We start from the raw sequence: 1,153,433 nt of genomic DNA, 5'->3' as shown, positions 1-1,153,433 counted from the left end.
CCCACCGCCACATTAGGATGGCTGGTGGGTCATGGTTTAGGTCCGCAGCTTTTCCGCCGCGGCAGGCTTACAACCGCGGCGGAAAAGCACTAAAATGGTGAAGGTGTCTCTTAGACACCGTCAGCCAGATTAGGATGCGCTTGGGAACATGCTTTTCCGCGGCGGCTTTTCCGCCGTGGAAAAGCATGTGTAACTGCACTGCAGGGGCCCGTTGCGGGCCCCTAGGTGTAGTGGGGGTGGGGGGTGCACATGGGGGGTACCTATGGTACCCCCCTGCATTTGCGTGCACAATGCAGCAGGCACCGCGCGGTGCCTGCCGCTTTGTGCACGCAAATGCTGTGCGTGCATTTTTAACATTGCTGCGGGTGCAGCTTGAAGCTCCACCAGCAGCAATGTTAAAAATAGAGGATGTGACCGCCACCCTGGCGGTCACATCCAAATCTGCACAGAGGGAACACCGCAGCCCATGCGGACGTTCCCTCATGCTCTGGGGTCGCAGACGGACTCAAGTCCGTCCGCGATCCTAATGACCCCCTAAGTCTGTATCTGCCCAGCCATGTATCACGGCTGGCGGCACTGGCTCAAGGACCATCTCAACGAGCTAGGAGTCCGTTCCTGCCGATCCGCGATAGTCCAGGCCTTACGTTCAGTGGACGCCCAACTGATCTGTAGATTAGTAAAATTCCTGGACTTGAGGCTTAAGATCATTGTTGATAGATAAACCTGTATCGCAGCAATTCTTGCTATGACCGGTTGGACTCTTTGTAGCGCAAATTTTCCTTTTAACTCCTTTCCCCCTCCTTCCTATTTATTTCCTCGCCAATATTTTAAGAGTTCTGTTTTAAATGTTGTAGTATGCTACAAATTGTAATGGTTTTAATTAACCGAACAATAAAGAATTTACTTACTTACTTACTTTGTGGCATTCGATGCAAATGATTTGCAATTAAGGACATTGTTTTAGAAGATTGTAAGCTTTGCAACAAAAAAAAGAAGCAGCTTTTGCAGTCCCACATGACTAAAGAAACCAATTTCACTGCTGAGGCATAGTCAGTTGTCTTGCACTGCTTGGCAGCAGTGCCCAGGTTGTTTAAGACTTCTACACTGATTAATATTAATTATGAGTCGGCCTGGCCACACCCTCTCATCAAACTGTCTCCTGCCCCTTCAGCCTGTCCCCACCGCTTCCAGGCTAGTACAATCACTGTTCCCTGATCAGTAGTCTTAGGCCCTGTGGTCGAGAGCTGTGTTCACCATCTCCTGTGCCTGTAGCAGGCTGCCAGTGACCAATATAATTGCTTGTAGATGGATGTTTTGCCAAAGGGAGTGCAGAACATTGTGTATAACTGTGCCAGAGCTAACTTGGACAAAGTAAGGAAACTTCACCTGATTTCATTAAGTGCAAACTTCCTAACATTGCCCAACTTAGCTGGTAAAATTTAAACTGCGCCACCCCTACTGTTCACCACTGAATAAAATGGAGCTACCCATCCTGTCAATGAATTGAATTGAATTTTATAAAGTGCGCAATACTGGAAGGTATCAAGGCACTAAAAAGCCTAAAAATGAAGAACAGATGCCAGGGGGAAAAAGAGTTAGAAAAGAAAATTAACCCTACCCCGAATCTCTGGAAAATAGCCACGTTTTTAACAGCCTTCTTAAGAGATAGTGATCTTCAAGTCCTACAATATGGTGGGCAATGTATTCCATAGTCGAGCTGTGGCATATGAAAAAGATCTGCCACCCATCAAGCTTTTTGAATATTGTGCACCACCACTGACTTATTATGGACAGATCGCAGCAACCTTCGAGGTACATAGCAATGCAATTTAGTACTAAGAAAGCAGGGACCTCGCTTGAAGAGAGCCATATGGGTTATGCAAAGGCATTTTTCCCTGATGGAGATCAATGTAGGCCCCTCAGTACCTGAGCTACAGGCTGAAATTTAGAGATATCCAAAATTAGACGAGCCACTGCATTCTCTGTAACCTGTAATCTATTTAGGTAAGCCCTGTTGATGCTAAGATACAGTGGGTTTCAATAGTCTAGGTGTGAGGATACCAATGCAAGAACGATCACTTTATGCAGTGAAGGAGAGTATGGTCTGCTTCCTATGGTCACCCCCACTTTTTGCTGTGATTCTCTGGTTTTTCGACTTTAGTGTGGCTGTGGGCCTGCTAATCAGACCCACAGCCCAGCTATTCTCTCTCTAAATTGATACCATGTACTTTAGGTACATACCAGAATAGTTACTGGGTCGCCCTCGTGAGCCCCTGTATAACCATAGGTACCCAGGGCATAGGTGCACCTTAGGCCTACCAGGGGCTGCAGTATGTATTATGCCACCCCTGGTTTGCCTTCCAAACTGACACCACAGGTCTGTTCACACAGCCTGGGTAAGGTGGTGTAATCACCCCTTACTTAGATATAGTATCCCTATATCTACCTTTATATATAGACACATATACACCTATATGCCACTCCTATGGTAGGCCTCGACAATCCTGGAGGAAGAGTGCTTGGTTTTATGTGAGAGGGTGCCCTAGCATGAGCTGAGCCCCTCTGCAGCTTTCAGAACCATCTCCTTATAGGTGTTCGATGATTTAGCCATACCATATACTCTTAAGTGCATTATAATCCTCGCGGTTAAGGCTAACTTTGGTTTGGCTTTATCAAAACATGTTGTGTAAGGTGTCAAACACTTTGGAATACTACTCCCCGCCAGTCCTGGCGGCGGGGGTAGCATTCCACCCTTCTAGAGGGAGAAGACATGAAGTTACTGCTTTACCCGGTTAAAGTTAAACAGAGCCTCAGCATCACAAAATGGATGCTGCTGCCACAGACACGAGTCTGACCTCCTGCTGCTGGACGAAACTCTGGCAGGGGAGTCTGGACAATAAATTTCCTGTCCAGGGAGGTGCCAGCACCTCCCCAGTCAGGTTTTTGTGTATTTGGGCAGGGAGGGCTACATCAGCAGATGCTTTTTCAGACACTGCCTGGGGCACACAAGGTGCTCCATGCATAGCCCGGTTCAAACCAGTTGCTGGGGCACTCCAGCCCTGCTCTGGTGCAAAACTATCACTATTTGCACCGAAGCCCAGGCCCCCACACTCCGCGAGTGTCCAGTGGGCCCTGCCTTTGCATTTGAGCTTGACGCATCTTTCCAGTTCCTTGTCCGTTGGCTAGTGGGCCCCCTGAAGATACCATCTTGAATCTAACTTGCTTTCCTGGTTGCTCCAGGCTTGCTCCAGCTTCCCTGAAAAGGAGACACACCACAGACCTTGCTGGTCTGCAACAGAGCCAATCTCGACATCCTGCGTGGGTTGCGGTTGCCAAGGCTTGTTGGGTCCAATTCGGATACCGACACCGCAGTCATCTAGATCCATTGTGGGACAGCTCGAACCCAGTGCCTGTTCATTCGTCAATGCCTCCTGGACCTCATGGCTGAAGAGACAAACTCACCTTCTTCACCTTCAAGCACCCGACATCGCTTGGTAGCTTCCTGGTCACTGGCTAGTAACCCAGACCCTGTCCCCTCTGCTTTTCTTCACATCACCAATCCACCCTTGGATCCACCCGGACACTTTTCCTCTGGTCGCCTGCAGCACTTCTTTGCAGCTCTCCATAGAAAACGACAAAGGTATCCAACACGAAAAGACACCTATGCACACAGCTTCCCTGGGTGAGGTAACACAAGTACTCCGGTGCTCCCATGGGTCTTGACTCTCAAAGTGTCCTAGTTTAAAAGGGTTCCAGCCTAGTCCTTCCGGAAGTGTCCTTAAATTGCATATTTGTAACTTCTTCGTTTCCCATAGAAAGTCAATGGTAACCCGCGCCTGTGTTTAGACACTGCACGCGTCTCCTGTGGGCCTCCTCCTTCCTATCCTTTGGTCGAGTAGATAAGCCCCAGCGATTCCACAGGCCCCATGCCTGCTTTCTAACTCTAACGTGGTACTTATACCACTTTCTTAGTATATGGTTTGTGAGGCCACTAGGGCATAACGTATACTGTGCAACTTATCGTATACTAACTGTGTGACTTGTATTGTATTTTGACCTCTGACCTCATAAAGAGTGCAGAGGGGTTGTGTTTAGATTAAATACATATATATTTGATATATACCTTGTTTGGTGTCCTTTCATTTGGTATTCAAGCGATTATATATGGTAAACAACTTGCTTAACTCGCCTACTGAAGTCTTAGCCTGAAGACTACTTGTTCATGCTACCACTAGGATAGCTTTCTATAAGGTTGTCTTTACAACCACCATCAATAAGGGTTGATTAGACTGGTGCAAGGTTCCCACTAGAAGTAGTGGACATCATTTGCCAGGCTAACTTCTCACACGTAGATCAACCGGAATAAAAGGAAACACCTTTTTTATTTATCTAAACATATGAAAAGAAGAGCTGGTGGTTTGACTAACTTGTTCATCAAAGATGAGCTGATCATCTGGGATCACGTCGAAATTCCTGGCTGGGCTGACTGGAGATGGACGCTCGTCTAGCTCCTCCGGCTCCAAAACATGGACCAGCTGAGTGATGAATGCCAAAAACCAAAACCTCAGTTTTATCCACATTCAGCCTCAGGCAGTCTTTCTTCACTCAGCTGCTAATTTCAAGCAGTTAGGACCTGAAAATGGTGGCGATTGATGAGATGGCATCTGTGATGTTAACAATCATCTTGGTGTTATTAGCATAAGTGCTGGAAAGCCAAACAATTGGATCAAATTGGCTAAAAATGACCCATACAAGTTAAAAAGGGTGGGACTTCATGAGGAGTCCTGTGGAAGAAGAAGAACAGATTCTGCAGTTAAGTGTCCACACGTGACTTTCTGACGTCCATCAACTAGGAAGGCTTCGAGAACACTGGGCGCTTTAGCCTTGATACCCATCTGGGCAAGCCGAGATGTCAGGAGAGAAGGGGAGACAGGGTCAAAGAAGCCAAACAGGTCAAGCATGTGGCTGCTTTCTCACCATCCACCACCGATCTGATAACGTCCACTACTGCTACCAGGGTGAATCGGGGCTGTGCTCAGTTACGTCATAGCCTGGGATGGATCCAAGAGCTTCTAACTCTCATTGAACTCCATAAGATGATGCTCTAGATGTTTTTTTAAGATCTTGACCGGAGCAGACGAGACGAAATGGGCCCTCAGTTTTTTAGATATTTTGGGACCAGATTTGGCTTCTTCAAAATAGGAATGACAATCGCTTCTTTCCATGAATTGGGGGAACAGCCCACTTCAATACCGATATTAGATGTCTGTGTGAGCCAATCCAGCATCACTTAAAATCCCATTTGTGAGATTTTCAGGGAACAAGAGTCCAAAGGTGAACCAGATTTACCCCTGAAAGGAGTTCACCCACCTGAGACATTGACTAAGAAGTTAAGGAAGAGAAATCAAAAGCATTGTCTCATGAAATAGTATAAGGAGTGAACTGCAAAAGTCTAGATTTGGAAGAACTGGAGGATTCAGAATAGGTATTAAGAACCTTGGACTGAAGAAAGGCTGCAATGTCATTGCAAAAAGATTGAGTATTGTCCATATACGAGTGCAATGGACTCAACAGGTGCTTGACCACTTCAAAAAGAGTTGTAGCAGAATCATCAGCAGTTTTAATCTGAAAAGGGAGGTATTCCAGTTTTGCTTTCAAGATAACTCGTCCTGCATTAACATCTTATGTCTACTTTTCAGTGGGATCCAGCATTGAATGCCATTTGCACTTCTGTCGGTGACACTTCTTTTCCAATAACCTAAGATTTTCGGAGAAGCAAGGGGCCATAGAGTTGTTTCTATAAGCCCTAACAGGTTTTTAAGGAGCAACACTATCAAGGACAGTCACGAGCCACTTGGAGTATTGAGAGGCCGCAAGGTAAGGATCTGCTGTAACAGTAAAAGGAGTCATCTCTAGGGACCCTTTAAAAGCCTCATTCAATATTTTTCTCTAATTTTCGCCTTAACATGGTGACCTTAGTGGTCCCTTGTTAAGAGCTGGACATTCTGGTCCAGAGGATTTGGAAAAGATCCCATTTACTGGGTGGCCAGCTACATGAGTAGGTACTGAGCAATTTGAGTAAAACCCTAGCTGGCCATAGATCCAAGAAATGTGGATGCGTTCCGACGGGAGGAATCCTCCAAATGAAAGTTAAAATCTCCAAGAATAAAAGGTTCAAACAGAAGGCCACAACCAGCCAAAAAGTTAGCCCCAGACTGGGAGGGCGAGACAGATAAGCACTCTCATAAGAGTTAGTGAGGCATGGATTTTCAGCTTAAACAGAGCCGCCTCACAAAACAACTGCAAGCTGAGAGGTTCAAGCCTGCAGTGAAAAGAATCTTTAAAAATTATTGCCAGGCCACGGCCTGGTCTGTTAAGGTAGAGCTGCCCGACAATAGTGTAACCAGCTGGGGCAGTTTCCATGAGGTCGGACCGGAGTATTCAGGCACCCAAGTTTCAGTAAAAAAGACGGTCTAAATTCTGTGGTTGAATAAAATCCATGGCTTTAATTTAATTTTCAATTAACAAGCGGCCATTAATAAGTGCACAATTTAGCATAATTTCCTCCTTCCCAACCTCCTCCTCCGCAGAAAACCCAATACTAGGTGAACTAATAGACCTAACAGGTGCCACCTACTTGAGTGCTTTGTCTTTAAATCTAAACTTCCACTTTTTTACTGGAGGCCTCGGAAAAATACATCAGACCAAGCGTGGGACATTCCAATCCCTTACCTGAGCCATGAAGGTTAAGAAGCTGGTACCGATTGTAAGAGATGCGAGAGGGGGCGCTAAGGTAAAACTGCCAGGGTTTCTGGTGCAGGGCGGAGTCAAGGCATGGACTGCTACAGATGGGTGTGCCATTGGAGTGCCAGTGGCACGTATGCTAAATGGACGTGCTAATATCTGGTTGAAATAGACCGCCCTCAGACAGGGTGTGTCCAGTAGATCAAAGGGGCAATAAATAAAAAAAAATGACTGGAGTCTATCCACTCACACCTGTGTCAGAAGGCTCCCCTTAGTCACAGGAATACTGAAAACCAAACACAAACTAACAACAAAGTGAGAAACTAAGAACACACAAACCAAGTACTGCTATGTACTTTGAAGGTGGCACATTGAGCAGAGCCAGGCACCTCTGTAAAGTCGGAAACTCTGTCACCTTGTATACAGTGAACACCAGGACAGATGCACTGCTACTGTATGATCCACAATTGTGATAAACACACTAGTACAAGGGTATATACAAGCAGTCGGTATATTTTGTGACTCAAAGCTTAACCTCTACCACAATATATAATTATTGATCAAAGTTGCCAAACTCCTAAAAGCACTGCAAAGCAATAAACTAATTCCTCATTGGAGGTCATTAAATCCCTGGGTCCCTGGACATTGCATGAATCGTAAAATGCAATGTAACGTATATTATCTTCCTCACAGAACTCAGTTTACTGGTACAAAATCAGACAATCTGACAGACTGATGTAAAATCATACACAAAGGTAACCCCGGCTGGGTAACTAAGCTCCGCCAGCCGAGTTTACGTAGTTTTGCCTACTCGTGTTCCGTTGCAAATGCGGAGTTCAGGCAAAACTACGACTCCGTGGCGGAGCGTAGTTAGCCGGCCCCTCCAAGACTCCTCCAAGCCACCCTCACAAGATGTACAATGTAGGGATTATCAGTGAAGCAGGATGGTGAGGAGGTAGGAGAGCGGCGATGTCGAGGAGTAGGCAACCATAGGGCAGGTAAGTGCCTTTTACTTTTAATTCTTTTGGGAGGGGGAGAGGGAGGGCGCAGAGCGCAGTGTAGTGAAGTTCCGCAGAGTGGCTTTCCAACTCTGTGGAACTACGCCTGCTCCGCTCAGGGTTACACAAAGGTAAAAGAAGCGTTTGAGGCCAAGTTCAATTGAATGCCGAATGTCGACTATGAAAGGTATATATTGGGTGAGTTTGTTGAAACATTTGACACACTCATTAAACATTGCAAGTTCTGTAATTTCACTGATGAAGAAGCCATGCGCCTCAGAGTCATTGATGGCTTTTTTTCAGATTCTTTTAAAAGGCGCATACTGAAAGAAACACACAGTCTACAAAAAGTGCTGATGGCTGCGAGAGCAGAAAAACAAGCAGACCGACAAGCTGCTGACAAGAAAGCAGGAATAGCACAAAATGAATCAGCATTGATCATGAAAAGCAAGCACAAGCATAAACAAGAAAGTTGTTGTCTTTAAGGAAACAAAGCTATGCTTCCAATGTGGATTTTTGTTTCCCAGTAATTCCAGTCATAGGACAAGTCTGCAAAGGTTGTGGTAAAGAGACCCATTTCATAACTGCGTGCCAAGCTAAAAAAAAAATCAAGTGCTTCACAACATCAAGAAAAGATGGACACAAGAATGGTCCAGAAGCATTCTCGCCATGCCCTAAAACCAAAAAGCAACATCAGCTACAAATAGAAACCAGTCAAAATCAATCGCCGTCAAGCTCATCGGACAAGGGCTCTTCGCATCACTAGCAAATACCAGCAAAGAAATGGGTGTGCGCTGATGTTATCTACTTGAGTACATCATGCACATGTGGGGTTAGCTGCCTGTTAAGATAATTACAGTTCAAAGGCAGCTTACCAAATAAAGCAACAAACTTCATTTGGACACTGTCCGAAAATCACATTGAAAGTGAACTATCTGCCAAAATCTTTCATCATACACAGTGGTACATCAATTAACATCATGCCAGTGTAAAAGTTTAACAGCCTATCCTCTGTGCCTCGCCTCACTCCACCTGGCACGAAGGCATATACCTGGGCCACTTCTGAGCCACTCCAAAGCTTGTAGTTCACAGTGACAATGAGACACAAATGAGACACAAAAAGACATTGGTGCGAGCCATCATTCATGTTTGACAAGGGACTTCCTCAAGTGCCTTCTACCTCAGTTTTGCCCCCGCTGCTTATATAGTGTTGATATCCTTCAACTATAACCTCTGGGATCAGTCAGAGATTACGAGGCAATTTCCATCATTGTTCCATGGCCTGGGAAAAGTCAAGAAAATTAAAGTACAGCTTCACATTAATGAAAACATTTGCCATGTTGCTCAGCAACGCCGTAGATTTGAAAGCACACTTAAAACACTGCATCATTGAGCGCTCCACCAAACAAAGCCATTGAGAGGTAGAGAAGCCCTGATCCACACATCGCTGACATGATCATGCAATTGAATAGAGCCAAAGTGTTTTCCCGTCTTGACCTGAATAAAGGATATCATCAACTGGAGCTGGAAGAGAGCTAGAGGTACATTACTACCTTTGTGACTCATTTTGGGTTTTTTCAGATATAAGAGACTGAGTTTTGGAGTTTCTTCAGATGCTGAATTATTTCAGGACCTTATTCACCGAGTAATCCAACCCATTGCTTTCAAATACAGTGATCAGCAAAACACACAAGATGATGGACGGAATGTTGCACAATGGCAAAACATTCACCCCCAGTCACAGATCTGGGTTTAATCCATCGTTATTTTGCTCACCAAGCCACCCCAGTTCAGACATGACCATATGCAAATCAATCTTGACCCTGTGCCTCATGTGAACCGTCCAGACCGAACTGCCAAGCCATGTCTTCCCTGGACTGGAATCAAGCATCCTAGGACCGGTTTCTGGCTCTCAGCCGTCTTCAGCCAGGATAGCTTGACTCCAGTGGCGTAGTGAGCACAGGACCCAAGTCTGGGCATACCCTTCCCACATAGGGTGAAGAGCAAAACACACAAGATGATGGACGGAATGTTGCACAATGGCAAAACATTCACCCCCAGTCTCAGATCTGGGTTTAATCCACTGTTATTTTGCTCACCAAAACACCCCAGTTCAGACATGACCATATGCAAATCAGCCTTGACCCTGTGCCTCATGGGAACAGTCCAGACCGAACTGCCAAGTCATGTCTTCCCTGGACCGGAATCAAGCATCCTAGGACCAGTTTCTGGCTATCAGCCGTCATCAGCCAGGATAGCTTGACTCCAGTGGCGTAGTGAGCACGGGACCCATGTCTGGGCATACCCTTCCCACATAGGGTGAACAGCAAAACACACAAGATGATGGATGGAATGTTGCACAATGGCAAAACATTCACCCCCAGTCACAAATCTGAGTTTAATCCATCGTTATTGGCAAACTGGTTTTTGGGAGAACACAAGAAGAACATGACATAGCTCTTACATGTCTGTCAATTATTCGCTGATGCCGGTCTCACTTTAAACGCCGCAAAGTGTGAGTTTCACAAAACCAAACTCTAGTTTTTGGGGCACATATTCTCTGATGGTGAATGACTCCAGGCCCAGACAAGTGTAAGCACTATCATTCACTTGCACCCCCTCACCCCAAGATGTTACCATGCTGTGATCCTTTCTAAGCATGGGCAGTTATTGTTCAAGATACAGTCGCAACGTTGCTACAGTGAGTGCCCCATTGAAAGACTTGACAAAGCAAAATGTACCATTTAGTTGATCTCCGGAATGAGACCAGAGTTTCAAAGACAATAAATATGCGATTTGAGAATACAACTGAAATGGCCTACTTTGACTGCAAAGTACATACCAAACTAATAACCTGCACCGTGTGTGATCCTCGTGTTTCGGTTCAAACTGAAACACGAGGATCAAACATGGTGCGGGTTATTATGTAATTGCTGATATTTTACAATTTAAGAAGTCTTCTGAATATTGGATTTTTTGTAACTCTTGAACTGTACAAACATCGTATGAATGTCCGTAATATCACACTGTGAAGCCCAGAAGAAGTCTCTTTGGGAGACGAAACGCGTTGGCTATGGCTATGTCTCTTTGCTTTTGGAAAAATAAAGAAAATTCCTTTCAAGAAAAATAAAGAGAGATCACCTCAAGAAACACACACCTTGGTTTTGGATGTCTTTTGTGCGCTATCTTGAAATTTGATGTGATATATTTATATTCTGCTGTATAGTGCTGAACCTTTTTGTATTTAATGTCATTGTAGGATTTGTTCCTAATTAAGGAGTATAGAGGGGAGTGCTCCTTGGTTCCTTGCACTACTCGATAACTTGAGACACTATTCATTTGTTGGGTGCGGTTTCTAATAGCCTCTACCCTCTTCCTTTTTGGCATACATACCGAACTAACGGTTGATGCGAGCCCGGTAGAGCTAGGGGCCATCCTTGCTCAACACAATGGCCATCTGAATGCTCAAAGAAACATTGTGGTATATGGCAGCTGACGCCTATCTGAAACAGAACGGGCCTACTCTCAGTCGTAGCAGGAGACTCTGGCTGTGGTGTGGGCCTGCAAACATTTTCATTTGTTTGATTATGGAAAATGATTCACCATCATCACGGCTCTCCAGGCGTGGCTTGCAATTTTTGCAAACCCGAAGGCTAAGATGCCCCCTCGCACCAAGAAGTAGAGATTAAGACTGCGAGAGTACCACTGTAAGATCGCACATAAACTGGGAAGGATCAAAACCCAGCAGCTTATTTTTCATGCGTCCCGTTATCTCATTACAGTTGGACCTCAAGGACAGTTGAAACATATCTCAAATGTATTGTGAAATCCAGCAGACCAGTGGCTCTGTATTTGGAACAAGTCATTACTGCCACCAATGTAGATAAAGACATGACCATCAATAAAGAACTTATTGCCACACACTCATGGATTAGAAGTAACTGGCTCCTTGCTCAAAATGTTGAGTATGCGTTAGCAGTCATCCAAGAAGGCATAATACAGCATAATACTGCAAGGCTCGAGAATCATTATACCTGGAAGCCTAAGACAGCGAGTCATCGAGATTGTCCATGAAGGACTCCGTGGTATCATAGCCACCAAAAGAGCTTTACAATATCAAGTGTGGTTCTCTCAGTTAGCTGAGCGAGCCAAGAATGAGTTGAAGGCATGCCATATTTGCAACTGCTTGTCTCTCAAAGGGGACTTAGCACCCAGTGATAATGTCTGACCTTCATGCCCATGCTTGGGTTTTTCTATTTGACTTGTTTGACCGTTAGGTAGTCATAGACGAATATTCAGGGATGTAGCATTATGATGCAAAGCACTCTAGGACCCTCATGGTTCTGAGCAGACTCTGAAGAGCACGCATATAATATGCGTGGAGGTGTTAGGGGGTGGTTAATATGAAGGATGTTGTAATGCGCAGTGTGTGAGTTCATGCTGAAGAATTAAGTAATGCTTGATAGATGCTCCTGTGTGGAGTAATTCATCTGCATGCTCCTAGGCTGGGGAAGAAACCATAGCTGTAAAAGCTGGACCTTTGCTCATAACTGAAATGTTGCCCGGGTAACAGTCTAGTAATGGAGGAGAAGACAGTATTTTAAATTTTTTTTAATAATATAGGGTTTAAACTGGAAAGGCCATTGACCAAGTTGAGTATTGGGACAGAACATTGATGATTAACACTCTGATAACTGTGGGGGCATGGTCAAATGAATCGGTTTTGATGGTAATTGTGGGAATAATGTGATTTTCTTTTTAGCATGAAATTTGTTATCCTAAATTATGGCCAGTGCTTCAGGCCTGTATGAATCTTACTAAAAATACCAGAGCATGTGCCTTAGTCTTTTTAGAAGTGATCTCTGTCTTTATTAGCTCTGCTGAAATAGAAATAATCCATTAATATAAACCTCAATTAGAATGCTTATTACTAGTAGGACACTTGTTTTCTTTCTGTCATAACTTATTTCGAAATATTTTGTCTTGAATTCCAGTAGTCTTTTAATAGCTGCTTTTGATATGCGACCAGCCATATTTCCAGAACCATTTATGAGTGCTATTCACAGGGCTTTTGGAACACATACCTGTATTATAATAATCCACACCACAGTTATATTTGTTCTTTTTGACTTTATCTCTCTGTAGGTCCCTCTTTTGCCTTTCCTACCTGTGTTCAGCGTCCTCGTGAATGTCTACTTGATGGTGCAGTTAAGTGGGGATACATGGATTCGATTTAGCATCTGGATGGCACTGGGTATGACTTATTTTCATAAAGTAATCCTCCTGTAGATATACTATCTCTTCCTCTCTGGTAATAGGGACCACTCCTGGAAATATCAGTGTATTTCACAGTTTATTTTTTTATTCTTTTCTTTACAAAATGGCCAGTTTTTAGGCTTGTGAATACAGGGTGTCATGCATCTACTACTGTTGTTGGATGTGGAATATGTACTGGAATGCATATGTTAAAACCCAGTGTAACACATTATATGGATGTTTAATTAGCAATGGATTATGTGGCAGTATAAGGAAGAACTCGTCATAGGTCCTCAGTAGTCTCAGGCCATATAAAAATCCTTCAGCTAATCATCCAGGGTACAGTAACGTCACTATAGCCCACTGGTGTCCCTAAAAGAGTGTTTCTTGATTTTTGCATTCAAAACCTATGAATTAAAGTCCAAAGTGACCTGGGACCCAGATGAAAACGAAGAATTCCTTAAGATATACAACAATTGAATACAACATGAAGAAATCCTATATTTTATTTTAATCTGGCATAGGTTGCCAATAATGGCAAACCCATAATAGAAAATGCCATTATAACCAATATATAGGGTAAATCCTAATCCTTAGAAGTAATCTACTATTACCACAAAACTAACCCATATGCTATAATTGACCCTTGAGCCTTATCCTAACCATTGTCCTAACCCTCACTCCAACTCTTTGAGAAATTCTTACTCTCAACATAGTTCTTCTTCCACCTCTAGCCATAAATCCAACCTCATTTATAACCCTTACCCTAAACTTAAAACCAACTCATAGCCCCTTCAATTAAAAGCCAAATTGCATTTGAATACAAAATTGCAATTATATACAGTTTCAGTGTTCTATATTTGTTGCATTATTACAAAGAAAATTAGCTTTTCTACCTTTTGGAATTGCCTCTATGATATTTCTTTTTATGGTCACCACTTAGATAATGCAGCTTTAGAAATGCATTCCTTTGTGGGGACACTAGGATACAAGTCATACAGAGCCAACCTCAGCTTTTAAAATTGTTCCTGGAGCATTAATTTATAGAATAAAAATGTATTTGCATGGAGTTTCTCCCCAAGGTTTAAGACCTGTGTTTAGAAAACCTATAAGAAGGACTTGTGCGATGTTAAGCGAGTGGTGTTACTATTAATTAAAATGGTTGCTTGAGGTTCACTACTCTACTGTTAGCATACTTACACCTTGCTTTCTTTTACAAAGGTTTCATCATATACTTTGCATATGGAATCCGGCATAGTGTTGAAGGTAACCCTGACCGCAGCGAAGAGGATGATGTTGAGGATGAACACATGAACAGTCATTCAGAAGTAAAGAATAGTGCAAAAGGAGCAGATGAAGAAGACCTTTCAAAAGAAACTGATCACTTCATTTCAAACGAAGGGACGAGTGAATGCTAGTATCTTCAAGGTGCAGGAGGGCCCGCTGAGCCGTGAAGAGCCTGTCATTGTTAGGTGGTGGACTAATGCACAGTTCTTGTCATGTGTTTACTACCGATTGAGAACATGTTGTACTTTTGAATGCTAATAAGATGTTCCTAATATTGAGTTGGGGTTTGGCCAACTGTCTACTAACTGGCTTCTTAACAGACATTTCTGGATCGGTCTTCGTAACGACTTTTATTAGTCAGTAGTTTTATTATACTTTTCCCCCGAACAATAACATTAGTGGACAAGAAAGTTACTTTCTTGTGAATGCTGATATTGTTTTGTTTACAACACCTAAAGAAGATTTAATTTATGTCTTTAGGATGAGGTTAGACAGAACAACTTGACCTTGCAGTAAACCAGTTAGCACATATGAAATATTAGCGTTGGACTTATGGCGATAGTTCCAATTCTCAGGTATAAAAAATCTGACTTTTTCCCATATGTTAAATAGATTTTTTTGCATATTTGTTTAATTGGAAATATTTCACAGCAACAAATGCTGACTTAAATTTAGCATGTCATACCTTTCCTCCTCAATGTCAGAGAATCATTGGTTTCTTACTAGAAATGTTGACTGTGGAGCAAAGCCATTAGATGCTTTCCTAACTCTATTATGTTGTAAGCTCTAGCCAGTTCGAGGAGTCTACCACCGAGCTGAAGATTCAATTTAAAGGCAATGAATATATATAATATATTTTACTTAATATGAAATTAGGAATCATTAATTATCAATTGGTTAAAAACATAGTTGAATTATACGTTTTGAGAACTGTGATTGGGCACTGAATGTGTCTCCTAAATCATGGTAGTGCCAGCTTCCAGAGTTCATCAGGAGATGTGTGCAGCTAGTTGTCCCAAGTCAACCATTGGTGTATCTAGCAAGAGTTCTGAATGTTTTGAATAAAGCCCACAAGGAAGGGCTTTGTTGGAATTTAAAAATACCTGCTTCTTGTCATCACTAAAAAGTGTTTTGTGGAAAGTTGTTGCTTCCACCAAATTGCAGTTACATCATATATAAACAAAGCATCCTTAGTTTCATACAATAATCTAAGAGATAAGTTACTTAATGTGCAATTATTACTGAAAACTTTACTGTACAGCAACATGATTACAACTGTGAATGTGCACCTAAGCAATTGTGCCCCACTGAGTCAAACTATGGGATAATTTATTTTGCTCAAATATTGCATATGTACCTCTTATGCACCTTGTCAAAATCTCAAGGACTTCAAGAATCCCCAGAAAGCTTTGTTTTTATTTTTATAATTTAATGTCTCTGGAGAAATATTTTAACCGTGGGAAATTAATACAGATAGTCACCCTTAAATATTTCTCTGGGAGCTGTTTAACAGTGATTTGGTGTATACACTGCTTAACGCTCCAATACATCACCTCTGATGCAATAATAAGACTACATTGTTACTTTTGACCATGGTAGGCAATTGGAAAAACAATTAACCACGTTTGTGGTCAACCTAAAGAAACAAAAATATTGAAGGACACCTTGGCTGAAGTAACGTGCTCTATTCGATTGAAGAATGATAAACTAAGTTTGAGTCCTGCATGAATCTTTGTTAGGTTAAGTACCCACATCCCTTTTTCAAGAAAGTCCAGAGTGTTCTAAAGTTGAAAGGCACAAAGTGGCGACAAACACTCTACTATCAATAGTGTTCTAAACAGGGATAGCTCGAGGTTTTTGTTTCTCCAGATGATGATATATCATATCTTCCTGGCAAACCATAATATCTTTTATCTGTCATTAAAAAACAGTGATGGATGTTCCATGTGTCCTTGTAGGACATCATATATGACCACTGCTCGTAGAGACAGGACTTGTCAGCACCACCTGTGCGTAGACAACAGCAGGTCCCTTTTAGAGTACAATGATGTGCTTCAACATTTTCATAAGGCATGATGGTTTGATAATGTGCAGAGCCAGAAGTAGAATATGAATTAAGTATTTGCTATATCTTTCATGAAGTAAGTGTCCGCCAGTCATGGTTAAAGACGTTTGTCGGCCGGATAGTTAAGTAGAGACCGAAGCTCCGTACTTTCAAGAACTATGCTGGCCTTCAGAAAGGTAATGAAATTTCACATGTGCAGTAGATGGGTGCAATATAAAAATTTTAGGCAATAATAATGTTACTTGAAAATAATTACATATTGATAGCAAACATATATTATAAAAACTAGCAAGTTAGGTCATCTCCATTCACCAAAACGAAGTATCTATCTTAACCATTTGACTGTATTCCCGTTGTATTAAATACACAGCAGAGTCACAAAAGAATTAACCAATAAACCATGGAGATACACTGTAGCCTTGCGGGCACCAGTCAACATTTTCTGTCCTAAACCCCCTGATGATGCTATTGGTACAGCTGTAGGTGTTCTGCTGTTGGTACAATGAAGCATATACCTCTAGTCTGAATTACCTTTTTAAGTTGAAAACAATTAAAAACTTTTATGTTTTCTGGTCAATAACTGTTGCTTCCCTTGTTTTCCAAATGTGTCAGTTCAGGGAATGTTATGGTTGCTAGGTTAAATCAATGCATTTTGCCTTTCCTATTACCTAGTACCTATTATTTTACTTATGACTAATTGGCAGGGTATATGGGAGTTATGAGTGGGTGCAAACTTAATGCAGTTCAGTGGCACAAGTATTGCACTGGCACCAATCAAAATTATATTGTATTGACAATGGCTTGCATATCAGAATTTATTTAAAAGCTTGTAAATTTGCATTACATTATTGCACATTATAAGCTAATGTAACCATTGCCTCCAAGATAAAATGATAAAATAGGTTATATTATTAATTTACTGCAATAGTGCCTTTGTGCTGTTAACTGCTAAACTTCTCCTCTGACAAGGAAGATGTATGTTCAGAGTCAATTAGAAAACAGTTTGTGCGGAAACACCTTTGAAAATGTGTGGCCTTGGTTGTGACAGACCTCAGCGGTAGCATCCCACGAGGATTGCTGTCCCAAATACCTCGCAGAGGGCAAGTGTGCCCTCATCCTAATGCCACTATAAACAACAAGGGAACCCGCTAGGTAGGCAAGGACCTGGGGTATCAATTTTACAAAAACAATGGCCCTTGACACAAAAATAGAGGGGTGAAATAATTATAGGCCACAATGTGCACTATAATGACAAAAAAAGTCCAGCCGGACTTACAAAATTTATTCAATAATTCAAATAACCAATTAGAGAGAAGCAATAAAACAGTGGGACACAGTCCTGTATCCTCAAAGCTTACACAAACTAAAGGACAATACAAACATATACAGATACATCAGGCATGTAAACAGAAAATGGAGCAAGAAGGGGACTCCGTAATACACTTGCTTCACATATGTGGGGAACAAAACATATTATGCACATAATAGTGAACTAGTGTTAAGCCCACATCTCATGTCGACGGCGTTTCGATCCTTTCATAGATAGTGGATCATCATCAGGACTACCATTGTTTGCCTGATAAAAGCATCAAGGCGGTGAATTGGATAATTCCACGGTACTTGGGCGGACTGGGTCACGGCTAATTAGTCGGGGTGCGCCAGGGCACTGGGACCTGAGGCAAGAGATGGAGCAGCTGTGCATTTAACATAGAATTGCTGCAACTGGAGACGAAGTATTTCGAGGGTTGCTGCGTGTAACTTGAACTGAGATATCAGGGGGCTTACGTAGGAACCGGGATGTCCTACGGTCTGCAGCATGGATATCATGGATACCAAGGAGGTAGCGCTAGAAGGGTTAATGCCTGGTTACTTCAAGGTAGTTGAAGAGTAGCGCTGTTAGGAGTTAGGTGTAGGGTCGTGATTAGGTATCCAGAATAAACCAGTACAAAACCAGACGATGAAAGGCATAACAGATGCATCTCACTGACAGAAAGAGCTGGGCGGACAGTGCTCATGTTACAATAAAAAAACGCTGAGTATCAACGTAAATATTGGGGTTTGGAGTAATCTTGTTTATTATCTACCCGGCACATCTCTGGCACTATTTAGGTCATTTGGACTGAATGTTAGCCCGTAGGCATGTGACTTAGACTCTGGAGCTGATGGATCATTCAAATCACAAACATATCTGATAATATAGGTTAATGACTGGATGGCTGAGAACTACCAATGTGTAAACAGACCTGAAATCCTGCTCTTAGATCAATCTCTAGAAGTGCTGGTACCAAGCCCTTGGCCAACATCCATGAGACCCCCTTTAAGATAATAAATTGGTTTACACTAATTCCAGGCCTGTTTAACAAAACGTTGTCTTATACACTGCTGATAAGTAAAAGAGCTAATCGCAAGTATACAGATCACCTTCCAGCCAATCCACTGTGCCAGGGCTGGTAATTGTTGGCTCGAGGCTAAAGGATCGAGCATCATTACATTTGGAGCTACATGATATTACCATCACACTTCTCCTGTAAGCACATAACTGAAAGGCAAGTCTTCTTACTAATAGGAAGGAAGCAGTGACGCCTGCTATTTATGGCATAGAGGAGTCATTCATGTCCTAGAGACCAAACTTTATAGGTAAAAGGCCCGAATAAAAGTTGTACCATGCAAAGAGGCATGGGTTACCACTACTAGAATTACTACATTTGATTGGAACTTCTACCCCTGTACCAGGTTTTTTGCGCCCTGAATAGGGACTAACATTTGGGTCTCAGAATTACCAGGACCTTTCTCACATATGTTGCCCTGATTCCAAGCCCACTTATGTGCAACCAAACCTTCTTCTTTCAACAGGAGGACCTATGTGGAATAAGTAGATCTACTGGGTGCAATTCACACCCAGTCAACTTGGAATCGAAAGTTGGTATTCCTTGTGAAAATACATCTCCGTCCGACTAATAATAGTGGTGGGAAGACTGCGCATACAAAGCTGTTCCATCACATAACATTAGCACCTCAGACATATTGTGCTACTTTTCTTTATCTTTAGATAACCACATTTTGCCTGTTGTCCTCATTCATAGACATGAATTGTCTGCATTGTGTACCCACATGTGTACTATGTAAAGTTCCTTTTTACCACGATATCATATATGTGAATTCAATCTCAGATTGTTTGGTTTGACCATGTGGAGGATTTTCCTGACCTATTGTCTCTCTTTCCTTCTTTACACCTATCGTTTGCTTTAGCCTGTCTGAGTAGCTTTTATATTTGCTGTAAGGCTATGACTTGTCCTCAGGTCACCACCTGCTAAGTCATAAGTGCAAATAAAAACAATGTCAAGTGCCTGTTATTTTATTCTATGAATATTCTTAGGTATCATGAATTACTAATTTTAACCTACAGTATTTACTATTATATTTGTAATAGTTGGTGTGTGTGTGTGGTAACATAGGTTCCTAATTAATGCATTGACAATTGTTGGGTACAAAATGTTCATTCACGCAATTTAAATAGTTCAACTGTAATTGTGTAATTGTTAAGGGTTCTCAATGTTACCTGCTACCGTTGAATAGCTATGTACATAGTATACATAATAGAAAATATAGGACTGGTGCCATAGGGTTAATTAATTTTCTTTTTGCTTTACCTACTACTTAGAGTATTGCAATCTCACTGTTTTAACGTAACGTTTTACTGTAAATAGAAATTACACCAGCTTTCATTCATGTAAGGAACTTTGGTCTAGTACATGATTGTTTTATATGTTTTACTTACACTGTGAATGTCATCACATCTTGAAGGCAGACCCAAAATGATAAATGGTGCAGTAGGCGGAGAATTGGATGTCATCAAATTAGAGTCGTTTATATGTGCTTCATAAGTGTTTACTGGTACAGTTTAAATCAATGGCTTGCTAGAATATTATTGGCTGAGAGACGAAACAGGGTGAGCGGTAGACAAAATAAACCCAGTAGTTAAATGAAGGACCCTACCCTTGACTTGAAGTTTATGGGTCTTCAATTCGTGCATTCACGAATGATGTGCCTGGTGCTTTGCTTCTCGTGAGAATGGTGGAAGCCAAACATCTCTTAAGTAGTTGTTCTCCTGAACTGTGTAGGCTAGAGAATTTGACCATCCATTTCTGCCATTTTCATATCAGAAGACCTATGTTTAATTGTTGAATCATTGCACGGTCACCAATCTAAATAAATACACCCCTCGCCCCTCTCCGAGCATGCCTGTAAGTGCCTCATGGCTGTCAACAAAAATGCTAAATTAGGAGAAGAGCATATGCCAGGTCAATTAATGTGAAGGTTCATCATTCAGCATCTTGTGAAATTTTGTATGTCTTACTCACCATTTAGTGCTGTTTCATTTTAACTGAACAGCTAGCACCAGGGATTCTCATCCACTTAGTAAGTATCATCATTTGATTCCCCTGCATACCTCCCAGCCAATCCCAGCGTGCCTCCAACACTGATAAAAACAAGGGTGATGCAAGATGTGAAGCAAGTTGTATCCATAGGACTTTACCAACATATCTGCACACAGTGATGCAATGTTGTGTGACTTGAACATTGTTTAATACATGTACATTTTTGATACTCGTCTGTTACTCGATTTACTTTTAAGTCTCAACACCTTCTTGTACCAAGGTTAGTTTCTCAGAGAATGTTAATATTTACTAGTGAACCTTCCCTCCGTTCAGTGGTGTTTCCATCCACAGGGAACCATTTTGGTTTCTCTATATCTAGTCTTAAGTGTATTCTAGGGCTTTGCCTTTTGGGAGCCAGATTAGACCCATCTTGTACAGTCTGGAAACAAAGCTGCTCAGGTGTATAGTTGTTTTATGTGTGTAACTTCTTTGAGGCCTACTACTTTCTTAGGTCAGTAGGTTGCCAAAAACTCAAATTGCTTTTTGTAAAAAAAATTGTCTGGCTTTCAGTTTTTGGGTTTGTAAAACAGTTAAGTATGTTTTCGTGTTTCAGTTTCACGTCAATTTATATGTTGATTGTCTTAATTACGAAAAGCGTGTTTTATTCCACACTGTATAATACATTGATGGGTGGTAATGTGACAAAGTGTTGACTGCTCACATAGCCAAGTCTGCAGTATGACACAGATTAACACAGATCTTTCAATCTCGTGTTTGAATGTACATTTATGTATTAAGTGCATACATCCGACTTGCAGATTCAATAAATGCTCCCAACACTGTAATTTTTTTGTTGTTCCGAATCTGTAATCGATGATTTTTGCTGTTTCTTTGCTCATTGTAAAATATGCTTCTTTGTGGTGCAATCATGAACCATTCTGTATTTTTTAAATAAAGTAAGAAATTCTGTAGGATACAAGTTTTGATTTTTAACCATATCATTTTGTAATCGTATCTAAAGATCTTGAGGGCACTTCACAAAGCAATTATTAATGTCAAAGACCTGCGAAAGACACATTTCCTTCCATGGTTTGCACATATTTCTGATTTAAGTTGGATTCACAAAAATTCCCAGGAGCAAACATGGAGGGGAACACAATTATAGACTTATATGTGCATGTCTACTTCATAACAACAGATAATCTGAAGAATCGCATGCAACTTTTTTGTAATTCAGTCGCTGCCCTGCATCACAGGGAAATGGCTGTATTGCACCATTTTGTATCCAATACTGAGTATTCCTGTCTTTTTCCCTTGCACCGTTTTGGCAGCCGCTAGCACCAGTGCAGGCACCCTTGCACCACAGTGTAGGGGTACCTTCCTATACACAAACAATCCTGGGAATCTTTTTCCTCTTTCTATGTGTGCTGCAGAATACAGTACACATAGAAAGAGTAAGTAACATGGAGAAATAAATATATTTCTCCTTGTTGGTCTTCACCTGGGGAGGCATATTTTTTGGCGCAGTCCCAGAATAACAAGGTCTTGTAAATCTAGGAATACGTCAAATACCATGGGAGTTGTGTGGGAACACCCATGCAATTCTCATGGAACACCTACCCAGGGCAGAGTAACTCAACACAGTAAGTTGTTTTACTCCAGATTTTTTTAACCACTCAAAAAAAGTGGCTTTGCGTCTCAAATATCTGACTTACGGTTTGCGTCACTCTTGCACCACGTCACAAAGAGCGACGCAATTCGGGTCATAAATATGGCCCTTAGTTTACATACTTACTTCAGGTTTTTGGCATTAACAGCCTCATTTAGAATTGTGCATTCCATGTAAAAGCCTTCAATTTCTGGATGCAATGTTAAATGTGGAAGATAATTCACTGGTTGAATTTGCTCTATACAGGGATACTGTAGTGAAAGAATTCCAGTGATGTATTCAACTCCAAATGTAGTTTTTAGTCAATAAATTAATGATTTTCAGTTACCATGCAAATCTAGATCATGCCATAAAAATATGTGATGTGAAATATCCACAAACAAAATTATGAGTCGGCAAATCAGAAATTACATTATTTAATGATTTGCATTTTCTGAAATACAAAGCATCGACATTAACAAATAATAATTTCCTAATATATGCTATTTCTAAAAAAGTTCTCCCATTTTCAATTTGTTGTTCTTTGCAAATTGTCACAAATTGAGAAGTTCACAATGGCAGTGAATGATGACATCAGAGACCCAGGAAGTTTGTCTGAGACATTCATTTAAAGTCTGAGAGAGGAGCATATGTTTCTATTTCTTCTCTGTGTTCTGTGCAACAGAATGACAAGCCAGGAGCTGCAGGAGGGAATAAAAGAAAATATCTGTGATAAATAATTCGAAATTTGGGGGAAGAACATTTTTTGCCAAAAATGAGAAATGATTTGAAAGGCCTCACTAACAATATCAATGTCATTAAAAAAATGTAGGGTATTATACGAGGTAAAATAATGCTATGGGGTCACCACCAGGAGTAAGGAAACATTGGTATGATCTAAGAACCAGGGCAAAGGGAAGACTTTCCAGCAGGAGGATGCAGCAACAGGTGGGAGACCCAGCATAGAAGTACCACCACCTGAAATTAACCAATTAATTGAATACAATATACAACCAGAGGCAGTATCGGAAGTATCTTATTGACACATAATTTTCAACACACTAATCAAAAGGTATGTGTAATCAACATATTTATTGTTCCCAAATATAATTTATATTTCAAAAATGTGCACATAAATAATTATGTCTATGGTAATCACATTTTGTGTTCAATGTTACTTAGTGCACGACCATTCATTATGGTAAACTTAATCTAATTGGTAATATAGAAGAAATCTCCACAATTGAAAGAAAAACCTTAGTTTCTCATAGGAAAAAAAATATATATATATATGTGTATATATATATATATATCGCACGCACTTCCAAGCAATTGCGTTCGGAAAAGACGGCAAGCACTCCGGTGTCGTGATTATGCAAATGAATTTATTTCCAAACCCCCTACACCCCCGACAGACGCGTTTCGCTCACAGGCTTCGTCAGTGTCAGTATTGTGCAAACTTTCTCGCCATTTTAAACTATCCGCCCTTCTTAGTCATCGAAATAGAAGATGGTACTTTACTCATTTCGTGGCGGCCATCTTGTAGTATGTTAATACAAAGTAATCCACATTGTTCAAAAAATGGCGACAGATAAAGTGCTTAGTGCAATAATTAAAAATTGTTTGACAATAACAAATATAATCATGACTTGCACATATATACATATTTCTCAGAATGGATACCCATTATTTATATTTTGAACACATTTGGTTACTCTTATGTTATGTAGGGGTGTATCCCCGATTTAGTGCTTCATGTATCTGTGTGGACTTTCTCTGTACACTTGATATATTACATTATAGAGCCCTATAAGTTCTATATACATATCTACAGTTTTTATATACACAGAGCCTGGCAAGTTCTTTCATGGCACTTTCCTTTTTGTGTAGCCCTGTATGGGCTTGTAACCAAAAGTACATTAGTATCACTATCTATAGGTATCTATACGTCTATTCATCTATTGTTCTAATATTTACATGGCAATATGGGGAGTGACAGTCATATTTACAAGGCTTCAGTTTGTTTCTGTTTTGATCTGATCCAGGAGTTTTATCATAGCTAACTGACAGAGTCTTATTATCAGTGCTAGAGAACAGGAAAACTTCAAAGGTGTACCCACATTTCTGCATCGTTATTAAGACCCCACGGTGTCATGGTCTTGAGGTCCATGATGTATCTGGATTCCAAGACGCGGAGGGCTTTTTCCCTATTCCCCCCCGCTCTGATTTCGGAATCTGATCTATGCAGTAATACATGAGTAAATCTCTGTTGCTTTGATGGTGTTCAGCAAAAAGACGGGCTATCGGATAGGTCTTTTCATTATTCACGATAGCCCTCATATGTTCTAGGATTCTCATTTTGGTTGGTTTAATGGTACATCCTATGTATCGTTTTTTACATGGACAGACCAATCAGTATACTGTATATTCCGAATTACAGTTGAGGTGTTTGGTCATCATTCTGTTTGGTCTACCCTCCCCTGTTCTCCCTGGATATTCCTTGATTTTTTTTACTGTACTTACATGCCTTACAACGTAGGCAAATAAAAAAGCCAACAATCCTGTTGGTAGTTGGGTTTACTATTTCAGGGGAATAATGGCTGTGGACTAGATGGTCCGAGAGTGACTGGCATCTCCTGTAGGTTACCATAGGTCTATCAGATAGGTATTTCTTCAGGACATTATCAGTATGTAATATATGCCAGTTTTTCTTAAATGTCTGGACCAGTTCCCCAGATTTGCTGTTGAATGTGGTTATCATTCTGACCTGATCATTATCTTTCCTCCTTTACCACCAGGAGATCCCTCCTGTCGATGGTATCTGCTTTGAGGGTTGCTTGTTCTAAGATGTTACGAGAATATCCCCTCGCCTGAAACCTATTACTGGCTTCTTCCTGGGCAACCTTAAAAAAAAAAATATATATATATATGTGTATATATATATATATATATATGCATATGTAAATAATACATTTATTATAAAACATCGTATTATTAAGAACCAAATAACGTGTCCCCAAACAGAGCCACCTAACAGGTGAAAGAGACAGACATTTGAGGAACCATCAGAGGTTGAAGGGCTTGCTAAGCTATTTCTGTGCCAATTTCAACTGAAAGTTTATGAACCACAAGCGTAGAGGACATTATTAAAGAACTTGAATTATTATTATTTTTATTAATAATTTTTGAAACACACAAAATCACGGAATAGAGACCGGAAACAACTAAGATTACATGTCCTAAACTAAGTATACACCCAGAGGAGCAGAAAAACTGATCCGCAACCCAAATAAGGATTCTTTGTATATAATGCAAAAATAAAATACACATATATGCAGAAGGGAGCAAAGTGGTGAGAAAACCCCCTGTAATTAGGCACCTGTGTCCTGGGTAGCAGCCACACCTGCTAGCCATAGTCGGAATGTCCCCCAGCTCTAGATCAGTCACCACCTCTGTGGATCGTTCTTGATTAACACCATTTCCAACATGCCAATGTTCAGAAAATCCCTTCACCAGATTCACAAATCGAGAGGCTCACTAGAGATCCTAAAACGTGCCAGCACCAGTCTGGCCAGAGAAATTGAGACGAAAAATAGACCCGCTAAAGGGGGAATGTTAGAAATGGGGTCTCTATTTGGCAATGGTTTGCAACTTTTTCCAAGTAGGGACCCTTCTTCCTAGTCAGGGTAAGGGGGATACACTTCTAAAATAACCCCTGCTCAGCCCATTGATAGCTTGGCATGAGTTGATAGGCTTATCTCAGAGGTAGGTGTTTAAAGCATTTGTGCACACATACAGTAATACAGTGAAAACATTACAAATGGACCACATACCAGTTTAGAAAAATATGTAATCTTTATCCAACCAAAACAACAACAGAAATCCACAATACAAGATATCCTCAAAAATAGGTTGTTCACACAAATAAAGCTTGTTGTAACAAATAACTCCACCTGGAGCTATTATGATGTTATGACAGCTGAAAATCCAAAGCACTGCGCTGGCTGCGAGATGCGCTTCAGAAAAGGGGGTGGTGATGAACAGAGTGTCTGAATTAAGCAGACCACTCTTACCCAGTCCAAAGATCAGGGCTTGATCCATCACCGTTTTTAAGCTCACTGCACCATCCCAGCTCAGAACCTGGCTACATGCAAATTAGTCTGTTCCTGTCCCAGTGCATGATGGGAACAGGGCAAACCAAACTACCAAGCCAATTCTTATACTGGGAAGGAAACAAGCTTCCGGGGACCGGTTTCTGGCATTTCAGCCGTCGTCGGCCCGGCTTGCTTGAATCCTGATGGTGCAGTGAGCAAGGGACTCATGTCTGAGTATACCCTGCCACACCTATAGTGGTCAAAAACGATTCAGAAAAAGGGGTGGTGATGAACAGAGTGTCTGAATTAAGCAGACCACTCTTACCCAGTCCAAAGATCAGGGCTTGATCCATCACCGTTTTTAAGTTCACTGCACCATCCCAGCTCAGAACCTGGCTACATGCAAATTAGTCTGTTCCTGTCCCAGTGCATGATGGGAACAGGGCAAACCAAACTACCAAGCCAATTCTTATACTGGGAAGGAAACAAGCTTCCGGGGACCGGTTTCCCGCATTTCAGCCGTCGTCGGCCCGGCTTGCTTGAATCCTGATGGTGCAGTGAGCAAGGGACTCATGTCTGAGTATACCCTGCCACACCTATAGTGGCCAAAAACGATTCAGAAAAGGGGGTGGTGATGAACAGAGTGCCTGAATTAAGCAGGCCACTCTTACCCAGTCCAAAGATCAGGGCTTGATCCATCACCGTTTTTAAGCTCACTGCACCATCCCAGCTCAGAACCTGGCTACATGCAAATTAGTCTGTTCCTGTCCCAGTGCATGATGGGAACAGGGCAAACCAAACTACCAAGCCAATTCTTATACTGGGAAGGAAACAAGCTTCCGGGGACCGGTTTCTGGCATTTCAGCCGTCGTTGGCCCGGCTTGCTTGACTCCTGATGGTGCAGTGAGCAAGGGACTCATGTCTGAGTATACCCTGCCACACCTATAGTGGCCAAAAACGATTCAAAAAAGGGGGTGGTGATGAACAGAGTGTCTGAATTAAGCAGACCACTCTTACCCAGTCCAAAGATTAGGGCTTGATCCATCACCGTTTTAAGCTCACTGCACCATCCTAGCTCAGAACCTGGCTACATGCGCGGCATCAGGCACGGAGTCACACAGACCCCCAAAGAACAGTATCTTTCTAAGCGATGAAAGCAAAGACGATGCATGGCATTGGGGAGGTGAGGCTTCATTGGCGCCGGGTGGCGTCAGTTCCTTACGACCACAGGGGAGGTGAGGTGTTGGTTCCTTAATGCAATGCAGGGAAGGTGAGGCGTCAATGGATTCGGGAGGCCACCCATGTCAGGTATCGGCTCCGTGATAATGAAGCACCAGCGTCGGTGAAGTCGGGCTGCGGTGTGAGTTGGGGTGGTGCGTTGAGCACATCATGAGCGGTGCCCTCGGCTCCAGTGCAGGTAGAGGTCTCTGTGACATCTTCGGAGTAGGTATGGTGCAACGTCAGCAAGCATCGGGCTGCAGTGCAAGTCGAGGAGGTGCTTTGTGCAAATCAAGAGCAGTGCCCATGGCTTTGTTGAAGGTAACGGAGTCGCTCGCTGGCATCGGTGTTGCAGTTTCCCTCTGTGGTATCCGAAATAGCAGTTCCAGGTGCAGGATAACAGAAGGGATGAAGTCTCTGTGTCACTGGGACTTCGGAACAGGAGGCACGCTCTACTTCCAGCCCTTGGGAGATCTTCTTCAAGCAGGATACACAGCACACAGCAAAGGCTTCATCCTCTCCTTAGCAGAAACAGCCACTGCAGGCCAACCCCAGACAGCACACAGTAAAGGGGCAGTACTTTTCCTTAAGCTTTCCCAGCTCTTCTCCTTGGCAGAGGTTCCTCTTGAGTCCTCAAGTATTCTAAAGTTCTGGGGTCTGGGCAACACTATTTATATTCCATTTCTCTTTATTCCCTTGTGGCAGGGAGGCTCTGTGCTCAGTCTGAACCAGTTTGTCCTCTCTGGTTCAGCTTATTGGCAGGAGATGGAGGCAGCATTGTGTAAGGCAGACCAAGCCCATTCAGGTACAAGAAAATGCCCTCCCCCCATTCTAAATGCAGCCCAGTCTATGCAGCCCAGCCCTGAATCATCCAGGAAAGGCAGGACACAACTCAACCCCCCCCTCCCAATTGGCTGTCTACAGTAAATGCACCTCCCCAGCCACTTTAACTCCAAAGCCAGAAGGTGAATCTCCAAACCAGTAGAGACACACAGGATGGCCATTTTCTAAAAGTAGTATTTTCAAACACACAATATAAAAATCATCTTTATTAAAAGATGCATGTTTATATTCTGAGTTCAGGCATCCTAAACTCCATCTTTCTATCTTGCCCCAATCAAAGTTATATTTATAAGATGTCATAAATAAATTCCCATTCTACCCTATGGGACAGATAGCCATTCAATGATGAAAAACAAAATACACTGTAGTTGACTATCAGGACATGTCACACACATCAAGACATGTCCAAACCGTTCACATACACTACACCCATCCTAAAGGGGTATCTTGGACCTACCTTAGGGGTGAATTGCGTGTAAGAAAAGGGAAGGTTAGGGCCTAGCAAATGGGTGCACTTGCCAGGTTGACTTGGCAGTACCAAACAGAGCACAGACACTGCAGTGGCAGGTCTGAGAACCTTTTGCAAGGCTGCTTGTGTGGGTGGCACAATCAGTGCTGCAGGCCTACTAGCAACATTTGACATACAGGCCCATACAGGCCCAGGGCGCAATTAGTTTACTGTTCTAGGGACGTACCAGTAAGTCAAACAAGCCAATCATGGAAACATCAATCCATATTCACAATTTACATAGGGAGTTTTTCCACTTTTGGTGGCACTGGTGGTGTGGGGTGATGAACTGCAGAATAGGATGGCGCTGTTCCTTGTGGACAACATGACTGGTGGAACTGGTGAACAGTCAGAAAGCGAGGAACTTGAGGGTCTTGCGGCTTTTAAAAGGTTCATGCTGAAGTGCTTGAGGATGAATGTGGTTTTCATGCAAAACACGTCCCAGGGGCAAGTAATGACATTGCGGATTCTTTGTCTGATTCGCAGTGGCGGCGATTCTGAGGACTGCCACCTGGTGCAGACGAATGCAAGACAGAGCTGCCGGGCAGCATCTGGGCCTGGGGGAGTGAGAGTGATAGGCCTGGTTAAGAAGTCTTTGGCAGAATCCACAAGACGGAGTTACAGGCTGGTGTGGTCTGAATTTGGAGATTTTATGGGACAGCTTGTAGCCGCATGGAGCATGGCGAGGCAGCACACTGATCAGGGAGTTTTGCATTTTGTTCTACGTTGTATTGACAAGGCTTTGTCCCAAATGACTATAGCAGGGAAACTGGCAGGGATATCGTTCTATAACAAATTATATCTAGCCGAATGTTGAAAAGCTGGGGGTGTGAACAGGGGTGGGAGAGGGAGCTCTGAGGAACGCCATAAAATTTTAATTGTTGCAAGGATTGTTGGGGGTGTTGCCAGATTGTTGTTACGATACGTTTGAGGTATTGGTGTTTAGGTTATGTACGATTGGGATATTATTTGGGGCTTTCCAGGTCTCAGAGTTATTGGGAGCAGTATGGCAGGCAGGAAGATCCTATGAGGAGGTGAGATTGGATCAGGCCGATTTGGGATTTGGCTAGGTCATTCCAAGACGAATCAGGTTGGCAGGGGTAGATGGTCCTGGTTGAATGAGAGCGGTTGCAGTGGTGTGTCCAGTACAGGAATGGTGGGATTATCTAGCAAGACCAGGACGGCCTTCAATAGGTTTTTTTTACCATGCGTCAGGAGATCGGGTGACAGCTTTTCAGCTGCTGGCTGTCCTACGCATGGCTCTAAGATGTTTTGCAAGGGACCCAGCCAGGTATGGAACACATTCCTTCTGCATTGTTGCAGCTACAGCGGTGGCGCGTTTAGGCTGGTTTTGGGACAGAATCCGCTAGATTGAGAGATGGAGGTCTAGGTGCTGCAAGAGATACGTACGCAAATAGGGGAGCCAGGACCAAGGAAGGGCAGGAACAGGAAACACTTACGCAGGGGAGGGGAGGGAATTGTGCAGTTTGTACACTAATGTATTCCTTTATGTCGCAGGTTGTGTGAGCGGCCCAGGAACCAAGACGGTTACCTGGATCGTGGGACATTCTTTCGTGCATTGGGCAGCCAAATATGCAGTTCTGTAGGTTTATGGTCATGACTTGGGTTTGAGGAATAGCCACCATGAAGTGTGTTGGTGGGGTATAAGAGGGATGCAATGGAGGGAGTTATTACCGTGGTTGAAAAAATTAGTACCACAAAGAGGCTGTCCAGACATATTGGTTCTACACTTGGGTGAAAACAATTTGATATGACTATCTTGACTGGCAATCTTGCAACACATGCAGAGGGATTTAAAGGGGATAAAATGGGATTTGGCTGGAACATGCTTAGTATGGACTGAGTTTGTGCTCCACAGAGTGTGGAAGGAGTCTGTCAAGCATGCAGCAGTGGAGAAAGCCCGCAGGAAATTGAAAAGGGCAATGAGGGTTTTCTGCCAAGCGAGAGTCATACAGGTGATTGCTCATATGGGGCTGAAATTGGAAGAGCTGTTATTGTTCAGGTACGATGTGGTGCACCTTTCACAACTAGGAAATGTCTACTACATGATGGAGCTGTGTGATGTGATTAGTAGGTTGTGGAATGAATCCATCTGGTACCGCATGAGATATTGAGAGCGGGGTGAAAGGTGCACAGGATTCTGGGGCAGGTAACCGCCCTATGGTGAGTCACATATGGGCGCATCCACCCCTCGGGTGGGAAACAGGTGACTGATGGTGGCATGCGGGATGCAAAAGAGCAACAGAGGAAATTTAAGAGAGGATGTTGGAGGGAAAGTAAAGCAGAGAATGGGGAGCTGGAAGTGGTCGCAGAGTGAAAGGGGAGGAGTGAAACAGGTGTGATGGTTTGAGGATGAATGGGGTGAATGAGGGAGATGATGATGGAAAGTGTTATATTTGCATAGATTTTTTGGTTAATAATGTTAACTGTTGCAACCTTGTCCTAATAAAATGACCTTTTACGCTTCAAGTAACAGAGTGGAGTGGAGTTATTGGCCAATGTCAGGCCCCGGGGGAAGTGTGGTCGCAGACCAGTCTTCCATCGGGGATATTCGCACATAGGCCGAAAGGACATGGTGGGAGGGGGTGAAGGGGTTGGGTAAAAGGAGGGATTAGGGTGGGCTAGAAAGGTGCAGGAGAGGAGGTTTCAGCCTCTGCATGCACCTGGCACCACCGGGGAAGGTCACCTGAAGTTAGTCCACCCACCCACCCTACAAGTTATAGGGGAATGGGTGCCGGTGATGTTATCGTGTCAGTTTAAGACAAGTTGCAGGTGATTGGGGCAACAGTACTTTGTTGGGGTAGTGAGTCAAATACGGGTGCATCCACCCCTTGGGGGTGGAACAGGTAACTGATGGTGGGGTGCGGGATGCAAAAGAGCAACAGAGGAAATTCAAGAGAGGATTTTGGAGGGAAAGTGAAGCGGGGAATGGGGAGATGGAGGAGGTTGCAGAGTGAAAGGGGATGTTTCAAACAGGTGTGATTGCTTGAGGAAGGATGGGGTGAATGAGGGGGATTATGATGGAAAGTGTTATATTTTTATTGATGTTTTGGTTGTTAATGTTAACTGTTACAACATTGTCCTAATAAAATGGCCTTTTACGCTTCAAGTAACAGCGTGAAGTGTAGTTATTGGGCTACAATGCTAGTGAGCACTTCTCAATGCATAGACGAAATTGAATTATGTTTATCCATTGCCACACAACATATTTCTATTTCCAGTGTGACACCTAATGTAAAAATATAATCAACACCACAAACGAGTGGCAACAGGACCAGACATCAGTCTATAGGCTGACAAGTAGGGCCTCTAGGCAAATGTTAGTGATTTATTATGGGATAGACTAGTGGTAGGAAGGCTGAGGAGGTTAGCACAACAATGTCTGACTCTAATTCAGTATTAAGAATAACCATGTCAGATGTAACAAAAGCAGTGAAAGATATGTGCCAAGTTATTGCTGCTGACTCGGGTAAAGGCACACAAAAACCCACCTTCAGGCTATAGGTCATTTTGTTGAAAGGATGGCTTCTGCTGCTACAACAATGTGTAGATGCTTAGTAAATATCAAAGTAGAGATGGCTCACCAAAGTGGCGATGTAGCCTGTTAGCTAGTACCAATGTCACAAGCAGATAGTTCAAGTAGCTAATAGGTTTTATAATATTTCAATAGAAAGTGAAAAAGCATCAATTGTTAGTAGTGTGTAACACTTAAGCTATGCCGTACTTAATACAAATTATGTTGGTTTAGTGTAAATCAGTGTTCCAGAATTTAATATTACTTATTTCTAAAATGTCTTATAAAGCAAAGCCAATTGCATACCTTTTGTTGTATTTGTTTTACAATCTAATGTTATCTATGAAGACATGATTAAGAATAATATCAACAGAACAATACATCTTTATCAAAATATGTACCTCTGATATAATTGTAACCACGGACCTGCATGCACTTCTTTCATCAGCTTTTGCAGTATCCTGTTCTGATGTGGAGGTCAAGAAGTGTGTTCTTCATTGTGAGAGTCATCGGAGAGAGATTCAGCTGGCATGCTTTTTCTAATTAATATATTGTGCAACATATTTCTCCTTTGCTGCACTACTAGGATGCTGGTCCTCCTCACCATAGCATAGTATTGTAAAACATTTGATTGCATTTCGGAATAGCTTTTATACTTTGTACCTAACCATCTGCTACACATTGGGGCATATTCTCAATGAGCTATCGCCAAGTTATCAGCACTTTATTGCAGCCAAAGTTGCGATAAATCTAACTCCCCATTCACAAGCAGGTGTTAACAGCCCATATCACCATTTTACCTGCGAGAGCAGATGCAAAAAACAAAGCCACAGATGACCCCGGCAACTATGGCTAATGAGATGCAGAATAGGCATTCCTGTGCAAAAAGCAGCGGCAAAACCACGTCACAACATTCTCAACGACCAGCCAGATCTGTGATAAGATCACAAAACAGGAGATAAGGCGTGTTAGCTTCAGGAAATTAACACCTGCCCTGACCTGGTGTAAAGTTGGACTACAACCTGCACAGAAAAGGGAGCCCAGCCCAGAGCCACACCTGAAGAACAACAGATGCAATGGAGCCACTGATTATGCAGCGCAGACACCCAAGAGGGCCACAACACCCACTGCCACCACCCCCCGGATTCCCCTAACCTCCCCGGGCCCTACCCCGAGTACCCCCCCACTTCCCCCGACCAAGATATTGCACATCAACTTCACGAATTCATGAACAAAAGCATTCTCCTGATGTCGCACCTTTACCACAATTTACATACGTGTGAGTACAGAAAATCTGATTCATTCATTCACCATTGAAAGTCCCAAAAAAATATCACAACCAAATTGGTCTCCAAACAACTATTGAGAAGAGTTATGGCGGGGCAATCTGTAAGTCACAGCCTGCAAGACAACATCCAAGATAAGAAGGTTTGTCAGGCACTCATCAAAGGAGAGAGAGAGAGAGAGAAAGAGAGAGACTGAACAAGGATCGCAAGGCCAATCGGGCCCTTGGCTCATTCGTAGATGCCAACTGGTGCGTGTGTGTCGCCATTGGTGTACCCCAAATCTAAGGTCTGGCATCAATGTCAGCGCGAAGGCCACATCACCTTCAAGAAATGCAAGTAGTAGTCAGACTAAAATTAGGTATGCAAGCTCCTTTGTCTCAATACACAAGGTGGAAGGACAACCGAACCCCCGACCTTGTACTTGAATGCGGCTGGCACACCCTACAGGAAATACCATACCAGACTCCAACAACTCCCACACCACGAACTGCGCTAATGAAATGACGTGTCCACACCCCACACACTTGTCCCTGCTGAGCTAAACCTGCAAGGGCTGCCCTTGACACATTGGTTAAAAACTACCCATACATCCAAACGTTGCACACACATACGGCTCACTGCCCAGAGCTGTGGCATATCATCCACAGAACTGCCGCTGTTCTGAGGATGGTCTGTGCTACGAGACTAACAAACGTAATGGCAGACCCTCCTGGGAACATGCACAACCCATGTCACGTGGAACTGTACGGTGCACGAATGCTGCATCTGTTGGGATCACTGCCAATGCCTGTGTTGCGAATCAGTTTCCATCTGAGTTTTCGTCTTGCCTACCTCACATGCGTCCAGCCCTGGTTCCACTGTCGATCATGCACATTTGAGTGGCCCACGGAGGTCTGCCTATCCAACGCATTGGTAGCTAAACTGGATTATGACTTGTGTGTGCGCCCCCTGTTGGCCCACGAACAGGAGTGTAACAGGTATACCCATGCATGGGATATCTTGATTTTTGGCGTATGTGCTGGCAGTTGTGCATGGGAGATTGCACAACTCCTCGTGTACAGTGACCACATCGAGGCACTCTCCTATTAGTCTGTGTTGTGGATAGGTGAAACAACATGGACGGAGCACATCTGCCCGGACCAGTTAATGGATTGACTCTACCTTGTGTTCCTTGAACTCGACAATGACATACTGTTGGAACAGATTGCTCATGAAGCTGCGCTTGCATTCATGGATGAGTAACTAGGTTTCTGAAGCCACATCTTATTGCCACACACAGCACAGGTCCCCACACCTTGTTGCGTCTTGGGAATGTGCACATAACCCACAATAACAGTGGACTTGTCTGCCTTCGCCTGGACTCAGAATGTATGTGCGCGGAACTATGCGTGTGTACACACACCTGTGCAAAGTGATGCAGTCCCATGGGCGGAGCTGCACAGAGTCACTTGGCAACATTCCCAATTCGGACATACTGCTGGGGGGAGAGTACACACATGGAAATGTAGTACGACATGTGACCTTGTAGGACCCTTCGACCTGCTCACTGTCAGCAGAGCAGACATTCGGCGCATTCCGGTGGTACAGCAACATGCAGATCCCATGGGCTGTGAGTTTTGTCCCCTGACATGCGGCACTGAGCATATGCCAAACTGCACATGACTCATCCAGCGAGGCAAAGTGGGCTGAGACCGTTGCCATCCGTAATGATTTGTGTTCATTTTTGCCTCCCCATTTCTTGCACCTTGACATGTTCCTATGCTGCCTGTAAGTGTCTTAAGCATGTCTCTGCATGTTGTGGCCCTTGCCTTGCCCGTACTGACATGCACATGCTAATAAAGTCTATGCAACTTCACTACTACTCCCTTCCTCACACAGTCATTACCATCCACATCTTACTCCTGTGATACATCTTCTGTGTTCGGGGTGTCTGGTGTGGGTGGTGGTGTTATGGCTGCATCACTGTATGCCACTGACACATCAGGGTGGGAAGGTGATAGGGATGCATCACTGTGTGCTACTGACACATCAGGGGTTGGAGATGTGTGTGTCGAAATTCCCGCAGCAGCTATCTGGGACAGGCTCAGTGGCAGCAATGGCAAGATGAGGGACTGCAAAGCATGGAAGATCCCAGCTACATCTCGCTGGTGTTCTGCCGTGGCAGCCATACTTCCAGCCTACGTCGGCTCCATGGTCTCCATTGTCCTGTGCATCTGTGTCAATTCTGTGCCATCATCGCTGGTGCCTGTCTGACTAGACACTTCTTGTGTCCGAGTTATGGCCCCAGCGATGTCAGCCAAGGATTGTCAGAGAACATGGTGCGGACAGTGGGTGTCTTTAATGGACTGTAAGTGGTCCCTGATGGGACTCAGACACCCACGTATGGCATCGAGTTTGGCTGCCACGAGGTCGAAACCCACCCGCAGCTGATCAGCCATCTCCTCCTGGCAACCCAACACACAGCGTTGGAATTCCATGTGTTGGTTGTGGGGGTCCTGGGAGACAGCTGTGGTGCTGTGTCCTTCCTGCTGTGTGGTCTGTGCAGGGGGTGGGGTCACCTCGAGGCAGCTGGGCTGCGCTGCTCCTGGGGGTGCGGTGCGGAGGCTGTTGGTGCATATGTGCAGGGTGTCCTCTTCATCATCACTGATGAGATGTGTGGTCTGCTCTGCTCTGCAGGAGGTGTTGCTTGTCCCTCTGCAATGTAAAGGGGAGATGCAGGTTAACAGAGTGACCCGTGTATGTTGACGCTTTGTAGATGTTTACATACAGACTGGGTGACAAAGTACATTGTGACTGTTTTGGTGGAGCTGCCTATTTGATAGGAGACAGTGGACATTTTGACTACATAACGGATGTGTGGTTGTACTCGTGGATTTTCATCTCACAGTGTCATGCAATGCCAGATGTGAGTCGCCAGTTACTACACACAAGCGGCACCAGTTCTGTCCTCTGTCCTGTGGTGTAAGTGTTGCACTGTGTACCACATTGCCGTCAATGTTGAGGTGCTGTGATTGCTGTGTGTGTGTGATGCATTGTGGGAGAGTCGCCCCTGCAGCTCTGATTTTGCTGCCCCTTTTCCCTTTGAGGCAGTGTGCGTTTTTTCTTGTGTGTTTTTCGGGTGCTGGGATGTTTGCGACTTGGGTCATTTGTGCTCTTGGACAGATATTGTACTCTTGTGCATTGTTTGTCCGCAGATGTGTTATTGACATCATGGGTTGTAGGTGCACGTGGATATGTCAGAGTGTGACCTGCTCCTTTACGGATGTGATCCACACTGGGCCACCTCAATGTCGACTCATGCACCATGTCAAATATTTTGACTGCAGCCATGCTATCGGTCATGCAGTGTCACTTACATTTTCTGTGTGGCTCATGGAGCTGCTGCTTTTCTGGATTCCGCACATGTGCATGGGTAGGTTGTGGCATTGTTGATATTTTCAGGGGGCCCATTTGTGAACATTGTGGATGTGGGCCTACTTGGAGTTTCTATGTGTGCTGCAGTGTGACATGGGCATCAGAGACATGTTACACTATCATTGTGCGTGTGCAGTGTGCTACACATGATTGTGCATGTGTGGTATTGTGCCCATCTCCCTCCGACCACCCAGTCCCTGGTGGTTACTCACCCTGTTGCTGTTGGGTCAGGTAATTTCGAGCTGTGTCCAGGCCCCCAAATCCTTGCACCGTCTCCACACTGATGACTGTGGCCACCATTTTCTCCAGCTCATACACCTCCTCCTGTGGCGCAGGACTACCACCTCCAGTCGCCTTTGCTGCCTTCCTGTTGGCAGTGAGTTTCTATTTGGTCTGGCTTTGCACATCATGCCAGCGCCTCTTGACCTTCTTTGTTGACCTCCTCAACACTCCGACTGCATTGACGTTGTTGAGGATGGACTGCCATATTTATGTATGTATTCAAAATGACGCAGTGGAGGTAACGTACAGTTGTTGGTAGTGTTCTATCACCTCCGTGACGATGATCCGGTCTTCCTGCGGACTGAACCCTGTCTTCCTCTTCTCCTTGTCCTTCCCCATACACGGGGTTCCTGGCTGGTCCTCCGTGGGGCTTGAGGAGTTTGAGTTGTCCTCTGCATTCGGTCCGGGTGCATCCATGGTGCTAAACAGTTTGCTTTAGTTTTGGGTGGTTTTTTGTTGCTTTTATGGTGCCTTTTCCCGCATGATGCTTGGGAATTGCAGGCCTGTCGCTGGTTGTTGCTGATTTTGGTATCGCAATTTGGGGCATCACATCTTTTTTCACATTAGAATATCACATTTTTTCGGGGTTGTGTTACTTTTTGGGCAGTCATTTGGCACTTTATCCTTCTACTATCGCATAGTGCCGCCGGGCTGCGAATACAAAGTTAACACAGTGTTATTTTGTCACGATAGACTGCAATGTGATGAGTTGCGTTAAGTTAATTTAGCACTGGTTATCACACGTTCTTGAGAATATCCCCCTTTGATGCTAATTGATGCTAATTTGCACATGCTCTATGCAGTTTTTGTGACTACTTGTGAATGGTCTGTACATATAAATTGGGGTTTGGTAATTGGAAGTTGTAATGTAGGAAAGGCTAGTAAAAAAAAAAGCAAAAACAGAAATTTTTAAATATTCGGTACACTGTGTGATTTTATGAAACCTAAGTTTAGCAGCACATGATACATCACACTGGCCCATTTTTAACAGTCCAAAACCATTTTGTGAATAGTTTACAATTTGCAACACTTTGTACATCAGCCCCACTGTTCTAAATTAGAGTGTTTACAGCCTTACCCATATGAACTCTCCTGCCCTCCTCACGGAAACCTGGAAACTTGTATTTCCAATTTCCATCACTACTTCTGATCATAGGACATTGGGACATATGTCAAATTTCTAGACTTGACACAGACATAACTAATATATGAAAGTGTAAATGCGCCAGATCCATCATCTTGGAATCAGTGTCTATTTACAGAAAGCATGTTTTGCATACATGTGTAATGTAGGTGCACATACATTTTATGTACATCAGGTTGCTTATTAAGATCTGCCAAGTAGAGCCATCTTACATTTTACTTGAGATACACAGAGATGAAAGAAAATGCATTACACTTTTTAGGTTGAAAGGAACCGCTCTCCTTAGCTCCCGACTAGACTGTTTACTCTGGGTACTAAAGTACCTGTGCCGGAATTTGAGGTGATATGCCCAGCCTCATCATAAATCCTGCTAAAAAAGCAGCTATCTTTTTAGTCTTCACATTTCTTCATAATACATACTGTCAGTGATATCTGTCTTAAAGCTGCTCTGATAATCCATCTACAAAATCCAATATGGTACCCACTCCAGAGTTGGCAACATAAAAAGCTCACCGGGCCAATTGTCAGGTTTAGCATATTAAATATCCGCTTAAGAAAAATAGTATTTCTTATGTGCCAAGATAGTTTTGTCATCCCAAATCTTTGTTAAGGGTTTCTCTGAGGTAATATTTGGCACCTCATTATTGATAACCATCTTATTAGGAAATTGTTTCTGCTCTCTTATAACAAATCAAAAACCATCTTCCAAAAGGATGAAGCTTTTGTACAAGTACATTATATATGCATATAATGGGCTGCATCATTCTTCTTTTCCAACAGTTGTCAGAGTAAGTTAATTTTCATTTATTTTCTCATATAACCACTGTCTATAAACAAAGATGTTGCTGAGTTAAACTCCTTGACATGTCTGTCTGAGTTTCAAGATTCGCTGACAATGCTGTACTCCACTCTTGAACACAATGTGCCTCTTCAAACTCATTCGTCCCTTTTGACAAGTGTCCAAATTTCCCACAGAAAAAGACCCTGATCATAGCACCTTTAAAATGTCTTCTGATTCTAAACCAAGTTCATCTTCTCTCAGATCCAGTCATCGTAGCATTAAGAACTCGTCGTGAACATTCCTGATCTCCCTGAGTCACCGACACTATTTTTGGGGAGTTCCTCTCCTTTGCATCGGGGTCTACTTAAATCTATTTGTACATTAGATACACAAGTCATGGACAGCGGCGGCCCATGGAGGGAATTCCGTGGAGCAGGCAGGCGGGGGAGGGGCAGGGTGGGGGGTGGTAAACACCAGAATTAACGAAAAACGAATTTCGTTGCACGCCCTGCATCGCAAAATGTGATGCAGAGCGCGCTATGCAATTCGTTTTATTAATTTAATTGTTTACTTACCTCCAATCATCCATATTCCGGTGTTTACCACCCCCCATCCTGTCCCTCCCCCGCTCCGCCTGCCTGCCCCAGGGAACTCCCTCCACAGGCCGCGGCTGGCCATGGAGGCCATATCACTAGCTGGCCAAGATATTGGGAACTCAATGCCATCTCATGAAGAAGCAGGAAACCCAAATTCTAATTTGGAAGGGTTAACCATGGCCACATGGAACATCGCAGATGCCCACCAATAATTAGCAAATCCAGATTGGATAAAACTGGTTTCATCCTTCAGCATTTTCTGTGACCAAGAAACCTGGATGACCAAACCATTCTATATAGACGGTTTCTCCCCGTTTTGCCAACCTGCAGTTGCATCCACAGCAGGAAGGGCACAAGGAGGCCTTGCACCTTCTGTCTCCATTCAAATTCCAAAGGTTAAAGCTGTGGTTAAACGGCCCTCACCCCAAGTCCTGATGTCCTTGATTTTATTAACAAGGGATCACGATATCCTGCTGATACATTATTATAATGGTATTGTTGAGTATTTACTGCAGTCACGGGTGGATGTCCTAAAGATAGGAGACCTTTCTGTGCCCATTCCTTTGTACACAGACAATGCGGTTTTACTTGGCCGCACCCTAAAAGCATTCCAAAAGCTGTTAGATCATTTCACATATTATATTGAGGGCTTGGATCTGAAAGTGATTTACACAAAATCATATACTATGACAAGTGGGCCACTATGCACAAAACCTAAGCATTTTAGAATGGGTGGTACTCTTAAAAGGAACAAATGATTTTAGCTATTTAGTAATTGTTTTTAATTTACCATTAACATTGAAAACCCATCTACTTTCAAAATCACAGCAAATAGCAAGGAACGAAGAGACTATTTTCCATTTTGCAAGGAACCTAAAACCTAAAGCCCTTGCAGAGATGATAGTTTTGTATGAATCTACATGCATCTCCACCACTCTATAGGGGGCAGGGGTATGGGAACCAGAAAGCAGATGTGCTCCGGTATATAGAAAATGACTTCACAAGCAGGATGCTCGCAGTTTCAAAAAATCTGCAAGCTTCATATGCCACCAGGAGTTTTGCCTGGCCTATATAGGGGACCAAATAACAATTGCACTACTTTTGTTATGGATGAAGTGTTTGCAAATCCCGGAAGCAAATGTGGTGAGAGTATGCATGTTAGAATGCTTATCATTGGAAAATACAAACAAGATACCTTGGCTCATGTACGTAAAATGTATACATTGGGCGTTAAAGAGAGGTTTGCATCCCAAAATTATATGCAGCCTAATGCTAAGTCTATTGTTAAATCCCTTCATGTGGATTATTGCTGGAGGAGAGACAAAGGGGTGCCTTAAACAGCAAAACAGTCGAGCATTACCTGCACATTTCAACTGTTAAATGTATCAACCCATATTTGGGTTGGATTGAAAATTTACAATATTGTGATTTTTTTTCATATTTTAAAGTATCTTTCCATAGAACAATTTGCAGCGGAACTTACCACCATGTCATTGGAATAATGTCACAAAACAGAGCACAAGTCACTTTATATTATTTTGCCATTTATTCTCAGGAACAAGGACCATCTTTTTGGTTGCTTTGCTGCGTAAAGCAGGGGGTAATCGTTTCCAGGTAGCTAAATAATTTTTACGAAGCTTAAGCTCGACAGATATATGTTTTTCAGTTTTACATTTTATTAGAAAAGCAATTCAGATTAGAAATAATTAAAAGCCGGTATATATTTTATTGAATGCTTCAATTTTATTGCCTTTTCTGCTTTTTAAACATCATTTCAAATTCAAAGCTTTTTAACGAATACAATTGCCTTTTACTCTTAAATGTATACACTGTGATGTTTCCAGGATTTTTATGGCACATTTGCCAAAATAAAGATGCTGGCTGACTAACATTAGAAATACTCTTTTATTACTATTCCTTGTTCTCCATAGTTCTCTTTCTCCTAACAAACACAGCTCAAATGTATTTCTAAAAAGGATTATAGTTTAATCCCTGTATGGTTCTGTATCATTCTGCTCAGACTCTTTTTCACACTGTTTTGCAAAAATAATCGTTATGCTCTTATTGTAATGACTCATACACTTGAAGAAAAGCAGATAGTTCAAGAAGCTAAAATATTCCAAATAGAAGAAAGATTCTGTCTTCTCAAAATTCCACTGCAGTTAGCATTTTAATGGTAAAGCACTGTTCCATTTAACAATAAACTTGATATGTCTACACTCGTTAATCTCTCTTATTGTCCTTGTGAAGTTTACTAATATATTTTTTCTATTACAAATCATGTTGGAACGCCGACTTCTTTCTTCTTAAACAGTGTGCTAGCTTTTTATAAGACAAAATGCTGATAATATTTCTCAAACATAGGTAGCTCAAATCTAACTCCTTTGGCTCGTGTTTGCAGACACAATATGGAAATTGGCGGTTGTATTCATCTCCTTAGTGGATTCAACATGATCTTTTCAGAAACCATAAAGTACTTTGGAAGACACCTAATCCATATGTTACTGCAAGCAGAAGTACCAGGGCATTGCTGTTGAACGTCACTAGGTATCCTTTCATTGATTACTCATGTATGTCTATTTAATTCATAACTGTGTTAGGGCACGACCTCCAAAAGACCAATTGTCTACATCTGTGGCCATGATTATTATATATTGTCAGTGGTTTCCCCACAGTGAGGCTCAGACAAAATTGGGTCTAATTGATGGCACTACTGTTGGACCTGGCCCTTTCTGAATGGTTAATCCCAAGCATTTTGCCTTCCTCCACCTATTTTTCTGACCAACTTTTTGTTGCCTTTAGGACTTTGGGCACTTCACCACTGCTAACCGGTGCTAAAGTGCATTTTCTCTCTCCCCTATCATGGTATGTTTAGCATATTTGATTTACTCTTAAGTACCTTGTAAAGTGGTACCATATACCCAGGGACTGTAAATTAAATGCTACTAGTGGGCCTGCAGCACTGATTGTACCACCCACAGAAGTAGCCTTTCAAACCTGTCTCAGACCTGCCACTGCAGGGCCTTTGTGCCCAGTTTACTGACACTGTGTCTGCCATTTAAAGTTACTTGCCAAGCCTTAAACTTCCATTTTATTACACATTGGTCAACCCTAAGGTAGGTCCTAGGCAGCATTTTATGTATCAACAGCTTCAGCTCTGGGCAGTCATAAAACATATGGATGCTATCAGCTTGCTCTATTCCACATTGCGTGCATCTGCCCCCATTTAAACCCCCCCCCACGTGCTATTTTAGCGGGCGTATAATACAAATTAAATTTGGTCTTGAAATATTGTGATTTAAGGCTGGTGGATATCAGAAGTTTGTTAGCCACCACCAATTGATTCCTGCAGGATATCCCCTTCCTGCTTCAATTCATTATTCCATTTAGAATTCTGTACTTTGAGGTCATCCCTTTGTAGTTCAATAAGGCTTTGATATAGGTTACCAATCCTACCGTGCTTTTTCAATATCTCCAGCAAATCACTTTTCCTAGCCAAATTCATTACATCTACTCTTCTTGTTAGGTAGTCCCGTATTTGTAAATATTTAAAAAATCAGCTTGAGGGAGATTATATTCAGACACCTGCGAGGAATAGACCTGGATAGCACCTTTACTAATTAAATCCCCCTAGGTCACCAGACCCTTTCTCCGCCATCTAGCCATGACGACGTTGGATAAAATTGAGGGAGGTAAAGCTATAGAGGATGTAGGTGTATAGAAATTAAGTTTACCAATCTTCAGCATCATACGGATCTGAGACCATGTTATGTAAGCAGCTTGGAGCAACTTAAATCGAGTTTTTTTGTAGTAATTGGACTCTAAGTTCTGAATGAAGTTCCTCTCTGTTTTTGCACCCAACAGAATCTTATAAATATTTGGGGACTCTTCTACCTTTTCCACCTTTTCTCCAGTCAACACTATGTCCATTTGTTGTAATACACACACCCAATAATAAAGCAACAAATTTGGAACAGCCCACCTCCTTCGATGTCGTGGTAAAACCATGTACCTCATTGCACTGCAGGGCTTTGCTTGTGCCCACAGGAAGCTACTACAAATAGATTGTAATTTCTGCAATGGCTTCCAAGTAAATTCCAGGGGATCACATCTAAAATAATACAATACTTTAGGCAGAACATCCATTTTTAACACATTACACCTGCCTACTAAGGATAAGTGCAGGCCATCTTGTCTATCCAAATTCTTCCTTATTTTGGATAACAGTGGTTCCTAGTTAGATATTACCATCTTTTCTAAACTTGCCTTGATACGAATGCCCAAATATGTAGCCTCTTCTGTAACCCTGGCATCATTAATACATGCTTGCTCTGTACAGATTATTTGTGTTTTTGCAATATGTAGCTTAAATCCAGATTCTTCCCCAAAGACAGCTGCTAGTTGTTCAATCTCTTGTATGGATTTAGCTGAATCTGGTGAGATCACAGTAATGTCATCTGCATATGCTAATTTAGTAACTTCCATCCCGGGCCGAGCTCCTAGCACATTTAGCTGAATTTCCAGTAAATTTAAAAAGGGGTTTATATATAGAGCAAATAGTAGAGGAGAGCAGGGGCACCCTTGCCGTTTGCCTCTTGATATTACAACTGAATCGGACTCAAGACCCTTTGCACATATTTTGGCTCTATGTGCTTTATGCATAGTTCGCAAAGCTTGAATATACCCGCGTCCACAGCCTTGACACCTCATAGTAGCCCAGAGGAACTGAGAGGTCTTAATGATATGAATACTCATACATGATAAATCCTTACACTCACATGAAAACATGCAGCTTTCACTTTAAGAGTCACTTCACACAGCTATTGACCTGACATTCATGATTGACAACATTTAGAATCACTCTAAAACAACATCATTTCCATTTCTATCCCTATTTAAAAATAAATACAAAATTTAGTGTGCGAAAATGTTTTGCTTTATGGTAAGTGTAACTCAAAAAAGTTGTATTCTGGGCAAAGAAAAATTGTTGTGCCCCATGGTGGGCACAGAAATAGTACAGTACAGACTGAGGGGTATAACACAGCCACAGGTACGATGAGGCGGTGAAGAGGGGAAGCAATGGGAATTAATCATAGCCCAGAAACCCTGTTGGAATATTCCTTAATGCAATCATATTATAAGACATCTATACTTGTGATAGTCAAGTTACTCCAATCTGTCGGGAAAGGAGTTGCAGCCTTACAGTTGTTAGTTTACTGTTTTACAATGGAGTAATTATGCAATTATGTATTGTGGAGCTACATTAGTGTGGTACATTGTCATTAAACAAGAGATTGAAGCTGTTGCCTGTCCCTTCGCACGTGGAAAGACCAAATTAATGCGTTTAAATGGATCTTAATTGTATGCTTTATTTATGAACCTCTTGATGGATGTATTGAGTGATTCCTGAAAAGAGCAGGTCCACAGCCATATCAAAATGAAAAGACACAAGAGAGGACCTGATGAGATTAAAAGACCTTCAGGGGCGACTCCCCTTTTCACTATACAGAAACACCAAAAGCCCCCCCTCTCTCCACAGCCATATCAAGCAAGCAGCCTCCCTTTACCTCTAACATCCAGAGTGGCTGATGCAATGTAGGTCCTCACTGAGCTTAAATGAATGACCCAGTTTACCTCTCTTAGCCGGGGCACCAATCTCTAACAAATCATGGCAAAGGGGCTCGCTGTGAAGAGGACACCAAAAATAGTGATGAAAATGAATCATTCCTCATATGTCCTCTGATTGAGGCGGTAGGCAATTCATTGAGACATCTAGGTCAGGAAAGCATATATGTTCACCAATAGTGAGCAGTTGCTGCTTTGGCTGGTGGATAGGCTAAGAAATAATGAACATGGGGAAAGGAGAGGGAAATCTTTAGTGGGCAAGTCCTCCTAGGACTAGGGAAAAGGACTGTAGGAAGAGGATTGCAGGGAAAATGTTGAGAAATGCCATTTTGGAAGCTAGTTTGGGAGCCATGATTAAATTACCACTACCACCATTCTCCCAGTGGCCTCCAAGGCAGTGGGGAAGAGTCTACACACAAGAGGCAGGTAATTCTATTTCAAAGGGATGGGGCATACAATGTGCATCTCAGCTGTGAGCAGGGAAGACGTAACTTAACAGAGGCCAGGCTGATAGTGGGCAAATGGATGGAGCAATAAATCATAATTTGGGGGATTTGAAAGTGAGAGACCTGGAGGGAATGGCTGACAGTAGCCAAAATGATGGGCACAGCACTTAAGGTTTTCAGAAGGTTGTCAGGGTAGGAGATGAAAATTGACACCAGAGAGGCAGGCAGGTAACGGGCAACGGGATGAGTTTGAATTCAATGTGTCATGAATGGGTAGCTGTCAGGGACTGATAAGTGGCAGGAAATTGCTTAGGGGGGCAACACAATATGATCAAGGGAGAGTGAAACCTCAGCAGGCAGGTTCTTCTCGGTCAAAGACATGGAAGACATAAATGATGGTCCCTGGTAGTAAGATTAAGGAAATTCATTTGGAAGGCTGACCCAGGCCATGATAGCGCCCCATGCTACCAATCCCCTGGTGATCCCATAGAAAGAGCAGGAAAACCTGCAGACAGGGTGTTTGACCTGGCCCTTATTGCAGGGTTGTTCCAAAACGTTTTGCCTTCCTCCTGTATTTTTCATGACCTGTTTCTGTTGGGTTTAGGACTCTGGGCACTTTACCACTGCTATACAGTACTAAAGAGTATGTGCTCTCTCCTTTAAACTTGGTATGACTGGCCTACACCTGTTTGGCATGTTTAACTTACCTGTAAGTCCCTTGTACAGTGGTATTCCATATAGCCAGGGCTTGTAAATTAAATGCTACTAGTGGACCTGCAGCTCTGCTGGTGCTACCCACAGAAGCGGCCTTTCAAACCTGTCTCAGGCCTCTGCCACTTCAGGACCTGGTGCACAGTTCACTGCCTCAGTGAATTGGCATTTAAAGTTACTTGCCCAGTCTGGTAGGCTCAAGGTAGCCCTATAAGCAGGGTTCTGTGTAGGTGAAAGGTAGGACATGTGCTTTCGTTGTGTGGCATGTCCTGGTAATGGCAAACAGCCTATTTGGTTACTCACTGCTGTGAGGCCTGCTCCTCTCATAGGTTTGCATTGGGAATTCCCTAATATGTTTTTAAGTGGCCATATCTGATCTGAAAGGAGTAGCATTGCTATGTTTGGTATGTTTGGAATAGTGGTGAAGGTGAAATTGTCATTACTATGTGCTCATGACTCTTTGTGCTTTGCAGCCTGACTCCAATCAACACCTGGTTTCGACTGACAGGGACAGGGACTGTGCATGCATTCACTCCTCTGGACAGTCAAACAAAGGGAGCTGAGGTGTGCCCTGCATATCCTGATGGCCCATCACCAGGCTGATGGGTCTTTCGGAGCTCAAGTGGTGGAAGGAGTTGTCACAGACACCTGAATAGGGCTGTGCCTGTCCCCTTACAAATTGTTGTCTCCTCCCCTCTGTAGTGTGTCTGGAGTCAGGCCTGGGGATTGAATGGAGGTGCTGTGCACTTCTAAAGTTTGTTTTATATTACCCCCACATCAAAGACATTTTTAGTATAAGTACAGGGGTTCTAAACCCATGAGTTTAGACACTGCATAGAACTTGTTACCAGACACCGCTGGCTCTACATGCTGCACTTTGCCAAGAGGAACTGTTATGCTGCCAGGAGGAACTACAGTGGGACTTTGCTTTGTTGTGCTGTCCTGCTAAAAAGACTGCCTCTTCACCTACAAAGGACCCTGTGTCCTGGCCTGCTGCCTACATGCCTGCTTGTGTGTCAAAGTGATCCCCCAGGGTGTGGTGGCTTGCCCTGTGTTTCTGATGACTTAGCATGTGGTGAGCACTGTGTGCCTCTTGTGCTGAAGCCGGGTGTGAAAAAGTTTCCTCTTCAACGAGGAGCCTTCTAAGACTAGCATATGGAGAGAGCTTCATGGGGATTTGACTTTAGCCCCAAAAGATAGCACATGTTGAGTGCTTCTTTCTGACCCTAAAAAGGTGAAGTGCGTAGTGAATGCTTTGTGCTGCATCAATATTTCGCTAGGGGGAATGCCCTGCATGCTGGCACTGTAGCCGCTGAGGAAAAAGCAGTGCAGCATGTACTCAATCATTGTTGGTCCCGCCCTCCCCAATGAAGCCAGGGGACGGGCGCTGCGGGCAGAAGGAAGGCTGTGTCTGGGCAGCTGCTACACTGCATGCTCACGGGCAGCTGCTGTGTACTCCACCGTGCATGAGAGACCAAGAGAGGTCTCCCCACCGAAACCAGCATGGTGGGGGCCTCCACCACTGTTGACATACCTTGGGGTCCTATATCGCCGGAGTATACTTTTTGAGTCTAACGACCCTCGGGGGATCCAACGAGGTCGTCCTGCAATTTGGTGTGTTTGTGTCACTTTCTCCCCTTCGTTTAGCATACCTTTGGGGGCATTTGGACTTAGCTCTCAGAACAGGAAGGAATCCTTGATGGAGGCCCATTCCTTCCAAAGCTGTCAGTTCCCATAGTACCACAAATATAAGTGCAGGAGCTTCTGTACCCTGCATAGGGGTTGCTCAACAGAAGGACAGTATATCATGTATTAGAAGGGCAGGTGGCTGTTCCTTGTATTTTTATGGCATGGATTCGTGATTTCTGTGCTATGGGGGACTTATGGAGACTTAAGTGTTTTCATTCTAAAAAGTCTGCTTAATATTCATGCTCTGATGTCATGATAGGTGTCAGTTTATGCCGTGCAGTGACAGGATAATGAGTCCTATGTCAGAGACAGTATACTATGCGCAGAGATGGTGTTTCTATGACGTGTGCCACATATAGTTCTTTATATTATGGAATTAATTGTGATGTTATGGCAATTGCCTGCTTGGCAAAGTGATGTTTATATACAATACAGAAGCGTATTTTTATATACTTCTGTGTGGTGTCTCTTTTGTGGTGTATTTATTGTGTCACTGATGTGTGTTTTGCGCAAACGCTTTACACGTTGCCAATGGGATAAGCTTGCAAAAAACACAGTTGATGGACATAATGCAGAACAATGTCTTACATTCACCCCAGTACAAAGATCTGGGCCTAAATCCATCGTTTTTTTGCACTCCACACCACCCTAGGTCAGACAATGGCCATATGCAAATCAGCCTTGACCCTGTGCCTCATGGGAACAGTCCAGCCCGAACTACCAAGCCATGTCTTTCCTAGACCAGAATCAAGCATCCAAGGACCAACCCCTTTTGTACCACTGGGATAAGCTTGACAGCTTAGGCTAAGCTACCAAGGGGGTGAGCAGGGGCAGGGGCATAACAAACGCCCCTGCAGTGTGAGGGGGCCTGAGCTCCAGGGGCTCCCTGCAGGGCGCAGTATACCAAGAGTCGGTCGCTATTATACGGTGCATTCTGCGCACGCGCTTCAGTACTGTCTTCAGCCTCAGAACTGGGCTGCGGTATAGGAAGCAATCACTCTGCCAAACCAGAAGTACAATGAAGGCCGAACAGCGAGTCTGGAACAAACAGATCCACTAAAGAACTTTCCTGAAGGTAAAGGGGCTATTGTCAGGAGGGCTTTTAGGGAAGATCAGCCATGAGAGCGGGGCAGCGCGAGTAGAGCACAGGACACCTAAATAACAGGGGTGTAACCAGGGCCGGACTGGGAACCAGAACCGGCCCTGGCAAAGTGCTCGGCCGGCACCCCTCCCCCCTCCGGGAGGAGAGGGGAGGGGGATAGAGGTGCGACCGCACTCTGTGACAGGGCCGGTTTTCGGCCGTTTTTGTTACAGGGCCGTTTTTGCAGCCTAACGGCCCTGTAACACAAACGGCCCCAGGGGCCCAAAACCGGCCCCCAACCATGCGGCCCACCGGGGAATTGCCCGGTGCCCTCAACGGCCAGTCCGGGCCTGGGTGTAACAGAGGCCAACCCAGCCCCCGGGGCCCAGCGCTCCATGGGCGCCTCTCTCTCTCGGAGGAGCCAGCAAGCCTAAATGGTGCGCACACGACCTCCTCATTGATTAAATGGTGATGCGCGGCATGCCAAGGCATCTTCTCTTCATTAACTAAGGTGCTGGTACGCACGCCTGGGCTCCCTTCTTAATTAATCATTGGTGCAGCCTCGGCCGGCAGCCCGGCCTCCTTTATTTCACCTGTCTTCCCTCCTAAAATTGCTTCTGCTTCAGTAGTAGTCAGAGGACAAAATCGGTTACCATGACTTTATTTTCCAAATCTTCCATTGTCCTGTTCGAAAATGTTGGCATACATCTAAACACTGTGTGTGTGTACATGCTTTCTCTGTAAGCATGTGTGTGCAAATGTGCTTATGACTGTAACTGCACTCTGTGCAAGAGTGTGTGGGTAAATGTACAGTGTGGGGGTGAATTTACAGTGTGGGGTGAATGCACAGAGGGGGGAATTGTGCATCATGAGATGGATGGCTTAGAGTAGGGGATGTGCAGCTAGAGAAGAGTGACTGGGAAGAAAGAGAGGGGTGACTATGCAGCCAGAGGAGAGAGGAGTGACTGTGCAGCTAGAGAAGGGTAAATGCACAGGAAGGGAAGGGTGACTGGGAAGAAAGAAGGGGGGGCTGTGAAGAAATAGAAGTGTGATTGTGCCGTAAGAGATGGATGACTGTGCAGCAGTGGGGGTGACTGAGCAGCTAGAGCGGTGCCTGCAGCAAGAGAAGGGAGACTGAAGAAGGAGAGAGGTGATTGTAAGATAAAATATGGGGGAAACAGAAAGAGATGGGGTGAATGTACAGCAAAAGAGGGTGATTGAACTATGTGTGGAGTGACTGTGCAGCTAGAGGGTGACTGTATCTAAAGGGCAGTGAGTGCATAGCTGGAGATGGATGGCTGTGCAGCTAGAGAGGGGTGACCGTACAGATGGAGTGGGTGGGTGTGAGGCAAGTGAGCTCAAGGTACTTTAGAAGTGGCGTTAAGAAGAGTAATGCTATACTTACCTATATGCACTTACACTTATGTATTTGCTACAATATTTTGGTGACACAATATTTAAAACTCGAAATTCAGACGTACCACCCTTTGAAAGTCCTAACACAGCCCCCAGTCATGTCTGTGAGAGGCCTAATGCACAGCCTGGTTTCATGTCTGTGAGAGGCAGGACACATAGGCTTGGGTCATCCTTCTAAAAAAAGTCTTGAAGTACAACCTCAAGCCTTCCTTCCGAGTAGTGATTGTTTGACAGAGGAGAGAGAGAAAAACACACTCACTTGCAAAAGCCATTAGTTAGGGCTTACCTGAGCTAATGAAAGCACATATAAGCATGCACAAATGCTCCTGCATGCTTTGCATGCACAAATTCTGTTGACCTAGTGGGTTTACCAATGGTGGGGGAAACAGCCAAAAATAGTTGCTTTCTGTACAGAACACATATAGAAGATAAAGAACTAAATGTGACAAATAGAGAGACGTTGAAGTATACTTTTTAGATGTAAAATTGCCCCTCATACATTCCAATGGAAGGAGTTCCTGGAAGGCGGAATAATACACCAAATGGTCAATTGCATGCTGTTGTGTGTGAATGATGAAGGCCTGACACACAATGTCAGGTGTTGTATGGGGATGAGGGTCTGAAAGCCTGTTATAACGTCTGTGACAGGCCTGACACACACCTTTATGGCATGTCCATGAGAGTTCTTGTGTGTGTGGGGTGTGTGTGTGTCTGGGTCTGTATCTCCGTCCCCACCCTGTTTGGGTTCCTGGGTAGCGGGTTACTCACAGAAAAGCGCTCCAACACTTCATGAGAGGCAGCAAGCACTATATAAATGCAAACCTTTTCCCCCTTCTTACCCTCCACTATCTTTCTCTTTCCAAATAACTGACTAACACATTAAGCACTCATATTACTCTCATATTTCACCATACTAATTCACCACTAATTCATTATAAGTTCCTAAGTAGCATCATACTCGCCGATAAATAGCTTTGACGCTTCATCAGGTGTAGATAGCGCTATATAAATGCAAATACAATTCAATATCACAGAGCAGAGGTCTGGCCTCTCATCAGTACATACTCTCAGTAAGGTAGGGGCTGTTTGGGGTATGATCAGTGCTTCAATGTGCCAGTACTGAGTACTGGCACTTTTTTATTTTTTAATAGCTTTAATTGGAGAGTACTGGTACTTCTCTGAAACAAACAGGTACTCTGGTAAAGGGTACCTGCACTTCTATTTTTCCATTTCAAGCACTGGGTACAATGCTCTCATTGGCTAGGTAAAGAAGGGGCTTGGGTGTTTCACTGGAGGATGGGTATGGTCCTTGTATCTCACACCAGGTTGGGAAACAGGATCTGAAGTCTGTTAACTGGAAGTCAATGGTGGTTCCTATCACAAAAAATCTGTCTGTCACTTTTGAAAGTGGTTTTTCACTACTTAAGGAATCAATTTCTGTCACTGAAGGTGAAGGAAGGAGAGGCACTATTAACGAAGAAGCTGGTGGTCCTGAAATTGAAGGAATTGGACTGTGTTATTCAAGGGATTTGTTTGTTTGTGAAGGAGATTGGTTATGTTGACACCGCTACAGGGTGATGTTTATGTCAGTGAAGGCGAGTGTAATTTTCATTGAATTAAGTGTGGCTCAACGGGTATGTTACTGGAGATGGGTGTTTGCTTCGGTAACCGGATAAGGTGCTTGGTCTCTGTTGGCTGGCAAATTGTGATTCCTGCTGGTACCCTGAGAGCCCATGTGTGGCAAAAGAAATCATAAGATAATACTTGTGGTTTAGAATGTGGTTGAAGAAAGCTTTGTTTTTTCTCGTCACAGTTTTGCCTCATTATAAAATAGCGCAGAGGGTCAATGTGGTGGCTGTAAAGACTGTAATGGCAGCCACATATGGCAGATCTCTTCACGCATTAGGCACATGCCCTCTTTGGTATTGTGTGGTTTGGTTCCGGTGGATTGGTGGTGGTTTCCAGACAGTGTCTAATTGCAGTTCCGTTCTGTTATGGTAATACTTAGCTGGATTACAAGTGATTTATCACCATGTGCAATCCGTATACTTGCAATTCAGCCTGCATCTGGCAGTGCAATGGTTATGGTCTTGTGACATTTTGGCACCACTGTGAGGGTATAATTTGCCTCCAGCCTGCAATTATTACACTCAGCAGTGATAGAATCAAATTGTATTGACTCCAGTGCTAGCTGGGCACTATTCTCAGGTACCCTGCGTGGTGTGCAGCCAACCCTCTTGCAATCTAATGGTGGTGTTGTTGTGACTTTCGGAATGCTTGACTGAAGTGTTCTCTTCTGTTCTGTTAATGTTTTTTTAAGTCATGGGACCCATTTATTGAGGTTTTTATCTTTGGAAGAAACCGTTTTTTACTTCTTTCCTGAAATTACGGTGGACTTGTAGATTTCGTATCTTTTCTGGCAAGGAGATCAAGTGTTTTCCACCTGTACTGAGAACGTAGCTCCACCAGTGGTCTTTTTTTAATTAGCAGATGCGATGATTTGAGGTGCTATTTTCGACAGTGTGTCCTTTTCTGTATCATTGGAATTTCACATGTAGCTATTGTGTGCGTTCCCCTTGAAGGTCTCTATGGAACTGTAAAGTGCTTTAAAGACCGAACATCTGACTATTGACGCTTGTAGGGTCTCCTAGTTTTAGAATGATCTACATGTCATCTGCATAGTTGCAGCAAGTGAGGTTGATTGATGTGATCAGGTAAGTTAGAGGTTGAACAAGACTGGTGAAACGAGTGACGCTTGTGGGATGCCGCAGGATGTGAGCAGCTGAGGTAAATATTGATTTAGATACAAAGCTTTATCTGTTGCTAGGGTGGGAGGTGATCATTTATTTATAGGTCCAGTTTCTCAAGTCACAGTAGTAGTGTCTGATGATAGACACTATCAAAGGCTGTTGATTAGTGTAAAGGTACCAGGCCCAGAAGCAAGGGGGTTGAAGGCAACTGCCTCGAGGCCATTCATATATTTACATACTTTTGTAAACTGGTTACCTAGACGTATTTTTGTTTTCTGATTCCAGTACTGGCGGGGGCCCCCACTCTGCCTATTCCTTACATTTGAAATTTACATTTACTGCTGTAGTGTGAGACTGCATTACATGAAATGGAATATAAAGTAGGGTTGCCAAAACAAAAATGCCAGCCATATGTTGTGCTGATGACAAAGCCAGCTCGTCATGGGTGTTACCTGCCCTGTGCTTATGACGAGCTGACTTTTTCATGAACAATGGAAATTTTCCATATTCAGCACCCATCGGGAAAACCCCTAGCCCCCAAGGTGTTAAAGACCCTGAAAGACCTCGTCTTGACACTAAATAAGGTTATAAATGAAAATGTATGTATTCATTTGTAATGTGACTTTTCTCTCTTAGTTCCCTTTAATTATTAGTCATGGATTATTCAGGCATCCCTAGAACACAATTAAAAGTGTTTTCTGTTTATATTTGCTGTTCGAAGTATGCACAGATAAGTGCTGAAAATATGGCTTTAGGTGATGCTTATTTTTGTCCTGTAGGGGCATCATAATAATGAGCTGGCAACCCTAATCATAAGACTGGAAGTGTGTTGCATGATCAGCACATTATTTCCTACACCCTCTATCCCTATTAATGCCAGAATAACAATAGTTTAACTTATACCGGAAACCCTACGCCGCCGTCAATAACATGCTGAGTTACTTCAAGTGCACCCTGCATTCAGACAACTCACTCCTCATTCTCGCCCTTCACTTTTACGCTCACCCTGCACTCACAGCAATCACAATACACTGACCACCATGCACTCTCACCATTCACCCGCTCACCCTGCACTCAGTCATCACTCTGCACTCACAGTGCACTTGTGACTTGCGCTGTTCACCCTGTACCTCACCCTGCATTCATGTCACACTTCACTCACCTGTCCCCCTCACTACTCAATCTGCAATCTCACTCAAATAAGCCGATCACTAACAATGCATTCTTTCGTCCAACTCTGCACTTACATATGGTCACCTCACTCCCCCTGCAATTGCTCCTCTTACCCTACTCTCACACTGTTGCATCACTCACTGTGCACTTTTTAATCTATGCCTACTCCGGCCCATTACCTTTAAACAGTAGGCACAGTATTTTCAGAATGGACGACTCTGTGCAGTAATCACCAAGGTGGGATTTGAACAATATAAATACTATAAAGGGACCTGCATAGAGATGAAAAACAAAATGGTGTGCATATCTCTCACCCCGTAATCCATTGCTAAGCGCTCCATCCTATTGCACAATAACCAGCATGCACCCCAATCAGTGGTCCTCATGCATAACATGGAATGGAAACACTGACAACATAGCATCGAAATAAATACAATGCCCTTCCAACCACACACTTTACACATATTGGAGCTTGCTACTCATGTACGCAAGCGCTTCAGTGCTCCACATAGGGGTAGTACGCCCTCTATAAATACAAAACAGAACAATAAATTCAAGACCGCTCCATCCCTGGTCTTCTTGGTTCTGTCCGTTAGCTCCTGCCTCCTTGCCTAGATTTCTTGGTGGTAGGGCACAGTGGTAGGTGGTGATCCGAGCTGCGGGGGCCCCCTCCATGTGCTTTGCAGGGGGGCCCCCTCAAGTTTTGTTACGCCACTGAGCAGGGGTTATCTTGGGTGTGTAACTCCCTTAGACTAGAGTGGTGAGTTCTGCCTGGCTACCCTAGCCAACCAGAAACCCTATTTCTAACAGAAAAAGGATGGCCATATGGATATCATTTAGGAGTTGCCAGAGCTCGTAGTTGCGTTGCGATCTCTTGATTGCCCACTGCAAGCCCATTCACTTCCTTTGCAACCCCTGGCCTCAGAGGAGTGAAAAGGGATCCCAAGAAGGAAGATAAACAGTCTCCAGATGAGCGCTGCTCCTATTTTATCTCCAAAATATTAGTAAGTTCAGTTGAGCAATGGCACTCTTCTGAATAAACATAAAAGTTAAATTAAATCACACACTATTGTACAACATATCATGTTTATTTTTTTGAGAGAAAACATTATCTATTTAAACAAATATTCATCTTTGCACTTAGTAAGAGTGAAAGTGACTTTTAACTGATTATAAATCCAAACAATGATAAGAGCAGTGTAAACCAATAAAATAATTTATATTCAATATATGGTCCATATTAATAGTGGACATAAATGTAAATGTAAATGTGGGTGTACTTGTAAAGCGCACTCCGACTCCATGGAGTATAACAACCTTTGTGTTGCAATTTATGTAAAGCATTTTCCTGCTTTGTACCAATATATTTTCCCTTTCTTTTTATGAACGAGGAGAACCATTGCTTCATTTCTCTTTGAGGTAGAAATCATTTTGATTCTTAGGGGTCAATTAGAATGTCGGACAGATCGCCACCGCCCACATGGCGGTGGTGATCCGCCCGACATTCTCTCTCGCCTGCATGCCATTTCCCCCTGCCATACTACTAATTACAATGCACTCTACCCCATGAGCTGTTTAGGGCCTACCTTAGGAGTTACTTATATGTATTTAAAAGGAAGATTTAGGCCTGAAACAAGTTTAGTTTGCCAAATTTAATTGGCAGTTTCAAAGCAACAGGCTGCAATGGCAATCCTGAGACATGTTTAAAAGGCTACTTAAATGAGTGGCACAATAAGTGCTGCAGGCCCACTAGTAGCATGTAATTGTCCAGCCCTGGGTATATGGGTGACCACTTAAATAGGGAGTTGTAAGTGAATTAAATATACCACTTGGTTATAAGCCACATTTACCATGTTTTAGAGAGTGAGTACACTCACTTTAGTACTGGTTAGCAGTGGTAAAGTGCTCAAAATCCCAAGGCCAACAAAAATGAATTCAGAAAAATTGGAAGATGAAGGTAAAAGGTTAGAGGGTGACCCTGCAGAGAGGGCCACATTAAACACTCCCATATAAAAATATAGACTCTATTGCTAATCTGGTAACCCCAGGAACAGCGTACTGCAACCAAGATTCACAACACTTCTGGGTCCTTCATTACCAAGCACCAAGAACTCGGACAGTGGCATTGGTCTGAAGTAGGTGGCATTTGTTTTGTCACATGGCCTAGAGGGACGTTGTCGTCTTCCCTAACTTAGCATGAGGACGATACAGACTACCTGCTGCTTTGCACACAGTATTACACAAGTTTATTTTGCATAAGCCTCTTTCGATACTTTCACATGAGAACCAACTACTGTTTTCATACTTTGCAGATTCCTGGGACTTAGTCTGAACATTGTGAACAAGGTTGAACAACAATGCCCCTTGTTATTCTGCTCTGGTCAGGCCCTAGCACTTGGACAAAACATACAGATGCAGCTGTTGTTTGGGAACACATACTTTGGTCTTATTGGAATACACGGATAGGTCGCACACACTTGAGAGGGACCTTTCCAGGGAGAAGAGCATGACAGCACCTGTGATTTAGATCTACCATCTATAGACTGAGGTACAGGGTCTGCAGATCATGCCCAGAGACCTTTTAATATAGATAAATCCTGCTTTTAGACAAGGGGTGGTAGGCTAGGTTATGCTGTCCTTCACAACGACAGCTCCTATTATGGTTTACGGATTCCTTGCTATGCTGACCGTATTTGTGTTATGCATTTTTCTGCTTATTGTGGCACGTATATTACCTACTAGAGCATGTTAATTAAAATAAATATTTTAAACTTCTTAGAGTCTCTGTCAGATATTATTGTGGACGAGTATAAGAGTGTGAGCGAAAGGGTGTGTCTTTCAACCGCAATTCCTGATAGAGTCGGAAGTGCTATGTTCTGTGGTATCTATACACTTGTTACTCTGTGATTTAGTAGGAGGGCAAGTGAGACACTATAGCTAGTCGTACCCTGGCTCATCGGTACTAAGGTGGTAGGATGACTCAGTCCCTATATACTAAGGTCCCATAATCATATGCATAATTCTGTGTTTGTGCAGAACCCCTGCAACATGGCACCACCAACATTTGTTCTGGTGCTTATTTCCGACACCCCTGAGTAGCGTTTGTGCTTGTCCACAATACCCTCTCACCGGTTCCCAAGGACGTCTGTGGTGGGAGGGCTTAGCCTCCCACAGCTTTTGGGTACCCCTGCCTCTGTAGGTTTTTCAAGCTTGAATTTTAAAATGTTAGAATTTTTGTTTAATATTGATGTATAATATGGCACAACTGGTCGCTATTCTGGCTCATAACCGAATGGCGGTTACACAACATTTGACACAGTATGGAGTCCCCAATGCGGGGGCTGCCATTATTTTTGTGGTTGAGGCGGATTCTGCATACCACTTTGAGAAGTTTTATTCCTTGCTTACATTTCCCGCAGTGAATGCCAATGATATTTTTTTCCTGCTTACACAGTCACTGCTCCTCCTGATGCGTATTGATCTTACAAAATGATTGAAGTTTCGCTGTTGTCCTGGGAGCATATTATCTGGTTTAATGGTGCCCTTTCTCAGCCTGTTCTTTTGGTTCGTATGGGCCCCTTATGTATTGATGTTGCTTCTTGGCCAGTTTTAGCTGGTTCCACACTGCAGTCAAACTGTCTTCATGTTAATATAGCTGAACTGCGTCGGCTATATGGACAAGCAATTCAACTCTATAGAAGAGTCATTCAATATATTTTGCTTACTTTTTTGTGGTTCCTGCCGGGGCCACACATCCAGCGCCAGCACCCGGCGGAGTTCTTGTGATGAGTCCCGTCAGTATTAAGTCAGTGGATAGCTGAGAAAATGTAACACCTTAATAAACACAGGATCCTTACTATGAGCCAGATGTAGGAAGCCTAATTCCGGTCGGTAACAGCCGAAATTACTGAATTTCGGCCGTTACCGACCAGAATTAGGTTTTTCATATGTAGGTGGCATCATTTCAGATTTGGTAATTTACCGAATCGGTATTTAAGAATTCGGTAAATTACCGATTCTTAAAAATAACGAATCGGTAAATTACCGAATCTGAAATGTAGGGAGCACTCAAATGAGTGCTTTTCCCATCTTAGGATTCGTTATTTACCACTAACTAGAAGTTGGTGGTAAATAATAAAAACCTTTAAAAAAGCATTTTTTTGCTTTTCCAACAGTGACATGTTGCAGACATACATGCCCTTAGGGCATGTATGTCTGCAACATGTGCACCCATACACAATTGAGGGATGCAACAGGGTGTCAAAGTGACACCCTGCCACACTTCAATATTTCTCCCTTTTACCGAATCGGTATTTACCGATTCGGTTATTGACATTCATTCCTATGGGCCTCCAGGCCCATAGTAATGAATGGCAATTACCAATTCGGTAAATACCGATTCGGTAATTACTGAAACTTACCGATTCGGTAATTTTTTACCTACATCCCATTTGCCTGTTCTTAAATACCGAATCGGTATGATTCGGTATTTAAGAATCGGTAATCTGGGATCACCTACATCTGGCCCTGGGTGTTTGCAGAGTGGTCTAATTCCTCCTTTAGCGGACTGAAACACCTGGGGGGTGGTGTTTGCCTCAGTGTATACACTGTGCTTTGGCACCCCCTCCATGAGTGTTCTGGCGAGCGTTCTAAAACATGTTCAGGATGAACATGGGCTGGTCCAGCCCTGGATTTGGGAATGAAATTAGTGGGCATACAGCCTGACTCATGAAGCAAAATTGCGAGCGCAATAGCTGCGAAAATGCTATTGCAAGCTCAATTTCATAAATCGGTATTCTCCAATAAAATTGCGAAATCGCAAACACAGAATAGCGAAATCGCTAAAAGAATCGCAGAATCCCGGCAGTAGACCATTAGCGAATCGGAATTTGCGATAAACCACGGATTCTGCGAATAAAATAGCGAATTCGCGATACAATCGCAATCGGTAATCATGAAAAATCGCAAATAGCGAAAAAGCCCTAAATCGCTGTTTGCGAGGCGGAATTTAAGGACAACCCAAAGCAGGTGGTAACCATCAAAGTCATTGTAAAAAAAAAATTGAAAATCCGTTGCCCAATCAGTAACAGGTGCAGGCCTGACCAAACACACTTAAGGAGATGCAGCAACAGCATAAGGAGTCTCAGAATGCCAGGACTCTACATGGTGGTCAGGCGGCGAAGGCTACAGCGAGCAGCACGGAGGAGACGCAGAATCCAGGACAGGATATTCCGCCAGCGGGCCACCCTGCTGGGCCAAACCAGAGAGCAAATATACGCAAAGTACCGCCTGAATGGGCCAATAATCATCAAGCTAATTCAGGACCTTGACCCCCTGATGCAGCACCCAACAAGGCGGACCAATGCCGTGCCCACACATGTCCAGGTATTGTGTAGCCTGCAACTCCTGGCCTCTGGGAGCTTCCAGGGGATAGTTGCGGCCGCTGGGGGATATCCCAGCCCACCATGTCCCGCTGCCTAGGGAGTTTCCTTGACGCAATGCTGACCCAGCTACACCACCACATCAAATTTTCCACCAGCCAACAGGATTTGGATGAGACCAAGCATCAATTCTACAATGTTGCGCATTTCCCACATGTGATAGGATGCATAGACTGTACCCACATCCACATCTGCCCACCAGCTGCAACGGAGTACATGTACCGCAATTGCAAGTCCTACCACTCCCTCAACATCCAGATGGTCTGCAATGCTAAGACATATATCACGGACATAGTGGCACAGTACCCGGGGAGTACACATGACTCCTTCATATTCCGGCACTGCGGCCTCCACACACGACTTGCCAGGGGAGACTTCGGTGAAGGACACCTACTTGGTAAGTACACTTGGCCCACAATGTTACACTGCGATGAAGTAGCTGCGCTGCACAGGCACTCACCCTCTGCTCCTCTCATTCAGGTGACAGTGGCTACGCCCTCCGTGAATACCTCCTCACCCCATACCTCCACCCTGCTACACCACAGCAACGGCGTTACAATGTAGCACACATACGCACAAGGAATTGCATTGAGAGGACATTTGGGCTACTGAAGAGCAGATTCCGCATACTGCACAAGACTGGTGGGGTCATGTACTACAGTCCTGATGTGTGCTGCCGCATTGTGGCTGTGTGTGCAATACTACACAACATTGCTACCAAGCGCCGGATACCTGTAGAGATCTCTGCCTTTGAGTCGGAAGGGGACGACCGGCCACCTGCACATGTGCGTCATGCACGCGGGGAGAACCCAGCTGAAGGACACAGACGCCGCAACCACATCACAATGAACAGTTTCTAGTGCACCCACTCCCCTCACCCAACAAATCACAATTGCATGCCAAGGGAAATAATGACAGGAGGCCGATGTATGATGCTAGAATAAATATTATTGTTTAAGGCACAATAATGTAATGTTTCTATTCTTTACCTGCAAGCAGTATTGCGCCATACTGCTCCAAACAATACACAGGACATGCTTGTATCATCAGCATGTCCCAGCCAATGTACATTAAAGTCAAGTGCGCCTCCGGCGCGCAGCACCCAATCGCCTCTCCGGCTTTTCCTCTGGGACGGCACGTGACCCTGCAGTGGGCCTGGTGCTGCGGCGCAACACGCCAACCTGTGAGGCAGACAGGCTGCTGACACTGGAGGTGCCCTCACTGGTGTCGTCCCCACCGACATTGCCTGGCCCAGTAGGATGGAGTGCCAGTACGGCACTGGTGACCTGCTCCAAGACTCGTGCCACATCCTCGCAGCATTGCACCATCTGCTGCTGCATAGCCAGGGACCGTCGTGAGAGCTGGGAGGTGGCATTCCCAATTAATTAGTTTGAGCGGGTGTAGGCTGATAGCCGCGTAAGTAGTTGACGGTGGCGGCGGCGGGCGATGTTGCGCTGTGATATGAGGGCTGCAGTGTTAGCCTCCATGGCTGTTGTCATGCGCTCCATCCTGTCGGAGACATTTGCGACATTGCGGCCAATGTTGTGGAGCTGGAGTTGTATTGCCCCTTGCCGTCGTCCCTGCAAATGATGGATGCGCAGCGTCCGGCGCTCTATGCTGAGGCCTCACACGCGCACAGCCATCCCCCTCCTGCCGCTGCGTGCTGTGTTCTGCTGGCGAGCCCTGCCATGCCTTCTGTGCTGGCTGGCCACAGTGGGTGTGTGCACTGCCACCGCACTAGCAGCAACAGATGTAGAGGGTCCCGCTGGTGGTGGAGTTGTGGTTGTCAATGGTGCTGCGCCTGATGGTGCTGGCGCAGATGGTGGTGCCCTGGCTGCGGGGATAGGTGCAGCGCCTGATGGTGCTGGCGCAGATGGTAGTGCCCTGGCTGCGGGGATAGGTGCAGCGCCTGATGGTGCTGGCGCAGATGGTGGTGCCCTGGCTGCGGGGATAGGTGCAGCGCCTGATGGTGCTGGCACAGATTGTGGTGCCCTGGCTGCGGGGATAGGTGCAGCGCCTGATGGTGCAGGATGTCTGGCTGTTGGCACCTCCTCTGCATCCTCTGGTGCATCTTCAATGAGCAGCCTGTCGCTGTCGCTGCTGTTGTCAGCGCTACCTGTGGGGGAAGTGGATGTAGATTAATTGCATGTATCTGTCACACGTGCAGTTGCTACATGCATGCTGGCTGACATTCCCTGACTGGCTGTGGCAATGCGTACTTTGGGACATGTCTGGCTGCATTGGGGTTCTTGTACGTTGTGGGCAGACTACATGTCCCACAATGCTTTTGGGCATAACCTAATGTGCATAGATTGCATGACTTGGGATGATTATGGGAGGCTATAGGGTCATGGCCATTGTTAGGGCACAGGGTCGCAGTCGCATTCCACTTACCTTGGCTGTCTTGGGTGGGTCGGGATGAGTCCAGATTGATTACCCCTATGCACACCTCTCGCTCAAGTGTGTCCTCCACGCGCTCCTCCATGGGGGTGTTGGGAGGGACTGTAGGTTCTCCACCTCCAGTAGCCAGGGTCTCGCCCAGCCTCTCTGCCACCCTCTCCTTGGCACGACCTCGGAGGTCGTACCACCTCTTTTTCAGCTCCTCCAGCAACCTGTGTGCCACGCCCACAGCGTTCACTTTTGCGGCTATCCCAAGCCAGAGTCGGCGTTTCTCTGCCTCAGGCACCCTCCTGGAGTCCTTTCCAAAAAGTTTTGGGTGGTTATCAACCACTCCGTCAATCAGGTGCTCCAACTCCTGCTCAGAGAATTTGAGCTTCCGCTTGCGCCCGGTGTCGCTGGGCCCTGGTGCTGCATCCTCTGCCATTGCTGCAGTCACAGAAGTAAAGGATTTGGAAGTTTGGAGGTGTCCTGGAAGGAGCTCTGTGAGATGCAGCCTCGAGATCAGCCTCACTGTTCTGAATGGGGGTGGGAACTGCCTGCTTCCTGGTTGCGATGTCATCACTGTGCTCGAAATGCGACTTCCCTTTTTTCGCGATCTCGCTAAATGAGAGATCGCATTTAGCGATCTCGCAATTTGCGATATCGCAATTCCTACACGGATGTTGACGGAAATTGCGATTTATCTGCGATTTTTGAAAATCGCTAACGCTTTTTGCGGCCGCATGCGATTCGCTTTATTTTCTCGCTAATATTGATGAATGCCGGTCTGCGATTGAATCGCAATTTAAAAATCGCAGAATTCGGTTTTCATGAATCAGGCTGTAAATCCCTATTGTCTCCGATATGATTCTGGCTAACATTAAGGGTGAAGCGGTTTGCTTGTAGGTGCGCCAATGGCTAGCGTTGGTGGCGGACATTGATCGGGAACGACAGTTGCCAATTAAAATTGCGGATGTCTATACATCGCTAGGACACAATCATTTAGGAGTAAGACCAATTATAGAGGTACAGAGTAAACCCCCTCCGGACACGGAGAGTCATCCAGTCTTTCTGAAAAAAGCATGGAATAAAAATATGCAGCAGCAGAAGCCTAGGTGTCGTGCAGGTTCGCCTCCACCTGACACTTCTACGTGATTGCTCTAAAATTAAAACACCTGAGAGTTTCCAGGTTCCAGGTTCCTGATCCCTGTTCTCCTCATTCCTTTCAGGAATTCTCAGATCAACAATTTGGTGGAGGGGGATGACAGGATCGCAGACCGGGTGAGTCAACGCAACAAAGGCGAGACCTGCGGCACCAATTTGATGTAAAAGTCAAACAGGAGGAACCACCTCAATATCAACCCCAGTTTCAGAAAAAGAGAGTTGCCACTTAGAAGGCAAAGTACGCCCCAGATGGTAAGAATCCTCCTCCTGGACAGGAGTTAGGAGGTGACTCTCCTCGACACCACAGCAGAAGTTACCATAGTGTGGCAGACACTCCACCAGCGTCTGGAGGCGAAAGCAACTGACACTTTTCTAACTGTTGAAACCGCAGAAACCCACGTAGTTCCTCCGATAGACTCTATCAAGTGAATCTCCAAATTGATGGTGATATTAAATGCACAGTAAATGCTGTGTTTTGGGACAATTTGACAGCTTCATACGACATTTTGCTTGCGGAGGTTGATTGGCCTCCCCCATTCATCCTCGCTTCCTCCAAGGGCGAGGACGTAGTTCTACCAGCTTTCTCACAATATGTCCCAGAGGAGACTAAACAAGCTTATTCTTCAGAGTGGGCTATAGCCTTAGCTCCTACTTTATATCGCAATCAGGCGGATTGGGATAAGGATTCACCATTGCATGTTATTCCTTTGCGATCTACACCTCAGCCCCAACCACAATATCCATTAAACGTGATGCTAAAGCGTCCCTTTTTTTTTTTTTTGGAAGACCTTTATGACATTCATTGCAGATACACAGCTTCGGGCCTACAACCCAATGGGCCGGCTGCAATTGTTGAATCAGAAGCACACATGGTTCTCAGCACACAGCCAGATTACCGACAGCACAAGGCCCGGCGGCGTATCAAGCAGCATCAAGCAGTACAAAAAATGGAACCGAACTTGGAGTAGCAAGGACGAATCTTCGTGCGGTCTTATTTTTGCTTTTTTTGTAAACAATAATCAAAGTTTAGGAACAAACATAACCCCCCCCCCCCCCAACCCCCCTGCCGGCCGTAATACATTAGCTGTGCGGATATCTTAGGGGACAACAGTCTCGATGAGGGGGATCCCTCACTTCACAGGTGAGATTCACTGCAGGGCAACCTCCAAGGCATGCATTAAGAGCAACCAGGAACTGCAATGGTATTAAGGGTCAGCTACAGGTAGGAACTCCACAGGCAATGGCATGTCACCGGTCAGACGACCGGCATATATCAAAGGCAGCAGCACACAGAGTCAATCAAGGGAACAGGAAAGACCAACAGCATGCCTCATCTGAACTGGCAACCCCCCAGACAGGACATCCCGCATTCAGAGACATGGGCTAGTCATCATCAGAGAATTGCGGCAACATATAAGTGGTGTACGGTTCCCAAATATCGCGGGGGCGTGAGCCTGCAGGCAGTTCCTCATAATAGCATGTCAACTGATCTCGACAGTATGCCATTTCTTGCAGCCAAGTCTTTACATCCGGGGCCCTCTTCCCCGCCAGCAGGTCTCCACTCTACGCTTGGCCAGCTGCAGCGCCAGCGCCACCAACCGCCTCATACTCAACGAACACCAGACACCATGCCCAGCAAACATACACGTGGTGTCGCCTCAATTGTCACCGATGTCATAGCAGACAATGCCTCAGTCACATCTATCCAGAACCTAGACACACACGGGCACGTCCAAGCCAGATGCAAAAAATTGGCCACGGCAGCCCCGCAGTGCACGCACGCAGGTGTGTCACACAAGGCCAATTTTAAAAAGTTGCTCCGGGGAATAATACCACTGTTACAGGAATTTATAATGCAAGAGCCTAAAGTTCCCATTAGCAGCAAATTTCCCAGTCATAGCACAGCACTCCGTCCATTCGTCATCCAAGAGTGGCTCCTGCAGACATGCATCCCACCTAGCCTTCGCAACCACATCCACACCACACTCCTCGTCCTGTGAAAGTTTGTACAACCTCGAAACCATTTTGACGCGAGAGGTCGCTGTATACATCAACTGCAGCGCAGCCAGCGCAGGCGGCTCATCAGGAAGGTCGGATAGTGAGCACGCACCGCAGCGCGCAATCTGACATAAGTGAAGGTGGCCATAGTGCCATTGTTCGTTTGGTCCAATATCGTTGGCAAAGCTAGAAATCGGCCCGCCGGGAAGATATCCCCCATGGTGTGTATACCAACATCCTGTAACAGGTGGAGGGCCCCTATCTCACTCAAAACCGATATATGCTCATGATAGAGCAAGGGCATGGCTGGTGCATAGAGTGGCAGAGAACCCCCGCGCCTGCCTAACTTCCGCCACGTCTTCACCGTACTCTGCACCGTGTCCACCTCGTCCCTCCCGTACACAGAGTGTGAGTTCACAAACATCTTCTTTAAGGGCAATGGATGCGTCGCTGCCGCCTCAATCGCCACATGTGGCGTATACGGCGGCGCCGAGATCCAGTATGAGGCAAAATGCGCCTGTGCACATAGATAGTATAATTTCATGTCAGGCACCGCAAATCCACCTCGCTCATATGGTTTGGTCAGAGTATCCCATTTAACTCGTGGTTTCTTTCCTCCCCAGGCCAAGGTAATTAGCAAGGACTGCAACGTTGTAAAAAAATTACACGTCAAGTGAAGTGGAATATTCACAAAATAATATTGAAATTTGGGAAGCACTACCATTTTAATCAGGGCCACGCGGTCCGCAAACGACAGGGGAAATCGAATCCAGCACGCGACCTGGTCTTCTAATTTTGAAATGGCCACACCGTAGTTAGCCCAAATGATTTCCTGGATATCTCTGTGTATCCATATCCCCAAAAATCGGACAGGCTCCTCAGCCCATTCCAAAGGAAATTCTAACGGAAATGGGCGCGTAATATCAGTCAATGGCAGCACGATGGACTTCCCCCAGTTTATCGACAGGCCGTAGAAGCGTTCAAACCTAACGTATCCCCTGAGTACCCCATCTAGGTATCTGTCTGGTTCCCGAATATAAAGCACCATGTCATGCGCGTACATGGATACTGCGAAGGAGCGGAGGCGGAAACACAGAGCCGAGGGTGCGTGCCTTTGTCGCAAAATACAGGCTAGGGGTTCTAAAATGATAGCGAACAGTAAGGGCGATAGCGGACACCCTTGCCTCATGCCCCTCTGTATTGCAAACGGCGCCAACACACGCCCATTTACTCGCACACGAGCCATGGGTTTAGTGTACAATAAAGCGACCAGAGACGTGAAAAAGAACGGCACACCCATGCGATGCAATACTGCCATCATGTATTTCCAGGCCACAGAGTCGTATGCCTTGGCAGCGTCTAAAAGGACCGCCACCGCAGCTAAGTCGGGTTTGAGCAGGTGAAGGACAGCAAAAAGTGCCCTTAGGTTATGTGTGGTGGAGCGCATCGGCACAAATCCAGGTTGGTCCGGCAATACCATTACCGGTAATAGCAGTTGTAATCGTGTGGCTAGCACCTTGGCAATAATCTTAACATCAGTGTTCATTAGGGACAAAGGCCGATATGACTCACAACAGTCTAGTGGTTTACCCGGTTTCGAGAGTACCACCAGCAGAGCCTCCCTCATCGCTGCGGGTAGTTGCCCTTGTTCAAAGGCCTTCTCCAGCACCATCGCCAAATGTGGCAATAGTAAATCTACATATTATTTATAGAATTTAGGCGGGAGGCCATCAGTACCAGCAGCCCTGCCATTAGACAACGCCGCAATCGCATCTCTCAGTTCCCCCTCCGTGATGTGGTGCATTAGAAATTCCTGCTGTCCCTTCGAGAGCCAGACCAATGCGATATCTTCTTGGTATTCCGCAATTTCCCCCTCGTCTGCCGTGTCTTTATATTCATACATGCTGGTATAGTACTGAGTGAAACAGTCTAAAATACCTTCCTCATCGGTCACCCTCTTATCGCCATCCCTAATCTCCTGCACTGCACAATGTTTAGCCCAGGGGTCCTTCAGCCTATCTGCCAGTCCCCGCCCGGGTCTACCACCTTCTTTTCATAGTATCGCGCTCTAGTGCGTTTAGATAGATATTGAACTTCCTGATCCGCCAGTTCATTGTACTCAGAAACCTTCAAGCGTATGTCAGCCAGCAGGCAATCAGAGGGCTGTTGCTCACATTGTCGCTCCATACTCAACAATTCACGCTCCCTAGAGTCCCTGAGCGATTTAAGTACCTCAGCCTGCATACCAATACATGCACCCCGCACTGTCACTTTGAACGCCTCCCAAACCACACCTGCACTTGACACTGACCCAACATTCTTATCGAAAAACGATTCAATCGATTCACGCAAACTCTCCCGCAGTACCTGATCCTTCAAAACCCCAGGAGGCAACTGCCATGTGAACGGGACATGCACATGCGTCGGGAGCTTAACTTCCATCAGCACAGGAGCATGATCAGATAATGTGCGAGCCAAGTGTGCCGTCTTTGCCACCCAACCACTCACATCTTTCATTACCAGCCAGTAATCTAAGCGCGACCAAGTATCATGAGCAGACGTATAGCAGGTGCCCTCTTTCCCTCCTGGATGCCCCAGACGCCACATATCCACCAGCCCCAGCACCTCCATCCCATCTCGAACAGTCCCACATGCACGCTTCATAGATGTCTGACGCACCTCCTTCTTATCCAACCCTTGATCCAGCGTCACATTCAGATCCCCCCCAAATAATCGCAGACGGAGGCAACTGATAAACCTTATTCCACAACGTGACATAGAAGTCCGGATCATCAATGTTGGGTCCATATACATTAACCATTGTGATCAGCGTACCACACAGTTTTCCATGCATTTCATTTCATTTCATAAAGCTTTATTCGGAACATTTAAAAAACATGTCCATAAAAGCACATATAGTTACAAATACAGACAATTCATACATATTTCACTAAAGAAAACACATGATATAAAAATATGCAATTATTAATTACAGACAATACATTAAACAATACATATCTCCATGGAATAACACATAATACAAAATATCCAGAGGGGGATGGAATAAATATTTAAAAATGTACAAATATTTAAAAACACATACTTTTCCTGGCGCTAATAGCTTTAAGCAGAAAAGAAGCAGTAAAAAAGCAGATGTCCGGGTGATTCAGATTAAAAAGCAGTCTCATAGCATCCGAGGTATTTCTCACTCCAAATCTGTTTAACAAAGGCTTCAAATAGAATTTCCGTAACTCCCTATACAATTCGCATGTTAATAAAAAGTGCTTAGTGCTTTGTTCTGTTTTATTATCACATTCACATGGGCCAATAGGGCGCATTTTAATGTTAGGGCACGCAACCAGATAATGTACAATACCCATCCTCATTCTGGTTAGTACAAACTGGTGCGAGGCTCTTGTTACCTTTGACAAATATGGACTAAAACCAGTAAATTCATTCATGCTATTGTACAGTACACATGTGGTTAACTTAGAATCCTCTAGAAGGTGCCTTTCATTACAGTGATTTAGAAAGATTGTTTTCACATTAGATTTGGGGATGTCCGAGAGACTGTAAGGGTCCATCAGCACGTTGATCCCGAATAATTTTTGTGAACATTCAATAATATATTTGATCCAGGGGATCTTTAAGTGCTGGTCCAATAAAAGACAGTCCTTGATAATTGCTCTATTCAATGAGGTACCATCACTAAGCCAGATAGAGCGCCACAGTAATAGGGGCCTTAACATAATCAGATCACTTAGGGCTTGAATCCCTGTTTCCCTATGAACCAAGGAGTTGGAAGTAGACTTGGGTAAACACAAGAGCTTTTTCAGGAAGAGATTCTCCTCTACCTGAAGGCTCTTAGCAGATGACACACCCCAGACACCGGCCCCATAAAGGGCCGCAGAGAGACATTTGGCTTGGTAAATTTTTAACATGTCTTTAATACGTCTATTCCCCAGCTTCTTGGCAAACAAGAAGACCCCATTGGAACTCCTAATCATCTTGGTTCTGACTACTTTATGTTCAGTGGCCCAGCTCCCATTATTAGAAAAGGTAATTCCCAAATAGCAAAAATGTTCAACTTTTTTAACCGGTTCACCATCAATTAAATAGTGGGTTTTACCTTTGATTTTTGCTTTTCCCGACCTGCACTCCATTACATATGTCTTAGACTTATTGATCACCAGTTTCCTATTCTTGATAAAAGATACAAAACAATCCATCAGACGTTGGAGACCCAAGGGTGTCCTAGACAGTAACACTGCGTCATCCGCATAGAGTAGTACAGGTATATTAAAATTATTAACTCTAGGGGCATCCGCAGCGACTGCCTGCAGGGCAGATTCGACCTCATTAATAAAGAGAGTAAAAAGCAGGGGTGCTAAAACGCACCCCTGTCTAATACCTCTACCAATCCCGAACTTAGTCGTACATTCCCCATTGGGTCCATAACGGACACTGGTGTGGAGCTTTTCATACAGGCGGGCTAGGAAATATATAATGCCTTCAGGTGCTCCCATTTCTAATAATTTGACCCATAATATTGCGTGATCTACCAAATCAAAAGCGCTACTAAGGTCAGCGAAGCATAAATAAAGCGACCCTTTTTTTGCCTGGATATATTTCCCTACCAGTAGCTCTAAGTTCAGGCACTGTTCAATAGTACCGCAGCCTTTCCTAAAGCCAAACTGACAGTTACTTAGGATCTCGTTGGTTTCTGCCCACTCCTCTAGTCTTACAAGGAGGACCCTACTCATGATTTTAACAGATGAGTCCAGTAAGGATATAGGTCGGTAATTTTTAGCATCCCCCCGGTCACCTTTCTTATAAATGGGGATGATTATTGACTCTTCCCAAGTAGACGGTATTTTACAACAGATAGCTGTATTGAAGATTTTGGTGAGCAATGGACCCCAAATCTCTGGTGCAGTCTTATACACGTCTATGGGAACGCCATCCGGCCCCTGGGCCTTACCTCCTTTACTGGTTCTTATACTAGCCATGGTTTCTCCAATAGTAATATCTAAGGCTAAGATGGGCCAGCCTTCTCCGTGGGAAACTGTTAAATTACTTGAGTCAAAGATGTTAGAAAAATGCTGTATCCACGATTCCATACTCACATTAGATGTGAGTTCTGGGACCTTGTCATCTTTTAGGAATGGGCTATTCACCGTGGACCAGAACAAGGTACAATTATTCGTATCCGCAGCTTGGGTAAGGTTATCCCAGGCTTCCTGCTGTAATTCAGCTTTTCTACGTTTGAGGGTCATATTATATCCCTGTCTAAGTTGGACCACCAACTTCTTATCCCTTGGTTTCGCTGCAAGAGCCTCTTTAAGGTCATTCCGGGCAGTAGAGCAAGCATGATCAAACCAGCCCCTTTTACACCTAACCTTAGACCCAGCCTCTTTAGTAAACTTCTTATTGATGATTGAATTGATCCTGTTAAAGTGGTCGATACTATCGGACGAGGTGTCATCCTGTTCTAAAATTGCCATGATCTCCATCAGACAACTAGAAATAATGGAATCTGATGTTATGTCCGCTTTTTCCCCTTTCCACCTCAGTCTATAACCATTCTGTCTATGAGGTTCAATATTGGCAATGATACCCTGTTCACAGACATGATCATTTTTCCAGAAAGTTAATTCAGTGGTCAAACAGTTATGGTCACTCAACATAATATCAATCACCTTGGGCATTGGGCATAGCGGAGCAATGGTTGCAGACATGCACATAAAATCGATAGTAGTATTAGCGCCCCTTCCTTTAAAAGTTGGTATATTTTCACCCATATCGTTTTTCGCGTTGTCCATAATTTCCATGTCATATTGAATCAGAAAATTATTCAAGGTTTCCCCATAGGTGTGATGAGGAAAATGGACTTCAGCTTCCCCCAGTCTGTTGTACACACCGCAAACCTTCTGGGAGGATAGTGGGCACACAGAAACATTAAAATCCCCCACAAAAATAAATACAAATACACCATTAAAATTCTTCACGAAATTGTTCAATGCTGTATCTAATTCATTAATTGCAACATGTCTAGTGCTATCAAAAATATTGTTATAGAAGTTAATCAGAAGAATATTTCTGCCAGTTTCTTGTGTAAGCCATAGAATTTGTGAATGCGCCCCCACAGTAACACACTTTTTCACTGAGATGGGTAATTTAACTGAAATTAGCACCATCAACCCTCCTTTAGCTCTACCATGGGTTGAGGGCAGTGCTGGAAGCTCATAAGACACACACCCATCAATGCCTTTAAAATTTTTGCACCAGGTTTCCTGTAAGCACAGAATATTAAATAGATGCACAAAATCCTTCCATCCTAATGCATCCTCCTTGGCCGCAATTCCAGCAATATTCCAGCTAGCAATGTAACAAGTTACCTTCACTCTCTCTTGGCTAACATTAGGCTGTTCAACACTAGATATGGACATGTTATTCTCTATGATAAAAGGCTCTATGTTAGGTATAAAATTTGACACGTCACCCCCTGTCAACGTACAGTTCAAGCACACATCATTGCCCGTTTCATCTATAGACAAAATTACTTCTTCATTAAGGGTACTATTTCCTACATCCCTTGATGGGTCAATCTCATGTCAGTCATTCTGATCTAGGTAACTCAGGGACTGAAACCTGTTCTGGGTTGGGACCTGGTAAACCATTCCATTATCGAACAAAGGGGTGCTACCAAAAGGTACAAATGGGTTGGGGGTATGCATTAAGGGAACATTCCCCCCTAACATAGTATTCCCCATATGCATCGGTGGGGTGAATAGACCATTTTGTGGACCAGAGAAGAAGTTAGGCATCACTGGTCTATTTACCATAGATGGATAGGTAAAATTACTCAATACCCTCTCCTTACAATTAACGGGAGGTTGCCTACTAAGATGATTATAAAAGTAGCCCAGTGGTATAGCAACTACTTCTGTCTCCAACTGTGTGATTGCGGCCGCTCTAAGCAAGACAGTCGCTACGTGTTGCGGGTGCTGAAAATTAATTATCACACAATCCCCCCCACAAACTTTTTTGGTATTACCTATCCAGTTGACTCTTCTGATGGAGATAATTTGGTCGGAGTAGCCGACTGGATAACCACAATGACGGTTTAACCAGGAGATAGTTTTATTCCTCAAAGAATCAGCTGTCTCATGATCATTTGAGGGCTGGGTAAGGATCGGGACGTTAGTTAATACCACAACGTAAGGTACACAGTCGGGTGGAAGATCAACTGGGCATCTGCATATCCTAGTGGACACCCCATTAGATCCCCCTGTCGTATCAGGTGGGACTGACACCACTAGTGCCGATACTTGCATGGGGGCTGATGATATGGCACCCGACAATGTACTTGTTACCCCACCGTTAGATTGCTTTGAGGATCTACCTGCCTCCTGAGTCAATGTGGGTAGTGGTTTCAGTGGTTCTTTAGAAGGGTGTTTCCTGGTGGTAATAGGGGGGGCACTAGTTGAAGCTTAAAGCTGCTCCTTATCTTTAGTGGGGGCAGTGGCTAAGCAAGTTGTCTTATTAATATCGACTAAAGACTTTTCTAGGTTGTCAGCATGCTTGTCCACCACACCCCTTAGCCTAACTACTTCCTCCTGAAGATCTCCTATTTTGGTTAGCAAAGGCTCTACCACCATACTAAGTTTACTAAGAATGGTACTCATTAGTAAATCAATTTGGTCAGGCTTAATGGAAACATATTTATCTTGGCTCGGGATTCCTATGTCCTCGGTATACTCCAAATGTATGGTGTCTTTTTTCTTTCGTGTGATATGACTACCTCGCTTGGGGGCCGTTTTTCTACAGGCTCGCATAAATTTGGAGGCCCTACCAGATTGCTGAGGAGTTCCCCCAGCATTATCACATGGGTCATCATCCTCCCTTATCGACTTGTCTGGAACCATAGTCAGATCAACATTAATACTATTATCAAGCTCTACTGGAGCGTCCATCTCATTAACAATATTGTCTGAATTAATATAGTTGTTTACATCTGCAGACGAGATCAATGGGGGGTCTGAAACAGTACTTTTTCCGAGTGATTTCCTTCTATCACTATTGATTCTGGAGACCACTTTCAATAAGTAGTTGTCCGGTAATGTACTTTGGACTGACATTTCAGGGCTTGGTCGAAAGTCTTAAATGATTCTTATTTAAAACAAGGGGGACAAATGAAATTTCCACGGTGTGTCGTTAGATAGTACTCACAGTTCGAGCCAAGGGAGGTGGCCCTGCCCGGCCTCTTCTGGACCCTGACGGCCACAGACGGCCCGCCCTTGTCCCGGGCTTCTCCCGGTCGCTCCCGCGCGCGACTCGCGGGGCGAGTGGGGGTGTCAGCCTTTTACAGGCGCCTCCGGGCGCTCCTTGGACGTCACCGGTGTGCACCCGCCCCAGGGGCAGCTGGGGATTGTAGTGCGCTGGTTGCGCTGCCTCCCGGTGTTCTTCAGCGCGTTCCGCTGCGCCGCCGTTCCCCTCACGGCTCTGGTTACACAGGTGAGTGTTTGGTGTTCCCCCACTGGGCTCCCGGGGGGTCAGCCTTTTACAGGCGCCTCCGGGCGCTCCTTGGACGTCACCGGCGTGCACCCGCCCCAGGGGCTGCTGGGGATTGTAGTGCGCTGGTCGCGCTGCCTCCCGGTGTTCTTCAGCGCGTTCCGCTGCGCCGCCGTTCCCCTCACGGCTCTGGTTACACAGGTGAGTGTTTGGTGTTCCCCCACTGGGCTCCCGGGGGGTCAGCCTTTTACAGGCGCCTCCGGGCGCTCCTTGGACGTCACCGGCGTGCACCCGCCCCAGGGGCTGCTGGGGATTGTAGTGCGCTGGTCGCGCTGCCTCCCGGTGTTCTTCAGCGCGTTCCGCTGCGCCGCCGTTCCCCTCACGGCTCTGGTTACACAGGTGAGTGTTTGGTGTTCCCCCCAATGCAAAATGATGTAGCGACCTTCCTTATCGACCTCCTCATGCAAACTCACAAATGGGACATCTTTTTTAATGAGTATCATAACGCCCCTGGCATAGGAAGAGTATGAGGTTGCCACTCTGGTACCAGCCCAACGGCGAGCAACCGCGCCAGCCGCCTGCCCGCTAAGATGCTTCTCCTGCAAGAAGAGCTGATTTGCATAAAGCCATTATCTGACCCAGGGTGGTGTGGAGTGCAAAAAACGGTGGATTTAGGCCCAGATCCTTGTACTGGGGTGAATGTAAGACATTGATCTACATTCTGTCCATCAAATTGTTTTTTGTAAATTTCTTCCTGCAAGAAGACCACCTGCACCTTATGCCTATTCAAGTATGCAAGCATCTGCCTGGTCTTTTGTGGTCTATTAAGCCCCCGCACATTCCACGTTATCCAATTCAGTGTTCCCTCCCTAGACAGAATGACAGTTAAAGCATATACCCAACCATCTGGTCTCTAATGTACTTTCCGGACAATTAACAGTGACAATTGCGTTCACTCCCATGCCCCACCAGAAGCAGTCCCCTGCATAGTGTATCAAGACCCTTTTGTGTTCTCCCCTATGAGTCAACCTCCCTACCCAGACCTGAAACCCCTGGTAACCAGTTGCCCTCCCCCCACCCACTTCAGCACCCCCAACCTGCCAAAGCCTTCCCCAACCCCCCAGTTTCCCAACCCCGAACTTTGCTCCAAACAGTTTGTGGGGAACTCCCATATGTGGGGGCGTAGAGGTGCTCAACTCCCGCTAGTGAACTAAGCAGGAAAGGATCGAGCAATTTATCTGAACGTCCATCCCCATCCTCCCCAGCGCTGCGACCTATATCATAACATTCCGGCAGTGCACAATGGAAGAGGCAATATTTCACCTATCGTCTAGCGCCGTGCCAGCATGCAATTAGTGACATTCCATTAAACAGTGCATCAGAAACATTCCCAGCAAATAGCCAGCCCCTAGACCACATCTTCGTGACCGGTTCGTCCCTTCCACATAATATAGTCCCAAAAGTCTAGTAGCCGAACCCTAACAGTTAATAAATCAAACAGCGCTATAGCCATGAAGCCTTAGCCATGGCACTGGTGTCACCGTTGAATTTGCAAAGTCGCACAGGCCCACCACCCACCAGCAGTAGTGAGATACAACTAAATCGCCAAGTATAAGAGCGGATTGTTAACGCATAGCAACATCCCAGCATGTATGTGCAAGATTGAAGATTGTGCTGGAGAAGTACGTAGACTCATGCAGCCTCATCCTGCAACTCCTCCTCCCTGTCCTGCGCTGCATTTGAGTCTCGCTTTATTTTTTTCTGCTTCTTTGCATAGTCCATGGCTGCCTTAGGGGAAGTAAAGATTTTATTATCTGACGGTGCCCCAATCCGGAGGCGGGCCGGGTATAGCATGGCATATGGAATATCCTCCGTCCTGAGAAGTTGCTTTACCACATTAAATTCTCGCTGTTTGCACCGCTACCGTAAAGTCAGGGTAAAATTCAAGTTTGCTGCCCTGATAGTCTATGGTGCCCTTCACCCGTGCTAGGTGCAGAATCGCATCCCTGTCTTTATAGTTAAGTATGCAGGCAATGATGGGACGGGGCGGTGCTCCAGGCACTGGCCGTTTCGCTAATGAGCGATGCGCCCGCTCCACAATGAACACACGAGATAACTGATCCGCTCCAAAAATGTCAATCAACAAGCGTTCCATGAAATCCTCCATTCGGCCCACATTGGTAGATTCCGGCAGTCCCGTGACGCGGATGTTGTTGCGTCGGGACCGCCCTTCCAACTCCTCATTTTTAGCCTGGATAACCGCCAAAACCCGCTCCATGTTAAAAACCTTAGTGTTCACGGTAGCCAGACCATCCTCAGTGGCAGACACTCTCTGCTCTACCTCTCCCATCCATTCATTATGCCTGTCAAATTGCGTGGCCATATGATCAAGTCTGTGATTCACTGTCTCCATGGCGCCTTCAATGGACTGCAATGTCTTTTGCATAGCCACGAGCACGGCCTCTAAATTCGGCGTCCCCCTAGTGTCAAAGTTTAATTTGGGCTGATTTCTCTCAGGCCTGCCCATACTGCCGGCAGTCCGGCACACCCAACACGCAAATTCACAGAGAGCAGGCAATATCAGCAGTTCGGACCAGTATCCGCAAGCAACAAGGGCAAAACAGTCCCAACACCCAGGGAGAGGGAGCTCCAGAATCCAAACAGGCAGCGCCTCAAGGCCGGGAGTTACAGTCAAGCTAGGCTCTGTTTGCGCCCCCCAGTTTTCCGATCGCACTCCCGCAGGCCTCCATCAAACCCACCATCCAGATCAAAATGCAGTTGCTTAAGCAGCCCCAGGCGCCACAGATCTTCCAGGAGGCCGTACCAGATATCACTGCCGGCAGTGCGCGATTACATGGCAGTTCAGTAGTTGAAACAGACCAGATCCGCGGTCCGATGCAGCGCACAATCCGCCCCAATGTTCAGGGAGGAAAAGCTGCAGGCGCCCCTCAGGCCCCCCTCCAGTCAGCAAATGGTGTGGCAACTAGGCCCAAGCCACTCTCCCGCAGTGCAGTGGGAAGCACAGCCGCAGTCCCAGGCCTTAGGCAAGTCTCCCATCACCACGGAATCACCACCATGCCGCCCGGTCCTCGCTGTCGCCCCCAAGCGCACCCCGCCCCCACCGCCGCAGTTTGCGTGGAGCGGCCCAGTGCGGCCTAGCGCCACCTCCGCAGCCCCAGGCTTTCTTAGGCCGCTACCCCCCTCACCGCAGCCAGCAGAGATCGGGACCGGCCCAGGCGACGACCGCTCGCCTCCGCCGCCGTGCAGAGCCTCCTCGGTAGCCTCGATGGTATGTCCAGCCGCTCGAGCCGCACCCTTCCGCAATGCCAGGCGTCGCAGGAGTCCTCCGCGGCAGGCAGGCCTCAGACGCGGGACCGTCCCGGAGCACCACGATGCCTGGTCCCAGCCGATAGGCCAATCAGCAGCAATCGCCTCCGGAGATGAGTTAGACAGCCAGAAACGACTCCAAACAATCCCGCCTTGCTGTCTTCATGCACTGCCACAACGTTGTTGAGTCACGAAGGCAGGACGTGCAGGATGTTAGAAGGATTTTAGCCCAATCTGGCGGAGCCTCACATACGTGCGTCCATCTTGCCTGGCGCCCTCTAGCGCCCCCCTCTGCTAAAGCGTCCCTTAGTGACATTCTGACTCAATTGGAATATCAAGGTGTGATTGAACCCTGTGTCTCTTCTATGAATTAACCTCTTTTTCCGATATTGAAACCGGATGGTTCATATTGGATAATTTTGGACTACAGGCATTTGAAAAGTCATGTTCATATCTTCGCGGCACAAAATACGCATAGCTCTGCTTTAGTAAATAATATTGTTTGAAAGAAGTTAAAAACAATGTTAGATATTTCAAATGGATTTTTCAGTCACACTTTGGCTCCAAAAAGCCATGACTTCACAGCATTCAGCGCTCTTGGTAATCAGAGACTCTATGCGAGATTGCCTATGGGGTATAAGAATAGCCTGGGGTTTTTGCGGCAACCATTGTGTCGATTTTACCTGACCTTTACCCTGATGCTTTTTCATATGTTGATGACATTTACTTGACGAAAGATGAACTAAATCATCATCTACAATGTGTGGATCGCATTATCACACATTTTTCTTCTTTGGGTTACAAATTCAATTTTGCTAAATTGCATATAGCTTTTTTGGCAGTTATTTTCCTTGGTTATGAATTGAATAATGAAGGGAAGGGGTTAGTACCCCACTTTTGGAGAAGTGTGCTCAATTGCAACCTCTGACTACTCTAAAAAAGCTACAGTCTTTGCTGGGTTTCTTTGAATTTTGGCAGAACCTATATTCCAGATTATGCCCAGTGTATCAAGCCGCTATATGCATTAATACATCCTTCTTTTTTGTCTTCCAGTTGGCTTCCAGAACACACGAGGTCCTGCGGTCTTTGCAGTCGGATCTTCTTGCGATATATTTCTCATTAATTAGAGACAATACCACAAATTTGGTCATACAGATTGTACCAGGTACTTTAGGATTCACTTACGTGACTTTTAATGAAGGGGAACAGTTCCCATAGCTTATATATTGCATTCATATACTCCTGCTGAAATGTGTTTCTCTTCCACTGAGAAAATCTTCACTGCCATGCAGATGGCAATTCTAAAGGAACACGCTCCGGCTCAGGTCAAACTTTTTTTATGGTTTCGCCTGTGCCCACTTTGAAGGCTGTCTTGAAGGCTAGTGTATCCAATTCTAAAGCTCTGCATCCTCTTTGGATACAATGGGCTAGTTTGTTGGCACCGGCTGATGTCAGTTACATCTTTGATCCTTCTCTGCAGACACAAGAGTTTTTACAATATGAACAGGTTCATCCTCTTCCATTGACTCTACTACCTCTTGATCAGTTCAAATGTATAATTTACACTGATGGGTCTTCACAGCCAGCCATGGGCTCTAAACATGCTTATTCTGTGGCCTGCGATATAGTGGCAGGCACGATAGTTGATGGTGACTTTTAATCGGCCTTGGTTCACACACAGTGCCTTGGGGATTGTACGGCATAATTAGCTGAATTATGTTCTTTGCTTTCGGCTCTTGGGATTTCTGATCCTGAAGTGCCTACACTTGTAGTATGTGACTCCTTTTACTGTGTACAGTCCTTTAATGACATCAGTGCATGAGAGCACACACTGTCGGTAACTCAATGGTTGATGAGGCAGCCAAGTCTGCAGTAGCCACATGCTCCGTAGCAGCTGTTAAAAGGTCCATGACTAAAATTGATGATGATATTTTAGCAGCTATTGCTGCTATGAATGAGGGGACAGTGTTTCCCCAAGGTTGTCCCTCACATTATTCTTATCACTTACCTACTGATCAGGCACCATTTGTGACTATCCCCTCAGTTGGTGATCGATTGATTCCCAACTTGGCCCGCAGACTTTCTTGAACTGTGGCTGCCCATGAAGGAATGGCTTCCAAGCAAGCGGAGTTACAGCCACAATATCTCTTATGCAACAACATTATTGGTGGTGTGGCTTATACCAGCAAACGTGCAAATATGTTCTTTCCTGTGACATTTGTCAGCAGATTAAGCCTTCTACTGTTTCATGACCACCTCATACTCAACTTTTTATTTCAAATCAGTCCTTTGGTTGTATTTATCTTGATCATTTTAGCCCAATCTGGCGGAGCCTCACATACGTGCGGCCATCTTGCCTGGCGCCCTCTGGCGCCCCCCTCTGCTAAAGCGTCCCTTAGTGACATTCTGACTCAATTGGAATATCAAGGTGTGATTGAAGCCTGTGTCTCTTCTATGAATTAACCTCTTTTTCCGATATTGAAACCGGATGGTTCATATTGGATAATTTTGGACTACAGGCATTTGAACAGTCATGTTCATATCTTCGCGGCACAAAATACGCATAGCTCTGCTTTAGTAAATAATATTGTTTGAAAGAAGTTAAAAACAATGTTAGATATTTCAAATGGATTTTTCAGTCACACTTTGGCTCCAAAAAGCCATGACTTCACAGCATTCAGCGCTCTTGGTAATCAGAGACTCTATGCGAGATTGCCTATGGGGTATAAGAATAGCCTGGGGTTTTTGCGGCAACCATTGTGTCGATTTTACCTGACCTTTACCCTGATGCTTTTTCATATGTTGATGACATTTACTTGACGAAAGATGAACTAAATCATCATCTACAATGTGTGGATCGCATTATCACACATTTTTCTTCTTTGGGTTACAAATTCAATTTTGCTAAATTTCATATAGCTTTTTTGGCAGTTATTTTCCTTGGTTATGAATTGAATAATGAAGGGAAGGGGTTAGTACCCCACTTTTGGAGAAGTGTGCTCAATTGCAACCTCTGACTACTCTAAAAAAGCTACAGTCTTTGCTGGGTTTCTTTGAATTTTGGCAGAACCTATATTCCAGATTATGCCCAGTGTATCAAGCCGCTATATGCATTAATACAACCTTCTTTTTCGTCTTCCAGTTGGCTTCCAGAACACACGAGGTCCTGCGGTCTTTGCAGTCGGATCTTCTTGCGATATATTTCTCATTAATTAGAGACAATACCACAAATTTGGTCATACAGATTGTACCAGGTACTTTAGGATTCACTTACGTGACTTTTAATGAAGGGGAACAGTTCCCATAGCTTATATATTGCATTCATATACTCCTGCTGAAATGTGTTTCTCTTCCACTGAGAAAATCTTCACTGCCATGCAGATGGCAATTCTAAAGGAACACGCTCCGGCTCAGGTCAAACTTTTTTTATGGTTTCGCCTGTGCCCACTTTGAAGGCTGTCTTGAAGGCTAGTGTATCCAATTCTAAAGCTCTGCATCCTCTTTGGATACAATGGGCTAGTTTGTTGGCACCGGCTGATGTCAGTTACATCTTTGATCCTTCTCTGCAGACACAAGAGTTTTTACAATATGAACAGGTTCATCCTCTTCCATTGACTCTACTACCTCTTGATCAGTTCAAATGTATAATTTACACTGATGGGTCTTGACAGCCAGCCATGGGCTCTAAACATGCTTATTCTGTGGCCTGCGATATAGTGGCAGGCACGATAGTTGATGGTGACTTTTAATCGGCCTTGGTTCACACACAGTGCCTTGGGGATTGTACGGCATAATTAGCTGAATTATGTTCTTTGCTTTCGGCTCTTGGGATTTCTGATCCTGAAGTGCCTACACTTGTAGTATGTGACTCCTTTTACTGTGTACAGTCCTTTAATGACATCAGTGCATGAGAGCACACACTGTCGATAACACAATGGTTGATGAGGCAGCCAAGTCTGCAGTAGCCACATGCTCCGTAGCAGCTGTTAAAAGGTCCATGACTAAAATTGATGATGATATTTTAGCAGCTATTGCTGCTATGAATGAGGGGACAGTGTTTCCCCAAGGTTGTCCCTCACATTATTCTTTTCACTTACCTACTGATCAGGCACCATTTGTGACTATCCCCTCAGTTGGTGATCGATTGATTCCCAACTTGGCCCGCAGACTTTCTTGAACTGTGGCTGCCCATGAAGGAATGGCTTCCAAGCATGCGGAGTTACAGCCACAATATCTCTTATGCAACAACATTATTGGTGGTGTGGCTTATACCAGCAAACGTGCAAATATGTTCTTTCCTGTGACATTTGTCAGCAGATTAAGCCTTCTACTGTTTCATGACCACCTCATACTCAACTTTTTATTTCAAATCAGTCCTTTGGTTGTATTTATCTTGATCACTGCGGTCTGTTAACACCTGATCCTGATTTCAAATATATTTTGGTTGCAGTGGATTCATGCACTAGGTTCCTCTGGGTTTGGCTTCAGCGTTGTGCTGACGCTCGTACTGTTATAAAATATTTGCATGTCTTTGTAGGAATTTATGCCTGTGACACCTTCCATTCTGACAAAGGTTGGCTTTTGCCACTAAGGCTCACCATGATTCAATGAAGTCATTGAGGGTGCAGGTGCATTTCTCATCTCCATATAGGCTTGGGGGCAATTCTGTTGTAGAGCGGACAAACCGTGACTTAAAGCAATCTTTAACAGCAAGGGTATTAGGTACGGGCTGGAACAAGTTGACTCATCTCTATGGGGTTCAGCCTGCATTAAGTAATCTCCCTAGAAGATCTCTGGGTGGGCCGCTCCTATACGAAATGCTCTTTGGCATTAAGATGTTTGTGACGGCAGCTGTAACATTTGATGTAGATAATCATTCTGCTGTGTTACAGGACCTACAAAAGTATTGTGATGTTCTCGCAAACACCCATTTGCCCTCGCCATTGGATGCCGCAGTGCTGGTCCCAGTTTCTGTCTGGCTTCCTAAAGTTGGGGATGCTGTTTTACCAGGTGTGCATTCTGATGATTGGGATGTCAGTGCTGTAAATTCATTGTTTTCTGATTTGCAATATCATACTGTTTTTGATACTGTAGATCTATATTTAAATTCAGCAAATTATGCAGATTTATTTTGTTACCAACATTATGGGCATCCCTGTCTTCACAAAATAAGTACTTCAAGACCCCCTTTTAATTATACACAATGGGAACATTGCCCAAAACTACCTAAAGGGCGTTCCAGTATACATCAGAAGAAATGTACGTATTTTTCTGGTTACAATCTATCTGACCCAGCTTCCTATTTTTGTCAAATTGAATAGCCCCTCTTTGAACAAATATATGGTCACACATACTGAAGTGATTTATTCCCCATCCTTCATAGCAAATTTGTCCCTAAAAGGTTACGATTATTGGAAGGACACTATTGACTTAAATTCTATTTGGGGCACCAAATTTTGGCAAGTGCAGGGTAGGGAATCCCTTCACGTGTATGCATAATACCGTCTCAACTTATATTTTTAAATCACACGGTTTAACAAACTACCTGTTTCGGTTTAGCCACAGCTTAAAATGGGAATTCTCCCTCCATTCCGTCTCTCGCTCAATATGAGCAGTACAAACTCATTCAAACTATACTATTGCTGAATTGACTATTATGATACAAAATGGCACATTCAATACTTCTATGATGAATTCAGAGGGTTGGGTGCTATGGCAGTTACAAAACAATGCTTGTCGTTTATGTTTTATAGGTGCTGCTGATGGATTTACCCAAAATTGACCCGATCCCCGTTACCCCCACACACATACAGTTACTACTTATTCAGTAGGTAAATTATGTCAACAATGGTTGGCACATTCCACACTTTTGTCTGTGAAACACCACCTTTCACTTTTGTCTGCTGACCTTGATCTTTCTGATTTTCTTTTAGGTCCGAAATCCCCCTGCACTAAACATTTTGTTTATGCAGCCTATAATGAATTTTGGAAACTGTCACAAATGAAAGCAGCATTACGCTTACGCCAAATTCAGTTATGCAATTTGGCTGGACTTTGCAGACACTTAAAAATTCAAGAGTACCATGAGATTGCCTTTATGCTTCTGCACTGTACAATTTAATTTGACTGATAAACAGAAGATGATGTCTCTGGAGGATGCAATGTGTACCATGTTACAAATAGATAAACTGGAACTGTTGGTATTTACTGTGGCCGAAACAGATTCTGCAGTCTGGTTTATACATGGGGTTATTTCATTGCCCGTCTCACTTTTTCAATTCACAGCTTGCATGAAACACATTCCTGTAGGTAGATAAGAACCACTTGGCAGCAGTTTCAAATATGAATTGTGGCCCTTGCCATTCGCATTCCATTGTTAGCGTGCGGGAAAAGAAGTTTTCCTTTCAGGGGAAGATTGTGACGCCACTGTCGGTCACTCCCTTGTGTGTAGGCAAGTAAAACATCACAGTGTCTGCAACATTCCAGCTCCCAATTTGGCTAGTTTTTTAAAAAGGACACCCCTCCCGGCTATTATTCCAACTCTCACTTTGATTTCCAATGGGAGTTATCTCATTCTAAACAATCAGAATTGCTGTGCTTTACGGACAGGCATCCCGTACATAAGGACTGTTTCATAAAGAGTTACTTGTTGCAGTAATTTCCTGTTTCCCTCTCCACGCGGGAGTGTAGATAGTTCACTGTGGCCATCCATTAAGACTTTGAAAACAGATTTCAATAAGCTAAGCAGACTCAAAGCACTATTGTTTCAACAAGAAGTAGCTCTCACATCAGCTTGTGAGACCTTCAAATTGCGTGTGGCAAGGTCATCAAGTGAGATTAAGTCTTACTAAACACAAATCTCCCCCTACACTAAAGGGAATTCATTCACCAAATATTTAATGCGTCTGATTTGGTGGGCCTAGCCCACTTTTGTAAAGTTGTGGGATCTGGCCTTGTGACACTATTTCCGACTATTTTTGGAGTAATCTCTGCTTTTATTAATTCTATTTTTTCCTGCTTATTTGGAGGGTTTCACGTGCTGCTCCTCCTGGTTTGTGGCGTTCTTGTACTTCTAATGCTGTTCCGCAATGGCTGCTTGATCTGTACTACTGGCAGGCCAGAAAGTGTTGCAGCTGTACCGTGATCGGATGCAGCACCTGTTTGGCTTGACGCCATTGGATGCTCTTGACATCTACTAATGGCTCACCTTCCGCTATCTAGTGAGATGTGGTTATAGTGAATATTGATAGTCCTTGTGGATGACAAGGAAAAAGCACTATGTGTTTTTAAAATACCCCTCACACACTATGATTCCCACAGTGTCATGCTTCAACATGGGGGTCTACCCGTCCCTCTACGGGGCGGTGCGTGCTACTACCTACAAACTACGCTGGAGCACTTTGTTGTTACGAAGATAGGCTATGTGTTGTTAAACTAATGGTATATAGATATGCCTACTTTCCTAGAAAAAATGACCCAATCTGGTCTTCTCCGTGGGAACCCAAGGAGCAGCATGGAGGAACAATGGCGAGATAAATCCAGCGGACATTTACAGCTCGAACATTTCCTCTGATGCTCAGCTCATGGGGCGCGATTACTATTAAGAAATAGACCAGATTGGGTCATTTTTTCTACAGAAGGGCGTACTCAGCCTTTGAATAAATAGACTAGCCGATTTTTGCTTGTCTATTTTAGGAAAGTAGGCATATCTATATACCATTAGTTTAACGAGTGCAGTAGGGATCAATAGAGGTCCTGATGAGTTAAGCAGAGGGGTCTGCCTAACGAAACATGTCGACCAAGTAGGTTATAACTAATAACCCTACCACAACCCCCTTTTTAACATTTCCAGCTAGAGAAGTGAATAAATTGTTTTTTCTACTAGCCAGGGAATTTTTTACATTTTTTTACTTTCCACAAACTTCACAAAATTCCTTCACTCCCTAGCACTCACATTGTTTCACCCACCACACATAAGCTATCTTCATAACAACAAAGTGCTCCCGCGTAGTCCGTAGGTAGTAGCACGCCTAGAGGGATGGGAAGACCCCCATGATGAAGCATGATACTGTGGGAATCATAGTGTGTGAGGGGTATTTTAAAAACATATAGTGCTTTTTCCTTGTCATCCACAAGGACCAGCAATATTCACTATAACCACATCTCTCTAGAACTATGATTACAATAAAAAACGATTTGATAGAATCTCATTGATTGTAGAACATATGTACTGGAGGTTGATTCTATCAGACTACCTCTACCCTCCCTTTTTTGATTAATTTGGTGGTACCTTCCGATATGTCTACTTTATTTGTGTGCACCCTGTGTTGTACTGCAGCCCTTTTCAATGGGCTCTGGACGTCTACCTCACAACAACGTCACACACTTCCCTAGATCATTAACAGTTGATGGGTCCCTTAATGTCCTATAACCAGGTCTGTTCTATGGGTACATGGTTAGTGTACAACCCTACACTGGGGCCATCGGCCGAAGCGAGTCCCTGTGCCCGTGCACAGCGCCTCTTGGATCGGAGTTTCATCGAATTCAACACAGGTTGCCCCAGGATGCTCCTGACAGCCTCTGGATAGGAGGGCCATGTCTGCTCATTTGATCTGCCTAATTGGATAGCATCCCTTTTTACTTTGGAAGGTTCTGAAGCCTTGATGGAGCTTATGGCATTCTACTTGTCCTGTGAAGTTTTTGGCCCTGAAGATACGCTGTAACTGGATATATTATTGCATAAAACATTCTTTTTCTTCTACTCCATGTCTCTGACCATTGAAGTTCTACTTTCATTTTGAATTGCCATTTGACCTTTGACTAAGACGCTTTGGCTCTACTTACCTCTGACTTCTGCATTCTTCCAGGACTAATGTCCTTACCAAGGGAAGGGTATCACATGGCCTATGGGGACATTGTCGTCTTCCCTAAGTTAGCATGAGCACGATACAGACTGTCCGCTGATTTGCACATGTTATTACACAATTTTATTTTGCATAAGCCTCTTTCGATACTTTCTCATGAGAATCTTCTGCTGTTTTTACACTTTGCAGGTTCCTGGGATTTTGTCTGAACATTGTGAACAAGGTCGAACAACAATGCCCCTTGTTATTCTGTTCTGATCAAGCCCCTGGAGCTAGACAAAACATACAGATGCAGCTGTTGATTGGGAACACGCACTTTGGTTGAAATACATGGATAGGTAGCACACACTTGGAGAGGGACCTTTCCAGGGAGAAGAGCATGAAAGCACTTATAATGTAGATGTAGATCTACCATGTATAGACTGAGGTACGGAGTCTGCAGATAACGCCCAGGGATCTTCTAATATATAATCATTCTGCTTTTAGACAAGGGGTGAGAGGTTAGGTTACGCTGTCCTTCACTATAACAGCTCCTTTTATGATATACGGATTACTTGCTATTCTGACCTGTTGGACTTGGCCCTTTTTGCAGGGTCATCCCTGAACTTTTTGCCTTCCACCTGTATTTTGTCTGACCTGTTCGTGTTGGTTTTATGACTCTGGGCCCTTTACCACTGCTGTTCAGTGCTACAGTGCATATGCTCTACCTATTATAAATGAATGTATGAGTTAGTGATTCCATGATTGGCTAATTTGGTACCTGTCAGACCCTAGTACAGTGCACCAGGAGTTCCCAGGGCTGGTAATCCAAATGCTGCTAGTGGGCTTGCAGCACTGGTTGTGCCACCCACAGAAGCAGCCTGTAAAAGTGTGTCTAAGGCCTGCCATTGCAGAGCCTGTGTGCAGTCTGGTAATGCCATGCTGACTGGGCAAGTTCACCCACTTGCCAGTCCCTAAACCTTCCCTTTTCTTCATATCAGACACCCCTGTGGTAGGCCCAAGGGCAGGGTGCATTGTAAGTATAAGGTAAGACAAGCCCTAGTGTGTGTGGCATGTACTAATAGTGAATTACAGCCATTTTCATGTTTCACTATTGCAAGGCTGACTGTTCTTCTTAGGCCAGAATGGGCAGTTAGAATATTACATTTTATAATCCTAACTGACTCAGGGAACATGGTAGAAATTCGAGTTTAGTGTGCCTGAACTCAGAGTGATGAAATACATCTTTTAGTGAAGTTGATTTTAACATTCTGTGTTTGAAAATACCACTTTTAGAAAGTAGGTATTTTCTTGTTTAACTATCCAAGCCTGCCTCTGCTAGGTTGTGTATTCCTTGTCTGGAGTTTGAGTGACAGGGGCTGGGGGATTCCAGGAGACAGGGTGAGTCCGCCCAGTGGTGAATAGAGAGATCTGCATCTAGATGGGAGGAAGGAGTTGCACCTGGGACCTGAATAGGGCTGTGCCTTCCCTCCACAATGCTGGCTCTACAGCCTGTGGTGCGTCTGATGTCTCTGCCCTGCACTGTGAAAGGAGAGAAGGAGTCATGTCAACAGAGTGCTCCAGGGCTGTGTCTTCCCGCCACAATGCTGGCTCCACCTCCTGTGGGGTGTCTGATGTTTCAGCCCTGTGAAAGGAAAGAAGGAGTCATGTAAACAGAGTGCTCCAGGGCTGACCAAAACTGGTTTGGATTAGGCAAAGGCCCCTCTGCCCTCAGAGGACAAAGGATTTTGGGGTATAAATAGTAGGAGCCTGATCCCAAGAATTTATATCACTTTTGGACAAACAAGAAGAAACCTTTGCTGGGGAGAGGAGCCTGAAGAAACTGAGGAGAGACTATCCCTAAGCTGAAGTGCTGCTTGGGGGATTGGCATGCAGTGGTCACCTGACTGCCAAAGAAAGGAGAGAGGACCTTTGTGTGTACTTTCATCAACGTGTGTAAGGATCTCCTAGGGCTTGAAACAGAGCTTGCCTCCTGCTGAAATCTCAGGGACAACAGACTTCACCCACCAGCTCCTCAAGAGTTCTCCTGAAGTGCATGCAGTTGTGTCGGACTTTTTGGGGACTTGCGTGTCGCAAGGAGCTGGAAGCGCGACTCAAGATCGAGAAGCGTGTCGCAGAACTGCTGCATCACAACACGAAGCACCTTGCATCGCCGGAGGAGAGGATCAACGTCGCAGCAGATGCTGCCGCATCACCGGGAAGCATGTCGCAGGGCCTGTTGCGGCTCATCGCCGGAGAAGAGGATCGACGTTGCAACAGACACCGCCACATCACCGGGAAGAGTGTCGCAGGGCCTGTCGCGGCTCGCATCATTGTTGAAGAAACTCTCATAGCCAGGAGAGAGAATCGTCTTCGCAGCAGACGCCGCTGCATCACTAGAAAGCATGTCGCAGGGCCTGTTGTGGCTCGCATCGTGTCAAGCATCTTGCATCGCCGGGGAAGAGGATTGGCGGTGCAGCAGATGCCGCTGCATCACCGGGAAGTGTGTCGCCTCAAGGAGAAAGCGCCATCTTTATTTCTTTGCACCAGATCTTGAATGCATCACAGTACTAGCATGACAGGGACTACCGCATCACCTTTCCTGCAACACTTTTGTTGCCCTGCGTGTCACATCTTAAGGTACATTGACATAAAGTGTCGGATTTTAAGATCTCAAGAGAACTAAGCTAATTCTACCATTTTAAGTACAGTATTGTGGATTTATTTCTTTTGTGGTCTTGTGTTAAATCTATATAAAGAATACTTATTTTTAATATACAACTGTGTGGTGTCCATCTGTAGTGTTGTCACTTGGTTACTGTATGTGTTCCCAAATGCTTTACACACTGCTTCTGAGATAAGCCTGTCTGCTCGTGCCAAGCTACCAATGGGGTGAGCAGGGGTTATTTTAGGAGTGTACCCCCTTACCCTGACTAGAGGCAAGGGTCCCTATTTGTCACAAGTACCTACCTGTGCCAACTAGTGAACCCCAAATCTAACATGCCCCTATTTGTGTTATGCATTTTTCTGCTTATTGTGGCACTTATACTGCATACCAAGCACTTTAGTTAAAATAAATATTTTAAACTTCTTAGTGTCTCTGTCAGATCTTATTGTGGACGAGTACAAGAGTGTGAGAGAAAGGGTATGTCTTGCAACCGTAATTCCTAAGGGAGTCTGGAGGGTTATGTTCTGTGGTGTCTAATCTCTTGTTCCTCTGTGAGTGTGTAGGAGGGTAAGTGAGACACTATAGCTAGTCTGTCCCGGTCTCATGAGTACTAAGGTGCTCGGATGACTTAGTCCCTATATACTAAGGTCTCATAATCCAACGCATAGTTCTGTGTTTGTGCATAACCCCTGCAACAGTTTCTACCGATAGAAGGCAGAGTTTGTGCAATTCAGTTTTGTGCAATTTCACATAAAGGTCTCGAAAAGAAAGCAAGGCAGAATCCATGTTGGTTTGCCCAGACTAAAGATGTTACATACACAGTGATAACCTTGTTGGTTGAAAATAACCCTGGGCAAAGCACTACGCTACGCTCACGTAGTTTGCGAAGTTTCAGCTACTTTGCACTACATGAACTGCACGTAGCACAGTACAAACACACGTAGCATAGAGTAGTGCAGCAGTAATTTTTTGCTTGCTCGCAGTCCTCAACGTCAAGTTGGCGACCGCGAGCAAGCAAAATGATATCCTGGCGAGACTTTTTCCTCGTTTGCGATCAGCAACATCAAGTTGCCAATCACTAGCGTGGAAAATAAACCTCCCGGCGAGATTCTCAACGTGGGGAGGTCAGGTTTCTCATTGCGAGTGGTCGCGTATGCTTGTGATTGCTTGCGATGAGCAATTACCAGTCCGCGTTAAGAAAGCTGGCGCTCAAGTAAAAATCTACTTGAGCGGCAGAAAACTACAGCTCGCACTGTGCAAGATGCAGTTTTCAATGATTGCACAGTGCCGGATGCTTGTCTGCACTGTGCAATCATTGAAAACGGCCTGCGAACAGGGTACTACGCAGTTCGCGTAGTGCTACGCGTAGCACGCGTAATGCGAAGTGCACTTCGCGTAGCTACACGTAACGCTACTTCGCGAACTACGCCCAGGGTTAGTTGAAAATATGGCGTTCTTAATGCTGGTTCTCCCATGTTTTGAGCAATGTTATGCAATACTGTTCACATGGGCCTAAATCCGGGAGCATGCTTGGTGGTCTTTTTTACTATATTTTCAATATAAGAAAATGAAGCAAAGAGCAAGTTTCTTTCCTTAGCAAACTGTTTTGTTTAATAGTTTCAGTAAATTTCTTAAGAACTAAACCAATGTACCAAAACGTAGGTGTAGGGATATGGGGCCACGTGTAGTATGCATTTTACTGGTCGCAAACAGCTGGATTTGCATAATCTTCCCGCTTGTGACTGGTAAAATTCTTTTTGGTATGTCTGAATTCCAATATGCAATTCGGTAACATGTTACCGAATCACTGTTTGGAATTGCGAATACATACCGATTCGGTATTAGGAAGGCGTGTGTTCATGACTGACGTCCCTTCCTGATACCGAATCGCAGTGGCATATAAGAATATTTCGCTAACATTCACATTTTACTACCTACTACAAAAAAATGAAAAGAAAACTTTACATTTTTCTTATTTAAATGCTAACCATTTTCCTTTAAGGAAAACGGGCAGCATTTTAAAAAAATGATTGCTTTATTTAAAGGCAATTACAGACATGGTGGTCTGCTGACCCCAGCAGGCCACTATCCCCATGATTTTAGCGATTCCTAGTGGGTCACAAATTGTGACCAGCCTCATTAATATTAATGAGGTAGGTTGAATTGCGACCCATTAGGAAATGTAAATGAAACTCAATGAGTTTCATACATTCAAATAGCGATTACCTAATTTCAATTAGCAGATAATCACAATTAGGTAATAACTACTTGAAATAATGATACATGTGGCCCATTTACTGGGATTTAGCTATATTAATTTTGATGGAAATTAAAGTGCTGCTTTCTTTGGACATGCTTAGCATTTATTTTATTGCAGGTAATGTGCAATCAAAAACTTGAGAAACCCTTTTCAGACTGACATTTCGAAAATGTAGAAATTTTTCTTGTTAAACTGCAAGGCCAATCCCAGAGGTATGCATGTAAAAAGGATTGCTGTTATCCTTGGAAGCAGGAACCACATACTATGGCAAGCTCATTAAATTGCCACGTTCCTACTCAATGAGGTTCACTGATTAATCTTGAATGGTTTCCTGGGTAGTAGAATGGTGACAATTATATCTCAAATAAATCCATTGGCAAAGAAGTGTTATTTCTTTCTTGAAGAAAAGTGAATGAATTGTATTCGTATACAAAATAGAAGCGTAGCAACGTTAAGGATGGCACAGTTGTGATTCCGGTAAGCATTGCAGTTATTCTGTAAGGTTGTGTTTCTCAGGATCTGCATGTGTGTATAGTTGTAAGGGTTAGACTACACTACAGCCAAAGTAAACATAAAGGTTGTGGTAACACTGCGCATGACTACACAGTCAAATAGAAAACGCAGGGGCTTATTTACAAGCCTCTTGCGCCGCCAGTACGTCACTTTTCCACATTTTAAAAGTGATGCACCAGCAGCGCAGGGAGCTTGTAAACAATCCCAACAGTTTGTTTCGGAACCTTCTCACATTTCTCTGTGGATGCTACGGTGGACTCTCTGAGCCTGCAGCAGTTATTCTTTTTGTTTCTTACACAGGGGCATATTTGCAGGCCCCTATCGCCACCACAGCATCACTTTTTCTTTCGTTATGGTGGCGGTAGGGGCTTTGCCTTATTTACAAGGCAGCGCTGCCTTGTGAACATGGCACCCTGTCACGCTATACTTGGCGTAAAAGGGGAGTGCAATGGGTGCAGTGGGCGTTCCACCGCCACACCCACTGATTTTGGCGCTGCTCCATATTTACAAGGGTGGCGTAAATATCGGGCAGTGCCAAAATTAAGACCCGGGAAAACCTGGTCTTACCCTGGTACAACAAGGAGAAATTTTTAATTTCTCCTCATTTTTGCTGTTTCCATGTGTGCTGCATTGTGCAGTACACATAGAAACAGCAAAAGGCTATTGATTGTTTATTTACAGGAAGGTGTCCGTTCCTGAACATAAACAATCACTAAAAAAATATGACGTCTTGCAACTTCTCTGTGTGCTGCATTACACAAATTAAGCAGCACATTGAGCAGCACCTTAAGCAGAGCACATAGAAGTTCCAAAATGCCATTTCAGATTGTTTATATGCTGGAAGGGACACCTTCCTTCACATAAACAGTGATGGCACTGGGGTAAATGCAGGGCTGCACGGTATCCTTGTAAATATGGTGCAGCCCTGCATTTCAGAAGTGGTGGTGCGCAGCATTAAGCCAAAGAGGCCAACACCACGCTCTGCCACTACCTAGTGAATATGAACCCACAGTTTCTTAAAAATTGAAAGACTGTAGACTAAGGAACACAAGCAGTAGCTGTAAGTGAGGCACACAGCCTTCTCATCATGTCAGAGGTGCTGGAATCGAGCCGGTCCAATGTCAGGAGGAGAGACACTCGCTGCACAGCACCACTCGCAAGTGGCAATCGGAGACACCAATCATTTCACTAGCTTTGTTGTCCCATAATAGCTCCATCTTAGGAAACAATGAGTTTATAGGGACCATATGGGCTCATCTTCACAATGTCATAGTAGCTCACAGTGACTTCTCTGAGACAGCTGCTGGGGTGGGGGCATGTGTGCCCTCTGACAAGAGGTGCATTTTAGTTTTAGAGGCATCACAGGTGTATGATGGGTACAGCAGCACTTGGGCCTTAACTGTAGGGTTGCAGTCACTCACACACATTGCAGTGATAGCAAATATAGTGATGTGTGGGGCTACACATGGGCCCCCAATGTGAGAGTTGTAGTCATGTGCATACTTCTTCTGGCCTGGCAGTAGCGCCGTCCTCAGGGCCTGGTAGGCTCAATCTTTCAGAATGTCTCCCGACATTGGGCTGGGTTGTTGCGCAGACTCTCACTCTTGAACTGTGCCAAGGGCTATACTCACAGGGGAAGCTCCTCTATTATGGTGGAGGAGCGTCGGCCCACTGCTGGAACCAGCATACACATGTAAATAAAATGATAATAAAGCATTTAATAAAGCTGCTTTATTATCATCTTATTTTACTCCTGAGCCACCGCGGAGTCTTGAGCGTGGAGCCATCAGGGGCCGGAGGAGTGGTGGGCTCGGGCACTGCCAGTGCGCATAAAGGTTTGGCCAGTCAGCTTAGGTTGGCCCAACTGACATGCGTACTTCGATATCTCCAGGCCATTGCTTGGAGATATCGGTAGGCTCAGAAACAAAGACTCTCAGTCCCTTCTGGAGCGTGGACCAGCCCAATCCACCCAATCCTGCGCTTCTCTTATGCTAGGCAACACCAGCATGAGAGTAGCATCTGGATTGGCGTAGGGGACTCTGGGTGCAGGTACGTTTTGATTTTTTTGTATACTCCCCCCACCCCTCCACGCTGCCCCCACTGATTTACCCTGCTAGCAGCCACCACTGAATACTCACTAGACAGTCTTCCACCACTCCCTCAAATAGCAGTGCTGTCTTCTTCACCAGTTCTGGAATATGTTCACTAGTTTTCCACAGCAGACAGCCAATTATTCTGCCTCTAGTCTCTGTGTTCCTCTTCACAACTGTTGGCGAACTTCTTCAAGTTAAATGTAAATACTGGATAAATGAAAGCATTCAAACTACATTCACCACAGTTGCAATTGGCCTCCAACAAACTGAACATTCAATTTGCAAGCTGCCTACCAATGATTAGAAGGAGCCAATCTCAGCAAAGTTAATTTCAATCAGATATTGCATATCTTCAGAGCAGCCAGACTCAGGAGAACTGTCACTCTCAGGTGTGAATTGTGGTCCAAATGGCCTCTGGCCAATCAGCTCCTGTTGCTAGGTACTTGAATCTCTGGCAGAGCCAAACACCGGATGTAAGATGAAAGGAATTGGCTTGTAGCTCTTGTTTATATATCGGGTGTAGGTCTGGACACTTGAACGAGTGTTACTTTTCTGGGAGCACAAATGGAACTTAGTACTTGATTGTGTTCGGTCCATTGAGCACAAAAAATACTTCCTGCTCCATTCAATGATTGTGAAACTAAACTTAGAATCATGCATTTAGCTTTAGAAACTCTCAATTAGGAAAGGAAAAGACAGCGCAGGTGAACAGTAGAAGAGGAGAGAAGAGAAATGAATACCACTAAACCCGGTGAAACAGCCTGCAACTTTATTCACTTCTCATGTACCCACATATAATCAGTGCATAGATGCACGCAGGGAGAGCCAGTGGACAGTCTTTCAACTTGGAGGCAATTAAATAGGCCAATGCCCCACTACTATTAATCAGCTGCCACCAAAAGTTAGTAGAGCCATTGCCTGGTCTTGGGGAAGCAAGTGATCCTTAATATTAGGAGAGACACTTCGGGTGCACCCCGCCGACCTCAAAAACATTTCACAATAACGTAGAGTGCTTACCAGGAGGCTTGTGACCTTGTTCTCCTGCACAGAAAACAGATAGGATCAAGATTGTCCAGAATGACAAAATAAATAGAAGGTTGTCACATTAACGCTTCTCGACGGAATCTACTCTGTTGGGGGTTTCTGAAACCATCCGATGCCGAGTGGATAGGGGGGAAACCGTGGCACTCATTTTGCTTGATTTGAGTGCCGCATTTGATACGGTTTCCCACCCCATCCTCATTAATGCCCTTAAATCATCTGGCATTACCGGCTCAGCCCTCAACTGGCTTGCTAATTTTCTTTCTGATCGCACTTTTCAAGTCTTTTCCTCTTCATCAGTTTCTCAAACCTATAAATCGGCTTATGGTGTCCCGCAGGGCTCCATTTTGAGCCCCTTGCTTTTTAATCTGTATGTCAGATCTTTGGCTACTATTGCAAAGCAAGCTGGGCTCACTATTTATTCGTATGCCGGTGATACCCAGATCATCTATTCTCTCTCGATGGGTCCTCACTCTTCCTCTTCTTCCCTCTGTGTAGAACTTAGTAACATCGCTGCGTGGATACACGATAATGAATTGAAATTGAACGGTGGGAAAACAGAGCTTCTTCTGTTTGGCCATAACACTACTCTGTGGGGGCCTCAACATTGGCCCTCGAAATGGGCACTCTCCCCGTTCCCTCTAGAACAGCCCGTAACCTTGGCGTCATTTGTGACGACCAGCTATCCATGAAGCACCATGTAGTTAAAACTTCCTCTACTTGTATTAACATCATCAAATGGTTGAGAAAGATCATTTGGATGCTCCCCCAGGAAACACAGAAAACCGTAGTCCAGGCCTTAATCACCTCTAGACTAGACTACGGTAATATTCTTCTCCTGGGGGCCTGCAAAGAGGTGATCCGTAAATTACAGACAGTCCAGAACATGGCGGTTCGGCTGCTCTGTAAACTTCCCAATACATGCTCTACCTCTAATTCCCTACGTAATCTGCATTGGCTTCGTATTGAAAGCCGTACGAAATTCAAGGCACTCTGCTTTATGCATAGAATTAATGCTGGCCGGCCCCCACCCTATCTTAATACCTTGATTCAGCATTACCGTCCTCCCCGTACTCTTCGCTCATCTAATCAGCATAGGTTCCTGGTACCCAGAGTTAAGAGAGCTAGAATGGGTGGCCGCTCTTTCTCCTGGCTAGCTCCCTCCCTTTGGAACTCCCTTCCCCTATTGTTGCGCATCGAACCTTGCTACCTTAAGTTCCGTAGAGAGGTGAAAACTTGGTTATTTAACCTGTAACTTCCTGGCCTCTATTCAGTCTGCTCTCTCTCATTTGGTTCTAGCGCCGGGAAACCTCCGGGTAGCTGCGCGCTTTATAAACTTAAATATAATAATATTAATATGATAATACTGCACCAGGGACTTCCAACCCTACACTTACCAAGTGTTACAGGAGAATATTACTTTTCATTTGATGCACTTTCATTACATTGAAATTCTGACATCAGAAGAGGAAAAAAATGAATTAGAAATTGTCCCTTTCAGTAACATTATAAAGTTACACATAATGTTATTCGAGTAGATAGAAGGACGTTTGGAAAGCCACTTGTGTGTGTGTCTGTGTTTGTACATGCTTTTTGTAGATTTTACTGCAAACTTTACCATGATGCTCTTGCAGCTTTTGATTTTAGGGCACAATTCTGTTTGGAGGCTGTCAGGAATCAAAATCTAAAAGGTTGCTTACCCTAACTCTCCACCTCCAGGCTTCTCTAGCACACATACAGAGGTACACACACTTTGGGGCCTATTACGATGTCAGACGGATTTGCGTCCCCCCGAGACCGTCTTGGTGTGAGAACTGACCGACCATAGGTCGACGGTTCTGCACACCTAATCATGATGCCTCCCGCAGAACTAGCTCCCATAGAGAAATTGTAGTTTTCGAAAATTCCTGCACTGTGTGGCAGGCACCTTGCGGTTTTTGCGACACAGTGCAGGGGTTTTCAGGGGGGCACCATAGGTGCCCGACAGGCCCACAACCAGAGGTTGTGAAGGCATGGGGGCCCCCAAAGTAGCTTTGCAACAGGCTTTCCATGTTGGAAAGTCCACCCCGAAAAGCCAGTTGGAAACTGACAACATAATCCCAATGGCAGAAACGCAGTCCATAAGAGATTATGTGCGGCCTCCGACTGGCCGAGGGGCTTCATCAGAAGCCAGCCGGAATGATCCGGTTTATTCTCCAACAGCCTTCATTGTAATAAGACGGTTGGCATTTAAAGCTTTGATGTCGGTCGGAGAGCCATCGACCAGTGGTCAGAGGCTTTCTGACCGACATCTAAATCAGCCCCTTTGTTTTCTTCAATGATGTCTCTCTTCTTCAAGGGGTCATCCATCCCCTCATGCGCTTGAGCGTATGAACATTGGCTATGACTTCAACCAAGTGGTTTCTCGTGTTCTGATTTCTTAGTCGTTCCCATTCCTTTGACACTGTGAAAGACTGTATTTTTGGGAACTGATTTCCCATTGCTAGCATTGTGCCATACATAAAGACAATTCTCAGGCCCTATTCACATTAACCATTAACAAATTTTAACACATTTTTTACCTGCATTGGCTGTTCTCACATTTTTATTCTTTTTTTTTTAAACAGTCAAATATGTCACTGCAAAATAAACATAAGTTGACTACAATACAAACGTAAGAGTCGTATAACCATTATTTTTTTCTTTTTCTCATTTCACCCCTCACCCACCCTCTTCCCGGAGCCATAGGAGATCTTTAAATTACATTTTTACATTTCAACAAAAACTATCCTGTGGCCGATATGCTTTCTACACGGTAGTTAATTTCGATCACATAAGGCAAAAAAAAGAAAAAAAAGAAAAACTCCCCAAACCACAAACTTAAAACACAGATTCATTAATCCACGTGCTAATTGGAGACCAGATGTCGCCCCCTTTTTTCCTAGCTCTTAGGCCTCTACGCTTATATATCTCCTTCTCCCAGGGATATGTATCTAACAGTTTTCCCAGCCAACAATGTACTGAGGGAGGTTCTTTATCTAGCCAGACCCTGGCAAGGGAAAGCCTAAATACGGCATCATGATAAAAAGCAAGGTCTTCTTAGGAACTGTCAGAGCCTGATTGCTTACCCCCAGCAATATAACTTGTGGTGACAATTCGATTTCGCAACCCAAAATATGTTTAACATAAAACCCCATTTTACCAATCAATCCAGTTAATCGGGGGCATGTTGCAAACATATGTACATTGTCTGCGGCAAGGCCGCCACAGCAAGAGCAATGAATACCTGCTGAGCCCCCCCACTTAAAAATTCGAACAGGAGTAATATACAAGTTTACCCACGTCTTAAAACATTGAACCTGTATGTTAGCAGAGATGGCTGCTGTTGAGCTCAACAATAAAGAGTCCTCACAGACCTCTGGGTCTGCTTGGACCTGGTCCTGCCACCAGTCCGTGTGTTTCGCAAGATCATCCTCCATTATATCGCTTAGGAATATGTACAGCTTGGAAATTGATGGCCCTTGTATTCCCAAGGCCGCCTCCATTAGGGGGATTTTGTGACCCTGAATCATCTTTTTAGAAAGAAAATCCCTAATTTGTAAGAATTTGAAAAAGAAGTTATTTCCAACCACAAAATTTTCCTTAATTAACTCAAACGTTAGTATAGTATTATCCCTTATTAGGTCCCCAATGTGTCTGGTCCCTTTCTCCCTCCAATATTCCATATAGCCATCGTGAAAGATTTCTGGAAGGCGTTGATTGTTATGCAGAGGCGTACACCTGTGTATCCTATTCAATTTAGGTTTTTTCCTGATCGAAGTCCAAATTTTAAACGCACCCAGCAAAACCTTGAACTTAACTCTTTTAAAGTAGGTGTAATCGATATGGCGCAACAAGCACCCAATGGCCTTGCCCCCAAGGAGTAAGATGTAAATGGAGGGGTAGACTCCATCTAGAGCATTGGGTTGTCCTTTCCCCAACAGATCTGTCATCTGCTGAAGGCTTGCAGCCCAATAAAAGATCTGAATATCAGGGACCGACCATCCACCCTGATCCTTGGGAAGGATCATGTACTTCAAAGCTCTACGCGGGCGCCTCCCAGCCCATAAAAATTTAGAAATAACTTGGTTTAAAGCAGAGAGGCAAGTTGTATTAACTTCCAATGGGATGGATCTGAAAAAGTATAAAATTCTAGGCAGAAGCAACATCTTAATAACATTACACCTGCCCAGCAACGTCAAGTGTAAACTATTCATTCTGTTGAAGTCGGATTCGGTCTTAAGTAACAAGGGCGCTAGTTTGGCATGCACAATGTCATCTACGTTAGCAGAGATTTCCACTCCTAGATATTTAGCCTTTTCTGTGACCCTACTATCTACAAAATCTGCCCGAGTGCTTTTAACGCTTATTGTCTTGTCCCTGTTCAAAGAGTAGCCTGAAACTATACCAAATCTTTTGGCCTCTCTTTCCAATACCCTCATTGCATCCACAGGATTAGTTGTTGTTATGGAAAGGTCATCTGCGTATGCTAAGTTCTTTGACTCCCCCCCAAGGTTTGAACTGCCCGAATGTCGTTGTTCTCCACAATTATCCTGATAAAAGGGTCTATATATAATGCAAATAATAGTGGAGAACAAGGACACACAAGGACACCCAAATTTTTATGGAATCCGAAGAGGCGTCCATCACAGTGATTCTAGCCTCTGGGTTTTGATACATGCAGCCTATTGCATTAATATAATTTCTACCCAGTCCCTGCCTTTCCATGATAGCCCAGAGAAAGGGCCAGGAGACCCTATCAAAAGCCTTCTCTGCGTCACTCACATTTTTATTCAATGTAACACGGTATAGAAAGTCCACAATTTAGCTTGAAGCTAGAGAAGATAAACGCTATGCTGGGGGACATTCTGAACAACTGCTGGTTCTTATGGCTCAGTTACCTAATGCATTCCCTCAAGTGATCAGTATTTGACCTTACAATCACAGGTTTGAATCCGGGTGGCTCCTCTACTCCTTTCATCCCTCCAAGATTGATAATATCACTAACATTCAGTTGGTTAACAATAAACATCTGTTACTTTAGGGTTAAGATATGAGGAATTAGAACAATCTTCATTCTCAGGGGTCTTACTAATATCAATAAAGAACTTGGCACAGAAGTTGAAATATGAAAAGACATCTTTATTAAACATTCAATAAGTGAGGCTACGTCACCCAGCTGCCTTAGCAACTGAATGAGGCAGTCTGAGGAATACAGAGGACAGAGGCCTTTTATATTTTTTAGGGGTACATGACTCAGCACAAAAGTAAGGGGCAGTCCTAGCTTTTGCAAGCATGTAAAAAACCCAACATTCCTTCTTACACAAGATGAAAAACCCCATAATAAAAGACCACAACCCATATCGTAAACAAGTCATAAAGAGAAGGAACAGAAACAGATGAGAGGTAGGATAATTGGTGTGTATGTGCATACCAAACTTTACAATCTCCTGTGCTCTGATCCTTAATCTTGATCAGCTACTGGGCAAGGAACTGGTCTAACAAGGTCAGCTTCAGGGAACAGGGTCAGTTCACTCAGGTCATTCAAAAGTCAGCTAAAGTCATCAGCCTATGTGAGGGCAACTACAAAATGGCTGCCATGCACAAAATGGAACCCAAGGATTCAGAACGAAATCTTCAAATACACAGTGAATCCATCGGTGTAACATGATGAAAACACTCATACTTGCTGAGCTCACTGTTTACGGTTCGCTGTTACCAAAATCGTAACAGAACCACGACCTTTATGACCCAGGTTCAGAATTCACGGAACCTCAGATACTCGTTAGGGTGAAAGTCTGCTTTAAAAATATACATGTTATGTTAAGGACCAGCTCTAGACATGATTCCTCTGCCCATGTACTTGTGAAAATGGAAGGCAGCATAGGAAAGGAATGAAATAACTGGGTACATTTTTCATCCAGCTGCAGAAAATAAGACATGATAATGGTACATTGTTGTAGATGTTAACCCTTTTCCCTTATATCATATATTTGTTACAATGCGTCTTTTATCATTAAAGTAATTGCTTGCCATTTTACTACACTACAGTAGTGAATAGTGTTTTACTTCTCAGGCCCAAAGATGAGGGTTCACCTAAAATATTGCTGCTAGTGTTTATGGCAAGCTTTTACAATCTCCAGACTGACTCATCCTTCTGAGCCTGTGAGAGCCCTGAGATTGGCCTGGGAATCCATACATTCCCAGGCCAATCTCGACATATCACATGCCCAAAAAAGATCTAAGTGAAGGGCTGAATTCCTTGGCTCACCTCAATATACTGAACTTGGTACCTAGTGTAACTATGGGTTTCCATGTACAAGTGAACAGAGGCCCAACATCCTCCCAGGCCAAGAGGAAATTATCTGTTATCCATTCCTCCACAGATCATAGAAAATATATGTTTCCTTGCTTCTCAGATCTAACTGTTAATCAATAGTGGGTCACATTGTCAGTAATGTTTATTTTAAATACTAAACCAGATGAGCAGACCATGATGGCTAATGTTACTAGGTATATTGCAAAACGTCTAGTAATTAATGATCTTTGACTTATCTTCAAAATGAGTACCAGCTAAAAGTCGTAGATCTACACTGAAATGGGCTTTCACCAGCTTGACTCTCCCGGAGATTCCATGAAGGTCCAAATCAGTGCCCTGATTCTATTTATTGAGAATTTCTTCTTAATACTTTATCTTTTTGAACATTCTCACACATTCTGAAGCTCATTTAAAACCTTATACTAATTGCACTTTATTAGCCTCAGACCAAACATCGATATAGGAGTTTGAATAGTTGTACATTTCGTAAGAGTATGCCAATATCATAATGCACCAGACCCACCTGGAGAAAGTGAAATAAGGAATCTTGTGTACACAACTAAAATTATGTTACGTACTAATGCAACATCTATTTCAATTCATTGCCTATGGAAATTTGTATAACGGTTAGTAAACATGTAAAGTATACATATAACAAAAGAAGCACTATAAATTAAATACAAAGTAATATGCTTTCTTGATAGTACTTAGACTTTACTGCAACAAATTATTATATGATGAGTTCATTATGCATAGTTCTTTAATATACATTTAATTGATGAAAGCCCTTCAAGATTATTTGAAAGATTTTATATTTATTTAGGAGTTTCAGAAAGACCAACACATACATTGGCCACTTGGCAATACTTTGTAAAGTCTGCATTTTTACCTCCATTTAAGGAAAGGAAACGCTCCTTCATCTTGCAATGGATGTGCTAAGGACACTCAGTAATGCTACCATGTTTTAAAGAGCTGTTCTCCAGACAGAAGTGCAGTTGGGCGATGTTGGTGTGCATTTGAAAGTGCAGCTCACACTTGTGTAGTATTTGTGCTGGGGGAGTATGAGAATATTTAAGAGCAAAGGAGAGGGGGTCGACGACTGTGGTACTTCCTATTGCAGATTGTAGAAAGATGAGGTTAATTGACATTATAGGGAAAAATACATCTGACTAATGAGGCAAAGAAGTAAAACATTCATGAAGACTTGGCCAAAAATGTATAACTCGAAGAAGCATTAAGAGACTATGGGCCAGAATACAAGTTTGCCGGTCCTTAGGACCACCAAACCTGTGGTGGCGGTCCATTCGCCACCACACTGCAGACCTGCCCACAGTATTTTGAGTGTGGCGGTCAGACCGCCACAGGACCACTGCAAATGCTGGGGATCCAGTATCCCACTGCATTCTTGCAGCGGTCAGACACAATAATATGCTAGTAGTGCCGTAGCGGTACCGAGCATATTACGAGTTGCCTCAGCCTACCCTTTTCATGGCGGTGAGACCGCCCTAAAAAGGGTGGTAGTGAGGCAACAAAGGGAGCCCTAACAAGCCCCCTTGTGTTTCTAGACATAAAGGTGCATGCAGGGGGTCGCATGTTGTCTCCCACTGTAAATATGCAACCCCAGTTCCTGCACGATGTAGCATGTATGCCACATCGTGCAGGAAGGTGCAGTCAGCGCTCTGAGAGCAGCAGTCTGCCTTTTAGGCTCTTTTATAAGCCTGACAGACTGCCCCTCTCAGACCACAGCAGGACCGCCCACCAGACAAGGAAAAAACTTCTTGATCTGGCAGACGGTGGCACCACGGATTTGGTGGTCCCACAGCGGACAGCGCATTGCACCATCCACTGTGGGCCACCAAACTTGTAATCCGGCCCTTAAATAACGTAATTCAAAGTTCACACATTCTTAACCCACATATATATATTTTATGGGGTGTTTGAACAGAATATTTAAAAAATCATGTGATACATAAATATCATTTCAAGAATATCTTGACATCAGAGATATCCTCAAAAGGAAAAATATTGTTTTAGTTTTGTTTTTAATATCGTAGTAAAAAATATGGATAAAGAAAATATCACTGTATGTAATATCATTTGTAAGTGTTAATTAGTATTTAATGTATTGTAGTGTGTTCAATTGTATTTTTGTTAAGTAATTATAGTTTTTTTAATTAAAATTCCAAAGTCTGTCTAGGTGTTTTTTAGTACGGGGATATTGAGTTTATAGGGGACAACGGTGTGGAGATTTTTATATAATTTATATTTAAATCTTAGTATATAAGGTTACTATATTATTGATATGCAAATTAATAATTTAGAATGTTTACATTTATTTTATGATATTTTTATACATTTTAATTTGAAGTTAATTAAGATATATGTTAATGGTATGATATATTGAAGTAGGAAAAGTAAATGTTACCCTTTTAGGCCCTCATGTTGATGAGAGTCGGAAAGCCTCTGACCACAGGTCCATTCTGTTTTCAGTTTTGACTGCCACATTACGATGCGGGCAGTCGAAAGTGAAACCAGCCGATCATTATGTGCCAGGCAGAGACTGGCATATAATCCCAATGGACGGCGTTTCGGCCATAGGGATAACACTGTTGGCTTCCGACAGGCTTTCTATGTCAGGATTTCAGACATAGAAAGCCTGTCAGAAAGTGACATTGGGGGACCCTAGCAGGTCTCCCTTCGCCCTGTGGCCTCCAGTTGTGGGCTGAGGGATGTAGGGGAGTAAGAGTTCACTGCACAGCTGGGCATACACAGTTATTAATAAGGACACCACACACTATGAATGGTACTCTGGACCGGAAGCCTCGAGCGACCTCCGTCCCTTTATTTATAGCCTTTTGGCCACGCCTGGCCAGAAGGTGCTACAAAGTATGTGGTTGCTTCCGGGTCTCCCCCGAGACCCGCGAAACACTAGAACGTTACATCCCTTCCGAACTTGGTATTTTGTCCTGAACCTTTGACACAGTCAACATGCAAACTCGGCCAGTCTCTGGCTCGGCCTAGGATTTGGCCAGAGGTTGTGGTGACTTTGACCCCGGGTTGTTGGGGGGTCACGTGATCTCATCCCCAGAGAGTGTGGGGTGATGGCAGCTCCTCCATCTGCATTAGGATCACCGGCATCCTCCGACTGGCCAGCTACTTCAGGTGTTGACCTGTCTTCAGCCACCACAGTTTCAGGCATTGATGGGATGCGTTTGAACCATGACTCATTTCTGGTCACATCTTCCCCATCTCTCTGTGCCATCACAGCAGTGCCTTTCGTTGCTTTGATGGTCCACGGCTCTGCTTCATATGGGGTACAGAATTTTCCTCCAGGCCTACGTGTTCGTATTAACACGGCGTCTCCGGGGACTAGTTCTATTTCTCGTGCTCGCCTCCTTCGTTGGTCGGTCTTCCTCCTTCGCTCCTTCGCTCTTGGGTGGCCGCTGGCACATATGGTTCGGAGGCCCAATCGTCAACCATCGGCAGTAGGTCTCGTCGTGGTCCTGCGAACATTAGCGACCACGGGGATCTTTGCGTGGTGCTGTGTGGAGTGCTCCGGTACTCCCTCAGGAAGTGCTGGAGTGCTTTCTCCGGGTCCGTCCCTTCAACAACGGCTATCCTCAAGGTCTTGTTAACAGTCCTCATAAACCTTTCCGCTTCACCGTTCGCCTGGGGCCTCTGAGGCGTAACTCGATGGTGTTTTACCCCTAGGTTCTGCAGAAAGTCTTTAAATTCACTGCCTTGAAATGGCGGCCCATTGTCTGTTTTGATCACTTGGGGAACATTGCAAAGATCTTGCTGAGTATCGGCTGTACATTTGCGAAACTGGTGGACGACATCACCTCGACCACCGGGTATTTGGTATAACTGTCTATCAACACTACTTTCACTCTGCCATCAGGAAAACTGCCAAAATCCAAACTAAGCCAGGTCCATGGTGCCGGAGACGGTTCCTCCGTGATGACGGGCGCAGGTGTATCCGGTAAGCTGGTGAGCTGGCATGCTCTGCAGTTTTGTACGACATTTTCGACCTTCTCCTCCATGTTGGGAAACCACACTTTTTCCCTTATTCAGGCCTTCATCCTTCGCGTTCCTTGATGACCTTCATGGGCTAGCAAAGTCGCCTGGTCCTGAAGAGTGGTGGGGATTACTACTCGTGATCCTCGAAGTATGAGTTCATTGTTTGCTCTGCTGAGCTCATTGTGCACTTTCCAAAACTGTGACAAACGTGTGCGATCTGTCTCATTCCAACCACTGACATTGCGCAAAAAGTTCTCCCATGACCCAGTTTCTATCGCTTCCTTGACTCTTGTCAGTACTGCATCATTGTCGTACTGGGCTACGATGACGTCAGCTGCTAGTGCCTGGGGGCATGACAGTTGAGAAACCATATCCACAAATTCCTCAGTCAGCATTTCATGATCTACTGCTACGTTTGCATCTACGGGGGGTGCCTTGACAGGAAATCTGCGGGGTTCTTTGCCCCCTGTCTGTAGACTAAGTCCATTTGATAGTGTTGGACCTGGATGGCCCATCTCTCAATACGAGGTGGGGGTGTGGGGCTGTCCCTTTAAACAATGGTATCAGCGGTTGATGATCTGTGATCATCCGAAATGGATGACCTGTTATGTACAAGTGAAAATGATTGCAGGCCCATTTCACTGCCAACGCCTCTCTCTCAATTTGTGAATACCTGGCCTCCGTTGCTGTCAGAGCTTTGCTTGCAAACGCTAGTGGAACCCACACTCCTGGTTCTGCTTCCTGTGTCAGGAGCGCGTCCAAACCTACCGGGCTGGCATCCACTAGTATCTCTGTCTGTCTAGCTGTGTCGAATTACGCCATCGTTGTACTGTTCAGTAGCGCTGCTTTCACCTTGTCAAATGCTTCGGCTTCCAACTTAGACCATCGCCAGGGATTTTCCTTTTTCGTCAGGTTCCTCAGTGGTTCTGCTATAGTGGCTAGCTGGGGGATGAAACGGGCACAATACTGTGCCATGCCCATGAAACTTCTCACCTCCGACGCTGTTGTTGGGGCTGGAGCACACTTTATGGCAGACGACTTCCGGGATCTACCCGGACTCCCTCTGAGTCAAAGACATATCCGAAGAATTCTATTGATTGCTTAAAGAGTTGGCACTTCTCTTTGTTTAATGTGACTCCAAATTCCGCTAATCTCCGCAGCGTGGACTTCAACCTCCGATGGTGTTCTTCGCTAGTCTTGGCGTGGATGAGTATGTCATCACTGACGTTTAGTACTCCAGGAAGCCCTGACAAGATCTCCTTGATAGCGTTTTGAAAGATTTCTGCGGCTGAGGTTATACCAAAATTTAGTCTCTTATACCTTCTTAGGCCTAAGTGCGTTGAGAACATCGTGATATATTGACTTTCCTCAGCCAGCTTCAACTGATGGTAGCCCGCATTCAGATCGAGCTTGGAGAACCACTGGGCTCCATTCAGGTCTGTTAGTATGTCATCTACCGTGGGCGTGAGATGCCTCTCCCTTTTTATCGCCTTGTTGGGCAACCTCATGTCAATGCATATCCGTATTTGGCCTGGCTGTCGGGGTTTCTCCGCAATCACCATCGGTGACACCCATGGCCTCGACCCCGTTACCTTCTCTATTACTCCTTGCTCCTCCAGCTTCCTCAGCTCCTGCTCAACTGCCGCACAGAGATGGAATGGGACTCTCCGATGTCTCAATGCTATGGGTTGTATCGCCTTGTCGATGTGTAACTTGACTGGTAGTCTTTTAATAGTTCCCAGACCTTGAAACAACGATGGAAACATCTGAAGGACTTCTTTCGTGTGTAGTGCTTTGACCGCATTAGCGAACGCAATTAACTTGAGATCTTCCGCTGTGTGACTTCCTACTAGCAAGTCTGCCTCCTTGTCAATCACGTGAAACGTGGTTGTCTGTTCCTGATCCTCTGCTCTTACTCGTACGGTCATCTTTCCTCGCACCGGTAGTGGTGTCTTGCTGCCATATATTAGGATCCGAGCCTTCGTTGGTACCAGCTGTGGTCTCAGTTTTAGTGCCTTATAGTGCTGAACACCCATCACATTAATCGTGGCTCCCGTGTCTATGACTCTAGTGACCTTTGATCCATTAATTTGAATCTGACACTTCGGCTGTGGTCTCCTCCTTCTCTTGAGCTTATTCACAATCGAGACGTAGTAGCACTCGTCTTCATCCTCGGTCGATGAATCATCCAACCGCTGTGGATAGCGGGGCTGTGTTCTGGTTCCTTTCGAGTGGTGTGCCTCCTCCAGGGCAAGTTGTCTGACAGCTTTGGTTGGAGTGTTTTTTCTTGTGTTTCCTTGTCCTCGAAAACTTCCTCTCGCACCATCCCTGCAGACGCTGGCGAAATGGTTTAGTACTCCGCACTTGGCGCACGCCTGGCCACGTGCTGGGCAGCCATCTTGGTTGTGTTCTTCATACCCCCAGAAGCCACATGGCGTGCGATGCGGCGTCCTGGTCGGCCATCTTCCTCGTCCTCCTCAGCCACTGTTCCGCACTGCATCTACTCTCTCTGTTTTTACAGTGACCTCAGTGTTTGCCGTGAGGTTTATGGCAGCCTCCATCGCTGTGGCTCGCGCATCGGGCAATTCATGTGACCTGGCCAACATTAATAGTTCATCCAGTGTTATTCGGGGTTGTCTCAGTATCAGTGTCCTGAGATGTTTATTCTTGCAGCCTTGAATTAATTGCGCCGTCACCTCCTTTGTTTGGTCATCGTCTGGACATGTGCTTTTTAGTTCCCTCAACCGCGCATGGAAGGCGTCCATTGTTTCTCCTTCGTGCTGCCTTGGCTTTCTGAACTCGAAACGCTCATAATGGGGATTCAATTGTGGGTCAAAGTGTGCATTTAGCGCTTGTACTGCAGCATCATAGTCCGTTGCTACTCCAGTGTTTGGCAAGTGTGTGAATAACTTATATAACTCATCCTATCCAAAGTGCAGAAGCAGGGATCTTTTCTCCTCATTGTCTTTTTCTCTTGTTGCCATGAAATAGTTGTTCAATCGGCTCAGCCACACAGTCCATCTTGGTGCTGCCGTTCCTGGGTCAATCAGCACACTAAACGGCGGTATCGGGTTAATTTGTGAGTGTGGTGACTGCTGGACTACTGGTCCCACTGCCTGCTGTCCTGCCGGCCCTGCCACCTGCGCTGGGGCCACTGCCTGCTGCGTCCCCCCCTTGCGCTGCATTGTCTACGACAACTGACATTGCTGCAGTCGCTAGTTGAAGCCTTTCTTCCACACCTCACTTGCCAACACCACTTCTAGTTCCACTTCTAGTTGAACTTCTCACTCTGCGTTCTGGCACACTATTTCCACCCCCAATGTCTTGCTCACTGTGTTTCCATGCTGGTGCTTCTCATTTCATGTGCCAATGCTTATCTTCTTTATCCTTTTCTTTTTTCTTTTAGTCTACTGTAGCGTCATCATGAATTATTCATTTACTTGTACCAATGCTTGTTTGCACGCCCTCTAGGCCACCTCGACTTCTCCGGCTCAACCCCTGCTCTCTGCCCACTGCCTCGGGGCACCCCCGTGCTCCTTCGCAGGAGCCGCCGCTGCACAGTGAGGCCTCTTCACGCGTCTCCGACGCTGGCCTCGCGCACACCGCGCATGCGCGCACTACGCGGCTTTCCGGCCGGGCCTCTGTTTCACTCGGCTTGCTCTTCGCCACGTCTCCCTCCGTCCTGGGGCTCTGCCCACCGGTCCCTCAGGCACCCCTCCTCACGCTGCTTACCGGGATTGCTGGCCCCACGGCGTCTTCGGGTGGCGGCTCACTTCCGTTCTCGGCCCACGTGCAGACCGGCGACCGCGCTTTACAGCGGCACCGGTAAGGCTTCTTCAGTCTCACTCTTCGGGTTCTTACGAAGAACGATCCCACCCTTGTCGCCAGTGTAGGGGAGTAACAGTTCACTGCACTACTGGGCATACACAGTTATTAATAAGGACACCACACACTATGAATGGTACTCTGGACCAGAAGCCTCGAGCGACCTCCGTCCCTTTATATATAGCCTTCTGGCCACGCCTGGCCAGAAGGTGCTACAAAGTATGTGGGTGCTTCCGGGTCTCCCCAGAGACCCGCGAAACACTAGAACGTTACAAGGGGGTACCTGTGGTGCCCCCTGCTCATCCTTGCACTGTGTGGCAGGCATCCTGAGGTGCCTGCCACACAGTGCAGGGATGAACAGATTCTCCCATTTGTATATGGGAGCATGTGCTACGGTCAGTTTACAGCTGCAGCACAAGCCCCCATAGATGAATGGAGTATGTGACTGCACCATGTGCGGTCACATTGTAATAACGGTGTTGGGACCGCCAACCGGAGGTCAGTCGGTCCAGAGACCACTACTGTACATCTGCCCGACATCGTAATTAGGACTTGATTCCATTTGAGTTCAATGGGAGTCTGTTTTCCGACGACAACACAGGCTCCCATTGAAACAAGGGATGGTTGCGGAAAAACTTGCACCCTGTCGCATGCACCCCATGAGGCCTGCCACACTGTGCCTGGTTTTAAAGAGGGGTCCCTTGGTTACCTGTACGGGCCCTAACCGGAGGCCTAATGGTGATGGGGGCCTTCTACGGATCCCCAAAGTCAGTTAACGACAGCCGTTCTGTGTCAAACAAACCGATTCCGAAAGGCTGTCCGAATCTGACATCGTAATACGTCAGTAGGAAACGCGGTCGTAGAACTGTACGATTCAGCTCCGACTGACTCAGATTCTCTGAATGCTGGGCGCAACCGATTCGGACTTACCGAATGGTTACCTTTCCATCGTAATCGGTCAGTCGGAAATGTTTCCAAGTTTTTTTACTTTATTTACCAGTTTCATAAGAGATGCATTCAATACATGGTTATTCACTGAGATTTTGCAATTTAACAAAGCACAATGCAGAATAGAAGACCATTACATTTCTAGTGAAACCTGCCCACCCCCGACTCCCCGCCAATCCACAAAGCCCTTACCCCTGACGTTTATCTGTACCTAACATCTGCCCTTTCTCAAATGAGGCCGCCTCACCATTTGCGTGCTCATTCTCCTCCCCACTTGGACAAAGAAGAAAGATGAAACACCTGGATGCATTGCATGGAACAATTACCCCACTCCAGTGGGAACAATCCCGTCCGGTTGTTGCACAGCGGGTGTTGCGCTTGACGCAAGCAGATAGCTTCTGAGGGGCCCCCAGATATCTCTCAGATGGGATGCCTGTGGCTGAGTGCCAGCATACAATTTACTATTTGTATTGCAATATGTTAAACTGTTGAGCCACCCTATTACTGTTGGGGAGGCTTTGCAGTCCCATTAAAGAGCTCAGATTTTTGGAGTTGTTTGAATCATGGATTGTTTAAAGTCTATGGTTACTTTTTGGTGATAGTAGTTATTTGTTGCATGTTTTATATGATTTAAGAGCTCACAATAAGTGCTGCTTTGTTTATTTGGTAGTAGGGCGTATATATTAAACCACTTGGATGCTAATGACAAGGGTAACATGCATTATATGAGCTGCATTCACTTAGCGTCCAAGTGGGGATATTTGTGTTTTGATATTCATCAAGTGTGGTGTATATATGAGTAAATGGTTTGAGACACATTTTAAAGGTCCCATCTATGATCCAGGTTTGACATTGAAATTAGTTTTATTAAGTTGTTTGCTGTAGAGAATAATAGAATGTGTTTCTTATTATTTAGGTTGTCGTGTATATGGAACGGTTCCTCACTATTACGATGGCGGTCAGACAAGCGACCAACCGACATCATTTTGGGAATGTGACAGTTTGTCACTGTGTTGCCGGTTCCAAATGCCCAAATATGATAGGACCCCCAGGAAGGTGGTCCTAAAAAGCCTTTTTCGACAGCTGTGTGTTGAAAAAGGCACTTTGTGCACATTAATGGATGTGTGTGGGGGTATAACAGGTACCCCCTGAGTGACTGTACAGTGGTACACAGGGGAAGGGGGCCCCCAAAGTCTTTTCCCGATAGCCTGTACATGGAGGTCAGATCGCCATAAACATGCTGGCAGAAAGGGACATCCTAATCCCTACGGCGGTGCCTGTGCAGGCACTGCCCTCTTTGTAGGGATAGGAGTCCCACTGCTGCCCCAATGGGATCCTTGTTTCTTCCAGACAAAGTCGGTCTTTTCCCCTGACAGCCAAGCTCCAACTACCTGCAGCCTAATGCACTGCTTGGACCGATGGGCTGGCTGTCAGTGGGACCACCACCGGCAACCTGTCGGTGACGGTCCCACTGCCATCATAATCAGGCCCTATGTGTAATTGTTAATTGTTCAGGTATTTCTATGTCTTGGTATGTTCTAGGGACTGTCTTGTGCTGTTGGACTCTAGGTAAAATATTCTTCAAGATGTTGCTTGTGGGTTCCTTGGAGCTGGTGCTTGCCTCGCTTATATCTTGCAATGTTTCACAGACTTCTATTTCTGTCATATTTGGAAAGAGGCTGTGCTCTCTTACATAAATTACCACATTATTATTTGTAGCTGCCCACCCGTAGCATGCTTTAGAATAATATTTAGTACATTCCCAGTTTGTAGCTTTTGATGATGCACTTTCTTGGCTGTAGGTGTAGCCCACGTGATTTAGTAATTGCTTTACTTTCTGTGAAGTGATAGATTTGGCAGCCTCTGCTATTGTATCTGTAAGTATTGTAATAGTATAAATATATAACTTCTTTAAACTTTTGCACATTTGTAATTAACATGCTTAAAAGTTCATTTACTTCTATTTTGTATACTTGCATGTATGTTCTAGTGAAATGTTTCACCCGGTTTTGCAGTTTTTTCCTTAGAGGTGTTTTAATGTGCAGCAGGTGCTTTTCTTTCTGTTCATTGAAAAAGAAAAACATAAGTTACATTTTAAATGATACTTTGTTGATAGTTTGTCGGTGTGTTTGTTATGTGGGTGAGTTTATCATTAGTTATTTATTTATGTACACTTACTTTCTTATTTCTTTTGCAGGTTTGTGATAGTTGACATTTTGTGGTAATTTATTGCTTTTCAACTTGTAAATATTTTCTTTTAGGAGATCTGTGTAAAAAAGCAAAAAATTGAAAAGTGTGTTAACATTTATTTGCTATTTTATATTTTTGAGTTTGTTAACAGTTACGTTTTAGTTTAAATATAAGTGGTACTTTCTTGGTTATGAAGTTTTGGGATATATATTTTTCTTCTTTAATGGTTTGTAGAAAGAGTTTCCCCAACCTGCAGCGTTTGTCTTTTCTGAATTATTTAGTTGTTCTAATGTGCCATTGATTTAATTGTTTGTTTGATTTCATTGGTTAAAGTTGTTTACAGTTTAATTGTATTGGTTGGTTTGAATTTTGTTTATCAGTTGAATCCTTCTATGGTAAACATTAATTTGTGTTTGACTATTTATGTAGAATATATAGCTCCATATTTTTGTTTATAAGATTAATTATATGCTCTCAAGCATACAAACAATGATTCATAAACCACGCTCTCAGGATACAACGAGGAGGACACCAATATCAACCAGTGCTGGTTGATATTGGTGTCCTCCTCGTTGTATCCTGAGAGCGTGGTTTATGAATCATTGTTTGGATGCATGAGAGCATACTACTGTCGGAAGTACTCCGCCGACGTCCACGCCACCTTTCATGGGTCAGGGGATCCAGAAGGAGTTTTGTTTGGGAAGATTAATTATATATATAAATCTAGTAACATTTATGGGGGTGTTTACCTTTTTGTAGTAAATGCTAATTTTTGAAGGGTTTATCATATGTATTTTTGATTTGTAACTTTTAGGGGAGAATGGTAAATATTTTGTAGCTAAATATATATTTATTTAAATTAAACGTGTATAACAAGTTTTACATTCATTTGAAGTAATTGTTTCATGTGAAAGGTGTTTTTAGTGTTTTATTACTGATAATGTAATATACTTGATATTGTGCAGATCGATGTTTTTGACATATTCTATGCTTATATTTTTAACAATGATATTTGTGTTCTCAATATTTATGATTTTTATAGTTAAATATACAGTGTCAATATTTTTGTTATCGATGTTTAATATCTGATATTTTTATATTTTGATATTTGTTGAATCGACATTATGTTGGTGATCCATTTTCAGAATTGAGATCAAATGCAAATAAGATAACCAGTGATCAATATTTAGCTTCTTTGTGCTTTTCCAATATTAAATAATATTTCAAAGAAGCAAATCCTGCACATAACCTTTTCTCTTTATGTTAATGTTGGAACACTCTAATTTAATTAATGTCCCAACCAAACACCAACAGTCCTTTTACAGTCATTAATCAAGTTTGGCAATGTTGCTCCTTGCAAATTTCATACCAGACATGTATCCTTTTATCCTAATTTATGGAGATGATCTTTGCTGGTTATTGGTCTAACGAAGAGCAAATATTTATTTAAAAAGTGTCCTATTTTACATTTTAATAAATCATAATGTATCAGGTATGGCTTCAGGTGAGAGCATTGATATGTTAGAGTTGAACATGTTGTTGTTATTTAAAAACAAAATAATGGGAGGCAGCTGTGACATCTGTAATATTTCTCAGAGCAAATATCAGTTCCAGTTAGAATACCATGCAATATATTGTATTTACCTTTCCCGACCCATTTAGTGACTTGATTTTAAGATATTCAAAAGCTGTAAGTGGGCCATCAGGTCATATTTGATGTACTGTCAAGCTCCTGCCTAAGTCCACCTTTGACCAAATAATTTCCCCTAAAGATCTATATCTAGACAACACAGATAATTCCTCTACATTTTAGTGTGCAATATAGCCCCTGTACAATCAAGCTCCTCTAATTCTTATTCATTAAAATTGCAGATTTAGTGGCAGATTTACAAGGAACAGATGCATCTGCATAGATGGGTTGAATTCCTTGCACCAGTGCCAAATGTCCTTGTGCCACCATGGATGCGCCGTATTTACAATACAGTGCTCCATCGAGCAAGGAATACCAGATGCGTCAGAAATACTGACAAATCTGTTGGCACAAAAGTGACGCATTGCTGGAGTTGCTCATGAAAGTGACGCTACCCCAGCAATGTGCCCCAACAAATAGGTGAGTCCCATACAAAAAGCCCTGCATCATTCCTTACTCCTGGTCTGAGCAGGCATAGGGATTTTGACGCAGTGAAGGCATAGAATAACGCAGTGAAATGTAAATTTCACTGTGTTAGTTCTACATGACTTTTTTGTGTGGGAACGCCCAACCTGCATACATTATACCTGGCGCAGGTACAGTGTGATGCAGGCCTTTACAATGTGATGCATCTCTCTAGATGTGTCACGTTGTAAATTGGCTGCATTGAATGTGATGCCGTTGCATCAAAAAAAGAGACGCAATGGCGGCGCAAGGAGCCGCAAGGGGCTTGTAAATCTGCCCCATAGTATCTAAATATTTCCAGTATCCCCTGTGTAATCTCCAAGCCAGCTCAGCAGTTAGTGAAAAAATAAATGGTGCTCTTCATGCAGAGGCAATATGTTCAAATATGATCAAAATCTAAAGTGGAGTATCCCATATGGAGAAATTTGGTAAAGCAATGTAAAAATGGCAAAAACAACAGTTGATGGACAGAATGCAGAAAAATGTCATACATTCACCCCAGTACAGAAATCTGGGCCTAAATCCATCGTTTTTTGCACTCCACACCACCCCAGTTCAGAGATGGCCATATGCAAATCAGCCTTGACCCTGTGCCTCATGAGAAAAGTCTAGTCCGAACTGCCAAGCCAAGTCTTACCTGGACCGGAATCAACTATCCTAGGACCGGTTTCTGGCTATCAGCCGTCATCAGCTAGGATAGCTTGACTCCAGTGGTGTGGAGAGCACAGGACTCACGTCTGAGCAAACCTGTCGCACTCGGGGTGACAAATGCAAAAACAATAATTGATGGATAGAATGCAGAACAATGTCATACATTTACCCCAGTACAGAGATCTGGGCCTAAATCCATTGTTTTTTGCACTCCACACCACCCCAGTTCAGACATAGCTATATGCAAATCAGCCTTGACCCTTTGCCTCATGGGAACAGTCCAGCCCGAACTGCCAAGCCATGTCTTCCCTGGACCGGAATCAAGAATCCTAGGACCTTTTTCTGGCTATCAGCCGTCTTCAGCCAGGATAGCTTGACTCCAGTGGTGTGGAGAGCATGGGACTTTGCTTGGTGAGCAAAATAACGATGGATTAAACCCAGATCTGTGGCTGGGGGTGAATGTTTTGCCATTGTGCAACATTCCGCCCATCATCTTGTGTGTTTTGCTGGTCACCCTATGTGGGAAGGGTATACCCAGATGTGGGTCTTTTGCTCACTAAGGCACTGGAGTCAAGCTATCCTGGCTGAAGACCGCTGATAGCCAGAAACCGGTCTTAGGATGCTTGATTCCGGTCCAGGAAAGACATGGCTTGGCAGTTCGGGCTGGACTGTTCCCATGAGGCACAGGGTCAAGACTGATTTGCATTTGGCCACGTCTAAACTGGGGTGACTTGGTGAGCAAAATAATGATGGATTAAACCCAGATCTGGGACTGTGGGTGAATTTTTTCCCATTGTGCAACATTCCGTCCATCATCTTGTGTGTTTTGCTGTTCACCCTATGTGGGAAGGGTATGCCCAGATGTGGGTCCCTTGCTCACTAAGCCACTGGAGTCATGCTATCCTGGCTGAAGACGGCTGATAGCCAGAAACCGGTCTTAGGATGCTTGATTCCTGTCCAGGAAAGACATGGCTTGGCTGTTCGGGATGGACTGTTCCCATGAGGCAGAGGGTCAAGACTGATTTGCATATGCATATGTCTGAACTGGGTGGCTTGGTGAGCAAAATAACTATGGATTAAACCCAGATCTGTGAGTGGGGGTGAATGTTTTGCCATTGTGCAACATTCCGTCCAACATCTTGTGTGTTTTAATGTAAAAATGGCAGCAGGATGATTTGCAAATGAAAGCGACTAGTCATAAAAAATAATAAAGAATGTGATAGCAAGAGGAGAGAAAAAGACTTATTTATTTATTTATTTATTTATTTTGCATTTATACAGTGCGCTGTTACCCGAGGTTGTCCTGGCGCTAATTGAATACTCCTAAAGGTGCAGGCCAAAAATAGGAATTACTGTGTGAACAGCCAGGTTTTAATGCCTCTCCTGAAAGCCATCAAATCTGTCATGTTCCTCAAGACAAGGGGCAGGGCATTCCAGGCCTTCGTTGCCCCCAACACAAAGCTCCTGCATCCCCACCTACCTTTCTTTATGCAAGGGACTTTGACCAACCGCAGCCCAGATGACCTTAAATGTCTCGGAGGGATGTACCATTGAAAGTACTCCTTCAGGCAGGCCGCCCCCTGACCTTGTAAGGCCTTAAAGACCAAACACAAGGCCTTAAAAGAAATCCGCTTTGGCACTGGCAACCAGTGTAATTTTTTGATTTCAGACGGGATGGAGGCATACTTCGATGTGCCCGTCAAAAGTCTAGCTGCCGCATTTTGCAACACCTGCATTTTATTGAGAAGCCCCTGTTGGGCATTCAAAAGCAGGCTGTTGCAATAATCTAGACAGGATAACACTAAGGGGCCGATTCCGATCTGGTGTAATAACCGTCCGTACGATTTGCATCCGGAGCCGTCTCCGTACGACTCGTACACACGGCGTACGACCCGACGAGTACAATCCGGACCGGGGAATCAGGACGCGATTCCTACGGTCCACGTCAGGTAAGGGCGATTCGTACGGAAATGCGCACAATCACATACACACCGTATGGCGCGTACACCCCATGATCACAGGGGTATGCACCGTACCCCTGCGATCATGGGGGGTATGCGCCGTACACCCAGCGTACATGGGGTTCGCACCTTACACCCAGCGTACATGGGGTACGGTGCATACCCCATGTACGCTGGGTGTATGGTGCATACCCCCCATGATCGCAGGGGTACGCGTCATACTCCTGCGATCATGGGGGGTATGCGCCGTACCCGGGGGGGGGCGTTCTGTAACTGTTTCGGCGCGAACTCTGCTTTTATGTCTGTTTTCAGCTCCCGTAGAAAAAGGGTCGTACGGTGCGTACCCGACACGTATCGTACTTGCTGGGTCATATAAACCAGCCGCGAACCGTACATATGTCGCGCACAGAGGGTTCAGAAAGAGAATCGTACGAAGATTAGAGTCGTACGGTCTCTGTACGATTCGTACGGAGTCCATCTGCTGGTACGAATCGTACTTCGTCGTACGTACGGGGGACGTTGCAGGGTACAAATCGTACAGGAAAAATGCTCCGAATGGCTATTCGGAGCGGTTTTTACCGGATCGGAATCGACCCTTAAGGCAGTAATAACTGTTTTTTACAGCTCTCCAGGAGGAAAGGGAGTATCTTCCAAATCATTTTAAGTATAAAATATATTGACGATGCTACGGCGTTGACCTGGGGCCTGAAGGTAAGTTTATCATCGATTAGGACACCCGGGTTCTTCACCTTGGCGACCGGTAAGGGAGGGGTACCCATCTCCTCTGGCCACCAGCGGGGACTCCAGAAGTCCTCCCTTGCGCCAAATATAATGACTTCCGTTTTGCTGTATTTAATTTGAGGCAGTTATCAGCCATCCACCTACCCACTGCCAACATGCAATCCTGAAATTGCATGGCTATTCCTTCTTCCTTACCAGGTAGCAGAGACACCACAATTTGTGTGTCACCAGCATTGGATGTTAAATCGAAGCCAAATGACCTGACAATTAGGGCCAACGAGGTAGCATATATAATGAACAGTGTGGGGCATAGGGAAGAGCCCTGCGGCACACCGCAGGGCAACACGAAAGGTTTTGATACGTAGTCACCCATTGCCACAAACTGTTCCCTGTTGGTTAAGAAAGCTTTCAAGGTGTCCCATGCTTTCCCTTGTACCCCACATTCCTATAACCGGTCCATCAAAATCCTGTGATGAACCGTATCAAAGGTCGGGGATAGGTCCAATAAGACCAGGGCCGCTCTACCTCCGAGGTCCAGCACTCCTCTGATTTCCTCTGTTGTTTTAATCAGAGCGGACTCCGTATTGTGGCCAACTCTGAACCCATGTTGAGAGGGGTCTAGGGCCCGAGCAGCCCCTAAAAACGCAGTGAGTTGAGAATTCATAATTTTTTCAATTAATTTGGCTGGTAGTGGAAGCCTAAAGATAGGACAATAGTTATTGGGGTCCGAGATGTCCAAGTTTGCTTTTTTTTAACAGCGGAAGGACAGAGGCTTGTTTCCAGCAAGAGGGAAATTGTCCAGTCACAAACATATTGTTGAAAATAACTGTAATGCTGCGGCAATAGGTACAAGTGCCATCTTGGCTACCGTTGCCGGACACGGGTCATAGGGAGAACCTGATTTCACTGCTAGAAGCAATTAGTCTCCTCCATGCTCACCAGTGTAAACTGGTCTAGCCTAGGTCCCTGGAACTCTCCCATTTCGACATTCTGGCTGAAGCTAAGTGGGCTACTCCTATTTGCGTCCAAGAAGACCTTAAAAATAGTGTCTACTTTGGCCAAGAAAAACTTGGCCAGGACCTCACACAATTCTTGACTCAGTTGGGGTCCCGACAATTTCGGTGTTGCGAGGCAAGAGACTGTTCTGAATAGTTCCTTTGACGAATTACTGGCCAAATTAATACGGCTTGTAAAGTACTCTTGTTTCGTCCGCCTAATCATTTTCTTATATTCACGGAGGCTGCAATTTAAATTTATCTTATCTGTTTCCTTGTAGCCTTTCCGCCAGTCCCTCTCCAACCTTTTACAGCCTATTTTCAACCTTCTAAGGTCATCCGTGTACCAGGGGGCCAAAGGGAAAACCCTATGAGAACGACCCCTTTTTAAAGGCACTAAGTTAACACATGCTTGCTTTATCCAACTCGTATAGGCCAAGGCGGCTTTTTCCACCTCTAGTGGGAGCTCCTCCATGGAAGCCAATAAGAGCTTCTCCAAACTTGACCCTTCCAACTTATTCCAGGCTCGCCCAACCTTTACTCCTGTACGGCCTTGCTCTACATAAGGGTGTTTCATAAGTGTTATTTCAAACCTCACCGCCACGTGGTCAGACCAAACAACTGGCCATGTCCCTGTGAACACTAATGATGGATGGTTAGAGAATATACCATCCAACAGATGGTCCACGCTATGAGTGGGTCCCACCACTAGTTGTTTCAGGTCAACTCCCTCCATCAAGTCTAAAAGAGCAATAGTCTCGGAATCACTAGCATCTTCCAAATTAAAATTAAAATCCCCTACCATGGTAAAGGTCTCCTCACATAGACCTACCTCTAAAATAGTTCCCACCGAGGTTAAAAAAGCGTTTTTTTGCCCCTGGAGGTCTGTACAATAAGCATCCTTTAAACGAATGGTAGTTGGAAAAAGTAAAATTAAAAGGTAGGGCTTCACAGGTCTCGATCTGGATGGGCTGAAATATAGCCTTTAGGGAGTTATGTAGGTGCTGATTACGTGGTTGTGTGGAAACTTGTAGCCCAACACCCTCTCAAATTCGGATCCGACCAACTCACATTCGGTGGTTCCACTCGACCGATTACGATGTGACCAAACACTGTTCGGTTGGATTCCCATTGATTCTTATGAGAGCCTGTGTTCCACATGGCAACATAGGCTCCTATGGGGAATGGGGTGTTTGCAGAAAACCCTGAACCATGTCCTGGGTACCCCATGGTGCCTGACACACAGTGCAGAGTTTTACAGGGGGTCCCTTTGGTACCCCCTTGGCCCCCAACCGGAGGCCGCAGGGTAAAGGGGGCCCTGCTAGGGGCCCCCAAAGTCACTTTATGACAGGCTTTTCATGTCGAACAGGCCAACTCGGAAAGGCTGTTGGAAACCGACATAATCTATAAAGCTGTATGATGCAGATCCCACCAACACGGATGCTCCGAGAGCTGGTTGGAACCGCTTCGGAAATGTTGTGTAGTTCCTTGAAATTGCGATTCTCCTATTAACATGACCAGAGAATCTGGATTTCATTACAAGACAGGAGGCTAACATTATGCATTAATCTTTTAATGCAGCTCACACACAGCCGCTTACATCACAAAGGTAAGAATAAGAATTAGGTGACATCAAGGTATCCATAAAGGCCAGGTGCCAAGGGAGATCAGCCTCTTTTAAATGCGGCTCTCAAACAGATAAGTTGTCTTGCTTACTATCACTTCCTTTTGACTTGTTTTTAACTATTGTTGCTTAGACTTATCGATAAGCTAACCTTCATTATAGATGTAAACATGTTAATGTGGCATATGTAGATGTTAAGCTGGATAATGTACAATTACTTTAGAGATTGTCTGAACGCTCTTTATCCTTCCTGGTTTTTCATGCCCCATGGTTACCCTCGCCGTAACCCCCTCCCTTAAAGACTTCCAATCTATGGTTGTCTCCCCTCACCTCGTGTTCAAGAAACCATGTCCGACTTTAGACATTCTCCCATTGTCCTCACAGATGCACGATCTATTTAATGCCATTTGCGCTGAATTTCGTTTGATTTTAGCCCCCTTTCGTGAAAAATGCCCGTTATGTTGACTCGCTCGCGCTCAGGCACCCGCTCTGAAGCGACGAGCGCATGGATTCTTTCATGCTGAGGAATGACCCTCGGCAGCGGCAGCGCTGCGCGCCCCGCCTCCTAAGGGCCATTCCTCTTTCCTCCGAGCCTTCTGTAGCTCGAGCGCGTCGGTTTCCCTGTTTCCACAACGCAGAGATCAGCGCTTTGCTTTCTCGATCAGCTGTTCCTCATTCTACCCGACGCTTAACGCTATTTAGTGGCAAACCGGCTTTACTCTTATTTGGAATCCTGTATTATTAGAAAATATATTAAAAAAAATTTAAAAAAGAAGGGGAAAAAGACAATTTAAGCTTTTCTGTGGTCTATATTACCAGTTTGTTTTACCCTCATGTCAGATATGGAGAGTGAAGACGCTACAGCTTCCTCTCCCTCTCATAATAGTGACACTTTAAAAAACTTTTTAAAAAAAGAAATGAGAGCATGCATGCTCGATACTTTTAACGAGGTAATATCTCGTAAGAGGACTCTCAGTGATCCTGGGCAACACTCTAACAACCCTACAAACCATAAAGCACCTAGGAAAACCAAGCACACTATGGATAGTTGTGCGGGGAACTCTGGAGGTCCAAGCACCTCTCTGGATTTGGGAAGCCTTAGCGCTCCAAGAGGCATTGGTGCCCCTCGCGGCACAACTAGGTTGGGTACCCCTGGCGGTACAACTCTGGAAGGTGTCCTAAGCGGCACAAGTGGTGATGGTGCTAGTGCTCATTCTGACATTTACTCTGACGTAGAGGAGACTTTCGAGGAACCCTACGACGAGTTCGTTTTCGACCCTAATGATTACTTTTTCAATGACTCTGACCCCAACTCCTTTTCGGAGTTAGACCCTCCTCCCTCCTCTAAGGATGCCATCCTTGACCCCTTAGGGGGAGAGATGTTTTCTCCTGAGAATATCTCACGCCCTAATAGCTCCAAATGGTCCCCCCAGGAACATGTCGGCAAGTTTATAACCAAATGGTTAAGAAACTCCTTGGAAACCTATACAAGGAACATTATGCGAGCTGAGTGCCCGAGACCATGGATTGGGGATAAGGTCTGCCAGACCCCCAACCTTGACCCAGACCTTATTAAATTTCTTTTTAAACTGGGAAAGGACCCAAGAAAAGGGCTTGAAAGAGCATTTAAATCCTGCCAGGACCGTCTTCTAGACATGCTAGGTCCTCTCACCAAAATCCTTGACCTTGCTGAGGAATCCTATACTTCTGATACTCCCCTTGACACTGCGCTCATTAGGGGTTGGAGCCAGAGAGCTATTGTGCTCTTAGGGAACGCTAATTCGAGCCTGAACATGGAAAGGAGAAAAACTGTTCTAAACAGAATTAACCCCAAACTTGGGGACCTTGCCGACAAGGAGCCTTCGTCCGAGCCCCAGGGCTTACTTTTCGGGCAGGACATGATTAAGTCAATTGGCAGATATGTTGCGACCTTTACGGCACTTGATAGAGCTCAAAGCAACTTGAATAAAGTCTTCCCTTCTAATGTTTTTGGTCAGGCCGGAAGAAGGGGCCGTTCTTCCGGCCGTGCCAACTTCCGGCCCTATAACTCCGGCAGAGGAAGAGGTGGTGCAGGAAGGGGATTCTACCCCTCGAACAAACAGTTTTACCCCCAACGAGGAGGTTGTGGTTCCCGAGGCAGAGGCTTCTCCTCCCGTGGAGCACCTAATACCAACACCCCAAGTAAGTGCCCTCTTTTCTCTTTCCCCTCCAAAGGTCGGGGGAAGGCTCAAATTGTTTTACCATGTTTGGGAAAGTTATACTCAGGACCCATGGGTCCTACAAACTGTCCGCGGGTTCAAGATAGATTTCGTGGACATCCCTTACCAATCCACGACTCCAAGACCCTTGGACCTCCCCCCGGAACATCTAGCTATCGCCAAGGAGGAGGTCTCCTCTATGCTAAAAAAGGGAGCTATTATCGAGGTTCCTTGGTCACAAAAGAATTTTGTAAGTACCCTCTTCTTGGTAGAGAAAAAGGACAAAGGTTGGAGGCCAGTGATAAATTTACGGGAAGTAAACAAATACCTAGTTTATCGCCACTTCAAGATGGAGGGCATCCATCTTCACAGGGACCTTCTCCTTCAAGGAGATTGGCTAGTCAAGCTAGACCTAAAGGATGCCTACTTCACGATCCCCATGGCCAAGGAACATCAATCCTTCCTCCAATTTATTTGGGACGGACACCTCTACCAATTTCAAGCTCTCCCCTTCGGTCTCTCATCCGCCCCCTGGTGTTTCACCAAGGTCATGAGAGCCATTGTTTCGATTCTGAGAGCAAGAGGGGTTCGTCTAATTATCTACTTAGACGACATCCTCATCATGTCTCAAACCCAGGAACAAATTTTAGAAGACCTCAGGATCTCCATGGAGCTGATAGAGGATCTTGGCTTCATTATAAACAGAGAAAAATCCATCCTGATGCCCTCAAAATCCCTCGAGTTCTTAGGTTTCACTGTGAACACCTCAACCTGTCTTCTTTCACTGCCGAAAAAGAAGATTGCGAAAATTCGAAAAGAAATCAGGTTTGTCCTGAAACATCAATCTCTCTCCCTATGAGAATTAGCCAGACTCTTGGGTCTTCTTTCTTCTTCGATCCAAGCTATCTTTCCAGGCCCCCTAAACTACCGTGGTCTCCAGAGGGTGAAAGCCCAAGCCCTCCGGTCCGGTCTCTGGTATGGGGACAAGGTCTCTCTGGACCAACCAGCGAGACTGGAACTCTCTTGGTGGCTGGACAATTTGGATGCATGGAATGGAAGGGCTATCTTCGGTTCCTCCCCAGACTTTGTCTTGGAGTCAGACGCCAGTCTCCACGGCTGGGGCGCTCATCTCCTCGACCAAGACACCGGTGGAGTTTGGACCCTTTTGGAGTCCTCCCACCATATCAATTTTTTAGAGCTGACCGCTGGACTCTATGCCTTGATGAGTTTCAGACACTCACTTCAAGGCAGATCTGTCCTACTAAAAATGGACAATGTTTCTGCGGTCTCTTACATCAACCGTCTCGGTGGCACGAGGTCCGCTGACCTATCGGATCTGGCCAAGAAATTATGGATGTTCTGTCTAGAACACAAAATTTCCTTGAGAGCAGAATACCTTCCAGGGAAATCCAATATTTCAGTGGATTGAAACTCAAGGTTCCAAGCGAAGAGGAAGAGTTCTCCCAGTTAATTTAAGGTCCAGAGGGGGGAGATAAAGGTAAACTGTACAAAGGGGTACCTCTAGAGACCTATATTTCTTTTACAAGGAATGAATCCTAATAATGTTCACAGTAGGAGGATGCCAAAGAGCGAAACCAGAACCTTAAAGTATTATCAAAACATATTTTTATTTATTTTTTTATATAGAAATTAATTTGAAAATATTTGTGCATTTATACATTTCATTTGGTCATATAACGTAATTAACAGAAGTTCATCAACATTCATAATACAGTTTGTATAATAAGAAAAAGTGCAGGTTAAGAAAATGAGAAAAAAGATACCCCTAACAATCTAGTGTGTTCCTACCATACATACATCCATTCTTACATACCAGTCATACCTTTGCAATAGTATAAAAACATACCTAACAACATAGATACAAGAACTAAACACAATAAGACAAAAACCCAAAGGTGTACTTGATGGTTTACAGTTAGAACCTAGATTTAACAGCTCTGCCAATTGATCATTGGTCTGTGTTTCATTGACCAATCTATATCCAGATTGTGGATGTACGGCCGACGTACGTTTCGGTGATGATGTCACCTTCCTCAGGGCCAGAAAAAAACATATAATAGACTAACATATACACATAATCTGTACACGAGTTAAAAGAGCAGGGGCATTGCAAAGAATTTTTTCTGAAAATAAAGAAAACATCTGTAAGTATTTAATCATTTAGTGAAATTTACATCAACATTAATAAGCTTTGGCATCCTATACATACAGGGCCTACATTAGATCAGTATATTTTCACAAACTTTACACAGACTGCTCTGGAGTGGCACCTATGACCCTTTTCTATAGGGTCTTAGTAAGGGAAGACTTGAAGGCAGAGCAGAGAAAATAGGAGGTTTAGCCAAGAAGAAAAGACATCAAGATTTCACCCTGTGAGGTCATTCTACTAATACTAAGTAGTGCTCTGTTACCCAACGGTATAGAACAAGGGTCTTACGTAGTAGGAACAAGAGGGCATTTTTACCTATTTGGGGTTTTTTAGAGACACATAGTTTGGATATATGTAGAGAGCCGGTCATTGGATACTGCTACTAGCTGCTGGCAGCAGTGAGATTTTCTGAAAAGAATAATGGGACTGTAAGTAGATGTAAGGGATAAGACTGGAACTGTGAGTAAAGGAAATGATGCAGAGTGTTACCTTGGTAGCACATAGTGCTTTGTATGACATGATCCACAGGATGATAGCAAATAGTTTGCTCCCGTATATGATGATAAAAGATATAAGGCGCTTGTATATGGATAATATGTAGCGTATAATAAATCTGCATAGATGAAAAAGGGATTCAAATAAGGACTCATATACCATCAACAAATGAGAATTAATACAGAAGAGCCGAAAGTTAAAGGAGTAGGATATACCTGGTTATTTGAATTTATAATTCCTGAATTGTAAGAATTTCGTGGGTGGCAGCCACTACATCTGCAATACAATAATGAGGTGTAATAAATTATCTGTATTACGTAGTACGCATTTGCTATCATCCTGTGGATCATGTCATACAAAGCACTACCAGCGGTGTTGTCGTCGTGGAGCGTCGTCAAGAGGGCCACAAGCCAGCAGCCAAGTAGCCGGACAACCCGAATATTCTTTGGGGTCCCTTCGACGTGGACCTTTTCGCAAGCAGGTTGACCTTCCAACTTCCCCAGTATTTCAGCTGGATGCCAGACCCGGGTGCTCTAGCTGTGAACGCCTTCCTCCAGCCTTGGGCTCCCCTTCGCCCTTACGCCTTTCCCCCTTTTGCAATGATTCAGAGGGTTCTTCAGAAAGTGAGACAAGAACAATGCTCCCTTGTCCTGATAACTCCTTTCTGGCCGTCTCAAGCCTGGTTCCCCACAGCTCTGGAACTTTCTTGCGACGTTCCCTTCCTGATTCCCGCAATTCAGGGCCTCCTCCTAAACGCAGACCGAGAGGATCATCACCTGGTTCTTTCCGGGAGTTTGAACCTTCTTGCCTGGAAAGTGTCAGGCAATCTCACCAACTGTCTGGACTTTCGTCGTCTGCTCTCACTCTCCTCGGAGAGTCATGGGCACCTGGAACCCATTACAGATACAATAACATCTGGAAGAAATGGTCTAGTTGGTGCTTGGAGAGGAACTTGGATCCCGTGGAGGCTCCTATAGTCTGTATTGTTAATTTCCTTGTTGAAATCTATGATAATGGCCTCTCCTATAGATCAATTAATTGTTTTAGATCTGCAATTTCAGCCGGTCACGCTCTTGTCAATGGTAAAACGGTAGGTAAGAACGTTATTATCTGTAGAGTTCTTAAAAGTATTCACCTTAAGAGACCCCCTCGTCCTAGATATCAATCCGTTTGGGATGTTAAACTTTTGATTGATCTCTTTTGTTCATGGCCTAACAATTCTCTCCTTAACAGGAAATGTCTCTCAATTAAGCTTGCCTCTCTTTTATGTCTAGTTTCTTGTCGCAGAGTTTCTGATGTCAAAGCTCTGGACATCTCTAACAGATGTTATGACATGTTTGGTGTTAAATTCGAAATATTTAGAAGAACTAAAACCATGTCTGACTCTATCTTCTACCCTCATTTTGATTCTCATCCAAAACTATGTGTTGTCGATTGCATGAAGTAATACGATTCCAGAATGTCTAACCTTCGTCCTCCTGGTGCAAATCAACTTTTAGTTTCTTACGTTAGTCCCTTTAAACCCATCTCATCCTGCTCTATCGCTAGGTGGGTTAAAATTGCTATGAACCTTGCTGGTATTAACCTGTCTAAGTTCCAAGCTCACTCTCTCAGGAGTGCTATGGCCAGCAAGTCATTCTGGTCTGGTGGTAAGCTGGATGCTATCCTTAAGTCCGCTGATTGGTCTAATGCCTATACCTTCGCACATCATTATTGTAAACCAATTGAACATGTTTCTGATGCAGTTATTCAAGGCTACCAACATGCATAATGTAGCCTCCTGTCTTGTAATGAAATTGCGATTCTCCTATTAACATGACCAGAGAATCTGGATTTCATTAAAGACACGGAGGCTAACATTATCGTCCCCCTCCCCCCCCCGTCCCTCCCTGAGGGTAATTGTGATTTGTTATTTAATCTGGTTTACAATTTTTCATGCTCTCTTACTCTGATGTTTCTATTCATGCTTCTCATGAAGACCTTTTCTCTCCTTCTTGCTGATTTACTTCTTTTCCTTTTCAGACAATTCTAATTGATGAATCCATATGGAATTCAAGATGGTCTCCAATTCTTCATTCAAGTTCAAGTTTTATTCATCCGTTTCAACTTCTCCTGTCACTCGAGGCATTTAAAAGAGGCTGATCTCCCTTGGCACCTGGCCTTTATGGATACCATGATGTCACCTAATTCTTATTCTTACCTTTGTGATGTAAGCGGCTGTGTGTGAGCTGCATTAAAAGATTAATGCATAATGTTAGCCTCCAACATCATCTATAAAGCTGTATGATGCAGATCCCACCAACACGGATGCTCCGAGAGCTGGTTGGAACCGCTTCGGGAACGTTGTGTAGTTCCTTGAAATCCCCAGGACCTCCATGTTTTGGATTACCTAAACTGGGGGTTTGGTGTCCAAATCGATTTCGGACACCCCCACAGGATATATCAGCTGTTAGACCAGCTAGCTCTACAGTGCCACTATCCCCCCCTGTATCCTACAGTGGTGTAGGTAGTTTCTGGCAACCACTGAACATGACAACCCTGATTCCTCAGAGATCATGGAAAAAAGTACAGTACTTTTCGCTCTGTCACTCGTGCTTACTTAGTCTCAGAAAATACACAGGATGGCGTTCAGGACATTTCAATAAGTATTTATTGGTCCAGCATCAGCATTATGTAAAACATATTTGCTGCAACAATTATAGATAGAAGGGTACGAAAGAAATCGCAAGTACTAATATAGTAAACAGTAGATATATTTCTACCACAGTGCTAAGAAGATGAACATATCAGTTCAAAGAAGACAGTAGCACGTGCATACTCCTAAAACATGTGCCTTACTTAATTTGCTTAAATGTACCTAGCCTAGATATGTAGGTGTAGCATGTTTATGTGTATAGGTATGTATGTTTACATAGCCAAGAATACCCTAGGGAAGAACCAACCCTCTCACCTGGTGGTAGAGAATAAAGGACCCCGTCTCTGCTCCAAGGATGAAATCCCACGAGGGATGTCAGACCCGCTGCATGTCGAAGATTCAGCATGCAGGACCCTGTGTCAACGTGGTAGGAATTCTCCTCTAATTTGTAGGGGGGAATATGGGTTATATATACTGGAATGGTCACTCCAGGGTTTCTTCTAGAAACGTTATGTTTTAAAAACAATCATAAATGTTTTGAAAACAATCATAAATGTTTTCTACAACAAGGCGATCATCCACAACGGGCGTGTTGACCAAGGATGAAGAAAAAGTGGTGACCCTTATACAGAATAATTATGCAGTGCCTGAGAACATGTTTTTGTACGTCAGGTGCAGGGATTATGATAAAAATACTAAGAGCTTTCTATCGGAAAGACAGGAGGAAACTACAAGGTAAAAGGTTACCTATTCAGAACCATTATAGTCGTGTTGATGGGACAATGTATATGAAAAGGGGTATACACGACAGGACTATCCTAAAAGACATGACAGAAAGACCGTGCAGATTGCAATGCGACCGAGAACATCGTAATCAGTCAGGTGGATAGTAAACTGACCGAGTCGTTTGGAAGGGCTCGGACACAGTCGAGGAGATTCCGAATGTCGGAAGGAGGCTTTCCGACCAACATCTTAATTGGGGCCATTAGTAGTAATTAAGAAAAGCAAGCTACAAATCGCTAATGAAAGAAATTAAAAATCATAGTGATGACCATCTCTAATAAAGATTCAAAACAAATAGGAAGATCCCCAACGCCACTTGCATGAGATTGGGGATGACCCTAATATTGGTGAAATCTAAATCAATGAAGGACATGCTCACAAAGAGGCATATAGGTAAAGAAATGATAGAGAACTGGCGAAGTAAAGCATTTAGCAGGTTTTGGGAAATGCAACAATTGTAAGGCATATAAAGGAGTAGATAATACAAAACATTGAGAAAACAGCACATCATACATAAACGACTATCATGCAAATGCAAATATGTTGTGTACCTACTGAAACACCCATGAACTTTGAAATCTATTGAGAGCATAAACTGCAATCTACAAAAATGCATTCATGAACATTTGAAAACAAAATAAAGAATGACACAACATTATCAAAAGAAACATAAAAGTAACTCTGAATTATTGCACTTATATGGAATCGATTTGGCGCATAATGAAAAGAAAGGAAACTATTGAACCAGAAAAGTTTGACAGCTTGAACATGTTAAGAAACATGGGGGCACATGCATCAATCTAGGATTTTGTATTTCCTAAATAGCGAAAATTAAGGAATCGCTATTTAGGAATTGCAAAATCCTATGCATCAATAAATCCAAAATTTTTTGGGGATTTCTTAAATTTCGGAATTTGCGATTCCTTAATTGCAAATCGCAATTAAGGAATGGCATTACATTGATTCCTATGGGCCTAGAGGGCCGTAGGAATCAATGCCGTTTTGCATTTCTTTTTTTAGGAAATCGCAATTTGTTGATGCATTGCAAGGGTGCAGAGGGGGGTCCAAAGGACCCCCCCCTGCACCCCTGAAATGTATTTTAAAGTGCATGTTTCACACACACATGTCCTAAGGACATGTGTGTCTGTAACATGACACTTTCAAAAATGCATTTTTGTGCTTTTTTAAAGAATTTCGCAAATTAACACGAGGGTCAACCTCATGTTAATTTGCACTTCATATTTCAAAATTCGCATTTTTTCAAAAAATGATGCATTGCATTTAAGGAATCGCACACATGCGATTCCTTAATTGCATTTGCATTTTTAGGAAATGGAAAAAAAATGTGAATTTTGAAACATTGTTTCATGCATCCTAAAAACGTATTTAGGAACTGCAAACGGCCGAATTTACCGATTCGCACCGTTTGCACTTCCTAAATAGGTTGATGCATGTGCCCCACAGTCCCTGATGGTAAATGCACAAACAGAATTGTTTATATATTATTGCAAAGTCATCCTGTATGCCCTGTTCACCCCTATTTTTTGCTGACTGGTACTGATGGTAACTGACTCTGACTGTCCCTGAGTTCTGTCTAACCAGGCCCAGGGCTAATGCTAAGTTGATAACACAGTTGAAAACACACACATGCATTAGGGTACACTTGCAATTGGCATGACCTACCCTAAGAGTCCCTAGTAGATAATAGGGAAGGGGAGTCAAAACTACCTATAAGTCGCTAGCATATCATAAGGTATAGCAGTTTAAAGGTCAGCAGCCCTTTCTGCACTGGCATGTGTAAACTGCTGAGCACTCGAGGTAATTTTAAAAGCAGCCCTGCCTTGCAGCACAGATTTTAATAGTAAATTAACGGCCAACTCGACTTTGGTGGTAGGGGCACTTAAAAAGTAATAATCTACAATACCCCCTGGGTCTCCACTAGGTGCACTAGGGGTTGGGATCGGATTAAGTATGGGCGAATTTTGCGAATCTCGCGTTCGTGAATTTTGCGGATTTGCGAACTCGCAATCCGCAAAATCCGCGAATTTTTGCGAATTTTCGGATTTTTTTTTTTGTGTTCGCAAGGATTTCTGCCAGTTCGCGAGGGTTTCGTACCAGTTCGCAATTGCGAACTTACATTTCGGCGCGCAACGGTCGCGATTATGTTGTTTCTACGTCTGGTTCATCATCACAGGTTCCGAGCACCCTCTGTTTCACCACTGCAACCCTCTGTTACATCAATGCCACCCTCTGGTTCATCATTACTGTAGATTATGGGGGGGGAAAGCAAGCACACCAGCCCTGTTTCAACTGAGATGAATTAATTTGAGGTTAGTTTATTAATGTGTCACTGTTTTAAAATTCCAGTCTGGCACCTGCTTCCTTATCTGTAATTTTGCTTTCTGTTGCAGTGCATTTTTTTCCCGAGGACCTGTGTGGCCTACTTGTAGCTATTCTATGAGCCTGCTGTGAGGGTCAGAGCAGGGTCATACAATTGTTGCAACTAGCAACTGAATTCTGGAGGGGCCCCAGTCAGGAAGCACTACAGGGAATTGTTACTAATGATGAGTTTGAACTCTTGCCCCTGCCGAGTGCTTTCAGTTTTGAAAAACTCGTTTTTCTGCAATTTCGCGGGGTTCGCGGGGCGCGAACACGCGCGAGATCGGATTCGGAAGCCGCAAATTCGTGCGAATATGCAATTTGGTTTTTTTGCGGCGTGTTAGTTGGCAAGGTTTTGTGCGTTTTTGGGAGCCGCTCGTAGCGCAAGGCGCAAAGTTACCCTCGCGGTCGTTCAAGGGCGCAGCCATCTTGTTTGCCTGACGTATTTCCGTTTCCGGGCGCGAAGTGTAATCTCGCAAAGTCTGCGGCTTGCCAGTACAGTTTCGCGCGTGTTCGCAAGGAAAATCTCGCGCGAACTTACCCGCGCGGTCGTGAACGGGCGCGGCCATCTTGTTTCTCATTCATTGCTATGGTTCTGGGCATGGTCTTTGTATCCTCTGTCAATCTCTGCCATCCTTTGCTTGTTTGAAGTTTTTTTTGATCTATTTTACTTATTATCTATCCCTCTATTTTTCTAGCCCTATATTTTTGTGTTTACTGCTACTTTTGGTTAATTTTAAACTACTTTTGTAAACTCTTTTCTTTTCTTCTCTTCCCTATTCTATTTTCTTTATTCCTTTCCGCCCAGACCATGGTGAAGGGAGCCCGGAAGCATCCCGAGAAGGGGAAGGGTCCCGCACCCCGTGTCCGGCTCCCGTGCGGGCGTTTGAGGGGGGAGGAGGTCGTACCCAGGGAGATATTTACCCCGGAGGAGGTGGGCCAACTCATTTTTTATGTTCAGCGCCGCCTCCCCAGGACCATCATGGAAGGCGGCAAGATCAGTGCCGGGTACGAGGCCCGGGAGCGCCGGGAGCGGTGGGAGAAGGTGTGCCAGGCCATTTACCACCACTCTCGGGTCTGGCGCACCTACAACAAGGCCACCCACCGCTGGACGGATGTCCTGACCCGTGAGCGAGATCTGCTCGACCTCCTTGGCCTTGAGATCCCCGGGCTTGGTGAGTAGTAGTAGCTATGTCTTTACTACTTGTTTTCTCCTGCTGTGTTATTATATTGCAAATTTTTGTTTTTTACCAAGAGCAATAATGCTGCTCATTACATTGTAGGTAAATTATATTTCAAAATCTTCTGTGCATTTCAGGTACACTGCTCTCCTTCTTCTCAGTAGTGTTGCTACTATGCTTATTTGTTTTAGATTTTGTGTTCATTTCATTGGCCTGTGAAATTATGTATGAGTGTAGTTTAAAGAACTGCGTAATGCTACACACTAAGGTTCAGATTTTTAATTACCGGCGCATCCCTGCAAAGTAGCAGGGATGCGCCAGTAATTGTGCGTCACGCCACCATCACCCATGGTTCGCCGTATTTACAATGCGGCGCACCATGGGCCCAAAATGTCACCAAAGCGTTACGCATCTGTGCCGTAAAGGCGGCGCATTGCTGGAGTTGCGTCGCAACGATGGTGCAGCTCCATCAATGCTCTGGGGTGCCCTATCTCCCCAATGCTGCGTCAAGCCGTACGTGTGCTTCAAGCAGGCGCAGGGTTTGAGTCACGCATCATTGTCCTCAAAGTGACTGATTGAAATCTTGTAGATTTCCCTCAGCCACTTTTAGGATGCGTTCCTGCGCAGGAACGCCCTCCCTTGCGCCGGAACGCCCCCTATTGGCGCAGGGCTTTACAACGTGATGCATCTCCCATATGCGTCACGTTGTTAATATACGCCGCACCATTGCGCCTCTTTTGTGCTGTCTCTGCGTCACAAAAGTCACGCAACAATGGAGCAAAAGAGCCGCAAGGGCCTTCTAAATCAGCCCCTACAGACTCAAGTCCAGTCCTTCCTTTGTACACATGGCGATAAGAAGAAATAGTGGTGGTGGATTAATAGTTTGAGTATTTTAATGACTGGTTAATGTAGTAGGAAACTTTAGTGTTGTCGCTGAACTTCAATCACGATGGACTTTGGCTGTCACTTTGCGTGCTGCGGACTGCTGCCTGCCAATCCTAGGCAAACCTTTTTAGTACTTTGTTTAGTGAGTTACATAGGGTAGTTTCCAATTCGACGGTCCGCAAATCAAGCAATACTAAAGTAATGACGTAGTCGACCACATGAGATTGGTCAATAATATATCCCGTGGAGTCGTTCCCTATTTGCTATTTCGCAAAAATATTTTGTTACTTTGTTAGTTCTTTTGAAATGTTTGATTTGGTTGAGAAATATCATCCATGTTTTCTGTTTTTCTTTCTTTCATGTTGTACATCAGCTTCCCCCAGGGGCAAGAGGAGGACACAGGAGGAGGAGGAGGGTGCTGTTGACGATGCAGGCCAGGACCGGGCAGGCGAGGGCTCCTTTGCTGGCCCCAGTAAGTTTTAATTTTAATATAGAGTACTTATTTTTTCCTAGCGTTCCTCATTCGATTTTTTCAAAATCGTCTTTGATCTTCTTGTAGACAGGATCTAAATTCTTATCCTGCCTCGACTATGACTCCGTGTGGTATTACTAGATTATTCTTATTAGTCTGTCTGTGTAGCTAACTAAGATTGCACATTTGGCATTTCCATTGGACTCCCATTCTAGTCAGCAATAGCTCTATGCACTGAGTGCAGTCCTCTGGGATTGTCCATAATGTCTTTTCAAGTATTCTAAATGTTTATGCTTTGACCATTGCCAACAATAAAAAGGTGAATGACCACCAAGAAAGAATAAGATACTACTTTACTTTTGGTTTGGATAGGAGGACAATCCATTCTACTACTGTTGCAGGGACAAATCTGCACAAACAGAACTATGGACACTAAATAATGCATCGCTTCTTAGCTTATCAATTATAATAGGTGCTGTAACTGTTAGACTTTCCACATACCTCAGTGATAACAGACTTTGTAGTTGAACCCCCAATCTCCTTACTGACTAGATAGTGTGGCAGAGTCATTTAGCTCCCAAAGTCACCGATGGCAGAGGCACGGACTCATGCTTGCAAAAATTCGAAAACCTTTAGCTCATCCACTCTAGTCTGGAGGACCAAAAACCACAGAGTCTATTTAAGTTTAAAAGCTTTATTAAAAGTAAACACATTTATTAAATTCAAGTTTGTCATAAAAGTGAACGTGTAACTGAAAATGGAAAAGTGCTTAGTGCTGACGATTAATTGGACACATTTCTTGTGGTCGAGCCGAGCTCTCACCTGGTTTGAACTTGATCCTGCTCGTGTTCTTAGAAGTCAAGCTTCTGTCTGTTAGGAGAAAAAGTGGTGCTTGTTAAAAAGTAAAAAGCAAACATTCATCAGTTGTGCCAAAAAGTGCAGCAAGACAGCAGCCTTCGCTGGAAAAAGGGACATTTTTACTCTAGAGTACACAGTCATAAATTATTAAATTGTATACTGTTTTTTCACATTTCTTTCTTCCTCCTAGACCATTCTAACATTATTAAATGCATTTTGTAGGTGGAACATCTGGAGACGGGGCCAGCGCGGAGGTGGTGGTGGCATTGGACGAGGAGGACAACTCTGGGGAGGAGGCGGTGCAAGTGCCGGACAAGGACACGCCTGTGAGGGTTCACACGGTGGTGGCGGGCAGAGGTAAGCTATACATTCCTTAGTCATTGAGATTGAAGACTGCAGAGTGTGCTTTCTGCACGGGTGTATTATAAAAAAAGCAGGTAGTAGCCTCCTCTAAATGTACTTCGACTTAGCTGTGAAGTTTTTGGCGAGAAGAATCCCAATCAGATCTGAGGTGAACTTGATGGATGGGATGAACGAAAAGCGAAAGAAGGGTGTAAGTAAGTGTGGAAGCACGAGAAATGTAATGACGACTGGCAAAGAAGAATGATATGTGTTTGCTTGGTCCCCGAGGTGGCTGGGAAGGTAAGAAAATGGTATGGTGCATGGCTGGGTGAATGATGAAGCAAGGATGGGTGGAAGGAGAACAGCCTGGGTGGGGGAGACAGAAACTGTATGTGTGCATATACTTTGAATGGATGGATGCCTGGATCATTCATGGTACTATCTGACTCTTAGATAGCATATGTGTATCTAGAGAGAGTAGACGGTCACTGGATGAACTAAGTGTTACTTTGAAGAGCATGTAACACCGCACCCGCACGTCCGTTCCAGTGAAGGAAAGGCAAGGAAAAGAAGTTGTAACGTTGTCCAAATACTACCATGAATAGTAGCAGTAGTTTGTATTGCAACTGCAAGCACAGCATATATCCGGTTATTACGGTGGACACTCCCTACCTCTCTTAATAACTTTAGTTTAGTAGTAGTACGTCATTCATGTGTGGTGGTATCACTGTTCACTCAATAATAAGCAAAGCACCTAAAGTCATCCCATATGTCATCAAATACATCCCATGTGAAGTGATAGATAATCAGATAATTTAGCTTCTTCATTTTCCTTTTCTAATACTCATTTGCACTGTAGGGTGAAAGCTAAATTAATTAAGCAGTAGCCCTTTTAACAGAGTATTCTCAGTGCCACCCGTAATAGAAAAGTAAGAGCTTCACCACCTGCATGTACTGGACCGGTACAGTAACGCAAGTCTGTCTCACTCACCATGGTGTGCGTCTGTTTTTCTCGGGTGCAAGTTCACTGCGCTGGCATTATGCCGGCTTGCATAAGATAACGTACCAATTTTCCTAAACAAGAGAGAAGAAGAAGAATAAGAGTGGTGTACTGTCATAGTCGACTGTAATGAAGTGGAGAAGTGTGGCTCAGGGGTTAGAGGCGGCAGACCCGGAAGCTGAGATCGGCCCTGGACCAGGGTTCAATTCCCCGCCCCGACGGGGGTTGGGCTCAATAATTCCACAGACTCGATAATTCTCGCTCCGGTGCCTACTCGACTCATGGGTTCACACTCTGCGACTCTGGGCAATAGCTTGCTTAATCTCCACAACGGCCCCTCGCGGCGGGATACCTGGCTTTCACCTTGTGGATACCCTGCCGGAGTATCTCACAGGGGAATACCAGGACGGGTTCCCTAAGCAAGCGCATAGATGCCTGCGATGTGGGCGATTTGCGCTATATAAATACATGTACATTTACATTTACATTTACATAATGGAAGTCCATAGTGCTCGTAGAATTTGTTCCTGAAACTCCCACTAATGTTAGAGCAAGGATGAAGAAGTCGGAGGTTACATAGATACTGTCCTCAATAGTTATGTACTGTGCTTTCAATTTGCTACTTGTACTGTGACAACTTTCTGCTCAATCATTTTGTGTTAATCTTAAGGAGCATTGGTTACAGACTATGTCTTTCTTTTTTCATGTAGTTGCTCCTTCCAAATCCAAGACACCATCAAGGAGGAAGGAGCTGGCTCGAATGGCCCGGCAACGGAGGCTGGATGCCACTGTCGCTGAATATCGGCGGCTGGTGGCCCTGGAGGAGGAGGAGACGCAGTCTGGTACAACAACAACGTCCACTGGGACAGCTGCATCCTCCTCCGTGCGGGCTGCCAGCCAGCGCAGTGCTCCAGCGGTACGGAGCCGGGCTACCAAAGCCAAACGCCACCGCCGAGCAGCAAAGAAAGCAGCTGCCCCTCACAGGATTTGCAAGGCACACCGGCGCCGCTTATCCCTCAGACTGTCCTACCTGGAGCAGGAGGTCCATAACTATAAGAACGTGGTGGAGGGCCTCCGCTTCGAACTTGCCACCCTCCGCAAGGAGTATGATGCCATGGCTGCTAATTCCAACAGCACCCTGCCATAGTGTCCCTTGCCCCTTTTTTAGAGACTTTTGGGGGGTGGGAATTGGGAGTTGGGATTTTTGGGGACTTTTGAAGGACAATCGTTGGGGTTAGGGAGGGTCTTGCGGGAGATTCTTTTGTTAGGGCTATAAAAATATACGTTTTGAAACTTTATCTGACCATACCTGTTTTTTACTGCTTTTCAGTCTGGTGGGTGGGGGTTTAACAGTAAGTTTGTTTTCCTGAATAGTCCTAGGACTTTAGTAGTACTACCGTCAATCCAATCTCTCGTCTCTCCTAATACTCCATTATACTACCTCCAACCAAACGCCTATCTTACCTGTAATTTCTGTTTGCAAGTAGGGCTAGGCCCAGGGCTGGCTCCACGGGAAACAGCGAATAAGGTTGGCAATCCTGGGCGGATAAAATTTCCTCATAGCGGTGGTACTAGTGGTGTGACACAGTGGCAGTTGCATGCCTATGAAAAAAAAGAAAATGAAATCTGGTTTGTCCTCCTAAGCAATACAACGGTACAATAGAGAATATAGCAGGTGACAGAAGTACACTAGAACAGTGCCACATTGTAGCCTAACAAATGTTAAAGTATAACTAATTCGGTTGAAGTTCTTTGACATTAGCCATGGGTCTTTGTCAATCAGAGTAAGAATATATCCTCGGATTTCTTCACCAGCCTGTTGCTATCACCTTATCCTCCCCAGCAAGTGTGTGGATTTATTGCTGTAATTTAGTCACACATCAATGAAAACCACACAGCCCGGGGGAAGAGGGTTAGGGTTTGAAAAATGGATGGGTACGGGGGTTTTTGGGAAAGGTTTTGGGAGACAAGAAAAAATAGCACAGCATGGACAAACAATTGTGAACATAAAGAAATCTTTGGGTACAAACCTATCCATCAATCTTTGAAAGTGCATGCACTACTGGATGCATGTCAGTGAAAAGTAAGTAGTACTTTCGACAACTGTGGAAGAAAGAATGCGACAGTACAGGGCGTGTGTGGAATTATTGATAACTATCTTCAACATAAGGTTTCTGTTGCCAGATACCTGAGAGAGCCTTGCTGGTCACTATAAATCCATTCACAACACTCAATGGGGTTGGTCTGGAAGGTATAGTAGATAGAAAAGGAGAAATTGCTCTTTTTCTAGGTGTCCCCTCACTCACCAGGGTTGCCCCTTGGTGACATGCTTCATCATTGGGGCCATCCCAGTCCTCTACGGGCTGGGGCGTGCTGCGACTTGCCAATTACGTAGGAGCACTTACAAATGACTATGTGTGGTGCAGAAGTGATAGTGGAGTGGACTAAGTGATGTGTTAAGGGATCAATTTAGAAGCAGAGAGAGATCCAAGAAATGCAGTCACAGTCAGAGAAAAAGACAAAGGATACTGTATCTGTATGTGTTGTTGTAGTTGTCCTGTTGAATTTGGTAAGTAAGTTGCCTGCAGAAAAAAAATCCTCTTATTAGCGGCACTCCTCCATTGCAGCCGACGCTTCGTCCATCGATGTTGGTCACCACCAGAAGACACCCTGTAAAAAAAGCACAGCATGGACAAACAATTGAACATAAAGAAATCTTTGGGTACAAACCTATCCATCAATCTTTGAAAGTGCATGCACTACTGGATGTATGTCAGTGAAAAGTAAGTAGTACTTTCGACAACTGTGGACGAAAGAATGCGACAGTACAGGGCGTGTGTGGAATTATTGATAACTATCTTCAACATAAGGTCTCTGTTGCCAGATACCTGAGAGAGCCTTGCTGGTCACTATAAATCCATTCACAACACTCAATGGGGTTGGTCTGGAAGGTATAGTAGATAGAAAAGGAGAAATTGCTCTTTTTCTAGGTGTCCCCTCACTCACCAGGGTTGCCCCTTGGTGACATGCTTCATCATTGGGGCCATCCCAGTCCTCTACGGGCTGGGGCATGCTGCGACTTGCGAATTACGTAGGAGCACTTACAAATGACTATGTGTGGTGCAGATGTGATAGTGGAGTGGACTAAGTGATGTGTTAAGGGATCAATTTAGAAGCAGAGAGAGATCCAAGAAATGCAGTCACAGTCAGAGAAAAAGACAAAGGATACTGTATCTGTATGTTGTTGTAGTTGTCCTGTTGAATTTGGTAAGTAAGTTGCCTGCAGAAAAAAAATCCTCTTATTAGCGGCACTCCTCCATTGCAGCTGACGCTTCGTCCATCGATGTTGGTCACCACCAGAAGACACCCTGTCCACTGCCTGCCTGATGCTGAATTGTGGCTCGCTAATGTGAAGCCTGACTCCATCCTTTTTTCCCCATTGCACAGACTGAAACCCGGCCTGTAATTATTCAACGAAAAACAGGAAGTGATATAATATTACAACACCACTGATAAATAAATATAAGGTATGTAGGCTGTGGAGTGCAAAAAGTCACACTTTGATTTTCCATAGTAGACAGTACAATATTTTTGAAAGTGCGTACTCTGTCAGAGTCACCTTTTGAAGGATAAATAAGTATGGGCAAATTAATGTAGCGGATCTTTCCCCTCAAGCTAGGTGTCCTGTAAACTGTGTTTTAGAACAAAATTAGATCTTCCCAGCAGTGCTCCCACCCAGACCCTTACTAAAGCCAGTCGCAAAAATGTAGAAGACCCCCAATCAAATCTCAAAAAACTAGGCCTAGCAGAAAACTGGTGACAAAACGTACTTTGAAAGTAAAAGTAGGCCCAAGTACCCCCTTACCCACCGTGGATTGCATTCAAACCACTTGCAAGCAACCAAGCAAAAGTATCCATAGCCAGCATCGCTCCAAGACTCGAAAACCCCCCCACCCAAACACATGCAATAGAAATACTGCTAACCCTAACGAAAGCTAAGTTAAGAATAGTGGCAAAGGCTTTCTTTAACTATGCCAAATCCCCCCTTTCCCACCATGGATTTTCTTCAAATGACTTGCAACCAAAATTACACATTCTCACGAGTGCTCTAAGACCCCAGAACTCAGTTGCAAAAATCTAGAACACCCCGAAACACATGCAATCCTGCTGCTAGGGCTAACCCTAACGAACCCTAAGTTACAAAAAGTGCCAAAAGGCTTTTCCGCGAGGATTTTGTCCCAACCACTTCTACCCGGTATTAGACCTTCCCAGGAATGACCCAAGACCCGCCAACCCACCCGCCAAGAAGCATAACACCCCCAAACAGGCCAAAAGCAAAATCTCATACTTGCAATATTTCTCGGCCTTCGGTCCAAACGCGCTGCGTAGCTAGGCCATAAGTTGGGGTTGCCACCACGGATTTCCTGAAAAGCAAATGCAATCAAGATTAGAGTGTCCCAGCAGTGCTCCCAGACCCCGAAACTCACCCACAAACACCAGGAAGCCCCACAAACAGGCCCCCGAAAACGCTACATTGAGCAAAATGTCAGAAATAGCAACAAAAAAAATCTGCCTGGATTTTGTCCCAACCACTTCTACCCGGTATGAGACCTTCCCAGGAATGCCCCAAGACCCGCCAACCCACCCGCCAAGAAGCATAACACCCCCAAACAGGCCAAAAGCAAAATCTCATACTTGCAATATTTCTCGGCCTTCGGTCCAAACGCGCTGCGTAGCTAGGCCATAAGTCGGGGTTGCCACCACGGATTTCCTGAAAAGCAAATGCAATCAAGATTAGAGTGTCCCAGCAGTGCTCCCAGACCCCGAAACTCACCCACAAACACCAGGAAGCCCCACAAACAGGCCCCCGAAAACGCTACATTGAGCAAAATGTCAGAAATAGCAACAAAAAAAATCGGCCTGGATTTTGTCCCAACCACTTCTACCCGGGATTAGACCTTCCCAGGAATGCCCCAAGACCCGCCAACCCACCCGCCAAGAAGCATAACACCCCCAAACAGGCCAAAAGCAAAATCTCATACTTGCAATATTTCTCGGCCTTCGGTCCAAACGCGCTGCGTAGCTAGGCCATAAGTCGGGGTTGCCACCACGGATTTCCTGAAAAGCAAATGCAATCAAGATTAGAGTGTCCCAGCAGTGCTCCCAGACCCTGAAACTCACCCACAAACAGACGGAACCCCCCCTAAGAGCACCTCAAAGGCAAGCAAGTCAGCAAAAATACTAAAAAATTTGCGCCTCGGATTTGGTCCAAACCACTTTTATCCGGTATTAGAGCTTCCCAACAATGGTCCCAGAGCCGTCAACTCACCTGCAAAGAGGTAGAACAACACCCCCACAAGTGCTGAGTCTTTCTTCATTGGGCGTAAACCAGCCCTCTGGTTTGATGGAAATAGGAGTCTGAAGGAGGAGGATAGAGGAGCATGTTCTTCTGAACTTGTGAACCTGAGGAATGCAGACTGCGGCTACTTCAAATCAATTAGCAAACCAGTGAAGACAGTTCTGCTGATGAGCTTGTTTTTGTGATTATCTGATTAAAATTTGAAATATATTAACTGTGCACAACAAAGAAAGACAGACACACAGGAATAAAAGTGAATAAGTACGAAAAAGAAAGTTATTGATTCGTTGTCTCATTTTCAGGGCTCGGTATCACGGTCCAGGAATGAGAATAAGGCTTCGTCATCATACTCTGCGAATTCAGGCAGGGTGAGCTCAGTGTCACCTGACAGAGTAGAAATTCCCTCATCTATGTTGCTGGCCACCTCGTCTTCATCCGGCGCGCTTTCTCGTACTCTGAAATCTGGTGGTATGAGGTGCTGATTCATCTTGATCATTGTTAACCTCTCCACATTTTTGGGCGAGAGGCGGCTCCGTTTGGGAGTTACAATGCCACCAGCAGCACTGAAAACACGTTCAGAAGACACGCTTGCGAGTGGGCAAGACAAGCAGTTTAAAGCCAGGTTGGTGAGCTGTGGCCACAATTCTTTTTTCCCATGCCAATACGCCAATGGGTCAGAATTAACATAGACCTCTGTTGAGTCATTCAGATAGTCCTTCACCATCGACTCAAGGTCCTCATCCAAGGTTCCTCCACTTTGCTTAGCTCTTGCTGTGCCTCTGACCTTTTGAGAACCAAACCCACGCAGAGCTAGCCAATCCTCTTCAGCCTCCAAAGTTTCTGTTGTGTCTGGTGCAGATGATCCGGTTGCCGGTGTCTTTAACGGCTGAGAGGTCACTTGTGCCACAGCCACAGGTGCAGAAGTGGATTGTTTTGACTGGGGATGGCCTGCTGATGTACTGCCATTTCCTTCAATTTTCAGCCGTTCTCTTTCAAACCTCTTGGCTGACAAGGCTAGCCAATGTTTGTACTTTGGAACATGGTTATCATCAAAAGGAAAGAATGCTTGGCCTGCCAGCGCCTTTTTGTAGCGTGGATCCAGAATAGTAGCACAAATGTAATGCTCTTCTGAGTGGATCGCTTTAAGACGTTCATCACCTTGTAGGAGCTCTAATAATTTCTCAGCCAGAACAAAAGAGTCTTGGTTTTTTACATCTTTTTCAAACACAGAACACACCTCCTTCAGTTGGTCCTCCAGCATGTACAACAATGGGATAGCTTTTCCCAAATTACAGTCCTCCTTGCTGACTGCACGCGTGAAGAACTCAAAAGGACGAAGCATGCGTGTCAGGCTTTGAACTATGTTCCATTGCGCCGCACCCATCCTCAGGTCCTCTGTACCCTCTGTTAAGAAATATTGATCGAGTACCGTATACTGCTCATACAGACGCTCAAGCATGTAGAAGGTTGAGTTCCAACGTGTTACCACCTCCTGGATGAGTGCTTTCACTGGCATTTTACGTTGATATAGCAGGCTCCTCAGTTTCTTCCGGCCCTTAAAAGAATGGCTGAAATGGTTGCACATTTTTCGGCAGGTGTCCAATACTCTGTACGCTGCACTGCCTTTATTACCCAAGAATTTTTGGACAACCAGGTTTATACAGTGCGCCAAACACGGCACTCTGAAATAGTTACCCTCCCTCATGGCCTTAACTATATTGGCGCCATGGTCCGTGGAAACATAACCAACCTGGCGTTTTAGTGGGGACAGCCAGTTAAGGACCTTTGTGTTAAAGACATCCAAAATGTTTTCTGCTGTGTGACGTTTCTCCAAACCAAACATGGCTAGTGTTGCATGTTTCCGAGCAGCTTTAAAAACAATATCCGTGTCAACACCTGTGTTTAGCTTTGCTTTAGCCCCTGAAAAAGAGACCCAGTGTGCAGTGATGCACATGTAATCAGCGCCTGCGCCACTGGTCCACATGTCTGTTGTCATATGTATAGTGTGAACAGCACTCTTCTGCAAAGCTGCCCCAATCACCTTCAGAACATCTTCATGTAGTGCTGGAACCGCAACTCGGGCAAAATAGAACCGGCTAGGAACCTTCCATTTAGGGCAGAGCACTGCCACTAATTCTAGAAAACCAACCCCTTCTACAAAAGAAAAAGGGAGAAGGTCCAGAGCTAGCATTTTAGCCAGCTTAGTGTTATACAGACGCGTCAGTGGGTGGTTGCGTTCATATTGCGCTTCTGCAAACAACATCTTTTTAATGTTGCCCTGGACCAAGGATTTACGGGATGATGATGATATCTTCGACCCAGTTACGCTCGCTGATGAACTTTTCCGCATTGATGTCTCACTCTCTCCCACACTCTTAGTGTGCCTCACATGGGGTGTGCTGCTGACAGGGGTACTGGGTGTAAGTGAAGTGTTTGAATCGTCTTCTTCCTCCTCGTCATCATCAGATGAAAAATCAACGTTTTCATTACGTGCAATTCGGGCTTCCTTGACCGCCTCTAGGTGCGGAAACCATTGGACAGGGTGCGCTCTCCTAAGATGACCTCTCTGGCCTCCGGTACCATAGTTGGTACCAAACTTACCACGACTAACTCAAAGCTTACAAATGCTACAAATGGCTACGTTTTCCATTCTTGGGCAAACACTAAAGAAGTCCCAAACTGGAGACTTGAAATGTCTTTGGGGGCCGGAGGAGGCGGCGATACTGGTGGTGGTGGTCCTGCTGCTAATGCCAGATGAAGTGGAGGATGTGGATTGCCGAACTTCAGTACGTTTTGAACTTTCACCACCACGAATTGAGGTCGAGGTGGATGGAGGTCCCTTCTTGCGAGGAAGAAATATGGAAGCGGTAGGTGTTGGTGTACTAGTTAACTCCAAATCTAATGATTGTTGTGTTTCCATTTCCATTGCCTCCTCGTCGACATCATCATCATGCTCAGCAGCTTCTCGGGATAGGGTCAAAATGTCTCTTTGCTGCATGCCCGCTGGGGCTGCAGTGACATTTATGATGACTGGATCGTCGTCGTGAAGGGCTTCATCAGCAGCAGTATGCGTCACTTCTTGTTGAGCCTCATCACACTCCATAGGTATGAGTTTTTCGACGACCTTCCTTTTATGCTTAGGTATCTTTGTCAGATCATGGTGTGCCTCACTCTCAGGCTGCCGTGGTGGTACCCATTCGTCATCCAGATCATCAGTAGGAGGTGAGCTTGAAGAAGATGTAGACACCCCCCTTGATCTTTTCCTTGCTAGGGATGTGGAAGACAATGAATGATCATCAGGAGGAGTGGCTTCCTCAAATGATACCTCGGTCTGATTGTCAATTTCCTGATGTGCCCCTACTTCGGGAGGAACAACTATTGTGGGCACTTGTGACCCTCCATGCACCTCTGCTTGCGCATCTCCTTGCGCTGCCTCTCCTTCCACATGTACTTGGGCTTGTAGTACTTGCACATGTTGTTGTTGCGGCTGTGGTTGTTCAACACTTGTCAGATGAGTTACAACAACCTGTGTTGATTCAGGGTCATTGCTGCTACTTTCTTGCGATGAGCCAACATCACTGGTCGATGGTGATTGGAGAAGTACACTGACTACCTCTGAAGCACTCAAGGGCTTTGACTTAAGTTGGCGTGGTGGTGGAGGCACTGAACCCAATGGAGCGGGGGTGCTGCTCCCAGCTTGGTCCCCAGCAGATCCTGCTGCTGCAGGCGTACTTTTTTTTTGCTCCCAAAAAACGTGGCGGTTGGCACACCAGCCTCCTTGGTAACTTGCTTCTTCTGCTCCTTACTTGCAACTTTCTTGCTAGAGGAGCTACGGACACCTTTTTTTGGGGCCATCTTCTTCAGAGCAGGTCAGACAGCAGGCCGCAGTTGCACGAATTGTAGAGTTGTCTGAGGCCAGACGTGACGTCACGTGACGTTATGCTGCACACACACACCGCTGCAGGACTTCTTCCTGGCACTGGTGGTTCTCTTGAGTCTTGTGCACCTAAAAACAATGGAAGACAGAGGAACATCAGTTTAGTTATACACCCCAAAAAAATCGAAAAAAAACCCAGAAAAATAAGCACAATCCCATTCCATCCATGCCCTCCATGATGTTTAAGTTCAAGACAGCCCACAGAAAGACTAGGCCCATGCTAGACTCAAATACCCCTGGTGAAAAGGCCACAAGTACAGCCCCAAAAAACGAAAATCACTGGAAAATCAGCACAATCCCATTCCATCCATGCCCTCCATGATGTTTAAGTTCAAGACAGCCCACAGAAAGACTAGGCCCATGCTAGACTCAAATACCCCTGGTGAAAAGGCCACAAGTACAGCCCCAAAAAACGAAAATCACTGAAAAATCAGCACAATCCCATTCCATCCATGCCCTCCATGATGTTTAAATTCAAGACAGCCCACAGAAAGACTAGGCCCATGCAAGACTCACTACCCCTGGGCATAAAGGTTGAAAAGTAGGCAAAATGGTTGCAGGCCTAACAACAATGCCTGCATTCAAAATAGCCACTTGCCTCCCAGCACATGGCCAGGGCCTGTAGCAGCACTCAAAATGGCTCCAGCCACATGGCCTGTCCCTCCCCATGAACACCCCCAAAAATCGAAAAACACTGCAAAATCAGCACAATCCCATTCCATCCATGCCCTCCATGATGTTTAAGTTCAAGACAGCCCACAGAAAGACTAGGCCCATGCTAGACTCAAATACCCCTGGTGAAAAGGCCACAGGTACAGCCCCAAAAAACGAAAATCACTGGAAAATCAGCACAATCCCATTCCATCCATGCCCTCCATGATGTTTAAGTTCAAGACAGCCCACAGAAAGACTAGGCCCATGCTAGACTCAAATACCCCTGGTGAAAAGGCCACAAGTACAGCCCCAAAAAACGAAAATCACTGAAAAATCAGCACAATCCCATTCCATCAATGCCCTCCATGATGTTTAAATTCAAGACAACCCACAGAAAGAATAGGCCCATGCAAGACTCACTACCCCTGGGCATAAAGGATGAAAAGTAGGCAAAATGGTTGCAGGCCTAACAACAATGCCTGCATTCAAAATGGCCACTTGCCTCCCAGCACATGGCCAGGGCCTGTAGCAGCACTCAAAATGGCCCCCAGCCACATGGCCTGTCCCTCCCCATGAACACCCCCAAAAATCGAAAAACACTGCAAAATCAGCACAATCCCATTCCATCCATGCCCTCCATGATGTTTAAGTTCAAGACAGCCCACAGAAAGACTAGGCCCATGCTAGACTCAAATACCCCTGGTGAAAAGGCCACAAGTACAGCCCCAAAAAACGAAAATCACTGGAAAATCAGCACAGTCCCATTCCATCCATGCCCTCCATGATGTTTAAGTTCAAGACAGCCCACATAAAGACTAGGCCCATGCTAGACTCAAATACCCCTGGTGAAAAGGCCACAAGTACAGCCCCAAAAAACGAAAAGCACTGAAAAATCAGCACAATCCCATTCCATCCATGCCCTCCATGATGTTTAAATTCAAGACAACCCACAGAAAGACTAGGCCCATGCAAGACTCACTACTCCTGGGCATAAAGGTTGAAAAGTAGGCAAAATGGTTGCAGGCCTAACAACAATGCCTGCATTCAAAATGGCCACTTGCCTCCCAGCACATGGCCAGGGCCTGTAGGAGCACTCAAAATGGCCCCCAGCCACATGGCCTGTCCCTCCCCATGAACACCCCCAAAAATCGAAAAACACTGCAAAATCAGCACAATCCCATTCCATCCATGCCCTCCATGATGTTTAAGTTCAAGACAGCCTACAGAAAGACTAGGCCCATGCTAGACTCAAATACCCCTGGTGAAAAGGCCACAAGTACAGCCCCAAAAAACGAAAATCACTGGAAAATCAGCTCAATCCCATTCCATCCATGCCCTCCATGATGTTTAAGTTCAAGACAGCCCACAGAAAGACTAGGCCCATGCTAGACTCAATTACCCCTAGTGAAAAGGCCACAAGTACAGCCCCAAAAAACGAAAATCACTGAAAAATCAGCACAATCCCATTCCATCCATGCCCTCCATGATGTTTAAATTCAAGACAACCCACAGAAAGACTAGGCCCATGCAAGACTCACTACCCCTGGGCATAAAGGTTGAAAAGTAGGCAAAATGGTTGCAGGCCTAACAACAATGCCTGCATTCAAAATGGCCACTTGCCTCCCAGCACATGGCCAGGGCCTGTAGCAGCACTCAAAATGGCCCCCAGCCACATGGCCTGTCCCTCCCCACAAACACCCCCAAAAATCGAAAAACACTGCAAAATCAGCACAATCCTATTCCACCCATGCCCTCCATGATGTTTAAGTTCAAGACACCCCACAGAAAGACTAGGCCCATGTTAGACTCAAATACCCCTGATGAAAAGGCCACAAGTACAGCCCCAAAAAACGAAAATCACTGAAAAATCAGCACAATCCCATTCCATCCATGCCCTCCATGATGTTTAAATTCAAGACAACCCACAGAAAGACTAGGCCCATGCAAGACTCACTACCCCTGGGCATAAAGGTTGAAAAGTAGGCAAAATGGTTGCAGGCCTAACAACAATGCCTGCATTCAAAATGGCCACTTGCCTCCCAGCACATGGCCAGGGCCTGTAGCAGCACTCAAAATGGCCCCCAGCCACATGGCCTGTCCCTCCCCACAAACACCCCCAAAAATCGAAAAACACTGCAAAATCAGCACAATCCTATTCCATCCATGCCCTCCATGATGTTTAAGTTCAAGACACCCCACAGAAAGACTAGGCCCATGCTAGACTCAAATACCCCTGGTGAAAAGGCCACAAGTACAGCCCCAAAAAACAAAAATCACTGAAAAATCAGCACAATCCCATTCCATCCATGCCCTCCATGATGTTTAAGTTCAAGACACCCCACAGAAAGACTAGGCCCATGCTAGACTCAAATACCCCTGGTGAAAAGGCCACAAGTACAGCCCCAAAAAACGAAAATCACTGAAAAATCAGCACAATCCCATTCCATCCATGCCCTCCACGATGTTTAAGTTCAAGACAACCCACAGAAAGCCTAGGCCCATGCTAGACTCAAATACCCCTGGTGAAAAGGCCACAAGTACATCCCCAAAAAACGAAAATCACTGAAAAATCAGCACAATCCCAATCCATCCATGCCCTCCATGATGTTTAAGTTCAAGACAACCCACAGAAAGACTCAGTCCACCCACCACTGAGTACCCCTGGGCAAAAGGCCCCAAAACAGCCCAAAAATCGAAAATTCCAAAATTTTAGTTGCAGCAACTGTAATGCCCCAAACAAACTTACTTGTAAAATTTCTAATCCAACAGTGATCCAAAGAAAGTCAAAAAGGCCTCAAATCCAAATATCCAGCAGCATCCACAAAAAGTAATCCTTCCAGCTCCAGATCCAAATGAAAAGTGACCAGGAGATGGACAAAGCACTGGGAGGAGCCTGCTGGACAGGAACAGGAAGTTGAAGACTGTGGGGCACTTCCTTCCTCCCACCCCCCTCCCCCCCTCCCCAAAATGGACTCCTCGCTAAAAAAGTGCAGGCAAATGTCAACCTAAGGAGTTATTCAGATAAAAATCATCATTTCAAGAAGGTTTATGCTGCTTGCTGGTGGATTTCTTGTGCAGAATTGCAAATTTTATATTTTCGCTTGTGCGAGATTGTTGCTGCTCGCCGCATCTCAAATCTCGCAATTGCGAAGTACCGCGAGACGTGATCTCGCCGTACTCGCGTTGACAAACTCTTGCTGTGCAAGTTGGCAAGCCGCGATGACGTAATCGCTCGCCAAATTCCCGCGGGATCACACAGCAAGATCCAAAATGGCGCAGCACTCGCAAAATATCAAGAAAAACAACTCGGCAAACGATGATAAACGCCGCGCGCCGCAAAAATTGTATCACCAACGGCGCGTGCCGCAAAAAAAATCCGCTGCGTGCGAATTTGCGGATTTTGCGGGAAATTCGCAAATCTCGCGGATTGCGAATTTACCGAAAATCCGCAAAATTCACGAGCGTAACGGATTTTCCGCCCATACTTAGATCGGATCCATGTTAAAATATTGATATAAAAAATATTGATGAAAAAAATATTGATATAAAAACTATCGATAACAAAAATATCGCCTCCCTATACTTAAAAAGGTAAGTACAGTAATATTGACTCAAAAATATCGATGTAAAAAATATAGATGTAAAAAATATCGACTTTAAAAAAATAACATACCTTAAATCAAATTAATTAAATATTATTATTATTAACAAAGTAAATTAATTTTACTATATTTATTTTAAGTAATTATAACAAATAAACTAAATTGATTAATATAAACACAAAAAAGTGTAAATATACATATATTTACTTAAATACATTTTATTAACTATTATATTTATTTAATTTATAAATTTATTTATTATATAAAAATAAAATAAAAACATATATAAATAATTTAAAATGAATACAAATAGGTAATATATTCTACATTTATTTAACACATTAAACTATCTAACAAATAATACATACATTTAATAACAAAATAAAAACATTAGTAGTTAAAACATTAGATAGCGGGAGCGTAAAAATTACTATTACCATGCGAGTGAGTGCAACAGTAGGGAAAGCGCTGGATAGAGTAGTGGTAAAAATTACTATTCCCACTCCAGTGAGTACAACAGTAGGGAAAGCGCTGGATAGCGTAGGGGTAAAATGTACTATTCCCACTCCAGAGAGTGCAACAGTAGGGAAAGCGCTGGATAGCATAGGGGTAATAATTACTATTCCCACTCCAAAGAGTGCAACAGTAGGGAAAGCGCTGGATAGCGTAGGGGTAAAATGTACTATTCCCACTCCAGAGAGTGCAACAGTAGGGAAAGGGCAGGATCCCAAAACGATAAAAAATAAAAAATATCAACATTTTCAATAAATGTAACTTCTAATTTTAACATAATTAATATATAAATATAATTATTTTATTATTAACAAAGATAAACACAATAATTATTGAGCACTATAAAATCCACAACAAATACCTAAAATTAATTACACAATTACATTTAATATTTACTAATTAATTAATTAAAATACATTTTTTATTATTTATTAATTAAACTATTAATTACTTACCAGCTTTCACACCATTTACACATATAAACACCACAACACACACCTAAAATTAATTACACAATTACAATGAATAATTACTAATTCATTATTTAAAATTAATGTTGTATTACTTATTAATTAAACAATTAATTACTTAACCTCTTTCACACCATTTACACATATATACATCACATCACACACCTAAAATGAATTACACAATTGCAATTAATAATGACTAATTCATTAATTAAAATATTTTTTATTATTTATTAATGAAACAATTAATTACTCACCAGCTTTCACATTATTTACACATATATACACCACAACACAGACCTAAAATGAATTACACAATCGCAGTTAATAATTACTAAAAAAATAATAGAAATTAATGTTAAACTATTTAATAATTAATCAATAAAAATATTAATTACTTACCACCCTTCACACCATTTACACATATAAACACCACAACCCCCACACCTAAAATAAATTAAAAAATTAACATACCTAATTATTAATTAACTAATTAAAATTAATTAACAACTAATTATTAAACTATAATTAATTAATAAATTAACAAATTAATTAATCAATAAATTTTACATAATTGCATTACTTCCCACCCTATTCCCCTATAATCCCAGAACCCGCTACGGAACTAATAACGCAAAATTAAACTTAAAATACATTAAGAAGTATAACAATTCTAAAACATATAATAAAATGACAAACATTTTTTATTAAAACACTAAAATACATAACATTATTAAAAAATCGATATTTTAGTTAACTATATTTTTGTAAACGATATTTAATACAACAATATTTTTGTAATCGATTTTACTTACCTGTCAGTCAATATTCTTGTCATCTATATTTTTGTGGTCGATATTTCTTCCAAACGATATTTCTGCGGCGATATATTTATTCCAAGATATTTCCCCATCGATATTCCTGCTCTGCACTCTTACACTGCATGTAACTAAAATAAGGGTCTTATAAAAGATGCTTTATATGCCCTGGGAATAGAGAAATTGCAAATTCCACTTCCCCCATTGTAGTAAAGTGCCTGCCAAAATCCACGTTGGTGCTGTGAGCACTGTAAAGTGAGAATCTACACTAGTTTTGCATATCCAGGACCCCAAGGTGTGGTGTGGGATGGGGTGTAGGGTGGGGGCTCATGTAACTATAAGACGGGCCATTATAAAAGTTGTTTTAAATGACCTGATGATGGAGAAATTGCACATTGCAGTTTCCCCATTGTAGATGCCTAGCCCCATAGGATATATTTGTAATAGTTTATGAATGCATAAATATTGCTAGGAATTGAATGAACTGTCATTCAAATATTTAGGAGAATGGTATTGATGAATCCAACAATATGCCATAGTTGAATTTATCCTAAAATATACAGAAAAGAAGTTATAAGACGTTTTCGTCTGGAAGCCAAAATGTTGCAGTCCTGCTGTCTTCCCTGATTGGTCAGAGTTAACAGGATCAGCCCGGCTGCTTTGATGAAGTGATAAGTGGCTCAGCAGTAGAGAGGATTCTTCTATACAGGAATGCCAAAGCAGGGGGGGAGGGGTTTTTAAGAAGGAAGCTTCAAAGGAGGAATTGGGCAGGTAGGGAAGGACAGAACTACCTTCCCCTAATCCCTTTGACCCAGCCAGATGGGGGCTTAAGGAAGGAGTCTGAAGATGTTAGGGGGTAGATAGCTATGGAAATGAGCCATACTGAGAGTTTTTTTAGTTAGCTCATTATGGTCTTCTGAGATTTCAGCCATGATGAATTTTGGAGGAGTAGTGCCTTCTGAGAGAAGGTTATTGTCATAAGCCACCTACCTGGAGCCCAGATGATTCCTATGGGGTTGCGATGCTAGTTCCCGAATCCTCCAGATACTTGCCCACAGTTCACAGTAGGTGACACTGCTCTGGTGGCAAATCCCAAGAGGAAAGTTGTTGGGATGGAGAGATCATGTAAATTAAAAATGCTGTGGTCTTCTACTCAACAGGAACACTGCAGCAGGCATTCACACCAGTCTGATAAATGGTACCAGCAGATATGGTATCTATAAACAAATAATTAATAAGGCTTTAGTATAGTATTAACTCTATTTCTTAAGGTATCACCTCACAAAAGCTTTTCAATTCGCAACCAACCTTTAGTTTTATTGTTGATTTGTTTTCATTTAGATTGGCGGTAGAAGCCCCTTCATCAAATTTCTCGAAACTGTAGTAAGTAAGATTTCAGCATCAAACCCACAAGCAAATTTGAACGGGGTTAGCTTCGCCAACTCTTCTCTAGCAGAGCCCTGCCAACAGTATGTACAAGTTGAAAAAAACATCTTGTTACCTTTGTTTGCAGCACAATATTGCGACTGAGCTCAGCGCATAGTAAAATCAAGTGTGTTAATGCACCTCTCCTTTTCTTCTTGTTCTCTTTTCCATCCAGGTGCAAGACTAATGCAGGAAGTTCTTTGCGGTGAGATCAAAGCGAGAGGATCAAGAGAGCTGGCAAAACGGAGTCATTGAAGCCGGGAAGCAGGTAAGTGGCATGCAAAGAGACTAAGCAAAGGGGAGGAGTGTGGACGGTCTTTAAATAAGACTGCTTTAGAACGTTCATAAAGTTCACATTCTAATTGTTTATAACAAGGAACAGATGAGGATAATTAACTTGATGAGGCTGTCTCCTAGAAGGAGCTTTAGAATGTTCACAAAAGTAGCGTTCTAATTGCTTTCATCAAGGAACAGGTGCAGATGATTAATTTGATGAGGCTGTTTTCTAGAAGGTGTTTTAGAATGTTCACAAAGGTCGCGTTCTAATTGCTTATAGCAAGGAACAGGTGCAGATGATTAATTTGATGAGGCTGTCTTCTATAATGTATTTTAGAATGTTCACAAAGGTCGAGTTCTAGTTGCTTATAACAAGGAACGCGTGCAGGGTATTCATTTGATAAGGGCCACCTTCCGGAAGGTTCACGTTGAGGTAATACAGGCCAGTTTCTTGGATGTTTCCATGGTGCCTGAAACCTGACTTTGCATATGCATGGTAAAACATTTGTGAAAGCTATTAATAAGCCTTTTCAAACAAACCGGGGACACCAGCTAGATATTACCAACATCATGTAATATTGTCAAACATTAGGGTACAAGATGTTTCTTCATTCATAAGTGTTTGGGAAGAATGATATGAGTCATGCCGGTATATTGTGATAGTCAAGGGAGGTGAGCTGTGGCAGGAATCCTGACAATTAGTCCACACTTTGAAGTAAGTGGTCATGCTCTGGGGGTTGTCTTGTACCTCATTGGACAGGAGTACTCTGCTGCTTGGCCCCAGAAAACACTTTATAAATATGTGGGAAGTGCAGAGCCTCTCAGATCTGCTGCTTGAAAGTAACAGAAGAAGAATTGCCATCTTGAAAACTTGATTTGCACCACCAGGCTCTGCATTCTAACTGAAAGCGCCTGCTGCATTATCTGGAAGTTGAGCCCATTGGATGTACCTTGCTTCTAACGGATTGAAGAATGGACTTACGGACTTCCACAAGTTACAGATTAACCGTAGCTCACCTGCATCATTACTACCAAGAGTCCACTGCTTGGAGTGCGTCCAGTGCACTTTTAAGGGTTTTGGCCAAGTGAATTGTGGGAATTGTGGTCCCAAAATATAAAGGACCATCTTGGAGCTTCCAGAACCTTGGATTGTGTTTTGCCCCCTTTGTATTCTCATGAGGAAATTCAGGTTGAAGTTCCAGAAGTTTGGAAATGTTTGGAACAACTTTGGAAAAAAGCTCCACAAGGTGACCGACTCAACTGCGAGAGCCAAGCTGTCTACCTTCAACTTCTAACCAACCTGAATTTCAGGTCCATCCTGCTGCAGAGCTCTGGAGGACCGCCTTCCAGAGTTTGACCAGCAGCTTCCTGAAAGTCAGGCCGGGGAACACTAACCAAATCCAGACTGGTGGAGAGCAGTGAGGAACCCCTTCAGAAGAAACTCCAGGAAAGTTTTTAAGTCAGAAGGTAAACTTGTGACTAGGGCCTCCCGCTCAGTGTATCCCTGTAGGGCTCCATCGCCGTTGGTATGAAACTTTAACCTTGTCCTGGTCAAGCACGGCCAGATGTCCCAGAGTGGCGCTATATGTTTCTAAGAGCTACAAAGTATTTATTCTTTAAACATTCATATCTCCAGCTCCCATTTTGGTGTCAATTTAAAGATAAAAATATGTCCTATTTTTATAAATTGGTGTGGGATTTTTATTGTTTGTTGTGTCTTACTTATTTACAGAATTAGTATTTTTTTTTTAATTTTTGGAAAACCTTTATTAGAGGTAAAACCAGTTACAATCGATACAAAGCAGAACATCATAATCAGCCATCAGAACAGGTTTAAACAAAGCAAGCAATTAGACCATGGCAGTGCAAGTCTCCATCCCACAGATGTTCGGTTGCAACCCAGGAGAGCAAGTTTGTCGGAAAACAACAGGATTAATGAAGGTTTAATTTTAAATTAAGTATAAAGGGCAGGATCTGTGGCAGTATATGTAGATCAAAGCAAATCAGGGGAAGCTCAAGAGGCAGGATGATCGTAGTCCAGGAGAGCTGCCAGTGGGGCGTAGTGATGTCACTCAGTACCAGGATAGCCATAAAGCAGCAGTCCGCCCCCCAAGCAAGATCCCGATCGCCTTAGCAAAGCAGTCTAAATCCCCCTTACTAATCGAAAGAAGGCAAGTGTGCAGAGAACTACCACCACAAAGATCTCGAATAAAGAAAAAGGAGAAAATAGAAGTAGCCAGAGGCAAAAGAATAAGAAGGCCATAGAAACACTGAAAAATAAGAAAACAACAACACCCTTTCCCCATCCCCCCACCCTGCACCCCTGCATGTGGCCATGGCCTACCCCCCAGCAGCGTGCCTGTCGCCCATTGTGAACCCGAAATATAGACAAGAGAATAAGAGAAATAAGGAGATAAAAAAGGAAAAGAAAGAAAAGTAACCAACAGCCCACGATAGGGAAGGAAACATGGGGGAGACTCCCGGTGCGGGAACCCCAACCTCCCCCCCCTTCACCCACCTTTAAATCGATCAGGGAGCAAATTCACAATATTGAGAGCACCAACTTAAACAGGATGTATCAATCGTTACGTAGTCCAAGTCCCACGGGGGGCATAATGCACCCCCAGCCGCAGAAACGGCGCCCTTGGCACAGCCGACTCTCACAGGTCAACAGGATCAATGATGCAGGTCCCACCCGCCCCAAAATGCCGGACCGGGGTAGACATCACAAAGTGAAACAGTCACTGCAGTCCAGGAGCAACCAAAACCTCTCCAAAGTCTCGTAGAGCAATCAGCCACCAACGATCGTAGTCCACGGAGTTCGCCATCCTGTAGCCGATCCGCCTTGAGACACCAGAAGTCTCCCCAGGGAGCAAGTACGAAGTGTCGCCAACAGTAAAGCATCTTCACGTCGTGTCACAGCCCCGCAAAAACCCTTACCACAATGAAGGTGACGAGCAAAGCTGGTGACGGCCACAGCGAACCATCGGTTCAATAATAATCCGAACTACATCCCACCATCACCAGAATGTAGGTCCGAGGCCCCTCAGAGAGATACAGTCTCCATCCAGACTTCCAGTACATCCAGCCGTCTCCACAAGGTATAATCCATTGAATCGCCAATTATCCAACAAGCAGCGCCACTGCGCAATACAGGCAGGCTTAAGAGTCTTCGGTCCCTTCCCAGTCAAGATGGCGAATTGCCTGTGTATCAGCAATAGGCAACACAAAATGTCTGTCTCCCCGCCACTGAGTGTTGATTGCGGGGCCCCCCAGCACAAGAAGGCACATTGGAATCGTGCTCTTGCCAGTGCCCATGAGCTAGAGATAGAGTGGCAGTTCAATTTGCAGGCATGTGAAATGCTCCGGGTAAACAGGGAGCTATTCTCAAAGTCCGTCAGCAGTCAAAAATTCTCTGGTGGGAGGGGGGAGTACAGGGGGGGGGGAAAGCAAGCCGCACAGTAGAAATTGTTCAATGCACCTGGAAAGGGCTTCGGCGGTGTCGAGGGTATTTTCAGGTTCCCCGGCGGGAGACCGGCGCCCCACTGGTCGATGCAGCCGTTGTTGTTGAATTGGCGGGTGGGCGCAGCAGAACGCAAGGTCCCGGTCTCCGGCATCTGGCAGGCCGCCCTGCTCCGGGAAGCATATCTCCGTCCCCGGAGTCAGGAATTACGCCGGAGTCAGACGCCTCACCTCGGCGTCCCTTTCGACGGACAAAAGCTCCGCGTTTTCTCGGATCAGGCAAGCGGATCAGGCGACGAGGAGAGAAGGTCGGCGGAGCCGGGACTCGGTGGGGCCATCTTGGCCGCCGGCCCGGCTCCGCCCCCAGAATTAGTATTTTTAAATGTTTTACATTCCTATCTGTTAAGTCAAACTGCCTGTTTGCAGCCAAGCTACCAAGAGTTGAGCATTAGAAGAATATTTTGAGACCTATACTGGACCTTAGACTGGATTGGTGGCCTTATTTCTAGTGGTCCGGGTTTATTTTCCACTAATAATAACCCACCTTCCAACATAAATTTAAATTAACAAAATGTTCATGTTGGACAAATAATGACTGAAGGATAAAAAAAACTGTAAAACAATTTGGAAAACCTTCAAATCTAAAAGTCCACTTGGGGGAAAAGTAAACATAAAACAAATAGTAAAAAGTTAAGTGTTGGGTTCCTACATGGGAAATGTATGATGTTATGACATGTAGAATCAGAGTGTGCTAGAAAATGGGGTGTTGCTGTATGAAGTGTAAGTCAGTTGGTGTGTACCTTAATGCTCAAATAAATAAGATTACCTACCTCTAATGTTATATCCTGGGATATTTTCAATGACAACAAGGGACTGACAGTGGTGTCTTGAACTCGAAGTACATCAACCTTGCCTCGAATACCAATTATTCTTGCATATCATCCTGCCTGCACTTCTACTTGCATTCCTAGGAGCTACTACCTCGTTGCCACAGTGGTCACAGCCTTCCAAAAAAGTTATGTTCCATGGTGGGTCCCAAGTGGCTGGTTTTGGGAGAGACAGGTCGAGATTGCTGCTGTTCTTGGCAGAAGCTATTTTCCTGGTGGGGTGCTTGGTGTGGCATGCATATTGTTGCCCTCATTGCTGCTCTTGTAGCCCATTCTTCTGAGGTTCACCTTTTTCTTCTCTGTGTAGCAATGTCAAAGTATCTGGAGTTTTGAGCAGGTTGAGGGTGTGGCAGTGCTGACTTACACTTACAGGGCATAACGCGTAGGTCAGGCAGCTAGTTCATAAGACACAGGGTAACCCTGGTAATTCTCAAAATCTAGGTTAACAGCAGGTATATGTAATACAATTCTTTCAGAGATTTTTATGGAAACAATTTGGTAGTGTTTGAGGAGTCTACACGTATCCTTCTCATATACAATGTGTTAGACTAGTCAGCCTTACGGTGGTCTTCCCCAAAACCTTTGCCTTCAATACTCCTATTTTTGCCTGATACATTTTTGCTGGCCTTAGGACTCTGTGCACTTTACCACTGCTAACGTGCTTGTGCTCTCTCCTTTAAACAATATACAATTAACTTACACTTGATTGGCATATTTAATGTATGTATACATCCCTTGTACAGTGTTATACCACATACCCATGGATTGTAAATTAAATCCTACTTATAGGCCTGCAGCACTGATTGTGCAATCACTCATGAAGCCACTTAAACATGTCCCAGGCCTGGCATTATAGCCTGAATGCAGTTTTAAACTGCCAATTCGACTTGGCTATACAATCCCCTTGCCAAGCCTTAAACTCCCTTTTTATTGTATATATGTCACCCATAAGGTAGGCCCTAAGTAGTCCATAGGGCAGTGTGCATTATTATTAAAAGGTTAAACATGTGTTTTTAAGTTTTATATGTCCTGGTAGTGAAAATCTCCTAAATTAATTGTTCACCTCTGTGAGACCTACCTGTCCAATAGATAGCATTGGGTTGCCTTATTATATGTAATAAACACAAGGAACTATGAAAAGTCATTGAAACATTACTATACAGGAGAATATATTTATTACCGATCCTACCTCAGTTCTTTGTATATCCACTATGTTTCTTGTATTGTACATTACCTTTTTTACTCCTCGTTACCCTCCTTTCATCTGGCTTGAGAGGAAGGACACCTATAGAACTTCTCTTCTGTAGCTTCATTTTCTATTGTCATGAGAAGCGCTCTGATACCCAAGGGTCTTGTGCGGGCTATACAAAACTTTAAATAAATAAATAAATAAAATAAATACGTGATAACATTTGATTGTTAATAGGTAAGCACTTCATGTTTGGTGTCTGAGAATTTGTAGTAAGAAATCCTCTTTAAATTTTTTTGTTTAAATCTGTTTTTATTACTTTCAAAAGAGTTTACATATACATGAAAGACAACATCCATCTTATAAATCTGGCCACATTTAGAACCTTCCATCAATACCGCTTAGACATTACGGATGAGTCGAGAGTGTTAAACTGTACATGTTGGTGACATTATTGCCTCAGTCCCTTATTGAAGCACAATGGGTGAGTAATGTCAGCGAAGAGAAAGGCCACTGTGCATTAGTAATGTGGTTCTAGTGGTACATTGTACAGAATGTTACTGGTCATTCATCGTGGGCAAGTGCAGAGATGTTATAGAGAAAACAAACAATCACTCAAAAACCAATAACAGCAGCTTAGTCCGACTTCTAGTTGTACGCTCCTCACTTAGTTCCTCATACCTCCCTCCCCTTTTTTCCTATCCCCCGTCCCTCTCACCACATCCCGTAGCGCTCCATAGGTCTGCAACTCCACCTTCCGCACACCTTGATGTCCATCCTGAGTGTTAGTTAGTGTATGTGTATCTACGTGGTGTGGCTGGGGTTCACTGTCAGACCACCTATCTCCTATTATAGGGATGTCTCTCTCGCCGTTGGGTCATCGCTCGAGGCTGTCCGCCTCAGTGTGTATCAAGGACTGAAGCAAACCCTCCCACTGTGCTGCTATAGGTGTCTTCCGTAGGCCCATCGTTTTCTCCTGCTGGATGGCGATTCCCTCTGCTTTGGCCCATGCGAGGAGTGAATACCTCCATGCCCGTATGTGCAGCGGATCTTGCGCCTTCCATCTTTTCAATAGGAGCCGCTTAGCAACCGCCAAACCCAAGTCAAGAAAACGAGAGGTGACTTTTGTGGCCGGGGTTCTGCGGAAGTGATGTAACAAGTAAGTAGGCCATTCAAAGGGTATGTTACGGCCTGGGAATGTGTATAGCTCCTCACTGGCAGCCTGCCAATAGGTGAGAAGTTTGTGACAGCTCCACAGCAGGTGCACCAGTCCAGCCCCTAGCTCCGCACAGCGGGGACATATCGCATCCGCACTGTGGAAATACCTATTGATCTTCTCGGGTGTGAGGTATGCTCTGTGGACTATGAACAATTGTATTTGTCGGAACCACATTTTTCTGGGAATGTGTGTTGGACTCTTCAATGTCTTTTCCCACTCCCTGTCCTCCAGCTGCCGCTCCAAGTCTGCCTCCCATCTGCAGCGAAGTGAGTCCAGACTTATCGCCGCGTGTATGCGAAGGGATGCCACAAACCATCGGATCAAGTGCCTGCCGTGGCCCATAACATGAAGGTACTGTATGGTGAGATCTTCTTTCATGTCTCCCCATCTAGAGGCCAGTGTTGTGATCAGTGAACATTGTCGTAAAAACTGGCCTGTTGGGAGCCCCATGTCTTTGACTAGGGATTCATATGGTATGAGTGTGCTATCTGGATACAGTTCTCCCAGGGTCTGTATGTTAGCTTCGTGCCACTCCATGAGTTCCAGCGGTGTAAGCACCCCAGGCCCGCTGGGGGAGCCACTAGTGGTATGGCCAGTGCGTAGGGGACTAGTCCTCTAGTAAGGTATAGACAGCAGCGGTAGCATTTGTGAGCCACTGCTAGAAGGAGTGGTCCAGTGTTGGCGCCTTAGTAGCCGGGTGAAAGTGTCTGGTAATATATTCCAGAGAGGGGAGGACTATGGTCGCCGTGTCATCGCGACTTCAGTCCACGAGTCAGCAGGCCATCTACTGCAATTGTGCATCCAATTAGTAGTGTTTGAAACAGGGTGCGGCTAGGCCCCCCCTGGTCTTTGGGCAAGTATAACTTTGCCAGCGCTATCCTGTGACGTGCATTACCCAATAAGGAAGTCTCTAAGCAGTTTAGCGAGTGTGTTAAAGAAGGCCACCGGGACATGCAGTGGAAGGTTAGTGAAGTAGTACAGGAGACGAGGAAGGATCACCATCTTGGATAGTGCAACCCTGCCAGTGACTGTAAGTGGGAGCGTCTTCCAAAAATTAATTTGTGACTTGATGGCTGTCACCGCATGTCCCAGGTTGCCATCTAAGAGGTCAGCCGGCTGGCGGTATATCTGGATTCCAAGGTAGCGGAACGTATCAGTCTTTCACTGCACTCTTGTACCTTCCTGAACATAGCCCGGGTCTTGAGTGTCCCCCCAAACGCGTAAAGGCAGGATTTATTGGCATTAGTCCAGAAAGAGCAGCAAAGTCAAGCAATATGTGCGCTAGTTGAGCTGGAATATTTTCTACATCTCTCACGAAGACTAGGAGACCTGATGCGTTACATCCCCTAGGGGTATTCCATCTCCTAGCAATGCTTGCAGAGCCGCTGCCAGGGGTCCGATTGCCAGCGCGAACAGGAGGGGTGACAGTGGCATCCCTGCCTGGTTCCCCTGCGTATTGGAATGGCGTCAGAGATGTATGGCCCTAGCTGTACCCGGACTGTGGGATTTTTGTTTAATAGGTCAACCATCGGGAGAAACCCCCAACCCAGCTCAAAACCCAGCAACACCACCGTAAGGTAACTCCACTCCAACCAGTCAAAAGACTTCTCGAGGTCCATCACCAGGCATCCCGCCTTAGGCCATTCTCTCCCACTGTTTTCCACCACCCGAAAGAACTACCGCAAATTCAGCAATGTACTGCGCTTGGGTACAAATTAATTTTGGTCATTATGGACCAATTCAGGGACCACCGGTGCCAGGCGCTGGCAAATATTGGGTAATCTACATTAAGGAGTGCCAGAGGTCTATATGACCTGCAGTTTTCGGGGGCCCTATCCGGCTTGAGGCGGGACACCAGGTGGGTCTTGCACATTGACGGGCAGTGTGTGGGCTGTGGAGTAGAGAGTATGTAGGTGCTGCATCAGAGATTCCCAGTAGGCCTTGTAATATTGAGCAGGTAGGCCATCCGGTCCCGACCTTTTCCCGGACGCCATGGACCCAATCGCCTCCCCGATTTCTTTTAGAGTGAGGGGATCATTGACTGCCTCCTAGTGTGCTCTAGAGGTCGTGGGTAGCTGAATAGGTGCTAAAAATCTCTCTAGGTTGGGTTCAGAGCAACACCCCTTGGATTGGTACAGTTGTGCATAATGGTCTGACATCACTTTATGTATCTCTCATTGTGTGTATACCAGGGACCCCTCTGATGTGCGTATGGCTCCGATTGGGGTGTGTTTACTCTCTTGCTTCAGCAGCCAGGCCAGTAGTCAGCCCGTTCTGTCTGCTTTAGCGTGTGTGCGAGCTGTGTGGGCAGCATAGCTGTGGCATCTCAATCGTTCCATGAGGTCCCCATGTTGTGTCCTGAGGCTCTCTAGTTGGCCTGATTGTCCACCCCGCCCTCCCCTTCTCGTTCCTACTGGAGTACTTGCGATTCTAGGCAAGTGAGTGCCAAGGTCAGTTGTTTGCATATATTCCACATGGCCCTGTGACAGTGCCCCCTGATAGCTATTTTGTGGGCATCCCATTCCAAAAGTGCGGAGCTCGCTGTCCCCTCGTTATGCTCAAAATACTCCAGAACAGCCAACCCCAGGGATGCAAGGAATTCTGGCTCTTCTAGTGCTGGAGGCTGGAGGCGCCAGGTAGGGTATGGGAGGGCGATCAGGTTCCCAATTCAGTTTTAGCCTCAAGGGATTATGGTTGGAGTGTGTCCGTCCCAGGTATTCTACCACCATTACCAGGGGGATTAGTGACTGTGAGCCTAACACCCTATCCAATCGCACATGGAAGTCATGTACTGCAGAGTAATAGGAGTAAATACGGTCTGTAGGGTGTAGAACATGCCATATGCTCAGTGTGACAGCCAGTTCACGAGCGCCTGGCCATTCAACACTGCTGTCGTTGTCCGGAGGGGCGGAAAGGATCTGTCTGTGTGCTCATTGTGTATGGAATCCCCACCCAGTAGCCAGGGGAGCCCAACGTAGGGGGTCAGCATTACGGACAAGCGCGCCAGAAACGAGGGTTGATCTGTGTTTGGGGCATAGATGGAGCCTAGTAATATTTGCTGGCCATTAAGTGTTCCCCTCACTAAAGTGTATTTGCCTTCAGGGTCTGTCACTGTGTCCTCACAAATGAATGGGGTACCCACTCTCACCCAGATTAATGTGCCCCTCACGTGTGCTGAGTAAGTTGTGCTGTATATATGTCCCCTCCAGCGCCTGCGCAGTCTGTCTAGCTCCGGCTGGGTCATGCGTGTTTCCTGTAATAGGGCAATTGTAACAGAGTGTCTCTGGAGATATGCAAAAATAGAGTAACGACTCGCAGGTGTGTACATGCCATGTATGTTCCATGTGATTATGTCAGCTTGTGTCATTTCTGATGATGTTGATCATCAGGGGCGCCAAGGATGGGGCGTCTCATAGGGCGTGAAGTCCAGGGACCTGTATGAGGGTGTTGGAGTGCTGCATCGGATACAACAACATTAAACGAACTGTGAACATCATAACAACTGGGGCGGGCATTACGCAATGGCCGTCCAAACTTCTGTAACATTGGATTATTACGAACTAGGTCAATGTGTTGCCTATGGGGAGTGTGCTTGCTAGTGGTGTTGTATTATAGCCATCCATTTATTTCCAGTGTGCCATCAATCTAATCTCCAAAAGTGTCCCGTGGGGTCTGCAGTGCGCGGTTCCGGATGCCTAAGCAGGTGTGTATGTGTCCTCTGATTATATCCATATTGTGGCCAGTGGCGGGCACATAACTATTGTATTGTCTCAGTGTGAGGTGCGTATGATGTTTGGTGGGGTGATCACTGGCAGACCGAGATCTTCTGAGATTTCTGTGGATGGTGACGAAGAGCCACTGGTCACCAGCATGCCTCGTGTGTAATAGTTTGATCATTCATTGAGATGTGGAGATCCAAGGGTCGTAACTGCTTCCAGAGCATCCTTTCTTTCCTTCCTCTTGTTTTCCGGGGTCGGTGCTGAAGTCCCCAGGTTCAAGGTCCTCATGGAGCCCCGTTTCCGTCGTCGTCTGGTTCTCCTGCTCGGTGCTTTGTTGCCGGAGGGTCACATGCCTGTCCACAACCCGACTCCTCCAGCCAGTCCCATGCCTCCTCAGGAGAATCAAAGAAGCGGGCCCCGTCTTTTGTGACCACTAGTATTCGGGCAGGAAACAGCGTGAATATGGTAGTTCCAGGGTTCGTAGTTGACGCTTCACAGCTGTATAGTTGCTACTGCGTCTCTGCACCAGAGAGGTGTAGTCTGGGAAGAGCATAACTTGGCTGCTGCTCACTTTGAGGGAGTCCATCTCACATGTTTCTGTCCCTGTAGTTGAGTAATTTAAATAAGAACAGGCGTGGTCTGGCACCTGGCTGGGGTTTCTGTGCCCGTATGCGGTGAGCCCGCTCAACCACAAACTGCATGGACAATGTTTCCTGGGGTAAAAGATCGCGCAGCCATCGTTCTGTGAATTGTTCCGGGTTTCTACCTTCCTCGCCTCCCGGCAGGCCCATCACCCGGATGTTTTTGTGGTGTGAGCATCCTTCTGCATCTTCTGCTCAGTCTTCCAGGCTGTGGACGGGGTCTATCAAATCTTGTAGGGCAGCTGTATGACTTTGCGTCACAGGTTGGAGCTCCTTCAGCCTTTGGCCGTGTGTAGTGACTTTGTCTGCTAGCTTCGGTGGTCGGTTTGAAGCAAGTTAAAGTCCAAGGTGACTTTGTCATTCCTGGTCTCCAGGGAGGTCCTGGTGTGGTCCAGTGCAGCACCGATCCGCTCCACTGCTGCGAGGACGGAGTCCATTTTGTCCACCAGGGCTGTGGTGGTTGGTTCCGACATCCCCCCGTAGTCACTTGTATAGGGTCGAGGCTGGTTGCTCGCAGGGGTCCTTGCTGTACCTTGGCCCTCATCCGGCCCATTACAAGCTGCTGCGCCGTGGGCATTCTCAAGAAGAAGGGACGACGTGCCAGCAGTGATATCACTATTAAAAAGGTCCGCTTCCGAGGGGGTCGCCGATGAGGTGTGTTCAGGCATGCACTGTATGCAGCAGGTTCACCGCTCTGCGTCCACTGCGTGTAGTATCACTGGCACCGAACTGCGGGGTCCGTGGACTGTCTCTGCTTGAACTGTTCATCGGTGGGAGGATACGCCCCGTCTTTCAGTGGTATTGACGCACCCGAACCCAGCAGTGTACGTATGGCAGAGTGAGGGTGTCTCAGCCAGTATCGAGCCTTCCGTGGGCAATTACTCATCAGCGGCGGTGTCCTGTGGGGGTAGGGAATTACAGCAGAGTCTCACCGTCAGTGTCTGTACCATGCACCCATCTAGTGGTGCAATTTTTGTTTGTCCCTCAGGTTCCGGTTGGGGGTTTTTGGGGACCCTATAAGTATCCTGGCTTCCTGCCAGCACCAGCCTTGTTCCCTTCAGGCCTTCGGCAGTGAGCTCCGCCTGTACATCCACTATTGCCTCCTCACCGGTGTAACATATGCTGCCTTCTCCGGTGTCACCGGGTCCAGTTGCCGGTTCACCACGGGCCACTCCAGCGCCCCAGTAGTACTCTGGGCCCAGGCTCTGCTCACCGGGACCCCCTGGTGTCTCTACCTTGCCCCCTGGTGCACTCTTGGAGTCCCCCACACCTCTGTGCACCTCAGGGGTCCCCCGTGATGTTCCTGACTGCCCTTCGCAACGCTCACCCAGTTTTAGGCGGCTGCTCTTTGATCGGTCACCCTCACCATGCAACCCCCAGTTCCCGGGCTCCCACGTAGGGCCTTTTGGTGCGGTCTGCTGTGCTTCTCAGTACCTTGGGTGGCCTGCAACAGTTCTGGCGGCGTGTCCGCTGCACTTTCTGTCTCGGGCGGCAGGGGAGTATGAGTGGAGGTGCTCAGCAGTCACTGCAGTGTGTGTATGTGCTGGCACTCTTAGCTCCGGCACGGGGGTTCGTCACTGCTCTCTTCCGCCTCCACCCAGCATGGGCGAGCTCTCCTTACACATGGTTGGTTCCGTCTGTCACATCGCGCCTGCACGGTTCCAGTCCTTTGGTTATGTAGGGACGTTTCCACTGTCCGGTCCCGCCAACTTATGAAACTCAGCTGCAGTTACAAGGCAGACGCTCAACTGCGGGTGACCATCTTCTAGTAAAAAATGACCGCGAGCGACCTCACCGCAAGTAGGGCCGCACGCTTGTCATTCGCACCACCGCGGTCCCAGTAGGTCAAACGACTCAGCTCAAGGTTCCTCAAGTTGACTGGGCATACCCTGTCAACTTACAGCGAACAAAGCAAACACAAGGAGATGATGGACGGAGCGCTGAAACTTTTCAGACACTCGCCCCCAGTCACAGATCTGGGTTAAATCCATTGTCATTCTTAAGCTCACTTCATCACCTCAGTTTAGACCCAGCTATATGCAAATCAGTCTTGACCCTCTCCTTGTATTTGCACAATTTTTAAAGACATTATCAACTTTCTACGGAGCCAATAAAAAGTTTTGTTGGGGCATTGAGAACCTTAATCTCTATTTGGAAGTTTAAAGATTCTGAATATGAACTAATTAGGGACCTGATTGTTAAACATACTAATAATAAGATTCAGGAAATGTTGTTAACTACACCTAATTTAACATCGAATAAGGCTGTAGAATTAGGTGCAAATATTGAAATACAGTTTCCTAAATAACTAAAATGTCTATTGCTCAAAATGTCTTTTTAACTAAAGAATTAGTAGCAGAACTTTTCAAATGGAAGAAACAAACTGGTAGTGCAGGCAAATCCTAAAGTCTTGACATGTTATAGATATGGAAATACCTGTGATCTTGGAAATCAAACAATCAGCATTTGAATAGCACAACACTGTCAGACCTAGGCTTATCTGGGCGCTGGGGTGCCATGTCTCCATTGAAAATCCAGGTCTTGAGTTTCTTTCTGAAGTCCGCCATGGAGGGTGCTGTTCGAGGTGAAAGGGCAGGTCGTTCAAGGTCTTGGTGATAATTTAGGAGAAGGAGCGGCCCCCACTTTGGCTGCAATAAATGCGGGGTGTGTGTGCAAGGGTGAGTAAGGCGGGTGGCTTGCGGGCAGATGGAAGTTCAGTTGATGGTTGATGTAGGATGGTCCGTGATCGTGTAGTGCTTTGTATGCATGTGTGAGAATCTTGAACTGGCAAATTCATCATCAAGTCTTTAAAAGTTATACGCAAACTGTAAAAAGAAGGATAATTTTGCTAAATTGTGGAAATCCAAGAGATAAGAGAAGGTAAAAGTGGTTAGTGTCATCAGTGAACAAGAAAACAGTTCCAAGTTCTCGGATTCGAGCAATGAGAGTATTGTGTTATGTTTTGAGACATTTTTACATGAATCAGACTTTAATGAGAATGGTATGATTCAAATAGATATGACCACTTTTATGAGACCCTATTGTCAAGTATGTGTGGGATGAGTGAGTGTAATTACATATTTGGGGTCACCGTTTCCATTAATTGATTTGAATGATTGAAAACGTTTTCAAACCATCGAATTAATAAGGACTGTGATCAAACCTGTAGCACAGGGGTCTCTAGCCTTTTCTGGAATAAGAGATACTTATGTTGAATTAAAATCATCCAGCGCTACTAATAATATTAGAGTTTTAATAGTGACCACGTCAGAAAGGTTACAAAGTGACTGTATGCAAGATTGCTAGCTGTAATAACCTTAGTACATCAGGTAGGGATGCTGCCAGTAATGTAAAAAATGCTTTCTCAATGTGAAATGCCTCTACATGTGTAATACATAACAAATATTTGGAAGAGTTTGATACCACTGTGTTCTGTAAAAGGAAGTTTAAACCTGCTAAAGTGTACATGGCCAAATATAGTTCTTCATTATTAGGGTGGTTGAGAGAATGAAATTTGCAGATAATTTTGGACTCAAATAATGCGAAATAAGTTTTGTTGAAGAAAGAGCGTTTGGTTGCTTGGGCATTACAAATTTCCAAGTGGAAAATAAGGTTTTCTAAGGTTTTTACAGATAACTTTAGAATACTGAAAGGGTTCACAAATGAAATTTAAATTAAGTCGAAGGTGGAACCAGATCGTTCTTAAGGTTAGAAGGGTTCCGTTAGTGGTTAGAGCAGAATTACGAAAGGTACTAGACAAGTTATTTGAGCAAGAAATTATAGAACCATCGAAGGATCAGAATGGTTGTTCCCTGTAGCTCTGACGCGTAAACTCAACGGAAGTTTGGGTATGTGTGTTGACCTCAAAGACCTTAATTCTAGAATTTGTGTGGCTTTGATCAGAAAGAGGAAATGTTTTAAAAATGAATTTTATCTACCATTGTATTGCACTATCGCTGGCTAGAATTGAACGTATAAGTTAGGTGCAGAAGTATAATGAACTGGCTAGCTTAACATGATATTGGTCGCCAAATGATAAAGTGTTGTTGTTTTTAGTGATCCTGGGACTGTTTTATATAGAAAATATTTTATTGTTTTATTCTGTATACTTATTAAGTGATCTCGTTAGATGAGGCAAGCCGACTATGATGAATTGTCTTCCAACCAAAAAAACCTTCAGGGAAATGTAATTACATACTCTGTATTATTTGATACAAGAAAATGTGCTGCTAATTGTACCCAAATTTTATTGTGACTTTGTATCCGCTTGTATTTATTAGTCATATGTATTGTATCTTACAAGGTTTTTTTTAACCGAATAAAGATTGAATTGAATCAGAATTTGTGTGGATAGGCATCCACTGCCCAACTTTATACAAATGCTATCACTAATTAAGGGTTCCAAAATATTTTCTACCCTAGACATGGCCTCCACATACAATCAGATTGTTCTACATGACAAATCCTCCTGACACTTAACCTCTTTTGTCACTCCAGAGGATGCTTTGTGTTTTAAAAGAAGTCCGTTTGGTTTAACATTATCATCTGCTGCTTTTCAGTGCCAAATGGATATGTTGTTTAAAGATGTGGACGGAGTTACGTGTTCCCAATGTGACTTGTTGGTATACATGGAAGACTAACCCAGCCATGATAGAAGATTGGCACATGTGTTAATGGTGTTGGAGGGAAAGTGTGTGACTCTGAAGGCAGACAAAAGTACATTTAGAGTGGCATGTGCGGTTTATTTAGGTTACAGATTATCTGCACATGTTGTGGAACCCAAAGAGAATCTGGTGAAGGTCATTGTCAATGCTCCGGTATCAAAAGGGAAGGCTCAGTTATAATCATTCATGGGATTGATGGAGTTCTACTCTCAGTTTATTCCCAATTTTCCTAAAAGAGCACTTTCATTATGTTTCTTACTCAAAAAAGGCAAAAGGTTTCTTTCGAGCAAAGAGTGTCAACAATAATTCAGTGGCATTGTAGTTGTAGCATTTATAGACCGCATAAAACCAGGATGCATCAAACCACTAAATCAAAAGAGAGCCATGTGAAAGGCGAGGATCCAACCAGAGAAAACCTCAACTGTCAGGCAACTCTTTAAGGGATGAATAATTAAAAAATAACCACGTTTTCACCTGCCTACGAAAGATCAGGTTCGAGTTTAATCACCCAATGTGTTCTGGGATGAAGTTCCACAACCTGGCAGTCACCACTGTGAAGGCCTGTTCTGCCCTCCTGGCTTTCTTACACCTAGGTACCACCATCTTACTGCATCAAGCTGATCACAGAGTCCTAGTAGGGTGATACCAATTAAAGGCCGTCCTAAGATAAGTCGACCCCACTGGCGTCGACTTATCCTTATGAGCCAAGCAAAGAACTTTAAAAGACACCTGCTTCAGCACTGGCAACCACTGTAGGGGTATACATCTCTCTTTGACTCAGAAGTGTTTAGGCAGTCCCAGAACCAAATGTGGTGCCGCATTTTGGATAATTTAGGGCTTATTTAGTGTGTACTGGTTGACATTTAGATAAAAGGCACTGCAATAGTCCAAGAGTTAGTTCTGATCAAGCTATTTATTCCAAAAACACTATCTCTGTTTTCTCCCCATTCATTTTGAGCCAGTTCTCCCTCATCCACCTGCTGATTTCCATAATGCAAGCACTAAACCTGTCAACCACCTCTTCCCAGATACTGGAGATGGAAACAATGTTTTGGGTGTCATCCACATTGGACGACATCTGGAAACCAAAATAAAACCCACCAGGCTCTCCAGAGGGGCTTTATACAAATTAAATAGGGTACGAGTGAGGACCCTTGTGGAACCCCACAGGGGAGCTGGAAAGGTTTGGCACTGAAATGCCCACAGCTTACTGTAAGAGTCCTATCCAGAAAGTAAGGACCTCAAAAAATTAAGCACCAGGTCCTTCAGCACGGTCTGATGCAGCCTTTGAACCAACAAAGATGGATATATGGTTTGAAAGGCTGTGGACAGATCTAACTGTACCAGAATAGCCCCACCTCCCTGGTTGACTTGCCTATCAATTGAATCAGCAGCCCCTATGAGAACAGATGTGGTGCTGTGATTCACCCTGAACACGTTTTGAGCAGGGTCACTTGATCCGCGAAATACTGGGCCAATTCCTGGTTGATACTTTATCCAGGATTTTAGCTGGAGCAGGTAACAGAGAGATCGGGCACACATTTTTTTAAATCGCCAGAAACCCCATCAGGCTTTTTCTTCAGAGGAATGACAACTGCCTTCTTTCAGGCCAGCAGGTACACACCCGACTCCAAGACCTGAAAATAGACCTTCTCCAAGGCATCCGCAATAAGGTCAGGGAAGGATCTTCTGGTAAGCCCAAAGTGGTTCCTCCAAACAGAGTCCTAATTTTAGTCACAGGCAATGGAGAGAACCTGGCTAAGCATCTGAGATGAGGCAGTTCTGGAGTAGTACCTTCCCCACCAGATGTAATAGACCTCTCCTTCCACTCTGCCATCCCGAGACCACAACGGCTATCAGTATGCATAGCAAATACTGTGAAGATCTTCATGATCTTGTCTCTGAAGAACTCTGCCACCTTACTGCAGAAAACTTGGAAGTTTTCTACGGCTTGATGTATAGGAGGTGACAGGAGGGTGTGTATCGTTTTGAAGAATTCTTTAGGAATGTTAATAGCAGATCTAATCCTCTGGGAGAAGAAAATTGATTTAGCCTCCTTTATTGTACTTTTGTATTTAAGAATAAGCACCCTATAAGTGTGTTCTCTTCCAATTTAGGAGCCAATCTCCATCTCTGTTCCTGCATCCCACACTGTCTTTGAAGGTCCTTGAGCTCCTTGAAAAACTACAGGGTGGATGGTTTCCTCCTGCCCTTATGTCTAGCTCTAACCAGAGAGGCAACCTACTCAATGACCGACCTAACGCAATTGTTGAAATTCTCTGTGGCTGAACCCGGACCCCTTAGGTCCTTCTCTTTAAATTTCACAAGGTTATTCACAAACGTGTCAACTGATTTTTCTCCATTTGTTATCGCTGTTAGCAAGCCCGATGTGCTTTCTACTACATAAACCTTGTGCACACTAAACATTACCAAACTGTGGTTAGACCAAACTTAGCAGAAAATAATCGCCTACCGCCCGGGTCTCTTGATTGGAAAAAATCCCATTCAGCATGTGTCTGGCTCTGTGGGTAGAAACATTAAACCATTGTCTAAAGCTGAAACTGTGCATAAGATCCATGAAAGCCCTGGTGTCGTGGTCACCCTCTTCTTCCAAAATGGTGAGATTATCACAAGAGATAAAGGGTTCGAGCACTTAGCGCCAGTTCAAAATGAACAGCTCTTTGGGGCTATGCCGATGGCAGGTCATCAGACCCGCAAAGATAAAAGAATGTTCCCTGCTTTGGAATGCTGTTTTTGCTCCAGCAACTTGTAACTATGCTCTACAACTGTGTAACTTGTAACAATATAACCGGTAACTATGCTCTGACACAATACTTGTCCTCATGTAACGCGCTCTGATACCTCTGGGTCTAGGCAGCGCTATATAAAACTTTTCAAATAAATAAATGTTTGTTATTGATTTTAAAGTGCCCCACCTCGCAACCTTCGACTGCGGTGTTAACGGGCACTAATGTACAGCTCAGCTGCTCCCTAAAAATAAGGGCAAGTCCTCCCCCATCCATATGCTCCTATCAAGTCTCACCACTGCATACCCCCATGGCATAGCAACCGTTAAGGCCGGGCCTGAAACCTCCGTCGCCCAAGTCTCTGTGATAAACAAACAGTCTAACTGAGCTGTTCAAATCATCTCACTAATTTTTAAACTATGTTGTAAAAGAGAGCAGGAGTTGACTAATGCACAGTGTAGGGTCTCCTCTGTGGAAAGCACCCCCCATTGCGCTCTTTCCTGATGTTCCTAGGTGGCACAATTTCTCCGGAGACAGCAGTTCCCAGGACTCTGAACGCCTGGTAATCTGGTGCACGAAGAGCAAAACCACCGTCTCAGTATCCCGACCCCGGGTCCATCACTTCTCATCTCCCCCACCTCATCTTCTGCTCAAGGTTCTTGAGTGCCAGACTGGGGTAGCTCAAATTATGTTTGGGTGTACCCAAACCTTCAGCGTCCCTGGCCCTTGTCCTGTCCAGGGACAGATGGACGCAGATGCGCTTGCCTGAGGCATGCCAGCATCGTGTCCGCGCATCGTCGCGTTTATATCCAGAGGGCACGCCCATACTGCACGCAGGAGCGCTAAACTCTAGAACTCTTCCCTCTATAGAGGTGGCCCTACAATAATGGCCACCAATAAAAGGAATGGGCTATATTAGGCCCTAACATTTAGTACCGTGCACAGATTAAGAAGCAAAATTAAAATCTTAACAGTCGGATATAATTCAAGCATGCAATCAATTAAAAAGAATAATGAATAGAGCATTCGCTTGCAAAGGCCAACCCCAATACAGCAGTCTCACATTAAAAAGGGGTGAAGCAAAAATCATTCTGCTCAAACCATTCGATATGGAAGACCCTAGTAATGTGGTTACTGACTCCAGCCAGTCTGGATTAGGGGCTGTGTTGTAGGAGAGGACGAATGGCAAACATGAAGTCATTGCATTTGGTAGTTGCAGTCTCAGAGGTGCTGAGTTCTCCTATTCAGTATCTGAGTGGGAACTTTTGGCTTGCTGGTGGGGCATGAATGATTTCCCCATAGATTTATAGGGTTATGAATTTGTTGTGCGAGTTGATCATAAGCCTTGGTGGATTTTATGCCATTAAAGAAGCAGGTACAGCCACACTCAGAATTGGCAAGTGATAGTACAGATTACAGGAAATTAATTATTGTATGATTACAGAACAACATAATGGCTGATTGTCTTTCAAGATTGCCACTGTTGCTTAATCAAGAATAAGATATTGCCTCTAAGGATAAGGAGATCATTGTCAAAGAATTGCAGTGTGTGACTTAAAACAGTATCTCAAAATCTGATTGGTTGCTGGCTTTGGAAAGGGATATTGATCTTGGGGTTGCAATAGACCACATAAATAAAGGTTGGCCAAGGTCCAAGATTTCAGATGCCGTTTTGGATGCTTACCGGCATGTATGTCCTGAATGATCAATAGTCAAGGGATTTCTCCTTAGAGCAGATTTCTTTGGATGGCACAATCAGTACTGCAGCACACTAATAACATTTACATTACAGGCCCTGGGTACATGGGATACATCTTTACAAGGACTTATAAGTAAGTTAAATAGAGCTCAGAGTCCTACGGTCAACACAAAGATACATTAAGAGTTTGCAGTGTCCCAGGAGAGAGTGAATAAATGCCACTGCATGATAGCTGATCTGGCAGGCCTTGGCAGGACCGGAGAGACCTATACTTAGATAGGCCCGTGGCACTACACATAACATGCCTCCCACTGAAACAAAAATAAATAAAAGATAGATCTATTTGACTCTTTCTCTCCCACATTGCTCTTGGGGCAGAGGGACAGTGATAGGGAGATGATGGACTCAGTCATTGAGTCTGATGCTTGAAAGTCCAGAAGTGAATCACTAATCCTGTCAGTCATAAGAGAGCTGCAAAGAACTACATCATATATCAAGATGATCACCACTGTGACCTCATTGATCAGCAGTTGTGCTAAACAGAGGGGGCAGTACAGGACTACAAGATGAGTATTCACTAACAGTGCTGAAAGATGGAAACAAAAAGCTCAGGGACTGCACCATTCCAGTTCTAGCTTGCATTGAGTCACAAAGTCAATTCCAAGAAGATCAGATCTTTGTAGCCAATGTCCGCCTTCTGGGAGTTCCGAGAAATACATCTGGTGAGCAAACCATAATGACTAGAATTGAGAGGATTTTGAATTCAGAGTAATTTTCTGCGGAGGATGGTATCAAGTCACAAGATAACTCCCATGGATGGTGACCCAATGTTGATTTTTCTGGATAACACCCGCACACATAAGAGGCGAGAGAGATTACAGGTTATTAGGAGGGAGCTGTTTAAGTTAGGCCTGGAGACATCACTTTGGCATTTTGCCTTACTGAAGGTAATCCCCGAGAGTAAATTCTATGTTTTCACACAGATTGATGCAGCTGTGTACTTCCCACAAGTGAAGAAAAAGGAGAGTAAATAGCTTTGGCAAGGCATGAACTAGGCGTGGTCAGACTAGACTCGACTCGAGCTGCCGCTGGGATTGGCATGTTTGTCTTGTGCCAGTGGGAACAGGGGTGGCTCTAGGCTCATGGCGGCCCTGGGCAGGAAGTGTAGGTAGGGGGCCCCGGAAGAGGGGGTCCTGGCGGGCAGTGCGCGGAGGCCAGTGAAGAGGGTGGGGGGTCAGAGTGTTTGGAAGTGGAACAGAACCGGAGGCCGCCAAATCCCTGCCAAGGGCCGCCACGCAAATATGTATCCATCCTCAGAGGATTATTATATTAAGGATATATATTGGCGTGGTGGCCCCTGTGGTTTGGTGGCCCTGTGCAGGTGCACAGCTTGCACATGCCTAAGGCCACCCCTGGTGGGAAGAAATTGAGGGACTCATTTCAGTTGGAGACTGAGTGTGCTCCCTACTGGGAATGGGGGGTTGGTTTTCTCTTGCCTGCCCCACCTCTCCCCTGCACTCCCACAACTTCTTAATCGCTATAGGAGGTGAGGCACAGTGGGAATACAGTGGAAGAACTCAGAGATAACACATACTGTAATGCTTTACCTGGGGTATGTTCATATCTCTGTGTTTTTTTTAATCCTTAGGTTACGTTTACAGGTTGTTATGATAATAAAAAATTATTTAATCCTATAGCTAATACATTTTGTAATTGTTGTTAGTAAAACTACAGCCCTGCCTCATAATGCGAAGAGACTGTGAAATGCTGTGGCAAATCGATACAGGCTTTAGTGGTGTTAGCGCCTGGTGTAACAATCTTTGTCAGCGTCCCTAGTGACCTTCTTCTCCAAGGATTCCCTCACTACCACAATCCAATGCTGCCTCTAATCTCTCCATATATTTAATTTCTTTCATATTGCTACTCATACCAATGTAGGGAGTCAGGGTGCTTTACATCATGCACATGTTATTGAAAGACAATGAATCATACATGTGGAAATCAGTGTATAGGAAATTTTACATATGTCAATGAGGACTATAAAGTGTAGGAGTCACATGTCTTTCACACTGGTAGGCATTATAATTTAAGAGCGCTTGTGTAGGAAGAAAGAATGAACAGCTGGGAACAGGTTGGTGAGTGACGAGGTTTATTGGTCACATCTTCATATGTCGAGCTCCAGTCAGGGAATGTCCAAGAACATAACAACATTACCAACCGCAAAACTCCCCCATTTTAAAAGACAACATTCTTCCAACAACACGAGAACGTCACGAGCTGTGACAGGCAATCACAGCTCGTGACAGCTCGTGTCACAGAACAGTACCCAACACACCTTCGCCCCATAAAACAAAAACAAAAAACAAAAAAACAAAAAAAAACAACTATCTCTAAACCTAGAAGGCAGACGATGTGAATGAACACATCTAGAGTTACCAGAACTGCCATCAGCTCTTGTATTGTTAGTCTGTTCAGAATGTTCTCCAACATCCCAAAACACATTACTGTCACAATCATCTTGAACCGAGATAGGCCCAGAAAAAAATGAAACCCTATTGAAATTCCAAACGGAACCACCATCAATCCTAACGGCATTCTTGAAAACTTCAATCACTTTTTTAGGATTTGACCACACAGGAAAGCCTTTACTAACACCTTCTTTTTTTTAATCCGAACGTAGTCACCCACTTTTATCAACTGGATGCAGAGCCAATCTTCTTTCACATGAAAAGTTTCATTTTATTTTTATATAACTCAACTCTACGGTGAACAGCCTCAAGATCAACCTTCAAAAACTCATCGGATCCACTCAAATTCTTTTTCAACCACCAAGGCGCTAATCTGGTACTAGGCTTACGTCCTCTTAAAAGCTCAAAAGGGCTAACTAAAGTTACAGAATTAGGAGAAGTCCAATATGCCAAAAGCATGGATTGTAATGCATTCTTCCAATTCAACCCCCCTTTGATGAAGAGTTGGATGGCTTCTTTGATGACACTTTTGAAGCGTTCAACCTGGCCATTGGCTTCAGGATGGAAAAACTGCAATTCTCCTATGAGTGATACCACACTTAACCATAAAGCTTTCCATTTCCTTACTTACAAATTGAGGGCCATTGTCAGTCACAACCTCTTGGGGAATCCCTTCACTGCAAAAAACCTCATCCAGGAATTCAATCACTTTCTGAGAAGTAACATCCTTAACCATTTTGACCTCCGGCCATTTAGAATAGTAATCAATCAGGACAATTCCAAAAGACTCTTGCTTAGACAAACAACTAAAAGGACCAATGATGTCTAAGCCCAGTTTACGCCACGTTTAGGTTTAATTCCGATGCCACTAATGGTATGCCCTAAATACTCAACTTCTTTTTGCCCAAACTTGCACTTATCAAGACGCAAGGTAAGTCCTTTCCTTGACAAAGCAGCAATCACACCTTCAACATTTTTATCATGCTCTTCATTGTCCTTGCCAAAAACAAGAATGTCATCCTGAAATGCCACAGCGCCATTTAACCCTTTTAAAGTGTCCCTCATAAGCCTTTGAAACACTGAGGCGGCACTCGCCAAACCAAACGGCTTGCAACAAAATCTGTAAAGACCCTCTGGTGTAATAAAAGCGGTAATGTTTTTTGATTGCTCAGCCAAAACTACTTGATGGTACGCGCTGGCCAAATCAATACACGAAAAGACTTGTGCCCCCGCTAGAGTGGAAACCATCTCATGAAGGTTGGGTAGGGGATGAGAATCAACCCAAATTGCCTCATTGACACTACGAAGGTCCACACACAGCCTAAGTTCGCCAGAAGATTTGATGGAAATTACAATGGGAGAAACCCAAGAAGATGATTCAATTGGTTCAATGATGTTCATTTGGCATAAATCTTTAAGCATATCTTTCAATTTGCTTCTAAAAGATAGGGGCACATTCCTCACTCTATGTCGAACAGGAATAACATTATCATGTAGCTTGATAACATGCTCAAAACCTTGATACCGTCCCAAAGTACCACTGCAAAACATTAGGAAATGATTTCCTCAAGTCATCAACTAATTGGGAATTAACCACAGTAATACTAGATACACTGTATGGTTCTTCAACAAAAACAGGGGGATTGGCTCTGGGATCAATTTTCATTCCCAATTGATATTGGTGGGGCCACCCCAAAAGTGACAAACCAGATTTTGCTACATAAATTTTCCCATCAGTGTTATGGCCAAAAATTGCAAATTAGCTTCAAAATAACCAATTAAATCAATGTTGTGACCTGTGTAGCCACCAGGTGATACATCAGGAGAAATAAAGGTTTTGCCCGGAAATTTTTTATGAAAAACATCCAATGAAATAATGGTATACCAGGCACATGAATCAACAAAAAATTCCATACCAACACTGTCAACCCTTACTATACAGGAAGGAAATTTAGTGCACTCCCCCTCCCCACAGACATTAATAACAGTGTTGACTTGAAATTCTCCTTCATCATCAAAAGTATCACTGTCACAATAATCATGTACACAGTTTACTTTCCTTGGTAAAGATTGACATAATCTAGTGAAATGGCCTTTTTTTCCACATTAATAACAAGTTTTCCCCAAAGCTGGACAATTTCTACAATCAGCTAAATGACCATCACTTCCACATCTGAAACAAAGTAGTCTTGAGAATTTTTTTTCTTGCTTTTGATTCTTGAACCTGCTATCCATTCTAGACGGAAAATCATTCCTTGGTGAATAATTTTTTTAAAATTTTTCAGAATCTTTAGAAACATTAAAGACATCATTCTTATCATTGCCTCTAATCTCCTTCACAAATTTTTCAGAATGTTCAATAGATTTGGCAATATCTATAGCATTGTTTAAGGACAAATCAGATGTGGTCCAGAGTCGTTCTTGTACTTTTTTGTTATTAGTTCTCATCAGAATTTGGTCTCTTAACACTTGCTCATAAGAAATGTGTTCAAAATCACATGTAAAAGCTAATGACCGTAGAGCTGAAACAAAATCTTCCACAGGTGTATCTGCACGTTGTTTCCGTGAATAAAAAATAAACCTCTTGATTACAACATTTTTCTTTTTACCATAACGCAAATTCAATTGTGACGCAGCATACTCACAAACATTTAAATTCCCTGGGTTGACTAAAGGTGGTAGAGTTTTATATTCCTTCAAGGCAATACCACCCAAACAATGTTTTAATAAAGATAACTTCCTCTCAGCTTCACATTCTCCCTCCTCTAGTACGTCTACATATGCTAGAAAAACAGGCTCCCATATTTCCCAAGCCATAGGTGGTTCACCTGGAGATGAAAGAAAGGAAGGAGGGGAAACAATACCAGACATTTCAGAAATAAAACAGAATAAACAAAACACTTTTTTTTTTTTTAGTCAGTGTTCACTGCAGGAAAAAAAATATTGGAAAAGAAATGTTATATGGTTGCCATGGAAACCGGGAAAAAAAAAATCTGCCATAAAATAACATCCAAACGTTGAAGTTCCACAGAACTGTTGACACAGTAAAATTGGAAAACGAAATCAAGATAAGTTAATACCATCCGGTGTCCACTTAACATAAGGTACTTCACAAGAAAGTCAGTCTTAAAACGGATCGATAATATTCACTTCATCGGAGTTTAATTCTTTTTTTTTTTTTTAAATGGCCGCTATGTCATTTGTACGCTTTTTTTTAAAGAATTTGACCTTGTTGTGGTAGCGTATCAAACGTGGTTTGCATGACGTTTTCTACAGGAGATCGAGCACCGCAGCAACGTGTAAGCTCAAGATCTCCCTACGTAACTGTGACTTGCTTGTGCTTGTGTTGAATTCCGACAACAAAAGCCAGTTTTCCACGCACCTCAACTTCCTGAACGGCTCATGTTAACTCCAGAACGAAACTTCTCCAGAACGAAACTCTTCCGAAAAGTAACATTTTAAAAATCTTAGCTCCCAGCGATGCAATCTTCCCTTAAATCCTTAATTTCCTTATTTTTTTTTTTTTAACGCGGTAATCGAAGATCCCGCCCGTCGCCAGTGTAAGAAGAAAGAATGAACAGCTGGAAACAGGTTGGTGAGTGACGAGGTTTATTGGTCACATCTTCATATGTCGAGCTCCAGTCAGGGAATGCCCAAGAACATAACAACATTACCAACCGCAAACCTCCCCCATTTTAAAAGACAACATTCTTCCAACAACACGAGACCGCCACGAGCTGTGACAGGCAATCACAGCTCGTGGCAGCTCGTGTCACAGAACAGTACCCAACAGTTTGGTCCGTAGAAGAACAAACTCAAGATTTAGAACATAGCAAAATGGTTGGGGTCGGCTTTACTAATAAGAATTGATTTCTACCTAAACTGGCATTCTTTAGGACCCTTAGGATACTGAAAGACTGAGAAAACAACCTAGCCTTTGCCTTGCAGTTTGCATGCAGCTCTGTGATGCTAGTGATGGAGCAGGGTTTTCGCGAAACAAAACCTGCTTGGATTGAACTCCTTACTTTGTGGATTATTACCAAAATGGTGTGAAAATTAACAGCGCAAAACTAAAAGGGGAAAGATGATAACTGCGCAAGCCCATTCTGGGGAAAGTTAGTGTAGGCCGCCATGCTGCTCAAAGTTCTGACGGTGATCCTTTTCCAAAAGGTTTTAGTAAAGAGGCCCTGCTTCTTCTTTGGGGCTCTCCCCCACACTTGTGTAATGTGGCTGACTTAGGCTCAGAGGCTGAATTCTGTTGCAAAAAGTGTGACTGGCAGCTTCCTTTGGTTGGGGGCCCGCACCCAGGACCCCCTACGGTCAAATTCAGCGCCATTCTAGGAAGAAGACTCAAAATATCAAAGCTATTCTTGTGAATTGCCGCTCCATGCAAAAGCATACGCCTTTTATCCATAACTTATTACTAGATGAAGAGCCTGATCTTCTATTTCTTACATAGACATAGCTGTATGATGCTTCAAATCCCATGACTGCCAAGGCCATTCCCATTAGCTACAATATCCTTATGAAGAATTGTACTGATGGAAAGGGAGAGGGGGTTGCTATAATTCATATTCACACTCTAGCTTGTGCCCTCATCCTGAGAGAAACCATAGAGAACACAGAGTTCTTGGCTTTCGGCTGTATTTTATCAGCTCATCAAAGAATTGCGGGCTTTCTGATTTACAGACCCCCCAGGTCCTATCAAAAATTGTATTACTTCATTAAATTCTGCTATCTCCACTTTGGTTCTAAAATACAAAGATTGCCTTATCTTGGGAGATTTTAATTTACACGTGGAGAACAGGGATGATCCCCAAGCTACTTTTTTGCTGGAGACGCTGCTGACCTTTAAAGATGGTTACATCTATCGATTCAGCTACCCATGAGACAGGTCATACCCTTGACTACATTTTTAATAATTTTGATATATCAGCCAGTCCTCCTCTGCCACGTGGTGAGATCCCTTCCTTCTCAAATTTGACATGCCTTACTTGGCCTCAACCCCTCGGACGTTTGTAGGGCCAAAGGCCTCCAGCTATTAAGCCTTCCATAGAATTCCTCAACCCTGTTATGTTATGTTATGTTAAATGATTCTTATTAAGCGCACTAACACCCGGAGGTTTCATGGCGCTGGCTGAAGGGACATGTAAATGAGCAGAAAAAAAGTTTATTCAGAAAGGGTAAATAAAAAAGTCTTATGAAGTTTCCTGAACTGAAGAAGGGATTTACTGGATTTGATAATCAGAGGAAGGGAGTTCCAAAATTTGGGGGCAAGGAGAGCAAAGAGACGGCCGCCAAATTTATGGAGTTTAAACTTGGGGGTAACAACCAAGTGATGGGAAGCTGAGCGAAGAGAGCGGGCAGGTTGATACAGAGTAATCAGAAATTTCAAAAAAGCAGGGCAGGAACAATGAAGGGATTTGAATACCAAGCAGCCCATCTTAAAGGCTGCTCTCTCCTTCACTGGTAGCCAATGAAGCCTGCGGAGCAGAGGCCTCGCCGATTGCCACTTAGGGATCTTAAATATGAGGCGGGCTGCCTGGTTTTGTACAACCTGGAGGCGGTGTGAAAGAAATCGCGGGAGTGCATGATAGAGGGAATTAGAAAAATCAAGGCGCGAAATGACAAGGGACATGACGACCTGACACAAGGCCACATGTGGAAGTAGGTGCCTGATCTTCCGGATTTTTCGGAGTTGGAACATACACGAAGAAATCGTGGCACCCACTTGGGCCTTGAGTGACAATTCAGCGTCGATCGTCACCCCCAGGCTCCTGACGGCCTTGAGTGGTGTCCGAGGGGAGCCCAGGTCGGGAGGCCAAAACTGCGGACCCCAAAAAGCGACACTGGAACCAGGAAGAAGTAGCTCAGTCTTTCCAGGATTGAGTTTTAATTGATTCTGATTCATCCATTGATGGATATGGGTCATAACGGCGTGAAAGTTGTTAGTCGCCTGAGGAGAATCAAGTGGAAAGACGAGCTGCAAATCGTCAGCATAATTGAAGACGCTGACGTCCCAGTTGCGAAGGGAAAGAATTAGAGGGCGCAGGTAAAGATTAAATAATAACGGGGAAAGTGAAGAACCCTGGGGAACACCACAAGTGATAGGGGATTTAGATGCGGTGAAGGGGCCAAGACGCACGGCTTGTGATCTTCCCGTCAGGAACGACTCCACCCACTTGAGGGCTGTGCCCCGGATGCCGGCTTGTTCGACACGGCGGAGAAGGATGTCGTGATCCACCGTGTCGAACGCGGCAGACAGATCCAAAAGAGCCAGAGCCTGTGGTCTCTTGGCGTCTGCGTTCTTTCTCAGGGTATCCATGACTGCCAAGATGACTGCTTCCGTGGAGTGGGCCGGCCTAAAGCCGGCCTGGTTGGACTCAAGGAAGCACGAGCTCTCGATGAAATTAGAGAGGCACCAGGTGACATGGGCTTCAAGGAGTTTTGACAAATAAGGCAGCAAGGATATTGGGCGATAGTTGGAAAGTTCAGCCACATCAGCCCCTGGCTTCTTCAGGAGGGGCAAGAGAATGGCCTCCTTGAAGGTTCCAGGGACTGTGCCAGAGGTGAGGGAAGCATTCAGAAAGGGAAGTATACACTCCGGTAGTTTAAGACAGACCTCCCGCAATACCGCGGGAGGGCAATGGTCCTCCGGCGAGCCCGATTTTATACGATTGGCTAATTTCGCCAGAGAAGGAGGATCCAGAATGGGAAATAGAGTAAAAGAAGATAGATTGCCAGAAAGAGTGTCCAGAGATGGTGATGGCTGAGGAGTAGAGGTGATAGAATTTTTTATTTTAATGATTTTTTCCATAAAGAAGAGATTAAGAGCCTCGCAGGTCTCTTTGGACGGAGTTTGAGCTGGGAGAGTCCTGTCGTCCGTGGTCAGTTCATTCATAATCCTGAACACCTTGCGAGATTTGTTAGTGGCAGAGAGGATTCTATCAGAGAAGTGCTCCGATTTGGCTGATAGAATAGCCAATTTGTATTCCCTCCGAGCAGTAACAAATTTCTGTCTGGATGTCAGGGAGTAGTCCCGCCTCCAGATACGTTCCAATTGACGTACCTTAAGTTTTCTTTGCTTGAGGTTGTCAGAGAACCACCGGTTGGCATTGGGGTGTCTGGTACAAGGGAACTTAACTACTGGGGCAAATTGGTCACTAGCCCCTTTCAGCCAGCTGCAGATGTTAGTGTCGATCCTATTAACATCCTCATAAGGAAGGGTGTTCGGACAGGTAGAAGCCAGGGTGGCTATAAAACCCTTGGAATCATAATTCTTCCAATTGCGTGCAGAGCCACCTGCCATTAGTGGGGCCTTAGTTTGCCCACTAAGTGTGATGGCCGTGTCGACTATGAAATGGTCTGACCATACGCATGGAAGAGTAGAAGGGGTTGAGAGGGTTATATTCGAGGTCCAAACCTGATCTAATATGTGGCCTTTTGCATGCGTCGGTGAGGTGAATTGCTGACTCAAATTCAGACTTGTCAACATCTCAGATAATGCTGAGGCATGCGCCCCCGCGTTGGCGTCATCAAACCAATAATTAAAATCCCCAAATAGGGCGAAACTGGGTAATGAAGGCAAGAGGGCAGTCAGCTGTTCGCAGAGTTTCTCCGCAAAGTCTGGCATGGGGCGGGGCGGACGATATAGAAGGGCAAAAGAAAAGGCCCCAGCTGGCGTCCGCAGGTTAACAACTAGATTCTCTGTTTGTGGAAGTGCCAGGGAAGAAGAGGAAATGAGGTGAAAACATTTCGAGATAATGGCAGCCACCCCACCACCGGGGTGATCGGCAATGCGATCAGCATGGAGAATGAAATAGTCTGGGGGAAGGGCTGCCAAGATGTCAGGGAGAGAATTCTCCGTGAGCCAGGACTCAGTGAGCAAAAGGAGGTCAGGGCTTTCTTGTAGCAGCAGGGTGAAAATATCAGCCTGATGTCTGACCATTGAGCGGGTGTTTAAAAGTAGAACCCGAATGTAGATATGAGTCAGTGCAGGGACAGACCGAGGAGCCGGGGGGTCAGGCAAAAGGGGGGGGTTACAGGAAATACCGAGTGCAGTGAGTCTCCCTATGATGACTGGAGGGGGAGCCAAACCAGGTAGGTTGTAATGTCTCAATTGCATAGCGGTAAATGAGATGTTATGACTAGCAGCCCCTACCCCTAGCCCCAGCCGGCCGCGGACGGGCGCAGACGGGCTTGACTCTGGTGAGACTCCGGCGCGCCTACGGCGCGCCCGCTGCGCTCGTCCGCTGCGCTGACACATAGTGGCCGTCTAAATAGGGAGTAGACGGGGGGTGTGGCGAGGATCGCCGTCCAACCCAGCCCAAGATGGCGCCCACGAGCGCTGAGGAGCACCGGCAAGCGGTCTCACTACAGCAACTACACTACTAAGTTATCAGACACCTTAGACCGCTCCCGGCCTGAGCTGTGTAGTATAGGGTAGTGTTTTAGGGTTTAGGGTAGTGTTGTAGTGTATGTGCAGTGTAGGGTAGTGTTTTAGGGTTTAAGGTAGTGTTGTAATGTATGTGTATTGTAGGGTAGTGAGTGTTGTAGTGTATGTGTAGTGTAGGGTAGTGTTTTAGGGTTTAGGGTAGTGTTGTAGTATGTGTAGTGTAGGGTAGTGTTGTAGGGTTTAGGGTAGTGTTGCAGTGTATGTGTAGTGCATTGTAGTGTTTTAGGGTTTAGGGTAGTGTTATAGTGTATGTGTAGTGCAAGGTAGTGTTTTAGGGTTTAGGGTAGTGTTGAAGTGTGTGTGTAGTATAGGGTAGTGTTTTAGGGTTTAGGATAGTGCTGTGGTGTATGTGTAGTGTAGGGGGTAGTGTTTTAGGGTTCAGGGTAGTGTTGTGTTGTATGTGTAGTGTAGGGTAGTTTTTTAGGGTTTAGGGTAGTGTTGTAGTGTATGTGTAGTGTAGGGTAGTGTTTTTGGGTTTAGGGTAGTGTTGTAGTGTATGTGTAGTCTAGGGTAGTGTATTAGGGTTTAGGGTAGTGTTGTAGTGTATGTGTAGTGTAGGGGGTAGTGTTATAGGGTGTAGGGTAGTGTTGTAGTGTATGTGTAGTGTAGGGTGTAGTGTTTTAGGCTTTAGGGTAGTGTTGGGGGGGTCGTACAGAGTAGTGTTAGAGTGAAGTTCAGGGACTGCGGGAAGGGGGACTGTTGTGTAGGGGTAGAGTTTTAAGGTTTAGGGTAGTGTAGTTTTGTTAGAGTAGTGTAGGGTAGAGTAGTGTTTGAGGGTTACTGTATGATCAGAAATGTAATTCTTATCCTAAAGCTATTCAAAAATAAAAATAGAGTCTGTATGCCTGGTAAAACGCTGCGAAGTAATGTACTGCTAAGTAATGCCACTTCAATGGTTTTCAATGTTTATGCAAAGTAATGGCATGCGTTATAAAATGCTGCTAAATAAAGGCACTTGCGAAGTAAAAAAGCATTCTAAGTAACATCATACATTCGTATAAAGATATCCTAAAAACCCATTACTCTATGGTAAAAGCAGCCAAATTTAATTTCTTCCAATCCAAGTTTGGTATGCCCAAAAATAAAAGCAAATACATTTTCGGCATAGTTAGATCCTTCACTTTTCCAAAGGTGGGCTTAAATGAAGGGCCACACAGAGAAGCATGGTCTAAGCAGGTTGCAGAATTCTTCCATTAAACAATCTTTGTGTTTCAACAAGTTTTCACTAACATCTTGGACGAAGAGTTGTCTTTCTATCATAATGTCTACAGTAAATTCCATAATTTGGATCCTTCATCCTTACATGCCTTCACTGAGCTCCAGCCGGAGCAGTCTATGGCTCTTCTCCATAGCATTACGTCGGGCTCTCCACCGATCCTTTCCCAGCTAACATCTTGACCTTGGCTCCCACTAGTCACACTTTAGTTCTTCAGCTTTTTAATGCCTCCCTTTCCACAGACATTATGCCAAAATTATGGAAGCACGCAAAGATTCTTCCTCTGATATAAAAGGCCAAAGCTAACCCAACGGATCCAGCAAATTGTAGGCCAATCTCTCTGCTACCGGCTTTCTTAAAGACATTGGAGGAGCATGTACATAAAGCCTTGCATAAACATATTGAATGGGTGGGGGTACTTCTCCATGAATACCAATCCGGATTTTGGGCAAATTTCAGCACGGCATCCGCCATGCTGGAAGTGACAGACTTCATCAGGGGCATACTGGACCAGGGAGGACAGGCCGTTCTGATACTGCTTGATCTTTCTGCAGCCTTTGATACGGTCCCACATGAAAGGCTCTTAACTAGTTTCAAAGATATCCGCCAATATGGGACCGCCCTAACTTGGATATCCTCTTTTTTGGGAAACAGATCTCAGGATATCTGGCTTCCTCGATTTGCATCTCCGGTGCTTGCCTCTGATGTGGGTGTCCCCCAGGGCTCCGTTCTCAGCCCTACCCTTTTCAATATTTATCTATCCCCTCTTGCATCCATGGTAGAGGATGAGGGCGCAAAAAATATTTTTTATGCTGATGACACTCAGTTGATCTTTTCCTGTGATAAAAACATCAACCTTGATGGGTTAGGATCTAGGCCAGTCGCGCGAAGGTGTTCAACTGGTTTAAGATTAACCAGCTAAAGTGCAATCTGGACAAAACAGAAGTGGTTTTCCTTGGAAATCCGGTAATTTCTGATTGGCGCTCCTGGTGGCCTGCAGATTTGCCACCTCCACCCGCAGAAAAGGAGAAAGCAAAAAACATAGGACTCATGATAGACAGAATTCTCTCCATGGGGCCCCAGATTAAAAATCTTACTGGCACATGTTTCGGCATCTTACGAATGCTAGCAAAATTCCTGCCACTGCTTCCGCTTGAAAGTAGGAAGATCGTTTTGTAGGCTATGGTGACTTCAAAGCTGGACTACTCGGTCTGCCCAAATCTTTGATCTAACACCTACAAGTGTTTCAAAACACAGCAGCCAGTGCCATTTGTAAACCTAAACTCAGATCTAACACAACTCTGACTCTTACATCATTACACTGGCTCCGCATCAAAGACTGGATAGTCTTTAAAGTCCTGACCATCTTCTTTAAAGCATTCCACAATGTAGGAGCTGACTACTTAATGAAACAGGTTAATCATTACACTACTTTGAGACCACTATGCTCCTCCAATGCCAACCTGGCCAGCATGCCTAAGATACCTCTGGTCTGTACTGGTGGCAGATCCTTTGGTTTCCTTGGCGCGAAATTGAAGCTTAATTTTGACCTACTCTACTTCATAAAAAATGTGAACACTTGTCTGTTTAATCACTAGGCTGGGGATTTCTTGCTCCTTCCTTCTGCTGGCTAGGTTCTAAGACACTCTAGCATGAGTAGCTGTGCGCCCTAACAAATACCCTATTTCATTTGATTTCATTCCATTTCAAAACTCAATATTGCAGTGTGAAGAGCTGGAGTGAGGCGCCGGTGGGGAGCCGCAAACTGGGCCTACAGTGAGTCTAACTGCTGGGGTCTCTCACTGAGGGGGCATAGTTGATGAGCGGAGGTGCAGCCTTGCCACTACTCATACTACACTGGATAATACTGGCATTAATGTATATCCCCAAAGAGGGATCTTGACTCTTCTGATAAAAAGGTGGCAGTGCTGGTTGGGACTTGTTGCCCTGGCGCCACCCGTGCTGACTGAGGGATCGGAGGCTGACACTGTGGGGAGCTAGAGGAAGGCGGTGAATTGGGAGGCTGCTGGACTCCCGAGGATGATAAACCGGCCCACCCCCATAATTGATGGACTGGACAGCTGTAGGAATTTTGGTGGGCAGAACCTCCTCAGCAGGGGGATCCGTGAAGCTAGACAGGACAACCGGCCGAGGGAGGCTGGACAGAAGTGAAGGGAGACTTCACTACTGGTGGAGCTAAGGACCGGCCTCATTGTCATTGGAGGGCCGATAAGACGATGACAACTGCTCAGGCGGAGGGTCCGGGGCCAAGTGACTGTGAAGGGCTGGGTGCAGGGGTGGTTTTGGTTGCTGGGGAGTAACCCCAGTGGGAACCAACAGGAGTAATAACGTCACCATACTCTGGGGCTGGAGGAAATGGCTGGATAAGCACTCATGTAGCTAGCGGCTACTAGTGGCTGAGCTGTGAGCCTGGTAGGAGAGTGTGTTGCAGTGGTGAGGGGCTTCACGACGGCAGGGACGGACTCCAGGGCCGGAGCCAGCTGGCCTGGAACACGCCCCTGAGACGGACGACAGCCCCGGCTATCCTGCTAGGGAGTGATCCTTTTGAAGGACTAAGATCACGGTGTGGTGCGGTCTGACCGGGCCTGGCCGACGGAGAGCGTGGAGCGGCACAGAGGGGGCAGCTGGAAAGCTCGAGGCATGAGCACACAGAGGGCAGTGGCAGGAAGGAGGGGTAGCAGAACGAGAGACCGACAATCAGACGGAACTCGAGACCTGAGGGACTATGGGGAAGCCATGAGGAAAAACAGGAAGATGGCACAGCGACCACACGGGCGCGAGAGGGATCACAACAACAACTGGAGGGGATGCTAAAATAACAGGTCAATCAAATAATCCAAGCCATAACAGATACTAGGGAAGCTTTGCAAAAGGACATTGGGCATTTGACACAAGGCTTTGGGCTACGCCGGGTGGACCATGCAAAATTGTCTGACAGGGTGAAACAAATGGAAACAGCCATAGAGGTCCTGGAAGGAACAAGCTCAAAAGGCAATGGCGGTGCAGATGACTGACTTTCAATGTAGGCTACGGACCCTGGAGAAGCGAGCAGAGGATGCAGAAGGGAGGAATTGGAGGAACAACGTCCGGGTGGTGGGACTTCCGGAAGGCGTGGAAGGATCCAACATGATGGAATATCTGGAAGGATGGCTGCGGGAGACCGTCGCTCCGGCAGGACTGACACCCTTTTTTACATTGGAGAGAGCCCACAGAGTGCCGGCCAAACCATTGGCCCCCGGGAGGCCGCCGAGGCCGGTGGTGGTCAAGATTCTTCACTACAAGGATAGAGATCTTCTGCTAAGCCAAGCAAGGGTGGCTGGCCCGTACACAGTAGACAACAGCAGGGTAACATTGTTTCCGGACTATACGCTTGAGGTTCAGCGCCACAGGGTGTCGTTTGTGGCCATCAAAAGAGCACTGCGGGATGAGGGTATTCAATACTCGCTGTTGTTCCCGGCGCGCCTGAAGATAACGATGGATGGCAAGGCGTCGTTTCATGATACTCCTGAGGAGGCCCGGGACTGGCTGGAGATGTACAAGGCAGGAATCGGAGAGGCTGGGAGGGGCGAAACGGAAGATACGCTGAGACCTCGGCAGCGAGGATTGCGCGCAACAGGCGACTGGAAGGCCAACGGAGACACAAACAGAGCAGAAGCGCAGGAGCGCACGCCCGCTTTGCAGGCTGTCACGGCTATCTCACAAGAAGGAGGGGGATCACATTCGGCAGGGACGGAATCCAAAAAGGGGTCCCAGGAAGAGGATGATGAACAATCAGATGCCGATAGCCTGAAACTGCCCCATGTGACGGATAGGACGGCAGACGAGATCGTCGATGGGTGAAGTAGACTTTGGCTGGACATGTACAAAGCGCTGGGGGGTGGGCAGGAGGTTACAAATTTGGCTGGCTGGCAAATGACTAAGCAGAACTAAGGAGTAGTTGGGGGATGTGGTAGGCATTAACCCTGGGCGTAGTGGGCGTAGTGGGCGTAGTGGGGCTTCGCGGAGCTACGTGAAGTGGGCGAGAAACTACGCCCACCTCCGCACTCCGCGTAGCCCCACTACGCACCACAGGCCTCCCTCCCGCCCTCCCTAAATACTTTAAATTAAAAGTGTAAAATAATTAAAAGGCACTTACCTTCCCCGCCGCTGCCCGCCGCTGCCCGCCGCGTCCCCGTGGCTCGCTATCTTCATTGCTGCCGTCTTGTTTACTAATGCGAATGCGCGGGCGGGCGCGCATGAGCATTTTTTCGTGAGAAATGCGCATGCGCGGCCGCCCGCACATGCGCATTAGTACACAAGACGGCAGAATGAAGATAGCGAGCCCCGGGGACGCGGCGGGCAGCGGCGGGCAAGGTAAGTGCTTTTTAATTATTTTACACTTTTAATTTAAAGTATTTAGGGAGGGCGGGAGGGAGGCGGGTGGCGGCCAGCTACGCTCCGTCTGCGGAGCGTGCGTAGTGCCGGATTCTACGCCTGCTACGCAAAATGCGTAGAAGCCGGCACTACGCACACTCCGTGCACGGAGCGTAGCCGCCCGCCCACCCTTAGTAGGCATGTGGGGCTGGGTCAGTTCTGAGGGAGTCGGCTGTGGGAAGTTGGATGACTAGGGGTCCTTCTCACTGAAGCTCCAGGCTTACCTCCGGTAAGGTTGTGTGGGTGTAGCTCCTTAGGGGCTTAGTGGTTTTTTTTTGAGTAATAGTTTGGACGGGTTCTAATGTTGTAGCGCCTGTTCTGGGGTGGGGAGTTGGGGAAGGTTTGGGTGGGAGTTTTGGGAAGTTACTTATACTGGTATGCTCTTTGATATGGGGAAGGTGCGAAAGAGGGAATGTTCGATCAATGAGGACGTTACATGATCTGAAGTGTATAACTTGGAACGTGCGAGGGCTTTACACAATGCAAAGGCGGCATAGGGTGCATGCTTTCTTAGTACACTAAGGGGTGCATATAGCGTTCCTTCAGGAAACACACCTTAACCGAACTGAGGGACTAGCCTTGAAAAAGAGATGGAGCGGGCAACTATTTTAAACGACCTATTCGGCATTTGCCAGGGGCACTTTGATGTGGATCAGGGCGGGAGTCCCTTTTCAGCGAAGTCAGCACTTGGTTGACCCAGAGGGGAGATTTGTAGCGGTAATGGGGCAGCTTAATGGGATAGATGTCATTCTGTGCAGTGTGTATGCCCCTAATGTAGATCAAGCTTCCTTCTTTGAGAAATTGTCTGGGAGTCTAGAGTCATATTTAAAAACTGCACCAATATTAGGGGGAGACTTAATGGGATAGATGTCATTCTGTGCAGTGTGTATGCCCTAATGTAGATCAAGCTTCCTTCTTTGAGAAATTGTCTGGGAGTCTAGAGTCATATTTAAAAACTGCACCAATATTAGGGGGAGACTTTAACTCGATAACGAACGTGGAGAGAGATAGGTCCCACCCCCTGCTCCCTGGAGCCCCAGTGCATAGGATCTCAAAGGCGAGAAGAACCTGGCAGACCAATTGGGATCTGATTGACACATGGCGCGCCCAGCACTTGGAAGATAGGGACTACTCGTACTATACTGGCCTACATGATTTACATGTGAGGGTATACGCAATGTTAAGTGCCCCTGAGGTTCACTCCAAAGTGACGGGTAGCGAATACCTAGCGAGAACGATATCCGACCACAATCCGCTACTAGTGCAGATTCAATGGAGTCGGTAGAGGGCAGCCATACCGACCTGGCAGCTCAGACCAGAAGCACTGGAAGATCCGGTCTTTAGTGAGGAGCTGGGAACGGGCATGGTACAATATTTTGAGGAGAATGAAGGGACAGCGACATCAGCAGCAATTGAGTGGGATGCGTTAAAGTTTGTGACCAGGGGCATGTGTATTAGTAAGGCGGCTGGAGTTAGGAAAACAATCTTGACTGACCTGGAGACAGCGGAAAATAGACTGCGGGCTGCAGAGAGAGACCAACCAGGACATCGGGGAATGCAGGCTGAGGTCTCGGAAGCTAGAGAGGCACTGGCAGTTCAGATGGAGAGGTTACGTTCCTTCAATTATAAAAGCTACAGGGCAAGGATGCAGGCAGAGGGGGACAACTCGAGCGCACTGCTGGCGTGGTTAGCTAATCCAGTTCCCAGGGGGGTGCCGATACTGGGCCTGGTAGCCCCATCAGGGGAGATGGTGAACACGTAAGCGGGGATCAATAGACTGTTCATAGAGTATTACGCTGAGTTATATAGTAGCCAATTGACACAGGGTCCCGATGCTAAATGGGAATATTTGGAGGAGGTGGCCCTGCCTAGTCTGAGTGCAGAGCAAGGGACTCTGCTGGGAATCGAGATTACGATGGGGGAGATACGGGGCTCGATCAAGCACATGGCCCGTAATAAAACACCTGGGTTAGACGACCTCCCCGTGGAATTCTACTCCAAGTACGCAGGCTGTTTGGTTCCGCGTTTGCACATGATCTATAGGGAGGCGCACAAAACAGGGAAGCTGCCTGCAACTAGTAGAGAAGCCAATTATTATCCCCCTATTAAAACCTGGAAGGGAAGCTATGGATATGAAGGCATACCACCCGCTGTCGATGCTGACAACTGATTACAAAATCTTGAGTAAGATATTAGCGTCCCCACTGCTCCCATATATGTCCCACTTAATACACCAAGATCAGTCGGGTTTCATACCTAGGCCTAACACATCTATCAATGTGAGACGGCAATTGCGAATACTGGAGCACTGCCTTGGTATGGCGCCATCCGCCTTTATTCTCTCGGTGGACATTGAGAAGGCATTCGATAGCCTGGAATGGCCATTCCTCTTTCAGGTTATGCGCAAAATGGGACTGGGGGAGGAATTCTTGAAGTGTATAACTCAGTAACGGCCCTGGTGCAAACCGGGGGAGAGTGTCTACACCTTGCACGGTAGGGAGAGGGACACGACAGGGATGCTCGCTTTCCCCGCTGCTATTTGCACTGGTGATTGAGCCGTTGGCGGTGCAGGCTAGGTCGGGGAGGCATTACACTGGGCTTGAGATGCGGGGAGAAATGCACTATATATTGTTATATGCGGATGACCTGTTGATGTTTCTGGCAGCCCCTTGCGAGGACTTAGGGAGAATGACGCTCTTGTTGAGGGCGTTTGGGGTGGCATCAGGGCTGAGCGTGAACTGGGAGAAGACTAGTGTGTGTCCTGTGCATCGAGCAATGCAAGCTACTGAGGGATTGAGGGGAATACGGTGGAAGTCCTGTTGCCTGCCATACCTGGGAACTAATATTTACCATGAACAGGCGGACTTACTGGAAGTTAATGTGAATAGAGCAGTGCGGGGGATCAGAGGGAGCATGGTGTTCTGGAGTACGCTGCCACTATCAGTGGCAGGAAGGGTAGCACTTCTGAAGATGGTGGCGCTGCCAAGACTACTGTACTATTTCAGGACACTACCACTCTGGATACCAGGTCGGATGTTCAGGTTGCTCAAAACTATGGTAGGGGGATTTCTGTGGGGGAGCGGTAGGGGGCGGGTGGCCCTGAACACTATGATGAGGCCTAGAGTGGGAGGTGGTTGGGCAGTTCCGGACTTCGAACTGTACTACCTAGCGGCCCAGCTGCAATGGATCACGCAGGCAACTGCTAAGGAGTTCAGGGACCGGACGGCCCAGAAGCCCGATGGTTTCCGCGACACGTTCTGTCCTTTATAATACTGGGCCACCGGCTCCGGGCCGACTCGATGACCTCTGAGGAGAAAGTGCTCAGATTGTGTGGAATAGAAGCAGGAATAGGGTGGGCGGCATCCACCCATTTGCACCAGAGATACCGCTAGGGATGTGTACGGCCCTCCCGCATGGAGGCGACTGGTCGGCACTAGCAGGATGGGAAGAATTGGGGTTACAGATGGTCGGCAAACTGTATGAGGAGGGGGCTCGACTGCCTTACCAGGCACTGCAGGATATATATGGATTGCCCAGGGGTGACTTCTTGCTGCATACCGCCCTGGTGTCTGCAATACAGAAATACTGGGGCGAAGGGTTGATGGAGCCGCAAACGTCTCTGACATGCTAGTATGTAGTAATGACGGCGGGGACAGTGAAAGCAATAACGTATCTATATAGGTGAATTATTGAAGAGGGGCTTCAACCGCTGACTCGGCTGCATGGAAAATGGAAGGGGGACCTGGGCAAAGATATACCTGAGTCGACATGGGACAAGTTGGTAGAAAGGGCGTGGAAGAGCACGCGTAACTCTTGATTCCAGCTTATTCACTTCTATGTCATACACAGGTCGTACTTAACCCCGGGGCAGATAAATAAATACTTTAATGTGGAGTCAGCATGCTGCCCCAGATGCCTCTTGCAAGCAGCGGACTTTCGGCACATGATGTGGAGTTGCCTGCAGCTAGGAACGTATTGGGAGGAGGTGGTTGAAGCCCTGTGAGCAGTGGCAGACCGGCATATAGAACCCGATTTAGGAGCACGTATCCTGCACTGGTTCCCTCACACGGCGAGAAATAAGGTTATGAGCAAGTTCATTGACCTGGGGTGGCTGTTGGCCAAGCGGGAACTGACGAGAAAATGGAAATCCAAGCAGGGCCCTAGCATGGAGCGTTGGAAGGCAGAATTCACAACCTGGGCAACTAGCGAGAGTATGATCAGGCTCCAACAGGCCAGAAGAGCGAATAATGAGAAGGCGATTGAAACGGCACAGGCATGGGAAGCCCTAGTGGCGCGGCTGATGGTGCCAGAATCGGTCTCGGACTCTGATTCCTCAGATACTTCTTCAGGGATTGGTGAGGAAGGCGGTGTCTAGGCAGGTTGAGGGTGACTATTGGAGCATGGAAGCGAAGCTGAACATAGCAGGAACTGGGTAGCGACCGTAGCGCAACAGGATTGATGGGATGGGAGGGAGATCCTGGCTTAACGTCCTAAGAGCACACCGGCGGGAGGGAATGGATGGAAGGTGGGAGAGAGAGGCAAATGACTAAGGAAGCCCCTAGGTGGGTCTCCAGAGAAATGGGAGCTGCACTGGATGCTTACACTGATATAGATACTGATGTAAAGAGAGGAAATTGAGAAGAATAATGTGGCATTGATCATGGTATGGATACGACTCAACTGGAAAACTGATTTTATGCTATCTATCTTGTATTGGGCTCCAGTTGATAAAGAGCTTGTATGGGGGGGTTTTGTTTGTGTTGAAAAACCCAATAATTTTTTTTTTTTTTTTTTAAATCAATGCTGAAAATAACAGCCAAACAATCACGAGTTTCTTTTCACTAAATGATTGAAAATAGTGTGCAGAGCATACAAAAATGCCAGCAAAAGCATTCATAGAGTGTTTAACAGTGGAGGTTTATAAAATAACAATGATATTCACACTTGTATTTGTTTTTCTTAGAGCTCATTTTACTGCTCTACAGAGAAGGCCTCAAGAGTCATTTTTATTAGGTTATATTTGCTTATTAGAATGTAAAAATTAGAAATATGTAATCTCTCCTTCGTGAGTTCCTATTGATGGCCAAGGTTACGTGGAGGAAACAATGAACATTATGAATGAAACTTCCTTGCTGAGTGGAGTATGTGGACACTTGCATTGCAAGATTGATACATTAGCAAGATGGGGAAATGTGCAAGCCGCAGAACAAGTTTATCTGAGATTCCTCTGTTGAAGGATAATTAAATGAGCTGTATAAAAACAAAAGAACTGTTGAAAAGTTAGGCACATCAAGAGTGGTGTGATTAGATAGCCCTTGTTCTGAACCAATGAGAAGTTAAGAATTCTATGTGTGATAATACATGAGGGGTTGGACCTTTAGTGAATTTAGGATATAACTATTAGTAGTAAGAGGGTGGAGGCTAGGGTGCGTTTAATCTTTACTTTGCGAGAGGAGAGAGCTGTGTTGTTGTTTCCTAACCTTATTTGCTGGCTGTTGTTCTGCTGATCCTGACTCTTTGACTTTGCTCCTTAATTCTTCTTGGGGATGCGCAGCTTACTCTCATGGCCAGAGGGTAGCTTTCCAGATTTCTAGTATTTTGCGTGATAGGTTAGTATGATATTTTGAATTTGCATAAATCTTATTTGCAAATTAGCTTATCGTTTTGACTCAATGTCTATCCAGTCTCTCATTGTGATGATATTTGAGTTGGGTTTTTGTATAACTCTTTTTATTAGGAATAAACATAAATCAAATAAAAACAAACCTGGTGCAGTTTTAAAACAAAATACAATTCCTGAGGACAACAGGAAGAATAAGTGAAACAAAAGAATACATTGGGTCAAAAGATAAAGCAAATATATCATCAATCCTTGCGACAACCAGCTTATGGTGCTTCATTGTAAACAGTATGAAAAGACGCATCATTAAACGGGGTGCACATAAAACCTCTATTTTCGTTTCAGGGGCCCCATACCTTTGTCCATTTACCCCGGCAAACCCTGCTTTCATATACCGCCCTCTCTGCTTGCATACACCAGTCAATATCCGATTCCCAATCATCGTGTCTGAGTGCAACCCCAAAGTTCCAGGTTCTAGCAATATTGTGCTTAGCAATCATATAACCCAGAGTGACCCACAGACATTCAAACCTGGTTCGATCAGTAGCTTCCCGATTATTTAAAAGACAGAGACGAGGGGATAAGACAATTGTTTTATGACATATTTGGGACATGGCTGGAACAACTCTTCTCCAGTAAATGTGAAGGGGCATTCCCACCATTGGTGTAAGAAAGTTCCCGGCTGCCCACAGCTCCGGGGACAACCAGAAGGGGATAAAAGACCCATCTTGACAAGAGCCAAACTGGTGTACTACACTCTATGAAGTAGTTTAAGCTGTATCAATTTAAAACGAGAATGGATTGCCACCTACTGAGGTGATGCCAAGGCCTCCTTCCACTCTTCGTCATCAAGCTCTCCCCCCTCGTCATTCCATTTTGCCCATAATTTACCCAGTGATTCAGGCATGTTATTAGGAATCTTACTGTACGTCAGGGAAATCGCTCGTTCTGGGAGGTAATCATCCAATAATCTATCCTCTAAAGGCGAGGAAACAGGAAGGTCAGCGTCTCCAGGTATCGCTTATTGCAATACACTACGTACCTGTGGGGATCACAAAGTTTCCCCCACCTGAAGATGGTATTGCTGTTGTAAGTCACTAAACGGGACAACCCGCCCCCCCAGTCCAAAGGTCACCCACTCTCGAAAGGCCAATTAAATCCCATTTGTCAAACCCTGGGTACCGTGAGTACATGCCAAGCTGACTGGACTCAAGCAGCGGAGTGGCCTTAGTAATCTTACCCCTCCAACCCAAAGCGGCCGTTGCCATGTACCCCAAAGAAACCGTAGTGGAGGTAAGAGTATATTTAGGTTCATATTTTTTCTCGCCATATAGAGCCCTGTGGTAGTTACCCAAAGACATATTATACCTGTCCAATAAATCATACTACTTGTATAGCGCACTACTCACCCGGAAAGGTCTGAAGGCGCTTGGGGGAAAGGGTCCCCTACTGCTCGAACAGCCAGGTCTTGAGTTGTTTCCTGAAGGCGAGGTGGTCCTGGGTCAGCCGAAGGTGGATGGGAAGGGAGTTCGATGTCTTGGCTGCCAGGTAGGAGAAGGATCTTCCTCCGTCGGTGGCTTTCCGGATGCGTGGTACGGCGGCGAGGGCGAGGCTGGCAGACCGTATTTGGCGGGTGGGCGTGTAGAAGGTTAGGCGGTCGTTGAGGTACTTGGGGCCCAGGTCGTGGAGAGACTTGTGTGCATGGGTGAGGAGCCGGAACGTGATCCTCTTGTTGACGAGGAGCCAGTGCAGGTCTCTCAGGTGGCCGGAGATGTGGCTGCGTCGGGGGATGTCCAGGATGAGTCGGGCGGAGGCGTTCTGGATGCGTTGGAGTCTTTTCTGTAGCTTGGCTGTGGTTCCGGCTTAGAGGGTGTTACCGTAGTCCAGTCGGCTGGTGACGAGTGCTTGGGTGACCGTCTTCCTGGTTTCGGTCGGGATCGATCGGAAGATCTTGCGAAACATGCGCAGTGTGTGAAAGCACGATGAGGAGACTGCGTTGACTTGTCTGGTCATCGAGAGTGAGGAGCCCAGGATGAAGCCTGGTTGCATGCGTGGTCTGTTGGCTTGGGTGTGGTGCCCAGGGCGGGGGGCCACCAGGAGTCATCGCAGGTGGAGGGCGATGGTCCCAGGATGAGGACTTCCGTCTTGTCTGAGTTCAGTTTCAGGCGGCTGTTCTTCATCCAGTCTGCGACGTCTTTCATCCCTTCGTGCAGGTTGGCTCTGGCGGTGTCGGGGTCTCTGGTGAGGGAGAGGATCTGCTGGGTGTCGTCGGCGTAGAGATGATGTTGAGGTTGTGTTGGCGTGCGATGGCTGCAAGAGGTCTCATGTAGACGTTGAAGAGGGTGGGGCTGAGTGATGATCCTTGCGGGACGCCGCAGATGACTTCGGTGGCCTCGGACCGAAATGGGGGGAGGCGGACTCTCTGAGTTCTTCCAGCGAGGAGTGAGATGATCCACTCCAGTGCCTTCTCTTGGATGCCGATGTTGCTGAGGCGCTGAACTAGTGTGCAGTGGCAGACAGTATCCAACGCTGCAGAGAGGTCCAGGAGGATGAGTGCCGTTGTTTCCCCGTTGTCGAGCAGGGCTCGGATGTCGTCGGTGGCTGCGATGAGGGCGTTCTCGGTGCTGTGGTTGGCTCTGAAACCGGACTGCGAGGGGTCGAGGGATCCGTTCGTCTCGAGGAAGGCGGCAAGCTGTCTGTTGACCATTTTCTCGATGACTTTAGCAGGAAAAGGGAGGAGCGAGATGGGGCGGAAGTTCTTGAGATCTGTGGGGCATGCTTCCAGCTCTCCGGGAAGGTGGCGGTGTTGAAGGAGGTGTTGATGATGTTCCGGAGTTGGGGTGCGATGGTGGAGTCGGCCTTGTTGAAGACGTGGTGGGGACAGGGGTTGGTTGGAGATCGGGAGTGGATGGTGTTCATCGTGCGGGCTGTGTCTTCGGTGGTCACCGTGGTCCAGGTGCGGAGGGTGGCGGTGGGGGGCGTTGGTTCGACGGTCGGGTGCGTGGATGGTGCGTGGAAGCTGTTGTGGATGTCGGCGATCTTGGGGTGGAAGAACGAGGCAAGGGAGTCGCAGAGATCTTGTGATGGAGTGATGTCGTTGTGGCCGGTGCTGGGGTTGGAGAACTCCTTGACGATGGTGAAGAGTTCCTTGCTGTCGTGGGCGTTGTTGTCCAGTCGTTCCTTCAGTGATTTCTTCTTGGTGGTGCAGATGAGCTGGTGGTGCTTGCGGGTGGCGTGTTTGAGGACGGTCATGTTGTCTGTGGTCTGGTCGAGGAGCCAGGCTTTCTCGAGGGTGCGGCAGGTCTTCTTGGAGTCCTTGAGTTCGTCGGTGAACCAGGATGCCTTCTTGCTTCTGGGTCTGCTGGGAGGGTTCTTCAGTGGTGCGAGGTCATCAGCGCAGGCGGTCAGCCAATGTGTGAAGTTGCGGGCTGCTTCGTTGGGGTCCGTTGTGCTGGCGGGAGGGTTCTGGCTGAGGGAGGTGGTGAGCTGCTCGGCGGTGATCTTGCTCCAGCCTCTGTGGTGAACCTGTGGCTGGTAGTGGTGGGTCGTGGTTCTTCTAAAGCTGAAATGGACGCAGCTGTGGTCGGTCCAGTGGAGTCCAGTGGAGTGGCTGAAGGTGATGTGCTTGCTGGATGAGAAGACGGGATCAAGCGTGTGGCCGGTGTAGTGGGTGGGGGTGTTGACCAGTTGCTTGAGTCCGAGGTTTGCGAGGTTGTCCAACAGGGCGGCGGTGTTGCGGTCCTTGTTGTTCTCCAGGTGGAAGTTGAGGTCCCCTAGGAGGATGTAGTCCGCGGAGGGGAGGGTGTGCGGGCTGATGAAGTCCGTAATGGCTTCGCTGAATTGTGTGCGTGGTCCCGGGAGTCTGTAGACGAGGGTGCCTCTGAGGGTCGTCTTTGGGTCGGTGTGTATCTGGAAGTGGAGGTGCTCGGCGGCGGTGAAGGTGTCGTCGGAGTCAGTCGTGATGCGGATGGTGCTCCTGTGGACGATGGCGATGCCTCCTCCGGTCTGGTTGACGCGGTCCCTCCTGATGACCTTGTACCCGTCCGAGATGGCGATGTCGGGGGCTGAGGAGGCGGTCATCCAGGTTTCCGTCAGGAAGGCGAAGTCTGGTGCTGTTGCGTCGAGGAGGTTCCAGAGTTCCACGGCGTGACTGTGGACGGAGTGGGTGTTGAGCAGGATGCACTTGAGGTCGCTGCTGGTACATGGCTTGGCGGGTATGCTGCAGGTTCAGAGGGAGGTGAACTTGCAGGTCTTGCAGGTGAAGGGTCGGTGGATGCGTCTTGGGGTGGCTCGGCAGCAGGCGGGGTTCCGGCCGGCATTGAGTGCGTTGAGGGCAGCGGCATCGTAGGTCTGTCGGGTCGTCTTGCATCGGCGAGGGCCAGGGGTCCTGGCGCTAGGCGCGGTCCAGGCGCGGACGGGCGCAGACGGGCTTGCCTTTGGCGCGCCTTCGGCGCACAATTAGCGCGCCCGCTCGCGTCAACGCTGCGCGTGGGTGGGGACGTCATAAGAAGGAATCCGGGTGGCGGGAGCGACGAATGGGCTGGCGGGGGGCGGGGCCGCAGGGAGGCAGCGGCGGGAAAAGAACCAGGCAAGCGGGCGGCTCAGCGGCGGCTGGGTCGCTCGAGGTAGGCAGAGCAGGAGGCAGGCAGCAGCGGTGAAGCGTGGGGGGGTGACCTCGCCTGGAGCAGGCTCAGCGGTCACTCCCTCTTGGTCAGCGCTGCTTCCTTAAGAAGGAATCCGGGTGTCGGGAGCGGCGAATGGGCTGGCGGGGGCGGGGCCGCAGGGAGGCAGCGGCGGGAAAAGAACCAGGCAAGCGGGCGGCTCAGCGACGGCTGGGTCGCTCTAGGAAGGCAGAGCAGGAGGCAGGCAGCGGCAGCAGCAGTGACACGTGGGGGGTGACCTCGCCTGGAGCAGGCTCAGCGGTCAACATTGTATACGCCGGATCTGTGGTGAGTCGGTGCATCCAGTGGTTGAGTACCACCAGTTGCAAGGACCAATAATAATATTTAATGGCAGGCAAGGCTATTCCCCCATCATACCAGCTTTTAGTAAGCTTGGTGAGGGCGATTCTGGGTGCACCATTATTCCCTAATAGGGAGCGTATCTCGGAATCTATAGAAAGAAACTACTGAGATGAAACCAAAAATGTCCAATTGTTGTCCCAGGGAGTAAAACAAGGTGGAGGGAACCACAATGGAAGCCATCTTGGGGTCAGGCAGGGGACTGTACTGTACACTCGTGGCCATCTTAAGGTCAGGCATCTGGCAGTTGGAGTCAATTTCTAGGACAGTGGCTGCCAGAGAATAACAAATCCAGCGTGCACACACCATCACACGCACAGACATGCACAAGCACATACAAATGTGGACACACACTCTCATATGCACACACACAAGCACATAGGCAGAGACATCCAAAAACACAACTACACATAAAATCCCATGCTCTAGTACAAAAACACCCAAGTACATGCACACACAAACACCATCACATGCACAAGCACACACAAATGCGCTCACACTCTCATACATGCACAGATGCCCACACACACAAGCACACATACAGAAACTACCAAAAACACAAGCACACATACAATCACAAGCTCCAGAACAAAAATACCCAAGGATGTACACACAGGTACATGCACACACACGGCATCACACGCACAGAGATGCTCCAGCACATACAAATGTGTGCACACACTCATACGCGAACAGAGGACGCACACAAGCACGCATACAGAAGCATCCACAAACACACATACAATCCTATGCTCTAGTACAAAAACACTCAAGTACATGCACACACCATCACACGCACAGACATAAGCACACATACAGAAACATCTGCACGCACCATCACACGCACAGCCATGCACAAGCACACAATCCCCGTGGGTCACTTGTGCACGTCGCTGGCCTGACTCTGGGCCTACTCGCAAGCGTGATGGCGCCAGGGTAGCGCTACCCCCCTGCGGGTGTCAATGTCGGTTCCAGGGACGTTTGTGTTGGGCCCCTCAATCAGTACATCCTTTGCTCAGGAGCCAGTCTGTTTATGGACAGTGTCTATATATTGGTGCTGAAAAATTATGAATGACTGTGGGCAGTTACCACACCGGTACTATGGGTTCTTCCCGTCTCACACTTCTCAGTCACTAATACAGTGGACTTTGTACGTTTGGCCTCCCAAACGGTACACCCAGCGGGGGCCCCGCAGGATATCACTTTAAGGCAGCCCTGTGTATGTGCCTCTTGGGTAGGAAGCCCTGATGTCAGCAGATTCGGCCCATCCAATCCAGCCTGAAAAATTAAGGATCTGCGACTCTCCCGCTGCTGTCTTATTATTATTTATTATTTATAATTCTTATAAAGCGCACTGTCCCCTTGCAGGCATCCTGGCACTGAGGCTCCATGAGAAGTGAGGGAGAGGGGAGTAAGGAAGATACCAAGGAACTCAGACCATTCACATATTTTGTAAACGGGAGAAGTTTGTCAACTTGTCTAATCTCCCATGGTAGACTGTTCCAGAGTTTCGCCTTGGCCACCCTAAAATATCTTCCTCCTGTCCTGACTTTCTTGAATCTAGGAACTCTCACCAGCCCGGCCGAGGAAGAACGAAGCGCCCTGGTGAGAGTGTACCAGGCAAATTTAGATTGCAATGCTCTAGGGCCTAGGCCATGAAGGGCTTTAAACACAAGGCAGAGAGACTTATATTGTACTCTCTGCCTGAGGGGAAGCCAGTGGAGTTCGGCCAGAGCTGCCAATGCAGACGCTCTTCTAGACCATCCCAAGGTCATTTTATCAGCCGCTGATTGAATTCTTTGCAGTCTATCTAACAGAAAGCAGGGGGACTCAAGTAGGAGGGCCTTCCAATAGTCGAGTCTACTCAAGATTGTACATCTGGCCACCAAAGCACGAGCGTGGGTCGGTAATAGTGGCATAATCTTGTGAAGGGACCTAATCAGGGAAAAGCAGCAAGACACGGTTTTCGCAACCTGAGCCCCCATGGTCAGCTTGTTGTCTAACATAATGGCAAGGCTACTCACAGTTTTAACTGGCAAAACCTTAGTCGGTGTTTCAGGATGCCAGAAATTGTCAGGAAAAGGACACAGGACCCTGTTCCCGGCATAGAAAAGCACCTCAGTTTTGCCAGCGTTAAATTGGAGGTAGTTGTCCTGTAGCCAGCCGGCAAAATCCCGCAGACACTCATGAAACACCTCCATCTGTGTCTCTAGGCGCACTGTCTTCCCGGGGCAGCCTTTCACGCCAGCTGCTCTCCCCCACACTTTCTCTCCCCCAGGCACCGGCCCCCCACCGCATGGGCCAGTCTGTGGGTGCCCTTCTCTGCACACACACACCATCACACGCACAGAGATGCACCAGCACACACAAAGTTGCACACACACTCATATGCGAACAGGGGGCGCACACAAGCACGCATACAGAAGCATCCTGAGATCTTGTGACCCGATATCTCAGGGCCCGAAGTTCAGATCTCCGTCGGAAAAAGATTAGGAGTGTCCTCAGGTAAGCAGCACCCAGGTCCAGGCTATATAGCAGGCTGGTTGGATATTTGGACAGATTTTGGGGATTTATGTTTTTTCAGTGGCTCAGAGCCTTAGTTCTTAGCGGCCATCTGGGGTGTTGGCAAGCTAACCCCCCCCCCCACCATATTTGAGATGTTTAATGGTAAATTATTTACTATTGTTTTCTTGTGTGATGATCTGTGATTCGAGCGGTATTGTACTTGATGAGCAATCATATTATTTTAGATAAAACACATTGACTTATAAACAGAGTTTATCTTTATTAGTGTCATTTATTTGGTTAAATTGAATGATTATTCTTTATGATACTTCTTTAGAATTCTGATATTATCTTGCCAATCCCTGACCACTAACAAAGATTCATTGAAGAAGGAAGAGGATAAATAAATAATGAACAAATTGGTAAGATCGGTTTAAACTCATGCAGCATGGAAAGTACTGTTAGGTAGTAAATTAGGTCCAGATGATAGACATTGTCAGTTCTGAAATGCTGGATCACTAATTCCTAGCTGAGTGTGCTTAATTCGGATTATGAACTGTAATTAACAAAAGGATCTCTGTGACAAAAGCAGTGAATCACTGAGCTAACTACTTAAAAAACTGTCTAGTAATCTACATGGTACACGTGCTTTGCAGCACGCGCATTAATCCTCTGCGCTATTTTATGATGAGATAAAAATGCGACTAGACAAAACTGTGTTCTCTCTCAAGCACATACATTAATTATTAGAGTGATCTTGAAGTATTTATTATGGTACACAGTCAAAATATCGAGTTATAAATTTCGAACTACTAAAATATCGTGTTTAAAATTTCGAAGGTGTCGATGTCAAGAATATCGTTGGACAGAATAACGACCCTAAGGTAAGTAATATCGAAATTCTTAATATCAATGTAAGTATTATCGAAGTTAGTAATATCGATAGCATATATATATCGATGTAACTAATTTCGATGACACTAATATCGATATTTGTATTATTTTTTTGTATTTTATTATGTATGTGTTATATGTTTTATTTAAGTATTTAAAATAATTTATATTATATGTGTATTAATTGTATATATATTAATAAATTTATTTATAAGTAAATTATATGTTTTAGTACCGGAGCGGGTTGTGGGTTTATAGGGGAATAGGGTGGGAAGTAATTTAATTGTAATCAATAAAATATATCTTTATGTATAATTTATTTTGTAATTAATTATTAATTGGCAATTAATTATTGTAATTGATAAAATAATTATATAATAGGTAATTAATGTCAATTTTAATTAAATGTTATGTTTGCGTACTGGGGCGGGTTGTGGGTTTATAGGGGAATAGGGTGGGAAGTAATTTAATTGTAATTAATAAAATATTTATTTATGTATAATTTATTTTCTAATTAATTATTAATTGGCAATTAATTATTTTAATTGATAAATTAATTACATAATTGGAAATTAATGGTAATTTTATTTAAATGTTATGTTTTAGTACCAGTGCGGGTTGTGGATTTATAGGGGAATAGGGTGGTAAGTAATTTAATTGTAATTAATAAAACATTTTTGTATGTATAATTTATTTTATATTTAATTATTAATTGGCAAATAATTATTTTAATTGATAAAATAATTATTTCATTGGTAATTAATTTTAATTTTAATTAAATGATATGTTTTAGTACCTGAACGTGTTGTGGGTTTTTTGTGGTATTGGTTGGAAAGTAATTTTATAGTAAATATTTAATTATTTATACATTTTTAGTAATGGATAATTAATGTATTAAATATTTATTAATTGGTAATTAATCATTTTAATAGATAGTTATTTTTCAACTTCTCAATTAATATGTTTAATTTGTAAATATTTTTTAATACTTAGAAAAATTAATTTATTCATTGTTAAACCTATTTTTTTAATATTAATTTGTATAATGTATTTTAATTTTTAATTTTGATTTAAATACAATTTTTTTTTTATTGTTATGATAAATAAATTATTTTTTAATATTTCTTATTTGGCGAGTAATATTTAATAAATATTATTTATTGGTGTTTGTTGTTAATTTATTGTCAATTAATTTTTCAAATTTAATTCGTTTTATTTATTATTAATAGTTTTTTATTGAAGTTGATGTATTTGAAAAATTAATAATACATTATTTCAATTATAAACATTATTTAGAAGTATGTTAAAATAAAAATCTATGTTATTAAGCTCTTTCCCGACTGTTGTACCCTTTGGAGATGGAATAGTAATTTTTCCCCCTACGCTATCCAAAGCTTTCCCTACTGTTGCACTCTCTAGAGTGGGAATAGTAATTTTACCCCCTACACTATCCAACGCATTCCCTACTGTTGTACTCATTGGAGTGGGAATACTCATTTTTACCTACCTACTATCCAACACTTTCCCTACTGTTGCACCCACTGGAGTGGGAATAGTAATTTTTACCCGTACGCTATCCAATGTTTTCCCTACTGTTGCACTCACTGGAGTGGGAATAGTAATTTTTACCCACCCGCTATCCAACGCTTTCCCTACTGTAGCACTCTCAGGAGTGGGAATAGAAATGTTACCCCCTACACTATCCAACGCATTCCCTACTGTTGCACTCATTGGATTGGGAATAGTCATTTTTACCTACCCGCTATCCAACGCTTTCCCTACTGTTGCACCCACTGGAGTGGGAATAGTAATTTTACCCCCTACACTATCTAACACTTTTCCTACTGTTGCACCCATTGGAGTGGGAATAGTAATTTTGACCCATACGCTATCCAACGCTTTCCCTACTGTTGCACTCACTGGAGTGGGAATAGTAATTTTTACCCACCCGCTATCCAACGCTTTACCTACTGCTGCACTCTCTGGAGTGGGAATAGTAATTTTACTCCCTACACTATCTAACGCTTTCCCTACTGTTGCACCCTTTGGAGTTGGAATAGTAATTTTTACCCTTACGCTATCCAACGCTTTCCCTACTGTTGCACTCATTGGAGTTGGAATAGTAATTTATACTCTTACGCTATCCAATGCTTTCCCTACTGTGGCACTCACTGGAGTGGGAATAGTCAATTTGGATATCTTTATTCGGCAAATTGATCACCATAAAAGAATACATATACATATACATTTCCAATTTACCAGTAAAAAGATTATAAAATACAATAAAAATCATGGGCACCTCATTCATAGTTTGGTAACGGTGAATTCATCATCAGCCTGTAGGACCCCCCGGGTGCAGTTTCAGTAAGCGGGAGCGTGTCAACCACGCATTTCCCAAAAATTTAGCCACCCCACAAATCATAATGGCAGATGAAGAATCTGTAGAGAGGACGCGTAGTGCCTGGCTATGGCACCTCAACCCTAATTCCCTGCAGACGGGTTTCAACCAGAATTTCCGCGCCCCTTTGTAGGCTGGACAGGCGAAGAACAAGTGAGCCACCGATTCCTTTGGTGCCGCACAGCCAGGGCATGCGCGCAAGAGGGCATCTGAATTCGACCACCTCACCGTGAAGTCATGCACCGGGAGCGTCCCATATCGCAGTTTTAGGTACAATGCTCGATCCAACGGTTTGGTTATCAAGTCGAGAAAGGGTTCCAATTTTCTCACACATTTAATTGACAAAAATTGATCAGTAAGTGAGCCCACATTTGTAACCCTCGCAGCGTTACTCTGTACCCAGTCCCAGTATAGTTTTTTAATCACATCTTTGGGTGGCGGTGATTGCGACTCCCATGCCTCTTTTAGACCCAAATTGAAGGCCAGTTCTTTCAGTTTGTTTAGCCGTCCTATTTTTTTACCCGTGTCCAGTAAAAGTAGATCGTCCAACCCTTCTGCGTACTTTGCGAGCTCCTCAGTTCTTCTTAAACGGGACCAGAAGAGCAACGGGCGTAGCCTCACCAAGTCCTTTAGTGTTCTTCTGCCCAGATCTAATCTTAGTGGGGTCATTGGGGTGGAAGCGGGAAGAGCAACCACCTTCCTAAAGAAATTATTTTCCGCTGTCATCAGATCTGAAACCCCTTCGAACCCCCAAAGTTCGGAGCCATAAAGTGCCGCAGGAAGAATCTGTCCCTCATAGATGGCCATAGCTGGGGAGACCGGTTTACTACTTGATTCACGGAGCTCCTTCAGCGTCACCCCGGATACTCTTCGGTGACTAAGTAACATTTTGGAAAGATGGTCCTTCCAGGTCATGCGGCTGTTTATCCGGACACCAAGATAGTCAAAAGATTCGACCAGCTCGAGGGGAGCACTATTGAGCACAAAATTATTTTTAAATCTTTTTGAGGGGGCGAAAGCCATCAATTTAGTTTTCGATGTGTTGATGGTTAAGCCTCGGATAGTGCAGAAGGAGCTAAAACAATTCAAGAGTTTTTGTAAGCCCACCGGGGATTTGGAAATTAATAGGGTGTCATCAGCGAAGAGGAGTGTGGGGATTCTCTCCCCCGCCAGGGATGGGGCATCCGTCTCCACCCCCTTCAGGTGGTCCACCACTCCATTTACGAATAAGGAGAAGAGGGTCGGAGCCATGACACAGCCCTGACGTACTCCTCTCCGCACTGGGATCCTATCTGTTAGTTGTCCCTGGGATCCCCATCTAACCCTCGCATAATTCCCCTCGTGCAGCTTTACGATTAGGTTCAGAAGTCCACTGGGAAAACCCATCTCACCAAGTATTTCCCAAAGTTTTGCACGAGGGACCAGGTCGAACGCAGTCTTGAGATCTATGAAGGCCATATACAAACTGCCCTTCTTGATGGTAACCGCCTTCCAATAGATGGCAAAAAGACGAAAGACCTGGTCCATCGTGCCTACCTTCCTTCTGAAACCCGCTTGTAAGTGGGAGAGGATACTGGCCTCCTCAATCCAGTCGCCTACTCTTGAGATGATGACCCTGCCGACCACTTTCTGGATTATGTCTATCAAACTGATAGGTCTGTAGTTCGCAGGGTCATCTCTTGCCCCCTTCTTAAACACAGTAACTACCTCGGCCCCTTTCCAGGAGTCTGGTACCTGGTGTCCCCTCATGATCAGATTCATTATTATAGCAATTAATTTGGCCCAGGCCTCTGGCTCCGCCATCAACAGATCTCCAGGAATCCCATCCTGCCCGGCTGCTTTCTTAGGGGTTAAATGTCTAATCGCCAACACTACTTCTGAGGTCGAAAATAAAAAGGCGTTATCCCCTAGGTGGTCCCCTTCACCCAGACTATTCACCCCAGGGCTAGTTGGTTCCTCCAAGTCTCCATAAAGGGATGAAAAATGAGTAAACCATTGCTGACTAGTTATATGAGCAGCCAATGGTTGCGATTTTCTCTGCCTTGTCCTATTAATCAAATCCCAAAAAAGGTTCGGGTTCCTACTGCTCACAGCATTGGAGAGATCCTGCCAATGCTGTTCCTCCCACTCCCGTTTGGCCAATGATAATGTTTTCAGATGATCCTTCCTGGCCGCTCTAACCAGTAAAGGGTCCCCTGAAAGCAGAGCTTTTGTCAGATTTTTCCTTTTGCTCTTACAGTGATCTGTATACCATGGTTTACAAAGAGTAGAGGGTATAACGGGACCCCTGTTACTTTTCCCTTTCGAGATAAAAAATTGGCCAACTTGATCTATTGTGGCTTTATAGGCAGAGTCAAGGGAGGGGTGTTGGGGACTGTTAATCCGGTTTTCGCCCTCCCAGACCTCTAAATTAGAAGACAAACCCTCCACCAGGGATTTAATGATTCCTATATCATCCTCCTTAAGGTTAGCCTTATCCCATTTCAGTCTACGGTTATTGTTGTATGGGATAACCTCTTTAGTTATTTTTAAGGTGTCATTTGCCCGCCTGTCATTAAAAACACCCCAGTTGAACTTACAACACAGGGGATTGTGGTCACTATCCTGACTTGGAAAGACCTCCATATCAATAAGGTCTGCCCAGAATCCAACATCCATTAGGATGTAATCGATTCGGGACGGACCCGAGAGTCTATTAAAGGTCAGTGCCCCTGTCTGATCGGATATAGTCCTGCCATTAAGGGCGCTTAGTTTGTGGTCCCTTGTCAGTGCATTAATTTGAATGGCCCTAGGTGACCATTTCCTGATAGGGGGCAGGGATAGAGATGGGATAGACCATTTTGAATCCTCCTCTTCAATTCCTAAGGGGTCATCTCCGAGGAGGGGTTCAAACGTACAATTAAAATCACCCCCCACAAGGATTTTAGCTGAACAGGGGCAATTGGCTAAGGCCGAGTCCAGAGCTGTTAAAGTCAAAGAGGAAGAGTCACCCGGTGTCCCTCTAGCATAGACATTAAAAAGTTCAAGCCTAACGATGTCCTCCCGTCCTCTTGCCGTAAGGTGGAGTATATCATTACACTCCACATTATTGCATTTGACCACCCAGTCCAGTTCTATTTTTATCCAAACCGTGAGACCACCCGCTGGTCTACCCTTTCCCTTGCTTACAGCGGGCACAGAGTGGGTGGTGTACCCCGATTTGTGTAGCGGTAATAGACTCCATGTTTCCTGAAACAGGCAAACATCAAACTGCTCAATGAATGTATGCCACTCCAGGATTTCTAACTTCCTCTTTAGCCCAGCAATATTCCAAGAAAGGAGGTTTATTACCCGCCGTTCTCTGGGCATAGAAGTGTAACCCACCTCAGTCGCACTCTCGTTATCCACCCTGGTCATAGGGCTCGCCCCCACCTGAACCAATGGAATGGTGGTTGCAAGGCAACCAGCCATACTAGTCAAGGGCCCAGCTAGCCTAGAATCCTCAATAATGTTGTTGGTGGTGGTCATGTGGGCTGTAAGTAGACTAACATCTCCCGTATCTATATTACCACAGAGTAATCGAGGGTCCTCCTCCACAGGGAGTTCATTTAACCCCCCCCCCCGGGCCCCAAACTTCAATCACAGTCTTCCAGCCCTGATAGCTGAGCAAACCGATTGTAAGTATCCAACGGGGTAAAGGGTCTCAGGTGATTCATCCTAGAGCCCTGGTTCATCATATATCTATAAGGAACCATGGACCAAGCGGCGTGTAGGTCAGGCACCCTGGTGAACTGATGCCCATACTGGGGATAATTGTTAATATAGGGTAGTGTAAGGGGCGGCCTATAAGACTGTGGTCTGTTTGAATGTTTAGAGGTAGTAGCTTCTGACCTGGGGTAAAAGTATGTTAAAGCTCGTGGGGTGATACAGGTTTCCCCATTCCCAGGTGGCCAGTTTAAGATATAATCAACAGCCCGAGGATCTCTAAAATTGACCACCACAAGGTCCCCCTCTATATTTTTAGTTCTACTCCCCAGCCAGTTGATCCGTCTAACATGGACTATGTCCCCATCTATATTAGGCGCTATTGGCCTGTGCAACCTCAACCAGTGGATGATTTTATTCTTGAGATCAGCATATCCCTCCTTCTTATTTTCTGTTAACTGGGGGACCCCCGTTAAAATCACCACATAGGGCACTGCTTCTGGAGGAATCTCTACTTGTGGGACCCTTTTATGAGGTGTTCTGCTATTTCCACCATCCCCGTGTACATTCTGGTTGCTGCTCGTCGAGGCCTTTAAGGTCGATTTGTTGGAAGCAGCACCCGATTCAATTGCTGGTGCCTTTAGTTGTTTAAGCGACGGTGTATTGTGAGGTGGGGGATCAGTTCTACCCTGAGGCTGGCAAGTTTGCTTAATCAGAGCTGGGGCAGATGAAATTTTAGATTTCTTTTGAAGTGTGGTGGGAGGGGGCCCTGTCAAGGGTGTGGGATGCACCACCCCACTTCCTTTGGTTTTGGTGAGAGTAGACATACTAGTTATGGCAGCTTCCAATATGGTCAGTCTAATTTCCACCTTTTTAATGGACTCATTGATAGGTAGAAGGAGAGATCTCAACAAAAATTCCAAGTTCCCTGTCACTGTGGGAGGAAGTAGGGGTGTAGTAACGGTTGGGGTGCCTCTATCGTTGTTATCTGGAGCCACATCTTGTGTGGCTGCTACAGATGGACAATGAACCGGTAGAGCCACTACCTGTGGTGTATAATCCTGCTCCACTACTGGGGGAATCTCAGTTATAATGGGGTTTTTTTTCCCTTTACCAAAATCAGTGTGCGGGGTTTTGGCTATACCCAGTACCACCCTTTGTTTCTTCCTTTTTTTACTAGGGGGAGGGCGGTGGGTCTGGGCTACAGGTAAAAACTTAGCTTTCTGCTTCCTAGATTTAGATGTGACAATGGCGCGGCTACAACTAGGGGTGGGCGAAACAATTATAATATTATCCAAGGGCAAACTGGGAGTGGCTACAAAATCACGAAACAATAAGGGGACTCCGTCTTGGCTTACGTTATCCTCACTCAAGTCAGTCGGATCTCCCTCCCGGTTCAGTACAAGCAGACTATCAGTGAGGGGTCTATGTTTCATACTCTCAACTGAGCGACGCCGCTCTGCCCTGCGCTCTGCTAAAATAGAGTCCTTTTCTCCCTCACTCTTCTTAGGAAAATAATTCTCCAGTGAGCCATTGCGTATTCTGGATTTTTTACCCGGAGTTACATCTTCTGTTGCCATATCCATCTTGTGGCGAGAGCACTAACCTCCGAACTGCAAGTGGAAAGAGGTCAGGCCCAGCCCGGCCTCCTCCGGCCCCGGACGGCCACAGACGGTCCCGCCCTTGTCCCGGGCTTCTCCCGGTCGCTCCCGCTCGCTCCCGCGAGGCGGGGATACTGCACTCCTAGTAATACTACTGCTGTGCTGTCATTCGGTGATAGGCGGGGGGGGCGTGGCCAGCGGGGAGAGCAGCCCAGGTGTTGCTGGTTGGGCGCGCAGGGGCTCCTGGTCACTGGAGTCCCCTGCCTTGCTCGCTGCCCCGCTGGAACACTTGCCTGACCCCGCGCTCCTCCTTTGATCCTGGTGCAGCCCTCTGCCGGCCGACGCGCTGCGGGACCCGCGAAGCGGGTCCGGCGAGTCGTGGGTGGTGGTGAAGAGGGGAAGGTCCGCTGAACAGCAGGTCCGCTGCGCTCCACAAGGTAGGCAGAAACAATCCGATAAGGTGTCCCACAGGCGCTGGGGAGAAGGCTACTTTTCACTCCGTGTGCGGGGGGGCGTGGCCAGCGGGGAGAGCAGCCCAGGTGTTGCTGGTTGGGCGCGCAGGGGCTCCTGGTCACTGGAGTCCCCTGCCTTGCTCGCAGCCCCGCTGGAACACTTGCCTGACCCCGTGCTCCTCCTTTGATCCTGGTGCAGCCCTCTGCCGGCCGACGCGCTGTGGGACCCGCGAAGCGGGTCCGGCGAGTCGTGGGTGGTGGTGAAGAGGGGAAGGTCCGCTGAACAGCAGGTCCGCTGCGCTCCACAAGGTAGGCAGAAACAATCCGATAAGGTGTCCCACAGGCGCTGGGGAGAAGGCTACTTTTCACTCCGTGTGCGGGGGGGCGTGGCCAGCGGGGAGAGCAGCCCAGGTGTTGCTGGTTGGGCGCGCAGGGGCTCCTGGTCACTGGAGTCCCCTGCCTTGCTCGCAGCCCCGCTGGAACACTTGCCTGACCCCGTGCTCCTCCTTTGATCCTGGTGCAGCCCTCTGCCGGCCGACGCGCTGTGGGACCCGCGAAGCGGGTCCGGCGAGTCGTGGGTGGTGGTGAAGAGGGGAAGGTCCGCTAAACAGCAGGTCCGCTGCGCTCCACAAGGTAGGCAGAAACAATCCGATAAGTGGGAATAGTAATTTTTACCCACCCGCTATCCAACACTTTCCCTACTGTTGCAACCACTGGAGTGGGAATAGTAATTTTTACCCGTACGCTATCCAACGCTTTCCCTACTGTTGCACTCACTGGAGTGGGAATAGTAAGTTTTTACCCACCCGCTATCCAACGCTTTCCCTACTGTTGCACTCTCTGGAGTGGGAATAGTAATTTTACCCCCTACACTATCCAACGCTTTCCCTACTGTTGCACCCTTTGGAGTTGGAATAGTAATTTTTACCCTTACGCTGTACAACGCTTTCCCTATTGTTGCACTCAATGGAGTGGGAATAGTAATTTTTACCTATCCGCTATCCAACACTTTCCCTACTGTTGCACCCTATGGAGTTTGAATAGTAATTTTTAGTCTTACGCTATCCAATATAATTTATATTTATTTAAGTATTTAATAATATTTTTATTATGTTACATAATGTTGTGTTTAATTAATGTTTTAAATATTGAAAGTATATTTCTTTGTTTTCATGTATAAATATTTATTATTATTTATGTTATTATTTTATGAGTGTTGATGTATTTGTAAGTTATAGTATTTGTTAATAATTTTAAAATATTTTAAAAAATAATAAATAATATAGTTAATTAAATATGTATTACATATTGTATGTTTAATTTTAATTAAATGTTTAACATTAAATATGTATTATTTATTCATTTTAAACATTCTAAAATATTTTAACAAAACTTTAAATTATATACAAGTATTATTTACTTTATATTTCTTTTTTTAATAACCAAAAAAACGATATTTTTAATTTCTATATTTTTAACATCGATATTTTAGTTTTGATATTTTTTTACTTACCATGTTGTAGATAGGGTGTCGATATACTTGCCTTCGATATTCCAGTGTTGATATTTTGTCTGTCGATATCCTGTCTCTCGATATTCTGTCAGAGATTAATTTATTATTGCCTGATATGTGCTGGGTGCACAAGGAACTCTGCAACAGATGTTTTTAACTCTTTCAGACAATCAGACAATTCAAAATAAAGCGTCTCCTGAGCTCGGCCCCACCAGTGTGCTGGCACTGGTCACACTGCACTCAAACAAGCCTTGAATCATGCACTGTATTTAATCACTTCCAATTGTGCTAAGGTCTGGGATTACTAGGTGGGGTCATCCTAGGTTCTATCACTTATTATGAAGCACCCAGGAAGAGTTGGCAGGGTTGTATACCAATTACAAATATTAGGGTATTAAGATCATGTCCTCCTTAGAGGTTTTTCGAACAAAATTAGATTTTATTGATGATTTTGATCAAATGACTTTTACAAATTACAGTTTTTACACTAATTCTCCTACATTTTTATTGACCAGGATTTCTAAGCTCTAACAACCCTGTGCTCATGGCCTGCAGTTTGGTCCAACATGTATTGCAGCTCCGCCAGTGCACTTCACCGCTGACATGCAACACCCTTGAGCATATACATCTCTGTCAGTCTATCTCAGCACATATCCTGTGTACTTCAACACTGACCTGTCCATTCCATGTATTCATCCAGCTCTACCTTTGGATCTCATCCTTGATATACATGTAGAAGATGCATGCACAACTCCGCCAATGGGCCTCAACCCTGATCTCCAAATACAGGTGCTCAAACTCTATTGTTGCACCTCAAATTTAAAAGGCATGTATTCACAGCTCTACCAGCACACCTCAATTATGACCTGTTTGTACCATATGTGTGTTCACCTCTGTTAGTGTACCTCGTCCCTAACCTGCACATCTTGCACTACCAGTGCACCTCACTCACAAACAGCTTTACCATTTCTAGTCAGTCTTTAAAACACAGCTATGGCTTTGTATGAGTATGAGCCCTGGTGACCTAGCAGGAAAGACAGGAAACTGAGGGTCAGCAGGAGCCCCAAGGACCAGGATTTGAGCAGGATCCTCAAAGACTTGGATTTGAGCAGGATCCTGAAGGACTTGGATTTGAGCATGAGCCTTGTGGACTTAAATTGAGCATGGCCCTTGCTGGGGACCATGTGCTTGAGGGTTAATAGAAGGTACATGAAGCCACATGGCAAACATTGTTCTAAATGACCTAGCAATGTACATGAGCTTCCCGGTCTGAGAGATCAAGAACTGGGTGGCCTAAGATTGAACAGTGACCTCCTGTAAGAACCACGATTGCCAAGAAGATTGCAGTAAGCCTTTATTAGAGAGCAAGCTGGTGACATCCGTCTGCCACTGTTACCTACTTGCACTGTCATTCCCCGGGCCCTCAAACTTCCACTGTTCCAGAACTTGTGGTATACTGTTACCTAGATACAGGTAACCAGGATACCACACCTTCGGGTGAGAATTATTCAAAGGTTGCCTGAGAGAGCAGTAGCCTCTGGGGCTTCACTGTGGGCAGGGGCCCCATGGATCAGAGTGTGAGTTAGACCCACCAGTGGAAATAAAATTAAGGGTTTTGAGGGTAACTAGGTATTCTGGGAACTAACTGATGATGAGCAAGAGCCTTGAGGCATTAGTGAGTGATAGCATTATAATTTTGCCCATGTGGTGTTGCTGCATTCCACCTTTGGAATGCATCTTGCATCTCTATGAGGTAATGTTAGAATTAAGGGTTGTGGGTGTTCTGTACAAGGTTGTATTCAAGGAGGGTGCAGTTCCTGTAAATGTTAAAGTAAGGAATGTTCCATTTGTTGTAAGGGGTGAGTTGGAGAAAGAGTTGAACAGGTTGGAGTTGGCTGGAGTGATTGAACAAAATAGAATCATCGGAATGGATGTCCCCGATTGTAGTGACACGCAAGTCCAACGGAAAAATTAGACTACGTGTGGACTTGAGGGGTGTAAATAGAAAGATTCAAGTGGACAGGTTTCTTTTGCCAAAGATTAATGAACTTTTGAGCAAAACAAAAGGAATGAACTGGCTTTCGACAGTGAATTTGATTTCAGCCTATTATCAGGTTCCATTGCATGAGCAAAGCAGGAAAATAATGTCATTCATAACTCCTTTTGAATTTTATCGATATTTCACAATGCCGTTTGGACTGGCTTCAGCGGCCTTGGTTTTCCAAAGACTGATGAGTGAAGTTCTGAAAGGTATCACTGGAGTTCTGTACTTTCAAAACGATGTTTTGATAATGGGTGAGAACAGAAAAGTACATGATCAGAGGCTGAAGGAAGTCATGGAAGTATTAAAAGCAAGAGGGTTATTGGCAGAATATGAAAAATGTCGATTTTCACAGAACAAAGTAACATATGTGGGCCATGTGATTGGGAAGGATGGCGTTTCTCCAAAGAAAGAACTCATTGAAGTTGTGAGGGAGGCTCCGGAGCCGAAGAATAAGGAGGAACTTCATTTGTTTTTAGGCCTTGCAGAGTTTTACTCAAAATTAAAAGTCTTATGATGTTAGACAATTGCTTAAACAGAGGTGCAAATTTGTTTGGGGAGAAAAATGTGTGGAACCTTTTGGGCAGTTGAAGAGTGAAGTATGTAATGTAGCTCCTATCAAGTGTTTTGGTCCTGATGTACGTAGTGTGCTTACTGTGGATGTGCGTGGGAAAGGATTGGGAGCAGTACTTACACAGATTGAGAGTGGTTCAAAAGAAGTTGTGATTGGTTTTGCATCAAGAAGTCTTACCCCTGCTGAATAAGTTTATTTGGTGATTGAAAGGGAAACTCTTGGGTGTGTATGGGGCATGGAACATTTCAGAGTTTTCTTGTGGAGAATTGAGTTTGAGGTTAGAACTGATCACAAGCCTTTGGCGACTTTTCTTACAACAGGTGGGATGGTGTAAGCTTCAGCAAGAATTGTCAGACTTTCAATGAGATTTCAGGGTTACAATTACGGGATTAAGTATGTACCTAGTGTACAGAACAAGGTTGCTGATTGCTTAAGTTAAATTCCCTTACCGGTTAAGGAAGTGCCCGGTAGTATTTGGGATGATTATCAAATTTCATTGGTGGAAGAAGAAGGGATGGATTTTATTGAGAGGAAAGAGTGGATAGTTGAGTATGATCTGTTAAAAAAGTGAAGGAGTGGATTTTGGAAGGTTGGGGGAGAAGATGACCAACGAGCTGAAGTGAGAAGTGTTTGGGAGGTAAGAAATGAGTTGAGTGTGGAGTCTGGATTTGTGATGAGGGATGAAAATATTGTACCACCACTTGGTCTCAGGAATATAATTTTTAATTTGTGTCATGAGAGACATTTGGGAATAATGAGCACCAAGAAAAGAGTTAAAGCGTCATATTTGTGGCCAGAGATTGATCTTGAAGTGGAGAGAAGTGTAAGGGATTGTGTACAGTGTAGTGATTCAGATAAAAGTTTACATACTTTGAGACCAAAATTAAGGCCTATGGAGTGTCCAGAGATTGGTTGGGATATGTTGGCAGTGGATTTTGTGGGTCCTGTGCAGTCCAGATTTGGTGAGACTAAATTTATCATTGTATTAGTGGACTATTTCAGTAAGTGGTGGAGTTGGATATTGTTGAAAAGGCTGATGCGGACACTGTTGTGAAGTTTCTATGAGAGGTGTTTTTGAAAAAGGGATTACCTAAGAGGCTTCTAAGTGACAATGAAAGACATTTAAGGCATCCAAAGTTGAGCAATTTTTGCAGAGGAATGGTATACAGCGTGTTAGAACTTTGGTGTATCATCCGGCCGGAAATGGTGCTGTTGAGCATTTTAATCAGGTGTTTAAAGGTACTATACAAATTGTTTGTGAGAATAAGAGGAATTGGGAAGTAGAAGTAAAACAAATGTTGTGGGGTTACAGGTTGACGCCATCTCTCACAGGGTTCAGTCATTTTGTCCTAATGCATTCAAGGGAGCCTTTTACAAAAGATAACATAGGATGGATGGACAATACAAGACATGTGGAATGGTTACCTGACGAGCCCAGCTCGTCATGAGCCTGGAAGGGGTTAAGTTGTCATGGGCAACATCATTAAAGCACGGCGAGTTTACAAAAGGAATTATGATAAGAGCAATGCTACTAGGGAGGAGACGTTAAGAGTAGGAGATTTGATGAAAACAAAAAATGGGGGAAGGTGCCCATAGGGGAGAGAGTATTTTCAGAACCATTAAAAGTTGTGGGATGTTCGAGGAATTCCGCAAGATTGAGTGATAATAAGGTGTGGCACATGAGTCGTATTGCTAAATGCAGAGGTTAAGGAAAAGGAAAAAGAGGAGATGTGGGTGGTTCTCTTGATTTGAGAGATTGGTTGTGGGAAGATGAAGTGGATGACGAGATTGAGCAGGTTCAAGGTGAAGCGTCATGTGCACAGGAGGAGTTAAATGCTTTCCAGGATGAACAGGAGTGTGTTGATATTGGTACTATGAGGTTGGGTAGAATAGGAAGAGTAATTTGTACTCCTTACAAGAATAAGGATTTTGTACTGTGTTAGCTTTATTTGTAGGCATAATTCTGTACATTTTATTAGTTGTATTGTTTGTAGTCGTTTTGTATTTTTATTTATTTTGTTGCTAATTGTATACAGGAGGAGTGTGTGTGGTTTTGCTGCATTCCACGTTTGGAATGCATCCTGCATCTTTATGAGGTAATGTTAAAATTCAGGGTTGGGGGTGTTCTGGGGAACGACAGTTGAATCTGGTCTTTTGCTGTGTTAAGTTGTACTTGCTGTTATGTACTGGCGGAGTTGCCAATAAAGCTTATCTACATTATTACTGGAGTCGTACTTTACAGCCCACCACCCTAAAAGGTCTCTTGGTGCTGATTTAGTGACAGCGTGGCCACTGGTCCCTGAGGGTGCACAGAAGTCCTAAGAGTGAATATGATCCTCTGGACACCTGCTGGTCACTAGGAAGTGAGGTTCCTCAAGGATGACCAGAGAGACTGACGGCAGACAGGACAATCAGGGATCTGAGATTGAGCACGAGATAAGGAATATGAAGTTGTGCCGCATATTCAGCGACCTCACGTGGAGAACAAGATAAATTACAGGTGACCATATCACCGTTCCCACAGGAGCATCCCCAAGCACATCTTCTTGGTATCTAAGATCCCGATAAAGATGTGAAGTACGAGTGCAGTAAGCATAGTACGAAAACAGACAAGCATATAGCAGATCAACTCAAAATGTCTGATTCTTAGCCATGGAATCCCAGTGACTAGTATTCCCGTTTTCAGTGAGTTGTACACAATTTCATGTTAGAATAAAATGTAAATGCAGTCCCTGTACACTTGTGTGCAGATAGCAAACATAACCTCTGTACTCTGTGAGACGCAGCGGTATTTTAGGTTGTTTGGAGAAGCATGCGCTTGACTTGAGTGGTGAAAGCAAACACTGCGGCGCTCTGTACCCCGGGACACAGAGGCCATTCAGCTTCAAGTTTATTTTCTGAATTCAGCCTTGATGGTATTCTAGGTACTGGGAATATTTCATGCAGGAATTTGGATGAGCCAGGTGTTAGTCACTGAACGGTGCGAAGAGTGCTTTTATTCATCTTTGCTTGAAAAAATTATGCGTTTTTTCTACCTTTGTGGAATTTCATCCCGATTCATATCTTTTGGGGGTGAGGCACTTTGTAATAAAAAATAAATAAATAAAATCTACATTCCCGCCAGGTATGAGAGCAGAGAGCCAGAAACCAGGGCATACGAGTGCAAAGCTCATGAGACACATTTGTTTTGCAGTTTTATATAGCACGAACACGACCCGAAGGTATTTGGAGTGCTTTACATGAGCACTGATAGCATTACATAAGGACACATTCATTTTCAGTAGACAGGGGGGGATCAGGCGATTTGGCCAGAATCACTGGATGTTGAGCCGACGCCCAGACTGCAATTGGGGTCGTCCCCGTTCTAAAGTCGGCAGCTCTGGCCGTTATGCCACCTCCACGTTGAAGTTAGGATTCGATGGGCTCTGCGACAGAAGAAGCACTGAAAAGTAACCTTGTGCCGAAGTTCGTCATTCACAAATTGAAAATGCGGGCGTTTTCTGGGGCCACATGGAAACATTTTAAGAATAGATTTGCCATGAACAGAAACCATGTGCGTCACTTTGAGACGATCACTGGTGAGGCAGATATGTGTGTGGCTTAATGCATCCACTTCCCGCCAGCACCTCTGCACGTTTGTTGTACGTTATTGCTCTATAACGTTTTGTCATGTTGTTTTTAGATGTTGTCAAATCTCTCTATTGTTAATTGGAGTAAGACTGGCACACGTTTGTGGGTTGCCTAAAACAGTAGCATTTTTGATAATTCAGGAACAGCAAATTGTGACCTAAAATTTCAGCAAATTAGGTTGTTGTTTGGCGCTATATTAGTTATATAGGGGCAGATTTATGTCGGACATGTGCCACGTTTGAGCCGCCGTTGCGTCACGTAACGGCGGCGTAAACGTGGCGCATCCCTGCGACCCATTTACAATGTGACGCATCTAGGCAGATGCGTCTTTACGTTGTAAAGCCCTGCACCACATGTGGGCGTTCCGGCGCAGGGTGAGCGTTCCGGGGCAGGTGCGGCTCGCAAAAATGCCTGCGTAAATCTACAAGATTTCATGCAGGCACTTTTAGGCCAATGCTGCGTCTAAAACCCTGCGCCTGCTTGAAGCAGGCGTAAGGCTTTATGCAGCATTGGACAGATATGCCCCCCCCCCAGAGCATTGCTGGAGCTGCGTCGTGCTTGCGACGCAACTCCAGCAATGCGCCGCCTTTACGGCACAGATGCGTCACGCATCTGTGCCGTTTTTGCCCCATGGTGCGCCACATTGTAAATGTGACGCACAATAACTGGCGCATCCCTGGGGATGCTCCAGTTATTGTAAATCTGCCCCTAAGTTCGGTTCATTTTCGTCTCCTATGTATGTTCGTGGTGCTTTCCGAAGAAATGTTTACCTAGAATGAATTTGCCCCCTTTTCTGAAAATGTTGTCCAGATTCATAAATGGCATGTTATTTATCTGGAATTGGAAGGAGGAGTAGTCTAATTCCTCAGGTACCTTAACACATCTAATGTAATTCCGAGGCTCACTACCAAGAGGAGTAAGTGTTGAAGTGAATTTATGGACATGCTGATATGCGATAATTATAACAGCCTCAGGATGAATCTTTATAAGAACCCAACAGCTTACAATAATTTATTCAGGTACATCAATTAGGGGTCGCACAACGGCCCCTGGTTGTTTGTCAGCCTTGGCAAGCATTCTGGTGGCTAAATATCAGCCGCAGTGTGAGCAGCGCTTGATTGCACTGCTGTGCTGCAGTTCTCCCTGCAGAGACATCATGATGGCCTGCACGCTGGGCCTGGGTGGGGGTAAGAACTTGTCTCACTCGTTGCTATGGGCACCCCGGGCACAGTCCTTGATTTGATACATTGTATCCGCTGCGGCCCCAGACAGGAAGCTGAGCTTATGAGCACAAAGTGTGGGCAGCATGGCTAGACATGATTGGACAGTGACTAACTACACGTGCTGCAGCTAAAATCATGTGTAAGTGCCAGCCTGCACCTGCTGCACCCTACGCTAGCTGAGGATGTGGTGCCTAGTGCAGTATGTGTACCACTGTGTTTTAGGCCTCGGGCCGGGTCCCACGGTCATCAATCTGGTAGAGCGAAAGCACTACCAATGATGACAGCCCTGGCAAAAATGATTGGCTTGTCCCAACGCGGTATTAAAAGCTACACTGAGGTGGCGCGGCCTCGGAGTAGAGTCGTACTTGTGCCAGCTGTGTGGGTGCTGGGTGTCAAGACTCTACAGTGACTAAAAGAAACCCAAGTTCGGGACTGTCAGTGAGTGGCTTGTTTCAATTAATTGTCACTCTCTGACTGAGGCAGACGTCGGGCAGGCCACAGGGCAGGTGAGGTCATGTGAGAGTGAGACTGACTGAGTTGTCACATCGACTCAACTAGAGTCTTGACTCTACAGCTCCTCTTGTGGTGATGCCGGTTGTTGTGACTCATTGTGAGGTACAGGCCCTAGGCAAACCTCTAACAGAAGCAACAAGTAAAGTAAGGTAATATTATCTGTTTTTTGGAGTTTACACAAGATTTTCAAATGCCCTGTAAAACTTCAGAAATGATTGCTAAAGAGCACACATTTCAGGTTCAACCCTTCTAGCGGTCTAGCCATCGTTCAGGTAATGTGAATAACACATTAATTGCCATTGTGTTATGTCGAACACTGCATCTGTGAAGCCATAGCATGTGCACGCCGGTCAGTGAGTGGTGGTGGACTGGCCAACAAGATATTGTCTGTTTTGAACACCGCAAGGCCGGAATGGCTGTACCAGGCATCAGCCGACGGTTGGACATTTCCCTGGGAGGATGGAATAGAGTGTCGGGCAGGTTTTGTAAGTCAGGCTAGTTTTCTAGCAGTGCAGCACTTTTAAAAGAACTGCAAAGTTCCTTTTATATTTAGCAGTTTTCAGGCAACAATAAAAGTGTCAAGTTAACTCTGGTGATATAATAATGTACCTCCTGGAGAGACAGGGTAAATTTGTCTAGTGGCAGTTTTCTCTTATGTAAGGTAGCGCAGGGGGTTAATATGCCTCTGTGTGTGATGTAAGTAGCCAAAAGTTAGAAGCATCCCATCTTGTGATAGCACCAAGCCAAAGGTCATTGTTAGCAATGGGGGTGTCCAGTTGGTAGAGGTAGGTACCTTTGACCAAATAGAGACCCTTGCTTCCAGTCAGGATGAGGGGGAAACACACTGTAGATAACCCCTGCCCACCCCCTTGGTAGCTTGGCACAAGCAGACAGGCTTATCCCCAAGGCAATGTGCAAAGTATTTGCACCAACACCCACAGTAACACAGTGAAACACCACAAATGGACACCACACAGGTTGTTTATAAAAATAAAGTTGTTTGTATAAAAATTTAGGCAAGACGAAAACGACAGAAATCCAACATATGCGTATACTTGTAATTGACTTTTCAAGATGGTGCGGAAATCACTTGTAGGTTCTTGTTTCTCTGGGTAATTACTTAATAAACGATCAAGAGTACAGTTCAACACCGGTTCACGGTGCTTGTTACGGACTCCCCGCCATGTGCGGCTGACTCGCGGATAGCGATTGCTAAAATATGCCCCAATTGCTTTTAGAGTGAAAAAGAAGCTCAGACTCCAGCCCGGTAACACGCTCCTCTTGTGGTAGGTACGGGCCACGGCGATTGCTCGAGTGGAGGCTTGCGCTGCGAAGGGGGAAGAGGCTGAGAGCAGTCTCTCACAATCTCCCCCTCCCCAGGTGGCGACACATGCACGCTCACTGGGCTTGGTCTGAGCGTTACCTGGGGGGTGCAGTCTCTCTCTCCTCTCCTCGCGGCTTGGCGTCCTGCTGGGCGGCTTCTCGTTGATGGCGGCTGTTCCTCGAAGGGGGAATCGGGTTGCTAGGCGATGCCTCGCAGCTGACTGGCTCCCGGCGTAGCTCCTTGATCTTGGGCAGATAAACTCGCAGATATCTCTTTGGAAATAAAAGGCTTGGCCAGCGGCGGTGAATACTCGCAGTTCATTGTGAATGACAGCCCGGGCCAGTGGCAGTGATGATCGCAGCACTTAGTTGGTTACGCTGCTGATCGTAGAAGGGCGCAAGCCGACACACAGTCACAGCACAGGTCCCACGAAGGTCTCAGGCTGCAGAAAGCACACGCACACAGCGTCGCTGAGACGGTGGGGGAACTTTGATGTTTCTGAGTTCCCACAACAGGAGGTTAGCTCTTCTTAGGCCCTTAGAGACTTTCTCTTCAGGACACAGCACGCAGCAAAGTCCTTTTGCAAGCAAGGGGGGGACACAGCACACCGCAAAGTCCCTTGTGCTCTCCATAGTTGAATCAGAAAACTTCTGGCCAGTCCCAGACACACAGCAAGGGCAGCACTTCTCCTCAGTCTCTTCAGCTGATCTTCTTTGGCAGAGGTTCTTCTTGATCATAAAGTAGTCTAATCTTACAAGGGTTTCAGCTCTTACTTTTATACCCCAAAAGTCTTTGTTCTCTATGTGTTAGGGGTCTTAGACCCAGTTCAAACCAGTTCTGGATGCACTCTGCCAGTGCACAACTTCTTCCTTTGTGAATGTGGGACAAGGTCTTCAGACGCCCCGCAGGAGGTGGAGCAAGCATTGTGGAAGGCAGGCACAGCCCTATTCAGGCCCAAGTGCTACTCCTCCGGATCCCTGTCAAAATATCGATCACAAAAACACCGACCAGCAAAAACATTGACACAAAAATATTGTTTACAAAAATATTATCATCCTATACATAAACACGTTTTTACAAAAATATTGATATGTAATTATTGCCTCAAAATAAATCGATAACAATTATATCGACTACAAACATATCGACCACAAAAATATAAAAAATCCTAAAATAACAAGAAACATTACAAAAATATCGATATCACTATTATCGACTTACAAATAGCCTTATAACTTATACAAAAAATATAGACAATACTATTCAGCATTAAATAAAAACTCCTTTCACCTATCTAACAATTTAATTTATTAAAAAATGTAAAAAAAATGGTATGCAAACATATACATATAGTATATACTTAAAATAAATATAAAACAATCAATAAAACGCAAATAAATGTAAACATACTTAATAATTAAAATATACTCACTAACACATATTTATTGACATACATTTAATATACAAACATTTTTTTAATTATTAAACAAAATTATAAACTAGAACACTGACCTTACCAGCGAGGACGTTTGGCAATCCCTTTTCAAGGATCAAGGCAACAGCTTGCCGGACCCACTGCGTGGGTTCTGCCTCGCCGGGGAGGCCCTCTGTATCCACGGACCTGCTCCTGACATTGAAGTTTGCTGGGGGTGTGTGTGGGCCAAAGACAGGGCTGCGAGTGGCGCTACAGGGACTCCAACTCCCAGGAGTCCCTGCTCAGCTGACCGGCACCACCTGGACCGCTCTCCCTGCTTGCCCCGCCCCTAGCGCACCTGAAGCAACAAAAACCATCCCGCTTTAGCCACCTGCAGGAATCACTAGAACACTGACCTTACCAGCGAGGACGTTTGGGAATCCCTTTTCAAGGATCAACGCAACAGCTTGCTGGACCCGCTGCGTGGGTCCCGCTTCGCCGGGGAGGCCCTCTGTATCCACGGACCTGCTCCTGACATTGAGGTTTGCTGGGGGTGTGTGTGGGCCAAAGACAGGGCTGCGAGTGGCGCTACCGGGACTCCAACTCCCAGGAGTCCCTGCTCAGCTGACCGGCACCACCTAGACCGCTCTCCCTGCTTGCCCCGCCCCCAGCGCACCTGAAGCAACAAAAACCATCCCGCTTTAGCCCCCTGCGGGAATCACTAGAACACTGACCTTACCAGCGAGGACGTTTGGGAATCCCCTTTTAAGGATCATACGCAACAGCTTGCCGGACCCGCTGCGCGGGTCCCGCTTCGCCGGGGAGGCCCTCTGTATCCACGGACCTGCTCCTGACATTGAGGTTTGCTGGGGGTGTGAGTGGGCCAAAGACAGGGCTGCGAGTGGCGCTACAGGGACTCCAACTCCCAGGAGTCTGTGCTCAGCTGACCGGCACCACCTGGACCGCTCTCCCTGCTTGCCCCGCCCCTAGCGCACCTGAAGCAACAAAAACCATCCCGCTTTAGCCCCCTGCGGGAATCACTAGAACACTGACCTTACCAGCGAGGACGTTTGGGAATCCCTTTTCAAGGATCAACGCAACCGCTTGCCGGATCCCGCTGCGCGGGTCCCGCTTCGCCGGGGAGGCCCCCTGTATCCATGGACCTGCTCCTGACATTGAGGTTTGCTGGGGGTGTGTGTGGGCCAAAGACAGGGCTGCGAGTGGCGCTACAGGGACTCCAACTCCCAGGAGTCCCTGCTCAGCTGACCGGCACCACCTGGACCGCTCTCCCTGCTTGCCCTGCCCCTAGCGCACCTGAAGCAACAAAAACCATCCCGCTTTAGCCCCCTGCGGGAATCACTAGAACACTGCCCTTACCAGCGAGGATGTTTGGGAATCCCTTTTCAAGGATCAACGCAACAGCTTGCCGGACCCGCTGCGCAGGTCCCGCTTCGCCGGGGAGGCCCTCTGTATCCACGGACCCGCTCCTGACATTGCGGTTTGCTGGGGTTGTGTGTGGGCCAAAGACAGGGCTGCGAGTGGTGCTACAGGGACTCCAACTCCCAGGAGTGCCTGCTCAGTTGACCGGCACCACCTGGACTGCTCTCCCTGCTTGCCCCGCCCCTAGCGCACCTGAAACAACAAAAAACATCCCGCTTTAGCCCCCTGCGGGAATCACTAGAACACTGACCTTACCAGCGAGGACGTTTGGGAATCCCTTTTCAAGGATCAACGCAACAGCTTGCCGGACCCTCTGCCCGGGTCCCGCTTTGCCGGGGAAGCCCTCTGTATCCACGGACCTGCTCCTGACATTGAGGTTTGCTGGGGGGGTGTGTGGGCCAAAGACAGGGCTGCGAGTGGCGCTACAGGGACTCCAACTCCCAGGAGTCCCTGCTCAGCTGACCGGCACCACCTGGACCGCTCTCCCTGCTTGCCCCGCTCCCAGCGTGTTTTTATTGGTTCCAGTTCGCCGCTGCGCGGGAGTGACCGGGCAAAGACCGGGCCAAGAGCGAGCCCGTTGTAGCCCATTAGAGACCGTGTAAGACCGGACCGGGCCATCCCTCTTAGTTTTCTGTATTATTTCAGTATTACTGTTTTGTCCCTATAACTCCTTGCAAGGGAATCTAGGAATAATGTCCATGCGAGAAAGTAGAAGCAGGGCTGCCAAAGGGGGGAAACAGTTAACCGGGACCCTTGACGACTTTATAACTAGGACCAATACTGCCCTAGACATAGAAATCAACAAAATGCAACAGAGAGTATCTATGGATTTAGAAGCAGCAAGAAGATTGTCCCAGGATTCTGCAATGGCCAAGAAATCATCTCTAGGTCACATACCAACTGTGAAAAGCCCTGAGCGCTCGTCTGGTCCAGTACCAATTATAACATTGGCGGATGTGCATCACACTTCAGATATAACCCCCCTTGCGTCAGCCCCTAGTCCACCCACCAACCAGAGTTTATCTTTGGACGTGGTGGATCTGGTACCGGGGGTACCCACAGAGACAATTCCCAAGGGAAATGGGGCGTGTGTGAATAATTTGAGTGAAACTAAAGAGGGTGCAAACCAAAAAAGGAAACGTAACATTACATCTGCCTATACTAGGAAAAAGGCTAAAGTAGCAAAGGCACAGTATTTTAATGATGGGAAGTCTAGCGTAGGGGGTGGGGGTGGTATGTTCCAACAGGCGTCCCCCAATGTTCTAAAAAAATTGTTCGAATGTTGATGAGGTTAATTTGGATGTAGTAGATGAGGAGCAAGATCCCCTAATAGGAGCCGAGAATGGTGGGGAATCGTCTGTGAGGAGGAGGTAAGAAATGAGGAATTTCTAAAAACTGTAGGGGAAACGCTAAAAAAACTCCTAACACCTCTGGAAGTTAGATTATCACGTATAGAAAACCAGTTGATTGAGGTGGAAAAGAGCATTATAACTTTGTCAAGCCTTAGCATAGTGGGAAGTAAAGCAAATAGTACAACTGTTGCTGCTAAAACTATACCGGCACCTACTGTTATTTCTCCAGTATTACCACTAGCAACACACACAACCAAACCCCGATCGGAGGTTCATGTAACTAATGTTAGCAACCAAAAAATGAATGTATCTAAGCAAATGCCTGCACAACCTGCACCAGCTTACAAAGATACCGCAGTCTTGAGGGCCAAAGAAACTAAGGCCCATCAATCTAATCAACAGGGGATCCAAACAACAGAGAAACATCGGAGGGGTTTTATAGACCTTCCACCAGATGCCAGGCCGTATGTAGTAGTGTTAACCGGGATACCGGAAATAGGCAATCACTATCAAGAAACCTTTTGGCCACTGAAGAACAAAGTAACACATTGGCTGAATGTAAACAGGCCTTTACCCAACCATATTAAAAGCAAAATCCTAATGGTACGAAGGGTGCCATGGATAGGCCCCTCATATAAATCCATCCCAGGTGACTGTATTGTTGTTTCATTTGAAGAGCCAAACACGGTACACCATATATGCTTATGGAACACCTATGGTGGAAATTTAATCGAAGCTAGACCACTCACTTTTTTTTATTCCCTGCAGACGCATTCTAATCACGAAGGGAACTGGTCAATGGCTAGACACTATGTCCGGGAGGGACAGTAATTGGCAGGCAAGGCAATCACAGTTGGTGGAATGGGGCCCCAACTTACAACAGGTTCAGTTGTCTAGAAGAAGTTGATTGACTTATCCCAAAGATAGGTTTCACAATTAGCCCCAATGGTACACCCACTACACCCTGCACTCTGCCTATGAGGATTATATCTAACCCAGAAGAAAGTAACCTAGAAGAAAGTATAGGAATAACTATGGGGGAGGGAGCTGCCCATTGTATAGGTATTGATGAAGTCCCTAAGTTCCCACAAGATGAGAGATGCTTGGTAGTACCAGCTGAACAGAGAGTGAGGGGACATGCCCTTCAAAAATTGTCCCAAGACGTGCTGACCCCTCCGGTTGCCACCACTACTGGATGCAGTTATCTTAAATGCAGGACTTTCTAGTAGCAGTGGCAATTCGCCATTGACGTTAATCTCATGGAACATAGCGGGAGTAACTAAGAATTTAAGGGATCGCGAGTGGGCGGAGTACATTGATTCAAGTGACCTTTGTTTATTACAGGAATCATGGGCAATTGGTACATCACACAGGGTTGGTTACAAATCATATGACATTGGAGCTGTTCCTTCAGTTAGGGGTAGACCCTCTGGGGGCCTAATCATCTGGGTTAAGGTAACCCTGAAGATTAGGATAGAAGTTATGGATACTAGCTCGCCAGACATCTTGGCCCTTAAAATAAAACTGTGGATGGGAGACTGAGTTATTAACTTAATGTTTATAATAGGCCACTACCCCACACCAAGGAATCGGCTATCCTAGCTAAACTAGACTCATTCATGGGGAGGGTGGTTGGTTAAGAAGCAGTCATAATAGGTGGTGATTTAAACTGCAATTGTGAACCTGTCCCAGGACTTATTGATGTCTTTGAGGACGAAGATGTTGTAAATAACATCCCGCGGTTGGACAACATTAAGTTTGTGAAATGTTCCACCTTGGCAGTACAAATAGTGAAGTTGATGGCTGACCACGGTCCTAGGGCATGTAACGTCTGCCTACCCTCAGATGTTTTAAAAAAGCCTACCTTTTCAAGATCTGCCACTAAAAGCAACCTAGATTTTGTAGTTGTCTCATTATCCATTTGGCAGTATATAGTTGACTTTGAGGTGAAGGATAGATCAGAGAGTGACCACTTCCCTATGGAACTAACAGTCAACGCACTTTTGTTTAATCAGTCTAGTGATGCTTTGTCTCTAGAGGCACATAATACTGTCCCATGTGATGAAACACTGGTCAGCAACAATAGACGAGCCTTAAAGTGGCCCTATGTGCTAGAACATGGTGACACTCTCTCGGCAATATATTCACTGTTTGAGACGACTTTTGCACCCCTGTTAGGGCATGATACCACCACAGAACAATTTATGGTATTGCACAAGGAGTTTTTTACGACATTGAAAACACTATTAACAAAAATGCCATAGAAGAGGCAGCAAAATGTATGGAACTTGTCCCATGGCAAAGCATGGTACGACAAGTCCTGTAGGCTAGCCAAGGGGGAGCTTATGATCGCCATAAAAAACAAAAGCCAAAATTATGTTAAACTAGCAAGGGAGGCGTATAAGCGCATTCAGATGACCTCAAAGAAGGCATGGGAGGAGGCAAGCTGGGCAGAATTGTTGGTTGCCGCCAAAGCGAAGGACACTGTAGGGTTTTGGAGGTTAGTTGCCAACGGGAGCCATGTAGGCAGAATAGTGAAAGATGTATATCTTGATGAATCCACGTGGGTGAATCACTTCACGACTCTATATCAAAAATTTGATAGGGGAATAGATAAATGTAGCAACATAGCACCATGGGCCCCACCCAGGTATAGTGCCTAGACTTCTCTATTGATGAAACAGAAATGGCAATTAGTGCATTGAAAAATGGCAAAGCCCCGGGTCTTGATAAAATACCCGGGGACTTGTATAAACACGACATAAAGGTCTGGGCACCCTACGTAAACTACTTATTTAATGTCTTATCTAGTATGTGTAACTTCCCAGATAGCTGGCGGGGTGCCGAGATTGTTTTAATTTTTAAAAAGGGCAATCGGTCTGAACCCTCTAATTATAGACAGATTAGCCTAATGGACATCCTGCAGAAATTATATTCAAGGCACATATTAACCCGTATAAATTACTGGCTAGAGGAGAAAAGGGTACTTACAAAATTGCATGCTGGGTTCAGGAGTAAGGTCAGTACCATCGACCAGGTTTTTAGGTTTTGCTGCCTATACTGGAAATATGTTTTAATTAGGAAAGGGCTCCTATATGTCGCTTTCGTAGATTTGAGAGCGGCATTTGATTTGGTGCCACGGGATCTCCTTTGGAGGTCCCTTGATGAGGCTGGGATGCCAGGATGCCTTCTGGCTCAAATAATTGAGCTGCACGCCAGGAATTTCGCTAAAGTGAGATGGGGTCCTAATGGTGAACTGACCCAAAATATACCAATAGAGCGGGCGTTCGCCAAGGATGCGTCCTGGCTCCAACCCTATTCTCACTATTTGTGAATGACATCCCTGCTCATCTGGAGGGCTGCACGAATGATTTGCCCCGACTTAATGGAGAAAGGGTGCCTGCGTTACTTTTCGCGGACGATACCATCTTGATTTCGCAAACCAAGAAAGGTCTCCAGGCGCTACTTAACTCCTTCAGTGAATACAGCGAGAAGAAAGGGCTGGAAATTAATGTAAATAAAACAAAATGCATGGCCCTAAATCCAAGTAGGCCGGATAAAGGGTGCTTAACTTTAGATGGTCAGGATCTGGAATTAGTGGAACACTTTTCTTATTTGGGGGTTGAGATAGACTTGAAATTTACTTGGAAACCCCAAATTCAGAAAAGTAAGGTGATTTTTGCCCAAAACATCACACCAATCATTAGTAAGCTCAACGCAAGCACAAGTAAGGCAGTGACACCTGTTATGGAACTTTTTAAATTCAAAGTTCAACCTGCAGCTCTTTATGGGGCTGAGATCTGGGGGCCAGCTGCGAAGGACACCTTTTCCACAATGGATAATACATTTATGCGAAGTACTGTAAGGGTACCTGCAAGCACCCCTCTAGTTCCTCTTCAATTGGATCTGAACTTCAAGAGGACAGATCATTATACCACTCTCAGGCCTTTAATGTTCTGGGTAAGATTGTGGCTGACACCAGAATTGGATGATTATAGAAAAGGGTTGCAAGAAATATTGGGCTTAGACTCACTGAACTCTATTCTCTGGCTCAAACATATTAAAACATGGTTTTCCATCTTAGGCCTCCCACAGTTATGGGAGCACCCTGAAAGGTTACCACATAACACAAAAACGATGGTGAAAAATGTCTTTTGGTCTTTTATAAACAACCAATTAGTCAATGGGAACAGATGTGGGACTCTAGTGAATAACTTTGTATTTTTCAAGGATGAACCCCTTTTTGAGGTCTTCCTCGATGAAGTTGAGCCCCCCCTTGCAAATACCTTTTTTATGAAGTTTAGGTATGGAAACCTCATGACCAATTATATAAAGGAATACTGGTCTAGGAAAAATAAAGATGAAACCCATGTAGTTAGTGGAAATTGCTTAATGTGTTAAGGAAATTACAAGGAGGGTGAGGTTCATATATTGTTTTTCTGTCAAGCATATTCCAAAGCCAGGAAAAAATGGATCAAACCCTCGTGCAACATTTTGGGAATTAGGTCATGTAATCTGGCATATAGATTAATTAAGTCCGATACCTCTCAGATCATTGTTTTTAGTGTTAGCAGATTCCTTCATTCTGTTTATATTGCCAGGAGCAAAAAAGGTTTAAAACTGTAACTAAAATTGCATTTTCATTTACTTGCACGATCCAACGGTAGCATATCCAACCATGCAGGCATGTGTTGTTATTTATCTTATCCACTGTGTCAAATTTTAAATGATTGTATATAAGTAAAACTGGTATGTTTTTCTTTTTATTTATATGCATGTATATGTATTTGTACAATCTTTTATGGCAATTTGCCCAAATAAAGAAATAATGAATGAAATTATAAACTTTATTTTTAAAACATTTACAATAATAAATTAATTATAAACCACTAACAAACAACAAATAGAATACTCTAATTAAAAAGTAACTGCTACCAAATTCAAAATAATTTTCTCAACCAATAAATTTAAAGTACAAAACCACAAACCAAAAATGTGTAAATTATTTAACATACTAAATGTTATTGAAATTAAATAAAATGTAATATGCTATCTAATAAAACATTATGTTAAAAAGTGCAATGTATATATATTACAACTACTGCAATTTTATACATCATTGAATACAAATGTAAGAAAAGTTCATGAAAAATGTTGAACTGTTTTCATTAATAAATATTAAACAACACAATAAATACTGTAAATAGCCTTTCAATAGTGAAAAAGGAAATTGGCAGTACTTCACTATCAGGACATGGTACTCACACCAGTATGTGTCCTACCTTTTGCATACACAGCACCCTGCCCCGGGGGTGGGGGGGGGGGTACCATGGGTCTACCATATGAGTGTTCTATGTGTAAGAGAAGGGAAGGGTAAGGCCTGGAAAGTGGGTAAACTGACCAGGTCAACATGGCAGTTAACAAACTGCTCATAGGCACTGCAGTGGAAGGCATCAGACCTCTTTTTAGTGCTACTCGTGTGGGTGGCACAATCAGTGCTGCAAGCCCACTAGTAGCATTTGAGTTACCAGCCCTGCCCCACTTAGTGCACTTTATTAGGGACCTACTGGTAAGACAAATATGGCAATCATGGATAACCAATCACCATAACAATTTACACAGAGAGCATATGCAATTTTGCACTGATAAGCAGTGGTTAAATGTCCAGAGTTCTATAGCCAACAACCATAGGTCAGGAAAAACAAAGGAGGAAGAAGCAAAAGTTTAGGGATAACCCTGCAAAAAAGGGCCATTTCCAGCAGTCATGCAATGTCACTTCCTTTGATTTCATGGGGTCCAAAGCTCACATGATGTCAGTTTCTGTGATGTCATCAGGTCAAATTCCTTGCGATGTCACTTCCTGTGGCATCATCGGGGTGGGTCACAGGGCAGGTGATGTCTTCCTCTGGTGTTTCTAGGTCAAAGTTCATGTGTTGTCACTTCCTCTGATATCAGACGGGGTCATGTGGTATGCGATGCCACTTCCACTACCCCAGGCATTTTGTTGAATCGACATCCATGAATGTATTGCACTTTTTGAATCTCCACCCTAAAACTCACGAACAGGCCCTCCCGTTTGGCCAGTTTTACTGTGTCCAGACAAATTGCTTACATGTGAAGAAATATTTTAAACATTGAAAGTGTTGAAAATAAAATTGATCATGATGGGTTACCAATGACAGCTTGGTAGACATTCCTGCATAAGAGCAAGATTCTATGATAGAGAATCAGTGTTTTAGAATTACAGAACTAAGGGGGTCATTAGGATGGTGGGAAGTCCGCCACCGCTGGGCCGGGGAAAGGTACCTCGGCGGACAGAAAGACAGTCCGCCGTGGTCCCGCAAGGTGGGCCTTTTGCGGCCGCCTTGCGGGACCAGAGACAATGGGGCTATGTTGGCGGTGCTGTGCAGGCACCGCAGTGGGTATTTGGATGCCTGTCTTTTTCGGCGGCACTGCCGCCACAAAAAGACAGGCAGTAAAGGCCTTTTGGGGTCCATTGCGGGCCCCCGGGGGGTGGAGGGGGTGGGGTGTTGTACATGGGGGGTACCTATGGTACGCCCCTACTTATGCATGTACCAGGTGGCAGGCACAGCGCAGTACCTGTCACACTGTACATGCATATGAGATACATGTTTTTTAACACTCTGGCGGGTGCTGCCACCTGCTGCAATGTTAAAATACAGGATGTGCCCGCCAGTTTGGCGGGCACATCCTAATCCGTTTGGCGGGACCGCCGCACCTACGGCGTGTGGTCCCTATTGCAACTGCAATGGCGGGCAGGCTTTGTCCCCCAGCCATCGTAATTGGCCCCTAAGAGCCTGATTTTGTGTTTTGTGCACAGTACTCCATCCGTCTGCGTGGCAAAGGACATAACCTCTGCCATCCTAATGAACACCTATCCATCGCATTTAGAGGTGATTACCTGCCCAGAGTTCATCTCTGTAAATTGAAAGGTGCTGTTGTCACAATGGTTCCTTTTAGTGTTCAAAATCTTGGTGAACAGCCACCGTTAGTTTAGATGGCCATTCGCCAGACTTTAAATTCATTTTTATTTTTCATACTCAAAATGTGAGTTTGTTTCCGAAAAATAAAAAACTAATTACATCCTCACCCTGTTATTTTTCTTCTAGGGTGTGTGGGTCAATCTTCTTTTTTTTCTGCCCCTCAATACCAAGTTCATGGTGGTGACAAATAGGAAAAAAAAAACATTGCACGATCCACCATAAATATAGTGGGCAGTGTCAATTCCTTACTCCAATGGCCCCTACTCTGATGATGGTTCTCTTGATGGAAAACCTGAGGTATTTCAGTCTCTAAAGGAGGGGGTGGACTAATGTTTTGGTGGAAAGGGTACTCCATCACATTTGTGATGGAGTACCCTGCTCACCAAGCTCTAAATTAGGCAGACTTGTCTGTGTTAAACAATTTTCGAATTTGAGCAATAATATCAACAATTTGATCATTCAGATTTACCTATTTGGAACACTAGTTTAGGCAAGAATTTAATAGCTCTATACCTTCCAAAGAATTTCTAACGTAAGGGTAATTTGGTCCCTATGTCCCTGAAAAAAAAAGAAAATCAGGGGACACTACAGGAGCTCCTCCGGACACTACAGGAGCTCCTGCCAGTGACAGACCAACATAGTAGCGGAACTTGCCAAGCATGCAATGAAGCATTAGTCACCAATAAACTGGAATTCAATAGTAAAATCAGATATTTGAGACAGAGGACCAAAGTGACCAAAAATATGGTCTATTTGACTATCTGCCCTTGTGGTAGGGGAAATATTGGAGAGATTTGCAGAACAATAAGATGAGATTTCTTGAGCATAAGTCAGCAGTGCTTGCAAGACAACTTATATTTTTAAAGCAACATGGGAACCCATTATTGGTGAACAGGGACCTTGGGTATCAGTAAGTTGCAAAGACAGTAGTCCCTGAAAGGGAAATACACAAAAGAGAGAATAAATATAGACTCTGAATTAGTACTATAATAATGCTGTCCAGCTAGACAGTAAACATTTAATTTTTCTCTCTTTTCTGCATTTCCCTTTCAGGGACTACTGTCTTTGTAACTTGCAAGACAACTTATCACACCCATTGTCTTGCATTATCCTCAACATGGACATCTGGAGAATGGATCATAATTAAAAAGGTTTGGATCCATAAATGAGCTGAGTATTTAAATAGGAAGAACCTACTCAGAGAACAATTGTGGATCCTAACATAGAGTACATATAAGATAGGGTAACTGAGAAGATATTGTTAGAGATGGTGATACATTTTTGATAAAGTTATCAGGCTTCCTAGACTTATTTTTTTAATTCAAAGTCATGTACAGATTTTAAGTAACTGTCATATATTTAGGAACAGGTTCTGGCACACATACAAGCATTGTTCTAAGTTAATCACTTATAGCAGAGAGACAAGCATAATGTATATGGACAATTTTAATGTTTTCTTGTTGTTGCTCCAGCCAACACGTGTTTCGTCGATCAGGACAAGAGACCCGCAACTTCCTTCGGGCTGTAAAACATATATAAAACAGAATATCAGCCCATACATATGGGCCCAAATGATGCATACTGTAAACGTGATTGTATAAGTGGTCCCAACTGTGTATATTTATATCATTTATATGCATAGAAACCAGCAAAAGCATAAATAAGTGAGCCAATCATTTCACCGTACAAGTGCCTATTTGAGCATTAAAACATATTATAGTGTCTGATATATTACTTCACGCTATTCGAAATTATCTAACGCGGTGATCAAGACAGTACCCAGGAAGCAATTGAAAACGTGGTGAGATAGTTTACACCTGCTACAACAGAGGGAATAGGGAAATATACAGGGATATAAGGGACTTGTGCGCATACCAGTTATGTTAATGGTGTGAGTTAGTAGGTTATGAGTACTGGGTATGGGCCCAGGCCTACCTTAATGTGTACTGGATATTGTTTTGAGCCTAAAATAATGTAGAGTGTTATCGTCATGTACACATAACTTGTATTTATCTAAGTATGAAGATGCGAAGCCACAATATGGCCATACACTATCTGGGAGACATATCTTCTAGGTGGGGATAATTCCGTCCCAGCCTTAGTACGACCGGGAAAATTTCAAAGGAAATTGGTTGCTTCTGTCCTACATATACCTTTAAGTTGAAAATTGAGGATAATCTGAATTATTAGGGTCAGATATCACTTTACAGAAGCCCGCACCATAGTGAGAGTGCACTTGTGAATAAGTGAGAGGCGTGGATTATAACGGCAGTGACGCGCTTCAACATGGCAATCAGGGCAATGTGAGTGGACTGAACCAAGTTATCACGCTATGGCCATATTAGAGAAGGCATAATTTATTGTGCCAGAGTCTTTAAAATGGCAGAGTAAGCTTGATAAGTATCATCAAGTACATCATGTCAGAAAACTTGAATTATCGTGGTACTGGTGATAAGAGTACTGGGCCATCCAATAAGTGGCTCAGATGCGCTACACAAGTGTGATTTAGTGATATAGACCTCGGTAAATATGTTCCAGTTCGAGATTCCATGCATCTGAAAATTATCAAATTACTCAGTAGGGAGTCCATGAGGATGCGCCATCTTGGGTGATATAAAATCGAGCTAGCTGCGGCTGAATATTTCAAAGTGAGATTGATAAGTGTCATCAAGTATATCATGTCAGATAACTCGGTGAGCCGGCGGAATTGTCATGCGGGGCAGTAATAAAAGAATTGAGCCAACCATTAGGTGGCTACAATGTTCTACATAAGTATGTATGGTGATAAGAGATAGGCGGATAAACTATAGTTCGTGATTCCATGCCTCTGAGATGATCAAATTACTCAGTAGCGAGTCCATGTAGGCACACCATCGTATATGATAAGAGCAAGCAAGCTGCAGCTATCGATATGGTGAGCGAACGGAAGCAAGCAAGAGTGCTGACGGACATATGCCACTTACTCGATATACACGGATCAGTGTTGTGTCATTATGCTCGTATGTAAATGGCGTGAACTGTCAATTAGCGATGCGCTGCAAATAATAAAAAGTACAATTGGTGCTGTAATCTAGCTACCGGTGGTAAACTGCAAAATCTGTGGTTGGATAAGTAATTAGATTACTCGGTTCGTCTTAGTAAATACTTGTGTGTGGCAGCATCTTCGCAAAGTCCGTCTGCGGCACCTCAGTATGGCCGTGTGGGTGTCCGACCCGCAAGTGCAAGCATTTAAATAGCCCAACCCACTAGAGCGGGAGCTGTATTACGAATGGTCGCCATGTTGGGTGTGTGGTTATGCCCGTTATACGATTAATATATGTTGGGAAGAGTATGTGGTAGCTCTCACAGTTTGTGCGTGTCCACATATTATCCGAAGGGAGTCCCTAGATTGAGAATAATAATATTTTATAGGTCACTATTCTGTCTAATTTCATACGGTCTTTGTGTTCAGGACTTATGTAAAGAGAGATCAATAATTCACAGAGTTTGATAGAATCTGTGCGATATTATAGAGTAATTATACAATGGTATTAGTTTGTTCACTATTCTCCCTCAAATGTTAATATCACATTCTAAATCGGAACCCCAGTGTTTAAGGGGAGAAAAAGAAACGCGTAGGTATGTCAGTATTGACTATCAATCTGCAACGAGAGGTGGGGGGGATAATCAAGAAAGGCTAAGGTAGTGAAGGGAAGGGAACACAACTAGCAAAGTTTCATATACATTGAATCAGAGCATTATTAGAGTGTTATCAAGCTGCATGTAACACAAACAGGTCATCAGTCATTAAGATAAGGATTTCACATACATGATGCATCTCCCAAGGGGTAGAGATTACTCATTCGTTCGGTAGTACTTTGTTGGATAGTCTGATCATGTACAAAATCTATTCCAATCACATGTCTTGGATGTTCAGTGCCAATACATAATCATTCTCATGCCTATACAGTAATTGGCACTCCACAATGACATCTCATCAATTAGTCATTACAGATTATACTGTGTTACTCAGATCAATTTGTAAACTCATTACATTATATTGTACTTTGATAAGATCGACATGTGAATGCTATGGTACATTTCACAACAGTCTTTTGGTGAATAAGTATATATATGGTATCACTATTCTACGTCATTATTAGATAGATTAAGCCTAGTTGTGGTCAGAAGTTTAGTCACCCAGGAAGTAATGTAGGTCGTAGTCTGTGTTCATACCATGTTCTACCGCCTGGAGCTTCATGATCCATAGTGCCTTCCTACGCCTAAGGTGTAGTTCTTTGTTACCACCCCTGGGGTCCAAATCAATCTGATCAATCCCACAGAAGGACAGTGTCTTGTGTGACCCTTGTGCTGTACATTCATTAACATGTGTTGCCGTCAAGTATCTGGAGTTGTGGTGCTTGATGGCCCTTAGGTGCTCATTGGTTCTCTCTTTGAGTGGCCTAATTGTACTTCCAATGTAAAAACAGCTGCATTTACATTTGAGCCTGTATACCACTTATCGACTATTACAGTTGATCATTTGTCTAATCTCATATTGTTTCCCTTAATGACTCTGGAATGTTTTAGTGTTATTCATTGCTAGAGGCCAGATTTTGCAGCTGCTACATTTGTGAAAGCCATTACATCTCTGTGTCAGCTAGTTAGATTTCGTTGAAGGTTTCGGGTAGCTTGAACTTATCAATGATCTGATGTTCTTCCCCGTCTATATGTAATGAGAGGTTGATTGGAAATGTGTTCTTTCAGTGATCTGTCTGTACTCAGTACCCGCCAGTGATTTTTCATGTTGTTCCTAAGGGCTATTGATACCTCATTACAGTCAGTTACTAGTCTCACCTTGGTGGAGGTCTTATTCTTGTGTGGTCCATCTTTGAGAGTATCTGTTCTCTTAGTTTGCGTGATCTTTTTTCTGCTATATCAATGGTATGTGTGTTATATCCTCTTGCTTGAAAGCGATGCTTCATGTCCTCCTTACATGTAATGAAATCCTTATCTTTACTGCAGTTTTTCCTTGCCCTGTCATATTCACCAAATGGTATGGATTCTATCTAGTGTTTAGGATGTGAGCTATTTGCATGCAGTACTGCATTGCAAGAAGTAGGTTTGCGATAAAGTTTACTTTGAATCTGGTTGTCTTCTATAAATAGAGTCACATCCAGAAATTCAATTTCTGTGGTGCTCAGATTATATGTGAGGTGGATCCCCATATCGTTAGAGTTCAGATATTCACAAAATCTTGTCAGATTACCGATGGAGCCTGACCATATCAGGACCCAGTCGTCGATGTAACACCCCCATTATATGATAGATTCATTCCATGTGGTTCCCCTAGAGCCCCAGATCCACTCCTCCTCAAACCAACCCATGAAAAGGTTAGCATACAAACGAGAGAACCTGGAGCCCATGGTGACTCCTGGTATCTGTTTGTACCATTGTGTTTCAAATAGAAAGACATTGTTCTTCAGAATGATCACAGTCATGGTAATGATCCTCTCTACGTGTGCCCACTGTGTGGCAGGTCTTTTATTCAGAAAGTTTCTTGCTGCCTTGAATCCCAACTCTGTTCTAATGTTGGTGTACAAGGAGGTGACATCTAGTGTCCCTAGAATCATTCCTTCCTACCATGTAACATCTGATAAAATACTGAGGATACGTTTGGTATCCTTAATGTATGTAGGTAGGTTTTTTGCCATTGGTTGTAGGAATGTGTCTACGTATCAGTGAATTGTGGCATGCGGTTTGGTAACGAGTTAAAGAGAGATGTAGAAATCACAAGGGGATCAACTCACTCCATTGGAGGGTGATTAAGTCGAATATTTGCAATCTTGAGTGGCAATGCTAACTAGTGATCTTGGCTATACTAAAGGAAACACATAGTTGTGTCAGTGTAATATGGTAATAACATGGCTGGGCCAAGAGCTGGTCAGAACGTTGCACAGATAAAGATATAAAAGATGCCTTTTTGCCTTTGTATTCATAGTACGAATACGTATTTGCAGCATTTGAAGATATGTAGATATTAACGTTTGTTTGATTTTTTAAATAGAGTCGGAGCAACACAAGTGCCTTGCAAATAAAAGATCTCACGGTAGAATTGAGTACCTGTTTGAAGAGGTGGATAGCTGGTACCAGGGGCCTTGGCTACTACCCGATAAATATTAATTAATAACACAGGCGCACATGATGTGCATATTTGAAGAGGTAAGATGGAGATTTGATTGTTTGGACGTGCTTTTACTGAACCTTCTTTTTATGTTTAAAAGTCGCTGTGTTTACAAAACAAGGGTCCAGAAAGGTGGATTTAGACCTAATGCCCTGACGAAATCGACACTAAGTTATACAGGCAATGAATAATGTCGGCCCATCATTAAATGGTCTTCAAGCATGCAGTTTGTTTTTATCTTGAATAGGCCAACGAGTTGGGAATAAAGTTGACACTTGGTGGATGTGTGGCCTATCTCAATTTTAATTTCACAGGGTCTTTTTTTGTTATTCGTGAAATACACAATATTTTTCACTGGTTTTCTGGACACCAATTTTTCAAGCAAGGTAGCTACCGATAATGATAAACATGGGCAAAGCTGGTGAGAACCAGCCAGCAAACTTCTATGGTGTTGTGCACATGAGGTGCTATCTCGGTTTTTCACAAATTTTATATACACATGTTTAAGTGGAGGGTATTAGTTTACAACACAGTGACTTATAATTTGAAGGTTGTGTTTTTTAAAATAGCTAGGGCCAGAATGAGTTGGCACAATACCTGTGAAACATGAAGGGTTGTTGGTGGGGTATATAAAATGAATTCCAATTCCCACTCATAAAGTTGACAGAATTAAGGGGCCCATTATGATGTCGGGCGGATTGCCCCGCCAGGATGACGGTGGCCACCGCCGGCCTAGCGGGGGCAATCCGCCCAACATCATCTCCTGAATTCCCCCGCCATATTAGTATGGCGGGGGGGACTCGGCGAACGGAAAGACCGTCCACCGCTTTTCTGCCCGGTCGCCTTGCGGCCGGGGCGGAAAAGGAATAATATGGTGGCGGTGTCTATCAGACACCGCCAGCCATATTATGATGGACATTTTACAATGGCCACGGAAAGGCATGCGGTCTATTTGATTACCTGCGGGCCCCCAAAGTGAAGGGGGGGTGCACACGGGGGTACCTGTGGTACCCCCCTGCATTTGCATATACAATGCGGTAGGCAACGCGCGGTGCCTGCCGCATTGTGTATGCAAATGCATACATACATGCATTTATGGCATTTTGGCAGAGAGCACCGCCCGCCACAATGTTATAAATGCAGGATGTGGCTGCCACTGTGGCGGTCGCATCCTGATACCACTCACGGGACCCCCGCCCTTATGTTGGGTGGTCCGAGTCCCGGTAGGATGGCGGGCGGACTAAGTCCGCCCGTCTTCATAATGACCCCCTATGTGCCTGTTTTGATCAGGTTTGATTGTTATTGATGGTTGCTTTGAGTGGAGGGTGACCTGATCATTTTTCCCTCTACACTCCTCATTGTGAGAGATCCTTTTAGGATGCACAGGCCCTCAACCACTGAAGTATCATGCTTCATCATCGGGCCGTGTTCCTCGTTAAGCAGGTGCTGCAATGCTCAGTTTGCCCCTGCAAGGGAGCTCTTTGCCAAAGATTTATCAAACTGTTTAGTTGCACTGAACATGGCTTGGAGAGGTAAGTGGCAGATTGGGATGTGAGATTAAAAGTGGCTATGGGTTAATAGCTGCCAATCTTTATTATTCTGAGAAAACCTATGTCAATATTAATGTCAGATTTGGAGATATGGGTTTTTTTCAAATTGAAAATAGTTTTCTTTAAATGCTAATGTTGCTCATTCATAATGAAGTCACATGTGTGATCGATATCCAAGTAGAAGCCCTCAATATTTCATGAGTCACAGCTAGAGTTCCATCTTGACGAATGCATGTCTAGGGAGCCTCTACATTTAGAGAAATCAGCAAATTCTATTCCTCTGCTATTTAGAAGGTTGAACACATCTTTGGAGTCCTTCAAGAAGGAGGGTGTGTTTGCCACAAAAGTTGAAGGAATGAATAACAAAAACCAGACTGGGGTTATAGAACAGAAATCCCTTAGGTTTTGGGTCATCCTGGAGGTGGGATTTTATGAAAGGTGTAAAAATGTGGATATTTGGGATTTGACTTCTTCAAAAAGTGAGCATCTCAGTTGGCAATCCAACCCATTGTTTCAGCCTCATGAACCATTGTGTTAATCTTTTTCTCGGGAGAAGTGGTGGGATCCCTGTTGATTCTCTTGTAACTCCTCTAGTCTAATAGGAGTCATAGGCACTCTTTCCTGTAGGCTTCAGAGGACATAATCACTATAGTGCCTCCTTTGTCAGCTTGTTTGATGGTAATCCTCCTGCCATTTGATAGAGTCTGTGTCACTTCACGTTCTTCTCAAGAGATGTTCTGGAAAATGTGTTTGGAACCAAGGGGCATATTACCAACAACTAGCGATAATTATCTCTAAATAGTCTTAGCGACAATTTTTCTATCGCCAAGCTTTGCCGGATTTTATCGCTGAGATAACATGCTATTAGCAACGTTTATCTCAAAAGCGATAAAATTCCTGGTGTGTCAGACTTAAGAATACCTGGTTATTATACTACATAGGAACAGAGATGCTTGATCCCAAATCCACCTAGGCAGCAACCCAGAGCTTGGTAAAACAAGACTCTCGATATGCTACCTTTGGGGGAAGGGGGATATTGGATAAAATAACAAAAGAGAGAAGAAAAAAGTTCTGGTCGGTTCTTCGTGAAGTAGTCCGTCCCGCAGACTTCTATCTTATGACAACCTGAAGGAAAGACAAATATTTAATAATCTATAATCCTACACTTGACCTTAACTAACTTTAACTGAGTCTTACTTTCCTACCTTATTATTTTCCAAAACTCTGCTTCTCTTCTATTCCTCACTAGATGTTTTGGATTTCTTCTAGCTCCAACTAGCTCCGTATTACCTACAATTTACAAGACAATTCTTAATGCTGTTATAATCTCTAATCTTAGTTTCCCCTCTAAGGTATTCTACTTACTTCACTACTATCCTATTCTTACCATCTGTAATTCCTGCTCTCTCTCCTTAGCAGTTTTCTGTCACTGCTTGTGCGTCTCCTTTTCTTCCTATTAACATAAATTGCCTTTGATTAATCCGATTTTACTCTTCTTACCCTCTAACTATCTAATACCCTTTTCTCGTCTTATAACTTACTTGTTTGTCTGCCTTGTGTGTCTTATAACTTCTTTTTCTTTTGGTTTCCTTCTTTTTCCTATTCGTTTCTAATCTTTACATTTCTATTTACAGATTCAGCACTGGATTGAGCATGTTGCAGTTCTTCAATTTAACTCTTGCCGACTACTTCTTGGTAAGTACTTGTTTCTTTTCCTCATAAACTATTTACAATCATTTAACAACAAAAGCCTTCAAAGAAAAACATTTCATGAATGGAAATGACACTTAGCTTCTGTTGTTTTCTTCATCTTCCTTTAGGTGCACCTGTGGTGGCTCTCCAAATTCGCGCCTGAGACGAATCCTGTATCTAAGCCTTTTCGGACTTCTGTCCTACCGCTCTGTTGAAGTCACTCTGTTGTCCCTGGACTGAGTGGATATATATGAACTCCTTCTCAACAGTTTTTTCGGTGAGTTTGACAGTTAATTTCTCAACGAAATATGCAATAGCTGCTCAGATAAATTACAAAACCTTGTTAACGATAACTAGGGGTGAGGTTGCTTGAACTTCATCGTTAATTGAGATTCTCTACGATTTCTCTGGAGACGCTCCTCCTCAGGTCGAAACTCTGGTGAAGTGCGCGTTTCCTCACGCTCGCGCGCTTCACCTGGACTCCACTGTGATTACTGCTGGAAAACTAGACCGCTAACCTCCATTTGGAGTTGGCGGCTTTCCTAAGGTGCCATCTTTGAATTAATTCTGTCCACATACTCCTCCGTGCTTGTACCACGTTGTGACTCCCTCCAATCGATGTAATTACTCCTACTTGGAATTTTGGGGTCCTGACATTACCCTCCAACAAGGTAGATGCTCTTCCTCTTGGTTTGGTAGGAAATCGCTGGTAAAAAGACTTAACTAATCTTGGAGCATGGACATCATCTTCATGCTCCCAACACCTCTCCTCAGGACCATAACCTTTCCAGTCCACTAGATAGTATAACTGTCCATTTTGTTCCTTCGAGTCCAATATCTCCTTAACTTCAAATTCTGCACCAGTCTCCAATTGAAGTGGTCTTGGAGGTAATTCAACTCGCAAATTTACTGGAGCCTTCTTCAACAAGGAGACGTGAAAGACTGGGTGGATTTTCAATTTGGGAGGCAATTTGATTCGCTAGGTTACTGGATTTATCCTTTCTTCTACCAGATAAGGACCAATAAATCTTGGTTGGAACTTCTGGTTCCCTTTTAGTCTTAGGTTCTTAGTACTTAACCAAACATGATCTCCTATTTCTAGATGGGGTGCTTTTCTCCTTCTTTTGTCTGCGTAACTCTTGTATTTCCTCTTGGCCTGTTCTAAATTCTCTATAGCACTTTGATGTACCTGCTCTAGGTGAGACACTATTTCCTCAACTGCTGGGACTGGGATTTCTGTTTGTCTGATGGTTGAATTTGGATGTCTTCCATAATTCATATAGAAAGGGGAAAAACCTGTGGAAACGTTCCTGGCATTATTGTGGGAACATTCTGCTGCCCACAGATAATCTGACCAGTTTCCTTCTTGTTTTAAAAGGAACAATCTTAAATACTGCTCTAGTTCCTGGTTCACCCTGTCAGTTTGGCCATCTGTCTCTGGGTGGTAGCTGGTGGAATACCGAACTTCAGTTCCCAAACCTTCCATAAAGGATTTCCAGAATGGGAAATGAACTGTGAGCCTCTATCAGAAATCACTATTTTGGGAATCCCATGTATTTTCACTATTTGTGTGCTAAAATGAGCAGCCAACTGTTTTGCCCTTGGTACTCCTTTTAGTGCCGTAAAGTGTGCCATTTTCGATAGGGAGTCCACAACTACTAGAATGGTGTTGTAACCTTGACTGAGTGGTAGATCAGTGATGAGATCTAATGTAACTGTGTGCCATGGATAAGATGGAGTGGGCAAGGGGATACGTCAGCCTTTCGGAGCCTGCCATTCAGATTTTCCCTGAGCGCAAACCTCACAAGTTTTCACATATCCTTCAATATCCTTAGCCATTTCTGGCCACCAATAGGGTCGTTTGATCAGTTCCTTGGTCTTTGCCTCTCCCTTATGTCCTGTTAATTTCGTGTCATGACAATCTTTCATAATCTGTTGTTGTAATTCTTGAGTGGGTATATACAAGGCTTCTTGAAAATAGGGCAGTTGATGAAATATTCTCCTCCCTTCTTTCTCTTCCACCCATTTTTGCATGGTCTCGGGATCCATAGCTTCCAAAATACTATGTTCTAGATTGATTGAAGTTATAGCTCCGATTATTTTTTCTCTTGGAATGATTGATTGATTTTCCAAAGGATTTTTCTGATTTTCCGTGTCTATCCGAGATAAGGCATCAGCTTTTCCATTTTGTGCTCCAGGCCGATAAGTAATAACAAAATCATAATCGGCGAAGTACAATGACCAACGCAATTGTCTGGGAGTAAGAGTTCTGGCCGTCTTTAAAAATTTCAAGTTACGATGGTCTGTGAATACTGTCACTTGGTGTCGTGCCCCCATCAGGTGATTCCGCCACTCCTTGAAGGCGTCTTTTATAGCCAATAGTTCTTTTTCTGTGATGGTACAATTGATTTCTGCCGAGGTTAACTTTCTTGATCTATAAGCTACTGGGTGCAGCTGGCCAGTTAACTCATTCCGTTGAGATAAGGCTCCTCCCACAACCAGATCCGAAGCATCTGTTTCCACATAGAAAGGTTCAGTTGGATCAGCTTGCTGTAAAATCGGGGCGGTGGTAAAGTTTTTCTTTAAGGATTGGAATGCCTCCTCAGCGTCTTCTGACCACTAAAACTTGAGTCCTTTCTTCAGTAGTTTGGTGAGTGGTAGGATCTTGAGTGAGAATTTGCTGATAAATCTCTGGTAAAAATATGCAAATCCAATAAAACTTTGGAATTCTTTGACACTCTCAGGGGATTTCCAATCAACCACTGCTTCAATCTTTTTCTTGTCCATGAGAATGCCCATTGGGGAGATGACGTAGCCTAAGAACTCCACCAGGGAGACGTTGAAAGCACATTTTTCTAGTTTTACGAAGAGTTTATTTTCTCTCAATTTCTGTAAAACTCCTCTAACTTGATCCTGATGTCTATCTTCATCCACAGAGTAAATAAGTATATCGTCAATATACACTATTGCACACTGGTCGATGAACTCCTTCAGGACGTCATTAATAAAGTGGTGAAAGGCAGCGGGGCGTTGCAGAGGCCGTAGGGCATTACTCAATATTCGAATAGCCCAAATCTGGTCCTGAAGGCCGTTTTCCATTCATCGCCTTCCTTCATTCTCACCAGATGGTATGCTCCTCTCAAATCTAATTTCGTATACATTTTGGCTCCTTTCACTTGATCTAACAAGACTGATATAAGTGGTAGCGGATAACGGTTCTTCTTTGTGATCTTATTGATGGCTCTGTAGTCGATACTGTTTCTTAAATCCCCTTCCTTCTTAGGCACGAAATACAAGGGCGAAGATACTGGGGATTGTGAAGGCCGAATGAAACCGTTGGCTAAATACTTGTCTAGATATTCTCTTAAATGATGATGCTCTTTCTCAGTTAGGGCATAAACTCGACTGCAAGGCGAATTTGATCCAGGTTCTATCTCGATTTTGCAGACGTAGACGCGGTGTGGTGGTAGTTGTTCCGCTTCCACCTCATTAAAAACATCTTTGAAATCCTGGTACTCTTCCGGTATTTCCTGAACGTGGATGACACATTTTGATCCTCCTGTTTGACACATGGAATGCGCAAGAGTATGTTCTTGATTCTTTTCTTAAACTCCATAGCAATTTTCTCGACAATAACCAGATTCCATTTGAATGGTTCTAGCACTCCAGTTGATCGTTGGATTATGTTCAGTAAGCCAGGGGAGCCCAAGTATCAGCTGGAATTAGGGGCATCAATCAAGTTAAATTGGATCTTTTCCTCATGCCCATCATTTGAGATCAGATGTATTAACTCAGTAAGTCTCACAATAGGACCCGAAGACAAATTGGTTCCATCCACGGCTCTAACAGGTTCTCTTTTAGATTTTTTGATGGCCTGGATTCCCACCTTGCTTGCAAATTTCAAATCACATAAGTTTCCGGTAGCCCCTGAGTCTATCATTACCGTTACTTCACTCAACGTTACATGTCTAAATTTTACTTCCATCAATGGAATTAAATGAGGTGCTGCAGACTGTAACGTATTAGCCACTCTATGTTCCTCAGGAGTCTTTTCTCGTATCGCATCCACCCGTTCAACTCCTCCTACAGGTGGTGTTGTCAGTTTTCCTTCGGCTTGAAGGTTGTCTTGGGCTTCTTAGGACAATTCCTCACAAAATGGCCTCCAGATCCACAATACATACACAGATTGCTGGTTCTTCTTTTTTCCTTCTCTTCCTTGGAGAGGGGGCCACGTATAGTTCCAATCTGCATAGGTTCCGTACCCTGTTGACTTTCATAACTTCGTCCTCCTTCCGATCTAACCCGATCAAATCTGGGAACGACCGCCTTGAATTCTTTTCTTCTTTGGCCTTTCCTTTCTCCTTGTCAGAAATCTATTTGCAACACTAAATCCACCAACGCTGAGATATCCGTGGGTCTGTTTGATATTACAGACAACACATCTTTTAGTTCATCCTTCAGCCCACGGTAGAACACTGCCGCTCTCTTGCTCTCTGGCCAGTTCGTTTCTACCACAAGCTTATTAAACTGGGCCAAATAAGAGACCACATCTCGATTTCCTTGTTTCAGGTCAAGTAACTCATTATCAACCGCTTGTGATATTCGTCGTCTGTCAAAAATCCGAAGAAACTCTTCTTTAAAACTTTCGTAATTTCGTAAGATTGGATCATCTTTTGTGATCAAAGGCAAAGACCAAGACGCAGCATCCCCACTTAAGTACGACAGCACAAAGGCGACTCTAGATTGCGCATCTGGGAAAATTGAAGGGCGGCACATGAAATGTAGTGAACATTGCGTGATGAATATTTGCGCCTTTTGTGGGTCTCCACTAAATCGTTCTGGTGCTGCCAATGGAATTACTGGAGACAAAGAATGAATCACCTGAGTAGTCATTCTATTGGTACCCTCAGATAATGGGTTTTGTGTATCTTGCCCAGGACTAAATTGTTGTCTAATTCTTTGTGCTAACTCAGCGGTCTCTTTTCTTGAGTTCACTACTTCTACTCTAAGGTTTTGATTCTCCTCTCTAACTGCACTTAACTCCTTTTGTATGGTGTCTAAAATTGTTCCTAACCCTTGTAAATCTATTCCTTCTGCCATCTCTGTTCGGGTGTAAAATGCAACTTGGGCACTTCACTCTGTCAGACTTAAGAATACCTGGTTATTATACTACACAGGAACAGAGATGCTTGATCCCACATCCACCTAGGCAGCAACCCAGAGCTTGGTAAAACAAGACTCTCTATATGCTACCTTTGGGGGAAGGGGGAAATTGGATAAAATAACAAAAGAGAGAAGAGAAAAGTTCTTCTTGTAGTAGTCCGTCCCGCAGACTTCTATCTTATGACAACCTGAAGGAAAGACAAATCTTTAATAATCTATAATCCTACACTTGACCTTAATTAACTTTAACTGAGTCTTACTTTCCTACCGTATTATTTTCCAGAACTCTGCTTCTCTTCTATTCCTCACTAGGTGTTTTGGATTTCTTCTAGCTCCAATTAGCTCCCTATTACCTACAATTTTCAAGACAATTCTCAATGCTGTTATAATCTCTAATCTTAGTTTCCCCTCTAAGGTACTCTACTTACTTCACTACTCTCCTATTCTTAACTTCTGTAATCCCTGCTCTCTCTCCTTTGCAGTTTTCTGTCACTGCTTGTGCGTCTCCTTTTCTTCCTATTAACATAAATTGCCTTTGATTAATCCGCTTTTACTCTTCTTACCCTCTAACTATCTAATACCCTATTCTCGTTTTATAACTTACTTGTTTGTCTGCCTTGTGTGTCTTATAACTTATTTTTCTTTTGGTTTCTTTCTTTTTCCAATTCATTTCTAATCTTTAAATTTCTATTTACAGATTCAGTACTGGATTGCGCATGTTGCAGTTCTTCAATTTAACTCTTGCCGACTGCTTCTTGGTAAGTACTTGTTTCTTTTCCTCATAAACTATTTACAATCATTTAACAACAAAAGCCTTCAAAGAAAAACATTTCATGAATGGAAATGACACTTAGCTTCTGTCGTTTTCTTCATCTTCCTTTAGGTGCACCTGTGGCGGCTCTCCGAATTCGCGCCTGAGACGAATCCTGCATCTAAGCCTTTTCCGACTTCTGTCCTGCTGCTCTGTGGAATGTCACTCGGTTTTCCCTGGACTGAGTGGATATATATGAACTCCTTCTCAACAGTTTTTTCGGTGAGTTTGACAGTTAATTCCTCAACGAAATATACAATAGCTGCTCAGATAAATTACAAAACCTCGTTAATGATAACTAGGGGTGAGGTTGCTTGAACTTCATCGTTAATTGAGATTCTCTACGATTTCTCTGGAAAAACTCCTCCTCGGGTTGAAACTCTGGTGAAGTGCGCGTTTCCTCATGCTCGCGTGCTTCACCTAGACTCCACTGTGATGACTGCTGAAAAACTAGACCGCTAACCTCCGTTTGGAGTTGGCGGCTTTCCTAAGGTACCATCTTTGAATAAATTCTGTCCACGCACTCCTCCGTGCTTGTACCGCGCTGTGACTCCCTCCAATCGATGTAATTACTCCTACTTGGAGTTTCGGGGTCCTGACACAGTGATTGCAGAGAAATACGTGAACATCGCTGAGAATACAGAGATATTCATGCATTATCGCTAACAGGGTCTTAGCCATTATACCCACCTCCCATTGGATATAATGGCTAAGAACTGGTCTGAGCAGGCGTTAGTTTTTGGAGATATTCGCGCTTAGTGTGTGTGTGTAAATGTAAATGTGTTTCGATTTATATAGCGCACTATAACCCAGGGGTCTCTAGGTGCTTGCTTAGGGAACCCGTCCTGGTATTCCCCTGTGAGATACCCCGGCCGGGTATCCACAAGGTGAAAGCCAGGCATCCCGCCGCGAGGGGCCGTAGTGGAGATTAAGCAAGCTATTGCCCAGAGTCGCAGAGTGTGCTCCCGTGAGTCGAGTAGGCACCAGAGCGAGAATTGTCGACTCTGTGGAATTTTTGAGCCCGAGACCCGCCGAGGCGGGGAATCGAACCCTGGCCCACGGCCGATCTCAGCTTCCGGGTCTGCCGCCTCTAACCACTGAGCCACACTTCTCCACAACAGCAACTTTTTCAGTCGCTAACAGTTTGGGTACTCCCACTTTGCATGTCATTAGCGATAAATATCGCCGGCATGCAAAGCGGGCCCCAAACCGATCGCTATTGCCTCAAAGCTGTCGCTAACATCGATAATCTTATATTGCCAAGCTTGGTAATATGCCCCCGAGTTTTAAAACCTGTTTTAGAACTGTCTGTTCAAATGTGTTAATTTTGCTTGGTAATGTCCTGTCAGGGGGTTAAAGGTAGAAGGATTCCTTAATTCTATGTTCTGAAAGTCTTCTCGGTCTGGTTGAATAGGAAAGAAGGATTGTAATCGAATTTTTCAAAAGAATCTTGACAGTTTGCATTGTAATTGGAAGGAGTAATCCTTTGGTGTAGGGACAAAGCCAATGCCTTAAATTAATACCTTTATTTCTGTATTTATAAGGGATATTTCTGATAAATCCACAATCAGGCTGTTTTCATCAGGGATATTTCTTCCTTCTTGCTCCTCGTTTGTATTTGTGGTGCCCACTGAATTTGGGTGGGGGTACCTTTCTGTTGCACTCTGCCTCTTCACCTTGCCCCGCCTCTTAATAAAAAGCTGAGGTGGTGCAAATTTTAGTTGGAATCCTCCTACCCGAGGTTGCCAAAATTGTGGTGTTGAATAGTATTGGGGACACTGAGATAATAGTAATTTGTAGGGCCTTTAAAGTGTTCTTTGCCACTGCTCCAGTCTTTTGAACTTGATGTCCATTCATTGTTTCGGGTTTTGGGTTTCTGTGTTTTACTCTTGGCTGTGGTTGGTTCAAAGATTGGGTATTCCTCACTGGTGTATGGGTATACCTTTTCAATGCTATTTTCTTAATATCTTTCTGTTGTTTCGTTAAACTTTTCCTGGGTAAGGTATTCTTTAATTTCATTCAATTCAGTATTAACTTCTTCCAGTTTTTTTTGTAAAGAGGTAACTGGTCTGTGGTTCTGAATGTGTTTTCTGATATTTGAATCTATGCTATAAGTGCATCTGACAAATGTATGGCCATGTTGATTATTCATATCAGCCAGTCAATATTGCATTTTATGGCGATCTTCACCCAATCCTTTCGAGAGCTCATATCTTTTAAGAAAATTCTCAGCTCATTTGTAATCAACAAGCCCATGGGGCAGTGTTGGCTTAAAGGTATTCTGTGATAATGGCTCATTGGAGAGCCATTTTGGCTTGGTGATTCTTCAATAAGGAGAGGGCTTCCCACTCACCTTGAAAACTGCTGGATGGAATGCTGTTATTATCTCCCACTGTATGTAAAATTGCAATGATATTTTCACTGTCATAACTTAAGAAAAACCACCACAGCTGAGCCGCGGTACATTCATCAAAAAACAAAAAGAGGGGTTACGAGAGTAATTGGGAGATCCAACACACATCCCTCCTTACTACCTGCATTATCCGAAAATAGTTAGCTGCTTCCTATATAAGTCAACACAACACAGCTGTTTGTACTGCAGGTCTGACACTAAAGACAAAAGAGGTTAGGATATAAATAGGAACATGTTACTCAGAGAACAATTGTGGATCCTCACATAGATGCGGTTTATTGAGAAAATCTTGTTGATGGTGATACATTTTTGATAAAATAATGAAGCTCCGCAGACCAAATTATTTTGAGTCTATCCTTGCTAACTGTGGACATGGACGTTTTACACCTCATGATATGTCTTTTTCCTTGTAAATATCAAATATAGGGGTCCATTAGGATGGCGGGCGGACTTTGCCCGCCTGCCATCCTGTCTTTGAAAGGGACCGCTAGCCATAAGGGTGGGGGTCCCGGGGGCAGCATTAGGATGCGCCCGCCACAGTGGCGGGCGCATCTTGCATTCCTACCATTGTGGCGGGCGGTGCACACAGCACCGCCCGCCACAATCGCAGGAAGGCATGCTGTGCACTTCCATGCGCAACATGGCAGGCACCGCGCGGTGCCTTCCATGCTGTGCATGGAACTGCTGGGCGGTACCATGGGTACCACCATGTGCACCCCCCACCCCCTGGAGTCCCTCGGGGCCCACAACAGGCCCCTGCAGGGAGTCTCTGCGTGCCTTTCCGTGGCAGCAATGCCGCCACAGAAAGGCATTGTTTAAAGTCCATGCTAATATGGCCGGCGGTGTCTGATAGACACCGCCACCAGATAACCCCTTTTCCGCCCCGGTCGAAAAGCGACCGGGGCGGAAAAGCGGCAGACGGTCTTTCCGTCCGCCGCATACTAATATGGCGGGGGGTCATTCCGGAGCGGATGGCAGGCGGATTGCCCCCGCCAGGCCGGCAGTGACTACCGCTGGCCTGGTGGGGGCAATCTGCCCGCCATCCTAATGGGCCCCATAGTGTGTAGGTTCTCACATTGTTATTCCTATGATTGTATTGGTAACCTCTAATTATGAATTTTTCATTTGACCATTTCCTTGTTTGAGAACATATTTATTTAACGTATGTTTTATCAGAAAATGCAATGTCTTTTTAAAAATGAATAAACAAGTGTTTGGCTTTTATGGAACTATTGTTGTATTGCTTAGTTCCCTTCAGTATGGCCATGGTTTTCAATATGGGCAACATATAGCTCTGACCTACAGCTCTCATGTATAGTGTGTGGTCCTTTTGTTTGTGTACTCCCTTCGAATGGAATGTTTTGTCTTGAACTCATTGGTGGGGACTTTAGATCTGGAACGTTCCCTGGTATTTGGTGTTGCATTATCAATGGACGGGTGATCAAATATGTTCACTAATGCTGAGATGCTAAGCTGAGACAATATGAAGAATCCTTGTTTTTACCTTTTGCATTTCATATTTATTTTGGAAGTTTCGATCATGTATTTAAGTTAGTTTAGGCCACAATATTTGGAGAATAAAATGTTGGTTGGGGGACAAATGTTACCAAAACTAACCTGCACAGATGGGAAAGTTGCTACAGGAAGAGAATCTGTCTGAAACACTTTATGTAAGTAGTCAATAGACGTCAACAAGTATCATTCTATCTGTAAAATCTTTGGAACTAGGGTCTGTGACTGAATGAAGTGGTAGGTATAAACCTGTAGGTCTGGAATGAGATGTGACCTGTGGGGATTGCATACAAATATTCTGTGTGTATCTTTAGATTGGAGAGATATAAAGGTTGAATGTGAGTAAGTGCAATATCTTTATTCTACCACATTTTCAACTTGTCTTTCTAGGGTTTTTCTACATTGTTAACTGAGTGTAGCTCTGACTTGTTTCCCCTCTGTAATGTAAGAGACCCGAGAGCTATAGATTGGGTCCTTTTGATTTTAGTAATACTTTTATTGAACACACCAATGTGGACACAATTCTTGAAGTTTACCTGTAATGAAATGAAGGCATTTTTAATTTGCCATGATTAGACGAGAAAAGGATCTGAAAAATACAGCAATCAATCAATCAATCAGAGGTTTGTATAGTGCAGCTACTCCCCTATGAGGGTCTCGAAGTGCTGGTTGGGGGGGGCTGCTGATCCGTCTGCATGTGGAGGTTCAGTCGACGTATTTTGATTGAAACGATCAGGAGCTAGTTACCGAAAAGATAAGACTGTACAAACAGATATTGGAAATTATGACAATGCCAAGGTTTATTACAACAGTTACCCTCAAATACATTATTCAGTGGTACCAGACCAAAATGGTTGCTGGAATGAGGGGTTAAACATGTTTTCTTTTTTTTTTGTGGTTCACATTCAAAAGGTTCCTATCACATTTTCTGAAAATACAGTTGATCAAACAAGTGCCAGCTGTATAGAAATCTCACCTGTCCAAGAAACTTTGCCTTTAGACCTTCTGGGGTTAATTTACCTCTGCTAATGAGCTGGGTAAAGTATTTTTATTCTCCTTCAGTGCAGCCCCTGACATTATGCAAATGGTTTGGTGATTACTGTGTGGTGTGCCATCCTATTAACCAGTGCAGTATACGCTGACTCTGTATGCAGAGGGTAACCTTCTGCCTGATTATACATGCACCTGGGCTCAAAGTCTTAGGAGTTTATAAATCTTTGTCTCCATAGCCTAGCAGTATTTTGTGACTTTTGGCAAGCTGACTTGCTGACAAATCCATTGTTTTAAATAACTGTATGTGGTTTCTATTCATCTCTTACAAAGTGTCTCCTAAACTGATGCTCCTGTAGTTCTCTATCATTTTGTTACTAGCAGATTTGGGGCTCACTTTAGAAGCTTTATAGATTTGGAGCGATATTTATCAATTTTTCACACAATGCAATGCAGCAAGACACCTTGCTGCGCTGAGTGAAAGGGAGAAGGCAGAAATGCACCATAACTATCAAGATGTGGTGCATTCCTGCTCTTTCTCTGCAATGGTGCACTTTTGGCTGCCTAGCGCCAATGCAGGCAACCTTGCACCATAGAGCAAGCTAACCTGCGTTGCAGTTAGGATTATTTTTACGCCAGAAGGGACACTTTCCTGCACATAACCAATCCTTTGTGGGTTTTTTCCTCGTGTGCTGCAGAATGTTCCAGATTTACTAAGTACCATAGGCCCACACAAGTAGGCCCTGAGTGGATTGGTAAATCTCATCTAGGTTTTGGTTTGCCCTTACGTTACCTTGCATGGTGCAAAGGTGACACAAAACTTTGAAAAATATGGCCCTTAGTACATATGAATATGAAATCATTGAGTAATTAAGGCAATGCACAAAAGTGACAGGAACAAGAATCTAACTGAGGAATGCAGAAGACCGTCTCTGAACACATGCAGCTTTCACATTGATGGCTTTAAATGACTTCCATTCTCAGGGGAAGGATAAGGTGTAGGTGATCTGAGCCTTGGCCACTACGTGGAAATGAGCAAAAAATCAAGCTCCAGTCTTTACAGATTAGGATCCTGACTGAATCAATGACCCTGCTAGTTTTGTGAGAGGTAAGAGGTTCATCCTTTTGCTGTAATAGGACCTGTGGAATGATTATGAAGATTTACGTTTGGTATGATAACCCTGGGAGAGGTTTTACTCTCCAAGGGTGATCTCAGCCACCATTGGTGAAACAGAAAATGCCACATGAGAGTTCCTTGACAAATGGTCAAGGCAGATCACAGGCTTGGGCTCCTTTGATAACAGTGGTAAAAGAGGGCCTGGCACACATTCAGGATACTCTGACAATAACCATCTCATTCTCTCACGCACCGATGACCCCATCACTAGAACCAACTTCCACAGATTCATGACAAGCATTGCAGACTAGAGGAAGAACAACTGCCTGCAGCTGAACACAGATAAGATGGAAGTACTGATCTTCGGCAACACCAGCAACTCCTGGAATGACTCCTGGTGGTCATTACACCTAGGGTCCGCACCAGCTCCCTCTGACCACGCCAGATACCTCGAAATCATTATTGGCAACAAGTTCACCATGAAATCACAGATCAATGCAGTCTCCTCCGTCTGCTTCCTCGCTTTGCATATGCTACGTATGATCTTCAAATGACTATCCCTACACACTAGATGCACCGTGATACAGGTCCTCATCACGAGCCAATTGGACTACGGCAATGTCCTCAATGTAGGAATGCCTTCACACCTCCTACAGAGACTTCAGACCATACAGAATGCTGCAGCCTGATTCATCTTCGGCCTTCTCCAACAAACCACATAGCACCCCACCTCAGACAACTCCACTGGCTTTACGTTCAAAAGAGATGCAAATTCAAGCTACTGACTAATGAACATAAGGCTCTAAACAACCAAGGACCTACCTACATGAACCACAGCCTGAACTTCCAACAACCTTCTTCTCTACTTGCCCATACTCCCCACATCTACTGAAACAGAAGTGGAGGATGATCCTTTTCTCACATTGCAGCAAAGACCAGGAACAGCGTATCTATTAAACTCCGGACCATCACCACACTTCCGGAATTCCAAATAGCTCTCAAGACCTGGCTGTTTGAATAAGGATATGGGACTTGCAAGCAGCTGGATACCCTATCGGGTGATTAGCTGCACTTTATAAATCCTGATTGACTTATAGATTGATTGATTTGCAGTGGTGTCTGACAACTTCTTTTGGAGTCAGTCTTCAAATGATCTTTGAAAGATTTTGACTCCGCAATGTCTTGCTTTACTGAGAGTTCCCATCTACCAAACTCAGAGGTACAAAAAACTTACATTCTCAGCCTGCTGGACAGGTTTTTGCTCCATTATGAAGACTCCTGGTCTGAATTAAAGTTGATTAGAAACACAAAATCAAGCAATTTCTAAAAGAAGTGCTAAATTCGGAGGAGACTCGACTTGCAGAATTTCTTCCATTTTAGTGCTGACATGTTTCAGTGAATTCTTCTTAGTTTTTGTACTTCCTCTAGAACTCAGATGGGAATATTCTCAAGGACTTATTGCTGAGTTATTGGCACTTTAGCGCAGCAAAAGAATTATCGCCCCATTCTCAAGCTGGTGCAAACTGTTGATATCGCCAGTTTTCCAGCGATAGCTTCCGCAAAGAACATCGCCACGGATGAGAGCGACAACTAACGCTAATGATATGCAGAGTAGGCATTCCTGTGCAAAAAAAAACCACCAACGACCAGCCAGATCTGCATTGCGATCCAAAAACAGGCGATAAGGCGCGTTAGCAGCAGGGATTTAACACCTGCCTTTTACTGGTGTTAAGTAGGGCAGCTACCTGCAGTATGAAAGGGCGCCCAGCCCAGAGCCACATCTGAAGACCAACGCATGGAGACACTGATCATGAAGTCCGGCGACTCAAGAGGGCCACAACACCCACCGCCACCACTCACCCCCATGCCCCCAGGACCATGCCCCCGACTACCACGAGGCAACGCAGAACAGGATAGCGGACGTTCCAAAAACGGCATGGCCCATCAGCCACACAATAGCAGAATGTGAGGATAGGTGGGAACCAAGTATGTGTGAAGGAGGCAAGTCACCCATGAATGAGAATGCACACAATGCCAAGTGTGACGGTGATGTGCTCGACAGACCTCAGTATGTAGAGCACAGACCTGTCCATGTGGACATCTACTGCTGGTGCTTGTAGTGTTGTGGACAATGGACGCAACCATGTTACCTCAGGCAATGGGGAAGACCTTGGTCATGTAGCTGTGTCGTAGTCCCCCTGTAAGCTTAAGCGGAGTTGGCTGGTTCGACGTACGTCAGTCCAGCGCAGGAGTGTGAATACATAGGCCAGGGCTCTGGGCGTGGTTTACTTCCAGGAAGGCCAACGCATCTGCCAGGGCAGCGGCCCTCACCCTACCTTGAGGCCGCCTCCGTGACTGCCGGCCTCCTCTACACAGGCCCCCAGCAGCACAGCACCGCAAAATTATGTCTGTGCTGACAACTGCATTCGACCTACAGTGCGGTCAGCAGGGCTCACAATTCAGATCGAGTCGCGATTGCAGATGACGTAGTCCAGTAGACAACAGACAATGCTACCAGTGCGGCCCGCCCGGACCACGCATCATCGCAGGCTGCGCACCTACTGAGCGCTTTAGGTGCCACTAACTCTGTGCACCACAAGTCAATGCCATGTGGCTGTGAGCCCCTGCTGACCTCTGCCTCCGGCCTACACTATGGTCAGCAGGGCTCACACACATCCAATCCATTCCTGACCTTTACGGATGACGCATCATCACTGGCTGCGCACCCCCTGAGCGCTTCAGGTGCCACTAACTCTGTGCACCACAAGCCAACTCCACATGGCTGTGGAACCCTGCTGACCTCTGCCTCCGGCCTACACAGAGGTCAGCAGGGCTCACACACATCCAATCCATTCCTGACCTTCATGGATGACGCATCTTTGCAGGCTGCGCAACCGCTGAGCGCTACAGGTGCCACTAACTCTGTGCACCACACCCAAGGACTCTTAATGATTGAGTTACATACTGCGTACACAACAACGTCACCTTAGGTAGTATGGAAGACCTGGGATGATGATGATAAAGATGAGGCAGGTGTACCACACCCCACTGCAGCTGCAGCAGGAATATCCTGAAGGGACAGAATCATTGACTATTTCTTCACATGAGCAGGTTCAGCTCTGGTGCCCTTACCTCAGTGCACCGCAAGTCATGGCCTCTTCTGATTGAATATTGGGTGACCTCTGTACTTGCTCTGGTTACCTCCATGATGCTTCGCAGTTGTTTGTGTTATGTTGGTATTTTCTGTTTCTGCTTTAATAGTGATCACTGTTCAAGTTGTAGCCAGAAACAAACACTCCCTGAGGGCTGGCTCACACTCACCCCACACCCATCCAGCACAGGCGTCACTGGATATGCAATCCTAGTAATAAAAAGGGGCCAGGGGCACGTGCCCGTAGCCAGTTCCACTACCTGTCCAAGTGTGTCCGTGTAGTTATTATGTATGAGTGATGGACCCGGGCCCTACCACATTGCCTTGTGCTGTGGACAGGTAAGTTATCTCTCCCTGTAAGCGACAATGTTGCATTGTAGCATGCACCCATAGGGCGGGCTCGTAAATGCCAAGTTTTGTGCGTATCTGTATTGCCGCAGCATGAGCCAAATGCCTAGCCACATTAGCAGCGCAGGTTCAGCCAGGCATGTACTCTACATCTGTGTCCACCCTATCCTTACCATAGACCTACACTCACGTGACCCACCACCTTCAACGGCCACCATCACAGTGTATTTGTCAGGCACATGTGCAGACATGCATGACACTACCGTGCCATAGGAGTGCAAGTGATGCAATCGCGCAGCGCACATAAGTGAATGGGTTCGGGGGAAGGAGGAGCAGCTGTGAGGCAACGTAACACACAGTGATGCTGCCCATATGCCACATGCAAGACATGTCAAACATGAATCCCAAAGTCGCACATATCCCAAACCCCACCCCCAACAAGCCACATTACATTTCCCGAATTCAAGCAGATGACAAACTAACATTAGGGATGAAAGCACCTTTGTTTGAACTATACGGCGGGAGCACATCTGCACCTCCGACTTCAGAATTGCATGTGCTCTTCACCCCCTGACAGATACCATAGCAGCTGATGATGACTCCCACACTACTCACAGTCCGACAAAGGAAAAAGTATACTCTTCCCACAGACAGAAGTCCTTGCTCAAAGTTATCTTGCATGGAATGGCCTTCACACTTACTCCCACACCATACCAGGCGTACAACTGTTGCACACTAAAACATCTCATTGATCCGAGCTGTGCAATTTCATCCACAGAACTGGCGCAGGTCAGAATAGTGCCGCTTTAACCACAGCCACTGACGCAATGGCAGAACATCCCGTAAACATGCACAACCCCTGTCACGTGGAACTGTACCGTGCACGTATGCTGCATTTTCTTGGGGCACTAACATTGGAAGTGATGCAGATCAGTTACCAGCTCAGCTTCCACCTTGCCAACATCACCTGAATTCAGCCTGTGTTGCATTGTCGATCGTTCATATTCAAGTGGTGCATGGATGTCTACCTATCCAACAGGATGGTAGATGAACTGGATTTTGACATGGCACACAATCAGGAGTGTCAAAGTGATACCCGTTTATGGGATGCCTTGATACTAGGCAGGCATGCTGGCAGCTGGACCTGGGAGATTGCACAAATCCTCGTGTGTAGTGACCACATTGAACTGCTCCCCTATTGGGCTGTAGTGCAAGTTGGTGAAAGGGGGTGGACGCAGCACATCTGTCCGGACCTCCTAATGGATGGACTCGCCGTCCTGTTTGATAAAGTCGACAACTACCTCATGTTGGAAATATTAGCCTACGAAGCTGCAACCGCTTTCATGGACGAGTAACTACCTCCCTTCAGCCACAACAGATTGGTACACATTGCACATGTCCAGACACCTTGTTGCATCTTGGGGTTCTGGTCACATATCCCACGACAACAGTGGATATGGCTGCATTCACCTGGACTCCGAATACATGAGCGTAAAATAACGGGGCTTAACACACACCTGTGAAAGGTGAGGCACTCCCCCGGAGTGGATATCGGTGCTTGGCAACGTTCCTCATTCTGACATACTGCTGCATTGGTCTGCATGTTGTGGCACTTATCCTGCCCGTACTGACATGCATATGCAACTAAAATCTACGCACCTTCACTTGTATTCAACTGTGATGAGTGTTGATTTGAATGACAATGTGTATCTCAATGCCTAGCTGGATCACTGCCATTCCTGTGCATTGATAGCATTACCCAGGGAGTACCTTTTTGTGGAATTCCTGTCCCTACATTCATCCATACATTCATTCTTGATTGATCATGGCCATGACACACCTGTGTGAATTGGAATGTTTTATTCACATTCGGTGGAGTGTTGGCCAGAGTCCTTTTGGGATTGACAATTTCATAGTGAGTCGAAGATTACAGTCTGCAGTGTGATTGCTGTGTCATTGGTACCCAAACCAAATATGGCCATCCATGTCGAGATTCAAGGTGAGTGACGCTCAGTGTATCTGTGGAAAGTGGGAGGTGTTATTGCAGGGCATCATGCAGAGGGAATAACCAAGCTGAAGCAGGCGTTATGGTGGAGATGAATGCTAACACTTCATTCTTACCACAAAGCCAGATTCATTATCATCTTCGTCCTCTGATGTGTCAGGTGCCTCACATGCGGGTGGTGGTGTTTTGTCTGAATCACTGTGTGGCAGTGGCACATCAAGAGCCAGAGGTGGAATATCTGCTGCACTGTGTGGCACTAACACTTCAGGGGGAGGAGATGTGGATGGAGTGTTAGCACCAGCCTCCATCAGCACCAGGCCTTGAGGTGGCAATTCCATGATGAGGATCTGCAAGGAATGGAAGATCACAGCTACATCTTAATGGTGTGCAGCCGTGGCAGTCATTTGTGAGGTTTGCATCCTCTCCATGTTCTCCGTGATCATTCGCATGTGACGCAACTCCTTGCTGACATCACTGGGGTCACTCTGACTAGACAGTTGTTCTTGGCTCAGAGTCATGACTCCAGCAATTTCAACCATGGCTTGTTGTAGAGCAAGGAGCGGAGAGTGGGTGTCCATTGGGGACTCTGAGTGGTCCCTGATGGGACTTAAACATCCATGTATGGCAGCTAATTTGGCTGACATGAGGTCGTACCCAACCCCCAGCTAGTCCGACATCTCCTCCTGGTACCCTAACACACGGTGTTGGAAAGCCATGTGTTGGTCGTGGTGGTCCTGGGAGACAGCCGTGGTGGTAGGTGCTTCCTGCTGTGTGGTCTGTGCAGGTGGTGGGGTCTCATGGATGCAGGTGGGCTGCCCTGCTCCTAGAGGTGTGGTGCTGGAGCTGTCCCTGAGCTTTTGGAGTGTGTCTGTGTAGATGTTGGGGAAGTCCTCTTCATCATCAGTGCTGAGTTGTTGGGTCTGCTCTGCAGGAAGTGTTGATTCTCCCTCTGCAATGTGAAGGGGAAATGCAGATTGACATTGTGTACGCATGTATGTTCATGCATTGTACACATTTACTGTCAGACTGCATGGCAATGTACATTGTGACTGTTTATGAGGAGATACCTATTTGAAGCGGGACACTTGGCATTTCTACGACATCAGGGATGTGAGAGTTGTACATTGTCATCTCACAATTTTCTTCTATGTCAAATGCGAATGGCCATGTTCTAAACACATGTGGCAGCAATTTTGTCCTCTGTTCTGTTGTGAAAGTGTTGCTGTTTGTACCACATTGTTGTCAATATTGGGGTGCTCTGAGTCTTAGGTGTGTGCTGCATTGTGGGTGAGTTGTCCCTTGGCTATGATTTGGCTGGCCCTTATCCCTTTCAGGCGGTGTGCCTTTCACTTCTGTGCTCATACAGTGCTGAGATGTTGCAGACTTGCTTAAGTTGTGACTCTTGGGCATGGTTTGTCCACAAATGTGCTATACTTACTTGTGCATGTGTGCCATTGTGCCCATCTCCCCCGTCCCTCAGTCCCTCGTCATTACTCATCCTGTTGCTGTTGGCTCAGGTCATGTTGTTCAGTGTCCGTTCACCTAACTCCTGCCATTGTCTCCTCAATGATGGTCCCAACTGGTCCATCCGTGGGGGTTGTGGGGTTCTGGTTGCCCTCTGTACTTGTTCCGGCTACCTTAATGGTGCTTCGCAGTTATATGTGTTTTGCTTGTGTTTTTTGTTGCTGCTTTTATAGTGATTTCCTCCCCCTGACTTGTGGGACTTGCAGGCGTGGCGCTGCTTATCGCTACTTTTTTTATCGCAGTTGGGCCCATCACAAATTTTTTCACATTCGGGTTTTTGATTTTTATCGCCGTCTTGGTGATTTTATCACAGACATTTGACGCGTTATCGAGAAACTATCGCATGTTACCGCAGAGTTGTGAATAGGACGTTAACACTGCGTTATTTTTCCACAATAGATGGTGATATGAAAGATTGTGTTAACAGATTTTGGTGATGATTATCGCACGTTCTTGAGAATATCCCCCAGAGAATGTTCTGATAAAACACAACGATGAATGAAGTCAAGGTCAGAAAGTAAAACCCTTCAACAGGCATGGACCTAACTCACTCAGATCTGCAATCAACCAGAATATGCACTCCCAGATAATCCAATTCTCAGCAGTGTGTCCCAAAGACCCTGAAATTGGTATTTAAAAAATTTAGTTTCAATGTTTCTTTAGTCACATTACGTTTGTTTTGGTTGTAAAACAAACAATAAGACCACACAAACAACATATTTTTGAAGACATAGGTGCCAAAATGTATATTTCCATATGTAGTAATAACCTAATCTAAAAGATCATCATCAGTAATTAATACATTTGATTAAAAAAAGATTTGTTGGCTATTGCCAGGTCACAAAGGCGGGCAACAATATCACTTGTCATAAATACTTTTAAACAGATTCAGTCAGCATATTTTATATTTAGCCAAATAAAACAAATAGCCATACCGCAACATTCTTCACACATAACCTCAAACATAATTCCCATTAAGGTCCAGCACTCACTCTTGAATACAAGATACAGCTGCATATGAAAGTGTATTTCACGTCTCACTGAGACCAAGAATTTACCCACAGTAAACACTGACAGAGGAGTTGCAAATGATAAAGGTACAACAAAGCAGGCCTTCGGCTACTAAACTGGCCATCTCTCAGAAGTAGAGCAAGTACATTTTGTGCATGTGTGAATACATATCTCTTTGAAGTGTAATCACACTTCTGCACCCCCATTACCTTACCGTAGCAAATTGCTGTGGGTAAGCACTTTTTTTCTTTTGAATTGTCAACATTTGTCCAACTGGCTTCACCCAAATGTTCCTGTAAAGCTAGTTGTAGTCTCCTTGAAATCCATAAAATGTTACCTTCTAGTTACAAGCAACTATCAGCCTGATTCATCAAGCCGAAATCGGCTCGCAAAGGGTCAGATTCTGAGAATCTGGCCCTTTGCGAGCGCTATTTTTGCATTTGGGATTCATCATCCCAAATGCAAAAATCGGTAATTGCTAATTCGCTAAATTGCGAGGAATTACATTTAAGGAATCTCTATTTGAGATTCCTTAAATGCAATTCATCAACCATTTTTAAATTGCTAATTCGCAATTTCGGGCCGCTATTTACCGAGAGGTCAGACCTCTCGGTAAATAGCAAAAACTTAGAAAAATGCTTTTAAAAGCATTTTTCTAAGTTGCGTGTTGCACACACACATGTCCTTTGGACATGTGTGTGTGCAACACCTGTTTCAATTTGCATTTAAGGGGTGTTACAGGGTGTCCTTTGGACACCCCTGGCACCCTTTAAATCGCTATCTTATTTGCGAGTAGCAAATTGCTAATCGCAAATAAGGAATACTCCTCATTCATTCCTATGGGCCTTTTGGCCCATAGGAATGAATGGGAAGTTATTCCTTATTTGCGATTAGCAATTTGCTACTCGCAAATAAGGATTGTGTAGGAATCGCTATTTATTTAGCAATTCCTACATGAATCCCGTTTTGCAAGTCCTTAATAGCGATTCCTTATGAATCGCTATTAGGGGCTCGCAAAACGGGAGATTGATGAATCAGGCTGTATGCCCTGTTTAAATTGGTATCAAATCTAATCTTCTAGTACAAGAAATCATTCACATGCAGTAATGATGTTTCGTTATTAAACATCTTCCCACAGTTGAAATTTCATGGGCCTGATACAAATATGTGAGATTTACCTAAGTTTGGTCCACATGTACAAACCTTAAGGTTGCAGATCCTTTTGAGATCGCAAACCAGTTTGCAAACACAATAAGACATTTTGACATGTACCAGACCCAAATAGCAATTCATAAACCTGTTACTGAATCGCAATTTGGGTTTGCGATTTGGTATTAGGGAGTGGCATGTTGAGGGTGTCCCTTCCTAATACTGAATCACAGTATGTATACATTTTTGCAACCGAAATGTGGTTGCAAAACATTCGCATTTTACCACCAAATTCAATTCAGTGGTAACCTGTTCACAAAGGGGATGGGGTCTTCAAGGGACCCATTCCCCCTTTGGGAATGTTTGCAAAAGTATTTTTTAGGAGCAGGCAGTGGTCCTAAAGACCACTTCCTGCTCTTAAAACAATTGAAAGAAAACTTCATTTTTGTTTTGAAACACTTTAACTCGGTGACCGAGGCACAAATTCTGCCGCGGGTGATTTATGACTAGGCGTGGTTCGGACGGCCCCAGCTGTCCTCCACACATGCCCAGAGGCCGTCCGATGCACGCACAGGGTTAAGGAAAACGGGCTGCATTTAAAAAACAGATTTCTTTACTCAAAAGAAATCACAGACATGGTGATGTGCTGACCCCAGCAGGCCACCATCCCTATAATTTTACGGAATTCCTAAGGATCGCAAACCAAGACCTACCTCATTAATATTCATGAGGTGGGTCTATTTGCGATCCACTGGAAATTACAAATGAAACTCAAAAGAGTTTTACACATTTGAAACAGCAATTTTCTAATTGTGATTTGCAGGTAACCGCAATAAGGAAGGCGCTATTTCAATTTTTCGGACATGTGGCCCTGTGTGAGGTTAAACCTTTGCATAAAGGTAACAAAGTGTGAAATCAATCTATGTAAATCAATTGCCTGCTTAGGCATTAAAAGAGCATCTTCGACATATAATGTACTATTGTCAAATTAGGTCCAACTTTAGTTGCGTACTAAGACCCTCCCTCAACACTACTTCAAAATGCTTAGATAAACCATAAAGCGTAAAGAGGAAGGCAGTCAAGAAACTTGTCTTACACCTGTAAAAGAATCGAATGCAGCAGGGCACTCACCCAGGCCAAATCTCTCTCTACAACTGTTTTTTACTATTGTTTCCTATGCCAAAGGGTCATTTCCGTAAATATTTTTTACCTGAATATGCAATTTACTTTTTCACCATTTAATCTGTAATCCTAAGATTTTATGATTGGGATCTTTAGGTGCTTGTTTTGTTTCATGCGTTCCTACACCACAGCTTTCACGAGTTGTCCTTGTTTATGATAAAGCAATAAAAAAAAAGCCAGAGTATAATCTTAAAGGATCACGTTCTATGTATGGAATCTCAGCCACTACTCGCATCAAAAGGGCGACCACTCTGGCAGAGGTATTCGCCCCTCAGTATATCAAAGGAGGGCTTTGGTGTTAAATGTATGAAGGAAAAGAGCTTAATTGTTGAGGATGTAAGATACAATGGGAGTACGTATATATTAAACAATTATATTGAAAGGGAAGAACGCTGACCCAATCAGCCACCCTATAGCGAACTGAGCAAGATGAATAGCGGCAGACAGACTATAAGCTGAACGAGAAATTGATTGACTATGCATCGTAGAACAGATAAAATAGATGAAAATGAACCTCAGTACTTTAGACAGTGTAAAACATTTGGGGGCTTTTTGTAATTTTGTAACTGAATATTATTGTGCGACTATCAATCCTGTGACCCTAGAACTGCTCTACTCGACGACACACATTCAGAAGTCTGGGTAAATTAGATTCAGTTCATGAGAGACTGTTAGTAAAGAGTTAACAAAAACTTATTTTTTCATCTGACCTGTATAATAGACACATTTTATACAAAAGCCTGGGCCCAGTTTAACCACATTTCATTAGATGTGGGAATGAATACCAGTCAGAGCTCAAGATCCAGAGATGTATAGAATGTAGGAATGGTTGAGACTAAACAACTGATTATAAAGCATAGGTTAGGCTAAATTCTCATTGAGTTATTGTGGGAAGCTGTGCTTCTAATGATGGAGATATTTTTATTTTATCAGCCATATATAAATATATGTTTGCTTTCTGCTATCCTTCAAGAAGGGTGGTGGTTTGCTGAATGCAGCGGAGAGTGATATTTTCAAACTTAATTTGAGGGTTTGTAATGCTGTGGTATCCTGTATCCTCTATTTCTCCTGTTAGCTAGTGCTCTAGAACTGTATTAGGTAATAGCATAAGTATAGATTATCTTTCAGAATTCTTATGTGTTGGGTTTAATTGTTTGTCAGTTGAGGAAAGGTCCTGGTGCCTTGTGTACCTAGGATGTTGTGCCAAAGTTTATGTTTAATAAACTACTTCAAGACTTCCTGGATTTGAGTGTATTTCAACAGTACAAAATTGGCGACGAGGATGAGATAACCTCTTTGAGGCTTACTTGACTTTAAGGTACTATTGGGCAGATTTACAAGCCCCTTGTGCCACTTTTGCGTCCATTTTCATATGTTAAAAGTGACGCAAAAGTGGCGCAAGGGGCTTGGAAATCCTCCCCCATGTTTTTTTGTGTTTCCTAAGGCCGCAAGAAGTACCAGCGTTTTCCCTCTTACATGGACAGCAGCTGTAAGGCTTTCTATCCCGTGAATTTATTACTAATTTGCTTCCCTCTGCATGTTTTATTTTTAGCTGTTTTGGGTGCATTTGCTTTATTAACGAAGTACGCGCTGCCCCAGCGTTTGTCAAGTCTTCACAGTATCCTGGCAGTGCACATGGCACAGCTGTACTGTTATTGCCAAAGATTTGGAATATACTTGGAGCCGGAAAGACTGTATTGGCACAATGATATATTTCAGTTCAGCTTGTGTCACAGGGGATTGCTGGAACTCTCTTAATGTGGAAGGCGTCCTGATATTTTTTTCTTTCTATTGCTGAACGTCATGAGCATGGCTCTAAACGCTGAGGATTACGTATAGCCAGGGGGTTATTAGTAAGAGAAGAGAGCTTGGTAACCCCGTAAATGTTTTGTCAGAGGATTTGGGAAACAGCTCATGTTGGTCATTCAAGGACGACCACTACCAAACGTAGAGTGAGGAATGATTTCTGGTGGCCTTGGTAAAAACTTGTGTAGACATTTTATTATTGCCATCGCAGACATGATTCCGGTTTGTCTCCTGAAAAAGTGTGCCAAAAAATGGCTGTTGATATTCTGGGACCGTTTCATACATTACCGCACAATATGAAATATTTTGTGGTGATGATCGATCATCTCTCCAGGTGGGTGGATGTACGCAGAGTGGCAGAACCCAATACTGAGGCTTTTTATATGATTTTTCAATGATGTTTTTACCAAAGAGGGTGTGCCTGAAGAAATGTTGATCGTGCAATTTACTTCTTATGCCATGGGTGAATTTTGGAAGATGTGTGGTATTAAACATCTACGTAAGCCACTCTATCATTCGCAAGCGAATAGCAAAGCAGAAAAAATGCAATAGGATGTTAGTGGAATGTGGGCAAAGTGCCATGAAATCTAGACAGGATTTGAAGAAGCGGTCAGAGATTTGGTGTGGATCTAAAGATCTACTTCTCATTCAGTCACATGAAAAGTTCCACTTGAACTTATGAGTGGGAGACAGGTCACTTCTTTATGTCCATTTTGGAAAATGGTAATGACAGACCAGAGTTTTAATGTCAATGAGGCTTGTGGAGAAGTTAAAAGAAAGAGTGATGACTTCAGTATTGCAAGATTTCAAAGAAGTTTGCCATAGGTGCTCGGGTATGCATCAAAGAGCCTATTCTGCCCAAAAAAGGCTCTGCAACGTTTAGAGATCCTGTCAGCATTATTGACATTAGAGGTAATGCTATACGTGTTTCTGATGGTCAATGGTGGAACGTGGCTAAAATTAGAAAAACTGAGGTGATGGGGTTGGATTCTGGTTCTGAAAGTCGAGGAGTAACAGTCAAAATGATCACAAATCTGCACAATGAAGAAGCACCGCAGTGTGCAGATTAACCAGAAAGTATGTGTATTGAATTAAAGATACGCTAAGTGTGTCTCTATCATGTACATAGAATTCTTTTTATTGAACATTCAATGGTTGTTACTTCATTTGTTTTTATGGAAAATTATTTATTGAATTCCCTTGCTTCTTTTTATTGGTGTTTTTCTTCTCATTTTTTTGGTTTCTCTCTCTCTCTCTTCTTTGGTTTTTTTTAAGAAGGGAAAAGAAGAAGATATGTGGTATCCTCTGTCCTCTATTTCTCTTGTTAACTAGTGCTCTAGAACTGTATTAGTTAATGGCAAAAGCATAGATTCTCTTTCAGAATTCTTATGTGTTGTGGATTCATTGTATGTCAGTTGGGGGAAGGTCCTGGGCCCTTGTTTACTTAGGATGTTGCGCAAAAATTTATGTTTAATGAACTACTTCAAGATTTCCTGGATTTGAGTCTGTTTTGACACTACAAATGCTAAGTTCTAAATGTGTCCAAAAAACATTGTTGGTACCTTTTGTTCTGCCCCCTCATCAAGGGGAAGAGAAGTCTGCTGTACCATTCAACAAGGGAAAATGACTGTTACCATCCTGCACACTGGAAAAAGACCGGAAGTGCTTTGTGCTGTGCTGTATGACCATGGTGATCATCAGTCACTGACATACACGTAAGAGACAGATACAACCAAAAGAGAATCTGCAAGATAAAGCACATCATATGGGTTGCTGGCATTGTAATTTTATGTATTTATGTATAGTAACATTTCCTTTGAATTCTTTTGAAAATGTCTTTATTAACATAGTAAGCAACAGAGTATTTGACAGTAATTAGTACAGTTGTGCATTCAAAGACAACAACAAGAGTCTATACACGTGCTGAGTGGTTTCAAAATGAACACTGAAGAACAGAGTATACATTCATGTATTCAAACTGTTGCGTTATCAATAATGAGCACAAAAAAATAACACAAAACTCTTATTTTTGTTAAATAATTTTTATTAAGAGAATGAACACAGAGTTAAAACATTACATAACTCAGAGGATATATAGCAGGAGGTAAACAGAGGCTAATACAACGTAGTTGAATAATAATAATAATACAAATATTATAATAAAACACAATATTATATGAAGAAAGAAGAGTAATGAGGATAATAAATCATAACATCATAATGAAATAATGTGTTCTAGAAGAAAAAAGAAAAAGGTATATTACATGTTGTTTATAGAAAAAAGAGAGAGGAAAGAAGGGGAGAAAGAGGAGAAGAAGAGAGAGAGGGTAAAGATGGAAAAATGAATGGATTAAAAATGAGTGTTATAGGAAAGATGAGTGTGAGGACAGGAATGTAGTAAAAGGTAACAATAGTAAGTCCGATTTAATCTGTAGATGAATAGAAGAGTGAGAGACAGAAGCAATTCTATGTTCATCACAAATTAAATTCCACCAAAGTAAAAAAGGATAATTTAGAATTGTCTTTCCAACATGTTAATATAACTTTAAAAGCAACAGCAATGAAAAGGTCAAATAAATAGTTTTTGAAGGAAGTTGGTTAAAATCAGGAGATGAAGTACCTAAAAATATATTGTGAATAGGAAATGGAACATCACAAGAAAAAATCAAAATTCATTTCGACCAAATAGCTTTTCAAAAGTCATGGACCTTGGGACAATAGTAAAGTAAATGTATCAATGTACTTTCAGAGGAAAGACAGGACCAAAATAATGGTGAAATACAATGATTAATTTTCTGTAAAAATAGGGAAATGATTACAACTCTATTATAAATAAAATATGATGATTGTGTAAAGTTGGCAGCTTTAGAAGTTTCGAAAATCTTTTGTCACGATCGATCCCATTGAGAAACAGAAAGCAATTGAAATAAATCCTGTTCCCAGGCTTATTCGATAGGAGAGGAGGTGCTAGTAGATGAGGATACGGTATAGATAAAAGAGGCATTGGGAATTGGGTCATAAGGAATTTGAAACAGGGGTGTAACAGGTGTAAATGAAATAGGAGTGGGATTGGAATTAAACTTTTGTAAAATGGTTAGAAGAACAGGTGATAACGTATATTATTGTTGAATATAAGAGACAGGGAGGCTAAATTTGGCTTGTAGTTGGGGTAAAAGGCAAAATTTAATTGTTAACTATCAATTGATGTACATAAAAAATACCCTTTTCCTTCCAGGGCTTGTAGTAAAAGGATTTGTGGCGGAATTTGATGGGTCTATTAAACCATAATGAAGAAGATAAAAAAGAATGATATGGGTGAAAACTTTTGAAAAAAAGTGTGTGTATTAAATGATGGGAATATTTTAAGATAGGATATTTGGAAATGAAAGTACAATTGGTGGGGGCGTGGCTACGGCGGCAAGCGTAATGGCCGCTGCGCTGTGAAGCTCCTCCGAGCGGGTGCCCGAAATCGGCGAGAAGAGATGTAATCCGCCATCCCTGTTTACTCCGGACACCGGGATCTGCCTCCTGATGACCGCAGGCTGCCGTGGAGACATTTCCGACCCGCGGGGGCGGTTGAACGTGGAGAACGCGGCAGAGGGAATCTGAGGCCTCCGAACTTCGACGCCATCTTCCTTCTGCGATGGAGCGCCGGGTGAGTGCCGCTCGGCCGTTGGCGGCCGCGACCCCGTCCCCTTCATTTTTCCCCACCGCCGGAGTGGTGTGCTCGCCTCCACTGCCACGCGGCTCCCGTTTTTTTCTGGTTCGCCCGGTTCTTGACTGCAGCTGGGGCCTACGGCCCGGCTGCACGTGGGGAGCCGGGGACTGGATTACAGGCCTGTGCGGATCTGAGGGGGTGGCTGCGGACCCGGCGGGGGGCGGGGGAGCGGGACACGCGGCTGCAGGGCGAACCGAGAGCATTCCCTGGTATAGCACAGCGGCCCCACCGCGCAATCATGTTCCACTCCCTGTGCTCCCCCACACTGTTGCCACGCGGTCCCTCCATGCTATGCCACGATTGAGGTGGCGACAGCCTTAGCTCGGAGAGGCCTCGGCGACACCCCATTGCGCTGACTGAGTCCAGCTAAAATATCCTTGATCTGGCTCCTTTGGTCTGAGACCTGCTCGCTTACCTGCCACTCTTTCCACACCACACTGGCTCTTGTGGCTGCTTACCATTGATCCCTGCTCTCCGCCACTGTCGCTGCGACTGCGACCCCGCTGCACGCCCTCCACGATGGGGAAAAGGGATCCAGCCCAGAGGACGCTCAGCTTCGACAAACCACTGCTCCCTGCTGCCGCCCCCCCCCCCGGGGGCGGCCTCGGGCGCCCAGGCTCCACAAGACAATGGCGATGCTACGGCCATGATGGCCGCCATGTTGGGAGAGATGCGTGCAGGCTTCAAGGCCCTTGACACTCGCTTCGATAGTCTGGAGAAGAAACTATCGGACATAGGTTCCACGGTGCAAGCCCACGACCATCGTCTTGGCTTAGCTGAGTCTAGAATATCTGATTTGGAAGACGGGTCCTCCAAGTCTTTGAAACGGCTTGAATGGGTTGAAAAGATTCTCAAAGATGTTGCCATCAAAAATGAGGATTTGGAAGCACGTAGCCGGCGGAACAACATCAGAATCCTTGGCGTGGCGGAGACTACCGCCACTGGCTGGTTTGACACCTTTGTTGAAAATCTCCTAATTGAACTGTTCGGCAAGGACACTTTCACGGCTGGCTTCGTTGTGGAACGTGCTCACCGGTCCTTGGGTCCCAAACCGCGCACCGGACAACTGCCCGACCCATTATTGCCAGAATCATGAACTTTCGAGACCGGGACGCCGCACTGCGGGCTGCACGAGAGATGGGGGAAGTGCAGTGGCAAGGGAGCAAGCTGTCTTTTTTCCCGGACTACACCTTGATGGTGCAAGAGGCACGGAGGAAATACAACAGTGTTAAGGCGGCTCTTCGCAATCTTGGCCTCAAATATAGCATGCTATGCCCAGCCCGTCTGAAAGTGGACGTTCATGGCAGATTTCGTATATTTGATTCTCCGGCTGAGGCTCAAGACTTCTGCCATACGTACAAAAAGGGGCCGGGCTCGGCCTCTGGGTCCAGACCTACCTCTCCGCAACAACCTGAAACACAAGCTAGCGCTGACTTGTTTGTGGACGCTGGCCTGGGCTGAGGGTCCATACCTCTCTGAATTTGGTTGCTCATCAATCTGGACTGCAGACCCGGCATAACCGGGTTTTTCCTTTCTAACTGACCTCTCTTTTTTCGCACTACTGGGTTGCCCGCTCGGGGGTCTGCGTTGCTTCCCCCCATGGCGCGGGCCTGCATGTTTTGCTCTGTTTTTTGGGTTTTGTTCCATTTTCATCTGCAGATATGTTTCAACGATGTGTATACTTGGCTACTATCTTTCTGCGTTGTTGTTCAGGAATTAGTGGGGTTCTGCCTCTCTTGGGGTGAGGGGAGGCTGGGTGGCGGACGGGGGTGGGGATGTTTGTATTTTTTGTGGCTTCCTTTTTTTTTGTGGTTTGATTGCGAGACTCATGATATCAGCTTGTTGTACGACCACCTCTTGCTCACAGTCTTTGATCTGATGATATGGCCCGGATAGGTTTACAAACGGGTCCTTCTGGTCTAACATTAATGACGTGGAATGTCCGGGGACTGAATACCAGTAAGCGGAAACAAGTTCTGTAATATGCTGAGAGACACAAGGTTGATGTTCTAGTCCTCCAGGAGACTCATATGGTTCAAACGGACACGGCATCCTTTGCAAGGGGCTGGGGTGCACACAGAGTGTTTTCATGTTACAGTAGATATGCGCGCGGGGTGGCGATTCTGATACACAAACGGATTCCTTTTGTTTTAACGAGCAGTAAAACCGATGGGGAGGGTAGATATGCGATACTCACTGGTCTGCTATTTGGTCATAAGGTTGCATTTGTGGGGGTCTACGGTCCCAACATCGACTCTCCTGCCTGCTTGGAGGATCTATACCTGTCGCTATTGCACTCCGACATAGACCTATTGGCGCTAGGGAGCGATTTTTACCTGCTAATGAACGCCAATAGAGACAGTACATCCCCCTCCCCTGACCGTAAGCCGCTGGCTCATGCGGCGGTGGCGGCTATATGCTCCCACTTCGCACTCCTAGACATAGAGGCCACACGACACACTGCCACCCCTGCCTTTACTCATCACTCCAGCTATCACAACACGAGCACCAGAATTGACTACTGGCTCCTCTCTCCGGGCTTGGTGGGATGGGTCACTGATCATCGCACTCTCCCCCGCACCCTCTCTGATCATTCCCCGGTGGTCTTGGCACTTGCAATCCCCAGGCTAGGCGGCTATGAACGGCAGTGGCGGTTTCCTGGGAGGGCACTAGCGGACCCTGTCTTCACTGAGGAGATACGGTCTGCAATAGAGGAGTATTTTGAGATCAGCACTGGCTCTGTGACCACCTGGGCCACCTTGTGGGAGGGGTTTAAGGCCACTATCAGGGGGGTATGCATTACCAAACATGTGGGAGCGCCTAGAAAATGACTTGTTGGCTGTCGAATCCATTCTCCTTACTCACCCTTCCCCGATTCATGAGGCACGTCGCCTTGCGCTTCTGCTAGAGTTCAGGGACGCGGTAGACAAAGAACTGAAATTCCTGGGCAAGTACCATACGGCGCGACAATACGGGGAGGGTGACAGGCCGGGAAGGCTCCTGGCACAGATGTTGCGTCCACCTCGGCAGGCCGCATACGTCACGGAGGTGGCGGACTCACAGGGAACACATCACTTTTCCACTTCTGACATCTGCAGCACTTTTTTGACTTACTACCGGCAACTCTACACATCTGCCCTTCCGGATGAGTGTCGGGATACGGGTCCGTACATCAACGAAATAGCAATGGTGTTTTTGGAGAAATATATGCAGGACTATCTGGCCCATCCCATCACCCCGGAATTGATTGCGGAGGCTATTGACTCCCTAAAGGGGTCTTCGGCGCCCGGCCTGGATGGCTTTACGGCCGATTGCGGGCATGCTGGCCAAGAGAGAAGCTGCGTTGCTATGGTGCTCGCGACGCGCTCCCACGGTCGCGGCATGGCTCAGGAGTGTAGCATATTGTAATGTGAATAGTGTGAAGTACTCCGAGCAGTTTCCGGCCGCTTCCCACTCTACAGATATCTGGGGGCCGTATCGCCAATATATTGCAGGGAAGACAAAGGAGACAAAGGAGGCGCCCTCTCAGTCCCTGCATCCTAACACACCGACCGGGGTGGGTTAGACCGTGGGGTGCCCACTCCTGCTCCTGCTATAGCGATGGTTCTACTGGGGCAAATCTCCACCCCTTGGATGTTGGGGTCGGGTTTTTGGATAGTCGGTAAGCATTGGCGCTCCTAGCACGGGGGACACCCACTTGTACTTGCTTGTGTCTAGTGCACTGTTCGGTTCATTCCTTGGACCTTTTCCGTCATCATTTGTATACGTAGGCTCCTACACGTCGTTCACGCCCTTGCTGGGTTACACTGAGGATTATCCGATTTTGCTATTGGGTGGTTGTCGTCAACAGAAATGCTTGTCATCGCATTAGCTGAATTGCTATACTAGTCTTGCAATTTAATATTTATGATTTCTGTCTCCTTTATCTTGCTTTCACCTTTGTACTATTTGTTCACTTGCTTTCCATATGTGTTGCCTTATCAGAAAATGTTATTACTGTATCATTCACGATGCACTGTTGTTCAATCCTACTTTACACTTACATGTTCCGCTTGTTATGCTGCTTGTACTACTCGATATTCCTGTGTACATGTCATTTATTCGTTTTCTATTAATGTGGATTGATTCATCAGCCTTAATAAAGTGTTTTAAAAACAAAACAAAAAAAAAGTACAATTGGTCATAAACATAACATCCTGAAAAGAAAAGTTATTTAACAATGAATGTTCAACAACAACCCATGTTGGCATAGGTAAATCTTGGTAATCTTTAGACATGGCATAAAATTAACGAATCAAAAAAGCATTGTGATATAGTTTGAAATCAGGGAATCAAACCCACCCTCTGTTTTTGGGCGAATCAATTTAGGAAGGACAATATGAGCACGTTTATTGTTCCATAAACATTTGGTACATAAGGAATCTGTGAAAAATAATAATTAGGAATTTTAAAAGGTAACATTGAAAGTATAAATAGCCCCTGGGAACCAATCATCATTTTGATCGTATCCAATCAGCCCCACCAAGATAAAAATAATGGGGACCAGGAAGACAATAAATTAGTGAGTTTGAGTTTTAAGACAGCAAAATTATGGGATAAAGTGTCTGGAATATATGAGGAAAACCATGTTCCTAATTATTTAATATTTTGAGGGCACCAAGTAAAATTGGTTGAGTCAAACATGTAGCGGTAGCATATTGAATTTAAAGGTAAAATCTCAGTTTTGGAAAAATTAAGTTTGTATCCAGAGACAGTGGAAAACAAAGCAATCTCTTGTAAAAAAAAAGAAAGGGGGGAAGGGAATTGCAAGTACATGTAAATAAGGCTATCGTCTGCATAGGCAGAAAGTTTAATTTGGTGGGAGTTAAGTTTAAAAACAGTAATATTAGGGTTATGTCTAATTTGATCGAGAAAGGGTTCTAAACAGAGGAGTAAAAGTAATGGAGAAAGGGGGCAGCCCTGACGGGTACCTCTTTGCAGATGGAAATATGAGGACAAAAGGCCAATAACAAATACAAAAGCATGTGGGGTAGTATAAAACTATTTAATATATGACATACATTTTTGACCAAAACTAAACCAATGAAGAGTGTGCAGCATGTATAGCTAATTTGTTCAGTCAAAAGCCTAGACCTAGACCACGCACATTCCACGAGACAACGTTAAACATGTTGATGGGTGAAGGGGAACATATGGAAACAGGAACAATAAGCTGCAACACCAACTAAAAAGAAACAACATTTATCAAATGATGAAAGAAAGACACTGAAAGAAGTAAAACGATGATATTGAGAAAAAAACGTGGGGGGGGGGGGAAACAGAGAGTGAAAGGAGAAAAAAAGAGAAAAGGGGGAAGAGATAGAGAAATGGATAGAAAAACCATAAGTGAAAATAGCCAAAGAACCAAAAGAAACAGGGGAAGAGAAGAGGAAAAAGATAGAAAAGTAGAATAAGTAAACATATCAAGGAAAAGAGTCCGGATCTGAAGAGAGACAAGCAACCAATATGAGGGAAGCATGGTGACACCAGAGACAATGGACGGAGGTATGAGTAAATAGGCATCAATAGGCCTCTGAAAAATAAAGAGATAAAGCGTATAATAGGGGACAAGAATTGAAAGAAGAAAATAAGAAAATAGAAGTATTTAAGTAATATAAGATATAAAAAGAGTAAATGTATTGCTGGAAAAAATAAAGAACAATAAGGAGTAGGAAGAAATGAATAATAGAAATAACTAGATAGGTGTAATTTAGAAGAACAATATCAACCAGTTAACTAAATATAGTTAAAAAAAATCAAGAAAGATAAACTTTTAGAACGAACAGTAGCAATTCTTTATCTAAGAGCAAATTAAAAATTAGTATCCATAATACGAGAGGAGATGTTGTTGAGAAAGATTTTGAATTCCTCAGGATCATCAAAAGAATGTGAGTTTCCTTCATGAGTAATTTTGCAAAGGCAAGGATGAAGAATGCCATACTGGATGTTCAAATGTCTCACCTGAGGACGAAGTGCCAGAAATTCTTTACGACAAGCACTCACTTCATTGGAAACATCTTGAGAGATGCAGATATTATGTCCCAACCAAGTGAGCCGTTGTTTGAGTTTGACAGCCTTCAGAACATGCGTAAGTTCAGTAAATTCCAGGAATAGCATTATGATACCAATTGGCTTGTTTGAATTAGGATGAAGATGACCAAGACGATGTGCCCATTGAATATTGAGAGGTGAAGAGGATTAAAGATCTAAGAGATCTGAAAGGAACTTCTGCATAAAGGATAACATGTATGGACCCTCAATATTTCCGGAAGACCGTAAAGGCAAAGGTTGTTCCTCCGATTACGATTTTCAAGGTCTTCAGTGTGGAGTTTCAGCTTGTGGATCTCTTCTCTAATAAAGGAATTTTCGTAGAAATATCATGAAGATCACCCACCCGTTGTTCAAGATCCATCACCTTTCCCTCCATGACAATCCATTGTTCTTCTATTTGCTTTAATTTTTCATTGGTAGTGGACATAAACGGTTTAAGACCACGTACCAAATCTAAAATAGAGTCTAGAACTGGATTTTGTGTGGAGAGAATAGGAAAAGGTGGATCATTTTTGTGTCTCTTTGGCTTTGTACCAGTCGAGGATTGTTTAGTTGTGCTGTGGGAATCGCTGGCCATCTTAGAATGCTGGTTAGGGTGATGAATAGTAGGTAAAATAGGGCACATTCGGCCCATACACTAACAAAAAAGAAGGCAGGAGCAATGTCAAAAAAGCAGACTGGTAGTGGTAAGGTATAATAGTCCCTGGACGGTGACTGACAATATTTACCCCAATGTAGAAGAGGAGTGTCACCTCATAAAGAAATCTGTACCAGCAAAAACATGAAAAATTTCACCATCCATGCCAAAAAGAATAAGCCCTATTCAATGTGCAATAGGGAGGTGAGAGTACACAATAATATAGATAGTCCAGGGAATTTCAAGTAACCAGAGTGAGTTATCAAAGCATTTTCCAGCCCCACATATCATAAGATGTAGAATGAATAAAGGACCACTGAAAACAGAAGTTCTTGAAGTCAGGGAGAAGGGGTATCACATTTAGGCTATTCAGAAAATGCAACTCTGAGGAAAAAATCAGAGCACGAGCGCCACGATTCAAAATGGCGGCACCCGCGTTTCATGAAGAGATAATTACTGCTGTGGCTCCCGAGCGCAAAAATTATGTTGGGCTAGCCATACGCAGTAAAAACACTCACCGCTACATCACATGCAGCGGGACCACACTTGGAGCTGCGAGATTCCACGACGAGAGGTACCTTTGCGGAAGATAAGCTTCATGTCCGAGCGGAGCTCACGTTAGGAACGCCATGTTCCTTCGGCGTCCAAGCCACGCCCCCCATAAAACATAACTCTAAACCACTTGAAAACAGTTTCAATTGTGCAGATTTAATTGTGTGACTACCTTAGGCCTCAATGTGGCATGTCTGGTGGGATGCAAAGGGTCCCGTAAGGTAGTGATTCCCATTGGCCGTCGTCATTAGGTAAACTCCCACCTCCAGCTTCTCAGGTCAGAAACCTTGGGGTCATCATAGACGACAGCCTATCTATGACACAGCAAGCCAATAAAGTGGCAGGCATATGCTTCACCATTCTTAGATGGCTTCGCAAAATTGTCTGGATGCTACCATCTACTACCCAGAAGACCGTAGTCAATGCCTTAGTGACATCTCGGCTTGATTACGGTAACATCTTGTACCTGGGCTCAAACAAAGCAGTAATAAGACGTTTGCAACTGGTGCAAAACGCTGCTGCCAGACTGCTTTAAAAAGAATCCCTAGATCCGCCAGGATCACTAAACATCTTAGGGACCTGCATTGGCTCAAGGTGGAAAATCGGATTCGCTTTAAAACCTTGAATTACCTGTTTAAAATCAAAGCTGGCACTGCCCCCAAGTACTTACAAGACCTTGCTAAGCCCTACTTCCCCAATCGCAGCCTCCGTTCATGCACTGCAGCGATTTTCGCAGTGCCGAGGTTCAAACGGGCTAGAATGGGCGGGAAATCTTTTGCCTTTTTGAGTCCAACTCTTTGGAACACATTGCCTATTCATATACGCAAGGAAGAAAACTACATGAAATTCAGAAAAAATGTAAAAACCTGGTTGTTCGACAAATAAGTGTCTTTGACTGTTCTCTATTCAGTTGTGTTCTGTGTTTTGCTAGTCCGGCGCCGGGAAACCCTTTGTGGGTAGCTGTGCGCATTATAAATGTTATAAAATGAATAAATAAATAAATAGCCTCTTAGGCACCGCCACTGCAAGCAGAAAGGAAGTGGTGGGCGGGGGGTGGAGCACTCTGATCTTAGAGACCTGAACTGAATCAGCGCAGCAGAGATGTTCAGTGAAAAGCACCAGCAAACTTGTCTCCACCACCTCCAAGTATCTCTGCCTTTGAAGGGGATGAGATGGGGCAAAGCATCCCATCCCCCACTGCTTCCTGCTCTGCCACTATGTCAGCTCCTTAATTGGATATCCACAGTCTAATGGGATGTGTGGCAGTTGTCTTCCAGCACATGGCTATTCTGCACTCAGATAAGACCAACGCCAGATCAAATAATTTATTGATGGGTTTATGCTCTGCAGAACGGGAAGTAAACCTCAAGAGATAATAAAGGCTGTCTTTAAGGAGTGGGGTGCCCAAGGCCTCGGAGATAATGTTGAACATCTCGCCCCTGTAGGGAATGAGCTGGGGACATGTCCATTAAGTTGGCTGAAGTATCTCAGCAGCGGGGGTTGTAGTCGGTAATCCCTGGGTACATGCGTGCCAGTCTCTCAGGAATGAGATAAGTATTGCGGAGTAGGTTGAATTGTGTATATTTGAGTTGTGTGTTCATGGAAGCACACTTCCAGACCCCAAGATACTTTACCCACTATTTTTCTGTACGTGTAGTGGCCAGAACCTCGCCCAGAAGGCATGAAGATGCTATAACTGTGTCCCCCATCCACATGTAGACAATTGCAGGACCATGTCAGCATCCCCCAAGTGTTAGCATCAACTGGAAGAATTTTGAAGGTTCTGGTCCTTCGTGCATTCTATGCCACACTGTAGGCAAATGCCTAGTGAGTGAGATATAAAGAAGAAGAGATCATGGTGGGGAAGCTGGGATTTTAATCTAGATTTTCTTACCCATCTCTAGAATCCCAAACCCGGTAGACTGAACTTTTTCCCTGTCCTAGAAGTATAAAGAAAGATCTTGCATTGATAACATGAAACCACTTCCAAATAAATCCAATTGAACTCAAAGGACCACTGAAATTTTTAAAGATTTATTACAAAGCCAAAAATAGTTGAACATACAAACATCGCAATAAAAGGTTCAGAAAATAAACTGGCACTAATACAAACATAATTCTACGCAAGATCCTTAAACAACTCAGGATAAAAAGCAAAGTTAGTTTGAGTAACATCAAGCAACCAAGAACAGTCCCAGCTTGAAGTCTGGACTGCGTTTACAAAAAGGAAAGGAAATGGTTAGTCTGTCCCTACACTACCCTAAAGTGGCATCCCTACATAACATTCCCATCAGACAAGAGTGAGGGGTCAGCAGTGAAGACTTGCAAAGAAGTACCGTCACTTCCGGCTAAGCAAATAATCTACCATTGAGCTTGTTCTAAGATGCTCCTTCTACACCTCACTCTACCTAAGTTCCCAAGACGCTCTCTACAGCTTACTACATCCTGCTCTGTCAATCCCCTCTCAAAATCTGCCCTCCTCCCTCGGGTGCTGTCCCTAATACAAAATCCCAAAATCAGTCGACACGCCCTGGGGTACGTCCCTCTGGCAGGTGAAGATCTTCGGAGTTTTCCAGCATGGCACCTTTCCATCCAGCGTCCGTTGGTGTGTCCTTGGGTCCCAGTCACCTTCTCGCTAAATGTTGCACTCGCAAATTCCTTGGCAGCTTTTCCTCCATCCGTGCCTACTATCCTAACTCCTAAACAATGGACACTTCTACCAAACGAGCATTGTGGCCTTGCACCTGCAAGGTGAAATACATGGGAACATCTCTGCAACCATTCGAAGCTACAATTTCATATCTTACTGAGGACAGCTTTTCCCAAGGAGAAAATCATTTATTCTCGACTAAGGCTAACAAAAAGAAAATATAGTTAGGCCTCTTCGGCTTCAGCATGCCTCAGGCCTCTGCACTTTTAAATGCATTTCTAACACAGCACAACATTGCATTCTACTATTATAACACGTTAATTCTACTTTCAATCTGAGCACTAGCTCCCATTTTAAAAGTCTGTATTAATTCATTCAGTATTAAACACATATTCAAAGCATTTCATTAGCAATACGACATTTCTCATGTGGTTACATTCCTGCATTAGACAACACTGCATTTCAATTAAGCCTCATTAGTCTCTGATTAATAAACACATATATATCATGCTGCTTCTCAGCCTAATGTTACATGTATATACTACATCAGTAGGTCTTCTAAATATGTGGGTGCTGACTACTTGGGACTATAGTGCACTCCTACGAATTTCAAAATAACATGGCCCTCTCTTAACTGTTATATACCGTAATCGTCCACTAAATTCTCAAACATGTAAAGGATTTCATCATTAACTATGTTGGCGCACATCGTGAGGCTGTATTCTGTTCATGCGGCTGCTTCTGGCTTGAACCCAGGGTGGTACAGCCCAGCGTCACCCAGAGAGATCATTCAGAGGCATACAGGGGTGAGGACAATGCTTAACCATGTAGACATTCCAGCCTGACCGAGCCGTAGGCACAAGAATGTTACCTGCCCACAAGTGGACCACACCTCCCAAACACAGCAACCATTGCAGTACCTTAGGTGGGAGCATTCTGTTGGACCATTGGCCCAATTGCGATATGTGTGTCCAGCAAACCAATGAGTAGGCCATTGCAAGTGTGCGGCTGCATTATAATATTCGTAGTTCGGAGCGCCCAGGCCCCCATCCCCAGTAGGGCACGCTGCTTATGAAACACCACTCGCCTCCTGCCATTGCCCTAGATTAACGCGGTCAAGAGTGTTAGTAATTCTGTAAAGAACTTTCAGGGAAGTATAACAGGGTGGACAGAGAAAAAATACAAAAGCCTAGGCAAAAGGAGCTTCTTCGAGATGGATATGCGTACCATAGGTGAGAGCAGTAATGCAGCGTAGAATGGAAAGTAAGATCTCGCACCAGTAAGGACCATCTACAAGGTCACTGTCTGAATGATAGACACGGACCCCCAAATATTTAATCATATCACAAACCCAAGCGAGTAAGGTGGTCGGGAGCGCTTGTCGTTGATCTGGGGAAAGTGGTGTAATTGGGATCATTTGGGATTCATCCCAGTTCACCTTTAGTCCAGAGGCAGCGCCAAACTGCTGCAGCAATGCCATAAGACATGGTAGCACTGTGCTATCCTCATGGAGATATAGTAGGGCATTATCCTTGTACATTGAGATTGTAGGCCAATGATTGTCGGTGTGAATGCCCCAACTCATGGTGTGATACGGGAGAGCACACGTAAGCAGATCCATTGCTAATGCAAAAGAAATGGGGGTGTAACCCTGGTGCCACGTCCAATGCTAAAAGAGTCGAAGAAGGGAGATCCAGTTATCACAAGGACCAGAGGTGAGTTATGTAATAAAGGCATCCACTTGAGGAATTTGGGGCCAATTCCAAACCTACCAAGGACCTCTATCAGGTAGCCCCATCCCAGGGTGTCAAATGCCTCTTCAATGTCAAGTGCTGCTACCCCAGGATGCGTACCAGTCTTGTAAGCCCAGTCCATCAACATGAAAAGACTGCGTAGGTTTAGGAATATGTTCCTGATGGATAGCCACCCATTTTGATTGGGGTTTGCCACTTGTTTCGCAATGGGGGCAGCCGGTTGGACAGCACCTTGCCAAGAATTTTATAGTCAGAAAGTAGCAGTGAAAATGGGCAGTATGACCCTAGGACCATTTGGTATTTGTCAGGCTTGGGTAGTACTACCAACACAGCTTCCTGGAGGTTAGAGGCGGCGTATGCCCTCTGCATAAGCTGCAACAGAGACCTTAAGCTGGCGAGGGATAAGTTATGACTGGAAAGTGGAGTTAAACTCCAGCGAGCATTTATCCATGCCAGTAGTCTTACCATGCACCATCTGTTAAATTGCATCACAGATTTCAGCTTCTGTAAGGGGAGCCTCCAAATCTGCACGCTGGGGTGCATGTATGCACGGGAGAGGTATGCAATCCAGGAAGGATGGAATCGATGCCGGGTCCACTCCTTGTGGAGTCCTATATAAGTTTTTTTTTTTTTTTAACTTTATTTATCAGTTTCTCGTGCATGAAAATAGATGAGTCCTATATCAGTTATTAGAACAGTGGAATGTTGGGAGCTCCATTGTGGACAATGGAGTGCTCCATGCTTCTACGGACCGGCAAAAGGCCCGCAGAGTAAGCATGAGCGTGAAATCCGTTACGCTCGCGGATTTTGCGGATTTTCGGGAAATCCGCAATCTGCAAATTTTGCGGATTTCCCGCAAAATCCGCAAAAATAAATCTGCGAACGTAACGGGTTCAAAAGTTGAACCCACACTCATTTAACTATTTTACAATGGCGCCAGCAAGCTGCCAGCGCCGTTGTAAAATAGTTACAAAGTTAGCTTGCACAGGAACCACTAGATAAAACGAAGCAGGTGCTTCCTGTGCAAGCTAACTTTGTAACTATTTTACAACGGCGCTGGCAGCTTGCTGGCGCCATTGTAAAATAGTTACAGGGCAGCACAGCCTTACAGGTCACTCAAGGGACCCCTGCGCCCTTCAGGGCGATTGCATAGTAACACACACATGGTCGCTCAAACTAGTTAATGCTCAAATTCAGTGACTCATTCATTAGCCCAAAAACAATCATGTGCCTCTTCCCAAATGTACCGCGGAAAATCAGCTGTGATGCTGGATAGAGGCCTTTGCATCCTTGACTTTCACGAGCGCAATACCCGTGCTGTTCCTGTGACCAGGAGCTTCTTTTTCTTCATCTGCTGAACCGATCTTTCTCTGACCTTTTATACATACAAGAGGCATGTGAACTCGCATGGAAGCACCCCCCCCCCACCACAAAATCCGCAAATCATGGTCGCTTGAACTAGTTAATGCTCAAATTCAGTGACTCATTCATTACCCCAAAAACAATCATGAGCGTCTTCGAGGCTGGACAGGTGTGCCTCTTCCCAAATCTACCGTGGAAAATCAGCTGTGATGCTGGGTAGAGGCCTTTGCATCCTTGACTTTCATGAGCGCAATCCCCGTGCTGTTCCTGTGACCAGGAGCTTCTTTCTCTTTGTGTTCGCACGGGTTGCTGCAAGTTCGCACGCGTTTTGTACAATTTCGCAATTCGCCAAATTGTACAAAACCCTCGCGAACTTGCAGAAACCCGTGCGAACATAAAAAAAAAAAATCCGCAAATTCGCGAGAATTTGCGGATTTTGCGGATTGCGAGTTCGCAAATCCGCAAAATCCGCGAACGCGAGATCCGCAAAATTCGCCCATGCTTACCGCAGAGCAACCTTCCAATGTTTTACAAACGCCTCTCAGGCTCGAGTGGATTTAAATCCCCTTGAGCTTCGAGAGGTCTTTGTTTTATTTTTTCAGAACATTCTGCCCTCTAGTGGCAGAATGTTCTAATAGCCTTGTGATGGATCAAGCCCTGATCTTTGGACTGGGTAAGAGTGGTCTGCTTAATTCAGACACTCTGTTCATCACCACCCCCTTTTCTGAATCGTTTTTGTCCACCATAAGCGTGGAAGGGTATACTCAGATGTGAGTCCCTTGCTCATTGCACCATCAGGATTCAAGCAAGCCGGGCCGAAGACGGCTGAAATGCCAGAAACCGGTCCCCGGAAGCTTGTTTCCTTCCCAGTATAAGAATTGGCTTGGTAGTTTGGTCTGCCCTGTTCCCATGATGCACTGGGCCAGGGTCAGACTAATTTGCATGTAGCCAGGTTCTGAGCTGGGATGGTGCAGTGAGCTAAAAAACGGTGATGGATCAAGCCCTGATCTTTGGACTGGGTAATAGTGGTCTGCTTAATTCAGACACTCTGTTCATCATCATTCCCTTTTCTGAATCGCTAATAGCCTTGTAGCACTTCATAGCAGGGCTATGCCGGCTAGTAAAGTCCCGGTCCCTTGTCAAAGTCCCTCGCCTTCGGCTCTGGCCTTTAACGCAGGAGTGGGCCTTTAATAGCCGGTATAGCCCGCTACAGCGGGATATAAGGCTATAGTATAGTATGCACAGAAAGTGGCAGTTATGTCATCCTGAGAATTAAAGGATAAGACCTGTTCCGTTTCTAACAGTGATCGGGATCCTAGGTGAGTCTGAGTGGAGAAGCCATGCCAAAATCCTACCCGCTCTGTCGCTCTCTGTATGCTTTCTTGCCAAGTATTCCCTTTAGTCTAGTGCACCCAGCTTCTCTAGTGTGGATCTATGCGTGAGTCTGACCAGGGTCAGCGGAGCTAGAACCGAGAGGTCCCTGGGTGATAACTGTAAGTAACGCCGTATATCAGTTTCTAGAGTGTGTAGTTCTCTACAGAGGGCCGCTTTGATGGTGTGGCCACAAGAGCACAGTCTTGAATGTGTCCCAATCAATACCAGTACTCGAGGACGAACCTTTGCTGTCCTGGGAATACAATGTTATGTTACCCTAGAGGTCGGACCAAAATGCAGATACTTGATGAGCGTCTGAGGGAAGGCACCAGGTGGGAATAAATGATCAACTTCTACCCCAGCACAACTAGAGCTGCAGGGCCAGTGATCTGAAAGGGTGTGTCTGAGGCATTCAGTGCAAATTACCTTAGACAATTCTTCAGGAGTACAGAAAAAGAGATCAATCCTGGTATGCAGGTCATGAAGACCTGAGTAGAAGGACCATTCACTGGACATGGGATCCAGACTGCGCCAGGCGTCCAGCATCTGTGTGTTAGTGGCCCATCACACCAAGTGGTGAGTATGGGAGATTGAATGCACCCCTTGTAGTGGCGGATAGGAGTGGGTACTAAGGCATCTTGTAAGAGTACCGGAGTTAGGGAATGTAGGAAAGGGGCCTGGTTGGAGTTGGGTGCCTAAAGAGACACAAGAGACAGGGGAGGCCATCCAACAAGCCCCCCAAAACCATGTATCTTTCCCCTGTGACAATTTTGGTGTATGATACCCCTAGAGGTACTCACGTTGCCACCGATATAAGGGCTCCCCTGACACATCTAGAATATGTGGTTCCTACCAGTATGCTCCTCCAGCATTTGCACATAGTCACTACATTGGGAGCAGTCATATGTATCTCTTGGAGGAGCGCTATTTGAATTTTGCATCTTCAAAGCTATTGATACACACTGTACCGTTTCATGTCGCCAGCCAACCCATGTACATTCCAGGTCATGAGCAGGATATGTATTGTATTGTATATTTGTATAGCGCTTTACTGTCACCCCAAGGGCATCCTGGCGCTTGAGATCACTGTCAGCAACACTGAGTGTCCCAGTCAGTGCAATATTGGTACCCGTCTTAACATATGTAAAATGCCAACCCAAGAGATACCACCCAAAGACAACCACCTATTCCCTCTCCCCTGCCCCCGAGCCCCATTGCAGGTCACACTCTACACACAAACAAAATGAAAATCTTTTGAAAAAACAAATAAAATAATCAAGAAACACCTAATCCCGTTCCCAGGCCAGTGCACCAATGGGCAACCAGCCATTTGCATTGTAATGCAAAACTGAACAATGAGAAATATCAGTCTACCTCAGTGGTACTATACAAGTGTGGGTAATGGTTATAAGTTATCAGCAGTAAACTGAAGAAGGTGTGTCCATAACCCTTAGCCGTCTCATCACCATGACATCCAGTCGGCCCTTTCTAGGGCCGTACACAAGTGATGACACTCAGTGCAGATAATGCACCAACACTAGAAATACATGCTCTGGCAATTGCTTCTCTGTTTTTAATTTCTGAATTTTGTGCCATAGTAAACTTTGTTGTGGATGGTGACCACTTTCCATCTTATTTATTATTGTGAAATCCTGAAGTTTGACGAATTCAGTAATGCGTAAAAAGGTGATCACTTACGTGCCTACCATAGGTGAAAAAAGTCTAATTCTTGGAGCAGGGCTGGCCTTTGCGCTCTTATTCGTTGGGTGCAAAAATCTTTTTTTGACGATCCCCCCATGACTTCCAAGAATTCCCTCAATACCACACTGTGCCCCTCATCTCTCCATAGCCCCTCTCTGACATACATTTAATATTTTATAGCACCACTCATAGTTCACTCATACTCAGTGCTGTGATCTACATAGTACTTGTTCTTTGTAGCATGCGCTTTAATCCCCTGCGCTACTTTGTGATGAGTCAAAACTGCCACGAGACAAAATTTCAATATCTCTCCAGCAGGAATATTGTGGAGTGGTGTGGCTTACTGGTTAGAGGCGGCAGAACCGGAAGCAGAGAGCGGCCCGGGACCAGGGTTCAATTCCCGACGCGGCAGGGTCGTGGACCAGGGTCAGTGGACTCAACAATTCTCGCCTCGGTGCCTACTCTAACCAGGGATCACACTCGGCAACTCTGGGCATTAGCTTGCCTCATCTCTACAACGGCCTCCCACATTCGCCGGAGATGCCTGGTTTCACCTTGGAGATACCCAGTAGGGACCATCTCACAGGGATAGCCAGGACGAGTTCCCCAGCGCTCTACAGCGCCACGACGCCTCAGGACAGCAGTGCGCTTTACAAGACACATACATTTACATTTACATTTACATTTACAATATTAATTACTAGAGTTATGTTAACATTTATGATTGCCTGAAAGCTGCTGGACACACAAGGAATCGGCAGCTGGTGATTTCAAACCCACAGGATATTTTTTAAACACAGCCCTCTGCCCAATTCAGCGCCAAGTACGACTGCACCGGCTGCACTGCCCTAAAGCAGGGGGATCTATCATGGAGTATCGTGCTCATCAACTCACCATCCCAGTTTAACAGTTTTGCATTTTTTCTTCTCGAATCTTGAATCGAATAGATATAGTCTGCTGAATCTTTATCACAGTCAGCTTCATTTGAGAGAAATACACAGCTATTAAATTCTACCGTTATGATTACAGTAGTGTTAATTATTGGTACAGTAGTGTTAATCATTGAGGAACATAGGGGCATATTATCAAGAAACGGCGTTAAAATTATCGCCATTGAGCCTCTTGAGAACACGAAAGACCGGCCACCGTGCCGGCTCAACAATTCTTGAGTAAACCACAGGATTACTTGCAACTTTCTGGATTAGCTATTTGCACCCGCAATCGATTCCTCCTCCGACCATTAATACCAAACTTCTCCTTGAGCTACCCTTATCTCTATCGGCACCTTGAATTACTCCTCCTCCAAGCCCAGCGGCAATTGAGGCTTTTTAAGTATTAGGCATAATATCCATGTTCTGATGATGATCCGCAAATTTTAAGTTGGATCGAAACGCCGTCGACACTTTGAAACACCTTATACACAAACCTTGTGTGTACTTAATTGTAAAGGTGTCTAATGTGATTTGTTGGCTTTTGACATTGCTTATTTTCCAAGTGTAACAAACCGTGAAGCTGTGCCTAAAGCCGTTTGTATGTTGTTTTCCCCTGCTTGTAATTGTTTTCCATGTGATAATTGGGGCACAGGCTTGTGTCCCACTTTTTGTATTGTTCTGTAAAAATTTCTTTCTATTGCCAAAAGTAAATATTAGACCTCTGTCCGGCTGGACATGTCAATCCAATATAGTTACAATTGAGTCTATATTCATTGCTCTAAATACTCTCCCTTCTCCAGGGGCCACTGTTGCTTAAAAGGTTTATCAAATGAGGCATTTACGTATGCATATGAGACGTCAAATACTATTTTAATGTCTCCCAGATTACAGGCAAAAAAATGTAAAACATGCTTCCTTTTGGATTATACCCCAGATAAAATTGCCAAGTGGTAAGGGAACATTCTGCCCGAGATGCACAATGTTTAATGCAGACAGTGTTCATATCTTTGCATCATGTAATGAGTTAAAAAGATTGAAGAAAGATATTGAAACATTTTTAACTGAAGTGTTAAAAACCAAAATAGTATTGACCAATGATGTTATTTTATTAGGGGTCAAAACTTAGACTGGTGGCTCCGTCGCACTCGTGGTATATCTAGTTGATTTTGCAACTTTGTATTCTCAGTGGTGAATCCTGATTCAAATATATATTTTATGAAGGTGTGGGTCTACGGGTTATTCGCCTCCTGTCCTTGGGCGAAATTTGCATGAACTACTACACGTTGTTGCCCTTCCCTCGCGAAAGGGTCTATCCCGTAGGTTCCCTCAAGCTATGCATACGCTTTTAGACAATGTATTTCAAAAACGTACTTTTATTTCATTAATAAAGCTGTATTTCTTTTAATGTTTCTCAATGTAATTTTTTTTTATTCTTCAAAATTCCACAAATAATTCATATGTAATCATCCAAACATACGTATTTTAAGTTTGCTCAATTCGACATGGTGTTTCTCACAGGGTTATTCGTCACCCCTATGTATTTTGGGACGGGCCCTTCATCAGGGGGTTATCTCTAAGCATGGGCGGAAAATCCGTTTCGCTCGCGGATTTTGCGGATTTTCGGTAAATTCGCAATCCGCGAGATTCGCGAATCTCCCGCAAAATCCGCAAATCGCGAGCAGCGGATTTTGCTCGCACTGTTCGCGTGAGTTCGCGGCTTCCCAGTACAACTTCGCGCCCCGCGAATAAGTGCAAAATTGCAGAAATACAATTTTAGCAAAACTGAAACTACTTACCAGGTTCAAAAGTTCAGGCTCATCATTAGTAGCCATTTCCTGTAGTGCTTCCTGAGGGGCCCCTCCAGAGTTCAGTTGCCAGTTGCAACTATTATGTGACCCTGCTCTGAACCTCAGAATAGTTACACATATGCCACAAAGGTCCTGAATTACAGCTAAGGGAGACAAGCAGGAGCCAGGCTGGAAGTTCAAATCCATTAATCAGCCCCTAATTAATTATTGTCAGTTGGGGCAGGGCAGGTGTTGTAACTAATTTTGCAACAATGAAAGCACTTAGCAAGTGCAAAAGATCACTAATCAGGAAGCACTAAGGAAGCAGGTGCCAGCTAAAAAAATATTCTGTGACACATTAATCAGCCCCAAATTAATTCAGGTCACTTGAGGCAGGGAAGGTGTGCTTGCGTTGCCACAATAATGTACACTGACTGGACAACCAGAGGGTGCTGTGATGAAACAGAGGGTGGCATGGGTGGGCCAGGGGGTGGCATGAGTAGTCAGAGAGTGGCAGTGGTGACAGAGAGTGGCAGTGATGAAGAAGAGTGTCCCAAACAGGCTGGACACGTAGAAACAACAAGTTCGCGAAACTTGCGACCCGACAGGTAAGTTCGCAATTTGCGAAATTGTACAAAACCCTCGCGAACTGGCAAAAACCCGCGCAAACACAAAAAAAATAAAAATCCGCAAATTCGCGAGAATTCGCAGATTTTGCGGATTGCGAGTTCGCAAATCCGCAAAATTCGCGAACGCGAGATTGGCAAAATTCGCCCATGCTTAGTTATCTCTAAAACATAATAATAATGATATCTCACCTAGGCTAAAACACAGAATGGATAACACTTATATTTGCATCATTATGTGCAACATTAATAACCTGTTCATTTGAGTGCATGCATTTCTAAAAAAATTAATTCATTATTCAAAAGGTCTCTGTGTGTGAATCATGCGTATTGGTTGTATGATATGTTCTCTTAGTGACTGACAATCATACAAACATGCTCTGTGTCCTATTAAAAAAGAAAGAAAAGAACAGTGACGAGCTAACTTGGTGTCGCTGTGCTTACAAAAAAAGTGCATCGGCGGAGTGGCGGGCTTAGTAGTTTGGTGTCGGTCTATCGTTTTTTAGGAAACTGTTATGCGTGCATATTTAGCCGGGGTGACGGACCAGGTGATATAGTGCCATGCTTTACTTCTGTTATAAAAATCGTAACGCGCAAAAACTCAAACAGGTATATATCCTCATATCACGAAGAGAGTGCTCAGCGGTCTATAAACATAGGACATGCATAATGAGTGATTTTATCCGCATGGTAGTTGAAAAACCTCCGTGGCTCGTCCAGTGTAATGTAGAAAATGATTTATTTAACCTCAACCGAGCCTTTTTGTTGATTCCGGTTTGTGAGTGTATACTTCCGGTTTAACGCAGTCATGTGACACGTTTGTAGTTTTTATAGTGTAAACCATTAGGTGATAAGGAAACCCGTAGTTCTACCGGGAAATGGTAGTTTTACCCGGCTATTGATGTGTGTTTGTTTGTCGATTGTCACTTAATAAAGATCAAGGATTGTGTGAACAAATTGATTACAGTATGAACATGGGGAAAACATCCCTTGTCTGGGAAACTAGCCTGATCATGTAAATACAAAGAAACACATTTTTGTGTGTATTATTTCTCGAAAAACATATCGAAAGGACTAAAACAATATCAGTTTTCATATGTAGCACTATTTGTAACAGCAATAAATGGAGTGTTATTAATTAATGCAAATAAAATGATTATTTATAAATAACAACTAAATTCCAATCTCTCTTTGAGTCCTTTTGGTTGTAAGGCATTAAGTCTGTGAATCCAGTATAGTTCACGTTGGAGTAGGAACTTTTTATTATCGTGTCCTTCCTTTTCTACTATTTGTCCCAATATCATGAACCAAAGTTGGCTGGTGTTGTGATTTTTCTCGACAAAATGTGATGCTAATGTCGATTTGATGGTTTTGTTCCTTATATTACTTTTATGTTCGATGAGCCATGTTTTTATCTTTCGTTCCATCTTTCCCACATATGGTATGCCGCATGGGCATTTAAGAAGATATACAACCCAACTGGTATCACAAGTGGCGTTAACTTTCAATTTGAAAGGCGTTCCTTGTATGGGATGTGTCAGTGTGTTTCCTCGTATGATGCTGTTACAATTTCCACAATTGTGACAAGGTAAAGTTCCTTTATATGATGGTTTGGTAGATGGTGGAACCAAGCTCAACATTTGTTTAAGGTTCATGGTACGTTGGTATGCAAAAATTGGTGTTGTTTGAAAAAGATTACTGAAATCAGATTCTAATTGGAGAAGTGGCCAATGTTTCAGACTAATTCGTTTGATTCCAATATTTTGAGTCGAAAATTTTGAAACAAAAACTGGTCATTCAGAGGTTGAAATGGTAAGTGTATTCACTTCTAATAGCTGGTTTCATTCTTTTGTGTCCACTCGTGTTTGAGCTTCATATATGATGTGCGGTGTATACGCTCGTTGTAGAAAATTCTCTTTGATTATTTCACTATTTGTTCTGTAAATGTCATCAGTTGACGATATGCGTTTCATACGGAGCAGTTGTGAGTGTGGTAAGTGTCTTTTAAGACTCATCTGATGAAAACTGTAGAAATTAAGGTAGTTGTTACGATCTGTTTTTTTGGTGTATACTGAGATGACCACGTTGTTTTGTACCAACGTTATTTCCACGTCCAGGAATGCTATTTTTTGTTTAGCGATAAAGTGTGTAAATTGAATCATTTCATCTATTGTATTCAGTTGGTTTAGGTTCTTCACTAGTGAGCTCTCTTCTCCTTTCCAAATTAGGAAAATGTCATCGATATATTGATAATACGCTAATAGATGTTGTTGCCATACTGATTTAGATAGAATGTTGTCCAATTCAAACCGATGCATGTATAAATTAGCGTATGCCGGGCTGCACAATTTCCCATGGCTACACCTGCAGTTGTGCAAAAAAACTTTTTTTCCAGGTGAAGTAGCTATGATGTAATGAAAATTGCATCAGTTCCATCAAAAATACTTCTAAGTTTAAGTCTTTGCCACTACTTACCAAAAAAGATTCCATCGCTTGGAAACCTTGATCATGGGGAATAGACGTATATAGGGAACTAGCAGCCCGTCCCGACGTTGTCCGGGCATGAAAAGAGAACTTGTTAAATGCTTACGTAACTTACTTTTCGAGTTTTAAGTTAATGCTGAATCCCAAACCTGTGTTTCCTTTGCAGCGATCGCAGCGAAGGCTAATCTCAGTGGGCATGATGCAGGCAGCATGTGATGTTGTCAGGGTGCGTCAAACGCTATTCTTTGGGTGCGTGATGCAGGCGGGGTGTGACGTTGTCAGGGTGCTTCGAACGCTATTCTCAGGGGACGTGATGCAGGCGGCTAACGCTATTGTCATACGGCTATATGATTGACGGCCACATTGATTGATTGTATCCCGCGGCAATGGTCCACCATAATGCCCCACGCCCACAACACGCCCACTATAGTGAAGGTTAAGCTCGATAAGACGGCACACGCCACGCCACGCCCCCAATGACGCCCATGACACACCCACTGTAGTTTCCAACATAACGCCACGACACGGCCACTGTAGTGAAGGTGGCGAACTTTCAGCTCGATGAGACGGCACACGCCACGCCCCCCAATGATGCCCACGACACGCCCACTCACAGAAGGGACTACTTTCGAGAACTACTTTACCCCCCTATTTGATGTTACCTTTCTAATGTATATGGTGGCCAGATGTATAGCCTATGTCCATCTCCTGGAACTCCCCTTTACAACGCTGTATTGGGTGTTATGATTGATGCTGTACTTCTGGAGTTTACCCGCCTCAAAGGTTCACAGTTCTCTCTTTATAATAGTAGTATAGATTAACATCCACTGCACATGGAATCACTTTCATTTGTTTGTCTATTGTTATTTTATCCAGTTTTCTTAGAAAGTCTGTGGTGTCTTGTAAAAAGGTTGTCATATTTTGCACGCTTGGTTGTAGGTGTCGATCTATGTACCTTCCTATGGGTTTATGAATCAAATTCCTTGTGTTGACTATTGGTCTGAATGGGGGTTTTTGTAGATCTTTGTGGATCTTTGGAACCATTTGAAGAGTCGGCGTGCTGGGATTTTCTTTAATTAGAAACTTTTTGTCTCGGTCAGTAATGGTGCCCACTGACACTCCATGGTCAATGATTGTGTTTATTATTTTCTTGTATTCTTTGGTAGGATTGTTATTTAGTTCCATGTAAAGGGAATTGTCATTCACATGTGCTTCAACATTTTTGGTGTAGTATTCAGTGTCTAAAATAACAAGTGCACCTCTTTTATCAGCCTTACAAACTGTTGTCTTTGCGTCGTTAGCTATTTGGCGAATCACATTTCTTTCTTGTATTGTCAAATTGTTCTTCTGCAATTTATTTGTTGAAACATTTCAAGTATGTCTTTCTGCACCATGGTCTCAAACGTATCGATTATTTTATGGCTCAAAGGAGCTATAAAACTACTCTTAGGTGATAGCCCGATTAATGTGTCGTAGTTTTGTTGAGTTTGTGAGTTCAATATGTTGTTAAAAAAATGTTTCAATTTTAGAGATCTCATGAATTTTTAAGTACTCACCAAATTTTAAAGCTCGTAGGATTTGTATGTCAGGACATATGACATTCCCTTTTCTAATGTTTTAGTTTGTTGAGGTGATAGTTGTGTTTGGGATATTTAATCACTAGGTTCTGTGACTCCTTGTTGCTTTCTCTATAGGTGTTGAGTCTTCTCCTCTTTGCCCTCTGGGTTCTGTGGTGATATCCTGGCCTTTCTCTAAAAAAGGTGTTCTTCCAGTATTATCAGTGCCTGACGTTGAAGGTCTGTTGTCCTGATTCTCCTGTGTAGGCTGTCTTTTTTTATAATGTTTCCGTTGGGAGTCATCTGAGGAAGATGAATCTCCTTCTGTTGATCGATTTGTATAAGCACATTGCTGTCTTCTTGTTGCATATATTTTGGCCCAATTATAGACCTCTCCCAGCTTATAATCGACTGCATCTCTTTTGAATTTACAGAGTTTTCTTTCATTAATGTCTTTTGTGTATTTATCAGTCTGTATGTTGATGTCTTCCAAAGATTTTTGCCATTCATCCGTTGTTAGCTTCTCACTCAATTCTTGTTTTAGTTGCGCTACTTCTTTTTCTAACTCTTCTAGTAGTTTAGACAGTTCTTCGACTAGTAAAAGGATAAGGTCTAACAAACATTTGTTCAGAATACCGTACCAACGTTCTGTAAAAAGTGCTTTATTTTTAAATAGGGTCGATTTGAGTGATATTCTTAAACCCCTGGAGATCCTTTGGACTTTATGGGACCTAATCAGGGTATTCGCGTACAGCAGCTGGTTAATTTCCATTTTAGCTGCAAACAGCAGTTGTCGAATATTTGATTGGACTGTTCCAGTGCTGGTAATTACACATTCTGCTTCCTGGATTAGTGAGTATATCCAATTGGTGTCATCTTGTGAAAAAACAAACGTCTCGCTTTGTTGCTAGTAAAATTAGCTATATCTTCATACATCATGATGCTGTATGTTGGTGCGACCGGATTGGACAGGATGAGCTGAATCAAAACTTAGACGGGTGGCTTCGTTGCACTCGTTATATATCTAGTTGATTTTGCACCTTTTTTATTCTCAGTGGTGAATCCTGATTCTAATCAATATTTTATGAAGGTATGTGTTATATTCTTTGTTTCCCTTTTAATTGTGTATTTCCCTTTTAACCTCACTGTATACTTTCAATCCATGGCTCATGCCTTACTGTTGTGTTACATCACTTAGAATGGAGCTTTGGTCATTATGCTGGAGTTTCATCTGATGACAGCTGAACTGTGCTCTACTGAATAAATTCCTATTTCATGGACCTTGGATTTTAATCTTATTTGTTATGACCTTTACAATTTTGGCAACAAGGACTATGTACCTGCTACTTATTTGAGCACAGGCGCGGTACAATGTTGGGATCTATCAAAGATTACAAGGATTTAATGGTTTACTGAATTTTTCACTTAATTTTCATACTTGGCTTTCCTAGAGGAGAAGAATCTAAGGATATTTCAACATTTTTCAAGGAAATTACTTCTTTTTCAAGCAACTTGCGGAATGTTATTCAGAGTAAATTGAAAGTTTATCGTTGTGACTTCTACAACTACCTTCGAGGAAAATACGTGCTCATTCTGCACCTACAATTTTGAAAAATAAGTTTGGCATTTTTTATTATTTTTCTGTCAAGTTACAGTGATGAGATATACAATTTTGAGCATTTATCATTTTGGGGATTATCATTACCTTCTCATGGTCTTCGCATATTTGTAAGTCGCGTTTCTGCTGTTGCACGCGCAGAATACACGAGCTTTGCTGTAAGGTAAAGCAACAACAACTGACAAAGGACTACAAGCTTCGTGATCACGTCATCACGCTCCCACTCCAACGTGATCACGTCCGGCAACCATTTTGGATCACCTTGGAAACGCTTTGGAAACTTTATTGCCGATTCACACGGAGGTGCATTTCCATAAGTAGTTTGGAGCGACGAGGGATGTAAGAAAACGTCTGCTTCAACATTTAATTAGGATTTCTCGCTGATGCACACGGTAGCGCATTTGAAAGTACATTTTCAATTCTTAATTTTTTGACAATTTAAAAAAAAAATGTACTTCTGAGACATTGGATTCCACAATAGAGTTGTAATCCCGTCATATTAGAGTTAGCTTTTAAGCTACCGGTGCAAACAGTGTGATACGTTCTATTTTAACTATACTTACTTTGAGTGTTACTTTATCATTTTGTTTTAAAGCGGTAATTTAAATATTACTGTATCTAGATCTATAGTGTTACTGTGTCTAGATCTATAGTGTCAATGTGCAATTTGACCCACCCACTAAATTTTTACAAGCTAAAGGAGACCCTCCTATTCCATGGTCTTGCTGGAAGGATGAATTTTTGACCTATTTAAAAGCCATTGATGGAGAAAGGATGGGTAATGAAAGAAAGAAAAGCATTTTATTACATTGTCTGGGTTCTGAGGGACAAGCGATTTTTAGAACTTTGCCAGTAGCTAGTGGAGATTATGGTACATTTGATGAAGCTCTTATGCGTATGGAAAGGAAACCCGTTGGATTAAGGTGTTATTGAAGAGGTGGAGTCATCGGAATGGGTTTCTCCGATTGTTTTGGTGCGGAAAGCTGATAATTCTTTAAGACTCTGTGTTGACCTTCGAGCACTTAATGCTAATATTTTAATCGACTGTCATCTGTTGCCTAATAATAATGAGGTGGTGAGTTTGTTGGGTGGTGCTACTGTTTTTTCGACCTTGAACCTCAGGTCGGCTTATCATCAAATAGAATTAGCTGAAGAGTCTTGTCATTTAACTGCATTTATAACACCACAAGGTTTGTTCCAATTCAAGAGGCTGCCTTTTGGACTGGCATCTGCAGCGTCCGTTTTTCAAAGGTCTATGTGTCATTTTTTCAAACAAATGGAGTTTTGTGTAAAATATTTTCAACATGATATATTAATTTATTCGCCTGATGAAACTAAACATGCAGAACATCTTAGTAATGTTTCTAAAAATTCTTAAAGACCATGGGCTCACTTTGAAAAAAAACAAGTGTCAATTTTTTCAGAATCTGTGGAATATTTAAGGCATACAGTATCTAAAGATGGGGTTATGCCTAAAAAATCACTTGTAGATGCTATACTCAAAACATTCGGCTCCAGATTGCAAAGAGAAGTTGCTATCCTTTAAAGGACTGTGTGAATATTATAGTAAGTTCATAAAGAATTTTGCGTCGAAAATGGAGCCGTTAAGGTAACTCACAAGGAAAAATGTTGAGTTTGTGTGGGGAAAAGGTCAACAGGAAGCGTTTGAAAATATTAAGGCAGAAATGGTATCTGCCTGTCTCTCAAACCAGTTTGTGTTGGAAAAATGTGTGTTCTTACCGTAGATGCAATTCTTTATGGATTAGGATGTGTTTTGTCGCAATGCTCTGGGAGAGATGAGTGGAATGTGGCATTCGCCTCATGTACTTTGAATCTGACAGAAAGGCGTTATGCCGTGATAGAAAGAGAGTTAGTAGCATGTGTGTGGGGTGTTGAACACTTCAGGAATTATATTTGGGGTGCACGTTTTGTTCTGAAAACAGATCACAAGCCTTTGACTACCATTTTAGATCCTGGTGGCGGGTTGAATGCTACAGCTAGAATTGCAAGAATAATGGAAAGGGGCGACCATTCGGTCCCCCCGAACGTATGGTGGAGTACCACGATCCCCCCGGGAAGCCATCTTGGGCGGGAGGCGAGTCTCGGCTGGTATGCCCGAAGCGGCGTAGCCGGGGCGCGCCTTTTTCCCGCCCTGGAGTGGGCTGGCCTAGACACTGACGCGGCCGGCCACGCCCTTGGGGCAGGCAGGGGCGGGTTTACGCCCGCCCTGAAGACGGATAAAAGGAGCAACAAGCCAAGGAAGCATCCTCTTGTTCCTGTGCTCTGAAGCTGCACCACCTCGCTGCACGTGAGCTCGAGACGGAACGAAGAGCCAATTTTGAGCGTTGTAATCTTTCTTGTTTGTTTTGCAGATACTCTGTCGGAGAATGCCCAAGAAGGCGGGAAAGCGAATGACTACCGACCAGATGCTGCGTGTTCTTATGAAAGAGGTGACCAACCTAAAGAGGCGAATGGCGGATAAAGACGAGGAAGGGGGGCCGAAACGTCCTTTGGCAGGAGCAGCTCCAGGAGGAAAAGGCAAGAGGCCCAGAAGGGGAGCAGCTGGGGGAGACATCCCGGTTCCCTGTACCCCACTCGAGGCACCAACCCCCGTGCCGGAGGAAGGGAATCCGATTCCCGTGGTGGTCACCCCCGTGTCCGGGGAGGATATGCCGCCCGAGCTGGCAGCACAATTAGCAGCGTGGTTGGGTAAAGGTAGCAAGGGCGCCACGGCTGACGACGCGCAGGTGTTAATGAAGCAACTGCGTGAAACGAGGGAAGCGACGAAGGCAACATCGCCGGCTGCGGCAGTAGAGAAACCAACTGGGACAGGTCCAGTCGCAGATACAGCTTCCGGTTCAGGTAAGCGGCCATTGCCGATTGCGAGGGATGAGTCGGCACCCTCTCGGAGGGAAAAGTTGGGTCAACATGTCCCTTTGGCTATCAAAGAGAAGATATGGTCAGAGGAGTATATAAACATCTTCTCGTTGCTTACCGATCATTATGAGATGGAGCATGTTAAGGGCCAGAAGGAGCTCATGCATCCGAGTGTTTGGCGCGCAAAGATGGCCGCCTTTAAGGTAAATGAAAATATTGGCAATTGGGGCAAAGCATGGGGGATTTTTACATCCATCATGGGTGAACGTAGGCCCGATTTGCTGTCCGAATTGCCGATTTATCAGTCACGGATCATGGGGTATTCTGTATCACACGAGGGCAATCAATGGTTCTGTTACGATAATATTTTCAGAAAAGCGAAGGAACATGATAAAAACTTAACTTGGGATTGTTATGATTCTGTGTCTTGGTCCAAAATGGAAGATACTGGTATGTTGAAGTTGCCATTGGTAGGGAGTAGCATGGGTGAATCCTCCCGCCAATATGCTGGGACGCCCTTTCGGTCAGGTACGAGTAACGACAACCACTCGAGGCCAATCGGCAACGCAGGAAAAAGGGGGATTTGTTGGAATTTTAACAGGGGTAAATGTACCAGGCCCCAGGGGTCATGCAAATTCAGGCACGAATGTGGTGGGTGTGGGCAATCATCCCATCCTGAGTCCATGTGCAGAGCCAAAACGGGTGATAACGGGGGTAGAGGAGGCGCCAAACAGGTCTGACATAGTCCGAGGGGCGCCTTTACCTACTCCGATTGATACCATGGCAATGATTCCTTGGCTCAGCGATTACCCGGATCACGCTTCCGCTGGGGTGCTGCGGAACGGGTTTTCATATGGTTTCCGCATCCCAGTGGGGGAGTTTCAGGGTATAGCGAAATGTAAAAACCAGATATCGGTCTTGCAGCATACGACCGTGGTACAGGAAAAGATCGGGAAAGAGGTTGCTCGAGGTCGAGTCCCCGGTCCATTTAATGTGCCACCAGTTGCTAACTTTGTTTGTTCCCCTTTAGGGGTGGTCCCCAAGAAGGACCCGGGGGAGTTTCGGCTGATACATAATTTATCAGCCCCACGTGGTCTTTCCGTAAACGATGCGATAGACCCGGAAGTGTGTTCGGTGCGGTACGCATCCTTCGATGAGGCCGTAGCCATATTGAATCGCCTGGGGCCCGGTGCGCTGATGGCAAAATCAGATATTGAGTCAGCGTTCCGGTTGCTCCCGGTACATCCAGACGACCAGCGTCTCCTTGGTTTCATGTTTCAGGGTCACTATTACATGGATAGGTGTATGCCGATGGGGTGCTCTATATCTTGTGCCTATTTTGAAAAGTTCAGTTGTTTCCTGCAATGGGTCTTCACAAGGAAGACGGGGTTTCAACATGTTATGCATTATCTTGATGACTTTTTGTTTCTGGGGGCAGCCGGGGATCCGGAATGTGGACAGGCTTTGAATGAATTTTGTGTCTTGATGAATCATTTTGGCGTGCCATTGGCACCAGGTAAGACTGTGGGCCCCTCGACTTGCCTCGAGTTTCTGGGGATCGAGCTCGACTCCGAGGAAGGTTGTTTTCGTTTACCAGGTGACAAAGTGTTAAGATTCAGGGCTTCCCTGCACATGTGTATAAATGAGTCTAAGGTTAAACTACATCAATTACAACAATTGGTGGGACAGTTGAATTTTGCCCTAAGAGTAATGCCGATGGCCCGCCCCTTTTCCCGCTCGATCGCTCAAGCCATGGTCGGCCTGAAGGAGGGTCATCATCGCACAAGGCTCTCGGCAGAGGTTCGCCAGGACATGCGCATTTGGTTGGCATTTCTGGCGGATTTCAATGGTCGAATTGTCTGGAACAAACCGGCGGTGTCCTCTGAGGAGCTGGGGCTGTGGACGGATTCGGCAGGGAGCATTGGTTTTGGTGCCATATTTGGCACTCAGTGGTCGGCACAAAAATGGCCGTCATGGTGGCATGAGAGTGGACTGACAAGTAACATTGCTTTTCTGGAACTTTTCCCCATTCTGGTGGCCCTGAGAACTTGGCCCGAGGGGTTCAGAGATCACTCTGTGGTATTCTGGTCTGATAACATGACCGTGGTTGAGTGTATCAATAGCCAGGCAGCACGATGCAAATGGATTCTGAGATTGCTCAAGGGAATTGTATTACTGTGTATGCAATTGAATGTGCTATTTAAGGCAAGACATGTGCCGGGGGTGATGAACCAGGCGGCTGATGCGCTTTCTCGTTTCCGTATGCAGGCCTTCTGGGGTTTTCTGCCCACAGCGGACCCGGTGGCGGCACCCTTTCCCGAAGCTCTCTGGTCTCTCGGTGCCCCGAACTTCGTAACCTCGTGGGAGAGAGTTTAGCACCCAGGACGAGGAAGTCATATGAAGGGGCGTTCCGTTCCTATTGGGCCTTTTTGGGGGCGGCTAGGGGGGAGCTGTGGGGCCAGGAGGAGTTGGTAGTGAAATTCCTGCTGTCTTTACATCAGGCAGGCAAATCAGTGGCTACGGCCCAGAGGCACCGGGCCGCCATTTCCTTTGTGGCTAGGGCTCATGGGATCCAGGACCCGACAGCGTCTTTCGTTGTGCAAAAAGCGCTACGTGGGTGGCAACGCCTTGAGGGTCGCAGAGTAGATGAAAGGCGCCCGATAGGTTTGGATAGGTTGGCCCTGTTGTTATCCGTACTCCCTGCAACGTGTTCATACCAGTATGAAACAGTGTTATTCCGAGCCGCTTTTACGCTGGCATTCCATGGGGCTATGCGGGTAAGCGAACTAGTGGCAAGGAACAAGCTGGACGTGATGGGGGGACTGTGCCGAGAGCACGTCCAGGTCAAAGGGGGGACAATGACTGTCTCGTTTGTCAGGTCCAAGACCGATCAGGGTGCGATGGGTGATTGCATAATCATACAAAGGATTCCCGGGTCCTCCATGTGCCCGGTGAGTTGTGTAGAGGAATATTTAGCACAAAGGGTGGCATCATGGGGGGGGACCTTGTTGAGACACGCTGACGCCACCCCACTGACGAGGTTTCAGTTTCAGCGGGTGCTTGCGAGGTCGATTACCGCTGCGGGCTTGAACCCGGGCGAGTTTGGGACCCATTCCTTTCGGATAGGGGCTGCTACAGAGGCTACAGCCAGGGGTCTGAATGTCGAGCAGGTTAAACGTGTGGGGCGTTGGTCCTCCAATTGTTATAAAAGGTATGTGCGGTTGCACATGTTGTGAAGCTGTAATGTTGTACTCACGCTTCTTGTTTTTGTTTGGTTTCAGTTGCGCAAGCCTACAAGGCGGGGCGGACTATGCAGTCGACCCAACACCGGGCCAGCGGTCAGACTTCACCGGCTGTGAAAAAGGAGGTGTGGGTCGTGGGCCACTCATACGTGAGGCGTGCCGCGGACGTATTCAAAGCAGGTGACATGATTCACGTGGCTGGGGAATACGGGTACAGTGTGTCCTTCTACGGAAGGGGCGGACTCTGTATTGACCAGTTTCAGTCATTTTTCGAGGGTTTGCTAGGGCGGACGAGGTCACCGCCGTCTATAGTCATAGTACATCTTGGGGGCAATGACTTGGTCACCACTGGTAGACGACTTCTTCTTGAGGCGATGCTTTCCACTGTAAGTTGGTTAGCGAGGAGAGTTCCAGGGTGCACAATTGCATGGTCCCATATGATCCCACGAAAAGTATGGCGGGGGGCTATTTCTGTTTCTGCTCTGAATCATTCAGTAAGGAAAATTAATAACAAAGTGAGTAGATTGTTCCGTTCCAATACACTGCATTCTATTTCGCATGGTTGTATTACTGGTGACAGTATGTATGTGGGGGATGGTGTTCATTTGTCCCGGGTGGGGAACGAGTTACTCATAGGAGACTTGATAGCTTGGCTAAGGACTTTAAGACATGACCTTTTAGGTAGGAGTGTTGTGGGGGGTCCGGATAGCCGGTCAACTATCCGGCCTGTGGCGGTAAGGTCATGATCGGTGAGCACTAATTGGAAGATCCCTATGAGTGGGCGTCACCCATTACGGATGGGAGCGCTCGGGGGAGGTGGCCATTGGCCCCTCAACGGGGAGGCGGTCCCTTCTAAGGATGGGCCGCCGAAAGGAAAGGAAAGGCGGTCAAGGCCCCTTCCTGGGTAGGAGGGGCTACAGCCCCCTCCTGGAGAATTTCCCGGGGCCAGGACATCTGCGACGGCAGATGTGGTAAGTTGTGTGGGGTTTGGGGGGGGTCTACGCTACCTTCTAGATACCTCACACGAGTCCTCGGACGACCTTTAAGTGGCGTCGAGTTTATCGGGGCCCCCGTCAAGTCAAGGGAAATTGGTAGTTGCACTTGAGGTACACCTCTGTGCGGTCGCCCCTCACAAGTGAGGGGGATATTTCGGGTTTAGGGATCTTGACACCGGTTACGACCTTGCCGTTGGCCCTTAAACGTTAGGATGTACAATTTCAAAATTTCAAGTTAAATGTTTTGTAGGATGTTAGTTCGGCTAGGAGAACCTTTGTATTAGAGAATATGTTAAGGTTAGCCAAACATCGCAATGTCGTAATGAAATTGTACATAATATGAAACTGTTATTTTAATGTTTTAATTTTGTTTCATATTTTAATAAATACGGCCGGGAGGGTCACTCCCTCCCGTCTTCCAAAAGTTCAGAACTGTTTCCGGTTTCCCATCCTTGGGGATTGTGTTGAGAGGGGGTGGCGGGTATCTCAGCCATATGGAAAGGGGCGACCATTCGGTCCCCCCGAACGTATGGTGGAGTACCACGATCCCCCCGGGAAGCCATCTTGGGCGGGAGGCGAGTCTCGGCTGGTATGCCCGAAGCGGCGTAGCCGGGGCGCGCCTTTTTCCCGCCCTGGAGTGGGCTGGCCTAGACACTGACGCGGCCGGCCACGCCCTTGGGGCAGGCAGGGGCGGGTTTACGCCCGCCCTGAAGACGGATAAAAGGAGCAACAAGCCAAGGAAGCATCCTCTTGTTCCTGTGCTCTGAAGCTGCACCACCTCGCTGCACGTGAGCTCGAGACGGAACGAAGAGCCAATTTTGACCCACCCACCAGCCCCTGAGGACAGCAAGTGGTTTTGAATAAAGTTTGATGTGGTAACTCTAATTTTGTTTGCAGGTTCGGATAATTATCGTGATAACTTTGAATATGCAATAAAGAATGGTCAATTTGTGGTATGTTTTGCAAATAAAGTATTCCTGCTCTAGTGTTGATCAGTAAGCATGCTTTTAATAAAGTTGTTGTTGTTACTGTCTTTTAAGTAAATTAGTCATTTAGTTTAGAATTGTCGTATTTATTTTTGGTCGGGCGGTAAGGTCATGATCAGTGAGCACTAATTGGAAGATCCCTATGAGTGGGCGTCACCCATTACGGATGGGAGCGCTCGGGGGAGGTGGCCATTGGCCCCTCAACGGGGAGGCGGTCCCTTCTAAGGATGGGCCGCCGAAAGGAAAGGAAAGGCGGTCAAGGCCCCTTCCTGGGTAGGAGGGGCTACAGCCCCCTCCTGGAGAATTTCCCGGGGCCAGGACATCTGCGACGGCAGATGTGGTAAGTTGTGTGGGGTTTGGGGGGGGGTCTACGCTACCTTCTAGATACCTCACACGAGTCCTCGGACGACCTTTAAGTGGTGTCGAGTTTATCGGGGCCCCCGTCAAGTCAAGGGAAATTGGTAGTTGCACTTGAGGTACACCTCTGTGCGGTCGCCCCTCACAAGTGAGGGGGATATTTCGGGTTTAGGGATCTTGACACCGGTTACGACCTTGCCGTTGGCCCTTAAACGATAGGATGTACAATTTCAAAATTTCAAGTTAAATGTTTTGTAGGATGTTAGTTCGGCTAGGAGAACCTTTGTATTAGAGAATATGTTAAGGTTAGCCAAACATCGCAATGTCGTAATGAAATTGTACATAATATGAAACTGTTATTTTAATGTTTTAATTTTGTTTCATATTTTAATAAATACGGCCGGGAGGGTCACTCCCTCCCGTCTTCCAAAAGTTCAGAACTGTTTCCGGTTTCCCATCCTTGGGGATTGTGTTGAGAGGGGGTGGCGGGTATCTCAGCCATATGTCACCATTGCAAGAATATACTTTTACTGTGGAATATGTTCCAAGAAAAGTGAATGTTGTGGCAGATTGTTTATCACACCTTTCTTGTGATGAAAGTGATGTCTCTTGTAAACAGGAAGTTTTAGCTACTTTCTCTGAAATAATATCTGATAAATATGCTGCTATTTCTGAGGAGTTATGGAGAAAATGTATTGCAGGCGAAAAAATCTTGCAAGATGTTATTAAATTTGCTTGTGTTGGTTGGCCTTCCAGGAAGGATATTTCAGACGAATTGTTTCCATTTTGGAAAGTGTCAGAAGAAATTTTTGTGGAAGGTGATTTCATTTATAGGCAGGGTAAATGTATTCTACCTGTGTCTTTACGTGAAACTATTTTAAATCTAAGTCATGAAAATCATCTAGGTATGTCTTCCATGAAGAGGCTTATTAGATCTTTCTTTTGGTGGCCCGGTTTGGACAGATTTGTGGATGGAATCGTTAGGGAGTGTCCGGAATGTGTGAGCAGTGAGAAGTCTCTCAGATGTTATCCTGCTCCACTTATCTCTGTAAAGTGGCCTGATCACCCTTGGCAGAAGGTTGGATTAGATACCTCTGGACCATTTTAATTTTTTACCTCAAGATTGCAGATTTGCCATTGTTATGGCGGATTACCACTCCAAATGGCCAGAAGTGAAATTGGTTCCGCATGTCACCACTAATAGTGTTATTTTGTTTTTGAAGGAAGTTTTCGCCAGAGAGGGTTGTCCGGAAGTTATTACTTCAGACAATGGTGTTCAGTTGAAGTCTTGTGAAATGAGTGAATTTTTAAAAGTACATAACATTCGACAAACATGTTACAACTTCGCTCTATGATCCTCAAGGTAATGGTCAAGTGGAAAGATACAACAGAGTTCTCAAACAAGATATTTTATGGGCAAAAACTTTTGGTGCTGATTGGAAGGATAAATTGAGGGAAAAATTGTGGTTGTACCGTATAACTCCTCATACCACCACTGAAGTTTCACCTTTTCGGTTGCTGAAAGGTAGAGATCCGGTTTCTAAGTTGTGTCCCTGGTGGTTTAAAAAAATGGTTAATAGCAAGTTTCCTCAGTTAAACAAGAAAGATGTAGCAAAGAGAGTGGAAGAGTTAAAAGCAAAAACAGTTATGATGTTCGTATGAAAGTTACAGTTCCTGATTTTGTGGTGGGGAATTTTGTCAGAATTCGTAAACCAGGGATTCTTCATAAGCATGAAACTAAATTTAGTAGACCTGTGAAAATCGTAAAGGTTAACAAAAACAGTGTAGTAACTCCAGATGGACAAGTCTGGAATATGAGACGAGTTTCTAAATGTAAAATGAATGGTTTCTAAATGTAAAATGAATAGCTCCTATTTTTTGTAAGAGAAGAGATGTGTTATATTCTTTGTTTCCGTTTTAATTGTGTATTTCCCTTTTAACCTCACTGTATACTTTCAATCCATGGCTCATGCCTTACTGTTGTGTTACATCACTTAGAATGGAGCTTTGGTCATCATGCTGGAGTTTCATCTGATGACAGCTATACTGTGCTCTACTGAATAAATTCCTATTTCATGGACCTTGGATTTGAATCTTATTTCTTATGAACTTTACAGTATGGGTCTACAGGTTATTCACCTCCAGTCCTTGGGCGAAATTGGCATGAACTACTACACGTTGTTGCCCTTCCCTTGGGAAAGGGTCTATCCCGTAGGCTCTCTCAAGCAATGCATACTCTTTTAGACAATGTATTTCAAAAACGTACTTTTTATTTCATTGATAAAGCTGTATTTCTTTCAATGTTTCTCAATGTAATTTTCTTTAAATTCTTCAATATTCCACAAATAATTCATATGTAATCATCCAAACATATGTATTTTTACTAGTTTGTTCAATTCAACATGGTGTTTCGCAAAGGGTTATTTGTCACCCCTATGCATTTCCGGACCTGCCCTTTATCAGGGGGTCATCCCTGAAATTTTATAATAATGATATCTCACTTAGGCCAAAACACAGAATGTATAACACTTGTATTTGCATCATTATGTGCAACATTAATAACCTGTTCATTTGAGTGCATGTATTTCTAAAAAAAATTAAGTCATTATTCAAAAGGTCTCTGTGTGTGAATCATGCGTATTGGTTGTGTGATGTGTGCTCTCAGTGACTGGCAATCGTACAAACATGCTCTGTGTCCTATTAAAAAACAAAGAAAAGAACAGTGACAAGCTAACATGGTGTCGCTGTACTTACAGAAAAAGTGCTTCGGAGGAGTGGCGGGCTTAGTAGTTTGATGCCGGTCTATCGTTTTTTAGTATATCGTTATGCGTGCATATTTGGCCGGGGTGACGGACCAGGTGATATAGTGCCATGCTTTACTTCTGTTATAAAAATCGTAACACCCAAAAGCTCAAACGAGTATATATCCTCATATCACGAAGAGAGTGCTCAGCGGTATATAAATGTAGGACGTGCATAATGCGAGTAAATCGCAAAAAGGAATTTGCACGAGGTGCAATATTCCTTGTCATACCTGTGTGATATTAACCGCATGGTAGTTGAAAAATGTTTCTGTGTACAGTGGATGTTAATTCCTTATATACGTCTATTCCCAATGATCAAGGTTTACAAGCGATGGAACCTTTTTTGGTAAATAGTGGCAGAGACTTAAACTTACAAGTATTTTTGAAAGAACTGATGCAATTTCCATTACATCATAGCAACTTCACCTGGAATAAAAGTTTTTTTGCACAACTGTCAGGTGTAGCCATGGGAAATTGTGCAGCCCCAGCATACTCTAATTTATACATCTGTTGGTTTGAATTGGACAACATTCTATCTAAATCAGTATGGCAACAACATCTATTAGCGTATTATCTATATATCGATGACATTTTCCTAATTTGGAAAGGAGAAGAGAGCTCACTAGTTAAGAACTTAAACCAACTGAATACAATAGATGAAAGGATTCAATTTACACACTCTATATTTCCTGGACTTGGAACTAACGTTGGTACAAAACAACGTGGTCACCTCAGTATACACCAAAAAAACTGTTTGCAACAACTACCTTAATTTTTACAGTTTTCTTCAGATGAGTCTTAAAAGACACTAACCATACTCACAACTGCTCCGTATAAAAGGTATATCGTCAATGGATGAAATTTACAGAACAAATAGTGAAATAATCAAAGAGAAATTTCTACAATGAGCGTATTCATCGCACATCATATATGAAGCTTAAACACGAGTGGACACAAAAGAACAAAACCAGCTATTAGAAGTGAAGACACATTTCAACCTCAGAACGACCAGTTTTTTTTTCTAAATTTTCGACTCAAAGTATTGGAACCAAAAGCATTATCCTGAAACATTGGCCACTTCTCCCATCAGAATCTGATTTCAATAATCTTTTTCAAACAACACCAATTTTTGCATACCAACGTACAATGAACCTAAAACAAATGTTGAGCTTGGTTCCACCATCTACCAAACCATCATATAAAGGAACTTAGCCTTGTCACAATTGTGGAAATTGTAATAGCATCATACGAGGAAACACACTGACAAATCCCACACAAGGGACGCCTATCAAATTGAAAGTTAACGCCACTTGTGATACCAGTTGGGTTGCATATCTTCTTAAATGCACATGCGGCATACCATATGTGGGGAAGATGGAGCGAAAGATAAAAACACGGCTCATCAAACATAAAAGTAATATAAGGAACAAAACCATCAAATCAGCAGTAGCAACAGATTTTGTCGAGAAAAATCACAATACCAGTCAACTTTGGTACATGATATTGGGACAAATAGTAGAAAAGGAAGGATGCGATAATAAAAAGTTCCTACTCCAACGTGAACTATACTGGATTCACAGACTTAATGCCATACAACCGAAGGGGCTCAATGTGAGATTGGAATTTAGTTGTTATTTATAAATAATCATTTTATTTGCATTAATTAATAACACTCCATTCATTGCTGTTACAAAGAGTGCTACATATGAAAACTGATATTGTTTTATTCCTTTCGATATATGTTTTTCGAGACATAATACGCACAAAAATGTGTTTCTTTGTATTTACATGATCAGGCTAGTTTCCCAGAAAAGGGATGTTTTCACTATGTTCATACTTTTATTCATTTTTTCACACAATCCTTGATCTTTATTAAGTGACAATCCACAAACAAACACACACACATAAATAGGTGGGTAAAACTACCATTTCCGGGTAGAACTACAGGTTTCCTTATCACCTATTGGATGACACTATAAAAACTACAAACATATAACATGACCGCGTTAAAACGAAGTATACGTTCACAAACCGGAACCAAACAAAAAAGACTCAGTTCATCTTAAATAAATCATTCTTTACATTACACCAGACGAGCCACAGAGGTTTTTCAAATACCATGGGGTTAATATCACACAGGTATGACAAGGAATATTGCACTTCTTGCAAATTCCTTTTTTTCGATTTACTCACATTATGCACGTCCTACGTTTATAGACCGCCGAGCACTCTCTTTGTGATATGAGGATGTATACCCGTTTGAACTTTTGCGAGTAACGATTTTTATAAAGGAAGTAAAGCATGGCACTATATCACCTGGTCCGTCACCCCAGCCAAATATGCATGCATAACGGGTTCCTAAAAAACGATAGACCGGCATCAAACTACTAAGCTCGCTACGCCACCAAAGCACTTTTTCTGTAAGTACAGCGACATCATGTTAGCATGTCACTGTTCTTTTCTTTCTTTTTTAATAGGACACAGAGCATGTTTGTATGATTGTCAGTCACTGAGAGCACACATCACACACCAATACGCATGATTCACACACAGAGACCTTTTGAATAACGAATTAATTTTTTTAGAAATGCATGAACTCAAATGAACAGGTTAATAATGTTGCACATAATGATGCTAATATAAGTGTTATACATTCAGTGTTTTGGCCTAAGTGAATATCATTATTATTATGTTTTAGGGATAACCCCCTGATGAAGGGCAGGTCCCGAAATGTATAGAGGTGACGAATAACCCTGTGAGAAACACCATGTTGAATTGAACAAACTTAAAATACATACGTTAGGATGATTACATATGAATTATTTGTGGAATATTGAAGAATTGAAAGAAAAATACATTGTCTAAAAGCATATGCATCGCTTGAGAGAGCCTACGTGATAGACCTCCTGAGGGAAGGGCAACAACGTGTAGTATTTTAATAGGGGTGGCAGAGTCCAATAATGTAGAACGGGCATGAATTGATTTCTAATCCTTTGGCAGCTTTAACAATGTGTATTGCATCAGCCTGGTTCAATCCTAACGCACCATCGTTTCAGCAATTACTTGCCAGGCTGTTAGCAATGTCTAACCTAGAAATGGGCATTTATAAATGAAACAGTGGTAAGTTGCGTAGGAGAGGTTTGAAAATTTGGTCTCCCTTACTGGTGTGGATTCAAACCAAGAGAGAGGCGAATAGGTGAGGGGGGATATCATCCCCATTGAGGAGATAGTAAGAATGGTCATGATGGATTGAACAGTAGCATATTGTAAGATAAAGATATTGCACGTATCACTTTGATCTGTAGCTAACATATGGTATTTTATGTAAGAACGTAATGAACTTGATTGATTATACCTGTCGGATGGGGGCAGGGTGGTGGGGAAAGTGGGGTTTATATTTGGAAAATGAAAAAAGATTGTTTAAAAAATAAACTTTGCGTGTACAGATGTTTTAGGAAATGGGGACCGCTTTGAGAATAATGTCCCAATCTGATATGATTTTTAGGTCACTCCAGTATTTTGGAGTAACAATGTAATTGAATATAGCCGACCCTATCTTTTTAATGTGAGTCTTGTGTTCAGTGACAATTTTAGGAACTATGAGGCGCATGCACCAAGCTAAGCAATTGCGATTCCTTAAAAACGCTTATTAAGGAATCGCTATTAAGGAATCGCAATTGCCTATGCATGTAGGTTTTGCTAAAAAAAATAGCACTTCCTACACATTTCCTAACAGCAAATCACAGATTGAAATTCACTATTCGGGAATGTTTTCCCATTCATTCCTAATGGCCTACAGGCCTATAGGAATGAATGGCAAACCTTTCGCAATTTGCAATTACCAAATAGGTAATCGCAAATTGCGAATGCAATTTCAAGGGTGTGAGGGGGCCAAAAGGCCACCCAGATACACCCCAAAAATTGACATCTGTGCACATGTGGCGCGCACATATTCCCTAACAGCATATGTGTGCGCCACATGGCACTTAACAAAAATGCGATTTTGTCCATTTTTCTAAAGAATTGCAAATTACCATCAACTTGAAGTTGATGGTAATTTGCGAATCCTTAATGAAAAGTCGCATTCTGAGAATGCTTCTTGCATTGCATTTTGGAAGCGCAAATTTCGATTCCCTAACTGCATTCACAAAATAGGTAATCGCAAATTTTGCGATTACCTATTTTGCAAATGGCTTTAGACTTGATGCATCTAAAAAGACTAATTACCGGCCGCAAAGGGGCTGATTCTGCAAATTGGCCTGTTTGCGACCAGTAATTAGCTTGATGTATGTGCCCCTATATTGTTATTCATTGTTGTAGTGATTTTTTGAGTTAAGGCATAGTAATGGTTATAACTTCCTGAGTACTTAGCGGCACTGGTGGGTTCTCTATGATTTTGTAAACACTCTCGTGGGTGTAGGCTATTGATTTTCCTATTCCTCAAGGGGTGGCCCCCATTGCGTTATCCCTCCCATTCATTTAAGGACCTTATTATAGCATCAATACTAGCCGAGATTTGCATTACTATGTCATTATTGACTGGCTAAAGATGTGGAGTCTAAGAGGCAGATGTATCAAGGTAATTTTTAGTGGCAAACGCTGCATTTATAAAAAAGCAGCATTTGTGACTAAAAATTAGCTATTTGGAATGTATGAAGCAAAATGTATAGCAAAAGTAAGGAATCTAAAAATTTGCGATTCCTTAATTTTGCGTAAGCATTTAAGGAATCACAAATTGCGATTCCTTAAATGCTATGCATCAAGCATTTCAATTTAGCGATTTTTCCTTAAGAAATCGCAAATTACCACCAACTTTAAGTTGGTGGTAATTTGCGAATTCTTAAGGAAAACGCATTTGTGAAGGTGCCTTGTGGCGCATATACATGCCTCCTGGCCCACAGAAATGAATGGGAAATTATTCCTTAATTGCGAATTCGCAATTTGCGATTTGCAATTAAGGAATAATAAGAAATAGCTAAAAAATTGTGATTTTTTTTAGATACATACAATTTTGCAATTCTCATATAGCGATTCTCAAAAAATCGCTATTTGAGAATCGCAAATAGGTATTTTGATACATCTGCCCCCAAGATCTTTGCGGTACAAAAGGGGGTGGTGATGGACGGAGCATCTGAACCAATCAAACATTCACACCCAGTCAAGAGATCTGGGTTTAATCCATCACCGTTCTTTAGCCCACTCTGCCACCCCAGTTCAGACATGACCATATGCAAATCAGTCTGACCCTGGGCCTCATGGGAACAGTCCAGCCCGAACTGCCGAGCCATGCCTTCCCTGGACCGGAAACAAGCTTCTAGGACCGGTTTCTGGCATTTCAGCCGTCTTCAGCCAGGCTTGCTTGAATCCAGTGGCAAAGTGAGCAAGGGACTCACGTCTGAGCATACCCTGCCAATTTATGGCGAACAAAGCGATTCAAAAGGGGGTGGTGATGGACGGAGCATCTGAACCAATCAAACACTCACACCCAGTCAAGAGATCTGGGTTTAATCCATCACCGTTCTTTGGCCCACTCTGCCACCCCAGTTCAGACATGACCATTCAGACGACTGGATTCAAGCTATCCTGGTTGAAGACAGCTGATAGCCAGAAACCAGTCCTAGGCTGCTTGATTCTGGTCCAGGAAAGACATGGCTTGGCAGTTCGGGCTGGACTGTTCCCATGAGGCACAGAGTCAAGGCTTATTTGCATATGGCCATGACTGAACTGGGGTGATGTAGAGTGCAAAATAATGATGGATTTAGGCCCAGATCTCTGTACTGGGGTGAATGTATGACATTGTTCTGCATTCTGTCCATCAACTGTTGTTTTTGCAATTGTCACCCCAAGATCTTTGTGCCTAAGTCTGTAACAGTGACTGACTGGACTTATAAGCGATGACTTGCAGGTGCTTTTACTGTAGCACATGTTGTAATCTGCTTACAAATGTTCCCGCATCAGGTAAGCTCACCATTTCTGATGCAATTGTCTGAAGATTACAAAACCTATGCTGATTATCCTGGCAGTTATTTTGACAAGATTCCAGTTTCCAATCAGATGTTGAGTTGTGTTCTGTTTTTTAAAAAGACTTTTGTATCCGCTACAATGAAATACAATTAGTTCATACATTTTGTTGTGTAAAATACTATTCAGTTAATGTTATTTTTGTATTTTACATGCTAAAATTAGCTTACACCTGATTGCCATATGTAATTCACTTATACGTCCATTGTAGAGTGGTATGTCATATACCCAGGGCCTGTAATTTAAATGTTACTAGTGGGCCTATAGCCCTTATTGTACCACCCACTTAAGTAGCCCCTTCTAACATGTCCCAGGCCTGCCATTGTGGCCTGAATGCAGTTTTAAACTGCCAAATCGACTTGGCAATACAACCCCCTTGTCAAGTCTCAAACTATCCTTTTATTGCATATGTCACCCCTAAGGTAGACCATAGACAGCCCATATGGCAGGGTGCATTGTAAGTAAAAGGTTGGACATGTACTTTTTAGTTTTACATGTGTTGGAAGTGAAAAACTCATACATTTGTTTTACACTGCTGTGAGGCCTACCTCTTCCATAGTATAACATTGGGTTGCCTTATTACACTTGATAAGTGCTATCCTTTGGTTGGAAATAGGTAAAATTTCATGTTTGGTGTCTCAGAAATTGTAAGTTAAAATCCTATGTAATGGTAAAGTCGGATTTAAGTTACAATTTTGAAAATGCCACTTTTGTAGTTGGCACTTGGGCTTTGTTAATTCCTCCCAGACTTGTGGGATGGGGGCAGAGCTGGGCACAACCCCACTTGCATGTGAATAGGCTATGCTCTGCCTTCCCACAAGGGACTTGTCAATCCTGCATTGTTCATGCATCCAGCTTGAAACCATGGGCAGTGGAAAAAGGAAACTTCAAGCACTTCAACAGAAATCCTCTAGAAACTTATCCTATTTCAAAGACGGCACAAGGTATAAAATAGGACCCTCAGACTCCCTCTTCAGTTTACTTTCTGGACCTGTAGTAGGGCTCCCAGAGGACTGCCTGCTGCTGTGACCAGCTATGTAGTCCACAAGACTGTTGTACTGCATGAAGAAGGACAGCTTTGCTGGCTGGAGACTGCCTTGAACCCTCAGAGGCCAGCCCTGGTGCTTGAGCTCTGTTTCATCACTTGAACCCAGGACTACCAGTGCAACTCCAAGGTCTAGTGGGCTGGCCTCCTGATCAAACCCTCAGGGACATAGAAGGCTCCAACCATCTTGAACCCACACCTGTACCTAGCCTGAGTGAGTCCTAACCTCTTAGATGGTGCTCCTCCAGTCCTGGAACCTTGATGGTATGTACACGAGAGTTCGTAATTTACCATGCAATTGTATTGCATGGTAAATACCGAATTCTAAAGGCCCTGTAGCACTGTTAGAAGTGCTACCTACATCCCAAAATAAATTTTTGGTATTTTTACCGAATGGTAAATTCACTGAATCGGTAAAATGTACAGAATCGGTAAATTTACCGGTTCTGTAATTTTACCGATTCTGTAAAATTACTGAAAATGTACGTTTTTTTGCCCCTACATCTCCATAGCCCTTTACCGGTCGGAAACAGCCGAAAATCGTTATTTTCGGCCGTTTCAGACCGGTTAAAGGCTACCTACATCTGGCCCCAAGTCTTTAAGTAAGGAGAAAAGGACAGACCCATGTAGGGAGCTGGTTGCGGTTTTGTATACGAATGCAGTACCATCCATGCATAGGCTTGCTTGCTTACCCTGGTTTGTCCTCCGTTCGTGAATGCTTTTTTGCCACCTTCTTTAGTATTTGTTGAAAAGAAGTAAATGGTAGGTTTCGCTGCCAAAGGCCTACCATGTTGGTAAGTGTTACAGATGATTGTAGGTACTCGGTTTAGACAGACTGAGGGTCACCTTGTAATGCATTCCAGAGTGCATTATTAATCTCATTTCTTCAGTAGCTCCAGATTTTCCACCAGGTTTTTATTGTTGCATATCTTCTGTATGTTAATTGCTGTTGCATCCCAAATTCCAACCGGATCTGCAAAGGAGAGGAGTTGCGTGGTAAAAAAAATACTGTTTTGTACACCCGCGATTGGAGACTGTCCACGATTGCTGCATCTTACCCGTGCTGTACTTCACTTCCATATGCTACAGTTGGTGAAAGTTTTGCTTTAATGATCGCTAATAATGGAGTCAAAAATGGGCCTTTTAAACTCTTTGACATTGTACAGACGGCAAATGTTAGGGCGCTTCCCTTTTTTAGTATTCCATCAATTGTGTGTCCTTTCCCTTTTTTAGTATGGCTTTGTTCTGCTTTTGAAAAGTTAATTTTTTATCCAAATGTATCCCTAGATATTTATAACTACTAAACACTTCCAGTTTTGTGTTGGTGATTGTGAATGGTGATTGATTATGTATGGTACAGCTTATATTCATGGTTTTTGTTTTTGTGACGTTTATCTCTAACAACTTACTGCACTCATCTCCGCTAGGACTGGATAGGTAGGTGGAACATCATCATCCATTTGCTGTGGTATAGTGGAATGTACATTCATTTTAGTCTGTCTATTTATGTATAGTTCCTGTGAGGGTAGTTGTGTCTGGGGTGAGATGATAGTTCTGTGTTCTCCTACTGTAGATGGTTATGGGTCTGAGACTGAGATGGAACCCGAAGAGTCTAATTCGTTAGTTAGATCTAGGTTATCGAAGGCGTTGCCCGGTTTTGAATTCAAAGTAGTTAAAGCTAAATTAGTTCCTGAGATTTCCTCCTTGCCATAAAGTGATTTGTGATCTTCTCTTCAGGAATCAACATCTGAAATACCATAGAAGTGCTAATTTGAGCTGTAAAGACCAAGAAAACCTTTTTTTACAAGGGGGCCTTTGTGGTATTTTTAGGAGAGTTAGTGGTAGGGACAGGTGAGGAACTTGATGAATGATAGGAGCAAAAATAGAATTAATCATTTTTTGCTTGGTCACAGAGTCTCTAGAAGTAGATGAGATTGACATAACAAGTAACTGTACCCCCTCCCGCTGGTCTCCATGCCTGCCTTTTGATTTCCCTATTTCAATAGAGTTATCTTCTTCTGCTCTCTGATCTTCTCAATATTATTTCTAAATTCGTTCACAGATCTTTTATGAGATTTTAGACAATAAGATAATTTGCACACTACTATTGGTAGGTGGCCGATATACGAAATCAGGGACCCACCACGTTGACTCTAAAATACTCTTTCACTAAAGATTATTGTGATAGAGACTAATTGAAATTAATCGATTATGCCTCCAAAAAAAGGTTAATCAGATGTCTATTCTTTAAGCTGGGCCATGCACTGACCAAAACGTGCAATGAGGGATTCAGTCTGAATACAAAATTTTTAGTCATCTTGAGAGCCACAGCCAAACAATTCGATCACAAATGACCTACCTCCTCCCCACAAACCACTCACAGGTAATTGTGATTCAGTTTGTTGAAACTAGGTTGGCAGTTAACTGAGAGAAGCTAGACATCTCTCTCTGCTGCATGCTTTTCCTGTGAAGGATGTCCATAGCAATGCATTAGCAGGGGTGACTGGTCTTATTAGTTGGATGTGATGTGCCGGGCCCCAGGGTATGACCATGCACAGAATTGCTGCAAAGGACTAAAGATCAGGATCCAGCATTACTCTCAATGTTATCAATGTTCCAGTGTCAGTTTATGACACAGGCAGAGGAAACTAAAGCAGAAGTGTTGGAAAATTGACCTTTCTGAAGGATCACCCCAAACGTTTTGCCTCCTCCTCATTTTCTGACCTTTTTTTGTTGGCTATATGATTCTAAACACTTTGCCACCATTGACCAGTGCTAAAGTGCTTGTGCTTCGCACCTAAATATGGTTACATTTGGTATATCTACAATTGAGATATTTAATTCATCTGTAAGTCCCTTGTAAAGTGCATTACCTGTACCACAGGCCTGCAATTTAAATGATGCTAGTGGGACTACAACACTGATTGTGTCACTTACACAAGTAGCCCTTTAAACATGTATCAGGTCTGCCACTACAGAGCCTCTGGATGCAGTTTTACCAATTCGACTTGGCATTTAAAACCCTTCGCCAAGTCTTAATCTCCTCTTTTATTACACACAAGTCCCCCGTAACACAGGGCCAAGGTGAACCCATAGGGCAGGGTGTTGTGTATGTAAAAGGTAGACCAAGTAGTTTCAAGTTTTGCCTGTCCTGGTCGTGAAAAATACCTAAATTCATGTTTCACTACGGTGAGCCCTACTCCTCTCATAGGTTAACATTGAGAATTCCTTATTACAATTTTAATCTGTAATTCCTTATTGAAAAGTAGTAGTTCTGTTATGTTTTATATCCTTGGCATGGTAATGAGAAATCCACTTTACTGATAAAGTTGGATTTAACATTACGATTTTAGAAATTAAACTTTTAGAAAGTTGACATTTCTCTGCTTTTAAAGCTCTGTGTGCCTGCAGCCTGTTTCAAATACACGTCTGGGATGGGTGACAGCTTGACCTTATGCATTCCCTCTAGAGAGCCACACAAAGGAAGGTTAGGTATGTCTGAGTGCCCATTTTTATCCTGATAGCTCACCCAGGGCAGGATGGATGGGAGGAGCTGACACACCTGAATAGGAAATGTCATATCCCCACACAAAGGATTGATTACCCCCTGTAGTGAGCCTGGAGCCAGGCCTGAAAAGAAAGGATCTCCGTGCACTTCAAAGACCCTTTGTTGAAGTCACCCTTACTTCAAAAGCACAACTGGGTATAAGTACTGGGTCTCTGACCCCACCAAATCGACACTTCTGAACCTATAAAGAGGCTCTGTTAGAAGGACTGCTGTATTGCTTCAGGGACTGTCACTCTCTCGGACTGCTGCTCTTGAAGAACTGCTTTTCTGTTCTACTGCCCTGCTGCCTGCTGTTCTCTGACCATGCCAAAGTAGAACTTGAGTCTGGCTTGAACCCATAGTGATCTCCAAGGGCCTGTTGGCTTACCTCCTGTTTTCTGAGACTCTGGGATGTCAAAGTCTCATTACCTGCTCTTGTGCCTGGTCCATTGGAAGTGGACCCAGGTGGTTGCTCTAGTGGAACCAACGCATCCTCTGCTTGCATGAAGCAGAATTTATGCATCACCCCTGATGCGGGAGTGGACTCGGAGCATCGTACTCGGAACCAGCACATCGTCTCAAGAAACTGATGTTTCAGAACCATGCGTTGATACTGCTGCAGTGTGGAAGATAGACGCATCCTTTTCGACTACGTGGAGAAACCCAGCACATCGTTCTCGGAGGCCTTCACATCCCGGTGCTTCGTCTTCGGAACCGATGCATCGCCACCACTGTGTGAAGAAAATCAACCCATCACCTCGATTGCAGGAACTGACACCAACGCATAGCTCAGCTGTGCCCCACATCTCACTGCTGTGACCAGGACAAAGGTATTTTTTTAGTGGACCCTGCGTTGCACCAGTGCCCGGCCCGTGCTCCATCATTGTCAGCCTGAACTCTTGACTTTGCCCTGGTCCAGCGTGACCGTATAACCCCCATAGGCCCTTATGGCTTCTACGTGCAACACATCTTTAAAATTCATGTCTCAACCTCTAGTTAATGGATTTTTTTACATTTTGGTCTTGATTTATCTATAAAAATATTGTCTATGTCTCTAACCTGGTGAGGAGTCTCTTGTGGTGTTTTCAGTGTGGGTTGTGTTGCAGAAATAGTCTACACATTGCCTCTTAAGTTGAGCCTACCTGCTCTGTGCCAAACTAGCAGAGGGTGAGCACAGGTTAATTTATGGTGTGCATTTGACTTACCCTGACTAGGAGTGTGGTTCCTGCTTGGACATGGTACGTACCTCTGCCAACAAGAAACCCAATTTCTAAAAGGAAGTCAGAAGTGGGCAGCCGCCCTGTAAGACCTATGGGTAGGCATAGAGCAACGGGAGAGGAGCATACAATCTCAGAGAGTGCCATGGAATTAACCCGCTGTGATGATAAGACACCTCTCTCAATCCTGCTAAAGTTTCTTAGGGCCATCTTCTGCCTCTCATATGCACACTAATCCTGTTTTGCTTCCCCTTTTGGTATATATCTCTCTATTGAACTTGAAACAGGCATGTGTTCTTCTTGCTTTTGGAGGAGAAGCAGAACAGATGAGAAGCATAGTGCCAACAAAAGGCAGGATCATTTCCTCCTATAAGTTGATGACCTGACTGCCCACAAAATCCCTCATATTGGCTATACCACTCCACCAAAGGCTGCTGAGGGACAGTTCTATCTGGAGGAAGTGGGTTACAGCTCATCTTCCTCAATGTCCTCCTACAAAATAATACAAGGGTGCAGGAGTACCCTCTTCACTATCTCACTGTCACTAGGATATCCTAGTTCCCACTTTTACGGGAGCTTTACTTACCCTCTTCCAATTACGCACAAAGCACATTACAAAAATATATATGCCTTAGCATATACATGGATACCAGTATGTTAGTTTGGTCTTTGTGTCAACTTTATTTTTCAAGCAATCCTACTTACTCTACATCTACACAGTATAACAAGCAAAGAACCAAGGGGCATCTGGAGAGTACATTGACTATGTAACTCTCTAAAAGAAGATGATTGTAAAAGAACCAATGTAATGACAGGAAAATGTCAGCATAACCCTTCCAACACAGTAATGATTTCCAGATTCTGTAATACTTGTGAACTTCACACTGGGCTTGAGTTCAAAACATTACGCATTAGAGATGGGTCAATCCAGCTGCTCTGACTGTCAATCATTCCTTTAAAGAGCACAATGTTATTGTACCGAGCCTGCGCCAGGTGCTTATCCCAGGGGAACCCCTAGCTGGAAAAAGCTGGCTTCGGTAATGGAGAACTTGACTTGGCTCTGCATCCTGAGAGTTGCAGCGGTCAGTTCCACAATATTTGTGTCACTATATATAGGATTTCATAGCTGTCTACTGGCCACATCTCATGTTTAATATTTTTATGGCCTATTACCCAGCAACCCTTAGCATGCTGGGAATTATTAGCCCTTAAGTGCAATGTTAAAAGTGAAGTTACACGTTCTAGAAGGAACTGCTTTTATAAAAAAAAAATGTAAGGACTTGAAAAGCTCTCACACTTCACATGGTAACACCTGGCACCCATGCCTCATTAAAAAAAAATGCTGATATGTAGTTTTTCTTAAATAAATATAAAGTCATTGCAATTGGAATAGCTTTTATCATAGTTCTTTCTTTGTGCCGGTTGTTGCCGGTGGTGGGCTCCTGCACTTATTTTTGCTGACCGGTATATATTCACTACAGTTTCGTACCTCTCGCCTTGGTGACTCACTCAGTGAGTCCCCTGTGCCTCCAATTACAACCCTTTCCCACAGATAAAAATCCCTCCCCAGCCCTACTTCCTGTTCCTTTTTAGGTCTCGGACTAGGCAGCGCATGCGCTGTTTGGTCGAGAGATGCTGTATACAGTATTGTGGGGGAAGCTCCGCCCACTTTCCAATCTATGTTTTAATTGGCTTTAATTGTAAATGCTGCATTTTCATTGGTTTTTAGGCTGGTAGTCCCTCCTTCTGACAGCCATGTTGTCATGTATATCCTTCCCCGGCTATTGGCCCATTTACTTCAAAATTATTTTTGCCCTGTGTTCCCCCCACCCCCTCCCTCAGTCCAGTGACTTTTTGGCCCCCCCTCTCGCATCCCCCAATCCCGTTTGTGCCTTTCTGTACCTCCATCCTCCAGTTTCCAATGTAATAGGACTCTCTTAAATACGAGTCCTATTGCATTAAGAAATGCTTGTTTGTTGTGGGATTGGCTGGTTGCTTGCTCTCCTTTTCCATGTCGTGCTTTTGAGGTATTTTTTTGACTGACTCTATAACACATGCGCAATGCAAGCATGCCTCTAGTCTCTCACCGCTCTCCCTCCCTTTGGTAACCTGCCCTGCCCTCCTTCACCCTCTCCCTCTCCCCAGTGCGCATGCGAGCGCCAGGCTCGTATTCCAGGCTGCTGCCGGTCGTCCTTACCCAGCCTCCCTCCCACAAAGGATCTGCTTCACAGGCCTATGTGTGGGAGGGAGACAGCTGCGCTCGGAGCGGAAAATCCCAATGTGAGCTTGAGATACTCCTTTCATTTTCATCTCCTTGATCGGACAGAGCATAACAAGAAGAACAAATACACAAAAGATGGTGTCTGTCTTCTATTTTTTACCACTGTCCATGCCTCTTGATGCATCATCAGCAATGCACGGATTCCTAAAATACTATATACTTACGGAACAGCCCATTATACAGTGCGCAAATGATGAGTATGAATCTTCCTCTATGTATATACAGATATACTTCAATGCAATATATTCCACTCTCTGACATATTTTATTGTAATAAAGCAAAGACGCAGTCGCCATCCTCCTACAATAACTTATTGCGCATAAATAATCCCCCCATGACTGGTGACTAGTTTCACTCACATCGCTCGTGTAATATACCATCCAGTATTTGAAAAATAAAAACCCACGTAAGGACCCCAAATAACAGTTTCACACTCCTTGTAGGTCACTTAAACACTCCATGAGCCTCCCATTCCCGAAAAGCCCCCTTGCCCGGAGTAGGAAATAACCTTGCAGTATGCTTGTTTCAATGCTTGTTTGGCACTGAAAAACATATATGTGTGTGCCTATTCGTGTGTGTGTGCGGTGTACTGTGTGTGCTGGTGTTTGCATAAATGTAATTATTTCTATGTGTGTTTGTGTGTGTGTTGTTAGACCTTGCTGCTGGATCTTTTTGGACATTACCGCTACTTCTTGCGGAACCCGCTTCGCGGGTCCCGCTGTGGCGTGCCAGCCGCCTGTGCTCAGAGTCTTGGGCCACACCTGTGAGGATTGGGTGAGTGCAGGGCTGCGAGCGGCGGGACAGGACTACGTTTCCCAGGAGTCCTGTTAACCCGTGCCACCTGCCACCTGGCCGCTCTCCCTGCTCGCCCCGCCCCACCTACAGCCTGATAAGCCTTTGTGTGCAACGCTGCTCTGGGACACCTTGTTAGACCTTGCTGCTGGATCTTTTTGGACATTACCGCTACTTCTTGCGGAACCCACTTCGCGGGTCTCGCTGCGGCGTGCCTGCCACCTGTGCGCAGAGTCTTGGGCCACACCTGTGAGGATTGGGTGAGTGCAGGGCTGCGAGCGGCGGGACAGGACTACGTTTCCCAGGAGTCCTGTTAACCCACGCCACCTGCCACCTGGCCGCTCTCCCTGCTCGCCCCGCCCTACCTACAGCCTGATTAGCCTTCGTGTGCAACGCTGCTCTGGGACACCTTGTTAGACCTTGCTGCTGGATCTTTTCGGACATTACCGCTACTTCTTGTGGAACCCGCTTCGCGGGTCCCGCTGCGGTGTGCCAGCCGCCTGTGCACAGAGTCTTGGGCCACAAATGTGAGGATTGGGTGAGTGCAGGGCTGCGAGCGGCGGGACAGGACTACGTTTCCCAGGAGTCCAGTTAACCCGCGCCACCTGCCACCTGGCCGCTCTCCCTGCTCGCCCCGCCCCACCTACAGCCTGATAAGCCTTCGTGTGCAACGCTGCTCTGGGACACCTTGTTAGACCTTGCTGCTGGATCTTTTCGGACATTACGCTACTTCTTGCAGAACCCGCTTCGCGGGTCCCACAGCGGCGTGCCAGCCGCCTGTGCGCAGAGTCTTGGGCCACACCTGTGAGGATTGGGTGAATGCAGGGCTGCGAGCGGCGGGACAGGACTTCGTTTCCCAGGAGTCCTGTTAACCCGCGCCACCTGCCACCTGGCCGCTCTCCCTGCTCGCCCGCCCCACCTACAGCCTAACTCTCCTCCTATAAAATCAAGCACCGGGGCGTGGCCAAGATGGCGGAGTGAGGAGACGCTTTCGCCCAGAGCTCCCGACCCAGCCCGGGCCCTGAGCCTTCTGCATAGCTTGTTCTCCCCCCCATCGGCATAAACCCGAGTGGGGACGGTGCGGGAACAGATTGGGCTGTGTTAGAGCCGAAATCCAGCTTTGGAGTGGCCGGGGGCCCGTAGTCCGGACCGTGGCACTGAGCGACGCCGAGACCGGATGCGAGGAGAAATGGCGTCCTAGCCGAGGCTGAGCAGAGCTCTTTCCCCGAAACACGCAGACGTCAGAGCTGGTGCAGCGGAAGGAAGTAGGAGCCACGCCTGGGTACCGCGACGGGGCTGGGAAGCCCGGAGAAGTGCCTGCTGCCCGTGGAGACGACCCACCCCTGGTTGTCGATCCCGACAGAAATTGAGGCCGCAGTCTGCAGCCTAGTTGATCTGAGGCCTGCAGGCCGGAAGGGCGCATAGGCGGAAGAAGAGTCGCAGTGACAAGGATAGGAACCGGGACCCTCCAGAAGGCTGCTGCGGAGGAGTCGGCTCCTGGCCGGCTGGCGACTGATCCCGGGGCCGGGCGGAGAGCCATCCGAAGACGGTGCCATCACCGGAAAGGGTGCAACAACTTGCAGAGGCGTGCAGAGCTGCCATAGTTGCTTTCGGAGGTGGTGAAGAAACCGGTGGACGGCGGTGGTACGTGGTGCCCTTGAGAGCTACGCCGCGGATGGTCGGCTTGCTGTAAACAACAGCAGCGGTCGCCGACGGACAAGCTAGGCGAGAGGATCCGGTTTGCGCAGGCCGCGGACGGCTCCCTACCCTTGATCGTAGCGTGGCCGGGAGCGGATAGCGGTGCCCGGGCCGCTGAGGTCGTCCCCAGACTCGGAGGGTCCCGGAGGTGCACCCCGCGGCAGAGGACAGAGTCATCCTAGCGAGAGGAGGCGGGTGGGGCCGCAGCCCGGGTGTCTGGCCGGTGCGGTGCCCGTACTTGGCAGGCCGGCCTCGAGGACAAGATGGCGAGTCAGAAGGGCAATAAACGGAACGACCGCACGCTCCCCGAGATGCTTGGCAGGTCTCAGACCAGGGGAGATAGGAATCAACCGTCACCGAACGCAGCGAGTGGCTCTCGCGCAACAGGAGGCAGTGAACCCCCGGTCACTCGATCCTTCTTGGAGTCGCTTTTTGGCACGCTGAGAGACGATTTTCAAACGCTGAAACAGGAGGTGGCCGGGGAGGTCCGCGAGATCCGGAGAGAAGTAGACGGTCTTGGTGAGAGAGTGGCCACGGTGGAAAGCTCCACACAGAGACAAGATGAGGAACTCACGCAGTTACAACAGGAGGTGCTGCGTTTGAGGGATCAACAGATGGACTTCCAGGCCCACAACGAAGACTTGGAAAATCAGGGTCCGGGGAGTGCCATCCACTGAAGAGGGGACGGATGTGGCGGGATACCTGAGGGAGCTCTTCAGGGACATATTGGGTGAAGCGGCGGACTTTCCAGTACGGATTGATAGAGCTCATCGTGTGGGCCCTCAGAGGCGTGCGTCAGCCCCGCCTCCGGACATTTTGGCATTCCTTCCTGACTTTCCACTGAAAGAACGGATCATGGTGGAGGGCCGGAAAAAACCCTTGTTGACTTTTCGAGGACACCCCGTGGCCTTGTATCAGGACCTGTCTGTAATCACCCTCCAAAAGCGGAAAGTGTTCAAAATCGCAACAGACTTCTTGAAACAGCATGAAACGCCTTATTCCTGGGGTCATCCTTTCCGACTTATTTTCAGGTGGAACGGTGTGCTACATCAACTGAGGTCCCTTCAGGACACGACTTTGCATTACTGTTCCTGCCGGCTTAGGGCCATGAGGGGTTGGGGAGGGAGCAGAGGGAGAAAGGGTGTGGCTGGACGTCCACTACGATAAGTTACCACGGACTTGTCCGGACAGGACATGGATGGGACAATCTCTCGGAGGGTGTTGGGGGTTTGTGGGGTTTGAGGGGGGGAAGGGGTGGAGGGGAGTTGGGGTGCCGTGAAGGGTGTGGGAGGAGGGGGAGTTGGGGAGTTGGGGGACAAGGGGGTTGGGAGTTGGGTAGGGAGGCGGAGGGTACAGTCCGTTCAGTGTTCTTGAGCTTTCCATGATGCCCCGACGGGGAGTTATGGGCAGTTGAGGCCCACAGGCCCCCCATTGCACAGGATTCAATGCATGTTTCATTCTGTCTTGACTCTCTATGGCAACCCTTAAGGTAGTTACCCTTAATGTTAAGGGGCTTAATAACCCTGTCAAGAGGAGAGCAGTCCTGTCCTTGCTAGAGAACACACAGGCTGACATTTGTCTTTTACAAGAGACTCACTTGCTTGCGCGGGACTGCCATAGATTACGATCCCGTACATTTCCCACCCAGTTCTTTTCCTCGTCCAACACCAAGACGGCGGGGGTGGCGATTTTAGTGTCAAACTCTTTCAGAGGGGAGGTCCTACACAAGTTTGCAGAACAAAAGGGGAGACTCTTAGCGCATAGATTCAAATTGGGGGTCCTGACATTTACCATCGGGACGATTTACTGTCCGAATGAACATCAGGATAGCTTCTTTCAGTCAGCATTGGTGGACATAACAGCATCCCCGGACAGGCACATAATTTTGGGTGGAGATTTAAATATGGTGGTAGACTCGGCTATAGATAGGTCGGCTCAGCACTCCCCACAGACAGGGGAAATATCACAAGCAGTTAAATCCCAACTGGTGGACCTGGACCTTCATGATCTTTGGCGCCACTTGCACCCCACGGATCGATACTACTCCTTTTACTCTCACGGGCACAAAACATACGCGAGGCTGGATCACCTCATAGTTACCGGCCCAGTCCGTGATCTAGCTACGACATCGGAGGTGGGGGTCATATCTTTATCTGATCACGCACCGGTCTCGGGGAGCTTCTCTCTGGTGGCTGACCGGGCCACCCGGGGGGTCTGGCGCCTCAGAGACGCTCTGTTACATAAGAAAACTGTAGTGCAAAAGGTTACAGCGGCGATCAGGGACTTCCAAACACATAATGATAACGCAGATACCTCGGTGGCGAGGCAGTGGGCCGCACTTAAGGCGGTGGTCAGAGGGGAATTTATTGTGGTTTCTTCGGCGGAGAACAGGGAACGGAGGCAGAAGCGGGACGAGCTCACGCAAAAGTTAAGGAATTGGAAGAGGTGCACCGCCGTACGGGGGCCCCCAGGATCTGGAAACAGCTGAAGGCAGCGAGGATGCTCCTGTCATCCCTGGACATGGATAGGGCAGAATACGCAGCACTTCGACTAAAACATGCTTACTACACGGGGGGACAGGTGTGGCCGCCTTTTGGCGAACAAACTCAGGGTGGCCAATGAACGTCATCGGGTGAAGTAGATTGCGGCGGGAAATGGCGGACTGGTCACAGAGGATGATCAGATAGCTGAGGCCTTCCGCCGATTCTATGCGGACTTATACACCGGGGAGAGTCTGATGGCGCAGGAGTCGGAGGACTACCTGAACTCAGTCACACTCCCGTCCCTAGAAACATCTCAAACGGAGTATCTCGAAAGGGAGATACGGGTCGAGGAAGTGATTGCTGCCATCTCCAGGCTTAAACATGGTAAGGCCCCTGGCCCGGACGGCTGCACAGCGCTCTTCTATAGGACGTTCAGCGCCACGTTGGCCCCTATACTAGCTAAATTGTTTAACTCCTTCTCCGAACCGGGGGCAATCCCTCCGGATCTCCTACAGGCCACGATCTCGGTTATACCTAAACCAGGGAAGGACCGGTCCCGATGCAGCTCGTACCGCCCGATCTCCCTTTTGAACGTGGATTTAAAACTTTACACAGGAATTCTGGCGGCACGCCTAACACTTCACTTACCGGGCCTGGTGGAGTCGGACCAGGCTGGCTTTGTTCCTGGGAGACAGACGGTGGATAACACCAAGAGGGTAGTACATATTCTTAAGAAGGCCTCCCGGATTCCTGGAGAAAGAATGCTCCTTTCGGTGGATGCTGAAAAGGCGTTCGATCGGGTGCACTGGCCCTATTTGGAACGGGTTATGACAAGGATGGGCATAGGTGGAACATTTCGTACCCTGGTTTTTAACTGTTACCAGTTCCCATCGGCAGTGGTGCCGGTGAATGGCTGTGGCTCTCAAAGGTTTGGCATTGAACGAGGCACCAGACAGGGCTTCCCCTTGTCCCCACTCCTTTTCGATATATATATGGAGCCACTCGCCCAGAGACTCCGGCAGAATCCGGACGCAACTGGAGTGAGGATGGGGGGATATCTTCATATGGTCAGCCTCTATGCGGACGTTGTGATTCTGACCTTGGAGGAGCCGAGGCGTGCACTGCCTGCGTGTATTGGCGAATTGGAGGCTTTCTCACGGGTGGCTGGATTAAAAATTAATATGGGTAAATCGACAGCACTGGACATCTCCCTGACTCCTGCAACACGGCGGGAGTTGCAGGGTCTCTTCCCCATGCATTGGTCGGCCCACCAGGTCCAGTACCTGGGTATCCTGTTGGCATCTACATTGCAGGCCATGGTGACAGCCAATTATACGGCTTTGACTGGAAAGATTAAGGAGGAACTGGGGAGGTGGAGCAAAGGATTGATATCGTGGCTCGGGAGAGTGGCAGCGGTTAAAATGACGGTCCTCCCTCAGATATTATATCTATTTCGGGCCCTGCCGTTGCAACCGCCTAAGGGCTGGTTTCAGCAGACACAGTCGACCCTATCCCGTTTTATTTGGCAAGGCAGCAAGCCTAGGATGAGGAGAGTTCTCTCCACGTTGGCACCGGAATCCGGGGGACTGGGGGTCCCAGACTTACGCAAATATTTTCAAGCGGCGCAGCTTCGATACCTGGTTAAATGGAGCCGATGGGAGTCGGACAAGCATTGGTTATTCCAAGATCAGGCGGTGGCGGCCGTCCTTTACAAGAGGTGCCCTTTCTGCGTAGGGCTCATCGCCCTCCGAATCTCTACGCGTCTTTTGTAACGCGGGTTCCGCTGAGGGTGTGGGACACTACTAGCAATGCACACAAGCTTACCACGTTCCCCTCTCCGTTCACACCTATTGCAGACAACCCGGATTTCACACCGGGGATTACCCAGGGAGCTTTCGCACACTGGCGTGCTGCTGGTTGTAGGACACTTTTCCATGTGTACGGAGTTCTCCCTTTCCAGACTCTTAAGGAAGAGTATGGTTTAGCTGAGACAGATAGGATGCGCTACTGGCAGGTACGACACTGGGCTTTGCAACCACAGGTGCGTGAGCTGGCAGACAGGAAATTATTGCCGTACGAGAGGTGGTTAGTGACGCGAGCTTCGGACGCTAAGCTCATCACGGATCTTTATAAAATGTTACAGCCTCCCCCCACACACTTTCATAACCCAGGTAGGGAACGCTGGAACAGAGAGCTGGGAAGAAAGCTGAGCCATAAAGAGTGGGACCAGATTTCATACCGCGCACAGCACTCTGCATACTATGTAGGGCTAACTGAAACTTTCACTAAGGTGTCTACATACTGGTATTAGACTCCGGAGCGGTTGCATGAGATGGATAGGCATATCGATAATACCTGTTGGCGAGAGTGTGGGCATCCTGGTACACTGACACATGTCCTGTGGGAGTGCCCGTTGTTGAGCCTTTACTGGAAGGAGGTGCTAGATGAGATCGACACCCGCTTTGAGATAGAGTTGCCCCGCTTCCCAGCATACGTCCTGTTGGGCCTGCCTAACGGACTGATGTATCCACTGAAATCTCGCAGGGGTAGACAAATTGCTATAGCACTGGGCTCCGCCGTTCAGAACATTCTAATACATTGGCGGTCCACCACGGTTCCATCCATCACGGGTTGGCTACATAGATTGTGGCATGTCCTGGGCATGGAGAAATGATCACTGATGATGGCCGGGGAAGTAGAGCAATTTGAGGAGTTGTGGCAGCCCTTTCACGCATTACTGGCCACCGAGTTTAGGGAGCTGACCTGTCCGAGGTACTTGAGGCTCTTGAGATTGACACCACCGCTGGACTTCACTGCTCAATAACCACAGGCTAGATAGAGATAGGGGATAGTGGGGTGGGCTGAGCTCAGAAGGTTTAGCTAGACAGGACACTGGACGGGGGAACTGGGAGGAGGGGAGGGGGGCAAAGGTGGGTGGGGGAGTTGGGGAGGAACTGTTTCTTTAAAAGGGGAAGGGCACGGAGACTTTATTTCTGCCTCAGGGTGTTATTTAATGTGATGTTGATGGAAACGGAGCCCCCGCAGCCTCTACTGCACTTGCGGGACACGTAGCATTATCTTGAAGATGGGCGCCCGGGGTTGCAGCACAATGTCATTGCTTGAATGTCTTTTTTATCTGTGTACCCTTTCAATAAAATACTATAAACATAAAATCAAGCACCATCCCCCTCGTCGCGGGAGCGCGCGGGAGAGCCCGGGGCTAAGCCCGGGCAAAGGGCGGGCCCTCTGAGGCCCTCGTAGGCCAGTGTAGGCTGGGCTGGGCCTGCCCTCTTTTGCCTGCTTTGTACTGGATTTTGGACCTTGATTTAGGTGTCGGACATGGCATCAGCGGCTATGGAGGGAATTACTGTGAAGGTGGTGGGAGACAGAAATGGGACTCTGGACAATTATTTTTCTCGGGCACCCGGTGATGGGGATAAGGAAACCTCTCTGGCTGAGCGCAGGGCTGAGCATCGTTGCTCTATTGAGAACTTGAAAAATAGGCCCTTTACGGACATCATCCCTCATCCTGTCACCCAAGAGGGAGGATCATTTAACATTAGTGAGGAGCTATTATCCCAGGAAGGCGTCCCTCTTTTACTGCGGGATTGTATTCCCAACCCCCGTTTGCCTACTGATCAGGAATCTAGTGCAGCTCCCCTCCACAGTCTCAGTTGTACGGCTGTTGACCTAATCACTCAGGTCCCCACTGCAGTAAAGCCAAGGAAAACAAAGCTGAAGCAAGTAGTTGTGGCAGAGATGCATGGCCCACCTCCAAACAAGAGAAGAAGGAAGCTGAGGGGAGGGCAGGGTAAAACCAAAATCCCACACTCCGATTTCGGGAAAGCTTCTAAGCCCCCTCCCATCACTGATGGGGTACTAGTGGAGGTGCATGAAACTCCTTCTGTTAAGGGTACTAACATCACTGACCATGTCAATGCCCCTGGGGATATTCCATCTAATGCATCACCCCCGTTACCTCTTTAGGTAACCTGGAATTTTTACTTAGGTCACTGCTCCTGCCCATCAGTGAGAGCATAAAGAAAGTGGAGATTAGACTCACTATCTTGGAGGCAGCCATAAGCAGTATGAAAACCTCGGCTATTATCCGAGGTAGACCCTCTGAGTCTAACCCTCCCCCTAATCCTCCTCCTAACTCTCAAACCCTTCCAGCTAACTTAGGACCTCCCTTGGTGATTACTGCTGCTCCCCCTCCGCAACCTCTTATGGCCAACTTAGCCCCGACACAATATAGCAAACCTATTATTCCATCTTTGCAACCAGTAGGCCCAGTCCACCCCACGACAACTTCCAATGGGGCTATATACAATGACTATATTGCTCCCGCACCCCCTGAGAAGCCTGCCCCTGGACCACATAGACCCGATCTGCCCCCTGAGGCTAACCGCTTCATGGTAGTTATGGCTGGTGTCCCCCCTCTTGAGGCGGGCGAAGGTGAGAACTTTCACTCTTTTAAAAGTAAAGTCATTAAATGGTTGAACTGGAATAGACCCCTCCCGGCCCATTTTGACAATGAAATTATCATGGTGAGAAGGGTACCCTGGCTGGGTAAAACCAGAAAATCTATAACTGGGGATTGCATTACGGTGAGCTTTCGAGATCCTAGGACTGTTCTACACATATGTGCCGGGTCTAATAGATCTCTCGATTCCACCATTCAGACTCTGTCAGTGTCTTTTTTCTTCCCCCCTACCCATATGCACCATGACCAAGTCCAAGGTAATTGGACGAGGGTTGAGTGGAGGGGTAAATATCGTGGGTATGTAGCAAGACCGGTTTTTCGGCCCCCGGAGACCCCGTTCTATGATTATAACCGATTCAACTGTCTTAACGGGCTGGATGGTGTTGACTGACTGCCCCCAGCTTTAGATCCCACCCCTTTCATTCCTGGCAATGGTCTAGTTGTAACATCAGGTACCAGTTCTTCTTTTATTCCCCCACCTGTAATGCCTCCTACTATTGTCCCGGTGTACTCACCCTTTCAGGGAATAGGAACCATCGATAATAATTTAGTTGCAGATATGGGTCAATGCTTAGTAGCCGTAACATCTCCCATCTCTACACTGGTGCACATACACTCACAGGGAGCTAATTCACCTGTCCCTGCTGTTTTTCCTGCTATGATGGTTCCCCTAGTCGCCAACAAGCCCTCAATTTCCAATGTACCTGTGACTATTGAACCTTCCCCCTGTTTCCCTGGTTTTAAATTTGCCAGTTGGAATGTTGCAGGTTGGAGTCGGCAAACGTCGTCCTTGGGCTGGAGCGAAATCCTTTCTGATTTTGATGTTTTATGTCTACAAGAGACTTGGGTAACCACTGATATTAACCTTGATGGATTTGTGTCATATAACAACCCGGCACAAAGGTCTAATATGGGTAGGGCTAAAGGGGGGCTAGTAATTTTACTTTCTGTGAATTTCCCTGTTTGTATGAAATCACATCAGTCTGTGGGTCACCATTCTCAAATGTTAATCTTAGAACATGTAAGGGGCCATGTAATTATGCTGATAATCCACTACAACAACTTGTTTGATGATTCTAATACTACTGTGGTGGAGGAGTTGGGTTTAGCCGTGAGTAACATCCGCAAGGGCATTCACAAATCTATGGATATCATCTGGGGAGGGGATTTTAATATTCGTACCTGTCCTCATTCATTTACCAGAATTTGTGGATACGATGGGGATAATGGGGAAAACCGGGCACATTTTATTCATTCACCCTATGGTGATTCTCTTAATTCTTTTATGTTAAATATGGACCTTATGATTCACCCTCCGGCTGCAGATGCTGATGGTAACTCTGTCCCAACCTTTGTAGGATTGAATTCGGCCTCTGTTATCGACCATTTATTGGTTTCTACACATCTTGTCCCTTTTTGTACAGTACCCATTGTTGCCGACCTTGGAAGTAGCGACCATAATGCTATTACCATGTCGATTTCTGTCTGGGGGCTACCAGTTAACACCCACCGTTTGATAATTGAAGATGTTACCCCCTGTAGACAGAATGGAATCTGTATTAAGTGGTGTATGGGTAACTCTGAGAAGTTGCAGCTTAAAATCATAGAAGCAGGGTTTGCTGCAGGGTTTAGGCGAGCCAGGCTGGGTGGCCAGTCCATTGCCGTTGTGGCGGCCCGAGCCTGGAACGCTCTCCCATTACATCTGCGCTCCAGTCAAGGTGTTACTCAGTTCAAGAAAAATCTCAAAATCTACCTGTTTAGAAATGTGACATAAGTTGATCTCTGTTGTTCTCCCCCCGTTTTTTCTCCTTCTCGCCAGGATACTCTCCAGTAAGAGAGCCCGCTATAAAACAATTTATACATACATACATACATATAAATGTTTGGATCCAGAGGCACCCCTTGAGTGCATTATAGTTGATTTTGTGGAGTTAGGCACAGTTATAAAAAGATGTCTTACCATCACCAAAGCCCAAATCAAGAAGGAAAATGTGGGTTGGTTTGATAGTATGTGCACCAAATCTCTGCGGGAACTTAAGCAGGCACTCACTAAACAACCCAGAGACAGGGAGGCTATTATATCCCTTAGATTGACATACAAAAACCATCTTATACGCAGGAAACAAGAGCTAAGGGAACAAGCTTGGGATGCTCTTAATCAAGCATCCATATTGCATGATAGTCGGCTCTTTTGGACCATGGTTAATAGCCCCTTTCTTGTAAAAGAAGACTTCCCCATATATTCAGCCCAGGTTAGTGAAGCGAACTGGGTTGCACACTTTTCTGGAATTTTTAATCCGACTAGGGAGGATTGCGCCAGTTTTTCCCCTCCAATGTTTGAAACGAAGATATCCTTGGACATCACACTACATGAAGTTGATACTGCTATTAGTCAGAGTAAAGGGGGAAAGGCACCGGGACCTGATAGGGTCCCGGTCGACCTGTATAAATCCAACCCGACACTTTGGAGCCCACTCCTAACACAGGTGTTTAACGCCTCAGTCTTGGAGAGTACACCACCTACCTGGAGTGAATCCATAATCCTACCCATCTACAAGAAGGGAGATAGAGGAGAGGCCAAGAACTACCGCCCTATCTCCCTTCTGGATTCCTCCCTTAAGATTATGAGTAGGGTTCTCCTGATGCGGTTGATGGAATGGGCGGAGGAAAACAAAATTCTGGCGAGTCCCAATACGGCTTCCGCAAAGGCCTTGGGACAACAGAGCAGTGTATCAATCTCGACCTCCTTATTGGAAAATACACGAAAGTGAAACAGGGCTCTCTATTTCTCTGTTTCGCTGATCTTTCGAGTGCCTTTGATTTAGTGGACCATAATTTGTTATGGTCCACTTTATTGGGCATGGGAGCTCCCCCAGCAATTATATACTTCCTGGCCAGACTCTACAATAAGTTATCGGCTCAGATCCGTTATGGCCAGGCAGGTGAATGCACTGGGAAAATTAGGGTTAAGTCAGGCATAAGACAAGGCTGTGTGCTGACCCCCCTGCTTTTTTCCCTTTTTATAAATTCTATAGAGTCCGAATTGAAGAGGGTACAGGCTGACTCTCCGCAGGTTGGTGGCCACCCTGTGCCAGTCCTGCTATATGCCGACAACACGGTTTTACTCTCGCGTACTCCGAACGGGCTCCAAAATTTAATGAACTATTTTTATGACTTCATTAAGGGGAGAAAACTGAAAATTAACAACTCCAAGACCTACATTATGACCTGTGGCAAACGGATGAAACTTTCCAAGCGGTTCCATTTTAATAATCATAAAATTGAGGTGGTGGACAGATTTTGTTACCTTGGAGTAACTTTTAATAACAGAGGGACTTGGGCACCTGAGATTTTAAACGTGAATGCTAGGATGGGCAAAAGCTCCTCCGGAGTTTTTCGCTTTGCATCTAAGCTAGGTAGTCGCCGTATACCAGACATGTTAAATATCTATAGGCATAGATGTGTATCTATTGCTCTATATGGTTCTGGTATATGGGGCTATTGTAAGCACAGGGATCTACAAGTCACCGAGAATCGGTTCCTTAAAAGATTCCTTTGTTTACCCTCCTCGGCATCCAATGAATTGTGCCATAGCGAGGTGGGCATGAACCATCTTACAGACCTAATGGGAATGAGACCTTTAATGGTCTGGAGGTCAATCTGGGTTAAAGATGAGACTGATTTCACCAGGCGGATTATTTTAGATTGTCTCAATTTGGACAACGCCCGTAAGATTCCCTGGTTAAACTACGTTTCATCTTCCTATAGTGAAATCTTTAACCTGGACATTGTTAATGACCCCCATAGTGCTGTTATTGTACCAAAAAAGGAACTTAAAAAATTATTGGGACCAAATCTAACTTGCGCAGGGCGAAATGCAGCCTCATGTCAACTCATGTTTTTTATTATTCTAATATGTTGGAAGACAGTGGCATGCCTATGTACCTTAAAACTATTACCAAGCAATCGCACCAGTTTGTTCTCAGGAGGTTGAGACTTGGTATTGTACATAATCTAGTGGCCTTTCCAGTGATGACAATTCATAGCCAATCCCCCTGCCCCGGTGATGGCCTATCCAGGCAAAGCACTTTGCACTTTATGCTTATTTGCCCTCTTTATATGCACCTTCATGGTTATTATCTCAGACCTGTTTTTAAGAAATACTCTGTGTATACTATAGCCCAAGCATTGAAACTGTTATTTGCACTTGATTCCATAGATATCTGTTTTTTTACTGCTACCTTTTTACTTAAAGCTGTTTCACATAGGAAAAGTCTGGTGTTTTAACACCTTTTAAATCCCATTATTGATGAGTTGTTCTCTCCACTGAAATGTTTGTAGCCTGTGTTTTACATATTGTATGCTTTTGTGATTGTTTTTAATAATCGAATAAAGCTTTGAAATTGAATTGTGTTCGGTGTGTGCCGGTGTTTGTATTGCTGTACCTATTGCTGTCTGTGTGTAAGTGTGTGTCTGTTTGTTCGGTGCGTACCGGCGTTGAATAAGTGTATGTATTTCTGGATGTGTGTCTGTGTCTGCCAGTGGTTGTATAATTGGTCCATCCTGTGTGTGTGTGTGTGTGCGCGTGTGTTGGTGTTGATGTTTTGAAGCGTGTGCTTGCTTGTGTTCTCCGATGGTGTGTATGTGCTTATGTGTCTGTGCCGGTGCTTGAAGACGTACACGTCTGTCTCTGTTTGTGTGTGATCTTTTACCAATTTTACCATCACCTTTACCATGTGATACCAATGTGCAGTATGATTTCCTCCTCTGTCATGTTTTCTGAGAGAAATCTAGAATTAAAAAAGTAAAGACAATACAAAGTGAATATATTTCCTTTAACCTCGAGTCAAACATGATGGGTCTCTCTGCTAGCAATTTTTAATGTGTTATTTATTTAAATGTTACAGTCAATCTAAGTAAGAAAGTAGTCTCACTAATTTTTATGAACACTTTTACTTCCTGTGGCTCTTCCTCTGGTAGTTTTAATTTTGGTTACGAAGACCAAGCTGATGCTACAGCCATGCTACCGACATGTCACGCGCGGAGCTGAGCACAGCGCTACTGTTTTTCAAGATCTCTAGGAAAGGCGGGGCCAACATTAGCCCGCCGCAGTTTTGGCAGGGCACACCCGCCCCCACCCACCCCTGGTCCCCTGGTGACCCGGAAGTGATTGAGTCACTTCCGGGTCACAAAGGGAACAAAGGCCTGGCCGACGAAGGGTTAAAAGGCTGCGGGATTCGGCCTCTTTGACTCCTACGCGCCACGTCCTGCCCTTCCAGCCTCTAGTAGGTTGTAATAATTTTTTTCTTGATCTTTCAGGTGCCGACATTGTGCGGTGTTTGTTGGACATCCGGAGCAGCGAAGTAATTTCGGATTACATCAGAATCGGGTTATGGTTTCATAGAGCGGCGTTGGTGCATCGATATCCCTGCAATGGAATACAGGGACAGAGCGGCGTTGGTGCGCGCAGTAGAGGGCCCCTCCCCATCACAGCGCAATGGGTATGTCCTCACAGTCCTTAATTGCTAAGTGCTGCCGTGGATGCTAATGTTCGTGGAGTTGGGCAGTATTTTAGCCCTGGCTAAAATCCCAGGGTGCAAGCAAATACACTGCACGCTTAACAGGGTGGTTGAGGGAGTATGGTGGCAGCGATACTGTTTAGCATGTCTCGGTAGACTGGGGTTCAAAGCCGACCCAATGGAAATATTGGGATTTTGTCCAGTGGTTCTGGAAAACCAGGTTTACATTTAAGTACGCAGGTGCTCATTTTGAACAGTTGCCGTTAAGGGAACCCCTTGCAAATGCAACGCGAGGTCTTTGGGCTTTAAAACAGCTGTGGTGAGGTGCGCGATCAGCTGAAGGAAGCAAGCGCTCTTTTTAAGAGGCGGTGGGGGGATTGTTTTTAAACTTGGCAGTTCGGGCTGGACTGTTCCCATGAGGCACAGGGTCAGACTGATTTGCATATGCCCATGTCTGAACTGGGGTGGCGGAGTGAGCTAAAGAACGGTGATGGATTAAACCCAGATCAGTTGACTGGGGGTGAGTGTTTTTATTGTCAACGCTCCGTCCATCATCCCCTTTGGTTTTTCCTTGCTTCACATAGTATGGCAGTATGTTCCTTATCAGGAAACAGTATTTCTACAGTAATGGCGCCTGTGCTTGCAGGGCCACCGTGGTCATGATAGTATATTCGTTGGTTACCAATTTGTGGTGCCAGCCGTAGTAATGTGGCAGTACACAGGGGTGTGCCTTGCCAGCTTGGACAAACCCAGGAGTAATAGGGGTTTGCAACACCTCAGCACCCCTTGTCGGGAAGCAGGACTCTGCCTTTACTGGGCCCGAGCTCCCAGTTGTCATTTTAGCAGACACAGCGCATTTGGGGACTTCCACAGTTAGGAGGTAGACACACACTGAACATTTCCCAGAGGTAGGTGTGGGTGGTTCACTGACTTCACGATACGCCAGTGGGAGCCTTGTGGGGCCTATGGTTCCCCGGGAAGCCTTTTCAGTTGCACCAACAGTGGGTGTCTTATCGGGCGCAGCGTAATGCCATCAATTAAGCCCATCTGGTGGCCTTATGGCGGCAGGTCTAATTTCCCTGGAGCAGACAGCCCTAGCATATTTAGCACGCATTTGGGGGGGGGGGCATGAAAGGGCAGGTACACCGGGACGTCTGGGTAGAAGTGAGGTCGACATGTCCGTACCAGAAGTACACCCTGGCGCAGGCATTCCAGATCTCCAGATAGGGGAAGCAAGTCTGTGAGGCCATTGGGCCACTGGAAGCAAATACCTGGTACGAACAATAGTGAGGCTTGCTAATTACAGACCACCATAGCCCAGGGGTGCATCTGGGGGGAGTTGTGCTTCTTAATAGATGGCGTCCATTTGTCCACAGCTGGGGATGAAACCATTGCAGAGAATGTTCTTGCCTAGTTAAGGGCATAAAGGGACAAGGTATGATCTTGCAGGGAGTTGGTAGGTCCCGATAGTCGGACTAAAAAATATAACGGCTAGGTTTATAAATTTTAGGTTAGGGCATGACCTTTCAGTGTAGGAGGGTGGGGGGGGGGGGCAGATAGTCGGTCAACTATGCTGGCCTGTGGCGGTAAGGTCATGATTGGTGAGCAGTTAATTTAAGGTCCTTAGGGGGCGGCGCTATTCGCAAATGGGGTCGCCCAAAGGGAGAGACAAGTGGTCTCTCCTAGAACTCCAGGGGCAGGTACAGGTTGGGTACATGGGTGCGGGGTAGGGGAGAGTCACGCTTTCTCTAGGCTGGTTGGCCACCCCCCACGTGCACAATGACGCCAGTAAACGGCGCAGAGATGCAAGGGCCCCCTTTTATTGGCGTTAATAGGGCATACAGGGTTAACCGGGGGGCGGAAGTACCCTCACTGTAAGCAGGCCATCTGCGCATGCGCACTTCCACAGAAGGGTGTGGTTAATCCGGTGTATGGGGGTAACCGGGGGGAGAAGTACCCTCCCTGTAAATGGGCCCCCTGCACATGCGCACTTCTATGGAAGGGCGTGGTTAGTCGGACGTATGGGGGTAACCGGGGGTAGAAGTACCCTCCCGATAAACGGGCCCTCTGCACATGCGCACTCATTCAGGAGGGGTGATTTAGTAAGGATCTGACACCAGTTATTGACCTTGCCGTAGGCCCAAATAGGTACGCAGAAAATAATTATTGTATGTGATTGATATGCTAGTCTCGGATTGGAAATACCTTGTACTAGAAGTATGTTAAGGTTAGCCAGCTGATATCTGTATATATCAATTGTAAACGTTTTCTGCGTAATTGTGTAAATATTGTTTATTTCAATTTTTTATTTATTTTGTATGTTTTAATAAATACGGCCGGGGGGTCGAAAGATCCCCCGCCTTCCAAAGAAATGCCTCTCATGTCCTGTTATTAATGTTTGTTAACGGAAGGGTGGGGGTCCTCCGGCAGTCCCTGGCCACACTGAGTGTCCGTGGAGCCCCGGTCACAAGGTGAGCGAGAGACACACGCATTGGGCAGCTGCAGCGCTGACCCTGTGAGTCTGACTGGCTTGGGGCTCCTTGGTTCATTTGTTGCACTAAACCCTTGAAATCCGTAGCATTCTCCAGATTACTGAACGTTTAATAAGCTAAATGCCTCGCCAGCTCCTAATCTGAAAATGTTCCAGCACCGCTGCCCTCTTTCTTGCCATTTGGAATCCCAGATGCTTTGTGACTTTAAACATGCGCAAAGCGCAGTTCTCATGTGCTCATGAACTCTGTACAATCCATGCATTCAAACGGAAGGGGGACTTGGGGGGGCAGCCGACCGCAGGGAGGTCCCCCCCACCGGGCGATTGGGAGGGTTGCGTGGGGGGCAGGGGTTGAAGCCCAGAACATTCGAGATTGTTTTGGGCTATTTTTGGTAGCCTTTGGTAGCCTGGCTATTTAGGTCCCTGACTCTGCCTCCCAGCCACCATTTTAGGTTTGGTGACCTGGTGGCTGGGAGGTTAGATAGTTAAAAGTTTTTTCATTGTATTAATATCGTGGTATTTAGTGAATTTTTGTTTTTAAGCCTAGCGTTTTATAATTGGCTTTATTATGGAAGACTTTCGTGTCCTCGAGACAATGCGCCTGTTATCGGAGGCTGGACGACTTGATTTGTTGGTCGGTGGGGGCCGGCCCGTCTTCTTCCCCGAAAAGACGTTGGGTGGGTCAGGTGAGTGAGAGGGGCTGGTCTCGCACTAGGAAGCCGGCCCCTCCTGAGTCAGCGCGCGCTGTCGCGGGAAGCGGGGAGGTTTTTGTACTGCCTGGCATTCTGCCTTGTGTTTCTGCGGCAGTGGGGGGGCCGGCTGAAGTGCCGGTTGAGGAGCAGGCGGGGTTGGTGCCTCGCGCACAGGCGAGGCATGTGGAAGCGCTTCCGTTGAAGCCTGTGGCCAAACGGGGGGGCGGAGAGGGAGCAAGAAGCGCTCCGCCTCTGACCCTGTGCTGGAGCGTTTTTCTGGGCCGGTTTTAGGCGTTCTAAAGCGTGGTGCACAGAGAGGTTCTCTGCAGCTGGGTGTTGGGCAGGGTGTAGGTCGAGGGTTTTTGCATCCATCTGAGCCTTTATTAAATCCTGTGAGGCAATTGGTAGCTGAGACACAGCTCATGGGAGCGAGTGACACTGTCACTCAAGGGGCAGGTGGGGCAGGGGGGCATGGAGAGTTTGATTTTCAAAGAGGTCAAGTGTATTCTGATAATGATGCCAGGATTGCGCTTTATGATGAGCAAGGTAATGTGGGTAGTCCTTTGTTGTTCTCTACCCCTGCTTCCCAGACAGTTGCATTATCTGTGGTGGGGAGTTCTAGGGGCGAAGGGGAGTGGGCACAAATAGATGAAGGGGGTTTTAGTCCTGGAGTCATTTTGGATGCTGAGGGCACGTCATTTGGGGCTGGTGGGTCATTAATAGCAGCCCAGAGTAGTTTGCGGGGTGTTCATGGTGGTGCACATCAATTGGTTCCTGATGTTTTTCCCTCTCATGGCAGCGTTGTGGGCCAGTTTGGTGGTTTTCAAGATTTAGAACTGCACACTTCTAGTGGGGGTGGGTGTAGTAAGGAGGACTACACGATGAGTAGGTTCAAGCAGGTTTATTAGAAGGAAGAACAGCTTAACAACCACAGCAGGAAACAGGTATCCTCATCATCGGTTCAGCAGACCAGTACATCTTCAAGGAGAAACGTTCCAAGAAGCAAACACTCTACTGAGTGACATAGGAAAGTTCCAGATGACATAATGTAATGGAATACCACACACCTCCCCCCCTTTAAAAAAAAACAACAAAAAAATTAAAAAAACAACAAAATAAAAAAAAACAAGATAGTGCAAAAAGAAATCAAGTTCTAATAAAATCTTTAAACTTTGAAGGAGCAAACTTAACACGCTCACTACGTCTTAATGAGATATCTTCACACACTACATCTGATTGGTTGTCTATAGCAACATACGGAACAGGTCGAACATCAGAATTGATCACAACATCAGAATTACTTACAATCTCCTTTTCTAAATTGTCATAAACTTCATGCATACCAGAGAAACCATCTGAGCTATGATCTGAGACAGGTTTCTCATGCATACCGGAGGAACTATCTGAAACAAGTTTCTCTGGAAGAGTAGTCTTTTGAGAAGGGGTAACAAAGGGTTTGCATAAGGAAATCCTTCTCAAATTCCATATTTTCCCCCCTTCAACTCTGACAGCTTTGCTAAAAATGTCAATTACTTTGATGGGATCAGACCATCTAGAGACATTCTTGTGAAACAAACCACCCATTTTTACACGAACTCGATCACCCACTTTTACACTGCAAGTGCTATACTTCTTTTTGGCAGAGTGCTGGGTCATAATTTCTTGGTATTTCCCAATTTTATTCCTTAGTGTCTTAAAGTCTACCTCGTAGGGAGTATCACTTTTTAACCACCAGGGAAAGAGCCGAGAACCTGGTTTCCTCCCTCGCAATAATTCAAAAGGGGATAGGCCAGTGACTGAATTGGGAGACAATCGATAAGTTAATAAGGTAGCCTGAAGTGCTTTCTTCCACTTCAAACCACTTTTAATGGCCAATTGGCAAGATTCTTTGATGACTCTGTTGAACCTCTCAACTTGGCCGTTGGCTTGTGGAAAATAATTAGAGGTCCTTTTGTGAATAATACCACAATTTCTGAGAAAACACTCAAACTCGTTGCTGATGAACTGTGGGCCATTGTCTGAAATAAGTTCCTCTGGCAAACCTTCTCTAGCAAAAATCTCGTCAAGGAAATCAATTACATGCTCTGAGGAGATCTTCTCAACAATTTTTAATTCAGGCCACTTAGAGAAGTAGTCAATTAAAACTAATGCAAACATTTCCTTACCGGACTGGTAACTAAAAGGTCCAATAATGTCAATTGCTAACCTTCGCCAAGGACCATTAGCATACTCAATGGGAGTAGTGTCAACAGCCAAACTCTTCACAGATTTGTCACTCAAAGAGCAAGGGGAACAATTCCTGACCCAACTATCTACCATGGCATCAATACCAGGCCACCAGTAGTGTTCCCTGATCCTTCTTTTGGTGGTCGACATTCCCATGTGCCCTTCATGAGCCAATTTGCAAATCTTTTCTCTCAAACTTGTGGGAGGTATGATTTTATCTGATCTGAGGATGATGTCTTGACATAACATTAAATCATCCTTAACTTTGTAAAACGATCCTAACTCACCAGAAAGCTTCCTTTCTTCAGGCCAACCTTTAATCAAATACTGCTTAACTAGATTCAAGACAACGTCATTCTCCATAGCTTCTGACCAATTCTTTTCTGAAAGAATTAAAGAATTTTCTTGATCTGAAATTATATTGACATCCGCAAACGAGTACGCAACATCACAATCTATGCTGTCACCAACTTCTACACTGGCTGGAAAATGCGACATGCAGTCCGCGTGAACATTTAAACGACCTGGAATATATACAACCTCACAACGGTATTCCTGTAATTTGGCCGCTAGTCTCGCTAAGCGAGCAATAGGAACTCTTCCACCACCAGCGGCTAACATGGTGATCAGAGGCTTATGATCAGTTCTTAAAGAAAATTTTGTCCCCCACAAAAACTGTCTGAAATGCTGAGAAGCCCAAGTACAAGCAAGTAATTCTCTCTCTATAGTTGAGTAATTCTTCTCGGCATCACGTAGAGCTCGAGAAGCGTAAGAAACAACAAACTCACCAGATTTATCCTTTTGCATTAGAACAGCCCCTAAACCGACATTGCTTGCATCAACATAAACGATACATTCTTTACCCACAGAGTAAGGTTTCAAAAATGGGGCTTTAACAATTTTTCGTTTCAAAATTTCAAAGGAATTCTCTTGTTCTTTCCCCCAAACAAATTTTGCATTTTTCTTTAGAAGAATTCTTAAGGGATGCACAATATCAGAATAATTTTTAACAAATTTGCCGTAGAATTCAGTCAATCCTAAAAAAGAAAGTAACTGTTCCTTTGAACTGGGAGAAGGAGCATTGACAATATTTTGGACATGATTAACCTTAGGTTTGATTCCATGACTTGATATTTCATGTCCAAGGTACTCAACTATTTCTTGTCTGAATTTGCACTTATTATATTTCAGAGTGAGACCCTTAGAACGGACTTTCCCCAAAACACAAGAAAGATTCTGTTCAGTATGGTCTTTCCCAAAAATCAAAATGTCGTCTTGGAAAGCTATGGCCCCTTTGCAGTCTGCCAATAATTCTTTCATGAGACGCTGGAAGACGGAGGCCGCACTTGCCAACCCGAAAGGCATGCGTAAATACTGAAACATGCCCTCTGGGGTAACAAAAACAGTCAATTTCCTTGAGTCTTCATCTAATTCTACTTGGTGATATGCACTAGCCAAATCAATTGAAGAAAACACAGTAGCGCCTGACAGTGCGGAAATTAACTCGTGAATATTTGGCAAAGGATGTTTATCAATCCATATCTCTTTATTGAGGCTGCGCAAATCCGCACATAAGCGAAGTTCGCCAGAACTCTTAAGAGAAATCACAATAGGCGAAACCCAAGGGGAAGATTCAATTGGTTCTATTATATTCCTGTTTACTAAGTCATCTAGGATTTCTTTTAATTTGGGTCTATAGGCTAAAGGGACATTCCTTACCCTATGCCTGACAGGAACAGCATTATCATTTAAGACAATTTTATGCTTGAAACCAATATATTTTCCCAGTTTGTCATTAAAAATTTCAGGAAAATTCTTGAGTACACTCTTAGTGAAATCAGTGTTGCTAAATGTGTTCAAAGTTAAGTTAACTAACGAGTCAGTAACGTGCTTTTCAAGCCGGGGCTCATCAACATAAACTGGTGGAACAGAATTTGGATGGAGCTTGATCCCTAAGGCACGTTAGTGAGGCCAACCAAGGATAGAAACACCCTTGGTAGCGACATAAACCTTAGCTTTGATATCCCAGTTCTTAAAAAACAATTTAGCCCAACAGAAACCCTCTAAAGCTATCTTTCGTCCTGTGTACCCACCGGGATATATATCTGGACATAAGAGTTCTCTCTTATTCCAAAGTTGTTCAAAAATATCCTTACCAATAATGGTGTACCATGCACAGGAATCAACAAAAATTTCAATGGGTTTGTCATCAATGCAAATTGTACAAGAAGGAAGATTATTTTGAATACATTCATCAACAGAAAGTATGCAGTTTAGACTATTTAGGACTTCTTCTTCTTCAGGAGAGATATAATTAATTCTAAGACCAGATCTGCACACGTTGACAAAATGTCCCTTCTTTTTACATTTGATGCAGATTTTATCCCAGGCAGGGCAACCTTTGTAATTGCCAACATGGTTGGTGCTACCACATCTGTTACAAACTATTGTACTCTTCTTAGTAAAACTCTTATTATCACTAGCATTCCTTACATATTCCTTCTTAAAGGTAGGTCTAGCATTGAAAGTGTTCGAAGTGGGATTACCGGTATGAGTTTTAACAATGGCCACTTCAACTTCAGGAACATTTCCTTTCAGATTTTTACCTCTTATTTCAGATACAAACATTTCAGAATGTTCTGTACCCTTAGCTATGTTCACTACTGCAGCAAGAGTAGTCTCAGTACCCAACCAAAGCCTTTCTTGGATCTTTTTGCTTTTTGTTTTCATCATGATTTGGTCCCTGAGAACTTGCTCGTATGATATAGTTTCGAAAGAACAAGTGCAAGCAAGTGAACGTAAAGCTGCAACGTAATCCTCAATTGTCTCATCCGGTTTCTGTTAACGAGAGTAAAATTTGAACCTTTCCATCACAGTATTTATTCGTCTACCAAAACGAATTTTCATTTGCTTAGAAGCTTTTCTAAACACATCCATATCACCGGCATCTTCCAAGGGTGGTAAATTATCGAATTCTTTTATTCCTGCACCACCAAGACAATGTCTTAGAAGAGCGAGTTTTCTTTTTGCTGAACAATCCTCTTTTTCTAAGACATCAACGTAAGCAATAAACATTGAAAACCAAAGATCCCATTCTATAGGAGGATCGCCTGCAACCTGAAGAAAATGAGGAGGTGCTGCAATGTTAGACATTTGTAAATAAAAATCAAAATGAACAATATAAGCAATTAAATGAGCATGAAACTTGAATAATAAGAATATTAATGTAATTCAACCTGAAAAGTAAAAAATATTAATATAATTGGTGTGCAAATCACCGTAGTAAAAGATTTGCTGAAATGAATTTTTACAATCTTTAAATGTCGTTTTTCTCTCTTTAAGTCACTGTTAATCTTTCTTAAAATAAGCGTTTATCTGTCTTTAAATCGCTTTAAATCGCCATGTGAATTGTAAGTAATAGGAGGCTGAAATGAGCTTTTGCAGAAACGTTCAGACGAATACGAAAATTCCGCTTCAGCCTTTACTAAGATGGCCGCCAAGAACATCTGCAATGCGCGATGACGTGCGCAATGACGCGTGAAACCCAGAGTGCAACTCGTGTAAACAAAGACGATGAAGCGCGACTCGAGCAATGCCTCGTGAGGAGTTTAGAAGATAAACAAACTCTAATGCGCTCGAGGTGAGTCTTTTCAAACAACACAGGAAATACGCTCTCATTGAAGAGCGTATTTAAGTATTTAATTTGAAATTCGTAATGCCTTGAAAAACACCGCTCGATAATGCGGTCGGAAAGTAGAAGCACAGAGCAGGCAATAAAATCCAGAAAAGTGACTCACGTTTGAGGTGAACTGTAGATAAACTGGATGACGATAGTAACAAATTAGTTCTGGTAGACGAGGCTGATAACAGAAGCTCCTCACTTCACAGAAACAGAGAAAACGTTACTTTAAGTAGGCAAAATCCAATTTTGCATGAAACAGGAAACACAGTAAACGAGTGAACGCTGTCTTCCAAACTGCACTGCTCCCAACGTCGCCAATAATTGTGTAGTAAGGAGGACTACACGATGAGTAGGTTCAAGCAGGTTTATTAGCAGGAAGAACAGCTTAACAACCACAGCAGGAAACAGGTATCCTCATCATCGGTTCAGCAGACCAGTACATCTTCAAGGAGCAGGAAACAGGTATCCTCATCATCGGTTCAGCAGACCAGTACATCTTCAAGGAGAAACGTTCCAAGAAGCAAACACTCTACTGAGTGATATAGGAAAGTTCCAGATGACATAATGTAATGGAATACCACAGTGGGGTTGGTGAATTTTTGGATACAAGGGCTGCCAGCAAGTCATGTTTTTCTCTTCAAGATGAGGGTAGGGTAGGGATGGGAGGGCCAGTGACTACTAGATCTGTGGGGGATTGGCAGAAATTGAATGAGGTTGCTTTTGATGATGTGATGCCTGGTCCACTTCCTCAATATGGTAGGGGTTTGGGGCAGGCAGTTAGTTTTTCATTACATGGGTCTTCTAGGTCTGTTCCTCATTGGTCAGAGGGTACAGGTGGCCCACATTTGGAGGCACATCACTCTGGTTTCGACAGTTTTGGTCATGGGCTTGCGGGCCATGATGGCGCACACAGGGAGGTGGAGAAACAGGCAATGCCGGAAGGTTTCTTGCATAGAGGTGATTCTGCGGCGGTTTCCGATACTAGATTGGATTGGAGTGATGAGGAGGATGTGGTAGGTGCTTCTCCGGTGAGGGAGGTGCCACTGAGAAATTTTGGTAGGGGTTTGTCACTTGATAGGTTGCAGGGGAGGTCAGTGAGTACTGTGGTATTCCAGCGGCCAGAGCTTGGGGCAGGTGTTGTTGTTAGGGAACTCAGCACACTAGTCCAAACTTTTTCTTTACAGGAGAGGGATAGGTACGGCGGTCCAGACTCGGTAGGGCGTGGCCCAGCCCAGCTTCGCCGAGGTGAAGTGAGGAGAGCGCCTTAGCGCGGCCCTTTCTGTTCCACCGAGGGAGCCCGTCGCGGTCAGCACATGTAGGTCTAGCGCGATCTCGCTGGCCCCGCCGAAAAGCAGGTCTAGGTGGTCTACCTTACCATCGGCTATGGAGCTACAGAGTCAACGCACGGGGAGGTACAGGCGAGTACAGTCTGCTCCCCCGCCTGGAGGATCTCCTCATCACCTAAAGACTAATGTTGTTGATAAAGGGTTAGGTAAGACCCAGAGTGTTGCTTTCCCTCCTGATATGGAGGCAGTGGTTTTGGATTATGACGAAGATACTCCTGAAGAAGGTGAATTGCGTGAGGTAGATGGGGGGGAGCCCTCTAATGTATCTCGTAGTGTTTTTCAGAACCAGAAAGTATAAAGGCCAGTTCAGGAGAGACGAGAGCGCGGCCCGCCAATCAGGGCTCCTCAAGGGCGACATACACTTGATGTTTCAGCAACACGAACGGAATCTGTACGAGCTGTTTCTCTGTTACCAGGTGAGAACCCAGTGACACAGGCCAAACCTACGATGGTGTCTGTGGGACGGCGGTGGTGGGGGTTCTTGGGGTTGGTGAAGAGAGGTTGTTTAAAGGGAGGTATGTGAAGGAGACTGCTGTGGGCACGGATGAAGGTCTTGGGTCTGCAGGGGGAAAGGTAGAAAGTAGTACAAATACTGAGGCTGCTGGAGGAGTTAAGGAGCCCCTTGACAGTAAAGAGTTGAAGATTAAAAAATTGCCCTACATGGGTGTTACCAAACCTTTGGGCGCTCATTTAATGTTGTCCACAAAGGAGCGCATTTGGAAGGGTGAGTATGTGGAAATACTGAAACTCCTTCATCGTGAGGTACGATCTAAAGAGGGTTCTAAGGAGGAAGAATATGAGCTTCCAAAGCGTCCAAGGGTTCCCTTGACTATTGAAAACTGGACAGCAGCATTTCTTATACATGCAAATGTTTACTGTGAAAAGTTTCCAGAGCGCAGCGTATCTATTTTTAAATACATGGATGTAATTCGGAAGGCACAAATAACTGGAGGGGGATATGCTTGGGCCCAGTATGATGAGGAGTTTAGGGCTAGGATGGCATGGGATTGAGAGGCAAAATGGGGGGAGCTGGATACAGATTTGTGGCAGCATACGATGGGGGCTGCCTCAGGGGGTAAGACAATTTTTACAGCCAGCGGTCTACCCTTGATTTATCGGCCCTTTCAAGGCAAGCCCACCCGTGGTGGGGTGGGGAGCACGTCCAATACACAGTCTGGTACTGGCACCTGCTGGGAATTTAATAAGGGGACGTGTAGTAGAGAATATTGCAGATATAGGTATGAATGTTCCAGCTGTGGTAAGCGACACCCCTTGGTTAAATGTTGGAATAACAAGCCAGCAGGTGGCCAGCAAGGGCAGCAGTCAGGTGCGGAAGGTTCTGGGACGTCCCGGCAGTTTCAAGGGGGTCGGGTGGTAGAGGTGCACAGGGTACTGGGCCCAAGGGCTCATACGCCAGTTAAGCTGGAACAGCTTGAACTTGCCCTTCAGGATTATGAGGATGTAAGTGTTAAACAGAGACTGCTGGAGGGTTTTCAAGTTTGTTTTCATTTGGGCTATTTGGGACCACAACAGAAACGTTGGGCTGACAATTTGAAGTTGGCATCTGAGCATAGTGCAGTTGTGCAAGAAAAATTGGATAAAGAGGTACATGAAGGAAGGATGGCAGGCCCTTTTCATGACTGGCCGATCCGTGATTTGATTATTTCACCTATTGGAGTGGTCCCCAAGAAGGAGGTGGGGCAATTCAGACTTATTCAACACTTATCATGGCCGGAGGGGTCATCTGTAAATGATTTTAGTGACGCAGATGCTGCTTCAGTTTCATATCCCTCAGTTGGGCGTGGCCATGTCACTTGTTGTGACTGCTGGCGCAGCTGCTGAGATGGCTAAGTGTGATATTAAGTCTGCTTTCCGGCTGCTACCAGTCCAACCAGATGATTGGAGTCTTCTGGGTATCCATTTTGACGGGAAATGGTACGTGGACAAAGCATTGCCGATGGGTTGCTCCATATCATGTGCTCTTTTTGAATGTTTCAGCTCCTTTTTACAGTGTCATTTTACACACCAGTCTGGTCATTCTCTGGTAACGCACTATCTAGATGACTTTTTCTTTGTTGGGTCCCCGGGCTCCGCGGAGTGCCAGACAGCTTTGGACACCTTCCAAGGGCTCATGGGGGATATGGGGGTACCATTGGCTCCTGAGAAAACAATGGGCCCGGCCACAATCTTGTCTTTTTTGGGGATTGAAATCGATTCAGTGGCAATGCAAGCTCGTTTGCCAGATGACAAAAAAGTGAAGATGTTGGAGTTGTTGAGTGTTATGTTGACAAAACGGAAGGTGTTTGTGAAAGACATTCAAGTGCTATTGGGACACCTCAATTTTGCGTGCAGGGTGGTGAGAGCAGGGAGGACTTTTTGTCGCAGATTAGGCAGGGCTCTGGCAGGACAGCATTTGCCTCACCACCATGTACGTCTGTCAGCGGGTGTCAAGGAAGATTTGCCCATGTTATAATTTTTTCTCACTTCCTTTAATGGTGTGCCTTTGGTGAGAGAGGTTGATTTTCAATGGGATGTGCAAATGTTTTCTGACGCTGCAGGCAGTGAGGGTTTTGGATTGTACTGGAATGGTAAATGGTGTGCGGAACATTGGCCTGAGGATTGGTTGAATGGTGGTCGGAGTATAACTTTTTTGGAGCTTTTTTCTTTGCTGGTTGCCCTGTCTCTTTGGGGGGAGGATTTGGCACACAAAAAAGTTATTTTCCGTGTTGTCAACATGGCTGTGGTGGAGATTGTGAATCAGCAATCTGCCAGAGATGAACAGGTATTGAAACTCATGAGAGTCTTTGTGCTGGGCTGCTTGAAACATGATATTAACTTTCGAGCTTTGCACATCCCTGGTGTGGACAATGACATAGCGGATGCTTTGTCTCGTTCGCAGAGGGAGAGATTCCGTGGATTGGCCAGGGATGCGGTTACATCACCGACTCCGATGCCGCTACATCTGTGGCACGCAGGCAACGTCGGGTCTTTCAACTGGTGGTAGGTTCTTTTTCTGCGTCTACGCGTTCTGCTTATTCTTTGGCCTGGAAGGAGTTTTGGGAATCTGGAGCTTCTAGACGTGAAGAGGTTTGGCGTCGTTCGGAGGATGTAGTTAAGTTCATCTTGGACCTCATGGACAAGGGTCTGTCTAGAGTTACTTTTGCAGGAAAGTTGGCTGGCATTTCCTTTATGGGTAAATTGTTTTGGGGTTATTCCCCTTCTGCTGGTGAGATTGGCAGGAGAATGCTTGAGGGTTGGGCCAGGGAACAGGGGAATAACAGAAGGTTTAGGGCTCCACTATCTTGGCAGACTTTGGTGCGTCTATTAGCAATTTTGCCCTCTGTTTGTACTGATGACTTCGAGGCTTGTTTGTTGGCCATGTTAATGGCCTTTATGTTTTTGGTGCTTTTCGGGTTTCTGAGTTGTTGGGTTCTAAATCCAAGGGAGGGATTTGTTGGCGAGATGTTTTTTGCTCAGAGGAGGGTGTTCATGTGTGGCTGGCTAGCTCTAAAACTGATCAGAAGAAGTTGGGTAAAGGAGTGTGGTTGGAGGCGAGCTTCCCTAGAGTTATATGCCATTTGCTGTTGGCTCGCCGTTGGCGATCTTTATCAGGGGGTGGTGATGATGATCTTGTGTTCCAGCATATTAATAAATCTCCTGTTACAGCCTATCAATTTCGCATGGTTTTGCGTAAGGCTTTACAGCGCATTGGTCTGGATGGGGAGCATTATGGTACGCACTCTTTTAGGATTGGCGCTGCGACTAAAGCGTTTAATAGAGGTTGGTCACAGGGGGACATCATGAAGTTGGGGCGATGGTCATCAAAGTGCTTTCAGCGATACGTGAGAGGTGACGCGGAGGAGGCACATGCGTCATCTTCCCTTACATGAGTATTTACTGTTTTTTCTTTTCCAGCTTCAGTTGCTGGGTCCCGATCTCAAGCGGTGACTGTTTGGATTGTGGGGCACTCGTTCGTGAAATGGGCCCGGGTTCAAGCGGCCTAGAGTTATTTCAGAGAATCATTGGGTTTTAATGTCAGAATGTTTAATATTGTTTGGAAAGGTAAAGGTGGGATGCTCTGGAGGGAACTGATTACTTGCCTTAATAACGGTTTGGTGGGGAATTGTTGCCCGGACATTTTAGTGAATCATTTGGGTGAAAACGATCTTTGTGCAACTAAGGGTGTGGTGTTGTTGCGGGCCATCAAAAATGATTTGGCGCCTATTAAGGAGCATTGGGCTGGTTGCCATGTTTTTTGGACGGAATTGATTCCTCATAGGATTTGGAGAGGAGCAGTGAATCCTAGAGCGGTTGATCGAGCTAGGAAGAAGGTGAATGCTGAAGTCTCTAGATTTTGCCGTCAGCTTGGTTTTGGGAGGATTTCTCATAGAGAGATTCGTTTTGAGTCAGTGGAGTTCTTCAGGGATGATGGGGTCCACCTTTCCAGAGTTGGTATGGATTTGTATTTATTGGAGTTACGAGAAGTTTTAGCAGCAGTGAATTTTTGCAGGTTTTCTCTTTTCCTTTCCTACTTGGGGGGCAGAAAGGAGGGGGGGGTAGTTTCTTCCCTCCCCCCACCTTCCTGGGTGGTGGGGTCTAGTTGTTTAAGGGCTGTTGGTGTTAGATTTTGGTGATTAATGGTCAGGTTTGTTTATCATCAGGGAACAATGAGTTGGTCATTGGTTGACCGTTTAGACGTTTTGTGGGGGTTTGACAGGGGTGAAGGGTCAGGCAGGTGATTGGTTTATGGAGGGCCTGGTATTCATAATGTTATTGGGTTTGTTGATGACGTAAGTTTTATAATGATGACGTATGTTTTATAATGATGATGACATGTTTTATAATGATGACGACTGCTGAGCCTGCACTCCAGGCGAGGTCGCCCCCTCGCACCACTGCCCCTTGCCTGTTTTTGGCTTTGCTTCCTGTTTCTGCCGTTTTGCTTCCTGCCTGCACTGCCGGACGACCCAGCCGCCGCTGAGCCGCCCGACCAGCCACTTTTCCCGCTGCTGCCTCCCTGCGGCCCGCCCCCCTCCTGCCCATTCGCAGCCCCGCTCCCGCCACCCAGCTGACCCTCCCTCCTGGCTCCTCCTTTATGACGTTCCCTAGCACGCGCAGCAGGCGCGCCGATTGTGCGCCGAAGGCGCGCCAAAAGCAAGCCTGTCTGCGCCCGTCCGCGCCTGGACCGCGCCCAGCACCAGGACACCTGGCCTCTGCCGATGCAAGACTACCCAACGGACCTACGACGCCGCCACCCTCTACGCACTCAATGCCGGCCGGAACCCTGCCTGCTACCGAGCAACCCCGAGACGCACCCACGGACCCTTCGCCTGCCAAGCCTGCAGATTCACCTGCTCCCGGACCTGCACAACCCCCGCCAAGTCGAGCACCAGCAGCAACAACCTGAAGTGCATCCTACTCAACACCCGCTCCGTCCACAGGCACGCCGTGGAACTCTGGGACCTGCTTGACACAACAGCACCGGACGTCGCCTTCCTCACCGAAACCTGGATGAACGCCTCCTCAGCGCCAGACATCGCCATAGCCATCCCGGACGGATACAAGATCACCCGGAAGGACCGCATCAACCAGACGTGAGGAGGCATCGCCATCGTACACAAGAACACCATCCGCATCTCGACTAACTCCGATGAAACCTTCACCACCGCCGAACACCTGCACTTCCAGATACACACTGACCCCAAGACCATCCTCCGCGGCACCCTTATCTACAGACCACCTGGACCACGCACACAATTTAGCGAAGACATCGCAGACTTCATCAGCCCGCACGCCCTGCCCTCCGCCGACTACATCCTCATAGGGGACCTCAACTTTCACCTGGAGAACAACAACAACAGGAACACCACCACCCTGCTGGACAACCTCGCCAACCTCGGACTCAAGCAACTGGTGACCACCCCCACCCACTACGCCGGCCACACGCTTGACCCCGTCTTCTTGTCCAGCAAGCACATCTCCTTCAGCCACGGCACCGGACTCCACTGGACCGACCACAGCTGCGTCCACTTCAGCTTCAGAAGAACTACGACCCACCACCACCCGCAACAGGTCCCCCGCCGAAGCTGGAGAAAGATCACCTCCGAGCAGCTCACCGCCTCCCTCAGCCAGAACACTCCGACCAGCACAACGGACCCCAACGAAGCAGCCAGCAACCTCACCAAGTGGCTGACCGCCTGCGCCGATGACCTCGCTCCACTAAAGAACCCTCCCAGCAGACCCGGCAGCAAGAAAACCCCCTGGTTCACCGACAAACTCAAGGAGTCCAAGAAGAACTGCCGCACTCTTGAGAAAGCCTGGCGACTTGACCACACCACAGACAACAGGGCCTCCCTCAAGCACGCCATCCGCAAACACCATCAGCTGATCCGCGCCACCAAGAAGACGGCACTCAAAGAACGACTGGACAACAACACCCACAACAGCAAGGAACTCTTCCGCATCGTCAAAGAGTTCTCCAACCCCAGCGCCGGAAACAACGACATCACTCCCTCGCAAGACCTCTGCAACTCTCTCGCCTCATTTTTCCACCGCAAGATCGCCGACATACACAACAGCTTCGACGCACAGACCACACACCCCACCACCGAACCAGCGCCCACCACCACCACCCTCTGCAACTGGACCCCGATCAGCACCGAAGACACCACCCGCACGATGAACTCCATCCACTCCGGATCACCAACCGACCCATGCCCTCACCACGTCTTCAACAAAGCCGACGCCACCATCGCATCCCATCTCCGAGACACCATCAACTCCTCCTTCCTCTCCGCCACCTTCCCTGAGAGCTGGAAGCACGCCGAGCTGACCGCCCTCCTGAAGAAACCGACGGTGGACCCAACCGACCTCAAGAACTACTGTCCCATCTCTCTCCTTCCTTTTCCGGCCAAAGTCATCGAGAAGACCGTCAACAAACAGCTTGCCGCCTTCCTCGAGATGAACGGATCCCTCGACTCCTCGCAGTCCGGGTTTCGGGCCAACCACCGAGACCGCCCTAATCGCAGCCACCGACGACATCAGAACCCTGATCGACAACGGGGAAACAGCGGCCCTCATCCTCCTGGACCTCTCTGCAGCATTCGACACCGTCTGCCACCGCACCCTAGTGAAGCGCCTCAGCAACGTCGGAATCCGAGAGAAAGCGCTGGAGTGGATCATCTCGTTCCTCACCGGAAGAACCCAGAGAGTCCGCCTCCCTCCGTTCAGATCCGAGGCCACCGAAGTCATCTGCGGCGTACCACAAGGATCATCACTCAGCCCCACCGTCTTCAACGTCTACATGAGCCCCCTCGCTGCCATGGCACGCCAGCACAACCTCAACATCATCTCCTACGCCGACGACACCCAGCTCATCCTGTCCCTCACCAACGACCCCACCACCGCCAGAGCCAACCTACACGAAGGTATGAAAGACTTCGCCGAATGGATGAGAAACAGCCACCTTAAACTGAACTCAGACAAGACAGAAGTCCTCATCCTGGGATCATCACCCTCCACCTGGGACGACTCCTGGTGGCCCCCGGCCCTGGGCACCGCTCCCAAACCAACGGACCACGCACGAAACCTGGGCTTCATCCTGGACTCCTCCCTGTCAATGACCAGATAAGTCAACGCCGTCTCAGCTTCGTGCTTCAACACCCTGCGCATGCTCCGCAAGATCTTCAGATGGATCCCCACGGAAACCAGGAAGACCGTCACCAAGGCACTCGTCACCAGCCGACTAGACTACGGGAACACCCTCTACGCCGGAACCACAACCAAACTTCAAAAAAGACTCCAACGCATCCAGAACGCCTCCGCACGACTCATCCTCGACATCCCCCGACACAGCCACATCTCCGGACACCTGAGAGACCTGCACTGGCTCCCCGTCAGCAAGAGAATCACGTTCAGACTCCTCACCCACGCACACAAGGCTCTCCACAACCTAGGCCCCAAGTACCTCAATGACCGCATGACCTTCTACACGCCCACCCGCCAGCTACGATCGATCTGCCACGCACTCATCACCGCTCCACGCATCCGCAGAGCCCCCGCCGGAGAAAGATCCTTCTCCTACCTGGCAGCCAAGACTTGGAACTCCCTCCCCACCCACCTTCGGCGAACCCAAGACCATCTCTCCTTCAGGAAGCAGCTCAAGACCTGGCTGTTCGAGCAGTAACTTACCCCTCCCCCAGCGCCTTGAGACCCTCTCGGGTGAGTAGAGCGCTTTACAAATGCTGTGATTGATTGATTGATTCATTCATTCATTTAAATGATGATGTAATGTTTTATAATGTTGTTGCAATGTTTGAATTGATGTATTGTATGGGTGGGGGGGGGGGCCATAAAACTTTTGGGGAGGGGGTGGGGGGTGGGGTTTAGGTTTATTTATTTATTTAGTGAGGATTCGTTTTGGAAGGCTTTGCCAAGGTTTATTATTTGTGATGTGCACCTGTTCCTAATAAAGCAGCCTTTTCCACACTCAAACTTTTTGGTCTGCTTTAACCCCCCCCCCCCCACCTCGCCCTCCCTCCCAATGCACTTGTTTCTAGATTGTGAACCCATTTGACATAGATTCTCGCTGGTGTTTGGAACTAACCACTTCATGCATATGTATGAAGAAAGTGAGGGTGCTTAGTGATTACAAGGGGTGGCAGTGAAGTGTCCACATAGACGGCAGCATTATAGACGATGAAGTGAAGATCCTTTAAGGGGCACCTCGGTGCGCAGAGAGACAAGCTTCTGCTGTGTCCAAACTGTTTTTCAAGTGACACAAAGGGCTCACATGGTGCGAGCGTGCCAGTGAGGGGTAGACAGAGGGGGCACACCAGGGAGGGGGCTCCACTCTTTCCAAACGGGCTCCGATTTCAACAAGTGACTCTTTCCTGAGAAGGCGACTATTTGAATTTACTTTTTAAGGGGTTCACTGCCCCTCCCCAGAGGCCGATACCTGCGGGTCATTACAAAAAAGGGGGGTTGAACCCATGCAGTCGCGGGGACCTGGGCGTTGTCTGGTAAATGTAAAGAAGGGGTCCCCGCAAGGAGAACGTGTTGAGTGAAAACACACTAACACAATTGCCAAACAATTAAAAAATTAATCAAACTGTTACTCTTAAATAAATGTTGTCATTTATTTAACAACACTACGTATGAATCAGTGAAGCAATTACAATCACATTAGAAAGGTGAAAAGCCCCATGTTGGGAGAGGGAAAAGGGGAGGAGAGGAGGTGGTGCTCAAAAGCGGTGAAAAAGTTAGGGAAAGTACACAGACTCAGAAGAAGTAAATATTTACAATCTTCGAAACGTAATTGGAAATATTCCAAAAACAAAAAGCCAACACAGATTATGGCAAGTATTGAAAACACAATTCAACTGGGGACATTCTACGGTCACATATATAGTTTAATACAATCCAGGGGATGTGCCGGAAGTCCCAAAAGGAGGAAGTCGTCGACGTTTCGACCCCTACATGTAGGCTAAATTAAGTCCTTTACCGGGGTCTTCATCAGGACAAGTACAGTGGGGGAGGGGACGAAGTGGGGCCGTCCTATCTGTAAAATTAAAAAACCAGTGTCAAAACAATGAATTGGCTGGACACAACAGTCATCGTCCTGTTAACCATAGTGGTTGGGTAATAAAGACAAAATAAACCATGGAGTCCGGGCCACTGCGGGCCTCAGGACATGGGCAATAAGAGCAGAGTACGCAATTAATCATGCTCTAGCTCAATGGTATGGGTCATAGTTACAGAGGGGAACACTAACCAACAGGGAGTTTAAAAAGCCATAGTAAAAGACACTCTATATGGTGGACACTCACTTTGGGATAGAAACAGATCACTGCAGTAGAGAATCCAATTAATATACTGCTCCTGGTAGGACTAGCTGCTCCAAGAAACTACCAACTATAAATAGAATAACAGTAACAATGATGTTAGTCTATTACTGAGAGTAATGTATAGTGGTATATAATTCAATTGTTAACTTATATTGGCTACACAAACATAGAGACACCAGAAGTTGAGTAAACTATGATGCCAAAAATCGAGTACCCTTACGGATTGGGATGGGGAAATATATTCTAATTAACAATGGGCACGTATGGTCAACCGGAATGGAAAGCCGCAATAATTAGCCCAAGAGTCATACCTTTAATTATGCCGACGTGGCGCCATATGAATATGTAGGCGAGGTCTGGGTGAAGTTAATTACGGTACTGTCACGTATTCAAGCGCTGTAACAGAATGAGAACAATCCTATTGGTGACATAATCGAATGGGGTACAGACAGCTCCAAGTCAAAAAAGGGGGCCGTGACATACCTCATAAGAGTGACCTTTTCTTGAATGGGTCCACGTTGGTCTTAGGTGGAAAAAACTAGGCGAGTCCCGGCGGAAATCGCCATTTTTCAAAAATGCAAAGTAAGTGTTGTAGTGAATGAATCCTAAAAGAGGAAACAGATTGTGGTCAGGAAAAATCATCGGGCATTTACTCCCGTTTCCGCAAAGGCCACTTGGTTGGGAGGAGGCGCAGGGAATAATAACTTACATACAACCCACAGAACGAGGCGAAGTCGCTACAGTCCGACTCGTCTCCACAAAACTCCGCCAGCAACTACGCGGAGTTAGGGGCGGAGCCACTAAAGGACCGAGGTCATGGATATAGAAGAATTACTTAAGGAATACAGGCGTCTCGCTGTGAAAGACCGACTCAAAACCAATAGCGCTCTTCAATCAAGATCTATCTAAGGGGAAAGTGTATTGGCACAATTAGAAAGCGGTTGTTAAATAGCGAATATTAGAGCTATACAATAGTCACCAAGGATATATATCAAAAAATACGAGATGTGGTGGTAAAACTCGTGCACTTCTCAAACATGAGTGTGTAGACGAGCACACGTATCGTGAGCATAAAGCGGTACATATAGATTCGATATTACATGAAAAAACTCGTGCACCTTTAAAATATATCGGGTATAACAAAGATGTGCATTCAGAAGTCAGAGTACATAGAACTCGCGCACTTCTCGAGCATGAGAGTGTAAACGAGCCCGCACATTGTTAACCACAAGGATTATATGAAAAAGGTTCATTTAAATTAAATGTACATGGGATATCTCGTGCACCTCTCAAGCATGAGGGTGTAAACGAGTGCAAATTAGGAACATCGAGTGCATGAGAAACATCATCTTAATGCTGCCAATTGTGCAAAACTGCTATCCTGCTCGTTCAGCCCATTTTTAATCGAGTCCAGGAGGGACATCCATTTACATTCACGTAAATTCAAGACAGATGCTAGATTACCCCCTCTCCTACCCAGGGACACCTTCTCAATGACTAACCATTTTAGGTCCGACACTATATGTCTGGCACTTTGCCAATGGTCCACCAGAGGGGCACCTAACACCTTGCATCGTAGTCTGCTACAGTGTGAAGTGATGCGGGACTTGATTTTTTGCTGGGTTTGTCCAACATAAACTTGATTGCATGGGCATCTTGAGCACACATTTCTTTCTAACATTGCTTAGTATCTCTGCCTGTTTATCAAGATAAACCGTGCTCGCAGGAGGCATCAGCGTAAGCCAACACGAGCTCTTTTTATTTTAGCTGATAATAAATAGTTTTTATATAGTGCTTCATAGCACACATTGTAGCATTTGTACGCGCTGTAAATAACGTGCTGCCAACATCCCCGTTGATTGTGCTTAATTCATCAGCCCCAGAAGGAGGGAAGGCTGAAATGATTCGAATTTGTGACCTTCCAATCTACAGCGTCTTAATAGTTATTGAAATTCTTACTGTGTTTTCCCATTGGATCGAAGTGATTATCAGCTTGTCAGGAATATTTTTGAATAGAGTTCTGTATGCCCATGAGGCTGCTTTACTGGGAATTTCCTCCTGTATTAGTCTACCCTCTAGGGTGCTAATTCGGGGATATAAGTGGTATCTATTCTATCCTCTCCGCCCTCCAGGCATGTTTTTAGTTGAAGATATTTATATCTTTGGGTGTCACTCGGTAAGTACTCAGATTAGAGCACAAAAGAAATCAGTACTCCTTCTTTTAAAATATCACCCTGTCTAGAAATCTTGTGCCCCAGTGCCTAAAACCTTGGAGCCTACTTATTTCTGGCGTTCTCGTGCCTTCCCAGAGAGGAATCTCCCTCGTTAGTTTCTTGTTCCATTGCATTTGTCATTCTACCCCCTTCCAGGCCTCTATTTTTAGGTCTCAGACTAGGCAGCACCATCTCTGCCCGCAAATGATTTCCTCAGAGGTACGGAATATTGGCTCCTGCAGTGCTTGAGAGATTTATTGGTTGAGTAAATAGACATCTTTGTTTTAAATAGACATCATTGTTTTAAATAGACATCTTTGTTTTAAATAGACATCTTTGTTTTTATGGATTATTTAGGCACAGTGAAGTAGGTGTGTGTGTTGTGTACATTTTGGTCGAAAAAAAAATGTCAGGAAGCAGGTAAAAACTTTTGTTTCAGGAGAGTACCTGCTTCATTGCATTGGCGAGTGGTGCTGCGGAGGGTCATTAATTGAGCTGCGGTGGTAAGGCTCGTTGAGCTGTGGAGTTGTGGGTTTTATTCGCTAGAGGTGGTTCATAGATGAGTAAGATGCTATAGGCTTCAATGGCACGGGGTGTTTTTTGAACTGTATATATAGGATTCAGTAATATGTTGGGTGATACTTTGAGCTGTTTGCTCATCAGCAAAGAAGAGCGGTCATTGAGCTGTGGACCATCAACGAACTGTGGGCAATTTAAATTAGCTGTGAGTTGTGTCTTTAGACTGGGGGGGGGTATATGGAGTTGTATTTGAGCTCATTGGAGCAGTGAGTTGTTGAGCTGTGGAGTGGCTCCTTGCCCTGACGGGTCCTTAAGTTGATTGGGGATGTGGGGGTCATTGTGGTGTAGGTAGTTCAGTTCTCCGGGTAAAGAATTCCTTCTGTCGCGGTGCCCTACATTGTGCTGCGCGTGAGGAGTTCATTGAGTTGAGCTGTAATGTGATGCGATTGGTTGAGCTGCAGCAGGTCCTTGTGACTTGATGTAGTTTGTTAATTTGCCGGTTGGTCACTGAGTCTATGGGCGTTTCATTGACCCGTGTAGTGATTCTTTGTACTGTGGGATCCTTGAGTTGATGGGGGAGGGTTTGATTGAGATGTAAGTAGTTATCTGATCTCAGTATTATGCTGTACATTGAGCTGTGTGTGAGTAGCTTATCGAGTTGAGCTATGGGGAGGTTGGTTGAGCTGTAACAAACACCTTGTAAAGTGACAAAGTCGGCTGAGTTGCTTGGAAGGGTCACTGGATTATGGGTTGGGCTTACGTGCTGTGGTGTTAAGCTCATGCAGGTGGGGTTCAATGAGTATTGGAGGGTTCAATGAATTGTGGAGGTTCAATGAGATGTGACTGAGTTGTGGAAGATCAGTGAGAAGCGGAACAGATTGTGGAGTTACTTTATGGCCAGTTGGTCGTCTGTGAACTAGTTAGTGGAGCTGTTGCTTAGTCTGTTGAGCTTTGGGCGGTTATTGACTTTTTAGATTGGACTGAGCTGCTGTGTGGTTCAGTGAGTTGTGTGACTGGCTCTTTGACATAGGTGTTTGCTCGTTGCATTGCATCGGGGGGAGGGGGTGGTTGGGGTTCATTGAGCTGTTGCGCATTTCATTCAGCTGCGAGTAGTTGGCAGTGGCTGGTTCTTTGAGCTGTGTGTGACTATTGAAGTGTGTGTTATTTACTTTTTTTGCAGAATCGCATGCTGAAATGAGTAACTGAGCTGACATGAGGCCGATAGAGGCCAATAGAGCTATGAATTGGTTTGATGAGATAACAGAATGGTTTAATTTACATGCGCGGTGAGGGTCACTGGGCGGATCGTTTGTGTGCAGGTTAGCAATGACTTCGGAAGTCATTGCTAACCTGCTAACTTACTCATCCGATACTAAACACAGTATATTAATACATTTATAATAGCAACTACACCACTAAGCTCATTAATATGCCGAGACCAATTAGCATTGCCAATGCTTGTTTGTGCTTCCTATGTATGGGCACCTGTGGTGGGCGCACTCCAGCATTTCACTGCAGCTCTGTTCCTGGCTACGCAGTGCTGGGAGGGCTGGGTAGATCTCATGGTCTGGATTGCCCAGCTCATCCGGTTTCAGAAGTAACCATGCGGCGTGCAGAGCGAAGGTGAATATTGAAAAAAGGACTCTGCATGAACGCCGTAGCAATACGCCATGGCGATGGAACGTATTATGGCTCCATATACTGTGCAATAACCGGTTCATTACGTTCAACTCATGGTGCATAAAATAAAAGGCCTAAAGGATCAATGCCCAACAGGCTATAGAATATTTTGAACTCAGCTAATATATTTCGCTCACCAAACTACATTCTTGCCTTGAAAAAGCCCGCTGAGGGCGAAACGCGCGTCGGCTGTGACGGTGTGGCAAAAGAAAGAAATTATTAATAAATGGACATTGAATAATAACGAACATTGTACATGTCTTTTTGAGGATCATAAGGAGAGGAAAGAAACAAAAGTGTTTTTTGGATTGTCGTGGCTAGATGCCATTTGGATTATAGCAACGAGAAGGGATGTGCATTGGTACTTATATAATTTGTGTATGATATTCCGTCTCACCCTGAGTGAGTAGGATATCGTGGACTGTTGCTTTCAGGTGGATAAGCTAGATACCAGGATAGCACTCCCACAGAGTATATTTAGTTTACACCATTTTGAACTACTAACAAGGGGAATATTTGTTTGTAGATGTGCTGGTCAAACAAAGCAAATCCACCGTTTGTTCGCAGCTGTTTAAACATAGAGTGATATAAAGAGACAGGACATGAAGCAAAGTGGGAGAAAGAGGCAAGAGGAGGAAATAAGAAAAGGCCGCCATGGAATCCGGCGGCCCTACTACTTGCAAGCATCGGTGGGTCCCTATACAGAAAAACTGTGGACCCCTTCCCTTGTTTTATTACAAATAAATCGCTGTTCATTGGTGCTTGAGGTGGAGGCACTTAGGGCCTCATTTATGAGGCTGTGCATCACTTTTACGCCCCCAGTGAGTCACATTTTGTGATGCACCAGTGGCGTAAAAAATGTGCCTTGTTGCGCCATATTTACAAAGTGACGCATCTATTTAGATGCGTCACTTTGTAAACCTCTGCGCCACATTATACCTGTGCCAGGTATAATGTATGCAAGGGGGGCGTTTTGGCGCAAGAAAAGGTCATGGAAGTGACGCAGTGAAATCTATAAGATTTCACTGCGCCATTTCTTGGCCGCTAATGCGTCAAAATCTTACGTCTGCTTCATTACAGGCGTAAGACTGACAAAGGCACTAACAACATGGGACTTGCCCATGTGAAAGTACACATTGCTGGAGTTGCGTCACTTTTGCGCCTACAGACAAGTCAGAAATAGACGTATCTGTAACTCCTTGCCACATGATGCGTCAATTATAAATATGACGCATCAATCATGACGCAAGGAGTGCGCACTGAGAAGTGACGCATCGCTGCTTTCACGCAGCGATGCGTCATTTCTCATAAATGAGGCCCTTAGTCTATCAGATGATACCATCACTGAGTGAGATTTCCTTGGAGCGGGTCCACTGGTTTCCTGTTAGACTCTTTTCAAGTCAGATCCTTATGTATTCAAACGTGCAGCTGAGGGAATCTCCCCTGTGCTGCCGTGGAGAGGCTACAACTCTACATGCTAAAAGGAGCCTCAAACAAAAACCGGTTTTATTGCAGAATCCCAGTGGTGTACAGCGCGACTAACAAACTGAGCCGAGAAAATAACGCTGTCTGCTGAAAGAAAGTTTGAGCACAGCCAGAAATATCCAGGGCCAGGAATCTATGAGTCATCTTGTCAGCGGGACGCTCGCTCTTCGGTGATTCCAGCCTTAGCTGCATGACTGCCCGGCTGGCTCAGGTCAGACGTAATGCCCACTTCACTTTTACATCATGTTGAAATTATTTTCATAAACAGGAATGTAATTAAACCTCCATCTTGAAATCTCGCCCAGATTTTGTATTTAGCTTCAAGACAACATGTCCCATTTCTAAGTGCTTACTGTTTGCGACAGATGTAAGGTAAACACTGGGGTATATGACTGTCAGTGTCAAAAATCGCACACTACAACAGTGGAGAACTAGGATTTAGCCATTGGGGAATGGATGGCTAGCAATAACTTAGAGCTTAACTTAAAACATGAAGATATGAAACTCAGCTTGGTTGCCTTCTTATCTGGGGGTCCACTCGTATTCCACTCTGCAAGGTAGTGATGTAGGGATTACGTTTGCCTTCACTGTGACTTTTTCCCTTTTACTTTTACATACTTTCTGATTTGAAAGACGAAGGGGAAAATAACGCCCTACCATCACTTGAAGGCCTTTTTCTTGGTCAATCGAGCAGTGCATCATTGAGACTAAGATGGCAATGCCCTCTGCCTTGCGATAGGTACCAAGTTATCTTATTAACAAGCTCCAAATGTTAAAAAAATATGCAACTAAGATACTCCCTAGGACAAAAACACTTGGTCCTATTTCCGAGTCTCTCGCTAAAGGCCACGGGTTACCATTAAATAAGTGAATTTCCTTGAAGGTTTTGTATCTTATGCACCACTCGTTTAACATCACAGGCCCCAAGTACCTAGGAGACAAATGCATTCCTTAAGGCTTGTTAGGTTGCTGGAATCTGTATCTAAACCATCCTTATGGCCCCACATTTGACATAATCTAGCATAGGAAACCATTCTTTGCTGCAGAGATGCGGTTCTATGCATTATCTTTGAAATGTATGTAACTGCAAAGCATTGATCAAGTACAGATATATATAGCAAACTGGATCCCAATACAGCAAAATTCAATTGCGGCCCTAGTGAATAAAAAATAAAATGATGCCTCCCTAGATGTTCCTGCGGAGTTATAAATAAAGAACAAAATATGCAAATCAATTGTCCCAAAGAAAAGTAGTTTATTACAAGCAACATTATACCAAGGTACATCATCAATAATTTGTAATTGACATTTTGTGCGACACAAGAGGACACAGTATTCAACTTATACAAATTGCAAATATGAAAGAGAAAAAACTGAGCATCAGCTGAGAAACAAATGTTTAAGTATGGTTGTATCAATAAAGAATACTAATAAAAACTAATTTGGAAAGTCGTTTGGTAAAACACTACTCCAAATATATTTAGGAGGTATCAAAGCCATTCCAATTTGATTCTCTGTGCAGCAGGGGGTGTAAGCCAAAACATCAGTGGGTGGCTCTTAGCAAATTCATTCACTGTGTTTATTTATAAGGAACAACTGGCCCGTAGCTTTGATTCTTTATAACTGTGTAGTGACTTCCAAGAAGGCATATTTTCTTAATTGCCTTGTGTTTTAGGCCCACCTTTTCCTAGAACGGAACAACCCAACCCCTTGGTGCAGCTAATAAATAAAAGTTACAACATTAAATTCAAATATGAATTAGGGATTTACATTGACATTTTTAAAACAAATGGAAGATTTGATACTCAGCACATAATTATAGAAAAATACCACATACAAACACACACCGGACACATACAGCGTAGGTGGAAATTAGAAAGGCAGAAAAAATTCAGCACCTTTCCTGATAATGGCTACATTATATATGGTGATAAAATTCAAATGTCCATGCTCTGTTAATAAAGAGAATAGATAGGCAATACATGAGAAAATATATATTTATGGGAAATATCTTTAATTGGACAGTCTAAAAGTGTCACAGTCAAGCATATTATATACAACGTTGTAAATGCACTAGACCCACTAGTGAACCATGAGACAGCGAGCACATACACAACGATGTGCAAATGCTTCACTATAATTCTTCTACTGTTCTCTGGTAGCCATCAGTTTCACAAGGGGCATGCCATGTGGTATTTCGCACAGTGGCGGCTGGTGCATTATGATGAGGCACAAAAGCACTATCGAGCACTCTCCCTCAGGCCTTGCCGACCCCCGGGCCAGACTTTCACATTGCACACAAGCTGAAATGCATACATACACACAAGGTTTCAGGCACCCACAAACAAAATATAAACAAAAGTAAATGCTACCTATACCAAGGGCCTGTAAATTAAATGCTACTGGTGGACTGCAGCACTCATTGAGCCACCACACTAATGCAGACTGCAGTGCAATTTTTAATTGGCATTTTGACCTGGCAAAAAAACCTTTTGCTAGGCCTAAACCTTCCTTTTTAATAGATATAAGTCACCCCTAAGCTAGGCCCTAAATACTCATAAGGTTGGGTGCAAGGTATTCAAAAAGTAGACCATGTGGGGTCAAGGTTTCCATGTCCTGGTAGTGAAAAAGTTCGAAAGTCATTTCCCACAACTGTAAGGTTTATATTTCTTTTCTGGCACTCAAAAACCTCCGAAGTCATTGTTCAACGCAGCAAGGCTAGTCTTCATGGACTAACAGTGATTTACCTTATTACATTTAATAAGTGATACATTCAGTTTAGGAGCAACTAGATAAATATTACTTCAACACATTACTATTGTAATTTAAAATACTCTTTAATGGTAAAGCTGGACTTTACATTAATATTTTGGAAATACCAGTTTTGGAAAGTTTACGAAACAGTGATAGAGCGAATGCTTGAATTAATCTCAGCCACTGATAATGATAGCGTGGAAATCTCACAGTAATCTCTCTTTGTATTTTGAACAAAAGAGCTCCTTCATTTACATAGGCAAGTAATTAAATGGAAATAAATATTGTTGTCAATAATGAGAGTTGTGAGTAGTTTTAAAGGGATTTATTTCCTAATTAAAGTTATGATTCTCTGGCTCGCCAGTCATTAGTCAGGTATTCATAAGGTTACAGAATTGATAATAGAAAAATAAAGTGAGTACAGAGCATATCATAAATTACATACAGTGCATTCCATAAGTAAAATAATTCCTATTCTTAGAAAGTGAGGTACAAATGATGTCAGCCCGAACTCATGAAGAGTTAAAAATAAAGCAAGAGTAAAATAGCATGAAGCTAAATCAGTAATTCTAATTGCAGAATCTCCCATTAAGAGAAATAAAGCATAGAACAAATAAGCCTTAGCAAAGCCACTTAGTGAAAGCATAAAGCTTGGGGATTTAGTAAAAGTCAGAATGGAACAAAGCCTGTATCTTTTCTGCCTTTGTATGCATCTATTCTCCTCGCCATCAAAGTCTGCCATCTCCTACTCTGCATCTGCAAATCACATCTGCTCTGCTCTCTTCAGTTCTTCATTGAAGTTTGAAACTTCTCTGCAGGCCTCCATCTTTAGATCTATTTGAGTCTGTCTCTCGGTAAAGGTCCGAAATGCCTAACTAGGGACGCATTTATAAGTCAGAAAAATTTTGCAAGCATATGGCATGTTCCTCATTCTGCATTCAATTGGAATTCAATAACCTCCACCTCTCTGCTGTCTGCCGACGTCATCCGTCAGGCAGGTGAAACTCTTACTACAACATATTCTGTGTCTTATTTAATATATCTTCATCGCCTAACCTTTTTTGAAAGAAACATTTTATTTTAATTAAACACATAACACTAGCTCCAAATAACTATGTCATTTAAGCAAGAATAATTAAAACATAACATGGAATTGCATTTTTTAAGTAAGTGTGTTTTTTCGATTCTCTCTAAAGCAAAGAATTAACTGAGGCTTTCTTTAAACATTCCCAGCAACTAAATAGATAAGGCAGGTTACATGCTGTAAATTATGAGAGGCGTTCTTCTTTCACATGAGAAGAACATTCCTGTTATGTGATGGTCAAACTCAAGTTGCCATAGCATGCTAAATCTTGATCTGCTTTCTGTGTTCTATACTTTAAAATGTTGTATTAATTCAGAACAAATTATATTCTACTACTGCACACATTTAACATTTTTGCTAATTAAAATCACATTCCATAGTGAGGATAAAATCCAAACTAGCCACATTAAATCAAACTATGAATTAATTGTGCAATGTTTTACATGATTTATTAAGTAAACAGCGTCTGAATTAAGCCTGTCAAAATCAAATCCATCAGCCCGGGCTGGACATGTCCTTCCCACTTAGGGCAACACAATAAGTATATAAAACAGTGATGGAGGGAATGCTTGAATTCATCTCAGTCACTGGTAATCACTTTGGGCCACAACCCAATCCATCGTTATTTTGCATGCCATACCACCTTAGTTTGGATCTAGCTATATGCAAATCAGTCTTGACCCTGTTCCAATAGAATCAATCCAAACTGAGCTGCCAAGCCAGGTCATGCCTGAACCAGAACACAAGCAACTCAAGACTGGTTTCGACCTAGTTATGGGCTAATCAGCCAGGTACAGCTTGATTCCAGAGACACAGTGTGCACAGTACCTATGTCTGGGCATAACCGTCCCACTTAGGCTGACGCAATAAGTATACAAAAAGGGAATATTTGAATTAATCTCAGCGACTGGTAATCACTCGAGGCCAAATCCCAATCAATCATTATTTTGCACACCATGTCACCTCAGTTTGAAACATGCTACATGCAAGTCATCCTTGACCCTGCTCCAATAGGAACAGTCCAAGCCTGAACTGCCAAGCAAGGTCGTCCCTGGACCGGAACACAAGCAACCCAGGAGCAGTTTTGCCCTCGTTATGGTCACTAAAACCAAGCTGTACCTGGCTGATGAGCCTACACAATATAAGAAAAATCACACACCAGTCTAGAAAAAGAAAGTAAAATATTTGAGACCAAAATGTCAAAAATCCACTCAGTAGAACCAGACTTATTCATTTTTTAAATTGAAAGTGAATGCCAGCACCTAAAAGATCAAAGTGCCAACCACAGGCATCTAGGTGTGCGAGACCCAGGGCCGTTTCTACCATTAGGCAAGCCTAGGCGGCTGCCTAGGGTGGCAAAAGAGGGGAGGGCGCCAAAAACAAGTTTGGGAAACCCCTTAATAACAATCAATAGCTAAGGATTCGGAAGGAATAACTCCGGAGTAATGTACGAAAAAAAGACCAAAACAGTGTCTGTCATCCTCCGTGAAAAAACGATTGGAATGTACACCTTTCATTTCCGGCTGCTCGCTTTCTTCCGATAGCCTCACATTTCAAGACAGTTTACTGACAATTTGAAGGCTTTCTGTCTGTGCCACACAGACAGTTTTTAAATCAAAATATCGGATTCACCAAGAAATAACACCTAAATAGAGTCACTAATTAGAAAACAAAATGAAGAGATGAGGCGATGTGAGGCCTACACAAATGTCCGCTCCGATTTATTCAGCTCTAAGTTCCAGGGGATCTTCGTCCATCCCGCTCACTGCAATTTCAAGTGCTGACCCACTAGTGTTGATAGTGGAGTCAAGTCAAGGCAAGTCAAGTCAACATTTGTATAGCGCACTACTCACCCAGAGTGTCTCAAGGCGCTTGAGGGAGGGGGGATCGCTACCTATCAAATTGCCAAGTTTTGAGTTGTTTTCTGAAGGAATCAATGTCAATTACCGAATCGGTAAATACCGATTCGGTAAAATTACCGAATTTACAAGGGGGACAGGGTGTCACTTTGACACCCTGTTGCACCCTTGATTCTGGCTTGTGTGCAATGTGACACACATAATGCCCTTAGGGCATGTATGTGTGCCACATGGCACAGGTGTACATGCACAGATGTGCATGTACACAGGAATTCGTTACTTACCATGAGATAGTATTTCATGGTAAATAACGAATTCTTAAGGGCCTGTGGCACTATTTTAAGTTCCACCTACATCTTGAATTACCGATTCGGTAAATATACTGAGTCGGTATTTTACTGAATCTGTAAATTTACCGAATAGGTTAATTTACAGATTCGGTAAAATTCGGGTCCCCTACATCCCAAAAACCAATTACCGGTCGGTAACGGCCGATATCGGCCGTTACCGACCGGTAATTGGCGACCTACATCTGGCCCTTAGGTGCTTAAACAGCTGAGAATCTAAGGCATTCTATCACTATCCGTTTCATAAATGAAATCACCTGCTCTCACCTTGCACCTGTCACATGTTTCGTCTTCTCAGGAGATGCCATAATTTTACATCGGACATTCTCCTTATCACCCCTCAGTTGTAATGTCCAAAACATGATAACATCCTTGAACCGAAAGACAATGTGAGCCTTTAAAATATCGGCTGTCCCCAGTGAAATTAATTTGTGGTCCCAGCGTGACCCCGTGGGTACACATTCACATGCCACAGCCATACTGGAGTTTGTCACAATGTGGCCCCACTTTTAGACTCTGCTCTCAGAAGCCAAGCAACTAGGGAAATGAAGGGCTGCGTCAAGCTGAAGCCGTGGAATTTATACAGAGCTTGACTAGGTCTGAAGAAAAAAATCCCATTCTACATATGTAAACCTGTTCTACTTCAATACTATTGTTGATGTGTTTTATTGATTAATGTTGAATACAAGTTCTTTTTATATCTAATGCATTCATTCTTCTAGCCTGGATGACAGAGGGAGGGGAGCATTTTTTCTATTGTTGCCTAGGGTGGCAAAACACCTAGAAACAGCCCTGGTGAGACTGGGGCAAAGTCAAAAGTTATGGCCAAATACGATGGAGAGTGGGTCAGATACACAAAGTGGATTAGGCCCGTCTCTGCTTGCCTTCGGACCTACAAGAAAGTTTGAAGTAACCTGAGAAGGCAAAGGTCAGCAGGGCAAGGCAGCTGGTGGTGTATGAGGAGGAGGCATCATCGCCGGGGAGCCACTGACTGAAGTGGCAGTGAATAATCCTTCATTCAGACTTAGTCTCTTTTTTTGAGGAAAAAGATCTTCAGCAGGATGAAGCTGCAGGCTGGATCCAAAGAAGCCGCAACAAGGCCGGATACCCATTCTGTTAAGAGTTGCTGAACAGAATTTGCTGCTACAGAGAAGAACGTAGCAGTAACTGCCGCTAAGTCAAGCATACCAGCAATGCACATTGAGCGGATCGATGAGCAGGTAGGTTCTGATCTACTCTCGGTTCTCAGACCACAATTTGGTTGAAAAAATGTAAGTCCCAGGTTTTGGATTTGGGGACATTTAGCACCACCTCCAAGGGTCCCAAACTGGAGGGGAGCCACTTGGAGGGTCAGGACTCAAAAGGGCTGGGTCCAGTTGTGGGTTCAAATGGTTGGATCCTTTTATATCCCTGGGGCTCTGAGAAGGAGGTCAGCCAACTTGCCCTTGGAGTCACTCTGGTAGTCCTGGGTTCAAGCAGTAGAGCAGGGCTTAAATAGCGAGGCAGACCTCTGAGTGGCTCAGGGCAGGCTACATGCAGCAGATCAGCCCTACTTGGTACAGCAAAGCAGTCTTCTGAACTTCAAAGCAAGCAGTTTTTCTGGGAGTCCTTCCGATGGTCCAAAAAGTTAAATAATGAGTGGGTCTAAGGGTCCTATTTTTATACTTTGTGCTTCCTTTGAAGTACTAGAAGTTTCTAGAGGTTTCCCTTTCAAACGTATTTGGAATTTCCTGCGTCCTTACCCTGATCCCAGTCTGTCTGCAGTCATAATAGGCTACTGTGAAGTTCTTTGTGTAAGGGCAGGATCCAGCCTATTGATTCGCAAGTGGGGCTGAGCTAAGACCGGCCCTCCCCCAATCCTGCTGGAGAGGGCAAATCCGGGCACACTGAATACCTCTATTATGTTTCTGTATGGGAGGAATATACTAAAGCAACTGCCAACTATCCCCTGTCATTTGGCCCTGGCTGCAGGCACCAAATGATTAGGACATAAAAATGAAAACTTTCTAGAAGTGGCATTTTCAAAATAGTGACTTAAAATCTGAGATCACCATTAAAGAGGATTGTACATTGCAATTTCTAAAACACCAAACATGGCATTCCTACCTGCTCCCAATCAAAAGTTAACAAGTATTAAATGTAATAAGGTACCCAATGTTATGATTTGGGAGAGACAGGCCTCACAGTAGTGAAAAACGTATTTGTGATTTTCTTTCACTATTAGGAAATGTAAAATCTAAAAGTACACGTCTAGATGTTTAATGACAACGCACCCTGCCCTATGGGCTGTCAATGGCCTACCTCAGAGGAGACATATAGGTAATAAAAATGGAGTTTAAGGCTTGGCCACAGAGTTATTTTGGCAGGTCAATTTGGCATTTTAAAACTGCCAATAGGCGACAGTGGCAGGCCTACTTAAGTGGGTGGCACAAAGGAGCCACGGTCCCCTGGTAGCATTTAATTTATCCGACCTTGGTCATGGTATACCTTTTTACTAAGGACTTATAGTAAACTAAACATGGCAATTGGGTGAAAGCCAATTTTACCATGTTTAAGGGTGTGAGCACAAGCACATTAGCACTGGTTAGCAGTGGTAAAGCGTAAAGAGTCATAAGGACAACAACAAAAAAATCAAAAAATAGGAGGGGTGAAGACAAACAGTTTGGGGGTGACCTTGCAAACAGGGTCAAATACAAAACCTAACCTAATTTTACTTCAAAGGAACCTGCTACAGCTCACACAAAGGAACCTGACACCAGGCCTGTCCCTGCCTTAAATCACAAGCCAGCTGGAGCCAGACTCAGGGAAGAGGGAAGAACTGACCAGAACTAGTTTTAGGAGTTAACTAAGGTTTGTATCCCACCCACAGGCAGGCACTGCATATAAAGGTGGCACCCTCAGAACATAAAATCAGAACACTCCTGAACCTGAAAAGATTCAGAAGAAGGATTGCCCTTCTGTCTGAGGAAGGAAGATTGGACCTCCTTGCTTTGAACCCAGGACCTTAGAAGGGACTCTAAGGTCAGCTGGTTGCTCTCTGTTAAAGCTACTGGGACACAACAAGCTGCAAAAAGCCTTTTTCTACAACTGCCCAGCTGATCAGTACAGGAACCTGTAGTGGCCTCTACCTTGCACCATGTGTGTCTCTAAGGGGCTCTCATGTAAATTGCAATCCTATGGTGGATTGGGACTTAAAGGACTAACGTCAGAAGGTAAAATCTTTGACCGATTCTAACCTAGTTGGTATATCTCGCCAGTGCTACCTCACAGTCGGCGCCAAATTGCATCTAGGTCCTGTTCTACCATGACCATTGACTGTTATTGGCACTTTGTAACTTTTGGCTTTATTATTACTTAAATCTTTAAAAATGTATAAGTCTGGTTCCTCTTATTAGATTTTTGTAATTTCAGTGTCATTTTGTTTAATAAAGTATACTCTGTTTTTTAATTGGTTGCCGCAAAGTTAAGCCTGACTTCTTTGTGCCAAGCTACCGCAGAGTTAAGCACAGGTTTATTTGGTGACTTTTGTGGTTCACCCTGAAAAGCACTGTGATTATTATTTGAGGTAGTTTCTCACCTCACACAATCAACATTGGAGGTAAGAGGATATAGCTAGATTACAATATTTTGCACCACACATAGGTTCAGCCAATTGTGTACAAACATTCAGCATAATATATGAGCACTTCATCAGTGTGACATAAATGCCTAATATGTGACTTTAAGAGTCACAATATCCAGTGTTGTATATTTTCTCAACTGTGCCTCTGCTGAGATAGTGTAGGGTTGTGTGTCGATTTGATACCGTATATAGGTTTCCCGACTTATGCCATTATTTGGCACAATTCACGTTGCCCTTATTTAGGCATAGAAATCCAATCCTTATTTAGGCATTATCCATGCTAACCAAATACAGGCATGGCCACCTTCATCCGTCCATCCACGTCACAATGAGTTCTTGGAAAACCAGACTCTTAAACCTTTAGGACTTCCCCTTGCTTGGATTAATGATTTCTTCAGGAACTCATTTATTATGCATAAACATCTATTCCTTAGGGGTTCATTCATGATGTTCCTCTGCCCAACTTTTACGTCAATACTGGCATTCCTAAACACCTTCAAGGTATAAATATACCTTCACTTGCCATGGCAAGTCACAGTTGCATACTTGCATGGTTCGCCACGGCAAGTTCGGAAGGAAGTCGAGTCCCCGCCTGACGCACTGACCAGACGCTGTCATCCTCCTCGCAGAGAATCCAGCTCCAGTGTTTCTGACTGACCTTGCGGGGTGTTAGAGATTGAGACCCGGAAAGAGATTCCAACTGCTCTCATTCTAAGGTATGGAGCAGACTAGAACCTAAAGGGACTTTTGGCAACACCAATCCTAACTATAGCTAAACTAGACTATAGAAAAACAACACCTACTTCTTCCCTCGTACTACACTTAGGTTAGGTACACTGGGGTAGAACTAGCTAGAAGCATCAGATGAGTATTCACATTTTAACCTGTTATTTATGTTTGTATTTTTATGAATACATGTCATAGCTACAAACCATGCTATTGCATTATTATTTTATCTTACTGCTAACGCTGTACGTATTATACTTCACATTCTGTCTTACGATTGTAGCAGTTCATATCTCTTGCACGAGAAATAAGACTGTTCAATAAACCCTTTTTATTCAATTCAATTTTAAAAAAAAATTATTTTGGTCAATATGACCTCAAAAGTACTGACACAATACACAAAGATACATAAAAAATATACATCAAAGATAAGATACATTAAAAATGAGTATGAAAAACAATTTGTACACACTGTTGGCGCACATGTAAAGTAAATGAATTCCATGCTCAATTAAAACAATGCCTACAGTTCTTGATTGTTTGCAAGGAGAAAACAAGGAGGAACAGAAATCTCAGAGGGTTGTTTTATGGCAAGGAACAAGGATTTACCTGTGGAAAGTACATATTGCAAATATATAAATAAATTACTTAAAAAAGAATTTCTAAAAAGAATGACCATGTTTTGTTATCGTACTACAGATAATAGGTCCTAACACTAGGAACCCCCTACAATACAGGCTACATCCACACCTAATTCATTTTTACAATAATTGTAGTAGTAGACTGATAAATTTCCCTGGAACATGATTAGGGGGCAAATAAACATCTTCGCTATAATCTGATTATATAAAAAAAACTTATTTTAAAACTGATGGGAAAACCACAAATCGGTATTTATCCTGGTTATTTAATGCTAAAATTAATACATGTAAACCGGTAAACACATCCTGGCTCTGGTTCAAGGGTGTTTTTAGAAATATCCTCCGTGTATACCACATGGAAAATAGGAAACCTGCCACTTAGTAAACAATCGGGGTACTGCAATCGTTTTTCAGTATCCTGAAAGCCTCAAAGCAACGTCTAGTACCATGGTTCCTACAAGTCTGCACTAGCCATCGTTTTCTTGCCTTACAGCAGCCGGGGCAGCTGAAGAACACGTAGAGTACTGATCTTCAGGACAATCACATGCCAGACACCATAAAACTTGCAGACTCCCCCATTTATGTGTAAAGCAACGGAGAGGCAAAACCCCATGCCTGAATTGGAGGTAAAGCTTTCTCGCAGCTGTCGGCTTAATATCATCTAAACCCTTTTTTATTGAAACACCCATCTACCTATTTCTATGTAAACTCAGTAGAAACGAAGCATGCACGATTGACTGAGTGAAACTGTTATCTATTGTCTCCACGATTTTGAGACTGTTCCCATTCTAAAGGGAAATAAAGTTGTCATGTTTATGCGGTTTTCAGAAACTAATCCCTTCATGTTTATTCGAGAAGTTTCTAGTGACCTCTGAGTTAGCTGGCACACACAAGTAATTAGATTTAATGTACTTGATAGAGGCATACTGACCTCAGTCCTATGCCACAACTATAGTGTATATTATTCCAATGCGCAGAACCTATCAGGGATATAGGAACTACACTACAATATATTGAGGGCTTCTACTTGGACATCAATCGCACCTGTGAACTTCATTATGAATGCGCAACATTAGCGTTTAAAGAAAACTATTTTCAATTTGAAAACAATCCACATCTCCAAACCCAAGGCACTTCATAGGAAGCACATTTCCTCCAAATTTAGCATGTCTTTATATGCACCACTTTGAGGAAATACACTACAGCAGGGTCTGATAGGGCAGGAAGTGTTCAGAAAATAAAGACTAAGATATGAGGCAGAGCTACTGGTTGGAAAAGGACACTTTTCTATAGGGTTATTAAAAAATGTACGTCACAGTCATATTTAGGCTATACTGATTTAGTTTTAAACCTATAATAACTGATAGAACCCCATCGAAAGGGAAATAGTCCTCACCAGTGTAAACCTATAAACACTGATAAACACCGGCACAACCACAAATTAAATGCCATTGAAAGAAAGGAAAAGAAGCGTGAGTCATTTTTATTTTTTCCAGAAGGGGCCAATAGAATGTAACTTTGTTGTACAAGGTAGCAGCAAGAACGACTGGGCTAACATTATTCTGCTTGAGTTTTGTTGTTGAGGGATGTCCCTAAAATATTTTTTCTTCTTTATTTTGCTTTTTTCAGTTTTTTGGACTTTAGTCTAAATATTTAGGGTTTCGAAACATGTTTACGATCCTATTTAATTATTTTATAAACTGTAGTGAATCAAAAAAAATATATATACATATTTTTTACACAAATCCAAAACAGAATTTGTTGAAAAGGCTGGCCATGTCCATGACCAAATCCACCATGAAACTGGAACTCTATAGCAGCTCCGGCACCAGTTTCTGCTTTTTGTCAGCACCAGGAGGAGCAGCACTGCGCCTGTAATTGTCTCTATCAGCCTCACCATGGTTGAGACATGCAGGGCGCTCACCTTCAAGACCTTTGGTCCTTGACCTGCCAGTCTCTGGGTGGCTGCTGTGCAGACTAGCTGTTACAATTTCAGGGGACAGAAGTAGGAAGTCTCTCAGGTACTAGATGCCCTCATTGGTCAGATATCAGTAGAAATGCCTCCAGGCAAACTGCTCCTTCACAGAACCACGCGATTTTAGAGACAGCATGGCCGTCATGACATGTAGGTTGGAGGCATTCTTGTCAGCCAGCTCCAGATGCTTGGCCATATGGACATGTTTCCTATTAAGCATCACTCCTTTCTTGAACAGGAGCTCATAGATAGAGATTCAGTTGTTCTTCTTGCACAACAACATCTCAGTGGCTGCTTGTAAGCCTGGAGCCGAGCAGGAAAGATAGAGAATCAGGAAATATCAAAATCCTATTTGATATTTTGACTATGTTTGATTTTTTTCACTGATGAGCTAAATGTTTGGTTTCATAAGAATCAATCAATGAATCAATCAGAGATTTATAGAGCGCACTACTCACCCCTGAGGGTCTCAAGGCGCTCAGGCGGTGTATGGGCAGCTCTGAGTTCATCCGAAGAGCCAGGTCTTGAGGTCCTTCCTGAATAGGTGCAGTGTCAGGCTTCATCTGATGCTGAGGGGAAGTTTGTTCCATGTCTTAGCCATGATATAGAAGGATCTGCCACTTGTTCTTGTCCTTTGGATTCGAGGGACAGTGGCTAAGGCAAGGTCGGCGGAGCGGACGTTTCTCTTGGGGTCGTAGAAGGAGATTCTTTCAATGAGGTATTGGGTACGGTGTTATGGAGGGCCTTATTGGCGTGTATAAGTAGTTTGAAGGTTATTCTTTGGGGAGCCAGTGGAGGTCGCAGAGGTACTGGGTGATGTAGTCGTGTTGTGGAATGCAGAGGACGAGTCTGCCTGCAGCGTTCCGGATGGTCTGGAGTTTACAGAGGAGTGCTTTATTGACTCTGGCGTAGAGTGCGTTTCCATAGTCCAGTCTGCTAGTGGTGAGTGCGTAGATGATAGTCTTCCTGGTGTCCGGGGGATCCATTTACAGGTCTTGCTGAGTATGCAGAGGGTGTTGAAGCATGTGGAGGACACAGTTGATCTGGTGATTCATGGTGAGTGAGGAGTCGAGTATGATGGTGAGGTTGGGGGCATGGTCCGCACAGATTGGTGGGTTTCCGAGGGCAGGGGGGATACCAGGTGTTGTCCCATGCGGAGAGGTCAGGGTAACTGAAAAATAATCTTTCTCAATATGTACCATCACATTTACCCACAGACAGAGAATGGGTGAAACCCTTTGATATATCAGCCCCCTTTTCTAGGGAGTCAATATTGACAGTAGGTGAATTGCCAAACATCCCATGCTTTAAACATTCAATGCAAGGTGTAGTTACAGGTGTATGTGAAAAGAGTGCTGTCACCAAGTATCTGGGATAATGGTGAAAACATGGCACCAGACTTTTGGAAAACATGGAATGCAGTGTCACTTGGAATGCTGCTGCAAAAAGTTCTTACCATGTTCAACAAATATTGGAGTGATAGTGTTTGCATTTGCAGTTATTCAGTTATGTATATGAAAAAGTTATGTGATTACCTTTAAAAGTCCATACCGGAGCTGAAGTGCTTTCCTGTAAGAGATCCTTGCCACTTGGTAGATGGTATGCTGAAAGCATCTGAACAATCTTGAGAATTAATGAAGAATGCTATTGACTTTGTAGTCCATTCTCAGCCTGAGTTTGAGTCTTATGAGGATTACTTTTTGATTAAATTGAGCATCATTCTGGCTCCTGTGACTATTTTCTCAAGCCACTGAATTCAAGATCTTCACGCAGCGCGCATCACACTTAATTGTTTATAAGCGACATGTTCCACTCTTGAATGCCCTTCACATTACGTGTGACTATCATTCGTGCCATGGTTTGCCACTGAGGAAGGGACTCTTTTGTCCCGAAATGCATCGGGCTGCACACTAAACACGGATGAAGAGTTGAATATTTACGTTTTTGAACAATTTAAGACTGTATATGGAGTTTTTTGCATCATTAAGAGTAATTAATGTTATACAGTACTAAGCACAGAAATATTGTTTCTGTATTATAATGTTATTATTTGACATGTACTGAGTAACCTGTGTACAAATTGAATACAATGACAGTTCATTTATTTGTTTAGTCTTGTTTATTTCCATTTACAAATAGGGTTTTTGGAAAAAAAAACAATTGAACATGCATGGTACCAGCAGGTCTTCCTGCTACATTTAATATCACTAATATTCAGTCATCCTGTTTGACAGCAGTTGAAGTACCGTAGCACCAAATATTTAAGACCTACAGGTTGACGATGGTTAGATTTATTTTGGAGTGCACCTTCAAACTTTCTATTTTTCATGAAAAGAAGCAAGATACCATGAGCCTTATTTATTAAGGATTGTGTGGGGAGTCTTATGGCACCGTTCAATGTCACACTGTACCTACAGGCGTTTATAATGATATATACATCTATGCGATTTTTTGTGATGCTTTGCACCACGTGAACACCCGAGCAAAACCTTAAAGAACGCCACATGTTTGATAGGTTATTTACCATCTAATATAATAAATAAAACAAAGTAAATAAATAAAAGTTGATTTGGTCCCCCATAACCTCAATAATGCATTCTGCCTTTAGTGTCATGCCAGGAAGTATCCTATCACATATGTTAAAGTATTTTGAAAGTCTATCTTTTGATCTGGGGAGTGGTAGCAGCTTATGAGATATTTTTCACTCTTGTAATGTTCTCATGAGTGTTGGGAATGGTTAGACCTGGCCCTTTTGACAAGTTTTACCCCTAAACGTTTTGCTTTTTGCCTCCTATTTTTCTGACACTATTTTTGTTGGCTATAGGATTCTGGGCACTTTACCACTGCTGATCAGTGCTAAAGTGCATATGCTCTCTCTGTAAATTGGGACAATGATTGGTTATCTCTTATTTACTGCTAAGTCCCTAGTAAAGTTCAGGGTGTGTGCTAGGGCCTGTAAATCAAATGCTACTAGTGGGCCTGCATCACTGGTTATGTCACCAACATGAGTAGCTGTGAAAATGTATCTCAAAACTACCACTGTAGTGTCTGCGCAGTTTGTGAACTACCATGTTGTCCTGGCAAGTGCACCCACTTGCCAGGCCCATCCCTCCCCTTTCCTTATATGTAAGGCACCCCTAAAGTAGGCACAAGAAACCCTCATGGGCAGGGTGCAGTGTTAGTGTAAGTAAGCCCCTATGATTTGCATTCAGAGACGCAGAAAGGATGGTGTTGGCAACAGTGCAAGCAATGAAAATGCCTTCCCCACTGTTGGTCTGGTAGTAAAATAAAGCATTACTCACGGGTAAATGGGCACCTGAAGCCTCTGAGCATCAGTGCCACTGTTCCTACCGCTTCACTGATTGTCTATTCTCTAACATCCTGGCTGCACCCCCTTTTACTCTGTGATTACCCCTTTTTGGTGATATAACCTTTGGAGATTTTAAATTTCTACCTCAAGTGTTAATGTATGACTGTGGAATTTCCGCATTCGGACAGGGAGATTCCAAAGGCATATATAGACATTTTTTAAATCATTGACGTCTGCCGCATGTCCACCTGGCACATGTAAGCGCACGCCCCTTCTGCCTTCTGGGACTGGGTTCTATTTTAGGCAACCGTAGGTCCAATCTATCAAACTATTACTCTTCCGAATTTGATAGACGCAACAGAGATAGAGAGTCACGCAACATACCATCCCCAAGGCAATGTCGTAAACTGTTTTTTATTTTAGAAAACATACAAAAAAGTGCAAAAATACAGTTTACCAGAACACATATAGCCAAATGAACAGATTGCTGTTTCATAATGCAGATATTAATGTGTGCACGACGAAGGAATTAAGCAGGGCAATAGAAAGAGACAATCCTATCTCAGGATTGAAAAGGCTGAAACACATGTATTTGTTATGGTTTTGTTCGAGTTGGTCGGCATAATTTCTAGAGATTTATAATAAGTAATGTCTGCTAAGCCACTTAAGCCTCGAGGCCTGCTTACCTTTTTTCACTCATATTTATTATGTTAGCAGAGCGTCTGCATTGCCAAGCAACCTCCGACCACAGGACCACATTCTTCTGTGGAAAACTGCCGTCTTAACTCAATGAATGTGAGATGAAAAGGCAATGGAGGAATTAGGAGAAAATTCACTCCACTTGCACATTCTCCTCACACGCTTTCCCAACTATTAGCAGCTAGAGAAATATTCTGTGCGTGGACCTGTTGGGAGGAAGGAATTTAATTTGACCAGGCTTCAACGCCTGCATGTGTTGTCATGTGCTGTGGATGTATGTGAAAACAGAATCACTGCCTCAGCATTTCAAGACAACTTGCCCTGTGGTCTTGAAGTCTCTGTATGCCACAGACAACCCTGTATCTTTATTAATCGGCTAGTAAAATCTAGCCACATTTTCAGGCGATCCACAATTAGTAAGCGTGAGACGAAATTACATATAAGTAACTTGAGTATTTTTTTATTATTTTTATTATTTTTTATTATTTGGTGGGTCGACAAGTCCACGCATAATATCGTCTATTGCTCAGTTTAAATAATCTATATACTATGACAGAGTTACTATCACACGATTCAAAATTATCATTGCATATAAAATATGTAAACCTCTATTGCACAAGTCAGAAAGGATTCATGAGCCATGCCGTTCAAGAGGCCAAAGGCTGAGGTCGACATTTTTGCGCAGGCGGTCACGCATCGCAATACAATTTAGAGGTGCTGATAGAGGACTCCACAGTGGTAAGTAAACATACGCTGTCTGTTGCATAACGTTGCGTCATGCTATTGCCGATGCAAAGCTTTAGTAAATATTGGCTTGATTGTTTTATGTAGTCACAGAGTTGATGAGGTAAATTATTCTATGTAATACTAAATACCAATTGTTTTCTGCTTGTCAGGCACTTAGTTGATGCCTTTAAGTTAGCAATAATTTTACACTCTTAAGAACGATTTAGAGGGCCTGTCTATAATTTTTGGTGACTTGAAGCTGTGTCTTAAGGTACAGACAGTTTGTGTGTTTTTACAGTCCTATATGTGGAGAAACGGCTCAAGAGGAATCCCACACCAAATTAGAAACGTAGAGAAAATGAAAATAAATGAAATAAGACCAAAACTACAAATATCCAATTAGTAGAATCGGAAATATACAAGTTTAAAGATTTCAGGGATAATATTGCCAAAAGGCACAAAGTGCCAACTGTGAATATCTGGTCCTCCTGGACCGGGTCAAAGTCAAAAGTTCAGTCCAACAATGATGGAGTGAGGGCTGGCTTCGGAGACCCAGTTAGGCCTGCTGAACAAGATACCTTAAATCCTTGTTGCTGAGGGTTGTGAGATCCCTCTTTGAGTATGCATCAAACAGCCGAAGCGATGCGAGGTCCAGGTCGGAGATGCATTGCACAGGCTGCATGAGAGGTCCTGTGTCGTCATTGTGAAGGCTGTTAACAAGAGGGCATGTGATGCAAAGTTCTATATAAAGGATGCATCGCGCACCGGTTAGTTCCGAAGATGTTGCGGGGCTTGCGATGCAAAGTCCTGCGTTGTTGTCTAAGATGCAGTCGAGGAGGGGCTTACGATGCGAAGTCCTGAGTCGGGGATGCGTTGCACAGTGGCGGTTCTGAGGAGGGCTGCAATGTGAAGTCCTTGAAACGGGAAGTCCATGCAACAGTGCAATACATGGGTTCGCTCGGGTTGCACAGCAGAAGAGATGCACCGGTTCTGCTGGGTCCACAGATGTCCTGGCAGGGCACCTTTAGGCCCACTTCCAAGGGTCCAGGGCTAGGGTGGCACCACTTGGCAGAGTAGGACACACAGTTACAGAGTCCAGATGCTGGCTACAGGAGAGTAGCCCTTGGAGTCACTATGGTGGTCCTGGGTACAGGTTGCAGGTCAAGTTCTTCTCCCCCAGGCAAGAAGGCAGCAGGTCAGCACAGCAGGGCAGCAGACTACCAAGGCAACAGTCAAGCAGAGTAGCAGTCCTTTCAGCAGCACAGTAGTCCTTCTTCCTAGAAGAGTCTTCCACTGGTCCAGAAGTCTTCTGAAGATTTGTTGCCTGAGGTTCAATATTGCCTTCTTTGAAGTGGGAGAAGCTTCTACAGGATTTCCTTTGAAGAGCACAGGTTTCCTGCTGCCCCTGCCCTGGCTCCAGACTATTAAATCAATGGGGTTAACCCACAGAAACAAAGGACCTGGGTATGAATAATATGAAAAACAATGGTCCTTGATTTTGATTTGAACAAACACTAAAATGAATATCATTTGTTTTTTGGTTATGCGTTTAAATCTGCATACATTGATTCAAGCAAAATGAAGGGAGAGATGTATTCAATGGTGGACAATACCCAAAAATTTGACACGATTAACAATTGAGAAAGAATGAGATTGGAAAAACAATTGAAATGTAACCACACTATGGATACTTGTTATATCAAAAAATTCACTTATTTATTTACAATTTAATAAAACAGTTGTATGAACGGCGCAGAAGACTATAAAGAATATAGTCGGTGAGAAAGGAAAGGGGTGCTCAGGTGATTTGGAAAGAAGGAGAATAGGCAATAATAGTAAATATTTACACAACACAAAGCAGGATAGCCTCCGCTATAGTATGAGCCTGTCCCTTATAAAGGTCAATTGGGGGGGGGAAAAGGCACAGAAAGGGGTACAAGCAAAACAATTTGTAAGCGTCGACGTTTCGACCCTGATGCTCTTGGGTTATTGGAGACCTCGGCTGCGGGTCTTCTTCAGGACTATGGCAGTAGATAGAGGGGGGGGGCAGGGTAACTGTGGCCGTTATCCAACAATGGTCTGGATAAAACACCGGTGATATGTTATGAACCTCTGTCCACGCATCAAGGGGGTTGGTCACCTGGTATCTTGTAGGTGGTCAAATGATACAGGTTGATTTTTTATCAGGCTGGTGATTTCAGAGAGGCCGCTAATGAGGAACGATAGCGTGGTCCTACCGGTGCCCCTTTGGGCATACCGGTGGTGTAGGTATCTTGAAATGACAGCGGTGCCTCTGTCGCTAGGGTTAGCCGCTGGTTCAAAATATTTGTCTCAAACAGGTACTTGAGTTACCTCGGATGTTATTGAATCGGGCCAGGTACTGCATACGGGCTTGTGTAGCAGGGCAGCTCCTATCGGCGTTTGTTTGAGACTAAGCACAGGGGGATGCAGCCCTTTCTGCGAAGGCAGGGCACAGCTTATTAAGGTGTAAGTGGAGCTGTGCCCAGCTCTGCCCTCATCCAGCGATTAATGGGCCATTGTGGGTGGCAGTCTGGGAGGAATACACAAAGGCCAACTGCCACCTACACCTACTCATGTGACCCAGAGACAGGCTAAAGTACTGAATAGTTCAGGCAGGAAAATGCCAACTTTCTAAAACGTTACCATAAAAGAAGATTTAGCATTGCAATTCCAAAGATACCAAACATGAACAGTTTACCTCTTACCATTTGGAAGTTGTCTTTATTAAATGTGATAAGGTAACCCAAATGGTACCCTATTGGTACCCTATTGGAGAGGTAGGCTTTACAATAGTCAAAAATGAAAATAAAAGTACATGTCCATGACGGTGTGGTGTGAGACTTGACAATGTTTATCATGCATCAATCTCTAACTGTTTTTTATTTTGCCTTGTTATCAATGAACAGATTACATGTCCAGGGCCTACCCTATGGGTCACTTACGTTTATTAAAATGGGCAGTTTGAGCGATGCACCTGTGTGCCTCTGAGTGGTACTGTGACCTGAGATCCAGAAACACGTGTCTAGAGATATACAGCCATGTTTGCACCAACTTTGGTGAAAAACTCCAGCTAACTTTGAAGTAAGTTTGAACTGTGTACTGCATTTCCCAGGATGCAAAGGGGTGAACTGTGCTTGGAATGTGAGGCAGTGTGCTCCCAACCCCCATTCTGTTTAAAAGGCTCTCTTGAGCCAGCAAGCTGACGAGCTTTGGAGATGCACCTCTGTGCCTGTGAGTGGTACTGTGACCTGAGAGGAACTTGGCAACATTTCCAGCAACCCCAGATGATTTTCCTTTGCTCTCTGATGCTACTGCTCTCTACTGATGACGGGCTCAACCCAGAAACACGTGTCTAGAGATATACAGCAATGCTCTGCACCAACTTTGGTGAAAAACTCCAGCTAATTTTGAAGTACGTTTGAACTGTGCACTGCATTTACCAGGATGCAAAGGGGCGAACTGTGCTGGGACTGTGATGCAGTGTGCTCCCAACCCCCATTCAGTTTGAGCCTGACTAAAGATTTATTTTGTCAGTTAGAAATGGCAGTTTAAATACTGCACAGACAGGCTGCAATGGCAGGCATGAAACAGGTTTGCAAGGCTACTTCAGTGGGTGGCACAAGAAGTGGTGTTGGCCCACTAGTAGCATATAATTTACAGACCCTGCATATTGGGGAAAAGCAAATGTTACCACATACACACTTTACCACTGGTTACCAGTGGTAAAGTACACAAAGTGACCTACACCCTACAAGAGCGCCATAAACCTGAGACATAACCTCAGCCTAGTGCCTTATATCCTTTGTTTTTACTTAGGGTAGGAGACCACCCTGATTAAAGTTGTTGTGGCAGGTACTCCCAACCCTACTTTAGATTCACCCGAAAAACACATTCATCTACACACCACCCCCACTTCACCAAACGACTGTTGGAAAAAGATCTCAGCTAAAGTGCCCCTACTATAGCGAGCTTGTCGGGTATTGCACCGCCGACCCGACGAGGAGCAGCCAGATGATGAAGCATGACACCTGACAGGGTGTATGAGGGCATTATAATCCAATAAAATGGATTCCCAACTTTGAACCACTCTGGTCAGTTTGGTTTATATTCCCTGTATCTGACTCTCAATTCAGAGGAACAGCATAATTCTTTTGTCATAGACTTCCCCGGGGCCTTTATGCTGGACCTGTCCAAAAGCCCTTTGTCCCCCCTTTGAGTACTGAAAGTACACAAAGGTCAACAAAAATGATAGAAAATTATGGAGAAATAAGGAAAAATGTTTGGTGGAAGACTACTCTATGGCTTATGAGTCTAACAATGAGTATTAACGGCCTATTTATTACAGATAAAGGTAGACTTACAAGTCTCTTAAGTGTGAGAAAGCTCTCAGATTACATTATTTTCCATGGTGCACTAATAATAAAAACTTGTAAGAGCTTTTCTTAAATTGTCCTAAGAAAATGCATAACTTGCACATGGTTCTTAAGTAACTCCACCTTAAATTGTTTTAGAAGAGTTCAAATATATATATTTTTAATTCTTTAAAAGAATACAAAACATGCATGTGTTGAAATCCCTTTGTTTTTGTTACACTTTGTTGTACGTTATAGTTAGCATGTGATGACTTACCCGTATATATTATTTTACATTTACTTTGCAGGCAATATGTCATTTTAAGTTAGTATCAATGTTATGATTGTCTTTTTAGGTTATATTTATTTTAAAAAGCGTTATTTTCAATTTTATTGAATCAGTTTGTTCTGCTTGTCTGCATGCATGGGCATTTTACCTCATTATATAGCTTGTAATGGTGTATTTTGCATACATAAGTTATTCCTGTATTCGTAAGTTAGTCTTGAATGTGTAACTTGCACTTTTGTAAGTTACACATCCACGTGACTCTGGGCAATAGCTTGCTTAATCTTCCCGACGGCCCCCAGCGCCGGGAAACCTACTATGGTAGCTGTGCACTTTACAAATGCAGGATTATTATTTATGCATAGGTTACACTAACAAATATTATTCGCAACTGCAAGCTCTGTAAAAATGAGGCATAACAAGCAGGTTACAATTTTTTTTAATTTTGACCCACTAGATACATCTACTGTTCATGAGTAATGCTGGGCAGAATAATGCATATGTCAAGGATGTGCATTTTTTTGTGATGTTAGATTTTAATTAACTAACCTAGGCCCTTGTGTATTAGGCTATTTTATGGTTGCTAAGGCTCAGGTTCATAAAAATAGAGGGTTTCCAACTGCAAAATTGCTTTTGTAATTCTCCAAACCCAAATAGCAATTTGGTACCAGCTTACTGAATCTTACCGAATCGCTAATTGGCTTTGGAAATAATAAAGATTTGGTATTTGAAAGGGACGTATTAAAGGTTTCCCTTCCAGATACTCTGGGCCCGATTCACAGAATGAACTTACTACTTTTGGCATTCACAGAATGCACTTACTACTTTTGGTATTCACAGAATGAACTTACTCATTTCGGTATTCACAGAAGTTAGGACTACTAACTTTAAGACTCCTAAATTCCTTCTGTGAATACCGAAAGTCTTAAAATTAGGATTTTTCTCAATTTAGTAGTAGTAAAGTTAGGACTCCTAACTTTAGGATGCCTAAATGCCTTCTGTGAATACCGAAAGTCTTAAAATTAGGATTTTTCTCTATTTAGTAGTAGTAAAGTTAGGACTACTAACTTTACTACTACTAAATTGAGAAAAATCCTAATTTTAAGACTTTCGGTATTCACAGAAGGCATTTAGGCATCCTAAAGTTAGTAGTCCTAACTTTACTACTACTAAATTGAGAAAAATCGTAATTTTAAGACTTTCGGTATTCACAGAAGGCATTTAGGCGTCCTAAAATTAGTAGTCCTAACTTTACTACTACTAAATAGAGGAAAATCCTAATTTTAAGACTTTCGGTATTCACAGAAGGCATTTAGGCATCCTAAAGTTAGGAGTCCTAACTTTACTACTACTAAATAGAGAAAAATCCTAATTTTAAGACTTTCGGTATTCACAGAAGGCATTTAGGAGTCCTAAAGTTAGTAGTCCTAACTTCTGTGAATACCAAAATGAGTAAGTTCATTCTGTGAATACCAAAAGTAGTAAGTGCATTCTGTGAATGCCAAAAGTAGTAAGTTCATTCTGTGAATCGGGCCCTCTATCCTTAAGGTATGTATTAACGTTTTGCAACTGAAATCCAGTAATAAAACCTTAATATGTTACCACCGCCTCAAAGGAGTTGTTAATCCATTTGCAAATGAGAAGGGGCACTTATGAATCGGTATTTTGAGAACCAACCTATTAATACATTTGTCGGTTCTAAAAATACAAATGGATTTGTTAGAAGTTGATGCACAAATTGTGACAACTTATAATAAATCTATTGTGTACATTCCTTTTAATGAATCGCAAATCGCTGTTTGTTGCAAAGTACAATTTGTTAAATCAAATCTTTGTACATGAGACCCCTACTCTCTTAAAGTTAAGAAAATTTGCAAAACTTTTAAAGGAATTTCTTATTTCTTTTGTCAGCCATAGGATGTAGAAAATGATGGAGTAACTGTGGGCTACCATGTGTACAATAACCAAAAGCACCCCATGTTTCACTGGGTGCAAGGAGTAAACAGCGATATGTCATAGAAAATATTTCTGTGTGATAGAAAAAAGTATTCTTGTTTTTTTATTTTTTATATTATAATTTAAAAAAACTGGAGTTAGTGATGCAGGTGGAGTCACTCACTTCAGTTGCCATGGACAACCATTGACTAGATTTGCGAATTGCAATATGAGTCATAAGCGAAGAATGCTATTAAACCTAATTTAAAATGATCTTACAACACTTTTGTTAATCATCCCCATAGCTTTTTTCACAGTAATATCAATGTTTTAAATATTGATGACTAAAATGTAGCTTCATATACCATAGCTTTTTGGTATCATTTTTAGTTAGATTTTCTTTTAAAGGTATATTTTTTTAAGTGACATAGGTAATAAAAATATTACATATTTATGAACATTTTTTAATTACATTTTTTAGGTTGATGGTTTTTTTATGGGGTATTGGACCAAAGTGTATTATGAAATATATGTATTATTTTGTGTGTTTTTGATGTTTGACCTAATTATTGTAGTATTTAATTATCTGTTAATATGTTAATGTACTGATTAATATAATAATGTTATGGAGTAGTAGGGTTTATGAGAGAATAGTTGGGCAGTATTTTAACTAAAAAGGAGATAATATACATTTATTCGATTGTTTAAAAAATACATTTTAATATTTGTTATCAAATTGTTTAAAGAAAATCCAACCCAAATACTTTTTGGGGGGTTCACATTATTAATAAATAATTTTTTCATAAACTAAATAATTGCTAAACTTTAAAAACTAGTTGCACATTTATAATATTAATAGTAGTATTATTATACTAATAATCATAATAGCAGTAAAACTATATGTTTAACTTTTGTTTAGAAAAACATTTATTTAAAAACAAGTTTAGATATATTATCAACATTTGATATATTATAATTAGAAGAACTCTGTTTATTTAGACCATAGTCTTTAAACTTCAAGAACATATCAAATTCAAACACTGTACAAAAACCAATCAGTAACAAGATAATACAATCATATATAAAATCACACAATTACTTTCTGGGCAGCTCCACATAAATACTTCTATGCTAAAATCAATTTCCTCAATATTCTAATTTGTAAAAACAATAAAAGTATAAAACCCTCCACACATAATAAAAGTGGGCGTTACAAATCGCCTAAAGATAGAGGCAAGTTAATTACATTCATCATTATTCATTTACAGTAAAATATTAGAACCGTTTGAGCTAGTTTCACCTCGGTCTTTAGCCTTTAACTTCTGCAAGAGAGGTTGTAAAAGTAGATTCATCTCTGTACTTGCTTGAGCTTTTCCCTCACCAGTTGGTTTACCCCTCTCAAATAGTTACCAAGTGCAATTGCTATGTCCAAGTTTTTCATTCCTATCAGTAAATTAATGGCTTGGGCTCGTAATCTTATGCCATATTTCATAAATAAGGGCCGTAAGAACCGTTTTCTCACTTCTACACACGTAAGACAATCTAGCAGTATGTGCAACATTTCACACTTGGTCCCCAGTCCACACTTGCATAGACCATCGGAATTTAACATTTATGTCTTAAGTCTGCCCTCCAATAGTCAAGGGATGGATGGTACCAATTCAGTTATTCAAAATATCCCACCAAAATCCATAGTTCGGCAGGGTTTCTAAATAAGGATACCATGCATCATTTTCCATGCTTCTATCATGTATTGGACCAATTTTTTCTTTCTCAGGTATCCTATTTCCTGGATTCTTGAATGCTCCCTTCCTTGTGCTCTGAGTGAACTCTTCGTGAAATCTATGTCTAAGGAATTTTGATTTACTCCCTTGGGATTGGCATTTCCAGAATCTTGCCACAGCCATTTTGGCCTGGGTATTCCATGCTATCATTCCTGTCTCTAATCTAATTGCCTGTATCATTGCTGACTTAGGCAGGGGCAGTAGCATTTTTAAAGCCTTACCTTCTTCCCGATGCCACACCCCTTTGCCATTGAAATGGAGCACCTCTACCCCATATATATATAACTAATAACTAAGAAAAAGTGTCAAAATAATGTAAACATTTAATTGAACTGCATATAAGTTTGCAGAATATAAACTATATTAAAGACAATTAAAGATTATGTTGGTTTCAATATTGTTTGAGAGACACCAAGATGTATGCTCTTAATCCCATTGCTTATATGATTTAGTGATGGACTAGCATATAGGTTCTTCCCTTCCCCCATTATATGAACTTTCATTAATGGTTAATAAACTGGAGTTAGAATAGTGAGTATGCTTCCCTCCAATTATAATCCTTAGCACATAGTTTGTAGGCTCTGGAGTAAGAATAGTACATATATCCTCTCGCCCACTGATATGCACTTTCAACTATGTTTGTAGGACTGGAGGCAGCAAAGTAAATTTGACCCACCTTGTAAATGAATCCACTTGCTCTAATGTCTGTAGGCCTTGGAGTTCGAGTAGCAAATATGCCCCTCAAATATGTAATAATACATTGCATACAATATATAATAAAATACATAATTATCGCTCTCCATCTCTTTCTTTCTTTCTCTCTCTCTCTCTCTCTCTCTCTCTCTCTCTCTATATATATATATATATATATATATATATATATATATATATATATATATATATATATATATATTTATTCACTGAAAAAACCATAGGTTATAGACTATATATAGTTAGGGATTAGCATTTACAAAACCTTAATTTACTCGCACAAAACCATAGAAATTCGCATGTATAGTTAGTTGCAATAACTATATATCGCGCACCCGCAATCCACTGCTGATGATGTCACATATTACATCATTCATGACATGGTCAGTGACATCACTGATGACATCCTGCATCCCCTCAGCTGCACCCCTAACGCTCCACTCACCCAACAAAAGGTCTCGTCCACTATTGCGAGGCAATGATACTCGGCTCACCCAGCGGGGGTCTCGTCCACTGTTGCGGTGCAACGGCGCTTCTGAGTTCAGCTTGAAAATGAGTCCTGCGTCCAGAAACGTTCTCCTCAACTTTGAAGATTCTATAAGAGCCACGGGGGCCCCCGACCCCCGCAGACACCCCCGATGGGGAATGACTGCCATGATCACCCACGGAACGACCACGACGTAGCCGCGGGACGTCGGCGCGCTCATGCCGGCGCCGACCTCAGTCTTGAAAAGAGCAAAATCCTGCAAGACTACCAACTTGATCAGTTCCGGTGGGACACCAGTATGACCCGGTAGGAGAGATTGTTGCCTCCCACCCCACTTTGACTGATGGTTCATGTCGCCAGTCCCCTCTGCTACCCTTCAACGAAAACTTTTGGACTGCCGAAAGAGGTACCAGTCCAACCACGAGTTGGTGGAGACATTTTGACTATACTTGGACCTTCCTGACCTCACCCAAAATGGCGCCGGTACAAATGAAACTCTCAACTCCTTGTTGTGCCCCGATTGCTCAGCCTTGATATCATGAGATATGTATGCAGTTTTTAGCACATGAATTGATATGGGATAAGACTGATTATATGTTCGGACAATGAATTGATCCAGGATGGGTATTGATTATACGTTCGAACAATGAATTGACATGGGACGGGTACTGATTACACGTTCGGACAATGAATTGATATTAAGTTCTAATGCATCATTGATTACTGTATTTATTGAAGGTTCGAATTGTTGACACTTTTGGTACTTGCTCACAATGAATTATCGATATGATTTTGTTGCACTTGTCGCACTTTTTACTATGAAATCAACGACCACTGACTCTGTTATGTTTTCCACAAATAAATACCCCCCCCCCATTTACAGTTCCAGCCTGCTCCGTGGCTGGCCCACGGGGTTGTAGGCCCGTGTTTGTGCACCAACATTTTTATTAAAGGTTTTTGAAAAAGCAAACGTAGTTGTAACGCGTAGGTTTTTTCAGTGAATTTCAATGGTTTTTTAATAGCAAATATGAAAAGCTGTAAAATGTCAAGTACGTGGTAGGTAAAAACATTTTCGTATTTATGCACGTTGATGTGCTTTGAACGCTGCCCCCCCTCCTCTTTTCTTTTAGGAGTATTCTCTCTTTGCAGATAGTGAAGGGTAGGTAACGTAAGCCTTTGCCCCCATTGTAACCCGTCGTGCCTGCTTCCCTCTACATTTGATTGATTGTTATCCAAGCATTTACTGTTTTAGAATTGGGTGCTCTCATGCTGACGCCAGCTTCAATCTGAAACATCCAGAAACACTGTAGACTACCAATTCAATCAGTTCCGGTGGAGCCCCAACGTGACCCGGTAGAGAAGAACTTGCCCTCCCCTCTTTGACTGATTGTTCTTGTTGCCTGTCCCTTCTGTTGTCATTTAACAGAACTTTTTGGACTGCTGAAAGGGGTTGTATTCCGACCGCTGGTTGGTGGAGACATTTTGACTATATTCTGGACCTGCGTTGTCGCGTAATGCGTCATATGATGCGCCGCATTAGCGCACCCGGAAGTGCTCCGGTGCGCAAGGCGCAGCTTCCCGGAAACGATCCAGAGCGCGGCGCGCAGCGCGTAACGTAAGCATAACAGGTCATGTGACTTGTTAATAAAACTTTTCATTGGTTCATTTTACTTTTGGTTTCCTAATGATGGAAGGCTTGATCATATGACCTAAAAATAACACTTTTCATTGGATTAAAACATTTTTTTTTCCCAAACGATGAAAGTCGCACCTTTTTTTTCTCACTCGGCAATCAAAAAAGGTTCCGTTAGATGACAACAGAGGGGACAGGCAACAAGAACCATCACTCAAAAAAGGGGAGGGCAAGTTCTTCCCTACCGGGTCACGTTGGGGCTCCACCGGAATTCATCGAATTGATAGTCTACAGTGTTTCTGGAAGTTTCAGACTAAAGCTGGCGTCAGCATGAGAGCACCACCATCTCGTAGCTCCGTCGTGGCCATTCCGCAAGCAATCATGGCAACCGCTCCCCCCCCCGCAAGCCTGCGGGAGCCGGGGGCCCCCAAGACTTTTGTAGAATCTTCAAGGCTGAGGGGACGCTTTCGAGAATGGAGCCCAAGCCCTAGCAGACAAGCGTCCGAGTTCCAAGGTGTCCCAGGGCCATTTTAGTGGACCAGGCCCAAATCCGAAGAGCCGGCCGCCATTTTAAGAGTCCTGTTGCAGCCGCCTATCGCTGCACCGCAAGAGTGGGAGCAACTCAACTACATGGTGAGTGAGACGCTGTAGCCGGAAGAGCGGGCGGTAAACAGCTGAATGGCGGAAAAGGCACAGTGTAGCAAAAGCGGGCGGAATGGCAACTGAAACGGTAAAGGGGCACCCCACTACAGCAGACGAGCCTCCACCTGGGGAGGGCCATTCACGCTGCCTCCCCCCCCCCCCCCCGGGGCCCCCCACGCCATTTTTCGGAGCAGCATTGTAGGATACCAAAACCAGTGCGGCAACTTACTGGACATCACCTGGGTGCCGTCCAGATCTCAGCGCGTTCTGCTGCCTTGGGACTATTCGCAAAGCAGACCGCTACTGACGAGGCACAGTGCAGCAAAAGCAGGCAAGTACCATGAGTGACGTTAATTCGATCTTTCAATAGTACAGTAATCAATAACACATCAGAACTTAATATCAATAGGGATGTCAAAATGTTCAATCAATTCTCGTCCCTGCTCGCCATGTGCTTCAAACCTGAATACGTATCTCGTGATATCAAAGTTGTGCAACCAGTACACAACAAGGAGTTACGAGTCCCATTTATACCGGCGCCATTTTGGGTGCTGCCGGGCAGGTCCAGGATATAGTCAAACATAACAAATGAGGCTGACGTCTCTGAAGCAGTTGACGCACAGCAGGACATAGCAAATAAACATGAAGTCTCTGAAGCTGTTAACTCACTGTAGGACAAAACAAGTGAACCTGAAACCTCTGGAATAATTGTCGCTCAGAAGAACAACACACAAAACTCTGTAGTGTCTGAGGAAAGTAAAACAGAAGGGTACTGTAGTTTCAGACACACTTAACACTAATGACTTAACAAAGATATCGTCTGTCTATGAAGCAGCTGTCATGTTCACAGAATTGACAAAGAAGTATGCAGACACCAATGCTATTAAGAAACACAAGGAAATCCCTAACGCATCAGCATTCTCGGAAGAGGTTGACACAGATGACATCTTAAGGAACAAAGAAAGACAAATTAAGGATGAGGAAGTTATCACTTTAGTTTTTTCATCAGCTAGCGACAGCAACAAACACATTGTAATGGAGATTAGAGAGGCTACGGATGGGTGAATAAATTATCAAAAGAAATGGCGACTCCCCCCTTTAGCAGATTAGCTAAATCTTTGCGTAATTTGGGCATAAAAGTTATATTATTGTTGTTGTTGTGGTTATAGTTCTGGTTAATTTCCATTCAGAGTGTCCTACACAGCACCACTCTAGGTAAACACTACTTTATGTAAACCTGGGACATAGCACTCATTGAAATGTTTGTGATCTTTCCTGTTAAGTTGCATCATAAGTTATTTTAACCATTCCATATAAAGTCATGCATAAAAATGAATACACAGACACAAATAACATGTGTATCCAAAAACAAAATACAGATTTCGGCCTTATTTATTGCCTCTAGTTTTCAAAGGAAAATTTCTGTGGAAAACATGCACATTAAGGGTTGCCTTTCCTTAAACCTTTGTTTTTTTGAAAAAATTGGAAGAAACAAAAAGTCTTCCCTTCCATAAATAACCCAAGACTTTTATTTTGTTATGGCAAGGGAACGAAATAGAGAATAAACTATAGTTGGTCACCATGGGGTTTAAAGAAGGGATGGTTCTTCACCTGGGTGCCGTCCACAACTCAGCACGTTGTGCTGCCTTGGAACTATTCGCACAACAGACCGCTACTGACCATTGTTGCTTCTGCTTTAATAAAAAAAATTTAAGGTGTTTACTGTTTTTGTTGCGATGTATATATTTATAAGTTATTAAAGTGTTATAAACCTACTACTTTGTTGGAGTTCTATATATTTTTAATGTGACACATAATTGTGAAGACTTTGATGTACAAAAAGGCATCCCTGGAATCTTCCGCTTCAGGCTCGGTCCCACACACCCTCACAGTGAGAATTCCCTCCCCAATCACAATACAGGATGGTTATCAGATAGTAGGAACGCGTGTGGTGTGATGGATCTCATCGGGTGGGGGCCATGAACAACTGTAACTCCTTTGAAGAGGGGTGATTCTTTACAGTTGGGGCCATAAACTACATCCGCAGGGCTAGGTGATAGCCTGGGACCGGCCTGGACAATCGGACACAAAGGAAGAGGAGTGTCAGAGGGTGCGGTAGTGAATAGGGTGAAAGGGTGGTGCCGGGCGGGCTCAGGGTGTGATTCTCAGGGAAGAGCAGCGCAGATGGGGGGAGGTTTATGGCCCATGCATATGACAGAGAGCGGGGGTGACCAGTGCGTGGGGGAGATGCTTGCGAGGGTGGGGAGCCATGCTAAGGATCGGCGGCGTGCAGAGAGTGGGTCTGGTCAAGGCATCTAAAATGGCTGCCGTGCACGACAAAAGTGTGGCATTGGAAAAAAAGCAAGATGGCGCAGACAATGTTTCTCAATACGAATTAATTTATAACAATTATTTTAACAATATATTTACTCGCAGTGTCAAAATGGCGGTCAACACTTCCTGATTTCCTTCGAATCGAACGTTAACAGACGTCACGATCGGCGTCGGGCAGAGAGTGGGTCTGGTCAAGGCATCTAAAATGACTGCCGTGCACGACAAAAGTGTGGCATTGCAAAAAAAGCAAGATGGCGCAGACAAGGTTTATCTATACGGATTAATTTATAACAATTATTTTTAACAATATATTTACTCGCAGCGTCAAAATGGCGGTCAACACTTCCTGATTTCCTTCGAATCGAACGTTAACAGACGTCACGCAGCAAAAAAAAAAAAGAAAACGCTCACGCGCAGCCGCTGGAAGACAAGTATCAACATATATGAGCATCCTCAGCCACCCTCAGAAAATAAGGGGGTCAGGATACGTCTCCCGTACCCCCTTATACCCATTTCCCACATTGTTTTTCCTCCATCCTGTAATTTAATTAAAACGAAACACAATTTTTTTTTGGTTTTTTTGGCCCCGCGGGGCACTTTAATATCCCCCTCATCAATCCTAGGGGGTCAGAAGGGGTCTACCTTGCCCCCTTTCCTTCATTTCCCCCATCGTTTTGGCCCTTTTTTCTCGGCCCCCCCTTGACGAAACCCCCCAAATTTTCAGGGGCTGCTCGGGAACAAAATGTGCCATTTTCCTGAAAATTTCAGCCGATTCCGTCCACAAACGTTAAAGTTATTAGACATAGAATTTTCAAAAGTTCCATAGAGAAAAAATCCTAACTATATATACCTACTGGCGACCGCCAGTAGGTAATATATATATATATATATATATATATATATATATATATATATATATATATATATATATATATATATATATATATATATATATATATATATATATATATATATATATATCAAAGCTCCAAGGGGTGACCAAGTCGAGCAGCACTCACAACACGACACGCTTTTCCCCAAACAAGCGATTTTATTCAGGTTGCACAGCTTAGTTCCTCAGTTCTTAAAAGCATACGTCTGCCGCCTGACGCGTTTCGTTATTCTTTTCTTCAGAGGCGTTGCAGTCGAAGGACGCACAGGGCCACACCCACCTTCTTAAGTCCCATCGCACGCTGATATGCAGCTGCTATGAATTAGATTATGCGTGTGACTGCTGGGAGATGTAGTCCATCTTGCTTCCTTGAATATTTGCCCCAAGGGTTTGGACTGCGCTTATCCTTATGTCGTGTGCCACTACAAGCCCCGCATCTTCCAGGCTAGTGGCCCCCTACGCTTGGGGTGGTGCCCGCTCAGCGGCTGGCCTGCCGCTTAAACATCAAAGCTCCAAGGGGTGACCAAGTCGAGCAGCACTCACAACACGACACGCTTTTCCCCAAACAAGCAATTTTATTCAGGTTGCACAGCTTAGTTCCTCAGTTCTTAAAAGCATACGTCTGCCGCCTGACGCGTTTCGTTATTCACTTCTTCAGAGGCGTTGCAGTCGAAGGACGCACAGGGCCACACCCACCTTCTTAAGTCCCATTGCACGCTGATATGCAGCTGCTATGAATTAGACTATGCGTGTGACTGCTGGGAGATGTAGTCCATCTTGCTTCCTTGAATATTTGCCCCAAGGGTTTGGGCTGCGCTTATCCTTATGTCGTGTGCCACTACAAGCCCCGCATCTTCCAGGCTAGTGGCGCCCTACGCTTGTGGTGGTGCCCGCTCAGCGGCTGGCCTGCCGCTTAAACATCAAAGCTCCAAGGGGTGACCAAGTCGAGCAGCACTCACAACACGACACGCTTTTCCCCAAACAAGCGATTTTATTCAGGTTGCACAGCTTAGTTCCTCAGTTCTTAAAAGCATACGTCTGCCGCCTGACGCGTTTCGTTATTCACTTCTTCAGAGGCGTTGCAGTCGAAGGACGCACAGGGCCACACCCACCTTCTTAAGTCCCATCGCACGCTGATATGCAGCTGCTGTGAATTAGACTATGCGTGTGACTGCTGGGAGATGTAGTCCATCTTGCTTCCTTGAATATTTGCCCCAAGGGTTTGGGCTGCGCTTATCCTTATGTCGTGTGCCACTACAAGCCCCGCATCTTCCAGGCTAGTGGCCCCCTACGCTTGGGGTGGTGCCCGCTCAGCGGCTGGCCTGCCGCTTAAACATCAAAGCTCCAAGGGGTGACCAAGTCGAGCAGCACTCACAACACGACACGCTTTTCCCCAAACAAGCGATTTTATTCAGGTTGCACAGCTTGGTTCCTCAGTTCTTAAAAGCATACGTCTGCCGCCTGACGCGTTTCGTTATTCACTTCTTCAGAGGCGTTGCAGTCGAAGGACGCACAGGGCCACACCCACCTTCTTAAGTCCCATCGCACGCTGATATGCAGCTGCTATGAATTAGATTATGCGTGTGACTGCTGGGAGATGTAGTCCATCTTGCTTCCTTGAATATTTGCCCCAAGGGTTTGGGCTGCGCTTATCCTTATGTCGTGTGCCACTACAAGCCCCGCATCTTCTAGGCTAGTGGCCCCCTACGCTTGGCGTGGTGCCCGCTCAGCGGCTGGCCTGCCGCTTAAACATCAAAGCTCCAAGGGGTGACCAAGTCGAGCAGCACTCACAACACGACACGCTTTTCCCCAAACAAGCGATTTTATTCGGGTTGCACAGCTTAGTTCCTCAGTTCTTAAAAGCATACGTCTGCCGCCTGACGCGTTTCGTTATTTACTTCTTCAGAGGCGTTGCAGTCGAAGGACGCACAGGGCCACACCCACCTTCTTAAGTCCCATCGCACGCTGATATGCAGCTGCTATGAATTAGACTATGCATGTGACTGCTGGGAGATGTAGTCCATCTTGCTTCCTTGAATATTTGCCCCAAGGGTTTGGGCTGCGCTTATCCTTATGTCGTGTGCCACTACAAGCCTCGCATCTTCCAGGCTAGTGGCCCCCTACGCTTGGGGTGGTGCCCGCTTAGCGGCTGGCCTGCCGCTTAAACATCAAAGCTCCAAGGGGTGACCAAGTCGAGCAGCACTCACAACACGACACGCTTTTCCCCAAACAAGCGATTTTATTCAGGTTGCACAGCTTAGTTCCTCAGTTCTTAAAAGCATACGTCTGCCGCCTGACGCGTTTCGTTATTCACTTCTTCAGAGGCGTTGCATTCGAAGGACGCACAGGGCCACACCCACCTTCTTAAGTACCATCGCACGCTGATATGCATAATTCACTGAAAAACCATAGGTTTCACACATGTTATAGTTAGGAATTAGCATTTAAAAAACCTTAGAAATTCATTGAAAAAACCATAGGTTTCACACATGTTATAGTTAGCTGGACATTTCACTCATACAAAACCAGTGAAATTCCCCCGTAATAGTTAGTTCAGCTAACTATAACTCGCGCGCCCGCAATGCACTGCTGATGACGTCACATATTACATCACTGATGACATGGTCAGTGACATCACTCTCGACATCACTGATGACATCTCAAATGACATCACTGATGACATCATCCTTGTGAAAGAGTGGCAGACCTCCTCTCACCCTTATATAACCTTTGATACACACCTTCAAAAATAGAAACTAAAATTTTCCAAAAAATGGAGATACCAATACCAGTTACAACAACCTATTCAGTAATTCCAACATCTACATACACATCCACTCATTCACCAACAGTTCTATATAGTCACTCATACATGTACTCATACACCTATACATCCTTACACATCAACACTCATCCATAGAGTTACTCACACACATACCCACATATGCAAATAAACTATCAAACATCCATTTATTTGCATATACAGCCATACACACACCACTACACTTACTTCTACAGAAACGTACACATACTTACGCTCTTAAACAATCACTTATAGAAACACATACTTATTTATACAGGAACTCTTCCAATCTCTCACTCTCACATAGACTCACTTATATACATCAATACTCACATATACTAGTTTAAAACATATGAAGTTACTCATAAAGATACGATTGAGACAGTCATTCACTCACTAACACACCCATACACACACTCATCCAGCCAAACAGTCCTGCACACATTCTGTCTTCAAAACACATACAAACAGTGAGTCACTCATTCGTGCGCTAATACCCCCCACCAAACCATACAGACACTTATTCTGATGCTCAAAAAACCAACTAATAACCCATATGCACACTCATGTAGCTACTCACCAACCCATGCAGCCATTAATACACAAAGTGAGACACTGATACAGATATTTAAAAGTTAAACATTACTCGCTAATACATGTATTCAGTAAGATACACTTAATAATAAGTCAGTTATACAATCAATTTTACAAAAAAAACATCCATTTAGACACTCATTTAACCGTTTCTTCTTCCATCGACGTTTAGGTATACATATATAAAAAATATTTATTTTTCAGAAAGACACACATTCACTGGATGATGTCATCAGTGATGTCATTTGAGATGTCATCAGTGATGTTATGAGTGATGTCACTGACCATGTCATGAGTGATGTAATATGTGACATCATCAACAGTGCATTTCGGGGGGTGCAAGTTACAGTTAGCTGAACTAACTATAACGGGGGAATTTCAATGGTTTTGTATGAGTGAAATGTCCAGCTAACTAAAAAAGTAGTTTTTTTAAATGCTAATTCCTAACTATAACATGTGTGAAACCTATGGTTTTTTCAGTGAATTTCTAAGGTTTTTTAAATGTTAATTCCTAACTATGACGTGGCTGAGACCTATGGTTTTTTTCAATGAATTTCAAAGGTTTTGTAAATGATAATTTTTAAATGTATTGTTATATTTTTTATACTGATATACTACATTGTTTTAAACTATTTATTTGTAGATATTTTTTTTAAATTACTTTACATATTTTTAATATAAATTGAAAATAATTTGTTTTTAAAAATATTAAAATTGTAATATATATTTTTTTATTTTTATTTTTTTAAATTTATTTATATTTTATATAGCAGGCAATGATATCCTATGAAACAAGTGAGTAAATCGGAATTCGTAGTCCGGCTGATTTTAGAGGAATTTTTTAAAGTTCCAAAACTCCACACTTAGAAGAACTTCCAAGTGAGACCAGTCAATGTTAGCCTATGGAAGGAAATTCAAGTTACTGTAAATATGGTTAGAATTACTTTTCGAGATTAGTAGTGGGCTGAAAGATGCAGCACCGAGGTCTCTCCTGATAACAGGTGAGTAAATCGCAATTCGAAGTTCGGCTGATTTTAGAGGAATTTTTCAAAGTTCCAAAACTCCACACTTAGAAGAACTTCCAAGTGAGACCAGTCAATGTTAGCCTGTGGAAGGAAATTCAAGTTACTGTAAGTATGGTTAGAATTGCTTTTCCAGATCAGTAGTAGGCTGAAAGATGCAGCACTGAGGTCTCTCCTGATAACAGGTGAGTAAATTTGAATTCTTAGTTCCCCTGATTTTAGAGTAATATTTTGCTCAATAGTGAAGGAAGGGGGGCGGGGCCTGAGGTGACAAGAGTGCAAACATGCCCTGTGTCGGGTTTTAAGTTGGGGAATTCATTCCTCTTCAATCCTGAAGTCCCCTGTGGGCCAACTAGCCCACCAGGTACCTCCAGTATGCGCCAGGGAGCTGTGTTGCAGAGAGGTGTTCAGAGGCCACGCCCCCTTTTTACAACACTCTGCAATGCCCCCTGGTGCATATTGGAGGTTCCTGGTGGGCTACATGGCCCCCAGTGACCCCCAGTATTCAAGGAGAATTATTTCCCCCTCTGCAAACATGCCAGGGGGCACGTTTGCAGAGTGGTGCCTTCATTTTTAGGAGGGGATCGGCAGGGTACGCGTACCCTACGCGTATCCCGCTATCTAAAAAAAAAAATGTGGGACCCCGTGATCAGGCGTCTTTTGCGAGGCACAAGATGGCTGCCACCACTTTCTGGTTTGGAGTGTTGACAGCCAATTAGCATTCAGCTTGTGCACGGGAGGGTACGCGTACCATACGCGTACCGTACTTCGTCTATAGATATATCTATGACTTTACTTTTGATTTTCTCAGGAACTACTCAACGGATTTACATAATTTAACAAAAAGCGTAATCTGTGAACCAAACTCTACTTTTTTGCCAAATTTGGTGTAATTCCGTTCAGCAATTCGGGCTGTAGCCTCACTTAAAAGGTCCCTTTGGAAAATTGCATGGGGAAAACATGTTTTGGGACCCCCTTTTTTCTAGACCCCCACATCACAAATCACCCCAAACTTTCAGGGAAGGAGCGGAGCAGGCCATCTTCTTAGAGAATTTCGCGTGTATTCGTCGACCGGCGCAAAAGTTATTCCAAATAGAATGTTGCGGATTTCCTAACTAGGTCCTAACTATAACTACCCACTGGCGACTGCCAGTAGGTAATATATATATATATGTATATATATATATATATATATATATATATATATGTGTATACAGTCGCCAGTAGGTAGTTATAGTTAGGATTTTTTTCAATGCAAAATCTCAAAATTCTATTTGGAATAACTTTGGCGCCGGTTGATGAATCTGCCTGAAAATTTCCTCAAAGTTGCCTCGCGGACGTCCGGTCCTTCCTTTAAAGTTTCGGGGGGATTCGTCAAGCGGGGACCAAGATAAAAGGGGGGTCCCAAAACGTGTTTTCCCCATGTTAATTTCCATAGGGCGGTCAAACTCACTTTTAGCCCGAACGGCTGAATGGTTTTCCACCAAACTTGGCAAAATTGTAGGGACTGGTAGCCCGATGTGCCTTTGCTATGTCTCAAGATATGTGCTCCAGTGGATTTTGAGTAATTTAGGTTAAAAAAAATATATATATCTATAGGCGCGACACGCGACTTGCGCGTGGAAAGCTGATTGGCTCACGGGTGTCTGTAAACATTCGAAACAGTCCGGAGCGGCCACCATCTTGTGTCTCGATAGGATCGAGACACAAGAGGTGGCCAAAAGCGTAGCATGGGGAAAACCCAGTTTATTCACTGTGTCACCTCTACGACCCTTTCTTGCGTCAATACGTCCCTTTTGCATACATTACACCTGACGTAGGTATAATGTGGCGCAAGGGCTTACAAAGTGATGCATCTACCTAGATGCGTCACTTTGTAAATATGACTGAATAAGGTGCATTATTTACAGCACTGGTGCGTCACAAAAAGTGACGCACCAGTGGCGTTAAAGTGACGCATGGCCTCATAAATGAGGCCTTCAGTCTTCTACTCATGCGTCATATTAAATATATGACGTATTATGTCGGAAGTTCTTACAGATACGTCAGTATTTCAGACGTATCTGTAAGCGCAAAAGTGATGCATTGCTGGAGTGTGTCTCAAAAATTATGCAACTCCAGCAATGCATCCTTTCACATGGGGCCAGGCCCCATGTGAAAGGGCCTGCACGCCTGCTGTGAAACAGGCGTAAGATTTGGACGCAACAGCGTCATAAAAGTGACGCAGTGATATCTCATAGATTTCACTACGTCACCTCTACGACCCTTTCTTGCGTCAATACGTCCCTTTTGCATACATTACACCTGACGTAGGTATAATGTGGCGCAGGGGCTTACAAAGTGACGCATCTACCTAGATGCGTCAATTTGTAAATATGACTGAATAAGGTGCATTATTTACAGCACTGGTGCGTCACAAAAAGTGACGCACCGGGGCGTTAAAGTGACGCATGGCCTCATAAATGAGGCCTTCAGTCTTCTACTCATGCGTCATATTAAATATATGACATATTATGCCGGAAGTTCTTACAGATACGTCAGTATTTCAGACGTATCTGTAAGCGCAAAAGTGATGCATTGCTGGAGTGTGTCTCAAAAATGATGCAACTCCAGCAATGCATCCATTCACATGGGACCAGGCCCCATGTGAAAGGGCCTGCACACCTGCTGTGAAACAGGCGTAAGATTTGGACGCAACAGCGTCATAAAAGTGATGCAGTGATATCTCATAGATTTCACTGCGTCACCTCTACGACCCTTTCTTGCATCAATACGTCCCTTTTGCATACATTACACCTGACGTAGGTATAATGTGGCACAGGGGCTAACAAAGTGACACATCTACCTAGATGCGTCACTTTGTAAATATTACTGAATAAGGTGCATTATTTACAGCACTGGTGCGTCATAAAAAGTGGCGCACCGGTGACGTTAAAGTGACGCATGGCCTCATAAATGAGGCCTTCAGTCTTCTACTCATGGGTCATATTAAATATATGACATATTATGTCGGAAGTACTTACAGATACGTCAGTATTTCAGACGTATCTGTAAGCGCAAAAGTGATGCATTGCTGGAGTGTGTCACAAAAATGATGCAACTCCAGCAATGCATCTTTTCTTACCCTTCCACACCCCCGTTCCTTTTCAACATTTTCTTTGAATATCCACATTCCCCATATTCACTCTCCTTCTCCTTACTTTCCTTCCCAACACTCACCTTCTTTCAGTCCCCCTACTTCACTTCCTTTCTCCTCTCATACCTTTCTGTTCTTTCTTACTCATTTTCCTTTCCATTATCAATGCACTCCACTTCACTTACTCTTTTTCATTTTTTTAAGAATATAGCTCTTTGATGCGAATTGGAGGTAGTTCTGAAAAGAACTTTTTTTTTTCTTCTTTTTTCTTTTTAAAAAACAGAAACAAAAACAGGGAATGGAAACTGCTCAACAGGAGCAAAAAAATAAAGAAAATTAGGGCTGGGAACGGCAGCGATGGTTCTCCGAACCATGAGCAGGACACTTTGCTCCCCAAAGGTAAGGAGTTGATCGCAGTATCTGCATTTCAGGACACCTTTGTTGAATGCAGGTTTAATATTTGGAACCAGCTCCTGCGATCGCCCCCTCATAGAAGTAGTTGCTCCTCCGGTGGATGTAGAGGCCCCATCACTGGGAACCTCTTGTGCCAGAGCCCTGACACTTTCCCGGGCAAAATTCTGGGGGTGCCTCCTCTCCACATGGCGTATCATTGTGAAATTCCCAAAAGAATATTTCTTTTTGGGGTCACCCTGTGACAGGACATTTTTGCAGATCCTGCACTCCACTTTTGGAGCATTCACCTTTTTCAGTCCTTCTGGTATAGACATTTTTTTCCAGATGAAATGCTCTTTCACCTTTGGTTGAGGAGGCTCTTCATTGATGAATTCAGGCTCATCTTCACTGCTGGAGGGTCTGGCAGCCATGATTAACCAAGAAATATGCAAGAGCAAAAAGGCAGGTCTTTCAGTCACAAAAGTGAAAGAAGAAGTGAAGGAAATGGGTGGGGATTTCATTCTTTGTAAAAAAAAACTGTTAGCAACCAATGAAAAGTGTTATTTTAAGGTCACATGACTTGACGCGCTGACGCTGATGCTGCGCGCACCGGAGCGCTTCCGGGGGCGCATACGCGGCGCGAACGTAGGCGCTTCCAGGGCGCATACGCGGCGCGAACGTAGGCGCATACGCGGCGCGAATGTAGGCGCTTCCGGGGGCGCTAACGTGGCCCGCCGAAGTGACGTTTTGATAGTTTCACGGAAATGCAAAATTATTTTCATTTTCTTATTAAAAAAAACTGCTTTTATATGTATGGTACTAAATGTCTTGCGTTATTATTTACTTTTCATTCATATTTTTTTACACGAACGCAAGTAGCGCTCTGGGTGCGCTTTCCGGAGAGCTTACCGGTGCACGGACCCAGAGCGCCCCCCAAAAAAATGATTAAAAAAAAATTTAAAAAAATATTATTATAAAAAAAATAATACTAATTAATACTCACACAAATCAGCAAATTCAAAAAAATCGTAGGTTACAAACTCGATATAGAAAGGAATTAGCATTTAAAAAACCTATGAAATTCACTGAAAAAACCATAGGTTTCACACCAGTTATAGTTAAAATGAGCATTTAAAAAACCCTTTAAATTCACTGAAAAAAACATAGGTTTCACACTAGTTATAGTTACCTGGAAATTTTACTGACATAAAACCATTGAAATCCCCACGTTATAGTTAGTTGGACTCACTATAACTTGCGCGCCTGCAATGCACTGCTGATGATGTCACATATTACATCACTCATGACATGGTTAGTGACATCACTCATGACATCACTGATGACACCATCCTTGTGACAGAGTGACAGACCTCCTTTCAGTGTAATGTAACCCTTAAAACACATATTCAAAAATAGAAATTAACATTTTCAAAAAAATGGAGATACCCATACCAGTTACAACAACCAATTCAGTAATTCCACCATCTATATACACATCCACTCATTCACCAACAGTTCTATATAGTCACTCATACATATACTCACTCATCATATGTAGTGATACACCTATACATCCTGTTACACACCAACAGTCATCCAAAAGTTACTCACACACATACTCACACATGCAAATAAACTATTGAACATCCATTTATTTGCATATAGAACTATACAAACACTACCACTTTACTTCAATGGAAATTTACACATACTTACTCTCTTAAACAATCACTTATAGAAACACATACTTATTTAAACAGGAACTCTTACAATCTCTCGCTCTGACATATATCCACTTATATACATCAATACTCACATATAATAGATTAAAACATATGTAGTTACTGATAAAGACACTAGTGAGACAGTCATTCACTCACTAACACACACATATACACACTCATCCACCCATACAGTCCTGCACATATGCTGTCTTCAAAACACATACAAACAGTGAGTCAGTCACCAACCCATGCAGCCACTTATACACAAAGTGAAACACTGATACATATATTTCAATATTTAAAAGTTACTCGCTAATATATGTATTCACTAAGATACACTTAATAAGGTAGTTAACAAATCATTTTTCTTTAAAAAAAAACATCCAATTACACACTTATTTATCCATTCATTCTTCCATCGACCTTTACAAATACATGTATAAAACAAATGTATTTTTCAGAAAGACACACATTCACTGGATGGTGTCATCAGTGATGTTATGAGTGAAATCACTGACCATGTCATGAGTGATGTAATATGTGACATCATCAGCAGTGCATTGCAGGCGCGCAAGTTATAGTGAGTCCTACTAACTATAACGTGGGAATTTCAATGGCTTTATGTCAGTAAAATGTCCAGGTAACTATAACTGGTGTGAAACCTATGGTTTTTTTCAGTGAATATATATATATATATATATATATATATATATATATATATATATATATATATATATATATATATATATATATATATATAATTATTTTTAAAATTTGTAAAGCGCATCATATGCCCTTGGGCGTCTTGGCGCTAAGACTCACTGGTAACCTCAAAAAGCTCAACTTACAGTTTTAGTCATGCAGATAATACATGTGGAGAAGAACTTATTGGTCAAAGAGCCACGTCTTCAACAATTTTCTAAATTGTAGCAATGTGGGAGTGGATCTAATTTCCAGTGAAAGCATATTCCAAAGTCTGGCTGCAGCATTGGTGAAGGATCTGTCTCCCCAAGTGACTGTCTTTGTTCTTGGTACAATAAGACGGAATGCATTTATTGACCTTAATTGTCGAGTGGGGCAATATAACATGAGCTTCTGCTTAAGAAACTTCGGCCCTAGCTGATGGATGGCTTTAAAGGTGATACACAGTGTTTTAAATTTAATCCTGTTTTTCACCGTCAGCCAGTGATAGCTCCTGATTGCTTGTTTAATTGGTTTATATTTGGGGGTACCAGACAGCAGCCTTGCTGCCTCATTCTGGACCAGTTGTAACTTGGCAACCACCCGAGATTGGGCGTTCAAAAAGAAACCATTGCAGTAGTCCAAGGCGGACAGTACCAGTGAGCTCACCACCGTTTTCCCTCCATTGTCTGAGAGGAATGGAGTTATTTTTCTAAGACGTTTGAGCTTGGAAAATGCTGTGGAAGCTACTTGATTAGCATGGTTAACGAAGTTGAGTCTCTCATCGAAGATAACTCCAAGATTTCTAACCTTCTGCACCGGGGACGGCAGTACTCCGAGCAACGGAGGCCACCAGATTGATGACCAGATGGGAGAAAGTTTACCAAAAATGATCACCTCTGTTTTCTCGGAATTCAACCTTAAACAGTTGCAGGCCTTCCACTCCTTAATTGCCAGCATGCCTTCCTGAAACCGAGCTGCCACCTCTTCTCCATCATTATTGACGGCTAGCACCAGCTGCGTATCATCAGCATAGGTGGTGAGGCTCATCCGGTAGATCTTAATAACCCTAGCTAAGTCCGACACATAAATGTTAAAAATGGGTCGGACTTAGGGATGAGCCTTGCGGCACTCCACATGGAAGAGCCAGGTCCGCCGATCTAAATAGCCCCAGAGTTACTGCCTCTGTTCTTCCCACCAAAAAGGAGACAAGCGAAGCTCTGGCCGTGGACTGGATACCCAGCTCTTCGACACGGTCAATCAAGATGGAATGATTGACCGTGTCGAAGGCCGCTGATAGATCTAGCATAATCAACACCGCCGTGCCACCCTGGTCTTTAATGGTCCTGATATCATCCGCGGCCTTGATGAGCGCAGTCTCAGTTCCATGCAATTTCCGAAAACCAAACTGTGACTCATAAAGCAGGTCATTCTGTTCAATATATTCAGAAAGCTGACTATTCATGACCTTCTCCACCACTTTAGCTAAGAAAGGTAAACTAGCAATAGGCCTGTAATTTTTCAGTAACTCTTTATCCAAGCCTGGTTTTTTCAAGAGAGGTTTTAATAGCGTGTTCTTTAGCCTATCCGGAAAAACACCTGATGTGAACATCGCATTACAGATTTGTATTGTAAAAGCACTTATTAAGTCCATTATGGGACGAAAAATCTTAGGGGGACAGGAGTCAAGAGCAGAACCTGATTTAATTAGCTTAATAATGTCTGTGATTTGATCCTCCTTTGACTCTTTAAATTGAGTGAATGAGCACGTAATTTGTTTGTTGGATAGTATAGTTGCCAAATTAATTGGTGTATTAGTCATAGAGAACTCGGCATAAATGTCATTCACTTTTGAGAAGAAAAAATTTGCCAAGGCATCGCAAAGAGTCTGCGAGAGAGGCGGAGCCAAATCGGGCAGTTTTCCAGATAATGACTTCACTACCTCATACAATTGTCTGCTAGAGTTTTTAGCGCTTTCGATTTGTTCCTCATAAAAGTTCTTTTTGGCCTCAAAAATATTTTTTTTGTATTTGGCCAATGTCTGTTTATATACTATTTTAGTTTCACTATCATAGGCTTTACGCGATCTTCTCTCATAATTCCTGCAGATCTGTTTTTGCTTTCTCAATGATTCCGTAAACCAAGGTTCTGAGGGCGTCCTCCTGTTTTTAGAGATAGTTTTTAGTGGAACAGATATCTCTACAGCCGAACTTAACCAGTCTGAAAATTGCTGCACGGCTACATTAGATTCTTCAGAAATGGTTGGCCAGGTGCCAATTAGAGATGTTCTTAAGATCATTGTGTCAATATCTTTCCAAACTCTAAATGGTTCTTGCATTGCGGGATTCTGATTAGATTTAATGGCCTGACTAATACTAATGCTACTCATGATAGCAAAATGATCAGACCAGGTGAGGGGTAATATTTCCTTTATTGTTATCTCGTTTATATTAGTGAAAATGGCGTCCAGTGTGTGACCAGCCTCATGTGTAGGTGCTGTCACCAACTGGGTTAAACCTAAGGTGGCAAAATCAGCCACAAGCGATGAAGTTTCGGTATCGTTAAGTTTTACCAAATGGAAATTTAGATCCCCAGTACCATAAAGGTATCTTCAATTGCCAAAGGTTCCATTATAGAGAGCAAGGAGGACAGAAATTCAGCCCGTGCTCCTGGAGGTCTATAAATAAGTACTCCTTTAAGATTGTATGATGGAGTTAGCTTCATGGTAAAATGTAGGGCTTCGCCTGTTTTAGAAGATATTGGCGAAAGTCTGACCGAAAAGTTGTTTCGGGTAATAATTGCCAATCCCCCACCTTTTTCCCCCTGTCTATCTTGTCGGTATATGGAAAAACCATTAGGCACAGCCACCACTAAATCCAGACCAGATGTATCGTCCATCCAGGTTTCTGTGATAAAAAGCAGATCTATTTTTTTATCCAGAATTAAGTCGGTGATTTCCTGCCTATGCCTTCCCAAGGAACGTGCGTTTATGAGTGAGATAGTAATGTCGCTAGACTTACTTTTATGTGATTTGGATGGTGTGACTTTCAGATTAACAAACGGTACATTGTTTTTACAACCTGGACAACAGGTACTCACTCCGTTAATATTATCCAGGTTGTATTGGGAGCATACAGGTCCCCCAGCAGGTCTCAGCAGATGTAAATCGGCAGCGGAGTAACTAATCCCATCCCACCTTGCTAAACCAGGGGTCGTGGCGCTGGGCGCGGGTCCGGCACGGACGGGCGCAGGCGGGCTTGCCTTTGGCACGCCTCCGGCGCGCCGCCGGCACGCCCGCTGCGCCCGACCGCTGAGCGGATGAGCTACCGTTCTCTTTTTATCCAGTGCTGAGGAGGGTGGGAGGGTCCAGCTACTGGGACGCCACCCTTCCTTCTCTCAATATGGCGGCTTTAATCCCCGGCATCAGCACATAGTCTGCTGCGCTGGGAACAGCGTGGGGAGGCGGCGATTTCCTTCCAATGAGGCTCGCAAGTTAAAAAAGGGACAAAGTTTTAAATGAAATGCCACTAAATCATACAGAATGCACACTTTAAAAATTGCAAATTGAGCCCCCGGCTTCCGCCTCAGGGGTAGACCACAGATGAAGTCAGCGCACTTCGCGCATGCGCTCTTTAAATCGTCTGGGAGGGCGGGAGGGTCCAGCTACTGGGACGCCACCCTTCGTTCTCTCAATATGACGGCTGTAGTCCCCGGCGTCAGCACGTAGTCTGCTGCGCTGGGAACAGCGTGGGGAGGCGGCGATTTCCTTCCAATGAGGCTCGCAAATTAAAAAACGGGAGTAGCCAGTAGGTAATATATATATATACATATTCAATTAAAAAACCATAGGTTATAGATCATATATAGTTAGGGATTAGCATTTACAAAACCTTATTTTACTCACACAAAACCATTGAAATTCGCATATATAGTTAGTTGCACTAACTATATATCGCGCACCCGCAATCCACTGCTGATGATGTCACATATTACATCATTCATGACATGGTCAGTGACATCACTGATGACATCACTGATGACAACTCAAATGACATCACTGATGACAACATCCAGTGACTGTATATTTCTGTAAAGTTAAAATATGTCTTACATATTGAAGAATGAGTGGATGTATAAATGTCTGGATGAAGGATTTAGTAGGTGCATGACTGATTGTATGAGAGAGTGATTAAATGTGTCTCACTGAGTGCATGGGTTAGTGATTAAACTGTCTTAATTTGTGCATCATTATATGTGTTGTTCTGTAAACTGCTGCATGTGTTGATCAGTAGCTATATGAGTAACTATATGGGTTATTGATTGGTTGCCCAAGTATTTGTATGGGAGAGTGAGTGTGTGTGTGGGGGTGGCTGGGAGGTGTGTGACTCTGTGCATAGATGTGTGAACAGTTGATTCACTAGATGTATGGGTTCAAAACTGCATGTGGAAACAGCTGTATAGGTGGTTGACTGTGTGCATTAGTGTATTGGTGAGTGAATGGATATGTCAATGCTACATGTCAAAGTAAGTACATATGTAAAACACAGTACATGTGAGAGTTGACATATATAAATTACTGTGTTTAAGAGCCAGTGAATGTGTGAGTGGCTGCACGGATCATTGAAAACTTGTATCAGTGATTGTATAAGAGAGTAAATATGTGTTAGAATATGTTTCAATAAGTAAGGTGTATAACTGTATAGTTGAGGAAATGGAGGTGTGATTAATTCTTTGCATGACTGTCTAGGTGTATGAGTAACTCCATGGATGAGTGACAATCTGTGAGTGTCTGTTTTCACTGAGTGTATCTAAGGTTATATCAGAGTCTGTAGAGGTTCATCGTATTAACACATGAATGATGTCATCTGTGATGTTGTCATTGATGTCATTTGAGTTGTCATCAGTGATGTCATCAGTGATGTCACTGACCATGTCATGAATGATGTAATATGTGACATCATCAGCAGTGGATTGCGGGTGCGCGATATATAGTTAGTGCAACTACCTATATATGCGAATTTCAATGGTTTTGTGTGAGTAAAATAAGGTTTTGTAAATGCTAATCCCTAACTATATATGGTCTATAACCATTGGTTTTTTAATTGAATTTTCAAGGTTTTGTAAATGCTAATTCCTAACTATATATGGTCTATAACCTATGGTTTTTTCAGTGAATTTCAATGGTTTTTTAATAGCAAATATCAAAAGCTGTAAAATGTATTATTCTTTTAAATGAAAAATATATTTTATATGTTTTTAATATAATTTTTTTATGCATCTGCCAAACACTGACCTCTTAATAGTGCACTGTGGTGGAAATGATTTGGGCACTATGACTGGGGTTGGTCTGGAAATGCTTTTAAAGGACACCTTTCATCAATTGACGACACTTTTTCCCCAAACTGCCTTGGTATATTCCAATATATGCCAAAGACAGAAATGGAAGTGGTCCAACCAATTTTTTCCACAATTTGAGAAAGCACGGAAACATGTGAATAAATCTGTTTCTGCTTACATGAGAGACTATGGAATGGGTTTAATATACAACAATAACTTGCGTTACAACATTCAAGACATCTACAGAAGAGATGGTGTGCACTTCTCCGATGAGGGGAATAGAATATTCCTCCTTTATTTAAAACTGTGCATTGGAACCTACTTGTAGGTACCTAAATTAGCCACAGAACCCAATAGCTCTTTTCAGAGCTACCCTACCTCTGATCATTCAAAACGTTTATCTTTTTCTAACTTTTTTTTTTCACCAAAGTACGCACCCCGGTTCGCTTAGCGGTGCGCGTACCGGGCGCTCCCCCCGCGAAATTTTCCAATTTTTATTATTTTATTTTTGCATATATCAGCGTCCTAAGCCCCCCTCAGAAAACCTAAAGGGTCACAAAGTGTCTACCGTGCCCCCTTCTACCCATTCCGAACATTGTTTGTCCTCCATCTTGTGTCTCAATTCTACCGATACACAAAATGGAGGACTCCCGTAACGCTGCCGGTTCGCGTACCGGGGAGCTCACCGGTGAGCGCTCGATAAAAAAAGGTGGGAAAGTAATTTACAGAAAAACCACTACAGACACTTTCATCAAATATAGAATAGGCCCTACTACATAGCAGTCCCTACCATTTACCCAAATTTGATGGAATTCCATTGAGAAACTTATGCTGTAAGCCTGACTAAATATCCTGAGGTAAATTACCTAACAAAAACACTTATGAAGTGTTAGAATTGACAACCAATTAAAATGCTACTTTCAATATCTTATATTATTTCATGACATTTGATTGGTTATGTACCTGAATAAAGAAAGAGAGAGAAACACAGCCATTTTGACTACTACTTCCTGAAGTACATATCAAGTGCATTTCAACTGAGAACTTAAACTTCTTTTTGAAAGGTAAGATGTTATTTTAAAAACTGAAGTATGTTCTGCACTTTAAGTTAATTAGGAAAACATTTTCTGATAGTTATATACTATCCCTCTGTAATAGTTATAGAATAAGATAGACTTCTCTGTTTTAGTTATGGATGGAGTTAGGCTTGTCTTGTATAATTAAGAATTTACTTAGGCTTTATCACATACATTTTTTATATTTCTACTTCCAGTCTGATACCATACACTGCCCAAAGATAAAATCACTGTTTAAAAAACCAAACTACCTGTCTGTACTTAAACCCAACAGTGCCCTATCTGTACTGATATATTTTTTTTTAATTCAATTTACAGCATAAAAATGGAAGGAGAGCAAAAAAATACCATCGAAATTGTTCTGGAAAGCAACAAAGATACGGAAATTGAACCCAATGACTCTGAATTCTTTGATGAATCACGGGACTTTGAACTTCTGCCATGTGTAGAATCAGTAGATTACCTGATTGAAAATGAGAACATTTCTGACAATCAATTATTAGAAGTTCTTTTAAATTTTGAAAACGAATCAGAGAAATAAATTTATATTTAATAATTCAAAAATTGTTTGAGACATTATTCATTTTTATATGTATTTTTTAAACTAGTACCAAATTGATTATAATGTAAAATCAGACTTTAAATATACTGTGCAACTTTTTTGTGTTACATAGTAAGTTTGCTCATAGTTACTTCCTATCTCCCACTATATTATCTCCAATGTGTATTTAACATCTCTTTATCATCTCCTGCCTCCATGGTGTTTCTGCTTTCCTGACAGACTACGCTATGAATTCCATATACCACAATAACTTCTGAAACAACATGCAAGATATCTACAAAGGAAACGGTGTATTTTTATTTTTAGACTCTGCATTGGTACCTACATGTTGGTACTTAAATAAAAAAAATAAAAAAATACAACAAAAAGAACAATCAATATACATACATTATTTGAACATTCTTTCATCCTATTTTCCCTATATTACGCTTCCCGGACCGCTTTCCGGTGCGCGTACCGAGCGCTCACCCCGCAAAAAAAACAATAATAAAAATTATTTATTTTTCCCCCGCGGGGCCCTTTTAAAGCCCCCTCATCAAACCTAGGGGGTCAGGGAGGATGTACTCTGCCCCCTTATGCTCATTTCCCCCTTTGTTTTTGCCACATCTTGTGTCTCGATCCTACCAAGACACAAGATGGCGGCCGCTCCGTACTGTATAGAATGTTCACAGTCACCGGGGAGCCAATCCGCTTCTCCTAGCGAAGTTCCGTTACGCGTCAGGTACGCGAACCGGGGCGCTAACCGGGACGCTGTCACAGATATATCTGTTTTTTAAAACGTTAATTTCTCAAAATCCACTGGAGCACATATTTTAAGACATAGCAAAGGCACGTCGGGCAAACCATATCTACAATTTTGCCAAGTTTTGTGTAAATCCATTCAGCCATTCGAGCTAAAAGTGATTCCAACCGCCCTATGGAAAATGAATGGGAAAAACGCGTTTTGGGACCCCCCTTTTTTCTCGGGCCCCCCTTGACGAAACCCCCCCAAATTTTCAAGGGCTGCTCAGAAACATAATGTGCCATTTTCCTGAAAATTTCAGCCAATTCCGTCCACAAACGCCAAAGTTATTCGACATAGAATTTTCAAAAATCCCATTGGAAAAAAATCCTAACTATATATACCTACTGGCGACCGCCAGTAGGTAATGTATATATATATATATATATATATATATATATATATATATATATACACATATATATATTTCGACCTAATTGGTTGGACCGTGTGGCTGTATATATATATATATATATATATATATAGTCACTGGATAAAAACAAAGGTTTATGAAATATTACATGGTAATAAATACATGACAAAAGCATAACCCAACCTGAGAGCGGACCTGTGCATTACTATCTTCAAGACTAGGATAGTGATGATCCAAGCATCTAACAACGACCTGGAAAAATTCGACAACTTTTTCGCAACCTTAAGAAAAAACATAGAGACCACGATGCATCTAACACACTGAAGAAACCCTGAAGACAACCTTGGCACACCCAACCACACCATTATAATAAGCACCACATCTAGGGAACCTGTTCAAGTCGCGCAATCAAGAGTCATTAGGCCTTTACAACCTCAGAGTCCGTCAGAAGACAACACAACCTCATCCGACGCTATCTCCACAATTAGTACCGCAACCAGAGACCAACAGGATCCTGAACAAATCAGCACTCCATATAGAGACCTCCGGGAACAGGACATTCATCCAGGAGCCATATGCGTAACAGAAAGTACGTTGACCAAGAACGAAGATGAGAGAACGCGTAATACATACAACTTCAACAACAGTGGATTGCCAAGCCGAGACAGAACAGCCAACACAGCAATTAAGGTCCGAGAAGAAAACGGACCAAAGGAGAGAAATAAGAAGAAAATGAGACAGGGGTCTGAACGGAAACGCAAGAACAGAAAATGGGATGATCGAATCATACGAAGGAAAAATGACATTACGTCAACTAAGGTCATGACAAAAATTCTCGAGATTCAAACAGAAATCAGTACCATGTCGCAGGAAGTATCAAACACCTTGAAAGGTATAGAAAGACTATGTGATATTACAGAAAACACTCACACGGAAGTAGAACACATCAAACAGCTATTAAATACAACCAAAGACAAAATCAAGAAGAGAGTGATGCCATTGTCAAACAGACAAAACAGACCAAATAGGTCTCAAATCTCTTTGTCGGAAGGAGAGATACTAGCACTACTCAGGGAGTACGAGCAACCGGACCCTACCAGAGTTCAGGAAATAAAAAGAGTATCAATAGACGCAAACAGAACATCCACGAGAAATGGAAGGAAACCCAATCTCAACAACTTACAACAAATCCAACTAACCACCGACACGTCTTACAAGATCACAGATAGAGCAGAAAAATCAATAAAATGCCTATTGCTCAACTGCAGATTGGCAACAAAACATGCTTCGGACATAGCTGATATCATTATCAATCAGGAAATAGATGCAACAATCCTTACTGAAACATGGCTGTCTGAATCCTCGTCCCCAATCTTAGACTTGTTGGTGCCCCCGCACTATAACATAACGAGACTTGACAGACAAAAAAGCACAGGAGGTGGTATTGCCTGTATCCACAGATCAAACTTAGAAATTGGCCATTTTCAATCAGATCCTCTAGAATCTTGCGAATACCTTGGACTCCACATAAGATCAGATAACAAACAGATTTGCAATCTACATGCCATATATCACCCTCCGGGCAATAACATGAACTTCATTGACCAAATAATGGAGATCATCACTGCCAACTCCATCAATGACAGTAATATTATATTTCTCGGTGTTTTCAATGTTCACTGGATGACAACAACGACAAACAGGTCAATGCTTTTAACGATTTTCTGACTGAGCTAAATTTATCACAAACCTGTCTACAACCTACTTACAAGAAAGGAGCAACTTTAGACTGGATCATCTCTTAGAATAACATCATCTCAATCCTCTCAATAGAACCATGCGACTGGTCAGATCACCACGCCATAACCTTCCTAATATCACAGGAGAAGATAAAAACCACTCAATCGAACAAAAGGAAGAGATGGATACGAGAAACCAGAGAATCGAATATGGATCTTCTGTTAGAAAGCTGCAAAAGAGATCTAATCCTACCAGACAACACGCCGAATGTGACGGATCTAACGAGCAATTACACGACCACAATATCGCAAATAGTCAACTCCACCTTACTACTCAAATTAAAAAGAATCACGGAAAAGATTAAAAACCCTTAGTTCAATGGAATATTGAAGGAAGATAGGCGAAAATTGAGACGTGCAGAAAGAAAATGGAAACAACACCCATCATCCCCTGAGCTGAAATCCCTCAGAAAGATCAGAAAGGAATATAACAAAAAGATCATCAACTCGAAAAAGTAATTTATTAGATCTGAACTGGACAACGCCAAAAACAGACCAAGGAAACTGTTTGAGATTTTAAAATCACAATCAAATAAGCTGGCAAAATCGGCCCAAGAAGTTACGAAAACACAACCTAGTTGCGAAGAATTCTCAACCTTTTTCTATAACAAAGCCAACGATCTGGAAAAATAACTCAGGATCGCAGCAGATAACCCCAGCGACAACACTCCTGCATCTCAATCTGCAACGAACTATACGAACAATGCGACTAAAAACAAGGCAAACTGGGACTCTTTCAAACTTCTAGACCAGACTGAGATCACTAAAACGCTCGCTACCACTAAACCTAACAATCACTTTAACAACACTCTCCCATCAAAATGCCTGGAAAAAATCTGCCATATTGTGATTCCAATATGGACGGAAATTATAAACGCCTCACTCTCCCAGGGGGTCCTCCCAGAATGCCTCAAGACAGGTCAAGTAGTCCCGAACCTCAAAAAACCCACAGCAGACCCGGCAGATCCAAATAATTATCGCCCAGTGACCAATATCCCTCTTCTTGCCAAATTAATAGAGAGATGTGTACAAAATCAGTTAAGCCGACACATCGACAACTTCTCTCTACTGGATGATTGTCAATCGGGATTCAGAGCTGGCCACAGCACGGAAACAGCAATCCTCCACATAGTCGATGATGCACTTCAAGCTCTAGATCATAACCAAGCTTGTCTACCCATCCTCCTAGACTTGTCATCAGCTTTTGATACAGTCAACCATGAAAAACTTCTAAACAGACTGCGTGACAGGATGGGAATTTCCGGCACTGTATTGGATTGGTTCAAATCATTCTTAAAGAACAGAACTCAGAAATTCCTGGTAAATCAATCTCTTTCTCCTTCTTGCCCTAACTCAATTGGAGTACCACAAGGATAAACTCTATCTCCGTCTCTGTTTAATTTATATATCGAACCCCTCACAGAAATCCTGCGAAATTCTAAAATATCTTACCATATGTACGCAGACGACACGCAACTTTACATCAAGATTGCATCAATGGAAGACACAACCATCGTGAATGAGGCCCTCAAAAGGACCCTAAATTGGCTAACTAGCAATCATCTCAAGCTAAACGCAAATAAAACGGAATTCTTACTCATCGCACCACAAAAGAAACAAGCAGTAGCGAAGGAATGGTCCAAATTGATCACAGCACTAAACTGCAACCCCGACTCTAGTTGAGTCAGCGAAGTCTCTTGGAATCACACTGGATGAACACCTTGATATGAAAACCCACATTAAAGTAATGGCAAAAAACGCACGCTTCCACCTGAACTACTTAAGAAAAATGAAGTCATTTCTATCGGAGAATGACCTAAAACTAGCTGTGCAATCACTGATTATCTCAAGAATTGAATATGGGTGCACAACACTAGCAGGTCTCCCAAAAATTTCCATAGCTCCTCTAAAAGCATGACTCAATGCTGCGGCAAGACTTGTCACAGGGACCAGGAAATTTGACCAAATATCCCCTCACTGGAAAGCTCTAAATTGGCTACCCTACGAAGCTAGAATACAGCTAAAATTGGCATGTATCACCCATAAAGCGATTCATCACAACACACCCAGATATCTTGCCAAGAAAATGGAAATATCAGGAAGAATCAGACCTGCCCGGAGTGCCAATCTTCTGCTGGTGAGACCACCTATTTTCAGGAAGAAAAAAACCTAGAATCTGGAATTCTCTCCCTACGAACATCAGAAACATTTCGAAACACAGCATCATTTAAGAAAGAAAGTAAGATTTTTCTCATGAGCAAATTCCTCCCATAGGTAGGCAAATTGCCATCTGTAACCAGACAGGGTAGATATATTAGATAACAAATTGGGACATTTATAGAAGAAATGACACACGATAAGAGAATCACTGGACTGAAGGCAAGAGACAATCAAGGAGACAAGAGAAATCATTTCAACTACTACCTCAAAACAGTATTATTCATGTCTCGGAATTTTGTAGCAGTCCTGCACCTTTTCGTCTTTTATTATCTAAATTCATGATGTTTTGTCCTATGCCACGTGATGTTAAGCGCTCTGATACCCAAGGGTCTAGTTCGCGCTATAGAAAACTGTTTATAAATAAATAAATAAATAAATAAATAAATTAGGTGAAATGTTCAGCAACTGCGTAACTATTAAACTCTAAAAACCACAGAAATTCACCAGTTATAGTTAACTTAAGTAACTATAACTCATGCCCTAAGGTAACTATAACCCATGCAACAACCAAGCAGTTTTCTCATGCAATAATTTAATTGCAGTGATATTATAAATGATGTCATAGAAAATGTCATGAATGACATAATATGTGCAGTAATTAGCAGAGCATGGAGAGGGTGTCTCCAATAATGTAGAAGAAGAATCTTGCACTGAGGAGCGTGAAGTCGTAGACCAGGAAGGGGATCTTCTCCTATGCCTGGGCTGTGAGGTATTACATCTCGTAGATTGTGATCAGGTTGTAGATGTCGTCTTAGTTCTACACTGATGATGTAGAGGACTATTTGAGGAGACTTATGTAGGTGCTGACTCATACACAGGCCTTTAAAACATAATGTTTCAAGCCTGGTAGCATCCCTAGAAAGGGCAGACGCAACACCAAGCATTGTTTTGTTGTGGGAGGCTGCAGATAGTGCATCATTCCCCCAACAACTTTAACAAAAACCATTAGGGGTCGATTATGATATCCGTGGGACAAACACTGACGTCGCGACAGTTCCACGACATCTCAAACCAGGGTATTATCACCGCTTTAGGATGCGGTCTGTCTAGCCACATTGTCCAAGGGACGGAGCAGTCGGTCTGATCTCATTCCCCACAATGGAGGTGGTGCCTTCGCCGTGGAAATTGAAATCCATCTTTCCGCCAGCCATTTCACAGCAGTTCTTCCGATGGGAAAAGGCTGATAGAAAGACTTTTTGGGGCCCCTAGTAGAGCCCCTGTCCCCCGTGGCCCACCGTTATGGGCCATGGTAAACATCCCTGCATTGTTTGGCAGGCGCAACATGATGTCTGCCACAGGGTACAGGGAGGTTTGAAAACATGCCTCTTTGCATTGGGGTTTGTGCTGAGGTCCTTTCCTGGGCTGTAGCACAAGCCTCAATACAAAAAGCCATGTTTTCCACTGCCTCCATGGCGGTCGGATCCTAATTTGGTGGGCAGGACCACTGACTGCATGTTGTCTGTACCGTTCCCGCAACGATTACAGTCGGACACTAATCAGACCCCCATCATAATTTACCCCTTAGTCTCCAGGATGAATAAATCGATGACCCCAGGAGGGCTTGCCATTATTTTTTAAAGCACTCCTAGCTTGAGCGTAGCCCGTCGGGCTGTCGGTCTGATCTCATTCCCCACAATGGAGGTGGTGCCTTCTCAGGGCAGGGTATGCCCAGACGTGAGTCCCTTGCTCACTTTGCCACTGGATTTTAAGCAAGCCTGGCTGAAGACGGCTGTAATGCCAGAAACCGGTCCTAGGAAGCTTGAATCCGGTCCAGGGAAGGCATGGCTTGGCAGTTCGCGCTGGACTGTTCCCATGAGGCACATGGTCAGACTGATTTGCATATGGCCATGTCTGAACTGGGGTGGCAGAGTGAGCTAAAGAACGGTGATGGATTAAACCCAGATCTGTGACTGGGTGTGAGTGTTTGATTGGTTCAGATGCTCCGTCCATCACCACCCCCTTTTGTACCGCTTTGTTTGCCATAAGTTGGCATGGTATGCTCAGACGTGAGTCCCTTGCTCACTTTGTCACTGGATTCAAGCAAGCCTGGCTGAAGACGGCTGTAATGCCAGAAACCGGTCCTAGGAAGCTTTAATCCGGTCCAGGGAAGGCATGGCTTGGCAGTTCGGGCTGGACTGATCCCATGCGGCACAGGGTCAGACTGATGTGCATATGGCCATGTCTGAACTCTGGTGGCAGAGTGGGCTAAAGAACGGTGATGGATTAAACCCAGATCTGTGACTGGGTGTGAGCATTTGATTGGTTCAGATGCTCCGTCCATCACCACCCCCTTTTGTACCGCTTTGTTTGCCATAAGTTGGCAGGGTATGCTTAGACGTGAGTCCCTTGCTCACTTTGCCACTGGATTCAAGCTAGCCTGACTGAAGACGGCTCTAATGCCAGAAACCGGTCCTAGGAAGCTTGAATCCGGTCCAGGGAAGGCATGGCTTAGCAGTTCGGGCTGGGCTGTTCCCTTGAGGCACAGGGTCAGACTGATTTGCATATGGCCATGTCTGAACTGGGGTGGCAGAGTGGGCTAAAGAACAGTGATGGATTAAACCCAGATCTGTGACTGGGTGTGAGTGTTTGATTGGTTCAGATGCTCCGTCCATCACCACCCCCTTTTGTACCGCTTTGTTTGCCATAAGTTGGCAGGGTATGCTCAGACGTGAGTCCCTTGCTCACTTTGCCACTGGATTCAAGCAAGCCTGGCTGAAGATGGCTGTAATGCCAGAAACCGGTCCTAGGAAGCTTGAATCCGGTCCAGGGAAGGTATGGCTTGGCAGTTTGGGCTGGACTGTTCCCATGCGGCACAGGGTCAGACTGATTTGCATATGACCATGTCTGAACTCTGGTGGCAGAGTGGGCTAAAGAACTGTGATGGATTAAACCCAGATCTGTTACTGGGTGTGAGTGTTTGATTGGTTCAGATGCTCCGTCCATCACCACCCCCTTTTGTACCACCATCGTGGGAATTACAGTCCACCTTTCAGCCAGCCATTTCACAGCAGTTCTACCAGTGTGAAAAGGCTGGCAGAAAGGCTGTTTGGGGACCTAGTAGAGCCCCTGCCCCCGTGACCTATCACAATCGGATGTACCTATACTACAAGTGATGCAAGTTTTATGTGATGACAATTATGGTCAGGCCAGTCGAAACAACATGGCAGCCATTAGTAATGTTTCCAGGGATGTGCAAAATCCAAGACAACCAACCCCGTTTAAACCCAGGTCTTCATATAATCCTATCGCTGTGCCGGACTCCATCGACATTTTTCACAAGACAATACTCTTGCAAATTAAAACATTGAATGGGACTTTACAAATGAAAGATAAACACTTTAACAGAATCAATCAGCAGTACAGGAATTTGGTCACCAAATTGCATTAAGATAAAAATATTGTCATCCACAACAGCGACAAGGGTGGAAATATAGTGATTTGGCCACTAGCAGACTACAACAAGGAAGCCTTCAATCAGTTAAATGATCGATCTTGCTACAATAGCACCAATACAACCAATTTGAAAATCACGTACAAAGAGTTCAATGCTAAACTATCTAGATGGAAAAGTGCAAATCTAATAAGCATTGATGAGTATACATTTTTGAGAAATGACAATCCTACTACACAGACTATGTATTTCATCCCAAAAGTCCACAAGGATACTATAAACCCTCCAGGGTGACCTATCATCTCATCCAGGGGGGGAGTATTGGAGCATACTACAAAATATATTGATTATTTTTTGCAAAGTTTTGTCCAGGACCTCAAATAGAATGTTAAAGATACTAGTTACTTTTTAAGAAAGATTTCCAAGTTTGTTTGGCAGGATGATTTGTTTTTAATTGCTTTTGATGTAACTGCATTGTACACAAGTATTGAACACACTGACGGAATTGCAGTGATTGAATATTATTTGTCTTGTAGGTCAGTGCAATACAAAGAGCACAGTAACATGTTGATTGAAATGATTAGATTTTGTTTATTCAACAGCATTTGCATGTTCAATAGTCAATTGTATCAGCAAACCAGAGGTGTAGACATGGGGGCCAGCTTCCCACCCAGTGATGCCTGCCTACACATGGGCATGTGGGAGGAGCTGGTCCTCATGGAAAACCATTCCCAAAGCATTAAAAACAATGTTAAAATGTGGCTGCGCTACAATGATGACCCGTTCGTGGTGAGGCAGGGAACCTTGGAACAGGCCAACAATTTTGTAGATAGCATCAATGCCAACAGCATCAATTTGCATTTCACTGCAACAATCAGCCAAATTAGTGTCAAGGTTTTAGACACTCAGATAAACATCAACAACAATAAAATCGAAACGTGTCTATTCAGACAGAAAACAGCAGGCAATTCTACTCTCCATGCGAGTAGTTCGCACCCGAAACACCTCATCAACAGCATCCCCTATGGGGAAATGGTGCGTCTACGACTCATATGTAGAAACAGTGATGATTTGAGGGTAGTACAACTGGAGAGTAGATGACGATTCAAACAGAGAGGCTACTCGGTCAAAATGATAGAGAAGGCCATTGCTAAATCATTGATGATGACAAGAGAGGAAGCATTACAAGAGAAAACTAAAGACTCGAATATCTGTACTAATAGTAATGGCACTGCAAGAAATGAAGGCAGTGAGGATTTTAGATTGATCATGAAATACAGTAAACAGCAGAAGTCATTGAAGAAAATTATCCAGCAGAATTGGCCTCTGGTGCTAAATGACCCAGTGATAGGACCCCTGCTACTGCAGGATGTCCATCACCTATAGTAAAGCGCCATCTATGAGGGACATTTTGGTGAAAACAAGCCCGGAGGTCATAAAGAACACCAGCTGGATACAATCAAACAAAGGGTTCTATAGATGTAAAACATGCAAAGCATGTTCCTATGGCATCAATAAAAGTACAAATAATATACTGTTCAGTGAAAGGGTCTGCAAAATTTCCAAACTGTTAACATGTAAAACGGAATTCACTGTCTATGTGCTGTTGTGTCCATGTGGCCTGCAGTACACAGGCAGCACAAAATTACCGGTACACAAGCGAGTGCTGCAACATCTTAGAGCTATCACAAACCAGGACAATACCTATCCTGTGGCGTGTCACTTTAGGGAAACACATGAATCTAACATTATGTACCTAAAGTATTATGTAATAGACGCAGTCCCCCCCAGCAGGAGAGGGGGTGATAGAGAGAATAATTTAAGAAAGCTGGAAACCAGATATATATTACAGCTAGATTCCAAACATCCTGGGGGGCTGTTGAATACCACAGAGGATTTGCACACTTGTTTAACATGAGGCAGTGTATTACAGATCTATGGGGAATAAGGGAATAGTATACAGCAACTTTGAAGTTTTAACTTATTGACACACTGTTTTTTATGAACCTATTTATTCTATGGCAAATTTAGATAAGATATACTAGGGTAATAAAATTAGGAATTTATGTGGATATATTTATATATATTATATATTTATTTATATATTGATTAACAGATAGTAAATGATTTTAATAGCTTTTTTTAATCTCTTTTAAGATATTAGGTATTTATACCCATCAGCGTATTTTTGCGCAATATTCCTACCCCTAAAATAGAGTTATCAATTTGCTATGGAATATGATTCTCCAAATGATGGTAATAAATTGAAAACGTCAATAACCCTTACAGTATAGCATAGCATTTTTAATCAATATTTGATTTAACTCTGGAAGGTCGTTATTTCAATGATCTGAAATGAGACCAAGACATTCTGAACCACCATCTATGGCATTTACAACAGTACATAAATATTTTCTGAAGTTTTTTAATACACACAACACATATGCACTTTATTATTAATAATAATAATAATAATAATAATAATAAAACACTTATTAAGCGCCTGGCTACACAAAACTGTGTGTCCCCGCGCTAACTGCTAATACATAATAGATCCAGAGGAGAAGTATCGTGGAGCTCAGCAGAAGACTTACTTTCTAGGAAACAGGTGAGTTTTTAATTTTGCCCTGAATCTCTTTTCGGAAGGCTCCATCCGCAAATGAAGCGGAAGTGCGTTGCAGTGTTTTGTGGCCAGGTATCGGAAGGATTTTCCTCCCATTTTGGCTCTTATGATACGGGGAATTTTGAATAACATCGTACCTGACAATCTTAGATCTCTCGTCGGGCGGTGAATAGTGATAAGACTTTTCAGGTAGTCGGGGCCTCTATTCTGGGCGATACGGTGGGCATAACAGAGAGTTTTAAATTTAATTCTTTCTTTAATTGGGAGCCAGTGGAGTTTGGATAAAGCGGCTTTGGTAGAAGTTTTTCTAGGGAGACCAAGCACCAAACGGGCAGCTGTGTTCTGAACACATTGTAGTTGGTGCAGACCCTTCTGGCTAAGGCCTAACAGGAGGGCATTACCATAGTCCAGATGAGGTGTTATTAAAGCATGGACTATGGTTTTCCTGGCTTCGGTGGGAAGAAGGTCGAGTACCTTGTGAAGAACTTTTAATATGCCAAAGCATTTGCCTGTCACTTTATTTAAATGGGTTTTACCAGAGAGGTCAGAATCCAGCATGACGCCTAGATTTCTCACCGTCTCAACGGGAGTAGGCAACTCACCCAATTCACTGGGCCACCATGCATAAGACCATGCAGAGACATCTCTTCCCACTACCAGAACCTCTGTCTTGTCTCCATTCAGACGGAGACAGTTGTTGTTCATCCAGGTAGCTACCGCCGACATACAGTTCGAAAAATTGGTGGCAAGTTCTCTACTCTCTGGAGTCAGTTTGAACACCAACTGGGTGTCGTCAGCGTAGCTGACAATGCCCACCCCAAAATCCTCTGCAATGTGTGCCAGGGGCTCCATATAGATGTTGAATAATGTAGGGCTCAAACTGGAGCCCTGTGGAACCCATGGCTCACCCTGCGAGGCGATGATCTAAAGGGTGGGCAATGTAGTTGGAATGTTCTGTCAGTCAGGAAGGATTGAAACCAGGCAAGTGCTGAGCCCTTTACTCCCATGTCCGAGAGACGAGACAGCAGCGTTGAGTGCAGCACGGTGTCAAATGCTGCACTGAGGTCCAATAGGACCAACGCTGCCGTCTCTCCCTCGTCCACCATCTTCCGAATACATTCAGTCGAGTATAGGACTGCCGATTCGGTTGAGTAGCCTGATCTAAATCCTGATTGGGAGGGATGGTGGAGGGCTTCTTTCTCCAGAAACTCCATTAGTTGTTTATTTGCCACCTTTTCTATAATTTTGGCACAGAACGGGAGAAGTGAAATTGGCCTTAAATTTTGAAATTGGGAAATAGGAATGTTCGGTTTCTTTTTTAAAGGTATTACTTGAGCAGATTTCCAAATTTTCGGAACGTGGCATTCCTGGAACGATAAGGTTATCATGTTACTGATGTGATCTATTAGTGTGTTTTCCATAACTACCTTACATTGTTCCGGAGGGCAGGCATCGATGGGGGAGCCAGAGTGTATTCCATTAATAATTTTCTTTAGGTCCTGTTTATTCGGGGTAGTGAACCTGGTGAATAGGGATTTGTGCATTTGGGTGTTTTTATTATCCACATTACTATTAACTATATTTGTACTGCTTGTAAAAGTGGCGTGAATTTTTTCTACAAAGAAATCAGCTATCTGATCACATATCTCTGTGGAGTATGTATCTTTAGTATCCAGACGTGTGGGAATAGTGAGTTCTCTATAGATACAAAACTACTCTTTCGTTGGGTTATTGGCTTCCTCAATTCTGCTTTTGTAGTAGTGACTTTTTTCTGTTCTTACCAATTTCTGGTATTTTTTCAGTTCAGTTCTGTAGCTTTCTTTAAGTTCCGGAGTATAATTTTTCCTCCATTTACGCTCTATAGATTTGTATAGGGCTTTTGCAGTTTTGAGTTTCTCTGAAAACCAAGGGGCGGTTTTGGATTGTCTGGCCGGAGGTTTGGTGGTCCAGGGAGCGATTTTATCTAGTGCTTTTACTAACTAAAGTTCGTAGTTATCCCATACCTCTTGCAGGGAGTGACCTGTTATAGGGGGCTGTTCGGCTAGCATGTTTTTAAAGAGTTCAGGGGTGAATTTTTTTGAATTCCGGCGTTTGTAGGGCGGATGCTTTGTGAGAATGTTTTTAGTGAGTTTTCTAGTTATCTCAAACGGCACCATACTGTGGTCAGACCAAATTAATGGAATCAGGGGAGAGGTTTTAATGCCATCCCAATTTGAAAAAATAGGGTCTAGAAGATGTCCCTGTTGATGGGTGGGAGTTGTAGAAAGAAGTTTTATGTCTACAGAATTGAGTGCGGTTGCTAGAAGTTTCACTGGAATTTATATCTTCGAAATGAAGATTGAGGTCGCCTAAAATGATTACATTTTTATGTCTAATAGCAAGCTGAGTGGCTAATTCAATAAGTTGGCTACAGAAAGGCACCGCAGTTCCAGGGGGTCTGTAAATAAGTAGACCAGTGATCGTAGTTGTAGGATCTAATTTTATTGTAAAAATACCACACTCACTATTGATTATAGTTGATTTAGTAAGAGTGCATTCTAGTTCTGCCTTACAGATGATTGCTAGTCCTCCCCCACGTTGCTTTTGTCTGTCAATTCTCAGAAGACTGTAATTGGAGGGTATGGCTTCTAGGATATCTGGGGAAGATGCTTCTTCTAGCCATGTTTCAGTGAGAAACATGGCGTCCAGATCTCTATTTATCAATAGGTTGTGGATTTCCATTTTGTGTTTTGTCGTGGACCTACAGTTTAGTAATATCATATTCATATTCAGATTAGTGCACCAAGCACTTTGAAAAGTCAAATAACATTAACTGATGATTAAAAAGAACAAGGTTGAGGATTGATCCGTGAATTTCAAAATAATGTTGAGAATACTGTACGCTCGATAGTTAGACAGTACATGGTATTTTAACGGTATTTTGAGGTATGCAAATGTAAAATGAGAGTAATAATACTATCTTTTGCAAATGAGTTTAAGAGCAACACGATATTGGACAATATGAGTTGCAACATTTGGAAAATATTAGATCAATTGTTAAGGGTCAAAATATTTGGAAGTATCTTTGTATATTTGAATGTATTTTGTCTATGTTCGTGAAGAAGAAATCACGTGGTACAAATGATACAAATGATAATCAAGCACTGTCACTTTAAAAACTGCACATTTTTAACTTGCACTGTCATGTGATCAAGGCTCGGATGAGCCGAAATGCCTAATGGCGACAAGAAAAGAATAAAAATCATTTTGCACTGAACCTGGGTCTGTGTTGGTCTGTGGATGTAACCGATTTTCCAACAGAGTAACCTGTGATCTGTATATATATATATATATATATATATATATATATATATATATATATATATATAAAAGCTTCCAAACAGAACTCCTTCTGGGTCCCTTGACCCATGAAAAGTGGCGTGGACGTCGGCGGAGTACTTCCGACAGAAAATGCGCTCAAAGGAAAACAAACATCAAGTTCATATCCCACGCTCTCAGGAAGCAACGAGGAGACACCAAAGTGTAAACAGCACTGGCTACACTTTGGTGTCTCCTCGTTGCTTCCTGAGAGCGTGGGATATGAACTTGATGTTTGTTTTCCTTTGAGCATGTATATATATATATATATATATATATATATATGAACAGAACAATCTTCAAATAAACCACACTCCTGTTGTGGAAACGAAGACACGGACCCAATGGTTTGCAGTCAAGGAGATCTTTAATAAAAACCTCGCTGGTTACGCGTTTCGAGCAACTAGTGCCCTTGGTCACACACCGCGCACCAGGTCAGCTACAAATTTAAACATTTTTTTACCAGTGATGCTCCACCCATTAACGTGAGTCACAAGGTGTAGAAATAGAAAAAACACGTGTTCCTTTGTAAACTACGTGCACACCTCTATTTACAATCGAAACAAATACCAGTGTTGATGGCATTAAGAAAAATTATATCTGCATGAATGCATTTATACTGACACGTTATACCATAGCCATGTACAAAAAAATATATATATATAATATATACAAATATCAGTCCCGTACAAAAATGTGTCCTTTAGGTTTGAATCAATCTATATACACCTAGAAAAATATATATATACTATCTATATACAATATCACAAAGATGTGCCAAAAATATATACATACACATATACATATATACATATCTATATCTTACAAAAATACATACTATATTCTTATATACAAATCCACATCCATTACAAACCCAATTTAGAGCTTCCATGGCATTAAGATGGACAAATGGACACATATCAATGTATAATTTATAACAATAATTTGAATAATGTACAGCTTCAATATGTACATGTACTTATAGCGTGCCAACACTGATATTAGACAACCCACTAGTGATAAATCTTAATATGATCTATATTAGAAATTTAGTGAAAGTGCAAAATTGTGAGCTAAAAACAAGTTATTGGTTGACTTAAGATTCATTAGTCACCAAATTATTCTTAGAATGGCTAGAGAGATAATATATACAAGAAGGCAATGTACATCAAGATCAGTATGATAAAAGAATCCTTGCTGGACTCCCATATGGTGCCCGGTCGGCGCCATCTGGTATCAGTTGTTGTTGTCAGAAAGACCTTGAGGAGAAAAATATGGAAAAAGCCACATGTGAATATTGAGATTAATAAGACTACAACAGATGATGTAAGTCTTCAGTGGTGTTTAGCCCATTGGGGTACTTGCTGTCTAGTTCAATGATGTATTCGGTTTCCTTTTTACGTAGCAGTCTTTCTCTGTCGCCTCCTCGAACGAGGGGCGCAACCACATCAATAACATAATATGATAAGTTGGATAAATCATTGTTATGTGTGGACTTGAAATGACGTGCTACCGGGTACGTATTGTCACTGTTAACAATGGCACGTAAGTGTTGCAAGATTCTGGCGTGCACCTGTAGCTTGGTACTGCCCACATATCGTAGGCCACAGGTACACGTCAGGACATATATTGCAAACTCACTGTGGCAGTTAAAGTATCCCCGGATGGCTTTCCTCCTAGAGCTGAAAGGTGTAAAGTAATGTGATGTGTTTACACCAAATTTACAAGCCCTACAGGAGGAACATTTAAAGAAACCTTTTTGTTTAAGCCAAGCGCTACCATTACCTAGTTCAGGGCTATTTTTGACTAGACAGTTGTGCATACTAGGTGCTTTCTTGTACGTTATAATGGGGGCACTGGGGATAATATCACACAAGACACTGTCAGTTCGAAGGACAGACCAGTGCTTCTTCACAATGGACCTTATTTGTTTTTCTTGTTTACTGAATGCCAGTATGAGTCGAGGGGCAGGGTTATCTGACTCCAGTTCAACAGTTTCAGATGTCAGAAGAGATTCCCTAGGCTTTGCTCGGCATCGCCTAAGTGCGCTGTTTAGGACCTTGTTATTATATCCCCTGGCTCTCAGTCTGTTCATCGTGATCTGTGCCTCTTGTTCAAAGGTTTCAAGAGTGCTGCTGATTCTCTTAACTCTGAGCAGCTCCCCATACGGAATATTGGTGATTACGTGTTGGGGATGCTTACTGCTAGCGTGTAATATACTGTTGCCAGCCGTCGGTTTTCGATATAACGATGTGGCAACAGTATTGTTAGCAATGGTGACATGTACATATATATATATGCTCCTTCGGGCCAAAGTCCCCCCTGAAGGAGTGTGGAGCGTATTTGATTTGCGGGAGCACCCCCGCATGAACGGCACCCGTTCGTGAGCGCACCAGGCTGGTGCATGGTGGAGGGGATATATATATATATTTGCGGGCTTTCTGGGTTTTACTTTGTAAAATGGATTAAAATCACTGCACTTTACTCTTGGGTCTGACTTATTCGTTTGGTGAACAGTCTGGATTTGACTGTTTGATGCTGCGCTAGTGGTATCGAACGGATTGCAAGTAATATATATATATATATATATAGATAGATATATATTTCAATACACCAAGTCTCCATCACAGAAACAACGCTGCGTACTCCAGCTCGATAATGTAATGCAAATTCCTTTATTCCGTTTCCAAGAGGGTCGCTAACACATGTGTTCGGGCACCCTGGCCTTCGTCAGTGTTAGTTTACTTAGCATTTCATGGCCTTTAAAGGTTCACTGATTCGTCAACAAGTAATCATCTATTAACATGGACAAAGCACTTCACGGTACATTGTCCTGGCTCGCGTTCACAAGGCGGCCATCGTAACCTGTACATGATCTACTGGGTTACTGCCTAACAGGTTCTCATAATATGCAATTGCATCAATTCAGATTTAGACATATGGCAGAAAAATCATGATACAAGATATAAATCTTTTTTTTTTTTTTTTTTTTTGAAACCTTTATTGTGCATCAGAAAAATACAGTTACGGGCCCACAACCACATGGGCCGGCCTCGAAGCAATCAAGAGCACAAAAAGTGAGGATAGGTCAGTCCAGTAGTCCCAAACAACAAAATGGCAGGAATGTCCAGGGCATGGCATATGGAAAGAGGGACCGCCAGGTAAAGGAGGAATTAGGTTAATTTTATATTTTGCAGAGAAGAAGGATCAGACGCAAACAATTTATCAAAGCAGATGGCAGGTAACAAACCAGCAGATCAGCGACAGTACGAGAGAGAATAACTGAAAAAGCAGCAAAAAATAATATGTTCCAGGATAATACAACAAACTAACAGTACATGCTGGCAGGCGCCCGCCCCACGGACTCGGTACTCCCACAACCACCATAAGAGAAGAAAAGAAGCAAAAAGAATAGTCCGCGCTACCTCTAAGCACCCGTCTGACCCACAGAGAAAGGAAAAAGAAAAAGAAAACAAGAAGAGAAAAAATTAAGGCCCATAGAAACTGAAACTAAACAAAATCCCCACCCCCAACCCCCCACCCTGCACGCATGCGGAGGCTACGGCCTACCCCCCCCCCTAGCAGTGTGCCTGTCGCCCAGAAAGAGAACCCGAAATTTAGAACAGAAAAGAGAAGGAAGAAAAGAAGGGAAAAGTAATGTAATTCACAGAAGACCGGAGGAGGGCCACAGAGATAAGACAAAACTACCATTACACATCACTCCGGCCGCCCGATCCCAGTCCCCGCCGCCAACACTATACCTATATTCAATGACCCCGGCAGTCCATCAAGATCCCAGCAGTACCAGAAAAACAGTCCGAATATAAGAGGAGACAACCTCAGCCTTGCCCCCTGCGATGTGAGGCGGCGACATAGTCCAGCCGCATGGTAAACATCCTGAGAGAGGCGAACGAGCAAAATGACCACAGCAGAAAGGGGGGGTGTCCATCAAAGTCCATTCGAATCACAGCCATGTAGATGACAATAGCACAGGAACGATCCGGCCAGGGCAGTGGCAGCAGCTGCTGAATAACGTAGGAGACGTCTCCTATCGACAACAAAGGAGCATCCAAACATGGCGTCCGTAGATAAGACCCCCTCCTCTGAAGCAGCACACAGATATCAGACCGCTGCGCTTCCATCACAGACAGCGTCTCAAGGGTATCAGGACCATATACCTCCAACTCCTCGGGGCACACCTGGGCAAGTAGTCCACAGAGGTTAGAGACAAGATGTGGCGTAACGTCCCGCACTCGTGAATGCGTCCGATCTGATGTAGGCACTACTGAGAGGACAGCATCCAGACGGTGTCCTAGGTCAAAGGCGCCGTTACGCAAAGCAGTTCGAAAGGTATACAGGGCTTCCAAAATTTCAGCAGTCCGCACTGGTGCCTCAGGAGAGAATGATGCAGCAATTCCCTGTTGACGGGGCTCGGAAACTCGTGGCAGCCCACCAGACTGAATGCTCACGTCTCCATGGCAAAGCTGAGCACCTCGCCGGTGCCCTGCATGGCCTCGCCGGGCCGGGGGCATGAAGGGAGCATAGACCATCGTACACTGTGCAGGTTGAAACAGAGCGTCAGCAGCGGCCGTGTCACTAGGGGCAATCCGGGATCCTGGGGAAGAAGATGCGATCGCTCGGTCGTCAAGATGGCCCCCACCGCCTCACACCGCGAGGCAAGAGTTGAACAAAGGCATCCGCAAGTCTGGGCGGTGATACAATGTTGCGATCACAGCCGGCATGTCCCTCGCGTAAAGAGGAGCAAAGCGGAGCAGGATAGAAAGTGGCAGAGGAAAGTCCCAATTTAGCCGCTGCACTCCGTAGGTCAGCTCTGTCCAGTCTGTTGCGTTGTTGCTGGTGAAGGCAGCCGATCCCGGGGAACAAAGACCCCTCAGCGCCGGGCAGCGTCCGGGAGAAGGCGAGACCGTTACACCGCTTCCACTGCAGGGAGCGCAGAAGGAGACACACCATCGGAGTCGGGGTCCTCTCCCATTCCCGAAAATTCGCCTCAGAAGCAGGATAAATGAAAGGATAGGCGACGGGATGGGAGGAAAGCGGCAGGGTCGGCGGAGCCGAAGGATCAGGCGGCCATCATGGCTGCAGGCTAAGCTCCTCCGCCAAGATATAAATCTTAATACATTTAACCCATTTTCTTTTTAAGATCATTCTAAACGTTTCTACAAAAATGTATATTTCATACAAATGATCAAGACTTCATGACTGCTTCCAATTGATTCCTGTATGCAGTCAAATGATTGCTGATCACAGAATTGAGCCCTCCAATGGGCTATGAATCTCTTATCAAAATTGAAAAATGTCTGATTCAAACTATTTCAGATATAAACAATGTACTGTCTGTCCTAATAGTTTTTAAGTGTATCTAGGGATGTTAAATCGTTATCCAACAGTGTTACTAATAAGAAAAAAATTAAAGAAAAACTATATATATTATAAAAAGATAATTTTTTCAGAAAAGTTTCTTAGAAAAATTTAGTGTGACTGAGCAAAATTAGAACTTCAACTTCAATTAGAAGGGGAAGGCAAAAAGTTACATGCATCTCTATATAGGGTGTGAGGGGAACCTGTTGCTTACGCAATATTAATTACAGCTCTGGAGCTTAGGCTATCATGCTTCACCTTTGAACAAGTTTAACCGATGGAGGACCACAGATCCTCTTCCATATTTAAAACCCAAGGAGTACTGGTTTGCAGCTCAATGATGTATCTAGCTTCAAGCCGACACAACAACTTCACCCTATCTCCTCCCCTTTCAGTCACTGGGACATGATCTAGACAAAAATAACGTAGCCTATCACTACGTGATTCATGTACTTCCGCAAAGTGGCTAGCCATTGGATAGGCACTATCACGGTTCGTTATTGCCCGTGTGTACTCCAATACCCGCTTCTTGGCTGGATGAATTGTACTTCCAACGTATTGGAGACCACACGGGCATACCAAAAAATAGACAACAAATCTCGTTTTACAGGTAATCAATTTGTCGATACTGCCCTTCCACTTTCTTCCTGTGATTGGATACTCTTTTACCTTGAAACAGTTTTTACCGACCTTACAGGAAGTACATGGATAAAAACCTACCACTGTAGTTTTGTGGGCCGTCTCTGTAAAATGGCTACGCACTAGTAGATCTTTTAAAGATTTACTCTTCCGATACGTGATTTCAGGTCTACTTGGTACCATTTTGCCAACTATACTGTCTGTCTGTAGTACTTTCCAATTTCTCTCAACCAGCCTTCTGATGGTACCTGACTCAGAGGAAACCCCCAAATCAGTCTCACACTTTCTGCATTATTGCTCTCTTGGGTTTCCATTGTTTCTTTATATACCAAGAGTGTTTGCCTTTCTGTAGTCTGTACCCTCAAGGCCGTCTCATGTAGCAGATGGTCATGATATCCCCTCTGTCTGAATCTCCCTAAAGACTCATTTGCTGCTTGTGTGTAGTCTGTGGAGAGTGTGCAGTTTCTTTTAAGTTGCATCAACTCTCCTTTGGGGATGCTGTGGATTAAACTTCGAGGGTGTTGACTCCTTCATGCACTTTCAACAAAAGGCTTGGGTCCTGTCACTACCTGGCATGGACCACTCTAGTATCAAAAACAAACAAGGGACCAGATAGGATCTTGCAAAATTACTACTAACATTTCATCATGGCATAGAGTGACACATCGAATTTTCAGTGTAACCTAAATGCATACAGAAAACATGAATTACATACAAATTCCAAAAACATAAAAAGGTGAGAAAACTTCAATATATCGAAATATGTACAAAATAAACACCATTATATTCTGATTGTCCTCCTAAAATTCAGAGGGCACCAGTCCGTGTATAAAGCACAAAATACAGGCGGACTCTACACAGTTCAAAGGGTCCTGCCTGTATCCTAGGCTAAAGACAACAACATAATCACATGGGTCGTATCACTGATGGGGGTTAATTTCTTTGACCAATTCCCTATGATGCCCAAAAACATAGTTAACTTCAGCCGTAATGCTAACGCGTTTCAAACCCTGCTAGGTTCTATGGTTATCCTCAGAGCGTGGACTGGAGATGTCCTAACAGGGTTTAACAGAAGGGATCCCATGTAATGCAATGAAATTCATCGGTCAGCCGGTCTGTGACGTTAATCGGGATTCATTTAAAGGTTTCTTGCTGGCTTCGCTGATTTATGTACACACGTTCTCATTGTGAGGCTGTGAAGATTCAATGATCCTTATTTTGATTTGTTCCTGATGTGCTTCAACTTGGCAGCAGCTCTAGTTAGTCTTCGCCAACTAACTACAGCGGCTGCCAAGTTGAAGCACATCGGGAACAATTCATGATAAGGATCATTGAATCTTCACAGCCTCATGATGAGAACGTGTGATGAATAAATTGATGACCCCAGGGAGGGCATACCATTATATTTTTAAAGCACTCCTAGCTTGTACTCTATGCTCTTCAGCTGGAGTGCACAGCCCCCTTGTGGTGGGTTCTATGGCTGCACTTTGCACCTTAATAAATTAGCGTCATTGTATTTCATGGCAGTCACTTTTAGTGAAGATTGAACTGTGAGAATATTGAAATATACTTTTCATTATAATTATACATCATTTTTGGGCAAAAACAATACATTTGCTTTATATATGTTGAAATCCTGATCACTTCCTAAAGCCAATATGCCCACTCTTTAGGTCTAGCGTTAGTCAAGACCTTTTGATTTTACTGAATTGTATAATATACTTACTTTTAGGGGCTTTCAGCAAGTCTTGCTCATCCATTGATCTGTTCATTCATCATTTACACTTTGCTTCACCCACTCCAGAGGGTCAACCTTTGTCAGCCACTGGCTCTGTTCACTGTGAGGGACTAAATTTTCCCCAATTATTATAAGCTTCTGCACTTGGCTAGGACTACACAGATGTGAAGCAGCTCATTTGCGAGCACAACTCACATACGGCAAAGCAGCCTTCCAGGGAGCATCAAATGCGTGAGCAGTGAGGATGGGAGCAGATAGCATTTTCCCCCAAGAAATGTATTTACAGCTTTTATTGTGGCTTTCGCACGAACAGCAGGGCCGGCGCTAGGCATGGGCAGTGTGTGCAGCTGCCCAGGGCCTCGCGCTCGGCTGCAAGACAGGGGGCCACCACCGCTTCACTGTGAAAGGCCACACTTTCACAGATTGCCCATCTGCTCCTGCTGGGCCCCCTTCCCGCACAATCACAATACAATACACATGGTCTGGAGTCGACCTTGCTGATCACGGCGTGTTGGCATTCCTGGGGGTGCAGGGGTGGGGGGAAGGCAGAGCATTCAGCCAGCATCACAGTGTCAGGGGCGGAGCAGCACCTCTGTTAAGTACCGGCCATTCCCTGTCTGCATTTTGTTGCCAGGTTACAGAAGGCCCCCTTTGTTTTCAGGACCAGCCGGACTCAGGTAAGGGAGGTGGGTGAGGGGAGGAGGGAGCAGCCAGATCAACTGGCTTTTGTTAAATTAATGTATGTAGAACTGCCAGTGCTAGGGCAATGTTTTACGAATTGACTCACAGCTTCAAAGGCCCAGGGGAGGGGGGGCCCTTTCCCTGTGCCTCTAAGCACCATAGAAAGCTGCAAGGTACAGATGTGGGGGCCCCCTTTCTCTGGGCCTCTAAGCACTATAGAAAGCTGCAAGGTCCAGGTGTGGGGCCCCCTTTCCCTGGGCCTCTAAGCACTATAGAAAGCTGCAAGGTCCAGATGTGGGGGCCCCCTTTCCCTGGGCCTCTAAGCACTATAGAAAGCTGCAAGGTCCAGGTGTGGGGGCCCCCTTTCCCTGGGCCTCTAAGCACTATAGAAAGCTGCAAGGTCCAGATGTGGGGGCCCCCTTTCCCTGGGCCTCTAAGCACTATAGAAAGCTGCAAGGTCCAGGTGTGTGGGCCCCTTTCCCTGGGCCTTGTTGCCAGTACTACTTTATTTGTTCTCAAGTGAAATGAATCCAAAAAATAAAAACAGTTGCTGGAAAGGTCGTCTTTTTTCTGACATTTTTCTCTTCCAACCTGCAGCATTGGGATGGAGAGAAATAAAAGGTATAAAATGTAAGTTTCTCCCAGTGGGGCAGTATGGTGTTCAGTGAGGGAGAGGATGTGGCACTATGGTCAGAGCGGCCAAATTTGGAACTGGGGAACCAGGTTCAACCTTCATGACCAGTCCACCAGACCACTCTCCCAAGAGAGCACATTTAGTAGGCCCCGAAAGACTTTAGAAGAATGGTGTCTGAGCACCAGCAGGTGGACCATAGCGGTGGCAAGTGTGGGTTAAACTTGAAGGCCTGTCCATTACAACCCTTATTGAAGCTCAACTTGAGTCTTTTGGGCAGGCCTTCGAAGCAGCACACCCTAGTGACTGGCATTGAGGTCATAGGACCCTTGAGCAGGAAGGCTCTAGGGCGGTTCGACCTATGAGATCGCACTGAGTGCTGACTTCGGGTGGGGGAGTCATGTTTGTGAGTATATTATGTTTCTAAAAGCACTTGTTGCCTTCTTCCTGGCCTCCAACAATTTTGGCCACAATAAAATTGTCATGAATACTCCGATGATTAATGTTCTTCCTAGAGAGAGATGGAGTTTTGTCAAGTGGAAGTTTTGACTTCTTTAAAAGGTAGCGCAGAGGGTTAATGTGCCTGCTGCAAAGAAAATGTACCATGCAGATCACTAAATCCACATAATTTAAATAGGCCAATGGGTTACTGCTTTTGTCAGAGAGATGCTATTGTTACTTGCAGTTTATAAGTCAAAATCCTAACATTGAACAATGAGCTATTAACTGTCATAAGAGCTGCATGCAAACTACAAGGTATAAATTACAGCGTTATGGTTTTTTCCCCAGTCTTTGAGTATCCCAATGTTGCAAAAAGACAGAAATCAATTCTAGTTATTAAATAGAACCCTGAACCATGGTATTACATTCTAAATTCAGAGTTTGTGTTTTTCCTGATCAATCACTAATGCACCATACTGCCTACTAGTATGATTGTAATGTGACTCCTAGTCCTTTGTCTTATGTAACATTACCTATTGTGATTTACACACGTAGGATTGATTGTCTCCATGTAATGTGTGATATAAAGTTCTCTGAAACCCTACACTGGTATCAGCGGCTCTGTAAATTAAATTAAATGTATCTGAGAGAGAGTGCGGTTATGGAGACTTGAGTGGCACTGTTAAAGGGTGGCACTGTTATAGGGTGGTAGTGAGGCAATCCATGGCAGAGTCATTGAGGGTCACCAACATTGTCGCACACGGCTCCACCAGCGCTAAAGGCGGCCACTTCTACTTCCTACAGTTCTACCACCAAATCAAAAACGTTGATTTGACAACCCCTTGAATCTGAAGTTTACCTTCAAGTCAATGTATGATTTAGCAGTGGTCTTGGTTGTTTCAAGTCTTTTTTTATTTATGTACAATCATTATTTGTTTGCAATGGTGTCTTGTAATTTTGTACTAGGCGTTGTGTTTTTGCACTTAACACAATTCTGGCGAGTAAAGATCCCACACACAAAAAAGATTGTCCTACATCTCTTAGCATGTGTATGCGGGATACTGGTGAGAGGATTTATGTTAAAACAAATTAAGAAGTATTAATGTCATCCTAAGGTAGCACAATAATGGCACAGAAAGATAAGGGAGCCTTTTCAAATTTGCAATTATTTCCATGGTGTGAGAGATTTTCTATTGTGTCATTTTATATTTTGAATGATCCCGCCCCTCATTACCTCAACAGGATCTCCCCCCTTTATGAGGCAGAACTGGAAATTGAATCTTGCACTCATCTGGAAACAATCAGTTAACGAGGAGTAAATAATATACATTTTTGTGAGAACTGCAACTAGCTTTTCCATCCAATGTGACAAATGTAATCCATTTAATACAGTTTTAAAATATATGGACTTATTTTATATGTATATTGATCTTTTTGTCCATGTTACTGGTATCCAAGTTAGGTCTCTTCGGGATGCCAAATAAGATCAATTGTGCTGAGATGCCAATTTCAGTGATGTCACTTCTTGTGATGTTACCAAGGGCAGCTCCTCCACTCGGGCGGAGGAGTGTCGCCCTACTGCTTTCTCACAGTGCGAGAAGCAGAAACACAAAATTCTAAAACTCCCATTTTATGTTTCTGCTTGTCGCACTGCAAGAAAGCAGAAGTGTTTGGTTGGGGGTGGGCAGGTCTGCTTTAGGGCAGGGGAGGAGTCCCTTGCCCACTGCTAAGGGCACTGACTGTTTGGTCGGCCCTCTGGGCCGACCAAACCAGTCATGGGCACTGCACCCTACATGGAGATAACGGCCTCCCCATAGGCGCCTGGCTGGTCGGCGTATCGACCAATCACAATGCTGCCATTGCAGCCTTGTGATTGGCTTAGGGAAAGGAGGCTGCCTGCTTCCTGTTCCTGCCAGAGGCAGGAAAGCAGGAGAGCAGAACAGGAGCTGAGACGACTACGAGACCTGGGAAGGTAAGTTTATTTATTTTTTTAATTACCCCCCGCGCCGAACCCCTATGAGACCCCCCACCCGTGCATCATGCCGTCCGCGACTGGATGTTACATAGAAATTAAGGGGGCCTCACATCTTCCCTTTCGCCCGGGGCCCCAGAAGTTCTAGGACCGGCCCTGACGAACAGTTAGCTCTCTGAGGTGCGCTGATTTCCGACAGCCATCAAGACATGTAGCATCACGTTTAACACATGAGCAGAACACTGCCACTGTAGATTAGAGACTGCAATGACCAACAGCTTTACCTTGTTTCTTCTTTTGAAGTCGCTCATCCGTTGTTTGCCCACTGTCCGCTGATGAATGACGTAGCGCCAGCCGCCTCCTATCTCTTCTTCCTTGCTCTTAAGAGAAAGAGTGAAAAATGGTCAGCTGTGTGTGGCTTGATCTCCTACCACTGTCTGCCCTAATGTTTATTCACCCCTAACAGCTCAACTTCAGAAACCATATGCTTCACACCTTATTGCTTTCTCTTCTACAGTGATCATTTAATGGGCTGATGCTCTGGGGTGGGACAGTACCTAAAGGGCTGTCTGCATTATAAATATTTCCAATAAGCATCGCTGGAAAAGCACATAATAATAAGAATAATAATCCACATTTGTAAAGCGCACAATCACCCGTAAGGGTCTCTAGGCGCTGGGGGCCGTCGGGAAGATTAAGCAAGCTATTGCCCAGAGTCACATGGTGCTGGGCTAATCTGCCGCCGGTGCCAGGGATCGAACCGTGATCCCCAGATTCCGGAGTCAGTCGCCCTGGCCGCGGCGCCACACCTCTTCCCTCTATTATTTATTTGTATTGTCTCGCAGCGCCATTGGTAAATCGTTTGGAGTGTCTGCAGCTGGAACCTCAGAAGTAAGCCCTTGCTGATATGTCCTGTTTAAGATTTTCCCATCAGAAGCCTCTTTTAAATAGATTAACTCCCTTCCTCATATCTTTCTTTATTTCCTGAAAGATAATATAACACATTACAGATTAAAACAAAGAAAGTAGCACACACTACATTGATATTATGTAAGCTTTAGTCAAAGCCAAACACACATCTAATAATGCTTGGCTTTGGGAACCTTCTAGTTGGATTACATTATGCAACACTCACTATTTCACCTATCACCAACAGCAAACAATTTAGGAGAATGACATATTTAATCAGCAGCTTCAGTTAAAAAACTAAGTAGTAGGACCAAGCTGTCATTTGAATGAGAGTCACAAATACGTTGACAGGCTTGTCACGCAACTTGAGAATGTGTACTTGTCTTGGTGTACTTTTAGGGTTCCCATCTGGCTGTGTACATGTCATATGTGTACAAGGTGCCAAAGTGACTCCTCATGTGTGTATGTGTGTGTGTTTGTACAACCACCAATGTGAAAATTCCTGTATTCATGAGCTTGTGTATGTAGTTTTGCTAGTGTGAAAATGATTGTTTGAGAGCAGTGTACAGGTGGTACTGCAAGATTGTATGGTGCCACTGTCTGTGTATAGGTCAGAGGTGTGAGACCCTCATGACCCAGTATGGTAAATAGGCTGTTGATCCTGTTCGTGTACATGGTCACGTCTGTGTGCTTGCATATGTGCATGTAGGTGTGTCTATATGCAAAAAGTTTCAAATAGACTTTTGGGATGTCATGTTCAACAAGGCCTTTTGATTTACTAAATCTACTTTACTAAATATGTAATATAACTACTCACAGGAACTTTTAGCCAGCCATCTTTATTCATTGGTCTGTTGTTGTTTTAGTCACTTTTGTCTTCCGCCCAGTATAGAATACAGCATGGTGCAGCGGATCAGCCCACTTCCATCATTGACTAACTTCACTGTGAGTGAAAGCATTCTGCTCTTTCACAAGGTGCGCACCATCACACAAAGTCATTCCCTTTAGTAAATGGAGGTACTTTGACAATGTGTGCATTTTGAGATGAAAAGAAATGTCAACTTTTATCTAATGTTTATTTTACATTGGCGAGGGTCAACATTATCATTTTACAAAAACAAATTCAATAAGACAAAAGAATGACAGGCCGAGCCAGACCAATTGGCTTTGTCAATGCGGGTTATATTTTGATGTTCTGACCCTTCCACTAAGTCATTAGCTCTGCCTTACTTAAAATGACACTTATTAAACAGGGAGAAAAGTGACATTTTAATTAATTTAACTTATTAAAAGTATCAGCATGCTGTTTTAGTGAATATTTATTTACTATCAAAATAAAAATACATTAATATACTCACACAAGAGGTTTCAGTTGTTATAGCTTTTTCATAATTATTAAACAAAATTTAGACTCTGTGAAAAATCTTTCGTTCATTAAAACAACTTTTCATACAGTACGAAAATAGACATTTAAATCTTTAAGGTGTAACATACTTTTAATATAAATAAATATATATCGTAATATATAACATATTATTTGCAATGTACAAGATAATAGTAATGTTTTTTAATTAGCTAAGCATTTTATAATGTATAAATATGGATTTATAACATGTACATTCATAGAACTATTTATTGCAAGACTTTTTTCTCATTTCATTGTTCCTTTAACATTTTGCTTGTCCATTAAACAAATATAGCAATCTTTTCTTTTTTCATTCATTGTATGGTGGTTGTTGAGGCAAATGAATGCATGATCTTGGCTTATCATAAAAGGTAAGTTTACTTACAACCTGTTTCTTAATAGAGAGTGAAGGTTTAGGGATGGGAGTCAGTATTAGGTAAGGTGTTTTAATCAGTCGTGGCTCGCATGACTCGCGGGTGGGGGGGGTTTGGGTAGCGCGGGGGTTCACGCACGGGGGTTAGAAAAAGAAAATTAAATACGTACCTGACCGGGTCCCGCGCCGCCTCCACTGGTGGCTGGGTCCCGCGTTTGGCGTTTTCCTGCTGGTTTCCAGGAGAAAGCATCCTCCCTCCTCTCCCCTAAGCCAATCACAATGCTGCAATGGCAATAATGTGATTGGTCAGACAGCACCCAGCCGGGCACCTGTAGGGCTGCCATTTTCTCTATGTAGGCTGCATGCAGCCTACATAGAGAAAATGTAGAGTGTGTATGACTGGTTTGGTCGTCACCAGAGGTATGACAAACAGTCAGGGCCCACAACAGTCGGCAAGCCACTCCTCCTCGACCCATCAACCCACCCGCGCACCCACTTTCCCCCAACCAGGCATATCCTTCCACCCGCCCCCAACAAGGCATACCCTGCCTTCTGCTTTCTCGCAGCATGAGAAGCAGAAACATAAAATGGCGTTTAGGATACCATTTTATGCTTCTGCTACCTGCACGGCGAGAAAGCAGTGGAGCGACGCTCCACCACCCTAATGGAGGAGTCACCCCTGGTTTTAGTATATAATTAGGTCATAGTAGGCTTGTGTGATGAATTTAGATTATTATGTGGTGACACTCAATTGTTAGTGTTTTCTAAGGATGTTGGTAGTTTATGCACTTGTTTAAATATATACTTAATATAATTTTTATAATTTGTTCTGTAATTTATGGGGTTTACTGAAACTGTTTAGGTTTGTTTGGTGGTATGAGAATTGTGTTGTTGGTTTATTTGCACGAGTGAAGAAGACATCTTTCACAGTCATTTCTTTGGTTTCTTGTGTCCTTTTTGAGATCTTAGAATGTAAGCATTGGAGGAATACAAGTCAACCAATGAAAAGCATGGTAAAACAGTCATGCTCCGAGGAAGGGACAAACTCAAGAGGAGGAAGAAAAGTCATGAAATAAGAAGCAAGCAAATGACTAGAAGGCCAACCAAAGCCAAGCAATGGGATAACCCAAATTCCATTGTAACTTTTGGTATGATCCACAATTGATCTTTCAACAACAGACAGCTAAAAGATGTTGGTAGGTGAGACCTAATAAAGGGGATGTTGTTATTTTAGTATTATCCATGAATGATGCACAACTATAAGAATGGTGTAGTACAGATTTTAAAAGTACCATCCATGTGTCATGTAGTTCCCATAAAACCTACATAGGATCTGTGTGTTTAAACAACATACACTGTAGGATTGGTGTCAGACTGATTCCAGACACCCCCACGGGTATGATGGCCTGTGTACAAGCTAGCTCACAGTGCCACTAGAAACTCTTCTTACCTTCGAGAGAATAGTTCTTGGCAACTGTCTAACATGACAACCCTGATCCCTGAGGACCGTGGAAACAGTGTACTACTTTTCGTTCAGTCACTCATGCTCACTTAGGGCCCCATTATGATGGCGGGCGGACTTCAGTCTGCCTGCCACCCTAGCAGTGCTGGGACCAGCCTGCAGCGGTGTGGCGGTCCAGCCCTGCCAATTAGGTTGCTACTGCCACCCTGGTGGTCGAATTCCAAATCTACAGCATTGAGGCCGCCCCAATGCCACAGAGGCATGCTGTGCATTGGCATGCACAACGTGGCAGGCACAGTGTGGTACCTGCCACCTTGTGCATGGCAATGAAGGGGGGTATCATAGGTACCCCCCAAGTGCAGCCCCCCACACCCCAACCCCCCAGGGCCCGCAACGGGCTGCTAAAGCAATTCTCGCCAGTCTTTTCATGGCGTCATCACCGCCATCGAAAGGCCTTTACCACCAGGCATCAGAATATGGATGGTGGTGCCTTCCAGGCACCGCCTCCATAATATGCCCGAGTTCCAGCAGAAAAGCGGCGGGCGGACTTTCCGTCCGCCGCGGTACACCCCGCCATGGTAATATGATGGGGGGTAAATGTGGTTGTGATGGCGGGCGGATCGCCACCACCGGCGGCGATTCGCCCACCATCATAATTACCCCCTTAGTCTCAGAGGGGTACACAGAATAAAGGGTGTGAATGTTTTTCAATAAGCATTTATTGAACAGTTGTTATTATTGTGCAAAATAGGTGTGCTGAAACAACCGTTAGACAGTAACAGACATAAATGATTAGAAGCACTAGGAAAGTAAAAGGATGGTATATTTGTACCATTTTGCTATAACCATGAATACAGGCAAGTATATAAAATACATGACAATAAAATGCGAACTCCTACGATGCTACCCTAACTAGATGTGGTACAAAAGGGGGTGGTGATGGACGGAGCATCTGAATCAATCAAACACTCACACCCAGTCAAAAGATCTGGGTTTAATCCTTCACCGATCTTTAGCCCACTCTGCCACCCCAGTTCAGACATGGCTATATGCAAATCAGTTTGACCCTGTGCCTCATGGGAACAGTCCAGCCTGAACTGCCAAGCCATGTCTTCCCTGGACCGGAAACAAGCTTCCGAAGACCGGTTTCTGGCATTCCAGCCATCTTCAGCCCGCCTTGCTTGAATCCAGTGGCAAAGTGAGCAAGGGACTCACGTCTGAGCATACCCTGCCACACTTATGGTGGCCAAAAGCGGTACAAAAGGGGGTGATGATGGACGGAGCATCTGTATCAATCAAACACTCACACCCCGTCAAAAGATCTGGGTTTAATCCATCACCGTTCTTTAGCCCACTCTGCCACCCCAGTTCAGACATGGCTATATGCAAATCAGTCTGACCCTGTGCCTCATGGGAACAGTCCAGCCCGAACTGCCAAGCCATGTCTTCCCTGGACCGGAAACAAGCTTCAGAGGACCGGTTTCTGGCATTCCAGCCGTCTTCAGCCCAGCTTGCTTGAGTCCAGTGGCAAAGTGAGCAAAGGACTCACGTCTGAGCATACCCTGCCACACTTATGGTGGCCAAAAGCGGTACAAAAGGCGGTGGTGATGGACGGAGCATCGGAACCAATCAAACACTCACACCCATTCAAAAGATCTGGGTTTAATCCATCACCGTTCTTATGCCCACTCTGCCACCCCAGTTCAAACATGGCTATATGCAAATCAGTCTGACCCTGTGCCTCATGGGAACAGTCCAGCCCGAACTGCCAAGCCATGTCTTCCCTGGACCGGAAACAAGCTTCCGAGGACCGGTTTCTGGCATTCCAGCCGTCTTCAGCCCGGCTTGCTTGAATCCAGTGGCAAAGTGAGCAAGGAACTCACGTCTGAGCATACCCTGCCACACTTATGGTGGCCTAAAGCGGTACAAAAGGGGGTGGTGATGGACGGAGCATCTGAATCAATCAAACACTCACACCCAGTCAAAAGATCTGGGTTTAATCCATCACCGTCCGCCCCCAAGAACGTTATGTGTATAATGTAGGGGAGAGTATAGGTGAAAGGTTACGATGTTACTTGCGCCTATTTTGGGGTACCTATCTGGAATTTAACACGCACTCCTCATCTGACTGAACAACATCATTAAATTCTAAGGTACTACTAGGTTGTCTAGGCACTGGCACGCAAACAACTATAGTAAAACAATAGTTTTGGTTAAAAATGTAAAAAAATTCTAAAATATGTTTAAAAGGGAAAATTGTCACACAAGCAATAGCTCTAATGTGTCCGTATGTATAGTTCGAACAACTACAAGCATCGGAAAACCATGCAGGTTATAAAAAGTGTCAATTGTTTTGGAGTTCCAGTTTTAGGTTGTTTCAAAAAGGCCAAATTTCTCCCAGCACACAAAGACCCAAATGTTTATGTGTCTTGGCTGGTAGACGCAACATTGCTGTTGCCTGCTTTCGCAGACGACGACCCTTGTAACACTTCGCACGGATCACACCTGTGCGCCATCTATGGCCTGGGTGTCAGTGGAGGATCCGGGATCCATTCCAACAGAAGCAGAGATTTCCAATGGAGGCTCTAGTAATGCCGCCATCAACCTAGCAATATGCTCTAAATATTGCAGAACATGGGTCGTTATTGGGTCCAGTAAAGCATCAAAGTATAGTTGAGCAGCTGATGGAAGTGTCAGACAGAGATCCAACAAGCATTCTTCTCCGCAGAACAGGCATCGGAGAACAGGTAGGATGCAGTCTATCCAGACTGGCCTAATGATGGGAATCAAGAGGCACTTAGTTCCTGTAGGCGAGGTGTGCCCAGATGTTGTGCCATGCAATCACGGTATTTATGCTCTAGGAGTGCTTTCTCCATCTCCTTGGTGACTGGGACAGCCATCGTGTAGCAAAAAAATTAAAATCAGGATACCTGCTATTAGAAACAGAATCAGCAGAAGTCCTTCAAAAATGCTTCTGAATACGGAGTGTATAAAGTTTGGTATAACTTCGAGGACTGTCTGAAAGGTGCTTAACAGTCGTGAACCTATGGTCTGAAATAGGTGGTCTATACCCGTCGTATCAGACATGTTAAAGATACGATTTACCATTTCGGTGAAATGAAAGGGGCAGTTTGTATGTATGAGTGCCTGTATTTCAGCTGATGACCTTGCGATCTGGAGATCAAAAGTCTCCCGGGCAGAGGTTAAGGGCGCGATTTCCTGTAGAAGCATGGCTTTCATTCTGCTCAGAGTATCAAATCGTATAAAGATAACATTTAATGAAGGCCATAGCAGTGCCTCCCTGACTGTATGTGTTGGTGGTAACAATACTTGCATACAGCAAGTAACCCTGGAGCTCACTGTGACAAGATATGCGATGCCTGGAAGCATCTCACAACAACCTTGATCGTTCTGCATCAAGTAACTCCCATTTGAAAGTAGCTTGAATACCGGGGTAATCATAGCTGCTGGGGTACCCCTCAAGTGACATGATAGGTGCACTACTGAACCATTGTAGGCCCCGTGCAGCATAATATCCTGGCATATGAGAGATCCACTTAAAGCATTCTTGCAATTTGTACTGCTTAGAAACACTTCCAGATCCCGACTCCTGCAACCAAATCTGTACAGCAATTCCCAAGATTCCTTCATGAATTCCCTACCCATTTCTTCATATCTGCCTGCCTGTTGTCGTTCTAGGCAGTACTGAAAATGGAAAGATGTGACCGGTAATGTTATATGGACAAGGAAACACAACAAAAGAAGCTATTACAGCATATCCATACCACCTAGATACATTAAATGTCCAAAAACAATACTGGTCATGAGTTAAATAACTTCCATAGTCAAGTTAGCCTCTACAAGATGAGGACGATGAAAATGAACCAATAATGTATGTGGCATTCAAAATAATCAAATAAGATCATCAGTAGTAATTCCTTGTCTCCTTTATTAATGTCCAAAGATAAAAATTCCCAGCACATGATTAGTCAACACTGTTTCATCTGTACTCAGGCTTCTTTAATGCAAAAATGGGAATGTTGGCAGACTGTAATCAGAGAACAAGTCCGTCCCCTTACCACATCTAGTAGTAAATTCCAGAGTCAAAATGAGGATGTTGTGGTATGTAATAGTCAATACAGAGAAATATGCTAAGGTGCGGCACCTGACTTCCCACGAAATCACAGGATCCCAAAAGCGGAGAAAAGAAAAGCTCTGGTGTTAACCCGTCAGCTATGTACCTAACGCCTTAAATATAATGAACGGAATACGTATGATCTTTAATACTCCAAGTGTGACAAACAGAATAGGTATAGTCTTTAGCGTGACAAGAATAACGAGTCTCCCCTGGACAGCATGAGGCACAGCCCTGGTAAGTATGTGACCTCCAAATTGGAGTGACCCACTAGCAAACGCGCATGTAGACATTTGTGATGTAAGTGACAAGTGATTACAGTCTGCCAACATTCCCATTTTTGCCTTGAAAAAGTGAGTACAGACGAAACACGTGTCGGCTAATCGTGTGCCTGGGAATTTTTATCTTTGGACATTAATAAAGGAGACAAGGAATTACAACCAATGATGTTATTTGATTATTTTGAATGCCACATACATTATTGGTTCATTTGCACTGTCTGAGTACAGATGAAAAAGTGTCGGCTAATTATGTGCTGGGAGTTTTTATCTTTGGACATTAATAAAGGAGACAAGGAATTACTACTGATGATCTTATTTGATTATTTTGAATGCCACATACATTATTGGTTCATTTTCATAGTCCTCATCTTGTAGAGACTAACTTGACATCACCTAGAGAACTGTTTGGCTTGTTATTCAAGGCCCGCTGTACCCCATATAAGTGATTGACCCAACTGCCACCTGCGTCTAATACTCTAGCCGTTAATGATTGCTATAAGTCCCAGTTTTTCCTCTACACAACCTAATTTCCCTCAGGATGGTACGGAGAAGAGTACTACAGTGCAACACCCAAACTTCCCATGCCTTCCTTGTAAGCCCTAGAGCTAAACGCAGGGCCACGGTCAGAATGTAATGTGCCAACTGCGTATGTCCCTATAAAGACTCACAAATCTTTGATAACAGTTCGAGCATCAGCAGAGCACTGAGGCCATACCCATAGGAATCTTGAGCGGGAATCCACTGCAACCATAATGTATTTGTAAGCCCCATCAGATTGTAAGGGGCCGCAGTGGTCAAAATAGATACACACGAGTGGTCTGTCTGATATTAGCAATGCTGTCTGTGCTGGACGTGTTATGGTGGAGCCCTTCATATGTTGACAGATGTTGTACTTTGAGACATAATCTTTGGTCCGCTTTATTCGCCCGGGTCACCAATGGCGTTGTTTCAGTAAAGAAACTGTTGCTGTAAATCTCGCGTGTTCAGAGCCCAGACCCTCGTGTGCAGCTAATATTAAGCCCAGTCTGCGATCCATATTTGAAATTACTCCATTCCCCACTGCGGGAATTTGAGCAAAAGGAACGTTATTTGCATCTAACTTGTAGGAGTACTTGCTTGGAAAACCTTTCGGCAATGCCTTATTGTCTTTGTGTGAAGCAATTACAGCTACAATTATCTGTCTTTTATCGTTTTTTGAATGAGTGATTGCAGCTACGACGCAGTTTGTACTTTCCCCTATGCTGCTTTATCAGCCAATGAATTCCCTTCAATGGGAATGCAATCACTTTGATGACTCAGCATGTGTATCACATGAACTCTCGGTAGTTCGTTTTTCAACTCCACTACCTGTTCCCATAGCATTTTATGCTAAATCGTGCCACCTTTTGAGTCTTTAAAACTAGTTTGTCCCCAATGGTGTAGGTATGCATTGTATGACTGTACACAGTAAAAAGAATCACACACAATTAGTGTGGGGAATTCTCAATCCAAATTTATCAGTGCCAGTAGTAGAGATTTTAGTTCTGCCAGCTGAGCCATACAGACTCCTAGAGACTCTGCCTTTGTACAGCTTGGATGCAACTTTCCGTCCTGCACACAACCTTTTACAATCGCACATGCAGCACTGTATTGCTGTTTACTTCCCACGGTCGGCTGAGCAGACCCGTCAGTGTAAATTATATATTCATACTGATCTAGAGGCATTATTTCATTAGGGAGAGGATATTCCTGTTCATCTTGCAAAAATGCTTGTGTTTTTAGACTTCGGTCGTATCTATTTTCTATTTCTGATGCAGTGGGAGAATGTGTTAATTGTGTCCATCTCGGATGCAGAGCTTTTGTATTTGTAACTCTAGCCTTCGTAGCAGCCTCTATCCAGTAGTGGAGTCACTGCAAATATTTGTTTCCCTTGAGCCAGTGCTCTTCCTCTCACTACAGCAGTCTGTACTGCTGTCAGAATTGTTCCACTGGATGCAAAAAGCATCTAATGTTCGTAAATAAGTGTGATTTGTATGCTATGGGTACTGTTTCGCCTTCATTGTGTGTTAGGTAGGTGCACCCAGATTGACCTGCAACTATACGGATCACTAGGTTTCGGACATTTACGCGTGTTTGTACGTTTTTAGACGCTACCATGTCAGCTTGTAGGGAACAAAGGATATCTGTATATTCCTATGTCCATAGTCTAACTGAAAAATCAGGTGCGTAATCCAAAATGTATGTTCTACCAAAATTCAGGAATCCCAGTAGGAATTGTACATTTTTTTAATGATTTTAGATGTTGGAGCAGCATGCACTTTTCTGAAAAGTTTGGCTGCCAAGCTTTTCCTTCACTTGAAAGCTTATATCCCAAACATTGGACATTTAGGTGGGCTATTTTTGATTATTTGAAGTTGAATTTGTAGCTCTCAGAGGCGAATCCCAAAATTATGGTGCTCACCCTGGTCAAGTGTTCTACTAGGTCATCATCCATCAGATAAATGCTGTCTACATAGTACAATGCCTCTTCATCCAGATTCCGAAGTAGCTCATTTACCCTGGATGAAAACAACCCTGGGCTGTTCTTATACCCCTGAGGAAGTCGACAAAATTGACACTTGGATCCCAGCGCTGAGAAGGCTGTCAAATATTTGCTGTCAGGTGCTATATTTTGGCAGAAGAATCCATTTGAGATATCTAGTGTTGTTTTATATTTTTTCCGCACTATGTTATTCATCAATGCATTACTGTGTGTGTTTTGTATGGCAAATGTTTTTGTGAATGAGTTTAGATGTCTATAGTCTAAAACTAGACGATAGGAGTTGTCAGGTTTCATTATGAGAAACAAAGGATTATTCATTGAAGGGGTGGAGGTTTCAATCACACCATGGTATTCAAGTTGATCTAAGATCTCCCTGACCTGTTTTTTTGCTTCCTGTTTTATTGGATAATGTCTCTGTGGAGTTGGAGTAGAATGGGTTGAATCTTCATCCTACCCAACATAGTTGCGATATAGTGCAAGGGCAAGGGCTACCGCCCACTGCTACGCGTATGTGTGTTTTAAGTGGTTAGGAACGATGTCTGAAAAAGCTGAAAAAATGACCCTGTCTCCCTTTGGGCAATCCATAACAATCGTAGGCGGCCTATCTCTTTCCGCTTAGAGAATGTAATAGCCAAAAGTCAGGTTCTCACAAAGGAGACATTTAATTTTTCTGGGCTTGTCCCCCTCCTTTTGGAGTGTTATTTTATGTAACCTATGTGGGACACTTACCCTAGTATCAGGCATCTCCACTGTGATATGTTCACTCAACTCTACTGTCACCGGAAATGCCATCAGGTTCTGGCAAGCTATTGTTACTTCTGCTGTACTGTCCAGCATCATCAGAGCCCATTCCCCATTCAGTAGTTGAGTCCTCAGAATTCTGAACATCTCTAACTTTGAGACCTGCTACTTTCTTCTTTTTGAATTGAGGTTTTGCTTTAGGCTTGTCTTCTTTTTTGGAAGCATAGTCTGAAGTATGTTGTGCGTCTCTGGACTTTGTATGCTCTTCTTGTCTGTGTTCTGACCATCCTGCCCTCACTGAGTTTTTCGATGAACCCTGAAAGTAACAACAGGAATGTGTATCAGTGTTAGGTTTTCTAATGTTGTCCTTATTCCTAAGGGTATACCTCCTTTCTGAGGGCTCCTGTTGAGGAGACCTACCTCTTGGTTGAGATCTATTCTCTTTATACTTTTGTTGTTTGTTATTATCCCGTTTCTTCTTTGAAGAGGCAGGTGCTTGCTTAAAGGTATCCTTTTCGAGGACTACCCATCAGTTGAGGTTGTATTGCTCTAGCCCCCAAACTGTCTCTGCTTAATTCTGCATAAGCAGTTTTAATTATTTTAGGCAATTCATGTTCCTGCTGTAGAGGCGTGAAATCCCGTAGGGGTTGGCGTATTGCCACCAATGCTGCCTCCCCTTTTATATTTGCTAATATTATACCTAATACCTGGTCAAAATTACCTAGTAACTTCATCCCTAAGTTCAAAACAGGTTCTGCTCCATACTCTTTCTGTATTTGTCTTAATACATCTGGCATTACTGCTAATGATGGGGATACCATGAGTCCTGGTGTATATGGCAGCAAAAACTGTACCCCAAGAGGTAAAATCCTCTATCTGGGGTGTTATCCCCATGGGCAAGCAAATTGTTAACATTCTGTGTTTTTCATGTGGGCTGGTGTTTGGAAATACCGCATCTAGCTGTGTTATTTTTTTAGCCACCCAGAATGGCATTTGTTCACGTTTAGTGGGCATTTTGTGGTGTAATTTTAGTTGTTGATGTTTGAATCTGACCTGTTGGTGTAGCCGTTTCTGGCTGAACTGCGAGTGTTCTCATCACAAACTGTGTCATGTTTCTGTAAAGTTTTATTAATTCTTTATGAAGTGTAAGTAAGTCTCCTGCTGGCATTGTCTCAATGTCAGGATGTGGTGTGTAGGCTACCAGTACTGGCCATGTTGCTCCATCTCTTCCGAGCAGAATGAGTCTAACTTTATTTCTTGTATGGTGTAGGGCGCCTTTAAACCAGTATAAATGTTCCTGGTAAGTGACTGGAACTTTAATATCCTCATACGGACAATATTCTTTGGGTATGAAATATTCTGTGTAGTAATTAAATGTCTTTGATCGTGCATTTGCCTGTGGGAATGTAACCCATGAATAGAATACCTCTGTTCTAAATGATGTGTGTGCCTCAATAACAAAGGTTACTGGCCCACCCCTAGCTGTTAAATCATATGAAGCTAGTTTTAGGGTGATGGCATTTCTAACATTTTCTGTAAATTCTATTACGTCTGCATCTTCCTCTTCAGCCGAGAGATTTAGCTCATGTACAGCATTATCCACTTGCTTAGTCATTGTGGTTAGTAAGAAGAGTTTTCCAACGGAACCAAGATAAGGTGTTATACACAAACAATGTGTCCTTCAAGCTTGATTAATGTTCTACTTTTCGTTCAGTCACTTGTGCTCACTTAGTCTCAGAGGAATACACAGAATAAACGCTATGGAGGTTTTTCAATAAGCATTTATTGAACAGTTGTTATTCTGGTGTAATATAGGTGTGCTGATACAACAATTAGACAGTAACAGATATAAATGATTAGAAGCACTAGGAAAGTAAAAGGATGGTAGATTTCTATCATTTTGCTATAACCATGAATACAGGCAACTATATAAAAGAAATGAATAAAATGTGTACTCCTACAATGCTACCCTAACTTGATGTACCTTAGTGTATCTAGCATGTGTGGAGGTGGTAAGCCAAGAATCCCTCTAGGATGAAGTCAACCCTATTACCTGAAGTGAGAGACTGTGGGGTCCAGTCTTGGTCTCAATTTGGACACCCCACAAGGGATGTTAGACCACGGCGTGATGGAGTATCTGCATGCAGGAACCTCAGCGTCTCACGTCAGTGTGTTGGCAGGGGAATCTTGATCTCCTCTGTTTGTTCCGGCAAGATGTGATGTGTATATACCTAAAGGTCTCCCCGGGGGTTCTACCTTGCTGTACCACATATCGGACTTAGGATTAAATTGGAAATTAACTTTATACCTAGTTATTATACAGGAGATGGTAGTCCTGCTGAGTTTCCAAGAATCCTCATGCATAATGTATGAGGCTTTTACCAGGGAAAATCCCGCGTTCTGTGTGCAGTGTTGCATCTAGGTAAAAGATCAGTCCCCAAGAAGAGTTATGTGTGTAATGTAGGGGAGAGTATAAGTGGAAGGTTACGATATTACCTGAGCCTATATTGGGGTACCTATATCGAATATAACACATGAACCAGATGAGTGATTATGTGGGCATTACTAGATTTTGGATAGTTGCGGAAACAGTACTCCTTTTTTTATTATATAAATTACCAAATCATTTGTTTTATGGCTGTGTTTAGCAGTCGAAGATGTTTATCTCAGCAAATCTTTTTGGTGCAGGGTTAGCAATTATTTCTGTTCTTACTTTCTTAAATAGTGTCCTTTTCTAATTGGTTATAGGTGGACTGTGGTTGGTAATTTATAAGCATAGCATCTTAAGACAATCCGACTTGGAACAGTGTGAAAATGTTAAGGTTTCTTTTAAGCCATCTCCATATTTGGTGGGTAGTTGTAGTCAGTTACTTTTTTTCTTCAGTATTTAGTTTTGTGATCATTGTGGAGCAAACATTTGAATAGTATTTTGCACATATCCAGTGGCTAAGTGCGTTATTACTGTGTTCTTTAATCTAAGAATAACCATGTTACATTAAAAGGGGTTTCCCTTTTTGAGAGGTAGTCAAAGTGGGTTTACTAGACATACTGCGATCTTTATGTGATTTTAACATTAGTAAAACTATGTTTCATTTTATCGGTTATGTATGTAATTAACTTTATATTATGCTACTGTACGAAAGCACAGTTTAATTACAGTTGTTTTCTTGTACAGGTGTAGAAGTTCTAATACTTGGTTTATATTTGTTTTGTTCATAGGTTTTCAGGGGCTAATCTGTTGGAGTTTCTAATGTGTAGTTTCGAAACAGGAGAGAGGACAATTGATTAGATCTAAAATATCTTTCAGATATTAAAATAGAAAGTTTAGGTAGTGCACAAAGAAGGGGTCATTATGGAAACAAATAAATGTAGGATCCAATCAGTCAACACGATTGGAATACTGAACAAAAGGAAATATGGCGCTCTTATTAGCTTGTTATCTTCTTTAAATCCCCAAGTTTTGTTTTTACAGGAGATGCACTTGAAATCTAATTCTCCAAATCTTTTTATACCTATGATTTTTTCAAAAGTTTTTTTTGCATCCTCAGGTTTTGCGGTTAGAGGGGTCGCAAACTACTTTTCTAATAAACTTCACAGGGAATTTAAACAAGTACACAGGGATATATATTGAGATGGTTATGGGTAGTAGCCAAGCTACAGGGGAAAACGCTACATTTTATAAATTATTATGGTGCAGTCCCAGATGATATTGTACCCCTGACTCACATTAATGATTTTTTGATAGGATCTCCCGGGCACGTGGTATTTGGCGGAGACTTTAATTATATTCAAGATATAAGGAAAGATACTTTGAATAAAAATAAAAAAACAACTAAAACCAAATACAAAAAAAATAATGGGAACCATTATACAAGAATATCAATTGATGGACCCATGGCGTGAAACCAATTTAGAAAAGGAATTTTGTACCCGCTACTCGCACCGTTTTCGGACGGCATCTCGAATAGATTATTTTCTTACTTCCGGATCCCTTTGGATTCAAGATGCCGGCATAGGCTGTAACCTTTTTTCGGATCATGCTCATGTTGGGATAGATTTGGTACTTGGGGGAAGAGATAGGGAACATCCCAGGTCGAGGCTGGATAGTCTCCTATTGCAAAATGAAGATTGGGTTCAGAGATTTAGAAAGTGGATTCTGGAACATTTTCTGAATAATGAGAATACGGCTGCCCCTTTTTCCGTGTGGTGGGGGGGTAAGGCTGCAGCCCATAGACAGATAATAGCTTACACTGCTGCCCAATCCAGTACCCGGAGGATCAAGATAGCTCAATTGCAAACCAAAGTGGACCGAGAATACGCTCTCCAAATTCAGCTTCTCCCAAACCTATATGAGCAGGCAAGAACAGCGCTGAGGGACTTTTTTTATTTTAGAAGAGGTCTGCAACTCACACATTTTCCAACAGAGGGTCTATGAAGAAAGCCAGTTAATTGGTAAATTTCAGTCAAACTCCACAAGGAAAAAACAAGAATCAGCTACAATAACTAAAATTATGGACCCTCGGACTGGGGAAGAAAAAATTGATAGCAGGAATTTTTCACAGATTTTTGTGGACCACTTTCGCCAGCTATACTCCACTGAGTATTTAGTGGAGGAGGAGCAAATACAGGAATACTTTATAAATATGTCCTCCAAACTATCAGATAATCGGATTGGCAAATTGGGAAGGGAAGTAGAAGCAAACGAGATTTTAGCAGCTTTAAATCAACATCCAGGGCAAAAGCTTGTGGGCAGGACGGCTTTCCTATTGAGTTTTATAAAATACTTTTAAAAGAACTCACCACCCCGTTGAAAAAATTATTTTACTTTGTTGAGGAGGGTGGTGAAGTCCCAGAGGTTTTTAAAGTAGCAATAATTATTTTTTTCGTTAAAAAAGATAAAACCCGGAAGATGTGAATTCATATAGGCCCATTAGTCTGTTGGATTCTGACTATAACATTTTGATGAAGGTATGGGCAGAACGTTTTTTATTTGCCGCCCAAGAAATATTTCATAGAGGTCAAACCGGCTTTATATCCGGGAGATCAATGGCAGCTAACACCCAGTTTTTAAAACATGCACTGGATTATTTTAACACAAATTCCATCCCGGCTAGTATTGTAATGGCTGATGCGGAAAAAGCCTTCGATCTTGTGAATTGGAAAACTTTGTTTTTTACCCTGGGCCGGTTCGAGTTTCCTGCACAGGTAGTTAATATGTTACGTAACATCTGCCATGGGGCCACTGCCCAGGTTATAAATAACTCTAACTGTGCAGGAGCCATAAATATAAATCGAGGAACTCTGCAGGGCTGTCCGCTTTTGCCATTACTTTTTACTTATTTTATAGAACCTCTGGTTTTAAAGATTTGAAATAACGCTGCTATACAACCCCCGATACCTGGTATGGCTAAATAAAAACTTTTCGCTGGTCATATTATTTTATACCTGATTCCCGACAGAGAGAACCTCGAAACAGCTCTGAGGGAATTCTCGGAGTTTGAGCAAATAGGTGGATATAAAATAAATGCCAATAAAACCGAAGTTCTAGCTCTTAATGCTGATTTGAATTCTTTTCCATCCTGCTTAAAGACACAAGCAAAAAAAAAACTGATCCTATAAGATACCTCGGGATATATGTGTCTGATCAGTATCATCAGCTATTTGAGTTGAATTATCTAAAAATGAAGGGTAAGATTAAGCAGCTGCTAGAACAATGGACATTACTCCCCCTTTCGATTGTGGGTGGAGTTTCAATGATTAAAATGTCTATACTCCCGTTGCTTATTTTTTAATTTTCTAACGTCCTGATTAAAATAAATCAGTCATACATAATGAAATTGAAGGAATTCATTCGGGGTAAGAAAGCTCTGAGGGTTAAATTAAATGTGGTTCAATTACCCATAGCACAAGGGGGTTTAGCGCTACCTCATTTGAGAACTTACTATGAGGCTGCCTTTTTAGATTTAGTGTCTGGCTTGATAGGATCTAATTTTATTAGTGACAGTTTTTTATAGATAAAATGTCACAAGAAATTGGATCTCTAACCTGAGTGTTTTTAAAAACTTCTAAACTTCCTAAAAAGACACGTTATAAGACTTTAACAGATTATTTTTTTAAACTCCAGTCTTTTCTTAAGAAGATGGGCTTATCTGGTTTCCAGTACTTAAAATTAAGAGAATATACAAGTCTCGGCCTCCAGTTGCAATCGGGACATATAAGTATTTGGGAAGACTGTGGTCTCTCCGAGTTAAGGCATTTTATAGTGCAAAATAGGCCGATCTCCTGGCAAGAAATTATGGCAAGGGCAAAAGGTCACCGGAAGCCAACTTTTCTCGAATATTTACGCATTGTTCATCTGCTAACAAATACCAGTAGTATTCTGGACACCCCGAGTCAATTCATGGTAGCTCTTTATGGGGCCAATATTAAAGGGGTGGGAAACTGGTATAGGCTGTTACATAAGCAGGGACAGGCTTCTGTGATAGAGACTTATCTGGGCAAAATAACTTAGGAGACCGGTTGTAGAACAATTTATAGTGACGATTGACATCGAGTCACTATACACGAACATACCCCAGGAGGCGACGCTGGTGGCAGCAGCCCGCTCCTTGGGGGAATGTGAGTGGTTTTATGACACTGCACCTACATTTGTGCTGCAATTCATAGAGATTGCATTGACACGCAATTTCTTTGCGTACAAAGATCAGTTATACCTCCAAACCTCGGGGACCTCGATGGGGCAACTTTTGCCCCAAGCCTGGCCTGCATCTATGTCTGCCGGTTCGAGACCAACAACATCTACCATGCATCTAATCTCTTCCAGGGGAACATTGTCCTCTGGAAGAGATATATAGATGACATCCTATGTATCTAGAAGGGTTCTGCAGCTGTACTGGACCAGTTCCTGGCATGGCTAAACAGCCTTGACAGATGTCTTAGATTCACTTGGAATGTGGACCGCCATAAAGCTACGTACCTAGATTTGGTTATACAGGCCTCAAATAATATGCGCACAACGACAGTCCACCAAAAGCCGACGGACAAGAATTCCTTGCTGCATTACAGGTCCTTTCACCCCAGAGCCCTGCGGGATAACCTCCCGGTGGGACAATTTCTGAGGATTCGCAGGAATTGCACGACAACAGGAAGCTTTTTGGAACAAACTAAGGAACTAGCCAGTAAACTCACTGCAAGAGCTTATCCACAGAAGGTAGTGAAACAAGCACGCAAGCGGGGACTCAACACTCCGAGGGAAGCTCTACTTGAAAGGCAGACCAAAGAACAGAGGGAATGCATCCCGGTGGTCACTACTTTTGGCCCTCATTCCACCAAAATTCGCAAGATAATTAGGAAGCACTGGCATCTGCTGAGCACCAACACTATGCAAATGCCACAACCTTGATTTGCTTTTAAACGGTCTTCTAGCCTCAGGGACCGTCTGGTCCACACACGACCGATACCACCGGGGAAAGACTCTAGCATCCCTCGGGACACTATCCGGGTGGGGGTTGCACGGTGTATGCACTCACTATTAAATCCAAAGGGATTACACGATCCAATGGAAAGACCTGGTATCTGAATAGTCTCAGTAACTGTAACTCAATGAATGTGATCTACAGGCTTTCATGTCCGTGCAGGATACATTATATAGGTCTCACAACAATAAAGATCAAAGTCAGAATTCAAGAACATCTGAGCACATTAAAAGCAGCCAAACTGACAACTAAACTGGTGCAATACTTCACCACTCAAAAACACCAACCCAGGGACCTGCGGTGGCTCGTAATTGAGAGGGTAGTGGGAGACCAGTTTAACATGGAGAATAGACTCCTCAGGAAGGAGGCACGCTGGATTTTTGAAGAGGCCACAGCCCGTCAAGGCCTCAATGATGTTATTGAATGGAACAGAATAGCTGCCATCTAGTTCACGTGAGTGCACCGTGCATGTAAAGAGAAGCACAGAATGTAATAAACCCCCTCCTGAGGCCTGGGGGTACATAGCGGGCTGAGCAGTGATACAGGCACTGACTAGGTATACACAAGTTTGTAAGGTGTCCCTGGTAAATGTGTAATGAACTATGTGATGAGGGTAGCCAGCTATATATGAGTTAAGCGCCAACTCAACGAAGATGCTAAAGTTACCATGCCGGCATTAGTATCAACTGATGTCACACATAAATCCTCTGTTTTCAATAAATTCTTCTTGCAACAATATGGTTCCTTCATGAAAAACAAGTTTTTGACTTTGTCAAAACGGGTGAATTGGACCATTTAAGAACATGACTGGATGACATATACAGATTCAGCCTTTTTTAGAATTTTAGAAATTAAATCATTGTTGGCACCACAAAATGCACCATGTTGCAATTGTAAACGGGCTAACTAAAGATACAAATTGAACGCTCTTTCCTAGCATCACCCCGTTTCAAGATGGCCGCCACGCGGAAAGCCAGCGTCGGTGTCCGTCAACCACATCTAATGGGTATGATCGGTGTGACTACTGAGGCGACTATCACGTGACCGGGTTCCCATGCTCAAAATACACACACCGGTGCAACTCTTGGTATCGGAGGGTGAGCGGAGGCCAGTCTTACACGCAATACCGGTAAGGAGATCAACTCCTAAACTAGCAGGGCTTTTGGACTCGGTGCCTAAGGCTTTGGTACTCATAAAATTGACACGGAGGCAGAGAGGTGACCTAGACGGCGGGTTAGCTCTCCTGTGATACGTGCCACGCTGCACGATGGGGCGTTGTCCTCGTGACATACTTGAACATATTATGGCGCTTTCTCCCTATCAGTTACAAATTCTGTAAACTAGATAACGGGACACTATAATTGATGAATGAATGAATGAATTGAGTTTTCTAGAGCGCACATAGCTTCCCTGAGGCGTCCAAGCGCTAAGAATACCAACTGAAGAAGAGGTAGGGAGAGGGAGTATCAGCTCACTATTTAATTGATGAAAAGGAGCGTTTTCAGCTGTTTACGAAAAGAGAGGATGTTGGGGTTAGATCGTAAATGCTGGGGAAGAGCATTCCACAGCCTGGCCACATTATAAGAAACGGAGCGGCCTCCAGATCTTGATTTCTTTATTTGCGGCACAATGGCCAGGTTGGCAGAGGACGAGCACAGCTGTCTGGTAGGATGATAGGGTGTAATATGGGGGAGATTGATTGCCGGGCCTAACGACCAGAAGGCCTGGTGTGCAATGCATAATGATTTAAAATTGACTCTTTCCCTAACGGGAAGCCAGTGCAGTCTCTTTAGTCCTGACTTTACTGAAGATCTGAGGTGGATTTGTAAGAGAGTACCGGCCATAGTACCGGTTGGGCCATAGGAGTCGGGTACAGATATACAGATGCTCACAGCAAACCACGACATGAGCAGAGTCGCTGCAGCATCATACGAGCATGGTGAATGAGGGGGATATGTAAACGCCAAACTTACTATGCTCTTTCATTTTTTTAGATACCGACTGAAGGGTGGTTCATGGAACCCATTATAAGTTAAAGGGTCCAACCATCCCAGATTCTTCTATGGGAGCCTGATAGGCTCGATCTCATAAGGCCACCTGGTAATGTATGAATGATAGATGAAAAACAATGCGTACAGTTGCTATTTTGATTTGCCAGCGAGACACAGTGAGTAAATGTGTGTGTGTGTGAGATTTTATCCCATGTGCAACCACAGGTACAATAAAGGGAGAATCTAGACGTGCAGTATTCACGCTGACCCAAAACCCTGACGAAATTACCGGTAAAGAAAATTCGGCGATGAAACATGTTGCTTGTTTTTAACTAGAGAGGGCACACAGCACAGAATAAAGTTGGATTTGCCAGTGTAGCTCATCTCTTTTTATGGTGGTGGGACCAGATCTCGAGCACAGGAGTTTTGGCATACCACAGTGGGTCACTAACACATAGAACACATACAGGTTTTTTCTTTTCTCTGCACCGGTTGGCAGATGCTGATGATGAGAACGTGAGGGTACAGGCGAGTACCAGCCTGTCATATCCTCCCCGGGTGTTGCTCCCGTGAGGCTCTGCCAACTTTCCTCCCCCTTTTTTCCTTAGAGAAAGGTTTAGTGAGGTGTGGGATTAGCACGTGGGGTTCACGCACACGCACTACTTGTTTTAGAGTTTTATCTTTTTGCTTGTAAAATGGTGACTTTATTTAGCACATGTAGATAGAAGGTTGTACTATAACCTCTGTCCACCTGATTAACATACAAACAAGTAAGGGTCTCCGACCCCATAGTGTGTAAGGGCAGACCACTAATTATCTAAGATGTATTGAGTGGGGGCGGCCAGTATCAACCCTCTTTCTTTCCCCCTGAGGCTCCTTGTAGTTCAGAGACCGGTTGTAGACTCAATATGAAGATATGGGAGTCGATGTGCCTCCTAGGAAGTAAATCCCTGCTTGCCACAAATTTTAAAAGGATGGCCTTACTGTCACCATGGCTATCTTATTTAACTCCGGCAGCTTTAAATAAATGATTTGAAGGTGTAGAAAATAGGTGCTTTCGTTACCAAATAGTTGGGGAGAGAGGGTGGCACCATACTTTTTTTACATGTTCAGGACTCGGGCTTTTTTGGAAGGAGGTTTTTTCGGATACTGGGCAAACAATCGGTAAGAGTATTTCGCTCAAGCCGAAGCTGTCTTCTTTGGCATCAGTAGAGATGAAAAGATACTATCCGAACCCGAAGAGGCCTTCATATTCATTTCAAGTATGGTGACCCGCTCCCTAATTTTGCAGAATTGGAAATCTAGGGAAATGCCTTCTCATCTGAAATGGTTCAATAAAATGAAAAGAACTTACACTACGCTAGGAGGGTAGGAGCTACTAAAAAATTTGAAAAAAATAGGACATTTTTTAGTGAAATGGAAGAATTCAAAGAGAGATCATAGCACCCGGGTTGGTAAAATTATGTAGCAGCTGTTTATTAAATTGCACTAGCACTTTTTTCTTATGGCACCTAAGCAGCATTAGCACTTTTGTTAGCACTCTATAGAATGTATTTTGCACTTTGGTCAATGATGTGAGAAATCGCTATAGCCACAACGGGTGGGGGGGAAATGTGTTGTATTCATTTTGGCTTTAGGCGATAAGATGGCACTAGCACTTTAATAGCATTTTAATTTGAATGTATTAGGAATGTTTCTTAATGCTGCTACTCTGTTCTAGGATGAATTTGTGCTTACTTTATGAATGAGAAAATAATTAACTGCTCTAGTTTTAGCTCTTTGTCATTTTTGTTTTATGTATTGTGAGGACTGTCTTTTTGATTATTGAAACTGGTTTTAATGTTTAGAGAAAATATTTTTTAGTATACCTTGAACCTAAGGCTCTGCTCAATAAAAACTATTTATAAAATATATATATATAAAAATATTTTTTGTTCCATTTTAATATTTTTACCTACATTTTGAAGCAGGGGTGTTTTTATTGTTTAACAGCATGACAGGCTAATTAGGGTGTTGGCACACAGACGGGTTGTAATTTCTAAAATATATAGTACTTTACTAATTGATAGTTTGCCTGATTTAATAACCATTTTTACTTAGAATTTTATTGGGTTTTTGGTTCTTCTTCTGTAATATTTTATTTGGTGTTTTTGTTTATATGGGAATATCAATGAGTATTTTTGAGAGTGAAATATAGTTTTAAAATCAGCGTAATATTTTGAATTGCGTTTTCTTTAAGAAATGCATCAATGGGGGAGGAGCTACGACACCAACCAAGATGGCCGCATAGTCTCCCGGCTCCGCTGACCTCCGTCCTACGCTCGCTTATCCTGTTGAATATCCTGATCTCCTGCCCCGGATTAGTGTGGGTGAACTAGTCGACATCCCGATGGTGTGACCACAGAATTTTTCTGATGTTCTGGGGTGAAGTGGCACCGAAAATGTTTTGAGGCCTAACCTAGACTGGAAGCCGGGGTCTCGATTGCTGGTCTGCCCGGGTCCAAAGTGAACAACAACGGACTGAGGAGAGTGGCTTGGTCCGGTCCTTGGAACTTTTGAAAATTTCTCTGGACTACATTGCAACCATCTGCTGCCTGGTGTTGTACCTGAGGTGGGGTGACGGGTGGCGCGCGGTGCTGCGTCGTGGGGGGCCCCGGCCCGGAGGCCCGGCACTAGCACCGCTGGTGCCCCGGGGCGGGGGTCCCGCCGCGCGTTGCTGCGTGCTGCTGTCCCGTCCCCCACGGATTGCTTCTGCTCCGGCGTATCCTGCCCCGGTGCTTCCCCGTGGGGATCGCTATGCCTGCAGACGTACAGAACTTGGCGGAACGGACTCAATGTGGCCCTTCCTTGCGGATGGTAATGGCGGAACTTGCGGCGCTTCGCGCGACGATGAGGGCCCAGGTCAATCGTTTGCTGTCGGCAGCGGATGGGATCATAGGACCGGAAGCAAGCCCTGATTTGATTTTTGGGACCCGGCAGCCGACTTGCCTCCTGCTGGGCGCCCTAGTGGCGCGTTAGGACCCGGTGCTGGAAGCTGTGCCTGCCCCCGAGGCAATGGAACTCATCGTGTGTGCTGAGACTGGTGACTCTCTTACGTTCTCGGACACATCTGTCCTACAGTCATCGGAACATTCTACTGCTTCCCCCATCCTGGAAACTGTTGGCCCACACTATATCTTGTATCGGAACGAGTCGCACCCCCTTCCCAATCGGTCTCCCAACATGGCGGACGTAAAGATGCTTGGCCTTGGAGACGGGGAGGGACATTGTTTGTGCAAGCCGTGTGCTTTGAGTTCTGCTTTTCCTCTCCCATTTGCTGGCCCAATCTTCGGCTGCTACGATGTGACTTTTGACTTTCCGGGGATGGGGCTTTACATATCCGAGGGACTCGGCAACTTTGATAGACGGGTAGACGGGGCCAAGGCAGAGATTGTGGGTTGAATTGTTCACGATGGGTCCATTGGTAACCGGACTGCTTCATTAACAGACGGATTCTGGGGCGGGGGTTTGTGGTTCCCCCTGGGGTATTTTTGGTATGGTGGATAACTTTATTTGTCCTGGCTTAGGGGGCCCCCTTTGTTAGGGCAGGGGGGAGAGACCGGGAGCGCAGAGACTATCGCCCTCCTCCAATTCCCCGTTGGGTGGGGTTTCCTTTCTTTCTCCTTTTTCTCTGTTCTTCTATATTTCGGGTTTGGTTCTCGGGCGACAGGCACACTGCTGGGGGGGGCCATAGTCATTTGCAGGGGTGCAGGGTGGAGGGTTGGGGGAGGGAATTTTTCGTTTTTATTTTGTTTTTATGGCCTTTGTTCTCTTCTTTTATCTTCCTTTGTCTTTTTCTTTCTCTGGGTCAGGGCAGTGGGTTTCCTTTGGTATCAATCACTGCTTTCTCATCTGTGCCTCAATTTTCGTGGTGCTCTCTGGTTCTTAGGGCAGGTGACTAGTAGGCGCGAATTGATCGTAATATTTCCTCATATCCTGGACCGCCTGTTTTAGCGCCATTGATTTGACCGATTACTGTTTACCGTTGACACGTTTTTTATTCTGCCTGCCATTATAGCTGCTGGGAAATTGTTTGGCACCTGATCCTTCCATCTTCTATTATAAAATGAGAACCTTTTATATCCTGTTTTTCTAATTGTGCTATTCAGTGACTAAGAGTACGCTAGCATGGTGATTCTGCTCCCCGAGGTGCTGCATGTGATTTAAAAATTGCTTTCTGCTCATCTAACTGCTTAGCGGCCAGTCCCGAGGGTTGTAGGCCCATACTTGTATTTGGTTGAAATGTCAATAAAGGTTTAAAAAAGAAATGCATCAATTTTGTAGTATTTTAAAAATATTAAAGTTGTGGTCATTTTAAGTTTCAGTTTTTTTATGATTCTATTACTCAATATTTTGGTAGTTGATATTTTTAAGATCAAATGTTTGAATACTGATATTTTTGTAGTGGATATTCCATAGTACAAGTCTGAGGTGGCATAAACAATGGAGTGGGATGCGACCCAAAGCAATTAGCAGTGGCTGGGATTAGTTCAAGCATTCCACCCATCACTTTACAGTCTTCCTCAGCACTTAAATACAACAAAAAGCACTTAAAAAGAAAATCAGAGAACCCAAAAAAGGTGAAATGTCTAAAAAGGAACCGCTTTGGATATCTGATAAACCATATGAATGAAAAAAAAATATCCATTTATGTTAAATATGAGCTTCTTCTAAAGGTAGCTTTGTGTCTCTTCAAAAATCGATTGCCATCTATTCAAATTGAAAACCTTAAAAAAACCTTCTTTGTCTACCAAATGTTAACATTTTAAAATCAAGATGGTATTAGGAATGAAATGATGACAGATAGTCTGAGGACACAACTGTGGAAAGGAGATGCCATATGTTTGTAGGGATCATTCTCATTAACTATGTTGAGTGCTTTGCAGATATATTATCCCATATATATATTTTAAACTACTGTTCCCCCTTCAGTTATCAAAAACTAGTTTAATTTGTGCATTAACAGTAAACAGTGAAATTTACCCACTGATATTGTTAATTAAATCTAGTCCTTTCCATAGGTCATGTTTTAAATTCAACAGCTAGCACCCCCAAAGTATAGCGCTTGGCATGCCTCACTTTTATCATAAAAATAGCAGTTAGCATTGTTTATTAGATCTCTGTGGTGAAGATACATTAGAAAACTGGAGCATAAATGACAGACTGGAAACATATGTTTCACTCAGCAAGTCATAAATTCTGCTTACATAGTTAAGAAAGGTATTTGTGAATTTACAAAATATGTGTTATGTTAGCACTACTCACTGTAGACTCCAAGATAACATTATAAGAAAAAAGGTTTCTCTCAAAATCTAATGCCAGCAGGGAGGCTGCCATTTTTCACATGGTGAAACCACATAAATATATGACACTTTTTTGTGACCCTCAAAACAGGTATTCACTCCTGGCATTGCAATATAACAAATGGGGATCCTTATCAGCAAAAGCAATGCATGTTATCCTTGATGTAGCCTTCACCGATGTAATACCAACAAGTCATCTAACAAATACTTTCAGAAATACACTCCACGGGTCCCCTGATTCCACCTAGATCAATACCTAATGGGAGTGTGCTCCTTCTTGAATAATATTGCTTAAATATAAAGAATATATTTTTTATTTTCCAAATTTGTGCTGCATCTCCAACGATTAGGCTCATATATTCTTGCACTTCAAGAGTAAAAAGACTCATCTTGGGACATCTCAACCTGGATCTTGTGGTAAAGGGATCTCAATTGCTGTGTTAGCTGAACCGTATGGGTTTCAGGCCAGTGGCTGTATCACACCAAGTTCCATCCCCAGGTTTCCACCAAAATATCTCCCAGAGCTGCCTTTAGGGCCAATATGTAAGGTAGTGTCACTCCAACAGGGCAGCAGGAGTATCCAGAGCAGAGGGCAGGGGAAAAGGGGTGTAAACAATGCACAGCCACCCTCCCTATCCCAGTCTGTACCACTGTATCCACCTGCTCCATAGTGGCAAATGTGCCCTCAGGTGCCAGAACCTATTGTACTACCTCCTCATGATATCAAAGAGGCTTGTTAAGGCTGGTCAATGCCATGCAGATCCATGGAAATAGACTCTGCAAATGCACTACAATCAGTTGAGGAGTGGGCTGAACAGCCCTGGAGATAGGGTGTTTCCTCTGAAAAAAGAAGTTGAGATTTTACAATCCAACAATCACAGAAGTCATTGTATATGTAACTGATGAAAGAAACAATGAAATACAAGCAAGAAAGAGTCAATAATAAAGGACGTCCTAACATAGCCATAATATGGCTGAAAAGACAGAAAGAACACATTAAATGAAAAAAGAAACAAACAAGCAAAGTGTAGTAACGAGCCTCTACACATATGGGTTTCAAAGTACGACTTTATTCAGTCAAGTGTAACAGGTGCTCCCAGCTTGGCGGCAGTCTTGACTCATGAACATTCTAACACACACTCCGGGAAGCAGAGTGGGCTGTACCAAGAGGGGAGAGAAGGGAGGGGTGGATAGGGGAAGAGAGGGAGAGGTCACAACACACCTTCCCCCCTAAGGAAGACGGAGGAGAGGGAAATGGGAAGCTCCGGACAGGGGAAGGAGAATAACAACGAGTGTAAGCGTTGAGAGGGGGGGGTAGAAGGAGAAGTGAAAGAAGAGTGGGGAGGAGGAAAAAGAAAACAGGAGTTATATCACAGCAACCAATAAACAGCAAACTGTGAAACCAACACGTAAACTTTGGTGTGGAACTGACAGGGAGTAGTCTAGAACATTAGGTTCCTTTGGTCCACTTGGACCCGCAACGGGTCCTGACCTTTCTCCCTAAGGATGAACACCGTAATACTACAATAGGTGTAGCTGGTAGGGCCGATCCCTAGAAGTCCGCTCCTGCCACCCCGCCACTGCGCCTCTATCAACAGCGGGATGAGTCTCAAGGCAGGGGTGGAAAGCAGGGAAGAGTGCAACCTACTTTTATTTCCCTTGGCTCCTCTGAGTGTGAACAAGCTGTAAGGTTTATTCCAACCTGGAATTAGGTGCTCCTCTACGAGTCTTCATGTACCCCTCAGGGAGGGTGTCTAGGCGGTGACGCTGTTTTCTTCCTTGGCAGTAACTGGGGCCCAGACACACCCCGCCTGATCCCTCTGACATGGTAAGACTCTCTCTCAACGTCATCCTCGTAGACTGGTCTGGTCCCTCTCCTACCCTCCTTACCTTTGCCGTGGGCAGAGTCCAGACCTTTACGAACTCCGTTTCAAATAACAACTCCGGATCATTGTCATCAGTCTCGGCTGACCTAAGTCTGTCATCCTGCTCACTTTCTTTACTCCCCTGGAAGAACTCCGTGGTATTTCCTGGGCCACGGCATTCCCGCTTGCTAAGATAATTATCAGGTGGACCCTTCTTCCCTGACATGCCTCTTAGTGAGATACCTTTTAGCATTTTCTGCATTTCCCCACTCTCTCTCTCCATCTCTCCGCTGTGATGCCATAGAAAGTGTTTAGCTTTATTCTCATCCTTTTCCTCCAGCAAACTTAAATCCATTACTCTTTTCTGTCCACCATAGTCCACAAATTCTTCCCTTGTTTCAGTACTGAACTCAACCAATGTGGTACTTTGCTTCCTCTCACTGCAACTAAAGTGGTTACTCCTACATTTTATTTTCCCTCGCTCAATGGTTGCATTTTCTATGCACTCTCCTTTACTCTCGAATTCTCCGTTTTTCGCAACTTCACTTCCTCCACCTTTCCTCTCGCATTTCTTTCGTATTTCTCTTTCGTCCACCCAGCTTTGGCACGTCTCTATTTTTATTTTTAGTTTGTCCTTTGCTACTTCTTTTCTACATCCTTTATTGCTTGCCGTGTGAGCGATCCATGTTTCACCCTCGGTTGTAACCATGTTGGCCATTCTCCCTATAACTGTTTTCTCTCGCCTCAGTCTGTGGAGATCAATATCTCTTTCTAGTTCATATTTGTCTTTATATTCCTCCATCATTTTGTTCCTGGACTCAGACGATGTGGTTCTTAGCCACGTCCCTTTGTGATTGAATTGGTTACCCTTGCATTCTATTCTTTGCCGTTCATTTGTTGTAGTAATAATGCATTCTCCTTTTCTTTCGGATTCTCCTTTTTCCCCACCTATTCCTTCACTGCCATTTCTCTCATGTTTCTCAACTTCTTTTCCATACTCTTTATTACATGTAGCTTCTTCCATAACACACGAACCCTTTGATGTCGGCGCATGAGTCTTCTGTGCTTCACTATTAGTTCCCTGCACGCTTTGGATAAGCGCCCGTTCACCCTCGTGTTCTTTTCTTCTTCCATTACCTTTTATTTTCAATTTCTTTAGATCACCCTTGTGCATTAAATCCATTACTTCGTAACCTATTACGTTGAAGTTCTCCCCGGTGTATGTTTTTAGGGATAAGTTGGCCTCTTTAAATTCATCCCCATCTTTTTTAGCTAATTCTCTATTCCATTCCCTCTTGTTTACCAACTTATAATGCCTTCCTGAAACTAAGACCATATCTGTCTTTACTCCACCTTGGAAGATGGCACACTCCGGGTTTATTTTTCTAGTATTAACTTCCTCTTGGCTATCCATTTTATCCTTGATCACTTCAACCCTTCGAGCCTTTACCCACGAGACTTGTTTTCCATATTCATTCCATGTACACACGATGTCTTCATAAACATTCCTGTCTGACCCTTTCGTGAGTATATTTCTCGTTTTGTGGTACTTTTTCCGTCCTTCAGTTCCTAGACTGTGAAATGCTGTTTCGGCCTTTTCCTCTGATATAAGAGCTACATCCTCTTCCTCAACAACTGATATGTGCATCTCAACATATTCTTTCCTCTCACCCCATTCTGCCGTGTTTCTTTTATACCCCTCCATAAACTGCACTGGTGGCGGAAAATTATACCTTAGGGCTCTCTCCATGTTGTTTTCAAAACTCTATCTAGGAATTCACGAGAAGATATAATGTCCACCTCGAGCAGACAGATAGCGGTAGGAGTGCACTATTGTAGAGTTCTCTGTCGCCCTGATCTGATTCAAAGTACTGCACAGGCTGTGGGCGCTGGGGTTTTAAATGTGAAGGTCACGTTACCTAATCCACCTACTATTGTCCTTCTTGCCTCCCCCCCTTGAAATCACTGAATATGTATTGCTTGCGCCGTCTGTAGGTTTATGGCCCTTGTAAATTCTCTGTCACAGGACGTGCTGCCTCAAATCAGTATAGATTCCGCCACAGGGGTTCCTTGCACAATACTCACACCTCTCAATGCACTGCTGCCGTCCGGCTTCATATGATTACCCCACACTGTGTAACGTTCCCCTCTCCTCACAATGTTTCAAAGGCCAAACGCGACTGTGAAGTCCAGCTAGGGTCCAGTGTCGATCCCTTTCCTCCAAGGTTCCACACACGGATACTCTCCACGTTACGCAGTTAATTACCAGAATACCTTCGTAATCTTATATTTCCAGGAAGAGGGGACTAACTCACTCAGATTTCATCTTCATAACACCTTTCTATTCTTATCTGAATTTTTTTTTTTTTTTTCACAAAGTCATACCTCAACTCTTTCAAGGGTGAGTAATCCAACCGACTGGCTCACTACTTGGAACAGATTCTTTCTGAGAACGCTTCTCGGAGAAGTGCCGTACACACCGTCTCCTCAGCGCAGCTCACGGCAGGGGCCGTGTTTCAACCTTTCATCATTCCTCTGTTGAATTCCCCCGCCTTTTCTTCTCCCAGAATCTCAGCTCCCTCAGTGCCCACTCGGCTGGGAACTGCCACAGCAAGACCTACACGCCTCTACGCATGTCACCTCTCACCTCATAATAGAGCCTTCTCCCACGATGGCGTGCCTCCTTTGTAAGAGGTTCGGTTCACCCACCGGATACTCCGCCACCTTCCACAGCTTAGACTCCGTCTGCTACACACTCAGGGGCGTTTACAGTTGTCCTCTTTCTTTGTCTCTGTCCTGCTTCGTGCTGCATGGGAGTGACGCGATGCCAGGAAGAATGGCGGCGATGTAATCGGGCAGAGGTTTCTTTCCTCAGGTAAGGATTTTGCGTTTTCCACAGCTCAATATTCTTCTTTGCCACTAACACCAATGTCGTCCTCCGCTCAGCCCAGCTCTTCTCATGCGCTTCAGCAGCTCACTTCACGAGCTTTCGCCGCGTACTTGGGTCTCACTCCTTCCCATTACACACAGACTTTCACCTTATCCTGAGCTCCGCTCAGCTCTTACATTTAGTTTCAACTGCTCTCCTCACGACATTTCGACAATTACAATGTTCTTCCACTCGGGTCTTACTCCTCTTCACCACCTCAAGTTCATTGGAACGCCCGACATAGATCCTCACTTCATATGCCTCAGTTGCTCATTTAACGGACTTTCTCCTACAGAGCTCTTTTATCAACTTCATCACCAAGGCTCATATTTACACTTCAAAACGCGGTGGGAACGATAAACAGCAATTTCGTCTCCCGCTCCGCTCAGCTTTCCACATTAGCTTCAGCTGCTCACCTGACGAACTTTCTCTCCGTTCAAAGTTCATCCACTCGGGTCTTACTCCTCTTCAGCTTCTCACTCTCCTTGGGACGCCCGACGCAGCTTATCTACTCATTTCTTCATCTTTTTTTTTTTCCAGACACTGGTTACACAATCCACAACTCCAGCAGACCTCAAGTCAGGAAGAAACGTTTTTCTTCTCCACACGGCACCAGTTCATTCACCGAAACTTCACACCCGACTTCCAGAAAATTTCCGGAATCGAGAATTTTACGTCCCCAGAAGGGAACACATCGGTGAGTACAGCCTGGTTTACCGGTCTGCTTTCCAGTGAACTTCCAATTCAACTGATGAGTCCTTCATTTCAAATAACAACTCCGCACAAGCTTCAAATTTATCCAGGGGGGAGAAACACCAAGCTGACCCTGGCTCAGCTCCTCGTCCTCGTCGCCAGAAATGTAGTAACGAGCCTCTACACATATGGGTTTCAAAGTACGACTTTATTCAGTCAAGTGTAACAGGTGCTCCCAGCTTGGCGGCAGTCTTGACTCATGAACATTCTAACACACACTCCGGGAAGCAGAGTGGGCTGTACCAAGAGGGGAGAGAAGGGAGGGGTGGATAGGGGAAGAGAGGGAGAGGTCACAACACAAAGAATGTGGGATATGGAAGGGATGATAACCATACAGTTAGGGGCACATTTATTAAAAGTGTGGCGCTGGGCAGCAAGTCACCTTGCTGCGCTGCATCAGAGGGAAAGGGCAGGAATGTACAATATTTATCCAATATGGTACATTCCTATCCTATTTCCTTGCGCTGACACAGTTTTGGCAACCTAGTTCAAACACAGGCACCCTTGCACCATGGTGCAAAGGGTGCCTGTGTTGTAGGCAGGATTGTTTTTTGTGCAGGAAGGGGCACGTGTAAAGCACACAATGTGTTGTTTCGTTGTATTGCAGCAACATTCGACATTTCCATCAGAGGCCAAATCTGATTTTGTTTGGAAAGTGCTATCAGTAGATTTAAAGGGTATGTTCCATTGTTAGGTTAGCTTCTTCTTATTTTTTGTGTTTTGTTATGCTATGCTATGTTGTGTTGTGTTTTGCTATGCTATGTTATGCTATGCTATATTTTGTTATGCTATGTTTTGTTGTGTTTTGTTATGCTATGCTATGTTTTGTTATTCTATGCTATGTTTTGTTTTGTTATGCTATGCTATGTTTTGTTGTGTTTTGTTATGCTATGCTATGTATTATGTTGTCCTATGTTTTGTTTTGATATGCTGTGCTTTGTTAGGCTATGCTATGTTTTGTATTGTTATGCTATGTTTTCTTATGCTATGTTTCGTTGTGTTTGGTTATGCTTTGCTATGTTTTGTTATGCTATGCTATGTTTTGTTGTGTTATGCTATGCTTTGCTTTATGTTTTTATGCTATGCTGTTTTGTTATGCTATGCTATGTTTTGTTGTGTTTTGCTATGTTTTGTTATGCTATGTTTTATTGTGTTTTGCTATGCTATGCTTTGTTTTGTTATGTTATGCTATGTTTTGTTATGCTATGTTTTGTTGTGCTTTGTTATGCTATGCTATGTTTTGTTATGCTATGCTGTTTTGTTATGCTATGCTAAGTTTTGTTGTGTTTTGTTATGCTATGCTATGCTTTGTTATGCTGTTCTGTTTTTGTTGTGTTTTGTTATGCTATGCTGTTTTTATGCTATGCTATGCTGTGATGTTTGTGTTTTGTTATGCTATGCTAAGCTTTGTTGTGTTTTGTTATGCTATGCTATGCTGTGTTATGCTGTTCTGTTTTGTTGTGTTTTGTTATGCTATGCTGTTTTTTATGCTATGTATGCTGTGATGTTTGTGTTTTGTTATGCAAAGCTATGTTTTGTTGTGTTTTGTTATGATATGCTATGTATTATGTTATGCTATGTTTTGTTGTGTTATGCTGTGCTTTGTTATGCTATGCTATGCTATGTTTTGTGACGCGGTTCTATGTCTTGTTGTGTTTTGTTATGCTCTGCTATGTTTTGTTATACTATGCTATTTTTTCGTTTTGCTATGCTTTGTTATGTTATGCTATGCTTTTTTTGTTATGTTATGCTATATATTGTTGTGTTTTGTTATGCTATGCTATGCTTTGTTGTGTTTTGCTATGCTATGTTTTGTTTTGTTATGCTATCCTATGCTTTGTTTTGTTATGATATGCTATGTCAAGCTCTATCATCGGGCCATATGTCGTGCTCGAGCGGCCTTCTATGCCGAAGAATTCCGGAACAGCACCAACCCGTCGAAGGCCATCTTCAAGGCGGTTAAAGATCTTATGGCAAAGCGGACTACCTCTACGGCAGGGAGTTCTGTCTCCCATTGCGAATCCCTTGCTTCCTACTTCTTGGGAAAAGTCCAAGCTATCTATCGGACATTCCCTAGCATTGGGGTCGCGTTGGGAAGCCCCAATGTGACACCTCGTCAGATCACCCTGCTCTCATTCCCCCCTCTTACCTCGGATGGGTTTGATAAACTTGCTTTGCAAGTTAAATCTGGATCCCCGTCTGATCCAGTGAGACCTGCTGTCTTTCGAGATCAGACCTTTATGGGACGCCTTGTTGTACGTTCCCTTGTCAACCTCTCCCTGGAGTCGGGGGTAGTTCCAACTAAATGGAAGCAGGCGGTGGTGTCCCCGATTATCAAAAAACCCTCCTTGGACCCGTCTAAGCCTGAAAGTTTTCGTCCCATCTCGCTGCTACCCTGGCCGGCTAAACTGACAGAGGCCCATGTCAATCTGGCCCTGTCAGAACATCTAGCTCGGACCAATGCCCTCGATCCCACACAGAATGGCTTCCGTGCTGGCCACAGCACGGAGACCGCTCTTCTCGTGATGGTGGAACACCTGCGTGCGAGGTTGGATGCTGGTCAGACGGCGGCGCTGATATTGTTAGACCTCAGCGCCGCCTTCGACACGGTATCTCACAGCATCCTCCTGCATCGGCTCGAGGAGATTGGTATCGGTGGCCAGGCGCTGCAATGGTTCCGCTCCTTCCTAGACAACCGCTCCTTCTGTGTTGCCATCCCTCCCTTCAAGTCCAGTTCCCAGCCTCTGGCCATGGGGGTTCCGCAGGGGTCCTCGCTGAGTCCCACGTTGTTCAACCTTTACGTGAGACCGCTGGCTGATGTCGCGAGGCAGTGGGGCCTAACTTTGGTCTCATACGCCGACGACACACAGCTGGCGGTTACTCTCAGCGGGGATGCGGAACAAGATGCCCCCAGGTTTCAGTCTGGACTGAAGGCGGTGGCTAGCTGGTTGACAGGAAACTGTCTCCAGCTTAATGCCACAAAAACGGAGGTAATGGTTGTCGGGAAGGGAGTAGAGCTATGGGGCGATCAGTGGTGGCCTTCTGAGCTGGGCCCCACTCCGACCCCGGTGTCGGAGGTGAAAAATCTGGGGGTCTGGTTGGACGCTGGCCTTACCTTTGTAGGGCACACCAAAAAAACTGCAGCCTGTTGTTTTGGTCTGTTAAGAGGTTTAAGACCAGTTCTTAAATTCTTCGACGCCCCAACCAGACAGCTTGTAGTCCAGGCAACTATCATCTCTCGCCTGGACTACGCTAGCTCTCTTCTGGCTGGGGCCAATCAGGCTGAGTTAACTCGCCTGCAGCGGGTTCAAAATGCTGCGGCTAGAGCCATTGTTGGCCTACCCAGATTTTGCCCGGTGGCGATTGTCCTCCGCTCCCTGCATTGGCTCCCTGTAAGGAAGCGTATTCTTTTTAAGGTCCTTTGTCTGACCTTTAAAATCTTAAGAGGTATAGGCCCTGAAATTCTGTCCAACTGTATCTCTTTCTATGTCCCCACCCGCAATCTCCGATCCCAGGGTCAAGCCCTTGCTGTGGTCCCCAGATTCAGACTCAGCCGGATGGGGGGTCGTTCTTTCAGCGTGAAAGCTGCACTAATTTGGAACACCCTCCCAGTTGAAATCCGTCTGCTTGAGGACCTGTTGTCTTTTCGGAGAGCTATTAAAACATTCTTGTTTTAGCTGTCCCTCTTAGGTTTTATCTTTTCCTGTTGTGTTATGTTTCTCCTTGTCTCTGCGCCGGGACGCTCCTTGGCTGGAGTAGCTGTGCGCACAATAAATTAATATAACATAACATAACATATGTTTTGCTATCCTATGCTTTGCTTTGGTTTGCTATGCTATATTTTGTTATGCTATGTTTTGTTATGCTATGCTATGTTTTGCTGTGTTTTGCTATGCTATGCTTTGTTATGCTATGCTGTTTTGTTGTGTTTTATTATGCTATGCTTTGTTTTTCTATCCTTTGCTTTGTTTTGTTAAGCTATGCTATGTTTTGTTTTGCTATCCTATGCTTTGTTTTATTATGCTCTGCTATGTTTTGTTGTGGTTTGCTGTGCTATGTTATGTGTTGTTGTGTTTTGCTATGCTATGCTATGTTTTGTTATGCTACGCTTTGTTATGCTATGTTTTGTTATGATATGCTATGTTTTGTTATGTTTTGTTGTGTTTTGCTATGCTATGCTATGTTTTGTTATGCTATGCTGTTTTGTTTTGTTTTATTATGCTATGCTTTGTTTTGCTATGCTATGTTTTGTTATGCTCTGCTTTGTTATGGTATGTTTAGTTTTGCTATGCTATTTTTGTTGTGTTTTGTTCTACTATGCTATGCTATTTTTTGCTATGCTATGCTATGTTTTGTTGTATTTTGTTATGATATGCTATGTTTTGTTGTGTTTTGCTATGTTTTGTTTTATTGTGTTTTATTATGCTATGTTTTGTTTTTTATGTTATGTTAGGTTTTGTTGTTTTGTTATGCTATGCTATGTTTTGTTATGCTATGCTATGTTGTGTTATGCTATGCTAAGTTTTGTTGGGTTTTGTTATGCTATGCTATGTTTTGTTATGCTGTGCTATGCTTTGTTATACTGTTCCGTTTTGTTGTGTTTTGTTATGCTATGCTTTGTTGTGTTTTGTTATGCTATGCTATGTTTTGTTATGCTATGCTATGCTGTGTTTTTTGTGTTTTATTATGCTATGCTACATTTTGTTGTGTTTTGCTATGCTATGTTTTGCTTTGTTGGGTTTTGTTATGCTATGCTATGTTTTGTTATGCTGTGCTACGCTTTGTTATGCTGTTCTGCTTTGTTGTGTTTTGTTATGCTATGCTTTGTTGTGTTTTGTTATACTATGCTATGTTTTGTTATGCTGTGTATTTTGTGTTTTATTATGCTATGCTATGTTTTGTTGTGTTTTGTTATGCTATGCTATGTTTTGTTTTGTTATGCTGTTCTGTTTTGTTGTGTTTTGTTATGCTATGCTATGTATTATGTTGTCCTATGTTTTGTTGTGTTATGCTGTGCTTTGTTATGCTATTCTATTTTTTGTTTTGTTATGCTATGTTTCGTTGGGTTTGGTTATGCTATGCTATGTTTTGTTGTGTTATGCTATGCTTTGCTTTATGTTGTTATGCTATGCTACGTTTTGTTATGTTATGCTATGTTTTGTTGTATTTTGTTATGCTGTGCTTTTTTTTGTTGTGTTTTGCTATGTTTTGTTATGCTATGTTTTATTGTGTTTTGTTACGCTATGCTTTGTTTTGTTATGTCATGCTATGTTTTGGTATACTATGTTTTGTTGTGTGTTGTTATGCTATGCCTTGTTTTGTTATACTATGCTATGTTTTGTAATGCTATGCTATGTTATGTTTTGCTATGCTATGCTAAGCTTTGTTGTGTTTTGTTATGCCTTGTTATGCTGTTCTGTGTACTGTGTTCTGTTATGTTATGTTGTGTTTTGTTATGCCATGCTATGTTTTGTTATACTATACTGTAAATGTAAATGTAAATGTACAGGAATTTATACAGCGCAAATCACCAACCGGTCTCTAAGATCTTGCTTAGGGAACCCGTCCTGGTATTCTCCTGTGAGATAACCCCGGCAGGGTATCTGCAAGGTGAAATCCAGGCATCCGCTGCGAGGGGCCGTTGTGGAGATTAAGCAAGCTATTGCCCAGAGTCGCAGAGTGTGAACCTGTGAATCGAGTAGGCACCGGAGTGAGAATTGTCGAGTCCATGGACATTTTAGGACTCAAGACCCCGCAGAGCCGGGAATTATACCCTGGTCCCGGGCTGACCTCTGCTTCCAGGTCTGCCTCCTCTAACCAGTGAGCCACACTTCTCCACTGTGTTTTATGTGTTTTGTTATGCTATGCTATGCTATGTTTTGTTGTGTTTTTCTAGGCTATACTATGTTATGCTATGCTATGCTATGTTTTGTTATGCTATGCTAAGCTGTGTTGTGTTTTGTTATGCTATGCTATGCTTTGTTATGCTGTTCTGTTTTGTTGTGTTTTGTTATGCTATGCTTTGTTGTGTTTTGTAATGCTATGCTATGTTTTGTTATTCTATGCTATGCTGTGTTTTTTGTGTTTTGTTATGCTATGCTATGTTTTGTTGTGTTTTTCTATGTTATGCTATGTTATGCTATGCTATATTTTGGTATGCTATGTTTTGGTGTGTTTTGTTATGCTATGCTATGTTTTGTTATGCTATGCTGTGCTATGTTTTGGTACGCTATGCTATGTATTATGTTATGCTAAGTTTTGTTTAGTTATGCGAAGCTTTGTTTTGTTATGCTATGCTGTATTTTGTGTGTTTTGTTTTGCTATGCTATGTTTTGTTATGCTATGCTATGTTTTGTTATGCTATGCTATGTTTTGGTATGCTATGCGAAGCTTTGTTGTGTTTTGTTATGCTATGCTATGCCTTGTTATGCTGTTCTGTTTTGTTGTGTTCTGTTGTTATGCTTTGTTGTGTTTTGTTATGCTATGCTATGTTTTGTTATACTATGCTGTGTTTTATGTGTTTTGTTTTGCTATGCTATGTTTTGTTGTGCTATGCTATGTTTTGTTATGCTATGCTATGTTTTGGTATGCTATGCGAAGCTTTGTTGTGTTTTGTTATGCTATGCTATGCCTTGTTATGCTGTTCTGTTTTGTTGTATTCTGTTATGTTATGCTTTGTTGTGTTATGCTATGCTATGCTATGTTTTGTTGTGTTTTTCTAGCCTATGCTATGTTATGCTATGATTTGTTATGCTATGCTATGTTTTGTTATGCTATGCTAAGCTGTGTTGTGTTTTGTTATGCTATGCTATGCTATGCTTTGTTATGCTGTTCTGTTTTGTTGTGTTTTGTTATGCTATGCTTTGTTGTGTTATTGTATGCTATGCTGTGTTTTTGTGTTTTGTTATGCTATGCTATGTTTTGTTGTGTTTTTCTATGCTATGCTATGTTATGCTATATTTTGGTATGCTATGTTTTGGTGTGTTTTGTTATGCTATGCTATGTTTTGTTATGCTATGCTATGCTATGTTTTGTTACGCTATGCTATGTATTATGTTATGCTATGTTCTGTTATGCTATGCTGTGTTTTTTGTGTTTTGTTTTGCTATGCTATGGTTTGTTATGCGATGCTATGTTTTGTTATGCTATGCTATGTTTTGTTATGCTATGCGAAGCTTTGTTGTGTTTTGTTATGCTGTGCTACGCTTTGTTATGCTGTTCTGTTCTGTTGTATTTTGTTATGCTATGCTTTGTTGTGTTTTGTTATGCTGTGCTATGTTTTGGTGTGTTTTGCTATGTTATGCTATATTCTGGTATGCTATGTTTTGTTATGTTATGCTATGCTTTGTATTATGTTATGCTATGTTTTGTTGTGGTATGCTGTGCTTTGTTATGCTATGCTATGTTTTGTGATGATATGCTATGTTTTGTTGTGTTTTGTTATTCTATGCTATGTTTTGCTATGCTATGTTTTGTTATGCTATGCTATGTTTTTTGTGTTTTGTTATGCTATGTTTTGTTGTGTTTTGCTATTTTTTGTTATGCTATGTTTTGTTATGTTATGCTTTGTTTTGTTATGTTATGCTATGTGTTGTTATGGTATGCTATGTTTTGTTATGTTATTCTATGTTTTGTTGTGTTTTGTGGAGTGGTGTGGCTCACTGGTTAGAGGCGGCAGACCCGGAAGCAGCGACCGGCCTGGGAACAGGGTTCGATTCCCGACGCGGCAGGGTCATGGACCAAGGTCAGCAGACTCGATAATTCTCGCCTTGGTGCCTACTCTAACTAGGGATCACACTCGGCAACTCTAGGCATTAGCTTGCCTCATCTCTACAACGGACCCCCACATTCGCCGGGGATGCCTGGTTTCACCTTGGAGATACCCAGTAGGGACCATCTCACAGGGATAGCCAGGACGGGTTCCCCAGCGGTCTACAGCGCCACGACGCCTCAGGGCAGCAGTGCGCTTTAAAAGACCACATACATTACATTACATTTTGTTATGCTATGCTATGTTTTGTTATACTTTGCTATGTTTTGTTTTGTTATGCTTTGTTATGTTATGCCATGTTTTGTTTTGTTATGCTATGTTTTGTTGTTTTGATATGCTATGCTTTGTTGTGTTTTGCTAGCTATGCTATGTTTTGTTTTGTTATGCTATGCTATGTTTTGGTTTTGCTATCCTATGCTTTGTTTTGTTTTGTTATGCTATGCTATGTTTTGCTGTGTTGTGCTATGCTATGCTATGCTTTGTTATGATATGCTATGTTTTGGTATGCTATGCTGTTTTGTTGTGTTTTATTATGCTATGCTTGTTTTGCTATCCTATGCTTTGTTTTGTTATGCTATGCTATGTTTTGTTTGGTTGTGCTATGTTTTGGTATGTTATGCTATGCTTTGCTTTATGTTTTTATGCTATGCTATGCTTTGTTATGCTATGCTATGTTTTGTTGTATTTTGTTATGCTATGCTTTGTTGTGTTTTGTTGTGTTTTGCTATGTTTTGCTATGCTATGTTTTATTGTGTTTTGTTACGCTATGCTTTGTTTTGTTATGTTACGCTATGTTTTGTTATGCTATGTTTTGTTGTGTGTTGTTATGCTATGCTATGTTTTGTTATACTATGCTATGTTTTGTAATGCTATGCTATGTTTTCCTATGCTATGGTAAGCTTTGTTGTGTTTTGTTATGCTATGCTATGCCTTGTTATGCTGTTCTGTTTTGTTGTGTTCTGTTAGGTTATGCTTTGTTGTGTTTTGTTATGCTATGCTTTGTTTTGTTATACTATGCTGTGTTTTAGGTGTTTTGTTATGCTATGCTATGTTTTGTTGTGTTTTTCTAGGCTATGCTATGTTATGCTATGCTGTGATTTGTTATGCTATGCTATGTTTTGTTCTGCTATGCTAGGCTGTGTTGTGTTTTGTTATGCTATGATATGCTTTGTTATGCTGTTCTGTTTTGTTGAGTTTTGTTATGCTATGCTTTGTTGTGTTTTGTTATGCTATGCTATGTTTTGTTATTCTATGCTATGCTGTGTTTTTGTGTTTTGTTATGCTGTGCTATGTTTTGTTGTGTTTTTCTATGCTATGCTATGGTATGCTATGCTATATTTTGGTATGCTATGTTTTGGTGTGTTTTGTTATGGTATGCTATGTTTTGTTATGCTATGCTATGCTATGCTATGTTTTGTTACGCTATGCTATGTATTATGTTATGCTAAGTTTTGTTTTGTTATGCTATGCTATGTTTTGTTATGCTATGCTGTTTTTTTTGTGTTTTGTTTTGCTATGCTATGTTTTGTTATGCTATGCTAAGTTTTGTTATGCTATGCGAAGCTTTGTTGTGTTTTGTTATGCTGTGCTACGCTTTGTTATGCTGTTCTGTTCTGTTGTATTTTGTCATGCTTTGCTTTGTTGTGTTTTGATATGCTGTGCTATGTTTTTTATGCTATGCTATGCTGTGTTTTTTGTGTTTTGTTATGCTATGCTATGTTTTGGTGTGTTTTTCTATGTTATGCTATATTTTGGTATGCTATGTTTTGTTGTGTTTTGTTATGCTATGTTTTCTAGTATGTTATGCTATGTTTTGTTGTGTTATGCTGTGCTTTGTTATGCTATGCTATGTTTTGTGATGATATGCTATGTTTTGTTGTGTTTTGTTAATCTATGCTATGTTTTGTTATGCTATGTTTTGTTATGCTATGCTATGTTTTTTGTGTTTTGTTATGCTATGTTTTGTTGTGTTTTGCTATTTTTTGTTATGCTATGTTTTGTTATGTTATGCTTTGTTTTGTTATGTTATGCTATGTGTTGTTATGGTATGCTATGTTTTGTTATGTTATTCTATGTTTTGTTGTGTTTTGTTATGCTATGCTATGTTTTGTTATACTTTGCTATGTTTTGTTTTGTTATGCTTTGTTATGTTATGCTATGCTTTGTTTTGTTATGTTATGCTATGTTTTGTTGTTTTGATATGCTATGCTTTGTTTTGTATCCTATGCTTTGTTTTGTTATGCTATGCTATGTTTTGCTGTGTTTTTCTATGCTATGCTCTGCTTTGTTATGCTATGCTATGTTTTGTTATGCTATGCTGTTTTGTTGTGTTTTATTATGCTATGCTTTGTTTTGCTATCCTATGCTTTGTTTTGTTATGCTATGCTATGTTTTGTTTGGTTGTGCTATGTTTTGTTATGTTATGCTATGCTTTGGTTTATGTTTTTATGCTATGCTATATTTTGTTATGCTATGCTATGTTTTGTTGTATTTTGTTATGCTATGCTATGTTTTGTTGTGTTTTGCTATGTTATGTTTTATTGTGTTTTGTTATGCTCTGCTATGTTTTGTTGTGCTTAAATATGCTATGATATGTTTCGTTATGCTATGCTTTGTTATGCTATGTTTTGTTATGATATGCTATGTTTTGTTATGCTTTGCAATGTTTTGTTGTGTTTTGATATGCTATGCTATGTTTTGTTATGCCATGCTGTTTTGTTGTGTTTTATTATGCTATGCTTTGTTTTTATATGCTATGTTTTGTTATGCTATGTTTAGTTATGCTATGCTATGTTTTTCTACTATGCTATGCTATGTTTTGCTATGCTATGATATGTTTTGTTTTGTTATACCATGCTTTGCTATGCTGTTTTGTTATGCTATGCTATGTCTTGTTGTATTTTGTTATGCTATGCTATGTTTTGTTGTGTTTTGCTATGTTTTATTATGCTATGTTTTATTGTGTTTTGTTCGTCTTCCCAGGCGCTAGCGGAACCCCGAAAGCCCGCATGAGCAGGCAAAATTCCTGCAATGCCCAGGCACACTCCTGAGTCCCTGCCGCTCCCAGAAAAAGGAAGTCGTCCAAATAATGCATGACCTGTTTGTGGCCCGTGGGCTGTCTCATGACCCACTCTAAAAAAGAGCTAAAAGTCGCAAAGTATGCACATGAAATGGAACAACCCATAGGCACGCATTTATCCATGTAAAATTTGTCTTCAAAGGCGAAACCAAGGAGGTGGTGGTCCAAAGGATGCACCGGTAGAAGACGAAAAGCAGATTCAATGTCCGATTTAGCCATTAGTGTGCCCCGCCCCAACCCCCGCAATAGTTCCTTTGCCTGGTCAAATGAAGCCTACTTCACACTACAGATAGCCTCATCTATAGCATCATTCAAGGATGCCCCTCTTGGTGCCGATAAGTTGTGAATCAGTCTAAACTCGCCCTTTTCTTTCTTGGGTACTACACCCAATGGTGAACACACAAATTCGGGCACTGGCACTTCCAGGAATGGCCCAGCTATCCTGCCCATGGACAGCTCCTTTTCAATCTTAGCAATCACTACTGCAGGGTTATGCTGTACCGATAACTGATTCCTACAATGAGCGCTGCCTGTGTATCCCCCTGCCGGGTTCCGGAAACCTTGGGAGAAACCTTCTTGTAGTAGAGCAGCCGCTGCGTGGTCTGGGTATCTGTTCAACCATGGGATCATTGCCAAGACATCAATGGGAGAGAGATTACCATTTCTCGACCTGCATGTTGTTTCGGAATGGGAGGTGTGACTGCAAATGGCGCAGGCATGTCTGAATTTACATGTGCCGTCCGGCCTCGCACAGCAGCGCTTATTAAAGTCCCAGCACACACCCTTCCTTTCCCCGCCACCCCCCCTGTTCTTTCCCGGGAACTCATTCCCCTGTGCTGCCCGAAAGGGCTGCTGGGGTTTTGCGGAGAACACATTTGCTACACTAGGGGGCTGGGCCGGGGCCGTGTTCCCTGAGAACTGCTTATGCCACGACAGCGAGTCAACCTTGTCCCATGTCAACGACAAGTCAAATTCTTTAGATTTCCTGAAATTTACATCATATTCCTTCCATGCCTCCCCAGGGTACTGCTCGCTCCACCCTACAATCCTGCTCTGGTAGCAAGCCATTGCTGCCTGTACATTAGGAACAGTGATAGCCGTAAGGATGGAGAAGGCCCTGATCCAATTAACCAGAGTCTCCTCCACCCTAAATTTAGCACACTGTATTCTCCATTCACTAGGGTGCATCCATTCTTTAAGTACTTTGGCATTCTCCATTTCCCTATTGTCCAATAACAGAGAGAAAATATAAATATACTTTCCCGCCCAAATCATTTCCTTTACAGCCCGAGAAACATGTTGCGCTAAATCCTCGCTCCTAGACGGGATCGAACCGTCCCCCAAGAGAGGCAAAGCCACCTCCTTACCATTACCGGACACTGGAGCCGGTCCACCGTCGATTCCAATCGGTTGGGCGGTATTCGTACCTGCAGAAGAAGGAGAAGAGGAGCCCGCAGCCCCCGCAACTGTTGCCGCCCTAATCTTTTCCACCATCTTGACGCCTCAGCGGTGTGATCTAACGTTGAGGGCAACATATCCCCCTTCTGCAGCCAAGGAAGTATAGCCGCTATCTGCACCGTTAGCTCTGGCGGGATTGGAGCTTCAGAATGCGGGGGGGACCTATGGGTGCTAGCAAGGGAGGCAATGGAAGCGGCCAAACAGGAGCCGGCGGGTCCGGTGCCGCGGAAGCCGGGACTACCGGCTCGGGGGTAGTGGGAACAGCCATAGGGGCAGGAGCGGGTGCGCTGCGCCTCGTTCTCTTTGTCTTGCTCCTTTTAGGTGAGGAGTCGGAATCCCCATCTGGCAAAGGCGCAGTAATCTGCCGTTTGGGCCTACCTTGTGGGCCTGCAATATCATCAAGCACCTCCATCACGCGAGCCTCAAGGCTATCAACCTTACCCAAACTCTTATCAATGGCATTCATTCTGCGCATCATGGCTTGCATCATCATCTCCATTTTCGTCTCCTTAGCCCCCTTAGCTCCCGGCATTTTGCTGTCCGCTGACCGACACTCTTATTGCTCGGATTCGCAACCCATGCACCTTGTACCTTCACCAGACGGAGGATACGCAGGGGGCTGTGGGCACCACGCAACCGCGACTGCGACCGCAACACACCGGCTATTTCGATTGTTAGAGGTGGCCAAACTCTATCGTAGACCCGCCCGGCGGCCACAAGAAGCAATGAAATGCGAGCCCCCCGCTCTCCTCTTACCGTCGATGTCCTGCGTGTTCTACGTCCCGTACTCCAATTATCCACTGTAAACTGGTATATCAGATGAACGCTCCGGCACATACGATCCACGCTCCGACTGTCTGCTTCTAATGTCGCGCTCACATACACTCCAGCGGCAATCCTCGACCTGTCAGATAAGAACAGAAAATTAGGAGGCCCCGAGCGCGGGACACGACCAGTGTGGGGGAGCGTCAGGCGACAAGAAGGGCCACCTGAGTGCTCCCCCCTCCTTTATTCCCGGGGACGCAGGGAAAGGGCCGCCCTCTCCCCCCGCCCCTAGCCGCCCGCCCCTCTGACCCGGAAGTCTGCACAATGCCTTCCGGGTCAGGGATCGGGCGCTGGCCAACCGGTGGTGTGGCGCACATCTCCCGCAAAATCATTGGACGCCGGGAGATCACGCACCACCCACCACCGGGGGGAGAGGGGATCGCCGCAGCGCCATGCGGGCGGGGGGCCGAAGGCCCCCCATTTTATATGCTATGCCATGTTTTGTTGTATTTTGTAATGCTAAGCTATGTTTTGCTGTGTATTGCTATGTTTTGTTATGCTATGTTTTATTGTTTTGTTATGCTATGCTTTGTTTTGTTATGTTATGCTATGTTTTGTTATGCTATGTTTTGTTGTGTTTTGTTATGCTATGCTATGTTTTGTTATGCTATGCTATGTTTTGTTATGCTATGCTAAGCTTTGTTGTGTTTTGTTATGCTATGCTATGCTTTGTTATGCTGTTCTGTTCTGTTGTGTTTTGTTATGCTATACTTTGTTGTGTTTTGTTATGCTATGCTATGTTTTATTATGCTATGCTATGCTGTTTTCTGTGTTTTGTTATGCTATGCTATGATTTGTGGTGTTTTGCTATGCTTTGCTATGTTATGCTATGCTATATTTTGTTATGCTATGTTTTGTTGTGTTTTGTTATGCTATGCTATGTATTATGTTATGCTATGTTTTGTCATGCAATGCTGTTTTTTTGTGTTTTGTTATGCCATGTTTTGTTGTGTTTTGTTATGCTATGCTATGTTTTGTCATGCTATGCTATATTTTATTTTGCTATGCTATGTTTTGCTATCCTCGTGTGTGGTTGTGTGTGTGTGTGTGTGGTTGTGTGTGTGAGAGTGGTTGTGTGTGTGTGGTTGTGTGTGTGGGGTTGTGTGTGTGGTGTTGTGTGTGTGGGGGGGGTTGTGTGTGTGGGGGGTTGTGTGTGTGTGGTTGTGTGTGTGGGAGTGTGTATGGGTGTGCTTGTGTGTGTGTGGGGTTGTGTGTTTGTGTGGGACTGTATGTGTGTGTGGGTGTTCTGTGTGTGTGGGGGGTTTTGCGTGTGTGTGGTTGTGTTTGTGTGTATGTGGGGAGGTTGTGTGGACCAGGGGTGTCTGGGGGGTTGTGTGTGTGTGGGGTTGTGTGTGTGTGTGTGGGTTGTGTTTGTTTGTGGGGGGTTGTGTGGTGTGGGGTTGTGTGTGTGTGGAGTTGTGTATGTGTGTGGGATTGTGCTTGTGTGTGGGGGTTGTGTGGTGTGGGGTTGTGTGTGTGTGTGGAGTTGTGGTTGTGTGGGATTGTGTGTGGGGGAGTTGTGTATTGTGAGGTTGTGTGTGGGGTTGTGTGTGTGGGGTTGTGTGGTTGTGTGTGTGGGGTTGTGTATGTTTGTCTAGGGCTGTGTGGTTGTGGGGTTGTGTGTAGGGGGTTATGTGTGTGTGTTTGTTTGGGGTTGTGTGTGTGTGGTGTTGTGTGTGTGTGTGTGGGGGATTGTGCATATGGGTGGGGTTGTGTGTGTTGTGGTGTGTGTGTGTGAGGTTGTGTGTGTGGGGTTGTGTGTGTGGGGTTGTGTATGGGGTTGCATGTGTGGAGTTGTGTGTGTGGGGGGGTTTGTGTGTTGGGGGGTTGTGTGTGTGGGGTTGTGTAGTTGTGGGTGTGTGTGTGGGGGGTTTGTGTGTGTGGGGTTGTGTGTGGGGGGCTGTGTGTGGGGGGTTGTGTGTGTGGGGGGGTTGTGTGTGTGGGGAGACTGACAAGGGGTAATAATGAAAATGCAGCAGCTACGCATCACACCTCCTGCAAGTTCCTTGGGAAGGCTGCAGTAGAATAATTCACAATGCCATCACAACCACTCCCCCCACAAAAAAATTACCTTTGGAAATCGTTGGAATGCATATTTTGTAAAATATGCACCCAACCACAATGGTTCTATCAATTCTCAGATAATTCCTTCGACACAAGGGCATATTTAATATATTGACATAAATATTCATGCAATGCAAATGGGAAACCGCCCAGAGGGGAAGAAGTGAACAAAGAGACAGAGGGCAAACACTAGCCAGGTTCTGAGCTGGGATGGTGCAGTGAGCTAAAAAACGGCGATGGATCAAGCCCTGATCTCTTGAATGGGTAGGAGTATTCTGCATCATTCAGAAACTCTGTCCATCACCTTTTCCAAAATTGATTTTATCCACACTAAGTGTGGGAGGGTATACTCAGACGTGAGTCCCTAGCTCATTGCACCATCAGGATTCAAGCAAGCCGGGCCGACGACGGCTGAAATGCCAGAAACCGGTCCCCGGAAGCTTGTCTCCTTCCCAGTATAAGAATTGGCTTGGTAGTTTGGTTTGCCCTGTTCCCATCATGCACTGGGACAGGAACAGGCTAATTTGCATATAGCCAGGTTCTGAGCTGGGATGGTGCAGTGAGCTAAAAAACGGTGATGGATCAAGCCCTGATCTCTTGAATGGGTAGGAGTATTCTGCATCATTCAGAAACTCTGTCCATCACCTTTTCCAAAATTGATTTTATCCACACTAAGTGTGGGAGGGTATACTCAGACGTGAGTCCCTAGCTCATTGCACCATCAGGATTCAAGCAAGCCGGGCCGACGACGGCTGAAATGCCAGAAACCGGTCCCCGGAAGCTTGTCTCCTTCCCAGTATAAGAATTGGCTTGGTAGTTTGGTTTGCCCTGTTCCCATCATGCACTGGGACAGGAACAGACTAATTTGCATATAGCCAGGTTCTGAGCTGGGATGGTGCAGTGAGCTAAAAAACGGTGATGGATCAAGCCCTGATCTCTTGAATGGGTAGGAGTATTCTGCATCATTCAGAAACTCTGTCCATCACCTTTTCCAAAATTGATTTTATCCACACTAAGTGTGGGAGGGTATACTCAGACAGGAGTCCCTAGCTCATTGCACCATCAGGATTCAAGCAAGCCGGGCCGACGACGGCTGAAATGCCAGAAACCGGTCCCCGGAAGCTTGTCTCCTTCCCAGTATAAGAATTGGCTTGGTAGTTTGGTTTGCCCTGTTCCCATCATACACTGGGACAGGAACAGACTAATTTGCATATAGCCAGGTTCTGAGCTGGGATGGTGCAGTGAGCTAAAAAACGGTGATGGATCAAGCCCTGATCTCTTGAATGGGTAGGAGTATTCTGCATCATTCAGAAACTCTGTCCATCACCTTTTCCAAAATTGATTTTATCCACACTAAGTGTGGGAGGGTATACTCAGACGTGAGTCCCTAGCTCATTGCACCATCAGGATTCAAGCAAGCCGGGCCGACGACGGCTGAAATGCCAGAAACCGGTCCCCGGAAGCTTGTCTCCTTCCCAGTATAAGAATTGGCTTGGTAGTTTGGTTTGCCCTGTTCCCATCATGCACTGGGACAGGAACAGACTAATTTGCATATAGCCAGGTTCTGAGCTGGGATGGTGCAGTGAGCTAAAAAACGGTGATGGATCAAGCCCTGATCTCTTGAATGGGTAGGAGTATTCTGCATCATTCAGAAACTCTGTCCATCACCTTTTCCAAAATTGATTTTATCCACACTAAGTGTGGGAGGGTATACTCAGACGTGAGTCCCTAGCTCATTGCACCATCAGGATTCAAGCAAGCCGGGCCGACGACGGCTGAAATGCCAGAAACCGGTCCCCGGAAGCTTGTCTCCTTCCCAGTATAAGAATTGGCTTGGTAGTTTGGTTTGCCCTGTTCCCATCATACACTGGGACAGGAACAGACTAATTTGCATATAGCCAGGTTCTGAGCTGGGATGGTGCAGTGAGCTAAAAAACGGTGATGGATCAAGCCCTGATCTCTTGAATGGGTAGGAGTATTCTGCATCATTCAGAAACTCTGTCCATCACCTTTTCCAAAATTGATTTTATCCACACTAAGTGTGGGAGGGTATACTCAGACGTGAGTCCCTAGCTCATTGCACCATCAGGATTCAAGCAAGCCGGGCCGACGACGGCTGAAATGCCAGAAACCGGTCCCCGGAAGCTTGTCTCCTTCCCAGTATAAGAATTGGCTTGGTAGTTTGGTTTGCCCTGTTCCCATCATGCACTGGGACAGGAACAGACTAATTTGCATATAGCCAGGTTCTGAGCTGGGATGGTGCAGTGAGCTAAAAAACGGTGATGGATCAAGCCCTGATCTCTTGAATGGGTAGGAGTATTCTGCATCATTCAGAAACTCTGTCCATCACCTTTTCCAAAATTGATTTTATCCACACTAAGTGTGGGAGGGTATACTCAGACATGAGCCCCTAGCTCCTTGCACCATCAGGATTCAAGCAAGACGGGCCGACGACGGCTGAAATGCCAGAAACCGGTCCCCGGAAGCTTGTCTCCTTCCCAGTATAAGAATTGGCTTGGTAGTTTGGTTTTCCCTGTTCCCATCATGCACTGGGACAGGAACAGACTAATTTACATATAGCCAGGTTCTGAGCTGGGATGGTGCAGTGAGCTAAAAAACGGTGATGGATCAAGCCCTGATCTCTTGAATGGGTAGGAGTATTCTGCATCATTCAGAAACTCTGTCCATCACCTTTTCCAAAATTGATTTTATCCACACTAAGTGTGGGAGGGTATACTCATACGTGAGTCCCTAGCTCATTGCACCATCAGGATTCAAGCAAGCCGGGCCGACGACGGCTGAAATACCAGAAACCGGTCCCCGGAAGCTTGTCTCCTTCCCAGTATAAGAATTGGCTTGGTAGTTTGGTTAGCCCTGTTCCCATCATGCACTGGGACAGGAACAGACTAATTTGCATATAGCCAGGTTCTGAGCTGGGATGGTGCAGTGAGCTAAAAAACGGTGATGGATCAAGCCCTGATCTCTTGAATGGGTAGGAGTATTCTGCATCATTCAGAAACTCTGTTCATCACCTTTTCCAAAATTGATTTTATCCACACTAAGTGTGGGAGGGTATACTCAGACGTGAGTCCCTAGCTCATTCCACCATCAGGATTCAAGCAAGCCGGGCCGACGACGGCTGAAATGCCAGAAACCGGTCCCCGGAAGCTTGTCTCCTTCCCAGTATAAGAATTGGCTTGGTAGTTTGGTTTGCCCTGTTCCCATCATGCACTGGGACAGGAACAGACTAATTTGCATATAGCCAGGTTCTGAGCTGGGATGGTGCAGTGAGCTAAAACACGGTGATGGATCTAGCCCTGATCTCTTGAATGGGTAGGAGTATTCTGCATCATTCAGAAACTCTGTCCATCACCTTTTCCAAAATTGATTTTATCCACACTAAGTGTGGGAGGGTATACTCAGACGTGAGTCCCTAGCTCATTGCACCATCAGGATTCAAGCAAGCCGGGCCGACGACGGCTGAAATGCCAGAAACCGGTCCCCGGAAGCTTGTCTCCTTCCCAGTATAAGAATTGGCTTGGTAGTTTGGTTTGCCCTGTTCCCATCATACACTGGGACAGGAACAGACTAATTTGCATATAGCCAGGTTCTGATCTGGGATGGTGCAGTGAGCTAAAAAACGGTGATGGATCAAGCCCTGATCTCTTGAATGGGTAGGAGTATTCTGCATCATTCAGAAACTCTGTCCATCACCTTTTCCAAAATTGATTTTATCCACACTAAGTGTGGGAGGGTATACTCAGACGTGAGTCCCTAGCTCATTGCACCATCAGGATTCAAGCAAGCCGGGCCGACGACGGCTGAAATGCCAGAAACCGGTCCCCGGAAGCTTGTCTCCTTCCCAGTATAAGAATTGGCTTGGTAGTTTGGTTTGCCCTGTTCCCATCATGCACTGGGACAGGAACAGACTAATTTGCATATAGCCAGGTTCTGAGCTGGGATGGTGCAGTGAGCTAAAAAACGGTGATGGATCAAGCCCTGATCTCTTGAATGGGTAGGAGTATTCTGCATCATTCAGAAACTCTGTCCATCACCTTTTCAAAAATTGATTTTATCCACACTAAGTGTGGGAGGGTATACTCAGACATGAGTCCCTAGCTCATTGCACCATCAGGATTCAAGCAAGCCGGGCCGACGACGGCTGAAATGCCAGAAACCGGTCCCCGGAAGCTTGTCTCCTTCCCAGTATAAGAATTGGCTTGGTAGTTTGGTTTGCCCTGTTCCCATCATGCACTGGGACAAGAACAGACTAATTTGCATATAGCCAGGTTCTGAGCTGGGATGGTGCAGTGAGCTAAAAAACGGTGATGGATCAAGCCCTGATCTCTTGAATGGGTAGGAGTATTCTGCATCATTCAGAAACTCTGTCCATCACCTTTTCCAAAATTGATTTTATCCACACTAAGTGTGGGAGGGTATACTCAGACGTGAGTCCCTAGCTCATTGCACCATCAGGATTCAAGCAAGCCGGGCCGACGACGGCTGAAATGCCAGAAACCGGTCCCCGGAAGCTTGTCTCCTTCCCAGTATAAGAATTGGCTTGGTAGTTTGGTTTGCCCTGTTCCCATCATGCACTGGGACAGGAACAGACTAATTTGCATATAGCCAGGTTCTGAGCTGGGATGGTGCAGTGAGCTAAAAAACGGTGATGGATCAAGCCCTGATCTCTTGAATGGGTAGGAGTATTCTGCATCATTCAGAAACTCTGTCCATCACCTTTTCCAAAATTGATTTTATCCACACTAAGTGTGGGAGGGTATACTCAGACATGAGCCCCTAGCTCCTTGCACCATCAGGATTCAAGCAAGACGGGCCGACGACGGCTGAAATGCCAGAAACCGGTCCCCGGAAGCTTGTCTCCTTCCCAGTATAAGAATTGGCTTGGTAGTTTGGTTTTCCCTGTTCCCATCATGCACTGGGACAGGAACAGACTAATTTACATATAGCCAGGTTCTGAGCTGGGATGGTGCAGTGAGCTAAAAAACGGTGATGGATCAAGCCCTGATCTCTTGAATGGGTAGGAGTATTCTGCATCATTCAGAAACTCTGTCCATCACCTTTTCCAAAATTGATTTTATCCACACTAAGTGTGGGAGGGTATACTCATACGTGAGTCCCTAGCTCATTGCACCATCAGGATTCAAGCAAGCCGGGCCGACGACGGCTGAAATACCAGAAACCGGTCCCCGGAAGCTTGTCTCCTTCCCAGTATAAGAATTGGCTTGGTAGTTTGGTTAGCCCTGTTCCCATCATGCACTGGGACAGGAACAGACTAATTTGCATATAGCCAGGTTCTGAGCTGGGATGGTGCAGTGAGCTAAAAAACGGTGATGGATCAAGCCCTGATCTCTTGAATGGGTAGGAGTATTCTGCATCATTCAGAAACTCTGTCCATCACCTTTTCCAAAATTGATTTTATCCACACTAAGTGTGGGAGGGTATACTCAGACGTGAGTCCCTAGCTCATTCCACCATCAGGATTCAAGCAAGCCGGGCCGACGACGGCTGAAATGCCAGAAACCGGTCCCCGGAAGCTTGTCTCCTTCCCAGTATAAGAATTGGCTTGGTAGTTTGGTTTGCCCTGTTCCCATCATGCACTGGGACAGGAACAGACTAATTTGCATATAGCCAGGTTCTGAGCTGGGATGGTGCAGTGAGCTAAAACACGGTGATGGATCTAGCCCTGATCTCTTGAATGGGTAGGAGTATTCTGCATCATTCAGAAACTCTGTCCATCACCTTTTCCAAAATTGATTTTATCCACACTAAGTGTGGGAGGGTATACTCAGACGTGAGTCCCTAGCTCATTGCACCATCAGGATTCAAGCAAGCCGGGCCGACGACGGCTGAAATGCCAGAAACCGGTCCCCGGAAGCTTGTCTCCTTCCCAGTATAAGAATTGGCTTGGTAGTTTGGTTTGCCCTGTTCCCATCATACACTGGGACAGGAACAGACTAATTTGCATATAGCCAGGTTCTGATCTGGGATGGTGCAGTGAGCTAAAAAACGGTGATGGATCAAGCCCTGATCTCTTGAATGGGTAGGAGTATTCTGCATCATTCAGAAACTCTGTCCATCACCTTTTCCAAAATTGATTTTATCCACACTAAGTGTGGGAGGGTATACTCAGACGTGAGTCCCTAGCTCATTGCACCATCAGGATTCAAGCAAGCCGGGCCGACGACGGCTGAAATGCCAGAAACCGGTCCCCGGAAGCTTGTCTCCTTCCCAGTATAAGAATTGGCTTGGTAGTTTGGTTTGCCCTGTTCCCATCATGCACTGGGACAGGAACAGACTAATTTGCATATAGCCAGGTTCTGAGCTGGGATGGTGCAGTGAGCTAAAAAACGGTGATGGATCAAGCCCTGATCTCTTGAATGGGTAGGAGTATTCTGCATCATTCAGAAACTCTGTCCATCACCTTTTCAAAAATTGATTTTATCCACACTAAGTGTGGGAGGGTATACTCAGACATGAGTCCCTAGCTCATTGCACCATCAGGATTCAAGCAAGCCGGGCCGACGACGGCTGAAATGCCAGAAACCGGTCCCCGGAAGCTTGTCTCCTTCCCAGTATAAGAATTGGCTTGGTAGTTTGGTTTGCCCTGTTCCCATCATGCACTGGGACAAGAACAGACTAATTTGCATATAGCCAGGTTCTGAGCTGGGATGGTGCAGTGAGCTAAAAAACGGTGATGGATCAAGCCCTGATCTCTTGAATGGGTAGGAGTATTCTGCATCATTCAGAAACTCTGTCCATCACCTTTTCCAAAATTGATTTTATCCACACTAAGTGTGGGAGGGTATACTCAGACGTGAGTCCCTAGCTCATTGCACCATCAGGATTCAAGCAAGCCGGGCCGACGACGGCTGAAATGCCAGAAACCGGTCCCCGGAAGCTTGTTTCCTTCCCAGTATAAGAATTGGCTTGGTAGTTTGGTTTGCCCTGTTCCCATCATGCACTGGGACAGGAACAGACTAATTTGCATATAGCCAGGTTCTGAGCTGGGATGGTGCAGTGAGCTAAAAAACGGTGATGGATCAAGCCCTGATCTCTTGAATGGGTGGGAGTATTCTGCATCATTCAGAAACTCTGTCCATCACCTTTTCCAAAATTCATATTTAATATATTGACATAAATATTCATGCAATGCAAATGGGAAACCGCCCAGAGGGGAAGAAGTGAACAAAGAGACAGAGGGCAAAGACAACACTCTTGACAGGATGATAGGAGAGAAGCAGAGAGCAGTGACATGCATCCAAGAAAGGAAAGATCGGGAGATTACACAATGGAGAAGGAGACAGCAGGAGATGAACAACACAGGACAAAAGTGAAAATATAGAAAGAGAGCAAGGGGTGAGAAAAGGTGGCGGCAAAATAGGATAAAGTAAGGGATTTCAGATAGACATGAGAAGGCAGAAATGTGAAGCAAAGAAGATGGCACGGCACAAAGGCGCAGTAGGTGAGAGGTGACGAACACAGGTCAAGAAATGCGAGGTGGCACAGAGGCAGCAGGAGGGGAGATGGAGGAGAAAGAAGAAATGAGCAAGTAAGGCATCGGGAAATCAGAGACGAGCAGTTAGTGGAAACAGAAGGACTGCAAAGGTGTGTGACTCAGTGTGGACAGAGAGAGATGAGAAGGAGAAAGGTATCAAGGAAGGAGAGAGAAAGTAAAGCTAACAAACTCTCGGCATTGCGTGGTGGGGAAGATCGGGAGATTACACAACGGAGGATGAGACAGAGATGGCAGGAGATGAACGACACAGGACAAAAGTGAAAATATAGAAATAGAGCAAGGGGTGAGAAAAGGTGGCGGCAAAATAGGGTAAAGTAAGGGATTTTAGATAGACATGAGAAGGCAGAAATGTGAAGCAAAAAAGATGGCACAGCACAAAGGCGCAGTACGTGAGAGGTGACGAACACAGGTCAAGAAATGCGAGGTGGCACAGAGGCAGCAGGAGGGGAGATGGAGGAGAAAGAAGAAATTAGCAAGTAAGGCATAGGGAAATCAGGGACGAGCAGTCGGTGGAAACAGAAGGACTGCAAGGTTTGTGACTCAGTGTGGATGGAGAGAGATGAGAAGGAGAAAGGGATCAAGGAAGGAGAGAGAAAGTAAAGCTAAAAAGCTCTCGGCATTGCGTGGTGGGGCGGGGGAGCAGCTTCCTTTGAAGTCTGATCAGGAGCGGCGGGGGAGCGGATTTCTTTGAAGTCTGATGCCGAGGCTCAGACAAATGGTGTATGATGTGGCTGGCGATGTGCACGTGCCTGGCTCACATGAACTGTACATAATACGCAGTTTGGGTACACTTTTGAAAGCCTTACTATAATCTTGCCAAACAAGCATTGCTAAAGCAATGCTGTAGGCGCGACCTAAAAATCCAAGAAGGGGAACTGAGGATTTGAAATGTTAGCGTTTTTAGCAAAAATAGTGCCAAAAAGCACTGAGCTCCAACAATAGTTTATGGAAATGGTAGGCAGGGGTCAAGGTGCAATTTCAAGTCGACCGTGATGCAGCCTAGGTCAGTTACACCAAGTGGATTAGTCCTGGTGACATTCTGGAAGCTAAAAAGTTAGAAAATGTTTCTAAATCCCACTTCAGAAAGGGCCTTTGTCACTTTCTTGAACAAAAATGTCAAGTCCTAATGCAAAAAGGGGCCTTTCCACTTTTTGAGAAGAAAATTCTCCCTTAGCAGGATGCTGCTGAAACTCTAGGTACTGCCATGGAACTAAAGGCCGGATACTTTAAGCAGGTTAATCCTCCTGGCACTCTGCAACTTTGGAGATTTCTCACTGAAAAGGTTCTGAGTCCCAGCTCAGAATGGGACTTTGTTGTTTTTCGAACATGCAGAAATCTCCGTCCAAGATGAGCCTGAAATTCCAGCGTTGTGGGTTTGATAATCAGATACTTTTTCCAGCTGGCCCACTAAAGCTCTCGAGAAAAAGTTTTTAACAGTTCCCAGACTTCCTTCTGGTGCCCAAATAACCACAGGTGTACATTTCTAAGGACAACAGCGGAAGGCACCAAGAGAATCTCAGGGTGTCAGGCAGAGGCTGACAGCAAAGTCCAGTCCAGGGTCAGTTGCCACTAATCAGCTGGGCCACTTCATGGTAAAATGCCTCTTTCAGCTTGTTTTATTGCTGTAGCCACACGGAAAGTCAGCCAACTGACCTTTTCAGTCCACGTATTTGCCTTCAGTACAAGAGGGAGCAGGTCCAGTCCTTTAGGGCTCCTCTCAGGTCAAAGGCCATGGGTCTAGTCCCCTCCTGATCTTTGGCAGATCCAGGAGGTGTTATGGGGAGGGTGAATTGTGGTGCCACATTTATGGTTGGCACTAGCTAGTGACTGTGGGTGGTTCTTGGGCACTCCCTAACCAATGGGGTAAAAGTTCCCAGGCCCTGACCTGCTTACTTTTCCAATAGCTCCTGGTTTCCCTTACTGCAAACAGGCATTAAAATGCAATTTGTCAGGAGCCAAAGTCATCATCCTCGCTAAACTTGGGCTCTGAGAGCTGGGAGTGTACAGGCATAGTGTACTATGTAAACTACTACACTCCTCTCACATCTAACACTAAAATCCAGTTTCAAGAATGCCCTTGACCCACTATAAAAAACGAGAGAGAGCAGGTTTTTTCAGCAACCAGACAGAGGATACACAAGAATGGTGTTTTGGTCCAGGTTGATCTCTTTTAAGGGTGCAAACATTTTACATGTGCCTTAGGCAGCTCTATGAGGTATGATTTGGAGCTGTTGTGCAACAGGTGGGGCAACTGCCCCACCCTGTATATACAACTGAGCCCCGAGGAGTTATACCTGTAAATTCAGGTCGACCTTTCAATCAAAGTGGTCTATTGTGTGGTTCCTGGAAGAAATTTCACAGCTCATTAAAGGCTACGTGTAGGCTGGGCAGCTGCTTAAGGGCTAATGTGAACTAGCTTCCGGGAATTTCAGGCAGCTTAAAGAAACATCTAAAAGTTACTTTTCCTTAATGCTTAATAAAACTCTAGCTTCACATTACTGAGTTGGGTTTTTAATAACTAATTAAAATAGTGGTTTAATTATGTTCCTAGCTGGTCTCAAATCTGAGATAATGATGTTAATATTTTAATCTTAACTCTGATTTTCTGTATATGACAGCCTGGTCTACCACAGTGAAAATTGGTTTTAGTGCCTTGTCACTGGCAGGACTTTGTGACATTAATTGTCTACATGTCTTGTCTGTTATAAGGCATACATAGGGATGACTTGTTACTTTTTAAAAGGAAGGTCTTGCCGGATAGAAAAGTTTATTTTGACAAGTCACACTGTGGATGGCACAATAAGTACTGCAGTCCTCAGTTGGCATTTAACTTCCAGGCCCTGTGTGCATTTTCTACTCCTTATAGTAGAGACATATTGGGAAGATAAAATTGCCATTTAGGAATAAGCCAATTTAACCTTGTTTAATGGATGAGCACAGGCACTTAAGTCCTGGTTAGTAGGAGTAAAGTGCACACAATTCTAAAGCCAGCAAAGTAGATAGGGCAACATTTAGGGGGACATCACACAAAAGATGATCATTTCCTACACCAACAATCTACATCAGTTGAATGGTGGATAAATCCAGGGCGGAACTAGCCACATGTTCTTATTTAACAAATGCAGCTTATTTAACAAAAGGACTTTTGATAGACTCTGTGCAGTAAAAACGTCATTAGCAGCCATTACTTCAGATCAGCATCACATTTGGCTACATCCATAAAGATGGATGAGTCCCAAAATTGCCTCCCTCCGCTATCAATTTTGTAAGTGAGGTAAAAAGGCATCTCTGCCACAACCAGAAGAGCTGCTGAAAGAGATAACTAAAAAAAAGAGCTTCTCAACCCACTCAGAGGTCAAGTAGTAAATTTTGTTATATCTTGCCACAGACTTGACACCCAGCCACAGACGTCAGCCAACATTCCCCAAGAGCATGAATGTACTATAACTTCATCTGCCACAATGGGTGGTCAATAGTATTTTGTTGCTCACCTTTTAAGTATGAGCATCCAGAAACATTTCAATACAAGTATCCAGAACATTTGTCTAGGATGTGAACTTGGATGAGAAGTTTCCGCATAAAATTGAAGGAGGGACCTCTAAAACTTCTGTTCATGTAGGTTTCTCCGGCAAAAGGGGGGGCAAATGAAACAAGAGTTTATATCCTACTGAACAGATGGAGTTCCACAGCATCAAAATGGATAAGCAGTGTTCGTCATTTGGTTCTTAGTACAAAAGTCCTCAGAAGGTTTTGGATAAGTCACATATATAAAAAGGTGAACAGAACAGATTAGTCTAGGATAACCTGAAATGGTGTCTCTTCAGAAACCATTCCGCTCATCAGACTCACACAGATCTTGCCATCTCTGGATTTACAAGACGCGTACTAGGACATTCCAATTGATCCTTCATCGCAAAGGTTTCTCCAGTTTGTTGAGGGACCACACCATTGCCAATGATCCATCCTCCAATTAGCATTATCTTCCACCTGAGTCATTAAAACATTTTTTTATTTCTTCAACAACAAAAGAGAATATAAATGGCTCCATATTTATACAACTGGTGTCAGAACCCCTTTCAGAGGGCCAAAGGGCTGACAGGGTTATCCAACCACAGTGGTTGTGGCTTTGTACTCCTGATGTCCCGGGACCTGACCTACTAGAGTTCTTACCAAAAGGCCAAGTGCTACCCCTTCAGCACTTGACTCTCAATGGCAGCCTGGGTCAAGCTGTCCAAGGAATCTCAGTGGGGAGGTAGATGCAACGAATGCATAGGCACAAAACTCAGAGTACGAATAGTAACCCCCGATAAGCTGATTGACCAGTCAAACACTCACTTTTGTGATAAAAGTTGTATTTTAAACAAGCACACAAAATATATCAGCAGCACACTAAATATTCCTCCCTTCCCTTCTAATGAGGCTAGGTATTCTGCATTTGATTATTTGTGTTCTTTTAAATATTTTTATTAGTTTTCATCTCAAACAACATCCCCCCCTACAAGATCTTCACCAGCAAGAGCAACATGTAGAATACAATTCGTATAGTCAGTGTCCACGGATAGGCTTATACACATATCAATAGCAAAATTAGAATAATCGTTCCTGCCTCACCTCCACTCAACGTACCCCGCATACAGACTGTTAATGCAATGGAGGACCAACACAGTGCCCCCGCTGGATCAGGTCTCGCTCGCCCCCCTCCCACCTTACCGCTTTTAATGGTGTGTTCTATGTACTCTAGATCAGGATATCCAATCAACTTCAACACATTAGGGTGCGTTCACGGCCTATCTCATTCAGGCTGTCCTTCAATCCCTATCATACCCAATCTTGTTTCCGTATTCTCACTGGTCACCCATGTCCCGGCTATGTGCAGTGTGGCCCATCCGGCCTTCGTGGAGTCCCCAAGGAACCAGCATCCGAATCAGGCTCCGGTCATGCTAACAACGCCACCAATGCTTCCCATGCTTGTGCAATTTGCATTGCCTTTTCATTATCCGCTCTCCTGGCTTGCTGGAGCCTAACCATGCCCTCACTAGTCGCCCAGCTCATGAATTCCATTTTCCATCTCACTACACTAGGGCCCTGCGTAGATTTCCAGTTTTTTGTTAATTCTCGTTTAGCCAACAGCAACTCCAAATCAATGAATTTACTTGTTACCTTGGTGCGCGCTGTATGAGGGTACCAGTGTAGTATGCATGTTCCCACAGTGGGCTCTATTTGCCTATCTGTCACTCCATATAAAACCTCGACCACCTCTTCCCAATAGTTACCGAGCTGTGGGAAACTCCACATCATGTGCATTAAGTCTGCAGCATTCAGACGGCATCTAGGGCAACAGGTGGATTCCACACCAAAATATTTATTTATCTGTTCCGGGGTTAGGTACACTATATCTATGACATAGAAATGTATAAGTTGGAATCTAGCATTCCGCGTACCTTTCCACGTCCTCTCCACTAGTGTAGACCAAGTTGATTCAGGTATATCCTTGCCCAGATCCACCTCCTACTTTTCTCGCAATCGAGTCAATGGCTGAAGCCCCTCTCCCACCATTTGCCGCTACAGGCAGGTCACCGCCTTCACTGTCCCCGCCGCCATTACTCGTATTGACACGTTAGAGATGTCTGCGGTTCCAATATCCCTTCCCCTCAATATTCCTGAATTGCTGCCACCAAGGCAGCATACAATAAGAAATCACCCCTTGGCAATCCATATTCATCCTGCAGTGATTGGAAGGGAAAAAGGCACCATCCTCATACAAGTCCCCAACCATCTGCAATCCCAGTTCTTCTCACTTAGCCAGCGTCGACCAGTCCCCTCCATGCCGAAGGGCTGTACACATTCCAAGAGGGATTTCTGGTGCATACGGTCAAATCACTCATATTCTATGCCTACTTCTATTCCAACATGCCCTAATCGCTTTCTCTTCAGAAGTCAGCGACAACCCGTAATCGCTGGCCCAATACCACAAAGGCCAACACATGCCGTGGAATGCAATGGTCCTCAGGTCCATCCGGACCCCTATATTTTCTGGCAACTGCCTGCGTGAGCCACTGCAGTTGGGCCGCTAGGTAATATTATTCGAAGTCCGGGACTGCCCATCCCCCCTCTGCTCTGGGTCTCATCATTGTGGTCAAGGCCTTCTGCCGCTCCCCCATAGAAAGCCCCCTACCATAGATCTAAGGGTCCTAAACACCTGTCCCGGAATCCAAATCGGCAGCGTCCTAATGTAATACAGCAGCCTAGGGAGCGCCACAATTTTCAAGAGCGCCACTCTTCCCGCCACTGAGAGCGGCAGAGTACCCCAGAACGCCATACTGCCCTTAACTCCTCTCACTGCCCTATTCACATTCCCCTCCAGCAGATCCGCTTGCTCATGGTAAATTTTAGTTCCCAGGTACGGTAGGCAGCAAGGCTCCCAGCGTATTCCAAGCAATATGTCGGGGATTTCCATTGTCCGACGCACCAGGAACACAGTAGTCTTCTGCCAGTTCACGCACAGCCCCGACGCCGCACCAAACGCCCGCAACAGCTCCGCCGCTCCCCCTAAATCCCTGCCAGGACCCGCCATGAACATCAACATGTCATCTGCGTAAAGTGATATATAATGCACGTCTCCACTCATCTCCAATCCAGCATAGTGATTTCCCGACCTAGCTTGCACTGCCAGGGGCTCAATCGTGAGCGCAAAGAACAGTGGAGAGAGCGGGCACCCCTCTTGCGTGCCTTATCCCACCATGCAGGAAGCTGATACCGTTCCGACCGTCAGCATCCGCGCCGTCGCCGATGTATATAGTATTTGCATCCACCGCACTAAATTCTTCCCCAACCCCATCTTACGCATAACCTGAAAAAGAAAGGGCCACTCCAGGCTATGAAATGCCTTTTCTATGTCCACCAATAAGATCAGAGCACATGGTAACTGATTCGGACAGTTCTCCAGGATGCGCAACAACCGTTGCACATTGAGAGCTGTATTATGCCTATGGATAAAACCGGACTGATCTCGGTGTATTAGCTGTGACATATGAGGAAGGAGGGGTGATGCCAGTATTCGGCTCAAGATTTTATAGTCAGTCGTCAACATTGACAGTGGGCAGTAGGCCTTCACATTTGTGGCTTCTCTCCCAGGCTTCAGAAGAGGGATAATAATAGCCTCCCTGGTGGTCTTGGGTAACCTCCCTGCCTTGAATGCCTCTCGATAGAGCAACTGCAACCGGGGAGCCAAGCAATCGACATATTTAGAGTGAAACTCTATGGGGAGACCGTCCACTCCAGGAGTTTTATTACGAGCCATATGCTTAATCGCACTCCTTATCTCTCCCACCATTATCTCGCTGCCTAGTAGGTCCCCCTCCTCCTTAGTCAAACTCGGTAGAGCCACCTCTTCCAAATATTCCTGCATAGTGTCTGGGCCCCGAGCCAACTGACTACTGTATAAATCAGCATAATATTCCAGGAATAGGCCATTTATCCCCGACTGCTTGTATATCATCTCTCCAGACGGGGCCAGCAGGCCCAAAATCGACATTCCCGGGGGGGTCGGATTTCCAACCATGCCAGCAGCGCGCTCGATTTATCTCCCTCAGCATGCATCCTTCCCCTATAACTCTTATAGTCAAAGGAGCGCAGTCTCTCCACCTGCACCGCCACTGCCTCTCTAGCTTCCAAGACTCCAGCCTGCCCCCCTGGGTTTCCAGGGCGGTCCTTCTCCGCATCTCGTAGCCGGTCCTCCGCCCCATCTGAGTCTGCTAAAAGCAACTTCCTTACTCCCACCACTTTACTAATACAAATCTCCTTAGTCATAACCTTAAACGCATCCCACTCAATCGCCAGAGACGTTGCGGTCCCTGCATTTTCCTCGAAGTATTGCTCAATACCTATCCTCAGTTCCTCCCCAAAGATCGGATCTTCCAATATTAATGGTCTGAGCTGCCAGGTCGGTATGACTGCCTTCTCCCGACTCCACCGGAAGTGCACTAACAACGGGTTATGGTCGGATAACGTTCTCGCCAGGTACTCACTACCTGTCACCTTAGCCTCAATCGCAGGGGTGCATAATATCGCATCCAACCGCACATGCAAGTCGTGGAGGCCTGAATAATACAAGTAATCCCTCTCTTCTGAATGCTGGGCCCAATTAGCCTGCCAGGTGCCCCTTGCCTTGGAGATCCTACAGACCGAGGTCCCGGGTAGCGGGGGTTGAGATCTTTCGCTTTCCACATCAGTTATTGAATTAAACTCTCCCCCCCACTATTGCTGCTGTAGTTGAATATTACACTCGGCACCCCGACAATTTCTCAAAAAAGGAGGGTTGGCCAACATTCGGGGCATAGACACTACATAACGCAATGTCCTCTCCATCTAGTTGACCCATTACCGCCACAAACCGCCCTTCTGGATCAACCAATTGATGTAAAGGCTGAAAGGGGACCCCGGCCCTAATCCACACCAAAGTACCCCTTGCCAACGCAGAATAAGTCGTGTAAAATAGCTGCCCCTCCATCTCTTTTTTAAAGCTGCCCCCTCAATTAGGTTAAGATGCGTTTCCTGAAGGAAAGCTATGTGTATCCCCCGCCGCACTAAGTAGGCATGGACCTTGTGTCGCCTCTGCATCGTATGAAGCCCTCGCACATTCCAAGTAATACATTTCAATCATGCAGTGCACCCATTAATCATACCATTCTCGCTGCGCACCCCCCTCACATCTAAGAGCACACCGGTGTCATCAATATTTCCAACCCCCCTCCCCATCCTTCTCCCTTGCCCACCCCCCAGAACAGGCACTACAACATTAGAACCTATCCAAACTATTCCTCAAACACACAACTAAGCTCCTAAGGATGTTAACCCACACAAACTTACGGGAGGTAAGCCCCAGGCTTCAGAGAACCAGACACCTAAGCGTCCATCTTCCCTCACTCAACCCCCTTATCACAGAGCCCTCCCCTTCCGGGTCAAGCATATACAAGGCATCTTCTGCTTACATCCCGCAGATCTACCACATTCCCCCAATTCCTAAACAATCAGGAACCCTCCAACCAAAGCTGCAGGAAGCCCCAACCCCCCCCGGCCTCCCCAACTCCCCAACCACAACACCGCTTTCAGGATCAGCCAATGTCTACATCACCCATCAATGATCTCGTCCGCAGTCCCACCCAGCTGTTACATGTGGAAGTCTCTGGCTCCCACTCTCCGATTGTTCCTCATCCTCTTCCAGGGACCCTTCATCTGAGTTCAATCCCATGGGGTGCAGCTCCACCCCCTCGTGTGAAATAGCTATGACAGCCTGCAAGGCGGCCGTGTGCTCCACCCCAGTTTGCGTCGTCATCGGTCTCTGGGCCGGCGGTTTGGTACCGGTGGTTGCGCCTCATCCTTCGGGCTGAGGTTTCATCCCATCCTTCGGCTCACCACCTACCGCCTCCCCGCATCCAGCCTTGTACATTTCCAACCAGTCCCCCGCTTCCTCTGGGCCTTCATGGAATGTCGATCTGTCATCAATCGTGATTTTCAGTTGCGCCGGGAACATCAGCGAGTACTGGATGCCCTTTTCTCTCAGAGCTCTCTTAACTGCCACAAACGATACACTGCGGCGCTGGACCTCAAACGTATAATCCGGAAACAATGTGACCCTGCTGTTGTGCACCGTGTATGGGCCCGTTCTCCTGGCCTGGTTCAACAAAAGATCTCTATCCATGTAGTGAAGGAGCCTGGCCATCACCGGCCTCGGCGGCCTCCCGGGGGCCAGCAGTCTGGCAGGCACTCTGTGAGCTCTTTCCAGAGTGAAGAAGGACGTAAGTCCCGCCGGCGCAACGGTGGCTTTCAACCAGTTTGCCAAGTAGACCACCATGTCTGACCCTTCCACTCCCTCCGGCAGCCCCACCACTCGGATGTTTCTGCGATTTCTCCCATCCGCATCCTCCGCGCGCTTTTCAAGGGTTCAAAGCCTATGTTGAAAGTCGGCCATTTGCACTGTCATTGATTTCTGAGCCAGTTCCAGGACCGCTATGGATGCCTCTGCTTGTTTCACCCTATCGGTCAATTTGGCATGATACACCCAAAGCAATCCCAGCCCTTGCGTCACATGTCCAATGTCCTTTTGCAAGGCTTCCCTAGTGTCTGCGATGGCTTGTAGTATTTGATCAACTTGCTGCTGGGACAGCCCCTCTGGACGTTGTTGTGGTCCCTCGCTTGCCTTCGTGACCGTCGTGTCATCTCCCTGTTCCGGCGGTGCTCCCACCTGCTTTCCTCTCGGCTTCCCCATGCCCCCACTGGATTGCGGAATCGATTGGTCGCCGGGCCGTCGCTATGGCGCAATACCCCACCTCTGTTGCTCTCCCTATATGCGTGGTCCGGCAATGTTACAATTTCTATAGGTTCGATCGCCGCCCTCTTGTAGGTTCATCAGTGCATTCAGGGTAATCCACCAAGCCCATCCAGACTGCTCCACTCTGCACTACCGGTTCTCCAGCAGGGTCACTCTTGTGCAGTGATCGTCTGTGACCTAGGATGTAGGGAGATAACATTATGTGGTTCCCGTTCTTCCTATTGTGATGGTCCTGCGCACGCAGGAGCACTCCCACAGACTCCTGTGTCCAGTGAGTGCTTTGATCCCCTTTGCTGGCCGCAGGCAGGCGGCCACCGGGGACCCCGTGTCGTGGACTGTTCTCTCTCCAGATCACTGCAGCTCAGCCTTAAAGAAGGGGGAGCAACCCCCGTTGGTGCTTTAAGTGCCCCGCGGGACAGGCAACCTCCGCCGGTGGTCGCCATCCACGCCTGCAATTATGCGCCCAATTCCTACCCGGGAAAGTCACAGCCAGTTATTCAATGCGCACCGGTAGTGGGCGGCGAGGTCCATTGCCCGGTCAAGGGCCACAGCGCAGATCACCTGGGGAGCGGCCATGAGAGGGCACTGCTCCGTGTTCCCGTTCACTCTAGGAGCCTCTGCAAGCTCATGGGTACTAATAACGGGCCACAAGGAACTGGTGCATCAACTGCGCCTTCCTTGGCGCTACTTGAGCCCTTGCCACGGCACAAAGCTCATCGCAGCACCCACCACAACGCGGCAAGAGGAAGCAGGCGGGGCCTCGAGCGCCACCCCACTGCAGTCCTCCCCGTTTCTCCGGTCCGTCGGGGTCACAGAGGTGGTCGCTTCTGCGCAGGGGCAGGTACCCGCCGACACAGTGGAATTAATCGCTCCCCTGGGGTGTGGGCGACTGCCGTGAGCCGTCTCACTTCTCCTCTCCCCCGGTGCAGGTCCAGCAAGCGGGGCAGCCCACGGGCTCTTCAAGGCCCGCAGTAAATGCGACGACCTCAGTTATGTAGCAATCCACAGCCTCTGCAGTGCGTGGGTGTCAATGGGCACCCGCCCAGGCCCTCCTCCGCGATGCCAGCCGAGGGAGAAAGTGCCCATTAGGTATGTAAGTCTCTGCAGATCTGACTGTCTCGAGCTCCGATGGTCAGCTCAGCAGGCTCCGCAATCCAGGACCGGAGCTCCCTCAGGCCAACACCGTTTTTCAATGGGGCCGCACCCATCCTGCGAGCCCAGCACCTCTTCTGCACCGACTGGTCACCGATAACCCCCCACAGCAGACAAAGGGAAGAGGGGAAGGGACCACCGCCTCCGGTCCGGGTAATGCCGCAGCAATTCTCCACCACCTACATCAAGGACCTCAGCCTCCCAGCGGCCACGTCTTGCCTCCCAGGCCACCCCTCGCTGCAAGCCACCGCCATCACTGCTCCTCGCCAGGCAGAGCCAGCACCGTCTTACGCCTCCATAGTTGGCCAGCTTCACTGGGCATCGGGCATCCAGGCGCCGGAGCCCCTTCGCCAGGACCCCCTACTCCAGGCAGAGCCCCGGCATGGAATCCGACCTCATCAGCAGCCCCGGCCGGGGAGCCCAGTCTGCGCTCCCCCTCGCAGTCCCAGCAAGCCACTATGCCGCCATCTTAGGGTCACGACCCAGTCCTCTTTTCGACAGCCGTTTACCGCAATTCGCCGGCGCCAGAGTCCATTTCCAGAACCCCAAGGCATCCAGACGCTTTCCCCTATCATCCAGGGAATTGGGGGGTCCAGTTCTCGCCTCTTGATCAGGATAATCGGCGGGGTCGGCACTGAGCCCTGTGCTCACACGTCCGATCTCATCCGCCTCGTTGCCAAGCCCCCCAGGTATTCTGCACTTTCAGTAGTGCCCTACGCTAGTCACCACATGACAACGTATGCTCTGGCCTTAAATATTAAGGAGAGCATCAATACAAGGTAAATTTGTGCAAGTCCCATCAAGTCCTGAATGCCTGTAACTCTCTTACCAGATCCAGGGCATCTTAGGCCTCAACTTTGTGATGCAGGAGGGCCGAGGCATCTTGTAGTCTCATCTGGATTACATGTCGGCCCACCACAGTCTCCAGATGTACATCTCGTCCACTGTTTCCTCAGCTTTTGGTAAGTTTTACCATGGGCAGTGGTCTGTAGGCCAGGCCTCTCTTGGTTGATCCTTCATTAGGGATCCCCTTGGCATGGTGGCATTGTGGCATATGGAAGTAACCAATGTGCTCCACCACAAGGGTAACAGCCCTAATCTTCATGGTGGCTCCCAACTAGGATACAGGGGTCATCAACTTCCAACAGCAAAGGCAACTGCCATAAACTTCAGGGTGGCCCCCACCAGGCATACGGCAGTCACTCACTATCACCAGCAACGCCAATGGCTCCAGTCTTCATGGTGGCCCCCAACCGGCATGCAGAGGTTAACAATTTCTGCAAGCGGGGCGGATGGCCCCTCTTGCAATCGTCCCAACCAGACTGAATGTCTCACACTTTCACCGGGACCCACTCGGGACCCACTCGTCGGGATGCCCACTGGGACTCACTCTCTCCAAGCACTCTCCTCCTCATCACAGCGCTGTCTTGGAAGGGAGGCAGAGGACTGGTGCTCCATGCACATAACAAGTGGTATTGACTTCCATGGTGATGGCTCCTCACTCAGTAGAGAGACTAGCCCACATCATGGTTGCAGCAGCTCGAGGTATTGGTGATCTTCTTTCCATGCTGATGATCAGCATGCGGAACTCATCCTCCCACTTTTATTGTCCATATCCAGACACAGATGGATAGTGTCTGGTTCTTTGAAATTTGTGTTGTGGGTTTTGACTCCTTTGAAGTGACCTCCCCTCTGCTCTTTCCTGTGCCAAAGAGAAAGTCTGCCACAGCAGGAGCATCTGCAATTCGAGTTTAGCAATAACATAGGCTGAGGGAGGTACCAGGGAACATACTTAGATGTCAGTCTCCACTGACATATGCCTCACAAAGTTGAAAGGCTAAGCATTATTCTATATTATGAATCCCTGGTCCTACAGTGCAACCTAATCAGACCTGGCATCTCTCCTGACAATGAATCAATGCCACACTGAAAAGTAACTCTTCCTTGAATCCAAGATACTTTTGATGCACATAGAGGATGCTCTGCTTCTCTTCCTTCAGTATGGGTTTTGCTACTCCAGCCCTTAGAAATGTTTGCAGTATATGTGGTTGTAGTCCTGATCTCCAATTAGCCTTCCCAAGCCCTGGCTTAAAAATGTAACCCTCAGGCCTCTATGTTTCATATCAATTTCAGGCACACACATACAATACAGCAGTGATGCATTCAGTCATCATGTATGCCAAGGGTGAGTTAAATACACAGCCCTGTAACTTACAGCAGTGGGCCCGTAGGTGCCACTCCAGTACACAGGTAAAAAGGCCTGTTCACAGTAATGACTCTTATAAAATGCAAAATGGGTATGCTGACAGCACCATGTTTGTGCCAATTAACTCTATCACTATGAGGGTAGAATTTACTATACCCCTGCTGGTCTAACAAGACCGCATTACTATGAGACATGGCTAGGTCATAGCACACCCGCTTAATCAGTGTTAGCCAATGACCAAAATCAATGCCAGATATCCATGCAACCTGGGCACCCAGGATAGGGATATATATCCATTAACAAAGAGGGGATTTTTCCATCCCAACAACAGGTCAAGTTATTTCCCTTTTTCAAGACTCAGAAATATAAGAAGGTGGTGTGCTGGGCACTTGTGACTTTCAGCTTCCTCTCAAACTGGAAGAAATTCCAACTGACACCAGCCGGGGACCAGCTCTTTATTGTGGTCAGGCTGCAAACAGACCAGAGTGTGTGTGTTTTCCCCTTCATCAACTGGCCTTACTGCAACAAAAATGAGCAACTTTATAAATAAAATAAATAAATAAACCATTGAGCTGTACTCTATAAAACCTCATGCATTGCAGGGCAGCAACCAAAGTTGCTGTGCTGTGTTACATGATAGGGAGAGAGAAGAAAAGAATCTACTAAGTTATGGCACGGTCCTGTTCTCTCCCTAGTGCTGGTACACAATTACGCTGCCTAGCGCTACTCACATATATTTGCACCATAGTGCAAGGCTGTATGTTGGATATATAGCATAGGGTTTGTACTAGAAAGGTATGCCTTCAGTACAAAATACTACGCCTAGACAAACTTTTAAACTTTTCCTGCTCAAGATGTGTACTGTGCAGTGCAGCACACATGCAAAGTTTGAAACGTTTGGAGAAATAAAAGATTGGATTTGCATCAAAACCCATGATTAGCTGCATGGGAACAACCATGTACCACCCATGGAATGCCCTTCTGACACAAAATAAGCAATTAGAGCAAAGTGTAGCTTTACATTATTTTCAGGTAATTTTCCAGCGCAAAACAAGTTGCACGCTGGAAAGTAAATGCAGAAGAATCATTCTGCACTGGTTTGTGTAATTTTTCTAAAACACAGAGCACAAAATGTTAATAAATCTGTCCTCTCTTGTCTATGCTGAGTCACGTCTATTGACTTCACCAAGAACTAAAGTGACACTACATTCCGAATGGAACTGTGATAGTATGTGATAATGACAGAAACAACTATTCCCATGGGTTACTTATATATTATGTGTCAGGATTTTTTAAACATCCAGCCAATTGATCTTCTTCCATTGTAAAGAATTGCTGCAAAGAAAACATCAACGAATAGACCAGAGATATGGTAAGTACAACAATAACTTATTTTGAAAACATATTTGACTAAAACATGGGTCCAGAAATTGTGAGACTCGTCGTGAAGTGCTGCAGTTAATGAGAAGGCAAAATACATGAAGAGTAAAAAGCCATTGATCCTTAGCGAGGGCAAGTGGTGAGAAAGTAATGTCATAGGTCAGGAAAGAATTTAGTACCTTGCCACCAGTTCTCAGTAGCCACTTGACAGCAGTCAATGTTTTGATCTGGGTGACTTTATCAAGCGATCATCATCAGAATAGAAAAACACTTTCTTTGGGGCATCTGTGTTAAAAATTGAAGCATATAAAATTGAAAGCGACACCACTAAAAACAATCATTGGCATAACCAATAAGTCTTGCTTTTGTTGACCTTATAAGTATTTAGCCATGCAGCACATTATCCTGGGCACTACAACATCTTTTGTTACTTCACGTACTACTGGTGAAAGACCAGACCCACACAAGGATGGGCGTCCATGCTGTTTAATAAAAATATGATGAAGTGTTGTCAAAATTCAAAACAGTGCATCTCTTTAAAAAAGAAGCTTTGACACTAATAGGCATATTATAGTAGGTTCAACCTAAAAAGAAGGGCACCCAACCAAACGCACATGCCCCAGAAATTACTTCCGCCCCCCCAGACTTCTTGGGGAGGAAGGTGCAAATGCAGCCTTCACTTGCCACCTGACAAGAACTGAAGCACCAGAGAAAACAACACATATGGTAAGGAAAGCATAAACAACCAACCCTTCTAAGCACCAACATTTTATATTATAAAATTATACTTTCCAGTCCTAGTAAGCAGGAGTGCCAGAATGTGATTTCAAAATAAAATGCGTGGTGTCCAAACCGCAGAAGAAGCAACTCTTTGCTTTGGAAACAATTTGTAAGTGGCCAGGTGAAATTCCCATCACATTTCTGTGGTTAATGATCCAATGCTAGTCTCTGTATCTTAATGTGCCTCAGTTAAACCTTCTAAACATATCCCCTACCAAACACACCGAGGCACACTATTTTGCAGTTTTATACAGCACAAACTCTACCCGAAAGCATTGGAGCGCTTTACATGAGCACCAGCTAAAGTGTATAATGTCAGTTTTTTGTTGTTTTTAGGCACGGGGAGACCAAGCGTGCCCAGAATCGGAGGATGTTGAGCCAACGCAGAGGCTGGAGCCAGGTTTTCCAGTTCCAGAGTGGCAGCTCTTGCTCTAAGTAATTGGTGTCTGTACAGTGGCACTCTGGCTTTTGGTTTGTCTTGAAATTTAGTGGAAAATAACATCCTGCCTGTGGCAATTCAGTGCCCATTTGAAATAGTTCCCACTTTGAACAACAGCAATAATATATGTCCTCCTGATGCCTTGCAGTACCTGGATGTAGGGATCCATTTTCGCCACAACATACATGATGCAGATGCACACAACGTTTAGTCACGGGGCCAACAATTCAAACCTGTTACATCACACCTTCTTCATGTTTTTGAGCTAGAGTATATGGTAACATATTCAAACAATAAACCAAAAGTATTAAAACGTGAAACGTGAAGGAAGCAGAGGAATGTTTTGTCACCTAATGAGGTGAGATGTTACATATTACTCTGTGCTCCTCCATCCTCCATTTGTCTCATACACCCCTCCCTCTTTTATGAGAAAACACAACACCCACAGTGCTAGCACGAAGGCCAGTTTCCACCGGCGTCTTTCCTCCCGTGTTATTGTTGGGAGCCCAATAGGGATGGAAGAGGGGCAGCCTTGTTGGTACCACTTGTGTGTAATAGAGGAAGGAGCACTTCTGCCCAGCCTGGGAAACTACCCAGAAGTGTGCTGCTCCTTTGCTATTATTAATGCAGAAGAACCCGCTCCCAGGCTTCTGTGGCAGCTGATGATGGAACTTCAGCTGCTAGACCACCAGAGGCTGCGGGCCAGACATAGTCTATTTTTACTACACCTTCACATTGTGGGAACCCCTGGAAATTACTTCACGTAACGATAACCATTATGGCATGCAACGCTGAGTCAAAAGCTTGGCCTGAGATGACAAACTCAAGACCTTACCGGTGTGCTTGAATACCATGGGGCGATATTGGGGATTTTTTTATGTCCTAAAAACACATAAATTAAAAATGTGTTAACATGGACAAAGGGGCGCAGCATCTCCCGTTGTGAGAACGTATGGAGTTGTAAAAACGTATGTTTAGGCCAGAATCCAACAGCGATTCAAAACATAAGCACTCATGTTACCACCAAAAACAAATGGTAAAAAAGAGTACACCAAAAGTATGAGAAATGGCTTGAAGCAAAATGACCAATGTACCAGGCCAGTCATCATGGGCATGACAAACACACCAAAAGGAGGGACAAATAGCACCAATTCACCACACAAAACAAAGGCAGATCGAAAGGCACAGGAAGGAACTAATGAAAAGAGGTGGGCGTGGCCAATACCCACAGATGGACTACATCATGCCTCGCAGAGCACCGCATGTGCACTTACTCTAGGCTTGACCAAAAAATAATGATGTACAGATAATGGTATATCTGGGTGAACAAATCAAGGGATTCAATAATAAAGAGTGAAAAGGGACCAATGTGGGGCATAAGAAGTCACAGAGAAGAACGATCAATCTAGAGTCAAATCAAATCAAATCAAAACCAACTTTATTCGGTTTTCCATAATTGCAGAAATACCATAAAAGTTCATAAGATACATTTTATACAATTTTCTCAGTTAAAAGATCAGTTAAAATTTTTAAAAATGAGTTAATACTATACAATAAAAGAAGCTATTTGTATAAAAATCACAATTCATAAAGTTATGACCATAACATACGGTTTTTACAATGACTTCATCAGACCTTTGTTATACAAACAGGAAGACTTATCTTAGTCAAAGATTTAAACGATGGCGAATACAAAATTTAAGGAAGCGCACCATCGCTTTTGCTATTACTTCCTCTTCGAGGTACTGAAGCGCCAAATTTGCTGGACGGCATTGGCGCAGGCCCCAGTTTTTCAGTATGAGCAATAACCAGCGCTTCCGTGGTATTGTGTAAAATTTACAAAAAAGAGTTGTATGTATGGTCGATTGCATCGAAATAGTATCACAAGGGCATGGGATTGATTTTGATGACCATTCATTTTGAGAGGGAAAGGAGGCCATTAAATGAAACATATTAAGTCTAAAGCGTGTCAGCAGCAATTTTTCGAATTGAGTTAATCTGTACATCAAAAAAGGTTCAATGGAAAACACAGTCTGAGCTAATAAGCCCTGTTGAACAGAGGGTTTTCCTATCTCTCTTAGCAGGCGTACTTGGCCCAAGTGTGTCATGCAGGCTTTTTTTAAATCCGCCTTGGAGATTTCAGTTATTGTTAGAGGTTCTGTAAAACAAATGTCATACCCTAGATCTGTTAATAATGCTTTGACATATGCTAACCATTTTATCTTTCCATGGTGATCAAGTGTCTGAATGTCTTGTACAATTGATCTTGTTAGATGGCATTGTTCAGTTACCCAAATTCGGCGCCACAACATTACTGGTTGGGTTTTGATGGTATCCGATATATAGTCCATGCCCAGCTCTAAAAGACAGGCATATGTGGAGGAGCTCTTCGGTACTCCGAGTAAATATCTTACAAAAGAATATTCTATTTTCTGGAATTCATCCACATTCGCAAAACCCCATATACCAGCCCCGTACGTGGCAGTGCTAACACATTTTGCTTTATATATTTTTAATAGTTCTAATGGTGGTCTCTGACCCAGTCTTTGAGCAAACGATTTTAATGCTGTAGTTGCTCTAAGGAAGGCCAATTCCCTTGCATTAATCGCTGCCTTCCACTTAAATTTGTCATCAATTACAATCCCCAAATATGGGTATGTTACAGTTCTGTCCAATACATCGCCTTTTACAAACAGGCTTCTAGTCTTTACAGTTTGTTTCCCCGCGTGCATAGTGTAAGTTTCTTTTACATTCAGGGTCAGGTTTAGACTTGACATGAAGGCGCAGTATCTATCGAGTGCTCGCTGAAGCTCAACAGGGGTTCTAGCAAGGATAACCGTGTCGACGGCATATAACAAGGCAGGTATATGCCGACGACCAATTGAGGGGAGATCTTTACTTCCTTCTAACATAGCGGCCTCTAGACCATTTGTGTACAGGGTGAATAAAAAGGGGGCCAGCAGGCATCCCTGTCTGACCCCCTTTTCCACCCTAAAACTTTCTGTAAGTTGTCTTTTGGTCCCAAATCTTACTCTTCCTGTTGTGCCAGTGTATAATTCCCGGAGGAAATCTACAACCGGGGGGTCAACACCCATTGTTAAAATGATTTTCCACAGCCTCGAGTGTACTACACAGTCGAACGCTGCGGATAGATCAACATACACCATGTGCAGCGCAGTCCCCTTGGCCTCCACATATTTACCTGTCAATAAGGACAGGTTTAATGCGTGGTCTACTGTACCTAGCCCCTCTCTGAACCCATATTGTATTGCCGAGATGATGTTCTGACTAGTTGTCCACTCCTGGAGTCGGTCGAGAAGATTCCGACCTGCCATCTTCCCGAGCGAATTCAGGAGCGAAATAGGTCTATAACAAGATGGGCTATTTCGATCCCCTTTTTTAAATATAGGGACCAATATCGAGGTTTTCCAGATTTCTATTAGACCCTCTTCTATGGTGGCATTTAGGACATTTGTCAGTAGCGGGGACCAAAGATCTACTTCATGTTTCAAAATGTCCACTGGAACCCCGTCTGGGCCTATGGCTTTACCTGTTTTCGAGGATTTTAGTGCTTTTTGTACCTCGTCGTGTGAGAAATGCAATGTTATTGGGTAAGTAACCTGGGTCAGGGGATCTTTATGGTCCATGCCCCGTATATTACTATCACTGAAAACTTTAGAAAAGTGGTTCACCCATTCACGGTCGCTAATCGCGACATCGATAGATGGTAAGTCCTCACTATCTATTAAAAAAGGAGATCTAACTATTTGCCAGAAAGTTGCACTGTCTTTTAGCTCTGAACTTCTACTAAGATGCTCCATTAGGTCAGCTTTTAGCTCTTGTTTTCTAGTTTTTAAAGCTAAAGCGTATTCTTTTCTTAATCTGATAACCTCCCCTCTGTCTCTCTTTCCCCTACTTAGGGCTTCCTTTAATTTCGAGTATGCTTTTGTACAAGCCGGACTAAACCAGCCTTTTTTTGTCTGGCTTTTTTGTTTGTGTGATCTAGTGAGTGCTTTCTTTATATTTTGAGAGATGATATTAAAGCTAGCCAGAACTTCTCTAGATTTTATCCTAGAGTCGAGACAGTTTATTATGTCTGTCCGACTTTGGCTGACTATTTTTGCGGTTACGGCTTCTTTATCGATGTTTCCCCATTTTAATGTATAACCGTTCAAGGATCCTAGTTCGAGCTCTTGCTGATCTAAGATGTTCATTATGTCGGGTTTTTTTTTTAGATTTTGAGTCGCATAAGGCGATGGTAATTGGGAAGTGATCGCTCAATGGATTTTTACTTACTTCAAAGACTTCAATATTTGGGCCTTTGCATGATGAGATCAAGACATAATCTATTAGACTCATTAGACCCCTGCCATTGAATGTTGGCGAAAAGGCTACTGGGGAAGTCTTGAACTCATTGGCGAAACCCAGTTCCAGTTCTGTCATAATCTCATTCATTTTTTCACCCTCAATCGAGTGTAAAAAGCGTGTTATACTGCTACCATCATCCTCTTTAATTCCACACTTGTCAATATTGTTATTTCTACATAGATGAAGGTTGAAGTCACCACCCCACACTATTGTACATGACTTCTTAATGTACTGTGCTCGGAGATCTTGGAGGGCTAGGGAAATCTCTGAAAGAAGGTTGGTCAGGTCATCTACATTCAGATTGTTATAAAAATTTACTATTACATATATCTTTTGTTTAGACCGCTTTACAACTATTAGCTGATAGTTCTCTTTCAATGTTAGGGGGAGAATATCCTCGCTATGTAAAGTATTTGCAATGTAGGTGACTAGACCACCACTACTCCTTCCAGAAGATGTTTTTTTTGCTGCCGAAAAGAAAGTCTTATACCCTATTATATGTATTGGATCAATAGCCCAGGTTTCCTGGAGGCAGATGATGTTACTTAAATTAACCTCATTCAGGAAATTAAGGTTTGTCTGTTTGGAAAACAACCCGGCTATGTTCCAAAAAGTAAAATGTACTTGGAAAGTAGGTAGGTTAAGACTGGGAGGGGTTGCTATGTTCATAGAGTTATCCAGTGACATAGGATTGGGAGGGGCTAGTGGTGAATTAGCCAGATCACCCGGCAGGCTTTGCAAGAGAACAATAGAAGTATGTTTACCAGAAATAAGTGGCATGTTTTTCTCCTCTATGTCTGGGGTTTTAAATGTTGGGGGCCCCCTATAGTCGATATATGCACATTAACCCATTCGGACTGATCATAGTTCAGTCAGTCATTAAAGTCCAAACCGGACAGTGCACTAAATCTATTATAGGTCGGATACTGTAAGAATTGCCTGGTGCCGCAGCAACTTGTTGCCATCCAGCGTCTCTATGCTGATAATATGGTTTAGTGAACAAGTAAGGATGAGTTATTGGATGTGAGTGAATTTGGCCTTGATGCCATTGTGCAGGGCCTTTCGAATAAGTGAATTTGGGGTTCTGGTGCAAGAAAGGGGAATCACTTTCAAATGTCGAATATTGATCATAAAAAGGAGTAGTCGGATTGGTTACAATGATGGGATGGGTATTAATCAAATGTCTGTAAAAATAACCCAAAGGAAGAAGGGTGGTATTGAATTCCCAGGTAGAGGGGGGGGGGGGGCCTAGCCAAAGTTTTTTCGGCCCATTGCGGGTTTTTTTTTTTTTTTTTAGTATTTTATTTTTGTTGTTGCTGTCACATGGTATACAGTAACGTACAGTAATTCTTCAGTGCAGCGTCAACATTCAGCTGCCACATTTATTAAAGCAACTTTTTAATATTTTATCCCCCCAACTTAAACTTGCTACTTTCAGGGTTAAGTCCACGTTTTCTAGCAATGGTCAATATCAGCATTAGAGTGCCCAAATGCAACTATCTGGTCTCGGTTCAGATACACATTTCGGTAAGGTCCTCTGCGGGCATGTTCCCATGGTCCTGTAGCTTTTATTGTCTCCACATTTCACTCCCCCCTCCCTCCCATCAATCCAGACCTTCGTCGTCCTCTGAGCTATCCCCATCTCCCTCCTCGGGCAGGGGCTCACAGAGGTCTCCCCTATACTTGTTCCAGGGTGACCAAATCCCGTTCCATTTCCGAGGATTATGTCTCTGCTGATACACCGCCCGCTCGGTTAGCATAGTCACATCCATATTTCTGCACCATTGCGCTAGTGTCGGTGTTTCCTGTGCCCCCCAGTTTTTCGCGATGTCACGTTTCGCCATCATTACACCTATGACCACCCACCTCTTCGCATGCAGTGAAAGGTCTGTTGGGCCCCAAACATTAAGGAGACAGATCCTGGGGTCTGGTGCAAATGGGTTCTGTAGGGTCTGACCGATCGTGCGCGTGACACGCCGCCAGTAATCCTGTATATGTGGACATGTCCATAAAGTGTGGTATAGTGTACCCTCCTCCCCGCAGCTTCTCAGGCAGTGTGGGTGTTCCGCTCTATGTATTTTATACAGTGTCGTGCGGGTGTAGTAGACCCTGTGTAGCACTTTGAACTGGATCAGTCTGAATCGAGTGGAAATACCCGCCTCCCTGGGCGAGGCCAGGGCTGCGTTCCAGTCTGCCTCATCTAGGTCCCCTATCTCGTCCTCCCAGTACTCCTTTAGTTTCCCCAGGGGGTCCGGCAGGTTATTCATGAGTTTTCGATAAGTGAGGGAGGTTGCCCCGGCCTCCATGTAGTCTGTAAGCAATCGGTCCTCTAACGGAGCCGACTCCGGAAGTGCCGCACCAGTTTCTAGCACCGACAGGAGTGCGTGCCTGATTTGTATGTACCTGTATGTTTCGGTCTCCGCCAGGTTGTATTGTTCCCTGAGTGCCGTGAAGGAGAGCACACCCTCCCTGGTCCACAGATCGCCCACCGTGGAGATCCCGATGGTGTCCCATTGGTCGAACCCCTTGGAGCTGCGCAGGTTACCGAGGGCTTTGGCGTCCCATAGTGGCGTGAGCCTGGTGATCACTCCCTCCCATCCCAGCCGTCTCTGAGCTCTGTGCCATAAGGCTACAGTGTGTTTGGTAGGCCCCTCTAGTTTCTTCACCATCCCTTTATTATAGAGTGAGGCTAGCAGAGTGGACAAGCCCAGTTGGTGTCTATCTGCCCTGTACGCTGGGTCGTCTTGCGGTGCGTGGATCCACTGGTTAATCACCTTAAGGTGAGCCGCCCAGTAATAAAGTTCAAGGTTGGGGAGGGCTATCCCACCGCTATACCAGTCTCTGGTCAATTTCAACTGCGCGACCCGGGCCGGTTTGTCTCCCCACAGGAGAGTGGACAGTTGGGCTGAGACGTGACGGAAGAACGACACGGGAACCACTGCCGGCGTGTTTTCCAGAACATAAAGGAAGCGAGGGAGCGCCAGCATCTTAAAGAGTGCCGCTCTACCTAGCAGTGTTAGGGGGAGATTTTTCCAAAGGCGCACATCAGTCTTCAATTTGTCCAGCTGGGGCTTAAGATTCAGGTCAAGGAAGGTCGAGTGCTCCCTTGTAATCCGTATCCCTAGGTATTTGAAGGCGACGCGTTCTACGAGTAAATGGCAATCTGTAGGTAGTATTGGAAGGTCGCCCTTTATCATATATATCACGGACTTGGCCCAATTGAGTTTATAGCCCGAGGCCGTTCCGTGTCTTTCACATAGTGCCAGCAGGACCGGGATACCGGTCGTGAGGTCCGTGAGGTAAACGAGCATGTCGTCGGCGTATAGGGATACCCTATCCTCGCCTCCATCTTTCCATTGTATACCTTTCAGCAGCTGGGTGGTCCTGAGGATCGTGGCCAGGGGTTCTAGCACTAAGGCAAATAGTAGTGGCGAGAGTGGGCACCCCTGTCTCGTGCCCCTTGCCAACGGGAACTCCCTCGATATGTGTCCGTTTGCGGTTACTCTAGCCATGGGTTCGGTGTAAAGCAGTCTGACCCACGATATGAACGTTGGGCCGATACCAATGTGTTCCAGGACTGCAAAGAGATAGCGCCACTCCACCATATCAAATGCCATTTTGGCATCAAGCGATAGTACCGCTGCCGCTTCCTCCAACTGCGGGGCTCGGGCCAATACCCCATGCAGCCGTCGCAGGTTCAGCGCCGTACTGCGGTGTGGCATAAAGCCCGATTGGTCCGGGTGTATAAGGTGCGCCAGATGGGGCAGTAGCCTGGTGGCCAACAGTTTCGCCAGGATCTTACTCTCGGCGTTAAGGAGGGAGATCGGGCGATAGGATTCGCACTCCTCAGGGGGTTTGCCGGGCTTAGGTATTGCGACTATTGTGGCCGTGCGCTGGTCAGGGGGGAGTCGTCCCCGTCCCCGGCACTCCTGAAACATATCGCGCAGTGGTGCGGACAGTGTCTCGGACATGAGTTTGTACCATTCTATTGGCACACCATTGGGGCCCAGTGCTTTCCCGGGGTGTATCGCTGCTATAGCTGCCTGTAGTTCTTCCTCCGTCAGGTCGGTGTCGAGCTCGTCCCGTTGGTCTGGGGAGAGAGTGCGGGTCGGCACTCCCACAAGGGAGCTTTCTGCCATTTCCCGTGTGACCTCATAGTCAGGGGAGTATACGGAGTAGAAATGGTCAGCTAGGAGTTCCACTATTTGTGCCGGACTAGTTTGCACCTCACCCTGCGAGTCCCTCAGTTGTAATATCGCCCGCTGGCCACCCCGCGCTCTTTCCAACCATGCCAGAAGCTTCCCCGCCTTATCGCCTATGTCGTATATCCTGCTCGCTGTTGCGGACATATTGTCTCGCACTCGGCGACGCAGAAAGTCGGTGTGACCCTGCTGGGCTAGTCGGAGTGTGTGCTGGGTGTCTCCAGTCGGGTTCCCCTCGTGGTCTCGTGTAGCCTTATCTAGTTGTTCCTCTAGGTCCGTCAGTTCCTGACGTTGTGTGCGTCTGTGCTGTGCGATCACCGATATCGCCTGTCCTCGGAGGACTGTCTTGTAGGCCTCCCATAGAACAGTGGGCGACTCCACCGATCCCACGTTTTCTGCAAAGTAGGACCGAGTGCTTTTCCTCAAGGCCCTGGTGACGCCCGGTTCTTTAAGGTAACCCGGGTAAATAGGATAAAGTCGTCTGCGGGATTTTCTCTGACTGGACAGAGTCAGTGTAAGCGGGGAGTGGTCAGAGATCCCTCTCGGCCTAATTTGGGAGTCAGTGAAAGTGAGGAGGCCCCCCCCCAACGTCAGGAAGTAGTCTATCCGCGACAGGCTGTCGTGGACTGTTGAATGATATGTATATTGCCTATCATCTGGGTGTAGCCGCCTCCACACATCCACTAAACCCTGCGCTTCCATGAAGTCATGCAGTTTGGAGGGCCCTGGTGTACGCATGCGCGTCGGGTGGCGGTCTAGGGAGTCTTGTGCCACTGCATTGAAATCCCCCCCCATAACAAGATCCCCTTCAGGAAGATCTAACAAGAATTTCCCTAGTTCCGGAAAAGCTATGTTGTGTAGTGCCGGTGGGATGTAGACCGAGACCACATTCAGTGGCTTCCCCTCCCATTGCCCGTGTATCGCTGCAAAGCGCCCCTGTGCGTCTGTCGCCGTTGATTGGGCTATGAACCTGGATGAGCGATGAATTAATATCCCGGATCCCCGGGACCCCTTTGTAAATCCAGAGTGTACTATCATGCTATAGCCTTTTCTGTCTAGCGCCTTCGTAGCTGTGCCGGTGAGGTGTGTTTCTTGTAGTAGGACCAGGGCGGGGTGCAGCCTCTTTATACTCTGCAGGACCAGCCCCCGTTTAATCTTGTCGCCCAGGCCCCTTACATTCCAGGACATGAGGAGTAGCGGGGACGTCTGCCCTACATTAGTGTCCTCCCCCATTCTGTGTTGGTGTACGGCCTGTGAATTTACGCTCGGGGACGACCAGGAGGTCCGTGTAGTGCCTCTGTGTGTTGCATTGTGACAATACCATCCTATACTCGTGTGCCCCATCGTAGCTAACCTGCCCCTGTATAGAAACTGAAAACCAAAACCCCCCTCTACCCCCAACTCCCCCCCTCCCTGCCCCCCTGCTCAACGGACTCAGAACTGCCCGCCCCCCCAACTCAGCAGAGTGCCCGATCCCTCCCCATAACATCGTACTTGCTCGCTGGGGTGAAGGTCCTCCGTGGTCAGCGGCCCCCTCTTCAGCTGCGGAGGCCTTTCCGCCCAGTGTCCAAGGCGGCGTTGCCTGTCCATCTCATGTTCCGGTCAGTCGGACCATGGCTGTGACTTACTGATCCCCATCTGCCTTGTCCTCCTGATGGTCGGATAAAGGGGAATGTATCTCTAGATCCTCGTCGTTGGCCTGTGAGCCCTGTCGGGAGCCAGCTGTACGGTGTTTGTTCTGTCTATTTGAGCGACGAGGGCCCGCTGCCCTCCAGCCCTCCAGCCAATCCTGCGCCACCTCCGGTGATTCAAAAAACCAAGTCTTGGTGTCCGCTACGACCCGAAGCTTGGCCGGGAAGAGCATCGAGTATGGGATTTCCCTGGCTCTGAGTTCTTTTTTGACTTCAAAAAAGGTCCGCCTCCTCCGCGCCACCTCGGCCGTGTAATCAGGAAAGAATGCCAGCGTCGCGTTCTGGATCTTAATCGGGGGCGAGTTCCTTGCCGCCTGTAGGATGGCGTCCCGATCCCTGAAATTGAAGAGCCTCGCTATGATCGGTCTGGGGTTAGCTCCTGTCTTGTGGCGTCCCCCCGGTACCCGATGCGCCCTTTCTACTGTGAAAAAGGCGGAGAGTCCTTTGGGCTTCAGAGTGTCTTTGATCAATCTCTCCACGTATAGGTCCATCGCCCTCGTGTCTTCCGATTCTGGCACACCAATAATACGGATGTTGTTCCGTCTCGAGCGCCCTTCTTGATCATCGAGCTTGTCGCGTAGTTCTTTGTTCTCCCTCGAGATGCGTTCCACACTAATCTGGAGTTCCGAGACGTCCTCGACCAGGGACTTGGTCACAACCTCCATATTGTTCACTTTCTCTGCCATTTTATGGAAGTCCGCCCTTATAAGTGTGATCTCGGCCGAGATCGACCCCACCGTGGCCTGTACCTGCGTGAGGGCCCGCATGACGTCATCAATGGTCGCTTTCTTGCCCCCGGTCACTTCGGCTGTCTTGCTCGCCTGTGTTTTGGCGTCCTGTGAGGGAGAGGGAGAGCCGGGCTTGTCATAAGCAAAGCGTTCCAGGCGTGATTGCGTCGCTCCGCCTTTATGCCCCTTGCCAGCCATCCTGGATTCGCCTGGGCCAAGCTATCTTCCTCTGCCAGCTACTGGGGTTCTTCCCTGGGCCCACGCTGTGGTTACGAGGGTAAGTGTGGCCCCCGTGAGGTGTCTCAGCGAGTTTGTGGATCTGGACGGGCCTCTGTTATGTGGTGGCCGGCCTGGTCACGGATTTATTGACGGGGCGCGCAACCGAATGTCGCCGCCCTGCAGGATTCTCTTTGTCCCCTTCTTGCACCGCTTACAGCGACCCTGACTCGTGCTCGGCCCCCTGACGGTGACGGGGGGGGCCCCGGGCCGTCCCCAGATAGGTCCTTCCGCTGCGAGGACGGGAGCCCCGCGCCGATGCTCTGTTGGGTCCTGGGCGGGGATGCCCTCGGGTCCGTTGCACTCTGCCAGGCTCTCCGATCGGCCAGGGGGGGGGCCGCCGTGCAGACACTAAGGCAGCGCGGTTCCGCCGCTGCCGGACTTTGCGCTCTGGCCGCCGCTGCTAAAGATGGCGGCGTCAGCTCCCCCCGTCGTCGCTCCGGGCGCCGGAGCCCGTCCTCGACGAGCGTTCCCCTCACCTCAGCTGAGCCACCCGACGGCAGATCGACTCTCCTCTGTCCGATGACGGATGCTGGAAGGCTCGGCCTCTGTTTACCCCGGCGTTCTCCGTGGTCGGGTGTTTCCGGCGGATGGCTGCCTGGCTCAAGTCACTTCCTGTCGGCGAGCCGCGCACTGTGCCTCCCGGTCCGGAGGTCGCCCACAGGCCCGCTCGGAGCACCGGCACTGACTGGTGTTCCTGACCTCGGATTGAGGTCCGGCGAATTCGAGCTGCCGCCGCCTGGTCCTAGGCTTCGCTGCCTTCCCGCCTGGGTAGTTTTATTGCCGGATAGATGTGCGGATTGACCTGGGAGCCGCCTTAATCACGGAGCTCTCCTTTTAGGCTGCCGCCATCATCGGCTGCTAGCCACGCCCCCCATTGCGGGTTTTTAAAGTTAACAGTTATGCAATCCCCCTCAAACTTTTTCTTCAAAGGATCTATCCACCCTACTCTCTGGATATGAATAATTTCTCCAGAACATTCCATTGGGAAATTTCAATTTGCTATTAACCAATGTAAGGTCTTGTTTTTCAGTGAGGAGGAGGTTTCGTCTTGATCATACATGAGTTTCGGGACATTAACCAAAACCAACACGTAGGCCCCACACTCAGGTGGTAGATTAATGCGTGGTGGTATCTGGCTTGAGTTGTAAGGTGGATCGTGTGGCATCCGTGGCCTTTGGAAAGTTGGGGTCGTGTCACTAGTTTGGTTAGGTGTCTTTTTTCCACTTTGGGATGTTGTGTGCGTCTTCTCTGTCTGTGTATTTATGATCTGGGTGTTCATGTCAGTATTAATAATAGAGCTGCTGGTTGGTACAAGTTTGTTTGTGGTAATTTCTTTAGTTAAAGAGATAGCAGGTTTTGATTTTGCCACAGTATCTGGAACTGGGATAACCTTCAATTTAGAGGGTATAGATTTACTAGTACTTGTCTTCAAGCCTGTATTAGTTTTTGGAGCGGCAGTAAGAACTTTTTTGTTATGTGCAATTAGTTCTTCTAGCTGTTTTTCAATGCGGGCAAGCCTGGATTCGATTGGCGACATAAAGATGCTTAAAAGGTCGCCAAATCTTTCAACTAGTAGGTCGTTTACTATGCTTGCATCAGGTTTGTCTACATGCGCATAGGGAATCCCCTGGGTGTCTTCGCTTACTGTCTCTATAGTTGGGGTTATTCCATTAGCGTTTAAATGTTTGTTTGTGCCTTTCTTATATTGTCCTTTTGTGACATTGCGTTTTCTAGCAGCAGGGGGAATAGATTGAACCCTTTGTTTTGTTTGCTTTCAAATTGCACCCTGTTGCCTGACTCTTGGATGTGTCTCATTGTTTTCCACTATTATTTCTGGTGTGGAGTCTATGTTTAAATCTGGAGTCCTTTCTAGTTCACTGCTTAAATCAAGATCGGAGTCGATTAGGGGGTTTGTTGCCGATAAGTTAACCTCATTAGGTAGGGTGTGAAGGTCAGCTCGAGTTTGGCAAGCACTGCCTGTGTGTGAATTTTTGGAGCTAACTGGGGTTCTAGCTGATATAATACTCCCAAGGGAAGAACGTTTAGCAATTTCTAGATCTTGCGAGACCCTGCGCTCAAGGAGCGAGATGCTAAGTTCGATTGCATCATTGGTCCTTGTTATGAAATTGTCTATTGGTCCAATCACAGCTGCCCCTCCGGCGGCTGTCTTGCTTCGACTACCTCTGGTAGACATAGTGGGAATGATAATATTGTCTTAGTTAGAACAAATATGACAAAAACGCAGTAGCCAGCGGGCAGTATAGTGCAGGGCCAGTAACCTTCTGATAAGAAACCAAACAAGTAGAATGATAACTAAGATGAAAGTCACAAACCCTATATGAAATAGAAAAGATGTCGTTATGGGGGTGCCCCTGACCCGACCTCCTTGACCTCTGAGGGCCTCAGAGGGCCCGCCCTTTGCCTGGGCTTAGCCCGGCGTCGCCCCGCGCGCTCCCGCGAGGCCGGAAATGAGGCTCTGATTAAATGCCTCCTGGCGCTGTGCGGCGGTATGCGACTTCCGGTCGCAGGGGCTGATGGGCAGTGTAGTTTCCTAGTCCCCCCACGCTCTCCCCCACTCTGCGGCTGCACTCGCGATGTCCAGAGTGCGGCGGCGGGGGGAGAGCGGGAACAGAAGGGCAGCGGCAAGCAATGGCACCAAACAGCAAGGGTCCACACAACAAGTAAGTCGAGTCCCCGCTCAGCCGCAAATGAGGCTCTGATTAAATGCCTCCTGGCGCTGTGCGGCGGTATGCGACTTCCGGTCGCAGGGGCTGATGGGCAGTGTAGTTTTCTAGTCCCCCCACGCTCTCCCCCGCTCTGTGGCTGCACTCGTGATGTCCAAAGTGCGGCGGCGGGGGGAGAGCGGGAACAGAAGGGCAGCGGCAAGCAATGGCACCAAACAGGTCCACACAACAAGTAAGTCGAGTCCCCGCTCTGCCGCAAATGAGGCTCTGATTAAATGCCTCCTGGCGCTGTGCGGCGGTATGCGACTTCCGGTCGCAGGGGCTGATGGGCAGTGTAGTTTCCTAGTCCCCCCACGTTCTCCCCCACTCTGCGGCTGCACTCGCGATGTCCAAAGTGCGGCGGCGGGGGGAGAGCGGGAACAGAAGGGCAGTGGCAAGCAATGGCACCAAACAGCAAGGGTCCACACAACAAGTAAGTCGAGTCCCCGCTCTGCTGCAAATGAGGCTCTGATTAAATGCCTCCTGGTGCTGTGCGGCGGTATGCGACTTCCGGTCGCAGGGGCTGATGAGCAGTGTAGTTTCCTAGTCCCCCCACGCTGACCCCCGCTCTGCGGCTGCACTCGCGATGTCCAAAGTGCGGCAGCGGGGGGAGAGCGGGAACAGAAGGGCAGCGGCAAGCAATGGCACCAAACAGCAAGGGTCCACACAACAAGTAAGTCGAGTCCCCAAAATCTGCTGCCAAAATCTGGCTTTAAGCGGGTTTTATATTGCTTTGCTGAAAACACACGTAACACACTTGATGGTGCTTTGCATGCAGAGAGCTGGTGGAAGATGATGTGATGAAGTAGTGTGGCTCACTGGTTAGAGGCGGCAGACCCGAGAGCAGAGGACGGCCCGGGACCAGGGTTCGATTCCCGGCGCGGCAGGTTTCTGGACCAGGGTCAGCGGACTCGATAATTCTCTCGCCTCGGTGCCCACTCTGATCAGCGATCACACTCGGCAACTCTGGGCATTAGCTTGCCTCATCTTCACTAACGGCCCCACCAGACCGCCGGGGATGCCTGGTCTCACCCTGGAGATACACATTAAGGGACCATCTCTCAGGGAAGCCAGGAAGGGTTTCGCAGCGGTCGAAGCGCCTTGGGACCCTACGGGTAAGTAGTGCGCTATATAAATGCCTATACATACATACATACATACATACATCCTCTGCCACTGAGATTTTGAGGTATGGGCCCGCCCTGCTAAAACCCAAATGAGACCTTCATAGATATAAATATACTATGCTAAATAGGGAGGGTGAGAATTAGGTGTTGTTAATTTCTATTTATTTCAGCATCTTAGTATGCTGTCACCATTCGCCTTTTATGGACTAGTAACTATGCTGATAACTTTGTTGCTTATAATATGTTTGCTTGTATTATATAAGATACTGGGTTTGAGAACCCTGCATTAGTAAATAAATATTTCAAATATGCACGTGTCCTCATTCACTCCACGTTCTGGTTTGAAATGATGATATAGCGAAAGAGTGTTCATGTGTTCCACGATACCTGAGGTAATCTAAGTTCATGTTCTGGTTTGTCTAAACATTGGGAGTTTGTTATGACCAATGAGACACTGTAGCTAGCTCGGTAAGGGGATTTTGGGTACTGAGGTGAGTTTTGGGCCATCCTAATTCACTGAGGTTCCAGGTCTCTATGCACAGTTCTGTAGGAGAACGGAATTCCAGCTACAGTATATATGGGTGAACAAATCAAGGGATTCAATAATGAAGCGTGAAAAGGGACCAATGTGGGGCATAAGAAGTCACAGAGAAGAACAATCAATCTAGAGTCAAAGAAACAGGTTCATAAAAATTGACACAAATCTAAAAATTACAATAACACAATTATAGAGCAGGAGTAGCAAGTACTACATTTACCCCAAGTATTCTCAAATGATGAAGAAAAATGAGAAGGAAAGTTTGAAGTAACGTCCGTTTACACCACCTTAAAAAAAGAGAAAATGCTGGTCTGGAGATAAAAATAAACAAGGGACTTAATAATTATAAAACCACTGAATTCATGATGCGAGAAATGGAACATGTGCCAAGTTTAAAAGAAACATTTACTCATGACCGCCTGTGGCCAGCTACACGGAACACTGGTGAGAGAGAATGAATCAGCAGACACATGTCGGTGGGTAGGAATGCCCTTCAACCAAATGTGCACCAACAGGTCACACGTCATCAGCAAGCATAAGTCGAGAAATTACATTTGGAGACCCGCAAAATAATTAAATGTTGTCTCTGAAATATAATCACCACTTCTGGATGTAGTAAAAAGTGTAATGAAAGTCTAAAATGTAACTTCATTTAAAACGCAAATTAATTTAAAATGTAATTTTAATTAAAATGTAATTTAAAGACTGTTTTCTAAAAAACAAACATTATAGAGACTCTAACTTATCAGTATGTGAACGAGGTAAGGGTTTACCAACCGTTATGTCTGGCAATGTCTTTGACTATCAAAAGGGATAGGACACTTGTGACCACTTATTCCAAGAGATAAATTGAAAAGCCCTCATAAACGCTGTGTATCTCGAGAAGCGGTATATCTTGTTCTCCGCCCCACACAAGCGTTATGGCAACAGTCATTGGGCTTATTCAATCAGTATCTTGCCAGCCTCACCCGAGGCAATCTCTGGTTTTTTCGTGGCAGTATCCAGAGAAAAGGGTTACCCCACTGAAGCTGAATAATGAGTAAAATAGTTTTCAGGCGATTACATGTTTTATTCAGATCGCTTGACTACTAATTAAAAAGTAATAGGTATGCTCTGGGGATAATTAGGAATCCTTAGCATAAGTCATTTGGACAGAAAACGTCAACATGTTTCTGCTCTATCGGCCCGAGGGTCTAAGAGCATTCGTCAGGACATATAAACAAGAATACACACAATGAATAAAAGCTATTGTCACTATTTGTGACATAGATGGGTCTATATTACTTAATAGTCTTACCCATGAAGGTTCTCAATTTTCACCTAAGAAATTAGAAAGGAAATGAATAGGGGTAACTTGTGGCATTTTTAAAAATTTCATATTAGAAACGTGGTCTAAAAAACATGCATTGTGTTTGTCAGCAATTGCGCGCTTTTATAGAAGCATTTTGTGCAAATTTTTAAAGAAACACACAACAATAGTGACATCATGGTGAGTTAAAACAGGGGGGGGGCGATATTGGTAATATGCAGTGCACAAAGGGCTATGTAGTATGTAAATCATACCACTATGTGTGGTTTTCACATAAAAGGAACCTCGGTGGAAAGAGGGGAGGTGGGAATGTAATATTGCTCTTTACGTAATGTTTTCCAATACCTCGTGAAGAGGTCTTACCTTAGGTAGTATTTTACCGGGTTCCAGCAGGAGGTATGGACAATGGTCCCAGGCTAAAGAGACATCGAAACGAAATTGTAAGCACCATGTCTGCCGGTAACTAATACACGGCGTGCGGTGAGGGAAACACTCACCCACTCTGGAAGCGTGTTCCGCGTCTTGTGCTGGCTCTGCCTCCTGGACGCTCGGAGCACGCTTCCGATGGCGTTTTCATCATTCTCGGTCATAGAAATAGAAAGGGGACATATGTTTTCTACAATCGAGGCACACTGAAAACTTGAAGATATGGTTTAAACTCCCTTTCAGAGTAATGATAACTAATTTAGCGTGATTGGCATAGCTTACATATAATTATCAGAACGTTAGTAATGAGATCTTGTATTTAGAAAAATTGAGTAATTTCTGAAAAATCGACAAGAGAAATGCCGAGCTAGGTGGCTCCGTGCTTTTTGACTATCACTGTGGTTTTATTAGTGATCTATTTATTAAAAAGTAGGCACGTTATCATATTTGACTTCCACTTAGTTTGCAAGAACTCATATGTATTGGGAGACTCAAGTTCTATAGGTTTTTAAAAGGTCAGCGTGCAAAGTGATGCCATGAGATTTCGTCATTTAAACCGAACTTATTGGTTTTAAGACGGTCCACCCAACGTTGTTCTTTTTCGTATAGTACTTTTTCTGCGTTGGGTGTCACTTCCGATATTTTTTCTATTACAGTCCATCTCAGATCTTCAATGCTGTGTTTTAGTTCAGTAAAATGGGAACAAAGTTTTGTTGTATTCTTTTTGAGGCGGATATTACTTTTGTGTTCCCCTATACGTAGTTTCACCTTCCTGCAAGTCATCCCAATGTATTTCTTTTCACATGGGCAGTTGACCATATAGATCACATGGGATGAATTGCAGTTACTATGTTGTCTCTGTGTCCATTTGAGTGTAGGGGATACAAGTTTGTTTGTGGTAATTTCTTTAGTTAAAGAGATAGCAGGTTTTGATTTTGCCACAGTATCTGGAACTGGGATAACCTTCAATTTAGAGGGTATAGATTTACTAGTACTTGTCTTCAAGCCTGTATTAGTTTTTGGAGCGGCAGTAAGAACTTTTTTGTTATGTGCAATTAGTTCTTCTAGCTGTTTTTCAATGCGGGCAAGCCTGGATTCGATTGGCGACATAAAGATGCTTAAAAGGTCGCCAAATCTTTCAACTAGTAGGTCGTTTACTATGCTTGCATCAGGTTTGTCTACATGCGCATAGGGAATCCCCTGGGTGTCTTCGCTTACTGTCTCTATAGTTGGGGTTATTCCATTAGCGTTTAAATGTTTGTTTGTGCCTTTCTTATATTGTCCTTTTGTGACATTGCGTTTTCTAGCAGGAGGGGGAATAGATTGAACCCTTTGTTTTGTTTGCTTTCAAATTGCACCCTGTTGCCTGACTCTTGGATGTGTCTCATTGTTTTCCACTACTATTTCTGGTGTGGAGTCTATGTTTAAATCTGGAGTCCTTTCTAGTTCACTGCTTAAATCAAGATCGGAGTCGATTAGGGGGTTTGTTGCCGATAAGTTAACCTCATTAGGTAGGGTGTGAAGGTCAGCTCGAGTTTGGCAAGCACTGCCTGTGTGTGAATTTTTGGAGCTAACTGGGGTTTTAGCTGATATAATACTCCCAAGGGAAGAAGGTTTAGCAATTTCTAGATCTTGCGAGACCCTGCGCTCAAGGAGCGAGATGCTAAGTTCGATTGCATCATTGGTCCTTGTTATGAAATTGTCTATTGGTCCAATCACAGCTGCCCCTCCGGCGGCTGTCTTGCTTCGACTACCTCTGGTAGACATAGTGGGAATGATAATATTGTCTTAGTTAGAACAAATATGACAAAAACGCAGTAGCCAGCGGGCAGTATAGTGCAGGGCCAGTAACCTTCTGATAAGAAACCAAACAAGTAGAATGATAACTAAGATGAAAGTCACAAACCCTATATGAAATAGAAAAGATGTCGTTATGGGGGTGCCCCTGACCCGACCTCCTTGACCTCTGAGGGCCTCAGAGGGCCCGCCCTTTGCCTGGGCTTAGCCCGGCGTCGCCCCGCGCGCTCCCGCGAGGCCGGAAATGAGGCTCTGATTAAATGCCTCCTGGCGCTGTGCGGCGGTATGCGACTTCCGGTCGCAGGGGCTGATGGGCAGTGTAGTTTCCTAGTCCCCCCACGCTCTCCGCCACTCTGCGGCTGCACTCGCGATATCCAGAGTGCCGCGGCAGGGGGAGAGCGGGAACAGAAGGGCAGCGGCAAGCAATGGCACCAAACAGCAAGGGTCCACACAACAAGTAAGTCGAGTCCCCGCTCAGCCGCAAATGAGGCTCTGATTAAATGCCTCCTGGCGCTGTGCGGCGGTATGCGACTTCCGGTCGCAGGGGCTGATGGGCAGTGTAGTTTTCTAGTCCCCCCACGCTCTCCCCCGCTCTGTGGCTGCACTCGTGATGTCCAAAGTGCGGCGGCGGGGGGAGAGCGGGAACAGAAGGGCAGCGGCAAGCAATGGCACCAAACAGGTCCACACAACAAGTAAGTCGAGTCCCCGCTCTGCCGCAAATGAGGCTCTGATTAAATGCCTCCTGGCGCTGTGCGGCGGTATGCGACTTCCGGTCGCAGGGGCTGATGGGCAGTGTAGTTTCCTAGTCCCCCCACGTTCTCCCCCACTCTGCGGCTGCACTCGCGATGTCCAAAGTGCGGCGGCGGGGGGAGAGCGGGAACAGAAGGGCAGTGGCAAGCAATGGCACCAAACAGCAAGGGTCCACACAACAAGTAAGTCGAGTCCCCGCTCTGCTGCAAATGAGGCTCTGATTAAATGCCTCCTGGTGCTGTGCGGCGGTATGCGACTTCCGGTCGCAGGGGCTGATGAGCAGTGTAGTTTCCTAGTCCCTCCACGCTGACCCCCGCTCTGCGGCTGCACTTGCGATGTCCAAAGTGCGGCGGCGGGGGGAGAGCGGGAACAGAAGGGCAGCGGCAAGCAATGGCACCAAACAGCAAGGGTCCACACAACAAGTAAGTCGAGTCCCCAAAATCTGCTGACAAAATCTGGCTTTAAGCGGGTTTTATATTGCTTTGCTGAAAACACACGTAACACACTTGATGGTGCTTTGCATGCAGAGAGCTGGTGGAAGATGATGTGATGAAGTAGTGTGGCTCACTGGTTAGAGGCGGCAGACCCGAGAGCAGAGGACGGCCCGGGACCAGGGTTCGATTCCCGGCGCGGCAGGTTTCTGGACCAGGGTCAGCGGACTCGATAATTCTCTCGCCTTGGTGCCCACTCTGATCAGCGATCACACTCGGCAACTCTGGGCATTAGCTTGCCTCATCTTCACTAACGGCCCCACCAGACCGCCGGGGATGCCTGGTCTCACCCTGGAGATACCCATTAAGGGACCATCTCTCAGGGAAGCCAGGAAGGGTTTCGCAGCGGTCGAAGCGCCTTGGGACCCTATGGGTAAGTAGTGCGCTATATAAATGCCTATACATACATGCATACATACATCCTCTGCCACTGAGATTTTGAGGTATGGGCCCGCCCTGCTAAAACCCAAATGAGACCTTCATAGATATAAATATACTATGCTAAATAGGGAGGGTGAGAATTAGGTGTTGTTAATTTCTATTTATTTCAGCATCTTAGTATGCTGTCACCATTCGCCTTTTATGGACTGGTAACTATGCTGATAACTTTGTTGCTTATAATATGTTTGCTTGTATTATATAAGATACTGGGTTTGAGAACCCTGCATTAGTAAATAAATATTTCAAATATGCACGTGTCCTCATTCACTCCACGTTCTGGTTTGAAATGATGATATAGCGAAAGAGTGTTCATGTGTTCCACGATACCTGAGGTAATCTAAGTTCATGTTCTGGTTTGTCTAAACATTGGGAGTTTGTTATGACCAATGAGACACTGTAGCTAGCTCGGTAAGGGGATTTTGGGTACTGAGGTGAGTTTTGGGCCATCCTAATTCACTGAGGTTCCAGGTCTCTATGCACAGTTCTGTAGGAGAACGGAATTCCAGCTACAGTATATCTGTGTGAACAAATCAAGGGATTCAATAATGAAGCGTGAAAAGGGACCAATGTGGGGCATAAGAAGTCACAGAGAAGAACAATCAATCTAGAGTCAAAGAAACAGGTTCATAAAAATTGACACAAATCTAAGAACCAAATCTAAAAATTACAATAACACAATTATAGAGCAGGAGTAGCAAGTACTACATTTACCCCAAGTATTCTCAAATGATGAAGAAAAATGAGAAGGAAAGTTTGAAGTAACGTCCGTTTACACCACCTTAAAAAAAGAGAAAATGCTGGTCTGGAGATAAAAATAAACAAGGGACTTAATAATTATAAAACCACTGAATTCATGATGCGAGAAATGGAACATGTGCCAAGTTTAAAAGAAACATTTACTCATGACCGCCTGTGGCCAGCTACACGGAACACTGGTGAGAGAGAATGAATCAGCAGACACATGTCGGTGGGTAGGAATGCCCTTCAACCAAATGTGCACCAACAGGTCACACGTCATCAGCAAGCATAAGTCGAGAAATTACATTTGGAGACCCGCAAAATAATTAAATGTTGTCTCTGAAATATAATCACCACTTCTGGATGTAGTAAAAAGTGTAATGAAAGTCTAAAATGTAACTTCATTTAAAACGCAAATTAATTTAAAATGTAATTTTAATTAAAATGTAATTTAAAGACTGTTTTCTAAAAAACAAACATTATAGAGACTCTAACTTATCAGTATGTGAACGAGGTAAGGGTTTACCAACCGTTATGTCTGGCAATGTCTTTGACTATCAAAAGGGATAGGACACTTGTGACCACTTATTCCAAGAGATAAATTCAAAAGCCCTCATAAACGCTGCGTATCTCGAGAAGCGGTATATCTTGTTCTCCGCCCCACACAAGCGTTATGGCAACAGTCATTGGGCTTATTCAATCAGTATCTTGCCAGCCTCACCCGAGGCAATCTCTGGTTTTTTCGTGGCAGTATCCAGAGAAAAGGGTTACCCCACTGAAGCTGAATAATGAGTAAAATAGTTTTCAGGCGATTACATGTTTTATTCAGATCGCTTGACTACTAATTAAAAAGTAATAGGTATGCTCTGGGGATAATTAGGAATCCTTAGCATAAGTCATTTGGACAGAAAACGTCAACATGTTTCTGCTCTATCGGCCCGAGGGTCTAAGAGCATTTGTCAGGACATATAAACAGGAATACACACAATGAATAAAAGCTATTGTCACTATTTGTGACATAGATGGGTCTATATTACTTAATAGTCTTACCCATGAAGGTTCTCAATTTTCACCTAAGAAATTAGAAAGGAAATGAATAGGGGTAACTTGTGGCATTTTTAACAATTTCATATTAGAAACGTGGTCTAAAAAACATGCATTGTGTTTGTCAGCAATTGCGCGCTTTTATAGAAGCATTTTGTGCAAATTTTTAAAGAAACACACAACAATAGTGACATCATGGTGAGTTAAAACAGTGGGGGGCAATATTGGTAATATGCAGTGCACAAAGGGCTATGTAGTATTTCTATTTCTATTTCTATTTAAAAATATTTATACAGCGCACGTACACCAGCGGTTTCATGGCGCTAGACTGACAGAGAGCTAAACATGGGGGGAGAAGCTGGGAGAGTTAGTTAAGAAATTTTGCAAAAAGATGTGCCTTAAGCTGTTTCCGGAACAGTAGGTACGAGGTAGAGGCTCTGAGCTCCAAAGGCAGTGAGTTCCAGAAGATCGGGGCGAGGGTCGCGAACTTAGAGCCTCCCCATTTCTTCCTCCGGTACCGTGGGACCGTGAGAAGTGATAGGGTAGAGGACCGCAGCTCCCTGGTGGGAACATAGGGAATAATTTCAGATGAAATGAAAGCCGGGGCCGTGCCCAGTCGAGCCTGAAAAGTGATAGAGGCAAGCTTGAACTGGACACGGGCACAGACCGGGAGCCAGTGTAGGGATTTCAGAAGGGGAGTGACATGATGGGATTTAGGGAGTTTGAACACCAGGCGCGCCGCCTGGTTTTGGATCTGCTGCAACCGCCGAAGACTATATGCAGGAATACCTGCATATAGGGCGTTGCCATAATCCAGGCGGGACACGACCATGGCAAGGGTAATCAGTTTAAGTGCATCAAATGAAAAAAAACGGGACACCTTGCGTATGGTACGCAGTGCCAGAAAGGAAGAGGAAACCACAGAGCTGACCTGGGAGTGAAGGGTGAGTTGGGAGTTAAGCTTAATGCCGAGAGTTTTTACTGAGGTCGAGGGGACAGGCGGGGGACCAAGGGAAGGGGGCCAAAAGAAGGGGGACCAGGGGCTGGATGAACCACCCGTCAACACCAGCTCTGTTTTGTCTGGGTTGAGTTTGAGATGATTGTGGTTCATCCAGTCCCGGATGTGGATCATGATGGTTTGAAAGTTGAGAGCAGAGTCAGGGGAAGAAGAGAGGTTAAAGACAAGCTGGAGGTCGTCCGCATAATTGAATACGGCGACCTCCATTTGTTGCAGTGAAAAAATAAGAGGGGAAATGTATAGGTTGAATAGGAGGGGGGAAAGGGAGGAGCCTTGGGGGACCCCGCACTGAACATCACGGAAGTCCGCAGTGAAGTCACCCAGGCGGACAGCCTGGGTGCGGTCCCTCAGGAAGGAGGACAGCCAGACCAGAGCCGTACCCCCGATCCCCGCCGCCCTGACACGGGAGAGCAGGATGGAATGATCCACCGTGTCAAAAGCGGCTGAGAGATCGAGGAGGACTAAGGCCTGAGGTTGATTGGTGTCCATACCCTCCCTGAGGTTGTCAAGGACCGAAAGTACTACGGACTCCGTAGAGTGTGCGGGGCGAAACCCAGCCTGGCGGGGGGCAAGGACCCCGTTCTTCTCCACGAAAGAGCTCAAGGCAGAAGTAACATGGCGCTCGAGAACTTTCGCCAGAAACGGCAGGAGAGAGATGGGACGGAAATTGGCTGGAACTGAGGGATCAGCGCCCGGTTTTTTCAATATGGGGACGATGACGGCGGTTTTAAGTGATTCAGGTACCACGCCCTGAGAGAGAGAACTATTAAGAGCGTGGAGAGGGGGGTCAGGACAGCTAAGGAAGATGTGACGAAGAATATGGGCCGGGCAGGGATCCAGAGGGGAACCAGATTTGACAAGTGGGATTATGGCAGTCAGAGATTCTTGAGTAAGAGGTGGAAAGGCAGTGAGATGTGCCTATGTAAATCATACCACTATGTATGGTTTTCACATAAAAGGAACCTCGGTGGAAAGAGGGGCAAATGTGCCCACAGGTGCCAGAACTTATTGTACTACCTCCTCATGATATCAAAGAGGCTTTTCAAGGCTGGTCAATGCCATGCAGATCCATGGAAATAGACTCTGCAAATGCACTACAATCAGGTGAGGAGTGGGCTGAACAGCCCTGGAGATAGGGTGTTTCCTCTGAAAAAAGAAGTTGAGGTTTTACAATCCAACAATCACAGAAGTCATTGTATATGTAACTGATGAAAGAAACAATGAAATACAATCAAGAAAGAGACAATAATAAAGGACGTCCTAACATAGCCATAATATGGCTGAAAAGACAGAAGAACACATTAAATGAAAAAAGAAAGAAGCAAGCAAAGAATGTGGGATATGGAAGGGATGATAACCATACACTTAGGCGCACATTTATTAAAAGTGTGGCGCTGGGCAGCAAGTCACCTTGCTGCGCTGCATCAGAGGGAAAGGGCAGGAATGTACTATATTTATCCAATATGGTGCATTCCTATCCTATTTCCCTGCGCTGACACAGTTTTGGCAACCTAGTGCAAACACAGGCACCCTTGCACCATGGTGCAAAGGGTGCCAGTGTTGTAGGCAGGATTGTTTTTGTGCAGGAAGGGGCACCTGTAAAGCACACACTGAGTTGTTTTGTTGTATTGCAGCAACATTCGACATTTCCATCAGAGGCCGAATCTGATTTTGTTTGGAAAATGCTATCAGTAGATTGAAAAGGTATGTTCCATTGTTAGGTTAGCTTCTTATTTTTTGTGTTTTGTTATGCTATGCTATGTTTTGTTGTGTTTTGCTATGCTATGTTATGCTATGCTATATTTTGTTATGCCATGTTTTGTTGTGTTTTGTTATGCTATGCTATGTTTTGTTTTGTTATGCTATGCTATGTTTTGTTGTGTTTTGTTATGCTATGCTATGTATTATGTTGTCCTATGTTTTGTTTTGTTATGATGTGCTTTGATATGCTATGCTATGTTTTGTTTTGTTATGCTATGTTTTGCTATGTTTCGTTGTGTTTGGTTATGCTATGCTATGTTTTGTTATGCTATGCTATGTTTTGTTGTGTTATGCTATGCTTTGCTTTATGTTGTTATGCTATGCTATGTTATGTTTTGCTGTGCTATGTTTTGTTGTATTTTGTTATGCTAAGCTATGTTTTGTTGTGTTTTGCTATGTTTTGTTACGCTATGTTTTATTGTGTTTTGTTATTCTATGCTTTGTTTTGTTATGTTATGCTATGTATTGTTATGCTATGTTTTGTTCTACTATGCTATGCTATGTTTTGCTATGCTATGATATGTTTTGTTTTGTTATACTATGCTATGTTTTGTTATGCTATGTTTTATTGTGTTTTGTTATGCTATGCTTTGTTATGTTGTATTGCTATGTTTTGTTGTTTTGTTATTCTATGCTATGTTTTGTTATGCTATGCTAAGCCTTGTTGTGTTTTGTTATGCTATTCTATGTTTTGTTAAGCTGTGCTATGCTTTGTAATGCTGTTGTGTTTTGTTGTGTTTTGCTATGCTATGCTTTGTTGTGTTTTGTTATGCTATGTTTTGTTATGCTATGCTATGCTGTGTTTTTTTGTGTTTTGTTATGCTATGCTATCTTTTGTTGTGTTTTGCTATGCTATGTTATGCTATGCTATATTTTGTTATGCTATGTTTTGTTGTCTTCTGTTATGCTATGCTATGTTTTGTTATGCTATGCTATGTTTTGTTTTGTTATGCTATGCTATGTTATGCTGTGATTTGTTATGCTATGCTATGTTTTGTTTTGGTATGCTATGTTTTGTTATGCTATGTTTCGTTAAGTTTGTTTATGCTATGCTATGTTTTGTTATGCTATGCTATGTTTTGTTGTGTTATGCTATGCTTTGCTTTATGTTGTTATGCTATGATATGTTTTGTTATGCTATGCTATTTTTTGTTGTATTTTGTTATGCTAAGCTATGTTTTGTTGTGTTTTGCTATGTTTTGTTACGCTATGCTATGTTTTGTTATGCTATGCTAAGCTTTATTGTGTTTTGTTATGCTGTTCTATGTTTTGTTATGCTGTGCTATACTTTGTAATGCTGTTGTGTTTTGTTATGCTATGCTTTGTTGTGTTTTGTTATGCTATGTTTTGTTATGCTATGCTACGCTGTATCTTTTTTTTTGTTATGCTATGCTATGTTTTGTTGGGTTTTGCTATGCTATGTTATGCTATGCTATATTTTGTTATGCTATGTTTTGTTGTCTTTTGTTATGCTATGCTATGTTTTGTTTTGTTATGCTATGCTATGTTTTGTTGTGTTTTGTTATGCTATGCTATGTATTATGTTGTCCTATGTTTTGTTTTGTTATGCTGTGCTTTGTTATGCTTTGCTATGTTTTGTTTTGTTATGCTATGTTTTGGTATGCTATGTTTCGTTGTGTTTGGTTATGCTATGCTATGTTTTGGTATGCTATGCTATGTTTTGTTGTGTTATGCTATGCTTTGCTATATGTTGTTATGCTATGCTATTTTTTGTTATGCTATGCTATGTTTTGTTGTATTTTGTTATGCTAAGCTATGTTTTGTTGTGTTTTGCTATGTTTTGTTATGCTATGTTTTATTGTGTTTTGTTATGCTAAGCTTTGTTTTGTTATGTTATGCTATGTTTTGTTATGCTATGTTTTGTTGTGTTTTGTTATGCTATGCTATGTTTTGTTATGCTATGCTGTGTTTTGTTATGCTATGCTAAGCTTTGTTGTGTTTTGTTATTCTATGCTATGCTTTATTATGCTGTTCTGTTTTGTTTGTTTTGTTATGCTATGCTTTGTTGTGTTTTGTTATGTTATGCTATGTTTTGTTAGCTATGCTAGGCTGTGTTTTCTGTGTTTTGTTATGCTATGCTATGCTTTGTTGTGTTTTGCTATGCTATGTTATGCTATGCTATATTTTGTTATACTATGTTTTGTTACGCTATGCTATGTTTTTATGCTATGCTATGCTATGTTTTGTTGTGTTTTGTTATGCTGTGCTATGTATTATGTTATGCTTTGTTTTGTTTTGTTATGCTATACTTTGTTATGCTATGCTATGTTTTGTGAGGCTATGCTATGTTTTGTTGTGTTTTGTTATGCTATGCTATGTTTTCTTATGCTATGTTTTGTCATGCCATGCTATGTTTTTTTGTGTTTTGTTATGCCATGTTTTGTTGTGCTTTGTTATGCTATACTATATTTTGTCATGCTATGCTATGTTTTGTTCTGCTATGCTATGTTTTGCTATCCTCATGTGTGGTAATGTGTGTGTGTGGTTGTGTGTGTGTGGGGTTGTGTGTGTGTGAGTGGTTGTGTGTGTGTGGTTGTGTGTGTGGGGTTGTGTGTGTGGGGGGGGGGTTTGTGTGTGTGGGGGTTGTGTGTGTGTGGTTGTGGTTGTGTGTGTGTGGGTGTGTGTATGTGTGTGGTTGGGTGTGTGTGGGGTTGTGTGTGTGTTTGTTTGGGGTTGTATGTGTTTGTGGAGGGTTCTGTGTGTGGGGGGGGTTTGCGTGTGTGTGGTTGTGTTTGTGTGTGTGTGGGGAGGTTGTGTGGACCAGGGGTGTCTGGGGGGTTGTGTGTGTGTAGGGTTGTGTGTGTGTGTGTGGGGTTGTGCTTGTGTGTGGGGGGTTGTGTGTGTGTGGAGGTGTGTATGTGTGTGGGGTTGTGCTTGTGTGGGGGGTTGTGTGGTGTGGGGTTGTTTGTGTGTGGAATTGTGGTTGTGTGGTGTGGGGTTGTGTGTGTGGGGGGGTTGTGTGTTGTGACACAACCACATCTCCGGCCACCTGAGAGACCTACACTGGCTCCCCATCAGCAAGAGGATCACGTTCAGGCTCCTCACCCACGCACACAAGGCGCTCCACGACCTGGGCCCCAAGTACCTCAACGACCGCCTGACCTTCTACAAGCCCACCCGCCAGCTACGATCGACCAGCCTCGCCCTCGCCGCCGTACCACGCATCCGCAGAACTACCGCCGGAGGAAGATCCTTCTCCTACCTGGCAGCCAAGACCTGGAACTCCCTCCCCATCCACCTTCGATTGACCCAGGACCATCTCTCCTTCAGGAAACAACTCAAGACCTGGCTGTTCGAGCAGTAACGCACCCCTCTCCCCCAGCGCCTTGAGACCCTTCCGGGTGAGTGGCGCGCTATACAAATGCCATGATTGATTGATTGATTGATTGTGGGGTTATGTGTGGGGTTGTGTGTGTGGGGTTGTGTGTGTGGGGTTGTGTGGTTGTGTGTGTGGGGTTGTGTGTGTTTGTCTGGGGTTGTGTGGTTGTGTGTGTGGGGGGTTATGTGTATGTGTGTGTTTGGGGTTGTGTGTGTGGAGGGTTGTGTGTGTGTGGTGTTGTGTGTGTGTGTGTGTGGGGTTGTGCATGTGTGTGTGGTTGTGTGTGTGGTTTTGTGTGTGTGGTTTTGTGTGTGTGTGAGGTTGTGTGTGGGGTTGTGTGTGTGGGGTTGTGTGTGGGGTTGCGTGTGTGGGGTTGTGTGTGTGTGGGGTTGTGTGTGTTGGGGGGTTGTGTGTTTAGGGTTGTGTAGTTGTGGGTGTGTATGTGGGGGGGTTGTGTGTGTGGGGTTGTGTGTGTGGGGGTTGTGTGTGTGGGGGGTTGTGTGTGTGGGGGGGTTGTGTGGTGTGGGAAGACTGACAAGGAGGTAATAATGAAAATGCAGCAGCTGTAGCGCATCAAACCTCCGGCAAATTCCTTGTGAAGGCTGCAGTAGAATAATTCACAATGCCATCACAACCCCTCCCCCTACAAATAAATTACCTTTGGAAATCGTTGGAATGCACATTTTGTAAAATTTGCACCCCACCACAATGGTTCTATCAATTCTCAGAGAATTCCTTCGACACAAGGGCATATTTAATATATTGTCATAAATATTCATGCACTGCAAATGGGAAACTGCCCAGAGGGGAAGAAGTGAACAAAGAGACAGAGGGCAAACACAACACTCTTGACAGGATGATAGGAGAGAAGCAGAGAGCAGTGACATGCATCCAAGAAAGGAAAGAGGAAAGATCGGGAGATTACACAACGGAGGAGCAGATAGAGACAGCAGGAGATGAACGACACAGGACAAAAGTGAAAATATAGAAAGAGAGAAAGGGGTGAGAAAAGGTGGCGGCAAAATAGGGTAAAGTAAGGGATTTCAGACAGACATGAGAAGGCAGAAATGTGAAGCAAAGAAGATGGCACGGTACAAAGGCGCAGTACGTGAGAGGTGACGAACACAGGTCAAGAAATGCGAGGTGGCACAGAGGCAGCAGGAGGGGAGATGGAGGAGAAAGAAGAAATGAGCAAGTAAGGCATCGGGAAATCAAAGACGAGCAGTCAGTGGAAACAGAAGGACTGCAAAGGTGTGTGACTCAGTGTGGACAGAGAGAGATGAGAAGGAGAAAGGGATCAAGGAAGGAGAGAGAAATTAAAGCTAACAAACTCTCGGCATTGCGTGGTGGGAGAAGATCGGGGGATTACACAACGGACGAGGAGACAGAGACGGCAGGAGATGGACGACACAGGACAAAAGTGAAAATATAGAAATAGAGCAAGGGGTGAGAAAAGGTGGTGGCAAAATAGGGTAAAGTAAGGGATTTTAGATAGACATGGGAAGGCAGAAATGCGAAGCAAAGAAGATGGCACAGCACAAAGGCGCAGTACGTGAGAGGTGACGAACACTGGTCAAGAAATGCGAGGTGGCACAGAGGCAGCAGGAGGGGAGATGGAGGAGAAAGAAGAAATGAGCAAGTAAGGCATAGGGAAATCAGGGACAAGCAGTCGGTGGAAACAGAAGGACTGCAAAGGTGTGTGACTCAGTGTGGACGGAGAGAGTTGAGAAGGAGAAAGGGATCAAGGAAGGAGAGAGAAAGTAAAGCTAACAAGCTCTCGGCATTGTGTGGTAGGGCGGGGGAGCGGCTTCCTTTGAAGTCTGATGGGGGGGCGGGGAAGCGGATTCCTTTGAAGTCTGATGCCGAGGCTCAGACAAATGGTGTATGATGTGGCTGGCGATGTGCACGTGCCTGGCTCACATGAACTGTACCTAATCCGCAGTTTGGGTACACTTTTGAAAGCCGTACTATAATCTTGCCAAACAAGCATTGCTAAAGCAATGCTGTAGGCTTGACCTAAAAATCCAAAAAGGGGAACTGGGGATTTGAAATGTTAGCGTTTTTAGCAAAAATAGTGCCAAAAAGCACTGAGCGCCAATGATAGTCTATGGAAACGGTAGGCAGGGGTCAAGGTGCAATTTCAAGTCGACCGTGATGCAGCCTAGGTCAGTTACACCAAGTGGATTGGTCCTGGTGACATTCTGGAAGCTAAAAAGTTAGAAAATCTTTCTAAATCCCACTCAGAAAGGGCCTTTGTCACTTTCTTGAACAAAAATTTCAAGTCCTAATGTAAAAAGGGGCCTTTCCACTTTTTGAGAAGAAAATTCTCCTTTAGCAGGATGCTGCTGAAACTCTAGGTACTGCCATGGAACTAAAGGCCGGATACTTTAAGCATGTTAGTCCTCCTGGCACTCTGCAACTTTTTTTTTTTGTCCTCATACATGCCACCAGCAGATGTAACCTCTAAGTGAGATCACTCCGTGCCACTTGCACACTTAGTTTTCTTGGATTCCGCCCTTGATGCAATGTGCAACGCATACAGAGATCGCCCAGAGGCAGGCTATTTCTTAGTCCAACTCCCCTTCGACACGTTACCTGCGAGGACCAGGCCTATAACCTCTGGCATAATCATTGGACTTCGATTATTTTTCAACCCAAGTACTTAAAGCAGACCACACTTTGCTAGCACTTACGCCGCCACACGCCATGTCAAACTGACTTATCATCATGACATTCCTCAGGCATTCTGCAAATTTTGGAGTAGCCTCCGGCTTCTACTCTCTACATATTTCTCTCCTTGCAATCATGATTACATAGAAGATAAATTGGGTGACTGGGTTGTTAAGCAAGTACCCAGGTGGGAGACCAAAAAAGATTAATCTGGGGGAACAGGTGATCGATATTAGCAAAACCTCTTCCAAAAAACCACACACCTGTCTCCAGTAGCTGGTGATTTGTGGGCACTCAAAAAACATATGCAGGTCATCAGCTGCTCTCAGCTTACACTTTGGGCAACAGTATCTCTCTGCTGATAACCTGGAGAGCTTGGCCGGAGTCCAATATACCCTGTAAGTTGTAAATAGGTGATTCCTTCTGAGGTTAGCTGGTTTAATTGTCTTTTGTGATATTACAAATGCATCTGTCCAAATTTTCCTGATTACCTCCGGATTTTCTACTAGATCTCCACTCCAAAGGTCGGATATTTCGGAAGTTAAAGTGTCTTTTGCCCCAATCAGAGTATTATACCAAAAGGCAACCTCACGTCTCCAGACACTGCCTCTATCAATAAGATCTAGAAATTGGGGCCCCTCCTGCATCCCCCAATCTTGTCCCCCCCACCATGAGGACAACTGATAAAACTTAAATCTTGTTAGAGACCCCCCAGTTAGATTTACTAATGGTTCCCAGTCAAGCAGTTGAGAGTTAATACTAAGGTCTTCCCACTTTACAACACCCGCCTCTCTCAAAGGGGTTGCCAGTCTGTCTAACAACAATCGGGGGTACCGGGTGAGTCCCAAATGGGAGCATGCATATTATAGTAGGGGATTTGCAAGACTTTCCGGAGGTACAGCCAGGTTCTTAATGCAGCCTGCAGAATTTTCAGGCAGACCTTTTTATAGAATTTTTGATGGCCTAATTTGTAAAGAAAAAATTCCGAGCTAAGTGACTTGTCTGTTAACATTGCCTGAAATAGGCGACCATGCGAGGAGTCAAGCCTGTTCGCCAAAATTCTAAAGTTCTTAAGCTGGAAGGCTTAGCAGTACATCAAAAGATCTGGTAGTGCAAGGCAACCCAACTTCAGTCCCCTTCTCAACTTCCTCCAAGCGATTCTGGGAGATTTTGTGGCCCAGATGAATGAACCTATTTTGCCTTGTAGGTTAGCGATGTCTTTGTGGTCAAATTGTAATGGTATGTTGTTAAACAAAAAGGTTATTTTGGGGAGGATGGTGATTTTTATAAGGTTCACTCTTCCATAAATGTTCAAAGGGAGAGTCACCCACCTTGATAATAGCTTACTGACTTCCTTTACTACCATCTGCCAGCTGGTTTTGGCTGTGTCTGCTAGTTTCTGTGTAAGCTGTATTCCTAAATACCTCATTTTTTGTTTAGCGCCCTGTACTGGGGGGGTACTATTCCAACTCATAATTTCAGCCTTCTCCTTATTTATTTTGTAACCCGACACCCTCCCAAATTCTTCAGACAATTTAAATAATAAGGGGATCGATTCTGTGGGGTTGGTAGTATAAAGGAGAAGATCATCTGCATATAATGCGGTTTTAAGTTCAACTTCCCCCATTTTGAAGGGCAGGATATTAGGATCTGATCTCAAGGAACATACAAAGGGCTCGATGTAGACATCAAACAGTAGGGGAGACAGGGGACAACCCTGCCTTCTGCCTCTGGAGATGTTGAACCAATCCGTCATGCCACCATTGATCAAGACTCTTGCACAGGGGTTCTTATATAAGGATTTATTTCCCTCGACAAACATGGGTGGGAACCCCAGCCTAGCCATTGTCTCCCAGAGAAAAACCCAGTTTACCTGGTCGAACGCCTTAGCGGCATCTATCGCTACTATTGTAAGAGGGAGGCATCTTTCTTCTGCGACATCTATTGCCCCCAACACCTGAAAGGTAAGTTCGTTGAGCTGTCGACCCGGTATGAAGCCTCTCTGATCTTGATGGATTATTAACTTAATAACTTTTGCTAACCTGGAAGCTAGTAACCCAGAGAAGATTTTCAGATCAGAATTCAAAAGAGAAATTGGCCTATAAGATTCTATCCTCTGGGGGTCCTTATATGGTTTTGCTATTAATACGATAGTGGCTTCAAGCCATGAGGTAGGTGTACTTTCCCCTTGAAGAAGAATTCTGTTAAAAAGTGATACGAGGATGGGCAGAATTACATCTAGGTTATCTTCAGAAACTTCTGTTGGAAGGCCATCTGGGCCTGCCGCTTTCCCCCGACTCATCTTCTTCACTTGCGCCCTCACTTCCCCTTCCGTGATCTCTCTGGCAAATAAGCTCTTTGCCTTCTCGGGTAGTTGGGGCAGGTCTATCTGGCCCAGCCAAGAATCCACCGCCTCTAATTCGATGCCACCATCCTCTTGGTATAGGTCCTTAAAGAAACCCCTCGCTTCCTCCCTGATCAGATCCTCTCCTGTTAACATGATCCCAGATGTTCGATGGATTAGCGAGTCTATGTTGTTCCTACCCTTCTCTGCCCTCGCTTTCCAAGCGAGAAGGGCTCCACATTTCTCCCCATACTCAAAGTTCTTCATTTTACTGACCTCCCATCTGTCCTTGATGATTTTATTGCTTCTTGCTTGGAATTGAGATTGGAGATCCAGAAGGTTTTTTTCTAGCCTTGGAATGCTTTCCCTATCTGTCCGGACCGCTAACTGCAACTTCAGTTCCTTATTTTTAATCCCTTCAAGATCCTGAAGTTCTCTTCTCTTTAATGACTTTCTTTTAAAAGACATAAGGGAGCTCAAAATACCCCTTAAGTAGTCCTTGAAGGAATCCCAAACGAGTTGTTCTGTGCCTGAGCCTCTGTTAAAAAGAAAGAACTCAGATATACTTTCTTTGACCTTGGACTTAGTCTGATTCTCCAGCATGAGGGTTCTGTCCAAGGTCCATCTGACCACAGTAGGCTCAATCCTGAAGTTTAATATGAGCTCTATCACTGAATGATCAGAAAGGCCTACCGGTAAATGGGTTACCGACACTAAGTCAGGGATTAAAGTACGGTCTATCAAGAAATAATCAATTCTTGAGTAGTGTTTATATTTCTTACTATAGAAGGTATACTCTTTAACAGCACCATACTTAACTCTCCATGCATCTTGAATATTGAAATCTTTCATGATGTTTCTTAAAACTAGGATAGAGTTTTTTGGGCTAGAATATTTCGCTCTAGAAGTACGATCAAGCAGGTTATCGAAAACCAAATTAAAATCCCCTCCTATTATTACTGGCCCATTATACTGTAGTAGACTTCCCTCCAGCTTCAAAAGGAAGTTGGAGTTATCCTCGTTGGGACCATAATACACCGCACAGGTATAGGGGGCATTATCTATTTACATAGCCGCCACTAACCATCTGCCGGACTGGTCTGTGTCCCATTTCCGGACTTTTATCTCCTTGTTAGCTCTTGTAATAATAGCTACCCCCTCTTGTTACACCTATCTGCCTTGAACAGAGTACCTCTTCTACCCAGCCTAGTTTGCTAAAGACTTGTTTACACAGCTTTGCCTCGAAATGGGGTTCCTGTAGTAAACAGACTGATGCTTCTGAGTTTTTTAGAAATTCGCACACCCTTGTTTGTTTCTTCACACTCCCAATGCCATTGAGATTCCAAGAAATAATTTTTTTACCATTCAGCCTACTATCAGCCATGATAGTCTTTAAAAAATAACATTCCCACCACCCAATATGCTTGCTGATTTGCTGGTTTTACATTATATGACGACTTTTTATTTTTTCCCTTCCCCCCTCTGCAACTTTGGAGATTTCTCACTGAAAAGGTTCTGAGTCCCAGCTCAGAATGGGACTTTTGTTGTTTTTCAAACGTGCAGAAATCTCCGTCCAGGATGAGCCTGAAATTCCAGCGTTGTGGGTTTGATAATCAGATACTTTTTCCAGCTGGCCCACTAAAGCTCTCGAGAAAAAGTTTTTAACAGTTCCCAGACTTCCTTCTGGTGCCCAAATAACCACAGGTGTACATTTCTAAGGACAACAGGGGAAGGCACCAAGAGAGCCTCAGGGTGTCAGGCAGAGGCTGACAGCAAAGTCCAGTCCAGGGTCAGTTGCCAGTAATCAGCTGGGCCACTTCATGGAAAATGCCTCTATCAGCTTGTTTTATTGCTGTAGCCACACAGAAAGTCAGCCAACTGACCTTTTCAGTCCACGTATTTGCCCTGCGTACAAGAGGGAGCAGGTCCAGTCCTTAAGAGATCCTCTCAGGTCAAAGGCCATGGGTCTAGTCCCCTCCTGATATTTGGCAGATCCAGGAAGTGTTATGGGGAGGGTGAATTGCGGTGCCACATTTATGGTTGGCACTAGCTATTGACTGTGGGTGGGTCCTGGGTACTCCCTAACCAATGGGGTAAAAGTTCCCAGGCCCTGACCTGCTTACTTTTCCAATAGCCCCTGGTTTCCCTTACTGCAAACAGGCACTAAAATGCAATTTGTCAGGAGCCAAAGTCATCATCCTCACTAAACTTGGGCTCTGAGAGCTGGGAGTGTACAGGCATAGTGTACTATGTAAACTACTATGCTCCTCTCAAATCTAACACTAAAATCCAGTTTCAAGAATGCCCTTGACCCACTATAAAAAACGAGAGAGAGCAGGTTTTTTCAGCAACCAGACAGAGGATACACAAGAATGGTGTTTTGGTCCAGGTTGATCTCTTTTAAGGGTGCAAACATTTTACATGTGCCTTAGGCAGCTCTATGAGGCACGATTTGGAGCTGTTGTGCAACAGGTGGGGCAACTGCCCCACCCTGTATATACAACTGAACCCAGAGGAGTTATACCTGTAAATTCAGGTCGACCTTTCAATCAAAGTGGTCTATTGTGTGGTTCCTGGAAGAAATGTCACAGCTCATTAAAGGCTACGTGTAGGCTGGGCAGCTGCTTAAGGGCTAATGTGAACTAGCTTCCGGGAATTTCAGGCAGCTTAAAGAAACATACTAAAAGTTACTTTTCCTTAATGCTTAATAAAACTCTAGCTTCACATTATTGAGTTGGGTTTTTAATAACTAATTAAAATAGTGGTTTAATTATGTTCCTAGCTGGTCTCAAATCTGAGATAATGATGATATTTTAATCTTAACTCTGATTTTCTGTATATGACAGCCAGGCCTACCACAGTGAAAATTGGTTTTAGTGCCTTGTCACTGGCAGGACTTTGTGACATTAATTGTCTACATGTTTTGTCTGTTATAAGGCATACATAGGGATGACTTGTTACTTTTTAAAAGGAAGGTCTTGCCTGATAGAAAAGTTTATTTTGACAAGTCACACTGTGGATGGCACAATAAGTACTGTAGTCCTCAGTTGGCATTTAACTTCCAGGCCCTGTGTGCATTTTCTACTCCTTATAGTAGAGACATATTGGGAAGATAAAATTGCCATTTAGCAATAAGCCAATTTAACCTTGTTTAATGGATGAGCACAGGCACTTAAGTCCTGGTTAGTAGGAGTAAAGTGCACACAATTCTAAAGCCAGCAAAGTAGATAGGGCAACATTTAGGGGGACATCACACAAAAGATGATCATTTCCTACACCAACAATCTACATCAGTTGAATGGTGGATAAATCCAGGGCGGAACTAGCCACATGTTCTTATTTAACAAATGCAGCTTATATAACAAAAGGACTTTTGATAGCCTCTGTGCAGTAAAAACGTCATTAGCAGCCATTACTTCAGATCAGCATCACATTTGGCTACGTCCATAAAGATGGATGAGTCCCAAAATTGCCTCCCTCCGCTATCAATTTTGTAAGTGAGGTAAAAAGGCATCTCTGCCAGAACCAGAAGAGCTGCTGAAAGAGATAACTAAGAAAAAAGAGCTTCTCGACCCACTCAGAGGTCAAGTAGTAAATTTTGTTATATCTTGCCACAGACTTGACACCCAGCCACAGACGTCAGCCAACATTCCCCAAGAGCATGAATGTACTATAACTTCCTCTGCCACAATGGGTGGTCAATAGTCTTTTGTTGCTCACCTTTTAAGTATAAGTATCCAGAAACATTTCAATACAAGTATCCAGAACATTTGTCTAGGATGTGAACTTGGATGAGAAGTTTCAGCATAAAATTGAAGGAGGGACCTCTAAAACGTCTGTTTATGTAGGTTTCTCCGGCAAAAGGGGGGGGCAAATGAAACAAGAGTTTATATCCTACTGAACAGATGGTGTTCCACAGCATCAAAATGGATAAGCAGTGTTCGTCATTTGGTTCTTAGTACAAAAGTCCTCAGAAGGTTTTGGATAAGTCACATATATAAAAAGGTGAACAGAACAGATTAGTCTAGGATAACCTGAAATTGTGTCTTTTCAGAAACCATTCCGCTCATCAGACTCACACAGATCTTGCCATCTCTGGATTTACAAGACGCGTACTAGGACATTCCAATTGATCCTTCATCGCAAAGGTTTCTCCAGTTTGTTGAGGGACCACACCATTGCCAATGATCCATCCTCCAATTAGCATTATCTTCCACCTGAGTCATTAAAACATTTTTTTATTTCTTCAACAACAAAAGAGAATATAAGTGGCTCCATATTTATACAACTGGTGTCAGAACCCCTTTCAGAGGACCTAAGGGCTGGCAGGGTTATCCAACCACAGTGGTTGTGGCTTTGTACTCCTGATGTCCCGGGACCTGACCTCCCAGAGTTCTTAACAAAAGGCCAAGTGCTACCCATTCAGCACTTGACTCTCAATGGCAGCCTGGGTCAAGCTGTCCAAGGAATCTCAGTGGGGAGGTAGATGCAACGAATGCATAGGCACAAAACTCAAAGTACGAATAGTAACCCCCGATAAGCTGATTGACCAGTCGAACACTCACTTTTGTGATAAAAGTTGTATTTTATACAAGCACACAAAGTATATCCGCAGCACACTAAATATTCCTCCCTTCCCTTCTAATGAGGCTAGGTATTCTGCATTTGATTATTTTTGTTCTTTTTAAATATTTTTATTAGTTTTCATCTCAAACGACATCCCCCCTACAAGATCTTCACCAGCAAGAGCAACATGTAGAATACAATTCGTATAGTCAGTGTCCACGGATAGGCTTATACACATATCAATAGCAACATTAGAATAATCGTTCCTGCCTCACCTCCGCTCAATGTACCCCGCATACAGACTGTTAATGCAATGGAGGACCAACACAGTGCCCCCGCTGGATCAGGTCTTGCTCGCCCCCTCCCACCTTACCCCTTTTAATGGTGTGTTCTATGTACTCAAGATCAGGATAGCCAATCAACTTCAACACATTAGGGTGCGTTCGCGGCCTATCTCATTCAGGCTGTCCTTCAATCCCTATCATACCCAATCTCGTTTCCATATTCTCACTGGTCACCCATGTCCCGGCTATGTGCAGTGTGGCCCTTCCGGCCCCCATGGAGTCCCCAAGGAACCAGCGTCCAAATCAGGCTCCGGTCATGCTAACAACGTCACCAATGCTTCCCTTGCTTGTGCAATTTGCATCACCTTTTTATTATTCGCTCTCCTGTCTTGCTGGAGCCTAACCATGCCCTCACTAGTTGCCTAGCTCCTCAATTCCATTGTCCATCTCTCTACACTAGGGCCCTGCGTAGATTTCCACTTTTTTGTTAATTCTCGTTTAGCCAACAGCAACCCCACATCAATGAATGTACTTGTTACCTTGGTGCGCGCTGTATGAGGGTACCAGTGTAGTATGTATGTTCCCATGGTGGGCTCTATTTGTCTATCTGTCACTCCACATAAAACCTCGACCACCTCTTCCCAGTAGTTACCGAGCTGCGGGCAACTCCACATCATGTGCATTAAGTCTGCAGCATTCAGACGGCATCTAGGGCAACAGGCGGATTCCACACCAAAATATTTATTTATCTGTTCCGGGGTTAGTTACGCTCTATGTATGACATAGAAATGTATAAGTTGGAATCTAGCATTCCTCGTACCTTTCCACGTCCTCTCCACTAGTGTAGACCAAGTTGATTCAGGTATATCTTTGCCCAGATCCACCTCCCACTTTTCTCTCAATCGAGTCAATGGCTGAAGCCCCTCTCCCAGCATTCGCCGCTACAGGCAGGTCACCGCCTTTACTGTCCCCGCCGCCATTACTCGTATTGGCACGTTGGAGATGTCTGCGGATCCAATATCCCTTCCCCTCACTATTCCTGAATTTCTGCCACCAAAGCGGCATGCACTAAGAAATCGCCCCTTGGCAATCCGTATTTGTCCTGCAGTGATTGGAAGGGCAAAAAGGCACCATCCTCATACAAGTCCCAAACCATCTGCAATCCCAGTTCTTCTTACTCAGCCAGCGTCGACCAGTCCCCTCCATGCCGAAGGGCAGTACACATTCCAAGAGAGATTTCTGGTTCATACGGTCAAATCACTCCTATTCTATGCCTACTTTTATTCCAACATGCCCTCATCGCTTTCTCTTCAGAAGTCAGCGATGCAACCCGTAATCGCTGGCCCAATACCACAAGGGCCAACACATGCCGTGGAACGCAACGGTCCTCAGCTCCATCTGGACCCCTATATTCTCTGGCAACTGCCTGCGTGAGCCACTGTAGTTGGGCCGCTAGGTAATATAGTTCGAAGTCCGGGACTGCCCATCCCCCCTCTGCTCTGGGTCTCATCATTGTGGTCAAGGCCACCCCTTCTTCTGCCGCTCCCCCATAGAAAGCCCCCTACCATAGATCTAAGGGTCCTAAACACCTGCCCCAGAATCCAAATCGGCAGAGTCCTAATGTAATACAGCAGCCTAGGGAGCGCTACCATTTTCAAGAACGCCACTCTTCCCGCCACTGAGAGCAGTAGGGTACCCCAGAACGCCATACTGCCCTTAACTTCTCTCACTGCCCTATTCACATTCCCCTCCAGCAGATCCGCTTGCTCGTGGTAAATGTTAGTTCCCAGGTACGGTAGGCAGCAAGGCTCCCAGCGTATTCCAAGCAATATGTCGGGGATTTCTATTGTCCGACGCACCGGGAACAGACTAGTCTTCTCCCAGTTCACGCACAGCCCCGACGCCGCACCAAACGTCCGCAACAGCTCCGCCGCTCCCCCTAAATCCCTGCCAGGACCCGCCAGGAACATCAACATGTCATCTGCGTAAAGTGATATATAATGCACGTCTCCACTCATCTCCTATCCAGCATAGTGATTTCCTGACCTAGCTTTGACTGCCAGGAGCTCAATCGCGAGTGCAAAGAACAGTGGACAGAGCGGGCACCCCTGTTGCGTGCCTCGTCCCACCATGCAGGAAGCCGATACCGTTGCCACCGTCTGCATCCGCGCCGTCGCCGATGTATATAGTATTTGCATCCACCGCACGAAATTCTCCCCGACCCCATCTTACGCATAACCTGAAAAAGAAAGGGCCACTCCAGGCTATCAAATGCCTTTTCTATGTCCACCGATAAGATCAGAGCACATGGTAACTGATTTGGACAGTTCTCCAGGATGCGCAACAACCGTCGCACATTGAGAGCTGTATTATGCCTAGGGATAAAATCAGACTGATCTCGGTGTATTAGCTGTGACATATAAGGAAGGAGGGGCGATGCCAGTATTCGGCTCAAGATTTTATAGTCAGTCGTCAACATTGACAGCGGGCGGTAGGCCTTCACATTTGTGGCTTCTCTCCCAGGCTTCAGAAGAGGGATAATAATAGCCTCCCTGGTGGTCTTGGGTAACCTCCTTGCCTCGAATGCCTCTCGATAGAGCAACTGCAACCGGGGAGCCAAGCAATCGACATATTTAGAGTAAAACTCTATGGGTAGACCGTCCACTCCAGGAGTTTTATTACGAGCCACATGCTTAATCGCACTCCTTATCTCTCCCACCATTATCTCGCTGCCTAGTAGGTCCCCCTCCTCCTTAGTAAAACTCGGTAGAGCCACCTCTTCCAAATATTCCTGCATAGCGTCTGGGCCTGCGCCAACTGACTACTGTATAAATCAGCATAATATTCCAGGAACAGGCCATTTATCCCCGACTGCGTGTATATCATCTCTCCAGACGGGGCCAGCAGGCCCAAAATCGGCATTCCCCGGGTGGTCGGATTTGCCAACCACGCCAGCAGCGAGCTCGATTTATCTCCCTCAGCATGCATTCTTCCCCTATAACTCTTATAGTCAAAGGAGCGCAGTCTTTCCACCTGCACCGCCACTGCCACTCTAGCTTCCAAGACCCCATCCTGCCCCCCTGGGTTTCCAGGGCGGTCCTTCTCTGCATCTCGTTGCTGGTCCTCCGCCCCATTTAAATCTGCCAAAAGCGACTTCCTTACTCCCACCACTTTACTAATACAAATCCCCCTAGTCATAACCTTAAACGCATCCCACTCAATCACCAGAGACGTTGCGGTCCCTGCATTTTCCTCGAAGTATTGCTCAATACCTATCCTCAGTTCTCCCCAAAGATCGGATCTTCCAATATTTCCGGTCCGAGCTGCCAGGTCGGTATGACTGCCTTCTCCCGACTCCACCGGAAGTGCACTAACAACCGGTTATGGTCGGATAACGTTCTCGCCAGGTACTCACTAACTGTCACCTTAGCCTGAATCGCAGGGGTGCATAATATTGCATCCAACCACACATGCAAGTCGTGGAGGCCCGAATAATACAAGTAATCCCTCTCTTCTGAATGCTGGGCCCAATTAGCCTGCCAGGTGCCCCTTGCCTTGGAGATCCTACGGACCGAGGTCCCGGGTAGCGGGGGTTGAGATCTTTCGCTTTCCACATCAGTTATTGAATTAAACTCTCCTCCACTATTGCTGCAGTAGTTAAATATTACGCTAGGCACCCAGACAATTTCTCAAAAAAAGGAGGGTTGGTCAACATTCGGGGCATAGGCACTACATAACGCAACGTCCTCTCCATATAGTTGACCCATTACCGCCACAAATCGCCCTTCTGATTCAACCAATTGATGTAAAGGCTGAAAGGGGACCCCGGCCCTAATCCACACCAATGTACCCCTTGCCAACGCAGAATAAGTTGTGTAAAATAACTGCCCCCTCCATCTCTTTTTTTACGCTGCGCTCCCAATTAGGTTAAGATGCGTTTCCTGAAGGAAAGCTATATGTATCCCCCACCGCAATAAGTAGGCATGGACTTTATGTCGCCTCTGCATCGTATGAAGCCCCCGCACATTCCAAGTAATACATTTCAAATCATGCAGTGTACCCATTAATCATACCGTTCTCGCTACGCACCCCCCTCACATCTAAGAGCACACCGGTGTCATAAATATTTCCAACCCCCTCCCCATCCTTCTCCCTTGCCCACCCCCAGAACAGGCACTACAACATTAGAACCCATCCAAACTATTCCTCAAACACACAGCTAAGCTCCTAAGGAGTTAACCCACACAAACTTACGGGAGGTAGGCCCCAGGCTTCAGAGAACCAGTCACCTAAGCGTCCATCTTCCCGCACTCAACCCCCTTATCACAGAGCCCTCCCCTTCCAGGGTCAAGCATATACGAGGCATCTTCTGCTTACATCCCGCAGATCTACCACATTCCCCCAATTCCTAAACAATCAGGTACCCTCCAGCCAAAGCTGCAGGAAGGCCCAACCCCCCCGGCCCCCTCTAGCCCCCCCGACCCCAACACCCCTTTCAGGATCAGCCAATGTCTACATCACCCATCAACAATCTCGTCCCCAGTCCCAGCTGTTACATGTGGAAGTCTCTGGCTCCGACTCTCCGATTGTTACTCATCCTCTTCCAGGGACCCTTCATCTGAGTTCAATCCCATGGGGTGCAGCCCACCCCCTCTTTTAAAATAGCCATGACAGCCTGCAAGACGGCCGTGTGCTCCACCCCAGTTTGCGTCGTCGTCGGTCTCTGGGACGGCGGTTGGCGCCGGTGGTTGCGCCACGTCCTTCGGGCTGAGGTTTCGTCCCATCCTTCGGCTCACCACCTCCCGCCTCCCCGCATCCAGCCTTGTACATTTCCAACCAGTCCCACGCTTCCTCTGGGCCTTCATGGAATGTCGACTTGTCATCAATCGTGATTTTTAGTCGCGCCGGGAACATCAGCGAGTACTGGATGCCCTTGTCTCTCAGAGCTCTCTTAACCGCCACAAATGATACACTGCGGCGCTGGACCTCAAACGTATAATCCGGAAACAATGTGACCCTGCTGTTGTCCCCCGTGTATGGGCCCGTTCTCCTAGCCTGGTTCAACAAAAAATCTCTATCCCTGTAGTGAAGGAGCCTGGCCACCACCGGCCTCGGCGGCCACCCGGGGTACACCAGTCTGGCAGGCACTCTGTGAGCTCTTTCCAGAGTGAAGAAGGACGTCAGTTCCGCCGGCGCATGGCTTTCAACCAGTTTTCCAAGTAGACCACCATGTCTGACCCTTCCACTCCCTCTGGCAGCCCCACCACTCGGATGTTGTTTCTGCGATTTCTCCCGTCCGCATCCTCCACGCGCTTTTCAAGGATTCGAAGCCTATGTTGAAAGTCGGCCATTTACACTGTCATTGATTTCTGAGCCAGTTCCAGGACCGCTATGGATGCCTCTGCTTGTTTCACCCTATCGGTCAATTTGGCATGATCCGCCCGAAGCAATCCCAGCCCACAGCGCCAGGATACCCTTTTGGATGACAGTTGCGCTCAATAAATACGTATTACATTACATTTACATTACATTACATGTGCAATGCCTTTTTTCAAGGCTACCCTAGTGTCCACGATGGATTGTAGTATTTGATCAAATTGCTGCTGAGGCAGCCCCTCTGGACGTTGTTGTGGTCCCTCGCTTGCCTTCGTGACCGTCGTGTCATCTCCCTTTTCCGCCGGTGCTCCCACCTGCTTTCCTCTCGGCTTCCCCATGCCCCCACTGGATTGTGGAATCGCTTGGTCGCCGGGCCGTCGCTATGGTATAAAACCCCACCTCTGTTGCTCTTCCTATATGCGTGGTCAGGCAATGTTACAATTTCTATAGGGTTTGATCGCCGCCCTCTTGTAGGTTCATCAGTGCATTCAGGGTAAGCCACCAAGCCCATCCAGACTGCTCCACTCTGCACTACCGGTTCTCCAGCAGGGTCACTCTTGGAGTGGTGTGGCTCACTGGTTAGAGGCGGCAGACCCGGAAGCAGAGAACTACCCGGGACCAGGGTTCAATTCTTGACGCGGCAGGGTCATGGACCGGGGTCAGCGGACTCGATCATTCTCGCCACGGTGCCTACTCTTACCAGGGATCACACTCTGCAACTCAGGGCATTAGCTTGCCTCATCTCTACAACGGCCCCCCACATTTACCGGGGATGGGTGGTTTCACCTTGGAGATACCCAGTAGGGACCATCTCACAGGGATAGCCAGGACAGGTTCCCCAGCGGTCGACAGCACCACGACGCCTCAGGGCAGCAGTGCACTTTACAAGACACATACATTACATACATTACATTGTGCAGTGATCGTCTGTGACCTGGGGTGTGGGGAGATAACACTATGTGGTTCCTGTTCTTCCTATTGTGATGGCCCTGCGCACGCGGGAGCTCTCCCACAGAGTCCTGTGTCCAGTGAGTGCTTTGATCCCCTTTGATGGCCGCAAGCGGGCGGCCACCGGGGACCCCGTGTCGTGGAACGTTCTCTCTCCAGATCCCTGCAGCTCAGCCTTAAAGAAGGGGGAGGCAAACCCCGTTGGTGCTTTAAGTGCCCCGCGGGACGGGCAACCTCCACCGGCGGTCGTCAGCCACGCCTGCAATGATGCGCCCAATTCCAACCCGGGAAAGTCACAGCCAGTTATTCAATGCACGCCGGTAGTGGGCGGCGAGGTCCATTGCCCGGTCAAGGGCGACAGGGCAGATCACCTGCAGGGCAGCCACAAGAGGGCACTGCCCACAGGCTCCGTGTTCCCGTTCACTCTAGGAGCCTCTGCAAGCTCATGGGTAATAATAAAGCGCCACAAGGAACTGGCGCATGGCCCCTCACCGCCTGAACTGCGCCTTCCTTGGCGCTATTTGAGCCCTCGCCACGGCGCAAAGCCCATCGCAGCGCCCACCAGAACGTGGCAAGAGGAAGCGGGCGGGGCCTCAAGCGCTACCCCGCTGCAGTCCTCCCCGGGTCTCCGGTCCGTCAGGGTCACGGAGGTGGTCGCCTCTGCGCGGGGGCAGGTACCCTGCGGCACGGTGGAATTAATCGCTCCCCTGGGGTGTGGGCGACTGCCGAGAGCAGTCTCCCTTCTCCTCTCCCCCGGTGCAGGTCAAGCAAGCGGGGCAGCCCACGGGCTCTTCAAGGTCCGCAGTAAATGCAACGATCTCAGTTATGTAGCAGTCCAGTCCCGGGGGTACAGCCTCGGCAGTGCGTGGGTGTCAATGGGCACCCGCCCAGGCCCTCCTCCACGATGCCAGCCGAGGGAGAAAGTGCCCATTAGGTATGTAAGTCTCAGCAGATCTGACTGTCTCGAGCTCCGATGGTCAGCTCAGCAGGCTCCGCAATCCAGGACCGGAGCTCCCTCAGGCCGACACCGTTTTTCAATGGGGCCACACCCGTCCTGCGAGCCCAGCACCAGAGTGCATCACCACTCGCACCTCTTCCGCGCTGACTGGCTGCCGATACCCCCCCCCCACAGCAGACAAAGGGAAGGGGGAAGGGACCACCACCTCTGGGTCCGGGTAATGCCGCAGCAATTCTCCGCCACCTACATCAAGGACCTCAGCCTCCCAGCGGCCACGTCGTGCCTCCCAAGCAGCCCCTCACTGCAAGCCACAGCCATCACTGCTCCTCGCCAAGCAGAGACAGCACCGTCTTACACCTCCATAGTTCGCCAGCTTCACTGGGCATCGGGCATCCAGGCGCCGGAGCCCCTTCGCCAGGTCCCCCTACTCCCGGCAGAGCCCCAGCGTGGAATTCGACCTCATCAGCAGCCCCAGCCGGGGAGCCCAGTCTGCGCTCCCCCTCGCAGTCCTAGCAAGCCACTATGCCGCCATCTTAGGGTCACGACCCAATCCTCTTTTCGACAGCCGTTTACTGCAATTCGCTGGCGCCAGAGTCAATTTCCAGAACCCCAAGGCATCCAGACGCTTTCCCCTATCATCCAGGGAATTGGGGGCTCCAGTTCTCGCCTCTTAATCAGGATAATCGGCGGGGTCAGCGCTGAGCCCTGTGCTCACACGTTCGATCTCATCTGCCTCGTGGCCACGCCCCCCAGGTATTCTGCACTTTCAGAAGTACCTTACGCTAGTCACCACATGGCAACGACTTGCTCTGGCCTTAAATATCAAGGAGAGCATCAATACAAGGTAAATTTGTGCAAGTCCCATCAAGTCCTCAACTTTGTGATGCAGGAGGGCCGAGGCATCTTGTAGTCTCATCTGGATTACATGTCGGGCCACTACAGTCTCCAGATGGACATCTCGTCCACTGTTTCCTCAGCTTTTGGTAAGTTTTACCATGGGCAGTGGTCTGTAGGTCAGGCCTCTCTTGGTTGATCCTTCATTAGGGATCCCCTTGGCAAGGTGGCATAGTGGCATATGGAAGTAACCAATGTACTCCACCACAAGGGTAACAGCCCTAATCTTCATGGTGGCCCCCAACTAGGATACAGTGGTCATCAACTTCCAACAGCAAAGGCAACTGCCCTAAACTTCATGGTGGCCCCCACCAGGCATACGGCAGTCACTCACTATCACCAGCAAGGCCAATGGCTCCAGTCTTCATGGTGGCCCCCAACTGGCATGCAGAGGTTAACAATTTCTGCAAGCGGGGCGGATGGTCCCTCTTGCAATGGTCCCAACTAGACTGAATGTCTCACACTTTCACCGGGACCCACTCGACAGGATGCCCACTGGGACTCACTCTCTCCAAGCACTCTCCTCCTCATCACAGCGCTGTCTTGGAAGGGAGGCAGAGGACTGGTGCTCCATGCACATAACAAGTGGTATTGACTTCCATGGTGATGGCTCCTCACTCAGTAGAGAGACTAGCCCACATCATGGTTGCAGCAGCTCGAGGTATTGGTGATCTTCTTTCCATGCTGATGATCAGCTTGCGGAACTCATCCTCCCACTTTTATAGTCTATATCCAGACACAGATTTGATTTAGTGTCTGGTTCTTTGAAATTTGTGCTGTGGGTTTTGACTCCTTTGAAGTGACCTCCCCTCTGCCCTTTCCTGTGCCAAAGAGAAAGTCTGCCACAGCCGGAGCATCTGCAATTTGAGTTTATCAATAACATAGGCTGAGGGAGGTACCAGGGAACATACTTAGATGTCAGTCTCCATTGACATATGCCTCACAAAGTTCAAAGGCTAAGCATTATTCTATAATATGAATCCCTGGTCCTACAGTGCAACCTAATCAGACCTGCCATCTTTCCTGACAATGCGTCCATGCCCCACTGAAAAGTAACTCTTCCTTGAATCCAAGATACTTTTGATGCACATAGAGGATGCTCTGCTTCTCTTCCTTCAGTATGGGTGTTGCTACTCCAGCCCTCAGAAATGTTTGCAGTACATATCCTGTCTGTGGTTGTAGTCCTGATCTCCAATTAACCTTTCCAAGCCCTGGCTTGAAAATGTAACCCTCAGGCCTCTTTGTTTCATATCACGTTCAGGCACACACATACAATACAGCAGTGATACATTCAGTCATCATGTATGCCAAGGGTAAGTTGAATACACAGCCGTGTAACTTACAGCAGTGGGCCCGTAGGTGCCACTCCAGTACACAGGTAAAATCGCCTGTTCACATTAATGACTCTTATAAAATGCAAAATGGGTATGCTGACAGCACCATGTTTGTGCCAATTAACTCTATCACGATGAGGGTAGAGTTTACTGCACCCCTGCTGGTCTAACAAGACCGCATTAGTATGAGACATGGCTAGGTCATGGCACACCCGCTTAATCAGTGTTAGCCAATGACCAAAATCAATGCCAGATATCCATGCAACCTGGGCACCCAGGATAGGGATATATGTCCATTATCAAAGAGGTTTTTTTTTCCATCCCAACAACAGGTCAAGTTATTTCCCTTTTTTCAAGACTCAGAAATATAAGAAGGTAGTGTGCTCGGCACTAGTGAATTTCAGCTTCCTCTCAAACTGGAAGAAATTCCAACTGACACCAGCCGGGGACCAGCTCTTTATTGTGGTCAGGCTGCAAACAGACCAGAGTGTGTGTGTTTTCCCCTTCATCAAATGGCTTTACTGCAACAAAAATGAGCAACTTTATAAATAAAATAAATAAATAAACCATTGAGGTGTATTCTATAAAACCTCATGCATTGCAGGGCAGCAACCAAAGTTGCTGTGCTGTGTTACATGATAGGGAGAGAGAAGAAAAGAATCTACTAAGTTATGGCACGGTCCTGTTCTCTCCCTAGTGCTGGTGCACAATTACGCTGCCTAGCGCTACTCACATATATTTGCACCATAGTGCAAGGCTGTATGGGGGATATATAGTATAGGTTTTGTACTAGAAAGGTATGCCTTCAGTGCAAAATACTACGCCTAGACAAACTTTTAAACTTTTCCTGCTCAAGATGTGTACTGTACAGTGCAGCACACATGCAAAGTTTGGAAACGTTTGGAGAAATAAAAGCATTTTCCAAGTTTCTCTTTGGGATTTGCATCAAAACCCAGAATTATACAGGAAGCCCATGGCCAGAAATTCCTTATTGAACTATGGAAGCTGTCACCCTAAAGCATTGCGGGACAACTTGCCCTATGGGCAATTTTTGCGAATACAGCGCAATTGCTCCACTAAATCTGCTTTTGAGAACCATGCCAAAACTTTGGAAATAAATCTGGCTGAGAAAGGATATCCAAGACAGTTGATCCACAGGTCTAAGGAAAGGGCTTCCAATAACAACAGGGAGAGCCTGCTCGAACTCTTGCCCCCCAAGCCAAAGCAAGAGCGTATTACCTGTGTGAACACGTTTTGTACACAGTCTAATCAGATACAGAAAATCATTAGGAAGCACTGGAGAATTTTAAATACCGGAACAGACACATTACCACCACCACTGTTCGCATTCAAACGGGGACAAAACTTCAAAGACTAATTGGTCCATACAAGACCGAAGGCTAGCATCCCCGAGCAGTAGGGGCACTTTGGGATATGCCAGCCGTCACAGGCCACCATCCCTGTGGCAATTGTGCAGCCTGCCCCCAAACATCAAAAACATCCAGTATTGACATTGGCACCAATCGTCCGTGGGAACAACGACGGTTCACTAATTGCAATAGTCAGAACCTCATATATCTTATCACTTGTCCCTGCAATATGAAATATGTAGGGATGACCACGCGTAAGATAAAAGTGCGCATCTCTGAGCACAAAAGTTCCATTAGATGCTGCAAACAAGCGACCAGACTGACGAGTCATTTTTTAGAGACAAGACATCAGCCCACCAATTTAAGGTGGACGGTTATTGAACAGCCGCTAATTCCACCTCATGTGACTGACGTCAGTAAATTTCTGTTCAAAAGGGAGCAGAAATGGGTTTATAGATTAAACTCAGATAATAATGGGCTCAACGAGGAGATCCAATGGATGTCGCTGTGAAATAACATGAAGCAAGCCTTCACAGTGCACGCTTCGACATCCCTGGATATATATCTCAATTGTCTGAACCCAGTCCTTTGCTCTATCTAATCCTATGAAATTATGATGTCCACTAACGTGTCGGCATTTTAGAAAGTCCTACAAAGAAAATAATCCCTGTTTACACTTATGCACTCTTTCCTCCAACAACTTCCTATTCGCAAACAGTTGGACAGGGGTTTCATGTATAAGTGCCCCTATATTTATCCATATCAAATATTTATCCATACAAATTATTGTGGATGGATGGTAAATACAATGGTAAGCAGACCAGTGTGGACGTGATCTAGATAGCCTGACACCAGGATAATATACGTACTCCGCTACTTTCCGATTACATCATCTGAGTAGCCTGATGTTGCCGATGAGAAACTATTTAATATGTATAAATAGCCACATATTTTCAATTTTTGTGTACTGTTTAATGTAAGAATTTGTACACTCGCACCTATTAAATACTGTATTATATGGCCCTGCATTGTAGACCATAATAATGTTTGAATTTTGAGAACACTCAATAAAGTTTGCAGCTTTTAAAAAACCAGCATTGACTTGGCTGCACGATCTCAGGTAATGCTAGTGGAGCGTAATAGATACTCGCCCCCCCTTCTTTTGTCTTACGCTAGTGGCAGAGGGCAGGAAGTAATCCAATGAGGTATGTCACCAAGCATTGGCTTTACATTAAAATCAGCATTACAGACTACTGGTATGCGGTCACGGGACTATAACCGCAGAGGACTACATTACCCAGAAGTCCTGCTACGGCGCAGGCTAATGCCGCATCACACGCGACCCGGTCCTGACGCCCACACTGGAAAAGACTTCAAAATGCCTGGGACTCCACCGCGTCGGTACCTCACCAAGACAGCCCAGAGGGACGTCTGGAGTACCGACGGGAAGATGAGTGCGGGCAAGAGCAGAGTTGTGGAAGGATTGTTTCTTAGCATGTTGAGTGAATATAATCAAACAGAGCTGCGCTACGAGCCAGAGAAGCGCATACAATCAGAACAAGCATGAATCAGACTAGGCTCGAATGATTGGTGTTGTAGCAGGCGAGCAGGTTACTAGTACGGGCCATTTTGTTCTATTAGAAGAAACAACGCTTAAAGTTTCAGCATAGGATATGCTGTCGAAACCGGGGACACCGACTTAAAATGCACATCAGTGTGAGGGAGCGGTGTATGCCGATATTTATATCTATGGAGACAGTATTCCTTACAAGTGTACCTACACATGCACGGTTCACAAGCTGCTACGTACTGCAGGAAAAAGATGAATTACGTGCATGGACCACGTGTCCTTTTTAAAGGGTACCGTCTGAAAATGAGGACATGAGATATTGGGCAATGGGCAGACGAAGATCTCTACCTATGGTCTGACAGATCTGTACATATGAGTACTTATGAATCTAATGACAAGAATAATAGAGATTGAGACTAGTTCTCCGCACTAATTTGTTGCCAGAGCAGTTATGTGGATTTAGTAATTCCTTGGTCCCTCATCTAAAGTCTTCCTTTCTATATTTGTTTATTAGAGCGGTGCTCCTATTACCTGTGCTGTAGCCAGGTGAAGTGGAGTAGTTCTCTCCTGCCACAGAGGTGAGTGAGATGGTACACAGGTGTATATTTGAGTGTACGTGTGCCTATCAAGTGAAGGTACACATACCATTGATGTATGCTTCTATTGGGAGCATTGCTTCTTAAGGTGTGCCTATCAAGTGAAGGTACACACATTATTGATGTATGCTCTTAATGGGAGCATTGCCTCTTGAGGCGTATGAGGCCACAAACAGACTATGACTAACTGTTGTGTGTTTCCTTTCTTTGATTCTGTTCGTGTGTGTTGTCCTGGGTAATTTGACGCACTGTTTGGACCATGAAGTCAGGAGAAAGGTGATTCAAATCACAATCAGGTGACAAAATACCTTTTTATATTTGTATTATATAGCAGTAGCGCTAATGGTCCTGATGAAGCAGCAGGATACCTTTGGCTCCGCTTAGTCTGCAGAAACATGTTGACCTAACATACTCCGTAGTAGTCATTTGTTTATACTACTATTCTCGCACTCTTTTTATAATTTGGGAGTGAAGAGGTGCACATTAAAAGTTTTTCACCCCTTCACTATCCAATTTTACTTGTTGATACACATCTTTTTACTTATTGATTTTTTCACAATTCTTGCACTGCTATTCAGTTGAAACCTTAGACCCTTAGATACCATTGAAATCACTGGGATTCACAGTTTAGGTTAGGCTTATACATCTGCCAATCTGCTGTGGGTATACAGTCTTACCTTCATGGAGTGAAGGATCCCAGATCATAATGGGCGTTCTCGGTCGATGACTGATGGGAATTCTTTCACAAAGAATGAATACCCTGGGTGTGATTGCATTGGTCCAACTGATAAGTTGAGTTGATTCCATCTTCTTTCACACAGATACTTAGTTTGTAGTTCTCTTTTGTTTGACCCACTGCTACTTTTTTGTTGGTATATCAAGGGATCATCATCAGAATAGAAAAACACTTTCTTTGGGGCACCTGTGATAAAAAGTGAAGCATATAAAATAGAAAGCGACACCACTAAAAACAATCGTTGGCATAACCAAAAAGTCTTGCTTTTGTTGACCTTATAAGTATTTAGCCATGCAGCACATTATCCTGGGCACTCCAACATCTATTGTTACTTCACGTACTACTGGTGAAAGACCAGACCCACACAAGGATGGACTTCCATGCTGTTTAATAAAAATATTATGAAGTGTTTTCAAAATTCAAAACAGAGTATTTCTTTAAAAAAGAAGCTTTGACACTAATAGGCATATTATAGTAGGTTCAACCTAAAAAGAAGGGCACCCAACCAAACGCACATGCCCCAGAAATTACTCCCGCCCCCCCCCAGACTTCTTGGGGAAGAAGGTGCAATTGCAGCCTTCACTTGCCACCTGACAAGAACTGAAGCACCAGAGAAAACCACACATATGGTAAGGAAAGCATAAACAACAAACCCTTCTAAGCACCAACATTTTATATTGTAACATTATACTTTCCAGTCCTAGTAAGCAGGAGTGCCAGAATGTTATTTCAAAATAAAATGTGTGGTGGCCAAACCGCAGAAGAAACAACTCTTTGCTTTGGAAACAATTTGTAAGTGGCCAGGTGAAATTCCCATCACATTTCTGTGGTTAATGATCCAATGCTAGTCTCTGTATCTTAATGTGCCTCAGTTAAACCTTCTAAACATATCCCCTACCAAACACACAAAGGCACACTATTTTGCAGTTTTATACAGCACAAACTCTACCTGAAAGCATTGGAACGCTTTACATGAGCACCAGTTAAAGTGTATAATGTCAGTTTTTTGTTGTTTTTAAGCACGGGGAGACCAAGCGTGCCCAGAATCGGAGGATGTTGTGCCAACGCAGAGACTGGAGCCAGGTTTCCCAGTTCCATAGTGGCAGCTCTTGCTCTAATTAATTGATGTCTGTACAGTGGCACTCTGGCTTTTGGTTTGTCTTGAAATTTAGTGGAAAATAACATCCTGCCTGTGTCAATTCAGTGCCCATTTGAAATAGTTCCCACTTTGAACAACAGCAATAATATATGTCCTCCTGATGCCTTGCGGTACCTGGATGTAGGGTTCCATTTTCGCCACAACGTACATGATGCAGATGCACACAACGTTTAGTCAATGGGCCAACAATTCAAACCTGTTCCATCACACCATCTTCATGTTTTTGAGATAGAGTATATGGTAACATATTCAAACAATAAACCAAAAGTATTAAAACGTGAAACGTGAAGGAAGCAGAGGAATGTTTTGTCACCTGAAGAGGTGAGGTGTTACATTACTCTGTGCTCCTCCATCCGCCATTTGTCTCATACACCCCTCTCTCTTTTATGGGACAACACAACACCCACAGTGCTAGCACGATGGCCAGTTTCCACTGGCGTCTTTCCTCCCGTGTTATTGTTGGGAGCCCAATAGGGAAGAGGGGCAGCCTTGTTGGTACCACTTGTGTGTAATAGAGGAAGGAGCACTTCTGCCCAGCCTGGGAAACTACCCTGAATTGTGCTACTCCTGTGTTATTAGGCTTCTGTGGCAGCTGATGATGGAACTTGAGCTACTAGACTACCAGAGGCTGCGGGCGAGACATAGTCTATTTTTACTACACCTTCACATTGTGGGAACCCCAGGAAATTACTTCACATAACGATAACCATTATGGCATGCAACGCTGAGTCAAAAGCATGGCCTGAGATGACAAACTCAGGACCTTACCGGTGTGCTTGAATACCATAGGGCGATATTGTGGATTTTTTTATGTCCTAAAAATACATAAATTAAAAATGTGGTAATATGGATGAAGAGGCGCAGCGTCTCCCGTTGTGAGGACGTATGGCGGCAAGTTGTAAAAATTATGTTTAGGCCAGAAACCAACAGTGATTCAAAACATAGGCATTCATGTTACCGCCAAAGACAAATGGTAAACAAGCATTTATAATGCAATGGTTTCGCCTTTGGAAAAGTTAGAGCTATTGGCATTGTAAATGACAAAATTTGTATTTATGTGTTGGTTTTGAAAACAGATAAATAAATGGCATTGTCATTTACATTGCCATTAGCCTCTGCAGTCACTCAGCAGTCCCTAACAATCCATAGCACTCCCTAGTCACTCTGCACTCCCTAGTCACTCTGCAGTCACTCTGCACTCCCTAGCACTCTGCAGTCACCCTGCACTCCCTAGCACTCTGCAGTCATTCTGCACTCCCTAGCACTCTGCAGTCACTCTGCACTCCCTAGCACTCTGCAGTCACTCTGCATTCCCTAGCACTCTGCAGTCACTCTGCACTCCCTAGCACACCCTAGCACTCTGCACTCCCTAGTCACTCTGCACCCCCTAGCTCTCCCTAGCACTCCCTAGTCACTCTGCACTCCCTAGCACTGCCTAGTCACTCTCACTCCCTAGCACTCATTATTTGCATATTGTGGGCTTCAATATAAAAGATGGTTCCCACTCCTGGCAAAATATTGTCCCGGCATATTGATTGGAATTCTTAGCGTATTGATGGTTCCCACCTTTGGTATGGGTGGCCATGGCATACAGGTGGAAATGCTTTGCATAATGTGAGAATCAATTTCATGATGGCAACCGCTGGCAAATGCCACCTCTGACATATTGATGTCAATTTTTGAAATATTGGTTTCCACCACTGAATGATATTGCTCAACCTAGTATAGTGGTGGCCAAGGTATAACCGTGGCAATTACTTGCTTCTTGTTGTTGGCACACATGGCATCAGGATTCCCACCCTTGGTCTAATGTTGATCCAAGCATGATGATTCTTGGCATATTGTAGACCTCCATGGCATGAGATAGTGATACATGGCATTCATGTGTGGCAGTGATGCATGTGAGTATGTGATGAAAATTACAAATTGAAGTTTGATTGTCAAATGTGTATTTACGAAAAATGAAAAGATATTTGTGGCAAAGCAGGTTTTATTTTATTTTATTTTTTCTTAATAAGCTTTTGTCATTTTGTTTGCTCTTTTCAAAAAGAAAATGTGTATTTGATAGCAACATATGGCTATTTTCAAAAATTGATCAGCTGATGTTTGGGGATAACATGTCTGTTAGCCAGCTAGTTGAGTAAGAATCAGTAACACTCTCTGTATTGCTTGGGCCAGGGAGACACCCAATTTGGATCCCGCACACTCCAACTCAGCTGAGTCACTGACAATACTGAATATCTATAATTTGGATTCATCACTCAGGTTGTGTTTATTCAAAACATTATTATCGAAAATCAGCTCTTAGCAAGCAATACAATATCTGTACAAGATTTAAACCAAAAAAAATAATATTGCATCTTAAATCCTATACCAAACACAACACTGCAGTATTTACACCTAAAGCGCCTCTACAGGAACAGAAAGTCACTAGCTCGCTGTCATTGCTGTATGCCTAAGTCTGTTTACAGTATTCTAGCCCAGCTGTGTGCAGCGCCCACGTGCACAGCTGTCTCGTGTCACGGGATGCACTCCTGTCTCAGGTCCATAGGCCTTTTCTACCACAGCTGCACCTCTCCTCCCACACAGGGCCCGCCTTTTAAAACAACACACTGGTTGCATGCATCACTTTGTGGATGTTTGCACTGCCTGCACAACTGCATGGATTGGTTCCTGCACCTCTACTTCCTCGCAGGGCCTCAATTTAAAACAAAACACTGGTTGCATCACTTTATGGCGGCTTGCATTACCTGCACAACTGCATGCAGTGATTCCTGCATCTCTCCTGCTTCGAAGGACTGCCTTCTGAAAACAATGCCTTGGTTGCATCACTTTGTGGTGGCTTGCACTGCCTGCACAACTGCATGGATTGGTTCCTGCAGAATACCCCCCCTTACTTTTCTTTCATGCGCACGTGCATCCCGCCCTCCACCCAGGTGGTGCTGTTTGTATGTAGGGTGGAGACGTGTCCTGCAGAGAGGACACTGAGGCAGGAAGTGTTCCTGTAAGGAAAGAAGTCCTGGGGGAGGCATGCTGAGGAGGGGAGGCATGCTGGGGAGGGGAGGCATGCTGGGGACAGGAGGCATGCTGGGGACGGGAGGCATGGTGGGGACGGGAGGAATGCTGGGGACGGGAGGAATGCTGGGGACGGGAGGCATGCTGGGGAGAGGGGGCATGCTGGGGAGGGGGGGTGTACAGGGGAGAAGGGGAAACACAGCGTCCGAATGTGTGCATGGATAGGGGGGAAGTGTGTCCTGAGGGAGAGGAGGGGCGAGGGAGAGAAGGCAGAGGGGGTGTAAGAGACAAGGGGCGACACAGTGTCTGGGTGCGTGCATGGATAGCGAGGTGCGCCCCGAGGGGGTGTAAGGGAGGGGGTGTCACACCGCCTGAATGTTTACATTCATGGGAAGCAGTACCTGGAGGGAGAGGGGACAGAGGGGGTGATGTGCTGTCTGAATGCGTGCGTGATGTGGGGGGTGGGGTACCCGGAGGGGCTGGGGAGATGAAAGGAGGAGGGCGAGGGCAGAGCTGCGGACAATGTGTGTGCCTCGACAGTGTGCCCCCCAAAAGAATGTGCACATAGCACATAGGCGTGTTGTGCGAGTACTGGGGGGGGGGTAGGACTGCGCAGGAAGGTCTCCACCGGCATAGTACTTGGGGTCAGAGGGGGGCTTTATTAGGATGTAGTAAGGGGCTGTGACGACAGAATGTGAAGGATGCACGTGCACTAACACTAACCGCACCGTGCTACCGGCGCAGACACGAGGATCGAGGGGGGGGGTAGACGGGACGTAGTCAACGAAAGGGCTGCACTGGTGGCGAATGGAAGGTGCACAGGACTGCGTAAAGTTGTGCCGGGCCAGGCTCCGCAGACAGGGTACAGAGGACAGACAGTGTGCGGGGGGGTGCTGTGGGTGTGCTCAGGAGGGTGCTGCTGAGTCTGTGCAGACCGTGCATTGAAGTGCTGTGTCTGTCTCTGCAGACAGGGCTCGGGAGGGTGCAGTATCTGTGCACGGGAGGGGGCTGTCTGTCTACAAGACGTGTACTGGGGTGCTGTGTCTATGCAGACCTGAAATGCTTTAGTTCTGAAATGGTGAGACTGTGGGAGTCCCATGTCGAGTCTCTGTGAAGTTACATCAAAGGAAGTTAAGGGAAATACGTTTGCAGAGTTCAGATTCAAATTTTTTCATCCTGAGGGTGAGGGGAAATATTGGGAGCCCGATAAGGACCCATCTCAGCGCCTTCTTTATGGAACTGTCCGTGCTGCTCGAGACCCGGCCCACTTAAAGCCCTGATTGTACCCTCTGGGGAGGCGAGGGGGGGGGGGGTAGGGTCACATCCTTGACTCCAGTGCAACGGCTAACCAACGGAATGAGGCCAGGCTCGACCCAATACCACGATAATACCTGCAAATCCTGCAGCGCCCTGAAACAGAAGCCTTTCAGAACAGTATAGCGCCGGGGTGAACTACCCGCGGCAGGCACTGACCTGCTGCCACGCGCCACTCAACAGAAACGCACGCATTCTTAAAGCAGCCAACGGCCTCACACACCTACGAAGGGACGTCATCGCAGGACGTGTGAGCCCACAAAGTGTCACCTGGAAGCATGCGCCTCTAATGGCGAGGGACTCAAGGGGAATCAAAAAACCCGGGGATCTTTATATGCAATGCGATTCCCCTCACCCAGTTCCTGCCGCCCAAACAGGTTCCTTTTTGGAGAACTTTCATGGAAGCCGAGGCTTCCCAGAGGTGGGATTTCACGGGCCGGCGGAGTGTAAGGTCAGTATGAAGAGTGTACGGTCGGTGCACGCGGGGTGTGGCCACGGCGGATCCCATAAACCAACTGTTGACTTTTTTTTGGGGGGGGGACGGGAACGGACAGCGGGAGGGGGGTCGGGAAGGCTTCCTCCGTTGGCGGTCGGGGGGGGATGAAAACAAAAGCAAACAGCAAAACGTCAAAATACGTAAACTTACAAAGTGAAAACACATTTATAAACAAAATGCTCCTTACCTGATCGCCTCGTGGGAACTCGAATCTTGCAGCCAACTCCAACAACAAACACTTGTAAAAAGACGAAAACAGACCGACTCAAAAAAAAAATAACACACTCCCACCGCCGCGATGACGATCAGAAGTGGGTGCAGAGGGAAAAAATCACGGGAATGCCCCCGAATCTGGTCCGGCCTTGACGGACAGATCTGGCTCCCAATGGTTAGCCTCCATTTATGGAGCTAGCCAATGGGAGCCAGGGGACGTTCCTGAAGCACATATAGTAAACAATAGATTTCACCTGCGCCGAAAAGCTGCGCACAAGTGCGCAGCCTTCGGCCAGGCGAAACCTAAAAAGAGTACACCAAAAGTATGAGAAATGGCTTGAAGCAAAATGACCAATGTAACAGGGCAGTCGTAATGGGCGTGACAAACACACCATAAGGAGGGACAATTAGCACCAATTCACCACACAAAACAAAGGCAGATTGAAAGGCACAGGAAGGAACTAATAAAAAGAGGTGGGCGTGGCCAATGCCCACAGATGGACTACATCATGCCTCACAGAGCACCGCATGTGCACTTGCTCTAGGCTCGACCAAAAAAAGAATGATGCACAAATAATGGTATATCTGGGTGAACAAATCATGGGATTCAATAATAAAGAGTGAAAAGGGACCAATGTGGGGCATAAGAAGTCACAGAGAAGAACGATCAATCTAGAGTCAAAGAAACAGGTTCATAAAAATTGACCCATATCTAAAAATCAAGTCTAAAAATTACAATAACACAATTATAGATAGGGAGTAGCAAGTACTACATTTACCCCAAGTATTCTCAAATGATAAAGAAAAATGAGAAGGAAAGTTTAAAGTAACGTCCGTTTACACCACCTTAAAAAAAGAGAAAATGCTGGTCTGGAGATAAAAATAAACAAGGGACTTAATAATTATAAAACCACTGAATTCATGATGCGAGAAATGGAACATGGGCCAAGGTTAAAAGAAACATTTACTCATGACCGCCTGTGGCCAGCTACACGGAACACTGGTGAGAGAGAATGAATCAGCAGACACATGTCGGTGGGTAGGAATGCACTTCAACTAAATGTGCACCAACAGGTCACACGTCATCAGCAAGCATAACTCGAGAAATTACATTTGGAGACCCGGAAAATAATTAATTGTTGTCTCTGAAATATAATCACCACTTCTGGGTGTAGTAAAAAATGTAATAAAAGTCAAAAATGTAACTTCATTTAAAACGCAAATTAAGTTAAAATGTAGTTTTCATTCAAATGTAATTTAAAGGCTGTTTTCTAAAAAATAAACATTATAGGGAATCTAACTTATCAGTATGTGAACCAGGTAAGGGTTAACCAACCGTTATGTCGGGCAATGTCTTTGACTAGTCTACCGAGTCAGATGTTCTTATACATTGACGTTTCAGGATCCTTTGGTAAATGCTACAGATTACCTACCCCTCTACCCCTTTGATGTCAGTATGCTCTCCGCTTTGCCTATGACCCAACTTCCCTCTTTCCGATTAACCTTGGGAAAGACTCAGAAATGAGAAGTTGGAGGTCCTTCTGGAACAACCTTATTGGAATCACAATACAAATAGATGAATGGAATTATGATACCAAAGATTCTCCAGAAGTAATTAGTAAATTGTGCCAAGTTCCTCGGTAATGGTACCTAAACAGGTAGAAAAAGTAGATTAGCAAGCATTGCAAAGCCAATGGGTCTAGCCTTGCAAACCCGGTGCAATCATTATGTTTTAAAGTTATTTTATTGCAAGCATATGCCACACAAATTAAAAGTATTTTTAAAAAAACAGAGGCCATATGCTTGCATTATGCATGAAATAAAAAATGTGGATTAAAAAATTAACCATCACATATCATTTAAACAGAACAATATGGTTGCTTCCTAGCAGGCAGGTGTTCTTAGATGAGGTACAGAAATCCTGTTTATCTTTAATGCACTTCACAAGAAAATGCAATTCTTAATACTGTAAAGAAAAGTTACTATTGGTTGTGAAATATTGCACTCTGAAAACATAGTTAAAACACAATAAGGATTACTAAACAAATTAAAACAGACAGAAAATGGACAGGAAAATGTATTAGGGAAGTAAAGTCTCCAGGCCAGATTTATAAATGAGGGAATTCTGAATTATTTATCCAACAAAAAGGTTGGAGAATTCATGTTTTTATGAAATATCTCGACCTTACTGGGACTCTGTAAATACTGGGCTGTCTACCCCAGAGGGATGGAACTAATCAAGGTAAATGCCTTGTTGGGTGGGAAAGTAAGGCACAAACCATGGGGCAAGGTTACTAAAATATATGTATTTTAACTTGCATATTTCTTACATAATACCAAAACCTGTTCATAAATGTTGCCCTTTGGATTACTTATGAAACTTTCCTTGCCAAACAGACCTAATGTAGAACTGTCATAAGGAACAGTCAAGTGTCTGGGGTTCAGTAAAACGCTCACCACAGTTTTCTCACCTCTTAGTTTATGCTTGACATACCTTCATTAAAATAAAGCCATTTAGGGTTTCGAAATTTAAATGAATATTTAACTAACTACTGAGAACTATTATTTTCTTCCTTAATACTATATTTCTCTGTTAAAATCCCTGGAATATTTGGGGTCCTTCAAACTTACTGCAGCAAGTGTAGCTGGACAATCTAGTTGTAACTACAGAGAGTAGGTAACTTGAAAATTGATGCTTGTAAGCGCTTAAAAATGTGTCCACTGAGAGGGTGTGAATCATATTTTTACGGGATTTCCCTTTATGACTTCCCTAGCCCACCACTGGAGATACCCACAAGAAAAAATAATGTGGACCAAATGTTCTAATTTGTCTTGTAACGCAGATCAGCAGCAAAATATGCTGCGCTATGATGTGCTGCGCAAGGGGCAAAAAAAAGCACAAAGCTCTGTCTTCGAAGACTGGCCTATTACTGTTGTTATCCCTTGTGCTTGTGATCCAACAAAGCTGCCTTGTACAGTGCACAGTCTTTCACCATGGTGCAGAGAGGAATGTGCACTGCCTATCTTAGGATCTGTACTGTAAGCATACACTTCCAGTACATATAGCTGTGCCTATACAAATGCAGACAAATTTCAGACATATGGGTGTATGAACTGATCCACCCCAGTAATACTCCCTTGACACAAAGTGGCAGAGCAGTGAAAATTATTTTTGCCCTGAGAAAAAGGCACATTTACACTTTTACACAGGATAGTAATACCTTTATTGATGTGCACCATTTTGGATCACTTTTTGCCGCTGTAAAGCCTTAGTAAAACTGGTCTAAAGAATGCATTAGTTAAGTGTACATAGACGTGTTAAGCACTCTTTTTTCACTAACACTAGTTCTTGAACTTTTGGAACTGGGGTGTAACTTGTCAAGCATGTGTATTTTATAACAACAGGTGTGAGTCAAAGTTAAGTCAGAAAATGTCCTTTGTGATACAGGCTCATTGTCCTTTAGTATAGGTGGGGAGTAGAAATATAAGAATGATCATGACTGTCAAAATAATAGAGGAATGATCACCTTGTCAAAATAGACTTTTGGGCATCACTGAGCCGAAACCCACTATGATACCAATCATCATCTGACACATACAGCACCTAACCTGGCCAGTCAACTGACACCCACTGAAGAACAGTACCACTCCTTCAAAGGTCTTTTCATTGATTCTCACAAACAAGTTCTTAACAGCCAGGCAGCCACAAATGCACCCATAACCACAATAAATGTCCATCCGGAACAGCTGCAACACTGAAAAATAAAACTCCAATATCCACACCTCCTTTCAGCTATGATCCATGAAACAAAGCCCTATTCCCTCATCACCATTGTACCATTGGACCCCATGGTAGAACCAAAATCTCATTACTAACAAATTAATAACAAATACATTGTCTACTTACAAAAAAAGAAACAGTGAAAAAATAAATGGGTAAGTCCTCACGAATCTCATCAGCATTACCAAAGCCACCCATTATACCTCAAACAACAGCATTACACTCTTCAAGGTGACCAAACAACAAGTAAACCCATGAGGCCCATACCTCATTCAGCTGGCAAGAGTTATGACATCAGTCAATCTGTCATCGAGAAAAATTGTGAAATTCAGGCAATAGATCAACAATACCAAGCAAACTTTGTCTCTCTATCCCCTTTACTCAATATACTCCAAAGAACCACATTCAAGCCATACACACTCACTAACTTCACTGACAGTCTTAACATCCTTAACTTTTCCATTTCAGGATTATATCCTCCCTGCTACAATTGTAAAAAAGCTTGCCAGAAAATCGCTCCAACTCCCTTCAAAATACTCAAGCATTGATAAACATCTTGTCAACATACATGGGATTCGATAAAAAAGTAATACATTGGTTTCCTCAATACCTCTACAACAGGGATCGGTAAATCCAGATTGTAGAGGCTACATGAAATGTGGAATACTTTAAGGGAACAATTCACTTTTCATTATGTCCAATCTTTAAAGGGCTGCTCAGAGAAGAACCCTGGTCATTCACAGCCTCTACATTCACCAGAAAGCCAATGACACCTAACGGTGAAGTCTCCATTAACAAGAATATCAATTGACACACAGTATGTTTAGCCCCTGCTGATACTGATATGCCACTCGCATACATGAGCGAAATCGCATCGCTTTTGTCAAATTTACCCCTCATGGACTCTCCATCCACCCAACTTGAAAATACTTGATCAGTCAGGCTCTTCAACCCAGGACCGTGGTAACTGATTGACAGGTCACAGTTGGGGGTGGGGGGGCACATAACCGGGCAACAAATGCGCAAACAGGAAATTCAGGTCCATCCCCTGGATAAGCGCAGTCACACCACAATGTTCCAGGGAAACTGGCACCAATGAAGCACACATGGCCAGAGGGGTGCGCACATTCCCAAAACATCATAAAATCAGATGCTACGGCGTGGCCAAGATGGCGTCGGAGTAAGACGTGCTTTCGAGTCGCTCCGGCGCCCAACCTGCTAAGCATTGTATAGCATCGCCTACGGGGTGCCGATTGACTCTGAGATACTCGCAGAAGCCACCGGCATCGAGTGGAGAGGTCCGGAGCCCCCGGCGAGGCCATAGGAGACCGGAGAGCGCCATTGCGGGAGGGTCATCGCCCGGCCTACTAAGCATCGGTCTTGCGTGAGGGGGAGGCCGGCCTGTGAGTGCAGAGGAGCCGGCACCGGCTGGGCGTGGCATCGCGGAGCAGCGGATCACTCCTGCCCCCTTATCGCCGCCAGTGTTGCTCCGCACTATTGAAGCACTGAGGTGGTATTGGGCGCTCTGTTGCAGCAGACCCGAGGACCTCAACAGACGATCGGCCACGAGGAGGGTGTACCTCGGACTATCAGCAGAGCTGTGCGAGCCCGGGAGCGGCTATTACTGGACGGCGCAGAGACGGCTACTTGCGTGCACTGATGAGGCGGGGTGTCCTCTTCGCCCCCGCGAGCAGCCTAACACTCTGAGGTGGTGCCCGTGGCGTGAAACGACTACGAACCGAAGGCACTGGGCCTGCGCTGTGGGCCCCGGCCCGGCATGTGAGCGGAACTAGAGGCCTATTCTACTCTGTGAGCTGACTGTTTGGCCCGCGCTGTCCCCTCATCGGCGGCCGCAGCATAATTTGGAGGACCGGCGGGGGCACGTGGCTGGAGCAGGGGGTCTGCCTTTGTGGCCCCGATAGACAGAGACGGGGGACCCGGGACTGATTGCCGGACGATACTGTCCCTGCATTGACTCTTGGACTTTGGCGGGAAGCTTCTGAGCCGCCATCTTGATCAGGTGGCCACCGCCCGTGGCGCAGTTACGCGGCAGCGGGGAGGCCTGCATTCCTAGTGCATCCTTACGCTACGCCTGAGCACTCCTCATCCACGGGGAAGGTACGATAGCCTTGGTCCCACGGCACGGCCGGCCCTTCGAGGTGTCCAATGTACCACGCAAAGGAAGGACGGTTAAGGACGGGGCCTCCAAATTGTCGCAGCAGCCATCTTCCCCAGGGGCTAGTGGTTCGTCTAGGCAGTCGGACGAGGAAGCGCCCGCCACCAAGGCCTTCATGACGGAGCTGTTCGCCTCTATCAAGGAGGATATTTCTGAGCTTCGCGCCCAGCTGGCGTCGGATCTCCGGGAGGTGCGGAGGGATGTTGATGGCATTGGTGAACGAGTGGCAACCCTGGAAGACCACGACTTGAGTGTGGCGAATGATGTGCACCAACTACAACAGGATATTATTCGCCTTACGGAACAGAATTTGGACCTGCAGGCCCACGCGGAGGACTTGGAGAATCGCTCCAGGAGAAACAATATTCGTATTAGGGCGGTCCCTTGGGACGGTGAGGCTGGAGACTTGCGAGAGTATGTCCAGGCCCTGTTCTTGCAGATCTTGGACGAGGAGGACGTGCAGGAAATTAAAATGGATAGGGTGCACAGAGTCGGCCTGCCTAGGAAAGGGGGTGCCCCCCCCCCCCCCGGACATCCTCGTATGTGTGCATGACTTTCAAACGAAGGAACGTATCCTACGGAAAGCTAGAGCCATCACCTCCTTACAATTTAGAGACCACCGTCCGCAACTCTACCAGGACTTAGCGGCATCTACGCTTCAAAAGAGGAGAGAATTCCGCCCAGTGACTGCTTTCTTGCGGGAGCGTAACATCTCGTACTCCTGGGGGCACCCCTTCCGTATAATATTCCGGTGGCAGAACAGGCTGGCGCAAATCCGCTCCCTGCAGGCCGCGAAGGATCTTCTGGAGGACGTTCCTTCCTCTCAGGCGGCGCATCCCTCCCCATCGAGGCGACGGCATCGATCTTCCTCATGGCATCGAATTGGTTCTTCCCCGGACCGGGGGCGTCCGGACCGCACTGCTAGCTTGCAAGAGAGGGGAGCTGCGGTGGCATCGGTGGCTTCGGCCACGCTAGCAGATACTCAGCAGAGCTCTGGAGCAGCATGATCCCCGGCTTCCTTGATGGTTGGGCGCCGGAGGGTCTCTGGCCCTAAGGTTTCGGGGTACTATGGTACTTTTGGAGAAGACACCCCGGGCCGTGGCCCTGGGGGCCCCCGAACTGGTGCCCCCACCCCGATTCCAGTCTGATGTGGACCTTGTGACCCGTGGCCCATTGGAACTGCTGAGTGCTTGGTTCAGGTTTAGTGCCTTGAGCTCTGTCTTCTTGTTTTTTGGGTTGCTGGAGGGGGATGGGAAGGGGGGAAATCTGGGGGTTGGTACTGCAGGGGGTTTGTTGGGGTTGGGGTTGGTGGGGAGGGGGGGTGTGGTGGCAACCGAAGATGGTGTGTATGTGATGTTGTTGGCACTAGTGGTGTTCTTCTTTGCACTTCTTACCTTGCACTACAATGTGACCATTCCATTTCTTGTGATTTGCAGGGGAGAGGCCTCTCTGGGAAACTGGGGAGGGGTGAATGCGGTTCCCCATGAACGGAAGGTACTTGGGGCTTCACCCTTGCTATCTTTGTACAATTACTTTCAGTATACAGAACTTAACATGTCGCCCTGCCAGGGAGGTTCGGCGATGGGGTACGCTGGAGTCACTGAAATGGGAGGGATGGCCCGGAATATGGGGGGATTGTTGGGAGGGGGGCCTGATCCAGGGGGGTGTGGACTGGTGAATGGCGGGGGTCGGGGGTTGGACTCTGGGTGCCTTAGCAAATGCATAGAACGGAGTCTCATGTCGTCATCATGCCAGTTAGTATAGGTACCTGGAACGTGAAGGGTCTCAATTCCCCGCAGAAACGACAGAAGCTCTGGAAGTATCTCTCAGACCACCATCTAGATGTAGTTGCCCTCCAGGAGACCCACTTGGCTAGGAGAGATGAACTGAGACTCCGTCATAGGAATTTCCCCCTTATCTACAGGGCGTCTGCGCCCACGAAGCATAGAGGGGTGGCCCTCCTCTTTCGGGCCTCTCTCCACTTTCAACCCCTGGGTGTGAGCGGTGATAAGGAGGGCCGTTGGCTAATGGTGAAGGGGTCATTATATGGCCGCCAGTGTACCTTTGTTGTGGTTTATGCTCCGAATGCGGGCCAAAATGTTTTTTTGCAATGCTTGATGGATAAGATGGGGGACTTTGTGGATGGGCACTTGATACTGCTGGGGGACTTCAACATGGTGTGGGACAGGGATTTAGATAGCTCGGGGGCACGCAGGGCAGATACTGGTATCTTCTCGGAGGAAACGCAACGTCAGGTAGGCGAATTGGGACTGGTGGATAGCTGGCGTTTCGTACACGCTCAGGCCAAGGATTATACTTTCTTTTCTCACGTCCATCGCTCATACTCCCGCATAGATCACATTTTTGTTAGCCAGGCCCTCAGGGGAGATATTCGGATGGCTGATATCTTCCCGCTCTCATTGTCGGACTATAGTTTAGTGGTGCTTGGGTTGCATTGGTCTGTAGGGGGGGACGGCTGGCGGAAGTGGTACTTCCCGGCTGCGTTGGTACGGGATGAGGTGTCCTGTAAGGCGCTGCAAAAGGCCATAGGAGACTTTTTTGCTCTTAACCCATCTTCTGACACGTCAGTGTATACCACATGGGATGCGTGCAAGGCCTCAATACGGGGTACGTGCCTCGCCCTTAACGCGAATCTTAACAAACTTCGGCGGAAGGAGAGGGAGGCTCTGGAGTCGGAGCTTGCGATCCTGAAGCAGGCGCACAAGTCGAACCCCTCTAGGGTGACCCTCCGCCCGCTTACGGCGGTACGAGGGAAGTTGAAAGCCCACTACAACAACCGGGCTGAATTTACCCTCCTGCATCTCAGACGTGTCTCCTACTCCCAGGGGAATAAGGTTGGGCGCCACCTTGCCCGGCAGCTTCGAGATAAGCGCGAGAGGGATTACATCGGGGGCATACAGGACCATACAGGTTCTATTCGACATAAGGATGTAGACAAGGCGGCCATTTTTGGTCGCTTCTACGCGGATCTCTACTCGAGCGACGCACTAGATCCAGAGGCCCAATCTGCGTTTTTGGGTGGTCTTCCTATCCCACAGGTCTCCAGGGAATGGAACGAGTTGCTGTCTTCCCCCATCTCTAGAGAGGAGGTACTGGACGCCATTAAGGCTCTAAAACTACACAAGGCCCCGGGTCCTGACGGTTACACGGCCCTGTTTTACAAAACATTCGCATCAGACATCTGCGACTACCTGGTTTCCCTTTTCAACGCGATGGCTTCTGAGGGTAGAACCTCGGACACCAGGGCTGAGGCCCTGATCACTATTATCCCCAAACCAGGGAAGGATCTTACCAACTGCGCATCTTATCGCCCGATAGCGCTCCTTAACCTGGACGCTAAGTTGTACTCGTCTATTCTTGCTAGCAGGCTGCAGGACTTGATGCCGGCTCTGATCCACCCAGACCAGTCCGGGTTTATAAAAGGTCGACAGACTCACGACAACTTGCGGCGCGTAATCCATTTGATAGAGAAGGCTGAGCGGTTTCACATACCGGCGGTGTTAGTAGGGCTTGACGCGGAAAAAGCCTTTGATCGCGTTGATTGGGGTTTTTTACATCGCACGTTGGTAGCCTTCGGGTTCTCACCCCGATTCATAAAAATGCTTGAGGCCAATTACAACAGTCCCACCTCTCGGGTGCTGGTTAACGGTCACAGGTCCGGGAGTTTCCACCACTCCCGCGGAACACGTCAGGGCTGTCCGCTCTCGCCACTTCTCTTTGCGCTTAGCATAGAACCGTTGGCATTAGCGATTCGGGAGAACGAGCGGATCTTGGGCCTCCCCTTTATGGGTGAGCAACATAAGATTTCACTCTTCGCTGATGACGTACTATTGTCAATTCGGGATCCGGCGTTGTCGTTACCCCATATCCATGCAGTGCTCTCTGAGTTTGAAACGGTGGCGGGGTTCAAAATTAACTTTAATAAATCGTACATTTTTAACTTAAACCTACCGCCTGGTGAGGTGCACCGGATCCGGTCGCTTACCCCACTCTCGTGGTCAACCACCTCCCTGTTATATCTGAGCGTACGGCTGACCCCTACCATAGGCGCACTATTTCAGGCCAACTTCCCTCCGATGCTGGCGTCGATACGTGCGGAATTGGACCGGTGAAAACCGAAATATATCTCGTGGTTGGGTAGGATTCATGCGCTTAAAATGGTCCTCCTGCCTAAATTCCTATACCTCTTCCAAGCCCTACCCATTCCGATAGGAGTGGATTACTTCCGTCGGCTTAAGACCTTGATGTTGAAATACGTCTGGCAAGGTGGTCGGGCTCGACTCTCGTATGCGGTTCTCCGACGCCTACGAATGGAGGGGGGGGTGGGGTTCCCGGACATGCACTTGTATTATAAGGCTGCCCAATTGAGAGTCCTGGTGGAATGGTCCCAGCAGCTTTCGGAGAAGCACTGGCTCCATATGGATCAGAGCGTTGCGGGGCGATCCATCTGGGATCTAGCTTGGAAACCTAAGGTGGACCGGCCCAGAAACGCGTACATTAGCACCCCCACCAGCACGGTGTTAAAGGTCTGGGACACGGTCAGTGGCGATGATCGGTGGACCACGTTCCCGTCCCCGTTCACCCCTATCCATTTCAACCCGGCTTTCCCTCCGGCGTTGACGGAGGGACCCTTTGGTGTCTGGAGGGAGGGTGGCTGTAGGGCCCTCACCCACCTGTTTCACGGTGCCGCACCCCTTACTTTCCATAATTGTATGAGGGACTACGGTGTTCTGCCAACCAAACGCTTTCGTCATCTTCAGCTCCTTCATTGGGCGATGTCCCCTGGAGTGGTGGATGCAGCTACTAGACCTTTGACGAAATTTGAAACCTATATTCTTCGCACATCCACCATGAAGGGGGCGATTTCTTTTTTGTATGGGATGCTATTAGACACCGCGATGTCCCCTCGGCCTCGATAAATGGATCACTGGGAGAGTACACTTGGGAGGGACATTTCCGACAGCGAATGGAGGAGCTTATGGCGGGATGTGACGGCACATAATCACTCCACTGATCTCAGAGAGGCTCATATGAAGCTTTTATTCGATTGGTATTTGTAGCCGTCCAAGTTGCACCGAATATTCCCGACTACCTCAGATAGGTGTTGGCGAGGCTGCAGGATGTTGGGTGACTTCAGCCACATCTGGTGGGACTGCCCCACCATCCGGCCATTTTGGTCCGAGATCCTCTCCCACATCAAAGATGTGCTGGGATACCCGCTCCCGGACTCAATGGACTTTGTCTTGTTGGGCCTCAGGGATCCGCAGCTTGAACACCAAACTAGAGCTGATAAGCGCATTATGTGGCTGTGTCTGGGGGCGGCCAAGCTGACTTTGGCAGCCGCTTGGAAAAGCCCGACTGCTCCTGCCATTTCTTTATGGCATGCACGGCTATGGCGACTACTGAGTATGGAGCGACTTTCAGATATCTTCCTGGGGAACTTTAAAAATGTCATGTGCAATTGGGGCCCCTTGGTGAGGTTTTTGTCACTTGGTTTGCCTTCAGCAGTTTGCCCTTCGGCGCTACGTGCGCTTCACCTCTTTCAAATTTAATCACCTGTGTGTATGATGCTGTTCTGAATGCGTGATGGTCGCCACCACTGGGGGGGGGGGGGTGGGGGGGGGGGAAGAAGGGGGGGTAGGGTGTTGGTTGGGGTTGTTGTTCTTCTTTTATTTGCGACCCGATGCGCCTTTACAGGCGAACGGCCTGGCCCTATTTTCCTCTATGATTATGATCGAGATTGGAACACCCTTCTTCTTCTGAGAACTTTGCACTAGCCGCTGGGACATGGGTGCGCACTTCGGACAATGTAGACTGGAGTTCCATATCATTAGCACTCCTATTGACTCTGCTCGCTGCCGTCCCTTTTGATGTACTTTTTGGGTTTCCTTTTATCTCTTTTGCAATAATGTTCTTCAGCACCCCCTGTGTGGGGTATATGGCAGAATGTCACCTGTTCCTTTTTTCTCCTTCTCCTTCTTCTTGTCCCTTTTTTCTACTCCTCTCTTTTTCTACTTTCAACTTTGCAAAATACAAATAAAAATTTACAAAAAAAAAATCAGATGCTACATGGAGTTAGGAACATGCAGCCAGTCAGGACACAGCACACACAGTACACATACTGATCAAGTGCACCTCATGCCGGACATCTGGACACACTACCCACTGGTCCACATTGTGTCCACGTAACAGCGAGGCGCACCTGCATTTGGTATCAGGAGTTAGCAGCAGTCTTCACGGTGCATTCTCAGTTCCCAAAGCAAAGTCCAACAAAGTCCAAAGTGCCCAGAAGGTTGAAGATGATGTGGTTCCGGATCTGTATCTTGTCCCACAATGAATATAGAGAATAACCCCTAAAGTACCCTATAGAAAGGGTTGGGACGATTAAGGGTTCACTCCCAGATGAGGGGCTGGACAGTGGGGAGTGTACTCCCATGTCCTTTGTCTAGTTTGATGCCAGAGTGCGAGCCAACAGCTCCCAGAACTAGTTCCAACTGGAGTATGCAAGGAGGGCACCAAATGTGCCCTTCAAAGCAGTCTAGTGGTGCAGGCAAGCACCCCCACCCTGGCCCAATACACTAAGTCCTGTCTGTGAGGTGGTCACACCTCCCTGTGACAGAAAACCAATGTCCTACCTTCATCTGCTTGAGCTTGGCTCAGCAGCAGAGGGGCTGAATCGTGTCTGTGGTCGGCAGTAGCCATAGCCTGCTGTCAGACTCTGGACTTTGGAAGACTACCACGGGGAGCATGGAGGGCTTCTCAGAGGAGCCCTACAGTGCATGGAATCACACCTCCAACATCTTTTACAGTGTTGGGGTACGGTGTAGGAGGTGTGATTCCAATATGTCTTATTCCAAAAATGCGAGGGTTTGTTACAGTCAGTTTAGAGTTAGCCATTGTGTAATGATGCATGACCACTCTATGTATCGTAATAGGTGATGCACTTGGAATGCCTAGAGAATGGACTCCAGTGTTTGTAGGGGTGTCATGCTCAAGCAGGGGCATCCTCACACTGATCAAAAAGCACCCTTTCTTCAGAGTTGATAGGCCTTGTGTAGGGGTGACTTATAGGTTTTAAGTGTAGTGACCTCAGATATAAGAAAGCGTATATCTGTCATAAGTGGTGCTAGTCGCAAGTTGAGTGGTCTCCCATGGGTGGCATAGTACATGGTTCAGCCCACGGGGGACCCCTGGTGTACCTATGTCCTGGGTACCTTTGTACCATATAGTAGGGACTTACAATGGTACACCTGCAGCCAATCTGGGGGGTAGTAGCTAAGTACTCACCATGGTCCAATTTGGGGAGGAAGCACAGAGACTGGGGTCCTGATTAGCAGAATCCCAGTCAGACTAGTTAAAAAATAGAATGGCATTGACAAAAAGTGGGGGTAACAATGAAAGCAGATCCTACTTTCCTACACCCACCAAGATTGATTTCATCCTCATCACTATAAGCTCTAAATAGGGCCAGCTCTAGACCTGGCTAATAACATGAAACTGGGCAGGTTCACTTCCTAACGTGTCTAAAACCACAAAAACATTTGGATTACTTACTGACAGCAACCACTTCTTCAGACACAACATCACCAAAACAAAGAAGCTTAATGCCAGTTATCCTTCCTTTCAAAAGAAACATTTTCACCTTGACTTGAACTTTGGAGACACCATACAAACCTTAGCATTCACAGTAGTCCTTACCTCTGCATTGTGGTAATCCCAGCTCACTGGAATCCCTCATTCTGAACTGGCACCACTGAAGGATGTCTTGTCTGAATCATTAAAGGACAATAGAAGTGTGGCCACATCGCAAAAACAGACAGAACTTCATTGGCAGATCCTAGGTACAAGGCTTAAGAAGGTTTGTCTTTTCTTTATTTAAAGTGTGGCAGTGTCAAGTCATTGTATAGCCCTCCTTAGATGGTTATATTTTAGGCAGGTATGGTAGCATGTTGATAGGTAATGCATTGCATATCCCACTAATGGTTAAAAACTTTCTGACAAGGGTGATCTTTCCTATATTTCAACTCTTCAAATATACTAAAGGACGTTGAACCGGAATCACATAGGATATTTTCTGACTTAGCGTTGACTCACATCTGTTGTAAGAGAGATACTCATGCTTGGCAAGGTACACTCCTGTTTCAAAAGTTCAAGAACTAGTGTTAGTGAAAGAAGAGTTTTACTAAGGCTTTGCTTTGGCACAAGGTGATCCAAAATGGCGCAATAAAGGTATTACTGTCCTTCTCAGTGCAAAAACCTACAGGCTGCATAATCTCAATCATTTGTGCGATATGCATGGCATTACCTATCAACATTATACCATACATAGATAGATAGATAGATAGATAGATAGATAGATAGATAGATAGATAGATAGATAGATAGATAGATAGATAGATAGATAGATAGAAAGAAATTTGATTTCTATAGCTCGCAGCTACCCTGAGGCCTCCTAGCGCTTGTGGAGCAAACAGAAAGATAGGCATGATATGCTAATATGAAGTACTGAAAAGATGGGTTTTGAGAAGTTTATGGAAGGCCAGGTGGTTTGGTTCCCCTCGGAGGTTTGCAGGGAGAGATTTCCAAAGATTGGAGTCATTCAGTGAGAAAGAGCATCCACCCCATCTGGATCTTCGTACTTTCCTTGGGGTGGCAAGAAAAGGGGAGCTAGAACGAAGACTCCTGGGGGGGTTGATAGGGGTGACCAGAGACTGGATGATGGCTGGGCCTGATTTCCACATAGCTCTATGGGCCAGGCACATGGCCTTGAAATGTATTCTAGCCTGAATTGGGAGCCAGTGAAGATTTCTCAGTGCAGGTTTCGCTGATTGTCTCTGAGGAATCTGGAGAAGTTGGCAAGCCTCACAATTCTGGATCACTTGTAATTTCTGGGTTGTGGACTGAGGGGCTTCCAGATACAATGCATTCCCATAATCCAGGCGGGACAATACGAGGGCTTGCACCATAATCCTCCTCGCCTGGAAAGGGAGCAGCGGAAGGATCTTTCTTAGAATTCTCATTAGGCCAAAACACGTAGCAGAGAGCTTATTGGCTTGATGATTAAAACAGAGGGAGCTGTCACGCCACATGCCCAAGCTCTTAATCTGCTGCTTTAGGGTTGGAATGGAGCCAAGACAGGTCGGCCATATAAGTGCAGAGGAGGGTGATGGAGGTTTGCCCAGAAACATCAATTCGGTCTTGTCCCCATTTTGCTTGAGGTGGGAGAGTTCCATCCATTCGGCTACCGCCTCTAGGCAAGTACCTAGAGCGCAAGATGATCCCTCAGGGTGGTTTAATGCCACAACCAATTAAGTATCATCTGCGTAGGTGATGATATTTATGCCGAATGGAAGGAACATCTCTTCCAATGGAGCCCTATGGGTGTTAAAAAGTGTGGGGCTCACGGAGGAACGCTGGGGAACCCCATAGCTAAGAGGCCACCAGTTTGATGTGGTAGTTTTCGCAAAGACTTGAAAGAACCGATCCTTTAGGAAGGACTGGAACCAGGTAAGTGCCAAGTTTGTCACTCCAAGATCTTTTAGAGGTTCAAGCAGGATGTTATGCAGGATGTTTGACAGTGTCGAAGGCGGCACTGACATCTAGAAGGATGATTGCTGCTGAGCCTCCCTGGTCCAGAAGTCTCCTTGCCTCCTCTGTTACAGCCAGAAGGGCCGTCTCTGTCCAGAGCTGAGGACGGAATCCTGTTTGAGAGACATGGAGCAGGTTGTTGGATTCCAAGTACTGTACCAGCGTGGAATTTATGTGTCTCTCAATCAACTTGCTCAGCAAGGGAAGGAGAGAGATGGGTCAGTAGTTGGCCATGTTGGATTGATCTAAATTGGGATTTTTCAGAAGGGCTCTAACCTGAGCACATCTCCATGCCAAGGGTACCGTGTCAGAGTCAATGGAGGAGTTTAAAGCATCTAAGATGACTGGACGAATAGCATTAGTGACTAGTGAGAGATACTGCGAAGGAGAGGGGTGCATGGGAGAGCCCAAGGTTACCCTAGAAATAAGTGTATCCAGGGAATCAGCGTCTAACAGAGGAAACTCTCCTAGAGACCACTGTAGTTGGGGAATCAAACGTCTGGCGCTGAGAGCTGTAGACTCAGTCTGATGGAGAGGAAAAGGCAGGCATATCAAATGAATTTTTTGATGAAAGTATTCTGACAGGTTGTTACAACGATCTGGGGCTTCCTCCGTTTTGGGAGGTTTATGTGGCATGGTGGAGAGGGATTCGCGATACGAAAGATCTCTTTAGGTGAGTTGTCAGCTGCATTGATCCTCTCCTCATAGAAGGTGGTTTGGGCGGTTTTGATTTCTGCCTTATAGCTCCTAATTGCCTCTCTGTAATCATTTTCCCCTCCTCTTCAAAATTCTGTCTCCATCTCCTTTCAAATTTTCTGCAGGTTTGCTTAAGCTCCCTTAATTTAGGGGAAAACCATGGTGCAGATTTTTGTTTGAATCTCTTGTGAGAAGGTTTTTTGGGAAGTATAGTATCCAATGAGCTTTGGATCCCTAGATTGAAATTATTATTTGCCATCTCAGGGTTAGGATCACTATGAGGGCTGGTGGCATCAAGAGTCCATTGGCTGATGGAGAGATTCAACAATTTCCTTTCTAGTGTCAAAGTAGGGCTCTGGGGAGGAGTGGGAGCCAAAGTCTCCCAGACCAGGGGAATTAGCGAGTGATCAGTCCAAGGGAGGGAGATGGGAGTGCCAACCAAGAGGTTCTGCTCATTACTAAACACATGATCAAGGAGATGGCCTTTGACATGCGTGGGGGCAAAGCCTTTCTGATTAGTTTGAAGTGCAGAGAGGCTTGTTGATAGCTCATTGGCCCGATGATTGGAGGGGTCATCCAAGTGGATATTAGGATCCCCCAGTATTGTTAAGTTAGCTGGGGTTAGTGCTAAGTTGGCAACAAGTGTAGGAAGTGCACTGAGAAATTGACCTATGGGTCCTGGGGGTCGGTAGAGCAGTAAACCGGAGAAGGTGCTGGTAGGTGAAAATTCTAGGGAGAAATTCATGCTTTCACAGTCTGGAAGCCCGTCCGTAGAAGACCGGCAACTGAAGTTGTCTTTAAATATTATAGCTAGTCCCCCACCTCTTCCAGTCTTATGGTCCACTCTGTGTATTAGATACCCAGGTGGCAGGGTTTGAGTGATGACTGGGTCAACTTCGTCTTGTAACCAGGTCTACGTCAGGAATAAAGCATCTGGTTTGAGGTCATCTAGTAGGAGTGCAAGTTCAACTGAGTGCCAAGGAAGAGAGTGGCAGTTTAGGAGGAAGAGTTTTAAGGGAGGGCCAAGTGAAGGTGCTTCCTTGCTGTGGGGTTGAAACTTAAAGTTACAGTAGGAGCAGCAGGAGGGGCTGGTAGCAATGTTCATTGAGGATAGACAGTTGATGCCAGTGGCCCCTCTCAGATCAGTCAATGACTGAGCACTATAAATGAGAATATTTTGGAAACTGCCAGGGGTCGTGTCCCCTGGTCCCAGCTGGGCGTGGCCAGGCTCGAGCGGGCTTGCCTTTGGTGCACCCACTGCACGCCTCCACTGCGTTTGCGTTTGGGCATCCGGTTAAGTAGCAGTGCAGCGCGAAGACTAGTGCGCTAACTGCATCCGGAAGTGTCCGACCCTGAAAGTAACTCCCGAGAACGCCCTCCACTCAACAGCACTTGCCGAGTCTGACTGGGACGTGGCAGCAGTCAGATGCGTGTAAGACTGTGCAAAATGCAATTTCAAAATATGGGCATAGGAAAGTGCAAAGCAGAACAGTACATATTTTTGTTAAAACAGGCTAAAAAGATTGAGCAACAGATAAAACGTCTTTCACAGCTAGCAGCACTACCTCTGATCAGGTTTCTGCCGCATAGATAGATGGATGGATAGATAGATGGATGGATGGATGGATGGATGGATGGATGGATGGATGGATGGCTGGACGGATAGATAGATAGATAGATAGATAGATAGATAGATAGATAGATAGATAGATAGATAGATAGATAGATAGATAGATAGATAGATAGATAGATAGATAGATAGATAGATAGATAGATAGATAGATAGATAGATAGATAGATAGATAGATAGATAGATAGATAGATAGATAGATAGATAGATAGATAGATTGGCTGAAAAAACAAGAAAGAGGTGAGTATGTACCCCATATCCTTCGTCACAGCTGACTTGAAGCTGGCGGTCGGCTCATCAGAAAGCCAACTCATAATACGGAAGGCAGTGGAGCTCCTCAGTACCAGCTACCATTCCGCAACCGTGAGCCTGATGGCTGACGGTGTGCTGGCTGAGTCGGCAGTTCAGCTGCAGTCTTCAGAAACGCAATCTACCCAAATCGTAATATGGCGGTCGGGCCACCGAGCACACCACGTTCATACCACCACTGTTGGTACAGTGGTTCATTTACCGACAAACACGCACTAATGTTTTCCTAAACTAGCCTACTCCCACTTTTACTACAGTGTGACATACACAATTGTCAGGAGATTTTCTTACAGGATGCCACACTCAAATATTGTATTTCTTCCATAACCTACATTACTGGATGTGTGATTGTCATAAGAGCTCTCTTTTGTTTGTCCCTTTCACTTTGTATTTAAATGCCCATTCGGAGTGGGTTGCAGTCCAACCTATCTCATAAATAATAATGAGATAGGTTGCAAATTACAACTCACTACAATAGGCGGTAAGCATAGGGGAAGTGGTGTGGTAGAATCAGCAGACTACCATGTCTGTGAACGCCTTTTAATAAACTAAACTTTTTTTTTAAATGCAGTCTGTTTTCATTAACCCCTTAGCTGTAAGCCCCCACAAGCCATGTGTTACATTCTCATTTATTATATGTGTGTGTTTCTCTTTAAGTATCAAACCTGTCGCATGCACCTGCATGAGCTCCTGCGTGAGCCATGGCATGAGACATGTTATTACTTAAACAGGTTCCACATTCCAGTGGAGTTAGTTAGGCTATGTACAGTGCTAATTGATTCAGTTGAACTCTTGCCACTGCTCTGCCTGGACTTGTATATCATGCTGCATTAAAATCCTACATAAACTACTTCAGCCTTCATTGAATTTATCCTACAAATTGCTCTCAGATCACTTAGTGTTCACTGTAACTTTGGAACTATTTCTGATGAAATGATACGTGATCAAATCATTGTCCATGTAAAGTGCAAAAAGATTCAGGATAAATTATGGGTCATGGGAAATCCAAATCTTAATGAGACTATTGCTACTGCTAAGGCTCAAAAACAGTCAGATTTGTGGATGTACACTGTCAGAAAAGATTCTGTAAAAAAAGCTCAAGGAGAGGAAGTTTGTGTACTTAAGAACAAGTTTGATGCTAAGAAACTTTCAACAAATTACTCATCAAAGTCTAATTTTAGTGGCCCAAGATATTTCCAACAACAACGTTCTAATTTTCAATCTATGTGCTTTAGGTGTGGTAATAAATCACACTATGCATCTTTTCCTGGTTGTCCGGCGTTAAAAAAAGAATGCAAAAACTGTGGTAGAATTGGACACTTTAGTAACATGTCTAGAGATAAACGTCCCTTTTCACAAAGTAGAGGTGCAGTTGCATCCATGTCTGAAGAAAATGTAAATACTTTCTCTGATATTGACGTTGGGGAGGGAGAAGGTTTTGTAGTATCAATTATTAATGACCATGCAAATTTAGTGCTCACATCCCCAAAATGTGTTTTTCAAGTTCTTGAAATTGATTTATGTTGAATGGTGGACTCAGGTTCACCATGGACCATCATTTCTCTTGACTATTTTAATGTAACTTTTTCTAATAGTCTTTCTATGTTAGATCTCAAACAGCCTGATATTGATGCTAAAAGTTTCAGTGGTAATAGAATTGATTTCATTGGTTTTTTCCACATTATTTTGCATTTCAGACACAGAAAAACTAACATAAAATTATATATTTCACAAAAGGGTGTGAATGTTTTAGGATGGCTAGACCAATGGAAATTGGGTATTACCTTAAATCCTCGCGCAAAGGAACAAGTTTCCTTATGTGATGAAAATTTAATGGAATCAACTTCATTTGTTGGAAACATTGCTGAATGTAACTCAGGTAATTCGGAAAAGGCATGCAAGTTAATTAATCATTTTAAAGGAGTATTTTGTGATAAATTAGGCGCATTAAAACATTTCTCACACACAATTGTTTTAAAAGATAACCACACACCTGTAGTGCAGAAGCTTAGAGGTGTTCCTATTAACATTAGAGAGGAACTTAAAGGTATGTTGGATGAACTTTTAAAAGATGATATCATAGAGCCAATTGAGTCCTCAAATGGGTTTCTCTCATAGTTTTGGTGAGAAAACCTGATCAGAAGTTGAGAGTGTGTGTGGATTTAAGAGCTTTGAACACTAACATTGTCATTGATTGTCATCCTTTACCGAATATTAACGAATTGGTCTCTCTATTTGATGGTGCACACATTTTCTCAACTCTAGATCTTCGATCTGCATACCATCAGATCAGGTTGACAGAAGATTCCAGGAAACTCACAGAGTTTATAACTCCACAAGGTTTATTTCAATATAAACGTATGCCATTCGGACTCGCTTCCGCTGCCTCTGTTTTTCAGAGAGTTATGTTTCAAATTTTCAGAGATGTTGACAGTTTTGTCAAATGTTTCCAGGATGACATTTTAGTGTTCTCAAAAAATATAGTTGAGCATGAGCAACACTTACACATTGTATGTACTAGGTTAGAACAAAGCGGATTAACTCTAAAAGCACACAAGTGTAATCTCTTCAAAGAATCAGTGGAGTATCTAGGACATACCCTTTCTGGTGAAGTCGAATGTTGAAGCTATCATTAAAGCCCCAGCACTTGAAAACTAAGACCAGTTGATATCGTTTGCTGGCCTATGTGAATATTATAGTAAGTTTGTTACCAATTTTGCTACTAAGATGGAGCCATTAAGAAAATTACTTAGGCAGGGTGAGAAGTATGAGTGGTTAGATGTGCAACAACGTGCTTTTGAGGAGATCAAACATGACATTGTAAATTCTCCCACACTTAAGCCATTTCGCATAAACAAAGAGTGTATAATAACAGTTGATGCTAGTCTCTACGGTTTAGGTAGTGTTCTTTCTCAAAGAGAAGTTAAATGATGAGTGGAATGTTGCTTTTGCTTCAAGGACTCTTAGTGAATGTGAACGGAAATACGCTGTCATCGAAAGAGAGCTGCTTGCTTGTGTTTGGGCAATAGAGCATTTTAGGTTATATGTGTGGGGTTCCCAGTTTACGCTTAGGACTGACCATAAACCTCTGGTAAACATTTTGTCGGTAGGGGGAGGATGGAATTCTACAGCTAGAATTGCAAGGTTAACATCTAAACTACAAGAGTACAATTTTGTTACAACGTACGTGCCTGGGAAGAAAAATGTCACAGCGGATTGTTTATCGAGGTTACCTTGTAAACAAGATGAAGTCAGTGCAGTGTGTGATTTGGATTTTGTTTTAACTATTAGAGATGTTGTTAGTGAAAAATTTCGAGAGATTTCTGAATCATTTTGGGAAGAATGTGTACAGAAAGATGATTGTTGGAAAATGGTGAGAGAATTAGTTGATAAAGGTTGGCCCAGGAAGGATAGAATAAGTCCTGAAATGCTTCCCTTTTACAATATTCAAGAAGAATTAGAGTTGGATAGTGGTTTTATCTTCAAGTCTGGAAAATGTATCCCTCCTGAGGGCATGTATGAGGTTATCTTGAACATTGCACATAGAACTCATCCTGGTATTTCTTCAATGAAAAGATTGGTTAGAGACTATTTTTGGTGACCAGGTGTTGATAGGTTCATCGATAAAACTGTTAGAGAATGTACAGAGTGTTGTTCGAGTGAGAGAATGCTTAAAGTTTACACTCCACCTTTGAAAGTAGTGAAATGGCCATCTCAACCTTGGGAGAAGATAGCGTTTGACATATCAGGTCCCTTTCACATGTTGCCTGAGGCATCACGCTATGCTTTGGTTATTATCGATTACCACTCCAAGTGGCCTGAAGTCAAGTTTGTTTCTAAAGCTACCACTGAGGCTGTTATACATTTTTTCAAGGACATATTTTCAAGAGAAGGTTGTCCATTGTGTCTAGTAACTGATAATGGAGTGCAGTTGACCTCGGTAGAGATGAAAGATTTTCTTAAAGAATGCAATATTGTTCACAGGCTTACTTCTGTGTATGAACCTAACGAGAATGGACAGGTGGAGAGATTCAATCGAGTGCTGAAAAACTTAATTGTGGACTCAGTTAAATACGGTGGGAGTTGGGTAAGTGCGTTGAGAGAACGGTTATGGAATTATCGTATTACGCCACATTCAACTACCCAAGTAAGTCCTTTCAAGTTGTTCAAAGGAAGAAATCCTGCGTCTAAAGTTTTACCATGGTGGTTAAAAGTAAAGTCCTCTCACTTTACAGGTGATAGAGTGTGTGTGGATGATGTGGTTAAATGTGTTGAAAATAAACAACTCAAAACCAAGAGGTGGTATGACAATAAATGGAAGGTCAAGACACAAATTTTCCATATAGGAGATTGGGTTAGAGTTCTAAAACCTGGGTTGATGAGAAAAGGTTTTGATAGGTACAGTGAGCCTATACAATTAAAAAAAGTGTTTGATAACAGTGCCATGACACAAGATGGTAGAATATGGAATTTTTGTAGATTGGCGAAATGCCATCAACCTCATGATGTGGACAGAGAGGTAGAAGGAAGATATGTACGAAATGTCCCAAATGATTCCATTGCGCATAGACTCAAGGTCGCTAAAAGAGTTATTAAAGTTCCTCCAAGGTTTACAAATGATATGTAACTAACAGCTGTTTAAATGTATGCATTACATTTGTATCTACGTTATCTGTATATGTTGTTTATCCATGCTTCTTTTTATCCCATTTATTTCTATTTCGTTAAAAAGGGAGATGTGTTACATTCTCATTTATTATATGTGTGTGTTTCTCTTTAAGTATCAAACCTGTCGCATGCACCTGCATGAGCTCCTGCGTGAGCCATGGCATGAGACATGTTATTACTTAAACAGGTTCCACATACCAGTGGAGTTAGTTAGGCTATGTACAGTACTAATTGATTCAGTTGAACTCTTGCCACTGCTCTGCCTGGACTTGTATATTGTGCTGCATTAAAATCCTACATAAACTACTTCAGCCTTCATTGAATTTATCCTACACCATGTCTGAATGAATGAATGAATAAAGCTTTATTCAATTTTGTTTTTTAAAATCATAAAAGCATACAAAAAATAACAGTAATTAAAAATAAATATATACATTCAACAAAAAACATAACTTCACATTCAAAAGACATAACCCCCGCCTCTGGATTCGGCGGTGAGACATATTTTCAAGGGGTATATCCCTATCTTGAATGAAGATACACGGATTTGTCCTTTAAAGTAGGTGAGCTCAAAAGTTGCGGCAATTGTGCAATGATACAAATCTGTTGGCAACAGAGAAACTAATACCACTGGGTACCTGGACTCCCCCACCCAGCGGATGGTGGTAAGCTATTGTTGTTCCTAATCGGGGGATGTTTGGCATACAGGGATAGAAATCATGTAAGTCCCAAGTCTGTATTGGGCCATCCCCTTCTTGGGCTGGACAAGATCTTAAATATGATGCGATGTTCCGATTCCTGAATCGAACCAGTACCAAGTCCCCTGAAATGTTTTTTGGTAGTAAGCCCAACCAGCCCACCCTTCTCACGCTCAGGATTCCGCCATCTTTGTCCGGTGGTAGGGGTCTGTTCCTTCCCATCCAGAATATAACTTTGTTCATTAGGTCCCGCTGACTTTCAGCTTTTCCCAACGCAAGTGGTGGCACTCCTGTGAGGATGGACACATATGGCGCTGCTTGTGGCGGAGGTGAATGTATGGTGCATTGCGTACTGTCTTGGCCTCTGAAGGCCTTGATATCGCAGGTTTGCAGGGAGCTTTGAAAGTAGTTGAACTTGGAATTATAGGAGATTGTGGAATGACTTGCTTGCTTTTAAGGATGGCAGATAGATTAGCTGGTGGCAGAGTGGTGGTTGGCTGGGGTCGGTTCGATGTTACAGGATTATCAATGCGTTTCAGGATGGTCGTGATTTTGTTCTCGAGACCCAAGAGCCTTTCCCCTATGGCGTTGATTTTTTCTGTTAGTGGGGAAATGGTATTTTTGACAAGTTGTTCAATCTGAGTCAGAAGAAAGGTCTGGGAATAAGATATCGGTTCAACCAGTTTGACATCAGTCTCCATGGTGGTAGGGAGATTATGGACGGGCATTATGGGGGTAACAGTTGGTATATGGGAATTGCATTGAGACCTTTCGGCATAGTCCTCATCATGCTCTCTATTGACGGGTAGTAACCATGAAAGTACAGAGGCTTGTGTGTTGACTTTATTCAATGAAGAGGGGGTTCCCTGTATACTGCCTTTAGTATTTGTAGTGCGGATGCCTTTGGCGAAGAAGGGTGAGTCCACACTGACATATTTAGTTTTGCATAATCTGTTTAGCTCACCCCACGGGGACAGGTTCTGCGTTCTTGGGGAGTTTAGTGGAGGAGATAGTGTACTAGATGGGGAGTAACAGGGGCAGATTATGTCTGTAACATGCACAGTAGACCGGGAGCTTGTGGTAAGCGTTTGGTGCATTTGCACCGCATGACCCCCCTGTGCAGCTGGACTAATTCCTCCCTTACAGGGCATGATCACAGTGGAAATGATAATGTTACAATTAAATGTTTAAATGAAGTGTGGACACGATACCTCCTTTAGCAGTAGTTACAAGGGGGGTGGCCAGTCCCGTCCTGGTCGGTCCTCTGAGGGCCACAGAGGGCCCGCCCTTTGCCCGGGCTTAGCCCGGCGCTCCCGCGCGCGACTCGCGGTGTGAGAGGTTCTCCCGCCTTTGTTCCCGCGCCTCCGGGCGCTCCGCTGACGTCACCCGACCGCCGGGGCACCTGGGGGATGTAGTCCCTTGCCCTCACGACGGTCGGGTTGCTGGCAAAGTGAAGTTTTCCGCCGTTCCCCTCACGGCACCGGGATCTTGTGATTAGGACCTCCCCTGTGGTGGCAGCTTTCCCCCAGAGCGCGCACAACAGCGCTCGGCTCTCCCGCCTTTGTTCCCGCGCCTCCGGGCGCTCCGCTGACGTCACCCGACCGCCGGGGCACCTGGGGGATGTAGTCCCTTGCCCTCACGACGGTCGGGTTGCTGGCAAAGTGAAGTTTTCCGCCGTTCCCCTCACGGCACCGGGATCTTGTGATTAGGACCTCCCCTGTGGTGGCAGCTTTCCCCCAGAGCGCGCACAACAGCGCTCGGCTCTCCCGCCTTTGTTCCCGCGCCTCCGGGCGCTCCGCTGACGTCACCCGACCGCCGGGGCACCTGGGGGATGTAGTCCCTTGCCCTCACGACGGTCGGGTTGCTGGCAAAGTGAAGTTTTCCGCCGTTCCCCTCATGGCACCGGGATCTTGTGATTAGGACCTCCCCTGTGGTGGCAGCTTTCCCCCATGTCTTTTTTTTTCACTATTTAGGGTAGTACCAACTGAGGCCCTCATACCTTTTTGTCAACATAATGTATCCACAATAGATTTGCGTCCCAGGGTATGTGAATTCCCCTGGAGGGGACCAAGAAATTAGCCGAAATACAGCTACATTTTGTTTTTTTGGTTAGAAAAAGTAATGCAGAAGAAAGCATTTTTTTATTCCCTGTAAATTCTATCAACAAAGAGTTTCTGGGACTAAAGTCACCATCTTCCCAGCTTTCAGGAACAGGCAGACTTTTGTCAGAAAAGCAACATTTTTAAACAGTTTTGACATTTTACTGGGACATAGCCTATTTTTCCTATTTTTTATGCTTTCAACCTCCTTCCAGTTAGTGGTAGAAATGGGTGTCAAACCAAAAATGTATCCTGTAAAGCTATACATTTCTGGAAATTAGGCAAACTTGTAAATTCAGCAAGGGGTCATTTGTGTAGATCATGCAAGGTTTTCCTACCGAATGTAACAGTTGAAATAAACAAATATTGAAATTGAGTTGAAAAAAACAGCAATTTATGCCTACATTTTCACCTTTAACTTCTTCTAACTATGGCATATTTTTTAAAGCAATATACAGTTATATCCATTGGACCCTTTTGGTTGCGGGGATATGTAGAGCTAGTAGGTTCAGCAAGAACCCAAAGTACCCAAAGCCAATAACTGAGCTGCACCTTGCAAAGGTTTTTCATTGTGTACCTGGTATACAGCAATTCAATTGGTAAAATATAATGAGTCAAAAATAGGTTATTAAGGAAACCTATGCATTTCCGAAATGGGAACAAACATGGAGTTTAGAAGCTGTGGTTATTTGCACATCTCTGAATTTGTGATTACCCATACTTGCATGTGAATTAGAGGGCATTTTTCAAAGTGACTACTTTTTTACGCATTGTGTTATGTTTGGAAGACAGAAATACATAGAAAGTCAATTGGTAATAACCCTTGTCCTACCATTCTGTGTCCCCCTAAGTCTTCTTATAAAAATGGTACCTCACTTGTGTGGGTAGGCCTAGTGCCCCCGACAGGAAACGGCCCAAAAGGCAACATAGACACATCCCATTTTTCCACTGAAAACTGACCCTTTTCTGCAATATGCCTTTATGTGGATTTTGGGCCATAGCTCAACCGGCACCCGGGGAAACCTGTCAAACCTATACAAGACACCCACGGAAAACTAGGATGAGGTGACAAGCCCAAGCTCTTAATCTACTGCTTTAGGGTTGGAATGGGACCAAGACAGGTCGGCCATAAAAGTGCCGAGGAGGGTGATGGAGGTTTGCCCAGAAACATCAATTCGGTCTTGTCCCCATTTTGCTTGAGGTGGGAGAGTTCCATCCATTCGGCTACCGCCTCTAGGCAAGTACCTAGGGCCTCATTTATGAGGCCCCATGCGCCATCGGAACTTCACTTTTCATGAAGTTCCGTTGCGCAGAAGCCTGCGTGGTATTTATCAGGCAGCAGTACGCCAGTTTTTGTGGCGTACTGCTGCCTGATAAATATCAGTCCCTTTAACGCAGTGTTCTGCGTCAAAGGGGCGTGCAATGGGTGTTGCTGGGGGCGTTCCCAGCAACATCCATGGCCTTTTGACACTGCCCCAGATTTACCAGAATTCGTAACTCTGAAGCAGTGCCAAAAGCTTACGCCTCCCCCGGGGAGGCGTAAGTGAGGCGCAACAGGAAGAAATGTCTTTCTTTCTCCTCGTATTTCCTTTTTCTATGTGTGCTGCATTCTGCAGCACACATAGAAAGAGGAAAAGCCTCTTGTGATTATTTTTGTACAGAAAGGTTTCCCTTCCTGTACAAAAATAATCTTCCCCGCAACACAGGCACCCTTGCACCATTGTGCAAGGGTGCCTGCGCTGGCGCAGGCAGCCCATTGTGCGCCGGCGCAGGGAAAAAGGACAGGAATGCGCCGTATCTTATAGATACGGCGCATTTCTGCCCTTTTCTTTTGCCGTAGGGAAGCGCAGCAGGAAGGCCTGCTGCGCTTCCCTACGGCAAAAAGTCATAAATGAGGCCCCTAGAGCGCAAGATGATCCCTCAGGGTGGTTTAATGCCACAACCAATTAAGTATCATCTGCGTAGGTGATGATATTTATGCCGAATGGAAGGAACATCTCTTCCAATGGAGCCCTATGGGTGTTAAAAAGTGTGGGGCTCACGGAGGAACCCTGGGGAACCCCACAGCTAAGAGGCCACCAGTTTGATGTGGTAGTTTTCTCAAAGACTTGAAAGAACCGATCCTTTAGAAAGGACTGGAACCAGGTAAGTGCCAAGTTTGTCACTCCAAGATCTTTTAGACGCTCAAGCAGGATGTTATGCAGGATGTTTGCCAGTGTCGAAGGCGGCACTGACATCTAGAAGGATGATTGCTGCTGAGCCTCCCTGGTCCAGAAGTCTCCTTGCCTCCTCTGTTACAGCCAGAAGGGCCGTCTCTGTCCAGAGCTGAGGACGGAATCCTGTTTGAGAGACATGGAGCAGGTTGTTGGATTCCAAGTACTGTACCAGCGTGGAATTTATGTGTCTCTCAATCAACTTGCTCAGCCAGGGAAGGAGAGAGATGGGTCTGTAGTTGGCCATGTTGGAGTGATCTAAATTGGGATTTTTCAGAAGGGCTCTAACCTGAGCACATCTCCATGCCAAGGGTACCGTGTCAGAGTCAATGGAGGAGTTTAAAGCATCTAAGATGACTGGGCGAATAGCATTAGTGACTAGTGAGAGATACTGCGAAGGAGAGGGGTGCATGGGAGAGCCCAAGGTTACCCTAGAAATAAGTGTATCCAGGGAATCAGCGTCTAACAGAGGAAACTCTCCTAGAGACCACTGTATTTCGGGGTGCAAACGTCTGGTGCTGAGAGCTGTAGACTCAGTCTGATGGAGAGGAAAAGGCAGGCATATCAGATGAATTTTTTGATGAAAGTATTCTGCCAGGTTGTTACCAATGATCTGGGGCTTCCTCCGTTTTGGGAGGTTTATGTGGCATGGTGGAGAGGGATTCGCGATACGAAAGATCTCTTTAGGTGAGTTGTCAGCTGCATTGATCCTCTCCTCATAGAAGGTGGTTTGGGCGGTTTTGATTTCTGCCTTATAGCTCCTAATTGCCTCTCTGTAATCATTTTCCCCTCCTCGTCAAAATTCTGTCTCCATCTCCTTTCAAATTTTCTGCAGGTTTGCTTAAGCTCCCTTAATTTAGGGGAAAACCATGGTGCAGATTTTTGTTTGAATCTCTTGTGAGAAGGTTTTTTGGGAAGTATAGTATCCAATGAGCTTTGGATCCCTAGATTGAAATTATTATTTGCCATCTCAGGGTTAGGATCACTATGAGGGCTGGTGGCATCAAGAGTCCATTGGCTGATGGAGAGATTCAACAATTTCCTTTCTAGTGTCAAAGTAGGGCTCTGGGGAGGAGTGGGAGCCAAAGTCTCCCAGATCAGGGGAATTAGCGAGTGATCAGTCCAAGGGAGGGGGATGGGAGTGCCAACCAAGAGGTTCTGCTCATTACTAAACACATGATCAAGGAGATGGCCTTTGACATGCGTGGGGGCAAAGCCTTTCTGATTAGTTTGAAGTGCAGAGAGGCTTGTTGATAGCTCATTGGCCAGATGATTGGAGTGGTCATCCAAGTGGATATTAGGATCCCCCAGTATTGTTAAGTTAGCTGGGGTTAGTGCTAAGTTGGCAACAAGTGTAGGAAGTGCACTGAGAAATTGACCTATGGGTCCTGGGGGTCGGTAGAGCAGTAAACCGGAGAAGGTGCTGGTAGGTGAAAATTCTAGGGAGAAATTCTTGCTTTCACAGTCTGGAAGCCCGTCCGTAGAAGACCGGCAACTGAAGTTGTCTTTAAATATTATAGCTAGTCCCCCACCTCTTCCAGTCTTATGGTCCACTCTGTGTATTAGATACCCAGGTGGCAGGGTTTGAGTGATGACTGGGTCAACTTCGTCTTGTAACCAGGTCTCCGTCAGGAATAAAGCATCTGGTTTGAGGTCATCTAGTAGGAGTGCAAGTTCAACTGAGTGCCTAGGAAGAGAGTGGCAGTTTAGGAGGAAGATTTTTAAGGGAGGGCCAAGTGAAGGTGCTTCCTTGCTGTGGGGTTGAAACTTAAAGTTACAGTAGGAGCAGCAGGAGGGGCTGGTAGCAATAATCATTGAGGGTAGACAGTTGATGCCAGTGGCCCCTCTCAGATCAGTCAATGACTGAGCACTATAAATGAGAATATTTTGGAAACTGCCAGGGGTCGTGTCCCCTGGTCCCAGCTGGGCGTGGCCAGGCTCGAGCGGGCTTGCCTATGGTGCACCCACTGCACGCCTCCACTGCGTTTGCGTTCGGGCATCCGGTTAAGTAGCAGTGAAGCACGAAAACTAGTGCGCTAACTGCAGCCCTAAGTGTCCCACCCTGAAAGTAACTCCCGAGGACGCCCTCCACTCAACAGCACTTGCCGAGTCTGACTGGGACGTGGCAGCAGTCAGATGCGTGTAAGACTGTGCAAAATGCAATTTCAAATTATGGGCATAGGAAAGTGCAAAGCAGAACAGACAATATTTTTGTTAAAACAGGCTAAAAAGATTGAGCAACAGATAAAACGTCTTTCACAGCTAGCAGCACTACCTCTGATCAGGTTTCTGCCGCATGGATAGATGGATGGATGGATAGATGGATGGCTGGCTGGACGGATAGATAGATAGATAGATAGATAGATAGATAGATAGATAGATAGATAGATAGATAGATAGATAGATAGATAGATAGATAGATAGATAGATAGATAGATAGATAGATAGATAGATAGATAGATAGATAGATAGATAGATAGATAGATAGATAGATAGATAGATAGATAGATAGATAGATAGAGAGGCAGGCAGGCAGGCAGACAGACAGACAGACAGACAGACAGACAGACAGACAGACAGACAGACAGACAGACAGACAGACAGACAGACAGACAGACAGACAGACAGACAGATAGATAGATAGATAGATAGATAGATAGATAGATAGATAGATAGATAGATAGATAGATAGATAGATAGATAGATAGATAGATAGATAGATAGATAGATAGATAGATAGATAGATAGATAGATAGATAGATAGATACATTGGAGATGCACAATTGGTACAAAATCAGTAGATTACAGCTCGACACCATATAAAGAAAAAATAATCTTATTGATGAATGTGTAGCAAACAAAGGGACTTATTAAGAGTTTGGCGGTCTGACCGCCCAAAAATCACATCCGCAGCCCCCAGTAGCCCACAGTGCTGGTGGCCTTATACCATATTACAAGCTGACCACAGTGCCGATGATGTGACTGCACAGATCTTGCTGCAGTGGTTATTAATTTCCCATATGTATTGATTTCGGCTGCATATGTGTCAAATGGACACAGATGCATGATACATGTGGAATAATACCATCAACCCATTGCTGGAGTAAGGCATATATGTCAGCAGTCCAGGCAATAGGTATATGGTACAAAAAGGACTAACCTGTAGATCGCCTCAAGCAGGGTCATAATCCTCGGGTGAAGAAGGAGGGACCTGATGAAAGGAATCCACCTTGAACTCTGGCTGAAAGAACAAGAAAGAGGTGAGTATGTACCCCATATCCTTCGTCACAGCTGACTTGAAGCTGGCGGTCGGCTCATCAGAAAGCCAACTCATAATACGGAAGGCAGTGGAGCTCCTCAGTACCAGCTACCATTCCGCAACCGTGAGCCTGATGGCTGACGGTGTGCTGGCTGAGTCGGCAGTTCTGCTGCAGTCTTCAGAAACGCAATCTACCCAAATCGTAATACGGCGGTCGGGCCACCGAGCACACCACGTTCATACCACCACTGTTGGTACAGTGGTTCATTTACCGACAAACTTGCACTAATCTTTTCCTAAACTAGCCTACTCCCACTTTTACTACAGTGTGACATACACAATTGTCAGGAGATTTTCTTACAGGATGCCACACTCAAATATTGTATTTCTTCCATAACCTACATTACTGGACGTGTGATTGTCATAAGAGCTCTCTTTTGTTTGTCCCTTTCACTTTGTATTTAGAAGGGGAGTACACTGATGAGTAAAATAGGTTGGTCCCCATCTGCCACTCTTGAAGTCAATATGCTGCTCTGCTCGCTTTCAGAGCAAAGGGGTTGCGGATCAAATGTACTAATACTGGATTTTGAAAAAACACACGCACATGGTAAGCAATGTTTTTACGAATCAAATCTAATTTTGCGAATCAACCTATGTACAGATACTAGGTTTGTTTGCAAAATGCCCATTCGGAGTGGGTTGCAGTCCAACCTATCTCATAAATAATAATGAGATAGGTTGCAAATTACAACTCACTACAATAGGCGGTAAAAATAGGGGAAGTGGTGTGCTAGAATCAGCAGACTACCATGTCTATGAACGCCTTTTAATAAACTAAACTTTTTTTAAATGCAGCCTGTTTTCATTAACCCCTTAGCTGTAAGCACCCCCAAGCCATGTCTTTTTTTTTACTATTTGTGGTAGTACCAACTGAGGCCCTCATACCTTTTTGTCAACATAATGTATCCACAATAGATTTACGTCCCAGGGTATGTGAATTCGCCTGGAGGGGACCAAGAAATTAGCCGAAATACAGCTACATTTTGTTTTTTTGGTTAGAAAAAGTAATGCAGAAGAAAGCATTTTTTTATTCCCTGTAAATTCTATCAACGAAGAGTTTCTGGGACTAAAGTCACCATCTTCCCATCTTTCAGGAACAGGCAGACTTTTGTCAGAAAACCAACATTTTTAAACAGCTTTGACATTTTACTGGGACATAGCCTATTTTTCCTATTTTTTATGCTTTCAACCTCCTTCCAGTTAGTGGTAGAAATGGGTGTCAAACCAAAAATGTATCCTGTAAAGCTATACATTTCTGGAAATTAGGCAAACTTGTAAATTCAGCAAGGGGTCATTTGTGCAGATCATGCAAGGTTTTCCTACCGAATGTAACAGTTGAAATAAACAAAAATTTAAATTGAGTTGAAAAAAACAGCAATTTGTGCCTACATTTTCACCTTTAACTTCTTCTAACTATGGCATATTTTTTAAAGCAATATACAGTTATATCCATTGGACCCTTTTGGTTGCGGGGATATGTAGAGCTAGTAGGTTCAGCAAGAACTCAAAGTACCCAAAGCGAATAACTGAGCTGCACCTTGCAAAGGTTTTTCATTGTGTACCTGGTATACAGCAATTCAATTGGTAAAATATAATGAGTCAAAAATAGGTTATTAAGGAAACTTATGCATTTCCGAAATGGGAACAAACATGATGTTTAGAAGCTGTGGTTATTTGCACATCTCTGAATTTGTGGTTACCCATACTTGCATGTGAATTAGAGGGCATTTTTCAAAGTGACTACTTTTTTACGCATTGTGTTATGTTTGGAAGACATAAATAAATAGAAAGTCAATTGGTAATAACCCTTGTCCTACTATTCTGTGTCCCCCTAAGTCTTCTGATAAAAATGGTACCTCACTTGTGTGGGTAGGCCTAGTGCCCCCGACAGGAAAAGGCCCAAAAGGCAACATAGACACATCCCATTTTTCCACTGAAAACTGACCCTTTTCTGCAATATGCCTTTATGTGGATTTTGGGCCATACCTCAACCGGCACCCCGGGGAAACCTGTCAAACCTATAAATTTTTTTAAATTAGACACCCAGGTAAAACTAGGATGGGGTGACTTGTGTAGCTCTCACAGGTTATGTTACCCAGAATCACTTGTAAACCTCAATATATGTTTAAAATACACAATTTACTCACATTTATGTGGTGGAAAGCTCTGGAATCTGAGGGGAGCCAAAAAAGTCCTTCGGCCCAGCATTCCCACAAGTCTCTCAATAAAAATGGTACCCCGCTTGTGTGGGTAGGCCAAGTGCTTTTGCCCGCATCAGCCCCCCAGGGGAGGCAGAGAGGCTGTGGCTATTTTCTTTGGGGGTGGGGTTATTGGCATGCCCATTCTGAGCAGCCCCAACCCCTGCACTGCTAATAAAAATAGTCCTGGACTTCCCAGTGGTCTTTCTGCCCCAGCTATTGCCCATCTGTCCCCTGGGGGTGGGGGGGGAGAAAGACTACATTTTACTAAAAACATTGTCCATGGGGCCGCTCCCCCCTTCCTGTTGTCTAGTGGTGCATCACCCTCCTGCGGCGATACCCAAGCAGGGATCCACTACGAAAGTGTACCATTGGAAAGGGAAGATTCTCACCTTTCCAATAATACTTCTGCCACGCGTTTCTGTGAGCGGAGGGCTCAGAGAGTAGCACAAGCACTGAAGCAGTGATACTGAAATGAGCCCATTGCCTCTTTTCAGTTTTACTTTCAATATAATGACGTCAGCGCGCCCTGTGCGCGATCGTCATTACATTGATAACAAGCATTTACAATGCAATGGTCTCGGCATCATTAAAGGAAGAGCTATTGGCATTGCTCATGACATTTCTTTTTTTTTCTTTAAATCATAAACAAATGACATTGTCATTTACATTGCCAATACACAGCGCTCTGCACTCAACAGCACACACCGCTCTGCACACTCACTCTGCATTCTGCGCTCACTCCTCTGCACACTCACTCTGCATTCTGCGCTCACTCCTCTGCGCTCGCAACTCTGCATTCTGCGCTCACTCCTCTGCACACTCAACTCTGCATTCTGCGCTCACTCCTCTGCGCTCGCAACTCTGCATTCTGCGCTCACTCCTCTGCGCTCGCAACTCTGCATTCTGCGCTCACTCCTCTGCGCTCGCAACTCTGCATTCTGCGCTCACTCCTCTGCGCTCGCAACTCTGCATTCTGCGCTCACTCCTCTGCGCTCGCAACTCTGCATTCTGCGCTCACTCCTCTGCGCTCGCAACTCTGCATTCTGCGCTCTCTGCATTCTGCGCTCTCTGCATTCTGCGCTCACAACTCTGCGCTCACAACTCTGCGCTCACAACTCTGCGCTCACAACTCTGCGCTCACAACTCTGCGCTCACAACTCTGCGCTCACAACTCTGCGCTCACTACTCTGCACTCACTACTCTGCACTCACTACTCTGCACTCACTACTCTGCACTCTGCACTCACTACTCTGCACTCTGCACTCACTACTCTGCACTCTGCACTCACTACTCTGCACTCTGCACTCACTACTCTGCACTCTGCACTCACTACTCTGCACTCACTACTCTGCACTCACTACTCTGCACTCACTACTCTGCACTCACTACTCTGCACTCACTATTCTGCACTCTGCACTCACTATTCTGCACTCTGCACTCACTATTCTGCACTCTGCACTCACTACTCTGCACTCTGCACTCACTACTCTGCACTCTGCACTCACTACTCTGCACTCACTACTTTGCACTCTGCACTCACTACTTTGCACTCTGCACTCACTACTTTGCACTCTGCACTCACTACTCTGTACTCTGCACTCACTACTCTGCACTCACTACTCTGCACTCACTACTCTGCACTCACTACTCTGCACTCACTACTCTGCACTCACTACTCTGCACTCTGCACTCACTACTCTGCACTCTGCACTCACTACTCTGCACTCTGCACTCACTACTTTGCACTCTGCACTCACTACTTTGCACTCTGCACTCACTACTTTGCACTCTGCACTCACTACTTTGCACTCTGCACTCACTACTTTGCACTCTGCACTCACTACTCTGCACTCACTACTCTGCACTCACTACTCTGCACTCTGCACTCACTACTCTGCACTCTGCACTCACTACTCTGCACTCTGCACTCACTACTCTGCACCCTGCACTCACTACTCTGCACTTTCTGCACTCACTACTCTGCACTCACTACTCTGCACTCACTACTCTGCACTCACTACTCTGCACTCACTACTCTGCACTCTGCACTCACTACTCTGCACTCTGCACTCACTACTCTGCACTCTGCACTCACTACTCTGCACTTTGCACTCACTACTCTGCACTCTGCACTCACTACTCTGCACTCTGCACTCTGCACTCACTACTCTGCACTCTGCACTCTGCACTCACTACTCTGCACTCTGCACTCTGCACTCACTACTCTGCACTCTGCACTCACTACTCTGCACTCACTACTCTGCACTCTGCACTCACTACTCTGCACCCTGCACTCACTACTCTGCACTCTCTGCACTCACTACTCTGCACTCTCTGCACTCACTACTCTGCACTCACTACTCTGCACTCACTACTCTGCACTCACTACTCTGCACTCCCTACTCTGCACTCACTACTCTGCACTCACTACTCTGCACTCACTACTTTGCACTCACTACTTTGCACTCTGCACTCACTACTCTGCACTCTCTGCACTCACTACTCTGCACTCTGCACTCACTACTCTGCACTCACTACTCTGCACTCTGCACTCACTACTCTGCACTCACTACTCTGCACTCACTACTCTGCACTCACTACTCTGCACTCTGCACTCACTACTCTGCACTCTGCACTCACTACTCTGCACGCTGCACTCACTACTCTGCACTCACTACTCTGCACTCACTACTCTGCACTCACTACTCTGCACTCACTACTCTGCACTCACTACTTTGCACTCTGCACTCACTACTCTGCACTCTGCACTCACTACTCTGCACTCACTACTCTGCACTCACTACTCTGCACTCTGCACTCACTACTCTGCACTCACTACTCTCCACTCACTACTCACTACTCTTCACTCACTACTCACTACTCTTCACTTTGCACTCACTACTCTGCACTCTGCACTCACTACTCTGCACTCTGCACTCACTACTCTGCACTCTGCACTCTGCACTCACTACTCTGCACTCTGCACTCACTACTCTGCACTCACTACTCTGCACTCTGCACTCACTACTTTGCACTCACTACTCTGCACTCACTACTCTGCACTCACTACTCTGCACTCACTACTCTGCACTCACTACTCTGCACTCACTACTCTGCACTCACTACTCTGCACTCTGCACTCACTACTCTGCACTCTGCACTCACTACTCTGCACTCTGCACTCACTACTCTGCACTCACTACTCTGCACTCACTACTCTGCACTCACTACTCTGCACTCACTACTCTGCACTCACTACTCTGCACTCACTACTCTGCACTCTGCACTCACTACTCTGCACTCTCTGCACTCACTACTCTGCACTCTGCACTCACTACTCTGCACTCACTACTCTGCACTCTGCACTCACTACTCTGCACTCACTACTCTGCACTCACTACTCTGCACTCACTACTCTGCACTCTGCACTCACTACTCTGCACTCTGCACTCACTACTCTGCACGCTGCACTCACTACTCTGCACTCACTACTCTGCACTCACTACTCTGCACTCACTACTCTGCACTCACTACTCTGCACTCACTACTTTGCACTCTGCACTCACTACTCTGCACTCTGCACTCACTACTCTGCACTCACTACTCTGCACTCACTACTCTGCACTCTGCACTCACTACTCTGCACTCACTACTCTCCACTCACTACTCACTACTCTTCACTCACTACTCACTACTCTTCACTTTGCACTCACTACTCTGCACTCTGCACTCACTACTCTGCACTCTGCACTCACTACTCTGCACTCTGCACTCTGCACTCACTACTCTGCACTCTGCACTCACTACTCTGCACTCACTACTCTGCACTCTGCACTCACTACTTTGCACTCACTACTCTGCACTCACTACTCTGCACTCACTACTCTGCACTCACTACTCTGCACTCACTACTCTGCACTCACTACTCTGCACTCACTACTCTGCACTCTGCACTCACTACTCTGCACTCTGCACTCACTACTCTGCACTCTGCACTCACTACTCTGCACTCACTACTCTGCACTCACTACTCTGCACTCACTACTCTGCACTCACTACTCTGCACTCACTACTCTGCACTCTGCACTCACTATTCTGCACTCTGCACTCACTATTCTGCACTCTGCACTCACTACTCTGCACTCTGCACTCACTACTCTGCACTCTGCACTCACTACTCTGCACTCTGCACTCACTACTCTGCACTCTGCACTCACTACTCTGCACTCTGCACTCACTACTCTGCACTCTGCACTCACTACTCTGCACTCACTACTTTGCACTCTGCACTCACTACTTTGCACTCTGCACTCACTACTTTGCACTCTGCACTCACTACTCTGTACTCTGCACTCACTACTCTGCACTCACTACTCTGCACTCACTACTCTGCACTCACTACTCTGCACTCACTACTCTGCACTCTGCACTCACTACTCTGCACTCTGCACTCACTACTTTGCACTCTGCACTCACTACTTTGCACTCTGCACTCACTACTTTGCACTCTGCACTCACTACTTTGCACTCTGCACTCACTACTTTGCACTCTGCACTCACTACTCTGCACTCACTACTCTGCACTCACTACTCTGCACTCTGCACTCACTACTCTGCACTCTGCACTCACTACTCTGCACTCTGCACTCACTACTCTGCACCCTGCACTCACTACTCTGCACTTTCTGCACTCACTACTCTGCACTCACTACTCTGCACTCACTACTCTGCACTCACTACTCTGCACTCACTACTCTGCACTCTGCACTCACTACTCTGCACTCTGCACTCACTACTCTGCACTCACTACTCTGCACTCTGCACTCACTACTCTGCACTCTGCACTCACTACTCTGCACTCTGCACTCACTACTCTGCACTCTGCACTCTGCACTCACTACTCTGCACTCTGCACTCACTACTCTGCACTCTGCACTCTGCACTCACTACTCTGCACTCTGCACTCTGCACTCACTACTCTGCACTCTGCACTCACTACTCTGCACTCACTACTCTGCACTCTGCACTCACTACTCTGCACCCTGCACTCACTACTCTGCACTCTCTGCACTCACTACTCTGCACTCTCTGCACTCACTACTCTGCACTCACTACTCTGCACTCACTACTCTGCACTCACTACTCTGCACTCACTACTCTGCACTCACTACTCTGCACTCACTACTTTGCACTCACTACTTTGCACTCTGCACTCACTACTCTGCACTCTCTGCACTCACTACTCTGCACTCTGCACTCACTACTCTGCACTCACTACTCTGCACTCTGCACTCACTACTCTGCACTCACTACTCTGCACTCACTACTCTGCACTCACTACTCTGCACTCTGCACTCACTACTCTGCACTCTGCACTCACTACTCTGCACTCTGCACTCACTACTCTGCACGCTGCACTCACTACTCTGCACTCACTACTCTGCACTCACTACTCTGCACTCACTACTCTGCACTCACTACTCTGCACTCACTACTCTGCACTCACTACTTTGCACTCTGCACTCACTACTCTGCACTCTGCACTCACTACTCTGCACTCTGCACTCACTACTCTGCACTCACTACTCTGCACTCTGCACTTACTACTCTGCACTCACTACTCTTCACTCACTACTCACTACTCTTCACTCACTACTCACTACTCTTCACTTTGCACTCACTACTCTGCACTCTGCACTCACTACTCTGCACTCTGCACTCACTACTCTGCACTCTGCACTCTGCACTCACTACTCTGCACTCTGCACTCACTACTCTGCACTCACTACTCTGCACTCTGCACTCACTACTTTGCACTCACTACTCTGCACTCACTACTCTGCACTCACTACTCTGCACTCACTACTCACTACTCTTCACTCACTACTCACTACTCTTCACTTTGCACTCACTACTCTGCACTCACTACTCTGCACTCTGCACTCACTACTCTGCACTCACTACTCTGCACTCTGCACTCTGCACTCACTACTCTGCACTCACTACTCTGCACTCACTACTCTGCACTCACTACTCTGCACTCACTACTCTGCACTCTGCACTCACTACTCTGCACTCTGCACTCACTACTCTGCACCCTGCACTCACTACTCTGCACTCTCTGCACTCACTACTCTGCACTCACTACTCTGCACTCACTACTCTGCACTCACTACTCTGCACTCACTACTCTGCACTCTCTGCACTCACTACCCTGCACTCTGCACTCACTACTCTGCACTCTGCACTCACTACTCTGCACTCTGCACTCACTACTCTGCACTCTGCACTCACTACTCTGCACTCTGCACTCACTACTCTGCACTCACTACTCTGCACTCACTACTCTGCACTCACTACTCTGCACTCACTACTTTGCACTCACTACTTTGCACTCTGCACTCACTACTCTGCACTCTCTGCACTCACTACTCTGCACTCACTACTCTGCACTCACTACTCTGCACTCACTACTCTGCACTCACTACTCTGCACTCACTACTCTGCACTCTGCACTCACTACTCTGCACCCTGCACTCACTACTCTGCACTCTCTGCACTCACTACTCTGCACTCACTACTCTGCACTCACTACTCTGCACTCACTACTCTGCACTCACTACTCTGCACTCTCTGCACTCACTACCCTGCACTCTGCACTCACTACTCTGCACTCTGCACTCACTACTCTGCACTCTGCACTCACTACTCTGCACTCACTACTCTGCACTCTGCACTCTGCACTCACTACTCTGCACTCTGCACTCACTACTCTGCACTCACTACTCTGCACTCACTACTCTGCACTCACTACTTTGCACTCACTACTTTGCACTCTGCACTCACTACTCTGCACTCTCTGCACTCACTACTCTGCACTCACTACTCTGCACTCACTACTCTGCACTCACTACTCTGCACTCTGCACTCACTACTCTGCACTCACTACTCTGCACTCACTACTCTGCACTCACTACTCTGCACTCACTACTCTGCACTCCGCACTCACTACTCTGCACTCTGCACTCACTACTCTGCACTCTGCACTCACTACTCTGCACTCAGCACTCACTACTCTGCACTCTGCACTCACTACTCTCCACTCTGCACTCACTACTCTGCACTCTGCACTCACTACTCTGCACTCACTACTCTGCACTCACTACTCTGCACTCACTACTCTGCACTCACTACTCTGCACTCTGCACTCACTACTCTGCACTCTGCACTCACTACTCTGCACTCTGCACTCACTACTCTGCACTCTGCACTCACTACTCTGCACTCTGCACTCACTACTCTGCACTCACTACTCTGCACTCACTACTCTGCACTCACTACTCTGCACTCACTACCCTGCACTCACTACCCTGCACTCACTACTCTACACACTCACTACTCTGCACACTCACTACTCTGCACACTCACTACTCTGCACACTCACTACTCTGCACTCACTACTCTGCACTCTGCACACTCACTCTGCACACTCACTCTGCACTCACTACTTCGCACTCTGCGCACTCTGCACTCACACTCACCTTCTGCCTCACAGAGGGATGAAGTGAGCGCCGTTCTACTGGGCAGACCTGGGGTCGGGCGGGAGGGTCACCAGGGGCGCGCACGGCTTATAGAGCTATACCGATCAACACAATATTCTCCGGAGTGCCATCCATCTACCGCAGTAGCAGAAATTAGTTTGAAAGCATTGTCGAAGAATGCCAAAAAGCGCCTCATTTAGAAGCGATGAACAGAATTCAATTTTTAGAACTCCCATGATGTGAAAACAATTTACAATGTACTGTGAACAAACTATTTACGAAGATAAAATATTAGTGAGATAGGTAGTAATCCTTATGCATATTGCCAGATAAGCAGGTGCACCAATGGTCCTCTACACTGGAAAGTCATTTTGAGGATGTAAACACTTCTCAGAAGACAATCTCCTTGACTACAGCGGACCTGCAACAGTGTGCAAAATGTCATGACATTTTGTGTTTACGTACTCTGCTGTATAGATATTTATTGCCCTAATTTTTTTTCAGTATTAGAGGATATCTTTGAAAATACAAGCCTATTATGAAAGTGGATAGAAATGATTATGATCATCGTGGCTAACACAAAGGTGCAGTGAGGAAAGTGAGTGGCAGATATCGCCACCTCATGGTAACTGAGTATAGTGGGTCCAGTGGTAGCTTGCACAGCCACGTTCTTTCACTCCGTGTCCAGACTTTGACACTGTGGAATGGGGTTCAAGTCCCAGCGTCGGCTCTCCCAGAGATTACAAAAAAACATGCTGATCGAAAGAAATAAAATTAAACAATACCGATTGGCGTGACGAGGATAAATCCATGTGCAGTGCACTGCCCCCTTGCCTTGTAGACACCGCAGCCCAAGAAAACATGATTGACGGAGCAAAACGGTGGTCTAATTGTCCATAGCCAAAGTATATAACAAGCTGAGGATCAACAAACGTGAAAACAGCGTGGTGGGCGCGCACGTGACGCAGCGTGGGCGTGCACATCAGCTGAAGGATCGCCGGAGAAGACACGAGTTTGCCTGCTGCCATGACTGACCAACTGCAGAGGGAAAGAGCCCGGTGAGTGTGGGTAGAGGGGGGGCGGCAGAGAGGGAGTGGGCAGAGAGGGATGGGGTGTGTGTGTGCGTGCGTGTGTGTGTCTGTTTCTGTGTGTGTCTGTGTGTGCACGGCCATGCCTGCCTGTGTGTGTGCGCGTTCACGGACCCTGGTCGGCGTGTTCACAGCTCTAGGTCCCTTCAGAGCGAACTCCATAACAATAGGTCTCGATGCCGAGACCTAAAAATGCCTTGGAAGGCTGGGGAAGCTCTTCCTCAGCCCCTGAGGCTAAAAAACTGAAAAGGAAATCCCTCTACTGTGGTGCGATGATGACGCAATTGTTATGGCTTTGACACAACAGCGCCACAGACGAGGGAGTAATCGTTACGTCCTCGGCATAGAATGGGTTAAAGGAAACAATGCTCCATTTAAAATATATGTCCACCTTTTTGAAAAGTAAGTTTGAAAGTTGTCACAGGTCCTCTGTACCACTGCCGACTCCCCAACATTTCTTTTTTTATATTCACTAAGGGGAAGGCGTTCCTTTTGTGAATGGGTCCTTCTCCGGAGTCGGTAATTGTTCAATGTTTTCTGACCAGATTACCCCTGAAAAACATAGATACATCTCATATCGATTTGCAGTTCTGAAGTGATGCCTATAACACTTCCCTTACAATTTTTTAATCTGTATCCATTTGCAAACGTTTTCTGACTTCTAAAATGGGATTAGTACATATAGAGAACCTACTTTGTGGTTGCAAGCATGCTATTTTGAAATTCACAGTGCTTGTAAATACACAATAGGTTAGTACATCTGGCTTTGGGGTAATCTAAACATGCTCATGGTACTTCCCGGGCCAGGCTAACAGTGCAAAACCATGCAGACCTTTTCCAACCAGCTTTCTATGCACATGCATTGCTTCTTGCAGAAAATCTGATGCATGCTCTTGTAAATTGGTAGTGCTTAGGTTAAAATCATTCTTTATTAGTTATTCTATGGCTACCTTTTCTTGAACAATAAATAAATAACATTTTATAACTTTTTCTGAAAGTATAACCTATGCCAGCTCAGTGAGTTAAACATTCAGTGCTGAAACATGCTGTGATATGGCATACTCTACCTTTAATGGAAGGGACACTTCTCCCCAGCCCACATTAAAGATAGCATACATTTGACTGATAAACACAGGAAACATTTACCAGGTACACCTCATGTGTCACTGTAGCTTGTATATGATTTAGGCGCTAATCTATTTAACAGAAACACGTGAGTGTTGAGGCAGCTACGAAAGACGTAGTCAAAAGGAAAATCAAAATTGAATTCCAAAAGATTGACGTGTAGGCAGAAGGGGGCATATTACCAAGGGCTTGTATCGCCGCTTTCTCCGCGAATTGTGCCGAGAAAGCGGCGATACAGCTAGAGCCCTATTACCAAGGGCACTTTAGGTTTAACTCTTTATTTGAAAACTGCACCTGGAAGGCAAATCATACAGGGTAGATAAAACAACATCAGCAGCGATAGTATACATAAGAAAGGTACAGGTAGTGCACGAGAAGGCTTCCTGAAAGTCCAGTACTCATTAGATCTGTTGCTGCTTTGCTCTGTAAGGAAAAAGTGCAACATGCCTTCCAGGTGGAAAACTCCCTTACTCCCTCCCCCCAACCTCCCAACACCCCCTCCCCGCCCCTCCCTGTCCAGTGCTCAGGTCATTCTACTCCTATGACGCCCCAGCATGCCTCAATTCGGGGCCCCATTGTTTCCTTTCCATCAGTGGCCCTTGTCCTCCGGTTTCGAGAGGCGCAATAGGCGGAGGTATCGCGGGCATGTAAGTTTCCTGAATTCTGTGATCAATAGAGTGTGAAACGGCTGCCATATCTCCTCAAATTGGTCTATGTCTCCGGCTAGTGTAATGGACATCTTCTCCATCCCCAACACCCCCCATAGCCGATGTAGCCAACCGGTAGTGGAAGGGACAGTGGCTGTGCGCCAGTGTATCAAAATGTTTTGGATCGCCGAGCCTAGGGCAATGGCCATTTGGCGTCCTCTTCAAGAGCGTAGGGGGTATGTTAGGGGATTGGGGAGCCCAAGTATGATGTAGGCAGGAAAGCGGGGTAGTTCGGTGAGGAAGTGTGCATCTATGTCGTCAATCACTTGTGTCCAGTATGGTTGTATCAGGGGGCAGTCCCATAGAATGTGTAGTAGAGTGCCCGTGTGCCCGCAACCCCTCCAGCAGTTCTTGTCTTTACTATGATCCATTTTGCTAATGCGTTCCGGGGTATAGTACCAATATGTGGTTACCTCAGTTAGTGTCTCAGTCAGCCCTGAATGGTATGCCGAGTGTCGCGCTCTGTAGGAAATTTGGCTCCATTCTTTATGACTCAGTGTCCTGCCTAGTTCTCTCTCCCACCGCTCCCTTCCCGGATTATAAAGATGGGTTGAATGTGGTTGAAGGAATTTGTAAATGTCAGATATGAGTTTGGCGTCCGAAGTGCGAGTCAGTAGCCATCTCTCGTATGGTCAAAAGAGGCGGTCGGCAGTCTCCCTCACCTGTGGCTGTAGAGCCCAGTGGCGAACCTGAAGGTAACGCATGCATTCTGTTTCCGGGAAGTTATATTCCTGTCGGAAGAGGGGGAAGGGGAGCACTCCCTCCGGACCATATACGTGACAGAGGGAGCGGCATCCCGCTGAACGCCAATGGGTGTAGGCTCCCTTCGCCATACCAGGGGTGAAGTCCGGGTTATCGACTAGTGTTGTTAGAGGCTAGGGGAAGGTAGTGAGATCGTGTACTACGTTAGTGGCGTCCCACGCTCGTAATGGAACCCCTGTGACAAACGAAGCATAAAGATTAGCCGGTCGGGCTGTTTTGGGAAGGAATGGAATTTCCTGAAGCAGACGTCCCGCTATTGCTTGATCCTGGAATAACCAGGGTTTTTCGGACTCCCACCTGCTCCATTCCACCAAGTAACGCAATTGTGCCGCTCGGAAATATTTGTGTAGGTCCGTCACTTCTAACCCCCTCTCTTCTGGGGCAAGCATGGTCAGGGCCCTTCGCATTCTCGGCTTCCGGCCCTGCCAGATGAAGCGGGCGAGATCTGCCTGTGTGTGTCGGAGCCATCCCGTGGGCGGCTGGAGCGGCAGTGCCCGAAAGAGGTACAGAATTTGTGGCAAAACTGTCATCTTGACAGCAGCGATCCTGCCCAGCAACGAGAGAGGAAGGTTTTTCCACCGGTCCAATTCCCCGCGGACCTTCTGCTGGAGCGCGGTGTAATTAACCGTTGTCATAGCTGGGAGTGTGGAGGCCAGTTTGATCCCTAGGTAGGGCACCGTCCCCGATGCCCACTGGATAGGAAGGGAGGTCTGCAGGTATTCCCTGGTGGAGGGATTCAGGGAAAGATCGAGGGCCAGTGATTTATCAGCGTTCATTTTAAAGCCAGCCACCGTCACAAATTCCTCCAGTTCCGCCAGGCTCGCGGGGAGGGCCGTTCGCGGGTTGTCCAGTGTGAGCAAGACGTCGTCTGCGTAAAGGCTAATGGTATGTGTGTAGCCCCCAAATTTTATCCCCGTCACCGCGGTATTTTGGCGGATCTTTTGGGCCAGTGGCTCCATATAAAGGACAAAGAGCAGGGGCGACAGAGGGCAGCCCTGTCTCGTGCCCCTCTCAATAAGAAAGCTTTGGGAATTGTAGCCGTTGGCCCGGATTACTGCTGTGGGAAATGTGTAGCAATTGAATATGAAGGTGCTGAATTTCTCACTGATGCCCATTTTCCGCAAGACCATCTCCAGATACAGTTAATGGACTCGGTTGAATGCTTTTTTGGCATCAACCGCCAAAAGCATACGTTCCCCGGGGGTTCGGGAGGTCTTCTCTATAAGGTGAGTGACTCGTTTGGTGTGATCGACCGTCTGGCGGTCCGGTATGAATCCCGCCTAGTCGGGGTCAACGAGGCCCGGCAGGTGGGGGCCCAGACGGGCTGCTAAGATGCTCGTGTACAGTTTGAGGTCGATGTTTAACAGTGAGATGGGACGGTATGAGCTGCATTTAGACTTGTCTTTCCCTGGTTTGGGGATGACTGAGAGAGACGCCTGTAGGAGATCTCGTGGGATCGCCCCTGGGTCTGAGAAGGTGTTAAACAGACGGTTCAGGATCGGGGCTAAAATAGTGCAGAAGGACTTGTAGAAGAGACCCATGAAACTGTCCGGTCCCGGGGCCTTCCCGGGTTTGATTTTGGCTATGGCGGATATCACCTCTTCTATACGGATGTCTCTGTCGAGGTATTCCGCCTGCGAGGGCTCCAGGGAAGGGAGCGCCACTGAGTCTAGGTACTCGGCCACCGCCGTACCGTCGAGGCGGTCCCCGGCATAGAGAGAGGCGTAGAATTCTCGAAACGTGTCGGCAATCTCTACGTCTTCCGTGACCGTCACTCCATCGGGCGGGAAAGTTCTTTCACCGTCTGTTGGTGTTGTAAGATGCGGAGTCTGCTTGCCAGCAGCCTACCACACCTGTCTCCTCCCGTGTAATAGGCATGTCTCAGCCGTAAGGCTGCATATTCCGCCTGGTCTGTGTCTAGTGCGGACAGGAGGTGTCTGGCTGTGTTAAGTTGTTTCCAGATCCTGGGGGCTCCTGTTCGCTGGTGGATTCGTTCTAACTCCCGCACCTGGAGGGTCAGTTCGTCACGCTTGAGCTGTGTATCTTTATTCTCTGCTGCGGAGATGGCTATGAATTCTCCCCGTAGCACTGCCTTCATGGCTGCCCACTGTGTCGCCTGTGTTATGTTGTTGTTAGCATTGTGTAGCTGGTAGTCACGGATTGTGTCCTGGATGTGTTTTATTACCTCTTTTCTATGTAGTAAAGTGTCTCGGAGATGCCACACCCTGGGGGGTCCTGAGATAGGTGGCAACGTGAGTGTGGTGGAAACCGGTACGTGGTCCGAAAGTGAAATCACTCCTATCTCTGTCGAGGTGGCTAGTGTACAGACCGGGCCAGAGGCCAAGAGGTGGTCCAATCTAGCGTAGGTCTTATGTGTGTTGGAATAGTATGAGTATTCCCTGTCGTTTGGGTGAGTTCTTTGAGTCGGTCTGTGCAGGTGGTGGAGAAAGACCCGGTCTGGGGGGAGCGTTGCGCCGATCTATCCAGCACCGTGTCAAACACCATATTGAAGTCCCCCCCTAGTATGACGTTTATGTCTGGGGTGGCGGTGACGTCAGTCAGGGCGGAGTGGAGGAAGCGTTCTTGGCCCTTGTTGGGGCTGTAAACGGACCCGATGGTGAACAGCAGGCCGCCCAAAGCATAGCGATATGCTAACAGCCTCCCCTTCTGCTCAGCGCATTTATGTAAGACTTTATCTTTAAAAGCTTGTGCTATCAGAATCGCCACTCCACCAGTCTTGTTGGGGCCTGAGGAAAAGAGTTGAGTGGGGAATTTTCGGGATCGTAGTCGGTGGCAATCGTGCGCCAACAGATGTGTTTCTTGTAGGAGACAGATGTCTGCCTGGGAGTTTTCTAGCAAGGATAAAACAGCGCGCCTTTTAACAGGATTGTTGAGACCCCGCACATTCAGGGTGAGAATTTTAAGTGTAGTAGGTGGCATGAAGTCTATGGGAAGTGAACTGGCTAATCAGTATGCCCGACGAGGCATGAGACGTCAGGGTCGGGTTACGACCATTGTATGTGGAACAGAGCACTGGACCCCCCCTCCCTTCGCCCCCCCTCCCTCCCCTGGAACCCATCTCTCCCCCCTTCCCAACCATCCCCGAAGAACTTCCCCAACCTCAACAGAGCCCCCCCCAAACCCTTGTCTGCCCCCCCAACCTCCCCAAAACAAACCCCAAAACTAGAACTACTCATAGTCTCGGGCCTCCTTGTGCATAACACAGGTCCGTAGGAAGTCAGTGTAGAAGGTAACGTGGCAGCGGCCGAATCGGCGGCTCCCCGACCCGTCACCCCAGGCAACTATAGTGTGAAATTGAACCCCTGGGTGATATTGTCTTGCAGTTTGGTCGCTGTGTTATCCGCTACCTCCTGCACAGCCGCCTCTTGTTCTTGAGCGACTGTGGCTGGGTCTGGTTTTGGGATGGACCTCGGGGATCGCCTACGTCTGCCATCCTTCCCCAGATCGCCGTGAGGGACCGTCCTGCGATCTGCTTGGAGATGCATCTCTAGATCCTGTTCCCTTCGGCATATCAATGTCCAGTAAGGCACAAGTGTCGCGGAGTGACTTGAGCTGGTGCAGCGATCCTTTCCACCTAAAGATCAAGCGAAACGGGTGTCCCCAGGAGTAGGGTATTCCATTGTCTCTCAAAAAGTTTGTCGCTATCCGGAAGGACTTACGTTTCTGTAGGGTGATGGTGGAAAGGTCTTGAAAAAGAGCTATGGGCTCGTCCCGGAAGAGAATAGGTTGTTTCGCTCGGGCTTCTCATAAAATACGTTCCTTCAAGGGTCAAGGGGAAGTCCGGGAGGAAGGCCAGTATGTCCGGGGGTGGAGCCGGTGCCCTTCGTGCCATGCCGACCCTATGTGCCCGGTCGATCCGTATCACAAATTCCTCCGACTCCCCCAGGATTTCCCGGAATAGGTCCTGCAGATACTCGACCATGTTGTTCTTTTCGGACTTCAACGGGACTCCTAGGACCCTTATGTTGTTCCGCCGAGAGAGGTTCTCAAGGTCTTCTGAATGCGATTGTAAATCCACTTGCTGGTCGTGGAGACGAAGAATCTCCTGTTGCAGCCTTTCTACCTCCATGCTGCGGGATTGATCTGCCTCTTCCACCGACGCCACTCGCTCGCCCAGGCCATCTAGGTCTCGACGCAGCTCCCGCTGTTCTCCCGCCAACTCCTGTTTCAGGGTTTGAAAGTCATCCCTCAGAGTGTTAAAGAGGGAAGCCAGGAAGGCTTTGGTGATGGGGGCGGACTCATCATCCTGTCCTTGGGGGCTTGCCGGCGTCTTCGGGGACACCCTGGTCTGGGCCTTCTCCCCTTTCGGCGCATTTTTGTGTAGAAGGTCTACGATATTCTGGGTTCCCTTGCGGCTAGAGTGTGCCATGTCGCCAGTGTGAGGGCCCTTGGAGTCCCGGCTTGTGAGTTCAAAAGGGGGCGCAGTTTGCGCGCTGGTGTTGTTGGGCGTAGCTCCTGTTGGGGCTGGTGAGCTATCCGAGGCCTTTGTGCGGTTGGTGCTGGGCCTTACACTGTCGGTGTGCTTGGTGGTCGTCTGGTGGCAAGCCGAGACCGGGCCGACTAGCAGGGCCTGGTGTGGTAGCCAAGGGGGGGCCCTGTGGGGCACCTGGAGCTGGTGTTATGGAGGCGGACGTTTCTGTGTCCGGGCCTGTGTCACCGCTGGGCTGTGGGATATGCGGGCCGGTCGGGGTCCACAGCGATGTCGCTCGCGTGTATGGGGGGTCCCACCTCAAGGCCTGAAACCCCAGCAGACGATCTTTGGTGGCGGATACTGGTTCCGAGGCAGACTGCCCCGATCAGGACCCTTCTCAGGGGTCCCTGCGTGGACCGGGGGCGTGGGCCGTCGGTGCTGCTAAGGTGACTGGGGGGGCAGTTCCGCATTACCTCCGGGCCGATTATTGCGCTCCAAGCCCCGCCACTGTCGTCCTCCCAATGTGGCCCCAGATCAGTGTTGGTGAGTTCTGGCTCCCCGCCCGGGAGCAGGCGGCTCTGTTAGGCTCCAGGGCGTGCAGCGTCGCCCCACCTCAGTCCACCCCGGTGCGGCCGCGGCCTACCCAGGCCTGGAGTCGGTCCGGCTCCCTCGTTACAGCCCGTCCTGCTTACTTCAGTGTAGGCTCTCTGTTCCAGCGGTGGGGGGGGGCTTCCGCTCTCGTCCCTGGGGTTCCGGTGGTCTCTCAGGGGTCCCACCAGTGCCAAGCTCGCGGGAACAGTCCTCCGTCTCTGTCCTCCTCCCGGACTAGGCCCAAAGCCGGGGGCTCGAGTGATCCGGCCGGCCGCGCAGCGGCAGGTCGATGTTTCTGCCTCCGTATCAGCCGGAAGGCCGCCTCACGGTCGCCGCGTTTACCTCTGCGGTCTCGGCAGAGTCCGCGCCAGTCTTCTCCGACTGCTCCAGTCTAGGGTGTAAGGCTCTGGGCTCACTCCCGGTGGCCAATGGCCGCAGCCGCCATTTCCCTCGTCGGTTCGTGCCGGGAGCTCCCGGCTTGTATAGTTAGGCACAGGGGGGCTACAAAGTCCGTATCTTCAGCGGGAGGGCATCCGGAGCAAGCGTTACAACCACGATTGCAATACCAGCGGTTTTTGGGGGGTTTCTCGTTGTTATTGAAGGGCTTTGGGGATCAGGGCCGGAGAGCCTCGCCGAGTCATGTCCGATCAGGCCGCCATCTAGGCCACGCCCCCCCCCCAAGGGCACTTTAAAGCCTGGCCTGAGCCTACTTTGCATGTCGGCGATAAACATCGCTAATGACATGCAAAGTGGGCGTTCCCACGTCCAACCACATGTAAAATGTGGTTGGAGGTGTGCACACCCTATTACCAAGGCAGGCGTTAGGAGACAAAAACCTGCGATAAACTCATTTATCGCAGGTCTCCCAATGCCTGCTCCGACCAGGCGTTAGGCATTGTTAACATGGGGGTGTGGATCATAAGCTGTATCCACTCCCCCATATTAACAAGGCCCACATTAGCCCATGAAAACAACGTTTGTTTTCATGCGCTAATGTGCCATATCGCCGACTATCGCCGGATTTCTGATCGCCTGCCTGATGCGCATTGATAATTGTGCGCTAATTAGGCAATGAAATCCGGCGATAGCCGGCGATACGGAGATGTGCGTTGTGCATTTTGCAACGCACATCTCGGTAATATGCCCCACGGTTCCTTAGTTGAGCGCTCTGTCTTCCTGTTTCCTCTTTCAGCAGTAAATAATGCTGTATTTTTGCTGACAGGGACAGGTGAACAAGCCTTCTATAATATGCTTAAATACTGCTGGTGTGTTTTCTGTAGCACATATACATTTTGCTGTGTAAGGCCGCTGTTCATCAGTTAGTACAAGGAGGCTGACACAGCACCTTGTGAGCCACCACATAGCTTGTTAATGTGGGAAAGAATTTAAAAAATTGCAAATTGATTGAGTTTAACTAAGATGGATGGATCTAAAATAATGTAAATATACTGTATTTGACATAATACATATTTTAAAGTTGACATAACTAGGCCACACATTCATTTGCATGTGTTGCACTGTACGCAGATGACATATGGTTTCTCATTTATCTGTCTGTGCTTCTCAAGTTAAAATATGTCCTTCAGAATTTTTTAATACATTTTCTTAATTCAGTCAGTTTTACAATCGTGTTCTGGTGTAACATAAATTGCATTCTTGTTCTTGTTCTTGATGTTCCTGGAGGAAGGAGCAGAACTCAACTGTATCTTTATAAAGTCACTTCCTCATGCAAAGAGAGATTAGATATGAAATTTCAAAGGACTTTTTTTCCTACTTACTAGTTTTAATGTAAGGTCATTCTTTATTATTCATGCAGGATGGTGTTCTTATTTTCAATGTGATGTGTTTTCTGTTTTACCATTGGATGTTTAAATGCATCTTTTGTTTGACACCACAGTGGCAGTATGATATCTCTATTTGAAAAGGTATATAACACACTGTTTGTGAGTTGTGAACCAGACATTCTTGGCTTTCCTTAGATAGCAGGCTCTACTTTAGTCTATCCTTTGACTTTGAATTTAGAATATTTTTTATGATTCTCTCTTGCCTTTAAAACTGAGCAGTCGCTTTGACAATTTGCTCTTTGGCTCACTATTTGATTTGTGCTAAACCGTTTTTGATTCTGGCTATTAATTGAATAGGGCTTGTGTCTACTGCTTATGATAATTCAAAATTGTTTGCATTTTGAGTATTTTGAATTGAACTGACTAAACATTTGCCTTTTTCTTTCAATAATACTTCTTTAATTATAAATAAACCTTCATGCCCTGTATTTGAACTTTGTCCGGTATACATTTTCCACTGTGGATGTTCGTGTGTGGATATATCCTACATGAGTACTCTGGGATTTCTTGTAATTTTATGCCCATGGCTCTAGGTCTTCTGTACTCACATAGCCCTGATGTATCCAATCGCCCTTTTAATGATAAAAAGCTGCAACACCCAGTATAGATTTGTAGCTACCTTGCACCAGCTGCTTTGTTGAGTGGCTGGTGGCACTAAACTTCATGCTTTTGGCCACAGAACCTGATAAGGTCATACATGATTTTCTGTGTTAACTCTATAGCACAAAGGACATCATTTGAAGGTCTGAAGGTGCAACTGCTTTGTCTCTGGGGCCCTTCGTACTGTCTTCACTACAGCAGGCCAGAGGGGTTATAAAAACGGCAGCAACAAAATCAGAAATTAATCAGGAATCTAAGAGTTGTATTTACTTTCTGTAGTTTCCATTCTGTGCTCTTTTTTCAGCCCCTCACCTGCAAATATTAGGTTAAGGATGCCGAGGCACTAAGAGAGAATCAAGGAGTTAACTCTATGGTACTACCAGTGTTTAAAGGGCCTATGATATCACTTCAGCTACCCTGGTCATACTGGTCAATCGATGTCCATGTCTGCCTTCGGTGCACTTCTTCCTTTGCCCTGTGTATTCATTCTCTCCTCCTTCACCTCCTGTTTTGCCTGTTCCCATTCAATGCTGTAAAGAAGCACATCCATATACTGTGACACGGATCAGTGTCCCTGTGAAACGTTTTTGGTGCATTCTGAGACTGCTTATACACTTTAAACTTAATAGCAGGTGGATGTAAGATGTCATGTTTTCTGTTTTGCAAAGCTTTCCATCATTTGTAAACCAAAGCTCAAATTGTGGTTGGTTAACTTTTTTATGTGAATTATTTGGTCCGAGGCTGCAACTGTTGAAGAGCAAAGCTACCTTTTCCCATTGTTTCAATCTGAACATTACAGTGTTGTGTTTTTTAAATAAATAAAACAAACTTGAAAGGTGAATTTGCAGCAGTGGAGTGGTGTGGCTCACTGGTTAGAGGCGGCAGACCCGGAAGCAGAGGACGGCCCGGGACCAGGGTTCAATCCCCGACGTGGCAGTTGTGAACCAGGGTCAGCGGACTCGATAATTCTCGCCTTGGTGCCTACTCTAACCAGGGATCACACTCGGCAACTCTGGGCATTAGCTTGCCTTATCTCCACAACGGCCCCCCACAAATGCCGGGGATGCCTGGTTTCACCCTGGAGATCCCCAGGAGGGAACATCTCACAGAGAAAGCCAGGACGGGTTCCCCAGCGGTGTATAGCGCCAGGACACCTCTGGGTAGCAGTGCGCTTTACAAGCCACATACATTTACATACATTTACATCTGTTCGCGCATTTTTTACTTTGCCAACTCTCATTTGTGATCTGTGGCATAGCAGTGCTGCCCCAGGCTTTAATGCCAACAAGGAAAATGGACGCCTCCCATCACGTTGATGGCTAATATCACTACAATATATGTGCTGCACGGCATTTCTTGGCATTTCACCCTTCGTAGGTACAAATTGAGCTTATGTAAATCCAGGAAGATCTTTGAACTGCATTGAACTTTTGCAGACTTTCGTAAACGTGGAAATTAGGAAAATTATGCCAATTTCAGCTAGAAACGTAATACATCACAAATTATGTCACTGGGTGTGTTTCTCCCAGAACAGCTTGGCAGGAAATCTGCCTCTTTGCCAGCTCAGCAGGGTGGTGCTGGAACTTAAATAGTTTGGCAGGTGCCCTCCCTCTTGAAAGGAACAGCAGGAAAGGACTAAAGCAAAAAGAATGTGGAAAAGTGCAGATCTGCGCACTGAAATACTTAGACTACAACGGATATAAAGATCCCATACGTCCAACCATCTTAGAAAAAAAGAAATATATTGTAAGAGATATAACAATGAAGAAACGTGACCAAATGAAGGCCTCTTGCTAGACAGACATTCTCAATTTGACCTCCCTTAATAAAATCCCTGTGTTATACTGTGTTGTGCTGCTGCCCATAGAAAACACTACAAAAGCATCTTTAAAAATGTGGTAAAGAGAAGTAAACACTGCACTGATATAGAGCACTGTAAAATTTAGCATATAGCAGCCAAGTTGCACGTTTCAAAGACATCATAAGACAACTATGGCGTGACAAAATTCCAATGAGGCCAAATGCCAACTGCACACCTGAACTGGCAGCAATAAAGTCAGTGGTTTTTAGAGAATGATGTTCGCAATATAGACCGAAAGACGATAGTGCACTTTCCTATGCAAATATTAAAGATGACAGCGATTTGCCCTGTAAACATGTTGTATATTAGCTGTTATACGTATTTTATTATGCAAGATTGCACTTAGGCAGCTACATCGCCCGAATATTCCCCTGATTGGAACGGAATCAAACCTCCAGAGTGTAAGAAAACCGAGATGGTTCGAAGGAAATCGCGAAGTAATAGAAGCGAAAGTGGATAATCTTTTGTCCGAACAGCCTCTGGATGGTATTAAATATTTGTCAGCACCCTCTTGGGAAACCACACTGATCAAATTCAGAGACCAATTAGCATTAAAACTAACAAATACCCTTCCGAAGGACCTCCAGCTTCAACTAGTCTGTTAGAGCAAAAACAACTTATAATTACCACAAAAAGTAAATGAAATAAGTTGCAACTTACCAATGCGAATAACGAAAGCGAATATAAATCTCTGAAGCTGCCAGAAAAGATTATAGGAAGGCCAGATTCGCCCTAATGAGACTGGAAGAAGAGCACCACTGGGCGACAGTCTTTGAGATAATAAAAACAAAAGGCCAAAGAAAATTTTGGAACTGGGTAAATAAGGCCACCAAAGCCATTAAACCACCCACCGCAACTAACATTTCTCCTGCCGATTGGGAGAATTATGTCAAAATACTGTTTACAGCACCGCACGCTTTAAATAGCATCAGCAGTAGCCTGTCTCTGCCTGATCAATTAATCCCTCAGGATGACACAATCTCCCTCATCAAGATAACAACAGATGAAATAGCAGGAATTATAAAGAAAATGCGCTCAGGCGCCGCCCCCGGACCCAACGGAATCCGTACTCAAGTTTTCAAAGCTTCCGCACAGAAATGGGACTCGATACTGACCCCTCTCTTCGAGGACGCAATACTGGAAAGCACCATCCCGGCCTCTTGGCAAGGATCACTCCTCGTCCCCTTCCATAAAAAAGGCTCGCACTCCAATCCCGACAATTATCGGAGGATAGCCTTACTTGATGTGGACGGGAAGGCATAGGCTAGCATCCTTCTAAAAGAACTTACAAAATGGGTGGAAAAAAAACAACCTAATCCCTTTCACCCAAACTGGCTTCCAAAGAGGCAGCCATATCGAGGACAATTTGATTTGTATAGCCTACCTGATGGAAACCACCCTAGCGGCAAAAGGCAAATCGATGTACCTGGGATTCATCGACTTACGTAAAGCCTTCGATAGTGTGAGCCGGCCTAAACTGTGGAAAAACTGGCAGGATGGGGCATCCCACGGTCGCTACTAAATGCACTAATAGCCCTACACAAAGACACCTCAGTTAAAGTAAGAGTAACATCAAAATGGTCTACTTCTAACAAAATCTATACTAGCAGAGGCGTAAAACAAGGGTGCACTCTTGCACCATTACTCTTCAACCTGTACCTCGCAGACCTCCCTGAATGGTTGTCCTGTTCCAGAGCCTTTCCTCCTGGAATTGATCAAAGAAAAATCCAAATTCTGCAATACGCAGACAACACCATTCTCCTAGACCAAACTCAGGTGGGCCTTCACAAGACTGTTCGACTCCCTCGCCCAGTGCTGTAACATCAATATGCTAGAGATAAATGTTACTAAAACCAAAGCAATGACAATATCTCGCGCGAAATTAAAAAAGACCACGTGGTTTATTGAAGGGAAACCACTGGAGACTGTCACCACATATAAGTATCTGGGCATCTGGATTAATCACAAAGGGAGATCTTCTGTGCATACAACTGAGATGCAGGCAGTGGTTCGTAGCCTAGAGGGGGCTTTCATAAGAACGAAGAACGCTTTGCACTCTCAGGACTTTGTCCCATTGATAAAACGCACAGGGGTATGCATCCAAAAACTGCAAGATGCATTTGGGACTTTCATGGACCGGCTTGATCTAAGGGTTAATGCCTCTAAATCGCACACCATGGTCGTCGGTGCACAAGGGAAAAGGGCTAAGATAAAAACCAAAACCTTTTTCTGCAAAGGAGAGGCAGTCTCGGGAGTCCCTGTGTTCCCCTATCTGGGAGTTCTTTTTGATAGTAGGGGTACCTGGGGACCACAGATACGTGCCAAAAGCCTAGCGGTCACAAGAACATCCATGGCCATCCTAGGTTTCGCCAAAAGGTTGGGTCATAGACCTATGAAGGCCATTATCCAGGTTTATAATAGTAAATCCCTCCCCGTGGCTTTGTATGGCACTTCTCTATGGGGTTATGTGCGCCTAGATAAAATCCAGGTAGCTGAGAACAGATTTTTACGTTCCGTCCTGTCCCTCCCCCAATCCTCCCCGGTCTTTTCTATTCACACGGAACTTGGCTTGGATCATATTCAGGATAAACTGAGACTGGCACCACTAACATACTGGCTTAAGACTTGGCTAAATCCTGAATTAACGTTAAATCATATGATCATGAGGGATGTGATGAGCTTGGAATACAGTCACAGGATACCATGGCTGGCGTACTTGTACAAATCTTTTAATGACCTTGGACGCCCAGACTTATTCACTTCCCCCTCTGGTATTACAAAGCAGGATGTGATCTCTACAAAAAAACAGTTTATGTCTAGGGCAGGCCTGTTGCGAGAAGAATTAGAATTATCAAAGCCGTCTGTTCGAATGCATTATTTGTCACTTCAGTCACTCGCAATTGAGCCTTATTTATGTTTTGTCACAAATCCCTTTCATAGACTTTTGTTAACAAGATTTAGATTTAACCTTATTCATTTTTATTTGGGTAATTTTAACACCTGGAAGAAACCTGAGTTAGCACCCCCTTGCACTTGTGACAATTTTTCAGTTCAGGACACATTACACTTTGTTATGTTTTGTGATTTCTTCTCTGCACAAAGGAAAAAATACCTGCTACCAGTCTTAAGAGAAGCTGGCTTCTCCCAGGTGAGACCAGCCATGCTATATTTAAAATCACTAGGTAATATTTGTATTACTTTCGCTATGGCCAATTTCCTTGTGGCAGCAACCAGAGCCAGAAGGAGTATGAACTTGGAAAACCGGTGTACATAACTTGTTTTAAAATATTTTAATGTATACATTATGCCAAATTAACTTGTCTACAAAGAAACTGTTTAATTCCTTTTTAATTGTAAATAGTACTGTTTTAATGCACTTTGTATGATTTTATCAAATCGAATAAAGTTAATTTGACTGACTGATAAAACGGATTACTGCAAAATTCCTTCCTACAATCTCTTTTGGTGCAATAATTCTTAAAGACAAAATGAATAACTGGCTAGATAGAGGACAATCATCATGCTACCGCAGGGTTTTCCAATTGCCAAACTCGACTTCCCATGCCCAAATTCGGAAAGAATTTTCTCTATCCTCTATGCGATGGATTATGAGCGCAAGATATATCACCTATTGCCTAAAAGTGAAACAAGCTAGCCCTTACACTTTAAAGAGCTGCATATGGTCACTGCTTAGAAACCCCATAACATCATGGAATAAATATTTGACATTCTGCCTCGAATCCCTCAAAGCAAAGGATATATGGTCAATTCCCTTGTCCATCGAGGCGAAATCGAAGCTTTTAACCAAGCAAGCAAAAATCCTATCAAATCACTTTGACGCGCAACAGATACTCCAGCTCTTCCTTGACAGTTGGGCCTCCAAACTATATGCCCCGAAAACTCTACAGTCTTATCTTGCATCCTCCATGAAACCACATATTAAACTTCAATTAATGAGATTTCGTTTCGGCTTAATTCCGCTGAAGGCATATAAGTTTGGCCAAGGATATAAGAAAGAAGCCTCTTCTCAATGCTATTTTTGTAATCAGGAAGAGGAAAACCTCATCCATATCTTGTGTATTTATCACCACCTACGAGCCCAAAGAATATTCTGGCTGAGACCAATTTGGCTTCTACTTGGAATCAGGACATGTCAAGAAGCACTCGATGCCTGCATGAGGGGGGACTCACCTCAGATGGCGACACATTTTGTAAAATTTATTACAGAAATTAACTCATTGACCCTACCATCTGACCAAGTCTGAACTTTATCCTCTCTAAGTGACATTTCACTCGCTTTTTTAACCAACAAACCTATTGACTTTTTAATAGACTTGAATATTTTTTTATCACAACACTCAATCTTGAATGTCTATATTGCAATGATTTTAAATAATTGTGCAAATACATTTTTACTTGCTTACTTACTTACTGTTATACGTAAAGGATTTGTGTAATTCCTTTATTTTTTGCAGTAGGCAAGTGAATGATGCACACCATTTGGTGGTGCTAAGTCCATAGGGTACCTCGGCCGAATTTAGGTTTAGCTAGCGCACGTTAGATTTAATTGAAATAAACAAAGGAAGTAGTATAGCACAGAGAGTAATTCCACAGGTAGGGTAATGCTAATTCGTATATGTTTCGAAATTAAAAATATACGGTATATGATGATGTTAGCCCTTTTAGAACCATTGTTTATTTTGCTAGGTGGCAATCTGAATCTACCCCAAAGTTGCCATTGACTTTCTGTATGTTCTGTAATGTAATTTATAATTGTTGGTGGATATAAATAAATGTGCAAGAGTTGCTATGCTAATTCTTGTATAAGAATCCAGTTCAAAGAGAGCACACTCTTGGGGGTCTATTAGGATGGCGGTCGGAAGACCATCCCGACGCCATTGAAGCAGAAATCAACCGCCCGCCTGCACTGTGGATAAACGGGCGGACAAATTAGGACCAACCGCCCAAAAAATCCGACAGCGGTGGTAAGGAGCCAAGAAAAACAGCCTGTAACGGACGGAGATGGCCAAAAAACATCCGCGGCGGTCGGATTCACGGCAGAAAAAAACAACCTGCAACAAGTATAGTAGAGACACCGCACAGAAAATTACGATATCTCCGATGGTCCCGCGGTACGTTCCGCTGTTTCCGACCGCGGCGGTCGCTAACAGTGAAGAATGGGAGAGCCGGCGGAAGAGCTGCTGCATAGCCACCGTTGCAGACGCTCTGTGGTAAATATGGCGAATGTGAGAAGTTAGCCTGGCATATGATGTCCACTATTCTAGTGGGCACCTTGCACCAGTCTAATCGACCCTTATTGATAGTGGTTGTAAAGTCAACCTTATAGACAAGCTATCCTAGTGGTAGCATGGACCTGCAGTCATAGGGTAAGACTTCAGAAAGCATGTGAAGCAAGCTGTTTTATCAATTATAATCCCTGACGAGTCAAGCTGAAATGCAAGAGCAGGCCCCACGCGGCACTTGTGGAGTGTGGAGGGCTGAGCTTCGGAGCAAATGGCGCTCGGGCCTGGAGCCTCTTGTAACCCAATGCATAAATGCGAGGGTACCTTGGTAGTTGAGCAGTTAGCAAAATGCAGGATGTCCAGGGTGTCTGGTACCACGTCTCTCATGTCTGCCACAGGTCTCAGTTTTGCTGTGGATGTAAGTCAGAGTCAAAGAAGTCTGAGAGTCTAGTTCTTGTGTCGCTGAGTCTTTGGGTTATGGCGGTAGCATCGACAAAGCAGACCTGCAAGTTACTGGTGGTGCCTTTTTGCACAGGGTGGTCACTCCTTGACCACAAGGGAGATGTCTTCCGTCTTCCAGTCAGAATAGAATGTCGAAGGTCCAAGAGTTCTGTATCAAAGTTTCTTTCCAGGATAATCTAAAGTCCTGGGGACACAGCTCCTATACATATACTAAGCTAAGGGGCTGGATTACCTACCTAGGTCCCTCCTGTGGTACAAAAGGGGGTGGTGATGGACGGAGCATCTGAACCAATCAAACACTCACACCCAGTCAACAGATCTGGGTTTAATCCATCATCGTTCTTTAGCCCATTCTGCCACCCCAGTTCAGACATGGCCATGTGCAAATCAGTCTGACCCTGTGCCTCATGGGAACAGTCCAGCCCGAACTGCCAAGCCATGCCTTCCCTGGACTGGAAACAAGCTTCCTAGGACTGGTATCTGGCATTACAGCCGTCTTCAGCCAGGCTTGCTTAAATCCAGTGGCAAAGTGAGCAAGGGACTCACGTCTGAGCATACCCTGTCAACTTATGGCAAACAAAGCGGTTCAAAAGGGGGTGGTGATGGACGGAGCATCTGAACCAATCAAACACTCACACCCAGTCAACAGATCTGGGTTTAATCCATCACCGTTCTTTAGCCCACTCTGCCACCCCAGTTCAGACATGGCCATATGCAAATCAGTCTGACCCTGTGCCTGATGGGAACAGTCCAGCCCGAACTGCCAAGCCATGCCTTCCCTGGACCGGAAACAAGCTTCCTAGGACCGGTTTCTGGCATTACAGCCGTCTTCAGCCAGACTTGCTTGAATCCAGTGGCAAAGTGAGCAAGGGACTCACGTCTGAGCATACCCTGCCAACTTATGGCGAACAAAGTGGTACAAAAGGGGGTGGTGATGGACAGAGCATCTGAACCAATCAAACACTCACACCCAGTCAACAGATCTGGGTTTAATCCATCACCGTTCTTTAGCCCACTCTGCCACCCCAGTTCAGAGATGGCCATATGCAAATCAGTCTGACCCTGTGCCTCTTACGGAACAGTCCAGCCCAAACTGCCAAGCAATGCCTTCCATGGACCGGAAATAAGGTTCCTAGGACCGGTTTCTGGCATTACAGCCGTCTTCAGCCAGGCTTGCTTGAATCCAGTGGCAAAGTGAGCAAGGGACTCACGTCTGAGCATACCCTGCCAACTTATGGTGAACAAAGCGGTACAAAAGGGGGTGGTGATGGACGGAGCATCTGAACCAATCAAACACTCACACCCAGTCAGCAGATCTGGGTTTAATCCATCACTATTCTTTAGCCCACTCTGCCACCCCAGTTCAGACATGGCCATATGCAGATCAGTCTGACCCTGTGCCTCATGGGCACAGTCCAGCCCAAACTGCCAAGCCATGCCTTCCCTGGACCGGAAACAAGCTTCCTAGGACTGGTTTATGGCATTACAGCCGTCTTCAATTGCAAAAAGAAGGGGACCCCTGAAAAACTAGTATGAAGTACACCTAGACAGGGAAATACAGTAATGTAAGCTTTCTAGGGCTACTTCAACTTAAAACACTCCTTTACAGTTAATTAAAGGAAAAAATTAAAGTGACACTCTACAAAGATGCTGATGGTTTCAAAAAATACATTTACTTTATTCATATGAAATTCTGATTATAAATGTGTAAAACACAATACATTTACATACAGAGACAATCACAATAACCACACAATAATGATAGAGACTTTTACAAGCGCACAACATACATACCACATTCATACTATCCCATATAGAACTCAATTCATACACAAAAAATCACAAAATTGTAACAAAATATGCATATATTAATGATATACAATCTATATAGATGGATTGATGAAAGTTTTTTGGGGGAAACGGTACAAGTCTAACTCAACGCGTGTTTCGACTGAAACACAGTCTTCATCAGGAGTTTCAAATTATAGATGTTGTGCAAGAAGTCTCAAGGAATTGTCTCCAATGTTTAGAGGAAGACAGCAGATGAGTAATTTTCCATTGAGAACGTATGCTCTAGAGAACAAGAAGAATTCTTTGGAATTAGCTGGTACCAGAAAACCGCAGTGTCTTACAAATAGATGAAGGATATAGATGTTAAATAGACTCTGAAGAATCAAATGCCCATGTAAAATGACCTTATGCATCCCAGCCTTAATAAAGGTGAACCTAACTCGGGCCCGAGGAAGGCGCACAGCAGTACACTTTTAGTGGATAAGTAGACGGGATTAAATACGACTGGGCAGTTCAGTTGAACATGGTAAAAACGAGCCTGGGAAGAACACAGAGCGGCAGGCGATATTGAGGCAAGCAAAGATAGTGTCTGGAACCAGGATGCAAAGCAGCACGGACGGAACAGCTGCCCCGTGGAGTATACCCTGCCATCTTATGGCGAACAAAGCAGTACAAAAGGGGGTGGTGATGGACGGAGCATCTGAACCAATCAAACACTCACACCCAGTCAACAGATCTGGGTTTAATCCATCACCGTTCTTTAGCCCACTCTGCCACCCCAGTTCAGACATGGCCATATGCCATATGCAAATCAATCTGACCCTGTGCCTCATGGGAACAGTCCAGCCCGAATTGCCAAGCCATGCCTTCCCTGGTCTGGTGATGGATTAAACCCAAAACTGTTGACTGGGTGTGAGTGTTTGATTGGTTCAGATGCTCCGTCCATCACCACCCCCTTTTGTACCGCTTAGGTCCCTCCTGTGGGTGGACTTGAGAGGGGGGTGGTTACACCCCTTTCCCTTTGTCCAGTTTCGCGCCAGAGCTGGGGCTGGAGTGCCCCAGCAACTGGTTTGAACCGGGATATGCATGGAGCACCTTGTGTTCCCCAGGCAGTATCTCAAAAAGCATCTGCTGATGCAGCCCTCCCTGTCCCAATACACATATGCCTGTCTGGGGAGGTGCTGGCACCTCCCTTGACAGGAAACCTATTGTCCTGGCCTCCCCTGCCGGAGTTTCGTCCCGCTTCAGGAGATCAGACTTGTGTCTGTGGCAGCAGCATCCATTTTGTGATGCTGGGGCTCTGTTTAACTTTAACCGGATAAAGCAGTAACATTCATGCCTTTTCCCTCTAGAAGGGTGGAATACTACCCCCGCCACCAGAATTGGTGGGGGGGGGTAGTATTCCAAAGTCTTTGACACCTTACACAACATGTTTTGTTAAAGCCAAACCAAAGTTAGCATTAACCGCTAGGATTATAATGCAGTTGAGAGTATATGGTATGGCTATATCATAGAACAGCTATAAGGAAATGGTTCTGAAAGCTGCAGAGGGGCTCAGCTCATGCTAGGGCACCCTCTCACATAAAACCAAGCACTCTGCCTCCAGGATTGTTGAGGCCTACCATAGGAGTGACTTATAGGTACATATGTGTCTATATATAAGGTAGATGTAGAGATACTATATCTAAGTAAGGGGTGATTACACCACCTTACCCAAGCTTAGGGATCAGCCTGTGGTATCAGTTTGGAAGGCCAGCCAGGGGTGGCATAATACATGCTGCAGCCCCTGGTAGGCCTTGGATGCACCTATGCCCTGGGTACCTATTGTACACTCTACAGGGGCTCACCAAGGTGACCCAATACCCAATCTGGTATGTACCTAAAGTACATGGTATCAATTTAGAGAGAGAACAGCTGGGCTGTGGGTATGATGAGCACGTCCACAGCCACACTAAAGTCGAAAAACCAGAAAATCACAGCAAAAAGTGGGGGTGACCATAGGAAGCAGACTCTACTCTCCTACAGTGGCCGAATGCAAAAAGCCACAAAAAGGCCACAAAGTGCACACAGCTAACTATCCATGCCTCCCAAAAACACAAAACACACACCAATTACACAAGCACATGGCAAAAAGAAAAATACAAATCCCCGGGTAACACACCTGACAGCATTCCCCCATTTGGACACACCCACATTGCTGAGTATAAAACCAGCCCCTCACTGAATAGAATACCTTGCAACACCTCAGAAGTGAAGATGACATACACCACAGCTGAAAGGAGAGGCAAAGAACACAACATCACTAGTCACACCACACACAGCACCACCAACACTTCCACACCTACACTACTAACCCCCTGCACATCACACACCATACACATCACTACCACGCCCACCACTCACATCCCTGCACCCACAGCCACTTTGCACACCACACACCATGGCATCACATAAAATGCCAAAATTCACAGAGAGTGAGTTGACAGTCATGGTAGATGAGATAGTCAGAGTAGAAGAAATGGGTCGAGGTAACAACCCACTCTGGACGCACAGCATTCCTTAGTGCATAACAAAGATGCCACCATTAATCCAATGTTGTCAAAAATGTATTTCCTTTTCATCCACTTCTTGTGATACATTTTTCCTCTTAATCCAGTCACATGAAGGACATGAAGGAAGCCATTGCAGTACACCAAAGAAACTTACAGGTAGGTAGCCAGCTGCACAGTGACGGTGTTTGTGGGTGGGAGGCCTGCACTACTACTCCCACCATGTCCCCTGTCCCACACCCTAGCAGGATGGAGCGCCCCCCAGCCAGAAGCAATTGGAAGCCATTGTATTGTTCCCCTTCACCTAACAGGTAGGTAGCCATCTTCCCTGGGAGGGCTGTTTGGGGGTGGAAGCCCTGTACCACTACTCCCGCCATGCACCCTTGTCCCCCAGTACAGCAAGATGGAGCTCTCGATCCCTCCCAGATGCATGTAGCATCTAATGGATCACTACAAACAAACTAACAGGTAGGCAGACATATTATTCTTTCTTGTGCCACCACTGAGCAGGATGTAAGCCTGCACCACGCACACACAGATGTGTCACATAACAAAGCCAAATGTAAAAACATAACAGGTAAGTTGCCAGTACGTGCGCCTAGCCATTCATATAATAAAATGGTGCCATATGACAATACCAGCCCTCTCATTGCACAGTTATGCACACCAATCCCATTGCCACGCACATTGTGCACACAGCTAAGCATAGAAACTGTCACAGCAACCAAAGTGTGACACACCAATGCAAAAGTAGAAGAAATTCTGTGCACAATCATGCACAGCACCAATTGACATGTGCAGTGCCATGGGGCCAGAGCAACAAGGACCATTAGAAAAATAAGAAAGCATGGTTGTTGGTACAAATCCAGATATGCACATGACAAGACAAAGGTATGCAGGAGATGACAAAGGCCAGATGTGACATCTGCCAGGTCATAGAAATCAACCTCACTGAAATTATATGTTGCGCTAGTCCCTAGATGTCAACATTTCCCTGTAATCACAACTTATGCACATGGCGCATGGTATGTATTCACACCATGGACAAGTAATGTATGCACCACAGTATCATGTAAGGAGGCACAGTAGTGCACATACAATACAATGTGATGATCAGTGAACTGTGTAGAGTACAAACATTGAATGACACACAGCTAACACAAAGCTTGCGGGGTGCACTACAATGACCATTTCCCATTTGACCCACAGTTGACCAAGAACTGACTACACAGGACAACACCAGCATCCTGCAGAGCCAGTGTCCCCCGTGGAACTTCGACTCTCGGATGGTGATTCCCAGGATTCTTTGGATGAGGAGCCTGATGCCGGCCCATCTGGTGTTCCAGGGCACAATGGGTCCCAGGACCCCATCGTCACCCCCACCACATCTGTGGCAATAACAACGTCTCTGCAGAACCCTGCTGTTATGGCTGGTGCCTCCTCCACCACCCCCACCACTACCGGAGATGCCTTAAATACTCTCCCTGTCCCACAGGATGACTGCCCCACACCACCGACTGTGGAGGGCAGGGAGAGGATGCGGGTGCCAACAGTGGAGAGGCATGAGGTCCGTGGCAGCAGGGCAGGTGGGAGGGGCAGGGTCACGCAGAGACAATGGGGCATATGAACAGGCCCAGGGATGAACGGGCAGTCCAGAAGAAGATTCCCGTGAGCTCCTCCTGCAGATGAGGTCCATGGACACCTGCATGGGACAACTTGTGGACCTCATGGGCCAGCTAGTGGTCATTCTGAGGGATAAGTTTGCACCACTACCAACACCTCCCCCTCCCAATGGTGGTCCACAGGATGACAATTCACCATCCTCCCCTATGGCCACAGAGTCCTCAGACACCACTAGCTCCCAGCAAAGGCCCTGCCTGCCAAGCGGCGAAGGGGCCATCCAAGGAAATCCCTGGGAGTATCTGTTGGCAAAGCACCTGCCAAACGTCAGTCACAAAGCCAGCCATGATGGCAAACCTCTTCCCCACTGCATTGACTTTTTGGGCTGTCCTTCCCCACACTGCCTTGTGAATGGCATCTGTTGGTTGGACTGGGTCACCACATCCATGTGGTGACTACTCGATTATATCATGTACCACAATTGTCAGCTCACTGCCTCACCAATCAACTTATTCTAAATAGTCACCCCTGTCACATGTCCCCATTGTAAATAAATACGCCTTACATACACATGTTGTTGTGTCAGCTCCGTGTGTATTCCTGGATGTACAGTCTTCACCATGATTACAATGTACCACAAGCTTGGAGTGTATGTAGGCAAGGACAGGCTGAAGGCACCTAGGAAAATACAACAGAACAACATTCACTAGTCTGGGTGTAGCATCACAGACATCACACAATACTTTACCACAAGAGAGTACCACATGCAAACATAACAATGGGCAACAAGTGTCAACATACACAACCTGTAGATGCTCCTAAATGAGCTGTCCGAGAAACATTGTCACCCGCCACTGAGTCCACAACCGGCTGCTGTCACAAATCCCACACACGCCTTCACAACAACAGCAACATCAGCAGACAATGGGTATGTTGTACATTGTCACACACCTTCAAGTGAAGTAGCGGGCGATGAACTGTTGGTGCACGTCAACACCTTCCTCCTCTCCACTGTCCTCATCACTGGAGACGGGTTGGTTTGCAGGTGGAGGCCTTGGGTCCTCATCATCATCCACGATCAGGGGAATCTCCTTGGGATGGCTAGGTTGTGGAGCATTTAGCTTGCCACAACAATCTGACACACCTTCCCAGGCGAGTACATCAGTGCACCTCCGGTCTTGTCCAAACAGCGGAAACGTGACTTCAGTAGACCAAAAGTACGCTCCACCACACAACGTGTCCTCCCATGGGCATCATTGTAGCGGACGTCAGCTGGTGTCCTGGGATTCCGCAGTGGGCTCAGCAATCAGGGACAGTTGGGATACACAGAGTCACCTAGGTGTGACAAACACAAATAAATATTGCCATGTCGCTGAGGCAGAAGTCAGCAGGTCACACACCCAGCACGCCATAGGACTAGGCATACTTACCCACAATCCATGGACGGTCGGGAAGCAGATTAGCCATCAGCTGGGGTACAATGTTGTTACGCAGGATGTAGGAGTCATGGGCTGAGCCTGGGAATTTGGCACACACGTGTGAGATGATCATATCTGCCTGGCACACCACTTGCACATTTTTCGAGTGGTAATGTTCACGATTCCTATAGATGTGCTCACGTGCCTCTGGTGGCACAAGCCCAACATAGGTGCAATCAATGGCACCAGCTACATGGGGGATGTGTCCGAGGGGATAGAAATCTCCCTTCACAGCTGCTAATTCAGGCCCCCTGGGGAAATGGATATATCTGTCCTTATAGATCATCACGGCGGACAGTACATCATGCAGCACCATGCTGAACATAGGTTGTGACATCCCATCTGCCCTGTACACTGTGTGCTGGAAAGATCCAGTAGCAAAAAAATGCAGGGCCGGCATCACCTTATACATTGGGGTGAAAGCTGGAGGAGAACAACGTCCTGGACTCCTCCCAATCCAGCTTCTGCAGAAATCACAGCACCGAAGCCACCCTCAATTCCGCCACTGATGACATCAGGACCATACTGGACAAAGGCGAAACTGTGGCCCACATCCTCCTGGACCTTTCGGCTGCCTTCGACACCATCTGCCACCACAACCTGCGCACACACCTCCATGACGCAGGGATCCGAGGCAAAGCCCTGGACTGGATCACCTCCTTCCTCAATGGCAGAATGCAGAGAGTCCGCCCCCCCCCTTCAGGTCAGAAGATACCACATTCACCTGCGGCATACCCCAAGGATCATCCCTCAGCCCGACCCTTTTTAACATCTACATGGCACCGCTCGCCAACATCGTCCGAGCACACCACCTCAACATCATCTCATACGCCGCCGACATCCAGCTGATCCTATGCCATACCAAGGATCCGGCCACTGTGGAATCCAACATCCAGGAGGGAATGAAGGCCGTCGCAGAATGGATGAAGACAAGCCGGCTGAAGCTGAACTCAGATATGACGGAGGTCCTCATCCTCAGCTCCACCCCCTCCGCATGGGACGACTCCTGGTGGCTGGCCATGCTGGGAGCTGCCTCGACGCCCACCAAACATGCACGCAACCTGTGAGTCATCCTGGGTCTCAATGGTCTCTATGTCCCAGAAAGTCAACTCTGTTGCCTCCTTCTGCTTCAACACTTTCCGCATGCTCCGCATGATCTACAGATGGATCCCCACCAATACCCGAAGAACGGTCACCCAAGCAGTCGTCAGCAGCAGTCTGGACTACGGCAACGCCCTATATGCAGGAACCATGGCCCCACTCCAAAAGAGACTCCAACGCATACAAAACGCATCTGCACGCCTCATCCTCTGACTCCCTCGCCACAGCCACATCACCACCCACCTGAGAGACCAACACTGGCTCCCAGTCAACAAGATGATCACCTTCAAGCTCCTCACCCACGCTCACAAAGCACTCCACAATGCCGGACCTGCATACCTGAATGAACGACTGTCCTTCTACACCCTGAACCGCCAGCTTTGCTCTGACGACCTCGCACTCGCCACCATCCCACTCATCCGCCGAACGACCACTGGCGGTAGATCTTTCTCCCACCTCGCCACCAAGACATGGAACACCCTTCCCATCCACCTGCGTCAGACCCAGGACCTGCTTAACTTCAGTAATAGTCTCAAGACCAGGTTGTTCGACCAGTAGCTGCCCCCACTCCCCTCAGCGCCTGGAGACCCTCACGGGTGAGTAGCACACTTTACAAATGATTGATTGATTGATTGGTTGATTGATAAGTCCTGCGAGGCTGCAGGTGGGGCTCCAACATATCACAAAGTGTTTTTAGGGTGGCTCTATTCAGGTGGCATTACCGGATGATCGCCTCATCCTCCATGTCTGCCAGCACTGTCAAGTGACGAAGCAGATTTGTTCTCCTCGTAGGTGAGATGAAAGTGAACACATGCAACACATCATAAGATAAGCACAGCATCTCAAGTTCTGGATGACACAACGCCAACAATGACTGACATAAAAATTGAGTTACAGACCAGCGGTCATGTAGGAACACCTTAAGCTACACAAATGGCACACTTGTCAACTTACACAAAGCAAGTACCTCAAACACCACCTCCGTCAATGTTATTGCACATAGGGATATGGCCACATTTACCATGGGCACGTCTGGGAGTATAGCATCCAGCATATGTGCAACAAATCAACCCCACTTTCTCATTCCTAGCTGCTGTACCTGACACACCTTCATGTGTAATTTTAACCTGGCACACATCAACAACACAATGACCACAGTCTGAGCAGAAATGACAATTGTGTGCATTACCAAACATAAGAGGACATGCAAATAATAACATCATTCATTGAGACAAACATTGCCGTGATTGTCACCGCACCTCAACACATTTGCATGGGTACACATTGTAGAGTCCACAACAACACTGTTCCGTGTACAGGACCATCAATATCACAAGTGACATGTGAGGGAGTACATGCCAATCTGCAAAATCACATACACATTCATGGCATGTGTAGTCACCAGTGGAGTAAATGGAACATTGGCATTCTGTGCACAATGATGCCATTGACCATGTGACCACTGTGCACTGTTTATGTTTGCCAGATGGCCATTGTGATTGTATGGCACCAAAATTCCGGTAGCTACCGCATGGCCCCAGCGGTGTGTCACCAGAAATCCTCATTACACAAGGGCTGTAGTGATACATATCTATGTATTGCCAAATGGCGGTTGGCATGCTCCACCACCCAAGTTGCGGTGCCTCATGTGATTGTTTATTCCCGACCACAATGGCGGCCCCGTGTGTTGTAGATTAGAGGATCCACACGTACAGCGGAGTGACCCTTGGAAAGTTGACAGCGTGTAGAAGAGACTAACTTGGATGTAAATGAAGACGCACCCCTACCAGGGAGTCATAAGAAATAGTGATTGTACCTCAAATGATTGTTCTCCCGCTGCTATCGGATTGATCTTGCTTGTTGTTTATCGCCCTGTCCTGAAGAGGCCATACCTATTGGAGGCCGAAACGCGACCGCGTGGACAGTTTCCATACGGAGGAGTCTTTGAATGAAAATTAATTTTGGAAATGAATGCCTTGTGACACACTTTTGGATTTAGGTTCTGCAAATCTGTGCATTGAACCAGTAGTGTCGGACTACCTCCTAGTGCACCTCCTAGAGTTAATAGGAGGGCACTTAGCTGTTGCTACATATGTTCTTTGAGGGTGAAAAACTATTTAGTTTTTTTGTTGTTTTTTGCTTTTCATTCTTGTCAAAATTGTTTTGTGTTGTTTACTGTTGTATATAGGTGTGTCTATAGATATGTATATAGTGTTGTATGATGTATTAAGCGTTGGCTAAACACTTCTTGTTTGGTAAGAGAAAAAAGAGAATAAGAAATAAGAGAAAAATAATTTATGTTGATTACAAAAAATAAAAATGTGTAATCATGTCCCCGTGTATGAGTGTTGAAGTACAGAATGTTTGATTTATTTCATAATGCACATTTTGCATAAAATAGGTGAATTAGTGGTCTCCTATTTCTGAAGAGCGTAGTATTTGTTCCTCCTTTCTCCATTGTTCTTGTTTTTTGCTCATGTGATTGTATGACACCCAAATCGCGGTAGTTACCGCCTGGCCCCTGCGGTATATCACCGCTATGGAGCATGCCCTTACAGCCAATGGGAACCTTAAACGCGGTAGCATGATGCAATTTTGAAAATCGCGCTAGGCGCGCTCGGCCACCGCGGAGCCGGTCATTGGATGCAATTGAAAGATGCACCATCGCGGTAGTGCCTGCATGGACCCTGCGGTGTATCATTGCCATGGAGAATGCCCTTACAGCCAATGGGAACCTTATTCGCGGTAGCATTATGCAATTTTGAAAATCGCGGTAGGCGTGCTCCGTCACCGCGGAGGCGGTCATTGGATGCATTTGAAAAAGGCAGACCTGGAAAACCAATTGCTGCAGCTCGGCATCTTTGAAACGACCCCAGTCGGCTATATATGTGTGGGAGGGAGCCTCACATTTCCACTGCTCTCAGAGCCTGCTGCCAGAGACCCCTCATCTGCTGCTGCCTCCAGGGACTGCTGTCAAAGTCCCCTCATCTGCTGCTGCATCCAGGGACTGCTGCCACAGACCCTCATCTGCTGCTGCCTCCAGGGGCTGCTGCCAGGGTCCCCTCACCTCCCAATTCCTCCGCTGCTGTCCCATGTCCACAGAGATGGCAAGGAAAGAGAAGTTCTGTGCCAGTCCCTTCACAAGCAAGGAGCTGGAGGTCCTGGTGGACGAGGTGCTCACTCAGTACCCAAGGCTATATGGTGCCCCAAATGTCGTGGTAAGTCATCAACATTGGGGGGGAGTGCGGGGTGGGTTCATATGTAGTTTGACTGATGCAGTATGCGCCTGAGAGTGTGAGGTTGTGTCATGCACTGCCTAACATGCTGTCTCCAGGGGGAAGGTGTGTGTACCCTATGCCACACATTTCCCTGCCTGCACATGTATGTGTGAGTGACCTGTGTTGCCTTGTTAGCCATACAGTGACGCAGCAAGTTGTTCATGCAGGAGTCAGGACAGTGATTGCTTGGTTGAATGGCTGTGTGTGCCCCTGTTGTCCATCTCAGTGTGAGCCCACCTGGCCTGCCCAGTCCCCGCCCAAAAAGACAAGGACACATCACTTCACTTACAGAGTATTACATCTGTCTTTACTCATTGCACTCCAGCCATGAGCCATCTCAGCCCTGTAGATTACAAATAACCGGGCTCGTGAAAATGATTTTGTAGATGTGAGATCATGTCCCTCAATGTGACCTCCATGACACAGTTATCCATTCACAGGGCAGGGACATTGAGTGCTGTGCAGTCTTAGAACAGTCAGTCTAACCCCAGACACATGTTGATATGTGATGTATGTCTTGCTCAACCTGTAAATGGACAGGAGATGTGGGCAGCCTACACATGGGTTTCAGTGCTGGCATCATGCATGTGTGTGAGATGTTGCAAGGACTGTGTTCCCCCTCACACCTGCATGCATTTACATGAGCTTTTCCAATGCAGATTTTCCATGTGAGATGTATTCTTGACTCTGTTAGACATATCTGTTGATATGGGATTAATGTGTATCATACTACTGTACTGAGAGATGTAGGTACATAACACTGTGTCACTGAATATTTCCCCCTCTTGTCTCCCATGCCTGCAGCTTAAGGTACACCAGTGGAAGGCCATGTGGAGGGTCATTGCGGCCAAGGTGCGGGCTCTGGGTGTCTCAAACTGATGGCGCACCCACTGCCACAAGAGGTGGGACAACATCGGCCGGCTGGCAAAGAACATGGCGGAGATGACCTTGGGACTGCTTCCTCCCACTGGGCGGTTGGCACGGTGCAGCATATTTATTTATTATACTTATAAAACGCACTACCACCTTGAGAGGCATCCTGGCGCTGGAGAACCCAAGGGAGAGGTGTGATTAGTTGCAGACTACAGATTAAGCCCGGGTGGGAAAGAGCAAAGTTTTTAACTGTCTTCTGAAAGTGAGAAAGCAGTTAAGCTTCCTCAAATCCATAGGCAGCGAGTTCCAGAGATTGGCTGCAGCCACGCTAAACGACCTGGCACCTGCTCTGGATCTTCTAAATCTTGGTACAGTCACCATCCTAGCCCAAGCGGAGCGTAGATTGCGGACCGGCACATGCCATGAGAATTTCCTTTGAAAACAAGCCGGGCCTAACCCATGTAGGGCTTTAAAGGTCAAACAGAGCAACTTAAACATCACCCGTTGTCTCAGACGGAGCCAGTGCAAGTGAGCCAGGGCCCCCGAAGAGGAGGATCTGGTTGGCCAATCTAAGGCGAGTTTGGCAGCTGCCGACTGGAGTCTCTGGAGTCTGTCCAGGAGATAGCTGGGAGACTCCAGCAGCAGGGCGTTACAGTAGTCTATCCTACTGAGCACGGTGCAACGCACTACCTCTATCTTTGCCAGGGACGGTAGCAGGGGTAAGTTTTTTTTCAAGAGGCGAAGGATAGCCATACAACTGGCTACCACCTTAGAAACCTGAGCCTCCAGGGAAAGGTCACTATTAAACATCACACCCAGATTCCGGACTACCTTTACAGGCTGTATCTGGGGTGAGAAATCCTTCGGCCAAAAAGTACTAGGTAGAGGAGAATGTATCCTAGGCCTAGGGCAATAAAGCACTTCAGTCTCCCCTGTATTGAATTTCAGGGAATTGGCTTTCAGCCATTCCGCAATGGCTCTCATACAGTTGTGGAATTCCTCCCAGGAGGTGGAGTCATTCCCCTCCCATGACAGGATCAGCTGTGTGTCATCAGCATAGTTAACAGTTTTGATCGTAAACTGCTTGATGACCACTATTAGGGGCTTTATATAAACATTAAAGAGTATTGGACTGACAGACGATCCTTGAGGGACACCATGCGAGATGGTAGAGAAGGCGGATTGAAAGGGAGGGAGAGGCACAGCCTGTTCCCTACCCTGGAGGAAGGACCCGAGCCATCCAAGGGCTTTCCCTGCAACTCCCACCTCTCTCAGCCTGTCCAGCAGAATGTCAAAGGCGGCAGACAGGTCAAGCAGGATCGGAAACCCCCGCCTGTCCCCTGTCTGCCTGCCAGCGTAGTTCATCCAACACGGCCAAATTGAACGTCCTCCAAGAGCTTATGATGTTCAAGATGCCTGGTAAGGGTGCCTGCCACCACCCGTTCTACAATTTTTTAAGGATATGGTAGAAGCGAGATTGGCCTAAAATTCTTTAGGCAATCTGGATCATGGGAGGGCTTTTTTAATAGGGGGTAACCATCGCTTGTTTCCACTGAGGTGGAACCGCTCCCGTAGCAAGCGACTGGTTGCACACCCGCCGCAGCACAGGGAAGAGCTCAGACTCATACTCCTTCCAGATTTTTAAAGGTAGCGGGTCAAGCGGGGACCCGGATGTAATGCCAAAGGCCGCTTCCCTGAACTCCTCTACAGACAGCTGAGGGAAGACTGTAAGAGGTTCAACTCCTTCCAGTGCATAGACAGCGCCGGGGGTCGGCAGGCTATCACAATCAACTTGTTCCAAAGATTGTTGCTGCTCCATCCCCAGGTCATCAATAATCAACCTGATTTTCTCCTGGAAAAACCTTGCTAGGTTGTCACAGAGTTCCTGAGAGGGGGGGAAGTCGTCCTTGACACACTCTGGGCTAGTGAGACTATTCAGGATGTTAAATATACTATGAGAACTGTTTGGGGCGTCGAGAATCACCCGTGCGAAGTGTTCTACCTTTGCTGTGTGAATCTCCTTCTTATAGGCCCCTCGCTTGGCTTTCCAAGCAAGCTTGTCCCTGTCCAGATATGCATGCCTCCACCTTCTTTCTGCTTTTTTACATTCCAGTCTTAGATTTTTGAGACTGTCTAAGAACCAGAGTGTGGAGGGCCTCCCCCTTCTCATATGGTGTTTAAGAGGAGCAGAGGTGTCCAGCACCGAGATAATCTTTGAGCAGAGGGCAGCGTAATTCCCCTCAGTGTCTGAGGCCGAGGTGAAACATTGCTCAACCATAAATGTAGGTGACGCACCTTTTTTCTGGGCCAGTGACTTCCAGTCCCTGCTAACATATTCCCTTACTGGCCCAGATGTCTCTACTGCGGGTAGGCCTGTCTTTACAAAAAGTTTAATTAGCGAGGGATCCGTCCATGCCATGGGAAGCACATCTCCAACAGTAAGAAGATTAGCGTCCGAAAAGATCAAATCCAGCCGATGACCTCCCGTGTGAGTAGCCTGGGAAATTCGTTGGGAAAGACCAAGAGCCTCACACGAGTAAATCATGTTAAGGAAGCCTGTATTCAAAGTGCCATTCATCCACAAGTTAAAGTCCCCAAGGATCATCAGGTGGCTATGCATGACTGCCATATTGGAAAATAACTCCAGTAATTCCTGCTGCTGGGCATACGTAAAGGCCCCCGGAGGTCTATAGCAGATGATACACGTTAAGACAGGCCGCTGTGCGTTCTTGATAGAGAAAGCGAGTAATTCGCAGCCATTACACTCTTCCATACTAATGACATTCAGGTCAATGGTGTCTTTAAAAATTACCCCGAACCCCCCCCACTCGATCTGGGCTTACGACGCATTTTGAACCCCGGTGGACATGCGGTCCCAGCAGGTCCCAGCATGCGGTCCCATCCACATCACATCCTGGCACAGTCCAGGTTTCGGTCGAACAAAGAAAGTTGAGTTTGTGAGTTTCCAACACCAGTTGGATATCCACACTATGTTTAGGGAGAGACCTCACATTCAAAAGCCCACTGGCTAAAATGTCACCCTTCAGATTGTCCACCAAAGGGAAGGCCATCATGGACAACGTTAGGGTCCCTCTCTCCCGCCCCCTCTCGCCTATGCTAAGAAGTTCCTTACTGGTGTACCGTCTAGGCTCTCCAGCCGCCGCGGGCCCCTGTTCCTGCCCTACAGAAGCCGCATACCGGGCGCATCCTTGGCGCGGACGGGCGCAGACGGGCTTGCCTTTGGCGCGCCCGCTACGCGCGTCCGCTGCGCGTCCTAGACCTAGTGTACATTTCAGGCCTCGGGAGACAACGAGCTCCGCCGGGGCTGTGCGCTGATTGGCTAGTAGTCCGCCAATCAGCGAAGGTTACTGCGGCAGAGGCCTAATGGTGGCCTCCACGCGAGCAAACAGTGTGTGAGCCGAGGGGCAGGAACGGAAGGTGAAGTGTGAGCAAAGCGAGTCAAATGTGCAATTTTAAAAGTATAAAAAGATGTTTTCTAGGCTCTTTACCACCCAACAAATTCCCAGAATGTTCTCAAACAAACAGCAGCACTAACTAACCGGCGCCCTTTTCAGGCCTCGGGAGACAACGAGCTCCGCCGGGGCTGTGTGCTGATTGGCTAGTAGTCAGCCAATCAGCGAAGGTTACTGCAGCAGATGCCCAATGGTGGCCTCCACGCGAGCAAACAGCGTGTGAGCCGAGGGGCAGGATCGGAAGGTGAAGTGTGAGCAAAGCGAGTCAAATGTGCAATTTTAAAAGTATAAAAAGATGTTTTCTGGGCTCTTTATCACCCAACAAATTCCCAGAATGTTCTGAAACAAACAGCAGCACTAACTAACCGGCGCCCTTTTCAGGCCTCGGGAGACAACGAGCTCCGCCGGGGCTGTGCGCTGATTGGCTAGTAGTCAGCCAATCAGCGAAGGTTACTGCGGCAGATACCCAATGGTGGCCTCCACGCGAGCAAACAGCATGTGAGACGAGGGGCAGGATCGGAAGGTGGTGTGAGCAACGCGAGTCAAATGTGCAATTTTAAAAGTATAAAAAGAGGTTTTCTAGGCTCTTTACCACCCAACACATTCCCATAACACCACTCATGGGCCTGAGCTGGATGCACGTTTGAAGGAGCATCAGCAGCAAGTCAGGGGTGAGTATTCTGGGATGGGTGACTTTGGCTGGGAGTGGCTGCATGTGTACCGAGTCTGTGGCAGCACTGGCCTATGTGATGTTGGTAGTGTGATACAGTGTCTTATAAGTGGCTTCTGGGCTGGGTGCAGGTGTGATGCATTTTCCCCACCTCTACTTACTAAGGTAATTTGAGTACTGTGCATTCCCACTGCATTGTGAATTGTGGTCTTCAGGTATGGTCTGCATTGGGATAGTCTGGAGAATTCCATGGGAGGGAACGGCAGTGTGCCCAATCTGAGTGTGCCTTCATCAATGCGTCCATTGCCTGAACTCAGGTTTGGGAGGCTTAGACATCTGACTCCAATGTGCACCAGTCGTTGGGCCCCAAAGTACAACATGGTGGGTGGCATGGGCTCATGGCCATTGTGGAATGTCATGTTGTAGTCTGTGTCTGTGTTGTCCACTCCTGCTCCATCCAGATCTGTCAGTGGCAACAAGTGGTGTGCCCCCATCATGGCCCTAGGTGTGCTCGGAGCTCTTTGTGTGTCTGATTGAACGGAGCCACTAGGAGGGTGTTGTGCTGTATGTTCATCACATGGCTCACTTATGCCAGATTTTCCAGTTTCCACACACTGTTTGTGTCAATATAGTGAGTTAGCACAATGTGATTACACAGGGTGGTGTGCAACATGTAGATTTAGTCATCTTCTGTGATTCTTCGCTTGCATATGTTTGTTATGTTGCTGCCAGTAAACTGACTCTACATCTCTCTCTCATGCAGCATCTCCTGTGGTCACAGAGGGACAGGAGACAGACACCAGTAGGGGAGAAACAAGCACAACAGCTGCACAGCAGCCCAGTGACACAGATGTGACCAGGTGCCATTGCCAAGGAAATGTGAGTTAAGGCAGTCCAAACAGTTGATGCAGTAGGGAAGAGGGTTGTCATCACGGCTGGCTCCATGACTGGCGTATGGCAGGTGCTTTGCCCCTAGAGACTCCCAGGCTCTTCTTTGGATGCCCCCTAGATCTTTTTGGCGGTGGGGGGCCTGCTGAATGGCCAGCGGCGTGAGGGGACTCGTCCCTCTCTGTTGGCGCAGGGGAGGATGGTGCACTGTCATCCTGCGGCACAACAGGAGGGGATGGAGGTGGTGGTTGAGACACAGGCCTGTCCCTCTGCAACTCCACTTGCTGGCACATGAGGTCCACCATCTGTCCAAGGCAGTTGTCGATGGACCTCATCTGCAGGATGAGCTCCCTTAAAAGTTCATCCGACCGGCCACTTTGTCCCTGGACCTCTTGGTATGCCTCCACTACTCTGGTGAATTGGTCCAGGGATGGTGTCCACTCCTCCCGAGGTCTGGTAGTGACCCTGGCCCTCCCACCTGCTCTGCTGCCACAGACCTCTTGGCTCGCCACTGTCGGTCCACGCACTCTCTCCCTGCCCTCCACAGTAGTTGCTGTGGGATGCTCATCCCCTTGGACAGGGATTGTGCTGCAGGTGGTACTGGTGGTATGGCGATAGCGGTGGTGACGGTGGTGGCTGCGGTGGAGGCAGAGGCCGTGACAGCAGGGGTCTGCTGCGCTGTTGTTGCAGCAGGGGATGTGGTGGGGAGGATGGGAGCCTGGGACCTCTGGGTCTGTGGCACACCGGATGGGCCGGCCTGGAGCTCATCGTCCAAATTGTCCAGGGTCTCCGCATCTGAGAGTCCATGTGCCGGGGTGGAGATTGGCTCTGCTGGTCGTTGGTGTGGTCCTCAGCAATGAGTTCTTCATCACCTGTGGAGAAGATGGGGAATGGTCAGTGTTGGGTTCTGTGCAAGTATTGTCTCAACTGCGTGTAATGGACTGTCTGTACACTACACACATATGAAGTCAGCAGTAGTACAATTCATGGCAACACTGTGTGTAATTTCATACTGCAGAGGAACATCATTTACTCATACATGTTGGATGTCAATGCATTGCATGAAATTGTTGCTGCGTTTCGGGATGCAGGTCTCCCACACACACATCAGGAAGAGTTAAGATAGCTACCTACCTGTTAAATGAGGGTGAACAGTGCAATGGCTGACACTTGCTCCTGGGTGGGGGAGGCCTCCATGCTGCTGGAGTGTGGGCCAGGGGGCATGCTGGGAGTGGTGATACAGGGCCTCCCACCCCCAAACATTGCTTCAATGCAAGATGGATACCGACCTGTTAGATGAGGGTGAACAGTGCAATGGCTGACACTTGCTCCTGGGTGGGGGAGGCCTCCATGCTGCTGGAGTGTGGGCCAGGGGGCATGCTGGGAGTAGTGATACAGGACCTCCCACCCCCAAACATTGCTCCAATACAAGATGGATACCGACCTGTTAGGTGAGGGTGAATAGTGCAATGGCTGACACTTGCTCCTGGGTAGGGGAGGCCTCCATGCTGCTGGAGTGTGGGCCAGGGGGCATGCTGGGAGTAGTGATACAGGACCTCCCACCCCCAAACATTGCTCCAATACAAGATGGATACCGACCTGTTAGGTGAGGGTGAATAGTGCAATGGCTGACACTTGCTCCTGGGTAGGGGAGGCCTCCATGCTGCTGGAGTGTGGGCCAGGGGACATGCTGGGAGTGGTGATACAGGGCCTCCCACCCGAAAACAGTGCTCCAATACAAGATGGATACCGATCTGTAAGTCTGTTTGGTGAACAGTGCAATGGCTGACACATGCTCCTGGGTGGGGGAGGCCTCCATGCTGCTGGAGTGTGGGACAGGGGACATGCTGGGAGTGGTGATACAGGGCCTCCCACCCTAAAACAGTGCTCCAATATAAGATGGATACCGACCTGTAAGTCTGTTTGGTGAACAGTGCAATGGCTGACACATGCTCCTGGGTGGGGGAGGCCTCCATGCTGCTGGAGTGTGGGCCAGGGGGCATGCTGGGAGTAGTGATACAGGACCTCCCACCCCCAAACATTGCTCCAATACAAGATGGATACCGACCTGTTAGGTGAGGGTGAATAGTGCAATGGCTGATACATGCTCCTGGGTGGAGGAGGCCTCCATGCTGCTGGAGTGTGGGCCAGGGGACATGCTGGGAGTAGTGATGCAGGGCCTCCCACCCCCCAAACAGTGCTCCAATACAAGATGGATACCGACCTGTAAGTCTGTTTGTTGAACAGTACTATGGCTGACACATGCTCCTGGGTAGGGGAGGCCTGTATCCTGCTCAGCTGTGGGACAGGGGGCATGCTGGGAGTGGTAGTGCAGGACTCCCTCCCTCATACAGGCCTCCTAAGCAAGATGGCTAGCTACCTGTCGTGTGAGGGTGGACAGTGTAATGGTGTTTTGGTATTGCAAGGAAGTACTTCTCAGTGTGTTGTTTGGCATTTGTTTGTACTTACCAGCCTCCGCTCTCCCGGCTACTCCTGTGAGACTCTCAGGAAGCAGTATGGCAATCACTTTCTCCTCCCATATTGTGAATGTTTTCTGTGGGAGGGGAGGGCCACTGCCAGTCACGCTCGCCAGCGTCCAGTTCTTACTCCTCCTCTCCTTGACAACCCTCTTGAGATCATGCCACCGCTTTATGATCTCCTTCTTGGATCTCGGGGGGGTCCCTACTGCATTCACCCTTTGGACTATCCTTTCCCACATTTGTGTCCTTGTGGCTAATGGTGTCTGTTGGACCAGGCTACCAAACAGTTGTGGCTCTACTCTCCCAATCTCATTGACCATGACTGTCAACTCACTCTCGGTGAATTTGGGCATTTTTTCTGTTGTCATGGTGTGTGGTGGTTGAGGTGTTTGTGGTTGCAGGGGTGTGAGTGCAGGGGTATGGTGTTTAGGTGTGAGGTGTGTTGTGTGCTGTGGGATTATTTGTGCTGGTGTGAAGGTGGTGGTGGTAGTGGTGGTGGATGTGTGTGTGCTGTGCTCTTTTTCCTCTCCTGTTAGATGTGGGGTATGGCCTTCTATTCTGGAGTGTTGCGAAGGATTGTGGTTAGTGATGGGGTGGCTTTATACTCAGCTGTGTGGGTGTGTCCAAGTGGATTTTGGGTGTCAGGTGTGTTGTGGGAGTTGTCCTGGTCTTTTTTTGCTTTATTTGTTTTATTTGTATGTGTGTTATGTATTTGGGGGGGGCATGGCTGATTTTTTTTTGCACTGTTTGGCATCACTGCAGTGTTTTTGCATCATCCGCCATGTTTTTCATGTCCCGTCCGCTGCGGTGTCTATGATGCAGCTCTTCCGCTATTTTTCCCATTAACTCCTGTGTTCGACCGCGGCGGTCGGTAACAGCGGTTCCGACCACGACACCCTCGGGGTTATCCTAATTTCCCGTGCGGTGTGTCCGCTGTCCTTGCGGCGGGTTGTTGCTTTTCCGCAGCTTTTCTGACCGCCGCGGTCAGTTTTTGGCCACCGGCCGCGTCAGACGGCTTTGCCTGGCCCGCTACCACTGCGGTTGGTCTTTAGTGGCGGTTGATCCTAATGTGGCCGCCGGTGTATCCGCGGTGTAGGCGGGCATTTGGTTTCCGCCTCCATGGCGGTCGGGGTGGTTTTCCGCCCGCCATCCTAATGACCCCCTCAGTACGGACCTTTAATGACTATAAGGGGGTAATATCGTGGACTTAACATGATTTGCAACACCCCCCCATTTGTTGCCCTTCATCCATATCAGCATCAATGGCAATCCGCTGCCCTTTCTGAAATCGCCTGCGCCCAATGGAACCACCAGTGGTGAGACATCCCGAAAGTCTATTGTTGCATCTCCCAACGGGAAACTGTATACAAGATCAGGACTCATTGGTATTATACCCCCCTTAGACTGTATAGGATGTTTCCCGCTACCTGCCCTATGTGTTGGAGATGTTCGAACTATCCGGGTGTCTTTCTTCATATCTGGTGAACTTGTCCACTCTTGACCCTATACTGGAAAAAATGGTTGCATATTGTCTCATAAATGCGGCTTGATCATTCGTTTTTTATACAGAGCTTTCAAGTACTCTGACCTTAATTTGGTACATTCACGATTCTCTATTTCCTATGTGTTGGCCTGGCCCTTTTACAGGGTTATCCTCAAACTTTCTGCCTTACTCCTATTTTTCCTTACCTTCTTTTGTTGGTGTTAGGACTCTCAGCACTACCGGTTACCACTGCTAACCAGTTCTAAAGTGCATGTGCTCTCCCCCTAAGTATGGTATGGTTGGTTTACATCTGTTTGGCACATTTGATTTACTTGGAAGACCCTTGACAAGTGATATACCATATACCTAGGACCTGTAAATTAATTGCTATCAGTTGGCCTGTAGCGCTGCTTGTGCCACCCACAAAAGCAGCTTTTCAAACCTGTCTAAGGACTTCACTGCAGGGCCTGTGTGTGCAGTTTACTGCCACTTTCACTTGGCATTTAAAACTACTTGTCAAACCTTAAACTCCCCTTTGATGACACATAGATTTGCATTTACGTCTAAATAGGTTTCGTCCTGCCCTCCCACAAAGGGCTGATTTAACCCTTACCGATCATCAGGAGCCAGGGCTGGGCTGAAAAGGATCTGTGTGCACTTCTAAGGGTTCTTTGAAAGTCACCCCCTATATCAAAGGCATTTCAGAGTATAAGTACTGGGGCTCTGGTCCCATCTAATAAGACACTGCGTGGGATAGGTAACCAGATGCTGCTGGCTCTACATATGCACAGTGCCAGAGGATGGGCTGAAGGAGGGACCTTTATTTTAGTGATTGCTTTTATAACTTGGCCTGCTGTCTGCTGTGTGCTGGGCTTCAGGAGGGGTTGCCACTTTGTAACCTGCTTTAATGTGCTGGCCTGCTGCCCGCTACCTTTCTTTGTGCCCCCAAAGTGATCTCCAAGGGCTTGTTAGCTTGTCTCCTGTTGCTGATACCACTGTTCACAGCTGTCTGTGAGTCTTGCCCTTGCCTGAGGTGCCCTCTCCAGTTTTGGGCCTCAGAAGTGGGTGCTACTACTGTTTTTGCTACAAAAATGTACGCAGTGATGTGTTTTCACCGATTGAAACCAATGCATTGCCATTCGACGCTGACGCAAGAACCAATCGTCAACATCACCTCAACGGACTGCATGGCTCAACCATGTAGGACGTCGACATAGAAGCCAATTGTTAATATCGCCTTGATAGACTGCGTGGCTCTACCTCGATGTACAGTGAGGTCCAACTTCGACACAGCACCTGCATCGAAAAGGGATTTGACATCAAAGCTATTATCAACTGCGTTGTTTGGCTCTGACGCTCTCCTCCATCCACGGATCGACTATGCGCCTCCTCAACTCAATCAATTAATCAATCACGCCATTTGTGAAGCGTGCTACTCACCCGGGAGGGTCTCAAGGCGCTGGGGAGAGGGGTCCGCTACTGCTCGAACAGCCAGGTCTTGAGCTGCTTCCTGAAGGAGAGATGGTCTTGGGTTCGCCGAAGGTGGGTGGGGAGGGAGTTCCAAGTCTTGGCTGCCAGGTAGGAGAAGGATCTTTCTCCGGCGATGGCTCTGCGGATGCGTGGTACGGTGGCGAGTGTGTGGCTGGTCGATCATAACTGGCGGGTGGGCGTGTAGAAGGTCATGCAGTCATTGAGGTACTTGGGGCCCAGGTCGTGGAGAGCCTTGTGTGCGTGTGTGAGGAGTCTGAATGTCATTCTCTTGCTGACGGGGAGCCAGTGCAGGTCTCTCAGGTGTCCGGTGATGTGGCTGTGTCTGGGGATGTCCAGGATGAGTCGTGCGGAGGCGTTCTGGATGCGTTGGAGTCTTTTTTGAAGTTTGGCTGTGGTTCCGGCATAGAGGGTGTTCCCGTAGTCCAGTCGGCTGGTGACGAGTGCCTGGGTGACGGTCTTCCTGGTTTCGGTGGGGATCCATCTGAAGATCTTGCGGAGCATGCGCAGGGTGTTGAAGCACGAGGATGAGACGGCGTTGACATGTCTAGTCATTGACAGGGAGGAGTCCAGGATGAAGCCCAGGTTGCGTGCGTGGTCCGTTGGTTTGGGAGCGGTGCCCAGGGCCGGGGGCCACCAGGAGACGTCCCAGGCGGAGGGTGATGATCCCAGGATGAGGACTTCCGTCTTGTCTGAGTTCAGTTTAAGGCGGCTGTTCCTCATCCAGTCGGCGACGTCTTTCATCGCTTCGTATAGGTTGGCTCTGGCGGTGGTGGGGTCATTGGTGAGGGAGAGGATGAGCTGGGTGTCGTCGGCGTAGGAGATGATGTTGAGGTTGTGTTGGCGTGCGATGGCTGCGAGGGGGCTCATGTAGACATTGAAGAGGGTGGGGCTGAGTGAGGATCCTTGTGGTACGCCGCAGATGACTTCGGTGGCCTCGGATCTGAACGGAGGGAGGCGGACTCTCTGGGTTCTTCCGGTGAGGAACGAGATGATCCACTCCAGCGCTTTCTCTCGGATTCCGATGTTGCTGAGGCGCTTCACTAGGGTGCGGTGGCAGACAGTGTCGAATCCCGCAGAGAGGTCCAGGAGGATGAGGGCCGCTGTTTCCCCGTTGTCGATCAGGATTCTGATGTCGTCGGTGGCTGCGATTAGGGCGGTCTCAGTGCTGTGGTTGGCCCGAAACCCAGACTGCGAGGGGTCGAGGGATCCGTTCGTCTCAAGGAAGGCGGCAAGCTGTTTGTTGACGGTCTTCTTGATGACTTTGGCCGGAAAAGGAAGGAGCGAGATGGGACAGTAGTTCTTGAGGTCGGTGGGGTCCGCCGTTGGTTTCTTCAGGAGGGTGGTCAGGTCGGCGTGCTTCCAGCTCTCCGGGAAGGTGGCGGTGTGGAGGGAGGGGTTGATGGTGTCTCGGAGATGGGGTGCGATGATGGTGTCGGCTTTGTTGAAGACGTGGTGTGGGCACGGGTCGGTTGGTGATCCGGAGTGGATGGAGATCATCGTGCGGGTGGTGTCTTCGGTGCTGATCGGGGTCCAGTTGCAGAGGGTGGTGGTGGTGGGCGTTGGTTCGGTGGTAGGGTGCGTGGTCTGTGCGTCGAAGCTGTTGTGTATGTCGGCGATCTTGCGGTGGAAGAACGAGGCGAGTGAGTTGCAACGCCCCCGAATCCAGTTGGTATGACAACCGACAACCAGGCGGAGAACTGCTTTTTCAGCTGGTACGAGGGAGCATAGCTGAATAAGGCTTCCTGTTTAAAAGATGTTGGAAGTGGGTGCAGCAACAGAGTATTAACCCTGATGAATCTGCCATAAAAGTTATTGGGCAGTGAAACATGTTGGTTGCAGGTAGTGGTATGCGACATTAAGCTACCAGCCTTTTTACTTCAACTGTGCACACCCCAGTCAGTAATAAAAGTAGTTTCAGAGGTGTGACTGTTGATTTTATTTTTCACTCTGTTTTGTTTGTTTAAGGAGTTACGCTCTAAGCTCCTTGCCATGCACCGCCTCTTTACTATTTCCTTTTTTTCACTTATTCACCAACTTCTGGAATAGGAACGGTCACCTAGGATGAGAAAGGGGCCTAGTCTCTGGTAAACATCTGACCAGATCGCCCCGAGGGTGTTCGCCCGTGAGGTGCCTTCCTCTCCGCCACACATTTTTTCTTGATTAGTTTGGTGTATGTGTGGGTATATGTATGGTCCTATGTAGGGCTGACATTTTTTAGGTTGCGCCAAGTTGAAAATATATGGAACCCCCCACAATCAGTAGTATTGACAGACTAGATTGTTTGTTTAGGGACAGTAGGGCATTAGAGACAATGAACACCTAAATACAGAAATAATATCAGGTGTGCTCCGTAATTCTACGATTGAGAATTCAGGCGGACAAGGGTCTCATGCCCGCTAGATAATTACTAACTAGAGTCCTGGGTACTGGGAATTCTTTTGGATTGATTTCATTGAGTGGAGGGCTTTTCCCTATGAGTACCCATGATTTTCCCCTCTAAGCTCCTCTTGTTATTGAATCCAATCAGAAGTATGCCAATGTCATCATGTTGAAAGGGGTAGCACAGGCACTTTACCACTGGTTAGCAGGGGTAAAATGCACAGTGTTTTACATCCAGAAAAATACAGTCAAACCAAATATATGGGAGTACACTATGGAAGAGATTATCATTTCCAACACAATGCATTGACTCTCTTATAAATTTAAAACCACTTACTCAGAAAATAATTCTAACATTTTTCGAAATGAGGACAGCTCCACAGAATATGACGAGCATCATAATCCATTTGTTAAAATCTCCAACATTGAGAATCTGATTGAAGGCGCATTTTGAATGAGTGGTTAGATGAGAAATTCTTGTTATGCCGTGTTTTAAAATAACTGCATTTTAATTTAGCTTCTCCAAGATTTACAGTGGGTCATATTTGTAATCATTTGCCATAGGTACTGCGTAAAAGGCTCACTATCTCATGTCAAAACTGTCCCCCAACTAAAGATTGGTATGTAGCGACCTGGATGCTCTCTGGTTTGGATTTGAAGGAAAGATAGAAGCAATAAAGCAAGGGAGAGGGAGGAAGAAAGAAAGGAAGGAGGGAATTAAGGTACAGAGGGGTGTAGGGAGGAAAGAATTGGCGATCAGACCAGCTATGAAGAAAAAACGTGTCAGGAGGGTAGAAAGAATGAAAGTCGTGAGTTTTAAAAAGCAGCGGACAAAAGAGAGAAGATGTAAATGGTAGAAGAAGGTGAAAAAAACTAATATAGACACACAAAAATAAATTAAGAATTTTAACAAATATTAATTGAAATGCAAAGCTTCTTTGAAATGTCTGAATAAAGCGCACTTTTCGCATGTGGGTGCTAAAAGTGGCTGTGGTGTGCGGGCCCGTGTCTTCCCCTGCCAGGAATTCCCTGGGAAAGCTACGGCACATTTTTTGCAGGCAGCCAGCAGAGAGCAGACAGCTCTCGCTAACTTATGAAAAATGTTTTTCTTTCAAGGCTTTCCCAGTTTTCACTGAAACTTGATCTTGGCAACAGTCTCCCTCCATTCCACGGAAAATAAAAACCAGCCAACCACATTCCTTGCAGCCCTCCTTTGCGGCATCCTTTGGAAGCGGGCAGGGGAATCTTTCCCGCATCGATCGTGTCGGCTTCCGAGGAGTGGAGTTTGCAGCCGGGAGCGGGCATTAAAGCTTGTGGGCTGACAGATTCCTCCCACCATGAAGATCTGGCTCCTTCTCAGCCTCTTCCTGCTGCACGAAGCCCTTCAAAATGGTGAGTGACGGGGGAGCTGTCAGTGGGTTAGGAGAGGGCGGGAGAGACCGTCTCGGACACGGTGCAGTTTGTCTGAAGTTACCGAGGGCCGCTTCCGGTACGTCCGTTACTTTGCAGAACGCATTATATGCAATTACCAGTTGATCAATCTTCTAAATCAAAGTGGAAGTATGTAGTCTACATCCTGTCAGCATATGTGCAAGCGATGCACTGTGTGGAGCATTCAGTATATTAGTATGTTTTTTTTCACCAACCATGTCTTGCATTTTGCACGAGGTCATGATTTATATAATTCTAATTTATGTTATGATATTCTGTAATAATACAGTACTTGATCGCTAAGATGCATCATCGTTTTTATTTCCATAGGCGTGATTCACGTTCGATGGTAATAGGGAACGTGTGCCCAATGGTGTGTTAAATGCAGTAAATGATACACTTCAGTGCGGTTAGTATTGGAGAGTGGTGTAAAAGTTCACACCCCGTATTGACAACGACAGCTCATGGTAGGTGATTGTGACTTGCTGTACACAGAAGGGTAGTGCACAAGTGGAGCTGCATAAGATCACTTCTTCCTGGGTGACACTTCTCTGGACCGTTTTCCAGAAGTGATGCTACATGATATCCAACTGTCATTATGCACATGTAAAGCCACAAGGTAATCGCCTATAAGTGACAATCCAATGTGGTAATGTACAGAAGATCGCTTTTCCATACGTCGTAATGTAGAAATGATGCTGCACCGAACACCGATGGATGCACAAGGGTCCTTACAAGTGCTGTGCAATACACCGTGGGCCTCATTTACTACAAAATAACGCAGTGCTGCAAGCCATTTTGCTGCGCCGAGCTGCATCATTTTAACCCTTTCGCTGCGGCGGCTATTTCGCCGCAGCGCTTACGGGGCGGGGCGGCCGCGCGGCGGCCGCATGCTGGTGACAGAGCCGCTCCGTCACCAGCCGCGGTTGAGCCGTGCTGGTGACGGAGCGGTTCCGTCATGACCCGCCTCGCTCAATACAACTGCCGCGCAGGTGCGAAATCAGCGCCGCGCAGGCGCAGCGGCCGGGCCATGACGGAACCGCTCCGTCATCAGCACAGCCCAACCGTAGCTGATGACGGAGCGGTTCCGTCATCAGCAGGGGAGGGGTTAAAAGCACAGGGATGCGCCCTATAAACAACAATACGACACATCCATGTGTTTACCCTGCGCTGGCGCACAATTGGCTGCCATGCTCCAGCGCAATCTTGTGAAAACTACAGGAGTATAAACCCTTCAACCACGTTGGGATTGGGGTAGGAAATTAGAAAAAGCATTACCTTATCACTGTATATATTGAACACCTATCACTTATACGCCGTTCACACTGACCACCTTGTCACTTGCGTCGCCACTGTGCACACCACATGCACCTTTATTGCACCAAGTACAACTAGGGTTGAAGTATTGTTTACCTACAGTGTTGATATTACTGTTTATCTTCTTTCCCAATTTTACTTGCAAAAATATGATGGCAATGGCACAAACAAATAGATGTATTAAGTCTCTTCCTTGCTTTGCTGATAATGTTTTTGCATATCTTATCCAACTGTCTAATGAATTACACCTGTTGGGATATTGTTTGCTTTTTCTATGCTCCAGCGCAGGCACCCTTGCATCATGTCAACACTGCAACACTGAGGCTGTGTGTGTCCTTTTTGACCTTCAGAAAGGCTGAGAAAATTACTCATATCAGTTTGCATGTGTGGCACGGATGATTGAGTGAATTACACTCCCATATTTTCTACACAAACGGTGTGTCGTATATACAACCACAACTGGGTTTGTGTTGGGATCTTAGTCCGGACCTGAATAAATCCTGTGGATCAGGTTGGCTAAATATTTGGCTGAAGCATTTAGCCCATCAGATGCTGGAGTCGATTCGTTTCTCACTGAGCATCCTCTTTTGTTTTTAATCATGACAGTGGACCCTGAAATAAATCGTTTGGCAACTATTAGGGTACCCATAAGCAATTTTACATCTAGATCCCTTCGCTTAGTAACACCTTGATGGTCAAGGTTGAGCCCGCATACATATAGAAAGTATGTGGGTTAGAACTTGATGATGAAGAATTCCATAAGGAATCCTAGTGGATGAGAGCCCTTCTAAAACAACAAAGATAGGGTAGGGTAGAGCTTTCTAAACTGTGTGTCCCGACACATTACTGTGTCGCCTGCAAATGGTGAGTGTGTCGCGGGCACTTAGCACATAACTGCTGCTAATTAAAAAGCATTCCTAGACACTCTGCTCTATGGTCTTTTTTAGACCTGTGAAGTGCTCGGGTGTGGATGTGTGTGTGCGCGGGAAACTGGGGGAGGTGACAGATGGTGACAGACAGAGAGAGACGGAGGGAGGAAGACAGAGGGGGGGAGGCAGAGGGCGACAGACAGAGGGAGACAGACAGAGGGAGGAGGATGACAGAGGGAGGGAGACAGACAGAGGGAGGAGGGCGACAGAGGGAGGGAAACAGTGGGAGGAAGACAGAGGGAGGGAAACAGAGACAGACAGATGGAGGGAGACAGAGAGAGGGAGACAGAGAGAGGGAGACAGAGGGAGGGAGACAGAGAGGGAGACAGAGAGCGACACAAAGGGCGACAGACAGAGGGAGGAGGGCGACAGAGGGAGGGAGACAGTGGATGACAGACAAAGGGAGACAGACAGAGGCAGGGAGACAGAGAGAGAGGGAAACCATGGGAGACAGAAAGGGAGACCGAGGGAAGGAGTACTTGATAGACAGAGGGAGGGAGAGAGACAGAGGGAGGGAGACAGAGAGAGAGGGAGAATGAGAGAGAGGGAGACAGAGGTGGGACAAACAGAGGGAGACAGACAGAGGGAGAGAGACAGAGGGACAGAGACAGAGGGACGGAGACAGAGGGAGGGTGACAGACAGAGGGAGGGAGACAGATAGAGGGAGACAGATGGAGGGAGACAGATGGAGGGAGACAGATGGAGGGAGACAAAGGGAGGGAGACAGCTGGAAGGAGACAGAGGGTGGGAGATAGGCAAGAGGGAGACAGGCAAGAGGGAGACAGACAAGAGGGAGACAGAGAGAGAGGGAAACCATGGGAGACAGAGATGAAGACAGAGGGAGGGAGGGAGTACGAGATAGACAGAGGGAGGGAGACAGAGGGAGGGAGACAGAGAGAGAGGGAGACAGAGAGAGAGGGAGACAGAGAGAGAGGGAGACAACGAGAGGGCGACAGAGAGAGAGAGACAGAGAGAGAGCAAGACAGAGGGAGACAGACAGAGGGAGACAGAGGGAGAGAGGGAGACAGATAGAGTGAGTTAGACAGAGGGAGAAAGAGAGAGAGGGAGAGAGGAGAGAGAGGGAGGGTGACAGAGAGAGAGAGGGAGGGAGACAGAGAGAGAGAGAAAGCGAGATGGAGGGAGACAGAGATAGAGACAGAGAGAGGGAGGGAGGGAGAGTGAGACAGAGGGAGGGAGTCAGGGGGAGACAGAGGGAAGGAGGGGGAGACAGAGGGAAGGAGAGGTAGACAGCGGGAGGGAGACAGAGGGAGAGAGAGAGAGAGAGAGAGAGAGAGAGAGAGAGGGAGACAGAGGAAGGGAGACAGAGGGAGGGAGACAGAGTGACAGAGACACGGAGACAGAGAGATGGAGACACGGAGACAGAGGGCAACAGATAGAGGGCAACAGACAGAGGGCGACAGACAGAGAGAGGGAGACAGAGGGAGGGACACAAAGGGAGGGAGACAGAGGAAGGATTGCGACAGAGGGATGGAGAAAGAGGGAGGGAGACAGACAGAGGGAGACCATTTGGCCACTTTTATTTCAAAATTTTCTTCTGGGGGTAGAATCCCCCCCCCCCCCCCCCTCCCGAGCCTTCCTTGGGTGGTTCGGGCTTGCTACACTACCTTACTGTGTCACAAAATGATGCATCTCCAAAAAGTGTGTCACCAACATGAAATGTTTGGAAAGCTGTGGGGTAGGGAGACAACTGATATCAGTCAGAATGGGTGCCTTCTCCTCACTGATGATTCTAGCATACAATTTTGGGAGTGGAGTGATTCCACTTAAAATCCTCTTTCTCCCCTGAATAATTGTTGACACAGAAACCTCAAAAACAGCGAGTGCTTGGTTGAAAGTTATAGGGAAGTAGGGATGGTTTTAAAATAGCACAAGATGACATTATTTGCCCTAAAAGAATAACACATTTTTTTATAGAGATTTATATAGCCCGAACTAGACCCGAATTGGGTCTCAGAGCGTTTTTCATGAGCACCAGGTTCGTTACAGAAGGACACATTCATTTTTGTTAGGCACGGGGAGATTGAGTGATTTGCCCAGAATCACAGGATGTTGAGCGTCATTGACGAGACTCAAACCCGGTTCCCTAGCTTCAAGGTCGACCGCTCTAACCGTAAGGTTACATCCTCTCCCCAAATGCATGTTTAAATACAATATTTATATTTATGCCTCAAATTGGTCCAAATATTTTATCAAATTAAAAGTCAACTAATCACAGTCCCCTTTCAAAAACACCAAATACATACAGCCAGATTCATGAAGCTTAATTGCGCTCGCAAAGGGCCAGATTCTGAGAATCTGGCCCTTTGCGAGTGCAATTTTTGCATTTGGGATTCATCATCCCAAATGCAAAATTCGCTAATAAAGAATTCTCACATTTGCGAGGAATTGCATTTAAGGAATCTCTATTAGAGATTCCTTAAATGCAATTCATTAACCAATTTTAAATAGCGAATTCGCAATTTTTGGCCGCTATTTACCACGAAGTCTGACTGAGATTTATGAAACTGATTTTATGAAAAGCTATGTCGCCCTTGAGTCTTGTCCATTCTATACAAAACTCCAAAATAAATAGCCTGCAAAAGCAATCTCTTTAAAGTAGCTTTTTCAAAGCCCCTTCCACAGCTGTAACTTGGACTTGTTTCAGCTTAAATTTTTGTGAATTACAGCGATGCCAGAAAAGTGAAGTAATCCCCCCATACAGAGGGGACCATCCTGTATCCAACAACTGTCAGTTTTCATAAAGAGATTTGTCTTGTTTTCATTGCCCAACATTACCTTCCACACTTCCTGCGATTTGCTTTTCGGAAATAGCTCTTAAAGACAAAGACCCAAATTTACTATGATTTTTTGTTGGAGTTGCGTCACTCTTTTGGTGCAACCCGAAGCAAAACCATTTCTGGCATTTACTAAGCCACTTTGTATGGCTTTTTCTGATTTAGTAAATACAAAGTAACACAACACAGTGCATAGAACTGCCTTGCATTGTATTGTCTCAGATAGGTGTTACATAGGTGGAGCATGGACATTCCCATACATCTAATGTTATGGATAAATTGAAATCAATAGTTCCTACATGGACCATATATAACTCATTATTAAATGGCCCAAAGGGAATCCCAGCGAGAATTGTAAGATTTGAGGTGCTGCTGTGGTGATGGCTGGACTTTTCTAAAGCAAGATCCATATTGTTGCAGGCAAATCATGGAGGGCATGACCAATAAGAGTATGCTAAATATCATCCCCAAAATAAAGAGCTGACATTATTGATAAAAATATGCTGGTTAATGCCATATACAGATGTAATTGGAGCATAGATTATTTTGTTTCAGCAGGAAAAGGATCTAGGAGCAATGTGACAGTGAGAAGGGACTTGACTAATTATAATTATTGAAATGATAAAAAGTAGGTCTCAAAGGAGCTGCAGGACCACACCTCACTACTCTATATGTCCAAATTAAACCTGATATTAAAAGGAATGATATCTTCCTCCGTGTTGATAGTGTTTTGGGGCAACATGACGAGGCTGGGCTTATGATATAAAAATTAATCAAGTTTGTTAGAGCTCCAAAGAAGCAACTAATCTAGTTACTTAGGGGGAGATTTATGTTGAACTTGCGCCACTTTTACGCTGCTGTTGCGTCACTTCTGTGATGCAGCGACAGTGTAAACCCTGAGCCACATTGCGACATACTTACATCGTGATGCATCTATGAAGATGCGTCACTGTGTAAGGCCCTGCGCCACATGAAACCTGCGTCAGGTTTCATGTGGGCGTTACCACACAGAAGGGGCGTTCTGCCGCAGGAACGCCCCGGAAAAGTGAGTCACTTTACCAACGCTGATGCGTCAAAACCCTGCGCCTGCTTGAAGCAGGCGTTAGGATTGATGCACCACGTTACAGATAGGGCAAGTTGGAAAAGTGCTGGAGTTGCGTGCCGCACGCAACACAACTTCAGCACTGAGCCAACTTCACGCCCTAGATACGACACGCATCTGTTTATTCCTGGGCCATGGTGCGCCCCATCGTAAATGCGGCGCATCATGGGTGACGCAAGGATAAACTTGCGTGCCGCATCGTTCCTGGCGCATCTCTGCTGATTTGCAGAGATGCGTCAGGCAACATAAATCTGCCCCTTAGTGATCAAGTCCTCTGATAAGGGGCAACATGTTGTAATTTCTATAAAGAAATTCACTGAAGAGGCATATACACAGCTAAGATAGTCTCTGCTATATCAGATTCAATCTTGATCCAACTTTGACTTTACAGAACAAAATTAATTATTTAGTTGATAAATGGATAGAACTGGATATCCTCAATCAGGGATGTATGTCGTTACTACGCATCCTTATATAACACATGTCTTTACCACACAGGTTTTATAACACAAGTCGTTACAACGACTTGCGTTACAGGGCGCTGGATAGTGAATAGTTTAATTTACTATTCTAAATCCAGTCCCCGTGGATAGTAGGGAAGGTTTTGGATAGTAAATTAAACTATTCCCTATCCTACAGCGCCCCCCAGCGCAAGTCATTGTAACGACTTGTGTTGTAAAAGTTGCTTGGTAAAGGTACTGTGTGGTAAAAGTTGTGTTGTTAACGCTTTTCCCTCTCAAACATGATGTCACCATGACACCCATGTTAAAAGTGGGTATGGCTAGAGTTTTTTTTGTAAAAAAGGATGAAGGCCTTCACCTAAGTAGGTGGAATGCTTCATCATTGTCCCGCTCCTCGCCACAAACCATACACTTGGTTAATGCCATGGGCGCACCTGGTGCTCGTTAAGAGGTTGTATTACCTTTTTTGTTTGAACATCTTCCTAAAGGTCAGGTGGACTGCACCATGCAATGTTAAAAATGTGTTCAGAGATGCTAATTAATTAGTACTATTCGTACTTCCTAGTCGCATCATTAAAACCTGGATACACAAGGGTCTTGCATAATGTAGATCCTTGTTTTTTTTTTTTATAGCGTCAACATGTTTCTGCTAATGTGCCCATCCCGTATGGGTCCCCGGCATTCATGAGGATCCCGAATAATAAGCAATCTACTTATTCTTATTATTTTCTATAAAGTTCGTAGCCAGGTTAACTGTCACATTCAGGGAAAGGATAGAAAACGTATTTCTACTTTAGTGTTTTCGCATCATTGGTAGAAGAACTAAGGAAAATTCACAGAATCAGCTAAAGTTGAACACCATTGGGGGCGTGTCTTGCGCGCCGCACTGTGATGGCGGCTTGTGCTTGAGCTCCGGGGTGAAGCCGGCTGTCGGGACGATTCTGGGATTCCTACGGACAGCGTCTTGTCTCCGTAATCGGCACATCGATGCAGGATGATGCCGTGAGCGTTGTTTGTGGAGTTTACTTGCTGGAGACGTCTGGAAACTGTTTTGGTTGTAGTTAGGAGTCCGGCTCCCGGTTTTTTAGCGAGCGACCGCCATTTTGTATTACTGGCGTCGCTCGCGTTTTTTCTTCAACGCATTTGTGTCAGCTGGCTTGGCTTGATGCCGGACACTACAGGAAGGTGACATTTATCAATTTATTATTCATGTGGGCTCATTGTTGCTTATGGCTATTCCCTTTCATCTTTATGAGGCTTTTTGCTTTGAATGATGCAGCTCCTCTCATCTTTCACCTCTAAGTGGGGTCTCTGGATTCAGCATGGATGAGGGACTCCTTTTATTATTATGGGGTGCTTTGAGGTCTGAGCAGGCTCTTTTTTCACCGCTCCTGCTGATTTTGGAATGGTTCTTTTTCTTCTTCATTGGTCATTCCCCACCATTTAGTGATATACTTCTACCCTGAGAGACATTGGTTGCCTAACACATATTGCCTATTGATTCTATTGGGGCCTAGTGAGCTTCTATTTTCTTCTGTACCACTTTGTGATCCTGTGTTGCTCTGAATATACCTGTATTGTCTCCTGGTGTGCCTGTTCAGACCTTTTGGGCTCTTCCTTATGGCTGACAATATGGGTCCTTCCACCAATGCTAAAGACGCTAAGGGTGCGTTAAAAAGGGCCAAACAGATGTCTCCTATCCCGGAGTCGTCTCAGAAGGAGTCTACGACCACATTGGATACTATTCTATCACGTTTAAATGCAGTACATGATATATCTCAATCTACCAAGACTAATACTGATTTATTACAGGTTGAGGTGGCTGCTATTAGGAATGATTTCAAAGCCCTATCTATTTGTGTTACGAATGCGGAGTCATGTATTAGTGGGGTGGAGGACTCCGCGCAACAGCATGCTAAGTCTCTTCAACAAATGGAGCTTTCCATGGTGGCTTTGCGGAGAGACCTCACGGATCAAGAAGATCGCAATCGTCGGAGTAATCTGCAAATTTTTGGCCTTCCTGAAGATACGGAAAAAGCGGCTCCCTCGATGATAGATTTTCTATACCAATGGCTTCCTACTACCTTACGACTGTCGTTTCAGAAGGACTTTGAAATCGAAAGGGCTCATCGAGTTCCTACTTTTAAGCCCAAGTCTGCTACATATCCCAGAGCGATAATTTTTAAACCGCTGCGTCATCAGCATTCAGAGCAAATTTTAGCTCACATGAGGAAGATTAAGGCGGTGTCTTGGGAAGGTCATCGAATTTCTATTTCGCAAGACTTTGCCAGAGATACTGTCATTCAACGGAAAGGTTTTCTACAACTGCGGAAACGTCTTTTGGACATGCACATTCCCTTCTCCTTTGCTGGTCCCTCAAAATTTTGCATTACCTATAAGGGTCGCTCTCGAGTTTTTGATGAACCTTCCGAGCTTTCCTCCTTTCTTGACAACCAGTCTGATTCCCAGATGGATTCTTCTCCTTCTTTTGCTCCCTCTGGAACCTGATGTCTAGTTCTCGCTTTATTTTCATGGCATTTTACTTCTTTAGCTTTTGCTTATGTACTGGTTTCTTGATATAATTTTTGGATTCTTCATGTTATTAGATCTTGCATGATGTTTTTTCCTTCCTGTTTTGTTCTTTCTTCTTTTCTTTTGTATTGTCGTATTCGTTCATGTTGTTACCCCTTGTGAGTCCTTCCTAGACAGTTGGTCTGACTCTTACATGGATTCTTGCCCTGTTTCCTGATCCCTCTGTTCCTGTTGTTGGTTGTGCTTCTTTTCTTGCCTCGGTACCTTTTTCCTGTTTCGCTTAGGAAAATGCCTCTAGTTATATATACTAGATCTTTCTCTTTTCACGTTGTTTTGTTTGTACCCTGTCTTTTACTTTTGTCTCTCATACTTTGGTTTTAGGCTCTGTTTTGGTATCCATACTTTTCCTTCCTTTGCTGTTGTTTTTTTAGGTCGCTGTTTTGTACTTTGTAGTGTTCATGATGTTTTTTGTATTGTGATCATTGCTCGTCTGCTGGTCTTCCTCAGCTTACAGGTTGGATGTACTTATGTGTTGACAGTCTTTCTCTCCTTGTAGCTCATATGTTTTTTTCTGTTCCTTTCTGGATGTCTCTACGGCTCATACGTGTAATTTTATATATTTGCCTTGTGGTTCGGGTATACGTTTCATTTATACTTGATTCACATGCTTGCATGCTTTATGTTCTTTGGATGAGATATTCTGTTTTACTATTTCTTCTTGTTCTTGTTTCTGGTGTTTTTTACCAGTACAACATTTGTTCAGAATTATTTTTATCTATAAAGTATGTTTCTCTAATTTTATAGGCGCATTGCATACCTTATTCAATTATTGCACTGTATTTTTCTTGTTTGCTTTTTTGATGAATTTATATTTATATTTATTATTACTTTTCGTTTCTGTTTACTACTGTTGCTTGTTATTATAGTATTTATTGAGAATTAATTCTGACTAGTTCATACGCTCGATTAGTTCAATGATCGTTTCTACTCATTTTTTATAGCTTTTGTCTTTCTTTTTCTTTGATGAATTTGATTGTTGGTTTATGGCTCATTGCTATTCATGTCGCCTTTTACTATGGTATTTCTTAAACACTAGCTTTGTTGCATGTTTAGTACATATGTCCCATATATAAGGTTTAAGTTCTACTCTTTATATCTAGCTGTCTGGTTCACCTTTAGATTGCTTTTATATTCATTATTATTGCGTGTTTCACAGATAGTCATATGGTTTTTTATCTTAAAGTATATTGAATCTTTGTATTCCCGTTTCTATTTAGCTCAGAGGCCTTTTCGGCCTCTTTCCATTCTTTCCAACTCTACACCCCGCATTCTTCTGCCTCTTTTATTGCCTGGTGTGCCTATCACTTACTTTTCTGTCTACTATGATGCTGTTATTTCAACTATTGTCTGTTTCCTGACGGACCCCCTGTTTGCCCCTTCCATGTCCCCCCTGGTATGATTCTGGTCCTCTATAGACCTCCCCTGGTGGGTCTTTTTCTTTTTCTTTTTCTATCCTTTTTTTCTGCCTCTCTCTCTCTCGTTTTCTTTTCCTTTTCTCTTTCTTGCCTTTCTTCTTCTTTCTGCTCTTGGATCCTCGGGTAGTGCTTTTCATTTGTGTTGGTGGCTGTTGGACTTTGGTGGGTGTTTGGTTCGGTGTCTTACCTCCTCTATCATATTTGTTGCTCGGATTTTCTTTTTGTATTAGCCTATGTCTGGTTTGAATGTAGTCTCCCTTAATGTTATGGGGTTAAACCATCCGGTTAAGAGGGCTAAAGTTCTTGACTACTGTAAATCCTTATCTTCGGATTTGGTGGTCTTACAAGAGACAAAGGTTTCCTATAAAGAAGCTTTGTTATTAAGGAAAGAGTTGGTTCTTGATGTTGTGTGTTCGGATGCACTTGGTAAAAAGAATGGGGTCATAACACTTATCTCTAAGAAATCTGGGCTATCAGTGATTTCTGCTGAGCATGATTCTGAGGGATGTTGGTTGTTATCTAGATTGACTGATGGTACTGCTGATCTTTATGTTCTAAACATTTATGCTCCAAATGCTGATGATCCTTCTTTTTGGCAAAAGATCATTAAACAACTAGCTCTTACACCGCATAACGGCAACTTGATCGTTGGTGGTGATTTTAATTTACCATTAGATCCGGTCCTGGATAGGAACTCGGCTTTCTCTTTCCATCCTCCTAGAGCACAGAAGCAGTTGTTAAATATGTGTTCTTCTGCGAATCTTCAAGATATTTCGCGTCTTCATAATCCTACGGGTAGTGATTTCTCCTTTTTTTCCTCTCCTCATTCCAGCTTTTCTCGTATTGATTATCTCTTAGTTCATTCGTCTTTAGTGCAACACTCAGGTTCTCCGTATATTCATCCTATTCTTATCTCAGACCACGCAGCTGTTTCTTTCTCTCTCCTTAATCTGGCCCCTAAGAGGAAGCCTTCCTCCTGGAGACTTAATACGGAAATTCTCCATGACGATGATCAGGTTCAGAGTATACATGGTGAGATTGAACATTATTTTTCGGATAATGAAGGCTCAGATAGCTCTCCGGTGGTTCTATGGGACGCTTATAAGTGTACACTCAGGGGTCATATTATTAAAGTTATGGCGAAAAAAAATGCTGACATCAAGAGGGAACTTGCAGAATTAGAGGATGGTATCAAACGACAGGAGCTTCTCTTTCGACGTAGGAATGATAAACACTTGTTGCAATCCATCAAAACTCTGAAATATTCCTATAACACTATCGTTACTAAGAGGGCTCATATTGGGGTTCAGGCCCAGAAGTCAAAACGATTACTTTTGAAGAATCGTGCTGGTAAGATTCTGGCCGCCACTTTGAAATTTCAAGAGTCTAACTTTAAATCCTCTCATATCTCCTCTATTACTGACAGATCTGGGACTAAAAGGTTCCAGACTAAGAAGATTCTTGAGGTGTTTCGAGATTTTTATAGTTCTCTCTACACTCCCACTAACCAGGTGTCGTTAGAGGATTGCCATTTTTTATTTAAAACTATCCCTCTTCAGTCGGTATCTATGGCGGATGGTGGGCAATTGGGTGGCCCGATTACTTCTGAGGAATATTATTCATGCAATTAAATCCCCTCGGTCTGGTAAGGCCCCTGGACCGGATGGCTTTCCCATCTTGTTTTATAAAACTTTTCTTCCTTCTATGGTTCCTCGTCTGTTTTTGACGTGTTTGTTCAGGATAATGCGGTTTCAGGTACTGCGGCGGATGCTACTATTGTAGTACTGCCAAAGGAAGGAAAAGATATCTCTGATCCTAAACATTTTCGCCCGATTTCCCTCCTTAATATGGAAGCCAAAATCTTTGCGAAGATTCTTGCTAAATGCTTAGAATCTTATATTCCTTCTTTAGTCCACTCATCTCAGACGGGGTTTGTGAAGGGTAGACTGGCTAGGGATAACATCCGTACCTTCTGCCATATTTTGGGTACAGCTAAGCAGTCTACGCTTCCTGCTGCTGCTTTAGCCTTAGATGCTGAGAAGGCTTTTGATAAGGTATTGTGACCTTTTCTCCAGGCTGTTCTTCATGCACATAATCTTGGTGACTCTTTTGTTAACATGGTCATGTCCTTATATGCTCAACCGAAAGCGAATATTAGGGGTAATGGGGCTACTTCCGAGTTTTTCAGTCTTCGTCAAGGTACCCGTCAAGGATGTCCATTATCCCCGCTTTTATTTTTATTAGCTATTGATCCCCTTCTTACATTACTTAATCTCCATCCAGATATTAAAGGGTTTACTTTTGGTCCACATTGCATAAAGACAGCAGCTTATGCGGATGATGTCCTTATTTTCTCGGATGACATTGTTTCCGCTATTCTCGCGCTTATGGATATTATTGCTCTTTTTTCTAAGGTCTCTGGTTATACTCTTAACAAGGACAAAAATGAGATGTTCCCCCTGAATGCTTATTGTTTCCCAGCGCATATGGGTACCGCTGGTTTTAAGTGGCAATCTAAACGTCTCAAGTATTTAGGGATTTGGTTCTGTGGTACCCTATATGATACGGTGGCTTATAATGAGGCGCAAACTCTACTCAAAGTTTGTCAGCTTTTAGATACTTGGTCTCCGAAATATATTTCTTGGTGGGGTTGTATTCAAACTCTCAAAATGATGATTACTCCTATTATTAACTTTGTTTCTTCTATGCTTCCAGTGAAATTGTCCTCTTCCTTTTTCCGCTACATTGACTCCATTACGTCTAAGTTTCTTTGGAGTGATAAGAGGGCTAGAATTGCGTATAAGTCATTGAGAAAACCTTACGAGATGGGTGGTTGTAATTTTCCTGATTGGGAAAAATACCAGGTGGCTTTTTTAGCTTCCCAAGGTGCTTTGTGGTTTTCCTCGACTCCTGTTCTCACGCCTTCCTGGTTACCTATTGAGCAACACCTTTCATTTCCTTTACCAACTTCTTCTTTCTTAACTTCTTCGACCTTATCCATTCCTTTCTCCCGTTCAATTATCATTGATACTATGGCAGCAGTTCGGGCCGTGGATAAGAAAGTTGCTACCCCGATTCATAAATCGAGATGGGCTTCGTTGTGGCATAATCCTAGAATAAAATTTGTTATTGATCCCACGCTGATCCCTTACTGGACTTCTAAAGGAGTGACGTTAGTTCGTCATTTATATGACTCCAATAATGATCCGTTGCCCTTTTCCTCCTAAGCCCAACAGTTTTCGCTATCTAATTTAGACTTTTATACCTTTCTGAAAATTAAAGTAGCTCTTTCTAAATTACGCTTGGAGCCCAATTCTCCCACTAATATGTTATTTTCATTGTGGCTTCGATCTGGTCATGTGGCTTCACAAATTTATAAATTGCTGTCTTCTAATTCACCTGCTTTACATACTGTTACCCAACAGACATGGTTGCACCACTTTGATAAGGATTTTACTGGGCATATTTCACCGGAGACGTGGCAGTTGATTGGGAAATTTTCTCTCCGTGATAAGATCGCTCCTTCTTTAACTCAGTCTAAATTTTTCTCTATTAACCTTCTCCATTGGACTCCTGTGCATTTACATTCACTACATTTGATCTCTGTTGGAGTTGTTGTGTGGCTACTGGTGATTATCCGCATATGTTTTTCAACTGTTCTCTTCTATAACCCTTTTGGGATCTCATACATAAACATCTTACATTGATTTTTAATATTAAGTTTCAGCTTTCCTTTCCCATGGTTCTGCTGGGCACATTAGCTTCCAGAGTACCTTTGCCATTAGATACCTTAGATTTGCAATTGATGGATCTTTTATTGACAGTTGCTGTCAAGGTAATTCTTATGGAATGGAAGTCTTTTGCTTCCATATCCTATCATACATGGTGGGCACGGGTTTTTTTTTTACGTAGTGCACACATTTCAGTTGAGGCGGCCCATCTTACCCCTACTATTTCGGGTAATGTTTGGAAAGCCTTAGACACATATATGGATTTAACTTCGAAGGGTTTGGTTGACCAGTATCCTTTTGTGCCCTCTGATTGATTGCTGTTTGTGTTTTTTGTGTTTTTTGTGTGTTGTGTTTTTGTAGCACTGCAGTTGATCCTTTTTCCTCCCCTTCCTCTTGCTCCCTTCTTTCCTTTCCCCCTTGTTCTTTTTCTTTTTCTCACTCTTCTCTTTTTCCTCCTTTTTGCTCTCTTCCTTTCTATATTCCTTCCATTCATAGTAGTGATACCTTCTTAGGGGTACTCTGGTGCATTATTATTTCCCTTATGGGTTTTACATATTTCATCAATGTATTACCTGCGGAGCTTGTTCTAACCTGATATGTATGCAGTAATGTACCTATGAATTGTTTTAATTGAGTGTATCACTTTCTATTATATTTTATATATGTATTATGGTTCTTAAAATTTAATTAAAATTTCTTGAACTAAAAAAAAAAAAAAAGGGTTGAACACCATTGCAATGACGACTTGGGAGACAGTTCAACGTCAGTATTATGAGTAAAGATTATTGGAGAGCAGATAGCAACCCAGCACATCTCATCACTACAAAGACACACAAGTGCTACCATCACACAGCATACAGCACAAAGTCTGAGCTTTAAAACAGTAATTACGTCACAGGCTGCATAGGTATGCCATTTAAGATCAGCGTACCTACACCGGTTCATGAGAACCATGTTGCTTACTGGATTGAGTCACATGTCTAGTACCTCAGTAAAGTATGGAGGTTAGAGAAAAATTTACCTTTAGTAGAATTATGTTGGTGCAAGACCACCAAGTATTGCTCCATACTCTCCGGAGAAACATCACTCGGTGTTCTGCTAGGATGCATCACTCGATGCTCCCCTGACACAGCCTGTGCCCCCCCTGCTACTTATCAACCTTCCCCAATATAATTCATATCATTTCCTTCCCACTTTTGTATAAGGTACTGTATGCTTCTTGGTTGCTTTGCATTGATTCTTATAGGGCTGTTTGTGTGCATGTGTGTAGCCTATTGTAATTTGTGAAAATGTGAGTATTTAGGTGTGTTTATTGGTGTGAATGTGTTCATGCTCTTTGCATATACCTGTGCCTGTATGATCATTCACAGTACAAAAGCCAAATGTAAACCCTTAGTCATTGCACAATGTTTGCTGGGCATCATGGTTTTTTGTGAAGCAAAATGTGTTTGTGGTGCTACAATAGTGCCCTTAGCTGTCACATACGAGCCTAGTGGTGACCATATGACAGTCATCATCAAGCACTTCCCTACTTTCAAATATTAATGGCCTTCAGATTTCTGCAGAACATGTATTTTATATTTTTTTCTTGTCCCTTGTTTTAAAAGTAGATAGCTTCCTGATTCATACAGCTGAAGGTTTAAGGTATATATGGCGCCATGATTGAACTATAGTAATGTAAGGGGTCTAAGGTTTGAGCTAGAGGTTCCTTTTTATCATGCTCCATCACGCGTTTATCTGTCTGAGCATACTGAAAAGGTAATGAGTTGGGTCAGTGCAAGATTGTCGTGGATGTCGTCAAGTCTTTAGTTTCTGCCGTGGTTTATAACCTGATGATTCGCTAGTAGAGGCCACTGTCTATTCCAGTACTTATATACACAAGAGCTTCTATTGGATGTTTCATGGGTCTTGGACTTCCATTTTGCATCAGGACATGCTTTATACAGGCATCATCACCCTTCCAGAACATGTCCAGGAAGGGATTATTTGATAGGCCTGGTGCACTGCACCTGGGTAAGCAAGACCGAACAAGGAAAAAGTAGGGAACAAAAAAAATATCTGTAATAGACATTAAATGGTAGGAACATTTGTAGCGTGGACCTGGCAGTGCAGCTGAACAATGGAGGCCCACAAGCAACCCCTCACACCGACGGAGCTGGAACTGGATCGCGGGGGGAAAAGCCCGCAAAAAAATGCCACGCTAGGATTGGGCGCGTCTTTTAAAATTTGGAGGCCGCCCAATGGGAACTGGTGGGGCAGCTAGGGATAGAGGATAAAAGGGGGGACAGGGCTTCCTTCCAAATTATACTTGCTTGGGAGTGCACTGATCTCATCGTCGATTCCCACCCACCCACACCAGATTACGGTAGTCGCAGACATAAGGCATGGGGGGAAGGGCTGAGGCAGCATAGAAAGGTACCCACAAAAAGAGTAAGTGCTCAAACAGTGCCCTTGGGATGCTTCACGGCAAGGGCATGGAGGAGCAGGCAAGGGGTCAGCAAAAATACTGGCCAGGCAGAATGGCACTGGCAACCCGGGCCAGGCCTAACTGCCGCCCACGAGGTCAGTAGCAAGAGAAGCTTAGAATCCAGAAACACTGGAATACCTGTGGAACTGACCACTGCTCATAACGTGTGCTGTCGGCTAGAAAGAAACAGAATGAGTGGATCTTTATCACCAAGAAATGCAAATAATGACAAAACATGGGTCGCGAATGTCCAACCATGAACGTTATGAAATGTTGATCCATGCTTTATGTACTATGCAATAAAACTGCAGCCTTTTTACACTATAACCTTGTGTCCTTCGAGATGTGTGAGGAAAAAGGGGTGTGACAAATGGGAGCCATGAAATAGTAAGGGAGAACAAACTCGCAGGCCTGGGAGGGGTTACTATCGGATAAAAAATCTGTTAGTAATAGTGGAAATTGTAATGCATAACATCGCATGAACTCTCTTTCTCATTCAACAACTCAGAGTTCCGACCATAATCTAGTACCTATTGTAAAGAGTAACATGCAACTACACTTTAGTTCACGTTTGTCAGCTACTAAACATTTCCTGTTAATTTATCTACAATTGATATTGTTTCCAAAACCCGACATAGCATCCCTTATTGCAAATTATTTATTTATTGAGGAGTGTTTTTAAACCGATGAATCATTTATTTCGGGTACATTCGAATGAAAAATAGAGCTTGACATTGAAGTTACAGATCAGATACAGTAAGTAACCGAGTTGAATATGTTTCAATGACGACCCTTGTTAACTAAAAGGTAAACTTAATATTCAGACTCTTACAATAATTGTACAGTAGAGTACACTAATGTGTTCATCTGTACATTATACAAATATAGCAAGTCAGTGAGGAGTTCCATGACATAATAGAGGAAGAAAGCCAACAGGCCAGGTTTCTTTATAAAGTCATGGAACTCTAAAGTGACTTGCAATTTCCTTATCATGTAGGATATGATAATTTGATTGTTTTAAAACTGCCCACACCATCATCTTTCCCACAAACCACTTAAATCCTGGGTACCTGGCTCTTCCATATGAAAGAGATAGCATGTTTGCAAACATGAATAACACAAGTAGAATCTCTACTGCAAAATGAAACACTCCAAAGAAGCAGTTATATATTTGTTACAAAAAGATATTAGAATCAGTTTAATACGTCAACATTTTTTATGCTTTATTTAGCTGGGAATGTATAGAAACCCACAGAGAGATTCTATATTTTCTATAATTACCTAATGTGTGCAACAGATAAAAATTGCAATGCATATCTCCTTTTGCTTATCTACCCTGCAGAAGAAGGAAACGTTGTCTTTCCGTTTCGATTGTTTTTTAATTGTAGCTTTAATTATGTCCTGCCCTTCACTTTGTCTTCTTGCTCTTGGAGCTGGTATTTTAACATCAGAGGTCAGTTATGCTAAGTTATTCAAGTGAGCAATTACGTCAGTCCTTTAAACAGGCAACTAGGTGTCACAAGCCGCCTCTAATATGGAATATAAACAGGAGTTATGCAGAATTTCAAGCTCCAATGCATTATATATCCTAACACAATTTGAAGTAATAGTATATAGGCAGCTCTTTCCTGTCATATACAACAATGGACCTGTTCCCACGGCGAGTCACCACCTCAGATCATCGCCTAGATTCAGTGATATCTACAGGGACAGCGGTTAAGAATGGACCATCTATATTTAACGGATCTGGATCACCACTTATAAAATTCAGTCTTCAATTTAAAATATTGCATTGCCTCCAACTAGTATGTCCCCCACACTCTCCCTCCCCTGATGTGAGAAAGAATATTTCTAATAAGTGAGAAGGAAATGAGTAGAAAAATGTGTGAAAAGGCTGGTGGTGCCTCACGGAAGTAACACCATGGGGGTAAGTAGGCTGGTACTCGTCTACTACCTCAGGTTCTCATCATCAGCAACCACCAACCTGAGCATAAATGATAAAGGTGAAAAAGGAAACAAAAAGTGAACACAGGTGCTAGGGTGTAATATACTACCAGTACATCAGTGGAACATCCAATGTACCGCAGGATCAACCCCACTATATTAAAACCGGGCTAGATCACACAGGCTGTTGGACATTTATTCAGTGCTGTGTGTCCGCCCTCTTAAAAGCAGGGATGAAGCCCATTGTGGGCATTCCTGTAACGCGACACTCCGGCCAGAACACGACTGACGGTGGTAGTTCACGTGAGTACCGGTGAGGTAAAGACGCCGCACAGACTCTCACATTGGTACAGGTATGCCCAAAATGGGCTTCATCCCGGAACACTAATACTAAAGTCAATTGGTGCAGGGTGGAGTGACAGAACCCACGTCCTGATGAAATTCCTGTGAGTTTTTCCAGGGGCAATGAAACATGTCAGCTTTTAAGAGGGCGGAGGCTCGCCCTGCAAGAGATCTTGTAAACAGCTAAGGGAATCTAAGCCCCGTCCCTCCTTTCCATTGGGTAGCGTCAGCGTTCATGGTAAACGCTGGCTTCCCATTGGAAAAGAGGGGTTTTGGGTGCCACCCTGTCCGCTTTTCGCACTGCCCTTCCGGACACCGTGGCCTGATTTGGGGCTTGTCGTGAAGAGTATTATTATCTGCTTGTTTATTTAACAAGTAGATAAGAATATTCTTCTCTGTCAGCTGCGAAGCAGGCACTAAGCACAGAGGCACACGGGTCACGGAGAGGGCAGGGGGACCCCGGCAGATTCTGTGATTTACGCAGGCAGCCTCCCCTCCGTTGAGCCCCCCACCCTCCTTGTTTGTTGATGAACTTAATTATACGTTTTAAACCAAGAGAGGGCAAAGATAGTGCACGTGCGCTCTGTATAAATCACATCACGGAATGCAATACAAGTTACACTGTACCCCATGGTTGCTGTCACTTCCACCTTTTTTCCTACCCCGAAATGATGAAGTGCTGAACAATTTCTTCAGGGAAGCGAATGCCCGTGGGCTGAACCTGCCCACAGCCTCTCAAGAGATGCTTATTTTTAATAGTATTCCGTCGTCCTTGCATGCTGCCTATACACTGTCGTGGTTGAGCGCGGCTTGATTTTTTTGTATCCATTTCACGGGGAAGGCGTGTTTTGTTCGGTGTTCTCTGCACCTTTCTCGGTTTATTTTCTGGACGAAAGTGAAAGCCTACCTTGCTTGTTTACAGTAGCCTTGCTCCTCAAATGCCGTTGCTGTGTTGCCATCTCTCTAGGGACACTCCGCTTGAAAACACTCAAATTGCTAGCTGCAATGCTACATCCGCTATGCTTTGCCTTTAGACACATTGATCCCTCGCAGACTGTGCTGACTCTGCCCCTCCTGATTCTGAAACTGACCAACTCAGTCACCACTCAGTCTCTTCTCTCTGTCTTATGATGTCTGCTCTGCCACCATTTACTTTGGACCCTCACTCTCACACACCCTCACACTCTCTCACCCTCACACACCCTCACTCACCCTCACTCCCTCACCCACCCTCACACACCCTCAATTACCCTAACACCCTCACCCTCCCCCCTCACCCTCACAACCCTCTCACCCTCACTCACCCTCACACCCCCACACACCCTCACCCTCACATGCCCTCACCCTCACACCCCTTCACCCTCACACCCCATCACCCTCACACACCTCCTCACCCTCACTCACCCTCTCAGCCACCTTCACCCACCCTCTCACCCTCACACACCCTTTCACCCTCACACACCCTCTCACCCTCACCCTCACACACCCTCACTCACCCTCACACCCCCTCATCCTCACACACCCTCACCCTCACACACCCTCACACACCTCATCACCCTCACAACCCCTCACCCCTTCCCACCCCCACACCCTCTCACACCCCCACACCCCTCACCCTCACACCCTCACCCACACACACCCTCACTCTCACACACCCTCACCCTCACCCTCACCCTCACACACCCTCATCCTCACACACCCTCCCCCTCACACACCCTCTCACCCTCACACATCCTTTCACCCTCACACGCCCTCACCCTTACTCACCCTCTCACCCTCACACATCCTTTCACCCTCACACACCCTCTCACCCTCACACACCCTCACACCCCCTCACCCTCACCCTCACACCCCCACACCCTCACCCTCCCCCTCACACACCCTCACACACCCTCTCACCCTCACACACCCTCTCACCCTCACACACCCTCTCACCCTCCCATCCCCTCACCCTCACACCCCCTCACCCTCTCACCCCCACACCCTCACCCTCACACCCCTATACCCTCACCCTCACACACCCTCACTCACCCTCTCACCCTCACACACCCTCTCACCCTCACACACCCTCTCACCCTCACACCCTCACACCCCCTCATCCTCATACCCCTCACCCTCACACCCCATCACCCTCACACCCTCAACCTCACATACCCTCACCCTCACACACCCTCACCCTAACATCCTCTCACCCTCACACACCCTTACCCTCACACACCCTCACCCTCACACACCCTCACCACCATCACCCTCATCCTCCCTCACCCTCACACGCCCTCACCCTCACAACCCAACACCCTCACCACCCCACACCTTCCCCCTCACACACCCTCACACCCCCTTACCACCTCACTCTCACACCCCCACACCCCCGCAACTGTCACACACCCCCTTACTCTCACACACCTTCACTCTCACACCCCCTCACTCCCCCTCACATCCCCTCACACTCACACCCCTCACCCTCAAACACCCCCTCACCCTCACACACCCTCACCATCACACACCCTCACCCTCACTCCCCTTCACCCTCACACACCTTCACCCTCACACCCTCACACCCCCTCACCCTCACACACCCTCACCCTCACACACCCTCACCCTCACACCCCCCAACACCCCCTCACCCTCACACACCCTCACCCTCTCACCCTCACACACCCTCACTTACCCTCACGCACCCTCACGCACCCTCACACACCCTCACCCTCACGCACCCTCACCCACACACCCCCTCACCCTCACTAACCCTCACACCCCCTCACCCTCTCACCCTCACACACCCTCACTTACCCTCACACCCCCTCACCCTCACACACCCTCACCCTCACACACCCTCACACACACCCTCACCCTCACACACCCTCACCTTCACACACCCTCACCCCCGTCACCCTCACCCTCCCTCACCCTCACACCCTCAATCCCTTGCCCTCACAAACCCCATCACCCTCACACCCCCTCCCCCTCACACCCTTACACCCCCACACCCCCTCACACCCCCACACCCCCTCACCCTCACACACCCCCTCACTCTCACACACCCTCAACCTCACACACCCTCACCCTCACACCCCCTCACACACCCTCCCCCTCACACACCCTCACCCTAACACACCCTCACCCTCTCACCCTCACACATCCTTTCACTTAGCATAGCATAACAAAACAAAGCATACCATAGCATAACAAAACAAAGCATACCATAGCATAACAAAACATAGCATAGAATAACAAAACAAAGCATAGGACAGCAAAACTAAACATACCATAGCATAACAAAACAAAGCATAGGATTGCAAAACATAGCATAGCATAACAAAACATAGCATAACATAACAAAACATAGCATAACAAAACACAACACATAACATAACAAAACATAGCAAAACACAACAAAACATAGCATAGCTTAACAAAACACAACAAAACATAGCATAGCAAAACAAAACATATAATAGCATAGCAAAACAAACACAACAAAATATAGCATAGCATAGCATAACAAAATATAGCGTAGCAAAACAAAGCATAGCATAATACAACACAACAAAACATAGAAAAGCATAACAAAACGTTGCATAGCATAACAAAGCATAGCATACCAAAACATAGCATAGCATAACAAAACACAGCATAGCATAACAAATCAAAGCATAGGATAGCAAAGCATAGCATAGCATAACAAAACAAAACATAGGATAGCAAATCAAAACATAGCATAGCATACAGCATCACTCCGCACCACCACAGCATCACTCAGGGGCACCAGAACATCACTATGCGCTACCACAGCATCACTGAACGCCACAGCATCACTTGTTCGCCATCACAACAGCACTCAGCGCCACCACAGCATCAATCTGTGCAACCGTTCAGCGACACCTGGTTCAAATATGTTCTCTCAACGTTTCAAGCTTTATTACAAATGTAACAAAAAGATGTTAATATTTCACTTCTTTTCTTGGATTTTCGTCACAATAAAATACACTGAACATAATCTTCCCTTAAAGTTATTTACAAAATTTTAAGCTATTGCCATTATAAATTAAATTACAATAACTTTTATTTAAGTATTAATTATTGAAAAAAAATTAAAAGCCATTGTTATTTGTAATATCAATACATGTAAGTCACGTTAATACAACACATATTGCATTACAAATGCTATAGGTGTCACATTTGCAAAAGTTATAACTATTGGCATTGTAAATGACAAAGCTATTAATTTCGCTATTTTCAAAAACAAAAAATAATTACAAAATTTGACATTTACAATACCAATAGCTAAACTTTCCTAATGTGAGACCAACTGCATTGCAAATGCTTGTTTGTATAGGAGCTCTTTCCTGTCCACTGTGGCCTCTCTGTCTAGTCGTGCTTCGCATAAGGAGAGGGCTGCAGCAAGCATTGGTACATTTCATTGTTTTTTTTAGTTTTTGCAGTTACAGGGCATGTCTGCGTCATTATGAGCAAATATTTCCGTTGAGCTGATTTTAACCTAAAACCATCAGCCTTAGATTCCGGCAGTGCTCCATGTGGTGGTACATGTGCTAACTCTTAAACCGTGAAGCATCTGCTTCCAAATGTCCCGGATCATAGAACATCGGAAAATTACACAGATTAAAGCTCCATAACCATGAATCTTTCAATTCAAAGTGCTAGTCAAATAAAAAGTGCACCAACCGCCTATAAAAGTGTCATCTCTGTCCACAATTACCAGATCTTGAATCACAGAATCGGAATCTGCGGACTTTATCAGTGGCATTTCCCACGCTAAACGCAAATGCCTTGGTTTCAAGTACAGGCTATTCACAAAAGGTGAAAGAGTGCCTGTAATTCAGTTTGCCCCTGTATAATATCACCGTATGAAGGTGTATAATTGTGCAAGAATAAATCATGTGACAGGCGCTGGAAGTTGGCAATTGAAGGTGAAACTATTTTTGAAAGATAAAAAATCCACAACCCAGGAGGTGTGATATTCACAAGCTTTTTTCTATGATCTAGTTCGTTTCCAGACTAGGAATAGGAAAGAAACATTTCCAATTGTAGTGGGTGTCTAGGGGAAAGGGTAACAAAATGTTTTCTTGCACGCTTGTTTTGACATTTCCCTAAACAAATGCAGAAAGCACTTTGCATAGTTGAAAATATTAATTTACAAAGGTTTTTCACGATAAACACTCCTGGGTACGGGAAATTGTAATCCACCTCCCAATATGCCTGTTGAAATTTTTGTGATTTCCTCAAACGTGCAAATCTTCACGCATGCAAATTCGTACATCTTGGTACAAATGTCCAACTTTTTCTGTAAACGTGGCACATAGTTTTGGAACGGTCACCCAAACCCTACAGATGTAGAGGGCATCAAGGATGGGATTTCTCCTTGTGGATCACAAATAAAAATATCAAATTGCACATCTTTTACTCACTCTCAGCCTGCACATTGTTCCCTTGAACACAATCAGTGAACATAGGACTAGGCCTGCAAATAAAAGTTTTTCGTAATTAACATATGTACTTTTTGACATTTTGCCAACACCATCAAGTGTATAAATATATACAATTCACTCATGTACGTCACAGTGATTAGATTTATAAAAATTAATTTAGACTAGAATAGGATGTACATTTGAAATTGGGATTCAAAATGTCTTTCCAGCTATATATAATTTGAAGATATTGAATGAGTTTTAAATAACAATCATTGGTAAAGAAAATGTTTTGGGCCTTTGATAAGTGAAAACATGTTTAACCTGACTTCACTTACAGACAACTTGGTTGCAGCATAGAGCATGAGCAGTGGAAATGTCTCTAACAAAGAACAGCCGCAGGGCAGGTATCAGCAGTAGCGCCAGGTTCAATCAGGCACAACATAGGTACAAAGAATAGGTGCAGGACAGGTAGCAGTAGCACCAGTTTAAGGTTCACTTACAGGGGGAACCAAGGTACAGGGCAGGCAGTACCAACAGTGCAAGGTTCTGTCAGAAACAAAATAGGTACAAAGAACAGCTCCATGGCAGGCAGCAGTATCAGTACCAGGTACAAGAAGCAGGTACATTACAAGCTAGGGAGCAGCAGTGGTGCAAGGTTCCCTCACAGACACAAATAGGTACTATGAACGAATATATGTCGAAATTCCGCATACAATCATCCCGCATACCATCATCCCGCATTTTTCATCTTGCATATACTATAAGACCGCAAACTAAAAGAACTAAAACTTTTAGAACGAATATGCCTTTAGCACGCATGCCTTTACAACGTAAAAGCATGCATGTTAAAGGTATACTCATTGTAAAAGTTTTAAAGGGAAGTGAAAGTACACTACCCTACCATACACTACCAAACACTACCCTACACTACCCTACACTACAGTCCTTTTACTACATTTACACTACCCAGCACGACCCCCCAACACTACCATTAAGCACTTTACTTCCCTACACAAACACTACAACAGTACCTTAATACACTACCCCCAGCATGACCCTACACTATGCAAACACTACAACACTACCCTAAACCCTAAAACACTACCCCCAGCATGACCCTACACTATGCAAACACTACAACGCTACCTTAAACCCTAAAACACTACCCCCAGCATGACCCTACACTACGCAAACACTACAACACTACCCTAAACCCTAAAACACTACCCCCAGCATGACCCTACGCTACGCAAACACTACAACACTACCCTAAACCCTAAAACACTACACCCAGCATGACTCTACATTACGCAAACACTACAACACAACCCTAAACCCTAAAACACTACCCCCAGCATGACCCTACACTACGCAAACACTACAACACTACCCTAAACCCTAAAACACTACCCCAGCATGACCCTACACTACGCAAACACTACAACACTACCCAAAACCCTAAAACACTACCCCCAGCATGACCCTACATTACGCAAACACTACAACACTACCCTAAACCCTAAAACACGACCCCCAGCATGACCCTACACTACGCAAACACTGCAACACTACCCTAAACCCTAAAACACTACCCCCAGCATGACCCTACACTACGCAAACACTACAACACTACCCTAAACCCTAAAACACTACCCCCAGCATGACCCTACATTACGCAAACACTACAACACTACCCTAAACCCTAAAACACTACCTCCAGCATGACCCTACACTACTCAAACACTACAACACTACCCTAAACCCTAAAACACTACCCCCAGCATGACCCTACATTACGCAAACACTACAACACTACCCTAAACCCTAAAACACTACCCCCAGCATGACCCTACACTATGCAAACACTACAACACTACCCTAAACCCTAAAACACTACCTCCAGCATGACCCTACACTATGCAAACACTACAACGCTACCTTAAACCCTAAAACACTACCCCCAGCATGACCCTACACTACGCAAACACTACAACACAACCCTAAACCCTAAAACACTACCCCCAGCATGACCCTACGCTACGCAAACACTACAACACTACCTTAAACCCTAAAACACTACCCCCAGCATGACCCTACATTACGCAAACACTACAACACAACCCTAAACCTTAAAACACTACCCCCAGCATGACCCTACACTACGCAAACACTACAACACTACCCTAAACCCTAAAACACTACCCCAGCATGACCATGCACTACGCAAACACTACAACACTACCCAAAACCCTAAAACACTACCCCCAGCATGACCCTACACTACGCAAACACTGCAACACTACCCTAAACCCTAAAACACTACCCCCAGCATGACCCTACACTACGCAAACACTACAACACTACCCTAAACCCTAAAACACTACCCCCAGCATGACCCTACATTACGCAAACACTACAACACTACCCTACCCCCTAAAACACTACCCCCAACCCCTATTACACTTTCCCCAGCACGACCCTACACTAAACAACCACCACAACTCAACACTACACTAACACAACACTACACTACACAATCACTACCCCAGCACGACCCCCACCCTAAAAAATTAACCCAAACCCACTTACCTCTCTCATCGTCGTGGTTTACAACGCAAATACATTTACCATACATGCCTTTACAACGTAATTCGTTGTAAAGGCATGCGTGATAAAAGCACATGCGTTATAAAAAAATGCGGTATAATGGTATGCGGGCTGAAAGCAATTGCGGGATTATAGTATGCGGGCTTATGGTATGCAGGATAAAAAATGCGGGATAAGAGTTGATTACCACTAAGAACCGGTACATGGTAGATAACGGCCGCAATAGCAGCAACTGAAGTTTCCCTCGAAGACACAAAATATGGACAACTAACAGGTACTGAGCAGGTGGCAGCATCAGCAGTGCAAGCTTTCCTCACAGACACAAAATATGTATTACAAAGAGGCACACAGTGGGTAGCAGCAGTGCACGATTTCTCACAGACACATAATAGGTGCAAAGAACACGTACAAAGCAGGTAGCATTAGCAGCATTTCAACCACAAAACACAAAATAGGTGCAAAGAGCAAGTAGAGGACAGGTAGCAGTAGAAGCAGATCAAACACAAAATAGGCACAACGAGCAGGTACAGGACAGGTAGCAGATGTTATGTTATGTTATGTTATTTGTATTTTTATAGCGCACAGCTGCCCCAGCAAAGGGGCGTCCTGGCGCTTTGACAGATGCTGTAACATAACACACAATAAAAGAGAAAAGAAATTAACTAGACACCGGAAACAGGAAGGTTTTAATCGCCTGCCTGAAGGCGAGCAGATCTTCAAGAGCTCGAATGTGTACTGGGAGCGAATTCCACAAACCTGCCGCTAGCACCCTAAAGGAGCGGCCACCCATTCTGCACAGCTTGAAGCGTGGACAGACGGCCAAATGAAGCCCCTCCGATCTCAAGGATCTCGAAGGCGTATAGGGCGTAAGAAGAGGGGCAAGTGCCGGCGGCGAAGAAGATTTCAAAATTTTAAAGGCCAGACACAGCGCCTTGAACTTAATTCGCTGTCTGACCGGGAGCCAGTGCAAGGCCGAGATGGTACCAGACACTGAACAATGTCTGGGGAGGCCCACAATGGCTCGTGCCGCGGCATTTTGTACTCTTTGGAGCCTAGAGGCCTCCGCTTGATTCACCCCTAGCAGCAATGAGCTGCCGTAGTCCAGTCGAGAAAGTATTGAGGCCTGGACTACAAGCTGTCTGGTGGGGGGATCAAAGTACTTTAGGACCGGCCTAGTACCACGCAAGATTCCATAGCACGTGGCAGCCACCTTCTTGGTGTGGTCTCTAAAGGTCAGCGCAGAGTCAACCCAGACTCCTAGATTTCTCACTCCAGCAGCTGGAATAGGAGTGACACCAAGCTCTGATGGCCACCACTGGTTGCCCCATAACTCCGCGTGCTTCCCTAGAACCAACACCTCCGTTTTGGTGGCATTCAACTGAAGGCAGTTGGTGCGAAGCCAGCCAGCTACTGCCAAGAGACCCGCACGGAATCTGGGGGCCTCCGCCTCAGGGTCTTCACTAAGTGTCACCGCTAGCTGTGTGTCATCCGCGTATGAGGCCATCGTAAGACCCCACTGTTTGACGACACCAGCCAACGGTTTCACATAGAGGTTGAACATTGTCGGGCTCAACGAAGATCCCTGTGGTACCCCGAGCTCCAGGGGATAGGTGGCGGATTGGCCAGGTGGTATAGCCACTTTAAAGGAGCGGTCTGCCAGAAAAGACCGAAACTGTCACTCCCGCCTCCTGTAAGCGTTGGATAAGTATAGGGTGGGACACAGTATCGAAGGCAGCGCTTAGATCTAATAATATAAGCGCTGCAGTATGACCTGAGTCAAGTACCTGGCGAAGATGTTCCGTGATGTAAAGTAATGCCGTCTCGGTACTGTGTCCTGACCGGAAGCCGTTCTGACTGGGATCCAAAATCTGGTTGCGAACCAGATGCTCGGACAGAACAGAGTTGACATGGGCTTCTGTTACTTTGGCGATCCAAGGCAGCAGGGAGATAGGTCGATAATTTTCTGGCAATCGGGGGTCAGAGTTGGCTTTTTTTAATATCGGAGTGACCACTGCCTGTTTCCATGCCGCAGGTACCGTTCCACAAGACAGTGACATATTGATAAGATTCAATATGGGGTCACGGCACAGCGGGGAAAGTGTGTTAATGAAGGCTGGCTTTAACGGGTCCGCAGGAGAACCTGACTTGACCTTAAGGCTGAACCTATCAAAGGTCTCAGTAGACAGTTCAGGTAAAATGGCCAGAGGCTCATGATCTGTCGTGCCAGGGATAGTAGCCTGTCGATCCTGGTGGAGTGTGTCGAACCCATGATAGATTTTTTCCACTTTCTCCACAAAAAAGGAGGCCAATTTATCACAGTGCGAATCTGTGCAAATCACCTCTGATGAGGATCTGTTTTTCATAAGGTCCTTCAATACCTTGAAAATCAGTTTTGAAGGATTGGGGCTGGTCGCAAATTCATGAGCGTAAAATGCAGCTCTTGCTCTACAGATAGCTCTATGATAGAGCTTCAACTCAGTAAAATACCGAGTTTTCAGAGCGGGGTCATAGGAACGTCTCCATTCCCTCTCTGTATTTCGGCAGGATTTTTTCAATTCTGCGAGAGACTCATTATACCAGGGACTGGGTGTTTTTGTCCGGCCTTTCGACCACCGTAGAGGTATAAGAGAATCTAGGGCATCGGTGATCCAAGCGCAGAACTGTTGATATCCTTGTTCCACATTAGTAAAGGTGCTCAAAGGTTTTTGCTCTAGTATACTGTAGAACTCTTCCAACGTAAGCTTATGCCAAGGCCTTTTAAGGATAGGCCTGTCTGTAGGTATAAAAGGCTTATCATAGACCGGACATAGAGCTTCTACTAACAAGTGATCAGTCCACCCCATCAACCTCGGTTCTGACAGCCTTAACCCCTCTAGTGTGGAAAAGAAGGGGTCAAGAATATGGCCTCCCGAGTGGGTTGGAAGGGTAACGAGCTGAGTCAGTTGGAGAGCTTCCAGATCCGCCAACAAAGAGCTCACGGTAGTGGAAGACCCATTATCAAAATGGATGTTGAGGTCACCCAAAATATTAAAATTGGCACAGCCGAGTGCAATAGGACTGACCATATCGGCCAGCGCGGACCTAAAGACCGAGTCATTGCCGGGGGGACGGTATACAAGTAACCCACTGAAAGTAAATTGATGGGAAAAGGCGACTTTGAAAATAGCGCTTTCACATGCGGGTAGTCCTGACGGCTTCCATTCCGCCGGAAAGCAGGATTTGACTGCCATAGCAATACCACCACCTCTTGTGGTCCTATTAGAAGTGAAGATGGTATAATTCTGGGGGAATGCAAGATTCAATATGGCAGAGTCAGAGTCCTGAAGCCAGGTTTCTGTCAATAAGAAAACATCGGGATCCTCTTTCTCTATCAGGTCGTAAATAGATAAATGATGCTTTACAAGTGATCTAACATTAAGGCACCAAATACGAAGATCTTGCGATGCAACACGAAATCGTGTGACTGGGGCGGCATTTTCCAAGGAGCGTATTTTAGTAGGGCTCTTAAGAGACCAGCCTTTACAGGCGCAGCTATATGGGCCAATTAAAGGGTCCACAGGCTTACACGCACATCCTTTGGACATTTGCCCTATGGCCAGCAACTCTGACCGTGTGTAGGACAACATACCTGCCAAGAGCGGCTAAGCAACGCTGTGATGAGATACAGAGCCTGCCCCGCCTCGTGCTGCCTCGACGCGGACGAGCGCAGACGGGCAGGACTCTGGCACGACTCCGGCTAAGCGACGGCGTCCTCCCCTGCGCGTCCCGCTGCGCGGGAGAGGGGAGCTTTAAATAGGCTCGCCAATTCAAGCGCGAGCGTGAGGACGCTCCAAGATGGCGCCCGAAGCTATCTTTCCATCCCTACCCAAAATGGCGCCCACAATGAGCCACCCCCGGGATCCAGGCCCTCCAAAACGGCGGTGAGGGAGCCGATTATGTGCGGTAAGAGGAGGGGGCCAAGACCCTGCTAAAATCAGGGAATAAGTGCAGAAAGTAAAATTTAAACAAAATACAAAATGAGGAGAGTTAAAAGCGCGGCGAAGCGCCTGCAGCAGCGCCAGCAACAGCGAGTGTTCAATCCAATGAGCATCTGTCAAGGCCTGCCCTGAGACTAAGTTCGCCTTAAATAGGCTCGCCAATTCAAGCGCGAGCGTGAGGACGCTCCAAGATGGCGCCCGAAGCTATCTTTCCATCCCTACCCAAAATGGCGCCCACAATGAGCCACCCCCGGGATCCAGGCCCGCCAAAACGGCGGTGAGGGAGCCGATTATGTGCGGTAAGAGGAGGGGGCCAAGACCCTGCTAAAATCAGGGAATAAGTGCAGAAAGTAAAATTTAAACAAAATACAAAATGAGGAGAGTTAAAAGCGCGGCGAAGCGCCTGCAGCAGCGCCAGCAACAGCGAGTGTTCAATCCAATGAGCATCTGTCATGCAGTAGCAGCAGTTCGAACACAAAACAGGTACAGAATAAGTAGCAACTGTAGTAGCAACAAAGCAAGATTCCCTCAGAGCTACAGTTAGGCTTGATTTAGAGGCAATGTGTAAAGTACTTGTGCAGCATATAAACAGGAATAAAGTGAAAACACATCATATGAAAAACCCTACACCAATTTAGAAAAATAGAGTACATTTTAATAAATTATAAACTATTTGACACCAAAATGACAAAAATCTAATAAATAGAACCAGAGTTATGATTTAAAAAAATGCAAGGTAAAAATTAGTGACAGAGGGCCCAATTCACAGAATGAATTTAAGACTCAATCCTAAACTTAGTACTATTTTGGTATTCACAGAATGCACCTACTCATTTCGGTATTCACAGAATGCACTTACTCATTTCGGTATTCACAGAAGTTAGTAGTCCTAACTTTAGGACTCCTAAATGCCTTCTGTGAATACCGAAAGTCTTAAAATTAGGATTTTTCTCAGTTTAGTAGTAGTAAAGTTAGGAGTCCTAAGGCCCGATTTAGGTAATCCCAGATTACCGATTCTTAAATACTTAATCATACCGATTCGGTATTTAAGAACAGGCAAATGGGATGTAGGTATTTTTACCGAAAAAATTACCGAATCGGTAAGTTTCGGTAATTACCGAATCGGTAAATACCGATTCGGTAATTGCCATTCATTCCTATGGGCCTGAAGGCCCATAGGAATGAATGCCAATTACCGAATCGGTATTTACCGATTCGGTAAAAGGGGGAAACATTGAAGGGTGGCAGGGTGTCAATTTGACACCCTGTTGCACCCCTCAATTGTGTAAGGGTGCACATGGCATGTATGTCTGCAACATGGCACTGTTGGAAAAGCAAAAAAATGCTTTTTCCAAGGTTTTCATTATTTATCACCAACTTGTAGTTGGTGGTAAATAATGAATCCTAAAAGGGGAAAAACACTCATTTGAATGCTCCCTACATAGCAAAATTGGTAATTTACCGATTCTTTATTTTAAGGAATCGGTAATTTACCGATTCCTTAAAATACCGATTCGGTAAATTACCGATTCAGTAAAATGCCCACCTACATCTCATTTTCCAAATACCGGTCGGTAACGGACGAAATTACTGAATTTGCCTACCTACAATCTGGCCCTAAATGATCAAAGCCACAACCACAGATATCTAGTCACACAAGACTGGGTCATATTCGGAAAATATGTCCAACCACAAATGAGTGTATGTCGGATACAAAAAGTGGATTAGGCCCGGTCACTACTTACCCTAGGACTCAAAATCAATTTCAGCAAAAAGTTGTCTGAGAAGGTAAAGTTCAGCGGGGAAAGGCTGCAGCTGGTGTCCGAGGAGAAAGTGTCATCATCTGGGAGCTTCTGGCTAAAGTTGTGGTGAAGATTTCCACATTTAGAGTGAGTCTCTTTTTTGAAAGTCAAAAATCTCCAATGAGACAAAACTGGAGGCTGTAGCTGACGAGAGTTCCACGAGCCTGAATACCCCTTTGGCAAAGCACCGCTTAACAGGATATGCTGCTGCAGTTAAGAACATAATAGGAGCTGCCACAAAGTCAGGCCGATCAGCGATACACCTTGGGAGGATAGACTAGCAGGTTGGTCCTGGTCTCCTTTGGGTTCTCAGAGCAGTTTTAGCCAAAACGTTTTTAAGTCCCAAGTTTTTGATTTTAGCTATCTTGGCACCTTCACTACCACAAAGAGTCCGGGACTGGAGTGGCACCACTTGGGGGTTAAGACTAACTCAAGCTGGATCCAGGTGTGAGTTCAAGATGGTTGGAGTCTTTTCTTTGCATGAGGCTCAGATCAGGAGGCCAGCTAACTACCCCTTGGAGTCAATCTGGTAGTCCTGGATTCATGGAGTGGAACAGGGCTCTAGCGGCAGGGCAGGCCTCTGAGGGTTCAAGGCAGACTTCAGGCAGAAAAGCAGTCCTTCCAGGTGCAGCAAATCAGTCTTCTGCCGTACACAGCAGGCCACAGCAGCAGGCAGTCCTCTGAGAGACCTTCCACAGGTTCATAAAGTGAACTGAAGAGTGGATCTCATGGTCCTATTTTGTATACCTGGTGCATTTTTCAAAGTAGGATAAGTCTCTAGATATGTCCCTTTGTCGTGCATGAAATTTCTTTCTCCCCTGCCCTGGCTCGAAACTAACTGCATGAACAATGCATTGGTAGAAAGTCCTTTCTGTGAAGACATGGCACAGCCTAATTAGTTGCAAGTGGGGCTGTGCCCAGCTCCTCCCACAAACATGCCTGTGATGGTCCGTCCAGCACACCTAAACAGTCTATTATGTGGCTATATGGGAGGAATAAACAAAGTCCAACTATCAACTACAACCAGTCATGTGACCTAGGAACAGGCCGCAGGCACAAAACAGGGTGGGAAAATGTCAACTTTCCAAGAGTGGTATTTTCAAAAATTGTAACTTAAAATATGATTTTAACATTGAAGAGGATTTTAAATTACAATTATTACAATTTCTCAGGTAACAATAATGAAGTGTTCGCCTGTTCCCAATCAAATGTTAGCACTTATTAAATGTGATTATCCTATGGGAGAGGTAGGCCTCACAGTATTGGAAAACACATTTAGGAGCTTTTCACTACCAGGACATATAAACTCAAAAGTGCATGCCCAACCTCTTAATTACAATGAACTCTGCCCTATTGGCTACCCAAGGCCTCCCTTAGGGGTGACCTGTATGCAATAAAAGGGGAGTTTAAGGTTTGGCAAAAGGGATGTTATGCCTAGTCAAATTAGCCATTTAAAACTGCATTCAAGCTCCAATGACAAGCCTGGACCATGATTCAAGGGGCTACCCAAGTGGGTGGCACAACAAGTGCTGCAAGCCCACCAGTAGCATTTAATTTACAGGCCCTGGTATATCACTGTACTAGAAACTTTTAAGAAATTAAATATGCCAATTAGGTGTTATCCAAATGTACCACGTTTTGGAAGTGAGCACAAACAGTGTAGCACGGGTTAGCAGTGGAAAAGTGCACTGAGCCCTAATGCACCAAAAATAAATTCAGCAAAAAAAGAACAGTGAAATCAAAAAGTTAGGAGGAAGACCCCGATAAGGCTAACTGGTCACAACAATGCAATGTGACCTCTCTGTAAATCAAATATTCACAAGCGACATAACAAACCACAAACTGCAGGCAAGACAAGCCCTATTTAGATTCACTTCATGGAACTTCCAACAACTTCATCAGGACTGGTCAATCCACACAATTCCAGGACCTGAGGCTAAGGAATCCTAACTCTAACCATTTAAGAAATGCAATGTGCAATTAGGAATTGCATTACAATTTACACCATATTTTCCCACACCTGTAAAACAATGTCATTTGCCTGTAAACATCCTCTGCTACCAAAAAACGTGAAGACTTTTTTACCTTTAAAAGGGGCAATTAGATGGATCATAGGTATGTGTATGTCCTAAAGGATGAGAGCCTTAGACATAAGATTACAGCGAACCCAGAGAACGATATAAGGAAATTCATATGAAAATCCACATAGGATAAGGTTCAAATACAAACCATGAATGTTTATTTAAAATTCAGAAATCACTACAGAAGGCAAGACGGCAAATGGTTACTCAATTCAATATTCAATACTTAAAATGCAAACAAATGTGACTCAGTATAGGCACTGGAAGCTGAGCCCCATTTTAGCTAATAACCAATAACAAATAAGGTCTAGCTCAAGGTAAATAATAAATCAAAGAACAAATAGTCATAAAGGCTACTTAGTTTCAAGGCAGAAGAGAATAATGAAAAAAATCTCTAAGTATTGGTTCAAGAAAATGACTGACATGGAGTCTGCCTTCATGGTCAGTAAGGGAAAGACCTGGCTCACATCCCAAAACCACCATTTGTTTAGTATTTCAGTAGCAGAGATCAGGCACTGAGCATGGTGTGAAGTGGCACCATGGGTTGTACTCCTAATGTTATGTTAGTAACAGCAAATCATTAGTCAAAGGTTTCGCTACATACAACAAGCTCACACATTAGTAGTCAATTCGGACTTCCATACATGTGGAAATGCCATTACATTACTTAACAATTGCTGCTTGAAAATATGAATAAGGCACATTTCTGATAGCAAAGTAATACACCTTGTACATCGAAACATTATATGTGTGTTCCTCTGGCAGCCCCTGGGTTCTTCTGATAGCTTATAAATTGTTCCAGTGAAAAATAAACATCACCTCAGAAGAGGGCACATTTCTTCTATTGATGAAGAAAGGAAAAAGGCTACATAAACGAAAACATGAATATACTGCACAGTGCAATCTTTTTAAATCCACTTGTTCAGGGCAATCAAGCTATGGTTCAAAATATCAGTATTGCAACCTGCATATGCTAACTTAAACTCACTATTAAATATTGAGGGATATTTTAACTCTCAGACAGGGAGAAATGAGGAAGCACATTTAAAATGTGCATAGCATAACATAGGAAAATGGATTTGAGGTTTTTTTATGTCAACTTTAAAACTTTATTATGAAAAACTCAATGCATTTACTCTGTTTTTGACTCATCTATGTAAATTAAACAAATATTTATTTGTATTCCAATTTTGCACTCTCAGCAGCAATGAAACGTTTTCAGGAGTGCAAGAGATGATGATATAATTTGCTTGTGTCTTGAGACCACAGCAATGATTGCTGCAAAATGTATTCAACATCTAGTTGCTCAACCACTAGACATCAAAACATTTAAAAAAACAAGGATCTGGCAAGAGTCAGCTACTGCAATTTGCTTATGATACAACATACTGCAAGTTAAATGGAATATAATCTGACAGGAGACAGAGCTTATGTAAAAGAAAACTTGGAAATTCATTGAATAAGCACTATTCTTTTTTTTTAAAACAGGAAGGTTTGCTAGTTACATGGAACTGACATACGTATAACGTGCACTGCCACAGATTTCAGATGTTGTTGATGATGTAATATGTGAAGTGCCCTTTTTTGTTTTTTAAATGGTGGTGCTTTTTCAGTAAGTTAAATTCTTTCTACCTTCTACCTCACCTGCAACTCATCTTTAACCTTTGTTTTTTTCAGTGAATTTCTATGTTTTTAATTAAAAGTAATATTGTGTTATGATACATTTGCACCCAACCCCTCACCACTCCTTTAGCTGTGTGCAGTGAGGGGCAGGGTTGGGCACAGTGCATAACTCCTCTGTGTGCACAGCCTTCATCGAGGGGGTGGGCTTCCCCAACTCTCATCAAGTGTCCAACTCGTCTTGTGCACAGCCTTCAGCAATTCAGCTTCAGGCCTCAATCCATTTTGTCTGTGTCTCATAGGACCCTTGCGGGACTCCTGCAGGGGTACCCCACGAGTACACAAGGGCAGTCACACTTTTTTTTTTTAACCCTACTACCTTACAATTTCTACATTTTAAGGGCACAGGACTGAGCCCCGTGTCTTGCAATGACTGATGCAGCTTTTCTTACATGTTGCTGGCAACCAATTAGATCACTCGCTAATGCAGGACCGCAAGCTGCCGGTGACAAAAAAGAAATCACAACCACCAACTGTAAATATGTTGATACATTTTTAACCTTAGATTCTCAAAAATTACTGAACAGATTTTTAAAATAATAACAAAAAAGATTCTTTTTGCGTAAAGATCCAGCTTTCGGTTAACTTTAATGTCATTCTGTTCAGCCGTTTTCAATGTATCCTTGTATAATTTTACTTAGGGGCAATGCATGGGGAAAAAGTGTCTTGGGACCCCACTGTTTTTGGGCTCCAACTTGACAGATCACCCCAAAACTCTCCAGGAAGGAGCTGAGGTGAATGAACTTTTTTGGGAAAGTTTTGTGAAGATTCATTAAATGGCGCCAAAATAGAAGCAAAGCTGAAAATGCTCTTGCTATGGTAACTCTTACTCAAGGTTAACTACTCAGTGGTGCTGCCACTGTGTGAAATAAGTATGCGTATATATACACACACGCGAACGCACGCACACATATACACACACACACATATATATATATATATATATACATGTTTACCTTCTGGCGTCCTCCCCACGAATGTCAGTTACAGCGGCGCATGGTTTCAAGTAACAACACAGCTTTCTTGGTGAGTCAAATTGTTTTATTGTTCGTTATACATATTCAAGGCATATTCTCTCACAAAGTCCTCATTTGACTTTTTGTAAGGACCGATGCGTTTGGCCGAGTTGCCTTCCACTGGGTCACTTTGGGCATGGCATTGTGTATTTTTAAATGCTTTTGTCCTTCTTTAGTGGGATTGACCCTCAACCCACCACTAGAGCGATACAAGTGATTCATTTTCACTGGCATATTTTCTCTGCCTTCTTGTTAAATTTACTTGTATTCATCTCATGATACATAATGTCATAAAAAACAATCATGATAGCTGATAGACCCATAGTACACTTATTGATTCCTAAAATATTAATCGATTTTTTTCATATAACTTTTACTTTTCCTTTCTGCACCAATATGGTCCTCTGTTTTTATATTTTATATTTTTATATTTTTTTATATAGTTCTTTTTGTTTTCTGTTTGTTGTTGAGCCTATCCATTCGTTCTCCCTTTATTTGTTTATTTCCCTTTTTACTTCTTTCCTTTCCCTTTTAAAACTTTTTATGTTAGCTTCATGAGCATGCCTCCTTCCCCCCCCTTCTTTTGAATGTTACACAGGTCTCCTCAGTAATATATCTATATCTATATAGGGAGAACCCTTCTCATCTGCCCCTTTACTTATTTCTTCAAGATTATAAATAGTCACACAATGGTAATTAAAATATTTTTTGTGTATATATTAAAGTGCTAATGCATGGCAGCAGCATAATGTTTAATGGAAATAAAAAAAAAGTGCAAAGTGCATAAAAGTGCAATGTGCTTGGGGGTTATTATTGCATCCCCTGGAAGGGCAGCATTTGATGGAGAAGTCCTGGTTTTGGAGAGTCCTATTTTTGGCATCTTATTATTTTTTTAATAATGTGTATATAATATTTTTTTTGAACGAGAGAATGGTGTAAACATTATTTTTTTACCTAGTTAAGTAAAATATGTATATGAGGTGATTGTTCTCTCCTAAAGCCAATTTTTCCATCTGTGCATTATTCTCCTCTGCCCAGGCCACTTGATTCTCCCACCACCACATGAAAAGATTCGCATAGGTGGGGCAAAAGACGTGCCCATTGCGGTCCCTTGTTCCTGACGGTAAAACTTTCTATCAAACGTGAAGATGTTATGTGTTAGGCAGTACTGTAGCATGTACATCAACATATGTGTATGTTCCAGTCATTCCACTGGCCTGTCCCTCATGAAATTCGTACAAGCCAGTATTCCCTTATCATGTTCAATTGAAGTGTACAAAGACACAACATCCATTGTGACCATAATATATTCAGTTCTCCATGGAATATTTTCTAGTTTCTTCAGGAAATCAGTGCTATCTTTTAAGTAAGAGGGCAGGCTGGTCACATATTCTTGTAGGAACAAGTCTAGGACTCTGGAGCTATTTTCCAATAGAGATCCAATTGAGCTCACTAGCGGCCTTCCAGGTGGGTTATGTTTGCACTTATGAATTTTTGGCAACAGATAAAAGGTGGCTATTCTTATATTTTCTGTATGGAGGTACTGTCGTTCTTCCCAATCAAACAAGCCCAATTCAAACCACCCTTGTATTTTCTGATGGTACTCTTTTTCCATTTGATTCAGAGGGTTTGTTTTTAGGTGAGTATAATGTTGAGTATTGTTCAGTTGCCTTCGTACTTCTGCTACATATGTGCCTTGGTCCTTTAGGACTATGTTACCTCCCTTGTCGGAGGGTTTTATAATGAGCAAGGTGTTATCTTTTGGCATGCAGACAAAATATTGAGTTTTAAATATCAATATACCATTACATCAATTTTTAAATATCAATATGACAGATAGAGACCATCAAGTATATAGTCGACCAGAATATCGACATGCAAGTAAGAAATATCGTTTTAATAAATATCGACGTTAGTAATATCGTCAGTCAAAATATTGTTGTTAATAATATACATTTATATAGTGTTTTGTATGTTAGTATATGTGTTAAAAGTATAGGTTATTTTTGTAATGTATGTTTGAATTATTTACAAGTAATTAATTTATGTTAGTTAATTTTTGCGTACTTTAATTCCGCAGTGGGTTGTGGGTTTAAGGGGAATAGGGTGGGAAGTAATTTAATTATAAAGTATTTAATATTAATTTTGTAGAAGTTATTAATTAAAAAAAAAAAAATTATTGCATTTTATTTCCGTAGTGGGTTGTGGGTTTATAAGGAAATAGGGTGCGAAGTAATTTAATTATAAATAATTAATAATTGTAGCAATTAGTATTTAATAATTTATATGGTCAATTGGGCTAATTAATTTGTTATTAATTGATTAATAGTTGGTTATTAATAATCAATAATTGATTGGTAAATATGTTAATTGTGTAATTTTTTGAGTGGCGGGTTGTGGTTTTATAGGGGATTAGGGTGGAAAGTAATTTCATTGTAATTAATTAATTCATAATTGTATAATATTTATTTTTTTATTTACCATTTAATATTGTCAATTGTGCTAATTAATGTGTTAATAATTAATTATTAATAGGTAATTAATAATTAATTGGTGAATATGTTAATTGTGTAATTTTTTGAGGGGCAGGTTGTGGTTTTATAGGGGAGTAGGGTGGGAAATAATTTAATGATAATTAATAAATAATTTAATTAATTCATACTTATGTAATTAATAATTAATATTGTTAACTGTTAGAAGATGTTAATAATTAGTTATTAATTGGATATTACTTATTTTTTTTCAGTTCAAAATCAAGTTTATTAAAGAAAAGCATGGTAATAATACAAATCAGGGACAGAACTAATAAGGGAGCAATGGTGAAGAAATAATAAGAAGGGAATGGGGGGGAGGGAAATAAAAACTTACAATGATGGAACAATAAAAAGGAGAGCAATGCAATGCAACAAAATCAATACAACATACAAAATATAAAGGTGAATGATTTTGGAGAAAGCATAAAAAATAAAGGGCACAATAAATAGGTAATGTAATAGAATGCAAATATGGCTATGCAGTAAAATAGAATGATTAAATAGAAAGTAATGTGAAGGGTATCAAGGAGGTTTAGGTACTTCCTGCTGCGCAGGTCGAGGGCGGAAAGAACGAAGTGCACATTTATCTAAATACAATGTAATAGGAAGCCATAAGTCAGCACGTTTCGTTGCCAGCTGTGGAGGAAAAACAAAAGCAGTATCGAGTCTGTGGTTGTGAAGTACATTATACCACCAAGCTTTAAAAGTGATACTGGATGCAGACTTCCAATTGATAGTGATCTGTTGAAAGGCAACCGCTAATAATAAATCAACAATTCGAACATTAAGGTCATGACAGTCCCAACAAGAAGACAGGCTACCCAGGAAAACATGAGCATGTGAAAATGGAATAGTAGTAGAAAAAATGACATTAATTTGTGCCCAAACTTGTAACCAAAAGGTATGAACATCCTTGCAAAGGAACAACATGTGAAACAAGGTAGCATGTGGGGAAGTACATGACCAACAAGTGTCGGGTGTGTTAGGGAAACGTTGGTGAAGGGTGTAAGGAGTGTGTAATAGACGGTTATAAATGAAGAATAGAGATTGCGTTAAGGAAGCAGCCCTGGAGGATTTACGAATCTTTAACCAGATCCTATCCCAAAGAGGAGTCGGCCAAGAAAGGGAAAGATCAGTCTCCCACTGCTCCTCAACTTCGCTCTTAAGTCTGGGAATAGCGTGTACATGAAGCTGTTTGTAAAGAACAGAAGCTTTTGGAAGGGTGAGTAGAGTGGAATGAAGGTGAGCTATAGGGTCTGGAGTAGGTGTAGGAGGAGGAGTGGCAGGAAGTGTAACATACACGTCCATGACTGACGCCTTGAGGAGAAGATATTGGGGAAGACAAGTGAGGGGTAAGTGAAAGGAGAGACGAAGAGTGGAAAAGGGTAAGAAGGTGGAACGTGAAAACAATTGGGAAACCCAAAGCAGTCCTTTGGATCTCCAAGACTTCCATAGAATGGGTTTGCCCCGGATCAGAAGGTATTTATTATGCCATATAGTAGAGGAGAGAAAGTCAGCAATGCAAGTAGGGGCCGGAGGGTGAGAGGAAAGGAGGAGTTTGAGGGCGAACTTATGAATAGGGGTAAGAAGTGAGGCAGGCTTGAGAGAAAAGGAGATGCATTCAGCAAAAGAAAAAGGTGAAAGAAAGAGGCGCTCTACCTTTGTCCATAAAGGGCAGGGAGAATCAGGGTCTTGTAACCAGAAGGAAGACTGACGAAGCAAAAAGGCCTTATGATAAGCGGAGAAATTTGGAAAGTTGACCCCACCCTCGGAGGGAGGACGACTGAGTCTAGCTAAAGACATTCTAGGTTTGCTTTTATGCCAAAGAAAAGAAGATAAAACTGAATTTATTTTTGTGAGGAATTTAGCCGGAATGGGGACAGGAATATTGGATAAGGTGTAAAGAATAATAGGGGAGATCATCATCTTGATTGTATCAAGGCGGCCCCACCAGGATAAATAAAGGGGATGCCACCTAGCTGTGAGATCAGAAATTTTCTGGATGCACTTGGTTAAACAAAGGGAGACAGTGTCACGAATTGAGGGGGTAATATGTAAACCTAGGTATTTAATATTGGAAGGACTCCAGGTGAAGTTTGAGGCAGTAAAATCAGTCTTAAAAGTAAACTTTGTTAAAGGTAAAATTTCGCATTTATCGTTATTAAGTTTATAACCAGAGACTGAGGAAAAATGTTGTACTTCCGCTAAAAAGGCAGGTATGGAAACAGTAGGATTCGAGATAAATAATAAAATGTCGTTCGCGTAAGCAGCTAGTTTGACGGAAAGCTCTGTAGTACTAAAACCAGTAATGTTAGGGTTTTGACGGAGTTTGGATAAAAAAGGTTCGAGGGCCAGGTTGAAAAGGAAGGGTGAGAGGGGACAACCTTGACGGACACCTCTACCGAGGTCAAAATAAGGAGAAATTTGGCCATTAGCGAAAACTGCAGCTCGGGGATGAGAGTATAACAAGGAGACTAGGGAGATAAATTTAGGACCAAATCCAAACCAATTAAGGGTGTGAAAAAGGTACGACCATTCGACTCTGTCGAATGCCTTTTCAGCATCTAAAGCTATGGCTGCAAGGGGAGATTGGAGATGAGAAGATTTTGTTAAGATGTTAAATAGGAGCCTCGTGTTATCTGTAATGTAACGGCCTTTAACAAAGCCTGATTGTTCATCTCCAAGCAGGTCAGGGAGCAGATGATCTAATCTCATTGCCAACATTTTAGCGAAGATTTTGTAATCTATATTGACTAGTGAAATAGGTCTGTAATTTTTACAATATTGGACATCTTTTCCAGGTTTGGGAATTAGACAAATATGGGCGTCCGAAAAAGTACCAGAAGAAGTGCCTAATTCAGTAAAAGAGGATATAAGGGAGTGGAGTTTTGGAATAAGAAGCTTCGAAAAGTGGAGATAAAACTCAACAGTGAAACCGTCAGGGCCGGGGGCTTTGTTCAATTTCAAACGATGAAGAGCAGCAACCAATTCTGGCTGCGAGGCATCGGATTCTAAGGAGGACAAGTCAAGAGGGAAGGAAGGGGGGGTCTGAATGGTAGAGAAAAAGTGAGTAAGAGACTGAGGAGTAGTGGGTGTATCTGAAGTGTAGAGGGACTCATAAAAATGTGAGAAGGTAGCAAGAATGTCAGCATCTTTATGGTGTAACTGGGCAGTATCATCATAGATTGATTCAATAGTGACTTTATTTTGTTTGAGTTTTAAGTAATTTGCAAGAATCTTCCCGGCCTTGTTCCTACCACCATAAAACTTGGCACTAGATTTAAGCAAGTACAGAGAAGCATCTTCAGTCGACTGTTCATTAAATTTAAGTTTGGCAGCATCCAGAGATGTCAGACTATCTGAGGAATGGGAAGTGAAGTAGGCGTGTTCCAATCTTTTAATGTCATGAAGAAGGGTTTTGGTAAATTGGCGTGCAGATTTACGTTTTTTAGCAACAAAAGTAATAATAAAATCACGAGCAGCTGCTTTAAAGGTATCCCACAGGGTATGTTTCGAAATAGGTGGGATATCATTAAAGAGGAAAAACTCATCAAAAAAGGCAGAAAAAGAAGCAGAAAAGTTGGGATCCAAAAGAAGGGCATTGTTGAAACGCCACCGTTTAGGACCATCAGTTTTGGGTAAAATTTCGAGACTGACCAGTACAGGGGCATGGTCAGAAAGTAAAATCGGGCCAATTTCTGCAGCATGAAGAGTTTGAGTAAGTGCGTGGGAAACAAAAATGTAATCAAGCCGTGATTGGGATCGATGATGAGGGGAGTAAAAAGTGAATTCTCGTAAAGTTGGATTACATAAACGCCAGGAGTCCACAAGCTTATGTTGCGAAATAGCTTGGGTGAACAATTTGTGCGATTTCGTAGGAATATAATTGGCATCGGACTTCCTGTCCAGGAAAGGATCAAAGGGGTGATTACAATCTCCCGCAAGGATGAAGTTAGGATATTACTGATTAATAAATAATTGGTAAATAGGTGAATTGTGTAATTTTTTAAGTAGTTTCTTGTGTGTTGGTGGGGGAGTAGGGTGGGAAGTAATTTAATTGTAATACGTTTTTTGATATTTTTTTATCTACAATATTTATTTTAAGTTATTTTATAGTGTTAACTGTGTGAACTAACTTATCTTTCATTGTTTTGTTAAATGTTATCACTAAATTCATTAATTATGTTAATTGTGTAATATTTTACAATATTGGTGGTGACCTTTATAGGGGAATATAGTGGGAGGTAAATTATTTTTGAAAAATCATTATTTGTTCATTAATGTTAATTATTTTGCAGGAGTGGGAATGATAAATTATTCTCCTCCTCTATCCAACACTTTCCCTACTGTTACACTTAGTGGAGTGGGAATAGTAAAATATTCCCACCCGCTATCCAACACTTTCCCTACTGTTGCACTCCCTGGAGTGGGAATAGTAATTTTTACCCACCCACTATCTAACACTTTCCCTACTGTTACACTTGTTGAAGTGGGAATAGTAATTTTTACCCTCCCGCTATCCAATACTTTACCTACTATTGCACTCGCTGGATTGGGAATAGTAAATTTGACCCCCCGCTTTCCAACACTTTCCCTACTGTTACACTTTTTCAAGTAGGAATGATAATTTTTACCCGCCCGATATCCAACATTTTCATACTTTTATAGTTAATGTACTGTAAAATATTTTTTTCAATAAATAATTGTAATATATTATTTTATTGTATATATATTTTATTTTTACATTTATATCACAGGTTTATGTATATAGATACATAGATAGATAGATAGATGGATAGATAGATAAATAGATAGATAGATGTACATATGTATTTATAACTTTTCTTATGTTTCTAACATTTTATAATTACAAAAAAGTTTTCTATTAATAATAATGTTAATATATATTAAAAAATATATATGTATGTTAATGTTTTGTATATATTATATTTATCATGTATCAGTTTTTATTTTTTTGGATAAATTTAACTATGTTTTTATTCATTATATTTATTATTTACTTTTTAATATTATTTTTACGACTTTTAAAAAACGATATTTTTTCACAACGAAATTTAAAACAACGATATTTTTGTTTCGATATTTTTGTACTTAACATTGTAGAGATAGCCTGTCGATATTCTGTCCATCGATATTCTAGACTCGATATTCCTATAGCTCGTTATTCTGCTCGTCGATATTGTGTCAGCGATGCTTATCTTTTAGCTCATTAATATCATTTCTGTCTTGTTATGAGAAATTGCTTCTTCGAGGATCTGTCCGCCAGTTTCTCTGGATGTTAGTTAACACGTCTACTACCAACTCCTGAAAGAGGTCTAATCGATTCCCAGGTGGAAGTTGCAGACAGAATTTGCTCCCTGGTTAAAGTCCACTCCCAACGTGTTCGCCTGTTGTGAAGTCCATTTTCTGTAAGATGTTGGTTGGTACTTCAACAATTTGTTCTCCTGATTCTGTGTCAGCTATCTGATTTGAGTTGTCCAAATCCTGGATGCTTAGTAATTCTGGAATATCAGCAATCTGAAATGAAAAAAACCTACAGGTTTCTCTTCGTTCTTTTGATGTTTTAGATTTTATTTGGTGAAATGTAAGTAGTTTTAATTTTTGTACATATTTATCTACTTAAGTTCTCGTATCCACAAAATCGGGGCGTGATATGGGGCAAAATGGTAACCCAAATTGAGTAGTCGTCTCTGATTGGTATTCAATGCCACTGATGAGATATTGACTACTAGGGGTTTTCTGTTGTCAATGGATGTTTGTGAGTCTATTTGCGGTTCCGATTCCTTCCTTGACCCCTTACTTTTGCCCCTTCTGGTTCTTTGTTTTCTTTTGGTTGACCTTGCATTGTTCTGCCTCTTCCAACTTGCCTTGTGGTCATTATTAGTAGCCGAAGTTCCTGTAAAAATCCAGTTTTTCTTTTGGGGTTTCATCTGGTTGGATCGACATCCGAGCTCATGTCACTCTCACTCTGTGGTGCCCTTGTAAAGGGGATGAATATTTCCTTTGCTCTCAGGCTATCAAACTTTTTGGCAAATGTATAGACTCTTCTGTATTGGTAATCTGGTCTATCCCTTGTGAATTTTCCAGCTTTGTGTTCCATGATTTCCTCATCATATTTCTGTAAGGATTTCCCATGTTGCTCATCTGGTCTTTTGTGTTGGCTTCCTCCTTAAACTTTTCAAGTTCCTTGTTAATTATTTCAATCTTTTCTGATTGCAATTTCATTTTCCTTCTTGCATGTTCAATGAGGGTATTCAATAGTCTTACTGACCATTCTTCTGTATCTCCCCAGCACTCATTAATCAAGTCCTCATCCGTGTCTTCATATGTCGGTAGCAGCATGATCCTCAGCCCCTCTGTATTCTTTTGCACTCCAGATATTTAGTGAGTCATGTCATTTCCCACCATTGTTTGGCCTCCACACGTCATGCGCGTTCTAGATCGCTCACCAGTTGTATCCGTGTTTTATTATCATTGTCTGTTCCATTCAATCCTCTTGCACCCTCTTGGAAGGTACGTTCTGCTGCAGCCTCCATTTGGCCTGTCTTTCCTCCATTCTCAAATTGTTTGTTTCCTTGTTAATTATCCTTCCTCCTTTTGTCAATTTAATTTCGAAAGCAACAGTGTTCAAATATTTCATGCTAGTTTGTTTAAATTAGTTTATAATGGTGAAATAAATGTTCCCGACATATATGCATACATACATACATACATACATAGATACATACATACATATTCTGCCCTCTGGAAGGATCAGGTTTTTAAACAGTAGTCCTCTGCAAGAGGGGGTATTGATGAAGTGCGATGACATTAAAAGTGGATTGATGTCACCCCTCCCTTGGGACATGTTTCAAGATTGCTGGATTTAAGACCGGTGACATAGAAAACCCAAGCACATTTTTCCAGGACTTGGTAAATGTGATATGAGAACATCTCTTGGAGGTGTATGCAAGGCATGACTACCCAGCTTGTGCAGGAACTCTCACCAAGGGATCCATATGAAGCTGCAGGTCAAGGAAACGAGATCAACGTGAAAGGTCAAACCCCCAACCACAAGCCCAACAAATAACGTATCTGGACCCCCACAAAGCTGCTTGCTCCCACTCTACATCCAGATCAATAACCCAATTTGGGCCCACTATTGTTTAGCCAGGGAACATCATGACATTCCCTCCCCCATAGGCATGGACAGAAATCATCTCACCCATTAATCATTCACCCACCATTCATTGACCTATCATCACACAACACACCCAGAAATGTATATATTCACCCATTCCACACTGACTATGTTTATGAAAATCATCATCTGTCGACCCTTTTGAATAAACACCAGCTGCACCGAGCATTCACTTGTGTGTCATCTCATGGGTGTCTTGCCATGAAAATGGGTATGTGTGAATAATGCAATGGATTGTTTTACAGCATCTGGGCCATTTACTATTTACCCCTAGATCTACACACTAACATCATTCTACAAATATGCCCACACACTCAGAAAAAAATAACAAGACATCCAAGTTAGTTTTGAAATCGAAAGGTGTTAATATAAAATCTTGAAAATGAAATCAAAAATAGAAATTGGGCAATGGGGTTTGGAGATAAGTCAATTTTTTGTGTTTGAAGGGCAAAAGAACAAGATTAGATCCTGAATCCTGGAAGACAGAATCAATTTACAGTGCTTTTGTTTTTTGCACTTTTTGTAGCATAAAATGCATTTAAAAATATACCTGCGAATGCATTTCACCTTGTTATGTAGCACTAATCGAGAGATTTGCACTTTGTGTAGTTACTCGTAATTTCACATAATTTCTCCGAATTTGCCCACAATTACATTAATTTTGCACACCCCCTAGTTATAATGCAGTTTCCTTGATAATGCTGCAGATATTCCGTGTATGCATGCAATCAATGTTAGTCTCATGGGTGTATATTGTGTTGGGGTAAAGCTGTGAGTGACTCTGTGATAATCTTTTTTAGAAGTTTGATGTAATTTCTTACTATGTACTTTTTATGATTGTAAAAACTCAATCGAAATAAAGACTTCTGATGATGATGATGACTCTGTGATGCTTTTCCCCAATCCAACTATTAGTTAGATAAACTTACCTAGTAGCCACATGTTACTAAAATCCCCAGCAGTTAACCAGCACTCACGAGCTAACTGTCCAAAAAAGTAGCTGTTGTGGGTGCAACTGGGAAAGGCAGCAAATGCATCGTGCAGCACACCCTTGCATTGAAGGCAATTTGCACGTTGAATTAATGGCAGTGGTGTCTGTTGCAAAAATGAAGTGTTTCCTGTGATAGGGTGGGTGAAGTGCCAAGTAGGAGCCATCAATAGCTCCTAATACCCAAGTGAAGTAGACAATGACAGTGGCATGGCGATAAACTGCTGTACACAGCACTGATGCATCTCAATACATGGTGCATTACTTGGTGGAGGCACCAGGACTGACTTGCCTGTGAGAAAATAGGCGCTTGAAGTATGGGATGCTGCACCACCAAAAATAACCATGTTAGTGTTGTTGATGTTTTGAAGGTGAATGAGCAATAAATATGACTTACATTGTTTTTATCTTGTCACAATTGCTGTGTGTGTAATAGAAAGAGGTAAAAAGTCAGGCTGTGTCTTCTGACAAGTTGCTGCTTATTCTTTTAACAATGATGCATAAATATGAGAGGATTTGGTAAAGTGAACTATATGACAAACTTGCTGGGGTACAGGGAATTTGTTTTCTACCACACAAAGGGGCCCATTATGATAACGGCGGATCGCCACCACCTGTGTGGCGGTGGCGATCCGCCTGCCAAAAACCACCTCCCATCTCTAATTTCCCCCCCACCACATTACCATGGTGGGGGGGACCCCGGCGGATGGAAAGACCGTCCGCCGATTTTCCGCCGGTAGGCAATCCGCCCGATTGCCTACCGGGCGGAAAGGCAGTTTATATGGTGGCGGTGTCTGGTAGACACCGCCATCAATATTACTATGCAGGCTGGGATGTGCCTTTCCGTGGCGGCGTTTGCAAGCGGTTCTTAACATCGGGGGCCCATAGCGGGCCCCTAGGGATTCTGGGGGTGAGGGGTGCACATGGGGGGGACCTATGGTACCCCCCAGCAGTTCCATGCACAACATAGCAAGTACCGTGGGGTGCCTGCCATGTTGTGCATGGAATTGCACAACCTAATTAATAATGTAAATTAACTGCAACCATTTCTGAATATGTCAGCCGTTCGGAAAGTGAAAATAAAGCACATTTATTTAAAGTCTGAAGTATGATGGAAACAAAGATTTTAATGGGATCAAAACAAATCAAGACATTTTATTTGATGATGTGGAATTGATAAATATTTGCTGAAACTCTTTTTCCACACATTTATCATTTGTAAACCGTATTCTTTGTTCGGTAAAACTGTACATCTGTGCAAATCTAGTGGCCAATCGAGCCTTCTCCCACATTGCTCCTAAAGCATGGAACAACATGCTGCTACACATAGGAGACCTCTCCTCACTTCTTGAGTTCCGAAAGAGGGTGATGCTGGCTTTTTGGGTAGTCCCACTAGGTCAAAGGTTTGGCTAGACTCACACCTGCTCAGCGCCAGGATACTCTCCTGGGCGATAGTGTGCTCTACTAATCTGCATAACATTTCAATGGAAAGTGTACTGCTGCAATTGATGGTGCACTACCACATCTTGGTTTAGCAATATATTTGTGACAGTGAGCTAAAAAATGCACCAACTACTTACTACATAATTTCCACTCTCTCATTGAATACACTTGCTACATTTGTTCTTTATGTGATGCTTGGGTTTTTCACAATACTTATGACTTCAGTGATGTAACATTGATGGCAGCACCCTCATTCTGAAATTTGTTCCAGCACCACTGTGTGAGAGGCTCACTGTGTCCCTAGAAACCTTCTGAAAATAGCCAGTGGCCAGGAAGTGAAGTGCAGTCAGCATTTTGACCAGAGCAGGCAAAAGATGAGGTGAGCTCTACTCCCAGTCTGCAACCATGTCAAGCGTCATATCTGAAGAGAAGCTGTATTTGGAAATGACTGCTTCTATTGGATATACCAAATTTTTTGATCTTCTGGCCATATATACTCTCTGTCGTCCCCAAATACTACATTCTCAACTTTAGAGACAAAGATATTTACCATAATGGTAAATAAAATTGCTTTGGCCTGTGGATTGCTTTCATATGTGACCAAGAAGTGTGTGAATGTTTGATGGTTTGGTGAAATTTTTCCTGGAGTTGGGTGTGGTGCAGTGCTTAATTTGAGCCAGTGGTTTCCATTGCTCGGCACTGGTTAGGGACACATTAATTTTTTGTAGGCACAGGGAGATTTGCCCAGAAACACAGGATGTTGAGCCTCCGTTGAGACTCGAACCTGGTTCCCCAGAGCTAAAATTGACCACTATGGCCGTTATGCCACATACTTTCTCTATTTGTAGGGATCTATGATTAGTGGTTAGTTTTGTTATAGGCAGCGCTACTAGGAGCAATGGGCTGGTGCAAGCTGCCTCCTAACGAGAGCCCCAGCATTTTTTTCACAAATGAACCACTGGTGTGATGGGACTGTGACTGTGGAATCCCCCACCCTCTTGCATTATGAGCTATGTTGAATGTAACTAAAGTTCCTCTAAGTGTTCTCTATTATTTCTATCTATGTTTAATATTATGTTCACGCATTTTCATTTTTAAAGATTTTTTATTGAAATTACTAAAAGATTTTACATTTTTAAAACATATTTCAACCTATTTTATCTATATGATGTTAGTGTAATTTCCTGCATCCATTTTGTTTCTTTGTGATAGCCTTATAGTACCTGTGAGTGGCAATGTGTGACTTCTACGAGGCCTGTTTTAAGCAGGTTTGATCCTGTTTGTGATGCAGTACTATTCGAGTAGATGTGGGGTAAAATTGGTGGAGAGCAACAGTTTTACCCATTTGTAGGTGTGTTTTGTTGTATTTACATGCGTCTCGCTGAGCCCTTTTTTATTTTCCTTTGCTCCTCCCATATTATAGTATATATTGCCAGTTTTCCTGCCAGTTCCCCTTGCCCTTCCGCTTGTGCATCAAAAACGAATACCGGTGTGCCCAGAGTGCATCACACTCATTGAGGCACTCTCCACCCTATGGTGGAGAACCCCACATGAGATATTAGGCAGGCTCGGGTGGAAGGCTCCGCCTATATACTTGTGAATAGCATTTGAGAGTACATTATGGGCCTAATAGAAGCTAGCTGAAGTTTTCAGTGGAGATATCAATTGGCTGGATTAAGTTTACCAAACAGTACGTCCCATGCAGAGTCCGGTCATTATGAGGTTTTTCCTAAAACGGGGAATAACTGCTCACATTTGGATTTACTGGTGCTTTTCTGAGCAGCTTTTCATTATTTTGCCGAAGTAAACACTTATGTCAGCATAAGTGCTGAAGTGAGAGTGTGAATTGGGGGATAGGGATTATGGGCACGCTTGTCCTTTTTCGGGCGGAACAATAACTGCTCGCCCTGACTGCAGCACGCAGCGGTCGTTGAAGTGCATTGCTGTTTGCCGCAGCCTAGTAGATTTGCTGAAAGGCTTGGTGTCTCTGGGCCCAGAATTATCAGACCCAATAATTCTAGATCCCTAAATATTTCTAATGGTGAATTGCATTATTACACCCTGAGTTACCATTCCAACTTCTAATTAACTGCTAAGCACTGCTACAGGTATACCTTATAATACTCGAAGATGTTTTGTTGAATAGAAGAGTGAAGAGAAAACAATCTGAAGGCAGTACCCTCTAGGCTACTTCAAGAAACACGGATACTTTCACTGTTCTGATATACATCTGCATTAGACAAACTGTTGATCGGGTGCATGTTTATTGCATAAAAAGCTTGTCGAAGTCCAAACGCTTACAACAACCAAAATAGGCAAACACTTAACCGCTTAACCGTGGCGCAAATTCCGCCATGGTGTGGCGGTTTAAATGAGTGGGGGGCCGCGTCGGCCAACGGACGTGCGCAGCATTACGGAGGTAGTGCTCACGACGGCCGTTGGCTGACGGGAGCACTTAAAGGATTAACAGCTTCCTATTAGACTGGATCAGTGCAGCAAGCTAATGATGTGCACAATACTGTCAAGACAGACGGGAGGGAACAGTTCGCTGCTGTGAACGTACATGTGACAACAGGTGCAGGGTTATAATGAGAGACACTTCACAAACATTTAAGAGACTTACCAGCAAGTCCCGACAACACACTAAATTGAAAAGGTCACCGGGTAACCTCAACAGGATAGAGAAAATCCATAACACACCATACAAATTAAGACACCAGCTGTGCCTTTAACAACTTTGAATAATTAAAATGAACACACTATACTCAGTGAATTAAGCAAGTGATGGGACAAAAAGTAACAGGTTTAACTGAGCTTATAAAGTGCAGCAAATCACCCACGAGGGTCTCAAGGCACTGGAGTTGCTAGATGCTGCCTGGTGTTCTGTTCATTCAAACAGCTAGGTCTTGAGTTCTTTCCTGAATTGGTGGAGTGATGAGGGGGTCCTGAGGTGCAGAGGAAGTTTGTTGTAAGCTTTGACCACCAGGTGTGAGAAAGAACATCCTCTGCTGGTAGATCTGGAGGGAGTCTGCGAGGAAGAGGGAGGCAGATTGTAGTGTCTGGTCGGTAGGTGGAAGGCCATACATTTGTTGATTTATTCTTTTCGGTTGTATGGTGGAACAGCACATGCAATTACAACACATGCCTTTACAACGCGGTCATTACCATGACCGTGCCGTTACCACGCATATGCCTGTACAACACATGACTTTACAACGAAAATGTAAGTATTTAGCAGGTAAGTATTATTCCTTTACATATATGCAAACCTAGTTTCCATAGGAAAGGCAGTTTTTGACTTGCCTATATCTTTGGCACAAGTTGATGAATCTTCACAAAACTTTCCCGAACAAAGCCCCTGTAATTCCTGTTGTGCATGGTAAGTTTTGTGGCAATCCGTCAAGAGGGGGCCGAGAAAAATGGGGGGTCAAAAAAGTGTGTTTCTCATGTTAATTCCCATAGGAATTTTAGACACGACTGCAGCCTGAACCTCTGAACAGAATTACACCAAATATGTCAGAAATGTAGCTGTTGGTCCAGAAAGCGATCTTTTGGTAAATTGGTGTAAATCCATTCAGTAGTTCTGGAGATATTAAGGAAAAATCAACTCTGTACATATTGGGACGTGAAGGCGCCGCAAACCCTCCCGATCTCGCGCTGAGATCTGATTGGCTACCAACACTTCAACCAGGAAGTGTTGGCAGCCACCTTTGGACTCAGCTTCAGTTGAGTCCCAGAAAAAAGCTTTTCAAAAAAGAAGAAGGGGCAGGGTGGGAATACTGTGACCCCCTAGATCTGGTCTTGGGGACCCTGACAGGGCCACATATTTGGCTAAAATGAAAATTAAATTAAAAAAATAAAACAAGTTCGGGCTCATGCTCTTGTTCTAAAATGAGCTCCCAGGTAGGCCCGGTCCTTGGGGCATTAGTTAAAAGAAGGAGGGGGTTTCCGGGCCTCCCCCCTAAGGCTCTTCGAGCCCTGGGGACCACAACCTCCCCTGGCTTAATTTACATATTGAGGAGGGGCCGCACAAGTCCCAGGGGCATTAGTAAAAAGAAGGGGGGAGTTCACGGGCCTCCCTCCTAAGTCTCTTCGAGCCCTGGGATCCACCACCTCCCCACGGCTTTTGTTAAAATAGTGGAGGAGGGCCATGCAGATCCACCTCTATAGCCCTGGGGACCATCACCTTCCAGGGGCTTTACAGCAAAAAATAGCAGGGGCCATGCAGACCCCCGTACCCAAGGTACCACCACCCCCACAGGCCAGCTAATAAAAAACATGTGGGAGGGGGCCTTGAGGCCCCACCCGTGCGCCAAGCAAAAAGAGGAGAAAGAGGCAAAATAAAGGTCAGAAAGAGGCTGAATAAAGTCAGAAACGAGCAGCAAGAGGCAAAACAAAGATCAGCAATGAGCAGAAAAGGGATAAATAAATGTCAGAAATTAGCAGAAAGAGTCAGAATAATAGTCAGGAGTGAGCAGAAAGACCCATAATAAAGTTGAGAAACGAGCAGAAAGAGGCAGAATTAGGGTCAGAAACAAGCAGAAAGAGGCAGCATAAAGGTCAGCAATGAGCAGAAAGACACAAAATAAAGGTTAGGTAGGAGCATCAAGAGGTAAAATAAAGGTCAGCAATGAACAGAAAGAGGCAAGAAAAGGTTAGAAATGAGCAGAAAGAGGCAAAATAAAGGTCAGCCATGAGCAGAAAGAGGCATAAAAAGGTCAGAAATGAGCAGAAAAGGGCAAAATAAAGATGAGAATCTAGTGGAAAGAGGCAAAATAAAGGTGAGAAACAAGCAGAAAAAGGCAAAATGGAAGTCAGAAAGCAGAAGCAAGAAACAAAATAAAGGTGAAAAACTAGCAGAAAGAACCAAAATTAAGGTCATCAATGAGCAGAAAGGGGCAGTAAAGGTGAGAAATTAGCAGAAAAAGGCAGAATAAAGGTCAGTAGGGAGCAGAAAGGAGAAGAATAGAGGTCAGAAATTAGCAGAAAGAAGCAAAATAAAGCTGAGAAACGAGCAGAAGATGCAAAATAAAGGTCAGCAAAAAGCAGAAAGAGGCAAAATAATGGTGAGAAAGGTGCAGAAAGAGGCAAAATAAATTTCAGCAATGAGCAGAAAGAGGAAAATAAAGGTGATAAACAAGCAAAAAGAGGCAAAATACAGGTTAGCAACAAGAAGAAAGAGGCCAAGTAAAGGTCAGGAGTGAACAGAAAGAGAGAAAATTGAGCAGAAAGAGGCAAAATAGAGATCAGAAACGAGCAGCAAGAGGCAAAATAGGGGTCAGAAATGGGCAGCAAGAGGCAAAATAAAGGTCAGGAGCGAGCAGAAAAAAGCAAAATAATGGGCAGAATGAACACATAGAGGCAAAATAGAGGGCAGGAGCGAGCAGAGTAGAGGCAGAAAAATGAGTTGAGATGAGCAGAAGAGGCACAAAACTGAAGGCAGCAGAGGGTAGCGGACTGCGGGAAAGCTGAATAGGAGGATCTTCACAGCTGGAGCTTGCAAAAGGATATGCTCCTGTGTCCCCAAACTTTTTTTACCCTGTATCCACTGACGGATCCAAACAGACACTCACACACCCACTCAGAGAATCATCCATCCTCTCACAGACCTTTAAAGACACTCATGCACCCACTCAGAAATTCACACATCTAGTATCAGTCCCACTCAGACACTCATGCACCCACTCACAGATCCACACAGGCACTTTTACATATACTTACACAGCCATGTGCACACCAATACAGTCACTCACAAACCCACTCACAGACCCATACAGCCACTCACACACCCACAAACCCATTCACACACACACACTTAGAGACCCATACAGCCACTCGCACAGCCCCTCACCTACATATATTGCCACTCACACACCCACTCTCAAAGGTTATGGGTAACAGTTAGGAAATATAATTTAAAAAACTGTTGAAGTTCACTGAAGAAATGAAAGGTTACAAGGAAATTATAGTTAGAAAATAGAATGTAAAAAAACGTTGAATTTCACTGAATAAAACAAAGATTACAGGGATGTTCTAGCTAGGCTCAGATTTCACTTACACAAAACCAGTGAAATTCAGGATTCATTCTTACCTGAGCTAACTATAACTTACACACCAGAAATGCACTGCTTATGACCTCACATATCACATCACTCATAACATGGTCAGTGACATCACTGATTACATCATTGAAAACATCTCAAATGACATCACTGATCACATCATCCAGTGAGTGTGTTCCATAAAATGTTCTGAGAGTTAAAGATATATGCTAATCTACGGCATAAGTTAAATTACTATTCTTTTTGTACTACTAATGAGTAATACTTTTTCTAATATATGTAATCTCAGTGGCACTGTGACTGTCTGTATCAGCATGGGAGGGAGTGTCTGAGCAGATATATGGGTGTGTGAGTGGCTGTATTAGTGAATAAGTTGGTGTGTGAGTACCTGTATGCATGAGTGAGAGACAGTGAGAGTGGCTGCATGGGCGTATATGTATATATAACAGCTTTGGACTTAGCTGCCAAATACTTATATTTTTTATGTAAAAGTATGTGTGGTAAAGACATATGCGTGGTAAAGACGTGAGTGGTAATGTATTTGTTGTAATGGCATACGTGGTTTATGCTGTATTGTAAATGCTGTTTTCCATTCTGGTCCTTCATTGTGCCAGGTTTTGTATGTGTGGGTCAACATCTTGAATTGGCATCTCTTCTAGATCGGGAGCCAGTGTAACATCTTGAGGTGGGGTGTGATGTGGTCCACCTGGGGAGGTCGAGGATGAGTCTTGCTGCTGAGTTTCGGATTGTCTGTAGTCTCTTCAGGAGGCCCTTGTGTTTATATTTACATGTGTAATTGTTCTCGCTCGCATGGTGCGCACTCCGAATTCCAGTTTGGAGTGATGGAGCGGTCATCGTGACAGTTGCATGGAAAAAGCAATAGAAAGAAGACGTGTTTGCAGGTGGTGCTCTTTATCAGAATAAATACCTACTCAAGGAATCCCTTGGTATTCGTGATTACTTAACAAAGTTGCGCAGTGATTCTTATGTAGAGTGTGCTCCCATAGTCCAGCCTGCTAGTGAAAAGAGCCTGCGTGGCAGTCCTTCTGGTGTTGACTGGGAGTCACTTGAAGATCTTGCGGAGAATGTGTATGGTGTGGAAGAAGGTGGATGAGACTGCATATACCTGTTTATTCATAGATAGCTTGCTGTCTAAGATGATGTTGAGGTTGCAGGCGTCAACTGTCAGGGCGGGGTACAGGCAGAGTTCAGCTGGCCACCATGCATCATTCCATGATGAGGTGTTGGTTCCAAAGATGAGGACCACTGTCTTGTCCGTGTTGAGCTTGAGACAGTTGTCCTTCATCCAGTCAGGAACGTTCATCATACTTCTCTGAAAGTTGTCTCTGGTGGTGGAGGGGTCTTCTGACAGTGAGACGATGAGCTGGGTGTTCTCAGCGTAGGAGATGATGTTGAGTCTGTGCGATCTGACGGTGTTGGCCAGGGAAGTCATGTACGCGTTTAAGAGGGTGGGGCTTGGCAGACACCACAGATAATCTTCTTGGGATCTGAGGTGAACAGTGGGAGTCTTGCGGTGAGGTATGAGGCAATCCATTTGAGGGTGTCTCCCTAGATTCCGATGTGGTGGAGTCTGTTGATCAATATGTGATGGGAGATAGTGTCAAAGGCGGATGACAGGTCCAGGAGGATGAGTGCTGCCTTTTTACCATGGTCATGAGGGCCCTGAAGTCATCGTAGGCTGCAATCAGGGCTGTCTTTATGCTGTGGTTGGCTGTGAATCCGGATTGAGGGGTCCAGGAGGTTGTCGTGTTTTGTGAGTTGCCGGTTGATTGCCTTCTTGAGAAAGGGGGGCTGGGAGATGGGCCGGTAGATCTTTGGTTAAGCTGGGTCGGCATATGCTTTCTTCAGGAGAGGCCGTACTTCAGAGATTTTCCAGTCCTCAGGGAAGGAATGCGAGGTGATGGAGGTGTTCAGGACTTTCTTGAGCTCGTTGGCAGTCGTCCTGCTCATGAGGTTGAAAAAGTGGGGACAGGGGTCGGTGGGTGCTCCCGAGTGGGCGAAGTTCATGATGGAGATTGTGGTTTGGTTTGTGAGAGGGTCCCAGTGGGTGAACAGGTGTTTGGGTTTTGTGTTTGTGGATGTGAGCAGGCGGATGCTGTGGGTGGCGGAAGAAGTCCAGCAAGTTATCACATAATTCTTGGGAGAGGGTGATGTTGTTCTCTGTGGCTGCTGGGTTGGAGCACTCCTTCATTATGGCAAAGAACTCCTTGCTGCCGTTTACACAGGCTTCTATGCTGTCTGCTTGTACGTTCTTCTTTGTTTCTTTCATGAAGCAGTGATACTGGTTGAGTGCTGCATTGAACGTGGTATTATCTCCTGTCTTTTTTCTTTTGCACCACTTCTTTTCTAGTTACCAGCAGTTGCTTTGGGTGGATTTCAGCTTCATAGTGAACCAGTTGGCTCTTTTGGAAGGTCCTATGTATTTGGCTTGTTTGGTGGGGCGGTTATGTCAGCGCATATTCTGGGATCCACTAGGAGAAATTCTTCACAGGCTGTTCTTGGTTTGATGTTGTGTCTGGTAAGTAAGAGTTTAGAGTGTAGTTCCTTTTTTAAAAAAAATTTTATTGAATCTTTTATGTTTTTAAACAAGCAAGTACAAGAGACAAAGCAGTACACTATGTTACATTATACAATGAGAAAAGAAAAAGAAATAATAAAACATTCAGGCATTGGCGGATAAAACAGCCTATAGAATTCATACATTGATATTATCTGGAATCATAACTAAATATCTAAATATTTTTACTCTTTACACCAATCCAACAGAGGTGTCCATATTTCCAGCCCCATACTCTTTTTCCTCCGCCCCTTAGTCCTCAAGATTAAATTTAGCTAGTAAACCCGCTCGCCAAGTCTCAAAGGCAGGGGGGGGCAGTGCTAATCCATTCTCGCGTGATGCAAGACCTGGTAACCGCCATGCATATAAATAAGAATTGTTTTCTTTCTAGAGGTATTACTTCGGATGTTACTCCCAAAAAAACTAATTCCCCCGTGATAGATACTACCGAATGCAGAACTGTAGTCAAGAATTTTTCAATGGAAGAAAGCAGTCCCTTCAGTTTTGAACATAAGAAAAACATATGTGTTGCATCTGCAGCAACCTCCCCACATCTGCTACACGAAGTCTGCCATTTCGATATCTGACTGGGAGTGTAATAGAGATCAAAAATTGCCATGTAATGTTGTGCTCTGGAGCGCCCTGTAGTTAAGACTTCATTGGCTAATTTGATTGATTCCTCTAGATGGACTAATTCCAATTCTAATTTTACAGCCCATTTTCCTTGAATTGACTCCAAATCGTTGGGGCAGGTTTCTAACAGCAATTTATAATACACGCCGATTGGCGTTTTCTTCTGTAGGCTGTCCATAATAGGTATTCTATCTAGAGGTGATTTTAGCTTAGTAATATAGCTGTGAATTTGCAGGTACTTAAAATAATCAGAGCCAGATAGGTTACATGTATCCTGTAGAGCCATAAAGGATAAAAGAGACCCATTAAAAATGATATCACCAAGCCAGCAAATGCCCTTCAACCGCCATCTAAACATCACATTATCTTGCCAAATTGATGGCAGGATGTGCGAAGCATCAAGAGGAGTATATAGTGTTATATTCGATATCCCGCTTTGACGCTTGATTAGTATCCATGCCTTGTGAGTAGTTCTCAGAACCTTGAATCTCGTCTTTTTAAAATAGCTTGGCTCAATTATTTTTGTTAGAGCTCCTCTGTACTCCTTTCCATAGCAAATTCATAGATGGATGGGGAATGACACAGAGCTAATCTAGCTTTATCGCCAATCACCAATGGACCTATATACTGTAGAACAGCAGCCAAATAATAATACAAGAAGTGAGGAATACCCCACCCTCCTCTTTCTTTATGTAGAATCATTCTTTTATATGCTCGTCTATGTCGTTTATAACTCCATAAGGAACTGGTTGACATTCTCTCTATCTCTTTAAAACAGCTAGGAGGGAATTCTAAGGGTACAGCATGAAACATGTATAAAACCTTTGGAAGGACCACCATTTTTAAGATGTTGGCCCGACCGGTTAATGAAAAATGAAGATGATCTATTCTTTCCAGCATTGAATTAATTTTTTTTAAGACTGCCTCAAAATTTGTACGCGGGATATCAGACAATGGGGTGCCAATTTTGATGCCTAAATAGGTAGCCTCTGACACAGTTTTGAAATGCGTAGGAGGCAACGGATCTTCTGCTAGATATAATATTTGGGTTTTAGAAATGTTCAATTTATAACCAGAAAAGGAGCCGAATTGACATGCCAAATTTTCTATAGCTGGAGTTGTTTTTTGAATGTTTGTTGTGATTACTACGATGTCGTCTCCATATGCTAATGCTCTATAATTCATCCTAGAAATTTTAACAGATTCTATATCTTTAGCGGAATTCAGTTTATTTAAAAAAACATCAATATAAAGGGCAAATAAAAGCGGGGAACATGGGCACCCTTGTCGGGTTCCTCTAGATATCGGAAGAGGAACAGATTCATTTCCTGCTATTTTAATGGAGGCAGTTAGCATAATATATAAAGCTTTCAAAGCCTGCAACATTCTAGGTCCAAAGCCCTTCTGGCTCACCACATCCCACAAATAAGACCATGTTACCCTGTTGAATGCCTTTTCGGCATCCAACAGGGTAATTCCTATGGGTGTCTTTGTCGCCTGAGCCCAGTCCATAACAGCAATAAGACATCGAATATGGTCTGTGGTATCCCTATTAGGGATAAAACCATGTTGGAAGTTTGAGACTATAGGAGATATTATCTTGGAGATTCTGGTAGCCAGAATCTTCGAGTAGATCTTGCTATCGGCATTTATTAAAGAAATCGGCCTATAGGAGGACGGTAAGATAGATGGTTTATCTTTTTTCAAGAAGGCCATAATAATTGAATATCTTCATGACTCTGGTGGTCTGCCATTCTGTGCCTCTATAAAAGTCAAGATTATATCTTCTTTAAGTATATGTCGGAACATCCTATAAAATTCCAAGGGAATTCCATCAGGCCCTGTGGCCTTACCTGATGCCAGAGAGAGAATAGCCGCTTCCGTTTCCTCCCACGTAATATCTCTTTCTAGGATTGAAGACTGCTCTGTTGTTAATATAGTCATAGATCCAGCTTTGTTATGGTCCAAAAAGCTTTCTACTGTGTACATGAGATTCTCCTCCGTATATAGATCTGAATAGTATTGTCTAAACACTTCAAGAATCTCATCTAGTTTTTCCACACTTTGGCCAGAGTGATCCTGAATGCTTTTTATTAAATTATTAGCCTCGTTTTGGTGAATTTTCTTAGCTAAGATTCGTCCAGTATTTTCTCCTACTTAATAAATTTTAGCCTGGTTAACAGCTCTTTGTTCAGCTAGTTTCTGAGCAAAATTCTCATACACTCTTGATTTTTGGATTGCTAATTCAGATTTTATATCTTCAGTATCTAATGAAAACCTTGTTGCTGTTATGAGCTTAGATTCGCAGTCTTGTAGCTTTTTAAATTGCAAAGCCATATTAACTCAAGATTGTTTTTGTTTATTTTGTGGAATATGAGTGTTTCGCCCCGTATCCCTGATTTCAATGCATCCCAAACCATTTGTGGAGAGGCAGAACAACGATTAAATCCCATAAAATCGTTTATCCATTTCCCCATATGCTCTATATAGGAAGTGTCTGCTAATAATTTACGTTCAAATGTCCACTGATTGCGTGAGGACCTTGCTAGTCCTTCTGTGGGGAATTCTATCAAGATGGGGTTATGATCCGAGATTATTTTAGGGAAGATAACATAATCAAGATCGGTAATTATTCTAGATGTTACAAAAAAGTAGTCTAAGCATACAAACTTCTGGTGAGGGGCTGAAAAGAAAGTATATCCCAGAGCACCCATATTTTTTACAAATCCTACATCACCCAGACCAAATTCATTCACTAGACCTCTTAAGGCCTTATAAACTTTAACTTTTTTACCAGGATATCCTTCATCATGAATAATATCAAATTGTGCCTCAAGAAGAATGTTAAAATCCCCGCACAGTATAAGTAGAGCGGGCCATTCTGCGAGTTCTAAGCTGAGAAAATTTAACAATTCTGGTTCGTCGACATTTGAGCCATATATGGCACAAATTGTCCAGGATTTATCCCCTAACCAGAAATCGGTAATCACCCACCTCCCCCAAGCATCAGTTTTTACTCGTTTACAGATACCACTTCCCCTCTTTTTTAAAATTGCCACTCCTCTAGTTGTTGAACCTTGTCTAGAGACTCCTACAATCGCCATCCCCAAATCTGAGAGCAAATGTCTGTTATCCCATGCCAGGCGAGTTTCTTGTAAACAAAGGAAGTCACGTCTGTATAATTTGTGCAGCGATTCCTCTCTTTTTTCTGTCATTAAGCCCACAAACATTCCATGAGCAGATCCTAAGCCTAGCCATCATCAGAAATCATATATCGTGTCTGAATGAATCTATAAGGTAATGCATTTCTACTGACTATCACAATGAGAGTATCCACCGTGCCTCCATATTTAATCACCAATAACTTGATACATAACTTGAAATATCGCAATACCAGCAAAAATTCTGCTCTGTACTTGTACATGCCTGCCCCCCTGCACCCACACCCACCCCCCCACACCCACCCACTCCTCCCCAAGGACCCTCCCACAAAAGGCAAAGGGACAACTGGGTTCCCCTATGTGATGGAAAGAGAAGTAAGGTGTGCATACCTCTAATCATATCCAATCCCCCGACAGCAAGTTACTTAAATGAGCCTAAACCTAGATTAGAGAACAGTGCTCGTAATACTCATGTTACTAGCTTTCCTTCAGATACATATCTAAGGACAATACAGTTCCTTACTATCATTCTCTAGCATTCTACCCCTTATGCCCATTACCAATCCCCCCTCTCCCATATCGTATCAAAGAGAGAAGCACTAGACAATAAAGAGTTGATCGAGGGATTTGGTCAGGTAAGAAGGAAGACACAGATAACAAAAACTTCACTTCTTTCTTAAAAATAAACAACAAATATCTGCATCATTATCACTTAGCTCAATTAATTCCATTCAGTTGAAAAATTATTATAATGCAGCCAAGAATTCCTTAGCCCTGTTCTCTGATACAAAAAATTTAGTTTTCTCCTTATGTACAATCTTAAGCTTGGCAGGATTAGGCAAAAACGCCTGTGCTCCTTTTTTCTGGAAGAGGGGTATGAGCTGCCGCAGATGCCACCTCTGCTGTACTGTCACTTGACAATAGTCAGGCCTTACAAAGAATTCTGTACCTTTCCCTTTCCGTTTTCGGTCAGGTCTGGCTAGGTCATAGAGTGCATCTCTTGCGAGAAAGTTGTTCAGGCATATCAGGATCGCCCTCGGTTTTATATTTGGAGCCCCTCTAGACACTTTGATATGGAAATGAAATCGTAGTGCCCTTTGGACTTCTATGTCCCATTGCCATTGGATTAACTCGGGGAAGGCTTCAGTAAAGAGATCTATAATAAACTGGCGGATGTTTTTCCCCTCGCTTCCCTCTGGTATACCCAGGACCCGTAAGTTGTTCCGTCTTGACCTGTTCTCTAAGTCAACAAGTTTCCAGTCAATGTCATCGCGCAAGGACAATAAGCTGGTAATCTGCGTCTTCTGTTGGATCATTGCATCTTCCATCGATTAAATTCTTTCTTCAGCCTCCACTACTCTGGATGCAAGTTCACTACAGGTCTTAGCAACTCTTCGGACCGTGTTTTGGAGTCTCTGCACTGCTCCTTAAGTTCTTAGGTTCTCAGATTTAGTATCCTCACGGTGTTGCAGCATGACCTGATAGATAGTTTCAAGGGTGATATTAGACCCTGTATTTATCTTGTTCATGCTCTTAATGGCACCCTCAGACTGATTCCCAGCTGGTGATCCCTCAGTACCTATTGTACCAGGTAACATTGGAGGTACTTGGGAATACATGATTTTACGAACTGTGCCTTCCTCAGGGGGCCATTCCTCTTTCCTTGCTGGTGTTGCGTCCCCTTCCTCATCCTCCTCCTCATCCTGTAAAGAGTCTGGTGTGACTGTAGTGCTGGCCAGGCTCCTATCGTCTCTCCATTCATCTTCACCCTCCTGGCTCCCCACTTCTAAAGCGTTTGAGAGGTCTGACATTGAATAAAATTTGCCTGCGGAGTCAACAGAGTCTGTATCTTCAACCCATTCTGATAGAGTTCCTATCGTATCTGCATTTACTGTATCCCCTGAATTCCCTGTATTTCCTTGCAGAATTGTCAACCCCACAGTTTCGCCTTGCACGTTACTGGCCGCAGGCACTAAATTGGGCTGTGCCTCATCCAAAGTTATCTCGCATTCATCAGACATAGGGAGAGCTTCTATAGCTAAGCTTATAGAGTTCTTATTTGCTGCTTCTTTCAAACCTTTATTTGAAATTACTGCCGTTTGTTGCTTACCCTTAGGTAAATTCTTCTTTTTAAACATTCCCGGGATTTTCGGGACAGCCCCCTCTGATGGTCCACTTTTTGCAAAATGTATCTCAGGTGTAATTGTTGTGGTATTTGCAGATCCATTATTCACAGAGAGTATAGCAGTCTCCTGCTCTGAAATTCTACCCTCTGGGCTCCTTATATCAGCTTCACTTGCTGCGGCCACCGCTCGAGTTTGTGGTCTGCCCATTTTATTTTGAAGGTTCGAATTGTTGTTTTTTGGAGGCATCTTCATACACCTCACGCTTGTTCCCACTGCGAACTAACAACTTTGCCTTCACAAGAGTTAATGTCTTCTCCGAAGAATTGTTTGGCGTTTAAACAAACCGCCGCCGTCTTCCTCTTCTCCAAGCCGGGAGAAACAAGCGCCGTCGTGCACGCTACCTCGCTCAACACACCTGTGGAACGCTGAACGGCAGATCGGCAGCGGCGGCACCCGCAGCAGCGAAACTGTCTAAGTGGACGCGGAAACTGCCTGCAAAGGCGAATCCAGTCCCCAATCATGCCAGAATGAAGAAATGGAGAAGTCCACAACACGAAACCACAAGTCGAACAGCTGCCACTCGCTGTTAGGGAGAAAGGGTCCGATCGGAGGTAAGCCGCATCACCGACTGCTCACACAGAGGCTCGCGCATCCGCCATCTTGGGAAGAGTTTAGAGTGTAGTTCCATATGTCTTCTGATATTTTTTCCAGTTCCTGAGCATGGAACTGGGGGGCACGGTGCCAGTGTTGATCGGTCCTCAGATGAAGAAGTGGATGCTGTAGTGGTCGTTCCAGATGAGCTGTGTGACGTGGCTGTCCTCGACTCTGTTGCTAGACTTGAAAATGGGGTTGAGCCTGTGTCCTGTGCTGTGGGTAGGGACGGTGGCAAATTGATTGAGGCTGATGTTGCTCATGCTTTTCAGTAGGTTGATTGTGTTGGTGTCACTGGGATCATTGAGGGGAAAGTTATATCACCTAGGAAAAAATAGTGCTAGGATTCAATGGCCATCGGGGAGATGAGGTCAGGGATGGCATTGCAAAAGCTGGGGTGTGGCCCTGGTGGTCTGTAGACGAGGGTGCCTCTGATGGTGCTTTGTCAATCTGTGTGGAGTTGGAAGTTTAAATGCTCCAATATCAGGGTTGAGGTGTCTGAGCAGGTCATTCAGCAGATGGTGTCCTTGTAGTTGATAGCAATTCCACCTATGTGTTTGTTGGTTTGGTCCCTGTGTGTTATTTCTAGCTTTTGTGGATGGCAATGGCAATATCTGGCATGGAGGCAGAGTTCAACCAGGTCTGTGTGAGGAAAAATATTTCTGAGGTGAGGGATGAGATACTGTCCCAGATCTCCATTGCGTGTTTTCCGAGTGATCATGCATTGAGTAGAATGAACTGGAGTAGCGCTATGGTGGTCTCGGTCCGAGTGGTCAGCACAGTCGTGTTTGCGGTGTCTGCCGGGTTGTTGGTTGCTTCAGTGCTGCAGGTGAAGCGGCAGTGCTGGCAGGAGAACTGTCCTCTGGTTGTGCGAGGAGATGTACAGCAGCAGTAGTTGTTGATGTGTATGGGATCCAGGGCTCAGAGTACTGTGGTGGTGTAGCTGCATGGGGTTGAAAAGCTGGCATTGGGTGCGGTCCATAAACAAAAGGGCACATACGGGCTCGCATTTGGTGTGCTAATGGCGCGCTGCATTGTTGCCTCCATAAGTATGTCCTATGAGGTGGGAGGGGCTCTGCTAGCGGCAGGATCCAGGAGGGAAGGAGCAGGGAAACAAAAACATGTCAGAAAGGCGAGCGGGAGGAGCGGTGGTGAAAACAGAAGGAAAAGGAAAATAACCCATTGCCACATGACAAAGAAACAAAAACAGCAAAAGAGCACCAAGACAACGCAAACCACAGTATGAAAAACAAGGCTAAGTGTGCAAGATATGCTGCCAGAAGTGAACAACCTCTACTATAGTCAGCACTCAATGTAGGAATGAGTAAAATTAACATTCATATCATTCATTCATGGCCCACAAGGACTGTTGGATAACTTAAAATTAAATTGTCAAGTGTAAAGAAATTATTCATACAAAAGCAACTGGCTGCCCATGTGATGCAGCCCGTACTATAGAGATACCTTAATAAATAAATATAAAAAGGGCTTGTGGAATTTAAGCCAGTATCATGCCGCAGTCACCCAGGGACAAGACTTAACAAGCCGCTTGGTTTACCTGGCTTGAAGAATAACCATGAGTAGCATTGCAGTGATTGCCATTTACAACCATGGTTAGAGAGGAGTACCAATAAGGCATCTAACTGCTTAAGAGATTATTGGCATGAGTTATAGTTTGGCAGATGGGTAGCTCATCACAAACGTGATGTACATCCCATCTGCCTAATTATAACTGCATCAGAGTGTCATGCACTTGTAATGAGACAGACAGGATATCTATCACATTTGTGGTGGTGTGCACATCCAGCAAACTAAAAATAACGCCCTAAGTGGAGATGTCACTGCTTTCATACGGATGTGGAGAATCATAATATGGTGGCACATTTGACTTTGTGCACCCAGTGTCATGGGCATGCATGTGCTTCTGCTCATAAAACAAAAAAAGAAAGCACCCAGCATATAAGTCACAGAATAGTGAAGTAACACATGGATTAATTGCACGCTGCTAGGCATAGAATGCATTTGCAGCAGCCAAGCACCTACAACCTATAGAATACTAGTGAGGAGTTGAATAAATCCCCTGCATCAGAATGTACCCTCCCTGAAAAAGGAGAAGTGAGTACTTCTGTCATTCTCACAGTGGTGGCTATCACAATACTTGGTAATTACAGACTTGTAACATGCCTAGTTGTTTCTGTCTATGACAGTAGTCAACCCACTCATAATATGTGCATTGTGGAGCTTTGTGTGATATCCCTTAGTATTATAGAGCCTAGAACTTCCACAAAAATGACCCAGAGACCAGTTGCAGGTGCACCAGCACGTTAATTACAATTATTTTCATTCACCAGCTCTCCAAATCTGCTACATTGGTGACAGGAAGCTTGTAAAATGACAAAAAAAGGCGAAAAGGAAGAAAACATATTATTTAAGCATGTCAGTTAATTTAACCAGTAATATTCAGCCTTATTGAAAAACAATTGCCTTCTTTACCCTTTGCAATCGGGTTTCAGGGTTTGAAATAGCACAGAATCCACCCTGGTTGGTGTCAACGAACAGCTTAGACTCCAACTCGATAGGGGGGATACGTTGGCTCTGATTCTGTTAGACCTTGGTGCGGCTTTCGATACTGTCATTTACCAGGTGCTTCTTCAAAGGCAGGAGGATTTGGGCATCAAAGGCCTGGCCGTGGCCTGGCTATGTTCCTTTTTACATGACTGCTTCTTCCGGGTCCGTGCTAAATCACATACCTCTAACTCATACCCACTATTTAATGAGGTGCCGCAGGGCTCTGCTCAGAGCCCCACCGTGTGTTACATCTATGTGTGGCCTTTGTCAGACATGGTGTAAGGTTGTGGCCCTACATTGTTTTTTATGTGGATTACACCCAGATCATGGTATCTCTATTTGCCAATGAAGACAGTGATTCAGCTGCTCTTAAATCCTGCCTTACTAAGGAGGTGACTTGGACGAACAGTAACTACCTAAAGTTAAATGGGAATACGTCTTAAATCCTACTGGTTGGTAATCAACTATGTGTTTGGGGCCCTTATTGTTGGCCAGATGACAAGCAAATCACCAAGGTAGCCTCTCCCTGTTTTGGTGTCCTGAGGTGACTAAGGAACATTATTTAGCTCCTTACCCTTTCCACCCAAACAATGATGGTACATGCACTGGTCATCTCTAGGCTGGTTTACAGTAACATTCTCTACCTGGATGCTTCGAAGGCTGCACTTAAATTCCCACAGGTCGTTCAGAATGCAGCAGCTTGGTTACTATATTACCTCCCTATGCACTCTTCAGTCTCGAATCTTTTTTTGGGACCTTCATTGGCTCCCGATCAGCAAACAAGTGCGATTCAAGGCACCATGCTATGTGTTTAAAGCTGTGTCTAATTCTGGTCCACTTTACCTTAGGTCACATGTGTTGCCCTATTGTCCCAGTCGTTCTCTCCACTTTACCTTAGGTCACATGTGTTGCCCTATGGATTGTCCCAGTCGTTCTCTCCACTTTAGTAATCTGAACCTTACGATTGGCCCTAGGTTTTTTAAGGCAAGACAAGGTGGTCGCTCCTTCTCCTATCTGGGCCCTAAACTGTGGAATTCTTTGCCTGTCTCGCTTCGATTATGTAAATCTCTTGATAAGTTTAAGAAACTCCTAAAGACGTGGCTCTGCTATCCCTTCTATTTCAGTCCTTTCTGTGATACCAGTACTCGGAAACCCCTTTGGGGTAAGCCATGCGCCTTACAAATTCGCATAATAATAATAATAATACAACTTATTCTGGCACTTTGGGGCCCAAAGTATACCGGATACTTCCTATGCAAATGTCGATAGAAATTACAATTTAATTTTTAATCTGGAATTTGGAAATATAAAGGTTTTATAAACCCTTACAGAAGTGACAGGAACTATACATCTCGTACTGCTATACGTTACCCACTAGTTAATTCAATTTCACACTCAATTAGGGAGAACATTGGTCAGTGTGTTAAATGACGAAACAAAGGCGATAAAGAAGAAAAACATATATTTAAAACCCTCCAAAACACACACAGGAAATGAGTTCACAAAAAACCAAATGGCCATGTTTGATGGTTGTGTGAATGTCAAATGCTTTTTTTCATCGACCGCTGCTCATGGATAAAGAGCTTGAAACAAACATAGGCATACGTCCATTGCCGCGCAGTGATGTGGTAAGAGCAGTAAATCATTACTGCATAGAGTGCATGGCATGCATGGACGCCAAATTAGCAGCTGCCTTGGTGTCAGTGACTAACGAGAATTACGAGGTTTCTGTCCCTGGCTGGCAACGAGTATATTTTCCACAAGGCTAGGAAAATGTGATCTAAATTTAGGAAAGGCGAAAGGAAAGTGACATTATTAGCTACAGTTTAAGCTTGTTGTTTAGCATTTGTGTTACAATCCAGGAATCTGTTTTAACCTCAGGACATAATGTATGCAGCATTGAACCCAAAGGCCGGAAGTGGCAGGACACACAGTTTAAGTGTGCACACAAAATGAATGCTCCTCGAGCGCGCCAAGGCCGTGAACCGCAATGACAAACAAAATGTGCAATCATTTGCACAGGTCTGTTATGTTCCTGGATGTGGCACGCCCCTGACGCCAGGAGCGTGCAGCGTTAAGTCATGTGACTCCCCATAATAAAGAGAGGCCTCGCACGCACGTACGCAGTCAGACGCGCGCACAGAGAGCCACCAAGTTATTCCCAGAGTCCGTCTCAGTTATTTCTAGGGCCACGTGTCAGGCCTAGTTAGACTTAGATGCCCCGGAGTGTAGGCCCCAGACTGCTACCCCTAGGGCAATCACTCCCCCACAGAAGAACACAACAAGGTCCTCGCAGGCAACATGAGCATCTGTATAAGATAAGGCGAAGCAGCCAGATTCAGGGCAGTGGTTGGCAGCCGTTCCATGCTTCTGTGCATGTGGCCTCAGGGCCAGCGCTAGACATGCTTGTGTGCGTAGCTGCCCATGGCCTGCGCGAGCTCATCACACCTGGGTCCTGCGTCAGCTTCGTACGTCGCACTAATTAATATTGTGAGTAATCTCGCACCTCAATGCAGCAGGGCACGGGTGGATCGGTGAGATGCGGAGCTTTGAGGACCGGAAGAGAGGGGGGGGGGGCTTCCCTTAGACATGACAGCGCTGGACCATGGATGTGGAGTCGAGGCTCAATGCCCTTCCCATGGGTGGGCCTCGCGGCGCTATGATCCAGCGCTGTGATGTCCAGTAGAAGGAAGTCCCTCTCGTGGGCCTCACAGCCATGATCCAACACAGCAAGCACAGGGAAGAGGCCCCCTTCCCGGGCCTCACAGCTCAGAACCATGACTACAAGGAGCAGGCGAAGCTCTAAGAGGCGTAACTATCAGTACTGCTGCAGCAGGTGTAGTGGCACCAGAGCCAAAGGGTGTTACGGACCCAATGTACCCAAATTATGGCTGGGTTTTACTGTCAATCCAGGGGACGTGGGGGGGGGGTAATTTACCCTGCTTGCAGAAGGGCCCGTCGCACCATTGCTGTGCCATGATCCCCTCTCCCATGGGCTTCATAGCCATGATCCAGTCCAGTGAAGCCCAGGAGCAGAACACTTTCTGGACCATGAATTCGAGGCCCTTGGGAAGGGACCCCTCTCAGGGGTTTTGGTTTCAAAAATACAGCAGGTGTAGTGGACCTAACTACAAGGAAGCAAAGCACTTTAAAGAGAACATCAACACCACTAATTTACATTACAGTAATCGAAGGTTCAGTCTGAAAGGTGTAACTGTGTGTGTTGGTCAATGTGTTTTATTTGCATAACATTGAATTTGAAGTGGGAGGAGAAAAATATATTTTGAGTTCTTTGTTAGTATGCTCCAGATGATGTGGCTTCTCTCTGGTACATAGGTCCAAATTCTGAGAGCAAAGCAAGATAATGTTTGGCTAGACATTGTAGCTCTCTATGCAGGGGTGTTTCCTGTATAAGGGTGTTGGGGGTGAAGCCCCACTAGTCCTGCAGGAAGGAGAAGAAGGAGATTGGAAACACTGGTCTGAGCCACTTATACTGCCCAGTCCGTAAGTAGAAGTGCAGCAGAGCAGTGTGCAAACACATGCTGCGCATGTGAGCTGGATGACTTCAATATAGCCCAAAACTCACATGAGCAGTGTGCGTCTGTGAGGCAGAGGTGAGGTCAGTCAGGCACTGCCTAGAGCAGCAGTTTCCCCAGGCTTTTGGTCTAATAATCGGCTCACCTGGATCTGATAAGTAGATTGAGTTCATCATTCCAGGATCCCGTCTCCTCTGACAGGCTGACCCTTGATACTGTTAGCCTATAAGAATAGGAGGCGGGATTTTGGTGTTGCAAACTATTTCACATGTCCCTTCCTAGTCGGTGCTGAATACTTTTGCCTCTTGTTCTTCCTTCGGCTCGCTATCCTCTGCAGCCATCAGTATTGTCTCTGAGTGGCCCATCAGGTTCCGACTCACCTGCTTTAGAGCTCAGAGCATTCAATGAGGTCTAGTACCGCTTCCTTCGGCCTGTGCTGGGTTCACATTTCCCTCCTTCACCAGCTCCAACCAACAGACACCTCTTGGAGGAACACTATTTAAGCTGTGAGCCAAAAGAGTTAAGTACAACTGCCTCTTGCTGCCTCTGTCAAACTGCCTTAGAGGTCGGAGTCTATACCTGGCGGCATCTGCCTTTGGGTTCTGTCATCACTCCTTTTCCCCTTAAAATATCCGGCCTCTAACATTTCCCCTCAGAACCCTTGTCAGCTCCTGTCAGTTCCAGTTCGCCAACCTGCTATCCCTTCTCAGAACCCCTCCTGCCCATTCCCTGTCGTGACCATTCTTTTTGGCACTGGTAGTTAGTTGAGGCCTAGCGCTGCGTGGCCCCTGGCCATCTTGGCCAGCGCTATGCCCCAAGCTAGGAGCTAGACAACATGAACACAACTACAGGCAGGTGCTTTGTGAACAAGGATAGAGAGTAGTTGATAGTTTGGCCACCAAGATATTCATAAACCCTGAACAAATTAAAATCAGCCACCAAGGGATTATAGGAATATTTATATCGATTTTAAGTTCTTACATCAAACAAACAGTTTAAAATGTGTGAGAACAGGCCTATCACCATCTTGGCTTGTATGATAACATGAGTTGTCACTCATAGAGCTTTCAATTACAGCTGAGGAAGAAGGTGGAATCTACCCCTCAAACTCCTGCATTTTCAACAAAAATTGAGAAGAGAGTTCAGCATAGCTATAAGAAACAGTAGAGGGGTGCAGGCAGGATGCTAAAAAGGGAGGTTTCAATTAAACTGCTAGTGAGGTTTGTGCAAAATTACAGAATCAGACCAAAGAGTGAATATGTACAGACAATGTTCAAACTGTGATCCATGTGTTTCGTCTCAGATGGATTACCTTATCGATGGCCTATGGCTGTACGCTTTATTAACAGCCTGAGATTTTCCTTCATCCTTTTATTGAGGAAAAGGATAGAACTTTTCACTGTACTTACCATGAGCAATATGACAATGTACAGGAATGTAACGTAACATGGACTTCCTTAAGAAAAGTCAACACCATTGCTTACTCTCAATTCGTAGATTCCATTCTTTCTGCACTTTTCAAAGAGAAAAGCTCTGCCATTAAACACTACTAGACAAGTCTGATTAACCATTCTCAATGCAAGGCATTGACTGTCTAAAAATCGATGCAGGTCTCCTGTGTATTGAAAAAACAAGAAGCATTTCTGAATTATCTGAATCATGTCGAACTCGCCTAAGAGATACATGGAATCTTTACTTAAGCTTTTCAAAGCTGAAAATGGCCTCCTAGGTGAGCTTCAATCAACCTTCAGGTCAGGATGCAACACAAAGACCACGATACTAAAATAATTGAAAGTGTAGTTTCTTTTTTAGACACAGGAGGCCCTTGCCTGTTACTGCTCCATGACCTGCCTGTAGCTTTAGACATTATAAATCGCTCCAATTCACATGAACATCTTGGTGGTCACTCCTTTGTCATGAACATCATCAAGGAGAGTATGGGGCTGAATGGCATTGTCCCCTACTCATTCTCGTCTTATTTTGAAAGCTATGGGCAAACTTTCTCTCCAACCCAATAAGGCTCCACAAGATATCCTAAATATTCTATTCCAGTCTTTTTTGTGTTCTTAGATGGAGCTTCTCACTGAACTTCTCATTTCCACTCTCAAGAATTCCAACACAAAATTATAATTATTACGATGATGACACCCATCTCTACTTGAACATTTATTCCTCTAAACACTGATTACGTAGCATAGGTTCTGGGTGGCATCCAATCCTGGACAGTGTTACATTATCTTAAATCAACCCCGTCTCTCCTCTTCTCCCACAAGCCTCTCCTCCCAGTTCAGCCCTGGCTCAAATCCTTTACTGTGCTGAAGTGCCAACGCTTCATTATGGGCTGTGCGTCTCCTTGCTTCTTGTAGGGAAAAAGTGACAGTACGCTACAACCCATTAGCCAAAGGTGGAAAGTGCCAGCGCAGGCACTTGTGAGGGACTACATCTTTTATGCCAGACAATGACTGCAATCAAGTGATTTCATCCATCGTGTTTTTGGGACAGAAATATGGCAACTCCATACTCATAGGCATATCTAAACCACATCAATCGTCTCTTTAAGCAGGACTGCATGGAGCTGAAAGGCTGCTGACTGGTGCAACATAAAAATCTGGATCTCTGCTATTCAATTCTGATTATATTAAAATGGTTCCCATTTGAGGAAAACGTGTCTATAAACTAGCATGCACAGTCCACAGGACAATGGATGCCCAAACTAGCTTGCCAAAAGACTGACTATCTCAGAGGATCAGCGCCATCTTCAGAGCTTGGACACCGTCCTTCTTGAAATTCCAGCTTTTAAAAAATCACAAATATTAAAGCAATCCTTTACTCCACATCTAAGGACTAGAATTCCATTCCTTCTAAAGACTATACAGCTTCTTCCTATGAAACCTTCAAAAGCAGTAAAAAAGCATGTTGCTCAAAGAGATCTGAATGGAACAAGTCTGTAATAAGTACAAAAGCAACATTTTACATGATTTTCTGCAGACAACTTCACCGAAGTCACTTCCTGCATTTCTAGATCTGTTTAAAAAGAATTCACAAAGCAGAATCAGAGGAGATGATGTGAGTCAAGCATCCTGAAATGGACAGGGATATGCCCATTTTAGGATATAAATATTTGTTTATATCACTCATAAAATGAGAAATATGAAGAAGGTGTAGGGAGTAAGCAATGACTTCTCCTAGCAGTCTATGGGCCTCATTTATGAGGTCCTAGCAGCACTTTTGCACAGCTGGAACAACACTTTTTTGAAGCTTCGGTGGCGAAATGTGGTGCAGCATATTTACAACGCCATGCAAAGCCATTTTACATGTCTTTTTATGGCCTTCTTAATGTGTGCACCTTTCAAGCAGAACACTGTGTGAAAGGGGCGTTCATGGATGTTGCTGTGTGTTCCCATGCAACACCCATGGAATCTGAAGCATTCCCAGATTTACGAGGAATTGTAAACCTGGTAATGCATACCATTCTAACTCCACCCCAGGGGTGGCATTAGGGATGCGGAACAAGGAGAAATATCCGTATTTCTCCTCATTTTTTCTTTATTTTTAAGTGTGCTGCATTCTGCAGCGTACATAGAAGGAGAAAATCACCTTCATTGATTGATTTTGTGTGGAAAGGTGTCCCTTCTTGCACAAAATTAATCATCCCCACAACGCAGGCACCCTTGCAACATGGCACAAGGATACTTGCATTGACGCTAAGCTGCTTTTTTAACGTTGATGCAAGAGTCAGTACAGGAATGCACCGTATTTTTGTTAATATGGCACATTCCTGCACTTTTTGAATGATGCAGCATGTCACTGCTAAATGGCTTGCGGAACTGCGCTGCACCGCTCTATTGTAAATGAGGCCCTAAGGGCCTCAAGTACAAGGCCCTAGCGGCACTTTCACACCATCACAGCATCACTTATTTGATGCTTCGGTGGCGCATTTTACCACAGCATTTTTACAAGGCCACGTAAAGCCCCTTTACATGGCTTTTTATGGCCTTGTAAATATGTGCCCCTTCGATGCAGAACAGTGCATCTGAAGCATTCCAGATTTATAAGGAATCGCAAACCTGGGAATGCGTCAGATTCTAACTCCACCCCAGGGGTGGCGTTAGGGAGACGTAACGAGGAGAAATATCCTGATTTGTTCTTGTTTTTCCTCTTTCTATGTGTACTGCACACATAGAAGGAGGAATCTACTCGGCGCTGCGGTGCGACACTCCTGAGTTTTCCGTACCATTCTGAACCTGGGAGGCGTGCCCCCCCCCCTGCCCCGGACCTCGCTGCTACCTCCCTTTTCGCCAAGACTATTCCCTAATTCCCATGCTCACATCCCCGGACTTTCTTCTTGCAGACCGATGCCCCCGTGGTCCAGAGCCTGTGCACGCATCTTACAGCCTTCCGTTCGCCTTTGGTTTTTATGGCTGTGTCCCCCCTCTGACTCTACTCAATGGAATCCTACTCTGTGGGTTCCTCTTCTGGATTCTGGCTTTGATGACTTTTGTGCATCCCGACATTTTTGGAGATGGTCTCCGTCTATACCCAAGACCCAGACCCGCCATTTTATTTGACCTTTTTTTCCGTTCCTTCTTCTCTCCCCATTCCTCCTGATGACCCTTAATTGCTTTTCTCTTTTTGCTGGACTGCCTTAAATGTATATCTATGTATATATGTATTATATAATTGTGCAAGCCTAAACGCTGTTAAAATGTTATTCTGTATGAATTTACTATTTGTATATATAGAACTCTAACCATTAGTATATGTAGTAGACCTTTGTACTTACTACCCTTCCTATGTGATTTTAGAGTTTATCAGTTTGTATCTCTTCCTTAAGTGACTTTACAACTTGTACATGTGCAATTTTTTCCTGTTGATATCTCTTCCTTGAGTGACTTTACACCTTGTACATTTGCAATTTTTTCTGTTTGTATCTCTTATATAACTTATGTAATCCAAAGTCCTTATGTAACGTAACTGGTTCTTTTGTAAGGCGCTCTGTCACCTTCGGGTAATGTTTGCGCTATATAGAATCGCATTAAATAAAAAAAATAAAAAAAACATTGATGTGGCTCGCCTTCAAATTCACGAGACTCCGAGCTACAAAACACTAGCCTGAAAAAACACCAAACTGGTGCATCTCTATTTTACCGACATTTCAGTCTATGGGAACTCAACTTCCAAGAAAATCTAATGATTATACTGAACCAAAGAAGACATCCTGGTACCAGTTAAAAATATATAATAACAAGAGGTGCCTTCCTCTCCGCCACAACTTTTTTTCTGGTATGAATTGTGTAAGTGTGGATTTTGGTATAGTTCTATCTAGGGCTTACTATATTGGTCGCGCCGAGTTGAATACATAGCGAACCCCCCCCTTTTTTCTTTTTTCTTATTAGTATTTACAAAGTAATGTGTTTGCTTAGGATAGTGGGGCATTAGAGACAATAAATACCTACTTAGAGAACTACGAAGAGGTATATCCAGAATTTTATTATAGAAAATTCCAGTGGAGATTATTCTCATGCCCGCAAAACAAGTGCTAACTCAAATCCTGGGTACAGGGAATTTCCAGTATAAAATATACAAGCTGAAAAACGTAAATGATTAATTGTATACTATTTAAAACACAGAAAGTGGTTTGATGGGAAAAGGAAATTAGGTCACAATTTTTTTTTCTATCCAGTCAAACCTGGAAGAAAAGGAACTGCAGGGTTAGGCTTGGAGAGCTCAAGAAAATAAGGTATGTAAATAAAGGACCATGGTGCTGGAGAAGGAATGGACATTAAGCAAAACTATTTAGAGAACAATGGGCTTTTTTGGCATCTACAAATAAAGAAACAAGATATTAAACAAAGAGAGGAGGAGGTGCGAGAGGGAGGGTGGAGGAAAAGAGGGAGATATGCCCAGGACACTAGGAGGCAGTGACCCCTCAAAAACAACGTTTCATCTTAAATGATATTTGCACGTAAAAAATGAAAGTTCGGGGAGGAGTAGTGGTCAAACGAAAGCAGGATGCTAAACGGAAGACCGGGAAAACAACCTAACGAACAGCATGTTGGTTTCGTCAGTCTGGCGAATATCATTCATGGTAAAAACAAAATGCATGGAAAAGGGGTTAATAGGAAGGGGTCGTCCGTTCTCAGTTCAACATGTCTGTTTTTTTTCGAGTTTCACATACAACTGGTTGGCATGTCGCAATGCAGAGACACTATTTTATACATCGTAAACATCGAAACGTCTTTTGATAAGTTTAACGGTGACAACTTATTACTCAAGTATTATAAATTATATTAAATCCTTTAATTTTCTTCACTGCTCACAATCCGGGTTCAGGGCCGGCTTCTCCACTGAGACCACGCTTCTTGGAGTGTCCGAGACCATCAGAAGACAGGTGGACAACGGGGAGACAGTGGCACTCATTCTGTTAGATTTGAGTGCCGCATTTGACACCGTCTCCCATTTCATGCTTTTGTCCACCTTGAAGTCTGTGGGCATTGACGGCTCTGCCCTGGCCTGGATTGCTAGTTTTCTTTCTAACCGCACTTTCCAAGTTTTTTCTTCTACTTCTGTCTCCTCCATCTATGCCTCCTCTCACGGTATTCCCCAGGGTTCTATCCTCAGTCCCCTTTTCTTTAATCTTTATGTGAGACCTCTAGCTTTCCTGGCTGAGCAAGCAGGTCTCACGATCTATTCTTACGCAGACAATACGCAAATCGTCTACTCTCTATCTACAAATAAACATCTCCCCTTGTCTTCCCTGCAGTCTGGTCTGGAACAAATTTACAACTGGATGCATAGACATAAATTAAAACTAAACGGTTACAAAACGGAGTTGCTTCTATTTGGTCCAAATCCATCGCTCTGGGGCCCGCAACATTGGCATCAGCAGATGGGCCCTATTCCCACCCCTTCAGCCACAGCTCGAACCTCGGGGTCCTTCTTGACAACCAGCTGTCAATGAAGCAACATGTGGTAAAAGTCTCAGCCACCTTCATTACCATCGTAAGGTGGCTGAGAAAAATCACATGGATGCTTCCAGCTGACACCCTGAGGACCGTAGTCCAGGCCCTTGTTACCTCACGGATGGACTACGGGAACATTCTGCTTCTGGGTGCCTGCAAGGAGGTCACTAAGAAATTGCAGGTGGTTCAGAACATGGCAGTTTGCCTTATCTGTAACTTGCCTGCCAGGTCCTCGGCCGCCGCCCATCTGCGCAAGCTGCATTGGCTGCGCATTGAGAGCCGAGTGAAATTTAAAGCTCTCTGCATAATGCACCATATCAAAACTGGCAAAGCCCCGAAATACGTGTCCTCTTTGGTACAGCACTATGTCCCTACCCGTACTCTGAGATCCTCCACGCAAAACAAGTTTCAAATCCCGCGTTTTAACAGAGCCAAAATGGGCGGTCGCTCGTTTGCGCTACTCGCACCTTCTTTATGGAACTCCCTGCCTCAATCCCTGCGATCTGAAATTTGCTATCTGAAATTCCGCAGAGGAATTAGGACCTGGCTTTTTAATTCTTAAATGCGTGCCCTATCCTTCTCAGCTTTGCTTACCTTTTGTTTGCTTTTAGCGCCGGGCCTCCGGGTAGCTGTGCGCTCAATAAATGCAATTATAATAATAATAATAATAAATATGAATATGTGACGTTTTCCCGCAAACAATTACTCCGCATACCATCACTCCGCAATTATTACACCGAAAATATAATCACTCATGCCACTACAACGTAAAGGCATGCATGTTAAAGGTATACTCATTGTAAAAGTTTTAAAGGTAAGTGAGAGTACCCTACCCTACCCTACCCTACCATACCCTACACCCTAATGTAGTACCCCTACACAACCCACCCTCAACACACAGTCCTTTTCCTACATCGACACTACCCAGCACGACCCCCCAACACTACCATAAACACTTTTCTTCCCTACACAAACACTACAACACTACCTTAATACACTATCCCTGCACGACCCTACACTACACAAACACCAAATCAATACCCTACACTACACAGACACTACAACACTACCCTAAACCCTAAAACACTACCCCCAGCATGACCCTACACTACACAAACACTACAACACTACCCTAAACCCTAAAACACTACCCCAGCATGATCCTACACTACACAAACACTACAACACTACCCTAAACCCTAAAACACAACCCCCAGCATGACCCTACACTACACAAACACTACAATGCTACCCTAAAACACTACCCCCAGCATGACCATACACTGCAAAAACACTCCAACACTACCCTAAGCCCTAAAATACTACCCCTGCATGACCCTACACTACACAAACACTACAACACTACCCTAAACCCTATAACACCACCCCCAGCACGACCGTACACTACACAACCACCACAACACTACACTACACTACACTACAAAATCAATACCCCAGCACGACCCCCCACCCCTAAAAAATTAATCCAAACCCCCTTACCTCTCTCTCGTCGTGGTTCCACTCTCCTCCTGGTTCCTCATGAATTCTGGTTTTTTTTCACAACGCGAGTGCATTTACCATACATGCCTTTACAACGTAATTCGTTGTAAAGGCATGCGTGGTAAATGCGCACGCTTTGTGAAAAAATGCGGAGTTATGGTATGCAAGGTCAAAAACCTCACGGAGTAATGGTATGATGACTCAAAGTCCGCGGAAAAAAAGATTCAGAATAAACGTAGATTACCATTAAATATGCAGCACACCACGTTGTATTACTGGGCTTCATTGTTTACACTAACTGTTATCCATTTGCAGTATCAAAATTCATGTTATTGCACTCATAGGTGCACTGAAAGACTTCTAACTATACAGTTGTTCATGCATTAAACCTGTTGTCTCTAACCCTAAGCACCAAGACATTCCACCTTTCATTGATTGCCACTGTTACAGGTGTTTCCTTTGTTTTTTTTTAGTAATGGGCCAACATCCCCCCAAGAACAAACGTCCAAAGGAGCCAGCAGAGAATAAAATCAAGCCTGCAATCAAACGACTCAAACCAAAAATCACAAAACTGAAAGAGAGGGAACCCACCGACCCAGCCTCCAAGATCCAGTCGATCATGACCCAAGTGATGGACAAAGGCCGCTTCCAGAAGCCGGCAGCCATGATGAGTCTGGCTGTAGGGCAAAACCTTGAGTTACGATGCAAAGGCAACAAGATAGACTGGGGCTATCCGTCAGTTCTCCATACCTTCAAAGACTCCAGGCTCAGGTAAGCATGTGCAAGAGTATCCTCAAATAAAGCAGACACAGTGCAGGGCTCTGCCATGGCATTCTGCTCAACGTGTCTCCTTCAGTAAGACGGGCCTCCAGATATCAGTTGTCTCCTGCCATTAGACCCCCCGCTGTATTATGCCCTACATCTTGAACGAGCTTCATGTAGGGTGGCACGAAATACGACATTGAAATATGGCTTCAATAGTTCTTTTTGTAGATATGGAAAAACGTGTTGATGCATGTTTTAAATATGACTGTATTTTCATCATAGGTGCGGATCTCCAAAGTGAGTTTCGATTAATTTTAGGTGTTTTTGATCAGCCACAGGAAGTGGCTTTCTATTATAGCAAAGTGAAAGCAAACAAACAAACAAAATAATAAATAGAACATACAAATCTGCCGGAAGACGTGCAACATTGAAAATTATCACTTTCTTGTAAATTAAATCCGGTAGAGGTTTCTTTGTTGCTTAGGAACAGGAACTGGTCTGGGCTCTCGAATTGCTGGAGCAGTCATGACAAAATGATTCTGTTTCTTTTTTTTAAGTTTAGAATGCTTTATTGAGATGAAATACAAAGTAAAACAACAGTCTACATTATACAAACAAAGGTCAAATAGTAATATTACCATTATTGAAATAACAAGTTGGGACTATATTAAGAAGTTTATGATTAACACCAGATAGAACCTTTTAAACCTATACTTAGACATATGCAATTTAGTATTTTAAAAGGTGGTGAGGGGGGAAAAGAAAAGTAAAGAAAGAAGAGAGGGTGAGAAGAGAGAGATAAGGGGAATGATAAGCGGCAGCTGAATAGTAATGTAAAAATGACAATGAGAAAAAATTTAACATGATACTATTAAGAACGTTCATAACAGTATACATACAAAGTAATTCAAACGGGCAGCCTTGAAAGAAATGTGGTGAGAGGTGACAAAAGTAAGGGGCTCATTACGATGGTGTAACGATTGCCACCGCCAGGTCAGCGGTGGCGATTGTTAAGCTATTATGATGAGAAATACCCCGCCATATTTTGATGGCAGTGGGTATCGCAGCGGACGCAAAGTCCGTCCGCCGATTTTCTGCCACGCCCGCCATATCAGGATGTGGGTGATTGATGGGCCTTTACATGGCGATAGAAAGGCTGGTGGGGATATGGTTTGAGGCCCGTTGCAGGGGTGCACTGGGGCGTACCCGAGGCACCCCTCTGCAGCTTCCTGTACCAAGTGGCAGGCCCCACATGGTGCCTGCCACTTGGTGCAGGGAAATGCTGTGCATGCCCTTTACCATTGCGTACAGTGCTGCAGCCAGCAGCACCATCCGCAATGGTAAAAGGCGAGGATGCGCCCACCAGTATGGTGGGTGCATCCTAATTGGGCCGGTGGAACTGCCGCAAGTCTGGTGGTCCGTCCCATCACCGTGATGATGGCGGACGGACCGATGTCTACCCACCATCATAATAAGCCCCTAAGTCTTTTTTAATCAGTAGGGGGCATGTGCACGATCAAGTCTGTAATGATGACATAACAGGTTCCACCAAGCTTGGTATGAGATTTTAGAAGTGTCCTTCCAGTTGGTGGTAATAATCTGAAAAGTAATATCTATAAACAAATCAATAAATTTACCCACGCTTCTCTGGATGTTCCATATTGGAGAGGGTCACCCCAAAAAAGTGTACAGTGTCAAAAGAAATATTGGTGGATAAAATCTCATTAATTTTCTTCCAGGTGAGTAACCAAAAACTCTTAACCAAAGGGCAGAGAAAGAACATATGGAGTAAGTCACTATTACCATGAAGACAGCATCATTTGTGTCATCCAGTAGTTTGAATTTATGAAGATCCGTAGGGGTGAGGAAAAGCCTGTTATAGAAATAGTATAGAGTCTGCGTTGTGCTTGCTGATCAAGAGGAGATGTGAATTTTTGCCAAATGGATCCCCAGGTCTGAAACTAGAATTCTTGTGCCAAATCTTTTTCCCATAAAAGTTCAATTCTGGATTTGGTCTAGGATCAGAGTGGTGGGATAATATCTTATATATATGGGATGCTTTAAATCGAGTAGAGAAATCTAGCGAGAGAGTGGATGTCTGTTTATGTGAGGTTGAGGAAGAGTTGTGGGAATGGAGATGAGTGATGGATGATCTTAGATGAAAGTAATGAGGAGCATGTAAGAGAGATATGTCATATTTATCTTTTATCTCCTGGAAGTCCATGAGAGATCCATTGATCATCATGTGTTCAAATGTAATAATTCCTTTATCAATCCATTCTTTACAAAATAAAGCTCTATTATTAATCTTTAAGTGTTTGCTGTACCAAACAGGCGTAAGTATGAAGTTATCCAAGTGAGAGAGATGAACTTTAAGTAGACAAGTAACAAGAGCAGTTAAATGCGTGAGAATGAGCAATGAAAAACTTCTGAGGAGTTAGGAAAATTGAGTGGCCACAGCAAAAGAGAATGGTGCATATTGGGATTGTTCCAACAAACTCCAGGCCATTAAAGGAATAAGTGAGGAATCAGATAAAAGGTCCAAACTTGTTTCAGGGTGAATGCAGAGTGATAATGTCTAATATTAGGAAAATTAATTCCACCTTATTCTTTGAAGTCGGATAAGTGAAATCCTAGTTTTATGGTTATTCCATAGAAATTTGGTCAGGGAAAGGTTAATGATATTAAAAAAAGAGAGTGGGAGAGCGACTGTAAACATAAAGAGGCAGAAATTGATGATCAGAAGCATCATCATTCTAATCGTACCAAGTCCTCCCCACCAAGACAAAAATAGTGAAGACCAACTATTGATCAGTGCCGAAAGTTTTTTAAGTAAGTCTGCAAGGTTAATTTTAATAGTTCCTCTGATACTATTAGTGTAGAGGATACCTAAGGATTTAATACCCTTAGGGTTCCATTTAAAACCTGTATCTTGAAACATATGAGAAAAGCAATGTTTATTCAATGGCAAAACCTCATCAAGTTTAAGTTAATAACCAGAGACTAGAGAATACTCTTTCAGCAAAGACAAAAACGTCGGGAAAGAAGTAGCAGGGTTGGGGAGATATAATAAAATGTCATCTGCATAAGCAGTAAACTTAATTTCTGTATGTTTAAATTAAAAACCCGTATAACGTGGAGAGCAACAAAGTTTTTCAAAAAATGGTTCTAGGGCAAGAATAAAAGAAGGGATAAAGAGCACTCTTGTCTAGTTCCTCTGTGAAGTGGAAAATATTTGGATTGACGGCCGTTTACCCAAATGGAAGTGGAAGGTGCAGTATATAGTAGCTGGATGTATCTAAGAATGGGATGGCTTAAGCCATGCCATTTTAATGCTCCAAAAATGAATTCCCAGTTTACCTTGTCAAAAGCTTTTCCAGCGTCCAACGCAATACCTGTCATTGGTGAATTTACCTTGGAGGCTAAATAAATACTGTTAAGGAGAGTCCTTGAGTTATTTGTAATGACCGTCCTTTAACAAATCCTGATTGATATATATTGATTAGGTCCGGGATTACCAGATTGATACGAAGGGCTAATAATTTGGAAAAGATCTTACAGTCCATATTAATTAGGGATATGGGCCTTTAGTTTTTATAATAAGAGGGGTGTCTGTCTTTTTTAGGGATCAGACACAGCATCACTTGAGTGAAAGAACCCTGTGAAACACTGGAAGCTAAAAAATTATTTATAACTGATACCAACTGAGGGACCAAGAATTGTTTGAAATGAAGAAAAAAAACATACAGTAAAACAATTCGGACCGGGTGTTTTGTCTTTGGGAAGTTAGGTAATAGCATTTGTGATTTCTTGCTCTGATATTGGACTATCCAGGGATGTGAAATCCTTGTGATTGTCAGAGGGTTTGGGGATATTTCGAAAGAAAGAATCAATTTGATCAGCAGAAGGGGTTGACTCGGGTCTAGAGAGAGGTATATTATTCGGTGAAACAATCAAGAATTTTATAATAATAATAATAATAGGACATTTATAAAGCGCATGGCTGCACAAAACTGTGTGTCCCCGCGCTAACTGCTGACAGACAACTCTCATGGGACAGGAACCGGAGAAAAGATCAAAAGGAATTATTGCGGGAAGAGGTGAGTTTTTAATTTAGCTCTAAATAGAGTTTCCGAGGGTTCCATTCGCAGATGCACTGGAAGGGCATTCCAGTGCTTCACTGCTAAGTAGCGAAAGGATCTACCCCCATTTTTGCTCTGGAAATGCGGGGAAGTTTGAATTGTGTCATACCAGATGATCTTAAGTCTCTGATTGGTCGATGGATGGTTAGGAGACTTCTAAGGTAGGTAGGTCCTTTATTGTGGGCAATTCGATGGGCGTAGCAGAGGCTTTTAAATCTGATTCTTTCCCTAACAGGGAGCCAGTGCAGTTTGGAAAGGGCCGCCTTGGCAGAGGTTCTTTTTGGAAGACCCAATACCATGCGAGCGGCAGTATTCTGAATACATTGCAGCTGGTGTAAAAGATTCTGGTTCAGGCCTAAGAGGAGAACGTTACCGTAATCTAAGTGAGGCGTTATTAGAGCGTGAACAATGATTTTTCTGGCTCCAATAGGAATAAGATCAATGATTTTCCGCAGGGTTTTTAGCGTGCCAAAGCACTTGCCTGTTATTTTGCTAACTTGGGATTTACCCGAGAGGTCCGAATCAATCATAATCCCAAAGTTTTTGACTTTTTCTACAGGACAGGGGAGTTCACCCAGGGCCGTAGGCCACCATGCCTGAGACCATATCGAAGTTTTGTTCCCCACCACCAGCACCTCTGTCTTGTCTCCATTTAAGCGGAGGCAATTGTTGTCCATCCAGGTGGCAACAGCCGCCATGCAGCTGGAGAAATTGGTGGCGTATTCCTCGGTGTCTGGGGTAAGTTTGAACATCAACTGGGTGTCATCGGCATAGCTTACAATGCCCACCCCAAAGTTCTCTGCAACGTGAGCCAGGGGCTCCATGTAGATGTTGAATAAGGTAGGGCTCAAACTGGAGCCCTGTGGAACCCCATGGCTCACGCTACGAGAAGATGATTTAAAGGGTGGGCAGTGCAGTTGAAACGATCTTTTGGTGAGAAAAGATTCGAGCCACCGTAGTGCATGATCTTTCACTCCTATATCCGAGAGTCGAGACAGCAGCGTGGAGTGAAGCACAGTATCAAATGCTGCGCTTAGGTCTAACATAACCAGCGCTGCTGTCTCTCCCTCGTCCACCATCTTACGGATACATTCCGTAGAATACAGCACAGCTGATTCTGTGGAATAGCCAGGTCTAAAACCCGATTGAGAGGGGTGGAGTATAGTTTCCTTTTCTAAAAAGGCCATGAGCTGTTTATTAACTATTTTTTCTATTATCTTGGCACATTGCGGCAGGAGAGAAATGGGCCTGAGGTTTTGGAACTGAGTGATAGGGATATTGGGTTTCTTTTTTAGGGGTATAACTTGCGCTGTTTTCCAGGCTTCAGGTACATTACATTCTTGAAATAAAAGGGTTATCATGTTTCTTATATGATCTATAAGAAAGTGTTCCATGATGTCCTTGCTTTTTACCAATGGACACACATCACTGGGAGAGCCTGAATGAATACCATTGATGATATTGATAAGGTCTTTTTTGTCAGGTGTAGTGAATTTGGTAAGCGTGGAGTTTTGAGTAGTTGAGGCTTTAGTCATTGCCTCCTTTCCTGATTTATTGGGTTTGGGGAAGGTGGCGTGAATTTTCTCGACTTTTTCGACGAAGAAATCTGCTATTTGTTCACATATATCGTTGGAATATGTGTCTTGCGTATCTAAACGTGTGGTGTATGTCAATTCTTTGTAGATACGGAACAGTTCCTTCGTAGGATTGTCTGCCTCCTCAATTCTAGTTTTAAAAAAGGCGCTTTTTTCCTCTCTTACCATTTTCTGGTATTTTTTTAATTCATATCTATACTTTTCCTTAAGGTCGGGCGTATAGCTTTTTCTCCATTTGCGTTCTATCGCTTTGCATTGAGTTTTAGCGATTTTTAGTTTCTCGGAGTACCATGGCTCTGATTTGGTTCTTCTCACAGGGGGTTTAGAGGTCCACGGGGCGATTTTGTCTAATGCCTTCTCAAGCCATAATTCATAATTATTCCAAGTGTCATGTAGGGACTGGTCTGCGGGGGGGGGGGAGTGTTCCTCTAATGCGCTAATAAATCGTTCCGGGGTGTAGTTTTTCCAATTACGGCGCTTAAGAGATAATAATTTATTGGGCACATTATTAGTAATGTTAGTACGTATGTCAAAAGTAACCATATAGTGGTCGGACCAGATTATTGGGATAGGGGGGCGAACTTCAATTCCTTCCCAAGTAGCGAAAATTGGGTCAAGGAGGTGACCTTGTTGGTGAGTAGAGTTAGTGGATAACAATTTTATCTCCAGTGATTGCAGTGCTGTCTTGAGCATTTGCGCCTCTTTTGCATTCTTGTCTTCAAAATGCAAATTTAGGTCACCTAAAATCATAAGATTATTATATCTTATAGCTAACTGGGTGGATGCTTCTATGAGTTGATTGCAAAAAGGGGTTGAAGTGCCAGGCGGGCGGTATATAAGAAGACCAGTAATGGTCATAGATGAGTTCAATTTTATAGAGAATGTACCACATTCACTATTTATGATGGCCTTATTAGTGAGGGTGCATTCTAACTCTTTTTTGCATATGAGTGCAAGTCCTCCGCCACGTTGTTTTAGCCTATCGATTCTTAGAAGACTATAGTTCGAGGGCACTATTTCCACAATATCGGGGCGGAGGATTCCTCCAACCATGTTTCAGTGAGAAACATTACATCAAAACCACCTTCCTGTAAAAGATCGTGTATTTCAGTTTTATGTTTTATCATTGATCTGCAATTAAGCAACATCATTTTTAATTTGGTCATCGGGGCAGCGTTGTTCTTTGCTGTAGGTAGTGATGTATGACATATTTTACAATGCGCAGGTATCATCATGCTAGGGTCTATGGTATGCAGACAGGATATATTAGAGGTCTTACCAAGTTCAAATAAAGTTAAATTTGAATAGTGAATTTTCTGGTGAACCGCTTCTCGAATTATCTCCCTAGGTATTTCTGTAGGGGCATAGAGTCCTGCCCCGTGCCCCGTTCGGTCGCGGACGGGCGCAGACGGGCTTGCCTTCGGCGCGCCATCAGCGCGCCCGCTGCGCGGACGGGATGGCCCATTGTCTTTAACCATAATCCGGGGGAGTGGAGGAGGGTGGGAGGGAAGAACAACTCGACCGGCAGCCTTACCCAACCTAAGATGGCAGCCAAGCTGGATCGAGCAACAAGTTTTCAGGCACCTAGCAACAGCAGCGCTGTGTCCAGGTATCTCAGAAGCAGCCTCGGAGCGAAGCAATCTCGCGCCGAGGTGGAAAAAGTATTTTAAAACAATGCTGGCTAAAATATTTACAGTGCTTAAAAACGCGTTATTATTTGGTCAATAACGAGTAGTAATCGCAATTAGAAAAGGAAGCAAAGAACCCCCGGCTTCCGCCTCAGGGGAGAAGTGAGCAGCTACTGTGAAATGAAAAGCACCCTCTTAAGTAGCCTGGGCGGGCGGGAGGGAGGAACAACTCGACCGGCAGCCTTACCCAACCTAAGATGGCGGCCAAGCTGGATCGAGCAACAAGTTTTCAGGCGCCTAGCAACAGCAGCGCTGTGTCCAGGTATCTCAGAAGCAGCCTCGGAGCGAAGCAATCTCGCGCCGAGGTGGAAAAAGTATTTTAAAACAATGCTGGCTAAAAAATTTACAGTGCTTAAAAACGCGTTATTATTTGGTCAATAACGAGTAGTAATCGCAATTAGAAAAGGAAGCAAAGAACCCCCGGCTTCCGCCTCAGGGGAGAAGTGAGCAGCTACTGTGAAATGAAAAGCACCCTCTTAAGTAGCCTGGGAGGGCGGGAGGGAGGAACAACTCGACCGGCAGCCTTACCCAACCTAAGATCGCGGCCAAGCTGGATCGAGCAACAAGTTTTCAGGCGCCTAGCAACAGCAGCGCTGTGTCCAGGTATCTCAGAAGCAGCCTCGGAGCGAAGCAATCTCGCGCCGAGATTTTAGTATCTGTAATGTGTCTAATTCCTTTGCTATCTGTGTTAGCAACGATTTTGGATTTTTGTTTTTTAATTTTAAAATAATTGACTAGGGATTTGCCAGCTTTATTCCGACCACCATACATTTTTGCAATAAATTTTAACAAGTTATTATAGGCATTGTCCCAGGATTGTTCATTGTATTGCATTTTAGCTTCAATGAGATTAGAAAAGGTATCAGAGCAATTTGTAGTAAAATATTCGTGCACTAGGGCCTTGATTTGTTTTAGAATTAATGTTGCAGCCGTAAGTACCTTCTTTTTTTCCGGGAGACAAACGCTATTATAAATCCTCTAGCAGAGGCTTTATAGGCATCCCAAGTAAGGTGGAATTGTGGAACAGAGGAGAAATTATTATTGAAAAACTCCTGCATAAACTGTGTAAATTGTTCAACAAATTGAGTGTCCAACAGGAGACCATTATTAAAACGCCATATGAGTAAGGTAGGTGTGTGTGGGGGGGGTATTCCATATCTAATATGACAGGGGTATGATCAGACATGAGAATGGATCCAATCTCAGCATTCGTCATACATTGAAGAGATGATTGGGTGAGAAATATGTAATCCATTCGGGAGTGAGACCTATGAACAGGGGAGAAAAGGAAAATTCAAGGACATCGGGGTGGGAATTTCTCCATGCATCCAACAACCCTCTAGATGTACTTGCCTTGTGGAAAGTCTTTTGCATTCTATTGGGGATACATTTAGTTTGGGATTTTCGATCTAAAAAAGGATCCATAAGTTGATTGCAGTCACCTCCCACAATCAAATTTTCTGAGGCATGAGTAGAAAGGAGTGGAGAAATCATACCAGAATGTTAAATCAATACCATTGGGACCATATACATTACAGAAAGAGAATTGAGTATTGTTAACTTTAGCATTCAATAAAAGCCATCTGCCGTTAGTGTCCTTGACCTCATTTTGCAAACAAACAGGTAATGATTTGTGAAACAATATTACTGCACAATTTTTGTTATTAACTGCTGGGGAACAAAAGTCATCTCCAACCCATAATTTACTTAAGGAAGACAAGTCCCGTTCTTTAAGGTGTGTTTCCTGCAATAACGCTACATGGCATTTCAATTTAGCAAGGTGAGATAGTAAAAGCTGTTTTTCAATTGGATTACAGATATCCTTGACATTGAAAGAGATAATATGTAGACCATTCATTGGGAAAACGTAATCCAAATAAAGCACATAACTATATAAAACTTGAAAGAGGTATAATAGATGGAATGCAAAAGGCAAAGTAGGAATAAGCAATGCAAGTCCTAAATAGAAGTAAATCTAAAAAAGAGCGGAACAGATGTAGACCAGAATATAATGAAAAATAAGATCTGAGAGATAGGAATGAGAGAAAAACAGCTAGACTGATGTAACCAAGTAAACATTCCAGGGATAGCATAAAGAAAAAACACAAAGTAAAAACATAGTGACAGAGAAAAGCTGCAGAAAAGTTTAGGAAATAGAAGAAAGGAAAAAAGAAAAAGAAAAAAGAGGGGTGAAGGGTGAAGGGGACGGAGAGGAAAAGCAAAAGGAGAACACAGTCTCCTTTGAGATGTAACAGAAAAAATGATTAAAAAAAGCCAAAAGGCTTTAGTCATAGTATTCACAAACAATAAGACCATTAATGTGAGTTGGGGAGTTGGGGGGGGGGGCGAAAGGGGCAGAGGCCACCCCAGAGAGGGACACTGAGGAAGAACAGATTTAATGACATCAGAAAATCAGAAAACTGTAATCTAAAAACGTAAACACAAGCAACACAGTGGAAGGGAACTTACCGAACATTGGAAAAGACAACGCAACGGAGTGAAGCAACTCAACATAACAAATGGACAATGCGGATATAGATGTCATCGTCAAACAAGATACGTAGTAGAGACCTGTGGGACAAAAGAAAGAACAGGTAAGAAAACAATCAAGTTTTGCTCCGTTCCTTTATGGACGTGGATTCATTTTCTTAGCTCTGTAGGATCTTCAAAAGTACACGTTCTGTCAAATAATTCTGTTTCGGAATTCCTGATTGCTGCGTGTGTGCACATGCCAATGACAATTAGGACACTTTTCTTTCAATTTCAATATTTTTCAACAGTTTTCATTGTTATATATGCGTTGCCCTTGTTTCCAAGATTGCTCAAGTTGTTTTTTTAATGGAATGAGCTTTTCTGAATGAACCCTATAAACTTTTTATACTGGCATATTATTAAAATCTGTTAATACACTATTACTTTACATAACCCAGAATATCATTACATATGTCATCATTAGCCTTATTAAAATGTCAGCCATCACATTTCACGTCAAACAGGATGAAAAAATGTTTGCTCCATGAAGATGTTTTACAACCCCAGCTGGTGTGTTTTCGACTCATTTCATTTTCACCCGGGAAGCCATAGTAATAAGTAAACAATTCTAAAAATCGAATTATTCATGTTAAAATATCTGTCTATTGGGTGTCTTTTTTGCTTGAATAAGTATGGAGGGCAGATAGAGGTGGTTCTTCCATTTAAAGTGGCGATGTCAGAATTTTGTGGTTATTCCCAAGCATTTTGAATCGTATTCTCAAGATTGTAGTTTTGAAAAGTATTCCTGCCAATAGGAGCTTTGCTCCACAATATACAATGAGGAAGTAACTCTATTATATAATATGGGTGTAGTAGAAGTTGATTCTCCACAGATAAAATGCTGATTTATGTAAATACCCTTGGAGTTAATTTTACTTTTGTAAGTCAGGCGCTAGTTTTATTGCCAATTGTTATTTCCTTATCTATTAACCTGTTTGGTATTGAATAATTATCGAGCATTGAATACCCAATTGAAAGTTAAAAGGCTTGTAGCATATGAGTTTAGTCTTAGCTTTAATTTGGAACCTTTAAGCTAAGGAGTGTGTTTTCTGATTCAACATGTGCATACTCACCGCTTCTGCCTGTACCTTTGGCACGGAGTCAACTCCTTTTCTAAAAGTGTTCTCTGATGTGTGTTTAAGCACATGGAAAGGATGTTTCCTACTGCTTGATACAGGTCATATGGGTATGATGTCCCAATGAAATGAAGCACTTACAAGGTAAAACATGCTTATGTTACTGGTTTATGTTATGGTATGCTTCAAAAATGTATGTTTGTTTGTGCTTCATTTAAATTAATGTATGCTGCTTTTTATGGATGCAATTTAGTAGCATGAAACAGACCAGAACATTGTTTCAGCAAAGCCAGTCATTGATTCGAGAAGTCCTAGTACTTTGTCAGATTATGTTATGCACGAATCTTTGTTGTTTATGGAGTAAAGACAGCTAGAGCCATGCACATGCTGGAATGTTTGCACAAGATGGCCTCACACTAGCCTTGTGGAGGGGCAGTACAAAAAACCGAAATGAGCAGACAGTTGTGGGACACTTGAGGCCAGCAAAACTGTGTGTGGTTTCAGGGGATTTTGGATACATTGATTTATATGCCTTATTTTTACAATACGTTTCATTAGGGATATGTGCAAATTATTGATGAATGTTGAAATATTGAAACAAAAGAAGAATTTTTTGCTGGTGACAGTTGATTAAAAATGTTCCAAAAGTGCGTTACTTTGTATCAAACAACCTAAGATAATGCAGAAAGAATAAATCGATTACTTAGTATACACTGCTTAGGGTAATCAGACAATAATCGCATACAGTTGACCATTAAAAGATGGCCCATTAAACATATGTTAAGGAAACAAACAGAAGCCCCAATTTTAAAAAGTGAAATAAAAGCATTGGTGTTCTGTAATAGAAATTGTTGTTTAACCTTATGTGAATGTACTGAAGGTAACCACATCCACTCAATTATTTCTACTTTGGAAATGGTTTTGACCTATGAGTAAATGGCACTAAAAAAGAATATTTGTGAAATGTATGGAAATAGAAGGGCAATACAGTTAACGTTGTGAATTACACACAACACTATGCAGAGGCGTGACAACAGAATAGTAATTCAAAATAAGTTATGCTAAAGTCCTTCTTCTTATAAGTGAATCTGTGAGGCCATTCTTTGTTAATCCAAAGTGTCAGAGTATTAATTGAACAGGAAGAGGGGAAGTCAAAAAATATATAAAGACTCTCATATCTAGGACCACAGCTCACCTCATAACTTCTAAGATTACTAAAGTTGTATGCAACTATTTCAATTGTTCAACAAAATAAGGGTCAAAGAATAAAAACTAAATTTACTCTATTGGAATTTTGTCCTTGTAGAAAACTAGCTGCTGGAAAATAAATTAATTGGAATAGCATTCTCTTTTTTGTAAATTGTTTCTACTTTGTTGACAATACTTAACACATCAATATCGTGTCTATCCCAAGGTCATCAGAAGCAAAATTGTGTCCAATAATGTGTTTAACAATGTGACAGTATGTGAGCATTTCTACTAATGAAAACAGCAAATTTAAACAAGGAAAAATGATTACACATGATTATGATCCTAGCATTTCTGATGAGCAATTCCAAGTTCAAGGTCATCATTGCTAACCTCCTCTTGACTGACGTGGTCTTTCAAGGTATAAGAACAAATAGTGAGAATTTAAAACTTGAGATTTTGAGAATGCTATCTTTGGGACCTACAGCTTCAATGGGCTTCCAACCCAGATCTACCTGTGCTTGGAGACGCCAGTTGCAAGGAGAGAAGCGCTTGCCATCAGGTGCTATAAAGTGATGCACTCCCTCCCACCACATGGACCACTTACGGGCTGTGCCCTGGCAAAGACCAGGCCAAAGGCAGCCCTTCCATGCCAGTCTGAGCCCAGAGGAGGCTGGGCTGGGCCACCCCTGTTTGATATTATTTTTGGATCACGTTAACTTGCTTGCCTGCTCTTACAATCTAATTGAAGCCCCACTCGTGACACTACAGCTAAAATGTTGAAGATAAAACTGGCAGGAGGTACAGACACGACACTGCTACGCCACCAGCCAAATCCTCCTCAATATATTTAATGATTCAGTGAGCAGTGTGTGATAAGCAGTAAAATCGACCCTGCAGAACTTAGGTTCTTTCTTGGTTCCTCCACAGTGATAGACTCCATAGGCATTTCACGGCTCCGTGTTCTTTGACTGCTCCTCCCATAAGCACACTTAAGCTGTACCTCATCGCTTTTAGCCACAAGTGACCCAGGACTATCCTCCCTTCTTACAACATCTTGTCCACCTGATAGCCTGCTCCAACCTGCAGCGGCTAAGGACTCCAAGCGACTTATCAAGCCATGGCCAGTGGAAACAGCAGCCTCAACCAATTTATCACCGTTGGCTTACTTGACTGGAACCTTAGGAGCAAGAAGCATGATTGAGGGTTGTTTGGATAAAGTAATCACCGTATTGCGGGCAGAATTATCTCCTATATTGCTTTGGCTTGATGCATTGAGTCCACGCTGACTAACATGAAACGTACATGAGAATCCTCCACCCAGGGCATTAGCAGGTCTTCAGTTACAAGTACAGGCGAGATGGAGGATAAAGTAGCACACCAAAGAAACCCTGTAAGGTACCAACCTGGCCCAGTGGTGCCCCCAATTCCTAGAGCTCCATCTGAGTCCCCAATTCCTAGAGCTCCATTCACCAAAGCTGGTCTCTAATACTATGAAATAAAAGCAAAAGAGGGACTGTTGCACCTGCAAGCCAGTAGTTATTCACAACCAAAGGCAGACATTACCAACAAAGCCCAGGATTTGGATGGCAATGGCTGGAGTGGCCCCTCAAAAGTGACAATGCAGCCAGTCAATAATCTACCCCCAGCTTAGTGTCCTTACGTGAAATTCTGTTTTGATGTACCCCCATTTAGACTGGATCAAAGAGAGTCCTGGGCTGATTTGTTCAGCAAGACACTGAACTGATTGGGCCACCATAGACATTTTCCGTTGGCTATGGCAAGAAACATCCTGTTGACAAGGAGGGTGGGCTGGCTTGGTGGGGGACCTAAGGATAGGCAAGAGGACAGGACCATTATCATCTTTAGATCTGATCGCCTTATTTGGTACAGCAATTGCTCTTTGGGCAAATGAACAACCAGCTGGAAACCCGTAATATTGCCTTATTGCTTCTGGGCTATTTTTACAAGCCCGGACACGGCCGAGTATGTGCCATCCTATGATGATAGCCAAAGTGTGCCCCAGGGCAGGAATTGTTCCTTTTCATGACATTGATAAGTCGAATGTGTGTATGGATTGGGATGGGCTTGATCTACTTAACCGGTCCCAGGATGCTTTTTTCCTGTCCAGGAAGGACCTGTCCTGACAGTTCGGGCTGGACTGTTCCCATTAGGATCAGGGTCAAAAGTGATTTGCATATGGCTGGGTCCAAACTGGGGTGGCTTAGTGTGCAAAAGAATGATGGATTCAACCCAGATCTCTTGACTGGGGGTGAGTGGTTGAAAAGTTTCAGCACCCCACCTGTCACCTTGTTGTGTTTCATATGTTCACTTTAAGTGGGCATGGATTTGCCCAGACTTAGGTCCCTTGCTCACTGTGCCACTGGATTCAAGGTAGCCTGGCTGATATGGGGTGATACCAATACCTGTCCCAGCATGCTTGATTTCAATCCAGGGAGGACCTGGCCTAGCAGTTCGGGCTGGACAGTTCCCATGAGGAGCAGGGTCAATACTAATTTGCATATGGCTGGGTCCAAACTGGGTGGCATAGTGAGCAAAAGAAAAATTAATTTAACCTAAATCTCTTGACTGAGGATGAGTGGTTGAAAAGTTTCATCACTATGTCCTTCATCTTTTTCTACGTTTGCTCGAAGTGGCCAAGGGTCCCATGCTCGCTGTGCCACTGGATTTAAGGTAGCCTGGTTGATGAGGGGTGAGTACTAGGGCTGCGAGCCAACTGTGTTCAGTTTTCAATTTGCTGCATTAATGAGTTCGTGAATATCGATTTTAAGCATTTTTAAAATTTATGTGGTGATTTTTCTTGGGGGCTTTTAACTAGACTGTTTAAATAAGGGAATTGAGATCAGGCACACTAACACCTTCCTCACGCTTTAATCCTCCTCTCTTTGCCTCGCCTAGCCGCTTTGTTTTCGCGGAAGGTGGCGGCGGGCGCCATCTTGGGGGTGGGCTGGGGCTGCGCTCTAGTCGCGCCGGCCTCCCGCCCTCCCAGACTACTTAGCTGGGAGCTTTTCCGCCGCTCGCTGCCTTCAGAGCTCTCCCTAGTCGGGAGTACTAGGGCTGCGAGCCAACTGTGTTCAGTTTTCAATTTGCTGCATTAATGAGTTCGTGAATATCGATTTTAAGCATTTTTGAAATTTATGTGGTGATTTTTCTTGGGGGCTTTTAACTAGACTGTTTAAATAAGGGAATTGAGATCAGGCACACTAACACCTTCCTCACGCTTTAATCCTCCTCTCTTTGCCTCGCCTAGCCGCTTTGTTTTCGCGGAAGGCGCGGGCGGGCGCCATCTTGGGGGTGGGCTGGGGCTGCGCTTTAGTCGCGCCGGCCTCCCACCCTCCTCACGCTCTATAAATCTAGTACCATGTCCAGACGGCGCAGCGGGCTGGCGCAGCGGGCGCGCGCCGAAGCTGCGCCAAAGCCAAGCCCGTCTGCGCCCGTCCGCGGCCGGACACGGCCCAGGGCCACAACCCCTGGTCCCCGACTGCGTTATTCTCCTCAGCATTTAAAAGAGCTGAACCATGGTAATGTACATCAAGACTGCATCCCTGTTCTTTTTACCGCTGCGATGGGCGCTTGTCCCCCCCCGTGTCCGGGGTGTAGCTACCAATTTCCACAATCTCATCCATCAGTCCATGTAGACCCTAACTACACCCCGTCACATGTTTCGGAGAACACTCTCTCTCATAGCTGTCGAGCTGCGCTTATTAATACACGATCTCTTCCATCTCATAGTCTCCAGATTAACGAGTTTATTCTCGCCCATGACCTGGATTTACTATTTGCCACCGAAACCTGGGCAGATGCCGGGTCAGGGCCGGATTTCTGCGCTGCAACCCCTGATGGATATAGTGTAGCTAGACACGACAGACCCATAGGAAGAGGTGGTGGACTCGCTATTATTTATAAGGATAAATACCGTACCACCTTGGATCCCATAAATTCCGCCAACTGCGAAGCAGCTACCTTTGCTATCGGCATTAACTCTAAACAAGCCCTGAAAGGAATCTTACTATATCGACCTCCTGCTCCCCGAAACCCCTTTCTCTCCACTTTTTCAGACTTTAATGATTATATTATAAGTTCTGATAAATATATGGTACTGGGAAATTTTAACTTTTATTTGGAAGAGAAGGACAACCCTGATACCATTCAACTAATTGCTGATCTCTCAAACTTGGGATTGCATCAATTGGTTAAGGGCATCACACATCAGGCGGGACATACCCTAGATGGCCTTTCACAAATAATCCTGATATCTCTGTACTGGACATCACCCCTATCACGTGGTCAGACCATAGGGCTATTATATTTGAGTTACATATCCGGACCACAAATCTTCCTCCCCCCAGACCACGAACCAAGATCGGGACTCGAGCTTGGAAGAATGCGGATATTCCTCAGATGCTAGATTCCTTGACCTCTTCCTGCCCTCAGGGAGGTGACATCCCTCCACTATCAGCCTCTGAATTCCAGGACTGGATTCGGAGTGCCGCGGATCAAGTGGCCCCGGAGAAACTCACGAGACCCAATAGAGCATCTCCGTCGGCCGCTTGGTATACGGAAGATCTTAGACTCCAGCCGCAACACTGCAGGAATTTAGAAAGGCATTGGAGGAAAGCCTACTGCCCCATAGCCAAACAAACTTATAAAGATGCCCTCACGATATATAAAAAGGCGATTATTGCCCGAAAAACTGTCATTTTTTCGGCACAAATAGAGAATGCCACTAATTCTGCAAGAGAGCTGTTCTCTGTCGTCACGACCCTGTCCACTCCTCCCACGGGACTGGGGGTCGAACCCTCACAGACCTTCTGCAATGATCTCTCCACATTTTTTACCACAAAGGTGGCAGATATATATTCCTCTTTTGAAGGGGAAACCAGGACTAAACACAGAGTCTGTACTGAGGAAGAAGCAATCTCTAATCATAACCATGATCGCTTTCCCTGTTTCACGCCCACCACACAATACAATATTATCAGACTCATTTCCACTACTAAGTCTGGCTCCCCTTTGGACCCCTGTCCTCCTTCCGTGATGGCAAAACTCACAGAAGTGATCTCACGCCCACTCATGGAAATCTGCAATACTGCATTCCAGACAGGTCACTACCCGAGTCCTTGGAAGAAGGCGGTGATTAAACCCCTCCTGAAAAAACCTTCCCTGGACCCTACAGCTGTGGCCAGTTACAGACCCATTGCGTGTCTGCCCTTTCCTGACAAAATATGCGAATCTCTGATGAACAAACAACTCTCAGAGTTCGTCGAGGTTCACCAACTCCTCGACGAAACGCAGTTTGGATTCAGGAAAGGGCATGGAACAGAGACCGCATTGATAAAGGCCTCAGATGAGATCAGGGCTATCATGGACCAGGGAGGGGCGGCTGTCCTAATCCTTTTGGATTTGTCTGCAGCCTTTGACACGGTCGACCATGCTATTCTGGTCGACCGTGTCACAGCCCTGGGGATAAATGGCTTGGCCAGGGACCTCATTTCATCTTTCCTGGAAAACCGTACCCAAACAGTGAGGCTGGGAGAGTTTTACTCCCCTATCTCTGCACTCCCTTGTGGAGTCCCACAGGGCTCCTCGCTAAGTCCTATGCTATTTAACATCTACGTAGCGGACTTAGCAAGGGTAATAAAGGCCCATTGGGTACGACTTACATCTTACGCAGATGATACCCAGCTGGTTCTGGCAATCCACAGAGATGGCCCCACTGTGGCAGCCAACTTCCAGATAGCCATGCTCGAGGTCAGTACCTGGATGGCCTCGAACTGTCTGAGGCTTAACTCGGACAAGACCGAGATCATGACCTTCGGCAGGCTCTCTCCCGAATGGTCTCCTATCTGGTGGCCTGAAAAGCTGGGCCCACCACCTGTCCCAGTAGAAAAGGCCAGAAACCTGGGAGTGATCTTTGACAGCAAACTGTCCTTTGACCTCCACACAAACAAGGTTGTTTCTTCAGCATTCTTCATTTTGAAAAAAATTAAGAAACTACTGCCTTACCTCCCTACCTCAGTTGGGAAGACCCTGGTCTCTACTTTAGTTTTCTCTAAAATAGACTATGGGAACGCTCTCTTTTTAAACACACAGAAGCGTGTCCTAACGAAGTTGCAGTCTATTCAGAATGCGGCTGCAAGGATTCTTCTTAACATTCCTCGTCGCAAACCCACCACTCCTGCCATTCGTCATCTTTACTGGCTGAGAGTCAAGAGCCGTATCAAGTTTAAGGCCCTCTGCATTGCCTATAAGGCAGTACATGGCGTCGGACCTAGGTTTCTCACAGAAGCTTTTCAGCTGTACACCCCTAAAAGGCAACTAAGATCAGCTAACATCTGTCTCCTGCCTGTACCGCATACAAGAACTGCCACCTGGGGAGACAGGCGCTTTTTGGTGGCCACTCCAAAACTCTGTAATCTCTTGCCACTGGCTATTAAAACTGCCCCGAACCTGATGAGCTTTCGTAGGCTCTTAAAAACTTGGTTGTTTAACCAGTAAGTTAATGACTGATTTCCAGTAGCTCCACAAGCGCCGAGACACCCCAGGGTATTTGTTGCGCTATAAAAATTGCGAAAATAAATAAATAAATAAATAAATATCCTGATACTGGTCCCAGGATGCTTGTTTCAAGTCCAGGGAGGACCTGGACTGGCAATTCGGGAAGGACTGTTCCCATGAGGAGTAAGGTCAAGACTGATTTGCATATGGCTGAGTCCAAACTGAAGTAACATAGTGAGCAAAAGAACTATGGATTCAGCCCAGATCTCTTGACTGAGGGTGAGTGGTTGACAAGTTTCAGCACTCTGTCCAGAATCTTTTTGTGATTGCTTGATCTACTTAACACCGTTGATGGTGGAGCACGTGTGTGGATAGGGCTCATTCTACCTTAACCATCAGATTGGCATCCTGGAACGTAGCTGGGCTACCGTCCAAGCTGTCTTGCCCCGAGTGGTGTGACTTTGTCGATGCATACGACATATGTTTATTTCAAGAAACTTCGTCGACTAGCCTTATGCACAGCACAGGGTTTATTTAATTCAGTAAGGAGGCTATCTCATTAGGAAGACGCAGGCCAGAGGGGGGACATAACAATTTGGGCTAAAACAACTTTAATGTGTACCATCAATGAAATCAAGCAGAATTCTCCAGATTTGTTGTCTATTAATCTGGGCTCTCCAGGTATGGATGCATGTTATATTTACAATGTTTATTGTAGGCCCTCGGCAAGCAATTCTGAATCTGGAGTGATCCAAATGTTATCCACCCATCTGGGCCAACTCTCAGTACAGGCCGTTAAGATTGTGTGGGGCAATTTCAACTGACAGGTTGAGCCCCTTGATGCTAAAATTGAGCTCCAATTAACTGAGGAAGATCAATTGTTGCTTATACCTGCACTAACCATCTTGCCTAGGGGGCATGGCCAAGCCGGTGACCAAAATGGCTCCGCAGCGTTGAAGCTCTGCCGGCCGATCCAGCCCAGTGGAAATATCCCCCATAAATGCAGAAGTGATTTAATCCAGCTCAGCGTCATTAGATCGCTCATAGTGTGGTGCCCACAGCGATCTCTACAGATCGAGGCGTGGTATCCCCTACACCGGTTTCCCGGCACTCGGAGGATTATGGAGAGGAGCCTTGGCTTGCACGCCACTACCCGTACAGAACAAGTTGCCTGCTCCCGGCCCTCTGCCTGCCGATTCTGGGGCTCCACAACGCTGAACTTAAATATTGGCCACGTTTTACACCACAGAGAGTGTCAGCCAGCATGCTTGATCCCAGGGTGCCCATGAGTACCTGTTCTAATACTGCTTTGCCCATCGGCTCACCTCTCTATCTGTGCCTGGGGCCCTGCCTCCATTCCCCCTTCTAAGCAGTTGGTTGCAGGTCCTAGTGTGTTTATACCTGCCCATAGCTTGGGGATCATTTTCCTGCCGCCTCTCCTGAGTAATTACACAGCGGCTTTGGCCGCAAAGATCCTAAGCAGAGGACCCTCCCTTTTGAAAAGCTTGCTGAGAAGGATCCAGAGGGCAGCTCCAACATGGCGGATGGCGGCCAGGACTCAGACCACATTGACGACCCCTCTGCTCAATCCTCTTCATCACTGCAGGAGATGAGGGCGGGTTTTAGGGCACTGCATGGGCGATTCAATACCTTGGACAAACGTCTTGAGAGCCTGGGGGCTAAAATTCAAGTTCACGATAGGCGCCTGGATGTGGCAGAGGTGCACATATCGGACATTGAGGATGGCACTGCGCAGTCCCTCAAACGACTAGATCGCATGGAGCGCATCCTCAAGGACGTGGCGATCAAAATTGAAGACCTGAAGCACGCAGCAGGTGAAGCAATGTTCGCATTTTAGGGGTGCCGGAGACTATTGCCACCGCCAACCTTGACCTTTTTGTTGAAACCTTGCTCACCTGCTCGCTGACATGTTCGGGTGGGAGTCATTTACCCTGGGGTTTGTGGTGGAGAGCGCTCACCGCACTCCGGGCCCCCGGCCTATCCTGGCTGCCCTCCGAGACTTATCATTGCACATATCATGTACTACAGAGATTGTGACACTGCGCTGCGCCTCGACAGAGAACGTGATGATACCACATGGCAGGGCTCTAAATTAGTCATGGTGCAAGAGGCCCGTTGGAAATACAATGGGGTTTTGGCCACTCTAAGGAATTTAAATCTGAAGTATGGCATGCTTTACCCTGCTAGATTGCGAGTAGATGTGAATGGCCGGGCCCGCATTTTCAACAACCCTACTGAGGCGCAGGAAATCCGCCAATCACATAAAAAAAACAACAACTGGGCAATCACTGATGTGGACAGGTCCTCAACTCCATGTAGCGGCTCCAACGCAAGCATGTAACTTTTTTTGAGTGCAGGCACCGGTTGATTTCACCACACTGTACATTGTTCCTTGTTAACTCATCTAAAATTGGGATAATAACACTTACCATTACAAAATGTTTCAGTTGGCTGGTCGACTGGCGTAGCGTTGCCACCAGTCATCGTGTACACCGTTGATCTGTTTCTAGAGATATGGATATGCCAATACAGGGATTTCTCATTCCAGCTTAAAGTTTCTTGCTATATCATGTTGTGTTGTTTGATGTGGGTCATGCCTCGTTTTTTCTGCGGCGAGGTTGGGTGGAGGGGGGCAATTTTTCTCCTACAAGTGTTTTGAGTTTTTTACTGCTATGCTCGCTGTCCAATTTAACACTTATCAACGATGTTTATGTTGATCATGTATGTCAAGACTATTAGATGGCTCAGTTAGGTAATGTTAGTGGTCCCTCCGGTTTGTCCCTACTGTCTTGGACTGTCTTAATGACAACCGATGAAACAACATGTTGTTTACTATTTGCTACAGCACAACATCAACATTGCATTGTTGCAGGAAACGCACCTTCCCAAATCTGACTCTGCATGTTTTGCCTCCAGCTGGGGCCCACACAGACATTTTTGGATCTTCAGCAATTATGCCTGTGGCACAGCAATACTCATTGACAAAAGGGTGCCCTTCAGTCTTCACTCCACCATCGGAGACAGCGAGAGTAGGTACACAATTGTCACTGGGTCACTAATGGGTCACCTTGTGTGTGATTATGACCCAAACACTGTCTCGGCAGAATTTTTTCATTCCTTACACGCCTAGCTTGTACAATTAGACTCGGTCCTGTTGCTGGTGGGAGGTGACTTCAACTTGCTCCTGAACCCCACCCTAGACCGCACCACTAAATCCCCTGGCATTAAACCGCAAGCTCACCGAGCGCTCCTTGATCTATGAGAACGACTAACATTCTTTGACATATGGCAAAGGCGCAACCCCTCCACCACTGCCTACACATATTATGCCGGCCAACATAACACTTGGATAGATTACTGGCTCATTTCACCGGGGTATATTCTGCTGGTACCAATCAATCGATACCCTTTTGAGAACATTTTCCGATCACTCTGCAGTTAAGCTCCTCCTTAGGGTGCTCAGACCTGATGGATATGAGAGACAATGGAGGTTTCCTAGTCGAGCCCTCAATGACGACCTCTTTCACTCTGAAGTGTACGAAGCTATTGAAGAGTATTTTGCCATCGATACCAGCTTGGTTGACTCCTGTGTAGTTCTATGGGAAGGGTTTGAAGCATATATTAGGGGCGTCTGTATTGCCAAACATGCCGGGGTGTTAAAGGCTCTATAAATGTAAATGTATTGCGACTTATATAGCGCACGTATCACCCGAAGGCATCAAGGCGCTTGCCTTGGGAACCCGTCCTGGCTTTTTCCCTGTGAGATAACCCCTACTGGGCATCCCCAAGGTGAAAGCCAGGCATCCCGCAGCGGGTGGGCCGCCGTAGTGGAGATTAAGCAAGCTATTGCCCAGAGTTGCAGCGTGGGACCCCATGATTAGAGTAGGCACCGAGGCGAGAATTATCGAGTCCATGGACATTTTAGGGCTCAGGACCCTGCTGTGTCGGGAATTGAACCCTGGTCCCGGGCCAGACCTCTGCATCAGGGTCTGCCGCTCTAATCAGTGAGCCACACTCCTCCACTGCAACGTCGAGATCTGAGGGACATTGATAGCGCTGCAATAAACAACTCCAACCCTGAGGAAGCTGCCCTCTGATTAGCCCTCCACACCGAATACAGGGAGTCGGCAGATCGCGAGATACATTTTTTAGGTAAATATGACACTGCACGCCGCTATGGCAAAGGTAAGTGGCCGGGCCAGGTACTAGGGCAGATGCTTTGCCCCCCCCATACAGCAAAGCCTACCTCACTGAATTGAGGCCCTACACTGACTAGACACTCACAGACACCTCGGAGATACACAATGAATTCCTCGACTATTATGCCTCTCTGTACACCTCTAGAGTAGGACCTGATCCCACTGCACAGGAAACATACCTATCAGAGATTGCACTAGTCTATCAAGAGAAACATATGTAGGACTTCTTGGCCGAGCCAATCTCAGAGGACGAGGTAATCAGTGCCATCGAGGCCCTTCGAGGCTCCTCTGCCCCTGGTCTGGATGGATTTACAGGGGACTTATATAAGGCGTATAAGGGCCTACTGGCATCTCAACTGATTGAGGTTTACACAGAGGCTCTTCAGAGGCAAATCTTGCCCACTACTCTTCGCGAGGCTCTCATTATTCTCCTTCCCAAACCTGGCAAGGACCCATCGCTATGTGGGTCTTATCGACCCCTGTCCTTATTAAACTTAGACTGTAAAATTCTGGCCAAGATTCTCGCAATGCGCTTGTCCCTCCTGATGGAATTCAATATGTGCCCAGCCCAATCTGGCTTTGTCCCCCATCGATCCACTTCCTTAAATCTTAGGACGCTGTTTTCGATACTCCATAGAATAAACCCTGAGGTCCCAGCAGCCGCTATTTTGTTGGACACTGAAAAGGCTTTCGACTCCCTAGAGTGGCCCTTCTTTGTGTTGGTCATGAGCTGCATGGGGATGCCTATGAGATTTATTGCCAATACTAAACTATTGCACAACCGCCCCACAGCGAGACTTCCCCTGAACGGTACACTCTCCCGCCCCTTCTCTCTATCCCGTGGCACGCGACATGGCTGCCCCCTGTCTCCGTTATTGTTTGTTCTTGCTGTGGAACCCCAGATCTGGCATTTCCAGGAGAAGCACTTACAGAGGGGCCTCCAATTCAACTCTGGCACCCTATTGGTTTCACTTTATGCGGACGATACCATTCTTTACATCAGGGAGCCACACTTCAATTTGGAACCCCTTATAAGGAAAATAATCAGATTCTGGCCGAGGCATCAACTGGCGCAAGTCAGTCATATTTCCTCTAACCTCAAGCACACTGCAGTGGGAGTGTGAATTCCCCCTGGAGTGGTGCACTGACTCCATTAAGTATTTAGGCATTTACATCCATTTAGACACAGCTAATATCCTCCACCTGAATTATGGAAAAGCAATCAACGCCCTTGAGGCTCAGGTGGAGCGGTGGCTGCGACTTTCGCTGTCCATCCCTGGTATATTAACACTAATCAAGATGATTGTGCTCCCCAAATTTTTATATCTCTGAAATAATATCCCCATACCCCTCTTGAACAGCTTCTTTTCAACACTGTGCTCACATCTTATCAGATTAGTCTTGGTAGGCAGGCAGTGCTGACCCTTCCTTATGAAAGAGGGGATTTGGAGTGCCCAACTTTCAGCTATACTACTTAGTGGCCCAATGCAGCTTCGCCTTCGCTTGGTACCACCCAAACGTTAGGATCCCATATCTCCGCCCAGAAGCAGACTTCGTACTGCCTGGAAAGCTGTCTGCTGTGTTGCCCAAGGGCGTACCCAGAGACCCCAATGACATACAAATGCTTGTCGCAGGGATTCCGTGCTCAGACAGAACTGTGCATAGAGGTTTGGAACCTCAGTGAATTAGGGTGTGCCAAAACTCACCTTAGTACCCAAAAATCCCCTACCAGACGAGCAATCAGTGTCTCATTGGTCATCATAAACTCCCACTGCTTAGATAAACCAGAACATGGACTTAGTAGACCTCAGGTAACGTGGAACACATGAACACTCTTGTCACTAGTCCTTAGAACACAAACGGTGAAAGCATATTATTATGCTAAACTGAATATGGTTTAACAAAACCTAATTCTCACCCTCCCTAGCTAGTATATTATATTATATCTAAGAAGATCTCTTGTGGGTTTTAGCAGAGCGGCCCCATACCTCAAGATCCTAGTGGTAAGGGATCACATCATCAGCAAACAGCTCTCTGCATGAGAAGCACCATCAAGTGTGTTTGTGTGCTCTTATGCAAAGCAATATAAAACACGCCTCAAGCCAGAACTTGGCTGCAGCTGCATGTATGTTATGTCTAGGAACATGCGAAGATCAGTGCTCACAGCAACTACTGTGTTGAGATATCCTTTAAGGTTTCAGCACTCACTGTACAGACACAGCTCGCCAAGCAAGGCTGATATCAGTGTAACAACATATTATTCGCATATGAATCGAAAACATTCTACTAAGCTCAAAGCTAAAGCAACAACTATGTGTCATGTGCAAAATCAGCAGAAAGGTAAAATGGCATTTAAACTCCTAAAAAGCTCATGCTAACTTAACACAGCATACAGGCTATATATATCTATATATCATGCTCTACCACCAGCTGGGCTTAGGAGAAATTGTAGCAGATCACAGGCGCTACTACACTTTGGGGCATATTACCAACAACTAGCGATCATTATCGCTATGTTGGCTTAGCGGCAATATTTTTATCGCCGAGCTGCGGCGATTTTCATCGCTTAGGAACCTTGCTATTATCAAGGTTTATATCCTAAGCGATAAAAATCGTCCGAAATTCATGAATATCGCTGAAAAGTCAGCGATATTCATGCATTACTGAGCTAATGCTCTTAGCCATGTTATCCACCTACCATTGGATAACATGGCTAAGAACTGCTCAGGGGCAGGTGTTAGCTTTTGGAGATATTCGCGCTTAGCGCGAATATCTCCATAAGTTGGCAATAGGAGATAGCGATGTTAGCAACTGTTTCCAGTTGCTAACATCTTGGCACGCCCACTTTGCATGTCATTAGTGATAAATATCACTGACATGCAAAGCGGGGCCCAAGATGGTCGCTATCTCCTACTAGCTGTCGCTAACTGGTGTTAGCGACAGCTAGGTAATAGGGAGATAATTTTATCTCCGTTTTCTTGGCTTTTAAAGCCAAAAAAGCGGAGATAAACCCCCTTGATAATATGCCCCTATACTCATCTGCCTTGCCCATCCCCAAAGCCCTCTGGCTGCCAATCACGGGGAAGAGACTGGTGCAGCGCACCTTGACTAAATTCGACATTACTAAAATGGGAGACCTGTTCCCTGAGGACATATCTTCTCGGTATCAGATGATGAATGTTTATGCATCGCCACCTTCATGGACCGCTTCATTATGGGGCGAATCCGATCGGCGTTGCAGGCCTCTCTGCTATGTTACCCCATTGAACCAGATTTGTTCGCCCCTCTCTCCATGATCATCGAGAGTCAGAGAGGGATACATCTCGTATCTACGCTATGTAAGGCAAGCTCTGATATCATTGCAGTCACAGAGAACAAGATCCGTAAACACTGGGAAGACGACTTAGGGCGCCCCATCACAGACGACCAATGGGTCAAGTGTTGTACAGTAACGAAAGACATCTCTTTAAATAGCAGGCATAAACTGCTTCATTTTAAAAGTCTGCGTACAATGTACATCACTCCGGCAAGATCCCACAGGCTTGACCCATCCAGATCGCAAAACTATCGTAAATGCAATTCGCACATCTCACATGGACCTGTCCCAAGATACAGTCATACTGGGAAGCCGTACATAAGGGACTCGGAGACATGATTGAACTGACCCTCACTCCTACTCCTGAGATTGCACTACTAGGCTATGTGACAAACTTCCCTAAGGGTATTCTGAGGTTTGCCGCCACTAGTTTCCTACTAGCCAAAAGGGAAATTGCACTGCACTGGGGCCACAGAACAGTTCCCACACTACAAAGTTGGCTGAACAGCCTAGTGTTTTGCAACACCAACAGTGAAATTTATTCCACCACATTGCCTCGCTCCTCATGTCCCAAAGACATATGGGGGCCATTTAGGGTTTATACGGAGCTACTGGCTCTCAGCTCGAACAGGGCATAGTCCTGACTGGAGTGGGATGAACGTCTGATCTACCACATTCATTGTTTAAAAATGTGTTTCTGCTACCTATCGAAGTTGTTTTTCGTGCTTATGGGCAGATGTTTGTCATTGCCTTATTTGTGGGAGGGCTAAGTGCTGGGCTGCTGGGAGCGGATGGCCCTCTCTTGTGGACGTGGGCATACCACCAGGGGATCACTGACATAATATCGAGGGACAAAATATAGACTACTAAAAATATCGATGCCAAAATATCGACAGACAAAATATCGAAATCCTATCTACAAACAGGTAAGTACAAAAATATCGACTCCAAAATATAGTTTAAAAATATATACTTTGTAAAAATATCGAATTTCTTAAAAATAATGTAAAATTAAAAAAATATTAAAAATAAATAACTAAAATATACTTAATAATACTTAAATAACCTTAAAATTATAAAATAATTAATTTAAGTTATAAAAAAATATAATAATTTTATTTGTTAAAACATATATATGTATTAACATAATATTATTAAAAAATATACAATATTATTACCGTAGGATAGCGTAACAATTACTATTCCCACTCCAGAGAGTGCAACAGTAGGGAAAGCGTTGGATAGCATAGGGGTAAAAATTACTGTTCCCACTCCAGTGAGTGCAACAGTAGGGAAAGCGTTGGATAGCGTAGTGGTAAAAATTACTATTCCCACTCCAGTGAGTGCAACAGTTGGGAAAGCGTTGGATAGCGTAGGGGTAAAAATTACTATTCACACTCCAGAGAGTGCAACAGTAGGGAAAGCGTTGGATAGCATAGGGGTAAAAATTACTATTCCCACTCCAGAGAGTGCAACAGTAGGGAAAGCGTTGGATAGCGTAGGGGTAAAAATGACTATTCCCACTCCAGTGAGTGCAACAGTAGGGAAAGCGTTGGGTAGCGTAGGGGTAAAAATTACTATTCCCACTCCAGTGAGTGCAACAGTAGGGAAAGCGTTGGATAGCGTAGGGGTAAAAATTACTATTCCCACTCCAGAGAGTGCAACAGTAGGGAAAGCGTTGGATAGCGTAGGGGTAAAAATTACTATTCCCACTCCAGAGAGTGCAACAGTAGGGAAAGCGTTGGATAGCGTTGGGGTAAAAATTACTATTCCCACTCCAGTGAGTGCAACAGTAGGGAAAGTAAATACTTCATATATTATTTGAAAATATATATATATATATATTATCTATAAAAAATTAATTAAAAGTAATTACCAGTTTAATATAATATAATAATCAATCAATGAAAAATACAAATTAAAATTAATTATTGCAATTAGTTAGCTATTAATAAAAATGTATTACAAATTAACAATTAATTAATTAGCATGTAAAAACTAATTAACAATTAATTCAAAATAAATACAAATAAATAAATTCAATTATTTAATTAAGTATAATTAAATTACTTCCCACCCTATTCCCCTATAAACCCACAACCCACTACAGAAGATAAATTAGTAAAAGTAACATAATTATCAATTAATCAATTAAATAAAATTAATTGGCAATTAAAGTGTGATTAATTACGAAATAAAAATTAATTAACAACTAATTCAAAATAAATACCAATAAATACATTTACATATTTAATTAATTGTAATTAAATTACTTCCCACCCTATTCCCCTATAAACCCACAAACTGCTACACAATTAAATTACGCAAAAATTAAATAACATAAAATTCATTAATTAAAATAAATTATAACATAAATACACACTTTTCACACATATAATAACATAAAAAACACTATAAAAAATCGATATTATTAAAAATGCGATAATTTTATTAACCTAGATTATATACTTCGATATTTTGACTTTCTATATTTTAAAAATTCGATATTACATTACTTACCTTAAAAACGATATTTTTGATGACTATATTCTGTCCATTCGATATTTTGTCCATTCAATATTTTGAAGTCGATATTTTTTCTGTTTACCACCACCAGGACTGCATTCTACAAACATTCATCGTCTCTCTTCCTTCCATTTTTGTCTCTTGACATATATTTTTTTTTGGCCTCTTAAATGATCAACGTCCTTGCATTGTCTAATTAATACAACGACAGTGAGCGCTCATGTTTGTATCGTTATAACGTATGAAAACGGTAAATGCAGTTTAAAAAAAAATAAACATCTCACCTATAAAAAGATGGTCCCCTTTGGCCTTTCTACTCAACTCCCATATGCTGAATCAGGGACTTAGGTCCTGTAATGGCAGGTCAAGGTCAGACAAAGAAGGCAAACACATGTTTAATAGACCCCAGAGTACAAGCCTTCTTGATTATATTTTACTTAACGTCAGATTAGGGTATAAACTAATAGACATGGTGGTCCAACCCCTCCAGGATAGTGACCACAATGGGCTTGCCTTGGAAATGAAGAGCCTTATTTCTGTAGTTCAGCCAAACAATAATGAGCTATTTGATAGAAGGTTAACTCTGGCCCCTAATAGACGAAGAGTAAAATGGAGCGCATTATCACACTACAGGGTATTGGTTGCTTAGGTCTACAAAATGGTTACTGATGCAATATGGGAGTTAATGTCAATAGTAAAAAATGCCTATAGATCATGGTGTGGCCCTATCTAGTTCTAGTAATTTGATAGCACTAACGGGTGCTATTAAGTTGAACAATAGATTCTTGATCCAATCAGCTAGAGTGGCATATAAAAATGGCATACGGGCAGCTAAGAGAGAGTATGGAATTGAGAAATGGGACGTCCTTCTTGCAGCAGCCAAAAGACGAGACCCACATATTGTTGGGACTATTTTCTCCACTGGTTCTTGTGAAGGGTTTATCCCAGTTGAAAATCATATCACGATGACGGAATGGGTTGCCCACTTCTCAAATTTATATTCCTCTGAGGAGCAGTCTTAATTCGAAATAAAGCTTTTAAAATCTTACCATAACTCTAATCATTGACAGCACGTTTAATAAACGTAAGTTGATGATTTATTTGAAGATGACTTGTGAATTGACTTTTAGTCTATTCAAATACAGTGGCAAAGATCCCTTGACCGAAAGACAGAATTGGCGGAGAGTTGGAGACCTCTGTTGGAAGTGAAGCAATCAAATTAATGGTAATTACACCAGTAATTCCCACGCTAACAATATTAACCGTGCAAGAACAAAGTACAGTGTCCTTAACCCCTGCCACTCCACCCGCCGAATCCCCACACTGAGAGGGAACCCCTTGGAGAGAGTTCATACTCTTGAATATTTGGGTGTTATTCTGGCTGAGCATTTTAATTGGCAGACCCATATTGCAAGGTGTGGATTAAAACTAGATCAAACCACTGGGGGATTATTGAAGACATCTAAAGCCTCCCAATATCGTCCCATCTTGCCGGTCCTTGCAGTTTACAACTATCGCTAGGATCGCTATGATCCACTTTGTATGGCATTGCACTTTTGGGAGCACAGGGAGGCATCCTCTTTGGTTGCAGCAGAAAGTTGATTTATGCGGCAATTAAATAATTTGCCAAAAAGCACACCATTGCTCCCCCTGATCGGAGGCTTAAAAAGGTGTCAGATATAGTTAGGCTATGGCCTCTCCTGTTCTGGAGACGGATTTGGGCAACCCCGGAACTGAGTCGTTACCAACAGGAACAGACAGAGGTCTTGCTCCTGCCAAGAGTGGGAGACCTCCTGTGGGTTAGGCATGTGAGGTCAACCCTTGGGAATATTGGGCTTGAGCGCCTGTGGCCCGCCCCAGAAGAGGCAAGTGCGATCCCTAAAGATCAAATAAAGAGGGCCTATTGGTTGCATAAAATGAGCTCATTGCAAAGTTGGCCCAATTTGGGCCCTCTGACGCAGGGTTTTCTTATGCTAAAAGAAGGTTTTGAGACAGAGCAGTTCCTGGATAAAATAGAGCTCAGTAACGCCAGGAAGCTCTACCTACAATTTAGATATGGGACTCTTTTGCTTGCTACGTTTACAGCCAGCTGGGGACTATCGGCCAACCCAAGATACAGTCATTGTCCATTCTGTACCACATGGATTGAACCAATTGAGCATGTTCTATTTTTTTGCCCCTCACACCATAGTATAGAAATAAATGGGTTGCACCACTATGTTGAAACCTTTGGTAAGAGAATTTAGACGCATTTTGATAAATATAAAGTCTGAAACCAGGCAAATTGTGGTTTTTGGGGTCTCACAGTTCCTGATGGCTATGTGGAGGATTATTGGGTATGCAACCTGATTGATTCAAAGTGTAAATGAATTATTTCAAATGTAATTACAGGTTACTTAAATCAATATTTCATTTGAAAGGGTGATTAAGATGCAAATCCAAACCAAAAACGTAAAGGGTATTTAAAGATTTAATCTTTGAATTATTTTTCACTCATGAACACCCTACGATAATGCATAAAGAGTAAATCAGCAATCAAATTTAAATTATACTGAACGGCGCATCAAATACAATGAGTGCAATGTGACATATTATGCACAAGTGACAAAACAGTGGTGACTTATATACAAATGAGTGACGGCGGGGTAGGGAGAGGGGGGAGAGAAGGGATTTTGCCGGTCAGTTTATGTATTCGATTTTGAATTAGTCCAGTATGCCACTTCAGTTGGCTCTTGTAAACTGGATTTTCTCAACTGGTCCAATGGTTTAATATCGTCGACGTTTCGACCCTATGGACGCCCTATTTATTGGTCTGCTGTGGGTCTTCTTCAGGACAAAGGACTGGATAGGGGTGTGATGTGGCGCCTGTTGGTTAAATAGGTAAGCCATCAGGAGTGGATTTGCATAACGTTATTGAACAGTTTAAAACACGTTAAAAGCCCCAGCGAACGACAGGGGTTGATTGGACACTCACCTAACAGCCCTTTGTTAATTGGACCTAGGAAAGGTAATCTGGAACAATTGCCAATTGTTATATCGGGCTCCTTTGGTGGAATCTCTTTGGTAGAGTCTGTTAAGTAAAATAAAATAGGTGCGCAAGGTAATGAATTCCATTCTATTTCAGGAAAAATACTAATCATTGTGCATGAATCGTGAACATCATAACAATGTCAACTAATTGACTTGCGTTGTAATTGTGACCCCAGCTACCTCGCCAAATCAAACTGTATTATTGTTAATGTTAACACTGCGTCCTAACTCCCTAAAACGAAGGTACGCCAAGATTACCATGACAACGTGTCCGTAGACCAATAGGATCGCCACACAAGATTACCCCCGCCTTTAATGTCAAACCGGAAACAGAATGGACTGTTTCCGGATCGGCTTGAGCAGCGCACACAGTGGACGCCAGGCACGGACGCAATAGGTAGCAAAGGAGGAGGAACAAGATCACTACTAACCGCAAGTATATTATAAAAAATAATGTTAATCAGAGTGTCCCTTTTTCCCCAGTCCCCCTGAGGCTCTACCATCCGATTGGAGCGCGTTAGCCATATGCGCTAGGTAACAACTTCGCAATGGCGTTCAACAACAGACTACGGTCTGTCAGGGTCACACTTGTAAAACCACACACGTAGCGACACATCTGACCCGGTCGCCTGGAATTTTTTCACGTTACTGTTACTGTTTTTTCACGTTACTGAATTTTCACACGTTACTAAATGGAAGGTGCTTTCGTGAATGTTCATGATAATATACATATCGAGTTGACTCCAGTTGCACAACCACCTATTAAGAGAGACAGAATGACGCTTAGATTCACCGTGCACCTATGAATATGTTGTAAATACTTGCATGCATCACCAACTGCAAGCATGCCATAGTCCTCTGCATGAGTATGGAGTGTCGAAGAGAGAGTTGACGCTGCCATGATTGCTAACCGGTCAATGAAGTATTGCCATTTTTTAGTTGTTTAGAACTCTATCAATGGATAGATGTGTTAAGCAGATTACTGCTTGGTGTGTGTCCCCGTGTACCCCCTCCCTTCTGTGTGTTGCAAAACAATTGTGTTTATTCTTCGCAGGTACACTGAAACCTTCATAACAGAGAAACAGGTCAACATCCCTATTTCTTTTCACTTTTCGAGAGCACTTTATTTATATTATGTTCACGTTATTCACTTAACGATCCTGATGAATGCCCGTAAGTCCTAACTGAGGCAATTGAGGCAGAAAGATGTCGACCACTTTTTAACTCCCCTCCCCACTATCTATGACCTCTATACTCTGAGTGCACCTGCTACTCATAACCAAGTTTAAAGATGCACTAATCCAAGAGTTACCAGACCCTAAAACCAGACCAATAAAATTTTCCTTCTGGATTTTCGGGCCTTTTATTTTTTTTATACTCCTTATCACTGGCTCACTACTGCATCAACCTTGGGTAAGGCTGCATAACTTGATCGACCTAATGATTATGCACACACGTGAACCAAGAGCGGAGAATCAAGATATACCGCTTTAGATACCAACATACCTATCACGTGCATGAGGGTCTTTTATATCGGGACACCCCCTCCTCCTTTTTCGCCTGCATACCTAAGGTTGTGCAGGACAAGTGATCCATTCTCATTTTGATTAGCATATGTAATTTGGAAACTGAATGGATCAGCATTCCATCTCCCCCCACATTTGATTAAAAGGTTAAATAGGTAAGCCATCAGGAGTGGATTTGCATAACGTTATTGAACAGTTTAAAACACGTTAAAAGCCCCAGCGAACGACAGGGGTTGATTGGACACTCACCTAACGGCCCTTTGTTAATTGGACCTAGGAAAGGTAATCTGGAACAATTGTTATATCGGGCTCCTTTGGTAGAATCTCTTTGGTAGAGTCTGTTAAGTAAAATAAAATAGGTGCGCAAGGTAATGAATTCCATTCTATTTCAGGAAAAATACTAATCATTGTGCTCCTGTAGCCGGATATAATACAAATTAACCAAATCCAGTTGCAAGACAACGGGAGTTCACTCACCCGAATGAGAGAATTTGTGTATTCAGTGTTCTCTATTAGCCCGATTAGGAACTCGTGGGTCCCTCTGTTATCATCGTTGTAAAAAAGCCAGCCGCAATTCGCTCGCGATCTGGAAAACGAGATAGGAGGAGGACGGTCAGTGGGGCAATTTTACTGTAACATATGGCTCAAGTAGCCAATCAGCATTACGTATCTAAAAATGCCCTGAATTGTAGCGACATGGGGCATTATGGGCCGCCTTGTATTCCGGTGGATCCGCGAAAGAGAATGCGGCTAATCTCACCTGGCGCTTGGATCCAAGTATCAGTCGGTCGGTCTGCTCAGCCAACGAAGGAATGAATCAGGAATCCTTGTGTGACCGCGCCAGTCAACACTAGTTTTCATTCCTTGTGGATGTGGCTACGCGGCTGCGTTGCCTCGTTGCTAAGCAACTGAGTGCTAGCGCACGTACCGACGGTCGTGCTCATGACGTCAAGAAGCTCAGCATTCCTCGTTGCTAGGAAATGCCACAATGCCTCGGTTAATGTAAAGTTCGAAGAGTATTAAGCTTGCACCCGAAGCCAGGTTGATCTTCATTATGATTTAAAAATGAACTAATCAGCATGCTATCTACATAATAGACATTGTATATTAATTTCGGGTACGTTTCAGTGAGTTAGTAACAGTGCCATAGCGTATTGCCACGATTATGGGATCGACAATTATTGGGTACTCAGTGCAGTATGCTCGCGTTTGAGGGCTAGTTGTGTACATAGGAGATATTTTTATCCGGTTCATGAGGAAAAGTGACATTTGATTCATCACATTCAGAGGTGAAAATTCGTACTAAATATACATTTCCACTATCTACATTGGTTGTTTTCCATGGTATCTCATAACGAAAAACTTATCATGTTGGATCAATAGAAATACAGTCATACAATTTAACCAGATTGTTCTTCCTTACGGTTTACAGTGAAAATTCATCATATTGAGTTGATGTTTATACATGATTGTCAAATATACTTTCGAGAATTTCACAATGACATCTGGCATGTTACCATAATTGTGTGGTCCAACATGCAAACATTTCAACCAAGGCAGTAATCCTACAAAGAGTAACTTGAGGTGCAACAGATGTACTACGTGGAGCAATGTTATACAAGTTGTAAGAGCGTTAATCCCATAAAGCATACAAAACGAATAAAGCCGAGTTATATTTGGCAGCCCATACTGATTGAATTGTAATAAGGTTCAGGGCGGGATCTGACATTTCTCACCCTCCGTTTGCAGCTCTATGACAATGGTGTACCCTTGTACACCATGTATCTGGCCCTATAAACCTCGAAGCGTTGGAATACGGGTATATTTGTACTGGTTTTCCATAGGACCCATTAAGTGTTATGCATGGGAACAAGCTTATGAAAGGTCAAGGTAGCTGGACTGACATGCTAAATTATGTTGCGTGATTATAATTAGGGCAGTGTTATAGTTTACAGTTGCCCCATTTGCTTAGCCGTCTCCTCCCTTTCATTGCGTCCTTTCTGTACTGCGTTCAGAGAATGTATCCACCTGCACTCTTTGTAATTCAGTGACCTGGAGATGGACCCCCTCCTGCACTAGGGAATATTTTCTCCACAACCCTCCACTTGATCTCCTCAGGTTTGTGCCTGTGTGTGTTGAAGTGTTCAACTAGAGGTGCCCCCATCGTGTTGCACCTAATTCTGCTCATATGTTGTAGGATCCTTGTTTTTACCTTTTGCATTGTCTGTCCAATGTATATCAATGCACACGGGCAAGTGATGGCGTAAATAACATGAGAGCTGTTGCAATTAGTAAACTGTGTCAGCTTGTATGTTCTGGTGTTATGGGTAAAGCTAGAACCCTCTTGGCAATAGTCACAGGCCTTGCAGGTGCCACATTTATGGTGCCCTGTCACCGGTGGAAGGTTAAGCATGCTTCTCAAGTCTGGCTGTCTGGAGGGTTCTAGAAAAGCTTTGACCACTGTATCCTTTATGTTCCTTGCCCTTTTGAAAGCAAACTAAGGCTGTTGTTTCATCTGAAGTTCGACTGACACTGGGTTCCAATACTTTTGTATGATCTTTTTGATGTCATTGCTACGTGTGTTGAATGTAGTTACACACACAATGGGGCTCGTCTCATTGGATTTCTCTTTGATCTCCAGACGCTGGTCTAGAGGTTGGTACCAAGCACGTTTCAGTAACTCTGATGGGTAGCCACGGTTCCTCAGTCTTGTGGTAAGTTCTTCCGCTTCGCAGAAAAAGTCCATTCTCTGGGAAGAATTCCTTCTCAATCTCAAGTACTGCCCTTGGGGCAAGTTGTCCTTCAAATTTCTTGGGTGGTGGGAACCATACATAAGTAATGTGTTCCTCTCCATCACTATAAAGTAATCCATTCTCGGTTTTGAATGTAAGTTCCAAGAAGTCAATGGATTCCCTACTTTGGGCCATTGTGAACTGAATGTCACCACTCCTATTGTTTAGCCATGTTTGAAACTCATTCAGTTCAATTTCATCCCCTAACCATATCATTAGAACATCATGGATGTATCTTTTCCATACATCGATCTTCTCGAGATAGGGGTTGGCAAGGTCATACAGGAATTCCTCCTCGTATCTGTCCATAAATATATTCACCAGGCTCAGGGCATGTGTAGTGCCCATGGCGACTCCTTTCCACTGGTAATAGAATTTCATTCTGAAAATGAAATAGTTCTTCTTCATCACTATTTCCAAAAGCTCAATCAGGAATTCAGTTGGAATCCAGTGCGGTCTGCATCTTCTGTCGAGTGTAGTTCTGATGATTTCAATTGCGGTGTCCTGAGGAATGGAGGTGTATAAGGATGACACATCAAGTGTCACCAGTATCTGTTTACTGCCATCAAATGATTGGCCCTCAAGTAATTGAATAATGTGCATACTATCTTGCACGTAGGATTTAGTTATTGGCACGCATGGCTGTAAAAAATGGAACCACGGCCTGAGACTATTGGTCTGCCAGGCGGATTCTCCAGTTTTTTATGCACTTTAGGCAGGGCATATTTTGTGGGGATCCTCGGCTCCTGCTGGTTAAGAAAGTCACATTCCTGCTGACTCAGGAAACCCCCATCAACTCCAGACTGAGTTATTACTTCTATCAGCGCTTTAATCTCCAGGGTAGGATCTTTGGTAACCATGCAGTAACTGTCCTGTACTTGTAGCTGCTATTCAATCTCTCTGATGTAGTCCTGGGTATTTTGCACTACTATCGCACCCTCCTTGTCCGCCGCCTTTATTACTATGTCTTCATGCAAATCCACTCCTGATGGCTTACCTATTTAAACAACAGGCGCCACATCACTCCCCTATTCAGTCCTTTATCCTGAAAAAGACCCGCAGCAGACCCATAAATAGGGCGTCCATAGGGTCGAAACGTCGACAATATTAAACCATTGGACCAGTTGAGAAAATACAGTTTACAAGAGCCAACTGAAGTGGCATACTGGACTAATTCAAAGTCGAATACATAAACTGGCCTGCAAAATCCCTTCTCTCCCCCCTCCCCCTACCCCGCCATCACTCACTTGTATATAAGTCACCAAAGTTTTGTCACTTGTGCACAATATGTCACATTGCACTCATTGTTTTGATGCGCCGTTCAGTATAATTTATATTTGATTGCTGATTTACTCTTTATGCATTATCGTAGGGTGTTCATGAATGAAAAATAATTCAAAGATTAAATCTTTAAATACCCTTTCCGTTTTTGGTTTGGATTTGCATCTTAATCACCCTTTCAAATGAAATATTGATTGAAGTAACCTCTAATTACATTTGGAATAATTCATTTGCACTTTTAATCAATCAGGTTGCACACCCGACAGAACCATTGTTTACACTAATTGCCCAGGTTCTGAGGGATGCTGTAATAATAATAATAATAATAAAGGAGTTTTATAGAGCGCGCGGTTACGCTAACTAGCGTGTCCCTGCGCTAAGGCAGATAGAAACTCATACTCAGCTAGATTTATCGTGCGTAAAGGTGTGTTTTCAGCCTCTTCCTGAAGTCGGCTTCAGACACTTCTAGACGAAGGTCCAAGGGTAAAGCATTCCAGCCCTTCGCCACCAAGTAGCGAAAGGATCTGCCTCCCATGCGAGCCTTTCTCGTCCTAGGTACCTTTAATAGGGAACCATGGGAGGAGCGCAGCTTAGCCACTCTTAGAAACACTATTGTATGATTTAAAAAACCTTTGCAAGTTACAAAAGATTAAAATGTACGTGTTAAAAGAAAGTGGAAGCCCAAGTCCTTACAGCAAATGACCCCCCCACACACTTTTTTTCCCTAGAGTAGTCCAGCCAGGGAGCCCAGCCCCTTTAGTCAGTTGGTATCATGGCAGATTGTCCTTTTCTAAGTGACTGCAAGGGGGGCTTGCCAAATTGTTGTACTGATGAAGGATCCTATTCTTATGTCCCCTCCCCTAGTTTTTTTACAGCTCGATCCATGAACCTTACTAAGGCACAGTTTAAATTGGTGTTCCGTGGGTCAAAGCAGGCCAATACTGAGGCACTGCATGATCTGACCTCTTTGAAGTTCCAGCCTTTCTGTAAGAGGGACCGTCTTTCCTTCAACAGGTTTGGACAAAGGCATAGGATATGTATTATGTCTTCCTTATGGTTTCCACATAGTCGACAGTGTTCCTGGCCATGGTCTCTTTTCCATTTAGAGAGATGACACGACAAGTTGATAACTCCCAATCTCAATTTAAAAAAACTTAATTTGGTACGTGCGGTAAACGGCAGGGTTAGGTACCTCTGAGGTCTCAGCTGGACATATGATAGCAGGGTCATCCAGCCGTGGCTTCTTTTTGCTAGACCTGCCTTGTCTTCCAGTGAGGAGAGTTTTTTTCCGCTTATTTTTGCTAGCCTTTTAAATTCATTATGGCTGACTTGAAGGTTCCAAACTTCGTTCAAGCCTAGAGTTTTTAGACCACTTGCCCAGTATTCATGCCCTGCACGCCATAGTGTCGTGTTAAGGCAAGACCATAGGTGTTGTGCTAGGCTGCCTTCCTTCGACAACCTCAATTTGTGACAGCACATCAAGAAACTCATTGATCTGGCCAATGATTGGTTACAAATGCCCAGTTCCAGCCTGATTTGGGCTGGTGACGTTTGTGTAGGTAACTTGAACACTGTTCTATAGATTTTTGGAATCATTTTTCAAATTGGCCACTATCCAATTCTTTTAGGACCTCACTCCCGTAAGTTAGTGTAGGAATGACTTTTGCCTGTGCTGCCTGCAGTGTTGGAGCGAATGTTGGGCCGAGTAACTTCGTGTGAATAGAACTAATTGCAAAAGCTAGCGCAGCACCCTTTTTTTTTTGTTCTTCTAAGTGGGTTTTGTATCTTTCGTTGTTGTTGAAGAAAACTCCTACTTGTGGCAGTTGGATTCTACAATACTTTGATGATTTAGCACCCTTGCCAGTTTCTTTGGCCTTCCTGGACGTACCACCAAGATTTTTGTTTTCTTGGTATTTATCAGGAGCTCGTTCTTATCTTAGTATTCGGAGGAAGCGTCCATGAGTCTTTGCAGGCCAATCGTTGTTTTACTTAGAAGAACCACATCGTCGGCGTAAACAAGATTTGTCAGCAGGAACCCAGCTAATTTGGGAGCATGAGAGTTTACCTTGTTTAAGGCTTCAGGAAAGTCTGATAAAAATAAGTTTAAAAGTGTGGGTGCCAGGACACATACTTGTTTGAGACCTTTTGTCGTTAGGATTGGGCGTGACAGTCTGGAGCAGTCCCCGATCTTGATCCTGACCCATGTGTCCTGATGCAGGAGCTGTATGGCTCTTAAAAGGCCATTTGGGATGTTCAGTCTAGAAAGCTTCTGCCAGAGCTTGGCCCTGTTAACGTTGTCAAATGTGGCTTTGTAGTCTATGAATCCGATGTAGAACGAGCTAGAACTAATCTCCGCCTGATCTATCAAGCAGGAGAGAGTTATAAGATTGACAGAGGTGCTAGTGTCACTTATAAAACCAGTTTGATTCGGAGGAATTACGGAATTATCGTCAGCCCAAGCCCGAAGTGAGTTGAGCAATATCCCGGCAAAATACTTTGCTTCGTTGTCTATAAGGGCGATTAGGCGGTAATTCCCAGGAGATTTTTTGTCCCCACCTTTGAAAATTGGTGCAAGAATCGATCCCTGCCAAGAGGGCAGAATGATGTTATTTTGTAGGATAGAGTTGAAAAGTGGAGATAGCTTAGAAGCCCAAAAGGCTGAATCCTCCTTGAACAGAGCCTGAGGGATGCCTCCTGGACCTGGGGCTCCGTCCTTCCGACCCTTTTTGATCTGGTTTTCAATTTCGTCCTTCTGAACTATTCTATGTTCGATACTGCCTTTATGGTCATTGAAATGAAGGTGCAAAAAAGCAACCCACTCAGACTCCAGTATATTTGACGACGCAACTTTCGGGGCGCGCCCTCCAAGGCTATTGATGGTACGCCAGAAACTTGCGTAATTATTTTTTTTATGTCTTGGTGTAATTTGGCCTAGAAGGACCAAATTACACCAAGACATAAAAACAAGTAATCCAATCTATCTGGCAGCTATTTTATCGATTACACTTGGTTTTAATTTTCTCCCTTTTTAGCTGCATGTAATTTCAAAATATTTTAATGTAAATTCGATTGTATTCATATGATTTTATGTGCTTTATTTTTAATTCTTGGTCTTTTACTGTTATGTAGATTTTTTTAATGATTTTTGATGGTGAAATTTGCTAAAAAAGTGAAACTGAAACAGATTTTTAGAACCGAGGTTCTGCAGTGGAACACCTGCTATATGTCCAAAGCTTAGTTTTGTCAATGTTGGACCCAATTTACGAAACATGTCAGAACCATAGGTATCATGTTAAAGAACAGTAAATTTTTCTGCACCCAGTCTAATGTGCTGCACAGCTAAATACTTATAAGGTCCCAAAGGCGAGACCGATTGCATTGCAAATGCTTGTTTCCTCTTTCTATGTGTGCTGCAGAATAGCAGAATGCAGCACACACAGAAAGAGGAAAATGCCTCAGAGGATTGTTTTTATGGAAGAGGGTGTCCCTTACTGCACAAAAAGAATCCTGTCTGCAAGGCAGGCACCCTTGCCCCACAGCGCAGGATTGCCTGTGTCGGCGCTAGGCAGTAGTTTGTGTGCCCGCGCAGGGAAATGGCAGGAATGTGCCGCACAATGTAAAATACAGGTCATTCCTGTCATTTTCCTTTCACGCAGCAAGGTGGCTTGCTGGGCTGCGTGAAAGTTTGATATATTTGCCCCTTACACTCTCTAAGACAATTAATTCACGGATATTTTAGTGTTGCTGCTTCAATTGTAAATAAAAAAAAATCGTATTTTTTTTGCTACATGTGTTTCAACTTATCATGGCTGCTTGTGTCCCTGTGTTCACATAAGGCTTGACTTCCGGTTTCAACCGGCTGTGGCGCTAACAGCAATTTGTCACAGCATGTGTTTTTTCTCTGTAGTTCAAAGAAAGACGCTGTGGTGACGTGGGTTTCCTGTCAGTGCACATGGCAGTGAGAGGTCAGGGGAGACATTCATCTGGAAACTTTAGATTCAGGGGCTGCTTTTCACGCAGGTGTCAGCTGGGTCTCTGGATGAAGCGCAACCTTACTTTAGTGAATCGAGCACATGTGGGTGAGGGGACGGCAGTGCATGGTTTGTCGTGCTCAGCCCCTACAGCGGCAAACGAGAAGCATTCCGAGTTTCCTGAAAAAAGCAAGATATAGATTTCTCGACTCCATAACATAGAAATATAGCCTTAAGAGATGGCACATGGACTGAAAATAAATGTATGCAAGCGGTATTATGGGAAAGTCACATATATTCAATGCACAGATTATCCACAACATTAACTAGCATTGGAAAACCAATATGCCCGGCTTTTATTTTCCACCCCAACCAAGCAGCGTTTTCGCATGCTTGTGTTTGCATGCTTCAGCACATTAAAACCAGTCCGATTGGCTTAGGAGCTGGTGTCTGTTTTTTTAACCCTGCAAGCTAGTAGTTGAAGATGGGACCGATATCTGGGCAGTGACTACCGCAGGGATGAGGGGCATTCACATCTGCTCAGCTGTATTCTGGATTAGGAACGGCATTGGCAGGTGATAGGTGAAGCCTCAGGGTGAGTAGAGGTGTCAGGGAATCATGGAAAGGGAAAGCAAGCTCCTCGTCAAGGTCTTTCAGGCAACCTTCATATGCGGAGTCTACTCTTGAGCAAAGCTCTGCTTAGAAATACGGCCGGAGTGGGGTTACGGTGCATCTTTATTGGTTTATTATTTATTTTTTCGTGTGATTTTATGTAGCGCTAACATGAGCCCATGGGCATTAAAACGCTTCACAAGAGAAGAACTTAAACAATGGTCAAGAGCATACACAGAAGCAAAACAAGGAAAGGCATAAAATCAACAAGGTACTAGAGAAAACGTTCAAACTCTCGTCAAGAGCAAACCTATAAGCAAAACAACGAGAGAGCATCAAATCAATGAGGTAGATTCTAAAGTGTAGGGGTGAGCTTAAGTTTAAACAAAATGTTTTTCAAGAAGAAGGATTTTGAGATCCTTCTTAAAGGTGGTAGGTTATGGGTCGCGAAAAGGGCTGTCGGGAGGGAGTGCTAAATCCAGGGCTCGAGTCGGGGTACCACGCGGGTGGACGGCGTCCCCCCACTTATTTTAACGTATCTTACAGGGTGGACGCCGTCCCCCCTGACCAAAAGCTGGACTGGACAATGATGGTGTTACTTACCGGACCGGCGCACCGCCGATCTCCGAACCTTGACGTACTCCTCGCATCCTTCTTCCTCCTCTCTCCACCCCTCCCATCACCCTCCCCTGCCCACTCACTCGCTACCCATCTCATGCTCCCTCTCCTGAAGTCTGTGCCCTGCTCTCCCCTCTCACAGATGCTCCCCCCCGCACGCTCTGTTCATGACCTGCTCACGACCCCACTCCCTTTCAGCCTTCACACTTTCTTAACTACGAGGCGCGCATCCTTTCCCCATTTCTCGTCCCCTCACTCCTCTCTTCCCGTGACTTCATTCACCGCCCCCCTATATACCCAGGGGCGAGCTGCTACTGGTGCAGTCGCACCGGGGCCGGGCCCACTGAAACGTGATTATTACTGTATTTCTGTTTTTTACCTTTCGTGGCGTCACTTCCTGTCGTGACGTCACATCCTGTCTCTGAGCGTCCCTCCACTTCTTTATTTAGGACTTGTGCCCTGGCTAAATCGTTGTTGCGCTTCCAGAAAAAGACTCCTATAGCATTCTTGCTTGAATTTGGAGGCTCCAGGAGAAGGGCTACTGAGGTTCAAGAGCAACGTTGAACTCTGGAGATTTTTAGTTCTCCAGTCCGGCAGGAGAAAGAGTGGTCATGATGTAGAGAGCTATGTGAGCGTGATGTTAGCAGTTTTTAACTGTGGTCTGGCATTAATGGTAAAGCCATTGAAGAATCTGTAGAATGGAATTGATGTGAGTAAATTTCCTGAGAGAAATCGAGCCACTGCATGTATAACTCTCTGCAAGGAGAGCTGCAGGAAATTGGGTTACTGACTGACGGGTGTGAAGCCCCACTCAAGTAGCAACCACAATTTCTGTCAATGGGAAGTCACAAGCAAACCCCAAATTAACCTGTGCTTAACCCTTTAGTACCATACCCCTTAACCTCTCGGAAAAGAGCAAACCTATCAGCCTGAATACCAAGAATAATACGACATTGTACACCTTTACCCCTTTCAATGAAAAAAACATCAACAAGATTCTTCAGAACATCAATCCATCTAACCACTTTAGTGACCCGCTGCCTCCGGCCATCTTCAAAGAAATCAAGAATGCACTCATACATACATTTAATAAGAAAATAAAAACATTAGTAGTTAAAACGTTGGATATCGAGGGGGTAAAAATTACTATTCCAACTCCAATGAGTGCCACAGTAGGGAAAGCGTTGGATAGCAGAGGGGTAAAAATTAATATTCCCACTCCAGTGAGTGCAACAGTAGGGTAAGCGCTGGATAGCGAAGGGGTAAAAATTACTATTCCCACTCCAGTGAGTCCAACAGTAGGGAAAGCGTTGGATAGCGTAGGGGTAAAAAATACTATTCCCACTCCAGTGAGTGCAACAGTAGCGAAAACGCTGGGTAGCAGAGGGGTAAAATCAATAAAAAAGAAAACCATCAACATTTTTATTAAATTTAATTTCCAATATTAACATAATTAATATATACATTTAAATATATTATTATTAATAAAGATAATAAAACATAATTATTTACACATTATTTAACGCTATAATATCCACAACACATGCTTAAAATTCATTACACAATTACATTTAATAATTACTAATTAATTGATGAAAATGTTTTTATTATTATTTATTAATTAATCAATAAAAGATTAATTACGTACCATCTTTCACACCATTTACACATATAAACACCACAACACACACCTAAAATGAATTAAATAATTAACATAATTAATTCTTAATTGACTAATTGAAATGAATTAACAACTAACTATTAAACTATTATTAATTAATCAATTAACACATCAATTATTCAATAAATGTTATACAACTGAATTACTTCCCACCCTATTCCCCTATAAACCCACAATCCGCTACGGAACTAAAAACAGAAAATTCAAATTAAAAAATTCAAAATTAACTACTTTACATTATTATTTAAATCTATATAATTAATTTACTTCCCACCCTATTCCCCTATAAACCCACAACCCGCTACGCAGGGTTCGAGTCGGGGTACCACGCAGGTGGATGGCGTCCCCCCACTTATTTTACCAGTAGCTCGATTACTGGAGCAACTGGAGCCACACATTCACTCTTTGGCCTCCCTGAGGGGAGATTGGAGCTCATTCAGAACACTGCTCACGCGCTGGATTCTCTGATGCAATCGCATCTAAGGGGTGAGTGAGGGGAGGCAATGAGTTTGATGGTGCAAGCCACCTTTCCTGACATCACATCCTGTCGAGACGTCAGCGTCCCCCACTTATTTTTTTTAGGACTTGTGTCCTGCCGCTACAGAAATAAAAATGCACAATTAAACTTAAAATAAATTAGTAGTAAAATTCTAAAACATATAATAAAATGACAAACAATTCTCAATATAACCACTAAAATACATAACATTATTATTAAATCAATATTTTTGTCAACTATATTTTTGTAAACAATATTTATTACAACAATATTTTTGTTGTCGATATTTCTTCCCCAAGATATTTTTGAGGCGATATTTATGTCCCTCGATATTCCTGCTCTGCACCATAATTTCCGCCCTATCACCAACATCCCCACATTAGCCAAACTACTTGAAAAATGCGTACAATCGTAACTCTGTGCTTCCATAGAGAATTTCCAACTCCTAGAACAGCATCAATCCAGCTTCCGGAAAGGGCACAATACCGAATCGGTTCTCACGCACGTGATAGATGACATCTTAAAAATGTTTGATCAAAATGACTCATGCCTCCTAAACCTCCTGCGGTACAAAAGAGGGTGGTGATTTTCTGGCATTCCAGCCGTCTTCAGCCCGGCTTGCTTGAATCCAGTGGCAAAGTGAGCAAGGGACTCACGTCTGAGCATACCCTGCCACACTTATGGCGGCCAAAAATAGGTACAAAAGAGGGTGGTGATAGACGGAGCTTCTGAATCAATCAAACAACAATCACACCCAGTCAATAGATCTCAGACATGAGTCCCTTGCTCACTTTGCCACTGGATTCAAGCAAGCCGGGCTGAAGATGGCTGGAATGCCAGAAACCGGTCCTCGAAAGCTTGTTTCCGGTCCAGGGAAGACATGGCTTGGCAGTTCGGGCTGGACTGTTCCCATGAGGCACAGGGTCAGACTGATTTGCATATAGCCATGTCTGAAGTGGGGTGGCAGAGTGGGCTAAAGAACGGTGATGGATTAAACCCAGATCTTTTGACTGGGTGTGAGTGTTTGATTGATTCAGATGCTCCGTCCATCACCACCCCCTTTTGCACCGCTTTTGGCCGTCATAAGTGTGGCAGGGTATGCTCAGACGTGAGTCCCTTGCTCACTTTGCCACTGGATTCAAACAAGCCAGGCTGAAGACGGCTGGAATGCCAGAAACCGGTCCTCGGAAGCTTGTTTCCGGTCCAGGGAAGACATGGCTTGGCAGTTCGGGCTGGACTGTTCCCATGAGGCACAGGGTCAGACTGATTTGCATATAGCCATGTCTGAACTGGGGTGGCAGAGTGGGCTAAAGAACGGTGATGGATTAAACCCAGATCTTTTGACTGGGTGTGAGTGTTTGATTGATTCAGATGCTCCGTCCATCATCACCCCCTTTTGTACCGCTTTTGGCTGCCATAAGTGTGGCAGGGTATGCTCAGACGTGATTCCCTTGCTCACTTTGCCACTGGATTCAAGCAAGCCAGGCTGAAGACGGCTGGAATGTCAGAAACCGGTCCTCGGAAGCTTATTTCCGGTCCAGGGAAGACATGGCTTGGCAGTTCGGGCTGGACTGTTCCCATGAGGCACAGGGTCAGACTGATTTGCATATAGCCATGTCTGAACTGGGGTGGCAGAGTGGGCTAAAGAACGGTGATGGATTAAACCCAGATCTTTTGACTGGGTGTGAGTGTTTGATTGATTCAGATGCTCCGTCCATCACCTCTCCCTTTTGTATCCTCCTAATCCTTCTAGAAATTTGTTTGTAAACTATGCATTTATTTGTCTGGGATATATGCGAATATTCCTGTAGTATATTCTTACTTGTGGTAAATACTGCATTTATGTATTTCATCCCTTCTTTTGTAAAGTGCTCTGATATCCCTCAGGATCTGGTGTAGCGTGGTAGTGTCCAGAGATTTTATCTCTGGACACTACCACGTTACACCAGAGATTGCCTCAGGCTTTAGGCTGGCATATAGCACAAATATGGAACACCCAATGATAATGCCATAACGCATATGTGGGGAGGAAAAACGATATAAACCGCAAAAGTAACATAGCGTTTATAAAACTGCACACAGACAGGCTTCAATGGCAGGCCTGAGGGACTTGTTTACAGAGCTACTTATGTAGGTGGCACAATCAGTGCTGCAGGCTCACTAGTGATTTTAATGTACAGCTCCTGGGTACAGGTGGTGCCACTTTACCAGGAACAGGAGGATGGAAGGCAAAAAGTTAGGTGAAAACCACTCCAAGGATGTCAGGCCCAAACAGGAGCTAAGGGAGACATTGGTAGACCGGAGAAAAGAAAATACCCATTGTGAAGTCTGGGGATCACAAGAGCTTAGGCAACAGTGTTTGAGCCTGGGTCTGGTATTACATGCCTATTGCCCCAAGAGATTATATTTGAAACAAGGCATTCTTGGCCACAGCAGAAATGACCAGCTGTCCACGATGAAGCCCAGATACTTGACCTTTTCTATGCTGTCTGGTTTGCAATCCAAGGCAAAGAAAGATTTCTTCCACCCATGGATGGGGAGTTTGGATTTCCTTGGAGAGATTAAAATAACATCAGTTTTAGCATGTTTGAGTTTGAGATGGTAGGATGCCATCCAATTTTGAATTCTTGTCAGGGTGTTGGCAAGAAATAGGGCGTCATCGGACAAAGAGATCTTTCGATTGATATGGGTGTCACCCGTATACAGGTGGTAAACCTACCTAGAGCTGCTGGGACTCTCACCTAGTGGATCCAGATAAAGGTTAAACAGGGTCCGAAAAAGGAATGGAGCCTTGTGGAACTTCTTGTTGTAGACCGACTTTATTGGATAAAGAGCTCCCGATCATTTCTACTTGTGAGCAGCTCAGCAAATATGAGGTGAACCACTCAAGGATTACCCCTTCAATTCTTATTCAGTCTCTCAAGGTGTCGATCACGGCATGATGGTTAACTGTATCAAAGGCGGGCAAGAGTTTGAGGTGAGTGCTTAATTTGAGCCAGTGTTTTCCAGTGCTTGGCACCAGCACTTAATTCTTAGCACTGGCGCTTGTGACAGTCTGCCATATTTGAGTATGAGCACAACAGCTCTTTATTAATTTAATATACATTAACAATCACTAATGTGTGCCACCTATGCCATCCTTATAGAAATGAGGGCCCTGAATGGAATGAATTGTCGCACTTGTGGGAGTGGGGTGGTTAGTAGTTGTATTGGTACTGTAAGTGGCAGGGCTGGCAAGGGCAATGGATGGTGCAAGCTGCCGTGTCCTCCTGATGAGGCCCTGGTATTTATTATTTTACAAATTAACCACTGAGGAGAACAAGTAGGCAGGAATGCAAGTCATCAACACTTTGCAAGAGAGCAGCTCTGTGCTTTAACCATGTCAGAATACAGACTGGAATATGTCCAGGAGGTTGATACAAGAATGAGAGCTGTGTAACTATGCAACTTTCTATTGCCTTACCTAAGAAGAGGAGGGACACAAGTTAGAAATTGTTCATGTCATTGGGATCCAAAGAGGTTTTTAATAGGAGAGATTTGGCTCGTTTTTAAACAGTCTGAGAAGATTGCCATGCTCAAGAGAGGAGGTGACTAAGTAAGGTGGACCAGTATGGAGGATACTGTTTGGCAAGATGTATCCAGATAGAGCCCTGTATAGCATCAGTAAGATAAGTTTCCAGGAGCTCAGTCTCTGAGACTGGGTCATGACTAGGGCCACTGTGCTTTGTATGTTAGCCTGCCATCAACTGGATTAGTCAGATAGGCCTTCTGCTCTTTCTAAATGAAATCAGAACTTTGAATGAAGCTTCTCCCGCCATCTGATCTTCATTGCACATAGGAACAAAAGCAGGGGTATAAGGAAGGTTTCTTAGACCTCGAAGCACTTGACGGTCAGATGGCAAAGGAGATTTCCTTAAAGCATTGCTTTTGTTTCTGCGGTGTATTAATGAAAGCAGGAGTATACACGAAGCTTCCTTGACATATATATATAAAAGAAATACACAGCAGCATTGAAGAGAATCCATCTGAATATTTAAAACGATTTACATTTCAGTGGTGGAGCAGTCTCACAAGACTTTGAGACCGACAATCAGAGCATCGTCTCCCTGCACGAGGCTTGATTGTGGGCCTGGCTTGATTGTGGGTCTGGATTTTCACCGTGTGTGGTTTTGCTGATCACAGCTTACTTTTGAGTACAGTCCCACAAGGGTATGTCATATTTATTCTTCCCTCGAGGCATTTGCATTAGAAACGTACTGTCCTCCACTGCCCAGTGTAGCTGAATTTAATTATTACTGAATTTACTTCCAGGGGTGAGTCTTTTTCCGTACGTGCTGTGTTATGATCAAGGTATGTATCCTATAAAAACAATTTTAAAGGGCCCTTGTAACCAATTTGTATACTTTTACCTCTGGAGGGTTGACCCTCCTGAGTAAGTACGTTGCATTATAACCTCAATTATCCATTGAGGTGTTTTTGTTGTCTCACGTGGTAGCATTCATTCCTATTAATTAGAATACCTCGGATAAAATACCATATATATATACATAGAATTCTGTTTCCGTATAGACCACCACTTTATTTAATTGGCCTCCATTCATCTTTACAGATGTCCCCCTATCATTATTATCCGGATGAGACCCTTGTACCTAGTAAGGGTCGAAACGTCGTTGGCACAGATGAGTAACAAACAATACAGTAAAGGAATTACCTATTGAACTGATTTGAAAACTTTAGGGGGTTGTGGGTTACCAGCAAGTTAGCCATTCGGTAACTGTACCTGGATGTATATTATTTTGTTTTGTCAAGGGCATCACACTGGGTTCACATTGCACTAATGTTTTGTATGCCTTTTGAGAACCAGTGTTGCATATTAATTGTATTATACCCAGGTTCCTATGGATCTAGGGTTTCCTCTCGTAGCGAAGAACAGCAATTAGGAGGCCGTGTTCATTTCAGACTCACACTTGTGCTTGACAAATACATTTAAAAAAAAGTACTGCTATTCACTGTGCCACACTTTACTGTAGTCCTGTAATATACAATATTCCCTCATGCACTGCAATTGAAGCATTACTTAGGCTGCAGAATGAGACGCCAAACAGACAATAGCTGGAGGTGAGAGATGTATACTCCTCTGAAGCCAATTGTAGGGGGACCCTCGTGTAATTATTTATTTAGAGGAAAGGAACTGAATCACAACTTTATACTGTCATGCTATAAAGAATGGCCCAAACAGAAGAGACATGCTACCCTGAAATAAGGTGTGAACTTCTGAGGTAGGAATATAGTCAGCAAACTGGCATTTATTCTATCTCTATCTTAAATGACACCATAGATTTTCAGACAATATTTCTCAATGTATTCTAGACATGGTCTAATTTAAAATGATTATAATATCCCTGTATAAACGACAGTCTCTAAATTCTATATAAAAGATGACATGTGGTGCACCCACTGGCTAATTATAAAGAAAAAATTCAGAACTCAACTAATATAAGTTATTGCAGTTAAGTTCTGGCGTCAAAATACGTGCTGCCAGCAACTGAGGTGAAAGGCAGCTCAGGTTACGGGTGAAGCAGCTGTTTTAATAGCTTGCAATGACAAGCAGAGAGAATATATTTGTTTAACTGACTTTTATTGAATGGTTTCTAATATCTGTTTGCAACAAATATCGAACAGGTTTTGATGTCTGTAATTTTACAATAGAGGTTTTACTTTTATCCTTCATGTTTGCAAACAAGGTTGCTTTTTCATATGAAAGAACTAAGCACCAAGGTTTTAAGTGTTTTGTGGGATAGGTGAAGGTGTGACCATGTATTATATGGGATAAAGTACCCTCTGTTGTACATAATAAGGATATTGAAAGTCACCTTGGAGTTCCATAACTTTACAAATAACTCCGTCTTCGGCCTCATTCCTCTATATTGTTATGGAGCTCCTCTGTGACTTACAATAGCCTTATGATTTATGACAGAGGGTTATTTTATCCGTTATATAATACATGGAAACCTGCACTCTCTGAATAAAAACCTGTCTTTAATTTTCTTATTATAATGTAGTTGCATCATAACTAGTTAAAGGTATAAAGGAAATGATGTTGCTCAACTGTAATAATCAATTACAGTTGGGTTGTAAAATCATAATTCCCATTTTTCCGGCACAGTCTGGTATTATAGAAGGATGCAGGCAGTATTCGCTCAGTCCTATCTAGCACATCGGCGCATCGACACCCTCTCAACACCTCCCCGGAGCCACTGGATCTACCGAGCCCACTGAGCACGCCGAGCCAATTGTGCACGCCGCCGCCCGCCCGTCTTCCACCATTCGCCATCAGCCATCCGCTGTTGCTGATTCACTGACGGTGAGCGGGGGGAACAGGGTGATTGGGGCTGCTTCTGTTTAGCTGCTCCGCAGTACCACGTTCCCTGCTCCCAGGCCAGTGTGACTGCGGCGGTCGGCTGCGAGCCCCCGGGACCTGTGCACGAATGCAGGGGGACTGATAGCTTTAACCCCAGCGCCGGCCTGAGACCCACACGTCCCCCCATACCCTAACCACAGGAGCGGCACCAGGAACAGGGTACTGGGGAAGAGGGGGGTGTGGGGAGTGAGGGGCCATGTACAGCCAACTGCCATCCATAAGCCCACGGAAGCCCACGGAAGCCCCCTCCATAAAGAAACAGAAATAGGTGGAGGAGGAGGAGGATCAAGCTTTCGGCCCAGTACTGCCCCCCCACTTACACACTGTTGTGTTGGTCTGTGCTGGTTCACACCTAGACCCAGTACCTCACCATCCAGGGATTACAGGGGGACAAGGAGGCAAAAGGAAGAGCACAAGGCGGAGATAGCACCACATCACCAGCAACAGTGGCAGAAAGAAACTGCAAAGAGACCCCACAGATTTACAGTGGGAATCAGCACAGCCTGCACTAAAGCAGCAGCCGAGCCGAGCTGCGTTCAGTCAAAAGAGCCCAAGCCAAGACCATTCCGGAGCAATGAGATCTGGAAAAGAAAGAAAGTACACTGCACCCAAGCGAAGGAAGCCCAAGCAACCAGACACAGCTGGGGTTCTGGGCCACGTCAAGCACACACCAAAACCTCAAAAACCCATGAGCCTAACCCTACGGGACTATTTTAGAAAGACTCCATCAAAAACTGCAGAATTAATACAATTATTAGAGCAACACCCGCAAACTTCGGAGGCAACCACTTTTACAACCTCAGACCATTCAGGGTTCGACCTTAAAGCACCACCGCAAAATTGGGTATTCAACACGATGCCAGCAAAAGAGTCAGAGGTCTATATTTTTGGGTCTACTTGTACTAACCACAACAGGGAAAATACCCAAACTGTTCCTTTTCAACCAGGCAAGCCCTTCACTCCTCTGGCAGATGATAATGGGGTTGCCCTTCTACCGCAATCACAGCTGGAAGATATTATGTGTCCAATAGAGGCTTCCCCTTTGCTGCTACAACTTCCACAATTTCCTGCCACCGCCGGACCGGTGTCCCTGATCCCGTCTAAGCCACCCACGGGCCCTCCACAGCAAACAACGACGGTGCAAATCCACGGGCAAGCTGGGCCAGCGCAATCCAATGGTAGTTACCCACTTTTAAATTCGCTAACCTCACCAATAACAAAAATATTAACAGCATCAACAGACTCAAGTCCTTCACACAAGTTATTTTCGCCTCCTGGCCAAACAAGGACTCTATGTCAAAGTCAATCAGCGCAGATGGCAGCAAATGACCAACCCATGTCGGATCTGTCCCTTTTCTTTAAGACCACCTCAAATTCCCCAAGCCCGAGCCTCACTCCGGATGATAAACCTAATATAGAAGAGGACACTACGACTAGTGTTTGGCCTCAACTATTGCAGACCCTCCAACAAACCGTGACCGCACTTAACTACCATTGAGTAAAACTAGAGGTGCAAGTATATTTACTAAACACCCTGGCACTTTTTACGTCAGGGATCAACGGCAAATTAGACAAACTGAACTCGTTAATTCTAAGGGCGCAAGCATCCGCGAACTTTGTTCAACCAACATGCTGCTGCTCTCCAATTATTGACTTCCTCTCCCTGCTCCCAGATTGTCTTTCCACTGTCATCAGGGAAGTAAAGCAGCTGAGGGGGGGATACGTGTCAGCCAAACTGCAACCCGCCAAACATCAAGAACAGGACAAACCACCAGAGGACTTTGGAAATAAAAATGCAAAAATAAAGGAAGAAGAAGCAGACCTTACAGGATCAATTAACCGCCTTCCATCGATGAACGGTCACCCTCATAGCGCTCCAATAAAACCGACTCCGACGGTTGAAAACTGCACTCTCCCATCACCAACTGGGCCAATAATCCAGCATGCCAAATCTGAGGACGGGCGAAACAACAGCCTTGCTTTTTCGCCCGCTCCATCAGTCCCGGCCTCTCCCGGGCCTATTCCTCCCAGCAAAATAGAGCGTAAATGTCAACGCAAAGCGAGAAATAAACTCAGGGCTAACTCCAACTTGGCCCATCAGAATCTCTTCCCCATTTTTTCGATAGCCGAAAAAAAAAAATCCTCAATAGAACCCAGCACAGTGGAACCAAGGACAAACCCAACAATAACCTCGAATGGACCAATTACGGACTTACCCACTCAAGAACTGGCGAGGAGCCCTCAGGGTCCAAGAACATCAACAATTGCCCCGGCAACAACAGCAGAGGGTAGCGATCCTGCAACAAGCACAAGGGTGAGTCCAGTTAGGTCAAGTAACACTGGGTAAGAGACAGCAGCAGGAAAATCTTGGCCTTTAATGGATCTCCCCCTTTTCTGGAATGAAAGCACAACATCAAAACTGAGTTTTACTAAAACCATCTGCAATGACATAGCTACCCGGATCAGTCACACTCCACGATCAAAACGGGCTCCCCTCCGACCACCTCAGAAGTTACATAAAAATAGATCAGATGCAACAACCGAAAAACCGATCCTCAGACCCACAATTGCACCAGAGCCGCGAAGCAACAACCAATCGTGTCATCGGATTTTACTAGCCCCCGAGTACAAATCTAAGGGGCGGCACGATATTCTCAACAGATCAAATCTGCTGAAATTAGTGGAAGGCATACCGGGGCTAGTGGGTCTGGATACGAATAACATTGAATCCATTGAATTCCTTCCCCCACTAGGAAACCAACCCTCTGAGGTCACTGTAGTAACTTTCGTACAGGTAGGCTGGGTAGGAGCCTTTCTCGAACATAAGGCTACACTGCGGAACTGGGGGATTAGAGTGTACCCTTATTCAACGCCAGGGTATCCAATCACGCTGCTATCAGGAGCAACCACACCCAGCAAGCCGGCCTTCACCAAAAACACAGAGCATGGGAGGCCGTTCTCTGTTCTAAAAAATGCTGCAGGGTCGGATACAGAACTTAAATGCCCCGAAACAGCGGCGAGAAACAAAGAACCAGACCATGTTTGGGGATGGCTGCCAGCAGTATTGGCCACAATAATCAGAAACTGACCATCTGAGACAGGATCACCAGTAGAAACATACAATCCATCAAAATCACTCCTTCCGTCAGGGGCACAACAGCACAGTGTGGACAGCAGCAAGGGGGAGCTACTGTTTTCCCTGTGCTCATGGAATATCAGCGGCCTACATCAAAAAACCTTAAATGAAGACACTATGTCTTTCCTGGGGGAACATGTGGCAATTACCCTACAGGAAACTTGGGAACTTGAGGGCCGCCCTATTGAAGGATTCATTGAATATCGGAAACAGGCACTGAGGGACAGCCGCTTCGGCTACCCTAATGGCGGGCTGTCCACATACATATCCAATAACCTAAAAGGCGAACTCAGTCAACTTTACCTGACAGAAGACTGGCTACTGGGGGTCAAAATTAATCTACGGAGCAGACAGCGATTGCTCTTACTTATAAATGTGTACATTAATCCTAACACCCGCACAAAAAAAGACCACCTGGCCAGACTCTGCGAAATAATGAATGATATAGCCATAGAATATCCTAACTCGGACCGCATTATCACAGGGGACTTTAACCCGAACCTTTTTCAGGGGAACATAGCAGACTCAGAAGGACCCAACATGACCAGCATTATTGAGGCTGTCCTTCAATCTAAACCCCCTGTGCAAGTTTCCAATATATTAGGCGAGGTCACCGCAATGAGACTCTACAACGCAGGGTACCTGGTGGTGAATGGAAGATCAGCAAGTGACTCCACCCCAAACTGGACCTGGTCGAATGGAAGAACAAAGTCCTACCTGGACTTTACCATCTGCAATTCGGAATTCCTGTTCAATCTGGCTAGCTTCTTCGTCCTGCCAAGGTCCGAAAGCGACCACAGGCCATTGGTCATCTCCTTCGCCACAAATTTAGTTCTCCATAAAAAGGCACCATTTACATACAAAGGAATACATTCCGATAACTTAAAACTCCTGAAATGGAGTGAGTCTAACTGTCAGTGCATCTTAAAAACAAGCAAGGATTTTATCATGTGTGTTCCAGACCAAGCGTCTTCCCCAACAGCAATACGGTCGCAGTTATGCGCACATCTGATCAGAACTTATCCAGTGACAAGGCAGGGCCCAAATCGCACCCCACCAGTAGGAGCAACTGCCCTCGTCATTATAAAAACATTAAAAAGAACGAGAAACAACGCACTGAGGTTGCTTTTAAAATTTCCAGAGAATAGCAGCTTCCTCGTTACATACCGTCATGCCCAAAAGGCATTTAGGAGGGCAGTTACCCAAGAGAAAAAGGCCCAGGAATCTCAATTCTGGGTCAAACTGGTATGGGAAAGCAAGCAACAGAACTCAAAGAAATTTTGGTCACTTGTCAATAGCACCGATCCAAACATAACATCCTTCGGATCAGCGAACATTCAGGAAGCAGACTGGATCTCGTACTTAACAGAGCATTTCCAGGCGCAAGATCACCCTGACCGCCCTGGATTAACATGGGTTTCTGACACTGGCACGGGCGTAACATCGAACCTTCCACCCGATCCAATGCAGGGGCTTACCTCATCCGAGGAATTGTCTGAAGAAAGAGTAGTCAAAGCACTGACGAAAGGGAGACAAGACGGGGCACCGGGCCCGAATGGCCTGCCACAAAGGCTATTCAAGTCCGACGTCCCTTTCTGGTCCAAGGTGCTATCAAATCTCTTTAATTACACCCTGAGCTATCAAACCATTCCGGATTCTTGGAGAGGTGCTATTATCCATCCCATTTATAAAGCTGGAGCACGAGGCAACCCGAACAACTACAGATTAATTGCCTTGCTGGATATAGAGGCAAAGCACTTTGCAGGCCTCATTTTGGAGGATCTTAGACAATGGGCAAAGGACAACAATCTGATTCCCTTGAATCAGACAGGGTTCGTTGCCAAATCAGGTACAATGACAAACTTACTGACAATCTCCACCATCATTGACAAAGCCCTTTCAAATTCCAGGTCAATTTTTTGCTGCTTTGTCGACTTCAAAGCAGCATTTGACAGGGTGCCTAGGGCTGCTCTGTGGCAAAAACTGAGGCAGTGGGGAATCCCAGACAATATCCTGAATCCAATCATCCTGCTGTATTCCAACACATGGGTTCGAGTGGAGTTAGGGTCCGGCACGCATCTCTCCCGGAAAATCTGGACCTTTCGTGGTGTCAAACAGGGATGCGTGCTGGCCCCCCTTCTCTTCAATCTATTCATTGCTGACCTATCAAGCTCTCTAGAGAAAGTAATTAGCCATCCACCAAAAGTAGGAGGCACGGCATTATGCAATCTCTTATATGCCGAAGACCTGGCACTGTTCAGTCTCACCAGAGTGGGGCTACAAAGACTCCTTGACACCTTAATGCAATACACGGTCAACAAGCAGCTAGAAATTAACATGAAAAAAACTATGGTTGTTCCGTTTGGCAAAAAACGCTACAGCGGTGGAGGCTGGACAATAGACAAAGAAAGCATCTCAATCGACCAATCTTACAAATACTTAGGGGTCCATTTGGACTCCAGAGGCAGTTTCACCAAACAAAGCACTGTGATTGCAGCCAAGGCTACAGCGTTAATGGTATCCTTGGCCAAGCTATCGAGGAGACTATCAGGCCCCACCGTCTTGCCCTTACTGGAAGTGCTCAGAGCAAAGATCGGGCCCACACTTTCGTATGGCATAGAGATCTTTAAGGGTAAAATGAACAATACCTTAAATAAACTAACAACCAAACTCTACAAGAAATTGCTTCACCTGCCGAGTTCCTCCTCGCCAGCACAGGTCAGACTAGAGCTGGGCTTAATTAACTATGAAACCTCCAACGTTGGCTCATATCTTAACCTGATCCACAAACTAAGACAGGCAGAAGCTGGTACCCTGGAACTCCTGGTCTGGAACGAAATCAGTGTGAGCAACCCGGGGGGATCATTCGGCCGCCTCCTAAATGACTACATCCAACAAATGTCTGCTGTGGATCTCTGGGCCCTTAATCCAAGCCAGACTGCTTTCAAAAACACAATTAAAAAAGCTATAAGACTGAAATCCCTGATCATGGACAAAGCTCTTCTTGCGAAACGTAGCCATGCCTGGGCAGTAGCCAACTCTTATAAACGATTATCCCCGGCCAATTACCTTTTGATAACATTTTCTTATTATCTAAAGCGATGCTTGATCGCTCTTAGACTGGGAGACTGGCGCTTCCTTCAAAATCTCCCTGTATGGCGTCAAAAAAGAGTCGATCCAACGTGCAGAGGGTGTGGGGCAGCAAACAAAACTTTTTTGCAAGTGCTTTGTACATGCCCTTTCTTTATTCTCCAACGCAGACGCCTACTTAGGCCAGAATGGAACAGGCTGGGAGTTCGGACGTGTAGGCACGCCATTATTGCTGCTCTGTCCTTAGAGAACACTGTTTTGAATATAAAATTGGCCAAATTCGTTCAGCAAGTTTATAGACTTTTAGAAAAATTGGATATCTGTGCAGAATAATATGTACTTTAACCTCATCTGCATTGTCCGGGAGTGCTAATTTTTAAATTGACACGTTGCAGCAAGCACTGATAAGAAGGCCACATTTTATTTTGTTTTTTCTTAATCCCTTTTAATCTGCAAAATTGTATTTAATGTGCTGGAAGAATCTTGTAAAGATATGTTTTTATATATCTAAATAAAGAAATTATTATTATTATTATTATTATGTAAGGCTGTTCCACATGCATGGGCCTTATATATCTCCAGGTGAGGTGAGATTGGGTCCTGAGAGAGGTCCTGTTAGCAAACCTAATGACAGATCCAGCTCTATGTTTTAAGGTCAGTGACCTTTTTTTAATCTGGGAACACCATTCATGGGAGTTGTTAAGTCTCACCCCTAGGTAGTCAAACCCTATCTAATGTGACATCTTCTAGTAAACATTCCCCCTAACTTTTTTCCAGGGGCTACATACCATATATTTGGTATTTTCTAGTAATTTCAAGGCCACGGCCTAAGCCAAGGTGTGGCGGTGACCACGGAGTTTCCCAACCACTGCACCGGCCTCTGCTGACACCTTCTCCCCAATGGGAGGGGTAGCCGCGGAGCGACAATAACAGCAGCGGGTGATACCGGGGGCTGCCTAGCACGGTGGAATAATAGCAGGGCTGTGAGGCGGCCCCTCTTTGCCTGGACTGCGGACACAGCGTTTGTGGCCTGCAGGGAAGCGGTGAGTCAGAGCTGCCCCAAGGAACTGTGAGCATCGCTAGTGAGACCCAGGGGGGCGGGCACAATGGTTCTACCTGCAACACGAAGAGTAGCTGGACTTCCTGGAGGGAATGAAGGCATAGGGACAGCCAGTGCAACCAGCACAAGAGGGTGCAGCCTGGGGTGTTGAGATGGCTGCTCCACCCAATACTTCACTTCAGAGAAGTGGAGGCTCTGAGGGGCCCCTGGGACTGGGGGGGGGGAGGGGAGGGGTGTAGGCGGCTCCTGCCACGCAGCGCGTGGGGGGCCTGGATCAGTCCTGCTGAGGTGAAGGAGGAGATCCCTGTTGCCTACCCCAGGGGAGTGTGATCTTGAGGCTGCTTACGGTAAGGGATAAGGGGTCCTACTGAGTGATAAGCCGCCACTGTACCCCCTGAAACAGGCTGCATTGCCCTGGGACTTGATCACGGTGCCCTGCCCTTGGCTCAGGGGGGTGAGGGGGGACATGGTGTTGATGGTGCTCTTGAGGTCGATGTACACATCGGGCCCGGCCTCGAACTCATGGCCTATGGGACTGCTCCATTGTCCACCTGAGATAATGTTGTGCTTAAGAAGCACAACGGAACGCTAACTTTTTCTTTGGTGCAGGAGTGGGACCTATGGGCGTCTTATTGGCAGAACTGCAGGTGACGCTCTAAGGGACTGGCCCTAACTGTGATCCCTCATTCACAGCAGATGGGGAAGGCAAGGCCTAAGTAGGCGGGAGTCGCCCCAAAACCTCTGATCACGCCCGTGGAGATGCAGCGGAGAATAATGACACCACATTAACAGTGGATCCCGTACAGCTGCAACTGCCATAGTGGATACTAAAACCACCACCCTTCAACAAGACATAGGCACGATGACAGTAGGTATTGGCCTGTTACCACCACAAACTGGCAGACCGATTAAAAGGGATGGAGACCTCCGTTGCAGAACTGCGGCCTAAATGGACTACACTTATGAGTCAGCTATCTGCCCTGAGACATAGGGTGCTGCTCCTTGAACTGCATGCGGAAGGCCTCAACAGGCATAACAACATCCAAATTTTGGGCCTTCCTGAAGGCAATGAGAAAAGTGATATGGTGAACTATTTGGAGAGCTGGTTGTGCACAGAGGTCACCTCGGGTGTGCTTACCCCCTTCTTTGCATTGGAGCGGGCCCATCAGGTGCCATCAGGTGCCGGTGTGACCACTGGTCCAGGGCAGACCTCCCAGACCGGTGGTGCCAGGCTGCTTCACGTCCGAGACAGGGATGTTATCTTACAGAAGGCACACTCTGAGGGCTCCTACACTGTGGACAATGGCAGGGTCTCCATCTTGGTGGCTGGTGGCTCAGTGGACTAAAGCGTCCACTGCAGTGGCCTGTGTTCGACCTCATGGTCACAGGTTCAAATCCCGGCTGATCCACTCAGCCTTTCATCCATCTGAGGTCGATAAAATGACTTGAAAAAAATAACAACTCAGGCAATATACAAATACTGGCAAAGTTCAAGTGACAACAAGAAAAATATATAATAAACAATAAAGCACTGAATTAGCGTTCAAAGATTAAATTTATTAAATTTGATTAAAATGTCATGAAGATATTCATTGGCATGGAAACAACTAAAAATACATTAAAAATCTTTACAATCAATATTCACTGGATATACATCGTTTTTGTAAGTAAAAAATTCCTAATAATATGAAGGGGAGATAGGTTCCGTCTACGCGTTTCGACACGTTGGAAGTGTCTTCCTCAGGACGCTACCATCTTGTAGCTAAAAATAGATAGATAATATTTATAGGAATTGTTTTGTTTATGCTAAACACTGCACATTATTCAATACATTATTCAGAGCATTTTACTTGAACATTAAAGCCAGGAATTCGATAGTGTGACATGATGTACCGCTTTTGCAACAAACCATTGTATATGTTTTTTCTGGAGAATGATAACCCAAATATGATACAATAAAGTACACATTTTTCCATCTTGTCATGGAGAGAGTTGACGTAATGGTAAAGGAAAAGATTGACAGAGGTCAGAAAAGGAAGAGAATGAGACTAGTACATACATTCTGGGGGAAAAACTGGTGTTGCTCAAAACGACAAATTAGCATGCTCCTATTTAATTGATCAACAGTTCCTTTTTAACCTATTTAATATGTTGTAGCTTATTATTCTATACTGTATTAAGGGTCATAAAAGATGATGATTAGCTCATTTTGTTCGATGTTGTAACAGTTACCTGTATCATCTGGTAGAAGGTTAATGCTTACCATATGTTGTCTTCATTTGAGTAATGAAAAAAAGGAAAATATAGAATAGGTCCAATCCTGATCTCTGCATGAGGCTTCTTTTTCTATATATATTTACAAGGAGAAATAAGCCAAAAAAGCCAAATATGTAATTGTGATATTAATTAGGGAACATGATTATCAGCTTTTGTTTGTCAGTATTGGAAATTCGGTTCAAAGATACATTTGTTTAAGTTTGTCTCCTATATTTGTACCACGAATTCCCTAATGTATACATATTTGGTCAATTGCTCGTATTTCACAATGCGGAAAAAAGATGTCTAATTTTAATCCAGCATATACATTTTTTGAGCTATCGTCTCAATTCTAATGCGTTATCGTTTTATGTTAATTAGACTCGCTGTTTGAGGAAGTGTACCTGAATACGGCTGTGCTGTTACTCTCTCTGCCGAAGAAGCGTATCAGCGAGTGTTGTCGCTCGTCGGTTAAAAAAGATGAATGCTCAATGGCTTCATAGAGTCAAAAGTATACATTGTTTTAATTTGTGATTCTTTTGGTAATATGGGACTAGCCGCAATAACCTACATAACCCTTTTCTTTCATGTACCTGAAATCTATTGAAGTTCCATGTCGGGGATAAACAGCGTAACACACTTCGAATATCTTAAGCCAAGGGGAAGATATTTTATGGCTTGATTAAACTTTCAGACGCATTCAAATGCTGTGGACAAATATAATTTTTTTATTAAAGTGCCTACTATTGTCAGCTACATGAAACTAGGCTAGATTATAAAAGCATAACGGTAATAAGAACACAATGGTTTCCTCTTTTACCTAATATTGCATGTGTAGCTGCTTGGACAAATTATTGGTTGTTAATGATGTTAAAAACGCGGGTATTGTCAGGTATCTGAGGGTACAGAGACGAAACAAATGTTTAGTTATTACGTTGACCTATACGTCTGGTTTCTATACATTTTTTTAAAAGAAGGGGAAAGCGGGCTCGCATTAACTTTCTTACCATTTTCTAAGGCTGCGTGCATAAACCACAAAGATGTGACAGCTGCTTCTCGTAGATAGGATAGGATCTGAAACAGCGAAAATTATTCGCTTATATACCCTATGCGGGGATAGGATGCAGGTATGAGCGGTTCCACCTCTTAAGGTGGTATGCAGCAACTGCTTGTGTTCGGTCAAAATAGTATCTAAATGTATGTCCAGACTCTTGATATCGTGTAGAGGCACACGATGTATGGGAATATTTATATATATATATATATTGGAATCTTTAATGAAAAAAGCTTTTTTTGTCCCATTTTGAAAGGGACCATCTCTTTGCGGTTTATATATTTATATGGCCAATGATAGTCCATGCGAGGGAAAGGAATGGTAAATTTACTAAAACGTGCCATGTGTGTAACATAGCTGATCAATATGCCTATCGCTATGTAGTCTGTATTACCTCCCAGACCGGTGGTGCCAGGCTGCTTCACGTCCGAGACAGGGATGTTATCTTACAGAAGGCACACTCTGAGGGCTCCTACACTGTGGACAACGGCAGGGTCTCCATCTTGGTGGCTGGTGGCTCAGTGGACTAAAGCGTCCACTGCAGTTGCCTGTGTTCGACCTCATGGTCACAGGTTCAAACCCTATGACTGCTCCCACACCTGCGATGCTTCGAGCTGGTGGATGACACGACCACATACTCTCTATTACATAAGACACAAAGATCATCAATCTTCTCTGACACTCGTGACAACTTTGCGTTCACAAGCCGGAGGTGCCTGATTTACATGTACAGCCAGGATTCATGCGAGGAGCTGTTGCAGACTAACTCCGGGAGTCTTTAACCTTGATTTCAAGGTGCTCATTTTTTACTACAACCAGAACTCTTGTGACGGATCGGTCCATACTAACCAAGAATCCCACATTGTGAGGAATATCTGCAAAGACAACCGCTTTCAGTACACAATTTGCGCTTCACGCTCATCTCAAGGGGTCTCCAGATATATCGTTTTTGTCCTGAAGATGGTCTCATCGATCAAATTATGGAGAACGAAACGTCGACCTACGCTTTTTCTTTGTCAAATCTATTGTACGGATTGCACCAAAGAAGAAAAGCGCACACAATTGTTCAATGAAGTGTTTTATTTATTTTGACAACATATACTTCTTGTAACATGGTTGATATATATTTTCTGTACCCTTTCTTGATTCTTAAAACGTATTAAATACAAACTCCTTATATACACCCGTTTTCTTTTGCTCTCTATGTTTGGATCACTTGTTGTGACTACTGTAAATTGAATCATCAACCACCGTTGCACATTTGCACAATAGACTAACATTCGTTTGGGTCTTAAATCAGCATTGATAACTAAACATTATAACCAACACAAACAAAATCCCTTGAAGGTACCTTTACCCTTTCATACTTTTTGCCCGAACCCTCAAGGGTATATTGGGATGTTCACTTCTTTTGTATCCCTCTTGCTCTCTACAGGCATATGTGCTGGGGCTATTCTCGAGACCGAACTGTACGTAAGTTGGGTCAGGGTTTATAGACTTGGCCTTAGTGTTAGCCTAAAGAAGAATAGCCTGATGTGGAAATCAGTGGTGGGACCTAGAGTTCAGACTTGGAGGACAGATGTCACCCAGTGGGGGAGGGCTGAGAAATGGGCACTGGTTAGAAAAGAGGCCAGAGGTATATAAACTCACCCTATGGAGGACTTATGGACAGAAGTGTTGGAGACATGGGAACACCCAGAGCAAGATTGCCAGGGGTGACCCGGAAGGGAGTGATGACTCGCTTATGGAATCAGGGCTTGGAACAATTGGGTACCAATGAAATGAGACGATACCTGGGGGACATCCCTAGAACGCTGACTTTAATGTACCGCCCAGCTGTAAAGTACCGAGGAGGCTGGGTCATCTCCACCCCACAAGTAGGACAGAAAGAATAGTCATGACTGCAGAGAACATTCATTATAGTACTAGACAAAGGCCCTCAGGAGAAGGCTACCGGGTCCCTCTTCCACATGCCCCCCCCCCAGATAGTTATGACTTGCTACACACTATAATTGTAAACCGGCGATCCGGGCCGATTGGGTCCTCATATTGTGCAAGATCACCCTGTTTGTTTATACTTTCCCCTCTGTTCGTTAAACACGGGGATACTATCTGAGAATAGCTGTGATGTAATCTGCTAATAACCATTAGATATGATCGACCCAGAGGATTGTATGTCGAAAGCTAGATTATGGAAATACCTACTATCATATGACATGCTGCTGTAACTTGTTAAAATGTAAAATGTCAATAAAAAGAACTTTAAAAAAAATCTGTTTTCCTTTTTATAGTCAAAAAACCATGGGACCTGATTGATCATGCTTGTTTTAGTTATGAAACCCGCTTGAAGGTGCAATAGCACATTTTTAGGCCATATCCACTCCCCGAGTTTTGTCAGGAGTTGCTCACTATAAGTCTTCTTGATATTATCAATAAGGTTTATAGGCCGATAATTACCTGGAACTTGTCAAGCTCCCTTTCTTAAAATTGGAATAATTTCTGCCTCTTTCCATGAGCTGGATATTGGGGCACCTGCAGGTATGGGGATGGACAGACAATGTATGTAGTGACCCCAAATCAGTGATTCAGAGCGGAACAGATCAGAGGGGATCTTATTGAGGCAAGGAGCTTTCCCTACTCTCTGAGCATAGATCAGATTGAGGGTTTCTTCCAGGGTAAATTCCACTGGGCCTTCAATGATGATAAGAGAGGCCCTAGAGCTATTATGTCCCTCCTCAAGTATTGGATCTGCATAAATGCTTGATCCACTTCTGTGCAGAGATGTGACATTCTGGGCGAGCATGGTCCCTATGTCCATCGTGAGTAAACAGATATCAAAACCGTCTGGTGTCTGTCTCCTTCGCTGCTTCCAGTAGGACCTCCAAAAGCTAACCTCTCCATTGGGACTTACTAGTCTTAATAACCTTGGAGTATTCTCATCTAGAATGAATAATATCGGGACTCTATTCAGTTTTTAGGGCTCTCGTCAATGCAATTTTGGCCTCTCTATAACGGTGTTTAAACCATTCATGCAATTTAGGAGAGGTGTTACGGGTTTTTAACTCTTTCACAAATGGATTTTTCAAACTTGCTAACCAGTCTTCATGCACAACCATAGTCTGAGATACTGTACATTTCTAGACTTTAAGTGTAAGCAACGCTGCACTAACAATTCTGTAGATCTTTTTTAGAGCACTCTCACATTCCGCCTATTATTTGTCAGGGCTGTTACATTAGATGTTACTATCTCGGGGAATGATGTGTCCCTATCCTGAGGCCCCTTCAATTCAATTGAGAGAGGTGAATGGTCACTATCCTGACGATCAATGACCGCCTCATAGGCCATCTCATGCCAGATCCTCACATCTAACAATATTTAATCGATATTACTTACATAATCGCCCCTTTTAAGAGTTGAACTGGCTCTAGAGTCCAAAGTTGAGCGGCCATGGGACACGACTATGTCTGCTACCTGTAGTGCAGCCGAGCTCATCATGACATTTTTCCTAGAATTGGAATACAAGGGAATTCCCCAGCATTCATCCTCTGCCCTAATACAGTCTAGCATTGGAGAGCAGGTATAGTCTTTGGGACCAGCTGTGGCTTTATTAAAGTCTCCAGGGTGGGAAGAAGTAGTAAGACGTGGAGCCCCAGTGCACATCTAGAGTGAAAAGCTTAAATGACCTCCAAGCGGCCCCATATCTCAAAGCCAAGAATCAAGGGGGTGGCTCTGCCCTGTCATATCCTGGTTTTTATCAGGCCTACCCTTGGCCTGTGTGCATCCTGTGCCATGGAATTTCCAGAAGTGCTTTGTAGCACATTCGGGTGGGTAGCCCTGCCCCCTCTCTTAAGGCCTTTCGCTTGCTGGCACCTTCAGGCATGTAGAGCTGTGGGGCATAGATTCCCCAAGTGCAGGTTGTGTCCATGAGGCTTAGAACCCCTTGTTGGCCTCAGAAGTGTCCTCAGCAGCAGGATTGCAGGGAGTGCTTTGAAGCACGTTTGGGAGGGTAGCCACACCCCTCTGATATGGACATTTGCTCACTAGCATCTCTGGGTGGGGAGTGTAGGAGAGTAGGATCTGCTTCTTATAGTTACCCACACTTTTTTGCTAATGTCTCATTGTTTTTCGACTTTAGTCTGGCTGGGGCCCTGCTATCCAGGACCCCAACCTAGCTGCTTCCTCTCTAAAAGGATTGCATGTACTTTAGGTACATCACAGATTGGATTCTGGGGTACCCTTATAAGTCCCTAGTATATGGTATCCTTTATACCCAGGGAATAGGTACCTCAGAGGCCTCTCAGGGGCTGCAGCATGTATTATGCCACCCCTGAGAGACCACTCAAAATGACACCGAAGGCCTGCTACAGCAGCCTGTGTAAGGTGGTGTATGCACCCCTTACTTAGATATAGGTTCCCTATATCTTTCTTATATCACTGCACATATAAACCTATCAGTCACCCCTAAGGCAGGCCTTATCAATCCTGAAGGCAGGTTGCTGGGTTTTGTGTGAGAGGGTGCCCATGCATGAGCAGGGCCCCTCTGCAGGCTTCGGAATCTATTATCTGGGGTTGTTCTGTGATGCAGCCAGACCATATACTCTTAAGTGCATTATAACCTTGCGGTAAATGCTAACTTTGGAATGGCTGCAAGGAAACATGTTGTGTTTGATGTCAAACACCTTGGTATGATTCCATTCTCCTAGAGGGAGAAATGTGACTACACCGGTTCACCCGGTACCAGCTTAACAGAACCCTGGCATCACAAAATGGATGCTGCAACCACAGACACGAGTCTGCCTTCCTGCTGCTGGATGAAACTCCGGCAGGGGAGGCTAGACAATAGGTTTCCTGTCACAGAGAGGAGTAACCACCTCCCAGACAGGCTTTAGTGTATTGGGGCTGGGTGGGTGCACTCCAAAAGTGCTTTGATGTCTGCACTGGGGGCACATTTGCTGTCCCTGTGCATAGTCAATGCTCAAACCATTTGCAGGGGCTACCAGCCCCTGCTCTGGTGCGAAACTGAACAAAGGATATGGGTGTAACCACACCTCTATCCTGACCCTCCCATAGGTGGGTCCCCAGAGTTTGTCCCACCACTTCCTTGGGTATAAAGTTGGGACCCCAGACTACAGGACTTTAGATTTACTAGGATGAATCTCTGCTACAGAATCCCAGAACTTCAACTATCTACACTTAGTTGGATGACCAAAGAATCTCCCTTGGACTAAAGGAGTTACCCCCCTGCAAGGCAGGCACCAAAGACCCAACTGTCCGGTTTGCAACTACGCAGCTCTTGAAGGACTCTGATGACTTTGCAACACAGGAGGTGGGTTTACAAGCTTCCCTGAGGCTGATCAATGCTCTCAGCAAACCTGAGATCCAAAGCCCTTGTGGGGACTGTGCAACCCTAACCCCTGGACACCATGACCATTTGCAGCTGCATATGCTGCTTGGCAATCCCTGAGGCTGTGCATTGGGCTACTTGTAGTCCAGACTCCGAGCAGTGATTCCACCAAAGATTACTGGCCTACACTCCACAAGTGACCCGTGGGCTGGTATTTAGTGATTCCTTTTGAGGTCCCATCACGATCCCTTGTCCGTCGACTTGTGGATCCCTGAGAAGGGTACTGTAACTCTGAATGGGCTTACCTGGTTGCTCCTCACGTGCCCCGACTCTCCATTGCTTGGGGAGTCACTTGGACCTTACTGGTATATCCCAAAGCCTTTTTACTCTCACCGCATGGGCTGCTGTTGCCAAGGCTTGTTGGTCTCCGATCCGGACACCAACCCCCCAGCACTCGACATGTTTCATGGGACAGCTTGCTTGTGGACTCTAGTTGTCGTCGACATCTCCTGGTCCCCGTGGCAGCGGGGTCAAGCTTCACCTCATTGCACCTGAAACACCGACATTGGTGGGCATTGGTCTACTGTGCCCCTGGTCACCCTGAAGTGACCCAGACTCTGTCCCCTCTGTTTTCAGGTTCGTCACATCTCTGATCCAGGCTTGGATCACACCGGACACTTTTCCTTTCCACAGCAGCAGCACTTTGCAGCAACTCACCATTGAAAACAGCAACGATTCGCAACACCATATAGCACCTATGCACCCTGCTTCCCTGGGTGAGGTAACACGAGTACTCCGACGCTCACATGGGTGCTGGCCTTAGAACCTTCTAAGTCTGAAAGGGTTTTCTCCAAATCCTCGCCAAAGTGTCCTTAATTTTCCAACCGCGACTTTCCCATAGGATTGTACGGAGCTCACAGCTTTGTTCTCACTCTGCATGTGTCCTCCGTGGGTCCCCTTTGTCACTATATTGGGTGGTTCCTTGAGATCCCAGCGATTCTAGGTGCTCTAGGCACTGTGTCTAGTCAAGTCGTGGATCTTATACCACTTTCCTAATATATGGTTTGGTCTCCCCCCTGGGGCCTATTGTATATTGTGCTATTTACTGAAGTTCAATTGTGTTATGTATCTTATTCTCTAATCTCATAAAGAGGTTATTAGAGAGTGTTTAGTAATAAATACATATATTTTATATATACCTTGTGTGGGTCCCCTTCCATTTGGTCATTCAAGAGGTTATATATAATCTGGTAAACTAAGCTGCTTTGCACTCCTTCAAGAGACTTAGCCTGAAGGCTGCTCTACATAGCTACCACTAGGCTAGCTTTCAATAAAGGTTGTCTTAAACCTATCATCAATAATGGTTGTTATGACTGGTGCAAGGTGTCAATATAACTAGTGGACAGCATATGCCAGGCCAACTTCTCACAGGGAGAGCCGTGGGACATGGATTCCCTTAATGCAGGTGGTGTCCGTGGGGCTTAGAACCACCTTGTTGGCTGCAGAAGTGTGTCACTTTTTTCATTTTTCAGCTCAGCATGGATGGCACTGTGCTAATCCCATACATAAAGACTTAGCTGTAAAAATGGCAAAGAGCAGATTCAGAGCTGGTGTTGTAGGGTGCTCCATACAAAGGAGCTGCTCTCTGCCTACGCACGCACACACACACAGATATATCTTTCTAGAATTTTATAAAATGTCTTTTTTGTATTTGTAATTCTTAAACTGAAATATAACATTTATTTGACATATCTTTATATTATAATTACATATTTTGTATGTGTAGTTTTTAAATGTAAATCCTTTATTTTATAACATCTTTCTTTAACCCCTTCCATGCTCATGACGAGCTCAGCTCGTCATGAATAAAGGAGCTTTCAAAAAAGTCAGCACCGGAGGGGAAAACCCTTAGCAGCCAAGGTGTTAAATATTTTACATAGGAGTTGGGATTATTAAATCTAATTCATTGATTTTACAAAGCTTTCCCCAATTAATATATGTTGGAGTGGAAATAGTAAATGTACCCCCTTTAGTTACCAACACCTTCCCTCAAAGGGTTCAAATGGAATTTTTTATTCATAATTATTTAAAATCATTGCATACACAACTTACATTACATTGTTCGAAACCTACAGAAACTTAAGACAAACATGTGTGAATGCATCATTCATAAATGATTCAAGTCTATAGTGTAGGTTAAAATATACATCTTGGCCCCTTTAGTGCTGCCGTCGGCCAACGGTCGTCGCGAGCACTACCTTGCCAGTGCTGTGCACGTCCGTTGGCCGACGCGGCCACACCCGTTTCTTCGAACGTTCAGCACTGGCGCAGAACGTTCGAAGCAGCAAACAGGTTAATAACTAAAGTAGTCCTCAGTTTTTGTCATGCAATTAAATAGGAATTTTAAATCTGGCTGGTAAGAGCATGCTTCATAGTGCCAGCCTAGATGATCATACAAGAGTCTTGATCTAGCTCTCAGCTTTATCCAGGGACTTTGTAATTTGACAGTTGAGGACTGCATTCAAGGAGTCGAAACATGCAATTATTGCACGTCTACTGGGATAGGTATTCTGTAGAATAAAAGCTTGGTGGAATAACTCTCTCTGGTTTCTCATAAGGGTTTGTCATATGCAGACAAGATGGATTTGGTCCTATTTGCCACTCCAAATAACCTACAGTTCATGTTCTCAGTTTTCTTAAGCCACAGTGGAATGTGGTCAAGCAACGGGAGGTTGCCAAACTTGAGCTTCATGAATGTCAATTTCATAAAAAGTGAGTAACCTGCCCCAAGGTATTGTTGAATTGTTTAAGTGGTAGTTATTCAGCAGCATCCATCCATTTCTTCATTTGGACACTGCTGCCTTGTCCTCTATAAATGTAAGAAAATGCAGAGGTGTTTCCAGGTATCTCCTCATTGGTAAGTGTTCCAAGCTGGTTGCTATTTCTGGCTACAGTATCTGGTTGAGAGATTTTTATGTTGCTCTTACGTTGTGGGAGCACTTCATGAAAGCCTGTCTGGCTATTGTTTGCTTGGCTATGCCGAACCATAAACATATCTGCAGGGCCAGACTGGCTACCGGGCGTTTTGGCATGCTGTCGAGCTGGGGGCTGATGTTACTGCTGTGGGGGCTAATTTTGTTGATGGAAACCTGCATGTGCGTTGAAATAGTCAAAGCAAAACGAATTTCGTTCAGCACACACAGGTCCCCATCAACGAAATTAGCCCCCAGCTCGGCAGCATGCCAAAACGCCCAGTAGCCAGTCCGGCCCTGCATATCTAAGTGAGGGATGCACTTTTCTGCAGGGAAAAGAGATACTAGAAACAATGGTGTCCAGTACTGTTGAGTCCCATCCTCGTAATGCTTCACTACTGTATGTTAGGGTCACGGTCCCTCAAATGTGTTAGTTTGGAGTGAAAATAGTAAATGTAATCCTTTTAGTGTCCAACCCTTTCCATAATTCATCTTAGATTGGAGTGGGAATAGTAAATCTGACCACTTTAGTGTCCGGAACATTCCCCCAAAAAGTTACACTGGAGTGGAAATAGATTATCTAACTCCTTTAGTGTCCACCCCCTTCCCCAAAAATGTGTAGTTTAGAGTTGGAATAGTAAACTTAACTTTTTCGCTATCCAACACCTTCCCCAAAATAATTGGCATTCGTCTGGAAATAGTAATACTAATTATTTTAATGTCGAACACCTTCCACAATACTGTGTAGTTTGGAGAGGGAAAAGCAAATGTAACTTTTTTACTATCCAATTACTTCCCCAAAGCAGTTTAGATTCAGTAGGAATAGTAAATATAACGGCAGAGGTGTCAAAGTTGTTCCCCAAAATAATTTAGATTGAAGTGGGAATAGTAAATCTAATCTCTTTTAGTGTCCAAAGAATTTCCCAAAAAATTCAGGGGCATATTATCAAGGGGGTTTATCTCCGCTTTTTTGGGCTTTAAAAGCCAAGAAAGCGGAGATAAAATTATCTCCCTATTACCTAGCTGTCGCTAACACCAGTTAGCGACAGCTAGTAGGAGATATTGACCATCTTGGGCTCCACTTTGCATGTCAGAGAAATGTATCACTAATGACATGCAAAGTGGGCGTGCCAAGATGTTAGCAACTGGAACAGTTGCTAACATCGCTATCTCCTATTACCAACTTTTGGAGATATTCGCGCTAAGCGTGAATATCTCCAAAAGCTAATTCCTGCCCTGAGCAGTTCTTAGCCATGTTATCCAATGGGAGGTGGATAACATGGCTAAGAGCATAAGCTTGGTAATGCATGAATATCGCTGACTTTTCAGCGATATTCATGCATTGCGGACGATTTTTATCGCATTTGCGATAAACCTTGGTAATACCATATTGAACACTTTATTATTTACTGTGGCGAGGCCTTCCTCGGTGGCTGAAACCCTCTGCTCCACCTCACTCATTCTCTCATTCTGCCTATCGAATTGCGTGGCCATATGATCAAGTCTGAGGTTGACCGCCTCCATTGTGCCTTCGATGAATTGCAATGTTCTCTGCATGGCCAGGAGCGTGGTCTCTAAATTCGGCGTCCCCCCCCGATGCCCCGGCCGGTTCCGTGTCCGGAGAAGGTTGTGAGGAGGACAACGCAGTCTTTCTCGTGTCAAAGTTTAGTTTTGGCTGGTTCCTCTCTGGCCTGCCCATGCTGCCACCAGCCTAGTATAGCTGATGCAACTGTGTCTTGGCCTGTGCACCGGCGGTCTAGTTGTAATTAAATTGCAAATGACAAATAGCAAACAATGGACACCTCGTGCAGAAACTTTTTATAGTGTCAGGAATCAAAAGTTTGCGTCAGTTCCAGTGTCTTACAATAGCAGATCTTTAGGCACCACACGTGCGTTACCACCAGTAAGCAATAAAGAGCAAAGTACGGTTCCAAGGCAATCTCCTCCTCAATCCGCCTGACTCCTTTCCTCTGTCAAGGAGCAGATGCGAAGCCCCTCGAGGTCTCCTTAATGCAGCCAAGTTCAATGCCACTGCTACTCAGCCGCTTCCTGTCTGCCGCCCCGGTCTGCACCCCACCCAGCCGACCGCAGATCGCGCGGAGCGGCCCAGTCGGCCCAGCGCCGCCTCCGCAGCCCCGGCCTCTCCTAGGCCGCTACCCCACTCACCGCTACCAGCACAGTCGGGCACCAACCCCGGTCACAGCCAGCAGCCGCAGCCACGGATCGCCGAGCTGCCGCACACCTCCAGGATTTCTTCCAGCTCCGATCCGGCACAATCCGCTGTGCCTCAACTTCACGCGGCGCAGGGTCGCTTCACTTTTGCCAGGCCCGCTCAGTATCAGCAGCCGACGGACGGCCCCGAGCACCACGAGGCTGAGTCCTCGGCAAGGAACCACACTCCAGATTACTCCTCAAAAGAGGTTTAGGCGTCAGGAAACAGCCCCAATCAGTGCCGCATGTAATCAGGCACACGTAGCCACCAAATTATTGTGTGGCAAAGGCAGGATGTGTCGGATAATTAAAGGATTTTAGCTTGGTCTGGCAGAGCCTCACATGAGTGCGGCCATCTTGTTGTGCGCCCTCTAGCGCCCCAATTATTAGAAAGACACCTTAATTAAGTTTGCAATTACAATGAAACCATGCTTTCAACAGCTTTATTTTTTATACTTATGATCCCGGCTGCCTGATATACCTCCCAGGGGTGGCATAATACATGCTTTATCCCCTGGTAGGCCTCTGGGGTACTTATGCCCTTAGTACCTAAGGTACCATATACTAGGGACTCACAAGGATAACCCAGTAACCAATCTGGAGTGTACCTAACGTACATGCAATCATTTTAGAGAGAAATCAGCAAGACGAGAAACAGTGAAACACCAGCAAAAAGTGCGGATAACTAAAGTAAGCAGATCCTACTTTCCTACACCTCCGTAAAACATTTGTTATCCAGAGATATTCATTTTTGATTTGTGTTTTTGGATCATTAGAGAAGTAATTTACCTTGGGTAGACATGGCTGATCAGGGTCGAATTTTTCTGGATTAAATTTTAAAAAATGGCAGATGTGTTTCAGTGATGATGTTGTATTTCAGGAACCACGAGACCTATATACTTCATTTTAGTGTCAAAAGATACATTTTGGGGGTCAAGTAGTCTCAGCGCTTGGCCCTGTCCACATGCCAGATTCCCTCCTTTGATGGGGCATGGGGAAGACAAATCTGTATCTATGGGCCAGATGTATCAAGGCTTTTGCGATTCGCAAAGGCCGAAATTCACAGAATTTCGGCCTTTGCGACTCGCAAACGGCCTTTTTGCATTTTGTCTTAAGTATCAAAAAATCGCAATTTAAGGAATCGCAATAATTTTCGATTCCTTATTTTGCCATAGCATTTAAGGAATCACAAATTTTGCGATTCCTTAAATGATATGTAAGAAACATTTTGAAATTGCGATTTTGTGTTTAGAAATCGCAAATTACCACCAACTTGTAGTTGGTGGTAATTTGCGATTTCTTTTAAAAATGCCCTATTTGGCATTTGTGAGGGTGGCATGTGACACACATACATGCCCATAGGGCATGTATGTGTGCCACATGCACACACATGTAGATTTCAGGGGTGCAGCAGGGTGTCTTTGAGACACCCCTGCACCCTTGAAATAATTCTCAAATTGCGATAAGCAAATTGCGAATTCGCAATGTGAGAATTATTGCACTATCATTCCTATGGGCCTCCTGGCCCATAGGAATGCATTGGAAATTATTCTTTATTTGCGAATTCGCAAATTGCGAATAATAAGGAATCGCTAAAAAATAGCGATTTTGTACATACATACGGTTTTGCGAATTCTAAATAGCGATTCGCAAAAAATCGCTATTTAGGATTCGCAAAACGGTATCTTGATACATCTGGCCCTATATTTTTTAGCAACATCTACTGGTGCTCCATGATTGGTTTAATGGGGGATGGTCTGACCTGCCTTTCTGCTGGAATTGAGTGAGCGGGCATTGTCCAAAGTCCAGGCCATGATGTACGGAGGGCCTATTCTGTCCCAACTTTCAGATGTGACGCGGTCTGTTTTGCTGGCCTGGCGGGCATCGCTCTATCACACCGGCTGGTCGGGTAAATTGACCCAATTCACACCCCTCTGGCATTGGGCTTGGCTTCGGGAAATGAGTGGCCTGCGCGCATTCAAAACCTGGGACCTTATCGGCATCACGCAACTTGGGGACATTTGGGTTAAAGGTCACATGCTCTCCTTCCAAGACATGCGCGCCCGTAATTCCCTACATACCTCCCAATGTTATAAATATTTTCAATTACGACAAGCCCTCCAGGCACACATCACTGATGACACTCGGCTCCCGGAATACAGCCCAACTGAGCCCCAGACTCTGTTGGGTGATTTGGGTAGGGGGGGCATCTCCTGCATATACCGCACCCTAGTCAATAACACTTCCACCTCACTGGATAAGTTGAGGGATCAGTGGGTAGAGTAGGTGGGCCCCCTGGACGAGGTTGACTAGTGCAATGCACTCATGGCACCCAAGAAGATCACCGCCTCTGCTAAACTCAGGCTAATCCAAATATACTATGTACATGCCACTTACCTCACTCCACTGCACCTCCATCAAGCGGGCTTTCGCCCTGACGCGTCCTGCGTAAGGTGTGGCCAGGACCCGGCAGATTTTTATCACATGGTCTGGTCCTGTCCTCAGCTGGAGAGAATTTGGAGGGCCATTGAGGAGGAGCTTACAGAGGTCTTAAGATGGGTGGTTCCCCATGACCCACGTCACTCACTATTAGGGATCACGGATGGGCTGGATGGGTCCCAAAACGACAAGACATTTTTTAACACAGCTATGATTGTAGCTAAGCACGACTGAGTGGCGGCATGGAAATGTCCCGATCCACCGGACCTGGGAAAGTGGCGCAGGGGGGTGGACTGGAGCGCGACCCAAGACAAATGCTCTGTACATGGCACAAGGATGCCCTGAGAAATATCGGAGGGTATGGGGCAAATGTCTGGGCACTGTGGAAGATACTGAGTGATTTGCTAAATCTTTTTGTCGATATACATTTCATGGGATGGGGATCTGTGGGTTGCATTGATTTCGTAGATGTAATAGATCATTGTTCTCCTGTTTTTGCTGATTTGTCTGTATGTCTTAAAACTAATAAACTTGAGTATCAAAAAAAATATATTAGAAATAGTGTCACTCATTAATAGTACACAAAGTATAATAGTTTAACTTCTGTAGTATCTTTGTGTTGGCCCTGGCCCTTTTTGCAGGGCTATCCCCAGACTTCTTCATCCTATTTTTAATGACCTGTTTTTGTTGGCTTTAGGACTCTGGACACTTTACAACTGTTAATCAGTGCTAATGTTTATATGCTCTCTGTGTAAATTGTATTGGTGATTGGTTTATCCAGGATTGGCATATTAGATTTACTAGTAAGTCCCTCGTAAAGTGCACTGTGGGTGAACAGGGCCTGTAAATCAAATGCTACTAGTGGGCCTGCAGCACTGATTTTGCCTCCCGCCGCAGTTTCAATGTGGGCAGTTTTAAACTGCCATGTCCACCTGGCAAATGCACTCACTTTCCGGTCCCAAACCTTTCCTTTTACTACATGTAAGGCACCCCTAGGATAGGCCGCAGATATCCCCCTGATCAGGGTGTGGTGTATTTGAAAGATAGAACATGTTTTACATGTCCTGATAGTGGAATACTGCTAATTTCTTTTTTCATTATTGCCAGGACTATCTCTCTCGTATGTTGTCTTTGGAGCTGCCTTGTAACCTATTAATTTATAACTAGCAATTGGGAAGAGATAGAGATTTGGAGTTTGGGGTCCCTGAACTCACAATTTAAAAATACATCTTTTAGTGAAGTTAGTTTTTAAATTGCCTGCTTGAAAATGCCAGAAGGTGGGAATATTCTTGCTTTACCATGTTCTGATGTGCATGCCTCTGGAATCCACGTCTGGGAGAGGGTGACAGTTGAGTTGTTTGTGCATTAATTCTAGACAGTCACACAAAGGGAGCTGAAGTGTGCCCTGTATATCCTGATGGCCCATCACCTAAACAAGAGTGGTGGGAGTAGTTGTCATTGACCACCTGAATAGGGCTGTGCTTGTCCTCACACAAAGCTGTCTCCACACCCCTTCGGGGTGTCTGGAGCCAGGTCAGGGAAAGGCAGGGTCTTGTGCACTACAAAGGCTTTCCTTCAAAGTGTGCCTACTTCAAAGGCAGAAACTGGTATAAGTACTGTAGCTGTGACACCAAAACTTCAGAAAACTTCTGGACTAAAAAGACATTCTGCCAAGGAGAAGAGTTGGAGAAGATGTCAGGAGGGACTACCACTTTCCTTTGTGCTTTGATGTGTTGGCCTGCTGCTTGCTGCTTCTGTCTTGGGCAGTGAAAGGACTAGACTTTGCTTTCTACATCCTGCTTGTCAAAGTTCTCCAAGTGCTTGTATGTGCTTGCTTCCTATTAAGAAGTCTCAGGGCCATCAGAAACTTCATCTGAAGCCCAGGAACTCCTCTACGGGGAGTTCTGAAGTGCAAAGTGGTACCATTTCAAGTTCTGGGCCCTTGGAGGTTGCTTTGCTGCAAAGAATTAAAAAAAAACACACATCGACTCTCAGTGCATGTTATTCCTGATGCAGCACTCCTGTGCTGCTGAAAAACCAATGTATCACCATGGTGTGGCCTAAGAATCAATGCAGTGCATTCCATGTGGCTGAAAGATTGGCGCAGGCCAAGTCCCGGGCACTGTATCACCGACGTCAATTGCGCCCGCTCTGACTCCAATGCAGGCCATACTGCGCGGCTAAAGAAATTGACACATCATCTGCATCACATCTGGGAAATCAATGCTGTGCATTTTCTACTACCTCTGCATCGAGTCAGCATGTCTGGATTTTCGACACATCGTCCCTGTGCATCAAGTTCTTCATTCACATGGCCCAGCACGACGCTTCACCTACCCTCAAAGTAAGGAACCAAAGCATCACCTCCCCTGCGCTGTAGTAAGGAACTAACTCATCACCTCCCATGGCAGTAAGGAACCGACACATCACCTCCCCTGCGAGTAAAGAACAGACACATTGCTTTGCTTATCGGATGCCTCACCTCCCCTGCGACTGTTTTCGTCTTTGATTTTGACGCATCCCAGGTACTTTGTGTTAAACGTCAGGCATACATGGTTTTCTATTGACTGAACTATTTGGAACCTTTTAAAAGTCATATCTTTACTTGTATGTGTTGGATTTTTGTCATTATGGTCTTTGTTTATTCATATAAATATTGGTTATTGTTCTAAACTGGAGTGGTGTTCATTTGTAGTGTTTTAACTGAGTTACTTTGTGGGTTTGTACAATTGCATAACACATTGCCTCTGAGCTAAGTCTGGCCTGACTCATGCCAAGCTACGAAGGAGGTGGGCAGGGATTATTTTAGCTGTATGACTCCCTTACCCTGATTCGAATTAGGGTCCCTACTTGGGCAAGGTGTAAACTTCTGCCAACTCAAGACCTTCATTTCTAACACTTAGTATATATGTTTAACTCCATCGCTGCTAATGGAATTCCCCTCCTGTGCTGTCCCTCATTGAAATGGGTGTGGTTGTGACGAAACCATTCCATCATCAGCACAGCCCAACCGTGACTGATGACGGAATGGTTCCGTCACAAGCATCGAAGGGGTTAACATGCATAAAATTTTAGAAAACACTCACAGTCAGTGGATGTTGTCATGAGTGATGTCACTGACCATGTCATGAGTGATGTAATATGTGAGGTCATAAGCAGTGCATTGCGAGGGCATAAGTTATTGTTAGCTCATGTAACTATAACTTCTGAATTTCACTGGACATGTGCGTGTAAAATCTGAGCCTAAATATAACGTCCCTGTAACCTTTGGTTTGTTCAGTGAATATATACAGAAACAGGAGTGCGAAATTAACTCTTCTATGTTTCTGTAATCAGTAACACCTTTGGAGGAGATATGCATTAAATGAATTTTTACGAGGTGTGAGAAGGTGGCCTGATATGCAGTGGTCACTATTCTAGTGAACACTATGTATCAGTCCAGCAACCCTTATTGATGATTGGTTGTAAGTCAACCTTATAGACCAGCTATCCTAGTAGCGTGGATACGAGCAGTCTAAGGCTAAAGACTCGAGAGGGCGTGTTAAGCCAGCTGTTATACCACATATACCCCTTGAACACCAAGTGAAAGGACACCACACAAGTGTTATGAAAATAAACAGTTATTTATTAAAGATCACAACAGCCCTGTACTCTTTATGAGGACAGGGTACTAAGCACAAACCAAAACTCTTACAAAAATACTTAAGTTAGCACAGTATATACAAATGCCCGAGGGGCACGGAAAACCATATACTTGAAAAGTGGAATGCGAAATTACTAGCAGGTAAGTACAGTACTAATAGGCTTTGGAATCGCTAGGACTTGACTATAGAATCGTTAGATTACTTCTAGGAGACCCAGGGGACTCGGGTGCAGTGTGTGCACTCTCACGCGAGATGCGGGACAAAGTCTATGGTAGCTAGAAATTGCAAAGTTAGTGTTCTCGTGCGAACCCGACCTGGTAGGGAGAAAACGAAAGTAGATTCTGACCCTTGGATAGTGAGGCTATGCTGGGGCACCGAAATGCCGAAGTTACCTAGCCCAGGGGCTGCAGCTGCATAGGACTCAAAAGACGTCGGGAATCCTCGTTCACGGACCAGGAGCCTGGAAGAAAGAAGTTGCTGGCAGGCGACCAGTGAAGAAAGTTCGGTGGATCCAAGCCTGGATCGATGGAAGATGACACCTGAAAGCAGAGGGGACCAAGTTCGAGACTACTAGCCAGTAGTCAGTGGGCACCAGGAAGGTACCGGATGGTAGCCACCTCGACAAGGCGTGTGGGTGACGCTGGGCTCGGAGATCTCACAGACCAGGAGGCGTTGTCGGCGACCAGGAAGGAGGATCGAGCTGTCCCACGAAGATAGAAGCTGTCGGCGTCGCTGGACCCAGGATTGGGCAACAAAGCCTTGGCAAATTCAAGCCCACGCGGTGGACCTAAAATGGCGTCTGGAGTGGACCAGGAGGGTCCGGGGTGCCTCTCTTAAAGAAGGAAGCAAGGGCCAGTCTGGAGCAACCAGACCAGCAGCAGTGATGTCGTCGGGCGTCGTTCAGAAGGCCACAAGCCAGCCGGCTGGTAGCCAAACAACGCAGTGCACAGCAAACAGCAGAAGGGCCCCACGCCGATCGTGGAGATGCAGGGAGGCTGATCTTGGGTGCTGGAGCTGCGCAGGGTTGGGGCTTCTCGGACCCCAAAGCACTCACCCGTGGAGGACACGGTGGGCTTGCAGTAAAGATGTCGTGCAGTCTTGGCGATCGTCGGTCCCTCGAGGTCTCGTCGCACTCACGGTTCTCAGCTTTGCTGTAGAGGTGAGTAGAGGTCAGAGGTGCCAGGGAAGCCGGGTCTCGTCGAGCTGGGTCGTCGGATTCGTGATGAAGGACTTGCAGCAGACCGCAGTGTTCTTTAGGATGGTGCCTGCGGATGCAGGGTGACTACTCCTTAGCCACAAGGGAGAACCTTGATGAAGAAATCTTGAAGTCCTTTCGCAGAAAGTCGTGTCTTGATTCCAAAGATGATCTAATTTTTACAGGGGGCCCGCTCCCATCTTTATACTAAAAAAGGGGGCTGACCCGGTGACTAGGTCCTGCCTATGGGTGGGACTAGGAGGGGGGTGGTTACACCCCTCTGCCATGCCGGACTTCCCCAGGCCAGGGGCTGGTGTGCCCCTGGAACTGGTTCAGACCGGCCTATGCGTAGTGAGCACCGGGGTGCCACTCAGCAGTCACCTTCCTGAAAAGCCCTGCCTACCCAGGATACACAAAACCATGTCTGGGACGGTGCTAGCACCGCCCCTGACAGAAAACCCTTTGTCCAGGCTCCCCTCGCTGGAAGGACTCCCAGCTACAGGGGGTCAGACTCGTGTCTGTGGTGGCAGCATCCATTTTGTGGAGCTGAGGCTTCAGTTAACTTTAACCGGGGTTCACAGTTACATACATGTCGTGTCCCTCTAGAAGGGTGGAATGCTAACCCCGTCGCCAGAATTGGCGAGGGGTTAGTATTCCAATTCGTATGACACCTTACTCGACATGTTTTGATAAAGCAATACCAAAGTTAGCATTTAACCGCGAGGATTATAATGCACTTAAGAGTATATGGTATGCGTTATCATGGAACAGCTATTAGGACTTGATTCCGCAAGCTGCAGACAGGCTCAGCTCATGCCAGAGCACCATCTCACACGATTCCAAGCACTCTGCCTTCAGGATTGTCAAGGCCTGCCATAGGAGTGACTGATAGGAATCTGTGTGTCCATTTTAGTGTTAGGTATAGGTATACTACACCTACAGCAAAGGGTGATTACACGACTTTGCCCCAGCTGTCATGCAGCCAGTTGTGTCAAATTTAGGAGGCCAGCCAGGGGTGGCATAATACATGCTGCAGCCCCTGGCAGCCCTGGGTACACCCATGCCCTGAGTTACAGGGTCTGATAGGGTGGCCCAGTACCAATTGGAAATGTACCTAGGGTACATGGAATCCATTTTAAAGAGAGAGCAGTAGGCCTGGGGTCCTGATTGGCAGGGTCCCAGGTCGACTATGTCCAAAACCAGCTAAAACACAGGGCAAAAAGTTGGGGGCAACCATAGTCAGGATGTACCTTCCTACACGAGGCATCCTACAGTTGACAAAGGCTGACAGAGCAGCCGAAACTCATTCTATGTCCTCATGAATGCTGCAATTGAATTAAATTGGATAGTTCCAGAGATGTGAGTGCTGGTCCATTCTTCATGTGAGAAGTGAGATTTTTCAATTGTTAGAGGCGTGATGTGGCATTTCCTCAAACCAGAACCACTAGCGATTTGGAAGCTCTCCGGAATCCACAAAACGGCTTTATTTTAACCATGATTACTTCATGTTTAGATCTGTAAAGACCCTTGGAGAGAACACCATTCCAAGATGGCGCCCACAGTGGCTTAAGGGGTGTAGTCCTATGTCTATGACAATGCTTATGATTTGTTTGTTTATAACATGGATTGTTAGATGTGGACGAATGACACACTGACGAAGGCTCACGCCGAAACGCGTCTGTGCTTTTCTTTTTCCCTCTAATTAAACCCTGGTTTGACCTTGATCCGCGAGTGCTGCCTCTTTCTTTTGGATTTTGGGAGAGTCACGCGTAATGTGAAGCGGTTTCCCCACGAGCCGCTAGCAGCACCCGTTCCCGAGTGCACAGCTTTCCGTGGGAAGTGAGCGTGTTCCGAGGAGGAGTGACGCTGTGCACCGCTACAGCTGTTGGACAACAACGTAAAGAGAACGCTAGAGCCGGCGAGGACGCCGTGGCTGGGTAGCGCTGGACTGCTCCGGGGCTCCTGAGATCGACGAACCCGCCGGTGAGCTATCTGCTTTCTTTCCACTTATCACGCATGATGCCTAGCGTGTAGCAGCATTGAACAGCAGAACGTCAGCGGTATTGAGGTCAGCCAGGCGCGAGGGAAACAAGCACCGGGGTCGCTTAGCAACAGTCTGAGCAACACCCTTTGTTATTAGACACATCTACAGTCAAAAAACACGGAAGAATATTTTCCGATTCCGAGCGCATGAATGCAGCAAAGGACATGTTTAAACGTAAGGGGGCTCCAGTACAGGCGGTGGATAAAACAACAGTCCCCGTCGAATCCACACAGGAGCGAAAATTAAAGGACATTTTCACTAAGTTGGAGAAATTACATGAGCGCGAAGTGCGCAAGTGGTGGGAGGCGACGAGCCTCACAAATTACATTGAGGAAAAAAGAGTACCAAGGGGGCTGAGAGTGCACACAGTACCCTCATATGAACATCCTGACCCCCAACTGCTAACCGACTGGTTCAACCATACAGCTTCCTATTGCAAAGGAACATTGAAAATTCTAGTCAAATATGCCTGGAGCGATAGGGGGAAAGTATTGGAGTAAATTGATGCTATCAATGAGGAGCTTGATGCAGAAACGGACACGGGGGTCAAAGCTATAATATCCCAGCACAGAGACCAGATGAGAGGCAGGCTGGCAAAGTAAGAGCAAAAAATCAGAATGCGCAAACAGGAAAAATACGAGCGCGATGCAAATGACTACGCAACTGGGCGCGTTCTAACGTACGCAAAAAAGTTTGATGCCCCCCAAAAAGCCCTCCAGAAGAGAACGTTGACAGCGTCGGCAAGCAGTAGGCCGGAAACCGAACCCGCCACATCAGAATCGGACCTGACGGAGAATGAGTCAGGAGACGAACAACGGAGGCAGAACGACCCGGATTCAGAAGGCGTGCGGCAAAGCGCACAAGGAGCCCTACCTGAGATGACTCCTTTTCAGGAGGAATACGAGGTCATCAAGAGCACATGGCTAAGGGGCGGAAAAAACAAACCGCCCGACGTGGACGCAAATGCGGATGCAGATGCCAGTGCGACAGTAACATCAGCAAGAGGAGGAGGACGAGGAGGGCAGGCGGCGGGAAAAACAGGCAGAGGAAGCGCAAGAGCATCTCGCTGGACGAGCCGCCAAACAGCCAAAAAATAGGAACTATGAATCCACAAACCAATATCGACCAAACCAACCTAACTGTAGTGAATCTGACCAACAAACGATTGACGGAAGCCGAATTGGAAGTCTTGAGTCTGGGTCTTATGTTTTGTCCCTCAAATGACCTCGAGTACACACAAACCAGGATCGATTTATTTCGATTCACTAGGAAGCTGAAGCTACATAAACATTTCAAAATGCGCCCACACTTGAGAGGCACCAAGAGGGGCCCCAAAACTAATGAAATGGACATACTCAGCGCTAAAGATCTACCAGCTATCGAGGCATTAGAGGACTTACGATTGGAGCAGGATTTGCAACAAGAACAGACAAACCTGTCCACTGCCCAACGGGCAGTTCTCCAAGGGGTCGAACAAGAAAGAGAGGAGAGCACTTTCAAGCCTGCTTCGACCTTTGTGCCTCAAACACCTTGGGACGCAATAGACGTCTTCACGGAGGCAATGAAAAGAGACCTGACCGCCTACAGAAAATCTAAACCGTCAATCGTAACCAACAATATCACCGAGGATCAACGCCAAGCCTTGAAGGGGCTGATGAACGAAGAATCTATAGTCATCAAGCCCTCTGACAAGGGGGGCAACGTTGTTCTTATGAGTCGAGAACTATACCGAGCTGAAGCTTTGAGGCAACTTGCAGATAACAACTATTACAGGGAATGCACGAATGTAGTATATCAAACAAGCATAATGAAATATGATGCCTTAGTACAGAAATGGTACAACCAGAATATGCTCGGGAAGGATGAAAACCTCTTTCTCAGGAACAACACCCCCATGTTACCAACTTTTTATCATCTCCCGAAACTTCACAAAGACATGGAAAACCCTCCGGGACGACCGATAATATCATCAATTGGGAGTTTGACCGAGAACATGTCACGCTTCGTGGATAACATCTTGTTCCCCTTAGTAACAAAACTTGAATCCTACATAAGGGACACGAAAGACTTCCTGACTAAGATCCAGGAACTGACATGGAACTCTGGATACCTGCTCATGGTGCTGGATATAACCAGCCTCTATACTCGTATAGATCACAGGCAGGGTCTGGAAGCCATAAAGCATGCTCTAGGCCAACGCCCAATGAAATATACATGCCACAACGAAATGATCTTGGAATTTACTGACTTCTGCCTGACAAATAACATTTTCCTCTTTGAGGATCAGATGTATATCCAAACATCTGGGACGGCGATGGGTACCTGCTTCGCTCCCAGCTATGCGAACCTTTTCGTTGGCTGGTGGGAGGAGCAGGTACCCAGGAGCTGCACGGCAGGGACCGAGACAGGGCAGGTTAAAAGCTGGTATCGTTATATTGACGATCTGTTTATTGTTTGGGATGGAGGAATGGACTCGGCAGAGGAATTTATCAGGATCCTTAATAACAACGATCTCAATCTACACTTCTCGGGCTCGGTTAGTCCGGTGAGAGCGGAGTACCTAGACCTGAGAGTGTACATTGAAGACAATCAGATGCATACCACCCTGCACAGAAAGGACACTGCTGGCAATTCTACACTCTTTGCCAGCAGTAGCCATCCCACCCCACTCAAGAACAGCATTCCCTACGGAGAGCTATTGAGGATCCGTAGGAACTGCTCTAAGGATTCCGATTTCGAGGTGGCTGCCTCGGAGTGCATAGAGAGATTTTCCATGAGGGGTTATGGCACCACCTTACTTACTAAGACCCTTAAGAAAGTAAGGAAGATGCAGAGATCACAACTCTTGGCCATTGAGACTCCTGTAGTTAGAAGGAACAGAAACTCTAACAAGAGTGAAGGTAAATTCAGACTCATCACTCCTTATTCTAAAGGAGCGGGGGATCTGAAAGCAATGTTAACTAAGAATTGGAACATTTTAAAAACCAACAGTGTTCTTGCAGATGACCTACCCGCCTACCCTTTAATCACTTTCAGTAGAGCTAGGTCACTCAGTGATATGCTTGTCTCAAGCCACCTTAAGAAGCCAACACCAAAAGCAAACTCCTTGAAGCGGATGGCAGGCTTCTTTCCTTGCGGCCATTGCAAGGCTTGCAGTGGCAGCAAACGGGTGCTATCATTTGACATACCTGATACCGGGAAGAAAGTGCCTATCAAGCACTTCATTACATGCAGCTCCCAGTTTGTGGTTTATTGTTTGGTCTGCCCGTGTGGCTTGCGCTACATAGGCAGCACGATCAAAGAGCTCAAGCTGAGGATCCTGGAGCACCAATGGGCGATCGAGAAAGTTGACATCTCATATCCGGTCGCCCGGCACTTTGCAGAGGAGCATAGCAAAGATCGCAAGCAACTCCGATTCTTCGGATTGGACATGGTCCCACCGAATGTAAGAGGAGGCGATAGGCTGAGGCGACTCCGCAGATTGGAGTCCAGATATATTGTGTATTTATCTACGAAACAACCTGGTGGGCTCAACAGCGGGGAGGAACTAGCTTATCATCTGGGCAAGTAACAGCATAGGAGAAGCTAAGTGTCCATTCCCATAGGTAGCTACATATACTGTAGTGTTAATCCAACTAGAACAGGTACGCTCCATGGGATAATGTAAACGTGAACCCTGTAAGATCAGCAGTACTTCTCTTAATTTGCTCTGTCGGTAGTTTTCCAATTCTGAGTTTTCCAATTTTGAGATCCATGAACCTGACCTATGAATTTCTGTATACCCTGCTAATTTGATTTTCAAACTAATATGTGAATAGTGATACATATATACTTTTTGCCCCCTGACGGAAATGAGTACGGACTACCATAGAGGTGTTAATATACCCATAGACATTCAATCCCAACTGCCACATACATACACTATACATGAAAAGTATGAGATTCTATCTGTATATGTACGTGTGAATAATTGGATGAAGGGTATATTTTTGAATTATAGGTTTGTCTCCCTTGCTACGATTGATATTGCAGCACTAGGACAATCACACAGTTGTGTGACCTGAAAGTATCCATCTAGACAACCTACTATATATTTTTCAACTTTTACACACATTTAGACATGGTTTAGTCCAACTCTACTTTTGTAAATAGTGTAAATACACCTTTCCTTGCGAGTTCTTTGAAGCTAAAAGAGTACTTTCCTGCTATATATCCTGTAAATAGCATTACCTAGAAATCATGACAAATTATGACAGAATAATTGGTTCATTGGCTGTTATAGGACAGGTACTAAGTCTTTTTTGTTTCTTTCTTTCATGTGCTCGAGGACTTGTGTGACTTCTTATGTTTTTGTGCACTGTTGTGACTATGGTAGCATTGTACATATATGTCATAGGACACAAGCCGATCCACGGCTTTATTTTAACCATGATTACTTCATGTTTAGATCTGTAAAGACCCTTGGAGAGAACACCATTCCAAGATGGCGCCCACAGGGGCTTAAGGGGTGTAGTCCTATGTCTATGACAATGCTTATGATTTGTTTGTTTATAACATGGATTGTTAGATGTGGACGAATGACACACTGACGAAGGCTCACGCCGAAACGCGTCTGTGCTTTTCTTTTTCCCTCTAATTAAACCCTGGTTTGACCTTGATCCGCGAGTGCTGCCTCTTTCTTTTGGATTTTGGGAGAGTCAAGCGTAATATATATATATATATATATATATATATAATTTCTATGGCAAAATTAAACCCCTCATTTTGTTCCTTTTCAAATTAAATGTATTAAGTGTTACCACTTTATTCCAATCAAGATGACTTCAGGTGTGCCATACTTTTGTCATAAGTAAGACTGTTAGTGTTCTAGTTGTTCTTTAGAACACTCTGGGACATTCTGTCATTGGGCTATAGTTGGGCTACATCTGGCTGTTATTTGGGCTACATTTGGGCTCTTTTGTCTCTGGTGGCCATCTTGGGAGACTGCATATCAGAATTGGTTTAATGAAATATAAGAGGATTTGAGAAGTCACTCAAAATGTGACCTAATTTTTCTTTCTTCAGCAATAATCATAATTTCTATGGCAAAATGAGCCCTCTCATTTTGTTCCTTTGCAAATTAAATGTTTTAAGTGTTAACACTTTATTCCAATCAAGATGACTTCAGGTGTGCCATACTTTTGTCATAAGTAAGACTGTTAGCGCTCTAGTTGTTCTTTAGGACACTCTGGGACATTCTGTCATTGGGCTATAGTTGGGCTACATCTGGCTGATATTTGGGCTACATTTAGTTTTTTTTGTCTCTGGTGGCCATCTTTGGGCTACATTGGGCTACATTTGGGCTCTAACATATATATAGCCCAATGTAGCCCAATATATATTTTTTTAAGTTAATTTTCGGAAAAACCACTGGAGCATATATCTTGAGACATAGCAAAGGCACATCGGGGTACCAGTCCCTACAATTTTGCCAAGTTTGGTGGAAATCCATTCAGTCGTTCGGGCTAAAAGTGAGTCCAACCGCCCTATGGAAAACTCAATGTTAAAAACTTGTTTTGGGACCACCCTTTTTTCTCGTCCCCTGCTTGACGAAACCCGCCCAAACTTTCAGGGGACGCTCAGAAACAAAATGTGCCATTTTCCTGACAATTTCAGCCAATTCTGTCCATCAACGCCAAAGTTATTCAACATAGAATTTTCATAAATCCCTATTCAAAAAAATCCTAACTATATATACCTACTAGCGACCGCCAGTAGGTAATATATATATATATATATCTATATATATATATATACATATATAGTTAGGATTTTTTTCCTATGGGATTTTTGAAAATTCTATGTCTAATAACTTTGGCGTTTGTGGACGGAATTGGCTGACATTTTCAGGGAAATGGCACATTTTGTTTCTGAGCAGCCCCTGAAAATTTGGGGGGGTTTCGTCAAGGGGGGGCCGAGAAAAAAGAGGGGTCCCAAAACGCGTTTTTAACATTGAGTTTTCCATAGGACGGTTGGCCTCACTTTTAGCTCCAACGGCTGAATGGATTTGCACGAAACTTGGCAAAATTGTAGGGGCTGTTAGCCCGATGTGCCTTTGCTAGGTCTCAATATATGTGCTCCAGTGGATTTTGAGAAATTAACGTTTTAAAAAACAATATATCTGTGACAGCGTCCCGGTTAGCGCCCCGGTTCGCGTACCTGACGCGTAACGGAACTTCGCGAGGAGAAGCTGATTGGCTCTCCGGTGTCTGTCAACATTCTAAACAGTCCGGAACGGCCGCCATCTTGTCTCTCGGTAGGATTGAGAGACAAGAGGTGGAGAAAAACGAAGGGGGAATTTAATGAAAGGGGGCAAGGTAGACCCCTTCTGACCCCCTAAGATTGATGAGGGGGAAATTAAAGTGCCCCACGGGGCAAAAAATAAAATAAAATTTTTTTTTGCGATTTTTCGCCGTAGATGCGCGTCCCGGTACGCGAACCGGGTAGCTTACCGGCAGCGTAACGGGAGTTCGCCATTTTATGTTTTGGACAAATTTTATCACAAAATGGAGGAATAACAATGTGAGAAATGTGTGTAAGGGGGCATGGGAGAAGTATCTTGACCCCCTAGGTTTTCTGAGGGTAGCTGAGGAGGCTCATATATGTCGTAAGAAAAAAAATTTGCTTTTTTCGCGTGGTTAGTTGCCGGTACGCGAACCGGGTAGCGAACCGGGAAGCGAACATAAGTGAAAATTAGTGAAAAAAGGTACATTCGAAATTTTAAAAGAGTAATTATAGTTAAGGTAGCTCTGAAAAGAGCTTTTGGGTTCTGTGTATGTTCTAAGTAGGTATCAATACACTGTCTTAAATTTTTTATGAAAACTCTGTTTCCCTCATCTGAGAAGTGCACACCATCTCCTCTGTAGATATCTTGCATGTAGTAACGCAAGTTATTGTTGTAGTTGGAGCTCATTCCATGGTTTGTTATGTAAGCTGAAACAGACTTATTTACATGCTTCCTCGCTTTCTCAATTTGTGGATAAAATTGATTGGACCACTTCCATTTCTGTCTTTGGCATATTTTGGAATATACCAAGGCAGTTTGAGGAAAAAGTGCCATCAATTGCTCAAAGGTGTCCTTTAAAAAGCATTTCCAGACCTACCCCAGAGAAGGAAAAAATGGTGTCTGCTTCTTTAAACAAATATTTCACTTGCCCCATGATTCAGGGAGAATAATTTGCTTACTTGATGTGTATAAAAACGTTTCATGAAGTCATTTAGGTTTCTTGATATGTACTGCTAGAGTTTTATAGCCAGCATGGGGCATATTTACAAGGCCTTTAAGCCACTTTCAAGTTATTTTTCCCATGTTAAAAGTGATGCAAAAGTGGTGCAAGGGCCTTGTAAATACACCCTCATGTGTGTTAGGGCATTTTAAGTAAATTCCCCATGAATGGGGGAGAATAATTTGCTTACTTGATGTGTTTAAAAACATTTATTGAAGTCATTTAGTTTTCTTGATATATACTGCTAGAGATTCATAGTCAGCATGGGGCATATTTACAAAGCCTTTGAGCCATTTTAAGTCAAAAAACACATTTTTAAAATACATCAAGTAAGTAAATTATTCTCCTAGATTCATGGGAAAGTAGAAACAGATCCTTTGAGCATTCCCTGAGCACATAGTAATATAAAAATGTTGTACTCTTTACCATTAGTCTGACTTTTTTTTATAATTACTCTACTATTATATCTTAAATTTAGAAAAAAAATGAATAATGTCTTAAACAATTTTTAATTTATAAATAAAATTTTATTGATATTAATTTTAAAAATCTGTGGAAATTTCAAGTAGTACTTCATCTGAAATTTCATGATCTTTTTTTTCATAAATTGTCTCTTAAATTCCAACAGTTGTTCGTCTACTGTCACATTAAAAAAATCATCATTATTGTCCTGTATTTCAGGTTGTACTTTGGGTTCCTGTGCTTCTTTATCCATAATTGCTGTTAAGGTAGAATAAAAAGAGAGAGATAAATAGAGTTTAAGTAAGAAACTTCAACATTTTTATTTTTAACTTAACGTGTACAACATAGTTCTGAGTTTTTAAGAGTGAATTTATGTTTGGGCAGTGTATTCTACAAGGCAGGAAGTAGAAATATAAAGTACTGCATGTGATCAAGTCTAACTCAATCTATGACTACAACAGAGAAGCCTTACTCAATCTATAACTATAACTGAGGGACAGTAAATATCTAACAGGAAACGTTTTTATAAAAATAACTTTAGGTGCACAACATATTTCTCCTTCAAAACTATTAACTTACATTTGGAAAAGTGTCTTAGGTTTCTCAGGAAATGCTCTGTAAATGTGCCTCAGAGAGTTCCGGTCAAAATGGCTGTCTTTCCCTCTTATTTTTCATATATATTCATGTAACAAACCAATCAAATGTCAGCACATAAAAATACAACTTGAAAGTAATGTTATCATTGGTTGAAAATGTCAACTCTTTCTAATGTGTTTTTGCCATGTAATTTACCTCAGGTTATTTAGACAGGGCTACAACTTGAATGGCTCTATGGAATTCCATCAAATTTTGGAAAATGGTAGGGACTGGTATGTAGTAGGGACTATTCCAAATTTGGTGAAAGTGTCTGTAGTAGTTTTTCTGTAAATTACTTTCCCACCTTTTTTTATCGAGCGCTTACCTGGTGCGCTCCCCGGTACGCGAACCGGCAGCGTTACGGGAGCCCTCCATTTTGTGTATCGGTAGAATTGATACATAAGATGGAGGACAAACAATGTACGGAATGGGTAGAAGGGGGCATGGTAGACAGTTTATGACCCTCTAGGTTTTCTGAGGGGGGATCAGGACGCTGATATATGAAAAAAAAAAAAATTAATTTTTGAAAATTTCACGGGGGAAGCGCCCGGTACGCGCACCGGTAAGCGAACCGGAGAGCGTACTTTGGTGAAGAAAAAAAAAATAGAAAAAGATAAACGTTTTGAATGATCAGAGGTAGGGTAGCTCTGAAAAGAGCTATTGTGTTCTGTGGCTAATTTAGGTACCTACAAGTAAGTTCCAATGCACACTTTTAAATAAAGGACGAAAATTCTATTCCCTTCCTCAGAGAAGTGCACACCATCTCTTCTGTAGATGTGTTGAATGTTGGAACGCAAGTTATTGTTGTATATTAAACCCATTCCATAGTCTCTCATGTAAGCAGAAACAGATTTATTCACATGTTTCTGTGCTTCCTCAAATTGTGGAAAAAATTGATTGGACCACTTACATTTTTGTCTTTGACATATATTGGAATATACCAAGGCAGTTTGGGGAAAAAGTGTCATTTAAAAGAAGAATACATTTTACAGCTTTTGATATTTGCTATTAGAAAACCATTGAAATTCACTGAAAAAACCATAGGTTATAGACCATATATAGTTAGGAATTAGCATTTACAAAACCTTGAAAATTCACAGAAAAAACCATAGGTTATAGACCATATATAGTTAGGGATTAGCATTTACAAAACCTTATTTTACTTGCACAAAACCATTGAAATTCCCATATATAGTTAGTTGCACTAACTATATATCGCGCACCCGCAATCCACTGCTGATGATGTCACATATTACATCATTCATGACATGGTCAGTGACATCACTGATGACATCACTGATGACATTATCCAGTGACTGTATGTTTCTGTAAAGTTAAAATATGTCTTACATATTAAAGAATGAGTGTATGTATAAGTGTCTGGATGAAGCATTTAGTAGGTGCATGACTGACTGTATGAGAGAGTGATTAAATGAGTCTCACTGAGTGCATGTGTTAGTGACTAAACTGTCTTAATTTGTGCATCATTATATCTGTTGTTCTGTAAACTGCTGCATGTGTTGATCAGTAGCTATATGAGTAACTATATGGGTTATTGATTGGTTGCCCAAGTATTTGTATGGGAGAGTGTGTGTGTGTGTGGGTGGCTGGGAGGTGTGTGACTCTGTGCATAGATGTGTCAACAGTTGATTCACTAGATGTATGGATTCAAAACTGCATGTGGAAACAACTGTATGGGTTGTTGACTGTGTGCATGGGTGTATTGGTGAGTGAATGTATATCTCAGTGCTACATGTCAAAGTAAGTACATGTGTAAAACACAGTACATGTGTGAGTTGTCATATATAAATTACTGTGCATATGAGCCAGTGAATGTGTGAGTGGCTGTATGGATCATTGTAAACTTGTATCAGGGATTGTATAAGAGATTAATATGTGTTAGTATATGTTTGAATAAGTAAGGTGTATATAACTGTATAGTTGAGGAAATGGAGGTGTGATTGATTTTCTGCATGAGTGACTAGGTGTGTGAGTAACTCCATGGATGAGTGACAGTCTGTGAGTGTCTGTTTACACTGATTGTATCTAAGGTTATATTAGAATCTGAAGAGGTTCATCGTATTATCACATGAATGATATCATCAGTGATGTGATGAGTAATGTCAAATGAGATGTCATCAGTGATGTCATTTGAGATGTCATCAGTGATGTCATCAGTGATGTCATTTGAGATGTCATCAGTGATGTCATCAGTGATGTCACTGACCATGTCATGAATGATGTAATATGTGACATCATCAGCAGTGGATTGCGGGTGCGCGATATATAGTTAGTGCAACTAACTATATATGGGAATTTCAATGGTTTTGTGCGAGTAAAATAAGGTTTTGTAAATGCTAATCCCTAACTATATATGGTCTATAACCTATGGTTTTTTCAGTGAATTTTCAAGGTTTTGTAAATGCTAATTCCTAACTATATATGGTCTATAACCTATGGTTTTTTCAGTGAATATATATATATATATATATATATATTCACTGAAAAAAACATAGGTTTCACACCAGTTATAGTTAGGAATTAGCATTTAAAAAACCTATTAAATTCACTGAAAAAACCATAGGTTTCACACCAGTTATAGTTAGCTGGAAATTTTACTGACATAAAACCATTGAAATTCCCACGTTATAGTTAGTTGGACTCACTATAACTTGCGTGCCTGCAATGCACTTCTGATGACGTCACATATTACATCACTCATGACATGATCAGTGACATCACTCATGACATCACTGATGACACCATCCAGTGAATGTGTGTCTTTCTGAAAAATAAATATGTTTTATATATGTATATGTAAAAGTCAATGGAAGAATACATGTTTAAATAAGTGTCTAAATGGATGTTTTTTTTTCAAAAAATTGATTGGTGAACTGGCTTATTAAGTGTATCTTAGTGAATACGTATATTAGTGAGAAATATTTAAATATTTAAATATATGTATTAGTGTTTCACTTTGTGTATAAGTGGCTGCATGGGTTTGTGAGTAGCTACATGTGTGTGTATATGGGTTATTAGATGTTGTTTTTAGTATCAGTATGAGTGTCTGTATGGTTTGTTGGGGGTATGACTTAGCACATAGATGCATCAATGACTGACTCTGTATGTGTTTTGAAAACAACATATGTGCAGGACTGTATGGGTGGATGAGTGTGTATATGTGTGTGTTAGTGAGTGAATGACTGTCTCACTAGTGTCTTTATCAGTAACGACATATGTTTTAATCTAGTATATGTGTGTATTGATTTATATAAGTGAGTATATGTGAGAGTGAGAGATTGTAAGAGTTCCTGTTTAAATAAGTATGTGTTTCTATAAGTGATTGTTTAAGAGAGTAAGTATGTGTAAGTTTCCTTAGAAGTAAGGTGGTAGTGTGTGTATAGTTGTATATGCTAATAAATGGATGTTCAATAGTTTATTTGCATGTGTGAGTATGTGTGTGAGTAACTTTTGGAAGACTGTCGGTGTGTAACAGGATGTATATGTGTATCACTACATATGATGAGTGAGTATATGTATGAGTGACTAAATAGAACTGTTGCTGAAAGAGTGGATGTGTATGTAGATGGTGGTATTACTGAATTGGTTGTTGTAACTGGTATGGGTATCTCCATTTTTTTGAAAATGTTAGTTTCTATTTTTGAATATGTGTTTCAAGGGTTACATTACACTGAAAGGAGGTCTGTCACTCTGTCACAAGGATGGTGTCATGAGTGATGTCACTGACCATGTCATGAGTGATGTAATATGTGACGTCTTCAGCAGTGCATTGCAGGCGCGCAAGTTATAGTGAGTCCAACTAACTATAACGTGGGAATTTCAATGGTTTTATGTCAGTAAAATTTCCAGCTAACTATAACTGGTGTGAAACCTATGGTTTTTTCAGTGAATTTAATAGGTTTTTTAAATGCTAATTCCTAACTATAACTGGTGTGAAACCTATGGTTTTTTCAGTGAATTTCAAAGGTTTTTTAAATGCTAATTCCTAACTATAACTGGTGTGAAACCTTTGGTTTTTTCTGTGAATTTCATAGGTTTTTTAATAGCAAATTTCTATATCTATGAAATGTAATATTTTTTATAATGAGTCCTATAATGTATATTTATGTAATACTATTTTTGTATGTATATTGTTCATGTTTTGTTTTTTTTTGCCCTGGAGCGCTCCCGGTGCGCGTCCCGGTGAGCGCACGGGAAAGCGCAGTCTTGCGGCGCGCCCCAGGGCGCGTACCGGTGAGCGTCCCGTTAGCGCTTTTTTCGCGAACGAAAACATCATCGTGACGTATCGCGTAGCCGCGTCCGCGTGATACGCACGGCGAAAATGCACCCGGAAGCACTCGAGCGCATACGATCGCGCAACGTAAGTATCCGACGCGCTTACGCGACGCACCCCCGGGGGCACGTAGCGTAAGCGCGTCGGGTCATGTGACCTAAAAATAACACTTTTTATTGCTGCAGGACAGTTTTGGTTTCCAAATGATGAAAGCCCTGGTCATGTGACCTGAAATTAACACTTTTCATTGGTTCAGGACATTTTTTTTCCTAATGCTGAAAGCCCCCACCTTTTTTCCTCATTCTCACTTTGTACTTTGAGTGAAGAAGACCTGTTGAAAGACCTCTCTGTACTTTTTTGGACTGAAAAATGGCTTAAGTAGCAGCAGCAGCAGGAGCATCCCAGCCACCACCACCACCAAGAGGACCACCACAACACCACACTGGTGGAGATGAAGAAGAGGAAGAGGAGGAGGAGGAGGAGGAGGAGGAAGAGGAGGGGAGGAGGACATTCCTGCCAGAAGACAATACCCCATATAGGCCAAAGCCACACATTGTATGGGAGTTTTTTCCATCCCAAGTGGCCAAAAAAAGGCGAATGCGCCAAAGGTGATTTGCCTAATCTGTAACATGGAACTTTCAAGGGGGAACCCTAACAAAAAATACTCATTTGGCACCAGGATTCGCCACTTGCAGCGCAAGCTTCCCAACAACTATGCTGCGGCAGAGGTGAGAGAACTGGCCAGTAACCCCCCCCAATCTTCACCCGGCACCTCAAAAAGAAAGCAACCCACTCCATCGTGCGTGCTGTAGAATGCAGCACGCATTGAAAGAGGAAAAAAAGAGGAGAAATTAAAACATTTCTCCTCATTTCGCTTGGCTACGCCACCCCTATGGTGGCGCAGCAAACTGACGCATTTCCAGGTTTACGATTTCTCGTAAATCTGGAAATGCATCAGTTGACATGTGTGTTACGTGGGAATACCCACAGCAACACCCATGTCCCGCCCCTAACACGCAAAGTGCTGCGTGAACAGGGGCCATATTTAGCAGGGTGACTTTACCTGTGCTTGTAAATATCCCTTATCAGGCTGCGCCACTGGTGCGTCACGCAACCTGATGCACCGGCGGGGCATGGGGCTTGTAAATCTGTCCTCGAATATATTGTTCACCTGTTCAATTCCAGCAAGTTTGACCTGTCCAAATTTACCTATAGGTGAGAGCGTAACAAAAGCACAGTGTTTGCTCTGAGATAGACTGAACAATATAGCACTTTATGCACGATTAAAACTAGCAGTACAGTAAACTCAGTTGCGGCATCACAGCCTTTTGTGGAATATTTGTAAACGCTGAGCGTTTCTTTTACATGACACTGACAATGAATAGTTTGTAATTTGGAGCAGCCTCTAGATGGCAGCATGCTCCACAGAATTACAATAGGGACTCTAAATGCAGCTGTAAATGTCGTTTTACTTTCCACGTTCATTGTGACTCACTGACTGACAAGGGGCCTGGAGCACATTACAAAATATAATCAAAAACGTGCAAATAAGGCCTGGACTTTCAGAGACCAACTTGTGTTCGTAGCTAGTGATGACGATTAATCAGATGAAAGGGGGAATGAAATGTGTAAAGCACTGACTGAGCCTGATAGATCACACAAAAAAGGAAGGTAATCGCAAAAATACTTGATGTGAGCCCCGGACATTGCTATTTTTTCAAAATGTATGTCACATTTTTGGACCCTTCAGTTACTCGAGGGTTTTGATTTTATCTATTCTATTCAGTATTAACATGATACCACTTTCTGATACAGTTCACATTACTAAGATTGGTGCTTACTATTGAGGTGGAATCCCAACCAATGCTATAGGCAGGGCCACTGGAATTATGTGATTGTGTGGCTGAGACGATTTTCGCATAGTGAGAGTTTAGCCGCATTTGCCACATAATGTATCATCTGCTGCATAATCTGCAGATTTTAACAACAAAAATGTTTTGTTTTTTAGCTCAAACGGGTCAAAAGTTACTAACAACTCAGCGGCACGTGCTGCTGGAAGACCTTTGCAAAGGTTGACTGGTCACCTTTCTGTTGCTTATTGCTATATTTGGGTATTAAACTGGTACTAATGAGCTGCACCTAATGCCCAGACAGTGTTAACACGTGTAAAAAGTACAAAATAATGAAGTAATACTATTAAAAAGAGTGCTGCATTACGTCACATACTTTGCTTTTTCTTGCTGCATAATTTACTCAACCTTACGGCATAATTTGGCCCTTTCCTATAATAATTCCAGTGGTCCTAGCTGTAGGTGAGGTCAAAAGGGTGAGAGGGGGCTCTATAGGGGTGTGGCCTAGTAGAACATATGAGAACGCTTTGTAGGAGGCATGGCTTATGCAACCAATTGCCTAGCTGCATACATATCAAACAAAATCATGTGCTTGACAAATTCCTAATGTGACACATACTTAACAAAAGAAAAACAGAATGCAACAAGGGAATTAACAATTTATATAGCATCACTAACCTTGACAATAAATAATAAAATACTTGACAAGATATTTTGAAGGGCAATCACTGGACAGGGTCAGTGATCTCGGCCCCTTGGGTGATGCAGAGTGCACAACAGGGGTGTCTGCTTTCCTCTATGCTCTTTGCACTCGCGATGGAGCGCTAGCCTGCATACTGAGGCGGAAGGGCCAGAATGGGGGATCAGAATATTTATTTATTTAACCGTATTTATAGAGCGTGCAGCTACTCAGAAGAGTGTCCCGGCGCTAGCGGAAGCAGAGCAATGGAAGGAGGTGCGCGCACGGAGCGGAGCCAGAATTACTGCTGAAACAGCCATGTCTTCAGTTGTTTCCTGAAATGCAGAATGTCTGGCGTTTGTCTAATTGCTAAAGGTGACATGAACATATGGCTGGTTAACAACTGTTAACGCAGGCTTAGATGCGCACAACTCTAATGAAATCTATCGATCAAACTTTTGTTTTATACTTTTTGTACATATTATTTATTCATAATTATCTTGACATCAAATCAAACTTTTTTCAACAAAACATTCTATGTTGATTTATATACTTATGATTCTTCCATTTGCAAAGCAATATAAGGCATTTTATACAAGCAAGAAAAACATTAAATTCTCTTGTGTGTGTTGTAGTTCGCCCAATGCATTTCGGGACAAAAGTAGGGTCCCTTCGTCAGGGGAAATGCTGCAAAATAACATATACAGGCGCATAAGTCTGGTTATATAAATTACAGGGTCACATAATTCAAAGCATTTCATTAAACACCTCCACCAAAAATAAATAAATAACACCCTAAGTGCATAGATAGTGAGACAACCAAAACCACTTAGAACCATCTAAGTTCCACTCACATATACACACGATGAATAATTCTTCTCTCTCTTCTAAGCTCCTCTGGGAAGAAAACTCCTACAAAAAGTGAGGCATGGAAAATCAAACTAACAACAAAAACATTTACAAAAAAGGACGCTAGCAACAATGAGATCTGACAGTGTCTCTATACAACTCAGGTGCATACCTTTTATTATTTCAGGTGTATGCTGCACGTAGACAATCTCCCGCTCGAACGCGCTTCTATTTCAGGTGCCTATTCATAAAAAGGAACACTCTAATTATAATGTTGCCCATATGCGTAACCGGCCTAGGTTTACAAGATACTCGTATCATTCCATTGCCCGCTCTTACCGTTTCCTAAAGGACGTAACTCGAAGACAAATCCACAAGGTGTTCCTCAACCGAATGAAGTAACCGCAGAATACGAAATAAATCCATGACATCACCTTTAGCCACACATTGGCTTGAGAAAAATCACTCCATAGCCCAACTGAGGTTTACTATTCTAGAAATAGTGCTACTAACAGAGGGAATTGACAAGAATAAAAAATTATTACAGAGAGAATCTTTTTGGATAGAAATGCTTGGTACCCTGACCCCAGGGGGATTGAATGACCGTATTGAATTGAGTAGCTACTTGTAAATATTACCATAAATGTATCTGTAACCATAATATTTGAATCTGCTGTTTAGAAAGTAAATAATTGGTTGTTTTTCATCACAAGGTTGCATTTTTTAAACAAAATGTGTATGATTACTGTTCGTGCATGACTCTTTTTTGATCACTCTTTGTTTATTTTTATTTTTATTTTTATTTTATTTTTACTCTTTCATTTATGCACTTATTTGGGAGAGTCGCCGAGTTTTTTACCTTAGCGAACGCTTAGTGTACCAGACTGGTATGGACTTAATGTTAAACTTTGCCTTTTGTTCTTGGAACGTGCCTATTAAAGTTTTGAGGCTTGTTGAAACACGTGGTGTTATTGACACTCGCTGGCAGTCGAGATGTTTGTTGAATAATGTAGACAGGCGCCGAACGTCTTTTTACTCTATTTCATTTTAGTGAAACGCGGAGTTTACCAAATAATTACATCGGCATATTGTAGTGTATAAACCCAGTGTTTTGGTTTTCGATTGTGCCGTTTCATTTATTTACGTTTGTTAAGAAAATGGAGCAAACACAGATAGGTGTTGCCCGTAGCAACTAGTGACGTAGATGCCAACGGTAGTTACATCGGTTTTGATTGGTAGGCACGTGTGCAGATTTCTCCAATAAGAAGAGCCGATAAACTAGTTAAACGAGGAAATGTTGTCGTTCAGACAAACGCGGGTTACTTCATTCGGTTGAGGAACACCTTGTGGATTTGTCTTCGAGTTACGTCCTTTAGGAAACGGTAAGAGCGGGCAATGGAATGATAAGAGTATCTTGTAAACCTAGGCCGGTTACGCATATGGGCAACATTATAATTAGAGTGTTCCTTTTTATGAATAGGCACCTGAAATAGAAGCGCGTTCGAGCGGGAGATTGTCTACGTGCAGCATACACCTGAAATAATAAAAGGTATGCACCTGAGTTGTATAGAGACACTGTCAGATCTCATTGTTGCTAGCGTCCTTTTTTGTAAATGTTTTTGTTGTTAGTTTGATTTTCCATGCCTCACTTTTTGTAGGAGTTTTCTTCCCAGAGGAGCTTAGAAGAGAGAGAAGAATTATTCATCGTGTGTATATGTGAGTGGAACTTAGATGGTTCTAAGTGGTTTTGGTTGTCTCACTATCTATGCACTTAGGGTGTTATTTATTTATTTTTTGGTGGAGGTGTTTAATGAAATGCTTTGAATTATGTGACCCTGTAATTTATATAACCAGACTTATGCGCCTGTATATGTTATTTTGCAGCATTGCCCCTGACGAAGGGACCCTACTTTTGTCCCGAAATGCATTGGGCGAACTACAACACACACAAGAGAATTTAATGTTTTTCTTGCTTGTATAAAATGCCTTATATTGCTTTGCAAATGGAAGAATCATATGTATATAAATCAACATAGAATGTTTTGTTGAAAAAAGTTTGATTTGATGTCAAGATAATTATGAATAAATAATATGTACAAAAAGTATAAAACGAAAGTTTGATCGATAGATTTCATTAGAGTTGTGCGCATCTAAGCCTGCGTTAACAGTTGTTAACGAGCCATATGTTCATGTTATTTTGTAGAGTATTAGGGTATACTCTATTAGTTGCGACACACAGATCAAAAAAATTAGGTTAAGGTCTATAAAACTTGGAAACTTAGGTGTGCTCAGAACACAACAGTTCAGATTTCTAATTGCTAAAGGTGAGCAGCCCGGACTTGAAAGGAGCGCCCTCCTAGGCGGGCGCAATCGAATTTAGGCACACTCATCCGATGTTGGTGAGATGATCTGAGGCTCTACCAGGTGTGTAGTAGCTCACTCTTCTCCTAATATACATGGCCCCAATACCATGTAAGACCTTAACCCGTTCTGTGCTTCGAACGTCCAACGGTCGTCGCGTGCACTACCACGCTAGTGCTGCACACGACCGTTGGACGTCCGAATCCCGTTAGCACAATCGAATGTCCGCACTGGGGCGGAATGTTTGTGCGCGCTTAACGGGTTAAAAGCGATGGACAAGGCTTTGAACTGGATTCTGCGGCCGATGGGAAGCCAGTGTAGCTTCTTGAGGTGGGGCGAGATGTGGACTCTAGGGCCCAACATAAGGGTGGCTCTGGCGGCCGAATTCTGCACGACCTGAAGTTTATTAAGGAGGCACTCTGGGTGATCCAGATAGAGGACATTGGCATAGTCCAGCCTGGAGGTGATAAGGGCCTGGACCACAGTCCTTCTGTGTGAGAGGGACAGAAGGGGAAGAAATTTCCGGAGCATTTTCAGAGTTCCGTAACAAGTGCCGACCACTGATTGGACTTGGGTCTTCATGTTCAGTGAGTTGTCCAGTTTTACCCCTAAGAATAGATGATAAAGACCACATTATTTTCTTGTATGCGGACGATGCATTGTTATACTTTTGGGGCGATCAATCGGTTGCAAGTGTTGGGTGAGTTTTGGGAAATGTCATGACTGCAAATTAACTTGGCAGAATCCTTTCTCCGTCTGCTTCGCCCACTGGCAGTTGAGGTGCATGCACGTCTGACCAGGGACGGACTGACTGACTTACAGTTTGACACATTCAAATACCTTGGTGTTCAAATGTACCACGATAAGCAAAAGCTGATGGACGGAAATCTGGAACAGGCAATGACCACGGTTAAGCAATCAATCCCTTTTTAGACTTGGAGTTCGCTTTCTTCAGTGGGTAGAGTGGCAAATGCCAAGATGTTGGTACTTTCCAAGCAGTTGTATTATTTTTCAGCTCTGCCCATATTCATTAAAACAGATGTATGCTGGCACAATGCAAGCCTTTATCACGCATACCTTTACCACGCAGATGCCTTTACCATGCATGCCACACAAGATAAGTATATTAAAGTAAGTGAACCAGTGAACCCAGTGTGTGTGTGTGATATATATATATATTTTTTTTTTCACAAAACGACTTTACCTTCAAAGAAGTTGACTCGAGCCCAGATCCTTTTAGCGTGCAGTTTTATTTTCAACGCAGAATGTCAATCAACACCCGACGCGTTTCGGTGCAGCCGCACCTTGGTGACCCGTGACCAAGGTGCGGCTGCACCGAAACTGGGCTCGAGTCAACTTCTTTGAAGGTAAAGTCGTTTTGTGAAAAATTACGAGGGTCGCCTCCTCACTCGAGCCCGCCGCCGTGTGTGGCTGGGAGACTGGCGGACGTCTGTTGATCAATATATATATATATATATATATATATATATATATATATATATATATATATATATATATATATATATATATATATATATATATATATATATATATATATATATATATAATGTAGACAATTATATATACAAAGATAGATTAAATATCACATTTTATTTTTCCTTTTTTGGTGGGAGACCCACCCAACCTCCCTTTTTTAACTTGCGTTTACCACTACCCACCCCTAATCCCAAAAATTACTCTTACGACTGCCCACTCCTAAACCCTAAATTTACCCTTAGCACTCCTAAACCCTAATTAAACTTACCATCTTTATCATTACTCTTCCCTAAACCCTAAAATTACCATTACCGCCCTTTACCTCTACCTACTCCTAAACCCTTAAATTACCCATAGCACCCTTTACTTCTCCCTGTGAGAAGTCGGCCTGGTATACGCTGTCTAAACCCTTAAATTACCCATAGCACCCTTTACTTCTCCCTGTATACGCTGTCCACTAATTAAATTGGGCCCCTTGCACCAGTCCAAACGACCCTTATGATGTATGAGGTCAAAGATAACCTTTAGAAAGCTATCCTAGTGGTAGCTGTGGAGAACAGCCTTCAGGCTTAATCTTGAAGGACTGTAAAGCAGCTTGTTTTACCACATAGTAGTTAGATAAAAATATGTATTTAATAATATAACCCTCTCTACTATCCTCTACACGAGGATAGAACACAAAGAACACAATAAGAGATCAATCGAACAGTTGTAAGTAGCACAATAAACAGTGGGCTCCAGGGAGAGACCAAACCATATACTAAAATAGCGGTATAAAAATCATGACTTGACTAGACACAGTGCCTAGTGCACTTAGAATCGCTGGGACTCCAAGGATCCACCCAAGGTGATGACGCAGGGAGCCCACGGAAGACGGGTCTAGTGAGAAAACACGACTGCGTGCTCCGTACAACTCTATAAGAAAGTCATGGTTGGAAAGTCAAAGTTTAAGGACCCTTCTAGGAGGACCTCAAGCAAACCCTTTGGAACTTAAAAGTTTGAAAGCCACCCCACCCGTGGATACTGTAGTACCCGAGTTACCTATCCCAGAGGAGCCGGGTGCAGAGATCTGAAGAGGAGTCGGAAACCCTCGTCGTTCTCAATGGAAGGCTGTGAAGGAGTACTGCTGCCGTGAAGGTGGAAAGGGTTTGGTGGAATCTAGCCTGGATTCTGTAAGGAAGGAACCTGAAAGCAGAAGGGACAGAGTCTGGGTCACTTCAGAGTGACCAGGGGCTTGGGAGACGAATGCCCACCGATGTCGGGTGCTTCTGGTGCGAAGATGGGATGCTTGACTCTGCCGCCATGAGGACCAGGAGCTGGAGGTGAGCTGTCCCACGAAGGATGTCGAGTGCTGAGGGGTCGGTGTCCAGCGGGAGCACCAACAAGCCTTGGCAAAAGCAACCCACTCAGGAAGGTCAAGCAGGTTACGGTGTGGACCAGCAAGGTCCAGGAGACTCACCAAGCAATGGGTAATCAGGGCACATCTGGAGTAATCAGGAAAGCCCACAAGAAATCAAGATGATTCTCAAGAGGACCCACAGAACGAATGGCCAGGAGTCACGGCGGGACCTCGAACAAGATTGCAAAGCACCAGCCCACGGAACACTCGTGTAAGGAGGCTGGCGTACTTTGATACAAATACTGCTCAGAGTCAGGACTACACGGAGTCCAATGCACAAGCTCGGGAATTGCCAACAAACATATGCAACTGTAAATGGATGCGGTGCACATCGGTTCGGGTTATGAGGTCCCTGGGAGGGATACTGGCCTCAAACTTGCTGAGAGGGCAGATCAACCTCAGGGACTCTTAGAAACCTACCTTGTCTGTTGCTGAATCTTCAGAGTCTGCATGAGCTCAGGAGTAGCAGACCAGTCAGATGTGGTTCGGTGCCTGGGAAAGCAGGGGAGTGACTCCTTCACTCCAAGGGAGATTCTTCAGTTGTCTTATGTGCTCCATAAGTCCTGCATGGACCCTGTATGGAGCAAAGGCACAAACTAAGATTCGGACGGAAAGGGGGACGTAGTCAAACCCAGTCGAGGTTCAGCGAAGTCCAGAGTGTCCAGACAGGATACCAGCAGCAAGATCACGGCTATTTTGACCAATCTGCGCCTTTTTTAGGGGCACGCCAAGGACGGACCAAGGGGAGGAACCGGAGGGGCACTACTGTACATTGGAATACCGGAGAGGAAGAAACCCCAAGGGTATCAACAAGAAGCATGACAGGCGCCTGGAAGAACCAGAAGTGAGCCTGGCGGTGAACCTCTCCGACATTGAACTATCTGAGGTCCAAAAAAGAGTTTTGGAGAAAGGCTTAGGATATGTACCTACAGCCAACATGGACAAATTTCATCTTTGTAAAGAAGTACACAAATTTATGAGACGTCTGAAGCTGCAAGTCTTCTTCAAAGATAAGAAGGATGAAACTGAACAGGGGGATACTGGACTCAGACCAAAATCCAGGTTCACCCCATTGGATAATACACTTCCAATTGAACTTCTGACTTTTGAGAAAGCTGTAATGAAGGAACTTGATGATCTCAACCCTTTGGATAAACGTGCCTTCCAAAACATTACCAATGAAGAACGAAAAGCACTGCGCGAACTGAACAATAACAAAGGAGTCATAATAAAACCAGCTGACAAGGGAGGTGCAACTGTTATACAGAACATAGAACAGTATGATAAAGAATGTACACGACTGCAACAAGATCAAAGGAACTATGAAGTTCTTCGAGCTGACCCCACTGAGAGGATAACAACCAAGATTAATACAATGGTGGAGGAGACGTTGGCCCACGACTGGATTACCAAGAAAGAATGGGAGTTTCTTTGTCAAAAGAATCCGAAAATTCCCTATATGTACACCCTACCCAAGATCCACAAAAATCTGCAGAACCCTCCAGGACGCCCCATTGTCTCTGGGATCGGGTCCATTCTGGAACCAGTCTCGAGATTTGCAGATGCCTTTCTCAGACCCATGTTCCAAAGGACATCAACATACCTTAGAGACACCAAAGATGTGCTGAATCTGCTCGAAGAAGTAACTTTCGACCCCAATACTCAGCTCTTAATCAGCTGTGACGTGGAGAGTCTTTACACCAGCCTGCCACAACACGCAACCCTGGAAATCATCGAGGATGTACTTTTTGAAGACTACTGGGAATACCAGACCCCACGCAATGTGATCATGGAATGCTGTTCTCTAGCATTAAAAGAGAACTTTTTTTAATACAATGGCACCTTATACCTGCAAAAACATGGGACCAGCATGGGGAGCACATTTGCTCCTAGTATAGCTGGTCTCTATGTGCATCATCTAAAGGTGACCAAGATACTGAATCCCAGCAATCCCTTCAGAAATAACATCAAGATGTGGAAAAGATACATCGATGATATCCTTATCATCTGGGATGGAGATGAAAGAAACTCTGAACAATTCCTGACTTGGTTGAACTTACAAGATGATTTCTTGAAATTTACAAGTACCACCTCCAACAGCAACCTGGTCTTTTTGGACCTCAATATCTTTCCTAAAGATGGAAGACTAATGACCACTACACACTTTAAAAGCACCTCCAAGAACTGCTTATTAATGTACAATAGCTTCAATCCCAAACACCTACGGGACAACCTACCGTATGGCCAGTTGGAAGCCCGGAAGTATCCAAACAAAATCATTGATCAGGCATACAAGCGGGCAAAAAACAACTGTCGGGAGAGTCTGCTTGAAGAGAAGGTACCCAAGGAGGAAGAGAAAAGACCTATCTGTGTGACCACTTACAATACTAGTTCAAACCAAGTGACAAAGATCATCAACAGAAATTGGAAGATTTTGAATAGCGGTGGTCTGCAGATACCTAAACCTATCTTTTCACATAAGAAAGCACAAAGCATAAGAGACGTTCTGGTACACACAAGACCTAAAACCAACAATACCAATGTGCAAAGGAATACTAACTTTGTACAGGGCCACCATCCATGTGGAGGATGCAAAGTCTGCTGCCTAACAGAAAAGAGCAAGAAACTGACCTTCAATAATGGTACTGTTTGGGAACAGAGAAGCTTCAGCAATTGCAATAGTTCAAATGTTGTGTATCTAATCACCTGCCCCTGCAAACTGGAGTATGTGGGCATGACGAGCAGGGCGATAAAGATCAGGATAGGCGAACATAAAAGTACGATAAAATGTAAGAAATCAAGTACCAAACTCACAAATCATTTCCTGGAAAAGAATCACAAGCCCAACGACATCTCCTGGACTATAATAGAACAGGTTGGTAACGAGAATTACCTCCTGGAGAAAGAACAAAGATGGGTTTTTCGTATCCAATCCCATAAAATTGGTTTAAACGATGAGATACCCTGGGGCCAGTTATAAAGAACTCCTGACCACCACCAGAGTTATATCCTTGACAATCTTGTCTGAGTCCGGCTGCATATCTCATCGACCATGTACCTTGTAAACATTACCACCCCTGTATTACGTTACACCCTACTTGCCGCAAAAAAATCCCCAATATTACTGATACTGAGCAGTGGGCAATATTCGTGATAATCTGTATCTTTGTGCTGTCCCCTTAGTGTGCTCCAGCCACATGAAACACTAATACCTTCATCCATAACTACCATCCCAGTTGTATGGCTCGTTTTATGCCAAAATTCTCAAAGAAAATCCATCCCCTCCAAAATAAATTCTCTTTTAGGAATTTAATATAATTTTGAAACTTTACAGCGATTCGCATGCAAAATTATAAACTCTTTCTGAACATTTTTAAGAAAGAGTAGAAAGACTTCCTGTTTCACCGCACTACTTGAGCCACAAGCAGCGGCCATCTTAGGTTAGCGCACTAGCTTTTGTGCCGGTATCCGTCCACAGAGATGACAATGCAATACTGAAGGGGTTTCTTAAACGATGCCTAACGCAAGACACCAGTTGTCCTCGGAGCAGCACGGGGGTAGGAGTAAGGCATTGTTCTTGTACCGGTGACGTAAGTAATAGACTCCGACCTCGAGTCTTTAATAACTTGGTCACGGGGGCAACCACGAATTACATATAAAAGCTGTAATTGACACAAGGGTGCGATTTTGTTTTACAGTCTACTGCGTTGAATACCCTTCACCTGCAAGCTCATGGGGCATTGAACACTTGTGGAAATAGTACGTATAACGCCATCACGATGGTCAAAGTTTACAATCACTGTTTTTAATATGAATAGGGGTCTCCTATACTTCTCCCCTGACGGGCTGTTTGTTTGTATGTGTTGAGTCGCTGTTGTATGTTTGATGAGACGAACTTTTGCCCCAACATTAGGAGGGCTTTACAAGACACGTTTGGTGAATTAAACCACTCATGAGAGGAATATTAGACCTGCTTGTTTGATCATGAAAGGCATAATAATCGCTTCATCAGTACGAGGCCAGTCTCTATTATTGTGCTCCTCGACTATATCTTAAAGTTTGTGCCAATACACAACAACAGACATATTTATGTTGTGTTTTTCCTTTTCTCTCTTTTTCCCGTTTTCCTTTACAGAGACCGCAATAGGTCAATATTTTTGTTATTTATTGAAATTTACCATGCTTCACTTGGCCCAGCTCATGCCCTGAAGCCCAAACAGTCAGCCTATTTTTGCTGTTTGTTTGTAGGACGGTAGGCTTATTACTTTAGAACTGAGCAATCTGTAGTAGGGATCACTATATTGTCCTGATGAGTAAGCAGTAGGGGACTGCTTACGAAACATGTCGACTCGGTAGCAAGCTATTGCTCTACCTCAAAATCCCCTTCTTAACGTTCCCAGCTAGAGAAGCGAATAAAGTATATTTTTTCTACTAGCCAGGGAATTTTTACTTTTTTAAACTTTGCACTCACTTGTTAGGTCCCTACACTTCACTGACACCCCCTACACCAACACATAGCCTTCTGTCACGAAATAAGTGCTCCCGCGTAGTTCGTTGGTCGCAGCACGCCCCATTCCGCTAAAGGGACGGGAAGACCCCTATGATGAAGCATGACACTAAAGGACTTTTTAGTGTGTGAGGTTGCTCCGTTTCAGTGGGGTATTTTAAAAAGCACATAGTGCTCTCGTCTTTCTAGACCTAAGAGAGAGCCTAGTATTTCACTAGACACAAAAAATAAAACCTGAAAAATAATCACCATAACACATTGATAGAATCGCATTGTTTATATAATACTGTTAGGAGGGTGATTCTATCAGCACCTCTACGCTTCCTCTTTTGTTTTGGACTTTTAGAAACCTACCTTGTCTGTTGCTGAATCTTCAGAGTCTGCATGAGCTCAGGAGTAGCAGACCAGTCAGATGGGGTTCGGTGCTTGGGAATGCAGGGGAGTGACTCCTTCACTCCAAGGGAGATTCTTCAGTTGTCTTATGTGCTCCATAAGTCCTGCATGGACCCTGTATGGAGCAAAGGCACAAACTAAGCTTCGGACGGAAAGGGGGACATAGTCAAGCCCAGTCGAGGTTCAGCGAAGTCCAGAGTGTCCAGACAGGAGAAGGTCAGTGGTTTCTTCTTGTAGAATCTTGTCCACGTAAAATCTAAAGTCTTACAGCCAAGTAAGCACTTTTGTACCCACGGGAGAGGGTTTGACAGATTCAGGGGACCCTCCTAGGGGAGGGGCAGGACAGAGGGGTGGCTACACCCATATCCTTTGTCCAGTTTCACACCAGAGCAGGATCCAATGGCTCCCAGAACTGGGTTGAGCTGGACTTTGCACAGAACACCAAATGTGGCCCAAGTGCAGACTTTCAGGCACTCTCAGAGTGCACCCACCCAGACCCAATACATTAAATCCTGTCTGGGAGGTGGTCACACCTCCCTGTCCCTGTGACAGGATGCTTATTGTGCTGCCTCCCTCTGCTCAAGCCTGGCACAGCAGGAGGGCAGAAATGTGTAGCATCCATTTTGTACTGTCTGGGACGAGAAGGCTGGCACCAGTTAGACCAGTGACCCCACGAAGCTTGCTTATGAAGGGTGGAATCATACCTCCCACACCAATTACTGGTGTAGAGGTATGATTCCAAGGAGTTTGATACCAAACTCAATATGTTTCTATGCAGCTGTTTTCGAGATAGCATTTACAGCGAGGTTATAATGCACCTCTACCTTTATGTCCGGCTGAGTCACAGACAACGCGGGAGAATGGTCTCTGAAGGCTGCAGAGGGGCTCTGCTCACCCAGGGGCACCCTCTCACAAAAACCCAGCACCCTGCCTGCAGGACTGTTAAGGCCTGCTATAGGGGTGACTTATACGTTTTAAGTGTAGTGACCAATAGATATGGTGAACCTATATCTAAAGTAAGTGGTGCAAGCACCATCCTACATAGGCAGCAGTAGCAGACCTAGACTTCCATTTTGCATGGCCTCTCATGGGTGGCATAATACATGATTCAGCTCATGGGAGGGCTCTGGGGTACCCATGCCCTGGGTACATCTGTACAATATACTAGGAACTGATAAGGGTACCCCAGTATCCAATCTGGAGTGTACCAAAGTAAAGGTATGTCAATTTAAGTGGTAAAGCAGATAGACTGGGGTCCTGATTAGCAGGATCCCAGTCAGACTGGTCAAAAATAGAGAGACATCAAGCAAAAAGTGGAGGTAACCATAAGAAGCAGATCCTACTTTCCTACACTACCCACCCCTAAACCTTATTTCTATATAGTCTTTCAATACCAATGCTTACCATGCCAGGTAAAGGCCCAAAAATGTACTTGTGTGATAAATGCATGTGTTTTAAAGGGTGTGTGGTAAAGTCATTGCACGTTAAAGCCAGCATTGTAAAGCTGGTTTCCATTAAAAGAGGAGTCTTCAGGGAACTTAAGTTTGTGCTGTCTGGTTTGATAATGAGATCAGGCCGGAGATGAGAGGCTATCGCTGGAGCTCAGAGACCTCTCACAGTAAGGGGCTTGGGAGCTCCTAGCTATGAACCTTATTACCTGTCTGCTCAGTTACAGTGGGTGATGTGATGGACGTGTGATGGAGCTCTTGGTTCAGAATGGGACATTCATTGGGGGATGTTTGGTTTTGGCTTTTAGTCAAGGAGAAGCTCCCCACGGCCTCATAACTGTTGAAGGTGGCTAGGGGATGCTGGCAGAAGTACATTAAAAGAACAGTTAGAATAAAGCCATATCCACCGGAAATAACATTATGGTCTCGTTCAGGATTCCAGTTGGTTGGGGTGGCTCATGAATGTAAGCCTTGGACGGAGATTGGCGTTGTGACAGTAGGGAATGTTTATACTAATGACATGAAAACTATGTGGGTGGCATTCCAGAAAAAGTACAGTGTGCTGAGTGGGGTGTGCACTCTGAACCCCTAAATATTGATGGGACGGAATATCAAGGACAAAACATTGAAATAAAATACTAACAGGTAAGTAAGTCTAGATTTTCTATTCTTAACTCCACATATGTATACCTTGTAGGTACATAAAGCTTCAAATTCTGTAGATATGGAGTTAGGAACAGTAAATCTGTTCTTCCTTTCATGCACTCACTTTTTGATATTTTGTCCCTCAATATTCTGTCCACAATATTCTTATATGACAACATTTTGGGGGTAGATATTCGGTAGTACAATCCAGGGTGCAAATTTCTTGACATACGGAAAATGCTTAATTTGTATTAAAATAAGTGCCAGGGCCCTCATCAGGAGTTCAATGCAGCTTACACCACCCATTGCTCCTGCCGGTGTGTCAGTGACCATACCAACAGAAGTAAAACCATCACACTCCTACAAGTGTGGCCAACTCAGACTATTCTAGGCCTCTAAAGTTATAAGAATGGATTGGCTGGCAGGTGTTTGTCATTTTGTTAGGTAAATTGAATTCATATATACAACTGTTGTTGTGCACATCTCTACTATTGACAAACATCACCACCATGTGGCAGACTGTCATAAGTATCAGTGTTTGACGAATAGGTGCCGTAATATATATATATTGCAAATATACAAGTGGAGTGAAAGGATGGAAAAAAAATGCAAATGTACAAGTTGTAAAGTCACTCAAGGAAGAGATACAAATAGATAAACTCTAAAATCACATAGGAGTGGTAGTAAAAACAAAGGTCTACTACATATACTAGTGGTTAGAGTTATATATATACATATATATATACAAATACCAAATTTACTCAGGATTACATTTTAAAAGCGATTAGGCTTAGACAATTATATATTACATATCTTCTGCATATACTAGTGTTAGAGTTATATATATAAGTGGAGTGAAAGGAGGGAAAAATTGCACATGTACAAGTTGTTAAGTCACTCAAGGAAGAGATACAAACAGATAAACTCTAAAATCACATAGGAATGGTAGTAAGTACAAAGGTCTACTACATATATTAGTGGTTAGTGTTATATATATACAAATACCAAATTCACTCAGGATTACATTTTAACAGCGATTAGGCTTAACCCCTTCCATGCTCATGGCGAGCTCAGCTCGTCATGAGGCACAGTGGAGCTGTGCTTATGATGAGCTGAGCTCGTCATGATCAATGGTATTCAAAGAAGGTCAGCACAGGAGGCGAAAAGTCACAGCAGCCAAGGTGTTAAACAATTATATATTACATATTTACAGAGCAGGAAATTCTTGCCATCGTTCAGCCAGGTGTTTAGGTGGAGTTGCACTCAAGGGTGGTGGTCTTGGGACTGTAGGGATCCCCGAGTTGGAGATGTCCATAGGGGTAGAAGGCCGGATGGTGGTGGGGGAAGCAGCATGCTGGATCAACAGGCTGATCTTGAGGTCATGAAGGGCTCCATCTAGTGGATAGTTGAGGGCACCCATGTTGAAGTTAGGCACCCAGAAGCGCCGAGATTTCCCCCCCACGGGGACCCCAGGTGCCATCATCGCCCAGTGTGAGCTTCTTGCTAAACCACCATTTTCCCCTCAGGTAGCTTCTTAGTCTCTGTTAGCCCTTTCGGTACCTGCGAGATGTAGTATTGAGGGTGATGCAGAGAGAAGGGGAGGGCCGCGAGGTGGCCAAATGATTTAGACATCATTTTCTCCTTCCGGTTGCAGGTTTCAGCCCCTGCTGATAAGCGTCCAGTGATGTATGCAATGACAGAATTTGGTTTGATGGATGATTAGTGGCGCACCATTTTGGGGTCAGGCAGCACAGTGCCCTGCGTTTCCCATTCCTGGTTCCGCTGTGCTTTTCTGCTTTTTGTTTTGGGATTCGGACAGATGATGTGGCTGATGGGGGCAAGGAAAGTACTTGCGGTTGACTGATGGGGTCAAGGAAAGTAGTTCCGGTGAAATGTTCGGCTGTAGGGTGCTTACTGAGTGTTGGAGGATGCCATTTTGGGATCAGGCAATCCGGTGGCCAGCCTCCGTCTCCTGTTAACAGGTTGATTTGTCTCGTCAAGATACATTCAGGTTCCCGGAGAGTCAGCCCTATCCCCTGCGATTGACCTGTAGTCGTCGGAGCTGGCGAGGCTCACTCAGTCTCTTGTCATTGAGTGGGAGGGGTTAATAGTTGTTAATAAAATGCTCTTCATAGAATTATACAACAGTCCTGCCTGAAGAGAGAACAAGTGGATTTCTTTTTCATTAATTTTATGTATGTGTTTAATGTACCAGGCATAAAGTACTATGGAAAAAATACTGGACAGGGGACGTTCCTCCACATGAGCAGAGGAGCATTGCCCCACTGCTTTCTCACAGTGCACGAACCAGAAACATAAAGTGGTATCATAAATACCATTTTATGTTTCTACTGCTCGCACTGCAAGAAAGCAGAAGGGTTTGGTTGGGGGCGGGCAGGTGGGTGGTCCTGCTTAAGGGCAGGGGAGAAGTGGCTTGCCCACTTTGAGGGCGCTGACTATTTGGTTGGCCATAGCGCCGACCAAACCAGTCATAAGCACTCTGCATTTTCTTCATGTAGGCTGCATGCAGCCCACATGAAGAAAATGGCCTCCCCAGAGACGCCTGTGTGGTTGGCGTTCCAACCAATCACAACTCTGCCTATGCATGCAGCCTACATGAAGAAAATGGCCTCTCCATAGACGCCTGTGTGGTTGGCGTTCCAACCAATCACAACGCTGCCATTGCAGCATTGTGATTGGCTTGGAGTAAGGGAGGGAGGCTGCCTGCTTCCTGTGAGGAGCAGAGACGACGCGGAACCGGATCAGGGCGGCGAAGGTAAGCTAACTTTTTTTTACATTAATATTAAACCTTCCCCCTCGCACCCCCATCCCACTCCAGAACTCATACCCGCGAGTCATGCCTGCCGCAACTGATACTGGACAAGGTAAATGTAAAGGTAAGTAGTACCTTGACACCTTGGAGAGTTATGAGCATACTTGGCCATTGAATTGTAATTACATTTTACCTCTGGCTCTGAGACACCAACTGTAAGCAGCAATATCCGCCCTGGATACTGCTGTACACCTACTCCCATAAGGCCCACAAACAAAGCCTTATAATCTCCCTCTCCTTTGGTCCCTTATCTGCAAACATCTACTTCGAAACAGGCTCCATTCAGGTCGGGATTGCTCTAAAAAGGACTCTGAACAAAGTGAATATCTTTCCCGAGTGATGAGAAACGCACCATCCCCACTAATAGCTATGATCCAATAGACAACATCTCATTCCAGCTTTCACACTTCACAAAGATATGTTGGTGATAACATGTGTACAGGGCCCCTAACACAGTGGACTTACCCTAGGATGTTGAGGTAAAGCATTCTTGCATTGCAATCTTCTACTTGGCCCATCTTTTGATGCTGTGGTAATAGTGTTCTCTCTATGCTCCTACCCTCTTATCAATGATATACCAACTTTCAAACTTTCAAACAGCCTCAAATAAGACAATAAGACATTAAGTACAGGACCTGTTCCCAGGTCAAGAACCCAACAGGGTCTCTTACCATACTTTATACTTTCATGGTCAAACAAGCATTGTTGAGAAGATGATCATGTGATGCATCTTTGTCCCTGATTTGCAAATCCGATATTAAATACTATCTAGTCTCAAGATCAGTCTTTGCTGTCGCTTTATGATTACAATAAAGGTGCATGAAAATATAAAACTGTCAATGTTTTCTAAAGTTGTGTAAAATGGAAACCAAAGATTCCTGAAGTGACAAAGCTGCGCACTGTCTACCGTGTGAAGACGGATAGGGATTGTACCCAACGCTCACCAAGCACAAGCACACAGCCCGTGCTCTCAGTGTCCAGGTCCACACCATGATAGCTCAGTGTCCAGGCACAAACCCTGAACTCACAGGGCCCATACTCTTTGAAGATACAATACAAGACAAAACCTGAACTTCACGTGTTTGATCAGCCTCTAATAAGTTCTAATATTCCCTATGCCGCCTTTAGCCAACAACTAAGGGTTCAGGCACCGAGGGGGCTCGAAATCAAATTCTCAATCGATGGAAGTTCCAGCTTGTCTGTGTTCATTGACCGTAGTCTGTTAGATATAGCAAATCCTTGCTTTCAGATTCATTGGCCGATGTCCATCTTTCAGCCATTTGTGGGTTTCGAAATATAAAAGGAGGTCTTACTTTAGAAAATCCCCACCAAATCTGTACACCTCTGTGTGACAGTGCATTGGTATGGGTGTTATATCTACCAGTGGGTAATTACTTCCACCCTTCCTGGCACCGCTCCCTTATGCTGGTACAGAGTCTACCCTTCAAAATGAGGCCCAGTCTACGTGAGTCTGTGAACCTTGGAAGCGTGTGCACCTAGGTGAGAAGGAAAGACTAAAACTTCTCATTGGCCCTTGATCTGGCCCCGTGTTCGCTCTCATGACCAGGACTTGATATAAGCTGTTAAGTAGTCTGCAGCATGCTTGGTCCCCTCTGAGGGCCAGTTGATTACAGACTCCTGCAATAGAAGAGAAGACACCTCTTGGCAAGGTGTCTATATAAGGACATGGACACAACTTCAAAAGATGCTGAGACTGCCACAAGCCGCCAAGCGCCTTTGGGCTTGGGCGGTCTACCCAAGCAGTAATGTAACACATGATCAAGGCAGATCCAGAAGAGAATTTTGAGACTGTGTGGGGAATACTGAGGACTCCTATCGATAGGTGATTGGTGGATAAGGTATTCATGTTTTATTTATTTGAGCTTTGTATAGCACACACCACGCCACAATCCATGTCAGAGTACTGTACCCTTAGCAAAAACAACATCCACCAATAATATGTGCATGTATAAAACATAAATATCCCATTATCGAATGTAAGGAGGATCTTCCTTATGAGAAACAGACTATAGCTTGCCATTATGTTAATGTGAGACAAGGGTCGTTTTTCTCCTTCTCTTTTGCAGCTGTGGCTCTGGTTGAGTTTAGTTCTGATTTGGCATTGTCCTGGGGACAATTCAGCTATTCGCTTTAGCACCAGAGAGGGACTGATACAGCGTTTTTTGGGTCGGACCTTTTGCACTGAGTTAGCGTCACAAAAGTGAAGTAAAAATACACAAAACATTTTTTGTTGGATCTACTTTCCAACGCGAAACAAGTTTTGCGCTGGAAAGTTGCCTAAAAGTAATGCAAAGAGCTGCTTTGCGTTACTCTATGTTAAAGGGGCTTTTCATGGTTGGGACATGAGCATTCTCGTGCTACCACCAATGCTTTTGATGTGAAACCCTATTAACTAACAATAGTAGACAGGGTTTTGTGCCAAAGAATTACGTCACTTTCAAGCAGACGTAAAAAATTGTAGTAATACTTTTATTTCCCCTTTCTTTCCTGACTTTGCACGTCTGCTGCTCTGTACAGCACACATACAAAGTAGGAATAGTATATTGTACTGAAAGAGTACCCTTCAAGTACAAACCTATGCGAAACCCACGCATACACCCTTGCACTATGTTGCAAAGGTGTGTGAATGGTGCTTGCCAGCCTGATAGTGTGCCTCTGCTAGGGAGAGCCTTAGAAGCGATGCTGATTTGTGTGACAATATTGTAAATCTGGACCTGTGTTCCTTGAATGTTTGTCTTTACCTGTAACTTGAAGGGGGAGATTTACTAAGATTTTACGCTGTGCTTGCATCACAAAAGTGATGCAAATAGACGCAAAATCAATTTTTTCTGATTTACTTTCCAGCACTGGAAATAACATTAAAGTAACGCGAAGCAGCCCATAGCTCTGCTTTGCACTACTTAGCGCCAAGGGGTCGTACCATGGGTGGAGCATGGTCATTCCCATGCAACCACCCAAGGTTTCTGATGCTAAACCATATTTACTACATAAAGTAGACAGGGTTTAGTGTCAGAAAACTGTGCCCTTTTGAAGCAGGAGGTAGGAAGAAGAAATGCTTTCATTTCTTCTTCCTTTTCCGACTTTGCACGTGTGCTGCACTTTACAGAACACATACAAAAAAAAGGGCTCAAGTTAGCCTAAGCATGGTATTTTGTACTGGAAGGTTACTATTCTAGTACAAAACCCATACTAGACTCATGGAGACACCCTTGAAGCATGGCACAAAGGTGTCTCCGTATGAATTTGAATTGAATTTGAATTTAAAATATTTATATAGCGCAACATTCACCGTGCGGTTTCTTGGCGCTGTGGAGACTAATTTAGCAGTAGGAACAGAGAACTGGTGGAAAGGGGAAAAATAAAATCAGTTCACATTAAGAAAAGCCTGGGTGAAAAGAAAGGTCTTAAGATCTTTCCGGAAAAGGGAATAGTGTCTAGCCAGACGCAAGTGATCGGGGAGGGAATTCCAAAAGGATGGTGCCAGGAATGAAAAATTGGCTCCGCCCCATTTCTTGCGTCTGTACCGGGGTACCTGAAGGAGTGATTGGGTAGATGAACGAAGCTCACGGACAGGGATATACTCTTTTAGCAGAGAAGAGATGAAGGCAGGGGCAGTCCCCTGGCGCGCCTGAAAAACCATGCAACCAGTTTTAAAAAGGGATCGCTCCCTAACAGGTAGCCAATGTAGTGCCTTCAGTAGAGGAGTAGAGTGATGGGAGCGGGGGAGGCCATACACCAATCTGGCCGCCTGGTTTTGAACCAGCTGGAGCTTCCGCAGACTGTACGCTGGGATGCCGTTGTAGAGGGCGTTAGCGTAGTCCAGCCAGGAGATAACCAGAGCGGACATGATTAACTTGAGTGCAAGGGGAGAAAAGAAACGAGAAACAGAGCGAATAGTTCGAAGAACAAGAAAACAGGAAGAAACAACAGAACTGATTTGTGAGTGAAGGTTGAGATGATTATTAAGTTTAATGCCCAGGGTCATAACTGAGGAAGAAGGTGTAGGGGGGGATCCTAAAGAAGAAGGCCAGAAAAAGGAATTCCAGGGACTGGAGGAACCACCTGTAAGGACCAATTCTGTTTTGTCAGGGTTCAACTTCAGATGGTTGTGGTTCATCCAGTCCCTGATGAAAATCATAGTAGACTGAAAATTAGAAATAGAATGGGGAGAAGAAGACAGATTAAAGATAAGCTGGAGGTCGTCTGCATAATTGTAAACAGTGACCTCCAGTTGCTGAAGTGCAAAGATCAGAGGATAGATATAGAGATTAAACAGAAGAGGGGAAAGAGAAGAACCCTGAGGAACACCAAAAGTGACTTTGAGTTGGGTGGCCGAAAAATCCCCCAGCCGGAATGCCTGGGTGCGGTCCCTCAGGAAGGACGATAGCCAAACCAGGGCTGAGCCCCCGACCCCCGCCGCTCCGACACGGGAAAGTAAGATGGAATGATCCACCGTGTCGAAGGCGGCGGAGAGATCGAGGAGCACCAGAGCCTGGTAGTTGTTTTGGTCCATGCCCTCCCTGAGGTTATTCAGGACCGACACCACGACGGACTCGGTGGAGTGCCTAGGCCGGAAACCTGCCTGGCGGGACGTAGTGCACGGCAGCTGATTTCAGCACTCGGGAAAGGGAAAGCGAGTGCCATATTTCACTAAATTTAGCTCTCTCCTGCTCTCTCCTTCTTAGGCAGTGCAGCACAGCACTTGCGACGGTTGTATGACATCACAACACATGCTTTTACATCGCATGCTTTTACATCTCAAGTTTTACAACGCATGCCTTTACAGCGCATAGTGTTGAGGGGTGCTGGATAGTGAATAGTTTAATTTACTATTCCAACTCCAGTCCCCGTGGCTAGTAGGGAAGGTGTTGGATAGTAAATTAAATCTATTCCCTATCCTAGAGCGCCCCCAGCGCAATGCGTTGTAATGATTTGCGTTGTAAAAGTTGCAATGTAAAAGCACTGCGTGGTAAAAGTTGCGTTGTAAAGGATGTTTCCCCTTCCGACTGCTGCGTGAATAAATAGTAAATCTGTCCCTTAGTTGTTTGGCTAGGAAGGTTGGTGAATTATGATGCAATGCCATGCATGTGATGCAGGCAGTTCTCAGTATGTATTGTCAATCTGTCAGGAGCCAGGTCATTGACTTTAGTATCTGGGGAATGAGTTCTGCCTTTACGTGTTTAGTATTTGTGTTGTTGCTGAGCCTAGGGATGCTTTAGAAGCCTCATGCTAGATTTTGGGAGGCTAGTGAAGAGTGAGGCTGCACAGCGTATCCTCATAAAGCAAGTGGTTGGATTAGGGTCAACAGGTCTTCATTAGAAACAAGGTAACTGGGTTTGTGTTCGGTACCTAACCTACATTGAACTTTTTAAACTTTGGGGCATGTTTATGAGAGTTTGCTTCATGCTTGCACCATGGAACGTGGTACATGCATGACTCAAACCTCTCAGTCAGCTCTGCGTGCCTTTGAATGGCTTCATAAATCTGGAGTAATGCAATGCAGTGCAAATCACTGCGTTGCATTACTCTCCGCAGGGGAGGCATTCCATGGGCATTGCATGGGTGTTATATGTGAAAAAACAAGGACCCCCTGGATGGAAAATATAACAATTCCTAGGACAGGGAAAAACAATTTATGATTATCAAATCCTAGGCAATCAACACAGCAGTAAATGGAACAAGTATGCAGGGCAAACCACTGAGGTCACACACTAATATAAAATCGATTTCTTTTTAATGAGACAGTGTAATAAAAAATCTTTTAAAGATCATACATCAAATTAAAACACAATACATACAAAATTAAATACACAAATAAAAAACAGCCATTGCTCCTAATAAAGAACATTAAAATAAATCAAATTTAAAAAAACAATATTGTGACAAAAAGTGGCAATTAATGTAATCTTAGATTACATTAATTCCCACTTTTTGTCACAATATTGTCTAATTAAAAAGATATCGATTTTATATTAGTGTGTGACCTCAGTGGTTTGCCCTGCATACTTGTTCCATTTACTGCTGTGTTGATTGCCTAGGATGTGATACTCATACATTGCATGGGTGTTTCCATGTAACTCCCATGGTTTTTTATGCTTTTCCAGATTTCCCAAACCTGGTAAACCGGGGAATGCACTAATAAAATATGCCCAGGAGAGGAGTAACGAGAAGAAATATCTTTATTTTGCCTAGTTTTTTCCTCTTTCTATATGTGCTGCACATAGAAAGAGGGAACAGCCTCTGAGGATTGGTTTTGTGCTTGAAGCTGCCCCTTCCTGCACAATAGCAATTCTGCCTACAACACAGGCAACCTTGCACTATAGTGCAAGGAGACCTGCGTTGGCACTAGGCTGCCAAAACAGCGCCAGCGCACTGGAAAAGGATAGGACTGTGCTGTATTGGATACAGTGCATTTCTGCCCTTTCCCTGCAACTTGAAGTTTATAAATATGCCCATATGTCCTAGGAAAAATTGTTTTATTTCCATTAACAAGCCTAGTGACTTCACTTTATTTACAATCTCAGGCTGGATACTGAGTGTATTTGAGTCTGTGATCAAGTTTTGAGTGAGTTTGCTCTTTGTGCTTGCTTGAACTGTAATAATTCAGACATATCTGGGTTTTTTAGGGAGGTGTTTGGTGGGCCACTTCCTCTCAAGACCTTCTGTGTGTTGTTTCGGCCGAGACAAAATGTTGTTTACATTGGCATAATCTTGCATAATTTGTGGTGTTTTGCTTTACGATTGTTATACAAAAGGATCTAGATCATGCCATTATGCTACATTGTGTAACTGTCATTTCATTTGGGTTACAACCCTATCACGAAAGCACAAAAACAACATGAACGAACCAAACGCCAGCAACAGATTATTCACATCATGCACAATTTTGCACTCGTTTTTAGCACGAAATACGTCTTCACTTCCAGAAAGCTCAAGGAGGATACTTATCATGCTAAAAAATAGCGCAAAATGTCAGATCTTCATTTTCCATAAGACATCATTTTAAAAAATGGTTGGGCATTTCTCTTAATTTCTGTGGAAACGGTGCTTATTTTGCCCAGGTTTATCTCGTTTTGAGTTTAATTTTAGATACAGCTAACTGTAATCATGGTATATCGGTGCATATTTAACCTAGTTCTCTCAACCTTTCATTAAGAGGTTAATCATACAAGTTGAAAAGCCTCTGAACCCCTGAGGAACCTTGTGAAACTCCACAAGGTGTCAGTGAGGAGTAGGAAGGAATGTTACCCATCTTTGCTGTGTTTTACCTGTTGCTCAATTGCAATCTAAATAACTTTAAACAGTGTTACTCATCCCTGTCTGTTTTTGAAGGATATTGACGAGAAACACATAGAACACAGTATGAAAAGCTGCTGTAAGGCAAGTAGGACTGCGATCTAAGATTCTCCCGGATTTTAAGAGCATCGTGAATCATAGTTAGGGATGCTGCTTCAATGCTGCAGTCCTACCCTGGTAGGTGTTTTTACTAATAGTTTGGTTGTATGTTGATGAAGCGTTCTACTGCTTTCCCCAGAAAGAGAAGGACTTTTACTGGCCTGAAGTTATTAAGCTCTACTAGGGTTTCACTGAAAGGGACATGACTTGCTCTCTTTTTAGACACTGTGGGAATGTCTCCCTCTCTAGGGAGCAGGTGATTATCTAAAAGCAGTGTGGAGATATAGGCCTAACGATGCATTTTGTTGATGAAGTAGGGGTGGAGATTAGTGTTTTTGATACTGACGCTGGGATTTAATGTTAAGGATGCATCAATTATGAAGAGTGAGCTACACATGAGATTCAGTCATTATTGGGAAACAAACCCCAGTTAAGACATTGAGAATAGGACGCAAATTAATTTGATCAATTGTGTATCCAACCTGCTAACCTGGAAAAAAAAGCAAACAGTTATAGAGGAAGAGGAGTAGAGTGTTTTAAGGCAGAGGTAAGAGAACAAGCTAGCAGAGTTGGGTGGATTGGAAAAGGCTGGTTCACAGAGAAAGTAAATGGGTCAAACTGGCAGGTGTATATATTACCGGACTTATTGATAATAACTACAGATAATGGAGTTCGATTGTGTGAATGTTACAAAATTAGTTTTAAAGTTGAAATCATAGCAGCTAGACAGACCCTCCTATATAGATTAATACATTCAGCCTTCATGATGTACAATTGAAAAAAACGGATGAGCAGAGATCCCATAAATGTAAAGCTATATTATTTAGGGATGTAATGAAAAATCACGTTGATTATTTCAAGGAATGGGACGTCTCCCTTTTAAAGAGATTGATTGTATATAAGCTTGTTTTTTTTTACAGTGCCCAACAGATGTTATGATATAAAATTATATTAAGAATTTAATGTCAACTTTGTTTTAAGTAAATTTGAGATTGTATTCATTGTTATAAAGATAAATACAAATAAACATGTATAAATAAAAATCCAATATACATAGACTAACTCGACTAATTTGCAACATTTTGCCATAGGAATATTATATGTATTTCTTGCCATAAGGGGGTACAAATTATAAAATGTGCAATTGGCACATTGAGGATAATTTTTCATTTCTTCATTCCTTAAATCCCTGATGGGGAACTCTCCAAGCAATTGTTAAATGGGGTGAACTACTGGCAAGTATTACACCCCGTTCATCAAGAAATGGAGGGATGAGGAAAAATAGTGTCCGTTTCTTTCCCCGGATATTAGATGCGGTTAATCAGAAAAAAGTGGACACTTGTTACACCTTCTAACCTTCGGTTTAAAGGATGAAGAGTACCCTCAAAAACTCAATGCAATCGGAGGTGCGGTATATATGGTTCATCCGCCCCGCATTGTAGTTGCGGCAGTTATCATCGGGTTATCTTCTGTGTGTGAACTGCCAGCCTCACCCGAGGCACCTCTGGGTTATTTGGTGCAGTGTCCAGAGATATGAGGGTTTCCCCACAATACACAGTGCAAAGAAAAAAGTGAAAAAAAAGTGATGTGCAAAAAAATGATTTTTTTTAAAAAGGGGAAATAGCCCCAAGGATTTATTGAGGGGTATATTTCCACTGTAGTTAAAAACAGAGCTGTACTTAGTGCAGACCGAGTTACTGAGTCTGTCGGTATTTATTGGGAAAGCGTCGACATGTTTCAGCTCCTTGGGCCCTAGGGGTCTATGGAGCCTTCGTCAGGACTGATACAAACAAAAAACATAAATTATACTCACACTATTTGTGCGGTATCTGTTTATCAATTTTTCGTTTTCTTAATTTTGTGGATGTTATTCCACTGCGGGGGTTCGTTTGTTGAAGTCCAGAGCTTAATTGTCTGGATGTTGTTCCACTACGGGGGTTCGCTTTCTGAGGCACAGAGCCGCGTGGAAGGAGTCTCCTGGCTTGTGTTGGCTCTGCCCCCATATCCGGACAAATAGTGTGAGTCGACGCTTTCCCAATAAATACCGACAGACTCAGTAACTCGGTCTGCACTAAGTACAGCTCTGTTTTTAACTACAGTGGAAATATACCCCTCAATAAATCCTTGGGGCTATTTCCCCTTTTTTTTAAAAATCATTTTTTTGCACATCACTTTTTTTTCACTTTTTTCTTTGCACTGTGTATTGTGGGGAAACCCTCATATCTCTGGACTCTGCACCAAATAACCCAGAGGTGCCTCGGGTGAGGCTGGCAGTTCACACACAGAAGATAACCCGATGATAACTGCCGCAACTACAATGCGGGGCGGATGAACCATATATACCGCACCTCCGATTGCATTGAGTTTTTGAGGGTACTCTTCATCCTTTAAACCGAAGGTTAGAAGGTGTAACAAGTGTCCACTTTTTTCTGATTAACCGCAAGTATTACACCCCACCACTTTTAAAGATCACCAACTGCCACTGTGAACAACCAATGCGTTTCGACTTTGTGGGTGCTCAGGGCCTTTTACACAGCCATCTTCTTGTCCCTCCTCTTAACAGACAACCTCTAGGTTCCTACTCCTAGCTATACATAAATGAAAAAGAAAATGTACCATAGCAGTGGGTTTTCTGACTCACTAGGTGAAATTTGCTATGGGAACATGTCTGCAAATTTTGGTTCTGAGAATCAGGCTTCAGGATTTTCAAATGTGGATTCAATGTTCTGTACAACTAACTGACAATTGGTCAAATAAACGATTTTAGTACTCAGGCCCCTGGTCACTATGTAACTCACACTAATGCGTCAAAATGCAACGATAACACTGTACTTCACATGTAAGTAACACACAATGCATTAGAATTCTACGAAAAAATTGTGAGGATATATGAGTGAAACAAGAATCATGAAAAAAATTGATTGCATTGACGCAAGGCTGTGAGGTAAGTTTTGTTTTTTATTTATTATGTAATTCCCCGCCCCCGCCCTCGACCTCCTACTCTACTGTCCAAGAGATAAAGCACAGCCTGTTAACCGGGATTTTATATCATTGTTTTTTTAATGCAGCGCTTCATGCCTCAGAGCGCTAATAAGTATGTGTAACACTGTAGTTATTGAACCGATAGTCTCACTGTGCTTGATGTGCTGCTGGTTAAAAGTACTGTGCCATTTCTGCCCGTGCTATCTTACGAACCCCTCCGTGTGTAAAAAAATAAATAAAAAAAGGCGCTCTGATGACCTAACGAGCCGAGACACGTCATAGAAAAACCACAACTAAATAAATAAAGCGGGCATGCGTAGGACGTGAAATATTTGTAGTTCTTGCCCTCAGACACGCAGGGGTGGAGACTGGAGCTCGCACAAAGCGTGCTTACAAGTGTGATTCTAGAGAGGATTCAATTTGTGTTTTATTCGTGTCCCCTACAAGATTTACAAGTTTTGTGTAATCATAAAACACTTTTCCAGAGCATTCTCAGTCTGCCCGGGGAGTCTGCGCCAAGGTATCAGCGTTCTCTGTGACTTTGGTTACTTTGATTCCCCATTTCTTACATATGTGTTTTATTGAATAACCATACCTGTGATCAGGGTTAACTAATTGATTTGGTTGCTGTAACTCTATTGCTGTTATGTGGGCTGTGTTTAAATGAGCTAATTCTTGATGCACTTTTAATAGTCGGACAATGTTACTTTGATCACGTGTAACACGTCTTCCTTTTGATTTGAATCTAGGTAGACGTTTAATTGTTTGCTAATTTCATCTTTGATCCCCTCAACACTTAGGATTCAGCTATTAGGTGGCACTTGGATTCTTTCCGGCAACATTTTCCAAGGTTCTGTGCAGGGCCGGCTCTAGGCTCATGGTGGCACTGTGCAGGGAGCGTAGGTGGGGGCCCCAGAAGAGGGGGTCCGGACGGGGCGGAGCTCAGGAAGGTGTTTTAATAATACGAGCACAAGAACAAACGTTACGTTCGTAGGCAAAGACAATGGTGGCACTTGTGCAAGTATCAAAGCAAGCAAAATGCCATTACCACGCAGTCCCCAGCCTAGGGCCAGCCCTGCTTACCTTGCTGCCAACACCAATAGTTAATCTTTTATGTCCAAGAGTGACAATTCATGAGGTGAAAGTAATTTTAGCAATAAATGAGCTGAACAAGCCAGGATCCACAAAGACAAATCCAACATCTGTAGATATGAAGTTTGTGCTGCCAACATAGTCAGATCCAAGAACGAAAGTAAGACCTGCCTAGTGAGCACCAATTCTATCCTGCCTGAAGTCGCCTTCTTTTAATGTTCAACAATGAAACTGAGTTACCACTCCCCAGTGACACTAGCAGTAGTACCTGTGGCCTAACAGGAGTATCCCCTGGGTTTTACTGACCCAAGGTCAGTACAGCTTCCACAGCATGTCTCTGCCCCTGCTTAGATTAATGCACCAACCCCAGGTTGCACCACTGTCCACCCAAAATAAATCTAAACAAAAGGGCCCGCAATTAGGCCATTGCAAATTCAGAAAACTAAAGTGGAGATAAGAGGCTTGATAGTACTCCCTTGAGAATTCCAATAGAAGCCCATGTTCTGCTGTGAACATGGGCTTCTATTGGAATTCTCAAGGGCGTATTATCAAGCCCATTATTGCCGATTTAGGGACAGTTTTCTGCTGCTAAAGCGGCGATAATTTTAACTCAGTTTCTAGATGCTATTCCCCTCTGTGCGTGAGGTTGTTTTTTCCAGCCATTAAATCACAAGGAACCCCATATTCCATGTGGATTTGCCACATACATTTACCACCTGCTGTAAGTAGGTTGAACATTTATAGGGGGACCTGTGCATAGGGTAAGGGGTACGAAAGGGTGTGGGTGTTTCGGGGGGGGGGGGGGGGGGGGGTGATGCATTGTATGATTTTTCTGGTTAAAAAAGTGGGTCAAGATCTTTCACATCAAGTAAATCCAGATCCGGAAAACCTAAATACTAATAATCAGTAAGAGAGAAATTAAGGCGCAAACATCCCTTAATTTCGACAGTTTGCCATATATTTAACTAAAGCCAGGCAGTCGTCAGGAAGGGAACCTAGCCAAACAGCCAGTTTACTTTACAATTAAATGTTATTGTAATGATAAGAAGTGTGTCCCTTTTAATGTCTGAAAAGTCTTTGACTACTTCCAGAAGGACGTTTGATGTCACACTTTTCTTTCGGCGCTCCCTATTTATCATTAACATGGTACATTGTCAGGAAAATAATGAAAAGCCTGTTAACACTGATTTGGAAGAAAGAAAGCAAAAGACTTTGTGATATCTAGCCAGCATCTGCATTACAAATATGTGCAGATTTCACCGCAGTGACAATGTCGCTCTGTAAAGATGGCGTGTGCTGCGGCGGGATGGTGACAATGTCCGACCTCAGTCAAAGTAATTGTAAAGATGCACTGCAGTAAGTGTACTGTACACAGTCATGAGCGCATTGCAGAACTGCTGGCAATACCTGGCAATCCAGAGAGAGACTCGAAGTCGGACACAGGACAGGTGTTCTTCTCTGATGATCGTCACATATTCTCACAGTCACACTGCAGACACGATGACGATGCACAGTCAGTGGCACCACCGCTCACGCACTCTCCTGGGCCTAGCGGGAGCGTGACCCACCGTGACACGTCAGAGCGGCAGCAGGTGTGCAGTTCTGCACTGTGCACAGCGCGCGGGGGCTGTCCCAGGGCTGTCACGTCATACGGTCATTGGTAGTGGGCTAAGATTGATGGCCCTGGGACCCCGTCGCTAGGCAAAGTGAAACTAACAACAAGATTGTGAACAACGCTGCCATTGCTAGCCGGGGTCGGAGCCGGAGGCCGCCAAATCCTGCCAGGGGGCCGCCACTGCCTCGATTATAAGATCCTTCCGATCCGATCCTGGTCGTGGCGGCCCCTGGGGTTTGGCGGCCCTGTGCAGGTGCACACTTTGCACATGCCCAGGGCCGGCCCTGTTCTGTGCCACCCTTTTAAGTCATCAGGATATTTATTTTGCATAAAGTAGATGTTTTGCATAATATTCATATTGTGTTTGTTGCAATGGGTTTTATCGCCAGGATACAAGGCATGAATATTTTGCAATAGTTCCTGGTTTATTTTGATGGGCACAAGCTGTTTTCCTTCTTGAACAGAGTTATTGTTCTGGGTCTCCACTTGATTGTGTGGTTTTATTTGCTGTTGTTTCTCCACGTCAACTGCTCCAGGCTTTATGTTAATGTCTAATGCTTGTGTCCCTGGTTCTGAGAAAATTGTGACCACGAGTGATTGGTTCTGCAGTACTCAGTGAGCTTTCATTCACATTTCAGTCCCAATTTTTAACTTCCAGATCTGTATTGTCAGTACATATTTTTGTCTTCTTCCCAAATATAATAAAAAGCGTTTATAGGTTTACCAATGGTAGTGGAATGCCCTCATGTTTAAATTTAACGCAGCCTACTGGCAAGTACATTTTGTGGCATTTTTGAGGGAATAATCCCTCCTAACCAGGCTGTCCCCGCTAACTGTGGCAGGACAATGTTATTAAAAGGGTATAAGCATGAATTAACTTTAGTGAATGGCGGTGCCGTTTCACACTCTATATGCCTCTTTAAGAGCTAGCTACACTTGCTGGCCACAGTGCAGTGTGACAATTATTTTACGGCCCATCACGTTCAAATGTCACCTGCCGCCCCTGTGAGTACATAGTACACCCAGGGCTTCCTCTCTAGCTCTGGTGGTGAAAGGGCTGTCAATTTTAAACATCATTGAATGTGCACGATTACTCTATCACTTTGGTCTAGCTCATTAAAGCAGGAGAATAATGATTTAACAGTTTTGTCTCATGCCTCTGCATCTATGCCTTAACATGGTGTACTGCACAGAACTGTAAAGGTCTAACAGTTGAAATTAGAGATGCCGAAAAATGTTGTTCCAGAACTATACACATTTCTTCACTAGAATTTACTAAGTAAACCAACAGAGGGAGCCATAAGCACATTTTAAGCGATAACTTTACAGTTCAGCTTGTAAAAGCTATAAATTAAATCATCGAGCAACAGATCCAGTTTTTTTTTTTGCAATGTGACCTCAGCTACAGCCAGTGTTAAATAAGCACGGGCAATTACGGTGTTTTAAAATATTTGTGTTAAACATTTTTACAAAAGCATTACAAATCGTGAGCCCATTCGCAGTGCATGTGCGAAGGTACAGGGGGTTGTCTTCTAATGTTTATGTAATTAAGTGTTGCAAACAGTGCTGGAACCCTTAACTTGGAGATCAAGATGTGAGAAAGAAAATTGGTGGGAGTCATGAGGGGCGAACCTTGAAAAGCAGAGTCTGACACTCAACGTATAAATTAATTTATTTTAAAAACCAAGCTGCTACAAAGAAATTAGCAACACGGCCATATGTATATGACTGTTTCTGTTCTAGTTTACTTAGTTAGCCACACAGAGGCTGCATTTTAAAATATCTTATAGGGTTAGGACACCTGCCGCAGAGATCTTTATTTGCCCATCAACTTCGAGGGGATTATAATAGCAGTGAGATAACTCTAGTGGTAAATGTCGTCCTGAGAGAGGTCTGTGTTTTGTCCAATCACACTTTCTACTCATAAAGTAGCATTGATGGTTAACGTACCTGCTGCAAATCACATCGTGCAACATGCAGGTCACAGATTTGTACTTTATACAGTGGTTAATTTGCAAAACAAATAAGTGCCAGGGTTTTCCTCAGGAGGCAGCTTGCACCAACCCATTTCTCCTGTTAGCGCCACCTAAAACAGCACCAACAACTAATCATGAAAGAGGGCAGAGGATGTGGCCTAATGCAGTGGAAGCTGCTCTAAAAGGAAAGCGGTAGGTCAACACGAACGGGGTATGTTTGAGGGCAAATTAATTAAATCACTTACCTGGGGCTGGAGCCTCGGTGCTCCTCTCCCGAAGTTGGTCACGCTGCACAGGTTCCCAGGGGGCAATCACTGTGCTGCTGTTATTATTATAGACCAGCATGAAAGCAGCGCTGTGATTGGCATGAACAGGCTGACTTGACTCTCGCTCAAGCACAAGGAACCTGTAGCTTGTCTCCAACCCGGCTGTACAACACAGCTAGGTTAGACAAACCAAAGTGTGCATGTCTGTTTGGTCGTACTAAGACGGCCGGCCAAACTGACGTGCACTTTTAAGTGTCTCTAGGAAAGTATCCCTTTTTGAATGGTTGCCACCCACTTTTTGTCTGACATTTGTTGCAACTTGACTTGATGTGTCCTGGATCCCTGCCAATCAGGTTCACAGGGCCTGTGTTCTTTCCCAAAACGGTACCTTTGTACACACAATTGGCACATCTGTGGCCACAGGTAACCTCCTTCTAAAAAGAGCCATGGATACCAAGGGCACTGTGACCAGGGAAGGCCACCAAGGGCAGCAGCACCTATTGTGCCACCCTTAGGGATCCTGCACTATAACACCCACAAACTGTCATTGCCGGCTGTGTGTTTTGGTGCAGAGAAAAGTGAAGAGTCAACATGGCACACATCCCTGTGTGCCTACAACCTACAACCCTCTGCCTGCCGCCTAGGTAAGTCACCCCTCTAGCAAGGTGCATAAGCCCATAGGTGAGGGCACAGTTGCATAAGCACTGTACCCCATCAGTGTCTATCCCAACAGTGTCTAAGTTCATTCTTTGGCTAAGAAACCATTATACAACGCGAGACGGCAGCATTTTTTAGATAAATGAAACTAGTTTCGATCACAGGTTCAAAGTAAAGACTCATTACCACAGCATACAAGCTGATCTACCACCATAGAAGTGATTTCAGACGTTGACCCAGCACATTCACGAGTGACAGCCCCTGAGGAAGGCACTGAAGGTGCCGAAATGCATTGGGCATGCAATCAGGATGTGTTTAGGATTGAAAATGTGGTTGTGATTTATCTACAGTAAATGTGATCATTATAGTGAATATATGTAATGAATTTAATGATAAATGTTTGTGGAACATCATGTGATATATAACATGAATTTGATTGAACAATAGAGTGACAAATAAATTAATGAAAAGCATCTGATCAATTTTTGTTTACATTGATAAAAATATAAGGTGTGGATAACACTACATGTACAGTGCGAGACTGGACTGACACACCTGTTGGTCTAAAACTCATAAGTTCATTCTTAGACATTGTAAGTGAAGTAAAGCCATAAAGAGTATATGGCCTGGGAGTTGGTCATTATGAACTCCACAGCTCCATAATGGCTTTACTGAAACCTGGATAGTTTGGTAGAAAACCTCTCAGCACTTTAAATTCACACTGATGCCAGTGTGGGATTTAATGTAAAATGCACTCAGAAGGCATCTTAGAGATGCCCCCTGAAACACGACCAGCCTATGTGTGTTTCCTGAAGGGCTGACCATCATGTGTCACCACCAGACAGGTTTCTGGACCCCTGGGTAGAGACAGTCCACTCTCTGGGTCCAGAAACAAAGCCCATCCTGGGCAGAGGTGTCATGCCTCCGTCCTCAGGATGCGCTGGGTCCACGAAGGGGAAGCTTCAAAGGCCTACCACCTTTGTAAGCTGTCCCTGCATTTTACTGCCCCCAGCAACTGGCTTTCAGTGGTTCTGGCCCACACTTTGGGTGGGAGAATCAGTGGGAAAACCAAGTTAGGAGGAGAGGTGTCCCCACCTTTGCCAACCCCACCCCTGAGGTGGAAGAGGAGAGGTGAAGCACACATCTCAGTCCCCCCCATCTTGAAGATGAGGGGACCTAGCCAATTAGGGACAGGCTATGCCCCCCTCCACTGAAGAGTGGTATACTATGGGGTTTAGCCACCCCAAGTAAATTTTATATTTAGGGGCAACCCTGAAACTTGCCTCCGCATGTTAGAGATAGAAAGAAGAAGGACCAAAGAGCCGTGATGACCCAAGAAGAAGAGGACCCCAACTGCTTTGGCCTCAGCCCTATCGGCCTGTACCCACTCTGACCTGCCTCCATCAGAAATCCCAGCATTTCCAGCCGCCAGCAGTCCCCCCGAGACCGAAGGACCTGCCCAACACTCACTTTAAAGTCTCCCAAGAGCACCGAATTTGCTCAATAAAGACTTCAACCACAGAATCCAGATTCAGGTAGCTCTGCGATTCTGCACCCGATGCCCACGGCCCGATTTTAAGTGGCCCAACACCAGGAGGAGGTATCCCTAGTGATCCTGACCTGGGATCTGGTGATCCCCAACCTACCTCAAGCTTCAACCCGACGCCTGAAGCCTCAACCTGAAGGGTCCCCCGACCGCGACCGGAGCTGGTAAGAGGATCCGACACCAAAAGACACCCCTGCACCTGACACCCTACAGACTTGGGTGGCCCAACCAATGGTGACCAGGCATCCCCAAGAATCCAACTTACCTCTCCAGCCGGTGATCGCCTTCAGGAAGCCCCCTGACCAAACCTGCAGCATCTTTTTGAAAGCGGAGATTTCCATTGCGAATCACAGAGCTCCCAATGTCTTCTTGGCATTCTGCATCGGGTTGCCTCCATGCCACTGGTGGTGCAGCTCCTGTGCTAATTGTTGGGCCCTGTAGTGCTGATCCTAAATCCCTGAGCTTTGCTCCCGCACCAGAGTAGCTTTCTTGTAAGCATCCCCTGACTGACAGCTCCCTTAGCCCCTTTGGCTAACATTGGGCCCCTGCACTCTGCACCCAGCAGCCCCAGTGCCACTGGTGGTGCAATTTGAGTACCTAATTGAGCCTTTGGGAACCTTGGTTCTACCCCCCAAAAACTATTCTTGCAGGTCGTTTACTTACCTGCAAACCGATAACCTTCTTTTTCTCATAAGAACCAATGTTGTGATGTTTTGTTCCTAAAAATGTTGTATGAATGAAAAGTAACTGTGCTTTGAACTCCAACGTGTCTTACTTACCTCTGTATTGTGGGACCCACAGTGTGATATCTAGGCATAACACCCCGAGTAGTCAATGTAATCCAAAAGTAATCTAAAGGTATTCCAAAAGTAATCTCCATGTATTTTAAACTGTTTTAACCGCAAATACCAACCTGTAACTATTGCAATTTCATCCACAACTGCATCCCCTTGTAAAGTTTTGCATTTGCAAGCATATTCGCCTTACCTGTACCAAGTCTTGGTTGGTTCTAGGAATAAAACCGAAGTACACCTTTTTTATATTAACCTAATTGGTCTGGATTCTGTCTCTGAGTGTGTGTAATCAGTCCTTGTTTGAGTGAATACAATAAATGCTTAACACACCCTCCTGATAAACCTAACTGCTTTGCCACACTACCACAATCTAATTTAGCCTCTGCTATACCTCTGGGGATCCCATGGACCCTGATCACACTGGGGCCGATTGACAGAATTAATCTGAGACAAAATCCTAAACTTACTACATTCAGTATTCACAGAAGGCATTTAGTAGTAGTAAATGTAGGATTTCGTCTTAAGTTAGGATTTTATTTTAAGACCAAAACTTAAGACAAACTTAAGTTTAATTTAAGACAAAATCCTAACTTAAGACAAAATTCTATCTTTACTATTACTAAATCCCTTCTGTGAATACCAAAAGTAGTAAGTTTAGGATTTTGTCTCAGATTAGTTCTGTGAATCGGCCCCATAGTACCTTACTTTGATATAGTATATACAGAGGCAGCTTCCTACACTGCCTACCACTCCTCCCTGACTGTGACGCTCTGTCACAATGGCCCCACCCCCGCCTAGCCTTGGCTGATAATGGTAGGATTAGGAAAGGAAAACAAAATAATAATAAAGTGGTTTTATTATCATTTGATTTTTCAGTGGGGCGACGCTCCTCTGCCATAACGAAGGAGCCACCCCTGGCGTAATAGCTAGAGCTGACGACTTAAGTGCTGGGGAACCAGGTTCGAATGTCGGCATCGACTCAACATCTTGTGATTCTGGGCAAATCACTTATTCTCCCTGTGTCTATCATAAATAAATGTGTCCTTAACCGGAGCTCATTAAAAGCGCAGGTGTTGATGATTAAGTGCCTTTGCTGAGCACCGGAAACCACCAGCTCAAATTAAGCACTGATTTTATGTAGAGAGGTAAGTGGGATTCTGCTTTTGACACTGAAATAATTTTGTTACTTCCAGTTCATGAGTTGCAGTCCTTGTAATATATCACAGTGATCTATTCACAAGCATCAAGAAGCTGCATGCAAAGTGTAAGTCATGGGTTTAGATCCTTATTTTTGTCTCAATCTGTTTTTTTACTCTAAGATTGCAAAGAAGAATTCCTTTGGGAAGTAACAAAGTATTGTTAATAAAACCAACAATCACTGTGTTACATTTTATATCCTGACTTTCTCTTCCTTCTGACCATTCACTCTTAACAAATAATTTCTACAAGTATGGCACTATGTAATTTCTACCCCTTATAACAGGGGCGGCTCCTCCGATATGGCAGAGGAGCGTCGCCCCACTAATCGCAGAGGCAAACAAAAAATAAAGTGATCTTAATACAGTTCAATTTATTTTTCGGCCTACGGCTGAGCCTTGGGGGCAGGCCACAGCGCTGCAGCAGGGGAAGAGGAGTGGTGACCCCTGCTGTTAGTGCACATAACGGTTTGGCCATCCGTCTCAGGCCGGCCAAACCATCATGTGCACTGACATTTCTCCAACCCTGCTATATTGCTTGGTGGAGAGATCAGCAGTCACAGGCTGCAAGCTCCCGATGGAGCACAAAACCAGTGCCTCATGGTGAGAACAGTGTTGGGATTGGCTGCAGGGGAAGCAGGGAGCTTCAGCCTGTGCCCAAAGGAGAAGCCCAGGAAGCAGGTAAGTTTTCTTGTTTTTATGATTTCAGCCCCCTTGTGCTCCCCACTCCCTCACACCCCTCTGCTCCCCATGTGCTCCCCTGGCCCCCAGGTTCCCCTCGTGCTGACCCATCACATTTCCCTTACCCCAGCTGCTACTCCCTTATAACCCTGTTGCCGTATGTAACATTTTCTGGACATGATCTATTCACTTGTATGATTTATTGTACCTCTGTGTGTAATTTAAAGCACTCTGACAGCCTACACTGGGACGATTAACGCCGTAAAAGAATTAAATGAAACAAATTAGTAGGTGCCATTTAAATAATTATTTGTGTAATTACTCATACACACAGATAAAACGTTCTTTCCTACAGTGGATGCATATCACTAACATGCTTGAGGCATTTAGGCAGCTGGGAGTATCTCCATTGCCTCTAGGAGGGAGGTAGTGAGTATTCATTCATCTTCTAGTTCCCTGAAGATTATTAGTGTTTCATCTTTGATCATATCTTGTAAATAACTAATGTCAGTGTTTGAACTTGCACTCAGTGAAATGACTGTCTCTGATCTCAAGTCATGCATAATACCAGAAAAGCGCGTTTAGATGCAGGAGTTGTGAACATACCACATTTGCCTCTGAAGCAAGAGAGAGAAATGACATTTGATGCTCTTGGTAATGGAGTAACAGGTTTGGCAGATCAAGGCCACTTGATGTTGTTGAGGCATGGGGTTTCACCATTTGAGCCTGGGCTCTGTGGTGTTCCATTTAAATGATCTGATAATGCCATCTATCCTTAGAATGGCAGTCTCTGGTATCCAAATAGATATAATGAAAACATAGTTGAATCATGGTGGGGTAACCATTTTGACCACGTGCTCTCGGCCCATTAAGGATCACCCAATGCAACGAGATGGGTCTCAAGGCTTTATGATTTATAGTAACTGAGAAGAAGCAAGCTAGGTAGCAAAGACATAAGGTTGGGAGGTTGACCTGGGGACTGAACTGACAGGCTCGGGGCATATCTACAAGGGCATTGTGCCACTGGAGAGTCACTTTTATGACCTTCCAGTGCCCTGCTCCACATTTACAATGCGGCGCTTAGCCACTTTGCATGCCTTAACGCCACATTGTAAACATCATACACTTTCCCACAGTTTTCTGCATTTATTTCTTTTTATGTATTATTTATTTATTTATAAAGTTTCATATAGAGAGAACAAGATCCCGAAGGATATCAGAGCGCTTTACAAAAAGGATGGAAGGAGGGTAACACATACAATATCGACATTAAGTAGGAATAAAAGAAAGAATAGTCACATACTTACAAGACGCATGGGTCAAAGGAGAGTAATACAATAAGCAGGTATTAGCGGACTAAACAGGAGGCACACTATGAGATAAAGAAGAGCAGCATCCAATGATGGTCCAATGGTTGTAGGATCAATGGTCTTGAGCAGGTGAACCTAGCCCAATTAAGGTAGGAATTTTTTCATTAAGAATCTTTTGACTTGCATGAAAGGGGCGTGCAATAGGTAGTGCTGTGGACGTTCCACTGCAACACCCATTGCTTTTTGAAGCTGCCCCAGATTTAGAAGAATCTGTAAATCTGATGAAGCCCCAAAAACGCCATTGAAAAGCAGGCATAAGAGTGGCGCAACAAGGAGAAATACTTTAATTTCTCCTCATTTTTCGCTCTTCCTCTATGTGCTTCTGCAGCACACATAGAACAAGCAAATCACCTTAATTGGCTGTTTATGTGCAGCAAGGTGTCCCTTCCTGCACATAAGGAATCATAACTGCAACGCAGGCACCCTTGCACCATGGCGCAAGTGCGTCTGTGTTGCCACTAGGCAGCTTTTTTTAGCTCTGGTGCAAGGGAAAACACAGGGGCGCACCATATTCTTTTGAATACTGTGCATCCCTGCATTTTTTAAATGATGCAGAGCAGTGCGACACTGCTAAATTGCTTGTAGCACAACGCTGCATCATTTCTTTATAAGTAAGTCCCACAGTCTGGAGATAATACTGCCTTCAGACAAAGTCCATATCCATAAACCATAGGATAAACTCCTGCATTACAAATTCATTGGTTGTGGATACTAATCCCCAGAGAAGTAACACACAGGTATTGCCCATATGGCATGGGCCTGTACAGACCATACTCAAATACTGGGAGAAGGACGATGATGACACTGCGGAACTGACCGAGCACAGATTCACTTTTGATCTGCTGATTGCACTATTAGGCTATGTTAAACCGTACCCAGCGACCAATAGGAGATTCATTGGTCTGGCCTGTTGCTGGCTAAACAGAGAGTCACTATACATTGGTGTGGGCATAGCACTCCCACTATAGCGAGATGGTTGAGGGACATGGCAGCGTGCAACATGAAAGCAGGAGTTTATGCTTTGCTGCCGCCACTCAGCTCTAGACCATGAGATATATAGGGTCCATTGCTCTCCTTCTTGGTGGACAGAGAAGCCAGGGTCAAAGTGCACCATATAACCAGGATCCTTTTGAGACACGATCCCTTGACTGGTGACTATACAATCGACTATTGCACTCACAGGGTAGTAGTAGTACCACACATTACGATAGGCAATCTAGAAGAAGAGGCCACTTAAATACTCTCATACACTCTTTCTACGTGTTACTTTTCTGAAAAGTAATCATTGTGCCTCCTACTGAGTGCTGATTTGGAAAATTACGGATTAATGCTGTAGATATATCCTGTACACAGTATTAAAGTGAAGTGCTGTATTGTTATGTTTTTTGGGGAAACAAAAATGGTTTAGGCTTAGTTTGGACCAGCATGCAAAGACGCCACTGTGGATTCTATGAGGGGTAGAATTAGTTGTGTTGTATAGACCTTTGTTGATCAACACTTCCAAGCGTTTCAGGTTTTGATTCCTATATGCATTTTAGGTCTCTCAAAAAGGCACAAGATGAACATTTGACATTGGAAGCTCTTCACTTTTATCCCATTTGATCTTGTACCCTAAGAAGCAATCGCGGCCTGTGCATGCAAGCGTGGTGGGGCTGGGCAGAGGGGTGGAGGGAAGTCAACAGATGACGGAATAGAATGTATTTATTTTATTTGTTCTATTCCATTGTCTGTCAACTCCCCCCCTCGCCCGCCCCACTTAGCTTACCTGCACCGGCCCCCACTGCTAAGAAGGCAGAGTTACTTACAAGTTGTTTCATTACCCAGATTAAGGTCCTCCTCTTCCCCAGTCCTTACCATGTTAGGCAATCCTGCCTCATGACAGCCAATTGAAACGCTAGTATTTTTAACATTTTTTATAATTTAAGCCCCTCTTACCCACCGCCATGCCTGTTATCAACAAGTCCAGAAACAATACAGCGGAAGGGAGGGAACAGGACTGGGATGAGGCGGAACTTAATCGAGTAATGAAGATTACCGGTAAGTAACGAGGCATTACACCCACATATGTCCTCCTCGTCCCAGTCCTTACCATGTGAGGAACTCACAAGCAGAAAACCAAGAAGGAAAATGCAGGACACCATGGATCCATGCAAAAGTACAAGAGTTTAATCACACAAATGATTAAGGTACAGCAGCGTTCAAAATGCCAACAGCAAAATTGTCCACAGAGGCATGCAAAACATCAAGAAGATAAAGCCGGGCAAACTTATGATGGGACTACCAAGTGGCCACCCCACAAAACTCGTGGATAGAGACTCCCCCTGTCTCAGCCCAGGAAGAGGACATAGAACACGTCGAACGTCCCTGCACCTGAGACGGAGGAGGAAGACCAACAGACTTATAGGATTGGCAGACCGCCAAACGCACCCACCGACTGATGATGGAAGTAGAAACCTTCTTCCCCTAAGCCACACCCCCCCACAGGAGACAAACAGGGTAGGGTAAAGACGAAACCCCAGGGTACGTTGGAAGTAATCCTGAAGTGCCCTGACAAAATCCAAGGTCAAAAGGACAAGCGGATCCCCATCCCCAGGCAAATCAGGAAGGACCACCTCCTGCTGCAAATGGAATTCGGAGGAGATTTTACGGAGGAAAGCCGGGTCAAGCCGAAAACAACCTAGTCCTGCAGAAACTGTAAATAAGGGAAAGAGACAAGCAAAGCACCCAACTCAACCGCCTAGGAGAGGTGATGGCCAACAGAAAAGCCGTCTTAGCAGAAAACCACAACAAATCGGCTTCCAACAAAGGCTCAAAAGTGGGCAACTGCATACCCCTCAAAACAGTCAGCAAATCCCAAGGAGGCACTATCACAGGAGTGACCGAATGACGAAGTCGAAAACTACACAAAAGCCGACTCACCAAAGTAGCAATAACCTCCAAGGAGGCCCCGGAACCCCCACATGCCCGAACCGCAGGCCATTGAGCTGGCAAGGTAGAAGGGGAAAGGTCTTTCAAAAACCCATCTCGAAGAATAGAAGTCGAATCCCCAACCACAGGATCCACACCATGAGAGGAGCACCAAGAGACAAAAGAGCCCCATTGCTTACCATAGCCCTTAAGAGTCGAAGGCCAACGCGACTGCTGAATGTCACTTACCACCAAACAAGAACAGCCCAAAGACTCCAATGTCAGCCGCTCCCGAGCCAGGCCATCACATGTAAGCAACGAAGACTGGGCAAAGACAGGATAGGAAACTGAAGTGGAGCCGGAACCAAGGGAAGCCGGACAAACCTGCCCCGCCACCTGAATTGGGAGTTGAAACCAAAGGCGGCGATGCCAAAAAGGAGCAATCCATAGCACAGACACCCTCCCCCTGAATCTTCTGCAGTACCCTTGGAAGGAGGGGAATCGGAGGGAAGGCATACAGAAGGCCCGAGGGCCAAGGAATCGAGAGAGAATCCACCATCCAAGCCTGAGTACAATTCACCTTGGAACAGAACCGATGGGAGAAAAGCGTTGTGAGGGGAAGCAAAATGATCAATCCAGGGAGTCCCGAACTGAAGACAAAGGTCCCAGAACTGAGGAACAGACAGATGGAACAGAACAGAGTACAGACATTTGCAGCTCAAGCTGTCCGCATGAAAGTTCAGATGCCCCTGAATGTAAACAGCCTTCAACGCCAACAAGTCAGACTCTGCCCAGGCACAAATCATGGAAGCCAGCAGATTCAGAGCTGCGCACCTGGTCCCCCCAGTGGTTCAAATAACAATGAGCCACCTGATTGTCGGTACGAACCAACAGATTCTCCCCTTGCAGAGAACCCTGAAAGACCAGTATTGCCTTCCAAATGGCCGCCAACTCCCGCCAGTTCGAGGAATGGCTGTTGTCCACCTGAGACCACTGACCCATGGCCTCCAAGGACCCCAATGTGGCTCCCCAACCCTAAAGACTGGCATCCGTGATCAACAAGAGGGGAGGAGGAAGCTGAAAACACACCCCTTCTCCAGATTGGGAGTGCAAAGCCACCAGTCCAAATCCTGAACCCCAACAGGGCAGAGAGGAATCTGAACTTTGTAATCCGCTCGGGAGGGGTCCCACAGAGCCAACAGATGATCAACTAAGGTGAGTCCAAGGAACCACAGCCTTGGTGGCAGCCATCAACCCCTGGACCTGCAAATAACCTGAGCCAGGGCAGAAGGGTGACTCAGCGAGTCCCACAGCAGAGTCTGTAGGGTTGAGAACCAAGCAGGAGGGGGAAACATGCCCCCTTTAAGGTGTCGGAAAGTCCCCCGATGAACTGTAGTCTCTGAACAGAGACCAGAGGAGACTTTGTCAAAAAATCATCCTCCTAGATGAGGTCAATGACAGATTATAAGGCGACCATCCGAAAATGATCCAGCGCATCAACTTGTTCAAAGATTTGCGATTCTGAATCGGGCTTAAGGAACCATCGGGTTTTGGGACCAGGGCCAGAGTGGAATAGAACCCCAGGCCCTGTTCCACCACCGGAACCAGGACAACGGCGCCCTTTGATAATAACAGATTGACACCTGACAAAATGGCAGACCATTTCACAAGGTCTTTTGACAATGGGGTAACTCAAAAATACTCCATAGGGGTATGGCCCTGGAACGGAATCTGGTAACCCAGATCGATGACCAACAGGACCCACTGGTCAGAATTCAGACTTGACCAAGGATCCAGGAACAAATGGACCAGAGACCCCACCCTGGCATAGTCATTTTTGTCCAGCACCCTGGGGTTGCTGCTGAGGCCGGGATTCATAATGGTACGCGGCCCCCCTGACTATGGGCCCAACCACGAAAGGGCTGAGAAGAAGACAGAGCACCCTGCAACCCTTGCTTATCGAAAAAGGATTTATTTTTCTGCACAGTCTGAAAAGGTTTCAACAACTTCTTCTCCTCGGCAGACCGCTGCACCATCTTGTTCAAATCGTCCCCAAAAATCAAGGGACCCTCAAAAGGCAGTTTATGGGCCAAGACCTTCTGAGCAGCATCAAGACGCCAAGGCTTGGTCCAGAGAGACCTCCGACCAGCTACCTCTGCCCCAACAGCCAAGGAGAAGGCCCACTGGATATCAAAAGTCACATCAGACAGAAACTGAGCAAAGACCTCCATCTGTGCCAAGGTAGGAGTGGGATCCCTCTGCTCCTGAAGACAGTTAAACAATTTCTCAAAATCCTTGATAAGGACCTGCGAAGCATAGACCGAGTAAGTACTAGCCAGAACCCAAAAATGAGAAGCAGCATAAGAATGCTTGAGAGCGGACTCCACCTTCCAGTCAACCGGGTCAGCAAGGGAAGCCTCCACCGAAGACAAAGATGAAGAAGAAGAAGAAGAAGAAGCCATGGATGACAAAATAGAATTAACCTTAGGAACCTGAGGAAACTGGACATCAAACTCTGCCAGGAGATACCGCTTCCCCAGAAGGTGAGGAATCCCCTGCTTGTCACCCTCAAGCCATTCCTTAGCCAGAATGTCCTTGCTGACATCATGAAAAGGCAGGTCATCCACCACGGAGGTACTATACAGTGAGTTAAACCCCTTATCAGACAATGACTTAGGATAAAACCCCAGTACCTCACGAATATGGACCAACATGTCCGAAAAAACCTTCCCCTGGATATACTTCCCCTTAGGGAAATTTTCCATGTCCTCATGATGAGGACATGGAAAATTTCCCTCCACCGTAGATTTCTTAGGAGAAGGTTAAAGCAGCGCAGCTTGCACAGCAGAATTATTCAAATTCTGCAAATCAGACCTGTAAATTTGCAACAGGTCATCCTCCTGCAGCTCCTGAACAATGTTCCGCTTGGGTAAAGACTTCGCAGGCACAGGAGTGGAATCCTCATCTCCCATGTCCACAAGCAGGAAGAGCAAACCACACTGGAAGCCACTGAACAAACCAGGAAGTGCCCAGCCACTCCCACTAAATACTGACACCAAGCAACCAAGTCACGACCAACACGAGACTTGGTAATATCAAATGGGACAGCCCTGCCGCCTCCCCCACAGCCATAGAACACAAATTATGGCCGCGGGAGTTGGATGCCGCTAGCAAACCCCAGCACCGGAACAACCCGAGGCCAACACGCAAAGGAAGCTCTCCACCCGAGCTATACACATGCATGGGGAGCGCGTTCTGGCAACGGAGCAGGTACGCCAACGACCGGAATACCGGTGTGGTCAGTGTGCGCAGCAGGTAACAAAAAACATGTGTAGAAGGCATGAAATTAAAACAAACTCACTGCACCGTAGTTCCCCAGCATGAAACAGCAGAAACTGGAAACACGTCACAGCAAACACCAACGTTCCAACCGTCGTGTTTCGATTGGATGTCGTGATGCAGGATTGCCTCACATGGTAAGGACTGGAACGAGGAGGACATACGAAGGGGTAATGAGGTTCAGCAGCTTCAGTCCAGGACAGTGTTAACATAATGTTGTCAGCACAGAGCATGATTTTCACGTTCACAGCTGATGTCTTTGGTTTAGCTGCTGCTAAACGTTACAGGGCTAATATGAAGAATAGTGGAGAAAGTGGAACTCCTTCACATGTGATTCTTCTGATGAGAAGTGATTCAGTCTCCGCAGTTAACATGGGCTGTTGAACTTCACTTTGACAATGAAGCCTGGGCCTACACTAGTTCTTTTATAGCAATCAAAAGAGATGACCTACGCAGCCCTAGTAAACACTGTCTCTACATCAAAGGAGAGGGACAATTTGCAAAGAAGATAACATAGTACATGCAAATTGCTTACGGATGAATATTGAGGTATAAAGTCTCCCTGCAATATATGAATAAATGACAGCATGACTGTTCTGAGTCTCCTTGTTGGGACTTTCACCGGAGTTTTCATGTCAACATTAATCAGAGATATTGATCGATAGCTCTTGGAGAAGAGTGGGTTCTTGCAAAGTTTGGATAAGGAAGGAATAGCTCAGGGACAAGATGGCCAGTGGACCGGGCATTCTTTTGTACACCATGTGCATGGAGAGTCTAAGGTCTCGATTCATAGAACTAATCTGAGACAAAATCCTAAACTTACTACTTTTGGTATTCAAAGAAGACATTTAGTAGTAGTAAAGTTAGGATATTGTCTTAAGTTAGGATTTTGTCTTACGTTAGGATTTTGTTTTATGACCAAAACTTAAGACAAACTTAGGTTTGACTTAAGTTTAACTTAAGACAAAATCCTAGCTTAAGACAAGATCCTAACTTTACTACTACTAAATGTCTTCTGTGAATACCAAAAGTAATAAGTTTAGGATTTTGTCTCAGATTAGTTCTGTGAATTGGCCCCCAAGTTGGCAAATGTGTAAAGTTAAGTTGTAAGTCCATCCTAACTGGAGCTTTCACAATTGCCATTTGTGAATGGCCTTTTACAATTACTTGGGGGTATGCTGCCTTCCAAGGAATCTCTAGCTTCCTGAGATAAGCGTGGCAGTGCCACTGGGCTCAAGAATGCTTCTTTAGGTTCTATGATGCCCATGTGGTTCAAACTATATTGTATTCTTTTATAAGGAAATAAACTCTTTTGTAATATCAAGTGGGTGTGTTAGTAATTCCCCTTTTTCTGAGCGAATAGCAGGCACTTTAGACTCCGTCAAAATGGTTAGGCTGCTGCGCTGACAAGCCATATTTTTACCAAGTTAAGAGTGGACACAATTAGGGCAGAATAAAGCAACTTACATAGCAAACTGAAGTCATGCATTGACGTTGCTATCACTTTTATGTATTAGCTTTGGGAACAGCCGTGTAGTGTGCTGCGAGTTTCTTGATTTCACCCTCAAAGGGTGTTTCTGTTTCTGCAACATTCTTACTGTGGTCTGCCAAGTCTTTCATCGTCATACCTTGAAGGGATGCTTTCCTGGCTGCTCACGGTGTGTGAGTGAAAGGTAGTCTGTTCTGGTGCATGTACCATGAACACAGGGTTGATAATTGTACTCTCTTTCACAAGGACTGGCTATCTTTCAGAGGTCCACAAGGGAATGGTCGAGCATCAGATCTTCCAGAACTCCTCTGTCTTTGCCACCTAATGTGTCCGACTGCCTGCCTGGCTCAGCACTGGATCATGAGAGACTTTCAAGTCACCTCCCTATCACCAGATTTGTGTTTCCAAACTCAATGAGTCTCTCCTGCACCACTTGTTTCATAAACAGAGCCGCCTATCAAGGAGAGACCTTGGATGGTAGCCTTTGAGAAGAGATAGTGCCCTGGAGGGGCATCTATTTTTTCACTAGTTTGATGGAAGGAAGTTTCCTGAATGGGATGGTCACTTTCTAGTAGCTTGATGAACAGCGGCCCAGTGACTAGGTGGCAATGTTGCTTGCAGCCATAACTGTTCCATACATTCTCTTTTTAGTTGTCTAGATTCAGTATTGGAGAGATGCGTCACCAGCAGTAGTGCACAATCTACCGATTTAGATGCCAGGGAGGATAGTACCTTCTTACATTGAATGAAGTGTGAGAGGCCATTGCATTCTACAACAAGGTGTACAGATTCTTGTCAAACAAGATCACACTCATTGACATCCCGGCTGAAAAGTCGCTTGGAGGCCAAAATGATGCTAGTGAAGAGAGCACATGGGTGGCACCAAAATTGCAGTAAAAAAGTCGCTCAGAAGACAAGAGGTGTTGTTTGTGTCATCAGTCAAAGGAAACTTCCCTGCATATACTCTGCCCCAGTTTACTAGTGCACTGAGGGCCCTGCTACGTAAGGAATTTTTAGCCCTGGGAATAAGAACCTGTAGGTCACTGGCCGTGGATGCCTGAAACCCGTGAAAACTTATGTTGAATCTTCGAATGGTGCAGTTCTTTGCCATCTTCAAGGATCAGATCAGGTCCATACCAGCTAGGGCCCCTCTATATTCTTATCCAGAAAGGCGCAATCAGCGAGGCAAAGTCAGGTACAGTAGGACCCTGATTGACGGGCTGCTAGGTGGTGAGGGGGAGGAACATTGCCTCCTATCCTGTCTGTGGGGGATCTCAAGATCCCTTGTTGTGTTTTACAACTAGTCACTCATCACTTTATAGCCAAGTCAAGATACGCTTTATTCGATTTAAAATGTCAAATCATAAAAGCACAATACATATCAAAAGCAACGTGGACGAACATGGACATAAACTTAAAAGTTAAAATTCATTACCAACCGTTCTGCCTCGCAACTAGATGAAGGTGCTGTTGCAACGATCTCTAGGGAGAAATGGAATGCTATTCTGCCGCAGCCACTTACGGATGATGAGTGGGAAGAATGTTGTGGGATGACTAGTCATTTTGCTATTAATGGTAATCTCAAACTTATCCAGTATAAATACGTCCATCAGATGTATTATACACCGGCGCAATTATATAAATATGGTTTGAGAGAATCGCATTGTTGTAGAAGGTGTGGAGTTGACAACGCTGATTTTCTACATTTAGCATGGGCGTGTCCTAAGTTGGCTGCTTTTTGGGGAAATGTAGTGACAGCCCTAACTGAAATGGTGGGTGAAGCAATCAATTGTGATATGAAGTTGTGCCTGTTGGGTAACGTAGTGAAACTTCCATCTAGTACTCAGGAATTGGTGGCAATGACTACACAGTTGCATTAAACTGGGATGGAAGACCGGCGCCCAAGCTGGCACAGTGGTTGCATGATGTTGCCTACTGCCGTGATCAACTCACCTATTATGCAGAGGAGCTACCAAGTGCCTCTGGACCACGTGATGTGTGGGGTCCATTTACTGCCCACATGTTAAATCATTCCGCCGCCTGATGCTCTTCAATATGTGGACAAAGTTGATATTGATGGATTGAGCTGACTCTGATCTTGTGTTGTAATTTGTCTATGTTCTGCTTTTTATAATCACAGTCATGTATGGGGCACAGATTGTATTCATACTGAAAAGCTGCATTGTTGTTTATGTTTGAAAATTCATAAATAAAATTACAAATTTAAAAATTCATTAACAACAGTTAAAAATTACAAACAAGTCTTAAAAGTAGCGTGTGTAAAAAATTGTAATCAATACCATAGTCTCACAGCAAAACATGACCAAAGAATCAGGAGAAAACATTTTCATTTAGGTAGGGGTCGGAACTTGCATTGTTTTCCTTGTTCTGACCACCCCTTTCAGATATTTCACTTAATAGCTTAATTGTCGGGCGGCCATGTTACAACGGTGGCTAAGGATTCCTTTAAATCCATAGTATAGCAAGCCTTAGGTCCTTTTAACTTTAAGCACTGTTATGACTAGTTGAACGCGCTATAACGCTAGTTCAAGTTTAGGCCTCTGCAAATGAGCATCTTGTCCTGGCCGAGCACAGTTTCATTCCAGGCCCCCGGACAAACATAAGTAAACTTGTGTCAGGAGGGGAACTGGCTGCACTTAGCACTTTATTACGCACTATGCACTTCGTAGAATGATACCCATGTGGGTATGTCTTAGGCAGGGCTTTAATTGGGCCGGGTCTCACCGCTGCTGAGCACCTGCAGTTTTTTAAAGAGGTCTCAAAACGGGTCTCTATCGGGCTCTGTTTTGTGCCCTGGCACATGCGCTCGGTTTTGTCCCGGACTGCAGTAACAGCAAGCACATGGATGTGCGCATGCTCACACTGCTCACGTCTCACTAGTGGAAAAGTTACGGCATGACGTCATGCCAGGTGAGCCTTGTAGGGGAAGAGAAATCCTTTGAAGAGAGTCATTTCCTCTCTGGGTTTCCCCTATGTTTTTGAAACTCAGGAGCAGCAACATTGTTGTGGTGTCACCAGGGTCTTAATTGGAAGCTTTTTCAACAATATATAGAAAAAGCCATAGTTACTGTTTATTGTTCTTATGCAACAAACAACCATTGACAAAGCCAATAGTCTTGACTTGTAGATATTATGTTACTTGGATACAATGAAAGAAACAGCAAAATACAAGTCCGGCGGCACACTATGCTAAGCACAGATTTTTAGTTTATGTGTTTTTAAGCCTCGCCCTTAATTACATTGGCCACGACCCTTTGAGAAACCCTTCCTCCCCCCTACCCCCACCCCAGTATTTTAATCCCCTTTAAAGCCCTGGTCTTAGGTTAAAACCTGTACTACCCTGGGGGGAAGGTATCCACATAAGATTTGCTACTTCATATTTCACCATGTTAATTCACCACTAAACCTTTGTAGGCTTCCTGAATAGCGTGCGTCAACAAGCGCTATATAAATACAAACCTTTGTCCTCTATCCTTCTGCTATCATTCCAAATCCAATTAACTGAGTAACTTATCCACCACTTAAAATGTACTTGCATGTTTCACTATACTAATTCAACACTAATCGTCTATGGGTCCCGGAGTAGCGTGCTACTCACCGAAAAAGCGCTTTGACGCATCGTCAGGGGTAGTAAGCGTTATATAAATGCAATTACAATAAAATACAATACAATACATCGCAAGTGAGATGTTATGCAAATGTTTATTGACCCCGAGCGAGCACTATTTTGTTGACACAAGCAGACCAGAGTCAGTAGGGGACAAGGTTGCACTAAGCACTTTACCATGCACTAAGCACTTTGCTACGCACTATGCACTTTGCAGTAGGCGCCAACGTGGCTGTGTTTCGGATTAAAACTTGATGTATTCTGGGGGAGGCATCCATACGGGATTTGTTAAATCTCATGTGTATTGTTTATGCCTTTACACGGTACCCTGAACATGGTGAGGCCAGTGCGTTGTGCTCTCATGTTGCTGTGGTCACACAGATTTATATATGCTTATGCCTGTGCTTGTATTACGTTTTGTGACTCTCTAGTCTATGCACTTTACAGTTTGATATATTTATGGCTATGTCCTAGATGTTAAAATTCGCTGCTGCTGTGAAGGGAAAAATCTAGAGGAGCTTGTAAAAATATTAGTTCTATGTCATTTTGTGGCATTTTTAAAATGTGCTGCCTCCTTGTTGCTATGACTATACTGATTTTACATTTGTCTACATCTAAGCGTGTATCATGCTCCTTGGCTCTTTGCACTATGCACTTTATAGCACGACTTCTATATGGCTTCGTTCGAGGCTTCAAAATTGGCAGCTAATGTGGAGGGGGAACAATAAGAGATTTGCTATCATGCGATATTTTGAAATTAGCTTGGCCTAAATGTTGCTCCCAACTGTTGTCATGGTTAATTTGACTCAATATGTTTTAAGTTTGTGTATGTGCTTGTTTTAATTTTAATATGAGCATGAGATTGTGGTCGATTGTATGGTGTATGTTTATGGTTTTCATTAACTAATAAACTAAATTTCGCACATTGGCATCTCTGAACGATAAGAGCTTCAATATGGACAAAATAGTCTCTTCGTATGTTGTTATAGAGGTAGGAAGGATAGTTGGACAGTAGGTAAATTAGGGACTTTCGGGTATTGTGCAGGGATATTAACAGGTTAGGATGTGACAGAATTAGTACCTCACCCTAAGTGTAGGAGGGTTGTCACAAACATGTATGGTTATGAGAGATGTTGATGGGAATTTTCAGAGGAAAAGTACAGTGGAAAAAAGGTGCCATAGCAGGGTGCATTTGTGGGGAAGCAAAAAGGAAGGTGGGGGGGGGGTGTGAGTGCAGGATCTCCAACACTGGGAGAGGTGCTCCACGTATGTGGCATGGGAGCAGGGGGCAGACCTCCATGAGCAAACGGCCTACACACTACTTGATTATAAGGATACACTGCAGCTACAGCTCGGTGTGAGTCTGTCGTCAGAAAAGCGGTGTCCACAACCCAACACAGCTCACAGGAGTGAGGGGAAGGGATCTAGCCTCAGACGGTAATAGTGGCCGTGAGTATCAGAATAGGAGCATCTAGTCTAATTGAGTAAGTGAACTGCCAAATATTTCAGCAATAGTCAAATAGTCCCGGACTCCAAGTGACAGTAGGGATGTCCTTAAGAGGGGATCGAGAGTTGTCTTTGGGCTTAGAGGTAGAGGCATCTGCAGTGAACCCTTCATCATTCCACCTCTCCTGCAAGCTATCTGGGGCTGTTCCAAGTTTACATTAGAAGCTTTTTGTTTTTTTGTTGCTGCAGAGGGGCTTGTCTGGTGATATTCATAGAGGAGAGACCTATGGGGTCTAAAAATGATTATAAATCAGAGTCAAAACCATCGTTTTTAGGCAGTAAATAAGCTGGGTCAAAGAACTTGCTTGATTAGCCATTAAGCATAATGAGTACTGTGGCTGGCTCCAAGTGGCTGCAGCTGATGTCATACTAGCGGATTAAAGGTCTTAGAGTCAAGATTATTTTTCATCGCAGGTTTATGTTTTGTGAAAAAATGGCTGAGATGGTAATGTGAGGCCTGTCGTTGGAATGTGGTCCATGATTATTTGCCTCCTCGATCACTTGCCTAGCTTGTTAGTGTCAGGATACACTCAACAGCAATGAGTACAGTAGAAAAAGGTGCCACTGGGACTTGACTTTTTCTGTTGATATGACCATTAACATGGATATTAATCAGCCTGCTTCTTTCTTCCAAGTCGGTATTTTTAGAGCATACTGTACATAATTCTTGTTCCCAGTCTGATAGACAGTGTTCAGACTTCTGGTATAGTTTAGGGCTGAACTGGGCGTCATAGCTCATGCAGCACTCCAGGAGGGCAGCTCCTTTTCACCTTCTCCAATACAGCAGCTCTGCTCTTCTGTTGATCATGCCTCATGCAAGCCAGGGTGGACTTTTAGATGGGGCTGTGGCTATAACTTATAAATATGATCCCTCAGTCAGCCTGGATCTTCATGAATCCCCCACCGAAAGCCAGGTTATGTGTCCTGATACCTCACAACACATCATCACAGCAATCTCAGCAGATGGTTGTGAGCAGGAAATGCCAGCCAATAGAAGACAAGAAGTGTCAGGACTTCAGGAGCATTATGGCATGGCAGCCATTACTTTTGGCGCCCAAAACCCCCCTGATCGAGAACATCACTTTCATGTAAAGTTAGTTAGTGCTAAAATACCCAGGTTTATATGACTCTCTCAACTTCCAGTGACACCCTGTAGTGTTCAAAGCTAGGGAGGGGCTTGCTCAAAAGAACACTGTGGTCAAAAAAGCTATTTTTAGGTTATTTATTTTCTTGCTCCTCACACTCACCCACTTCCTTTTTCACTGCTGATATGTCATCACGAGCTGTATGTAACCATTTAACTGGACCAATAGTTTTCATGGAAAAGAGCTGTAAAATCATTGAGATATATGTAAAAAAAACTATTGAATAGTAGACACTGTATTTACACACTAGACGTCTTTAAATGCACTGTATAGGAGCCAAACTCCTCTATGGCCCATAGTCTGAACCAAAACGAGACAGGCCTCAACAATGCTCATATTTCAGACTGCTTAGGCAATATAGGGGTGTGGAGGGAGCATTAGCAAGTAGTAATTCTCCACTTGCAGTAGCTTGGTACAATTTACATGACACGAGAACTTTGCGCATTAAGTGCAGTGGAACAAGCCTAACCATTGTAAATATTTAGGATGAGTAATGTGGAACACCCTCAAATCTGGCACCAAATCCCATAATGACATTTATTTTATTCAATAATGATAAAACAACATCTTCCAGTTGGCAGTTACTTCCCATCAGTCAATTTCATTTGCCCACTACTCCTTGTCATCTTGACGCAAACTTAGATACCTAAATTCTAGGACATTCCCTACGGTTCTGCTACTAGTTGCGTTGAGTTTAAGGCCCTTTTGTTTCCAAAATGCAGAAAAAAAAACCTCTTTGATAGTATTATGGCACATTGGTATTTTTGGAACTAGAGCTTCATCATCCATAAAAAGTAAAATATCAATTAGGTCTCTGCCAAGCATTTGGTGCTTTGGACACAAGCTGAGACAAACATGAGGCTACATCATTTATAAACAAATAAAGAGGTGCTGGTAGCAAAATGAACCCCCAGCATCCCACTATTGTTACCTCAGAAGAGTCCCCTTCTACAATTCACCTAGCCATGCCAGGATACCCTCCTCTATAGATAAAATGCCAGACAACATTTGGAGGCAAGCCAATGGTTTCTCGAGCTCCCTAAGACAGGTATTCTGTGAACATTATTGAACGAGGTTTTATCGATCTTCGAGAATCTCCAATAAAGCTAACTGCCAATCCCAGGATTTTCGTTGAAAAATAACCATTCCTCTTTAAGGAGTGGAGGTTACCGTCCACGCTTGGCCGAAGACTTAAGCCTTATTGTTCATTCCCTACTCCTCTCATGAGTTTATTTAAGGAATGCTGTGTAGCACTGACCTGGTCATCTAAGATACAGCTTTAGATTCAGGATAGTTCAAGAAGGTTGCAATGGATCAAACCACAATGGTCCAAGGGGTGCGGATTGGGTGAGCCCCTAGTCAGTGGTTAATTTGCAAAACAAATAAGTGCTGGGGCTCTTGTCAGGAGACAGCTAGCACCAGCCCAAACAGAACAAACTACTAAACATGAAAGTAAGGATATGATGTGGCGTAATGGCCAGAGCTGCCGACCTTGATGCCGGGGAACCAGATTTGAGTCTCAGTGTCGGCTCAACATCCTGTGATTCTGGGCAAATCACTTAATCTCCCTATGCCTACCTGTTGGACCCGGCCCTTTGGACAGGTTCACCCCGAGACTTTTTGCTTTTGCCTAGCCTGTTTAGGGAACCTGGTGGTGGTGATTTTAGGCCTCTGCGCACTTTTTCACTGTGGTACAGTGTAAAGTGCTTGAGCTCTCTGTGTATGTGTGGTGAGTGACCTTCCCTCCCATAGGAATGAATGGGGAATATGTATGCCCATGGTAGTTCCTGATGTGTGGGGAGTGCAGGGGCGAGTTTGGTATGAGAGAACTCGTGAGACTGAATGCTGCGAAATGGTATATGCGGCATGATTGTGTCTAGTCTAGAAGGGCCACTTTTAGAAGTTGGCATATTTGTGTAATTTGTGTCTGGCGTGTGATTGGCTGGTGAGCCCGGGTCAGGAGTGCCTGGGCCTGCTTGTGGATTGACTGTCTGGTTTGAGGGTGACAGGGGCTGGAGAGCCCAGGAGGTTTTCTGAGTCAGCCCATGGATGAAAGGCAGCATCTGCTGCCAGGGAAGTGGGAGGAGATGGCACCTGATAGTGAAGGGCTGTGCCTGACAAACCACAATGCTGGCTCCACCCCCCGCTGGGCGACTGCCACCTCTGTCCCTGATACTGACAGGACTTCCCTATAACCAGTTCTAGCTAGTTCTCACACTGCCTACACAAAGACTTCAAAGACTTTTCTGTGTATAAGAAGGGGCTGTGTCCCCTTCCAAAATGTCCTTGTTTCTGACTTGAATCTACCAGGGAGGGGCGCTGCCCAGCCCCTGGATGCCCTGATGGACTGCTGGGGGACTCTTCCTGACTGTCCCCCTGCCTGCTGCATTTCCTGGAGGACTTTGCTGGTCAATAGCGCTTAGGAGCGCTTTATTTGCCTTTCCTAGCGCTTGGGAGCGCTCTGCCTGTCTTCTAGCGCTTTGGAGCGCTTTATTTCCCCCAAGCGCTTGAGAGCGCTGTTTACTGCCAAGCCGGTGCCCACCCGGCGTTTGCTGAATTGGCTGTGGGGTTTCTGGATTAGCGAGTGCCCACCTCGCTTATTTGCTATTTTTATATTTTACATTTTAACTCGAGGGAGCCCACTCCTCGGTTAACTCAGCCCCCGCCTGCCTGCCTAAGAAGAAGAAGGGCCGCTGCGCTGCCCGCAGCGACCCGGAAGTGGTTGGCCGGCCGGCCAATCCTGGCGCGGCTGGCCGGAAGTCCCGCCCCCCTCGGCCGGGGGGCGTGAAGGAACCTGTGCGGCGTGTGAGCGAGCGAGGCTCCGATGGGGTAGGAGAGCCCCGCAAGTGTGGCGAGCAGAGGCGGAGGGGGCGCGGGGCACATTGCCGGTGCCCGCCCCCGCCGCAAGTCGAGGACCGGGCAAAGCAAGGAGAGTCCGTGAGGAGCAGGAGCTCCTCGGATGCCGCCGAGTCCGCCCCCGCCGCACCGAAGACCAGTGAGAGCGCATGGAGCAGCCCGGTGAGTGTTGTCGGGCCAGGGGGAAGCTCCGTGCGGTGCCGGTTTGAGGCACTCGAGTCAGGGCGGCCCCAGATGGCAGTGGGCCGCCCCACCGCATTCTGGCTGGGCCCACGAGGGCCCCGGGGGCATTGTTAATGGTATTAGAGCCCCGAGGCTCCCTGTCCAACGTGGGGGCATCATTGCTGAGAGAGCCTGTGTGGCTCAGAGGGGCCATATTTTGTTTGAGAGCCTTTTTGGCTCCAGAGAGGGCCATATTAGATGGAGGGGGCGTTGGGGCACATTGCCGGTGCCCGCCCTCTCCTGCCTGCAAGTGTTGTGTTGCGAGCCCGGAGAGGCTCGTGGGGGCATTTTGTTTTTAGAGCCCTGAGAGGCTCCCTGCCCCATGATGTTCAGAGCCTGTGTAGGCTCCAACGGGGGCACAAGTACTGCAGAGCCTGTGTGGCTCCACCATTTGTGGCGCAATTCGCCAGAGGGGCTACTGAAGGCCCTGCCACAGTTTTTATGATTCTCCAGCTGCACAGCAATTAGTGGTCAGCTGCACCGTTTAGGCGCAAGATGGAGAGCGAGTCCCTGAGAGGGACAGAGATGGCACAGAGGTGCCCGGCCAGTCACAGCTGCTCAGCACTGAGTGCCAGCTGCAGCGTTTAGGCCCTTGTGATGTTCCCAGGTGCCCAGCAAGTAGTGGGCACCTGCTACGTTTAGGTTTTGCGCCATTGGCGCACCCCTGGACTGGCGCTGCATGGCAGCGCGTCCTGACATTTGGACACAGGGCGTCTGAGCCCCAACAAGGCCAGTTGGCCTAGGGACTGCCACAGAGGGTGGCTTATGTAAGTTATGCGCAATGTGATTTCTATGTTTTTAATAGTAATTGCCTACTGTGTGTTTTTGCGCTATTGTGTTGTTCTGGCACCTCTGAATGTTTTTAGGCATCATGTGTCTTTCTTTCCATGCGCTGCACCGCTGAATGTTTTAGGCATCATGTGTCTTCTTGCGCTGCACCCCTGAATGTATTTTATTGCATCATGTGCTTTATTCTTAACACCTCTGAATGCTTTAGGCATCATGTGTTTCTCTTTATTACTCCTCTGAATGTGTTTCATGCATCATGGGTAATGTGTTCTGGTGTATACCCCTAAATGTATTTTATTCTTAGGTGGTTGCTCTTTTTAGTACAGGTGGTCCTAGTAAGGTCCTCGTTCCTGTTACCAGCGGATACTGGTTGTGATCTTTTTGATTACCATTTTATGTTTATTATTCCTTATTCTAAAAGGGCTATATCTGATTCCGACAGTGGCCCATGTGGCCCTGTCTTGTAAATAATCCCTTATGAATGTTGCCCGTGCCAGTTGGCACAATGTACATGTGTGATTTTTATCTGATATGTGTTTTAACAATACAAAAGTTATTTTATAATAACCTTGTGTGGAGTTCCTTTTGTAGTGTGCCTAGTATGTTGTTGCTGTTGTGTGCTGGCGCAAATGCTTTACACATTGCCTCCGAGTTTAGCCTTACTGCTTGTGCCAGGCTACCAAGGGGGTGAGCAGGGGTTATCTTGGCGTGTGACTTCCTTGCCCTGACTAGAATGGTGGTTTCTGCCTGGCTTTGGCGTCAGCCTTAGCCTACCAGAAATAGCCAGTTCTAACACTACCATAAATGAATGTGACCATAACTGGTGCAAATGAAAAGCGCCGGTGTTGATGATTAAGTGCTGGTGCTGAGCACCGGAAACCACTGGCTCAAATTAAGCACTACCCCCAGGAGAAAGACAGCAGAGACTGTGATCCTCAGGGTGCCGAAAGTGTGGGCCTCCAGGACGGATACAGTGGAGACTACCTTCGGTGGCAGCAAAGATAATGGACGGAAATGTTTTAACAGTGAGTGGGTTAGGGGTGCTATTAAAGCATTGATATGTCTTACAGATTGTTTTAACGTTAGATGTATAATAGTCAGATGTCAAAAAAGATTCATCCTAATATTCGAACTGCATTCATTAATTACTGATGTTTAAAAATAAAATGCTTTATACCACTCATTTCAACAATAAGGTATTGATTAAGGGGCATTTGAGCCTTTACACATTCAGTATATTCCGTTCTATACTTAGTGATATTTATCAAAATAGTAAGAAAATCATTTTCTATATTTACGAAACAAGTTACAATTTGTCAAAATTCTACGTAACACTTCACATATAGAAAAGACAATGGAAAAATGGAAAACGCAATCAATTAAAAGTGAAGTTTTGCAAACATGCCTCCTTAAATAAAAACTCATATGCAAATGAGAGGTAACACACCTCACCAAGCATGCAAAAAAACACATGCTAAAGCAAACAGTTTTCTTGACAAATACATATGTACATGGCAAAAAACGAAACAGAAAAATCGAATATTTATGTCCAACATGCATTACACATTCCAAAGCTACCTACTTCCTGTTCCCAGTACTGAAAAGCCTAAGTTTCATGAAACGCTGTTACAGAAAGTATAAGTGCTAAAGCCCAGGAGTACCAAATCTAGCAAGGAAATTGGACTGCAGCATGCAAACATTTAGACAAATAACTAACCTCTCCCTAGGAAACATTGCAAGAAAGCATCACTAATGTGTACTTGATGAAAATATGTTCAAGAACATTTAATGCTTCAGTACAACATCTTTCAGTTCTGACAACAAAGCCACACTAAAACATATGCCTAAAGAGGTGAGGTCAAGAGAGCCATGATGCCACAGTCCACCTTGAACAAAACGAAAAAACACATTATAACACGTAACCGCACATAATATCATGTGAGGCAATACAAATGTATACATGAAAAAGCAGAGCGAGCACATGCTTTATTAATCTGTGTAGGCAAGATATATCTCTAGGGCACACAGCAACAAGCCAACCACCACGCTGCCAGCCTGCAAATGTGAAGATGCACAATTAGAGCAGAGTGTATTTACACACACCCCTGTCCACACCAACACTCATCACATCGTTAAAGTAATCACAGCTTGACGTATCACTAATGATGGCGTCGTTACCCACCCACGCCAGACTCAACCTTGCTCATTTGATCGATTACACTCTGTTGGCACACTGCCCAGTAGTCCATTTGCCACCCACGCCACTGATTCACTAATCCCATTCTCCGAATCTCCCAGCTTTAGATAAATCAATATTCAAGTTTTGATGCAACTTTTCCTACACGATCGGAAGGGCTGAAACTGCCCTATGTACTGTACTGTAAAGACAAAGCATTGGCAAAGCCAATAGGTCTCACCTATGCAAGAGCTATTGGCTTTCCAATGTGTTTTAGGCATATTATACTCCAGCGTGGAAACTGTTCAGCATGGCTAAAAGTTAGTTGGATAAAGGAGAGTGACGTGGAGTACAGTGGAGTGGCATGGAGTGGCATAAAGTGATGTAGAGTGAATTAACCTGGAGTGGGATAGAGTGGCGTAGAGTGGAGTGGCACTGAGGGGTGTGGAGTGGTGTGGCGTAGAATGGAGTGGTGCAGGGTGGTGTGGAGTGGTGCAGAATAGAGTGCAGTGTCATAGAGTAGAGTGCCGTAGAGTGCACTGTCCTGGGATGCATAGGGGCAGAGCAGATTAGACTGGTTTAGAGTGGATTGGCCTAGAATGCAGTGGTGTAGAGTGTAGTGGTATAGAGAAGAGTAATAAGGAAAAGAGTAGCATACGATATAGTGGCGTAGAGTGGATTGGTGTAGAGTGCAGAAGAGTGTCATAGAGTGGTGCAGAGTAGAGTGCAGTTGCATAGGGTGCAGTATCATAGAGTCCAGTGGTGCAGAGTAGAGTGGAGTAGAATTCAGCCACGGAGAGTGCAATGTTGCAAAGCAAAGTGTTGTGGAGTGGTCTAGAGTAGAGGGGCATAGAGTGGTGCAGAGTAGAGTAAAGTGGTGCAGAGACCTGTGGTGTAGAGTACAGTGGTGCAGAGCAAAATAGAGTGGCATAGAGTATAGGGAACCAGAGTGCAATGGTGCAGAGTAGAGGATGAATGTAATTTGTAGTAGTCAAGGGTCACAGCAGTGACATCTAGCTTCCACCCTGCTACTCCTAACACTTCTTCTGCGACCCCTGGCTTCAGTGAAGGCAAAAGCTTCCAAATGTTGTTCATGGAGCGGAGAAGCATAGAGTAAATTAGAGTAGAGGGTCAAACGCCATAGGTACGTTTAGAAAGCTACACACGTCTCCTCAAGTACTTCTTCTAGTACTGCGAGGAGTCTCCACTCTTCATCATTATTATCGTATCATGGATTCAGTATATCTTTTCTTCCACACCAGATTCACATTCAGCCCACAGTGGGTTTCACTCTTTTGCATCGGGGGCTCCTTTATCCTGTATACATGTTATATATTACTTCTGAATGCATTGCTGGAGCTGCATCGTGCTTGCGACACAACTGGATTCCAAGTTGTACCTTTTTTTCCAGGCCTTCCCCTGATAAAATTAAACTGTGATGGTTTGACAATTATCACACAACTCGAAATTCTGATCTCGGTGCAAACGTTTGTTTTGCACAGGGATCGGAATGTATCCCATGAATGGTAATGATGTCCAAAGTTCTCACTCATGCAGTATGGGAAAATCATGCTGCTGTTTCTTCAGAATAGATGGTAGACATACAGCTCAGCTGTATACCACCTGGCGGCCTTATTCATTGTCACTGACCAAGGCAGGGAGCGAAGTGGTACTCTTGCTCACAACAAAGTATCTTTTGTTGTTACGTTTTTTTGTTTTAAAATCCCTGGGACAGTTATCTTTTGGAGTGACTAGTGCTTTTCCGCCAGAGCACCAAGAGGTTATGAACACCCTTATCTAAGACGTCTACAGCTGTTATCTAAAACAAACTGCCTGTTCTCAAGCTGAATATACATGTGAGAAACCAGTCGCTGGTGGTGGGAATGTATTTTTGTGGTTTTCAACATACACTGATGTGTTTTTGCAGATGTAGAGCGCAGTGAATGAGTTTCCTGTGTGAATGAATAAGATATTTTAGGTGGGAAAATGTATTTGCTCCCCATGTTAAGATTCACTGTAACCTATGTTAAATTATGTGACCTTCTGAATAGTTCCCACAACTACATTGAGGGTAGAAAACTTAGGAATGTGGTTTTGTTTCCTATTTCAGTGGTACTGGGAATCCCTTCTGCAGGATGCAAGGACCCTCAACCATCTAGGTGGCATCATTGGGTCCTGCTCCACGCTAGACAGGTGGTGCAATGTCCAACGAGCTCCTCGTATGTGGCACTTTGGTGGAGATCTTTTTCCTTCCCTTTTTGAGTGATAGTGAGACTGAGGTGACAGTGAGTGTAAAATTAGCAACAGCCTTTTATATAGGGATTGCTGGTGTTCATGTCTTATAATGCTATTACAATATTCAACACATTAGGGAAGAACATTTTAAATCAAATAGAGGGATGGATACTAAGAACAACATAAGAATATGGAGCAGAAGGCAAATGCCAGCCATTGCTTGCTCTCTGTCAGACTAAGGAGATCCCAATATTTCAACTTTTTAATTCATATTTTTGTTAATGAACAGCCTCTACCATTATATTTCCATAAGGTTTAGCTTTTCACCATTGCAGATTTGTACAGTAAAGAACATATGGTTGTCCAAATATGCAAAACAATATCCTTATACCACTTCATATCTGAGTGACAAAAAGTAATCTTCACACCTGAATATCTAAGGGTGCGATTATGACTTTGACGATCCAGAGACCACCGTTGTATTATGGCAGTCTGATTGCCCACATATCAGGCAGTTCAAAAAAGTGCTTCATTTGTGCTTTCCTAATTACTGATATAATTTGAAATGTGTGTCTAGTTCATTTCCCTACATTTAAATGATGTTATGTGCTAGAAGAAAACTGACAAGCTACAGCCTTTCTTTTGGTTTCCTGTACCCCACAGGATTGTCACCAAGATCACTTTTACAAAGTCCTCTCACTTTGCAGTCATAGAAATAAAAGTACACTCCAGTTTCCAAATAAGCAGCAATCTGTCTGAAGATATAGCCTAATATTTGACCTTTGTCTTTGAAAGCACCCCACACGTGACAAGATAAACACACAATGTTAAGGCATATTTATTTCTCATTCACCTTCTGAACTCCAGCATGATTATTTCTGGGGGTGCTGCAGCACCCCCACTCCCACCACCCCCTCGCCCAGCTCTTATGGTCTGGCATGCAATGCATTGTGTTGATCATGCTCTCAGGAGAAAGAAGATGAGAACAAGCTTCTGTCTATTAAAACATATGCCTGGTGACTTTCATGGGCATTAGCAGCATTCCACAATCTTATGGGAAATACAAGTGTTGCATGGACCTCCTATTTTAAAGACATTAAAAGAACACAAACAAGATTGTTGCAGGTTCTACATTGACCCAGAAAACAAAGCTTGAAGCTGTCACTTGTCAAAGACAAATTATGTAGGTCCAGTTTCAAGTGTGATGATCACAAGTGGTCTGTCCAAGGAACGTTTAGACCTAGAAAAGGCAGATGCTGTGCTTTACTAACACTCAGCACTCAACTCTGTGCTTAAGAAGACAGCACGGGAGGGTCCACCCCATATGGTTAAGGCGAAGGTCTCTGATCCAGTTTAGAAGTCCAACTCTTAGCAGTTGGACATTAGCCCAACAACATCAAGTTACTGCATTTCTTTACAGTTTGAAATTTCAGCCACTCAGTTTTGGCCAGGCTTTCAAGCGTCTTCAATTGAGTTGATACTGCTTAGCAGAGACAGACTGATCCGACTGTCAGTGTACACTGCAAGTACTATTGACTACCAGTCACTGTGCTAAGGATAGGTCTGGCTGGAGCTCTAGTGTATCTCACTCAGTTTCTAGACGTGGCAAGTGGGCATTTCTGTGGGCAGCATTCAACCCCCTACTTGCACTCCGCATTTAATTTAAACCAAATGTTCATCACCAGGTCCTAACACAAGGTGCACCTGAAAGGATCATGATCCTTTTTCATCTCAAAAGCACTTCGGTGTTTGCATTTATACTAATAGTTATGACCATTAGCATAAAAAAAGAACGATAAAGGGGTCACTGTTAACAGAGGTTATTTGATTTAATTTACACAGGGGTCATTAAGCATCACTGGTGGCTGCACTGCAAGGGTGAGACTGGGGATCATCAGATTTGTCATTACGAGAGCTCCTTAGTCCCTCACATTATGACCCCTCTGACTGAGACCAGATGAAAAATACAAGTCGCGATATGTAGGGATAATGGAGAAAAGGTGGAAAGGGGCAGCTGGCACATGCACCTGCAGACTTTGATCCTCAAACCAGCAAAAAGGGCAGTCTCTCTGCTCCTGAACTGTCATAGTCTCTATTTCGGTTACTCACCATCATCCAAAGAGGCGAATGAGACAACTACGACTCCTCCCTCACACTAACGTTTTCTGAATTAAATGAATGTGCTTGCGACTGCTCAATACTTTCGCCTGTACAGTTTGGTTTCAGGAAAGGCTTGGCAATGCTAGAGCCATGCGTGAATCTGGACCTATTAATAGGTAAATATACATGTGATAAAGGTGGAAGGATGTACCTCTGCTTTGCAGATTTGAGCAGCGCTTTCAATCTAGTTAACCACACCATTCTCTGGTCAACTATGGGGGCGCCCAGGCCTATCATTTGCTTTCTGGCAAGGTTATATGAGAAATTTGGTGTAAAGTATGCTATGGTTCACGAGGTGAATGTAATAACAACTTTGCAGTTAAACATTGTAATCGGCAAGGTTGTGTACTTGCCCCTTTATTGTTCTCCCTGTGCATTAACAGGATGGTTAAGACCTTACAAGCAGTGGAAGCAGACGCCCCTTTAGTTGCTGGGCGTCCTACACCAGTGCTTTTGTATGCGGATGATACTGTCTTGTTTTTTTTTTGTTTTTTTTGTTTTCTTTTTGTCCTCATTAGCCATATAGCCAATCCAACTGTGCTCCTAGCCGCAGAAACACGAGGCCCGACCCCCTTGTAGCACCAAGAAGCCCAATACTAAGCTCCAAGTACCCAGAGAGTCAGTCCCGATATCGACAGCAGAGCTTGGACGGACGTTCTCCCTTCGGACCAGTTCGGCCAATTGTCCAATAACTGTACGGTGCCTCCCTTTGGACAGAGAGATTTTAGGCCTAATCATCGGACCCGGGGAAAAAAAAAAAATACATTTAAAAAACCCGGGTTGGCTAACTATCCCTTCTCCAATTGATCAAAAGGTCCCAAAATCTCAGAGATCGAGGGCTACATGTTCTAGATAGGTCCAACTTTGATACTGCATATAGTGAAGACAGCCACTCTACATGTGTTGGAGGATTTGTGTTGACCCAGTTTTTGCAGATTTCTCTTCTAGCCAGTAAAATGGCGTAGAACAGAAAATCTCTCTCTAATCCCTTAATGTTATTGTTTAGTCCGAAAATGATTAAAGACCATGAGCACGGGATAGATAGTCCGAGGATAGATTCGAGTGTTGTCCTGACTTCTTGCCAAAAGGTGGCGATGTTCGGGCACTCACAGAACATATGCAGGTCTGAGGCTGCTGGGAAAAAGCATTTGGAGCAACACTTCCCGGGTTGAAATTTCGACAGTCGTTTAGGAGAGTAATACGCTCTGTGAAGTGTGAAGAAATGGTTGCGTCGCAGCCATGCTGGCTTAATCATTTTATAGAGGAGGGTAAAAGATTGCTCCCATATGTCCTCTATATGTGGTTCTCCCTCCGCACCCCAAAGTTTTTCCGGGAGGTTGAGGTCACGCTCTCCATCCTCTATAATGTGCCAGTAGAAGAGTGCAACTTTCTTTCTTCCCGCAGTTCTCTCAACTAGGATGTTTTCTAAAGGACTATACTCTCCCATCATTGCTTTCTTCTTAGTTTGATTCCGAAGCCAGCTGCCTAATTGTAAGTATACTATCCAAGAGAGTGATGATGTTGCCTTAAGCTTGAAAATATCCCAGTCTATAATTGATCCTTCCACCAGCAGATCGCCCCACTGTGTTATACCTGCTTCTAGTAGGACTCTTTTAACTGCATTGGCTTCTTGTGATGGTAGCCCAGGTAGATCCCAAATCGGGGCATGTGTAGATAGATAACCTATCCCGGCCTTAGATTTTATTTGAGACCATTCTTTTAAAGTGCCCAGTAATATCTTTAATCTAATTTTTTTAAAGAACTTCTGATGGCCGAACTTGAAGAGAAAGCCATTCACTGGAAGGTCCGACCCCAATAACATTGCCTTATACATAAACCCATTTGCATTCTCCCAGGGGATCTTGAGTAACATCCTGGAATGGGACAGATGAAATGCCCAGGCGTAGTATTCCAGGTCTGGTAATGCGAGCCCCCCTTTTTCTCTTCTCCTTCTCAGTTTTTTCCAGGCCAATCTGCTGGATTTGTATCTCAAATAAATGAATTAATGTTTTGCTGACATTTTGCCAGCTGTTTGGTATCAAAGACTAGCGGGATGGAATTAAAAATAAAAGTAAATTTCGGGAGAATACTCATTTTTATCAAGCTAGTTCTCCCGTAGATAGTAAGCGGGAGGAAAGACCAAGCTTTCATCAGGTTTTGGGATTCTCGGGAGATACGGGCTAAGTTGTTTTGAGTCAGGTGTTCAAGATCTTTAGTTATTGTAACTTTCAGGTACCTCATTGAGGATTTTACCGGGAGATGGAGATTGTGAATGTTCCAGACCATAATTTCCGTTTTCCCTGCATTGATTTCATATCCCGATAATTTTCCAAAATCCTCCGCTTTCTTTATAATTATAGGGAATGCCGACGCGGGATCGGTTGTATAGATGAGTATATCGTCAGCATGAAGGCCGACCTTCTTTTCCCAGCCCGAGAAAGTGAAGTGTGGAATATTGGTATCCTCCCTGATAGACTGTGCAAACGGTTCTACATATGAATTAAAAAGAAGGGGGGATAGGGGACAACCCTGCCTTGTTCCTCTGCTAATTTTAAAAGGAGTTGTTCGCGTACCGTTTATTAGTAGGGATGCTCTGGGGTTATTATATAGTAATCCTATAGCCCTACAAAATTTGGGACCAAGATGGAATTTCTTCATTATTAGATTTAAATATGCCCAGTTTACCCTATCGAACGCTTTTGTGGCGTCGAGGGTCATGATGGCCAGGGGTAGGCCGAAAGTTGAGGCGATGTCCGCGGCTCCCACCAAATCGTAGGTTAAGTCGGCCAATTGCCGGCCTCTAATAAACCCCTTTTGATCAGGGTGGATAATCGACCCAATCTCGCTTCCCAATCGCTCAGCCAAAATTGAAGTGAAAATGTTGTAATCGTTGTTGAGAAGCGAGATTGGGCGATATGATCCACACTCGGCTGGGTCCTTGCCTGTTTTTAATATTAAGGCTATATTAGCTTCCCCCCAGGAGCTTGGTGGTGACTCCCCTTTAATCAGTATGTCATTAAAGAGGTTCATAAGGACTGGAGTGAGAGTAGAATTAAGTACCCTATATAATTCTCCTGGGAGACCGTCCGGTCCCGCGGCCTTACCCTGTGATAATTGTTTGATAATGTTAGAGACTTCCAATTCCGTTATATCTTTATCTATATTTTCAGTTTGGGAGCTTTCCAATTCCGGGAGAGTTATATTGTCCAACCATTCGTTCCTTTCATCTAAATCAACGTTAAGTTCCTCTGTATAGATATTCCGAAAGAACTCACTAAAGGCTTCACCAATGCCCGCATCTGTTGACCTACTATTGACTTCCCCAGCGACCCTCACTTCTTTTATGAAATTTCTGGACTGGTCAGCTTTTATTTTCCAGGCCAGCAATTTTCCAGCAGATTCGCCATATTCGAAATGCGCAAGTTTACTTGCCTGCCATCTTTTATTTATCCTCTCCTGCAATAGTGTGTCTAGCTTGGCTTTTAATTCTGTTTTCTCCTCTTGATTATCTGAGGGGAGCTGGTCTGATGATTCCAGATGGGTCAATTCTTGCTCTATATGTCGAATTGCCTCCCCATATTTCTTTCTCCTGTATGAGGCCCTACCAGTAATGCAGCCCCTTATGAAAGCCTTCCAAGCCTCCCATACAATGCCCAAAGAGGCAGAGCCTAAGTTTTGCTCTAGAAAGGAGACAGTTTCCTGCTTCAGATAATCTTTCTCCTCTTCCTCCAATAGAATTGTTCGGTCAAAAGACCAAGATGAATGAGTGGATTTCTGCTCTAATTTTACCGAGAAAAAAATAGCGGAGTGATCTGACAGATGTAGAGGCAGATATGTTATACTTTTGACCTGATCTTTAATGGAGAGGCTAAATAAATCATAATCAATTCGTGATTTATGTCTATATTTGTAATTATGTGATAGGAGACCCCCATGGCTTTACCAGCTCTTTGTCTCCATAGGTCAATTAGACCAAGATTCGACATGCATCTAAGCAGTGTATCCCTCATATTACTGTGGGCTACGGCCCTAGAAGTAGGAGATTTGTCTAGTTTTGGATCTAGGACAAGATTGAAATCCCCAACCCATATTATGGGATCAGGACAGGTAATCAGATGGTTCTGCAGGATGTTTAAATAAGAAGGGTCATCTTGGTTAGGTCCATAATAGCAGATAATGGTAAAGCCTTTCGAGTATAATTGAGCATTGACTATCAACCATCTACTGCTCGGATCTGTTTTCCAGCCCGTAATCTGGGCCCTTGCTGCTTTTTTAAAAATGATGGCAGCACCGCGAATACTAGCGTTGTGGTCTGTGGTTACAAATTTATCAACCCATTTGAGCTTTTTCAGTATATATGTAATCTCCTGTTTGTTTAAATGTGTTTCCTGGATCGCGATGATCTGCGCGGGTGAGTCTCGTAGGTATTGTAAAATTCTATTTCTCCTGGCCTTAACACGCAGACCATTTACGTTCCAGGATAGGAATTTAATATCTGACATTAATTTTTAGGCTCTTTAACATAGTTTTCCAACCCTCAACTCTGATACTTTTTTTGCAACACTGCCTGTAATTAACTATATCTCTTTCTATTTTGGCCAAACAGCAGCTTGGAGACAACACTGGATCCATATTCTTCGTGATTATAGAATTCGGTTTATGAGGACTTTTATAATTTGCCATTCCCTTCCCACCCCTCCCACCCCTGGAAACCCCCCCCCCCCCCACTTACTCTGGCATGATGTATTGCCAGCTTGTCGTCTTTGACGTGTTCCCGCTCCATGCCCTAATATCTATCTTATCGGTCATTGTGCTTAAAATATAAGCAGTGGTGATTAGTGACTAATAAAGCTGTGGTTTAAGTCCCTTATCTAGTAGTTATGTTATAACCAAGGATAAGTTTAGGCGATGGTGTAGGAATTAAAGATAGGCACCATTGCAGCCTAGTAGCTCAGAACTTTTGGCATTGAATATGCTGGGGGTTAAAGTCCATAGTGAAATTCCCGTGATGATAAGGACTTATTAGTTTGTCACCCAATACACATTTTTTTTTTCCCTGAATTATTTTGCCCATTTGTCATATATTTCCCCTTATTTATGTTTTTTTTCCCCTTTTCTTCACCCTTTCTTTTACTTTTTTTTTTCCCTCTTCACCCAAGTGTTCATGATTTCGTGATTTTTCCCCCCCCTTTCTTTACCCTTTTCCATTTCCTTTTCCTCCCCCCTTTTTTTTTTTTTTCCCTTACACATTATCACTTTTTTTTTTTTTTTTGGACTCATTTTACAGATTCCTCTATTATTTTACAAGGATTTTACACGCGGTCCGGGGGGTTTGCGTGTTCACTAATAGTGACAAGTAACTCGTCAGCTTCAAAGGGAGTCTTGACATTGTACATTTTATTATTATACATTATCCTTAGAAAGGCAGGAAATCTCATTTATACGGTGGCTCCTAGGCTTCTGAACTTTTCCATCCGTTGACCTAATTCCCACTGTCTATCAAGTGTGGTTTTAGACAGGTCGGACCTCACTTCAAAAGAAAAATCAGAGGCTTTCAGAGTCTTGGCTTTCAGAGCTGTGGTCAAAATCTTCTCTTTCAGAGAATATGTTAAAAAATTCACCAGGATCTTCCTTGGTTTATCTCGGCCCGGTTTAAGGCGGAACGGATCCCGGTGTACCCTCTGAATATCTGTTTCTAACTCGGACAAGGGTTCATCCAGATTTAGAGAGTCTTTTAGTATGGTTGCTACAAAAGTCTTTAAGTCTCCTCCTTCTTTTCCCTCCGGTATTTTTAGGAGCCTCAAGTTATTCCTTCTAGAGAAATTTTCGAGGGACTCGACCCTCTCTTTGACTGTATTGCCTTCCCGTCGTAATGTCTGAATCTTCACCTCAGCAAACTCCAGTTTTGCCTTGAGCTCTTCAACACAGTTCTCTAAACCTCTGGTTCTTAGTGAGAGCCCATCTACCTTAGACTCTAAGTTTTCGCACATTGTGCGGATCTCTGATTGAGTATGTCTGGACTCCTCGAAACATCTTTTTGACTCCTCAAACCCATTTCTGATCTCTTCCCTCATGCTGAGAAGTATAGCTTGGAGGGTATCGTCGCTGCCATTATCTTCGCAACCCCCACTACATTGATCCAAGTCTTTTTTCTCACTTCCCTCGACTGAGGTGAAGGCTTGCTGGTCCGGAGGAGAGGTTGCATTAGCGACTCGCTCTACTGCGTCCCCCATCTCTACACCGCTAGCTACCTCTCCTACCCCTGCTACTTCCTCTTCTTTTTCTCCCAGATTTCCAAGTATAGATATAGAAGATGTAAAAGTAGTTGTAGGTTCAATATTTTCAACTGATGTAGGTATAAATTGTGTACTAACAGGTTTTTGGGACTCTTGATTTATGTTTAAGACCTGGGGGAGGACCTTAAAATAGGACTTCAGTGAGGGTGTGATTCGGGAGATTTTACTAGCTTTTGTTTTAGAACCCCCTTTACTCAAACTACCCTTATGTGGTAGCTCCTTCGGAGCGGTGTACCGTGACTGATGCCCCTTACCCCTTCTCGATATCCTTGAGACTGGGGGTTGTAGTGTGTCGGTTGCTACCTCGCACTCAAATTCTGGCTCTGACTCTGTGAGGGACTGCTCCCCTGGACTTCTTTCGGTTACTTGCGGTTGGCCTGTGTCACTGGGACCTGCAGGGGCAACTAATTCCTTATCTTTATTGCTGCCTTTTCCTTTCCCCTTAGCCTTCTGCTTCCCCAGGGTTCTGGCGGTACTTAGATATGGAGTCCCACTCGGTGCCTGGCTAGATGCTTGAAATTGTGCGTTGAATGTAAAGACTCTGGGTGTAGGATCTAGATTTTGCAAAGAATGACAGACCTGTATATCTATAGGGCGCCGACTATCAATAGGCTGAGCCTCACCTCTCAAAGCACTCAACGCCTTCCCCCCCTGCTGGTCCCCCTTACCGCACCAAATGGTTGTTGCCACTCTCTTTGCAGAGACGCCGTATACTGCTGCCCTTCTACTTCTTCGGAGCTCCACGGCTGCGTCGCCCCAGCGGTGGGGTGCAGGGAGGAAAACCTGCTCCCAACACATTAGCAGCCCTATACACCTTTATTTGATGCTGCACAGATACCGCACTGTTGTTTGTTTCCAAAAAACCCAGGCTGTCCCACACGCCGCCACCAAGCTTTTAATCTTTTCCTAGGGCAGGGATCCCAGACACCCGTCTACCCCTTGCTCGCTCTCGGCACCGCACAGCACATCACAGCTCATCACATCGCGGGCTCCGCGCAGCACAGCGCCGTAAGTATACCTCGACCCGAGCCTGCTCCGCTCAATTCCCACCAGGTAGGATCCCAATGTTGTTTTAAGGGCACCGGCAGCTCTGCAGTTTTGTCCCGGGAGCTCCAGTAGCTCCGTGGCTTAAAGTTCTTCCTGTTCAATAGACGCCGCTTCTCAAAGGCGGCTCAGCTGACCGCAATACTCCCCGGGCTCCCGGAGCTCCGCCTGCCTGCTCGCTCTCACTCCCCCTCCGCTTGCTGAGCCCGCTCTAAACCGCCGCCGCCGTCTCGATGTTTTCCGTGATATTTGGAGGCGTCCTTGCTTGCCGACTCACCACTCGCTTGTTCTAAGGTGACCGATACAGTTAATTCACCTTCTAGGGCATGTCGGCAGGAACCTTCGTCAAGGACGAGCGCACCGCCCTAGCTAGCGGCCGCCATGTTTTCCTCGATGATACTGTCTTGTTGGCTAGGGCGCCAGTGGGGTTACTGCTTTTAATGAACACCTTTGGGGACTTTATTGCTGACAGAAAATTGATCGTTAATGAAAACAAAACCTATACAATGATTTGTGGGGCAAGGCACAAGAAATGCGTAATATTTTTTATGGGTAATAGCCCAGTGGTTACTGTTGATACCTTTTGCTATATTGGTATCACCTTTTCAGGCAATGGCCCATGGTCTTGAGAAGTTACAAATGTTAGGGGCAAGATAAACAGATGTAGTCATGGAAATTTTTGATTTTCAGCCAAGTTGGGCTCCCGGACGATTAAGGAGATGATAGCAATCCATAAGGCCAGGGTTTTGTCTATTGCCACATATGGGGCCGGTGTGTGGGGCTACTACAATAGTTAGGCACTACAGATTGAGGAAAATAGTTTTCTCAAACACTTATTCTGTTGGATTTTTGAGCCTCTTCCAAGATTATTGATAGAGAGGCAGGGCTACAACATCTTACAGATATAGTCACACTCTGTCCCCTGTTGCTTTGGAATTACATTTGGTCCAAAGACGACACCAGCTTTACCAAGTCAATTATTTTAGATTGCTTGTCTCTGGATATTGCATTGACTATTCCCTGGCTAAGCTATATTAACTTTTTTTATAATAAATTATTTAAGATTCCTATCCGGACGAACCCCTTATCGGTAGTATCACTTACAAACTGTCTATCTGAGAAACTTTTCTGATTTATAAAAGGGAAGCCCAGATGGACTGTGAGAGAAGGAAATCATCTGCCATGTTTTATCTAACACTTACGTTAAAGGAGGGCTGCCAAGATGACTTAACCTATACCTCTAACATAATGCATCATTTTGTATTAGTCATATTTAGATTGGGAAACGCTCTTCATTTAGTTACCTACCCCATCATAAAAACTTGTCACTCAGATATGACCCCTTGACCCTGTGGCGGACAGAGCAGCCAAAGCACTATGCACTTTGTGTTGTTTTGTGGCTTTTATTCAAGTTTTAGACGCTATTACTTGAAACCACTTTTGCTTGCTCAAGGTATCAGATCGCATGTTGCTGCTCTAAAATATATTCAGGAGTTAAATGATCTTAAGGTCTGTCTTAATGTTGCACTTTTTATTACAAATGCGATTACTATATTTTAAAGTATTGTTGCACCGACACAGTGATGATCTTGTGGAATTTAGATGGAAACCTTATCTTTTTTTTATATTTCTTTATACGCCTTTGGCAGGATTAATTGTGATATCATGATGTACAACGGGTGTTGTTTTATCTTACCTCTCTTAATTTTCTACCATAATTATATGCAATGTGATTTGGTTTTTATCTTCTCCTGAATACTTTTATGGTTGTTAAACACACTGTATAAAGTTTCTTTAACTGAACTGAACTGAATGCTCTTTCGCATCGTCAAGCCCACTTCACTGTACATATATGTACGGATGCTCCTAGTTCAAGAAGGCCTGTAGTGGTTATATCACTGTCTTTACCGCAGCATTTTTTTTGTGCACATTCAGCCTCTTTGTGCTTCTGGGCAGGAGTAAAAGCTAAAGAAACAACTCAAACTTGAACCATAGCTACTTCACAAACAAAGGGAAATCTCAAAATTATGTTTTCCTTAGATTCTAAGTAGCTACAATTTTAAGTTACTCTTCTTTTAATAATAATTAAAAGTACTTAATTGTAAAGTACATGGTTAACATATACAAACATATCACCGAACCTTGTGAGCTCCAGTGTAGTTATAGAATTGTAGGAATCTTCGCAGTATCTGGTTAGAGGTAGATTCTTGACTAGAACTAGCATCTACAGTGTGAAGGCCTCTGTGACAAACGTCAGCCTGTTCAAATTCCTTACATCGTGTGCTGTCAGTACCCTCTTGCAATCTGCTCCTGGGCCCCAGGACTCAGCTTTTCCAGCTCACCATCATGGCCCAGTTGTTCCCACAGAGATTGTTCATATCTGCTCCCACCCAGCTCTCAGACCTCCTTATCAACAGCAGCTCCGCGGATATTGTGCCCTTAATCTGTGATGTCAGCGTTTTCCTCCCTGTGGAGAGGGAGGCCACCTCCCTTTTATCTTCGATGACCTAAGAGCTGATTTTGACACTATCAACCTCGTCTTCCTGGCAGAGCCTCTTTATCAAAGAATTATTTGTGCATTTATTTTTTGCTCCTAAAACCATTCAAATTCTAAGATGTTGTGCAAATTAGACCTAGGCCAGGTAATGGTGCATGGGGGTGTTAGTCCGTTTTCTAATGAACGACCACATGAATTGAACTCAATGCTAATTGTCAAAAAGTTGCAGCCACCTTTATATAGTCAAGAGGTAGCTTATATGTGCTATATCGCATGACGAGATGTGTTATACACTTTAAAAATGACATTGAGCCTGACATGAAAAGGCATAAATAAAACGTATTTAAAAAACAACATTCAGTTTCTAGGCAACATGCGAATATAAAATGTCAAAAAATACAAAAGTACCCGCTGCCTATTCGTACTGACTTTAACGTGCGCGTTCACGACAGTTATGTGCACAATAATGCGAGGACTGGCGTGATAGATTATTATGACATGCTTTCGTTTGTAGTCATCTATTCAGATCAGTGCCTCTGATTGCACAATCTTTAGGCCCAATTCACAAACATGTATTTGCGCCTTAGTGAGTTTTCCAAATCCAACAAACCAGAATTTATAATGCAATTAATATCTTGTCCTACGGTCTCTACTGGGCCCTATATTCGGATGCTGAACTTTACAGGCCAAAACATTGATCAATTTCTCAACAATTATTGAAAAAAATCCGTGAAGATATCCCCTGTCATAGATGCAGCCCCTGTTTACATTTCATACCTTTTGCTTCATCTTGTGGTCTCTAGGAGAATTTGCTTTTTTCCAAATGTACTCCTATAGTTTTTTTCATGCAACACATGACTCTTGCATAGTGCATACAGTGAACTGAGGTGCATTCAAGGGCCTCGTTATGAGTTGCATATTTCACTCACAGCATCTGGGAGAAATAGCCCAACTCTCCAGTTCAAGTGTGACCAGGCCTGGAATTTTCAGGTGTGGAAACTCTAGACCGGATAATTCAAGGCATGCTTGACACCGATGAATGCGAGCGAGGAAAAAAACTCTACGAGTGCGGGAATCTCCGCAAACTCCGCAAGCAGACATAGTTCACTGCCCAGGCTTACTCATATTTTCAGACTTGAAACATTTTCAGTTCAAATTATTTACATCAAAATCATAGTTGTTACTCGTATATCTGAAACAGTTAATAAGCATGCAAAGTCAACAGTCTAGATTGTTTTAGGTGCATGGTGGTTGTTATGTGATGTGTCGGAATGCAATAACAGAAAACTGGCGGAGAGGCACCCAAATACCTGAAGTTGAAGTTGGAAAGGATTTATGTAGCGCTCAACTACCAAACGGTTTCTTGGCGCTGGAGACAGAAACTAAAACTGAGAGAGAAGGGAAGTAGGAATTAAAGAGTGTAAGCAGAGGAAAAGAGATGGGTTTTCAAAGCAGCCCGAAAATCCAGGTAAGAAGAGATAGATCTGAGTGTCAGGGGAAGTGAGTTCCAGAAAAGGGGGGCAAGTGTCGAAAAAGTGGAGCCACCCGATTTCTTCTTACGAAATCGGGGGACTAAAAGAAGAAACTGTGTGGAAGACCGCAGGTGCCTAACCGGGACATAAGCCGTGATCTTAGATCTAATGAAGGCAGGAGCGGTGCCCGCTAATGACATGTAGGTCAAGCAACCCAACTTGAAGAGTGAGTGCTCCTTTATAGGGAGCCAATGGAGAGTTTTTAGAAGAGGGGTGGTGTGACTAGATTTGGGGAGACTAAAAATGAGGCGCGCTGCCTGATTTTGTATGAGCTGCAGCTGGCGACATTCATAGGCTGGAAGGCCCACATATAGGGCATTACCATAATCTAGTCGGGAAAGAATCATTGCCGAAATCTCAAGTTTGAGAGCATCAGCCGAAAAGTAACGTGAGACTTTCCAGATAATTCTGAGGGAAAGGAAGCAGGAGGAAACTACTGAGCTTATCTGGGGACGTAACAAGAGGTCCTGGCTGACCTTGATGCCAAGGGTTCTGACAGAAACGGAGGGAGACGGGGGGGAACCAAGGATGGGGGGCCAGAAAACAGAGGACCAAGGGTTGGAGGGACCACCGATAAGAACCAACTCCGTTTTATCGGGGTTCAATTTAAGATGATTGAGGTTCATCCAATCATAAATGAAAGTAAGAGTGGAATGAACCCTGGAAACTGAATCCGAAGAGGGAGAAAGTTTGAAGATGAGCTGGAGGTCATCGGCGTAATTAAACGCCGTGACCTCCATATCCTGTAAAGCAACAATCAGGGGATATATGTAAAGGTTAAACAAAAGAGGGGAAAGGGACGAACCTTGGGGTACCCCGCAGGTGACAGGGCGGGTAGGTGCAGAAAAGTCCTCTAACCTAACAGCCTGAGTTTGGCCTGTTAAAAAGGAGGTGAGCCAGGACAAGGCTGTCCCCCGTAGGCCGGCACCCCTGACACGGTCGAGTAAGATGGAGTGATCGACCGTGTCAAAGGCCGCAGAGAGATCAAGTAAGACTAAGGCCTGGGGGGAGTTGGTGTCAGCACCATGCCTGAGCTCATCAACCACAGAGAGGACCACCGTTTCCGTCGAGTGTACCGGACGGAAGCCAGCCTAGACAGCGGGCACACTGTGTGCAGCACAGCATATTAATTCACATGTTTGAAGCCACACCCTTAATTACTTGGTCACGGCTTTTGGAAAGGGTGCCTAGTTATGCTTCTCTGTCCATGCCCCTTTTTAGAGAAACCCCATCCACACACACACACACACTATTTTCAATCGCACAATGCACTGCATATGCTTTGATTGATTTGCGGGTACAAGTGTGGGAAAGTGCACCAATCAATTCCCAATTCAAACAATGTGTGTATGAAAATGTGACCTGTATAAGAAACATTTTTAGAGCTGGGAAAAGATTAACAAAACAGAACAACTTTGAAGACTCGTTATGAAATTACGTAATGAGAAGGTTACACATTAGTAGTTTCCAACAATAGGAATAAATTAGCTGTTTATGTGAATATCGAAACTTTGCTGTAGACATTAACACACACTTAATTTAATGTCCAATGGAAACGTTTTGTAATTACTAAAAAGTTGTAATTTACTGACATGAATAGGTGAACCCTTGTAAATTGAAAGAAATTCCATTAAAAGGCTATAATTGCTCTACATTACAGATGCCAATCTCTTCATAAATTAGTTCCTCCCCATCCAACCAAACAATAGCATACCACAAGTTATCACATTAAAGGAGAAATGTGACAGGGTGTGCTTGGATGAGTTCAATGCTAGCTTTGAGTTCTTCATCAGAAGAAGAGAATTGAGGCAAAGCTAGCACATCTATTAGTTTCCATCATCCAAGGCATTGGCAGGTTTTGTGAAAGGGCAACACAGCATTAATGTGCAGCTGGCTTCTTAGAAAGAGTCAAAAAAAATATCTTTAGGTCCATAAGAACAAGCAGCGACAACTATAAAGACAGTGGTAACTAGAATCACCACAGAGACAAGTATAACAGCTCAAGCTTCTCATCCAAGGCTGATGTGGGCCACCACACTGAACTGAGCCTCATAGATCACAAAAGTACTAAAATCCAATAAGATGTGTCTTTCTTATACATGAAGCCATCATAGGTGTTCCCAAAGAACATCTGTTTTAGAAACAAATAAGCATTTCACCTTCTCACAAACACTGAACTGCAAAATTTAATTTTGATAAATGAATGCGTTGCTGGCTGAATCCGGTTCTAAATGAGGAAAGGGCTATGTATAAGGATTTAAGAGTACGTTCAAGGGATTGAATAGCCTGCACTGAGTACAGTCAGCCCAGGCCCCAGACAGCATTCAAGCATGTCTCTGTGGGGATTGTGGCTTTTTCGATCAGTGTGCTTACGGTTCTGGTGATGCGGCTCCTGAATATCGCGTCCAGGATACTGTGGGACACTAATATCGTGGACCGAATATTGCTACTAAAGGTAAGTATGTATAGATTTAAAATGTTTAACTCCACATATATGTACCTTCACAATATATATGCATATGTTCCAGGTACCTTAATGTGGAGTTTGGAATAGTAACTCTATACTTTACTGTATGCACTTACCTTTCGATATTGTCGATGTGTCAATGTCCTTCAATGTATTGTCAAAGATATTAGTGTTCCACGATAATCTTGAACTTAATATTCAAGAGTACACTCATTCTGGTTGGATCCGGTCTTCTTATGCAATGTGTAGTGTTGTGATCTAAGCTGTAATTTGATGCTGACACCAAACCTCCAAAGTTAGGTTTTTATCTCAGGACTAAAATGTAGATTTTTACTTCCTTCCCAAATGTTAGACACTGCTGTATATTTTGCATCTTGTCTGGCAAGGTATTGCACAGTTTTTCCGCTTGCAAGCAGAATGCATATCCACTAATGGAATTTTTTTTAGGAAGACGTGAAGATCTGAGGTAATAAACTTGATCTTAGTGCCGCCTTTTTTTGAGAGCATTATTTGAATTTCAAATGTAGTTGCTTCTGGCTTATTCCTTGGATGTGTTATGTTTACTGTCTCTTTAAGAGTGTCTTGGTTGATTACATCATTAATGGAATGATTATCAGCCTTATTCATGAAGGCAAAATCGGCTCGCAAAGGGACGGATTCTGAGAATCCGGCCCTTTGCGAGTGCGATTTTTGCATTTGGGATTCATCATCCCAAATGCAAAAATCGCTAATTGCGATTTCGCAAATGTGCGGGGAATTACATTTAAGGAATCTCTATTTGAGATTCCTTAAATGCAATTCATCATACATTTTCAAATTGCGAATTCGCAATTCCTGGCCGCAATTTACCGCGAGGTCAAACCTCGTGGTAAATTGCGAAAACTCAGAAAAATGCATTTAAATGCATTTTTCTGAGTTGCATGTTACACACACACATGTCCTTTGGACATGTGTGTGTGTAACACCTGTGTCAAATGTCATTTGAGGGGTGCTGCAGGGTGTCCTTTGGACACCCCTGGCACCCTTCAAATCGCAATCTTATTTGCGATTAGCAAATTGCTAATCGCAAATAAGGAATACTCCCCATTCACTCCTATGGGCCTTTTGGCCCATAGGAATGAATGGGGAGTTTTTCCTTATTTGCGATTAGCAATTTGCTAATCACAAATAAGGAATCATTAGGAATCGCAAAACATTTTGCTAATCCTACATGAATCCCGTTTTGCGAGTCCTTAATAGCGATTCGCTATGAATCGCTATTAGGGCCTCGCAAAACGGGAGTATGATGAATCAGGCTATATATTCCAATTGCTCAGAATTCAGTTTGCTGTTACTTTTGCTTGTTGATGGTTGTACATTAAAGCTACTCTTCAACTTCTACTTCTACTGAATTGAGTGCTTTTATCACTCGTTGTATGATGCAAAGTGCCTCGCATGCTGTGCATCTTGCTCTAGATAGCCAGTGTACAGCTTGGGGCACAGGTGTCAGGTCCCTTGGGTGTAGGTGAAGTAGTAATGTTGCTGAATTGATTTCTATCCTTGGTAATTTGTGTATTATGTATGAAGCCATGCAAATGTAAAGGCCATTAGCATAGTCTATCTTTGATATTATAAATGTGAGCATGGCCTATCATTTCTGTTGGTGTCCTACATTGAGGAAGATACCGCTCAGCACTCCCATTGTATAGATGGTGCTCCTTGTAATTTCATTACCCAGTAGAATCAATGATAAGTTTGAGTCGGTGGTCAACTTGATGTTTCTTCCTTCAGCTGGTGTTGCTTGCGGGGTCTCAAGCTCTATGGTCCTGTCCACAGGCCATGATTTCCATTTTTGCTGTGGTAAGTTTAAGATTGTTTCTGGTCACCCAGTCATCAATGGCATCAAGACATTTGTAAAGTGTAGACATTTTAGGTTCCCAAGGATTTTCCATTTTTAGGATGATCTGAGTGTCACTGGCATAGCTGAGGCATATGAGTTTGGCAGATCTGATTAGGCCAGGTAACAGGGCATGGTAGAGAATGAAGAGGAGCAAAGAGATAATTGAACTTTGTAGGATGCAGCAATGAGGGTTTTGTGGGGTTGGAGGTGAATGGAAGCTTTGTTACTAAACTTAGTCTGTCTTTACGGTAAGAAGACATCCACTTCATTATTATCCCACATATGCCTCGTTTTTCGCGTCTAGGCAGTAATATCTCATACTGCATAGTTTTGAAAGCTGATAAGTCTAAAAGTACCGGTTCAACAACGCTATTTTATGCCAATGGTTAGCTTTAATTCATCCTGAATGTATAATAATGCTGATTCTGTACCTCTGTGTCAGAACTCGTTGGGTAGATGCCGGCCACTGTTGTATTTTCCTGGACAGCATTGTGGCAAAAGAGGTTTCTGTCAGATTTGGAGGTGGAAGGACTTACAGCCCGATTCATGACCCTAAATTGCGCTCGCAAGGGGCCGGATTCTGAGAATCCGGCCCTTTGCGAGAGCGATTTTTGCATTTGGGATTCAGCATCCCAAATGTAAAAATCGCTAATTGCGATCTCGCAATTTTGCGAGGAATGACATTTAAGGAATCTCTATTTGAGATTCCTTAAATGCTATTCAACATCCTATTTAAATTTGCGAAATCGCAATTTCTAGGCGCAATTTACCGCGAGGTCAGACCTCGCGGTAAATTGCGAAAACTCAGAAAAATGCATTTAAAAGCATTTTTCTGAGTTGCATGTTACACACACACATGTCCTTTGGACATGTGTGTGTGCAACACCTGTGTGAAATGTCATTTGAGGGGTGCTACAGGGTGTCCTGTGGACACCCCTGGCACCCTTCAAATCGCAATCTTATTTGCGATTAGCTAATTGCTAATCGCAAATAAGGAATACTCCCCATTCTTTCCTATGGGCCTTTTGGCCCATAGGAATGAATGGCGAGTTATTCCTTATTTGCGATTAGCAATTAGCTAATCGCAAATAAGGAATTGTAAGGAATCGCATTTTTTTTGCATATTCCTACATGATTACCGTTTTGCGAGTCCTTAATAGCGATTCGCTATGAATCGCTATTAGGGCCTCGCAAAACGGGAGCATGATGAATCAGGCGGTTAGCATCAACACATATAAGAGGTAGGGGACTGCTCTTGTATATTTATGTCACTATGTGGGTACTGCTTTTGAATATGTATGTGGTAAGCTTACCTCACACGTGAGCCAGGAGGATGAGTCAACATATGCACCGAGTTTGAGGCCTTGTGCTGGGAGTTCTGTGTCTCATAGAATTTGGATTCTCAAGCAGAACTCGGAAGTCTTGGCAGCCATTTCGAATCATTTTCCAATTTACGCCCTGCCCCTCGAGTCATCGATGCTTCACATGAAGAATTCTAAAGGCAGAGCCAGTAGGGTGGTACCTCACAGTTTTGGCCCTGGATCAACTTCCGATTGGAGGAGTCAACTGAAAAACAACGGAGTACACCAGCAGCAAGAATGAACTTTAGAAGCAGTGGTCACCAAACGACGGAAGGCTAAGTCAGTATAGTTTGTTTCTTGTGGCGCAGTCGGGACTTGCAACATGGGAAACTTCCTGATTTACTAACTCATGCACCGCACCCCATGCATATTACCAACGGCATCCATACTCAGAACCAGAGTGGTCTCTAGCTTACATTACTATGTAGAACTTACAGCTTTTCTTTTAGAACTTTGTCAAATTCTGTATCCTTAGAAATTCTGTTTTGGCTAATGGTGGGGAGGGGTCCTGTTGCCTTAGCATGTACTGGGGAAGGAAATATCTCGTTCAAGGAGTGCTTTGCTGCACGTTTTGGTCCCCTGAAAAGTTAGTTAAAATTGTGGTCCTCCTGGTTTGAAGTGATGAATTTTGTTTGCATTAAGTACGAAAGTTAGATATTTGTGTAACCCAGGATAATTACTGTTGGCATAAAGGAGCCTACTACCGCATCCTTAAAATTCCTGTTGCGTTGAGGTGGTCCATATACATGGAAGAATTAACAGAACTAATTAGGGCATTGGAACATCTTACCAACAGGGATTCACCATCAGTCATGTTAACGTCTTCTGTTTATCGCCTTGTGTTTTTTTCAGTGGTGACAGCAAGGCCACTTCCTGGTTTTCCACAGCAGTTGAGGTAGATGATACTGCATTCTGGGGTATGGCCTAATCACGTTCTTGAGGCGTTATCATCGAGCAAAGTTTTCGTTATGAAGATGAGAATCAAGTAATGCATCTGAGATCAAAGATGTTTCGATGATTCTTGGTTATGAAGCAAGGAGTGATACAGATGCAGTTGAACTTCTGATGCTGGAGATTGTGACTTTGGAGAGCACTTTAACGGAGAGGAGGAGGAAGTACATATTGGTAGGGAGAGTGTATGGGTGCTAGAGGGGAGGAATTTGAGGAGGTGAACGGGTAGGGCACGCAAGGTACATGTGTTAGTGAGGTAGTGTGTTGAAGGGGTTTATCTGTGATGTGTCTGTGGTCATATGCTGGTTGGAACTGTGAAGCAGATGTGACTTGTATTGGAAGGAGATGTGTGCATGGTTTTTTTGACATTGGCTATGAAGTGCTGAGGTGAGAAGAGAGTGGGTGGGTTAAATGGGTAGGGATTTGTACTCTGGTGAATGTGAAGTTTTGCTGGTGTGTCATGAAATGAGAAGCCAGGTTAGAGGATTGAGTGGAGAGACAGTCTGGGTCGGATAAGGAGGTCGGGTTTTAAATGGGGAGTTTCCTTCAAACTAGTGTGATATGGGTCGTTGGAAAGTTTTTTCAGGGGAACGTACCATCATGCGTCCCCACTGTGACCAGACTCGTCACTTTTTTCTCGTGAGTGACATGGAGTGAGCAGGATCTTGTGGTTGAATGGTTGCCCTTGAGGTTATTGGCTCTGTGTTTTTGGAAATGTGGTGCCCTTCCCCTGGTGTGGCGCTTGCACGTTCCCAAATTGCTATATTTTGTGGTCTTTTCTGCTGTCCAGATTATGCGGTCTGTGGGTTGTAACAAGAAAAGCACAGAAATATAAAAATACAAGGAGCATGTGGCACAGAACATGTACATGCGTCCGAGGTACAGCTTTATTCCTACGAGGGCTCATTTGGTCCCAGTGTGTTGGCTTGGCCACGTTCGCTCGAGTGACATATAGATGTGATCTCGTGTTGACCGTGACATTTACACGCATTAAAGAGGCCGCTACCAGTAACTAAGAGCTGCTGAAAGCAGTAGCAATAAATAGAAAGAAAACAGGAGCCTCTTGACTCTAGAAGTGCTGGCGCCCTCCTGCAGGTCAGGTTACAAGGTCAGAGCCATTCCCTTTAAATTAACCTCAGCGACTCACTCACACAGTGTCGTATAGTACAGCAGAGATTGGCTTTGTAGGACGTGCTCTTTCTTGGAACCCCGGCAGGATTGAGTGGAAACAGAAGACAAACAAACAATGAGAAAGAGCACGTTGACGCACAGGCGACACGAACCAGCAGAGGGGAACAGATTATCGCTGCCCGCCGGGGCCCAGCGTGGCTGCGTGGCTTCTGTCAAAAGCTCGGAGAGCGCTCGAGACAGGTCACGTGATACAGCTTACAGACAGACGCCAGACTTATGCGGATGCGTGGTGGCAGGAAGTAACACGCATTGCTGGTGATCACACGCGGCTACTTATCCTGAATTCTATATCCTGATATACATTTCCGATATGCATGTGTTGAAAGGTTTACAAAACGACACAAGTGTGCATATAAAACCGAGCAACAATTTTTGTAGAAACTACTTTTCACTATACAAAGACAAAATAAACGCATCATTGAAATAATTATATTTATGAAGTCTTTTTGTTGCCGCATTCCCGTAAAGTGAAATCTAGAAGCAGTTCAAAGGGAATGAACATGGGTAAAAAGTTACATTAAATCTGAAGTTGAAGCCACACAAATATGTGTAAACCCCGTAAACATGTACAATATTCATATATGATTTCGTGCGTAAAATAAAGCAAACTTCTGGGGGTGGTGAAGGAGCTACTATGGGTTGGAGTAGTTGCTGTAATGAAGCTTTGTTTATGATTTTACTACTATGCAGTAAAAGGCTTGCACTGTCTCTGATGTGTTACGATGTGAAAAATCAATAAAATTAGTATTCAAAAGAAATTCTGTCAAACTACTTCCAAGGTATATATTAATGTTCCTGAAAGTTTTGAAAGCAGCACCTTATTTGAAATACGTGGGTTTTCTGTTCCCTACGCGTCAACATCCTCGCTTTACCCATGTAAAGATGTTCTGCCATACCAGGCTACCTGCCTCACTTACATTACATCACGTCATCCTCTTTTAGGTGTTTGCTACTCTTTTTTTTTTTGATAATCAACTTTATTGATTTTAGCCCAATATATGGAAGGTGCCATACAGATAGCATCAGTGAAAGCCAATGACAAAATTAGATGCATTGTCACAGTAGACATATTCAGCACAGTGTTGAACAACTCACTCAGGTGTTTGCGACTCTTATGGTAAAATTAATCCTGCAGCTGAGCTGCCATTGCAATAAGTTAGCGAATCCGTGTGTGCCAGCAGTGTTGGGCCTTTGCTTATAACTGCTGCAGCGACTACATTTCCTTTGCTCCAGTCATCTGCACAACCTTGCTGAGGCTTGCCTTCTCTATCCCCGGAAGTGCAGGCAGAAGGTAAAGCAAGCGAGAAATCGCCAGCGCTTCTCAAATCTGAAGGTAGTTCCCAGAATTTATGGGCAATTTTGAAAATCTGCTCTCATTAAAAAATAGTTACTTCCCATAGAAAACCTGCTCCATTTGTAACTAAGGGGCCCGATGTGAAGGTGCAGGGCAAAAAAGACCTGGGAAGCTTTATGACCCAACTTCCATTTTGTGCTGTGATAGATGTACAATAGTTTAAATAATGTTTATTAGTTTAATTAAATAGATCTAAGACTAGTGCAATAGTGACAGGCATAGTATACAGATCATAAATGGTGCACACTACATATGCAGTAATTTGCTTTAAAAGATACACAGATAATTATAATAAATAGATTAAAATATAGTTAAAAAATTAGAAATACCTAGATAACTATAGTTTACAGATTGAAAGTGAAAATGTACAAACTCATCAGACAGCTGAATGAACACTAGGCAGCATTCAAAGAATCCTGTCTCAATCACAAGAATGAGGTAGGATCCTTTTTGCGAATCCCACCGAATGTGCTGCAGTTGCAGGGAGGGAAGACTGCAAGGGACAGCAGACCTCCAGGCCTGCAGGTGCACTGCAGATTGCCTTCTTTTTAATTGCTTTAACTGTCCCTTAAAGAGACAGGGACTGCAACCAAAAAAGATAGTAGGCCTTCTGACAATGGCTTTGAGAGGACCATGTAGCAACCCCCTGCAATATGACAGATACATCTGATGCTGGATTAAAGGAATCTGTTATTGACAAAGATTTTAATTGGGGGTTTTGGGAAATGCCAATTAGGTCATCAATGGTGAAGGGCAGGAAGGAATGCACATGGGTGGCCATAGGTGGGACTTAAGGGGTGCAGTTTGTTAAGTGAACTAACGAGATCCATGTTGTTGCGCATAACTATTTTACTAGTGATGAAGTTGTGGACTGCGGTTGCTTGTAATACTAGAATGAGGGATACGCTGTGACAAAAGGGTGCGGGATCTTCCTCGCTACTCTTTCTTCAAATATCTGCAAGTTAGGGACTTTATGCAAACTAGCTGCAAATATGTGCATGGCATTAAGAGCCTAGCGCCTTCATCATACTATTTTAAACCCGGTATTAGCCCTCCATTAGTATGATGTATCAGGCGCTTTCACAGCCTGCTGCTGAAGACATCCCGCTACTAGCAGCAAAGTGGAGCAGGCTTCTCTCATCTGAGGTTTTTTCTGACGAGAGTCAGATGTATTTAGATCTGCTAGATTGTTCTGTACACTCTGTTAATTTTAAATTACAACAATTGCTTACAATATGTCTTTTATATTGTAGTCCGGACATAATTTAAAAATGGGGAGAAAACGGACTCCACAAATAAAACGAAATACCCTAAGTGTAATCTTTTTGCTGCAGATGTCTTGCATATGTTTGCACTTTGTCCATGTTTACAAAATATTTAGCAATCAAATTAGGCAACCAAGTCAGAGATCGGGCGCACAGCTCTAAGTAAGGGAATATATTACAACATAGAAAATGTGAAATGTGAACTCGAAGAGAGAAAGGTACTGGTTGCCAGACAGTCACCAAAAACACCCCAGACCTCCAGGGTAAATTGACATTCAAAACAGTATCTCTCTGAGCTCCACAGTTATAGTCAATAGAACATGGGTTCACCAATAATAATTAATATTCCAATATGTTCAAGTGCAGGAGTAATGTCTTTTGCCACAGTGTTGTCTTGTAATGAGAAAATTCCACCAATCCGGTATTCCAATCTCTTTTAATGGTATAATCTCTTCAATCAAATTCACAGTTGTCCTTAATTGTCATTCAGCCAACACGTGTTTCGTCTGATGCCAATCTCCGCATCAACAGACTTCATCAGGGCTGAAACCCAAACACATTTACAGTATTAAATGTACCTACTAGTCTGGTTTTATATTACCCATTACCAAGTTTCACCCGAAAAAGTGTGTAATGATAGGCATATCAAATCAGGAGGCTCTCAATATTAACCACAAGAGCAAAAAAAGGAATGGCTCAGAAAATCACCCTAGTGAAAATTAATAAAATACCATGCTTCTACTCAAAAAGGGAATACTGAGTTAGGGTAGTCCCAAACGTGCCATTATCAAACTAATTAAATAAAAAAAAATTGTGTTACCTCAGTCACAAATAAATCTTGACAAAGATAATAATTCCAAGTATTTCAACAATCTTGTAAGATCAGTTAGAAGAACCTGAAACAAAGGTATACTATCCCGGTAAGTCTCATAGTTTATAGAAGAAGTAAACACATAATGCCTAATGCCAAGTAAAATGAATAGTATATCGCTGCTATAATTGTGATACAATACCTAATGTTATATTGGATCCTACATATACAGAAATTTAAAACGGGAGCATGTCTCACCTATCATCATGTAGGTAAGTCTTCTTCAAATGGAACGTCAAACGAAATACAGGTATCTGGATACACGAGTACGTGTACCTGAAACAAACGAAGTGTCCTTAGTTTTCAAAGAAAAAACTCTAAGTAGTCTATGCCACAAGTACGTATACCAACGTGTAATTATAAGAATATAAGGTATTTAGACCGAGTATTCTTAAGTAAAAATAGAACATATATCGTAATTTAAATATCATTGAAATGTTCATGAATTGCACAAGTCCGTTTAAGACTGCTCATGTAAGAAAATAGGTAATTATTTGGAGTCATCGTAAATATTCTAGCACAACTACGTAAAAATTGAGTGATATAAGGGCATAAGTGGCGTTAAGAAGTCTTCGGCATTAAATTAGGTAAAAAAGTTTACCTGTCCATAGACCGCAATATCTTCTCGTTGACTCCCCGGCTTTCGCGTTCACGTTCTGCTCGGGCGCCATATTTAAATGCTAAACATGAGCCACGGACTTCGAGCGCCATGTTTGAAAAGTAAAATTGAATAATATTCATTATTTGAAACTACTACTTGTTCTAAATACGTACTGACTAAGTTGTGCTTTTATGAAAAAAATAATCCGATGTCCGAGTGACTTTTAAATCAAAAGTCAAAACACTTATTATAAACTAAATATACCCCGTGTAAATCCTAATATTCCTATTTAACTTAAATGTGAACTAAAGTAAATAGTTACACATTAAAGAGTATCCTTATTTGGACTATTTTCATAAAATGTCATAGTATTGTGACAACGAATTAGTCCTACCTTTATTTCCCTAGTCGGGCGCCAGGTAAACGCTGGAAAGTAGTTCATTCTACTATATTTATTACCAAATATGAGGGAGAAATCAGCCCTCGTAATTCTGAAATTAATTTCTACAACATCAAAAACGAAACGAATTAAAAATAAAAAAATAATGTATGTATCAAATCGAATGCTATTGATAGCTCACTCGAACCTGTGAGTTCAGAACTAAATAACTTGCACTAGACATCTAAGCCACACTATCTAGTCCATTCAATACCGGTTTTGTATACCTTTATCCTGGTTCCTATACCCTCATTACAATTTTTTTTCATATTATAAGTAGAAATATGAAAAAGTGCAAAATGCTCATTCCAGGAAAAGAAGGAAAGTGAAAGAGGAGTGGGTAAGATAGTTGTGCACTATTATTAATTACATTCTTCATACCCATAAGTTACCAAGTAATGACAATAACCAGTATCTAAGGTAAACAGTTATTAAACCCGAAGTATATCTGAAATATCATGAAATATATCTACAATATTCTGTACATGAAATATACCAATTTTGAAACACCTTATTTGGTTTACTGTATCACTAAATTTCTAGTCTGCATTATCTATTCTTAACAAGCTACATGATTAATACATTGGTCGATTTGCAATCTTCGATCATAACAGGAGTTAAACATACATTAACATGCTGTTTGGATATCTTTCAAAACATCGGTATACATACAGTTCAGTTCAATCCCCAAGAAAATATTGTAACTCAGAATCCAAATTGAGACCGTCTTCAACTGCTCTAAGTTTCATAATCCATCTCGCCTCACTGCGTCTCAACTTGAGTACTCTATTGCCACCTCGTACGTCCATTGTAACATGTTCAATACCGTGATACAAAAATTGGTGTCTGTCTCTTTCTTGACAGTTCTGTACAATGTGTGAGGCAATAGGGTATCTGGTATCTCCGTTTTTTAATGCACGAAAGTGTTCTATCATCCTGTCTTTGAGTCTTCTCACAGTACTCCCCACGTAAATCTTTTTACATGTACAAACAATGACATAAACTACAAACGTAGTATCACAGGTAATAACTGACTTAATAGTATGTTTACCGGTGTCATTATATTCAAAGTCCTGAATCTTTTTATATGCCCATCTACATGAGCTACATCTTCCACAATAGTAAAATCCTGTACGTTTATCTGTTAGCCAATTATCCCTAGATACCACTCGTGGATAACTCGGGCTGACTATATTAGCCAATGTCATTCCCTTTCTAAATGTTAAAGAAGGTTTCTCAGTTAAAAATGACAAATTTACAAAATATTTAGGAAGGGGTGACGAAATATATGACTTTAAGTCTGGGATACCCAGTACATTTATGTATTAAAGAGAGAATGACTGGTCTTAAATATGATCTCGGGAGAGGCATTCAGCGACTAATAATAATTATCTTGGTATCTGCATCGCCAGGGCATGGGTCTCGGTGTACCTCCCTAAACAAAATGAATGGTGTACACTTTTATATCAGATAGACGAATCAGAGCTCGCGGTGGCCAAAGCAAGGGGCCTCTCTTCACTGTTAAAGTTAGAGAAGATCTGGAATAATTTTCGCTGGGATTTTATTAATGCTAATCATGAGTAATTATATATGGAAATGTATTATGAATCTTTACATTTATTTGGGGAGAGCGAAGCGATGCTCATTCAGTCTGTATGAAGTATTGACATAAACCTCTTTTGCATTGTGAACTAAAAAAAAAAAAGTTTTTTTTTTTTAAGTGGGCGGGGATGTACAGTCTTCGCTATATCACTTTGCTTTTGTTTTCCCACTTCAGTGTTGAATTTGTTTTAAGTGTACCTAAGGCGTAGGAGGCCTTCATTTGACCTGGGTGTTCAGGAGATATTTTCAAGCTTTCTGATTATTCATTTGGAAGGGTTTCGTTCATGGAAGTACTGTGAACCACTGACTATGATTTAATTTTTAATTTTGACCGGGTGTCAGCTGTGGGTCTAAGACTGGGGACATGTGTGTTTAGGGAAGTCGTAATGTTTGGGGCATTATGGAAGATGCTAGATTAGGTGAATTAGAATTATTTGTTTGAGAAGCTCATAAACTGTCTACATTTGATGTAGAAGATATGGATCCCATTTTATGAGGAGGATTGGGTGGGATAAGAGAAAAGCAGTTGTAGTCAATAGAGATGGGAGGGCTCCAGGTGAGACGAGTGTTAGATTGATTCAGGTAAAGTTATTATTTAGGGTGTGGATTTGTGCTGTGAAAAGAGAGATCAGGTTGAGTAAAAATGCAACATTTAGCAGTTACTTTCACATGGTATTGGTGGAAATAAGGGAGACTGAAACTAGGTAAGTAGGCACGATCAGTAGCAGAGATACGTAAAAAGTTGCCCTTATAGTCTGTCGTATCCAGGAGGGCAATATACTAGGTGGAACGTGCTGTGTTTTGCTGTATGGGGGTGAGCAAAAGTCAGTCTGAGAGGCATTGATAGTTATGTGAGGTCAGCTGAAACAGAAGTGATGGTCAGAGTGAATGAGTGGAAGGCAGCTAGGCTACTACTAGATGTTTATGTTTGAGATAGGTGAAGAATATTGTAAAAAGCTGAGATGTGGTGGGTGTGAGCCATGCAGCGGCGGTTCCTCCTCTAGGGCAGAGGAGCATCGCCCTGCCCACTGCGAGCGCAGCAGCTGTGAAAAACGCGCATTTTATAAAATGGTCAATGGTCCCATGACCATTTGAAGTGCACTGCGTCTCTTTACACTCAGAGGCGGTTGCCTAAACATAAAGTGCGCATGTCAGATTGGCCGGCCATCTTGCGACGGCCAGCTGGACACACACACTTCAGCAGGCACCACTATGAGCTGTGTTTACAGCCCGGCAGACTGCAGGCACAGGCTCCTGCTCAGAAAAGGAGCACTGTTTTAGCCTGCTCAGACCAATCATGATGCTACTCTCAGCATCTGAGCAGCTCCATGATTGATTACGTTTGTTGGCTCTTCACTTCAGAGTCAGACTCGCAGGCTCCGTGGTGTGGGGCAGTGGATGATGGTTCCAGCGTCCTCCTCTTCCCTGCATACCAATGTCAGGTAAGTACTTTTGTTTTATTTATTGAAACAAAGTATTTTTTCCGACTCCTAATGCAGCTGTCTCATGTCAAGTAGGCGATGCACTGCTATCCATGCACGCAATGACTTGTTTCTACATCGACATTTATTGAATTACTCTTGTCTGTCAGCAAGTGTTGCACATTCTGGGCAATCACTTAATATTCCCGTGCTTAAAAAAAAATATATATATATATAAATGTGTGCTCATGTAAATCGCGCCGAGGCCTACGGTCGAGTTTCACCTTTTTTTTTTCTTTTTTGCAATTTTATATAGCGTGAACTCATCCAGAAGATATGAGAGCGCTTTACATGAGCACCAGTTAGCATTACACAAAGAGGCGTACATTATTTCTTTTTTTGGGTAGGCACAGCGAGAGGAAGTCATTTGTCCAGAATCAAAGGATTTTGAGCCGGCTCCATAGTCGCCATAGATATATTAAAAAAATAGTGCTGCACATATGTTTTTACCTTAACAAGGATGCCGGACAGAGCCAGAATTCATTAAGACAGAGTCATTGGTGGCAGGAGACAGAAGAAATGTGTACAAAGCCCAATTACATCAGATGATGTGGCAAAGGGACTGCATGTGGTGTCTACCACAACCTGCCTTCACAGATCATGATGTGGCATGGAACGCTGGGAAAGATAATTTGTACTGTGCATTAAAATCTAGAAACGGTGTGGGAATGTCTAGCAGTGTTGCAAATATGTTTACCATAATGAGATCTATTAGCAGGGCTTCCGGTGGTATATTTAAATTAAAGAACGGAATTCCTGGAACATGGCCGCTACTTACCAGCTTTTGTTCTGTGCTGCACAGTAGCCCAGTCTTGTTACTAGTGAGTAACTTTGGATGTTGCCTTGGTGTGCATACACACGTACACATTCTCCTATACGTATGAGGGATACTTTAGTTGTCTTTGCTATTATTGTACTCTCTCTGCTTCTTTCAAAATATCCGTTGTTGGTGTTTCTTTTTTTTCCTGCTCTTTGGTACACTTAACTACCGTCAATCCACCACACATCATCAGACACACATCCCACACCATCACCCATCAACCACATATCATCAGGCGCATCCCACACGATTACACATCCCAAACCATCACAAGCTCTGCATCCGTGAGTGAGAGTGTGCACCTGCTCCTTCTAATAATGGATGCATTTGGTTGTGTTCGATGGCTGGAGAGGGGCATTAGAAAAGCTTGGTGAAGCAAAGGATTTTCCTAGGATCACACACTTTGGTCAAGGGGGAAGCCGGGATTGGTTTTCACATTGCGCAATTCAGACCTTGGGTTCTTATAGCTTTGTCTCACCCACTTCTTTCAGTCACAGTGTGAAAGTTGGAAAGTTCTTTCGTGCCCCACCACTTTCAAAGTCACCAGCTGCCACTAGAGCCATGACTTAGCATGATTTGGGGACAAAGAACATTTCTAGTTTGAGGTGGGTGAGGAGACCTGCATCATCGGACGAACGTTTAATAGTGGATCACAATCTTATGAGCATAAGGGATAAAGGTTGAATGTGGAAGGTTTGGGTTGTGAACCAAGTATCTCTTCCCATTCGAAGATGGAACCTGACATTTTGGACAATATTGTGGGTCATGATTGGTAGGGGCGGGCTTGTATAAGAGGCTGCTTAATAGATGGATTTGGTCTAGCAACAACCATGCAGTTCCTGGGTGGCTCAGCTCTTCGTACCAGTTTGACTAGACCTCCCTACAAGTGCATCTTTCTTATTGTTGTCCCTCCCTCTGGTCTGTTTCTCTTCAAGCTCCTCAAGAGTTGCTTATGCTCCTTCAGTTCTCCTGATTTGCCTAGCTAAGTCACCAGCCTGTAGATTTGTGTCATCTGTGAGTCAAGAACTTAATTAAGCATAGTGATGTTTTTACACATTTTCCACTTCCCAACTTTTGTGTGAGGTTTGCTAGTAAAGATTTATCTGTACTTGTGGAGGAGAAATGCGTAGGTGTAAAACTATTTACTCTTTCCAGGAATCCTTTTATGAATTACTGGCAGACGTAAGTGTGGGTATTTTCAGCAGTACACATATGTTTATGGCCACAACACCCTTATGAATCCGTCCTCAGGTTGTGAAACCTTTTGTTGGACTACTTGAAAACAAAATGCACAGTTGGTTAAATGAGTGGGCTTTCGGAATAACGCAGACTTACTTTAATGTCATGTTCAGAAGGATAGACAAGCATTGGAAATGCAATAGGTCTCGCAGCATTAGAGTTAGTGCTTTTAGAACTGTTTATGGGGTTTTATTGTAAATCTTTAGCATTTTTGTTTCCTGTAGCCAATGCTAAAGAATTACAAATAAAAAAAGCCATAAACAATTCTAAAAGCTCTAACTCAAATGCTCCGAGACCTATTGCACTGTGTGAGGGTGAGGGGTTGAGGGTGAGTGAGGGTGAGGGTGGGTGAGGGTGAGTGAGGGTGAGTGAGGGTGAGTGAGGGGTTGAGGGTGAGTGAGGGGTTGAGGGTGAGTGAGGGGTTGAGGGTGAGTGAGGGGTTGAGGGTGAGTGAGAGTGAGGGTGAGTGAGGGTGAGGGTGAGTGAGGGTGAGTGTGAGTTAGGGTGAGGGGTTGAGGGTGGGTGAGGGTGAGGGTGAGGGGTTGAGGGTGAGTGAGGATGAGTGAGGGTGAGTGAGGGGTTGAGGGTGAGTGAGGGTGAGTGAGGGTGAGTGAGAGTGAGAGTGAGGGTGAGTGAGAGTGAGGGTGAGTGAGAGTGAGGGTGAGTGAGGGGTTGAGGGTGAGTGAGGGTGAGGGGTTGAGGGTGAGGGGTTGAGGGTGAGGGGTTGAGGGTGAGGGGTTGAGGGTGAGGGGTTGAGGGTGAGGGGTTGAGGGTGAGTGAGTGAGGGTGAGGGGTTGAGGGTGAGTGAGGGTGAGGGGTTGAGGGTGAGGGGTTGAGGGTGAGGGGTTGAGGGTGAGGGGTTGAGGGTGAGTGAGTGAGGGTGAGGGGTTGAGGGTGAGTGAGGGTGAGGGGTTGAGGGTGAGTGAGGGTGAGGGGTTGAGGGGGAGGGGTTGAGGGTGGGTGAGGGGTTGAGGGTGAGGGGTTGAGGGTGAGTGAGGGTGAGGGCGAGTGAGGGTGAGGGGTTGAGGGTGAGGGGGTGAGGGGTTGAGGGTGAGGGGTTGAGGGTGAGTGAGGGTGAGGGCGAGTGAGGGTGAGGGGGTGAGGGGTTGAGGGGTTGAGGGGGTGAGGGTGAGGGGTTGAGGGTGAGTGAGTGAGGGTGAGGGTGAGTGAGGGTGAGTGAGGGTGATGGGATTTATCCATCTGTTAATTTCTAGCTAAACAAGCCTTGGCAAAGCCAACGTGTAGGTTGCACTGTGTGGACAGCTCTGTGTCTGCTTAGGGGAGTGGAAGGGCGAGAGATACTGTGATCTTAATGTATTCTTATATTGGCATATTATGAATGTTTGTATCTTTTTCTGCTGCAATTGTATGCTTTGCTGCAATAGAGTTTTTCCCTAAAGCAATAAAGAATTAAACTTCTGTTGGCTACATTACAAATATGCAGTGTAAGCCTGGACAAAATTGCTGAATTCCATCTTATGTGAAAGTGAGCATGCCCCTCCTTTTTAAGAAAAGAAAAAAAGGCTTGCAAGGTACCAAGGGAAGAGTTTTTCGCATTTCACACAGAAAAAGTCTCATGATAGACATTTTCTGCTCTAATCCGTCTTCTCTTGATGAGACTTTTTTATGTGAGGTGCGCACTCGCATTAAAAAAAAAAGTTGTGGCAAATTGTGTTTTACTCTGAAAGCGCAATTTTGTCAAACTACATGAAAATGTTGTCAAATTACATGAAAATGTACCACTGTTTTCCATCAAATAGCAGTACTTTTGACACAAACCTCTGAAATCGGAAATGCACAAAATGTCTTAGATTACTATTTTACCCAATGGCCAATATTCTAAAGGTATGTGCAGGTGGTGCTCTTAAAACATTCATACATCAACTGTGGGTTTGAGTATCCTTTGTATTTTTTGGTTTGAATAGGTTGAATTGAACACAGAAGAGTCATTTTCAATAGCTTTTTAATGATCACAATGTTATATAATACTATATACGTAAGCCTCAACAAGGGTTTGAAAAAAAATCTATCCCTGTGCAAAGCCCGCTTTGCCCAGGGGTCGGAAGTATGTTTGTCTATTATTGATTGCTCTTCCTGCAATTTTCCCGGGTGCATTTTGGCAAGTCACACCTGCTGAAATTTATCAGGAGAGAAATGCCTAGTATATTCGGATACACAAGATTCTGCATGGATTTTTCCTTTTTCTTTGGGAAAATTCGAAATTGGAGGTACTTACTGCACCCGGTAAATACCATAGCCTGCTGGGAAGTAAACTAACTGAATGTCCGTCACTCGAAAAAAACGGATACGCTACTGTAGTATGGCGGAAGAAGCTGAACATAATGGCCATATTGAAATGTTTACGTGTTTCGCTATTTTAAAAAAGCGATACACTCAGAAAACTAAAAGTTAAGGCAGCAGAGGCTGTTGCTGGAGACGGGTCTAGATCGAAAGCAAAACAAGACGAAGAGAGCGAGAGTGAGCTGGCCCTGGAAGCGCCTCCCCTCCCTGCTGTTTGTTTCAACAGAAAGAGGAGAGGAAGCAGCGCTGCTTGCCAGCACAGCCGCCCATAGGCAACAAGACGGAGGGAAGAGAGGGGAGGGGGGAGGAGAAATGCGACACGGTGGGAAGGGGAGGGGGCGGAGCGGGTAAAATAAACAAGACGGAGGGAAGAGAGGGGAGGGGGGAGGAGAAATGCGACACGGCGGGAAGGGGAGGGGGCGGAGCGGGTTAAATTTAACAAACAGAGGGGAGGGGGGAGGAGAAATGCGACACGGCGGGAAGGGGAGGGGGCGGAGTGCGGCTGAGGGAACTGATGTGCACGCGCTTTTAAGCTCAAAGCGCATGCGCATTGAGCCTAAAAGTCACGGGCACTGCAAGGAATCGCCACGATTCCTTGCAAGTTGGGGAAAGAGTGGATAAGTCCCAATACTCTCGCTTGCTCGATGCGCATGCGCATCGACAGGCGAGACCTAAAAAATGGTTTGAATATCATTGTCTCAGACAGAGAGTAAAACGATGGATTTTCCTGTATTGTTCCTATCGTATTTTAGCATGCTTACACAGCAGTTCAGTCACATTTATTTGTTTTCTAAGTTGTTTTTAAGTTCCAATTAATTGGAAAGTAGGGCTGGAAAGAGGTATGTAATAAGGTAGAAATGCAGAGACTACAAAAACAGCTGTAGGTCTATCACTAAACACCACCTTTTCTCTGCTCTAAAAATGAACATGAGAGCAGAGAAGGCAGAGGTAATGTTAGGTGTTCGGTGGAAGAAATCCATGCTTCAGGCAGAACTGTGCAATATACCTAGTTTCAGATACTCACTGTTCCCTTCTCAGTACGTGAGATTCTGAGCGCTTTGCTGGTCTGATTCATGCTGTTACTGTGAATACAACACAAAAACATTTCCCAGAAGCTGTGTGCACTTATTTGCATTAATTACATAGGAGGATGTTTTGAAAACTGCCATCCATTGGAAGAAATCAATATAATTGTTGCTTAGCTAGGACTCTCATTAAGTTAATATTTCTCATTGTCATGTTGTGGCTTGCCGAGCTTTATTTTGAATTACAAACCACTTTGGCTTTCACTAGCACAGAATTCTGGCACTGACACAAATATTTATTTATCCATCTATTACGAAATGTATCTAATTATTCTGAATCATCGTTAATGTATTTCAAGCATTTAATTTGTATACAAGTGAGGGAATACATCTGTTCCTTTTAAGATTTCAAATTGACGTAAGTTGCACTTAACTAAGAGTCAGTGCCAGTAACAAGTCAAAGGGAATAGGCCTTCTGATCTGTGTAGAAATAAGGTACTGTCAGGGCAGAGCTCCAGACTTTTGAACCCATATTAGAACATTGAAATGTTGAGAGCTTCATCAAAGACAATGGAGGGCTCTGGGCTTCTACTGGCTGATAGAAGCCCCTAGAGTAACATTCCAATGTTTTTTTTCCATTTCCCGCCTATTGCTGTGAATAAAGGCTTCTCTGAGCCAAGGGGATTTAAATCCTTTGTTTTTACAAACTAAAACATTCTGCCCTCTAGGGGCGGAATGTTCTAATAGCTTTAGAGCCCTATGTAGAGGGCTGGCCCAACCTTTAAAGGTCCGCTCCCTTGTTAAAGGCCCTCTCCTTCGGCTCGGACCATTAACTCTGGAGTGGGCCGTTAATGGTCGGTAGAGCCCACTACATCTGGCTCTAAGGCTATAGTAGTTGAAGACCAGATGCAGAGGACGCACATAATAATCTAAACAATTCAACTTTTTCGGCTAGTTATATAATGGCTTATTTTTGGATAACAGTCAATCAATCAATCAATGACACTTATAGAGCGCGCTACATACCCGTAGGGTCTCAAGGCGCTGGGGGAGGAGGGGGGGGCGCTACTGCTCGAACAGCCAGGTCTTCAGCTTCTTCCTGAAGGAGAGGTGGTCTTGGGTCAGGCGCAGGTCGGTCGGGAGGGAGTTCCAGGTCTTGGCGGCCAGGTAGGAGAAGGACCTTCCTCCTGTAGTCGCTCTTCGGATGCGGGGGACGGCGGCGAGGGCGTGGTTGGCTGATCGGAGGTGGCGTTTGGGAGCGTAGAAGTTGATCCGGCTGTTGAAGTAGCTCGGGCCTTGGTCGTGTAGGGCTTTGTGTGCGTGGGTGAGGAGGCGGAAGGTGATTCTTTTGTTGACGGGGAGCCAGTGAAGGTCTCTCAGATGTCCGGAGATGTGGCTGGTTCGTGGGATGTCGAGGATGAGTCTGGCTGAGGCGTTCTGGATCCGCTGGAGTCTCTTCTGGAGCTTGGCGGTGGTACCGGCGTAGAGGGCGTTGCCGTAGTCCAGTCGGCTAGTGACGAGGGCCTGGGTGACGGTCTTCCTGGTCTCGGTGGGGATCCACCAGAAGATCTTCTGTAGCATGCGTAGGATGTTGAAGCACGCCGAGGAGACGTTGTTGACTTGCCTGGTCATGGAGAGGGAGGAGTCCAGGATGAAGCCCAGGTTGCGTGCATGGTCTGTCGGTTTGGGTGCGGTGCCCAGGGCGGGAGGCCACCAGGAGTCGTCCCAGGCGGAGGGTGAAGAGCCCAGGATGAGGACCTCCGTCTTGTCAGAGTTCAGTTTCAGGCGGCTGGTCGTCATCCACTCGTCTACCTCTTTCATCCCTTCGTGCAGGTTGGCTCTGGCGGTGGCGGGGTCGTTGGTCAGGGAGAGGATCAGCTGGGTGTCGTCGGCGTAGGAGATTATGCTGAGGTTGTGTTGGCGTGCGATGGCCGCGAGGGGGCTCATGTAAACGTTGAAGAGGGTGGGGCTCAGAGAGGATCCTTGAGGGACGCCGCAGATGACTTCGGAGGCCTCTGACTTGTACGGTGGTAGGCGGACTCTCTGTGTTCTTCCGTCGAGGAAGGAGATGATCCATTCCAGCGCCTTGTCCTGGATTCCGACGTTGCTGAGGCGCTGTACTAGGGTGCGGTGGCAGACAGTGTCGAATGCCGCGGAGAGGTCTAGGAGGATGAGGGCCGCTGTTTCTCCGTTGTCCATCAGGGCTCGGATGTCATCGGTGGCGGCGATGAGGGCGGTCTCGGTGCTGTGATTGGCTCGGAAGCCGGACTGTGAGGGGTCGAGGGATCCATTCGTCTCGAGGAAGGCGGCCATCTGCTTGTTGACGGTCTTCTCGATGACTTTGGCTGGAAACGGGAGGAGCGAGATGGGGCGGTAGTTCTTGAGTTCGGTGGGGTCCGCTGTTGGTTTCTTGAGTAGAGCGCTGAGTTCGGCGTGCTTCCAGCTCTCAGGGAAGGTGGCGGTGTCGAAGGATGTGTTGATGATGTCTCGCAGGTGGGGTGCGATGACAGCGTCGGCCTTGTTGAAGACGTGGTGAGGGCAGGGGTCGGTCGGTGATCCGGAGTGAATGGAGTTCATCGTGCGGATGGTGTCTTCGGTGCTGATCGGGGTCCAGGCATGGAGGGTGGTGGTGGGGGGTGGTTGTTCGGTCATGGTGTGCGTTGGTTGGTTGTTGAAGCTGTTGTGTATGTCCGCGATCTTGTTGTGGAAGTATGAGGCGAGGGAGTTGCAGAGGTCTTGCGATGGGGTGATGTCGTTGTTTCCTGCGCTGGGGTTGGATAGCTCTTTCACGATGTTGAAGAGTTCCTTGCTGTTGTGTGCGTTGTTGTCCAGCCGGTCCTTGAATGCAGTTTTCTTGGCGGCGCGGATCAGCTGGTGGTGCTTCCGAGTGGCCAGCTTGAGGGTGGTCCTGTTGTCCGGTGCAGGTTCCCTTCTCCAGACTTTCTCGAGGGCTCGGCAGTTCTTCTTGGAGCTCTTGAGTTCGTCGGTGAACCACGGGGCTTTCTTGCTGCCGGGTCTGCTGGGCGGGGTCCTCAGCGGGGCGAGCTCGTCCGCGCAGATGCTGACCCACTTCGTGAGGTTGTCGGCGGCCTGGCTGGGGTTCGCTGAGCTGGCAGGAGGGTGCTGGCCCAGGGAGGTGGCGAGCTGGTCTGCTGTGATCTTGTTCCAGCTTCTGCGGGCGGCCTGTTGCTGGTGGTGGTGGGTCGTCGTTCTCTTGAAGGTGAAGTGGACGCAGCTGTGGTCCGTCCATTGAAGCTCTGTGGCGTGGCTGAAGTCGATGTCTGTGCTGGAAGAGAAGACTGCGTCGAGGGTGTGTCCGGCGAGGTGGGTGGGGGTGGACACCAGCTGCTTGAGTCCAAGATTGGCGAGGTTGTCGAGCAGGGTGCTGGTGTTGCGGTCCTTGTTGTTCTCCAGATGGAAGTTGAGGTCCCCCAGGAGGATGTAGTCAGCGGAGGGGAGGGCATGCGGGCTGACGAAGTCGGCGATGTCCTCGCTGAATTGTGTGCGTGGTCCCGGGGGTCGGTAGATCAGGGTGCCTCTGAGGGTGGTGTTCGGGTCGGTGTGGATCTGGAAATGCAGGTGTTCGGCGCTGGTCAGGGTGTTGTCGGTGCTGGTCGTGAGACGGATGGTGTTCCTGTGGATGATGGCGATGCCTCCTCCCATCTGGTTGGCGTTGCGGTCCCTCCGGACGATCTTGTAGCCCTCTGGGATAGCGATGGCGATGTCGGGAGCTGAAGAGGCGTTCATCCAGGTCTCCGTGAGGAAGGCAACGTCAGGGGCTGTGGCGTCTAGGAGGTTCCAGAGTTCGATGGCGTGTCTGTGGACGGAGCGGGTGTTGAGCAGGATGCACTTGAGGTGGGTGCTGCTGGTGTTCGACTTGGCGGGTGCTGGTGCATGTATGTGCAAACCTATCCAAAGCAGAGGAGCACTGTACAGTGTCAAAGGCAAGAATACAGTCGACAGGTAGTTGAAATCGTAGCTGGTTTCTAGGAGCAGAACTGTACTGCTACTGCAGTGTGATGTAGTGTTCTTTAAAAAGGTGCGTCTTCAACCCTGTTCTATGTTGGGACAGAGCTGGGGCAGTCCTGGTGGGTACAAGGATGTTGTTCAAGATCCATTGGGAATTCATCCCACGTGCATTAGGGTGAATTAATTGTATTTCAAATTTGAATTATTCGCTCCCATGATGCCTAGCTTCTGTATAGAATGCAGCTTGTGGTGATGGGCGAGGCTCAGAGACTATTGTCTGTGTGTTTTTTAAGTTATGCAATCGAGTTCTGTATAAGAGAAGACATGCAAACTGCTTCTTGCAGTAATCCTGCTTGGCACTGGCACTGGCAATTAAAGTATGTTGTAAGATGAGATGCTTTAAATTCAGCACTATCTTAATTTTTCATGTACATGCTCTCTGAACAAGATTGAGCTGAGGTCATATTGTAGTGTAGTTCCTATATTCCCAATAGGCTCTGCACATTGGAATACTATATACTATAGATTTGACATAGGACTGAGGTCAGTATGTCTCTATCGAGTATACTAAAAGTAATTGTGTGCCAGCTAACTCAGAGGTCACTAGAAACTTTCTCGAATAAACAAAAGGGATTAGTCTCTGACAACCGCATAAACATGACAACTTTGTTTCCCCTAGGACAGGAACAATATCCCCAGAGTCGTAGAAACAATAGATAACTATTTCAATCAGTCAGTCGTGCATGCTTCATTTCTACAGAGTTGCAGAGAAATAGAGAGACGGACGTTTCAATAAAAGGGGTTATTGAACAGTCTTATTTCTCATGCAAGAGATATGAACTGCTACAATCGTTAGACAGATTGCAAAGTATAATGCGTACTGTGGAAACAGTAATATAAAATAATATTGTAATAGCATTGTCTGTTGCTATGACATATATAAAAATACATACATAAATAACACAGGCTAAAAATACTCAACTGGTGCTTCTAAAATACACCTACCCCAATGTACCTAACCTAGATCTAGTACCAGGGAAGAAGTAGGTGCTGTTTAGCATAAGTTTTAGTTCTGCCAAGACTTGCCAAAGGTTTCTCTAGGTTCTAATCAGCTCCATACCTTAGAATGAGAGTGGTTGGTTGAAGGTGCTTAGGAATGCCAGTATTGACGTAAAAGTAGGGCATAAGAACGTCATGAATCAGCCCCTGAGGTTCCTTAATTTTGATTTCAATTTACATTCAAACTTCATTTTGTGTTGCCTTTACACAGGCTGCTCTATTCATGAAATGTCTCTGCCCTTTGGACTGCAACGTGTTGAAAACCCTCTGTTCTTGCTTTAAAATCAATCTCAGACACCAGCCGGCCTAACTGCATACAGACATGTCCTGCCATTACTGATTGACCTATAGGTGCTGTAATTAATTTACTTGTGGGTTAGGCAGAAACACGACGTAAGGGGGACGTTCTGGTTACATGATGCCTTGTTTTAAATGTTTTTCTATTGGCTAATATTTTGCAGATCTTGTATGTCCATATTAGGTATTTTGCATGCTTGCAAAAGCTACGACTGCCCCTTTCTTTTATGCTGAGTTTGTAACCCTAAGCATATAAAAGACCTCTGTGTTCTGTACTCTTTAGACTACCTCATTCGGTTGCTAAGGCTTCTGTGTAACGTGGCCTCATTTATTAAATTTAATAAAGATGTATTTTCATATTTCAGCTTTTGTGCCAAGTTCTTTATTGATATTAGTAAGACCCCTGAGAATGAAGATTTTTCAGTTCTTCACCCCTAAGGAATAGTTGTTCATTCGTAATAATGAGTTCTTGGAGAAATCAATATCCAGGTAAGGGGAAGTCCCTAACGGCTTAAGAGTCTGGTTTTCCAAAACATCGTTGTGGTGTAGATGAATGGATGGAAGTAGCCATGCATGTATTTGGGTAGCATGGTCTATGCCTAAATAAGGACTGGATTTCTATGCCTATGTAAGGGCAATGTGAATTATACCAAATAAGGGCATGAATCTGGAAATTCATTCGGAATCAATAATCAAACACAACAATATACAAATCTTTCACATTTGACACGATGGGCGGGGACACCGACACCGACACCTACAACTAAGCATAGTTGTAGGTACAGTTGTACAGTAGTAAACACTCTATTGCATGCGATGTGTGTAGTTCTATGCTCAGAGAGTTACGTTCATGAACCCCCCTTGTGTAAAAATATTTTTTGTGCAACGTAGGCTATAACAAATTGAATTCAGCTTACCTAAATATCTCCTTACACAATTCTGACCTTCACCTAATCCCTCTGTCAAGCATTTGCCCCCAAATCTACTTGGACCCGAGTTAGAATAGTAAATTAACACAATACTACAGCATGCGAAAAGTGATCATGGCAGATTTAGAAATAATATAATTCAACAACAAGAGAGTTAGGGTTCTTTATGGGTCACTCATCAACCCCTCAGTAATAGACAACAACAACAAAAGAGTGACTATATAAGTAAAGCGCTCACAAATATATAAGGAAAATCCCAAGCCACAAAAAGGTGAAAGAAAAGGGGAAAAAACTTTTTCTTCTAAAAGAACCCTCACTCACATCCTAGTGGTGACATGCTTCATCATTGGGTTGCCACTGGGGAGACCGAATGCCCCCCAGTGTGCTACAACGCCTGTGTTACAGCGGAGCTGGTTTTTTTGTTTTTCTCAAATGAAGTGGTGTGGTGATTAGTGATAGTGTAAGTGGGTTAAAAGAAACAGGCTGTGCCCAGTATACATTTTAATAAGGGGCCAGGCTGTTCCAGTTAAAAAAAAATTAGGCGGATAAAAAATAGAGTTTTAATTTTAGAACTCGTTTGTCCTATAATTCAACAAAGTCAACATGTTTCTGCTATCATCAGTCAATTTGACTCGGCATTCGTCAGGACCGAAAAAATCGTGATCCCTGGTGGTATGCGTGTGCTAAGACGTACCCTTTAGTGAGGAATGTGTTAAAAATTGTGAAACTCACAGATTCTCCGAGGGGGCACTATTGGATATTCACCCTTCACCTTTCATCATTGGTGATTTGTAATGCTACATGGGCGAGCGCGGCAGGGGTGTTCTTCACGTCGCGCTCCGTTTGTACGGCGACGACTCCCCCTGTAGAACCTATCTTGTTGGCACTTTCAAAAATGGTGTCCTATATTTAATTTTGTTAAAGGAGATATTTTTTACAGTCCTGATTATGGCCTTCCATATTTTGGAGTGTATGTTTTACAGAATATGCATTTGAAGCCTATGGTTTCACATGTAAATAAATACAAGGCACCAGCCCTTCTGCATAGTAGCTGAAGAGTACAAATGTTAGGTGTCAATATTTCTTTCATCCAGATCTACAGTTTATCTCTGAAGATCATTATCTCCACTCTTTAAAAAATTAACCGAAGAAGGCTTTTGTCCATTCATCTGTTTTTGTAGGCATTTTATAATATCTGAGAGTGACTGTTAATCAGCCAGAAATCCAGGACTGTATTTTAATTTAATTTGCACAGTGGTATACAGTGCAGGTAAATCTTTGTGTTATATTAGCAGAGGTTGAGGGAAAATGCTGAATAATAATGATGGGGCCAAACCCAGTGGTACAACAGATGTGATACTGTAGGGTGATGTCTTACATTGCACGTGTCTCGGTTTTAGTCATCACAAACATTTCAATCCATGTTCAAACTAGGTATTTGTTTAAGTGTCTACTGATTTTGCAGTAAAATGGAGTGCAGAGCATTAACTAGGGTCATCAGTTAATCTCATAAATTCATTGCCTCAACAGTTCATATTCAGATTATTCAGGCAACATCTCCTCCCGAGGGCTGTTATCTGAACCCTATATGAGATTACAAATCCTAAATTCCCGCTGGTGCATAGCACATATACCCACCCCACTTTTATCCTAACGTCTTTGCTTTGTATACTAAAGACTACTCTCCAAAGGTTCAATCAGTCCTCCTTTAAGCTTGGAGGAAGAAAACAGGGCAATAAATGCAAGTAAGGGCGGAAGCCCCTAGCCCCAATGCGGTACCAGTGGACTTGTTTATGGCTGATACCTCTCTGTGGGGCCCTCTACTGACGCTGGTATTGGGGGCATGCCGTAACACAGTTTTTTACCAACATGGACAGAATCAATTATTGTGCCAATTTATAAAAAGGGAGATTGTCTCAAACCTGCATGCTACAGACCAATCTATCTCCTCAACTCCTTAGCAAAGATAGCTGGCCGTATCATCTTGAGTTGGCTACAGGATTGGGTGGAATCTTATGACACTCTGTCAGATCTGAACTATGGATCCTGCCCTGGCATTGGGACCATCAAGCAGGGACTGAATTTGAGCATGCCAATTGGAAAGTACACCAAGGTCAAAGAGGGGAACATCTATTTGCCCTTTGTCGATTTGTCATTGACATTTGACTGTGTCATCCATGGTAAGTTGCAGCGCTTAATTTGAGCAGGTGCTTTCAGGTGCTCAGCACCTGCACTTCTTTCACATACAATTTCTGAACCTGCAGGTAGAGGTCTCAATATTAATTGTTCAAATTCAAAATAAAAAGAATAACATACATTGAATAGTGACTGGCTGGTAAATGTTCATAGGCAGGCCAGCATAGGCCTGTCTAGGCAGGCATGATTGTGTATCAACACGTTAGTGATGATGTCATCATGTCGATCAAAAATCCAAGAAATCATCGACAAACTATGTCTTGCATTCTATTTCCTGAGTCTGCTGCACCCTGCCCCTGCCTGAGCCTAAGCCTCCCATTGGATAATTGTAGCTGGGAGCTGGCTCATGACGGAGTTGAGGTAAGGAAGCTACGAGAGCGCATTTGGAACTTGACAGTGAGGGCTCTTGAGGAAGACTAAATGAAAGTAAGTGTGGATTTTCCACTTGCTGTGTAACCATAGTAGCATATCCTGCAGCCCTGCATTGCTGCTATCCTCAACGTGCTCAATGCGGCTGTGGCCCGCCCAACACAACTTTTGTGCACCATGGCGTCACCCTCTTGGGCCGCCCAAACCAGTCATGTGCCCTTTCCCCTTATGCATGGAGAACATGCCCACCTCCACAGTCCTAGGCTGAGCGTCATGTCTCGGCGCTCAGACCAATCTCAACGCTGCATTGCAGCGTTGTGATTGGCTATGGGGAAGGAGCCCGGCTGCCTGATTACTGTTCCTGTCAGAGACAGGAGAGCAGGAGCAAAGAAGATGAGGGACCCGGCCTTGAGGTAAGTTTTGTAAAAAAATTATTATTATGACCCCCAGCGAACACCACCCCCTGTGCCCGCCTCCCACCCGGGAGCCATATCGGCCGCAACTGTAATAGAAAAGATCTGAAATGGCGCACCTTGAGAATCTTAGGTTGTCCATCGAAATATTAATGCCTAGTGTATTAAAATATCAAACCATCCTAAAATATGTATGTATGAAATGCAGCCTTATCTTAAGCTTGTACTAAACTTTAGGCACAGATTTGTTCTCACTCGCCTAAGAATGGATATTTACCATCATTTAATTAGATTCCCTATAATGAATGACCTGGCGGCACAGAGTACCATGCATGTAGTCCTCTTTTGTAAAAATTACACTAACCAGTGAAAACGTTTATTTTTTCCCTGTTTTAAGACCCCTCAATTTCTTCCAATGCCACCCTGCTTATCTTTACCTACTTTTTCTACTCTAGAGAGATACTGTAGTATGCCAAGCTTTTTGTGGGCTGCATTTTATGCCAGGAAGAACAATTTAATTAATTTAAACTGCCCTGGCTAGGGTTGGGTAGTGTTTTTAATATGGATTAGAAATTTTCTCTTACTGATTTTATGAATTGCGTTTTTTACTGTACACTTGTGCACACGTTTTTAAGATATTACAGTGCTTTGTATTAAACTTTTATGATTTTATAATTAAATCAAATGAAGTATTTAAATGAAATGAGGGACTCCCTTACAAAGGAGAAATAGGAAACAGTTCGCTGGTATTTTCAACAACATAATTAATATTTTCAGTCGTGCCAGATTGGTGAGAAGGATTTTGTAATGAAGGGTGTACTGTATACTTAACCAAGTGTACTACACCCACTAGAAGTTGCATTAATCTCACATTAATAATATTAAACACTATGCTTTAAGAAGGCTTCAAATGTAAGTGGCATTTGGCAATCAGATACATCTAAGATACTGTGTGTATGATTAAAATAAAATCTGCATTCCAGTGTACACTTGAGAACATATATATTCAATAAGCACACTATGAGCGTACGCTACATCAATGTCCGAATGTGGAAGCTGTATCTCAGAATAACTGATTGTTTTGATCACCTGATGCTTCTCTCATATTTGTAAATCTTTGTTTTGCTATATTGAGTTTTTTGAGTTTGACGAGCACAACAAATTTCCCTCAAAGGAATCAGAGCACTAGCAACCCAAACTACATGACACCCAGTAGGTCTAGAATGATTTTATGGCCAAGTCAAGCTAAACAGAACGATTTTAGTGCTTTCCTAAACATGCAATGGTCTGGAAATAATCTGATCTAACCCTAATCCTAATGCTCAGCTAAGCCTTAACTCCTCGCCTAACAATAGGTCTATTCCTAGACATAACTCCCCCAGTACTAACCCAACACCGATGCCTAACCCTCTCTTTTAATATACCACACTAACCCTAATCCAAAGCCTTTTGTTATATCTTGCCACAATGTTAGCCCCAACCAGCTCTCTTCCAATCCTAACAATTTCGTGGTAGTGGTGTCTTAGAAGTGTTATGTAGATGTAGTGCATTGGTGCATCAGTAAAAAGTCAATGTAGTGTCTATCTAATGGTTTGTAGATACAGTGAATTTAATGTATTGTGGGTGCTTCCGTTGTATCTTAAAGCTGTTTACAATATTGAAAGGGAATCATTTAAGAAGAAAGGCTTACAACGTATTGCAGTTGATTTGTTTTAAGGTAAAATGCAATGGTTTAGAAACCCCAAAATTACAAATGTACAGCAATCCTTTAAGAGCGGTCTTGGAGGTTATGTTCAGAGTGAAATGAGGCTCACCTAATGATCCTTGCACTCCTAAATTTCTGAAATTTTTTGCCTGGGAATTCTCTGGCCCGTTTCTGATCTTATTAAACTCCTCTCTTCTACAGGGAATCATACCGAATTCCTTTAAGGAAGCAGTGGTAATCCCTTTGCAAGAAAAACAAGGAGAAGACCCCTGCTTTTAAAAAACTACCATCCAATTTTTTTTGTTGCATTTTCAGGCTAAACTATTAAAATCTCAAGTGGCACAAGCGGTTTGTGCCCATCTTGAAACTTTGCAAATTTTTTAAATGCATCAAACTGAATTTTACCCTAAACGTTGTATTGAGTCTGGTATGCTGGTAGTAGTAGACAATATGTGTCAGGTCTGTGATGATGGATTAACCTCCGCTTTGGTGTCTTAAGATTTGTCTGCAGCTTTGCGATCAGTTAATTTGGGTTCTTTTAAAGCCTCGGCTTCTCGAGTGAGGTGTCGGTCACTTAGAGCTCTTTCCTTTTCCCTCAATTATTCAATAATTATATTAGACCTTTTATTTAGGCTTTGAATCTCTTGAACTGTATTTATTTATTTATTGTCGGATTTGTAATGCGCTTGGCTGCCCCAGCAACGGGGCAACACAGCGCAACCAAAGACTCAAGACTGTAACAGGTTAAAGGGGTTTTAGGTCGGGAAAAGCCAGGTCTTTATGGCTTTGTGAAAGGCAAGATGATTCTGAATCCCTCTGATTGAGGCAGGAAGTGAATTCCATAGTCTGGCCGCAAGCACTCTAAAAGAGCGTCCACCAGCTCTTGCTCTTAAAAATCAGGGGACACTCGCAAGCCCTTGATCGGCTGAGCGTAAAGAACGTCGAGGAACATAGCAAGCTAATAGGTCAGCCAACCCCGAAGGTGCTTGCTGAGTTAGAATCCTGTGGGCCACACATAGTGTCTTGAACTGAACTATTTTCTCCACTGGCAACCAATGGAGTTTGGGTAGAAATTTATACACAGAACAGGTTTTAGGGAGTGCCAAGAGAATATGAGCTGCTGCTTTCTGTATTCTCTGCAAACGTCAAGTGCTGGACTTATTAGAGCCTAAATAAAGAGAGTTGCCGTAGTCCAATCTAGATAAGATTGTAGCTTGCACAATGTTCTGACGAATTTTAGAATCAGAGAAGCCAAGTAGAGGTTTTAGTCCTCGCAGGAGCCCAAAACTGGTCCCTGCTACTGACTTTTATTGGGTATCAAATGAGAGACCACTGTCAAACCAAACACTGAGATTCTTAACTGCCTCTTTCGGTGAGGGTGCTGGTTTTAGTTGATCTTGCCAATATTGCTCAGACCACATATCATGGTCCCTCCGAAACAGCAGAATTTCTGACTTACTGGCATTCAGCTGTAAATAGTTTGAAGCCATCCAGTCCACAATCACCATCAAGTCCGTCTTAAATTTCACAAGGTTGTGGTTACATTTCTTTGAAAAGGGGATAACCAATTGGGTGTTGTTGGCGTACAACACCAACAACAACCTTCTAATTTTAGCCACAGCAGCTAGGGTTTGAACATATACGTTAAAAAGTAAGGGGCTCAAAATTGAGCCTTGTGGCACCCCCTGTTGCAAGGCATAAACCTGAGAGCGAAAAGGGGGCACCAGAACCTGGAAAGATCTACCCTCCAAAAAGGAGCGCAGCAAGGCCAAGGCCGATCCCCTAATTCCTATTTCCTGGAGACGATTTAAAAGTATCATGTGGGAGATAGTGTTGAAGGCGGCACTTAAGTCCAAAGGAACCAAGGCTGCAGGGTTTCCAACATCAAGGTTACCACGGATTTCTTCTGTCACTGCCAACGGAGCTGATTTGGTACTGTGGCAGGACCTGAAACAGTTTTGCAAGGAGTCTAGAATATCATTTCTCTTGATAAACTCAGTAAGGATGGTATTTACGTGAAATTCTACCGTCTTAGCAAGAAAGGGCCGTTGAGAAATAGGTCCCTAACCCAACTCTGCTGGGTCCAGGGACGGTTTCTTCAGAAGGGGTATGACTTCGGCGTGCTTCCACACAGATGATACAGATGCAGTGGTTAGAGATAGATTGACCAAATCCATGTTCACTGGCGCAATAAGACTGTCATACTGACGAAAGTGAGCAGGTGTCAAAGGGTCGTCTGGAGAGAATCTACAATTACGCAAATCTCAGTTTATTATCACACTTGATGGCTCTCTTACTTTCCAAAGGAATTTTCAATATATAATGTGTTTATCCTGGATTAGATGGGTAGCAACTTTTTAAAACATAACGCAGAAGAAACAGTAATTATTTTAGTGAACAACAAAGCTGATCTAAGTCTTTTTTAATCTGGCGACCAGCATTGGGGATGCCTCCTTCCCTAAAAAAATCTACAAAAAGCCTGGGAGTGATAATAGACCATGAGCTAGCTGTCTTTAAAATCCCAGATAGGATCAGTAATCTCTAATTGTGTTTATATGCTCCAGAACATGAAAAAAATAGCTACGTTCCTGACTAAAGAAGCCCAAATCATGGTGGTGAGGGTCTCAATCATGTTCGCCTGGATTATCTAACTCCCTTTACTTGGATATCACTAATGCCCATGTGGGTAGAAAGCAGATTATACGGAATGAGGGCGGCTGCTAGACTTATTTCTAATCAAACTTGATACTGTCATAGCATTCCACTATTACTAGACCTTCATTGGCTTCCGGTGGAACAGGGGATTATATTTAAGGTATGTTGCATTACCTTTAAGGCCCTCTATGATCTGGACCCCTAATTTATTTAAACTAGTTGGTTACTGCATTCCTTTTCATCCAACTTGCTTACTATCCTGACTCTTATAAAGAAAAGGATGGGTGGTATTGGGTTTTCGGTACTAGCTCCAGCCCTTTGGAACTCTCCCCCTTGCCCTTCGCCTTAGTAATGACTTTATGATGTTTAGAAAGGAGTTACAAACTTGGTTATTTAAACAAGATTTTCATCTATAAATGAATACAGCAGTGCCTCTTCCGGCTTTTACTCCTGTTACCTTTTAACGACAAGAAACCTTAGGTTGTACGTGTGCTGTAATAATAATATCAACATAAGACAACATATGCGTATGTCCTTTGATTATCGTAACATTACTTTTGTTTCAAGAAAACAACTCTTAAAACGCGTTCCCCACCTTTTCCACCGCTACCTCCTCTCTTCGTTAAGGTATTGGGAGTATGGTAGTGTGCCATTACCAGCACATCGAAAAAAACAGGATGGGCAGATTCACAGAGGTGTGTAGTGACAACAAAGTGGATCATTCACCATGCTCTGTTTCTCTCTTTTTCTATCCAGCATTAAACAGAACGAGAAATACAGCCAGTTGAGCCTGGTGAACACCACTGCAGCGGACACCGGGGAGTTCAGCTGCTGGTCTAAGTCGTGTGATGGGCCGGAGTGCAAAAAGGATGAGTCGAAGAAAGGCTCCACCTACATCTTCTTCACAGGTATGCTCAGTCAGTGCCAGTCCAAAGTGCATTAGGTTGTGTCTCATCTCTTAATACAGTCCGTTTTATAGGGACAATTGATTTTAGAATTGTATTTTATGTCACCAAATATTGTTTGCATCAAAGGTTGAAGGTTTATTCCCTCTTGTTGAAGGAGTGGTAGTGGTAGTAATGGTGCTTCCATCACTGTATATGGTGGTACCGGCCATTTAAGTAAATATGGCACAAGGATAGCATCTGTCCTTGATCTCATGATGTCATGTCCAACTGCATGCTGCTTACGATGCACCAATCTGGGGTTGTAATAATGTTCTGTCACAGCTCATAGTCAGGTAACCTTCAAGATTAACTCTCATATAGAGAAACAGAAGTGTCACATACTAGGTCTATCTATTACATTCTTAGAAGGCTGCATCCTATGTAACGCCAGGCAGCCGTTTGGGCATGCACAAGTACAAATGGCAGGGCCATGTGTAAACAATAGTGAAGTCTCCAAAGTAGGTGCACATATTGTCTGTGTGCCCCTATGCCAGGAAGCATGAAGCATTGTGTCATGCAGTGGAAGGCTTTCCCACAACTCCATGAGTTTGTGCCTCTGTATTTCTGGACTCTTTTTTTTTTTAATTCTTTTTATTAACAAAAGAAATCAACAATACAATACACAAACATTGACCAGGGTGTATCGGGTGACCACTGTTACATATTTATGGGTGCAGTTCCCAACAATAACAGCGAGAGATTAAGAAGAAGGAAACGGGCCTAGGCGTCCTCCCGGTCCATGTCTGTAGGTTCGAGTTCCGGCGGCTCAAAGATATCACCACGATAAGCATTCCAGGTTCCCCATATCTTGACCCATTTGCGGGGACGCCCCCCGGATACATACACTGACTTCTCATGAAACATACACCAGTCAAGATCTTGTATTTCTGGACTCTTATAAGGGCTGTGGGTATTCAAGACAGCTGATAAGAATGACTCTGCCAGTGTCTGCCCGAGCCTGCCCCAAAAACAGTTGTTCCAGATGGAGTGCCTTCCACATGGACCTTTTCATACAAAGAGCTCTGATGAGAGTGGACTCGGGCTGGAGGTGGGAGTAAGGCATTTCGTGCCACATCCAACATGGCACCAGCATCCAAAGCCTGGACGGATCAGTGGGTCCTGAGACACAGACCTACTCCAGATTTGCAACAAGTGATATTGGGCCACTGGGGGCAACTTGACTGACGTTAGAGACAAGGGGGGTCCAGAGTCCAGAGAGGGAAACACTGCACACACCCTCACCTGTGTCCATGATTGAACACTGAAAAGGAAATATCGAGGGTGCCTGGGGAGAAAAGCTTAATTATTTTAGAGGTACATAAACTGATTCTGTCAAGACCTATCTGTAGTTGCTCATCAAAGACACAGAACTTCTGCCCAATCACAGAATACTCGAGAGATAAGAGCATCAAAGATAAATGGGGTCATCCCTTCCTCCTCATCATTCCATAGAGTGCCCAACTTTGTCAGCTGTGCTGCTTGAGGCACTTCCTATGCCTCACTAAGGGAACTAGCACTGAGAGTTCAAACCCAAGGGATACCCACAAGACCCAGAGAAGTAATCACCGGAGGATAGTGACATGCACTAGAAGGGGTTCTAAACCTGATGCTGCCTCTATAGACCAGGAGAGTCAAGTCATCAACGAAGAAACTAAAAACAGTTGACATCGCAGGTGAGAGAAGTCTGTCCCTCAATGAATATTATCCACCTTTGGGTGGTAATGTTACATAGTTAGTAGGAATGTTAAAGCGGGTATCTTTGCAAATTCCTAATCACCATTGAAAGATATTGTGGAGGCTTGGGCAGAGAAGGTGGTGGGACATGTTAAAGGGAGATGTGGAGAGATGCCCTGTCTGCAACCCAGGCACTGTAACCCACTGGCTTTTCAGGATTGCAAAAGGGAGGAGAAAGTAGTTCAGTTGAATACTGTGGAGGACGTTAAGGGCAGGGATTTGCTAAATTAACACTAGGGAAAGGCTCAGCTACATAGACTTTGGATTAGGTAGATCCAGTGGTTCAAGAAAACAAAGTCTGTGATAGGAGAATACGAAGTGACGCAACTAAACAGACTGTCGCAAAAAAACTTTCACTTAGAAAAAATAGCTTTAATGCATGGGTTCCAAACACCATGGTTAAGAGATGTGCAGTCTTATCAGTGCTGCATGGCTCTAGGCGAGATATCGGGTTGCTGCGGTAAATCCACTTAATCAGTTGTAGATAGCTTAGATTAAGAACCTAGATGGTCTCTGAAGTAATATTAATCTCCGAGCTCCCAAAAGAAAGGAGGAGTAGCCATCTTGCTAGCTAACACAGTTACAGAAGAGGTGCAATAGAAGTTGATGAATATAAATGGCCCAGTGAGAGAACTAAGATTGGCACTAGACACATCTACTACATTGGCCAATGTATATGTACCAAATGATAGTCAAGAGCCCTTTGTCAAAAAGACGTTAACTACTAATCTACAAGCATCAGACAAGAAGATCATTATTGTGTGTGACTTCAGCTTACATAATGGCTTGGACAGACCAGCCCAGAGAATTGAACAGACAAGTGTAGCTACAAACAACAGAAATGCATGGCTCAAAAAAATGAGTTAGGAAGGCATCTGGAGAGCCTATTCTAAAACACCCATTTACACATATTTCTCCACTTCACATCATGCATCTGCAAGATTAGACTTAATTACTTGCATTAACTTACTTTTATCACGTGCTAAGCAATTCGACAAAACCCTAGAGAAAGGAGATTGAAGTCAGAGATAGCGAGAATCTCCACAGATAAAAAAATGAAATGAGGCACAGGCTCTGAGTCGCCACTAAAAACAGCACAGGTAGGGTAGCAGCTCTGAAGATAACCTCAGATTGGTAAGTGGCCCGGTAGGAATTCACAAGTGGAATCCTGGGAAATCTGAAAACTGTTGTAGAAGCTTCTATAGCCCTGACACTTCCATTCGTCAATTTTGACCTTCTCCCAAATTCTCAAAATACTGGAAGGCAGTGATGGATGATATAGATTTGTTCTTTAACACCTAGATCCAAAATTTGCAGTTTATATCATTCTTGGCCTGACCAACAGGCATCCCTTTCCTCTCCACTCATTGAAAAGTAATGAAATGGCCATGGCTCTCTATGTAGCAAAACACGTTATTACGCAATCAGGTATGGATAACCTACCAGAGCACAGAGCCTCGCTCTAACGGATCTGGGAGTTGTTGAGTATATAGGGGAAGGTTTCCAGTAAGTGTGGGAGCCATTTATCACTGTCCTTTCTAATGAATTTCAAGAACTCAGATGCTCCAGATTTTTAATAGTCTCACAAATTACCCCACAAACTAAGGATACTGAAAATCCTAGAGCCAACTCTTAAACCTAACAAGCGGCCATTATGCATGCCAGTCGGCCTTGAGTGGATACATGAACAGGACACTGACCTCTACGATTCTTGTTATAGTCCCATAGGGAAAGATAGAAGGGGAAAAGTTCAAAGTTTAATGTGATTATTTCACACCCCACAAGCGATTTTAAGCGGGGGTGTAAGTAACACATTCTGCAACATCAATAAAAATAACTGACCCATAAAGTAGCAAACTTTAGTGCATATGGCCCATGCGTGGCAATTCATCAAAAAAATGAAAACTAACAAGCGTATAAAGATAAGAACTTAGTCTTGCAAATGTGCTGAATGGAGGGAAGATCACCTTCCCGCAGTATCACTCACTGCTTCACTTTCACTCTTTAAATGACACCTCACATCCATATCTCACCCCCCCCCCCCCTTGATTAAATTTCAATTTCCTTGGCAAATTCCACCATCCTACAAGTCTCCTAGGCTCACTACACGCGTTTCCTTAAACTCATATTTATCCTAGTGTCTCCCATTTCATCACGTTACCTACAGAATGTTCACGGCCCCCTACGCTGCCAGGGAGATACCATGGCAATCTATTTATAGCTACCCTTTCACCTGTTGCCACTGGTGTTTACGTGTATTCCTTCTTTGTGCCCCATGGTCATTGTCCTTTATTGGTCTGTACTCAAATATGCTGCCCCGTGACTATAGTCTGGCTACCTCACAAACCATATCTAAATCCCTTCCCATAATGCATCTCTCTGCCAGACTTTTTAGCCAGAACCTTCTAGCTGTACCCAGTCATACCAATTTCATATCAACTTTCCTATCCAACACTAATGCGTGTTTAACCCACTCATACAATCACTATCTTTTCTCCGTAAGCGATGAAGGCAGGGATCCTCAAACAATCTGCACCTATGGATGCTTTATGCTCTGGACAAAATGTTTTCCTCAATTTCAGCTTTGATCTGTTTTTGTTTGTGATATAAATATATTTTGTGGACAATTAAATGTGGATTGAATGTTAATTGTTTTTAAAGTATTACATAGTGATCGTTGCCAGTGCAGGCTACAGTAAGTTCAATGATAGACTGCCAATAGTTTATGAACTTTGTTGGACTTGTTGTTAGCCTTACCTAACTATTTTCTTCCAAATCAAAGGGATTAAACCAAAGGGAAATGGGTTCAGGCCTGCTTTCTTGACTCTGCACTATTTATCCCTCCAAGTCATTATTAGATTATCACATCAGTTGAAGGCTGACTAAGGTAAACTTATGCGTTATGCCCTAGCAACCAACTACGGCCTGTGATGTTTGGGCAGCCCTGGTAAAAACGCTTCTATTAGCCTAACTCCTTTCCTGTATCTTTCTTTTCAATCTCTGTGTCTCTCTCTCTATCTGTTTGTCTCTCTGTCTTTCTCTCCCTCTATTTTGACCGCTGTGCCTACTGCCATAAATCCCTGGGATCTGGAGACAGAGGTAGTGGTCGCTGACCTTAAAAAACCGACTCCCAATTGTTCCAGTCCATGGGGAAATACCCAATGGAATAAAAGGCCAATCCAGCTCTGCTGATGATGCAATCACATTTGAGGCAGGCAGTAGTTGACACTAAAGAAAGGTGGTAGCCGCCATGGGCTTAAGCTTGTTCCTGCATGTGTTTCCCTTTTTTGCACCACATTTTTAGGTTGAGCCTACCAGACAGCTTCTGTCTGGTTGCTAGAAACTTATTGTGAACTTACAGTGGGCGTACAACCTGCCCATTGCCTAACATTGGTTGACATCACTGTCAATCTCATTTGCTTCCTTATTATTCAATGGCTTGCCTTACTCTTTTTGTGTTTCTCTATCTCCTGGAGCATATCCGCTTTACCCTTCTCTTGATTTGGCAGATTTGTGTCCTTCCACTGCTCACTTTCAGTGAACTACTTCTTTTATTTTTCTTTAAGCACTCCCGGACAGTGCATGTGTTTTCTGGTTCTCTCCTTCATGTGCTGCTGTCCCTCTCAATTCTCTCCCAGACTGTTTCTTGCTTTCTCGCATTCCCAGTTACCTTTGTTCTTATCTTGAGCTGTTCCACCCTCCCACAGCTCCTCTGCCCACACCAACCCTATCTTAGCAGGAAAACGAGAGAAAGACAAACATGTTTCTTGTCCACTACTCCCTGCAAATGTTGCATACATTTAATTTGTCAAAAAGCTGTACCATCTTTGCTAAAAAGCCCAATTTATGGGGGTCCTAAACAACAGAGTTTACAGCATTAAAAACACTGAGGATTGCTTATCCCTACACACAGGGATAAGCAAGTCAGCTTCCGAGGGTTGACAGTTTTGTTTATCGTCTTGTTTGCTGCTGTTCTTGAGAATACCAAAAGTTGTTTCTTTTTCCTAATTAATTATTTTTGCACGAGAAACTCTAAATATGTCCAAATAAGGGGTATTTGGTTGAATATGTTAATTCAATATGGGGAACTTTCATAGAATTATACAGTCACATTTCACGGATAATAGAGCGTCTTTATTTATACAAATTCACTTTGCTACAGTCGTGACGTTTTCGAGCACACCTCAGTTCCATTACTTGTTTACAAAATTGTATTGTTTAATGAGTTCGAGGCCTTGCAAGGAGGGTTCCTTTGCACATTTTTAAAAACTTGATATTGTTCTGCAGATTTGCGAGCAACTTTGTTTCAGTATACCACAAAGACAATGCCCATGACAATTGAACATATTATTTTGCCTGTTCTCCATTGAAATGCTGCAGCCTGGTGTTGTGTATGTCATAATTGGTCTGTGTATGGCCTGATATACATTTTAAGTACAAAAGTGCTATAGCATCGTATTTGCTAGTTAGGCACAATGCCTAGAACTTCATTTCAGAAGAAGGAGTTGTGAAAAGCTTCTGTCATTTATTGATTTAGTGGCTTTCCTCACTAGTCTTCTGTTTCACTAGTCCAAGGATCATTTCACTATCATTGTGCATTAATTAGATGAGTTATATCTTTCCACTGCTGATGTTATTACCTTAAATTGCATGTGGGCCGAGACGGAAAACAAGCATTGGCAGAGCCATTAGGTTTCACCTATGCGAGAGCTGTTGGCTTTACCAATGGCTTTTAGTAATGTTGTGCAGCAGTGTGGAGTGGAGTAGAGTACAGTGGAGTGAAGTAACATGAAGTAGAGTGGAGTACAGTAGGCTGGGGTGGCGTAGAGTGAAGTGGTGCAGAGTTAAGTGGCACAGAAAGGAATGGAGTGGCGTGCAGACGCGTGGGGTGGAGCAGAGTGGTGTAGAGTGGAGTGGCGTAGAGTGGAGTGACATAGCGTGGAGACTACTGGCATAGAGTAGTAGAGTAGAGCAGTAGAGGGTAGAGCAGAGTGCTACAGAGTGGATTTGAGTAGAGTAGAATGGTGTAGAGTGGAGTGAGGTTCACTAGAGTGTCTTAGGGTGGAGTGGAGTAGAGAAGAGTGGAGTGGCGTGCCATTGAGTAGAGTGGTGTAGGGTGCATTGGCTTGGAGTGGCATAGAGTAACGTGGCGTGGCGTGGAGTGAAGTGGGGTAGAGTGAAGTGGCATAGAGTGAAGTGGTGTAATGTGGAGTGGAGTGGTGTAGAGTGGCATAAAGTGACACTGTGTGGAGTGGCATGGCATAGAGTAGAGTAGCATAGACTGGCCTAGTGTGGCGTACAGTGGGATGGAGTGTCGTAGAGTGGACTGGCATATATTTAGTGGTGTAAAGTGCAGTGGGGCAGAGAAGAGTGGCGTAGAGCGCAGTGGAGTAGAGTGAAGTGGCATAGAGTAAAGTCACAGAGTGCAGTGGGATAGAGTGCAGTGGCATGGAGTGCAGTGGGATAGTGTGCAGTGGTATAGAATAGAGTGGCGTAAAGTGGAGTAGAGTGGTGCAGATTAGGGATCAGTGACAGAATATCAGAAACACTAATATCATGTGGACAGAATATCGTGTCAAAAATATCGAGGACAGGGGTCGGTCATCCTGGGATATTAGGGTGGGAGAGTTCAGACCCGTTATGATTACTGCAACAAAGGATTATGGACTATGATGTAAGGGTAAATGTATTTGTACTTACAGACATTTGTTAAAGTAATACTGTACACTGCAACAGATGTATGTTTAATAAAAAAATATATTTTTTGAATATCGAGGACAAGAACATCGACAAGGTAAGTGCAAATAGGTAAGTATAAATGTACTATCTTTATCTCCAGATCTACGTACTTTGAATATATATATTGTCAAGGTACAGATATGTGGAGTTATATATAGTAAAACTTGCCTTATCCTTAAAAAATGACCTTCATGATATTCTTGTCCTTGATATTTTTGACACAATATTCTGTCCCATGATATTTGTATTCTTGATATTTTGTCCAAACACCCCAGAGTAGAGTGAAGTAGAGTGCAGTGGTGTTGAGTACAGTGCAGAGAAGAGTGGTGTAGAGTGCAAAGGCTCGGAGAGTAGTGGCACAGAATAGAGTGGTGCAGAGTACAGTGGCATGCAGTACAGTGGCACAGTGTAGAGTGGTGCAGAGTACAGGTGGTGTAGAGTGTAGCAGCGTGGAGTGCAGTGGTATAGAATAGAGTAGAGTTGAGTAGAGTGCAGTGGCGTAGAGTAGAGTGTTGCAGAGTAGAGTGGCAGAGAGTCCAGTGGTGCAGAGTAGAGTGCAGTGGCGTATGGTACTCTTACAAAGATTACAGTGGTGCAGAGTAGAGCGCAGTTGTGTAGAGTGGAGTGGTGCAGAGTAGAGTGGTGTAGCAGCAGAGTAGATTGGCGTAGAGTGCAGTGGCGTAGAATAGAGTTTAGTGGTGTAGAGTGCAGTGCCATAGAGTGCAGGGTAGGGGGTGGGAGCGAGAGAGGGAAAAGAAGCAACATGGAAGAGGAGCGAGTGGGAGGGAATAAAAGCTTGATGGATGGGGATATGGGAGATGGACTTAAAAAACACAAGTACTCATATGGAGTGCTTGTACACAAAAAGTAGCTCGAAAAATGGGAGCACTGGATGGACACAAGTACTTGGTCCATGTTCCAGGAGAGAAGCAAACACAAGATGGCCTACGCATGCCATGCCAAAATGGAACTAAGGAAATGAGAGTGAGGCTGAAGCTAACAAATAGTAAGCTATGGATGGGCTGTAAGCCCACTGTATGTTAAAAAAAGTATTGCAGAGACACCGCATATGCTGTCTAGGTGAAACCTGAAAAGTAATGGCAGCAGGTGTCGAGTGAGAGACCTATTGGCGTTTGCAATGTTTGTATATATAGAAATGTATGATTACACTTGGGAGATCACATCTAAAACCCTTCAGTACCTTCCTGCTTCCTTGGGATACTGAAAACATACTGAAAAGTACTAAAGTATAAAGCTGCTGAAAAACTTTTTTATATAACATGCCTGTGGACACCTTTTAACTGTCTGTTGTTGAAAAACCTGCATGTGTGCCTACAAAATGAGGTAGGCGGCTGCATCAAATTCTTTTTTTATTCTAGCCACTGCAGTTTGGCTAAAAACCATTAGAAAAGCCGATAGGTTACAAAGATGAAACTCATTGGTTTTGCCAATGCTTGTTTTAAAACTGCCCTGTAAAGTGCCAGTTATTGTTAGCAAATTAGAGTTATTACATGTATTAGGAACTGCTTTTCTTTCTTTAAAATCAATGGGTTTTATATTGCTAATGTTAAAAGAAAAAAATCCCAAAACTGCCTACTGGCCAATATGTATTACCATTTATGATTTTATTTAACTACTTGAAAAGGTATGTGTAAAATCAGCTCCACTTCTGCTAGGTCATCCCCAGGTCAACCGATTACATACATTTGAGGAAGAAAGAAGACAGCCTGGTCTAACTGCAGGGCTGGACAACCGAGCTATCGATCAATCCCCTGGCAGCACGTGAACAATGACAGTCATCTGTCAGAAAGCTAGAGGTGGCGCCGCATTAACACACCACTCACCTGCCTGAGCAAAGAAAGACCTTATAATAATATCTATCATTCACCTCCAAGGTGTTGCTTCCTCTGCTGTTAAATAGAATAAGCAGTCAGTCCATTTGCCTCCTCTGAAACTCCCACACCCTTCTTCCCCCTGCCGCTGCTCATCCCTTCTCATAGTTAACACAAGCTAAGATCCCCCCACAGGGTGCAACAGTCGGGGAATGGGGGAAGGAGAGCGAGAGAACAGACAAACATTTCAGGCATGCCATTCTGAGGTAGTGATACTCATTTCATTTCATCAACTTTTATTCGATTATAAACTTGTATAATCATAAAAAGTACATTTTAAAACAGAGAGATAAACATAGTCAGAAGAACGAATATAAAGTTTAAAATGCAATTGATCACAGAACTGGCATCGCTGTGCCGAACAAAAGATGCCAAGGTGGTTTACTGTTAAGAAAATGGTACGAATTTAGGAATTGACTTTGCGACGAGTTGATATTACTATTTTAAGAAAGGTCGCTATCATTTTTGCTTCATGCGGAGATTTCGGGGATTGTAAGTAGGAGAGTGCTGGATATGATTGTCTGAGACCGCTTGAGCGAAGGAGGGGCAAAATCCATGTTTTCCTTGCTAGTCTGTAGTACTTACAGAAAAGGACTACATGTATCGTCGATTGTTCAGAAACCCCGTCACAGGGACATCTCGTCAGATTTCTGGACCAGTTCTTCGTTTCTGGAAATGAGACCAGACGGAAGAAGAGATTGAACCGGAGTCTTGTAATTAAAAACTTTTCATAGTTTGAGAGGAAGTATGTCAAGTATGGCTGTATGAGTTTCCCTGTCTGCAACATGCAAGATTTTTCATTTTGTTTTTTGGTAATCTCTGCTTGGTTGCGAAGTTCCCTTAGGTGGCCCATGCACAGATCCTTCAACTGTTTTTTTGAGATATCTTCTATTGAAGGGGGTTCAAGGAAGTAATGCTCGCAGTCAAGATCTAGAAAGAATTTGTGGATGTAATTGAGCCAGGGTATTTTCTTCCAGTATGCTAGACCAAGACAATCGGTGATGAGGGAGCGGGTGATGTGGCTTTCGAGGTTACACCATATACGCTGCCACAGTAGGATGGGTTGACATCTTATGGTGTCGGTCATATATTCCATGCCCAGCTCCCGATGTGAGGCTAGGATCGGGGAGCTTTGGGGGAGAGCTAGGATGTATTTGATGAAAGCGTTCTCAGTGACCTGAAGTTGGTCAATACATCCATGGCCCCAGATGCCTGCTCCATACGTAGCCACACTGTGGCATTTCGCATAGTATATCGTTAGTAGATTCGCTGCAGCTGGTTTACCTAGTTTCCTTGAAAATGCACTTAGTGCTGATACTGCGCGGCGGAAATTGAGGTTTCTGGCTTCCACTGCCTTGCTCCAGGTCAATGTGTCATCCACTAAGATGCCCAAGTATGGGTACACCGATGTTTTTTCCAATCTGTTATTGTTAATGGATATGGGCTTGGAGACTCCTGGTCTTGATCCGATGGTCATTGTAAAGGTTTTTTTAATATTAACTTTTAGTCCCAGGGAGTCCATGAAAGTCACATATTTATTTAGTTGTCGCTGGAGTTGATTGGGTGTCCGTGCCAGAATGACAGAGTCGTCGGCATATAGGAGGATGGGTATCGGTCGATGATCTATCTGCGGGAGGTCCTGGCTCCCTTCCAGCATGGCCTGTTCAAGCCCGTTTGTATATAGGTTGAACAGGAAGGGAGCCAGCACACACCCCTGCCTTACACCTCTTGATATATGAAAGGGACGTGATAGTTCGCCACCAATGCCGAAACGGACTCGACCCTCTGCGTTGGTGTATAGCTCTCTCAGGAAGGCTAGTATGGGAGGGTCCACTCCGAGTTTTTCCAGGATCTGCCATAGTTTTGCGTGTTGTACGCAGTCGAAAGCCGCGCTTAGGTCTACATAGACCAGGTAGATGTTGCCTCCTTTAGCGCGTGCGTACTTTCCGGCCAAAAGGACGAGATTTAGGGCCTGTTCCACCGTTCCGAGCCCCTTCTGGAAACCGTATTGCAGGTCAGTGATGGTGTTGTTCTCCCGGGCCCATGATTGTAGTCGGTCCAGGAGTAGTCGACCTGCAATCTTGCCCGTGGAGTCCAGAAAGGAAATCGGTCGGTAGCACGCAGGGTTGTTGCGGTCCCCTTTCTTAAAAATGGGCAGTAGTGTGGATGTTGACCAAGATTGGAAGAGACCGGTTTCAGCGACTGCTGCCATTACTCGTGTGATTATTATTGACCAATAATCGACATTGTGTAGGAACAAATCCATGGGGACCCCGTCTGGGCCGGGGGCCTTGCCAGGTTTTGAGGCCGTGATTGCCTTTCTGGCCTCGTTGAGAGTAAAGCGTAATTTGATGGGATAGATTTTTCTCTTAGTTGGTTCAGAGTCTTGTGCCTGAATTGTATGGGCAGCACCCGTTGGTGTTCCAAAGATTTTTGAAAAGTGGGAGACCCAGTCGTCCTCAGTTATTGCCACATCAAGGTGGTTTGGGTCGGTGATGTTCGCCAGGAAGGGTGATCTTAAGGTATGCCAGAAAGCAGTGCTATCTTTCCTTGATGCACTATCGTGTAGTTGAAGCCATAGATCTTGCTTTATCTGCCTTTTGCGAATTTTCCGGGCAATATTGTAGGTTTTTCTCCGCTGTGAGATTGTTTGAGGATCTCTCGGTTTCTGTCTTAGGGCTTCTTTGAGAGATGAGAGGGTCTTTCGGCAGTCAGCGTCGAACCATCTCATGGTAGGAGGTCTTGGCTTGTTTTTTGTATTTATGAATAGTTCATCCCTTATTGCTTCCTGGATGTTGTGGAAGGAGGTGATAATTATTTCTGGGGGTGCCTCGGGAGACAGGCAGTTCGTTAACCAGAGATGCGTTTTTTCTATGACCCTTTGTGTTATCTCTTCCGGGTCGATCTTAGACCATTTAATTGTATATCCATTTGTCTTCCCCATGGCCAGCGATTGTTGGTCAAGGGAGCTAGCTTTTGAAGAGGATGTTCCAGCTTTCTTCATGAGGATATCCACACTAAGAGGATAGTGGTCGCTAATTGGATTTGACCCTGTTTTGTAGTTTTTTAGTTGCCCTTTGTATGAGTTTGAAGCTAAAATGTAGTCGATGGTAGACAGACAGCCTCGCCCGTGAAAAGTGGGTAGAAAGTCCTGCGCCGGGTTTACTAGTTCGTTGGCGAAGTCAAGGTCTAGGGTGAAGAGGATTTCATTTAGTTTGTTACCACCCGGCGTGTGCACAAAGTGGGGGATGGGATTACCGAGTTCATTCTGGAGCCCACAGTTCCCATTCTTGTGGTTTGGGCACAGTGTTAAATTAAAATCACCTCCCCAGATGTAATTGAGTGTGGAATTGGGATTTATCTTCTGTAGTAGAGATAAGTATGCCATTATTTCGTCTAGGTGTGAACAGCATTCCAGAACGCCGGAGTTGTTATAGTAGTTTATGAATATATGCAAGTTTTTCTTTGATATCGTTGGTTGTGTGACTTGGATAATTTGGAAGATATGTGTTTCCTTTAATAGTTTCACGGTGAGAGGTACAGTATTGGAAAAATAAATCATGAGTCCGCCTTTTGGTCTTCCCATAGTGCTAGGTACTGCTTTGGTGAAAAATGTTTTGTAGCCCACTAAGTGAAGTGGGGTTGTACGCCAGGTCTCTTGCAAGCACAGAATTTGTTGGCTCCTTGCTGTATCGAGCCATGAAGGACAAGTTATTTTTGTTGTTAGGCCTGCAACGTTCCAGAAGGCAATGGCCAGGCTCAGGGTTGATAGTTCTTTCGCAGTTGCGGGTGTTGCCGAGTTGTTGATATTCGCTGCGGCTTGTTGGATACATGATCCCGAGTTGATACCAACTTCTGCTGGAGGAATGTTTGGTGGGAGCTTGTTTGGGTGTGTATCTAGTGGCTCATACTCTGGGGATGTTACATGCTGCCTGGCGATTGCTATTTGTGGTGTAATGTCAGATGTTTGTTTGCTAGGTTTGTCCCGGGTTGGTCAATCGACCGTTTCGAGACAATCGAAGCGGTTTTGGGTTGGAAAGCCCTGCCATCCTTCGTAGGTTTGATAAGGTCTGTCCTGCCAATATGGTCTCTGCCCGTATCTGGGCCTTTCTCTCGGGCCATCCCTACCTATATAGTCATAAGAGTGTTCCATCTGTTTCCACGGCACCTGGTACCATGACTCCTGGTTCCACGGCTCTTTGGGGAGCTGGTGCCATGCCCAGGGTGGGGGGTTACGCTGCTGTTTCGCTGGGGGATAGAAGAAGGAAAGATGCCGAGCGTCGATCCCCCCTTTTTTATCGAGCTGAGGCCAAGCACAAATATAATCTACTGTTGAGGGATCTCTACACGTTATAATGATGCAGTCTCCGCGTATTGATTTTATCGTTTTGCCTATCCAGGCTACCCTACGGGCTGTGGTGATCCCTCCCGATAGGTGGGATTTGAGGGGTCTATTGATGCTTAACCACTGCATGGCTTTATTTTTAAGTGGCCATGCAGTTTCTGGTGTGTCGTCGGTTAGCTCTGGCACTCCTGTGAGGACTATTGTGTAGGGGGTAGCTTCCGGGGGCAGGTGGGCAGGACGTCTGGTTGGAGGAGGTTTTTTGGGTGTGTTTTTGGGAGTCTTTTGGGGGGGCTGTGATTTTGGTGAAAGAGTTTCAGGCCTTTTTTCTAGGCAGGCTCTGCTGGTGTCTGTCTTTGTCGTTGGGCCTGGAGTGTCTATCTTTTCTGTTTCTGTGCTTACTGTTTGCTGTACGTTTGTAGCAAGAGGTTTCTCTTTCTGAGGTTGGGGCGTTTTTTCAGCAGATTTGGGAAGTGTGGTGTTGTATTTGGGGTTTTTCTGTGCTAGGGACGTTGGGTTTGTCTGATTGACTTTTTTCTGCGTGGTTGCTTGGTTCTGTTTTTTAGGTGGCTGCGTTGTGTTGCGCTGCCCCTTTAATTCTATACGGGTGTTTGAGTCTAGAAGGGTGGCCGAGATTATGGTTAGTTGGGCTTCGAGATTTCTAATGCTAAGTTGAATGGGCTTTAAATATTGATATAAGAGGTCTTTTGTCGTGGTAAGAACTTGCGAAGTGATTCTGCAAGTTTTACATTGGTTTTCATTATACTCATTTGAAATTGCCTTGTGTGGGAGGGTAGTTTCTGGGAGAAGTAGTGTGCTACGGGACGTGGAGTTGATATGAGTTGTTGTATGTTCCGAGCACTGGGCACTATGTAGTTCTTCGTTGCTTGCTGAACGTGTTTTTGGGAATGCTCCTTCCCTATCATCATTCTGGGGGGGGGTTTCGTTGGGTTGAGCGTCCCCCTGAGTATGACGACCGGCTAGATCAGGAGTTGCTTCTAGGTCGTCGAATGTTATGGAGAGGTCCGACTCAGACTGTGTGACTGACAAGTCTACTACCGACGGGACTGTGTTTAAATCTGGTACTGACAGTGTCACTGGAAGAGAACAGTTTTGTGTATTGAGATTGATGGGAGAGGTGGCGTTAGCTATAGCGCCTAACGAAGAACGCTTTGCATTTGCACTCATAAGATCTAATGATACTCTCTTCTCCATCAGGGCTATGCTCTGGTTTATTGTCTCGTGGACCCGCGAGATGAATAAGTCGATAGGCCCTGTTACTTGTTCTACCTCCTGCGCGTGTTTAGATTTAGTCTTAGAGGTGCTCCTTGTTTTTGGCGGCATGTTTATATGTTTTTGAGTCACTGATGAAAGAGAGATGGCCCGGTCCGGTCTCTATCGGGCACTAACGGGCAACAACGGGCCCGCCCTTGGCCCGCGCGCGTCCCGCGATGCGCGTTATTGGCCCTGTTTAAGTAAGTGTGTTATAGGGAAGGGGCGGTTCACTGGGAGGGGGCGCGGCTCACGCGGGAAGAGGGAACAGCTGGTGTTACTGAGGCTGTCCCTCGCAGTCCCGGGGCCGCGCCTCTCGCCTCCTCTGCGGCCTCGCGTCTCCTCTCTCAAGGTCCCAGACTGCTTGGAAAAGTGAAGGCTGCTCCTGCAGCGATGTCGAGCAAGGCTTTAAAAGACACTGGAAAGGCAGTTCAGACAGCAACCTCTGTGGCGAGCGGCAGAGGTAGTGATACAAAAGGGGGTGGTGATGGACGGAGCATCTGAATCAATCAAACACTCACACCCAGTCAAAAGATCTGGGTTTAATCCATCACCGTTCTTTAGCCCACTCTGCCACCCGAGTTCAGATATGGCTATATGCAAATCAGTCTGGCCCTGTGCCCGAACTGCCCGAACTGCCAAGCCATGTCTTCCCTGGACCGGAAACAAGCTTCCGAGGACCGGTTTCTGGCATTCCAGCCGTCTTCAGCCCGGCTTGCTTGAATCCAGTGGCAAAGTGAGCAAGGGACTCACGTCTGAGCATACCCTGCCACACTTATGGCGGCCAAAAGCGGTACAAAAGGGGGTGGTGATGGACGGAGCATCTGAATCAATCAAACACTCACACCCAGTCAAAAGATCTGGATTTAATCCATCATCGTTCTTTAGCCCACTCTACCACCCCAGTTCAGACATGGCTATATGCAAATCAGTCTGACCCTGTGCCTCATGGGAACAGTCCAGCTCGAACTGCCAAGCCATGTTTTCCGTGGGCCGGAAACAAGCATCCTGGGACCGGTTTCGGATTCATAATCCTCATCATTTCTGCTATGCAAACTGCAGTTGAGTCCAGAATAAGGGAAATATACAACTTCATCCTTCCTGGATCTTGCTTGCACCTTATAATGTCGCTCTGCAAATCCCTGCAATGATAGAGTGTGCAGATCCAATAATTACAAGCATACTTAGTAAAGCAGATAACACTTTACACCCACTTTCTAGCATGACAAATGCTAAGGTGTTTCTCTGTGCTGAAAAAATAATCTCAAATCATTCATGGTTGTGCAAAAGGATTCATGTATGCAGAGTTCATGCGTGTATGTGGATGTCCGCGCGTGCCTACCGCTCGCATTGACCACTGCTTCACAGTTCAGTAACAGGGTCCCCCTGCTTTATTTAAACTAATTCATCAATTATTATTAATATAGCTAGACCATTCTTGACCATTCAGTTCTTCATGTCATACCCTTGGGCCTCAGGGCCTTGTGTCCTCCAAATTCTCTGAATATTTGGAGAGACCTCTGGACTTTGGGCCAACCCATCAAAATCTATATTGTTTCCTATTCACGGCAAACAGAGTAGTCAAGCCTGGGCTTCGCAGGTGGTCATCGCAGACATGGGCATTAAGTATCATGGGGTCTTTATAGCGCGGTGTCCCAGTGACGCTTGGACGCACAACATTGCCCCGCTGCTACACATTGTCCGGGATGAAACGACGATCTGGTCCCAACTACAACTTTCGTTGTATAGCAGGTCCGCCATCTTCGGTGGCGTCACTTGTGGGGTTTCGTAGATGGGATGATATTGGCATATCCACGCTCAGAGATATTCTGCAGAGGACCTCTCTAAAATCCTTCCAAAGGCTACAGGCAGATTTTGACCTTCATAAATCGCAGTTCCATTGTTATTTGCAACTCTGTCACACGTTGATCCCCCAGATTCAGCGGATAGAGTCTCTACCAGAGTTCCAACCGCTGGAGGGTCGCCTACTGATGGGGGATCTAGGGCCTCACAAAATTCGGCAAATCTACCAAACACTTACTACACATTCCAAGACCACTATCCACAGGACCCAGGAGGCTTCCGAGGCGGACCTGCCACCCCTTACTGATGACGACCGGGCCGGGGCGCTGGCTAACCCTCAGTACGCAGCCGTCTCCACCAGATATAGGCTAATTCAATTTAAGTACCTCCAAAGGTTATACTACATGCGTCTCCATCTTCGGAAGATGGGGCTATCCAGTCCCCTGTATGTCTCCGCTGTGATACGGACGAGGGGTCTTCCTGTATAAGGTGTGAAGTTACGGGGCACTGCAGCCCTTCTGGTCAGGCGTGTTGTCTTGCTTGAGGCATGTTCTGGTGTGGGGTATCCCATTGGACCCTAGATTGGCGTTCTTACATAGCACAGAAGACATAGGGGGCAACAGGCATAAAAGACACCTTCTGTTTCTTGGTCTCACCTTGGCTATGCTGGACGTAGCCCAGCACTGGAATGACTATAACTACCTGGAAAAAGTGCCTGGACAGGTGCATGTCAGCGGAGATTGTAGTGTTCCAGGCGAGGGGGTGCCCACAGAAGCATGGGGATATTTGGTCTCGGTGGGCTAAGTACAGGGCATAGATCGGCCCACAATGTCAAAGACCGCCGCCCGAGAACCCATTGAACGACTGGTGGTGAATGATACCTGTTTAATGTACCAATGTTCAAAAGATGTGGCTGGAAATTCTGTTGGCCTTTACATGCAATGTGCTTGCAGTATGCTTGGTGCACATTAGGGGGGAGGGGGATTGGGTGTTTTTCCTGTTCTGATGTTCTGCAGACTGTAGGGGAGGGGGTTATACAGTACCCAGAGACATTCTCTAATGCATTTCAATTGTGCTTTGTTTGCCGAGCTTTGCCCCTCTGGTATGATGAAAACTCAATAAAATCTGTTGTTAAAAAACGAAATATAGCTAGACCACGGCTGCTTTGACTGGGTGGTGCTCTGCACATGTCCTCCTAGTGCATGAATGTGCGTGAATGCATTTTTTCATGCACATCTGTATACTAAAAATGGTGCAAGGGTATAGGCGAGGCAAGTGACCGGAAGCACAGTCTGACTTTGTAAACGCTGAATCTGTTGCACTATCAAGTGTCACTTTCTCAACATACTTACCCAGCAGCTCTTTGATGATGCTTCTACCAGGTATGCTGAGCACTCCTAGTTCTACAGCATATTCATCTTTGTTGCAGAATTACTTGAGCTTTAATTAAGTTTGAGGTATTTTGCACCAAATACAGAACATAGAACATATTCTTCTTATAAGATTGGTTTCTTGGCGCAAGGCTGACTTTAAAATGTTACCATATGGGAAACACAAGGAAAGCACATTATTATTTTACCTTACGTGAGGTGAGTTGTGGATTCTAAGTGCAGAATACATCTGGTAACTAATTATACTACACCCTTTTACTGGCTATAGAGATACATCTAGTAATGAGAGGATGTGGCCTAAGGGCTAGATCGGTCAACCTCAAAGGTGGGGAACCAGGTTTAAGTCTTGGCAGGGACGTTCAACATCCGGTGATTCTGGGCAAACCACTTAATCTGCTTGTGCGTAGGAAAAATGAATGTGTCCCTCTGTAACGTAACTAGTGCTCATGTAAAGCGGTCTGATACCTTTGGGTCGAGTTTGCGCTGTATAAAACTAAAAAAAATAAATGATGTTAAGTGACCTTTCTGCTAACTTCAGAGGAACCTCTAGTAACACCCTAGGTGCTGCATTCTTTCTGCCTACTTCACTGGGGCATCTAGTAACGACTTATAAAACTGCACCCTTTTGTACTGTCCCCCGCATATAAATCAATCACTGCTGGGGAAGGTTGGGGAGTGACGCGATGTCATCAATATAAACATGAGGTCATTCACATATGAAAGTGTCTTATTGTAATATTAGTAAATGTGAAGAAACTCCATGAGAGTCCTGGAAAATAAGCATATAAGACAGTTGTTATATGGTTTCTACCTTACATCTTCCTTGTTTCTCTGCCTCTGCTGTTCAGCTAGTGAGTATGGAAAGTTATTGTGAATGTTTGGTAAGCTTAGAGGGGGACTGTCAGTTGGATCCTGGGCTGAGCAGCAGAGAGGATGCTCCTGGTGGGGTTTTGATTACATTTCTACTGGAAAACCTATCTAACCATCTAAGAAGAATAAACTTATCATCTGTAACCTATCCAAGTCTTCGGGAACTCTTTACCAGGATATAACAACAGTGAACTATGTACGAAATACAAAAAGTATGTATTTTGGCCAAAGAAAATATTTCTTCATGCAGATAGTTGATAATTGGTCCCTAGAGGAGTGCACTTTACTAAAAGTTAAAGCATCAAGCTAAATAGCGGCGTCTCTAAGATGCAATAGGTTATATGGATGGAAGATATGAGTTATTACATTAGTGAGATCTTGTGAATCTAAGATGTCCTCCCAACTCTTATGGGAATGTGGGCCTGTGGAGAACACCATTCTCTTAATACTGAGAAAGCAGAAAACAACTTTATGTAAGAATTCTTTAAGGTTTGATCCTGGTAGGCAAGTGTCCATCATATGATTAGAACTGGGAATAAAGCGCTGAAAGTCATGAGATGATTAATTACATTTAGGCATTTGCATTAGAAAGACGTCAAGGAGATCCTGTAACATCCTTCAGTTTGAAATGGAAGTTCTTGCATCCAAATCGAATGTTTTTGCATGTGTGCGGAAGAGGAGTCACTGGCTAAAGTAGTTGTTGCTGAGCATTTGTACCATGAAAGTGTGCCTGGCTTGCTCTAAATTGGGTGTTTATCTTCCCACCGCGAAAAATGGCAGCAGGCCTATATATTTATATATGTAACACAAACACTACCAAACAAAGTTATGTTTTAAAGGTGGTATTACCTTATCCTTCAAAAGCCCCCAGGAAATGAGTGATACTTCCACCTGGTCCTGTTTCGTTTATCAAGACCTCCTTTTGCAGTGGCATCAAGACCTGTAGGTATGGTGGGAAATTCTAAACTACATGATCCAGAATTTAAAGTGTTGCTGGTGAAAAGTCCAAGACTGGTTAGAGGTGGCTCACACGGCATAGGGTCATTTAGCACTTTTTTTTTAAGTGTAAGATTAGGTGGGAGGTTTCTTTGCAGAAAGCTAGGTAAAACATTAAGAGCCATGATAAGGCATTGTTGGGGACCGGTGGCCCAAGCTCATGGTTTTCTCGTTACAGCCAGAGTAGTTGGTTGCCTAGTTGTGTGTCAAACAAGAACAGGTGACAGAAAGCAGCACTAACAGGAAGGAGGTGCTATAGACTGATAGGGGAGGGTTCAGTGCTGGCGAGGAGATGGTCGGAGGAGCTATGTAGATCAGGCCAAAGGAAGTGCTTGCTGATGCTTAGACACTGTTTCAGTTTTAATTTATGTTTATTTGGACTGTTGGTCCTCAAACATTACATATATTTGTTAAAATACATCTAAAATGACATAACCTTAAATACACTAAAACACATCTTAAAACACATACAATTATAACACCCTCCCTTAATTAAGTCAGGGTGGATGATTTGCTAAAACTCATTTAAAACCAATAATAAGAAGTGCCTTCACTCTTTGCATACATTTCCAAATAGCAACAGCAATATCTAGATGGCTCATTTCAGTCACCAAAGTTACAGCCTGGGCCCTAGACTTAATCTCATATCTCCTAAAAATCGGTTTAAAAAACATAATTCGAATATCAAGAAACTTCTGGCAATCTATTAAGATATGTAACATATCACATAAGGTGCCCAAAGTGAAAATACATCTTGCCGTCTTATCAATCATTGAGCTTTTTACCACATTATTTACATAACAAGGATTCACCCCAATTCTTACCCTTAAAATCTCTCTTTGTAAATGACAATCGGGTAACCTGTCAACGTATGGAAAGCATTGTTCATTTTTCCATGCCACAGTCATAAAGTGTACTGAGATTTTGTTCACAAGGTAGTTTTGATCCTGTACCTGCGATATTTAATTCCCCAACATCCTAAGTACCTTCTTATCAATATTAACCCTGTAAGTAATGGGGAACAATTTAACCTTTATCATGCAACACAGCTTCGTCATGATAGCTCTAGTCTCTTTTGCCCATTTTAATTCGCTGTTCTGAATTTCGTTTTTACACCACTGTGATATTTTGATGTTCTCACCTGCTCCTAAGAGAAGGGCCATGCCGGCTAAAATGCCCCATGCGGTCAGTCCTAATTCAAGTCTTATGGTCTGGACCATTGTCGACAAGAGGAGTGAGAATAGGTCTTTTAGATTTTTGCTTTCCTCGACATCCCAGCCCTTTTTGTCGCTCAAGTATAACAGTTCAGCGCAATACAGAAATTGCGGCGGTACCATGGCCGAGTAAGCTTTTAGCACTGGTCTATCTGATATCGCGCCATAGGCTTTGTTTAGCAATTTCAGTCCGCTGAGCATTGGTAGCCCACTCCTTGCCCCAAATATATTTTATAGAACAATATTAATGAGCATGTAAGGCACGAATCTCTGTCTCATACTAAAGTCAAGTTTGAACTTTCACTATCACACAAAAAAGTTGTTGTACACGGAACGGAAATTCTTTCTAAAATGGCTCACCAGCAGATGTTGAAATCACCAGAGAAAGAGTGATTGGTGTTTAGGAGCAAGGAAGATCCTATTTATATTCTAATAATATTTATGATAATTTTAAATTTAAGGGTAGAATGTAGAAATCAATTTTGAAATAGTATAACATTTATAAGAAGGAAAAGGTTCTTGCATTTTTATTAAGAGGGGAACACTCTTGACACATTTCATGCCTTAGAGTTCTTTTTAAAATCACATTTGATTTCAATAGCGTAGAAACTTTATTGGTGCTTATTTTGTCTAAATAGCAATTTACTTTTTGATTAATTGCCAATACTCCAAAGAATGGAACCAACTTCCGCTGAGGGATCAGACCCCACTGGCTGTAAAATACTACGCCACTTGTCAAGAACCCTTGCTTCGTCATCATCAGCCTAGAAGGCTAGCACTATGAAGTAGCCTCGAGGTTCCATTGTAATGGATCAAAAGGAAAACAAGTATTTGCAATGCAATGGGTCTCGCATTTGCAAGAGTTTAAGCTATTAGCATTGTAAATGGCAATTCCTTTTATGTATCTGTTTTGGTGATTAACACATAAATATAAGGCATTGTCATTTACAATGCCAATAGCTCAAACTCTTGTAAATGCAAGACCTATTGCTTGAAAAGGGAATGTTGCAGGAAAGCATATGGTGCCTGCAGTTGGAGGAACTCAATAAAGAAAATAGTGTTTACAGACTAAATAAGACGTGAAACAATAAAAGTATAAGGGCCAGTCCTCATGGAAGGTTACAAATGAAGACAAGGCGGTACTAAGGAGGGACTAAAAAGCTTATTAACGAATCAGAAGCCAGCATTTATGAAGGACAATGACAAAATCCAATGAAAAATATAGGAGGAGAGTCAGCGGGGTATCAAGTCCATACTCTAATACAACATCCCTCGAAGAGCTGCGCATGGGCTAGCCAGGCTCAACAGAAAAAGTACCAAGAAACAAAGCCTTAAATTCAAAACATGACAAGCGCCACCTAGTGTAAAACCTGACACAAGGCACTGTCACAGCACAATGCAACTATTCATGCCTCAATATGCAATCAAAACTCAGTTAACCATTCATAGGGACCCATTATGAAATGGCAAAACAAGAGTTTCTCAGAATCTGTGAGAAGGGCTTGGTAAATTGACTTCATGAGCTAGTCTTTGTACGAGCTTAGTCCATAGTGTAACTAAGTAACTATATGTTCATTGTAATCTCCTTCTGCTTATACAAAGGAGCTTTTATCCCCCCAATCCAAACCCCGACCCCACCTCATATCACACATACCATGGCCTATGTCATCTAAGCAGCTTAGAAAATAGGTTCCCTGTCCTGCCACCAAAGGTAAATATAGTGTCATTAACAGTGGAGTCACCTGTGTCTTCTCCTGTAGGCGGGATGAGGTACATGCCGACAACCTAGCAACTGTATTTGTGCATTGATTTGCCCTAGATGGTAGAGCTAGTTTGGGAAACAAGTAGTAAAATAAAAGTTAATAGATATCACCTTTCTTGGCTATAAAGTGTGAGAGTGCCCCTAGAAAGTGGGGCTTTGTATTCAAGTGCCGCAGTTCTACTGGCAGGTTGGGGCCTGAGCAACAGTTAAATCTAGAAGTAGCAACCTGGCCAGTTTTCCAACTTTGGTGTAAACTGCACATTAACAGTTGCAATTGGGCTCTGTCCCACCCAGTTGCACAGGATGTATTTTGAAACACTGAACAAAAGAGCTCACCAAGAAAAGCAATTATGCTTGTCTTGTTAAAAAATGTTTTTATCTAAAACAAGCATGCACCATTAGACATTGCCACATATATTATTAGACTGTAAAAATAAAGTACAGCCCTGCCCTGCCCTTTCCACAGACTTTTGGCACTGTAACTTGGATTTTTCGCTCACAACAGCTGATTATATATCGCACAATCTCAGGTTCCACGAAATTCACCAAATGGAACGTAGCACATGAACAGTCACTTTATTTGCATTTTTTATTTTTTACACTTTTATAGCGCGAACCTATCCCAATGGCATTACAACAGAACAAGATTCATTATGTATTATTTTCACTTACACAACTAGACACCTCCAGCTCCTTCATTCAGGGCCAGAGAAAACATATTGAATCCAAGTGCGCATCCTTCATTGCCACAACTTCCCGACTGGGCTACTGTCATCAAACATACACTACACTGATGAATGCACCGCACTCTGATCCTGAAGCGCAGACAAAACGTATTTGGAAAACCTGGTCACTTTTGCTTTGAACTCACCATAAGTCCCCCTTTCTCCCCTCCTGGCACACAGCAGCTGGACAGGGTCACGTTGCTGTCCTTCCGATGTCTACAGCTGAGGCTGTTCTGCCCAGAGCTGGCCGAACATCTCCCCCGCCACATTGGGAGGGATGAGGGGGTAAGCCACACCGACAACCATTTGTGTATGTAAAAGGCTGCTTTATTGAAACAGGTGCACATCATAATTTTATTTAAACTGAAATTTTGCCTTACAAAACTAAAACCTCTCTAAACATAGATTTACCTGACCCCTTGACTTTTCTTCCCCCGACCCCCAAAAGATCCCCATATGATAAAAACCCCCACCTTGCAACATACAATGCATACCTTCCAATAACATCAAATATTATACAATCTTATCACATAACATTTAAAATTTAAAACTCCTACCCTCCCATGACCTACAATCCTATTTGCCTTCCTGCAACTGTAACTAAAAAACCTGTAATGTAAACTTGCAACCTGCTTAACCTTTCCCAGCTCCTGTTCATCAACTGCCCAAACTTAACGATAAACTACCAAACACCAGCCAAATTTGGCCAACTTCAAAAACAACTCCGCCAGCACCTGTTCCAAGCGACAGCATCACAATAATAGAAACCCCTATGCACCTGTCCCAAACAAGGCCCCTGCTGAAAAACTCTACCCTAACACCCTCCCACAAAAATCCAAAGCCCAGGGAGGGAGACCGGGGACAAAAACCTAATCTACAGCCCTCCCAGCCACCAGGTCACCAGAACATAAAATGGTGGCTCTGCAGGTGCTGAATTCCCCTAAATAGCCTTGGGCTACTTTTCAAAATTGGGCTGCCTTTGGGCTACTCCCAAGCAGCCCAAAGCCACAAAATGGCTGCTCCCATCTGGCCCCCACCCCCTCCCAATCTGCCCAGGGGGCAGACCTCGCGGTGCTCGGCTGCCTCCCAAACCCCCTTGGGAGGGATGAGGGGGCAAGCCACACCGACAACCATTTGTGTGTGTAAAAGGGCGCTTTATTGAAACTGGTGCACATCACAATTTTATTTAAACTGGCACTTTGCCTAAACTAAAACTTCTCTAAACATAGATTTACCTGACCCTTTGACTTTTCCTCCCCCAACCCCTACGAATCCCACATGATAAAAACTCCCACCCTGCAGCATACAATGCATAACTTCCAATAACCTCCAGCCAAACTTGGCCAACTTCAAAAACAACTCCGCCACCCAGGAAAAGGCGGGAGGGTAGGCGACGACACCAGCTCCTCCTTTTCCTGCCCACCCTGCCCCCCAGCCCTAACTCACTGCTCGATCGAACCTTGCTAGCTACCCTCTCACTCTCGACGCACTCCCAGCAGCCTGGCCAGCACTTCTCCCAATTCTAGCAAATAAAGATCCATGCCAAGGAGTGAAAGGTGAATCCCGTCACCCCTAAACAACTCCGGCGCATCGCACCCAATGTCCCTGTGCCATATCCTGGAAAAACCTAAATGCCGACAGAACCAAACCAGTTCCACATTCACCTTCCTCCTGGCCTTATCCACTGCTCTAGGGCTTACCGCAACCCTCCACACCCGACGCGGAACAAACTCCGTCCAGACCACTGTGCACCCTGACCACTGCCTCCTAATCTCCTCCAAATCCTTCCTCATGGCCCTCATCAACACCAGTCCCATCTCTCTGACCATGTCGTTCTCCCTCAAGTGGAGGACCAAGACATCAGGACACCTACCCCCCACCAACATGCCATTAAGCGCTGCCAACAGTTCCCTCCAAAGCATTTCTCCTTTTCCTTTCCAACACACATTAAAAACATTAGGATTAAACCCAAGTTTCTCTCCAAATTAACTGGCGTGGGCCTGCACCTGGGCCCATCTAACAAATGAATGGCCCACGACCCACACTGACATATCCCTGGCGAGGGGACCCGCCACCGAACCTGAAACGAGAAACAAGAGTAAGTACAGGAGCAACATACACAACCGCGCTATCATTGGCTAGAAGCGCAACCCATGTAGCCCCTGTAGCAATCGGACGACCACCTGCCCAAGCGCATGATGTTCCCTCACCCCCACCCTCAGCTATGCGCCTCTGACGCCGCGCCGGAGGAATGCGTGGCATAGCTCCTCCCATCCAAACCCAGCATGGCTAAAGCCTTCTGCATATAGCAAGCAGCTGCGAGCCTATAGCTGCACGCCCGTCCGCGTGCCGAAAAACCACCCCATCCACCGGCGCCCCAGCCCTCCGTCTCAACCCCCACTGCACAGGACATATCCAAATCGAATCAACCGCTTGCAAGGATACCCACCGACCCACGCTCCTCTGGTCCGTCTTAGACTTTCGAAGCCAAAGACATACCTCGGTTCCTCTGAAAGACACCTCAGACCACAAAATCCCGGAACCTCCCCTGGCTCCTAACAACTCAGAAACCCAAAAGGACCCCGCAAACATCCACGACATAAGCTTGGAAAACAGTCAGTTTTCCTGAGTGTCCCTGCAAACCCGCAGCAAGGCTTCCACCACCCGTTCCAGCAGATCAAGACAATGGTTGCCTGACTCGGCACGCCCTCCCGCATTCCCTGGCCCAACCCTCCAGCATCCTCGAGTCGAGCTCCCCTGCAGATGGTGCGTAACCCACAGGAGTTTACCCATAAAGGCGATCCCCGCCAGCTTCCCCGCTATCGTGATCCACGTGAGCCCTTTCTCAATTAAGGAAAGGATAAACAGTATAATGTCCTCCTGCCGCGCCCTCCCCGCAGGCCGTCGTCTCACCCCAGAAGCCACAAACTCCTCCCATGCCGTCATGTAAGTCACCTTAGTCGATTGCTCCAAGGAACCTAAAACCAGCTGCAACATCCTGTGTTGCCTACATACCACAGTTGCGGCGGCATGCCAGTCGGGTCCCGATCCGCGTCCTTGGCTAACCCACGGAATCTCCCCTACTGCGAACGAGACAAAGCATCGGCTATGTCATTGTCGCCCCCAGGCACGTGCACCACACGAAAAGCAATGTCATGCTGCAAGCACCCCAGCACAAACACTCGCAGCAGCTTCAGCACCTGCGCATCCCTGGCCGACTGCCGATTCACCACCTCCACCACAGCCTTGTTATCCACATTGAATGTCACTCGTCTGTGGGCCAACAAATCCCCCCAAAGTGAGATCGCCACCACCAAAGGGAAGAGCTCCAGAAATGCAATGCTCCTACCACCCCCCGCCCACTCCGGGGGCCACTTCTCCGCACACCACCTCCCCTGCCAGTACCGCCCGAAGCCTTCGCCCGCCGCGTCCAAAAAGATTTGGACATCCCAGATCAGGTCATCCCCCCTCTGCATGGGGATCCCGTTAAAGTTCTGTAAAAAGAACTGCCACATCCTCAGGTCCTCGCGAATACCCGCGGACAGCCGTATGTGATGATACGGCAGCCGCCGCCCGGCCAAAGCCCTGCCCAACCTCCTACAGAAAGTCCACCCCATTCGCACCACTCTGCAAGCAAAATTGAGGTGACCCAACAGCACATGTATTTCCAAGACCGTGACTTTGTGTTGTGCCAACATAACCTCCAGCAGCTCCAACATTTGCTGCTTCTTCTCCGCAGGTAAACGGGCCTCCATTACCCCGGAGTTCAGCTCAATTCCCAAGAATAACAGTGCCGTGCACGGCCCCACTGTCTTCTCCAGTGCCAATGGCACGCCCAACTCTCCCATGATCTCCTGAAACATGTCCAGCGCAACCTGGCAGTCCGTGGAGCCTGGGGTGCCGACCAAGAAAAAGTCATCCAGGTAGTGCGTTACTCCTTGGTGACCCGTCCGTTCTGTGAACAACCATTTTAGGAACGTACTGAAACATTCAAACAGTGTGCAAGACATCGAGAAGCCCATCGGAAACGCTTTGTCCACGTACCAGCGGCCGTTAAAGTGGATCCCCAGTAAGCCCCAATCGTCTGGATGGACTGGAAGTAGCCGGAAAGCCAAATTGATGTTGCACTTTGCCATCCTCGCTGTTGCGCCCGTGGTCACCACCGAGGACTTGGCTGCGTCAACAGAGGAATAAGACACCGTGGTCTCCCGCTCACCAATGTAATCATTTACAGAGACACTTTCAGGCCACGAAAAATGTTGAATGAGGCGAAACTGCCCCTTTTCCTTCTTTGGCACTACCCCAATGGGGGACACAATCAAATCCACCAAAGGCCAATCCTCAAAGGGTCCGACCATGCGGCCCTCATCCACTTCCTTATCCAGGTTGCCCTGCACCACCTCCGGATGCTCCTTGGCAGACCTCAAATTGTCAGCCCACCTCCGAACCCGTGGCCCAGCCAAAACCCCTCCAGAAACCCCGTCCTCAACCGAGCAGCAGTCCCTTTATCCGGATAATCCTGTAGAGCTGCCATCAAATGGCCCACCCTAACTGGAGTACGAGCCCTTTGGCCCAGGCCCCTTGGCCCCTCTACCACCTCCAGATTGATGTTGGGTCCCTGACTGAGAACGCCCTGCCTGCCTTTCTGTCCCCCCTGTTGCTGCCCCGCAGCTCCCCAGCACCTGGCATGGGGATGTCCATACTTCCCACAGCCCGAACATTCATGTCGAAACCGGCAAAGTTCCCTAGCGCTGCCCCTTTATTGAAATCCCAACATGTTCCTTGTGCACCCGACTGAACCTTGGCCCCTGCCCCCACCCCTCCTCGGGTGGGGCGTCCCTGAAAGGGCTGGTAGATAATAGACAGCCCGCTCTCGGTAAATATGGTCTTACCCGACCCAGCCAGTCCCATCGTGTGCTGCCACAAATCGGTGTAAAGCTCGCCCCATTTTTCCTTGGGGTCCCACGCCATGTGTGCCCTGAACTCCTCGTCATACTGGGTCCACGCGTAACCCCCCCCCCATGATCTGGGCCTTCCAGATGACATCCATATATTTAAACATGGACACCGACCGCTCGGGAAACTTCTCGCAATACACGCTGGCGAAAATTAAGAAGGCCGTCGTCCAATTCTCGATCGTAAGGGGCACCTTCGGCATCTTCTGGAGTTCATACTCCTTCTCCTTAGAACCTTCCTTCACCCTCACTTCCCGGTACAGGAGTTTTAATATCTCTACATACTCCCCTTTCCATATGCGCTCCTTAGTAGATAACATCAAATGAGCTAACGGCTTCATTACCCCCACATACTAGGCATGAGCGGATTTTGCGGATTGGCAATCCGCGAATTTGCGGATTTGCGAACTCGCAATCCGCAAAATCCGCGAATTCCTGCGAATTTGCGGATTTTTTTTTTTTTTGTGTTCGCCCGTGTTTCTGCCAGTTCGCGAGGGTTTTTACAATTTCGCAATTTGCGAACTTACCTGTCGGGTCGCAAGTTTTGCGAACTTGTTGTTTCTACGTGTCCAACCTGTTTGGGACACTCTTCTTCATCACTGCCACTCTCTGTCACCACTGCCACTCTCTGACTACTCATGCCACCCTCTGGCCCACCCATGCCACCCTCTGTTTCATCACCACACCCTCTGGTTGTCCAGTGTACATTATTTTCGGCAAAGCAAAGCACACCTTCCCTGCCTCAAGTGACCTGAATTAATTTGGGGCTGATTAATGTGTCACAGAATATTTTTTTAGCTGGCACCTGCTTCCTTAGTGCGCCCTGATTAGTGATCTTTTGCACTTGCTAAGTGCTTTCATTGTTGCAAAATTAGTTACAACACCTGCCCTGCCCCAACTGACAATAATGAATTAGGGGCTGATTAATGGATTTTAACTTCCAGCCTGGCTCCTGCTTGTCTCCCTTAGCTGTAATTCATGACCTTTGTGGCATATGTGTAACTATTCTGAGGTTCAGAGCAGGGTCACATAATAGTTTCAACTGGCAACTGAACTCTGGAGGGGCCCCTCAGGAAGCACTACAGGAAATGGCTACTAATGATGTGCCTGAACTTTTGAACCTGGTAAGTAGTTACTTTCAGTTTTGCTTAGATCGTATTTCTGCAATTTCGCACTTATTCGCGGGGCGCGAACTCACGCGAACAGTGCGAGCAGTGCGAGCAAAATCCGCTGCTCGCGGATTTGCGGATTTTGCAGGAAATTCGCAAATCTCGCGGATTGCGGATTTCCCGAAAATCCGCAAAATCCGCGAGCGGAACGGATTTTCCGCCCATGCCTACCACATACGGCAGCCGCTTGATCTTCAATTCCTTACTTTTCGGTTTCACCACCACCTCCCCAGTCGCGCTCACGACCTTGGCTGCCCCGCTCCCTTGAGTCCCTTCAACCCCCGCCACCGAGGTTCCCACTCCCGCGTCTTTGTTGTCCCCCAGTGCCTTCCCAACGGGCCCCACCATCTCCTCGTCCGGGCCCTCCCCTTTGTCAGACACATATTTCCCCTTCCGTAACCACTCCCCCACCCCTTCCTCCCCCCACCCCCACCGAGACCGTGCGTGCCGCTGCCAGCCCTGCTCATTTACCTGGCGCCAAGGAGGCCGCACGCCGCTCTCCACGTCCCTGATCCAGGGACGCTGCTCTCGCCTCCCAGCACGATGTTCAGGCCGTACTCTCCATCTGGCCCTGTGACACCTGTAACACACTATCAACACGATTACTCGCCCCCCTCCGCCCTCATCATCTTCCTCCATACTATCTTCATCTTCAATTAACTGAACATCACTAGCAACACAACCAATTCCGGCCAGCGGCGCCGACTGCACCCTTCTAGACACAATAAAAACCACATGTGCGTCGCTCCTCCTTCGGTGTTGCTCCCCAAGCCGCAAGGGCCCTGTGGGTGGGTGTAGGGGTTTGGCAAGCCCGCCCGGGCCTTCTTCTGCCGGCCGCGACGGGATCCCCGTTGGTACCGGGCACACCGCGGGAGGCTCAGCCCTCCCTTCTCCTTGGCGCTGATGGGCCGTTCCTAGCCCTGCCAAGTCTGGGACCCCGCGATGCAGCTCCCCCTGTAAAAGAAACAGCGGGACTGGTGAGCTGGGTCCCTCTCTCCGTACCCCGCCCACCTCCTCCTGTCACCCCATCGCCACACGCACGCCAGCCACCCAAGCCCTACCGACCGCACTTAGGTCCACCCCCCTTCCTCCTCCTCATCCTCACTCCACGCCAATCCCCCTGACCCCTGCCCCCCTTCATCGGAGGTGGCCCCCCATCACCCCAGCCTTCCGTGCCCAGCCCCACCCCGCTCGCGTTCCCCCAACCCTTCCCATCTCCCCCGCTCCCGAGACCCCAAAGCCCTGCACCCCCGCTGCACCCCGCCTTTGCCCGTCCCCTGGGCCTCCCTAACCCCCTCTGCCTAGGAGTCAAAAACATCCAGGCCTTCTCAGTCCCTGTCGCTGCTTTCTGACAAGAGCAGCGGGGGCCAATCCCCCAAGTCCTCGTGCCCTGCCCTTCTCCCCCGACCCCACCGCCGCCTCTCTTCCCCTCTGTTAGAACTGGCTATTTCTGGAAGGCTAAGGCTGACGCAAAAGCCAGGCAGAAACCACCATTCTAGTCAGGGCAAGGAAATCACACGCCAAGATAACCCCTTCTCACCCCCCTTGGTAGCTTGACACAAGCAGTAAGGCTAAACTCGGAGGCAATGTGTAAAGCATTTGCGCCAGTGCACAACAGCAACAACATACTAGGCACACCACAAAAGAGACTCCACACAAGGTTATTATAAAAATAACTTTTGTATTGTAAAAACACATCAGATAAAATCACACATATACAGGGTGCCAACTGGCACGGGTAATATTCACATGGGATTATTTACAAGACAGGGCCACATGGGCCACTGTCATAATCAACACTTTCAGAAATAGAAATACTTGTCAGAAATTAGAATAAAAGGATACAAACTCACTGTAGCACAAAGTAACAGTTAGAAATCACAGCCAGTACCTACTGGTAACAGGTAAGTACCACCTACGCAACCCTAAACACCTTAGGAGCATGTCACGCAGGGGACTAGGGCCTCACTAGGACCACCTGTACTAAAAAGAACAACCACCTAAGAATAAAATACATTTAGGGGTATACCAAAACACATTACCCATGATGCCTGAAACACATTCAGAGGAGTAATAAAGAGAACACATGATGTCTAAAACATTCAGAGGTGTTAAGAATAAAGCACATGATGCAATAAAATACATTCAGGGGTGCAGCGCAAGAAGACACATGATGACTAAACATTCAGCGGTGCAGCGCATGGAAAGGAAGACACATGATGCATAAACCTACACATTCAGAGGTGCCAGAACATAAGTCAATAGCGCAAAAACACACAGTAGGCAATTACTATTAAAAACATAGGAATCACATTGCGCATAACTTACATAAGCCACCACCTGTGGCAGTCCCTAGGCCAACTGGCCTTTTTGGGGCTCAGATGCCCTGTGTCCAATGTCAGGGCGCGCTGCCATGCAGCGCCAGTCCAAAAGTACAAAGGCCTAAACGTGGCAGCTGCCCACTAATTGCTGGGCAGCTGGGAATCAAAATCTGTGGCAGGGCCTTCACTGACCCTAAGCAAAACTGCACCACTCTGAGCCACACAGGCTCTACAGCAAAACATGCCCCCAAAGCGTTGGAGCTCACAGGCTCTGGCCACAACAATGCCCCTTGAGCCTAACAGGCTCTTCAAAGAAATATGGGGTCGTTGGAGCCCCCCTCTGGGGCTCGACGTCCTGAAAATGGCCCCTCTGAGCCTCAACAGGCTCTAAACAAACTGCGGGGGTCGTTGGAGTCCCTCACGGGGGACTCGAGCAAAAGAAATGCGGGCAGGGAGCCCCTCGGGCTCCAAACAGACCAAAATGCCCCCACAAGCCTCTCTCAGGGCTCAACAACAACAATGCCCTCGGCGGTGGGGCGGACCGCTGCCATCTGGGGCCGCCCTACATGCTAGCAGCCCACGGGGGCGCGGGCACCGGTAATGTGCCCCGACGCCCCCCTCTGCCACCACACCGGCCCCACTCTGCCCAGCCGGCCCCAACTCACCGGCTGCTTTTCCTCTCTCTCCGGCGTCGGGACCAGGGCAGGCTCCTTCCTCCGCTGCGGGGCCGGCCTCGCTCTCCCGGTCTGCTCCTCTCGCTCTCCAGGCTGCGGGGCGGGACTTCCGGCCGGCCGCGCTGCAATTGGCCGGCCGGCCGAGCACTTCTGGGTCGCCGCGGGCAGCGCAGCGGCCCGATTCAGGCAGGCAGGTGGGCAGGCATTAAAAATATCGGCGTGGGCAGCCGAAGTTAAATAAAATTAAAAATAAGCGAGGTGGGCACTCGCAAAGTAAATAATCAAATAAGCTGGGTGGCACCCGCCAATCCTCATGCAAAATGCGTGCAACGAAACGCTCGAAATGCAGCCAGGAGCGCTCTCAAGCGCAAGGATCACAGCACAGCGCTCCCAGGCGCCAAAGGTCCCCAGAGCAGACCCCTACAGCAAGAAGGGTCCACAGAAAGCGCTCTCTGCAGGAAAATGCAGCTTCTCCATGCTGAAAAGGTCCCAGAGCTTCCCAGGAGGCAAAGCAAAGTCCCCCCATCAGCCCAGCCAAGGCAGAGGGGTCCCCCAGGAGTCCAGGAAAGTCCATCAGAGGTCCAGGGGATGGGCAGGGCCCAGGGATTCCCCTGAGCCCCAGCAGCAGCATGCCCCTGGCAGATTCAAGTTAGAAACAAGAACATTTTGGAAGGGAGCACAGCCCCTTCTTATACAGCCAAAAGTCTTTGAAGTCCTTTGAAGCAGGCAGTGTGAGAACCAGCTAGAACTGGTTATAGGGAAGTCCCTTCAATATCAGGGACAGAGGTGACAGTCGCCCAGCGGGAGGTGGAGCCAGCTTTGTAGTTAGGCAGGCACAGCCCTTCACTATCAGGTGCCATCTCCTCCCACTTCCTTGGCAGCAGATGCTGCCTTTCATCCATGGACTGACTCAGACAACCTCCTGGGCTCTCCAGCCCCTGTCACCCTCAAACCAGACAGTTAATCCACAAGCAGGCCCAGGCTCTCTGGGCCAGCTCACCAGCCAATCACACGCCAGCACCAACTTACACAAATATGCCAACTTCCAAAAGTAGTACTTCTAGACTAGACACAGTCATGCCGCATATATCATTTTGCAGCATTCATTCTCACGAGTTCATACATACCAAACTCGCCCTGCACTCCCCACACATCAGGAACTACCATGGGCATACATATTCCCCATTCATTCCTATGGGAGGGCAGGTCACTCACCACTCATTCACAGAGAGCTCAAGCACTTTACACTGTACCACAGTGAAAAAGTGCGCAGAGGCCTAAAATCACCAACACCAGGTTCCATAAACAGGCTAGGAAAAAGCAAAAAGTCTAGGGGTGAACCTGCCCAACAGGCCGGGTCCAACACAACCCCCTTCCAGCCAAAACGCAGGGTAGACCAATCACTCCACTGATGGGCTTCCTTGCTTTGGGCGACAAAACACGGACAAGGACCCGCACGGCAGGGACACCCTCCGGTTTTTCTTCACTCTGAACCTACATGGTTTCCTCCAAACAATAACTCTCTGACACAACTAGGATACCCCACTGGTACTCCCTAGTCATCCACAGCCAAGACCAGGCCATAGGCCATCCAAATCACAGGTCCTAACTAATCCACAGAGTGGGGGGTAGTAACCCCTGGCACACAATAGCCATTCTCCACTCTCTCTCTCAGTGTAGCTACAACTACCACTGATCCAACAACCTAGGGACCATACCCTCAGGCTGACCAGAGGTCACGGGCAAGAATGCCCCACCCTACTTCTACTTCTGGGTTTCCGCACCCTCTCAGAGAAGCATTCACCAGAACACAATTCTCCTACCAGATCAGGATCTCAATCCATCACTGGTCTACCACCTGGAAACTATTCCACTTTTGAGGTACAGAGCACACAGCACAGTCCCTCTTCAAGCAGGTGGGGGGACACAGCACACAGCAAAGCCCCCTTTCCTCTACCTTAGTAGAAACAACAAACTGCAGGTGAGCCCCAGATCACACAGCAAGGGCAGCCCCTCAGTCTCTTCAGCTGATCCACTTTGGTAGAGATTCCTCTTGACCTAGAAGTTTCCTAATCTCCCAACCTAAGATCTAAACCCTCAGGTTACACCGGGGTCAGAAGTAAGGACACCGTCCCTCTGCACCCCCTTCCAGTTCCAGTATGTCTCAGGCTAGACAGAGCACACGCCAGCGGCGTATCAGCGACACACTCTCCTCCAGTACTCCCTATCACAGGGTAATTATCAGTATGTCCCAGGCTAGACAGAGCACACGCCAGCGGCGTATCAGCGACACACTCTCCTTCAGTACTCCTTCCAGGTCAGGCCACAACCCCAACCCGGCTTTCCCCCCTCCTCGGGGAACGACCTCCAGAGGCCCCACAAATGGTCAAGCACTCTAGACGGTCAAATGCTCAGCGAGCCAGGACTTCTGCACCCTCCACTTAGGAGCGGTACTGCCCAACACTAGGACCGCCGGAGTTCTGGTTACAGACACTCCCCGTCCTCCAGACACAGGAAGATCCCCCTCAAATGACCTATGTACAGCTTAGGCCCCTGACCCCTTAGGGAACCCTCCAGGCCTTGAGATAGGGTTTCAGGCCAACGTGGGACACACCGTCCCACACTCACTCCGCCTCCACTGAGACAGGGCGTGAGCCCCTACACCCCTACCATACTACTGGGACCTAGCTGGGTTACACATGAACCTCTTCCCCTTCACAGGATCATCAGATACACAAGCCACTCCTTTTAGAATCACCTCCTAATGCCTCTGCAAGACATCTAGCACACCGCCAGACATCCACCTTCTTGTCCAGTGCCTCTGCAGGACCTCCTGCACACCACCAGAGGTACACCTCACGTGCAAGCTCCTTAAAAAAACTCACACCAACTCCTCCACACACTCCCCCTCCAGACTGGTGAGGCAGTTCCTTACTGCCTTTGACTCACAACCTGTCACCCTCTTACTGAGCACCAGGCACCATACTCTGGGAACTGGGAATGGGACTTCACACGCACTGGACACATTTAAGCTGCCACCACTGGATCCTACCACACTGGGGAATCCAGACACACACACTACACTCAGGGAACAACCACCCTCCTGAGCTAGTCTTTTCTCCTCACACTCCCTCTCTTCCATCTACCCACACAGGGACAGGATTTGGGATTGGACACTGGACCCAGCAAGGGATTCCTAATCTATGGGAACCTCCCCCTCTACTGGCGTCCCGCCCTGTCACTTTCTCTCATCTGCCACTAAACATAAAGCGCAGGAACACATTTGAAAATGACACTCTTGAGGAAAAAAATCAAAAGCAATAATCCCAAACATGTGACTATCTGAAAAAAACAATTGCAGAGTTTTGTAATGTAGCCAGTTGTCGCTATGGCACTGCGCAAACACAAGTCCAAATCCGCACCGCTGACCAACAATGTTAGAACTGGCTATTTCTGGTAGGCTAAGGCTGACGCCAAAGCCAGGCAGAAACCACCATTCTAGTCAGGGCAAGGAAATCACACGCCAAGATAACCCCTGCTCACCCCCCTTGGTAGCTTGACACAAGCAGTAAGGCTAAACTCGGAGGCAATGTGTAAAGCATTTGCGCCAGTGCACAACAGCAACAACATACTAGGCACACCACAAAAGAGACTCCACACAAGGTTATTATAAAAATAACTTTTGTATTGTAAAAACACATCAGATAAAATCACACATATACAGGGTGCCAACTGGCACGGGTAATATTCACATGGGATTATTTACAAGACAGGGCCACATGGGCCACTGTCATAATCAACACTTTCAGAAATAGAAATACTTGTCAGAAATTAGAATAAAAGGATACAAACTCACTGTAGCACAAAGTAACAGTTAGAAATCACAGCCAGTACCTACTGGTAACAGGTAAGTACCACCTACGCAACCCTAAACACCTTAGGAGCATGTCACGCAGGGGACTAGGGCCTCACTAGGACCACCTGTACTAAAAAGAACAACCACCTAAGAATAAAATACATTTAGGGGTATACCAAAACACATTACCCCTGATGCCTGAAACACATTCAGAGGAGTAATAAAGAGAACACATGATGCCTAATACATTCAGAGGTGTTAAGAATAAAGCACATGATGCAATAAAATACATTCAGGGGTGCAGCGCAAGAAGACACATGATGACTAAACATTCAGCGGTGCAGCGCATGGAAAGGAAGACACATGATGCATAAACCTACACATTCAGAGGTGCCAGAACATAAGTCAATAGCGCAAAAACACACAGTAGGCAATTACTATTAAAAACATAGGAATCACATTGCGCATAACTTACATAAGCCACCACCTGTGGCAGTCCCTAGGCCAACTGGCCTTGTTGGGGCTCAGATGCCCTGTGTCCAATGTCAGGGCGCGCTGCCATGCAGCGCCAGTCCAAAAGTACAAAGGCCTAAACGTGGCAGCTGCCCACTAATTGCTGGGCAGCTGGGAATCAAAATCTGTGGCAGTGCCTTCACTGACCCTAAGCAAAACTGCACCACTCTGAGCCACACAGGATCTACAGCAAAACATGCCCCCAAAGCGTTGGAGCTCTCAGGCTCTGGCCACAACAATGCCCCTTGAGCCTAACAGGCTCTTCAAAGAAATATGGGGTCGTTGGAGCCCCCCTCTGGGGCTCGACATCCTGAAAATGGCCCCTCTGAGCCTCAACAGGCTCTAAACAAAACTGCGGGGGTCGTTGGAGTCCCTCACGGGGGACTCGAGCAAAAGAAATGTGGGCAGGGAGCCCCTCGGGCTCCAAACAGACCAAAATGCCCCCACGAGCCTCTCTCAGGGCTCAACAACAACAATGCCCTCGGCGGTGGGGCGGCCCGCTGCCATCTGGGGCCGCCCTACATGCTAGCAGCCCACGGGGGCGCGGGCACCGGTAATGTGCCCCGACGCCCCCCTCTGCCACCACACCGGCCCCACTCTGCCCAGCCGGCCCCAACTCACCGGCTGCTTTTCCTCTCTCTCCGGCGTCGGGACCAGGGCAGGCTCCTTCCTCCGCTGCGGGGCCGGCCTCGCTCTCCTGGTCTGCTCCTCTCGCTCTCCAGGCTGCGGGGCGGGACTTCCGGCCGGCCGGCCGCGCTGCAATTGGCCGGCCGGCCGAGCACTTCCGGGTCGCCGCGGGCAGCGCGGCGGCCCGATTCAGGCAGGCGGGCAGGCATTAAAAATATCGGCGTGGGCAGCCGAAGTTAAATAAAATTAAAAATAAGCGAGGTGGGCACTCGCAAAGTAAATAATCAAATAAGCGGGGTGGCACCCGCCAATCCTCACGCAAAATGCGTGCAACGAAACGCTCGAAATGCAGCCAGGAGCGCTCTCAAGCGCTAGGATCACAGCACAGCGCTCCCAGGCGCCAAAGGTCCCCAGAGCAGACCCCTACAGCAAGAAGGGTCCACAGAAAGAACTGGTTATAGGGAAGTCCCTTCAATATCAGGGACAGAGGTGACAGTCGCCCAGCGGGAGGTGGAGCCAGCTTTGTAGTTAGGCAGGCACAGCCCTTCACTATCAGGTGCCATCTCCTCCCACTTCCTTGGCAGCAGATGCTGCCTTTCATCCATGGGCTGACTCAGACAACCTCCTGGGCTCTCCAGCCCCTGTCACCCTCAAACCAGACAGTTAATCCACAAGCAGGCCCAGGCTCTCTGGGCCAGGCTCACCAGCCAATCACACGCCAGCACCAACTTACACAAATATGCCAACTTCCAAAAGTAGTACTTCTAGACTAGACACAGTCATGCCGCATATATCATTTTGCAGCATTCATTCTCACGAGTTCATACATACCAAACTCGCCCTGCACTCCCCACACATCAGGAACTACCATGGGCATACATATTCCCCATTCATTCCTATGGGAGGGCAGGTCACTCACCACTCATTCACAGAGAGCTCAAGCACTTTACACTGTACCACAGTGAAAAAGTGTGCAGAGGCCTAAAATCACCAACACCAGGTTCCATAAACAGGCTAGGAAAAAGCAAAGAGTCTAGGGGTGAACCTGCCTAACGGGCCGGGTCCAACACCCTCCCATCCCCCTTGGTCTCCCCTCCCACCTTCCATAGGGTTACCCCATCCTTAGCCCCTCCATCCACCTATGCCCTTGTGCGCCTTGCCCTGACCCCCCTCTCCCCACCACCGGAATAACTTGATCCCCTGCGCCTGCTGCGCATCCCCTGCCCGAAGATGTACAGGCTGGGGAGGGGCTCCTTTCCCGCCCCTTGCGCACACTTTTCCCCGCCGCTTTCCCCCCACTGCGCCCATGCGCGGCCTCTCTGCCCCCCCCGGAATGCCCCGCCCACCCGCCCGACCCCGAACCAGAGCTCTCGCGCATACCACAAAATCCAGGTGCTCGGGGAGGAGAAATGCTCCCCACACCTCCCCTTCGCTTGCACTCCCACGCAGGCCCCGGGCCGCCAACGCTCCTCAGGCAGTCCCACGGTTCGCCGCCACGGGTCCCAGGCCCCACCTCCCGCTCCACTGTGACCACCCCCGATACAGCTGGCGGTCAGACACACCCTGGGAGACGCACCCAGCACTCCCCTGCTGAGATTTCCTCCTGCTGTCCCCCGCCCCCCCACGATTCGTGACCCCACGTCCAGGGCCACGCCCCTGGCATCCGCACGGCCCTGACCCCTCACCTGGAAACTGGAATTTTTCCGAGGCAGTGAGCCGTCGAAAACAGCCACTGCCACGCGCGCCGACTCGCGCCTCACGGGCACGCCCCCCCTGGGGGCCAACCAGCATATCCATCCGTCCTGCATCACTAAGGGCGGATGGCCTCAAGCACGCACCCAGCGCACCCCTGCAGAGATTTCCTCCTGCTGACCCCCGCACCCCCACGATTCGTGACCCCACGTCCAAGGCCACGCCCCTGGCATCCACACGGCCCTGCCCCCTCACCTGGAAACTGGAATTTTTCTGAGACAGCGAGCCGGCGAAAACAGCCGCTGCCACGCGCGCCGACGCGCGCCTCACGGGGCACGCCCCTCCTGGGGGCCAACCAGCATATCCATCCGTCTTGCCTCACTGAGCGGGCGGATGGCCTCAAGCACACAAAAATCCTCTCCAGCCATTGTAACCAACACACCACCGACCACAACACAAGCTATATGCAAATTGTCAAAGAATCCTCACAGGCCTCAAGACAAAAACCTAATCTACAGCGCTCCCAGCCTCCAGGTCACCAGAACCTAAAATGGTGGCTGGGCAGGGCCTGAACTTCCCTAAATAACCTTGGGCTACTTTTCGAAATTGGGCTGCCTTTGGGCTACCCCCAAGGCAGCACAAAGCCACAAAATGGCTGCTCCCGTCTAGCCCCCACCCCCTCCCAATCTGCCTGGGGGGCAGACCTCACGGTGCTTGGCTGCCCCCCAAACCCACCTTGTTCTGCTGCCTCCATACCCTCGGAAACAGAGCCCTTTAGCCTCGCCGGTAATCCATGCTTCGCTCGGCAGCATCAGAGCCCTCACCATTGTACCGGTGAAGTTGTATGTGATTATATGTTTTCTGAATTAAAAATATTTAATGTCACATTTGTAACTTTTTTTTCAATGGAGTTTTATATAGCGCAAACTTGACCCGGTATTGGGTATCAGAGCGCTTTACATAGCACCAGTTGCGTTACATGAGGACATTTTCACTTTTTTGTTAGGCACAGGGAGATTAATTAATTTGCCCAGAATCTTTTATTTACTCGTCATAAGTTTTACATTTTTTAAACTAGTCCAATTTTGGAGAGCATTGTGCTAGAGCAAGGTATAGGAAAGGAAAGACACTTGGCGCAACTACATAGAACATTAGTGGCCTTCACGCGAAAAACGGAACAGGAAACTGCCTGTAACATGAAACTTGTTTACAAGAGTAAAGCAAATAGAGGCCTGCCGAATAAAACACTGCTTGGTTTCCACTTCAATCAGACTTGTGTGCTTGTTGTTGTTTAGCTATCGAAGGCTCTGTGTGAAAGGAAGCGGTCTCACCTGCATGACAGGGCAAGATGAGCAAAAAACGCATCTTTAATGCAACCTTAAAACCAAAGACCAGGGGCAGGTGAAGCATGCCTTTCCTAACTGGGCCTGTCCTGCACATCTCTACACAGCAAGATGCGACTGGAGGCAGTATTTCTAGCAGCACCATAGTAAATCAAGAAATGCACGCTGCTATTGTGAAAGTATAAGCGGCACTGTGCTGAAACTTTAAGCACAACTGCAACAAATGATGGGAGGAATGCTGAATTATTCAAACATTCTCCCCCAGTCAAGAGATCTGGGTGAAATCCATTGTTCTTTTGCACACTACGCCACCCCATTTTGGACCCAGCTATATGCAAATCAGTCTTGACCCTGTGCCTCATGGGAACAGTCCAAACCAAACTGCCAAACCAGGTCCTCCCTGGACCGGAAACAAGCATCCTGGGACCGGTTTCGGGGTATGTCACCCTTCATCATCCATGCTAACTTGAATCCAGTTTCACAGTGAGCAAGGGACCCACGTCTGGGCATGCCCATCCCACTTAGGGTGAAAAGTGTAACTGCAACAAATAATGGATTGAATGCTGAATGATTCAAACATGGTCCCCCAGTCAAGAGACCTGGGTTAAATCCATCGTTCTTTTGCCCACTATGCCACCCCAGTTTGAACCCAGTCACATGCAAATCAGTATTGACCCTGTGCCTCATGGGAATAGACCAGACTGAACTGCCAAGCCAGGTCCTCCCTGTGCTCATGTGCACGCTTTGGTTTTCCTGGTGTAGGAGGACTATCATCCTCCAGCAGTAGCGGTTGCTACCGGACATGGGTGGTGAGGCAGCTGAAGGTCGGAACTAAAAATAAAAATCCCACTTACTTGGAGCAGCTGGCCCTCCGCTGGCTGCTGCCTCTCCTGCGACCTTCGTCATCTTCCTGCAGACTCCTGGCCAGCAGCAGGAAGCACCCGGTGCACAGGCTCTCCTGAGTCGATTGGTCTGAGCGCCGTGGATCGGCACTCAGACCGGAACAGGGAGCCTGTGCATTTTCCTGACCAGGCTGTGTAATGCAGCCTGGTAGGAACATGCAAAGTGCGCAAGAACTGTTTGGTTGGCCCAAGAGGGCCGCCCAAACAGTTCATGCGCACTTAGGGAGTGCACATTATTCCTCATGTACTCTGGCTAGCCCGCCCCACCCAAGAGCCACTGAGAGCTATGGGTCTAATAACATGATAATAACAATAGTTGTTATCATTTTATTTTTCCTTTTATTCAATGGGGCGATGCTCCTGCGCCTTAACGGAAGAGCCGCCACTGTCCTTCAGAGAGTTAACCTACAAGCCTCAACAATTAATTTTAAAATAGATAATTTGCAGAACAAGATTCAACTGGTACTACTAGAGAAATGCATATCTTTGGCAGATCTGATAAATGGGAATCTGCATGTGTCCATCAACCATGGTCAATACATATTCTGTTGGTTTGCAGAAGGATGCACTTTCAGACTGAGTTGCTACGATTCTGACTTAATAATAATAAATGTCTTTATTCGGAATTTCAGAATTAGAAATCCATAAAAGCAATATTAATACATAATAATTTCTTCCTTTAAAAAATTGTGAGCATAAAATTTTGAAATACAATACAATTTCACATACAAAAATTACTTTCACAGTTCATTTAGAGTACACTGATTAATGGAAATTACTTTACAGATTTTTCCTGTGTCTAAATATGCATTTCAAAAAGTTAAGAACGTGATAGCAGGTGATTTCTGTGTCTAGGAACTGTAGGCACAGCATGGCAGGAGGGCACTGTCTAAAACCCCAAGATTTTAGCAGGGACAGTAACCACAATTTACGATGTTCATTATAAAATTTACAGAACATGACTACATGTAGGGTAGATTGTGCTGACTTTTCGTCACAAGGACATGGGGGTAGGGTTGGATCCCATGCATTCATTACTGGGAATGCTATTAGTCTGTGAAATAGGTTTAATCTGAATCTTGTCAGAAGGAAACGATCAAAGATACTGATTTCAAGATCTAGATAGGGCTGAATGGAAAAAGTGGATTGAACCATTATAGCATGGTGGACAGAGGGTTTACCTGCTTCAGAGAGAAGCCTTAGATTGTCCAAGTGTCCCAGGGCCAGAACTTTTAGCTCCTTTTTCGAAAGTTCACAGATCTATTCAGTAGTAGAGTAGTATTTCTCCAACCCTAGGTCGATAAAAAAGTTCTTAATGTAGGCTAGCCATTTTATTTTTAGAGCGTGATCTAGTGTCATAGCATCTGCCACTATCATCTTGGTGAGAGCATTTTTTTCCGAGGTCCAGATGTGACGCCATAAGAGTAGAGGTTGTATTCTTGCCAGATCTTCAACGTATGGGACGCCTAGTTCAACATGGCATGCGTACGTTGAGGATCGCTTTGAGGCCATCAGGAGGAACCTCAAAAAAGCATTTTCTGCAACATGTAGGGCGGAAACATCCGCGTGACCCCATACGCCAGCCCCATATAGAACTGTTGACTGACATTTGGCTCTATAAATTGCTAGTAATTCCAGGGGTGGTCGTTTTACATGTTTTTGCAAGAAGGACACCAGGGCTGCTATAGCTCTCTTAAAGCAGTGTTTCCTTGCTTCAACTGCCACTTTCCAGGACAATTTATCATCTACTGTAATGCCCAGGTAACAATAATCAGATGTAAACTCTATTTTTTGATTTTTAAGGATTAAGTCTTTGGGGTGTTTCTTCCCTGTGCCTGCCGTCATCACAAAAGTCTTCATCACATTTATGTGGAGGTCGAGGCTGCCCATAAACGAAGAGTATCTGCTAAGTACCTTCTGGAGTTCGCGAGGAGTCCGTGCCAGCAGGACGGCGTCGTCCGCATAGAGTAGAGCGGGAATCGGGCGATGTTTTGCCTGTGGGAGGTCCTGGGCGCCTTTCAAAAGCTCAACCTCCAAGTTGTTAGTGTAGAGGGAGAATAAGAAAGGCGCCAGGACACATCCCTGTCTGACTCCACGCTCCACTCTAAATGACGTCGACAGCTTTGTGCCAAAACGGACTCTGGCGGAAGGTTTAGAGTACAATTCCCTCAGAAAGTTCAAAAGTGGCAAATCTACCCCCATTTGTGACAGCACGGGCCATAATTTAGTGTGAGAGACGCAATCGAATGCGGCAGACAGATCCACGTAAACCATGTAGAGTTTGTCTTGCTTTGCGTGTATGTACTTCCCCATAATGATAGAAAGATTTAGGGCCTGTTCCACTGTTCCGAATCCCTCCCAGAAGCCAAATTGCAGCTCGGACAGAATGCCTCTCTCCTCCACCCACTGCTGGAGTCGCTCCAGGATCACCCTACCTGCTATCTTTCCCAACGAATCCAGCAAGGATATTGGACGGTAGCAGGCAGGGTCCTGGCGATTGCCCTTTTTAAAAATCGGGACCATCACGGACCTCGTCCAAGACTCCAGAATTCCTTTCTTTGCGGCTGCCGTGCATACCCTGATAATCATAGGGGCCCAGAGGTCTGTATTATACTTAAAAAAATCTACCGGGACTCCGTCCGGCCCTGGAGCTTTTCCGTTTTTACTTGATTTCAGGGCCAGAAGGACCTCCGAGATTTCAAAGTCTATTTGGATGGGGTAAGTCAGAGCTGATAGATTTTCTCCTTCAGTTTCTTGATCTATTTTTTGGTTTTGGAATATTTTGGAGAAGTGCGATACCCATGCTGACTCTTCTATGGCGACTTCAATTTTTGGAGTTTTTTCATCTACCAAAAATGGAGCTCTCACTACTCTCCAGAAGGCTTCACTGTTTTTTGCTTGGGCACTAGAGTGAAGTTCATCCCACAAAGCCTGCTTTAATTCCGCCTTTCTCTTTTTCCGAATTGCAAGGTATTCCTTTCTTAATGTGGCTATTAGAAGGGGGTCTCTGTCAACTTTATTTAGTGCTGTCTTGAGCTTGGAATGAGCCTGGGTGCAATCATGGTTAAACCAGCCTTTATTACGGCGAGGACCAGTTATTGGTTTTGCTGTGAGTAGGGATTTAATTTTTTCCATAATTTTTGAGAAGTTGCTAAGGACTTCCTCATCTTCTGTCATTAGATCTAGGCATTTCTTAATCTGGGGATATGCTGATTTTATCAGCTCTTCGGTGAGTTCCCCGGGGTTTATCTTCCCCCACTTTATTTTATATCCATTTAATTGGCCCAGATTTATGTTATTCTGACTCAGTGCTTTACCTATTGTCAGGGGTAAGGATTGTTGCTGGATTAAGTTCAGTTCCAGTTTAAGGGCTGAGTGATCACTTAGGGTGTTTGGTATAACTTCAAAATGATTAACTCTAGTTTGAAGACCAGCCGATATTAAAATATAGTCGACCGTTGTATTAAACCCCCTTCCCACATAGGTCGGTTCTAGGCGTTTGGTACTACCATCTGGGGTATTTGCTATTTGGAGATCCAGATCTGATAGAAGATCGTTCATTATTGCACCGATTTTATTATGACAAAAGTGAGTGAGGGGATTACCCTCCTCTGTCACCATCCCTGCACATTTTTTCTCCGGATAGTTCAATGATGTAAGTTGAAGTCCCCTGCCCATATTAGGAATACAGGGCCCTTTGCTCCTCTTTTCTGCCTTAGGGTGGTTAATTTCTCATATAGATATACCAGCACTCTCTGGAGCTGTAGTTCCTCAAGGTTGTTATAAAAGTTAACGAGGACAACAGACTCGTTTTTGGGTAGAGAGAGACAGATAATCTGGAAGTTATGACCCAGTTCGATAGTATTTATTTTTATTTGCTGGATGGTATTGGCTATATAGATGTTTAGTCCTCCCTTTGGCCTGCCCTTTGGGCCCACCAGCGCGGGAGAAAAATATGTCTTATAACCCAGTAGGTGAAGTTCTTTTGGCGACCATGTCTCCTGTAGGCAGACTATTTGGTGTCTACGCACAAGGTGCATGATACTCCCATCTTCAATTTTTGGCCGTAATCCCGCGGAATTCCAGGAGACTATAGTCAAAAGTGGAGGTGTTATCGGTTTGGGAATTTTGAAGGATGTCGGGGTTATCTGGAGTTGGGGAGTCAGGGTCTTCTGACTGTGATGGTCAGCCCACTGACTCTAAGCCACTATACATGTTCATTAATGGTATTCCATTCCAACCCTCCCATCGAGATGGTTCTCTATAATTTCTCCGCTGATCTTGTCCCCTCCACTCATCCCTTTCTCTTCCCCGATAGCGAGGGCCCACTGTGGGACCGTCCGGAAATCTTGGTGGATAGAAAAAAGAGAGGCGCTTTGTGCCAATCCCCCCATTTAAGCTAAGATCCTCCCCTGAGCAGATGTACTCCACTATTCTAGGGTCTTCAAAAGTGATTAAGATGCAATCGCCCTGTATTGTTTTTCTTCCCTGACCAACCCAGGGGGCTCTTCTAACCATCAAGATTCTAGTTGAGCAGTAAGGGGGGGGGCGGGGGGGGGGCGGTTTATACTAAGCCAATGTTGGATCTTATTTTTTAGCGACCAGTTTGGTTCGGATTTTTGCTCCACCAGTTCTGGAACGCCAGTCAAAATGACAACAAATGGACTTGCTTCTGGTGGAAGGGTTACTGGGCGTGTTTCGCCTAGTTGTTGTCTCTCCCTCTCTCTGTTTATTTGAGGTTGTTTTGTTTTCGTAGCTGTACTAATGGGGTCACAAAGGGTATTAGTTTTTTGCAGTTAAGGTGTTTACAAGTGGGTTTTCTGTTATTTTTTTCTTAGCCACTGTCGTACTTGTAGGCTTAGATGCTACAATCGGTGCAGGGGTCGAATTTTTGACTTGGGCCATAGAGGTTAAACTAGACGGCTTAGCCGTCACTGGTTTTTGTGCTTTTTGTGCCTCTTGGGTACGGTTAGGGTTTTGTTTTGATTTCATCAGAGCTGAGAGTTCAGCTATCGCTTTTTCTAAATTTGTTAGTCTGGCTTGTATGGGTGTAAGGGTTTGTTGTAAAAGATCTCCGATTTTGGATAGTAGATCTGTGTTGTAGTTGTGATCTACTTCATTTGTTAGTGGAGCGTTAGATGCTATTTCTAGGTTTGTAGGGGGTGAAACATCGTGTATATGGTGTATCACCGCGGTATGCCTGTTCTGATTTTCCAGCAGAGGGGAGCTAGGTGTATTCTCTATTGTCTCTGTTGTAGGTGGCGCTGGTTTTCCATTTTAGTGTGTTACTCGTCGCTACGTGTTTCTTCTTCTTTATGGCTCCCTCCCTCCTCCCTCTTGCCTGTCTTACCTCTTCAGGGGTGGGATGCGGGACTAAATCTGGGGTTTTTTCTAAGTCTGATGTTAGTTGGGATTCCGAAAGTTGCGATAGTTGCGAGACCGATAGGTCGACTATATTTGGAAGGCTCTGCCTTTTGTTCCCACCCTCGCTCTGTCTTTGATCCTTATGAGAGACCGGCGTTCTTACATTTGCCAGGTGTCCCATAGAGGATCTTCTAGCGTCTAGTAGGTCTTGGGATACCCTACGTTCGATAAGTGAGATGCTCTGGTCTATAAAGGAGTTTGCCCTTGTTATAAAGCTGTCTATAGGGCCAGTAAGTTGCCCTTTTTTAGCCGCAGTCTTGCTTCTGGTTCCTCTAGGAGACATGCTAATAGGTTAGAAAATGTTGTAAAGTCTAGGTTACCCCAGGAGTTAGGGGGGTGGCCCGGCCCGGCCCTAATCGGCCTCTAACGGCCTAAAACGGCCCGCTCTTTGCCCGGTCTTCGCCCGCGCGTGTCCCGCGTTCGCGTCAGGGGGCTGGGCTTTAATAGGAAGGGGCGGGAAGAGGCACCAGGTGCGCGAGATGTTGTAGCGCAAGCACCTCTGGTCCTCGCAGTCCCGCTCCCGGTGGCTGGGGCGTGGTCTCCTCTCACAAGCGGTAATGACCGAGCACACGGGCTCCCAGGTCGGAGGGCAAGCGGTAATGACCGAGCACACGGGCTCCCAGGTCGGAGGGCAAAGTCAGTGGAAAACAAGATCCCAGGGCACAGAAAGGCTTCTGATACCACACCACTGCGAGCGGCTCCCGCGGAGCGGGGGCCGCGAGTCGTTTTGAAGTTCCCAGAAAGGAGGGGGCGGGAAGAGGCACCAGGTGAGCGAGATGTTGTAGCGCAAGCACCTCTGGTCCTCGCAGTCCCGCTCCCGGTGGCTGGGGCGTGGTCTCCTCTCACAAGCGGTAATGACCGAGCACACGGGCTCCCAGGTCGGAGGGCAAGCGGTAATGACCGAGCACACGGGCTCCCAGGTCGGAGGGCAAAGTCAGTGGAAAACAAGATCCCAGGGCACAGAAAGGCTTCTGATACCACACGACTGCGAGCGGCTCCCGCGGAGCGGGGGCCGCGAGTCGTTTTGAAGTTCCCAGAAAGGAGGGGGCGGGAAGAGGCACCAGGTGCGCGAGATGTTGTAGCGCAAGCACCTCTGGTCCTCGCAGTCCCTCTCCCGGTGGCTGGGGCATGGTCTCCTCTCACAAGCGGTAATGACCGAGCACACGGGCTCCCAGGTCAGAGGGCAAGCGGTAATGACCGAGCACATGGGGTCCCAGGTCGGAGGGCAAAGTCAGTGGAAAACAAGATACCAGGGCACAGAAAGGCTTCTGATACCACACGACTGCGAGCGGCCAAACCAGGTACTCCCTGGACCGGAAACAAGCATCCTGGGACCGGTTTCGGGGTATGTCACCCTTCATCATCCATGCTAACTTGAATCCAATTTCACAGTGAGCAAGAGACCCACGACTGGGCATGCCCATCCCACTTAGGGTGAAAGGTGTAACTGCAACAAATGATGGATTGAATGCTGAATGATTCAAACATGGTCCCCCAGTCAAGAGACCTGGGTTAAATCCATCGTTCTTTTGCCCACTATGCCACCCCAGTTTGGACCCAGCCACATGCAAATCAGTATTGACTCTGTGCCTCATGGGAACAGACCAGACTGAACTGCCAAGCCAGGTCCTCCCTGTGCTCATGTGCACGCTTTGGTTTTCCTGGTGTAGGAGGACTATCATCCTCCAGCAGTAGCGGTTGCTACCGGACATGGGTGGTGAGGCAGCTGAAGGCCGGAACTAAAAATAAAAATCCCACTTACTTTGAGCAGCTGGCCCTCCACTGGCTGCTGCCTCTCCTGCGACCTTCGTCATCTTCCTGCAGACTCCTGGCCAGCAGCAGGAAGCACCCGGCGCACAGGCTCTCCTGAGTCGATTGGTCTGAGCGCCGTGGATCGGCACTCAGACCAGAACAGGGAGCCTGTGCATTTTCCTGACCAGGCTGTGTAATGCAGCCTGGTAGGAACATGCAAAGTGCGCAAGAACTGTTTGGTTGGCCCAAGAGGGCCGGCCGGCCAAACAGTTCATGCGCACTTAGGGAGTGCACATTATTCCTCCTGTACTCTGGCTAGCCCGCCCCACCCAAGAGCCACTGAGAGCTATGGGTCTAATAACATGATAATAACAATAGTTGTTATCACTTTATTTTTCCTTTTATTCAATGGGGCGATGCTCCTGCGCCTTAACGGAAGAGCCGCCACTGTCCTTCAGAGAGTTAACCTACAAGCCTCAACAATTAATTTTAAAATAGATAATTTGCAGAACAAGATTCAACTGGTACTACTAGAGAAATGCATATCTTTGGCAGATCTGATAAATGGGAATCTACATGTGTCCATCAACCATGGTCACTACATATTCTGTTGGTTTGCAGAAGGATGCACTTTCAGACTGAGTTGCTACGATTCTGACTTAAATCTGCATTACAAGTCTTTAAAAACAGTTTTGCCCGCTATGGTGGAAATTTTACAAAATGTGGGGATTTCTGTCCATCTCTATCTGGATGATGCATGACGATCCCACCTTCCTTGCCAGGATGGCTGTGACCAGGTTTAGAGATGTGTGTACTGGCCCCAAAAGTGTCTTCTCAATATACCGATGTATCATTTGGATCCAGCACATGATCACCGATCAATATGAAACAAGTTCTGAATGGAGTTGGGTGCAGTGTTCTTGTCGGTGGGCCTGGATGTCAGGGTATGGTCCCATCTGCAGTTCCTTCACCAGAGGATGATGCCAGCTTGTGAATGGCTGTCAATTCTGGCTAAATTGGTGGGTCTGCATTCTTTCAAGTCTCAGTTTCATCTTGTTGTATGATGACTCCCTGCACAGAGCTACATTTAGCTATTGACTCTGATCACAACCTTCTATACTGGGATCCATCGAGTCAGCTTATGGATGCCTTCAGGGAGCTACAGAGAAGGTTGTTGCCAGGGAACTTATCCAGGTGTGCCCTATTGATTCTGCCGGAGCCTGCCTACCCTCGCAAAGGATGTTTAATGTTTGGACTTAGAATATCTCACTAAATTTTTTGTGATTGAAGCTGATCATAATTATGATTGAGTGTCTGGACTCGGTCCCAGGATGCTTGAGTAACTTTGATTAGTCAATCCATGATCAGTTTATTGATACAAGATCATCTCCAAGCCATATGCGAACAGGCAGTGGATGATAGTATGTTTTAAAAAATGTTGACCAGTCTTTCAATGGTCTCAAACTTTCCGTTACAAACTCGAGTAGCTCGCTGCACTCATATGAGTCTATGGTGTATGGTTTGGCTGATATGTCTCATCCAGTGGGGAATCCCGGATCGGTACATTTGAGGTACTGCAGCATCTTGGGTAGAGGCGATGGGGCCTCTCCACATGTCATCTGTGCTCCTGCTTTCTGGGCCAATCATTCTACCTTTGTATCTCACTACCAGCTAAAGGTGAGGGCAGTTAGGTGGGCTGACTTCTGCTGCCTGACTACAGAGCTTGGTTGTTCCACTTTTCTTATTAACGCTGTATCTTTTTGGACTTCTTGTCTGCTGGTTGTTTTGTTTCCTCTTGTAACAGCACATAAATCGTCTTGGTACAGCCTAACATTTATTTAAAAAAAGTGGGATAAGGAAGTGGATGAGGCAGCAATCTCATTACTCAGATTCTATCTTCCTTCTTCTAACCATTGCAGATGTGTAGGTTCATGGCTTTGTCTGATCGTGTCAAGGGAAGTCTACACAGGAGTTGGGTCTGAGCTGCCTCTTCCACATACTACCTAGTGGCGCAACATTGGCCCCCACAGCCCACGCTGTGCGGGGGGTCCTGAGCTCCAGGGGGTTCACTCAGCACAGTACCCTTGCCTGAGATCTCCCAATTGAGTCCAGAGGGGGGCCCTTCCATTTACCTTGCAGAAGGGCCCCCTCAAGTTTAGTTATGCCACGCTACCTAGAGTAAGAGCAGAACCCCCCTCTGTGAGGACCCAGGTACATTTCTGTCTTTTAGTCGGACAGCGGGGTGCAAGTCTAGGAGCTGCAAATACCTCATTTTTTGTAATAAAGATAATGGAATTGGTGTAATGAGATTACCGGTAAGCAATCAAAGCATTTCTTATAGCTACGAAACAGAATCTGATTTCTCGATGACTGCAGATGCTGTAATCTGTGACCCAGATCATGAAAACCATTGTTGGCAAGTGTCTAATATTTTATCACTATTAAAGCTGTTCTTGGCCGTGCACTGATAGAGTGAGCCAGTAACGTTACTAAGATAAGGACTTAGCTCACAATGGAGTTGAAAAGTAAGCGTTATCCATAACGCCAAACAAAGCCATTAATCAGTAGGCGATGCAAATACTGCGGCCTATTAAGAGTGAAATGGAAAGTTGGCTGAGCTGCGCATGCCAGTTACGAGAGATAAGAAACAGTGGAGAGACTCGATTATCAGGAGCCGACATCACAAAACCTTCTAACCGCAGTCTTATTTAATTGAATGGTTGGTGTATGCTAAAAGCCGGGGACCTTTGACCTTTAACATATAATTTCTTTAGCGATGGCTCTGTTCATACCTAGGTGATGCAGTCCTGCTGAGTTTTTCCCATGCAGGCTTTCACCTCTTTTATTAGCATGACTGCTTCGAGCTTCCGCACATGACAACGAAGTGCACGTGACAAAGACGTGCATGTGACAACGACGGCACAAGACGAAGGAGCTACTTCTCTGGACAACGCGGGCCCTCGTAGCAATGTATGCTGGTCCCGTCATTCCTAACTGCTCAAACCAGAGCAATGTCTGCACACCACTGGCTGAAAAACACACGTATCCGAAACGGTATACAACCCTTACAACAAATCTTTTACCACGCACTACCATTACAACGCAGTCATTACAACGCATACCATTACAACGCGTTGCGCTGGGGAGCGCTCTAGGATAGGGAATAAGTTTAATTTACTATCCAACACCTTCCCTAGTGTCCACGGGGACTGGAGTTGGAATAGTAAATTAAACTATTCACTATCCAGCACCCCAAAGCGCTATGCGTTGTAATGGTATGCGTTGTAAAAACCGCGTTGTAATGGTATGCGTGGTAAAAGTATGCGTTGTAACGTCATACATCCATTCGAAACACTACTCTACCTATGCAAGGGTTGTGTTACTAGTCGCCTTGAAGTTATGTAACAGACTCTTGAAAAAGTTTGGAAATATTACGTGTGGTAAAACAGAAATCTCTCTGAGATCTGAGGTAAAAAAAAAGGGCCTTCCAGCTGTTAAAATAAATCTTACTTAAACCCTTCGAAACATTTATATGTATATACGGAATGAAGGTGGGAGTTAATAAGAAATACAAATAAAGACATCTTTCTCCTAATGTCTTCAGCTGTAAGGATCGCAAGCTCCAGTGGTCATCTGATTCCTGTACACATCGTGTTGTAGGCCCACCAGGCTAAGAAAGTGAAAGCAAATGTGCTGCCATGGAAAAGTGACATTCCTTCACTGGGACCAGAGAGAGAATCATAGAGCTGCAGGTGTAGAATGTCTCCCCTACGAGTCAGGCTGACCAAAACTGAATGGCTTTTGGGCCTAAAAGTCTTGGAGAAGATTGCTAGCAGCAAGGGATGCTCTGCTAGCAGCAAATTGTTATCTTGTCAGAAGAAGCCACACATGGTAGGTGTGAATTTTTATCTTGTCAGAGGAAGCCACACATGGTGGGCCTTTGATGCAACAGTGTATTGAGCAGTCAAAAAATGGTGTACTCTAGCAAGACAAGCTTGCTCAACATCCACACAATCATAATTATGATCAGCTTCAATCACTAAAAATGTAGTGAGATATTTTTCAACAGCTGGTTTCAAACTGAGGTGGCATGGTGTGCAAAATAATTATGGATTGGGAGGCGGCCCAAGTAATTAACAATGGCTTAGAATAATTAATGCATTCCAGCCATCACTTTTTGTTTACTTTGATATGTCACCGGTCAGGTATGCCCAGAGGTGAGTCCTGTGCTCACTGTGTCAATGGAACCAAGTTATAACTTGCGCCCAATATAAAGGGCAAAACGGTCCTGGGTTGCATGTGCTCCATTCAGGGAGGACCTGGCTTGGCAGTTCTGGCTGCACTATTCCCATTCGAGCAAGGTCAAGACTCATTTGCATATAGCTGGGTCCAAACAGGTGCTATGGTGTGCAAAATAACGATGGACTGGAATGCTGGCAGAGTAATTACCAGTGGATGAAATCAAGCATTCCTTCCATCAATGTTTGTATACTAAGTGGGACGGGTATGCCCAGATGTGGGTCCCGTGCACACTGTAGTACTGGAACCAAGGGCCTGACTTGTCACTTCATACTAGACTGTTCCCATTGGAGCAGTGTCAAGACTGAGGTGGTATGGTGTGCAAAATAACCACAGACTGCGATGCGGCCCAAGTAAATACCAGCGGTTGAGATTAATTCAAGCATTCCATCCATCACTTTTTGTATACTTTCATATGTTTTTCTAATGGGCATAATTTCTGATCAAAACAAATAAAAACACAAAGGTGTGAATATGAAGAACAGTTGAGCGAGTCTCTGAAACAGTGTACATGTGATGTGGTTTTAATTAAAGCAGATCCTTTGGGAAGTGTCAGAGGCTCATGGTTCTTACCCGTACTTTGCAAGTGTTGTTGTTAATTAGAGCAAATGGCCAATGACCAATTTTGCGACAAGGGAAAAATAACAACAATTCAATAAAATGCAGGAGTGAAAGGGAATTGGTTCTTCAGGGAGTGAGATGATAGGACTGGATAAGATGGGCTGATAAAAATAAATGTGGCATCAGAAGGATGTTTCATGAGCCAATGGTCCAATCTATAGAAAGGCAGCAATTTGACAAACAATGGCATTATTTTACACCTCTCTCTTCGCAAATGTACTCCCCAATGGAGGGCAATATCACCCTGTTTCAGGAGGTTAGCTAATGAGTCTACAAACAAGAAGAATCATTGCTATCAAGCTACTACAGGAATTGTTGTCTAAGCAGCAGAATACCACCACAACGGGTGTAAAGGACTGAGCAAGAGAGCAAGCAAATATTTTCTTTGAGTACCTTATTGATAGGGTGACTTCTTGGTAGGAAGATATGACAGTCATACATATATTTTGCTAAACAACAACTATGGGTGCTATGACTGTGGATAACTACTTCAGGATTCACACATCAACCGAACCAAGTAGATTTGCCTTTCCACTCGTCTGCTCCTGTAGCTTGGTGCCACTTTCTTGGGAGATATTCTATTCTAGCTCACCCAGGACTCGCCTCTGGCCCCAGGAACCCTCAAGCAGTCTTTAGTATTAAACAAACAACCTCAATAACCATAATTCTCTCAAAACCTCCAAGGGACCCCCCCTACTGATTTCCCAGGATTCTATATCTAATACAACATGAATGCCTAGAAATCGGTAAGATACACAAGCTCTGTTAGCGTAAGTGGTGTCTCATGTAACCCAGAGCATAGGTATGACATCAGATAAAAAAATCACATATACTATTCCACAGAGATAAAGTCATGTGTTGCCTTTTATAAACTCTGTGCAAGACACAATTCTCACAGCTTTTTTCCAGGCACCGCCATCATGCACAATAAGTCTCCTGTCACTTACCACTTATAATGAGAGACCCTCTGTAATCTGAGTCACAGTCCTGGATCCATGCCTAAGGTCATCTATGTCTTCCTTCGTGAGAATATTAATTAGTTACTTGTATGGGCAGTGGCGGCTGGCACATACCAGGGGTGGCGAGGCGGGAAGGGGGTAAATAAAAATAAAATGTCACTTACCTCCTTGCCGTGTCCTCCTCGTCGCGTCTCTCCTTGTCCCTCTGCTCCAGCCGCAACAGGAAGCACCCGGCTCCCCTGAAGTAATCACAATGCTGCAATGCAGTGTTGAGAATGGTCTGAGCACCGTTGTTCGGCACCCAGACCGGGAATGGGAGCCTGGGCATGTTCTCCTCCCAGGCTGTAATGCAGCCTGGGTGGTGAGCATGCTGAGTGCTCATGGATGTTTGGCCAGCCCGAGATGGCCAGCCAAACGTTTGTGCATACTTAGGGAGTGCAAACCATTTCTCTCCTGCAGTTAACCCCCCCCCATCAAAGCTGATGCAACAGTTAAAGATAAAAGATAATACCATTGGGTTATGGATGGATGAAAGGCTTGAACTAATCTTAGCCAGTTGTAATTACTTTGGCTGCATTCCAGTTCTTTATTTTCTTACTTGCTGTGCCAACACAGACAGGCACCAACCATACATCAATTAGTCTTGGCCTCAGCTCATTATGGGCAGACCAGCTCAAAGTGGTATGCAAAGCCCCCTTTGTAAGGGAACACAAACAGCTCTGGCTGTGCAAAATACTTGCAAACAGGGAATGTGGTCCAATGAGATATGTTAGGGAAAAGAAACATCCTTTTTAACTAGACCACGAAGACTGCCAAGTTAAGGCAGGCTCCTCTTGCCCACACTCACCATAAACTGTATAGGCGATCAGTATTTCACCATTCCTATTATTGCAAAGAAGTTTGAAATTACAATGGGTATATAATCTAGTGTTTAATATTATTGAAACCACTATAGTCCACCTCTAATGTCTAGACCAATCCAGTGCCCTTTGACCTATTTCTATTAGTTGTTACGAAGTTTCCGTGTAAGTGCAAAGAAATCAACATTGCGTTTTTTGCATGTTTAATCTGTTCCATATTGAGATAAGCTTCAATGTTTGATACCACTGTATACCTGAGAGTCTTTCTTGTTATTACCTGTTATTTAAAATTTTTACTGTAAGGAGTGAATGATTTAGAGGTTTCTCATAGATTTATTCGAAGGTTACTGCTGTGGGGAGAATGGAATAAACTTGGTATCCGCTCCTGCTGTCAGGCTATTATTGCAGCCATGAACCCTGAAAACACAATGCTTAATATTCAATTCACTAAGTTTGTCATAAGAGCAGACAAAACTTTAAGCAGTATGAGTGCCAATAACCCCACCAACAGTCTTACACCTGTGGGGCCATACAAGTCTGCACAGGATGCCGGACTATAAGAGACAAATGCTAAGCTTGCCCCCCCCCCTCCTTTGCCTCGTTTTAACTGTTTTTAAGGAGATTCCATCCATTTTTTCAGATAAAGCAAGCTGTCGTAAATACATGTAAATTCAATTGCGATTTTATGCTCCAATGACATATTAAAAAACGACAGTATTTTTTACTTTGTAACAATAGTTTTACTCTTTCACCCTCCTATTTTTTTTATCATTCCCAGCATAAAGTGTATTTCCAATTATAATGATTTTTATTAATCAAACAATAAAAGCTTATTTCATTTAATAGATTTACTCACTGGTCTCAGTGTTTGATCTCACAGACACCTGTAACAAAAACTGCTTTGGTATGATGAGCTATCCTATGAACTCCTTACTCATGCCAAAAATGCCCTTCCTGAAAGACTTTAATATAGAACAGTTACACCATATGTGAAAAGTAACACTTCTAATCCACATTTCTTTAATATAAGCTGGATGAATGTCAGAACATCATGTAAATTTTGTATGGGGTATATAACTATTCATACATTTTTTATATATAGATGGTTGAGCTCAATGAGCTGACTTAATCTAGAACTTTGAGAAATATTTTCCCACAATAAAACCTATTGCTTTTGCCTGATAGTTTACCCTGATCTTCCACAGTAAACCCAATTTCTTTGGTTTGATTACTCTCGCCAGTCTCCAGAGTAAATTCAATTATTTTGGCTCACTTGCTCTCTTCAGTCTTCCTGGTTAAATCCCATTCCTTTGTTTCGATTGCTTTCTTTAACCATAGAGGTTAATTCTGATTCATTTGCATTGCTCTCTAATCTCCTATAGTAAAGTGTGGTATTTTCCAGTTTGTCAGTTGATCCTGTATGTTATGTGTCTGGGGTGTTTTTATCAAATATACTTGCATCTTCGTTTAGAGAGGTCAATGTGCTCTTTACAGTGGTGACGAGGAAGGCACTTTAAAAGGAAAAAGCACCTCAACACAACGTTGTCCCATTTGGTTATTGGGGTCATTGTAATATAGTTGACAGTCTAGTAGCTGGGGTGGGCGGAGCTAGGTGGGCTGAGGGGAAGAGGAGGAGTCAGGACAGGATGAGGGCAGTTAGAGTAGGGACAGGGTTGAGACAAGTTGTATAGAAATAAAGCTCTGAAAGATAAGAACCTGTGTCTGTGGTTCTTTGTAGCAGGATGCTACAGTCATAACAACGGACTGTGTGCCTCACAGATTTAGTCCAGTACAGGCTAGCTGGAGAATTTCTTTGTGTCCAGTCAACAGGGAAACCAGTGTATTGTCGTGGGTCTGCAGCCATGTTTCAGATAAAGCTTTACCTTGATGCACACGTTATGTGTTTTTGAGGTCGTTGATTGATCCGAAGTTTGTGGAATGCAGAAAGACATTCCTTCAAGCCTCGATCTGGAAATACACTTTGTCAAGCAGAGAATCGCCTCTCATACAAAACATCACGTGTCTGTTCTCATCCTTGCCCTTGAAACATTTCATTCAGTGCCACACATTGTCAGTTTTACATGAATCCCATTCCTTTTGGTTCGACTGCTCTCGCCAATCGTACCGTGTAAATATCGTTGATTTAGCTCAGTAGCTTTCTCCCACCTTCCACAGTAAATTTCATTTACTGTAGTTCACTTACTCTCCCCTGTCTACTCGTATTTCTGCACTGCCTATTAAATATATTGAAAACTGAATACTGAGTTCTTTTGTACCAAAGAATGCCTAGTGAACTTTTCTGTTTCAGCTCAGTGGGCAATGCTTCTGTAAAAAACAAATTACTCAACGCATATTGTCTATATGATCCATCTTGTCCATTTCTTCCATTACAGTCTGCTTTTAGCACTGGATAAAGGTATTTACTTATTCTTGCTGGAACATTTCCACTTTATTTTTTATTTTCATTTAAAAAGTTGTATATAGCGCTGGGTAGACCCGGAGGTATCAGAGCGCTTTACATAAGGTTCCACAGAAATTATAAAATTACTTCACTTACACGTTACACCAGTTACTAGAAAAATAATTTAAGAGTGTTGAGGACGAAATAAATGGAGTTTAGAAGGGTAAGGGGGTGGGGTAAAGGGGTAGGAGTTAGATATAATGGAGAGACGAAGGAGGGTCTGCCCAAAGTTCGGCTGGGTAGGTGACGACTCAGGGGGAAGTCCACAGTCCATCTCCTCTTTAGCTATCAGGTAGCTCCACCGGGCATCAGCCAAGCAGCTGGGTCTCAATGGGACAACAATTAAAGAGCAAAAGCAGAGGCAGGGAAGAAACAAGACAAACGCCAGAAGTCCGGCTGGGTAGGTGATGGCCATGGCGGTGTGCTGGAGCCAATCTCCCCTATAGCTGTCGGTGCAGCTCCACCGGGAATCCGCCATGTATGCGTTCCGGGTTTCACCAGAATAGAGAGAGGAACAGGAGGTGATCCAAAGTCAAGACTCGAGAGGGTAGGGGTAGGGAGGAGGGGGGGGAGAGGAGGGAAATAAGGTCAGGAGAGAAATCGGTCCTGGTGTTACTGGGGAGTGCCTTCCGCAACGATCTCCAGCTGGCCACTGGGACAAAGATGGTGAGAGGAGAGGTGAGGAAGGGACAGACTCCAGGTTCAGAGCTCCTCATGGTGAAAAGTCTCCCCTAGCGTGTTTAACCCCTAAACGTCTGGCCCAACTTCCCTCATCCTCTCCCACCTTACCGCCCCCAAACACACATACAGTGCTGAGTCCATTTTTGGCTTTTTGGGGAAATTCACAATTATGGCTTCATAACTTTTTTCCACATAAGGGATCCACACCAAAGTTTCATCCTTTTTTTTCCAACATCTTGTGGCTTCTTAAGTTACCTAGGGGCATATTATCAAGCACAGCGTTAAAAAAAAAAAAAAATTATCGCCACTTTAGCTGCAAGAAACTGCTGCTAAAGCGGCGATAATGGGCTTGATAATACGCCCTTGAGAATTCCAATAGAAGCCCATGTTCACACCAGAACATGGGCGTCTATGGGAATTCACAAAGTCATATTATCAAGCCCATTATCGCCGCGATAATGTTAACGCCGTTTCTTGATAATATGCCCCCTAGTTTTTGTGGATTTCCCAGGAGGAGACCGAGAAAATAGGCAAAATATTGCAACATTGTGATTTTTTTAAGACAAATAGGAAAACAGTGCTCTGGATTAAAGTGTCTGTTTATTCCCTAAAAAATTGCATTTATGAATGGTTTACTGGATAAATTCACAATCTTCCCAGCTTTCAGGAATATGCAGAGCTGAATCCAAATCCAAATCTTGTACCACTGTACCACAGGTTTGGCATTTTTCAAAGAGGTAGTCCCTTTTTTTTCTATTATTTGTGCTCTCAACCTACTTGCAGTTTGTGGTGGAAATCAGTGCGAAACCCATGGGTGATCCAGGAAAGCTATGGATTTCTGAAAAGTAGACACATTTCCAAATTCAACAAGGGGGTCATATCTGTAGATCCCTAAAGGGTTTCTCATAGAAAATAACTGTTGAAATAAAGTAATATTGAAAATGAGTAGAAAAAACAACCATTTGTGACAACGTTTTCATCTGTAACTTTTTGTCACCATGGCCGATTTACAAAAGCAATATACCATTATGTCCGCTACACCCTTCTGGTTACAGGGATATATAAGGTTTGTAGGTTTTCCAAGAACCCAAGGTACCCAGAGCCACCAACTGAGCTGCACCAGACCATGGTTTTTCATTGAGTACCGAGTATAGACCAATTCATATGGTGCAATATGTAGAGTGGATTGTGGGTGTCAAGGAAACCTATGTATTTCTGAAATGGGTACAAGATATGAAGTTTAGGAGCAATGGTTATTTCTACATCTCTGAATTTTTGGGTATCTATACTAGCACATGATTTAAAGGGTGTTTTTCAAAATGTCTTCTTTCTTATAAACTGGCTTACATTTAGAAGGCACAAATGTAGCACAATCCAAATGGTAATAACAAATGTTCTTCGATCAGCTTAAAATGCAACATGGATACATCACATTTTCCCTCTCAAAACTGACCCGTTTTTTGCAAAGTGGGTAGCTGTGGATTTTGGGCCCTAGCTCAGCCTGCACTTAAGGAAACAAGCAAACGTTCACATTTTTAGGCTGCAGCCCACTGGTTTGCTAAAGACATCTTGGGGACATTCATAAAACTGACCTAGGAATGCATTCCACCCATTGCTTACCATTGGTTTTCTGACTTTCTATTTGCTGGCTTTATTTGCTATAGGCTGTCCTGCTTGAGTTCGTCCCTCCCATTGCCCAACCCTTGCTTACTGTAGTGTTTCACAAACTTTCTTTCTGTAAATAGGCCTTTAAATCTTGTTCTTATCTTTTTACATTTGCTGTTCATTCAAAGACAGAGGTCTCTCTTCAGAGGGAGCTTGATGTTTACTTTTCTTTTTCTGACTTCAAAGTGAAAGAATTTATGTGACAATCCTGATAAGTATCCATGTAAGAAGAAAGGGTGTAGAATGTTTTTTTTCTACCACACAACAACAACAAAAACTGTGCTGATGTTTTAGAATATATCAGAATTATTATCAATTAAGCAAAAAAAATTGTAATTCTGAAGTGTGGTGGAAACAAATATTTGAATACGATTAAAACACATCAATACACTCGGTGATGACATTTGCACACATTATTGTTTGTATGCAGCAAAACACGTTGCAAATCTAATGGATTACTCAAGAAAAGCACACCTTTGAATTGACATGCCACCACATGATCTGGAATCATGCCCGGGGACTCCCATTAACTCTGGGTTGATCCGTTTCAACTGCGGGCATTATGCCCAGCCACACAAGTGGGGAAATGTTTGTTTTTATTGGCACAAGTGGGGTAATACAAACAAACATTGCCCCACTTGTGATTCCAGATCATGTGGTGGCATGATAATACAAAGGTGTGCTTTTCTTGAGTAATTCATCTACCTCTAAAGGACTGTCTAAGGAACCAAGTGGCCCATTTTGCATTGTTGGCTTACTCTAGGAATGCTCTGGTATGTGTGGATGTGACCACTTTCTCCACACAATACAAAAGTGTACTTCTCTTGAATAATTTGTTTACCCCACTGGAACTGTCCGACTAACCGAGCAGTCCAGTATACATTGTAGACTCTGGGCCTGATTTAAATCTTGGGAAAGGGGAATAGTCCGTCACAACCATGATGGATATCCCGTCCATCGTATTACGATCCCATTATATCCTATGTAGATCATAACACGGCAGAAGGGGTATCCGTCATGTTTGTGACGGAGTATTCCCCTCCTCCAAGATTTAAATCAGACCCTAAGTCTTGAAATATTCTTGCATGTATTGCTTACAAAATGCTTTATTGAAAGTCCCAAGATTCCACTAGGGAACTTTATGCAGACAACCTTTGCTCTGATCAGACCCGCAGACTAACTACAGTTCAAAATGTTGACATACCCTCCCTAAATTGGTTTCAAAACATGTTATGATTGCCAAAATGTTTGTTTGATATAAAATTCTATGCAACCTTGGGATCTGTTCAGTGCCTTGTTCTAAGTTGTTGTATTTATATTTGTTCACTGTCTGAGCACTGCTTCGTCTGCACTAATTTGGATTCATAATGAAATGTATATTGTCCTTATACTAAAAATGTGAAAATCATTGTCATACAAGATATTATGTCCTGTATCCTTTTTCAATAACATTGATCATGATAGAAGTTGCTAATTGAGTTTTCAAATGCTCAAAGCAAAAGTAAAAGTGTTGTTGACTGAGTCACACAGGACATTTATTTGGCTTGTTACTCTAGGGAACTTAAACATGCTTGCCTTAGTTTCAAAGGTGGATATGTAGGATATGGAGGCCCCCAACTTGCATCTACAAACAAGAAGGAGTTGGATTTAGTACAGTGAGTACGCTGAAGGTGCATTGAAGACACGTTTTTTTTAGCTTCAAGTAGCTAGCAATGGAAGGCGTTAGTATAGGTTCACTTGGCAAGTATAAGGGATTAGTTATGACTTTGATGAGGACAGAGGCATGAATGGGTAGCAAAAGCTTAGGCTACATGTGCTTTAACAGGGATATTGCATACGTTGATGGCAGATAGTAAAGGTAGTACAGATACACATGCCATCACTTAATATTCACCTACGGATTCAAACCCATTGGTGCTGCATTTGCCCCGAGACTGAATTACTCCCTCCCGCAACCAAACAGATGATTCCGAACCATACATAACGCAGCAGGCAGTCTCCTCCCTGAACATACCAACATACACACACTCTGCACCTCAAACAGCTTCACTGACTCCCCATCCACAGCTCTTTTCAAATTCCTCAAACATACATACAGAGCCTTAAACAGCACTGGTCCAACATACTTTATAATGCCTCAGGTTTAAGGAACCTTCCAGACACCTTGACTCAGCTGGACTCGTACTCACACACATTCAATGTATTTGCAGAAGAAGTGACTTCTCCTAATTGGCTTAAAAAGGGCAGAATTGCCTGCCTCTACACGTATGTGCCGTCTCTAAAATGAGTGCATTCCGCATAAACCGGTACACTTGGCTCTCCGACTAAGTTAATCCATGGATCAGCCCTGACTGCTCTTGCATCAGCAACAGGATACCGCCTCAGGTGATAGTGCGCTTTACAAATAAATCATAACATTGCAGAGAACTCTGTACCCAATGCTACATGTATAGGTAAAATGTTTGTGCTCTGTCAGAAGCACTACCCATAACAGTGGATGTGACATATGCTACATTCTCAATGACTACCATGTGTGTCAAAAACGAACATTCTTCATAGTTTTTGATGTGCTCTTTAGGGAACTCAGGCAGTATTCTCCAGCATGTGTGCAGTAGTTACAAAGGTAGATATGCTCAATCAGTTCAAGCAATGTAGCAGCTTCACAGTCATTTAAAAATTAGGCAGGCAGAGAAGACTCAGCATGGCCGACATCAAGTCATCTGCCATGGCAATGGGGTCTTCTTCATCATCCAAAATGTAAGTTAGGCCCTTGTGAAGGAGTGGCTAGACAAGCTTCCATAAAATATTTCCTGTGATTCCTAGCGTTGGAGGGCAATCTACAGGTTTAGAGTGGAGTCTCTTTCTCAAGCTGTAAACATAGCCAGTAGAGCTCTCACACAGAATGTACAACTGGAAACTATTGAGAGCTCTTTTGCTCTCCAAAGTTTTACAGGATCAAGGACTCATCGATCGCTATATTCTTTCAAGGAGTGTAAATCTCTGGAAACCTGCCAGACAAATGTTTCATGACAGGCCGAATTTTGAACAACCTGTTGGGGTCTGTATGGTCCCAGGGCAATGCAGCAGAACTGTCATTAAAATGCAGTATACGCTGCAATAGCAATAGCAATGGCAATCAATCAGTATTTATAAAGCACTGCATATCACAATGGGGGGGTATCCAGGCACTGAGGAATGGTCAGCTTTAGCCGAAGAGTCAGGCCCTGAGTCCCTTCCTGAAGATGGTGGGTGAAGGGGAGGTTCGGAGGTGAAGTGGGAGATTGTTCCAGGTCTTTGTGGCAAGGTAGGGAAAAAGGCGACTTCGCTGCAGCTCTGCCAGATGCGGGGTCGTGTGCGAGGGGGAGAGATGCAGATCGGAGTTGTATGGTCGGCTGGTGGAAGGTCAGGTGGTGCTTGATGCAGAATAGTGACAAGGGCTTGAGTCACTGCTTTCCTGGTGCTGGCAGGGATCCACCTGAAAATCTTAAGCAGCATGCAGAGGCTGTGGAATCAGGAGGAGACCACTGTGTTGACCTGTCACTTCATGACAAGATCGCTGTTCAGGATGTTGCTGAGCTTGTGGGCGTAGTCGCTGGGGTAGGTGAGGGTCCAAGTGCAGTGGGCCATGGGGATGTGTTCTTTCCTAAGGTGAGCGCTTCTGTCTTGTACGTGTTCAGTTTCAGGTACTTGGATCTCATCCAGTTGATGATGTTGGTCATGACGTCTGGAAGTTTAATCTGGTGGCAGCATTGTCTTCCGTGAGAGAGAGGATGAGTTGGGTGTCATCACTAAATGAGATGATGTTGAGTCCGTGGGTGCGGAAGGTATCAACCAATGGAGTCATGCATGCATTGAAGAGGGTGGGTCTGAGGAAGGATCCTTGGAGGACTACGCAGATGGTGAAGTAGTGTGGCTCACTGGTTAGAGGCGGCAGACCCGAGAGCAGAGGACGGCCCGGGACCAGGGTTCGATTCCTGGCGCGGCAGGTTTCTGGACCAGGGTCAGCGGACTCGATAATTCTCTCGCCTCGGTGCCCACTCTGATCAGCGATCACACTCGGCAACTCTGGGCATTAGCTTGCCTCATCTTCACTAACGGCCCCACCAGACCGCCGGGGATGCCTGGTCTCACCCTGGAGATACCCATTAAGGGACCATCTCTCAGGGAAGCCAGGAAGGGTTTCGCAGCGGTCGAAGCGCCTTGGGACCCTACGGGTAAGTAGTGCGCTATATAAATGCCTATACATACATGCTCTTGGGTTTAGAGGTGAAATGCAGTAGGCAGATTTTTTGTGGGTGTCATGTCGGGAGGAGGTGATCCACTTGAGGGTGTTTCCTCTGATGCCGATGTGGTGGAATCTGGTGATGAGGGTGTGGTGGGATACAGTGTCAAAGGCCGCTGAGAGGTTGAGGAGGTTCAGGGCTGCTGTCTTGCCATGGTCGAGGATGGGTCTTATGTCATCTGTTGTGGCTATCAAGACGGTTTTGGTGCTGTGGTTGGAGCTGAAGCCAGACTCGTTGGCATTGAGCAGGTTGTTTACCTCCGGGTGATCAGTGAGCTGGCAATTGATGGCTTTCTCCTGGAGCTTGACTGGGAAGGGGAGCAGCGAGATGGGACGGTAGTTCTTTTGATCACTGGGGTGGGTGGAGGGTTTCTTCAGGAGGGGTTTCACCTCTGTGTGTTTCCAGGCGTCAGGGATGGTGAACGTGGAGATGGATGAGTTGGATGTTGGTGAGTTTTCTGCTGATTTCCTTCTGTCCCAGGTTGAAGCCGGAGTGGAGCATGTATCTGTCGGTTCTCCACAGTGGATGAAGGTTTTGGTCACTGAGGTGATTGCCGTGGTGAGTGGTGTCCAGTCGGTGAGGTGGCTGCAAGAGTTGTTAGTGTGTTTCAGGAAGTGGCGGAGGTAGCTTGGTTGTCGGTTGGAGTTGCTGTAGATATCTGCTATTTTGTTATAGAAGAAGTCCGCCAGGGAGTCACAGAGGGCTTGGCAAGGGCGAATCATGAACTTGGTGGCAGATGGGAAGGAGAATTCTCAGACGTTGCTGAAGAGCTTTTTTGTGGAGTTGATGCTAGCATTGATGCAGGTGGTTACAGCATAATTTTTGGCTTCCTTCAGGCGTTGGTGGTATTTGCAAAGGACAGCTTTGAAGGTGGTGAGGTCTGAGGGGTTTCTGTTGGCACGCCATTATGTCTCCAATTGCTTACAGTCACGCTTGATGGCTCAGAGTTCTAGATGGACCAGCTGGGTTTACTGGTGCTGGCCGTTTTCATGGGTTCAATTGTGTCAGTGCAGTCGGAGATCCAGTCAGAGAAGTTTTGGAAGGCTAGCTCCATTTTGTTGGTAGGCAGAGGCCTGATGGTATTGAGGGCGGCCGTCCAGTGGGTCTCTGTGAGTTTGTCTCATCAGTGGTAGGCAGGGGGGCTGAGGTGGTGGGTCATCGTAAGCCTGCAATGGTGAAGTGGACAGTGCTGTGAGCTATCCAGGTAAGTTTGGTGTCGTGGCTAAATTTGATTCTGTCACTGGCTGTAAAGATTGGGTGTAGGGTGTGTCTGGCGAGGTGTGTGGGACTGGTAACCGGTTGTGTGAGTCTGATGTTCCTCATGCTTTCCAGGAGGTTCGGTTCAGTTGGTGTCATTGGGGTCGTCAAGGTGAAAGTTGGTAGTGTTGAAGTAGCAAAAAAATGATCTCTGCTCATGTACTGTGGGATAATGGGGGTTACCTAAACCATACAAGTCGACCAGTAGGACCCAAGCATGGTTTGTGCACTAACCCAATTTTGAAAGTAAAGACCAAAAATATCTTCAACTCCTCAAGTGAAGCGGGAGTCCCCTTGTGTGTCCTAGAATCAGGCCCTATGGTGCACCATGCTTCCTCAGAAATTATTTAGCACACAGATTGCTTTGCTGCACAATTTGCTCAAAGAAGTCAACATCCAAAAGGAAATGGACAGAGTCAATAGGCAAATAATTGGACATATCGACTTTACATCCAACATCGTCAGTGAAACGCAGAAATTGGGGCTGAACTAAATTGGGGGCTGCCAAGAGAGCACTCTGCCTTTGCTTGCTGCCACATGTGCCTGCTCTCTGGGTTGGTCTAACCTGGTATGGTTGCTCCACTGCACAAACTGTGCTTGAAAAGGGACAGCACGACTACAATCATCATGTTCCTCAGAATCGCTGGAAGCTTAGTTGTTGGGTGGAACTCCTCCGACTACAAATCTCTTCCAGTCTGCTCCATTTTCCTCTACCTAGTGCTGTCACAGTATCTGCTGTCTCAGTCTCTGATCCTGCCTCAGAGCTGCCCTCCCTAACCCAAGTTAGGGCCTGGGAAGCAGTCATCCACGAGACACCATCTCTGCTGACTGGCTAAAACCGTCCATCTAAAACATTGTCCTACATAGAAGGTTAGAAGTATAGTTCTTAATCAGTCGGTGGGTTTGGGCGTGAGATGTATGCAACAGAAAATAAGCACAAAATTACTTATCTGGTTTCCTGAATCTGCAGGCTCTCCAAAGACACTAAAAAAGAGAAAAAGGTCACAGTATTACTTGACCTTGCCATACACCCAATAACACAGCATACTTTTGTCATGGCTTATGCAAAACCTTATTGTTGGTCAAGCTGCTGGGCCTTTGCCAGTTTAAAACTATTTCCAGAAGCCACAAATCACCCTTTCATCTCAGTTTTATGAGTATGGGTGTGATTTTTCCCAGTTGGAGGGAGTTATAAAAACTGCTTGAGGAGAGAGACGTGTTGATGATTTTAATCCAGAATGGGGCAATGATATGGTTGAGGTTTTGTACTATTGTGGATGGGAGATGATCAGCAGTGTGGGATGTGGGCTTCAAGCTCGCAATTATCTTTAAGTCTTCACTTTCTGTCATGGGTTTAAAGTCAGACCACTTAGGTTTGTTTTTCATTTGAAGGAGACCTAAGTTGAAATTAGTTTTTAAAGAGGCCATTCAGTCATTAGTTAAATCTGAAGGGGGGGCTGCCATGGAGGGGAGAGAGTCATAGGGGACAGTTGGTAGGGATGTCAAATTTGTGACTTAGATAAGGGATTGCTCAATTTTTTTACATTATTAGTGAATAAGTTGGCAATTTCTTCACCTCGTTCATTGGTGGCATTTTTTTCGTGTGGGGAGGTAAGGGTAGTTTGTCGGTTACTGATGTTGAAGAGCTCCCTGGGTCTGTTCTTAGCCCAGTCAAGTTGGTTGAAAAATAAAGTGGCTTTTTCTCTAAAGATGTACTTCAAATAGGAAAGCCATGCAGTTCTTAGGAGTGGGAGGTGCAATATAGAGGGGTTTTGTCTTCAAACCCTGTCTGACTGTCTGAGCTCATTACAGAGTTGTTTATTTAAAAAATGTTTGCAAGATTACAGACAGTGGTGTCTTCTGAGGTGTTCCAGTGAATATTGAAGTCACCCAAGAACACGTAATTCGAGTCAGTTAAGGAGAATCGTGTCAGTAGGTCAGTAATTTCTCCTAAGAAGAGGGTGCGATCACCAGGTGGGTGGTAGATGGTTTGAAGTTTGATAGGAGAGGTGCCTTCATTTTGTTTTTATTTTTTGTGCCAATGTGTGTTTTTCCTGGGGGGCATGATTGTGCCCTCCCCAAGGGAAAACACACATTCCCAAAACAAATGAGGGCCCAACATGGGTCAGCCTGTATGTCAAGAGGGTCGATCCACTGACAATTTCACTTTTTTTCCCCCTGGGGGCACAATTGCTCCTCCCCCTGGTAAAAAGCACATTATGATTTTAAAATAGTGGGTCCCCTGGGGGGCGGACTGTTTACCGTGAGGGCTGCCCCCCCCCCACCCCCCCTCTCTAAACACTGGTCTCTGATGGCCTAGTGGGTTTTCTGGCTGAGGCTCACGGCACTATCTGAATCCACAGGCAGAAAAGTTTCAGGGAGACCTCATTGAAAAGGGGGAATCATCCCTTATCCATTGAGGCTTCCCTGAAATCTGTGAAGGCCTTTTTATGCTTTCTTTCCCACTGGAGTGGGAGGGAGCTCTTACCTACTTCTTTTGCCACTCTGGTGGGGAATCTGTGATGCCAGTGTGCTTCGCTGAGTGCTGACATCACAGATGGGTGGGCGGTGGTGCTGACGTGGAAGCAATTCCGTGTCATCCCAGCCCTAAATAAAAGGAAACCTCCGTTGCTCCCACCAAAAGATCCCTTGTAGCTCAGCCCAGTGGCAGCCAATGGCCAACACCCGCACTGGGAATGGAGTGCGACCGTTGACCATTGGTCGACAGCCTCACTGAAATGGTTAGGATAAATCAGAGACAGCGATGAAGGAAAAGAGTTCAACTTTTGTTTAAATGCCATGGAGAACCAAATGCTCTTTACCATTCTGGGCAACATACAAATATAGAGACTGGTCAGTCTATTTAGTTGCAGGAACCACAGTAGTTCTCACAAGGCTTTCCCGACTACATTGGGATCTTTTTGCACCTATATTTTTTATTTCCTCTTAATTTTATTCACTAATAGTAGCAACAGTGAAGCTTGTCAATATTTCATTAAAGTTCGAAAAAGTTAACCTACCTCTAATGTTTAGAGCCAAGAACATATTATGAGATACTTGGACATTCATGTCTCCCCAAACAAAATTCTCCAATTTCTTTTGCATAATTAGTAGCAGCTCACCAGGATATGCCTAAAAATGAATAATTGTCTAGACAGAACGTTTATTTTATAGCAGTTATAATGCCACACCAAATATTAAAAGGTAACATGATTTCAATAGGTCCTCTGGAATGGTGGACAATAACCCTTGGAAGTTTGCCCCGAATCGTTTTTATAGAATTTGGCAAACAGATCCCAGATACCCGATAGAGTGATTGGCCCATTTAAAGTTGTAAATAGCCAAACTTTCTAAGTAGTAAAGATTACATTAAGCACTTCAACTTGTCTTGGTTGATTTTAAACCCAGAGATCCTGGACCTTCGTGATCAGCAATTTATTTGCAATAAATTAATCTTGTTGAAAATGTATTTACACTAATTTAGTAGCATGTTTAGTTAGTATTCCTTTTAATTAATGTGACCGTTGTATAGTTATTTAAGTTCTTATTTTTGGTTTAGTAGAAAAATATCTGCATTCGCCGTATCATCTGTCACTAGCACCAAGACATGGAAAGCCTTTGAAATACTTCAAGCATATCATCTGTTTAATTTAAATGACTGAATACCATCCTTGTTGAGTGATGGGTGCCTTCACTTCTGCTTACTTTTCAGAGGTTCATCCCTAGAAATACCAACCCATTCAGGTGTAGTGTAGTTCCTATATTCCCAATAGGCTCTGCGCATTGGAATAATATATACTGTAGTTTAGACATAGGACTGAGGTCGACTAGGTCTCTACCAAATATATTAAACTTAATTGTGAGTGCCAACTAGCTCAGAGGTCACTAGAAACTTTCTCGAATAAACAAGATGGGATTTGTTTCTGACAACCGCATAAGCATGACAACTTTGTTTCCCAAGAATAAGAAATCAATCTAGAGTCGCAGAAACAATAGATCGCTATTTTACTCAGTCAATTGTGCATGCTTCGTTTCACCAGAGGTGCTGAGAAAATAGAGAGACGGGCGTTGTCAATAAAAAGTATTTATTGAACAGTCTTCTTTCTCAAGCATAAGAAATGTACTGCTACAATAGTAATACTGGTTATAAAGTAAAAGGCATATAATACGAAAAGTATTATAAAGTAGTACTGTAAAAGCATGATAAGGTTTCTAAGCCATAAGTTGCCTAAAATGTATAAAATACATACAGTGATAAAATAATGACCAAAAGTACTCAACTGGGGCTTCTAAAATACGCCCACCCCAGTGTACCTAACCTAAGTCTAGTACAAGGAAAGAAGTAAGTGAGGAGTAGCTTAGGTTTAGTTGTTCTCTGCCAAGAATCTATTCCAAGAATTCTCTAAGGGTCTAATCAGCTCCGTACCTTGGTTTTAGAAAGAAGGAGGTCTTGTATCTCTCTCTCAGGACTCGATTTCCCAGATACCCACAAGGGTAAGCCGGAAACACTAGAGCTGGATTTCTCGGCAGGAGAAAAGATAGAATCTCCCAGAGCGTCAGCTGGAGGGTCGGCTTCCTTCGGCACTTGCTGCTGCAGGGCTGTTAAAAGGGGTTCAAAGACAACCAGTAACCAAAGACCCCTTTATGTTGCCCGGCGGTGTCGCCTCTATGACCCACCAATATTAATCAATGAGGAAGCAGGCGCTGGAGACTGGAAGGCAGGAAACGAGGATTTTATTCTCTCCGGAGGAGAACACATCAATTCAGACAGCAAGTATCGTCACGAGGTGCTCTAACCACATCTCTGAGGCCTGGCCTCTTATACTAGGGTTTATGACCTTTATTGCACGTAACACATTCTCGCAACACTTTGATATTTGAAAGAACATCCTCGGAATCTCCCCTTCAGGCCCGTTCCCACATACATTTACAGTTGAATTCCCCACCCCGGTCACAACAGGTGATGATTGTCGCGCAGCAGGGCATTCCGCCGATTCACGGAATGCGTGGAGTTGATCGGATCTCATAGGGTGGGGGCTTTGATCGGCTCGAGGGTCTTTTGATGGGGAGGGGAAGCTTCCTACTGTACGGGGTAATAAACAGTATCCGCAGGGCCAGGTGGCGGCCTGGGAACAAGGAAGACAAACGGGGACACAGGGAAAGGGGGTTTGCATCAAAAGGATCTGAGACCATGAAAGGAATGAGGGGAGGTGTCGCGCTGGGAACAGGATGGGATTCTGTGGTGAAGCTGCGTTGAAGAGGGGTTTATGACCCAAGGCATGAGAGAGCGGGGGTTGTCAGCGTGCGGGGGATGCTTGCGAGGTTAGGAGAGAGAGAGAGAGACGCGCTGGCTATCAGCGAGGGGCAGGGAGGCCATGGTGTTTAAAATGGCTGCCGCTTATGCGCAAGGCATGTGAGAGTGGGAATGACCGGTGCGTGGGGGTCTTTCGTGAGGGTGATTCTGATCGTAACGGCTAAAATATGGCGGATGTGCATGACGAAAAGTGTGGCATCGGGAAAAAGGCAAGATGGCGTAGATAATGTTCACCAAACTGTATTAATTTTCCACAGTCCTCCCTTTAACATTTCCAAGACATCTTGCTGGCCTATTTCCTATCTATACCTATTGCAGCGGTCATAAGTAAGGGAGAGGGGACTTAGGCAAAAGAACTGTACATAAACATCACATTATAAACATCACATTGAAAAATCTCATCATCTAGTAGGCGGGTTCATCGTTAAGTTGGTTGCAGAAAAAGTCATAGTACTGCAATATCAGACTAGAATTATGTAGCGAAGGCGTTGGGTACAGATCATAGATACTTATAGTCATTTGGAATAGGAACTGGTAAGTTATCATATAAGTAAGTCCTTTTTGTACTCGGCGGGAGCATAGTCAGTCCAATGGTGGTTGGGAGAGAAATGAGATATAATAAAAATAAAAATCAGAGTTCTCAGTGTCTTTGTCGTCTTCGGTTGGCACTGTTAAGCACCTGTATTACAATTCGTTCTGTCAACAGGAATGTTCATGTGGATTGAGTCGTTGGAGGTCTGCGGGCAGGGGTACATTTTGTTTCGTTTCGCCAGACCTCATAGGAGAAATGCGTTACGGTTTTGGAGCAGGTGCATTTTCTTCCGTAACCCAGAGCATAGTTATTAGGAGGTAGAAAAAGGATTGTGATGAAAAGTGCAATTGTCTTTGAGTTGTGGGGTCTGTTTGTTTCTTGAGTCTCTGTGGTGGGTATTTCCTGTTGCTTCCATCATCATCGAGGCGTTCAGCAGCGGGTAGAACCACATACTTCGTTCATCTTCTCTTTAGGGGCGACCCTTGGTGGAGTTCTAGGTCACCGTTCTGAGATTAACATAGTTCGTGGTCTACTTAGTCGGAGCTCCCTCCCTTTTGACGCAGGGAATACCCTTCTCTGGATAGCTCAGTAGGATTTGGAGGAACTTGAAAGTTCAGGTGGAAAGGTGTGTGTGTGAACAGTCCTTATGGTAGGTCGGAGGAGGAGGGGATGGAGCAGGGCCAAGTCGGGAACAGATCAGGGGGACGGAGAATTTGAGACAGGCGGGTCCATAACCAGGTTCAGAGAGCAGGGACTTTTTTTTGGCACATGTCGATCATAGAGCAGGGGCTTCAGGTCAGCCCTTTCCTTAGCTTTGTCTGAAACAGTGCCTCATCCTGCGACTCCTTACTGCTGTGGTCTCGCCTTGGCCTCCGTCGCTAGGGTTCCACAATCCGCAGTCAGGCCGCGTGCTCCCACATCCGGTCTCTTTCTCCTCCGACAGTGGTACCCTTAAATGAGTTCGAAAAGACAGTCTTTAGAGATTTTGCAGAAGAAGGTAAGTACATAAACCTATTTCTCTCCCAACACCAAGCAACTGGGGTAAACATCCGCTACATTGAGATTTGCAGCCAACGTATAAACAATTGATGATGGGTTTGCTGGATTTCCTACAACTTCCCTTTGTGGCTAATTCTTTGGCATTTTGTTGGTTATTACATTCATTTGTCGTGGTACAAGGTCTGATACCCATTCATTGCATTCGTCTATTACAGTAGATGTCAGTTCTTCCGGTAGAGACCCATTTCCCTAGTACGAGTCTTGCAAGGCTAGGCCGGTCTTCAGGGCTTTGTATCTTACGGAAAAGTGCAACGTGCTATTCACCATAGCCTGATAGGCATCCTTCTGAGGGATGAACATAGGCTAAACGACTCTCCATTACATCAATGCGTCCTATCCTTTAGCTAAACATCCTATTTTCAACAAGGTTTACTGCAACAAGTTCCTTCAGTTTTCGATCTAATTTTAACTTTGCACACATCTTTCTAACTTTCTATATAGTTTCTCGCAACCTGGCTACTACAAAAACTCGGGGGGGGGGGCTTGCGATAATTATTAAACTTATCCTTGGGGTGGGTGAGGTCTGTTGGAAAACAACTAGGAACACAGCGAATTGGAGCAAGGGGCGTTTTTCAGATTCTCGTTCAGGGCTGCTGATACCGAACTGGGGGCATTTTGGGAAGACGGGGGTGTCTCGATCATTTCTTACTGCTTGGGGTATGGAGACAATTTGGAATGGGGAAGGTCGCATTACCATAGACATTTTTTTTTTTTTTTATCATAGAAGCCACTGACAAATAGTTCCCTGACTGTGGGTCAAATTTAGGGAACCTTAGTCGTCTTACCTGTCCCTTTCCTTTTGGCCAATTTAATTTTCATCCATATTTAGCAGAAAAGGAGAGGTAGTAACGTGGTATCGATACGATTTTATTTAGGACGAATTTGTGCAAATACTTGTGGTATTTGGGGCCAATCAGGAGGTGCACCAGGTTCGCCAATTAGGTGCCAGTCGCTAGGAAGAGGGAAAGTGTGGAGGGGTGAAAGAGAGAGAGAGAGAGAGAGAGAGAGAGAGAGAGAGAGAGAGAGAGTAACAATAGGCCAAATAGTACACGTGTGACATGGAGAATGACCGTGTATCATTTGGGCTATTCAGTGCATTACCCAACGTTAGACGTTTCGGGTCTGTGTTAGGATGTAGAAAGCATGCAGTTTTGGGACGGAAGGGCATTAGGTCAGGTACAAAAAGGTCGCGCATTGGGTAGGGCGTCTTTTTGTGTCGTCTTGCAGCGTTAGTCCGTTTTCATGCATCGGGCGTGACGTGGCTCCAGATCCTTCACGATACCCTAATCGGGGCTCCAATGTAACCTGCAGAGGGAAAAAGGAGGAAAAGGGAGGGGGAACAACATTCGAGCACATCAAATGTACGGGCACGAAAGTCCTTTACTTACCGCATACTCGTACTTATCTCCTCGGGATATAATCCCTAGGGTCTTGGTTTCTGAAGTCAAGGGGGCGGGCAGTGTGACAGGTGGTTCATGGGGGGATTCAAGGGTGGCATTACGGATCGTGTGTAGGGAAACGCTAAAAAGAGGAATCAGAGGTGTCTAGCGCGAGGTACCTGGTTTTGTAGATGTATCTGGCCATCGGGATCCTTAAATCATTCCCAAAGCTGTGATGTTCTAAGGCATATCAGTTCTTCGGTCAACCCTGTCCCTTAGTACCTTCGACCACCATACCTTTATAACATTCTATCAATCACACCGCTTTACCTTACCCATTCTCAGAAGTCGAGGTCCTTCTTCATACGTTAGTTCCTGAGCTTAGTCGCATATTTTGGAGGCAGCGTATCATACCTTTGATTCGATCCTCAATCCAGGGCCGAACAACCATTTTTCAGATAACCTTAAAAAAAGAGCAGAACGGTTGCGCACAGAAAAAGCCCTCCCACCAATTCCCACATTTACAAAAGTATGTGATGCCTATTCATAGTTTGGAAAACCTTTATTTGCATAATCGTTCAGTACGTAAAATGTGAGAGTGCAATCATATTTTGGCCGGACATGTCGACGATGGAAGCACATACAGTAGGGGGGTTATTTTACGGCACAAGAACATGTTAGAAAGGCCTAATTAATTATTTGCAAGTAACTAAAAACGTTTCATTGCGTGATGAGGGATCAGGGGCATTTCAGTTCATAAATGGAAACACAGTCAAGCTCATTGTAATCACATTTCCTAGATGTATACCGTGGGTGTGCATCATAAGCGACGTTACGTACCAGTTACAATAAATATCAAAATAAATCGTTCATTGAAATCAACATTTTTACGGGACCCCTTTCAAATGTTCGTCAAGTGAACCCTCCTCCCTTTTTCATCAAGTGCGCAAAGGTTCGTATATAAATCTTAGTACATCAAGTTTCATTAGCTAAGGAACACCACGAGGCATCCGTTAGTTCCTATTGATACCGGCGCCATTTTGGGCGAGGCCGGTTTAGTCCGGAAGTAGCATCAGGGGCAAAAAATGTCTCCGACGATTGGCGGTTGGACCAGGGTCCCTTTCGGCAGTTCAAAAACCTGTGCTAACAGAGGGGCTGGTGGTGTGGACCGTCAATCAAGAGAGGGAGGGAGGTAGAGTCTTTCTTACCGGGTCATGTTGATGTTCAGCCGGAACTTACTCGAGTTCGTTAGCCCATAATGTTCCTGGGTGGTTCAGACGGAAGCTGATGCAGACACGAGAGCACCGCCATCTTGTTGCTGTGCCGTGGTTATTTCATTAGTGATCAATGCAGCTGTTCCCCACCGGAAGCCTGAAGGGGCTGAGGGCTCTTGGGACTTTGGTAGAATCTTCAAAGTCGAGGGGATGTTTGTCGATGGTGGGGGCTTGCGCCCAGGTGGGCAAGTGCCCGAGTTGCAATTTCGGACAAAGTTACTCCAGCGGCCTAGACCCGCCTTCCGAGGGCCAAGACGCCATTTTGAGACCCTGCGGCAGCCGCCCTCCGTCATATCTTTCAGGAGTGGAAGAAACTTCCTGTGGCGACAAAGACAGAACATCATGCTGTTGGAGCAGGACATTTTGGTTCGGGGCGCCAGGGTGCAGCAGTGGAGCCTTCATCTGGGGAGGTGAGGGAGGCTCGTCCGTGCCGCCTCCCTCTCCCGGCGCATCCCACGCCGTCCCTTTGAATCAGGGGTGCACATGATGACCACCCTACACCCCTGATTCCGACTCTTGGGGGACCATTGTACGTCCGGTGCTGCGCAAGTATATGCCCGTCGGACATTGTATGTCCTGTGCTGCGGAAATATATGTGCGTCGGACATTGTAAGTTCTGTGCTGCGCAGGTATATGGCCGTCGCCCGGCTGGAGGACATCGGCGCCGGGCCAGGGCTGGGAAACCTCCTACCTGCGGAGGCGGGAGAGGCTCGTCCGCGTCGCCTCTCCCTCCCTGCCCACCCTGCATCAGTTCGATGGAGGAATTCGTGATGGCCGGACCAGGAGATACGAGGGAGGGGGTCATTTGCATCCGCACCCTCCCTACTCGTGGCCCGGGGGACGCCATCCCTGGAAGGGTAGTATGGAAAGACCATTTCATTGCCTGCTTTGAGGAGCCTCCTGTACCTTCTCGCCGGCGATCTCTTTTGGTCTATGGCTGTTGGCAGGCCCCGCCCCACACGTGCTATGTGTTTCGGGTGGGCGGGACCGTCGAACTGTTACATTTCGAGGACTTCCGGAGTGAGCGTAATATGTTTTGTATTTCTCCTATTAGTACAGTTTGCTTTAGAGAGTGTTCTACTAGTTATTCTATTTACCGTTGGTTGTGTGTTATCTTTACCGTAATTAAATCCTAAGTTATATAACAGATGCTTGGCTTCCTTGAGTCCTTTCTCTAACGGGGGTTGTTTACACTGGCCTGTAATTGTGTTTGTTTTTCAGAGTGGGGGAGCAACAGAGAGCAATCAGTCCCAGAACTCTAACATGTCGTTAAAATTGGTCTGACGGAATCTGTGCCATCGAGCATAATCAAACGGGGTGGTTCTATCTGTTCTGTCTGCACTAGTCTGATTGGTTTTTATCTCGCGCCTTTTCCCTTTCTGTCGGCCTGTTCTTTCTGTCGACCCTCCGTTCTTACCTATGCTCTGTAGAGTCGGGCATTGGGCTTTCCAGTGCCCGAGACATCTACAGAAAGCACATTGGTTTTGTTTTAAATCTGTTCGTCCTGTGCATAGTGTCGGGGGATTACTTTCGGGTCGTTGTGTCCCGGGGTTGTCCTGTCGGCACATCCCTTTACACCGTTCCCTTTTCATGTCTACTCCTCGGAACTGTGCCATCGCTGGCCCTTCCCTTTGCCTACTAGACGTTTGGAGGGTTGTCCGTCGTGTCTCTTCACCCTTTCTGACTTCATCGCTTTCCTTTCGTCGTGTGGCTTCTTTGCGCCACATACCGAGACTATCGAGCATAATAGGTGTTGTTTCATTCCTACGAAGGGTTATTTCTACCGTTTCTATTTTGTCAAGATCGAAGGATCCTATCAGTGGCCACTGACTTTCTCGATCCCTTTTCGTATATTTATGCCACAGCTGGCTATAGGCTATAGCGATTAATCCATGCTTCATGAACATGTCCTTATTAGGGGTGCCTTCCAGCGGAGCCGGATGGTTCATCTCTAATAAGCGGTCCGGGCTAAACAGGCTACTAACCAGTGGGGAGAAGACAGGCATGACGGATCACAATGGGGATAATAGTCAGCACTACCTATCTTATCACTGCGTGCAAAGACTAGACAGAATATTTCTATTCTACGTTGTTTGCAGGCAGTGAATACCTCATGAACCAATCTTGAGCAATCAATGTTAGGTCAAAAATAAAAAATCAATATGGTCAATGGGGAGAATAAGTGGGCTCGCAAAGGTCCGCGTCACCTACCCTTTCACTATCTGCAAAGAGGGGACCTATTCTTCCCTGTTTGCAGACAGAGAATCTCCAGAAAACAATCTATAACAGTTAATCAATGGGGGAGGGGCAATTGTTCAGTGGGGGAGAAAGATAGGTCCGATGGATGCGTACCTATCCTTCACTGTTTATAAAGGGAGAGCCTGTTGTTTCTCCGTTTGCAGACAGTGAATCTCCAAATAAATTAACAAAAAGTAATACTAGTATTTTTTCATCAATTATCAATCACTTTCGCAATTCGTCGTGTTTACACGACCTTACCCGGACCGCATGGACAGTTTCTTGTCTTCCGAATCCAGCGCCCGATCGTCCTCTTCTCTTCGTACTCCTCGTGGCACTCCTGATGGTTCCCAGTCAGGACCGCAGATCACTCGAGAGAGGTCTGTTCGGAACCAGTGAAGTTCGGATGATCGGCTGTCAGACGAGGGTCTATCGGACAGGGTACCTTCCGATCGTTGCAGTCGTTCACTCTGTCGTCAGGACCTCTCCCACTGGATCCACGAGTCGCTGATGGGCCCCACGTGGGGCGCCAATTGTTAAAAGGGGTTCAAAGACAACCAGTAACCAAAGACCCCTTTATGTTGCCCGGCGGTGTCGCCTCTATGACCCACCAATATTAATCAATGAAGAAGCAGGCGCTGGAGACTGGAAGGCAGGAAACGAGGATTTTATTCTCTCCGGAGGAGAACACATCAATTCAGACAGCAAGTATCGTCACGAGGTGCTCTAACCACATCTCTGAGGCCTGGCCTCTTATACTAGGGTTTATGACCTTTATTGCACGTAACACATTCTCGCAACACTTTGATATTTGAAAGAACATCCTCGGAATCTCCCCTTCAGGCCCGTTCCCACATACATTTACAGTTGAATTCCCCACCCCGGTCACAACAGGTGATGATTGTCGCGCAGCAGGGCATTCCGCCGATTCACGGAATGCGTGGAGTTGATCGGATCTCATAGGGTGGGGGCTTTGATCGGCTCGAGGGTCTTTTGATGGGGAGGGGAAGCTTCCTACTGTACGGGGTAATAAACAGTATCCGCAGGGGCAGGTGGCGGCCTGGGAACAAGGAAGACAAACGGGGACACAGGGAAAGGGGGTTTGCATCAAAAGGATCTGAGACCATGAAAGGAATGAGGGGAGGTGTCGCGCTGGGAACAGGATGGGATTCTGTGGTGAAGCTGCGTTGAAGAGGGGTTTATGACCCAAGGCATGAGAGAGCGGGGGTTGTCAGCGTGCGGGGGATGCTTGCGAGGTTAGGAGAGAGAGAGAGAGACGCGCTGGCTATCAGCGAGGGGCAGGGAGGCCATGGTGTTTAAAATGGCTGCCGCTTATGCGCAAGGCATGTGAGAGTGGGAATGACCGGTGCGTGGGGGTCTTTCGTGAGGGTGATTCTGATCGTAACGGCTAAAATATGGCGGATGTGCATGACGAAAAGTGTGGCATCGGGAAAAAGGCAAGATGGCATTCGCCGTATCATCTGTCACTAGCACCAAGACATGGAAAGCCTTTGAAATACTTCAAGCATATCATCTGTTTAATTTAAATGACTGAATACCATCCTTGTTGAGTGATGGGTGCCTTCACTTCTGCTTACTTTTCAGAGGTTCATCCCTAGAAATACCAACCCATTCAGGTGTAGTGTAGTTCCTATATTCCCAATAGGCTCTGCGCATTGGAATAATATATACTGTAGTTTAGACATAGGACTGAGGTCGACTAGGTCTCTACCAAATATATTAAACTTAATTGTGAGTGCCAACTAGCTCAGAGGTCACTAGAAACTTTCTCGAATAAACAAGATGGGATTTGTTTCTGACAACCGCATAAGCATGACAACTTTGTTTCCCAAGAATAAGAAATCAATCTAGAGTCGCAGAAACAATAGATCGCTATTTTACTCAGTCAATTGTGCATGCTTCGTTTCACCAGAGGTGCTGAGAAAATAGAGAGACGGGCGTTGTCAATAAAAAGTATTTATTGAACAGTCTTCTTTCTCAAGCATAAGAAATGTACTGCTACAATAGTAATACTGGTTATAAAGTAAAAGGCATATAATACGAAAAGTATTATAAAGTAGTACTGTAAAAGCATGATAAGGTTTCTAAGCCATAAGTTGCCTAAAATGTATAAAATACATACAGTGATAAAATAATGACCAAAAGTACTCAACTGGGGCTTCTAAAATACGCCCACCCCAGTGTACCTAACCTAAGTCTAGTACAAGGAAAGAAGTAAGTGAGGAGTAGCTTAGGTTTAGTTGTTCTCTGCCAAGAATCTATTCCAAGAATTCTCTAAGGGTCTAATCAGCTCCGTACCTTGGTTTTAGAAAGAAGGAGGTCTTGTATCTCTCTCTCAGGACTCGATTTCCCAGATACCCACAAGGGTAAGCCGGAAACACTAGAGCTGGATTTCTCGGCAGGAGAAAAGATAGAATCTCCCAGAGCGTCAGCTGGAGGGTCGGCTTCCTTCGGCACTTGCTGCTGCAGGGCGTCGGGCAAGTAGTTAGTCAATCTGCTCCAAACCACCGTGTGTTTGTCTGGGCAAATGTAGGCATATTTATACCTTGAAGGTGCCGAGTTTGACGTATGATTATACTTTTTATTGACAACGCCCGTCTCTCTATTTTCTCAGCAGCACCAATTTCTTTTGCATAATTAGTAGCAGCTCACCAGGATATGCCTAAAAATGAATAATTTTCTAGACAGAACGTTTATTTTATAGCAGTTATAATGCCACACCAAATATTAAAAGGTAACATGATTTCAATAGGTCCTCTGGAATGGTGGACAATAACCCTTGGAAGTTTGCCCCGAATCGTTTTTATAGAATTTGGCAAACAGATCCCAGATACCCGATAGAGTGATTGGCCCATTTAAAGTTGTAAATAGCCAAACTTTCTAAGTAGTAAAGATTACGTTAAGCACTTCAACTTGTCTTGGTTGATTTTAAACCCAGAGATCCTGGACCTTCGTGATCAGCAATTTATTTGCAATAAATTAATCTTGTTGAAAATGTATTTACACTAATTTAGTAGCATGTTTAGTTAGTATTCCTTTTAATTAATGTGACCGTTGTATAGTTATTTAAGTTCTTATTTTTGGTTTAGTAGAAAAATATCTGCATTCGCCGTATCATCTGTCACTAGCACCAAGACATGGAAAGCCTTTGAAATACTTCAAGCATATCATCTGTTTAATTTAAATGACTGAATACCATCCTTGTTGAGTGATGGGTGCCTTCACTTCTGCTTACTTTTCAGAGGTTCATCCCTAGAAATACCAACCCATTCAGGTGTAGTGTAGTTCCTATATTCCCAATAGGCTCTGCGCATTGGAATAATATATACTGTAGTTTAGACATAGGACTGAGGTCGACTAGGTCTCTACCAAATATATTAAACTTAATTGTGAGTGCCAACTAGCTCAGAGGTCACTAGAAACTTTCTCGAATAAACAAGATGGGATTTGTTTCTGACAACCGCATAAGCATGACAACTTTGTTTCCCAAGAATAAGAAATCAATCTAGAGTCGCAGAAACAATAGATCGCTATTTTACTGAGTCAATTGTGCATGCTTCGTTTCACCAGAGGTGCTGAGAAAATAGAGAGACGGGCGTTGTCAATAAAAAGTATTTATTGAACAGTCTTCTTTCTCAAGCATAAGAAATGTACTGCTACAATAGTAATACTGGTTATAAAGTAAAAGGCATATAATACGAAAAGTATTATAAAGTAGTACTGTAAAAGCATGATAAGGTTTCTAAGCCATAAGTTGCCTAAAATGTATAAAATACATACAGTGATAAAATAATGACCAAAAGTACTCAACTGGAGCTTCTAAAATACGCCCACCCCAGTGTACCTAACCTAAGTCTAGTACAAGGAAAGAAGTAAGTGAGGAGTAGCTTAGGTTTAGTTGTTCTCTGCCAAGAATCTATTCCAAGAATTCTCTAAGGGTCTAATCAGCTCCGTACCTTGGTTTTAGAAAGAAGGAGGTCTTGTATCTCTCTCTCAGGACTCGATTTCCCAGATACCCACAAGGGTAAGCCGGAAACACTAGAGCTGGATTTCTCGGCAGGAGAAAAGATAGAATCTCCCAGAGCGTCAGCTGGAGGGTCGGCTTCCTTCGGCACTTGCTGCTGCAGGGCGTCGGGCAAGTAGTTAGTCAATCTGCTCCAAACCACCGTGTGTTTGTCTGGGCAAATGTAGGCATATTTATACCTTGAAGGTGCCGAGTTTGACGTATGATTGGACTTAATAACGTCACTCAAAGACTCAATTCTTTGAAAACTCCCTGAGTTCTTGGATAAATCAATATTCAAGCAGGGGGAAGTCCCTAGCTGCTGAAGGTAGGTTTTTCCAAGAAATCGCTGTTGATTCTTGGAACTTAGTGGAAGTAGCCATGCCGTATTTGGGCTGCAAGGCTCAGGCCAAATATGGTCATCATTTCGATGCCTATATAAGGATTGGATAATGTATACCTATATAAGGGCATGAATCAGGAAAATTTACACTAGGGTCCTAGATTATTTACAACACAGGTATGCCTCTGGCTCTCGTTAATTCTTGATGCCTATAGTGCCTCATTTTTATAGAGATGCCTCACCACCATTAATTTCTGCTTTTCCTACCCAATATATATTTCAATCCTGAATAGGGTTTCCAATGTTTAGCTGTTTTATAAGGCCAAACAACTCATTCTGTAATTAATTTAATGTTAACTTAGACGTTCCTTGGTCTCTGAAACAATTGCTTTAAATTTCCCTGCAACCTCTACCTTCCGAATATTCCAATTGATCCCTATTGCAGCCTCTTTCGTTCCACTGAAGGTATACAATTCCTGTACATGCTTGTCAGTCCACTTGCAGTAGGCTAGATGTTTAAGAATGGTCTACTTCTTTATCCACCACTATTGTTTACTTACCTTGGGACCCATTGAGTGGTGTATATATACTACAGCATGGCCTTGTAAATGGTTTGTTTCTACTTAGCTCTTCTTCTGGGAGTGACCAGCTTCAATAGGTGTTATTGATTTTTGAGTTCAACTAGAGCAGAATATCCAGCAAACCCAGAAGTATCTTGTAGAATCTCCTACTAACTATCAATGTTTCTATGGTCTGTTCGAAGCAAAGAACAGTGCCTATGTTCCATACTGCTTGGTCACCAATTTAAACATGAGGCATTTGCGTCTGAGATGACATATGCCCACAGTTTCTCCATGCTCCAGTTCTCCATTTCTTGTTTCCTTGAAGGTTGAAGGTCATCAGGTGGAGAAGGGTATGTGAGGTGCTGTAAAACTATGCTGCAGGAGTGAAAAGTTATCGGAAGTTCAGTTTCTGTGGTTAAATGACATAAATGGCACCTCTAATTCACATCACTCACCCCAAATTGAAGCCTGAAAACCTTTTCGATGCTTCCCTGCTTACCTAAGATTTTTTAATCCCTAATCATTCATTAAACATCTTTGTTTGTTACTGTATTCACAGTGAGTCATGAGCAGGCACTGTATTTGCTTGGAGATAGCAAACTAATAATCTAATAAATGTATAGTAAACCAAGTCAAGGTATCCATAATACATGCTAAGTTTATACCTAGCTCAACTCAGCATCTAAAACACAAGTACATATCTCTGTCCAAGATGCCAACAAGACTTCTGGAACATATACTTTGATGGTGCCCGAAGACATTTCCCATTTTAGATGTGAAATATTAGGCTTGAATATCGATTGTACACCCAAAATGTATACTGCTGGATTTATCAAAAGTATCTTTGAAGGGGACGTAGGTGTTTGTGCAACTTTCAATGATGGTATTTGCTAAAATGCTTAAAATGGATAATTCCACCCGATGCATTGCATCAAATACAAGAACACAGAATTGCAATGAAACATTTGGAAATGTTACGGAATTATATGAAATTGGAAGTGTGGATGTCGGTGGTCTACCATACATCTGCAAGTATGTAAATAAATGTTGCCAAGTAGATTATGGGCCTGATTATGATCTCACTAGGAAGGACTCCAGACGGGTTCCGGAATGAGCAAATCCGATTTGGAACCTATGATTCCGACGAGTCGTCCCTCGCTCGAAGTACGATGTGAAGATCTCGTCCGCGTCGACTGAATCGTTTTCGAACCAGATCCTGTCCGTCCAACTCGTTTGGAGCTGAATCGTGCCGTTCAATGGAGCCGTATTCCGAACGAGCGAGTACGATGTACGATTCAGACAGCTGTATCGACTCGGTCTTAGCGAGACGAAACGGCTGTCAGAATCAGACATTGGGGGGCCATAGCAGGCCCCACTTCATACGGAGCTCTTTGAATCAGTCGTGAGGAGGTGCACATGTATCCCCCGATCAAAGCATGCACAGTGTGGCGGGCAACATGGGTGCCCGCCACAGGGTGTACGCTTTACCCTGCCAACGCCTTTTTTCTATGGAAACCTGTGTACGCGTCGGTACACAGACTTCCATTGAGTTCAATAGGAGTCCGAGCGAACCGAGTCCATCGGCATACGGCTGCATCATACTCGCTCGGTCGGACTCGCATAGCACGATTCTCTAGGAACGCCCTTCGGATCAGAGTCATTCAGAAGGCTTTCCTAGCAAGATTGTAATCGGCCCATTAATATGCACCAGATGATAAATGAGGTAGTAGAATTCCTACTTAAGAGATAGTTATGCTAACCACAATGAAATCTTCAAGGGTAGGATCAGAACAGCAGAACAGCACTGGTAGAGGATGTGGCCTAATGGCTGTAGCGGTCAACTTCGAAGCTAGGGACACTCAACATCCTGTGATTCTGGGCAAATCACTTAATCTCCCTGTGCCTACCAAAATGAATGTGTCTGTAATGCAACTGGTGCTCATGTAAAGCACTTTGATCCCTTTGGATCAAGTTTGCGCTATATAAAACTCCCATCCCCCGCAATAAAAACTGTTACATAATGTTGGGGTGAGCATCATTGATTTAATCATGATGTCAAAATATGTGAATGGTCGTAGTATGATGAGGAAATGTTGGTCTAACAGCTATGCACATTCCCAAATGTAAAAAAGAGAAATTCCTGGCCCCCTGCTACCCACCCCTATCACCATATGTGTCTCCCCCGTCACCTCCGATAGCTGTGCTTTCTGCTCTCATCTGAACAGTAATGCCAGAGCTGCATTGGCAGGCTCTTCGAGATCCCTGCCAGAGCAGGGAGTCATTTCTTTATGACCTTGCAACAGGGATACTAATTGACAGTACAACTACAATACTTTGGACGCCACTGAAGTGAATAAAAAATCCTATGGTTATAGGAAGCATGCCCTACTCTGTTCTGAGTGTCATGATTCTACTAGTTTCTCATTCAGCTCATATGATTGTGGAGTGGTCCGATTTACCAAATATTACCAGTTTGAGGCTATTAGAGATTTTGTGCATTGAATATATTTGTGCATTATTAACCATTTGCAGAATGTGGATTTATTGGATTTCAAACAAAGCTGCCATGTCTTGTAAAAGTGTGATGTTCTAGCTTATGCTAACTAGGCTGCAGTTAGGCCTTAACGCTTCTATGTCAAAATCGATGTCTCTTCCTGTGTATTCACTGTTCATCATTTCTGCAGCTCACAGTCAAGCAAAGTCATATTTTTTATTTCCATTGATGTTGTTCTTGCCGTTCTCAAAGAAAAATTTCCAACACAGAAAAAGTAATTTTGCAGTTTCTCAAAGCCTTTTTGCTAGCTCTATGTACTGCATTCATTTACACAATAGTTTGCTGATGTTCTTGTAATTAATTTGTCCTACGGTTTCCATATAACATTAGCACAGAGTGGACCGAAACAATATTCATGTAGTGGGATAGTGCTTAGACGGTAAGACAATATTAAGTTTAATAGAAGTGTCCTTAGATTTGCTCTCACCGTGAAGATTTGGCAGAAATTAATGACTTCCTATGAAAGAAAACTATATCTAAACCCCAGAATTTAGGGGTCGGCCAGAAGGCTTTCGATGTTACTAGGGATGTTGTCTGATTTCATATTGATTTTGCTGCCCATTGAACCTGGGGTTATTTCTTGATTCTGCTGATATTTCTGTATTGTCCTATTTAACAAGAGGCTTCATGGCATTGACTCTTTGTCTATCTGCACCTTATAATTTCTGTATCACACCTTTTGACTTTTTGTTATAATTCTTTAAAATTTCTATTCCTGCTCTAAAACTCAATTATTGAGTCTGTCTTAGGTGACAGTATTTTGACATGCTGTTTGGTGCCTTATCTCTGGGACACATTTCCCCATGAGATTTAACACTGCCTCTGATTCATCCACTCATGGGCGTGCTGTTGAGGTAATATTTTGGGATGTACAATTTAAGGGATTACCAGCGCCCACAAACATCTGGTAGCAGAGGATGGCTGTGAGATAAGAGCACCTCCTTTCTGCTTTAGGATTTTTTTTGTCCTATCCTTAGTTTTTAGTGGATTTTCCACAGAGGATTATCCTTGTGGATTACTTGCTACGTTCCTAACTTGCAGTGCTGTTCCTGAGCAAAGAGGATTCTAAGTATGACTAGGGGAGAATGATTCTTGTGATTGATGTGTTGTGGAAGTATTGTGGTTTGTGTTGTGTGAGAGATTATTTTGCTGCATGTGAGGTTTTTAGTTCAGCGATGTTGATTTTTAGTTCAATTGGTGGTTTGATCACTGTTATATTGATGTACTTACCTTATTTGTGATTTGTGTCAAAGAGGTTTTGGTTTTAATGTTTGGCTGATTTGATAATTTGATTTGTCGAAATCCAAGATTGTGAGATACTATTGTTGTGGAACTTGTCTGTAAAAAGCTAGTATGTTTTGTGAGGCGCCACATTCACACAGATTTTAATTTTTCCTTCTCGGGGCTAGCAGTATACTAGCCAGAGGTGGATTGCCTCTTGACAGCAGACTGCTTTAGTGTAAATTGAGTTGGACAGGTGCCACCGAGATACTAGTCTTGTTTCTATTGTTTGCAACATTCATTTCTTTCTAATTTGCTGATTTTCTCCTATTTACATTGAGCAGAGAAGATTTATTTTGTTTATTTGTGTGCATTCATTGAAAAAGGTTGTGCATTTGTTTTCCCATTCTCAGAGGGAATGCACTGCGATTGATTAATCAGTCGAGGAGTTGCAGTGCATTTGGCGAGATGCCACCACAGAGTTGTGCTGTTTTGGTTGGTTGCCGTTAAAGTCGCACTGTGATTTGATGAACTTTGACATAGCCATGCTGAAACAGTTGTTGTTCACTTGCTTCTTTTGTGTGTGTTTTTAATTATTTTGAGTAAAAATAATGGATGCAGCATTAGGAAAGCTAGGTATGCTAGGAAGCTCCTAGCATGCCTGTTATAGAGTGATAGAAGACACCTTCAGATGGTTCACCTACATACGAGATGTCGACAAATGTTGGGTTCTGTATGTGTACATGGATTAGTGACCAGCATGAATATCCTCTGGTGAAAAGGACTTGCAGTTTCCTTTAAAGGGTACTTTTAATATCAGAAAGCTAGGTTTCTTAAGACAGACAATAAATGAGAGAAAGTCACTACCTAGACCTACTTAATTCAAAGCACCGAATAAATAGGATCGAATAGCTACATGAGAAAGAAAGAAAGTTAATGGAGAAGCAGTCCCATTTCTGAAGGTTTAGAAAGAATACAGGGCTGCCCAGTGCTTTAAATGGGCAGGTTATGTCCAATACCGAGTACCTGCACTTCCTAAATTTGAAAGTGAGAATACCTGCACTTCTCAGCACTCCTTCAATACATTCATGGTAGAGTGCCTGTACTTCTATATTTCCATTTGTAGCACTTGGGCTGCCAGACTGTGAAATATTTACCTAGAATGTGTTTGCTCAATCAGGTGTTTGGTTCAAGGCAGGGGGACGTTTTCTGAGTACGAAAAGTTGTAAATCATGTAAATCAACACAGTAATCATTTTATGTGTAAATGAAAAGTCTGTATCAAAAGATTGCACCCGGATTTTTTACTTTGCGTGGAATTACTCTGGGTAGTCCAGGTTTGTAGACCACTTGAATTTCTGCTTTCATCTGTTACATCATGTGTGAAGTCTTGAGCAGTGTAGGAGGGGCCATGTAGCGCACAACTTTTGTGATCAGCGGCGTAGCTAGGGAGTGGCGAGAGGGGCATTGCTGTTTTTGGGGGTGGTGGAGGTGAGCAAGTTGTGTCTGTCGACTAACACCATCATCCCCCGAACAAGTATGTAGTATCCTGCATTTATATTGTAAGGTATTTTACCACCCCTGCTCAGCCAGTGCCTATGCTCTGACTCATTGGAATGTCGGAGTCTGATGATGCCTCTGAATGTTGAGACCCACAGAGGTGAAGTGACAGTTAGTCATGGGCTGAGCAGCTGACAGGCAGCTCCTCGTGAGGCTCTGATCTACAACATATCTACTTGATGTTCTGAACTTTACTGCTACTTGTTATCTTCATGAATAAAACATCCTGAATTACAACCTTCCTGTGTGGACCTTCATCACTACAAAGTTGTCAGTAGGCCGCCAGACCCCCCCCTCCACACAAGTCGGCCACCAAACCCTCCTACCCCCGCTCTTACCTACACCGGGCGGCAAACTTAGGGTCCGCCCCAGGTGGCAGTAGGTCTCGCTTCGCTACTGTTATTGTAAAATGCATATTTTTGGACCAAGACTGTCTATATTCTAGATACTGAATGTATGCATCAGATATTGTACTAATAAGAAAACTTTACAGAAGTGGAAGAAATCTGCCTCTTTTACAGCTTCTCTGTGGGTCCGAATAGTATTTGATGCAGGAAAGAGGGCGATGCAGCCATCTCTTTGCATAAAATTACGCTCTGGCACTACAGAAAATAAAAGCTTTATGATACGTGTTAACAGTATTTTTTTTATTTCATTGTAAAGTCAAAGCTAAAAAGGAAAGCTGGGACATGTGGACCAATGAATCAGAATTATTGCAACCGACTGAAAGCGGAAATGTGGGATTTTAAAACAGCACATGTATGAAAAAGTTGTCGCCTGAAAAATATATATTAATAATTTATGAAATGTTGTTAACGATTGGTTATACATAATTGAGACGTAGCCGTTGCACGACAAGTGCTATTCTGTTGTATGTTTAACCATATACTGCAGGGAAAAGAAAGCAAATAATAAATAAAATATTACTCTCCACAAGCACTTTAACGTAAATACGGCACTTGACAATGTGAAACAAGTGACAGGTGTGTGTCTGTACCAAGCAGCTGCAAATGTCCCCGCCTCAGCTCTGGTGCGGCCTCTTTCCACAAACAAACAGCCACAGCCTGCAGTGAGGTGAAGAGCACAGACAAGCTAAAAACAGCTGGCCCCTCAACCAGCAGGTGATACGTAGGAATTCACGAAGGGAAACAACGTACTTCCCTCGGGATATGGAATGTTTCCAACAGAGTGCTTGCCTGGGGCTCTGTCGTATAAAGCGCTTCGTGTGCAAGGCAAAGGATTCTGAATAATGGATGACTCCTAACTGGGCGCTAATGGAAAGCTCTAAACCCAGGTGTGATCCTAACCTGCACAGAGCCCTAAATTAAGTACCGCGCGCCGATGAATAGGAATATTCTGAGGCGAGTGGATTAGTTACACAGGCGACGAGGAGTTACAACGGCGTGGAAAAGCACACGCGCTCTAGCTGTAGGTTTATCACACATTTTAAATAATTTGCAGCAATTCGGCAAAAATGTAAGTCAAGAGTTAATAGAACTTGAGATGTCAGGCTCAAACCAGCGCACTCTTTTGTGGAATATCTTGTGTAAGGTCAAGAGGAGCGGTTGAGGTAAAAAGTCTATTATGCAGTGAAAAGAGACCAGTCTCAACACAAAATGACATTTCTAACTATAAATTGTGTGAAGCGTTACCGTCTTGGATAGTACCTGGAGGGCACTCCTCTAAATAACTGGGAAACATCTTTTCTATATTAAACAATGTCTGTGGTGTTAAAATGCATATATGATCACAATCCTTCCTATGAAGAAGTATTTACAAGCTAATCGATCGAAGGGTTCATTTGTTTAGAACTTAGCCTCACGCCACCTGACCTGAAGAATAAAACATCCATGTTTCTGAGACTGAAAGTATCTCACATGTATTAGACATTCCATGCTAACTTGCTTTTTCTTATCCCCCAGCCCTTGATATATACCCAGGACTGCTTGTTGCCCCTTGAAACACATATATTAATGTATCATCAATATGTCTAATCTGGTAATGGTTCAGTACATTTCGTAACCACCAATGCCTCAACTGATAATAACAAGGGCAGAAGAAAATAAAATATGGCACTGTCTCAGTCAGCCCATCATTACAAAACCACGAGGCTTTCTACTTTCCTTTCTCCCACCACTTCAGTGCCTGCTCATGGAGTGTAACATTCCCATCCTAATTTAGAAGTACAGTCATTTCTACCTCATGAACTTTCAGGGAAATATAATTTTTTTCAGGCCTCATGACAAAAATAGTTTTCTTACACTGGTTAGATACACAGTGCGGGACAAATGTATGGAATACGGCTCATGAGTGCAAAGGCAACAGACCAGGCTATTAACATCTGACCACACATCTATTGGGTACACCAATGCCTGTTTGCTTTCACACCCTTTAATAGTGTACAATTCTAAAATGGCCTCAGCCACCTTGGAACGGTAAAGGAAGATAATAAAAAAATAAATAATTAAAGATAGGTGCCAGTACATGTGAATGCATGGGTGGTAACCTCTGATTGGTTTTGCCCAAAGAGTATTTAAAAAACAATTCAAATATGGCTACCCATGAGCATGCATGCTGCAAATGTGGCCATCTCTGAATATATTTTATTATACTTTAGAACAGAACACATTCAAAGATGGCTGTTGGTTTGCGCACACACATGCACACATATGCGCTCATATTTTGAATTGTTTTTACCAGAAAGTATTAAAAAATGATTTAAAATTGTTTGCCTATGCTTCTGCAGGCACTTGCAGAAATCGTTTTTCAACAACTTTTCCATTATTACATAATGGAAAAGCTCATTTGAAGATGGCTGCCACTTGCAGAATCCATTAATGCATTGCAAGCTCAAATAGTAGCTCAAAAACGTTAAAGAAATAAGGAAGGGTATTAAACAATATAGCACATTTTCTCTCACCAGCCCTGGCACTGAAGGGGACTATTTCTGTGGTGGATGTGATCATTGAACAAAAGTCAAAATCTGTCACTCACACAGAGGGAAGCCAATGGCGGAAGTGGCCTAACACATTCACCCATGCTGTTTGATCTAGTAGTGGGTGGCAATAAGTTGTGAGTAACACTTGAACAGACTAAGGGCCAAAATCCTCAATCGGTATTTATATTGTACATTGTTTTAAAACAATTATCTGGTGAGACAGCTAAAGCTGCCTCAAATGCCAAACCTAATCTTAGGCACCTCCCCCTCCGCCTGGGATGACTCTTGGTGGCCAGAGGCCCTTGGAAAAGCACCCATCCCGACGAACCACGCACGGAACCTGGGCGTCATCCTGGACTCCTCACTCTCGATGACCAGACAAGTCAACGCCGTTTCATCATTCTGCTTCAACATTCTTCGCATGCTCAAAAAAACTTTTCGCTGGATCCCCACCGAAACTAGAAAAACGGTCACCCACGCACTGGTCACGAGCCGCCTGGACTACGGAAACACCCTATACGCCGGTACCACCGCTAAACTCCAGAAAAAACTACAACGCATCCAGAACGCCTCAGCCAGGCTCATATTAGACATCCCGCGTAAAGAACACATCTCTGGTCACCTGAAAAACCTCCACTGGCTCCCCGTCAATAAGAGGATTACTTTCCGACTCCTAACCCACGCACACAAAGCACTCTACGAAATCGGACCCGAATGCCTCAACACGCGACTATCCTTCTACACCCCCTCCCGCCAGCTACGATCCTCCAACCAAGCCCTCGCCACTGTACCTCGCATCAACAAAACCACCATGGGAGGTAGATCCTTCTCCTACCTAGCAGCTAAAACTTGGAACTCACTTCCCACTCACCTTCGCCTTACTCAGAACCACCTAACATTCAGAAAGCAACTCAAAACGTGGATATTTGACAAGTAATTCCCCACCCTTCTTCAAGCGCCTTGAGACCCTCTGGGTATGTAGCGCGCTATATAAATCTATTGACTTGACTTGACTTGACTGTCATAAGACTGAGACCTTTGAGAGTGCCACAGTTAAAAACTGTTAATCTGACCAAAATGTCAAAAGGTCTACAGGTTATACCAAGTCATGGTGGCTTCTATTTTTTAAGTAGGACAAGCATAATAGAATAGTACAAAATGATGTTATTTGAAGTATGTATGTATTCTATTGCGCACACATTGCCAAAATGTAGTGGCAGTCTGCAAAGTGCAAAACACCCTTCATGTCCATTGTCAGTGATGTATAAAATTAAAAGCAAGCATGAAGCAGAAACGTCAATGTACAGGTTCACTCTGCACATGCATTGGCAAAGCCAGTAGGCCTCGCCTTTGAGACCTCCTGGCTCTCGCAATGGTTTTCTTCATGCTGTCGGCATCGTTGTCGATGCTGATAGCATGACGGAAAGATTTTTTTAAGTTGTGCACAGCATGAAAATTTGGAGACACGATCAAATCAGTGCATTCTTTTAAGCATATTTGTAAAGTGCACTATCACCCAGGAGGATAGCCTGTGAGCTGAAGTAAGAACTGGCTTCAATTGAAAAACAGGAAAAAAACACAGGAAACAATACTTTTTAAATGAAATGGAACATTCAAAATATGCTGAAAATGCATTAGGCCACCCGACAACTGTACCTTCCACCTTCTCCACCCATTGCCCACATCAAAGATGAGGCTCCGGGGCTGGGATGCTCGATGGTCTTGTTTGGCGGCTGCAGCGACCTTGTGAAGACAGTGGCATCATGAGTTTAGATGCCTGTCGTTGTTAATGCTACTTCTCGCGAGACTCAGACATTGAACCATTAGCTTGGGTCCGCATATAGCCAAGGATCGAAGTTTCCTACATGCAGCAGCCATATTGAGTGTGTATGTGAATGTGACCTACCTATATTCCCCTGTTGGCATGACCTGTTCAGCCTGGCAAAGCAATTGGAAGTCCTGCTCATCATGACGAGGGGGAGCATCACTGGTAGACTTGGACCCGGGCGCTTCAGGTTTAAACCCTGTTGTGACCAGGGCTCAATATCCCATAAAGTGATGCTTGTCACAGAGTGGGATGTGGTCTCAATTACCCCATCCCTCTCTGTGACGAGTAAGAGACTGCAGCCTGCTCTCAATGGCTGACCCAAGGTCAGTCAATGAGAGGAGGTGGCAGTCTCAAACCTCAGGAACCTTGGAGGCTTTCCTCCTGCCACCTGAGATCACTGCTGCAGCCCATAAGTTTATTTCTTGTAAATGTTTGGTTCATGCATGAGTGTGTATAAATGTATGTGGATTACTGTGTGCGTGCTGTGAATGGGTCTGTACGTGACAATGGGTATGGACTTGTGAACGGTGGGTGTATGTATGCATGCTTTTGAATGTATGGGTGGGAGTGAATGTGCATGTAAATGTGTGTGCTTGTGTGGAACGACCACCCCTGCTTGCTCAAATTACATGCTGCCGCTGATCAATACTTCTGTTAATTCCCGACTCATCTATTTATTTTAATTCCTTCCCAGTCAGCTCATCCATATTGTTGTTTATGGGGTTTTATTCAATAGTGCATCTATAGGGCACCTTGATTGTCTCGCTCTCTCGTTAGAGGGAATTTGGATCTTCTCACCCGGACATTGCCTAACCCAGCTTATCATCATGGGTATAGTCAAGAGGCTTGCGAGTTTTTTCTAATCTTCTCTGTGGGGAGACATCAAAGAGTTTAATGAGATCTAAGACGACCACACACATCAGTCTCCAGTTGTGCAGCAGAAAAAGAATCTATTAGTCTGGACTACCATGGCGTTCCCTTGATAAAACCATGCTGTCACTTGTGTAAACTGATGCATTCGCAGAAATCCATAACTGTTCTCTTTATGTGAAAGTCCATTGATTCCTGCTCCGCCAAGGTCAGCCTGACCCACCTCCAGTCCATGGCCCTCTTCCATTCCCTACCTTGTAAATCACGGCTAAGCCTTCCCTTTGGCACAACTTCCTGTCAAAACCTGCATCAAAATCTGAAACCGGTATCCGTGGAAAGATCCAATTGTTGAGACAGAAATGACCCTTGACCTTGCTACTGCTAGGTAGGCATTTTTTCAGCACGTGCATTCATTTCAGCAATTATGGGCGAGCTGAATGCGTGTTCAGTTCGATGAAAGAAAAGTGCAAATGAATGTCAGAAAAAATAAACACGTGTTTATTGTATTTTAGTGAATGTTTGCTTGTGCTTGTAACATATGCGGCTGCCCACACGCAGATTTTTTACACCTAGCCTGGAACTGTCCGGGGGTGCACGATTACTGGCGCCAAGTCCTAGATGCCCTGGAACAGATGACAACAGTAACTATACTGAAGACTCCTCTGCTTGCCTTATTGGGCTACACTGAAGACATCCCTAAAGCACAACGAAAGTATGTTTCCCTGGGTTTATTACTGGCCAAGAGAAGAGTAGCATGTCGTTGGGGTAGGGGACGAGCACCTAAGTTTAAGGATTGGTTAACGGACTTGGTGTATTGCCAGGAACAGTTGTCTCTTTAGGCAGAATTAATCCCTAGAACGTCACGACCAAAAGACACCGCCTACTTGCTTGCACACCCAAGTGTAAACCCAGCTGCTACTGCGACACCACCTTCAACTTCACCCACACCTCATGACCAACCAGGCCCTCCTTCTCCGCCTCTACAAACCCAATGCCATAACTGAATCAGGTCTTACTGCTGTGCCTTCTCACAGCTCAGCCTGATGCTACATGGGTGCCTACTCAGAAGATCCTACCTATACTCACTTGTCTTTCACCCTGCTTCCAGGTTCACTATTGTAGCATGTAACTTACAGTTTAGAGCTGCCAGTTATCGTTGGGATTGACAAAGCGCACACTTCAGACCCGGGACACTACTATGTTGATCACCAGCATGTGCGTTGATGGACTATCTCTGAGATTGAACTCGCTGTACAGATATAATATGCTATTTCCAGCTCTATATATGTGATGACATGCATGTTCATTGTAATGTAAGCAAAATTCTCTTACAAATAAAGTTAAAAAAAAAATGTTTGCTTGTGCTCAGATGTGCCTGGATACTCCTCGGGTGATTGATTAGTCGTGCTTTACAAATTCATATAACATAACATACCATACCATACCGCAGTGTTAGAATTTGCAGTATTCAGGTACTGGTCCCTAGTGAGATCCTTCGGTATTCTTATACATACATTCTTTTGCACTGCATTAGTTTTAATATTCCGGTGACCTGAATGAGACCCCAGGGTGTTCTGCTGCAACAGACTAATACGTTTCTTTAGACCGCCAGTCTATGGTCTTGGGGTTTGCATCATCATCATCTTGGAAGGAGCCTCCTACCTGTCAGGGAGATTCTTCGGATCCAAGTCCATCAACCTTTAAGTATGCAGGTGAGCTTTCTATCTCTGCATCCTCACCCATAGCGCCTCAGAGACAAGGAGGCCCTGAAGTGAAAGTCTTTGCATGCTGCTCACTGTACGAGTGGCAAAAAAACACCTTAGTGAAATGCTAAGTTTCTCCTGCCTCACCTCCTATCCCCCCTTGATCACCTGCTTATTGGCTAACCTTAGGTTGTGTTTTGGTGTCACCAATGTTCTGTTGGCATCTGTGTTGTCTGAGGTGTCCTTTCGATGTCTGACCAATTCCTTCTACAAGCCGAAATCAAAGAAGAAAATAAAGCAGACATAGCATGATGGAGGGAGCACCGTTAAGTCTGGCTACTCTCGCTCATTAAGTGAGACCTAACCTCTCAGGTCAACCCCACCAAATGAGGTATGCTCGGCAGATCAAGTCAGCATCATCACAGCAGATGTGAAAGCTGAAGATGCAGTGCTGACGCTAGCTGATGCATCCCCTGCATACCACTAGAAACCAGCAGTGGTGGCTCCTCCGCTAAGGCGGAGGAGCATCGACCCCACTGCTCACGGAGCAGTGTAAACGGCAAAATAAAATGATAACAATTGAAGTTATCATTTTATTTTTCGTATGGTCAGGCTAGGGCAGGGTGGGGCTTGGCTCCCCTGACATCGGGGAGGAGGAGTGGTTGTGCACTCTGTAAGGTGCGCATGAATGTTTGGCCGGGCCTCTCGGGTCCTGGCGATTGAGGAATGAATGAAGGATGTGTTATTGTCAAATTCACTTGGCTTATCTCTTCTATTAAGTCCAAAATGCTGGTTGAATTTTGACCATCCACTGTATTGGGGACAGACACTGTGCCTATTCTGGCTGAATCAGTGACTGAACTTGCTTTTGGAAAATAATCTCTTGTTTTTACTTAATTTTACAATGAAAAACCGTGTTAGCTATTTAATCGTTTTTTCAGCATTTTACTCATGCTGACCACTGTGTGATATCTTGGAGGGGATGGTACATTCCTCCATCAAGACACTCCTGGTAAACATTCTTCATGAATTTCTTGAAGGAACGAGTTTTAAGTCATCCCTGTTGAGCCTGTGGCTGGAGTAGTGCATTAAAGTTAAACGTCTTGGGAGCGTGGCTAGCCTGAGCAAAAAGGCAGATGTTAAAAAGGGCTGAGTATTTGTTTACTCTCCTCCAACTGACTCAAAACTCTGCGGCAAGACTGATTTGCAATCTTCCCACCAGAAACTTGGTTTCTGCTTGTTTAAATTCTCTTTACGGGGGGCGGGGCTTGGCCGACGATCATGGCGGTCGTGTAGAGCTTGAGCTCCGACCAGCCTAACTCTATCCTGCTTGAATATCCTTGAGCTGGGCATCCATTAGGGCTCTCTGTCGGTGATTATTGCTGCTGGACCCGTGCACTACACTCGGTAGCGAGAACAGCCGGGTGGAGGCACCGAGGACGACGAAACAACCCGGCAACGCCGCGGGCCTCGGAAGATCCGTCGAGGCCTACAAAGCCGAGGCCTCGATTTTGGCGCCGCCCGGATAGGGTGCGGCTGTCGTCGGTGGCGGCGGTCGCTGCGGGGCGCCGGAGCTTGGCCGAGGGTCCGCCTGCTCAGTGGGGGGCCCCCTCGCCTTGAGGCAGACTCGCCGCTGTACATCGGTGCAGCGCCCTGCTTGGAGCTGCGTGGGCTAACATCGGAGGAGACACCCTGAGAGGCTGCCACCATTTTGGGCCGCCCTGTCTGCCGTGGAGCCGCTCGGCCGGGTGGCAGCAGCGGGCAGAGGAGGGGCCCTTGCGGGAGTTGTGGGAGCTCTCGGCTTGCCCTGATCATCGGGAGCCGGGTGACGCCGGTTTGGGCCCCGCACGGTAGAGATCCCAAACGCAGAGCAGACGGACCTGGCCTGCCTAATATCGGATGGGAGGCGCTGCCTGGCCGGCGGAGTCATCGTGGAGGTGGTGAGTGGGGATTGCCCAGGGACTCAGTGCCTCGGGGGCTAGATCGGCCCTGGTGGGGAGGACAGGCGGCGCCCAGCACAGACGGGGACTACAGGTGGAGGGGCCCTGGACGTGGCCTTCCCATAGCCGTTTGCTGGCTCTCGGCGAGAGTGTGCCCTGACCTGTGGTCCAACATGCCAGGAACCTTGTGGGATTGAGGACGGGTGCCGGTGGCTTTGAGTGTGGCCCCAGAGGTTGGTGATCCGTCGTGGTCAGTTGCTGGCTGAACCCGGGTTTCCGCACCTGGCCCTCGGAGTGCGTCCCGGTGCTAGGGGGTTCCACTGTCCGAGACGCCCTGTGATACCATATCTGCCTGGGCTCTCCGCTGGAACGGCGAGTGGGACACCGGCTGCACTAAATAGAAAGGAAGGCACTGAGGGGGCGCAGAGGGACCCGGCCGGGTCCAGTGATGTGAGAGACGAGCGGCAGCGACCGGTGGGACCGTCGTGCCAGTGGTGAGTCGTGCCTGCCTGCTGCGGGGTGTTTCGGGGGTCGGGTCGGGCCCCGGCGGAAAGGAATTAGCGGCGCCCGGGTCCTGTGGAGGCGTTGTGTGCGGTGTCCACTGGGGCTGCCTGGACATTGTTGGCTGTCGGCCCCCGAGGAGTGCTTTTGCTTGTGGCCCTGTGGCATGTTGGCCCTGCGGGACTAAAAGAGGGACTCTGTGGCGTTGTGTGTCGCCCCTGGGCCTACAATCTGCGTTGGACGACGGTCTGCCTTGCCTCTGGCCGACACGGCTAGCCCAGGACTGTGAGCTTGCCTGCATAAGGAGTTCCCATTGCTTAGGACGCTGAGAGATGATGCGGGGGGTCGCCAGAGCAAGCAGGGGCCGATGGACAAGTTCACTGGGGCTGCGGGCCCTGGGGGATCCCAGGCGCCAGCACCTGACAATGCGGCGCTGCTGGCGGCCATCACGCAGTCGAGAGATATGCTGGACGCCAAAATAGGTGCGGTAGGAGCCGATGTCACCCTTCTCCGCCAGGACCTGCAGAATGCAGTGGAGCGAATCACTAGTGCGGAGACCCGCATCACTGAGGTTAAAGATGATGTATCCATCCTAAAGTAAAAGGTCGCGTCCATGGAGAAGATACAGAAGGGTCTGGCCATGAGGGTCAAGGACGCAGAGGGGCGCGCCCGGCGGAATAACCTCCACTTTGTGGGCTTTCCGGAGGGCTGCGAGGGGGACAAGGTTGAAGACTTCTTGGCGCAATGGTTGGAGGGCTGGATCCCGGCAGACACGTTATCTCGCTGCTTTGTAGTGGAGAGGGCCCATCGGGCGCTCGTGAAGAAACCCCCTGTGGGAGCGCGCCCTCGGCCGATCATAGCCAAGTTCTTGAACTACTCAGATAGAGATACCATCCTGCGGCAAGCAAGACTCAAGGGCGAGCTAAGCCACGACAACGCGAATATACGAATCTTTCCGGACTACACGAGGTTGGTGCAGCAGCAGCGTCAGTCGTTTCTTGCGGCCAAGGCCCGCCTTCGTGGCCTTAAGCTCCAGTACGCATTGCTTTACCCAGCGCGGTTGCGGGTGATCTACAAGTCCCGTACCTTGTTCTTCGACACTCCGGAGAAGGTCTTCCACTGGACAGACGAAACCGTGAAAGTTAGGGTCAACACGGCCAGAGATGGGGAGTCGGACTCCTCCTCCAGTGGAACTGCCCGGGGGGGCCTCAGAAGCCAGAGTCGGCGCCGCGGAAGGTCGCGCTCGAATAGGGGCTCGCGATCGGGCTCGGTCACCCGCAGAGACAGCCCCACACAGGAACGGCAACCTGATGAGACTTGATGGTCGAGGGCCATGAACGTGACTTAATGCATATAGGGGGTGTGGATGCTCAGGTGCACTGTTGCTTTAGGCTGGGAGCCCTTCCCGGTCTGAATGGGTGAGTGGGAGTGACAGCCTAGTTCCTATGGGCTGCCACAAGGGGATCCATTGGAGGACGTGGAGCTGGGTTTCCCGTTGGGGACCAGGCCGCGATCCGACCGCGACAGGTGCTTCCATGTTTGGGAGGTACGGGGAGGGGGGAGGACGGGGGGGTTGGGTGTTGGGGTTTGGGGGTTGAGGGGGTGTTTGCGTATGCTTTGCTGCTCGTTATTTGCCATGTACCGCGCCAGCTGTGCCTTGGGGACACTCGTCCCACATGTGATATACTACTCAAATGTCTGCTGTCGGGGAGGGAGGGCGGGTAGGCCCTGGTTCTCTGCGAATCGTGAGCTGGAATGTGCGGGGGATGCTGGACAAAGTTAAGCGGGGGAGATCTTTCAGTACATTAAAAGAATGGGAGTGGACGTACTGCTGTTGCAAGAAACCCATCTGCTGGGCACGAAGGCCCTATGTCTCCAGCGCTCAGGCTTTACGCATGCATACCACGCGGGCTTTTTGAGGGGATCAAGGGGGGTGGCAGTCCTTATACATCGGACAGTGCCATATATACACAAACACTTATGGACAGATACACAGGGCAGGTACCTCTTTCTGCAGGGTGAAATTGGAAGGGACAGCGTGATTCTTGGTAGCGTGTATGCCCCGCCGCCGCTACAGTGGTCCTTGGTGGAGCGGCTCTTGTCCCTTTGGGGTGCCATGCCGGATGCCCTGTCCATTGTAGGGAGAGATTGGAATGATGTCTTAGATAGGAGCTGCGATAGATGGCGGAGTGTGGCGGCGGCCCTTGCACCGGAGGGGGAGGGGTCTACCACTAGGCTGCATGCATTGACAGTAGGCCTTGACTGGATGGACACATGGAGGTATAAACATGGAGCTCGCAGGGACTACACGTACTCCTCCGCGGCGCGCGATTCCTTCTCCAGATTGGACTACATTTTCATCCCCAGGGTGCTGGCCCACAAGGTGCTGTCAGCGGAGATTCTGCTGCAGGCGCTTTCGGACCATTCATCGGTAGCCATCACACTCAATGTACGCTAAGCATGAGCGAATTTTGCGGATCTCGCGTTCGCGAATTTTGCGGATTTGCGGATTTGCAATCCGCAAAATCCGCGAATTCCCGTGAATTTGCGGATTTTTTTTTTTTTGTGTTCGCCCGTGTTTCTGCCAGTTCGCGAGGGTTTTGTACACTTTCGCAAATTGCGAACTTACCTGTCGGGTCGCAAGTTTCGCGAACTTGTTGTTTCTACGTGTCCAGCCTGTTTGGGACACTCTTCTTCATCACTGCCACTCTCTGTCACCACTGCCACTCTCTGACTACTCATGCCACCCTCTGGCCCACCCATGCCACCCTCTGTTTCATCACCACACCCTCTGGTTGTCCAGTGTACATTATTTTCGGCAAAGCAAAGCACACCTTCCCTGCCTCAAGTGACCTGAATTAATTTGGGGCTGATTAATGTGTCACAGAATATTTTTTTAGCTGGCACCTGCTTCCTTAGTGCGCCCTGATTAGTGATCTTTTGCACTTGCTAAGTGCTTTCATTGTTGCAAAATTAGTTACAACACCTGCCCTGCCCCAACTGACAATAATGAATTAGGGGCTGATTAATGGATTTTAACTTCCAGCCTGGCTCCTGCTTGTCTCCCTTAGCTGTAATTCAGGACCTTTGTGGCATATGTGTAACTATTCTGAGGTTCAGAGCAGGGTCACATAATAGTTTCAACTGGCAACTGAACTCTGGAGGGGCCCCTCAGGAAGCACTACAGGAAATGGCTACTAATGATGAGCCTGAACTTTTGAACCTGGTAAGTAGTTACTTTCAGTTTTGCTAAGATCGTATTTCTGCAATTTTGCACTTATTCGCGGGGCGCGAACTCACGCGAACTCACGCGAACAGTGCGAGCAGTGCGAGCAAAATCCGCTGCTCGCGGATTTGCGGATTTTGCGGGAGATTCGCAAATCTCGCGGATTGCGGATTTCCCGAAAATCCGCAAAATCCGCGAGCGGAACGGATTTTCCGCCCATGCCTAATGTACGCCCGGCCAGGCAGCCGTTTCGGTGGCGAATGTCGGCCTGGCACTCGACGCAGGACGAGTACAGGGCGCACATGACTGTCGAGATAGACCGGTACCTGGCCACGAATTTGGGCTCGGTGGACTCCCCAACTGTCCTCTGGGAGGCCATGGCGCCGACAATGCGAGGCGTGGATATATCCTGGTGTGCTGCGGCCCGGAGAGAGAGACGTAGGGATCTAGTGCGGCGCGAGGCAGAGCTGGAGGTGTTGGAACGCAGGGGTCGGGAGGAGGATGGTGGCCCCGCCAGATGACAACTGGCTCTGGCGCAACAGCAATATGCCACGGTCCTCATGGACGAGGCGAGGCAGGCCTGGCTGGCCACCCGTAGTCGGATCTATCAATAGGGTGACAAATCGTGTAAGATGCTACACCGCCTGTGTCAGGGCATCATGCATGCTCAGCCGCTGCTTCGGATTGAGACCCCTGAGGGGGAACCCATTCTTGAACCCGCAGCGATAGCAGAGAGTTTTGCCTGGTACTACGAGGGGCTGTACATGCCCCGGGAGTGTCTGGAGGCCAAGACTGTCCAGCGCTTCATAGACGATCTTCCCCCGAGAGCCGTTTCGGATGAGGTGCGGGAACTCTCAGATCGGCCCTTGACGGATGAGGAGCTGGGTGAGGCCTTGGGTGAATTAAATCCGGGTAAAGCGCCGGGCCCCAACGGGTTTCGAGGCAAATTTTTCCGCCGGTTTTTGGTCCAGCTGGGCCCACACTTCCGGCCGGTACTGGAGGAGGCGTGCGAGAGAGGGGCACTCCCACCGGACTGGTGACATGCTGAGGTCATGGTTTTTCTGAAGCCCCGGCGACCCCCGGAAAATCATGCGTCCTATCGCCCCATCTCCCTACTGAACACGGAGGCGAAGATCCTTGCGAAGGCCCTGGCCACTAGGCTCAAACCCTATATTACGGACCTGGTTCATCCAGATCAGGTGGGATTTATGCCACGGAGGGCTACTCGGCACAACATTAGGAGGGCCCAGGTTGCGATATCTGTCTGGAGGTGCCTTGGGGAGCCGGCGGCGCAGGTCTTAGCGGACATGGACAGGGCCTTTGTCTCCCTGAGCTGGACTTATTTGTTTGCCCTGCTGAGGCGCCTTAATCTTGGTCCGAGATTCCTGAAATATGTTCAACTGCTATACACCGGCCTTACGGCATCGGTGCGCGTTGGAGGGGCGGTCTCCCGATCGTTTCCGGTTCAGCGGGGGACGCGGCAGGGTTGTCCCCTCTCCATATATCTATTTGCACTCGCGATGGAGCCTCTCGCGGCGTGGGTGCGTATCGACATCCAACTTGAAGGGTTTCGGTGGTCTACAGATCACACTGATAGAATTGCGTTATGCGCAGATGATGTGTTGTTCTTTCTTACTGACTTGGCCCGTTCTGGGCCGCGACTTTTGCGCATACTACAAATATTCTGCGAAACCTGGCCTTTACATGAACCCGGGCAAGTCCACGCTCTGGATATTGGGGGGTGGGCGAGTCATGGGTGACTGGGCGTCGGGCCTCCAGCTGGCGACGGATGAAGTGAAGTATTTGGGAGTCTACGTAACTGAAGATGTGGCAGTGTCCCGCGATCGCAACCGTACCCCGGTTTGGGATCGCACACGTGAGGACTTGAAGGTATGGACTAAGATGCCGCTGTCTATACTGGGCAGGTCTGCCATTTTTAAGATGGTGGCGCTGCCACGCCTGGTGTACCAACTGCAAAACCACCCGCACGTGATCCCGCCCCGCTGGTTCCGACAGTTGAATTCAGCGCTCAGTGGGTTTCTGTGGGAGGGGGGTGTGGCGCGCGAGGCCCTGAGGACGTGCTTCCTGTCCACATACACTGGGGGATTGGCCACGTCGGATGTACTCTCGTACAACCAAGCGGCTCACCTCTTGGTGTTGAACGGCTGGTGGTATGGGTACAGGGGTGACCCGGCTTATGCGGTGGAGAGGACGCTGATGGGCACTGCATCTTTACACGCGCTGCTGTACTCTGCGCCACTTCGGAGATCTCTTCCCGCAGCCACGCAAGTGATTTTTCACATGTGGAGGCAGACATTGCGTAGGATGGGGTGGTGGAATGTGCTTACCCATGAAACCCCCCTCTGGCGAAATGGTCGGCTACCCCAGTTGAATGCGCTGAGGGGCTTTCATGGATGGGATACAATAGGTATTTCTACCCTTGGTGATGTTGTGTCAGGGTGCGCTCTCAAATCATTAACAAATATGCAAGAGGAATTTGGGATGCCCCGCACCCAGTTCTTCCGCTATCCTCAGTTTCACCACGCGCTGGCGCCCCATCTAGTAGGCCTGGAGCAGCTTCCCGAATTTAGCCTTCTGGAAGCCAACATTTTTATGGGGGAGCTGCCGGACAAGAAATTGTCACGCATATACCAGACGCTTGTGCGCCACTGCTCATCGGACCTGCTAGGTCTTAGGACTGCGTGGGAGCAGGATGTTGGAGAGTTAGACGAGGAGGACTGGGTGGAGGCCCTAGAAAGTCCCAGAGGGGCAACAATATCCACGCGCCTGATTCAGTTCCGCTATCTACACCGCACATACTATACCCGGCAGCGTCTGTGGAGGGCGGGCATGATAGCGTCTCCTGAGTGTCTCCACTGTGAGTTAGAAGCGGGTACCCTGCTGCACACGGTCTGGGAATGCACAGTGCTGCGAAGGTTTTGGGACGGGGTACATCGTTGTCTAGCGGAGGTTCTGGCCTGGGAGGTTCAGAGGGACCCCAAGTTGGCTCTATTGCATGTCTTGGCTGGGGTTGGGGGCAACCGCTACAAGCGCCACTTATTAGTACTGGGTTTCACGCTGGCGAAACGCGATATCGCCAGAGAATGGAAGGCGCCTCGGGCCCCGTCACTTACCGCCTGGAGGAATGGAATGGACTATTGTATGGGTCTGGAGCAGCTTGTGTTTGTGGCCAGTGGGTGTCCTGGAAAGCACTACAAAATCTGGAAGAGGTGGGCAGAATACCGGGGGCTGGACCTGGACCCGCCGCATGATGTGGCCACCCTCCCAACCCTCAGACACGTTGGAATGTGAAATAACACTGTTGGTGCACGGTACACATGGCTAGTGTTCTATTACTGTAATATGGTTAAGTTGGGTGGGCCGCTACGCAAGGGGGGGTGGGACTCTTGGGGGAAGGGGGGCGGTGCTAAATCCTACTGTTGCTGATATTCTGAATGGGGAAGTACTTATGTTCTTATTACACATTGTGGAAGATGATGCAGATTAATTGATGATGGCAGTAGACTCTGGAGGACAGAGCTTTGCATACTATGTGTGTTTCAACAATAAAATCTGTTTTAAAAAAAAAATTCTCTTTACTGGCTACCAGTCCGTAAGAGAGCCATCTTTAAGCTACTCTGTCATGTGCATAGAGTACTTTATGCAACTGATCCAGCGAGAGTTGCTTTCTACAAGCCAGCACATCCTCTAAGCAAGCTTTGATACAATACAGGCGAATTAAGAGATCCAGAATGAGGAGCTGCTCCTTTAATTACTTGCCAGCTTCACATTGGACTGCCCTCCCTTTCATTCAACATTTGACTTCTGGTTTCTCAACTCTCCGAAGGATGTTTAAGACTTAGGGCCTGTTTTAGATCTTGGTGGATGGGTTACTCTGTCACAACGGTCAGAGATAAGCCATGTGCTGAAATATAAATCCCATAGGATATAATCAGATTTATATTTCCGCGCATGGGAAATCCGTCACCATTGTGACGAAGTAACTCGCCCACCAACATCTAAATCAGGCCCTTGGTTTTTCCCTCACTAATTGTTTTCTCCTAATTTATTGCTCTGCAGTCTAGCACCGGGATATCTTTTCGGGGAAGATTTAGTGCTCTACAAATACTATAAATTAATAAATTGTGCCCTGCTGGAGGAGTTCCTCGTAGCTGAAGTGAGACAACTTAGACATCAACTATAGGAGAACTACTGGGTGAGACCTTCCCTCTTGCGGCTGACTACTGTTTGATGGCTTGTCCCAAAGAAGGGTGTCCCGCATTCCACTGGTCCACCTCTAACAGGTCATTCTTGGCTACTCATGCTTCCATCCTCCCAAAGGGTAAGCGAGCCAAGTGGAGACCACCATCCTCATCTCTTGAGACCCTGGCCAACTGATCATATCCCCACAACCAGTCTGTAATACATCATGGGGAAAGACAAAGGAATGACAATGCACGCCCAGACTAAAATGAATAAATTCACCACCACCCCCGCGTCGGGTGCCGAACATCAGGGGACTAGCCTCCTCTGACTCACCACTCAACAGAGCCCACAGACCTGGACACATAATCTGCAAGCCACCATTCAAGTGTCTCGAGGTGAAGTTGAAACTAAGATAGGATAGGTAAAAGTGGATGTGTTACTACTCTGCCAGGATCTCTGGAACATTGCTCACAGAATCACCAAAAACAGAAGACAGAATCTCAACCATGGAAGACAACGTCATCTCCCTCAAGAACAAGGTGAAAAAGTTACTATCTCTCACCGCCACTCTTGAAAAATGAGCTGAGGATGCTGGAAATTGGTCAAGGTGCAACAATCTTCAATTCGTTTGATTCCCGAAGGAGTCCTCCGACCTTTCACCATTCCTGAACACCTGGCTGTTTTTGGGGATACTGGAGGCCACCCTCTCGCAATAGTTCATAAAAGAAAGACCTGTGGGGTCCGTCACACTGGCCTGCCGGGATGGGCGCCCTCCCGCTGCCCTCCAGACACGTCCGTAACCTGGGAGTTACTATTGACGATTCCCAAACCATGCACCAACAGGCAGTCAAGGTCTCAGCCGTCTGCTTTACCATCTTGAAATGGCTTAGGAAAATAATCTGGATGCTGCCAGGTGACACCCAAAGATCTGTGGTCCATGCCCTTTATAACATCTCGGCTGGACTACGGAAATGTCCTTTATTTGGGTTCTAACAAGGCAGTGACCAGACGACTGCAGATGGTACAGAACTCCACTGCGAGATTACTGAGCAGGATTCCCAAAGCCACCCCCATCTCCGGCTACCTCCATGACCTACATTGGCTCAGGGTAGAGAGTCGTATCAAATTCAAAACCCTGAGCTATAAGCTTAAAATCAAAACGGGCACGGCTCCACAGTACTTACAATCCCTTGTACGTCCCTACACTCCCACTCAACATCTACGATCTACAACTCATGGAAATTTCACTGTACCTAGAATCAAACTCTCCAGGATGGGTGCGAGATCTTTCTTCCAACCTGGGTCCATCACTATGGAACTCTCTCCCCCTGACATCTGCAAAGAAACCATCTACACACGCTTTCGCAGATCCCTCAAGACCTGGCTATTCAACCAATAGCTCTGTCTATCGGTATAAATAAGCTATTCCCTGCACTTAGTCCGTCCAGCGCCAGGAAACCCTTTTTGGGTAGCTGTCGCGATCTATAAGCTCAATAAATAAATAAATACCCAAAAGGGCAGATATATTTCTGGCCCAGCCGCCCTCAAAGGACATGCTTATGCAGCTACTAATTACCCAGATCCTCAATTGCTACAACAGGTATGTTATCATCCGAGAGGCCCGCAAGACAGGGTTGCAAATGTTTCAATGATCCCAAATAATTATACTTCCAGACTACATAAAAACACAAAAACAACAGAGATCCTTTGACGAGTTAAACAAAACTTAAGGCCCTCAACCTCCAATACATGCTCATCTTCCCAGCGCAACTTAGGCTATCTAGCCAGCCCTATATAAAACTTCTAAAATGAAGGCCACTCTCACTTCTTCAAAACCATGAAGCAATGTGGGAATGAGTGACTAAAAGGCCTCCTCTGCAATGCCCTGGAAAAGATTCTGGAACCGGCCCAAACTCGCAGACTTCCTTACGTCCCCAGGCTGTGAAACACAAGCAACGATGGCAGGGCAGATCTCGAAGGGGGCATAGGCTCTCCTCAGGCTCTCTGGACTCATCGGGTACATAGATCTAGGCACACCAACATCCGACTGCGTCACAATCGAGAGGAGCCTAGCTGAACACTGAGGGCGAATCCGACCCCACGTACAACTCTATGAATGAGGTCATTGAGAAACATTCAAGCGATGTACCGAAAAAAAGATTAAACTACAGAAGACCCAAAACCCAGCAATGCCTATAGACGATGCGCCATTGAAGGATGCCCACCATCAGCAAACCCCTAACTTACTTTTCAGATATTTAGTTTGGGGTTTTTAAAGGCGATAGATGCTTCAGAAGAGGAAGAATGGCAAGGAGGATAGCTGGGGGATGGGATGGGATGCTAGTTAACTTTTTGCTTTGTCATTACAAGCCTCGCCGATATGCTGTGCACTACACACACTACAACAAAGGAACCTCGACCCATGACCACAACCCTTGGGACCCTCTGGTTCTTCACCATTGGCCCCCTCCCTGAGGGATGTCACCTGGAACCATGCCACCCATTAACCCATGACAGATCACAAGACAGTGACCTGTAAAGGTCAATGAACTTCTAGATGGAATTAGGCAAACGTTAGTCCTCCGCTATGACAAACAACTCCACTCGTCTATTCTTATGATGCAGAAAATACATCTTCTGAGATCTAGCTGCCCTCTTCTTAAACCTTTCAGCTATGATAAAGTTTACCACGTGGGGTTTACCCCTCACTGTCATCAATACGGCGAATGATCCCCTGGGCAGATACATGAGGGTGGAGGGTCTTCTGGCTGGAGAGATGTCCCTACAACATTCTGAGTGTATATGTCCCACCTCACTTGCCATAACAAACATATGCTGATTGAAAATAAATATAGACCCAGTCAGTTCTATATTATTGAAGACATATCCAGCCGGGCAGAGGTCTTCAAGGTTTATATTTAAATCAAAAAATACACAAAACAAAATAACACCTTCAACAATTCACGTGCGTGGGGCACAAGCCTGTACCCAACCACGACCGTGCACAAACAAGGACATACACAAAGGGCTTGCAAGGCAAAATCAACAGTCTCTGTAGAGTTCAAATTTTGGACAGAGAATTACTTGTAGGTACCATTACATAGTTTTGTATTGTAAATTTCACAGGTATATGGTACACAGTGGGTCGACGACGTTTCGGACCCCCTTGCTAAATGATGGGGTCCATCATCAGGACAAAGCAATGGTTGCCTTTTTTAGTTACTAGCCTCTTTAGCCAGAACAGCAGTGTGCAAGCTCATGTAAGAGCGTGCAGGCGATGGGAACAGTAGGATACTCTGTTCCAGGTTTTTGGATTCATCAGTAATTCAGTTTACGAGGGGCCAGGGCGGGAGAGGGTATTTCCTCGTGTCCGCGTTTGCCAGTGAACCAGGAAAGCAAGCCACGCCGACTGACCCGGCCCCCCTGGTTCCAGGACCCAAGCGCGACACGGCGCTCCCGGCATTATCCGGCTTTTAAGGCACGAGCGGACCCGAGATACAAACCAATTCCCGCCATTTGTACCCTCGGATACTAATTCACAAGGAAGAAGATACTTTTGAAAGGGAACCACTTCAAACTGGTTCCAGAACTCTATCATTGGAATCAATATCTCCTGTCTAGAAACTGTGTAAAAGAGTGACGCCCAAACTATCCCAGTTGTTTCCAGTTACAGTTTCTCAAGGCCAAGTGACAGAGTCCTTCGCAGAGTATTCGAAGAACTACTGAGATCCAGGCCCGGTGTCCTTGGCAGTCAGTCTCCATCACCTGAAGTCTTCACCATCTTCCTGGAAGAACTATGGGTCTGGCTGGTGCCTGGGAATCTGTCTGGCCTGCTGAGAGAGGAGAGGCAATGCTTGCCCATGCTACCGGATAACTGACTGAGGAGGAAAGACCCAGCCGCTGTGCCTGGAGCATGCAACAACCCAGAAGATTAGACTGAATCAAGGGAATGTAAAATGTGCCAACTTGAGTCTTGGAGGGGATTGTCCCGTCTCCCAGTAGGTTTCATGACCAATATTCACATGCCTGTAAAACTGACAGCCTGAGAGCATGACCATCAGCACGGTCGTTACATTGCAGGAATGTCAGAAGGAGTGGACTGACTTGTGCTGACTCTACCAAGACCTCAACCACAGTGGGGGAACCTCTGACTGCCAACGGTGAAGGATGAGTGGTTATGGTTATTAGGGCAGTGGGACTACCCCTGCTTGAATTGTTGCTTTTCCCGGGGTACCTTATTCCTTTTCCAATAGCAGGAAAAGACGGAGGGACACTCACCTGCCTGAGTTGCTTCTGTGATCCGCTAGCAGAACTGCTAGTCCTGCTGCTATGTGTGGACTCAGCCCTTAAAATGTATGAGCATCTGATACTTTAGGTAAACTGGCCAAATAAACTTGAACATTGACTGTGCCTCTACTGCGAAACGAAATGGGTATCTTGATGGGGTTCAGCCAAGGGGTTAATCCTAATCTTGGGAATTTACCTACTGCTGGCTGATAAGTGATAGCTCCTGGCCCAGTCCGCTAAAATGGTACCCCAAAATCTCAGTGGAGCTGTTTGTTAACAGTGTATTTATTGGTAAAGTCAAACTTGGGATATGAGTCTTATTTTATATGTGATTTCTACTGAGCTGTGCCATATATGATATGTTGGATGTAGGCTGGACATACTCCCTATACAATCCTGCGCAGCAAAGTGGGACCTGCAGGAGAGCAAAGAATGGCACTGTAATTGGGATAGTCTGGAAAATGCTGTGCTTTTCATGTTATTTTGTTCACAAACAGTTGGCCAGCTTAGAAAAGTACTGTTGCCATTGTTTACTTATTATGATCAAAAGAGAAGCTGTGGCATTCTGTTACATGATGGAGGCAGCGCACATCGTTCGCACTGTTTCTTGGTATATAAGGGGTGCACGCTTTCAAACTAGGGATTCCTTTCACAGATAGGTGTACCATGGGGAAAATTTGCTTTTAGCAGGAGAGAGTAATCCCTCCTCGGTATCATTGACTGTAGTAACTTAAATTATATGATATGGTTTATACTAGATAATATGTGTGAGAGTACATTTCAGGTGTATTTTAAATTATTGTATCGCTTTCTATCTGAAATGATAAAGGATTATTGATACTTGAATTGAATGGGTATTTTGCTTTTGCACACATTGATGCTATAGGAAAACAGTGCAATAGTGGACAGTGGTGGGTGGCAGGTACATGCAAATATTAATAATAAAGCAAAACTTACCTGAACTGACCGCCTTCGCTTCGGACATCTTCAAAGGAAACGGATGCTGCCGTGCGGGCACCAATCCTGTTCCTGCTCTCATGTTGTGAGAACAGCGCCCTGATTGGAGGAAGCAGCCTCACTCGGCACACCCTAGCGCCGTGGAGGCCTGCACTTACTCTAAGCCAGCTGTCTTAAGACAGCTGGGTTAGAGGTTTTCAAATTGCGCATGTCTGGCTGGCCGTCGCAAGACACTTAGGGGCTCATTAGGATGGCAGGCGGGCTTTGCCCGCCCGCCACCCTATCGGAAAACGGGACCGCCCGCCTTAAGGGCGGGGTTCCCGGGGGTGGTATTAGGATGTGCCCGCCACAGTGGCGGGCACATCCCGCCCACCACCCTATCGGAAAACGGGACCGCCCGCATTAAGGGCGGGGGTCCCGGGGGTGGTATTAGGATGTGCCCGCCACAGTGGTGGGCACATCCTGTATATTCAGCATTGTGGCGGGCGGTGCTCTCTGCACCGCCCGCCACAATGCTGGAAATGCATTGCAGCATTTGCATAATAAAAGCGGCAGGCACCGTGCGGTGCCTGCCGCTTTCATAATGCAAATGCAGGGGGGTACCATAGGTACCCCCCGTGTGCATCCCCCTACTGTGCTTCACGCTGGGGGCCCGCAGGGTGCCCCCAAAGTGAAGTCCGCCTGCCTTTCCGTGGCAGCATTGCCGCCACGGAAAGGCATTGAAAAATGCCCATTGTAATATGGCTGGCGGTGTCTAACAGACACCGCCACCATGTTAAACATTTTCCGCCCCGGCCGCAAGGCGACCGGGGCAGAAAACAGGCGGGCGGTGTTTTTCACCGCCGCGGTCCCTCCTGCCATCCTAATATGGCGGGGGAATTGGGCAATGGATGTCGGGCGGATTGCCACCGCCAGGCCGGCGGTGGCTACCGCCAGCCTGGCGGAGGCAATCCGCCCGACATCCTAATGACCCCCTTAGTTCAGAAAGGGAGGATGAGAAATAAAATGGTAATGAATTACCATTTTATTTTTAATCTTTGAGGGGAATTAAAGTGGGGCAACGCTACTCCGCTCCAACGGAAGAGCCGCCCCTGATAGTGGGACGAGATTGATCTGACCTACGGTTTATAGATCAAGGAAGGTTGCTCACACATGCCATAGTGAGCACCCACCTGTGCCATGATCTCGCCTAATATATTTCATGTGATTATAATCTTGCAGCAATACGTGTCCTAACTCTTCCCTACTTGACTGACCTACGTTTGGTAGAGAACACCCGCAAAGGATTTAATAAAGTGGTTGTCAAGGCACGTTAATTCTCAGGGTTAATAACGTTAAAGTTAATTAAATATTTTTCACCGTCAGCTGTTTATTTGCTTCCCAGTGCCTGCCTTCAAGGTGTAAGCTAGCATGTTTTGATAAATATATTTTTCTTCATACTTTTTTTTTTCTTCTGCAAAATGCGGGTTTGGTAGTTCGTTGTAATGAAAAATACATTTCCACAGTAATGACGTTGTCACTTTTTTCAGATATCTGAAAAAGAAAGGATCCAGCAAATTATGGATGATGCTCTAGTTCGAAGAACCGAGCATGTTTGAAGAAACAATAATATCTTCAAGATACACATGGCATTTAAAAAATATATGCAGACTTTAGTTGACAGTAAAATATGTTCCTGTGAGCAATGTTCTTAAAGATGGTCATTTGGAGATCTATCATTTCTCATGATGTTTTCCTCGCTTTCTCATTTTCAGATAAAGGCGAACTCTTTGTTCCATCTTCCAGTTATTTTGAGATTGTCTACCTCAACCCAGACAAGCCCACTGTTGTCCCTTGCCGCGTGACTGTTCCATCAGCAAAAGTAACTCTGCACAGGGAGTTCCCAGCTGAGGAGATCCAAGCTGATGGGACCAACATTGTGTATGACGTGAAGAGGGGCTTCGTCTATCAGCAGCCCACCGCTGACCATAAAGGGATCGTGTACTGCAGAGCGGAGGCCCGCGGGGCTCCAAAGATTTCAATCAAATACCACCTGCTCTACGTGGAAGGTAAGACAGAAGGACTCAGGAGTCCACCACTTGGCCTGATCCACAAAACCTTTTCTCTCAGTAGTTATTTCTACTTCCTGTTTAGATGTGAATTACCCCCTCAATATCCATGCCTGATTCACAGAGCAATGTCTGTGGTGAACAGTAGTCTCTTACTTCAGACTATAATGGGAATTTCTCATGTATTTCCACTAGTAAGACATGCTTACTTTCGGGGGGGAACATTTTTTTTCGGAATTACAAATCTATTTCAATTTTTTTGGAGACCTATGTCTACTCAAGTACAGAAATATTCAAGTAAATCGGAACACAAAGATAAAATATGACATTGGAAAGCCACCTCTTGTGTATCTTCCCAACTGGCTCCAGGCACGTCCCTGAGTTGTTCAAATTGCTTATCTTGATTAAATGAATCTACACATGCTCATTACACAAGGTTTCTTGCTGGACAAAATAAAGCGGTAATTAAATAAACTACACTTTCTGCCCAGTATGCCTTCACTTATTTCCTCTATTATGTATTTTAAGTAAGTGTTACACTCAAGATAACTTGTGCTGGTGGCCTCACTACACTGGGCCTCATTTGGGTAATAATCCTGCTTGAAATGATGCACTAGAGCTTCAACCAAAAATGCTGTACAGAAGCAATTTTAAAGCCAATTGCTAAGATGTTGCTTGAACACCAACAAAGATGACATTGGACAGGGTGTGCACCTGCTTTCCCATTACCTCTGGAGCTCTTGGGGCCTTTCAAGACAGCTGAGGAGCGCTTCCAAGGCGTCTACGGTGGTTGAGCAGGGCATGCCACAATTGTGCTCCCTTAAGGAGTGAAACATCATAGGCAAGTTGGATCTCTTGATGGACTACTCAATCTTTTAATTCCCCAAATCGGCAGGAGCCTGGAGAACCTGCAAGAGAGTTTGGACAGTGAAAAGTGAACCTAGAAGGTAGTGGTTAAATTGTATTCCAGATCTCTATCAACTTACCTCTAAGATGGATAATCTTTCATACAGGCATATACTTAGATGTTGGTACAGGGTCCCTAGTTGAAGGAAATGTAATGCCCGTTTTATGGGGTCAAGGCATGTCTTTAAGTGAATGGTTAGGAACTAAGTACCTGCACTTATTTATTTAATTTGTAAGAGAGAGTACAGCATGTCTAGTGACCGGTGTCATGCTTTTGGATGTATTATTTGTTAGAGGTTCATGATGCATGTTAATTTCCTAGTTTTTAAGTGTATATACAATTAAATAAAGTCCGTTTTAGAAGTGTATCTGTTTATATAACTTGATGCTTCAATAGGTTAAAGTGTCAATATCCTTCACCTCTTCTTATACGAAGCGAAGACAAAAAATAAGTTTCAATGTCTTCTGAGCAGCAAAAGAAACTTAGGGGGTAATTTAGATGTTCAGTTAAGGCAGAAGCCCACGCCGACAAACTCAGCCACACTCCCCCTCTTTAGAGGTCGATTGTGGCCCTGTCCTAGCATGGGTGGGCAACTTGCACTTGAGGCATGGTGCACCCAGGTACGAAGAACAAGCAGTTCTTTTACCATGCAAGGAAAAAACTCCATCAGGGCCGCTGATGGTTTGTTTTCTTGAACAAACTCCCACTACTCCCAGAATATGTCTGAGCACAGAAAATGCAGAGTAGGCCAAGAAAAGACCAAAAAAAATATGATGTCCACTCAGCGTTCAGCCACGCCTACAGTAAATCTGCTAAAATTGTGAGTATACTGTAGGCGTTGGGAGCCCAGCAAGGAGGAACAGATTTCTAAATATACGAGCTGACGATGGCCTCCACTGGCTCGGTGGGCCTACAGGTGGCCCCCCACTCTCTACATAAGCCCACCAGTCTGCACAACGATGAAGCAATGGGTCTAACTAAACGGACATGCCTCATTCATCATACATACTTTGAGAACCACACATTCCGGTTGTGTTCCTTAGCAGTATGAAAAAGCAAACGGAGTTGTTCACGGTCGTCTCTGAGGTAAGAAGTAGACAAAGTGCAGTGATAACTTTCTAGAAAGCAGCATCAAAGAAGCAACAATGAAATGAGCATGGTGGGGGGAAACACTACTAATTCCACTTTAGGTGAAGGGCCGTTTCTTGAGAGGGTCAAACAGTAAATTCAGTTCATTTTATTTGTAAACACTTGCCGGTTGAAGGTTAAGGTGGGTTATCACATCTTCCATTAGTCCAGACCAGAATGGCTTCATGCCCTGACCTGGTATGAAGCACTGCATTAGGAGAGTGCAGATGGTTCTGGCATAGGCACATGAGCTTTCTGGTCCCAGTGCCCTGATTTTGGTAGATTTCGAGATGGCATTCAATTCTTTTAATTTTCCAGGTCCTGTGCAAGGTGAATTTTGAGCATAATTTTCCAGCCTTTGTCCAAACACTGAAGAAAGATCCCTGGGCTTCTGTCCAGGTTAACAACAGTTTATAAGATAAAAAGAAACAGGAACACCCACTTGTTATCAATAAAGTTTCTATAGCAGCTTCCTACATCTTATTACAGCCAATAAAAACCGTGACAATACAAAAGATGTATACAAATTCGGATGGGATTTCAATTAAATACAAGCTGGTCGGCATTGCACGAAACCAAGTGGTTTTAAAGGGGCTAAATGTAGCATTTCCTCAATTCAGAGTAAAATTTACAAAGCAATAGGATGTGTGTGGTACTCTGCATGGATACATTATCACATGGACATTGTTAGATATGGGGCTCTCTAGTTGGCAATGGTATTCACCTTTGTCCTAATAGGGACCCTTACTTCTAAGTCAGGATAAGGGGATTACACTCCTTAATAACCCCTGCTCACCCCCTTGGTAGCTTGGCACGAGCAGACAGGCTTATCTCAGAGGCAGTGTGTTAAGCATTTGTGAATATACACAGTAATACAGTGAAAACACTACAGATGGACACAACACAGGTTTTATAAAAATAAGTATTCTTTATATAGACTTAACACAATACCACAAATGACAAAAATCCACAATACTACCCTTAAGATTGCTTAAAAGATGATTAAAGTTGCTTAGTTCAAATTGATGATAAATGCGACAAAGTTCTCAACAAAGTGCCTGGATGCGTAACGCAAAGTGAACAAAAGGTTCGCAAAAGGGGAGATGTGTCGGTTCCGTGACCCGGGGGAACGGTTGCGTCCTGCCTCAATGCTTGCGCAGAGTAGGGGACTCGTAGTGAGCCTTACCGTTGAGGAGGTGATGCGTAGATTCTCGGCCTGAGGGCCCATTGTGGTGCGCAAGATGGCGCCTTGATGCGGTGCAATGATCCGGTTGCGATGCGAGAAGATGGCGCCCTTGATGTGGCGATGTGATGACGATGCGATGACGCCCTGGCAGCCTGGCGACGACTCTGTACTTTGGAGCCGCGACAGGCCCTACGACACGCTTCTCCGGTAATGCGATGGCGACTCTCACGATGGCGACACGCTTCTCCGGTGATGCAACAGCAGGCAGTTTCGATGAACACGCGCTTCCAGGGAGATGCGGCGAAGGCTCGCTTCTCCGGCGTTGCGATGATTTCAGCTGCGGCGGCAACACGCTTCTTCTCGATGCGTCACGCTTCCAGCTCCCAGCGGCACTCAAGTTTCTGGAGTCAGAATTCACAGCAAAGAATTTCAGGAGGGAGCTGGAGGTGAAGTCTTTTGTCCCTGAGACTTCAGCAGGCGGCAAGCACAGTTCAAGCCCTTGGAGAATATTCTGTAGATAAAAGTCCTTACAAAGTACATAAATTTACCATAAAGAGCACTTGCACTGTGGCACTGATTAGCAGTGGCACAGTGCCCAAAGCACAAATCAAGCAAAAACATATCAAAACAGAGGAGGCAATCCGTCAAAATGGAAGGGAGACTCACGCCAATGATGTCAGGTCTAACAGACAACTTGCTAGTTTGTGCTGCCAGTTATTAGTGGTAGGGAAACTTGTTAAATAATGGGAAAGATCCCGCCTAAGCCGGGTCAGTACGAATCTATGACGCAGATTATGTACATTAACTAGATACGGGTTGCATATCATAGCTGGTCAAGATCAATTGATTCTTCAAGACAGAGGGTTTATTAATCTCAGAGGATAGCATTAATACCTCAAGTAGTGAATAAAATGTCAATTTTAAGGCTTTCCTTGTGATACCAGTCAAAATCTCTTAGGTGGTTAAAGTACTCAGGGTGGCCGATATCAGCCAGAAAATTGCATACAAATTTGAGCCAAGAAATTTTTAATGCAGATGTAGATCTGAGGCAATCCTCTACAATAGAGCAGTTAAAGTCAGTGTAATCGTAAGTCCAGATCTTGTGCCAGAGCAAAACTGTCTGGATCTTAATCATGTCTGCTAAGTAGGGGGCTCCCAGTTCGGAATGACAGACTAGGGTTGTGGTATCTAATCCCAGCATTGCTGTACATGTCTAAAAAAAACTCATTGATAAAGGCAATAGATCTTGAATAGGCGAGACCTGTTGACTTATCCAATGCTTATTTTTAAAAGAGGTTGTGGAAGAGAATCATGCCACTGTCCAGACATGACTCCTTTTATGCTGCACTTCTTTCTTGGGTCACATTTCCCAAAACATCGAGCCCTGGCTATGGACCAGCTGAAGCCTGATACAGCAGACCCTGGTAATGATCCCATAACTTCTGTACCCTTGACTACACACTGCTACCTAAGCTCACACATTGTGCATAGATTGTGCCTACCATGAACAGTGCACACTGACAGTGCCACATGCCCACCCTCACAGTCATACTGTGGATCCTGCGGGGCCTGAATGCACACTGTATGATTCCCTTACAAAGTGGCATGGATGAGTCATGGTACCAACCGATCAGTGCTCCCATGCTGATGCGTTTTACAATAACAAGTGGATTGATCAGTGCTCCACTTCTTAATTTTATTTATCCTCATCTAGATATCCTGATGCCAGTTAGTGGCAAAGCCAGTTCCCACCTTTTCTGCCACCGTAAATGCTAAGAAATCTGAGTGGGTGGACGTGCCTGCTTCAGAAATACTTGAGTAAAATGGAAGTTGTGTTAGACAGTCACAGATTTACATTCTAACAGATCACTGACAGAATATCAACGCCCACCATATCGAGTTACCAAATATCGGGACATAATTACGTTGTCAATAATATCGACTTCCTATCTTCATAATGGTTAGTACAAAAATATCGGAAAAAATATATTGTTGTCAAAAATATTGATGTAGAAAATATTGGGTTTTTTATATATACCAAAAGTAATGTAAAATAAATTAAATAATACATTTAACCTAGAAACATTATTTAGATTTATTTGTAAATGTTAACAATTATAATAAATAAAAGTAATTTAAAATAAATGAAACATACATACGTAAAATGTAATGCATATATATTTACTTAAAAACAATTAATAAATAATACTTTTAATTAATTTTAAAAGTTATAAATATAATAAAAATTATAAAGAAATAAAATATACATACACCTGTAACATACAAATCTATAAATAAAAATAAATGTATTATAAATTAAATTATTAATATATTTAATATTTTTTAAACCTACATATTACACTACACTGAGTGCAACAGTAGAGAAAGTGTTAGACTGGGGATGGGCTAAAATTACTATTCCCACTCCAGCAAGTGCAAAAGTAGAGAAAGTGTTGGATAGTGGAGGGGAATAATTTACTATTCCTACTCCTGCAAGTGCAACAGTAGGGAAAGTTTTGGATAGCGAAGGGGAATAATTTACTATTCCCACTCCAATGAGTGCAACAGTAGGGAAAGTGTTGGATAGCGGAGGGGTAAAAATTACTATTCCCACACCAGCGGGTGCAACAGTAGGGAAGGTGCTGGGTAGCAGAGGGAAATAATTTTCTATTTCCACTCCAACGAGTGCAACAGTAGGGTAAGTGTTGAATAGCGGAGGGTAAAGAAATTACTGGTCCCACTCCAGCGAGTGCAACAGTAGGGAAACTGTTGGATAGCAGACAGGGCCGGACTGGCTACCGGGCAGTTTGGAATGCTGCTGAGCTGAGGGGTGATTTCGTTCATGGAGACCTTGCGTGTGCTAAACGAAATTATTCTGCATTAATTATTTCGAAGCACACGCAGGTCTCCATGAACGAAATCAGCCCCCACCGCAGTAAAAGCAGCCCCCAGCTCGGCAGCATTCCAAACTGCCCGGTAGTCTGTCCGGCCCTGATAACAGAGGGGAATAAATTACTATTCCTACTCCAATAAGTGCAACAGTAGGGAAAGTGCTGGATACGAGAGGGTAAAAAATTACTATTCCTCCTCCAGCGAGTGCAACAGTAGGGAAAGTGTTGGATGGCAAAAAATGATTGTTCCCACTCCAGCGAGTGCAACCGTATGGAAACTGTTGGCTAGCTGAGGGGAATAATTTACTATTTTCAATCTAGTGAGTGCAACAGTAGGGAAAGTGTTGGATAGAGGTGGGGAATAATTTATTATCCCCACTCCAATAAATGCAACAGTAGGGAAAGTGTTGGATAGCAAAGGGGATAAAATTACTATTCCCACTCCAGGGAGTACAACAGTAGGGAAAGTGTTGGATAGCGGAGGAATAAAAATTACTATTACCACTCAAGCATGTGCAACAGTAGGGAAAGTGTTGGATAGTGGAGGGGAATAATTTACTATTCCCACTCCAATAAATGCAACAGTAGGGAAAGTGTTGGATAGCCAAGGGGATAAAATTACTATTCCCACTCCAGGGAGTACAACAGTAGGGAAAGTGTTGAATAGCATAGGGATATAAATTAGTATTCCCACAGAACAAAATTAAAATTTAAAAACAAACAAAATATCAACTACAATACAAAATATAATAAAAAAACAAAAACAATTATAAAAAAATATAAAATTTAACAAAACATATATAAATAGTTTAATGAAGCAACCATCTAAAATTAACATAAAAATATTAATTTTGAAAATGTAACAATTTACAATCAAATAAATATTTTGTAATAGAAATTAATCTTAGTCCAAAAATTAAAATTCACATAAATGTAATATTTATGTTCCTACCCTATAACACCACACAATTTACAACACACATCTAAATTAAACAAAAAAGTGTACCCACATAATTAACACAATTAATTATCAATTAAACAAATAATAATAATTTTAAAACACATTTAAAAATGCACAAATTAATGTACAAACCAAATGTTACAGCTATTAAACCTAAATCCCCAAACAAAATAAAAACTAAACAATTACCAAAAATATTTATCAATTAATAAATGATTATTATTGGTAAAGTAATGATTCATTAATTTTAATGAAATTGCTTTTCAAACTCTACCACAATAAACACCAAAACACACACCTAAAAATAGTTACACAATTTCCATAACTGATATGTCATTAATAAATTAATATCAATTAACAACAAATATTTTTTTGTAATTACTTCCCACCATTTACCACTATAAACCCCACAACTCACACATCAAAATTATTACACAATTGGCGTATTTAAATATTGATTAATTAATAGGCATTAATTAACAAATAATTATTTATTCATATAAAAATGACCTCCTACCATATACCCCTATAAATGCCACCACAAATTTCGTAAAACATGACACAATTAACATAACATAATTAACAATTAATTAATTGAAACAATTAAACAAAATATAAATAATTAATACAAAATTAATTCACACAATTAACACTATAAAAAGTAATTAAATATATTAAAAATATTAATAAATGTATTAAAATTAAATTACTTCCCACCCTACTCCCCTATCAACCCACAACCCGCTCCTAAAAAATAACACAAATAAAATAATTAATAATTAATAATTAACAACCAATTAATAAATACATAATAAAGTAATTTCCACAATTAAAAATATAAAATATAATACAAATAAATATTAATTAATAGAATATATTAATACATTAATTATAATTACATTACTTCCCACTCTACTCCCCTATCAACCCACAACCCGCTCCTGAAAAGATGACACAATTAACATATTTACTAATGAATTCATAATTTATAAATACATGAATTCCCACAGTTAACAATATAAAAGAATTAATATCAATTAATAAAAATTCTTAATAAATTAATGATAAATTACTTCCCACCCTATACCTCTATAAACCCACAACCCTCTCCTAAAAGATGAAACAATTGACATAGTTACCAATTAATTAATCAATAGAAATGAACAGCCAATTATTAATTAATTAATTACACATTAATTCCCACAATTAACACTATAAAATCAAAAATAAATAAATACTAATAAATACAAATTAATATTCAATTTATTATAATTAAATTGCTTCCCACCCTATTCCCCTATAAACCCACAACCCGCAATGGAACTAAAATGCTAAATTTAATTAAAATAAAATTAAGAACTACTAAAAAATTAACATATATATTAAAAAACAAAAGCGACACTAACAAAAAAAACAATATTTTTAACAACAATATTTTTGCAAACAATATTAGTGACTTCGATATTTAAAAAAATGATATTTCTAACCTTAAACTGGATATACTGGACCACGATATTCTTGCTGTCGATATATCTGTACCTTGATATTTCAAAGTTGTTATTAGTGCAAGTCGACATTTGAAACCCGATATTCTGACTATATACCCATTCTAACCCATCAAGGGTGATGAAATGAAGACACCGAGTTGAGAAACAGTGGCACGAAGAATACAGTGCAGATGTAGGTATAAACGGCACGCTTGAAGACTGTCAGTCATACATAACTACCTATTTTATCTTATTATGGTAATTATGTAATGGGAGTTTAAGTCTCTCCTACTCTCATTCCTGCGCATTTCAGAATCACCTACATTCTCCCTAGCGCCTAGAGGCCATCTAGAGACAGTGGGCGCTGTATCAGTGACCCGCATACCTGTCAACTCACACGGTGCTACTGTGTGTCATGATCTCAGCTCCCTTCTCACCGGGTGAGGAGCCAATATCACAAGGTGGCAGGAAAAAACTGCTGAAAATCACTGTAAACAGTGGATTTTCATCTCATTTTTAGAGGCTGTAAACAGCTGATGCACACTAAAAGGTGTGAAAACACCCCAGGCATAGGCCAGCCTCTACGACCCTTTGCTTTTATTTTTCGGGGGAGGGGGGCTGGTGAGGAGCAGAGTGCCTCTAGGTAGCTCTTCCAATGAGGTCTCACCCCCTTCAAGGCCCGCCCCCTCCTCACACGGGATGCATTCATTTGTAAATTAGCAGATATGCTGACTCATCCCATACAGGGAATCACCAGCCTGCTACCTGGGGAAGGTCAGGAGGGAAAGAGTTAGCGCCCCCACCCCTCCGCCTGCCTGTGAAGGCCCCTGTAGGTGTAGCACGCCCCCCACCACTTAGGGTGACCAACCGTCTTTAAATTTCACAGACCATCAGTAATTTGGACCTCACGTCCGTTGTCCATGGAGAGCCCTTTTACGGACGCCTTTCGTCCGTAATTATCGCCATTACAGGGAGCAGCACTCCTCCCCTGCGGGAAGGCTCAGCCCTCTGGTGAGGCCTCCTCGCACACCTCCTAATGCACAAGAGCAGCTCCACCCCGCCCATTGCCATTCTGTATGCGGCTAATTGCCACATTCGGAATGACAATGGGGCAGTCTTTGCTGTTAAAGCATGTGGCAGCCTCCTCCTGCCTCAGTGTACAGCCGGGCATTCTGTTAGATAGATAAAAGGCAAAACGCCCATGCTTCAACATGAGAAAACAATTTATATAAAGAAGCCTGTGAAACAAGTTTAAAAAACAGGTTTTAGTTCTTTCAGTGTCTCATCATTTTAGAACTGACGCATTTTCAATATTATTGTCAATAAAGCCATGGTCCTGCTTTTTTATTTTAAGCAACTAACAACCACTGACAAAGCCAATAGTCCTGGCTTGTTGTTGGTGTAATGATACTTGCTGTACTATATATCTGGATGCAATGACAGAAACAACATAATACCCGTCGGGCGGAACACTATGCTAAGCACAGATTTTTAGCCTAGGTGTTTTAAGCCATGCCCTTAATTACATCGAACACCCCCTTTGACGAAACCTCACAGTTTTTCTACCGCACTTAAAGCCCTGAAAACAACACCATGTCACAGTCACCCCACGTCCTGGCACGGTGCATCATGCATGACTCATGACTTCTAAGCTTTCATATTTCCTATGATCAGGGGCATACTGAACCCTCCCCCACCCCACCATACCCCTTGCTTTAGGAATAGAGGTGAGGTGAAGTTCTTGATGGGCCTCTTCTGTCTGCAGCTCTGCAGACAAAGGCTCTGTTCATAATGTGAAAAGGTGGGTGAGTAAATAAGTGAAGGAATGTGTGAATGGCTGGATGGATTAGTGAAAAGATGAATGGGTGAATGAAAGGGTGAATGATAGGTGATGAAAGAAAGGATGGATGGATGAGTGAGTGAGTGGAAGGATGGATGAGAGAAAGCTTAAATAGATAGATGGATGGATAAAAGGGTGGATGGGTGAGTGAAAGGATGGATAGATGGATGGATGAGTGAAAGAGTAGATGATGGGCGAGTGAATAGGTGGATGAATGTGTAAAAGCATGGATGGATTGATGAATTGATAAGTGAAAAGGGTGAATGGATGGATGTATGGATGAGTGAAATTAGATGATGGGCGAGTGAATAGGTGGATGAATGTGTAAAAGCATGGATGGATTGATGAATTGATAAGTGAAAAGGGTGAATGGATGGATGTATGGATGAGTGAAAGGGTGGATGTAAGGATTGATGAGTGAGTGAAAGGGTGGTAGATGGACAAAAGGTTGGATAGATGAGTGAAGAAGTGAAAGGGTGGATGGATGAGAGAATGGATGAATGGATGAGTGAAAGGATGGAGGAGTAATAGAGTCAGTGGATGGATTCATGAATGGATCAGTAGATGGGTGGGTGGGTGGAAGGATGGATGGATACGTGAAAGGGGGATGAAAGAGAAAGGGAGGATGAATGACTGAAATGGTGAATGGGTTGAAGGATAAGTGACTGGGTGGATGGATGAGTAAGTGAAAGGATGGCTTGATGGGTGAAAGGGTATGAATGAATAATGGATAGATGAGTTAAAGGGTGGATGGAGGGATGGATGAGTGAAATGATGGATGGAAGGATCCATGGTGGATAGGTTTGCAAATGGTTGAATATGTTTGGATATAGATAGGCAAACAGATGGAAGGACAGAATGAATGGTGAAAGACAAAATGATAGATAACATAATGATTACACCTTGTAGCACCGATTATCTTAAGTAACATTTCCTATACATTGACTTTCAAGTTTATATGAGTTACTGTCTCTATATAATGGGTGTGTGATGTAACGCACTCCGACACTCTTCCCTACATACTTGGGATGCGTAACACTATAAAAAAAATTAAATACACATGAGAGACAGTCCATGTGAAGATGAGAGGCACCATTGAAGGGTGTTAGCAACGCCGGACTGGCCGGACCAGGCCTCAGGTGTTTCCCTGGGAGGCTGGAAGGGGGAGGGGCGGTTTTGTTACTGGGGGCAGGCACTGCAAAGTTTCTTGTATATCCAGTAGTTTTCAAACAACAATAAAAGTGGCCTCAGGTGTGGTTCACCATTGTCTGGTGATTAATACCTGCTGGGGCGAGATGAAAGTTTTGAATCGTCTAAGGTAGCAAGCTGCGGGCATACTGAAAATCTGTGAAGGGCACGATTGTCTCAACCTAATATGAACTTATTTTGACTTGTACTTAAGTGGGTCTATATTTACTTACGTTTATACTATTGCACAACCTCCTCTGACATGTCTGTAAAACATACCTCTTGTCTTGAAGTTTTGTCCTGAATTTTGACCTCCTGTCCTGAATTTTTGTCCAGAATTTTGACCCTTTGTCCTGGATATTTACACTCACCATCCTGAATTTGCCCCCATGCCAGCTGGTCACACTACAACCCCTCCTCCTGCCTGTGAGGACCCCATGGGTGGAGAGCACCACCACCACCCATCTTCCTGCCTGTGAGGGCCCCCGTGGGTGGAGGACCCCCCACCCCACCCCTGCCTGTGAGGGCCCCGGCGGGTGGAGCTCCCCCCAACCCTCCTCCTGCCTGTGAGGGTCCCCGTGGGTGGGACGAAGGATAAGCTGCCCTCTTAGAGTGCACAGCAGAGCCTGGAGGAGGGTGCTGGGAGTAGACTGACCAGTCGTCCCAGATGTGGCCACCCAATCCCGGTTTTCCACCAGCTGTCCTAGCAGAATATGGCAGTTTTGGCTCATGTCCCGGTTTTTAGAGGGGGTGGACTGAAAACATTGAGAGGCATGTTTTGGGGTGTTCTAAAGCTGAGCTTGTTAGCAGCTGATATAAGTAAGCCATTTAAATTAATAGGTATGATGTTGGCTGTAAAAATTACATTGTATTTATTTTCTTAATGCATCTTCTGTGATTCTGCGCCATTCCGTGGATGGAAACGTGTAGTCCTCCTTAGATTTGTCCAAAATGTCCCGGTGTTTGATTCTCAGGATCTGGTCACCCTAGCTGAGACGGGGCAGGCTTCTTGAAGTAGAGAGTCGGAGCACGTTAAATATGACACGACTACGCAGGCAGCATCCCTCATAGCCGTGGAGGGGGGGGGGGGGATGGGCGGGGGCTCGCTGTGCATCTCCTGCCTGCGTGCGTGCGTGCATGCGAGAGGGAGTAAGGGCCAGAGGTGAGGAAAAGGACAGCATGAAACCAAGTGGGCAAGGACATGGCAAATGACAGTGAAGAAACTGAGATTAAGACAAAAACAGAAACAACAGAGAAAAGAATTAAAGTGTACAGAGAGGGCAAGTCACAGTGACACAAAGCGTCGGAGCGGGTCACGGTGACACTCAAAGGCAGAGGATTTAATAACCATGAAAAGCGCACGGCGACACCGAGACACGGGCGGAAGCTGGCCGGGGAGACGGGGCACTCAGAGAGAGTGAGAGAGAGATGGAGTCACGGTGACATCAAGAGACGGTGGATCACCGGTAACTCTAAAAGCGGTGGCAGGAAAGAGGCAGGAGGACACAGCAAGGGCGTGTGAACCCCAGCGGGGGTGGGGCTCTTAAAGGCCTCTTCAGTCGGCAGCTTGGCAGACGAAATCCCATAATCAACACTAAGAAGGAATACTGCGTCAATAGAAAAGCAAGAGGAGGCAGGAAAAAAAGAAATATGGGTAAACAGGAAAGAGGGAAGTAATATTGACTAGAAGGAAGGGTGAAAGGAACCAGCATAGGATGGAGGGATGAGTGGGTAGATGTATGAATGAATGTGTGGATAGATAGGCGAAAGGATGTCCCAGTAAAGGGAGGGAGAGATGGATGGATGGACAGGTGGTAGGATGGCAGAGTGGATAGCTGGATGGCAGAGCGGATGGATGGATGGCAGAGTGGATGAATTGACAGGTGGTAGGATGGCAGAGTGGATGGCTGGGTGGCAGAACGGATGGATGGCAGAGAGGATGAATGGACAGGTGGTAGAATGGCAGAGTGGATGGCTGGATGGATGGCAGAGTGGATGGATGGACAGGGGAAAGGATGGCAGAGTGAATGGATGAAAGGCAAAGTGGATGGGCAAATGAGTTAGTGAATGAATAGGTGGGTGGATAGGTGAAAGGATGGCAGAGTGGATGGATGGATGGAAGTGGGGGGTACTTTAATTTTCTGGCTACTTCGTTGTGACAGAGAAATGGAGAGACTCGGGGTGATGGTTGGACAATGTTGCATTCACAGACAGGCATGGTACGAGACACTCAGGGGGTCACGAAAAATATGCAGCAACATTGAATGATAGAGGCGGAGATGGTCAGCATGACGCTTTAAGGAAAAAACATAGAAGTATGATATCCAGAGATGTCTTCTTGCACCATGAGTTAAAAATAACGTGTCCCCTGTTTGAACTACCGTTATTTTCCCACACTTTTTATTTCTCTCCTTTTATCATGCGTTAAAAATATTGTGTACCCTGATTGATTTCACCCCATTCCTTTCATTTTGTTTTTTTTCTCCTTTAGATCTTTTTCCCCGTTAAATTTGCATATTTTATGATATCAGTTTTTAACTCCATTTAAAGTTGATTTTGTGTTTTTTATGATGTATACACTGTTTGCATGGTGGTAAGCCCACCCTTTTATGATTTTTTTAAATCAAATAAAGTATTATTATTTAGATATCCAGAGAGTTGAAGAGAGGAGGAAGGAGAACAAAAAAACTAGACGGACACTGAGAAAAAAATATTGGCATTGAAAGAACGATATTGGTTATTCACAGAGGAGAGGAAAGGGGTAGGGTGCTACATAGAAGAAGAGGCAGGAGGCATAATTAACAATAGTACATCAATCACAGCGCAAGCAGCGTGAAGGGCACTAAGCAAGATGAAGCAATAAGTACTTGGTCCAAGCTCCACAAAGAGGAGGAAGTTAAGTTGATCTGCACTGGCTAATAAGGAGGAAGCAAATAATCGTGACAATGAAGCTAACAAATGGTAAACAACTTGTGGGCTCCAATCCCTTTGACGTATACAACATCTCTCCCAAGTGACTGTCTTAGGTGAGGCCTAAAGAGGAAGCAGGAAAGACAGGGAAGGAGCATGAGAGCAAAGGAGGTGTGCAAGTGGAGCATTCAAGGCCACACAGAGGGTTTGTTTTCATGGTAGATTTTTGAAAATCTGCATAGAGAAGACACGGAGAGCATCGAAAGGGAGAAGGCCATCCGCCGCTCCCTGGTGTTTTCCGTTTGAATGTATGTTGCTATCTCCCCAGTCGATTCATTTATCTGTGAGTAAACGGCTGTAGAGGGAGCTTGCTGGAGGAGTAGCTGGGAATAGGGAGGACAATCGTCCTAATTTGCCTAGGTCCTTTGGCTTCTGTGAGGACAAAAGGATCTAATTCTGCACTCTGGACTGACAATGAATGGTGACTGGCGAGGGCTGACTTTTATGTTCAGGATATACTCAGGGATGCATGGAGAGTGCATGATGCAAAATTCTGTTCTTCTGACCGCAGGATTTATTCTGTAATAACAAGAAAACAAATTTGGTGGACCTGAGCTCTTGCACTGATAATAATATTAGTGCATTTTGCATTTACACCACAATACTATTACAAACATAACACTGCATGACTGAAAGCTCATTTCCACCTACTTTATTCTGTTATATTTTTTTAAGAGTATAAAAAAAATAAAGCTCAGCACAGCCATAAATATACAGTTGTCCTTTAAGTAAGTATAATCCTTCTCCAGAAATGAAACATTTGATTCACAAACTTAAACCTTCATGAAGCGATGAAACAGAGAAAATGGGTTGGGCGTGGGGTAGAGGAGGGAAAACCAGAAACACAAAATCAACAAAAATATTGCACACCTTGAGTGCCCTGGCTTATTAAATGAGTATGCACATAACAAGTCATGCAAGTGTAGACTCACAAACACAGCTGGCGTCTAACCTCTCCAGATCCAGCTCTAATTTTCTAGGCTTCAAACTTTCAAGCTGGGCTGTGCTCAGTAAAATGAAAAGGGTTGTTATCATGTCACGAGGAGGTACATTTTGTGGTGAAAAGACTGGTCTTGGACAGAAAGGAGAGTCTACTGTCAATAAAAGAGGGAGTCTCTCTTCTTATGTGGTTCAGCTCTTATGACGCTTCAGGGTCCCTACACTTCAGCTCAGTGAACGACCCTCTCGCCCTTATTTTATTGGAGCATGAGGCTCTCAGCATCCCGCCAAGACGTGGACAACTTAGCCAGATGTTTTGATTCAAAGACCACCACCAAAATGACCTGTTGTCTGTATATGTCTAACCAACTGAAATGCATGCTGTGCTGTGTTGCAGTACTACCATTCGTTAAAACCGACAATCCCTTGCATGAGACAATCTTGCGGGCACAGAGAGGAGAAGGGGATGATTGTTTGAAGGCTAGTGACCGGTCAGGCTGGACTAGGCCGAGGTTGCCTGGTGGATTCCTCATCAAAGAAGTGTTTTATTGTCATGGGGAACAGCTAGCATGGCAAGATGTTAGTGGAGGGCCTTCTAGGATCCGAGAAGGTAGTAGTAGTAATTTGTGTTTTCCCCTATGGACTGATGACGTACATCACTGTTATTCTTGGCATGGATGAGGGTGATAGAGTGTAACAACGTGTGCAAACGATGAACACCTTGTATATTAAGTTTAAGCGAAACAATGGCTGTATTCAGAACAAGCATGCAATGTGCACCACCAGCATAGCCTACGTATTGAGGACTGCTGGTAAAGTCAGTGTAGGAAGCATTTGTGCCCATCACAATCTCTGTATTAAATTGAGACAGTTTACAATAATGACATATAACACTTTCTCTACATTAAACCCAGGTTGTACAGCATGTGTGTTCTGCAGATATAATAGTCTTTGTGTGAAGGACATGTTACACAGCCCATGTAACGAGCAGAGGGGAGACTGTGACTCCTCTCTAAATTTGGCTACATTCATGATGCCAGGCAATTAAAACTGCAACCTATCTAGAGCCTATACTGGTTGTGGTTCTAATGGCTTGTTCTCTAACTGCTTTATCAGGGCTATTAATGCTGAACAGTAGCTGTAAAGGGTTAAAGCTGCATATTGTCCTTAAGAGGCTGTGAGAGCAGGTTCCCAAAGGGCTCAGGATAGCACATGGCATCCCTCTTTAGTTACTGGATGGTTTGGAAAATAACCTCATGTTGAATGGAGGATGGGGCGTGGCTAACAGCCGAAAATGGCGGTCGTCTTATAGACGAGCTACGGACCTGGGCTGCAACATCCTGAATATAACCTACTGCACACAACAGATCGGAGTCTACTGGTGTGTGGAAAACTAGCCTGAAGCGGCGCAGAGACTCAGAGCTGCCTTTCAGCTGAGGAACGCCGGCGCGCGGGAAGGGCAGCAGAGCGGCGTCACAGGCCCTGAGCTGGACGGACTGAGAAATAGAGGTACTCAACACCCCAAATGCCATCCCTAACCTTGGAGATGGAGTAAAGCCGTGCTACAGCGAGCTCCCCACTGGCGAGATTTGCAGTGTTGCCGGGGTTGTGTCCTGCGGGACGCTCGAGGCGGAATGTGTGTTCGAGAGCGGACGCGGCTCCAGGCCTGGGAGACGCACTTACGTGAGGCCCGGAGATGCAGTACGGCCTCCACCTACTGCACTGATTGGCGGCCCACCGATGGGGACAGCGGAGGCCACTGACGAATACCTGCGTACGGAGAGCATACTGGAGGTAGACGATGGGGGGTGCGGCGATCTCTGCCACGTGGAGCGGAGGGCGATGCCAGATATGGACTCGGTCTAAGGGTGGGGCCTCACAACATGCCGAACGCAGTCCAGACAGGGCGGCTTGACTGGTGTACCCTAATTGCACCCTAGTTGTTTTTTCCTGAACTGGGATTCAAGCAAGCGGCTGAGAGCGGCGACCGGAGCCGGTCGGTGTCTGTGTGCCGTGGGTGTGGGCGCTGTGTTGTGGGACTGTGTTGTCCGGAGCCTACGACCTCACTGGCACATTGGACTATTGAAGGGGAGGCTCAGCCTTGGAGTCATGATGAGGTGCTGTAATGCAGAGTGACACTGAGGAGACCAGCTAGACTGTGGCACACGGCGGCTTTAGGGGCATAGAGCGCTGATCAGAAGTAAAGAAGAACGGCTGTGGTCGCTAGATCACTGTGTTGGGCAGACGCTGGCATGGTACTAGAGCGACTGAGAAAGAGGCCCGTCGCTCAGCGGTTATCGGTTCTCCCTTGTGATGGGGCGCCCTAGGGGGAAGCAACAGGAAGCGGGCAGAGGCCCCGATCACGGACCAGACACCGCGGAACACACTGATGCCACACTGACACCCAGCTGTATACCGCCTACTATCATGACCAAACCTGTGGACAAATTGGACCTCATCCTGCAGGAGGAGCGGGATTCCAGGAAGGCTATCTAGCACCAGATCTGGACCCTAACGGCCTGCCTTACATTGCTCCAGGCAGACCATGCAAAGCTCACAGATAAGGTCAAGGATAATACCATGGCACTAGAGGAGCTGACCCCACAGCATGCCCAGAACACAGCTCACATTAAACAATTGCAGGACCAAGTTGTCACCCTGCTGGATCAAGTGGAATACATGGAAGAGAGAGCCAGGAGGAACAACATTTGCGTTATTGGCCTGCCAGAGAGAAGCGATGGAAGTGATGCAACGCGCTATATCGAACAGTGGTTCAGGGACCATGCCACCACTGTAGGGCTGTCCACTCAATACTGTATTGAACAAGCACACAGGATACCCACAGGGCATCCAAAACCAGGGGCCCCTCCACTTCCCCTCATAATAAAGTTGTTGAACTTTCGGGATAGGGACACAATATTGCAAAAGGCTCATGAACTGCCCCAGATAAACTTTGAGAATACCAGGATATCGTTATATCCCGATTACACGGTCATGGTGCAAAGGCAACGATCTTCTTTCATGGCAGTCAAAAGAAAACGGAGAGACCTGAATTTAAAATACGCCCTTCTTTTCCCGGCTCGATTACAAATTTTGCCTGAACAAAAAACACTCTTTTGAGAGCCCCGGAGATGTGGAGGATTGGCTGGAGGTGATGGAGCCAACAAAACTGTAACGTCTGTTTCTCAAAGCACCACCAAAAGCCTCAACAGTACGGGAGTACCTGGTCCCCGCAATGGTAGGAGTTCACACAGGAAAACCATGCTTAAGTTCCTCACGTCACAGCAGATGCAACAGAACAAGTTGCAGGCGATTCTCGCAGCAGCCACCTTTACACACGCTGCAAGGACGGATGACAAGACCTCCTCTGAAGAAGATTCGCACGACACAGACTCAGAGGGAAGTGTGTCCCTGTTCCCCACTGTGACTCCGCAGACAGTTGATGAGTTATTTGGTTAACTAGATAACATCTTATATTGTACCTGAAAATGTACCATGCTTTCTTAAGATGTTCTTTAGGTACACATGCGAGGCCCAGGGAACCGAACGAGCTTAAATATAACTGGGAGATGGTGTCTACACCACATGCGAAGTGCTGGCAATGCCCCCCACATGGCAAAAGCGCTCCATGTACTTAACATATTTTTATATGTCCAGTTTAGTTGTATGGTTCGTATAGTTCTTCAACCGGACCGAGTATTGGGGTTTTCAGGGTGTGGAACGGTCCTATAGCAGATGCTGGCTTGGTTAGGCTCGACTGCCCAGAATCTATACCTTCTGTTATGCAGGTAAATGTTGTACCTCAATGCCTACACTCAGCAAGTACAATATACTGATGTGGAATGTTCGGTGAATGGGCTCTGTGCAGAAACAACATAGAATACACGCACTGATGCAGCGCCGTAAAGCACAGATAGTGTACCTGCAGGAGTCCCATATGGTGAACAGTGAAGTGGTAAAGCTCCGTAAGAAATGGAGAGGTCAGAATTTTTTCCACTATGTAATCAGGCTTTGCGCGAGGGGTCACAATTTGGGTTAGACATGGAGTGACATTTTTAGCGCTAGAGCAGCGGCTAGATAAGCAGGGGCGATACGTATTTCTGCGGGGGACACTTGATGGCCAGCATGTAGTTCTGGGTAACATATATGCACCTAATTTAAAGAAAGATAAGTACTGGGGTGTATTAAACCTTGCACTGGCGGGAAGGAAGCTGCATCCATGGATTATAGGGAGCGATTGTAATACAGTAATAGATGTTACACTGGACAGGTCTCACTCACCTATACGTGGAGCAGGAGTGATTAAGCAAGCAGAGGCATTAGGTAGATGGGCTGAAGGATAGGAAATATGTGATGCATGGAGGATGCGATATCCTACACATAGAGAATATTTATTTATTTTTATTTATTTTAGCGATTTCTACAGCGCCTGGTGACCCAAGGGTATCCCCGCGCTATGTAACTTGAACCTATTGAGACGGGAGGTAGTCGAAGGGTGTTACTTGGGAAACAAATGGGTCTTAAGTTTTTTGCGGAACGCAAGGAAATTGGATTCCAATCTGAGGGCCAGAGGGAGTGCGTTCCAGCCTTTGGCCGCCTGAACGGAGAATTGACGGCCTCCCGTGCGGACTTTTTTGAATCTGGGAATGTGGACTCGATTCTCATTTTGCGATCGTAGCACTCTGGTTGCTGTATAGGGTGTAATCATGTTGCTGAGGATCGCTGGGCCGGAAACGTTGTAGAGCTTGTGTGTGATACACATTGCTTTAAAGTGCACCCTTTGGCGAACAGGGAGCCAGTGCAGGGTTTTAAGGGCTGGCTTGGCAGATGTTCTGGAGGGGGTGTTGGTGATCATACGTGCTGCCGCGTTCTGTGTCCGCTGGAGTTTCGAGATGGTAGCCTCGGGGGCTCCCAGATAGACTAGATTGCTGTAGTCTAAGCGGGACAGCACTAGGCCCTGGATAAGGAGCTTTCTGGACATAGGAGGGAGTAGGGGCAGGATTTTACGAGTCTTACGCATGAGCCCAAAACATGTGCCCGAGGTTTTGGTAGCCTGGGTCTTCATCGTGAGTTGTGGCTCTAGCCACACCCCGAGTGTTTTGATTTCAGATTTGGGGGAGGGGATTTCACCGAACACATCGGGCCATATCGTGGGAGGGATAGTTGTCCATTGCTTACCGAGTAACATTACCTCTGTCTTTGTCCCATTCAATTTCAAAGATGATTCGTTCATCCAGTTGTGGATGTTTATGAGGCAGTTAGTCAGGTTTTCAGGATGGTCAATCAGCTGGGACAGGGAGACGACTAGTTGGGTGTCATCGGCGTAACTCACCATTTTGATGTTAAATGGTGTTACCACGTCCTCGAGGGGGGCCATACTCCTTCTATTCCCCTATTCACATGCCTCACAAGAGACTAGACAGAATATATTGTTCCAATAGGATTGCAATGCAATTGTTCCAGGCTACATACTTGGCTAAGACCTTTTCCGACCATAACCCGCTGGAGACTGGGGCAGAATACCCACCCCTGTACCCACCTGGCGTCTGTGGCCGCAATTACTGGCGAACTCAGTGTTCCGAGCTACTATGTCGGACACTATTGAACATTATTTCGCAGAGAATAGTAACACTGCAACAAATATGCTGACTGAATGGGATGCCTTTAAGATGGTTATCAGGGGTAAGGCAATCAGTACGACAGTAGAATTTTATGCTACACATGCCGATTCCCTGGTACTCCAATTGGAAATATTATATAACGCAAGGCTAGAAAAGGGTTCCTTACCCCTCACTACAGCACAAGCGTTAGTGGTATCACTCCCGAAAACAGGAGGAGACCCCACAGATATAGCCAGCTATCACCCGTTATGATTATTGACCACAGAGTACAAAATACTCATCAAGGTGTTAGCCTACAGATTATTGCCCTCCCTGACTAAACTGATCCATATAGACTGGCTTTCTACCTGCCCACAGTATGTCACTGAACACCAGGAAGCACCACTATCTCCTAATGGTAGCCCCAAGTCGATATGAAGGCTGCATATTCTTGGGTCTGCGCCAAGCGTTCGACTCTATTAACTGGGACTATATGATCCGTGCGCTGGAGAAATTTGGGATACCAGTAGATTATACTGACTGGCTACATCTATTATACGAAGCACCAAGCGCATGTGCATGCACCGGCGGTAATATTTCAGCAGAATATCCGATATATAGAGGAACGGGGCAGGGATGCCCCTTATCGCCCCTCATATTCATACTAGCCCTGGAACCACTGGCACTCAAAGTGTGTATGGACCTAACTGATATGGGCATAAAGCTAGGGTACACGACTCACCTATTTTGTGCATATGCAGATGATATTATTCTGGATCTTAGTAATCTACGCTTGACCCTGGACCCGCTATACAAGGTGTTCCATCCCTTTGAATTAATCTCAGGCCCTGCCATTAATCCAGCAAAGTCACATGTATTTTTCTTCACAGAACATGCAAGCCCATTGACATTGAGTTTGGAGATACGAGACTCCCGGTTGCACAGCATACATTTAAATACTTGGGTATCCAGGTCTACCGGACACATATAGATATGCTAGATGGTAACTTACATAGAGCGCTTAGAGCTTTGCGCTCCAGTGTTGCTTTCTGGACTACGTTACCGTTGTCAGTCATGGGTAGAGCGGCTTTAGCGAAAATGGTGGTCCTTCCGCGACTGATTTATTACTTCACTAACTTACCTCTTATGATACCACATACAACATTCCAACTGATGAATACCTCACTTACTGATCTCATATGGGGAACTGGAAGACGGGGTATCAGTCTTAAGAAACTGCAGCTTGGTACACGTAGGGGAGGACTGGGTGTTCCTCTCCTACGAGCGTACTATTACGCATGTCAATTACAATGGCTGTCCTTTTGGACTGCTGGGCGTAACTTACAAGAGATAGGGTTTACAAAAAAAGATATAGATCGCGGAACCTTACATGCCCTGTTGTTACCCAATAGCAGGATCCCCAAATGAATCCCCCTTTGCTGTGCACTGAGCTCCAGTGCTGGAAAGCAGCGCTGCAATAAACACGCGCGCCCCCTGCTTATGCAGGCAACATCCCATTATTGGGAATTCCGTTGACAGATGGCCGAATAACTAAACGGAGAATAACACCGTGACTGGAAGTAGGGATAAGTACAGTGGCTGACCTATTTGGAGATGGGATGCTGTTGGACCATGATACTTTTGTTAATGAAATGGGAGCTCCGGCACAATTATATCTATTGCATGACGCATTGTTACAGTATGTAAAAATCCACTGGGCCCCGCAGAGACATGAACCTCCCAAGCAGGAACTGATCAAGATGCTGTATTATATGGGAAGAGGCAGACACCTTATTAAATAGCTATACATAGGGATACACTCCCATACCGAGGCTGGTCTAACTACACTGCGCACAGCATGGGCAGAGGACATATGGAGAGCCTTGGCAGATAAGGAATGGGCGGCTGTAGTAGAATCCCCCAAAAAGGTATCAAGGAATGCAAAATTTAAATGTATTCAAACCATGATTCTTCACAGGGCTTATCTCACCCCTCATAAATTAGACAACATATTCCCACAGACACAGGACTACTGTCCGAAATGCCTATTGGAGGGAGCTGGCCTCCCACACATGCTATGGTCATGTCCAACATTACGAGGGTTTTGGGACACTGTCAGACACATTATTAGTATGGCAACACACCGCGAGATACAGAATACCGTGGAGGAATGTATATTAGGCCTGCACAAACACGTGTCCAAGCATATAGTACAATATCGCTTTGTTGATTTGGCACTCATTTTAGCGATACGTGCATCACTATGCACTGGTAGTCGAAGAAAAGCCACCTAAGGAACACGCCTCGCATAGTGAACTGCTCCGTTGTGGCATTGCAGAGAATGCTGCCTTACGTCTAGAGGAGCTCAGAGGCCTACACAAAACCCCAATAGCATTAGAATGGGATGTTATGTTGGAGTCACTAAAAGCAGTGGACATACACCAGTACAATACCCTTAGCTGCATACAATAGAGCATACATTAAGAGGATCATGCCCCGTGCGCCACGAAACGAGATGTATTTTTATTGTAAGTAGCTTTATTAAGAGCCTCAAAATGTCAATACGAAATATATATTCGATATCTGAGCATGCATAGGACCGGAGGGAGATGGGGTGGGGGTGTTTGTGTGTAGTTTAATTTATTGTTTATTCTAGTACTAGCAGATAAGTAATCCGTACACGGGATAGGATATGACACATAGTGTAGTTAATGTGGGTTCCATCACCAAAATCACTAATCTGGCAGGGATGTGACAGTATGGGTGTTTATTTCCCAAAGTCATTATACACTTGATATATGTTTCGAATATTACGACTCACTGTGCAATGTCCTGTAGCAAATGTAATCTGCATGATGACAATGTAAGTGTACTGCACCAATGGTATGACGTACTTTCGAAAAACAATAAAACTAAGTTTAAAAAAAATGTTGAATGGAGGACTATCAGCAGTCAAGGACACTCCAATGAAGTACAACCTATGGTGTGACATGAGGTCTCCTATTTCTAATTCCAGTCTCTCTCACTCATTCTCAATTAGAAAAAAACGACACTAACCTTTTTAGATAAATAAATCAGAAACATTCATCAAGCACGCTGACATTCATTTCTGGTTAAGTAGTCTCATACTCTACCTCTGGCAGTAAGGGGACACCTGTTCACCATGTCTACTGAAAGTCTCTTTAATATGAAAATCTCAGCTGCATCTAAATGTCACTTGTCATGTGTAATTGGAAAAGTGTGGTTTTACCTTGATGGATCATCAGCAAATGATCAATATTGGTTGCCATGGTCAGTCAATTTCTCTACTAGATTCTGTATCCTCATAAAATGATCATCAACCAAAAAAATATGTTACATAGCAACAGCCATTAGCATACAAACTCAAAACTGCAAAGCCCCTTTTTTTTAGCAATAGTGTATTTAGCAATAAGCAAATACAGATGAAGTTTCTGGTCAATGGTGCCCAAGCTCTGACGGAATCCATACGGATTATTCATTCTGATATATGTCCCAATCCACTAATCTGTTCCTTATGATGCGGCACACATTCTTGGCTGTGACACTAATCAGGGAAATCGGCCTGTAATACTTAGGATCTTGACTGCTACCTTTCTTAAAGAAAGGAACAATTGCAGAGGAGCAGGCGCTGCATCGGAGTTTGTTTGTTACGGCAGCTGAATTCAGGTATAGGCTCAGTAGAGGAGCCGACAAGTCGGCAATAGACTTAAATAAAGCAAGAGGTATCTCATCGGGCCAGAAGCCCAATTAGTTGGGAGCGCCTGAATAACATTTTGGTCCTCCTCCAGTGAAAAATCAACGTGTAGTCATTTTCAAATGTATATTGTGTCACTTGAAGAGAGGCTGTCTCTTTTGCTAGAGCGACGTGCAACTGCACTCAATCAATCAAGTAGCAAGCAAAGGACACCACCCATTGCGGTCTAAAGAAGGAAGGGAAGGAGAGATTGTCAAGACTACATGAGATTGAAAGAGACAAGTGTGTAATTGTGAGAGCTTATGTAATTTTCTGACATTAAAGCAGGAATTGTGTCAATGATACCTGCACATATTATTGAAGGTTAGGAGGGAATCTGATGTAACCCAAGAAAGGGCAGTATCCTTAGATGTACTGAAAGTTAGGCAAGCCATAAAAAAAAGAATTTCACAATCTTCTAACTGGTTAAAATGATTATCAACTGTGGCTCTGAGTGCTCCTCCGATCTAGAATAGTTGTGAGTTTATTAAAACCGAAGTTGCTTTGTGTTTCTTTTAGTATAGCCTGTCAATGAAAGGAATAGCTACGGTAAGTTCCTTAGAGCTGAGAAGGGTTGCATATGCCTTGAATGTTGCTGTGGCCTGGCGTCTGCTGAAAGGGCCTCGGTCACATGTGCATTGTTTAAGAGATGCCTTTTACTCCAAATGCTGCCTGTGCCATGGTAGGTCTGTCACTCTAGACTCAATGCAGGAGACTGACTAGCACCAACACAGTTAGTTAATCGAAGAATAATGTCCACTTCAGTTCCCTGTGTGTAAACTAGAAGGACTCTGGAGGAAGTTGGTTAACTTCACAGTCCTAAGCATGTTCATGTATCTGAAACTGCTGACAGCCAGCAGTAGCCACTGCAGACCCAAATGTCACAGTTTATTGTAAAATGTTGCCAATAAATTATTTTATTTTCTTGGTATTAACCAGTGGGGGTTCCCGGTCTCGATCAATTGATGCCACACAGAAGGGCAACAAAGACTTGGCTGTTTATAAAAGCTTATGCACAGATGCCTATGCTGTACAGATTTTGACCAGTGACCGTTCACTGACATTGTGTTGATCACTGGGATGTTAAGTAAGAAAGGTGTGATATTAAAATACTCAATATATAAATACAATTGTCATCCTATGGCATGCTATGGGAACTGAGACCTAGTCTAAGAAGTCTAATAGATACTTTGTAGACATTATTGATTGTTTACAACAGCAGTAGGCTAATCCAAGTAATTACAATGTGTGTAGGTGGAAGTTTTCAAGGCTGATTGGGGCTCCTTAGAAGTGGTATTATGAGTGACACTTCTATTGGTTAGCAGACACCTTCATTACTCTAAGCCCTTGTCTTCCTCATCACAATACTTGTGACACAAGGTGCGTCTTCCGACTGATATTCCTACCCTATCCCCCGCCTTCCTTATTTTATTTATTGAAATCTCTAGAGGTGAAAGCCTCAAATACCCCCAACTATGGACCAACACAGAGCTGTACATTATGTGAGGGCATTTTAAGACAAGCTTGTGTGGCATCAAGTGGAAGTTACACCATTGATTACCTTACACTTTTTACGTGATTTTCTCAAACGCCATCATGTTCAGTCATGCCCAACACTCACACTTAAACCGAGGTCTCTAGTTTTTAAGGTTTTTTTTGTGTTTTGTTTTTTTATTCTTTTTATTGATTATTCCGATGACCTTACCTAAAAATGGTCACATCTGCAACAATTCCAATAGGTACACCATAATGAGAGATCCAATGCAACATAGCATCCAATAACATACTGTTGATCAAACACTTAGCAGAGCAGTACCACACTAAACAATCAAACAATGAGTCTAGCGAGTCTTCTTAAGGAGATCAGGATGCTCACGCAGGTAAATAGTGGGTGGTTCCCAAATATCTGCGGGCTTGGAAGCCGTTGGCAGTTCTTCCACATATAGTAAAAGGTTGTCTCTAAAGTAAATAGCGTCCAGAATCCAACATTCTAATGTAGGGACCTGCCTACTATCCCAATGCATTGCTACTCTCCGTTTAGCAAGTAATAGCATTATAGCAAGCAGTTTCTTTTTTGCAGATTTCAGAGGTATGTTGAGGCCTAATAGCACAGTTATGGTGTGCAGGGTAATGTACAGGATACAACCATTCCCAAATGGTGAGTCACAGCCTCCCAATATTTCTTTACCATCCCACAACACCATGCAAGATGTGCAAAATCCGCCTGGTCTAATCCGCATCTCTTACAACATGTGCTGTCCCGTAATCCATATTTATATTTAAAGTCTGACTGGTGTGCAGTATATATGATGTATATATTTGTAATGTATAAGACGGAGATTGCCATTAGGTGTGAGCAGCGTAGTCAGTATGCAGCCAATCCTCGTCCGTAAGGGGGACGTCTAAAAGTTTACTCCAGTTACCACGGGCTTTCGTGTGTTAGCCCCAATTTCTGTTTGTACCAATTTGTATAGTTGTGAAATTATATTCGAGTGGGTGGTAGTGGCCATCAGGGCCTGCAATGGTTGCAGGATAGGTGGCTCAATGGGAAAGGATGGATACAGTACCCTGATGGCGGCCTTCAATCTGTGATGTGAGAACCGGAAGAGCAGGGATTGATTGCTGACATATATCAGATCTTCTGGGGTAATGAAGGTGCCGTTAGGGTATAGGTCTCCCAGCTGTGCAATACCCACCTGTTCCAGCAGCATCATGTTATTTTTTTCCCGCGTGACGGACAACTCCGGGTGGTCCGCCAGTGGAAAATTAGGGGTGTATATGGGGGTCTTATTTGCCAATTGGCCAATGCATTGCCAAGCTTGCAAGGTGGTTCGTACCGTATTTATTTCCTGCTTTGTTAGATGGGGTCGTTTATGTGTAATTATACTAGATAGTGGTAGGGGATGTGCATCCCCATCCTCCACTGCAAGGTGCGGCAGATATTTCACTGGGTGATACCAATAGTATGCATAGCGTGCCTGAACACATAGATAATAAAGATAGATATCAGGGACCGCTAATCCGCTCGAGGTAAATGGGAGTGACATTGTTGAGAGGCTTATTCGGGCCTGTTTACCGGCCCACATCAGTTTGATAAGGGTCGTGCGGAGTCTGGCGAATAATGAGGTAGGTGGTGTTATTGGTATATTGATAAACAGGTACAGCAGCTTGGGTAGTCTTACCATTTTTATTAAGGAGATACGATCAGCTAAGGAGAGTGATCCATCTATTTATCTGCGTTTCTACGCTATCAATTGCGACGCCATAGTTTTGTCTAAGTACCAGCTCAGAGTCTCTATGAATCCAGATCCCGAGATATTTTATAGGATCTACTTGCCGGACAAGAGGGAATTCCCTGTGAGGTGCTTTTGTACTCTCTGTCAATGGTATCACTGCCGACTTGCTCCAGTTAATCTGCAGTCCCGAGTGTCGTCCAAATTTTATATATTCACACAATAGTTGTCTTCGGGGTCTCAGAGGTATAAAACCATATCATCCGCGTATAGCGATATACAAATGGGTTGCAAGGTAAACCGTAGTGCAGTGTGTGCATATTTCTGACGTATTGTACAGGCTAGTGGTTCTAGCGTAATAGAAAAAAGAGGGGGGGGGGAACAGTGGACAGCCCTGACCGGTGCCACGCTGTATCGATATTTCATCTGAAATATACCTGTCAACTTTAATGCGTGCAGTGGGCTTTTAACAAGAAAAGAAAAAAAAGGTGTTTTATCAAAAATTTTAAATGAGAACTTATTAACCAATTTGTACTTTGCCCATGAATTTTACGTGCCATGTGTTTATGTGTTTTAGCAGTTAAGCCGCTCTTTTTATGATTTAAATCAAATCAAATCAAATAATTTACTTACTTGCGTGTAGTGAGCTTAGTGTATAAAAGGGCAATCCAATTCACAAACATTGGGGGCAAGCCAATTTGTCGTAGGATCGTGAACATATATGCCCATTCAACAGAATCAAAGGCCTTAGGAGCATCTAATGCCTGTAGTTCTGGATTTAGCTGATGTAAAAGGGCAAAGATAGTTCGCAGGTTATGTGTGGGGGATCTGTCTGGAATAAATCCCGATTGATCGGGGAGGACTATAGTTGACATGAGTGGTTGCAGTCTTGTAGCGATTATTTTCGCTAATATCTTGACATCTGTATTTATTAGCGAAAGCGGCCTATAGGAGTCTGCTTTTATAGGATTTTTGTCTGGTTTTAGTAAGGCCACAGTGAGCGCCTCACGTAGCGTTGGGGGTAGAATTTTGTCATTATAGGCTTCATCATACATTTCAAGGAGATATGAGGTCAATAATTCTGAAAATGCCTTATAAAATTCCCCAGTATATCCATCAGGACCTGGCGACTTACCGTTCGGTAGTGCTTATATAGCCAGCTGCACTTCATCCTCTGTTATGGGCTGAGCTAGGTAGTCGCGATGCGAATCCGATAACCACACCAGCGCTATGTCTGCAATATAGTTCAGGATCTCGGATTCAAGCACCGTGTGCTGTGTTTTATAAAAACCACTGTATGTGTCCACAAATGTAGCCAGTATACCCGAGGTGTCATAGTGCATCTGTCCACCATTATCCTCCAATTGTAGGACAGTATGTTTTTTATGTTCAGTACGTATTTTTTGTGCTAGTACGTGGCCGGATCTGCCAACTTCACCCAATTTGCGCGCTGTGTGACGTCGGGACGCATATTTTATTTCGTCGTCTGCCAGATCATTGAACACATTAACCTCCTCCTGTAGGTCACCTAAAGTGAGTGCACTATGGGTGGCATGATATTCTACTTCCAGTAGTTTTATGTGATCCTCGCAGTTTTTTAATTGGGTTCTTATATCTTTTAAAATACCTGCATTCGTACTGATACAGACGCCTCTCAGAGTCGCCTCGAATGCTTCACACAACACACCCGCACTTTCCTCAGAGTGGACATTGTTTGCAAAATGATCTTCTATCGCTAAATGAATCGTTTCTTTGTAGAGGGGGTCTAAGAGGGCAGTGGCATTAAAGCGCCATATAAATGGGGGGGGGTGTATATCGGAATTTGTAAAGTCAGCATGACAGGCTTATGATCCAACAGTGTCTTGGGAAGATGAGTAATGTCCTTAGTCCATGTGGATGCGTGGTCGGTCAGGAGCCAATAATCAAGCCTAGACTAGCTATTATGTACTGTTGAGGAGTGAGTGCTTACCAGTGCAGTGGGGTGTCTTGTTCACCATACATCATGTAGGTTAAATTCTATCATACCATTGAGAAGAACTGAGGCCGCTCGCTTGTGGTGTTCAGTGGTGTTTAGACATCTGTCTAACTGAGCGTCCAAAGAGATATTCAAGTCGCCCCCCCCATATTAGCTCTAGAGATGGGAGATCTCCCACTTTGGCCAGGAGATTCATGAAGAAATCAGGGTCATCTGTGTTTGGACCGTAGACATTTATAATACCCACTTTGGTGCCCCTGAGTATACCCGTGAGGATAACATACCTGCTGTGTGGGTCAGTGTGTATCTGATCTGGATGAAAGCTAGTACCCTTGCGTATGATTGTTGTTACCCTCCGTGCATACGATGAATAGGATGCCGACACTACAAGCTCGGCCTATCTGTTACCCAGTTTGTCCGCCTTGTAAGGGAGTAGGTGCGTTTCCTGAAGCAGTGCTACCTCAATCAAGTGCCTATCTAAATATGCAAAAAACAGCCACATTTTTGGGGACTATTCAGGCCCCGTACCTTCCATGTTATGAATCTTAGGGGAGTAGCAGTAGACATACTATGTGATACTCGTATTTACAATCATGCCCAATAGCACTATGGCCATGCCTGCCAATGTCCGCACCGAGTCGCTTATATGTGTAATACGTAACGTTGATGTGTAGGTGTAGTCATGGAGAATCAATCTCAATAAACCGGTGACCTTTAATACTCTAACGTTTTGTCCCCTCCCACCACCCATCCACTTCGCCATCCCAATTATGGCAACGCCAATTCCCTGTAACTTGTTGACTAAGAAAGCCCAATCCCTGCAAACTTTCCCGCTAGGAAGTACCCAACAGGAGGGGATCAAGCAATGTGGTACACACAGGGGGGCGGTAGCTGCCCGTCAACTACCCCAACGATTATGTGGCTGGGGGATCAAGCCTACATCACAAAAAATTGTGGCCTTATGATAGGGGTGTGTCATAATTTAAATATGCATCACGTGCATATATGAGTTTCTAAAACATAATATTATCTATGATACAGGGGTTTTCATCTGCTGCACATTCGTTTATACTTACAAAATCCCTATGTGGCTAAAGGGCCACGGGCGTGAAAACATAGTAAGCAGTCCCGCTGGATATCATACCATATGTCTCTACATTGCAGTTCTATAGTACAATAGGATTAGTCATCATTTAACGTCCGAAGTGTGATCCTGCTCAACATTGTGACTTCACAGAGATTTTCGTCGAAGAACCTGTGGATGATGCAGTTGTAAGAATTTAAGCACTGCTTGAGGGTCGTTACAGATGGTGTTTTTCCCATCAATCGTGATCCTCAAGCAACCGGGTATAGCATAGCATATGGGATGTTATTGTCTCTCAGTTTCTTCTTCACGTCAATACATTTTTTTCTTGCCTCTTGTACTTGTGATGTGAAGTCAGGGAAGATAGAGATATACATTTCCTCATGATTTATAGTTCCTAGTTCCCTGGCCTTGCGGAGCGCCGCGTCCCTGTCCCGATAGTTCAATACTTTGGCGATTATGGGGCGGGGTGGCGTTCCAGGTGCAGGCAATGGTGCAAGAGATCTATGTGCCCATTCCACAATAAATACTACAGAGAAAATTTCCCTGCCAAGCACCTTGGATAGTAGTGTCTTAACGTATTTCTCAATATTTCCTGTCCGTGTTGTTTCTGCGACCCCCACAATACGCAGGTTACAGCGTCGCGACCTGGCTTGCAAATCTTCTGTTTTAGCCAGAAGGGTTTGCAGGGCTTTGTCCACTTTTTTGTGTTTTAGTTGTAGTTGGTGTTGAGAATCTTCCGCGTCAGATATTCGGCGTTCTGCCATGTCTATCCGTTCAGGACAGACTTCTCAATGATGTGTTTTCATCATACAAATAGGCACGCATGCACACAGGGTGGATCCACACAGGGTGGATTTATCTACCAGAATTTAATTTTTTTTGCTTTCATTTGTCACCTAGGATAAACTATACAGCTCCCACAGGGTCTCGCAAAAAACATGCAAAGACACAACAAGGCGCTAGCAGTCACCTCAGTACCAGCACCCCTGCACCTCTTCGGCCAAATCCACACTCCATCCTGCAGGAAGCAGTGACTGTCAATGACATCAAAACAAAAGAGTTTGCTTACTTTTCACAACCATTAAACCTATGGCACTGTTTAATTTGTGAAAGAAAATGTGCCAGGGCCCAAATTATTCTAAGAAGCGCACTGGTGCCTCTTTCACCCACCAGTGCACTCTCCCCGTGCCTACGTGGTGCTCCTGTAGGTTGCATTTCATCCCTGTTTTCTCTTTGCCACTATTTGTCCGTCTTTCTCTTTCTTTTCCCCATTGCTGTGTTTAGGTCTCGCCTATCCAATTCCGTAAGGAGTATTATAGTGGGCAAAATAAGTCCTCAAACCATCGGGCGGATTTGAAACAGTTCACGTGAACACAAGCACGTGCTTTTCCCTCGCTCCCAAGCCGTCTGCCTCCCAGAGCTTCACTTCAAAGGGCTCCGCTCCCGCGCCCCCTGCTTCACACTTTCAGCTACGTCACAAACCACCCATTCACGCTCTCTTCAGCCCACAGCGTGCGCTCGGCCTCAGGCATTTCTCCTCCCACCGCCGGCGGCCGGCCGTACTTTCACTTCCACGGCCGCCAGGCCATGTCTCGCATTTCTCCTTCCCCCTCCCAGTGTACCTTTTTAAAACTTGTTTCCCTTCTTTTATTATTATTTTTTTAATATTTTCCTTTTTTCCGATACACCGGACCAAGCTAACACTTATGTGATCGGCTTATGTCTTTCTTCTATGTTCATGACCCACATTCACCTAAACCGTCAAAATATTGAAGAAGCGGCCCTGCGTTGGTTCTATATTTGAATTTCTATCTCCTGGCCCCTGCCCTACTAGCTAGCTTTGCCAGCAGGCAGACACAGCACACCTCCCCCACTTGTGATCCGGTTACTGCCTCGGCCATGCTTCTGTTTTTTACAACATTGTATTTTTTTCCCCCCAGCGTAGTAGTAGTAGCAAAGGTTGTCGTGCATGGTATTTTCCAAGTGCGCCGCTTGCACCTTTTGCTTTATAAAACGTTTTTGTTGGGCAGCGTGGCACGCTTTAAAAAATAGTGGCCGTGCTCTTTCTTTTTCTAAGTGCCCGCCTCCCCAACTTGCAACTATGCTCATTCAAGGATGAAGCACGTGACGGGCTTGCTCTAACTATCCTGCCCGTGGTGTGATCGCACTGCTCTGGAGCAACTACTGGCACTGTGACACCAATCCGTGCTATGGCGTCACTGGCACAGTCCACAGAACCTACTTTGCCTCCACTGTGCACGCCCCTCAGTGCTGTTTTGTGTTTTTGATGTCCTTCAGTACTGGATGAATTCAGTTATATACGACGCTCTCTTACATGGCTTTCTTTGGTTTTGTGTAAGTAATATTGATCACCTCGAGTCCCTTCGACGGCCTCTCCAGTTCCGTATTTCTACATTCGGCAATTAAAGCACAACAACTTTATAAAACGTTTTTGTTGTGCAGCGTGGCATGCTTTCAAAAATAGTGGCTGTGCGCCTTTCTTTACCAAGTGCCTGCCTCCACCCTACCCCCACTCACATATCTTCCCCGTACCCCTTTCTCCCGCTGTGCTGCAGTCGCTGTTTTAGTACCCTATCGGCCCTTTACCTTCTGTTCCCACCCATCTATCTCTAACCCGATGTGGACACACATCAACACCCCCTCCCTAACCCAGTGAACTGGGGAAGTAGCGTGTTTAGAGGCAAGTTGCTGATCTGATGTAATCGCATTTCTCTTTCCACGGCCGGCGGCCGGCCGTACTTTCACTTCCACGGCCGCCAGGCCCTGTCTCGCATTTCTCCTCCCCCCTCCCAGTGTACTTTTTAAAAAACTTGTTTCCCTTGTTTTATTATTATTTTTTTATTATTTTCCTCTTTTCCGATACACCGGACCTAGCTAACACCTATGTGATGGGCTTATGTCTTTCTTCTATGTTCATGACCCCCATTCACCTAATCCGTCAAAATATTAAAGAAGCGGCCCTGCGTTGGTTCTATATTTGAATTTCTATCTCCTGGCCCCTGCCCTTATTGCTAGCTTCGCCAGCAGACAGACACAGCACACCTCCCCCACTTGTGATCCGGTTACTGCCTCGGGCGTGCTTCTTTTTTTACAACATTGTATGTTTTTTTCCCCCCCAGCGTACTAGTAGTAGCAAAGGTTGCCGTGCATGATATTTTCCAAGTGCGCTGCTTGCACCTTCTGCTTTATAAAACGTTTTTGTTGGGCAGCGTGGCACGCTTTCAAAAATAGTGGCCGTGCTCTTTCCTTTTCCAAGTGCCCGCCTCCCCAACATGCAACTATGCTCATTCAAGGATGAAGCACGTGACGGGCTTGCTCTAACTATCCTGCCCGCGGTGTGATCGCACTGCTCTGCAGCAACTACTGGCACTGTGACACCAATCCGTGCTATGGCGTCACTGGCACAGTCCACAGAACCTACTTTGCCTCCACTGTGCGCGCCCCTCAGTGCTGTTTTGTGTTGTTGATGTCCTTCAGTACTGGATGAAATCAGTTATATACGACGCTCTCTTACATGGCTTTCTTTGGTTTTGTGTAAATAATATTGATCACCTCGAGTCCCTTAGACGGCCTCTCCAGTTCCGTATTTCTACATTCCGCAATTAAAGCACAACAACTTTATAAAACGTTTTTGTTGTGCAGCGTGGCACGCTTTCAAAACTAGTGGCTGTGCGCCTTTCTTTTCCAAGTGCCCGCCTCCACCCCTACCCCCACTCACATATCTTCCCCGTACCTCTTTCTTCCGCTGTACTGCAGTCGCTGTTTTAGTACCCTATCGGCCCTTTACCTTCTGTTCCCACCCATCTATCTCTAACCCGATGTGGACACACATCAACACCCCCTCCCTAACCCAGTGAACTGGGGAAGTAGCGTGTTTAGAGGCAAGTTGCTGATCTGACGTAATCAGCTGGAGTCTGGCCGGTGAAAAGCATCTGTTGTCACATTTTATTCACCAGTAGTAGCTAGGGAGGGGGGGCAAATATCTTTCTGCCCTGGGTGCTACTGGACCAAGGGCCTGCTGCTAGGACTACAGCATGTTTGTTTATATCACAGCACGACTGCCTCAAGCTTTATGGAACTGTTTGCTGTCATTACTAGTTTTTTTCTTGCTTTTGCGATTGCTTGTTCTTTCCGTCTGCTCTCCTGATTGCACTTGTTTTTTTCTTGCCTTCTGCTGCCCTGATTGCCCTCGTTTTCTTGCCTTCTGCTTCCCTGCTTGATTTTTTTTCTTGTTTTGCCTTCTGCTCCCCTGATTGCCCTCGTTTTCTTGCCTTCTGCTTCCCTGATTGATTTTTTTTCTTGTTTTGCCTTCTGCTCCCCTGATTGCCCTCGTTTTCTTGCCTTCTGCTTCCCTGATTGTACTCGTTTTTTCTTGCCTTCAGCTCCCCCACTCCATCCATCCCCCCACTCCACCCATCCATCCATCCCCCCACTTCATCCATCCATCCCCCACACTCCATCCACCCCCCACTCCATCCATCCATCCCCCACTCCATCCATCCTTCCCCCCCACTCCATCCATCCATCCATCCCACTCCATCCATCCCCCACTCCATACACCCCCCCACTCCATCCATCTCCCCACTCCATCCATCCTCCATCCCCCCGCTCCATCCATCCATCCATCCATCCCCCCACTCCATCCATCCATCCCCCCATCCATCCATCCATCCCCCCACTCCATCCATCCATCCCCCCACTCCATCCATCCTTCCCCCACTCCATCTATCCATCCACCCATCCATCCCACTCCATCCATCCATCCATCCCACTCCATCCATCCATCCATCCCCTCCACTCCATCCATACACCCCCCCCCACTCCATCCATCCATCCCCCATTCCATCCATCCATCCCCCACTCCATCCATTCATCCCCCCACTCCATCCATTCATCCCCCCACTCCATCCATCCATCCATCCCCCCACTCCATGCCTCCCCCGCCCCACACTCCATCCCACACCCACACTCCATCCATCACCCACACTCCATCCCTTGCCCTCTTGCCCTGCCTCTATCTCTCACCCTGCTCCTATCTATCTTTCGCCCTCCCTCTATCTATCTATCGCATCACCACAGCATCACTCAGGGGCACCACAACATCACTATGCGCTACCACAGCATCACTGAACGCCACAGCATCACTCGTTGCCTCCACAACATCATTCAGAGCCATCACAGCATCAATCTGTGCAACCATTCAACAACAACTGATTCATATATGTTCTCTCAATGTTTCAAACTTTATTACAAATGTCCCCAAAAAAATTATATTTCACTTCTGTTCTTGTATTTTCATCACAATAAAATACACTAAACATAATCTTCCAAAAAGTTATTTGCAAAAGTTTAAGCTATTGCCATTATAAATTACAATAACTTTTATTTAAGCATTAATTATTGAAAAAATACAACCCATTGTTATTTTTAATATTAATACATCTAAGTCATGTAAATACAACACATATTGCATTAAAAATGCTATAGGTGTCACGTTTGCAAAAGTTAACACTATTGGCATTGTAAATGACAAAGTTATTAAATGCGCTATTTTCAAAACAAAAACATAAATAAAAAATGTGTCATTTACAATACTAATACCTCTAACTTTACTAATGCGAGACCTATTGCATTGCAAATGCTTGTTTTCCTTCTTGTTGCGTCTGATGATTAAAAATAAGACCCAGTCCCAAAAATATAGTGCCGGTGGGCAACCACATGCCCAAATTAAACACTGAACTGGAATGAAGACTGTGCAGGTAAGGAGCGAAATGTCATGACATGGTGATGAAAGTGATAACCTACTTGAGCAAATCTCACATGAGGTGAAACTCCACCACTGCAGTTAGAGTCCTGCTCTGAAAGTGGCACAGAGGAATAGCCTACAGTTCATAAATGGTGTACTTTAAAACAGTAAGTAATACACTTACCACATACAATGAGGTAGGGATCATGTCCTTGCATCTAGACCGGCAACAAAATAGAAAGTGTCCTTTTTTTTAAAATGTCATCAATGGGCGGAATTAAGAGAGGTCCTTACATCTAGAGACATCAGTAAAAAAAAAAAAAGGCAGAGTTAGGCTGGGGAAATCCTATCTGATGGCAGGATGCACCTCAAGATGTAAGTACAGGGAGGAGAAGACTGATGGGAGATATTTAAAGGTCATTAGCTGCCGAAGTTGGGAAACAACACTTACAACGCAACTTTTACAACGCACTACCTTTACAACGAAACTTTTACAACGCAACATCCATTACAACGCATGCCATTACAACGCAACCATTACAACGCATGTCATTACAACGCATACTACTACAACGCATGTGATTACAACGCAGTCATTACAACGCATACCATTACAACGCATACCTAGCACTATCCAACACTTACCCTACTGTTGCACCCCCTGGAGTTAGAATAGTAATTTGTACCCCTACACTATCCAATACTTACCCTACTGTTGCACCCCCTGGAGTTAGAAAAATAATGTTTACCCCTACACTATCCAACACTTACCCTACTGTTGCACCCCCCTGGAGTTAGAATAGTAATTTTTACCCCTACACTATCCAATACTTACCATAAATGCAATGTAATGGTACGCGTTGTAATGGTATGCGTTGTAAATGTAGTATGCGTTGTAGTGGAATGCGTTGTAAAGGTAGTTTCAAAGAATTTGTTGTAATGGCATGCGTTGTAATGGAATGCGTTGTAATGGATGTTGCGGTGTAAAAAATTTGTTGTAAAGGTATGTGTTGTAAAAGTATGCGTTGTAACGACATACATCCGCTGAAGTTTCTCAGTTTGAAGGGGCTGAGTCACCTGTTAGTGGTGCTTACTAGCCTTTGCTAAGATACCGCCCTGAGCATGGTCAGAGAGAAATGTGGAACCTTTCCTGATGGTAGTGAATTAAATGAGGCAGCAGGAGGTCCATTTTGTGTTCACTGGTCAGTCCCTGGATGAGCAGGCAAAGCCCCTGAATTCAAACATCCCGGACCTCCCCACCTCCATACCTGCTAACTCACTTTGTGCCCCTGAGTGACACATGATAATGGCTTCCATCACACGGTCTCCCAGTGAGGAGCCGATATCATACGGTGGCAGGAAGAACGAGCTGAAAACCACTGTAAATCCAAGGCTTTGAACTGCCGACGTCCATTAAGAGGTGTGAAACCACCCCAGGACATCGGCGCCAGCCTCAGCAAGCTATGTTTTTGGGCGGGGAGGAGAGGACTTGGAGGCTGGAATAGGCAGGGTCAAGGCTGGAGCAATATGAGAAGGGAACTGCTGTTGGCATAACCTTAATGCACACAGCTCCATAGGCCCCTCAGAAAATTAGCCCCCTGGGCCTAGCTCGCCCATACTGAATGCCTGCCCTACTTACTAGTTGCCTGAAGGGACCTATACGTTTTGTCCACAGAGCTCATGAGAATCTCATGGGCAACATCACTAATTCCAGTGTATCCTGAGGAGGAACGAGCCAGACACAGTGTAATTTCCGCGTTGGGTCCGCATTAGTGACAGAGCCCTTTTTTTGGTCTCGCCTAGGCAGTGTGCATATGCTGCTCTGCGGGCCTTTAGCCATAGGTCTGCTCATTTTCAAGCACACACTCTTGCTTGTGGTGGCATCCACCCTTGCGGGAGCGATGCAGAGGTGCGCCACAAGCACGAGTGAAGTCTTGAAAATGAGCAGACTGCTCTCCCAAGCGCGCGAGCGCCACTTGCGGGCTCACTTCCTGCTCCCCCTCTCTCTCACGCGCGGACCACTCGCGGGCTGTGTATTTTCAGCAAGCGCTGTGTATTTTCATTCTCCTTTATTTTGCATCGCTCATTTTTATGAGAAGACATTTTTATTATTGGCATTGTATAACACAATGGCCCGAGTATATTTATATACGCAAATATGCGCAGAACACATCGACTTCTCTATTAAACTGTTGTTTCTTTGTATTAAATGTCATTGTCTTTTCTCGTTCAGGCAAATTAACCTTGGCTAATGTTTCATGAATAAAGCTGCTGCATGTTTGCACGTTATTAAACTGCTGGATTTCCGAAATCTATTATTTGAAATCTTTTAAGTGTTCCTGCTCACTTTATCCTGTTTTACAATAAAAAAAATATGTATCGATTTTAAAAATGTTACTCCAAATTAGTAAAACTTCAAATGACAGGTAGGGACGTATGTAGCACTGGACCATAAGAGTCCAAAGAGCAGTCTGCATGTTTTCCCTTTCACGAAGGAGAGGATTTACATGGACACAATTACTCTAGTTTTCTCAGTAGTATTGTTGACTGTGCCCACACTACGTCAGCAGTTGAGGTTTTCCTAAATTACTGATGCAAATGTTTGTGCCTGGATTCTCTTCACATCTGGGTTGCACAAACGGTGTTAAAACTGCAGCCAGCTGACTTCTTTCAGGCCACATAAACAGGGGTTTCGCTTATTGGCTACCCCAAAACAAAGCTACATTTAATGACGTATTTGTGAAATGGGAACACTGAAAGCTGATGCGACGGAACCAACAATGGAATACACAAAGATTAAGATAAATTCTGATATAATCAATTAAGCAAATGAGAAAGGGGGAGAAGATGCTGCGACAAGAGAATTAACAGCCCCCTCCCTTCCAGAGGTTCTTTTAAGAGAACACACTATCACGATGGGCATAGCTCAATTTCTAATATTTGGCAGGCCCCCAACATATCTCTCATCTTTATGAGAAGACATTTTTATTATTGGCCTTGTATAACACAATGGCCCGACTCTCTGCAAATATTAGCAGAGCAATGCTTCAACCCCATAAATGTGCGAGGCAGGGTAAAATAAATTAATTTCAGTTTGTAAACCGGTGTGGATGTCTTGTAAAGTGCGCGTTTTTCTGCTTTTGTAAACTCTCCTATGTCAGCTTTTGAACAGCAGCTTTTTTACATCCAGCATGTACAAGTAAACACGAGGAAGTGGCGAGCCCCTTGTAGCTTGGTGTTTCAAAAGGGGAATCTTTAATGTGAGGCGCTCGACCTGCTGTCCCCAAAGCCGAGTCGCCGTGCACACGAGGTAGCTTGTTTGGAGGTATTTGGTTTGTACCTCAGCGTTTATCGGGTTGCTGCTATTTTGAAGGACCAGAATCCAGACCCATGTGTAGTGTAGACGAGTGCTTAATTTGTAGAAGTAGAGCCGGAGACCAAACGTTTGCTCAGCTATCACCGGCACTGCAGAAGGTTGTGGTGCTAAATAGCATGGATGCGTAGTCTTGATTAACTCACATGCATCTTTAATCCACCACCAGACACTCCTTACCCTTCCAACTCACTCCTGTGCTTTCTTTTTCATCCCTCCTTTTTAGGTCTTGTCTTTCCCATCCCGACGGGATGGTAGGCGAGATTTATAGTAAGCAGACATAAAAAGTCTACCCACTGCGGATCGCATACCGTTCATGTGCCCCAGGCACGTGCACAGGAATTCGCTCCCCCTACCCCTCCCACAAAGCAAGACACGACAAGAACATCAAAGCGACCGGCCGCTTTGATTCAATTTGCCACCAGCCACTTCACGTGCTCCGCAGGTCATAAACAGGACCATCTGCTCATGAATCAGAATGCTGGCATGGTTGCCCAGCCCCCTTCCCAGCGCTGCCTTTCCTCTGCTCAGCTTCAACCGGTGCCCGACATCGCACCCCAGTTCAAATTGTGTATGCCCTCTGTTTGTATTCCAGGTCCTAAACATAAAATATAAACCTGTCTTTCCCCAACAAAAACGCAAGCATTCTTTGAAATTGCACCCTTTAACTGCATTCAAACTTGTTTCAATTTCTTTCTAAATATTTTTCATTTCACCATCGAAGCTCCTCTGTTACTTCCCCTTACTGATCCCGTTGCTCATTACATCCATTCCACTGTTGCTCATCTTTCGCTGTCTCATTTTTAAAAAACTTTTTTTGGACCCAGCAGTTTTTTGGTGGGCTGCACCGTTCTAGCAAAAATGCTTTTTTTCATGCTTTACCCACACTGGCCCAAACCAGTGTCCTTCACTGCCCCATGCCTACTCCTCTCAATGCTCTGTGCTTGTGTCCTTCAATGTCCAATGCCTGTCCCTCACCCTCCCTCACACCCTCACATCGCCTCACCCTCACACCCCCTCACCCTTACACACCCTCACCTTCACACACCCCCTCACCCTCACACACCCCCTCACCCTCACCCTCATACACCCTCACCCCCCCTCACCCCCTCACACCCCCTCACCCTCACACCCTCATATCCCCTAACCCTCATACCGCCTCACCCCCTCACCCTCACACCCCCTCACCCTCACACACCCCCCTCACTCTCACAACCCCTCACCCTCACACCCCCTCACCCTCACACACACCCTCACACACCCTATCACCCACCCTCACCTACCCTCACCCTCACACACCCTCACACCCACACACACCCTCTCACCCTCACACACCCTCACCCTCACACACCCTCTCACCCTCACACACCCTCTCACCCACCCTCACACACCCTCACCCTCACACCCCCTCACACCCTGACCCTCACCCCCTCTTTCCCCTCACCCTCATACCCCTTCACCCTCACACTCACACACCCCCTCACTCTCACACCCCCTCACTCTCACACCCCCTCACCCTCACACCCCCTCATCCTCACTCACCCTCTCACCCTCACTCACCCTCTCACCCTCACACACCCTCTCACCCTCAAACCCCCTCACCCTCACACCCCCTCACCCTCACCCTCACACATCCTCACCCTCGACACCCTCTCATCCTCACACACCCTCTCACCCTCACAAACCCTCTCACCCTCACACACCCCCTCACACACCCTCTCACCCTCACACACCCTCACACCCCCTCACCCTCACACCCTCTCACCCTCACCCCCACAACGTCTCACCCCGTCACCCTCACCCCTCACCCACACACCCCCTCACCCTCACACCCCCTCACACCCTCTCACCATCACACCTTCACACCCTCACACCCTCACAACCCCATACCCTCACCCTCACAACCCCACACCCTCCCCCTCACACACCCTCACACCCCCTCTCCCTCACACCCTCTCAGCCTCACACCCTCTCCCTCGCACCTTCACCCTCACACCCCCTCACCCTCACAACCCCACACCCTCACCCCCACTACCCCACACCCTCCTCCTCACACAACCTCACCCTCACACACCCTCACCCTCACACCCCCACACCCTCACCCTCACAAACCCTCACACACCCTCACCCTCACACCCCTCACCCTCACACCCCCTCACACTCCCTCACCCTCACACGCCCTCACCCTCACACACCCTCACCCTCATACCCACTCACCCTCACACACCCTCACCAGCATAGCATAACAAAACATAGCATAGCATAACAAAACACAGCATAGCATAACAAAAAAAGCATAGGGTAGCAAAACATAGCATAGCATAAGAAAACAAAGCATAGGATAGCAAAACAAAACATAGCATAGTAAAACACAACAAAGCATAGCATAGCATAACAAAACACAACAAAACATAGCATAGCATAACAAAACAAAGCATAGCATAACATAGCAAAGCATAGCAAAACAAAACATAGCATAGTATAACAAAACATAGCATAGCATTACAAAACAGAACAAAACATAGCAGAACAAAACAGCATAACATAACAAAACAAAGCAGGATATAACAAAACATAGCATAGCATAACAAAACACAACAAAACATAGCATACACAACAAAACATAGCATAGCATAACAAAACACAACATAGCATAGCATAACACAACACAACATAACATAGCATAGCATAACAAAACAAAGCTTAGCATAGCATAGCATAACAAAACATAGCATCACAAAGCATAGCATAACAAAAAATAGTATGTCAAAACAGCATAGCAAAACAAAGCATAGCATAATAAAACACAACAAAACATAGCTTAGCATAACAAAACATAGCATATCATATCATATCAAAGCATAGTATAGCAAAACATAGCATAGCACAACAAAACACAACCAAAAACATAGCATAGCATAACAAAACAAAGCATAGGATAGCAAAACTAAACATAGCATAGCATAACAAAACACAACAACACATAGCATAACAAAACATAGCAAAACAAAACATAGCATAGCTTAACAAAACACAACAAAATGTAGCATAGCAAAACAAAACATATAAAAGCATAGCAAAACATAGCGTACCAAACACAACAAAACATAGCATAGCATAACAAAACATAGTATAGCAAAACAAAGCATAGCATAATAAAACACAACAAAACAAAGCATAGCATAGCATAACAAAACAGCATAGCATAACAAAACAGCATAGCATAACAAAACACAGCATAGCATAGCATAATAAATCAAATCATAGGATAGCAAAACAAAACATAGCATAACAAAACAAAACATAGGATAGTAAAACAAAACATAGCATACCATACAGCATCATTCAGCACCACCACAGCATCACTCAGGGTCACCACAACATCACTATGCGCTAACACAGCATCACTGAACGCCACAGCATCACTCGTTCACCATCACAACATCATTCAGCGCCACCACAGCATCAATCTGTGCAATCATTCAACAACACCTGGTTCAAATATGTTCTCTCAATGTTTCAAGCTTTATTACAAATGTAACAAAAGATGTTAATATTTCACTTCTGTTCTTGGATTTTTGTCACAATAAAATACACTGAACATAATCTTCACAAAAGTTATTTACAAAAGATTAAGCTATTCCCATTATAAATCACAATAACTTTTATTTAAGTATTAATTATTTGAAATTAAAAGCCATTGTTATTTGTAATATCAATACATGTAAGTCACGTAAATACAACATATATTGCATTACAAATCCTATAGGTGTCACATTTGCGAAACTTATAACTATTGGCATTGTAAATGACAAATTATTAATTTTGCTATTTTCAAAAACAAAACATAAATAAAATAGTTGTCATTTACAATACCAATAGCTCAAACTTTCCTAATGCGAGACCTATTGCATTGCAAATGCTTGTTCCCTTTGTCATTGTTTTTCGCCTTTCTATTCCTCCTCCCCCTTTTGTGATTTTGTGATTTTCTCTATTGTTGTAGCTCCAAGTCTGAAGAGGAAAGAAATGTGCCCGTGCCCCAAAATAAGTGTTGGTGGGCCCCACCGGCAACAACGCCATCAGTTTAGCCCTGGCCTGACGTATTTAAGGCCCTTGTGGCTTTCACTGTAGTTCTTCTGCAGTTTAACTGGTTCTTCAGTGAAACCAATGTTTCTGCCCCTTGTTAACAATCACTGCAGTCGCCAACCATGCTATGTCCAATAACTGAGGGACATTGCTGCTCACTCAACCTTGTACAGGGGCAGGAATATCCCCTCCCTGCATGGTTTTACAGACAGGCACCCATGCCCGAATTAACTAAACTGCGGTTTTCAATGGTATTGACCTTTTTTGTGAGCCCAGCGCGCAGAAGCAGCTATGCATGATCCCTGAGGCCTAGGCTGTGTGAAAGGTTCTGGGACCCTTGCCCATGGCTCTGTGGTCTGGAGGGGCGCAGTCCAAAGCTACTTAGTAAATCTCAAGACAACCGGCATAAAGACCTTGCCCATGTGTTGAACCAAGATCTGCTGATCAGGAACACACACAGAGCAGTGAGTACGCCAGTCCTTAAGAAACACAACAAGCATTGGCATAGCCAATAGGTCTCGCCTTTGGGAACTTATAAGTGTTTAGCCATGCTTCTGTTGATGTTGCACCAAGGATATTGTGCTGGATAACTAAAAACTTATAAGGTCCCAAAGGCAAGATCTATTGGCTATGCCAATGCTTGTTTGAAGGAGTGACGATCTACACTATGATTGATGAATGGTGTGACGCATAGTGGTAGCGAAGAAGCTTTCTTCCAATCGAGGATTCTAGACAGACAGCGTGGTACTGAAGAGACTTGAGGTTTAACTCCTTAAAGGTCAAAAAACCAAAATGTCCTCAGGGTTAACTTTCCCACTCGAGTCAAGATCATGATGGGTTCATGTTGATGCTGTGGGTTGTAATGTGTGTTGTTTGTATGCATATATATGTATATATGTAAACAGATATGCACTGAGCACTTTTTGACCCTTCCACCGCCTGCACTAGTTTTTGACGTGTGCTTCTCTATGTTGATGTAATAATACACTGCATTTGCGAATTGAACTGGGCCGTGTCAATCATTCAATGACATCCTATAGGACCCATAAGGGATTGTTTAAGGTGGCGTTAGTAGATGTGTGGTGAAGTTCAACCCACGTGTCCACTGTGTTTTGTTATACACCATCATTGGTAATGCACGGAAAAGCAAGGAAGGGGCATATCATCAAGAGACTGCGATTAATAACGCAAAGCTTGCTTAGCGCTTTTTTATTTATCGCCGTCTATCTCTGGAATTTATTGCCCTGGTAGCGTGTTATTAAAAACGCGTTTCTCCAGGGTGATAAAAATTCCAGCGATAGCGGGGAAATTGCAGTTTTGCAGGGAACATCACTGGTTTTCCAGCGAAAACCAGCGATGTTCCCTGCAAAACGGCGATAACCTTGCTGATACGACTATGTGGTCGTATCAGCATAATCCACCCCCAATGTTAGGGATAGGTAAGTCTGCATTTTAGCAGACGTTAGTTTTTGGTGAAAACAGCGGTTTTCTCCAAAAACTAACGTCTGCTTAAATGTTGGGGCAGCCTTGTAAATATTGCGATGTGCACATCAGCGATATCTGCAAGGTTGTACTGCCCAGTGACGCCCACTTTGCATCTCATTAGAGATGCAAAAGGAGGCGTCGGGTAAAAGGGTCATAACACGCGCTAATGCATGTTAGAACCCACTTGTAAATAGGGCGAAAATATTATCTCCACTTTTTTGGCTTTTAAAGCCAAAAAAAGCGGGGATAATGCTCTTGTTAATATGCCCTGAAATGCTTTGATTAGCGCTCAATAGTAACTGCATCACCTCTAGCACCTTGGAAACAGGGAGGATGGAGAGCCAGAGAAACTCATCTCCCTAGCACTGCGAGCTCTTTTTTGTTCTGCAAGCTGGCAGCGCACTGGGTGAGACTGTGATTTAGCTCCCTGCTCATTCGTTCTTTGGCCTCTCTAGCGATCCTTAAAAAAGTAGTGCTAAGGTTATGCCAATTGTGAGGTCAGGTTTTTGGCGAAATTATATTATATTGGAAAGGGCAGATGAAGCATATCTAAAGTGTTCAGCACCGCGTTTCTAGTATTTTAGCTAATTTCATATGTCAAACGTACAATCTCTAATAAATGTTCCTTAATAACTATCCTTTGCATGAGCACAGTTTATTTTTAAATATCTTTTTTATTACCATTTTGCTTATTGTACAATTACATCAGGATAATCAGATCACATATGATAAACAAATGTGATACAAGCAATGCAGGCGAGAAATGACAGCGAAGGAGAGCAAAAGAAAAACAAGACGTTTTCTAATAGTTTGCAGATTAATGTACTGCTCTATCTCTCAAACTAACGCTTGTTAACTACGGGTTACAACACTGTGCCTTGTTTAGAATCAAACTATTTGAGGCGCTCATCAGATTTGCTCATGTCTAATCATTCTTTACAGTAGAATCTGTGTAACCTTTTTTTTTTAATAAACATAGGAAACCAAATAACAACCGCTTCCTCCTGGGGTCAAGTTCTGAATAAATCCTCGCTGTCTATTAAATCCGCCCGCTAGGATTCTACATAGGGTAGGGGCTCAAGGGGGTAGGGGTGTCCTAGGGCGTCTAATCCTGCTACATGTGGCATGTGACTCTGGGGCATATTATCAAGCACGGCGTTAACATTATCGCTGCTTTAGCGGTAGAAAACTGCCGTTAAGGCTGCGCTAATTGGCTTGATAATACGCCGTAGAGAATTCCCATAGAAGCCCATGTTCACACCAGAACATGGGCTTCTATGGGAATTCACAAGGGCGTATTATCAAGCCCATTATCACCGCTTTAGCGGCAGTTTTCTGCCGCTAAAGTGGCGATAATGTTAATGCCTTTTCTTGACAATATGCCCCTCTATTTTTCCTTTCCTATTAATTTAGATCTCGAATCTTCTAATTCACAGGGGTGGTATCGAGTGGGGATGAGCTCCCCTGTCCTCATTCGTCGGGGGTCTCCGCTAGTGTTCTTGCTTTCTCCCGACTTTCGGGCCTCCCACTCTCGCACTAGCTCTGCCCAGGGTTCCGCCAGTGGCCTGCTCCTTTTACTTGTTTTATCTTCACGTGCCAAAGCCCTTTCCTCCGCTCTGGCCCATGCCGATAACTCTCTCTCCAATTCAGGTACTGTGGGGCCCACTGCTGCTCGCCATCGCGGGGCAATGCACCTCTTGGCCAAGATGAAATCAAGGTCAACAGACTCATGCCCCACTGTTTTTGCTTTCGGCCTAGGTTACAAACCCAGTAAACAAACCTCTGCTGTGCATGGCAAGGATTGTGCCCAAATCTCCTTTAGGATCTCAAGAACTTTCAGTTAGAAGTCCTGCACAACCTGGCATTTCCAAATCATGTGTGCAAAGTTGACATCTATCGCCTTGCACGTCGGGTACTGCTGATCATCCACCCTGTACATGATATTAAGCCTATATGGTGCGAGATAGGTCATATGCAGTATGTTAAATTGTGTAAATTTGAATTTGGAATTTCTGGAGGTTTTCTTCGGGCTCTCCAGAGCTTTCTTCCATTCCACCTCTGTCAGGCTCCTACTTATCAGGGCTTTCCATTTCTCCTGTAAGCGGGCCAAGGGCTATTCCGTCACTGCTATTATTGCGGCATACAACCACTTTACCAGATGCCTCGCTGACCCTAGCATCACTATTGCTTGTAGCGCTGCGTGTGTGTTAGGTTTTTGAGAGTCTCCCCTCCATAATGCGGTAAAAGTTTCCCGCATGATGTGGGAATTTAGGAACTGCCCAGGTGATAAATAATGGTACTCCAGGAAGTCTGTCAGGGGGAATAATTCCCCATCTTGGTAGCAATCCCGAAATTGCTGCCACTCCCGCCTCTGTCCAATCTCTCAGTTGGCCCTGTCTAAAGGGAGAGCTGTCTCCCACCCGCGGTAACCCTATCAGTGGTAAGTCTAGCGCATATAAGGGGGTCCCTCCTACACATCTGTCCCAACATTTGAAGGTCACATGTAGCAAACCTACAGCAGTTGTTACTCGGTGCTTTGGGTTTAAGATCCTAGCAAGGAGATTCCAAAGGGGAAGCTGCCCCTTTAATCCCAGTGTCTCTAAACCTCTCCTAACCAACCATTGGGCCAGCCACTGGAGCTGTGCCGCTAAGTAGTATGCTTCAAAATCTGGTGCTTCTAGGCCCCCCGCTGTCATAGGTTGTCGTCAAACTGTCAAGGAAACCCTATTTTGCCCTCCATCCTAGAACCGATCCCTGAGCAAAGTGTCCATGTCCCTAAACCATCTCCGAAGGATCACCACCGAGAGATTAACAAACTAGTATAACAAATTCGGGAGGATAACCATCTTGGGGAGCTCTATGTTGGCCATCACAGGAAGTTTGAGGGAGCACCAGGATTAAACATTTGTCTTTGGTGTGCGGAACGCTCAACCAAGGTTCCCCTCCTGAAGTTCTACCTGATTATGGAATACCTGTACACCTAGGTATCTAAAGGAGCTAGTGGTCCAGGTAGGCCCCAACAGAAAGTCATTAGACCAGGCCAGTGTGGGCCTGAGCAGGAATATCTGGGTCTTTTGAGCACTGACCCGAAGCCCGGACAGCCCTGACAATTCCTCCAAAATGTTAATGGCTTGAGATATGCCCCAGGCGTCGTCCCTGATATATAATAAAATGTCATCTGCATATAATGAGATTATATGCGTCTTCCCAACTAGAAATAGTCTGTGTCCCAGCCCTTCTTGTCTGAAGCATTCTGCACGTGGTTCAATCGCTAGAGCAAGGAGCAGGGATGACAGTGGGTAGCCCTGCCTAGTCCCTCTATGTATGGTATATGGATTGGAAACAACTCCGCTCGTACAAACCCTGGCAGAAGGGTCCGAGTAAAGTAGGTGGATCGATCGCAACCATCCGTCCCCTAATTTCATGCTCTTCATAACTTGCAGCAAGAAGTCCCAACGTAAGGAATCAAATGCCTTTTCCAGGTCGACTGCCATCACCACTGCATCTGCGTAAGACAAAAGATCATGAAGGAATAGGACATGATATAGCCTTCTCAAGCTCCCTGAGGTTGACCTGGTCGTGATGAATCCATTCTGATCCACATGGACCAAGTGGGTCATACGCGGGAGTAGCCTCATGGCTAAAACCTTGCTTAACATTATGAAGTCTAAATTCAACATAGATAATGGGCAATAATCTAACATGCCCGCTAAGTCTAACTTAGTTTTAGGTAGTGGGACCACTAATGCTTCTTGCATGGAAGACAGTAGTTGGCCCACTTGCAGCGAGGCAGCATACAGTTTTTCAAGTTGGGGAGGTCATTATTGTTGAGTAAGTGGAATAAAACTCCTTCAGGAGTCCATCCGGCCCAGCGGTCTTTCCTTTGTGGCCATTCTTTGATTGCCAGGGCTATTACCTGTGTAGAGATCGCAACCTCAAAACATTTCCTCATTCTCAGGTCTACTCCTTGTAACCCCAAGCCCTCCAAATAAGTCACCATCAATTCTTCCAACATCTCCCGGGCTTCCCCCCGGGTTTCCCATACAGAGTTTCATAGTACTCTCTAAATGTATTGTTAATGATTTTGGGCGAGTATGCTGTTTGCCAGCCCACTGTCCGAATGCTGAAGATCGGGGAGCCCCGTCCCTCCAGCTGAATCAACCATGCTAGTAATTTCCCTGTTCCCCCCCCCTTCCACATGCTGTCTTTCCTGATATGCTCGAATGTCCAGAAGCCTTAGGCATTCCCAAGTTTTGTTATATTTACTCCTGGTGTCCGACAACTGTCTCCGGGCCTCGTCATCCACTCTAAGCCCCTTGTCTAGTGCATGAATTTGATATTCCAGCGTCTGGAGTTCTCGATTGATCTCAAGTTGTGCTCCCACTGTCTGTGTCATACATTGCCTCTCACTATCACCTTAAAGGCATCTCACTATACCAGGGGGTGCTTGCATTAGCCTGGTTTAATTCAAAATAAGTCGAAATTGAGGTGGACAACTGCAGTCTAAAACATTCACCCTACAATAGGTTGGGGTCTGGTCTCCATCCCGGGATTGACTCTCTCTCGGGTGTTGGGGAGAAACTCAGAAGTAACCAACTGTGGTCCAAGATGGTTCGCCCCAAGTATTCCGCCCCTGTTATTGCTGGAAAAAGTTGCTTTGAGCATAGACACATGTCTAGTCTGGTGTTTAGACCGTATAGTGGGGAGTAAAAGGAGTATTCCTGCTTTTGCCTGTTTGGTAGTCTCCACACATCTAGGAGTTCCAACCCAATCATCCAGTCTTCGAGACCTTTGATGTCACATCTGCTGCTGTACCATGCAGTGGGGTGGGCCTGCCCATGTCTAAATCAGGTACACATTTATAATCCCCACACAAGATCAAATTTCTGGTTGCCAGTTCCGATAAGGGTTTGGAAAGTTGTTGCAAAAAGTGTGTCTGGTCTTGGTTCAGGTGTAGATACTCCCCAATGTCACTTCCCTTGCCTTCAATATACCCTTTACCATAACAAAGTGCCCCTCTCAATCAATGATTGTAAGTGCGGATTGAAAGGGAGTGCCTGGCCTAATCCACAAAAGGGTCCCCCTTGCATATACTGAATATGTAGTCACAAACAATTGTTACGCTATCTACGGCAGAACCTGAAGGCTTCATCGGCTGTCAGGTGTGTCTCCTGTAGCACTGCTATCTGCATGCCACTACGGTGAATGAAATTACAAATATTGTAGCGTTTAGCTGGGGAGTCCATACCTGAATATTCCAAGATAACAGTTTGACCTCTTCTACGTTTGCCCTCTTGGTAGCCATAACAGTGAGGGGTGTCCTCTTCCTCTCCTCTCTAACTCCCCCCTCCCAAAACCTACTCACCTTCAACCTCCAGACTGTATTATATGTAAGGGACCCCAGAGTAGCAAACAACAAACCCAATGTAGTAACTCCCCATCCCAAGAGCGGTCTGGCAATAGCCGACTGCCCAAACCTGTAAACAAACAACATTACGGTTAAAACGCCTCTTCAATTCCTCCGGGGGATCACTCTGGTGAAGGGGTGGCAGAAAGTCCATCAACTGTTGTTTTTGCAATTGTCACCCTGAGTGAGACGGGTATGCTCAGACGTGAGTCTCGTGCTCTCCATGCCACTGGAATCAAGCTATTCTGGCTGATGAGGGCTGAAAGCCCGAAACCGGTCCTAGGATGCTTGTTTCCAGTCCAGGGAGGACCTGACTTGGCAGTTCGGGCTGGACTGTTCCCATGGGGAACAGGGTCAAGACTGATTTGCATATGGCTGGGTTCAAACTGGAATAGTATGGTGAAAAAATAAATGATGGATTTAGGCCCAGATCTCTGCACTGGGGTAAATGTATGACATTGTTCTGCAATCTGTCCATCAACTGTTGTTTTTGCAGTTCTCCAGAAATCAGCAGATCTGAACCTTCAGAGCCCTTCGGAATACCAACGACTCTGATGTTGTTGCATCTATTACGCCCTTCAGCATCCTCGGCCCCCTGTTCAAGCGCTGTCACCCTGGTGATGAGTTCTTCCAGGCAAGCAGCAACTTGTTTATGTTCCGGTTGGAGCTCTGCCACTGTTCCCTCTATTTCCTTAAATCTGTCAGATAAGTTATGATGCTGGGCCTGTAGTTGTCCCAAGCCCACGGAGACCGCTCCGATGTCGTGCTGGAGGGTCAGCTATTGCATCTAAAATGTTGCCCAGATGGCGGGATGCCTTAGTGTCCGCAGGCTCTTAATCCCCTTTCTCTGCAGGCAGAGGAGAGGACTCTTGTGTGTTAGGTTGTGTGCCTCCTGTTTTGCCTTTTTGCCTGAGCATTGTGGCGTCAGGTAAGGCAGTGCAGTGATGCAGTGTGAACGCGACCACTTGGAGTTCCTCTATGGCCTTAATTGTATTCCACTCTCTGGGAGATTCAGGAGTAGATTGTGTGTTGAGTGCAACATATGCTTCTAGGGCCACTTGAGCAACCAGTTCCGTTCAGGTCAGGCTGGGTGTTCTCCTATATATGCCAGCCTCAGCCGTTTCTTGGTGTCCAGGTCCCACCTTCCGCACTGCCTGCGACAGTCTCAGGCAGGAACTCCAAAGTCTGTACCCCCTTGAGTTGTCACTGCTTCCAGGGCCAATGATTTTTCCGGTATAGATGCTCTCTCCCTAGTTCTATCCCTTCTAAATCAATCCAGGAGGTTCTAGGGCCCTACGCCTCAAGTGCCATGATCTCTCTGGAGCCAAGGAGTGTTCTTCTGCATGTCCCAGGCCTCAGCCACAGCCTGACCTCCAGCACAAGTCTCGCCCTTGTCCAGATTCTCTTAATGCATAGGGGGAGCCCGCTCAAAGGATCCCCCCTTCCAGGTCCTCTCTCACCTTTCCGGCAGTCATTGGGCCGTCGTCGTGGGCCGGGTGTCTTCCTCACGGCCATCTCAGGCCTTCCGCTCCAGTTACAGTCTCCGTGAAGTCAGAGCCCAGCGTCAGCCACTCTGTTCCTGCCTCATGGCGCCGAGGCCCCAGTCTCGCATCAGGGTAGTCCACAGCTTCTGCGCCTGGCATAGCTCGTCCTGGAGACACCAGAATCTGGGCCCGCTGTACCAGATCCTCATGGCACCACCGCAGCCATGAGCAAGTCAGTGCCCAGTATCAGCACTCTGTTTCTGTATCGCTGCGCATCGGCCTTCGTTTCGCCTCAGGGCCCGCTCCAGCTTCTTCTACTGGTGTGACTCACCTGGGGACCCTTGAATCTGGGTCCGCTGTACCTGATCACCCTGGGCCCACCGCAGCCAAGCCACCGGCGGTCACACAGGGTAGTCGGACCGTCCCAGCATGCAGGCCTTCTACACTGGGGACCAGAGTATGCTGTTCTGCTGCTAAACCGCGGCTTGGGCATCGCCACTCACCTGTCACTGTTTTCCTTCATCTGGGCCCTCTGCAGTAGCCGCCTCATCCTTCTGCCTCCAGGGACTCCACGGGGCTAGGTCTGGTACTCTGGGTCCCTCCGCCGCAGCCACAGGTGGACCACAACCAGTCACTAAGGACAGGTCGAGTCCCACAAGGAATGGCTGCTCCTACCTCTCCCGCCGTCAGTTCATCACCGATCGAGCCTCGCCCCTCCGGGTCTCCCAGACTCTTTCACTGCCATAGGTGAGTCTCCGTGAGCCGCTCCAGGCAGGCAGCAGTGCACTCGGAGCAGACCTCTCTCCTTCCTCTGCTCTCTCCAGTGCCTGGCTCGCAGCCCATGCTGCATCCGCTCCTGCTCCACTCCGGTATTCTCTGGACTCGGTGGGTGCCCATCTTCGTCCTTTACACCGCTGAGCAATTACGGCAAATATCTAGCACCTTGCATAACCAGCCAACTCTCATATAATTGCAGGATTTTGATTAGGACAGAACGGAGCTCCCACTTTATGTTACCGCCATGTTGGTGCTCCTGGCCACGCCCCCCATGATCACAGTTAACATGCATTTCTAACAAGTGGCCCTCATTTTGCTTTCTGCCAAAGTTTTCAAGCCTTTCTCAACCTAGACCACCTCTCAAAATGCTTGTCTGTGCTTCCACCTTCCATAACCAAATATGGCTTCGTTGCTTAACTGCCCTGTGCCTCACATTCTACATGTATGCAAATTAAACCATGTGCATTCGCCCCTTCTTGACTCCCTATCACTCTGTGTCTGTCCAACACTCACCATTCCTCAGCAGGTTGTCTCATCAACTCACTGAATTTCCAAGTGCTATGAAAGTGGCATCTAATCTGCCTTGTCATCCATGAAACCAGCACATCCCAGAATGTACCCACTAATGACACCATATATCAAAATACCAGCAAATGTATCCTCACGCTACTACAATCCTTTCGTACTCTATGGTCAGTCTTTGCCCTATAATTACCAAACTCTACTTGTCACTGGTTCCCTTCGGCCTTTCTACCATACTATTGCCACAATTATTTATGGAGCCTCCCTCTCCCTATGGGCTACCGGATCTCCCCCACTGGTTCACGCCTGCTCATCACATCACCCGTAGACCTCGCTCTCGTCTACACACAATCCAGGAGAAAAGCCTCACTCTTCGTCACCTCCTGTTTGTCCCTCTACACGTCCATCCTTTCTCCATGCTGTGCAACAACACTTTCCGTTCCGGTGCCCTTTGTCTTCCATATCCATGCACTAATCTATCTCCTCCGCTCTTCCACCCTGAATATTGCTCACCCTATCCATCAAACATCTAAATTTATCCATTTGTAGTGCTACTTTGAAGGCATCTCTGCCATAAAGCACTAATCCGTGCACACAATGTTACATTTCCGCCCCTTCGATTCTTCCCTTACATTAGGTTGTTAAGGAAGGTGCATCACTGGTTGGTGATTGGAAGGCATGTCTAGAACATCCTCCCATGGCACTTGTGGTGCATCCTGGACCACAGCATCTTTAGAAACAGTTTCAGTTCCTACATTGGTGCTGTTGCCAAGATCAGCTGAGCTCTGCTACTGTACTGCCCTGACATTCAGTTGTACTTTGGATGCTCTGTTCTCTGCTTCCGTACCACAATGCTTAGAAACCTGGCAGGTGCTAAATCTTCCTCTAACACTTTACAAGTAACTTGCTCATTAATGCTCTGACTGCACCTTCTATCACCAGCACCACTTCCACCATTGCTTGCTACACCCACCCAATTCTGTGTTTTTCTGTACATCAACCACGCTCTACTGAACAATCATTAAGAGTTATTAACATTAAATAAATTTACTAGTACTAAAAATGATGCGTTATAAAAATGTATAATTGCAAACAAGTGATGTAAACAGTAAGTCAGTAGCATACCTACTGGAAGAGGGAACTACTGAGTAGCAAATGTTCACTATAGAATATGCTAGTACAGATCACAGATTGTCGCTTATTGAGAAGTTCTTAAGCTAACACAAGAAACGTGACACAAGAAAGCTACTGGGCATCGAAGAGAGATGAGGGAAGTCTGTGTCCATGCCCATAAATTAGGAATGTTTGGCTAAAGTTCGGTGATAAGTTTTGCCACATGGTGGACATGCAGTTGGATCTGGCATGGATTTTTGTGAAAAAATAATCGCGAACTATTACCAGTGTTATGGCAGCAAAAGTCAACAAACATTCCCTGTAACGAGCAGCAGGAAGGGAGCATCATCCATGGTCCTCGTCCTCTCTCCTTCTGCTGCCCATTGGCTGCTCCTTACTGCTAGGTTGAGTTATTTAGATATTATCAGGGGTGGTTTCCATGTAATCAATACTTTAAATGGGCCGGTACCTACCAGTACTGAGCACCGGCACTCCTTTTTTTCCCCCTCCGAGTACCGGAACTTCTCCGTGCCCAGGGAGAATACCAGTATTAACAGCAGCACGTTGGGATTTCCCAAAGTTCCCAAAGAAATGGTCATCATGAGAGCATGCACTGCATTTCTTCTCTGCAGTGTATGCTCACATGATTAGCAATTCACACTGGCAGTGACCATCATCTTGCTATTAGCAAAACGTTTGAAGACACCATCCTGCAGCTGTGTGGCAGGGAGAAATGGAAGCTCTTTAGAGATGCTGTTTACAATGGCTTTCCCTTCCTTCTTTGCCATACAGCAGCGAGGATCATTGACAAGGAGCCAGCCAGGTGCAGCGCCTGAGTATCAGGCTTCCCTCCAGTGCCAGGCTGGGGGCCCAGGACTGCTTTCCTGTATCCATCGCCATCCGGGACCCAGAAAGCAGCAATCAGATTCCTGCAGTTAAACCTCCCATCCATAGAACTCCACTGAAAACCCTGGACACTAGAAGGGCCATTTTCACCTCTTAACCTGCCTGCCACTGGGGTCTGACGGTGTCTTTCACCTGATTCATTTGCCCCCTGCTGAGGTGGGACATTGAGGAGGAGGTGGGAGGAGATGGCCTGAGTGGTGAGATTGGAGGAAGCCCCTACCCTGGTGGAGACTCTGCATATGCTCAGACCCGGCAATGCTCACTCTCTCTACTGCTACTTCGACCTGGCTCGGCTGTGGGGCGTTCTGATCCCAATTCACTCTGCCTACTGCAAAGGGGGATAGAAAAAGGTAAGTTAGACATACCACTTTCAGTGATGCCAATGATGGTGCTCAGTGAGCACAATCTGTTACTGTCAAGCAGATTTTTTTTTTACATGTGTTTCTAGCTGTTTAAACATCCGCCCTGAAGTTAAGATGAAAGAGCAAGTAGATGCCTTTAGATTTTGTGTGTTCTCTTGCTACGAAAGTTGAATGATGAATACCATCGGACAAATTGCTGCTGATTCTTTTAACATGGGGAGTGATGTTTACTTTTCTTTCCCTGACTGCATGGTGAGAGCTTTTTTGAAAGTTTTTAAACATAAATACCTGTGAATGAACTGTACAAATATTTCTATTTTGGAAATACGAAGGACAAATGAGGCAGCCTTTTTTAGTATTCTGAAACGTCATGGAAGAATTTAATAGGATACTTTACTGTGGGATGCGCAAAAGCTAAATATTCTCTAGAGCCTGTAGTCTAGCTTCCTGAGGTGCAACAAGTGCAGTGGCACAGAAGCCTGGGGTCCTTTGAAACCAGATTATTGCTGTATTTCACAGATCAAAACAGGGGTAGGTGGCCCATTTCCTCCCTTGCACGCAGGCCCATGACACACTGGCTATGCCACTGGCTGGTACACAATTCCACACATTATCCTTGGTGTGCTGCATAGTTTTTGTCAGTAAAACTATGCCTGTGCAAATTTAGTGGTAATGACAATGGAAAATGTGTTGACTCTGAATGACAGTGCGCTACCACACTATGCACCAACAGTTACATACCACACTGATTCCCGTAAACGTTGGCCAGGAACCCCGCCTCTGGCCCCACCCCTAAACCTGCCTCCCCGCCCCTTCGCTCATATCTCAATTTGGTGAGTACCTGCACAATATCTGACCTGGAAGGTAAAAAGTTGAATGGCTTGTTAGATAGCTGGAGTGAAGGCTCACCGCACTTGAACTGCATCATTTCTCTGAGGCACCATTTGTTTTTTACATTGTTTTTGGTGTTTTGCTGTTCTCTTGCAGTTCCAAGCGGTCCGCCCTCCGCCACGATTGCAGCATCTTCCAGCAGAGTCAGAGGTGGGGAAAATATAAGAGTTGTCTGCACCGTTCTTGGGGAGCCGGATGTTGAAGTGAAGTTTAATTGGACCTATCCCGGCCAAGAAGTAAGATATATGTTGATGTCTCTTCTTCATTGTGGTATTGCCATGGACCCTAAATAATATGGTGTGGTTTTACATGATGCAGAAACACGCACAGAGATGAAAGAACCATTAGACGTGCATTTAATCAAAAGCAAATTGAGGCTTCATTGTTGAGGCGCAGAACAGCTGTTTTTCAATTAATTCAAAAGTATGCTCTCCAAGGTAAAAGCAGGAGAACACTGTGCATTCATGCAACCTTCAACAACCAGCTTTCTCTTTTCATTTCTTATTTTAATTCATTTTTAATTTCTTATATCTTTATCAATGTTCAACCAAAGTAAGAGAGGGGTGGCCCAGCTAGTGCCCTTCTGCAACAATCTGCAGGAACCTAATAATCTCATTGGGTCCCAAAACATTGTTGCAGCAGCGCCTATTGGGGCTTCGCTCTTACTACATAAAGGTAAACATTTCTCCTTCTTTATACTGGAGTGCATGCCCTTGGTAAGATATTGATTTACGCTTCTTGTTACTTTGTCATGGGCTCCAAATGTCCATAGGACATTTGGATGGGGCACCATACATACCACTACCAAACGTCATGGGCTCAAAAGGTCCATAGGACTATGGAAGGGGCACCCTACCTACATACATACCACTATCAAATGTCATGGGCTCCAAATGTCCATAGACGTTTGGAAGAGGCACCATACATACATGCATACATACTACTATCAAATTTCCTGGGCTCCAAATGTCCCTAGGATATTTTTAAGGGGCACCATACATACATGCATTGCACTATCAAATGTGGGATCACAAACTTAACCTCCTGAAAATGGTTTGGTATGTTTTCCAAACCAGTAACAAACCTTTCCCCTTCATCACCAGTCTCAATTTTTTCCAAGGAAAGAGATGATCACAATGCTTGCAAGTAGGATCAACCAATCCAATACTCCTGTCATTGACGCCCCTTGGTAATCCAATTCTACTGTCATTGACGCGCTTTCTGTTTCAAGTGTGGAAGGGCTGTCCCCAAAATGATGCACGTCTCTGTAAAGCTTTATCTAGAACATGGTGTCATTCAGTTTTACATTCAGTAGGAGTCAGCAACAGGTACAATTTTTTACCACTTTCGATGCAGTCTTGATTTTCTCACATCAAACCTGAGCTTCTCTCTGGTTCTGTCAGCTGCTTTTTTCAGCTCTCCTCCACTGGTCTGACAGTCAGTGCCCCAGAGTCATCAGTGTCACACACCATCAGACAGAAACACCCATTTCACTCAATAACTCACTCACTAATTCTTGGACACGTTTTTATAGCTATAGGACAGGAAAGGGTGTGCCAGATGTTCAGAATGGCATGCTCAATCTTCGCAATCATTCAAATAAAAATTCACTTACGAAATAATTCTATAAAAAAGCATTGAAAAACAAAATGATAACAGGCATAGAATATGAAGCATTAATAGAGCAAGTAAGGGCAGGTATTGTTTAGGAACGTTCACCTTGACCACAAATAATGAATTAATTTAAAAGAAATGCAAATCTAAGCAAGAGTCCAAGCTCCAGACGTTCTCCATTAGTGGACAGTATTTCACCTCCCCACAAACATATCATTCCCACTTAAAACAATAAATGAACAGTAAAATCTTAACTCACGCGGTGGATGGAGGTTTGAAAATATAATAAAATACTGTAAACAGTCCATTACAAGTCATTTTTCCAGTAGAAAGGCTGCCAAACCTGACAAAGTTAAGGACAATTTGAGATTATGCTATTGTAAAATAAATATAAACATATTTTTTGTTCCAAAACATCGAATGGTCACTTTAACTGCTTTGGTGCTAACATCATTCAATAGAAGTACCTTCTGTGAGAATTAAGCCTGTCACACTTATGTATGTGCTTGTTTTTTGCTGCCTTTCTTGCAGTTATTTTTATGGAACTACTTTATCTGCTGCAATTGTTGATGTATTATTACCTGGGACACTGTTTTTTCCTTGGATGGGTCTGTTACAAATTCATCTTCCTGCTATACAGTGCTCATTTTCAATTAATATTAGCAGCGAAACCGGTACTGACCAATAGACAAAAATGAGAAAAGATGCATGCAGCCAAAACAGTAGTGGAGGACATAAATGCCCCGCCTCTTTCATCTAACACCTCCAGTGAGCCAGTCAGTGATATAGTAAACCAGAAGATCTCACTGCGATCACCCGCTCTGGGTAACACAGTCAGCTTCATTAAGTCCAGGCTGCCGTTTAGACACCATTAGAATGATCAAATGGCGGTTTGCACTAATCTTATGCTATGTTATACTGCATTATACTATGCTGTGTTATGGCCTTGTTTCCTCCCATTCTTAGTTCACCTGCTAACTCTGCAGTCCCACATCCTGAAAAAAAAATATCCAGTCTAGGGAGCCCGGTGGGTAGCAATAAAACCAAATCCATATTTAACTGGTTGGAAAAAAGTGCAGTTGCTGCTTTGCGCTCCGTTTAAAACTCTGACGTAGCACTGCTGTGCCTATGTGCTGCGGCTGTGCTAATTTAATGGTTTCCTTTATCAACTTCTGAATTTTGGTTGACAATATTCTGCAGAACCAGTTGTGTATGTAACCATGTTTTAGTATACGTAAGGCCTCAATTTATAGAAACGTCCATATCATAGAAATGTCTGACTAGCCAGAGGACCCAGACACATGCTATTCACCCACTTGAAACGCCAAAAACACAACCATATCATGTCTCTTCGGGGCCATCACTACTATCCTGTGTCTGGCGCCATGTTCCAGCTATAACTCCTGTCGGAAGGCATTTAGATTCAAATGTAACAATCCATTTTCGTGGTGAATGGCGAATCGGACTATTCTAATCAGAGTCCGATTGCCTGGAGTGCAATGTGGCAGTGCCAGAAGTGTAACTCTGACGGGTCAGTGTGTGGGTCATTTTTTAACCCGTTTGTGTTACTCATATTGTACGGTGAGCTGGTTTTTACTGCTGATTTTCTTGGTAGTACCACAAGCATTGCCTGTTGCAAGCACAAATAGATTCAGTCCCCCGTACCTCGCAAAACACTTCTACAGCATGTTTGTAAAAAATTAAAAACGGACCCAATTCCCAGAATGTGGGCTACTTCCTTAGCTATACGAATCGCTTTTAGGGCCACTTTTGGTGCCTGGGCCATTTTGTCACAGTCTAGATTTAGTTCTGAATTTAGTTGGGGACCAGGACTAACAAATGTTCAGGGGACTGCGCACAGCCTTGTGCTTTGATATTAGCCACTTCAAGTGGGTTTTTGCGCTTCACTGTGCTAAAGGTCGGGATGATCTATAAATGGAACGGCCAATCGCAACATATGAGATAGGAAAGGAAAATGAACTGCTGTATGTCAACCAGGCCTGTCAAGCAACAGCACCTAATGCCAGGAGCGCTAAATTAAGAAGCACAGATTAGATTACCAGGTTTAAAATGGGACAGGGATCTAGGAAGGGTTCCAGGCCCACTCTTCCGCACTCGGCCAGCGAGAGGACATAAATCCCTTGTGCGCGCTCTCGCTCTAATTAGTTCAACAGATTTTAAATATGGCGTCTACGGTAACGTGCGAGGAGCGCACATTCAACAAATGTCATCCGCAGCTCGCTGTACGTGGGCACGCACCAGCAGCCTCTCCTGCGTGACAAGTTCTGCTCTTCCTAGGTAGGATTAGCGCTGGCTGTGCCCTGATTAGAGGAAAATGAGTCATTAGCCACCGGGGAATAAAAGATTTTCCCCTGCAGTTGCTCCAGATGCTGACTGGGAGTGTTGTCACGGCCTCAGAAATAGAAGTCTTAAACCGGCAGGAACTTGCGCGTCGACTCACCAGGAATACCCTACAACAGTGGTTCCCAAACTTTGGACTCCTGAGGACCCCCATTGAGTCACCACTGGAAGCGGTGGACCCCCAAGCAATTTGTAGGATTTAAATTTCAAACATTAAAACAGTAATTCAAAAAAAATTTACACAGTTTGCACACAAAACAAATACTCGAATTACTGATGATTTTAGGGGCATATTTACGAGGCCCTATCACCATGGGAACATCACTTTTTGAGACGTTCCCGTGCCGATAGGGGCTTTGCCTTATTTACAAGCAACGTTAAGCCGCTTAACATAGCTTAATGGTGCCTTGTAAATAAGAACCCCTTTCACCCAATGCTTAGCGTGAAAGGGGTGGGCAGTGGGTGTTGCGGTGGGCATTTCCCCTGCAACACCCACTGATTTTGACGCTGCCCCCTATTTACAAAGGCGGCGTAAATGTGAGGCAACACCAAAATTAAAACCAGGGAAAACCTGGTCTTAACTTGGCGAAACAAGGAGAAATGCTGCATTTCTCCTTGTTTTTGCAAAGACACTTTGTAACTACCATGTGTGTTGCATTAAGCAGCACGCATGGAAGTGACAAAACGACATTTCAAGATTGTTTATGTGCAGGAAGGAGGACCTTCCTGTGCATGAGCAATCTTCCTCTGTTAAGTGTAGCGCTAGCGCAGGGGAAACGCAGGGCTGCACCATATTCTTGTAAATATGGTGCAGCCCTGCGTTTCTGAAGTGGCGGAGTGTGTTGTTAAGCCAAGGAGGCGAACAACCCTCTCCACCACTTTATATCAAAAGAATTTGCAAGAAAATGAAAAAAGTTAATGGGGAAGGTTGGTGCTGTATCTCCGTGACTAACTTTTCAGTGGTTGGTTTTATTTCGCAATACAAGGCTCCTTCTCCTGCCAGGGTCAGACTGGAAACCCAAAGCAGCCCTGGCAAATGATTTCAGACCAGTCCCCATACGGTGCACACCAAGTGCAGTGAGTGAGCCTGACCACTCCAAAAGGAGGCTTCTCATCTCTCCATAGCCCCTCTGTCACATGTATTTCCTTTTTTATAGCATCTCTCATACCATTGTAGAATGTCAGAGCACTTTACATCACACACATATAGAGACAGTGAATCATACGTGTAAATTAGTGAATAGAAAATGTTACATAAGGCAAAGGGGACTATAAGGTGTAGGGTTCACAGGCCATCCATACTGGTAGGCATTATTAAAGAGTGCTTGGCCTGGATAAGCACAAACTCAGGATTCAGAAAAAAACACAGCGGTTAGCATTGACTTTAACAATAAAAATGTATTTCCACCCAAATAAACCTTTTTAGCAGCGTCAGGATAATGAAAGACTGGGAAAAAACATAAGTCACTAAATTGTAACTTGTAGTTTGCAAGCAGCTGTTTCATGACAGTTTATAGGTCACTGCTAGATTACGATTGTCACTTATGAACTGCACAGTAACAAAAGAATCTCTCTGACAAAAGCAGTAACACACTGACCTATGCATATGAAATACTGTTTTTTAAAATGCATGGTACACGTTCTTTGCAGTAGGCATTTTAACCCTCTGTGCTACATTAGATAAGTCAAAGCTGCCACTGGACAAAACTCTCATCTCTCTCCAGCAGGGACATTAATCACTCGCATTATCTTCACACTTTTATTGTTCTTTGAAAACTGCTACTTAAACAAGATACTTTGCAGTGCTTTTAAAACTGCTGCCTGTGGACCCCCTGGGAATGTGTCAGGGACCCCTGGGGGTCCGCGGACCACAGTTTGGGAAACTCTGCCCTACAACCATTCTCGAAAATTAAAACGGGCTGAGACGAAATAATTGCTTAATCGGAGACGCGCATAAAAGTACGCATACTGTGTACCGCGTGGAATTGTTAATCTTACACTAAGCGCAGTGTATGCGCGTCCCCTGAAGGCAAAGGCCGTAGCAGGGCCGGCCCTAGGCATGTGCAAACTGTGCACCTGCACAGGGCCGCCAAACCCCAGGGGCCGCCACGACGAGGATCGGATCGGAAGCCGAAGGATCACTGGCGGCCCCCTGGCAGGATTTGGCGGCCTCCGGGCAATGGCAGCGTGAGTGTTGTTGTCTTCAATTCATAGGTGACTGCATCATCCCCGACATGTGAGTGAATTGTTCACTTGGGAGCAGGGGCGTAACAAAGGCCCCCCGCAGCCCACGAAGTGCGGGGGCCGGGGGGCCCCGCGCTCCCGGGGGCCCCTCAGCCTCTTCATGAATGAAATGCCCGGCTGGCGGCCTCTTAATAAAATGGTGCGCCATGCGTGCTGCACTCACGCCTCGAGGGCCTCCCGCTCCAGGGGCCCCATAACACAGACTCTCTTCATGAATTAAATGGCCGGCTGACGGCCTCCAAATAAAATGACATGGTGCGCATGCACACCTCCAGGGGCCCCGCGCTCCAAGGGCCCCCTCACAGACTCAGCAGCCTTTCATTAACTAAATGGCCCGGGCCGCCTGGCAGCCTCTTAATAAAATGGTCAAGGTGCGCACGCACGCCTGTGCCCCGGCCGGGCCTCCGGTGATGTCGATGATAAGATGTGCAAATAGTGAACGGGGTAATGAAGTGATTAATTTGCACTGTCACTCAAATACACACACTAAATGGTGGTGGTGTGCGGCCCCGGCCAGGACCGAGCTCTGCCTGACTGACGATCTTTATTAATTTATTAAATTGTGGCGGGTGCGTGTGGGCGGCGCGCTGGTTTCATCGCGAGTGGGCCGGCAGGGGCTGATGACCAACCAATGCCTTTTATTTTAAATTAGTTGTCAGACATGCGCATTGCGAAGCGGCGCGCCCGTAATTAAAAGTGCGCTTGATGGTAAGACTTGTGAGCCCTAGGTGAGCGAGGGCGAGGCATCGTGATCCAGCTACGCTATGCCTAACTCCCCGGCCAGACACTGAAAATGACCGTCACCGGCCCCGGGACATAATTTAAATTATTACTAGCCCTGGGCCCTGCTGCAGTGCCTGGCTAGCTTGCCTTTGCCCTGCCTTTTGTGCTGCCAGTTCGCGCCTGCCTCTGAGTCTGAAGCTGCAGGCCTGCCCTCAAGTCAGTCAGGTGAGTCTGCCCAAGGCATGCAAGGGGGGGCCCGCGCTCCAGGGGCCCACTCACTCAGCAAGCCTTTTCTGACTTCTGCTGCTTATGAATGAAATGGTGCGCACCACGCCCGCCACCAGTGACACTGCCTCTTATAATAAATTAAATCGTGCGCACTCACGCTGGGCCCCAGCCAGGCCTTAGAGGCACTTCATAAATTAAATGGTTTCGGATATTTGTATGATTCCAAGTGTATGACTTAGACATGACTCTGATACTTGGAAGTCATTTAACAATTATTTCTTACGCTGTGCACCAGTTAACTTAGAGTTTCTCGTTCCTCAAATGAGTATAATTTCTCACATTTTTATGTTTTTCCTTATCTTCATAGCTTGATTTTGGGGGCAAGAAAATGTCACTCATGTTCATTAAAATGTCACTCATAATTACTCTGAAATTATGAAAATGTCACACATGGCAATCTGAAACCTTGGCAGCTATGCTCTTCCTATAGTTTAGAGGTGTGCAAACTTAATTGATCACTGATATATTCAACAATTAAAGAGAGCCTTATGGAAACATGGTGGCAGCTTGACTGACACATATTGGAATGGTGTATCTACTCTGATTAGTTTGGAATTACAGGCAGGACCCTTAAGGAAATACAGCGGCCCAAAGTACATTGTTGGTCCTTTTTTTAGAATTTCTCTATCTGTAATGTTGAATGGATGATTTATTGAAGGTCCCAAGATTTAAGTTTGAGGGAACTTTAGATGGAAGACATGTCCAGATGAGACCCGAAAAATTGTCACGGGTCGAAAAGTCGACATCCCATCCTTACATTGCTTTCAAGAATTACAGGGTTCCCTAGAAGATACTGTATATGTGCAGATAGGATCTCTACTTTTGTTTATTTCCCAAAAATGTGTATGCAACCCTAGGTTCTGTTCAGAGTCTTGTTCCATGTTTTATAAATATTTGTTCACTGTGAGCACTGCGTCATCTGCAGTAATTTTGCGACATAAGAAATTTATATTGTTTCTATACCACAATGTAAGACTTAAAAACGTTTTTTGTTGTAAATCAAACACAATATTGTGTCCTGTACCTCTCTTTAAATCCTGAATATGCTATAAGTTTTTATGTTTGCATACCTCTAAAGTAGAGCAAGTGGTGGTGGTGACAAATTAATCCCAGGGTACTTATTCTTAGTCTAGGTAACGTGTTCCGGGCAATTCAATACCATACAGACAAAATACTACGCACACAACTAGACCTGCTTTTGAATGAAAATGCTACATCTCAATTGTTTTGATTCACATATCTTTCAACCATCTGGGCTACCAATGGATAGTACTGATATATTCCAGAATTATCTCTTTAAGATATTTTAGCATTGAGGTTTGGCAAAGTAAAGTAAATACATTTGTTATAATCCAGGCCGGGCTGAAAACCAAAATTAGCCATAGGGAAAAATATTCTAAGCAGCCTCACAGTGTAAGAGGCTGTGATTAGAAGAGGGGTATAGCTGTCTCATGGCTGTCCATCCTGCTCAGAAAGCAACCTCCAGCTTGTCTGGGAAATGCCAGAGCGAGCCTTACTCAACAGTTACAAAAATGTCGGGAACTAGCCTGACATGGTTTCTGATGTCCTGCTCCACTTTTTATGGAGTTACCTGATGTCCTCCACTTTTTATGGAGTTACCAGATCAAACAGTGCCCCAATGCTTCTGATCATTCTTTAGATTAAACGTTAAATGAGTTCCAGAGATTGAAAGGCATTGTTAACGTGCAATACACATTGAATGCATTACATCTTGGCAAGACCTAGTCAATCCTTACATCTAAGGAAGCTGTAATGATCCTTTGTAAACCGACCTAACACTCTTGTGCAAGAGTGAGAGCGAATAGCTGCATTTATTTTTACAAAGCACTCCCCAAGTTGTCAGCATGCTGTATAAGGAGCCATGGTGAAGTCTTGCTTCAACGTACACAAATACTCTGGACAAGCAACCAGGGGCGCAACACAGGCCCCCCGCAGTGCGGGTGGCCCACAAGCTCCAGGAGGCCCCCTCAGCACTGCACTTCGGTGGGGGAGATCCTGATAGAATCCCGAGGGGGGCCCCTCTCTGTACCTTGCAGGGGGGCCCCCTCAATTATCGTTACGCCACTGCTTGGGAGAAACAGATTTGTAGCATTTGCTTGCCACACAGACATTTTAAAAAGTGGATTTCTTCTTTTTTTAATATAATATGTGATTACATGCCCATCTGTTCGCAATATTAGGGGGTCATTAGGTCGTCCTGCCTGACCGTTGATAGGCCACATTGTGACATGGTTTCGTTTCTGCTCCTCTCGGTGCCTCGCACCAGTTGAAAATCCACCAGAGACATGCGGCGCTCTGGGCTCTGATGTCAGCATAAAGAAGGAATGCCTGTTGACTTCAAGGGGAGACTACTTGGGGTTTTGTCCAAAATAACGTGTGCTAACATAGGCCTCTGTTTTTACCCCTTTGGCATGTCAATCTGTTTCAACAGACCGCCTCCAGATGCTTGTAAAATTCAGCACCAGTTTCAGTATATAAAGGAATTAGAGTTTTTAAAGTACAATATGGGATTTTTAATGCTGTCAGTTGGCACAACAATGTCAGTCTATCCACTTTATCGAAAGTGGCACAGAAACTGATATAGGCTGCGTGAATAGACTGCCTTTTATGCCTTACGTAGTGTTTCAAAATGACACCTAACGCTGTCAGGTTATCTAAGTATGAAGACTGCGTGCAACATTTTGATTGCTCTATTGGAACGATGTTGAGTTTCTTACCCAGTCTAAAAGGCAGTGTACACCTGTTTTTGTGAACACATTGCCAGAGGCATTGAGAGGTGTGACATGTGGATAATTACTTGGGTCATTTTAAGGTCCCTTTCAAACAGTGGCATCAATATGCTTCCCCTCCAAGAGCTTGGGGTCTGCCCTGATATCATATATTCTTTATCTAGTGGGGTCAAAATTACTCCCTTGTTTTCTGTGTCACTTTCCATTATTGAGATGAATATTTTGTCTGGTCTCTGAGCACCTGCTTTTCTCATCAGTCTGATCAATTCCACAATCCAGGACAGTGGTGTAGCAAGAGGGGGTGGGGCATACATTTTGGGGCGACGGCCTCTCCCCTGCTCGTACCTGCGGCCACATTTGGGCAAACGCAGAATCGATCGCCCGGACTTCCCCTGCGCTCTTAAGGCCGCCACAGGGTGACAAAGACTGGAACCGCCACAGGTGGCAAAAGACAAGGCTACGCAACTGATCCTGAAAAAGTCATGGGACTCGTTAAGGGCTATGGTTGTACTCTAACTGTGCTAACTAGCAGAAAAAGTATAGTATAGTCATTGCAAAGCAATCTAAAGTGGCTGTCTGTGCGCCCAGTCCCGCATGTCGTGTGTCAAAATGCCCTCCTCCTCCTAAATTGTATCGTTCTGAGACGAATTCGGAAGGGTGGGAGCAGCCGCAGGTACTGGTCAATCATCTAACGACTTTTCTGGACGTATTATTAAAACACCTTCCTGAGCTTCGCCCCGTCCGGACACCCTCTTCCGGGGCCCCCACCTACGCTCCCTGCACAGGGCCACCATGAGCCTAGAGCCGGCCCTGGCCGTAGGTATGTATTTTGTGGTCAGGAAGGATCTGTCAACAACTATCCAGATGAACTCCATAAAAACAGTCAGACCACAGGATGAGTGAGGGATATACACAGGGGTTTAAGTGGGGTGAATTGACTAAGGGATTCTCTCAAAGGGGCACGGTCAATGTATATAAGGACGTGGCTTAAGAACACAGGCTACAAATCTATGCTGAGCATAATGTGCTGCTCGACTGGTATTTTACTGCTTCTGTCATTGCATCCACATATATAATACAAGTAACATTACACCTAGAACAAGCCTGGACTATTGGCTTTGTCAATGGTTATTGGCTATGGCTTTGTTGTATATAATATTGAAAATGCTTCCGTTCTGACATGATGAGACTGAAAGAACTGTAACGAGTTTCTTTGAAGTTACATCAAAGGCAGCGAAGGGTGGTAGTGCTGCAAAGTTGAGATTTCCTTCTCACCCTGATGTAGGGTGACCAGATTAAAAAAAAAAAAAAAAACAGGCCAGTTCATAGACATAGAAGTAGGACTACTGTTTGCAGTAACCATCGACATAAAAGTAGGACTATTTGACAGCTGTCATAGATATAGAAAAGGACTACAATGACTGCTTCCTCTACAGACAGAGATGAAGCATTACAGACAACAAATCCGAGGTTTTTTATTGGCACCCCTCTCCTTTACGCAGCAACATTAGTACTTTTTATTACATTTATACTTTTACAGACTATAGCATATATTTGCCAAAAATCAATAAAACATCACAGGCTAGCAAACGCCAGATTTACTAGCTTTATCAATGCTTGTTTCTATAGCTATGCGTCAGCACCATGTAAAATACAACTCACTAATGTTGCTTAGTTGCTCATGACAGAAGAGCATGGGAGGTAAACTGCCGAATGCTAAATTGCCAAAGGGCAGCCATGGACCAATGTAAGAAAAAAACTTCTCTCCAGGTATTACTGCCTTAGGGTCTTAAGGGTATTAAAGGCTGGCTGACAACACAGTCCTCCCACATTTGCGTGGTCACTGCTGGGGTGTCATGTTACCTTACTGGGGTATGTATAGTGCACTCTAGCCATTGGTACAATCTCATAGCGCAATAGTGTGAAGACCTGAGCAAAAAGCTTGTGCAGCGCTGCTCTCCTCTTCCCCAGGCGTTAATACTGCACTCAGCCCACCCACCGAACCCTCCAACACCGACGTCGCTGCCCACAACCTCAGACACTGGATCGAGGACTGCGCCAACTCCCTCGCCCCGCTGAAGAAACACCCCCACAGAGAAACCAGCAAGAGGGCCAGCTGGTTCACCGCAGAACTCCTAGATTCCAAGCAAGCCTGCTGGAAACTAGAGAAGAAATGGCACAGTGAACAAACTCTGGACAGCCACGCAGCACACAAGGACGCCGTCCACAACCACCACCACCACATAAAGGCTGCCAAGTAGACCTCCTTCGAAGACCGCTTCGACAACAACATACACGACAGCAAGGAGCTCTTCAACATCGTGAAGGAACTCTCTAACCCCAGCTCCAACACCAACGACATCCCGCCGTCGCAAGCCCTGTGCGACTCCCTCGCCACCTTCTTCCACCACAAGATAGCAGACATCCACGACAGCTTCAACACCCAGACAGCCCCAACAGACAGCAACACAACAGACCCTCTGCACACCATCGACCACGTCCTCTTACTAGCGTGGATCAGCGTGAGTGTCTATGACACCATCAAGACCATGAGCACAATCCACTCCAGCTCTCCGTCAGACCCATTCCAGCACCACATCTTCAACAAAGCAAGCCGCTCCATCGCCACCCACATTCGCAACGTCATCAATCTCTCCCTTGAGGCCGCGACCTTCCCAGAGAGCGGGAAACACGCCAAGATCAACGCCCTACTCAAAAAACCCAAGACAGACCCAAGAGACATCAAGAACTTCTGACTCATCTCTCTGCTCCCCTTTCCGGCCAAGGTAATCGAGAAAATCGTTAACAGACAGCTAACCCGATACCTCGAAGAGAACAGAATCCTGGACCCTTCCCAGTCAGGGTTCCGCAGCAACCACAGCACCGAGACCGCACTCATCGCCGCCACCAATGACATCAGGACCCTGCTAGACAACGAGGAGACTGCAGCACTCATCCTCATAGACCTTTCCGCCGCCTTCGACACCGTCTGCCACTGCACACTACGCGCATGCCTCCACGCCGCAGGGATCCGAGACAAGGCTCTGGAATGGACCACCTTCTTCCTCTCCGGCAGAACCCAGAGCGTCCGCCTCCCCCCGTTCCGTTCGGAAGCCTCCGAGATCATCTGCGGTGTACCCCTAGGATCCTCCCTCAGCCCGACACTGTTCAACATTTACATGGCCTGCTTGTTCACGTCGCCCTACAGCACGACCTCAACATAATCTCCTACGCCAACGACACTCAACTGATCCTCTCCCTCACCGAGGACCCCATCACCGCCAAAGCCAACCTCCATGAAGGAATGAAGGCTGTCGCCGACTGGATGAAGATCATCCGTCTGAAGCTGAACTCGGACAAGACTTAGGTCCTCACCCTCGGCTCCAACCTGTCAGCCTGGACGACTCCTGGTGGCCAACAGCACTGGGGGCAGCCCCGACCGCCACCGACCACGCATGCACCTGGGAATCATCCTCGACTCAACGCTCTCAATGACCAAGCAAGTGAATGCTGTCTCCTCCTCCTGCTTCAACACCCTCCGCAGGATCTACAGATGGATCCCAACAGATATAAGAAAGACAGTCACCCAGTCCCTCGTCAGTAGCAGACTCGACTACGGAAACGCCCTCTAGGCGGGAGCCCCGACCAAGCTCATCAATTGACTACAACGAATCCAAAACGCCTCGGCACAACTGATCCTCAATCTACTACGACACGGCCACATCACCCCCCACCTGAGAAACCTGCACTGGCTCCCCGTCAACAAGAGGATATCCTTCAAGCTGCTCATCCATGCACACAAGGCACTCTACAAGACCGGCCCAGCCTACCTCAACAGACGCTCTTCCCAAACCGCCAGCTACGCTCCGCCAACCTCTCACTTGCCACTGTCCCGCGCATCCGAAGAACAACCACCGGCGGGAGATCCTTCTCCCACCTCACCGCCAAGACATGGAACACCCTCCCACTCTAAAATTCTGGAAGCGCATGTGAACTCTATACTAACACAGTTCTTAGAATCTAATCATATACTTGAGAGCTCAAAGAACGGGTTCTGACCACATTACAGCGCAGAGTCAGCCTAATTGGCTGTGGTAAAACAACTCAAATCCACGCTGGATGTGTTAGTGCTGCTGGATCAGCGTTAGTGCTGCTGGATCGAAGCGCGGCATTTGATACGGTGTCTCATGAAATCCTGCTCCTCGGTTTGGAGGAGATAGGAATTGAGAATAAAGCTCTAGCGCGGTTCGCCTCCTTCCTGGCTGACCGGACCTTTCAAGTGACCTCTCCTGCCTCCCCCTCCCCCCCCCAGGGCTCTATATTAAGCCCTACGCTCTTTAACCTCTTGGCTGCTAATGACAAGGGTAACTCGTCATGGACTTTCCATTGATTTCAATGGAAATTATATGATAAGCCTAATAATGCCTTAGCAGCCAAGAGGTTAATATATATATGAGCCATTTGGCATGGATGGCCAAAGATCGAGGAATCTCCCTGGTGTCGTACGCCGACGACACCCAATTGGTGATTACCCTTTCCAATGATTCTAAGCAAGATAAAATTTAATTTAAAGAAAACATCTCCGCAATTGCAGAATGGATGGCAGCTAACTTTCTGCAATTGAACTCTACCAAATCGGAGATTCTCTTGGTTGGCAAAGAATCTCATCTCTGGAAGAATGAATGGTGGTCCCGGGCACTTGGTTATCCTCCTGATCCAAAACCTAAGGTGAAAAATTTGGGCCTCATAGTTGATAAAAACCTTAATTTTGAAACACATGCCAAATCAGTGGCTGGGAAATGTTTTGGACTTTTGCGCAGTCTCCGACCAACTTTGGGCCTCTTTGATGCCCAAACACGCCCAACTGATCATTCAAGCCTCCATTCTGGCTCGCCTGGATTACTGCAATGTTCTCTTTCTCGGCTCTAATAAGTCCGTAATTAGTAGATTGCAGTGGGTCCAGAATGCGGCAGCTCGAGCTATTTTTGCCCTTCCCAAATTCAGCCATGCTTCTAATCTTCTTCGCCGCCTGCATTGGCTGCCCTTTGAACAGCGTGTTTGCTTCAAGACGCTTTGCATCACGCATAAGATACTGACAGGAAGCGCCCCAGACATTTTAGGGGATCTTTGCACCCTGTATTCACCTTCGCGCGCACTACGCTCGGCGAACCAGAGCCTTGCATGTATCCCTCACATACGCAGAGCTAGATCTGGCAGCCGTTCCCTTAGACGCCTGGCTCCCACTCTCTGGAATTCTCTTCCCTTACACATTCGCAACAATCCTGACCATCAGGCCTTCAGATGTCTAGTGAAGACCTGGCCCTATTCCCATGTATAATTCCCTTTGTCCTGTCGCCTGCTCTTCTCCCAGGCTTAATTCCCTGTGCTTTGTCCCCTGCTCAGTCTTGCTTCAGCGCTGGGACGCCTCTTTGCAGAGGCAGCCATGCGCTCTACAAGTATTTTAATCTAATCTAATCTAATCATTACAGCACGCTAAAGTGTTTTCAGAAACAATGGGGGGAGATGGTTTTAAATTAGGCCCTGGTGTTTAGTAGGCTTTCTGCCCCTGATGGGGCAGATGTGGGGTAATTACACCCATTAACCTCCCCAGGAGAGTAGAATCACTGCCACCATTTCTTATGTGGGTGTGTGGGCATAGCCATGCACTTAGTGGGCAGCCCACACCCCTTTATTTCTTTTTATGTGTCTAGTGGGCTTTCTGCACCCCTTGCAGGGGTCAAATTGGGGGTAAACACCCCCATTTGCGACCAAGTGATGGAAGGACTGCCAGCATAGGTTTTTGAGGGTGGGTGTATTGCCATGCCCATGAGGGAAAGCCCCCACTCCTATATTAGTTTTTTATATGTTCCCAGTGTCTAGTGGACTTTCTGCCCCCTGGGGGCACATTTGGGGTAATCACCCCCATCTCCCCCCCCCTGGATGGGCCAGAAAGACTGCCAACATATTTTTTGGGTGCGGTGGGGGCATTAAGTTATTCCCTGGTGTCTAGTGGGCTTTCTGCCCTAAGGGAGTAGATCTAGGGTAATTACCCCCATCCGGCCCCAGGGAGGCATAAAGACTGTACATATCAAATGTAATGGGTGTAGCACAAGCCCTTGCCTAAGGGGTTGCTCCCCCGTCCCTCGTGTCTAGTGGGTGGATCCCTGCTTGGGTATCGCTCTACTGTGGCATTCCTCAAGCAGAGGTCCACTAGGTAGCAATATCATTGGAAAGCGGGGATTCTCTCCTTTCCAAAGATACATTTACCCCAATCAGTGCTCAAGAGACTGAGATATGCCCCCTGAGTACTGATGCAGTGAAAGTAAAACAAGCGTATCATCTCGTTTTACTTTCACTTTAGTGTAATTACGTCAATGTGCCCTGCGTGCTGATTGTCATTACACTAAAGCCTAACAAGCATTTACAATGCAATGGTTTCGCCTTTGGAAAAGTTAGAGCTATTGGCATTGCTCATGACATTTCTTCTTTTTTTTTTACTTATAAATAAATGGCATTGTTATTTACATTGCCAACAGCTCTCACAGCTCACACAGCTCTCACAGCCCACACAGCTCTCACAGCCCACACAGCTCTCACCGCCCTCAAAACCCTTAGTTTCCCTCCATCTTTTTTTTTCTCAGCCTTTCGCAATACCTCTGTTGCTTTCTCACTCCCTGTTCTTTCGCTGTCTGTTGTTGCATCCTCTGTCTCCCGCTAGTTCTCTTTCTCACACTATCTGCTTCGCTCTTTCTGTCCCGTCACTTTCTTCATTTTGTTTATTTCTCTTTCGCTCCACTTTTTTCTGTCTTTCTCTATTACTCTCGCTCATACACTCTCAGGCTGTCTAGTTCTCTCTTTCTGACACTATCTGCTTCGCTCTTTCTGTCCCGTCACTTTCTTCATTTTGTTTATTTCTCTTGCGCTTCACTTTTTTCTGTCTTTCTCTATTTCTCTCGCTCATACATTCTCAGGCTGTCTCTGCTGTTCTCCTTCGGTCTCCCTCTTAACTGGACATGGCTGTGCTAGAACCAGTGCAGCCTTGCAAGATAGCTCAATGACTAATGTCCTCACTGCAGAGAAGTATGCGATACATGAGCCAGAAAATTACCTCCCAAGCAGATCTGCTCAGGCTCTTATCCTCCCGAGAGAGGTAAAGGGGTGGTGTTGGAGAGTTACTGCGCATTGAGTCATCGCTAAAAACCGCACTCTGTTATGATACCAATGAGACATGCTCCTCGCAGGGCCGATTCGGCCCTTTAGCCTTCTAAGGTCTATAAAATAAACACTCCTAATTCTGATACTGCGCAACACTGCCTCTATCTGTGCATGGGTGCGTTTTTTGGTAAGTTGGCTTTACGTGTTTTTGTTAAGGTGTCTATAAAGAAGTGTATATCTAATTCTATATGCCGGCTGGCCCCGCCCTGTCACTTTACCTCCGAGCTCGACGGCTGCGAATCCTGCTCCCAGTTCAGACTGCCCCTGCTACATCACCACTTCCCCCACGGCTGCTGGCGATGCCCCACCCCCCTCCCCCTTTACGATCAAAGACGGTTAGAAAACATTAACATTGACATAAACAATAGCTCTCGCATTGTAGGGTGAAAAAAAGTACAAAAACAGGATATTGCACAAAAATAGGAGTACAATTTTGTGTCAACCGACTGTAGAGAATGGCCGTGCTCCTCACCAGAGAATTAGAGAAGAGGCAGTAAGAACATAAATGGAATGCAATTTTTAAAGCCAGTAGCATGCCTGTTCATTAAATTCATGTCATATAACAGCTGCGAATTATCCCTGCTTTCGAAAACAAAGTCACCGCCCACCGTTTTCAGTTAACCCTCTTTAATAACGGGGCCAGGGGTTACATTTCCCAAAATCTACGTGATAGCTTGTGAAAAATCCGGGACTGCCCCGACAAACCCCAGACGCCTGGTCAACCTTTGCATTGCCAGACCTATTGGCTTTGCCAATGCTTGTTTAGAAAATTAATGTGAAAAATCGTCCTTCACGTGCGCCATTTGACCCTTTTGGTTTTTGTATGAAAAGTTCTAGAGTGGAGACCCCCTTTGCCCTGGGAACGCCCTTGAGAGCGATGGGCTGTATCTCACCTGGCTCAACCGTTTATTTCTCGACAGGTTTTTAAAATGGCGGACCGCCCTTTCTGTCCTCCGGGCCACTTGAAGCTCAGTTTGAAGTGCGGCACTTTCGGCACTGGCCAGACCAGACCTGGTCATTTGTTGCTGCGAAGGCCTCTAGTTGTTGCAGCAGGAGTGGTGGAAGTTGGCTACTCCAGTGAAAGAAGTGGGTGGCATCGGCCCTAGATAATTTTTTTCTTTACAAATTAGTCATTACGGTCTGACACAATTTACCCATATTAAGTACCTGTCCCCAGGATTATTTTCGGTAGAGTAAAATTTTATTTGGGACCTTCGCGCGCACCTTCTAAAAACCAGTGCAGGCTTATTGTTTACAGTTTCCCCGGGCCCTTTTACTCCCCGTAATATGTAACCAGATGTTTGTGGGCTGTTGTGAAAAACTGCTGGCCTTATCCAACTGAAAGGCAGCGGGCCCCGGGCCACATGTATGCCGTACTTGAAACCTAGCTTAAATGTTTCAGACCCTCTGTAACACGAGGCTGCAAGGTAGGTGTAAGGAACGTTTCAGACCCAGGATACGAAGAGACCGCGGTCTCGAAATAAGCGGATGTTTCAAAGTCCATGTGACTAGAGGCAGCGGTTAGATTAAGAGGAAGGTTTCAGACCCCGTTTAAACATAAGCTGCAGGCTAAGCCTAAGGGAATGTTTCAGCCCCTGTGCAACGAGAGGCTACAGGCTAGGCGTAACGGAATATTTCAGACCCCGTGTAACAAAAGGCTGCAGTGCAGTCTAGGTTTAACGGAATGTTTCAGACCCCGTGTAACAAGAGGCTGCCGTTTTGGTGCAATAGAATGTTTCAGCCCCTGTGTAACGAGAGGCTGCAGGCAAGGCGTAACTGAATGTTTCAGACCCTGTGTAACGAGAGGCTGCGTGATCGGTGTGAACAAGGTCCAGGCTCGTGTGGTTGACAGCGCGCTGAAGAGGGCTTTCCCTCCCGTCCGTGTTAGCATTTATTGTCGATGTAAGTGATTTCTATTTCTGTGTGAAGCTGTCCCGCGGGAGGACGGAAGGGGCCGCCTCTACTCTGCAGTAAAGAGACACGAACAACGAGATATGAAAACTATCAATTAGGCTGTCTGAGGTGACACAAAGTGCTGCCACCGGCGTCGGCCTCTGCGGCTCGAGCCGCGTGACATCTTTAGGAGAAGAGATAATTGCACTTGACACTTGCTTTGAAGGTGCAGATTGTGCCGTATTTGAAGGGAGTAGTGGAAACTTAGCGTCTCGTAATAGGCGGTGCTTCTTGAACCTACCTTGTTGATCATCATAACCTCCGGAGACCCTCACAAGTCCTCTGTGCTCACAATGCTATTTGACAGTACATGCAGTGACCAAGATAGCACACGTTTCGGCCACTGCTGCAAAGTCACAGTACCGGCATTTCTCAGCAGAGGGCAGTGCATGATGTGGGACTGACCAGTACTACTCCAAGCAAGACGGTTGTAATTCTATTGAGCTCGAGCCCTGCTCCCCACACATAAAGATCTCACGTCCTCGCGGCAGTTCTGCCTTGCTCATCGGCGGGAGGGGGGCGGGAGAGGACGAGGGGGGCGGGAGAGGACACGAACGGCGGGAGAGGACACGGACGGCCGGAAACGTGCACAGGACAGCGAGGAGGGGGGAGGGGGGACGGCGGGAGGAGGGACACGGAGGAAGGCAGGACAGCAGCAAGCACGGCCCGGCCGGACCAGATTTAGGGGCGTTCCCGGCTTTTGGCTGACGTAGCATGACGTAGCCAAAAGCCAAAAATTCTCGGGAAAGCCCCGAATCTGGTCCGGCCATGACGGACGCCTCTCTGTTCCAATGGCTAGCCTCCATTTATGGAGCTAGCCAATGAAACAGAGGGGCGTATTCAAGGCACCCATACTGGAAACTACAGATTTCTCTGGGGGCGGAGCTAAAAGCTCCGTTCCCGAGTCGAAACCTAAAAAGGACTCAGGCTGCTCGGGAAGCCCTTCCTGAGCAGCCCGAGTTCGGGAAGAAAATCCTCTACTGCTCTCCACCAGAGGGGCTTTATTTACCTCCCCAGTGCTGGCCAATGGTCAACAGATGCAATGTGGAGGTAGGGCGTGTGTCGGTCAATAACCCTTACTCAACGGGTTAATAATAATCTGATGTCATCAGGGCATGGGAGTTGAATGTTTTCAAGTTCAAGTTGTAAAAGTATCCCTATTATTAATAATTTGATGTGCTAAGGTGAAAACGTTCTTCTCTGTGTTAAAGAAGTTAACTTTTTGCATTTTCAATAGACTAAACAAATTTGTACATGATGTTTGTTGCATGATTTACATGGCAACTATTTTCAGGGCTTGGCTCGTGCACAGGCTCCTAGAGCAAGAGCTGACCACTGGCTTTGCTCTGGCTCAGCTCTTCCAGTTAATTTGTTAGTTCAACGTGCTCAACCAGACTGTTGCTTAATGTACGTGGAGGCTACACAAATAAAAAACAGACAGACACTGCAGCTGCCATACACATTCATTGTCTTGACGCCTTTCATTGCAAAGCAGTTTTGTTGGCTTAAAATGTTTCAAGCTTACTTTGTATGTGTGTGTATATATCTGCATCGATGTATACAAAGATAGATATGTACAAAGCAAATAAATGTGTGTTTGTATATATGTGTATAAATGTATATTTATTCATCAGGAACCAGTGTCTTGTTATTTAAACATGAATAATGTTTGCTTTAACTAACATTGACGAAGGCCAGGCGACCGAAACGCGTTTGTGTTAGCTTACACCGATGGGATAAACTGGAATAAATTACTATGGGGCATATTACCAACAACTAGCGATAATTTTTGTCTCTAACTTGTTTAGAGACAAAACTTATCGCCGCACATCGGCGATTTTTATCGCAGATAAACCTTGCTATTAACAAGGTTTATCGCAAATGCGATAAAAAACGGCCGAAATGCATGAATATCGCTGAAAAGTCCGCGATATTCATGCATTACCGAGCTAATGCTCTTAGCCATGTTATCCACCTCCCATTGGATAACATGGCTAAGAACTGCTCAGGGCAGGTGTTAGCTTTTGGAGATATTCGCGCTTAGCGCGAATATCTCCAAAAGTTGGTAATAGGAGATAGCGATGTTAGAAACTGTTTCCAGTCGCTAACATCTTGGCACGCCCACTTTGCATGTCATTAGTGATAAATATCACTGACATGCAAAGCAAGGCCCAAGATGGTCGCTATCTCCTATTAGCTGTCACTAACTGGTGTTAGCGACAGCTTTTAAAGCCAAAAAAGCGGAGATAAACCCCCTTGATAATATGCCCCAAAATTCCATATGAGCATGAGTGCACAGCTTTGTTTGTCTCTAGACACTGGTTCCTGATGAAAATATATTGTGGTGCCGCCTTCGCGAGCTACAGCACCGTGCTATTGAGAGCGGTGATTGATAGGCAGTCCAAGTTTTGGATGTTTTTGAGTATTTACTCGCTCCCCCGTCACCAGCGATTTGCAGTCTAAACTGTGACTGAGAGGACCTGGAACTGTGGGAGAGGAACGCCGAGACGCAGCCGAAGCAGGGGCAAGCTCCGACACGGATGCCACGCCGATGTGACGACTGCCCCGGTGAGTCTTTCCCGCTGCGGCATCTCGTAAATACATATGCAGGTGATTGACGGCAAGCACGTTGGGGCTCAAGATTGCTTAGGATATTGACACACATTTTTTCCACACTCCTGCAAGCGTTCCATTGGCAGTAAAAATGTTTAGTGGTGCCGAAAGACTGGAAGCAGCAAACTCTGTGTTCAAGGCATTCCGTCTGATCCCAAGACTGATGGAGATGCGAGCACCAGCAAGGGACCTAACAGTTTGAAAGGGTGGCTCATCAAATAGAACGAACCTATGAAAAAGAGATAAGGAAGTGGTGGGAGGTCACTTCCTTACAGCGGTATTTGGATGTTGATCGGATACTGAGGGGACTTTGAATTTACACCACCCGCTCGTACGAAAATCCTGATCCCAATCTATGAAAGACTGAGCTGATTTACCACAGCCTCAGCAAAAGGCATAGTGGAAATATTGGTGAGATACGGCAAGAGTGACAGAGTCAAGTTACTCAGTGAGATTAATGGGATTGAGGGCAAAATAGCTACTTTTGATGATAAAGAACAAATCGACAATCCGAGGGCCAAAATGAAGACCAGATTAATCTCATATGAGAATGACATCAAGCGCCGCAAACAAACAAGTTTGCAAGAGATCAGCGTGACTACAAGACTGGCAGGGTCCTAACTTTTACAAATAAATATGATGCCCCGCAGAAGGCACTGCAAGTGTCTAATAGTTCCAGAACACAGGCTCCCAAGGATATTTCGAAATCGGAGGCAGACACAGACCAGTCAGAAGCAGAACATCCCGGGAGAGATCCTGGGGCAGCTATGTGTCATGAGCCAAATTTTCACAGGAATACCAACTTATGAAGGAATCTTGGAGAAGATACCCTCAAAGAACCCGCCCACCAGACAAAAACACAGGAAAAGCAAGCAATGAGGGAAGAACAGGAAATGGAAACTTTCCACCATAAGTAACAGGGAGCAAAAGGGATACCAACAAGAAGTAAGCCCCCTCTCAGTGGTCAAGACCGTTATCGACAATGAAAATTCAGGTCCTGCAAAAATGACTTACTTTCTGTCCAACGTCTGAATGGGACTACGTGCAGACACTGATTTACCTCTATCACTTTGTTCGCAAACTCAAATTGAAAAAAACTTTTGTTCAGCTTCCAAAACGCCCTGAGCCTGAGCCCCCAACATCACAGGCCCCAACGGATATCCTTACTGGGCACGATGTAGCTGTGAAAGCATTAAGAGATGACTCCCATATCGTTATAAAACAGTCTGACAAGGGCAGCAACGTCGTCGTAATGTCAAAAGAGGCATACAAAGAGGAGGCATTGCGCCTCTTAGGTGATAAAAAGAGATACAGCATAGTAAAAAGAGACATTTTCAATACAAGCGTCTTGAAATTGTATGACTTACTCGATAAATGGAGGTCTAGCGGTATCTTGGAGGAAGATGAATATCAGTACGTCAAGGTGGACTATCCCGTGCTTCCCACGTTCTACCACTTACCAAAAGTCCATATAGACATTAATAAACCGCCAGGACGACCAATAGTTTCCAGTAAGAGAAGTTTACTGGAAAAAGCATTAATTTATGCAGATCATTTCCTTTTTCCATTGGCCAGGGATTTAAGTTTCTTTATTCAGGATACAACCGATTGTCTACGGCGGATACAGGACATTCGATGGGAACCAAATTTCTTATTCATCACTATGGACATTATAAGTCTATACATGTATATAGCCCATGTACAGGGTCTGCTGTCACTTGAATATTTCCTTAAGAAAAGGTCTTTGAAATTCCAAGCTCACAGTAAAATAATATTAGAGATTGTCGAATTTTGCTTGTATAATAACATTTTTCTTTGGAGGACAGCTCTACCTGCAGACACAGGGAACCGCGACAGGCACTTGCTTCGCCCCCAGAAATGCAAATCTTTTCATAGGCTGGTGGGAGGAGCACGTTGCCTGGGGGGATGACAATAGGAGGTGGGTCGAAAAAATAGCGCTATGGGCACGTTATATAGACAACCTCTTCATTGTCTGGAGAGGTACGGTGGCTGAGGCAGAAGAGTATATTAAAGTTCTCAACAATAACAACTACAATCTGAGGTTCACCAGTCACATTAGCAATGTAGGGGTACCTTTCCTAGATCTCCTAGTGTTTGTGGCAGATGATGAAATTTGCACCAAGCTTTATAGGAACCATACTGCAGGCAACACTGTATTACATTCTAGAAGCCAGCATCCGCGCAGTTTGATTCATAGTATTCCCTATGGGGAATTGCTGCGATTAAAGAGAAACTGTTCACATGAAGAAGATTATGCAGTAGAGCAGGCAAATCCCTAGGCAGATTCAGAAAAAGAGGGTACCAGAATCATATATTACACAACACTACAGTAAAGGTACAATCCATTGAGAAACAGACACTCTTGACATACAAGGCAACCGATGTACTAGACACTGAGAATGACACATCAGCGGTAAGACTGGTTCTTAGGTTTTCAGTGGAGTCACACAAAATCAAAGGTCTGGTGCAAAGGAACTTGAAAGTCCTACAGACAGACAATGTGATTGGCGGACTGTTACCCAGTAGGCCAGATATCACATACCGAAAAATGTTGTTAAAAGACATTCTATCAATCAATCAATCAATCAATCATGGCATTTATAAAGTGTACTACATACCCGTGAGGGTCTCAAGCGCTAGGGGGAAGCTGCTACTGTTCGAAGAGCCAGGTCTTGAGAAGTCTCCTGAAGGTTAGAAGGTCTTCGGTCTGTCACAGGCGGATGGGGAGGGTGTTCCATGTCTTGGCGGCGAGGTGGTAGAATGATCTGCCGCCGGCTGTCACTCTTCACATGCGCAGGACGGTGGCGAGGGTGCGGTCTGCGGAGCGAAGGTGGCGGTGTAGAGGCTGAGTTGGCTGTTAAGGTACGCTGATCCTTGGAGTGCCTTGTGTGAGTGGGTGATGAGTTTGAAGGTTATCCTCCTGTTGATAGGGAGCCAGTCCAGGTCTCAGGTGGGTTGTGATGTGGCTGCGGCGAGGATTGTTGAGGATCAGGCATGAAGAGGTGATCTGGATGCGTTGGAGCTGTTTCAAGAGTTTGGCTGGGGCTCCTGCGTAGAGTGTGTTCCCGTAGTCCATTCTACTGCTGACGAGGGCCTGGGTGACCATCCTCCTTGTTTCGATGGGGATCCACTTGAAGACCCTGCGAAACATGAGGAGGATGTTGAAGCAGGAGGAGGAGACGGCGTTGACCTGCTTCGTCATGGAAAGGGTGGAGTCGAGGATGACCCCAAGGTTGCGTGTGTGGTCGGTGGGTGTAGGGGGTGCTCCTAGTGCAGTTGGCCACCAGGAGTCATCCCAGGCCGAGGGGGTGGATCCGAGGATGAGGACCTCCGTTTTATCAGAGTTCAGCTTCAGTCGGCTGTTTCTCATCCAGTCGGCGACGGCCTTCATTCCTTCATGGAGGTTGGTTTTGGAGGAGTGGGGGTCTTTGGTGAGGGAGAGGATCAGCTGGGTGTCGTCGGCGTAGGAGATGATGTCGAGGTCGTGTCATCGTGCGACGTAGTCAAGCAGTGCCATGTAGACGTTGAACAACGTTGGGCTGAGGGATGAACCTTGGGGTACGCCGCAGATGATCCCGGTGGCTTCAGAGCGGAAGGGGGGAGGCAGACACTCTGTGTTCTGCCGGAGAGGAAAGAGGTGGTCCAGTCCAGGGCCTTCTCTTCGATTCCGGCGTTGTAGAGGCGTGTTCGTAGTGTGCGATGGCAGACCGTGTCGAAGGCGGCTGACAGGTCCAGGAGGATGAGGGCCGTGGTTTCTCCATTGTCAAGCAGGGTACTGATGCCATCGGTGGCGGCGATGAGGGCAGTTTGGGTGTTATGGTTGCTGCGGAACCCGGACTGGGACGGGTCCAGGATGCTGTTCTCCTCGAGGAAGCTGGTCAGTTGTTTGTTGACGGCCTCTTCGATGACCTTCGCCAGGAACGGGAGCAGGGAGATGGGTCGGAAGTTCTTGAGGTCCTTGGGGTCCGTCTTGGGTTTCTTGAATAAGGCGTTGATCTCTGCGTGCTTCCGGCTCTCCGGGAAGGTCGCTGTCTCGAAGGAGATGTTGATGGTTTTCCGGAGATGGGGTGCAATTGTGCTGCTGGTTTTGTTGAAGATGTGGTGTGGGTAGGGGTCTTCTGGGTGATCTGGAGAGGATGGTGTTCATGATCTTGATGGTGTTGTCGTGTTGATGTTGGTCCGAAAGAGCAGGCGGTTGATGCGGGTGGTGGTCGTGGGAGCGGGTGTCTCAGCAGTTGCCGGGGTAGTGAAGGCGTCAAAGCTGTCTTGGATGTCTGCGATCTTGAGATGAAAGAAGAAGGTGGCCAGCGAGTCGCACTGGTCTTGTGAAGGTGGGATGTCGTTGGTGTTGGAGCTGTGGTTGGAGAGTTCCTTCACGATGTTGAAGAGCTCTTTGCTGTTGTGTGCGTTGTTGTCTAGGTGGTCTTTGAAGGAGGTCCTTTTGGCGGATCTGATGAGGTGGTGGGGTCTGCGGGTGACGTTCTTGTGGGCTGTGTAGCTTTCCTGTGTTCATTCACGGATCCATTTTTTCTGAGTTTTCGGCAGGTTTGCTTGGAGGTCTGGAGGTCTTCGGAGAACCAGCTGGCTTTTTTGCTGGTGTGGGTCTTGGAGGCCTTCTTGAGTGGTGCGAGGGTGTTGGCGCAGTTGTTGATCCACTGTCTGAGGTTACGGGCTGCGGCATCGGGGTCGGTCAGGTCAGCCGGTAGGCTCTGGGCGAGGGTGGTGGATAGCTGGTCTTCGGTGACTTTGCTCCAGCGGCAGCAAGGCATCTGCTGGGTGTGATTGTGCGTGGTGGGTTTTCGGAAGGTGAAGTGGGTGCAGTGGTGGTCAGTCCAGTGCAGTTCGGTGGTGTGGTTGAAGAAGACGTGGGAGATTGCTGAGGAGATGGGGTGAAGCATGTGGCTGGCAGAGTGGGTGGGTGTTGTGACGAGTTGTCTGAGTCCGAGGTTGGCGAGGTTGTCGATCAGGGTGGAAGAGTTGGAGCCGTTATTGTTCTCAAGGTGGAAGTTCAGGTCCCCGAGTAGGATGTAGTACGTGGAGGCAAGGGCGTGTCTGCTGATGAAGTCGGCGATGGAGTCACTGAACTGCGGTCAGGGTCCAGGGGGTCTGTAGACGAGGGTACCTCTGAGGGTGGTGTTGGGGTGGGTGTGGATCTGGAAGTGCAGGTATTCAGCGTAGCTGAGGGTGTTCCTGTGGACAATGGCAATTCCTCCTCCTTGGTGTGGTCCTTGCTTGTGATCTTGTAGCCTTCTGGGATGGCTATGGCGATGTCGGGTGCAGAGGAGGGGTTTAGTCAGGCCTCCGTCAGGAAGGCGACGTCTGGGGCGTTGGTGTCAAGTAGGTCCCAGAGCACGATGGCGTGTTTGCGGGTGGAGCGGGTGTTGAGCAGGATGCATCTGAGGAAGTTGAGTTCTTCCGTAGGTGGGTTGGCGGGCCGAATGCTGGTGAAGCTGCAGTTCCGGCAGGAGAAGGGTCCTTGGGTGCGCTTCGGGCGGCCAGGCAGCAAGTGCTTGATCGTCCGGCGTTAAGTGCGTGGAGGGTGCTGGAGTCGTAGCAGCGGCGGGCCTCATGGTGTTCGCGGGAGCCAGGAATCCTGGTCCAGGCGCAGACGGGCTTGCATTAGGCACGCATTCGGCACGCCAGCGGCCTCCATATCAGGGGATGTGGGAGGAAGGAGAAGCTGGGAGGCGGGAGCGGGGCGGCGAATGGGAGACCAGGGTAGCGGGCCGCAGGGGATGCAGCAGCGGGAAAAACAAAGGGGGAGCGGGCTGGGGATACAGAAGGCAAAGTGGAGAGCACAGAGGGGAAAATACAATAATGCTAACACAGTCCACAGAGGGGAGAAAAAAACACAGTAATGCTAACAGAGTATTAATAAAGACAGCTCAGAGACAGAGTAAAATCCAACAGGAAAAAAGGGCACAAACCAATGCGAGCGGCAGCAGCGGGCTCAGGGTACACAGGAGGGGCTGTGTGGTGGCGAGGGGAGCGACCGGGCTGGTGACAGGGTCAAGGGTCGCTCTCTTCACCACTACCCGGCCTCCATATGAAGGGATGTGGGAGGGAGGAGCAGCTGGGAGCGGGCGGCGAATGGGAAATCAGCGGGGCGGGCCGCGGGGTCGCAGCGGCGGCAAAAACGAAGGGGGGAGCGAGCGGGGTATACAGAAGGCAAAGTGGAGGGCACAGAGGGGAAAATACAATAATGCTAACACAGTCCACAGAGGGGAGAAAAAAATACAGTAATACTAACACAGTATTAATAAAGACAGCTCAGAGACAGAGTAAAATCCAACAGGAAAAACGGGCACAAACCAATGCGAGCGGCAGCAGCGGGCTCAGGGCACACAGGAGGGACTGTGTGGAGGCGAGTTGAGCGACCTGGCTGGTGGCAGGGTCAAGGGTCGCTCTCTTTACCCCTGCCCGGCCTCCATATGAACCTGGGAGCGGGCTGCGAATGGGATATCGGGGGCGGGCCGCAGGGGTCGCAGCGGCGGCAAAAACGAAGGGGGGAGCGAGCAGGGTATACAGAAGGCAAAGTGGAGGGCACAGAGGGGAAAATACAATAATGCTAACACAGTCCAGAGAGGGGAGAAAAAAACACAGTAATGCTAACACAGTATTAATAAAGACAGCTCAGAGACAGATTAAATCCAACAGTCAGGAAAAACGGAAAAACAGGCACAAACCAATGCGAGCGGCAGCAGTGGCTCAGGGCACACAGTAGGGGCTGTGTGGTGGCAAGGGGAGCGGCCTGCCTGGTGTCTGGAGCACAGTTCTTTCTCAGAGGAGCAATTTTCTATGAAATTACCTATTGTGGAATTTTTCCCATGCTGCTCATGTGAGGCCTGTAAGAACAGCTGTAAGGTTAAGGAATATTCAGTCCCCGGCAAGAAAACAGAACACGTGATTAATACATTTGTTAATTGCAACACAAGTTTTGTAATGTATTGTCTGGTTTGCCCGTCTCCAGCATATTTGTAGCACAATCCATCCAGTGAAAAAACATATACTGGAGCACACATGGGCAATTACAAACTGGGACATTACATTCCCAGTAGCCAGACATTTTGCTGATGCCCATGACTCAAGAAGTAACAAATTACTTTACTTCTGTTTGGATCAAGTTCCAATTAAAGAGAGAGGAGGTGACAGGGTGAAACTGCTACGGCAGTTAGAAGCAAGATATATTATTGAATTACGCACCCATACCCCTTTAGGGCTTAATAGTGAAGAAGAACTCTGGTCCTTTGTGGGTTAAATTGCTGCATTTCTAGAACCTGGCAATATTCACTTATATGGGACATTATGTTGTGGCAGGACATTGGCCCATCGTGGGCACTAAGGTTCATATGTGTTGGCTGATATGAATTTTCTAGTGACATGAGATAAATGTCATTTTTCCGGCCATCTCTACTCATATGGGAGATCATGTTGTGGCAGGACATGGGCCCACCAAGGGCATTATGGTTCAAATATGTTGTTGAAATTATTTTTCGAATGACAGGAGATAAAGGAGTAAATGGTCCCTGTTTAATCATTTATATAAGGCTGATGCGCTACTAGCACGTATTATGCTCAATGCACCCCTGCTGCTGCGCTACATGAAATAACCACACCTGAAGGGAACACAGTACACACCCTGCAGGAGATAAACAAAGATTTTTATAAGTACTGTGAAACACTCTACCAAGCCCCAGCGCAACAGATAGGAGAGTCTATAGACGCTTTTCTGGATGACCTACCATTCCCCCAGCTAGGCGATACCGCCAGGGATGAACTGTCAGGCCCCATTAGAAGAGCTGAAATCAGAGAAGCTATCTGGGCGTTACTACGCAACAAGTCCCTTGGCCTAGATGGGCTGCCCATAGAATTCTTCGACACCTCAGATGCTTTGATTCCCCATTTGGAACAGCTGTACCAATCCACCATGGACACGGGGACCCTTCCCTCCACCACAATACAAGCATTAGTTGTATCAATTGCTAACCCGGGACGATCTGCTACGAATATCTCAGGGTACCGACCCCTTTCTCTACTTGCCACGGAATATAAAATATTAAGTAAAATACGGGCACGCCACCTACTCCTATACCTACACAAACTCATACACCCGGATCAATGTGGGTTTGTTCATGCGCCAAGTGCATCTCTCAACATCAGAAGACTTTACCATGTCATGGGATCCATGTCAGCAGACACTCAGAATGCAGGCTGCATTACATTAGACTTCAGACAGGCCTTTGATACCCTGTAGTGGGATTACATGGTCAGGTCACTGGGGGAATTAGGCATACCGCTGGAATATTTGAAGTGGGTACAACTGCTGTACATGGCGCCCGCAGCACGGGCCCGCACCGGGACTCACATATCGTGCGCATACCCAATAGGCAGAGTACCCGCCAAGGGTGTCCACTATCACCCCTGCTATTTGTGCTTGCACTAGAGCCCCTGGACATCAAGCTGCGGACTGAGGCAGAGCAAATAGGGATCAGATTGGACAACGCCACGCATGTGCTATCAGCATATGCTGATGATATAATTGTATACGCCAGAGACCTACTCAATGAACTAGGGCCGATTCCAAACATTTTTAGACTATTTGAACTGGTCTCGGGCTTGGCCATCAAGGAGGCTAAATCGCAAGCCTTCTTTTTTCACCCTGGCTCGCGCCCAGACATGTTGTAATTTGGGCAGCTCTCTCTAGCAGTAGCGCAATACACATTGAAATATTTGGGAATCAATATATATATATATATATATATATAAACCCCAAAGACCTAATAGAGGGCAACCTGACCAGATCGATTAGGACACTCCGATCCCAGACAACCTTTTGGATCTCGCTATCACTATCTGTAATGGGTCGGGTGGCGATCTCCAAAATGGTGGTTCTTCCAAGAGTACTATACTTTTTTACAAACCTAATTCCTGCACCTATATTTAAGGAACTTGACACACTACTATCTAGTCATAGTCATAGTCATAGGCTCTTGTATAGCGCACAGATCACCAAAAGGTCTCAAGGCGCTTGGCAACAGAGAAATAGACAACAACCATGTGTAGAGGGGGGGTGGTGAGAAATTAATTGGGAAAGAGTCATGTTTTTAGGCCCCTATGAAAGGCCCGGTGACTGGACAGGGACAGCAGATGTGCAGGCAGCTTGTTCCAGAGTTGGGGGGCAATATAAGAAAAAGCTCTGCATCCATTTCTCTATGTCCCAGCCCTCGGCTGTACCAGGAGGGACTTAGAACTGGATCTTAGGGTTCTGGAAGGTTTGTACCTGACCAATTTCTCTGCAAGGTAAGAGGGTCCTATGCCATGGAGAAGTTTATGTGTAAGACTAAGGATCTTAAACTGACTTCTTTGGCGCACTGGAAGCCAGTGCAGCTGTCTGAGGCAGGGCAAAGAGGGGGACCTAGGGGGGTCTGGAGGGTTTGAAGCTTAGTCAACAGACACTCATTGATGGAGGCAAACATTGCATTGCCGTAATCCGAACGGCTAACGACTAGTCTTTGAACCAGAGGTTTTCTGGACTCAATGGGTAGCTATTTGAAGATCTTCCGCAATTTCCGCAGTATTCCATAACAGGAGCCAGATACTTGGGTAACATGAGCCTTCATAGAGAGGGCACATTCGATCATTATTCCCTATCTGCCTTGATCTGGGGAATGGCCGCCGGCTGGTGGGTCTAGCCAAACTGCAGCTGGAGACAGACAAAGGGGGACTGGGAGCCCCTGCCTTGTGCATATTGCTATGCAAGCCAACTGCAGTGGCTCTCGTTCTGGATGGCAGGACGTAACCTGCATGAACTGGGATATACAACCCAGGATCTCAATCGCGGGATCCTACATACACTCCTGCTGCCTCGTTCTCGGGTTCCCCAGGATACCCACCGCTTTTGCGCACAGCACTGGTGTACTGGAGGAAAGCACTACAGTACACGCGCAAGTGTACCCCATACTCAAACAACACACCATTACCAGGTAGCCCTACACCGACAAGTCTCCTTACGAAACGGAACACCCGCAGCAGGTCTGAGGGAGGAGTCACTACAGTAGGGACACTCTTCGGTGCCAGGGCTCTTATGGATCACAAGAACTTTACCAAGGAAAATGAGGTCCCAGGCAATCTATTTATGACACATGCAGGACTAACCGCGTACGTTAAGAGGCATTGGGTCCCTGCAAGAGAAGAACCACCGACACATGAACTGGTACAAGCAATGTATAAAATGGGTGAGGGGTGGCAGCTGACAAAATGGCTCTACAAAGGTATTCGGGCACACGCTGGAATCTCACTCACTGATTTACGTAACAGATGGTCCGTGGACCTAGGAAGGGATCTGACTGACAGGGAATGGACCGCTCTGCTACAGTACCTTAAAAAGGTATTACGTAACGGTAAATTTAAATTTATCCTCCATAGAGCTTATCTCACTCCACACCACTTGAAGCCTATGTTCCCGCGCACACAACAATATTGCCCCGGATGTAAGGTGGAGGATGCTGACATTCTGCACATGTTGTGGTCCTGCCCTGTGCTAGCGGAGTTGTGGACAGATGTCGCCCAGAGGACCAGAACAGCGACAGGCTTTCCTACAGAGGGGACAGCTGGAAACTGCATACTTGGGATGCATCAGCGATCAAAATCGCGAAAGGTAAACTCGCGGTTTGCTGACCTATCACCTCTCCTTGCAAAGCGTGCAATAACCATGAGGTGGAAATCGGCAAGGGGTCCACCAATATATCTGTGGAATGGGGAGGTGGTACGATGGGGCAGTGCAGAGTGTGCTGCCATTAGGCAGGAAGAGGCCCGAGGGTTGAGCAAAACCTTGATTTCACTGGACTGGGACTTGATGCTTGAGGCATTTAAAGTACTAGAGCCTGCGCTTGTCCCAGTGGTACATGACATATAGAGGAACAATCGCAAATAGTCCCCTGATGGCACGATTTCGACCCAAGAATGCTACATACGAAATGCTGCATTATGCACACAACATAATAATTACGCCAATAAAAGTAGAAATAGGAACCAGGATGGAACTGGGCACCGTAGGCACTAACCAAAGCGGAGCCAAGAAAGGGAGGGAGGGGGTTTTGTAATTGTTGAAGTTATTCCAAATGCACTTGTAAGAGTATCCTGTTACTACCTTGGTATCTTCTAAATAAGGTTTCGGTAAAGTATACTGTAAGGAATGGTACGAAATACTTGTAAACACTGCAAAACTGAGGCTTACACCTGACGTTATGCTTGATAAAATACTGCTTTTGTGCCTACGAAAGTACCTAACAGAATGTATGACTTGTGAAACCAAGAAAATCAATAGTGTGTTTTAATTTTAAAAAAAGATTTCAGATGTCACTGCTAGAGATGCCACTCCCAATGATTTTTGGATCATTAAACTACTGGAGACTGACAAATTTCAGGATCTACAATTCAGAAAAGTAGGGCTTTCATTTTAATTTGCCAACTTGGGAATCCTTATTGTATAACATTTGGTTCTTGAAAGACAGGTTGTTCCCATGCATTGTTTTTTTTATTTAAGTATATCTGCTGACGCATTCCAAAAATATTTTTTTTTGTTCTTTTAATACAGTATCAGAGGCCTGTGACCATCCAGGACACGTGGAGGCTGGTGGATCGTGGGGTTGGGCATACCACTCGGCTCTCCAAGAGCGTGATCGGTGTTGAAGACTTTGAGACCATTGACGCGGGATACTACATATGCGTAGCCCAGAACCTGCGAGGGCAGACAACAGTCACCACCATGGTGGCACACTTCTGATCTCTGAAGCCACTGTGTCCATGGCGACAGCACAGCACCATGTACAACATATATTAACCCTTTGTTTCCTCTTGAACCATTGGTAACGGGAAAAAGGGGCTCCGCTTTTACTTTTCCCTCCCACTGAATTTGGGACTAATTTAGACTTGGCCATTATCTCCTCTGTTTTTTGTACCTACAGCAGATATTAAAATACATCCAGCTGAAGATTATTGTTGCCATGTCGTGGTGAGTGAGCTCTGGAGCTCGGTTATTTTCAGCAGGTTTATGACAGCGAAACATTCTTTAGCTACAATGCTGTACCAGTCATCAGCACGTCCAAATTTAGATGTATGGAAAAACTGAACAGCGTCATTCTATATCGGTTCTTGTTGTCGACAAAACAAAGCATGTTTGCAAGCAAAATGGGTTCAGCTTGCTGAATACTGCAAATCTGAGATTAAGGTCGCCTCTCTTGATATAGCAAGAAGCGAAGAGATGCTTTGCCTTTCTCTCAATCATCTGATCCAAGTATGGGTTGAGTATTTTGACTCACAATCACACTGATTTACTGTATGAACCTTAGGTGGCCTGTAAGTAATGGGAACAAGTTTTAGAAAAGCCCATTGGTCTGATCTGCTTTGAGCGTATGTGCTCATTGTTGTAATGGCTGTGTGATAGGATTGGATGTACAAATGGAAAACATACTTGAACACACATATGCACAAAAACAATATCCTTATGTGAGCATATACACCCAGACGTATAAAGCAGACAGTCACCTTCAGGTATTCAGGTATAGTTAGATGTTGGTTCGGCATAGGGATGGATTCATGGTAGTGTGGTTGGGTACAAGGATTGTTAGAATGTTGCATTTTTGTGGGTGCATCCAGCAATGGTTGGGTGGGAAGATTGATGGGTGTGATAACAGAGCTGGATTGGTGCAAGAATTGGTGCATGAATGAATGGTTGGGAGTTGATGAATGGATATTTGGTAGTGGTGGATAGATATGTGATAGTTGGGGGGGGGATGATGAAGGCATGGCTTGGAGTGTTTGATGTATCGATGCATGAATACAGTCATGGGCTAGTCGGTACTGCGTGTAGTGTCATGCAGTGGTTGTCCACTTCTCCCCTCCTCTTTCCATCGACGGCTGACAATCTCCCATTTGAGTTTTGGTTTCTAATGCCTAATCCCCTCAGTTACAGCATTGTTCTGCCAGCAAAAGTCCAAGCTTCAGCCACAAGGCACCCAGCAGCATTGAGTCGACGCACGATTTCCACAGCATGTTTGCTTGTTAAATGCTCTGCGGATGAAGCTGCCACGTGGTTTTAATATCACCCGGTTCGTGGGGCACACCAATGAGGATGGTTTTCTTGAGCTACGGAAGGTAGCGGTGGATTTCACAAACTGAATCAAGGAGAAAGTGGAAAAAAGACGAAATGCCCCCTTTGTGGTTTGTCCACAAAATTTAAACAGGGCATCCTACTTGAATATTTATCCAGAGCAGTGGCAGACCCATCCTAAATGCCTCAAAGACTAAACCCTACACAAATTAATAAACTGTTATTTTTTCTTTACCGCTACAATACCAAACATAGAAAAATTCTATTTCAAGGCATCCGCCCCACTTCATTCCAATGTTCCCTTACAAGTCCAGATGGCAAAGGCTATTAACATCTACAGTAACTGGCGGTGGCGGAGCTGAATCTCGACTGCGGCACCTATCAGTTTGTAACACTAATTCAGAAACATGGTGGGGATGACAAGTGCTCTGGCCGTGCTTTGAGGGGAACTTATGCTTGCTGTGCTCTTACTTCCACTGAGCAATGCTTGTCCTATGCTCAATGCAAGAAGGAAGATCACAGCAAGCAAAAGCAGAAACAAAGCACCTCCCATAAATATCCCAGCAAGCCTAAGTGAAGACACTGTACTCTGTTAATGGCTCTATACAGCTCTTCTGCATTACAGGATATTAGGGTACCTTATAGATAGCTCAACTAATCACGCTTCATATAAACAGATAAACGCATTTTGACCACAGGATCTACAACAGAACTAGTATGTATCTTGCTTAGAGCCTTAAATGAACATCACATGGTACAATGACATGTTGGTAGCTTTCAGGTAGATTTTAGGAGAGGAGGAAGTACTTGCCAAAGAAGTGTTGAAGTGTATTTTTCTGTAAGTGAGAATAGTGAGTTTTGTAAAAATGTCAAAAGGTATTGTTCCTGGCCTTATTTACCGCTCTAGTGAAGGATTGCTTCTGAGCAAAACAATCCTGAATCATGTTCCTAGCAGTGGAAGCAAATTTCAGAAGATCTCTTTGGCCTTGATATAGAGAGCAGATCAAATATGTATGAGAGATTGTTCTGTGCATGGCTTTGTAACTGGGGCCATTTTTTTTCTAAAGGATTCTTGATTTCTTCGGAAACCAATGAGGTCACGAAGTCTGAGTGTAATGTGCTCAGGTTGCTTTGCAGATGGCAGCTGAATGGAGTATTGCTATAAGCAGCGTAAATGAGGACTGAGAGCTAACACTGTTCTTTCCAGTTAGATCAGTTGCTTATTATATTTTATGAGTGTTTGGAGGTATATATTTACCAACGGGGCCACCCTATTGCTATATGGTTCATGGTTAAGGGCAGAAGTCAGGGTGAGACTAAACAATTTTAGTGTGCAAGAGAGGGAAAGAGGTTTTATAAATTTAGTGGGTCCAGTAGCAATGGGTCAAAATTACAACAAGCAATTGCAATTCAATAGGTCTCATATTAGTTAAATGCAGAGCTATTGCTTTGCAAATGTAAAAAAAATGCGGCGTCCATCTACGTTTGTTTTTTTTATTTATTGCCTTCTGTAGCAAGCGTGCCGCAGTTTCACTTTAGATGTTTAAAGCTTAAACGCAGCATGTCACTATTGGTACGAAAGTCAATAAATAGAAGAAAAATAGTTATGTGGCCGCCATATTTGTTTACTATTATATCAATCGGGCCCGCCGTACTTTACTTCAATATGTTTAAAAGTAAAGCAAGCGTGCTGAAAGAACAAAAATAAATGGGAAAAAGATGTGGCCTCGCCCACCTGAAATATAAAAGAAAAGCTGTGCCGCAGTTTCACTTTAGATGTTTAAAGCTTAAACGCAGCATGTCACTATTGGTACGAAAGTCAATAAATAGAAGAAAAATAGTTATGTGGCCGCCATATTTGTTTACTATTATATCAATCGGGCCCGCCGTACTTTACTTCAATATGTTTAAAAGTAAAGCAAGCGTGCTGAAAGAACAAAAATAAATGGGAAAAAGATGTGGCCTCGCCCACCTGAAATATAAAAGTAAAGTTGTGCGGGCCGCGCAGGAAAATAATATATTTTTTTTACCTTGCATATAGGGGGAAGTGCAGTATGGCCGGGTCTAGCTGTTGTGCTTGCAATGGCAGGAGCATTAAAACACCATTAACAAAAGAGTGCTCATAGACTGTAAATTAAACATACCGAGTCACAACACAAGTAATAGGGGCAGTCCTTATGGGAGGTTATAAGAATAGAACAGGAAAGACTAAGAAGGGACTTATAAGCAGGGTAACCAAACACAATGAAGCATTTACAAAGGACAGTCACAGGAGCCAATTGAAAACATGGGAGGACAATGGGCAGCACTTCAAGCCCATACCCTGAAGAAAGAATGTCTCAAAGAGCAAGCGCTGCCTAGGCGAGACCTAACAATGAGAGGGTGTGAAAAGAAGGAACTCCATGTTTTGTGGGTTGAGAATGAGGACATTCACTGACATACATTTATAAAGTCTGCCACAGCATGCTGCGGCGTCGAGACATCTACAGTTGTTGATGTTTTTCAGTAGATTTTTGTGTCATCCTTATATTGGTGCATCAACACATTGTATATCCTCAAAGGTTCAGACATGTTGTCTCCACCTAAAATTTTAATAGAGCAGGAAAAGGGTTGTGCCATTGGATCACTTCAAATCATTTAAGATATTTCTGAGCTCTGCACCACTTAATGTCTATTGGAGAGAAAGGGAAATTGTAACTCTGAACTCAACCACAAAAGCTCATACCTTGTCCTCGAGGTTGAATGAACCTGCCAAAATCATCTGCGCCAAAAGCTGCACGCAGTTCTGCAACCATAAAGAAACAGGCTTTTCCTTTGTCCGCTATGTTGTGGACATCATTCAGGACTTTGTGCGGTGTGCTAGCTTATATGTAGACTGTGGAACAGTGAAGGTACTGGATCCTACAACTGGCCAGCCCAGATCTCAACAAGCGGAAAAACAGAACAAGTTGGCTGGTCCGGATGATTAGCAAAAAAATCTGGACCCACGCAGCCAATGTGTACTACGTGGCCAATAGAATTATATTCCAAAATAATTTATTTTCATTTAAACTTAGATTTCATTGATTTCAAAAACAACAGACATAAACGGAAGACTGTCAGTACAGTTAGTTCAGCAACATGCAATTGTGTATACAATATATACAAATATACAAACAATTAAGGTGAAGAATCAAAAAAGGAACATGTTATCACACCAAAAAAGATACAACGCATAACATTCCAAATCAATTGCAAAGTACAAAATGCATTTAAGGAAAGTGCATTATTTATGCATGAAAAGAAAAGAAAACCAGTCCTTAGAACTAAAAACCAATGGACAGGCGGAACTGAGGTGGAATGAAGGTGCCTGCCTGTCTCACAGGACCTGTGGTCGAATGTTTATAGGATTTTACAGCTAGGGCCCGCAGAAGTGGTACGATTTACACCCTAGCTGCACCCTTTGCTCTTGCCACAGGTTGGGGATGTCAACGCGTTTCGAACCTTGGGTGTTATAGGTTCTCCTCAGGACAGGGACTGGGAAGGGATTAATCTGCACAGCGGGCACGGAGGCTGCCGGAGTGTAGGTGTACCGCAGTTCAAAATGAAAGTCTGTGCTGGACAAGGTAATTGACTGAAGGCACGATGCCCGCGACGCGGTGCGAACTTGGTTGTAAGGGCGGCTCACATGTTTGGCTCTGGTGCTGCAGGCTGTGTTGCAAAGTAGAAATCGAGGGACGGCTGGTCAATGAAGCAGATTCAAGCCAGCAAGCGGGGACAATTCAACCGCGAACTGTCGTGCTGGAGTTTGGTTCCTCTCCACTGCCGCTCCCAGGGAAAGTCAGTCAGTAAGTCAGCCAGCTTATATGTAGAGCCATGAGTTAAGTCAGACTGGTAGTTGAGAAGCAGATGTTACTTGGAACTATGGTATTCAGTTGATGTGAGACAACTCTCTATGCTTTTCCATAGCAAAGGATGGTTGGATACTGGTCGATTGTTGCACAACATGTGTGGATTGAGATTTTGTTTTATAGGATGAGGCAATTTGTTCAAGCTTTAAGAGTCCATGAACATTCTTCAGTGAAGGCTGTGTTTTTATCAGGTCACTGTGGATGCAGAAAAGGCTATACCCATGCAACTGATCTACAAAGATGCAGATGAAGGTCTGGAGCGTGTCTGACGGGAGTTGCAGCCAGTGGGAGAGACACGGCAGGCTTTACAAATGGAGACAAGGATGGACATGGCCCCTATGCCCCAGAATGCCTTGAGCCAGTACATCCAGGATGAACCTAGACATGAGAAAGGCAACTAGTGTGTTGTGAAAATGGCAGGACCAGCAACAGAGGACACTCCAGGTCAGAGCAGCAGGGTTAAAAATCTGAGGCAAGGACTACTGCTTGACGGTCATGAGATAAACAGATCCAAATATTGGAGACGTTTTCTAAGAAGGAAGAGTTATTTGAGTTTTGTGCAAGGAGGAAAAAGGTGGTGGGGGCCTTTGGGGAAATGTCCAATACAGATGTGCTGTGTGGGCCAAAAGAGTTGAGGGGAGTCAAAGTAATTTCGAGGAATTTGAAGAGGGTGGATGTTAGAATTGAGGGTCTCTAGTTGGCAAGGGTTTGCACCTTTGTCCAAGTAAGGGACCCTTCCTCCTAGTCAGGATAAGGGAGTAACACTCCTAAAATAATCCCAGCTCACCCCCTGGGTAGCTTGGCACAAGCAGTCAGGCGTATTGTAGAGGCAGTGTGTAAAGCATTTGCACATAACCAACAGTAATACAGTGTAAGTACTACAAAAGAACACCACACCAGTTTAGAAAAATGTCCAATATTTTTATATACTTAAGACAAGAGCAAAAACGATAAAAATCCACACAGTCCTTAGAAATATTCAGATAGCCAAATAACCTTGAAAAACAGTTCCTTGAAGTCGATAGCTCCCTCAGGGACTATCACGGCATCATGAACAAACAAATCCAAACAGTTCTGGCTGACAGCAGCGTCATCTACCAGCTACGGTGTCGGGAAGACCTGCAAAACAGTACCTTTTAAAATGCAGGTCATCGGCGACCTCTCATTGAGCTTCCGAAAGCACGGAGTCCACAGGTGTTGGTTCCAGAGGTCAGCAGGTCCTTGAAGTCACACATGTTGCAGATCGAACTCCTTGCGGTTCAAGTCAGGAGCGCTGGCGTCTGCAGGCGTTGGGTGCTGGGGTATAAAGCGCAGCGGTGTGGTGTGCGATGCCCCAAGGTCACGGTGCCAGTAGCGGCTTGGTGGCATCATCAGATGGCGTCGTCGGTGAGACCAGGGTCGCAGTGCAAAGTGATGCGGTGCTCGTTGCGGTGCTGGCAGGCCGCGGTGCTGGCAGGCCACGGTGCAGGCAGCATCATTGTCGTTGCTGAAGCACTGTAGTCTGCTGATGTACTGGAGTCAGTGGCTCCAGCGTCGGTAGGCCAAGGCTGCAGTGCGGGATGAGGACGGTGCGTCATGTAACTTACAAGTGGTGCCCTCGAACCACGGTGCAAGCAGTGGCGTCAAGTTCGGTGTGGAGTGGTGTTGTCTGGGACACCAAGGCGGCAAGGTGAAGCAAGTAGATGCAGAGTGCCATGCCCACAGATTGCGGTGCGAGCAGCGGCTCGGTGGCTGCGTCAGCAGGCGTCGTCGGTGAGACCAGGGTCGTGGTGCGGCGTTGTGGCGGTGCCTTCTGCGGTGCCTTCAGGACACAGAGTTAGAAGCGGCGTCGTAGATGGCGTCAGGTTGCTTTTTCCTCTGTTGCAGCACAAACCACACTGTTCCCAGTGCTGGAGGCAGAAGAACTTGAAGACAGGCAAGCTCTACCTTAAGCCCTTCAAAAAACTCACAAGAATAGATTACAGAAAGTCCAGTACAGTCCTTTCAATGCCCAAGACAGAAGAAGCCACTGCAGGCCAACACAGCAAAGCACACAGCAAAGTGGTCGTTCCGCATCAATCAATCAATCAATCAAACAATCAGAACATTTGTACATTTGTAAAGCGCACTACTCACCTGTGGGGGTCTCAAGGTGCTACTTCTCGAATAGCCAGGTCTTGAGAAGTCTTCTGAAGGTTAGCAGGTCCTGGGTCTGCCGTAGGTGGATGGGGAGGGTGTTCCAGGTCTTGGCAGCGAGGTGGTAGAACGATCTGCCGCCGGAGGTCGCTCTTCAGATGCGGGAGATGGTGGCGAGGGTGAGGTCGGCGGAGCAGAGCTGGCGGGTGGGGGTGTAGAAGGTGAGTCATCTGTTGAGGTATGCTGGTCCGGTGTTGTGGAGTGCCTTGTGTGCGTGGGAGAGGAGTTTGAAGGTGATCCATTTGTTGACGGGGAGCCAGTGCAGGTCTCTCAGGTGGGGTGCGAAATGGCTGCGGCGAGGGATGTCGAGGATCAGGCGTGCAGAGGCAATCTGAATACGCAGAAGTCATTTCAGGAGTTTGGCCGAGGCTCTTGCTTAGGGGGTGTTTCCATAGTCCAGCCTGCTGCTGACGAGGGCCTGGGGGACCATTCTTCTTGTTTTGGTGGGGATCCACCTGTAGATCTTGCGGAGCATGTGGCGGGTGTTGAAGCAGGACAACGAAACGGCGTTGACCTGCTTTGTCATGGAGAAAGTACAGTCGAGATTGAACCCCAGGTTGCGTGCGTGGTTGGTGGGTGTTGGTGCTGTTCTCAGTGCAGTCGGCCACCAAAAGTCGTCCCAGGCCGAGAGGGTGGAGCCGAGGATGAGAACTTCCGTCTTGTCTGAGTTTAGCTTCAGACGGCTGTTCTTCATCCACTCGGCGATGGCTTTCATTCCTTCGTGGCGGTTGGTCTTGGCAGTGAGGGGGTCTTTGGTGAGGGAGAGGATCAGCTGGGTGTCGTTGGCATAGGAGATGATGTTGAGGTTGTGCAGTCGGGCGATGTGGGCGAGCGGTGCCATGTAGATGT

At 44.9% G+C, this 1,153,433-nt stretch overlaps 2 protein-coding genes and 1 pseudogene across 4 annotated transcripts in view; 2 read left to right on the top strand and 1 right to left on the bottom strand.

The window, feature by feature from the left end:
- The window catches only part of SLC7A2 (solute carrier family 7 member 2), a 511,922-nt gene extending 496,537 nt beyond the window's left edge, over positions 1 to 15,385 (top strand). The window contains exons 11-12 of one of the 2 annotated variants that reach the window (XM_086962584.1): positions 12,888 to 12,996; positions 14,220 to 15,385. In XM_086962584.1, coding sequence (XP_086818710.1) covers positions 12,888 to 12,996; positions 14,220 to 14,416 — 306 coding nt within the window. In that variant the 3' untranslated portion in view covers positions 14,417 to 15,385. The remainder of the gene's footprint in view (positions 1 to 12,887; positions 12,997 to 14,219) is intronic. The other variant, XM_086962583.1, reaches the window with a different exon arrangement.
- A 320,712-nt stretch (positions 15,386 to 336,097) lies between these two features.
- LOC147728797 (small ribosomal subunit protein eS10 pseudogene) lies at positions 336,098 to 376,357 on the bottom strand (annotated as a pseudogene).
- A 234,616-nt stretch (positions 376,358 to 610,973) lies between these two features.
- PDGFRL (platelet derived growth factor receptor like) lies at positions 610,974 to 1,145,400 on the top strand. 2 transcript variants are annotated; one of them, XM_086962581.1, is made up of 8 exons: positions 610,974 to 611,054; positions 646,308 to 646,423; positions 655,382 to 655,657; positions 735,803 to 736,100; positions 941,499 to 941,650; positions 1,054,014 to 1,054,307; positions 1,111,723 to 1,111,862; positions 1,145,005 to 1,145,400. In XM_086962581.1, exons 3-8 carry the CDS (start codon positions 655,603 to 655,605, stop codon positions 1,145,191 to 1,145,193), a joined length of 1,128 nt encoding a protein of 375 aa, XP_086818707.1. In that variant the 5' UTR covers positions 610,974 to 611,054; positions 646,308 to 646,423; positions 655,382 to 655,602; the 3' UTR covers positions 1,145,194 to 1,145,400. The 2 variants fall into 2 exon arrangements, with proteins under 2 accessions (XP_086818707.1, XP_086818708.1); XM_086962582.1 differs by lacking the exon at positions 646,308 to 646,423.
- The last annotated feature ends 8,033 nt before the right edge of the window (positions 1,145,401 to 1,153,433 follow it).

This window comes from Lissotriton vulgaris, chromosome 3_1 (assembly GCF_964263255.1).
Source record: "Lissotriton vulgaris chromosome 3_1, aLisVul1.2, whole genome shotgun sequence".
Taxonomy (NCBI): domain Eukaryota; kingdom Metazoa; phylum Chordata; class Amphibia; order Caudata; family Salamandridae; genus Lissotriton; species Lissotriton vulgaris.
Note: the sequence above shows the minus strand (reverse complement) of the source record. Positions and strands in the feature narration are given on the sequence as shown.

Bases quoted from the DNA above. Each gene is read 5' to 3' on its own strand.
- PDGFRL (XM_086962582.1), top strand. From the start codon at position 655,603: ATGAAGATCTGGCTCCTTCTCAGCCTCTTCCTGCTGCACGAAGCCCTT. The intron at 655,658-735,802 runs GTGAGTGACGGG...GTTTTTTTTTAG, and splicing joins GCACGAAGCCCTTCAAAATG to TAATGGGCCAACATCCCCCC. The intron at 736,101-941,498 runs GTAAGCATGTGC...TTTTCTATCCAG, and splicing joins TTCAAAGACTCCAGGCTCAG to CATTAAACAGAACGAGAAAT.